The sequence below is a fragment of the Dermacentor albipictus genome, chromosome 1, assembly GCF_038994185.2.
Source record: "Dermacentor albipictus isolate Rhodes 1998 colony chromosome 1, USDA_Dalb.pri_finalv2, whole genome shotgun sequence".
NCBI classification, from domain to species: Eukaryota; Metazoa; Arthropoda; class Arachnida; order Ixodida; family Ixodidae; genus Dermacentor; species Dermacentor albipictus.
The window spans coordinates 377,918,930-378,957,197 of NC_091821.1; the positions used below are offsets into that span (position 1 = coordinate 377,918,930).

At 45.6% G+C, this 1,038,268-nt stretch overlaps 19 protein-coding genes, 2 long non-coding RNA genes and 1 other non-coding gene across 39 annotated transcripts in view; 11 read left to right on the top strand and 11 right to left on the bottom strand.

Moving 5' to 3' along the window:
- Positions 1 to 100,795, top strand: part of LOC135900247 (phospholipid scramblase 2-like) — a 365,712-nt gene extending 264,917 nt beyond the window's left edge. For 4 of the 7 annotated variants that reach the window (XM_070531927.1, XM_070531925.1, XM_070531924.1 and 1 more), the window contains 8 exons: positions 9,711 to 9,794; positions 72,931 to 73,469; positions 75,686 to 75,796; positions 76,031 to 76,108; positions 79,263 to 79,402; positions 81,384 to 81,554; positions 83,123 to 83,281; positions 100,656 to 100,795. In XM_070531927.1, the coding sequence (XP_070388028.1) occupies positions 9,778 to 9,794; positions 72,931 to 73,469; positions 75,686 to 75,796; positions 76,031 to 76,108; positions 79,263 to 79,402; positions 81,384 to 81,554; positions 83,123 to 83,281; positions 100,656 to 100,730 (1,290 nt within the window). In that variant the 5' untranslated portion in view covers positions 9,711 to 9,777 and the 3' untranslated portion in view covers positions 100,731 to 100,795. Of the gene's footprint in view, positions 1 to 9,710; positions 9,795 to 69,833; positions 69,901 to 72,743; positions 73,470 to 75,685; positions 75,797 to 76,030; positions 76,109 to 79,262; positions 79,403 to 81,383; positions 81,555 to 83,122; positions 83,282 to 100,655 lie in introns of those variants that run through there. The other 3 variants (XM_065429670.2, XM_070531922.1, XM_070531923.1) reach the window with 3 other exon arrangements.
- Positions 5,520 to 44,791, bottom strand: LOC135900249 (phospholipid scramblase 2-like). The gene is made up of 8 exons (XM_065429675.2): positions 44,652 to 44,791; positions 39,518 to 39,592; positions 38,652 to 38,756; positions 26,224 to 26,298; positions 21,837 to 21,976; positions 13,328 to 13,498; positions 12,484 to 12,636; positions 5,520 to 5,859 (listed from the first exon to the last, which is right to left on the bottom strand). Exons 1-8 carry the CDS (start codon positions 44,665 to 44,667, stop codon positions 5,815 to 5,817), a joined length of 780 nt encoding a protein of 259 aa, XP_065285747.2. The 5' UTR covers positions 44,668 to 44,791; the 3' UTR covers positions 5,520 to 5,814.
- Positions 48,772 to 68,709, bottom strand: LOC135900329 (phospholipid scramblase 1-like). 2 transcript variants are annotated; one of them, XM_065429815.2, is made up of 8 exons: positions 68,562 to 68,709; positions 66,189 to 66,236; positions 64,112 to 64,216; positions 58,969 to 59,046; positions 56,078 to 56,217; positions 53,970 to 54,140; positions 53,040 to 53,198; positions 48,772 to 49,101 (listed from the first exon to the last, which is right to left on the bottom strand). In XM_065429815.2, exons 1-8 carry the CDS (start codon positions 68,572 to 68,574, stop codon positions 49,066 to 49,068), a joined length of 750 nt encoding a protein of 249 aa, XP_065285887.1. In that variant the 5' UTR covers positions 68,575 to 68,709; the 3' UTR covers positions 48,772 to 49,065. The 2 variants fall into 2 exon arrangements, with proteins under 2 accessions (XP_065285887.1, XP_065285888.1); XM_065429816.2 differs by having other exon boundaries at positions 66,189 to 66,233; positions 68,562 to 68,703.
- LOC135900250 (phospholipid scramblase 1-like) lies at positions 97,105 to 104,396 on the bottom strand. The gene is made up of 7 exons (XM_065429676.2): positions 104,229 to 104,396; positions 102,516 to 102,623; positions 102,352 to 102,429; positions 100,945 to 101,084; positions 98,447 to 98,617; positions 97,681 to 97,836; positions 97,105 to 97,256 (listed from the first exon to the last, which is right to left on the bottom strand). Exons 1-7 carry the CDS (start codon positions 104,242 to 104,244, stop codon positions 97,227 to 97,229), a joined length of 699 nt encoding a protein of 232 aa, XP_065285748.1. The 5' UTR covers positions 104,245 to 104,396; the 3' UTR covers positions 97,105 to 97,226.
- Positions 104,397 to 110,567: 6,171 nt separating this feature from the next.
- LOC135900251 (phospholipid scramblase 2-like) lies at positions 110,568 to 153,570 on the bottom strand. 3 transcript variants are annotated; one of them, XM_065429680.2, is made up of 8 exons: positions 153,434 to 153,570; positions 150,476 to 150,829; positions 147,113 to 147,217; positions 143,282 to 143,359; positions 137,559 to 137,698; positions 134,735 to 134,899; positions 128,317 to 128,478; positions 110,568 to 120,468 (listed from the first exon to the last, which is right to left on the bottom strand). In XM_065429680.2, the coding sequence occupies exons 2-8, from the start codon at positions 150,789 to 150,791 to the stop codon at positions 120,409 to 120,411; spliced, it is 1,026 nt and encodes a 341-aa protein (XP_065285752.1). In that variant the 5' UTR covers positions 150,792 to 150,829; positions 153,434 to 153,570; the 3' UTR covers positions 110,568 to 120,408. The 3 variants fall into 3 exon arrangements, with proteins under 3 accessions (XP_065285752.1, XP_065285751.1, XP_065285750.1); XM_065429679.2 differs by lacking the exon at positions 153,434 to 153,570 and adding an exon at positions 152,752 to 152,886; XM_065429678.2 differs by lacking the exon at positions 153,434 to 153,570 and adding an exon at positions 151,755 to 152,098.
- Positions 152,881 to 175,563, top strand: LOC135900252 (phospholipid scramblase 1-like). 2 transcript variants are annotated; one of them, XM_065429681.2, is made up of 7 exons: positions 152,881 to 153,021; positions 158,819 to 158,934; positions 163,013 to 163,090; positions 167,635 to 167,774; positions 172,267 to 172,434; positions 173,835 to 173,996; positions 174,652 to 175,563. In XM_065429681.2, the coding sequence occupies exons 2-7, from the start codon at positions 158,844 to 158,846 to the stop codon at positions 174,709 to 174,711; spliced, it is 699 nt and encodes a 232-aa protein (XP_065285753.2). In that variant the 5' UTR covers positions 152,881 to 153,021; positions 158,819 to 158,843; the 3' UTR covers positions 174,712 to 175,563. The 2 variants fall into 2 exon arrangements, with proteins under 2 accessions (XP_065285753.2, XP_065285754.2); XM_065429682.2 differs by lacking the exon at positions 152,881 to 153,021 and adding an exon at positions 157,545 to 157,699.
- Positions 175,564 to 181,720: 6,157 nt separating this feature from the next.
- Positions 181,721 to 187,404, top strand: LOC135900253 (uncharacterized). Its single transcript, XM_065429684.2, has 3 exons — positions 181,721 to 182,136; positions 186,170 to 186,430; positions 186,496 to 187,404. Exons 1-3 carry the CDS (start codon positions 181,837 to 181,839, stop codon positions 187,249 to 187,251), a joined length of 1,317 nt encoding a protein of 438 aa, XP_065285756.2. The 5' UTR covers positions 181,721 to 181,836; the 3' UTR covers positions 187,252 to 187,404.
- A 13,852-nt stretch (positions 187,405 to 201,256) lies between these two features.
- On the bottom strand, positions 201,257 to 214,277 carry c12.1 (spliceosome-associated protein CWC15). The gene is made up of 6 exons (XM_065429685.2): positions 214,149 to 214,277; positions 213,804 to 213,934; positions 213,608 to 213,720; positions 212,274 to 212,344; positions 209,480 to 209,578; positions 201,257 to 201,505 (listed from the first exon to the last, which is right to left on the bottom strand). The coding sequence occupies exons 2-6, from the start codon at positions 213,932 to 213,934 to the stop codon at positions 201,272 to 201,274; spliced, it is 648 nt and encodes a 215-aa protein (XP_065285757.1). The 5' UTR covers positions 214,149 to 214,277; the 3' UTR covers positions 201,257 to 201,271.
- LOC135900256 (2-acylglycerol O-acyltransferase 2-A-like) lies at positions 213,639 to 240,795 on the top strand. 2 transcript variants are annotated; one of them, XM_065429686.2, is made up of 7 exons: positions 213,742 to 213,767; positions 214,956 to 215,002; positions 227,580 to 227,800; positions 230,371 to 230,678; positions 233,942 to 234,116; positions 238,998 to 239,197; positions 239,568 to 240,795. In XM_065429686.2, the coding sequence occupies exons 3-7, from the start codon at positions 227,619 to 227,621 to the stop codon at positions 239,717 to 239,719; spliced, it is 1,017 nt and encodes a 338-aa protein (XP_065285758.2). In that variant the 5' UTR covers positions 213,742 to 213,767; positions 214,956 to 215,002; positions 227,580 to 227,618; the 3' UTR covers positions 239,720 to 240,795. The 2 variants fall into 2 exon arrangements, with proteins under 2 accessions (XP_070388031.1, XP_065285758.2); XM_070531930.1 differs by lacking the exon at positions 214,956 to 215,002 and having other exon boundaries at positions 213,639 to 213,745.
- TRNAE-CUC (transfer RNA glutamic acid (anticodon CUC)) lies at positions 223,246 to 223,317 on the bottom strand. Its single transcript has one exon. It is a non-coding gene; the product is annotated as a tRNA-Glu (tRNA).
- Positions 240,796 to 295,009: 54,214 nt separating the features above from the next.
- Positions 295,010 to 297,675, top strand: LOC135900330 (uncharacterized). Its single transcript, XM_065429817.2, has 2 exons — positions 295,010 to 295,438; positions 297,103 to 297,675. The coding sequence occupies exons 1-2, from the start codon at positions 295,064 to 295,066 to the stop codon at positions 297,526 to 297,528; spliced, it is 801 nt and encodes a 266-aa protein (XP_065285889.2). The 5' UTR covers positions 295,010 to 295,063; the 3' UTR covers positions 297,529 to 297,675.
- Positions 297,676 to 299,776: 2,101 nt separating this feature from the next.
- Positions 299,777 to 301,018, top strand: LOC135900331 (uncharacterized). Its single transcript, XM_065429818.2, has one exon. The coding sequence runs from the start codon at positions 299,777 to 299,779 to the stop codon at positions 301,016 to 301,018; it is 1,242 nt and encodes a 413-aa protein (XP_065285890.2).
- A 166,530-nt stretch (positions 301,019 to 467,548) lies between these two features.
- LOC135900257 (retinal guanylyl cyclase 1-like) lies at positions 467,549 to 691,013 on the top strand. Of its 2 annotated transcripts, none has more exons than XM_070531931.1 (20): positions 467,549 to 468,636; positions 551,383 to 551,690; positions 561,946 to 562,128; positions 563,953 to 564,187; positions 626,460 to 626,550; positions 629,425 to 629,506; positions 649,249 to 649,392; positions 650,525 to 650,605; positions 658,549 to 658,725; positions 663,510 to 663,669; positions 665,904 to 666,056; positions 668,429 to 668,600; positions 669,865 to 670,005; positions 671,764 to 671,956; positions 673,372 to 673,543; positions 681,448 to 681,546; positions 682,710 to 682,801; positions 685,279 to 685,361; positions 686,641 to 686,655; positions 687,895 to 691,013. In XM_070531931.1, the coding sequence occupies exons 1-20, from the start codon at positions 467,949 to 467,951 to the stop codon at positions 688,523 to 688,525; spliced, it is 3,900 nt and encodes a 1,299-aa protein (XP_070388032.1). In that variant the 5' UTR covers positions 467,549 to 467,948; the 3' UTR covers positions 688,526 to 691,013. The 2 variants fall into 2 exon arrangements, with proteins under 2 accessions (XP_070388032.1, XP_065285759.2); XM_065429687.2 differs by having other exon boundaries at positions 467,551 to 468,636; positions 686,592 to 686,655; positions 687,895 to 688,139.
- LOC135900260 (uncharacterized) lies at positions 688,432 to 713,450 on the bottom strand. Its single transcript, XR_010563837.2, has 3 exons — positions 713,320 to 713,450; positions 696,700 to 696,779; positions 688,432 to 688,560 (listed from the first exon to the last, which is right to left on the bottom strand). It is a non-coding gene; the product is annotated as an uncharacterized lncRNA (long non-coding RNA).
- Positions 713,391 to 724,209, top strand: LOC135900259 (gustatory receptor for sugar taste 64e-like). The gene is made up of 3 exons (XM_065429694.2): positions 713,391 to 713,801; positions 714,583 to 714,831; positions 722,043 to 724,209. Exons 1-3 carry the CDS (start codon positions 713,391 to 713,393, stop codon positions 722,814 to 722,816), a joined length of 1,434 nt encoding a protein of 477 aa, XP_065285766.1. The 3' UTR covers positions 722,817 to 724,209.
- An 8,492-nt stretch (positions 724,210 to 732,701) lies between these two features.
- LOC135900261 (retinal homeobox protein Rx-like) lies at positions 732,702 to 796,014 on the bottom strand. 2 transcript variants are annotated; one of them, XM_070531933.1, is made up of 9 exons: positions 795,916 to 796,014; positions 753,601 to 753,680; positions 752,941 to 753,471; positions 748,809 to 749,083; positions 744,030 to 744,261; positions 743,153 to 743,228; positions 740,303 to 740,426; positions 736,953 to 737,025; positions 732,702 to 736,179 (listed from the first exon to the last, which is right to left on the bottom strand). In XM_070531933.1, exons 4-9 carry the CDS (start codon positions 748,983 to 748,985, stop codon positions 735,596 to 735,598), a joined length of 1,266 nt encoding a protein of 421 aa, XP_070388034.1. In that variant the 5' UTR covers positions 748,986 to 749,083; positions 752,941 to 753,471; positions 753,601 to 753,680; positions 795,916 to 796,014; the 3' UTR covers positions 732,702 to 735,595. The 2 variants fall into 2 exon arrangements, with proteins under 2 accessions (XP_070388034.1, XP_070388035.1); XM_070531934.1 differs by lacking the exons at positions 752,941 to 753,471; positions 753,601 to 753,680; positions 795,916 to 796,014 and adding an exon at positions 752,142 to 752,552.
- Positions 738,505 to 777,320, top strand: LOC139054627 (uncharacterized). Of its 3 annotated transcripts, XR_011511370.1 has the most exons (4): positions 738,505 to 738,863; positions 741,170 to 741,394; positions 768,384 to 768,590; positions 777,218 to 777,320. It is a non-coding gene; the product is annotated as an uncharacterized lncRNA (long non-coding RNA). The 3 variants fall into 3 exon arrangements; XR_011511372.1 differs by lacking the exon at positions 768,384 to 768,590 and having other exon boundaries at positions 777,218 to 777,316; XR_011511371.1 differs by lacking the exon at positions 768,384 to 768,590 and having other exon boundaries at positions 741,170 to 741,433; positions 777,218 to 777,315.
- A 6,620-nt stretch (positions 796,015 to 802,634) lies between the features above and the next one.
- On the top strand, positions 802,635 to 805,686 carry LOC135900333 (mitochondrial fission 1 protein-like). The gene is made up of 6 exons (XM_065429819.2): positions 802,635 to 802,815; positions 803,258 to 803,390; positions 804,011 to 804,087; positions 804,688 to 804,793; positions 805,415 to 805,499; positions 805,578 to 805,686. Exons 1-6 carry the CDS (start codon positions 802,771 to 802,773, stop codon positions 805,579 to 805,581), a joined length of 450 nt encoding a protein of 149 aa, XP_065285891.1. The 5' UTR covers positions 802,635 to 802,770; the 3' UTR covers positions 805,582 to 805,686.
- Positions 805,687 to 807,303: 1,617 nt separating this feature from the next.
- Positions 807,304 to 974,890, bottom strand: unc80 (unc80, NALCN channel complex subunit). 2 transcript variants are annotated; one of them, XM_065429703.2, is made up of 62 exons: positions 974,318 to 974,889; positions 973,697 to 973,745; positions 971,579 to 971,599; positions 970,519 to 970,598; positions 967,473 to 967,704; positions 964,439 to 964,697; positions 963,804 to 963,898; positions 960,187 to 960,288; positions 955,511 to 955,680; positions 949,005 to 949,349; positions 947,488 to 948,121; positions 945,422 to 945,613; positions 944,529 to 944,761; positions 939,692 to 939,930; positions 932,006 to 932,196; positions 930,281 to 930,429; positions 929,276 to 929,420; positions 926,600 to 926,771; positions 924,891 to 925,163; positions 912,759 to 912,949; positions 910,912 to 911,124; positions 909,709 to 909,844; positions 909,117 to 909,380; positions 907,006 to 907,131; positions 905,085 to 905,249; positions 900,147 to 900,346; positions 898,799 to 898,918; positions 898,560 to 898,649; positions 897,295 to 897,537; positions 895,381 to 895,519; positions 894,309 to 894,417; positions 892,538 to 892,610; positions 886,444 to 886,578; positions 883,010 to 883,196; positions 882,482 to 882,625; positions 880,663 to 880,847; positions 879,749 to 879,832; positions 878,990 to 879,058; positions 878,803 to 878,901; positions 877,736 to 877,832; positions 877,038 to 877,192; positions 875,142 to 875,288; positions 873,869 to 873,913; positions 873,368 to 873,552; positions 867,297 to 867,426; positions 867,102 to 867,167; positions 863,181 to 863,399; positions 859,850 to 860,007; positions 857,645 to 857,755; positions 853,746 to 853,977; positions 850,588 to 850,791; positions 848,277 to 848,372; positions 844,248 to 844,418; positions 842,847 to 842,970; positions 839,775 to 839,975; positions 837,836 to 837,931; positions 837,038 to 837,126; positions 836,535 to 836,703; positions 833,618 to 833,803; positions 829,168 to 829,392; positions 828,127 to 828,336; positions 807,304 to 822,730 (listed from the first exon to the last, which is right to left on the bottom strand). In XM_065429703.2, exons 1-62 carry the CDS (start codon positions 974,407 to 974,409, stop codon positions 822,396 to 822,398), a joined length of 10,296 nt encoding a protein of 3,431 aa, XP_065285775.2. In that variant the 5' UTR covers positions 974,410 to 974,889; the 3' UTR covers positions 807,304 to 822,395. The 2 variants fall into 2 exon arrangements, with proteins under 2 accessions (XP_065285775.2, XP_065285776.2); XM_065429704.2 differs by lacking the exons at positions 807,304 to 822,730; positions 828,127 to 828,336; positions 829,168 to 829,392; positions 833,618 to 833,803; positions 837,038 to 837,126 and having other exon boundaries at positions 836,545 to 836,703; positions 974,318 to 974,890.
- Positions 974,891 to 981,715: 6,825 nt separating this feature from the next.
- LOC135900263 (heparan-sulfate 6-O-sulfotransferase 1-like) lies at positions 981,716 to 984,296 on the bottom strand. The gene is made up of 2 exons (XM_065429699.2): positions 983,512 to 984,296; positions 981,716 to 983,144 (listed from the first exon to the last, which is right to left on the bottom strand). Exons 1-2 carry the CDS (start codon positions 984,063 to 984,065, stop codon positions 982,451 to 982,453), a joined length of 1,248 nt encoding a protein of 415 aa, XP_065285771.2. The 5' UTR covers positions 984,066 to 984,296; the 3' UTR covers positions 981,716 to 982,450.
- A 10,242-nt stretch (positions 984,297 to 994,538) lies between these two features.
- On the bottom strand, positions 994,539 to 1,017,056 carry LOC135900262 (TSC22 domain family protein 4-like). Of its 2 annotated transcripts, XM_065429697.2 has the most exons (4): positions 1,015,726 to 1,017,056; positions 1,011,095 to 1,011,178; positions 1,000,718 to 1,000,769; positions 994,539 to 996,438 (listed from the first exon to the last, which is right to left on the bottom strand). In XM_065429697.2, exons 1-4 carry the CDS (start codon positions 1,016,817 to 1,016,819, stop codon positions 995,944 to 995,946), a joined length of 1,725 nt encoding a protein of 574 aa, XP_065285769.1. In that variant the 5' UTR covers positions 1,016,820 to 1,017,056; the 3' UTR covers positions 994,539 to 995,943. The 2 variants fall into 2 exon arrangements, with proteins under 2 accessions (XP_065285769.1, XP_065285770.1); XM_065429698.2 differs by lacking the exon at positions 1,011,095 to 1,011,178 and having other exon boundaries at positions 1,015,726 to 1,017,055.
- A 7,467-nt stretch (positions 1,017,057 to 1,024,523) lies between these two features.
- LOC135900264 (uncharacterized) overlaps positions 1,024,524 to 1,038,268 on the top strand; it is a 35,777-nt gene continuing 22,032 nt past the window's right edge. The window contains exon 1 of the mRNA XM_065429700.2: positions 1,024,524 to 1,024,738. Within this exon, the coding sequence (XP_065285772.2) occupies positions 1,024,655 to 1,024,738 (84 nt within the window). The 5' untranslated portion in view covers positions 1,024,524 to 1,024,654. The remainder of the gene's footprint in view (positions 1,024,739 to 1,038,268) is intronic.

Consider the following 1,038,268-nt stretch of genomic DNA (forward strand, 5'->3'; position numbering starts at 1 on the left):
GAAAGCGGGTCAGGAACGGCTACCCGTACAGTCGAAATGGGCGAGGAGCTGTCTCGTCAGGCGATGTCGGAATTTCGATTGCGTGCAGAAGCTTGCGGTAAATCCCTAAGAAAACACTACTAATGCGATACAGTGAGCTCATATGTCCCGATTAGTTTTTTTTTTTTTCTGCTGGACATTGCAAGTCATGCAAAGGTTTTGCAAATGAGGGGAACATACTACGAGCACGAAAACTGAACGTAATATAGATCTGAGTAATTCGAGTTTATTTGTTGTCCACACATATTTATTTATTTATTTATTTATTTATTTATTTATTTACCATAGAGGCCACACAAGCACGAGCATGGCAGTTGTGCAATGCAGTGCACCAGTTTTTATTGTTTTTCGACAACAGAATTCTTAATAATTGCCTGTGATGAATAGCGCAATTCCTGTCCTTGAATTTTATTCTACGAAGAGGCTGATAGTAACCGTACATCTGAAATGCATAATTCATGATAATCAAAACTTCACTAATTATGTTTTAAAGTAATCATGTCATGGCACATATTCCAATTGAGGAATTGTAGCCGGTGAGTTGGCAAGGCATATCCTCTTGGAACAAATTTATATTGCGATAGCAATTATTAGCAACAAACGCGGGTAAATGACATCTTAGTTGAAATCAAGAAAAAGAAATGGGCATGGGCCGCACATGTAATGAGGAGGGAAGATAACCGATGGTCACTAAGGGTTACGGACTGGATTCCAAGGGAAGGGAAGCGTAGCAGGGGGCGGCAGAAAGTTAGGTGGGCGGATGACATTAAGACGTTTGCAGGGACAACATGGCCACAATTGGCGCATGACCGGGGTAGTTGGAGTAGTATGGGAGAGGCCTTTGACCTGCAGTGGGCGTAACTAGGATGATGATGATGATGATGATGATGATGATGATGATGATGATGATGATGATGATCAATTATATGCACACTCCAGGCGCATATAGCATTGCCGTCGACTTCGCCGTGAGGTTCCGCATGAGCGCAGGCGTGTGAGGGTGAGCTGGCGAACGCGGTTCAATCTCGGGTGCGCGAGCGAGGAACGCAGCCCGTAGCGCTCGAGGCAGGGGGTGGGGCGAGGGTAGAGGGGCGTTCTTTTCCATTGGCTGTTACGGGGCCTCGATGCCCTCCTCGTCCGCCGCTCCGTGCAGAGTGGAGACAACCGCAGCGTCTACTACGGAAATGCCGTAGATGCAGATCGTAGTCGATGTCGTAGTAGACGCCTTTGGCGGACGCCGTAGGGACGCGTTGCCGGCGCTCGTGTGTCTTGGAAGCGGTCTGCGACGAGGCTGAAGTGCGCGCCCGCACGGGCGTCATCTTCAAATCGATCTGCGATGTTTGCAGAGTGCGCGTAGCGCCAGTAACTTCGTGTGCGATTTGCTATCGACGTTTTATTCACGCTGAAGCGTGACATGCATTAAGGTCAATTAGCTTGCTGCTGCCGTGATTCCTCACTCCAGCATTTTCACAGCGAGTTTCCGCGCTCATCGAGCGGGATGAGTTCATGCCTACCTGTGCGCGCGGGACTCCGTGCTGGGTAATTTAGGTAAAAAACGTTGACAGACTAGTTTTTAGATGTCACCACTTTCGAAATATGTGCCATCAAACTTGCAGTGAAAGCGCACTGTTTCATTTGCTTTAAAAGAACACCGTTTTATGCATTGATGTTAAAGGGTAACATCAAACTTGCAGTGAAAGTGCACTATTTCATTTGCTTTAAAAGAACACCGTTTCATGCACTGAAGTTAAAGGGTAACTAGACCGTAACCTCAGTGCAACTTACATGGGGAAAACGCATACTTGAGGAAATATCTCTAAACTGTCTTCATGCCCTTACCATCCAATTATTGCGACCGACTGGAGATCCAGCGACTCAACCGCAGGATTTATCCCCCGCCTCACAAAAAGCTCAGCACTGAAGATGCCGTAGCTCTCCGACTTATACAGACCAACACATTTCCAAACCTACACAGATACAGTAAAATGTTCCCACATACATATCGCGGCATCTGCCCCTGGTGCGGCAACACACGCCCTACACTCTTTCATATCTCGTGGGGATGCGAGGGCAAACCTCAACACTTAAAGACGCCTAGCACGTCATTTGAGCGGTGGGAGGTACAGCTGACCGGCGATACCCTGGCGGGACAAGAAGCTCTCGTCCAGCAAGTACGTCGAGCAGCCACGGCCAGTGGAGTCCTGGAATGAGGACCCCACCCACTCGACCTCAAGAGCAACCACCTCGATGGTCCGAATAAATGTTTTCTCTCTCTCTCTCTCTCTTGGCATCGTGGAGAATTTGTTCTAAATGTATGCGCCTTGTGAACTCACCAGCTACAGTTCATAAATTGCAGTAAGACTCGTACAGTTCTTATAAAAGAGCCCATTAGAATTTTGTTATTTAGTCGAATATGCATTTCGCTTTCTATCGCAAATATAATGTCGCCTCTTCAATGCTATCAGCAAATTCCAAGTGGACAATTATTATAGCCCCTCGAATCCCCTTACTCTTTTCCTCTATGGTGTAACTGATGACTTACTGTATAGCCTTACTTTTTTTATATACAGTAAAAGCTCGTTAATTCGAACCGCAAGGGTAAGCCGCTTCAGTTCGAATTAACGAAAGTTCGAACTAACGAAAGCGAAGGAGAGCAGCAGTAAACTGCGATTTGGAAGCAGTAGGGCATGTCATAAATTTGGCGGGTCAGAAAGTGATGGCGTGTGCTGCGGGCACACACCATCTTAAGTCGAAGCTCTGGGTCCGACTGTGCCACCCCACCGATGTCCACCGAAAGGAACGTTAGCCAAGGCTTAACACTATCACAATGAATCGCGACGGCCGATACCTCGTAAGCTGAAAACAGAGGTGCACCACCGATGAAGACTGCCGAGAAAGAGACGCTGAACATGTGAAGGTGGCGAAGGCCCTGATTCTTTGGTTTTTGATTGCAAGCGCAGCAGCGACGTACTTGATTCGCTGTGTTTTGGCGCTTGCAATGCCATCTCCGCACAACATTAGCAGCTGTACAAGATTTCCTCTCGGAGGTTACGTAGAACGGAGAGGCGGCAGCCGCCGCTGCCTTCTGGCTGGCCCCGCGCCGGTTAGATTTTTTTCCGATTTTGCCTTCTCTCGCCGTTCTCGCCGTTTCGGAGGCAATACAGCCTTGTGTGTAGGCAGTAGGCGCATTTCTCTGGCCGTGAGCCAGGCGAGGGTAGTTCGAATTATCCGTGAGGCAACCTTCTCGCGTTCGAATTAACGGATGTTTTTATACATAGACTTTTATGGAGCTTGGCCGGACCAAATCGTACAGTTCGAATTATCCATAAATTCGAATTATTGAAGTTCGAATTAACGAGCTTTCACTGTATTCACTCCACCTACGACTGTTCGTTGATCTGACAAAACTTCCAGGCCAATGCAGGCGGTCCGGAGTCACCTCGCTCTCTTCAATACGTCGAACGTAGAAGCTCTTGACGGGTTTCACACGGTGTTGATACTCACGCGAAACACACGCCCAAACTAAAATAATACACAGGCTGCGACATATCGTTTTACTTTGGCACAGCGGTACAAATAAATTCATTTTAACTAGTTGCTATTGCTTTCTCCAAATGAGCGTTTTTCTGCCGTAACGCAGCGTTGATTCACGAAGCGTCTAGGACGTTCGCTTGTGTGCTGCTCTGTGTGCAAGCTATTTGACCTGTTGCATTACTGCAACATTACAGTAGTAAACCTCCGACCCCTTGCTCCAATATCGTCATGTGATCATCGACAGAAAAATGGCTGTGGCTTAGCTAAGGTTAAGCCCAGGATGCGAAGCATACTAGCCTTTGTTTTAGTTGTTGAACCAGGTGAACTGCTGTTGCTTGGCTATATTTGGTTCGGCTAGACGAAGAAACAACTCATGCGTTACTCTGCTTCGCCTTCAAGAGTGGAACGCGACAGCGTTCCCGTCGACCCGCCAAGGGGTGTTAGACAATGGGCTACGGCGCAGCGACTACGCGCCCCGCATTGGACGCGGTGAGCGTCGAGCAACGCAGCGTTCGGCGCGGCAACGAAATGTGCGCCTGAGCAAGCGACGCACGCCTGAACCTTAGAAACAGCTCGTTTCTAAGGCAACACCGCATTCACTGGAGGCGCTTTTGTACTGCTTTGAAGCATCGTACTCGTGGCTCAGTGGTAGCGTCTCCGTCTCACACTGCGGAGACCCTGGTTCAATTCCCACCCAGCCCTTCTTGCAAGAGTTGAGCCAAAGCCACCTAGAAACAAGCGCAGCTGCTTATATACCGCCGCGACGCCGCGAGCGACGGCGCGAGTTTGGAGCCCCGTTTCTCCTCTGTCGTGACGTCCGGTGCCACGTGGTATGGCATGGGGTCAAAGGTCATTGAAGGCGACACCGCCGCGCCTGAGGAGCTGGGTTGAGCTCTCGTAATATGCTTCGCATAAAAGATAACCGCAATGAGAAAGAAGAAAATAAAGGCTATGAGGGAGCGTGACCTCGGGCAGGTAGCCTCGGCAAGCCAGCGCAGTCTGACGCCGCCCGTCTTTCTAGACGAGGCCTGTCTGCGAATTGACTGTTGGGAAGTAGGCACTCCATGGTTGCTGGATATATTGGAGAGATTGTTCGGTTTCGTGGTAGCCCTTAGCGGCGCATTCGTCGCGATCGACACCCGCCAGCCATTCTACTCTCTCTCTCGCACTCTCTGCTCGCTCGGCAACTACTCATCACCGCTTGTCTAATGTGGTCAGTGCCTATTTCCCAGGAGCCTTTTCTTTATACTTTATATGGCTAGGATTCTAAATTATTACGTGTCGCTCCCTCGCCTTCTTTCTGTCTTTTTCATTCTACCATGGACAACAGTCGCGTATACTGCAGAGCGATGTCCGCTTCATGCAATGGCTGCACATGCCCAACTTGTTGTGCATATCACGCTTCTTTTTATGGCCGTGGCCGCGTTTCTTTATCCACGTCTAAAGTGTGATAAAAGGGGGGGAAGCTCAGAACCTATTCCTCATCTGTTAAATTACTTACCACATGACCATTTTAGACAATTTTCTCGATATCGAAGGAGAGGTCACAACCGCGGCTGCTAGCGCGTTGCTTTTCATTATGTGTACCTACGAGCGAGGGCTTGAGCGTCCGCCTTCAGCTACAGAGTACACGACTCAACCTGCCCCGTGCCAAAAAACGAAGAATGCCAAGGCTTGACGAGTCGAAATCACGATCTCATTGTGAGCTACGCCCGTAGTGGGGGGCTCTGAAATAATTTTCACCCCCTGGAATTACTTAGCGCGCACCTGACTTTTGCATTCCACCCCCATTGGAATGCGACCACCGCCGTTAGTGTAGAACCCACGACTTTGAGCACAAGGGCGGGACCTGATAGAACATTTTGCGTGTCCTATGCTGGCTCGTCGCCGCTACCTGACTCAACGCGAGACTCATTGCAGTGAGTCGGAACCAACACAGTGACCTCTTCGAGGGGATTTAGAACTTTATGAACGTGACATGACCGCGCTCCTAGAAGCGCTCATTGTACTTTAAAGTGCTGTTGCGATATTCGCAATTTAAAACAACCAACGTTTCTCACGTTCTGTTGCTTTCCGAAAATAGGCAGTAGCTTCACTCGTAAGCGAATGCAAAAGTAAAAAGGGATGGTCCGAATGCGTGTCACCACTTGCTGCTTTAAACCAGCTTAACCAGCAGGCTAGACCAGCCATTTTTGTTCAGGACACAGACTGCGGTGTCATCCCAGACTCGCAGGTACTGAGTCAACCACAGCATGCAGGCTTGCAGTCCTCGTAGTACATGTAATCCTGAAATAAAATCGAGCAACAATGAATCAACGCGCGCGAAATGACGCAACATAGTACAGTGCAAAATCTGCGGCTGCCACCACAACCGCACGTTCCACGTCTGCTGTTTTAAATCTAATCGCCCTGTTTTCTGTCAACAGCGTAGAGAGTTAGAAAATAATTTGAGCTAAATACTTGCAAGATGCGGCAGAATGCACCTTCCGTGAAGGTAGTGATAATGAGACAGACTTCGTGTTAACTTTTCAGATAACAGCATCAACTAATGCTACACCACACCAAGAATACACGATAGCTTAGTTGTGTCGTCCATTTATGGACCAAGATATCGCCATTGCAGTTTATCATCAACTCTACGATCAGTTTTTCAAGTGGGGCATTTACGCGTCACCTAAGAAAGAGGCGGCTGGCATTCACAAGAAGAAGCTCTGGGGCTGAATTCTATCAAAGCTTTTCTTGCGTAAGGGTGCTTTATATTCGGCTAACGCGCTTCGCTAATGATATATGCATAGCATAAGGATTTGCCGAAATTTTATTTTACGAACAACTCTAGAGTAAGATGTTTCTGTAAATACGCCGTTAAGTTAGAACAGTTCGTGAGGGGAGATGCCAGCATATCGTGATGAAGGCGTAGTGATAACGAAGGTTGTCTGCCACTGTCAAACCGAACCTAGGAACGAAAGGTCTTGTGGATTGGGCATGACTTTAGTGGCAGAAGTAGGTCAGGAACTGGAAGCCATGAAGTTATCTGCATTTGACACATCTTGATGTTCGATATTTCGCAAGCTTTTCTGTTATGCATAAATGCCGCTGAAGAAACATTTTGCCCAAATTGGTAAAACGCCACGTCATACGCTTCAGCGAAAACCTCAAATGTTTCCTAATAATGAGTGCTGTCGATGTAAAGGAGTTATTTTTTGCGTAACTCGGCATTCGGCCCACCCTATATCCGAAAATGAGCGGTAATCAGGGATTAAGTCATTATCTAAGTGAATGTAACTTTTAAGTTGTTATTTAACCTATCACGTTGAAATTGCGACATTGAATTCAGAGCTCTCACTTCCGATATCTGACTCCAGACTGGCTGTGAAATCTTGTTGGTTGTTGTATTTATAATTTCCAAGTTAATTCTTTTTTTTAAACATTGGGAGGCAAGATTACCAGTGATACCAGCGTATCTCGTGGCACATTTCGTAGAACGGCACACTCAACCCCAAGATGATAGCCTCAGGTTAGGTACTCTAAATACTCGTACATTTACTCGCACTGGACAGCTTCAATTCCACAGCTGCACTTCAAGCTCATACCTAACGATGTAATCAGTGAACATGACTAAAAAGTTTATCTGTGATTAGTGAAGGACACACGCCGGTAAACCATCATCGCCAGCTTAGTATCTGCGCGTTCTGCTGACTCTTGTGACTCAGTTCTGACGAACCAATATCTTTGTGAATTCGTCACCAGGGTACGTATTCATTAAAAAATTCCTACGCTAGAACGATTCGTAAGAGTATGTACTAGCCAGTTGTTAGGTCGCACGTATTATTACCTAAGGCAAACTGCAAATTTCAAGCAGCTCTTACTACCGAAAAGTTTCGTAAATTAGGCCCCGTGGGTGTGTATGCACAAAACGTATCGTTAGCCCTTACGGGCCCTTACGAAAGAAAGTTTTGTGAATTAGGCACCAGGGGCAGAATTCATTAAGCTACATTGCTCGAACGCAATTTCTTAGTTAAAAAAATTTCTTAGGCTAGATAAGGGTGCAGCTGAAGTGGAAGCGCATTTAACTTGCGGCGTCGTATGAGAGCCAGGAGGAAGCAAAGCTCGGATTAAACGAGAAGAAAAAATGAAAGGAGGGCGGTCAGCTGATAGCATGATTTCACATCACGCATATATCGTTGAGTCTATTTTCTTCGGCCAAATCACTGCACACACCCATTGGGCAGCTTCCTTTTCCGGGCGTCTGCTACAGCGCCGACAAGTTCAGCCGCCCTCGCGTGTTCCGCGCACTGCCGTGAAAAGAATTGCAGTAGACGTGTTACGCATTCTTATCACACATCTGCAAGAGACAGGGCTGATGACCACATGATGACATATCTGGTGCATAAAGAGACGCTCAGTCGGAGCGTCTCTTTATGCACCAGGGTGCCACGTAAGCTCGCGTGGCAGCCGGTACCGTCTAAGGTGCTGGTCCACGATGTAATTAACCACAAATCGACGACGAAACGCGCGCTCCCTTCGCATAGTATCACTGTCGAGTGCACGAAGAACTACTAAAGTAGCTACTAAAAAAGAAACGCAGAAAGAAGCCGTGGCTACCTACACCCCCAAATTATGACAGCAAACACCGTTACATATTATCCGCACCTGTAAGTTTTGCTACATAGCACACTTTCACATCGTATTAGCGTTCATCGCTCCTTCTTGGCTTCTCCTCAGCTGATGAATCACGATGATGCCTCGCACAAGGTCAAGAGTTTGTTTTGCAGTTTCAGGCGGCCGGCATTCCGACACAGGCGACATGCACAAAGGCACCACCACATCCATATTGGAGACCGGTAATAAATGATAGGTTGGGGACTTCAGGGCCTGGAGCCTAGTGGCAACCTAGTAGCACCTTGTAAAGTCAAGGCTAATCAGTGAACGTCATCCCGATGGTCAAGTGCTCGTCAAAATACTGAACATGGTACACGAAGCAAATAGGGGTTTCTAGCTAGTTTCGGATCAAATCGGTTCCAGTTGTCGATCTTTCGACACTGGCGCACTTTGCTCAAAGCAGTCACTGCACATATAGTACGGTGTCAAGGTGGGGGTGGCGGTATCTGAACGGCGCCCGACATCGTTCTGTAAACATACGAATGTGGCGTCGCAGTACGAAGTGAACTGCGGCTCCAGAACAAAAGTCCGTTAAAATTCCGGACGAGTTTTGGATGTTGTAAAACATCAATAACATACTTTTATTTTCTCTGCAGAACGAAGGCCTCGGCCAGTGATCCCTAATTACCCCTGACATGCGTGATTCTAAGTTGTGCTTGCAGATGTCCTTATTTCATTACCCCACTTAATTTTCGGCCGTCCTCCACAGCGCTTCTTTTCCCCTGGCGCCCACTCGGTATGTCTAACGGACCACTGATTATCCACCCTACGAATTACCTCGCCTGCCCAGCTCCAAGATTTCCTGTTAATTTCCACTACCACTACCCAGCTTGCTCTCTGATCCACACCGCTCAATTCCTGTTTCTTAACGTTAGCCATAGCATTCTTGGTTTCATGGCTTGTCTGAGCGGTCCTCTATTCGTTCTCAAGCTTCAGTGTTAACCTCCAAGTTCCTGCCCCATATGGTGGTGCTGTAAGAATGGAACGATTGTAGACTCTTCTTCAGAGGCCGCAGTGAGCTCCCAGTAATGTTTGGGTAATGCCAGCCGTATGCGCTCCAACCCATTCTAATTATTCTATAAGTTTTCCTCTGATGATCAAGGCTCTCTGCGAGTAATTAACCTAGAAAAACTTGACCCAGCTCACACTAGTTGACTGCCGATGAGAAATTCTTTTTCGCTGGACAGATTATTCAACATTAGCTTTGTGTTCTGCATATTCATCTTCAACCTATTCTTACACTTTCTCGGTTAAGGCCCTCAATAAATTATTGCAGTGTGTCCCGAGCGTTTCTGAACAGGACAATGCCATCGGCAAGCTGAAGGTTGTTGAGACATTCGCCGTGTATCGTCGCTCCTAATCCTTCCCAGAGTAACAGCTTGAATATTTCTTCTAAACATGCAATGAATATCATTGTACAGATTGTGTCTCCTTGCCTGACCACTTTCTCAATTAGTATTTTTCCGCTTTTCTTGCAGATGATTGAAACATGAGAAGCCGGAATTATCACTGAGGAAGATTCAAAGCCTGAGGAGTTGAGGATACATGCGCTGTGGCATAAGGTAATTACACGGCCTTGACGCTTACATGGCAATTACCACAGCCTTGATGTAAAGTTCGTTCAGTCCTTCAGTGCGATCCACGTGATATGCACCTGCACTGATAGTTACACGCAACTGTCGTAGCTTCGTCCAAGAGCACTGAATAAAGACTTCAAACTGTGGGCCGCTGGGAGAGCAGACAAGGCAGTACAATTCGAGTGAGTCAAAGACTGATCTTGCTGATACGAAGTGTTTTAGGTCCCGCGCTTACTGTCGTGCATGATTCACATTGTTCATTTCGCGATAACAGGCCACTGTGGCCGTCATTGTCATCCGTTATGTTGGCCTGAGTAATGCGCAGTAAGCGCGGAGCACCGTAAGACCACCACCGGATGGACGAAAATTCTTGCGCTGAATTCACAAATGCTTATGAAAGCATTCTTAGGTGAGAAAAGCAAAAGATAGAACATCGCACGAAGCTATTGAAAGCAGTGAGTGACGTCACTTCGCGCAAGACTGATGTTAGTCTGGGTTTTAGAATATAAGCATTTCCATTCAATCACAAGACGACGATGACTATCGTCGGCTGTCGCTTAAGCTTTGTCGTCTGCTTTTCCTGTGCTCTGTTGTCTGTTGGCTCCGCACAACCAAAACAAGAAGGTAGGGGCCTCTTTGTGAGCGTTATTTATGAGTGCCTCTAATGATACACGTCAGAGAGGTTATATATATAAATGTGTGGGCGCGTGTATTTATTTCACAGCATCACTCCTGTTCGAGCAGTCCACATGATTTTCGCATCAATGGTGGCACGTGATTTTATTCGCTATGTAATTTTTTATATGTCTGCGTATTTAACATTCCGCTTGACATCATGGAAAATTTCGCAGCTTCTTACATCACTAATTGCGATCAGCGCTGTGTTGAAGAAAACTTCTGTATTTTCAAAAATAAATTATTGTCACTCATTGAACGTTTCGTACCGCAAAGAACGGTCGTTTGCAAGCCACGATCCCCTTGGTTCAACCCCTTTTTGAAGCGACTTTTTGAAACCCCTTTTTGAAGCGAATTGTACAACAGCTACACGTTTCGATATTTGGAAACGTTTAAGCGTTTGTTTCGTTGTTTCATCTCTCATGCAGATGTGTAGGCCGCAAATGCGTCGGGAAATATAATCATCCGCAGCCCGATGAGTGGGCGAAAGCTCAAACTAGAACAAAAAGATAGAAGTACTCAAAAGTTATGAATGACAAACTTGATGGTTTTCAGAAACGGACACCAAGCTTCTGTTTCATACTATCCAATGGAGTGTCATGAAGATACGAAAAATCCGGCTTAAGCGCGCATAAAGATAAAGAAACGCAGCGTATCAGAGATTCAGCAGAAGCTCGCAGCACGGCAATAGTTTTACTGCCTACCACAGCAGCGCACGCCCAATACAATTATGCACTAAAGCTGGTGAATGCGTTTGAGATGGCATATCTTAGCGCGCCACAATATTCTAAGCACGCGCCACCCTTGGCTATCAGTTGTGGCCTCTGGCCAATCGGCCGCTACAGTTTGCTCCTACGCTTACCCACGTGAGCTCGAGCAGCACAGATAGACATAATTAAGTTCGTAAGGCTGCTATCCGCCTTTCGTAGAAGTTAGTTCTTAAGTCGCCAGCTGCGACTGCTTTTTATGTTTTGCGAATAGACTTGCTACGGAATTAGCTTGCTACGGGCGCAAGTACTGAAGCTCGCACCTGCGCTACGATTACATACGTAGTGCCTTTTTTCGACTACAGCATTCGTCGTTGCAGCGGCGGACATCGCAAGCTTGCTGATCTTACGAACAGTTTTAGCTTTTTGAATAGGTTTCTTTCGTAACATATTTCTCACGCCAAAATTTGTTCGTAAGTTTGTTTAGTGAATTCCACCCCAGGGTCCGTACTCCCCAAACGCTCTCAAGCTAGAATTGTTCCTAAGAGCCAATTCCGGCCCATCTGGGCACTGGACATGTATATTAACCTAGGCTGCCAGCCAATGCGAAAGAATACTTGCGAACAAAAAAGCTTTGTTAATTCACCCAGCCCCTTTTGTAGTTATTGTTATTTTTTGTTATTCACGCTCATTCCCAACATATGCAAAACAGTCTGGCTTGCGTTTTACAGGAGCCACACAACCCTTTCCTTCAAGCTTTTCTTTCAAGAAAAAAGAGAAACGGCGACGGAATCTCTAAAGTATGTCATCTTTTCTGTGCGCGGGGCCTAACCTACCACAGTGGCATTCGTCGTTAGTTAAGGCGCAATACGTTTCAGTGAATGCGAGAAACTTCATTATCGTCATCATCATTATCATCATACGTCTTAACGAACAGATCTGGCCCTCTGCAAGTAAAAAAAAATGAGTCCAGCCTTTCAGAGAAGTCCAACTCTTATAGAATGTGAGCTATGCTTATTGATTTTAAATGTCTGAACATAAAAATAACTTGTGAGGTTCAACGTGCTGAAACTGCGCAGTGGATTATCATGCGCGAATATTCGAGGGAACTGCTTTAACTATGGTCACTCGAGGTTCTTTAACATAAGCTCGAATTTCAGTACAAAGGCGTATATGCATTTCGCCCCCACCGAAATGGGGTGGTCGTTTACAGGGAATGGAACCCACAACCTTGCTTTCTCGCGAAACTGCGGGAACGATTAGTACGGTGAACAGTGTAAGCCGGTGCTTACGATGAGCAAAGTGACCGCCATGAGTGCACTCTTCGTGCGGACGTCCAAGTCCATGGGGAACTTGACGCCAAATGTGTCGGCGTCCGTGAAGGAAAAGAGGCCGCCCCACTTCCTGGTGACCTTTCCTACGACGGCGCCGTTCGTCGATCGAACCTTGTAGAGAAACATGTGGCAGAATTACAGCGGCGGTACGGGTGATCGTGAAAAGGCGTCATTAAGTTAAACACCACAAGTGTGATTAGCACCGCGAAAGCAAAGAAGCTGCAGAAAATTTGACCTTTTATTTATTTTTATTTTTATTTGCTCTTTCCAGGTGATTCGTTCTCGAACACTTCGTAGTCGCATAATCCTTACAGGCCGGTTGAGCCGTTGCATACGTAGTAGAATATTCCGCAAAAGTTTCCAAGCCATTGCCACGAGTGATGAGGATAGACAATATATGGCGCGATGCTTGTATAGAATAACCGGTACAGTATATAATAGCAGAACGAACGGTATTGTCTCCCTCAGTTTTCTAGGCTGCTTCGAAACAGTGAAGTTCTTACAGGGGCGCCAGAACGCTGAACAACGATGCGTATTGTAACGTCAACAATGGCCAGAAAACTATTGCCAAACCTTATCTCATCGTCTCGACTGATGTGTCCTAATGAACGCCGACGCTTCTATTATTATTATTATTATTATTATTATTATTATTATTATTATTATTATTATTATTATTATTATTATTATTATTATTATTATTATTGCAAGTTCGAGTTTCTTTATCGCAAGTCGTGTCACGCTTCGTGCGGTTGCGCTAAAGTCATGCTCGAAGGTAAAGGCAACGCCTATAGCTACTCACTTCGAAGTCGACGTCGCACTTGCAAGGCAAGCTAGAAGTGCAGAGACCGCCCACAACTTCCAGCTGCTTCATCCCATCCGGGTCATAAATCGCAAACGTAGGATACCATATGGACCACCGCTGACGTACATCACTGATGACATTTCCTGGTGGAGCTTGAACTTGCATTGCCTGACGAAATGGCAAGGGCAAAGAAAATTTGGAGAAGGCTTAAGCTTCGCCTTTAAGAGTGGAACGCGATAGCATTCGAAGATCCCTGACTGCTTTTCACCCTTTCCGGCATCTGCAGCTTAAGTAGACCGAATGTGTACCGGGAAACGCTGGCGGCGAACGCTATGCACGTAGGCGAGCTTTCTGGTACAGCGTGAGCCGATCCTGGAGGTATTGCACAGCTGCGCCTAAACTACATCATTTTCAGGTTTCGGTTTTTGTTTCGCACTTTAATATTTAATTTTCAGAAGATTTAACATAAAAGCCATGTGCTGTCGATGTTTTGTTTTATGACGCTTGTTTGTGGGCTGTTGTTCCCACAATTCTGATGAATAACTTTGACACAAATTTGAACAAGGTATGAGCAAGTTTAGTGGCAGGAAGGAGTAGCAATATAGCCCGTGTATAAATGTCATACAGCAAGGTGTGGCCGTGTTAAATGCTGTCGGGAAACGACCGACACCCACTTATTTCTCTTTTATTTAAAGACAAGTGATAAAAGAAATTATCTGGGTCCCACTCACTGTGGAAATCGGTGTAATGAAGTTATCTGTGTTGTTTTCTTTGATTTACAATAATTAGTGGTGATGCTGACGGCAGATGTTTAACTTGTTCAACGTTTAGTCCAGCACGACAGTGGTGAGTTGATGTTAAACGTTATCCTGCGTGCACCACTGTAGTCTGTCTGCCAAGTACACAGAACACACAGGGAGAGAGTGCTTGCTTGAGGCGTTGTTGTGCGCCACACTTCATATATCCGCGTAGAGGGTTAAGCATATTTATTGCCTCACAGGGCACATCGCATCGAGGCAGAAGTATTAAATTTTATTTAATTATGGGGCTGTATGTGCGATGACGACCACCAGATTATGAGGCACGCCGCAGTGGTGGACTCCGGGTTAATTTTACACCCTGGTGTAATACACTAATAATTCGCCTTTCCGCTGGGTTCCTGTAACGTTGACTTGAATTTATACTGGGCGCAGATATATCAGCAATGACAGGAGCGGTATATCCGTAATCTCTTGCATGGTGGCCAACGGCTTGAATGAGCAAGATAATTAAACCATCGTGCGCCTGTGGACGGTGAGTGCTTAGAGCCATGGCCTCTAGCTCGCAACGGATGGCTTGCGTCAAACTCGGTGATGCTGGCTGTTGATGTAGCGTTGGTAGGTCGTAGCAGGAGGAGGCGGCAGCTGCATTAAAAAGCTGATCGAAGCGCTGTGCAATACGTTTGCTCTTAGCTTCCTCGAAGCGCCTGCACTTCTTCGAGGTGGACTCAACCGTTGCACAGCTACTGCAAATAAGCAAGTTTAATGCATCAATGCATCGTCTGCGATGCCCTTTAAAATGTGTCCGGCTTTATCTGCCTCCGGCATGTCCTGATCTGCTGTTCGACGAAGAGCCAGAGCGTCCTGAATGGACGAGACGTATGATTCCGTGAACGGCTGGAAACGAGAGGCAAGCTCTTTCTTGGCTGCTAACTGAGGTCCAAAAGCTTTGCGAAAAGATCGCGCTCCTTCTCTTTGCATGTGTCCCAGGTCGTAAGGTGGAATTCGTGCTTCTCAAAACATACCTTCGCGGTTCCACGCAAGAAAAATATAACATTAGCCAGCATAAGTGGGGCATGTCCCACCTGCTGTAGTTGCTGACGCGCTCGTACCACGCCGACCATTCTTCCACGTCGACGTCGTCGATGCCGGTCAAGGTACCCGGGTCAAGTGGGTATGAGACGACAACTTGCGATCTTGTCTGAGTGGGCGGTGCAGCGACGTTAGCCATGGCAGCAGAACAGTCGTGTCGTCCGATGAGGAGATCCAATCCGGATTGTGGCGAGTTTACACCGCACCTCCACCAAATATTACGGGGAAGAATATTTACAAGGGTTATATATACAAGGGTAATGCGCAGCTCGAAACCACAGGACAGAGTGATACCACTAATCGATGTGAGCGTCACATCACGTTCTTCTTCTCCTCGCAACATGTTTCGATAGAGGCGCAAACTACGAGGTAACAATATCGTCGTGATCATTTAAGATTCATCATTTCTTGGAAGTCGTACGATCGCCATCATAACACCTTTGTCATTCCATCAACGTCATTCCGCCTTTACCATTTCACCGTCGTCACCGAGTCTGCGTCATACAGTCATCGTCAAGCCGCCATGCCAGGCACGTACCCAGGGGGGGGCCCGGGGGGGCCCGGGCCCCCCCCGAAATAAAGTGGCATACCCCCCCCCCCCCTCTCCCCACTCACGCCACCACTCCTCACACATTCCTAAAGCGCCACCAGATCAATGTTGAGACTTCGCAGCTGATCATCGGTCAGTATTATGCTGCCTTTTTCACTCCTTTTAGATGGCGGTAGTTATCGCCATCTCTTGTAATGTGAAGGACAGTTTTCTCGTAGATTCCGCACCCGCGTGATTAACGCGAGATGCGTTCAGTTGTCACCATCTATTTAACCGCCATGCGCATAGCTGTTGCTTTTGTTAGTTCAACCTTCTTTGTTTAGGCTGATCCTGGGACCAGGAGAGGGATGCGGCTGTTAGTCAGTTGGCCTGTACTCTCATGGAACAAGTTGCGGCTGGAGAAAACGCCAATTTCGTTTAACTTATCCCTTTGCTTCATTATTTCTTTGAGTTACGGCTCGCCGCGACGCTGGCAGATGTCCGGAACCATACAGACATGATATGGGTTAGATAAGGTGGGAAATAAAATAATATGAAAGAGCGTCCATTATGGAACCCTGCAATAACCCTTAAACCCATAAGCAAGATGAATGTCGCCCGTTACCTCGTCTGTTTTTCCCTAACTGATAGCACTTTTCCTGCAAAATTGGCAACTGGAAACAAAAATCGCAAGGAGTTGAGAAATTAAGCGATCTACTAAGGGAGAGAGCCAAGGCAACAACCAAACTGCAAGCAAAAGCGAATAATAAAAAAGTTAACCGATGTTTATGAGAATATTTATGGATCAACATCTTTTTATTTAAAAAGGAAGTAGAGAAAAAACGCCGCCGGAAGTGGAGAACAATTGTTTTGAATGAGGCTTCTACAGTTATCGGTCGAACTGCCTCACGTAGCCACTTCTCTGCTGTGCTTATGTGGGTGTTTTTCTAACCTTTCGCGGTGAGCGCAGTACGTCTAGAATCGCAGAGTCCTGCGCTCTACGCGGTTGTATGGTACTGGCGGCCGCACAGCGTTACGCAATTCGCGGAACTGTCAAAATTGATCAACAAGGCGAAAATAACTGATATTCGAAACTATAACATGACAAAGACTGAAGAAGCCGTAAAAAATGAAGACAGCCTGAAATCAGTAAAAAAGAAACCTGGCATAGGACAAACCATGATGTATGCACTAAAAGATAAGAAGGATAATATCATCAGCAATCTCGAAGATACAGTAAAAGCAGCGCAAAAATTCTAAGCTGACCTGTATACAGTACCCAGAGGAGTCACGATAGTTCACATATAAACAGTAATGAAGAGGATACAGAAACTCTCCTATAACTAGCGATGAGGTCAGAAGGGCCCTGCAAGATATGAAACGATGAATAGCGGGAGGATAAGGTGGGATAACAGTCGATTTAATCAAAGATGGAGGAGACATAATGCTTGGAAAACTGGCGGCTCTTTATACGAAGTGTCTATCGACTGCAAGGGTCCCAGAAAACTGGAAGAATGCAGACATTATACTAATTCACAAAAAAGGAGACGTTAAAGAATTGAACAATTATGGGGCCAATAACTTGCTCCCAGTATCATATAAAATATTTACCAAAATAATCTCCAATAGAATAAGGTTGACACTGGATTTTGTCAACCAAGGGAACAGGCTGGCTTCAGGAAGAGATACTTTACAATGGATCACATCCATGTCATCAATCAGGTTATCGCGATATCTGGAGAGTACAATAAGCCTCTCTATGTGGCTTATATAGATTACGAAAAGGCATTTGATTCAGCAGAGATACCAGCAATCGTAGAGGCACAACGTAATCAAGGAGTACAGAACGCTTACGTAAAAAGCTTGGAAAAAATTGCTACATGCGTGAGGTATTTGTTTGTTTGAACGAGGCGCGTGGGTGCCATCATTCCAGAAAAGAGGAGGAAGAACGAACTGGGCTCGGGCTGTGAATCTAACCGGTCAGCGCATCAACCGTTGTAAATATAATCTGTAAATAGACTCTCGTCTTACTGACTCGTCTTTCGCGTTAGAATATCGATCTACAGCTACCTTAATTCTACACAAGAAAAGCAGGGAGATACCTATAGAGAAAGGGGTCAGACAGGGAGACACAATTTCTCCAAAGCTATTTTCTACGTGCTTAGAAGAATTCAAGCTATTAAACTGGGAAGGCTTAGGAGTAAAGATCGACGGCAAATATCTCAGCAACCTTTGGTTTGCCGATGACATTGTTCTATTCAACGACAATGCAGACGAGTTACAACAAATGATTGGAGACCTTAACAAAGAGTGTGTAAGAGTGGGGTTGAATATTATTATGCAGAAGATGACGATAATGATAATTAGCCGGGCAAAGGAACAAGAGATCAGGATGGCCAGTCGGCCACTAGAGACTTTTAAGGAGTACGTTTACCTAGGTCAATTAATCAGAGGGAACCCTGATCATGAGAAGGAAATTCACAGAAGAATAAAAGTAGGTTGGATCGCATACGGCAGACATTGCCAGCTCCTGACTGGAAGCTTACCATTATTATTGAAAAGTAAGGTGTGCAATCAGTGCATTTTGCCAGTGCAATATGTCCAGTGCCAATGCATTTGCCAGTGCATTTCCCAGTGCATTTTGCCAGTGCATATGGGGCAGAGACTTGAGAACAAGTTAAGGACCACGCAAAGAGCGATCGAACGAAGATTGCTTGGCATAACATTAAGAGAGAAAGAGAGTGGTTTGGATCAGAGAGCGAACGGTTATAGACGATATTCTAATTGACATCAAGAGGAAAAAATGTAGCTGGGCAGGTCATGTATAGCGCCGGTTAGATAACCGTTGGACCATAAGGGTTACAGAATGGGTACCAAGAGAAGGGAAACGCAATCGAGGACGACAGAACACTAGGTGGAGCGATGAAATTCGGAAATTCGCGGGCGCTAGATGGAATCGGTTGGCGCAGGACAGGTGTAATTGGAGATCGCAGGGAGAGGCTTTCGTCCTGCAGTGGACATAAAACAGGCTGGTGATGATGATGATGATGATGATGGAGGTGGTGGGCCCCCCCCGAAAAAAAATCCTGGGTACGTGCCTGCGCCATGCTGATTGGTGGCCTTGGCAAGCGAGAGCCATAGCAAAGTGGGACAAAGCCGGAGTATGTCGCATATAGTGAGGCAACGGAAGTCTTGGAATGACCACTACAAATATTAAGTAAATGTGACTTCAGAAATACGGTCTGTCCCTACATTGCTCGAATGCTAATCGCATTACCATCGACAGTCATCGAGAGATGAGTTCTGCCATAATTTTTTAACATTTAGACTTCGCTCACGCTCCTCTGCATACCCACTTAGACTCCTGCACCATTGGATTAAGAAGGACATATGTTACACTTCTAAGAAAAGCAACTGTTATCCTGTAGAAAGCGAGTTCTCTTGCAGAAATATTGGCTCTAACCTGACACATCCATTGTCTGATCATTGATGATTGCATCAAGTCCCCATCTTCCTGGGAAACGCTTGTCGTGTTCAAACGAGTAATTGATGCGTCCCAACTTCCTCTCAGCCTAATTCACTCAGCATCACACGTTACAAACAATATTCGCTAGCTTTCCTAACGCCCATAGAATGTTCTCATTTTATTTTCTTATTTCAATACGCCATGCATTGAAGGGGTATTGCATAAGGGGTGGGTACATACATGAAAAATTGAAAGTCATATTGTTATTGCAGTGCAAGGTAATTTGTTACGGTGTTCAGAAATCTCCAAGGACACGTTATGACTGTGATTTCGTTAGAAAAGCCGTTTCAGTCTGCTGCTGCACGAAAAAAAGAATGAAAACGAAAAAGTGACGGGCGCGCGTACGCGGGCGCGCGACTTGTTGCGGGTCACCGGTGCAAGTGGAGATTCGTGCAGGGGGGAGAATGTGTGGTGGCTTGCTGAGTTAGCTGTAAAAGAATTTGTGAAAAAGACAAAGACTAGCAATGTGGCGACCAGATGCAGGCGCAATGATAAGCCGAATTCTATTTTCAGTGCGATATGCTGACGTCGTAAGAGTACTTAGAATGAATAAATCTTGTAGCTAGATTTTGAACCGCTTCGAGTTATTTGATGAGATATACTTGATGCGGGTTCCAAATGGGAGATGCGTATTCTAATTTCGTCCTGATGAGAGATCGATAGGTTAATAATTCTACATTTATGGGGCGCGGTGCAAATGGCGTTAAAAACCCGAGTGTTTTGTTCGCAGATGAAATTATGTTCTTAATGTGCGTTGCCCAGGTCAAGTCACTGCAAAGGGTTACTCCGAGATATGTGTAGAAACAGACTAGTTCAAGATTGGCGTCAGCGATCCGGTTCAAGAAAACGAGTGGATTTCCACGGTGGTGGAAGAAGGCAGTCTTACATTTGTTTGCATCGCGTTTGCACTGCATCCTGAGGCTTATAGCGCGTGAAAATACAAGGACGAAAGGAAGACGTGACACACACAGGCGCTAACGATGTCACATCAACAAGCTCAAGTCACTGCATTACTGTATCCTGGGATGCTATAACGTAAAACTAGTCCAAACTTTTCTATACCAATTCTGCTATCAGCCCTCCACGATTGGTCAAAAACTTTTTTAAACCATGCCCCCTTAACCTGTCTGTCACGCGACGTCACGAAAACCGCGATACCTCCCCATCTGATATGATGTGTACACACTGATTATGCATGATTTGACAGAAAAAAAGAAAAACAGTTATTTCTGATTCGACCCCTTTTGGCCATTAGCCCTCGGCTATTGGTAAAATGTTTTCGGGCTGCACCCACTTTACCTGCCTGCCACGCGACGTCAGAAAACCGCACAATCTCTAAGTATGGACAGCTGGGCTAGTTGGTTATGATTAGCATTGTGAAACATAGTTCCAGCGCACATTTGAACAAGGACGAGGCGAGAAAGACAACACGAACGCCGGATTTCGTGTTGTCCGGCGTTCGTGTTGTCTTTCTCGCCTCGTCCTTGTTCAAATGTGCGCTGGAACTATGTTTCACAACGCACAATCTCACCGCGTCAAAGCGACGTGTACGCGATAAAGATGCAATAATATGCCGAACAAAACTGAATTTTCTTCGGAATGGCTGCAGGCTGCCCCGTTCTGAAAGGCATAAAAGATGGCTGCAGCCGATGGCTGAGACGCTAGCTACTCGCAGCTGCCGGAGAGCATGGGTGTATTTGCGTATAATAAAACTTCTTGCGTGGCCGTGTAACGTTTTCGAGCCCTTTTGGCACGTTTACCACCTCATTCTGCCAACTCTTCTTTGCTGAGGGTCCGTTTTAGCACCATCCTTAAGCTTCCGTTTCATGCCGCCGTGATTTTCGACCAGCCACCAGAAGCTAAGTAAGGGAAAGTCGACCAATCGCAGACGCCGGCACCATTCGACCAGCCACCAGAAGCTAAGTAAGGGAAAGCCGTCCAATCGCAGACGCCGGCACCACCCTCTTCATCCGGTTATCGATTTTCAGTGTACTGGCCGTGCCCCAGTGAATCCCTCTCCACTTGAGCGTTCTCCTCGCCTCTTGTCAGCCAATTAGATACGACAAGCCGCTCAGTGTAGGCAATGTTATTCGCTTTTCAAGCAAACAAAACTGACCTCCTATGAACGAGGAGAGCGTTTGATTGGTCGATTCAGACAACCCTGCAGGTGACCGCCCAGGGCTTGCGTTGGTGGTTACGCAAATTTGGCGTCAGGATATCGGAATAGCAACATATTGGAATAGTTTTACGTTATAGGGCCCCTTCCCTTCCTGCTTTTCAAGCTCACTCCGATGCGCTATTCATTAATGCTATTGTAAGTTCATATCGTGAGGCAACTTCGTGTCCGCTCATGCGCGTGCAGCCTTCTAGATTCGCTTCTCGGCGAATAAAGTCTGCCTTCATGACAAACGTTACAGCCGCTATAAATAAACGCTATCAGCATACATCACCGTCAGTGCTGGCATCGTTTGTTCACACTTTACTTTCACTATATTGCCGTGTCAATGTGCTAGAAGCGAAGTGGAAAGTTTCTAACGCATTGGATAGGAGCCGTTTGTTTGTGCACGTGTGCTAATCCCAGTCAAGAAACATGAGCATCACCTGCCGGCAACAACAAATATAGCTGCACGGGAGTCTGAGGTACCGCACGAAGCGCATCACGACGTCGTTTTTCTGGTCCATAACATTCATCACGAAACATCGAAATGGCCCGCAGCAGTTCCTCGTGCAACAGGTCGAATCTGTTATAAGTAAAAAAAAAGTAGTTATTACGAAAACAGCCTCTGTCATCCGCATTTCTGCGGGCTTGCTCTCTGCGGAGACCATTTTTTGATTTCGCTTATGCCAGTTTGGAATTTCCACACCTTTTTCCTGCCAAATAACGTTTCATTCCTACGATGTTTCATGCTCCGATGTACAGTAAACGTTTATATCCTGTACTTACATCAAAACTGCCATTGCTCGAGAACGTCCGCTCTAAAGATTTTAAAATCTTCAAATACTATGAACGATCCGCCGAACATTATGAAATTTGTACAAACTGCTGTCCTTCTCGATGCTTGCCGGGGAACTTAAAAGCCATTGCCATTTTCAAATGACTTGGTGTATCAAAATGAAAGGTCGGAACAATGAAACGTTATTTGGCAGGAATAAGCTATAGAAATCCCAAACTCGTAAGGTGCTGTTAGAAATGGACTAAGCGCGGGACAACACTGGAAAGTGTAGAACGTCCAGTAAAAATTAGCATGATCAGCTGGCCGTTGCCGAGCACGAAGGTTGCCGAGCCACGAGCCCTCGTATAATATAGGTGCACTGAAGGCGCCACAGGAAAGGTTTAAGTGCCGTTGGAAGCCTTTATGATGGCGCTCTATAGTAATCAATAAAATTTTCAGAATTGTTGCTGCTAATTTCACTGCATGGTTAACAAGGTGGCATATATCTGCTTTCGTTAACATTTAGTGCTATAATGTTGTGCAGTTTGGACATGTCGGTGAAAATCAGGTATACACTAAATTAAATATGTTCGTTCTGTACGCAATACACTATCACGCGTGTGACCTTGCTTGCCACGAATATGGAGAAAGCATTAAGCGTATTGTCGGGTAGTAGTGACGGTAAAAAAACACAGCAGCGAAACTGTGAATACTAATTTTTTTATTGGGAGAACCCGTGCCCACAAAAGCAAGTTGCACTCAACGCACAACGATAGCGCGGAATGCAGTCGGCGGTCGTCGAAAACCTGGTCAGCGGATAAAGCGTGCTGGCTTATATACGTGAGCCATGGAAGGTTGCAGAGTAATCGATGGTGCCCGCGTGCCTTCCAGACAGTAGTACACAATCCGCGTCGCGCATACATGCAATCACCTTACCCAAGGTTCGGCGACAACATACAGCGGATACCCAGCTATCGATAACATTCAATAAACTTCCGATACATGCGGGCTATTCCTGCGCTGAGCGATAACATTTGTTAGACGGTGAAACTCGCTCGGCCGATTACGATAAGCAAGCAATAACGATATAATCTCGCTCTGTTTGCGCAGACGGCGTGCAATTTAGTGGCACGTTGCTGTGAACGCGCGAAATTAGTATGCATGGAATGAAAGCGCATAAGACAGGACGAACGGAATGAACGGAAGAAGCATTGGCTTTCCGCGGCATATAGTACTGAATCCTTCAGTGCGTACGAGTGTACAGGCGTATCTTTCATCACTCAGTCGCTAGAAGAGTGAAACAACCAAGCAAAGAAGGAAGCAGAGAGAGGTATAAAACGGTGGCCCATGTAACAGTAATGGACTGCAAAAGAGGGCTAATTTCAGCTGGCTGGTACGTTTGTCCTGTCTTATGCACCTTTGCTCCGTTTAGCTGTACCATGCACCAACCAATTGAAATTAGCAGTCCTGTACACAAATACAGACATGGTGAGTCAGTATAAGGACGTTTTCATAAAGAACAACATGAACAAAAGAGGTTCAAAGAAATTTTAGAAATAAGGTTCACGCGTGGCCAAAAGGACTAGGAGTAAGGCGACTCCATGAAACATCGTGCTTCTCATAAAACAAAAAGAAGCTCGAACGCTTCCAAGGATCTGTGCGAAAATCAAGGTAAAGGCCTCAAATGAAGGCCCACGGTTATTTTGCAGGGCCACTGTAGCACGTCTCGCGAACAAAATTTCATTGAGTAAACAATTAAATTATGGGGTTTTACGTGCCAAAACCATGACCTTATTATGGCGCGCGCCGTAGTGGAGGACTCCGAAAATTTTGACCACCTGGGATTGTTTAACGTGCACCTAAATTTAAGTACATGGGTGTTCATTTTTCTTTCTTGTTTTTAGCAAGAACATCCACGCAAAAAAGTTCGCCGACAATTACGATACTCCCTAATGCGAAATATTGGCGCAGCTTTATGCATGTTTCCATTTCACGAGTCAATATATTGCATTGTGATTATGTAGGTACACGATCTAAATTTGGAAAAGAAACGCTGTGAGTAGTGTAGTTGGCGCGGACAGTCTGCGTCGTGCGGCATAATGTAAACGGAGCAAAGCGTGGTGCGACTGCCGCCTCGCTAATCGGGAAAACGCGAGAGGCAGCGCGTGACGCGCGGGCGCGATTCAAAGCAGCCGCCGCAGACAGACCTCCGCTCACGCAGCGCTTTGTTTCCATACAGACGACGCGCGCTACTCTGGCGTCACATCGTAGCCATCGTCGCCGCGCACTCCGCGGCTCGCGCGGCACTGTGTTTTTTCCCCTCTCGCTTTCGTTCCACCGAGGAACGAGACCGGCCCTTCGTCGCGGGGAAATCGTGCCGCCAATGTCAGCAGCGCTAACACCCAAAGGAGCGTCACATCGAGCCTTACTCGTAGTCGCTGGCCACCGCCCCTTGCAGGGCCAGTGATCCCCGCCGCACACACTGCAAGATCGATCCAAATTGGTCGCGAAGCTTCGGGCGAAAAGCGGTTCAGTACACATTGTCACCGACATCAGCAAGGGTGGTTATGGGAGCAGCGATTGAAGCGTGACTATATTTGGTGGGAACAAACACTGGGAAAGAAAAAAGTTTTTTTTTTTTAAATTCAAGTGAGACACAGTTAGATCCATTCAACAAAAAAAAATTCTGGTCAATTTTATATATTTGTGACGAGTTAAGGAAACACAAGTTTAATTTTGTTATAATTAATGAATACACTTCATTTCGGCGCCCATCGTTACAGGGGACGTTGACGCCGCTATCACTCGCAATGCAATGCAGCTCTTGAAATGTGCAGAGAGGCGCGCTCGTAAAGTTCACCTGTTGAGATACTCCCCCCTCACGCGTTGTGCTATTTAGCTTGTCGAAGTTTGTCTGAATTTGGTGGCCCGGGTAACTTCATCGCTTCTTAACCTGCTCAGCCAAAAGTAGCGAGTTACGACCGCCAGATAATTGTTTAGTTGTTTTCGTGCGTCTGCGCTGGCCGACGGTCTTGGCATCCGACGATAGGATCAGCACTCTACACTTAAAGCTTTCATCGGCCTCCAAAGAAAGTATGTTCTGTGCAGGGGTGCGATATCGACAACCGTATGGCTGGCCTTTTCCTGCATCGCTTTCCGCGCTCAAAAGCTCGAAACGCCCAGCAAGTTGAATAGCGGGACATTTGCATATACAGCTCTGAAGGCAGGCCAACAAAATAAATTTCGCGCCTTCGAAAACAAAATGACGTTACTTCTGTTTTTAACGGATATGTCATCACATTATTTTTTCTTCCGCTGGAAGTGTTCCCTCCACATAGAGATGGCGCTAAGCCCCACGAACCATCGATGAACCGCCGTTTTGAACGTATGGGCTCCTATGGAAGCTTCGCTACCAGGTATGTTTACCTTGCACACTGCATGGTACCGCGGACTGACCTCAACAGATGGTACCGCGGACGTGCGTAGCCCTCCCCACCTCACGCCACATTGACCCCCCCCCCCCCCCTAGTAAGCGCAGATAACATCGTCCACGCGGCTCCGTATGTCGTAGCCGCCGGCAACTCAGCGCATGCGCAGGCCGTCTGCCTCCCGCTCCTCCTCCGCTTTCCGCTTCATTCTTTCACTGTAGCCTCCTACTCCACTTTTCTCCTCGCGCTCTCTTCTTTCATCTCCCGCTGCGCTGCGCGTTCGCTTTCATCTTTCGCTCTGTTCGTTCACTCGCTTTCGAGAACGCCGCCGACGCACGCCGACGCTCAACGCAGAAATGGGCACTTAAGAGCTGCGCTCTAAATGTGTGTCTACTGCGTTGAAGTTAGACAAAGCGTCACAAGAGGACGCTACCAGCGCTGTCGCTGTCCTCGGTAACCGGTAACGTCTCCAGTAACCTGCTGTTACGTGTAAGATAACAACTTTACAAGCAAGCTGAAACACTCCAATTACATGTTTTGGGGCACGCACGGTCGTAGCTCTCTTTGCCCCATAGCACGTTCATGCGCTAGTTATTACACAGATGAAGTGTGTGCAGGTCCACTTACCTTCATTTAAACAGTATATTAACTGGCCCGATGAGTTCCTAACAACATATGAGTTGGCGATCTCGACACCAACAGCTGAAAAAGTAAGAACAAATGATGCTCGGATGATGACACTTTGAACTATTTTTCTTTTCATCACCTTTTCATCACCTTTGGGGCTAATTAGGTTGAAGTAAATAATCCACAGTTAATTAAGAAGAAGTAAACATAATAAGAAATAAACAGGCCTGGAGTGCGGCCTGATCTCGGTGACCAGAACACGTAGTGCACTCCTTCACCAGCGCAGGATTGGCCACCCTGGCGCAGTACTTGGCCACAACGTCCTATACGAATACAACAATCAAACCCCGGCCCTCACTGCCCAGCAGCTGCGAAGCAAATGACCACGGCGGTGGTCAGACCTGTGAAGCAGCAGAGGGTGCTAAGAATCCCTGGGTCCGGACAGGCCGCCATTGTAATTTGAACCTGGCAACGTTTAACGCTAGGAAGTTATCTAGTGAGGCGAGCCTAGCAGTGCTATTGAAGGAATTAGCGGGCAGTAAATGAGATATAATAGGGCTCAGTGACGTCAGGAGGACAAAAAAAACATATACAGTGCTAAAACGCGGGCACGTCCTCTGCTACCGGGGCTTAGCGGAGAGACGAGAACTAGGAGTCGGATTCCTGATTAATAAGGATATAGCTGGTAATATACAGGAATTTTATAGCATTAACGAGAGGGTGGCAGGTCTTGTTGTGAAACTTCATAAAAGGTACAAATCGAAGGTCGCACAGCCCTACGCCCCTACATTCAGTCATGATGACCAGGAAGTCGAAAGCTTCTATGAAGACGTGGAATCAGCGATGGGCAAAGTCAAAACAAAATGCACTATACTGATGGACGACTTCAATTCCAGGGTAAGCAAGAAGCGGGCTGGACACAAGTCAGTGGGGAATATGGCATAGCTTATAGGAATAATTGGGGATAGTTATTATTAGAGTGTGCAGAACGGGATAATATGCCGATAATCAATACCTTCTTCCGCAAGCGGGATAGCCGAAAATGGACGTGGAGGAGCCCGAACGGCGAGACTAGAAATGAAATAGACTTCATACTCTGCGCTAACCCTGGCAACATACAACATGTGGACGTGCTCGGCAAGGTGCGCTGCAGTGACCACAGGATAGTACGAGCTCGAATTAGCCTAGACTTGAGGAGGGAACGGAAGAAACTTGTGCATAAGAAGCCAATTAATTAGTTAGCAGTAAGAGGGAAAATAGAGGAATTCCGGATCAAGCTACAGAACAGATATGCGGCTTTAATTCAGGAATAGGACCTTAGTGTTGAAGCAATGAACGACAATCTTATGGCCATCATTAAAGAGTGTGCAATAGAAGTCGCTGGTAAATTCGTTAGACAGGATACCAATGAGCTATCGTAGGAGACGAAAGATCTGATTAAGAAACACCAATGTTCGAAAGCCTCTAACCCTACAGCTATATAGAATAGAACTGGCAAAACTTTCCAAGTTAATCAACAAACGTAAGACAGCTGACACAAGGACATATCATATGGATAGAATTGAACGTGCAATCAGGAACGTAGGAAGCCTAAAAACAGTCAAGAAGAAAATAGTAATAGGCGAAAATCAGATGTATGCGTTAAAATACAAAGCCGGCAATATAATTACTAATATGCATGAGATAGTTCAAGTGGCTGAGGAGTTCTATAGAGATTTATACAGTACCAGTGGCACCCACGACTATAAGGGAAGAAACAATAGTCTAGAGGAATTTGACATCCCACAAGTAACGACGGAAGAAGTAAAGAAAGCCTTGGGAGCTAGGCAAAGGGCGAAAGCAGCTGGGGAGGATCAGGTAATAGCAGATTTGTTGAAGGATGGTGGGCAGATTGTTCTAGAAAAACTGGCCACCCTGTATGCGCAATGCCTCATGACCTCGAGCGCACCAGAATCTTGGAAGAACGTCAACATGACCCTAATCCAGAAGAAAGGGAACTCCAAAGACTTGAAAAATTATAGACTACTGTCCGTTGCCTACAAAGTATTTATTAAGGTAATCGCAAATAGAATCAGGAACACCTTAGACTTCTGTCAACCAAAGGATCAGGCAGGATTCCGTAAAGGCTACTCAACAATACACCAAATTCACACTATCAATCAGGTGACAGAGAAATGTGCGAAATATAACCAACCCTTATATATAGATTTCATTGATTACGAGAAAGCCTTCGATTCAGTCGAAACCTCAGCAGTCATGCAGGCATTGCGGAATCAGGGTGTAGACGAGCCGTATGTAAAAACACTGAAATATATCTGTAGCGGCTCCACAGCCACCGTAGTCCTCCATAAAGAAAGCAACAAAATCACAATAAAGAAAGGTGTCAGGAAGGGAGATACGATCTCTCCGATGCTATTCACAGCGTGTTTACAGGAGGCCTCCAGAGCCCTGAATTGAGAATAATTGGGGATAAGGGTTAATGGTGAATACCTTAGTAACTTGCGATTCGCTGATGATATTGCCCTGCTTAGTAACTCAGGGGACCAATTGCAATGCATGCTCACTGACCTGGAGAGGCAAAACAGAAGGGTGGGTCTTAAAATTATTATGCAGAAAACTGAAGTGATGTTTAACGGTCTCGGAAGAGAACAGCAGTTTAGGATAGGTAGCGAGGCACTGAAAGTGATAAGGAAATACATCTATTTAGAGCAGGCAGTGACCGTGGATCCTGATCATGAGACTGAAATAATTAGAAGAATAAGAATGGGCTGGGGTGCGTTGGGCAGGCATTCTGAGATCTTGAGCAGCAGGTTGCCATTCTCCCTCAAGAGAAAAATCTATAACAGCTGTGTCTTACCAGTACTCACGTACGGGGCAGAAACGGAGGCTTACGAAAAGGATCCTACTCAAATTAAGGACGACGCAACGAGCTATGGAAAGAAGAATAATTGGTGTAACGTTAAAGGGTAAGAAAAGAGCAGAGTGGGCGAGGGAACAAACGCGAGTTAATGACATCTTAGTTGAAATCAAGAAAAAGAAATGGGCATGGGCAGGACATGTAATGAGGAGGGAAGATAACCGATGGTCATTAAGGGTTACGGACTGGATTCCAAGGGAAGGGAAGCGTAGCAGGAGGCGGCAGAAAGTTAGATGGGCGGATGAGATTAGGAAGTTTGCAGGAACAAAATGGCCACCAATTAGCACATGAATTAGCACTACGTGAGGACACCACGAGCCACCCAGACAACGTCAGGAACGTGACTGAAATTTTTCCCTGCCGAGACGGGCTTTAGAAAAGGATATCTGGCAGCGCCAGCTTTACTCGCCTTGTCGCTGCACCCCCTCATCAAAAAGGACCGAACTAGGTGCGCGTGCAGCCAACGCTAGATGACAGTGAAAAGTGCGTAGCTTGGCCTCCTGCTTAAGAGGAAGCTTTAGCTCGGGTGCTCCTAGCTAAATACAATGTAGAAGGTGAATTCGTTTTTCTCGGCAACCACTATAACAAATTTGATGAAATTTATTTAATTTAAAAGAAAACCTTGAATTCTACTGACTTCTGGTTTCGAATTTTTCATTTAGGTTGTCAATTCTTTATTAAAAGTTGGCAAAAATCGCACATTCCTAGAAAACGAAACTATCATGTTTAAAACTTTAACTCAACAATAAAAAATAATATCACAATGTTGTGAATCACATATAATAGTACATCTACAGCGGACAAAATTGATATGTTACACATGAATCTGAAAAAAATTTGTATTATGGAAATACGGTTTTTTTTTCAGAACCCTTGTACACCATGAAACCAATTCACGTAAGATACAAATTGACATACCAAATTTGTCCGCTTCGACTCTTATAATAGATGCCGTTTACAGAACCGTTATATCTGTTCTTCATGCAGAGCTATTAGTTTTTTATTTTTTTCGCACTTCCGAATTTTTCAATTATTTTAAACAACATCCAGGCCATAAATTGAAATTCCGCTTCGAACAGATACTAGAATTTAACTTTTGCTCTCAAATGCAACAAAGTTCATTAAAAGTGATCCAGGGGTTATCTCAGAAAAGCGTCTCTGCGTTTTACATGTATTTGAATAGGTACGTCGGAGTTGTGCCCGAGCTAAAGCTTCCTCTTAAACAATTTGTCGAGGGATCAAATACATGAATAATAACAGCATTGCCATTGCCGAAGATGCTGCAAACGAATTCTTGAACGCTACGCACTGTAAAAACAAGTAAAATATGTATTTTTCATAAAGAAATATACTCCTATGTGCCAACGTTGTGCCAAAAATAACTGATATCAATGCTTCCATGTTTTTGTCTATTTGATAAGTAAATAAAACATCAAACGAACTTTAGAACTATATCAGTTCGAAAACAGTAAAGCAATGCATGCCACTGATATGAAAAATGTAATGGCCATGAAATGTACAAGTTGAGAATAAATATGTTAATGAGACTTTGTCATTCAGGAACCTTGTTTACATTTTTGTACATATGCAACGGCCAGTGAAAAATCTCAATGAAGCTGTCATTTATTCCAATCTATTACGCATGAGCAGCTGTCACTGGTCGTGTATGATGTATCACGCGCGGCGAAAAGTGGCGCGCTTTCTCCCGCTCTTCTCCTTTGCGCACACAAGACTGAGCCACCATTGTCGGCTCACCCATTCCACCCCACAACACCCTACGCTTTCACTCGCGCATACAGCATGCGGCGCGCGGTCACGATGTTATCGCCCTTGGACTTCATACGAAACATGAGGGCAACGGCGACAGCAGGAATGCGCCTGGAGTGTCCATATAATTGCTTTCACAATAATGTAATAAGAGTATCCGGCAAATGAAGCGTCCAGTGGCCGATTACTTTTCGCAAAACAAAATTCACAAAATAACGTTCACCATGTGACAAGTCGCTGGGCCGCAACAATGTTTCTTTTTTTTTCTTTTGTGGGGCGGGAGCACCGAAATGAAAAAAAAGAAACGCAAAGGAGAGTAAGTTGGCCACAAACTAATGCCTACTCTGGGCACCTAATGTGGCTACCGAATGAATATCGAAGAAAACGTGATACGCTTGGTCCACCGAGAACGCATACGCATAGTGCTCGGTATTCTACACCTGCGAGACAAGACTTTCCGGAGAGGTTGCGCTCAAGCGAACGCGCTGCAAATCCGTCGAGTCCTCACAGTGTTGGTGGTGAGCAACCATTCTTTCTTTTACTCGTCTGCTAGCCAGAAGGCGTCCAAAACCCTGCCAGGCGAAAATCCACTCGGCCAGAGAAAACCAAACCCGAAGTGTGCCGCGCGGTGGTCGGGGCAACACCAAAAAAACGCATGCGCTCTGGCTAGCTCTGGCAGCCCGCGGGTAGGGTAGCAAGAACAAAAAAATTGAAGAGGCTCAATGTGTCCTCGCGAATAAAAGTCAAAGTAGAAAAAACAAATAACAACGTAGTTACCCTGGCTGGCTTTAGTGTCTTGACACGGATGCTTTGGCACAGGTGAAAAGAATGTTGATATTTTTTTCTGTGACATGACGGCACAAATGAACCATCACAAAGCTTCGTCTCATCAGACCAAGCTGCGTGCTTTGTCAACTTGTATAATAGTGTGTTGATTTGGCTTGTCTCGTTGTGTTTTCCGATGTACGACTTTAGGAAAGTCAATGCACCTTTGGCGTCAAATGTTTATAACAACATGAAACCCACAAAGTTCCTCTATTTAAAATCTAAAGCACAACTTTGATAATGTCAATGCACCTTTCACATCACACTTTTATGAGAACTTTATAACCATAAAGTTTCGGAATTAACATCCATGCACTCCGTAGATTCCGCGGCCTCCGCGCGATTCCGTGGCGAGCCCGTTCGCCATCCAAAGGACCTTGAAATTTTTTGCTCGGATGGGGCTGCTTGCGTTATGTGACTCCAGGTACATGGGCGCTGCCACGAAATCCAGCCCGAGTTAGCAATGTTCGCGGTGAAATGTCTTTACGAGCGTGAAAAAGACATTCTAGACATAATCTAGAATGATTTCTGGCGCTGGGGGTTGCTTTGGTCGACGGTGCATCGACAACACAAAAAAATTTCGGGGGGGTCTGAAGGCCCATAAGCCCCACCCCCCCTGGCTACGCCCCTGCACGTAAGGATAACTAAATGCCCCTTTATATTTTTTTTTTGCCTGACATATTTCTTTATCAATATTGATATTCTTTGGGCTTAGTATAATTCCCGGATTATTTAGTTGCTACATTTTGCTAACACCTCGGGCTTGCCAAATACAGGACGGCAAACGCACTACTTACGATGCACACCCAGACGGCTGCTCACTACTTTTGTCACGCTGTAATTGTGTCTTCGTGTATGCCCACGAATTGCCTAGCGGCAATTTTATCAAGCTTCTTCTTATTTATTTATGTTGGGAACGGAACGCAGAGCCCGTGTGTTGGTACTTTGAATCTAGCGGTGGGACAACACTCGTATGTTTTCACACCGCCCATTCTAATCTAGTAAATATAGAGATTTCTATGTTACGCATGTTTTACGCTCTCAAGACGTCTTTCAATCATTGCAAGAGTGAGGGCTTTAAAGCTCAGGTCTCCACGTTGGTCAGCGCTGGATTTCCACGTCACACACTTGCCTCAGTTACACAGGAGTTGGTGAAGGGAAACAGAAGCAGAAAATCTACCGAGCCTGGATGCGGAAGAGTGCGTAGCAGGAAGCAAGGACATTAGGTAAAATTCAATACCTTACTTTCACACATTCTCACACAATCTGAAGTGAGTAAGCCAGAGTTTGTCTTTTCTAACCACGCTGCACACGTTGTCAAGATTAAGCAATAAAATTAACAATGTACCTAAATACATATTTACACGCACTAAGAAACACCAGTCTCAGTTTGTTCCTTGTGTCGCGAATGTGGTGCATTCGATTTCACTGATACGTGCAAAAGCTTCTGTCGGAAAACAGGCCGATCTATAAATGAGAAGCTTCGCGAACACCATTACAAAAGGAATTACGCCGTGAGTGATGATCTGGATGTGCATTGTAATCAGTGCGGTTGCCGGCCTCTTTTGGACAGGTGCGAAGAGTCACCAAAGACAAATGAACAGGGAAGTAATCATAGACCATAAAATATCAATACTGAAAGGGAAATGCCTCACTGTCCTACTTGTTCTCTTACCTGATAATGATATTGCATATTTGTCTGCCAACCTGTGACCAGTAGCATTTACCGGCTGTGTGCGCCATTTTGTATAAACGTATGACCAACCCATGTTTCTCCTTTTATGTTATTCATGTGGTTATGGCTTTGACGGTGCCTTCCAGCGCCTTTAAATGTTTGCCGCAATGCTAAAGTAGTCGGTCAGTGCAACGCGTCATCTTGTAAGTGCCTTCAACTCTGACCATGTTCTTAGCGCTCGCCTAAAAAGGAAATCGACAATGTCCACCGAACAGAGCACACAGTGCATTAACTAGTTCCTCTTGCGTTATAATTATATATAAGAACAGTGGTAACCAAAAGGCCACAAATACTTGGCAATAACTAGGAATTGAATGCGACCAGTACGTAAAAAGCCGGCCTGTAATAACAAATGCACGAATACGTGCTTCTATATTAACTTCTAGGAAAATAATTACGCTAGCAGGTTAAAAGAGGGAATGAAGCTCATAGGCATAACCCACTCCACGTACCGTCATTTAAAAATATGTATGCAACGGCACCTTGGTGTTTAATTAATAAGAGATGCCACATTTGTAGAGAACTTGCAGCGAAGATGAACTAACAATATAGACTTGCGCGAATGGAAGCACAAAGAAAGTTGTTTCCCAAGATTTAACACGTCTAGCGATCGCATTTAGAACGGAGACCCGACATAATAATGTAATGCATTAGTACCCCGATCGATCACTCGCCGTGGTATCTTAGCGGCTATGGTGTTGCGCTGCTAAGGACCGCTTCGCGGGATGAAATCCCGGCCGCGGCGGACGCATTTTGATTGGGTTGAAATACAAGAATGACCCATGTCCCGTGCATTGGGGGCACATTTATGATCCGCTGTTGGTCGAAATCATTCCAGAGTCCCCCACCACGGCGTGTATCATAAAAAAAAAAATCGTAGTTTTGGCGCGTAAAACCCCAGAATTCAATTTGTTTCTGATCAATGTCTTCCTGTTCTTGCCACTTCAGGGATATTACGGCAACGGTGCCTCAAACCCGCACGCAAAAACAAGTAGATGAGAAGTCGTCCACGTCCCTCGTTTACCTTACTATAGTCGTAGTTTCGGCCGGAAGGCGAAGTATCGATTGCGACAGCAAATTATTAGACAGCTGTACGAAGTAAGGATGGCGCAGCTTTATCGGTCGTATAAACTCGTAAACACTGGCTTACTAACTAAATTAACAATCACGGTGGCCCGCGCGAACTGGCAAACAAACACATGTCGCTCGATAAACGCGGACGCTCGCTGTTAAAACGCTGGCGTGAGGAAGCGCGGCACCGAGCGAATCGGCCTTCGTGCTAAATCTCGCTTCAGAGTGAACTGAGCGGCGAGGACACAGCTCACAGGAAGCTATCAGCCCTGGACATATCTAGACTCTGTACTAATTGCAGATCGCATTGAAGATAGGGCCGCGCTCAGCCGCGCCATGCACAGTCGCTGCCGGAGTAGAACCGGCGTCACCAGAGTCGACGCCAGAGTAGATTCCCGCCCCCACCGTGTTTTGCATGCGATGGAAGACGGCACGCTTCCTTCCACTTTTCCTCCCTTGCGCGCACGTGATCGAGCCACCATCCGATTTTGTACCACGGTGTGTTTTTACTTCAGTTACATTCGGTAATAATAAACTGAAATGACAATGTGTAAACCTTTGCCTTGTATGTCTGAGCATTCAAAGGTCACCGAGAGGAAATCTGATGTGCGTACTTGTTTATCTTTATCAGGTGACCACTTTTCACCGTCTAACAAATGTTGTCGCTCAGCGCGGGTCGCGCCCGCATTTATCGGAAGCTTCTCGCATGTTATCGATGGTTTTATGTGCTGTCTGTTGTCACCGAAGCTTGTGTAATCCGATTGTATGTGCGACGCGAATTGTCTGGAACTTTCTGGAAGACACGCGGGCACCAGCGATTACTCTGGAACCTCAGATGACTCATGTATAAAAGCCGACGCGCTTGCCCAACAGATGAGATTTTCACCGATCGCTGACTGTGTTCGCCGCTATACATAGATGACCGCTATCATAGAGAAAAAAATTTCAACAAGAGCGGACACTCCCATAGAGCCAAGCGGCCGAATTGACTGTAGCACACCAAGCGGATGTTGTTGACTCCTTCCGGTTTCGGTTTTGGGCGCGCGCGTTTTGAAAACCAGTTGGTACAGGCCGCGCCGGCTCCGCTGCTCGGCGCGGCATTCATTTTTTTCGCTTCTGCTGAACCTCGCGTGGCCTTGGCGTGGAATCGTTTCATTATTAAGAAATGATTGCGATTGACCTTTACAAGACTGCGCCGAATCTGTCGGCTGCAATTTCATAAAGAAAACAAAAGAAGTCTTCTGAAATTATGAAATGTTTATTTTGCTCTATATAAATGCTCGTTCCGGGCTTCTTCTGCATTCATCCAAAATTGTGGCACCAGGTAAGCAGCAGTCGTTGCCGTACGATGCTCCACCGGATTCCATCAGCTGAAAGAAAGTCAATTACAAGCATGTATCATTTCGGTATATTGACCTAACAGGAGTATTGCGTGTAGAGGCGAAACGTGCATAAGTGGTGAATGAGTGGCATTACAGATAAATTCAATTTTAGGTACATTTCGCAGCAAAGACTCGTCCCAAACAATGCTATAAATCTGAACATCCGATTTTCAAGCACCCCTCCTTTCCCGGGCATTATTTCCTGCACTTTAAGTGCACAAATACGCGGGTGACTGCGCGTTTCCCAAACAACTTGGCCTCAGTCGACACGATGGTACGCCAAGTACACAAAGGTGGCTACAACACAGGCTCAGCCAGACTATGTTACACCCTCGCAGAATGCCTTCTAATCGCACTAAAGCCAGACTCGTGGGTGCAAAGCCTGTTTTCAGTCGCTCAGGATACATAAATGTCATGTTCTTGAGCTCCTCCGTGTTATCTTTTACGCGTCCTGCCGGCGCATGCAACACTCCCGTGTTATCACTCTCGGCAATCGCTCGTCGCATTTTTGAGAAGCGTGAGTACCGAAATAAGGTATATGTTGTTGCAGGGCTATAAAATGCGTCACAAACTTGTCCCACTAAAATTCAGTACACGCAAAACTAACTCACTATGGCCGGCTTGCTTTTTTGCTAACAGCTTCACAACCCCACGCGCGGCGAGCAAGCCTCGAGATATCCCAAAAAGTTACCAAATAAATTACAATACTTTTTCGGGTCAGAGAATGCGTCACGAACTTCTACCAGTAAGATACAGTACACGCGAAACTAACGGCGGCACACAGCCGAGCTGCTTTTCGCTAACTGCGTTAATTAGCCGGGCGCGGCAACCGTGCTTCTAAACTACCCCAAATATAACGACGTTAGTTACAATAATGTAGGGGGCCACAGAATGCGCCAAAACTTGTCTGTCTTAGGCGCTACGACGTAGTACACGCATATACATGCGCAAATGCGTCACACAGCCGAGCCGGTTTTCGCTTACTGCGTCAATAAGCCGGGCGCAGCAAGCGTGCCTAAAAACTACCGAAATAAGTTACAGTAATGTTGGGGCTCATAGAAAGCGTCGCAAACATCTCCCAGAACGAGGCATTAACTCATTATAACTGCGCCAGGACGGCGGTGCTGTTTTTCGCTAACTGCGCCACTCGAACTAAGCCTAAATGGGATTAAAATGAGCCGCACACTGTCAAACACAATTTCTCACCTTGCCGTAGTCCAGTAGTGCAGCGGTGCCGTGTCGAAATGCAGACGACACGCAAGAGAAGCATAGAGAAGGCCGGGAGCCCAATAAGATGGGCTATATCCAAAACAGACGGGTCGCCGAGCACGCGAGCTTCGCACGTACGACCATCCTCGCGCACTCCTGCGGCTTGTCTGGCGCATGACGTATGCACACGCGTCTGGCGGGCCGCTAGCTTGTTGCTAGGCAACGCAACAAAAAGTTGCAAACTATAAGTTCATTTACACGCAAAACTTTTTCACTTTTAGTGGGAAGGAATAAAAAAAATGAAACGTTGTCAGGAAGTTTATTTCACATTCTTTTTTTCTGATGCTCGCGTCAACTAACGGATGTTGTTGAAACTAGGCGTGACGTGTTTCCTGTTGCCAGTTTTTGAAGAGTGTCCCCTCTTGTTGAATTTCTTTCTCTATGCCGCTATCACCGTACTTTGAGCATCCCGTTTGTGTTCATGAACTACAATTTAAGGTATTCTTCGGCCTTTGTCATGACATGCTTGATCCGGCGTGCTGTACATTATGTGTTTAAAACCAACAAATAAATAAATTATGGCGTTTTACGCGCCAAAACAGCGATCTGATTATGGGGCACGCCGTAGCGAGGGACTCTGGAATAATTTGGAACACCTGGGGTTACTTAAAGTGCACCTAAATTTAAGTACACGAATGTTTTCGCATTTCGTCCCCATCGAAATGCGGCCAGGATTTGACTTCACATCCTCGTGCTTAGCATCCCAACACCATAGCCACTAAGGAACCATGGCTTATTTCTTCTTATTGAGTAAGCAACCACGGCGGGTTAACATCTGCATTTGCAATAAAACCTTTCCGGTGTGTTCAACACGCGCGACACCGTGTGTGTGTGTGTTTTCACGCGCTTTAGAAAGGTCATCTTGTCACAGAGCAGCGAGCACCCCCTCAACTGCAATGATTTTCCAATTGACTTCCAGGTATCTTCTTTTTTCCGCCCAAAGCATTAATTCTTTGCTTCATACGAGGTACTTTGAGGTAGATAGGTATGTTCTCCTCTCGCCTCGTTCTGGGCCTCTTATCGTCATCATTATCACCAGTAATAATGATAATAACGATAACTTTATCATCAATAACGACGATGATAAAAAAGAAATATTAAGATATTTCTCGAAGGGCTCTTATGTGGAATAGGAAGGGCAGGGGTGGTGGCGTATTCACAACCGTCCTAGGAGCTGTGCGTCCTTGGCAAAACCAAATATTTATGCATATTCCACACTCTGATGCAATCAGTGTATGCGAAGCATTTTGCAGGTAGTCGGGTACCTCACGTCCTTCAGTGTTCTCCAAAGCGCTACTAGATAAGCCAACGGATTTGCGTAAGGCGACAATTGTGTGTGACGCGAGCGTGCACGTCACAATAACAGCACTGAAACAACGGGAAAAAGAAGCATCGTGTCTTAATATTGTAACAGTATGCAAAATACTAGAAAGTACACATATAACCGCAACCTCCCTCTCACCTTCGGCTATTTTGCCTTGCTGGTCTAATATAATTTGATCTAGGACTGTCAGGTACTCAAGGCCCGGAGGACAAACGACGGAGGTGGCTGGTTTCGGCATGTGTCCTATGGATGAAAACAGGGTCGAGCCAGAAGATTAACAAAGGTTGAGAGCACACTCGACTGCAACAGCTGCACATCTAGATGCATGTGTCCATTAAGCGTTTGTGCTGGTTCCAATTAAATCACATTAATTTGCGAATACATCCCACTTGACACAATTTGGGCAACTACGCCTCAGAACAAGGGGCCGTGCGAAGATGCTGACGGGCTCTCAGAAAGATGAAACAAGCTGAAGCACTTCAGTCATGCTTTGTGTGCGACAAATAGTATTTTGAGGGCGAATGCGTGAGGAATGTACGCTTTCTCCAATATCTCTGATCAAATGCTCTAAACAAGATGTGAATAGCATGCATGACGGAAGAATCAGAGGCACGCAAATTTCGAGATAACAGGGTATACCCTCTCGCGTCCACACTCACTACCATTCGCATTTACCCGCACCCGCTCACACTGATATACCCGTCCAATGACACTCACCGGCACGTGCTAAAGTTCATTTGCACTCGGCCACAGTCACACACGTTCCTACACGGGTCCACTGAAAATCACCGTCCCTGATTTTCGTTAATGGTCACGTTAACCGACCATCACTCATATTCATATTCACGTCCACTGAAGCTCGCAAGCACTCACTCTCGTTTATACTCACGTCCATTCACACCATTTTTGGGAAACCAAGTTCGCAGAAAGAACAAGCACTTCTCTATTGGCATGTGCCACGAAAAAGATGGTATAACGTTCTTCGTAGTACATAGGTCACTGACCTAAAAGGAGAGGATGCCCAGAACCACCTGGCGGCGCTGACTGTGGGCTTTGTAGCGACCGGCTTGCGGATGCGGCTGCGAAGTGTCATCCGCGCATAATAAACAAATTTAGTGGTGTGGTTGCCTTAGGAAAGAGGATATCTCAGTAAAAATACCTGACGAATAAACGTTTTCAATGCTCACACGAAATAGCGCAGTTAGCAAATGGTCAGGCATAGGGAGGTTCGCGAAGCAGAACAAGAGCAAATGGAGATATCTTGACGAGGACAAATAGCGCTACAGAGCCCATAAAATCGGTTGACAATCATTACGGTTTTCAGTACTTCCATTCAAGTACAGAATATACACATTTCGTGATTGAAGCAAAATAAAATTGAATTGTGAGGTTTGCACACTCCTTTCTATGGTGGGTCATGGGGGGCGCCGTATAGTCAAGATCTCGGGGTTAGTTTTGTGCGCCTTGGGCTTTTTAACGTAGACCTAAATGTCAGTACTGAATATTTTTTTTTATTTCTACACCATACAGCGTTTTACTGCAACTGCAGTGAAAGCTAGGGCGTGTTCACACTGTGGAAGAGCACGAAAACCACGCACTGGACGAATCCTGATAAGCATGGAAATTTGGCCTTCTTGCTGTGACTCACTGCGAGTGAAGCGCAAAAGAACAGGAACAAACTGACGGTATAGAACACAAGTGCTGCAAGATATCGCATGTGTTGTACACTGCGTCTGTTCCTGTGTTTGCGCTTCACTTTAAGTATGGGCGCCCCTGTCACACTTGGGAGCTGACGAATATTTCTGAGCCGAGTTCTCAACAAGCGCCCGCTAGGCGTACTTTATTTTTCATCAACAAGAGGGCAACACACTGACACACCACAAAACATGTTGGAAAATACTTTCGGGCGCTCCTCCATGTCCCATTTGGCACATTTCCTATCATAAATTGTCACTGTATAGTTCAAAATTAGGCAGTTATGGGGCAGTCACAAATATCTAGCGTCGGCACAGCAGGATTTCTGGACATATGCAAAGGGGTCGATTGCAGTGTGATTTGGCGGGTAACCATCTTATAAGTAGCGTATGTCACTTCACACAGTGCGTGGAAAGTAGCAAAGTGGAAAAACTTAAGGTTCTCGCCCCAAAAATCACGGCAAAGAAAACCAGCACTAAATAGTCTTAGTGATCGAGGCTTAATAGCGAGCACCGTTACGTTCGTGGCATAGATACCCCAAGAAAGTAACTCGGCTGCACGTGTTTCCAAATGCTTTCGCTCGTTTTTGTTGCCAGGGCTGTCACACTCGGCAGCATCGCTGCTGTTCACTAAACACGGAACAAACGGAGGGTACAGTGTTACAGGATAGCTATCAAAGTAGATGTTCACAACTTCTGGTGGCCAACCACCAGAAGCGTGCTGGCTAGCTGCTGCGAAAGGAGGAGAAAATGGATAAAATGAAAGGTAGGGAGGTTTTTCGATGAGTAGACTGGCTGACTATTCAGCTCCGACTTAATGGGTTAAAGAAAATTAAAGGTTATAGAAGCAGATGTTTCGCAGCATCAATCAATACCTAAATCATTATGAACAAACCCGGTTTCGGCTCCGTTGTGCGTCTTCCGGCTTCTCTCAGAGGATGCCGACTCTTAGCTGCTTTCTCTCTGAAAAATACCCTCCTAAAAAAACTTTAAGCTCTATACCCAACAATCTGACATGAACATATGGTAGTGGCATAAAAAAAAATGTACCTTAATAACGTGATCATAAATAAAACGCCTCTTGTTTTTATCTGGCATCAGCGCCTTCATATGGCGAGCTCATATTTTCTTATGAGTACAAGGTGTAATGTTCATATGATATATGGGACATCTGGGTCTTTATACGTTACCACCTATATTCTCACATCGGTATCACATTGGACATGTCCACGTGATATAGGGGGACATCTGTGTTTTATAGGGGACACTCATCTATTTATCTGGATATCGTATGAGATACGCCCGTATGATATATGGAAACAGGCGGGTTTTTGTATGGGGCCCTATTAGCCTCCTGGGTATCGTTTGGGGCATGCCCGTACGATGTATAGGAACATACGGGGATTTATGTGAGGCATTCAGATTCTCATATGGGTATCATAGAACATGTCCATAAGGTGTAACTGGGGACATATGGATTTTACAGCGAAGCTCTATATTAACCTCTAGTTGGTCGGGATTTTCTGCGTCTGCATGCATGATGATCACACAAAAATAACAGGCAGCTGGAAAGCTTTGTGTTTTTGGTCTCCGCTTAATATAATTATCTTTTCTCGTATATTCAAACTCCAATCCGATGCTATGATGTCTTCAGGTTGCGTGTGAGTTATAAATTACGAATTTTCTGACGCATTCTAGTTTGAGAAATTCAGTTAGTTCAATAACGCATTGGCGCTAGGTAGAGGGGCCTACAAGAATGAGTAAGGATATATGTTGTTAAGAGGAAGCTTTAGATCGGGTGCTCCTATCGAAATACGTGTGAAAGAGGAATTCGTTTTTCTCGGCAACCACTGCGCCAAATGTCGCAACGTTTGTTGCATATAAAAGAAGAACTTGAAATTTAGTGACTGTTGTTTTCGGACTCCTTATATGTCGTAAATTTTTTATCAAGAAGTGGCAAAAATCGAACATTTTCAGAAAACGAAACTATCAAGCTTACAACTCTGTAACTCAAGAATGAAAAGCAATATCACAATTATGTTAATGGCTTCTAATAGTACCTCTAAAGCGGAAAAAATTGATAAGGTATACATGAATCTCAAAAAAATTTAATTTCGCAGTTCAGGCTGTCCGCACGGCCGATGAGATGTACGTAGCGTAAAGTGAAGGTGACGCCCACGCGAATCCTGTGAAAGATGCTTGCTTGGTATCGTTTGATTTTAGCCGGGAGGCGAAATGTCCTGTCGGAGTCTAATACCAGCGGAGCTGCTCTAAGCGGAGCCCTTGCAGTCCATCGTCCGGTGTAACGCAGAGGGACAGGTTCCGGAGCTCACCGCCAAGGAGCGGCCCGAGGGTAGAAGCGGAAGTCAGAGAGGCCGAAATAATCTCATGGGTGGCGGCAATGGAAAAAAAACCTGCCATGAGTAACTATTTAATAGGAAAAAACGAAATCAGGAAAGAAACAATTTATGATAATTCAAAGGGAAGCTCATTACTTTTCGAAGCGAGATCGGGTTGCCTTAGAACACGCACCTGTAAAATGAGATATAAGAAGGAAGAAGAAGCATGTGCTTGCTGCGGTAAAGCTAGGGAAACTATGGAGCATGTTTTAGTAGAATGTGAAGACGTCTACCCAGCGGTCGATTTAGGCACCAATGGCCTCCTTGAAGCCCTTCCATTCAGCGAGAGCAGTGGAAAAGTAAACATGTCGCAATAGGGATTAGTAAGAGGCGATTGGAGGATTGGTGGAATAAAAGTAGGGAAACGACAAAAAATGGAGACATGAAAAAGCAAAGTTCGCAATAGGGGATCAGAAAATTTGGTTGTGAGAGCTCATAGGTGTTTTTTTGTCTTTTTTTATTGTTTAACCTAGGTAGGACATTAGGCAGTATAATAGCAAGAGCTTTGTGGCGCAACCCACCGCCCCGTTCCAAAGGGGACGCTCATAACATCCATCCATCCATCCGGGCATAATCCTAATTCGCAATAGAGAATAGTAAGCGGCGATTGGAAAATTGGGGGAAGTAGGGAAACGACAAACAATGGAGCCGTACAAAACCGATGTTCACAATAGGGGTCCAGAAAGTTTGGTTATGGGGATTCATCGTGGGTTTTATTTTCCTTTTTCTTTTTTTTCTTACATATGTAGGATATTAGGCAATACAATAACAAGGGCTTGGTTGCGCATCCCACCGCATATAGCACACATAGCACACATCGATCCATCCAGCGGGGCCCCGCCGAGATGGAAGCGGACCAATCAGAGGCACCCTCTGATTGGTCCGCTCCCGGTGGTCCGCTCCCGCCGGCGGGGGGAGGGGAAGAAGCGGACCAATCAGAGCGCGCGCCAGGAGACGGGTATGGAGGGTAAGAAGCAGGTGTTTAGCCGGCGCGCGCCTTTTAGCCCCATAGATTCCGCTCGGCACGAACGGCTGCGCCGACGTTGCGCAAATCCTGACCTTCGAGAGCGAGAAGCGCAAGCACAGCAACAGCGGAGGGAAGCCGTTACCGCCGAGGATCGAGAACTGGAAGCGCAAGCGAAGCGCCGGTGGAGGCAAGCCAACCCCCACTTTCAAGAGCAGGCAACCCAAGCCAAGCGCCGGCACAGGCCAGCTAAACCCCAACTTTGAGAGTAGGAGGCCGAGCAGAGACGTCGACGCAGACAGATTCCTCCCATGGAGGGTGACGATGGAAAGTTTCACTAGAGAAGTTCTGGACAGTGAGTGCAGCCACAGCTGCAAGGTGTGTGATAGACTGCGGTTCTATCATAACCTCACGCAACTGGGGAGTGTGCGTAATCCGGAATCGATACTCAAATCTAACATAACGACGACAACGAGACTAAGACTTTCGTAAAAATTGCACTAAACACGAGTTCAAAGTTGAGAAAACGACCCCGAGCTTCGCTGTTTTGACAGCTTTCACTGCGTGGAACTGGCGTTGCCTTCTTTTTTTACGCGGGCGCCTGTACCGATGGTCTAGTTGAGCCCAATAATGTGCTGTGCCTCGCATGAGCGCAGTCAACAAACAATTTACATCGCTTCCCGAGTATGGGATCTTTACGTCGACGGCTTTAGAGATAGCGGTTCTTGCTTCCGCATCAGCTAGCTCGCAGCCAGCCAAGCCACGATGACCAAGTACCCATTGGAAGGTAAATGAGTGTTCGTTTCTCTGAGCTAGCTGAAATATCTGCAGGACGACTAAGTATTCCCAGCAGCGTATGCTATCCATCGGCAGTTTTTTTCACGCAGCCCGAGGTGCGGTTGAGAGCCCTTTCAACACTTCGAGGGTACCCCCTTGGCAGTCAAGCACAACTGCGAGTCGAACGTATACATTCACTCGCCAAAGCGACCGAGGACTCTAGAATGCGGCCATTGGACTACATGCAAACAGAGCACGCCATGCTCTTTTGGTTCTCCAATTTGCGCACAGTAAGCCCGCATACCTTTTTGTTGAGCCATGGCGTTGACCTTGAGTCCCTGGTTCACGGCGCGACTGGTGAACTTGGATTGCTTTTCCTTTGCTGGTAAATCCGTGACATGGAGCCGATGTTTGCAGCCGACGCCAGAGACGCCTGGATTCTAATGATAGCTGCACGGGTAACCAAATAAAAAGTTAGCTTACTAATAAAAAAAAATCCGATTTTACTACTATTCATATTTAAACTTAAGAGGGATAGTCGACTTTTCAATCGTTTATGGTTGTTTAGAAAGGTTGAATTGAATGGAAAGAACAATGAAGCTTGCAAAGCGCCAGTATAGCGGCTGACGTTCCGCACGGGAGGGATTCTTTAAAGCACATTACAGAAAAGGAATCAACACCAACATCAGTGACAACATCAATGCCAGGGCGCGCCTTTTTGTCTTCCCTACAGATGCCTCTTCTTTCTTGCGCGTTTCATTCTCTGAGAAGGAGTTTACGTTTGCTGTGTGACTCGGTTCTATGAGATAATTTAGCATGTGAAAATAAAAATAATACTGGCAATAGCAGACTTCAAGAGCACGCCTGAGATCATACGGGTTGTTTTATGTTTGTAGTCTATACAACATTTCTTTAATTCGCTGCCCCAGATGGCATACATCTAGTACCAGAGCTAGATTAACCGAGAAGGCGGGCATTGCCTGCACGAAAAATCGATAGCATAAGTGAGTAATAGCAAAAAAACTACTGACTGAATTGTTAACTAATTGATTTATGGCACGTAATGTAATTTATGCATTGTTGCCCGAGATGTTGCAAGGCATTTCCTCTTGGAAGAAATTTTGTGCGTGGCGCCGGTTTCTAGATATGCGCCATCAAACTTGGGGCGGTAAAAGTGTCTTGGTCCATTGACTGTTTAATGCGATTTGCATTCATATTATCACGTACTTCACGTACTTTCCAGTGCCTATCTGCCTGGCGGTCTGCCTATCCAACCGTTTTCCCGCCAACTAGGGTTTCTGGGACGCTCTACTGGATAGACATTTGGCTGCTGTGCCGAGCGTTTCGAATTCGAAACCAACCGTGGGGCTAAATTGTGTCACTAGGTATGAGACGTTCGGTATGTGCCGCTCTTCTGTGAACCTCTTTGCCGCCAACTTGGGTCACTAGGTACGCGCGTCTGGGTATGTGGCGATCTTCAATGGAACTATTTTGCGCCAAGTTGGCCAACTGGTAACTGTGTACGTGCCACTCTTTATTAAAACTCCTTGACGCCGAATTGAATCGCCGCGTGCGTGGCACTGATTATGAGCAGTTCTTCCATGAAAAAAAAAAAGATGTCCCCGAGGAAGAGTGGATTCGAACCCAAGTCATATATACTACAGCGAAGCTGTTAGCCTCTATAGTTGGCCGGGAGTTTTCGGCCTTTACTCTCCGAAAAAACACGGCAACCGCAAAAACTTTTTTGAGTCCCCGCGTACTGGAGTTACGTTTTCTTGTACAGTGCTCCCGGAATGAAACGCGATAGCGAGCATTTCGTAGAACCCTGCATATGTGCAGAGAACTCGAGAGTAGCATGTCACGTCGCTAGGAATCTGGTCACCAAAGGTGACTCGGACTCCGCTCTAAGTGTACGCACCAAACTTACGTCGACGCGACACGAACTGCAGCCGGTGGAAACGAAAGTATGGGCATTAGCCCTAAATTGACGCTTTTCGTTCCGTGAGTACTGTACATTCAAATTGCAATCCGATGCTATCGTGCCCGCAGGTTGCGTGTACGCAGTACTTTGCACTTTGCAAATTTTGTCACGCATTTTACTTTCCGAAACAGAATTAGTTCAATAACGCAATTGCGCCAGGCGAGGGCCTGCTTGAATGAGGACGTATGGAGCACTTGTGCCGACCTGCGTGCGCGCTGGTTGAACGTGTCCGCACGAGACGTGTTGGCGCTCTGCCCACGCTGCACACGCTGTGCGTCGGTCGCACAGCGTGTGCTGCGACCGCAATTGACATTAGGGCGAACACTCTTCGGAAAATTGCAGCGACGTTTCACTCCGTGAGCGCGGGTTACGCGCCAGCACGCCGTGAACATGCGCAGTGACCACCGCCGCCCGCGGCGTCGCAGCGCAAACGGAAAGGGCGCGAACGCGGTCGCGGACGCTACACTGAACGCGACAGTGCGACGCCTTGTGGTAGTGGTGCTTGCGTAACGTCGGCAACAGCTTCAATGCTCACCCGCTTTCACAGTGTGGAAAGGAGGCGTATTTTTATGTGAAGCATATTACTAGAGCTCAACCCAGCTCCTCAGGTGCGGCGGTGTCGCCTTCAATACCACGTGACACCGTGACGTCGTGACAAAGGAGAAATGGGGCTCCAACTCGCGCCGTCGCTCGCGGCGTCGCGGTGGTATATAAGCAGCTGCGCTTGCCTCTGCTAGACACTCACGAGGTGAGATGCCTCCTGGAGACAGAGCTGCTCGTTGGAATGAGAAGCGAAGGTTGCGGCGTGCTACAGAGACTGTTTCTAAGTGGCTTTGCTACGGCGCAGCGACTACGCGCCTCGCATCAGACGCGGTGAGCGTCGAGCAACGCAGCGTTCGGCGCGACACCGAAATGTACGCCTGAGCAAGCGCCGCACGCCTGAGCCGACGACACCGGCTTTTCTGTGACACGAGCTCCTTAACGCTGTCACGTTAAAATAAAGGCTAGTATGCTTCGCATCCTGGGCTTAACCTTAGCTAAGCCACAGCCAGTTTTTTTTCTTTTTTTAGACAATCCTGTCCGGATATACATACACACACGCGCCGATCACACATGCGCCGATCGCGCACTTCGGGGCGGCGCCACCAGATGGCGCAGCGTGTCCAGAGAGAAACGCGAGAGAGGAGCCCGGCAGCATAGACGCCTCCTGCATGACACGCCTCTTCGACGGCATCACGCTGTGATGATACATAGCTTCAATGCTAGTTGCAATAACGTCGACGTTCATGGTCAGACGGGTTCTGCCTAAATGTTTTTTCATTGCCGAGACAGATGGCGCCACTGTTTCATTCCAGTTGAATCCCCTTAATCTTCGTAAAGTAGCCACACTCTCCTCCTCCGACTTCACTCCTCCTCGTTTCTCCTCTGTTTCACGCTCCCTCCTCGACGCGGCGCCACCTACACTGCTCGAGCATAGCAACGGCACCAGCATGCGCTCTCCGCCACTCCGTAGCCGCTTCTCGAGCAAAAATGGCGCTGAAGCAAGGAGCGAGGGTCCACGTGATGCTATTAGGCCAATAGCGACGCGGCGGCGTCCTAGGCGAGAGCGCGCGAGGAGGAGGCGGCATTCTTCAAAGTGTCGCTACTTTATGAAGTTTAAGGGGCTTTAATTCCAGTGACATCCCGAACAGCACCTGCGTGTTACCATAAGGCTAAGCCTTCGTTCGTAGATATCGAGTAATCTCCAGACGGTCACCGTGACAACGACCGAACTTTATTAACGCGGTGAGGTAAAGCGCACCGAAATTCTACAACACCGATTCACTTACCGTGAGAAAAAAAAAAAGGAAACGGTTTATAAACGGCTACTCGTGCCGCCGAAGCGGGCCAGGAGCTGTCTCATCAGGCGACGTCAGAATTTCGATTGCATCCGCAAGCTTGCGGCAAATTGCTAAAAAAACAATACTACTTCGATAAAGTGAGCTCATATCTCCCGAACAGGTTTTTTCTAGACATTACAAGCCGCGCAAAGTTTTCGTTAATGAGCGGAACGTACTGCGAGCACGAAAATTAAACGCAAGTGTTTTCGTGGTCCATCTATACTTATCTTTATTTTTTCTTTATTTATTCGTTTATTTATTTACGATACTGGCTACACAAGCACATAGCGTGGCAGTTGATCAATGCAGTATACCAGTTTTTTTTATTCTTCGTTAGACAACATAATTGGTAACAATTTCCTGTGATCGATAGCACAATTCTTTTTGCGTTCCACTCCTATTGTAATGCTGCCGCCACTGGTGTGGTCTAAACCATGACCATGAACTCAGCGGCGCAACCTCACAGAACATTCTGTGTGTCTTATGCAAGCTATTCCGCGCTGCCTAACTCTATTCGAAACACGTGTCTCATCGCTGGAAGTCGGAACCAACACAGTGACCTCTTCGGGGGGATTTAGAACTTTATGAGCGTTACATGACTGCGCTCCTAGAAGCGCTTATTGTGGTAAATTTAAAGCACCGTTGCGATTTTCTCAATTTAAGACAACCGACGTTTCTCTCATCGTGTTGCTTTCCGAAAAGAGGCAGTAGCTTCAGTCGTAATCGAATACAAAAGTAAAACGTGCTAGTCCGCATGCGTGTCCCCACTTGCTGTCTTAAAATTACAGCTGCCATTTTTGTTCAGAACATAGACTGAAGCGTCCTCCCAGCCTCACAGGTGCTGAGTCGCTGGTCTTTCAAGACCACCCGCTTGACTCGAAGAACATGTAGTCCTGGAACAAAGTCGAACAACAGTGAATCAACGAGCACGAACCGATTCAACGTAGTACAGTACAAGAAGCTATGCGTGGCTCTGCTATCGCAAACACCAGAGACCAGTGGAGCTAAGGGAAGGCCTGTAAAGTAGTGCCAAACCGCAACCAAGGCACACGAGCGCCGGCAACACGTCCCTACGGCGTCCAACAAAGGCGTGTACTGTGGCCTCCGCGATTCGCGAGGTCAACGCCGTAGAAGACGCCGCAATTGTCTTTACTAGTGTGTTTTAGCAGAACGTTTTTGACGGTCCGCTCCGCTCTCGCGTACGCGCTCAGTTAGCGGAGCGGTGGACGAAGAATCAGTTTTAGCGGAGCGCCCGGCTGCGTCCGAATGGCATGTGCTTGCCTGACGTGCCACCTAGCCGCAGAAGGTAAAACCGCTATGAACATAATATTCAAGTTGTAAGAATTGCCGCAATAAAATAATATATTTGGAATTGCTCAAATGTCTGAAGGCATTTCACGCAATACATTGCATTTTCATTTCTTATATATATATATATATATATATATATATATATATATATATATATATATATATATATATAATCCTTACATTAACAAAGCCGTTACGCTGTGTTGTAGCCAAGACAAGGTTTTTTGCTCTTTCAGTACACCTAAAACGTGGTCCGCACAAACAAACGTGCACACATGGCATGGTTCTGAAACGGGTTCATGGCCACAACCTCCCGAAGTAGAAGGAGATCTTTGTGTCTCCTAAAGTGTACTCTAGGTTTGCGCTTTGCAAATCCCTATTCAAACGGCCTCGTGGACGGGCCAGCAGCACTGGGGGCAGCCATTTTGCTTCGCTAGACCCGCCTGACGCGCTCGCCGCGCTCCGCTGAGAAAGCTTTCTAGCGGAGTGGGGGCTCCCGTCCGCTCGCCCGCTCACTGCCGAACGGGTCGCGCATGCGCACTTGCGCTTCCGCTAGCCCGCTGAGCGGAGCGGACCGTCAAAAACGCTCTGCTAAAACAGCCTACTTTCTGCGAAGCGGCGGGCGAGGAGGACAACGAGGCACCTTAGCCAACACCATCTAGGCAGGGCGGTCAGGCGAGGGAAGAGGGGCATTCTCCGGCGGCTGCTAGGGAAGCTTTTCTAGAGGGTGTTTTCCGGGCCGCGTATTTACAATTGCTAGTAGGTACAGCGGGGCGTTGCACTTGCGGAGGCGTCGGACGTGTGCCCGCATGCGCGAGTAAGAGCGGGTGCGAGAGACGAAATGTGGGGACTTTCGCTCCTTGAATATATCACTCTGCGCAAGCACTACGGAGGAGTTTCTTAACGCGTGTTGTATGTGTTTGTCTCTAGGCGTGCCGCCAGGAGTCGCGAGTTGCGGTAGTGCTGAACTTAGCATCCCAAGTTGGCTACTGGACGCAATTTATTCAATCGTGTTCTTTTGGTATTTGAAACAACGTGTCATTATTTCACATTATTGGCGGCGCCTCCAAGACACCAAAGGCGCACCACGACTGCCGACACAATGAGAAACGCAGCAAGGTGGTAACAGCTACACTGTAAAAGTGCAGCTGCCACCACAAGCGCACGTAGCACATCTGATTTTCTTGTAATTTTATCGCGCTCTTTTCTATCAGCAGCGCGATTTAGGAAATACTTTGAGCTAAATCCTACGAAGGTAGTGCAGAATGCATCTTCCGTGAAGATAGCGATACTAAGACAGGCTTGGTGTTAAGTTTTCAAATAACAGTAACAACCAATGCCGACATGGGTCGTAAACCACACGGTGGCTCATTTGTGTCGTTCATTTGTGGTGTAGGATGTCGCCATTGCAGTGTATCACGAACTCTGCCATCAGCTTTTCAAATAAGGCAACGGCGCCTCACTCAAGAAGGATAGGGCTCGCATTCGCAATAAAAATTTCTGGGGTCGAATTCTCATGAAGATTTTCGCACGTAAGGCTGCTTTGCCATTGGCTAGCCCGTTTCGCTAATGCTATGACGACCATCAGGATTTGCAGAAATTTTCTTTTACGGACACCTTTAGAGTAAAACATTTCTGTGAATACAGGCCCTCAAGTTATAACTACTCGTAAGAGGAGATGCCAGCATATCGTGATGAGGGCATAGTATTAACGAAAAAGCCTTGTGGGTTCGGCATGACTTGAGTAGCAGAAACAAGTCAGGAGCTGGAGGCATGAAATACTGTGCATTTCAAACATCTTGATATTCAATATTCCGCAAGCTTTTCAGTTATTCATAAATGCCGCTTAAGAAACGGTTTGCCGAAATTACTAAGACGCCGTGTCATGCCTTTCGGCAAAGACCTCAAATATTTCCTAATTATGAGTATCATAGATATATGGGAGCTATATATTGCGTAACACGTCATTTGGCCCGGCCGCTATCAGAATGTATAAATTAAACAATGATTAAATATTTGTCTAAGTGAAACTAACGCTTAAGTTATTACTTAACCTATCATGTTGCACTGGCGAAATCGAAGTCAGAGTTCTTATTTCAGATATATCACTGAAAACTGGCTGCAAAATCTCGTTGGTTGTCGTAGTGATTATTTTCAAGTTAAATTTTTCCAGACATTGGAAGGCAACGTTGCCCGTACAACGTATTTCGTGGTATATTTCGGGGACGGCATACTTGACTGCAAGATGATAGTCTCAGGTTAGGTACTCTAAAGTACTCGTACATTTATTAGTACTGGGTAGCTTCAATTCTACAGCTGTACTCCAAGCTCATAACTAAAAAGGTAATTAGTGAACATTACTAAAACGTTTATCTGTGATTAGTGAAGAACAAACGGCGGTAAACCATGATAGCGAGCTTAGTATTTGCTGCTCACTTTTGCGAATCACTTTTTCTGAACCAATATACCTTTGTAATTTCGTCACCAGGGTCAGTATTCACAAAAAAAGTTCTTACGCTAGAACAATTCGTAAGAGTATGCACCGGAGTATGTTGTATGTATTATTAGCCAAGGCAAATAGCCAATAACAAGCAGCTCTTACTAAAGAAAACTTTCGGGAATTAAGTTCTTGCTATAGAATTGTTCTTAAGATAAAATTTCAGCGAATTCTGATGCTGGACATGTCATTAGCGAAGGCGATCGGCCGATTGGAGTTTGGTAAATTAGATACCAGTGCCCGTACTCACTAAATGCTCTCAAGCTAAAATTGTTCCTAGAGCATGCAAAGTACTGCTTATTTAGGCACTGAACCTATTAGCCTAGGCTGCCAGCAAATGGTAAATAACACTTACGGACAAAGAGCTTTGTTAAGTCGTCTTCCCTCATTTCTCATCATTGTTATCTTTAGTTATTCTTAGTTATTCACGCTCTTTCCTTACGTATGCAAAACAGACTGGCTTGCATTTACAGGAGCCACAAGAACTTTTCCTTAAAGCTTTTCTTTCAAGGAAGAAAGGAAAGAAAAGGCGGTGGAATCCGTAAGATATGTCCTATTTTTTATGCGCGGGGCGTAAACTACCATCGTTGCATACGTCGTTAGTTAAAACGCTTCAGCGAATGCGAGAAACTTCATTATCGTCATCACCATGATCCTACGTCTTGACAAACAGATCTGGCCCTCTGCAGGAAAAAAAAGAATCTATCCTTTCAGAAATGCCAAACTCATATGGGATGTTAGCTTTACGTATTGCCTTTGCATTTCTAAAAATAGATATTAACATGGGGGGTTCAACGTCCCGAAACTACACAGTGGATGGTCATGCGGGAATATTAGAAGGCTCTGCATTAATTTGAGTAACTTGGGGTTCCTTAACGTGAGCTTGAATTTAAGTACGAGGGCGAATGTGCATTTCGCCTCCGTCGAAATGGGGCGGTCTTAGGGAAATGCAACCCGCAGCCTTGCTTTTTCGTGAAACCGTGCGAGCGAGTCGGATGGTCATCAATGCAATCCGGCGCTTACGATGAGCATAGTCACCGCCATGAGTGAGCCCTTGGAATGGACATCCAAGTCCATCGGAAACGTGACGCCAAATGTGTCGGCGTCCGTCAAGGCCTCCTTAAGCACGCCGCCCCATTTCTTCGTGATCTTCCCTACGACGGCGCCGTTTGTTGATCGTACCTTGCAGAGAAACAAGTTATATTATTACTTATAGCACGGAATAAAAACACGGACAAAGAAGGGAGACGAAACTCGGGCGCCGCGGCAGAATTACAGCACCGGCCCTGGTGATCGTTAAAACGCAGCATTAAATCAACTTCACAAATCTGATCGGCACCGAGAAAAACAAAAGCTGCGTTTTTTTTTTGTCACGTGATTTGTTCTCGGACACTTCCTAGTCACATAATGTTAACAGGCCGGTTAAGCAGTCGCATACATAGTAAAATCAGTCTATGGGCTTCTCTAAACACATCTTATGAACTATAGAAGAGTTAATTGCTGGGCTATATACAAGAAATATACTTCAGAAGAGTTAACTGCTGAGTTAACGGCAGCAAAACGTCAACAACGGCCGGTCGTCTCGTCGTCTCGACTCATGTGCCCTAATTAACGCCGAGGTGTTTACAATTATTATTATTATTATTATTATTATTATTATTATTATTATTATTTATTCAATGTATGCATATACGCCCGCACTCAAACATTACTGTTCTTCCTGGGCACGTTAAATAAACATGATTGATTGATTGATTGATTGATTGATTGATTGATTGATTGATTGATTGATTGATTGATTGATTGATTGATTGATTGATTGATTGATTGATTGATTGATTGATTGATTGATTGTAGAAGCATTCGCGTCTCTTTATCGCAAGTCACGTCACGTTTCGCACGCTGGCGCTTAAGCCATGCTCGAAGTTAAAGGGAACGGCTACAGCTACTCACTTCAAAGTCGACGCCGCACTTGCAAGGCAGGCTGATAGTGCACAAGGGACCCACGACATCCAGCACCTTCTGCTCTTGCCGGTCGTAAATTCCGTACGTAGGATAGCACAAGGACCACAGCTGACGTACATAACCGATGACAGTCCCTGGTGGAGCTTGGACTTCCACTACCTGGCGAAATCACAAAGGCAACGGAAACCTCTCGATAAATTACCTATACGCACCTTTCTTTATCTTTTTTAAAGACCAGTAAAAAAATAGCTCGTGTCCTTCAGTAGCTTAAGTGCACACGCATCGTTCAAACGCACTTTGCCCATTTTGTAAATTCATCGAACGAATTTTGCGAACAGGTAAATAATATACCAGACATCGAGTGTTCAATTTTCTAGCTTTCTCAAAGAAGCTTCCCTTTTAAAAATACGTAAACATTTGTACAAGCGTTGCATTCTGTGCGTTCAAAGTCTGCCTTACGTTACAATACTTCCTTCCGTGTGAATGCCATCATTCTGACAGACGAGGGAACTCCCTACAGTCGTAAACTTGAGAGTCCGCTAGAATAAGCAAATACGCTCCTTGTTTTCACTAAGCAGCTGCTACGAAGAGCCTCAACACTAGCCAGAGGAGAAAGTAGGTAAAGAAGTTTTGGCGGGAGCGAAACTATCTTGTGAACTACATACGTACTACATTGAGCCTTGGAACGTGCTTGTGTTCACCGTTCTGGATGACCGTTTTCCGTTTTTCTCACATCTACTTCTAGAGGTCGGGTGTTCTCGCGTAACCGAGTTGAGGGGCGTGTTCATCCCCGAACGCCGACATTATAGCTCTTCGATACGCACGAGGTATTGCGCGTGAGCTTTGATTTGTCTGAAGGCTTAGACGCAGTGCTTAAGCGCTCGGCAAGGAAAACGTCCGTTCGTTCGTTCACTCCCTCGGTCACTATTTTCCATGATGTATCTTTCGCCATTGTGTTCGTTTCTTTTACCTAGCTTGCTCATCTTTCATACGTCTCTCTATTGTTACTAGTATCCGAGGGTCCCGTTGCAGTTTATGATTTTGGGACCCTCGTCTGTGTACTGTCTCTGACCCATTCATTGTACTTAAATAATAGTAAACTCAAACTGAAACTGACTGGCTACTCGAGGCACTTTGCGTGTATTTGCGGTCTTCTTTCATGCTCGGAAAAACACTTTTATGTAGCACGTATTCAGGAACAGAAAGCTGTATCGAGAGTTTTTTTCATAATGCTCTACAATTTTCTCATTGACACCTTTAGTCTGATTTTATTAGTTGAGAAGTTGATTCATTAAGTAAGACTAGTTATGTAATTAGTCGCAATGCAAAAAAATTATCTGAGTAACTTCAAGCGACACTCGCTCGCTCGGTCGGTCGGTCGGTCGGTCGCAATGTCGGTCGGTCAGTCGGTCGCAATGTCGGTCGGTCGGTCGGTCCGTCGGTCGCAATGTCGGTCGGTCGGTCGGTTGGTCGGTCGGCCGGCCGGTCGGTCTTATGCCCGACCGCCTGCCTCGTTACCTAGCTAGAGCTAGCTATCTAGTATGCTGTCGAGCTATCTTTGTTAGCCAGCTAGCTAGCTAGCCTGACACATCCATTGTCCGATCATTCATGATTACATCAGGTCACCATCCTCCTAGGAAACACTTGTGTTCAGACGTAAACACCGCTCCTAGTAATTGGTGCATCCCGATTTTTCTCTCAGCCCAATTCGCTCAGCATTAAACGTTACAAACTTCGGTACCTTTCCTAACGTCAATACACAATTGTTGCAGCATCGCCTTTGCACTATCTGGTGCCCTTCCCGCTTTTGATGGTCAGTCCTATGTATGCTATTAATTAATGCTATTCTGCGTTAATATCGCAAGACAACTTCGTGTTCACTCATGCAGTTTTCTAGATTCTCTTCGCGGCGAATGTGACAAATGTTCGAGCCGCTATGAAAAAATGATATCATCATACATCACCGTCAGTGCTGGCATCGTGTGTGCACATTTTACATTCGCCATAACGCCCTGTCATAGCGCTGGAAGCAAAATGGTTCAGAGCCGCTTGTTGGTGCGCGCCTGTTGATCCCAGAGAAAAAAGTTAAGCCTCACCTGAAGACAACAACAAAAACAGCACTGCGTGCATCTCAGGTGCCGCACGAAGCGCATCACGGCGTCCTTTTTGTAGTCCGTGACGTCCATCACGAAACATCGATTTGGCCCGCAGAAACATCTCGCGCAACAGTTCGAATCTGTTACAAATAAAAGAAAAAGAGCTATTACGAAAACAGCCACCGACATCTTAGTGGTTTTCTGCGGACTTACTCTCTGCCAGCTGAGTCCATTTTTGACAGCACCCAAACGACTTTGGAATTTCTACAGCTTTTTCCTGCCAAATAACGTTTCATTCCTTAGATGTTCTATACTCCGATACTCCGTACAGTAAACGCTTAGATCCTGTATTTACGGCAACACTGTCATTGCTCCAATACGTCCGCTGCAAATATATTTAAATATTTAGGTATACCGTGGGCGTTCCGTCGAAGGCAATCAAACCGGTAGTAATGGCGTCCTTCTCTATGCTTGCCGGTGAACTCAAAGGCACTTGCTGTTTGCAAGCCGCTTAGTGTATCAAAATGAAACATCGAAGGAATGAAACGTTATTTGGCTGGGACAAACTGTAGAAATTCCAAGCTTGTATAGCTGCTTTTAAAAATAGACTCAGCAAGGGACACCGTATGTGCCTATATAGGAGTAGAAGTCCAGTAAAAAGTTGGATGACGAGCTGGCCGTCGCCGAGCAATGACGTTGCCAAGCTAATTATAGATGAACTGGGGCGCTGCAGGAAAGCTTTCAGTGCTGTTGGAAGGCCAACAACACTGAAATGGCACTCTAGCGCATTAATCAATAAAATATTTAGAATTGTTGCTGTTAATTTCATTGAATGGACAACGAAGCGGTATATATCTGCTGTCATTAACATTTAGTGCTATCATGATCTGTAGTTTAGACATGTCGGTGAAAATCAGGTACACTGAACTAAACATCTTCGTTCTGTGGCCAATGTGCTATCACGCGCGCGATCTTCTTTGCCACGGATGTGGAGAAAGAATGAAACATATGCTATCGCTCTACTTGTGCAGACAGCGTACAATGCAGTGGCATATCACCGTAAACACGCGTGTGTAGTACATGACATGAAAGCCCATAGACCCGACGAACGGAATGAACGAAATAAGCACTGACTTACCGCGGTAGTAAAGATTTGTTCAGCGCGTACGAATGTGCAGGCACATTTTTCGATACTCAATCTCTGGAAGAGTGACACTACCAACCAAAGAACGACGGAGGGGCGCGTTCAAAACGGTCCCCGATGTATTAGCGATGATGTGCAAAAAAGCGTTGATTTCTTTTAGCTGTACCATGCACCAACCAATCCAAGTTAGCAGTTATGTACAAAAGTACAGACATGGTGAGTCAGTGACTGGACGTTTCTGTTAAATACAATATGTGCAAAGAAAGTTCAAAGATATTTAGGAAATCAGGTTCACGCGCGACCAAAGGTACTAGGAGTAAGGCGGTTTCATAAACTGGTGCTCCTAATAAAACAAAAGAGGCTCGAACGCTTCCAAGCCACTCTGCGAAAAACAAGGCCTAGGTCTTGTCAAAACAAGGCCCGAGGTTATGCGGCAGGGTTATCGTAGCCCATCTCACGGAACTAAATTTTGTAGAGTTGCACTGGATTTCTTAACTTTTATTGAACAGAACGGGGTAACACATTTATCCGCCTTTCTTTCAGCTTCATTCATTTTCTCATTGTCTCTCAGGCTCTAAATAGTTGGTGCCAGATTCTACAGCGGCCCTGGTAGCTCTGCACTACTGGTCCAGTCACGTGCTCTCCGGCTTCGAAACTTTTGGCGAAGGCTGTGCATGGTGCGCATTTCAACTGCAGGATATGCATCTCAGATACAGAGATAATAGCGAACTTTAACTTGTCTGTATGCGCGATGCCCTTTGCGAAAGACGGAGTGCCGAAGACTCAAACGTGAACAACCGGGTTGGTGGCACCACCTGTTGGCACAGAGGCTCACCAGGGAGAACGCAGTCCTATTGTTGCACTAACCTGACGTATTCTGATTAGCAGCTATTGCAGGATACAACTTTAGAAAGCAGCAGTTGGCAGCCAAGGCCCTTGGACCGCGCGGGGTTGTGTTACTCCGCTAGCCAATCATAGAAGCAAACGAAGCCGTCGTCATGCGACGTTTTCGAAATGGCGTCGTACTTGATACGTCCGGAGCGTCTGCTGTTCTTCAAGTCTTTTTATTGGCGGAAGCGATGAGGTTCAACAGACATGGACAAAGTATATGGAGTCCGAGCATTTCATTCTTCAAAAGTCCACGGTACAGTTGCTTTCACTGATGAGTCCGTTTTACTCATAAAACTTCAATGCCAACTGAAGTGAAACTTGACAGTAAATAGTTGCAGGGAAGTGAACTTTTTATTTTAGTTCAATAAAGAATTAGGCTTCCACTGTTCCACTATAATAGACAAGTGAAAACGTATATAGTTATGCGGTTATAATTTTATTTTTGTGCTTACCGCCTTATTTAGATAACAAGGAAAGTTTTGAGTACGAACTATTTGCAGCCTCGCGGAGGAACAATGGTTGGCTGTTCTAAGAGCGTGGGTGGGGCTTCACTGCAGACTTCAGTTGTATCCCACTATAGTGTTAAGTTTCAAAAGCAACGCAACAGCTCTTCTTTTCTTTCTTTTTTGTTTTTAAACAAGAACATCTATGCAAAAAGTGCGTCTAACGCTTTGAAGTTAGACAAACCGGTAATCTCTCTGGTAACCTGCTGTTACATGTAGGCTAACATCTTTATGGGCAAGCTAAAACACTCCAATTACATGTTTTGTCGCACTCACAGTTATAACTCTCTTTGCTCCATAGAACATTCATGCGCAAGTTATAACACAGATGAAGCCCACAGAGGTATACTTACGTTCGCTTATATTGTAAATGAACTGGCCCGCTGAGTTCTTAGCAACATATGAGTTCGAGAACTCGATACCAGAAATAGCTGAAAAAATAAACAAAAATGATGGAGACTTTGGACCATTTTTTTTTCATCATCTTGGGGTTAATTGAGGTGAAGGTATTTATGTCACAGTTAATTAAGATAGAGTTAATTAAGGCACTCAAGCCCACGACTTTTAGTGTTAAGACGAGGATATTTTGGGTAAAGTCAGTTAAGGTAAACTTAATTAAGAGACTCGAGCCTACGACCTTTGGTAGCAGTCGTGCACTCGACCTTTGGTGGAAGTCGAACCCACGAAAGTGCGTTGTGGCATACTGTCTAAGCATCGCGCTGTGTTTGCAATGATTCATCCACGTAGGGATAACTAAAAGCCCCTTGAGTCTTTCTTTTTTCATTCTTTTTTATTTATTTTTTTTACCTGACACATCTCTCTTTCAATAGCGATATTATGGGAGCTTAGTATGTTTTGCGGATCATTCAGTTGCCGCTTTTTGCTAGCACCTCGCACTTGATAAATACAGGACGGCGAACGCAATGCTTACCAGACTTAGATGGGCTAGCTGGTTGCTGGCTTGATGGAACAAGGTTATAACGGTGCGTTTTGAGTACAAAACACAGAAAGAATGCACACAGGACGTTCGCACACAGTTGAGGGTCGGCGACTGTCCTGTGTGCATTCTTTCTGTGTCCTGTCCTCAAAACGCGCCGTTATAACCATGTTTCTTCAAGCACTGCTTACGATGCACACCCAGATAGCCAATCACTACTTTTGTCACGTTGTAATGGTGTCTTCGTGTTTACCCACGAATTGCCTAGCGGCGATTTCATCCAGTTTCTTTTTATTTATGCGTGTTGGCAACGGAACGCTTAGTCCCGGTGTTTCTACTTTGAACCCAGCAGTGAGACAACCATCATGTATTTTCATAGCGCCAATTCTAAGCTAGTCAAAATGAAGAATTCTTTGTTGCGCCATGTCCTACGCTCTCAAGAAGTCTTGCGATCATTGCAAGAGTGAGAGCTTTAAAGCTCGGGTGTCCGCGTTGGTCAGCGCTGTAGTGCCGCGTCACGCACTTGCCTAAGTTACACAGGAGTTGGTGAAGGAAAACAGAAGCCGAAAGTCTACCGAGCCAGGATGCGAAAGAGTGCGTAGCAAGAAGCGAGGACATTATGTTAAATTCAATTCAATACCTTACTTCCACACATTTTCACACAATCTGAAGTGAATAAGCCAGAGTTTCAACCTCTTAACCACGCTGAACAAGTTGTCAAGCTTATGCAATAAAATTAACAATGCAACGAAATACATATTTACACATACTAAGAAACATCAGCCTCAGTTTGTTCCTTGAGTCGCGAATGTGGTACGTTCGATTCCGTTGACACGTGGTAAAGCTTACGTCGAAAAACAGGCCGATGTTTACGTGAGAAGCTTCGCGAAGACCATTAGAAGGGGAATTAAGCCGTGCGGGATGATCTGGGTGCACATTGCAAGCAGTGTGGTTGCCGGCCTCTTTTGGACATGTGCGAAGTCGCCAAAAACAAATAACTAGGGAAGTAATCATAACCCACACAATATAAATACTGAAAGCGAAATGCGTCACTGCGCCGCTTGTTCCGTTATCTCATAATTAGACTGCATATTTGTCTGCCAACGTATGACCAGTAGCACTTACCGGCCGCGTGCACCATTTTGTATAAACGTATGACTGACTCCTGCTTCTTTTTTAATACGAAAGCATTATATGCCTCATTACGCGAAAATCCGGCTTCGTCGCCGTCGCCACTGAGCGATAGTACTAAAAATGGACGACGATGCAAAGAGCAAAAAAAAGCACGTCAAAAATGCTGGGACTGACGTCCAGTTTGTCAGGGACGTTGTTGTAAGCAAATTAAATCAGTATCGTTGAAAAGGAAATTCGGTAAACTTCCGTCTGGGTGGGAACCCGAGCCGGAACTCTGGGCAGCGAGACGAGCCCGCTTGCCCGACGCCACGAAGGCTAATCGGTTCTGGCAGACGAAAAGTGTGCCTAGTGCGTGCATCATTGCACGCGTCACGTCGAACGATGTGGCCTCATCATCATCATCATCATCATCAGCCTGGTTACGCCCACTGCAGGGCAAAGGTCTCTCCCATACTTCTCCAACAACCCCGGTCATGTACTAATTGTGGCCATGTCGTCCCTGCAAACTTCTTAATCTCATCCGCCCACCTAACTTTCTGCCATCCCCTGCTACGCTTCCCTTCCATTGGAATCCAGTCCGTAACCCTTAATGACCATCGGTTATCTTCGCTCCTCATTACATGTCCTGCCCATGCCCATTTATTTTTCTTTATTTCAACTAAGATGTCATTAACTCGCGTTTGTTCCCTCACCCAATCTGCTCTTTTCTTATCCCGTAACGTTACACCTATCATTCCTCTTTCCATAGCTCGTTGCGTCGTCCTCAATTTCAGTAGAACCCTTTTCGTAAGCCTCCAGGTTTCTGCCCCGTATGTGAGTACTGGTAAGAGACAGCTGTTATACACTTTTCTTTTGAGGGATAATGGCAACCTGCTGTTCATGATCTGAGGATGCCTGCCATACGCACCCCAGCCCATTCTTATTCTTCTGATTATTTCAGTCTCATGATCCGGATCCGCGGTCACTACCTGTCCTAAGTATATGTATTCCCTTATTAATTCCAGTGCCTCGCTACCTATCGTAAACTGCTGTTCTCTTCCAAGACTGTTAAACATTACTTTAGTTTTCTGCAGATTAATTTTTAGACCCACCCTTCTGCTTTGCCTCTCCATGTCATTGAGCATGCATCGCAATTGGTCCCCTGAGTTACTCAGCAAGGCAATATCATCAGCGAATCGCAAGTTACTAAGGTGTTCTCCATTAACTTTTATCCCCCATTCTTCCCACTCCAGGTCTGTGAACACCTCCTGTAAACTCGCTGTGAATAGCATTGTAGAGATGGTACCTCCCTGCCTGACGCCTTTCTTTATTGGGATTCTGTTGCTTTCTTTATGGAGCACTACGGTGGCTGTGGAGCCACTATAGATGTCTTTCACTATTTTTACTTATGGCTCGTCTACACCCTGATTCCGTAATGCCTCCATGACTGCTGAGGTTTTGACTGAATCAAACGCTTTCTCGTAATCAATGAAAGCTATATATAAGGGTTGGTTATATTATGGTTATATTATATTATGCCTTACAGACATGACTTAATCAGTATTTGTAGAGAACGAACTAAGAAATAGGCGTCCACATAGACGAATGGACGCACAAAGAAAGTTTCTCAAGATTAACATGTCTAGCGATCGCATTTAGATCGGAGACTTAGCAGTCGTCCGATCAATCCTTTCTTGTTCTCGCCACTTTAGGGATATTACGACACTGGCCCCTCAACTAGCCCGCAAAAACAAGCAGATTAGCGTTTATTAGTCGTTTGTACTACATCGGTCGCCCGTGTCGCTCGCTCACCATACTGAAGAAGTCGCAGGCTCGCCCGAAGGCAAAGCACCGATTGTGATAGCAAATAAGCAGACAGGCAAACGAAGTAAGGATAGTAGCTTTATCGGCCCTATAAACTTGTAAACATTCGCTTACTAGCCAAATTAACCAGCATCGCGTCATACACGCACAGGCAAACATAAACACATCTCACTCGATGAGCACGGGACCTCACTGTCAAAAGGATGGCGTGAAGAAGAGCAACAGCAACAGCGAACGCATTGACCATTGTGCTGCCTCTCGCTTCAATGCAAACAAAGCGGCGAGAACACAGCACACGCAAAGCTATCTGCCCTCGACGCGCGTAGACTCTGTACTCATCGCAGATGGCTTTCAAGATAAGAACCTCCGGTCACGCTCAGCCGCGCCATATGCAACCGCTGCCGGAGTAGAACCCCCCCCCCCCCCCCCTCCCTCCTGCGTGCCTTGCCCGCGATGAAAGACGGCAGGCTTCCTTCCCGCCTTACTCCCTGGCGCGCGCGAGATCGAGCCACTGTTCTCGGCTCACCCTCGCAAGCTTTCACTCGCACCTACAGCACACGGCGCGCGGCCGCGGTGTTATCGTACTAGGACGTCATACACAACGTCACGGCGATGCCCACGGTGGCTGCGACGGCGGAATTGCGCCTGGAGTGTCCATGCATTTGCTATCGCAATAAATCTGTTGCGCTATGTTAAGCTTAGGACAGTTATTTGCAAATTCATTTACAAAGATTATTTCCAGCAACACGCAGTATGTCAAATCCACACACGAAACTATAGGCGCACCTTCGCCGTCTTCTATTTGTCTAGTCATTGCGGGCATAGCTATTCATCTGGCCCTTGACAATCGTCCCAAGGGGTACGATAAATAGGTGTCCCGAATCGCCTGATAAGATTTGCACCTTTTGTCCCACCGAGCCAGCTACATTGAGGATTAAACTATATATGGTGCAGAAACTTGTTAATAACGCTGGTATTTGCGTCCCACTGCGTCGCCTGCAGTACTTCACGTGCGGTGACGCGTGTAAGGAGGGAGCATGCTATTTCTGTTTGTTTACTAATCGTGCGTTGTAGAATCATGCACGTATTCCCATTGACGGTGACCTCGCGTTGCGTCATGTGTCCATTTCTCGCCTAATGAAGTTTGTGGGACATTTCGGTGTTCTTAAACGAATGAAAATTTCCTACAGTAAGCGTCAGTGTCATGGTAGCGGCTGTTAAATAATGCGATTTTTTTCGACGGTGTATTTTTACTGAAATTACGTTAGGTGGTAATAAACTGAAATGAAAAGCTGTAAATAAATGTCTCACAATTCTAAGCATTCATAGGTAACGCGCGCGCGTGCGTGCGTGCGTGCGTGCGTGCGTGCGTGCGTGCGTGCGTGCGTTTGTGTGTGTGTGTGTGTGTGCGTGCCTGCGTGCGTGCGTGCGTGTGCGTGTGTGTGTGTGTGTGTGTGTGTGTGTGTGTGTGTGTGTGTGTGTGTGTGTGTGTGTGTGTGTGCGTGTGTGTGTGTGTGTGTGTGTGTGTGTGTGTGTGTGTGTGTGTGTGTGTGTGTGAGAGATATTGTAACAGTGCACACGTTAGTAGAAAATAAACAACCCAACCGCTGGCTCCTTCTCACCTTCGATGATTTCCTTTTGCTGCGCTATTATAACTTGATCTATGGTTGTCAGGTACTCAAGGCCCGGAGGACAAACGACGGAGGTGGCTGGTTTCGGCATGTAGGCTATGGATGAAAACAGGGTCGAGCCAGAAGATTAACAAAGGTTGAGAGCACACAGAAAGATGAACAAGCTCAAACATTACAGTCACGCTTTGTGTGCGACGAATAGCATTTTGAGGCCGAATGCGTGAGAAATTTCTGCTTCCCCCGAGATCTCTGATAAAATGCTCTAAACTGGATTTGAATAACATGCATGATGGAAGGGTAAGAGGCACAAAAATTTCGAGACAACAGAGTTTGCTAGGTAAATTTTGGATCTGTGCTTACTCCTTGTTAAGCAACACAACCATAGGTCGGTCGATTAAGCGGATATTCACTCATACAATCACCAATATTTTCTCAGGCTACGTACACACTCGAACTCATGCATACTCATACTGGTCAACACATTCTCGCGTACATAGACACTACCATTCGCATTTACCCGCGCCAACTCGCACTGATATACCCGTCCACTGACACTCACCGACACGCCCTGAAGTTCACTTGCAATCACCCACAGCCACACACGTTCTTACACAGGTCCACTGAATATCACCGTCCCCTAATTTCGTTCATAATAACGTTAACCGACCCTCATTTTTATTCGTAGTCGCGTCCACTCAAGCTCGCCAGCACTCACTCTCATTTAAACTCTCGTCCACACACATCCGTCGCAACTCCCTAAATCTGTATCCCTAATGAGCGCAAATCGAGTATGATTCAGTGTACTCAGGAAATTGTATGCCGACCTATGAGCATCGGCCACATAATTAATAAAGATACTGTCGAGGAAGTAATACTGGCAACAGTGCAATATAACAGCAGCTCCTCAATTGATGATGCAGCTTGCCAGAATGGAGCAGAGGCGTCCAGCCTAAAAGCAAGTAAACCTCGAACATTTCAACACACGCCCACGTTGTGAAGATTCTACGCCGTCTGAAACGACTCATATTACCGAGGAAACAGAACCTGGGCATGCGCAGCGTCACCAATATCCATCACATTCATCAGGTAGGAGCACTGTAAGCTGCTATAATATCACAATAAACCATTGTTGGTAATCTGCAGTATCTGGAACATACACTAATGGTAAGGGTTGACGTTCTCTACCTGCCTTGTTTTTAGTGTCGTTTTACACGTTCAGCAGACCGACAGCTCCGGTTTCGTCTCCAAAATAGGTAAACTTCAAGTCGGAGCTTCGCCAGCTTCAGATCCCTTTTTGAATAAAGACTACATCATTACACGAAAAAAAATCACTCCAAATAAACCGACGCAACAGGCACATTGTAATGTTGCAAGAAATATTCGTAAAACGAATACGCTGACAATATGCGTTGGCCATCGCATACGAATAACTGGTTGCGCTGTTGGAAAATCCCTAAGATCAGGCATCTTTTAAACTGAGTGACGTGCATTTGTCAGCATTGGTTATTTCCGTTATAATTCGATGGTGACGTCAACGAAGTTAGCAGACTCCGGTTGCGTTTCTACTACCCTCCTTACTTGGAGAGCTTGTGAAAGGGCACGTGCATCTAACACATCCCGCTACGCAACACCTGTACTTGCCCCTTATAATAGGCTGCCTGACTGAATGCACCAGCTTGCAGCGAGAAATTCAGAAAAAAAAAATGTGTCTACTAGCGAGGCCCACACGATCAAGATAATTTTGTGATAACCCGACCACGCGAAACGGACGCGTATGACGTCACACTGGCAATGGCCAGTGCGTTCTGCTGTCAACGGGGAATTTTTATAAATTGCCGAGCATGAAGACTAATTGAGGAATAATTGCGCACTTGCCTTATTGCTGATGCCTCTTAATGGGTAAATTTGGGCACCCGCATTCTTTCAATACCCATTTGTTTTCGTTTGTAATATGCCCGGACACGTCATTTAGGAAGGGAAAACAACGACGCAAACACAGGAGCGAAAACTTCTCCAGTGGCGTGTGCTGCGAAAAAAGAAAGCGTTTTGTGGTAGCTGGGTCACTGACCTGGTGGGAGACCAGGCGGGGAGGCATGGCGTGACCCGGTTGCGGCTGCTGAAAATCAACCACACACACAAACCGTTTTAGTAGTTGTATACTAGAGCGGACCTCAGTGATAACGCCTGACGAATAGGCGCTTTCAACCTTCACACGGAATGGCGTGTTTAGCGAATGGTCAGGCATAGCTTGGTTCGAATGACGCTGAACAGGAGCAAGTGGAGATAGCTTGATGAGGCGGAATCGCCCCGCAGGGCACTTATGACATGTTTACAATGACTACGGTTTCCGGTGACTTCATGTGCGCATAGAATGTATATTTTTCGCGTTTAAAAAATTAAGTTAAATTATAGGGTTTAAGGTCTCAAGATTACACAATGTGTTAAGAGGCTGTCTCTTGCGATAATATGAGGAGGAGAAGGACAGGAAAAGACGGAAAAGTTGTCCCGTGTACAGATAGACTAGCTGCTCTGTGTTGGAATGATAAGCTGAAGAGAATTGAAGCTGACAGAAGGAATTGTTCCGCAGTATCAATAGAGCCCCAAAGCCTCGTCCACAGAGCCGTTTTCTGCTTCGTCCTACACGTCACCGGCTTCTCTGAGAAGAATATTTCTGGCTAGTTCCCCTCTGAAAACGCCCTATCGAAAGAAACCTATAAGCTCCATATCCATAATTCCATATGAGCATATTAGATTCCCACATAGTGAACCGTAGGCTTTCGTATATCATATGAAACAAGTTCCATGTGATAATATGAACGTATGCGAATCCGATATGAAAAAATCCGGGCGTTCCCATCTATGATTTGGGGGCATTCCTTCAAATCATATGTGGGAAAAAGCTGGATTTTGCATGGAATTTCCATACGTTCATCTAATAATATCGGAGTTGTCCCATACGATAGGGTGGAATATCAGGGTTTTTATATGGTACCCCTATGTTTTCTTATGGACATCTTATAGGACATGCCCATACGATATATGGGAAAATATGGGGTTTTATATGGAACTCCCACATATTCATATGGAATTATTGGTCGTATTATATCCCTCCGCTTGAACGCCTCCATTGGGAAACCGGTGTAACACCGCTACAACCGGTGTAACCATTTAATTTAAATGTGGGGTCAAGGCATGAAGCGTTATTCACACCATCAAGGTAGATAATTAGGCGTGCGCGAATAATCATTTTCGAGGCCGAATCGAGTACGAATCAAATAGTGCCAAAAGCGGTACCGAATCGCATAGAATAGTTTACAAATAGTTTTCTAACACTGAACCGCCGTTCTTGCAATTATTATAAAAGGATGTTCACATCCTAGTATTCTTAAAGTTAGCAAGTTTCAAGTTTCTGCCATTACAAAGTACGTTATGAAGCGTTGTTTATTAAAAGTACAAAAGGAGCATTAGGAGCAAACAAGTGATTTCTCCGCATTCACCGGACTCTTGAGACTGCACGAAACATCACTTTATAGCCTGTAAAGTATGGCTACCTAAGTGACATAGCTTGTTATACTTCGCAAGTTCTCATGTTTTCATTCGAGAGCGTTAAATGGCTCATGAGGTGGAAAATCCGGCGCTGGCGACGTGACCACACGATGCCTCAAAAAGGTCACGAACCCTCGACTTTTGCTGGAAGTCGAACTCACGATTGGTGTTAATTAAGCAAAAGGTAACTGAGGTAAAGTTAATTAAGACCATTGAGCCAATAATCTTTGTTTGGAGTGAACCCACGAACTTTGGTGTTAGTGAAGGCGAAGTTCGTTAAGGCATAGTTAATTAAGGTAAAATTAATTAGGCACTCGAACACACGACATTCCGCTGTGACGTGTCTAAGCATCGTGCGGTAGCCGCAGTGCTTTAGCATTCATCCGTGTGGGAATGACTAAGCGCCCCTTGAATTTTTTTGTCTATACTATGCCCGCGAGGGTCAAAATTTACCTTAATTTTGCTACAGTCTTGCGTTTAATTGGGTTCAGTTGACGTTTCGAAATATTAAAAAAAAATATTCTGAAGATATTCGCATTTACGAATACAGACAATTCGATTCGTTATTCGAAAGTTAGAGATATTCGCACACACCTATAGGCAACCAAGGTGACTAAACCAAGCAGCCTCCCCTAAACCCAGTCCACCTCCAAGCTCACTGAGCCAATTACTGTATTGAGCGATTGATAATGTTAACCCAGAAGTGCTGCATGTCGTCACTCACTTAAAAGTTTGAAGGTGCCCGTTCCTATCGTCCCACTCAAGTACAACGGACAGTCGAACGCGCATTCTCCATTGCCACAACGACCTACTGCTATGGAACGAGGTGGTCGGGCTCTGCTCGAACAAAGCACGCCGTGCCGTTTTCCTTCAATTTGCATACATGGTACCGTACCTTCTTGTGACATGGCGTTGATCTTTACTCCCTTGTTCACGGCGCGACTGGCGAATTTGGTTTGGTTTTCCTTCACCGGTGAATCCGTGACATGGGGCAGATGTCCGCGCAGCCGACGCTAGCGACGCCTGGATTCTTGCTTGCTTGCTTGCTTCCACTGTTATGACGCGTACCCACTATGGGGATTGGCCAAGACGCTGGCGGTTGAACGGGTGGGACGCGGGAAGAAAACATGACGGAAAAAGTGCATGTGAGGGAACAATGGCAGTTCTGCGGATAACAAAAGAAGTTAGCTTACTAATAACAAATGAAGTTTTGACTACTGTTCACTCATATATTAAATTTAAGAAGAACATGCAACGTCTGAATAACTTATGGTTGCTCAGAAGGTTATATGCGAACCGAAAGCGCTATGATGGTTGAGAAGCGTCAGTTTGGTGGCTGACGCTCCACGCGCGCGTGGTTCTTTGAAACACTACACTGAAAAGGAACCAACGCCAACGACAAAAGGGCACAAACTACACAGAATTTAGAAGGGAAAGCCTTAGATCTCTCTGTATCGAGGTCGCGTTGTGAGGTACAGAAATTCGGAGCGCTCGTGCCACTGCTCGCGCGTTCGTCATTTTCTTTCGTATCACTTCTTCCACTTCAATGCCACATTCATGCCCCTAATTATGCCCAAAAAGGGCACAGTAAATTAATATAGAGTTAATTATGTCACTCGAACCCACGGCCTTTGGTGTTAATTAGGGCGAAGTGGATTAAGATACAGGTACTTAAGGTAGGTTTAATTAGAGCATTCTAAGCCACGACCATTAGTGGGAGAAAACAAGAGTGAGTGAGTAAAAACGTTATTGAATAGACATAAAATAAAGTAACAATGCTTTCGAATGAGAATGTCAAGTAAAATGACTCAATTTTGCTATTGCAATTTCGCTAATGCTAAAATGACTGTCAATTTTTTTAAACGCGCCTCTGGCAGATAATTCTAGTCCTTGAGCTGGATTAATTAACGAAGGCGGACGTTACTTTCCCGAGAAATCAAGATGCATAATCGACTAATCGGGAAAATTTACTGGTTCAATTTTATTTAACTGTCTTACGGCACATAATGTAATTTTTTAACTGGTGTGTTTGCAAGGCATGTCCCTTTGTAATGAATTCTGAGGGTTGCACTCGGGCCAACGTAAAACTGTCGTCGTCGTCGTCGTCCGTTGCATAACGGTTGCTGTTGTTGTTGAACTCACTTCTCGACCACTCAACCATTGTAAGGCGAAGACGACGACGAAGAAACGATAAGCCGTGGTCATGGATCCCACTGGAGCACCGTGGTCTTCTGGTAAGGAACGATTTCTACTGTCACAGTCACATCAAGATCTATGGATAAATCCGGAGTAGAAACCGAGTCGCAGTTCTGCATTCAACATGCCATGTTATTCCGCAGTGTTACTGCGCATCTCTCTCTAGCGTACGGCTAACTGAAAATGTGCCCGTGGCCTTCCAGTAGACAGTTATTGCTTAAGCCTCTAAGAGGTCGGATAACGCTGCATAGCTGAAACAGGGCACAGAAAACACAGAGAGACGTGCGCATACGTGATGAATGCCAGACAGCTCTTTCACACATATGTATCTTTATGGATATAAAAACACCATAGGAAGCATTCACGCGAAGCAGTACCAAGAAAAGCGAGAGACAAGCGAAGTGCGTTAAGCAAGTACGCCATGCACTCGTCATGTCATCCGGCTCCACATTGCAGCTGCAACTCACTTGCCCCCGCTCCCCGCTTAACGTGAGCGCACCAGTTCGATCCATGAAATAGGCCAAAAGCCTGCTCGATACGGAAAAGTCGCGGTAACTCACTAAGAAAAACATCTTCTCCATAATAGGAAGGCTCACAACCAAGTGTCGAAGCTGAAGACAAGGTAGACGTACATGGCGGTTCAAATGATTCGACGATTATATCTCCCTACTCTTTCTTTTTCTGTCACCTTTTGATGATCGTTATTCACTCATTTCGTATCGTACTCGTACCCGTATTTTTTCTGCGCTCAATTGCGACGACTTTGTCTTTCATTAGCGTCGACACTTGGTTAAGCCTTCCTTTTCCTTTCTGGAAGTGGTTACGAAACAGCCAGATTCCAGATGCACCAAATCCCTGTGAAATCCGCAAAGACTCTGTCTTCAAAAGCGCGCGAACTTGACGCTTGCGGCGAAAGCGTGGGGTGTGCGCGAACACCGGGTATATCCCACGCGCATACGTGAGTTGGCGCATACCCGGCAGATGACGCCAGCAAAACAAAAAAAAGCTCAGTGCCCTTCCACTCTGTGAATAAGGATGACCAGCGAAGCTGTGTATGTGGGCCCCTTAACGGCGAACTGCACCTCCACCGCGGGTCGGCCTGGCATTGCATTATCTTCGGGATCGGCGCACGTATGAGGAGTTTTGTGTCTACACACGTACACCATCCTGGGAAAACTAGCCCTCAACAGCTTCGCTGTAATATCGAACACTGTGCCTACAGCTAACTATGCTCATTTTCGATTGTATCTTCATTTGCTGACCTTTTCTACGTGTTCTAGAGATGGAGTGGTATGATACCATTTTCAAGTTCACGCGACATCTACAAGTCACCCAAGCAACGGTTATTTTTTCATGAAGTAGTGACAAGATATCCAGATCCCAGATACACCAAACACACTTAAAGTCAGCAAGGAAGAACTTCTCTTGAAAAAACTAGGATGGAGCATGGCGCTAGGCAGCTACCCTCAGCGAGCAAACCTCTACTGATGCCACCCCATTACCATCTCTTCGGGGGCTATGCGCACGATGGCTTGTGGAAAGTAGACCACCTAAGCTCTCCACATTGTTTGGTACGCATTAGCCGTTAGTGGCGCCCTCGCCACAATCGATCCTCACAACGAGCTCTCCGGTCTAGTATTCTCTCACGTACGCTCCGCGCGCTCAGCGGCTAGAAATAGCCGCTTGCGCATCGCATGGTGAGAACCTTTTCCCATGAGCATTTGCATTAAATTTTATTACTAAGCTTCATTATGGTCACCTGACACTCCCCCCTACATTTTTTTTCCTTCGTCTGTGTTTGGTGCTCGCTTTCTGCGTGATTGACAGCAGACATGGATGTCGTTAGTGTCACCATTGGAACCGCGCTCCTGCACTTATGATAAGTAGCGTCATAGAGAAAGCTACCATTGGTTCTGCGGACAAAACAAGGTCTTAGGAACTTCTCAGAGCCTTGCGCGGGGTCCGACAACTCAAGAGCCCTAAGTAAGAAATATAATCTGTGAACGAGTCTCAGTGAGTTCTGTTCATTTTGCCAACCTATGCCTGCTAGTAAGTCACGTTGCGTGCAAAATAGGCGCTACATTTTTCTTTCAATATCCAGAATGCTGTCAACCTTCATTAATTTAGCGTTCGCAATCTATGACGGGTTACTTACGAAAATCACAATATCCTAGAAGTTACGCTGCACAATAGTGAACATAAACATGCATACTATTCCACCGATTCACGTTGTGGCCGAAAGCTGACAGCATTCCGTGGCAAGAGCTTTAGATTCCATGACATAAAATACGTGTATATACAAAACACATACTCAACTAACATTCTGTGAAACCACTGCAAGGTTCGCGAGAGTGCCTTGACTGAAACGTCAGATGACATCGATGCTGCGAAAGTATACCAGGACTGTTCTATCACCTTATAAATCATGTTAACTTATAAACATAAATCATGATCCTATAAATCTCATAATTATGTTAGATATATCATGTTTCAGGATCATTTTTGCTTAAACCACCTTGTACCATGCTGAAACGCAATGTAAAGCGACACAACTAGAAAAAAGGTCCAAGCAACTAACTAAAACTGCACCGCCGATAGAAAGTGGTTTAGAAGCATCAAGTTTCGACTGGAAGTAAAACTCATAGGAAGTGGTTTAAGAGGGCTAAGTTTCGGTAGAAGCAACACCATGAAGCTCTATCGCGAGCACCATACTTCCTTATTATTGTCTACTTGCTCTGCTTAAGTTTCTATACCCGAAACAATGAGCTTGGATATCAGTTCACCGAACTTGGGAACGTGTCGAAGCTTTTAGAGAGCAAAAACATTTGTTGCCGGCGGCTGGTTGTTTAATTAATTGTCCTGTCTGGGTATCGCCAAACAGCACAACCACGTGCTTCGGCACCTGCACCCAGCACAGGTTCGCAACGTACGTCGGCGCCCGCACAAACAACTCCAAGTAGCGTCGCGGCTGACCCCTCTGTTGCCGGCAGCTCAGCGGTCGCTACCTCCGTACCTGACCGGAGGGCACCCGTTTCACCAGCACCAGCTGCGCCGCCCTCTATTTACAGCACGCCTCTTGCCTCCACGAAAGACTCAAGGAGGCCTGTTCCCACTACGTACGGTTATGCGACGTCTCCGGCATCAAGCTCTTTCGGGCCTGGTACTCACGCCGTGACTGCAGGGGCACCACTTCCTCACGCCCCTGCTGCTGATTCCCACGTGCCCGCTTCCTCGGCGCCTACTGTTTTCTCTGCAAGTGGTACCACTTCACTTGACTATGGAGCTACTGGAGCCCCAGGGTACCCTCCAAGCGTTCATGCTCCCAGGGCGGATGGTGGCTCCACGTCTTATCGGCCTGGTTACCAGGCGTATGGTTCCCAGACGCTTGGGTCCGCCGTGCCCAGTACATCGGCGCCTAATGTCGACTTACCTGAAGGCTTCATTCCCGACCCCTACGTACCTGCTCCCTCGGTGCCTAAAGACCCTCCACCTGATGCGGCTATGCCTAGGTCGACCGTTCCTGACTCTGCTGTGCCTGGCTCTGCAGCGCCCGCCATCGGCGCGCCACCTTCTGAACAAGGTCAGCATCTTCCTGGAAACACAGGAGGTATGAACGCTACTTCACTTACCTGGCAGTCACTGTATCCGTGCTCAATTTCAGCGTCGGTTCTCTCGTTAAAAATACCGAATATCCCGGAAAGAGGGGGCTTGAAGTTATAAAGAGCGGTAGAACAATTACTGTTCCAGGAGCTAATGTTTCGCCAAAGGACCCAATGAGGACAAGTCCTCTTGTCGAAACGCTGGCTCCTATACGACATTTTTTGTTCGAGAACTGTTCTTCATGCTCTGTTATGCTAGTTACTTCCAGTAAATAATTCCATCCAATAGTTCATCCATTCCATCCAATAATTCATCCAATAGGATGAATGGAATAGACATCCGGTGAAAAAGAGGAGCTTCAATCTGGAACCAATGTGTTCGACAAGGGCAGTGTAACATCCCTTGTCAAAGTCCTGGCTCATTTCTCTCGTCGGAACATTCACGCGAGGCTCAGGCTTCGTCCTGTTCACCCAATGTTCCTCAATTATCCCAGCACGTTTCAGCAGACCAACCGCGTATATTACGGCTGAAAAAAAATTCTGGCATTGCAATGTAAATGAAGTCTTGCATTTAATATATAAGTAGCTAAATTAGGAAGGAAGTCACCATTGAACAAGACTACCTCGATACTGTAGCACGTGCTGTGAAATACACGAAAAGGTTTCTTGCAGTAACCTGTAATTCGGCCGTGCAATATGGCGGTCCAGAGATCGCACGCTTGAGCTGGTCCTTACTGCTGCACTTGCCCTATGTGTAAACACTAACTAATCAGCATAGTGTAGCATTTCGCGTTCCGCTATTCTCCTTCTACAAGGACCAACTGAGCATGATCCTCAAATGATGGCCCAGGCATGGTAGTCTTCTGCCGTAAACAAATACTAGCCGCTTCCGGAGGAAGGTTCGGTGTTAAGCTATAGTTGTTGACTCTCCCATCGTCTTTAGTTCACTTTACTTTGATGTCATTGTACCGTTGATTAAACATGGAATCAAGGTGCCATGTTACAACAACAATAGAATAATTGAGTAAGTCAGTCCATTTTGTTTTTGTTAATTATGGTATCTTGTTCAATTTTCTCTAATAAATTGAGTTCTTTGATGTTTAGAGTAAATATTGATACATTGATGACAAAATAAAAACATGCGCTCCAAAAGCAATCGCCTAATCAGCGCCGAGGCCTAGCCTTTTTTGGTCTATCGCACATGACGTTGAGAGCAGCTGATCTTCAATTCTTTTTCACCTGGCTTCACCATCAATTCTTAGAATTTCGACTGCACCATACTGAAAAGGACATGAACGAATTGGCAGCAGTATTTGTCCTTCTTCCAGTTCACAAGATCGGGTAAACAAAGTGTAAAAGCTAACTATGGCGCCACGTGAACAGCGGCACACAGACGCATTTACCGCCCTTTTTTAATTCAGTCCTTCGCGCGGTGTCGCATAGTCTCCAAAAGGCCATGCTCCGCAAAAGACTCGGCTATCCGCCTAAGAACTTAGCAAACATAAGCAACATGATGGCACTCTGCAATTAATTCCAGGTTTGAGGTTCTAGTTCTAGAGAATTTTTGGCGAGTGCATCGCGATACGACGTTCCATATCGGGTCCTCCTTGTGGGTACCCGGACCTTACAACAGACCTAACACTAATATACTGCCTATTTTGAGTCACATACTTCTTGGGCTGCAGAGGACACCGCACAACCAACCACGCGAGACAAAAAGCTTTTCTGTAAAGCACGTGAGCTAATAAAGTGTTTTGTTTCTGAAAAGGACAAGTAGCAGTGGTAACTACAGCTATATACGTGAGCATTTGGACCTAAGACGTAAGTAGCCACAACCGAGTGCTAGCGGGAACCGATTGGTAGTACATACTTGCGCGAGTGAACAGCACTTTTGAACGGAAGAAGGAAGACAGTGCTCGGGTCAGTCGTCTCCTTGTCACGTTAAAAAGCGCTGTTCATCTGCATTCATATGCGGCGTGTAGCTTTCCTCTTCAACGCATAGTCTAGTGGAACATGAAATGTTGAGATTGCATTGTCTTTTGGGTGCAAAATTTGGTTACCGTTTTATATTGCTGACGGGGCCAAGTTGTGCGAGCTTATGACGAACCGAAGGGCGAACCAAAGGAATAGGAAAAGAATTGCATCGCAAATTGCAAACAAGCAAATTTCAGGGTGCGCAAAAAAAAGAGTCCACATTGTGACGCACTGACGTTCTCTTTCGCAGGAGCAGCACAGATACCACCGGCTCCAGGCAGGCCCAACTGTACTCCTGGTCTTGAATACTTGGCAGTCATCGAACAGATAGTGATACAACAAAAAGTTGAACTTATGGAAGGTATATAGAACTAGCGTTTACTGCATTGCGACCAGTATCCGTCTGCCTGTATTTAGGTAGTGGCGAAAAAACTAATAGCATCCTTCAATTCCATCACGTCGTTTATCACATTTGTGGAAAAGCGTTAGCTATGCACACTGATGATATTTAAATTCAAAAAAGAAGAAACATTTAGAACGCTCTGTATTATTTATTGACTGTATTTATGCACGTTTCCTTATTCTTTCTTTTCAGTTTTTTGTGGTATTGAAACTTGCAACTGCTACGAAGCGAAGAATTCAGTTGGTCAGCTCATATACAACATTAAGGAAAGTGAGTAGGTTTCGGCTATACTTACATATGTGTGGCCCCTGTGCTGTGACGTTAAGGAAGCTTTCATTCTACAAACTTTTCTGCTTTAGTATTCCCTTCTGCCTAGTAATAAAGGCTTTGTCAACGTTAATCCTACCGCACAACATTATCCAGAAGAGCTATACTAATCACCTGAAATGTTCCGAACCTCGTAAGACCTTGTGCAATAATCCGGTACACTCTCGTAAATTGCGAGACCATATAATGTGTGTTTTTGTTGTAAAGCACAGGCAAATGTATACGGGAAAATACAAGTACGTCAAGAAAGCGCTTATAGTGATCTTGGATCTCGCTGTCCCAGCTACCACTAAATTTAATACAGCCTTTAAACCTATATCTTTGCTCCTCTTTGCATAAGTCTTGCGTGAGACTTCTATACTCGCAAGACAAGGAAATAAAGAACAAAGAAGTGTGTATTCATTTCATCAGCAAAGGATCAACATGTTACGATATTTCGTACTAACTTATTTATGCCCCCAACGGCAAAATCCTTTCACCGCAACATTTAGCATTATAACAGAACGAGTATATGGTGCAGTTCCTGCCTCCTCCTCGCATGTGTAAGCAAAGTGATTAAATCCCGAATTCGATTTATCACTGACGCTGGGACTACCGGCAAAGCGAAATATAAGCCATCATTTTGATAGCTCGGACATTCGCTGGATGGTCCCACGTACCGTGTTACTGGGCCAGACAAATATCGGAAGATTTCGGCATATAGTATAGACAAATGCACACGTCCATCAACACAATGCATGCATTCACCTTTGCTGTGATTTCCTATGGGCCTCGGACAGAAATGGGGACGTAATACGAGACGCGAATGTCCCGATTTTATACTTGCGCCACTCAGGACTTATATACATTATTGACGTCATCTCGGCTTGATTTGTTTACTTTTCTTAGAGCGCAGCTCCTAGGCGTCCGTTCCTGCGGCAAGCGCCGGCGTCGGCCTCGGCGTAACCGAGCATATGAGCAAAATACCGAAGGATAAAAGAGCGAACGCGGAGCGTGAGATGAAAGACGCGAGCTGCGCACGGCGGAAACCAATGAGAGTGGCCATTTCAGTGACGTGCGCGCGGGAAACTGGAGTCATGCGGACCCACCCGACTGCTCGACGCGTACTCGTATCTGCTGTCACCTGGACCACTCGTTTCGTACTATCATCGGCTCCCGTCATCTCTCGCTCGCGCTTGTTCCGATTGTCATGGTTTGAGATTGTTTTTTACAATGAGTCTAAACCGAGACGTCCTGATGGTAAGGTTTTTGGAGACAGTGAGTCATGTCCCATTCTGTACGACAAGACGGACCATGAATACAATAATTTGGAGGCGACACCCAGTACTTCATTCTCCTCGGCTTTGGAACGCGGCGACGCCTCAACAGAAGGGTGCACACAAACACGATTATGACCAGTGCCAACGACGTCGTCATCTTTGTAAGACATGACTCGCGCAAAGAATGAAAGACGAAGAACGTAAACAAGCGCAGACCTGCCAACAGGCGAAGCAAGAAAGCCTACGACATCACGGTTCTAAGAGAGGAAGCGAAATTTTAATGCTGTCACGTGACAGCCGCCAGTTGGTGTGTCCGCTCTACCGCGGCTGCGTTTCAAAGGGAACTGAACCACTTTCTATCGGAGTGGAAAAAGGCATTTCAAGTGAAAATAGGCTATTTCAGAAATGCTTTGCCGCAGAAAGTACTTCAGTGCGTTCATCAGAAGCGGAGTTACTGGCGACCATACACGGCCTCCGCTGTGCTTCCGTTCCTTCTTCAATGCCTTGCACTGCGAAGGTTATGGCGCAGTGGGGCGTGGCCACAACGCTCCGCATCCTAAATGTCACCGTGGCGCGCAGTTCAAATTTCGTATTGGATGTTAACGTTGGCGCCACGACTTCTACCGTTGGTGCCTACGACGTGCCAACAGAAGCCAAACGTGGTTGTCCTCGGCGAGCCGCAGTGCGTTTAGCCCGTGGACTCGTGGCGGCACCCCGTGGTGGGCGCGGTATCTACGCCATGTAGCAGACCGGAGCTTTATGTCAGCTATCGGCCAATATGAGCCGTCTAAGGAAATCGCAAAATAAAGCGTCCGATGACGAAATAGAGCGTCCAGAAGAGAGTGAGAACGGGGTCTTTTGTTGTAAAGAGAGCGTTTTGGAGACAGGTGAGTTTGCGATCCGCTTGCGAGCTCAATGCACCGAGTACAACAGGAAAACTTGCCGAGATGTTCGCAGCAGCGTATGCTACCCTCGGACTATGTTATTTCACCAAGCCCGAGGGGTCGTTCAGGTCCGCTTTAACGCCGGCGGCGCGACGCGCGCCTTTTACTGCTAGGGTGCATGGGGCCTTCTGAGGCGACGGTCGCTCCGAGATAGCACCACGGTAGTGCAAGTTGACAGCACACCGATGGATAAGGCATGCGGCGAGTGCATCAAAACAAAGTGCTGCATAAGCAGAGGTCTGTGTCCGGCGGCTGTTCTGAATCGCGCCCACGCGTCAGCTACGCGCTGCCTCTCGCGTTCTCCAGATTAGCGAGGCAGTCGCGCCACACTACGCTCTTTTTGTAACGTGCCGCACGAGACAGATTGTCCGCGCCAGCCAATATATCCCGAAAAGAAAACGCGTTTACAGCTGTGCTGAAATTTCGCGTTAGGGAGTATTCAAATTTTATTTCAAATTTTATTTATTGTTGTTATTGTTGCTGACATCTTTTTCTGTAATATCGTAATTTACTTAACTTTCTGCGGTATTATATTTTCTTCGGTGTCTTTTAATTGTGGCAAGGAGGAGGAGGAATGAACGTTTATTGTGTGAAACAGCGAGAAAGTGTTCTTTCTTCGCCCTAGGTGGGCGGCTCTCTTAGTCCAGAAAGCCGTTGGCTAATGCCGCAGCCCGGGCCCGATTCACAAGACTTCGCTGATCCTCCAGGCTCTGTGCCTTTAACATTGCCTCCCACGTTTCTTCGATGTCTTTTAGCGGTTCAGGGCCATCATCTTGAGTGTTGTTCTCGCGGTTTGGGCACAACAGCACAGGACTGAAAAAAAAAAAACAAGCAGTCCCTTTTTCTTTTCTTCTGTCTCTTTTCACTGCTGCATGCTTTCACGTCGTATCACAGATTCGGGATTCTGCACCAGGTGCTGCTGCGGCCCACGGCGGTGCCTCGAGATTGACGTGCTGGACTTCACAAACACCGCTGTGATTCACATTGTGCGACCCCTTCGATGCGTACATTGCTGCTGGTTCTGCTGCCTGCAGGTAAAAACACAAAAAAAGAAATGCTACTTCGGCTATTTACTTACTTTATTTATTTATTTACAAATACTGCAGCCCAGAAGGGCTATTGCAGGAGTGGGTGAATGCAAAATGTGGAAAATACAAATCTATGCTTTTAACATATAGATACGCTATGTTTTTAGAGTAGAGATAAGAGGTCCCTATAATAAAAATCAGGCTAAGCTTTTGTTTTTTTGTTTTTGTACAAGTTACAACAAGACGGGATCTATTATATAAACAAGCATGCAAATAAAGGCAGAAATATTGTGCGATGTAATCACACTCGCTCTAAATTACTGTACATTCAATTCAGCCGTTGTAGATGAGCTTGATGCTTACGCTGTTCCAGATAATCCTTCTCCCTCGCTTCGCGGTGATATCGACGTGTTTACATAATAGTTTTGACAGCGACTGAGGTGGTATCATTCTCAATGCTCTAGTTTCCCATTAGCAAAGCGTTGTAAGTAACCTGTTGCAGCGGGTGCTGCCACTGTTCTTCAAGTTAATCCACATAACTTCTTAGTCAAGTTCAAGCCACTTTGAGCTTTCTTAAGAAGAATCTCACTAATACTTTTTTTTATTTCTATCGACTATTTCTTCTGCATCTGTAGGTGCTATGACTATCAGCGCCTTCTACTCCACACCAAGCGAAAATTCGTTTAAATTTATTTATAACGGGCACAAAGTACACTGCTGAATGCCATTTTGGCAAGAAAGCTGAAAGAGCAAGCTTGACGAGGCCAGGTGGCCAATTCCAGGAAAGAACAGCAGTGCAGTATAGCATATCCTATTGAACAGTAAGTGCAGTGAAGCACTAAATTCATTTAGTCTATTAAACAAATTATGGGTCGCATTCACAAACCTTTTCTTTGTTAAGTGTTCTTTGCCATAGGCCGGCTGCCTTCGCTAATATGTCCAGCATGAGAATTGGCTGATATTTTCTTTTACGAAAAGTTCTAGCTTAAGAGATCTTTGTGAATGCGAACTTAGGGCCTGTCTTCACAAAAATGTTGCTATGCTAAATTTATTCGTATAGAAGCAGCTGCCAGCCGTTGAAGATGTCGGACATATTATTACCAATGGCAGAAAACACTTACGAATGAAAAGTTTTGTCAATTCGGACATAAATATTCCTGGCATTACGTGCACTTTCCCTGCGCATGAATACATCCACACCTATGTACACACTACACGCACATTCGAACCTGTGAGTATGCACGAAGGTTTTACGCAATTCACAACATCGCAAGTGACCCCAGATACACGCACGTTGATAAAACGTAATAGCAGCTGAGATAACAATACAGCGTCTAGATGAACCGGACGAAACCGCCAAGACAGCTGCCCCCCGTGCGACAACCGAGATGCCGGCAATATACAACGCACCCTAAAGTACTTCGATGGAAGTATTCGCGCTGCCTGCCCACGCTCTCCCGCATGTGAAGGGCATGAACGCTACAGCTTTAACATATCACAATGTGGGTTCAGCGTCGTCACGTGCGCACGCAGGAGACTCGGGAACCTCTGCAAAAAAGGAAAGCGCATAGAAAAATAAAGGTTAATAATTGGTTTAGTCTACAGATATCAAACTTAATTAATAGTTCAATATTTTAACGGTTGAATAGTTGAAACCACTTTATAACACATGAACTCGAGGTCATTCACGGTGGAGAAAAGTACTCGGACCTTTGCCGCATATTTCACAAGCCTATGGAAGCTGTACGTCCATTACTGTATTTCTCGAAGTCGACAGACCTCGATAAAATACTTCGTAGTTGCGATGTGGGCCTCCGTGCTCGGCGACACCCTCAGTGCTTTCTCTCCTTTCTTTCTTTTACTTTGTTAACCCTCTCCCTCCCAGCGTAGTGTAGTGAAGCCGACGTGCGTGTGGTCGGCCTATAGGTCCCAACATTTCCTTCCCTCTGCTCTCTCTCTCTCTCTCTCTCTCTCTCTCTCTGTCTAGGAGATGGAAGTTCAAGCTCCACCAGGAACTCCCGTCGCGCAAATTCGTCAGCGGTGGTCTATATGCCACCCGTACTTTACGATTTACACCCAGGAGGATGAGCCGGCGTTAAATTTGGTGGGGCCCATCTGCACCGAGAGTGTGCCATGTAAATGCGACGTCAAGTTCGAAGTGAGCATAAGTTTGTCGTCGCTACACTAATTTGTCATAATCGTACCTCAAATATTCCTTATACGTTCGGTGATGAAATAAGGTCGCCGCAGCTGCTGTCTGCATTAGGCATGCTCAGCAGAGACATTGACCGGCTTTTAGAAGCGTTATCATGCTATAACTGTTCGTATATAAGAGCAGTCGACAGCCAGTCGTCATATTGGCCATGCTATTCGCAAAGGTGGTCGGCCGTCGACCAAGAGCACTTAAGAACAAAGAGCTTTGTGAATTCGGTCCGTGAGGCGAAATTCGCAATCAACCCTTGAACTCAAAATCGGCACCAATCAGCCGCAATTACAATTCGGTCACTGAGACTACTCACAAAAGAGCCCTTACGAACATTTTCTTTTTTTGTGTGTCAGTCCGGCCAAAGATAATGCGTCTCTGTTCTTGGCATGCCCAACTGGGCATCCCAAGAAACCGTCGCACTGGAGCCAAATTAAGAAATCTTTTTGTTCGCAAGTTCTCCTTGCAATCTGACGGCTGCGTTCTCTAGCAGTATACCATACATCGCAATCATCGGTCATGTGCTCTTATGAGCAGTTCCAATTATTTATTTATTTTTATTTGTACACTGTCGTCTTAATAAAATTTCGCATCTCAATATAGCGCAGCGAATAAAATTTATACAGTGTTTCGTGTCAGTACCGTTCCTGCAGGCCGCACTGCACATGTTCTAATGTATAGCGCGAAATGAAAGATACCAAAAATGAGGGAAGGACCTCTACAATAGGCGTTGTTGGCTTGCGATGGAAGGGAACCACTTACTTCTGGACTAAGACTATTTGCGTCTATGCCAAGCGATAAATATTTGCGATAAGAACGCAAGTGTACATGACGAGAAGTTGCGTGTAACTTAAGGAAAGCCTGTGTGCCTAAGAATTGGGCGCACAGATTTGAAGTGTCTGTTAAAAGGTAGCGCAGTGTCTTGTTAAGACTTCCAGTTACGCCTCGCTGTGATTCCCGCCAGATGAATCTACATACTTGCACAGGCGTTCACAGAAACTCTACCTGACACTCGTCGAAAAATTCACAATCATACTTTATTATTTCTTAGCTGAGCTATAGAAAAAATAACGCCTTGCAGAGCAAAAAAATAATAATAATAAAAATATGAACGCTGTCACTTTTTCAAAGTTTCTGGGAGGAATTTACTAAGACTTTAGTCGGTAAGAAGTGTTTGCTACTGGTCGCCTGCCACATTCATATCTTCCATATTAGCATTGAATGGCACTTGCTCTTAAAGGAGACCTAGCAAAAGAACTCATTTGCGAACACTACTCCTAAACTTACTCCTAAATACTCCTAAACTTCCTCAGCTTTCCCGTCTTTCTTCCTTGCATGGCACTACGAAATTCGTCGGTTAACGTAGTTGCTCTTCTCAGAAAATAATCTAATTTTGAGTGAGTAAGCTGGAAGCGAGCTTCTTCCCCGAGTTTCTGGTTTAACCATGACATACATAATCTTTATATTCACAAAACTATCAATGTCACAGCCATTTGTTGACGCCTTTCTTTTCGCCATTGAAGGTGCGCACTATGAACGGTGTCGCCATAGGCTCAGTCACTAAGGAGTGGGGTGGACTCGTCAAGGAGTACTTCACAGACACCGACACCTTCAATGTGAGCTTTCCCCTCGACCTGGATGTTAACATGAAGGCTGCACTCATCGCTGCAGCCCTGCTCATAGTAAGATATTATATCTTTTATTGGTTGCTTACGTGAGTGAGCCTGTACGTACCACTTTAGTGATGAACTCTCCTTTCTTTCTTTTTTTTTGTCCATTGCTCTTTTATTTTCGTGCTTTTTTTTTACGCAGTGGACAAATTAAGCACTACTGGGGATATAAAAATAACAGCAAAAAAAGAAGGCAATCGTACATCGGTTAGGAGACGTACTATGGTGTGCTTCATTTGTTTTTCTCCACATCGATGTTAATCTATATCTTCTACCTCCTGAAGGGCCCCTGTAGGGCTAAATACCCTCTAAATAAATAACTTCCAGATCGCGACATGTTGTTTCTTTTTCTGGGGGAAAACAACCCGACGCCTTGCACTAAATTCTATCGACAAATATTTTGCATTTCTCGAGTTTGTATTCGGATTTGCGCCGTCCTGCTATGTTGCTCCGAAACGATAGGTCGAGCATTTAAAGCTGAAAAGAAGCTCCCTAAAGGAGATTCCAAACCCAATTTTCAATCATTTGAAGAAATAGTCGACTTTCGTTTCAACCACACAAAATGTGCATCAGGTGACACGCGTAAGGTACCTGGAATCACAAATAATTAAACAGTGCCCATTCGTACAATCACTAGTGACCTCTCGTTGCTCCTGTTGCGCAGCTGATGGCAAAATTCACCTTGATCACATGTGCATTTTACATGTGTAGTAACGGAGCTTATAGTCTGCGCATACAGTCGCAATTGAGAAAGAAAATCCTGAGAATAATAAAAAAAGAGGCGCACTTTCGCCTGGAAGGCGAACCATCGATTGCGATAGCAAATTAGTGGACAGCTATACGAAGTAAGGATAGTAGTTTTATCGGCCGTGTCAACTTGTAAACATTCACTTGCTAACTAAATTAACAGTACGGTGTCAGCGCGCACAGAAAACATGAACATATCATACGCGATGACCGCGAAAAATCGCTGGCAGAATACTGGAGTGAGAGGAACCGTGGCAGCAGCAGCGAGCGAATGGACCTTCGTGCTGCGCCTCGCATCAACGCGAACTAAGCCGCAAAAACACAGCGCACAGCGGACTCTGTCCTCGTCGCAGATGGCTTTCAAGATACAGCGGCCCCGCAGGGCGCGTGCGCCCGCCCGGAGAAGAACGCGTCCCCCCCCCTTCCTACCCTCTCTGCGAAGCCTTGCGCGCGACGGAAGACGGCGCGCTTCGTCCCCGCTTTCCTCCCTTGCGTGCGCGAGATTGAGCCGCGATCGCTGGCTCACTCGCGCACGCTTTCACTAGCACATACAGCATACGGCCCGCAGCGACGGCAGACATACGTCTGGAGTGTCCGCAACTGTCGTAGCAATAAAATGATAACTCTATATTCGGCGAAAACTGTTTCCGGCAGGGATGCCCTTAATCAGCGTAGAAACACCTTTATACGAGGGCATGAAAGCTGCCTGTATGAGGACAATGTTTCTTTTATTTTTCGACAAGTTTAGAAGAACTCCCAAGATATTATTCTTTGCGTAATACTGCAGCAGATGATTGTGTGAGTGTATTACATCTTGTTTGTGCTTATCAGAAACCACTTTGCACTGCTGCACGTGAGAGAATCTCGTACCTAGAGATATTTCTATGGGACCGCCGAAACCGACGGCAAATATCTACAGGCGCAGCGTCGACCATCATAAACCAAACCACAAGCTACGCTTTATCATATAGTTTAGTAAATGTATTTCCTTAAGTCTACTTGGCAAGGTGTTTCCTTCCACGTATCAATATTATGTGGAATGGTCATTTTTAAGTTTCCGGGAATGTTTACAGATTGCGTGTTGCAGATAACATAATTCTAGTCCTTGAGCTGGATTATTCAGAGGGGCGTACATTACTGGCGCGAAAAATCGAAGCACATATTGAACTAAATGAAAATTGGCTAGTTACTTTCTTAATTGTATTACAGCACATATTGCAATTTACGATTTGTATATATAGCCGGTGAATTTGGAAGGTGCAGTTACTTGCAATGAATTTCCATAATGGCAACAGTTTGGAAAGCATCATTATCATCAGCCTATTTTTATGCCCACTGCAAGACAAAGGCCTCCTTCAGTGATCTCCAATTACCCCTGTCTTGCGCTAGATAATTCCAACTTGCGCCTGCAAATTTCCTAATTCTATCACCCAACATAATTGTCTGCCATCCTCGATTGCACTTGTCTTTCCTTGGCATCCATTCTGTAACTCTAATGGTCGACCGGTTAACTACCCTACGCCTTACATGGCCTTCCCAGTTCCATCTTTTTCTCTTAATCTCAACTGCACTATCGGCTATCCCCGTTTGCTTTCTGGTCCACACCGTTCTCTGTCTCCCTTTTAACGTTACGCCTTAACTTGCCCTCGAGCTTCTTTGTTTACCTCCAAGGTTCTGCCTCATATGTTAACAGCGGCGATGATTGTGCACCTTTCTTTTCAATGATAGTGGTAAGCTGCCAGCCAGGATTTCGCAATACCTGCCATATGCACTCCAACCCATTTTTATCCTTTTGTAAATTTCCTTCTCATGATTAGGGTCTACGAGTAATCGATCTAGACAAACGCACTCCTGCACAGAGCTGGAGGCTGGCTGGCCATCATGAATTCTTGTTCTTTTGCCAGACTATTGAACATTATCTTTCTCTTCTGCGTGTTAATCCTCAATCCTACTCTTACACTCTCTCGGTTAAGGTCTTCAATTATTTGTTGCAATTCATCCCCACTGTTCCACAACAGGACAATGTCATCTGCGCACCCACGTTTGTTGAGATATTCACCGTTGACCTCACTCCTAAGCCTTGCCAGTCTAACAGCTTGAATACTCCTTCTAAGTATGAAGTGAATTGCATTGGAGAGACTGTCTCTCCTTGCCTGACCCCTTTCTTGATAGGTAATGTTCTACTTTTGTTTCGCAAAAGGAAGGTAGCTGTGGAATTTTCGTAGATATTTCCGAAGATACTAAGGTATGCCTCCTGTACTCCTTGATTACGCAATTCCTCCATAACTTCTGGTATCTCTACAGAGTCAAATGCCTTTTCATAATCTATGAAAGCTATTAAAGAGGTTAATTTCGCTCCCCAGATTCCTCAATTAGCTGATTGATGACGTGGATGTAATGCACTGAAGCCAGCTGATCCCAGCGTAGTGCAAAATATAGAAGTGTTAGGTAAGGTAAAGGGCAGTGATAATAAGTTAGTGATGTCTATGATTGCTCTCAATTTGAACAGAAAAAGAGCAATAGTAATCAAGAAGAAACCGGCGAACCTAGACGCAGTAAAAGTAAAAGCAAAAGAATTCAGGCTGTTACTCTCAAACAAATATGCAGCTTTATAACAGGAAGATGAAGATAACATAGAGGTAAATTAATTAAACCGTAACTAGGTTGATTTCAGAAGCAGCAATCGAAGCGAGAGGTAAGGCACCAAGGCAACTTGCATAGGTAAGCTCTTCCAAGCAACAAAATACCTAATAGAGAAACGACAAAGCATAAAAGTGCCTAGCTCAAGATATCACATAGAATTCGCTGAGCTGTCAAAGTTGATAAACAAGACTAAAGTAGTCTATATTCGAAATGATGACGTGGGAAAGATTGAGGAAGCAATAAAATATGGCTACATAATGAATTCAGTGAGAAGAAAACGTGGCATAGGACAAGGCAATATGTATGCACTGGAAGATAAACAGGGTAACATCATGACCAATTGAGATGATATGGTAAAAGCAGCAGAAGGATTCTGTACTGACCTGTACGGTACCAAGTGCTAACACGCAACCTTCTTCGGAAGTAGTGATGAACAGGATACAAAGAATCCTTCTACAAGTAGCGATGAATTTGTAATGGCCTTTCAAAACATGTCCTGGTGAAAGCGGTAGGATAATATGGAACAATGGTCGATTTAATAAAAGATGGAGGAGGTATTATGCTTCAAAAGCTTGCAGCCCTTCATACGCAATGCCTCATGACTACGAAGTGTACGAGAGACCTGGAAAATGTCAGCATTATAGTAATTCATAAAAAGTGAGACGTTAAAAAACTAAACAACTATAGGAACATTAGCTTGTTGCAGTATTGTATAAATATTTACCATGAAAATTCTCTATAGAATCAGTGCAACACTTGACTTCAGTCAACCAAGAAAGCAGTTTGGAGATGCGCCATCAAATTTGTCCTAATAAGGCATTGCTGTTCCGCTTACTTTTTTAATAGAGTGCTCTTTTATGCGTTGAAGCTCATGTGGAATGCCCATGTGTTTCATCCCACACGTTGGAAAATAATATCTGGAAACTGGTTTCACCCTGGTGATCCATTTCAAATGAGTACGCTTTGCAAACTCACTGGCTATCACTCGTAAATTGCAATACGCGCCATTAATTAATCAGAAAGTTAATTCGTGTTTGTTAATTAGTTTAATATGTGCTTCCATATCTCGCGCTTGTAATGCCCGCTTAATCGAATAATCTAGCTCAAAGACAAGAATTATGCTGTCTGCCACAGGCGATCTTTGAAAATTCCGGAAAACTTAAAAATCCTCACCACGTCATTGTGTGTAGCTAAGAATTGTGTATTACAAAGGATCAGAAACTGCCACATGCCAGCCATATCGTCAGGCACTTTCCCTCTATTCCCGCTATTAACTTCAGGCATGCCACGGTGCACCTATCCGCATGTATTCTTCACAACAGAAGAACCGCCGCTTTTGCCACTTCTCTCTGATTCCCTCATTCATACTGCACTTCCCAGTTACGTTTAACTTCTTTGACCTCAGTGCCGGTACACGTCCACATCTTGAGGCATCGCTGTTGGTATCGATGGCATCTTGGAGCCAGTGCCCCTGCTGGTTCAATTGATGAAAAAGTCAGTCTCAGAGCAGAGCAACACTCACTTTTGCTTTGAACCCTCGTTTAAATATGAAGGGCGCAGACATCAATCCGGGTGTTCAAAAGCAGCTCAGAAGTATTTTTTTATCAAATTTGTAATTGTGTTTTATCGATATGATGTCGACATGATGACTGCATTATGGTGATCATTACCGGTACATTACTGTAGCTACGACGATGGTTGCAGGGACAGCGACGGCAGCATCACAAAAAGCAGCTGCCTGGAAAGTGCCTATTACAGGTAGCGCTGTAAAAAAAAGTAAAAAACGTGCACTATGGTTTCGCTTAATAGGCCATGTACAGCCTTCGTTTCAAGTGCACCGGACCGGTGCCGTAAAATATAACACGCTTACGACAAGAGAGCAGGGATACCTATAATGGAAAAAATTATTGCTTCAGCGATACCGTCTGCGCGTGCACACGTGTTTCAGTCATGGTGAACGAAAACAATGCTTTCTCCTCGATGCACGAGTTGTTTTTACTGAGGCAGCGGCTAACAGCTTGAAACTGGGTTTGGTGTGTGTGTGTCCGTTCTGTAAGGTCGTTGAGCCGCCGCCTCATCCTCAGTCACACACGACCAACAAAACCAAACTTTGCCCGCTGTCACCACTGGGAATTCAAACTCATGCCACCCTGCATGAGTTTCGCTTACCATTGCTACTGTCGCAGTAGAACGAATTCAGGTCTGCAGGAACCGCCGAATTACGTTGATTTTTCGTGTTGTTCCACTGTCTCTACAATCATGTGAAGCGACATTTATTGCTTCACGCGATGTGCGAAGGTTATGATACGCACTTCTAGTACTCGACTCGTCTAGCTGTTAATTAACGTATTATGGGGTCTTATGTGACGAAACCATGATTTAGGCACGCCGCAGTGGGGAACTCCGAAAATTTGGACCAGCTGAGCTTCTTTAACGTGAACCTAATTCTAAGTACAAGGGCGTTTTCGCATTTCGCCCCCATCGAAATGCGGCCGCCGTTGCCGGGATTCGATCCCGCGACGTCGTGCTTAGCAGCCCAACGCCATAGCCACTAAGCAACAACGGCTGGTTCTCGGTGTTAATCGTATCAACATTGTTTTGTTACAGGACTACATGTTTTTCGAACGAGCGTACGCGAGGAAAGAAGACCGGGTACCTGGCATGGCAGGGTAATCCATACGATCGCAATAAAAATGCTCAAGTCACTTCCCAGCTATGCTTATGACTGGCTGGGACGCGCACTTTACGGTTGCGTCGCGTGTGCGCATAAGTGTATTTCCTTTGCTTATATACCTGTATATTCGTACATTTGCAAACACATGGATATCCTGGATCACCCGCTCTGGCTTTTATAACTACTTAAGGACTAAAGTATAAAATATATTCCGTAACTAAACTAGAACTTCTTAAAAATCTCCTGTTGAGATTCCAGCAATGCCAGGCAAAAAAAAAACAATGCCAGTACGTTGTTTTTTTCTTTTTTTTACTTATCTAGCAGGCCTGCGAATATAAGAGTAGATCATGCCATTGTTATGTCGGCAAAGTACTAATATTTAATTTTATGCTGAGCTTATTCTGCGTGGCAATCCAAGCGAATAAAAGAAACTATCTTGCTGAAAATTTAGGTTCACCAAGACGAATAAAGTTTGTGTGCAGACAATGTATTCTTTTAACATACTTTTCGCGTTTGTTCATTTCATTCTAGTACAGGCACTGTCGATATATAAAGACAAAGTGTCGGCATGCTTCCTTTTTTTTAATGTGTGGTGTTCAGCAATATCTTCCCAGGTATTAATTGAGACAACCACAGTTTTGAAAGCAATATATACTGCAATTAATTTGCCATCAGGGTCAATTCGCTACACAAAAGGCAGTGCAATTGATTTAGGAAGGTTATGGTAGAGGAATTAGAAACAATGGTAGCGCAGTCTAGACTTGCATGCAGATGTGCGTTGTCCATAAAGTGCGAAATGGAAATAGTACGAATATGTCGCGGAGAACATGGCTGGAACGAACGATAATTACAAAAATGGAGCACGAAATGCGCCGCATTTAAAACGCTATTTCATCGCACATCTTAAGTTCTCGCACTTCTTTTGTGCTGTTCATGAACAAAACCATTCAAGCACAAATGCGTTCTTTGATGCTCAGTGGGTCTCTTCTGTAGTGAAATACGCTATTATAAGGTGGATTGGATCTAAATTTTTCTTTCGTGGACCTGCGTTGAGCTTTCCGATTTTCGGAGAACTAGTAATTTCGTTACCCTTTTTCAAGTCGAAGCGCAAGACTAGTTGCTGTACTGTACCTCTCACTACTGCTGCTGCAGCTTGTCTTGTGAGATTTGACCTCGTAAAAAACACGAAAGCAAGGTAAGAAATAAAGATATGTTAACATCTAGAAAGCGATTTACTATCCTTTGTGCGAGAGGAAAATGGGCGGCTTCCCTGAGTGCTGCGTCATTTACCACGTGAGTAGTGTAACGTCCAGTCAAGGAACTTATGAGGCCATTTCTGCCGTAGGAATTGTGAGCTAGTGCAATGTTCACGTATATGACTTAAGGCTTTTGAACAGCCTTTCCGATGAATCATTGCCGGGTTGGACCTAGTTCAAGCATATCGTTAGCGTTATTGCTGCTGCGATGTATGTAGCTGTCACATGGCGATGTCATATAACTTCGACTGCGCGTCACGCTTTAACCAACTGTCCATCGTATCCTTTATTTAGTTTGAATCTCTGAAAGCTTTTTAGATAGCATGCTCAAAGAAACGACCACAACAGACTCTGTCGGCAACTAGCGCGTACAGAGGAGCTCGATGATGCAACTGTGGAGCCTTGCAGTTAGTGGTGCATATGTCGCCGAAGCACTTCTGTCCGATTAAGCATTAATGTCCAATTGAACGCCGCTCGCGGAATAGCGAGTGCGTTGAGACGCTTGGCGCGTTTCGATTTGGTCTTGACGAGGCGCAGTTATAACGCAGGCGTGACCTTGTGCGGACAAGCAACACGCAGATAGTGCAGTCTTCCGAGAGCGAGGATGACGTGGCGTCGCGGCGATGCCCTCTCCACTCGCGCTACATCTGGCATGCTAACGTGGCAGCAGGTGTTCCTTCTCGCCCGATCTGGTCCGTCAAGGCGTGCTCGTGACGTGGCGTCGCAGCCAATGCAACTTTAGGTGTCGTTTCACTGCTACGGACTACAGACGCCAGCTTTTTATGCGAAGCATATTACGAGAGCTCAACCCAGCTCCTCAGGCGCGGCGGTGTCGCCTTGAATACCACGTGACACCGTGACGTCACGACAGAGGAGAAGTGGCTTTGGCTCAACTCTTGCAAGATGGGCTGGGTGGGAATCGAACCAGGGTCTCCGGAGTGTGAGACGGAGACGCTACCACTGAGCCACGAGTACGATGCTTCAAAGCGGTACAAAAGCGCCTCTAGTGAATGCGGTGTTGCCTTAGAAACGAGCTGTTTCTAAGGCTCAGGCGTGCGTCGCTTGCTCAGGCGCACATTTCGTTGCCGCGCCGAACGCTGCGTTGCTCGACGCTCACCGCGTCCAATGCGGGGCGTCCAAGGCGAAGCAGAGTAACGCATGAGTTGTTTCTTCGTCTAGCCGAACCAAATATAGCCAAGCAACAGCAGTTCACCAAGCTAAACAGTGGTTCAACAACTAAAATAAAGGCTAGTATGCTTCGCATCCTGGGCTTAACCTTACCTAAGCCACAGCCATTTTTTTCGCTTAGCGGATCATTTGACGCTTTCGCATCAGTAATGTGAGAATCAGTACATTATAATTAGGACAGATAGACTAGACATATTCATTTTATAAAATTGAAGCCTATGGTTTTTTTCACAGATGCTTCGAAGTGGAATCATGCTCCAAGAAGACGAAGTAAAAGAAAGGCTAAAGAATTGTGAATTTTTTTGGCTGCTAGTTAAAAAAATGGCTGTGGCTTAGGTAAGGTTAAGCCCAGGATGCGAAGTATACTAGCCTTAATTTTAGTTGTTGAACCACTGTTTAGCCTGGTGAACTGCTGTTGCTTGGCTATATTTGGTTCGGCTAGACGAAGAAACAACTCATGCATTACTGCTTCGCCTTCAAGAGTGGAACGCGACAGCGTTCCCGTCGACCCGCCAAGGGGTGTAAGACAATGGGCTACAGGGCAGCGACTACGCGCCCCGCATTGGACGCGGTGAGCGTCGAGCAAAGCAGCGTTCGGCGCGGCAACGAAATGTGCGCCTGAGCAAGAGACGCACGCCTTAGAAACAGCTCGTTTCTAAGGCAACACCGCATTCACTAGAGGCGCTTTTGTACCGCTTTGAAGCATCGTACTCGTGGCTCAGTGGTAGCGTCTCCGTCCCACACTCCGGAGACCCTGGTTCGATTCCCATCCAGCCCGTCTTGCAAGAGTTGAGCCAAAGCCACTTCTCCTCTGTCGTGACGTCATGGTGTCACGTGGTTTCAAGGCGACACCGCCGCGCCTGAGGAGCTGGGTTGAGCTCTCGTAATATGCTTCGCATAAAAAGAAGAGCAGAAATAGACAAGCTGCTTAGCGCATAAAACTCTATTCTGGAAGCATTGTAGCCGCCGATCAAAAATTCAGACTCGGCAGGTGTCGCCTACAAGTCAAAATAAACGGAAATCCAAGATAACAGACTTGTCAGAAATTAGGTGACCCAATTATTCTTCAAGTGGCAATAAGGACAATGAAAAAAGAAAAGAAGGTTGCAAACGAGTTGCTACACACACATATTCTTGCATGGGACCGGATCAGTTTATACTTCGACCACCGTCGCACTGCATACATATAGATGAACGTACGGTTAATGCATGCACCAAATTTTCATCCTCTGTCAACTTGAACAGGAGCCAGCCACCACCAGCCATATGATAGCGGGTTTCTTCGCAACAGTCATATTACTGCACTTAATTCCCTCGTTTCACTGCAGCCAGTGTTGGCGCAAACATCGAGGGTAGAATTGGCGCTGTTCGAAGCTGCTTGATTCTGAGCGACAAAATTCGTAACAGCCGCAAAAGAAGTCGTCCGTGACTGCTTCACTTTTGAACACGTAAAGGAATAAGATGGACGCTCGGCACATGTTCAGCAAGCTTTACTTTCTTTACAAGTATGTGTTGCAAAAAAAAAATCAGATTCTGCTTTACTTCGAAAAAAAAGGGATTTATAGGTTGAATCTGTACTTCCGTGTATATGGAGATGCGAAGATTTAGATTCCTACTAACGAAAGGTTTTTATCATGTTCAAATTCTAAACCAACCAACTAAGAGCCTGCTAGTCCGTTAAATCGGCACTTCCGTTTAATCAATTTCCGTTTATCGAGAGCCTACTGCATTATCTTACGCCTTTCGTAACTGCTATTAATGAGGGCAGTCGTGCCCATTTTCCGGCGTTTTGTACCCGTCGCAAGGTTACAAACACTACTGCCAGCGCTTCGAAGGAGTGGCTTCTCCTATAGCAGGCTAATATTGAGGACAGAGCACGCTTTACAAAAAAATATCGCGACTTCGCTTCTTTTTAATATCACATTAATATTTCTCATCCTTCATTCAACAGTTGTCCTGCAGAACCACTTGCATCTTTAAAACTACTTCGCCCATAACTATTCTTAGTGCAAATTATACATGATACCACGTCGTGTCATATTTGCAGTCGCTGTGGTACACCGGCACTGTGTCTGTGTCGCTAGAGGAGTAGCTACTCACAATCAAAAATTGCAGCGCGAAACAACTCATGGCGGATCGCAGCACTCGAGAACACCATAACAAGAGCCCCCATACGCCTTCCTACCTTCACACGCCCTCCTATTTTACACCCATCTCATAACCGTACGCCAACGCCGAGAGCATGGGATCAGTTCGCCTGACCACCAGCAAAAACGCCAGCTTAACTGTCACGTTGCCCTTCATTTCATATCTTCACTTACCTTCATCATTCCCCCCATTCGCTTACGCTGTGCACCAACATGCACACCGAAGGTCCATGGATATCTCTTTATTATGCACAGCTCGCTCCGGTAAAGTTAGAAGGCTGTCTGGCTCACGGTTCTTCACTGCAATAGCTGTAAATATCAGGCTGCACTGGTGCAGTGAGAAAGACCATACTCCGTTCTATAGCAAGGTCGAGATATAGGCAATTTGGTAAGGTTCCGTGATAAAGTGAAGCGTAGTGCGTAACAGCGAGAGCAGAGAAGTAGAATGGGCTGCACAAGCACTTTTCGTTTCATACATAGCGTGCAGCGCTGTGGAAGCTACGCAAGAAGCTTGGTGATCAAAATGTATCGCTCTGCACTTTTCGTGGTCAAGTCTCGTGGTCACACCTGCGCACCCGTAACCGCGCAGGCTCACGCGCGAGCTTGCGGGTGAACCTGCCGCGACCTGCGTGCTAATGAGAAACCTGAACACAAAAACAACGAAATGCAAAATGATCTAAAACAACGTATTAACAGCCGTATAACACAGTTTGCTCGTTTTTAAGGATTGAAACTTTTATTTTTCATATATTACTGGGACTAAATAAAGAGCAGTCTCACATGATTACTGGGAGGGGAGGGGTGAATGGCGGTGCATCCATCCTTTAGAGATGATTGGCGACTTTAATGTAATTTACAATCGATACTAGTTCGTAGATAAGTGTTAATGTTTTTACAATGCTCATTATGAAAAACGACAAATACCTAGTGATCTAAGCTGGCATCAAGGAGCTTCACTGATGATCACATACCTAGTGTTACATACCCAGTGGCCCAAGTCGGTCCAACGGCTGGTTTTGAACCCGGTTTTCTCAGCACTGCAGCCTTGTGTTCTACTCAAATAAAGATGGACTACCTAGTCACTCAAGTTGGTGGGAAAGAGGTTAGGCGCGGACATAGATACATATATACATATATACATACCGTAAAGCGGGTGAAATTCTCATGGAATCCCAACCGCATTAAAAATTCCAAGCTATTTCTTGTTGCAAACGCAGCTATACTGCAAAAAGTCTCGCTAACATACTAACTTAACGCTAAGTGTTAAGCGAAGTATAGGGCCCCTTCTTGAGAGTTCTCGTGGCTCTTTCGCAGTGATATCGCAGGTATTTTACCAACACATAGTAGATCTCTTGCATTATATCACCGAAACCTTACAGCCTGAAGACTAATGCAATGACCGCGAGAAACATCATCGCATTTAAAGCCCTGATGTCGCGTGGAGCGGCTGCAAGACAAACCTAAAGCTTCTAATGGTGTGCTCATAAACGGCTAGACAGTCTTGCGTGAGGCTAACCTTAACGGTACCGCCTAATTGATGGGTGGCACATTGAGTACTGCAGCATTTTGCTTTTCACGGAAAAAGTTCTTGTTTCTGCGAAAACGCTTCACGTCAATAGTGCATGGTCACGGGAGAGCAACTCATCAATGGTTGCAAAGACGACGTTGGACTCGTGCTTGAGACTGTAGAATAAAGCGTTCGCCAACTCGCACAATCGGCTAGACATTTTAACTGCCGTTGTCCGGCACTCCTCTGTCAGCAAGTCCAGAATCAATTACTTGTGCTGGGAACACTCCAAATAATCAAAGGTGGTTACATCATCTAGGTTCGCGGCGGTTCTTTTGCTTGGCGCTGTGGTCAAATTTCTCGTTTGTGGCATGGAATCGAGGTGTTTCGTCAAAGCCGACGTGGTCCTTGCTGTCCATTGCCTTATTTTGAGCGGTCTCAAGGATTTCAGCGACAAAACCACGGAAATCATTGCGCTGCGCGTGCGAACGTGTGGCATGCCTAGCAAGCCGCATCAGCCTTTTCTGGAGAAAAAGAGCCTTTCAAGCAAGCCAGAGGTTAAAAAGGGAAGTGTTTGTGCGTAGCGAGCATCTTGAAGGTGCAAGCACTCGTTCACAGCGTTGCTTCACTGCTACACGTACGGTACTTGACTGTTTTAGACCTTCATAGGCAACTCCGCAGTGTGGCTCGTATTACATAAGATAAAAAGAAAGTAAGGTTCTACTTGCTCAGAATAAAGAGCAAAGTGTTTCGAACAAACCACCATACCGTCAGCCACCTTTTTCCCAATGCGCAAGTTTCTTATCCCCATCGCTCTCCGTTGCGCGTCGTCTATTACTTTCGGGGAACGATGAAATGATGAATTTGTCTTTCCACCGCGATGACACACCATAGTGGTACACAGCAAAATTATTTCGGCATACTTTTTTTATTTTTTGGTCTTGTGCACGGCGGCATCACGATGGTTAAAGAACTACGAGGCAACGTTGTGGTGCATGCTGTAATGTTGAGAACCTGAGGCTGAACCTAGATCGGCTAGTTGTCGGCACGGCCGTTAGGGGGCGAGCATTTAGTTGGAGTCGCGAATAGATAGCCACGCACACACACGCGCATACTCATTTGCTTTATTCTCATTACGTGTCATCGCAGTTATCGCAGTTTTTGCGCGGTGTTTCGAGCACAAGAAATTTTAACGATAATTTTCAACTCTAAAGAATAGGTGAGGCTCGCTGAGCTCGCACGCGCATCTTCTGAAATACTACATATTTTCATTACGAATGTCGTGGTAATGCTTTGAACAGCCTGAATGCTTGCACAGAGCAGAAATGATCATACTCGCCGATCTGCCCTGTCTGGGACACTCCGCCCAAACTGGCATTGTGATTGTGGCAGAGTCTTCGATATCTTGCTGCCGGTAACAAATACACAAAACGTAATGTTAACAATGCCGAGGTTGGCGTAGAATGTGCACTGTGAGCACAAACAGAAATGTAAGACAGACGTTGCAGTGCGCCAGGTGTCCTTTGCAGAGAGTAATGATGATATTTGTGCGTATAATTCGCAGTGCTTTAATGACGCCACCTACTGCAACATTTACTATCTCGGGGGACTAGGCAGGATATTACGATAAATGAGTGAAGGCGACGTTTTTGAAAAGACAAATCACACAGATGTCGAAAAGCCTATTCATTTCTCTCGGCCTAAGTCGGAAATAAATAAAATAGCGTGCTGCGTCGTGAATTCGGCGTCCGACACGAAGGGCGAATGCTCCAACTCGAGAACCTTCCCTTTCCCGCTAACATGTCGTCTCGAAGAACATGAAGTCCTGAAACAAATTATACATCATACGTTATAATATTTATACTCTACGAGTGAACGAAACGTCAAGCAACAAAAATACGTATAATTAACATTATACGAGAAAATCAAGAATGGAAACTCTAAAATTATATTTCGCTGAAAGCATGCCAAGTCCAATGCAAATCACTAATAATGCATGACACAGGGCTCTTACTTTTTAGCTCAGGTCTGCGCGATGCAGGATTGTAAGAGATGACTGGAATATTGGTGGTGCAAAAAATAATGATAATAATAATAAAATATACGGAACAGGAAAACATGAAATGAAGCGAACTTTCTGTTACGAGATCCGACCCGGAAACACAAAAATCATCTCATTCACCACCCATCTCTGAATCTCATCCCACCCTGCCGCCCACCTCGCTTATTCTTATCACGCTCATACATACTATGAGCATGGTGCATGCCAGTAGCGCTGCCTTCACGTGCACGTCCAAGTCGAGAGGAAAGGTGAGGTTGAAGCGGTCCGCATCTAAGTAGAAATTTCTCGATAATCCCGTCTCTCTCGTGATCATGCCGATCAGGATGCCACCTAGCGTCCGCACCTGGTTAGAGACAGAAAAATCGCGTTTGCATCTTCAACAACGTTGCACTATCCTCAGTAGAAATATTGCCCATATCATGCCGAGCGGTGTGCAATACTTCTGCACGCGTGCGCCTTCTAAAAAATGCTGCGGCGCAGCCTGTTTCTTTCCAGGTACTCGCACGAACTCGAGGACATTTCGTCCGCCGTGCGGAGCCAGCACTTCGCTGTGAAAAGTGTTTATCACTGCGCGTGATAAACACTTCGCGCAGTGTTTATCACGCGTGACTAACGGTTAGAAGTACATCATGCCAGATAAGCGCGAACAATGTGGGGTGTCGTGTGAACACGCATGCGCAAGAACTGTCAAGAATTTTCGGGGCGACATTAGCGGCTGTAGTCTGCCTAAAAAAAGAAGAGAGATCTCGAGTACGGGTCAGAAGCCACATAGGAAGCCTTAGAGGTCAAGGCGCGCCAGTACGACCCCATAAGTAACTCTGCATCCAAATAGCGTTTTCTCTCCTCTGATGTTTTCGCGAAGTTTCGCAGCCACATTAACGCCTTACAGCTGATAAAACGACCCCGCTGTTGATTGCGCCACGCACTACGCTTGCCACGAGCAGAGCACTTGCCTCGAACTTGGCCTCCAAGCAGTAGAAGAAAGTCTGCGTGCAGAACGGGCCCGAGACGGAGATCATGGGATTGCACTGGCGGTCGTAGACCGTGTACGAGGGGAAAAAGGGCGACCAGTCCTGGTAGAGGTACGCTATGGTGACCGTGGGCGGTGCCTGCACCTCGATGTACTGCGAAGCACCACGAGAGCAGCGAGTCACTTTTTTTTTTCCGCAAAGTATTTTTATTGCACGACATTTTACTTACAAGTATGTCGTGGACATACTTGTAGTATACTTTACCATACTTTAATATACTTGCAATATAATTTTGTAACATACTTTAAGGTCACTTTAAAGGAACTGCTTCTTGGCCTTGCTGGCATTTGCTGAAAGACATATTTACCGCCTAAACGACACACGCACAAGACGGAAGACACAGTGGCAACACAAAGGAAGCACATATTGACTGTCTGCGGCGTAATCATTGTGCGTTTCCTTTTTCACGACGAACATGTCTTTAGCTTGCTTCAGTTGAGTATTTCTCCCGGATTATTTCGCTCACGTGCCACGTATAGCGCTTCTCACACTAAACGAAAATGCATTTGAGTGTGTGCGGAGAAATCTACAATGTTACAGAGGGCCCAGCAAAACTAGATCCACGGTTCCCTTATGAGCACGCCAGGCGTCAGACGACGACGCCAGAGGCGCTGAGATGCCTTAAGGGCGGCGTTTCCTGGCGTCTTCTAACGCGTATGTCGTTTTGCAGCTTAAGCAACAACAATGGTTTTGCAAAATGTGGCATACGAAGCTGGAAGGCTGAATTCCTAAGTTCATAAAAGCATTTGAGACGCTGCGGCAGCTCGAAAGGAAGAGGATCGGAAAAGAAAAATAGCTGCGAGAAAACACAAATCCGAAGATGGCGGGGCAGCTAGTAAATAAGCGGAATCGGAGGTTCACAAGTGTTGCTCCCAGTAAGTGGATTAAGGAAATCAAGAATTCACTGGAATGTGCCTTCCAGCATTTTTGTTCTCGTTATAGTTTCTTTTTTATAGAAGCTTTCTTTTTTCACCTATTCTTCCTGGTTTCCTCTCTGTCAGTCAGTCTTTCGTGGTGTAAACTAAGAAATTCTTGGGACCATGAATTGGTAATTATGCTCATGCCGGAGATAGCGTAGTGAAAATCGACCCCCTTGCATGATATGCGCTCTCACAAGGGTTTTAATGTGGCTTGAAAGCCGGGCCGATCCTTCAGGTAGTGTATTCCTGATAGTCCTGGTAATGCTACCATATTACAGACCCTCAAATATAGCTTGAGAGCCTATAGTTGCTTTGTTTCTCCTGCGGGTTTTGCGCCTCTCGCCGAATATACGTCGCGAGTGGGGAAAAAAATCGTAGGTGGGTGGCTGGCTCTCCCACACAGCTGTGGCCAGGGAATGGAGAACACCAAGAACATTTACAGCGCTAAGACGATCTCGCCCGATAGAGTCAGCGTGAGGTCTCTCCGTTCACGCGTGTTGCATAAGCTGTGTGGTGGAATTGATTGACTCATCACGCTTTCGCCGAAGTTATCGAACCGTCTAACATGCATCGCTGTGTCTCACTTTTATTTTTTTTTTGTACATACACTTCTGCTCACAATGTTTCCACTTAAGCCCTCGCAAAACGTCGGACTAGCCTCCAAGTTATCGCTGCACCCACGTCGCATGCCACGAGGGCAATTGAGCGTGTGTTGAAAGCGTGGAAATAAAGCACAATTGCACGCATCGCGTGTGTCTGTTGGCTAACCATTCAATCAAAACGTTTTGAGAAAGTTTCGCTCAGCGTAGATTCTAACAAGTGCACTGAATCTGCCGCAGTTATTTTACTTTATCTTTTTTATTCTTTATTTTTTTAATGTTGCACCTTAGCCATAAGCGATTTCTGAAAGCATAAAATCCGCGCAATCTTCTCGGGCTATGCGCGTCGACTCCCAGTGAAGCGTCCCGTAAGAACGTTACGGCCTAAAAACCTTATGGCTCGTCCAATATTTTCGTGCGCTAGCCATTACAAGAACATTTGTTCAATTTTATTGTCATCCAGCAAAAACTTTCTTACAGTTCGCCTCACGGCGTCTATAGCACGTCATAGGTTTCTCTGCCTCTTTAAGCTTAAGTTTACTACGCAACTACTTTCTATACACAGCTGAGGTTCATTTGCCGCATCCGATAATTTTTGCACGTTCATTCCAGGAACACAGCCTTGTAACCATGGTCAGCGCGTCATCGTGTGCTGTTGGTATGCTGGACTGTGCCCGAGCTTCTTGAAAGCGTTCGAGTAAACTTAACTGAATTTCTTCACTGGACGCAGCATGCAATAAATCAGTCTACCGCCACATTTATTGCCTGTCATTGCGTCTCTAAGCTTCTGCTTAAGCTGTAAGTCGAGTTTCGTTGGCCTTTTCTAACAGAATACACGAGGGAATCGGCGTCAGATGCCCCTGGTCCCCTGCGTATAGATCACTCTGCGCAGATTACTCGCCTGTAGGCAGCAGAAGCAGCAGCAGAAGTCGCTCCTCAGCGGTCGAACGAAACGCATGACCTCGACGTTTCGGTAGTCCATCACTCTCATCTCAAAGCAGCGCCGCGTGCAACACAACCATCGCTTGCAGCAACCACTGTCTGTAATTAAAACCAGTTAAAACCTGTTTACGACGTGATTTGGGACGCTCAGGCTTTGCGGAAGCAATACAAAGTAACAGGGTATAGTCCCCGTAGCGTTACGTGGAGTGTTGAATAACTGGTTTGATCTGTGCTAAATCAAGAGGAAACAAACCTGATCGTCCAACTGCATTGTAATGGTTCGTACTCTTCGAAAACAATCATGATTTTGAATGAACCCAAGGGCCGGCATTTATTTGCGAACCAGGCGGTTTCGTGGCGACTCTATACTGTTCGCGTTGAAATACGTAATGCTGAAGTCGACTTGATCGACTCAAGGAAAACCAACATGCACCGGTTCATTCTGGCATTCGCAGAAAAAAACGACCAGCAGTGCAATTAATCGTGAAGCTCTCAGTATTTTTCTTTGACGCTGCTTCTGTTTTCATAACAGGGCGCTCGGTGTGTCCCCCTTCACTGTGTTCTTGACAAATGTGCGCGCTAAATAATATACTATGAGAGTTTTCAACTTTTTTTTCTCATAACATTTTCCTTTCACTCGCCTTCGAACCATCTTAATCACCAACGCCAACAAAGCACTGAACGTTTCTACGCAGTTCAAATAAAATAATGATTATCACGGTTGTTATGTTGATTATTGTGGGATACAACCCACTTTCGAAAATATATAAATTGCACGTCGTTTTGTAACGCCATAGGGAACATGCGGATCAAGAAAACTTTTCGTGAATGTCATATATATACTTTTTCTCATTATTTCTAAACGAACATAATCCCTCAAATATTATCCTTTAAAATGTTCTTAACCGTATTTGCATTATTTCAATGCTTTTTCGTTAATTGGTAAATGTCAGAGCTGGAGGAAAACCACGCATTTCATCTTATTTATTTATTTATTTATTTATTTATTTATTTATTTATTTATTTTACATTCTTGAGCTTACTTTCTTTTTGCTTTACTTTTACTGGGTTCGGCTACATCAAACTACTCGATATATCGAATTTGGTTCCGAGGTCTGATCGGTCTTTGTCCGCAGGTGAAGGTGCCGAACACATGGATTTTAAACCTCTATCTTCCTTGAGCCAGAACATAAGCAAACGTTTTTTTTTTTTTTAAGATCTGTAGTTAGATCTGACTTTGCCTTGAAACACTTTTTAAACTCGGTTTCATGCTCATTTGACACAAATAAACAATAGTAATAATGCCACTCCTGCAAAAATTATTACCTTGCCTTATATAAGAACGTAGCGATGTTTTTTTGCTCACCTTCGGTAAAGAGGTACACGAATTGTCCCAGCACGTTCTTAGCAACGTACTTATTGCATTTCTCGTAGCCGGTGAAATCTAGATAGATAGGAGACATCGCAGCGAATAAAGGGGTTACGTGTTTCCGTACGACGAAGCGAAACAGTCATAAAAATTTTACTAACTTTGGAAGACGTCGCTTTGTTGTTGAATTACTAGCTGGTCGACGGTTGTTAAGTATTCAAGACCAGGTGGACATATTGAAGGAGCCGAGGGAGTTAGAGGTTGTTCAGCTGGAATAAACATATGTGAACGCGCATTTAGTTTTCGAGCTACAGCATTGCTCGGAGTCTCTCCGTGTCATAGGTCTGCTCGACGAATTAGCCGTGTCGTGTACGAGGTCTGTCCCAAAAGCTCAAGCCGCGAGTCATCAAAAAAAAAAAGAAGAGTGGGAGAAGGTAAAGCGGCGCCGCTGTCTCGCTCACTTCACTCGAGGTTGACCTCGAGGACGAGCCGGACTGCTGTATGACAAGGCATAAATTTATGCACTTTTCGTGCAACCCACTTTAAGTCTTTGTCGAAATGAAGATCGATGAACAGGGGCGGAACAACGGTTGACTATCATATTTCTTGTGAAAATGAGCGAGAATGGTGCGGAAATCAATCAAATATTGCAAATAGCATATCAGAAGAATTACTGAAGAAAAGAACAGTGTTCAAGTGAGTCCAGCGTTTTCGGGAAGGCCATGAAGACCACAAAAGCGATGCAAGGTCAGAACGCCCTTCCAACATGATGAAAACATTGATCGCGCTCCGTGATCGCCGAATGACTCTTAAAATGGTAGGAGAAGCACACGGTTAGAGAAAGTCTCCGTTCCCCGGATTTCGACGGAAAATCTTGGAAATGCAAGAAGTTCGCGCCAAGATGCTGCCGAAACTGCTCACTCCCGAGCAAATGTGGCGACGAAAAGAATGTTGCATTGATTGTAAAACTTCAAATGCAGTGATGAATTCTCGCATAGGGTCGTCAAACTTGAATTTACGAACAGTACATTGATCTGAAGTCGCACAGCAAGGAGTGGGAAAAGAAAAATAAGTCAAGGCGATGAAAGCGAAGAACAACGCAGCAAAAAAAAAAAGACAAACAGTGATGTCGATCGTGTTTTTTGACTGTCATGAAATTATGTACGACGAATTCGGAGCTGAAGGCAGAACTGTCAGGGCAGCCGTCTACATGGAGGTTCTGAAGCGTCTGAAAGATCACGTGTGCTGCGTGGGACCACATTTGTCGAAATAGCGGCGCTGGATTCGTCAAAACGATAATACCTGTGCACGCTGCATTGATAGTGCGTGAGTTTTGGCATGCAACTCCATCACCGTACTGGAACACTTTTCCTACTCTCCAGATTTAGCCCCCCGTGACCTTTTTGTATGAGCTCCAGGGGCGGCATTTCGGAGATGTCACGACAATTAAAAAGAAGAAAAAAACGACATCGCTGCTGAAGCGCTTAACAGGACTTCCGGGGCTGCTTACAGTAATAGACACAGAAATGGGTCCAGTTTATTGTGTCCAGTAGGGCGTACTTTGATATATCTGAAAGTTTGTGAAATGAATTCCTTTAACATCAAGCACGAATTTCTGGGACAGGCCTCGTATGTCGGATGCGAAGTCGTCCGCATTCAGTGCGTTTATCTGCAAGCCTGCCCAATTCCGCGAACTCTTGGTAGAAATTTTGGCCAGGATTAAAGCGCGGTTATTGCAGTCTACAGTGGATGCACTCACGCCGAGTGACGTTACGTGTCAAATGCGTCGGTAATGCGTTCCACGTTGTTAGAGCGCTATGCACGACAAACGCGACTATGTCTTTGATCCAACGAATGTTATCTCCCGTACTCACTGATGACTACCGACATGGTGGCGTCAAGACTGTCGGCTTGGCCTTGCCGCTCCCAGTTTCTCTGGCGTGGTTCGGTATCCTCTCAACCAACTCAGGTCCGGCGGCCAGTGCAAAATCATGCTGTTGCTTGCGACCTTGTCGTCTTCGTCGTCTCAAGGCACAGCCGTGTCCTAATTGGTCGGTCACGCGCTTTCCTAGCTGACGATGATGATAAGTACTTTAGCGAATCATTTTGAACCATGGTCGCTCGGCGAGTCCCTCAGAGGTCAGGCCCTCGATGGTGGCGTTCTTCAGTGCAGCGTTTACAGTCGGCTACAAAAGTTTACAGAACAGGGCATTTGCGAGAAAGCTGAATTCCCGCGAAGCGTGTGAATCGAGCTTCGAAGGTTATACAATAGGGTAGCATAAAATTCTAAGTTTCAATGCGTAACAGCCTTTGCGACCTATACAGCGACACACTAAATTAGAAGCGCCATGACTTGACACAAGAGAAATTCCCATTCGCCACGAAATCAGTGTCCCGTAAACTTTTGTGGCCGACTGCACATTTGTCGCCGTAGGCTGCTGCTCCAGTCAGCCGCTCGGCAGTCGGTGTGGTAAGCGTAGGTGTAGTCTGCAAGGAGCACAGGAGAGCGGGTATTTGTGGAGTGTTGGTGTAGACGCCAAGTCTGGTTGTTTCTGATAAAAAAATATCAGCCGAAGGTCAAGTTTCAACTAACTACGCCGAGAGGGTAGCCCCTTCTAACAACATATACACTTATGACACTTAGTCGGAACATTGGTGGTGCATTAAGGAAGTGTTCTGGTCGGGGAATGGCGATGAAGTGACACGACAGGTGCAAATCGTTTTGCACCCTCCCGGCAAAGGGAAAATTAGGACGAGGGTAGTGCCGGGCAGAGGCTATGACGTCGTGTGCTGCACTTGGCTCGCTGGGCTGTAGCCAATCAGAGCAGACTGCACGTCGTCTTTTACATCAGCAGGCAAAAAGCGCCCGACTTCGAACTTAAACGCCAATGTTCGAGTTTCGTTTCACGAACAAATTTATACAAACTGCTGCTAAATACATCGCGAATGCGCAGTGCACGAAGGCAACTTCTCAATGCGTATAATACGGCGCGGCGTCTGAAACAGCCCGCACCATCCGCGAGTAAAATAATTTTCTTGGAAGATTAGCTCACCGTCCTATGAGACAGATGGTCACGCAAGCACTTTGCTACCCTCTTTGCAGAGAATATTCGCTATCGCCGCTGTATATCAGGCAAAACGGCGACACGCGCTTGCAACGCCAGCTAGCCTGCTTCTTTGTCTATGCTGCCTACACTAGGTAGGCGGAGCTACACTTTTCTACACCAAGCAAAAAAGAATGGCGACTTCCTACACTAGCTACACTCGTGTAGCCAGTGCAGTTTAAAAAATAGCCCTATTGACTTGAAGAAGCGCCAAATTTAAACCATAAAGCGATTTGTTTTATTTTTCTGCTTGCTGCGCTGTGCTGCTTATACGAAGGACTAAAAGAGACAGACACGCATGTGCGCGTTTGCAGACACTCATTGCGCACGTGTGTGTCTGTCTCTTTTAGTCATTCGTATAAGAAGTATAGCGCAGCAAGCAGAACAATGCCGTACCAACTAACCCCTGTCGAAGCTTTATTGGACTTGTCATAGTTGGCGTTGGAACGGTTATTGCAGAGCGAGTGTCATTCAGTCTGCTTGCACACGCAGCGTTTTGAGAGGCAGCAGGGAGGGCGAGGGGTGTGTGTGTACGAGTGCGCACGTTTTGAGCGCGCGTGCGTGTTTACTTCAGTTTGTGTGTGCGTGCAATTTTCGTGTGCGTGTGCATGTATAGTAGCTATTCCACGCTGTGAAGGTGGATGACCAGCTAAGCTGTAACTCATCACACAGGGTAAGACAAGGCGACATGTATTTATATTCATTGTTTGCATGGCAATGGTAGTGACGACAGCTTTGTTATTATTGTGACATACACTGATTGATTCGGTCACAACTTTACACAGAATCTTGGCCAAAATCTGTACACAACCGTTGTTGAGTGACTTGGATTGGTGTGGCACTTCGAACCAAACTCTTATAGCACTATATTAGAAAACTGTTTCCTACCTGGTTTTGAAATGTCCACATTGAAGTCTCCGACGATGATTACAAGGGTAGTGTCATCACGGCTAACCCAAGTGCGTGGTCATGAACTTATCGATATCACACTCGTGCTTGCCTGGAGATATATACGCAGTGGATATCCATTTCTGCCTTTCTTTCCTTTGTACGGCACAAACATCCTCCTCCCACCCCCTCACTCCCCCCAGTCGGTGGCATTTATATCTTTTGAGCCAAGGGAGTATCGTAGTACATACATTTTGACCTTTGCGTATATGGCAATGCCTTCTTTTTTTTTTCTTATTCCTGATACCAGGAAACCGAGCCTGATGCCACCAACGCTCAGAAATCTAATCGGGAGCGCGCACAATTTTCTCGCACACCTTGTGTGGTGTACCGTAGCGCTGAGCTGCTTCTTGTATAATGCAAGAGAATCGATTGCGCACGGTTGGGCACATGTGTTCAAGCTCATGCACTTGATTTGCGCCAAGATAGCCTTTCCAAGCGTTCACACTTGTTCTAAAGAAGTCTTCAGCACCGTCGACATTTCGGCTGTTTGTAACCGCACCAAATAAATATATCAAACACGTATAAATCTTTGTGACATGATTTTATTATTTAAGTATTCACGTTGGTAACTTCTAGATACGGAGTAAGTTAAGCAGTTGTTTGCATATAATTTAAAAAATTAAATTATGGGCTTTTACGTGCCAAAACCACTTTCTGATTATGAGGCACGCCGTAGTGGAGGACTCCGGAAATTTCGACCACCTGGGGTTCTTTAAGATGCACCTAATTAAGTACACGGGTGTTCTCGCATTTCGCCCCCTTTTAAATGCGGCCGCCGTGGCAGTTGTGTGCGTAGTAAACAAAGCTAGGGTAATTAAGTTTTCAACAATTGATCTTAGGTGGCGAAAGTAAATGAGCAGTTCGGAGCCAGCCCTCGAGATTATCTAGCTGAGTGAAGAAATGTTTATTCTACATGCTTCTCTAAAAGCCACGCGAACAAATATATGGCAAATAATCGAATGCTTTAAAAGCATCACTGACCCAGAAAAAGAACGTCTGTGAGGTCGATCTAACCGCGCTCAGCCTTTTGTTGCCATCAATGGTAGGACTACGTGAGCATGTTTATGTTCCTTGCGGCCAGTCCACTTCCGATTTTTATTCACGTTTTTTTGGAAGGCAAGCAGTTTAAAGGTTTGGTGTAAGTATAGCGCCGAACGTGTGCCGCCGAAAGCTAGCTTGGTCGCAGAAGCGATGCACGACGCAGTGATGGCGCAGATTTAGCGCGCCGCTGGCATCAAGACAACGCGCTGCCACGGAGGGAAGGAAGATAACGAAGGTGAACAGCTAGGCAGTGCCGATGGTGTACGCGCCATTGGACGAAATCCGAGGCCGCTCAGGCGTTTTTTTTTTTTTTTCGCGTTTCGCTTTCAGAAAGAGATACCTTAAATGCAGTGTCATTTGTTGTCTACTGGATTTAAATATGGTTGGTCTCCGAGCGTACGTGTAAGGAAATGCACACATACACAAACACACCCTCACACACACAATACACACTCACAGATTACACACACAAACACTCTCCCTCCACACACACACACACACACACACACACAATTTTTATCCTTTGCACGCACACACAATACGCACGTACAGACGTCCATGCGCACACAAACATGCAGACATTTGTTCGTACGCAGGCATGTTGAAACATGAACACACACGTTCGCACACATTCACACGCGCCAGCGCATGCACCGCAAGCATGCAAGCGCACGCACCCCAAATGCACGCATGCACACACGCCGTGGATGCTCACGCACACATACACGCACTCACGTGCATGCAACTGCAAATACGGAGGCACGCGCACACATACAACCATACACACGCACGCTCAAGATGTGCACTCTCTCTCCGTCCTGGCTGCCTCTCAAAAACCTGCGGGTGCAAACAGACTGCCTAACACTTCCTATACCATTACCATTCCAATGCCAGCTATAATAAATTCATTTACGGTTCAACTGTGGCACTTCTTCAAGTCATTGTGCCCTCTCCTGGGAGGGCGCAGAGATTTGCTCCTGTATTGCGACTACACCACCCACAGCTGACCAAAACACTGCTTTAACGCGGCACCAATGTTACGATCAAATGCCATAAATGCATATGTTGTTAGAAGGGATCACCCTCACGTAGTCAGCTGAAACATTTTGATCCTCGGCCGATATGTTGTAATAAGATTTTTTTTATTTTGCCCGTTCAGTTACGCTGGTGCATTGCCATGAACTTCCGAAGGGGAATATCTCGAATTCTGGACGAGGAAAATCTAGGAACTGTATCCGAACCACCCCTAAAATCTTGCCACATATAGCTTAGCCTCAAGTTAGTTAACCCTCTAACTTTATTAGCAATCGAATCATTAGATAGGTGTAACATCGCCACACCATTGCTGTTCACTGCAGGAGCCTCACGCGGACGCCGCGCCGCACCTTCGGCCATTCTTCGAAGCGCACACACCAGCATAGGCTGGCATACTCACGAGTACGCTCGCTCCGCAGTCATTTTACATATTGAGTGACGAAGAGGACGAATGGACGTTACATGGACGTTACGGGGTATGAGCGTGAGTGGGTGCCGATAAGTACAAGCGTTGGTATGTGCGGGCACGAGTACGAACATGAGCAAGTGCACATCAGTGTGAATGCAAGAGCACCTAACCTAGAAAAACATTAATGAGTATCCACTAATTAGAGCACTGCGCGGGTCCGGGCTGTGGGCTAGACCGGGCCGTCTGAATCGTTTTTCGAAGGGCCCGCGTCGGGCCCGGGTTTGAAGCCACGGGCCCGTGCCGGACTCGGGCCTGCTCACTAAAGGGCCGAAGTCGTGCCTTCGAGCACATGCGAACATTACACATTGCATGGTCCAAGGTATTCTGTGCCAAGCTTCAGTGACGTGTGTAAATTAGCTGGCTCTTAGTAAAATTGTTTGACGGGGAGAGGCGGGCTAGTTGGTAGTTGATATTGGAATGCATCATGTAACTGCGCGAACGACAACGGACGAAGAAAGCCTGTCCTGTGTGTTTGCTTCATCATTTCCTTCATGATGCATATTGGAATGCATCATGTAACTGCGCGAACGACAACGGACGAAGAAAGCCTGTCCTGTGTGTTTCCTTCATCCGTTGTCATTCGCGCGGTCACGTGATGCATTCCAATTTCTTAGTATACCTTAGCAAAGAAACTATAGACACAGATGAAGTTCTACAATTTTTTTTTTTTTGCCACAACAACGAACATTGTTTCTGCACAAGAAAAAATAAGTTACACAGAAAATCATTCTAGGCATTTCCCTGTTACCGCTTTTGCGATTCCACTATTACAACTCTCGATACAAATATTTTAGCTCTAACACAAGAGGTGTCTTTTTCTACTTGTGCATTTATTTGATGCTTAATGCTCGTGAATTCACGTTTGTATACAGTATATATATATATATATATATATATATATATATATATATACATATATATATATATATATATATATATATTTATTTATTTATTTATTTATTTATTCAAATGCTAAATTACCTCATAGGACCAAATTGCACGATCAAGGTAAATGCATGCGCACCAGCGGAGAAATAACAGCACAGGCAATGGGCCAGACCAATGATGTTCCCATGGGAGAAACGAAGATTTTGGTCTTTTATTGATTCTACACTGCAGCTCATTAGACCCCGAGAAGGTGAGGCTGACACGCACAGTACAATCTGTAAGCAAAAATCAATGGTGTTTTTTTTTTTTTTTTTTAAACTTACAGGCTAGGCCTGGTCATGAACATGCGGGCCCTGGCTAAGCTTAATAATGAACACCTGGGCCCGGGCCATGCTCAGGCTTGGTATTACGGGTTCGGGCTGGGCTCATCTTTCATAAAGGGGTCCCGGGCTGGGCCCATGCAGTGCTCTAATCCACTTATTCCCCGACAACCAAAGCATTGCAGCCAATGTCCTCCTAAACTATGCTACTCGTCTCTCTACTCCTCACACACAACACCGGACATGGCAAGAAATTCACATGCACAAACAAGGCCACGTGATCGTCCAGCAGCTACTGAGACTATTTACGACGCCATCGCTTTTGCCGGCTATGCTTAGAATATGTGATGTGCCAAAGGTCATGCGGGTTGAGCGATATGTATTACAAGCTGAAAACGAGCTCACTTATCCATGAGACAAGCATTTGGCTTTATTGTGTGTGCCAAAAAGGGATTACAAGAGCATAGAGGTTACACGCAAAGCCTCGAGAAACAGGCAGTAAATACGTTAGAAGCTCTTGCATTTGCTAAGTCATAAAATTCTGGTATACAACAGCTCTGCCAATGCACATTACAAGAATATTGAAACAGGCGTACAGTGCAGACTACTTGTAAAATAACCGCTTAAGGTGCAATACAGGACGCAGTGCAGCTTTTTGTAGCCAAAATAGTGGCGGTAAAGCAAGATCGCTCGCCACACTGCTCACACGTTTGGTCTGTGTTGCATTAATGAATCATGATACCAAATAAGACCACTGCGCTGCCTCTACAGTAATTAGTTTTAGGGACGAGGGTCTACTGCAAAGCCACGTTAGATTCTACAATTAATGCACAATGTAACAAAAGAAGTTGTCCATATGGCTTGTACACTGATTATAAAAATAGATTATCTGTTTACACCGCGGCTCTCTTAATAGCATTGTTTTTCGTGACTTCTATGGCATATTCTAAAAGCAGTCTACACTGTATACGAAAACTCCGCCGCCTAAACAGTGCTTGCAATTTCAACGTACAGCTTCTTGAACAATGCAAGTACAGGTCACAATTCGCTGGTCAATAACTCCGACCCAGTCGAGGGTCAAGACATTGAAAATGGAGCGAAACCTTTTGCAAGCTGAGATTCAAAAAGTGGCGCGACTCAGAAAATACTGCCCGCAGCATACTACTAAAATGGGGCTAGTGCAAGACGAGACAGTTTGTTCATACATCAGGCTTACAACAGCCAAATAACACAGGCTGCAGAAGGCGGCTGAAAAGTATTTTCAGTGTGTTAAATGGTATCTTCAAGTTAACAGGTAGCCATGCACTTTCCAACAACATATGGCAGAGGCACAGGGACAGCAGTCTTTGCAAGCCACATTAGACTGCACAGTAGCGTTTTACTTAACAGACTGGCCCGGCTGCACGAGAGATTGGCTGTTAAATTGTCGAAGCAATGCATGCGACGCAAGTACTTCTGCCGCACACTGCAGTGTATCTTATATATCCAAACTTCCACTGGTGCAGAGAAGCATGGTTGCTACAAATTACACGAGTGATACACCAGGAAAAAATGTTGCAGATGAATTGAACCAGAAATAAGTTTAGCAGCAACAGTGAATGCATAAACAGGAGTCCATGCCCTCCACATTTGGTAAAGGGTTAGGCACAAAAGTGATGTTGCATGGCAAACTGTACAGGAAGTGCTGAACACTGCTGGGTATACATGATTGAAGACAAAAGTGGCAGTACTTAGGCACTGCCATTACTACAGTTTTCTGCATTACTGTTACAAAAAAAAAGGAAGTAAGATTAGTTCTTTGAAGGAGTTTCGCATTAACCGCAGCGCACGCAAACCTCTTATTCCTGAACGGGAGCACCAAACAATCACAAGAGCACCTACGACATATGGGAGTCATCGAGAAATACAGCTCAAGGTAAAGTGAAAAAGCACAAGTTCAGTTGTTCGGCACCAACAATAAAGTTGTCTTTCTAGTGAAAAGCTTTGTTAGACTGAATTCCGCTTTTACATAGACCTCCATGTCAGAACAGAAATAAAGCTTTTCAGGGACTAACATTCACAGTGACTTGAATATTGTGCGTGAAAATAACAAATGAGCATTTCAGCCACAATTTCTGGCAACAGCTATGCTACTTAGGTACATATGCCATCCCCTTGTGCAGTGGTGAGTAATGCATTACGCGACAATCCCACGGTTACATGCAAGTGCATCTGCAATTTAACTTTCGTGTTACACTCGGAAGTTGTCTTGAGCATTTTGCAATTCCCAGACAACTTCTTGCACCAAATGCTGTAAGTCGGCAACATCTGTTTAGCACCCGAGGCACAAAAGTTGACAAAATGCACTGCTTAATTACCTTCTCAACTATAGGAAATGCTACGTTGTCTCATATTCGTGCAAAATAGAACAAAGAAAGTTTGCTATAACGTGATTTTCATCAAATCAAGGTTTGTTACACCGTGGTGCTGGTGCACTATGGCACAGCAAATTTTGCCAGTGCTGCCAGCCAGCATTTCACTTTTTCATAATCCATATGGGATCCTTGACACGAGTGCCAAGATGAAAACAAAATAGGACAATAAAACTACGCACTCGGAAGAACATAAAAGGTAGGTAGAACTGAAAGGAAGAGAGATAGAAGGCTAAAAACAAAAAAAATGCTTCCACACTTAGGTAAAAAAAATGCCATTTAGGGGAAAGAAAGGCTACAGAAACATGACAAAAACTTGCCATGTTACACTATGCAGCAATTCTTATTGGCTAGTGGCATTTCAAGTTAGAGAAATGCATAACAAAGAAAAGCTATGCTTTCCTTCGAAGAAAGCTCATGAAATTTATCGCAAACAAAAAACAGGAGCATAGTGTCACTTCTGGAAAGTTGACAATGTTCACAGACAATACACTCAGTTGACTCAAGTGAAACGAGAAAAAAAAATTCAGGACAACAGGTACAAGGTATAAAAGTAAAGAAAGATATCACACAGGACCTACTTACCAGACCACAGTTTAGCATATAATTGTAAGGCAACTAAAATGAACACATCTACATAACACAGTGAATGATCTTGTGCTGCAGTGAGACTCATCAGCTCAAAAATCTGCATCAACCAGAGACTGCATGATGCAAGTAGCAGTATGCAACAGAGCCCATCTGAATGCTTTCTGACTAAAAGAATATTGGCACAGTTAATCTATAGTTGTTTCTGTACGACAGCACAACTAACAAGGTAGTATAACAGGTCATCCTTAACAATAACACATTTACCAGTTGTACCTATGATAGCTTTACGAAAGCTTCAGCTTTCTTCAGGACATTCTTCAGGTAGAAGATCCCAACTCGGCTGCAAAACTAACCACATGCTAATGATCTGCAGATTCTAAGTTCCCGAACAAATTGCTATCTTATTTGACGTATGCGGCATGATCATAAATACTAAAGAGAACACTCCTTAATGAAGGCGGGGGTCTCAAACTTGCGTTGGGCCACATACATTACATGCAGTTCCCTCCAGTGCATGCACAGTTGTCAAATGTTAGCCGCTGGTTAAAGGGTCAAATGGTCACTGGTCAAATGTTAGCCAATGGTAGCCACTTACTAAGGCCAATGCAAATTAATGGAGAAGGCAAACACTCAGGAGGGCCAGTCAGGCTGCAGGCAAGAGTTCAGCAAGCCGCCTATGAACTGTTGGCCATGTGCTTTAAAGTGCCAAGAAGCAAGGATGTATTGCTACTGTAGTGCAGCACAAATTATTGCCGCAAAATTTAACCATCAGTAAAATAGAAATATGCAACTAGTACTTTCTTTTCAAGTGGCACAGCAGGCAGAGCCTGTTGGCATCTTCAATTAGCCATTACAGAGCCACTACAGCGGTTGAGTACGAGAGTAACTGAGCTTTATTGTGAAAACAAGCCTGTACGAACAGCTATAATGAAACCTGGTGGTAATTGCCACACTCCATCTCCCAAGTAACTTGCAGCACTGCCAAAGGTACAAAGTGTACACAAGCAATATCCTTGCCCCACGCAGTAGCAAAGTTCTATTTCTGCTTGGTATGCGATACTTTAGAGGTATGTGAAGTGTTATGCCCTTTGTGCAAGCACGTCATGCACCAAAAGTTGCTTTGGTGATTATTGCTGGTAACCATATTAGCCATCCTAACCATGATTACATAGCAACATGGCATTGCCCATACAGCCAGCGACCACCTGCTTCGATTCGAATCCACGCTTTTTACTGGCTTTCCCCACTGACAGCAAGAAAGTAATTGTAAAATCAGTCACCACTTACTCTCATTTCATGCTGAAGGCAAAGTATTAGTGTTGTCATTGCTATTGAGACCAGCTGTTTGTTTTGATGCTGCCAGGACTACAAAGGCAGCGCTGAGTCATCAAAGTAGTCTAATTGTGGAATGCTATAAAGACCCAAATTGTTCACTGCATCATAATATTACTGCTCAGCTTTGCTATGGTATGTGATGGAAATAGCGAGCAAATGCCACACAGACGGAAAAAAGACAATGCGGTGCAGGTGAACATTTGCAAGGGCATTTGCCATTACTACTGGCTAAGGAGGCTGAAAGGAACTGCTGAGAAAGTGTATAAATGAAGCGAAGCCAAACTGTAACATTTATGTAAATGCAGCTTGTGGTTACAATGCCAAAATATTTGTTGCATCAGTCCACCAACTGTGAAGCATGTATCAACAGGATGGCAATACAACGGTACGCAGACGATGCAGTGCAGATGAACACATACTGAGGGGCATTCGGCTTTCCTATTGGCTAAGGAGTCTTCCAGATTCCACAGTGCTGCTAGGAACTGTTGAGATAGAGTATAGAGCACAATTCTTGCAATACAACTTGAGTGCTGCACTTCCCGATGTTCATAGCCTTGTCACAGCATTCAGAAATGAACACTCAAAGGCACCATGTGTACCATATCTGCTAAAGATATCATGTCAACTTAGGCTAATCATTGTGATTACACACCTTAGCATAATCCATACTAGGGCACAGTTGTCGTGCCATGCAATGTGCTAGCTACCCACAATGTGTGTACAGCAACTGCTTGCAATGTGCAACATGAAAGTCAAATGGTCAAATGTAAGCTGCCTATGAATTGAGCATGTAAATATAAATTTTACATGTTTAACACCTACTCGTCTAAACTTCCACTTTGTTACATGCTTGGCAACCAAGATTTTCTTTCTCACATACTAACTGCAAATATGCTACTGGAGTATGCAACTTCTAAAGTGTAAAATGGGTGCACCATCATGAATCCACGCTGAAATGAATCCACGCTTTACTGAAATGTTAACTGTTTGACACTACACTAACAAAATTGCTAAAGAAAGTAGTTCCTTTACATAAAAGTGTATAATCAAAACTGTAAAGAGACATTCTTAAAGTCACTCCATATATAATAAAGAACGATTACGAAAATCTTTTTCCTGTGTTGTGCATATTAGTATAGGTAGACTGAACTGTAGAGCACAGAAGAGATGTGCAAGCTTGATCTTCAAGCATAGTAGGCCCCTTGGGGCTAGCACCAATCAAAGAGCAGACCCTTACAGTAGCTTGAGCTCTTCACATTGTCACTTGCTATGAGTGCATGCTTTGCCAAAGTTACTCAATTCTAACAAAAATTTCTTTCCAGAAAAGAATTGACGACAACTGCGATACTTCCTACTGCAAGATTAGAGCACAGCTCTATCCGTGTTTTCATTTCGCAATACATTGAGGTAAGCAATTGGAGGGACACATGTAGCAGAGTCAGCGACTGTCAAAAATCTGATCTACGAGTTGAGCGCGTCGGCTTTTATACATGACTCATCAAAGGTTCCAGTGTAATCGCTGATGCCCGCGTGGCTTCCAGAAAGTACTACACAATTTGCGTCGCGCATAAAATCATATTACAAAAAGCTTTGGTGATAACAGCCAACTGTAGAACTATCTATAACATTAGAGAAACTTCCGATACATGCAGGCGTGTCGCGCATCGAGGGATAGTGTTTAACGCTTGTTAGCTGATTAAAAACAGTGACTGAAGGAAGATAAAGAAGTCATCAGTGAACAGATGACGGTGTGCTACTCTGGCGCCATCTCGTAGCGGTCGTCACGGCAGGCACTATGCTTGCGCAGCACTACGCTTTTCTTCTCACGCTTTTGCCATGCCCTCCTCTTCCACTTTCTGCCTCATCCATCCGCTGCACCCTCCTCATCCCACTTTCCTCCTTACACTCTTTGCTCTTGCTGCTTTTTTTCATGCCCCGCTGCACTTGTTCACTCGGCTACATCGGGAACACAGACACTCTACGTAGAAACGGCCGCCTAGGAGCTGCGCTCTAAAATTCATTAGGATGCGAGATGTGAGTTAGAATCGTGAATGAAACCAAATCTAAGATAGGTGTCACAATCCCACCTCCCAATCTTGAAAGGTATGCTTTGCCATAGTGCAAGTGCCAGAAGTTTGTCATTGTTGGACGCCATTTCCAACTGGGGTCCAAATCATTCCTCTGGCAACAAATCACTATTTCTCTGTTACCAACAAAATCTGGTAAGGGAATAATCAAGGGCATTGCATTTAATATCTTTTGAAGTATGAAAATCAGGCTGCACATTGCAATCAAAGGCACTGCATTTTACATTTCCACCTATGGGAAATTTACTGTGCGTTGCAATCAGAGACATTTTACTATCGAGTAAGTACAGTATTTTGGGCCGGTAGGTGCATGTTGGAGGAATGAGAGTTCGCATAGCTAAAAAAAAGGTGTAAAATAGACAGTAACAGAAATGGACATGACCTACAGCCTCACTTTTCAATTCTGCACCGAGTAGTTTCTACATTTCACCAACAATATATTCATGACATCAATAGTCGGTGTCTTCATATAGGTTAGGCAAAGGCTACTGCACCCTGAATAGGACTTGTGCTTCATTCAATTTCTTAATGTGATTAATTATTTGCTTCAGTGACGTCGCTGATTTGTGTTGCCAACACTTGCTGCAGGTCAACAGTTTTCTGTTGCTGATACCTGTAGACAGATTGGTATTCAGTTGCTGCTGAATATGCCTCAAAGCAAATTTCAAGCATTAGTATGAGCGCTGGTTTATGAATCAACTTTCAGGTAACAGTCATGGAAGTCAGACAGCCTTTTTTTTTAATTCTGGGGTTTTACGTACCAAAACCACAATATGATTACAAAGCACGGCTTAGTGAGGGACTCCGAATTAATTTGGACCACCTGAGATTCTTTAACGTGCAACCCAATGCACAGTACATGGGCATTCTTTTTTGCATTTCACCTCTGTTGAAATACAGCCACTGCAGCCAAACGGCTTTCTTTTTCTCTTATCGCACTGGGGAAAAAAACAAGACAGTCAAAAACATGCACAAGAATAGTCGCAGTTTCGCCCAAAAAACGAAGCATCGATCGTGATAGCAAATTAGTAGACAGCTATACTAAGTAAGGATAGTAGTTTTATCAGCTGTATAAACTTCGAAACATTCGCTTACTAACTGTATTAACTAGGATGATGTCAGTGTGCACAGGCAAACATGAACACATTAAACTCGATGAGTGCAGACACTCACTGTCAAAACGCTGGTGTGAGCAGGTGTGGCAGCAGCAAGCGAAGTGACCTTCATGCGGTCTATTGCTTCAACACAAGAGTGGTGAGAAAACAGCGCGCACAGAGGTATGAGGTGTCAACAGATCCCTTTCAAGATACGGCGTGCCCGACCGTGTGCACCCATGCAAAGTACACATTTATTGGCAGAGTCGAAGCCGGCCCCCTCCCCCCTGCGCTGCCTCTCCGCTTTCCTCTATATATGGCCTGCGAGATTGAGCCGCGATCATCAGTTTCCCTTGCACATGGTCGCCAAATACGCAGTTGCTGCCACAGCATAACGCCGCCACTGCCCCCTCCCTCCTTCCTATCCTCCCCATGGCCTTTCGCGCTACAGAAGGCAATGCATTTGCTTTCCGCTTTCCTCCTTCGCGTGCGCCAGATTGAACTGTGATCACTGGCTCACCCTCGCACACTTTAATTCGCATACACAGCACACGGCGTGTAGCGACGATTTTATCACCCTCGGACTTATAATTAGCCTCCATATAATTGCTTGGGCTGTCCAGCGGGCCGAGGATGCCGTTAGGACCCAGGAAATCCTGGCCGTCACCTAGGCAGGGCCTTTGGCCCTCCCCACCAACTCGCAGGACACGAAATACAGTTATTTTCACCTCCTCCATATAATTGATATCCCAATAAAATGTTAAATACCCTATTTTCCTTATTCCGTGCCTAAAATATTACAGGCAAACCATGACACCCTAGGTGTGCACCTGGTCAGTTCATGGAATTGGCATGACTTGCCTGTGCTCAACAACAACACCTGCAGACATACTCAAGTGAGAGGAAAGAGGTCGGCATCAAAGCAATGCTAAGGCCCTCCAAAAAATTTATTCATCCCTCTGGGAATGCCCTAGTAGGAACTTGTAGCATGTTATGAATTCGCTAGAAAATTTGCCAAATTAATGACTCGGCTGCACTATCAACACATCAAAAGCACATGTAGGCCATGATAAGGTCACCTCAACGTGAAAGAAAGCTTCCTCTACATCCATTAAAGGTGTTTTTACCAGTACGAATTCTGTGTTGTTACAGGCACAGTAAATGTGAAAGGGAGTGCCTTCCCCCACATGTGCTTCCATGTTTTGCAAGTTCATCAACTTACGTTTTCACATGCTAATTTTCATTTCTTTCTTCCACTAGCTTGAAGTGGTGTTCAGTTTCCAGCGAGGAATATGTTGGAGATCTCTCTTCGCACATAAAAATTAAATGCAATTTAATCCTCTATCAATTATTGAAGAGCTTAAACATTCAGCTGTAAAACTGAGGTATAGCTAATACCACAGTTTTGAATATAGCAAGGGCTGCATTTCAAGGCAAGAAATAGAATTTAAAAAAAAAACATTTTGTATTAGTCACGTAAGTTATTGACTGCCAGTCTGTTAATGTTATTTACAGTCAGGAATATGCTACATTATTGCAATAGAACACAGCTCTAAAATGAACACATCCCAACGGTGACCTGTGCACCAATTCTACTCCACAGCACAGATTAAAAAGTTTCAGCAACCTCCAGATTCATTATAAGCTTCTCAGCGATTCACTTCAGCAAGATCCACACTTGCTATGAAGTGCCAAAGTTTTGAGCTATAATTATTTTGCCTAACCCTTCTAATCATGTACAATCACGCTAAGAAGATAATTGGCAATGATACTTGCTGACTATCCCAAACTTCAAAGTTTGAAAAACCTCAGGCAGGCTCTAACTGCTCAGAGGAGTTCCCTACGTGTACTTGGCTTCTCTGCCTTCCCCAACAACTACTAATTGGTAATTGGTTGTGCACACAGCACATTACTATGCCCAAGCAATTCTAGGCTCAATTTTGCACTTCTACTACAATTTCAACGTAGGCTAAAGCAATTTCTCTATTACTTCGTTCCTCTTGCAACGAGCAATGTGCGATTCCAAATTCATGCTTGGTGTTGCAGAAGATGCAACAAGTAAGGAATCAGTCCAACTAAACTTTTAGTAAGTCAACTTCACAACCTCACTGATCACTGCAACAGAAGCATGTCTGTGCAACTTGAAAATGCAAAGAATATGAGCTCAACACCGAAATAAGTAAAAACTAATCAGCCAGAGGGCTGCTAGACTTTCGCGTTGGCTTGACATGCACGGAAGTGTCATGGAGCACACAAAACCACAGCAATCGGACTAGTTTGTGTGTCTGAACACACTCCATTACCGCATCGTATATAAAAGTACGAAGGTGTGTGGTTATAGATTAAAGGTAATTGAAACCTAGGAAGAAAATGAAAAATTCGCTACACCAAAATGCAACAACTGCAAGTAACAAAATTGCCAACAGTAGTGCAGTGCTATACGTAAATCTGTGCTGAACATCCTGCAGTCGATAGCCTGGAACCTCGCCAAAAAGAATGGATAAAAATGCAAAGTCAACTTGTGTTTAGACTAGACGACAACTGTACATGTACAACAGGAAAGTTCTAAGCGTAGTTCTGGAAATGGGTAAAAAAAGGAGGAAGATTTGAAAAACAGGAACGATAACAGTACATGGTCAATATGGTGGCACGAGGACATGCTCCACACGTGGCATACAGCAAAAGCAAGGACATGTGGATCCACAGTCAGCTGCTTCCCGGTGATGTACTACAGCATGCCGGGTCTGTCATTCTCCTTGTTCCCAGACTTTTCAAAGAACATGTAATCCTAGAGCAAACAAGAAAGAAAAAGATGCATTATCTTCAAAGCTCCAATGAAACAGTGTATGTGTAATGACAAATTAAGTACACTGTACACATTTAGTTGCATTTATTCCACATTTAAAAAAGTCTTGCAATGATATGAATGGCATTTAACAAATACAGCGTCAACCTATGATACTTATTCATCCTTGAGGCACACATTAATTCAGCCAGTTAAAAACATGGTTTAGTCACTTTCTTGTTTCCTAAAGCATGCAGCCGCACAATACACTTGAAACAGATGTTAATGTGCTCACACACATGGGCTCCATGCGACAATGCCGGAATAACTGAGATGCAAGAACCTTATAGATTTTATTGCGATTTGTGCATGGAAAACGGCAAGTCACTTAAAAAAAATGTTCACTACAGAACATTACTGTATAAAGCAGCAAAGTAAGAGAACCCACTACATGACAACATAGTATTGGAATTGCAAACACACAGACGTCTAGCCTTTAATTTTTTTCACCAACATACTTGGCACATGCCAATATATTTTGGAGCACAAGTCCCATTAGAAGTGTATTAGAATTCCTTTAAAACTAGTCTTTATTATAACGACGTATACATTATTACGCTTTAAACATTTAAAACATTATTATCGTTAGTGCTACTGATACTGAGATGCTTTTTCTTGGTGGGTAAAATTGTACACACAGAGCATGAAAGGGTTGTTATATGTGACCCTTAAATACAGTTGAGCCCACTTATAACAAACATCATTAGACTGCAAAATGCATTCACTACATCTGAGTTCACAATAAGTGAATTGCCCTAAAAAAAAAAAGGCAACAAAAATTAGACGACGCTCCATGTTGCATAGAACTCAGTATTACAAGTTTGCTTCTTCGATACGGGCCCAATAACAGCAGTTTCCAGGTTGTTCAGAGTAGACATGTACTCAGTCTCTGGTGAACACCAGTTACTTCAAGATTATGGGAGTACCATAGTTATTCTATTATAAGGTGGTCGTGATTATAACGTCACAGTGCCACCCAGTTGAGGGACTCAAGAAAAAAACATAAGTATGCGGACTAATATAAGCCAATATAGAGTAGGCGATGAATTATTCAAACTCAGCGGAGATTGCCAGAAACACTGAACTATTAATACAACCAAAACGCAAAATCATAACCATGAAAGAGGGTAAGGGTGCTTCAACACACGGTTTAAGGGTTATATGTGAATTTTGACTTCAGGTGCGACTTCACGGCAGTGCTTATTTTGCCTTAAAGTATGGCTTCATGGCATCGCGCAGGGTGCACTGCCGTAAAGCCACACTATCAGGCGAAATTTGCTCCTCCTTCCTCGTGGTTTCCGAAATCACCAAGCAACATTCGCTCGTTCATATCGAAAGTTACAACTTTGTCGCTTTCAGACAGGATTCAGCTATACCAGCGCACATTGCCACACGCCCAGTTGAGTAGCGCTTCCGTGCTTCGGAAAAGAGGTGTGCACACACTCTTTTTACCGCAAGCAGGTTCGAAGTGTCCGTTGTTGATGATGATGTGTGGTGTTTTATGGCGCAAGGGCCAGGTTTGGCCAAAGAGCGCCATGCCAAGTGGTAGTGTTAACGATGTATTATGGGAGATGTGACTTGGCTGTAAAGTGGCCTAAAAATAGTCGCTGTAAAGTGCGTAAAATCTGAGTGCTATAAAATTATGGCGATGACTAATGACGGATACTATGTACATTAAAATCCATCGTAAAAGAATGATGCAAAATAGAAAGTATATAAGATTCTAAAATTCACAAGAGCACCACTGCCTCGTTAGAGCCCTTGGGACACAAGGGCCTAGAGACATGTGCTACATAAAAGAAATTATCACAGCGGCATCCTCTGGAAAGAGGAGACGCTATGAGTATGTGGGGCTTATAACATGTAATACAACATCTTTCAGGAAGCCCAGGACTGCGCTGGAGTCAAACAGCGGTTCTGGGCCTAGTAACATTACTGGATGAAGGGGGATGCGCTGCCGATATGCTAAGGGAAAATGCTTCTTTCTTTCATGTTCGGCTTCCCGACACTCCAGGAGGACGTGGAGGACGGTCAGCCTCTCCCCGCATCTACCACAAGTTGGAGGGTCATTTCCGGTGAGTAAAAAGTTATGTGTGCCAAATGTGTGTCCTATTCTTAGACGACAGAATAGGACATCTGTCCGGCGTGATTTTGTTACTGAAGGCCAGAATCCTAACTGTGGCTTTATCACGTGGAGCTTATTATTTTTTTCCGCGTCCCATAGCCGTTGCCACTGGTTCCGTAGTTTCCTCCGTAAGAAGGGCTTCAGGTCTGTGACAGGAACTGCAGCGGTGGGATTAGCAGAATGCAATGTAACTGACGTGGCCATCTGGTCCGCAAGAACGTTACCTTCGATGCCCCTATGACCTGGCACCCAGCATATGATGACATGCTGATTACCTATATACGCTTTACACAGAGCAGAGTAAAGTTCGTTAATTACTGGATTTTTGTGGTTAGAGAAAGCCATCAAGGCCTTCACAACACTAAGGGAATCCGTATATATGACTGCTTTCTGGAGTTTTGATTTCCTTATGTGCTTCACAGCCGACAATAGTGCGTAAGCCTCAGCCGTAAAGATACTAGTTTCCGCATGCAGTACATCGGTTTCCGAGAAGGATGGCCCGACGGCTGCATAGGACACCCCGTCGTGTGACTTCGATGCGTCTGTGTAGAACTCCGTGCAGGAGTGTTTGTGCTGGAGTTCCCGGAAATGCATCTGGATTTCAATCTCTGGAGCGTTTTTTGTAACTTCCATGAAAGATGTATCGCATTGTATCAACTGCCACTCCCAAGGAGGTAGCGGCTTGGCTGGATGCATTAGGCGAAGTTCGAGGATTGGAACATGCATTTCATGACTAAGCTCCCTCACACGCAGCGAGAAAGGCTGTCTTACGGAAGGACGATTACGAAATAGTGTAGCATATGTCATATCATTAATGGTGTTAAAACAGAGATGTTCGGGATTAGAGTGGACTTTCAAAAAATATGTTTGGCTGATGTATGTTCTCTGGATATGAAGTGACCACTCATTCGATTCTGCATATAAACTTTGTACGGGACTCGTTCTGAAAGCTCCTGTGGCTAAACGGATACCCAGATGGTGAACAGGGTCTAGCATCTTTAGTGCGCTCGGGGCGGCAGAGTGATAAATGACGGCGCCGTAGTCAAGTCGTGATCGAATGAGGCTTTTATATAGATTCATTAAACACTTCCTGTCACTACCCCACGTAGTCTGGGAAAGAAGTTTCATTATGTTCATTGTTTTCAGACATTTTTCTTTAAGATGTTTAATGTGGGGGACGAAAGTGAGTCTGTAGTCCAATATGACACCTAGAAATGTATGTTCTTTGTTTACAGGTATCTGTTGTCCACACACTTCCAAGCAGGGATCCGGAACTAGGCCTCTCTTCCTTGTGAACAAAACACAAGAACTCTTATGAGGATTGATTTTGAATCCATTTTTCTCTGCCCACCCTGACACCTTGTTCAAACCATGCTGTACCTGTCTCTCGCACACTGCGAGATTACAGGATTTGAAACCGATTTGAATGTCGTCCACATAGACGGAATACAAAATGGCCGGTGGTAAGGAAGCATGAAGTGTTGTCATCTTAACAATAAAGAGTGTGCAACTGAGCACGCCACCCTGGGGTACACCGGTTTCTTGTGCAAAAGGACGCGACAGCACATTGCCTACTTTCACCCGGAAGGTACGATTGGACAAGTAGCTTTTTATTATGTTTAGCATATTACCATGAATGCCCATTTGTGACAAATCTTTCAAGATTCCGTAGCGCCAGGTCGTATCGTACGCCTTCTCCATATCGAGGAATATCGATAAGAAGAACTGTTTGTGTACAAACGCGTCACGAATATGTCCTTCAATACGTACAAGATGGTCGGTTGTGCAGCGCCCTTCTCTGAAGCCACACTGAAAGGGATCAAGCATTTTGTTTTGTTCAAGGAAATGGATGAGTCGCCGATTTATCATTTTTTCAAATACCTTACACATGCAGCTTGTGAGGGCTATCGGGCGGTAACTTGCCACTGAAGAAGGGTCTTTGCCTTGTTTCAAAACAGGGACTACAATGGCTTCCTTCCAGGCGGTTGGAAGATACCCTGCATCCCAGATGGTGTTGAAAAGTGTAAGTAGTGTAAGTTGCGTGTCATTGTGTAAGTTTTTGAGCATTTCATATAAAATTCTATCAGATCCCGGTGCGGAACTCTTGCATGCGCTCAAGGCCGCTTTCAACTCGGCAGCACTAAATGGGCAATTATAGGGTTCATTCTGTCGGCATTTATTGATGAGTGGCTTGCATTCTTCTATTTCTTTATATTTCAGGAATGATTGCGAATAATGCTTGGAGCTTGAAACACTCTCAAAGTGCTCCCCAAGTGAGTCTGCTTGTTCAAGCAGGGTATCGCCTTGTGGGTTTACCAGGGGGAGTGAATAAGTTTGTCGTCCTCTTATCCTGTTAACCCTATTCCAGACCTTCGATTCCTCTGTATAAGAGTTGATGCCCGATAAAAACTTTTGCCAGCTTTCTCTTCTAGCCTGCCGGCGGGTTCGCCTGCCTTGTGATTTTACTTTTTTAAAGTTAATAAGATTCTCCGCAGTGGGGGAGGCGCGTAGCAACCCCCACGCTTTGTTCTGATTTTTACGTGCGATCCTACAATCGTCGTTCCACCACGGAACACGCGGTTTGCACGACAGGCCATTTACTTGTGATATACATTTAGATGCGGCATCTATTATAAAGGCTGTAAAATATTCGACAGCAGCGTCAATTCCTAGCGAGGACATGTCATCCCATGAAATACAAGATAGAGTTCGGAATTTTTCCCAGTCGGCAGTGTCAATTTTCCACCTAGGAGCCTGTGGTGGATATTCCTTTATTTCAGATGTTCTAAGCAGGATTGGGAAGTGGTCGCTCCCGTAAGGATTTTTCATAACTTCCCATTCGAGTTCAGGCAATATACACGGGGAAACTAGGCTGAGGTCAATTGATGAAAATGTTCGGTTGGCGAGAGAATAATATGTGGGTGCCTTCTTATTCAGCAGGCATACACCAGAAGAGAAGAGGAACTGTTCAACAAGACGACCTCGCGCATCTATACGAGAGTCGCCCCACAGGCTGTTATGCGCATTGAAATCCCCAAGTACAACGTACGGTTCTGGCAATTCATCTATGAAGGACTGAAATTCATGTTTGCTTAGTTTGTAGTGTGGAGGTATATAAATCGAGCAAATAGTGATAAGTTTGTTTAGCAAAACAATTCGAACCGCCACTGCTTCAAGGGCCGTTCGTAGCTGTAAATGTTGACATGCTATGCTCTTTTGGATTACAATCGCAACACCTCCCGATGATGCGATTGCATCATCGCGATCTTTGCGGAAAGTAACATGCTGTCGGAGAAAGTTTGTGTGTTGTGATTTGAGGTGTGTTTCCTGTAGACACAGCACTTTTGGATTGTGTTTGTGTATAATCTCTTGCACATCATCAAGGTTCCTAAGAAGACCTCTGACGTTCCACTGTATGATTTGTGTATCCATATTTAAAGTAAGTTGGTGCTGTGTGTACGGAAACTGAAAGATGTCTTAGATTACAGAGCCCTTTCGAGGCCCTGTAACGGGAGTTTTACCCTTTCTGGAGCGTTCGAGTGAACCTCGCCGCTCCTTAGGCGCTTGGCGCCCCTGGAGGATAGGTGTAGTGTCCATTGCCTCTTGTGAGGCGCCGGACACCTGCTCTTGCGAGCGAGAAGTCACCAGGGAGAGTCTCGCCTTGGAGGGCAAGACCCCTGCGCCCACCAGCCCGGAGGTCGATGGGGTTCCCTGGGGGATTTGGCTGCGCCGGCCGTTGCCAGCGCTGGAAGGGACCTGGGAGGTTGAGGCAGCCTCAGCTGCGCCCACCTTCGGGGTCGATGGCCCCTTTTCCTCGGTTGGCGGAGCAGCGCTAGCTGCAACCACCGTGGGGGCAGATGGCGTAACTGCCGACTCACTGCGTGTGGGTCGGACAGTCGCCGGAGGCCGTTGTGACGCTGCCCCCTGACGCGCCACATCGGCAAAGGTTTTCTTGGGCAGGTATGATACCCGCCTCCGTGCCTCTCTGAAAGTTATGTTTTCCTTGACCTTGATTGTAACGATTTCCTTTTCTTTTTTCCAGGAAGGGCACGACCGCGAGTACGCGGCGTGCTCACCATCACAATTAACACAATGCGGAGTGTTCTGGCACGTTTCAGAGGAATGTTCTTTGTCACTGCACTTGGCACAAGTCAGCCGGCCTCGACAGTTCTGTGAACTGTGGCCGAAACGTTGGCAATTAAAACATCTGAGAGGATTGGGAACGTATGGCCGAACACGAAGTTTGATATAACCAGCCTCGATGGACTCGGGAAGGACACTTGAGCCGAAAGTGAGTATCAGGTGCTTCGTCTTGATCTCTTTTCCATCTCGCCTCATCTTAATTCGTTTAACGTTTACAACATTCTGGTCACTGAAGCCCTCCAAGAGTTCAGCCTCAGTGAGCTCCATCAGGTCATCATCAGAGACAACACCACGGGCGGTGTTCATCGTGCGGTGCGGGGTTATAATTATTTGGGTTTCCCCAAATGACACTAATGTTGACAATTTGTCATATTGTTTTTGATCGCGGAGCTCCAAGAGGAGATCACCGCTTGCCATCCTCGACGCCTTATATCCAGGACCAAAGGCTTCAGTCAATGACTTAGAAACAAGGAAGGGTGAGATAGTTCTTACTGGTTTATCTGGTTTTGCGGAATGGACAACATGGAAACGGGGGAACAATTCTTTTTGGCGGCCAAAAAATTGAAAGACTTCATCGGTGCGCCCTCTTTTCTGAGGGCGATCAAGTAGTGGAGGGAAGGAAGTAGCCATGTGTGGACGTGTAGTTTTCGGCAGCAACGCCAGCCACCCACCATGGAGTCCAACAAGGGGACGCTGCAGGGTCTGAAAAACAGGGCCTGCTAACGCCAGCTGTACGTTGCCGCTATAACCCAATATGATATAACCAAGGTTGGCTACTCACACAAGGTTAACCCTTGCTGCCAGGAAGGTCGGAAGTAATAAAGAAATGAGAAGGAGACAGGAAAGGTGGAAAGTAAGGAAAAGACGAAGGTTGTAGGGAGAGAGAGACAGGAAAAGGCAACTACCGATTTCCCCCGGGTGGGTCAGTCCGGGGGTGCCGTCTATGTGAAGCAGAGGCCAAAGGGGTGTGTTGCCTCCGCCGGGGGGCCTTAAAGGTCCAAACACCCAGCCTCAGCTCAACCCCCAGGATCCCCTTTTCCCCAGACACGGCTAAGCCGCGCACGGCTACACGCGGGAGGGTCCAACCCTCGTGTGCTCGGGTCCGTGGTGTCGCAACACACCAAACGCCTGCTTGCGCAGACGCCCCTGCGGGGGAAGTGTCCGTTGTCCGCTTTAGTAGTAGAAGCAGGGCTCCTTAAAGAGCGTCTATCATATATGAATACAGTTTCGATTAGTAGGGTAGGAAAATTGTAAGTGCTCTGAAATGTGGTCATTGTAACTAATATATATTGTTTTATTTGAGATTGTTATAAGCAGATGTGACTATTCTATTCAGCTCCCAAGATCCATTCAATTGCAGATGCCATTTTTATCTAATGGTGTTAGATACTGTATTTCTATGATACAGTGAACTAATGACAATAAATGCAAATGACATTCAATCACAAATTACATAAGATCCCCCCAATGTGAGAGGGGTATATTAGACACCCCACAGACAAGCACGATATGTGTCTGCTTACGATCAGGAAAAGTGCTCCAAGCAGGACAGCCTTCATTTTAACATCCAGGTCCATGGGAAAACTGATGCCAAAATTGTCCGCGTCGGTGAAAGATTCTTTCAGCAGCCCAGACCACTGCTTGCTAATGCGGCCGACTTCTACGGCGCCATCCTTTGACAGCACCTAAGTTGAAGAAAACAAAAAGTAGGGCATGCGTTACAGATACATTTATTAAGTGCATCTCCTGCCAACACATATCAGTACTTTCTTAAACCTAACTTGCCCGTTTATATAACTTGTGCCCCCAAAACGGCACCCAGGAAATAATAATAACAATAAATCCGAGCATATTTGTGCAAATCATATAGCATTAAGATGTTCATACAGTTAAACTTCAATATAACGAAATTCCCAATATAAGGAAGTATCTAACTTTTCATAACCTTTTGTCCATAGAACACCATGTAAAGAAGTGTGTTTGTATGCGATCTCAATATAACAAAATTTCACTGCCCCACAAAGGAATGCCAAGACAACAAACGTAAACTTCCACGGGTCCGTCGTGGGTCGTGGGTCGCAGACAGTCAAATGATTGAATTACAAGCGGCTGCTTGCAAACAAACCCACCTCTCACCTCTCAAGTAGCCCACTACACCATAAGAGCAACCGCCAAAGTGGAGCAGCATCATGTTCCAAGTACAATAGGATACTATCGCACCCCAAGCACTGTTTGCTTTAGGTGCGAGTGAAAATGTACGAGCGTGAGACAAGAAAGACAAAGGCTTCATGAGTGCCACCTTCTCTCGCACAAGCATAGAGAAACAGGGGAAGGGGAGTGAGCTCGTGCCTCTTCAATCAAGTGTGCAAGTGTGCGGGAGGGGGCAGGGGCTGGGGGGGAGTGGAGGGTAAGTTGGCATTCCTTTTGGCCATGGCTGAACATGGCTGCAAGTAAAACTAAGCACTTACGCAGCCGCACACCCTACTTTAGAGATAATCTGCCACCTGTGCAGAGTGAGCGTGCTGAGATGGCATGGCACCATGTAAGCTGTCTTACCAAGCGTTTAGTATTAGAGGTTGCATAATCTCGAATTTTGGTGACCCATTGGAGCGAGAGCTGGACAAAGCATTCGCTTACTGCTGCTGGCACTTTTCCTAATAGCGTCGTCCCAGTGCAGGAGACGCCATCAGCCGCGGGGCGGAGGGCACGTTAAAGCATGGCTGGCTTCACTTAATTTGTATTGCCGAGAAGATATCGTCGACGTATGTGGCATGAAACCGTATCATTCGTCTACGACTCCCAAATTTAACAAAGTGAATTATTTTCTCATCCAAATTTGCTTTTTGCGATTGCCCATTAATTGGGAAAATTTTGCAGCACCTTTGCATGCAATAAAAATCGATCGGCATCATCATCATCAGCCTATTTATGTCCACTGCAGGACAAAGGCCTCTCCCTGCGATCTCCAATTACCCCTGTCCTGCACCAACCCGTTCCAACTAGCGCCTGCGAATTTCCTAATTTCATCGCTCCACCTAGTCTTCTGTCGTCCTCGATTGCATTTCCCTTCTCTTGGTACCCATTCTGTAACCCTAATGGTCCAACGGTTATCTAACCGGCATATTACATGACCTGCCCAGCTCCATTTTTTTTCTGTTGATGTCAATTAGAATATCATCTATACCCGTTTACTCTCTGATCCAAACCGCTCTCTTTCTGTCTCTTAACATTACGCCTAGCAATCTTCATTCCATCGCTCTTTCAGGGCCCTTAACTTGTTCTCAAGCTTCTTTGTCAGTCTCCAAGTCTCTGCTCCATATGTCAGCACTGGTAAAATGCAGTGAGTGTACATCTTCCTTTTCAATGATAATGTTAAGCTTCCAGTCAGGAGCTGGCAATGTCTGCCGTAAGCGATCCAACCCATTTTTATTCTTCTGTGAATTTCCTTCTCATAATCAGGTTTTCCTGCGATTAATTGACCTAGGTAAACATACTCCTTCACAGACTCTAGAGGCCGACTGGCGATCCTGAACTCTTGTTTCTTTGCCCGGCTATCTATCATTATCATTGTCTTCTGCATATTAATTTTCAACCCCACTCTTACCCTCTCTCTATTAAAGTCCTTATTCATTTGTTGCAACTCATCTGCATTGTTGCTGAATAGAGCAATGTCTTTGGCAAACCAAAGGTTGCCAAGATATTTACCGTCAATCCTTACTCCTAACCCTTCCCAGTTTAATAGCCTGAATACTTCTTCCAAGCATGCAGTGAATAGCATTGGAGAGATTGTGCCTCCTTCTCTGACCCCTTTCTTTATAGGTATGTTCCTGCTTTTCTTGCGTAGAATTAAGGTACCTGTAGAACCTCTGTAGATATTTTCTAAGGTATTTACATAAGCGTTCTGTACTCCTTGATTATGTAATGCCGCTATGACTGCTGGTATCTCTACTGAATCAAATACCTTTTCGTAATCTATGAACGTCATATAGAGAGGCTTATTATACTGTGCGGATTTCTCGATAACCTGATTAATGACATGGATGTGATCCATTGTAGAGTATCCCTTTCTGAAGCCAGCCTGTTCCCTTGGTTGACTAAAGTCCAATGTTGCCCTTATTATATTGGTAAAAATTTTATATATTACTGGGAGTAAGCTAATGGGCCTATAATTTTTTAATTCTTTAACGTCTCCCTTTTTGTACATTCGTATAATGTTTGCATTCTTCCAGTTTTCTGGGAACCTTGAAGTCGATAGACACATCATATAAAGAGCTGCCAGCTTTTCAAGCATTATATCTCCTTCATCTTTGATAAATCGAATGTTATTCCATCTTCTCCTGCCGCTCTTCCTCGTTTCATGTCTTGCAAGGCCCTTCTGACCTCATCACTAGTTATAGGAGGAGTTTCTGTATCGTGTTCATTACTGTTTCTAATTGAGGTATCCCAACTCCTCTGGGTACTGTAAAGGTCAGTATAGAATTCTTCCGCTGCTTTTACTATATCTTCGAGATTGCTGATGATATTACCCTGCCTATTTTTCAGTGTATACATGTTGGTTTGTCCAATGCAAATTTTCCTTCTCACTGATTTCAGGCTGCATCCATTTTTTATGGCATCTTCCCTCTTTCTCACGTTATAGTTTTGAATATCGCTTTCGCCTTGTTGAACCAGCTTTGACAGTCCGGCAAATTCTATCTTATCTCTGGAGTTGGACACTTTCATTCTTTGTCAATTCTTTATTAGGTGCTTTGTTACTTGGGAGAGCTTGCCTACTGGTTGCCTTGGTGCCTTGCCTCCCGCTTCAAGTGCTGCCTCTGAAGCCAGCCTAGTTATGGTTTCATTCATTACCTCCGTGTCAACTTCATCTCTCTGTTCTAAGGCTGCATATTTGTTTGTAAGCACCAGCCTGAATTCGTCTGCTTTTACCCTTACTGCGTCTAGGTTGGCCTGTTCCTCCTGAACCAATTTTACTCTTTCGCTCTTCAAATTGAGGTGAATCCTGACCCTGACTAACCTACGATCACTGCACCTTTACCCTGCCTAACACTTCTACATCCTGCACTATGCTGGAATCAGCAGAAAGTATGAAATCAATTTCATTTCTTGTTTCACCATTAGGGCTTTTCCAGGTCCACATTCTGTTGCTACGCTTCCTGAAGAAGGTGTTCGTTATTCGCAGCTTATTCCTTTCTGCAAATTCTACCAGCATCTCTCCTCTAGCATTCTTACAATCGACGCCGTAGTTGCCAATTTTTTGTTCACCAGCCTGCTTTTTCCTCCACTTTTACACTGAAGTCACCCATTACTACAGTATATATTAAGTTTGTGTAAAAGGTTGAATTTCAGTATAACAAGGTTTAACTGTATATGGCAACCCATTACAATTGTCAGTTTAAAGCAAAGCTTCACGAACATTAATCTTGTTTCATGTTTGATCATCACTGTCTTCACTTCTGCTTACTGTTTAGAAGTTGGACAGTTTTGTGGCCATATAGGGTGCAAGTTTTACATGCAGAAGTATGGTAGCTTCAGGCTGCCTTCAGACTTACATTATCCATTAGTGTCGCAGTGACTAGCACAACACACAAAGAACAGACAAAAGAAGCAACAATTAACATGCTGCATCATCACCAATTTTTACTTTGTGTGTCACACTGCATGTGATTGGTATGAAATTTCAACTTGGCCAGCAGTCCAAGATATGCTCATTTCGCAGAGCTCACTATGACTGAATCACTAATCCAACTTCTGGTACTGCATTAATATACACAATCTATGGAGTGAACTACATGAAGCTACACATGGCCTATGGGAGATGCCATGACAGGGAGTTCCTATCAATTTAACCAATTGATGTTCTATACGCCTAAATATAACTACAAGCTCATTTTGGTATTCCACATCCATCACAATAAGACTGCAGTGGCCAAGGTTTCATTCCTCAGCAATGTGCTCAGCAGTAGCTAGAGTTCCAAGAGCAGTCAGCCACTGTTACCAAACAGCCCCAGCAGCTCGGCATTGTGTCCCTTGAAACGCAAATGGCTGCCCATGCTTCAACTAAATCTCCCGATGGACACTGCCCATTTTGTCTTGAAGCCCTAGAGATGTTTTGCAGTATATCGAAAAGAATTTTTATATTCCACTACAACTAGAGAGACATGCACTCATTTCAATGCCTACTGTCATACCTGCCAAACCTCTAGAACATTTCATAATGTTTACGAATTTCAACTAGTTTTACAATTTTACAAATTTGTGTCAAGTTTTATGAAAAACGCTCAGTTCACGAAAAAGATTTACAGGTGATGAAGAATGCAGCGGTACAAGTTTTAAAAAATATGCATACAAGAAAGAAATTGTGACAGTGTCACACTATTTTGGCACCACCAGTCACTCTATAACTAGAGGGGTGCTTGCTTTGGGCAAGCTTATTCAGATATTCTGAAGTAGGCAAATTCGGCAACAACAGTAACTAAAAGGTAACACTAATCTAAAAAATATGTGTTGCTTGCCAGCCCAAAGGTAAATCACCAATAATAAAGTATGCATGTTTTCCATAAAAGGAGTGCACTCAGAGCAAACTGTCCCCTGCTTGATGTTACCTCTCTTCTGCAAAAGATTTACAGATCTTGATCACAGGTTGCAAGGTATTTTATCATGTACGTGTGCTCCAAATTTATGGTACCGTAAAGGAGAAGACTACTATGTGTGACCAGATGCATGTAAAGTGCCTATTGTGTCTATTTCATGAAATGCGGACATAAGGCTGAAAATTAGCTGTCTAAATGACTTAGAAAGGAGCCAAATGTAATAAAACTAAATTTTGTTAATTCGGATTTCACAGGACTGGAAGAAATGTCTGAATTAATTGAATGTTGAATTACTGAATTGTTGAAGGAACCGAACAAGTTCCCGCGACATGAACATGCCTTAATTATTGAAGAAATGCGTTATCTTAGTTTTTTTGCGTTATGCATTATTTTTTTGTACAAATTCTCTACGAAAACCACAATTCTTCTCATCTCGCAACAATAATAATCACTTGCAGCGGCGAGGACGTCATGACTTCCTTCACAGTGCAGCAGCAGTGCAAGACCAGTGTCATTGTCCAAATAGGTAATGTCCAAAACATATTGGTCATGACATGTTTCCTGTTCCTGCAATAACTTCCGGCACTTGCAGTACAGAAAAGCATGGCCTTTAAGACTGGCTTTTGTTACTTCAAGACTGCATGTCCATAGGCCTGATGGACACACCTACACACTATACTGTGCAAACCTCAGCAACTAATTGTCCATCACAATGTAGTCGCCGGTAGGTTTGAGCCCAGTACTTCTTCCACCATAAAATTGTCTTTCTAAATGTAGCCACTCATTTAGTACATGTACACAAATATCCAAGAAAGTGTAAGGAAGGAAAAGCCGCTGTCGCAGCTCAATCGGTGGAGCATCATAGGCGTGATGTGGTGACTGTGGATTTGGCTCCCGCTGGTGGCATTGCCTTTTGCCCCACTTCCATTTTCCTTTATCTTTAAGATTATGAAGCTTACAGCAAATTTAACTCTCTGTCATATTTGTTTCTACGACTCAACTTTGTTTTTTTTTTTTAATTGGTTCGTTTCCTTGTGCCTACGCTGTGGCAGTGAATCGGTGGCTATAGCCTTTCAGTCTGAGGTTGTGGGTTTGATTCCTGGCCGTATTCTGATTTGGCAAAATGTAAACATGCTTGTGTACTTACATTTTGGTGCTCATTAAAATAGTTCACTGGGAATACTCCATGACGATGTCCTTCATTGTCCTTGCCCACTGTACAGTTTTATACCCCACAATATTTCAATTTCTTTTATTTCCCCCCTACTTTCCTTGGTTTCATTGTCTGTTGGCTTGCTATGGTTACTACTAATAGTCGAGCCCCTCAGTTCCCTTTACCCTACTCACTCACCTTGAACTCGACATCTCCACAGATACTCCAGGTGCAGATAGGGCCCTCAATCCTCAGCACGCACTCCCCCTCTGCATTTTCCACTCGGAACTTGGGTGTGAGGATGCTCCATTCTTGGATCACATATCCGATAGGGGTGTATGGAGGTGATGACACTTCAAGCTTCTGCAAGGTGAAAGGACAGGAGCAATTACTTTGTGACACCTAATGCAAAGGGGCTGTGTTAAGTTCAGACGGCAAGAAGACCGGCGTAGTACGCCCAACAGTAAGCACATATAGACATTGGTAGCACTGAACTTGGGTGTTGTGACTTGGACATACCTGAGTAAGTAAACAAAAAAAATCTAGTGAGAACCTACAATACACCCGCGGAAATATCTGCAGCACTTCATCAGACCCTTATGTATGCTTATATATTTTGCAATAAACCTGTGATGACTATGCAATGATCTGATTATGATGCATGAACCTTGTAGCAAATTTGGTAGCCGATTTCAAATAGATTCAACTACCGTATTTACTCGCATAATGATCGCACTCGCGTAATGATCGCACCCCTAAATTTTGTCGTCAAAATTCGATTTTTTTATTTTCCCGCGTAATGATCGCACCCCGAGCTTGCCGCAGCGATATGTCGTGTGCTAAGTCTAGCTAATAATGATCGCGCTTACCATCTGTCGATTGCTACGCGAACGACTCTTCAAGACAAGCCAAGCTATGACAAAATGAGGTACAACCAAACTTGCCTTTATTATTGGTTGGCTTTGTAATGGTTGATGTCAACAAAAACAATAAAGGCGCATTTCGATTCTTTTCATCTGCTTTTGCACTCGTGAGCACGCTACAAATCGCGCGCGGCAATGATAGTAGCCACGTTTACTCTGATACGTTAAAAGTGTATTCTATTCATACGCCGACGCTTGTAACACAGCTAAAATATTCGCCCACCCTTAGCGGAAACGTGCCGTTTAGGATAGTAGTGAAGACAGATGCCGCAGTTTCCGCAGCACGTCGGCCATGCATTTCTATGTCACTGGCAGCTAAGTGCGCCCACCTGTTTCTGTCCCCTCAAAGTGGACATGGCTACGTTACTGCTGCAAACTTGCCAATATTAACGATATTATTCATCACTGATACGGAAGAAACTGTTTCAATACACGTAATGTACTCACAAGAAGAAAACAAAAATCGCCTTCGGCGCGCTCGGCTTGTTCCGCCGGCCGCCATTTTTGTTTTGGTGTCCCGCACCCGCCATCTCGCATCCCGCAGCAAACGCGGGGCGAAAAAAATTTTTTTTTTTTTTTGCGGGAAATTTAACTCGCGTAATGATCGCACCCCTGAATATGCGTCAATTTTTCTGACAAAAAAAGTGCGATCATTATGCGAGTAAATACGGTATTATTATACTATTTCGAGCAAGGCTCGCTGATATGAGTGGCTTGTTTCCACTGCAACAATCGCCCTACATTATTTCATACAGTACCAGGGAAGAGCCCATAACAGCTGTCACAATAAAATGTAGAGAAATGTTTGTAACCATTGTCACAGTGTGATGATGGTGAAGAAGTAAGAACATTACCAGAAAGGATCAGTAAAGAATGATGACCTTCTGGGCAAGCTTTTGCAAAGAAAAACAATACCGTCGAACCCTGCAATAACAACAGCTCGAGACAACAAAATCCTTGTCGCAACAAAATATTTTCGTACCCCCAGCAAGCACCCATAGGATTCAATTCATTATGTATCTCACGACAATGCAATGTCCCTACACTGCAATACCACATTAACGAAATTTACCAGAATGTTAGTCCCCATATTATCTACCTGTGAAAGTACTCAAGTGCATTTGCTGACCAGTTAAACGGCATAAAACACCGCCACAACATACGCACACGACAGTCGTCCTTTTTGTTTACAGAAGTAGCAAAGCACCGGAAGCGATTGCAAGTGCCCGAAACACGGCCTGACCACCATCTTATTTGTCGATTACGTGTTTCGAATGGCACAACCGCATCACCTTCGACCTGGGGTGTTATTCTGGACATGGTAAAATCCCGTCATGTTATCGAACAGGCTATCTGGTCATCTCTGGTTAACCCATAGAGCTGCTACGCCCCCTCCGATTTGCTCAAAATGCCACCATTACTGAATATGACAACATGACGGAATTCAAAAACCTCCATAATAGCAACCCTGTACGAACATGTGTTGAGGATTGGCATCCAATGAGTTGTGTGTGTGCATACTTTGTGGCTTGGCATGCATTGAAGCTGACCTGTGATGTGCAGAGAAAACGAAGTGCAGCAAAAATGAAAAAGTCCACGTCCAACTGATGTGGGCTTGTTTATAGCGCTTCAGATGGTGGCCGCTTCACGAGACGCCATGCCTTTGGCCATTTTGAGCATTGGGGCCATATCCTGTCACCGAAAGTGATTGAGAACATGGCCCTTAATCAAGCATAGTGGTTTCAGTACCACACAGCAGGCATTGCAGGAGGATTTTTACGGAGACATAACAAAAAAACGGCTGTATTCTCAGTCGATCACTTTCGGGGATACGCTCACTCATGAGACTTTGCAAAACACTGGATGCGCCGGAGCCTACTGGCAACAGCATTCCTGGGCACCGTGCCAAGACAGCGTGCTTAGCACTACTGGAACGTTACAGCTCAAATGCTGACATGTCTGGTGCTGATTCAAGTGAAATCTCATAAACGTGATCGAGTATACTGCTCCACGCCAGTTCCTTTGCTCTGTGTAAGCTTGTGGAAGGCTGAACAGCAGTGTAGGTCATTGCCAAAAGGGAACTGCATGAGCAACCATACCTGCAGGCAGCATGGACAGCAGCAGGAACTACAGCGCAGATCCCTCTGCAGATGAATCACTTCGTTTCCAGCATTGTCGGTCAGCTTGATGTCAAAGGGGCGGTTAGGACCGCAGCAGTTTCGGGAGCAACAATCAGTGTCTACAGAGAAACAAAATGGGCCATTAAAGTGATGGCCTCATAACGACGGTTTATTGGACTACTGACAAAAAGATATAACCGACAAACACCTACGTCTTTCACCTGTATACACTCGTAGATTTGTCCAAGTACAGTGAAATCCCAGTTACTTGAAATCTCTACATTAATACTGACGAATAATTTTAACGGATTGTGATCGGTTGGTCCCAACAGAGTCGTGTGTATTTGAATAGGGTAAAACTCCCGCAAGTTCAAACCACTAGAACCACACAAGGTTATTTCTAATGAAAGCCTCCTAAAGGGTACCTGTAGTACTACGCTTTGAATAAACTTCACTCCATTTCAAAATTTATCAGTTTTATCAGCCACCTTTCAGACAAACCCGAGCCAAAAGTTAGCCTAATGGGTCGCTAGGCAGCATATTGACACATACCACGCAAATTGAGCTCTTTAGCACTGAGTGAAATGCTAGGCCAACAGAGCATACACCAGCTCTCCACAGAACCAGGGTAATGTGCCATGCGAGCAGCATTTCAGCATATTGTCATCGCATCACTGCTCCAGTGGATAAGCAAATTCATTATACAGTAAATAATTAGCCTGTTAAGGAATTCCTCATCGCCCTACAAATGGCTAGCTTTAAATGCAGTAGCACTGATCTGAGAGGATCTGATAGACACCTAGTCTATGGGGCACACCAGTGCAATTATCCTTGTCTTTGCATTCTCAGCTTGAATCAGCCGCACTTGCACAGTGATCCGTGATTTCCAAGAGAGCACTTGTAAAACTGCATGGTAAGGTACTAGGCCTCGGTGATATGGCACAGTCACCCACAGATAGTTCGGACAGCTCCAAGGACATTTCAGACACCTTACAGTGTGCCACTCAAGAATTTGGACTCGACCCCGCTTCACCTGCACGACCATCAACCAATTCGGCCACGAGTTGACCAACCCAAGCAGAAAATCAACATTTTAATATGTTGCCAGCGCCTCCTCAAAATTGGAAGTGACAGTCTGACTAATCGCCTTGTAGATCCAGTCGTGGCTGATTAGATCCACGGCACAAGCCAATCCATAGAGTGGCCTATGGAGGACTGCATTTGTGGTTTTTCACTAGAGTTCCGGACGTCCAGGTTTGTTCCTTCAAATGTTCAATTGTGACAGTCATGGGTGCCTTCTTTAATGCAATTACAGTTTTTTATCAGTTCCTATCATCAAACAGCACCAACACCCCTCACAATGTCTCCATCAAAGAGGGTGGTGGTTAAGTAAGAGAACTATCGGACGATGACTGTAGCGAAGAACCCTATGCTCATCAGCTATCGCAGCACAGCCGGCCTTCGTTAAGTTACAGGGAAGGGAGATTTGGTGCATTTCGTGATCGTATTTCATTTACCTGAAACAGCAGCCGGGACAATGATCAATATAGAAGCTGACCAAGTGACACGCGAGCATATATGTGCGTGTGCAGCAATGCAGTGACCAGGTTTTCTCACCGCTTGTGGAATAAAGACTTACTTTCTGGCCAATTCAGTACATATTTAAAACTGTTTATTCTGACTATTATGCGGTCCTCGCCAATTCCGAATTGCCATTCAGCGACTGCACCACACATTATCAAGTGCATAATCCAAAGAGGCTCTCTTTCGCTTTATTCAAATAATTTTGTGGTCCCCTTGGAGTTTGATTAGTGAGGTTCCACTGTATTCGTGATGTATAAAGGCTATATTTCTACAAACCATCCAGGTAATGAATTCAAACTGCAGAACTTCACAACATAGACGTCAAGGCAGCTCACAGCGTAATCAAGCTTTTGAGATATTCACTGAGTGCCAAACAGGCGCTAGGTGGAATGCAAGTGCAAGCAGCTACTGCTCTCGTTCCACACTCAGGCCAAAGAGCAAAGCCTTCATTGACTCTGTACTGTCACTTTCAATGTATATCACCCCTTATCCTGCACATTGGCTTGTGATGTACGAAATGCAAAAGATCTTAAAAGTGATGCAAAAGCAATGAACTGGTAAGACTTTACAGGAAATACCTCGACCCATTTAACTCTTTTGTTACCAGGTCTATTAAGTTTTAACACATTTAAAGTATAACTGTGGAGCTCAAGTGAAGTAGATGAAAGCTAAAGAAAGTGTATATATGTGAAATATATAATTGGGCTACATCTGATTGGATGAGAAGTAAATTCATATTAGAAACAGAGAAAACAGAACTCTGACCAATATGGCATTATCAAAGGTGTTGGCAGAGTGAACAATGCTTCCATGTAGAAGCCAGAACATCAACCCCTTTGCCAACACCATTTTGGTCAGAGTTCTGTTTTTTCCATTTCTAATATGGAGTGCATATGTGCTGCAACTGACAGCAGGAGAAATGAGAATAAAAATTATGAAAATCAAAGCGCACCCAACCCAGGACACTTGCTGCGTGGCTCAGTGAGTAACCATGATTACACTGTTGACCCCATTGAAGGTAATGGGGTCACTGGTCTGCACATATAAGCAGTATAATGAAAAAGTAACTACCACAACATATGTTACGTTACCACTCTAGTCAAAGTTTAATGCATTTATTAATACTAGAAAGAAATCTTATGCCTAATCATTCAACTAACACAGGTATCATAGGTAGCACAAAATTTTGGGGACTTTCCATGACTGTATCTTCTGCTAGTAAGTCTTTGTTCAAAACTCTGTCGTTCATTGTTGCACTGTTACTTCATCACTTGACAGCAATGTCTACTCAGGGCTATCACTTGTGCAATATGCCTACTCAAATTTCCAGCTGGGCACAAGAACCTCAGATTGCAATTTTTTAGAGCGCAGCTCTTAGGCACCCATTTCTGCGTTGAGCTTCGGTGTGCTCCGTCCTCCCTCGGTGTAACCGAGCAAGCGCAGAGAGCTGCGGTGAATGGAAGAAAGCGACAACTGAGAGAATGCAAGGAGAAAAACGAAGGAGGAGGCTACAGTGGAAGCATGAGGTGGACAGTGGAGGAGGAGAGTATGGCAAAAGGGTGAGGGAGGAGCAGAAGACTGCGATAACAAAGAGAGCGCGAGGAGGAAAGCAGAGGTCACCACCTCGAAGCACCACCAGATGGCACTCGTATCTGCGCATCCACGGCAGTGGCTGCATCAGCCATTCGGGGGGAAGAAAAAAACAGAGAAAGCTCACCTTCGCACACAGCATTGAAGCGGCTGAAGCGGCTTCCCCTTGCGGTTCGAATTAACGAGCTTTTACTGTACTTCGCTGTTCAGGGCATCTCTTCTCACATTCTTAAAGGGATAGTGAATAAAAAATTTGTCGCCGAGATTTCTGTCTCCAGTGATAGCTGTCGCACCGAGAGCGACCAAAACAACACTCTTTCTGAGGAGAAGTGAGCGAAAAGTAATTATTTTAATGAATATTTCTCAAATCACAGCACCTACCGGCCTCCTCCGAAAGCTTTGGCAAAACCGGATGTCACGTCACGCTTACCCACCTCGAGGCCCATTGCGAGCGATCGTCCACACTGAGCGCGCGAAGGGGCGAGTTGACGTTTGCAGCAACGCGCTTTCTTTGTTCGACCGCCCTATTCGTACCACTTCCTCGTGTGATCTGTTCGAAAACCTCGTCTTTCATCTCGTGGATTTGTGGTTTGATGTGTGGAGCAGCCGTGTCAACGCCGCAAAATGCCGAGGGTATGCTGTACGCATGTGAAAACGGCAGGCAGCGGTAGTCTTTTTCTCGCGTACTTGTTCACGCTGTAGTTTTGCGCACAGGTGCCGTGTGACCGTAATTTGTCGTTTGTACGACGTTCTGAGCCAGATGTTTGGCCAATTCTGCCAGAATGAATCGAAATCCGCATAGTCTGAAGCGACGGCTGACGAAAAAAAATTCGCCGACATCAGACTGGTGGCGCCATCTCGTTTGCACCAAGGGAAGGAGTGCTCGGCTGCGATGAAACAACGGGACGCTGAAACCGCAGCGCATGTACTCGTTCACTCCGTGAATAACAAGACGTTGCCTGCTTACAGAGGCGCATTTCAGTCACTGCACAAGCCTGGCTTCAATCCTCACCCGTTGCTTCATCGCATCTATTCTCAAAACAGCTACTTGCGCGCATCAAGCACCTGCCGCGCGAGAGTCGGCAGCCGACTGTTATGCTCACGCCGCCGGCCACACCTGCTCCGATGGCGTAGGTAAAGGGAGGTCTACACGCGTCAATATCTTCAACGATTTCTACGTTTTCTTTTTTTTTTTGTACAGTGTGTACTCACGGCACCTGTATTGTGCATTGGTGGCTTTCATGTTTTACGCGCTAGCATCTACCCATCCATGCGGGCGGAGCAAGCCGCTTTGCGCAGAACGCAGAGTAAATTCCTTACGTCGCCTGACATTGCATAGCCTGAGGCATAAGCGTCCTCGCTCTGTTGAAGCCAAACATGGCAAAGCGTTTGCGTGAGTGAATCACGCTGGGCGCACCGCCACGGATGCAACACTGTCAATGAGGCGTGCGCCTCTGGTCTCGCAAACTCATTCGTGACAGGTACGAGCTTGCAATCCGAGCCGCAGGAACCGCGTTTATATCTGGCTTCCACCTATGATGCCGCCCCTGATCTCTCAGGGCGAACGCGTGTACATGGAATGCACAGTGTAAACACCTCTTTTGCTGGTCCAGACCCTCTCGGCACCGCGGAAGGGGACTGCTGCGGCGGGTCGTCGTCAATTTCGCTTGACGACGCGGACGGATCGTAGGCATACGCCTTTATCGTTCGTGGTCGTTCAGTAGGCCGCTCATCCAAGTCGGAGTCATAAATTCCGCTCATGCTATCGCTCTCACTAGAACTTTGCATTTTGCACTGCGCAGCGCGAGGAAAACAAAACTGCGCAGCCGGCCAGCTCGCTCCGCGGCTGCTGAGGGTAGGTGTGACGTCAGATCCGCCGGCTTGTTGTCGGGAGCGCTTTGCGAGTGACGCGGTGGTCGCTCATAGAGAGTCAAAAATAAAGCCATCCGCTCAAAAGTAACCCGAATAATGACTATATACTATAGCAATCGTGTCTTAGGAATGCAATTGTGGGGCTTTCTCTATATTCTTCGATTTTTATTCTGTATCCCTTTAATCAAGAAATGGTATGAATCCAAGCATGGACATTGCCCATGTGAAAGCAACAGATCGTCCTGGCACATGCATGACTGCTGAAATTGACATAAAATGTGCAAGCCCTGGGAAGTTTTTTTCAGTAGGTAAAATACACTGCACTCAAGTCATCACGAAATTATGTCTAACCAGTATGGCAATGACAATGAGGCCTCAAGAGAGTAATCTCAGTGACTGTCTTCCTGCTAAATATATTCTGCAGACACAAAGAACTGCCCCTATCTGTACATCCACATGTGCTCGTACATCTGCATGAAGGCCACTAGCATGTGTGCTATGCAATAGTCTTAATACTGTAGTAACAAATTCTTAGAGAAAAAAATGAACTATGGTTTCTCTTTCTTAGGAAAGTTGCAGAGTTGTCCCTGTCTGCTCAAACAAAATAATTTCGTAAAAGTACAAAGTACAAGGTTACGCTATCTCTCCATACATACCTTCCACAGCTTTGTAGACCTTCTGGCCCATGCTGTTTTTAATGGTGTACTTGTTCTGAGTTTCAAATCCAAGAAATGCTGAAAAGCAAAAAATAATGAAATCCTCACCAATGTCTCAAGGCCTAGAGCTTCTCACTTAAAGACAAAAAATATATAGAAGGTACACTTAGCAGAGAAGCCGAGAAGCGATGTGTATAAAAGTTAAAGAACAATAGTTTTGACAAGAAGGAAGTTAACTGAAGATGTTCAAACAGCTAAATATTTTAACATTTTCAGATACTAATGTACAAAAAGCATAAGACATTTGCTCAAACCACCATCTACGCAACGATGCTTACAAGTACTGCCAGCACTGTTGTAAGTAGGGATTCAAATCAGCACCAAAATGACATAATAAATGGCACTTGACTGCCACTCACAGCAGTGTTTTCACATTTTTACAGTTTATTTCTTGCACCATGTGCAAATCAAGTCAGCTTAACAAGATGCGTTTTGAACAGGTTGGTTCATGATACGGAATAAATTAAAAGAGCACAAAATGACAGACACAACAGGGAACAGCACAAGCACTAACAACTAATGCACTTCAGGAAGAAGTAAAAAGACAGTTAATCTCGAAAAAGTTCTCAAAGAATTGACTGATCTTTGTTTTGATCCCCTCTGGCGAAATTTGTTCTTGCGCATGTGCAGATCATGAACTGCCTGTTTGCTTCTTCCTGAAATACTTCAGTTGCTAGCAAGCACCTGTGCTGTATTTTCTTCCTGCCCACGCCTTTTCTATGCTCGCTTAGTTTATTCCAATCCAAGTCAGCCTATGTGCAAGCTGCATTCAGCCTATAGACTTGACGCACTCAGAATGTCTTCCGTATTCTCGTTTTCTCTGACAATGTGGTTTCTCAGCTTACAGAGAGCTGTATGGCCACACTGCAAATAGATCTGCATCGACTGGACACCAAACTGCAGCTTTCATTGCCAAACCCCAGCGATGAGGTGCTGGTTAGGCCTAACGGAGAAGAGAATGTGGCCACGACTAAAATTTATTACTGGGCAGCATGGGGAGTGTATGGAAAACTGTCCGAAAAGGTTTGCCGCTATGTTTATTTTTTTCTTATGAGTGGCCGACATGTGATAGGGGGCCTGAGATCCCGCGAGTGGGCCAGACTAAAAAAACATTTCATTCTGGGGTTTTAGGTACAACAAAATGATCAGATTATGGGGCAGCACGTAGTGGGGGACTCCGGGTTAATTTTGACCACCTGGAATTCTGCAAGTGAACCCCATGTGCAGTACATGGGCATTTTTTACATTTCGCCCCCATTGAAATGTGCTCACTATGACTGGGATTTAATCCCTCGACCTCGTGCTTGGCAGTGCAATGCTATAGCCACTAAGCCACCACCGGTGGTCACGGGCTAGAATGAGGGCCATAGAAGTGGCATTCAGGTTCGCAAGCGACCAGCCGACAACTACAGCAAGTGTGTTAACCAAGTTCACCTCTTCATTTACTCGACAGAGTGGTTTAAGTTCACATATAGGCAGGCAGCACTGAGCTGAATTTGTGCTGAACAGCCTAAACTGCCGGTGTCATGCAGGCAAGGCTGCATGTGACATGCGTACGTCGCGACAACATGCGACACGCATCGAGCTGTGCAGAACATGGCCACAGCCTTATTCATCATGAAATTTTAGGTATGCTGAACTACACCATGGAGCAAAATTTTGTATGCAATTTTTCTGTGGCATTGGGATCCTAAAAAACAAAGAATGCTGCAGAACTTGAAGTTATGCATGAAAATATCTGAATAACAGTACCTTGAAAATAAACTGTTCTGTGAAATGAAACTGTTGCTATTTTTGCAAGTACACACTTTCTTCAAAAAAAAGTAAACTTTTAGCTATTGTGCCAAATTTTTATCCAAATCCCACAGCTATATTTGAACTATTTGCTTTGAACATAGTGACATTATGCTTTGATAAATGTTGCAACCACTGCATTGAATGCACAATTATGCAATGGCGTCAGCCTTCTGTGAAGTTGAAAAAAATACATTGTCATTTACAGTTTTTACAGAAGCTGGTTTTTGTTAGTTTGTGATTATTTTCTCCTTTTAACTCCTGTATTCATAAATAAACAAAATAACTGATTTTCATTCAGTGCACATCACTATAAAAACTAAATTTTTGCAATCACCACTACACATTTATTTATGCATAAAGCTCGTCGTGTAGAATGAATCTTTTCAACGCTCGTAGTATTTGGTTACATTGAACTGTTTTTTGCATGCTGCCATATTTACTTGCATAATGAATGGACCTTTCTCACGTAAAACTGAAGTAAAGTTTTGGGGTGCACTTAATAGGCCGGGTGAATTTTATGGGAACTTTTTTGAAGGAGCATGAATTGAAAAGGAAGTTGATAATGACCAAGGAAATGTGTAGTATGTAACTTAACTATCCAGTAAGTATACTGCAGATATATTGTAAATGTAGAAGTAAAAATACTGCAGGTCCACTATTTGCAAATGGCGGGAGCTTTATTTATTGCACCTTACTCTGCATCAGAAGCCGACATCTGTAAAAATTGAGGAACTCCTAATAGCAAGACTGCATAATAGCAAGCAATAGCATAACTGTGTTTGAGAAGGCAGTCATTAAGAAAGAGGCATGTACCTTCTCAAACACAGTCGGTCGCACCGCATGAGCTGTGTGGTCCACCCATTGCTCGCTTTAAAATGTGCGATGCCATGCTGTCTTGCCATAACTTGTGCGTGCATCCTGATAATTTCATGCAAAATGACACAGCCTTCCTTTTTCCTAACATATTGGAACCGTCTTCCACACAAGAAAGCTTTCCGGTCCAGACCGCAGGAGGCGCGACACGTCCGATTCGTAGCAAGCTGCTTGTCATGCTGCTTCTGCCAGTCGTGCACGCACACTTCAACCACATCGAAATGCCTCCCGACAGCACGATTCCCACGCTCCACCGCAGATTCCACGGCCCTTGACTTAAAGCCGGCCATATATTAACTGGAATTACGGCCCATCGCCCACAGCAAAAGAGGCAGAAAAGCAAGCAACAGATAATGCTGCCATAAAATGGATGCCTTCGAAGTGGAAAAAAAAAACTTGCGCATAGCTCATCACCAGCACACCGCTTCTAGCTGTGCAACTGTTTATGCATTGTTTTGACTGGCCGTCGCACTGGCACCATGGCAGAGAGCATTCATTTTTCCTCCGGGAGAGCACTTTCAATGGCATATACTATCAGCATCAGTTGTAGTGAGTGAACTGGGAAACTGCAGCATGGTTGTTTGTTATCAGGACTACACGGGACCAAAGATGGGGGTACAATTATTACGAGGGGAAAAAAAACTAAATCCCAGTTTTGAAGAGCAAAGTTGAGGGTGCAGGTAACATTCAAGTGAGTTCAGTGTGCAAGTAAATACAGTATGAGCCTTTAAGTAGAATGTGTATATGCGACATGATCTGTATCTTTTTGATGCACTATAATGCAAAATATGAAATGCAAACAGACAAGTCCAAAATACAACTCTTACAAGTAACAACTTAAAAGCACAATTCAACAGTGATATATGTACCTTCACAACATGTGCATAGGCCCCAAACTAAGCACACAAGTTGAAATGAAATGAAGGCAGAAACGAAAGAACAAGTCCTAGGTAGCCCTAACTTGTTAGCGTTTAATTAGTCCACAGTGGTACTGTACCGTACTGTTTCTCTTGGTACAACCAATCGCTGCTATTATTGCGATTCCCCTTACTGTAATATCTTCAGCCAATAGGAATACAGTAATAAATAATTTCGACTCACCTTCCAGCATCTCCACTTTTTGATGCATCAACAGTTGATCTACCGACGTGAGGTATTCTAAACCGGGCGGGCAGCTTGGAACACCTGGCAACATCCCCATTGGTGCTGAAAAGTATGTGGCAATAGCCCAAATTTATTTGCATATAAGTGAGATCCAGTAGGGGAAACACATAATACCAAAACCAACTACTAGCAGTGGGTTTCCAAGAGCTACAAGAAAGTTTCAAAATTAACAAAAGGCTTCAAGAGTTTTATATAGCAGAAAAGCCAGCACTACAGAGCAACCATAGAATGTTCAAAAAAGGTGAATCCAGATAGACTTATTACAACTTAAAATATATCTCAAATGACCAGTGATGGTCTTATGTCATGTAGTCACTATGGAAAACCTGTGAGTTGAAAGAAAGGACAGTATGAAAGGCACACAAGTGGCCTATAATGAACAGGAATCAGACCACAGTGTCTTTACACAGCAAAAAAGAATGGAAAATGATATGGACTACAACAGACCAACCATTTAAGAAATGGTAAATGCAATTTCTTTTTTCTATGCAACTGGATTACAGGCGGAGAAAATCATGTTGTGCTGTTAATATGAAAGCAGTGTGGTCATAATGCAAATATGCAAGTGTTTAAGAAGTGCTTTTACAAAGTAAAATAACCCAATGAGCACGAGGCACCAAGGATTTTCACAATTTTCAAACCACACTTCAAACAAAAATGGTCTACAGAAAGCACTTAATTTCTAGAAACTCCCCATTTTAACCTCAGGAATGACATTACATAAATAACAACAGTTCTTTAGAAATGTATAGACCTGTGTTTAAGCCCTGCCTTATGGCAGAAGAGACTTAAGCACCAAAGCTGCGAGTCAGCGGATGTTCATGGCATCTTCCACTGTCCTTCGTTGTTTGTGCTGTTCCCTTTTCCATTAAATGCTAAAGGCTATCACATTTAGAGTCTAAGGACAGTGTGCTACCTGTTTCTTCCACTTGACTGGGATGGCAGTCATCATAATGTACATTCAAATGAGTTGAATGGGGTGATAGTTCAGAAAATGACAAACAAGAATTATAAGCAAACCAGATGAACAGTGGGCTAATACTAGTGTGTAGGACAATCTGCCTAAACAAGTGAAAGGATTGGTCATGAGAGGCCATCAGTTTGCTGCCCATCAGATCTGAAGGGGCCCCAATGCCAGACTTGCATTTCAGGCACCACTTTTCCAGGTACTATAAAAAAAAATAAGAAAAAGATCCCTTCTTAACCATTTAACCTTGCACCTTGCAAACTTTGCCCTTTTTAAAGGCTGAAGGGCACCCTTCATGATTAAAAAGTTTAGCTTGTTCTCCGCTGATGCGTCAGCAGTACACCAAAATGCAAATTAGACTCATGAAGAGGCACAACAGCCATGCGCTCATAGCTGCAATCATCGGGAAAATGCGGATGTGTCAGGTTGCCTACATTGCTAGCTGCCAGGAAATTGAGCTTTGAAAAGTACTTCATTGAAAAACAATAAGGGAACCTCAGTATATTAATGTACTTCACATAGTACCACATAAAAAGAGGCCAAGTAATCAAACTTCAATTAAATGCAATTTTTTTTATTGTATTGCGCCCAGTTTGTAATCCCATGAGATACATAACATTCTTTTTGTGAGCGTGTGTGGATTCTAATACCACAGGACGCGATACTGCACATAAAAAAATCGGTACTTAAGAAGATGCCATACTGTTCCCACATCACCATTTAACTGGCTCAGGCACTATGCATCCCTGTAACTACACCATCTTTAAGAAAACCAGCAGCAACACATGTCATGGCATGTTAATGCTGTTGTTGCTTTGCAAATGACACAAAGTGGCACAATGTTAGGATTGAGGCTGAGTGACCTCTTTCTGAAAAACAGCATGTCATGAGTCTACAGGGCAAACAAAATTAAAATAATTCTGTATTTTTCATTTGCTGCCTGTTCAGAAAGCCCATCTAAAGAATAGCTGAAGTTACTAGACAGAGAAAGAGTTACAACATTTACTGCAGTGCACAGTATTAAAATAAATCCTTTCATATTTTAGACCTTTTCACCAGACACAGCTTGCCAGTGTGCTAGAAAGAAGGAAGGCATCAAATGCCCTAGTTTGCTGCTCACTGTTACGAAATGCCCAATTCTTGATTTCACTTTCACAATCTTTACTGCAACCAATTTCAATCTTGAAAATGTGTACCAACATAAACAATTCTGGCAAAACTTTCATATAGCCAAAGCTTACAAGGACAGTTGAGATGCAGATAGTCAGGATTTTCTCAAGCCATGTTATATAAAGTAGATTTATTTATCTATATTGTATTGTGTGACATGCAACATTGTTACAACGATGGAAATTTTAATTGAAAATCAATGCGAAGGCTAATACGATAGAGAGAAAGCTCATTTTCCGCAGTGCCAGGTGCGTTGACAGTTTGCATTTTTCTGTCACAACGTTTCAATGGCTCATAGTGGACAGGTGTATTGTCATCAAACAGCTGCAACCCAGACGTTGTAGACGCGTTTCAAAAGAGTGCAGCGGCACCGACTGGGAAGCCTTGACAATGTAATTCTTTAAGGCTATCACTTCTACGTTGCCCATATATTTCAATGAGGGGGCACAAAGTGGCTAGTTCTCGCATATGGAGGCGGGGGGCAGGGGGGGTGTAGTATAAGCTAGAGTATGTTATCATAGCTGCAGTGAATTGAGGGAAGCATCATTTTGACTGGCACACCATTTGTTGAACAACTGAATCAATTTCATCCCTCCCACCACCTTAATTTTTGTACTGAAAAGCATTAGTCAAACTTCTTCACATTGCAAAGTACCCATGCACACAACTTTCAAAGCAACAATTTTGTGCACATTTTGCACAGAAATTCCCAGACAGCCACTATCACAACAGCCTTCATATTTGTAAGCCTGCAAAGCTTACCCATATATTCACATTGCTTTGTAAGTTATTAAGGAAGCATTCCTAAATGATGCAAACCACCAGACTTTGCACTAATCAACCTCTTGGCAAACTGAAAGTTAACCTCAATGGCATAATCTTTCTTTCTATATCTCATTGTCATAGTGCAGCTTCTTGATAGAATTCCTTCTACAAAAGTCATTTGAGCAGCAAAGCATACTAACACTTGTTCTTGCATTTCAATCTTTAAATTTTAGAGATATTTCTTGAACAAAAAGAAGTACTGCAAGCAACTACCTTTTTAAGAATATTTCCTACAGATGACAACCATAACTGTACAGCCTTTAAAGGTTATAATCAACCTATGTTTCAAAGAACATAAATCCTGAGGAAGACAGCCGAAAGGATGAAGTTCTGCTTACCACCGTCTCCACCAGGAGGAGGGTAACCACCAGCACCCATTGGTGGTGGCTGTGTGACTGGCATTCCTGGACCCATTGGCATGAACTGCACGTCTCCCTGTGGAGGTGGGTAGCCCATAGCCGGTGGATAACCACCCTGCATTGGCGGCGGGTAGCCTTGGCCAGGTGGTTGGTACCCTTGTGCAGGTGGTGGGTAACCGTGGGTACCTTGAGGGTACCCCCCTGGACTAGGCGGTGCATAACCAACATTAGGTGGCGGGTGGGGCTGAGCTGGGGGGTAACCACCGTCAGCAGGAGCATAGGGAGGATAGCTCATGGTGTAATCTGGAACTTGATGTGATCAACTGTTATAACCTGCATAAACAATATTCATCCTCGTTAGACGCACAGATGCAATAATGACGTAACATAACCGCCACGAAAGTGGGGCAGTGTTTAATGACAAAGGAAATTGTTGAGCGTAAGTAAATTTCAACTATGTGGGCAACGATGCAAGGCCAGTTCATTGGTGCAATTCACCTTGCTTTCAAAAATAAAAGCGCCGTTTGACAAATACACGCTTTGAGGAAATTAACAGCAGTGTTTATTCCACAAGAACAACAGTTTATGTAAATCCTCCTTTATGTGCTGGACAAATATGTGGCTAAATAGTAAGTGTTATGTTTGTCAAGGTCTATCGAACTAAAAACAATGACTTTGCTTTCAATTCACTACAATGGTTCCTTTCCCTATGTATGGTATCACTGAAGCTCCTACAATTTTCTTTCAACAGTGTTTACCAGACAGTGACATTTATTTATAACTTATAAAAATATCTATATAACACCTGCTCAAAAGCAGTCGAATATATGTAAGACATGAACGTGAAGGTGCAAGCCAATTCAACAGCATCTCGATTGGAACTGCAAAGCACTGTACTCCTGCAAATACAGGGCCGTGCGCGTTAAGGACCGCAGTATCACCTTGCCACAAATGTCATCAACATAGCGGCGGCATCTACGTGCTCCGTGCCGCACCGACTTCCTCATTGAGTGGCCTTCAGCGTCAAATCGCAGACGTGTTAAGAGCGCAGAGTAGTAAGAGAATCCATCTGTCTTTAGACAAGGTGACAATTAAATGAAAAGGGTTAATAGGCGGAGGCCGGAGCCACAGGGATGAATAAAACTGATGCAGGAAAAACAGCAGGAAAAGTGCAATTGGTCACAGACGTCCATTTCGTTGCTGGTACCCGAACAAATCTTTTTTAAAAAAGCAAAATTTCGAACGAGCTTGTACTTACAGAAGCGAGGTGATTCACTTTCCTGGCACTCGACGGCTCGTGGGACGCCCACAATAGCGACCGGCTCCGTGTTGTAAACAAACCTTCAGACACAACACGTATGTCGCGCGACGGGCCTGACGGGTACAAAAACGAACGTACGACGGCAGTGGCGACGGTGTACCAAGGGAAAACAAGAGCCGAGCCAACGCGTAGTAGCGCAAAAGCGCAGCTGTTGAGAACAACTACGGGAGCAGCAGTCTGTCGACAAAATGTATCCAACAGTGCATCATAAGTGCACTTATGTCAGCAGGCTTTTTTGCTCGATGTTATTTTTTGTAACGTCTTGGCCTGTTCGACGACGCAGACCAACGCCTCCTTGTTGCAGCAGACTCAGTAGTTGCAAGCATCCATATAAGGACGGAGAAGAACTAGTTTCGGTTTCGCTTCCGCACTGTTATGCTGTTTGTGAAATGGAAACAAATGTACAAACGTTACCGAAATGTTTTATGTGCTGAAACATAAGATTAGTCTTCTTTCAGACTAAATTTCTGGATAAGCTATAGAGCAAATTACAAACTTATATTTCGTTTACAAGAAGAGAGGGCGAGCTGATAAGTTATGATGGTCATGATCATAATTCAGCTTTTTACAGTTGTGTCCGTAGTCGCGTAATGAAATTTTGAAATATTATGTATGCAAAGAGAAAAGAAATGCGAGAAAAAGAAAAGAAATGCGGAGTGTCAACGTCCCTTCTATTTCTGTTGACAAGTAGCTCACTCGTGATCAAGCACTTCTAAGCTTCGACTTTACTTATGCTGCTTTATTTTTAATTTAGAGATGAAATGCTTCATTTGAGTTGAAATGACATTGAACCATCTCCAGGGAAACACTTGTCGCTGCATCGCGTTTCGTTTTGAAGTTGTTGCAAATCACATGTCGACAACAAATGATGCGCTCTTTCGGTGTCTCCTCCAGTTCAAACATACCAAGAATTTCAGAAACCTAGCTCACTTACTGAGTCTCATTTCATAAACTGTATTTGTCCTTCGAGGCTTTGAGGTAATCTGTCTGAGGAACGATGCATCCGTTCAGTCGCACGTACGTCGCGTCCATGTCGCACTAGATGTCCCCCTCGACCCCATGCCGGCACTCGATATCTGTAGATATATCTGGTACAGCAACCGCCACCTATTGACACCGCGGTGCTTATCGCCTACCGCTGTATGCCCTCAAACCGGCACTTTCGCGTTTTCCTGCTATACGACCAAGACTGAGGAGAGCAGCGGTGAGTGGGGAGCGAGCGACTGAGCAGCTTTTGACGTGCCATTCTTTTGAATGTGGTACTCGCAACGAGAGCGGACGTGCGTTCAAAAAACTGGCTAGAAATGTTGCTTCGCGTTATTTTTGCTTGAACGAACAGCAATTAATATCGGTGTGTGCAGCATAAAATATATGAGGCAAGGAAGTTCTCAAACGTACCTCTACGCTTGCTTATCCGCGCGCACGGTTAGCGACGACCCTGCTTTCTTTTCTTTTCTTTTTTTCTTAAAACATGTATATAGTTGGGCAAGCGGCACCTGTAAGCCATTTCCTAGTGTTCAGAACACTGCTATATGCGACTAAAAACGATTGATGAGCGGCCATGCAAGCACTAGAGCAAACTTTTGTAATAAGGGGCTAACATACGGCGTACATACCTGGCTTCTCAGACGACGTCGATCGTTCGAGCCGACAAAGAAATAGCGCCGACAGTATACTACATCTGAATGTGTACAAATATACCCGGAAGTATACCTAATCTAAATCACCGTCGTACATGAGCGTGCCCGGCACGTGTAGGCAATCGTCTCGCCGTCCCCGCCTACCACACCTCGACCCCCCCCCCCCTCCAACCCCTTCCTTCCACCGCTTTTCTTCGTATACTTCTTTTTTGTTGCGATGTCAATCTATTTCAGAGTAGATTTCAGACGAAATCAACATTTTCAACGTGGAACAGGCGTTTAAGTAGGGCACAATTAAATGTTGTCTATATTTTTGCCATGTGCGCTGTAGCTGTAAAATCGCAGCCGGGCGCGCCCAAGGCCTGTTCGATCGACTATAATTTCGGAGGTTGGGATAATCGGTTGTCTTGAGATGCTTAATTGTAACAAAATTTGCGGTGATCAAACGCACTTTCTTTTTCCCTTTTATGCGGCTGCTACCTCCTTGATATCAACGAAAAAAATTATTTCAGCTGAACACCTGCACAGTATGTTCTAGTATTGTCTTGCAATACGTATACGTAGTTATATACAAGGTGCTCGTTTTTTCTAGCTGCGCCAAGTTGCTTTTGTGTTTCAATGCATAAAACAGCGTTTTTTCTTTTTAAAAAAGTAGGCGGAACGATGGCGCATTTTTAACGCAAGTTTGGCGGGACATATCTCGAAATCGCGGTGCCATCCTCAGAATTCGTCCTAAGTCGACGTACCTTGCATGAGCTACAATTCGTAGATTGAAATGCGTTCCGTAAAGCAATAAATTAAATGCTGATTAGCGTAATATTATGGTAATGATTCAATTAAACATATTGATTTCTCGTAGAAGTAATGGCGGCCTCATCAGTACTTTAGATCAAGGGTTAGGATTGTGCCATCTGTCACAGGCAATTCTTTTTTTTTTTTTCATTGGTGCAGATAAAGTGAAGCGATACATTAACGGTGGGCATGCGCAGTTGCCGCAACGTGGGCACACATCGCACTGGGCTGAAGTGAATTCCATGAGCGAGCTTTACTCACAGAAGCTCGGTCACCTGTGGTCCTTATTTACTGACCAGCTGTAAAATTAACTTCATTAAATTTTAGCGTTTAGCGCGTCAAAACCACGATAAAACTATAAGGCACGCCGTAGCAAGAGACCCCGGCTTAATTTTGGGTTCCGTAACGTGCAGCTAATGCGCTGTACGTGGGCGTTTTTTTCATATCGCCCCCGTCGGTACCACTGCATAGGAATAGCCACACATACTTGTGTGTCTATGTATACACGTGACAGCTTGGTAACGTTCCCTCGGTTGAAGCTATAAATACCCAGGTGTTGCACATTTACAGAAGTGTATTTAGTCAGTCTCTTAATGTATATTGAAAGTGGGGGAAAATATATCTAAAGATAATCAACAGTAATGTTTTGTGCACCTAATGTATACAGCCTGTATAGGGCTGTCCAGAGGGCCCATGTGATGGCAGAGGGGCTCGGCCTCTCTGTACCGACGTGGGAGCGGCCCGCATCAGCCCCATACTGATCCCTCAGGACCTAAATAAAGTTCTTCATACCATATAGGTCAGTCGCACTTTGTTTACCAACAGAATGAGTAGGTTGTGTGTTGTCTATAAGGCCGTAAAGTTCGTGCGCAGTTAACAACCTATAGGACTTGTGGCCATACAATGACATGGTGCGACCATACCACTTCGTATATACAGTATTGTCTACGAAATAAATGGCGGTTATTGAGGCGTATACATGATGGACCACTATATGAAAGGGAAGACCTAATTTGCGTTTCTGATCGTAAACGTGACTTTGCTTCACGGCGCTGAATTGAAACGGTACTATTTCATATTTGTTCGAACACAGGCCACTTAGCGCATATCATCAAGTCACGTTCCATCTCACCTCATACATCATCTACAGTAGTTGTTGCTTTAATATCGCTGAGGTGTTCCGCTTCATAATGACGCCCCTTGAGTACAGGCGCACTGAAAAACCCACATGGATAGAAAAAAAAAAGCCTTTAAGAGATGTATACGAGAAATCTATTCTAGATTTGTAAGGGATGATAGAACTCGTGTTTGAATCTTGACAGGTGGTTGCGAATGAAAGGACCCATTGACAGTTATAGTGCTCAGATTAGTTTATGCACATTTTCATAACAATGTGGGTTCGCCCGTGGAGTTATATAAATTGTTCTATGTACTGACTTTCATTCTTCAACATTATTTCGGCTTTTCTTTTTCATTTCTTTATATTACGCCGCTTTGTTTCTAACTATTGCCTTTGTGCCAAAACTACACAGTTAACTGTGGCACTAATGGCGGTCGTTGTTTATGAAAGAGAGCGGAGTTATGCTTTCCTATAGTCTCCAATTTGCAGCTATAGCTTCCAGCATATCACCTCCGGGCCATTAGGACGCACAGGAAACGAACCTGTCCGCCGCACGAAGCACTCGGTGACATACGTCACCCAACAACGACGCAGAACTCCCTGTGCAAAGAAAGAGCAGGGGCGGGTCCGTTGGATTTCCCAGCGAGCACAAACTGTCGAGTTGCACTTTGGTCGCCCACACGGAGTGAGATAAGCAGCTGCCGCTGGCGACCGATATGGGACGATTGCTCAGAGGCAAATCAATCCCTGTGTGCTTAAGCATTGAAGAGTTGACGATACGAGGGAAATGCTTGCTTCTTATGACGTTGATACGCCCCAACCGGTCTCTTGCGTCGCTTCTATTAGCGTGGGCCTTACTGCGATAAAGTTTACCTCAGCCGCGACCAAAGTAGGACATGCGAATATTCGGTAAAATATACGTGTAACGACTACTTCACGAATATATATATATATATATATATATATATATATATATATATATATATATATATATATATATATATATATATATATATATACACATGTGTGTGTGTGTGTGTGTCTGAAATTATTAAATGTGAAGACGCCAGTCTATCTATCTATCTATCTATCTATCTATCTATCTATCTATCTATCTATCTATCTATCTATCTATCTATCTATCTATCTATCTAATTATTTAATTAAATAATTAATTGGTGGATCAGTCAGGAAGTTGAAGCTTATCATGTTACGTGCAAAGCCATACGAACGCCCCCTTTACTCCGCGCTCCAGAAAAAAGCTCACAGATGAGTGAGAGAGAGAGAGAGAAAGAGAGAGAGAGAGAGAGAGAGGAACGATTAGCACGAAAGAAAAACGCAGCAAGTTTCACAGTAAAAACACTTAACGTTAACAATGTATAAAGAAAGTGCCGAATATACACCCGGAGATCACATGACGGATACACTTGAGGTCACACAGATCTAAACATAGCAACTAGCAACTATTTCGTAAAACACAAGAATAAGGGAAGTGCAAAATGTACGTCGGTGAGCACGTATACAGCGTAAAAAAATCACACGAGAGAGCGAATAGAGTTGCTGCACGGGAAAAAGAGAAGCGTGCCATGGAATGGCGGAATATGCAATAACAAGACCCGCAAAACCACTACAGCAATGTGGCCGGGAATATTTGAAGTGTGTGATGTGATTTCTTTCTTTCTTTCTTTCTTTCTTTCTTTCTTTCTTCCTTTCTTTCTTTCTTTCTTTCTTTCTTTCTTTCTTTCTTTCTTTCTTTCTTTCTTTCTTTCTTTCTTTCTTTTTAATGAGCAAAAAGTGTCTTGGAGGCAAGAAATGCGCCCAACTCAGTATACTCATTATCTACACGAAAAGAGTGCAATGTAAGCGGCGCGATAAACAAGCGCTGGTAATTAGTAGCCCACGCTCACAAGCAAATGACCCCTTCTGCCGTTAGCGTTCCGCAGAAAAAGAAAAAAAAAGAAAAAGAAAGCTAACGCTGGAAAGCCTGCCAGTTACAGAATCCGGGTGAACTATACCCTTATAGTTGACCACCGAACAGTGAAGCGGCAGCGACCGCGCTGCGGCTTGCTACACTTTTTTTTTTTTTTTTTGGTCTTCGGCGATGATCGACGCGCGAGAAAACAGGCTCTACGCTTGGCTCGCGTCGCACGCCTCCGACATCGGAGATGCAGAGGAACGGCCCGCCGACCCGCGTGTCTGCATGCGCGTCCAACCATCCCAGCGGCCTGTCACGCCTTCTCACCTACACACAAGTTGCGCCTGCCTCACCGAGATACACACTCGTCCGCTCGTTTTTCACGTCTACATAGCCGCGGATGACAGCTGCCCAGGTGAGCAACACGTTTGACGAGTTTCGCCCGGCACGTTTGATTTATTTCTCAAACAAAACGGAGAGAGAGAAAGATGGAGAGAGAGAGAGAGACGATAGCGAGGACGAAGTCCGTATGTATATGATTTCGTGGCCCACGACCAACTTCTCATCAGCGACGACAGAAAATAAGAGCCCCGCAACAACATCGGCGCTTCCACGTTTTAGTGATTCGATTAGAAGCACAATGCGCGCTTTGTCAATATCCTTCGGAACGGTATCTATGTACTCTTTAGGGCGACGTGTTTACAAGCGGAGGGAGCGTTGTTTCAGCGAAGCGAAATCGCGCTATGTCAAAGCCAGCGTCAACGACTGCTTGACGGACGCGCTTGCATAGAAGCACGCGCAAGGCTTGTCCGTAAACAGGGTGTTTAAGCTAACACTTTCAAAAAGTTTTAAAGGTTGCCTGTGGCAGATAGGTCAATTCAGTTTATGAGCCGGTCTACTCGAAGCGGCGGACACTACTTGCACAAAAAATTGAAATGCAAGATCGGCTAATTAACGAGAATTCACTAATTACCTATTTAGCTAATTATCTTAAGGCCCATATTGCAATTTACAAATTCTAGCAGTGGCCTTCGCAAGGCGGATCCAATTGGAACGAATTCTCACGACGACGCCACTTTCGAGATATAAATTCCCGAACTTTGCGGAGAAATGCATTGGCGTTCCAGTTGTGTGCTTCAGTGCATGAAACGACGTTCTGTTCACAAATTAACTGGAACGCCAATGCATTTCTCCGCAAAGTTCGGGAATCTATATCTCGAAACTGGTGTTCTCTTGAAAAATTCGTTCCAAGTGGATCCGCCTTGCTAACTACACGGCTAGAATTTGTAAGCTGGAGCATGAGCCATATTGTAATTAGTTACAAACTTAATTAGTGAATTTTTTATTAATTAGTTGATTTCGCATCTCATTTTTTTGTGCAAGAATTGTCCGCCGCTTCGAGTAGACCAGCTGATGAACTAGAATTGTGATATCTGCCACAGGCAACATTTAAAGATTTTTGAAAGTGTTCGCTGAAACACCCTGTATATGCGTATACCGCTCACGACCTTACTAAGTTTGTGCACACCCGCAGCGCCTGATCTACTGCGGCAGCAACCATGATGAACCCGGCGCACATACCGCCAGGCCTCGAGTACCTTGGCATGGTCGACCAGATCATCATCAAGCAGAAAGTGCAGCTGTTGGAAGGTATGGCATGCATATAGCATATAGTGTATACGGGGCTGAGACTTGGTTTTCGGTGCGTATAGTTCGAAAACCATGCACCTTTCTTCCCTCGCGGCGCTTCGACACTGACGGCGATTAAAATCAAGGCCTAACTGCAGATTCAAGTTTTCTTCCCTCGTAACCTATAGCGCAGTCTTTTTTGTACAAAGTACTCGTCGCGGTGGTCGTGGAGCTCCGCTGCATGATCCAGAAGTCGCGGTGGATGCATTTCGATGGCGCACGCGGTGGAATGCAAAAACGCTTCTGTACCGTGTTATATAGGGTTGCACGTTAGAGAAATTCGAATTACTCCGTAATCCTCCACTACAGCGCCCCTAACAAACTTTGCAGTTTCGGGATGTTATAAGACCCCATAATTTCATTCAATTCCACTCCCCCACCCCTTTTTTTTTTGCTTATAATACATTCTTACCCGTCAACACAACTTGCGTTCCTGAGGAAGAGAGCGCCTGGGAAAACTGAATTTTAATTATTAATATGTTTGTACCGCGGCATAGATTAAGTGCGCAAATTCAGGCAGCTTTCGGTAATATACGTCCATAAGGCTCGGTGGCAGGGCTTATGGAGCCAATAATTGCAGTTAGGTGCCTGGTTCAGCGGGATGAATGCCCACTGTTTGGCAGGTGTATATGTACACCGTCGCCGAATCTGGCCGGGGCCAAGGCTGGGTCCACAAAAGGTGTTTTATGGTAGCTGTCGATACGGAAGCCGAACAATATTGGCAGGTGTATCTCCAAATGGTCCATGGAGATTTCGGAAAAACACGCAATGCACCCCGCTTATGCTATTTGGCTAATCAATTTATGGTTTCAGCCACCGTAAACAGCCACCAGATAGCTCAAGTAGTTTTTTCTTTTGAGCGGCGTTCTCCTCCTCCTTCAGTCCCTATATATACCCAGGAATGGAATACAACTACAATATTAAAAGTAGCGTAAACTAACTAACTAACTAACTAACTAACTAACTAACTAACTAACTAACTAACTAACTAACTAACTAACTAACTAACTAACTAACTAACTAAACTGTATAGGTGCGCCAGTATAAAACGTAGAAGTTTCATTTGTATGCCTCTCTCAAACGTGCATTATTCGCTCAAGGCCGAAAGCGTACAAAACGCCACATGCGTATATTCGTAAATTTTCATGAGCAAACACAATGCCACACACAGACAATATCATGTTAGCATGTTACGATGCTTAGGAATAATATAATAAATGGCATTGTACGGTTACAAACGCGGGAATCCGTTCATGCTTGATAGGGGTATTAACTCAAAAAGACCACGCGTATATTTATGCGCTTGGTCCTTGGAATTCGGAACTTATAGGTCCCACGCCAACAAAGTACACGAGTACAGGTGAAGCACCAATTTGTCTGGAGCAGCCGTAGTCGGTACTGCCGGTTAATTTCGAATCGAAAATGCCTTCATGTCCGTTCTGCTTGAGTCCCAATGGTAATTTCCCCAGCGGCAGCGCAATATCTGCGGCGGAATATACAAGTTTGTCGGACTCCAAAAAAGCACGTTCTTTAAGATACGCACGAATGTTGTAGGAGTTGAAGGACGGACTTCGGGATGAAAACAAAACTTGGGAGTATTTATTTTACATTATATACAGAGAGGTGAGAGTCATTTAGCAGTCGTACAGTCATTACGGGCCGGCAGCAACTCGGACGCTGCGGCCCGCGGCAAGAAGTTCGAGAGAGGTGAATCAGGGAATCAGGGAATGCTCTGGTCTCTCTGGAATGCTTCTTATAAACCCTTCGAGCACTGGAAGTCGCGTCATGTTTGACCAATGGGAGAGTCCGCTCAGATGACGCCATTTTCAGCCAATGGTAGGCGCCCGTGTCGCGGTGTCGCACCTGGCGGCTCTCTGCGGTCTTGCCTCGCAGACTGGCAATCCACTTCTTCTAGGCTGGAGAAGGAGGGGGGGGGCGCTCATGCTCCATTGTACGAGGGCTCACCTGCTCCCGGTGGTACGGCTCCGCTGTGGTAACAAATGCCTTCTTCAAAGGCGAAGAAGGGTGACGATTGGGCTCCATTGTCCGAGGGCCCCTTCTAATCCCGGCGGCGTACGAACTTGTTTGCAAGTGTCCTGCCTCAGGAATGTGGCACCCCTGCTTCTGCATTCCTCAATTAGCTGTGCTGCGATTCGAAGTGGTTTGGGGAACTCGAAGTAGGCGCAGGAAACAGCTCCATATCTAACAATGTACATTGTGGCTCTGTAATAAGGAAATATGTATGAAGTTATGTCTGCGAGTAAACACGTGGATATACAGCGAAAAAAAAGATCCAATTAGCACCACAAAAAAAATTTTCATCGGTGCGCACGTCGTTGCGTCAGACAGAAAATAGCTCTTGTCCCTTCGTTGCACAGCTTTCACGTGGTTTACGATACCTGTGCCAGGTCGTTAAGGACTGCGTGCGTGTACTTCGAGCCAGCCAAATACGTCGGTGATAACGCTCCCATTTTCTGCAAGCGGAGAGAGTGCAATACCACCGACAAAGAGAGCGGTATTCGAACCCACTCCGTGCGATATTCGCCCGCTCGGAACATACGCAGGGCTGAGGTTGCATGTACACATGGCGTGTGCAATAAGAGGGGTGGAGCGGAAGGGGAGGGGGAGGCAACTAAAGAGGCGGCGTGCGCTCTTGGGCACGCATACGACAGTGAACTTTTCTGCGTTCCGAGAAAAATTTACGCAGGCCAGCAGGCTTGGGAAGTCCCTGAGGTCTCGCCAATAATTTGTGCGCAGCGGAGGTACAAACATGCACCTCTATAATGAAGACCACGTGTACCGTATACGATTATAGAAAGCAATAAACAGGGCGTCGTGTTGTATCCCTGCCATAACTATATATATACCGTGTGTCCCAGATAACATTAGAAAAGCTGTTCAATGAACGAAAAATATTTAGAAGTCGCGGCGCAAGATAAAGTTATCAAATCTACGGTGCGCAGTTGACAGCGTTCCGACAACCGAACACCGTATAGGTCTTAAAATCGTTTCCTGCACCATGTCTCTCTTTTTTTTTAGATCAGTTTTTTTTTTCGTTGATAAGCTTGGCTAATGATATAGCTGGGACGCCCTATGCACACCGCAATATGCGGCGGCTCAATGAACTGATCGGAACTGGTAGAAAAGAGCATGAGCCGGCCAGCGGAAGTTTCTGGCGGAACCGTGCGAACACGCCGCTTCCTCTGCAACGATACCCCCTATACGGGGACTTCCTGGCAGAGCTCGCGTCCTGAGCTGCACGTAGGCCCACCATGCAGCCGGCAACATCGGCACAAGTGGAAGACCAGCTATAAAAGTATTGTTGTAACTGCCCTGAAGTAGTCATATATATATATATATATATATATATATATATATATATATATATATATATATATATATATATATATATATATATATATATATATATATATATATATATATATATATATATATATATATATATATATATATATATATATATCAGTTACGATAGTTTGAAGCTGGTGTAGAACTAGGTATTCTTTCCTTTGAACTGAAACAGCTCTGTTTGCAATTTTGGGTTGGAGGCCACGCGAAGGTCGCGAAGCTTGTACTGAAAATTGCGCAACGGAAGACCGAAAATTTTGAGGAAGCGTATGGGGAAATGTGATATCAGTGGGCAGCCATTGGATCGTCGTCTTCGTTATTTTATTCGCTAAACATTTCGAAAATCCATTAATCAGTAACGGGATTGCTGTGAGTACGACAGAGAGAAATAAAGGCAAAGTAAAGGCAGAGAGGTTAACCAGATAATATTTCCTGTTGGCCACGCTGTACCAGGGAAGGGGGAAAGAAGTGAGGAATATCAGAGAAAGAGAAAAAGAAAAGAAAAGTAAGAGCAATACAAAACTGAGCTGTATTACAAAGTATGAAATCAAATAATAAGTGTCACTCTATGACGCGTTTAAAAACGACAACTAAAGTGTCAGTAGTTGCATTTTATGTCTCGTAATGTGTCACAGCATTCGTTGTTGATTTCTTTTAATTTGTTTTTCAGTGTTCACGGGCTTTGAGACAGCGAACAAGTACGCCATCAAAAACAGCATGGGCCAAGACATTTTCTACGCCGTTGAAGGTATGGGAGTCTTCGATTAACAGAAGTTATAACTTGCGGCTGCGTCCCCAATTATCTGACCCACGGGACTTGTCAGCGGTCGAGAACAGACACTGCACTGCCTGGATTAGAAAAAGGAGTTGCTAGGTGAGGTAGACATACGTTGACAATATATATAGTAACTTGAACTTCAGAATACTAATTTACAAAAATTCAAAAATTATCTTTCTTTATCGGCGCGTTCAGGTATAGTGTTCTAAATCACAAATTTGATGGCAGTCACATTTCAATGCATCCGCCATTTTTTTTTTAAGTCTTGAAACTCGAACATAATTCGAGATATTCATCATCGAATTTCCGAGCTCCATCCATTGAGGCAACCCAGCGCTTCCCACTGCTTCGTGTGACGGAAACGCTTCGCAAAAAACTTGTGTGGCGCGAAGTTGGAATGGTGGCACGTCGCGGCAAATCCCGGTATGACACGCAACCACACGTGCTTGACAGGCAAAAGCGTACCGTATATCAGTAGCTGCCACGACTGTGGTCGAGACGTTCAAACTTGCTCATGCTTGTCGTCACGGGACGTTTCCGTATACGGTGCAGCGGAGCCGCCTTCACTGCGGTGCTGGCGCGCTCGTTTACCAAAGTGTCTGGATTTACCTTTGAAGTTAGATGGTGAACATCTCGAACTAATTAGGCGCGACTTTCGATATTCTTTTGAAGCGAAGCTGTTAGCGCCTCTAGTTGTTCAGGTTATCTCGTGGGGCGTCCGCACTGGAAAAAAAAATAAACAAACCTGCAGCAATTGAAGCGAAAAGTGCATACCTTGGCCGCTATCTTGTACAAGTTCGAAAAGCCGACGTTCGATTTCGCCTCGCGCGATTGTCCAGGCTGCGCCGACATCGCGGCCCAGGCCAATCTAGGCCAATCGCGTGAGGCAAAATCGAACGTCGGCTTTTCGAACGTGTACAAGATAGCGGGCTCTTTTTTGGTATCATGCATAGAACATACAGCGGAGCATTCGTTTCGATAAACAACGAGCACAAAACGAGCATCCAAATCACATGATCAATGATAAGGCGCTACTGCGAACAATGCGAAGCACATAGCGCGTAGCGCATGCGTTTCCCGGTATAGATTGCTGTTGCGCAAGCTGCCTCGGCGACGCGGGGAGTGATATCACTAGCCTTTCGTATATGAAGGAACCAGCCTAGCGACTGATTTCATTGTTGTTGCAGCACCGCTATGGGTAGGCAACACATATGGTTAGGACTTCCCAGGAGTAGCGGGAATACGAGGAGCGGCAAAGGGAGGAAGAAATGTCATTAGGACCGGTGACGGCGTGCTGCCAAAATTACCATAACTCTCATTACTGTCATCACTCTAAATACCGTTACTACCATTGCTCTAAAGCAACAAAGCATTGCATACGCCCCTCAGCAGTTGTAGTGGTCGTTTTCAACAGCTTCGCTGGGCATCCACTTTTACAGGGTCGGTATACGGCGTATCATTTTCTTTTTCTTTAAATATGAGGGTGCACTAAAGTTGACTGCCTTCAAATTTACCATCTAAACAATGGTCCTTAAGGCACTAATAAAAAAAAAGATTAATTGATATATTTTGTTTAGCAGTGTTCTAAAGCTCCCATGATTAGCGGCAAAGTATGCGACCTCACCTAGAAAACACACACACACACACACACACACACACACACACACACACACACACACACACACACACACACACACACACACACACACACACACACACACACACACACACACACACACACACACACACACACACACACACACACACACACACACACACACACACACACATATATATATATATATATGCGATGTTTGTGGGTTCGGTTCGCACCTGCGGCAAGTTGTTTTTTCATCCACTTTAATTTCCATTCATTTCTCGTTTCCTTATTTCATTCATTAAGCGCAAGTAATTTCCCCTATGTTGTCCTTGGTGTCAGTGTTTGTTGGCTTCTAAATATATATATATATATATATATATATATATATATATATATATATATATATATATATATATATATATATATATATATATGTGTGTGTGTGTGTGTGTGCGTGTGTGTGTGTGTGTGTGCGTGTGTGTGTGTGTGTGTGTGTGTGTGTGTGTGTGTGTGTGTGTGTGTGTGTGTGTGTGTGTGTGTGTGTGTGTGATTTGATATACCTGATTGATTATACTCCCGACTCGCTTGGGTTACACGTTTGCAGAGTCACCCTCGTCGGCATTTTTTATGAGTCGTTTAGTACATATACGTTCGCGCCGGTAATACCGTAAAGTGCTTATAGTCACCGAAATGGCATAATTACATTAACTTTACCGTTACTAGCTCTACATTACTAAACGCCTAACATCATGATGTGACAGTGAATCACTTGCCTCACGTCAGGCTCCTTGCTCACGTTAGTCACTTACATTTGAGTTTCTATCAATGTGAGTAACCAAAACACCCGTTCAACTATCTGGGGTTTTCGAAAGCATTTCAACTTCACTTTCAGACCGCATTCGCGTATGGTCCGTACTGTGTGAAAACTAGTCTTTTAAAGACGCGTGTGTGCCCTGCTGACCGCGTGCCCCGAAAATGGGGTACTAGCCGAGGGCAGACGTAATTAGCGTGCGTCCTTGCTCCATTTCATTAGTGTTTGTTCCAATTATATGCTCGCGCGTGTCCAAAGGCGCCGCCACGCGCCATCCAGCCCAACCAGCTGTCCCGTTACGCACGATGAAGGCGCAGCAGCTCGACATCCGATTGCACGCGACGTGTCGACGCACTGGCCGGCACGCGAAGGCGAGACGCACCCACCGAGGGTCTTGCAACAGCACCGTCTACCGCTCGTCTGCGACCTTCGCTATTTTATGCGGCGACTTCCCTCCTCGTCGTCGCCGGGTCGGTGACGCTTCCTTCCGACACCGAAGGCCGCGTCAGCCGCCAGATCAAATCATGAATACACATATTCTTCAAAAATGGCCAGAAGCGCATTTGGGGAAGGGGAAAGGATGATGAAGGCCAAGTACATCTCACTGTGGAGGCCTCACATGCGAAGCTCCAGTAGTGAATTGGGTGTCCATAAGCGCTAGCCAGTTACGGACTGCAATCGTACAGGGAATCAACGACAGATAATGAGAGCAACGCTTACCTCAAGCACGACAGCCACGGTCCATCACGATGGCGTGTTCCAGTTTGGAGAGAAAGTGTTATTGCTTCGCTGGTATTTGAGACCAATGATTCTGCAGAGTAGCGCAGTCTTCTAAATGATTTTCTTTTTATGTCGCGTGTTCGCGGGGCATAGACAGATAGGAAAGGAGAACGAGGAAAGAAGATAATATTTTGGTGGGGAACCCGTCCGCTTAACCTGTCGCGTAGAGCAGCAGTACTGTCGCGACACCTACATACACAAGCTTGTACTCGTTACCGACATGGCAGCATCATCAGGACCGCCATGCACTGCTACACTAATGCGAGGGTTTCCGATCGCGTTATTGTTTCTTTTTTTTTTTGTTCCCCCTGATGGGCCGGCTCGCGCCGCTTCCATTATTGCTATAGAAGGGTCACATCCGGGATCAAAAAGCGTTCCGACTTGCATGCGACGAAACGGTGCACTCTGCAGCTTCAGCTCGACATGCTTGCCGTTTGAATTTGGTCTTTGTTATGTGAGGTGCCCTGCATTTATCGGAAGGCCGATCGTTATTGGAGGATTCCATTCCATCAGCCACCAGCAAACCAATGCAAAAATGAAAGAAGGAGCTCAAAGAAGAACGTGAAATGTTTATACGTGGGACAAGAGAGAGAGAGAGAGAATATGAAAATAAGGAGAGAGAAAGGTATCGAGGTTAACTAGTAAAATGTGTGGTTGACTCCTACATAGGAGAAGGGGGATGGGGAATAAAAATGTGGCAAAGAGAAAAAATAAGACTCCATGTGCCTGCACACAAACGCGGGAGCACGGAAAGCGTCACATGGTCAAAGGCGATCATGCAGGCCCTTCGGCCTTAAAGAATGCAATAACGCCTTCATAGCATCGCGCGCAAATGAAGGGCTAGGTGTGCGTTCCGGAATCTTCTCTGAAGACAAATCTCGGTCGTCCAATTCTACTAATGCAGCGGAGAATGATTTTATTTCTGCGCCAAACTGGGCAGAATCACAAAACAACAAATCCATGGTCTCGGCACAAACAAACTATACGTTGACACCGCGAGCTCCCACTCGGTGCATGCTTGCCTGTCTTCCGTGTCCCGTTTCTAGCACTACTTTTCTTCTTGTGTTGCAAGAGAGATGCGTGTATGACGTACTCGCAAATGGCCTCGAATCTCAAACTGTGAGCATGCACTATGGCCTTTATATATACCTTTTTTGAAGAACACATAATGACCTAGTGCACCGGTCTGTACACATTTACGTACATGTTCGTGGTACGTACGCTTTCTGTCAGTTACGCAATCCTACAGTAAGCACAGATTAAAAAGAAAACCAGAAGACGGACTGCAGTAGCCTCGCGTGCAAACTGTGTACACCCACGCAGACACCGACTGCTGCACCCGCAACTGCTGCGGCCCCATCCGGCCGTTCGGCATTAAGGTGATGGACAACTTCAAGCGCGAGGTCATGTACATCGAACGACCGCTGCGATGCGACAGCTGCTGGTTCCCCTGCTGCCTACAGGTATGCCGCAGCGCTCTTACACATATCTCTCCATCTGCGCTGCATTGCGTACGAGCTCATGCGAGATCATGTAGTTTGAAATTATTTAGCTTAAGAAAGCTGGTGCAATTACAATGCAAACGCTGTTGGCACCCAACAAACTTGTTAAAGGGTCCCTTATCGATTGTTATTAAGAAAAAAAAACTTGTATGGTGGCTGCTATTTCTGCAGCGTAATTACTTAAAACAAAAACAGCTAAAGTAAGCAGTAACACCTCGTTATAACGAAATTGAAGGGGGATCCAGAATAACTTTGTTATATTCGTCATTGCATGTTCTGCACTATGTATTTATGTGGTGTTTTCAGGAAGAATTTCACTTACCTCGTTATATCCAATATTTCGTCATATACCACTTCGTTGTAACGTGCTTTGACTGTAAAACGGGAAAGGTATAGTAGCGAATAAAATTTTACACACCCGATATTAATTTTTTAACAGTTTTCTTTTGCATTCTCAACACAACTCCTAGAGGGTAAAAAAATGAGGTTGCATACATAGGCGCGCAATGTTATGCATTGTCAATGAGTGATTGCTTTATTATTATTTCTTTTCCAGGAATGTATGCCATGTTAGTAAAACTTAGTTGTTATCAAGGCTGTTCTGAACTGAGGTGCCTATAAACTGTAATATAGTTCAGCCGTGGTTAGCAGTTACCTTAGGCAAAAAACGATAGGCGACGCACCTTTCACAGTACGACGTGAGGGGAGAAGCGAGACTGTTGAGGTGAGGTTACATTAACTATTTGATGCATAATGCCGGCGATATTGTGTGTTGTCAAATTGCAAACACTGAGGGTGTTCAGGGCTTTAAATAAATCTTCGCTCCTAATGTGCGCATTGTGAGGGTGTTATAATGCAGAGACATGTTTTTTAAAGTGTAAACATGGGGGACAAATGAGTTTTGTATGTGCAACCCCAGATGGATGTGCATTATGTGAGAGTGAAAAAACGCGTAATAAAGGTTCATAAGCATGTCGGGAGTTATAGCATGTGCGAACCATATAATGCCTTAAGAACTACAGAACGCACATGAAGGCGAAATTTTATATCACTATCACTAATAAAGTCGAAAAACTATTTTTTTCACTAGATTGGTTATAGTATGCTTATTGTAAATGACATATGAATGGATAGTATTTATTTTTCAGGTTGATATCAAGCAAAAACTGTTTTCCTTGGGTTAAGATGAAGGGCATGCACTGTGCACAAACGGTGCAACATTTATATTTCAGAGACAAGCTTATTAATTAGTTTGTATTCCTCGCGTACAGCGATTACAAGGTTAGTGTCGTCTCCACAGCGTACTGGGGTAGGAGTACTTCTTGTTGGGCTAGTTGGTGAGACATAAGTATTAGAAGATGGGCGCAAATTAACACATACACAGACGAAAGAGGCGGGGCGGGCGAACGCCTCGGCCTGCCTCCTTCGTTTTTGTGTGTTCTAATTTGTCCTGCTCTTGTAGCAGTATCTTGAGGAGCGTACACAAACTGGGAGGCCAAGTCATTTATATATATATATATATAAAAAATAAGTCCAAGTATAGACCCCTGGGGAACGCCGAGGTTAATAAGCGTGGTGTTGGACTGAAAAAAGTTGCAATGCTCATGTGCGACGCCATGCTCTCACGTGTGCAGCAGTTGCTCGAACGCCCACGCGGTTTTTGTCGAACGTGCATGCACGTTCTATCCGTGTAGCACGTCCTGTCTGTGTGCGCCCGCATTTTGTCAAATTCGTATCTGCGGGCGTTTCGCTTCTGTGTGAACGCCCTCTGCTCCGGCGTATTATCTATGCCAAGCTCGTACGCGATTCATAGGGTTCAGTCGTTCAGTATCAAGGTACTGGGACGTTGTAGCACTCGACATCAGTGTCGCCGTATTCTTTTGGCTTGCGTCGCTTAACTGAGACAACGAAGTGGCTAAATTACCGCTAAATCTTGCATAAATGTCGCTAAAATTGTCGCTAAAATTGTCGAGTGAAATTAAATAACACGGGCGTTTTGGGAGCACTCGACTTCAGCTAACGTGACTTGAATCATGTACCGAAGCGTTCTAAGTTTGTATACTGTCCGCTCAGGTGAAAAATAAGCAGTAAGTTTACCGGTATGGGATATAGGGCTTTTAATTTACTAATATATCTACCTAAAAACGGATGAAACAAGCTGAAATTATACGTGTACCTTCATATTGCAAGGTTACAAATATAGAACGAAAAGGAAATAACAATGGCTATTGTAATTTAATTTCTCTGCACAGGAATCAATACACATGGACCACCTTTCCCTGTAAATCTTGTCGTTGCCGATGCTCGTGAAATAAGCCCAAGGTTATTCCACGCGCATAGTCTTATGTTGTTAACATGGCGATAGCATTTGCGCGATCTTTATGTAGCTCAAATACTATGCATCTGCACCTTGATTCCTAAAGACTTCGTGCAGTATTTATTTGTAACAAAGCTGTGAGAAGCGGAAGTGGTGCGTTCAGATTCGCGAGGACGAGCCAAGCCGCTCCGACATGTGCGCCTTTCTACAGTCGATCTGTCTAATTACGCACCTGGCGCGTTCTAAAGTTTTTCTTTCTTATTTTTATGTTTCGGCATCGAAAACGGCGATTTATGCGAGCTCTTTTGCGACACATCCGCTCGTACTGCAAACGTAAAAATCAGTGGGGAGGCTCTTTTGTATAATTAAGGGGCACTCAGCGGTCCACACAGCATATTTGGTTTTACGCTGGGAGTTATGTGCCCTCCAAGGAGTGTTCTACTGCAAAAACTTTTCAAAGTAGTTCATAAATGACAGAGATAGAAATATTTGAAGTGTCGTAAATCTACGATTTCAGGAGGCGAACGTCACCGCCAACATACTCGTAGATAACAAAGACCCCCTGTAGCATCCGCAAGCGAAATCCCTTCCCTGCGTTCTACCATACCGGAGCCGGAGGATCGCGTGACGAATACGTGCGGGCCCCGCCTTCTTTATTTTATAGCGAAGCTGTATATGGCTAGCCGATTCATCCGTCCGTCCGTCTGCCACCTGTACGTCGAAAACTCCACTGATGTACCCCCATACAACACCCTACAGCGGAGCGATGGGAGGAACTGCTGGCTAGCGAGAGCCTGGAAGATCAGCTGAGTCTGATTGACCGGGCTCGCAGAGCGGCAACCGCATTCGGAGCCTTAGATTGAGTGCCACACCCATCGCAAGTCAAGAACCTCCGGCCACTCAGTCTCTCCGCAGCAATTTAACTGCAAATAAATAGGTTTTTGCCACCACCACCAATGGCGCAACTCCATGTGCATGCGCGAAAAAAAAAAGAACAGAAAGAGAGGCGCGCGATTGGGGGCTGCACCAGTAGCGACGTCGTTGCTCTCCATCGCAGCCGAGCGCGCGCGTAGCAGTTTCTCCCTGGCTCCGAAATGGATAGGCCACGCGTTATACGTACTCCTGAGGTGCAGGCAGCTTTCGATCAACAACGCCGCGAGTAGAACCGATAACGAGCTCGTCTACACCGTGCCGATGCTGCAGCCCGGGCCCAAGAACAGGCTCGTGCAGCCTAACGCAAGCAGCAACCACGTACCGAGGATCCGGCAGCCTACCAAGCCGTCGTTTAAAGAACCGTTGGGATTAACCCAGTGATAAACATTGGGGCCGCACGTTTGAGCTTCGCTGGTTAACCATTTGTACAGCGAGCTTAGGCGGTGAGTTTTTTTTCTCTCGCGCGCGCGGTTTTACTGAGTGACGCACTTCCAGTAACGGTTCCGAGCGCGAGCTGTTGTGTTTGTCCCGTTTCGCGTAGCGGACGATTTTGCGCGCTCTGCACAAGAACACCCGATTAGCAGCATAAGTCAGTGTCACAACGAACACTGAGGCAGACACGACAGGATGAAAGATGATGATCGCGGAGCTGGAACATGACAGAAGGTGACATACTTTCGTTCTCTGCGTAGGCGGCCGCACGACGTGGTAACAAGCAGACGAAACGGAAGTACGTCTCTCTTGCTACGGTACAAAGCAAAATAAAAACACGCAGAAATTCGGTTTGTTTGTCTGTTTATTGCTCTATACTTTAATTCGTCTGTTGAAACAACAGATTAAACAAATAACTGATGTTGCCTTGAAAAATTCTCGAAGTCATGCGCCACTGTCAGTGACGTCACAACACTGCCACGTACGTAGGCGTAGTTGTGCGACTGACATCGACTCTCCGGCTGGGAGCGCGGCGCCCGCGAGGAGAAGGGCAAACGTCATTTGATTTGAAATTTAAGCTCTTTCCGCGGCGTGTAGGGAAGTAATACTTAGCAGACACGATCGTTAGCGTGCATTGTATATGCGCTGCGCTTGTCAGCTCAACATAGCCAGTCCTGGTTTAAACTATCTAAATAGGCTTCTTACACAGTCGAAAATTTCGCTACAGATGACCTTCAACTGCTCCTTTTTTTTTCATTTTCCTTTACAAAGACCATGGAGGTGATGGCGCCGCCGGGAACGCCCATCGGTTACGTGGTGCAGGAGTGGAGCATCATCTACCCGCGGTTCCGCATCGAGAACTCTATGCACGAGACAGTGCTGCGCATCGAAGGACCTGCCTGTCGCTGGAACTGTTGCTGCGGAGACGTCGTGTTCCGCGTCAGTTTGCGCACGCCTGTGGCAGGCTGCCATTGCTTGGAATTCGAATCTTACGTGCATTGCAATATGTAGTCGTCGCTATTTCGTTGCTTACACCACCTGCGGCTCCCACTACAGCTTCACATTACAGTGAGACTACATGATCCCGATGTTCAGATGGTACAAAGGGGTGCGATCAAGCGGAGAAGACGAAGTGAATCGCAGAAGAACCCCTCGTAGTAAAAAATTGACCCGGAGTTCCCCACTACGGCGTGCCTTATATCATAATTTTGGCACGTAGAACCCCAATTTTTTTTTTTTTTAATTTTAAGACGTAACTTTTTTTATGTTGGCTTCTCCCCACAATGTCTCTAATTGCGGAGAAGCCAGCTTCGACGTAAATTCTTTATTGAACCGGCGCGTATGCGCGCACTCGCACGCAAGAAAGGGCAGTTATTTCAGGGGCTTCGCAAGTTATTGCCTGTAAGAGGAGCCCGCCTGCTGAGCTCAGACACGAAGCTTGGTAGAATAGATTGTTAGCGCTGGTTAGTTGCCTGGAGCCTTTAGTGAACGCAAAAAGTGCAATAATGGTAACTATCCGCGCGTGAGAGCATTTCGGCCAAGAAAACTAAAGCAGCAGCAGCCGCTAAGCATTGTGCGTGCTCCAGCGTTTCTTCTCGAGTGAGTATTAAACATTCGCTCTCTCAGCATTTTTTTTTTGGAGCGCAGCTGTTTAGGCGTCCGTTCCTGCGGCGATCCTCGGCGTCATCCCTCGTCGTTCTCGTAACCGAGCGAACGAGCAAAGCGAAGGATGAAAGAGGGAACGCTAAGCGTGGATGAAAGACGGCGATAGCCAAGAGAGCGCGAGCAGGAAAGCGGAGCAGGAGGGTACAGCGGAATCGTGAAGCGGAAAACGGAGGAGGAGGGTATGGCAAAAGGCGCGAGAGGAAAAACGTATGCCGCGCTAGACGGGATTTGCGGCGACGATGGCTACGTGATAGCGCCAGAATAGCGCGCGTCGTCTATTCACCGGTGACGCCACCGATACTACACGTGGAAACAAAGCGCTTCATGAGCGGATGTCTGTCTGCGGCGGCTGCTGTGAGTCGCGTCCACGCGTCACCCACGAGCTGCACCTCGCGATCTCTCGATTAGCGGGGCAGTCGTGCCACACTTCGCTCCGTTTGCAACGTTCCCCACGAGACAGATTGTCCGCGCCGGCCAATATATCGCGAGATGAAAACACTTATACACCTACGCTCAAATTTTGTATTACGGAGTATCTACTCGTCGGTATATGCCTTTTCTTCTTTACTAAAAAAAGTAGTTATGTAAATATATATTGATGAAAGATTAAACTTTGAGCATTGATGTCAAATCTGAACTATAAGCAATGCCTGTGATCGTGTTCTTACGCGCAGGTCCTTTCAAAGGATGGTCAGATACAAGTCGGAAAGATTTCTAAGCAGTGGTCCGGTCTATTAAAGGAGGCCTTCACGGACGCAGAAAACTTCGGCATCTCGTTCCCAATGGACATGGACACGAGCATCAAGGGAGTGCTCATTGGCGCAGCCTTCCTAATCGTAAGCGTTCCTTCCGATTATACGAAAAAGAAATACCAAACCAAATTTCGGAGACGCGGCGTTGACAATTAGAACTTTCTACGTAGCAAATGTAGTCGATGTTGCATCTACTCAATGCAGTGGTCTTAAATAAAAGCGTTGACTTGTCGCTAGATAGACATTTGCACTAAATTGCCAAATTCACACCGCGTTGTTGGAGCAAACTGAACTTACCTTTTGGCTAGAACTCGTATTACACGTGCAGCACACCGCGGTAAAGCACTCTCCCCTCCCCCCCCCCCCGCTCAACACTATTAAAAACAATAATAACAATGGAATACCAGCTGTAGTGCTAGCGCCAGCGCTCTATGATGATCTTAAATGGAATTTGGCGCTTTCGTATATATAAATTAAACTACACATTTTTATATTGCATGTGTGATCCTTGTTGTATGAGTAATATGTAGAATAAGTTGCAGCCGTGCTGCTTGTCCTAATCCTTCGTCCAAACTCTAAAATTTCATAGCTTAACAAGGAAAGGCAAGCCGCGAATCAAATTTGCAGGCCCTATACTTCAGTAAGTCGCAAGTGCAGCGTGAAGTCGCGTGACGTTGTTCCTGGTCCATCGTTGTTGAACTCTAGCTCGCAATTCACTCTGCACTTCTTTTCCTTGCAGGACTTCATGTTCTTCGAGAAGCAGGCCAATCAAGAACAAGATTGCTGTGGAATGTTTTAAAAGGAGCCGCACGAAACGTGTTGAAGTGAAAGGATAATCGCGCGGCGGGATTTTTTCTTTCGTTTTCATGCAGCAATCGCGCAAAATGTGATTGCCATGCGACAGCTCAGTGCCACATCGCCACGGAGTATTTCTCGCGCAGATGTAGTTTCAGCATTTCGCGCAGCCTCTATATAGTGGATAGCTGCGTTTGCGCGAGTGCGACAGTAGCGTAAAGCGTTTGTTACCGCATCACGGTAAGGCTACGCGACCGTGTTCACATCTGGAGCATCCACCTTCCTGCGAAACAAGCCGGAACCTGTTTCCAGCGATTGCATTTCGCTGGCGAGCGGGGGAGGTCAAACGGAAGCAGCCGTCTCACTTTTCCCCCTCTCCCTCGATGCGACGCGCTTGCGTTTACATGCACCGCGTGAGACGACCCGTCTCGACCTACCCTCTCCTGGCGCGTTAATGCGACTCGCCGTTCCAGAGCATTAACGATGTTTATAAATGGATGCGACGCACTAGAAACGAGATGCGATTCGCGCCGCTACTGTCTCATTCGTGTAAACGCGACTCGTTACAGGGTATACGCGATTAGCGGTTGTGTCAATTCCTGCGGCGAAGAGGAGTTTTCCATTGCTTTGGACGCCAGTGAGCTAGTGTTGCTCCTCCATCGTCTTCTTTTTGGCATTTTTTCACGCGAAGCTGTTAAGGGGAGCTCTGCAACGATTTTTGTGCTGCTGTGAATGCCGGCGCTTCGACGGCGTGGTCGATATCAAAAGCAAATGCAATGTAACCTGTGCCGGAGCCCCGAATTCGCTTTGAAATGTAATGATAAATTATTACAAAATAAAAACGTTACATGGCGCATATCTCCTTCGAAGAGATAACAACTTGTGTGCACGTTCTTGTTTGTTTGTTTGTTTTTTCAATAGTAACGCGTAAGTTTTGTCCCTCACCGTCCATTACACCCGCCCCACGTCGGAGGCTGCAGCCAGGGGCTAGTGCAGCCTCGGTGGTGAAAGCTGACCCCGTATGGTTCTGAAACACAGGCTGCGTGGGAGCCGTCACTTAGTCTCGAGGCCGTGAAGCAGTAAACAGACCCATGATACTCCCGGAGGGCGTGAGAACGCGCTTACGCAGCTCCACTGGCTTTGGTGTATCAGTTGTCAGGTTGGCATACATATGCACATGGAGCATTTTTTTTCTTCTTTGTTATTGTAAGTGCCTGAAACCATTAACTACATTCTACTCTAAATGAAAAACAGCTATGAAAGGAGACTTCACTGTGCTTCGAGAATCAAACAGAAGCACAACGAGACCACGCACTAGACAGTATACTAAATATGCGCAGTGATTCTTGAGCGTTGCATACATGTATACACATATTATTGCTTCTACATGGTCGTGAACGCAACCCAGCTGTAGCTACCTAGTGCATTTCATTATCATTGATCGCGAGCATTACCTACGAATGATTGCGAATACACGTCACGAGGCTATAGACGTCTTCGCTCTTTGGTTCTTTTTGTCGTCATCTCGGCGGTGACGTCAATTCCCCTTCATGGTGATTAAATTCTAGCTCGTGCGTTACGTGGCCTTCACGTTACTTGATATACGCGCTCATGAATGCGCAGATATGTTTCCTAACGATAACATTTTGCTCCACCTGTTTCTGAGTTGTTGGTATGTAAGTGTAGATGCGGATCCCTGTAGATACTAATGCCGTCCATTTGACCCTCCTCGCTTAGTTTTGTTTTCGTCTCCTTCTTTTACTATTGTCTTTCCTTTTTTTTTCTTTTTCTTTTTTGTTGTTCTGTAGAACATTCGGTAGAACTTGACAATAGAATGGTTCTAGAACAACAACAAAAATATTGCACTACAGGGACACAAATGGACCTAATTCTTTTGAGATTTTTTGCATCCGCGCATAAAATCCCCCCCCCCTTCTACATTGCGATAATCATGCAGCAGGTAATAAAAAGAAGACAAAAAATATTTTGCTTGTACTACTGCTGTTGACAGACTTTGTAAGTTTGGCAGATATTTTGACTTTTCTTCTGAAACTAGCACTTTAGGAAGCCTTCAGTTAGTATCCTGAAAGTGCTCCCAGCCCGACAAAAGGTTGAAACTATACAACCGTTCCTTGTATATAGCGTCTCGGGGCTGAAATGGAACAAGCACGAGTGCGTGAAACCCGGCGGCATACGTCGTGTCATAAACGCACAGCTGTACGCGGGTGCTCGACGCACAATGCACTCGAAGCGGCCTCCCTTTGAAGTCGTCATTCGAGCACCCTCGTAAATTCTCACTGTATTGCAGCACTATACGTATACTGCTCGCAGGTGTAAAAGAATGAAAAGAAGCCGGCAGTTGCCGAGAGCTTTCAGTATAACGCCATTCGTACTTTACGAAATGTGAATGCCCGAATGCCTGTATACACAAGTGCCGTCAACATAAATTGAAACGTCAACCGAAATCAACCACAGCACGACCCACGTTAAGCGCAACCACGTAGCAGCGAGATGTTCAGTCGCTCCGTAGAAGTGATGATGATGATGATGATGATGGAGTCCTAACCATAAACTTTATTGAGCCTGAATTAGGTCCCTTACAAGTGCCGTCGAATGCGGAAACGCGAAAAGCGCATTGTAGTCGATTTCCGCTTGTTCGCATTTGTAGTCATCCACCAGTGCGTTTCTATAGTGTTCATATTAAGCGAACCTCAACGCATCCGCGACGAATACGACTGCGTCAGCGATGAAGCCATGCCGCAATTTTTCTTCCTAGGAACTTGTCAAGACTGATTATGATGATGATGACGATGATGATGATGATGATGACGATTTTTATTTCGCAAAAACTTCTTGCTCTTACGCGGAAGCGTTATATGATCCATGCCGTCCTCTTCCTGTCAAGATCTGCAGCAGAATAAGCTGCGTCACATATCTAGCCCATAGTCGGATCGTGGAAAAGAAATGCTTGCGAAATATTCTTTCCTAGCCATGTATAAATTCTCCCTGCTGTAGCAGTGCTACTGCAAAACAAAATTTCGACAACAGTGTACGTATGGCGTTTTTAAGCATTTTTTTTCCCTTGCAATTTGCGTCCGCGGTGTTTATTTTTTTGCTTACGTTTAATTTCCAACGCATAAACGTCTCATGGCCAATTCTTCCGTCAACTTGCCATTCAAAATATCCAACAGGTCATCCTTCTCCTTTAGCCCGTTCGGAATGCGTTCTCTTACTTCGCTAAAGTCGAATTGTGGCGCAGCTATACATGCATGATTACGGAAGTGCGGCGTTTCGCTCCGCGTTCATCTGCTTGAATTCAGGGATGAAATAGCGTTACATTTTTCTTTTCTTAAGATGAACCCAGCGTTTGTTACTGTGACCCTCATTGTGACCCTCATTTGCATAAGATAAACGCCATAGTTATTCTTTTATTATGGAATAATAGAGCGCGCTCAACGGTTAGAAAGGGCGTATCGCAGCAAACGCGAACGTGGCTCTGCTACCCAGCAGTACACTTCTGCTTGCTGAGCAGCAACGTTCAATGCATACACTTTATTCGAAGTTGGCCTCCTTGAGCCGCCGGACTGCAGAAGAACTTCCGTACATCACATGCGCCGGATCCACTCATGGCTAACCTGCAAGTTATTACGAAAACGTACAGGCAAGCCAGTATAAATATAACACCAACTTACGGAGCTAGGGTTGAGTCAGCACGAAAGCGCGAACCACAGGAAGCGCATACGCACCGCTTGTGAGGTACATACACTTCGCACAATACGCTCTTTGACCAAACATGGGAAGAAAGCTACTGTTCAGGTAGACACCTGTCCATGGCTGTCCATAAGAATAAAATGGCAGTAATCAACGTGTCACTTAAACAGCGCGCACCAGCCTTTCCAACACAATGATGACGCGCTTCATCATTTCGGTACATTGTGCTGTGTCATCAGTAAAACGGTACTCGTAATCGACGTCCAGCCGGCGATCTTGCCACAGCCCACGGGCAGCTGTGCTGCACCTGGCGCAAAGGCAAAGCATACATGGTAACCTAACTGTCTTTTGGTCCATAGTATCAACATCATTACCTTTACCACGAGTCTGGAGGACGACGAAGTGGCTCATGCGTGGAACCCCATTTTTAGCCATGTTTTGACGCGACAACCACTACTGCTTTCATTTTACGAGCATTTTTGCGTGTTTTCGGAAGGCGCCACTCCCAATACTTTCGGCGATGGAAACGGAATCAGCTAGGCGTCCGGGCAAGACAGACATCATAGTATCAAGCGCTCCGAGGAAGCGCAACCACCTCATGAGCGACAAAGGCAGCGAGGACAACATGCTGCACTACTCTGCTTCAGAAGATGTGTCGGATGACAGTGACTACTTGACAGTTGTCAGGCAAGAAGGAAACCGGAGAATCGTCACTGCTTCGTCGTCTTCAACAAGGACTACCGCGATGACAAAGAAGATTGGCATGGCTCATAACATCCTCTTTTGACCGAGACACACATGAAAATAGTCATGTTGGCTTGGTTCTGCCTCCGCGAACAGGCGTTGCACTGCGACAGTGATGTCCCATGAATATACTTTGCTCCTGTGGGGTTCGATAGATTTCACCATGCGTCGTTTGCGTTCGTTGTCTCCGGAAATACGAATACATCTACTGCCTAGGTTAACACGACGTGAACAGACCATGCTGTACCGTCTGTGGCTAGGCGTTGCATTTACAAACTCATATGCTTTCCTTATTGGAATGGTCAACAGCCCCACGTGCGACACATGCAGCAGCGATTTGACGCTTGCACGCATTAGCCCCGTTTGCATGAATGCGACAGTGGCGCATCGCATTTCCAAGCGCATTTGGGAAAGGCGATGCGACGCCGTTTACATGCACTGACAGCGTCACTACCTGGTCATTACGGCGTCAAAGAAAAGTTATTGGAAATAATTAAATAAAATATACCATTTTATAATAGGAATAGTAATTTTGACTTGCGTGTATTCGCGTTTAATTACAATTTAGAGGTTATTCTGTAAGCAGCAAACAATTAGTTGCGCCTTAACTCTACAACGGGAGCCCAAAAAGCGGCGCAAAAAGTTTTGCGTCAGAAAACATGGCGGCACCCACCGAAGCGACTGCTCTAACCTAGCACTAAACTGGGTTCGATTCGTGGTAACGCGTCAAGTTCGCAAGCTAGAAGTGACTGCGGTTATCGCTTTCTCTCAACTAACGTGTGTTATGAAGATTGATTCATTAGACGCCGCTGATTGCGAATCCGATTGTGGATTTTATAGCTCGTAGGCCTAACACGGCTAAGCTTGGCTGGTGAAGGCACAAAGTTGGTTTGCTCAAAACTAAGCGCAACTAATTGTTTGCTGCTTACAGAATAACCTCTAAATTGTAATTAAACGCGAATACACGCAAGTCAAAATTACTATTCCTATTATAAAATGGTATATTTTATTTAATTATTTCCAATAACTTTTCTTTGACGCCCTAATGACCAGGTAGTGACGCTGTCAGTGCAAGACGCTATCCGCATACGTAAAACCTTATTCTAAACTCTTTACTCCTGCGTGCCCCAACGCTAACACCCGCAAAGCTCTTTGGGGCCCCAAACTATTGGGGCCCCTATTCTAAAACTCTCTAATGTGAAGATATCTGCTCAGTGGTCGATTTAGGAATCACTGACCTCCTTAAAGACCTTGGGTTCAGCGATAGCAGGGGGAAGGGGGCGAGAGCAGGGAGCAGTAGAGATTAGTACGAGGTGATTGGAAGATTGGTGGAATAAAAGTAGGGAAACGACAAACAACGGAGGCACACAAAAACAAAGTTCACAAAAGGGGTGCAGAAACGTTGCTTATAAGAATTCAACGTGTTTTTTTTTCTTTTTCTTTTCTTCTTTAACATAGGTAGGACATTAGGCAATAAAATAACAAGAGCTTGGTGGCGCAACCCACTGCCCAGGTCCAAAGGGGACGCTCATAACATCCGTCCATCCATCAATCCAGCTAAAGCTTCGCAAGATTGCCGCAAGCTTGAGCCCCTCTACCGCAAACTAGAACCACTAGAATCCCTTGATAGCGACAGCCTTTCTACCAAATCGGAGCCGAAGGCACATGCAGCGTTTACGTCACGATGCCGGAACTCGCTCCCCAATTTCGGGCCGTCCAGCAGGTCCACGACGCCGCCAGGAAACTCAACCTACCGGTTCCGTCGTGCGAGACGCCCACTCCATGAGAGCCCAAAGCTCTCGTGGCCTGCAGGACCAGTGGCGTAGCTAGGTCGTCTGGCACCCGGGGCCCATAGGTCTTCTGTCACCCCCCTCCCCGGGTGTAGCCGGCGGAAAGAGGGGTGTCTTCCCACGTATATGACACCCCCCCCCCCCCCCCTCACTGGCCCCTTGCACCCGGGGCCCACGGCCCCCCGGCCCCCCCTGTTGCTACGCCACTGTGCAGGACCTCGAATAAAGTTGATTTCCTTCCTTCCTTCCTTCCTTCCTTCCTTCCTTCCTTCCTTCCTTCCTTCCTTCCTTCCTTCCTTCCTTCCTTCCTTCTTTCCTTCCTTCCTTCCCTCTTTTCCCGTCTGGACGGCGCAATTCCAGAGACAGTCTTGTACGCTATGCGTTTTACGAGAATCTTCCGAGTATTCGTGTTCGCTGCTCGCTATATGTATTTGTGCGCAGTAAACGGCGGTACACGCGGAACCGACAGCCTTTTCACGTCGTCTCAGGTTTCGTATCATGGCGTTGCCCATCGCTATAGCGTGTATCATCGATCGGTCGATTGACTGATGGAACTTAACGTATACCAGAGCAACAAAAGAACTACGAGATACGCCGTAATGAAAACTAATTTTGACCACCGATAGGCTGGTTGACTCCGCTGTATACCTAAGCTCGGTAGACTAACGCTTATGCCACTCCACCCTCGCCGAAATTCGCGCGTATCACCAACAATCGAGGCCGAGCGAGTGCTCGAGCAGTGTTGCACTTAACACGCGCAGCGGGATGGTGCTGGGACGAAGAAGACGAAAATCAAGATGGTGGTGGCCGCCGGCTGTGCTGCGCCATGGTGACTCGCAGGGCGCGGCGGGGCGCGGAATGATGTCCTCCGCCGCTGCGGCACCATGTCGTGGCACACGAGCGCCTTCTTCTCGTCGCTGGCCCTGTGGACCGTGGCCGTGCTCTTCGTGTCGCCCGAGACGCAGGAGAGCCGCACCGCCTGGAGGCGGGGCGGCGTCAGCGCCCACGACCAGCTCCTGCTCGGCTGGCGCAACGTGACGGTGGCGCTGCTCTGCGCGGCCATCATGTCGCTCGGCTACTGCAAGCTGCGGCTCTACCTGGACGAGATGTCGGACGCGCTGGCCGCCGGTCGGACGGGCCTCAACCCGTACAACGTCAACGACGGCCGCTTCGTGTTCAGCAATGTACGTGTACGTGCAGGGTGCCCCGCGTAACTCGAGCGAAACATAAAAAAAAAAAACGCGAGTGCCACGTAGCTGGACAGAACCATGAAAGTAAGTTGTTTGCCGTCGCTTGGAGACGATCATATTATTCTTTTTTTTTTGCATTCTGCTTAATTACATAATTATTCTTAATTAATCAATCAATATCTCCAATATCATAATTAGATGAAAAGTGTCAATGAGAAAATTGTAGAGCGACATGAAAAAAAACTCCCGGTACAGCTTTCTGTTGCTCAATGCGTCCTATACGTACAAAGTGCTTTCCCAAGCATGAGATAAACCCGCGAATACACGCCAAGTGCCTCGAGCGGCCAGTCGCGCGGCAGCTTTCGTGTATTCGCGGGCTTCTTTTATGCTTGGAAAAACACTTTTATGTAGCATGTACTGAGCAGCAGAAAGCTGTATATTGGGAGTTTTCCATGTTGCTATACAATTTTCTCATTGAAACTTTTCACCTAACTATAATATCCGGGAAGTTGATTAAGACTAAGTATGTAATTAGGCAGAATGCAAAAATAATCTCAGTATCTCCAAGCGACAGCAAACGATATTACCTCGGTTTTGTCCAGTTAGGTGGCATTTGCACACTTTTAAAGTTTGGATCAAGTTACGTGGGACACCCTGTGTAATGTATATGTGGTATGTTATGCATACGCATCCGACGTTCTCCTTAAAGCAAGTTCGTCCCTATAGCTATTGTGACACGCAGGGCTTGAGACAGGGCTGAGTGGCAGGGCTGAGACGCTTGAGAATAGCTGCAAAAGGGTTTACTAGACTCGCACTTGATACATAGCGAGAACGGGCTTAACAAACAGGCAGCTTCCACGACGACGGAGGAGTCGACTGGTTTCTGGCACGCGGATCTGTCGGCTCGCTCGGAACGCACGAGACATGAGGGTTTGCCGGAGGAGCGCCTCCACATCACTCCCCTGTTTAAGAGGACGAAGTCTGTTGGTTGGGCAGGCTAAATTAAGCACACCATTGCAATTTTAGTTCAGTAAATATAACAGTTAAGCGCAGACAGTCGAGACACAAACACACAATTCGGTTAAGTGCATAGTCTCTGAGGTAACCAAGAAACTGACGTTGACGTTTAGACAGCGGCTCATAAGTTTCTTGGGCGAGAAGTGTCTTGGCGAGCACAGTGGGGAAGAGTCGTGCATCCCTACCAAGTGGTGATGTGTTTAGTGATTGTACAGGTGAGGCTGGGGCGGCGCAAAGCTTCATTTGAGAGAAACGCACTGTTCTGGTATAATGGAGGAGGCGAGGTCCGGAGCCCAAAAATTTGAAGAGCGTTAAGTATAGCTAGGGTCATCTGTCCAGCCAACCGGCAAACGCCACTGAAGCCAAGTGCGAGCTTCTCGCGGGTTCGATCGCTATCCCACGAGATTGTAGGGCCGATGAGTTCGGTTATGAAAGCGAGCATTAATTCCTTGAGACAGCATTCAGCTTTGTCAGAATTGGTGGCAGCTTGCGAAAGCTGACCCGTCGCGTCAACGTCACGGTCGCTAAGAGTAGGCTGTTGGGAGTGGGCGATATCGTCGCAGGGGAACCTTGGGTTTGTACCTTCGTTATTTCAAACGGTAAGAACGGAGTGCTTAAATTCCGACCTACGTTTATAGCGAAGGCTGCTCTCTTTCTTCGATCTTCTATGGCTTGGAGCTTGGATGGGGATGTTCACATTGTGGTGTCTACTGGAACACGTGGATGTCATGAGCATATTTGAAAAGAAGCTAGTAACTGTGAAAAGTTCTTTGCGAAACGCTGGTACAATTGAACTAGCGATTTGCACCCCCGAGATGACTTGCTTCTGGTGCTTGGGAATCGGGACGCGGCACACGGCTGCGCTTTTGTCCGGTTCTGTGCAGTCACCTTCACTTGGGATGACGAATCCAAGGGACTTGATGCGTGGAAGGGCGAAGCGATGTTGGCGTAACGATACTTTGATCCGGCTGGTTTGTAACGAATTCGGAACTGCACAAAACTTCATCAGTTTTCTCGTTTCTTTAGAGACAGCCTGTCGTTCGGAGCATATCCGCCAGGACTGACTCGCATAGGCGCCGACTACAGGGGCGGGGAGGGGTGCTCCGGGGCCCGAGCCTAGGGCGAGCCCCCTCCCCGGCGATGCCAAAGCCAACTCTCACCCCCAAACACACACCTCAAGTGTCATTACAAGATTTTTGTCATCCACACCACTTGATTTTTCGTTTGACTTGCCTCTACCTTCTCACTTAAAATTTTATTGTGGGCAACCGCTTATTGCATCACTGTTGGCGCGGACGTGCACGGCCTTTAATTCATGCATATATAGTTTCGCTTTATTTTTGCAAATCCTGACAATAGGAGGACAAGCGCATTAGAAGCACCAGCGGCGGCTGCCTCATCCATATTTCCTCACTTCAACATTCTTTTAAATTTCCACTGTAAATACCATGCACATGCACAATATATTTAAATATATACGCAGGACAAATTTGATTATATTTTTAAAACAGGAGGAGTTAGCCAATTAACAATTATTTCTAAAGGTATGGATGGTCTATGAAAATGTTGCTGTACCTTCACCTCGCTTCAAATTGCTTTGCGTGCTTTTTTGACCCCGAAAGAACCCATACACTTCAGTGGCCCCTTCGGCAAAGCCTTTTATCAATGGCGTGTGAAATGCACGAGAATCATGTGCATTTCAGAATGGCTTCTCTTTCCAGTAAGCGATGCTAACGACTCATAAAGAAAGGAGAAACTCTTCCAATAAGTTACAACATTTATTAGGGATGGAAACGTCGTAACTTGCCTGCAGAAGTCATAAATATATACAGGGCGTCCCAACTGACTATGATGCACCAAGATTTAAAAGAAGTGCAATTGCATTACTCGACAACCTAGTGGATATTGTTTCCAGTATATTGTAATATCCGCCAGTAATTCTTTCGTTACAGAGATTTATTGAGGTAATTGTAAATGTCTAGCACAAGAGGTACTACCCTGACTATACAAGTGCCAATGAGGCATTTGTAGGCACAGTCAAGGGACATCTAACTGCGGTATTTTCAGCGACGTACTAATGGCGTACTCATTTTTTCCTACTGATAAATAAACCCCGCGAAATATGAAACATACCACGTGATCGTCCATCAGTAATGTCACTTGTGCGTTCATAGCACACTTCTTTAGTCATTGCCATATTTTTATTGCATGTACACTTATGAACTTCGACTGTGTTTAAGGCCCCTATATAGCCACAACACCACAGCGAGAGAGAAGTGCAATAGCAGATAAGAGAGATGTGCTGCTTGTAAATAGGCGTACTTACCTCAGTAGATTATCAGAGTACGCCATGAAAAAAAATCACCAATTTGGTTGCATTACATTCGTCTCTAAGAGCCCCATCGACACCTTCTGAAAAGTACAGCTTTACACATCTCGGGAGATATCAAGTTTTATGCTAAACGTCAACAAATACAAGGTGAATGCACACAGACGGCCAGGCCATCGAAATCTTTTCTCCTGCTGCCTACCGAACGAAAGGTGATGCGCTGTCTAACGTTATAGTGCTGTCATGGGCGGGACGGACTAACGCAAAAAAAATAAGAAAGAATTATTATGCAGATCCCAGGCATTGTGGGAAAAGCCGACGCCTTCGACACCTTCATCCGCTTGTTAACAACGCCTCCGATATTAGGCCACTTTGATCCATCTCACCAGGTCTTTGTTCTTGCCAATATCGGCCACTCAAACAAATGGGCGATAAGAAATCAACAGAAGCGAATAATCCTTACATCATACGATTCCTGCTAGCCAGATGTCCAGGAACACGACGGAATGTACGCAGCTTCCTGGTGCGCACGAGAGTAACGGTTCCCCGAGACTTCTGCAACAATTTTTCAGGCGGTTTGGTGGTGGGGCGCTATGACGGCTTGACCACGTGACATACCCGCAGTGTACTTGATACAAAAGTTTTCAACAGCTGTCCGTGAGACCGTGTTCCTCAACGCAGGACAAGGTCACGATGACACGGAGCGTACTCAACTGTCACGACCGTGCTACAGAATTTCTGGCATCGTATAGCAACGAGATCGCGGAAATGGAAGAAAGCATGCGCGCCAACTTCCGGCTGCTCATCGAGGACATCACCAGCTGGCAAAGCGAGCTTTCAGTGGTCACCCGGGAGCTGCGATCGGTGGCGGCGTCAGGGCAGTCGGCGGTGACGCCGCCGCCGAATACGGCGCCGTCCGACGTGTCGGGGATCCCCGATCAGGTGAGTGCTACGCGGACCCTGAATGTGGGCAGTGCGCGCAGCGACCGCGTGTTCCGCCGTTGCAGGGGGCCGCGGGAGGCGGGAGTACTGCTAGCTCGGGCACCAACTCGCCACAGCAGGGTCTCGGTCCGCCCAAGGGGCCGGACGCCCGGAGCATGCTGGTGACGAAGAATCGGCGCCAGATCAGGCACACCGGCGGCAGCTCGTCGGGCGGCGCCACCGAGCGCCCGTCGCGGCCGCCGAAGCTTCTAGGCGCGCAGGCGGACCGCGGCACCGAAGAAGTGGACGTGTGGCCCCCAACGACGCGGGGCTCGGCGGCGCGCACCAATGTGATGGCGTCGTCGCGCAACGCTCGCCACGGGGACCCCACGCGCGAGAACACCATTCTGAACGTGCGCCGGCGCACGAACAACTCGCGCGCCTCCGACTACAGCCCTACCGAGCGACACGGGTTCGACGACCCCCGACCGCAGGCCGAGAACGTGCCCATCGAGCTTGAGGAGAGGGCCGGCGTTGGCGCCGTGCCATCCAAGATGCAGCAGCGGCAGCACGAGGACGCAGCGCCCACGGCAACACCACCGCCCAGGGCTTCGGATGAGGGTAGCCAGTTAGTGCCCTGGACAGGTGGCGATGACCTGGACGCGGACATTGCGCCTTCGCCCAAGGCAGACGACTCATCAGACTACCGCGCGGCGTCGCTGCAGCGCCTGCCACAACGCAACGAACGCCAGCAGCAGCAGCAGCAACAACAACAACAACAAAGGAAGGAGCACACGGAGCCGAAACCTGGCGACGAAGAGAACACGGGTGACAGACTATGAAATCATAAGTTGGCATCATGAAATGCTGTAAATGGAAAGCGATCAAAAAGCCATGTCTATCGTCTAACTCACGACAAGGTCTCCCAACAGTCTTTGAAGTGCTGTTCTTTCTTTTCCTGTAGCAAACGCTTCATAAAGTCTATACCAACGCCAGTTTTTCTTTCCTACCTAGATTTCCAAAAACACGCCTCAACATGTCGGCTTTGATGGCTTTATGGCCTTTTCCATTGTGCTAACAGGTACTTACAAATGGTTGAAAAGTTACGATCATGTGAAAACATTGTTGGCACATGGAAGAGTGCTCCTATACACTCAGCGGCACAGCCAAAAATTTTTTTACGGGGGATTGGCATTCAATTGATCGGGACGGGGACTTGGAACGATGCATACTAGCGCAGAAACTTCGGGGCAGGGTTGCCAGGTTCAAAAAGTGAAAAGTAGCCAGCAAATCGTGAGAAGTAGCCAAAAAGGGCTTAAAGAGTATTCAAAAAGTCGCCAGGCTGCTGCCATAGCCAGCCATAAAAAAACATTGCTGTAGCCATTTATGAACTACTCCTTTTGAAGCTGTTCACTGTCCTGCGACTTATTTAAAATGTGACTGTGGGGATCAAGTTAGAACTGGTGGCTCCATATTCATATTCAGGAATTGTTATCCCTATATAGACGATTAAGTAAACACAAGTACTGGTCACTGAACTCTAGTACCAGCTAATATGTTGTGTGAACAATTCTAGCTCTTTAGTCATTCGTCAATGTATCTCTGTGCCATATCTCAACTTTGCATGGGAATATCATATACTATTCAGGGCGTCTTATCACTTAAGAAATTTTCTGAGCAACCAACTACAAAAGGAGACATGCCATGGAATGAGCCAGGAGGTGTTTCTGTCGAATGAATTTCGTCGCATGCAAGGTGGAGGTTACATCCTCCCTTCCGAATACACGTGGTGAGGATGGTCGTTGCACATCGTGTGCGTCGTAAGAGACATAGTACAGCAAATTACACCGCATATTTGTAATATTTTGTCTGGTTTGTCTATAGTTGTTATAGAAAAATGTTGATTGTAAAAGTAGCCAGAAAGCAGCCAAGTAGCCAACCCAAAAGTTTTCCCGCCACAAGCCTTCAAAAGTAGCCAATTTGGCACAAGGTAGTCAAACCTGGCAACCCTGCTTTGGGGGTGGCGCGCCTGTATGGATGGTGTGCCACACCCTGGCTATGCCACTCTGTACCCCCACTGGAAAGCTTCACCTCGTGCAAAGGAGTAAACATGTGTATGTGCAGGTGTTGCCACTCGTGCATGCCAACTTTAACGAATGATGTGCAGTAAGCCACAAGCAAGCAGAGCATGACACCATGGGGAAGATGGCATCTTGCAGTAACGTCTCCAAGAATCAGAACATCATTTTGCACTTATGGCATACTACAACGCTGAGAAACGCGCTGGCGGTATTTAGAGCGTTACCAAGGAGATTACGCAAATGGTGCAAGCAACCTCAATAAAAACGTGTTAAACCTGTGTAGTAGCTTTAATCACCGAGGATTGTCAATATATATTATGTATTATTATATAAGGATGTGCATAATAAGCAAAACTTGGCTCCGATGTTCACAGCAGCGTATGCTAACCACAGACTGTTTTTTCACCAAGCCCGAGGGTTGGTTCAGGACCCTGTCCGAAGTGTAAAGTGCTTTAGTAAATTGAGTTGGAAGGTAGACAGCTGCAAATTTGCCCTTGGTGTCAGTTAGTCGTCATGTAGCAAGTTCACTTCTATCATTGTTCTCACAATGTTTTGCATGAGACATATATTTGAAACGTCTGGACAGGTGCTTTTCCAGGTGTGTTAGACATGAAATATTTATTGTTCTCATATCTGACATTCCTGTAAAAAATTCTGGCATGGAGTTCAGATTCTGTAAACTTGACAGAACATGCCTAGGAATTGAAAATTCCAAATTCGTTCTGAAGCTGTATGGTTTTCGTGATTCTGAAGGTACAAGAAAAATAATGCAACTAAACTTTCCATGAGTAGAATCAATTAGTGCCTGAAGAGAATGAGTGGACAAAATAAACATTCCCAAGCATACCCATGTCATGATAGTAGTGACAACGGTTTCACGCGGTTACATTTATTGTAAAAATAGACGTAAATGAGCGCTCAGAACACCAAAATGTGAAAGAAAAAGAAGTACAACGCATGAGATTACAAGTGTACTTGCATTGCAGAGAAAAAAAAAATTGGGAGTAGTTGACCACGTTTTAGATAGGCGTAATTTATCGGCTTCTTGACTCTTGTTACCACGCCTATAGAAATTGATCAATCTGATAGAGAGTTTTTCTATGCATTATTAAACATGTGTGTAGGAATTCTTCTAACGCCAACGGATAAGCTTATAAGTGCACCTGCATTGCAGAGAAAAGGAATTCGGGAGTAGTTGAGTTGACCACGTTTTGCGGATTGACATAATTGATTGGGTTCTTGACTCTTGTTACCACGCCCATAGAACTCAATCAATTTGACAGGCAGTATTTCTATACATTATTCAAAATGTCTGTTGGAAGTCTTCTAATAGCAACATCATGCACCATCAGAAATTATGGCTGAACTTCAACTCTTTGTCATATTTCATGAATTTTGGCACATTGGAGAGCCCGGAAAAATAAAACTTTGACTGGCGGTATCGTCGAAACTAGCCTCCTGTGCTCCTAGCAGTCCTTCTATAAAGGACGAAAAATTTTCGCCTTGGCCAACAAAATAATTTTTGAATGACACCAGCAGTGAAGACAGAAATTTCTCTGGGGTTGTCAATTTTCTGATGTTTTACCTATGCTGTTTTACCTATGTCTCAAAAAACCACAGATGCTCGTGCGTGCGTGTTATTTTGATCATTGTGTTTGACTAATATAAAGTGCAACATTTTCCCCATCGTGGGTTTCTTTTCATCAGCGCTTCAACAATGTCATCATCATCATCAGCCTGACTACACCTACTGCAGGGCAAAGGCCTCTCCCATACTTCTCCAAGTGCCCCGGTCATGTGCTAATCGTAGCCATGTTGTCCCTGCAAACTTCTTAATCTCATCCGTCCACCTAACTTTCTGCCGCCCCTTGCTACGCTTTCCTTCTCTTGGAATCCAGTCCGTAACCCTTAATGACCACCAGTTATCTTCCCTCCTCATTACATGCCCTGCCCATGCCCATTCCTTTTTCTTGATTTCAACTAAGATGTCATTACCTAGCGTTTGTTCCCTCACCCAATCTGCTCTCTTCTTATCCCCCCTTTACGTTACACCAATCATTCTTCTTTCCATAGCTCATTGCGTCGTCCTCAATTTAAGTAGAATCCTTTTCGTAACACTCCAGGTTTCTGCCCCATAGGTGAGTACTGGTAAGACACAGCTGTATTACACTTTTCTCTTGCGGGATAATAGAAACCTACTGTTCATGATCTGAGAATGCCTGCCAAACGCACCCCACCCCAGCCCATTCTTATTCTTCTGATTATTGCCGTCTCATGATCCGGATCCGCGCTCACTACCTGCCCTAAGTAGATGTATTCCCTTACCACTTCCAGTGCCTCGCTGCCTATTGTAAATTGCTGTTCTCTTCCGAGGCTGTTAAACATTACTTTAGTTTTCTGCAGATTAATTTTCAGACTCATTCTTCTGCTTTGCCTCTCCAGGTCAGTGAGCATGCATTGCAGTTGGTCCCCTGAGTTACTAAGCAAGGCAATATCATCAGCGAATCGCAAGTTACTGAGGTATTCTCCGTTAACTTTTATCCCCAATTCTTCCCAATCCAGGTCTCTGAATACCTCCTGTAAACACGCTGTGAATAGCATTGAAGAGATCGTACCTCCCTGCCTGACGGCCTTCTTTATTGGGATTTTGTTGCTTTCTTTATGGAGGACTACGGTGGCTGTGGAGCCGCTAAGGATATCTTTCAATATTTTTACATATGACTTGTCTACACGCTGATTCCGTAATGTCTGCATGTCTGCTGAGGTTTCGACTGAATCAAACGCTTTCTCGTAATCAATGAAAGCTATATATAAGGGTTGGTTATATTCCGCACATTTCTCTATCACTTGAGTGATAGTGTGAATGCGGTCTATTGTTGAGTAGCCTTTACGAAATCCCGCCTGGTCCTTTGGTTGACAGAAGTCTAAGGTGTTCCTGATTCTGTTTGCGATTACCTTAGCAAACACTTTGTAGGCAACGGACAGTAAGCTGATCGGTCTATAATTTTTCAAGTCTTTGGCGTCCCCTTTCTTATGGATTATGTTCACGTTCTTTGAAGATTCCGGTACGCTCGAGGTCATGATCGAGGCATTGCGTATACAGGGTGGCCAGTTTTTCTAGAACAATCTGCCCACCATCCTTCAACAAATCTGTAATCTAATCCTCCCCCGCTGCCTTCCCCCTTTGCATAGCTCCCAAGGCTTTCTTTACTTCTTTCGGCGTTACTTGTGGGATGTCAAATTTCTCTAGACTATTCCCTCTTTCATTGTCGTCGTGGGTGCCACTGGCACGGTATAAATATCTATGGAACTCCTCAGCCACTTGAACTATCTTATCCATATTAGTAATGATATTTCCGGGTTTGTCTCTTGACGCATACATCTGATTCTTGCCTATTCAGAGTTTCTTCTTCACTGCTTTTAGGCTTCCTTCGTTCCTGAGGGCATGCTCAATTCTATCCATGTTATACTTCCTTATGTGAGCTATCTTACGCTTGTTGATTAACTTGGAAAGTTCTACCAGTTTTGTTCTAGCTGTAGGGTCAGAGGCTTTCAAACATTCCCGTTTCTTAATCAAATCTTTCGTCTCCTGCGATAGCTTACTGGTATCCTGTCTAACGAGTTTACCACCGACTTCTATTGCACGCTCCTTAATGATCGATGCCCATAAGATTGTCGTTCATTGCTTCAACACTAAGGTCTTCTTCCTGAGTTAAGGCCGAATACCTGTTCTGTAGCTTATTGATCCGGAATTCTTCTATTTTCCCTCTTACCGCTAACTTACTGATCGGCTTCTTATGTGCCAGTTTCTTCCGTTCCCTCCTCAAGTCTAGGCTAATTCGAGATCTTACCATCCTATGGTAACTGCAGCGCACCTTGGCGAGCACGTCCACATCTTTTATGATGCCAGGGTTAGCGCAGAGTATGAGGTCTATTTCATTTCTAGTCACGCCATTCGGGCTCCTCCACGTCTACTTTCGATTATCGCGCTTGCGGAAGAAGGTATTCATTATCCGCAAATAATTCCGTTCTGCAAACTCTATTAATGACTCTCCCCCGCTATTCCTATAACCTATGCCATATTCCCCCACGGGCTTGTCTCCAGCCTACTTCTTGCCTACCCTGGCATGGAAGTCGCACATCAGTATAGTGTATTTGACAAAATTGGACTTTACCCATCGCCGATTCGACGTCTTCATAGAAGCTTTGGACTTCCTGGTCATCATTACTGGGTGTAGGCGCGTAGACCTGTACGGCCTTCAATTTGTACCTATTAAGTTTAACAAGACCTGCCACCCTCTCGTTAATGCTATAGAGTTTCTCTATGTTAGCAGCTATATCCTTATTAATCAGGATTCCAGCTCCTAGTTCTCGTCTCTCCGCTAAGCCCCGGTAGCACAAGACGTGCCCGCTTTTTAGCACTGTATATGCTTCATTTGTCCTCCTAACCTCACTGAGCCCTATTATCCCATTTAATGCCCGCTAATTCCTCTAATAGCACTGCTAGGCTCGCCTCACAGGATAACGTTGTAGCGTTAAACGTTCCCAGGTTCAGATTCCAATGACAGCCCGTCCGGATCCAGAGATTCTTAGCACCCTCTGCTGCGTCACAGGTTTCCCCGCCGCCGTTGTCACAGGTTTCACTTCGCAGCTGCTGGGGACTGAGGGCCGGGGTTTGATTGTTGTATTCATATAGGAGGTTGTGGCCAAGTACTGCACCAGGGTGGCCAATCCTGCTCTGGTGAGGGAGTGCGTTACCGGTGCAGGTCACCGGGGATCAGGCCGCACACCTGGCCTGGTTATGCAATTTTATCAACACGCGGATTTTTCATTTTTTTAATCCGTTGGAAAATTGCGCGGCACCGGGATTCGAACCACAGTCTTCCTGCACGCGAGGCGGATGCTCTACCTCCACGTCATCGCTGCATCTTCAACAGTGTATATACAAATTATTACAAGTAACCTTTGCCGTCGTGTGGGGCTTTCACTCACACAAGAGCGCATATTCGATTTCAGACCAATCTTCGCCTGAAGCTTGACTAGATTTCCACTCTTACATTTCGAACACCGCCTGTGCGAATTCTTTTAATCACTGCTGTACAATATTGTGAAACACTCCACATTACTGTACAGCACTGTACAGGAACTGAACAAAGCATGTGGAGGCTCCTGTGCCACTTGAACGCATGCTAGGACACCCTGCTTGCACAGAAAAGCTGCTGGAACGCAATAATCAAGTATGAGAAGGTTTCTGCATGCTCCCTGACTTGATAACCATTGGTTTGTGAGCCTAAAGAATGCAATAAGAAACGAACCAGGGGCCTCCTGCGATGAATAAAAACAAACGCTGCCTGTACAATAGGAGCTTACCCATTTTCAGATTTGCAAAGCTACTACTTTTCCGCATAACATGAGCATCACTATAGCTAGTATTGACTCCAAAAACAAACCTTCATAATTTTTTCGCATGATCTGACTTATAAAAGTTGGAACTAGGAGCCAGGTGCATATTGTGTAGTTTAGATGTTGTTACTAACAGCAAATTATTACTTCCATTCCTGTTCTTTGAAGTTTCACATAAGAATTCTCAAAAATTGTCAAAGCAATTATTACTGCTATACATTCTTACAAAAGACCAGTGATCAGGCTATAATTTTGTGTATTGCAGCATACGTTGCGACTACTACATAATGCACAAAATCAGTTTCGCCCGAAAGGTGAAGCATCGATTGTGATAGCAAATTTATGGGCAGCTATAAAAAGTCAGGATAGCTTTATCAGCTGTATAAATTTCTAAACATAGGCACACTAACTAATTTAACAAGCATGGTGTCGCGCGTGCACTCACAAATGTGAACCCATCTCATGTGATGACCGCGCAAACTCGCTGTCAAAACACTGGCGTGAAGAAATGTGGCAGCAGCAGTGAAGGTGAAGCATCGATTGTGATAGCAAATTTATGGGCAGCTATAAAAAGTCAGGATAGCTTTATCAGATGTATAAATTTCTAAACATAGCCACACTAACTAATTTAACAAGCATAGTGTCACGCGTGCACTCACAAATGTGAACTCATCTCATGTGATGACCGCGCAAACTCGCTGTCAAAACACTGGCGTGAAGAAATGTGGCAGCAGCAGTGAGCGAATGGACCTTCGTGCGGCCGCTCGCATCAACGCGAACTATGCCGCGAAAAAACAATGCAATGCGCGCCCCTTTCCTGCCCTCCTCACGGAGCCGTGCGCATGATGGAAGGCGCTGCGCTCCTCCCCGCTTTCCGTCGTTGCGTGTGCGAGATTGAGCTATGATTGCCGGCTCACCCTAGCATGCTTTCACCCACACATACAGCACATGGCGTGCGGTGATTTTATCGCTCTTGGACTTTATACGGAACCTCACGACGACGCCGATGGTAGAAATGCGCCGGAGTGTTAATAGAGTTGCTATCTCAATATTAAAATAATGCACAAAAGCACCGAAAATGAGCACATCCTTAGTGGTCAGGAATGAGCTAAAGGAGGGTTGTTCTTTCACAATGCCGGCATGAGGTTATCAATATTGTTAAAGGGCCCCTCACCAAGTCTGGGCGCAGAGCATACATTGAGCGATAATGATCATGTCTGCAAAGTATTACATCGCTACGTGCCGCGGAAAGATCTGAAATTTCAAACCGAACACCGTTTTTTCTTCTCTTCGCGGCCGCCACGCTCCAAGCCGGAGGATGACGTACTCGTGTGCCTGCGCCTACGTATTCGTGCCCGCAGTGTGACGTCGCTCGTGGCGACACGTGACTTCGAGAATTATTCAAGACATCATCTGTTATCTGTGCGATCTGTTGCTTGAATTGACGAATTTAAGTTTAGAGAAATAATAAAACACGCAAACGGAATGTCTGCGTGTCTTTTACTTCGCAACGAAGCAAGGGAGATGTACTTCCGCTTCGTCTGCTTGTTCCCACGGTCGTGCGGTCACGTGCGTAGGTACCGAAACTATGCTATTTTCGCGGCAACCCATGCCTCCAACGGGGTCTGGTACACCTTGCCCGACGAGCAGCCACGCTCAGTGGTGCCCTGGAACAGGGGCGCCAATCCTGCAAGACGGGAGTCACCATCGACAAGATGGAAGTACTCGGTCTGACCGCTGAATGATTGTAAATTAGAGCAATAAAGTGTATCCTATCCTATGCTATCTACCGTGCTCTAGCACGTGATCATGTTCTGCGATTGGCTTGTTTTGCCTCAATATTTGTGTAGCACTGAATTATACCGTTAGTCATGTTTCCTTGTGCACAGCGCGCAAAATCGTGCGCTGCGCGAACAAGGTAACAGCTCGTGCGCGACGCCGTTAGCAGAAATGCATAGCGCTGGAAAAAATAAAGAAAGCGAGAAAAAAAATATGAAGGCGGGGCCTGTGACGTATGCGTCCCGCGATCCTCGAGGTCTGGTATGGGAGAACGCAGGGAAGGAATTTCGCTTGCGAAGGCTAGACGGGCCAAGTGGAGAGTGTCTTGCTTGGCAATGGAGCCCACCTGCCAAAATCATGGGTTCGCGGCACTGAAATATTTCTATCTCCGCTGTTAATGAGCAGATTTGAAAAAAAATTTGCGGCAGAACACTCCCGTGAGGACAGGTGACAACTTCCAGCATATAACTAAAATTTGCTATGGGGTCTGGTGAGGGGCCCGTTAAGGGGTGTTGTTGCTTTTGCTTCAGCCTAGTGTTGTGGCTGTAGAATATAGAGGGATGGGCCCTGTGATACAGCATCCCTTTTGCCCTTATTTAGTAGTGTATATGCTTGCACTTTGAATAAAGTTTACCGACACAAACATTTTATGTGATTTTTCCTCTTCAATTCCTAAAATGTGCAAGAATTGTATCATTTTCAAATACTAACACGTTTGAAAATGTGAAGTGCACTTTTTGAGGCATATAGCATGTTGAGCAGGGCTCTCCCCGAATGCTGTAGCCACACAGTATTGCAAATCACTGACATGCCCGTCACGCAGATCAGTGCTGGGGTCGCAAGCCACATCGTGACCGTGTTACCGAAAGCTGGGTGCACATCACCCACATGGGCCATTCTTTTCTCCTTTGCTCTCTGTTTCTCTGCATTTTACCCGGGATAGGCCAACACCTCCTAGAAGAGAGCTAAGTGATGTTGCTTTTGAGCCAGTGTTGGTAACCGTTTTAAGACGGCTGGCAGCCTCGGAGTATTCATTTCTAACGAAGAGTCGCCAAGTGATTATGATAATGATACTTCCTCAGAATATTGCCTTTTATATGTTTTAGTTTTTATTGTTTCTAGATGCCTTAATGTGCTTATCCATGTGATGACAAGTGAACAGTCAATGTAAGAAGACAATGTAACTACTGGTATAGTATAATGGTAAAGGTGCTTTGTATGAAATTCTATGAGCGTGATCAGGTTTGCCAATGCCTTCACAATTGCCATGGAACTACCATCCTCCGTTTAGATGAAAGCCAGAACTGTAGTCACAATTATGTTTTCTAAACTACTGAAGTAGCACGCCACTTCATCCAATAACCTTGTTGAAGTACTGCTGTAGCAATGGCACAGTGGCTGAGAGTTTGATTCTTGGACTGCCAATTTGTTGGTTGTAAGTTCTGACCTTCGTAGCATAAAGAGAACTTTTCTTTTGTAATTATCTTGTAAAAGATATTGGTTGCTGTGGTAGTCTCTCAGCTCGAGAAATTGAGAACAAATGCTGGGACGAGATTGCCTCAAGCATCTTGCCACATACTTCCCACTAGCTAGCACGACAAAACCCCGTGTCTGTCAGCTGCGTTTGCTTTATGCGAAGCTTTCGACATTCTTCTCCAAGGCATCCAGGTGCTCCACGTAATGTAAAGAAAGGTCCCTCGTAAGAATGAAGCCCCAGAGAAACTGAATTATCTCCAGGGCCTCCTGCAAGGACAATGTTTAGAGAGAGAGAGACAGAATAAACATCTTTATTGGGTGAATGCAGCTTAGGAGAGGCATCCTCATTCCAGAATGCCTCGAGTTCGGGCCGCGTCCTGGGCCCTCGCAATCAAACGTTGCTGATCCTTGAGGTCAGAGCTGGCCAAGGCTCTCTCCCAAAGCTTGTTGGTGTGGTAAGGGTTCGGAGGATTTAATAGTGCTGCTCTGCAACCCCTTACTATGTGCCTAAGACCTGGGCTCTACACAGAAGCGGCATTGCGAAGAAAAAAAAGGCGAAATAATAATTCGAAGAGAATTGTGTAGGGGCTATGAGGTGATTTCTGGTTGGGTGGGGGGATGTATTAACCTGTAGAGCTTGGAGGAATCGCTCCTGCTCTCTAGGTAGTGACTTGTGTGGGGGTGCATATATTCTGCGGGTCAGCTTGAGCGTTGTGTGATGTCTTGGTACGAGACTAGAGGGTGCATGCACTCGGGTTCAGATTCTGTGGCGTCGGCTCGGTGGGTCAAATCTCGAGCCATGTGGTTGGTGACCTCATTGCCAGGAATGCCGTGATGAGCTGGCGCCCAGATGATCATGACTGATCTCATTGGCGGCTTTTGATTGATGATCTGGAGCATAGTCGTATGAATTCTGCCGCTAGCAAAGTTGCGGCACGCCTGCTGGGAGTCGGTCACTATGACTTCAACCTCTGTTTGGGAGAGCGCAAGGGCTATGGCCGCTTTCTTGGCTTGGAGGGGATTGTTTCGTGTAAGCGAAATGCTGCTCCGATGTTCTTTGTTGATGACTACGGTGGCTGTTGTGGCTGCATGTCTGGGGTAAGACCCCGCATCCATGTAGGCTGTAGAGGGTAAAGTCCCGTATTGCTTGTGTATGGCCAGGGCCCAGGCCTCCCTTCACTCTGCGTGATGCACTGGGTGCATGTTGCAAGGTAAAAGGCGTACAGCGATGTTGCTCCGGATGGCATGGGGTAAGCTCACAGTCTGAGGCGGCAGATGGCTGAGAGGGGAAGAAAGCCCCAGAGGATAAGCCTCCTCGCTTCCGTAACTGCCAGCCTTGTTCGCTAACTGGATAAATGTGCCTCGATCAGCTCCTCGGCCACGTTGTGCACACCTAGTCAAAGTAGGCATTCTGTGGATGTACTGATCGGCAGGCCCATCGCCTGCTTATATGCCTTTCTGATCATTGTGTTGATTTTCTTGAGTTCTGTCATGTTGAGTAGTGCATATGGAATAGCGTCAGTTATTCGAGACACAACGAAGGCTTGGACAAGCCGAAGCGTGTTCGCCTCCCCCGTGCCTCTTGTCTTGGTTGTTATTCGCCAGATCATGTGGGTAAGTTGGGCTGTTGTATTCTTAAGCTTGTGAATTACTATTGTGTTGGTGCGATCCGACTGGAAAACCATTCCAAATATCTTTACGCTCCGAGATGGAACGATGGTGTGATGTTGAGACAGCCTGCTTTACCATGTCATCGCTGTCGCCATCGCCGTTACTGTTGCCGGCGCTACCCGATGCAAGCACATTCGCAACGATCGCGATCGCAGTCATCAAATCACAGTTCTGATGTTTCTAATGCATTGTCTGCATGTAGAAACTCTTCAAATCCTGAAGCATCGTAGTTGATTGCGGACCAAAGTTCAGGCATCACTTCGTCAGGGGTAGCTTTGCACGCTTTGTATAAGTTACTGGTGCCTCGGACAAAACATGCTTTCCTAAAGTAGTCACCCACCATAGAAGCGCTTACTTCAAACCACGCACCAAAGATAAACTGCACGGCCATCAACAGATTGATCTACATGTCTGGTCACTCCCTGCTTTTCTGCGGGGTCATGTCCATTAACAAAACTAACTTGTTCAGAATATGGCTACGATACATGATTTTAAAATTGGCAATCACATCAGCCATCCATGGGCTGCAAGCTTGCTCTCGTGTTTGGCAGGAGTAAAAAAGCTTTCATGCTTGAGAGCTTAGGCGTGGAGTGGTGGGCACTACAATTACCCAGGATGAGCGCCACCTTCCTCTTAGGTCGGTCGCTCAATATGTTGATCAAACTCGAAGAGCCACTCATGAAAGAGTTATCGCGTCATCCATGCCTTGCGGTTGTGATGGCAGCGTACCAGTACCAGTATCCAGCCAGTACCGTGGAAGCAGTGGGGATTTTTTTATTTCCCAACGACAAATACAGGGCTTCCGTCCTTTCGCTCCCATCCATGTTGGCGCACAAAAACACAGTGACACGCAGCTTTGTTTTTTGCCACCCTTACAGCTGTCTGCTGTGAATGCATGCGTCTTGGACGGCAATATCTGGAAGAACAGTTCTGTGTCCTCGCATTATACATGGCACTGTCAATGTAGTTGTCGAGGATGCAGGGCAGCATTTCCTCAACCCACTTATGCTTTCGCTCCATGTCAAGCGAAGCTCCCCTTGCTGGTGATGGCTTCTTAAACAACGCCTTGCCTCTTTGAAGCGCCGTACCCAGCTGCCACCTGGCTGGAAGTCCACATTGTTCATGAGTAGGGCAAATTGCTTTGCCTTTGTGGCCAGAACTGGCCCGGTGATGGGCAAGTTCATGGCCCAGTCACTGAGAAACCCCTCGTAGAGCTCTTCTTCCAGCTCCTTATAGGCACCTTGCCGAACGTGTTTACGCCCATTGTATACTCAGCAGTTTTCTTTGTCAAACTCCCTGCTGTTTTCGCGATGAGTCAAACGTGGCGGAGAAACCACTTGGCCAGGAATGACTTCGATGCAACAAACAATGATGAGCATGAGCGACTTAATCTGTTGGTAGAACAGCGCAGAATGAGGCGTCGCGAGCAATCTGGGAGCAGCGCTGCCAGCGTAGCTGGCACAGCCCATTCACGTTTTGGAGGGTGGCACAGCATAGAGCTTTGGGTGCAGCTCATACGTGTTCAGAGGGGTGGAAGGGCGACGGGAGAAAGCCACGTGATGCAGAGAAGACTGGAAAAAAGGTTCCATTTTATGAACATGCGGCAGCCGTTGAGGTGGTAGGCGAGAGTGCAGCAGCTTGAATTTGTTTTTTTCAGGATTTCGCATTTCATTACCTTTCAGTACGGACACCCAGCAGCTAGACTTCATTGTTACAACTGATAAGGCGGCACAAGGGCATTCTAGTAAGTTGGTTATTTCAGCATCGAAAACATGTGAAAGCAGATGATGCAGCAGCTTCTCATTGTTATAACTGATAAACTGTTAAAACTGGTACCGTTATAAATGGGTTCGACTGTATGTAATTGGTAAAAAACCTAAGAATGCAGCAGAAGCCCCACCTACTAAATCGCATTACATTTATATTGAAGGAAGTTCATACCCACCGTGACGTCATGCAACCAGGCCAACATCACAAGAAATTGAGATATTTTCTATATTTTTCTAGAAACCACGTGGCAGCTCTGCACTGTCAAGTCTTGTAGCTGTAGGGGCAGGGTGTTGCAACTTCTTTTCCTGCCTTCCTCAACCTGTCCAAAATAAAATAAACTTCAAATGTTATTAGATGGCAGATTTATACAAATTTTGCAGCCTTCGATATCAATGAGCAAGGACATGCACCAAAAGGAGTTTCTTGTCAAATGTTGTGTGCAATACAGCCATCTCTTGTTAAAAATAAAGACTGCAGCAAGCATTTAGTCTTCACAATATGCTTTATAATTACCACATGCAAGAATGTGTGTCAATGTGTGCACGAGAGCAGCTATCCAGTGCTTGTATTCCGCCAATGAGAAAGGGCAAGTGAGGAGCAGCACTTTACACACCGCAAAGTGCAGCTGGGATGTTCATGTCAGGTGATGCTGGAACTGTTGGACAAGTGCAAATGTCATAAACTACTTTATGTATTTCTCCATAAACTTCTTGTGAAACTCCGAACGCAGAGTGTCGTTGATGAAATGGCGTTCCTTGCTGCTCTCGAGATCCCCCTTGGCACAATTTTTGAACACGACGTCGTCGTCCCATCGTCGCTTCACCTTAAACTCCGCCTTGCTCGAATTCAGCAGAGGGTTTCCACTTAGGATGTTCTCCATTCGAATCCTCTCCTCTTGAATCTTGCGTTCAGCTTCCTAAAACGATTAACAAAACACCACACTTTGAGCACAAGGCTAAAGGTGCCTTAACTTATCAAAATTACATGTGTACGTAGCTTCCTTAGCTATCCCAAATAGCTTAAGGATGACTAACTAGTTCACTTGGCCTCTTGAATGCTACATCATAGTGTACCTGAGAAAGCCCCATAGTGGATTCTCTGCTATACATGCTTTGTACTTTCTCCAAACGTCCTGCTGATTGCACTAGGCACTTATTCGATGTCTAATTTCCTGGTACAGTAGAACCCCGTTGACACATTCAAGGGACAGCAGAAAAAAAACCCATAATAGCTGGGAAAACACAACAGTCAGGAGGGGTGCAAATCGTCACAGCAACATCAGAGGCAGCTCTGAATGGCTGCCGGTACAGTTATTAGAAATCTCAGCACTCGTACTGTGACCAGGAACGCTGCGTAGAAGTGCATGCGTATGTTTAAAGGGGGTCCTAAACAACTTTTTATTGAATTAGAGAAATGCATTTGAAGTTAAAATAGACTACTTCACAAATGTTTTGCTGCAAAAAGTACTTCAATGTGTTGAAAAGAGGAATTATTGGCAATCAAAGCAAACGCATGATCCCGTTTGCTGTGTACCCGTTCCTTCTTTGTCTCTTGCACTTCGAATGTTACGGCAGAGTAGGGTGTGCTAACAATGCTCCACCTACTGAATGTCACCAAGGTGTGCAGTTCAAATTTGATTTTGGATGTTCACGTAGATGCCACTACTATTTCAAATTTTGGCATTTACAACATGCCAAATGTAGCCAAACTAGGGTGGCTAGAACTGGGAGGCGTGAAGAGTGCGGGACATCTCCCTTGCTTGCAAGTGCTGCCTCGCATGATCCCTCTGGTAGGTCGAGATAGAGTGCTGTGGTTGGGGGGGCGTGGGGACTGGTCAGCTGTTGAGATACGCAAAAGACATTTGAGTATTCAAGTAAAGAAAGCAAGGAAGAGATTGACAGAACTGGAGTTATTACATCATAGGTTCACATGTTTTTGCAAAGCTCCCTCATATTAGCATGCCTTAATTATTAAGAATGCCATCAAAATGAAAAAAAAAAACGAGCTAATTGATGCTGTTTTGTGCCTCAATGCAATTTGGGGTACAAATCGCTGCCGGAAGAAGTGTCCCTTTTCCACGCGCCGGATATACTTAGGTGACGGAACTTTATAGGAGATTCCACTGTGTGTGCACTGCAGAAGAGGTTCTACAGCACATTGAGGCTCAACAGGAAGGTCTAGCTAATGCTACAGTTTCCATGGAGACCGCAAAAGTGGTCGTGGAACATATGCTGACTACACAGAGGAATGCAGCGATGCTCACCTTATGTACTATATTACAGGCAATGTGACAAGTGGGTTCTCCCATACGCCTGCGATGTGCCAAGGAACAGACAGTGCTACAGTGGATTTTGTAGGGCTTCTGTCTTCTGTAGCCATCAGAGTCACTGTACAACTTGATTCACAGTGTCGAATGTTTAGTACGATGTGCATGCATTCAAAGATTGTAAGCAGCCTACGTACTGCAGGCAGTAGCGTCCCACAAACTGACTGCCAAGCATTGCACAGAATTAGCCTGATTAATTGTTAGATATTTTTTTTAAATCAAAATGATTAATTTCCTTTTAAAAGGGCTCAATTAAGCAGGAAGTGAAAAAAATATAATATAAGGAGGGATATAAGGAATATAATATAAGCAGGCAGCTGCCACTGTCAGTGCGGGACACCAAAACAAAAATGGCCACCGGTGGAGCAAGCCTAACGAGCCGAACGCGATTATTTTTCTTCTCATGAGTACATTACGCGCATTGAAACAGTTTCTTCCACATCAGTAATGAATAATATCGTTAGTATCAGCAAGTTTGTGACAATAACATAGCCATGTCCACTTTGAGGGGACAGAAACAGAAATGGGCGCACTTAGCTGCCAGTGACATAGAAACACATGGCGGGCATGTTGCGACAACTGCGGCATTTGTCTTCACTGCTATCCTAATACGGCATGTTTCTGCTAAGGGTGGGCGAATATCTTAGCTGCGTTACAAGCGTTGGCGTATGAATAGAGTACACTTCTAAAGTATCAGTGTAAACATGGCCACTAGCGTTGCCGCTCGCGATTTGTTGCATGCCCACGAGCGCAGATGAGAAGAACCGAAAGGCGCCCTTTATGTTGTTGTCAACCAAAACCATTATGAAGCCTACAAATAATGAAGCCAAGGCAAGTTTGGCTGTAGCTTTTCTTTTTTATGGACGTGCGGAAAGTGATGAAAGGAATGAAATGGGGCATCTGCTTAAGAATGTTGGGTGCGTGCAGACCGCTTGGTATGTCTTAAAGGATTGTCTGCGTAGCATTCGACAGATGGTAAACGCGATCATCATTAGCTAGACTTGGCACATGACACATCGCTGCGACAAGTTCAGGGTGTGATCATAACACGGGAAAAAAAAAAAATCAAATTTTGATGACAAAATTCAGGGGTGCGATCATTATACGAGTAGACATAGTAGAACAGGTGGCTATACTACGCAAATACGTAACACCCTTGCAGGCTCCAAAATAAATGTAGCCCTGCACTCGGTGGATTTGGCCCAGTGTGTGTGTTTCCCGGTAGGCTCTAACCATTGCACACTTTTTAGGGTGCTTCGCTATCTGCTCTGTGCATGTTTCCTCCAGACGCTTGTGCAGCACCTGGCTTGTGAAACTTCGGCTGGTTACTGCAAACTTCTGCGGCTTGTTGAAAGAGCCAGTTGCTTGTTCCAACGTACCGGTCACTTGTTGCAACGTGTGAGAGCAAATTTCTCTCAACACAAAATTTACGTGACCGCTGCGTTCAAGCATAACATATGATGCGAGAACATTACAGAATGGCGACATATCAGATGGAAACAAAACACATAGGAGTCAATAAGGTTTAGGCCGGGACCGTGAAAATGCATGAGCGAGGAGCGTATCAATGGGATTCCACTGTACTTTTATCTTGGTAGTAATGCTCTTTTTGTTTTGCCATGACAGGCTTCAGCTTTGTCACACAGGGACGTACCATGATGGTTCATTAGCTGTGGCCTTAGGAGATTAGTTTCCATTCTTGGCAACTATGAACGCATAAGCCACAGTGACACTGGTCATATGAGAGTCAGTTACAAGAAAACTGGTGTACTTTTGATGTTGATGCACATCAAAAAAAATTTTAAGTGGTCAACATTAATCTAGAGCCGTCCACATTGGCTACTTTCAGAGCCCAAAGCATAGCTTTCAGACGTAAGGCACTAGCAATTCAATCCCTGATATGGCAAACTGTCAGAAGAGGTAGGTGTGCCTCAAGAGATGCCCTATTTGAGAAAATATGAAACAATTTGATGACTTAAAGCTAGCACGACAACACACTGCAATGATTCTGTGATCCAAGGTAGGTTTTATGTAAGGAAACCTGCAACGAGCCTATTACATTGAATATTAAGCAAAAGAAATACATGGAAATGTTGTCAATTTAAATACCTTCCAGCTTGAGAAAAGTGTGTTACCTTATACAATACCTAGTACCCAGTTATTAAGGTAGAATGAGCATTCAGGACATATGGAAGAAAAACACAGTCATGCTGGTGCTGCATGCTCACTGGAAAACTTGCCTACTGATTTTTCAACCAACTTGATTATTTGGACTTACCTGCAGTGCCATCTCCTCGAACCCAATGTTACAAGGAGCCAGTGGGATAGCGAGTAGCAAGTGGTCATGGCAAGCTTGCCATTATTTGCTTATACAGTGGAACCTTGACATAATGAACTTGCAACCAACATGAAAATAGCTTCGTTATATTGAATGTTCACGATTGGCATACATGATGACATCGAAAAAAAGAAAGATATTCTGGTCAGATCTATGCCGAACAAAATGCTGGCTCTCCCGTAACCAAGAGCAGATGTAAGCATGAAATGGCTACCGGCAAACAGACTGGTTGGAGATGATCCTTGCCACAATCTTAAAAAGGGTGTAGTGCACGTTCGAAACGGCACATCCCACCCCACCACACCATACCACCATACTGTGCACTGGTCAATATGGACACAATAGTTTCCTGTCACAGACAGAACCTCACTGCAAGTCTTATCTCGGTCAAGCAGCAATCTGCAGTGTGCAGGGCGCTACCGGCTTGAATGCTGCTGGCGCTGCTGGCACAGTGGATATGCCGTGGACCTCACAGACCATTGGCATTTAAAAGAGCACAGACAACTATGTCTCAGTGCCAAAAGATGAGAATGAAGTGTACAGTGCCCTGTACCTGCCCTTTGAACGTTGCTATTGAAAATGACAAATAAAGCTTCAGCGTACTGAAAGTTACAGCTTGCGTGATATATTGTGAACAAACCTTTGGAAGAACTCGGAAGCAATATTTTTTGTAACTTGTTCGGGAAGTATCTAGCGTATGTAATGTAGTCTTGATTGGTTGCCCGGATGTCCTCGTTTGACTGCCCAGATGTTCTTTAAGTGCCTGGATAATGAATCTGGATTTTGGTTCAAGTTCACGTGAAACTGGCAGACAGCAGGTGCTAAAAGCATTTCATGCTTACAAACAAGTGCGAATGCCTCCAGCAGGTCAGCAATGGGTCTCCTGTGGATTTCGATAACTGGGCAGTGGCGTACCACGCCAATACATGACAGAAAATAATTACTACATAAATATGCTTTGCAACATTGCTAACATGCAACCACACATGATCATTAGTATGTTGACATGTCCGCTGCAATCCAACCAAGTGAAGCCGCTGGGCAAGACACACAAGTCCATCCAGACTATGCTGTTTCAAGTTGCTCTTACTGTGTACAGTCAGTGACCGATTTTCCGAAAATGATGCCTTATGCCAGACCAAAACTCCACTACAACAATCATCAGTTTAGCCTGTGTGTTGTGGTTTCACGCTCGAGTGCCAATGTTTGTGAGTATTAACATATTGATAGCAAGCTTGCTGTGAAGTCTTGTTGCCAGCTGCTTTGCCAGTTATTGGCTAATTTTTGTCACAGTCGTACTGCCAAGACAGCTATGTCTAAGTTTCTTTGTAGCTGCCATGTTTGGAGCATTGCGAGTGCGCATAATAACCAAAAATTTGACCATAAAAAGTTTTGGTTGTCGTTACACATTGGTTCCAGGAATAGGCGGTGGTGCCATGGGGAAGTTCGAATAATTGCGCAGGCCCAAAAAATCAGGCATCAGAAAAATCAGTTGGCAAATGTAGATAAGATTTTTGCTACCAAAACATATATTCTCAGCCACGTGAGAACAAATATTTGCTATACTATAACAGATACCGTGTCGGATCCCGCATATTCAGCTTCATTAGACAGAATATTCCACAGAAATAAAGCATGACCAATTTAATGTTAGATTAACTTTGTTGTGCCCTATAATTTGTTAAATCTGTGTGTTGTGTTGTATTAAGGTTTGACTGTAGGCCTCATTGGCCGACTTCTTAAATATTTAATTGAAAGAGTCAGATGGTAAATCATAACGAGAGACTTGAAGCCGGTTGGGTATAACACATGTGCCTGCCTGATCAACTTCTGCGGCAAATCCATGGTCATCATTGGATTTGCCACAGTGTACTTAGCCCAGTGCCAATGGCACTGAGCTACCTAAGTGCCAGAACGCTCTCGGCCGCATATTTTGACAAGTCCTATGCTGAGTCACATAAAATCTTGTGAAAGTGATAGTAGTATCTCTAAAAGTGATTGCTCTAGAATATAGCCTTGTGTGCTTGGCATATGTGGGCAATGAAGTGAAAATGGCGACGATGATGCACAGCTTTCATTATGATAGCTCCCTTAAAAAAAAAAGTTTCCCTTCTGTGAAAGTTATGCACGTCTAATTTGTTTTGAGTACATACTATATTTTTATTTTATAAATCGGGCGCATATTATGGTACATTCAGGTGCATATCATGTTTTGGTGCATGTCGCATTTAAGTGCATGTTATATTCAGGTGAATGTTTATTTTCTTGCTTTAGGCCCACGAAAATTGAGTACACGTATGATTCATGGATGCAGTAGAATCATGCAAATGTGGCAATTCGGCATTAGGTCCAAATTTGTGGCACCTTTTGCAAGCAATTTGCATGTGTCAGTGTAGGCACAATGAATTTTCTACAGAGGCTGGTGCATTTTCGTGCCCTCACAAGCTTCCACCTGAGCAAATGTGCAACAAAAGCCTTGGGGGAGTCATATCATAAGGCACATTGTGAGGCAGTTTAAGGGCATATGCATCATGTGGTAGTGTACCTTGACGCCAGCGCCACCATTATCTGAGATGCGCTAGTGAGGCAACCTTGCTTGTAGCTCGGCTGTCTGTGTGAGTTATGTATATGGATGTAGCAGGCAGCAATACTATATTTGAACTGTGGTGTGAATGATGACTGGTTGGCAGCCTATGCATGGGGTACCCGAGACTGACATCCACAGCTCTACGTTTCTCCCGAGTTGTGCAACAAGCACACCAACCAAGGCATTGCTGCGTGATTCGTGCGGCCCTCACAGTGCATTGCGGTGGCTTCAGAATGATGTGCTACGTCTTTTCGCATACAGAATGTCCTGTGTACAGTTCACTCCTCACCAGACTAAATTAATCACCGTCTTCTGTTTAAGGTTCACTGGCCTTCGAATTTTCTATGGCACACTGCAAAACTTGTAGGTCACCTGTCTGTGTCCATGGCTGTGTAATACTACAATTGGTTCTTCCTTCAAAATGCTCCTAGTCCGCTCTCACAACCACGCAAGGTGGCAGTATGGTCATGAGAGACCCAGCTATGGAATTTGTGCATTTACAGTTTCTTCTTTAAATGACGGTAAAGAACAACTATTGGCACAGCTTAGTAGGTGCACGTTATCTGAAAGTTTCCAAAGTGCTGCCGATACCCAAAGTAGAGTCTACTGGCACAGCAATCATGTCGCTTTGCTCTGTGACAAACCACTGTCATCAAATCTTGCATGCATGCCCTGTAAAATCCCTTTAATGTACAATCTGTCACCAAACATGCAACCTACTGTACATCAGAGGTACAGCTGCCTGCCTGCATTATCATCAAGGTTGAAGCCAACTCTTACTGCTTGCAATTGCTGATGACTGCGGCATCAACATGCAGAAGCGAACACTTTGAGAGCAACCGCTCCTAAAAGATTTCTAAGAAGAAGTCTGCATCATTTTGTAGTGCTGACTTAGGGTGAAGCTGCGGTGAATACCTGATCTCAAGCACAAAAGAAATTTAAAATAAGTTGCCTGTGCACATAGAGATGGTATAAGCTGACTGAAGGAATTTGATGTCCCGAAGTCATACAGGGCCTATGAGAAAAACTGCAGTGAAGCGCTCAGGATTAACTGTGACTGCCTGGGGTTCTTTATCGAGCACCCAAAGCTCAGCAAAAGGGTGTTTTTTTTGCATTGTGCCCCCACTGAAATGTGACCTCCATGGCTGGGAGTTTAATAATTTATTAATTATAGGGTTTTATGTACCAAAACCCCTTTCTGATTATGAGGCACGCCATAGTGGAGGACTCCGGAAATTTCGACTACCTGGGGTTCCTTAACGTGCACCTAAATCTAAGTACATGGGTGTTTTCGCATTTCGCCCCCATCGAAATGCGGCAACCGTGGCCGGGATTCGATTCCACAACCTCATGCTCAGCAGCCCAACACCACAGCCACTGAGCAACCACGGCAGGTGGCTGGGAGTTTAACTCACGATGCTGTACGCAGCAGCAGAGCCCCGTATCAACTGAGTTACTGTAGCGGGTTTGCTTTTATAAGGCCTAGTTTAACAAACACTATTAACCCCGCTACCAAATCTGGGGCTTTGGCAGCAAACAAATCAAGCTGATGACTGTGTAGTCACCTGTGCAGTACCCTGTAGCCACAGCAAGGGTGGCAGATTAAATTCGAGGTTAACTGTCTGAAAGGACAACGCACCCTCTTTGCTTCTTCTTGTGCACGTTCCTTCTTGATTCTGTTCAGTTCTGCCATCAGCTCAGCAGTGTCGTCTTCATCACTGTCATCAGAGTCTTCATCCTGCATACAGAATCTTCCATTAAAGCTTAAGACAGATTAAGAACATTGAAGTGTGAAATATTTCTGGAACATTTCTTTTGATTTAATATATTTGCAAGTAATGAAATGTAAAAAAAAATTGTGGATAGCACCGTACTTGCAAGCTTTCGAAGTTGTGAGCAGTTACAACAGACAGTCACTGCACAATGCAGTTAAGAAATTGGAGGCTTAAAGAAGGTTTTGAGCACATGTTACTTAGTTTCATTGTTTCATAGTCAAATAAAAATGCGGTGTCTTATATATTCAAACATACTAGTCTGTTGTCACACATAAGCTGCAAACAAATTCAGCATTAAGTAAAGCTGAGTTTAAACCTTGACATGTGGTCATCAAGCACTACTCTTCAACAAAGTACGAAATGCATATGCTTATGGCATTACTTATAATATGCCAGCCACTTGTCACACAACGGTAGCTTGCAACTAGCCTGTGTGCATTTCCAGACAGCAGAAAATCAAGGTAGCAGCACCATATGCAAAAAAATTAAATAATTGAGACTACACTATATTGGACATTCATAAACCAATTTCGTCCATGTAGTTTTCATCAAATATATACTTCTATAGAGACCTTTCAGCCGCCACACGGTGCACAAAGGCCTCCAATGGCAGAAATTTCACAAAAGGCATGTAAAGCAGACGACACTCTGGACTTAAAAGTGCTGTGCACGCAGCATGGTTAGCGTCTTCTGCCACACCTTTAAAACGATTGCATTTCGTAATTAAATTTGCTACTAATTAAGAATGCCACTTTCCACACGTTTGATTACCTACTTACGAGAAACACAAGAGTGAATAACACAGTGAATATAGTGTCAATGCTAGATTCAGAGTGAAATTAAGAGTCCGAGCAGAATGAAATTTACATCTATACCAGTGACTTGCAGCACCATCTCTGATACAGCTGATTGCAGGGGTTTTGCAGGGGTTTTGATTGCAGCTGATTGCAGTCTTGTTTTTACACGCCAAGAGTAGGGATGCAGCAGTTATCAGTCTACTCTTCTTCTACACTGGCGTGCAATACGAAATGAATGGCGTTATATGGGGGGCTTGTCTTCGTGATGGGAGTCCCGCCATTGAATGTGTAATTAGCATACTGAGTGTTAAAGGGACACTAAAGGGAAACAATAAATCAGTTTAGACTAATGCAGCATTGTTTGAGAACCCTGCAGGCAGTCATTTCAAAAAGATAGTTTGATTATTAGATGAGAAAATGAAGGTCCAAGTATCAGTATTTGAATTTCGCGCCGAAACCCCAGTGCTGGTACGTCAGCGTGACGTCAGGGATTCCAAAGTATGTTTTCGCATTTGGGCCATGTTGGCTGAATAAAGTTTCCCGAAACTTGCCAAGTTTAATATTTGGTTCCTTTAGAACACAATGTAGTCAATCTGTACCGCTATATATAATTAGTAAGCCCTAGAAGATGCCATAAAAATCCATGACGTCACAGCCCCCAGGTGCGGGAACTCAAGTAGGCGTTGCCACCCGTATTTTGTTCTTGCGCTTTTTCTGGCTTACCAAACGTCTTATCGTTGTAGGAGTGGTGTTCTTGGTGTTGTAGAACGGTAATTTACTGATGCAGAAGAAATCATTTTTCACTTTAGTGTCCCTTTAAGTTTGATGGTGAATATTTTGGAACCCAAGCACTCTAGAAGAATCAAACAAAATGATGTTGGCTTCGAATACAATTGTCTTCAAGTTTCTAATACTATAAGCATATGTACCGCAGCTGTGAAATTAAAACGATAACAAAGTTTCTAAAATTATGTATTTCTTCATTCTTCTTGTTCATGAAATTTGTGTCAGCAGAAGTGCACAAAGCACTTGCGCAGGCAACATTGGTGAAGCTAGCATAGTGTTTTTATTAAATAACTGATAATCTGACTTCAAAGGCACATTATTTAATGGCACTGAACACTCATCAACTTGGTGAAATTTGGGGATTAAACGGTTAATTCGAACAACCCTTATAGAGAAGCAAGCATGAAGAGCTGCCATGTGCAATGCAATAGCAGCCCCAGTATCTAACAAAATGTGCCTTGCAACAGTGATTGCTTGTAAGGATATTTTTTCACCTGCTCCTTTTTGCACTGTATGAGCTTGGAACACAGAGTGGACAGCAGGTGTGGCATGACTTCGTGCAAGGTGTGTTGCATGACAGGTGCCGCGAAAATTGTTGGAGGGGAGAAAGAAATAAAGTTGCTTCAATAGCAACATGTTGCACCAACAGAAAACTAGCTGAACACATTGCGATAGGTGAATAGTTTGCCTGCCAGCTGGCTGATAATAAGATGGCTGGGAGATGTGCTCGGTTGTGCGTAGTGCTACTGCTCAATTAAAGGTCATGGGCATGTGTCACGCTGACATAATTGCCGCACTGCGAAGAACACTGCGAGACACTTGCTCTTCTGGAGTGCTGCATGCAGGTTCTTACAACAGCACTGTGTCGTTAACACATGTTCAGGAAAATATCAGCTTCTTGGCAGACTTTATTAAAAGATACAAACAAACGTAGCAGATTTCCTCACTGCATAAACAAACACTGGAGCAACAAATTTTCGTTAGCTATTTTCTTAACAAGTTCCATAACATTATTATAAGTTTGACATTTTTTCCTGTCCTATGAAATACAAATTAGAGATACTAAAGTACTAACCTCGTCTAAGGAGTCATCAGCATCAAGATTTGATGCAGGCGCCTGTTCCAGTCTTGGCCTCTTTGATGGCTCTACAGATCAAAAGAGATGAACACATGCACATTCACTTAACACAAATGGTCTGGTAAATTATGAAATTACACACATTTGTAACAGTAAGAAAGGGAAATTCCTTCCACAATTACACACATTGCACTAGTGGTGCAAATGTCTATATGCTCTCCCAAATGCAGGCTTTGAAAATAAAAAACAAAGCCTTTTCATTTGAACAACACGGTTAACAACCACCGAAGTCGTATGTGTCCTGCAATACAATCATTAGATGCACTGGGCTTGGTGACCTACTTCACGAAAGGCCACTGTCTTGCCTGAAATCCTCATTACACCACAGGAGCCTGGCAGACATCCCAATTCACAATGCATAAACCAATGTAAACCAATATTCAAACCAATGTAAAAGAAGGAGTTGCAATGGTCTGAAAATATCAATACAGTGACTTTGTAAGTATGTCATACTGGAAAGCATGTTTACTTATAACTTGTCTGCCAGGCCATTATAGCTGCATGGTGGGAAAATGCTGCAATTTTGGATGAAAAAAGGATAGACACACATCAGCACTGGTGTCTGTCTATTCTTTTTTCGTTTGTGTAAAGTTGTGCTGTTTTTTCCACAATACATGATTACTAACTCACCCAAATGTCAGCTCTCATGAAAGCCATTATAGTTGTTGCTTCCAACAATACTTGGGGGATATTATGTAAGTATCTACCTAGTGCTAGTGGACATGTCAATTTCGCTTGCTGCTTAACTTCTGATTGGCTGGGCTGAGGTGCAGGTCAGGAGGAAACAGGCACCCCCAGCCAATTCAACACTTCAGCAGCAGACGAAATAGACATGTCCGCTAGGTGGACACTCACAGAGTACCTCTGCTGGCGAACACTGAGATCCATCTCACCATGCTTATCCTAGCAAAGCTGAGCTACACAATGTACCTGCTGTCACAGTTTACCTCAACACACACAGACACCAATTGCAGTTAAGTAAAGCATGGTGAAAACTGCTTTGCCTCGATATTTCACAAACGTAGAGGGGGTGAAACCACTTTGTGAAGAATACCAATCTATCCGGTTCTCCTGACATCTATTCAAGGTTTTCGTTTTCGTCAAGTATACGCTATACGCTGTAGTTACAAGCAAGCACACGCTGTGCACATAGGCTATGCACAACTGCACTACGAAGGGTAAGGTGCATTTGTTTAGGCAAAATACTGAAAGTGTACCGATGTCATTTCAGTAGAGAACGGTGAGCAAGGCAGTCTGCCCAACCTACTCACCCCTGATTATCTTCTTGCCGTCTCTTTCGTAGAGCGCAGCACGCTCACGTTCCTCCAGCTCGCGGCGGAAGTCCTTCGCCTTGAGCTCCTCGCTGGTGCCCTGACCAGGTTGCCTGTTCAAAAGAACGCACAGACCGGGTAAGCCTGACAGTTCAGAGAGGTATGTGCAGGCGCTCACACCACAAGTTTTACCCACCTGTACTTTAGCTTGTTGTGTCCCGGGAGATCCCTGCTCGAGTACTGTTTTGACAAGGCCCCTAAGTCTTTCTCATTCCGGCCGCCCCCACCCCGGGCCGGCTCAAAGGTGGGCCTTGCAGCTGTAGTCATCTAATAACAAAGAGAAATAGTCAAAAAAGCCTGCAACAGGTTTGGATCACTCCAAGCAGTCGCGGTTTATGCTGGCCACTAACGCCAAAGATCACACCCGCGCCGCTTTCAAACGCTTCACCTAATAAAAAACCATTTCAGGTGTTACGCTTACACATAAATGTGAAGAATTAGCAAAAACATACAGCAAACTTAAAGAAAAACCTGAGTTTACCTTGGATCAGAAGACCCTTCGACGCGACGACAACACGCTTGATGATTACCGCGATTGCGCTTCTGAAGAAAACATTACTCTGTCATTGACACCAGATTTCGTTGTTTCTCAGCCAAAATTAGCGGATAAATAAGTAAAGGTTTACTCCGTTGTCGCCCATGAGAAATTTAGGTTAATTGGTTAGTCAGAGAATAAAAAAATAATATAATTTGAATCAAGTTGCTTTGTATTTAAGAAAATGAGACCGCCGTAAGTGCAGTGAAGAGACGTTTCTTGTTCAATGAAAACGCTTTCCAATACTTCGCAAATTAGTGAGAAATTTAAATATAAAATCACCCTTTCCTATAGCACAATGACTTTCTTTATTGCTATTGTTCTTGGTTCTCCACTTGAGTCGATGGAAGTGATAAGAAGTCGCATTTTGTTTCGAGAATAAAGCGTTCTAGAATTTTGTAAACAACGAACGGAGGGCCGAATTCATGCATTTGCCAGTATATGTGTCCTTCGGAAACTAGCAAACAAAATAGGTTAAAACGAAGCCTATCTGATGTTTCTTGAAAACGTCGCTGAGTTTGGTTGAGCGTATCAAGTGGCGCGGCTGATAAGGACCTCCTGGTTGCAAAGCGACCTTTATCGCCAGAGTCGAAGTGACAGGGAAATATCGTCTGGTATGAGCAAGATGGAATACTGGAATGACAAGAGAGCTTTTTTTATCGCTCTGGAGGAGGTTACTATTCAGAAGTGTCGATTTCGTTGCTCTGCAGATTAGCGTATCGCGCATTATCACGGCGCCTCGCTTGTATGCAGGCAAGCTCGCGTCCTCTTGCTCCGTTCAGAGCTCAACACACTACCGGGTAAGTCTGCTGTGTCGGCATTTCCTCGCTTTATTTCTATTATTTTCTTGCTTGTCGTTTACCATTACGCTGGGCTTTGCAAGGAGAAACTCTTTACGACGGCAACGGGAATATGCGTTCCTTGGAGCAACTACCACATAACTTGCGATCATACAGCAGCGGGATTTAAAAAATTGCCTTCAATATACATGTGGCTTTGGATTTGCTTTAAATTTTTACCATCTCATACTGTCATATCAATTACTATACCATGTAAACTGCAGAGCAGGGTACCAGTGCTTTCAAAATTAGCACGTATTTAAATTGTTTTATCGCTCGCAGAAAGCACAGGCTTCTCACCGGCGTTATAGTTGTGACGACGATTAATTATTCAAGTACAGAACGCAGCATTCGATGGCAGCTTTATTAAAACATCGACGGTGTTTTAGCCGAGTTCCTGCGCAAGTGTTCCATGAAGATTAGAAATAGTGACGATGAAAACCTTCATTATTAAACCTCGTGCTTCTGTTAGTTACCGGGCTACTAAAGAAGGGGAAACAAAGGTAACACAACTGGATCGACTATTGGAGCTTCTGTCCCTGTAGCAGCAATTTAGCAGCTTTCTATGTCGCCTTAGCGCCTGTACACTTACTCATGTTTAAAAAAAAAAAAAGCTGTATGAACATTTTTTTTCCTTTTGAGTTTTTCCCCTATATGCTTCTGCGTGCTGCAATAGTAAGGTATTCTACGACCACATATGTAATTAACACGGGATGAAGCTCGATCACAGAGCCCTTTTTAAATTGTGTCATTTATGAAGATATTGTAACAAACTACTATGTGGACCATATTGTGCAAGCTTGTGGGCCATTTGCCGAATATGTCTAATGCCGCACCGTCGTGTGTAAGGTCATGTGCGTGTCGTTTTCGTGTCGTTCTTCAGAGTGGGCATGTTTCATTTTCGTGTACTGCTTTTTAAATTCTCTCTGCGCTTCTTCTCTTGCTACCGTTTTTCTACGTGCCTTCTCGGCCTGTACAGCTGGCAGGCGTTGTGGTGCACGTCCTCGTGGTAGCACTTGCGAGCCAGCTCGTTGCTCTGTTCTCTCCGTGATCGTTTTATTTTTTATTATTTTAGCGAGCCTAATACAACACCACCTGTGAAATTGAAAATCATCGCGATGGAAAAGAAAACGTGATTTTCACGAACCATTTCTCGGCCACTGACGAGTAAGGTCGTCATGACAATCACGTCTCTGGAAATCTCCATTTCCTTTGGCGCGGATAGGGTTAAGAAGTGTGATTCATCAAAACTGAGAGTTGGGCGAGCTGGTGTGCTTCCATGATAACGAAATAAGTGCGCGAAAAAAAACGTAGACGAGAAAAAGAGCGTCCGTGTTTGTTTGTCCTTTCTCTTTTGTCGTCTGCGTCTCTTTCGCTCACTTTTTCGTTAAGAAGGGTCAAGAAGCTCGGGTTGGCAACCATGTCGGCTGCGCCTTTTAACCAGCACATCGTTGATTACGTAACGCAAAGCTATTTCGACGACACATGGTAACGAAAGCACGAAGCTTAGCGTCAAGCAGTGACAGCAGGCCTCAGTTTACGCAACAGTACCCCAGATGATGGAACCGAGATGCAGTAGTCGGCGTTGTATACAGCAGCGAAGTGGTTACACGTGCCCCGAAGAGGTGGCGTTCTGTGGCTAGACAATAATGTATATGTTTTGTTTATTATGTATCTGTTTGTTTTATGAGAAGAAACGCCTGACCGGTACCAGCACTATAGGATCATCTCTGTATACCGTCCGGGAGGCTGCGCCTCAAGGCTCGTCCTAACAATCTCTCTCTCTCTCTCTCTCTCTCTCTCTCTCTCTCTCTCTCTATATATATATATATATATATATATATATATATATATATATATATATATATATATATATATATATATATATATATATATATATATATATGAGGAGTTACGGCTGTAGAGCTAGCCAAGATATGGAGTCAAAGCAACTGCAACGGGGCCTGTCAATGTATTTTTTACTTTTTTGTGATAGTTGGCGCGGTGGTGTTGCACTGTTGATGTAGCAGTCGTGGCGTCGCAGTAGGCAGTCGCCGCATACCGATGTCGCAGGCCGTTGTAGTCGTAGCTACTCTGTAATAATCGTCATCATCCACGCAGGCCACGTGCATTTAGTACCACATGCAGGCCATGTATCATATATTTATGTTTAATTTCCTCGAACCATGACACCATCTTTATCTTTTGACGTGACATGATGACAACGACCAAATATCGATGAGCTACGTTTACAACGATCTATAGGTACGACAACAGCATACGGCGCTTACCTACAGCAACGCATCGACTGCTGCTGCAACAATGCGACATCCAAACACCTCTAGAAACATCACTAGAAAAAGAAAAAAAAAGTATTCATTTGCACCACTGCAGTGCGCTTATTTATGATGGTGATGATGAGCACTACTACACATTACGCAAATGCGTAAATTCTGCGCTGTGTTATTATCGCGAAGTCGGGCGGCGTTTAGCGACATAAAAAGAAAGTGCGTGTCTGGTCTTTCGAAACTATGCTTACTGCATGCATCTTTTGATACAGGCTTTATACACCTTCATAAGTGTTTTTCCGAGTGTGAAAGAAGCCAGCGAATGCACGCAACATTCCCGCGTGACTGGCCGCGAAGGTCACTATACTGTGCTGTTGAGTGTACTCGTGCGCGTTGCACAGGAACAGGCCTGTGCAACGCGTACGTATGGTGAATATGATGATGATGTGCAACGCGTATGGTATGATGGATATTATAATAATGAGGGCTCCACAGGCCCGTGGAGCCCTCATTATCGTCATATTCACCATACCACCACACTATGTATCTATTCTATCTCTGTCGTTCCCCCCATAGAGTTTCCTATGATTCCCCCGAACCCCTTCCCCAGCGTGGAGCAGCATGCAGACTAGAGGCATTTCACTCAAGCCGACCTCTCCCAGCTTTCTGCCATTAAAAATTATATATCTATGCGTGTATTCGCGTCTTGCACGCTCGGAAAAACACGTTTATGTAGCAACATAAAGCTGTATCGGGAGTTTTTCATGTTGTTATGCAATATTCTCCTAGAAACTTTTCATCTAATTATAATATTCGTGAAGTTAATTAATTAATCAATTAATACTAAATATGTAATAGGGCGGAATGCAAAAAAAAATAGTCTGAGTATCTCCAAGCGACGGCAAACAACATTACCTTGGTTCTGTCCAGCTACGTGGCATTTGCGTATTTTTAAGTCTTGGTGCATGATAGTTGGATCGGCATATTGAAGAATATGCCGATCCAACGCACATGTTGGAATCTATGCGAAACGAAGCTATAGAGAAGCGGTGTCACGCAGCGATGTCATGGTCACTGAAGCGATATTTGATAAGAATGAAAAAAAACGAAGCCTCTGCATATACACGTCTGCAACTTTAGATATATGAACACACATGACATGTGTAGGTTTCCTGCCGTTATTTACTGTTCTAATACGCAGAACAGATGTGCACTCACTGGCACTAATTTGTGGTATATCAGAATACAACCTGGAGCTTCGGGTAGCTGCCAAGGAATGGGGTATACGCCAAATGTACGCAGTAAACCTAATATCAAAGCCGTTGAATATCATGCACATTTAAAATAAGATCTGTGTGTTTTAGAGGTTTCTGTGAGCCGACATTATATGTACACGTTTCATGTCATGATTTGATACCTTTATATGCGCAGTACGTAAGTGTTCTCGCTGTCACTATCATGAGGATCAGTTTCGCTTTACAAAGCTGGTTTGACGCGTCCTACACGTTGGACCAGCACAAGGAAACCGAAACCTGGGACAGTAGCCGAAAAAAGCGTCACTTCAAAGTCGGATATAGTCACTCGTGCGCTCTGGTTGCAACAATTGAAGCAAGGTGTGAAAGCGGGCCAGTTGCTATTCCATGGTGACCTTCCCGCCACCGTTGCAGCCATCCTGGATACCGACGCCTTCAAAACCAGCATTCATGAAACGCCACATTGAATCTGTCTTTGTATATTGCACAAATGTTTTGTTATGTTCACCCACTCCTTTCTGTAATGCCTTCGGGCCCTGAAAGTATCTTAAATAAATAAATAAATAGATGTAACCAGCGCAAGGGGGGTCACACAAAACAAGGCGACAAGGACAAGCGCTGACTTCCAACTGGTGTTTATTACAAAAAGGGTTGAATATATAATCACGCGCACTTAACCACAACGAGATATAAATGTGCAAGTTAACCTGAGCACCACAAATCAATAAGAGCGCGCCAAGTCCTACGGCAGCCCCCCACGTACAAACCCCAAGTAAGCAAGTTCTTTATCAGTCAATGCTATAGACGGTTTACTAACGCAGTTGCCTCCTGCAATAGCCGCTGCCTAAATGATAAGTCTTGTGTTTTCGCGTATTGACATACCTCTTTTAAAAACTGAAATAATTCTAGGCTATACATTTCTCACAAGCGATATCAAATTTTTATAAACAAATTTATGGGTGGTAGAGTTGAAAACATGGAGCATTTGATGTGCTGTGACCTATGTGTCGTAAACAAAATTATTGGCAGTTTTTTAAGATAATAAATGACAAACAAGAAACGTTATACAAAAGCAATATTGAGCTTATATGGCTACAGCTTAAACTAAGCATTCAGTCTCATAAACTGCATAAGCACATAAAGCTTAAGAAGGCGGACAAATAACGAACAGCTTAACATGGAATACATGCTTATTTCGCTAATATTGGATATGTTGGGGATGTGTAACAGGCCTGCTTCGCCTTCCGCGCAAGCATTGACCATGACAACGGGGTCGCATAGAAAGAAATACTGATGGTGCTAGAAGAACTAATTGGGCAGCTTTAAAGTGTTTAAAAAATATATGTCGTCCCGTTTTTTTTTTTTAGAAAATACGCAAAATGTGAAAAAGAAATGGTGTCTTAATGCTATAATTGTTATTAAGCAATAGGCGTGATGGCGACAAGTCGAGGTAAACAGGGTTGGTCGATGGGCGTGTATCCCTCTGGGGAAACATATTTTCTTTAGGCTTAACCGTCCACAGTTATGCACGTGACTGACGCTTGTCGTTCAGAGACCTTTGCAAGTCGAACACTTCATCTGTTTTTCCTAGAAATCGCGCTGCCGGCACGTAGTCTCGAAACTACGAAATGCCGCCACGTAGCGTGCCGGCGTTTCGTAGTCTATATCGAAATGCTGCTGCTGCGGCCCGGATCAAACTGGCGGCCTCGAGCTCAGCATCGCAACGCCATAACCACTAAGCCACCCCGGCAGGTTGGAGAAAACACGGCGCATTCACAGGATCACTAAAGAAAATGAAGATAAAAAAGACTCTTCAGCTCCGGCGCACTTCAAGCACTTCCACTGCTATAGCTTTCACCCTCCTCTTGCTCGTGGTTTTATGCAAGTTATCAGCTGGGAAAGAAAGAAATCTCAATTTCGAGTGTTTTTGGCCTCAGTATACCATATCAGAGCACCCCTTAGACCAACTGTGTTAAATTATTGATGTGCCAAACATGAAAACTTACGCAGTCAATCATTGTTTTCTTTTCACTTCGGTCCTTCTGAACTGTTCCATGCGTTATGTTTTTACAGCGAAGCTGTTAAGGGCTACTTTCCCCATTATCGTGTCCGCGTGTAGAAAAAAATCCCGAAGATAGTGCGATAACGGGCCGACCCATGGCGAAAGTGAAGCAGGCGTTAGCCGATCCCAAGATAGTGCAATGCCGGGCTGACCTGCAGCGGAGGTGCACTTCGCCATTAAGGCGCCCACATACAGAGCTTCGCTGGTCATCATTCTTCACATAGAGGAAGAGTACCAATTTTTTTTCGTCTTGGTCGCACAATGTAGCGCCTTTAAAAATGTTTTTTTTTTTTAAATGAAGTGTTTTTAAATGAAGTGTTGTCGACATTCAGCAGACGCTACAGACATCCTTGCCCGCTCCTATCATATTAATATTGTCTAACTGTCTATCTTGCCCCTATCTTGCAGGGTTGCCATGTTCGGCTACTATGTGCCAAATTGCCTACTTTTATTGCGATAGCAATTAAATGGATACCCCAGGCGCATTTCTATTGTCGCTGTCGTCATGATGTTCTGTATAAAGTCCAAGGGCCATAACATCATCCCCGCGTGCCGTATGCACGAGTGAAAACGTGGGAGGATGAGCCGACGATGGCGCGCAAGGGAGAAAAACGATGAGGAAGCGTGCCGTCTTCTGTTGCGCGCAAGGCACAGGGGGAAGGAGAGGGGGGTGTTCTACTCCGGCGGCTGCTGGGCGTGGTCTCCCGGATCCTGTAGTATATATATATATCTTGAAAGCGATCTGCGTTGGGGACTGGTGCTGATAGCTTCGTGTGCGCTGTGTTTTCGCCATTTAGTTGGCGTTCGAAGCTAGAAGCAGCGCAAAGGTCACTTCGTTCGCGGCTACTGCCGCGCTTACTCACTCCAGCGATTTGACAGTGAGTTTCCGGGGTCATCTAGTGAGACGTGTTCATGGTTACTTGAGCGCGCGCGTCATCATGTTTGTTGATATAATCAGTAAGCGAATATTTACAGTTTATACGACCGATAAGACTATTGCCTTACTTCGTACAGCTGTCTACTAATTTGCTATCCTAATCAATGGAGAAGTTCTTTGCACTTAATCTCACCCCCATTGCTCTCTGCGCATGCGCCGCGTTGCTATTGGCGGCGAGGAGTTACGGAGTCGCCATCTATCAGAAGCGCCTCGCTGGCGTAGTATGAGGGATCACGTTGCGCGCTCCTCATAGGTTTTGCTGTCAGCGCTCACTGAAAACACCACGCGCGAGCTCTCCCGGATATTTCTGTAAGTACTTTCGAAACGAGAGAAGTTTTTTACTGTCTAAACAATAATCTTGGGCAAACTGAAAGCACAGAATCGTTTACAGACGCTATCTCTTTACCGAATACGTACTAGTGAACGCCACTGCGCGCGGTCGCCGCGATGGAGATTTCCGAACCAGTTTTCTTGCGTGAAAGGTGGGTAAACGCTGAAAGCAAACTATGTGAAATATGTTCTTATGTTTGAATAACTAAATGTAGCGTAATAGAATGAAGCCTCAATGCAGCAGTCGCACAGATTTGCAGCGACCGACTGCGCGTCTGCATGCTTGTCCGCGCACTGTTTCGCTTTCGCCGCGTGCGCGCTTTCGTACCGTGCCATGAGCTTTAGGCCGCAGAATACGAGCATTTGACAGTATACAAGCAACCATTGTTGCGTGGGCGCTATCAGAGCTGCTCGAAAATAATTTCATTGTAGAGACTTCAACGTGATGTGCCGTCATGACGATTCAATCTTTTTGTTTCATCTAAATTCTCGGACGTTTCAATATTATTTCTCGAGTTGCGCCGCACTGTATGTTTATTGGTGTTTTCAGCGTGCGATTTCCCGCTGCTTCCTTTTTTGTAATCCAGTGCACAGAATTCATAACACAAACATGACCATATGTCATGCTTTTTTTAATGTGCTTCTTACCGCTCTCTTTCCACTCCAGTGAACTTGCCAGTATCTATAGCATCGACAAGTTCATAGACCAAACCATCATGACATTAGTCGGGCAGCAGATTCGGGCGAGCGTCTCAGTGCGCGTTTTCAGAACATCGCAGACCCGGCGCCGTAGCAGAAATCTTCCTCGCGTCTGTGCTTGCTGCATACCCGAGTTGTGCCCGATTACTATTTGCCGGTTCCATGTCTCGCTAGTCAAGCTTCACGCAGCTTCTTGTCCTGCGGCTACGTGTGAATAAGGCTGACACCGGGCTCCGTTGCGTACGCCCGGCACTGCGGCACCGAGCAGTATGCCTACCATGTTGCGCGCCTTCAAAGGCAGCCACTACCTATTGTAGTGCTTTCCAGCGTTGTAAAGGAGACACTCGAAGCGGGAAAATCTCGCCACTAAATGAGGACCGCAGCGTACGAGGAGACTTAAACTCTCATTTCCAACACGCTTCGGCACTCCCGAAGCAGCCGACGCGTCCGCTATGTCCACGTGATCCCTCCTAGCACATCACGCCGACGGTAGCGCCAGCTTTTCCAGTGGTGGAGCTCGAGGCCAATAGCGACGGAGGTGCGAAGTCTTCGGCGGAAGGGAGGAGAGCGGTGACACCGTCTGTTTCGCTGCCGTCTGTTTCGATGCGTACTAAAGAAAATAATAATAATAGCCTTTCCGACACCGGGAATCGAGCCCGGGCATCCTGGGTGAGAGCCAGGTATCCTAACCACCAGACCATGCCGGAGACAATTTCGAACGTTTCGTAGACGCCTCAGATAGACCACAGCGCCTACGCATACAACGCGGAGCATGAGAGCGAGGGTGAGATCAATTGCAAAAACAGAAAAAAAAGAACGCTCCCCGTAATCAGTGCTTCGCTTCTGGGAGAAACTGCCAATTTTTTTTAGACATACGTGCTACAGGAATTCCGACTTCTCTTTACTACTTGGATAATTATTGACTCCTTAATTGAGGTATATCACCAGCATGCATCGCAAACTACTGCCAGTAATAGTGCGTGTTGCACAAGCATCCATGTATTTGCACTGTAAGGATACCATGCGTTAAGCTTACACAAATTATTTATATGTTTAGTGCAACGTTAAATATATGGCACATCTACACTTGGGACGACAGAATTGATTTTTTTTTGTTACTGCTACTGACTGGCCGGAATTGTGAGTGTTGCGGTCGTCATTTGGTCTTAACGTGTCGTTGGCTGTTTATCTTGTTTGTAATTTTGGCTAGCTACTTTTAGGGATGCTTGTGGCTATGCTTGAAGCTTGGGGCCTAGCAGGCTGCTCAGTTATTTCGGTTGCCGCGATTACGTTTGTCTAGGTACTGTTTATACCCGTGTAATTCAGCCTACGTATACGGAACCTTTCCGAGGATAAATGTTGCCGAGAACTGCTGGAAGGGCCTTTCCTCTTGTTACTTTCTTCGTTGTCTGGAACCAAGAGCTTCCACGTACTTTCGCCCCGTATACCGACTCTTAAACGGGTGGCCCTGGGGACCGTTCTGGGATAGTTCAATGCGCTTGGAATTAGGATACTCTACTCCTAAATGGTTTTACGCTCTTAAGTGTGCTGGTTTGTTCTAAGGCTGTAGAATGTTTTTACAGATGGCAGTGAGCTCAGACTATATCTGCGATGGAGAAGCCGTAGTTGTGAATTGTGTCACGACTGTGTCACGGCCATTGATTCGCAACCTAACCGGTCTTTCGCTGCGTGGAATTCTGATCGCCTAGTTCGCGCTAAAGTATCTGACACTAAAGTTTTACAACAATACCTATAAAAGTTTATTTGGTGCACTTTTACTGTCTTAAGTGACAGCTGCATTCACGTTTACTTGTCGTAAAGAGTCCATAAAAAAGAAAACACTTCAGTGTTTCAGTCATCGATTTCATTTGTAGTGCATGAAAACGACGAGATGCACAACGCAGAGAAACCGGAGGACTGCCCTGTGTTTACTCTCGTCACCGCGCACCCTATAAACTTCGTCCTCGGCAGTGTTCAGGTGATCCTTGTTGTCGCCAGCACTGGGGCGTAAGTACAGGGACTCCATCTCAAAAGACGGAGTTGTACCATCAGACGTGTTTGCACGACGTTGGCAAGATAGTCGTTGGGATCGCAACACCTCTAGCTGCTCCTGGAACCGAGTTGCTAAGGCCGAAATGTGGTTTGCGGTAGTAGGTTCTAAGAAAGCGGGGTTTCAGACGGTCGATAGAGACGACTGTGTCACGGCCATTGATTCGCAACCTAAACGGTCTTTCGCTGCGGGGAAACAGGAGGTGCGGATCAGTGTACGGCGCCTCAAGCGCACTGCGAGCAGAGTCAACACTGAGAGTGACGTCGTTGATGGCGGAATGACGGTTTGTGCTTTTGTGCTCGCGTAGGGGTGGCACAGATCCGGATGAAGATTTGGGCTAAATCGTCTATACGCATGCGGAACGGGAATTGTTGTCAGACGTGCCGGTAAAACGCTTACAGACCATTTCGGCCTGCAGGCGGAGAGATGTGCCGTAAAGAAGATCTCGCTACGAGATGTGTCTGCGAGCTGAGAAAGCGCACATTCGATATCTTCATTGACAGTAGTTCGTAATACCAGGAGAACGACTGGTAGAAAGGTGGCCCATTGTTCCTGAGAGCCAGATGCCTTGGGTGCAACTTTGAGCTGGTGGCGAAACCTATCAACAAGAGCGTTGGATTGAGTATGGTATACGCCGTCGTCCTTAAGTGTGACCTGCCAAAAAGATCCGTTAGCTGTCGGAAGAGGGCTGCCTCGAGTTGTTCGCAGTCCGTCACAATTTCAGCCGGAACTCCGAAACACACGATCCATGGTAGAAACAAGTGTGGTGGCAATAGTCTCTGATGCCCTAATTTCCGTGACAGAGGTGGCTTCTGGGCGAGGCAAATGCGCTAATTAATGACTTGCGATCCGCAAAAATAACAAATTGACCTTCTCCCAAAAAGTGACGTAAGTGTTTCACGGTAAGTCGCGAGCAATAGTCTATCCAAATGCGCTGTATCGCTACTCATTTATTGAAAGTTTTCTAGAGGAGAAACCAAGCGGTCTCTCCTGGACATTAATCAGTTGTTGAAGCGTACCTCCGACTTCACAAGCCGAAGCATCAACAATAACGCTTGTTGGAGCATCGTCCTCCGGGTGAACTAAAAGGCGGGCTGCGGACAGTTGCTCTTTTGTGGTGACGAAGGTGGTGACGGCAGAATAATATCAATTCAGGCAAGTTGCTACAAATGCTGTAGAACAGAGTGGTGCTTCAAGGGGTTGCACGGTAGCGGCACATCGACAGATGAACATTCGATAATAGTCGACGAGCCCGAGGAAACAGCGCAACTGTCGCGATGATTCGGGGCGCGGAAAGTCTGTGATAGCTTTCACATTGTGGGGAAGGGGACGGAAGCCGTTGCTGTCGGCCAGGTGACCCGAGAATTCCAAACAACAGACGCCGAATTCGCACTTGTCGGATTTGATATAATCGGACCGCGTTCAGCGAAATGCTTTAAAACAAAACAGGTATGTTTGAGATGTTCGGACGAAGACGTGCTGGGGACAAGGACGTAATGAACATAGACAAAAACAAACGGTATGAAGACCGCAACGACGCAACGACTGGCGTCAGCAAAACGCTGTAAGGTTTGCGCGGCGTTTTGTAAGCCGAATGGCATGAATTAGAAAAGGCGAAATTTTGTGACAATGGCGGTCTGCTGAACATCCTTCGGTGCCACAGGGATCTGATGTTAGGTTTTCTGAAGGTCCTGTTTCGTGGACATGGTGCATACACGTAGATTGGTGGTGGCCCTAATTGTATGTATGTATGTATGTATGTATGTATGTATGTATGTATGTATGTATGTATGTATGTATGTATGTATGTATGTATGTATGTATGTATGTATGTATGTATGTATGTATGTATGTATGTATGTATGTATGTATGTATGTATGTATGTATGTATGTATGTATGTATGTATGTATGTATGTATTATGCATGTATGTATGTATGTATGTATGTATGTATGTATGTATGTATGTATGTATGTATTATGCATCTATGTATGTATGTATGTATGTATGTATGTATGTATGTATGTATGTATGTATGTATGTATGTATGTATGTATGTATGTATGTATGTATGTTGTTCCTCGAGTCTTACCCCTTAAGGGTGAGAGCGTTATTCACAGTACTAACCAAGGACCCTTTACTCATCAATAATAATATTAATTGTGTTTGCGTGAACGGGGCGGAAACTTAAGGTGCAAAAGAACGGCTGCTTTGATGACATTGCAGAACCCCTATAAATCTTACTTGTCAGCGCAGCCTCTCCCTGGCCTCTGCCACGTCCTCCGAACTACCAGCCCTCATTCCTTCACTTTATTCGCCCGAATCGTGCTGTATAAGCTCGACGCAGAGCAGTTGATGCCTGGAATGCTCTGCCATTCATGCGAGAACATTCCGCATGCTTCTGCGAATTTCCTTTCTCGCATTCCTCTTTCTATTCCCCTGTCCATCAACCCCAGTGCAGGTTAGCGAACAGTGTGCTCGCCTGGTATGCCTTCTTGACTTCCTGTTCTTGCTGTCTGTCTTTCTCGCATGTCGGCCTTCGAGCGTGCTCATTTCAACCGTTCGAGCGAACTCGCCAATACTGGCGTTCATATTTAAGCGTCGACCTGTAGCACACCCTCAGGTACCATATATAGACAATGAAATCTTACAAAAGGGTGTACGATAGGACAGGCTGAACAGGATTGTTTCAAGTGCATTGTAAGATATGCTTGAGTGTGTGTGCATACCTACGTATCTAGTACGTGTGTAGACACAGCAGACACAAGTGCCTAGCTTTTTGAGTGTTGGGCAACATTATTCGCCCATGTGGAATGCGCGGAGCGACTCTGCTATTGGAACAGGACAACGCGTAGATAACGACGTGCTCAAAAAAAAAAAAAAAACTCGCATCTTGTCTTTCTCTCTCCTTTTGACAGCACCTGCCGAGAGTCTTGGCGGAGGTACCTCAGTTTGCCATGAAGGTGCTGGGCGTGGAGTTCGCGCCGTTGAACGTGCCGCTCAAGCGACGGCTGCAGACGGCGAGCGTGCTCTACCTCGCGGTGTCCTTCGTGTTTGGAGGGCTCTTCTGGAGCGCCCTGTTTGCCTACGTCTTCTTCTACACGAACTACTACTACATACCGCTGCTCTACGCCATCTGGTATACTGTCTCAAACTTTCTTAAGTTAGGTTAGGGAAAGTTAGAAAAAAAAAATTACCGACGATTACGTTACTTCCTAATGCGAAATTTGAGCGCAGCAAATAAGCTGTTTCACCTTTTCGATAGATTGAGGCAAAGAAATCGAGCAACACATGTATGCGCTATCACAGAATTTTTTTTTTATTTTTCACACGTATTCCTTTAACAAAGACTCCATTAACAGTTCTTGACAGTCATGAAGGAAGCTTTGTGGTCGGAGAAATAGACTGATATATGTTCGACTTGGTACACCAATGCTTGATTCTCAAAGACGAGATCTATACAAGTGCATCGCGAGGTTGTCACAGCCGTGGGACGCGTTACGAGCGAGAGGAACGGGATGTTCTCCCGCATAAGTGTTAGGAAATTGCTGTTTGTCTTTATGTCAACATTAAAGTCCCCCACTACTAACATCGGTGTGGATCGATGGACGGTTAATGCGAGTTGCAGGAAGTGCACGACGTCTTTCGTGAGTGCGGTAGCGGACTCACGAAAGCGGTATCAGTCGGTCGCTGCTAGCGCTGGGGGGATGAAAGGGGGGCGGAGCTGGTTATGAGGCCGACGACAACGCGAAACCCAGGAACGGACGCCAAAGAGCCATTTGTGTAGCCAGCCCTCCTCCACAGTCTCTCCTCCTCCCTTCCATCATCCTCCCTCGCCCGGAGAGCCGACAGCGCGCATGCGCGGCGGCGGAGCAGCGGCGCATGCGCGGCGGCGGAGCGCGGCGGCGGAGGCGAGCTGGTTACGAGGCCGACGCCGTCGACGACGACGCCGACGACGACGCGAAACCCAGGAACGGACGCCAAAGAGCTGCGCTCTAAAAAAAGCTCCACGTGAAAGTTAGTTTGGGACGCTGCAAGTTGTATATCTAACATTCCCGCTGGAGTGCCTTGCAGAGCAATAGATTTGCCATTTAAACGAGTTATAATGCATGATTTCTGCATGCACGGTTAAGAAGCTAAGATTTACGTGAAAAGCCACCGTTTTCAGTTGAGGAGTGAAATTCAGAAAGCTTTTAGTTCGTAAGTACTAAATATTTGCTATTGGTCGGCTGCCTTCGCTAATAATATTATTGCGGCAATGATAGCTTGTGGAGTGTACAAATGAAAAAAATAATATACAAGGTGGTGGAAGGCGACATCTGTTGTGCCCTTAAGACATGCATGATCTTATCAGCTTCGGACATCAACTTCGAACATCCCTGTGTGACACAGAGCAAGCACGTCCTGAATGTACGTAAGAAATGATTAAGTCAGTCTACGTCTGGGCACGCAAAGCGAAGTCTTTTTGGGCGGCGCGCTGACGTCTCGCAGGCCTGCCAAATAACTCCCGAAGCTTTTCATTGCCTAGTCTAGCGTCCAACTACTCAGTCATTCCTCATGGGTTTCAAACCAGACGTTCGCTGTACCTTTTAGGTGGAATATCAAATTGGCCGGCACGAGAGTTGGACTCCATCGGTTATGCAAGATCTCGCGCTTTAAGTGTGTAACCTGTTCTTTACGCAATCGATGCCTGAAAAGGTACCTGGGTCTCGTATTTGCACCAAGAGAACGGTGGCCCCGGTAGTTGAAGATTCGGGCGCGCTCCAACTATCGGTTGACATTTGCAGAGGCAACCAGAGAGTGTCCGCTGTAAAGCTCCGTCGTGTGTGAAGTAGATATCCGGGAACTGCGAGACCTGCGAGAGATACTGAGACCGATATCCCGCATACCCCCTCACACACACACAAAAACTTCCGATGTCCATCGTCATAGCTGGCTGCTATCCGCTCTTACCAACAGTTCTAGCGCACGAACATGTTTTTTTTTTGTTAAAACAGGCCGAGGCGCGTAAGCATCTCAACAGAAGGTATTTGTGCATCTGGAAAAGAGAGCTAAAAATATCAGACTTATGGGAGGAGGACGCCGAAAGGGAGCTGGACGGCGGAGCTGCGGCTACTTCACTGCCACTGCAGTACCTATCCATAAGGGGTGCTAAATGTATACTCCGTAAACTACCGCACCAACTTATGCCCTCCTGCAAAGGTTCTAAAATCACTGAGTGACCCGTTGCGTTGTGTAATGTTTGTGTAGCACACTCGGCGCTGCAAAGCTTAGGAGAGTGAGGAGGCACTGTCCTTTATACTCTAGCTTGATTAATCAAATCATGATTCATCAAATCATGATTTATCAAACACTTCATTTATCAAATTGAGTGGTTTGTGTATGCGCCCCTCTGATTGCGTGTTATGTCAAGTGTAAATTCAAACTGCTATTTTCTGTATCTGAACTGAAGGGGGTCTCTATAACGCCTGCCAGGCGAAATTATTTCCCCTTTGGTTCCAGAATGGAGAAATAAATTGTTCTTGTTCTCCCGGGGCCTTCGGAACAGCGCTATAGCTCTATGGACAACTCTCAATACGTGGCCAGGCCGCAGGTCTGATTACGCGCGTGGTTGTTTGAAAACTTTAGGCGAATAGCGGCCTTCGTCAGTGACAGGTTGCCGTTGCCGCAATCCCCAATAACGGTATGACGGTTAACAAATTCACGCAGGTATCTGTACGACCGCGACACGCCCAAGCGTGGCGGCCGCCAGAGTCGATGGGTGCGCAACTGGCGCCTCCACAAGTACGCCGGAGACTACTACCCGGCAAAGCTGGTCAAGACGAGCGAGCTGACTCCGGCCAGGAACTACATCCTGGGATACCACCCGCACGGCATCATGTGCATGGGTGCCATGTGCAACTTCGGCACCGAGGCCTCCGGTATCGCCGACCTCTTCCCGGGCATACGTATTCACGTCCTCACCCTGAACGTCAACTTCATGTTCCCAATTCAGAGGGAATTGCTGATGTCTCACGGTGAGGGTGACCAAATACTGTCCTTGTGGCGGTGCGTTGATGGCCGCTCGGTAACAGGCTGACGGCACAGATTAAAGCAGTAACCAGAGAGAGAGAGAGAGAGAGTTTAACGATATCTGGAAAGGTTAGCATAGTGACATGCTTGCCACTCCTGGTGATATGGTAAGGGATGGAAGAAAGGGAGATAATAATTATGCAGATCCCACGCACTGTGAGGATCACGCGAAGTGTTTTGCAAGCTGTGCTAGCAATCCAGCACCATTTGGGGTTTCGCAAAGCATTGCTAAATGGACTATACCGCCTTTGTCTACACGTCAATCCACCTCGAGTGTGTGAGGTGAGCGTGTGCGTCACAACAACAGCAAGAAGACGACGATAGCGCTGACATTAGTATGCTGGAAATGGCATCACGATTGATTTTACTATTCCGGCGAGAAAAAAAAAAAACTCGTTTCATGAAGACTTGGGCCCGTCCCGAAGGCGGAGCAGTCTAGCACATCGTTTCAAAGCCTTATAGGAGCCACGAAGGAACTATGGGGGTAATTAGCCCGCTCGTGCTTTTATAAACATCTTGCTCATGTGCAACACGGCACACGTGAAAAAAGACAGTGGCAAAATCATAGAAGCTATAGATAGCTTGCACGCGACGTCACGGACGCAGCTTTGCATGGTGCTCGGTCGCAAACATGGCGCCCAGGATGACGTCAGTGCAAGCCATCTATATGGGTAATATTGAATATCACCAGAGCGCTTCATTACCGAGTCTGTGGCTGAATGAAGAAATGACGCGTACTCACCGACACATGCTCTTAGCTCGTGCTATGCGACATGCCACTACGTCAGACGTTTGGAAGAGCCATAGCTCGCAATGTCGCATTTAGATGGAAGGTGCCATTAAGCATGCGTGCGATAGTAGCCCAATTATTAAAGGAAAAAAAAATGATCGTAAGCTAATTACTTTGAGCATCGGGCTTTGTGCTGGGGGACCGAGGTTCGAACCCACAATCGGACACTCGAATATTTCTTTTTTTTTTTATCCAAGAGGCCCGAAACGAAGCTAGACAGTAACAAAGTGCCCGGGATGAGCCACATAATGCTTTGTTGCATTAAAACAGAGCGTACACATAAGGACCTGTATTCCGCGAGAACGCTATAGGCCTCTTGCACAATGCCGGCAACCCTGTGCTCACGTTGGGATCCTGCCCACCATCGCGGAAGGTGTACACACGTGCGAGCGAGCGCAGGACGCACGCAGGAAGGTTGTGGGCCGCGCGGGCTCTGCTACAGGCCATTCGCTCGTATTTAATCCTAATTGTAACGGTTAAGTGCGGCTAAAAAAAGAATGCATACAGATCACCACATGACAATCGAGTTATACGCTTTTCACACTCATGATCGAGCCACTACGCCTAAAGACGTGTAAGCGGCAGCTATCACGTTTCTTTAGCCAATTAAGGATGATGCGACGGGCAGCGGTGGCTGCGACAAGCTGACGCGATCGTGTGGCCGAATACTGCGGCGCTTGCGAGGCCACTTAGGCCGTGCTAGGTGGCGACGCTAGGTTGCTACACCAGTACACAAGATGTAGCAGCCGTAAAGTTTTTTTACGATATACTAGAGGTTAACTCTGGCGCTGCGATCGTTCAACCGTCATGGGGAATGATGGGTAGCACGCGGGTTTGCATGATCTTCACGCATGCTTGGAGCTTCAGACGTTCCTGTGGCTTCGTATGTTACGCTTTGTCCGGACCTAAATTGGCCTATATTTCAAAGCTCTTTACACCTTTTTAATATGCAGAATGTAATGAGACTCTGCAAACACGCATAATTACTGCTAATTGCAGTGATTTCTCGTGCCCAAATGTCCGTGGTATAATGGTTTCAATATCGGGCTTCAGAGGTTGTGTGTTCGCAGGCTGCCGCCGGGCAATTTAGACAGGCCTCTTGTCGCCGCTTTGGCATTACTGCAGTGAACGACGCCTTCGGGACGCAAGCGCGGGGCCATGCCAAAATATATTCTACCTATCCTGTTGCGTGGCACCGGGCTTGTGTTCACAAGCAATGTGCTTACCCGAACACCGCACTAAACTCCGCACCGCACCGTGTGATCGCATCCATACACGTGAAAGCAGTTGAGAGCGTGAGGCGGCAGAGCGATGCTTTTTCACCAAAGTGGTAATGTCTGAAGGACACCGGGACAGAGCGCTCTGTCCCGTTGTCCTCTCTTGTGCGCTGTGTGTTGCTCTTTGGCACCTTAAAATAGTTATAATGAATCCGCAGGAACAAAATGTGTATGACACAATTAGCACTCGATAACTAGTGCGACAAGTTCGTTAAGCAACTTGTCTAACCGACATAATTGTTACGAGGTTTGCATGTGTGCTAGGCAGGAGGCTTGACTCGATACAAAGCGTGTATACGTCGCAATGACTGAGGCCGGATCCTTACGAATCCTTGGTGAAACATTGAAGTAGACCTCATTAAAGAGCGGAAATTACTTTCCCTGCCGTCATTATAACAGAATGCTTACAAAACAAAAATATTGTTAATCGATTGTTGCCAGCTGTAAAAAAGCTTTGCTTTTTCAAAGCGCTGTAAAGAGCACCTTCAAAGAACCGCAGCTTTTACTTTCTGCCTCAAGGGTGCGGATCAACTATTGCTATAGCGCCGCACACAGGAAACGACAGCGGCTGAAAGGTGCCATGCCGCATTTATACTTTATGCCTAGAGGACGGGCCCCGCCACCTTTCTAAATTTTTCTTCTATAGAGCAGGGAAGCTGCCTTAGACGTGCCAAGGACGTATTCGTGCGACTCTATAGATAGCTTCGTATACACGAATTCAACCTGAGCGCGTTGCTTTATAAATCGAGTTAATCCAGCCTGACCCGACTGCATTTCTTGCCAACCGTGTTGCGCGAATCGACCTTCCCCTTGCAGGCGTGTTGGCCGAACTCGTCTCGACGCTCGCTGTGCCCGACCACCTAGCGTTTAGATGAACCCAACGAACAGTTTTCGACCCGACAGGCCAACTCGATCCGATTTTGTCACGTTCACGTGAACGTACCTTATGCGAATACCAGTAAGCGCCTCTGAAAGATCGTTCTCGCAAATGTATATCTGGCGCCTTTCCTCACGCGATGCCAATGGTTCCCTTATGCAAGAATTTTAACGCGTGCTGCTCTATAACGCGTGCTCATCTCTCTATATAGAGTTCTGCAAGGTGATTGGCATGACCCTGTTTGCCGGCTTCTGCGCGTCGCAGGCCTGTGTTCTGTCGACAGAGAGAGCCTCGACTGGATCTTGACTAAGCAAGGAACGGGCAACGCCGCCGTCATCGCGGTGGGAGGGGCCCAGGAATCGCTCGATGCGCACAAGGACAGCTACATCATCACTCTCAAGAACCGGAAGGGGTTCATCCGATGTGCTCTCAAGAGCGGGTAAGAAAAGTAACGTCACTTGGAGCGTATATTGTTTGATTACGGTGACAGTGCTGGAGTGAACCGTTGAGTATGCGATGCCGAAGGTTATGTACGTAAGTGTGCATGGTGCTGCTGAAAGAGGTCACGCAGATTACCTCGATGCGTCATACAGAAGTTTGTGACAAAAGTCGGCGTTACTGTTTCGAATAAAATTCCACGTGATGTAAACATAATTAATTCTGAAAAATAGACCTAATAGTGCGCCTATAATGTCATTAGTGATGTAATAAACACATGCTTTGTTTCACCACCGACGGCCCCCGTGGTTTTTGCGCGGTTTCAAGCTTTTTCGTGCTGTAATTTAGCAAAACATGCCATGAGGCACCAGTGAAGCATTGGCGCTAAGTTCTCAGTTGTGTTACAGAAATGGCTGTTAAATATAATTCAGGCAGTTTTCATAGCGTGTGTCTCCGTTATCATCGCCTGTTTATCGCCGTTATTATTTGGCAGAAGTCGCCGGAGAACTGTTGCAATGATTAAAACGCTATTCGACAAGTCCCATCGAAGATTTCGCGATACATATAGAGTTCAGCGTTCTCGGTTATTATTTTCCTAGAATTCGGGTGCCCTTGTTTTTCAGTATTATTTGCACCAAGAAAGCGTTTTTTTTTTCCGGTGACTGTATTTTTCTAAATTAACTTTCATTGGCATTTTTGGTAGACAATTTCTTGGCTTGAACTTACCGTCTCCCTTTTTTTTCGTCGTCACTATGGCTCCATTGGATATATCGAGTAACAAAGCTTTAAGGATGCAGTCTACCACACCTGTACAACGCCGTATGGCAATGTAACTATGCAGGAATGAAGACATTGCATTTGACATTCGAAAACAAATAGAATAAGGCTTTATTCTTTGCATTATGCGGGTGCGGAGCACTAACGAATAACGCAAAATTAAAAAAAAGTAATTCTGGAGGTTCACGTGCCAGAACTACGATATGATAAGGAGGCACGGCGTGTCTAGGACTCCGGATAATTTTGACTACGTGAGGTTATTTGAATGCGTCCACAGCGGCCGGGATTTAATTCCGGCTCCCCCAACGCTGCGGCGCACTCCCTCTCCTCGAACCTCGTTTTCGTTGCAGCAACAGGCACAATGGACGCAAATGATAAAGGAGTAAAGACTGCTTGAGCGGCAAGTGAGTTTGACCTCGCCCGGGCTCCTTGCAACGGAGCGCGTGCACGCTATGTTGAGGAGTACAAGTCCTTATAATTAACTCAATAGCAGGATATCCTGCTATTGCGTAGTCATGGCGTACGTCATGCCATGACATACATTATCGCTTTACGGCAGCGGCGGCGGTGACGCGATGACCCCGACTGCCCGCAATCACCTCCGCGCTATACATGCTCAAGGAAGGTAACTCCAAGTGTGCATCACCTCCTGTGGGAATGCGAAGGACTCAAGACATACCGGGATAGACTCCCCAACCTGGGCCAGGCGGCACTACGGGCGCTCCTGAGCAGCGCCGCGCGCGGGAGCAAATGAAAAAGTCGCCATGACTCGCCTGTGAAAGGGCTCGCCGTCGGCGCGCCGTACCAGCCGTTAGAGCCGCCCGCGCCCAGGCAATCCGACAGGAACGAAAAGATGATCCCGAGCTGAGGGAGCGGGAGCCGAAGCAAATCTGGCACCGTTACATGTTGGTTACTTAACCGTGACGAAGGTCAGGTGCACGCAGGACAAGCTTCGTTTAACTCCACTTTCCGGGTGAAAGTTTGAAAGTTTATTTAACATAAACGGCGTATACAATTGCAAAGTGCACACTTTTGGGACTCGACAAATTGGTTAAAGGGTTCCTACCGATTGTTATTAGCAAGAAAACGCTTCTATGGCAGCTGCTTTCTTATACTGTAAAATCACATAAAACAGAAATAGCTGAAGTAAGTGAAAGAAGAAAATACAGTAGTAGGGAAAATTTCACAAATGAGATACACTTTTCTAACAATTTTCTTTCTTTACAATATCGGAAACGTCGGCACAGGAAAAGAAAAGTGAGGATGTGTGCAAGCACGCGCCGTGTTACGCATTGTCAATAAGTGAGTGCTTTAATTGTTTAAGAAATGTACGCAATGTTCTTAGAGTGGTTGGGTTACTACCAATCCTGTTCCAAAATGAGGTGCCTGTAAATTGTAGTGTAGAGTGACGGTAATTAGTATTTACCTTAGGCAATAAAAAAATGTCAGCGAGATGCGTTTTTTTTTTCTTGCACGCGAGCTGATGCATGGCGACGCCGCTCTCCGATAGGGGAAGACGGGGTGCTGGCGTTTCAAGGTCCACTTGAGGTTGGGAGTGCTATATGTACCGGCCTAAGGAGGTGACATTGTTTGAGGACTGGGTCCGACCGAGGGATGCCGTCAAAGAGACACTTAACTTACTGTGGAGCTACGCGTACGAAGCTTTCAGGTTGAGTCACACTCCCCACTTCCCTAAATATATGCTTATAGCTATCATTTTAAGTACATATATGATCTTTCTCTCTCTCTCTCTCTCTAGACTGGCCGGTGCAATCTGATCGCCGTCTTAGCCCTCTGGCAAATTTTTTTGCACTGACCTCTTCCGGGTTGCAAACGAATTTCTGGATAAAAAAAAAAACGGCGTACCATGTTTGGTTTAAAACGGAAACACTGAACCCCAGTTAGAGAGAGCGAGAGAACGAGCATTTTTTTCTGTATGCTTACGGAAAATCGAGGCAAAGCTAAAGGACTTTGAGTCTAACGTGGCTCCATCCCGAGCAGAACAGACAGACAGACTGTCAACTACCTCCAGGCGCCTCCAGGGCTAGTTCGCCGTGCGGCTAATTACGCTAATTAAGCTGCTCGTCATGCCGAGGAATGCCGCCAGCTTGCCCGCTCTTTTTCCACCGAGGACCAATGGCAGCAGCAGTCCTGTCAACCTGCCGACCATTCTGCACCAACTTTTTCTCCTGGCTCTCTCGTATGGCTTCGGGTACCCGCTCCCACACCCGGCCTCTCCGCAAAACTAGTCACAAGATACCTGGGACCCTACCGCGTCATGGAGCAAACGTCCTCCGTCAATTACAGCGCACAGCCCCTCACGCCATCGACGGACCTACGCCATCGCGGCCGCGAACTTGTCCACGTCTCTCGCATTAAGCCGTACTACGACCCATTAGTAGTCTCTTCGCCTTAAGAGGAAGCTTTAGCTCGAGTGCTCCTATCTAAATACATGTAAAAGGAGAATTCGTTTTTCTCGGCAACCACTGCACCAAATTTGACGAGATTTGCTGCCTTTAAAAGAAAAACTTAAAATCTAGTGACTGTTGATTTCGAATTCTTTAAATAGGTCGTCAATTATTTATTAAAAATGGGCAGAAATCGCAAATTTTCAAAAAAAACGAAACTATCAAGTCTACAACTCTGTAACTCAACAACGAGAAAGGGTAATACAATTTTGTGAATTGAATCTAATAGTACATCTCAAGCGAACAAAGTTGATATGTTACACATGAATCTAAAAAAAAAATTTGTAATATGCAAATACAGCTTTTGCAGAACCTTTGCAAACAACGTAACAAATTCACGTAAGATGTAAAATGACATATCGAATTTGTCCGCTTTCAACGATATAATGATGCCGTTTACAGAATCGCGATTTCTGTTCTTGATGCAGAGCTATCAATTTGTAAACTTCGTGCTTCTATTCTTTTCAAAGATTTTTGAAAATTCTTGTAACAAAATTACTATAATATAAAAATTACTAATATGGAAATACAGCTTCTGCAGAACCCTTGTACCCAACGTAACAAATTCCCGTAAGATATAAAATGACATATCAAACTTGTCCGATTTGAATGATCTTATGGATGCCGTTTACAAAACCGCGATACCTGTTCTTGATGCAGAGCTATAAATTTGTAAACTTCGTGCTTTTATTTTTTTCAAACGGTTGAATATTTGAAAATTGTTATAACAATATTCAGGCCCTAAATCGAAATTCCGCTTCCAACAGTCACTAGAACTCAACTTTGTCTCTCAAATGCAACAAATTTCATTAATATCTGTCCGGGGGTTATCTCAGAAAAGCGTTTTTTTGCGTTTTACATGTATTTGAATAGGCTGCGTTGGAGTTGGGCCCGAGCTCAGGATGGCGCCTTTTCCGTGTATATATATATATATATATATATATATATATATATTTATAATGATTGCGAAGAGGAAGATCGCTATCGTCTGCAATGTATCATAAAGTATACAGCAACATATATTTGAATGTCATATAATTGCAAACTGTTTGTGACTGATTTCACTGTTTCAATGACACTTAGTCAATGCCGCTTCTGCGCTAACGTAGTTTGATTAAAAAATCAAACAGTTCTAAATTTCTTCCCTCTCTTCCTTTCTGTCTGCGCAGCACCGCCTATGCGGCATTCTTACGCTTTGCGCATTTCATGAGAAGTCCTATGTGTTCGCATCGCCAGTGACCATTTGTGCGTTGACTGCAGCAACGCCTCCTAAGTAAAGCCTTTAGGAAGTTTGGGTGCAGGCGAGGGCAATGCAGGCGGGACGTCGTAGGCGACATGCGAAGATGGGCACGTTGGTTTTCGTTTCAATTGTCAGCTGCTCGGTCTGCCATTGCGTGGTGTAATCTTGCGAGAAATGCCGGCGTTGGTCAGCCCCGGATACTGGACCAGTGTTGTTTAGTTAAGGCAGTGAAAGTCAATAGAAAAAAAAAATGCCCTAGCGAATAAGGTTAAACAAAATGGTTCTGTTTTTGTAATACGTATAAATAGTCAGCGTTTGAGAGTCACTTTTTAGCAGCCTTGTACGCGCAGCATGTATGACTTTGACGTTCATGCATGTTCTCTATTTCATGTTTTAGCGCCGACTTGGTTCCTGTTTTCTCGTTCGGCGAGAACAACATCTTCTACCAGCTGAAGAACCCGCGGGGCTCGAGGCTGCGATGGCTGCAGGAGAAGCTCAAGAGCATCACGGGAGTCGCCCCGCCCATCTTTTACGGGAGAGGAATCCTGCAGTACAAGTGGGGATACATGCCGTTCAGGGAGAAGATCGTTAGCGTCGGTGAGTAAGCAGCGTATCATCCATTCCTGTCCTAAATAAGTGTGGCTCCATGAAAGTTATAACGGTCCGGTTGTCAGCTACTAACACACACACACACACACACACACACACACACACACACACACACACACACACACACACACACACACACACACACACACACACACACACACACGCACGCACGCACACGCACACGCGCACGCACACACACACACACACACCACACACACACACACACACACACACACACACACACACATATATATATATATATATATATATATATATATATATATATATATATATATATATAAATATATATATATATATTCTATTTTCTATACTTTCTTTCTTTTTTTTCTTTTTTCAGTGGGCAGCCCTATTCGTGTGGAGAAGAATGAAAACCCAACCGACGAGGAAGTGGACCTGCTGCACGAAAAATACATGGCGTCTCTGAGGCAGTTATTCGAGGACCACAAAGAACAATATGCTTCCAAAGAATGCACTCTCACAATCGTGTGATTAAGCCGCAGTCCATAGGCCATTGTTACGATTCAGCCGCAACACATCGCCATTACGAATTCAGGGAAGACATGTCACCGCAACAAGCACGGCAAGCGGGTTCCAGTACGTAGGTTACAATACCGGCTATGTCTGTTCTAGTCACTAAAACGTTCACAAAGCTGCGAACGACGTTCATTCTCATTTTTCAGTTCATCATACAGATTCCTTTGCAAGACTGAAATGCCAAGCGTGTTCGCAAGATTTCTTTTATGGGGATGGCTGCTTGACAGTGTTCTCTGCATTTCGTACCTGGTACAAAGGCTGTCAATGAAACTATCGGTTATAGCGGCTCACAGGAAACAATTTATAAGATAGGCCTCCATTAAGCAGATCAGGACTCCACTATATATATGGTATTCAGTATTGTCGGACGGCGAAGGAAGAATTCATTGCGCTTTTTCTAGTAGCGCACCAATTCATGCAATAGAGGCAATTCAATATTACACAATAAGTGCACGCAAGGGAAAATTACTTGGAACACGAGAAAATTGTCTTCGTACGTGAGTAAGGTTAATTGCTCTAAAATGTCTTAGAACGGGTGTATGCGGCAAATAGAGCAACACAGTTGTATTGAGACATCCTGATAAGCTGAAACCTCGCTATCAGCGCTTTCATTTCTGTTTCAAGAAATTCTGCCTTATTGGGCTGCGACGCAAAGATACAGTTTGCTAGTGTCTGATCATCATCATCACGCAACAACACTTAAATCACTGCCATATTTAACAAGTACCCCCCGCCCCCCTCCCCCCCCCCAAAAAAAAATAAAAAAGAATGATAGAATAAGAACATTGACTGAATCATCACATCGGAAAGATGCCGTTTTAACAAGAAAACAGTGCATAAACACACGCAAGAGAGATGGTTGCGTTTCCTTGTTGAAGAGTAACGACAAGCACAAGAAAGAGACGTGTGTACAAAAGCTCTAAAGTCGTCCTTTATTTTATAAAAGAAAACGGGAGTGAGACTTGTCCGTACGTGCTCTGGCGAGCATGTATTGCGAGCATCAGCCCTACATCTGTGATTTCGCAAATAAAGGCCTTCTTTTTTTCGACACCACAGGCTCAGTAACCAACCTTAAAAAAGTTCCCCTCGAAGAACACATAACAAACTGACTCCCTCTTTAAGATCTGTGTGCTTTATATTCTCCGGTTTACACATCACTTATAGGCCACTGGTGCAATTAAACGCTCAGCGGTATCCTCAGTGGCAGTCTTAGCGGCACCTGTTTTGACGAAAGCAGTTGGGATCAACTTTTCTCCCGGCAATGATACTTAGGTTTTCCTTTGCTGGTCATATTATTATTATTGTTACTATTTTTTAAACATTAGCTCATCCTTTGGCATCACAAATTTTCTACGCCTAATAGTGAAGTCCTGTCTCCCGCGTAGACGGTTCCTGAAAGAGCGCGAGTGTGGCCCATGAGACCAGTTGGGCAACCTATAGGGACCACTTGGGATGCAGACTCACACGGCACAGGGGTCACATTGACGGACGGTTAAAAAATTATGTAGATTTTAGATGCCAAAACCACGATATGATAATGAGGCACGCAGAAGTGGGGAACTATACTGATTAATTTTTGGCCAGCTAGCAATGGTGCACTTAAATGTAAATGCACGGGTGTTTTTTGCATTTCGCCCCCATCGAAATACGGCTGCCCCGACCGGGAAGGAGCCCACGCCACTTCGCGCTCGAGAAGCCCTACGCCAAAGTCCCTTGGGATACCGCGGCGAGTGGGACGATTTGCAACCTGGCACATGTTCGCAGAAATCGGTATAGTATGCTCAGTTAACAGCATCGATATAGGAACGAAACGGAGGGCTGTTTATGTGTGTGTGACAACTTTATTGAATATCCAGCAAATTGATGGCCTGTGTCTGGGCCGCGACGGGAGCAGGAAAGAGACCTTGCCTCTCGGTAGCTTCCCGCGGATTTGCTGGATGGCCCAAAGTTGCTCCTGGAGAACTGAGCTAGTCAGTGCGGCTCTCCACGCCCCTTGTTCATCCAGGGGGACCGCGACTATCCGCTTAACTATTTCGCAATCCCAGAGTATATGCTCTAGGGTCGCTCCTCTATCATCACATAATTTACATTTGGCATCAGGGTATAATTCCGGAAACATGTGGCTGAGATGTACCGGGTTCGTGTAAGTTCTGGTGTGAAGGCGCTTCCAGTCAACCGCCTCAGACCTGTCCAATTTCGTGCCAGGAGGTAGATATATACATCTAGACTTTCTATAGCATTCGGTAATATCACTGAATAAGAGAAGTCGAACCCTTGGCTTCCGTTCCATCTCCTCCTCCGCCAGAGCCCCCCCCCCCTCCCTCCTCCCTCTTCTCTTTATCGCTCGTGGTTAATGAGTCCTTGCGCAAGACGATGGGTATACCCGTTAAAGTTGGGGGTAGCGATGGATTCGCAATCTGTATGGGCTGCGAACCAGGTAGTTTCCTTGTCGTAAAATTCCTCAAATGATATGAGTTTGGCTTTACTGTTTAGGATTCTTGCAGCTTCAACTGATACCCGTCCTCTGGCGTAATTTTGTATAGCCGATTGAGATTCGCTAATAATGTATCTATATTTGGGAGAAGCGATAGCCAGAGCAATTGCAACCTCCTCCGCAACCTCAGATACCCTGGTTTTGATTGAGCATGTGCGTACGCTTTCTTGCTTTGTATTGATTGCTCCTGCTGTAAACGCTTGGTGATTTGAATATTCCGTTGCCGTCCACGAATAGCGCGTCCTCGTCATTGTTTGCTGGATCATACTTTTCAGCCGGGAAACAACGAGGACAGTTGAGCCACTTTGCGTCTATATTTAAATCTCGCTGAACTATGGTGTTCGACATGTAAATAGCACAAACAGAGTACGAAGCCCGTTGAAGTTTGCGGCGTAGCGCGTACGATATTTCATTGAACCTCGCTTGTACCTGTCGCAATATTCCAAGCTATGTCTCCGCCCCATCCACTCTTTACTTTGTTTCGGAAGAAGTGGCACTGAGGAATGCCTTGATCGGACCCCTATCAAAACTCGCAATGGTGCGGATGATTATCTTGAATCTGCAAAAAATTTTAAGGAACGCTTGGCAGGCGTTGTTTAGCTTGCTCAGAGTTTTACGGCACAGGTTGCACGAAGAAACTGCCCTTGTTGTTAGCGAGTGAAACATAGAAAGCCTAGATTGACACAGAAATGCAGATCCTAGAAAGCAAGAGTGCGACCATAACTGCATTTGTGCCTGTACACCATTCAGTGTGCGCGGCTGATCATATTTATGTAGCAGAAATTTGATTCCGCGGATGTCATAAAACACGCTGCTTCATTCATGTAAAAGCCATAGCAGCATATATCTTGTGCAACACTCTACCGGTGGAGTCAGAGCCTACAACCTTTGCCCTACCAGCGGAGCTAGACTGGCGACCACTTTTCGGACTTTTGTTGGAGTAGCTAGCTGTAAGAGAACAACGAAGGAAAAAAAAAAGAAATATATACAGGGTGTCCCAACTATCTTGCACCAAGATTTAAAATATGCAATTGCCATGTAGCTGGGCAGAACCAAGGTAATGTTGTTTGCCGTCGTTTGGAGATACACAGATAATTTTTTGCATACCGTCTAATTACACAATTAGTCTTAATTAATTAATCTGTTTCTCAAATATTATAGTTAGATGAAAAGCGTCAATGAGAAAATTGTAGAGCAACATGAAAAACTCCCGATAAAGCTTTGTGTTGCTCAATACATGCTACATAAAAGTGCTTTTACCGAGCGTGAAAGAAGCCCGGGAATACACGCAAAGTACCTGGAGCGACCGGTCGCGCGGCAGTTTGTCGCACTGCCTATCGCGATCTCCCGATTAGAGAGGCAGACGCGCTGCACTTCGCCCCGTTTTGAATGTGCCACATGATAAAGATCATCCGTGCCATCCGATATCGCGAAATGAAAACAATGCTGCGCTCAAATTTCGCGTTAGGGAGCAGTGCAATCGTCGGGGAAAAGAAAAGAGCAGATTGGGTGAGGGAATAAACGCGAGTTAATGACATCTTAGTTGAAATCAAGAAAAAGAAATTGGCATGGGCAGGCCATGTAATGAGGAGGGAAGATAACCGATGGTCATTAAGGGTTACGGACTGGATTCAAAGGGAAGGGAAGCGTAGAGGGGGCGGCAGAAAGTTAGGTGGGCGGATGAGATTAAGAAGTTTGCAGGGACGGCATGGCCACAATTAGTACATGACCGGGGTTGTTGGAGAAATATGGGAGAGGCCTTTGCCCTGCAGTGGGCGTAACCAGGCTGATGATGATGATGATGATGATGATGATGATGATGATGATGATGATGATGATGATGTAATCGTCGGTGAACAGCAGGCTGCGCGTTCCGTTGTACACCTTCTCACGCTGCTCTCAAACTGAGACAGCCACCAAACTTTTATGCGTGACGATATTTAGGTAATTCCTATTGGTGGACCATTAACCAAATTTAGTGCAACGGCCGTGAAATAATACGTCATATTGGGCCTTTCACAACCGCCGTATTTGCTTAGTGGCTATGGCGTTGGGCTGCTAAGCACGAGGTCGCGGAATCGCATCTCGGCCACGGCGACCGCATTTCGATGGGGACGAAACGGGAAGACACCCGTGCAGTTAGATTTAGGTGCACGCTAAAAGAGCCCAGGTGGTCAAAATTAATCTCGAGTACCCCACTACAGCGTGCCTCATCATCAGCTCGTAGTTTTGCCACGTAAAACTCAATAATATTTTTATGCGTTGCATATTGCAATCACTCAGTTCAGCCCTTGGGCGCGGCCGGGCAGCCACCATTGAGGGTATGAGCCATTGTTCATTGCTGCGCGTCTCATAAGTGGGTCTATTCTCTTTTAAGTTTGCTATGCTTGTTATTAAGTTGCTTCTATTTTTATGCGTTGCATATTGCAATCACTCAGTTCAGCCCTTGGGCGCGGCCGGGCAGCCACTATTGACCTTTAGCGCAACCACGTGACATGACGTCACGATAGCCGGAGGAAAAGCTGGGCCCCAACTCGCGCAATATGCAACGCATTCTTGGCTTAACCAAGCTAAGCCTGGCAATTTGTTTATCACCTTATATGTCACGGAACTTCAAACAGCAGGCTCAGGTAGGATATAGATGCGTGTTAGCGGCACTCGGGTGCATTTGCACCATGGTAGTTGGCGTGTTGTTGGCCTGCTATTGACGACGCATGCGTCGCCTGCGCGTGGGGATTTCGCGCCTGCGCGTGGGGAGGCGTGCAGAGAAGCGCAGTGCATTTTGTTCCAAAAGTGCGCAGCGTTCTGGATTCCATTACGGGCGTCAGCGTTGTGCCAGGTTGTGCGCTCACAATAGCGTCCGTGCTGAGAAGCTGTGTGCATGTATCGCACCGGGGTTGAACGTCAGGCTAAATTTACGTAATAATTTCTTTGGATGCTGGCCAACGTCGACGTCTTTTTTTTTTCTTTAACCACAACTCGTGCCTCATCGACACGCCACCGTTCTGATACGATTTCAGTGCGACGCTAAACCTTCCTATCGTTGTCGAGGCTTCGTCTCCGGGTAAGACTGACAATTTATAGCGCCTCATTTTGCACCTTCTAATTATATTGCGGAACGTCTGTACGGGATCTGAGAGTGACTAGAGTATAGGTGTTCGTAAAGTGCAATCGAGGTACTTGAAATGCGCAACGATGCGCATCGATGTACGAGATGATATGTTCCTGCATTGTGTGAAATACTGTGCGTAAAACTGCAGCCGGAACAGCGATACATTTCGCGACGCGTGTTCAGTCTATATTTCTTGGAACTGGTTCTGCAGGCGCAAAGTTTCTAGCAAAATGATATGCTATAAGCAACCGGCATGACTTCCATTCTGCGGCCAGAACATTCTATCTAACGAGTATAATTATAAAAATGTGTTCTTTATTAATACTATAGTGCCACACATCGTTCGATTTTCTCAATAGTATTTGGTTATTAAAAAAGTTAGCATAAAAGTGTCGCTTAAGAATAAATTTTAACTGCTGTCAGTGACTCTGGGTGTATTACTGGGTTTTACCATAGGTATATCTTGTATACACGATACTTCATATGATGTATTGAAGATACAGATACTGATACATGCATTGCATCATGATACAGGTACAAGGTACCTAAAGAGCATCTTAAGATAGTATCTAAGATACATAAATCTTCGATACTCCCCAGCCTTGCACCTACAAAGGTGGCTATGTGCATAATGATATAACGTGCGGTGTCCTTGATGGACATGTAAAATATTACTAACTTGTTGCTCGGCTCTTCCGTTCATACTCGTCATGATATAAAAGATTCCAAAGAAATGAAGCTGTGATAAAGCCGCGCAAGCAATTTCTAAAAACTTCCTAGCCGTCAAGACATGCTCATTCACCGTCTGCGGTTCGGTACCGCGCGTTCTACAAAAAAACTTTCCACATAAACTTTAAAGAGCTGATAGTCCGGAATGCACTATTGGTCACGCGGATGAGGATGTACAGCATGTTCTCGTAGAATGTCCGCGATACGACACACACGCAGACAACGCTTAGCACGTGATTTAGTGGCATTAGATAGCAGGTCCTTCAGCCTCGGGAAGATCTTAGGTCCTTGGCCAGCGCACTCATTGGAAAGACGAGCCTTACTGGCCCTTCAAACGAGCAGTATTCTCGGCAACTATTGAGTAGAGTGTTTAAATGTGATAAGCGCGTTCTATAGCTTTTCTTTTCTTTTTTGGACTCGACTTTGCCCAATTCAATACCTGGGTTTATGTACCTTCATATGAATCTAATCCGTGATTTCTTATGTGCCCTGGTTTTAGTCTAGTTATGTGAGCGGATTTTGTGTTTACTTTAGCGAACATATGTGACTGGACATTGTGTTGCAGTGTTTATGAGTTGACTTTCAGTTTTAGTGTAGCATTAGTCTACTTATGTGACTGGATGATGATGATGATGATGAAATAAACTTTATTTAATTGGTGTTGTTAAGACTTTATTATCTTTTATTATGGTGTATTCTTTTGTTTTAAATCCCTAGGCGTACAGGAGTAGCCGGTGCCAATTGAAGGCTACAACTTCTAAATACCATATAATAATAATAAAGAAAGACCTGCGCCAACGAGGTAACGACTGAGGCCATCTCGCTGTGTAAAGAACTCACTGCATTAATCAAAAGTGTCGGTGACTCTAAGCATGCCTCTATCTCTGTATTACAGTGCAATGACCCATAAGCCAGATAAACAAATACCTTAAGTGTATTGCAAATGAGCGGCATTACTGGCAGCAAAACAACAGTCGCTGTCCTTCTATAAAAACATTTTATTCGATTTGTTCGCTCTTAAAATGATGTTTTCTTCTGGTCGTTTCATCTGGTAGATATTGTTTCGAATCGTTTACGCCACAAGTTAGGGTACATTGTTTTCGATGTGGGGACGAGGAAGATGTCAGCTTGATGGACGGATTCGAACGTTGCACCCTGATATCATTATTCGCTGGTCCCTGACTCATTCTAGGGCCTGTTTTTCTCTGAGCCGGAGCAAAGCATTGCCTGTGTCTGAAGAGCGCTACGCAAAAGAAGGGCGAACGAATCGCTGAGCTGAACGTATTTGACGGGCTGTCGGTGTTCAAGTCGCCTCGTAGTTGTGAGCCAGATTGACCTGAGTGAGGAATAACAGTTAATCCCCACCAACTAGATGGGGCACACTGGTGAGAAGATACACATGTCACCGATTTCCGACGACCTGTGTAAACGTCGCTGCATGTCGCCCACCTAAGCTCACAGCAATCAATCGTTGCTGCATAACGTTTCGCCGAACATTTCCTACAAAATTTCCTACACTTTCCGAACATTTCCGAACATTTCCTACAGCTCGGAATCCTCGGCGAGCCGCTCGAGGTCCCGGGCCCAGTCCAGGTCAATGTCCCGGTCCCGGTCCCGATCCCGGTCCCAGTCCAGGTCTAGGTCCCGTTTCCGCTCGGAGTGGCCCAGGCTAGGAGAGAAGCAAGGGCAGCGACAGCCTTCTACCTCGACATCCACGTCTAAACAGAAGAACCAATCGGGCAAGAAGAACCAAGCCAACAACAACAAGGTGAGCCGGAATCAGTCTGGTACCTCCTCCGCTCAAGATACCAGTGAAAATAGTAAATGCTCCCCAGAATGTACGCGCATCAGGGAAGAAAATAAGAAACTCAAGGCTCAGGTTAACGACCTAAACCAACGCATGCAACGCTTAGAAGCGTTGTTAAGCAAAACCAGCAACAACACACAGGCAGGGTCGCAAAGCGGAACGATAGGCCACGAGCCCGCCATCTCCATTCCTCCCCCGTCAAGAACCACCACGCCCTCATCGCTCCCCGGTGCGGCCTCGGCAGCGGCAGTCCAGTCAAGTGTAGTCACCCTCGAAGGTATTTATGCTACGATACAACAGATGCTTTACCAGATGGGCGAATTAAACAATAAAGTCAAGGAGAACACACTAAGCCATGAAGACCTTGAAAGAAGAATACGCAAGGTTGAGTTTGGCTCGCGCAAGCGGGTCGACGACGAGATCAGCAACCCACGCATCAAGGCGTACAGGCGCATAAACAACACGGGTGACGTCAGCGACGCCGACAACTGCGACGGTAGTGGCATGAACGTCAGCAATGGCTAACACCACACGCAGCGCGCCCGAACACCTCGAGATCTGGCAGTGGAATTGTCGCTCTTTCAACAAGAAGGCAAGTTCACTCCAACTCTTCATCCAAAATCACCTATACCCCCCCGACGTCATCTGCCTTCAGGAGGTCGGGAACCAGCCGATCAGGCTGCGGGGTTACTACGTAATTAAACACGCGGGATCACCGAAAGTCGCGGTTTTAGTTCACAAAACGGTGACGGCCGTGGGACAACATTATCAACATCATGACATTAATCACGTGCTAGTGGAAGTCCTTCCGCAGAAGAGGGGTAGACGTAGCACTTTCATCCTGAATTTGTACAGTCCGCCGAGGGCTCAGAAAGACGACTTCCGCAACATCATTTACGACAGCGTGAGAGCCGCTGGCTGCAACCAGCTGGTAGCTGTGGGAGACATGAACGCTAGACACACGACTTGGGGCTACCAACAAGACACGCAAAAGGGAAGGTCGCTCCTCGATGCGGTTGACCAAATGGGCCTCGAATTGATAACCAACCTCCTCCAACCAACCCGACTGGGCAACAGTGTAAGTCGAGACACGTTTCCGGACCTGTCATTTGTCAAAAACGTAAGGGAATACTCATGGGCGCACCTGGGCGAAACATTGGGCAGCGATCACTATATCCTCAGCATCTCGGTATCCACGCCGAAACTCAAGAGAACAATTGGCGAAATTAGGCTAACGGACTGGGAGGCATTCAGGCAGTACCCCCCGCCCGAAAACGGTATAACAGACATAGCGGAATGGATGCAGCACCTCCGGGACGCCCACATCCAAACCACTAAAACCATCAAGCGCACGGTCGAGACGCCCGAAGTCGACCGCCGGCTCTTACACCTGTGGGAAGCCCGTGAGGGCCTCCTCAAACGGTGGAAGCGACAGCGGTTCAACCGGAAGCTACGTCTTCGTATCGAGAGAATAACAGACGAGGCCAGAAATTACGCAAACGAGCTGACGCAGCAAAATTGGGTACAGTTTTGCACCTCGCTCAAGGGTACCCTGAGTACGGCGCAGACCTGGGCCATCCTACGCTGCCTGATCGAGCCCGACAAGGCGAAATCGACAACCAGTCGGACGCTTCTAGAAATCGCTCACAAGTTCCCCGGAAACGATCAGGATTTGATTGACACCCTAAAAACCAGATACCTGGGTAGCGACCCCATACAACCCTGCCTCCTAAAATATGAAGGAGAACCAAGACCAGAACTGGACGCTCCCATCACGGAGGAAGAGGTGTATGCCGCGGCACGAGCCTCACAGCGCAACACAGCTCCCGGAGTTGACAAAATCACCAATGCCATGATTAGAAACCTGAGCCCGATGCACATCCAGGACTTGACCGAATACCTCAACGAGGAACTCTGGAGCAAGGGCCACGTACCAAACGAGTGGAAACACGCGGAAATCGTGACCATTCCCAAACCCGGCAAGAAGCCCGCGATCGACGCCCTGCGTCCCATCTCGCTGACTTCGTGCCTCGGCAAGCTGTACGAGAGGGTCATAGAAAGCCGCCTCCAACATTACATAGAGGACGGTGACCTCTTCCCGCACACCATGCTTGGCTTCAGGCCGGGACTTTCTGCTCAAGATGCATTCCTAATCCTAAGGGAAGAAGTTCTCAAGGGCATACCGAAGGGAGGAGAACACCTCCTGCTCGCACTCGACCTAAAAGGGGCTTTCGATAACATCTCCCACGAGGCCATTCTCAAGGGACTGAACGACATCAGCTGCGGGGAGCGCATCTTTAATTACGTTAAATCGTTCCTGACGGGCCGGACGGCAACCATCGGAATAGGCAAGACTCGATCGGATACGATCGACGTGCCGAACAAAGGAACACCGCAGGGGGCGATAATCTCCCCGATTCTCTTCAATGTCGCGATGCTAGCGCTGACCAAAGAGCTGCAGAAGATCCCGACCTAGGTTACGCCCTGTACGCAGACGACATCACGCTCTGGGCCACCAAGGGCTCCCTAGCACAAAAAGAGGCGACCCTTCAAGAGGCCGCGACGGCTGTGGAGAGATTTGCGGCAGCGAGCGGGATGCGTTGTGCGCCCGAAAAGTCTGAGGTGATCCGGGTGCACGGAGGAGGAATCTACAAGTCCCCCGGCCCTATCGACCTCTATCTTGAGGGCCAGAAGATAACGGAAGGCAATAAGATTAGGATTCTAGGTTTTTGGATCCAGAGTAACCTGAAAGCCTCCCACACCATCCAAACCCTAAGGTCTGCCACCAACCAGATCTCGCGGATTATAAAACGAATTACAAGAAGCCGCAAGGGCATGCGAGAAGAGGACACGATTCGTCTCGTCCAGGCTTTGGTGATCAGCAGAATAACGTATAGCATGCCGTATCACCATCACTCGCTAAACAAACGCGACCAAGAACAAGTCGATGCCATCATCAGAGGCGCGTACAAAACGGCTCTGGGTCTTCCTGTCACCACCTCAAACGAGAAGTTAGCGGCCCTCGGGATCTACAACACCTTCGCTGAGCTGTCGGACGCGGTTATGGCTTCGCAAAAGGCCCGACTACAGAACACGGCGGCGGGCAGAGCCATCCTCCACCGGACCGGAACGGCAACGGAGCTCCGTGCCCTCGATAGGCAACGATCGCTCCCGCCTGAGGTCAGAGGCAAGATCAAGGCGAACCCGATACCGAAGCACATGAGTCATGAACTCCATAAAGGACGACGCAAGGCTCGCGTCGACAGACAGCGCCGACAATTCCAGGGTGACCCGTACGTAACGTACGTGGACGTGGCGGCGTACCCTGTGGGGGGCCTCTTCGCGGTAGCCGCCGTGAACGGGAGAGACAACTCCTTGACTCTCGCGGCCTCCGTGAGGGCAGAGACCCCAGCTGCGGCTGAGACCATAGCCGCGGCGCTGGTAATAAAGCAAGAAGACAGGGTAGGCAGGGAAGTCCATGTCGTTACGGACTCGCAACAGGCCTGCCGTAACTTTACGAACGGACGGACACCGCTGCTGGCGGCTCAGATTCTAGGCCCGAGGCTGCACGAATACCATCAAATCACGTGGACGCCGGGGCACGCGGGTCTGGAGGGGAACGAAAGGGCGAACGCCCTAGCTCGAGCGCTCATCAACCGAGCGGGGCAAGACCAATCGCCTCATCAATCCCCACCCTTTACCTTCATGCCCCTGCCATCCAATTATTGCGACCGACTGGAGATCCAGCGACTCAACCGCAGGATTTATCCCCCGCCTCACAAAAAGCTCAGCACTGAAGATGCCGTAGCTCTCCGACTTATACAGACCAACACATTTCCAAACCTACACAGATACAGTAAAATGTTCCCACATACATATCGCGGCATCTGCCCCTGGTGCGGCAACACACGCCCTACACTCTTTCATATCTCGTAGGGGTGCGAGGGCAAACCTCAACACTTAAAGACGCCTAGCACGTCATTTGAGCGGTGGGAGGTACAGCTGACCGGCGATACCCTGGCGGGACAAGAAGCTCTCGTCCAGCAAGTACGTCGAGCAGCCACGGCCAGTGGAGTCCTGGAATGAGGACCCCACCCACTCGACCTCAAGAGCAACCACCTCGATGGTCCGAATAAATGTTTTTCTTTCTCTCTCTCTCCTACAAAATGGCAAAAAAGTATTTTGAAAGAACGTCGGATAAAAAAGTCGTTGGTTCCTATTTCGTGATGTTGTTTTCGCGTTCTGCATCACACACCAGCGCGTAATTCCTGCGGAGCATCTTTTCATATTTCAAGAACAGTGCTTTCGTGGAACTATCGGGCACTCACTTCATACGTTTTGATATGTTATTTTGTGCTTTCTTCCGTTCGGTTTGCCGCGTCGCATGTTTTCTCGCTCCACGTGTGTGCACGTGCTAATCGAAATGATGACGATGTTTGCTATCCTTGCGAAAATTGAAGAATTTTCGGTTTGTCAATATTTGTCGATTCAGACGAGGCACCGTGCGTGACACACAGGCGTCGCGATGCTGTAGAGCAAACAGCTTTTCGTTATCTGAGCGAGATCACGTGGAAAATGTTTTCTGTTGTTATCGTTCGAAACTCCTTGTTACCCCGTTCTGCGGGATTATAAAAAAAAACCCTCAAAAAATCTTGCCCTGGTCGATGAATCAAGACGATGATTTCGGGAGCGCGCGAAGCGGGTGTTTTCCGCAACGTCACAGAGCAATGCTCGTCAGTGAAGCTTTTGACACGTGGTCTCCACATTTACTTTGTCTTCGCTGTATCTTGCGCCATCGAAGAGAAAGTCTCTAGCAAACTATGACTACCAAAAAGACACCTCTAGCGACAACAGTTGTTTGTAATAGTAGAAAATGACATAAAACTGAAAATGTTTGTTTATTACACTGTCATGTTCTAAAAGGTCCACTTTATGACGCCCAATTTTATGGCAATGATCTGGCTCAAAATGGTTAGTCAGTTGCTCAATACTAAAGATAAGTACGCTGCATTCAAAAATAAAGTAACCTTCAAGCTACGACCTTCAAACCGTATTCCAGTAGAAGCGCTAGTGGATATCTTCAACATAGCTCCTTCTAATGTATTTATATGGGGAGACTTCAATGCACACAACATTATCTAGGGCAGTGATCACTGTTATGCACGTGGTCATGCTATTGAGTGCGCCATAGATAAATGCAACTTGACTTTTAAACGATGTATAGCCAACATTATTTCGTGGATATAATTATTTAAGCTACATAAATGCTGCCCTGCGTTCGCATGATCTAGTGAATGGTGTGGAATGCATAACAGATATGGAAGCTCGGGCAAGTGATCATTTTTCCATCCTTGTAACTCACCATAGCATGTGATAAAAGGCGTTACAGAAGACTAACCAACTGGAAAGCTTTTCGGTACCGCCTCACGGATCAAATTAATCAACGTACAACGGTGAAAACATTTACTGAACTTTTGCAAGTTAATGTGAACACATGCACAAAAAAGGTCTCAATTCCAAAATATTATGTTGCACGTACCGACGGAACGGAAGTTTAGAAGCATGCAAAAACGCTCAGAAAATTCCCAACGTATCGCGCAGACGCATGGAAAATTTAGGCAAATGGCGCTGGTGCGATTTCAGCGGCGCGCTGACTCCTTACATGTCTGTCCCACGATTTTTTCTACTAATTTGTTCTTTAAGCGACAGAGCTTCCCATTTCGTGCTCTCGCTGTAGCTCGGCACACGTGTGAGATAACAGTTGCAGATGAATTTTGCGAACGTATTTCCAGACATGCTTTTTCATCACAATGTGCATAATTTGATGATTCAGTAGTGTTAGCTAAGCAGAAAGTTACTGCTTGCTATTGGGCACAACATCCTCAATTAGATCATGCTTTCACATTAAGCGAGCTTTAATGTGCAGTTGCATCATGTAGCTAAAAATCTGCTGCTGGGCTGGGCGGAATTGTGTACAATATGCGAAGTAACCTTGGGCTGACAGGTGAAAATGCTCTCTTAAACATCGATAACAATCTATGGATAGAAAAACCTGACTCTCGGAAAGTCAATCGAATAATCCCAATTTTAACACTGGGTAAGACGCCCTTGTGCCTTGAATCCTCCCGCCCAGTTAGTTTGACAAGTTGTTTATGCAAAGTAATGGAGAAAACGATTGACGCGCGATTTCAATGGTGGTGTAATGAAACGGATGTGTTGTCCAACTACTTGGCAAGTTTTAGAAAACGGAGATGTGCAATGGATGCAATATTGGATATAGTATCCTTTGTGGAGCATGAACGTGCATGGGGAAACTTGACGATAGCACTATATATTCTTATATAGACATCAAGAGGGCATTTGATATTGTTAGTCACGTTCATGTTGTGCTAAGTATGTTAGAACTCGGAATGTCTGGCAGGTCCTTGCGATGGATTTATGAATTTTCATCAGGTGACAAACTATTTGTTCAGATGGGTGAAGGAAAGAGTGCTGAACATGTTGTGAAACAGGGAGTACCACAGGGAATCGTACTCAGCCCTTTTCGTTTTAACTCCGTCATAGCTGATTCAGCAAGAAGACTGCTATCACAGTTAAGATGTTCACTGTGTGCAGATGATGTGGGCATTTGTACATCTGGGTCTAATGCTCAATTCTTCAGAAGGCATTGCAAGGTGGCATAACTCTCATTAATCAATCAATTTTTGAGAAAGAGAGGAGTGGTTTTATCCCACGCAAAGACAGCTGTATTGCCCTTAACTCGGGGGCAGTTAAAAATTTTTGCTCTGAATCTGGAATGACACCCTCTAATAATTGTCACACAGCATCAGCTTCTTGGCATAATACTTAATAGGCAGCTATCCTGGGCACATCACATAAAAAAACTCGGAAAAGAGGTCAGTGCGATAGTGACTGCACTTCGTAGACTTGCAGGTACATCATGGGGCGGACCACTATCGTCCATGCTGACTGTTTACAATGCATTAATACGACAAGAAATTGCGTATTCCGCGCCCATCTTACATGGACTTTTCCACACGTCAGAAGAGCCACTTCTAAGTCTTTTAGCTAGGGGACTACGCATAGGTCTAGGAGTTCCACGAGCGACTTCTAGCTGTCTTGTAACAGCTGAGGCTGGCCAATCACCATTTCGTTATGAGAACTACAGGAACATGCCGGCATTATTACCGTCTTCAAACCCAGCATAAACGCCACCCACTGGCTCTAGACATAGCGAAACGAGATAGAAGTTATGTTTAAAAAGAAATTCGCGAACATTTCATATATTGCCAAGAACTGAATTTTGAAACTAAGACGTCGAATATCCTCCATGGCTGTGGCTGCTTACACTTCCAAAATCGAATTGTCAGTAGACAGCATATTCATAAAAAGAGACATGTTCATTCAAGCTGCTTAACAATTAGCACTTTAGCAGATATATATGCGGTATTCAGGATATAGACACGTCTAAACAGATGTGTAGCAACCTCCTCAACTTCAGCATTGATTATGCCGCACCTCAAGAATCATTTAAGTTATCTCGTGTGACATCGTCCCCAACGGCTGAACTATTCGCAATGCTACGTGCGACAAGATTTGCAACGTCAGTTAGAGATGCACAAAAATGGGTAATCTTCGGCGATTCACAGCTGGCTCTAACATCACCCTGCAGCATAAAAGGAAAACAGTCAGGGATAGTAAATACACGAAACACTTAAAGACCTCACAAAGGCAAGCCAAGCGAAGCATGATATAGCATTCCAGAGGATACCAGGGAATCGTAACATTCCTGGAAACACAGCAGCCGATGTAGCAGCACGACAAGCGCACCTCAAAGACGATGTGGTTCCGCTCGCAATTTCAAAGAATGAATTACGCTGCATTCTAAGGACAACGTCTTTCAAAATGTGTAGAAATACGTGGTTTGACCAGTATTCGAAGATCTCGGATTTGTATCATATTGATCCGTTTATTGAATTCAAATTTCTATTGTCATTAGACAGAAATATGGAAACCCTTATTCATCGAAAGGCTAGGCACGGCCTACACAAAACATTTCCTACATAGAATTGGCCGTGCGGAAACCCCAGAATGTGGTTGTGGATTTATAGATGAAGATATATATCACCTCCTTCTGATTGCCCACATCACGACACACAAAGACACCAACCTAAATCAACCCTAAATGCATTAGACCGCAGACATTTCAGTTGAAAGAAACTTTTGGGTCCTTGGCCAACAATGGCCTTGCAGAAGAGCGCTTTAAAAGCACTAAAACTTTTCTCGAAGAAAGCGGCATTGTTGGCCGTTATGAACCCTTTTAATGTTCTTGTCATTTCAATGTCGCTGTATATAGGTATGTGTTTGCGGATTATGTTATGTGGACTGTTCTGTTGTGATTATATGTGATGGTGCATTTACGCGATGTGTGTACCAATCGCTGACTAGAAACTGTTATTAGGCAAGAGTGCCATTTGTATTTTTGAGACTGTCTTCTACAGAACTGTGAAGTCATTTAACTTGTATATTGTTTGTACCATGTATTTCTTACGTCAAAGTGTTACTGTGAAAATGTTGCTTTACAAGTTCTGGTACTTGTATGAAATGGTTATCTGATATGTATTCTTGAACCCTGTATGTTGTAGGCTACATCCATTCAATAGCTAAGGAGTAGCCGGCGCCTTAAATTGTGCGCCAACATCTCCTTATATCATATCAATAAAAAAGTACTTGACACGTTTTTCAAGCTTCTCAGTGCCGGTGAACGACTGTGATCATCAAGAACATCGCTAAACTTGGATACGTCAGACGATGTTATATCACAGCTTATGTATGTATGGTCAGTTTGATGTCCAATTCAGTATTTTTTTTGGCCACAATTCACTACATTCCTCTAAAAAACGCTGAAGTGCTTAGACGCAGTAAATATAGCAGTGTCAGATCCACTGATTTCATCAAGTGTTGTCCCTTTCAAATTTCGCGTGTATGTTTCCGATGCATCGTTGCTCTAGAGCTTACGCTTAGTAATTTTAAATTGTTCCCCATTGTTTATATCCTACACAAATCTGCTTCGACCAACGAAGATTTAATCCTAAAGAGATAGGTAATGAACATTATCACCTTACAAGGTTTATCAGCTCACAAAGTTTCACTGCTAGGTCTTCAAGAATTATCCGTGTCATCTACTCAATCGAGGACGAGAAATCAGTCACATTATACAACAAACCAGCCGTGGTTGCTCAGTGGCTATTGTGTTGGGCTGCTGAGCGCGAGGTCGCGGGATCGAATCCCGGCCACGGCGGTCGCATTTCGATGGGGGCGAAATGCGAGAACACCCGTGTACTTAGATTTAGGTGCACGTTGAAGATCCCCAGGTGGTAGAAATTTTCAGAGTTCCCCACTACGGCGTGCCTCATAATCATAAAAGTGGTTTTGGTGCGTGAAACACCATAATTAAAAATCATTATACAACAAGAGAATGCACTTGATATGGCACAAGGCAAAGGAAGCAATGATCCTGCAGTCTTGTGTTTGTTTAGAATAAGGTGCTCTTGAGAATAATTGTTGTTTGGTTAACAATTATCGATTTAAATGCGGTAAATTATCTTGCTTTAATTAATATTGTTGTCGAGTATGCAATCATTCCTGCCACAGGTATTCACTGCTTTAAACAGGAGGAAATGAGCGAACGTCGTACGTATTCACGAGTTCGTGGAAGAATGCCGTTTATACAGGGCGCTGGTTCCAAGCTTTTTAATTCCTCCCCCCCCCCCCCCCAATCCGGTGCTACCTTTCTCTTTTCACTTTCAAACTGAAATCGCGCGCCGGACTCTCAGGTTAGACTGCCGTGCGGCGTTGCCATGTGGACAGGAAACCTTACTCTCTCGCTAGCGGTTGCACACTTGGTGCATCTGCATTGAAAAGTTCGGTGCTCCACTCACCGCGACGTTCAGAACCGCTTCAGGGGAGGGAAAGAAGGTTGAAAATACATCAAAGACTGACCGGAAGGACCAACGTTGCTGCACCCGTGCTTCTATTCTTACTCGTTGTCATTTCCTTGCGATGCTTTTGTAGCTAAGGTAATGAGCCTACCAGACAAAGTTCGCATCCCGATTGTTAAAGGAGCGCCATCCCACCCGACATCAGCCCCCAGCTCCTCTCGTCGGCCCTTGAAAACAAAGACCGTTGGATTAGGGAACTTCGGAGGGAGGACATGTGAATAGTTGAAACGACGATGCTCTGCAAGTTCCGGGTTGGGATGATGACCTGCCTCAAAATTTTTGGCATTGTTCTTCCATAACTAAGGGTCGTTCAGCACCGAAAAGTGAAAACATATAGATTGCAGTTGCAAGGGCGAACTCTTCCTTTTCTTTCTTTTTTTTGCCTTGAAATTGTGTCTAAGAGAGAGGGAGAGTAAACTTCGTGGACCGAACTCCCCCTCCCCCGCCACTCCCTCTGCGGAGGATAGGGAATGGAGGTCAGGCACTCCTTACGAACTTGGCGTTGATGGAGGCGAAGGGTGAGCTTGTGTTTACCATTGGACGTTTAAATACATCACTAGCTATGAGGTGGGCTAGTGCAACTTTCTAAACGAAAATACACAGATAAAGCAAGAAAGAAGAGGAAAGGGCAAAAAGAAAAAAAGAAGAGACGAGGTGAACAAGGAGGCAAGCTGCAGGGGCTTAGCGTTTTCACGGTATTCGCTGCTGCTTCGTTGATTTGGAGACCCAGTAAATTGTTTCACAAAAAAGAAAAAAGAAAACGAAGCTTGCAGAGAGAGAGAAAACAAGCTTTAATGATTTGCTGGAGTTGTTAGCCTGTGCTGTTCGCCTAACATGCTACTCGCAGTGCTGGGTGATAGTGCTGGGTGACACACACACACACACACAAACACACACACACACACACACACACACACACACACACACACACACGCACACGCACACACGCACGCACGCACGCACGCACACACACACACACACACACACACACGCTAAATGTATATATATATATATATATTGTTACGGAAAGGAAGAAGCGTGCGTCTATTTACAGATGGCTTTTAATGGCTGGGCCAACAAGCGTAGAGCAGCGATAAAAAGCTACCCTCTTCGTGTGTGTGTGTGTGTGTGTGTGTGTGTGTGTGTGTGTGTGTGTGTGTGTGTGTGCGTGTGCGTGTGCGTGTGCGTGTGTGTGTGTGGGGGGGGGACATCATGGCGCGGTGTTGACGTCAAAAATTCGTCTGAAATTTCAACATAATTACTGTTAAATTAAAGAGATTAAAGAGATTGGCGAGGCTGTAAAGGTTTAGTGTTGTATTGATTAGACATAACGATATAGACAACTGCTTTTACTAAAAGTGAGCACGATGATTCATTAAGGCTTCGTGTTTCCTGTGCACCAGCTCCCAGGTACCTGACCATCAAAAGTAATGAGAAGCAGGCCCAGCAGATTCGATTCTCTCTAGGGAACGCGAAAAAGAAATTTCGTTCCATTTGACAAAATTTGTCAAATTTATTCTGTTGTGCATACTGCAGCTGTCTTTTGCGTCCGTGTTCAAGCGTTTGGACGGGGGTAAAGCTTGCCCACATAGATAAGTGACGTTGCAAACATATAGTTATAAATGTTATGAATGAATGAATGAATGAATGAATGAATGAATGAATGAATGAATGAATGAATGAATGAATGAATGAATGAATGAATGAATGAATGAACCTTTATTGAAACAGTGACTTGTAACTCGAGGTGGGAGGCTCTTTTGTTCTGGCAACCCTCTGGCCGGGGCGACCCGCCGTGCCCGGGCGACAAGTTGGCGCTGGTCGACCATGTCCGTTTCGGAGATCGCAGCCTCTCACGTTTCAGTGAGGAGGTTTGGATCTGCGTCTGCTGCTGGTGGCCGTGTCACTGTGATGCTAGCTCAGCTGTGCTGTTAAAAATATATACTTTAAAACAAGTATGGCTGAACCGCAACTATACGTTCGTTAAAATGAAACCGATGTGGGTGGGCTCACGGGATGCGATCGGGTGAGTCAGTAGTCCGGCTGAAAAAGCAACACTCGACAGTGTTTTCACGAACATGTTCTCGACGAGCTAGCATTGCAAAGGGAGCCTGCGTCGAGACGAGAACACGCAGCGCTCGAACAGCAGCACCAGTTTTGCATTGCTAGCTGCGAATAACCAAGCTTACCAGTCTGTGATGAGACATACCTTGCTAGTGAGCCGAGCTGAGCCAACCTGACCCCGTGTAGTTGATCTGGCTCAGCCCAGACTCTCGCTGGATTCGACAGGCCAGTAAGCCTTTATAGAAATGGAGTAGGCGGATTTTCAACCCATCATGTTTTTTCCTGTTCATGTAGCCATCTCGTATATAGATGCTACTTCAAGGAAGGGCACATGAAGTGCGGCGAAAACAAAACAAAAACAATTCACCGACTATTGCGACACTCCCTAATGCTAAATTTGAGAGCAGCTCTAGACATGTTTTCATTTCGCGGACAGCCTGTCTCGTGCGGCATGTTGCAAACGGAGCGAAGTGTGGCGTCACTGCTTCGCTAATCTGGTGACCGCGAGAGCCATTGCGTGTGGCCAGCGCGTGGCTGACGCGTGGGCGCGATTCGCAGAAGCCGTCGCCGGCAAACCTCACAGACGACACGCGCTACTCTGGCTCCGTCTCGTAGCCACCGTCGCCGCACTACACTTTTCTTCTCACGCTTTCGCCATACCCTCCTCCCCTTTTCGCCTCATGGTTCCGTTGCATCCTCCTCGTCGCTTTTCTCCTCACACATATTCTCTCTCGCCACTTTCTTTTCTCTTCCGCTGCGCGCCGCGTTCGCTCTCGCCTTTCGCTGTGCTCGTTCGCTCGGTTACGTCGGGAACGCCGAGGTTCACCGCAGAAACGGGCGCCTAAGAGCTTCGCTCTAAAAACCGTTGCCCGCAAGACAGAAAAGAAAAATTAGCACATATTGTAGAATAGGTTTCTATTGATAAATCAGCCGTATATATTTATTTATTTTTATGATACAAAGAATCATGCACCTGCACAACTTGAGCTCTGAACAGAAAAAGGTGCGCGCACCTTTTTCTGCGCTAACTTCTACGAAGAGAGAGAGTAGTCAATTGTGATAGCAAACGAAGTGAGAGTGAGCGTGCGCGTTGTTAGACTGCAGCTCCTACGAACAACACGTTTCGTGAATTCACTCTACCGGTCACATAATAAAGTCGACCACCTCAAGCACTTATAGAGGAGCGAAAAACGAGAAAGGAAGGAAGCACCATGCGAAAATCCTATAATTAATCTTTTGGAAGATAAGACAACGGCTACAGGGGGACGGATGAATGAATTCCAAGCTTCCTGCTGTAGTTCTTACACCAACAGGAATGAAATATGTCTTATTATTGAGTGAAAAACCGCGAGTTTCTTCCTTTCCCTCTCACTGCCTCTATTATTACACATGTGGATGGACTTTGTGAAAGACCGACACTAATAAATATGTATAAGCAATGCAATTTTCTGATGGGTACGTAGATTTGATAACAGAAATAAATTGTCAAATTTGGGTTCTTTTGCGATGACCGGGAAGTCCTGTATATATGGCCTTCATGTTCATTCACGAGCGTCACTGCGTCTTTGTCTTCTCCTTTTTCTTCCTATCTTCCACACGCACGCACGCACGCACGCACGCACACACGCACACACACACACACGCATGCGCGAAACATTGTCAGTTTCTTGGCGTTTGTGTTCGTTCACGAGTAAAGAAAGTGCACTTCCGTTGCCCTGATGAAGCTTTTCGGAGCGTTACTTATCATCCATTATTTCAGCGAATCATATTTGGACTCCTATGTTGACATAAGGCGAGAAAATAGGTTAAAATTATGCGGGCGACGGCCATCAAAGACGAAGATTCCTTTATTGAACATGCCTATAGATTATTTAATGGCGAGGGAGGGTTGATGGGCTGCGTACGGTTCCCTGCTGCGCAAGCGGCCACAGTGAAAATTGATTAGCTCGCGCCGTTCAGCATGTGTTATTGAGTGCAACCGCGCCCCCTACGCGTGATGTAAACGGGAAGGGCAGACAGGCAATCAGAGTATGTGGCAATGACGCTGATGGGAACCCATTAAGCGGGTCGAATAAGCTGCGTATACTTGCCTTTCTTTCATTCTTAAGTCTTTCTTTTCTTCAAGACAAGCATTGTGTGGCACTACCCGCTTTATCCTTATATGTTTGAACCAGAGTTTCTTTTTGTTGTCTGGAACGTTCACAAATGCCATACCGTGATTCAAGTCAGAAGTCTTGTCGGGGTCGGAAGTTAACCAAATATCGGAGGACTGATTGGCTCTGGCGGATAACAAATATTACAGTACAAGATGAAATGGGTTGGGCCTCTTTTTTGGAGTCAGAGAACCTCAGAGGCAAAATTACATTGGAAGAAAGACTCGGGAACATGGACGAAAATAAATGCACAAATATATCCGTGCCTCAAAAATGTGGACAAGGAATGAAAGAAGAGGTCAAAAAAGTTGCGAACCAAATACAGAGTAACTGAAAAGGGCAAATAGACAATGCGGAGTAATCCAAAAGAAAGTGTACCAGAGACGGCGAATTGGACTCAACGGATGGAAGTAAAAAGACGATGGAGATTTACAAAAACGGCAAGAAATACATGAGGACTAAAAATCTGTACAGTAATACTAAGAGCAGTGGCTTGCCATTTGATGCCCGAGCTGGCTGCTTGGAAACGAAAACATACCGGACCAAATATACAGGGCATTGTGAAGCGCGCTTCTGCTGCAGCAAAGGTTCGGAGACGACTCAGCAGAGACTAATGGAATGCGAAGGTATTCACGAGCGAGACCCGTTGGTAACGTCCACCTCCCAGAAGCACTGTGATTCAAAGCGAATGGAAGCACGAACTGCAGGGTCGCCAGACGGGATAAGCAAGATACTTTTTCAGTATTAGTGGTACAAAACGCAGAGATGAGATTGATAGAACCGGAGTCCTTACAGGCATGCGAACTGTGTAATGTGTAGAGATGCAGGTTTTAAACAAGAGGCAAAGTATCAGGAAAAGGTGGGTAAAATTATGCACTCTTTTGCATGCATAAAATACTTGATTAGCTGAAGCAGGCTAGGGGACCATTTGTGGTAGCCCCGTTTCGAAGGGGAGGCCAATGGAAATCGTCATCGCCACCAAGTCTACCCCATTCCCCCGAGTTTATCAACGGATAGAAGCAAAGTGCGCCTTTGACGTCTCTATCAATTTACAACTAAGATGGCTGCATCCCTCTAGGGCTGGTGTAGTCTTAACACATGCCTAAAATTTATCATATTCCAGTTCTCAAGTAAGTGATTCAGCAGTGTGTATTCAGATTGTTCCGACTGCTTGTGAAGGGATAAAGATGCCAGATGACACCGCTATGATTTCAGCTGTAGATACATAGGTTTGGGTTGATGCAAATACAATGGGGAAAGCGCACAAGCGCTTTCCACTAGCGCCTAATCTTGGATATTACTAGCAGCCGTAAAATCTTCAGCTAAGGAAGGAAGGAAGGAAAAAGTGGAGAAGGAAAGGTAGGGAGGTTAACCAGTATGGCTTAACTGGTTTGCTACCCTACACATGGGAGAGGGATGGGGGAGATTAAAGATGGGGAAGGGGGAGAGGGAGAGAGAGCACATATCACAGCACACACACATCGTCCGTTGGAGTCCATCATTCTGGCATGGTACGCGACGTCACTCTCACAGCCGCTTGTCCAATCCCGTCTCTTTCAAAAACCGAAGTAGTCCCTTTGTCGCCTTCACCTGCGATATCTTCTGTCGGCGGCGTGTGAAAATCGTGTCGAGCGACAATGGTCTACTGTCAAGGCGCGCTAGAACAGATGCCAGGGACTGTCGCTGAACGTTATAGTCAGGACAGTCGCACAGAACATGTTCCAGCGTCTCCTCGCAAAGACAGGCATTACAGAGATTGTTGTCGGCCATTCCAATGCGGAAGGAGTAAGATTTGGTGAAAGCCACCCCCAGCCATAAGCGATAAAGCTTATATCTTCAGCTAAATTTACCAGAGAGTATATATGGCAGGTACACCAAATATACCTATCATTCTCAACTACCGTGAGAACGATAGGTATACAATGCATGGATTTCTCTTAAATCCGTGCTTGTGGCTTCAGACGTTGTTGTCATCTTTATGCATTAGGATTTCTGTGCCCCTATTGAGCTAAATCATCCAGGCAGTCACATTTTTGTAAAAGCGTGAAAGCAGCAACACATCCCGCTCACGTATAATGTTTCCGAATTGTTGCAATTATGACGCACTAATTTGTTGAATATGACCAAGTTACAATTTAACAATGTTGGTCGAAGCCAGAAGGGCCAGAGTTAAAGCCACGCACTGTTCATCGCTCCTTTGCTGGCTGAAGCGCCATGCTTACGGCTAACGTATACACTATAGTATACATCCAGATATTCCTCCAGTAATTTTTCTGGCAACTCTGTGGAGGCAGCGACCGGTGCCACATCACTCTCAGTGGCGCTTTTTACGCATGCAACCAGACGGATTGACTCGAATGTATGCTAGCACTAACGTAAGTGCTGTTAAAAAGAAATGGCCAGAAAGAAAGCTGGTGGAAGGCGCAGCTATAGAATGTCTTAAAATAAATGTTGCCTTCAATAACCTCGAAATGCGGATGGCATACTGCTTGTTTTACTGTCTTATCATTACGCTCGGGAACACTGTTCCAGAAATAAAAGCTTATTTCATTTATTTGTCATTGTGGATAAGCCTCCGGTCGCACATTAAACATTCTTCCTCAAATTTGCAAAAAGGAGTTGGAATCATTCCGTATGAGTATCTAACAGATTCAATTTTTATCGTGCATTCCTTGCTTTTTATTATGAGCATTGTTTTTTCACTGTTTTTCTTCTAATGTTCTAACTCTGTGTATCTTCTAAAATACTGCAGCTGTGCTCCATATCTATTGTTGAATATAACTTCCTGACAGGAGGTTCCCATGCCGCCTTTTGCTTTGAGGCCGCCTTTTGCTTTGAGGCCGCCTTCAAATCTGTAGATTTATTTTTTTTACTATTAATGAAACAAGAAGGGCTGATTGATTGGTTGATTGATTGAATACTTAGCACAAGAGCCAGCTAAACATTCGACGATGAACTATGGAGGAAAGAAATAAAGACTTACAAGAGTTCGGCGACATGGAACTGTTTGCTCATAGACACATAATTGATTCGTTGTGCCTAGCAGAGAAGGAGGCATGGCGGCCGAGCATTGTTAAACAAAGAATACAAGTCCGGCTTCTCACATGAACGGCCGCTTTTTAAATCGAACCTTTCTTTGATAACCTCTATGCGGTTTTGTACAAGTACGTACGTAAATAAGTTTTCTCGTCGAATAGACGACATTCATTATGCAAAAAAGAAGTCAGGCGTGCAGACAGGACACAAGAGTAGAGAAGTGGACAACACGAACACGAACAGAGTGGACAACGCTTGTGTTCTGTCTGCACGCCTCACTACTTTTTTGCATAATGAATCTTTACCAACTAGCTCAGCTTTCTGTCGTTCCAGACGACATGTATAACGCTGAATTTTGACCGAAAGATTAGTGCCAGAGAGCAGACTCCTTTACTGCAAAACAATATGTCAATCAATCACGGCATAACACCGTACCATTCGTACTTTGTCCGCTCATATAGGTATCTCTAAAGCACCCGGAACTCTTATTGAAATAACGCATAATATAAAACAGCATATTTGATTTATTATAGCTGCTCCAGCCTTTCCTTCGTCAGCCGGGTATGTGCCACCCAGTTGACCCGTCATTACGTTATATAAGACGTAATTATGACCAACAATGTAGCGCCAGTGAGCGCACCTTGGTTGTGCATGACCAAACAATGATTTACATGTGCATATATAATGACGGCTCATAGGCGACTCTAAATCCCACAGACCTCTTGGTGGAGCAACGCACTGTATTCAATGACTTATTTGGTTTTCTTATCTTTACCATATTTGAGCTACGCCATTCTTAGGCCACTGGATATATGTGCTAATTCGTGGCCAGTCCTCTCGAATGGTTACGAGCCACTGTTACACAGGTGTTGTCGCATGCTAGATATGTGTCATATACTTTCCGCCTCTTCTCATAATTATTGTTCTCACCCGCCGTGGTTGCTCAGTGGCTATGGTGTTGGGCTGCTGAGCGCGAGGTCGCGGGATCGAATCCCGGCCACGGCGGCCGCATTTCGATGGGGGCGAAATGCGAAAACACCTGTATACTTAGATTTAGGGGCACGTTAAAGAACCCCAGGTGGTAGAAATTTCCGGAGTCTTCCACTATGGCATGCCTCATAGTCAGAAAGTGGTTTTGGCACGTAAAACTCCATAATTTTAAAATTATTGTTCCCTCTACAAGCATCCCGACATCGTCTTCGTCCTTGACGCAGAGCGGCAACCCAAGACGGCGCGCATGCCATCCGTTACCACCACAACGTATTAAAACGAGCTTCGCGTCATTTACCTTCCAAAATTTCCTTGAATTTGCTTGTTTTTGTTGCAGAAGAACAGAGGTTTTCGCGAACTGACGGGTGGTCCCGTGTTTGCGGGTCCAGTTTCCGCGATGGTGGGATGCTCGCTCCGCGCAAATGTTCCCGGCAGAGTGACCCAGCGCTCATAAGATGCCGGTGCCCGTTAGGCATCGAGAGCGATGAGCTGATGAGCAGCTCTAAAACACGCCTTGGTCGGTACCGGTCACAGTGGAGGTAAGGGGTTCGACCTGACCTGCCTATTACGTGGCGGACGTGCAAGAACACATTTACCGCTCACCAAGAAAACTTTGTCGATATATGTATAGTGTACGCGTCACTTTTTACTACGCATGTCTTGACGCCATCGTGCTCACAAACGACGTCTTCGGCCACGGAAAATTTAGCGCAGACGGCTTATGCAGGCGTGATGGAGGCTGTGTCTGCTAGCCTTCTTTTCGTTCTGTAAGACGCGAGGTAGAGCCACGGAGCCTCGGAATCTCGACGCATATGAACTGCAAATTGACTCAATTTTCAAACGTAGCACCGCCTGGTTTCCGAAACACGCTGGCGCAGTTTGATTTAACGGCCGTTCATACCTCAAACATTCTTGTTGGTTTCTTTTTGCCTTTTGCCCATTTGAGGGAACGCCATAAGGAACAGTACAACACTAATGGAAGTTAGATGGCATGGCCTATAATAGTACCTCGCATGCCGCGTTTGCAAAGAAAAGGATGAGCTAATGAGTTGTATTATCACCGACAGCTTTCTTGTTAATTGCGTGGGCATGATCCGACTTTTGTTTGCATTAGATTTGATTATTCATTGTTTGTTTGAGCTGGTTTAAGTTTGACAGGTATGCTGTTTGACTAAGCGAGGGGCAGCCGGCATCAAACATGATACGAACTTCTGCCACACGCATTATAATGATAAAAAAAATGTCTTAGCCCCTTATGGTGGTTCCAGAGGGAGAGAGAGAGAGAAATAAAAAGAGGGGAGAAAGAGAGAAAATTTAGTGGTATTTGGAGAGCTTAGCTTCTTCAGACATCTGCGCTTGTTTTGCCTAAACTTGCCCTGTTTTCTTATTGTTTTGTTATGTTTTGTTTTTCCTTGTGCTGTCTCCAAGTATTCTGGCTGAAGTTCGCCTATTTATAGCGACAGGCTTCACATTATACTGAGGGAGGAAAGAAAATTGATGGAAGGAAGAGAGGAAAAAAACGAAAAGCACATAGCCCCAGGAGGGAGTAGGACAGTGAGATAAGATATTGCCACGCGTACATTTCTTCACTTTTTTGCTGAAGATCTTTTTTTTTCTTTTTCGCTGGCTTATCATCCTCATCAAGTGTTTACTCAGTGCAAAGCGCGGCTGCTTTATACTAAATTTCTTGAATGTTGTCGCCAATCATTGGGACATTTCATCCAATTAAGCGTTTGCTTCTTCAAGCTATGCTTAGATTTGGGTCGTAAGGTTCACAAAACACGAATTTCTCATATTAACCACTCTGAATGTTTGCATAGTGCCACATTTGTAAACGTTGCTGGTCGTTCACATTGTTAATCGCGTATTTTACGTATATTATGCCCGCTCAATAAAAAAGAACTTATAGCCGTAACTGCCTTAAGCCGAATTATTGTGATGTGAAGCATTATATAGTGGCTCCTTATTTGCATGTTTGCGGGCTAAATTCTCTTGCTTCTCTTCTGTTACATTAGGGCAACGCTGCCTATCCCTGCAGCTGTTCTGGACCATGACTTCGAAGCAACGCTAACCTTCTTTGACCGAGGCAAGTGTGCAGTCCGGGAGCAGGATAAGCTCTGCAGACTGGCGAGTGGTGCCCGGTGTCCAATCATCGCACCAATGAGCACGCGTCTCCACGCCTGGTATACGCGCCAGTTGCGCGGTAGCTGCGCTTCTGGCGCGTGAAGGGGGCGGAGCTTCGGGCTTTGGTTCGGCTGATGTGGCCTTCGTGCCTAGAGGACCCAGGACCCCCAAATTACCATATGCTCACGTGACTCACCTTAAATGAGCCTATAATACATAGATGCTACAGATTGGCTATGTCAGAATCAGCCTATCATTTCACGTGCCTCCCCCCCTCCCCCCCTCTAAAAGATAAGCTTTATTGAAAATGTCAGTAATGAAATACTGTTTATATTCTCATAAGCTTTGGCTATTACAAGTATGGTTACGTTTAGTTTGAGATTTTATCAATATTTTGCCGTATATGTAAACGGATTTTTTAAGGTGAACTGAAAAATTGAAAACGAACTAACATAACTTTACTGTTCGCTTCCGATACAATGTCTTGTATTAATATAATAATTCTCGTCACTGTGTATGGGCCGCAGCCGGTGGCACTAGCTCCCCAGCTGTAATGTAACGCCCTCTCTCCCCGTTTCTCGCAGCATAATGTGATGGCTAAGTGGAAGATAATGATGACCACCACCGATGACGAAAAAAACAAAACAGCTTGACTCGAACTCCCTTCCATCTTAATCAACACTGCGTCTCATTATAAACACATTGTGTAAACACATGCATCGCCATAAAAATATGTTTCACCATAAGGGCGAAGCATTGAATGCGGTAGCAACGTGTTAGAATACAACACGAAGTGCAAGGTTCGTAGCTGTGGTGGCAGTACGAGTTGCAAACTACATAAGCTGACTGAGTAAACACGCGCCTGGTGTTGCGTGTGCATACACATGAACAGAGCTAGAAACTCGATGACTGCGAGCAGCATCGGTTAGAACAACAGGGTCTTGTCGGCGTTGTCGGTTTGTTTTGACCTCGCGTTCGCGTATACACTGCGGCTCGCTCACGGCCGGTACAGTGTGTGCGTCCGCTTCGCGCTCTTGAACTGCAGGGTTTTTTTGTCGACGTAGTCGCTTAGTCCCTCGGCCTCCTGTTCCCGCTGCGCCACGTCTGGGCGCCTTCGGCGTTAAGCTGCTGTGTGCGCCGCATACGCAGCAGCACATTGTATCTGCATCGGAACGAACGGAATGCTCACGGCGTGCATGCGGTCCCGCCTATCTTCATTGCGGTTAGCGCTTAGCTGTGGAGCTTCCCGGCCGGCGTTCCGATTGCGCGATGTGAAGGCCGCGGAGGAAACCACGCACGCAACGACGGGTGCTATTCTATCCACCGTATGTATACTTTGGCTACTACATGTGGAAAAACGATGGCACAAGCCAAAAGGATCAGCATGGTCTGCATAGTCTGCGTAGGCTGTGTTACAATTTGATCCAGCTGTCTCTTGGACAATTTGATCCAATTGCTCAAGTTGCCTAACCTGAGGTCTTAGAATACTGCTTCTTGAAAATGAAATTATGGGGCTTTGGGTGCCAACACCACGTACTGATTATGAGGCACGCCGTAGTGGGGGACTCCGGAAAGTCGCACCAGCCGGGGTTCTTTAACGTGCACCGACCACTAAGTACACGGGTGTTTTCGCATTTCGCCTCCATCTAAATGAGGCCGCAGTTACCGGAATTTGATCCGCGATCTCGTGCTTAACAGCCCAACACTATAGCCACTACGCAACCACGGCGGGTAATACCGCTACTTCTGTGCACCAGTCTCCGCGATTGCAGCACGAACCCGCCAAGACATACTTCGCCACCTGCCGTTCAAATTCTGAAGGAAAGAAAAATCGAACAGTTAATGCGAGTAATGTTCTTCAGAAAACATTAAAAGTAAGGAAATCAGCATGTTTATGAGTAATTATTGATGATGGCGAAAAATTGCGGGGTGTGTTCGTAAGACGCGCCAAGCGTCCCAACACGCTGACTTGCACGGGAAAAATTATTAAGGACGTACTATTACGTTTACTAAGGCATGCGCCCGTGACCTAACGGTTAGAGGATGAAGATGTTGTGCTAGGGGTCCTCTGTTCGAATCCTGCTGTCGGTCAATTTCATTCATGTTTCTAGAATAAGGACAAACTCTTTCTTAGCGACTTACAAACACTTTTCCGTATCGGGAATCTTTCAAACCTTTTTCGTGAGCCGATCGCGAAGACGGTGCAGCCTAAAAAGAGCCGTGCCAGCGAAATGACGTCACACACAGGTTCGAGCTCTGATATTGTTTCGCCCTTTCAATAGTTAATAGTTTGAGAAGATTTTAGAAAAAAGGCATGCGCTGTGAGTGTTATGTTGTATGACATTTCTTTGTGGGCTGTCATGTCAAGTGCGGGTGCCTGGTATACGAGCAACTTTTAGTGACAGAATATTGTTGTAATAGAACCCGCATATACAGCATGGCATATAACATGGGATGGCATTTATGCCATAAAGAAGAAAGATGCCATGGCACATAGCATACATATAACTAAACATGTGCCCAGCCTCAGTGCAACGGCGACGGCAACGACAATGGCAAACGTTTGCTTGGGGTGTCCATATAATTGCTATCGCAATAAACAGTTTTCCCTCGCATGCAAGCAGGGCTTTCCCGATACATTCTTTTTTTCTTGCTGACAATGCCTTTAATGAAACACACCATGCCCGCGATGTCGCAAATAGTTGTCATTTCCTAACCTACCCTTTCAGTCATGGTGTACGAATTTGTATGCGCTACTCATTTTGCGATTTCTGTTCTCTAGCGGCAAGAAAATAAACCAGGGACATTAAGCTCTGGGCATATTGAATCATCTTCTCACCCAATGCAGCTTTATTTCACTCCGATTTGTTGAGTATTGCTATACACGATAAATTTATTCAAGGCACTAACATCTTCGACGCAATATTAGACGTGCCACGTTTTGTCAGCAATGGTAAAAAAAAGTGATTTTCCTTCTATGCAATACTTGCAACAAATATTTACCTTCTGCATAAGCTTTGAGCCCGTTGTTTAATTCTTTTTATGAAAAACAACCTTGACAATGAATAACTTTACACTAAATCAAGATTCGCACAGACGGCGACAATGACGAGGCGGGTCGCGGAGATAAGTGGAAGAGATTACTAGGAATTAGAACTGTTTGTAAATAAATGATGTAATGACACGTTGTTTTACACACTTACTCCTTAATTACGAGAACTCGATGGAAAATGCGCATACTGATTCAGCTGCGACTTTCTTCAAATGTAGTTTCCACTGCTTTGGAATAAAAATTTCTGTAACCTTTTATCGTAACCATTCATTGAGAGGCAATCACTTCATGACTGAATGGGGTTATACAGCGCGTTTGACAATTATAGTTGGCTTACTCCCTCAGCGCGCAGTGCCTTATGTCTTTGTTCGTTCCAGTGTATATTCAGCCTCATTTTTCTGCCGAGCTACCAAAAAAAAAAAAAACCTGCAACAGCTTTCCACATGTAAGATCACCGCCATCACCTGCTCAGCTAAGTGTTTAAACAATATATCTGCTCACCTTTGTACTTGAAGTTGTGTGGTGAAATCTGTGCGCCATTTCAGACCCATATGCTTTATTACACAACGCCCGTTTCGCTGGAGTCTTTAAGGCAATAAAATGACTAATAGTACAAGTAGGCTATGGTGCTGTTAGCAGTGTAATATGCGAGGTAAGAGATCCCACTTGGGATGGGTCTTGCACATCGAATATTGATTTCCGAGGGGCCAAGTTTTTTACTATTTAGTTTCTTTTCTTTCTTGTGTTATTTCCCTTTTCCATTACCGTCTCGGTCGGTATAGCTCGCGTAAGCTAATGCCCCCGCAAGAAAGGTCGTTATAAACCTTCGGCGCAAGAGACCTTCAGCGCGAGACGACCAAGATGAATCCGGCACTGCTATATACATTTCTTTCCTCATCCAGCTCTTCTCGCTCTTCTGCTCAACTCGGCATAGATTTAGCGTACGGAACGAAGGAGTCTTCCCAGCGCCGCGCTAAATGATAGAGGACAGTAAGACGGGAACAAGAAAAAGCCTATTGTATAGAAGAAACATTAATACCTGCAACGCGCCGCTTCACCAAATGGAATATTCCTCTTATCTCATTATTAAAGCGCGTCTGGGAGTATGAGCGAAACCGGAATGTGCGCATATACTACATAAAAAAAAAACCAAGAACTAGTAAAATTATCGTTGAATAAAATTCGCCCCCGTCCTCCACTTCCCCTCCTCCACCTCCCGCCCCTTTCCCAAACATACACACATATACACATACATTACAAAAAAGTCTAAAGCAAGGCTCAATTCATCACCATAGCGCTTCCCTTGCATTCAGCCTGCTGTACATTAAAGTCGCTTTTAGATTCGAAAAATACTTCTCTCAGTCCGTACCAGTGAGCTAATATGCAGAAAAAAAGACTTTATAGATTTCGGCTCATTTTTCATCCTGTGGCTCTAACGCTGACGCATCGCCGCAGTAGAATAAACGGAACTGATTGCTTGTGCAAACGCACAGGGTTATTTTCGGTTTTATGAAAAGACATGATTTCGATTTAAATTGTTCCTTTGCTGTTTTCTCCTTAGCAGCTAATACCTGCGTTGCGAATATTGCATTGGTCTCAAGTAATTCGTTTGCTCTCTCCTAGAAGGTAGGGAATAACTTCTATAGCGTATATTATACGGGTCGTATAGCTTTGACTCAGCAGATCGGGAGAACGACGACATTCAAAGAGGAAGGAAAAAAAGGACTGCGATGTCGGTCATACTGATTTTCTTTGGGCACAATCAGGTTAAAAGATATATCCTGTTTGAGGCGGCGAAAACGTTATGAATTGAAACCAGGCGCAATATCTTGACGGCGAGTAAAGCGGCTTGATTTAATTTTTTAAACTTTTTTTAGCGAACTCAGAATCTGTAGAACCACGTCTTTAGTAAAAAAAAAGAAGAAAAAAATTCCTGATGTTATTGTTATACACTGAAGAGCGAAGAAACCGAACTCTATATGGGCCAGGGGGATTGTATGTACTCAGTCAGTGGTAGTTTTGCATAGATTCTTTTCTTTTCTTTTATTTTATATAAACCTTGGGGAATAGTGGCGCAGACAAACGTTGCTAGGCGTAGTGCCTTGCTGAACAGTGCTCTAACGTTAAAAAAAAAATACATTGGCTAGTGTAACTTTATTTTACCCAAATTACTTATCGGTACGGAGCGCAAATATTTCAATGATATTAAAGATAAAGAGAGTCTAATTCCTTCTGGCGTTAAGCCCCTATAGTGCTCGTATCAAATTGTTCTTATTTAAAAGAAGATTGGCTTGGGTGAGAGGGTAGGGGCGGGGGGGGGGGGGGCACAACGCACCTTCAGAAATTTTCTTTTGTGGTTTTCTTATATATATTAAGGGGCAGAGCATTTATAAGCGGAGAGCTAACCAGTCTTAAGCTTAAAACTTATTTACCCTCACTGGCTTCATGTATTTAAGCCAGTGAGGGTAAAAGTAAATTTATGTAAAAAAATGCCAGCTCGACGAAAGTCGCAGAAGTTAAGCTTACATTTCGCCTACAACAACCGAGTGTCCTTGCACTTCCGTCGCATTTATTAGGCACTGGAATCTCTAATTTAATCAGCTAACGACTTCTTCACTCGGGCAATGTTGTTCAGCTTGTCACGCAGGGAGCGTTAATGCCTTTTGTATAAAGATAGTCTTTACTTTTTGGCACCAGCGTTGCGACGCACATTTTTTATTCTCTTGTGTTTCTAACAGCTTGATGTTCTTCTAAGCTTAAATTCTGTTTCCATTCAGGATTTTGTAATAAGTAGGTCAGTGCTTCAGAATTGACATTGATTTATTCATTTCTAGACACGTAATTTTCCTTTCTTTCTTTCTTTCTTTCTTTCTTTCTTTCTTTCTTTCTTTCTTTCTTTCTTTCTTTCTTTCTTTCTTTCTTTCTTTCTTTCTTTCTTTCTTTCTTTCTTTCTTTCTTTCTTTCTTTCTTTCTTTCTTTCTTTCTTTCTGCTGATGCGTCCTAATCACTCTCTGCTGAGGTGTAATTAAGGGAAAGACTTCTATTTGCACTCACTCTGTGGAATGTTAGAGCGCTTCATGATAACCCATGTACTTTAAATGCACCGTTTCGACTCGAGTGACTTTGATTTCAGCTTTTGAGAAAGAACTTGCACGCAAAATCCTGCGGTATAAGCATACGCGAATACGTTCGATGGGATCGAAACAATTATATCACTTAAGTATTAACTAAGCATACTACTTTTGACGTGTCTATGTGGCTGCGTTAAATTATAGCGCATCACCTCCGCGGGAAAGGACGTTCGCAAGAGACCAAGGTGCGCGTCTTCGGAACGCAACCCCGAAACGTACATGCTCTCACTGTTACAAGGCGCAACTTGCAACAGTTGTCGTTCTGTGCTGTTGGGCAAGTGTCGTCAATACGATATTTCTCGAACTGCGCTCAATTATTCGTCATTTCTCAACCACGGGACTGTAGACTCTCGCCTGTAGTGCTCGCACTCTATATATGTCTGATGCTATACTCGTTCGTTCATTTGTGGGTCTTTCATTTTGCTGTACTAATGGTACAGCCCCATTACAGGAGATTGGCCAAGATGCGGACAAAACCAGGTGAAGGCATTAGGTATTAAGTAAAAAATAAAGAAAAAATAGCGGTAACGTTTGAGGAAGAATAAAAGGAATAAATAACAGTCTAGTTTACTAAATGTTTAACAATACACTTAAAATTTATTCAACTGCTGAACAATTGCAAACATCTCTATTCGAGTGTCAAATAGAGGAGGAGGCTTCCAGACAAAGAATGTCAACAATTGAGGAATGAACAACTTCATTTCAAGTTGCTTGAATGGTGCCTCAAAAATTTTTTTTCTTTTGCCTTAAACATGAGAAACAGCCAAAGAAAGAAACAAAGAATGATATTTGTTGTGCAAGAAACAAAATGACTACCGCACTCACTATTGTGGCTGTATTCTACCTATCCGATCAGCATCCATTTCACTCATATTGGTTTCTCAAAATTGTTCATAAACATTGCCTTTATTCTCTCCATAGTGATAACCTTTTCTAAAGTTTTCCCTTCAGCTATGTTGACTACTCACTCACATACTATAGTCTAGTTATTCGAGTATGTCCGTTTTGTATTGCCTTTTAATTTGCGTCTCTCCTTTCCAAACAAGAATTATTTGATGCTGCCTCCTACCGCCAGATTTTGGGCTTATCCCGCTTAGTGGGTAGGAGCCATTAAACACGATGATCATCATAATCATCATGTGCACATGGGGGCGGGCGCTAGGCCAACTCTGTGCGAATAAAAACTTAGGCCCTTATCAGACAACATTTTCATACTGCTTCCTCTGCTGTCTTTTTTTTTTCCCCTCTTTTTTCCCTTCTTTTATTCCCTTCTCATTTCTCTTCCTACCACATCGGAGACTAATAACGACGACTGCGCAAGTATTATAACGCTTCTTAATATGAGCCCGTCGTTAAATCAGTAACAGAGAGAAATAACATTATTAGTTGGCAATATAATATAACTGATATATTTTCTTTATATTCAAGTATATTGAAACACAGCTATGAAGCTTTAAGTGGCTGGTAAAACAAATCTAGAGATGTAGGTTCAAACTTCACCCAAGCCGGTTTTGCTACTTGCAGAAAATGATGATGATGATGACGATGATGATGATGATGATGATGATGAAGCCTCAGGTAATGGCACAAACCCTCTGAGGGGGATAGGCCACGAATCGGGTGGTAATATGACTCAATACATAAAATAAAATAAATTGGTTAATAAATAAATAACTCGGAAAAAAAGAAAGGAAAACAAATAATCCAAGATGTAAAATAAACTATGAATACATGAGATGAAGTATTGATCAATACTATAGTAAGCCTTGCGTTGATAGGATGTTAGCACATTGTTATTCTAAGACATGGCGCCATCTTCATCACTTCGAACACCCACCACGGAACTGGCACCAAAACGGCAGCATTCTTAACATCAGATACTGCATGTCATGAACGTATGCGGAAGAATAATAATTATTAACACGGCTATTCAAAATTTATCCGATTGGCGTCGGTGTGCCAGATGAAGAAGGCGAGCTTGATTCGCGACAAAGCGTACGGTACTATCCATTAGCGACAATGCAAGAGTCCCTCCTACTCGTGCTATACTTGCGATTCGCATATCGACGGTGCCGGTCCGCGCTAAAGGTCACTACTTGCAACTCGTCGCGCAAGCACACGCGAAAGAAACAACGTGGCACCCAGACTCGATAAGCTGTCGCAATCGGTCCCTGCCGATAGACGAGTGGCGAAAAGGAGCATTTTTGGGCGTGGGCAATGCTCCTGCACCGCGGTACGACACAATGAAAGCACGAAAGAAAGAAAGAAAGAAAGAAAGAAAGAAAGAAAGAAAGAAAGAAAGAAAGAAAGAAAGAAAGAAAGAGAGAGAGAGAGAGAGAGAGAGAGAAAGGCAACAAGGAAGGAAGAAACAAAGAGATAAAGAAAGAAAGAGACGACGATGAAGCAGCGAAAGGAACAATAGGAGGAAAGCAGGGCCGCCCTTGCAACATACGGGACGTCACGGCAGCCACACTTGATAGCCGAGTTTTCTCACGTAATGCCGCCACCACCCGCGTGCCTCGAGAGGCCGAAGAGCGAGTGACCAGCGGTCGAGAGGACACGGCCCGTGCATGCGGCCGGGATCCGGTGGCTAATGAAAGCAGAGAAGCGGGAGACGCTTGGCAAACAGGCGCCCTGCACCGCCAGCTTTGTGTCCCTTTTGTTGCCTCCTCTCTGATTCGTTTTCCTTCTCTCCGACGACAAACACCCAGCCACGCTTAACGCTCTTGTTTTTTTCTTTCTTTCTCTTTTTTTTTGTGGGAGATTCAAGCCGCGGTTCCGAGTTGCGTCGGTCGCGACGGTCGGGGCAAACAGAAGTCTGCGATGTCTCGAGCACGCTGGCTGTTCGCTTGCATGCCGCCAAATTGCTTTCTCAGTGCCTGCTTCTCCTGAAGGTCGCGCGCGCGTGCTCGTATAACGCGTTTATCGCAAGCGGAACAATGCGGCTGCCGAGCTGAATTTTCTTGTTTGTTTGTTTGTTTCGCTCCGGCGAAATGGGATCTCCACCACCTCTTCTCGTAATGGGAAGGAAGTGAGGCATCCCTGTGGGCTCTCCGCTATCCGCGCGTCTTTTACCCCGCGATTTCGCGTGGAGAAGAAGCGACACTCTTTGTTTGTCGTTCGGTCGCCGCACTGCGACGAATCAGGCAACGTACATTCCCGATTCGGCACACTCTACAGTTTTCTTTGTTGTACTGCCACTATTATAAAGGGGAACTAGAGATGACCACGGAGTTCTAAATGCATGAGTAAATAACGCTTCTGCAACAGCGAAGTGGTCACTCTTACACCGCGATAGGACGCTTGCTAAGCAAGAAAACACGCAGAAATGAAAGACGGATGGCAAATGTCTCTTTGGAGGTCAACACGAGAGCGTCTAGAGGTCATGAAGTTTTCATAGCTTCTGCTCGGGTATATATTTGATCGTTTATCTTTAAATATAGACTATGTTGCGTTATAAAGGAACCAATGACTGTATATGTTGCGAGTTTAGAAGAAAATATTTCTGAGCCTAAAGGGCCAAATAGGAGATAGTGCTTTGAATTACGTGACGTCCTACAGACGCACCATCACTGGCGTTTAGACATGAAATTTAATAAAGATTGCATTCAGCCTGTTTTTTTTTATTCCACTAATAATGAACCCTTTCCCATAAAATGAATGAAAATAGAGTTTTCAAAGAAAACATTACCTGTTTAAACGGATTTAGCTTTGCTGTTTATGACTTTGCCGTAGATAGGCTTCATACGGCGATGGCATCGTACGAGCCTATACGAGATGTATAGCAGTGCGACGCACTTAAATCGTGCCGCACCAGGTTTGAGCATTGAAAACGGAGATGCGCTGTGCGTAGACCGCTAGATGGCGATCGCGTCTTCAAGGTATTGCACCAAGGTACACCGCGAAAAGAGCACGAAAAGTCGAACAAAACCTCCCGCGCCTTCCTTTTCGGAGGCGTCACTATATGTATCCGCCAGTCGCAGAAGTAACCGCAGCTGCGCGAGTTGCTCTGTGGGCTATGTGTGAGTTACTATGGTGTTTGGCTGCTAAGCACGATGTTGCGGGATCAAATCCCGGCCACGGCGGGGGCATTTAGGTGGGGGCGAAACGCGAAAACACCAGTGGTCCAACTTTCCGGAGTCCTCCGCTGCGGCGTGCCTCATAATCAGATCGTGGTTTTGGCACGCAAAATCCCATAATTTAGTTTCAAAGTATAATACGCCGTACAGGGAGCGGTTTATCACAGGAATTAAAAAAGGTTGTTCAGTAATAGCGAAAAATAGAAGCGAATGAAATGTGACGAGGCGGTTGTGTGATTGAAGGAACGCTACCCTCTCGCAGCAGCTCTCCTCCCGCTGCTTCCACCGGTTCCCGTAAGCGACGATCCTCCCCTGCCTTCACCCATATTGTAGACGAGTACCCACGTGATGCTTACGTCAGGACCCCCGATTATATATTTCAACACCTGGGATGGGGTCGATGGGGTTCTTGTAACGCACACTACTCTATTGCCATCGGATTGCGGCCGTCAGGGACGGGATTCGAAAACGCGTTTTCGTGACTGGCAACGCAAGGATATAGCCAATTAAGCCACTACATCTCTGGACTAAAGAGTACTCTGAGCAATGCACTGTTTCAGTTGGAACGTAGCAACAGCAGCTTTGCCGGAAAACCCATGTCGTACTGTCGTTCGCTTGATAATATTTGCCGAAGAATAGCAGTTCTTTAATTGTTCGGACTTTGAGAGAGAGAGAGATAATTTAATTGAAAGAAGGCAGAGAGGTCGGCCTGAGCTAAGGTGCTCTAGCCTGCTACTCTGCACAGGGGGAGGGGGAACGGGGACATAAAGATGTGATGAGGGATGATGATGACATAGCAAGAGAGATGCGCAAAGGCGAAAGCAAGTTCAACACTCTGATGATAAACATTCACAAATGTCATCCATGAAGCCACAATCAGGCTTCGCATTAAGTTTGTAGTCACCAATTTGAGTGAACATAAAATAAAGGCTTTAGGACGAAGCCGGTGGGGGCCTCCCCTGCGTGAACAGCACAAGCGCCAAACAAAATATTTATAGAAAAAGACCTGCGATAAGCGGCTCTAGCACGGCGAGCACTTGTAGGGCACTTTTAGCGGCCGGAGTCTCGAGACCACCGAGAATCACGCGCATTGATTCTACTAGGTGCTTCAGCATTTTTTGTACACTCTCCTCATTGTGTTCATCTCTTTGCTTGCTTGTAGTGTCGCCGGTTTCATTGGCCCTATGATTCTTGGCTTCATGGCGCAGAGGACCGCTAGTGCCCGCTGGCAAGGCCGTGGGCCTAGAGGGCCCACGGCCTCTGAAACTACGCTTGCATTTTAATATAGTTCGGACTTTACTATATTAAAATGCAAAGCCTAGTTTCAGAACAAAGGAAACAAGGGGGCGTAGAAAACGACACACTCGTCAAGCAACGACAGTGATTTCTAAGTGAAAGCAGCGCGCAACAGAGTGACTAAACGGTAGTTTAGTTATTCTGTTGTTGTAATAACTATGGTTTCGTAGTTGTGGTAGCTGGTAATCAGCACACCGGAAACACAAGAGCAACCCATAACACCTTTCTTGACCGCAGTGGAACTCTGTACAATCATTCCGAGACTATAAAAAAAACTGAAGAAAGAAGAAGCAGAGTGAGAAATAGTGCACAAAAATGTGTAATTTATGCACTCACGTTAATTTCATCGCATGTCTGCATTCCCCGCCAGTCGAATCTCGCTACTATACCTACGTGTTGAGGCGGTAAGCAAAACTAATTCCATACAACAGGGCACTCCAGTTATTATTCCATCAACAACAAGAGGCACAAAAGGAAAACAGGAGTTCAAATTACGAGAGTGCGCGCCAGGTGGCACATCCTCGTTAGTAAGGGCTATGCTACGGTAGCCAGTAACGGCGCGCCGAAAACCAACAGACAGCCACGCACTGCTGAAAGGGAAAGCGGTCGATCGGGTTCGGTATCGCGGCGTGCCCTAGCCACTTCGCTCGACCAAGCTGCGTACATAAAAGTATGCGCCACGCAGAAAATCTCGCACAGCAAACTTTGGTATAGAGCGAGCGAGCGAGCGAGCGAGGGAGATGGAAAGACGTTATACCGGTCCATAGGACTTGCATGTGTAACGCGCTTATCCAAGCACACTTCAAACTCGGAACCAAAACAGCGTTGCACACGGCTCGTCTCGCTTGTCCACGCTTTGTGAGCGCGGCGGGTTCGGATTGGACGCGCAGGAAAGGTCGGCGGTTAATTAACCCGTGGGCACACACAGGTCAGACCTATAGGTCACGCATTTTGATGCCGCGATGAAACTGCGCCGACTCTTCTGTTTTGTTGTCGTCTCGCGTTTCCGCGCGGATGGTGCGAACCGCGAAATGATGGAAGGCGAGTTGCGTGGGTGCAACGCTTCGCGCGTTCGGAAGTTTCGGCAGCGCGGTGCTGATTAGAGAGCACGTCGACAGCCCCGCGCTTTTCACCGCGTGGCTGCGCAACCTGCGCAGTGACGGAAACGGTGGTCGGCAAACTATGTTCTGCCTTTTCGCCCTGTGAAGCGTGCGGTGGAAAAACCGTGCCGAAAGCACTGACAATGAAGCGGAAAGCAAGAAAAAAAGAAACCGAAGGTCTCATAAAAGAGAGGCCTGCGTTAACTTGAAACTGGATACGAGACTATATGCGTGAACACCTTCCGCTAACACGCGGCACCTGTTTAATTATGCCAATCTTTGTTGATGTTTGACTACTCCAAGCTGCGCTGTTTATAGCTATGAGTGATGTGGTAATGAGGGCCTTCGGACAAATTTCAGTCACCTGCGGTGCATTAACGTGCACCTCAGTGCTATGAACGAACGAATAGTAAACCACCTTCAAGGCTAAAGAAACTATGTGAAAGAGCTGGAAACAAGAACAGGCAGACAGGAAAGTTAAAAGCAGGGACAAAAGGGCAATGTATTTTTTTTTTCAAGAAAGGTTGTCTCCCTTGCCTGCAAGCCGAAAGGGAGGGATAGGTGTCTTTAAAGCCGGGTAGCCCAAATACACCATAGACCGTTTTATCGCGGGCACCGCAATCTTGCGATCACGACGCCGTTCATCGTCCGGCACCTTGCTGGTATGTATGTGCAATCGCCCTAGAAGGTGCCCAGCGAAAGTGCTGTTGACGACCAGTGGAAATATTTAGCGTTTTCTTGAGAGGTCACAACACATTTTTGCCATTGGCAAATTTCTTAGCAGCTAGTTACTAAGCTTTGAGCTTCGATATAGCCGCAATATCGAACGGCGACGGACCTGTAGAGGCACTGCCACAGCTCTGCCCGCGATCGAAATAGGAGGCGAGTCAAGTCTGAGAATTGTCGACACTTATTATACGTGCAACGTGTTGTGTGCATTGTGCATTGTGTGTCTAGGCTTGAAATTTATGAAGGTATCACACAGGTGGCAACAACCAGAGGTGTATCCTTGTGTCGTGCGGCGCGCAGTACAAGCGCACATCCCAATCCAGGTAACTAGCGAAGCCGCGAGGCAACGTGGTTTTCTAGCTTTCGTGCTCCTAAAATTTTCGCGGTACGGTTTTCAAAGCGTTGTTTACTTGGCACTCGTTCATCAAGCTTTACAAAATAAAGAACTGCAAAATAAGTAAACTAACCAAAAGGGTCAATAAAAGGGAATACTCGAAAAAACGACCTGGCGACCCGGTGGCCGCGAATACGCGCGCCACGATCAACCTGACGAACGCGACACATTGAACGAATAGCCGCACTCTTAGATCCCGAGGGCTGGATGTGCAAGGTCACCTCGCCGACTCGAGAGAGTTGAAAAACGAACAATTACTCTCTGCAGCAGCAACTTAATCTTCTGAAGTAATTATATATACAGCGCCCCAAAGCGCGTCGTCGGCCAGGCAGCTTGCCGGCGAGAATCGGAAGCGCGATAGAGCTCATGCGAACTAGAGGCAGCTGGCACACGGCAGGCCATCGCTTTCACTTTGGTTACAGAAACGAAAAAGAACAGACTTTTCATTTTCTTAATCGGCACGTATACTGTTTTCACAATACATCCCCGGTTAACGTCCACAAGAACGTTGGTTGCCAAGCCCGATAATCTTGGAACACATTTGGGCAGAATGACTTTTATGTGCGTACACGAAGGAACAGATGACTTCGTCCATTGGTACTAGCTAACCAACTCGAATACGCACCTTAATTTGGTTCACATCCCAATTTGAGCATGGGTACGGAGTTCGTCGCCGTGCGCTCACTGGGAACAAAATCTTCTGAACACAGAGGCGATTAAGCTAATGGCATCAAGTGCCTCCTGTTTATGCCGGCAATACAACGCCAACGCTTGTCTGCAACAGCAGCGGCAGAGTCTGCGGAGTCACTGCGGCGGCTGAAAATGCACTTCACATTTGCTTCCGAAAGTTATTTTTCTATCCGAGTACAGCGCAGAAATAGCGCGTTGACATTGGTTCATCTGACACCACAGCAATTATGTAAGAATGGCGTTAGCATCGCACTAATTGACAATGGCACCACTACTGTTCCGAGCTGCCGCTGGGAGAAATGGCGATCCGCAAATGCCAGTTCGAGGAGGAGAGCCTCACGGCGTAGCCTCGAGGCTACGTTCCTCCTCACAGACAAAACGGTCTATATACACTACTAAAAACAACGACAACAAAAAACTTAACAGGAAGCAAGACAAAAATAACAGCAAATGCCTTCTACCCTAGAACAGGTCACAAGCGTTCAAGCGATGTTACCACTGTGCACGAGGACTACAAACACTGTCTCATAGATATTTAGTTGTGCACAGATATTATGTTGTGTGAGTTAATAATGCCAACGATTATCAATTATATGCGTCATCCAAACATGCACATACAATTAGCAAGCAGATCGTCCGGGAATCTCTTGCACAACGAATACAGTTCTAAACAGTGCCAGCATCTCTGCCGTAATGATGCGTTTGGTGCCATTGTAACTGGCTGACAATTTATTCGAAGCTGGAACTCGATTTCTTCCACTTCTCTTTCATCGGAATGCGGCCGCCGTAGCCTTAGCCGAGCTCTAGGCCTCGTGAGGAGGAAAGTAAAAGCGAGGGCAGAGATTCTAACTGGACTAGATTTCGTGAACAGCGGCAGAACACCACTACTGGCACGGCGTCATTGAGTAGGGAGTACTTGCTATGTCTGTTCAATGTGCCGCACTGTAGTAGCTTACCTCTCTTTGTCAGCAGAACCGAAAGGGTGGTTGAAACTTGTGTCAAGGTGTTCTAGGGCCACAGATCTTGCTTCTACTGCAGGTTAACGCGCTTAGTGCAAATTTTAGGTTATCTAAATGACATGCCAGACTCTCGTACGACCATGGTCGTGTATACGACCAGAGAAAACACGGGGAAGAACGGAGATGAAAATTCAAGACGATGAGCAAAGCGACAACAGGGTAAAAGTGAGAGCCAACGTTTCGACAAGTGGACTTGTCTTTTTCGAGGCGACATATGCTTTCCTCGGCACAGTATATATAGGCAGGGTTCTTCTAACAATGAGAGGGGGTAAGGCAGGTGGGCAAGGTAACGACCAAGGGTGTGTTAGCGCGAGGGTGTAGGATTGAAAAGAAGGATATGTTATTCAACGTCGGTGGAGGAATGTGAGGACGCATCGTGTGTCAGCCGGTTGAGTGCCACCGGCTGACACACGGCTAGTGACACGGCCGTATGTTTTTTTGTGGAAGGGGCCTGGACGACGATGACGAGGGGGGGGGGGGGGGGGGGCGTTAGGCAGAGGTCGTCGTCGACCTACATGGCTAATCATTCACATCAGCTCTGTAGCACAAAAGAACTTTTCGATAAGCTAAAATACCTCGCTCATCACGAGTGGGAAATATCGCTTTCATTCGGTTCATCTATTAACAATTTACATACTGTACCGAATTGATTTCGCTAACAAATGACGGTCGATGTCTCCAAGAGCTTCACAGTGTGCACACGACGATGGCGCGCTAAAGGCGCGTTTATATTCTGGCGTTTTCGATGTCCGGGCGAGCATCGCTTGTGGCCAGTCACGCTACGCCGCTTGGGTTGCGCCAGCCGAAATGCCATCCCTGCGCGCGCGCCGTCAGCTGCTCTCTTCGGAGCATGCGCAGAACGGTCCCCAACCAGCGCACCGCTTTGAACAGCCACGAGGAAGGAATGTGAATGGCTGTCTGTCTGAGACCGTCGGCAAAGCGGCGTGGGTGCCGTTTTTTCTTCACGTGATCAATTGTGGGTCGGCGCAGTCGGCGCGACCAACCCAAGGATGGAGCAAGAGTCATATCGACGTCGAAAACGTCGGAGTGCATTCGACGCGTCCGGTCACGATGGCTGCGTCAGTGCGTCAAACTGTAGAAGTTGTTCTGACCAACGTGTGTGCGTTCGTGCGCGCGCGCTCACACTACCTCGGACTATATACGTGCCTGAAGTCCTGCCTTGCACCGCCAAGTCAGTCAGCCGTATCTCAGGCATACTACTCCGTGAGTGTTAACTACCTTTTTTGTTAAATTGAATGTTATTGTCTTTGAAGGGCCTAGTCTTGTGACTATACACACAAAAATCTCACAGACCAAAAGGCTATTGCTCCTTCGATACGGTTTTTTTTTAATGCTCATGAAGTAACCATTTCGCTGGGTGCACGATAGACGCATAATAACACACGTAAGCAACGAAACATTCTCCTGAATTCTGTTTTTGCTTTAGCTGTCGCTCAAGTCGGTGTCGTCGCAGTGTTACATTCCGCCTCAAGGCAATTTGGCAACCACCAGTGTAAGCCATGAAGAGCACCGTTGTGATTCCAAGACTACGATTGAGATTTAGTTCGAGATTGAGCAAACAACGTTGCGAGATCCAGAAGCTCGCGACGTACTCTTGTGTTCACACTTTTGGTCGGATTACACGAGCTGTAGTTTGCACGTTGCAGTGACATCGCAGCATCAGCGGGAATGACCACGCTGACGAAGCCACCTGAATCTGAACATGAAGGTGGTCAACGTGTCTTGATTCCGCTTTCGCGAACAGACCCTGCGACTGGGCAGCGATTGATGTCCCGTGAATGTACCTTGCCCCTGTGGGAATCGAACGTTTTCACCGTGTGTCGTTTGCATTCGTTGTCTCCGGTCATATGGATGCACCTACAGCGTGGGTTACCATGACGTGAACAGACCATGCTGTACCGTCTATGGCTGGGCATTGCAGTTACGAACTCATGTTTTCCTTATTGGAATGGCCAACAGGTCTGAGTGCGACACATGCAACAGCGATGAGACGCTCGCACCTATTATCTGTGTTTGCCCGCGATATAGTGCCCAGAGACAAGTGATATGCAGAGTACTGGACCAGTCGAACAATCGTCCACTATCACAACTCAAAGCTTTAGGTCAGTGCTTTGAAAGAACACCTGCGTTGAAGGCCTCACTCCTGTTATTAAGGTTTCTGCGCTCCATAGGGGGCTTCACGATAGACATTAGAGAGTGTTAGTTTAGGGAACGCAAGCGGCTTGCGTACGCAAGAACTAGGGGCGACGGTATAGTGCGCATGTGCAGACACCTACGTCTAGGTCTGCGCATGCGCACTACCATCGTCCCTAGTTCTTGCGTACGCAAGCCGCTTGCGTCGCCTAAACTAAATCTCTCTATTAAGAACGCCGCCCCCTATCGCTCTGTAGTGTACGCGGTTGGTTCGTGCTCGTCTCTCTGTTTCTATATCTCCTCCTTCCACTCTCTTTCTATTTTTATCCCCCTTAATCCTTCCCCCGTGCAGGGTAGCCAACCGGAACTACCTCTGGTTAACCTGCACGCCTTTCTATGCATCCTCTTTTCTCTATCTCTACAGTGCCAGTTTATTTCTAAACTATAGTATGGACTATAGTATAGTATATTATAGTATAGTATAGTATAGTATAGTATAGTATAGTATAGTATAGTATAGTATAGTATGGCATAGTATAGCGTAGTATAGTATAGTATAGTATAGTGTAGTATAGTATAGTACAGTATTGCTGTTGGTGCCCCGGGCACAAATAGCAATAACCGCTGGACAAATAAAGTTTGTTCCTATCCTATCCTACTATGGACCTATTCTTGGATTGTAGCGTGGAGTGACACACATACAGAATAGAAGAAGACAGGACGAGCGCTAACTCTCAAGTAAATCTTTATTGAAACTATCAAAATATGTATAAGTGATTGCAAATAATAAGAAACTTGAACAGCGGGGGAGAGGGGGGGTCAAAAGAAGAAAAAAAAAGAATGATTGCGGCGTCAGGCATGTGACTCCTTTAGTGCCTTGTAACACTGGTGTAGTTTATCAGATTCCACTCAAGTGCGGGAAAGCTTACATTGGACAGAGCGGCAGGTGTATCAATATCGGCCTAAAAGAACATGAACAATCACTTGACAACCCTAATGCTTCACATCTAGCGTCACATTGTTTCAATTACGGTTGTAAACCTTCGTTCGAAGAGACAAAAGTCCTTTGAAGACACAAATGCCAAACCACCTGGAAAGGTGGTTTGGCATTTAGGAAAGACTTGTGTTAGCCACGCATCAATACCTCTGAAAGCGAATTTCAATATCTTCTCAGCACGTGTGTCAATCTCAAGTAGTTCCTTTTGTTGTTGTTGTGTTTTTAGCTTCCCTCCCTTCTGATATGTTTAACTGATAGTTTTTAGACCTTGTCATGTTCGTGCTGCTGTATTTGCAATCACTTGTATATATGTTAATAGTTTCAATAACGATTTAGTTGAGGGTTAGCGTTCATCCTGTATTCTATTCTATGTGTGTGTCACTTCGCGCTTCAATCCAAGAATATGTTACTGTATCAATTCGCCCAAATTTCTATCCTTTTGGAAGTATGGACTGTGGAGCACCTTCAAACTTCAAGGAGGGACATCGCGCTTGAAGACCTGCGTTCCATAGCAACGAGTTACGGAGCTGTGGGCGAGATAAGTACCGCTGCTCTCTTTCCGACGCCTCGTTTTTATTGTGCGCTCTGTCCGCCGGAAGGCCTGTGCGCCACTACTCCGAGTTTTCAGGAAACGCCTCGTCTATTGTATGACGACGGCCGTTGTAGCACAGTCGTGCCTTTCTTCTAACGCTTACGCTGTTTTCTTTCTCGCTCGAGCATTCAATCTGGTTGCAGTTGATTCGGGTATTGTTGTTGTTGCTGCTATTTATGGTGCCTTTGTGTGTCCATCTACCTCCCATTCAGGAAGGCACCTATTTCCGGTCGTTCTCTCTTTAATATCAAATTTCCGCTGCTTCTAGTTTGTCGGCGGCTGTAGCGTTCTCTCTATTTTTTCATACTCCAGTGAGCGGCGTCGTAAAAAACAAACAAACAAAAAGAACAGAGATTGGAAGAAGGGGCGGGGGAGAGGTATAAGGGAATTGGAGAAGGTGGTCGCGTTCTCGTAATTCGATCGGCTAGATGCGGGACCACTGGAACCACTGCTGCGTAAGCGTGAAAGTGCTCTTACTGGCGTCGATGCCTGACTCGGGTGCGGGGTCTTTCTGATTTTCAGTTCATTGTCTCGAGGGCCTTACTCAACAGCGGCTACGCCGCGAACTGAGGAATGCGCGCTACCCTCTTCTAATCAATTTGTAACTCTGAAATCGATAAAAGAATGTATGCGTTCACTCTTTTACTTCGAACTAAAGGGGAGATATAACGAGTATTTTGCAGAAGTAGTCTCCTCCATTCGTGAGGCCAAATTTTTAGTGGCATCGCAACTGGTCGAGCGTAGCATACTACAGCCAACGCCGCTTATACGGGCCATCCGTAATTTTGTGGCGCTTTCTTCAAGAAGCTTCTTTCTTGTTTCGCGACAAGTTTGTGGACATGCCTTACACGCATGTCAGCGAACGAGTCATGTAGTGGTGCTTTGGTAAGGGGCATACGTAAAATTTTCGGTTTGGAAAACTGTTACTTGCGCTGCAGCGCTCCATTTTCAGCGATATTCTGCAGGGAGAAAAATTTCTATGCACATTTGCGATAGAACGGGTGCCTAAAGAAAAAACATCGCAAACTCTGCAATCTCCATTTCACGTTACGGCCATCAAGCAGGCCAGCTTCATTACTTTCCTGTGCGTTATCTCCCCTGCTAAAGCAACGTAAAACATACAACAGGTACGTTCACCCCCGCAAAGATTCCTCCAGTATTTGCCCAACATTGCCAATAACACTATAGAAGGGAAGACCGTGCGTGCCTGGCACCATTAGAGCAACCCTAGCGCAGATGACGAATGATCCATAGGGAAAAGCTTTCGAGGCTTCATTTCGAAACATAATCTGAGCGGATCTATGTTTGTTCGGGCCAGCACTAAAAGAAGATCATTTGGCGCTTGTGTACGGGGAGAGCTGGAACGTTTCCTTAGCAGAGTGCGATACGGTTTTTCTCTCCTGAATGTGTTTGCTCTCCCTGTGGTCTCTCAGCTGAAAGTATTGAAACGTGCAAGTGACCTTGTCTCGCTGATCGAAATGACGTGAGCGGCACAAATACAGTTCTAATTTTAATTGCAGAACTTTTTATTTAAGGATCAACTCATTGCACAGCATTATTTTTCAAGTTAACTTTCTCTTTTCGTGACATGTTCGTATCTTCGCCGTCGGTTATGAACCAGGGATTATCGGCGTTTTCGTTTTGCGAATACACGCACGCAGAAACACCGCTTAAAAGAAAAAAAAAATGTGCACAAACCATCGACGATGATCATCAATGTGAGCGAACTGCCAAACGTTTCTAGAAAGCTATTCTATTTATTAAAGGAATGAGGCGTCTGAATGCGCCTATTTGTAGCAGTTATAGGATATTTAGGTAGCTTTTAAACGAGAAGAAAGAGGGGCCCGATTTTTATTAGTCATATCATAAGAAGCCAACAAACACTGACACAAAGGACACAAAGGATGTTGTCCTTTGTGTCAGTGTTTGTTGGCTTCTTATGATCAGGTAGCTTTGGTAGTTTTATTGCGTAATTACATAGAGAACAGAGCCGTTAACCAGCCCTTCCGTAGCGACACTACGATAGTATAGATGGCTACTACATATAAGTATATTCTTCATATGCGCCTAAATCCGACACGTCGGCTTGTCGTATGCGACTCGTCATATGTTGTCTTTAGTGGCGTGAGCGCCGTTGTGGAAGGCGATTGCCATACTCCTCTCCCACCGCCCGGGGCCTCTCTGCAGCCGCCATAGGAGAAAGGGCGGCGGATGTGGAGGAGGGCTATCCTTCGCGAGCGCTCTTCCAACAGCATCTAAACCGTCAGACGCTCCAAAGCTCTCGCGTGACAGCACGCAACTGACGCGGTGAAAGCAACTGCCCATTAGAATATACCTTCTTCTTTGTAGCCTATGAAGCTTGTGAAGATATTCCTCTTTTTGGAAGCTTTCGAAGAAATGCATTCCGTTTTGACATGTTTAGCTCCCGAAAGTACCGTATATACTCGTGTAAGGGGCACATCCGTCTAAGGGCCGCACTTCGAATTTGGCAGCTCGAAACTTGGAAAAAAAAATGACGAGCCATTCCACTCTGTGAAGGTGGATGACAAGCAAATCTGATCAGCACACGACACAGAGGTGGTACAGAATACTGAACACAGGTACGAACACATTTATTGTCTTGATCGGTGGTCATCGTGACTATAGGTATGCGCACACATTTATTTTTATATATTCCCGTTCTTTCGTGTTATACATTCACGACATACATTGGGGTTTTCATTTCGCGATGTACTGAGGCAAAGAGTTCGCGAGGTTACGCCGAGGGGCGCCGACGAGCCAGCTGTCGTAGAAGACGACGACGAACGCGTGCGCAGTGGTACGAGCAATTGCTGATGATAATAGCTTTTGCTCGCACAGATTTGTGGACGGACACAAAAAATACGCGGAAACCTAGCCAAAAACGAATTTGCTGTAAAATTTCAATGGAGAAGCAATCGCGATCGGTACCCCGATGCCGCACCCGTGCATCGATGAATTTTTTCTCTCTGCGTACTTCCGCATGCCGCTACTATAGATGGCGAGAACTGCGCGTTGACCTCTGATGCAATGGTGCATCCAGGAATTGGGGGTGTGTACAAGTCAAGGTGCATGGAATGAGTGAATGAATGAACCTTTATTTGAAGCAGTGACTTGTCAGTCGAGGTGGGAGGGTCCCTTATTCCTGGAACACTCTGGCTTGTGTCGCCCTCCGGGTGCGGGCGATCCAAGCCTCCCACGTTTCAGCGAGGAGGTTTGGGTCTGCGTCTGCTGGGCTACTAGTTGTGTCGCTGTGATTCTTGCTCGGGTGTTCTTGCATTGCAGTAGGAGGTGCGCCAAGATACATGGAGGAAAGAAAATATATGAGGGAGCTTTACGTCACGCGGCCAGTCTTGGCAAGCGAATGCTCCATGAAGCCACAGTGGTGGCCTAACACGTGACCTTTTGCGTCGAGATCATGGAGCGAGAACTGAGATTTCCTGAGACATTTGGCTCCCAATAGCTATGCCAGTAGTTCTTATTCGATGCGCGCTTTTTCAGGTGCCCTGCCGTGGCTCTTCCTGCAAAACGGGAACACTAAAACCAACCGCGCCCTTTGACGTGCAATCACGTGTTTGGCCACCATTGGCCCAACGAAATTCGGCTTCGATCGCGTTAGGGTGTGCATCCTGCTGTTGTTTCCTTCCTCCTGCGGCAGAAAGGATGTTGCACATCCGCCGCCAAGGTTTGTGAGTGGTGGTGTTGGCTAGCACTCCCAGAGTTCTACTAGGAAAGATAAATACCCAATAAAGTGGATGGGGAAACGGCGCCGCGGTAGCTCAATTGGTAGAGCATCGCACGCATAATGCGAAGGTTGTGAGATCGTTCCCCCCCTGCGAGAAGTTGTTTTTTCATCCAGTTTGATTTCCATTAATATATCGTTGCTTTATTTGATTTATTAGGCCCAAGTAATTTCCCCTATGTTGTCCTTGGTGTCACTGTTTGTTGGCTTCTTATGATATGACTTCCTCCATGTCAAAGTGGCACCGCCACTATTTTGACAAAACGTTTTGGTCGCGTGTAAGGGCCGCACCTCACCAAAATCGTGAAAAAGGGTGAGACACTTAACTAGCCTATGCAATTAATAAATCCGATTAATTGAGAGAATATTGGGATAAGATATTCTGACTAATTGGGTAATGTGGTTAATCGATGCCCACCTATAAGTGGAAAGGGCTTCTCGTTTTTCAAAACGGCTGCTACACAGATTCAGTAATGTCTGCAGAAACTTATTAGCTCCATACCTATATTCCCCCCATTCCCTCATTTACCAAGGGCACTTACATTCAACTTTACTTGGTTTTTTTTTTTGGTCACCACAGAAACTTGTTCATTTCTCATGCTTTTTTTTTTCTAATTATCCGTGCTCTTTATTTTGTTTCCGTAGATGTCCTAGCGTTTCTTGTATGCTTTGTAGGGGTTGAAGGCCGGACTTCGGGATGAAAACAAACTTGGGAGTATTTATTTTACATTATATACAGAGAGGCGAGAGACAAGTAACAGTCGTACAGTCATTACGGGCCGGCAGCAACTCGGACGCTGCGGCCCGCGGCAAGAAGTTCGAGAGAGGTGAATCAGGGAATCAGGGAATGCTCTGGTCTCTCTGGAATGCTTCTTTTAAACCCTTCGAGGACTGGAAGTCGCGTCATGTTCGGCCAATGGGAGAGTCCGCTCAGATGACGTCATTTTCAGCCAATGGTTGGCGCCCGTATCGCGTTGTCACACCCGGCGGCTCTCTGCGGTCTTGCCTCGCAGACTTGGAATGCGCTTCTTCCAAGGCGGAGAATGGGGGGTGCTCATGCTCTATTGTCCGAGTGCCCCCCTGCTCCCGGTGCTACGGCCGCGCAGCGGTAGCAAATGTCTTCTTCAAAGGCGATGAAGAGGTACGCTTGGGTCTTCCCGGCACGTCCGGCTGTCACGGCGCATTACCGCCGTCTTGGTTTGGCACCCACTTTACTTCCAACAATGCCGTGCTATCCCCTCGCTTTCTGGAAAAGTCAAGCACTGAATAGTTCCTCGGCGGCACACGACCTGGGGGCCGCAAACTTGTTTGCACGTGTCTTGTGGCCTTCAACTTGTTTGCTCGGGCGCTCCTCTGGAATGTGCTTTCCTGCTTCTGCATTCCTCAATTAGCTGTGCTGCGATTCGATGTGGTCTGGGGAACTCGAAGTAGCCTCAGGAAACGGCGCCATATCTAACTGCTTGTAAATTTAGTTCCTATTCAACTTGTACATTTGATGCGGTTATTGTTTCTTTGCTTGCATGAGCTATGCAACACTCTCCAATTCTGCTTTTTTCTCGCATCGTATCGTTCGCATCAACGTGTTATTGTTGGAATTGTCTATTTTGCACACACACACACACACACACACACACACACACACACACACACACACACACACACACACACACACACACACACACACACACACACACACACACACACACACGCGCACACACACACACGCACGCACGCACGCACACGTCTGTAACGGATATCGCTATAGATGGATTTCGCCCACATATGTAGCATATCTTTATATATGCGCTACAAAGGAGACAACAGATATGCACACGTTTCGGGAAGCGACAATGGAGAAAGAAAAACTAGGGGACAGTTAATGGTAAGAAGGGGAGTTATAGAACTTCGGCATAGTTGAGTCTTTCGCTAAAACCATTCCACACATACGCGGTAGGGATGACCTGATCGCTTGGTGGAACAAGTGTATCTGCTTGTGTTCAGCAAAGGAAATAATTGTGCCTGTAGAAGCCAAGTGGGTGGGTTTTGTGCTCTTTTGCTGAACGATTTGAGTCTTCTTTAAGTATATGAAATAATCAATACAAAACACTTTGCAATGCAATCAAGTAACAGCAAAAATAGTTCCCTTTCAATGTATTTCCAAGATAACAAAATACTATGAAAATCATTTCAGATAGAGTAACTTGAGTAGAGTTCTTAAGATGCGTAGAAGTCTGGCACTGAGCAACACCGACGTTATCCCGTCGGTCGAATTTCATGCACCATCGAGATGCGACGCCTGCAACGTCACTGGTGGCGCTCCTAATCACGCCCGCGTTGTGAGACGCCTGCCAGCTGTCAGGGCACTGTTTCTCCTGCGAAGCAATTGTTGTCTTTTGTGCTGTGTCTTGTCAACATTTCGGAACCGCGTATAGTGACACTGACAAGTGCTTTCTCCCAAGAAGAGTCGTGCGAACGACCACCCAGGAAGCACATAATCACTATTTGAACCTCCTGCTGCCGGCACGTGTCCGTGTCTACGTATACTGGGAATGAAGAAAAAAGAAATGATTCACGAGAACTAGTTTCCAGCCTCGGTGGTACAATGACTTTGATAAATTATTTTTGTGTATTCCGTTATTGTCCTGTCTGTTGCACGAAAACATCAGCTTTTTAAGTAGGACGAAGCATCGGTATAGAAAGGATGACTTTTACTCCCATTTTGAGCGCCTCCTGGTTACAACAATACTGCGGCCCACGTGATTCCTTGTCCCCCGCTCTGCGACGCAGCTGCCAAAAGCTTGAATAGGATGTACTTGCTTTGAATTTGTGCTGGACTTCGTCAAGCACGTCTTCGCCGCCTCTGCGCGACAGGATGTCGCCCTGTATGCCTTCGCTACCTCGAACGCTGAATTGAGCGCCCTTCTACAGTTCTTTATTAGACTTTCGGCACTTAACAGTTATGTTTGCGTACTTGCGAACGTACCTTTATACTATGTCTGTAGACAAACTTCCGAAAAGTGTTGCCAGTAGTAGCAGGAGAAGTAGCAGGCTTCAGCCGCAAGTGTTCTAGCCGTGTCGTGCGTGATTTCATTTGCAACACAAAAAAGACTTTAAGACGATAATAGGACAGTAAGCGTTTCGTTTTCTGCGGAATTCCTACGCTAATTTTGAATTTCCTTTCATATTTTTCCAAGCAATGCTGGTTTGTCTGTGTCTGTTCTTTTCTTTTCTTCTTTTTCTTCTAGCTCCTATTTTTCTAGCTTTGGATTCTTTCTGTTTTACGTATAGTTGACTGACTGCTAAACAACAAGAGCTTCTTGGTCCTTTATTCTTAAGTAAATATTTATGTAAGAGAAATAATAATAATAATAATAATAATAATAATAATAATAATAATAATAATAATAATAATAATAATAATAATAATAATAATAATAATAATAATAATAATAATAATAATAATAATAATAATAACCAGAACGTCGAAGACTATACCACGAAGTGGTGTTGCGCCACTTCACGCCGGATCAGTCAACCAGTCAACCAACTAGCAACAATAAAAATAGGCGAAGAAGGTGACCCCGAGGTCCTAAATCATTGGCTTCACCCTAAATATCAATACTTTCCAAATTCTGTGGGTGCAAGGTTGACTACTATTTCGCATCTTCATTTATATTCTTTTTCATCGTAATACCACCGGGATCTTGGCCTATATACGCCGCAGTGGGTTTGTCCCTATGCGTTGAAGGAATCGCCATCCTCATCAAGAAGAAACGCAGAAGAGACGCTCGAGGTCATGGCTGAGCCCTGGGTCGCGCTGTCCGAGGACGATTACCCGTGTCCCGTACTCCCTCCGGCCAGGGCGGCGAGCTCCGTGCGCAACGCATACTTCGTCCACGAGCTGCAAGGTCCGGGCAGGGAGAAGCATGGAGAGGGTAGGCTGGTCGAGGAGGAGGAAGGGGCGGGCGGGGAAGCGGTGGCCGGCCTGCACCACTCCATGGTCACCGGTTCGTTGTCCTTGGTCGTGGTGCTTTTTCCGCTGGTGCTTCCCCTGGTCGTCTACCTGGCCGCCACCAACCCGTTCGTCGAAGCCCGCGAAGGACGGCTCGTCGAGGGAATCCTCGACTTGGACGACGACGTCGTGCCTCTAATCCGGGACCCTGCACACGAGGTTTGTGCACCTGTCGGAGTCAGGCGAGCACGCACAATCAGCTTTTACTCCGCCAGACGAGGCACTGCGCAGGACAGCACTGGATTGCGCGAAGTTGCGACAGTGGTTTCGGGCCACGCTTTGTGCCGAAGATGGCGTCTCAAAAACACCGGCTTATCGGGTTACACACTACGCAGCACTACAACAGCGAAACGTCAATCGAGTGAAATAGAAAAAAAATTATATGTATTCCAGATGAACCGTAGGTGCCTCCGGTATAAGGTGCATTTAACAGGAGTAATGGTCGTAAGGAGATTGCGAATATGGAGGATGAAAGTGAGCACGTGTGCAAACGTAGTTGCACACAGCCTGACAACGCTTGGCCTAATGAGACCTGTCAAACAGAATGCGTACACGGTTACTTAGTTTTGATATAAGAGTGTACCAGTCTCTTATAATTAAAGAAATATATGGTTCATTCGTTGAGAACGACTATTGGGTTCTAAAACGCTATAGAGTCCACAGTCGTCTCCATTGAGTTTCTTGAGAGGCTTAAACTGCCATTGATTAAGGCTTGCGTTGGGGCTAGTTGGAATATCAAACTCGTGTTTAAAAAGCAGCAGCGCTGCAAATTTGAACCACAGAGACGAGAACAGCGCATACGAAGTGTGGTCACTGACAGTCATATGCAATGTCCTATAGAAGACGTAGATTAAACAAGGCTTATATAGGAAAACGTCTTTTTCGTGCCCGAGCAGCCAAATCTCCAAGCGTACGGATGAGGAGACAACTCTCTACACAACGGGAATTAGGAAAATGGCGTTACTTACCACGTATACAGAGTACCTCGTTGCCAACCATATACCCCCCCCCCCCTTGTTTTTTATTTGCGGCTTCGCACCAATGTAGAGATGTACCAGGAAAGGCTGAATAGACCGATTCACCCATTTCCAAACCACTCACACCTGGCGCACGGAAAGCTCTTCCAACAGGCTGTGGGGCTTCGTGGGAAGGAACTGTTCGAGGAATGCGTAAGATAATGTTTAGCAAAGGAAAGTGAAGGCGAGGACATAGATAAGAAAGAATAGAGTGACTACAGACGAGGGGATTCGCTGTCACACGTGCACATGCTTCCTTTGAGGGCCACTTGCCGCTTAGTTCTTGACGTGTCACTTACTATAGTGAGGTAGGCTAAGCCAGTGGGCCATTCTGCCGGCGGGCCACTGTGGGCACAGTCAGATTGTGGCAGTTTGCAAGTTCACTGGCCCGTGAACAAATGTTCACGGGTCAGTGAAGAGGCGGTTTTGATGTGGACGCACAACTTTCCTCAGCCTCTCCGTTCTCAGAGGCGCGAACGCCGATACCTGGCTTGCGCAGATCTGGGCGTCACTCGCGCGTGTCCCCTCGTGAGACGCGCATGACAGGTGCGTGCCGATTGCGGTGGAGGAGTAAGATAAAAAGAAAAAGCTTAATTGCAGACGTGATTCGGTCCCAAAAGGTTACTGTTCAGTAATAATAGTCACTTTTTTTTCGCAATGAGATGGCAGCTTACGCCTTGCGTGTAGTAGAGCGTTTACCGCCGCTGATCGCCGGTTGAATGCGATGCGTTATAAACGCGATACACATGCCACTGTCCTACTTAAACGCGACTAAGGGAGTTCTGCGTTGGCTTACACTCGGCACAGGGCCGCCACCTCAGGACGCTGGAAGGCGACTTCGAAGAAGAGCTCAGCTGGATGTCGGGCAAGACGCCGGACTCACCGCCGTTCTGGGCGAAGCCAAGCGACATGCCACCGCCGCCGGTGCACAAGGAGATGCGCGAGCTGCCGGAGGTAGCCTGGCCCGTGGACTGGAAGGCCGGGAACACCACTCTGGGGCCGAGACCGCTTGAAGAGGACGAAGAATTGCCCATGAAGCACAACCTGCCCTTCAAAAAGATGAATCGGGACGGACGAACCCCGGTCGGTGACTACCTGGCTCCCCAGACAGTCGGGCCCGCCCCGTTCGAAGGGCTTCCAGAACTGCTCGAGTTCACCAGGAGAAGCAAGCGCCGCGGCGCCAAAACTCCGTCCACGCTCATCCCTATCATGCGGGAACCGCACGAAGAGTGAACCCTGTTAGGTGGCCGCCTCGCATTTCCTGACTGACCCGGAGTCTCACGTTTGAACGGGACGGAGGCGTTCTGACGCTTCCGGATGCAGCGACTTCGCCGTGCGAGAAATCGGATAAAGAAAGCAGCATCAGTTGTGACGAATGTTGTCTTTTCGTTGGTTTTTGAAAAACCACCCTGACCTGTTGTGGTGGCTTGGCGGCTATATGGTGCTCTGCTGCTGAGTTTAAGGTATTACAGGCCGTGTTGATTGCGTTTCGATGGGGGCGGTGCGTAAATTTACCCATGAATCTTGATTTCGTTAATTTCGTTAATGAGCACCAGGTGGTCGAATTTATTCCGGACCCCTCCCCTACTGTATTTTTCGTACACGAGTACAACTTTGTTACGTTAACCCTCATAATCCATTCTTCCCGAAATTACACCTCATATTGTATAAATATATATAATACCATATGAACCAAAAGTCAAATGAGCTGTTCTTCGTACGTCATGTATGTTTGCTGATTGTGGAATGTGCGTTAGAATGAGTAACATTCTGGCTGCGAGTGATGGGCGCTGGCATCTAAATTGCTGGTCTTTGGAAAAAAACGAACTATGGTAAAGACGGTTGGGTAGATCACAAGTTTCACTACACATGTATGCAGTCTGAAACTATGGAGGAAGTGACCGGCAACGCTAGAGGACACACGACTATTGACGATTTGAAGAATAATCTGAAAATTTCGAGCGAGAATAATGAAGGCTCATGCCTCATTGTTTCGTTCTCCGCTGTGAGTATGGGACAATATTAGAACTGGTCATAGCACATAGCATTTGCGAGCCAACTACTGGCTAATATGTCCAGTGATTCCACTGATGTTTACAGATTGGTCTGCCAAATGCCTTTTGACCTCATAAGTGTGAAGCCACAGCGCAAAACATAACGGCTTGAGTTATGTCTTGAGGAAAAAGGGAGTTGTAATCTTCAGTGAATTCAACGGCAGAGCTTTTCTTTCCTCAAAGAGGGCTATCGCCAGGTTTCTGCACACACAACTTCCTCTTAGAAGGCTGTGCTGACGGGCTCAGACCAACAGGAACAGCGACAGCTCATCCAGCCAGCAGGTGGAGCGGGGCGAACCAATGGTGCCGTGAACTAAGGGCACTGCACCACGGAGGAGGAGGAGGAGGAAACAACTTTATTCACGAGAAATTGCAGGGCTATGTAGATGGCTGCTTGTTTGCGGCGGCCTCTTCCGCCCAAGCAATGGTTGCTTTTTGTACTTTTTCTTCGGAGGACTAGGATGATACCGCACCATGCATACAAAAGAGATAAAAAAAGAAAAGAAAACGTTTCCCTCTCTTCTGCAAGCTCTGAATGCTTTCGGAAAACTTTAACGTGGTAGCTTTATCAATACAAGTTGACGATGAGGTTCAAAGCTCCACGCAAAGCATGCACTCGTGGAGCGCGCTGATCTCGTGACAATCTTCATCCTTTCCCGAAGCAGCTTGCGGCTCAAAACGCGCCTCGGCCAGCCTGCCGCTGCTCCGTCGCCATTAGAACCTATTTCACGATGAGCGGAGAGTCGTCGCTTGTTTTTATACGAAATATTTATGCCAGGAGCAACGCCTTGACCAAAGAATTCAACAAGGGAACAGCCAGCGCTGCTTTTGTGGTGCTCTCTCTTCTGGGAGTGTGCGTCGTTGTTGGAGTGCTGGCGTTCATTATGCGTGGCTCGACGGATGACGTGGCCAACGAGGTCGCTACCGCAGCGGTGAATACGGTGAGCGCGGTTCCCGGGGCACCACTTGGAAGCCGTCCCACGCTTCCGCAGGCAGAAGCGTTCCATCCGCACGTCCACCCCAAGCACTCGGCGCCCTTGTCGTCAGACAAGCTAAAGGACGTCGTGCGAAAGCGCGGGAAGAAAAGGAGCGCTGCAAGGAAGCCAAACAGCGCATTCGCGTTTCCTCGGAGGACTGTAGTAGGAGCTGGCGGTGTTACTGCAGTGGACGAAGTTGGCGTCGGAAAGAACAACGGCACCACCAAACTGGAAGAGGACGGGCTTGTTTTTGTCCAAGGCGAGGACTACGAAAAAGGGGCAACTGACTCAAGTACGTCTGTAGGTTATGACAAGTACACTGAACAAGGCTCGGAGAAAAAACCGTGGCAACGAATGTCGGTTCGCGATGCTCGCACTTCTTCGAGTTCGCCGCGATCAAAAGTACCGCTTTCGCGCCGATCTACCAGGACGACTGCAGGGCGCGCAACGATGGGGATTTCCACCGTAGTGCCCACCCCTCTTACAACGAATGTGCTCCCAACAAGGAATCACGTGCCAAGCGCCCCGACCAGCAGCGCATTGTACCTCGAGGGACGGACCGACGTGTTCGGCCCCATCACCGGTGATAACACAGGGTTCGGCGCCGGGGCGGAAATGAAATCCCGCTCCTCGTCGTCGCCGCTGTTCTGCTTCTACGATGATAGGAGCTCTATCCGCTCGCCCGGATTCTCGGTGTATGACATTCCCGTACAGCTGTGCACCGACGTCGCCTTCTGCTGCGTTGATGTGAGCGCCAAGGGCCATGTGGTGGTGAGCAAAAACCTGAAGCTGTTCCTGCAAGTCTTGGGACACGAATTCCTGCCGGCGAGCCATTTGTACGTGACACTGGGAGGACACCGCGTGCTCATCCACCACTTGGACGCGGCTCTGCAAAACACCGCGCGTTTCGCCACCGACCTCTCGGAAGAAGTGAAACGGCTGGGTGCCGGCGGGCTGGCCGTCTATATGGAGGACGTAGAACTGCTGAAGCACGCGTTCCGCGTTCACGACCTCATTATGGCCGTCCGGGGCGTGTCCGTGGCGGTGGTGCTGCCGCGAGATCTGCGGCAGCAGGTACGCTACTACCACACCGAGATCTACGCCAACACCAAGGACATGCTGGTCATCTCGCCACCATCGCAGGGCTACGGGGGCAGGCAGCCAAAGCCGGCTTTTGCCACCTGTCCGCACCCTCGCCGAAGCGTCCACGAGGGCTCGTCTCTCGAGTTCATCTACCAGCTCTCGAGAACCCTCCTGTCCTCAATGGCGGACGGCGCAGTCGGCTATGTAGCGACCAACGTGGGTGCAGTGGAAGAGCAACCGCCGCCGCCACGCTATGTAATCGGCGTCTCCTTCGGTGGCCTAAAGTTCCAGCTCAAGAACCGGAGCCTCCACGATGTCGGGTCGCCGGCTACGTTCGTTCGCGAAGTGCCGTACCGCGAGATCTGTAAGCGACCATGGCGTCACTGGCACGATAACGTAAGCGAGTGCTTGGTGGCCTGGGACGGCGATCATGGCTGGATGTCCTCGCTGGGTCCAGGAAGCGTCGGCTTTGCGACGGAGCTCGCGAGAGGCCTGGCCGTGTTTGACCTGGACTATGACGACCACAGCGGCGAGTGCGGCGACAAGTTCCCTGTACTGAGGGCACTACGCGCCGCACTTCTCTCTCGGCATTCGAGGAACCTGAAATGAAGTTGGCACATATCGCCGGTGCGTTAGGCGGCTGTTGCTAGCTTCCGCGTCTGTTCTTCTGACGTAATTGCCAAAGCAACGAACCGCCCAGCACACACAAAAATGGTTAAAATGTATAGGAATTCGAAACAACCTTTGTTTTCTGTCCTTGTGAAGCTCGCAGCTTTGTGATGGTGAGAGCCGTAAAATAATTAGCGTAAATTGTTTACCCGTGAAATGTGTAAAGGAGCATTCTTCTATGGCGTGTTTCTCATTATGGAATATAAATTTGGGGAGTGAGAGCCAGTCACTCAACAGTATCTTCTACAAAGGCAGACCAAATTCTTTTCGGTTTATGAAAACGTTAAGAAAAAAATAGTTTACCTAACTTGGGAAAGTTCGACATATTGAGGGACCTGTGAAGTCGAACAGGAGGACAGCTACTTCTGGAAGCAAGGCCTTTTCCTCCCTTTAGCTACGTATGTCACCTGTTTATTCAAACCGATGGCTTGACAGCCTGTAGGCAATGTTACGAGTTCTTGTGAAGGGACAGACAACACATCATCTGTAAACTGGCGACGTGCAGTCGTGGGCCCGTTTTGCCCCGAGAAACTCGTCGCGATGCGCCACACTGTCGTTTAAAACTTTCATTTCATTTTATTTCATGTCTTATTTGCTTAAAGGCTCCACAAGGGGATGTTATGTAAGGGGTGGAGACACAGAAATACAACGCAAACTTATTGCCACGTGGTGCCACTTCAAGAGATGCTTAGACATATTTTTTTTTTTCAGAAAGCGCTAATGGACAGGTAAAGGAGAACATATCGTGAGGAAGGTCGTTCCAGTCTTTGACATTGTCGAGCTCGCATAGCGGTGAGACGCAGACAGAGAAACAGCGAGGATTTCCCTGCGAGAGCGCCTTATTATGCGGGGACGATCTTAGCATTTCCCCTTGCGCTCCGACTCCTACAGGCAACGCGCCAAACAGCATTGACAGCCATCGCCCTCGTGCTGTCGCCGGAGGGCACCGCATTTGCTTCTGTCCCAACAGCGAGTCGAGGAAAGGCCGTCTCCGCGTGTCCTTGTAACGCAATTGGGGCTCAACGCAGCTTTAGGTTGGGGCACGCCGGAAATCACGTACGCCGAACCACTGGCGCTGATCCCTTTCGCACATATAGCATAGTCGTCACGTCGTTCTAGTTCTTGCGCCCGTGCATGTTTTTGCGTGCACGTTTTTTTTTTCTTCTTCCGTTTGATTTCCGGAAGCGCGGTTTCGGCCTTGTAGGGGTTTCAAAGCACGACTTCTCGAGCGTCGAGAAATATGGGAGCTGTCGTGGCCCGTTTCGTCGTTTGCAACGTAGGCAACATGCGCACCATTTCCCCGTCCCGCCCCGACGACTACTCACCATCTCGGCGAATTCACAGTCGCTAGCCAGAACACGAGCGCTGCGCCCGAAGATGATATTTTACTCGAGGCGAAATCGGGCGCAGATGTTAAGTCGCAAAGGCAAGCACCACTGAAAAGAGGCGAAAACTCTATCAAGCGCTCGCAACTTTCGTCGTTCTCGTAAGTTTTCATTGCTGTTATTTTTTATATTGGCCCTCGTCTTCTTCGCCACGGAAGCATTTCGCGCCGTATTCGTGCGCGCGTGCTTCTACATGCAAACGGGGAAGTGCGCGACCCTCAAATATTGCGGAAGTAAGGATGCATAAATGGCTTTTCGCGCCAAACCGCGTTGTCGCCCGCGTTCAATTTTTTTACAAAGCCGCGCGCTGCTTGTGTGTTCCTCTGCATGCGGCGAAGTTGGACAGAAAGGAGGAGTAGAGAGAGAGAGAGAGAGTGAGAAGCACCAGCAGTTCAGTCGGCTTTAGACAGAAAGGAGGAGGAAACAAACTTTATTAAAGACGAGGGGAGGGGTAGGCGGGAGCCGGGATCAGGCTTACAGGGGCTGGGGTGGCGTCCAGCTGGCCGCGACCTTCCACCAGCCCGGTTTGGGTTTGAGGGTAAGTAGATTTTACTACGGAGGCTCATGCCTCCTGTGAGGGAGCTTGCCGCAGGAGATTTCTTTGGGGATCATTATTCCTGCCACCCCGTAGAATATGATGGTAATCGGCTGGATGTGTGTCGCAATATTTACAGTTTGAATTATAGTCGCCTTTGGATATATAAGATATAATATTGAGGGACATGACAGTAGATCTCAGTGAAACGAATGGTGGCGCCGTCTGTCACCCCTTCAGTGAAACATGACGTGCACTGATTTTTGACTGAGCAGTGAGAGACTGTGACACTGTTCTGCAGCGGAGAAAAAAGCATATCTATACTTTACATCTAACACTGTGGCAGACGACGCGGACGCGTGCTTCTGGTTTCTTCTGGACAAGACAAAATGGCAGCAAATAAATGCGTCGCATTATGATATAGACAGCGCAAAATGTCGCATGTGCGAGAAATTTGACCAGTTTAACCGGAAGAGTGTTTCAAGTGGAAGAGTCATTTATGCTCGGCTCTCTTATTTATGCAACATTCTGTAGAGCTTCCATTAGTTAACACTTCCTTTCGGATTAAGCCGCGTGCCTTCGTTCGCTTCTGCAAATAGCCAGCGTTGGCACGGATCCGTGTTGGCAACCACAGCAGCCTAGGTTTAAGCATTGCACTCCAACTCCTCACACAGTGTTCCAAGCATACGCAGCACGGACGGCACGGCGTGACTCAGCAAGCGAGACAACTGCTGCTGCGCGGCGGGAAAAGGGCCCTGGCTGATACTAACGCTGATACCGTGCCTGTCACAGCGCGATGAGAAATGCCGGCAAACGGAATTACAGGCGTCGCACCTTAATGGCGCACGAGATGAGACCGACGGAAAACTGTAGGCTTTTGTCAGTGGCAAACGAAAGGATGAGGTAGGCTTTCTTGCCATCTGTTCCACACCGTGGTGCACGGCCACAGCTACTCAGCGGGGAAGTTTCTGTACGTAACGCTCGTAAAAGCAGCGTGCACGCTGAAGCGACTGAAGATTGAAGCTGAAGCTGAGGCAGAAGCGATTGAGTAGAGGGTGATGGTTCGTTGGGGTCGTCGTTTTCGCAGTCATACACAACGCGGGTGTCTGGAAGACTAGCCATGCGCAAGCCGCGCATGCGCCCTCGATACAAGGACAGCCCGACGGCGGCACCGACGGCGCGAGCAAGCCTCGAGTGTCTGCATTATTGCTATAGCAATGAAATTGCCATCCTTCTTATAGAGTAACATGAAGGACAGCTGTACGTAGAACTGATCTGCAGTATTCAGTTTCTCTGCGTTTCGAGTTGTCGATTGAGTAGGCCTTTACCGGGTATGCGCTGCTTTGCCGGTTAGCTCAGATGAGAGGGCGACCGCCCCATAATGCCGTTTATTCCGGGTTTGGCAGGAAGGGTTAGGGACAATCATTAATGCGCTTAAGTTAAGGACGAGGTTCGCCCTCTTTAATATTACCACCGGCTAGCCGAAAAAACTTGGGCCGGTCCAGAAGGCAGTGCATTGCCACACAGCGTCTCAAAGCGCTGGCTGCAACAAGGGAAGAATGCCCGGGGCCTCGTATCAGAGGTCGGCAATAATTCTGAAATAAATGGATAAATAAAGGCTAGAAACAGGCACTTGACGCAGGTGCGAGATGTTTCAACGAGTGACTTTGACAAGAGAGAAGCGTGCGTGCGATCGTGGAGTAATGGCTAGGGCGCATTCACTGCTGTGCTGGAAGGCCGAACCCGCCATCGGTGATCGCGCATTTCTTTGTGACATTATCGTTGGACTTCCCTCACTTTGGAGGTATCTGACAGAGGAAAACTCGAGGTGTGCCTAGCGTACGCTAGCGGGTCGCAGTATGCGCAAAATTGCAAATTTGTAAGAAATACGAGACCTCGATAAACGAGATTGGGCAAAGGCACGCACGCGTGCAGCTGTCGAGACATCACAATCTACTAAGCATGCTGCATAGTTCTGGCCGAGCATATATATTTTTTAAAAATTTCGAAGCTTTCTTATGGAATCTCTTTGCAGCTTCGTGCTACTGAAATGACCATTTTCCACTTTCATTGAGCCTATACCCGGTGGCCTACCGCACTTTACGAATTTTCGCGGAACTTATTTTCCATATTCTGGCACTGCTTTTTTGGCTCGACCTGTGGTATGCTGCCCTGTGTACGTTCCTGCCCCCTTACCCGCTTCTTCCATTTATTTTTTTTCCCTGCTGTCTACTTTCTGCGAAGGGCGGCGTGTTCCTTTTTGCTCGAGCTCTTCAGCGAAACTCTTTTGTGGTTCACAGAGCCTGTTTCGGTGGAGGAGAAATGAAATACTAGAGAAAACAAGACACACTTGTGTAAATAGCAAAGTTTCGATCGCACTTTCTCCTTTTCCTCTTTGCCAAAACGAACTCCTGTCGATTTCGACGTAGCCGCTGCGGCTTTATTTGTTTGAGCTCCCCCTCAGATTTCGCGGCTAAGCAAACGAGAAGTACCCCCAGGAACACGCAATGACATCCGACGAAGCTAAGATGCTTCGTCGGGTGTCGGTTAGACCCGAGAGCGAGTCTTGCACCGCGCCAACTTTCCTGGAGAAGTTATCGGACGCCTACACATCGCCAGCTGGCATTACGACGTCTGGGGCAAACACTGTTGTGACGTCTTCTTATGAGCTCTTTTTTTTTTGTTTGTCGTAGCGGTACAAGTATAGATAACACGCGGCTTAGCTGCTGCGTTGTCCAACCGCGTATATACGTACTTAGGCATTTTTTTTAGACATTTTGTTCTGCCTGTTCTACCTCTTGAGAACTGACTGTTCTGCCGCCCGAGGACCGGTAAATATTTTAAATAAACCTCGTCTGAGTTAGACAAGTTCGGGGCTTTTATTTCTTCTTCTTCAGAAGGAGCATTCACCCTCGGGTGGCCGCAAAAAATAACGGTGATAGTACAGAGCTCTCCTTGCAAATCAATCACGCGCGTGCGCGGGCCAGGCGCTGAAGTGGGCCCCGTGTGGGTGGTTGGCCCGTCTACGAGAACGCATACGTTCTAACCAAAACGCGAAACATTCAGACGGAGCTCGCGAAGATAGTCGCATAAAAACACGTTCCAGGAAGGTGGGAGAAGTGCTCATGCTGGATGGCGAAATCGATCTCGACGTAGCTGTCTTCACTTTTAATTTTATCTTGCTCGGGCGGGAGGAAGCATGATCATTTGCCGTTCACGCCAAGGTCGTCGTCTCTTTCCGCCCACGTCTTTAGCTCTGTCTCCCGCTGATGCGCTCGGCGAAGTGTGCATGTGTAAGTGCTCCGAGGCAAATCAGTTCGTTTCTCGGTTACCGTTCGCCCCTCTTTCCACCATGCACTCGACCAGCCGCCGATCCCGTCGCTCAAGCGGGCATGCTTTTTTTCTTCTTTTCGTTTCTCCCGTGATTCTTTGAATTATTCTCGAAATTCGATTTCCCGACCGCTCGCCCTGATGCAGAATCCGCTGCCGATGAAAATGTGACATCCTATCTATCTGTATAGCCATTATGGTATTTGAAGCATTTAGAATATGTCATTTCATCACGAACATTTCCTTCTTGTGATATATCGTATATCTGTACTGTACTTGTGGTGTTTGTGACACTTACAGTGAGTCTTAAAACGTGTCATTTTAAAATGTATTTATTATGTGATGCAGTTCCATGTCACCGATGTCACCAATAATACTGCGCCAGCTTATTGCGTCGCTGCTCCCCATTATGGGCGAAACTACATTTTTTAAAAAAGTTGGGCAGAATGTTATATATTAACGAATCTTCTGCTTCCTAAGAGCACTCCTCGTTCACCTACGTTGAAGCCACGACCTTTGGTGTTAATTATGGCGAAGTTAACTAAGGCATAGCTAATTAAGGCAGAGTTAATTAAGGAAACGCTAACGTTCTCAAAGCCACAACATTTGATGGGAGAAAACAAGTCTTAGGAAACAACGCACTCGAATAAGAATGTCAAGTGATTTAATGAGTGTCTTGTTAACGCACGCGCTTTTCATATTCATCCTCTTTAGAGTATTCTAACGTGACTGTAAACTTTTCCTTCTTCGTCGCCTCATCATTGTTATTGCATCGTCGTCATGCAGTTTTCGTCATGCTGTCATGATCATGGCCGATTCTGGTGAGTGAGTGTCATAAGCAGTGTGGGTTGATCCCGGAGAGTGTATGTCGAGTCCATACAGCCGAAGCAATGGAAATTTCAGAATGACCACTACAGATTCTAATTAGATGTGACTTCAGCAATGGGGCATGTTGCTACATTGCTTGAATGTTAATCACATTAACGTCAACAACCCTCGTGAGATGGGTTCTGTCAGAGCTTTTTTCCATGCCGTTGTTCGTATTTAAACTAAAGAAAACAACTTTTACACTTTCCGCTTCGTAACCTAGTGTTTCGCTTATGCAGTGCTTATGTTGTTTCAGTGGGAGCATCGATGCTACAGGCTACTGTCGAAGGGGCATGTGCCGAGACATGTAGTTACCTCTGCGCAACATGAACAACAACGACAAAGATGAAAATTACATGAAAAATAGCTGAGGTGAAAGTGCTAGCGCGAAAGAAATTTCGTTGGACGAGGCTGTGTTCGTCATTCTATTAGCCAAAAATAAAAGTGAACCTTGCATGCTGGAAGAGGCCCCATTTTCAAGAAATTGCATGAGCGCCCCATCGGCTAGCTTTTTGGTTTCCGCTGCTAAAGCCCACGTTGAGGCATTCGGCTCAAATGCTAGTCGCGGCTCATTACAAAAGAGGAGTCAAGGAGAGGTGAATTTGAAACAGCAAATAAAGGAAAACAAGGTTATCTGTTGCCATCCTAAGAGGAGAAAAAAAACTTCAATAGTCGCCAGTAAAGTGTATCTTAGGACTGCCGTTTCCCCTTTCATTTAGAAGATGCCTCTCGCAAGGTAATTTATTTCTTGATGGATAAACCTCGGTAATTTTTCTCGTGTGCCTCAAAGCAAAGACGACAGATACTTTAGATGTAAAATAGAAGTGAGGCGTGTAGGCAGGACACAAGAGTAGAGAAGTGGACAACACGAACGCCGACTATCAACTTCTATTTTGCATAATTATCAGTACCGTCTACCTGTGAAATTTAGATGTAAGGTGTGCTTTTTACCCTGTGACGAAGTGGTTCCATTACAGTTATTTGGCTGCCGTGGCCGATGAGCGCCAACGCGCGCATTCGAGAGGCGGTCGTTGTGGTAGCTACGTGAATTCACAGGGAGCAATGTTATTTCGGTCATTCCTTCGATAAAAACGTGTGTGACGTGGCTGGGCTCCTGAAGATTTTGTGAGCTAACTTACTGGAACCGTGGTTGCAGAACATCGCTGGCGCAAAAACATATTTGCTCAGTTGTGCAGTTTTTTAAGTACACTGGTCTTAGTGACCGTTTAAGTTTCTCCTGTGCATCCTCCTGCGTGGGCGCAGAGCTACCTGCCTCCCTCTTTTCCTTTTTATTGATTCCCCCTTTCTCTTGCACCGTGTGTAATGCAGCAAACTAGACGCTCGTCTGGTTGACCTCCCTGCCTTTCCACTTCTTGATTTTCTCTCTCTCCTTCAGTGGTAAGGAAGATCAAGTAGATACATTCATAGATCGCAGCTACTCATCAGAACCGCAATTTGTTTCTTTCTCACCATCCACAACCGGAAACTAAACTGCAAAAGAAAAACACGCGTTGTTGCCCTGTCCTTTACTTTGAAAGAAACAAACACCAAAGGAATAGGTATAGCCTCGATATGCTATCCACCACCTGTAAAGCTAAAGGTAAATAAAGAGTGATTCGAAGTAAAAGGACGCCTGGTGTTGCAGCTAAACGAGAGAGATGCGACTACGAAAGTGCTGTAAGTGAACTCAGTGAAAGTTATTATATCATATTAATATAGTTATTATTATTATAGTTATTTATTATAGTGCACTTTTCTCCTTCATAGCCCAACCTTGCGAACGAAAACAGCGTGGGCACATTTCAACCTATATATTTCACTGCCTTTCCCACCTAATGCCTCACTATAATCTGTACAAGTGAGTGTAATCAGTTCGTCACCACAGTGCTGCTCAACATCACGTATCCTGCCCCTAATTAAAGTTGCAAAATACAAAACCCGGTACGTTGCAATCACAAACTTCCCAAACACAGAAGGCTGGTCGCAATCAATGGCATGCAGACGTATTCGTATTGTGATCAGGAGAACTCTGTAAAGAAAAAGCTACCGCTTCGTGGCGTCTGTAACTTTATTGGAAAGGTGTATCTCGCTCTCTGGGGGCTGGAAAGAATAAATAAATACAGGTGTCCAAAGTTCGCACTAACTCGGGCCATTCAATTTGTTATAGGCCTTAACAGTGTTTCTATATTGCGTTCCGGCCGGCTGCATGGAGATGTGACCGACCGTCGTTGCCGTCATAAACGTTGGGCCGATCGTTTGCCTTTGATGATAAAGGTTTTACGCGCCAAAACCACGATTTGATTATGAGGCACGCCGTGTCGGGGTTATTCGGATTAATGCAGACCACCTGGGGTTCTCTAACGCGCAGCCAATGTACGGTACACGGGTATTTTGCATTTCACTCCCATCGAAATAGGGCCGCTGCGGCCGCAATGCAATCCTGCGCCCTCGAGCTTAGCAGCACAAAGCCATAACCACTACGCCCTCACGGCGGGTTGCATTAGATGCTTTGCATTTGTGTTTCCGTAGACACTTCTCTGTATCAAAAAGCTTTGTTTCAGGTGAGCAGTTCGGAGCGTTCCAGAACAAGAAGCATTGCAAATACTATATCATTTAATGCACCTAGCTTGAAAAAAGAAAAAAAGAAAGAAGCAATCAATGCCCAAACAAGACGGAAAACAAAAATGGTTGTCCTTTAAAAATACCATTGTAGGCAGCCAGTATGGTGTCGGTGTCACTTGCGCCGCCTATTTCCGTTGGCCTTATGTTACTGCTCACGACAGCGTTCCCTGCGGTTATTTCTGTGCCACACAGCCGTGCCCATCGAAGATAATTAAATATCTTCATCCATGGAGCTAGCTGCTTGTGGCTACAGAATTCTAGTGAGGCTTGCCACTGATTACTCGTGCCACTGCATATAATCCTGCACGCGTGTGATAGACGCAGGAGTGACAGACTGAGGTTCTAGTGAGCGAAGGGTGTAGCATTTAATGTGGTTGGCTATACTCGTTTCGCTACTTCACACTTTCACGAATACAACGGAACGGCTAGCGATGGCCATTTCGATGTGTGAATGAAAGCGTTAAGCAGATCAGACCATGCTGCGTGGTTGCACATGACGTTCCTCGAGTAAATAATTCGGACGCCAGAAATTTGTGCCGTGTGTGTTCCATAGCTCCCTCGACGGGGCTGACCAGCGAAGCGCTTCTCCGGATCGTTCGAGATGATGGATCGCACAAGAAACGTCTGCGTCACCAGGGTGACAGTACCCGCAGTTGGGTTCTGTCACTTAATTCAGGGTGTACTGGAACTGGATCTGAAGCCAAATTTACAGAGCTTCGATGCCCACGGTAAATGTTCTAGGTACGAGCTTCGCCCACAAGAGGCAGCGTTTCTGCACTGTCCACGACTTCTACTGCTGCAGCTTTGGCGCTACGCACCCGTCACGTGTGGTGGTCTTTTTTCGTGAAACTCACTGCTGCAGATGACTTTGCTATCAAACGTACGTTGACCTAGGTTCATTAAAACTACAAAAAGTTCCACATATCAATAATATGTAGACAATTTCCGATGTCTGTGAACGGGAAAAAAACTGCTACGATATTTCTGCGGCGAGATTAGAGTGACCTTCTACCTACGGAATGCCGAGTGTGCTTCATTAAACCGCGGTTGTGTAGCACCCATTTCTTCTTGCACAGGCCATACTCCATTTCGAGCGTTTTATTGACTGGGATTCAGAGGCATTCGATTTTTCGCTCGATACGGAAGCGCTGAGGAAGTTAGATCGACTTTCGCTCTGCCCTCGCCTTCGATTTTTGGTGGTACCATTGTAACTTCCACGAAAGGCTTCAGTTGAAGTCTGCGTTTTTTTCGACGAACGCCTGAACGGGTATGATAAAGGATAACTGGGCCAGAATCTGGCATCATCAATGCTTTCTTGGGGAGGTCCGGACACTCTAGCATGCACCTAAGTGCTTTATCAACAGGTTCCCTCCCACTCACTCACCAACACCCTTCCTTTATTTCGTGTATCACATCGTCTATTGAAATTTTACCACCTTGTTGACCTTGTGTTTCTTTGTTCTACGCTGTAGACGCCACACAACAGCGATCCTCTATTTTTCGAGGGGGCGAATGTACGTTGACCGAGCGGTAGTGCCACGGCGTTATAATAGCGTCCCAACGGGTTAGCGATTATTTGCGACGAAGAGTAATGAGGAAATGTTTTTTGGCATGCTGCACAAGGAAGTCTGAAGAAAAACGACTTGCCGTACTCCCTAGCCAATTTGAAATACTACTACCAATATTACTAATCCCAAAAATTAAAGAAAGAAAGGAACGGAGCTACTTTTTTGACACGAGACACTGATGAATTAGATAATTCTTTGTCGCAATTCCGATAATACAGTACACGTCGGTGGATGTTCAGGGTCGTCCACTCTTGGAGTGAACACGGCTCAGCGTGGCCACGGCTCCGCGGAGCGCCAGTGCATCCGGCGCGGCCGCACGTCGAAGCGAAGCGGCGCAGGCTCACAGGGATCTAAAACGTGGTGGTGCTTCGCGCCATCTGCTACAGCGCTGGAGCGAGCCGCTCTTGCTTTGCCGAGAAGTACGCGTCCCTAAACGCAGGCGACCGAGCGCCCGAGACGGCGTCGCGGGAAAGCGCACTTCACTCACTGAAACATTTCCCAGCTGCTTTTGTCTACAGCTTGTGAACAAAATCATATACAAAAAAAGTGCTAAGTCGTTTGTGCACTGAGAAGGCTGTCTCTATTTATGCATATTGACTAAGCATGTTGTTCACAAACATAAAATGCACGATTTCATGCATTTTATGCAGATGAATTATGAGCTTTCGTGCTACAGCAGAGAACATTCCCGTGCCGTCTGTATCGCTATAAGCAGCACAACTTGTAGAGAAATTTAGAAATGGGAAGACAAAATGAAACAATGTTTTTCCCAGTCCTCATTTAAATAATGGGTATCTTATTTTAAGCAGGCGCATGAGAATTTTTTATACGGCCTTTTTATTTAAACATCTCTGAAGTCCCGTGTGATTGATCTCCTTATTTGCTCTAGAGAGAAAAGATTGTAAACGAGTCTGTTTTAAATGTTTGTAATCGTCTAAAAAGTGGCCTGCAGAGTGGAAGTATGATAAAACATTACCATACTTGCATTACACTCATTCTAAAAAAAACAGAACGTGGCATAAGTTTCCTACGTTCAGAACTGCTGCGGTAAAAAAAATTATATACCAAGAATAATGATCTTGAAAAAGAGGGATAATAATAAGGCAGCAAGCTTCAAAATCACTTGTCCAAACAAAAAGTTCGGCAGCGTGTTACACTCATTGAACACCTGAAGGCAAAAGCCTGCTGTACACTTGGTGATGCGCCGTCTCGCACTCTCGCGTTGCTGCTTTTCTGCCCTCGCCCCATCAGATAACCCATGTGCAGACCAGCCAACTGGGCATGTAAGCTCGTTAACCTCTCTGCCTCTCACCTGTTGTTTTTCTTCCTTCCTTCTTTCTTCGCAGTTCGGCTTCTTCGGCTCCTTTTCGATGTTTAGCTGCGGCTTTTCGCGCTCGTATAGCGGGGTCAGACTCGCGCCAACGACGTTTCTCTTCGAGTGTACGTTGCATACTTTCAGCTGGGGATTGAAACGTATGCTGTTCTGTGTTTAGTATGAGTTATTTCGATGAATGTATGCACTGTTGGCTTCGTTTCGCTGAGCCCTTGTACCCTCAGCCTTACGGGGGTATGAGCCATTGCACTTTTTACTTGCTTACGGTGGCATAAGCGATTGAGAAGGTCACATGTTTTTTTCTTTTTTTCTTTTTTTTAACAACTCGACTGGAGGCCGTGTTTCTATACGTTGAATGGGTTATTCCAATGAATGTATGCACTGTACGCTTCACTTCGTTGAGTTATTGTAGTTTTAACATTACGAGAGGGATGAGGCATTGCATATTTTGCTTGCTTGGGGAGTAGGAGCCATTGCTGAAGATGATAGCTTTATGTACCATTACACCGGACGGCGCATTTTTTTTAAGGCCATCGGGGCTATAAGCCGCTTAATGTTTTCACTTTAATAATGTGCACACAAAAAGCATTGCTAATATTGAGTTTTTGGCTCACTGCTTACCGCGATTGTTTTTACCTTTTGGGTCCTTCACGCGAGGTAGCTAGTCGGAGCCCGTCGTAGTTGACTTCCATGTCTTTCACTAGTGCTGCCGTCTCTTTACCCTGCGGTGACAAGCCACATTCTTTGCTTCCGTGCAAGGATAACGCCATAACGCACGTAAGTTTCCTGTGGGCATTCCACCTCCAGTTTCCTGTCCAAAATTGTAGTTTTACTTCCGGCATCGCTAGCACGCAAATGTGTCATAGTGGACGGTTCACAGAAGCGAGGACTGCATTGGTCTCGTTCCTCGCCGAGCGCGAATTCCTTTGCTCTCGTCTTTTCTTCATGTCTCGTATTGGGACTGAATTATTTGCGTGCACGAGCGTTCTCGCCAGAGTCATACGCCAACTTCCGGTCCTAAGCCTAACGTCAGCACTGAAAAGTTGGGTATTCGTGCTTGTTTATTCTGTTATGCTTGTATGAGAAGGACGTGCCTTGAGGGTGCTCATCAGGCTCGCAGATTCAGAGTTTAACTTTGTTTTTATTGCAGAACCAAGAGCTCACAACGGTTTTTTTGTAAGAAAAGGCTGAAACGCTATTGAACGGCGAAGAATATCACGCAGGAAATAGCTCTTTCGAAGAAAGGGCACATGATGATTTGGAAAAACAAAAATGAACGAGTCTTGACGATTGCAAGGCCGTAGCAACTTCAGAATGAAAGAAAGGCTATCGCGTTTGTTATTATTTGTACATAAAATGAACGTGGCACGTAAAAGACAGAATTTATATATATATATATATATATATATATATATATATATATATATATATATATATATATATATATATATATATATATATAGGCAGTTCCCATCAAGTTCGGCGCGAGAACGGACAGCCCGAGTTCCGGTGATCAAAAACAAGTCGTTGCTGAAGCCAGCGCCGGAAGGAGAACCGCTCCGTTGACTTAAGCCTCGTTCCAATTCTGGCGAAGCTGGCATCAAAACAAAAAGACAGCTTCGCGAAAACAGCATCGAAATAAAAAAAAAAAGATTTGTGCAGGATACTTTCCTGTCTGAAGGAAATGGCAGCTGAGCCAAATTCTTGGGAATTCGACGGGGTGGGGGGGATTTTCTACTCTCAAGAAAACGTCATGTTTTCCTACGCGCTTAATACAAGCTACATTGTATTTTTGAAAGGTTCGCAAAGGGGGAGTGCTGAAGGACCGCGATAATCTGAGCTTAGCTTTCTCAACACGAGTCAACACGAGTTAACGTCAAGCCGCAAAGACGTTCTTCAAATGCGCTCCATACATATAGGACTCGAAACTGTCTTCTTAGCAGTCACACTATAGACAGTCATCAGTGCTGGCCAGAATTTAAATACTCCCCTACCTTTATTTCTTCTGTCTGGGCTCCCTGCGGCCGTTCTCTTTCATCGGCGCATTCGAGCAGCTGCGTGGGCAGAACCCTCACGAATGCTATCCATGTCTATTCTTTTTGTTCCTGTGTTTTTGAATTTGCATTATTAATGTGTCCAGCTGCATTTACGCCCGTGCGCGAGTATGTGCGCGGATGGCGCGTGGGTGGTGCGTGAATGCTTTCGTGCCTGTGAGAGCACGCGCATGCGCGGTACGGCAGCTTTAACGAAGACGTCCTCGAACAGAGAATGAAACTAATCTGACACAATTATGAGTATCTTTAATCATGTAAACATGCTTAAACATCACACATTGAGAAAGAGCAGCGGGCCAGCAATCGTCCACTAATAGGGACACTGTGCCCATCAGCTTGAAGAGGCGAGGAAAAAGAAAAGAGAGAAAAAAAAGGGGAAGAATATAAAGAAAGAAAAAAAGGGAGGGGGAGGCCCACCACAACATGTTTCTTTAATGTTAACGGAGGGGGGGGGGGGGAGGCAGGCCTCTAGGCGACCGAAGAATCTGTTTTCTTGGTGTATATGTAGAAAAGCGCACTGGAACACTCCACACATATGACACGAACCAGTTACTCCAAATGCAAGTTCCTCTCTGCTCACATAACACCGAAGTGAAGTCGAACACCTCGAAAAAAAATGCCCCCTACAACAAAATCACCTGTATAACGAACAAATATGCATGTTCTGGCTGAATTATTGTATTTCACACGCATTTTGAATGTCTCCACACCGAAGACCATAGCAATGAATTTACTTGTACTACTAGGAATATAGGCATCCCCGAGTGCTAACTTATTGGTTTACAATGAACGCACGCGTCAACGCCAACACATCATTCCGTAGCCGCCACGGAGAATCGATGCGCGTAGAAGGCGTCGGCTTACGTGGAAGCAAGAAAAAAAAACCCTGTCTTTCGGGAGGGTTTTGGCACTGCAGTACCTAATTATTATAGATCATCCGTCGCGCAGCGTGAGAGGTCTTCTGCTTGTGTGGCCTGTAATTTTGCTAACACCTCTCACTTCGCTTTTTGCATATGACCATGTGTGCCATTCTCACCCATCTTTACGTAAAATTTGAAGGTGGGCTGCACAAATTTTATGTTGCCTTTGGCATCGTTCCTTGCTAGGACGAATTGCAAGCTGTATAATGTTGTCCGGTTTCTAGTGGTTTGCAAAATGGCGCTCGAGGGAGGCTCTCAGATCGTCGATGTAGGAGATGAACGAGGCTCACCCGTAGTACCCCTTTACAGAACTAAGAGAACGATTGGCCTAATATTTCTGCGCACACATCGCTCACTCGCGGTCTCGCGGTACTTCGCAGTTCACTCCGGACTTGGCCACTCTGCTTGACCACAAACGAAAATTTCCCTACTTGGGAGCAAATACTTGAAGCAAATACTTTTGCGATAATGATTATGCCTGCCTATGACAATATATTGGGAAAATTTCTTTTAAGGCGAAGCATTCTTTGTCAACTTCAGGCAGTTTGAAGGTGTCTGTCAATGTAGCTTCTTACGCCGTGATGCCTTCGAGGTCGTTTCTTCAACTGTGTCGATGTCAAAATAGGAATGGGGGCGTGTAATGTATGCCTACATGAGATGAATGACATGCCAAAGGATCAGCGGCATCCCATGCTTGTCTTGACATGTGTGTCACTACATAAATGGTATGAAGGACATGATGCAGCCGGGGTACTTTCATTAACTCGATACTCTAGATATGAATAACATGAAATGCGTGCTTGACTTGTCATGAATGACATGCGTGTCATGCCATGCGTGCCATGAACTACATTGTATGTTATGCTCACCATGACATGACAATAATGACAAAACATGGATGAGCATACCATGCAATGTAATTATTGCCATGTGATGTACGTACGGCTCTTCACACATATCCCGATCCACATCCAGTTGACGAAACGACCAAGAAGCCATTGCTTCACATCATTTATGTCATTCATGACAATCACGTCATGACAAGCCTTTCATGTCATTCATGGGATGCATGCAATGTTATATATGATGTCATTTTATATACGTCATGAATATCCTCATGCATAACATGTTAAAGAATAGATCTGACATGAATCCCAGTCATGCCATGATATAGACAGCACTCAATGGATGCCGTAAATGAGATGGCATGACATTCATGAATTCAATGACATGACGCATTTCTTTAACTGGATATATTCGGGATTAACGTGTCGTGACACTCATGCGTGACATGAAGGACATGTCATAGCTCAACATGGTTGGCATGAATGCCATGAATGCATGTCATGGTGTGTCTGTATGTCAAGCCATCGCATGATTCCCTGGAGTGTCATCACATGCCTGAACAGAATGACATAAATTCATGACATATATGTATACAACGCATGACATTATTACCATGACAAGATGTTATGCCAACCAAGTGGACCAACTTGTTCATTACCTTGGTTCGATGGCTCTATGCTCGTGTTCCTCTTGCCGTGATGATCGTTGCATCGTCATTCCAGCTTCGTAATCCAACGCTCGTTTCTTATTCTTGCGTGCTACTTGCGCTCGAGCCAGGTGGCACACCTACGAAGATCCCGGCATCTCGGCAGCCGAACACCCAATGGGGGATGCCTCCGTACAAACATTGTTTGAAAAGCAAGTTTCCCATGAGCGTCGATTTACAAACGCCGGACAGCAAAGCACCACCTCCTCGTTGTTCCCGAGGCTCGAACTGGACTTCAATAACGGTCCTTCTCGTTATTAATCAAACATCAAGGCCTTGCTCCTTCCTGCTGCACATGGGGTCCGAGTACAACAACGCTGCACCGTACTTCCAGTTGTCACGGCTCGGCCAAGGCGAACAGTGCAGCAGGCCACTCGCCCAATAGGCTTAGAAGGACACGAGCTTCAGGTTGGGATGCAGTTTCTCCGTGAAGTCACCCGTTTGTGTATTCCAAGTCACACCACGTGCCGCCGTCAGTAACTATTTAGTTTCTGCGCTTCTTAACATCTCGCACGTCCGCTCGTTGACATGAATTAGATCGTTCGTAGAAATAATTCAATCGTCGTTACCGTCGTCTATGTCTTGCTCCTCTGAACACAGACACACTCTCGCGTTCATTCTGGTTCCCTGTACTCGCATCCCAGACACAAACACTGAATTTACGTAAACACATTCGTCCACTTGATAACGCCTGATGGAACCCCAAACCATGCGGCATAGCCAGTTACCTTTAAATGCTTCGCATAACCTTGATTCCCGCAGTGCGTGGGGTCGGCACATTTTTTTTTCTATGGCACGCGAGCAGTTGCGTGTCTCTCGCGAGAGAGGAAAGAGTGCAACACTGCTTGAACTTCCATTTTACTTGAACTTCTTGAACACGTGGCTGCTTTCCATCTCAGTAGTATATCCCTCGTTTTATTGTCTGTCGTCGTCTAAGCTCCGATGCTTGACAGAATAAAATCCATTCGTTCTGCAACTTTTATGTTTTGTACGATACTGAGCTTATTTTGTACGCACTGTCATAGGAAGGTAAAGTATGTACACGCTGCTGTTGCCCAAATTTTCCCATACATGGATGCGTGAATCGGTTGCGAAGCATTACAAAATTATTGCTGCGTCTTTCACCTAAATTCAGCGCGTCACCTTTCAGTAAATGATGTGGAAGAAGAGAATCAGAGATGTCAGACTATTCTGTGCAGAAAATATGCTCTAGAGGCAGCTGGGAAAAGGAGGTACGCAGGACCGGCTCGTAGCCGCGATGAAGTCTGAGGAGCACTTTAGTATGTGCTACTCTGCCACATGATGTATAGTTCTTGTGGCAGTGCACGCTTTACAGGAGAACTTTAGAAACACACAAACACAAACACACGCACACGCACACTCACACACACACACACACACACACACACTTTCGCATTGTACCAGCTCAAGGCCCTCGTGTGCCCTTCAATGCAAGCGAATGGGTGACGAAACGTTTTTATAAATAAATGCTAAATTAATAAAAATGAAATAAACAATGGGAAAATTATTTTCACATTGTGTCAGGGCCAAGGCGTTAGTCGAATTCATGAAGCTGATTGCTCCTTATAAAACTTGTGTAAACATCTACAGAGGAAGTTACTGCGTCTCTTTTCTTTACGCCGCATTCCACCGTAATCTAACAGCGAGAAAATCGTCGAAAATGTTTGAGACGTAGTCGAATGGCACATCTGTTCTGACGCCACCAGTCACAATCCATATTTGTCGCTATACCCGAAGGAAGTTGTAACTGGCCACCGCTCCTCCTCCTTTGCGTGCGCAGGATGGTAAGCAGTTTCTGCTGTATTTATTTACCGCCTCGGCTGCACCTTCCAGCCTTCCACTCGACAACCTTGAAAAGAATCGACAAATATATAATACATCACATCACCTGATTCTCTCTCTGTCAGTCGGTGATGCGTTACTCTGGCTTCCCGTGCTACCTACGCGTTGTCGTGTCTCGGCATTATTAGGTTTGGCACAACGTCAGCCGCAACAGACGCCTGCAGCGCGTCGCAATATCAACAGGCGGCGGTGCTTCGGCTGCGATCAAGAGGAAGCCTTCGAGAATCATTTACCGCCTCCGTGTTACACACAACGCAAGTGAAAGCTCGTCTTGTTGTATCACGCGTGCCATCTACCCGCCAGCATACAGATTTGAGCTGCTCTCACGTAGCCTCTCTTCATTCTCAACGTCACTTTCTCCAGATAGACGGAAAAAAGAATCAATACATCGGTGGTTCGTTCGCTCTTAGGCCAAACTGGCCCCTGCGTCGACGAGTGCACAGCTCTCACGCTCTCCGACGTGCCTAGAATCATAAGAATGTTCGCGGATTTAAAGCTATCGAAGTCGCGACAGGAAATGAAAAGAAAAAAAATTCTCGTAACATTTAGGTAGCTTCCCTTGAGACACGCAAAGAAAGCACACCTCCTCACTGTCAGCCTTTATGTAACGTTTGCGCTTTAGTGCGCCTTGAGGGACAAAATTTTTCGTATACCAGAAATGCACTGACAGATTGTTTGTGTTTTTATTCTAGGTGCTCACCTGTACGCCATCGCGCGCGCGCACGCACGCACGCACGCATGCACACACACACACACACACACACACACACACACACACACACACACACACACACACACACACACACACACACACACACACACACACACACACACACACACACACACACACACACACACACATATATATATATATATATATATATATATATATATATATATATAATTTTTTTTCTTGAAGTATGACATCTTTTCTCTTTCGTGAAACGATCCGAGCCGCTTTCAGGCTTCGGGCTTTTCCACAGCGTAGGCTCTCCAGGAAGGCAGCGGTACAGTCATATCCTGCTTTTGTCTTAAAAAGGTAAATATTTGTGCGCTTTTTTTAAGGACACCGTGCAAAACTTCCCTTCACGTTTTTCATTTAATACTAGCAGATTCACTCTCCTTATGAGTCTTTCTTTCTTTCTTTCTTTCTTTCTTTCTTTCTTTCTTTCTTTCTTTCTTTCTTTCTTTCTTTCTTTCTTTCTTTCTTTCTTTCTTTCTTTCTTTCTTTCTTTCTTTCTTTCTTTCTTTCTTTCTTTCTTTCTTTCTTTCTTTCTTTCTTTCTTTCTTTCTTTCTTTCTTTCTTTCTTATATAAGCAAACTTTCCTATGGCACATATACTTAACGATGCGGTGCGGAGCTCGACAGTTCACTCGTGTAAACGTACATGGCCACAAGTGATCTGCGTCAATTGGTTTAAGGCAGCAGCGCGGTAATTTATTAGCGGGACTGTATTTTTAAACATTACAGTGACGACCGCTTTGGCACCACCCTGATTCACCGGAATTATCTTTTATAACGCATGAATATTATCCCGTGTTAAATCAGAAGGTATGCATTTAAGTAAAAGATAAGACTTTCACTCAAGTGCCTGCCTACGAAAATCCGCGATGATTTTTTTTGTCATTTACGCGCTAACGCTCCGACCAAAGTGCATGATACAGTGGTCGCCTATAGAGGCTGTCGCTAGCACGTGATTCATTGAGAAAGAGCTGAAAATCGGAAGAGAGAGTGCTACGACGCGTCATTATCTGCTAACAACGTCTCACGAGCAGGACGAGCCGAAATGGAGCGCCTAATTATCGTCCGCGCACAACGCCAAACGCTTCCTAGGAACGGTCGCCTCGTTGAGGCTGATTGCCAAATGAGAGCACACCCTGTGAAGCGCTTTATGTGCTGTCGCAACTCTATGCGCGGCCCAAAGCGCATTAAGGGCTGGCACTTCATCCACTTGTGCATTTGGTCTCTACCCGAAAAAAATAAAGATGTGGCAGCATTGGCGAATGAAACGCACTTAACGAGATGTCTGGAGCACTCTCATCTACGATGAGCGAGAGAAATGTATCTGCAGTCCGCCGTGCGAAAGACGGTTCCAACCGATTCGCAACTTTTTTGAGGGCTGTAGATAACGCCGTAACCAAATGTAACGACAGTGCAAAAGTGCGAGCGAGCGATGTGGAGTGCCACAGCTCTAAACGCTCCACTTTGTGCCGTGTAAATGACCGCAAGCTCAAGATTTTATGCTACCGATGGTAGATCTTAGCTCTCTCTTAATTGCCCCAAGCTGACTTGTTTTTCAGCGAAACTGTTATTCCGACTGAGTGCGTTAGATAATGTCCCTCAGTAACAGTCGGCTCCAGATGGCAACGAAGATTGTTTGATATGAGCTTCGGATATAGTGCAATGAAATATCGGGTGTATGTTTTGGAATGTCGAGGGAAACTTGGGAGTGAAGTAGACGTGCGTAGAATAATTAAACTTTTTGTAGAAAATATCTAAACATCTGCTAATTACGCATTGGAGCTCAAAAATGCCTTGCGTGAGAAATGTCCAACGTATTAAGGTGAAAGTTGGCAGGAAAGAAACATGTCTTAGAAGCATCAGACTGAAGAAGTTTCGCAGTTGTAGACTCCAAGAGGGGCTATAAAGAGAAGCAGAGAATTTGTGCTGATCCAGCGTTCTTCTTCATGCTCTCTGGGAAACTAAGACATTTGTCGTTTGCAAACTACCAGGGTTATTGAGATATAATGTCGTAAAAATAAAGTCTGCATTGAAGTAAGTGCGCTCAGGAAATTTCAAAATCCTAGTACATCGCAGACAGCGAAAGAAGTATGCCAAATTTCTGTCGAAGCCATTGAAACTCTTCTTGGAATACTTTATTAAATATTACAGTTGTTGCTGCAAATAAAGCTGCTCACAATTTCTGCTTGAAACTTTGCACACAGGTACGATGTATGGGAGACCACACTGCACCCCCTCACCTCCTCGCGCCCCACCCTCAACTCATCAGTTCTTGAAAGCACCTTTCTAAGTCCGGAGGTGTTATGCTCCTGTCGCACACACGCTTTCGATCATGTGTGTATGTGTGTGTGAAAACATTTATTGTAATGAGATCCGGAGGCTCGGCCTCTTAAGCCAAGGCGGGCCGCTTCCACGTTGGCACTGTCAGGCCAAGCCTTTCAGCGACACCATGGACCCTCTGGACGGCCCTTAGTTGGTCCTGAAACAATGTGCTTTGAATCCTTTCCTCCCACTGTGTGCCTTCTTCAACGAGGTTGGGGAGAGCCGCGGGACACCCCGCCAGCATATGTCTGATTCCAATGATGCCATTACAATCGTTGCAGTCCAGCTTAATCTCCCTCTCTGGATATATATTATTAATGGTGTACGGTGTGGGATATGTACCTGTTTGCAATAAGCGCAGTGAGACTGCCTGAGCCCTGTTCAGTTTTGAATGTGGCAATGGGAATATTCTGCGTCCTAAATAGTAGTGTTTGGTAACGTCATTGTATGTTATTAAATGATCTCTAGATTCCCTGGCTTGATGGTGAACGGCTCGGTTGCGACTGTCACGCTTAGCAAGTCCTCGTGCCAAGTCATGAGCAGCCTCATTCAGGTTTATCCGAGTCTCGTGATCAGGCCATATTAGAATTGACCGCGACGGAAAGTGCCCGCGTGACGCTGACAGCAATTTAGGAACATCAATTGTTAGCAGCCGAGCGTTCAGGGCTGCTGCTGCCGGCGCAAAGGCCGCGACTAGGTACAGAACGCGCAGGCGGTGAAGACCACGCACGACGGCTGCAAAGAAGTTTCACGAAAACTGAAAACGCCTCTTTGCCCGTAATATTCTCAGATGGGCGCCGCCTCCTCTTGGTATCAAGCTCTTTATTGGTATTTAATGTTGGGGGTTCACAAGATCGCACAAGTCAGCCATCTTTCTTTTTCTTTTTCATTGCTCGATTACGTTGGCGCGTTTTCATTGTACTTTCTAGGCGCGATAAACACAAGTATTTTTTTTCTTACGGCAAATAGTATTCCTTGAAGTTTCTCATGCACTGGATTGCTCTGTTACTCGCAATTAGCTCTTTTGACAGCTGAGGACTTTGATAAGAAGGGTTAATTGCACAAGATGGTTCTCATGCAATACTCGTAATGCAATCTCTTGGTGAGTGAGGATTTTGATGACATGGCTTAACTGTACGAATTCGTGTCAAACTATCAGCGGGCAAACTGACAGTGGGCGTAAAAGAAGCGGACATCGATCGTATCGTGTCCTTTCCCTCAATTCTTCGTCTGTTTACACGCAATTTTTTTCTCGAAAGGGATTTTCGTTTCCCCGTTAGAGTGCAAACAACTAAATCCGGACATTGCTAACGTTTTTTTTATTACGTCGTACAGAAGCTAGTCGAACGTGAACCGCTAATGGCTCTTAAAGCTCTCGCAAGATGCTTAAGCATTACGTAAAGCAACACGACGAAAGCACGCAATCAAATAAATAATAATAGTAACAATAAAAGAAAACATGCCGATGTCTGGCTTTATTTGTTGCATGCATTGAATACCTATGAAAACGCTGAAAGGGACGTCACGTACAAAATACCCTTGGGTTACGGGCTAAGTACACGACAAAAACAACGCTCCTTTTATAGCCAGCATTACTTCAGCCTTTTGTCAGCAGTATTGTTCAAACAAAGGGGGCCATAAATATTTACAAAAGCGTAGCGATCAAGCGCTTCAATAAGAAAAGAAGTTTCGTGAACTCATTGTATAAGCGTCGCAGCTAGTGTTATATGAACTGTACCATTATTGTGCTTTGGTGCAAATGAATATTAAACCACGAGGATACTTTCTTGATTACCTCCCTCCCTTCCTTCTCTCTCTCTCTCTTCAGTTTAAGGCATTTGTATATGATATTTGCGGCACCGGCACTATGTTTTTAAATATTTCGGACAAAACTGTGTGGAATAGAAGTAGAAAACAGTGCAGTGACAGTTTGTAAAGGATTTGCATTTTTACGCGACCCATAGAACAGGCGAACGCTGATAACAGTGCCAAGCGTGCAGCTTTCATTGACGCGTGTGCGAAAATATCGATTGCGCATTTGTGGCTTCACTGCAGATGACCTGTAAGCTTCCTCGTAAGTGCGTCGTTCTGGTGTTGCTATGTCACCTCGGACATAATTTCTTCTATCTTTTGGCATTCTTTTAGTAGCGAGACCTGCAGTGACTGACCACGCTACATTTCTTGTGATTGCGTCGCTTTATTGTTTGAGCTTTGTCATATGGCTCTTTCTTTTCTCCTTCTCTTCATCGTTTCTATATTCCAGTGCCATGTTCCTGCCCCCTCCTCTCGGAAGAGCAGGCAAGCGCCATGCCTCGTCCAGTGGCAGTTGCCGGCCTGCGCCTTGCTTTTATTTATGTTTGTATGCTTACACAGCAAAAAAAAATAATTACTGTTCCTTATCGCATTTCTCCCCATAGTTAGACTGCGGCGAGCCCTTGCGAATATCCGTCGAACACTTAATTCTGGAGTAAAGCGTTGTTTCGGGCTAGTTGGTAATCGATGCTACGTACTGTTTAAGCACAGAATTTACAACTACCACGAAGGGACACGAATGGGACAGGCGAGAACAGGGACACCTGGCGTTACACTGCCGAGACTCTAAGTGCAAGCCATATCTTGACAACACTGCGGTTTTGTTTAGAAACAAAGATTGGTGCACGCGCGAAATCGTGGAAGATACAATAATGAGTGGTGATGATTATGAGTGCGTCAGCTCACCGTCTCTTTGGGCAGTTGGTGAAAATTGTTTAGTAACGCACCCATGTTAGACGATACGATCAAAATATTAGTTAGGTTCATTCTTGTCTTTTCTGTTTCTTCTTGTTTGTTTTTCTGCATATAGTTACGACATCTTGCATTAAACGCTAGTTGGTAGCGCCTGTCCCGTTCATGTCCCTTTGTCGTTCTTGTAAATTCCGCGCTTAAACAGTACGTAGTACTTAACTTTGCTCTGGCTACTAGTCAGTGTAAGTGTAAGCTTTCCTGCCTAAGCCCAGGTGGCTACAGACCTAGGCAAAAAAAAAAGAAGTTCATTGTCTTTCGTTTCATGAAACTTAGTTTCAGCTGAAGCGGGGATGACAGTAAAGTGCTGCACCACTGGGTGCCTGCATGCTTTTGTCTTCTCAGTTTCGAAAGCTGTGTCTCTAAATTCGAAACGCCTCTATCGATGGACACGTTCTCGAGTGCTATTACGTGTCAGAGCATAACACAACAAATTGCTGCAATGGCTCTACAACTCTCTAATCAATTCTAGTCAACTCTCTCCAACGTGTGCCGTCTGGTGGCCTCTGCATAGCAACAAACAGCGGCAGTTCATAACCTGCTCTTTGTGTTTGCCTTAATAGCGCCGTAATTTCCTCTCGTACACATAACAGTGGTTGCATCGCTAACCCTGACTTACATGCTGAATCTTACGCAACGCCCTTTATGATAAGATTGAAAAAGTATGTAGCGGTGCTCCCTTCCCATGGTGTACTTCATATTGCGTTTGAATTGGGATGCTTGTTTTCTCTTATACTATGCCTGCATACTGTAGAAACTACTTGTCACGAGCCCTCTGTCCATGTCTGCATTATGCTGTATTCCGAAGCTCTCGTTATTACGTAACCTCATCCGTCTCATCGCGCGGGCCGTCGACATCCACTGCGTCGCGTATCCGAACATAGCGAGTGACTGCCGCAATTTTTTTCGGCAGGAACCGACCGTAAGCAGTCTATAAGTTTCACGCCATCTCGCGGGAGAGAGGCCAAACAGTGCCAATAGCAATAAGGAAGGTACGTCTTAACCTTTGAACTTAGCCGGACGTCGACATCTTTCTCTCAGACTGGACAGTATTTTCTTGCCAGAAGACCAGAGTACTACCACTACACTTTCGATCTGCGTGCACGGAACACCTTTAACTCTTACACCGTTTAGTTGAAATATTTTCCGAAATTGTGCGCCTCTTCTATAAAGTTATCTGCTCCGTACAGCCAACGCGACACTCGCAACTTTCACTTTATTCTATTGTTAACGAAACTTTTTCTACTTCTTCAATAATGAAAGCAATCTCTGCCCGTAAGCCAACGACATTTTTATTTTCTATGAATCCTGGACCAGTGGGTACGGTTTACCCTTTAGCTATGTGTTTATGCCTGATAGCACGTAATGAATTGTGTTGGACAATCAAGGTAATCAAGCGCATTTTCGAACAAACGTTGCTTGGAGAGCTTTGCATTAAATGCCAGTATTTGGTCAGAAGTTGCAGCAACTCTCGTTTAGAAAAAATTTCGCCGCCACAGCTCTCGTTGGGCGCTATGTAAAGCTGATTAGGCATTATTGATTGGTAGTTCTAGAAGGGCCCTCACAAACCGTGGTAATTTTCTGAAACGATACGTGCATGGCAGGTTGTGAAGATGAAATGTTTATATGACATTGTATTGTAAGAGATGATGATTATATGTACAATTTAATAATTTTACATTATTATAGAATCTACAATCATACATACATGTACAACACTTGACATAGTTGTTCAATGTCCATCGGTTCACAGACTGTGGTTTTGGCTGTGTCTCGACCGGTAATAACGCAGGGGGTTTCAGTGGCGAACTCAAGGGTTAGGGCGAAGCAAAACCAATGTGCGTTACGTTATTGCTGACGTCGATGCGCGCTATTTCTGACGTCAACGCGCGTTATTGTTGACGTCAATGCGCACTTGTGGAGGAATCCAGCTGCGCCATACTGAGAATCCGAGAGCGGATGCGTCAAGCAACAAGTGTTTGCTCATTCTTTTTTTCACCGGCACTCAAATGGATCTGAAGGTAAAGTTGATCACTATGTGAGCGCTTGAAAACAACTGCAAGCTCCAAATGCAGTCCTAGGTCATTGTTTGAGACGCTGTGCCAGATTGAACTGCCTTCTGAATCAGCCAACGAAAACTGTCAGATATCCCGCAAGAAAAAAAAGACGGTCTAAATTCGACATGAGTGCTTCGCTATAAATGTGGCAGATCAGGAATACAAGAAATAACGTGCACATCTGTGCGTAATACGCATACAGGAAGCTTCGATTGTACGACCATGGCCATCGCTGCCAACTGGATAACGGCGGCTTCTGAAGCTGCTTTTGTTCATTCCTGTGGACGCATGCCGATTTTCGAGGTGCGCACAACGATTCCACTTTAGCCTCTCGCAAGCTGCAGTGTCACTAACCTCGCAGACATACAGTAACGCTGTGCTGTCAAAATAAGCAAGCCACCAAAGGATCTCTGCGTCAATATTGACCGAATACACAAGGACTCAACACTGCTGACCTTCGATGCAGGCTTATCTATAGATCGCCGCTGTGTACCAATAGTACTACAAATAACTAAGACGATTACCCCGTTGTTTGAAAAGGTCCACGAGAAAAAAAAAATGGCTGTGGCTTAGGTAAGGTTAAGCCCAGGATGCGAAGCATACTAGCCTTTATTTTAGTTGTTGAACCACTGTTTAGCCTGGCGAACTCCTGTTGCTTGGCTATATTTGGTTCGGCTAGACGAAGAAACAACTCATGCATTACTGCTTCGCCTTCAAGAGTGGAACGCGACAGCGTTCCCGTCGACCCGCCAAGGGGTGTAAGACAATGGGCTACAGGGCAGCGACTACGCGCCCCGCATTGGACGCGGTGAGCGTCGAGCAAAGCAGCGTTCGGCGCGGCAACGAAATGTGCGCCTGAGCAAGAGACGCACGCCTTAGAAACAGCTCGTTTCTAAGGCAACACCGCATTCACTAGAGGCGCTTTTGTACCGCTTTGAAGCATCGTACTCGTGGCTCAGTGGTAGCGTCTCCGTCCCACACTCCGGAGACCCTGGTTCGATTCCCACCCAGCCCGTCTTGCAAGAGTTGAGCCAAAGCCACTTCTCCTCTGTCGTGACGTCACGGTGTCACGTGGTTTCAAGGCGACACCACCGCGCCTGAGGAGCTGGGTTGAGCTCTCGTAATATGCTTCGCATAAAAACACTTTTTGTCCCGCACACATATCGTAACTTCAGTGTGCGTGTGGCTGCAGCGCAACTCTCTACGTTACTGCAGAATCATCAGTATGGCTGGCCTGGCTAGCAATAATACGAATCGCTCGACAAATCGACCTGTATAATGTAGCCCAACGCTTTGGCATTAGCTCCGGGAAAGAAATGGACGCTTGAAGAGGGTTTTGTTGAGGGTAACCAAATGGGTCTTGTTGGTACGGCGTCTTCTACTTTGTTGTAGCGCCGGCGCGACAGACAGCGCATTGTGTTGCTGTGTGTTGTCTAACGGGCCTTTGTGTGTCCCTGTCATTATGCCTGCACTACAACAAAGCAGGGGGAGGGTTGTGCTTGTGTGAGGCACACGGTCACATGACATAACCATATCGCGGAACCGGCTCACTCTGTTTGCACTCCAGGTTCAGCAAAGCTCCGGGTGAGGAAGTTGACAAGAAAAAAAAAACGGTACGGGGATGGGAAAATTGCAGCGCGCACTTCTACCACATCGCAAGCAATATGCCAAGGCTCCGTCTTTGCGAAGGCACCTGAAGTCCGTTCACACCCTACCTTTCTTCCATTTCACTTTTCCGTTTCTTACTTGCCCTTCGCCACATTTTGTTTTCCCGTTTTGTAGTTTTTTTCTCGCCTCTTCCGCACTCCGACGGGGAAGGCTGCTCTGATGTCCCATCTCTTCCTCTCACAATTTCTCGCATTCCACGGAAGTGCACGCAGTGCTTCCCTATCGCTCTTCCTTTTATACGCGCCTCCGCCCTTATTTACACACTCTCCTTGCATACTCCTGTTTACTTCCCCTCCACTTTCCGTCGTCGCGGGCGGCGGCCGCGTTGGCCTCCTATATATGCCTCCAGTCGGGGAAGAAACTCCATCTTCTTTCGCGGGAGCAGAGCAACGCGTCGGGAGGGGTCGAGGCGAGCCATAGAAAGCGTGGCACCGCGTCTTTATAACCTGTCAAGAGAAGCCCGGCCAGCCCTTCGAGGCCCTCTTCTTCATACGTCGCCTCGCTCACTCCTCCGTCCTCGACTGCCAGACGCAGCGGCGACGAACGACGGGTACCGCCCGACCACACATTAAGCGTTATTGTAGCACACGCCGGCGGAGCTATCGATCACCGTAAAGCGCTCTCCACTACTACACGAAATACACAGAGAAAGTAAAGAACAAAAAATCGCCCTCGCTGGCGCGGCAGCTTGTATTCGAAGCCGTCGTCGCGACTTCCAAACACAATTTCTTCTCTCGCCTCACCCGCAGTCACGGCACTCTTTGGCGCTACGCGCCTATTCACGTCTACATTGCTCCTGAAGACCTGGATTCGAGAATAGAAGGACGGGAACGGCGGCGTGAGGCATTGCTCAACAGTTTGGTCCTCTTGGCGAGAGAGATTTATATCGTCGCTGCGGTGGTTTCATCGTGCGTATGTGCGTGTCGCCCGCCCATCACTTTGGGAATGATGTGCCCCTTTTTGCATGAAACGCGGACGCTCTTCTGACGTTGGCCGGCTACTTGTTGCGGGTGGTCTCATCTGGCGGTGTCTTCTTGCGTGACCGACTTCTTGATTCGTTCTTTGCCCGCATTTTGCCACTTTCCTTGCGAGGAATTACGGCAGCCGTTCAGTTTCTGAAGTTATCCAAAAACTGAACGCATACTCGCTCTACTCCTTGACTACATACTGTTCACCACGCAAGTTAGGGCGCCAACAAATTTAGCCGCTGCTAATTCAGAAAGGAGCGCTAATAATATATATATATATATATATATATATATATATATATATATATATATATATATATATATATATATAGAGAGAGAGAGAGAGAGAGAGAGAGAGAGAGAGAGAGAGGCACGACCGGGAGGTTAACTAGAGATTGTCTCCGGTTGGCTACCCTGTACTGGAGGAGGGGCAAGGGGATGCGATAGGTGAGAGAAAGAAGGATTTAAAAAGGAAAAAAAATACACACGCACGTACACCCACGTACACATGAACTGTTTCTGTGGGCACTGTCACGCAGCCCGCAAAGACGTTCCTAGTCTTACACAGTGTCACCGTACAATCCTACGTCACATAGTGTACAGTCACAATCTGTCAAAAAGTCCTGTGCTTTCAAGTACCGCAGAGCGCCTTCATAGCGGATCGCGCTGATGTTCGCGTAGGCCAGTTTCCAAGGATCTTGTTTTCTGTCATTGGGCGCTTGTCCAGTTTGTCTAGGGTGGCTGAGGGGACTGCTCTTTGCGGGTTGAAACGAGAGCACTGACAAAGAAGCTGCTCGATTGTTTCATTGCAACCGCAGAAGTCACATAGTGGGCTGTTGGACCTTCCGATAAGAAAAGAGTACGCATTTGAAAATGCTACTCCAAGCCATAGTCTGACTAGAAGGGTGCAGTCCCGTCGTGGAAGCTCGGGCGGAATACGGAGCTGTAAATTAGGGTGTAGGGTATGAAAGCGTGCACTTGTGAACTCAGATGAAGTCCACTGAGCTAAAGTCAGGTCACGCGCAAGTGTGGAAAGTTTTTTCGCTGCGTCGGCTAGCGAAAGAGGAATGACAACGCAGTTGACGCCGTCATGGGCAGATCGGGCAGCTGCGTCTGCTCGATCATTGTCATGTATGCCACAGTGACTAGGCAACCACTGATATATGATATCGTGCCCTTCGCCAACCATGCGATGGTGTACTTCTCTGATCTCTGCGACGATCTGTTCATGTGATCCATGGCGCAGTGCTGAGAGTACACTCTGTAGCGCTGCCTTGGAATCACAGAAGACTGACTATACATGAGGTGGTTCCTCCTGAATGAAATGAAGAGCCGCAGGCAGGGCTACCAGTTCAGCAGCTGTCGTTGATGATACATGTGGCGTTTTTAGCTGTATTTTGACGGATCTTGTTGGTATCACCACAGCGGCAGCTGAACTTGCAGATGTGACTGAGCCATCGATGTAAACTTGTACGCGGCCACTGTGCACCTCATGTAAAAGTTCTAATGTGGCTTGCTTCAGGGCAAACGGCGGCATGTTGGCTTTCTTCAAAATTCCTGGGATGGTGAGACGTATTTCAGGTCTGTCAAAAAAAAAAAGACGTATTTCAGGTCTGTGTAGGCACCATAAAAGTGAGGATGGTCTTGTTGCAAGCACGTACTTCGATAGCAATGAGGTACGATTGGCGACAATTATACGACTGAAAGTTGCGTGTGGCCTTTCTGCGGGTAGAGCGGCAAGATGGTGAGAAGGTAGTCGGGCAACGTGCCGAATACGCACCCTGAGAGCGTCCGTTGCCAAGTACGTTGATATTGGGTGATCTCGAGCTATGACAATCGTTGTCGCTGTAGACGCACACCTCGGAGGACCGAGACACGTCCTTAGGGCTTGAGCTTGTAGTCCCTGCAGTACACACAGGTTTGTTTTGCAGGTGTTACTAAGCACAGGAAGGCTGTATCTTGCGAAACCGAGGAACAAGGCGTTATAAAGCTGCAGCATTGACCGCACTGATGTGCCCCATGACTTTCCGTCGAGAAATTTGAGGGAACACAATAGTACGTAGGCACACACCTCACGAGTAGAGAAAGTTTTAGTGGTGCGGACAAAGCAAGCAAATTAAGCAACGTAAGTCAGTAGACAAGCGCTGCAGAATACGGTTGGAACATTATTATATTCTTTTTCATTCACAACATGGCGCAAGCAGAAATAGCAAGGAATATGTGCACGTTCGTTTACTAAATATGGCGCTAGACACTTTAGAAAATAACATTTTAGTACGCAGATCACACAAGTTAACTTGGTTCTCTCTCTCGACGTACGTCTCGTTATTCGAGTCCTTTCGTTCGTTCTTGCAGCACGCACGTGGATTAGGCGTCTGTTTTGCGCGCTGTAGTGCTTCCAGTCAATGCACGTCGCACTATCAATTTTGTGAATATACTTGTACCAGTAAAGTTGCAAATCTGGCACAATAGCGGATGCTACCGGTGTGTCCTGCGAGAGATTAATGATTCCGTGACGGAGATGCATTCATTACGCGGTTATAAGCGAACGCCCTTGGAACGCCCATTGAGGCGCGCCACTATCACTCGTCGCGTACGGGAACAGATCGTTTCGCCCAGTCAAGTAAACACGAGCCAGGTGGCTGTGCGATAAGCAGCCAGCTGAACGAGCATAGTAACCGGGCTGTCTCGTGGAAAGCAGTGAGGTGCCTCCGCAACATAATGGTTGGCAGGCGCTGTAAGCCTCTTGGTATAGTGTACGCGACGCTTTTGGAAAGTAAATCGACCTATTTGTTTCCGCAAGAAAGCCGAGAGCACGTCGATCGGCTCAATACGAAGAGGAAGAGAAACGCTAAAACCGAACTAGGCCACTCGTTGCCTTACGGACCGATGGCACTACTGGCTTTACAAACAGCTCGCGGAAGGCAAGCCCCCTCTTTTATCGCAAATGTATGCAAATACTTCACTAACGAGTGCCGTGGTTCCTGATAGCAGTTTTATGCGAAGCATATTACGAGAGCTCAACCCAGCTCCTCAGGCGCGGCGGTGTCGCGATGAAACCACGTGACACCGTGACGTCACGACAGAGGAGAAGTGGCTTTGGCTCAACTCTTGCAAGACGGGCTGGGTGGGAATCGAACCAGGGTCTCCGGAGTGTGGGACGGAGACGCTACCACTGAGCCACGAGTACGACGCTTTGAAGCGGTACAAAAGCGCCTCTAGTGAATGCGGTGTTGCCTTAGAAACGAGCTGTTTCTAAGGCGTGCGTCTCTTGCTCAGGCGCACATTTCGTTGCCGCGCCGAACGCTGCTTTGCTCGACGCTCACCGCGTCCAATGCGGGGCGCGTAGTCGCTGCCCTGTAGCCCATTGTCTTACACCCCTTGGCGGGTCGACGGGAACGCTGTCGCGTTCCACTCTTGAAGGCGAAGCAGTAATGCATGAGTTGTTTCTTCGTCTAGCCGAACCAAATATAGCCAAGCAACAGCAGTTCACCAGGCTAAACAGTGGTTCAACAACTAAAATAAAGGCTAGTATGCTTCGCATCCTGGGCTTAACCTTACCTAAGCCACAGCCATTTTTTCTTGTTATATTCGCTGACTCGACCTGACTGATCGATAAAGCTAACCTATTCTTGAAGGTAAATATATCCTGCATACTTAGTGCAGTGGCTGGGAATGCGAACTTTGCTTTTCGCTTCTGGTGAACTGCTATTACTTATGTATGCATCACGGTATTCGTTATTGCATTCCTGTTTTCTTGGCGCTTGTGAATGTCCAGTCGTCGCGCTATCTTTAAGTCTTTAAGTTTTACTGTTGGCGAGCAGTTTAGCCGATGCTGCCTCTAGGAAAAGTCAGAAGCAATTGAGAGAAAAGGATGTGTTTGGAAGAAGAGACGAGAAAATATGGGTATTGTTAAACAGACTGGGGCTAATTCTGAATTTTTTCTATTAAAATGCATGTGAAAAAGCAAAACTGTCCTCATTAAAACAGTTGCAGAACCAATTTCCCTAAAGGCAGCTACATGATAGACTCTTTTCTCGTTTCTAAATTATTCATTAACAGAATATATAGCGACATCACTTAGTTGAAGGTTCAAAAGATGCGTAATTCGCCACTATACCTCTCGAATGATGAGCGCGACTGAACAGGAAAAGCAGTAATTTTGCTGGACAAAATAAAACCCGATGTTATGTCACGTTATACAAGCCTTCACGGATAAACGACTCGCATTTGTTAACGGGCAGATAATCTACGCTTCTCTTTACTTCTAACCAATTTGTGGACACACATCCTTCAACAGCAGTGCGTCGCTAAAGGAAGCCTGCTGTAGCTCTTTATACGTGCTTCATAAGCAATAACAAGGAGCAGAAGAAAAAAAACACAGACGCATAAATGCGAATCATGAAAGGCAACTAGGGGCGCTATAACGTAAAGCTATTCCAAACTTTTCTGTTCCAATTCTGCGATCAGCCCTCAGCGATTCGTGAAAAACTTTTTTGGACCACCTCCACTTCACCTGTCTGTCACGTGGCGTCACGAAAACCGCGATAGCTCCCCATATGATATGACATGTTCACTCTGATAATATGTAATTTGACCGAACAAAAGAAAAATAGTTATTTTTGATTCGACGCCTTTTCGCCATTAGCTCTCGGGTTTTGGTCAAAAGTTTTCGGGCTGCACCCACTTCACCTGCCTGTCACGCGACGTCACAAAACCGCAAAAACTCACCCGTCAAAGTGATGTGTACGCGTTAAAGATGCATTAATATGCCGAACAAAACTGAATTTTCTTCTGAATACCCGCAGGTTTCCCCATTCCGAAAGGAATAAAAGACGGCTACCGCTGATTACTCAGGCACTGGCTACTCCCACCTGCAGGAGAGCTTGGCCACATTAACTTTTTGCCTGGCCGTGTAACGTTTTCGAGCACTTTCGGCACGTTTACGACTTCGTTCTGCCAACTCTTACTTGCTGAGTATTTGCTTTAGAGTCATTCTTAAGCTTCTGTTGCATGCCACCGCGATTTTGGAGCAGCCACCGGAAGCTAAGTAAGGGAAAGCTGACCAATCGCAGACGCTGGCACCACCCTCTTCATCCGGTTATCGATTTTCAGTGCAGTGGCTCGGCCCCATCGAACCATTCCCCACTTGAGCGTGTTCCTCGCCTCTTGTCAGCCAATTAGATAAGACAAGCCGCTCAGTGTAGGTAATGTTGTCCGTTTTTGAAGCAAACAAAAGTGACCTCCTATGAACGAAGAGAGCGCTTGATTGGTCTGTTCAGACAACCCTGCGGGTCACCGCCCGATGCTTGCGTCGGCGGTTGCGCAAATTTGACGTCAGGAGATCGGAATAAAAACAGATTGGAATAGTTTTACGTTATAAGGCCCTAGGTCAGCTTTATATATGAAAGAGCCACTTTCAGAGCTAGTGCACGTCCAGACGTTTACGCCATTATTGTCACCTAAGAATATATTAATGAAGTACTTCCAGAAGAACAGATACGGATATAAGGACGGCATTTCAGGAAGAACACTCCAGGGAGCTGTAATATACGTGGTTCCACGTGCAATGTAATTTACCGGGGGTGATGAAACGCTAAATATATAGCCGTAGTGCTTCACGTTTGTTTCATTCTCCGCCAAGCCAAGGGCAACACGTTAGCCTTCGGACAGCCACGCGTTTCGTTGGGCTTTGCCATCTACACCGTGCCTTTCCTCCTCGTAATTCTTTAACCCGGGGCACCTGTGTGGCAGTGCGACCCGAGATAGCCCGTATATTCTCTCGAGCGTGACACTGCTTCACAACTCTGTAGAAGAAAATCCCCTTCGGTCACTTCCCCGTTCCTACGAAAAGTCTAAAAGACGCTTTCGTTGCCATCGCTATGTTTCACGAGCAGTTATTCATAATTCCTCGTTTCAGCAAATTGAAGCCTTATAAGAGGGCGAAGAAGCGAGCATGAGTATGTGTGAGCACATAGCCTTACGTATATCCACTGCCTGCTTTCAACATCCTGTTGACGCCGCCTTGGTGGCGTAATAGCTAAGATGTTGCGCTGCTAAGGCCGAGGACGTGGGATCGAATCCCGGCCGCGGCGGTTGCGTTTCTATATGGGGGCGGGATGCAAAAACGCCTCTGTACCGCGGATCGGCTGAACGTTAAAGAAACTCAGGCAGTCAAAATGAATCTAGAATCCCCTACTACGGTGTGTATCAAAGTCTGGGCACGTAAAACGGTGTGTATCGTAGTCTGGGCACGTAAAACGCCCTGAGTGAACTTTCTTTTTTAAAATAATTGACAGAGCAATAGGAGAAAGCAACTTTCGTTGAACTATGGCTGCGGTGCCGCTCACATAGGTTGTCGCGAGTGCACTTTTAATTTTTGGTGCTTACTGCAGAAAGAAACGAGAGAAAACAAATGCATCGATAAAAGAGTGGTAGTGATAGGTAAAATATGAATTTCTTGCTCACGGCTGCTTTTCAAAGCAAGATCATGGGCTACCGCCGCACATGAACATTATTATTATTTTCTTTTTTAGCATGAACAACTTTTTTTCCTCCACCGCCAGTGGTGTAGGACAGACCGCTGGTAAAGGTAGTCATGGCCCTTCCCAAGGTATCATGACTCTCATTATACGTAAGTGACGCCTCCACAGACGACGGTAGACATTGTGGTGATATGGCAGGCACAAATGGTATGAATTGAATGAAAGGTGAGAACCAAGCATATATTCCTTCACTGATCGAATTTAGGGCGATTGAATGCATGGGTAGGCGGAGGGGGAACAACGTTTTTCGCTAAGGTTCGGAGCAATAAAAGCAAATAATTATTAGCGCCCGCATTCATCAGTGTGTAATTGAATGTAACAGCCTAGTAGACGCAAGATCTATAGGCACAGAGAACCACAATGGCAGTGTCTATCGATGACGCTGAGAGGGAGACACACATACACACACAAAAAGAAGATCTGGGGCTTGAGGAGCCAGAACCAAGATTTGATCATGAGACACGCCGTAGTGAAGGACGTCGGAATAATTTTGACCATCTGGGGTAATCCGACGTCCTTAATTAATCAAATTAATCAAATTAATCAAATCCTGATTAATCAAAATCAAAAGCAGGAAATCAGTCGGCTAGCCGCCGAGATGGCGGAAATACGAAGATTGGCGCTCACACAGCCAGCTTCTCAGCCTGCCGCACGCTCTTCGGCCATGGACACAGTGGAGGCCCCTCCCAAGACGGTTGCAGTGAAGCGGCGTGCCCTGGATGACTCAAGGGGAGACGAGATGGTAGAACTCCTGTCTGACCTCAAGAACGCCATCTCCAACATACAGACAGGTCTCTCACACGTACAAGAAATGATCGCGCACCCTCAGCTGGGCCTGGTCGCCCTCAGCACTAGAATACTTAGGCTGGAGGGAACCAGCCAAGGATCTTTGCCAAGCACATCTACAGCACAAGTCCCAACGTTGCCCAGCGTCATTGCCTCACCGACGGAGGGTGCCATTATGAATGCGGCACTTCCGCAATTCATTCACAAGCCCAAACATGGATAACGTAACTAACGTCATAACAATGTGGCAGTGGAATTGCGCAGGGTTCGCCAGCAAACGGGCGACCCTGCGACAATACCTAAAAAGCGTAAAGGACAAACCCCAAGTAATCGCCTTGCAAGAAACGATCACATCATCACCTATCAAGCTCCCCGGTTTCCTTACGGTGGCTTCCACTGAAGGAGGACGGGGGGTCGCTATCCTGGTCAGTAAAAAGTTCACGTGCCTTCAGCGAGACCTTGGTCCCGCGGACAATGGGATCGAGTACGTCATGGCCGAACTCCTTGTCGACCCCCCTACGCAGCGCTTAAGAAGAAACAGTATCTTCATACTGAATGTTTACTGCAGACCCAGCGTTCACAGAGCCAGGCCTAGTGGTATTCTCAAGAAGGCCGTGCATTTGGCTGGCTGTCAGCCTCTAATCGTCATGGGGGATTTTAATGCCCAGCATCAGGCGTGGGGCTATTGTACCAATACGAAGAAGGGTAGAGACATATGGGATGCGGCAGCGGAGGAAGATCTTACGCTGATAACCGATAAAGACTTTCCAACCAGGAGAGGGAACTCGGTATGCCGAGATACGACTCCGGATCTTACCTTTGTCAAGAACCTGGAAAACGTCAAGTGGACCAACACAGCCATGGACCTCGGTAGCGATCATTGCATCATCGAAGCTGTGATCAAGACTGCCCGCAACAAAACGAGGACCTTTAGGTTCACTGACTGGGACTTGTTCCGAGCCAACCGCTCCGAGCGCGTCCTTAACGATGATATGGACCTAGACTCTTGGTGCGACGAGATAAAGAAGGATGCGGCTAGAGCCACCAAGGAGGTGACAACCGATCTGGAGGTGGACAGGATGGACAGTAGGCTGGCGCATCTTTTGGAAAACAAGCAGGCACTGCTCGCGAGATGGAAGACTCAGCGCCATAACAGAAGACTACGCAAGAAAATCTCCGATATAAACAAGATGATAGAGGCTCATTGCAAGGTGCTATGCAAGCAGCAATGGGACGAGCTGTGCGACTCGGTGGAGGGCCAGCTCAAGAACGGTAAAAGCTGGGGTCTCCTTAAGCACCTACTGCACGATGGCAACACCAAGTCCAACCAGAAGAGAGCTTTGGCGAAAGCTGTCCATTTGGCCACCGACTCGACTCCAGATGAGGCAGTCATGGAGCACCTCATAGACAAGTACCTGGCGGCCACGGACGATCCGGTGCCCCCCCAGTTTCCCGAGTACGAAGGGCGTGACGTACCATCTATGGACGAGGATTTCACCGTGGCTGAGGTCAAGCGAGTTCTCGCATCCCTCAACGGCAGATCTGCCCCTGGGCCCGACGGGATCACCAACAAAATGCTCAAGCATCTCGACGACGCCTCAATCGAGTTTCTTACACGCAAGATGAATGATATCTGGTGCAGCGGCCTCATTCCCAAGAGCTGGAAAACAGCCTACACAGTACTCATACCGAAGCCAGGTAAAGCGCCGAGCATCGACAATCTAAGGCCCATCTCCCTGACGTCGTGTGTTGGAAAGATGGCCGAGCACGCCATGCTTAACCGCCTCACTGACCATCTCGAGTCTAACGAATGCTATACACACAACATGATTGGCTTTCGGTCGGGGCTTTCGACTCAGGACGCCATGAGACTGATCAAGCACCAAATCATTGACTCTACCTCCGCCGACACTAAGGCAATTCTCGGCTTGGATCTGGAAAAGGCTTTTGACAACATATCGCACGCCTTTATTCTCAAGAGCCTGACAGAGTGTAACGTCGGCAAACGGGCGTACAATTTCGTGCGATCTTTCCTTTCCTCAAGGTCCACTAGACTGAAGATTGACGAGTTTTTGACCCACGAAATCCAGCTTGGTCCAAAGGGAACACCTCAGGGGGCGGTGATCTCCCCGACGCTGTTCAACATCTCCCTGATCAACCTGTCGAGGGCCTTGAACACAATCCCCAACATTAACCACACGATCTACGCGGATGACATCACCATCTGGTGCTCCAGTGGATGTGAAGGGCAAGTCGAGGGTGCTTTGCAAGAGGCCATCGATGTGACGGAGCGGTATCTAATCCCCACCGGGCTAAGGTGCTCGCCCGCTAAATCCGAGCTTTTGCTCTACAAGAAGAGGCCCAGAGGCGGTTCACACCGATCCTGGAAGCCAGCAGCAGAGAGCCACATTACATTATTCACCGGTAAGGGCTCCCCAGTACCGCGGGTAGACACTATCAGGGTCCTAGGAATGTTTATCGAGTCAAACGGGGCCAATGGAGCCGCCCTCAAACGCATTTGTTCCAAGACCGAAAGCGCCCTCGGCCTGATCCGAAGAATCGCCAATAGGTACTGCGGAATCAAGGAAGACAATCTGATCCGGATTATCCACGCCTTCGTGCTCTGCCACCTCGCTTATTCAGGGGCTATGCACAATTGGCTCGTATCGGAGCGCAACAAGATCAACGCCTTAATCAGAAGAGTCTTCAAGCTTGCCGTCGGCCTTCCCATGCGAACGCACACAAAAGACCTTCTCAATTTGGGAATTCACAACACGTTCGAAGAAATCGTTGAAGCCCAAGAATTTTCCCAGTTTGTCAGACTCTCCGGTACCCCAGCGGGCCGAGCCATACTTGGCAAGCTGGGACGTAACCCCATGGTCGTCAGTCTCGACGCTGTGAAGCTGCCCAGCGACGTAAGGTCCAAAATTTACATACACCGCGTGCCACGAAATATGCATCCCACCTACAACGAAGGACGAAGGCGAGCCAGGGGTAAAGCTCTGCTCGCCAGTGCCCGCTTGAAGAAGGACCGAACATGCTTCGTAGACGCTGCTTCCTACGTTCACGAAGAGGCCTTCTCCTCAGTGGTCATCGACTGTGATGCTAAAATCCTTAGCTGCGCTACCGTCCGCACTTCTAATTCCAGCGTTGCAGAGCAAGTTGCTATTGCTCTTGCATTGACGGACAGTGTACATGACACGATTTATTCGGATTCTAAGGCCGCTGTCAGGGCCTTTCAGATGGGAATGGTGGCTCCCCAGGCCCTACGTATCATCCAAAGTGCCAAAGACATGAAACACCACTCTTTGGCCTGGTTCCCTGCGCACCTTGGGACAATTGAGGGTGCCTTGATCAACCCCAACGAGGAGGCGCACTCGGCTGCACGAGGTTTGACTGACCGTGCGCTGGGCAACGCGTCCTCTCCTGGGCGACCCGAGCCTCTCTGCTCGTACAACGAAATCTGCAAACACAATTATCTGTCAAGAAGAGTCCTACCTTCGCCGCACTCCTCGCTGTGCAGGGCCCAGGCAGTCACTCTCAGACTACTGCAAACAAGCACTTACCCGAGCCCCGCAGCGCTACACACAATGTACCCCGACCGGTTCCCAAGCCCGGATTGCCCTCTGTGTGGTGACTATGCGGACTTCGAACATGTCCTGTGGGGCTGCGCCTCTGCCGGTCCTCCTTTCACTCAAGAGGAAATGAAGAAGCTGATTAGGGCCCAGGATCAGACCTCTCAAACCCTGGCAGTCCAGAGGGCTCGCGACAGGGCCGTCAGGTTCCACCTGATGGTCCCCGAGTGGGCCTAGCCAGGTGGCGTGGCGTTTGGTTACGTCTCTAGTGGACAAAATAAAGTTGTTTCACTCACTCACTCACTCACCATCTGGGGTACTTTAACGTGCACCTGTATATAAGCATCCACAAGCGGTTGCCAATATATATATATATATATATATAGAGAGAGAGAGAGAGAGAGAGAGAGAGAGAAAGAGAGAGAGAGCTACATTCTCTGTTATGTTAATTCTGATTCAGTTCTACCATGGTGCGTCTGTGTGCGAAGCAAAAACACAAGGAAGCAATGCAGGAATCTACTGCAGCGAATAATCAAATAAGCTCTACACTCACTGTGCTATTTATTGGTAAGAGCGCTTCGCAAATGCCGGAGCCCGGGCGCTAGCCAATGACAGGCGAATAACGTTACTTTCAAAGCCTCCAACTCCCAAGTCAGTTCATATGCAGCAAAAGTTGCGGGGGAATGACCAAAGGTGCGGGGGATTGACCTAAAGATTATCCGAACGAGAAGTTCACTTAATGCATTTTTACGTGAAAAGATATTCTCATATGCATGCATTAGACGGCTGGAACTTAGCAACCGGAAGCTCACCTCCACAGTATCTTCTAAAAGCTTGTCTGGGTTCATAAAAAAGATAAGCAAATATGTTCATCAGGCGGCTAGTGACTAGCAACAGTTCCATACGAGTTAGAGGCCATGTGGTCACACAGAAGCGACCACTTTCCCTCCGAGGTATTTTGTCTTTGTTTCATTTTTCTGATCATTTGTCTAGGATTGTGTGAGACGTAAGCAACGCAGTAACGCTAATGTGCGAAGTGTTATTTTTCTTCTCACAATCCGGGAGTGAAAATAACGCTGGGAAGGTTGGCAGACATAACCGATGTTTCTTTTCGCTATGTCCGGTACCTGCCAATCGTGCAAGAATGTAGCCAGCAGCCTACAGGGACGAAAATAGTACGGCGACGATGGTGGCGTGGCGACAACCTTATTTTCAGAATGAGCCACGCATTTGACAAGAACTATTTGGAAGACAGCAGCAGCAGCAGCGGCGGCGGCGGCGGCGAGAAAGTCGAAGGAATCGGCAAAGGAAGCTTCGCTTTAAAATGCGGGCCCCAGCGCAAGGTAGTGCAGTCTAAATATGTGGGCCGTTCGTGTGGGTATGCGCCACTGTGTATGTGCCGCTCTTTTATGAACTTTTTTGACGTCAATATGGGTCACTGCGTAAAATGTGCTCAACGGTATGGATGGACTTCACCACGGCGGTGCTAGATGGCGCAGCGTGTCCAGAGGGAAGCATGTGAGAGGAGGCCGGCTGTAGTACAAACCTCGCAAATGAGGCGTTTCAGTTGTTTGCATACATGGATAGTCATCGCAGAGTAGTTCTGCCCCCATTTTATTCCGATAGCAATTGTATGGACATTCCAGGCGTATTTCTGCCGTCGCCGTCGCCGTCGCCATGATATTCCGTATCAAGCTCAAGGGCGATAACATCGTCGCCGAGCACCGTACGCTGTATGTACGAGCGAAAGCGCACGAGGGTAAGCCGGCGATGACGGCTCAATCTCGCGCGCGCAAGGGAGGAAAACGGAGAGGAAGCTCGCCGTCTTCCGTCGCGCGCAAGGCACCGGGGGAAGGGGAGGGAAAGGCAGGGGTGAGGGGCGTTCTACTACAGCGGCTGCTGCATACGGCGTGGCCGCGCGCGGCCGTGCGGGCCTTATCTTGAAAAAGACCTGTGACGTGGACACAGTCCGCCCTGCACTGTGTTCTCGCCGCTTAGTTCGCGTTGAAGCGAGAGGAAGCACGAAGGTCAATTCGCTCACTGCTGCTGCTGCGCTTCCACATTTTTCCGTTTCGACAGTGAGTTTTCGCGGTCATCGAGTGAGATGTATTGATGTTTGCTTGCGAGCGCGTGACACCATGCTTGTTAATTTAGTCAGTAAGCGAATGTTTGAAAGTTTATAGTCCGACAAAACTACTATCATTACTTCGTATTGCTGGCTCCTACGTTGCTACCAAAATCTATGCCTCACCACGAAACTGCGACTTTTTGGGGAAATCTACAGGTCACATGACCAAAGACTAATGGTTTGCATTGTCATTTCTTTATTTAAATCTCACAAGCGGTGGCATAGGCCTCCGAGAAAAAGTGAACTTATTGGGAGGATTGTAAAAAGATTGCCTTGCATGTGCTGGTAGGCTCTATGATGACAGTTCACTCGTTCAGTCAGTGAGTGGTTAAGGCGGTGAATATATATGCGGCGACACTGAACGTTGATTTTGAAACGTTCTGGCATAGGATTCCCAACAGAGTTAGTAAGATAGAGTGTTTCTTAAAAAAGAAGAGTGCCGGCCAATCATCGAAGCAGATATATACGTTATAGGGTAGGCTGGCGTGGTAATTCTCGTTGGAACTTAGCAACGCTTCATTCCACATGAACGGAAAACACGTAATCTTCAAACTACTTTGAAGGAATGTATTTACAGAGATCAACCCACAACTCAACTTCATCGCTCCCAAATACTAAAGAAAAAAAAGAAAAACAACCAAAAACAAACACCGCAAATGTTTTGGCGATGAAAATACAAAACCCCTCTAGCTATTGTCTATTTGAGCGAACGAGACACTCTTCGCTATGTCGAAAAAGCTCCTTTTGTTCCCTTTATATTATAGCCTTGCTTTCACACAGGGCAATGAAATCACTGACACGAAAGTGCAATCACTGACAAAAATGGAGTGCACTGGCCAGAAAACAAGTATATGGGAATGAAAAAAGATTACCAAAGGAACGCCAAGTATTTGAATAGGCACGACAATGCATCTCACTTTATATGAAAAAGAAAAAAAGAAAGGAACTGTATGACAGCAAAGGCGATAACGTACGACGTGGGGTGCTATAGAAAGTGGTGACACCAAGTTAATACCCGGCAGATCATGAGCTTTAGAATAGAGTGACTTCAGAGCGCGGGGTCACAAAGGCGTGGACGGTTCATAAAAACGGATGCCGGTCAATGATGACAGGGAAACGACGTGATAGCGAAGGAGAGTGCTGACAAAGAGTTCTCATGAATAAAAAAAAAGGGAAAACGTTGTAAGCTACAGCGCTGATTTCAGTGGTGTGTTCCGTAAAGTATGCCGCTCGTTACAGCTTGCGCGAGGTCACTGTTGCTTTTGTTAAGATCAGTGTTATTGTGAAGGAACGTTTCCGGAAAATTTTAGTTTTGATTGCTAAGCCACAGATGGGTGAGGGAGACAGAGGAATAAGGAAAGGCAAGAATGACGCTAGGATAAAGCCTTATGGCAAGTGCTACGTTGTGCAGACCAAGCTGTACCTTAGTGATATGCTGAGGAATGAAACTGATTGTTTGACGTCATCTCGCAGCGTTGCGTAGTAAATTCATGCCACAAGAGAAGGAAAGAACGCCGTCCAAAAGGTGATACTTCTAAGTCACATTTGTTTCCGCCACAGGAAAGCTCAACTCGCACGACTTTCTTCTTCGTCGCTTACTACGACTTACAACAGTAATCATCAAAAAACGCAGCAGCTCACTCTTTCACCCCCTCTCCCTCCACCCCCTGGTTCAAGACACGGCTTCTCCTTACAGCCGCGGAGGTTGTCGCCTGTTAAAGACATCCAAGCACTCCCGACTTGGCTACTTACGGCCTACGCGTCGTCCAAGAGGATTTGCTCCGTAATCCGTTGCGCGGTAGATACCCTGTTTCTTTCTTCTGGTACTTCTCTCGTTTATCATTTCGTTTCTCTACCTATGCGGTTCATTTTGCTTCCCGAGTGAGCCGAATGCGTCGGAAAAGGTGCAGAGAAGCTGGTGTGATAAGTGACCGAGAATGAAACACAGAAGTCACGTACAACTGTGCGCAACTTGATAGGTCTCTATTTTTCTTTTCTTAGGAGATGATCAAGTCAGGAACTAGAGAGGTCGCTACAGGAGTTTGACATATACGCTAACACGTGGCGAAACGGAGTGATTTGTCCTGTACGTGAAACACTGGTCAGCTATGTTATCATATCAGTCATCAGTTATCAGTTATCATAAAAATAAGAGTGGTCAGCCTGTAGGGCAGAGGAAGGCCTTCACAAGAATCAGAAACTTGAGAAAGTGCTTGATGTTGAATGATACGCAGTGAGTAGCCTATTCTTACTGAACCTAACTGTATGCAATTCAATCTAATAATAAGGTGTCTTATGTGTGCCTTGGAACTTCGACCAGTCCTTCTAGGAACATGGTTATTGCGACCACCAAGAGTGAGACGTTGTGAACAGTTGCCTCCGTTCTGTTGTCAGCAAATTTCCTCCTGCCGCTGCGTTCATTGGCACAAAAACGTGCAGTTCTAACGATAGTAATTTAATGTGCGTCGCCTTTCAGCAACAAGAGTTTCTCGTCCGCGAGAGCCATACAACCCCTTTACGTCCTTGTGCAGTTAAGTTGCGCTTACAATATTAACTACATATTCTTGACACTCGCACGTGTAATCACCGACAATGCAGGTAACGCGCATGAGTTTAGCAATAACATTCCATTCTGCACCGCACCAAGGAAACCTTATATTATCCTCTTTTTTTGATAGTTATGCATAGTTATGATAGTTATGCATAGTTATGATAGTTATGCATAGGATAGCCAGGGATGGTCAAAGAGCGCCAAGAAATGGCATGTAGAAGTCGATGACGCGGTGACTGACAAGTGTCAAGTGTAACGAACCTGTGCAGAGGCCTAAAACATTCCCTCTATGGCACGTAAAATGTACAAGTATTAAAACAATGTCAACAACGAGTGATGTGAGCGGGTGGCCATAAAATATACTTTAGAAGAAAAAAACACGAAAAAATGTGTTGCTTCCACTAGCGCTACCACCTCACCCAAACCCTTGGGCGCAAGGGTCTCAGTGAGAGTCATTTTTTTTTTCTTAGGTTCATCCTTTGCAAAGAGGCAACAGCAGAGAGAGGAAAGAATGCATGGAAAGGCAGGTTAACCAGACGTAGTTCCGGTTGGCTACCCTGCACGGCGGGACAGGTAAGGGGATAATAAGAAAGCGGAAGTAGAGAGACGATAGTAGTTTACCAGCCATATGATGATGAATGACCACTTGCCCACCGAGTTACCCCAGTGGCAATGGCGCTGCGCTGCTGAGCTCGAAATCGTGGGTTGGATTCCGGCCGCGGCGACCGAATTCCTATGGGGGCGGGATGCAGAAACGCTCGTGTACCGTGCATTGGGTGCACTTTAAAGAAACCGAGGTGGCAAAAATTAAACTGGAGCGACCCACTACATCGTGCGCCAGAACCAGATTGTGATTTTGCCACTGAAACACCATCATTAATGCGGGGACGGAATGCACGATGCTCGGGCAACATGCACTGGGTGCATGTTAAAGAAACCCAAGTTGCCCAAATTAATCCGGAATGCTCCGCCACACGGCGTGCCTCGTAATCGTGTCTTAATTTTGACACGTCGTGCCCCAGAATTCAGGTTAGGGCTTAAGTGCGCGCGTCTTCGCGACACGATGGGCGAGCTCCGCACAGCGCAGTCACAAAGACGAGTTCGCTGCATGAATATTTGGAGGACGTTTAAGCTTCGCCCTTGAGAGTTGAACGCGGTATTATTAAAAGTTCCCCGAGTGCTTCTCACGCTTCCCGGCAACTGCAGATTATGTAACCGTAATGTTTACCGGGAAAGCGCTGCCGGCGAACGCATATGCACGAAGGTGAGCTTTCTCGTAGAAACGTGGCTTCTTGCGTGGGCCGATCCCGAAGGTAGTGCACAGCCATACAAAAAAAAACGAACAAACAATTCGCAGGCGTCTGCTATTGTTTCTCACTTTTAATATTTCAGTCTGAGAAGATTTAACAAAAAAAGCATGACACCGCTGTTTTCTTTCATGACAATTTCATGTGGGCTCTCATTCTCAATATGAATATTACGAGGAATAACATTGTGTGTATATATATATATGTGTATATATATATATATATGGTATGTCGTCGCATATACGTGTACATGAATATATATGGATATATATGGGAATTTTCGCTCACGGGGACGCTGGCACCGGATGTCGACACCGGATGTTCTGCGACGTGGTGCCCTCAACGCTATTGGGTTAAGTACGCTTTTGTTATACTGGCGGGAAAGTGCACCACTGCCCAGGGCAGCCACGTTGCCTTGAGAAGCTGCACGTGTCGCTCATTGTCTTTGATAGTATTGCCCTTATGATCATCCCACTTACTTTTCTGCAATGAACTTTGGGTTGACATTGCGCGAGACGAGCACTTGCTGAGCAGAGAAACGAAGGAACGATCACGACGATACACGGTTACCTTAGTAAAACGAGTGATTGTGATCGTTGACTACGTAAACAGTCATGTGATGCTTGCAGCCTGTAGGGAATTAATGCACTGTAGAAAATTAACGCGTTCAGAGACTCAAGAGTTGATAATGGACTGTATGTTGCACCATCAGAACCATGGTGCCGTTTGTTTGCCTACGTGACATGTTCAATGCAAGCATGAGCTCTCTTATAGCTGAAGATCCATGTTCGTCACCGGCAAATCTTACTTCAACCCTCAATTATGCTTTACTGAAGGAAGGCCGCATACTCTTCATAGAAAAAAAAGGAAAAATCATGAACCATTCCACTCTGTAAAGGTGCATGACCAGCGAAGCTGTTTAGAGGACGCTATAGAGATGACACAGAATTTTTAACAAAGGTACGAACACATTTATTTTGCTGATCTGTGGTCATCGTGACGACATTCGTGACGATACACACATTTGCGCGTCACCTCTGTTATTAAATGTGTCCGTCACGTGAAACAGTGAATGGTTTATACCCCCGTGAATGCGGCCTCCCCATTACGACGACAGAAGAGAAGTGAAATTCTAGGCTGGAATGATGAGCGGCAACAGAGCCAGCTGTGGAAGAAAACGACAATGATCGAGCCATTGCTGATGATGATAGCTTGGGTCGCAGTTGTGACAAGGGTTGTTCAAGGGCGCCTTACAGGTCGCCGAGCCCAAAAGGGTATGTATGGACCCTTTCTGCACTATCACCAGGATCGGCCCACATGACGATAGTTTCTGCACACAGACGTCACGAAACGCTGGATCTCATCCCTATACAACTTCACTGTAAAACAAGAAAAAAAAAGTGGCCGCGAGTACGTTTGCATCCGCGTTTAGCAGCTGCTCATCTCTAAACATTTCGGGCCATGGCGGATTTCAAGCTTCCCAACAAAGGTGCTGATGTAAAGTGGATGCCGTGGCCGATCACTTTTTGCCTTCTTTTCGATATGCTTGCGGATTTCGTGTTCTTTCGTAGCATGATTGAGAGCGCTGTTATATAGACGCGTAAGAGCGCAGTTACGTGATTATTTTTTGTCATGCTTCGCGGGCTTTCCTTAAAGCCCAGAAGAAAGAATTACGTTAAGGATAGCGTCAGGAAAGCAACTTCATTGGATGCTTCTGAGCACGCTCTACAACCTTTCAGGTCCAATTTTTTTCCCTGAAACAAATTTTAAAGATTTTGTATAATTCAACACATATAGTTGCTAATAACCACACTTGAAAAGAAATTATTAATAACTCACGACGACTGCGAGTGATATACCGTTGGTTTCATACATCTACGGTGTGCCATTCTATTTTTGAAGTTTGATTCTAGCTACAAGAAGCGCATGAGGCAGACCCGTAAATACATCCGCCGAAATACCGACCGATCCAGCAGCAGCCACTCCAAACCTGGGAGACACGCCGTGGTGGCTAATTGGCTTTGGCGTTGCGCTGATAAGCTCAAGGAGAGCGAGCGAATCCCGGCCACGGCGGCCGCGTTTCTACGAGGGGCGAAATGCCACAACGCCCGTGTAACGAGCATTGGGTGTAGGGTTTTGACCACGTAGGTGCCCCGGGTGTTTAAAATTAATTCGGAATTCTCCACTACGGCATGTCTCATAATCACGTCATGGTTACGGCTCGTTCGTAAAACGTTGCAATGAATTGAAACCCGACAGGGTAAGACAAAGAATGCGTCGCTTCAAATAGCACCAATCTATCTGCATGGCTACCGAAAAGCGCTAATGATATGCACGATCAGCACTGCACTGCACTGCGCTACACCCAAGCGCTTAGCCACCATGCGTAAGCGCTGTGCGGCGAGCACGCTGACACAACTGGATGACAAAGAGTGGCAAAAGATGCTGCAGTATCTTTTGTCGACAAGCCGATACTCATCGTACAAAATCCGTGTACTAAGCATGATTCTCAAATTGGCAGAACAGCTGCAACATCAAACTTCCGTCCAGTACTCCACGACTGCTTGCTTGGCCATCTAGAGTACAGGATTTAAAATTTAAAAAACTGGGGTCGCATTCACATATATATATATATATATATATATATATATATATATATAGAGAGAGAGAGAGAGAGAGAGAGAGAGAGAGAGAGAGACGGAAGAAACCGACATTGTCGCTAGCCTATCATTTCTTCGGCAGCATGTCACTAGGCAACAGTTAAAGTGCCGAAGAAATGATAGGCTAGCGACAACTTCGGGTTCTTCCGTCTATCTCTCTATCTCTCTTATATATATATATATATATATATATATATATATATATATATATATATATATATATATATATATATATATATATATATATATATATATATATATATATATATATATATATATATATATATATATATATATAGTCTTGATTAAGCAGTGTGTGCTTCTTCGGTGAGGTTCTGTATCCTCACCGTCACCTGCAATTCCTTGGCGAGGTTTTCTGAGAACGCAATCGCTGGTTCCTTAAACTGCGGCTGCGTAACGTCAGACTTACTACAGCATATATTAAAGGGCGCAAAACATCCGGGCACCACCTTATCGTTTCCTCCAAGTCACGTCCTCTTTATTTACGTTTTCCTCGCTCGGTGGCGTTGGAGCACAGCGGGTTGCGCGGCCACACCGTCGCCGACAATTCTGGCCCCTGCAGGAGTCCAACCGGCCAACCGCCTTCGATCGGCCGCCTGCCATTCAAGACGAATGGTCGCTGGACCTTGAATTCAATTTTTCTTTCACGGTTTGTCGCCGGACGCCTTTTCGGCGTCCTCCTCCCACTGACCTCGGAGATGGCCTCAGCAGATTTTACGGTCCGCCCGGCTCGGAAAGCCAAATGTTTGCCAGTTGACCAAGAATTGTTGTTACTCTTGTTGCCTCAAAACAACAACAAGAATTGTTATGCGCTTATTGACCGTAGTGGTGCTGATGGTGGTGGCGGTGTCCTCTTTGCTATTGTTTATGTTGTTGTTGCTGCTTGCCTTAATTATTTCGCGTTCTTGTCACATTTCTGGTAAGCTTATATTTTCTGTAGCTTCACTTACGTGATTAGGGAAAGTAACCTTAATAACTGGTCGTTTTCTGTGAACTCAATAGGTGACGGGCGTAGTGAACTATATTGACAACGCACACGTTGGATGAAGAAGAAGAAAACAGTCATTTGTCGTATGCTTTGTGAGCACCACCTCGTTGCCTCTTCACCTCATCGCCGTCATCATCGTGGTTGGAAGCTGGAGGCCTGGATGTGAGATTTCAGTGCATCTACTGGTTCGCGGTGGCATCCTAAAAACACTGAAAAATCTCATGGTTCTCAAAATTCTAGTTTGGCTGCATTTTATTTATTGTGGCACATTACAGTATGGAAACAAAAACGCAAACGAAAGACGACCAAAGCTGAACACGCAAAATAAGAAAAAAAATTCTTGTGCTGAGTGTTCTAAGCATTATGATTACATTGTTTCAGTGCAGATCTCAGCACTCTTGTAGAAGTTTACGAAGTTGTCATACTCACGGCAAGCGTGTCTGCATCATGTTACGTGAAACTCAACTTTATTTTCTATTTAAGGACAAAGGCGTTTCATAGGAATGCCCCTAACATCTCTTGGACCACACTGTGGCTCAAATCCAATTCAGTGGAGGGATATTAAAAGACGTCATCAAAAGGTTGTTTCGTAGGCACTTATCAATTTGTAGTTACATCAGATTATGGCTAGGCAAGACTTTGCCATCTGTTTGCATTTACCGCGGTTTTGTTTGGTGGCTATCTCGTGGGAAAAAGGGCTCGGGTTCAAACCCCTGCCCGTGAGGTAGCATTCCGATGGGCGGAGTACAAGAACGCTCGCGTGCCATGCTTCGGGTGGGCGTTGAGAATTACATGGTATAAAAAATAATTTAGTGCCTTCACTCCTTCCCCAGCCTCCTCCCTCCTTCTTTTAGCCCGTGTCTGGGCTCTTCTTACACTTCGTAACGCAGGTGCGTATTATGGCCTCAGAGAACCTGTCTGCGAAATATGGTACCACTCATAGAGTTTCTCACTATAGCACCTAGAGGGAAATCTGGCGCCACCGTCTATGGGAGTTTCTTAAGGGGGCACCGTGCCGCCATATAAAGTACTAATTTTAAGAGATCATTTTACGTCCTACAGCGTTAAGTCCATATATATTCCGAAATTTATTTTTCATTGGAAATTGGAATAATCCATCCATTTTATTACCAACACCCCATAATGGGTAGGAGACACATACTGGATAGGAAACAACAACAACAACTAGCAGCATTTGAGCGTGCGCATTGTAGGCACTCTAGACGCCGCGATTTTCACAACCAGCGTTCTCAGCTGGGGCAGATTGAACGGAGCAGGTGTCAATTGGCAGGCGAGCACAATACTCGAGTTCCAGAATGGCCATGAATGGAGGTGTGCAAATGTGAAAACACTCCGCCCACAGAGAGTACTTTCCCTAACACGTATAGGAAAAGTTTCTTGTCGCACCTTGTCGCGTCTGACTTGCAAATTGCACTTCTCCTCTAACGACAGAAGTTCTCAGTCTCGGCAACGTGCCCACACGCATGGTTGGTACAACACCGGTCAATATAGTAAACAACTTTTCCCGAGCACTCCTTTTATTTTTTAAGAACCGGGAAGAGAGTAGCGTCATAGGAGATTTCAGATATACTACTTCTCGCTCAATTACACAAAGAATGTATTCTTTCTGCTAAAGAAAAGTAAACGGTTAGAAGAGAAAATAAAATAAAAACACATTGGGCACACAGCCATGCGTATTTAATATACAGTTAAAACGTGCGCGTTCACTTGTACAACAAATATCGCAAAGATATTGCACCATGATATCGCGTACAATAACGCGTTCATTTATAAGCTGGGCACTAACAGAAAGCCCCCATTACACGTAACCACCGGATCCGAATACGCATTTCACATAGAGCCGAAACATGCGCGTCCACCTATGCAACAAATGTTACGAAGATATTGTACAACAATATTGCACAGTGTAACGCGTTCGTTTAGAAACGGGGCACTATTCGAAAGCCCACATTTCACAGAACCACGAAATCCCCGTAAGGAACAAACGTTTCGTACAAGACGGCGTCGCGGTGAGTCATCGTCCCGGCGGCCCGTACTCTCCGACGAGATTTGGAGACACCCGCGCGCAGCCATAGCAGCACACCTCAACCGATCCTACAGGTGGTTGCCCCGCCAAGCAGTGACCGCAGAGTCTGCTGCGGCATCAAAGACCACGAGTCACATTCTCTCCGACATGTGATGACGACGCCTGAACGCCGCATAAACCGAAGACGAGTGTGAATTCTAAAGATGCTCGCTGCTCTCTAAGGGCGGCGATCTTTGCGAAGCGGCGCACGTAGCATCGCCACTCGGTGTAAGCCCCGCGCAACGTCAGCAGCTGATCTGCTGCGGCGCCCTCCAGGCTGGGCGGTAGCTACTATAATCCCATCGCCACAAGAGTTGCCGCGGCTGCCGCAAAGCCAATGCGTCGCCAAGGCCAGTCGCGCCACGTGTAGGGCTGTCACCGCCAGCTACAACTGTTTCCGCGCGAGATGCCAGCACCACGGCGTGTGCTGCCGCACGAGGACCGATTCCGCTCGTTCAACGTGAGCGCGCTGTGCAACAACAACAACAACAACAACAACAACAACAACAACAACAACAACAACAACAACAACAACAACAACAACAACAACAACAACAACAACAACAACAACAACAACAACAACAACAACAACAACAACAACAACAACAACAACAACAACAACAACAACAACAACAACAACAACAACAACAACAACAACAACAGTAGGATTAGGAGGAGGAGGAGGAAATACAGAGATAAGACAGGGATGTTAACCAGAAATTCGCCTGGTTGGCTACAACAGAGACTAGGACGTAACACTCGTGGTAAGCCACACTATACCGACATACGCAGGCACCAAGTGGTCGCATTAACTGTTGGCCTAACTGGGCGGAGGCGCGTATAAAAGATGCTTATGCGAGCTGCTGGCGCAAGTGCAGTGGTTTCGTTTTGTCACGTGGTACCACTACACTGCCCGGCTAGCAGAACAATGCGAACCGACAAAATATCGCCACCACTCGCGCCCTTTACCACGTGTTGCACACAGTATTAAGACATGGTGACCTTATCGGTGGTCTATAGCGCTTGAGCGATCTTCGTGCCGTGTGCGGTGTTCGTGTGTGTGCTAAAAGTGGTCATAGTTTGCAATGACCAATGATAATGAATGTAAGCTGCGATCGTCTAAGTACGTTGGTCGCCGTCTTATTGGGCTTTCACGCCACAGCAAGCTAAATATTTAAATGTTGCGTTGCATTTGATGAATGTATTACTCAACTGAAGCCGTACATAATGTTTACTTTACGTAACATAACGCCTATTGCTGTCAATTAAAGGCCCCACAGAGCAGTGAGAGAAAATGTGTTGTGGTTGGTGGATGGACGGATGAAATAACTTTACTGAAAGGTCCTGCGAGCTACGGTGCACAAGACCCCATAGAGCGGGCTACTGCCACGTTGGGACCGGGAGTTTGAACTCCCCGGCTGCATCGCGGGCTCGCCGGACTTGTGGTTGATAAACTGCCAGAAATAAATAGCCTGCCTTGTCAGGGGAGCTAAGTTTTGACTCAGGAAGCTGGAAAGCATGGTGTCTATCTCTTTCAGGGTTTATGCGGGAAATATTTGTGGATCAGCGTAAGTTTTTGCATATGTAGACATTTTATATTAGTAGGTTCTATTGCGCGAAGTTGTTGGTCGTGCCGGTTGATCACTCAAACTTATCAATTTAGCAGAAAAAAATGGTTGGTTGGTATGTAGGGTTTAATGGCGCAAAAGTGACTACGGCTATGATGCGCCAACCACAAGGTTGTGCTCAATCAATAGTTTTGTGAAACGGACGAAATAAATGACCTTCTTTTACAGCTTATTTAAAAGACGTGTGGCCTCCAAAAAACCTAAAACGCCATTGATAAGTACTAGCGCAGGCTCTGATAGTAATAAATGCGGTTGCTGCTAATTTATCTGCTCTTTTATCGTGTCAGTGCCTTGATCAGGCTCCAGAGGACGTGAGCGAACGAGCTGTGCTCTAAATTCGGGGCGAAAATGTGTTTTGACCTGGTTAGTCCGTGGTATATGGCGGGGATCACTTCTCGGTTAACGATGATTGTATACCGTGCTATTCGTTCCAAGTGCCGCAAATTTCGCTCTTGACTCTTAGAGGCCTTGACTCCATAGATATTGCAATTTGATTGTCGCTGCACGTTGGAGCCGAGCGTGGACACAATTGTTAATGAAATGTCACGATGATGTTTCTATGATGGCTTCAAGTTTGTCAACGTCACCTGAATTGCATGAGGGTGTACTCAAATTTCGCCGCGTAAAATTATTACCTCAAGACAATCTTCATTGATAACATTGAGTCAGTATATAGACAAAAACTATAATTCACATCCCTACTTAATGTCAACTTCTGTGGCCTTTCTTTCGTCCTCTCTCTCTCTCTCTCTCTCTTTCTCTGTGGTCGTTGCTTTTCTGCGAATACACCATCGTTTAACAGAAAGGGGGCAGTGGTATTAGGTGTATTGCAAATATGTTATATTAAAGAAGCATAATTGGAGCTCAATAACGAAAAAAAGAGCCATATCCATAAGTGTTCTTGTTACAGGCTATCCTGCTTACGCGACATATTGACATTGCGTGCGCCACCGTCATGTCGGGACAATTTATCGCTTGCGCAACAAGTTGCTCGAACAGTTGCGACAGAACCAATGTTGCCCCCAGACGTGAGCACATTATATCCGCTCGTCTCCCACGTACAGCGACGCAAAAGATGGTTAAAAAGAAACTTACACAAAGACGCGGGTAAGAAGCAGAAACATAGCAGCACACGCTGCCTACATTCGGGACGCCATGAAAGCACATATGATAGCCGAGACTTCTCAAGTATTGCCGCCGGCATACACGTGCATCGGAAGGCCGACGAGTGAGCGGGGCCAGTGGTAGATAGAAGCAGTTATGGGTCTCATGTGCCCCAAGGGCTTTAGTGTTGAGAGTCCTCGACTAATGTTAGCAAAGCAGGGAAGGAAGCTAGGCAAACAGCTCCCCATTCCGCAGATATGATCGGTATTTTTTGTTTCCTTTTGGCTAGCTGTCAAACATATAAGGCCTTTCTCAAATGCCCCTCCCCCCCCCCATCTTTTTTTTTCCCCCGTATCATCTTTCCCTGCTGTGCTGAAGAATCAAGCCTCGACGCTGATTCGTAATGTGAGCGCTGTCGGAGGACAAAAGCATGGTATCTTGCAATAAGAACGATTTCTTTACTCACTCACCTGCAAATTGTTTTCGTGGTGCTCCCACTAAAGTGTTTTAGCCCGTATAATGATTGCCAGACGGAACAACGAGGTGATTTCCAAACCGTTGTACGTCGACGCATGGGCGGAAGAGGGCTCCGTACGTTTCTTCTTCTTTTTTAATAGCAAAACGAAGAAACAGTTATCACTTGGTTCTACAATATTACCTTGTGTTTCTTCTGCTGCTTGGCTAAGGGAACAGCAACACTTGTCCGTATTACAAGGGCTCGCCATCGCGGCGAATAAGGCGGTGTTTTATTTCAGCTTTTCCTTCAACGTATTAAGCTCTACGTATATGCGCTGCACATACCACAAGATCTGCTGCGCGTGCTAAGCATGTGCCTTCGCGGGGTTTTGCAGATGGAGATTCAAGGCGATGCTATTAAAAAACAAGAAAACTAACCATGTCGACTCTTACATCAAAAATCCGGCACTTTATATTCACCACGATTTATATACCTCCGCAGCGCAATACCGCTGGCGACGAGCACCGAAAGAGCTAGAAGTGTTCAAATATCGAGGGGTCCTTCGAATAAGCTGTAGTCTGTGCCGCATGGTATGTCCCTTCGTAAGTATAGTTAGCTGACCGTGAATGTAATGCACAAACAACACGGGTAGTTTGGTAGGCTTTGTTGGATTCGACTCGACGTGATTGGTATCAATACCAACCCCCTTGTACTTATGCGCCTAAATGTACCCTGCGCCACTGTAGTTTTTATTATCTTATAAGGTTCTGGTTATGGCTTCTAGTTGACGAGTACGACTGTTCTTTCGGTCACAGAGGGTCTCCTGTGCTCCCTCAGATATGCTATGCTGTTCTGTGTAGGCCCGTGGGGAACACCATAGGCCCGCAGGGAACGGCGTACGAGTTCGTAGGCCTTTAGAGAAATGGAAATTATGAAGGCTCGTTGTCCGGAGACTAAGGCAACGGAACACATACATCATGCCGGTTCTTTCGACACTGTGAGCTGGCAGTTTCGGAAAAACGTGGGCCAGGTACTCATACGCTAATCAGTAAGCCACGAACGAGAAAGTTATTGTGGTTTGGGCACAAGGTGAGGTTGGCGTCAGTGCGTTGAAAAGGTGACTTGATGACCACGTTTCGTTGCGCGTGAGTTGTTGCTTAGCTCGCGGGAAGCGTACTGAAAATAAATCTGTTGGTTATCCCAATGGTGTGTCTATGTATACGTTCAGCTTTCTTTCTCCTCACGCAGCTTTGCAGTTTGCGTTTGTTCAATAGATGAAGTTGGTATGTTTATTGTCTTTTTCCAACAAAACTCTTTTTTGTTTCGTAGTAAATGTAAAGCTTCGCCCGTTGTTGTGTCGAGCTGCATCGCAAGCATATTTAAGCGCGGAATCAGAAAACAAAATCGCAGCTGCTCCTCATTGCGAATGTTCTTTGAACACACGTTTCTTGTTAGCAAAATTCGGTAATTATCACATCGTCAAGTTTTAATTTGGGAAGTTCACTTCTTTGTTGCAGCCATTGATCTTTCTGGGAAACATTTCCATCACTTTCCTAACATATATATATATATATATATATATATATATACGACAGTGGTGGAACCATTCTTCATTCATAGATAGATAGATAGATAGATAGATAGATAGATAGATAGATAGATAGATAGATAGATAGATAGATAGATAGATAGATAGATAGATAGATAGATAGATAGATAGATAGATAGATAGATAGATAGATAGATAGATAGATAGATAGATAGATAGATAGATAGATCGATAGATAGATAGATAGATAGATAGATAGATAGATAGATAGATAGATAGATAGATAGATAGATAGATAGATAGATAGATAGATAGATAGATAGATAGATAGATAGATAGATAGATAGATAAACAGACAGACAGACAAGGGCAAATATATACTTTGTTATTCTTCGGTCGCAGCACTCGCACATAAAAGGAGCTTCAAAAGCGCGACACCGTGTCTACACAACCACGCGCAGGTCCTCCATTCTGGCTGTTCGCATACATCGAGTGCAAACATGAGTGCGAGATGGGAAAGTAAAAAGAAAAAGTAACGCCTTTCATCATCGCTCGGTGAGGGCGCCGTCTCAGCGAAAGCCGCGCTTCGTCCACCCACGAGTTAATTAACCACCGACGCTTGGCTTAACGTATGTGAACCATTGCTTGCATAATGTTTGAACAAGCGAAACACGCCGCGCCCCACCGCTTTGGTTTCGAGTTCGCAGAACGCTCGAATGAGCGCGTTACACTCACGCCCGCGTGTGGGCGATTCTCTTACTCTCTTGGAATCTATGCCGAATGAGGTTTCTGTGTGCGGCGTTTCTGTATGTGCAGCTCGTTCACGCGTATTTGTAGGGCTATTGGAGCGGCGCCGGCGCTGATCTAGTAATCTTGTGTCGAGTAGTTACTGGTGGTTAGCTTAGGGTCGTTCTCGTAACTCTTCAAACTAACGAGAGACTGTGCTTGCTACATGTTCTCGTTAGTTGATATTTCTTTTTGTTTTCAGTCAGTCTTGGTAATATAAAACTGTAGAATGCAACTTTTATGGTGGTGTATCTCTTTCTTTATATGTCGAAAAATGGTTGCGAAAGCTGACTGCCTAACACCGCTATAGATAACAAGAAAAGATTGTATCCAGTGTGCAGATATTACAGACCATATGACTCTGACAAGAGAGAGGTAGTTTAATGAATGGAAAATGTAGAGAGGTCGGCCGGATATTGGAGCATCTGGCCTGCTACTCTACGTAAGGGAAGGGGAAGAGGGGAAGAAAAAGGGTCACAATGGGGGATGATAATGGGAGGAACGAGGTGAATGACACATTACACAACTGATATCACAGGCGTGAGTCCAGGCCCGTGTCACCTAGGAAACGTGAAAGTGCACGCATTGTCTCTTTCGTCTGCCAACTCTGTGGCCACGCGCCTAGCAAGAGGTCCTCTGACAGTGGTCCATTGTGTAATTGTCTCAATGTACCTGCCAATGTCAGTCTTTCTCGCGCATACTCAGGGCACACCACGAGCACATGTTCTATAGTCTCTACCGCGCCACACACTGAACAGTCCGGGGAGTCTGTCCGTCCAATAATGTGCAAATATTTGCGCGTGAAGGCGACGCCTAATCGCAGTCTGTGTATCAGGCATGTATGAGGGCGTGGAATTCCACGCAGAATTGGAAATTTCATATCGGGATCCAGGCTTTTAAGGCGGACGTGACGAGCATCTGGCTGGGCCCAGTATCTCCTCGTCGCACTCCTCATTAATTCCGACAGGAGGCATGTGATGTCCGGTCTGGAGAATGGCACTACAGTTCGCAGGCCATTGCTGAGGGCGCGCCTTGCTGCAGCATCGGCCATCTCATTACCGTTGAGCCCACAGTGTCCCGGGATCCATTGGAACACTATGCGGTGGTGTTTTTCTTGAGCGTATGAAAGCAGCTCGGTGATCTGCAGGGCCAGAACCTGATATGCGGTGTGGCGCAGGAAGCATCCCAAAATTTGCAGCGCGGGTTTTGAGTCCGTGAAAATGCACCACTCTTGAGGTCTTTCCCCGCAGATGTGGCGAATCGCTTCCCGAATAGCCACAAGCTCTGCAGCGGTTGATGTTGAATTATGGTCTAGTATGAAACCTCGAGTCATCTGTTGGGCTGGTATCACCACAGCTGCTGTCGATGCCTTAGGTGACACGGAGCCGTCTGTGTACACATGAACATATGTCTGGTATTCTGACCAGATGTACGCGAGAGCAAGTTGTTGTAGTCCACTGACGGGAACCAATGATTTCTTTAGTATGCCGGGGACATGTACGCACACGGAAGGTTGAACCATCACCCATGGTGGTTTGACGGGGTGATATGGAAGGGCATAGCCTGTTGTTATGTGGGGTAGATGGCAGCGGAGTGCACTTGTGAAACTGCTTTCCGGACGCTCATGTAGAACCGACGTCAATGGATGGCAATGGTGTCGTGTCAGTAAGCGTAAATACACACGAAGTGGTTCGTGGGACAGGTATATCGGTAATGGGCATACGTGGGCTTCCTCAATTGTGCCTTTGTTGGAGGCACGCCGTGGCAACCCGAGGCATATTTTGAGTGCCTGCGCTTGGACGCTCTCTAATGTCCGTAAGCAGGAAATGCTCAAGTTTGAGAGTATCGGAAGGCTGTATCGAATGTAGCCCACGAAAAGAGACTGATAAAGTCTTAGTATTGAGCCTTCCGTGGGGCCCCATTTCATGCCTGTTGCGAAGCGAAGAACATGGCAAAACAGATTAAGTTTTTGCTTCAACATGTTAACATGCCTCGTCCATGACAAATCGCGGTCAATGATAATGCCCAAGAATCTGTGGTGGGAGATATACGGCAGTATGACACCGTTAATGGAGATCGGGTAGCGGCAGACGGATTTGCGCGTGAATGCAACCACAGCACATTTTTCGGCAGCTAAGCACAAACCCTGACGCCGTATGTATCGTGAAGTAGATGACACAGCCCGTTGTAATTTCGCACGTAGTTGTGGGCGTGTTGTACCAGAAGCCCAGATGCAGATGTCATCTGCATATGCACTGATGTGGATGTGAGGTGGAAGCTCACCCACCAGGCCAATCAGTGCCACATTAAATAATGTTGGGCTGAGAACTCCTCCCTGAGGAACTCCGCGGCATACCTGATGACGGTTAGTGTCTCCGTCAGGCGTGGACATGTAAACGAAACGGCCGCTGAGGTAGCTCACAATCCACAGGTAGAGCCGGCCGCCAATACCCAAGTCATCTAGGGCATCGAGAATGGCTTCATGAAGGATGTTGTCGTAGGCCCCTTTGATATCTAAGAAAACAGCGGCGACGAGTCGGCGTTGACGTTTTTCATGTTCCACTGTCGTAACGAGGTCAATGACGCTGTCAATTGAAGAACGACCCCGCCGAAAACCGGTCATCATGTTCGGATAGAGATCATTTCTTTCCAGAAACCATTCGAGCCTCGCCAGGACCATTCGTTCCATAACTTTGCCAACACAGCTGGCTAATGCAACTGGGCGGTATGAGGTAAGCTCATAAGGAGTCTTTCCAGGCTTCAAGAGAGCAACCAGGCGGCTGATCTTCCACTGCTGCGGAACAATACCGGATACCCATGTGTCGTTGTAATAATTGAGCAGTGCAGTGCGACCAGCCCTGCCAAGGTGAGACAGAGACGAGTACGAGATCCCGTCAGGGCCAGGAGCAGATGAATGCCGACACGACGCAAGAGCAGCCTCTAATTCGGGCATCGTAAAGAGCAAGTCGTAGTGGTTACTTGAGGAAGGTGGCGCGAAAACTTCGGATGGGATAGAGGCTGGTTGAGTTGTGCCCACAATCATTTTGCAGAAGTCGTCCGCTACCTCTACATCATTGCGGCGTTGGTAAAGGGCCAGAGCACTGAAAGGGTACCTGTCTTGTGGGGGGAAACGTAGGCTCCTGACTACATGCCAAATACGTGACAGCGGCTTGCGAGGATCCAGTGATGAGCAGAACTTTCTCCAGCGCTTCCTTCCTAATTTCTCGAGATGGCGCTTTATGTGTCGTTGAGCTCGGCGACAAAGGGCGAGATCGTACGTGGATTTAGTCCTTCTATATTTCCTTTCAGCGCGCCGTCGGACTGCGCGCAACCTCTCGAATTCCACGTCGATAGGAGACCCCGATGAAGGTGCACATATGGTCCGCGTGGCCTCACCGAGGGCGGAGGTGATCAAGTCTTCTATTTGCGTTGGTGACTCGAGATTCGCACAGGAATTCTCCACGAATGTCTTAAAAGTGGGCCAGTCAGTGCACCGCACATGAGACGAAGTGGTAGGTGCGAACCACTTGACGCAGATATACGTTGGTATGTGATCACTGCCATGTGTTTCCACATCACTGAACCACCTAATAGAAGACTGTAGTCGTGAGGAAACAAACGTCAGGTCCAAGCAGCTACTATAGGACGCGCCACGCAGAAACGTAGGAGAGCCATCATTAATATTGACGAAATCCTGTGAGTGCATAAAGTCGGACAAGGCTTTGCCTCGGTTATTCATTACTGTACTTCCCCATTGGGGGTGATGAGCATTGAAGTCGCCCACAATAATATGGGGAGCTGTGCAACTCTGGATTGCTGAGGACAGATACGAGAAATCAATGTGATCTCTGGGTGGAATGTAGCCGCCGAGGATCGAGAAGACCCGCCCTTTAAGCGTTAACGTCAAGCAAATGTAGTGGTTCGAGTTATGGTGCTGGAGGGCAAGGCGGTAGTGTGGAATATCTCGGCGTATGCACACTAATACCTTGCTGGTTTCATAAGCTTCTCGAGACCACAGCAGTACATATCCAGAAAGGCGGAAAGCATAAGGCATGTTGGGCTCACATATAACAATCACAGGGAAGCGGTATTTCTGGACGCGCTGTCGGAAGTCACTTAGGCGACCACGCAGGCCTCGGGCATTACACTGCATCACTACACTGCGACGTATGTGCATCGACACAGAGGAGGGGTTGTGTGGTAGCGCCATAATGAATCACTGCAATGCCGCCAAGAGCGGCTCAATTGCATCCAAAAACTGAACAACAACCCTTGCTGTTGGCGTACTGAGGCCTGAAAGCAGCGTGCGCATGGAATGTAAAAGTTCTTTTAGAAGAACGTTCACCTGCTGGTCTTCCGGCTTGTCCTTAATGTCCACTGGACCGGCACGGATTGATGGACGCGTTGGTTCGACGACTTTTGGTGACAGAGCAGGCCATTCCACATCAGAGGAGGTGGATAATGTACCCGCATCTTTCTGAACCACCATGGTAACATGGGGCGCTGCAGCAGGCGGCGTCTTATCATTCTGCAGCTCAATACGTTGAGGCAACGGAGCTGAGAGTTGCTGTGACGGCGCCTGAGACAGACTAGTGACGCGTGACTCTGTGCGTTGGTGTCGGGAACGACGTTTGCGGCGACGAATAGACGCGGCCGCTTCTTGGTGACTGGAGTGTTTTTACCATCTTCTTCAGGATAAGCCTCTCGTTCTTCATCCTAGGACAGTCTTTAGCCGTCGCCTCATGAGCGCCGAAGCAGTTGGTGCACTTGACTGTCTCCGTCTTGCAAGTGTCATGCTGGTGTGATCCGCCGCATCGACGGCAGGATATGTCGTTTCTGCAAACAGCACTCACATGGCCAATCCTGTTGCATTTGCGGCATTGAACAGGCTTTGGAACATACAGACGGACAGGATGCCGCACATAGCCCACCTTGACGTGGGATGGGATGGAGTCGGCCTCAAAAACAACTTTAACACACTGTGATCGGCCGAAACGATGAATGTCGACTATCTTGGCCGTAGATTTGATCAGTGTCCGCAGGTCGCTGTCCGTTATTTCAGGGTCTACGTCTGTGATAACTCCAGCGGAAGTCCGTTTGCCGTGAGAGAGATAGGGGCGGACCGGCATACCGCCTAACACGCCAATTTCTTTCAGTTTGTCCACGGACGCCCGAGATTTCACATCTACCGTAAGGACATTCTTCCAAGCGTTGATTCTGACCTCTTGGACTTGTCCCGGAATCAGCTGGTCGAAGAATTGGGACAGCCGCTGTCTGTTGATGGTATTCAAATTAGCCGTCTCCGTTGTGGCTACGAAGGCCACAGATAACCCGTCAGGTGCATCAACATTCTCTGCAGGCAACTCCCTCGCTGCTGATGTCCGGCGTAACGCGCCAAGTTTGTCAACAGCCTTTGTAGTCGACTCACCAGCTGTTGATGTCCGGCGCAACTTCCTTTTCAGGCGGCGCGATTCAACAGGCGTGAAGCTGCTACTGTCGGAATCCATCTCAGTCACCGTGGAGTCATCGGCCGAATCTGGAAGCTCCACGTCGGTGACGGTCGTAGCACAGAGGGCACCAACCGGCCGAGCAGCAGCTGGGTCAACTGCGTCGACGGGAAGCTGCACGGGACGTGTGGCCGCTATCCCGAAGGACGACGCGATCACTGTGTACACACAATATTAAAAAGCTGCAGAAAAGTTGAACAGCCGAAAACACAGATGCTCTCTACCGTCACTTCTTCTTCTTCTTCCTGTGACTCTGACAACTTCTTAATCTGGCTAACGTGTTTCCTTTCAAGTCCCTAAAAGAATCTATCCGCGGGAAACATCAGAATCTTACCTTGTTTAGTTATTTAGTGCGTTCAAGAAATACGCACAGATGTCTCGTTGCTTTAAGCTGTGCTGTTCTGAGTTCAACACTCCACGATCCCCCCTCTCCACCCCCCCTTTGTGGTCATTTATTCGTCTCTTCGTCTTTACTTAAATATAGTTACTTCGCAGATTGATAGCATCGATACGATGGCGATCATGAGATTAGATACCGCTATAGTCGATACAACTAAGAAAACGCGTGTGTACGTGAAGGGTGAATGGATTCACCTTTCTTCGTAACGTCACTCACATTCAGGCCCGTGCACATCGGGCTTCATAGAAACAGCCATTAAACTACAGACATCAGGTGATATTCTGGATTGATCAGTTTTGGGGATGCCACTTTCAATGAACGCTGATTGAATGAGCCAGTGCCCATATAAGACCTATCGATTCGGTGGTCGAGCCGTTGGCATCGTGGTAAAAGGCTGAAAAACACTCCCGAAAGTGATTAGTGCAGAATATGGCACCTTGGTACGTCACACCGCTTCATACAAATTTCCAGTGAACGGGACGCTGAGTTATCGGTGCTACTTCCTTTTTTTTCTACAAACGTACCTTCGCATTTATGTCTCCTACGTATTATCCTCTCTCTCCCTACCCTTTAATTTTACGCTCACAACCGCGTATTTCTCGGTTAATTTTTTTACTAACACCTAGACTGCCAAGTGCCGGGGCTATATGCATAAGCTGTCTTTAAGGAAAAACATTTAAAAAAGAATGAGTGGGATTCATTTGTGGTTCACGATGTGACGGGTGACCCGTTGCATTGGCACCGTCGGCGATGCGCTCTTCCAGTGTGTCTCGTGTCTGCTCGCTGCGCTCGCCGACATCCTTGCAACGACGACAGCATTTTACGCATGTGCACTGACTGCGTTATTCTATACCGCGGTGTGTTTGTGTGTGTGTGTGTGTGTGTGTGTGTGTGTGTGTGTGTGTGTGTGTGTGTGTGTGTGTGTGTGTGTGTGTGTGTGTGTGTGTGTGTGTGTGTGTGTGTGTGTGTGTGTGTGTGTGTGTGTGTGTGTTTGTGTGTGTGTTCGCAATGCCTGGGCAAGGATTTCCTTTCGATGCTGCCAACTCGTTCACTACCTTTCCTACCCGGCTCCACCTCTTCCTTGGTTTCTGCAGTGGACTTTCAGCTTGAGCTTCTGCCACCTTGCTACCTCCTCAGCCAGCTTCTAATACCATATCGCCGGCTCGATCTATCTCGGCATTTGTCTTGTCCCTTTTTCCTATTTTTCTCCCTGGTCATCTTCGTATAACCACTTCTTCCTCCCTTCTTTCTTCTGAAATCCCCTGGGACTCATCCTTTCCTTCTTTACTCGCTCTGAAAATTTTTTTTGTGGCTGACGTGTGGCGTAAACAGGTCCTTTGGGGAAAATGAAAGGAGAACGCAGAACTAGGAATTCAAGGGGAGACATGTTGATCGCTATCGTCCTCTTCTTCATTTTCTTTCTTTCCGAATAATTTCCTCTGTCGCTGCCTCCAGTACTGAGGCGCTGAGAAATTGCATAACCAGAAATTTCGTTCGTGGTGGTCGGGGGGGGGGGGGGGGGGGTCTAACGTTGTTGCTCGGCCTCCTCCTTCTAGAATGTGTCGAGGGATCAAATACATGAATATTAACTGCGTTGCCATTGCCAAAGATGCTGCAAACGAATTCTTGAAAGACAAGTAAAATATGTATTCATTCATTAAAAAAATATGTATTCGGATGTCCCAAAAATTTTGCCAGAAATAACTGATGTCAATACTTCCTCTTTTTATTTTGTCTAATTAATAAGTAAAGCAAATACCACACCAACTTTAGCACTATATCAGTTCAATACCAGCAAAGCAGTGCATGCCGCTGATATGAAAAATGTAAAGGCCATGTAGAGAACCAAAGTTGAGGACAATATTTAATCAAACTTCATCATTCCAGAACCTTGTTTACATTTTTGTACATATACAAAGGCCAGGGAAAAAATCTCAATGACGCTGTCCTTTGTACCATTGTATTGCGCAGCAGCAGCCATCGCCGGTTGTGTATTGTGAGTACTTGCACCGAAATTATAGTCGCAACGGAAAGTACATATAAAAAACAGTTCTGCAAAATATACCAGGGCGAGTCAAATAAAAGTGAGCCAATGTGAACATATGACTAACGGGGTACTTTATTAAAAAGTACTGTCCATGAGCATTTAGACTAACTAGTAGCGTGATTCCCGTCTCATAAAATTCCTTGGGTTGCTGCTTCGAAACGTCTAACTGGCTCTTTGACGTCACGAATCCGACACGAATCTGATTCACTTCAGCTGTTTCTTCAATTGCCTCAGAATGTGCCTCAGAAGTCGCAAGGCGACAGGACTGGGCTGTATGGCGGATGTTGCAGTGTTTACCACTTGAACTTTGCCCGTTTTGTGTCAGCCACATCAGAGACATGGGGACGGGCATTGTTATGGAGGAGGATGACCCCTATCGTCAATTTCCCACGTTTCTTGATTGCAACACGCAGCCGACCAGGCGTTTCACAATATTGGAAACAATTGTCTTTCCAGGTTTAGCAAATTCTATGAGTAATAACCCCTGATAATAAAAAAAGAAATCAACAACACCTTTCCGGTGGAAATTACGCCCGTTGCTTTCTTTGGCGGTGGTGAATTCGAATGTTTCTGCTGTGAGCTTTGGAGTTGTGTTTCAGGCTCGTATAGTAGTGGCACCATGATTCGTCCCCGGTCACAATTTCACAGAAGTCGTCACCCTCATTGTGATACCGGATCAGATGAGTCAAGGCAGTGCCAAACCTCTCCGTCTCCTGACGGCGGTTCAAAACCTTGGGCATCCAATGCGCACACAAGAGCCGATAACCGAGATGTTCATGAAATATGGTGTGAACCTAACTGTGACTGATGTTCACACGCTGTGCCAGTTCATCGATGCTTATCCTCCGTTCTTGTCTAATCAGCTCATCAACCTTTGCAATTGTGTTGGGGGTGATTAACCGCTGGGTTTGGCCTGGTCTTGTATCGTCTTTGCAACATTCACGTCCTGTTTCGAATTGTTTGCTCCAAAGCTTCACAGTCGCGAGTGAAATGCAATGCTCAACGTAAATGAGAGATGCCTGTGTGCTTCGCGCATGCCTCGCAGCTAATGAACCGAACCATTCTTGGGCGAGATGGTTGGCTCACTTTCATTTGACTCGCCTCCTACATTGGATATGTGAAGATACAAGGGAATATACAAATGCGAAGCTACAGCCTGATAAAGGGCAAAAAAAAGTGTGACTGCAAACAAAGTTCACTTCACGCATACACAAAACCCCGCAACAAGATATTTAAATATATGTATAAGTCTCCACTATCAGTGGAGACTCCACTATAAGTCACACTATCAATCAGGTGATAGGAAAATGTGCGTAATATAGCCAATCCTTAATTATAGCTTTCATTGATTACGAGAAAGCGTTTGATTCAGTCGAAACCTCAGCAGTCATGCAGACATTACAGAAGCAGGGTGTAGACGAGCCGTATGTAAAAATACTGAAAGATATCTATAGCGGCTCCACAGACACCGTAGTCCTCCATAAAGAAAGCAACAAAGTCCCAATAAAGAAGGGCGTCAGGCAGGGACATACGATCTCTCCAATGCTATTCACAGCGTGTTTGCAGGAGGTATTCAGAGGATTGGGAAGAATTGGGGATAAGAGTTAATGGAGAATAGCTTAGTAACTTGCGATTCGCTGATGATATTGCCTTGCTTAGTAATTCAGGGAACCAATTGCAATGCATGCTCATTGACCTGGATAGGGAAAGCAGATTGGTGGGCCTAAAAATTAATCTGCAGAAAATTAAGGTAATGTTTAACAGCCTCGGGAAGAGAACAGCATTTTACGATAGGTAGCGAGGCACTGGAAGTGGTAAGGGAATACATCTACTTAAGGCAGGTAGCGACAATGGATCTGGATCATGAGACTGAAATAATCAGAAGAATGGGCTGAAGTGCGTTTGGCAAGTATTCTCAGATCATGAACAGCAGGTTACCATTATCCCTCAAAAGAAAAGTGTATAACAGCTGGGTCTTACCAGTACTCACTTACGGGGCTGAAACCTGGAGGCTTACGAAAAGGGTTCTACTTAACTTGAGGATGACACAATGAGCTGTGGAAAGAAGAATTATGGGTGTAACGTTAAGGGATAAGAAAAGAGCAGATTTGGTGAGGTAACAAACGCGAGTTAATGATATCTTAGCTGAAATCAAGAAAAAGAAATGGGCATGGGCAGGACATATAATGAGGAGGGAAGATAACCGATGGTCATTAAGGGTTACGGACTGGATTCCAAGGGAACGGAAGCGTAACATGGAGCGGCAGAAAGTTAGGTGGGCGGATGAGATTAAGAAGTTTGCAGGGGCTACATGGCCACAATTAGTACATGACCGGGATTGTTGGAGAAGTATGGGAGAGGCCTTTGCCCTGCAGAGGGCGTAACCAGGCTGATGATGATGATGTGGTCCAAGAGCTGTTGGGGGCATTCCTATAAAACTCTTTGTCCTTAAATAGAAAATAACTTTAAGCTTCACGTAACATAATGGACCCACGCTTGCCGTGAGTATGACAACTGAAAATGGCATCGAAAATGGCATCCGAAAATGGCATCGATTGGAGCTGGTGCTTTTGTTCTTCTTAGACAGAAGACAAAGGTGATGTGGTAGCAAATATCTTTAGGCGATGCGAGAGTAAACGCACCGTGTGGAAGGGAAGAAAGAAGGTGTCGTCAGAGCAGCTGTCTTGATCACCGTGAAAGCCTTGCCTCGATCGAACGTGAGAAAGGCCGCTGGTGAATGGTGTTCGGTGCGGGCCAGCTCACAAAGGCTGCATGTCAAGTCGGACAGGCACCGGTAAACGAGAGCAGCCAAGATCGAGAAAAGCGGTTCAACAAGGATAGACATGCTGTATTGTGTAACACAAAGGTACAAAGCGACTGTTGAATCCGACCTCCGGCAAACTGTTAAGGGTGGGTTTCTTTGCTGTTTCCTTTGTTCCCAGAAATCATACAGCCTGGTCAGAGAGTGGGACGTACAGGATTTCTTGTTTTATTATTGTTGCGCTGGTAAGTGATCATGCTTCTATGGTTCTTCGCAATTCCTTATGGCCTACTGCCTATTGGGTTATATTGGATTATGCCATGTAAGTGACATGACAATTAGATGGAGTAGTTGTCGATGCTCGCATCCAACATGCACTAAAGAAATCCTGCAGCGTTTATGTGCAAACAACGCCGAAATTACCAGCCAAATTTAACACGTCACTCACTTGTTCCACGCACTCATAGCATCTTTACCACTTGAATCGTCTGTATATTGTCTGCTACGTTAAATAATCTGATAATGCGAGCAAAACTTACAAGAAAGTTAGCATTTTTTTATAACACCCACAAAGCAGACACGAAAAACGTAGCTGACTCTGTTTGTTAGTAGACACACTATTTTGACAGCCAACCACACTGACTTTGCCATGCGGGGTTGAATATGAAAACAAAGGAACAGGAGTGCAGCAGCATGCCTGGGGCCTAATGTCCGTGGACGCTGGATGAATCTTGATCCGCTCGAGTTCTCACCTTGCGCGTAAATCTTTTTACGCGACTGTTTGCATTCCGCTCCCATCACAGTGCAGCATTCGTGGCCGGGCATCAAAACCGTAGCTTCGTACTCATTGCAAAACTCCATAGCTACTCAATCATTGTGGCTTGTGGAACTATAGCTGCACTTGAATCACAAATCAGATGACAATGACTGAATTTTTTCTGCTTGCAGGCAACTCTTTTGATCGCAAGGGGGTTTCAACAATATCTCTTATAACTCTCGTAGCCTTTGTCCTACCTTGCATACGCGCACAAGGTAGGATCCAGGAAATATAATTTGGTGTGCCTGAAGTTTGGTCGATTCCGTTCTCATATGGTGCATTGGCGTGTGAGCATACGGGGCTTTCTCGCAGCACCTGTACTAAATCAAAATTGATAGGGGGCGGCCTTCTGCACGGGATGAATGGGCAGCTTGAGTGGCACTTTTCAAGCCTTCGATTTCCATCAAGACTTCACTGAAGAGGCGGGTCCCTTTTGTGTGGGCCAAAGCTGGACGTCGCGTTTCCTAATGCCAACCTACTCCGCATACCAATACCGCAGACTGCGGCCACTGCGGCGACGAGTGAACAATACGTCGCGTTTAGCGCCACTCCCCGCAGGACAGTGTACAGAAACAATTGCGCTCCGTCATGATCAACCAGTTCGACGGCCGGTTTCTGTCAGAAGAGAGAGTTCTGCAGCATAGACGGCACTTATCGCAGCAGTATAGCGTGCAAGCGCTTCTTGCGATCCACTGACCTATGTGAATGCCTCTTATGGGAACGCCCTTCATGTTATCGTTTTTTATCCCATTCTCTCTCTGCCTTTTTTTCAACCCCTATGCCTCTTCTCCCTCAGCGCATGGTAGCAAATCGGAAACTCGTATCTGGTTAACCTCTCCACCTTTCCGCCCTCTCTCTATCGAATATGCGCATTCTAGGTAGCGTTCTGGAAGTCAGCATAAAGAGTTCGTCAGGAAAAAAAAATGAACGTAGGCTTATTTTGAGTATCGCAGTCGGTATACCATAGTTACTAAAACAAGATACATAAATCAGGAATCGTGCCCACCTGCAAGATTGTTGTTCCTATAATTTTTGCAAGAGTGCGGCTACCTCGGTGCAAGACAGGTATATGAAACACCTGTGGCTTGAACTAACAGTATCAAAGGATTAAAAGAAATGTTGATGATAGCCCAAAGAAGAAAGAATTCTACGCGAAAGCCACCGGTGATAAATATATTTTAGGATAAAACGAGTCTCATCAGACAAGGCCACCTTTTATACTTTATATTAGCCCACAGAAAGAGCGAAAGACGCACTGGACGCCTCTTCGATTTGTTAATGGAGTTGCTATATGGCTTTCTTTCCTGCTAAAGCCTGCGGCGTGCGGCGAGGCGTCTCCGGCAACTAAATGCACATCAAATTTGCATTCCCCGCGTCAGCGCATCGACGTGAAGCCAAGATAAGAAAATTTCGAAAACGAAAATGCATTAAGTGAAAGGAAGACAGAATCCTGTGCCTGCGTCCCATGGGGAAAAGAAACTTTAGTGAGTTCCAACTAATTACCTTAATGGTGCCGTTCCCAGAAGTTCAGCTTCTGGCCCGAAACCTTTCCTTCTCTGTATTGTATATGTGTGTACGTGTCTTCAACGTTGTTGTAGAAAGTAGCCGGCAACAAGGCGAACGAGTTAGCAGCAAGGCCCACTTTTAGCCAGAAACTAACTAAGTGCCCTGGTTCAGCGCCTACGACGTTCCGCTGTTGACTAGAAAGTCGCGGGACAATGATCGCTCGGCCAAGCGGTTGCATTCAGATTGGAGCAATAGGGACAAGTAGTAGCGGTGTTTGGTTGGGCGGGGGAGGGGAGGGGGGGGGGGGGGCCTGTAGATGCTCCGTTCAGCCATGTCTGCAATGAGAGCGACCTGTACATTGGCTCTTGTCATGCGTCAGTAAGGTGAAACAACAGCGACGGTGACATACCTGTGAACGCCTGCGAAATCTCTGTGACGCGGAACTCTGGGAGCATTTGTCGCGCGTAGGCAGTTTTACTTAACGCCGGCGACCGTTTTTCACTGCCGTCAAGTTATTGCTCGGTGCAAGACGTGTCTACTATATCCGAACCTTTTTTTTTAAATATTGTCTCCTATAACGAAAGGATCTTGTCCAATCAAATTGCATGTGCGACACGAATAGTGTTGTGAATTCTCCAATAGAACACAACACCAGCGATCACTCTGGAATGTGAAATATATGTATAAGTATCGGCCAGACTTCACCACTCACTTAAGATTCGACGATGGGCGGCTATGCTCGCTGCAATCGTTGTGAATTTGGTGCTGCTCGTCTTTCTGGACAAAAGTACGCCCACTAAAGAGCTAGAGCCTTAACTAAAATAATACCAAAATATATTCGGCATACGCATAATTTGTTTTTTTTATCTCCTTGAACGTTAGTGAAGACAAAATTATTACCGTACTAGTTAGCTATAACCGTGCATAGGATGCTGCACTACAACAGAGGACACTGGAGTTGTATTTTAAAGCACCTGCATTTTTCGGCTATAGACCGCACCCGGCCTATATTTCGGTGGAGAAGGGGGGGAGGGGAGGGAATTTGAATTTAAAATAAATAGTGTTTGTCTTTTTTTAAACATAGGCCACGCCCACTGAATATTCCGCAGGAACGAACCAATCTACAGTAGAAAAGCAACTTATTTACTGTTCACATTACCTATTGGCCCTTTATTAGACCACGTACAGTAGTCAATCATAAAACATCTCAAAACGACTCTCATTGGTACTGTCAGAGCAAAAAAAAAAGTCACGCATGTCGGATCTGCACGAACACCTCGTCAATGTCGTCATCCCCTTCAACATCTGGCATCTCTGTTAGAACAGTCTTCAGCGCCGCGTTGGTGAAGCCGCTGACAAAAAACTTGAAATGAGACGGTGTGCCACGAATCAGCGACCGAATTCGTCCTCTATGATATTGCAGGTAAATTCGTGGCACATTTTGCAACGAGGTGTCGCGCATGTGCTCGGAAGTCGAAGACCTCAAAAGCAGCCACTTTAGGTATCGCGAGCCAAGTTCGCTTGCATATCGCGAGCTACAAGTATGGGCTAGAAAATAATGCTCCTGCACAGCGATGATCATCGCGCGGCTGAATTCACTTTGCTTTAGCTCGTCGAAAATATGGAGGCGCACTGTGAACTTGTTTTTTACAAGCACGCTTCTGACCTTAAAAAAAAGTTACGTATCATCCGCACCCATCGGTAGCCCGCACCCCGCAGTATTTCTACTCTTAAATTCACGAACCAAGTCCGGAAAATACTGTAGTTATTCCATTTCCTAATCTTTTCGGGTTCTTCTTCATTCTCTCGAACTCCACCACGCTGTTTCGTCGGAAATCGCGTACTCGGCGCAATGAACGATAAGAAACGAATAATTAAAAAGGAAATGGATCGTTACAAATTATGGGTATTCTAAGGATTATTTTGATGTTCCATTTGTTTCATCATTTGTGTCGATGGCTCCCAGGCTCCGCTAACTCCGGCATTGGCCACTCTTTGGGACTGACGACAAGAAATAAGTAAAACAAAATGAGAACAACTGTTGAAGAATACGGCCGCAGGATTGCATTTTTGTTCTTGAAGTCGAGAACAGCAAGTGGACGAAATTAGGGACGAAAACAGTGCTTTATGCGCATAGAAACGGAGCGAGTTAATGCGTTAGAAGATCACGCGCACCCAGTCTTAATATCGTCACGTCTTCTGTTTTCGAACCTTCTGCGCTCTGGTTCCTTTTGCTTGTCCTAAATGCTCTGCTTCGCAAAGTGCGGACGGAGTCCACTAATGGATTCCGCAGCCTCTGTCTGTCTCTGGTGTCATTAGGCCTACTTTCGTCGTCCCGAAACCACGCACGACGAGCGTATAATTGTGTCAAGGTTTGAGACGTGTCGAAGCGTATCTTTTCGTGCGATTCGTTCTGCAAATGTGCAACACTTTTCTTTGATACCAAATGGCATTTGAAGTTAGCTTGGCGTGCTCCTCCTTTATTCTGATCACGTGAAGGCGCGAGTCTTGGTTAATGGGAATAATCGAGAAGTTTCTGCGCACCGTGAGCTACTTTGATTGAGGAAACAACAATTATGGCACGCGACAAACTTTCTTGCGTGACTGCAACGGCACTGTTTTATCAAAAGGGGAAGCAGGAAGGCTAATCATTGACATGTGCAATTAGAGGCATGCACTCACTACTCTTTCTGTAGAAGATCTAGTAGAATCTTCTGTCGATATTTCGAATGAGGTCATCGGCATTTTCAAGATATTTCAAAGATATTCCGAGGGAATTCCGTCAACAACACCTGATCGACTAAGAAAGTGTTGTCTCCGTCACCGCATAATTCTTACGTTGATGTAGTTTGTTGCTGCCGTGTCACTACTTCGAAGCAGCGAACAACTGCTCCAGTCTTTTCGTTCGAAACAATGTTTGTCACCCGGTGTGTGTACTTCGTTAATTTTCAGTTCACTATCACGAGTGGCAGCTGCCTGTGTTTAGGAACTGCTCTTGCTGGGAGAGAGACAAGAGGGAAAGACGGGTAAGTCAACCAAGGTCCCACTCGGTTGACTACCCTACACATTGAGAAGGGGGAAAGAAAGATCAGAAGGAGAGAAGAAGGAGAGTTATTGTGCTTGCACTCATAGATGAAAGTTCACTCACGTATATGTTCAGTGATGATGAATGTCCACTCACAAGCGCTCATCAGCAGTCTCAAGAGCATCAAGAGTGGCCTCATGGGTCACATTGTCATACTCAGCTTTTACATCTAGCAACTAGCTTGTAACTACTGGCTCGGGTGTCTTAATTAGTTTCATTGCTAAGTTGTGAAGGAGAACCGCTAACCAGTAGATCCATAGCACATTAATTGAAATCAAAGCGCATCTTTATGTGTAACTTCAATAAAGCAGCACAGACATCGACGGACCCGTCAAAATAGTATCAAATGGTTCAAACTATTATTTTTAGTTCCTTAAAACAGAGGAAAAAGTGAAGAGAGGAGTTGTTTGAATTGCTTCTGTGTCAACAATGTGTCTTGAAGAAGCGAATTCTTGAAGTCCCTTTCCTTAATGAAGTGACTAGCGCAAGAGTGGACACGGTACATAAAAAGGCGACAAGGACAAGCTTCACACACCTTCACACCCTTTCCTTAAGACCGGCTGTAACAAAGTTATGCATTTGCGGTGTGTAGTACTAAAACACACAGATCATTCACAAGATAAGTTCTGGACAGGCCGGTCTGCCGGCAGCCATAACTTCTAGATGACTTCGATTATGCCAGTCCTCTCATACATAAGCACTTGTATCGCGAAAGTGGTATCACAGGTCAAATGGAAAAGTTCATTGGTCGCGCCGGCTTATTCCAACTCGTTTCTTCATTGCCATATCCTAATGAACGAAACATGTTGAAGCCGAAACGTACGTTTGTCGAAGATCTGTGTTTTTTTTTCTTTTTTGATTTTAAAGAAAGCAAGCATCCGATCAAGCGGTTGCCTCGAAATTGCGTTGACTCAGCACGCATGCAAGAGCCGAGATAGCCTCTGGAAACTCCACGTCCCGCAGTCTAGCGGTTAGACGATAGAAATACCTCGAGTACATTGCAATGCGAACTACCGTGCCAGCCTGCCCATCTGCTGCGCCCACGCGGTGCGCGCAATGGATCATCTTCGCCGAGTCAGCGCAGCAGTTCTCGACATCCTCAATGTGTAGCACTTAATTAAAGTTACGAAATACGAAGTCCCCTCGCTGCATTCGCAGCGTTAGATTATTCCTTCCAGACGGCTGACAACAAACGCGTATGGCAGCACCAGTCTCCTATTTGTCTGGGTTCGATTTTCCTCGAGAAAGCGACCAGTTAGGCAGTGTGTGCAATTAAACGGAACGCCGTCTCAAGATGCGCGTCTCGCGTTTCCTATAGGCTCTAGAAAGCATTCGGTCCTATTGATTGAACGCGCATGTTCGGGCTGTTCGTATCGTTGGCATAGGGTTTAGGCATCTCTAACCATTGCGCCATCCGGGTGAGCTCTCTGAAATCTTGGTGGATAGTATCACAGCAGCTGGCCCGCTATAGACGCTTGAACACGCGCTCGCCATAACAAGAGCGCCCATTACAGGGCCCATTGGTGGGCGCGGCTCTGTTAGCGCCTGTGGCCTCCAAAACAGCAGCCGAATTCAGGAAGCTTTTCTTTCGCAAGTCGTCTTTACTATTGGCTGTCGGTGTTCGTTAATAAGCTGTCCAGCATCAGGATCGACCTGAATTTGCTCCTACTAACAATTTTGACGTGAGAGCTGTGAATGCCGGCCCAAATGTTTTTCGCTGGTCTTCATGAGGAGATCTTTCCGGGGAATCGCGCTGCCATTGGTTTTCAGTGGCATACATGATCATTAATAGAGACGTACTATATTTAAAGCCACAAGCCATGTCTGTGACTTTGAACTTCAAACACTGAAAAAAAAAGAAGATCAAGTGCTGATCTTTAGCAGGTTAGTGCATGGCGTGAGACTGATTGATCATGTTTATTGCATACCCATAACGTATCTCCCATGGGACAAAGTACTGTCTTCCATAGTAGGATTCCCATCTGGCGTGATTTGTTACCGCGAATTGCGCGTCAAGGGTCTGGAATGGATTCTCGCTCTTTCTGGTATTCTGATGTCATGCGGGGAGAACGTCATGTCACTTCACATTATTTCATTACGCTCTTGATATTTTCGTTTCATTCTTATTCCATCTATTTTTCTTCACACATTTCATAGCGTTTCATACAGTGCGTGCAACGTTGTGGAAGCTAGAGATACTTTTTAACCCGGTAGCGATCAGAGCCCCCCTATTGCCGAAAATTCGTTGTCTAGCGTCGGACATCGCTTCGGCAGAAAGAGTTTCGAACCACGCATACCCAACCACGCAGGCCATCCACGTGGCGCAGAGGCGGTGTACTGAATTAATTGAATTTCTCAAGGTAAAATACGACGAAAAATCGTAAAGTACGACTTACATACACCTACAGGCATGATAACGTCGTATTGTTTTTTGAACATACGAGAAAACATAATTCTGTCACGCGGAAACTCAAACACAACCCACTTTTAACGCGATAGCGCTTTCCAGTTGCCGTTTGATGTCTGTCTTAGTAGGAACGGCGTGGCCCCTTCGGTTCCTTGCACACCATCAAAAAAAAAAAAAAGCTCGCCTTCGTGCATAGAGTTCACTGCTAGCCTTTCCTGGTAAACATTGCGGTTACATAAGCTGCAGTTGCCGGGAAGCTTGAGAAGTGCTCAGGGATCATTGAGTGGCTACGTTCGCACCAACAAATATTTCGGTGTTCTATCCATCAATTAGGTGAAACTTTGCTTTACTTAGATTCAGTGTTAAGCGAGAAAACTTCATCTTTAAAAAGAAACAAATCACGTATTTGTACGACTGCCAATGCGTTTTCTTTAGATCGTTTTGCTTTTCATTGGTTTTCTTTTCGTTTCTTTTCTTTTTAATTTGCAGCCCATCGCTGCAGCCTCGCGTGCATGCTCGCCCGAGCCAACGCCACATTGACGCGCAGCGAGGCATAGACACGAAACGCGCAGAGAAACATAGACGGCACGCGCAAGTGATAAACTTTGGTGACCGCCCTTCTTGCGTAGCTTCCACAGCGTTGCACGCTAAGTACCAAATGGTGTACAGCACGCTTGCCACCTCTCATGGTTGTACATATTATCAACGTCATCGAAAATGTACCATCGTCCGCAATATTCAAATATAGCACGGGTATATCACCATAGCCCAGCAATTATGTTGAATTTACGAACATCAGGAGTGTCGTGAAATACAAAGAAATTGTTTTGCGGCGCCGTCGCACACAAGTGACAGAATTACTATGGCTCCGTTTCGATCTAAGTGAGCTTATGCGTAAAAGGCATGGCGACATCCTTCATTCAAAATGAAACGCTTTGTACACTGCAGTTGCTGTAAGGCGATCAAAATCCATTACGTTCCGTACAAGAAAGCTTCGCATGAGAAACCGTAACAATACGCCGGGTTGTGCACACGTTTTCAGCACGCTTTTATCTCTCGTAGGCGGCACGTCATTAGCCGGCGCCTTCGATATTTCAAACGGCCGGAATTGGCTTTCACGAATCCTTCTTGCGTGAGAAATGCCTCGTTATCAGGGAGGTTTACACATAGCATTTCCCAGAGACTTTGGGCACCCGAGAACCTAAACTCGTTTGTACGCCTTCTGTTCTCTTTTGTATGCCTGGTCAATAGCGTCCACTATCTTTGGGCCCCCTATTTTTAGAACTGTCTATTAAGGAGTTTTCTTATATAGCACCTACAAGCGTAATTAGCGTACTTAACCAAAAATGCCTCTAAGCGGAAATAGCGTCTCTAACCAGAAACCAACACTCCTTTGTACGCCTTTTGCGCTATTTGTTCTGTTGTAAGCAAAGCTGAACGCGTCCCCTCTTTCCGAAACTCCCTAGAAACGCTGCCCGTATCACGCCTTGAGAAATGTTCTGCGAATCCCACGGACCGACGCATGCATTGTTTCCGCGATTACAAGTGCGTATATCGTGCGTAAATTGAAAGACGATGCTTGCAGACAACCTTGAAATGGCACAAAACCGCAAAAATACCTTTGTATATATACATATATTGGTGGAGCGTACTTCAAGCTTTAAGGATATACTGTCCTTGCCCACCTTGTAGCCGAAGCTGCGGCATCTACTGGCGTACTCAGGGCTGCACACTTTTGCAAACAGCCAATTGCTGCAATTTCTCGACGCCCTTGACTGAGCGTGCATGGTCCACTGATTTCTACATTTGGCGCCTATAATGCCATTGACGCTTTTTCATAGCATCGCTGACGCGATTCCGCGTCGCCTGCAGTGCTGCACTTGCCATCCTGTATCGTTATTATTGTTATGCTTTTTTTTTATCTCGCAGCGGGAAGATGCGTACCATTTCCGCCCTCCACAATCGCCTTTCCGCCGCTTCCTTTTGTATCAGAAGTAGCTCCGCGCCTTCCATGGTTCCATTGTTCTGCTGTTCAATTTAAGGCGGGCGAAATCACATGTAAAGAGAACGGCGGACACAATTCGGGCGCCGGCGCACTGCTGGAATATTCATTTCTAAGAACAGTGAAACACGAGTACGTGATGGAGTTCGTAAATTTGAGGCTGAGCGCGAAAGAGCCGTAGACAGTGCGGCAGAATGAATAACGCACCATCACCACAATGAATAACACAACGGCACCACCTCGTGTGGCGTTTCATTGTCTCGAATCTTCGCTGCATTGTGTGGCTGGTCGCGCTGCTGTGTGCATTACGAGAGCCGCTGTCTTTTATTTATGCGGTACATGTCATCAGCAGACATTCTAATTACAAGCCAGGGCATATATTATGTTCCTCTTCTCTGTTCTCCTTGCCCTTAGACTCTGTTTCGTCCTCGATATACTTTACAGAGACAATCACTTGCAACCGCGATAGCGCGCTTTGACCAAAGACCTCTCACAGAGGAACTCATCTTCAGATACCGCCATCATAAGCCATCGCAGCAGAGGGCGACGAGGGCACTGTTGCGGTTCTTGAGGGCGACAGAACTGGACAGGCGACTGTAGCCTGAACAGATGTTGATAGTGCACCAAGTGTCAGTGTGCTGTGCGATGACAGTGTTCGGTGACAGTGACCGATTGTGATTGTGTGTCTATGCTCCTTCCTTTCCTTATCTCTACTTTGTTTCCACTTTACCTCCCCTCCCCTCTCTCCCCAGCGTAGGGTAGCCAACCGGATCTTTTTTCTCTGGTTAACCTCCCTGCCTTTCCCCTTTCCTCTCTCTCTCTCTCTCTCTCTCTCTCTCGCCACCATAAGAAGAATCTTCATTAGCGGCTAGCCCGGCTATTTTCTGTTCATTCTCATAATTCCTTTTTGGAACTTGGGCCTCAGTAGAAGCGTTTGACACAAAAAAATATATTTATTTTCCTGTGTCTAATCTTTGGCGGACGCTCATTGCAATGTTTAATTTTTAAGCGCTCTGAGGCCCAAATTTACCGCCAGTTTAAGGCATTTACACGGCCAACGCGCTTTTGGCACAAGCTTAGGACCAAGGTTAGCGTCTTCTATACCACGTCTATGCCCGCCGCTATCTTGTTTTGTATTACTAACAGTTCAATCGTAGAACCACTCTCAGTTTCAGTAACAAACCTACTACTTCACAGGCGCCTCCAATCTGATAAATGCCTGTTTTGATTCACCAGCGCATGCGGAAAGTATCGAAAGCAAGAGTTTCATGCACAGGTTTCATTGGGTTCTCCGTCACATCGAGTTTCGCACACCCTATATTACCTTGGGAGTGTTGCCGCGGGCAATGTCGGCACTGTTTACTTGCAGGGCGCCGTGCTTTGTGTGGCAGTCCAAAAAACCTGTAAATTTGCTGCTACACTCGGCATGCGGTCTCGGGTGCTGCAGCACCGGGGGCTCTGGCTAAGCGCGGTTACATAATTCAGGAGATAAAACTGGAAGGACAGGTTTCGCAGTTGTATAGGTGAAAACGCAAATTCAGGCTTTCAGTGTTCCGCTGAGCAAAGCGCACGTGTCGATTCCTGACTGTAGTACCACCTGTGTGGAGCTCAAGCAGCGTGCTCGGCGGGCTGTTATGTGAATGAAACCCAAGATGTGAGTGCTACAATGTCTTCTCCTATCCCATTTCAGTATTGTTGTACGTACTACCTTTCGTTCCTGCAATTCGCTACTAACTGTGGTTCGTTGTAGAATCTCTCAGGATGTGCCATCACATCTACTTGTAAGCATTGCTTGTGTGTAAGAACAGCCTTAGGTGCACCGATGACGCGTGGCTGAGGCGCGGCTCTTGTTTCATAAAACAAATCAATGTGCGGCTTCTAGAAGTGCCCCTGTTACCGTGGGAAGTTGCAACGAAAGAGTCGAACCAAAATTTTTCTTGTGCCGGTTCAACTCCGGGGCAGAAAAAAAAGAAGAAATAACAGTTTAAGCCGATTCGAACGAGTTCGTGTTCCTCCGCATATCCGCAAAATATTTACAAGAAAACAGCGTAGGCTTATTTTGCACAGAAATTTCACGGAGCTCCTGAACAGCGCGAAGAGGCTAAAAAGTGGTATGCGTGCTCGTCTTCATATCCAATGCAAATGTTGTAAGCTATGTGAGGTATAGCGTTAGTGAAGCTGTTTATTTAGATGCTAAGCAACTAAGTAAAATACGTAAACTATTGTCCGACGTCGACTCCATAATGTCACGGTTAAGCAGATGAGAGGTGTTTGGTACACGGAAGTATAAGGCACGCGTTGACAAATATTTTCAAACATTCTATGTTTAACATGCTGAATGTTTATGTGCCTGAGTGACACATACTCATTCTGAAGGAATGGCCGAGAATGGGTTAATGAATAAAGGTATTATTATTAGGTATTATTATTACCCGGTGGCGCATCCCCATTAGGCCAATAATTGGTAGTCGAAATATAATAAGTTAAAGAATAAAATAAAATAAGCCATTGAAAATTACTAGAATTCAGTGCGCTTTGAAGATATCTAGTAGCCCACAGTACAGTTACAAGTTTCATCATGTCGGGGTGTGCGAGTATTCGAAATATCAAATATGAATTGAAAAGTCTTTCTCGTATTCCATTCGATAATTCACTATCCGATACTGTCCAATATTCGTTTATGTTCTAATAGAAAGGTAGGAACACCTATTCGAGTCTAGATGGAAGGAGATCTAATAAATTGATGACTATTCTGGATCATTTTGTGGCGGGAGAGCATTTGTCATCCTGTTCTTTCTTTCCTCTCCTTATTCCCACCTTCCTTTTTTATGTTTCTGTCTGCTCCTTTCTGAAGAGTAGGCAGGCGATGTGCCTCTTCCAGGGGCAGCTGCCAGCCTGCTCCTCACTTTCCCTTTCCTGTCTAGTCTATATATGTTTTCAAAACAAATGAATAATAATAATAATAATAATAATAATAATAATAATAATAATAATAATAATAATAATAATAATAATAATAATAATAATAATAATAATAATAATAATAATAATAATAATAATAATAATAATAATAATCCCGGGTTTAGCGCAGATGCTCCGCTTCCTGGAACATTGCTCGGGGCAGATCGGTTTTTCTCAATAAATTTCCAACATTTAATACGAAAACTACGCTTTTAAGCAGCCTATATGCGGTATTGTGGTCTCGAGTTAGGCGAAACAACTTACTATCTTGCCATTGTCATAGTGTTTGAATCCCGTTGTGGTACCGCACTTCTCTCCTTCACCAAAAACAGCATTCTCCATGCATCTGTTGAGGTGCTGTTTGCTTGTTTCGCAACTGTGTTTGATGCCTGTCATTGACATCTGACATTTATGAATCAAACAAATTCCTAATTTAAAAGCTCCTGAACTGACCCAACGTCCTGCTGCAAACAGTATTACATGCATGTATATATAAAATAATGTAAACAGCCTCTTTTCTTTTTTAGGGACAGAAACCTCACGACTTTATCTGACACTTTTTTTTTTTCAAATGTGGCAATATCCTATTCCATATTCGAAGGCCGTTTTTCTCGAATATTCGTGTTGTGTTAGTCGCAGGAATTTAGAAATTCAGACATCGTTAGTATTATGTCTGGATTAATATTTTTTGTTTAAAACGCAAAGTGGGCTCGCTGACGCTTGTCTATCGGACAAAATTTCTTAATATATAAGCCGAAGATATCGTGGGACATGTGCAGCTGCCCAGGAATGGCGTGCGCCAAAGTCAGGAAAAAAAAAAGATCAAGGAAGCCGTTGAACATATAATAAAACTAACATAGCGCAAAAAAAAAACCACACGGACAAGCCTGAACACGACAAGCGCCCACTGACAGTCGACGCGTCTCAGGAAATGATGAAATGAGAATTCCAGGTCTGCGCATGCGCGACACCACCGCCACAGGGGCGCTCAAAAGGAAATGAATTCTGCCAATACTTTCTCAGACACAAGAAGCTTGTCAACTCTACGTTCCCAGCAACCTTGCTTCTAACGAATCTATCGCTAACGTTTCGGCGCGTCTAACGCTTCGCCACATTATATGCTCTTTTGCAGTGGTGCACGCTTTCAAGGGGAACAAGTTCGGGGGTCAGGGGAGGGGGGGGGGGGGGGGTGGAGGTCGGGGAGGTCGGAGAGGTCGGGGGATCTGTCTGTCTGTCTGTCTGTCTGTACTTTAAATACTGCTGACACAAGAAAAATCAATCAGAAAGGAAACAATGCGGATCCCATGTGCTATGTGAATCAATTTAGGCGAATCTTTCATTGGTGTTTGCGAAGAACGTTGTTCTTGTTTAGCGACCAGTTTTTTTCAAAATCCCTTTTCCCACTGCACTTCACTCTTTTTTTCAGTGTAGTTTTTTTTCTAATATTCGTATTGTATAAGGTGCAGCAATATTGAAATTCAGACACCAGTAGCATTCTGTCTGGATTAGTAAATATATCTTTTTTAATGCAGCGCGGAGGCGCGCTCACGTGTAGAGCGCACGACCAACTTGGACACATTTTCATCGGGAAACATCCCACTAAATGTAAGCTTGTGGCGCTTCAACATGCTGATCCTACGCGTGGCTACGAAGGAATGACGACGACGGCACGCACATGTGCACTCATGCAGTAAATATATCCATGTAAGAAACGCATACGTGAAAGGACGGAGGCATGTCAGCATAAGGGTGCAACCGCAGGTTGTCACGGTTGTATGAGGAATGCTGTTTCAATACAGACATAATGAGCAAAAAAACTACTTCACGGAAGCTAACGCATGTACAGTCGTACTTACTTACACGCACGCAATGAAGAGCAAAAAAATATTTTAAGCTGCTTCGCACAGATTACCGTTTTGTTTTTGTACAAGTGGCATCACAAATGAAATATAAAATGACATTCCCGGCGTTTCTTTCTTTCTTTCTTTCTTTCTTTCTTTCTTTCTTTCTTTCTTTCTTTCTTTCTTTCTTTCTTTCTTTCTTTCTTTCTTTCTTTCTTTCTTTCTTTCTTATATATTTATTTATTTATTTATTTTTGACTAAATAACGCACATTCCTGCTTTTGAATCTCCCGCACTGCATACTGTTTACGTTGGTTGAAGACTTTCCCGCCCTCAATATCGAGAAGCAAATCTCGCGGTAATTTTCTCACGAGACCGTGGTGTCGTCGTCTTTCTTCTTGTGTGTGTTGTTTTTTGGCGCAAAATCTTTTCAGTATGCAAGAACCCCAAACCCGCTTCTTCCGCGGCCGTCACCGATCAGCATCTTTCGTGATTCGTAGCCGCAGGCATGAGTCGAACGCCGCTCCGTCTCCGTCAGGTGTGTAGCGTCGCCCCCAAGGTCGCATTATTTCTTTCTTTCGCCATGCTCCTTTCGCATCAATTTTTTCTATTTTTCAATCGATGCCCCCGCGCTTTCCAGTCCGCCCTATAACGACCTCCGCGAGAAGCGTAAAACTAGGCGCTGTCCATACATCGATCGCGCGCGAATTCTCGTTTCTCTCCCGTCAGCTCCCGAACCGACGAACTTGCGTGGCATGCGGCGCGCCACTTCTCTCTTTATTTCCTCCGTGGAATCGTTTTGCGCTTGCTCGGCGAAGTTCCCATGACGACGCCCACGCATCCTTCTGTCTGGAGCCTTATTAAGTTTGGCATAATGCGAGCCGAAACAGACGCCACCACCGTGGCGACATCGCCAAAAAAGAATTTGCTTGGATTGCGACCGTGAGATAACTTTCCCGTGGCTTTGTTGCTTGCTCTCGCTTCACGCGTAGAACAAAGTAGCGTCGCCCTGCATTCCATTTATTGATGCGCTAAAATAACAAGGTTCGATGTAGTGTTCGGTTCATTCTTTCGAAACTTGCACGGGCGAGCGAATTGGGCCTTTCCCTACTGATTGGCTTCTCTCCATTGCGATGTTGTCTAGGGAACGCAACTAGCTCTGAAAAAGGAGCGACAGACGGAAAATACAAATTACTAGCACAGACGCCGCAACTCCATCGAGGCAGCAAATTTGAGGGCTCTCAAGAAATACGACATCTTGCGCTGCGGAAAATTAACGAGAAATCGAAACACTGGTATAACAAGCTGGAACTGTTTGTTGTTTATATATCAAAAGGCGCCAGGGGCGTCCGTGTCCTCACTTTGGCCTCAGCTTTCTGCTTCAACAATAACGCCAGCAATAGGGAAAAATTCTAGAGCTCCTATAAGTGCCCGCACTGCGATCAATGAGCAGCGCTTTGCCGCGTGGTGTGGGCTTGCGCAAGCGCACCACCGCTCACACCCTTAATACACCCTATCACACGGGAATGGGAGGCGGCGCTTTCCAGCTCCGATTCGATGGACCAGCTCAACCTTGTCAACCGAGCGAGAAGGGCAGCTAAGGCCGCTGGACTCCTGGACTCAGGGGACCACCCTTTGCACAGAGGAAGATTTACCTACGCTTGAGTGCTCTTTTCTATAAAGTTTGCTCTCTCTCTCTCTCTTTCTCTACAGCTGTCGCTGCACACGGGCTTGCAACCTGCGCGCGCGTGCGTGCGTGCGCAGAACAACCAAATGCACGTGCATGTGCTTAATGCACTTACGTGCGATATGCGGCTCCGTGTACATGGAAAACAGACCAGGGGCCCTATAACGCAAAACTATTCCGATATGTCTTTATTCCAGTCTCCTAACGTCAAATTTACGTAACCGCCTGAACAGCCCAATCAAACACCTTTCCTCGTTTATAGGAGGTCACTTTCGTTTGCTATCAAAACGAATAACATTGCCTACGTTTGCCGGTTTTTCTTATCTGATTGGCTGACAAGAGGCGAGGAGCACGCTAAAGTGGAGAGGCTCGCGACGGGGCTGAACCACCGCACTGAAAATAGATAACCATATGAGGAGGGAGGCGCCGGCGTCTGTGATTAGTTCGCTTTCCCTTGCATAGCTTGCGGTGGCTTTTCTAAAATAGCGGTGGCGTGCAACGGATAGTTAAAGAGAGAGAGAGAGAGAGAAAGGCAAAGGAAAGACAGGGAGGTTAACCAGAGATTATCTCCGGTTGGCTACCCTGTTCTGGGGGAAGGGAAAGGGGATGCAATAGGTGACAAAGAAAGAAGGATAAAAAAAGGAAAAAAAAACCTAAGCACACACACGCACGTACACACGAATTATTTCTGTGGGCACTGTCACGCAACCCGCAAAGGCATTCCTAGTCTTACGCAGTGTCACCGTACAGTCCTGCGCCACACAGTGTACTGTCACAATTTGTCAGAAAGTCCCGTGTCTTTCAAGTATCGCAGCAGCGCCTTCATAGCGGATCGCGCTGATGTTCGCGTAGGCCAGGTTCCGAGGATCTTGTCTTCTGTCATAGGGCGCTTGTCCAGTTTGTCTAAGGTGGCTGAGAGGACAGTTCTTTGTGGGTTAAAACGAGAGCACTGACAAAGAAGATGCTCGATCGTTTCGTTGCACCCGCAGAAGTCACACAGTGGGCTGTTGGCCATTCCGATAAGGAAAGAGTAGGCATTTGAAAATGCTACTCCAAGCCATAGACGCATAAGAAGGGTGCAGTCACGTCGTGGAAGCTCGGACGGAATATGGAGTTGTAAATTAGGGTCCAGAGTATGGAGGCGTGCACTTGTGAAATCGGATGAATTCCACTGGGCTAATGTCAGGTCACGCGCAAGTGTGGCAAGTTTTTTCGCTGCGTCGGCTCTCGAAAGAGGAATGGCAACGCAGTTGACGCCGTCATGGGCAGATCGGGCAGCTGCGTCTGCTCGATCATTGCCATGTATGCCACAGTGACTAGGCAACCACTGATATATTATATCGTGTCCTTCGTCAACTAGTCGATGGTGGACTTCTCTGATCTCTGCGGCGAGCTGCTCATGTGATCCATGGCGCAGTGCTGAGAGTACACTCTGTAGGGCTGCCTTGGAATCACAGAAGATTGACCATGCCTGGGATGGTTCCTCCTTAATAAAATGAAGAGCCGCACGCAGGGCTACGAGTTCAGCAGCTGTCGTTGATGATACATGTGACGTCTTTAGCTGTATCTTGACGGATCTTCTTGGTATCAGCACAGCGGCAGCTGCGCTTGCAGATGTAACTGAACCGTCGATGTAAACGTGTACGCGGCCACTGTGCACCTCATGTAAATGTTCTAACGCGGCCTGCTTAAGGGCAAACGAGGACATGTTGGCTTTCTTCATGATTCCTGGGATGGTGAGGCGTATGTCAGGTCTGTGCAGGCACCATAAAGGTAAGGATGGTCTTGCTGCAGGCATGTAGTTCGATGGCAATGAGGGGCGATTGGCATCAATTAAACGACTGAAAGTTGTGTGTGGCCTTTCTGTGGGTAGAGCGGCAAGATGGTGAGAAGGTAATCGGGCAACGTGCCGAATATGCGCCCTGAGAGCGTCGGTTGCCAAGTACGTTGATATTGGGTGATCTCGAGCTATGACGATCGTTGCCGCTGTAGACGCACACCTCGGAAGACCGAGACACGTCCTTAGGGCCTGAGCTTGTAGTCCCTGGAGTACACGCAGGTTTGTTTTGCACGTGTTGCCAATCACAGGGAGGCTGTATCTTGCGAAGCAGAGGAACAAGGCGTTATACAGCCGCAGCATTGACCGCACCGAAGTGCCCCATGACTTTCCGCCGAGAAATTTGAGGAGATGTATTATTGTCAATAATCTCTTCTTCAGGTATGAAACATGCGGGCTCCATGATAGGTCTCGGTCAATAATTACCCCTAAAAAGCGGTGTTTTCGTGCATTTGCTACTGCTTGCCCATTGACCTTTACACTATAACGCTTCATTTCCTTCCGAGTGAATGTAACAAGGCAGCATTTCTCTGAAGACAGCTCTAAGTTCTGTTTTCGCAAGTACAGAGATGTTATCGTAGCTGCCTTTTGCAGCCGTGCTCGTACCTGCAGCCGTGTTACGGCAGACGCCCAAATGCAGATATCGTCGGCATATATTGATACCTGAACTGTGTTGGGCAAGGATCGGACTAGGCCAACGAGCACTAGGTTGAAAAGCGTCGGGCTCAACACTCCGCCTTGCGGTACTCCACGGCATGTTTGGTGTTGCGTCGTGGCGCCATCCTCGGTCATCACGAAGAAATGCCGGTCGGTCAAATAACTGCACAGCCACTGAAAAGTGCGGCCACCGATTCCGGCTTCAGTAAGAGCATTTATAATGGCATAATGTGCTATATTATCATAGGCGCCTTTTATGTCTAGGAATAATGCAGCAGTGAGTCGTTTCCGGCGTTTTTGATGCTGAACGAATGTAACCAAATCGATGACATTATCTATGGATGAGCGCCCACGCCGGAAGCCAGCCATAGCATCTGGGTACACGTTGTAACTTTCCAGGTACCATTCCAGGCGAGTCAAAATCATTCGTTCCATTATTTTCCCTATGCAGCTGGCCAGAGCGATGGGGCGGTACGATGACAAGTTTAACGGTGATTTGCCAGGTTTGAGAAGTGGAACCAAGCGGCTGCATTTCCAGTCACGTGGAACTAAACCGTTGCGCCAAGACTCGTTGTAATGGTTTAGTAGCATGAGTCGTGCTGTCTGCCCAAGATTGGCGAGCGCCGCATAGGTAACCCCGTCCGGGCCAGGTGACGAAGAGCGCCTGCAAGTCGCCAGTGCCGCTTCAAGCTCCTCCAGCGAAAAAATTACATCCATGTGGGAATCCCGTGGCACAGGAGTAGCACATGGTGTAATTGCGCGTTGTAATTGCAAGCTGGAAAGTCTTGAGCAAAATTCTTCAGCAATGTCAATTTCGCTGCGACCTTGGTGCAAAGCGAGGGCTTTGAAAGGGACACGCTGTTGTGGTGATACGCGAAGCCCACGCACGGTTCTCCATATTTGAGATAATCGCTGACGTGGATCCAAGGACTCACAGAAACGTTTCCATCTTTGAGATTGTAGTGCATCGATGCGACGTTGAATCTTCTTTTGCATCCGCCTTGCCTCTCGGAGATCATGGATGGATTTAGTTCTCCTGTATCTTCGTTCAGCCCGCCGGCGAATTGCTCGTAGTCGCTGCAGTTCTGCTTCAAATTCTGCATATTTCGGGAAAGGCTGGAAACTACGCGTAGCCTCTTGCATGGCTTTTTGAATTTCGTGTTCCGGACTTGAAGGGTTCCCTTGCTGACATACTCCCTCCATGTGCGACCGAAACGCCGACCAGTCAATTCGCCGGAGCGTCATGGAGGAGTATTTCGATAGTCCCTTGATCTTCAGGTACGTCGGAATATGGTCGCTTCCATGTGTTTCAATGTCTGTAAACCATTGCACTTTTCTTTCAAGAAGCCGAGAAACCAGGGTCAAGTCTAGGCAACTGCTGTAGGTAGGCCCGCGTAAATATGTCGGACTGCCATCGTTGAGGCAGTAAAGGTCGTGCTGTGTGGCAAAGGATGCTATTCGCCTTCCCCTGGAGTCCATCTTCAGGCTCCCCCAAAGCGGATGGTGAGCATTAAAATCTCCTGTGAGAATCGTAGGGCCGGGTGTCGCTGATAGCACGTCGTGTAGTCGTTTAGAGTCGAAGCCACTTGAAGGAGCAATGTACACAGCAACGAGTGTGAACGTAAGCTTATTCGATTTCACGATTAAACAAACGTACTGGTTGTCGTCGTGAGGCTGAACTGGGTGCAACACGTAAGTCAGATCACTTCTAATATATACAATTACCTTGCTTACATCACCACAGGTAGAGGACATGAATGCCTCATAGCCAGAAATACGTATAACATTCTGCACGTTCGGTTCGCAAATTACAAGGATGGGAAAACGGTTTTCGAAGACAAAATGTCTAAAATCTGAAATTCTTGATTTGAGACCACGGGCATTCCACTGCAGTAAAGATGCTTTCTTGACTTCCTTGTGGAAGGGCAGCGAGGGGCGGGCCATGGTGCTATGCGATGCTTTCAAGTACTGGAGTCAGCGCGTCCAATACTTGCAGTGCGCTACGAGCAGCTGGAGTGTCCATGTTCGTCAGTAGCAGACGCATGACATTCGTGAGCGATTTGAGCATGGCAATCACTTGTGAGTCCTTGTCTTGCATTTGGTCAACTGTGGTGACATTTGACTGTAAATGGCGAGTCATTTGCTGTGGCTCTGGCGCGTGGCATGTTCTCGGCAGTGCCGGCCACGCATCACTTGATGAAGCATGGCCACTTCTTTCGTTGACATTCGTGCTCTTACTCGAGACAGATGGAACAGGAGGTGGCGTTGCCGGACGAAACATTTCCCTTGAACCGGAAGATGGTTTCATGGACTTTCGTTTCCGGGAGCGATGTCGCCTTATCGCTTCAGAAGCATCCCTGTGTGACGATCCGTCTCTGGCCATTTTTCTCAAGATTTTCTGCTCTTTCTTTAGGCGTGGACAGTCTTTTGAGGACGCAGCGTGCGATCCTTGACAATTTGGGCACTTGAGCTCTGTTGCGCGGCAAGTGTCGGTGTCGTGGTGTTCGGAACATCGTGGGCATATCGTTGTATTTCGGCAGACAGCACTCACATGTCCAATTCTTTGACACCTTCTGCACTGAAGTGGTTTTGGTACGAAAGGTCGTACCACATGACGAAAGTGGCCGACCTTTACATGTGATGGTAGGCAGTCACCTTTAAACACGAGCCTTACACAGGTCGACTTGCCAAGGCGCCGAGCTTGTAGTAAGGCAACACCATCTGTCGCAGGTTTGATTAAAATTGGCAGGTCGCTGTCGTTAATGGATGTGTCAATGTCATAAACAACACCGGCCGTTGTTTCGTTGTCTTGCGGAATGAGGTAGTGGACATTAATGTTGCCCAGGAGCTTTACTACCATCAAAGCATTGATTGCGCTTCGGTTGTGGACGTCAATAGCCAGGATGTTCTTTCGAGTATTAATTCTGATATCTTTGATTTCTCCTGGGACAAGAGCCTCCAGAGAAACGGAAATCGCTTGTCGATTAAGGCGGTTGAGGTTGTCGGCAGGTGCGTCCGGCACAAAAAGAATTGTGTGCGCCGATGGCCTGCGCTGTGGAATGACGGTAGACTTACTTGACGAAGACCGTCCGCTGATGTTTCTTCTCTTGGCCTTCCGGTGTACCACTCTTTCGAAGCCTTCGTCATCTGAGGCGTCATCGCTTGAGTAGGAGTACAGCGCAGTGTCCTCGCTGTCAGCTTGACTCGGTGGGCAATTTCTCTTCCTCGGGCCGGTACCTGACGAAGCACTCACGTCGCGTCGGCATTCTGCCGACTCCACTTCCATTGCCGTGGCAATGAGAGCGGCGTCTCCCAGTAAAACACGGGAAAAAGCCGAAAATACTGCAGCGCGAAGGAATAGTGGTCTCTACGAGAATCACTTCGTCTTCCTCTCCCTAGTTAAAGATGCTGGTAAAACGGATCCTAAGCAAAGAAGAGTCGGCAGAGTGATGTCGTGTACGTCCCGAAAGGATTCAATAACGTTGCACTTCAGCGCTTAAAGGTTTATTTACCGAAAATAAATCCATGCTCCCCGGCCGCTCAGAGTTGCTAGTGCCAGAGCAATCGGCGGGCAGCCATATTCTATTCAATTCGGAACAGAGCGGTCTCTGGCTATTAGGCAAAAATCCAGTTTTGTTCGGCATATTAATGCATCTTTAACGCGTACACATCACCTTGACGCACTGAGTTTTCGCGGTATTGTGACGTCGAGTGATGTAGAAGCGAAGTGGGTGCAGCATGAAACCTTTTGACCAATAGCAGAGGGTTAATGGCGAAAAACTGTTGAACCATAAATAATTATTTTTTCCTTTGTTCGGCCAATTCATGCATAATCATTGTGTACAGTTCATGTCAGATTGGGAGCTATCGCGTTTTTCGTGACGTTGCATGATAAACAGGCGAAGTGGGAGCGGTCCAGAAAAGTTTTCTACCAGCCACGGAGTACCGATTGCAGAATTGGCATAGGAAAGTTTGGAATATCTTTACGTTATACCGCCCCAGCACTACAGAATTCATATTCTCTTACTCCATTATCTGACGAAGAGCATCATATATGCGTATACGCGTACACCTAGCTAAAAAGGAGCAAGCTTAAAAAAAGAAGCGCCACCTTCAGTGGAAATGGAAACAACCGCATCTTGTTAGCGAACTCCTGGAGAACCCTCCAGTATCTCTTGCGTTGTCATTGATAGAGATTTTGGTACTGAATAATGAACAAACTTTACAATTAACTACTTTATGGCCGCAATGTCAATAAACGATTTGTAGAGCACATTTGAAACCACCACTTTCAGTTCTTTGCGGCGTTTCACCTTTTGCGCATGTTTCCTTTTTTCTGTGCGTAAAGAAGATACCGCGATACCTTTGAAAAAACTGGCGCGGCCCGCCACTGGCACGCTACAGCGGCATTCTCCTAAATGCGTGAAAAAGAGCCACGTTGCGCGTTGCAAACAACTGAAAAACAGGTTGCGCGTCGCAAACAACTGAAAAGGACATTTACAAATGGACTCTACAAACCTTTTGTCGATATTGTGGCCGTAAGTTCAGAATTAAAAAGTAGGATAATTAATCACTGCAAATTACGTTATAAGGAGACATAAAATATAGCCTGTTGCTTCAAAAGGCTGCTAGCAACATACGACTGGTTTCGTTCGGCAGAAGGCTTTGCTTTGAAAAAAGACAAGGACTTGCTCCGTGTTAGCTGTGACCCTCCGTATGTGCTCACATGTCCATAACTCTGTTCAAGAGAGAGAGTGGGAGAGAGAGAGAGAGAGAGAGATAAATGATATAGAAAAGGCGGGGAGGTTAACTGGAAGATAAATATCCAGTTTGCTGCCCTGTACGCTGGAAGGTGTAAGGGGAGACAGAAATATAGAAAAAATGCACACACATAGAAAGACAGGGAGAACACACACAAAAAAAGATAAAAACACACACGCACACACAAAGGAACTCAGGAGGGTCACAGTCGTTACAACAGGTTGACTAGAGGAATTTCAATAGTGCCTTCATCGCGTTCTGGTGTGAAGATCGCATCAGCCGGCACTCTAAGATCGTCTGCTCAAAAAGCAGCCGGTCATTGAGGCGGGCCAACTCCACCACGCGCTACTGTCTATGGGAGCTATTGCGGGGACAACGACAAAGGATGCGTTTGGTTGTTTCCTCGCTGCCACAAGAATCACAGGCAAACCTTAAAATTGTAGTTCCTGTGTACCACAAGGCCCTTCGATCTGGAAGCAATACTGCGATTCATATTACGTGTTTTACCTCTCAGTCCCGCAATCTATCTACCAGAGACGCGGCTGGAGAGCATATGCGCCCTATGTTCATTACAATTTTTATTAGCATTTTTTCGATTGCGACGTAGACATGCCTTAAGGCGTAATGGTTGGTGTTATTATATTTGCGCTATAAGGCCTATGTTGTGTTCGAGAAATGTCCTGAGCAGTGTCTTGGGGCATTCGTTGTCATCTACCCAGCGATCACAGCTGGTCACAGCCCTGCAGCGGAGGCCAGCTTGCAGGAGGACATGGGAAAGCGCAGCTTGAAAGCCTGGACATGTCCATACCAAGTGGCAGACATCCGCTACCGTCATTCAAAGGGGACAGTATAGGCATGTTGCAACTAGTGTAAAAGGCGGTCAGTTGCAAAGAAAGGTCGGCAAAATAAATAGAACTCACTCAGACTCACTCGCAAAATACATTTTATTTCCTTCGGGATCACTCGGGCTCACACTCAGTGGCGTAGCTAGGTCGTCTGGTACCCGGGGCCCATAGGTCTTCTTTCACCCCTCACCCTCCCCTCCTCCTCGGGTGTAGTGAGGAAGGTGAGGATATCAAAAGTTTTCGGGGAGGGGAGTATTGTTTCAGCACCAGCACAGTCGCTTTGGATGCCGCGCATGTCCCTTCTCCCCTCTTTCCCTTCGCTTTCGTTTCCAGGGATCGCGAATGTAACAGGTATACACGCTGTTTTATTCTCTGCACCAAATAACACAGGGTGCTGCACTGATAACATGTGATAAGCGCACTGGCGCATCTGCTGTCAGACTATAAGGGTTGGCAGCCAATACAGATGCGGCAGTGTGGAAAATACGACTCACAAGTAACAAAAATATTTTAATAAAGTTTTTATTAGTGATTTTAGAGGCGATATTACATTTGCAACATTCAAGCCCGACAGTCATACAGAGCTTGCATGAATGATTCATTCGTTTTGAAAAGGCTATATTTTCAAAAGCTTTACACGTACACACATGAAAGATATATGAAAAGAACCACAAATTCACTAAGTTTATACACACTCTACAAATGTTCAATATGTGTCCCTTTGGTGTGGCAACACACGTCCAGACGATAATCGAGCTCATTCCATACATATTGTAGCATAGCCCTATCAATTGTCTGCACTGCAGCACTGATGCGTGTTTTGAGCTCGACTAAGGAATGCGGTAGTGGGGATACGTAAACAAAGTCCTTAATGTACCCCAACTACTACAACCCTTAGTTGAGTATGTGGTTCTTTCCCCATATCTTTCATGTGTGTACGTGTAATACTTATGAAAATACAGCCTTTTCAAAATGAATGAATAATTTATGCTAGCCCTGTATGTTGCCCAAAACAACGCCGGAGAATTCGTCGTAGGCACTATGGCGTGCAGTATTTTGACTGTGAGTAGCCCTGAACCCAAACGAAAATTAAATAGTTTTATAACTGCGTGAACAAACGACGACAGAGAGAGCACACAAGGACAGGCACAGTCTTTGTATGGTCTCTCTGTGGTCGGTTGTGCGCGCAGTTTAAACTGCTTGCTAATACGCACCAACTCACCCAACGAGTTCTTCTAAGAAAATTAAGCAGAGTGTCAGTGACGATGACCTCCCCATCCTATCAGGAAACGCGACTATGCCATGACATTACGAGTTCTCTTCATTCTGATCCATAGAACCTTTCTTTATTTGCTGCATTTGACAAACGTCATTATCCGTGCTGCGGTACCGCCACAAGGTTAAGGACCGAATAGAGCACGCTTCGCGTCGATTCCTGGCGTCACCATGCAAAAAGAAACAGAAGGCCGCCCGTGCCAGCGAAAATTTGTGCTACTGTTGATCTGCACTGGCAATGGAGAGGATAGAGAGATCGACGTCACTGGTGCACTATTTCATATTTCTTTCGGTACTGCCATAATGGGCCACCCGCAGTTTCAAAGTGCTGCTGGCTCCAGCACCCAAGACGATTTTGTTTAGAGAAAAAAATTTTGTTGAGTCAATAATATGACTTTGAGTCCTCAATCCCAGAAATGCAATGTTTCCTCTATGATTGCTATTTAGGCAGTTATTAAAATATCCCATTTTAAGATAGCGCGGACTAAACGGAAGAGGAACGCAAGAGGCACACCACCAGACTATGTTTAGCCACGTCCGCTCCGATCATGAACGGCGCTCATGCGGTCCGCACGAGCGCATGGTGACTGGTTTAGCAACCACTTAGCGAATTAGATTTTTTAACCCGCACATTCGTGCAATTATTAAGTAGGGGGCTGATGAAGCTGCAGCGCACAATTCTGCGGTACTACATATCTGGTACATCGGGTACATGAGCTCGGGCTGCTGGTTACAGGAGCATTTTTTACCACTTACGCATAGCCAAGCCGGCGGAAAAAGGTGGGTCTGCAGACATATATGACACCCCCCCCCCCCCCCTTGATGGCACCTGGCACTCTGGGCCTGCGCCTACCTCCCCCTCACCCCCGTTTATACGCCACTGCTCAGACTCACCAAAATTCTACTCAGCGGGCCCACACGGACTAAGACTCGTCAAAATTCTACTAGCCGGATTTACTTTGACTCAGACTCACGAGGCTAAGACTCACGGGTTAGTCTGAGTTAGAGTTTGAGTGAGTCTGCTCATGAGTAAGTTTGCTGACCTGTGGTTCCAAGTACAGGTGACAGCCGTCGAAACGGCCTCCTAAGCTTTCTGCACTCAGAATCTGTCTGGATGAACCCGCCGCAACGTTGAATCGAACCCGGCACCTCGCTCCCAGCAGCAGAATTTCATAGCCCCTCAACAGAATGTCGCAGTCTCTGTAACGCAGCGAAGGAAAACCTGCGTCGTGGAACGTGAAACTCCTTGCGCCTACACGGACGCGCACACGCCTTCTTCGCACCCAGCTTTCTTCTCAACGCTGTTTAGCGGAGTGGGAAACTGAAAAAAAAGCTCCGAACACTTGTTTGTCATCTGGCCTCGCACCAAATCGGACACTGCGTATAATTGAACATCATCAACGTGTGCACATTTCTCGAGTTCTACGACGTGCCTCGAATCACGATACAGAGACCGATAAGAATGTACAGCCATAACGCAACAACGCGAGAAAGCGGCGATGTGAAATTAAAAATCAACCTCCTGCCGCATTTTTTTTACATGCGATCAAATTCTGACACATGTGACAGCGAAGCTGCATATGGCTGGCCAATTCGTCTGTCCCTCCGTCTGTCGCCTGTACGCCGCAGCCGAGCGCGCGCGCAGGAGTTTCTCTCCGGCTCCGAAATGGCTAGGCCACGCGTCATACGTACGCCTGAGGACCAGGCAGCTTTTGATCAGCAACGTCGGGAGCAGAACCGGGAACTAGCTCGTCTACGCCGTGCCGATGCTGCAGCCCGGGCACAAGAACAGGCTCGTGCAGCCTAGCGCAAGCAGCAACTGCATACCGGGAATCCGGCAGCCTACCACGCCATTGTTTAATGAACCGCTGGGATTAACCCAGCGATAAACACTGGGGCCGCACGTTTCAGCTTCACTGGTTAACCATCTGTACGGAGTGCTTGGGCGGTGATTTTTTCTCGCATGTTAAGGTTGCACGCCAAGGGTGTTTGATCTTCGGCGCTCTTTCGCGCTCACCTGCACGCCAACATGCTCGTATCTTTATCCTACAAACGCATTTTCTGTTCTTAATTTTTTTTCGGGACTGCATGCATCACTCGTCGTAATTGGAGTTGATGGTACTTCAGAGTAAAACCTTGCGTGGATAGGCAGCGTTGAATTCACTTCAGTATTTTTGTTCTATATTTTTTGTCCTTTTCCTATATATTTTCCGTTAAGGTATCCGCGAGCATTTGTCTGCTTACATTTGATTTTCCAAAACCTTCTTTCTCTATCAGCCATTGCTCAGAGCATCCGTATTTTTCTGTTTCGCTGGTTATAGTAGCGATGGTCACTACACATTTTAGCAGCATTTAATAAATTGGAGACGCCGAGCTTCCAGTGTCATTGCCTTTCATACGCTTACCCTCAGTCGAACCAAACAGCCTCATCAACCACTTCAACATGATGTGTGAAGGTAGACAGTTAACTAACGTAAAAATACCGTCCTTGTTGTGAAATAAGTTCATTTAGTTGGTCGGTTTAGCAAACAGGGTCAAGTTATTTTTCGGTTGTAGCAGTACACAAGCAGTACACAAGCACTACGCTTGTGTATATTTCTCTATTGTTGCGTCATTCATTCATTCATTCATTCATTCATTCATTCATTCATTCATTCATTCATTCATTCATTCATTCATTTACTAAGGATTCAATCAGTTTTGTTATTCCGTTTCTTTCGGGATAGTCACTCAAACGCCCTGCCGGCTAGCTTTATTTTCTTAGAGAAGTTATTTGATTCGAGCCAAGCTATACATTTGAGTTGTGAAACATCAGAACACTCACCTGCCCTCTGAACCACTATTGCTGTCCACATAGTATAATAAGTTGATAAGGTTGTCCCTGGTGAAGCATAAGATAATGCGCGTGTCTGTTGCTGCTGCTCGCAGCTACTTCGCACAGGCTTATTATGCTTATTCGTCTTATTTGGCTCGTTCCTACCGCGCTGCGACTCCGATTGCAACGATGCGGAGCCCAATCTAGATCGATGCGAGAGAAAGTATTCCCGCGCTGAAAGTTCCGCCACACTCCGAATCGTGGTGGCCGGAAACGAAAAATAGGGCTTTGACTTGGACTAGTTGGTATGACATCGTTCTGTTTACTGCTATGCACTGTTACACAAAGGACAAATAAACAAATTAGCACATGTGCGTCAGTTTCTTTTGTTTTTCCTTTGCATAAACCTACAGCGCACCGAACAGAACGGAAGCGGAAACACGTCAGGGCTTCATCTGTCGTAAACAAACATGGCGGATAAACACGGGGCGCACGCATCGCTTCCACAACGCGTGGCAGTCGCGGCGCCCACAGCGGAAGTGGCTGGAGCCACGGGACCGGAACTTAGCCGGAACTCGGTCGCATTCCAAAGTTGAAGAGGGGGGTGCCCCCGGAGCACTTTCAGTCGGAAAGCGGCGGTCTCAGACAACATGGTTAATGGGTTTAGAGCGCCCGGCTTCGGTGAGCCGAATGTAAGACGCGCCCTTGATAGAGCGCTCAAAAGTAACCAGTTGTAGCGTGGTAAACACATGAGTCACTGCAGATAGCAAGAAGCCAGCACGGAGGGCGAAGGAAGCTGCCGCTCAATGCCGACAACGCGAACGTCATGGATACCGTAAACCTGAGCCATAAGCTGAGCGCAAGCTCCGGGAAGATGTCGTTAACTGGGAACTCCACGCAAAAGCGCTGAACAAAGCATGGAAGGCGAGCACCGTTCGAGAAGCGGAGGCACCGGCAAAACGATAACGTCGGTCACCTGCAGTGCGAGAAGGGTTGGGGGGTGTCCGTCTCACTTCGCAGCCTATAATACTGCAGCCAACTTTGAATTTGATTGACTCTACATTACCTTTTTTCTCTTTCTTTCCCATCTATTCTTTTCCCTTTCCCCTCCACTAGTGTAAGGCAACCAACCGGGCACGTCCTTGGTTAACCTTCTTTCCCTCTTCGTTATGCTATCTCTCGCTCTATATCTCGAGTTTGAAAGCTTTCTGAGCAACCCCCTTTGAACTTGTGTGCAACGTGCATGCTTGCCCCTGGTGTATGCAATTCATAACGCCACCCATAATTAAAAGGACACCGAAAATCGCAACAGCTGTCGCTATGCATAACTTTTAGTACCAGATCCAAAAATAATGTTTTCGTGATCCAGGGCATAATTGGATGCTTTAGTTCTTCATTTTTGTTTCCTAAGAAAACGAAACAGAAGAATAAAGTAAGATCACTGGAGGAGTCTTTGCTCGATGCGGTTTGCTGGCTCAGAAGATTTAAAGATAAATAAGAATGAGCCAACCGGTTTAACGATGAGAAGATCATTAAACGAACTCGAAACAAATCGAAGTTCAGTGACCGCCGTGCGCGTAAATAACGCATAGCTTTCAACACTTACATGCTTGCAGGCTGCTGATGGCTCCAACGTGGTGAACCGCATGAAAAGAAATGGGAGTTGAGACCGTGTTGCATAAGATAATTTAGCAGTAATAATTGTCTTCTTATCAATGAAATTAGCAGTGCAAGATGCGGATGGGTAGTGGAGGTAGGTAACACGCAAAGACTAGTAAAGGAGGCATCTGGAAGGATGACTGTTCTAAATTAATTTATGTTTGCAACATATTTTAGTCCTTCTTGAGCCCATAGCAGCTCCAATTCAGCGTAAAGCGAGGCAAACTCATGTTCGTTCAACACACAGAAACAAAAAAAATTTTGTTTCACGTAGAATCCTCACAACCACTCCGCATGAAGCGCGGGAGAGCGTGGGTTCTACTAATTTCCAGGGTGGTTCGTGCCAATACCTCTTCGCATGCATCGTCAGGAAAACACGGCTAGCCCGAAATCCAGCACTCAATTTACGGTCTGTATCGCGCTGGAGGCTTCCCTCGGAACGCTCGTCGAATGGATGCCGATAACCCAACGACGAACTCCACCGAACTCCTTTGAATGCTGGTTCTATCCACGCGGCGTACATGCGTCGTCCAGAGCGCATCTAGAACTGGCGCATCCCTCCCGCTCTGCGATTTCCCTTTCTTCGCGATAAAAATAAAGAAAAGTGTAAATTAGAAACTGCAGAGAACAGCGATGGATAATGAAGCGTCCTTAACGAGCCTTCCGAAGCGTGCCTCATGAACGCTGACCGAGCGAAATGAGCACGCCTCGTGGAAGTTGGTTCCGCAACACGGTGGCGTCAGAGAATGGTAAATTATGGCGCAGCGAAATGGCAACGAAGATGCCAGGGCGAGAGCAAACGAGGTGGCCCGTCCTGGGATCTGCGCTGCGCCATTGCGACTTATAAGTAATCATGACGAGAAAGATAAAGGCTGAAGCTATATAGTGATGGTATGTTGGAGTACTCCAGAGCCTTATACTTCCCCCCATTAAAACGTCACTTGATGGGCGCTTTTGTCTTTTCTGAAAAGCGTGAGCTATGCGTCCGGAGACTTACGTTCCTCTCCTCGTTTCATCATTCCCCTTTCCCTACACTTTTGTTGGGCAGATGTAATTACGCTGCAGTACTCTCCTAAGCTCGCGTTACTTCTCCATTCATTTACTTTTTTGAGAAGATGGGGCGGTATTCGTTTTCTTCTTCACTTTTTTTCCCCTTGAAGCCCTTCTCTTCAAGATAGGAAAATGTCACTGGTCTTTATCATGTCTGAGGTAGCTTAAGCGGTTCCGCCTGGAAATTTTAAGGCTGTTGAGAACTGAATCTTGGGAGAAAAGAAAAAACAACGCTGCACGGACGTTGCAATGTTTCCTTCTTTTTCCTCTGGTTCACAAACATTAGTGAAACGATAAACGTTAATTCCTTCCAGAGCACTCGCGGTATGCCCGCCATTTCATCGTTGCGTAAGGCGAAATCACTGCGGAAACACGTCTGAAGGCCAAAGCGAGCTGAAGTTTAACTTCCCTCGCATAGGAAAGGTATCGTTGCACGGACTGGACTTGCGAAACCACCGGCGAAAGTTTGACGTGCGCGGCGCTCGCGTGTATGGCGCGGTAAATGCAAAAGCCGGTGGAAAGACTCTCACTTCGAGAGCCAGGGATACTCCAGCTTTGTTTACTCTGTGACGTAGAGTTCTCGGAAGCCTTTTTACGTCGACGGCGCACCTAAATCGTGTTCTCGTGTAAGAAGTTACGTAAGCTCATTGCGCTGACCAGGGATTCAATAAATAACAAAAAATCCGCAGCTGTACTTTTTTAGAAAAAGAAGAAAATTTTCGCAAGAGCAAGAAAATAAAGCGGCAACAAGCATCAAAGGTTGAAATATTTTTTTTTTCACTCTCCGAGCATCGAAGTTCACGCTGATTTGGCTTCTGCCAGTTAACATTACCTTCAATTGGGAGTGCGCTGCTTGCGCCTTCTAAGGCGGTTAATCGAAATTTAAGTTTGCCTGTATGTACCGGTATAAAGTCAACCTGTCAAATATTTTTTTACTTCATTTACGCAGTGTGTTCGCACAGAGAGTAGAAGAACTTGCGGCGCATCCTGAAATTTTGTTCTGAAGGCAGCCCAATCAGCGAGCTCAGTTCTTGGCTTTAAACGTTATGTAATTTAATCAATGACCAGAAGGTAAAATTTAATTGCTGTTCTTTGATAATAGCCCACAAAAAACTTAAATGTCCTTCCTCGCACCGTGAGGAAGGCAACGCGAGAATATGAATACTCGCACAGCACGTGGGCACTGCCACCGTTTGCTGCGACCTTCCAAGTTACGACAACAAAATATAAGCGCTGCGGCTCACTTCGATTCTATGAGCGCGAAGTTTTAATGACGTCAGCCGTTGGGGTGCCAGTGCGCGAGAGTCAGTGTGCGTTGACTAGTTCTACTTACTTTAGGCTTAGAAAATTGAACTGGAGAACAAAAGTTGAAATTGATTTCAGGCCTGATGACAGAACACAGCAAACTGTTTCGCGAACAAATACTTTATAAACCAAGGGCTAGAAATCCACAGCGATATGGTTTTTTTACTGTGTAAGAAGTCAACCACCATTAATATTGACTGTCTTTCGTGCGTAAAATGTCGGCAAGGGCTCGGCGACGCGGTGCATACTTTGCATGCTGCACCGTTTACGGGAGCTGGCAACGGGCGTTTCCACAAAGGCGTATCAACGACTCCTTTATCAAAAACAAACAAAAACTGACGAAATGGTGCATAACTGTTTAGTCAGAATTTTGTTAGGTTCAGTAGAACCATTCAGGAGACACAAAGCAAACAGCCAAGGTCGATCGAAACAACTGCACGAAACTCCTCCGAATGCAGCTCTGTGTCGCGATCATTGCTTATAGCGTAGATTTCTTCCCTCTTTCCAGCACACTTGAGTACGTTCAAGGAAAGAGAACATGAGACGTGCGCATATGAGGGCGTCGTCCTGTGGTCAATCGCTGCATTGTAACAAAATCGACAATATATGACGTCACCGGTGGAAGTATCCCACTACAAGAAATTTCCATTAACTGCTACTGCCGGGCTGCAGAACGCACTCTCCGACTTCCATTCCAGTGTGCAGCGTCATGTTCATACGGACCGAGCTTTCGTTGCCTTTCAAAGATAAGTCCCGAGGCTGTGTCAACATAAGCAACAATACCCATTAATAAATGTCCGGCACCAGCATCATTAATGAAGCTGGTGTTCTTGTGACATAAAAAAACAAGTGTGCCGTATTTTGCTGCATCTTTTCCTTGTATTTACTTGCCCGGAATCTATAGAGCCACGGCAAGCATCACAAACCATAACTTACAGACTGTAGTAATATTGGCATGATATTGTCAAGTACGGCGGGGGAAAAGTAGGAGAACTTATCGTGTTACAAAAACACGCTACGAAACAACACTCAAAGTGCTTTATGGGTTCCTAAAATTAAGCTACTCAGGTTATGCCTCCGCATCAGCCGCTGACACTTTCCTTCACAGTAAACGTGGCACGGGGAGCATACAAGAGTGGCAACATGCCTTAATTGTACTGTTCGTAGGAACTTTCGTCAACAGCGAAGCATCGTTCGTCTTAGCGTGCAGGCCCTAGGCGTTTAATGTTTCCGGTATAACTACGTACTCTATACTTTTGACATTACTATTTTAGGCCGCCCACGACTCCCGCAGATTTCAGATCTTGTTCGCCAGCTTGGATGGTGGAGCACAGCTGAACAAAGCTCAGTACGAACGGTTCGCTCTGTTTTAATGAGGGCCTTTTCGTTTCATTTCTTTTTTGTCATTTGTATGTTAATTTCGTTGTTGTTTCGTGTTTTTTAAGCTTGCTTGTAAATTGTACATTGAATTTCATGGTATTGGCCCTTTCTCGCTCTGTTGTCGCTGTTGTAGTCCTTGTTGTTCCTTCGGCGCAGTTCAGTGGGGAGGGGGCAGCCAAGCGCTGAGAGTAAGGAATCGGCAGCTGTGTGCGCACTTTTGAACGCTTGCTCTAGGCATGTGTGCTTCCATTCGGTGCAGTATATAGTGCGTGTCGAGACTTTTTTTTTTCTTTTTCGTTGTTCTTGTCTGAGTAGTGTCTCTGGGACTTCGGGAAGGCCGGAAGTAAAAAGGCCCATCTTTCAATTTTTGTACATTTGAAATAAAAAAAGAAGTGCATCGTGGGCCACAAGCTGCAATTTTCACGTTTCGTCCTCAGTGGGCTGCAAAATTCATTGGCGAACTTTCCTTACGCATTGTGAGAACAAAACTAATAATCACGACGCATGTTAGGGTACTTTCCAGTGGTAAACAAAGTTTTATTTAGGCGTGCGTGAACCTCCATAAAACTTTCTATGCCGCTGGAAAGTGCCCTAACAGGCGTCGTGAGTATTGCAATTCTATATATATATATATATATATATATATATATATATATATATATATATATATATATATATATATCATAAGAAGCCAACATATATCATATCATATCATAGATATCATATCATGAGAAGCCAACAAACACTGACACCAAGGACAACATAGGGGAAATTACTTGTGCTTAATAAATGAAAATAAAGAAACGATAAGGTAATGGAAATTAAAGTGGATGAAAAAAACAACTTGCCGCAGGTGGGAACCGAACCCACAACCTTCGCATTTCGCGTGCGATGCTCTACCAATTGAGCTACTGCGGCGTCGTTTTCCCATCCACTTTCTTGGGTATTTATGTGTCCTAGTAGAATCCTGGGAGTGTTAGCCAGCGCCACCACTCACAGACCTTGGCGGCGGACGTGGAACGTCTTTTTTGCCGCAGGCGTCACGCGAACGTGATCTTTTAGGGTGAAGGCAACTGGTCAATAAACCCACATATGCTACCTGAAGGCATCAACGTTGCCGGATTCGAGACCCTCGTTATGTATTGAACGAGAAGAAAGGAGGTTAACCGAGGGGCCCGATTTTTATTAGTCATATCATAAGAAGCCAACAAACACTGACACCAAGGACAACAGAGGGGAAATTACTTGTGCTTAATAAATGAAAATAAAGAAACGATAAGGTAATGGAAATTAAGGTGGATGAAAAAACAACTATATATATATATATATATATGCATCTTTTCTTTTTGTAGGAAAACACAGCGCTACAAGGACGCGGACTAAAAGAAGAACATGCACGACAGACAGGCGCTCTCCGTCGTAAATGTTCTTCTTTTAGTCCGCGTGTTCGTAGCGCTGTTTCTTTTTCTTCGAGTATGTTACACCAACTCGCCCACAAAAAGCTTCTGCTGCTTCAGTTTTCTTTTTGCTTGTTCTTTCTTTCTTTCTTTTTTTCTGGGTAGGCCTTGCGATTTCGCACTTTACTGAAGATCGTCCAAGAGGGTAGTGCTCCGCGGTATTTTTCTAGGACGGCATCGATTTCATGTATCAACTGCTGATGCTGGGGTTTATTTGTATTCAAAGCGGCACCTAGCGTTCACCCTTGAAGCCTAGAAGCCTCCACTGTTACATTACCTTACTCCTAATTACTGTTTTCTGTCAGCTATCGGTAAAAGGTTGGCATCCGTGCACGCAAAGCTTTCTGTACTGCAGCGAGGTTAGAAGAAAAACGTTTCGGCCAGTCTTGATAGCAAATGCTTAAACAGCAAGGACTGCCAATCAATGGGGAATAGTTCGTACAAACCAAAGACTTTCTGATTTGAGCCCAAGATGCTGCAGCATTTCCCATGTGATGTTGGTGTTCGGAAAACAGGCATGCCTGCGGTAACCACCATCGACTAGGAACTATAAGTTTGAACATGAACTTGAACATATAACATGACAGCACACGCAATAATAATAATAATAATAATAATAATAATAATAATAATAATAATAATAATAATAATAAATGACCCCTACCATTGCAGTCTCCCTAATCATTTTACTTTATTACATTTACTTTTAGTATTACTTTTAGTACTTTTAGTATTACTTTTAAGTAATTTTCATCTCTCGTAGTGCCTTAGACCATATAGAATTTAGTAACTCTGCTGCCGGGCTAGTTGGTACATGGATTTTACAAATTGTTTTAGGCGCAAAAATTAGGAGGCAGGCAAAAAAATAGAAGACACGGACAGGCGCACTGCGCCTGTCCGTGTCTTCTAAAAGCCACTTCTAAAAACCCATACAGAAATATAATGGAATAGCAGAAAGAACATTGTTTCAATTTCTGCACCTGAAACACCAGCAAAATCTAAGCTATAGTATCTCGCCATTCATCGTCATAGTGTCTTATCATGAACTATCCTTACTCGTTCCTGCTTGTATTTACGCATTGCACTTGGCCGCCGTTAGCTGAGTTAAAGCGGCAGTATACTGACTACAAATGTCCACGAATAGTGGCACGTCCCACTGCGCGATTCTTTAACGTCAGAGCTTTCATACCGGGCGCATCCTATCGCTGTTCTTCGAAGTCTCGTAATGCCCACGGCGGCAACCTATCGGCACCGCCGCGGTAGCAACAATACGATTGTGTGGCAGAGCAGAAGTGTTTTTGTCCAGAAAGGTTACAAAGGCTGAGCACAAATAGGCGGGGGGGGGGGGGAGGGGGGGGGGCTGGTATGCACATACCCGGAACGTTTCTGCGTATCAGCTACAAAAAAGAGAACAGCCGGCGACATCTGTGCCTATTTCGTCACACAAAGACGCCTAATATAGCTCTCTCTGGGCCGCCTCGCTCCATCAAGCACTGCTGGCTTGCGATCGAGCGAAACGAAGACGACCACATCGCAGAGGGAAGAATGCAACGAGTGCTTATATTATCTATTATGCCGGTATGCAATCCTTCCGTGTTCTCTCTTTCCAATGGCATCTGATGCCCTTTACCTCCCACCCCCCGTTCATTCGAGACAGCTGGGCCGCTTCCCAACCAAGTTTTCGCTCTTTCTTCTGGCAGGGCCTCGCACGGGACCCACTTAATTCCAGAGCATCACCTAAGCATTTCTGCTGCTCATCGCAATGCCTTATAGGAAGATTACGTGCCTTTAGCCTTCGCAATCCGGACATGGATTGTGGTAGAGAAATGTTTCACTTGCTCACTCGCTCGCTCGCTCGCTCGCTCACTCACTCACTCACTCACTCACTCACTCACTCACTCACTCACTCACTCACTCACTCACTCACTCACTCACTCACTCACTCACTCACTCACTCACTCACTCACTCACTCACTCACTCACTCACTCACTCACTCACTCACTCACTCACTCACTCACTCATGCACGCACGCACGCACGCACGCACGCACGCTACTTCTACCTCACCGTTCCATCTTTCGGCCTTCGTTATATAAGCCATTGGCTATCTGCAGTTGTATACCCTTTTGCCTGCTGCCATTTTCTGAAGGTTATACGGGTGTACGACAGGGCTAGTCATGCCCATACTCTTTAGGGCCTCATGATGCTTGAGATTCAAGGCACCCATCCCCTGTTTTTAATCAGGTTTTCTTGCTAGCCAACGAGTGTTCTCTGAAACGGACATTTAGAGAGTAAACGTACAGCAGTGCAGTGTGAAAACCGGAGACAGAGCCCGGAGCTTCGCGTTACTTAAAGCAGTGATGACACAGATATAGCTTCGTCTGCTCTCGAGTAATGCCGGCGTGTTGAATTATGCGGTTCACATGTATATTAGACACCAGCTATATCATTGACGCTGTTCAGGAAATTTCGCAAGCGGGGTCGACAGAGTGGGGTGAGACTACGTAGGCTGCAAAATCACCCATTTAGATAATTGCAATAACTTTCTTTCTGGACGATTTCAAGCTACAGTTATCATAATTGTAGCTATTTCTATTTTTCAAAGACCCATACTTTCTTGGAATCGTCCATAATTGTTGCCTAGTGCGGAGTGTTTAGTACGGTACACAATGCCACGTCGTCGTGACGGCAAATAGTGAAACACTGCCAAAAGTGCCAAAAGAGAAGCTGCCAAAAGCGTCGGCTTCTCTTTCTTCACTGTTTCTTTCTCTTTTCTTTCTTTTGTACTTTCCCCATTCTATCCACTCATGCGTACAGCAAACGCGGTGGCGGCTCTATATTCTCTCAGCCGCGAAAATGCTCCATCTCTTGGCAACGCATTCGCATAGGGGGCGGGCCGAGCCCCAGAACAGCCCGGCGTCCGCGTCTTTATAGCCTGTCAAGGCGACGGCCGCCGACCGGACGGCCGACCGGACGGCCTGCCCCGGAGCCCGTCCTCCTAACCTCGTATCGGTCCTCCATTCTCGTCCCTCGGTCCGCCGCCGCAGCGGCGGCGACAGGTCCCGCGCGATTGCCCATTAAGCTATACAGTACACGTCGCCGCAGTTATCGATCACCGTAAAGCGCTGCTCGGCAAAGTACCAACGAATGAGCAAGAGAGAGGGGGGGACGAAAAAATAAAATATCCCAGAACCGTCCCGCTCGAGTGGTGGCTCGCATTCGAAGCTGTCGTCACGACTTCTAAACAGAATTTTGTTCTTCTCTCGAGCACAGTGGCGTTGCTCTCGGCGCCACGCGGCTATTCACGTCAACTTGGACGCCGCCGCGACTACCGTAAAGTTGGTCGCAGCGAAAGAAAAAAAAACGAAAAAAAAGAATAATCAACAACAACAACAGCAACGAAAAAGCGCGAGGGGGGAGAGGGCGTATGCGATTCGGCGTTGCTCAAGAGCTCCGTTTCTTCGCCAAGATAGATTTACATCGCCGCTTCAGTCGTTTCGTCGTGTGCGTTTCTTTGTGCCTCCTGCCCTCTAAGAATGGCGCGTTCTTTTTGCATGAGAGATTGCCCATCGACTGGCGGTGAAGTGCTACTTGTTGGCATTACAGCACTGGGAGGACAGTGGGGCTATTTTCGGTATTGGCAACAGAGCGTCGCCATGAGACTGGTCGCAAAAGGAAAATTCAGTAACTTTTGCATATGTGGCTTTATCTTTTCAACTTACGTAGCAGTAAAGTGATACAATCATGTGTAGAAATAAAATCTGGTTTCGGCTATTTTCGTTTTCGGCGTCCTATACATATATATACTTTGGCGTTTTCGGCGTCCTATACTTCGGCTGCCATTCTGTTCGTCTGCTCCTGCTGCTTTCTATGCACGTGCACGTTTTTACAGCGAAGCTGTTTATGGCTAGGGTTCCAGGCATTTTTCGTGTCCGTCGACAAATCTGTGTGAGCAAAGACTGTCTTCATCACCGATGGCTGGTACCACTGCTCGCGCGTTCGTCGTCGTTGTCGTTTTCTTCCACAGCTGGCTCCGATGCCGCTCATTATACTAGCGTTCCCATACTGCCCCTCCCTATGTGAAAGCGCCGATGGCACTGGCCAACTGGCTATTGGTGCGGTGATTTCGGTATCAAATTATTTGACTCCCTACATCGCGAAATCAAAACACGAATGGACATAACCAATTTATAACACGAATGAACGCGGATGTATAAAAATAAATGTGTGTACCCTTGTTCCAAATCCTGTGTCACCTCTTGGTCGTGTGCTACACAGCTTCGCTGGTAATCCACTTTTACAGAGTGGAATGGCTCATGTTTTTTTTTTCGTAAATTCTACAGTTAAACATTTTCTTTCTGTGTCCTCGTATGTTCCGGTAATGTCGGAAAAACTGAGGAAAGGACCCAAGGCGTGCTGCGCGGCTGTGTGGTGTAGCAACTCGGGAAGGAATAGCAGGGCGAAATTCTGCCGTTTCCCAGCCGACGAGAGGTAAACACACTTTTTCTGCCGTAGTCATTGAGAAAGAAGCGATATTCTTAACAAAACAGCTATAGGACGAAATGAAAGATTGTCCGAGGTTGTTTGCTAGTGAATATCTTTTTTTTTTGTTGTTTTGGGGACTGGTGCATCTTTTTGCGTTGTTGTAAGAAACACAAGCTCTTTGGTGATAGTTGCTCATGGGCCGACTGATGCTAGGCGATGCGAGGACGAAAATTTCGCTTCGGTTTATGTTAGCGGTTGATCTTCAGTTTTTCCACCAATAGAAAATCCACGACTTATATTTGCCGAAGGTATCTGGTTGCTTGCTGTGCAAACTGGTTACGCAGGAAAGCATTCTGGTGACCAGTCTTTTGCCGTGACGTTACCACCATTGAATGTTCATGAATATGGCAGAAAAAAGATCAGTTACGTAGCAGTCACTGTTTGCGTTTTGAATTAATATAAGAAGTTCGAGTTACCTGCGTGAAGACCGAGGTGAGCTTCACTTTCCAACCTGTGCCTAGAACAGAATATTTTTCGTCGCTTCTTCATACTCTCACCTATGGTTTCGCATTTAGATGTTCTTTAATTATGAACACGTGGTATTTCGCCCATATGGCATATGGTGACATCTAGCGAAATTACGCTAAATTGGCAGTTCTGGTGGGGCTGAAATGGGAGCAGATGTAGTACACCGGTTACCCGCTTCTGCTCGGACCACTTCATAAAAAGAGGATTACGCCAATCCGGACAAAACAAGACTGCGTGGTCGGCTGTTCCGACCGTTGGAGTGGGAGAGCGGTCCCTGATCGATGAAAGTAAGAAAAACACGTCATTAGTGGTTGCGAATGTTTGCTTCCGCAGTTCAATATTTTCGTACAGAAACCAATTCAGAGCCCACTGCGCAAGCACCATGAGAGATGTCTTTTCCACGTCGGCTGGTACGGCGCGCGCCGGGTGCCATGTTACGTTACGCAGCGAAATTTGTGCCGCGTGAGCCCACAAACCGCGTTCTTGTCAGTTTGTCAGTTGCTCATCAGCGGTGCGCGATGTTCCCGATTATAGGGTAAATTAAAAAGCCCAACAGCTTTCGTTGACAATGAGCGAATTCACGTTCGTAAAAAGCATCTCCGCGCTTGGCGCTATGCTTCATGCATACGATACGGTGAAGCTATACTCGCGGACTACTTTCTGCGGCTGTGAAGGGAAAGCTACGGAGCTGGAGCTTCTGCACATGTGTTATGGCACCAAGTAGTCCGTCAGCGTTTGACAGTACTTTTGTTTGCTGGAAACAGACGCTGAATAGGCGCAGCTTCAACGTGCGGTGGTTTCGCGTTTGCCAACACGCGGAAGGGAAAAGCCGCAAAATAAGTAAGCTTCTACATTCAGTGGTGCGTTTTGTGCTAGTTGCCCTACGCGTTCCCATCATTCTAAAAAAGTCGGCTCATTTTCGTGTAAAACAAATGTTTTTAAATACTCATTTTCCCCCGTACCATTGTTGAATGGAATGGTGTGCCTGGAAACGTGGTCAGTTCTGAAATGGTGAACTTGTTTCTAGAAGCGCCGAGGGAAGCATAGGGCCCATATGTAATCCCTGTTTTGAGCCAAGTGTTTTGATTTTGTCGTTCTTGTACTTGATTTTACACTTTGTTTTGGACTCTGGTCGACTCTCGTTGTTTGCTACATCTGTTGCAATGTACGTTTTCTCGGTTGTTATATGATTTCTGTACCCCACTCCTGCCTAAAGCCTCTAGTACAGACCGGCAGTATTTGATAAATAAATAAATAAATAAATAAATAAGTAAATAAATAAATAAATAAATAAATAAATAAATAAATAAATAAACTTTATCGGCAGTTCACGTAACAAGTGTGTGCATTCAACTCACGTAATATGCCCGCTTTCTGCACACTTGCTGCAAAATGCTGCGGGCGTTCTTTTAGGCACGAAAAATAACAGCGACTTTCTTCTAGGCACGAAAAAAACAAAGAAAAAGAAAGAGCTGAGCGAACGGTAATGCGTTTCAATCTGAAATTGGTGTTTTTAAGAGAGCTCTGCAAACCTTGCATTAAAGTCAGGGCCGTAAACTTAATAATCAAAAAGTTCAATATTTATTAGTACTAATTACTCTATCAATAAAAAGGCAAAATACTGGAGACTTCTCCAGGAGCTTGGCATACAGTTGGTTTAGTTCGCCCAGAAGGCTTCGCTTTCACTTAAAGGATGCATGGCCCCTGTTATCTGCGACACCGTTCAACGTACTGATCCTGGGATTTATGGTTCCACGACTTGTTTGCATTCATTAGGTGCTACTAAGAGAGTGCTCCCCAGTGGTCAGTTGGTGCGCACTGAGGTCTTTCATACTGGCCGCTGATAGACAGTTTTCACTAGCATAAATGAATCTGAGAGCGCTGGGTGTACACTAAGCGCCTACATAAATCAAAGCATTGTCCCGGGCTGCCATGTAGGATAGAGGGGTGGCGCCCTTCGATCCAATTTCGTTTTAAGGCACGTGGTGCCCAGAGGCCTGCCGGCTCGGGGAGCGGTATTATCCGAGAAAATGTATTCCCAGCAGGTATAACAGCGCTGTCGCCCTCAACTTATGTAAATGCAATGCTAACGAGTAGAATTACTTTTCTTGGCTACATATTCGCTGCTTGCACAATGGTCATTACAGATCGATGAACGTAGTCTCTTCCAGCATCTCCCCAGGAGTGCCTTGTACAGTGGCGGAAAATGATAACTCCTTCTGTCATTTTTCTTTCGACACCACGTCCTAATGTATATACCACTTCTCCGTTTTCGCGATCCTAGATTGATCCTCACTCGAATCTTTTCTTTAAACATTATTGGTGATTCCGAAAACGAACCAAAACGATGTCAAGGTTCTTCGTATAAACAGGTAGATCAGGCTGAGGCTGAATTGGCAAGCATTTGCTTTGCTTTGCTTTGCTTTGCTTTCTTGCATGATAACCCAATACGAGCGACACGTGGCCAGACGTTGCAACATTGAAGCCACTCTAGCGCATTGACGAGGCTGTAATTTACTGTCGAGGAGAGAGGGAAGAGTGTTGATTGCCGCATGTAGACCTAGCTTTGCAAAAGTTGGCGGCAATTGATGCACCGGAGCGACTCCTATCAAGTGCGATAGAGTGTGAAGCCCGTCACATTAAAACTGTGAAAAGAACTGAACAGGCTGTTCGCCATCGATACCCAGTCTACCCACGTGAATCACCATTCACAATGCAACTCTTAATCAAAACAAGGAATTTCAGGTGAAGCCGAAGCACCCTTCTCATAGATTACAATGTCCTCGGGGAAGCAAAGTGTAACTTGCGTTTGTTTGTGTTTAGGGCTATCTTGTGCTTCAGTGCAAATTCAGAACCCGGGAACGAAAACCAGGAAAAGAAAAAAAAAAGACGGGAGGGGGGAGCGGATGTGCTGAGATTGCAGATTGACATCTTCTTATGTGCATTATCGCGTTTTTCCATTAGTTAGGCCAGGCTGAGCGAAAAGGCAGCGCAGAGTCTTGCTTGCTGGTTTTTCTTTTTTTTTTCGTCTGTTTCTTTTCATTCACCGCCGCGTTGTTGCTGGAGGAGGGTGTGGAGGAGCCACCTTAACAGAGAGAGCCACCTTAACAGAAAGAGGGTTGAAGATTAATATGCAGAACAACCAAGATCATGATCAATGGCCGGGCAAGGGAACAAGGGTTCAGGATCTCCAGTCAGCCTCTAGAGTCTGGGAAGGAGTTTGCTTACCTAAGTCAATTGCTCATAGGGAACCCTGATCATGCGAAGGAAATTTACAGAATAAAATTGGGTTGGAACGCATTCGGCATACATTGTCAGCTTTTGACTGGAAGCTTACCATTATCATTTAAAAGAAAGGCGTAAAATCCATCCATTCTACCGGTGCTAACATATGGAGCATAAACTTGGAGACCTACAATGAAGTTCGAAAAAAAGTTAAGGACCGCGCAAGGAGCAACGGAACGAAGAATGTTCGGCGTAACGTTAACAGACAGAAAGAGAAAGGTGTGGATCACACAGCAAATGGGGATAGCCGATATTATAATTTACATTAAGAGGAAAAAATGGATCTGGGCAGGTCATATAATGAGTAGATTAGATAACCCGTGTGCCATTAGGGTTACAGAATGGATGCGAAGAGAATGGAAGCACAGTATAAGACGGCAGAAGACTAGGTGCGGCGATGAAATTAGGAAATTCGCAGGCTCTAGTTGGAATCGGTTGGCGCAGGACAGGGGTAATTGGATATCGCAGGGCGAGACGTTCATCCTGCACTGGACATAAAACAAGCTGACGACGACGACGACGACGACGACAACAATGATGATGATGATGATGATGCGACTGCCCACATTTTTAGACTAAACTGCACTACCTTCGGGATCACACGATATAGTTTATTGAATAAAGCCACACTTCTAGTTCTGGTTGTAAATGCGCTCATTTTGACGGGCCCATCTGGGTTTCATTTAATTTCATTCTCTTTGGCGGTAATTAAGTATTATTACTGCTCTGTACAAAGCTCTACGCTAACTTATGCGCCTTTTTCTTTGGAATCTTCATTTTTACGCCGTTTTTGTTTTCCCACGCGTCTTAGAAGGCCTCAAACCATTTAATTGGGCAAAACTAATGTTGCCAGGTACCCAGATCTCTCGTGACCCAAATTGATCTGAAGTATCCAAAGACCTTGTCGTCATAATGTTTGATGTCTCCGTGGGATTAGCAGCGCACTCATAAAGGTGGCACGCTTAGGTCCTACGAGCTCGACGGCAATCTGCGACAGCTTCCTTTCACATTTGCGTAACAAACCTACAAATATTTCATAAGGAAGCGAAAAAATTTTGCACATGGCAATAGATGTACAAGTCCCAAAAGCGTTTATTTTCTTCCACACACTGTGGTTTTTTTCTTTCTTTCTTTTAATAAACCCACGAGCGAGATACCAAAGTATAGATGTTTAAATATCGCTTGTGCCATATAGCACAGTTCTAGTCATTGATCTGGATTACTCGGAAATGCAGACATTACTTGCTCGAGAAACTAAAATGCATACCCGCCCGATTAACGAAAATTCACTAATTAAGTCTTTAACGAATTACTTTAATGTACACATTGCAATTTACTAATTACAGCAAAAGAGTTCGGAAGGCCCATACATTTGAAGTGAATCCTTAGGATGACACCAGTTTCGAGATATTCATTCCCAAGGTGTGCGACGGCATACAGTGGCGCCTTAATTGTACTTGAGCTTTAATGCATAAAACGGCGCTTTGTGTAAAATGTAAGTGGAACAACAGTGAATTTTTACCACAAGTATGAGGGCGCATTATCTCAAACCTGGTGTCACCCTTACAATTCGTTTTATGTTCATCCTTCTTGCAATCTCGCCGGCTACAATTTTTAAATTGCGATATATGTGCCGCAAGATAACTATAGTTGAAAACTGAATTATTAAAATTTTGTCATTCAGTCAATTATGTATTTATATTTTTTTCGTGCATGTGATGTCCATTTCTTCGAATAATCTACTCAAGGGCTACACTTGTGCTATCTGCCCAAATCGATCGTTAAAAAAAAATTCTGTAGGATATAAAGAAAATAAAAAAAGCACCCGCACGTTGCAATCATTTGTTAGCGTGCTACTGCACACACAAATTCGCGAAGGATGACGAACATAGTTCTAATGATATCAGGTCTGTGCTGCTGATGGAGAGAGCCAGATTAACTTCGATAACGTTGACATTCACTAACAAGAGCCATAATTTCATCCCACTGGTACTTTTCCACCAACCGCCGCCGCCGCCTTGTCACAGGGAGGTCTGGTACCGAATGGGCGAGCAAAAGCTCGGTGGTACACGTCATTCGGTACCGCGCTCATTGTGACCTACTCTCATCCCGAAGACTTGTGCGCGGCACAGCACAAGGTATTGAAGAAACTGAAATAACACACACACACACTCACACACACAAAAAGAAAACAATGCAAGACCGCGCACGACTCCAAAGCACGCCAAACGCGAGAGTTGTTATTGGACGTCACTGTGCTTGATTTACTTTCGAGCCTTTTTCTATCTCAAATGACGACCAGACCAGCCAGCGCCAACGCATCAACATCCCATAGCATTGTCTCTTCTCCACAACATCGCCCCGCGCCTTTTCTTTCCGTTTTTTTTTACCACCACCACAACAATAAGGACTGTGTGATAAACGACGCTAGCTGCAGAAGCAAGCCACGCGATAGCAATTACAGCGCTGTGCAGCCGCGGCGGTAGACGCTAGCCACACCTGAACTAGCGGCATTGTTGCTTTTGAGAAACAGCAAGGAAGCTTTCTTCTAGATCCCGAAAAGGCGATCTGAAGCAGCAAGAAAAGCCTCATTTTCCGGTCCACGCCAACTTACCTGACAATGAACAGCGGTGTAGCGTTCGCTACTGGCAAGCGTTTTTTTGCTTGGGGTTTCAGCACCAACACTGTGCGTAACTTTCAGAGGCGCGACCCTCTAGGGAAAAAAATAGGCCAAGAAAGGCAAGATCAACGAGGTTCAACATCACTTTCGGCAGGGTGCAGCATCGTTTGCTAAAATCAGTGTGTCTTGGTTCTTGGTTCTCTCACTTTGTCCTGTGTAAAAAAACCTGCACTTTATCGTTCAACTCATCGCCATATATATATATATATATATATATATATATATATATATATATATATATATATATATATATATATATATATATATATATATATATATATATATATATATATATATATATATATCGTTATTATAAAACAGCCGTTCACCGATGGGCGATGGTGTAGTATGCAGCAAGGTATGCAGCAATAGTATGCAGCCACCGAAAGACGGCGCTCGATACCGGCAATTTTCCAAATCAGCTGTCCGTGACGTCGTCGGCTTTGCCTGCCATTGGCTAGAGTTATACTCAATTTCGTGCTGGTAATTACGGCCATGCCTCTTCCGCGAAAGCTTGCCATGCCTTGTCACCGTCATACCGTGCTCGAAAAAAGAGTGTTATGTTCCCCTTGCTCGAAGGGTCCCAGGTTATAGAGACACTCTCTCTATAATTACACTAGAGAGAAAGGAAGAAATTTATTATTGACCAATTCTTAGTTTCAGTCGTTGCTCTATGAGTCTCATGGGGCTCCTGGTCTGGCGCTGAGTTCGTGTGCATCGACGCGTGTTTTACGTAGGTCACCAGCAGTGACAGCAGCGTAGAGAGCAGGGAGCAAGATAACTAGAATCAACAATTAAATGCGCTTTTGCATTTTCCTTCCTTGAGCCCTCCTTTAGCCCTCCTCCAAGTAAGCTTCAGAACATATCAACAAGCTCAATTGTCAGACCTTCTTAGGTTAATTTAACCTGTGGCAAAGCTATCCATCTCTCTCAGGTGTGGGCAAGGGAGGGTGGAATGTTCGAGTGAGTGAAATTATATATATATATATATATATATATATATATATATATATATATAGACATTCTTTTCGTAGCGAGATCTGCCTTGACGGCGTGTGTGCGACATGTATGGTCTATGCGCACGCGTGCGTGAGTGAGTGAGTGAGTGAGTGAGTGAGTGAGTGAGTGAGTGAGTGAGTGAGTGAGTGAGTGCGTGAGTGAGTGAGTGAGTGAGTGAGTGAGTGAGTGAGTGAGTGAGTGAGTGAGTGAGTGAGTGAGTGAGTGAGTGAGTGAGTGAGTGAGTGAGTGAGTGAGTGAGTGAGTGAGTGAGTGAGTGAGTGAGTGAGTGAGTGAGTGAGTGAGTGAGTGAGTGAGTGAGTGAGTGAGTGAGTGAGTGAGTGAGTGAGTGTGCTTGTCTCCTCTTTCCTTCATTTCTGCCTGTCTTGCATTTCTATGTTTCCGTCTCCTCCTTTCTGCAGTGAAGCAGGCATTGCACCCCTTCCAGTGGCAGTTCCCAGCCCGTTTCTCTCAAGCGAATATATGTTTTCAGAACAAACAGTAATAATATCTAACACCAGATCCGTAACAAAGGGGGGGGAGGGGTGTAAGGGGCCCTGACGCACCCCGGCGTTATCACCTCGGCGATATATTGCTCAGCACAACATACACATACGTGATTATAATTTACGTGCATGTCAATATGTGCACTAACGGTATACTTATGTGATCATATGTCCATTTACGTGCTTGGTTCACACACGAAAATAAGTGAATAGCAATCTGTCAAAATGGCGACCGTTGCCCGCGGAGAACCCTCGCGACAATAATTTCTGGGTACGGCCGTGGAGCTTGGTTTGCCCAGTATGACGGCAGAACTGCTTGCTTCTAGAGTAATGATTACTTGGGAGAGGAAACCATTACTTCAGGGAAAAAAAAAAGGCTTGCCGTAACAAAAATGCAAGTGAACTTAACTTTCAAAGAAAAAAAATAAGCAACGATACTCCCTAATGCGAATTTCGAGCGCAGCAGTTTAGGTGTTTGAAATTCGTGATTAAATTATGGCAAAAAATTTGACTCTGAAAGACAAGGTTCTCTCGGCGGCATCTCGTTTAGCAGCAGCGGCAGACGAGTCACTTCCACCAGTTGCGTCGCTCGTTGTTCAGAAAGAAAGCGTGAACGCGGTAGCACGTGGCTCGCGCGTAGCGCGTTCTGTCGTGGCGGTGACGCCGCAGGCGAAGTGGCGCATGCGCAGTGAGTCCGAAGCCCAAGCCAGCGCTTTGTTTCCGCACTGGCAGCATACCCGGTTGTGCAGGCACTCCGCTTTCCACCTCACCATTTTCTTCATACCCTCCTCCGCTTTGCGCCTCCTATATGCGCTGCAGCCTCCTCTCCGCCTTTCTCCTCGCGTCTTTCATTCCCCCGTTGCGCTCCGCGTTCGCTTTCATCTTTTAATGTGCTCCTTTGCTCGGTTACGCCGAGGCCGACGCCGACGCTCGCCGCAGGAACGGTCGCCTGAGAGCTGTACTCTAAAGAACAACACACATGTTGGATGCCACATGAAGCGAAGGTTTAGTGAATCGGTTAATTAAAGGCTGTACGACTAACGGGGATGTGCACAAGTGTGTTTACTTTCATCCTATGCAGCGTGTAGTCTCACACAACGTTCATGTTTATCAACCTCAAATGCCGCACGCTTATTCTCGTGTAATTCTTTTATGTTTATGTACTGCACCGCTAGCAAGATGGGCCAAAATGCAAACACCAAGTCAAACGGATGCGCAGCGTGAGACGTCTGCGCAGCTCTGTCGCAGGGATGATCGACGATGTACGACGCTTGTCGAGGGATGAATAACCATGGCAGGTGCACATACAGATAATTACGGCGCATGTCTAGCTGCATTCAGTTATTCTGTACCTCTTGTGTCACAGTGGTACAAGCCAATTATGGAGGAGTGGGCAAAGACGGGGACACACCCAGTGGTGCATACCGAATGACTAAACGAAAGAAAATGAACTAAATCAAAGGATTCGTTAAGCACATGTAGTGCTACAATAAGAGGAAATTTTAGGTCCGAAGCTCCTATCTAAATACACGGAAAAGGAGAAATCGTTCTTCTGGGCAGCCACTGCACCAAATTTGACGAGCTTTGATGCAAGAAAAAGTTAATATCTAGTGACTGTCAGGGAATGTTTTATTTATGCCGTCAAGTTTTTGATAAACATTGCTCAAAATCGCGAATTAATATTAAGCTAAACTATAAAGTTTACAGCTCTGCAACTCAGAAATGAAAAGTGATATCACAATTTTGCAAATTGCACCTAATAGTACAAAGCGGGCAAAATTGAGATAATATACGTGGCTCTCAAGCAACCCGCTAATATGTGAGTAGAACTTTTGCAAAGCCCTTGTAAACAATGGAACGAATTCACGTGAGATATTAAGTGACATATCAAACTTGCGCGCTTTGGATGCATTAACGGCTGCACTTTCAAACATGCGATATCTGTTCTTGGGGTACAGAGCTACGAATGTGTAAACTTCGTGCTTTTTTTCTCAAGCTTACCAATTTTTGAAAATTCATCTTAGATCATTCAGGCCCTAAACCGAAATTCCGCCTACAACAGACCCTAAAATTTAACTTTATCTCTTATATGCAACACAGTTCATTAAAGTCGGCCTAGTGGCTACCTCAGAAAATACGCTTTACAGGTATTTAAATAGACGGCGTCGGAGTTCGGCCGAGCTAAAGTTTCCTCTTAAGAGGTTGATGTGATTTAGAGGCCCCCATGAGCCGACATCATGTGTTCATCTTTTATATAATATTTATTTTTATTTCACGGCGGCGGGGGCAGTCACAAAGGAGGTGCGCTTACTGACAACACATTGTCTGTCAGCATACAGGGATTATGTAAGCCCGTTGGCTGGTATTTGCATTGGGCACACATATATACCATTCGTATATATATCCACAAATGTATCCACCGACCTACCGACCAACCCAGCAGCAGCGGCCACGCGAAACCCGAGAGAGAAGGCAAAGAAAGCTTCGCTGCACTATATTTGTGAATTATTTACTCCATGTGTCACAATGGCACAGAGGCATCCTGAAGTAGGAGGGCGAAAATTTTGGATTGGGCAAGAACAGGTAGCACAAATATGCAAAAATTTAGAAAAAGACATTGAATATCTCATGCTGTTCACATTATTAGGTCTGCGTGCTATAAAGATACATATACGAGTTGACATAATATATGTACGGGTTTTATGTCGTGACTTATTAGGTTTTTTTTTTTTATGCGCTCCATGGCTTAACTTTATCGGCCGAAATTCCGCGCTGTATAAGCTTGTTTGCATTGTCATGCTCGGCGAGGCAGCGCGGAAGGACACGAAACCCGGGATAATCAACAAAAAAAGCTTCGTTTTAAAGAACTTCCTGACGCAGTTGGCTAAGACAGCCTGACATTCACCCGATAACTTAACCTAACGCAATAATAGTAAAGTATACTACGGTGAATGCTCGCGTATCTATTAACCCAACATGCATGGTGAAGCGCTTTGGAGGGAAGTATAACATCTGCGGATAGACAATGCTATTTATCGCGGCCGCTGTAAACCTTAGTAACTGTGATATGTCTCAATAATTTGTGATTTTGTCGATGCGGGCTGAGAAAAAAAGCGCGTGCACTGCTGTCCCGTCTGTTGCTTCCTGGCATACTTACTTTCAATTGCGTTATTATTATTATTATTATTATTATTATTATTATTATTGTTGTTGTTGTTGTTGTTGTTGTTGTTGTTGTTGTTGTTGTTGTTGTTGTTGTTGTTGTTGTTGTTGTTGTTGTTGTTGTTGTTGTTGTTGTTGTTGTTGTTGTTGTTTACTTCAAGCCGTCTACCGGTCCTTAGAGCTCCAAGTACCCAATATAGTACATTCCAGTTCATCCAGCTTCCTGTGCTTCGCGCAGAAGGGAACTGCTCTTTTGTTTTTTCATCGTTTATTGTTTTTAGTTCATCGTCTCGCAAAGGCGAAGAAACCATTTCCGCCGCCAGTGCGAAAATTCGCTAGCACTTATTTATCGTTCCCCACCACGTCAACCAACCACAGTCAGCAAAACTGGTGCAGGAGGGCTTATAAATGGAACAACGCACATGTAGCATTTTTTGCACTCCCCCGGCAGGAGCGAAGTGGCAATCGATTAGAGCCTTGTCTTCTGGCATTTATTATTGAATACACGCACACTCTCGATTCCACACGTATCCGGTAGAGCAAGCACGTACCATAAGTATACATAGCAGTGACGCTTAAATGAAGACTACTATGAGTGATAGTCACGCGCCTTCTTTCTTTCGGTTTAATTGCTATAAGAGAACGCGCAATGTGAGATTAGGTATGATGCAGCCCTTCTTGTGTTAATTCGTCGTTTACAAACTCTTCTCAATTTTTCTCTTCTCTTCTCAACCTGCCATAGTGGGGGACTCCGGTATAATTTTAATCACATGGGGCTTCTTTAACGCGCATCCAATGCACTCTACACCAGCGTTTTTGAATTCCGTCACCATCAAAATGCGGCCGGCTTGGACGGGATCGTACCCTCGACGTCGTGCTCAACAGCTCAATGTCATAGCCTCTGAGCTACCTTGAAGAGTGAGCACTGGGATATATTTCATGCAGAAGAAAAAGAAAACCTTTGCTGGTGGTGTTTGTGTATAATGCCTGGCTCAAGAAAACCGACGCCATGCTTGTGCGTGGGCGCTGCAGCGCACGAGACATGAAACCCGTTCTCATGAGCTGACCAGCAGGAGGGTGCTTTGAGGTCATCAGGCAATCATCTCGATGAGTGTCCTTTCACTGCAAGGAGTTTGCTTGGACACGGAACAGAGCGTCAGCACAGAAAGACTCTCTGAAAGCCTTACTAGTGTTTTTATTTGAAAGCAGTACTGCACCTATATATTGCCACTTAGCACGTCACGGTGTGTGTTTTTTTAAGGTCATGGTTCTTTTATGGCTTCATTATTGGTAACGTATCTCATGTTAGGAAACGACTTAGTTAGATAAAGCTCTACGGGTAACCCGTCCGGCCCTGGGTGAGCCACACTTGATGGAAGATAATGCTGCTTTCACGTCGTCAGCTGACGGTCGTGCACAAAGACGTTCAGCGACCTCAGGTGGAACCTGATGCATTTCACAAAGCATTTCGACGTTACCGTGATCAATTTGCATATTCGTACACGCCATGTATTAAAATGCGATGCAAAGAGCTAATAATCACGATCGGGAGGCGACATAACAAAAAGTGCTCTTGGGGACGCAGAACCGAATGCATTCGGCTGTCGAAAAAAATTGGCAGTGGCTCCGCTATGCCAGGATGTACGTAGCGAAAGCTAAGGCATAGCACGGTTATTCATGATTACAAGTCCAGGTTAGTCTGGTTGTCTAGCTATGTTGCAGCGTTTAGCCAGCCGTTTGGTGCGCTGTTCATCTATCTCCTGGGCGATTCGTTTCCTCTTCATCTCGTTCCAATGTCGATTCCAGGCCTCCTCATGCTTATCAGAAATGTCACCGTCCATACTTCCGCCTCAACTGTGGTTTCGGCTCACGCGAGCTCTCCTTTTCAATCCTCCGACATGTAATCAGGCATGCGACGCAGCTGGCGAAGCGAGCGGAGGTGAACGCATCGACGAGGAACGCGGTGTGACGTCATGTGCCTCCTCGGAGCACGGCCACGGCGAAATCGCAAGTCCGCGGCCAGTAAAGCTTTCGCTTTAAAAGCGAGTTTCTCGCAAAGCGGGGAACTTCAGGGTGTGCACACGGATTACGTCTGCATCGCCAAGTAGCAGCTGACAAAGACAATGCTGCGATGAGGCCTTGGAAACGCCTCCGTAGCTCACGCTGCCATGACCAACATCGGCGGAGTCAATTGATTGAACCGAAGGGCAATGCGGAGCTTCGTCGCAGTATCCGCCAGTTCTTTTGACGTGCGTCGTCTGAGTGCACGACCTTGGACGGAAAAATGCACGCGCCACTGCACCTTGAGCGCGTCCCAGACTCTGGGTCAGAACTAGAAACAGAGGCTCGCAAGACTCTTGACAAACAAGAGCGCGAGTGCGCGTCGTGTAGAACGAGGATGTTGAGGCGCCGAGGTTTTGTTGATGAATAAGCAGGGAAGCAAACTTCAAGCATAACTGGCCTCTGATCGGAAATATAGGCAGGAGATGAAGGCAAAATTATCACGGGTGACATACTGAGCTAAATTGCTTGGTACATAGGCACGATCTAACCTGCTTGACCACGCGCCGCGTCACCGCGTCCATGAGGAACCACGAGAAAGTCGATACGTATCCAGCAACGAAAAGTGCTGGAAGAGGCGACGCAACTCCCGTGCGTTCCAATCAGGGCGACCCCAGCCCGGCCCTTGCACATATGTGCGTGTGTCTAAAACTGCAATTAAAATCCCCAACAAGCACCAGCTGATAACCGCCCAGGAAATACACGTTCAGGTCACGAAAAATATCATTGGAATTAGTGGCTTGCGCAGGTCCATAGATGCAGACATACGTAACCTAAAGGAAGCTGCACACAATCGAATGCTAATATCTGCCCTGCCTCATCATAAAAAAACATGATGATCTCGCAGTAAAACTCTTATTGAACATGATAATACCGACTCCACTAGAGCGTGATGTCGCGAAATAGAAAAAAAAAACTACGTTGAGAGTGTGCTTGAAAGCGGAAACACGAAAGAAGCTTGCGTTTTAAAACGTTAATTTCAGCAAGAGACGATACGAAAACAGAGTCATTCACTGCACAATTCCGCCCAAGAAATTTCTCAAGTACAGTCAACAAAAGCAGCTCGCTTTTAGGGGAACATTACCACCTTTGCTACCATGTAACATGTCCAGGCTATTTGCCGTGTTTTCTTCAAAATTACTCACTGATAAAACAAATGATACCTACGTATCCTCATTGCAACCAATATAAGTCATCAAGAGCACAACTGCTTTAATAAAGCAAACCTTCCTCTTTTTTCTACGCCTATTTTTCTAACCATTAGGCCACAATCGCATGTGTACTTATCACTACCTCGTTGAGATTACCGCCATATGTTTACGATGATGATGATTTCTGTACTATGGTACATACCCAGAATGGGAGGATTGACAAACAAGCGGGCAGTATACGTTTGAAATAAACAGGAAGAAATGAAGAAATACAAGCGTTGTCTGTTTGCGTAGCACGGGTGTGCGCTGGAGCACTTGCGCGGGCGCGCCCCAGATTTCTTTGTTTCAAAGACGCGGGAATAAAACGGGCAAATTTATAGCAAATTTCATTAACCGCTCAACGAAAGCTTCGCTTAACCTAGATTCCAAGGTGGGCCCTAGATCTGTACAATCTTTTTGCTCCATTTACGGCAATTGATTTTCATGGAACCTATTCAGTCTTTATATTCTGATATTAGGCTTTTGCTTTATTTTTCAAGCACGTTACTGAAAATTCCTTTATTGTTGGGAAGCAATCGTTTATTCATCACGTTTCCTTCCCTTATTAATCTATTCATACAGTTCGCGTAGAAGACGGCGGCAAGAACAGTCGCCCGAAATTTCATCTACGTCTCAATGGATAAAAATTGGATAGGTTTGCCTCTTCTTTCTTCACATTTAAGCAGACGCATTCATCTGCTGCACTTCGCGTCACTAAGCCATCGACTGGACTATAGAGAATGCACGAGGTCTCATTCGTTTCAGTGTTGAGATAGCTTCGCAGTGACGGCAGAAAACGTACATAGAGTACATTAACAATCGAAAGTGCGGGAGAGAAATATACATTAATCTATACCGGCCACAGAATAGCTTGCCTTCGCGTCCAAATTTAGCACAGATGTGGAGCTGGATGTTGCTGAAACGGCGATAAACGAGATCCGTGAACGCGTCGCACACCCACAACGGTCATCCTTCGTTGCACGCACCCATCTTTGCGTGAGCTACTGAAGGTAGTGTATAACTTTTTGAATGAGCAAGGTGCATTTCTGCATCCTGGGACAGATGACGTAAACGATGATATGTGAAGTGTGCTTAAAAGGTACTTTTTTAGGTATATGCCTATTTTTAACTAGAATATATTGAGGGAAACCTTTACTCTCAATATCTTCCTGCGGTTATGACGTCTTTGCATTTGGTACCCACTTGCATCCCGTTTGAAATTCCCAAAGACGAAGCGAGCGCCTAAGTTGTGTACTTCTTCAAGCTTTCATGGCTCCCGTTTTGTCAACGGGTCTCACAATCTGCTGGCATTGTCCAACATAGAACGAACATAGGTATTGAAAGGAAGTTCCTTCGTTAAGAACGAAAGAAAAAAAATATATGTTTGCATCACGGCGCAGCAACGCCCCAGGGTTGAAAGTTTTAGATGCAATTTTAGTTATTTGCTTATTTTCAGCATTGTTAGCCTTTCAAGGTTGTTTGAGGGCGAGAAAAAGAACAACTGAAACAAATTTTCACTCTTTCTTCAAATGTGTCGGTAGAATTACAGTTTTCAAGCACAACAACAGGATCAAGACTCAGAGTCGACAATCGTTCGCGACAAAATGAAACTTAAGTACGTCAACGCTTGGTGTGCAAGGAAAGACAGTATACATAACGGCTTTTCCTAGCTGAGGCCCGTCTACAAGAGGCTGCAGTACGGGATCCAAATTTGCCGCTTGTTGTACAGTTGGTAAGCAGTTTTTAGTCATGTTATATTTTTTTGAGTAGCCAGTGGTAGGAGTCCGAAAAATTAAATAAAAATGAATTAACCACTCATGTTTTTCACTCTCTCACGGGATTTAATGTGTTTGATTCAATTCAAATGGCAGTAATTGTTACTCCGAGGTACTTTACTTAACTAGTGGGCCTAATTTCAACATTGCTTAAATAATAGTCGTAAATCTAAGGCACCCTTTTATTACTAATGGTCATACACACTGTTTCTAATTAATACTAATCGTCTTAGCCGAAACATCACATCACTTGATCAAAGTTGTCAAGGAGTCGTCCAGGAGCACTTGGTCAGAAAAACTTCTAATGCGACAAAAAAGAAGAAATTCATCGGCGAATAGCCGCACTTCAAATGAGGAGGAAGCATCAAATGGCATGTCAGTGCCATAAATTTAAAAAAAATTGGCCTCAGCAGCAATCCTTCGGGCACTCCGGACGTGACAGTCAGGTAGGCGAGCGCATTCACCCGAAATTTCAGCAAACTGTTGCCTCCTTCGCAAATAGGCTGCGACCCACCTTATAATCTGAACGCTAATACCAACAGTATTCATTCAAAAAAGTGCTTTTTGTGGGATACCCTGTCAAATACCTTCATTAGGTCAATTGATATCATATCTATTTGATTCCTGCATTTGGTTGCTGAAGCACAATAATGCAATGTTTCTAGTAAGTACATTACAGCTGAGACATCCTTTCTAAACTCATGCTGATTGGCACAAAAAAGTATTATAGCTTTTCGTAGGTTCAACTAAGTGTTTCCGAATAATATGTGTACTAAGTGATTGAAATTGGGCAGTAGTTTGCGGCACATAGCATAGCACGCCTGCTTTGAAGATAAGTACTACTCTTGCCAGCAGGCGGTCTATCAGTATCGGTAATGAAACGGATATGTCAATTACAACAAAAGTGGACGTGAATACGGCACCCATTAGGGTATCTATAAGCACTGAAAAACTGAAAGCAGTTCTATATCATAGTAAATGAAGTTGTTCATTCGTTCTGACATGATCTTCAGGCACTGAGGTACGACGCAAAGTTATATAGAGACGATTCGCTGGATAGTGGAAAAAGTGAGAAAGGTCGAGATGAACAATGGTATTGCACAAATGTTTGCTAAAAATCTATGTAATCTGCTTCAGTTGCTCCTAGTGAGATCACTCCATGGGCTGACAAAAAGTTGAGAAGGATTTTGAATATTTAGAAGCTGTTTAGGAGGGGTTTGGAAGCATTTTTTATAAGTTGCGGAAGCGTAAGTGTGTACAAGGGGAGTGTTTCTTCTTTTTTTTTTTGATCTAGTGCGATTGCACCATATTTTTCTAGTTTCTTTCACATCCACTATTCATTTTTCTCTTACAACGACAGCAATTATATAAGAGTAATATACTTCTGGGTGGTTGGTGCAGGGTATAGATAAATGATTTAATGTTGATTCACTATTTGATTTGTCGTGTCCTTCCCTCAGTCCATCCTACTCACAGTGCCCTCAGTGTTACTGATTGGCAGTGGTACTGATCATCGTCAAGCCATCTCTTCAACCTCTTTCGGTTTGGCGTCGATGTCTCGCCCAGTGGACTGGGCTGGTCGGAGACACGGTGTACTCGAAAGTGATGACATGGTGGGCCCATTCCGACATCAGTTCAGGTGACGCGTGTCCTCGCAAGGGTCTTCAAGGGGTTCGTGAAAGAAGTCGGGTGGGGGGTAGGTGTTGAAGAAGGCAGCGCATTCAAAGGCTTCGGCGGGTCGACCCTTATAACTCTATCACATTACAGGCGCTCCGATGCACGAATGTCGTGAACCTAGCATTATTGACACCGTCTCCGGGTTTGTCGTCGGTGTCTCGCCGAGAAAACGTAGCGCCGAGGCTGTCACACAGATGCCGTGCTCGCGTAAGAGTGGTGTGGAGAGTGACTAGCTTGGAGAAATAAAAACTGCGTCGTATAATGGCGTTTTTTTTTTTTTGTACGACGAGCAGCTGCTGCGTTAGCGTGCAGGAGTTTGGTGAGGAAGCTTTATACGTCACCAATGGGGTTCTTGTAGTTCCACGGAACCACGAGGGCTTTTTATCAACCTCTCGATGGGGAAGTGCAAATGATCAAGTCTTTGCAAATGGTGTAGACATCTTATATATCAAATGTTGCGTTTCTCATGAAAAAAAAAAAAGGTTTTAGGTATAGGGGACTCCGGATTAATTTTGACCTCCTAAAATTATTTAACGTGCACCTAAAATCTAAACACACGGGTGTTCTTGCATTTCGCCCCCATCGATATGCGGCCGCCGTGGCAGGAATTTGAACCCCTGACCTAGTGCTTAGCAGCGCAACACCGAAGCAATTAAGCAACCATGGCGGGTGTTTTCTACCTCTCGATATATTTGCCCGTACTTGCAATTCTATCTGCACCGCGAGACCAACAGCGTCTCGGTATTGAGAGCATGATGGAAGCCGTCTTGTCTATACATACTATCGAATGTTCAGTTTCAGTTTCAGAATTCAGTTCCTTCAAGAAATAAAATAAAAGTTAACTGAAATCTTTCTCGCATGTTGGTTGAACACAAGCCACGTCATAACATACTATCTACGCAGCGTAGCATAGTATCTGTGTTAATGTAACATTGCATGACGTCAGCATATTTACCATTAACACAATCATCCACACGAACGAAGCTCCGCGCTTCTCAGTAGCCACAATGCGTGGAGCCCGCTTTCTTTCTTTCTTTCTTTCTTTCTTTCTTTCTTTCTTTCTTCCTTTCTTTCTTTCTTTCTTTCTTTCTTTCTTTCTTTCTTTCTATTTGAGTAGTGATGGGATCTACCTGATGTTGGCAATCGTCATAACACGGCGCCTCCAAACCTCGCTGCGTGGTGTCCATGACCTCGGAAATTGGGCCTGTGGGAAACGAAGCTAACGAAAGCGCATTGTTCATCATATTTCAGAATTAATCTTTAGCGAGTAGTCCTTGCGAGTCTCAGCTCGTCAACGCTTATGGAAGTGAAAATAAGTACAGTCGACCATGCATACTGAGAGAAGTTTTGGGCAGCCTTTGACTGTACGCAGTAAAATACCGTGCAACGCTATGTTGATCGCATATACGGGGTGTCCCAGCTATCATGTATCGAGTTTTTTTTTTTTTTAAGATGGAACATTCTACGATAACATAACAAAGTGCATATTGTTCCCAGTCCAGTATAGCAGCCACCGGTGAAATGTTTTGTTGATGCCATTCAACTGAATAATTAAATGCAATTAGCTAATTATTTATTACTGCTCTGATGGTGCGCTGCCGATGAATAATTTGCAAACAAAAGTGATAGAAACAATAGTGGCATGTTTTCAGTGAGGTGCTTCTGTGCCCGTTTATTTTTTTTCCGGCTGGTAAACTAAACCCCTCGAGAAATTATGATATCCCTGGACTAACCATCCGCCCGCATCAAAAAGCGGCGCCCTCAAACACGCTCTATCGGAATTAGTGAGCGCAACCCTTTCGACGACGCATCAGCCACCAGTTTTCGGCACTCTTTCCTAATCAACGCCAAAAGGCCGCGCTGTCACGGGTGGGGCGCGCCAGATAAAGCACCTGCTTTGCCGCTAACTGTTACTGAACTTGTTTGAGGATGCTGCTTTTTGATGCGGGCGGACGTTTAGTCACGTGATATTGTTTCCTTCCTTTTCGAGGGCTCTCTTCATCAGCCGGAAAAAAAAAATGAACGGCCAACGAGTACCTGGTTGAAAACGGGCCAGCTTTAAGTTTCTTTCAGTTTCCCGCAAATTATTCTTGAACATCACCGCATTGAAATCAGTAATTAGATAATTAGCTAATTGCAATTAATTTAAAATTGTACGGCATCAACAAAAAAAATTCTGGCGGCTAGTCTACTCGACTGTTAACAATATGCACTTGCTTATCTTCGCGTAGAATGGCAAGTCTATTTCAAAAAGACACCGCCCAAGCACTCCGTACAGATGGTTAACCAGCAAAGCTGAAACGTGTGGTTCCAGTGCTTATCACTGGGTTAATCTCAGATTCTCAGATAATGAACAGCGGGTGTCCATTATCCCTCAAAAGAAAAGTGTATAACCGCTGTGTCTTACCAGTACTCACTTACGGGGCAGAAACCTAGCTCGAGGCTTACGAAAAGGGTTCTACTTAAATTGAGGACGACGCAATGAGCTATGGAAGGAAGAATGGTGGGTGTAACGTTAAGAGATAAGAAGAGAGTAGATTGGGTGAGGAAACAAACGAGAGTTAATGACACCTTAGTTGAAATCAAGAAAAGAAATGGGCATGGGCAGGCCATGTAACGAGGAGGCAAGATGATCGATGGTCATTAAGGGTGACGGACTGGGTTTCAAGAGAAGGGAAGCGTAGCAGGGGGCGGCAGAAAGTTAAGGGGACTGATGTTATTAAGAAGTTTACAGGGAAAACATGGCCACAATTAACACATGACCGGTGTAGTTGGAGAAGTATGGGAGAGGCCTTTGCCCTGAAGTGGGTGTAGCAAGGCTGATTATTATTATTATTATTATTATTATTATTATTATTATTATTATTATTATTATTATTATTATTATTATTATTATTATTATTATTATTATTATTATTATTATTATTATTATTATTATTATTACAATGGTTCATCAAACGACGGCTTCTTAGGCTGCCGAATCCCCGGTACGCAGTTGATGCTTGCGCTCGGCTGCACGAGGTTGTTCTTGTGCTCCGGCTGCAGCATCGGCACGGCGTAGACGAGCTCGTTCCCGGTTCTGCTCGCGGCGCTGCTGATGGAAAGCTGCCTGCTCCTCCGGAGTACGTATAACGCGTGGCCTACCTAGTTCGGAGCCCGAGAGAAACTGCTCGCGCGCGTGCTCGGCTGCGACGGGGAGCAACGACGTCACTGCTGTCGCAGCCAGTCGCACGTCTCTTTCTTTCTATTTCTTTAGCGCATGCGCATGGGGTTGCGCAGGAGAAGGTGTCTGCGTACAGGCGACAGACGGACGGACGAATCGGCTTGTCATATACATGTTCGCTGTAAGAGAGAGAGACAGAAAATAATGCAGGGAAAGGCAGGGAGGTTAACCAGAGGTAGTTTCGGTTGGCTACCTTGCGCAGGGGGAAGAGTTAGGGGGATAAAAAAGAAACAGAGTGGAAGGGGGAGATAGAAAGAAAAAGAGACAAGCACGAACAAAGCCCGTACAATACAGAGTGGTAGGGGGCGGCATTCTTAGAGTCTGTCGTGAAGCCCCGTAGACCACAGGAACCTTAATAACGCGGCTAAGGCCTTCAACGCGGTTGTTCTTTCGGAGAATCGGCCTAAAGCTTTTAGTTCTGATAGTGGACGATTGTCCAACTGGTCCAGTACTCTGCACATCACTTGTCTCTGAGCGCTATATCACAGGCAGACACAGATAATATGTGCGAGCGTCTCGTCGATGTTGCATGTGTCGCACGTGGGGCTGTTGGCCATTCCAATGAGGAAAGCATATGAGTTCGTAAATGATAGCTGGGAAGCCCTGCATGTGTGTGCGGCCCGGAAATCCGAATACCGGGTTGCGTGCTCAGGCTGCGGAAACATTCGTCTGTTCCTCAGGCCACACGGTCCGCAAACCTCTGACGCCGGCGTTCGAAAAGAAGATGACGCTATCGACTGAGTGCACGCAATGTGGCGTGGTGGGTATGACAAAACCGCTTAAACTTGGTGCGTGCTTATCGCAAAGGGAAAGGCTTTGGAGGCAGCTTTGTCGCAAGAAAACGTACAGATATCTGCAGAACTCTTGCTTTTGACAGGCGGCAGCAAAACTCTAGATAAACGGAATTCAATGATGGTTTGTAAATATTATTTGTGTTCTTTCATTGTCTGTCATCTGCTTTCTTAGTTTCATGGTGCTGTCTATAGTCTCATACTTTCATTTTTGCTTATGTATATACTTCGCGTTAGATAGTGCAATTCTCGACAATCATTGAAGTTGTAAAGCGCGGTGTTTCTTTAGCGGCGATGTTTTCTGCGCTGTTTATGCACTGGTTTTGCGGAGCTATATCAGAAATATGAGGTAACATGAAAATGTCGCCTCAGAATAAGCTTCAATTGCTGTTATGGGGTAGCATCAGGGATTCTAGGAGCCTTCCTCGATCTTGAGACAGGTATTACTTGTACTTCAGTTGATGTATTGAACATACTTATACATGTCTTTCTGCATGTATCATTACACAGATACAAAATACCGAAAATGTACCTCGAGATAAGATAAAAGTACATTACGTTCAATGCAACCCAGCCCTGATCACAGGCACAATTCCACCACTCGCAAATACGCATATAGCAATGATAGCTAAACGCGCGATCCCCCTAATGCATTATGTCATTACAGAAAATAACAAACACAATCAAATAAAATATATGGATTTTCTCTGTGGAAAAATGTAGACAGACACACGGCGTCCCTGTCTCGGAGAATGAAAAGAACGACCCTAATGTGTTTGCACAGGCATTCAGTCGCGTTTGTTCTACTGCGGCAGTACGTCCACATTAGCGTGTTGGGGCGGGAAAATGAGGAAGAAAAAAAAACAGTCGGAGCCTACTCGCATTATTATTCTATAATATTTACATACTGCTGCGGATTCCTTCGAAAGAGATTTCTTTTCCAGGAGGATCCGGCGCAAGAAAAGCGGAGTGGTCGAAGCGTTAACCGTAGTGTCCTTTCAAATTGCAGTTCCTGTAAAAAAAAGGAAAGTGTGCGGAATGGTTTCGGGTTTTTATGCGTGCACGGTAACGTTTGATGTTTGCTGACCCCACTAGTGCATGAGTAGAATGGGGTGCGACGGCTGGCTTTTTTTTAAAGTTTAGTTAAGTAGCCTTTTATGTGCCTCAAATACAATCTTGCTTTCCCTTTTACTTTCGCGTACCTTACAGATTTGTTTAGTTTGATGATACTGGCATTTTCAGCAAGTTTTGTCGCCCGTATTTCATGAATACATTACGGTTATAGGCAGGTGCATAAAGGGAAATAGGTCAGGAAATTAATTGCTTTGCCAGTCGAAAAAAAAAAAGAAAGACGACCTAGGTGAGACAAGCATAATATATGAATTCCTATATGTTCTACGTAATAATTTGTAAAGGGACAGACGAGGGTACAGGCTATGTTTTCTTTCTTTCTTTGTTTATTTTCTTTTTTGTGTTCTTGAATTAGCACTTGCGATGGCTTTTCCTAATGCTGTGCTGGCTTTCCCATCTGCCATGCTCTGTTGATAGCGATTGTTTTACTTAAGCCTTCGTGATACGTCATTTTGTTCTTTCTTTTCGTTTTGCCTTCCCTTATCTTCCATTTTATATTCCATTTTCCCATATCTACTTCTTCCTGAAAGAAAGGAATAATAACGTACACCTTTTTTTTTCTTTGTACAATCGACTTTCCTAACCACTTCTGCACACCTTAGTGCTTTTAGGCCATCGGGACCGTATGAAAGACTGGCGTCATTTTCTGTTGGCTTCCTCCTGTTCATGCAAACAAATTTTCTACACATCATTCTTTCTCTTCGTCTTTTCTACCTGCTCCCCATCTGCCAGTGCGGAGTAGCGAACCGGTTATTCTGGTCAAGCTCGCTGCCTTTCATCTCTCTCTCTCTCTCTCTCTTTGCGCACACGATCGTACATAAGAAATGTCCGTTGAGTTGTAACAAACACACGACGAGCGGCGTGACACTCGCTCGTTGAAGAGCAAATTTGGTTCCAAGAAGGTACCTTTCGTTTTGTTAATTAAGAATATAACGTGGTACTAGCGTTAATCACGGGTGCTTTGTAGGATACAAAAGATGGAACTTGATTAGTGTGGAGTCCAGAAGTGACAAGGTAGCAGCAACTAATCGGAAATTAACGTGAGCGTGTTTCATTAGTTAACCCTCCCCCCTTCTCCCTGTTGCACCTGATGAAGGAGTGCGCCCTAGCTTTAATATAAGACGATTTGAAGATGGTTTGCCAGTATTTCATAGCCTTTGTCATGCGCTCAGTGGAACTGCAATAGTGTTCTTACTCGAACGGCAGTGCTTTGCTTAAACACTGCCTGGTCAAAACGATAGAAAAATGTGCTACTGTACATGACAGTAGCACATTTCAGCAGCACATATGACAGTAGCACGTTTATTCAGCCATGTATATGACAGAGTGGCATAACTACGACAAGCACACCATGATCACAACGATGTCGCCATCAAACGCTTCCCAGAAATGCGTGCCCTTTGAGCGCACCCCGCATGTTGCGTCTGAACGCGGACCAATTCAAGCGTCCTACCGCATTCTTGTCCCGACGCCACTTGTGGAGGTGGTGGTGGTACAAACTTTATTTAGTGAAGGCCAAAAAAGAAAGGAAATTAAGATGCCGCCGTTCCGTGGGTGGCCTTCAGGCTGCCGGTCGTGGCCACCAAATCATGCCTGGCGGCGACTTCCGCTGCCCAGATCGTAAGCCGTAGCTGGACATCCGGCTCCGAGCTGGCCAAAGCAGCCTCCCACAGCTGCGGACTAGATACATGCCAAGAGGCAGGGGGTGAGTGTTTAGGGCACGAATACAGAATATGAGCATAGTCTGCTCGTGGGTGACTGCAGAGCGTGCATTCAGGTGAGAAGGCACCGGGGTGAATAAGGGCAAGTCGGGCAGGAGAGAGGAAAGTGTGGGCCTGTAAATGGCGCCACGTGCTCTGTTGGAGCTTAGACAGGGATTTGTGAGGGGGAGGGAGAGATAGGCGAGAGTTGCGGTAATGAAGGGTGATGTCATGGAAGGTGAGGAGGGAGTCACGCGTGTCCATCCCGGAGTGGAGGGGGCCAGCTCGGTCTGTCATCTCGCGAGCGATGGAATTTGCCGCCTCGTTGCCAGGGTGCCCCGCGTGAGCCGGAACCCAGAGGAGTTGGATACGACGAGAAGGGGGAGTGGAGTGCACAAGGATGCTGAGCGCGGAGGAAGAGATGCGACCCATCGCAAAGTTGTGGACTGCAGCTTTGGAGTCGCTGAGTATGAAACGGGCTGGGGTAGTGGCAATGGCGAGCGCAATAGCTGCTTCCTCTGCGGCAGTGGAGGTGGGGGCAGGTATAGTGGCAACGGTCAGGGGAGAAAGTGTATGGGAAATGGTGGCAAGGGCGTAGGCGGGGTGGGAATTGTATGGCGCCGCATCGACATACACAGCGTTAGACTGTGTGCCGTATTGGCGCCAGAGGGTAGAGGCACGGGCAAAGCGGCGGGCGGCGTGATGCTCAGGGTGCATGTTCTTGGGAAGAGGGTTGACAGTGAGCATGGAAGATACAGAGGGGGGTAAGGGCTGGGTTACACAAACAGGGGACACAGGGGTCAAGCGGAGGGAAGAGAGAAGGGCTCTACCAGATGGGGTGCGAGAAAGGCGGTCGAGTTGTGCCGTGCGATGGGCCTCCACAAGCTCTGAAAGAGTATTGTGGACGCCCATTGCAAGCAGACGAGATGTGGGGGTGTAGGTGGGGAGCGCAAGGGCTGACTTGTAGGCTTGGCGGATGAGGCAGTTCACCTTGTCTTCCTCGGCGCGAGAGAGAAAGAGATAGGGGAGGGAGTAGACAAAGCGGCTGAGAACGAACGCCTGGACAAGACGACGGAGGTCGTGCTCACGCATGCCGTGGTGCCGGTTAGCGACACGTCGAATAAGTCTGACGGTCTGGTGGACGGTGGCAGTTAGGCGGGAAAGGACGGCAGTGTGTTTGCCGTTGGATTGGAGAAGGAGACCCAAAATGCGGACGCAGGAGACAGAAGGGACGGGGTGCGCGTCAATAATGATGCTAAGGGTGGGGGAAGAGGTGGCGGGCGTGCCTCGAGCCGGGAGGAGCAGAAGCTCCGACTTTGACGGGGAGCAGGCCAGCCCGACTGCGCGAGCATGACCGACAACCACGTCCGCACCCGCCTGGAGGACGGCCTCCATCTCTCCAATATTTCCGGTGGTTACCCAGAGGGTGATATCATCGGCGTAGAAAGCATGGGACAGGTTGGGAATGGCAGCGAGAGTGCGTGCCATGGGGAATAGAGTGATGTTAAAGAGAAGGGGGGAGAGGACGGAACCCTGGGGGGTGCCCTGATTTCCAAGAGTGAAATTTGGAGAAGTCAGATGGCCGAATGAAATCTCAGCGGTGCGACGGGCAAGGAAAGCCGTGATATAACCGTGAATACGAGGACCCACGTTAAGGGTGGAAAGAGCATCTAGGATGGCGGAATGAAGGACGTTATCAAATGCTTTCGTCATGTCCAGTGCCAAGACCGCACGAGTGCGCTTGGCGTGAAGAGGGTGAAGAACTTCTTCGGAGAGCTGGAGCATAACGTCATGGGTAGAAAGGGAAGGGCGAAAGCCAAACATCGAATCGGGGTAAAGGTGGTTGTCTTCTAGAAAGTTCTGCAAGCGGTCGAGAACAACGTGCTCCAAGAGCTTACCGAGACAAGAGGTGAGGGAAATAGGGCGGAGATTTTGGATGTCTATTGGTTTGCCAGGTTTGGGGATGAAAGTTACCTTAGCGTGGGTCCACTCGGAAGGCAGAGTGCTTTCATGCCAATGTTTGTTAAAGAGGTCAGTGATGGCCTCGAGAGATGGGGTGTCCAGATTACGGAGGGCCTTGTTAGAGATTTGGTCGGCCCCCGGTGTGAAGGTGGTGCGGAGCTTATGCAGTGCGGCACGAACCTCACCCAGGGTGATATCTGCGTCGAGCGCAGAATTAGGGTTGCCGGCGTAGGAAGGGAGAGAGGAAGGGGGGCTGGTGCAGAGATAGCGATCACGAAGAGCAAGAAGAAAGTCGGAATCAGAGAGTGGAGATGAGTGGAGGAGGCGCGTCACGTCCCTGCGGTGCGTGGCCTTGGAATGCGACGGGTCAAGGAGGACACGTAGGAGAACCCACGTATCCCTCAGCCTGAGGCTACCGGCCATGCGCTCGCAGGTCTGGCCCCACTGTTGTCTGGTGAGAGAGGAGCAGTGCTCTTTCATGTCCATTGCCAGGCGAGCAAGGCGGAGGCGCAGCGGGCGGTTGTGTTTCTGGGAAAGCCAGCGGCGGTACAGGGAGTGATACGCCTCCCAGAGGTGCAGAAGGCGACTATCAGCCGTGTAGGAGTGAGGAGGGGTGGGGACGGTGGAGGTGGCAGAAGAAACATCCTGAAGCAAGTTAGTGGTCCACTGAGAAAGGTCTGAGATGGAGGTGGAGGCATGTTGCCGCGACTGGCGGAAGCGATCCCAGTCCACCACCTGCACCAGACGCTTGCGGGATGAAGATAGGGTGGGAAAGGAGAAAGAGACGGACAGGATATAGTGGTCGCTGCCGAGAGAGACCCAGGTGTTCGTCCACACCGCGTCCGGGATATTTTTGCAGATGGAAAGGTCCGGATTAGTGTTCCGTTGTACGTTGGAGCCAATGCGGGTGGGTTCCGAGAAATCGTTAAGGACGGTCAACTGTTCGTTCTGCAAGAAGGTCCATAGTGCCAGGCCCTTCCTGCAGTTCTTGGGGTAGCCCCAACTTACGTGATGAGCGTTGAAATCCCCAAGAATTAGGAGCGCGTTCCGGCTCGCGCATGAGATGGCGTTGCGGAGGAGGAGGAGGTGTGCGGGGAGGGCTGTAGACATTAAGAACAAAGAGGCTGGCATCTTGCCGCCGCCGGGGAAGGAGTTCCAAGAAGAGGTGAGTGCACTCCGGAACGTCGAGCGGATGCTCGATTGCCGTGTAGGCGCGATGAACTAGCGTGGCAACGTTCGGAGGTGAAGGGGAAGCAGGGTGGAAAGCTGTGTAGTCCCGCAGTTTTACTGGGGAGAAGGTTTCTTGAAGGGCGATGATAGCGGGGAGGTCGGAGGGAGGGATGTTCTGGAGGTGGAGCTGCAGCGTATTCCGTTTTGCGCGGAAGCCGCGGCAGTTCCACTGCCAGAAATTAAAGCGCGGGGGGTGTCTGGCCATCTTGAGGCCTGGGTGCCCCTGCTGGTGCAGGGTGTTTGGGAGATGAAGATGAGGGGAGGAGGGATGAGACATTAATGGTTATCTGGGCAAGATCGGCCTCGAGGGAAGTCTGGCGGGCCTCAATTTTGGCCATGCGGCTGTTAATTTGAGCCATCCAGCTCTGCGTGTCCGTACGCAGAGCTGTAATGGCGGCCATGATGCGTCGTTCATGTGCCTCGAGGAACGAGGCCGTGTGGCGGATGACAGCCTCCATCTCCGGGGTGGCGGCAGGTTCGGTAGAGGAGCGCCTCTTATGTGGAGGGCTGCGGGAGGGGGAGGCAGCGCTAGAAGACGCGGCCGAAGAGGAGGCGGACATAGGGGCGGGAGGTGGTGGCGGTGGGGTCTGGAGAGCGATGGGTTGTGAGGTTTGGTGAGGGGTTGAGGTGGGGATGTGGGGGCGCGCGAGCAGCGCCTGCAGCTGTTCTTTCAGTAGGGCAATCTCGTTGCTCTGGGCTGCGATTTGAGCTTTGAGCTTTTCTTTTTCGGGGTCGTGTGTGGGAGGCTGCGATCGCCAGCTCACCTGGGAAGCAGTCGATGGGTTGTCTTGCCCCGGTAGCGGTGGAAATGAGACGGAGCGGTGGCGGGGGCTGCGGTCCCGGCTTGATCGGGAGCTGGATCGTTGACGGGGACGCGATGAGCGGTTGTCTTTTGCGGATGGTGTTGACTGCGCTGAGTTGGATGGCGTTGACTTAGGACTGGATGCGAGTGGGGAGGGACCCCCCCGTTCGAAGCGGAGCTTACACGGGCGGGACCCCGTGACATGTGTGCCGCTGCACAAGATGCATTTAGGAGTGCAGTCAGGGGGGTCCCGAGCCGCGTGCACAGCTCCGCAGCGTGGGCAGCGTCCGGACCTGGGTTTGGTACATACGTCGGAGCGGTGACCATGGCTCCAACAATTGAAACATCTGTCCCCCCTTCCGCCTTGGGGCGGAATGGGGGACAGATGAACAGGCCGCAGTTGAACACCACGGTGCGAGGGAGTTCTTTCGTGCCGACGAAGGTGATAAGGATGGACCGGGTGCGACCCATCTGCCTTGCGTCGGCGATGGCGTAAGTGCTGCTGGGATTCATAGCCTGCAGGTCCTCGATTATCTCCTCTTGGTTTTGATTGTCCACGGCGTTGTAGATTATGCCGCGGAGGGCGTTGTCAGGTGCGGCTACATAAGCGCGCAGTGGGTACAGCTGGGTGGCGAGATGCAACTCGGAGGTTCGTACATACTTTCGGGTGCGTTGCTCCGAGGGTGTACTGACGGTGAAAGAGTTGTTGTACGGGTTTATGCGTACGCGGTCCTCGACACGGGCGTCGCCGTACTCAACGCTGGCGCTAGAACAGAGTGAGGCAAGGAGGGCCCCATTGGTGGTTGTGCGGAGGTCGAGGCCACCTCCAGGGCGGAAGACGATCTTGTAGTCTTCCGCTGGGAGTCGAGGCAGCGGGACGTGGCGGCGTAGGCGGTGAGTTTTCAGCGATGGCGGGGGTGCCATGGCGGACTTGAGGTGGGCGTTCGTGGTTGAAACGGCTTCCTTTGGATGGGCCGCACGGTGGGCTTGGAGTATTCGGGACCAGCGAGGGTCGTCATCAAATTCTTGTTGGGAGATGAGTGTACCGTCGACTATAGTTTTCATATCGGCGGCTTCGAGACAAGGGGAGCGAGTGCCGGCGCAGCGGACGCCGGTGCGACGCTAGGTGCAGCTGCGCGCTGCGGGCGAGGTGGCGTTGCTCCGAGCGTTGGGCTTAGCTCGGCGGCCCCGTGGCTGGTCAAAATGAGGTCCTGGTGAAACGTTGGTTGGCGGGTCCGGGCAGATGAGGTGTCAGGAAGGTCCTTACATCTCCGGGTGCTCGGTAGCAGAAGCTGGAGAATATTCCGGGCGAGATGCTAAAACCAGGAGCAGAAATCGCGGAGCCCATGCGAGGCACGTCCGAAGAACGCCGGGCGTGGGTTGCGTCTCCACTTGTGGATGCGGCGCCCTGTCGGCAAATACGTAGCACTTGCGATCATAAAGTATGTGATAACCTCTTAGTGAAGGAGACTGGTTGCGATTTCAGGGTAAGTAGGTGAACAAGGGAATTAGTCATTTAATTATTATTAATATTATTAGACTACATAAACACAATCATAGAGAAATGAAAGAAAAAGACATTGCTGGCAACTGCCACAAGGTAGGGAACGCGCCTGCCGGTCCGGATCTCGAGAAGCACTCGCACATTTTATGAAAATGTAAAAATCGCAGCCAATCCACTTTGTGAATGCAGGCTACCAGCGGAACTGTAAAAAAGACAAAGCACACCAGTGAGTCTAAATGTTTGCTTCTATTGGGGATTTTCCTATCCGCGTCTGTAGAATACTTGGCGAACATGCACAACTGCTACTAATAGCGGCTCTACCTGTCGAGGTGTCCAAATTGAAACGCGCCAAGCACCTCAAGACACTGGATCGCCTGCAAGAAATTCATAAGGGCGTTCTGTACTGTTTGTCAATGCATGTCAATGCATGCGTCCTTGGCGTCGACTCTGCCTGTGGACGCGGACGCATTCGGACGCAAGATATCGAGCTCTGAGTAGTTTCAACGGCGGCGGCGTCTGGCCATGGTAACAGGTCTTCTGTCGCTCCACTGTGTTATCGGTATGTACTACCGACTTTGCCATCAGGCGAAACTATATGGAGTGTTTGTTCTTACACTTTGGCGTTGCCGGGACACAATACTGCACCGAATATTTTCGTCACGCGTTGCAAGAGCTTGGTGTACCGAAAGACGTGACCGGCATAGGGCGCTTCCACGTGACGCCTGTGTTGCTCATGAAGCTACGAACGCTAGAGAAGGAGGAAGTGATGGTTAACGCGGGTGTCCTGGAGATAAAATGGTGTTTTTGCGCCGTCATTCACCCGGTACAGCAAGACGTCACACTCAGAGTACACTGGGTTGCATTCCACGTTACCGCGGAAGCATTGAAGAAGACTTGCGACCACTATGGCGAAGTGAAAGGAGCACAACAAGAGGATCGGAAGGTGAGGGGTTTCGAGCAAGCCGAGTCCACCACGAGTATTGTGCGGATGACACTCCGAGAGAATTTAAGTCCAGACGCTGTGCTCGATTTATTAATATCTTTGGTGGCGGAGTGCTCGTTGTCGTTCCCGGGAGAGCTCCAATTTGCTTTCGGTGCCGGCGCAAATGACACATTACAAGAGACTGCAGAGTGCCAAGGTGTGCTCAGTGCCAGGAATTCGGCAACGAAGCACATGATTACATGCGCACGTATGCAAGAGTTGCTGGCAGCAGGCAACCTGACGACGACGATGTCGAATTGATGTTGATGCATAATGTTGGAAAAAGATTAATACCGGTGTCACACGGCGCACTATTGATCACGATGAAGCCCGATCCGGATAAAAGTTCTCTACTGCGATTGGCTCCCTCACGCAGCTTGCACAAAGGAACCAATCACAACCGAGAAATTCGATTCAAATCGGGCTTCATCGCGATCAAAAGTGCGCCGTGTGACACCTGTATGAAATATCTTGGCGATTCGGGAGACTAAAATAGAGATTGAGAGTCAGACTTGCGGTATGGGCGTACAGTTTAGTGACCGCTGTAGTACATTCGTTAGCCATGCTGTTGGCACAACGGCTGGTTGCTGTATATTTATTAAGAAAGGTTTGGGTATAGTTGAAGAAACAGTTATAAGTTGTCAGAGTGGACGGTTCGTGCTGTGCAATTTTGTATATTGCAACATGAAATTCCAGGTATTGCGTGTGTAGGCACCAACAAAAGTGAATGACCGGCAAAGTTTAATTCTTTCGAGGAATAGCGCAATACCTGAAAACAGATGTTTGATAATGTTGACCGATTTCAATTGCCTTTTGAACTTGGAAAATCTTTCGACTGATGGATACTGGGCTGATGAGAGCGTTATCTTCTTGAGAGGAACCATTGGAAGAGCCCTGTTGGAGGACGTTGCACACTACGCAAATGGAGGCAATAATCGACATTATACTCGTTTTCACGGCAATAACCATGCAATGTTAGACATAGCTTATCTTTTGCAAACAATTGCCGCACTGTGTGATGATTGCAAGGTACTGAACATAGCGTTTAGCAATAATTGTTTAGTAGCTTTAATGATAAGAAAAGAATATCACCGTAAAACATAGAATGAAGTGGGAAACATTTAAATTAAACGCGAAACTCTTAAAGGACGATCAATTTCTGAAAAGTGTACGAACAGAGAGAGAGAGAGAGAGAGAGGGGGAGAGGAGTCATAGGGGAAAGACAGGGATGTTAACCAGGCTGAGCCTCGTAGCATACCGTGCACTGGGGAAGGGTAGCCTTCCCCAGTGCAGGGAAATGGTGACTGTGAAAAAGGATGGGGTGAGCGATGGGCAAGGTTTAAAGAAGTCGTAAAAACGAACGCCATAGAGTGAGCAGTATAGGAATACGTCTTGAAGAGCGCCAAGAAGAAAATAACCTTTAAAGAATGCTTCAGGAATTGGTGGATGCTGAAACTGCAACGCCAGGCACCTTTATGGAAGAAATAAGGGGAAAAAAGGAAAAAATTGAGGCTATCGATGCGGAAAAATATCGTGGCGCACTTGTTCGCGCATGAACAGAAATGATCTTGGCTGATGAAATGTCAACAAAGCGCGCTTTATGAACTGAGAAAAAGTATGCGAGAAGAAACGAAATAGTTGAGACTGAATACGAAGAGAAAATATCTAGAGATTCAGATGAACTCACTCATGCCTTTAAGGAATATTACAGAGAGTTCTTCAGGTGGAGTATACCGAGCAAGCTTCGATATGAGAGCCATTTTCAAACCAGTCTACCTAGATTAGACGCTGAAGAAACAAAAAGGTTATCAGTTGATATCACAGCAAAAGAGATTGAAATGTCCACTGAAGACCGTAACTATGGAAAATCACCAAGACCTCACGGCTTAAAGTTTTTTGCAAAGCCATGTGCTCGCAGATAGCCATCGCATTATAACGCATTTTTTAAAGAAGCGAATCAAGAAGGTCGTCTGCCACCGTCTTTTAAAAGGGCTTATACCGTCTTGATCCCAAAAAGCAATGACGTGAATAAACTTAACAAAGTCACAGGCTACAGGCCAATTACGCTGGTAAACTCGGATTATGAAGTTTTAATGAAGGTATTTGCGCGGAGACTACAAGGTTTTTTTTTTTTAGTGCTTTAGTAGGACCGCATCAGACCTGCGGGATAAGAGGAAGGTCTAAGTTTACTAATATCCATGTGGCTCGCCGCATACTTGAAACTTGTGATGCAAATTTTAATAAAGTCACTATGTTACAAGTTGATCTAGAAAAGGCATTCGACAGAGCATGTCGCAATCTCCTGTTTTCAATTCCTGATTACGTCGGAGTTGAGTCACAGATAACGGGGGGAATTAAAATGGCATACAATAATTTACAACTAACCTCATTATCAACTGTGGGCTAACTGATAGGATTGAAGTGCGTTCCTCTGTTCGTCAGGGATGCCCCTGTCACCTCTTTTGTCCGGAATATATATAGAGGCTCTCCGTAAAAAAAAAAGTATTGATAGTCTCGATGTGCGTGGTTTCAGCCTAGAAGACGTGAAGTGCGTTTATTAGCTTCCGCTGATGGATGTCGTTTTCTGCGCTCTAGCATGGCACTCTTTGGCCATACCTGGCCCTTGCGCCATTGAACATCAAACATTCATTTATTCATTTTTCTGCACTGATAAGTAGAGTGTTCGAACTGCTATGACAATTATGCGTGAGCTCTGTGACATGACGGATAGTCATATAAACTTGAATAAGTGTGTCGGTTTGTGGCATGGCCGGTGGCAAACAACGCCGCGTGTTTTTGAATGTATGCAGTGGACGCTCACATTTTGGCTTTATCTTGGTGTACCGTTAGGCACACATCGCGACACCGAAGATTCATTGAATGGAAAGGTGTATTAATTAAAAGCTCAAACGGATAAGTGGACCGGGCGAGGTCTCTCAATATCCGCACGTGCGGCTATTTGCAGAATCTTCTTGGTGAGCAAGCTATGGTGTCTCATGCAAGTCCTGAGCTGTTCCCGATTCAATTTTAAGAAATTCCATAGAGCATTCGCTGTGCTTGTGTAGCGGTCAGAATATGAAAGAACAAGCAGGAACAACTTGTTTCACAAGTAGAGTCTGAGGAGGGGGGGGGGGGGTAACATTACCGAATTTATACTTAAAGCAACTGGTTTCTAGATGTTTGCTTTTGCGAGACACGACAAATCCTTCCTTGCGAACAGTTATTCAAGTCCTATTGAGCAATGTTTTACGTAAATTTGATGTCTTGATGAGGTAGGGTGATGCAACGAGAAAATTTCTACGTGAAGTGGTCTTGGCATTTGGATATTTAGTCCACCACTTTTCCATGGAATATTTGGCTGCAGTGACACGTAAGGGGATAAGCTCAGATTTAATAGGCATATTCCCAGAACCATTGTATCGATTAATACATAGCCTTCACCGCCAGCGTTTCGCGGTAAACGTTACGGTTACATAAGCTGCAGTTGCCGGGAAACATGAAAAGCAGTGAGGGTTCATTGAATGCTATCGCGTTCCACTCTTAAAGGCTCCACTCTTAAGCGTCCTTCAATTTTTTTTCTTTATGACATCCTTTACAGAAAGCAGTGGCATGCAAATTAAATGTCTGACACAAGCATGTAGCTGATGTTTTGATGCGAAAGCGCCAAATGGCTCATTGAGCGATAAAAGCGGTGTCTGCCATCTGCAGTAGCAAAACGGAAGGCAAATTCCCATTGGCTGCGACCCCACGGCACGAGCGCGCCTCAACGGAACAGAGCGGGCGAAAGGAAGCACCTGCGGCTGCTGCTGCTGCTGCTGCTGATGATGATGATGGTGTGATGATGATGATGATGATGATTATGATGATGATGATGATGATGATGATGATGATGATGATGATGATGACAGTGATCTAAAGAAAGAGAAGACGCTGCTTAAGCGCGGCAGGTGTTGCATGAGTGGAGAGGGGATCGCCGCGATGACACGTCATCCTCGCTATAGCGCTCAGAAGCCTGTATTATGAGCGCGTTCCTTGTTCGCCAACACACTCGCCTGCGTTCTAAGTGCGCCTCGGTAAGGCCAAATCAAAACGCGCCAAGTCTCTCAATGCGCCCGCTCGGCCGGTGCACTTCGATTCGTGACGTCATGGTTCCTTGCCCTACTGCCATGGAACCTAATAGGGACGGTCCCGAGTGAGCTGCAGTAATTTTGACGTCACTGCTTTCGTCACGCCGGGCATGGCAATGGAAATTTCGGTCCAAGTAGCATGATGCCATAAAGCGGAGTGCGCAGACTTTAACCGCGAGGAGTTCATAACTCGAAGGGGCGATCAGCGGCTTTCAATTTGGACATTAATGCGTTCGCGTTCACAATCCATAAGAAGTGCTTAGGTGTCCTCGGATCTCTAATTCTAGAAAGTTTGAAAAAACCTCAACAGCTTTCGCGCGTGGACGTGTGTGTTCCAACTTACAGCGAACTGTAGTTCGTAAAGCTGTATTTTTCAAGCTCGCGCGAGCTGTAAGTCGCTACCTGTAGAGTTTTTGTAGCTTTACTCTTACTATTTTACTGCTTTCTTTTAACCATTTTTCTCTTCGGTGCAGCGAAAACATGGTTCTTTATATGAACTTTCAGGAAAATAGCGATTGCCATGTATAACACAAGTAAAAGGGAGTAGCCGGCGATGGCAACATCTCCTGCACCCACATTTGTTCTCTGAAGAAGCACCCGAAAAAATAAGTTTGAAGTGCAGTCGGGTGTTGAACCAACCACTCGACAACGTTCTTGAGGCCGAGATGCGTCGGAAGGGCAAGACAATTTGCAATTCAGATGCGCCAAGCTTCCGAGACGCTTGCTTCACGTGCCAACGGGGCATGTAGAACCGGCCTCAGCACGCCTGCATATCTGTGTTCAATGTACCGGTGCCGAAAACGTTATCTGCGAGCATCGCACCCTGAGGGGGAGCCGCTTAAGCGCAGCTTATGCAACGTCCGTCCAACAAGTTTGTAGCCAAGCTGCACAAATACCTGGCGGCTACAGGCGGCTGCCAACAGACTGAAGAAAGGACGGTCGCAACAAGGTGATATCAACGCGTCTAACTTCAGGAATGGTCGCACTTGCTGGCGGATGAATGAAACGGAAAAGAATGATTCAAGTCACATAGCCGAAGCAGCTTTCTATTAGCCGAGATAACCGGCATGAGATAGCCTAGAGCAACTTGAGTTGGCGCGATGAATGGCTGCAGTGCTACAGACGAAGGCGAGGACATCGGCGGCATTGCCATATTTCTAGTGAGAACACGTTTTAGCCACGCTCCTTAAAAGTGGACATGTCAACCTATAAGAACTGAAATTCGGGCTGGTTTTTAAGGATTCATACTTGATTAAAGCGCAAGAAAACGAGGACATAAGAAGGAAAACCGGTCAATAATGTCGACTCGTACACCATGATGACCATGCCTGTTGCAACACAACCACAGCTGCTATCTACGGTCCATGAAAGTCTCGGGTATCGCAGCGACTCCGAGCACGACATTTCGGACAATTTGCAGGGAAACAAGAATAAATGTAAGGCCCTCCTCGTCGTCCCGAGAATATCTGAGAGAGAGAGGCAGAAAACTCTAAATAAATCCGAATAATTCCTCTAGCTTATATGTAGAAGCCTACATGCTGCTCGGCATTTGGGAAGGGGATCGGGGCCGTAAGGATATATGAAGCATACTATGCCTTTTCCGCTTTGAAATCAATGTCAAGCTTTAAATTTCGTTTTTACATTCCTTTCAAGACATTGGCCTTACTGAAACAAGCTCTAGCATGTTTGCGACCAATAATGTCACCATTGCTTCACCTGCACATACTACAATCTTATACATTGTTTCATTTTTTTACAGCACTCGTTCTTTCTGCTTTTATTTCTTGTATCCACTTTTTGCGCTTTAACAAGGAATGTCAACCTACCGCTGCTGGAGCCACTGACAGCATGGTTGGTTCTATCCCATTGCGGTCACGGCGAGCCCTTCCTGTTTCACATGCTACAATTTTCCTTACGATTTCGCAGGGGTGGCGAAAGTTCCTTCAGCCCTTTCGTGAATGTTATTTTCAATGTTCAGGGGCTCTCAACTTTTTTGCGATGCGGAATCACACATGCAGCTTGGACAGGCAAGCAATAACAACACGAATCGTTGTACACGCCACTGCGGCCTGCCTAGTTGATTTTTGCTTTGATAGAGTAGCATGCTCAAGCACGAAAAATAGCGTTTCACAATAACAGCTTCTATAGTGAGGTTTAGCTCGTTTTTGCCGAACGGAAGGCTGAATAAGCCTACAGGGAGCATTCAGTCTTCCTATACGTGCTCGCAAGTGTGAAGATCGCAGCCACCGCGATCGATGCATGTGAAAGGAAACTGCTACATTCGCATTTGCGAAGGTCTTTAACTGTGGAAAACGCTATGCACGATGGTGGCCTGTGAAACGGGCATTAGCCTGTCTCGACAAGATTCACGTGACTGTAATAACTTCTTGCATGTCGATATACAAAAGCGATGCTGCTGCATAAACAACTGTGGGAAACTGGTCACCCGAGCGCGAAGATTGCTCATTTTATCACGCCGTTCTTCTCGTCTTCTACCTATTGTGGCTGCTAGCCATGCTTCAGTTGAAGCGAGCAGCCACCCCTGTTTCTTCAGAAGCTACCTCTTAATTTTCCTCACTGAGCCATCCTAGACGTCCAGTTAGATTAGATGATACGAGCAGGATCTAAAGGCGCAACAACGTCTTGTATAGCTGACGCTCAACGAGTATGTAACGAACGGCCGGGGAAATGAGCTAAAGATTACTTAAGATGCAGAGAAAACGAAAAGAACAACAAAGGACTCATACTCAAGCCGCGCACAAGAAATAGAAAACGGATTAGCGAACAAAGATGCCTCGTTCTTGGCGCGACGTTTATTGCGTTTTATATGAGCAGCGTTCCACGCTTCAGGCGATGTGCCAGGCGAACCAGAAAAGCTGCTTAAGCTCAGTCCCACGATAGCGGGGCAGACGTCGAAAAGCGTCCGGCGATAAACCACGATCAAAAAATTGAATCTTACGTCCGGCGTTCATTCATCTTGCGAGACAGGCGGTCGATCGAAAACCCTTGGCCGCTTGGACGGTGGTGGCATGGTTCCATGCGTTCGAAATCTTTTCCGGATACAACAGCGAAAAACATATCGACGATGACGACAACAGTAACAAACGCAACAACAACAACAAGCTATACAGACTACAGGTAGAGAGGGACACTGCGGTACTGAAGCCAGGATGGGTATCCAGAGAAGAGGGTATTACTTCTCTTCTTTCTAAGAGAGCCACAAGGTTTTCAAGAAGCCTCTCAATGTTGTGTCTGTCTCAATAAGTTACTCGTAATAAATGCTCTAAGACTCTCTTCTGTCTTGATTGAACCGTGTACAGCTGGCTTCGTCGAATCTAGCAATTTTTAAATGTCGACACAGCCGCAAGTACATCGCCGTATCTGCAGTGCAGTAGCTGCACGGGTTCTAACCAGACGTTTGAAGACGTACCATAAAACAGCAAACACAGTTTGTAGTGAGTTAATTCACAGGAATCTTTACTTGCCCAGTCACGAACGCCTCAGGCGAAGCCACTGTCGCGTCATACCTGTTACATCAGGTCACGGATGGTGTCACCCCATTTCCCTCGATATGAAAAATCGACGTTCTTGAGAGGAGGAGGGTAAGAAAAGAAAAAAAAAAGGACAACATGTATATGTTCATGGTGCGTACAGGTGGAACAATTGTGACAGTATTGACGCAAACATGCTTGAGCTTGTCAGTAAAGCTAATGTCATGAAAAAAAAATTAAAAAAATTAAAGCTTGACGTTCCTTTGAAGGAAGAGAACGCATTGTATGCTTTGTAGATTCTTACAATTGTCCCCGGTCTTCTTACAAATTCCAAGCAGCATGTAGGCACTTACACATACGCCAGTGAAATTCTCTGCATTTCCTAAGAGATTTTTCTCGATCTCTCTTCTCTTTCTCTCTACTCTACCCTCCCTAGGTGTCACTGCGATGATCGAGACCTTCATGGACCATAGATAACAGTGCGGTTGTGTTGCGATAGGCACGGTTATCATCGTGTGCAGCGACACTAATAACGCGAAAGCATTAAGGGCCCCGTTTACTCCGCGAAATCCCGCGGGACACAATGGAGATATAAATGCAAGGTGCATAATTCTGCACTTCAACGCTTTACCAACTAAGCCAGTTCTGAAATAGATCCACAAAAACTTTTGCTCAAAATTGCAGGCTACCAGTCGGTTTTATTGGTTAGAGCGATTTGCATTACATGAAGGGCCGCTGAGGCAGATATATATGACTGAGCTGTTTCCGCAGAAATGTCTCATCCACGATTTACAACACGACCCCAAGCAGCGTTCTAACTATAGCAAGCAGTAAGGACGTTGTGTTTCTGTTTACTTTTGGATGACTAGTAGCAAGAAGAATACGGTGAGCTAAAATCACGTGTACTGTGACTAATGGTGGTGCGGTCCTCTCTCGACGTGGCGTTTTGTGACGTGTTTTGACGATACTGTCAGATGCTTTATTATGGCTATATATATTCCGTGCAATCTGCTAATAGACCATTTAGAAGTAAGCGCTCTGTTCCTATTTTTAGCCGCCTCGGCTGTTTCTTCCTTTCTTTGCTGAGCTGTGCAAGCTTGAAAAATTAAACACCAAGTTGCCCACTCCTCAACACTAGTGGACTAAATGGTTCAATGTTTTTGTTTCAATCATGTGAAGCCAACATACAATGAATCCGAAAAAACCATAGGGTAAATGAGCTGTTCTTTTCATCGAAATGTAGAACTCACAGGGAAAAGAAAAATGAAAGTATAGACGAATAGGCCACAAGCTGCCGATGGAAGCCAGACTAGAATATTATGCATTACGTGTGCGATGCTCTACCAGTTGAGCTACGGTGACGGCTGCCACCCCTTCCACTGTCGTGCGCACTTGTACATGTGTGATAGATTGAGCCCTGCAACATGGGAGTGTTCGCCAGCGCCACTGAAGGCCACGGCGGGGGTTGCTCTCAGAGAGCTTTCGTTTTCTTTTTCGAGCTCCGTCGCGGTAAAAATATACGAAATCAGTGCAGGGCAATCGAACAAATGGGTTTAAAGAGAACCAAAAGAGCGCACAGGGCATGACCTACTTTCCTGATAGGCTATCTGTATGCGACCCGGAGTCTTAACGAGTACTTTGTCAGACAGATGGCAGTAAGGGACATTCACTGGTCGTGCATGGTTAGGGTATTACGCCCGAGAACAGCGGTATACTACTAATGCCGCCATCGTATATAGGGGAATATATTATACCACCCGATCTTTTTCAACGCACTGGCGTAAATCTCAGCAGCCACTCCTCCTTCTCCTCCTGCCTTCATCTGAATGCTGTCGACGTGGACGAAACACGAGCGGATGCCTGCGGAATCAGACGCCGATGGCTTTCTATAGCCTCCAAAAAAAAAAAAAACGAGGAGCCTCCGGCGTGGCATGATCTCGGTGGCCCCTTGGACGTGTCCTGAGTACTGCACGCGCATTCCACCGGCAGCCGCTCCGTGTCCGCGGCATGCATGCCGGGAATGCGACGCGAGCGAGAAGAAGGCGCAGCAAAATGGCTCCGAAAGTCCTCGTTTTGGCCCATGTCTTACCGATGGTCATCTATCACTGACCGCACCGGGCGCTTGCTAACGCGACGTGAGTCGAACCACAGATAAGCGACTACAGGTGGTGCTAGGCCTATAAAGGATGTCGAAGTACTGGATCTCAGGAACTGGCAGTACCTTTGCAGAGGTAGTGCATGCAGTAATATATATATATATATATATATATATATATATATATATATATATATATATATATATATATATATATATATATATATATACGAGATAAGAGAGAGAGAGAGAGGGTAGCACAAATGGTAGTGCAACGCCCGCGTAATGCGGAGCTTGTTGGTTCGGCTTCCACTGGCGGCAAGTTATCTTTTCACCCACTTCCATTTTTCCTTTTGTTCATTATTTTCTACATTTCAATTTCAACCACAGCTAACTTTTTCGATTCTTTCCCCCTGGGTTCATTGTCTGTTGGCCTTACATGGTCATGACTAAATAAAAGCGAGCCCCTTTGTTTCCCTTCTTCTCTTGTTTATATATATATATATATATATATATATATATATATATATATATATATATATATATATATATATATATAGAGAGAGAGAGAGAGAGAGAGAGAGAGAGAGTAGGTTAACCTGACCAGGTCGTCCAGTTTGCTACCCTGCAGTGGGGTGGCGAAAATTGGGTAAATAAAGGCAGAAAGAGGGTTAAAATTCCAGGTTTTATGCCTACGCTACCAGCAAATTGTTAATAGTCTCGCGACTGCCACCCTCTCTAAAAATGTTTCACTGCTAAACTGGATAAACTAGAGAGGATACAGCGGCAGGATGACATTTTCTGGCCACTTTCTATCTTGTGGAGGGCACACAGCTTCAGTGGATTGATTGAACCACCAGTTGTTGCAGTGACCACGTAGCCTTCATAAAATTCGTAACACGGCCAGTATAAGCGCTATCTAACTTGTATATTCATTTATCGCTACAACCAGTCTTACGAACAGAAATATGTGCTTATGTTTATTACATACAGCAAGCTGAAGCGGGACATCGAATATCTTGCGACGTCGTGCATCTCCAGTGCTTTCTGGACACGCACAGAAATAAAATCTATGAAGAGCGCAGCTCTTTTCGCTGTTCTTATTTTTTAATAATTTAGTGACGCGATCTTGATGCATCAAAACTGAACATCAACAGAGCATCTTGGGTGTCAGGGAAAAATGCGAATGTACAGTCGCGTGCAATATGAGGCGCAACACGAAGCGCATGGTTCGAGTGGCCCCAGCACTCCACGCTGTAACCGATACACGAAAAATTGCAGAACAGAACACCATTTCGATTGCTGGTATTTATGAAACTGATTTTAATTTGTTGGCACCGCCGTGCAGTCTTGAGGCGGCTTCGACCTGAGGCATCAATTTGCAGCTCATATTGCACGCGAATGTACAGTCGCGGACAGAATAAAATGGACCACGGGATCTCCGAAAACCTTCAATTCCCGAGCAGCCTGTAGCAGTAACCAGTAAAACTGTCCACGACAACGTTGTTAGCATATTCTAGTCGAGGTCCAAAATGCAAATACCAGATTGCGTTGTGAGGTTGCGGAGATATTCAGCTTTTTCTTAGATGTCATGGTCCGTAATATTCTGTCCGCGACTGTACGTGGCACGAATTGTATTATTACTTACCGATACCACGTGAAGCCTCTCTCATGCAGTGAGTAGCTTGTTGCCCCTGGGGTCACATATTCCTTGAGTCACCAATGTACCTCTTTATGTGAAGACCATGTCGCAACCCCTGCAGTCCGTTACATATATATATATAAATATATATATATATATATATATATATATATATATATATATATATATATATATATATATATATATATATATATATATATATATATATATATATATATATATATATATATATTAGTCATATAATGAGAAGCCAACAAACACTGACACCAAGTACAACAAGGGGAAATTGCATGAGCTTAATAAATGAAATAAAGTAATGATAAATTAGTAGTAATAATGTAGTAATAATTAGTAGTAATAATGTGTACTAGTAATAAATTACTAGTACACATAAATACCCAAGAAAGTGGATGGGGAAACGCCGCCGCGGTAGCTCAATTGGTAGAGCATCGCACGCGACATGCGAAGGTTGTGGGTTCGGTTCCCACCTGCGGCAAGTTGTTTTTCATCCACTTTAATTTCCATTAATTTATCATTACTTTATTTCATTTATTAAGCTCATGCAATTTCCCCTTGTTGTACTTGGTGTCAGTGTTTGTTGGCTTCTCATTATATGACTAATAAATATCGGGTCCCTCGGTTAACCCCCTTTCTTCTCGTTTATATATATATATATATATATATATATACATCCTCTCTAGTCGCGGAATCGAGTCCCGGCCATGGGGCCCGCATTTCGATGGGGGCCAATTATGCGGAAACATGCCGTGTACTTAGATTTAGGAGCACGTTAAAGAACCCCAGGTGGGCCAATATATTGCGGAGCCGCCCACTATACGGCGTGCCTCATAATCACGTCGTGGTTTTGGCACGTAAAACAGCATGATTTAATTTTAAATGGCTTTTGGATTACGGCCAGCTGTCCTAATAGCCAGCCTCGCTGAACCCGGCAGCCTTTTGCAGAAAGGAGAACTCAAAAGCAGATGTAAAGCAGCAAAAATGATTGGGAAGACAAAGAGATAAAAATTGAGACGGGCCGGCTTTCGCAGGAACTGCCGCGGGTGTAAGCAGCCAATTTGCGTGTGCCTGAAGGCACTTGATGTTTAACGACCACATCGATCTAGGCGAAGCTGTTCTTAGAAATTGGCGACGAAAAGACTGGGCTGTTGTTCTTGGATGCTTGCAATTCTACGTCACTGGCAGGCGCAGAGATGCGTGCCACAAAAGTTAACGTTTCACATGGAGCAAAAACAAAGTACAGTCGATCCAACAAAGTACAATATCCGATCATAAATTAGTCGTATGCACACTGCCTCTACCTGGTCTTGTACGACACCACGGCCCTATAAAGCACGTTCTTGCATTCAACAGAGCAGACAACGATGCAATAATCACATATCTCACTCACGAATTTCTTGACTTTTCAGATCTTTGCTCGGATAAAAACTCGTCGATAGATCATATATGGTTACAGTTCAAAGCACACGTCATGCATTGTATTGAAAATTTCGTCCCACTAGAGCGCAAACTTACAAGGAAATATAATCCATGGATCACTCGCGAAATAATTCATATTAAACGTAAAATTAGTAGGCTGAGGAAAGGTAGGTGGTCTGGTTTAGCCGCTAATATCACCGCTCAGATTTCCGCCCTATCTAAAACATTGAAAAGCAAGATACGCGTTTCCAAAATGCACTACTATGGTGCCACTCTATCGAAATTTATGAAAACGTCACCAGCAAAATTTTGGCGTTACGTCAATAGTAAAAATAGCGATAGCAAGGCTTCTCCTTCAATAGAAACAAAAGATAAGGCGGATCAATTCAATCGCTATTTCCAGTCGATTTTTACAATCGATAATGGACTAGTGCAACATTCCCAGACTATCACATCTACCAAAAATAAATTACTAGAAACCCCAGAAATAACAGAAAGTGGTATACTGTGTCTGCTATTAAACCTTGATGACAAAAAGAGCTGTGGCCCAGACGGGATACCGAACGCTTTTCTCAAACAGTATGCAGAACCAGTTAGTAAGTATCTACGCTTAATATTCACAAAATCTATCCAGGATTCACAGATTCCTTCTGAATGGAAAGTCGCAAAAATAATCCCAGTGCATAAATCCGGTGACAAGACGATCCCATCAAACTACAGGCCCATTTCCTTGACGTGTACCAGCTGCAAAATACTCGAGCATATTATCCTCAAATTCATCACAAAGTTTGTCGAAGACAATGATCTGCTACACCCCAACCAGCACGGATTCCGGAGAGGCCTATCGACCGTTACTCAACTCGTCGAGATAATGCACGACTTGGCCCAAGGCATTAACGAACACTCCCAAATTGACATAATTTTTATGGATTTTTCAAAGGCGTTTGATCGGGTTTCCCATGAAAAGCTAGTTATCCAGCTGGTCCGCAAACTTGGGGATGGGCCAATGACTCGATGGTTGTCAAACTATCTGTCCGGTCGTCAACAATTTGTGCAATGCAATGAGCACGTTTCTGACACATTAAATGTCACATCCGGTGTGCCCCAAGGATCTGTCTTGGCACCAATATTATTTTTGCTGTTTATAAATGACCTGGCAATCAACATTAACGCAAATATTAGGCTATTCGCAGACGACTGCGTACTTTATAAAGAGGTCAAGAGCTACAGTGACCAAAATGAGCTGAACATTGCCCTGAATGAAGTAGTAAGTTGGTGCTCTAACTGGCAAATGGTGATTAATACAGACAAAACAGTTGCAATGACAATAACAAAAAAGAAAACAAGCCTAGCATTCTCTTATGGTTTTAATAATGTCGCACTCCGAAATGTAACCCAGTACAAATATCTTGGTGTAATAATAACTTCAGATCTCAGCTGGGCAGCTCACACGGAAGCTATAACCGCGAAAGCAATGAAAAAATTATTTTTCCTTAAGCGGACGCTGCGGCACGCTGACCGTGACACTAAGCTCTTAGCGTACACCACACTTGTCCGACCGATTCTAGAATACGCGAATATAATCTGGTTCCCTTTCACAAGTAGCGGCATCGGCATGCTTGAAAATGTGCAGCGCAAAGCGATTAGATTTATTTTTAACCGCTATCGACGCCTTGATTCCCCGACAGAATTGCTACGCAGCGCAGGTTTGCCCTCACTTTAAAGTCGGGCTAAAATCCACCGCCTGAAGTTTTTATATATGCTACTGCACAACTATTTCAAGATAGACCACACAACATACCTTGAAACTAAACAAACAAGGCAACTACGTCACACACATGATCTCACACTACAAGAATATGCATGCAACAACAATACATTCTATTATTCCTTTCTCCCTAGATCCATTCGGGAATGGAACACCATCGACCGACTTATAGTCGAACAGCAAAGAATGGATGATTTCCTTGAGATGTTACATGACTCGCTTAATACGTACTCATCAACCTGATGTCATTTATTTGTACTCTCTAGATGACCAGCTGTTTTATTTTTTCTATTAGCATGCTTGTCAATGCTCGTATTCATACTTACTTTTGTATGTATATTTTTCATTCTTATTTGTGCTTGTTTAGCATACCTACCCTGACAATTGCTATTATTACTGTTTCTTTCTGTACCCCACTCCTGTAATAACCCTGTCAAAGGGTTGACAGTATGTTGAAATAAATAAATAAATAAATAAATAAATAAATAAATAAATAAATAAATAAATAAATAAATAAAAGACGTTATAACCAGGAAGATTTATTTATTTATTTATTTTTTCTTGGTAGACGACAAGTGCGCGCTATTTCAACGGACCTGCTTAGGATAAGAGTATACAGGCTGAGCACAGTTCGTTTCTACAGGGGCTATCATTAATAAAGTAATCGAATAATAACTGATACCCAACACTTCAATATTTGTGTCTACATATTTCAAGATCTTGTTGTTTATTTTGAGGTAAGAAATCCGAACTTTAGCGCACGGTAAGAGCTAAGAGAATAGACCAATTCACTGCGAATGGGTAGTGTGTACACACTTTGGAAGTGCAAACGCAAGCCAAATGGCTATATTCATAACTTCATAACTTTGTATTAGTTATGAATGGTATTTAAATCCTGGCTACACGTCATTATGCCACGCGCCGTTCTTTGTAAAGTACCCTTAATCTGACTTTTCCTTAAAAATGAATATTAGAGGAGAATTAGTGGATGGTGCTAGATACGAGTGTTCATATAAGGCAGCTGCACTTTATTTCTTTATTTGTCATATTGCATTGTTTAGCTACTTTCTAGACCTTTTCATATTCCCTCTACCTTTTTTATTACTGAAGTAAAGACAGAGTCATTCATCATGACTTTTCTCTCCTTTAAGATAACCTTTCTTCCGCTAAAATTTTTCTGTACTTCTATGCACTTACGAGAACAGAATTGTAAATAAACTTAGAACTGTTATTGAGCGCATTATTCTACCGTCCGACGAGTTTTCTTTCTCTAAGCGGTTTAAGGAGTGGCACCAAGACGAAAAGTAGGTAAGCTCTCCTAAGCCATTAAGGATCTAATAAAGAAACGACAGAGCATGGAGGTGTCTACCTCAAGAGATCAGACAGAATTCGCGGAACTGTTGAAGCTGATAAACAAGAATAAAGCAAGAATGTATGCAAGAGTAGGCTTATCTAGGTCAATTACTCACAGGAGTCTTTGATAATGACAAGAAAATTTACAGAGGAATAAAGATGGGTTGAAGCGCACGCGACAGACATTGCTAAATCATGACAGGCAGCTTATTGCTATCAGTGTGACAAAAAGTTTATAATCATTGAATTCTACTGGTACTAACATATGGGCTAGAAACTGGAGGTTAACGAAGGAGCTGGAGAGCAAGTTAAGTACCACGCAAAGAGCGATGGCACGAAAAATGTTAGGCGTAACGTTAAGAGCAAGGAAGAGGGCGGTGTTCATCAGAGAGCAAACGGGGATAGCCGATACTCTAATTGACATTAGGAGATAAAAATGGAGCTGGGCGAGCCAGGTAATGCGTAGCGCGGATAACTGGTGGACCATTAGAGTTACAGAATGCATGAAAGGAAAGCGCAGTTGAACACGATAGAAAATTAAGCGACATGATGAGGAAATTTGCAGTCGGAAGTTGGAATCAGCTAGCACGCACCAGACAGGGTAATTAGGTATTGCTGGTAGATGCCTTCGTCCGGCAGTGGATGCAAAAATAAGTTGATGCTCATAAATAAGTGGCGAATGGCCACAAAGACCAAAATTATGACTTTCACAAAACGGTAAGTATTTTCATTTTCTTATTTTATGAATTGTGTTTCGTTGTGTAAGGTGGTCGAGATCAGTGCCGTAGCCTTTTGCACAAGCATAAGGTTTTCAGCTCGGACTAAACATCTTACAATGCGGGGCTGCGCTCTATTGGTTCTGTTTACAGACTAGCAAGACAATTTGATTCTCCATCGCCTTACCTCAATTTGTGCCGTGTGATCTCTGTTGCTGTACTTGAGAACGTGTCGGCTTTCTGGAACGTCATCTGTCTGTATTGACGATAATCACACATATGACGAGGTCCGTCTCTGCTATGAAACCTGGTCAGTACAAACTCTCTTATGTAAATTATGGGGTTTAACGTGCCAAAACCACTTTCTGAATATGAGGCACGCCGTAGTGGAGGACTCCGGAAATTTCGACCACCTGGGGTTCTTTAACGTGCGCATAAATCTAAGTACATGGGAGTTTTCGCATTTCGCCCCCATCGAAATGCGGCCGCCGCGGCCGGGATTCAATCCCGCGACCTTGCGCTCAGCAGCCCAACACCATAGCCACTGAGCAACCACGGCGGGTGATAACTTTCTTATTTACGGTCCTCTGTATTTAATCATCTTAGACCACCGTCGGCTGAAATACACGATATTTACCAGTTGAGGGTTATTTTTTTTAATATCTTGTGCCTTTATATCAGCAGTAATATCGCGAAGCAGTAGTAGTAAAAGAAGTTTGAAATATTTCTTAATCTTCTTCGTAAATGTATTTCTGTTATGAAAGACACCTTAGAAACACACCTCCTAGTGTTAAAATAAATGCATACAGAACCCTCATTAGAGCCGCTTTAGAGTATGCTGACACTATTTGGGCCCCACACCAGAAGTATTTAATCGACAAACTAGAACGCATACATAACTTAGCATTGAGATTCATATATTCGCAATATTCGCGTCAAACGAGCATTGCGAACCTGCGCGTCAAGGCTAACGTTCAACCACTAGCTCAACGTAGAATGATTTCCAGAATAACGTTTCCATATTTACTTTATCACGGCTCTTATCGGATACCACAAGCAACATACATTCAAGTGCCATTCAGACTTTCTGCCGAACGAATGATAATAAATCAATAAGGCACCATCCCAGCCATAATAACACTTACAAGTACTCCTTATTCCCACAGGCCATTACCCATTGGAACATGCTACCTACCCACTGGTGCTGTAAACTGCTCATCTGTCAATGCATTTATTGACAGTATTCGGAATCTGGAATTCGAGTGGTAATAAAGTGACTGATGTTATCTGTATTTCATATGCAGCCTCCTGTCGCTGCATACTTATCGTAAATGTCGCTTTTCCTGCTTGTACAAACCGGTCATTTAAGCAGAGTGTATGTATTTAGTGAATATGTCCATTTCTGTGTACTAATGTTCTTTGTTTGGATACAGTGGTTCAACTTTTTTTTTCTTTTCTTCTTTTTGTACTCTATTCTATGTTGTAATCCCTCCTGCATGGGCCCGATGAGGGCCTGCAGTATTGTAAAATAGATAACAAATATAAAGAAGCGTTGCGGTTTAATAGCGCTTACCCCTCGATGCAACTGCTGTCTTTTCTGTTACGAAAGCTTCATATTTACTATGCATCTTGCCTATGTCAACGAAATGCTGCATTTGACATCGGTAAATCTTGGGAATAGAAAATTATTCGTTCGACGACTACCTTTGAGAGAAATTGCCCGCTTATATACTGCGCCGCTTCCTCTTTCGATACTTCCGTCTGTAGCAAATAATAAACCACTGCACACAGCCCGTCTTCTGCAGCCTCCGATTTATTAAAGTAAAATAAATTTCAGCCTGCCGTCTGCAGCATCGAACTTATCCGACTGCAAAGTGCGATTGCGAGAGAATGAAATGGAACGAAACAATTTTCTTTATGAAGCGATTCTGACGGGCCGAAAATCTTCCAGCCTCCACGAGTGCCCGGAAGCATTGTTAAAGTTACCGAGTCTTATAATATATGGTTTGCGTAAATAATGTGGGGCTGCATTTGACGCGCTCGAGCGCAGGAGAGCTCCGTTTTAAACAAAAAATAGAAGGAAGTGCACGTCAGATCGACTCTTGAGAAAAAGAAAGACATCATTCTCTCTCTTTTTTTTTTTGCCTGTTCATCTTGCGCAATCTAAGCAGTTGCTGGAAGCTATATGCTTCTTTCCAGCAGAGTTTTAACAGGAGACTACCGATGTACTGCGGCTTGCGTCTGACGATATCAGATTCAGGGAATCGAGACACAGGGCACATTTTAAGCTTGCACTTGGAATGTTAACAATATGAACACACGCAATATGGCAAATATTTGAAATTGCAGCTCTATTTTAATGCGATTAGCATTCTTTTGGAACGGCACGCAGTCTTAGGGGACTATGTGTCTGCCTGTCTTTCGATCTGGCGGTGTCTCTAACCGTTTTTCCACCAACTTGGGTCGCTGGGTAGTTCTTTTTTTTTATTGATATGATATAAGGAGATGTTGACGCACAATTTAAGGCGCCGGCTACTCCTCACCTCTTGAATGGTTCCATCATACAACATACAGGATTCAAGATTACGTATGAAATAATCGTTTCACAGAAGCACCAGGACTTATCCCGCAACGTTTTCACAGAAAGACTATGACGTAATAAACACATGGTACATACAATATACAAGGTAAATGTCTCCACAGGTATGTAGATACAAAACTACAAACGATACTGTCGCCTAATGACACAGTCTCTAGTGAGCGGGTGGTACAGTCATCGTGTAAATGCATTATCACGTATAGTCACAACAAAACAGTCAACATAACATAATTCACAAATACATGCATATATACAGCGACAATGAAACGAAAGGACCAATAAAAGCGTTTATAACGGCCAACAATGCCGCTGTCTTCAAGAAAAGTCTTTAGTGCCCTTAAAGCGTTCTTCTGCAAAGACGTTGTTGGCCAAGGACCCAAAAGTTTCTTTAAACTGACTGGTCTGCGGTCTAAATTAATTAGGGTTGATTTAAGTCGGCATCTTCGTGTGTCGTGACGTGGGCAATCTAGAAGGAGGTGATATATATCTTCGTCTACAAATACACAATCACATTCGGGGGTTTCCGCACGGCCAATTCTGTGTAAGTCAATGGTAGAACGAGCACAGCATGCTGATGACGCGTAAAGACGCTTTAGGGCAAGTGGCCACATATCGCATCCTCAAGTATAACTGTCTTTTTTTTTCTGACTTTAGATGTGTACCTAACGAACGTAACTCGTTATCATCAGCTATTGACTTGTGTAGCGGAAACGTAATCGCGTTGACAAAAACTTCGCTACCCGCGCATGTCCGTGGCCGTAAAATTTCGGGTAGTGCGAATCGCCTTAGCATGTACCATTGTGGTCGGAAAATTCACAGAGGAGGCGGAGTTGTTCTTGCCATTTCCAGGAACATCCCTTCTCCGTGCGTTCATAATGACACCGAATTCGAATTAGTCGCAGCCACAGTAGCCGTCGGCTTACAAAAGATTATATTAGGTCTAGGTTGTCGCTACCCCTCTCCATCTTCAACATTTGTCAGTGAAGTGCACGACAAAATTACTATAAATGGTAGGTGATTTACTTTCCACATATTGTTTGCAGTCGGATATATTATTTTCCTACTATAATTTTGAATGCAAATCTACCTTGTCACCATTTTCGTCACAGTATGTAATGATTTTCTTAACTTACTTGTATTCAGTTTGCTCGCTGAGTCAATTATTAACGCAACCAATCAGGATATCCTTTGACTGTGCTAGCATTCTCTACCTAATTCTAACCACTCGACCGAACTTCGCTTCCGGTATCACCTATTCACCAGGAAGTTTTAGACTCCCTTTTCTTGAATGCACCGGATCCTAATCCAGCTATGAGAAAGAAAACAATACGAGGCTGCAGGAAAGCTAACTTTGGCACGTTTAATAGTCAAATAGCAGAATATTTTACACATTTTCTTGCGTAAGTTGGGTGACCGTTCCGTGCAGTCCAACTGGGACATGTTCGCAGGTGAAGTCGAACCACTCACGAACAAATATAAGCTTAGCCGCTCCACTACATCAAACTCGCGTGCGGCCTGGCACAATGGAAACAGAAAAAAATACGTTTCTTGCGTAGAACCTCCTCTGGGCTGCTTACAGGCTGGCATCGACCATCTGCATATCCACATTAAAAAAATACGCTAAAAATAAACTGCTCTCCATAGTGTTCTGACATCTATGTTAAAAACCAACGAAACAAAATTTTGGCGAGTCATTAACCCATTGCTTGGCAATCACGTTGCTTTGATTGATTCTTCCGGTGACCAGATTAGTGAAACCAACTGCGCTGCTACTTTGAATGACACTTTTGTAAAAACAAAAGAAAATAATTTCTTTAGATATTCATTGTCAATGACGTTTTGCACTTTCGTACAATTATTTACCCGTGTCACCAGTGATTGATGAAACGCTTGACGTTGTGCGACTAATCGAAACACTTAAGAATTATTCTTCTCCTGGTTACGATGGTCTTACTACTTTATTTTATTACCAGTGTCTACAATTTGAATAAATTAAATAAAATGTTTACGCAGTCACCGGGCACGTCTACGTTTTCTAGTCAACGGAAAATTGGGAAAATTGTTCCACCATGTAAATCAGGCAATAAGAACTACCCAACCAATTACCTCCCTAATTTTTAACGGATATTTGTTGCAGACTGCTTCAGCATATATTATTTGCTAACTTTAGTAGACAATATTTTTTGTAGAATTCATTTCACAAGTCTACACAGCATAGTTTCCGGAGAACGCCTGATGCGAAATTCAGTTAATACATTTTACTGACAATTGCCATCGTATTCTTGATCAATCATCTCTTGCTGGCTGCATTTTTTTCGACCTTTCGAAACCATTTGATAAGGTTTGCTACAGAATATTATTTTACAAACTACACCAACTAAATCTCCACCGTAACTTTTTAAAATGAAAGGAGACTTTTCTTGCTAATAGGTCGGTGCTGTAGACTGCCATATTTCTCCTCCTTGCGATGTTCACTTCTGCACTTCACAAGGCTCCGTCTTAGGCCATCTATTGTTCCTTATTACTATTAATGAGCTCACATCAGTAATCTCTTCTAACATTAATCTCTTTGACGATGACTGTTTTGTTTTTCGAGAACTAATTAATAATAACGACATCAACGTATTGTAAATCGGACCAAGCTATATTTAACTGGTGCAAGACGTGGTTAATTCACCTAGACATTAAAATGTGCGAAGTTACTCGTGTGACCAGGGGGAGGGGGGAGTGCGGTATTCTGTAAGTGTCCACCTAGTGGGCTGTCTATTTCGGCCGCATCTGATTGGATACAGCTGTACGAGCGAGAAGGAGACGAGCGGCCCCAGCCAATCAGCAGCGGCCGAAATGGACAGTCCACTAGGTGGATTACTACAGAGTATACCACCACAAAACCACTGACAGCCCAGCTCCGTACTATCTCAATAAGACTATATTGGAATGTGTAATTGGAATTCGACATCTCGCCAGCTCTGATTGGTCCAGAGAGCTACCACAGCCTCTCTGATTGGCTCAAACTGCTGGCGCCATTACAGAATTTGACAATATGGAGGAATTCGTCGATGCCTAAAATGGCAGCCAAGTTTTGCGAACGGGCGGCGTTGAAGTCAAGAACAATTCAGGCTATACACTTTGATATCCAAGAATGACGGCGACTGTGCTGCCGGCCTGGAAGCTCGGCGGCAGGTTTTCCTGCGCGCAACAAAGCATAGTCAAGCTTTCTTTTCCACTTAAAGTCAGCCACGTTGTGTATTTCCAGGATTCGTGTGCACAGTCCTTAACTATGGTTGTTTCTATTTGTTTTTATCAGCGCTCTTGCGAACCTTAGGCGCTGTCATGTCACATCGACGCGTTTAAAATGGCTTCGATATCGAAACTGCCTTAGCCGTCAAAGGACGTAGACAGGCTCCTCTATGCCGGCCAGAAAGGGAACACACTATATCCTTAGGCGATGTCTTCGTCATCCCCTTTCGCGGCCTTTGTTTTCGTTTGTTTCGGCCCGGTGGATTCATTTCTGCTTTTTCGCCGCTTCAGTGCGTCCTTTCCCAACTCAGTCTTCTGCTCATTTCTGCTTTTGCGTTCCATGTCCCACGTTCCAACGGTCCAGACAAATCACTGCCCTGTGTCCCGGCCGGTTTCGGTCATTTCTTCACTCTCCCTCCACCGTGACCCCACACCCTCTTCTCTAATCCTCTGCGCTCATTACCAAGAAGCACCAGCTGTTGAACGTGCACGAAAAGAACACGCAAGAGACAGGCGACACGACGGCGGACTCGGCCGAAGAACTCATAACTCGGAGTTAGAGCGCCTGCGACCCCTCGCTAGTTGTCCGTTTCGATTTTCGGGAGCTATTAATAATAGTTTCCCTGAGAAACGAAGCACGCAGCTCGAGCTCTGAAGCGCTTGTTTCGTACTGGCCTTGCCGTCCCCCTCATTTTAGCAGTGTCTCGTGTCTTCCTTCCACTGCTTTCGTCTTCATACGTTGCTAATTCTTTGTGTTGCTGAGGGGGGGGGGGGGGGGGGGGGCTTTTTTTCTTTTTCTTCGGTCTTTTTCTGTGCGACATTGTTACCGTTCTATCTAGACAAGCGCTGCGAGCGTTGGTGTTGGCTCGCTTGCAAGGAAGAATGGGAATGGACACGTGGCGCTAATGAAATTTCTCTCGGCATCGAATATGTGTAAAAAAACGTTTACATGACTCCGAGGAACAAAGAGAAAACAAAGAGAAAACAAAGAGGGGAGCACTTTCGCTTAAATTTAGGAGCATGGATGACAGTAGGCAAAGTGAATCAAGGGTGTACCAGTTCAATGCCTTCCGCTTTATTTTATGTGTGATGGGCAAGCCCACGCGTTTCGCAGTGCGATGTTTCTCTTCCTCTCTTTTATTTCATTTTCCATTCCTTAACTCCTTTATCCCTGCGTAGGGTAGTCAACCTGACGCGCGCCTGGTTGGTTTCCTGGCTTTACTTTCTCTGTTCCCTCCTCCTAATTCAGCGCTTTCTTTTTCTCTTCCCTTCTTTTCGTGCCATGAGACGCGTTTGTTCTTCTTCTTCATCGTAATCGTTCCGAATATTCGGGGAGCGTGTTGAAATGGCGCGCCCTGCCGGCGATTTGCACTCGTTCTTCCGTTAAATTTGTTGCACCGCTTCGATTTTCCGATCCTCCTCGGTTGATCAGAAATAATTCACCACGCGACGGGATGAATAATGCGATCGGCCGCGTTTATTTCTCGATGCGCGTCAGCTGTAACGAGTGTGCTGTCTCTCACTGTCGCTGCACTTCAGCCCAAAATCAAGTCGCAGTGGATCAAAAGCTAGGTACGGGGTGCGTGAGTCTGTGTGAGTCACTCGGAAGAGCCAATGTGCAGATTGTGCAAGTCAGCGACGTATCACTCCGAGCCTGTACCGCTTTCTCGGAGGAGAGCGAAGCAGACGACGCAGAGTAGATGACGCAGCGAGCGAGCGGTGCGACGGACCGTCCGCTATCGCGTATCATGATGGCCGCGCACGTATAATTATCTCATATGCGGCGTCGTTCGCCGACGCTTCGGGTATACAATGCTGGCGGAGTGGGTTTCTGGTAATAAATTATGCAGGTCACATTTACTGGGAGAGTTGGTGAAAGCGCAATAGCTTTCGCGTCCAGTCCCAGAGTGGGACCACACGGAATCAGTAAACCACCCTGCACAGTCTTATACCCTACATCGTAACCAATGCAGCATTAAGCCCGTCAGTCGCCGCAAGGAAAAATCAGCTTTAACAACGCGTTCATGGTACATTTGCAAAGCACATCACTGCAACAGAAGTGACAGTACCACGTAGTAAGACAGTAGTGCTGACTGGGCTCATCTGAAAGGAACACGTAAAGAAACGCCGGTCGGTGGTTCACAGTGCCGTAACACCCCCATACTCCCGTGCCAACGTTCGGACATAGAAGATGAGCATGCCTGTGCTCATCTGAGCACAGGCATGCTCAAGATGAGCATGCCTGAGCAACCAGAAAGCAAGAGAGGGTAACACTATGATGTGTGCCTCTGTGAAGTTGTACTTCCCAATGGAAAGTCAAACGTTATCCTACCTCCTTCATTAAAAGCATGCAGTTCTTTTACAAGGGTGTCAGAGTGGGCCAGTTGGTATTCTGTTGTGTTACGAGGGCTTATTGCGCGAAATAGATACAACCAGATGATATGGACGAGCGCTAATTTCCAACTAAGGCTTGTTGTGAAAAATACTGTGTCTTATACAGATTACCAGCAAGCATATGGCAAAAAGGTAAAAAAACTGAAACAGAACAGTGCATGAGATCGTAGACAAAGCAAGAAAAGAAAGAAAAAAAAGACAAATTGTACAGGCACCCAACAAGAACAATATATCCAAAATCATCTCGATCTATGTTGCTATCGCATTTGTACACTTGTAACATAATATAATTTACGATGTATTCGTTTCCCATTGCGAAGACGCTTACGTGCTTGCGTAGACAGAGCGGCCAAGGCACGGTGAGTTCAGTAATGTGTGCTCAAAGTGGCTTGAACAGCCGCCCGCGATATTTTCTGAGCCGTCCTCGGTCTGTTCATTTTCATCAAAGTGGACGTCCGAATTTTACCATCAAGATGGCACAGCAGGACAATTTTTCGTTTACTAGCTGTAGCTAATTACGGCGAGGTCATTTCTGGAAAACTTATTGACCGTCTCTCACATCAGTGGTCACGTGCTCATGTGGAGTCTAGGGAATTTCGTACGAAAACGAGAGTTGACTAATGACACGCCTAAACAGACGAAGAGAGAGAGAAAAGAGGAGGAATAAACTTTATTTTAGGACAGCAGATTTGAGACCTAGGCCTTTCTACGTAGATGACGGCCTCGAGCACTTGGGCCCTGGTGGCATCTTCGGCCTGCTGGATTGCCTTAAGTTGGTCTTCCAGTGCACAGCTGAGCAACGCGGTCTCCCACTGATCCCTGGTCTTGCGCATTTTATTGTGTGTGGGTGTCCGAGGAAAAGCCCAAACCATATGCTGTAGGTCCGCCCTTTCTTGACAGAATCTACATCTATCCGTGTAAAGGTCCGGTAAAGGTGGTGGTAGGCCACTGGGTTCGGATATCTAACTGTTTGTAAGACGCGCCATGCCGTGCTTTGCCGTGTACTTAGCGAGGAGTACGCTTCCCCCCATGCCCGGGGGAAATGGGCCCTTCCCAATGTATAGTGTTTGGGGATCTCGTTAAAGCTGGTCATCCAGTCTCTCTCTGTTCCTAGCATTTGCAGAACTGACGTGCTCGGCCCGTCAGTTCTCGAGCCAGGTTGTGCGCTATTTCGTTCTCAGGAAGGGAGGAGTGTGAGGGTGCCCATATAATGTGAACGACTCGATCTTCACGACAGTTGGTGAAAATTCTCAGCGCTTACGCCGAGATTTTTCCTTAGGCATAGTTCTTGGCAACTGTCTTGGAGTCGCTGACTACGATGTTAGCCTCCGTGGAGGCTATTGCCACGGCTAAGGCAGCCTCCCCCGCCACCTCCGCCTTTCCTGTTTTTACGGTGCCACTAACTCTGGAGTCACCCTCTAGAGTCGTACCAACTATGGACAAACGCTGTCGATTTGCGTACTCCACTGTATCCACACAGACCACGTCCCTGGCACTACAGAATCTTTTGTGGGGAGCTCTCGTTCTTGCGATTCTTCTATCTTGGTGAAACTCCGGGTGCATGTTTCTGGGGCTCGGGGGCATTGAGATATGTTCCCTTATTTTCCTTGGCATGTCTCTCCGCAGACCATGCTGTGCTTCGCAGATTATTTCGATGTCGATTAAAATGTGTCTCCCCATCAAACTCTGTGTAAGTATTTCATACTGCGCTACACTCTGGGCCTCAATAAGTTCGTCTAGTGTGTTGTTCACGCCGAGCGCCAAGAATTTCTCGTTTGACGTATTTTCAGGAAGCCCCAAGGCCTGCTTATACGCCCTTCTAATAATGCATTCTATCTTGGCTTTCTCCGCAGCATAGAGCCTGAGGTGAGGGACCAGATATACAGTACGACTGATTGCGAATGTTTCTACTAATCGGATGAGATTGTGCTCTTTTATGCCATAGTGCCTGTCGGATATCAGCTTTGTTAGTCTGATTGTTTGTTGAACATTATTGCCCAGTAGTCGAATGGCTTCTCCATTATGGCTGTTTTCGGATATGTGGAGTCCCAATATTCTCAGGCTCTCCACTATCGGTATCTTGGTGCCTTCTACTGTGACCACAATGCCCGGCCTTTCCTTAATGCTTTTTTCTACCCCTGCCTGTGGGTCTACAGAGCAGAAGTTCTGATTTTTGCAAGGAACATCTCGGTCTCTTGTCTTTGATGCAGTCTTCGACCGTGTTTACTGCTGTTTGGAGGATCTCTTCCACATGCCCATCGCTTCCAGCCGCCACCCAGAGGGTGGTGTCACCCACGTATAGGCGGTATCCGAGTCCACCTATCTTTTCGAGTCTCGCAGGAAGACCGATCATTGCCCCGTTGGATAGAAAAGGAGATAGGACTGAACCGTCCGGGATTCTAGTTTATCTAGTTTGAGCGCCTTCGATTTGGATTCTCCAATTGAAATCTTTGCCGTGCGATCCGTCAAAAAGTCTTTCAAGTACGCGTATGTTTCACGTCCTACCTCTAGCTCTTGGAGATTTTGTAGTATTGCCTTGTGCATGACAGTGTCAAAGACCTTAGTTAGATCGAGTTTGCTTACCCGAATCTATGAGAGAGAGACAGAGAGAGATATATATAATTTTTAATGTCAGAAACGTGGAGAGGTCGGCCTGAGTGAAGTGCCTCTAGTATGTAGGAAATACTGTGTGCCAGAGGCGAACTAAACGTTAAAACAAAGACGATACTTTTCTGTATTCTTTTGTAACAGCGTAATGGAAAAGGTCACCGCGAAAAGAACATTTAGGAGGGCAAAAATAGAAGCAGCAACGTGATCACCACGCCGCTTACCACCGCGCGCTTCTGTCTTCCTTTGCAGATCACTTTGTAGCTCTTCTCCCACTCCGCGAGTGGCGCAGTGCTCAAGGCAGAGCACCAAATCAAAGGCAAATCACGACCATCAAATGCGCGACAACGCGCACGCGAAAAAGCGCATCCCACGCGCACCCCGCGGTAAGGAGCGCTCAACGAATGACCATCTCACGCACTCACCGTGGCGCAGTTCGATCGGCGGCCGCGAACCACGCCGGCGGCGCAAGCGTCGCGGCGAGCAGCGCGCGGGCCCGCACTCTCCGCCGAGGTGTCCCGACACCGCGCACGACCCGAGGCGCACCTCCGGCTAGGCGGCACGTGATGCCCTCCGCCAGGCAGCGGCGGCGGAGTCGCCGGCGGCGCCGAAGACGGCAGCTCGTGCCCTCCGCCACGGCGATGACGCCCTCGGTACCGCTGCCGCCGTAGACGAGTGCCTCGTCACCGCCGACTCTCGCGAGGAGGGAAATTCAAAAGGCGTCCGGGTCCAGTGGCGACGAACGCGGAGGACCGGCGTGCCGCAACCGCCGATCATCGGGCCCACGATGCGCAACATCGGCAGCTGTTGCTGCGGCGGCGGCAACAACAGCTACTACTCGAATCACGACAAGTGCGGCAGCGGTGCCGCGACGCCGACGAGTCGTCGTCAGCAGCTGACGGCCGCGTGAGATGCCGTCATCGGTTCCCGTGTTGGTCGCCTGCATGGTGTGCGGCGCGCTACTGAGTCGCGCGGCAGCCACCGCTCTCGGGCAGCAGCAGATCGTCGTGCTTCCTCACGAGGACAGGTGCCGCGCGTTCAATGCCAGCACGCTGCGATACGCCACGGAGACCCTGATCTCCAACCACACGCAGCTGGCCGCGTACCTCGCCGAGTCCAACATGACGCTGGTGGTGCGCAACGCGACCGACGTCTGCAGCACCGGCGGCCTGCTGCCCCTCATCGAAGCGATGGAGGACCCACGAGTCGTAGGCGTCGTCGGTGGCCTGGACGAAGAAGTGTGCGCGGCCGGCGAACTGCTGGCGCAGGTGCACCGGAAGCCCCTGGTCGTGTGGAACTGTCACGGCTACGCCGCGGGCGCTCTGCCGGCCGACAAGGCGTCGTCCGTGTACTTCGGCCGCGTGTCGTCCAATGTGGCTCTGGCTGCCTTCGCCGTGGCCTCGTGTCTCAATGACCTGCGTGTCAAGTACGCGGTGTTGGTGGTGTGCGAAGAGCAGCCGTGGCTCGCTCTGGCCAACGAGCTGGAGGCCAAGCTGCGGCCCTCTGGTCTTGTCGTGCGCCGTGTCATCGCGCTTTCGCCCAATGCCAAACTGGAAGAAGTGGACGCCGCTCTACGGGTGATCAAGGCGCCCGTCAAAGGTGACCAAGTTCTTTCACGGAGCATGATTCAGAAGCGCTGGTATTTTATTGGAGTTTGAACGGACCAATGGTTCCAATGGCTCGCTCGTGACCAGATCAACAACAGACATTCTGACACTCGTATATCTGAGCCTGGCAGCTCAGTCTTGAGCTATAGTAAGCACGAATGCCCCATCGTTAGTGTAATAAGAATGCTCGACAAAAAGAATCGTGGTCACAGAAAGGGTACCTCAAGTTCAAATTTATCACGTTTTCTGACGGTAGATAGCGCAGAAACCGAAGACAAACTGAAGGAACACATATAACCAACTAGCCTGCGTCGCACACTTCTACAGCGTATCACATCTGCGCATTGCACTGGTAATTTGCACCTCAACAAAGGCTTTTGCATTGAATTGCTCATGACATTTTTTTATTTATTTCGCGGTGACGCTGCACATAGCATGACAGGAATGGGCGCTGGACAAGGGATGTTTACATCTATTAGCGTTGCCATTTGTCAGTGGCCTGACTTCCACTCCAACGTTAATACCTCTAGCGTTGTCCAAAGTGCGCACATTGGCATGAAATGACAATGTACATATTTTTTGCCCAATACTTCAGTGAAATAACAGTCATAAATCCTTTCTGGTGCTTTCACCATGACCTAAATTTATTATTTATTCTTGGCAAACTAGCAAATCATGTAGCTTAGAGGAGTGCTGCATACAATGCTATTGGTGACGGCGTTAAGATACGGAGGCTATAGGGGACGTTAATGAAGCTCAGTTTGTTTTGGTTTCCTAACGTGTGGAAAGGAAAGTGATGAGGCTGGAGCATGGCTATCGTGCCTATTGGAAGTCTGTTGGTGAAACTAGAAAACTGTATATGAGTTAACAGTTCAAATATAGCTACGTACACGTCGCTAAAACCCACATTTAATCTAACCAGACTAAATCACTGCTAAACGATGAGCAAAAAGAGAACAAGGTAAAAGCGGGAGCCAACGTTCCAACAAGCGAACTTGTCTTTTTCAAGGCATTCAAACTACTAAGTTATCACGACTAAGTAATCACAAGCTTACAAGCTGTCCAAAGTGTAAATATTGTGAAAGATAGTCGATATCTTGTAGCGAAATTAGAAATTTACCATTCTATGAAAAGCGCTCGACTTCTCAGCCCATGGAAGAGTGGTGCGATTGATGTCGTGTAAAGTCAAGTCAACTCGGGCTAGTCCGTATGTGGCTTACGTAGAACAGCCCGTCAGCTATACAAAGAAAAGCTAGGCTGACAGAAAGCGTGTTGGTCTTGAATAATTGGTCGACAAAGGCAAACATATATGGTTCCACGCAGACAGAGAGCTTTATTTAAATCTGCCAGATTGCATATTTATTAATTAGCACGAAAAAAACGAGACACGGAGCTAAAGAACACAGGACGAGCGCAGCCTAACAAGAAAAATTCATTGAACAAAATTTCAAGAATTCAAAGATTATCGAGAACTCTGCTGCTCAAGATTCTCCACAGTCCGCCTTTAAAAAGTCATGCCTACATAAATGGTACGATAATTTTCAGCAGCAGGTTGTTCGTTCAACAAAGGCAGGGTATCCTGCGCACGGGTTTGTATTGACGTCTGAGAAACTCATCAACAAGTGCAAATCTCTTCCTGTGAAAACTGACGACATGTGCGTTATAAAAGGAGCAGTAAATTTGCTATGATGCCATATGTTCATAGACTGTCCCATCGTTTTACGAAGATAGTGAAAGGTTTTGACGTGGATGTTTTACGTAAGGTTTGTGCTGCAATTGAGAGGAAGGCAAATGGATCAACTGCTGTTGGTTGCTCTGTGAGTCATCGCAGACCCTTCGTTTTCAGAGCCGTAGGCGTACTTTATCGAATTCATCTCCCTTGCGGGAAAGCCTACATTAGGCAGACGGGCAACTGCATCAGTGAGCGCCTGCGTCTGTATAAAATACATTGAAAGCAACGCCGACCTCTCATCTTTCAGCACATTGCAGATCTTGTGAGTACAAACCTATATTTAAAAAAAAAAGTGACGTCACCATCAGGCACCAAGGCAAAAGGGGTCGTGAACTTGCAGCAGCCTTCCATAACGAAAGGTTGCGAGATGATTGTGTACCAGTTTTTGTTAGATTGCGAAACGCATTTCCTCGGTAACTATTTCCAGGTGGCTTAGATTTCCTTCGCACGCAGGTGTTGGTTTATTCGTGTTTTCTCTTTCGTGCGTCTTGTTCAATAAATTTCAATTGTTAGACAGCGTTCGTCCTCTGTTCTGCTAACCCTGTGTCTTCCGTTATTTTGGCGCTGATTGATAAGTATGCATCCTTTCCAACTCGCCCACCTTTTTACCTTACTGCCAGTTTGTTTACGTAATTTCGCCTATTCACTATTTGGACATTACTCGCGCTGGTCAGCATTTTATTTCTACGAACACGGAAGCGCTTAAATGTCGCGTCAACTTGGAAACGCTGGCGCACAGCAGAAAGGGTCAACCTTTCCCATTCAGGGAAGAATGACATCGCTTCGGTCGTAATCGGAAAATGACGGAAAACGAGAAATTTGTTGATCGAAGCCCAAACAAGTGTGCATATTATTGTTTTTTATCTCTCTCGCTTTCATTTTTTTTTTCTTTGCGGCAAAGCGATGCGCTGTCTTGAGCCCTAAATATTTCCGGATTGTTCTTTCTTTTCTTTTTTTTTCAATGTGCACAATATAGTTCCAACAGAGAGGGTCACGGCGAGAGAAGGACAGAGAAAGAGTGATAAGAAATAAGGCAGGAATGTTGACCAGTCAAGAGTACAACGGGCAGGGTCAAAATGGAAAGGGGAATGCGCTCTGCTACACAATATTACCCTGCTGGCGCTGAGCCGTGCTCCCGCACGGGTTGCAGAAGAAAGTGCCAGCCTTTCCTCCTTTCCCACAAGAACAAGAACCAGTTCTCTCTTCGGACACAGGCATGACGGTCAATGGCGATTTTGTTAAACATTGCCCCCAACGTGCTAAACGTCGGTCTTTAGCTTTTCGTTTGTTTTGGCTGCGATGCCCGCAAACCTCCAACTCTTGCCGCTCGCCCCGTTTGCAGCGCTATACAGCGAAGCTGTCTAGGGTTAGGATCCGGGATTTTACGGCGTCCGCGCGGAAAAACTCTCCCCTAAAAAGTGAGAGCGAAAGAGCCAACAACACAAGCAAACGTACATCGCCGCTCGTGTCGGAGCCCGGTTTAACGGCCACCTGCGTTTAAAACGGCGCTTCTTCCCAGCTTTGTTTCTGTGAATGTGTGATCGACGTAGTGCGTGACGCAGTGTACGCTGTGACCAAGAGGATGATTTGGTTCTTATTAAACTTTTGCGCGCACAAAGACAGGTCGTCGAACGAAGAAGTAGTCCCTTCTTCGTTCGACGCACTGTCTTTGTGCGCGCAAAAGTCTAATAATAAGTGTGTACAACCAACTCGCCCAAAACGTAACGCTTTCGAGGATGATGCGGTACCGTTTCGCTCCCCCGCTGCTATTGGAGGACCACGCGTGACCCGTATACACGCCAGAAGAGCGGCGTATCTACGAGGAGCGACAGCTATAGCAGCGGCGGCAGAGAGACCGTCGACGTCGTGCCAACCCACGCGGCCCGAAAAGAAGAGCGTGCCCGCGATGTGCTACGTAAGCGACGAGCGAGCGCCGACGACGCATATCGGGACGCCAAGAACGCCACGAAGAGACGTCGACGCCGCGAGGGCACGGGGCCGGGATTCGACGGCGCCTACGCAAGGTTCCTAGGAGACTTTCTCGATCATTACGTATCTCAATCGCATATCGCGTAATTACTATGCAGTGGAACCAACCACCTTAGCGGCTTCGCCGGTTAACCACTTTCACAGAGCAGAATGGCCGAGGATATTTTTAGTGAAAAGCGCGCTACTCTGACGCCGCATCGTTTTGGTCCTTTGTAACGCAGTATTTGTGCTTGCTGATATGGAGTGACGCCGCGACTTTTGTATTCGGGGGGGATAATGTTTAAGTTTAATGGAATTTTTAAATATCGCCTGTTGCAGATAGCGTAGTTCTAGTCCTTGAACTGGATCATTCAGAGAAGGGGACATTATTTTCATGAGAAACCGAAACGCATATTCAGCTAAATAATAAAAATTCACTAATTAGCTTCATTGATTGCAGCACATATTGCAATTTACTAATTGTAGCCGGTGAGTTGGCAAGGCGTATCCATTTGCAATTAATTTCCACAGTGACACCAGTTTGAAGACATGCGGCATCAAACCCGCCGTAAATATGCACTCTTGCTCCACTTACTTTCTTAACAAAACGCTCGTTTATGTTTTGAAGCTCAAAAGTAACTGGAACGCCCTTGTATTTCGTGCGACACTTTGGGAAATAATACTGACACGTGTACTTGTTTATCTTTTCCTGGCGACCGCTTGTCACCCCCTAATAAATGTTATTGCACAGCGCGGGACGCGCCTGCGCTGTGAATGAAAGTTCAATTTGTGTCATAAAGTAATCAATTAGGAAGGCAAATACTGAATGATTGTTCATTTGTTGAATATGTGTTTCTATTTCTCGTGATAGTAATGTCCGCCTTTTCGAATAATCCAGCTCATGGACAGGAATTATATGGTATCTGCCACCGGCGACTTTTAAGAATTCAGTCAAATTGAAAAATAATCACTCCGTATATAATACACTTTTTTCAAATCAACGCGTTGAAATTCCTCGACAGAGAAGATCATTTTTGTAGGAGGTTGAGGTATGTGGCCTCATAGGCGGAGTGTGTGTGTGTGTGTGTGTGTGTGTGTGTGTGTGTGTGTGTGTGTGTGTGTGTGTGTGTGTGTGTGTGTGTGTGTGTGTGTGTGTGTGTGTGTGTGTGCGTGTGAGAGAGAGAGAGAGAGAGAGAGAAGAGCTTCAACGAGCTTTTCAGGCCCCCCAGTCCTTACATATATATATATATACACATATATAAACCTGTTGTGTGTTTGTCAGTCAAGATGTTCTTCCATTTCAAACGAGCTTGATTTCGGTGGCCTATAATTCGCCCGGGACGGCGGGCTGAATTACACGCTGTTATTGAACCACTCATCTTCAACTTCACCTGCACTTCACCCATAACATTACCCCTATATCTACGAAATATAAACAAGGTGATTCGTTTAGTTCATCGAGGACACCACAGGTGTTTCACATAAGGCATGCTAACAGGAACAAAACGACGGTACCGTAATTGTTTGCAACGTTCCTCATTAATCCATAAACGTTAGCGTTTCGCCGCGCTTTGCACATGCCCCCAATTTTCACCAAGTACGAACATGGTGTGTCGTAGAGTCTTGCCTGGACAAACGTAAACTTAGCGAATACCAGCCGGATAAGCCAATCGAGCACTTGATCAATCACTTCATCGGTTGTATATATAACCGCTGTAATTTATGACGCACATTTAACTAGGCATGCACGTTGGCTGTGCTGTCCCCTTCCCCCATTTTAACAAATTTCGTCTTGACGTAGCATTTATAGGACGGCGTTACTCTCGTAACATTTCTGAGCACTTGCACACGTAACTTACTCGAAAGGCCGTAATTTATCCACATACTCTGAAATTCACTTTATCCACATATTCTGAACCCACTCTTTTTTTATACCAACTACCGAAGAACTCCCTTGTTTATATTGCCGGGGTCATCAGGTAAACATATCCTGTATAAAATGATACGTTTACCTGATAAAAGCTGTTATATGTATATCTGTATAGCTGTTATTGTATATATGTATATGTATATATAGTGTCGCGTAAGTGTAGTACCAAGTCACAGGGGGCGCACTAATGCTTCGAATTTTTCGTTTGCTCTCAAATTTGACACAATTTACAGGTTTTTACACGGGTAGATAAAGTATAACTCCGAGTTCTTAGGTTCCTGATTAAACCAGGTCGCTTTGCTGAAACGACAGGTTATTTCTCTCACTAGCAGACGGAGTTCATTGCGCAAAACGGGAATAATAATTCTCTGTGCGTTATTGCGCGCTCGATTCGCAGCTGCGTCCGCTGCAGTGTTGCCAGGAATAACGCAGTGTTCGGGTATTCATTGAAATGCAATTACGTGATTCATTGGTTGCTTGCTTTTGTACGTTCCTTGATCGTCTCATATACAATAGCAAAGTGCTCGGATAATTTTTCTTACTGCTTTGTAGTAAAGCGAGAGCGGCTTGGAATAGCTGAAACTGACTCATTTTGCGCATATTTTACTGAAGTTATGAAACACAAAGCACACAGGATTGCAAGCAGTTCTGCCACGGTGGAAGACATCTCTCGGGATAAGTTAAATGTTTGCTCTAACGCCAAATGTGTAATGACGAATGCTGACGCCGAGGAATTTTTATGAGGAGATGAACCATCTGTATAGATGTGAATGTACTGCGGACATAATGAGTAAATTTTGAATAGCGCAAGTTGCTGTGCAGCTACCATGAACATCTCTCTTAGATATTATCTCCTCGACCAATAATTCTATTTTAGGACTTGTTAACATCCAAGGAAGATAACTAAAATCCAGTTTTGCATAATTTATATCTTGGTAATGATGCTTTATCTTCTTGGACAACACATCGTCAATTTTGCTTTCGTTTCTTTCGCTAAGCGCAGGGTTTAGTGGTTGCCTCTCGTGTTGCATTAAGATGCGATAAGTATATCGGCAGATTTCAACCCTTTCTATGACTGTAAATGGTGGGTGACAAGCTTCAGCAATTACTAGAGAACTCGAAGTAGCCTGCGGGACCCGAAGACACACCCACCTCCCCCTTGCCAGTAAACGTCTAAGGAAAGTCTTCAAGTTAAAAGTTTCTTCTATAAACTCGCAATGTTTAAAAGAAAGTGTAGTTTGCTTGTCTATCTTTTCCTTCTCACGTTTATTTTGTTACCTTGGAATCTTCCTTTGTCCTCTGACAATTTGAAATTGTCATTCCTCTAGCACATTTTTTTTCTGCTTGATGACACCATGTAATAGTGTACGTTGTCGCCTTTTGGTGGCACCCGCTAGTCCTTATCACACGGCCAACAAAATGAAATCACGAAATGTGCAGCAAGGCACTGAATGCAGACAGAGCGAACGAACGCGGGCGATGTTCTGCACATCAGCCCAATTAGCCACGTAAGAAGAAACTTGTACGGTTGCACAAATAAATACTATTCTCGAAATTGACTAAGAACACATACAGGAGTGTACGGACATGCAGGATGAAATGCAAGAACACATAGATAGTGTACTGTATAACTAACTACTTGGCAACATTATACCAAGCTTATACTTGCATGACACATATACGATCTGTAACCTTGAAATTTCGTGTTAGAAGACACTAAAATGTAGTATGAACATTCATCGCGGTGGCATGGCGGCTATGGTGTTGCGCTGCTAAGCACGAGTTCGCGAGATCAAATCCCGGACGCGGCGGCCCCATTTCATCATCAGCCTGGTTGCGCCCACTGCAGGGCAAAGGCCTCTCCCATACTTCTCCAACAACCCCTGTCATGTACTAATTGTGGCCATGCCGTCCCTTCAAACTTCTTAATCTCATCCGCCCACCTAACTTTCTGCCGCCCCCTGCTACGCTTCCCTTCCCTTGGGATATAGTCCGTAACCCTTAGTGACCATCGGTTATCTTCCCTCCTCATTACATGTCCTGCCCATGCCCATTTCTTTTTCTTGATTTCAACTAAGATGTCATTACCTCGCGTTTGTTCCCTTACCCAATCTGCTCTCCTCTTATCCCTCTTAACGTTAAACCAATCATTCTTCTTTCCATAGCTCGTTGCGTCGTCTTCAATTTGAGTAGAACCCTTTTCGTAAGCCTCCAGGTTTCTGCCCCGTAGGTGAGTACTGGTAAGACACAGCTATTAGATACTTTTCTCTTGGGGGATAATGGCAACCTGCTGTTCACGATCTGAGAATGCCTGCCAAACGCACCCCAGCCCATTCTTATTCTTCTGATTATTTCCGTCTCATGATCCGGATCCACCATCACTACCTGCCCTAAGTAGATGTACTCCCTTACGATTTCTATTTCGGCCCCATTTCGATGGGGCCGAAATAGAAAGGCATCCGTGTCTTTGCTGTGTCCTTTACTGTGTCCATATTATTGGGGACGCAGTAAAGGGCACGTGGTTGTGGAAAATAACCCTTCAAAATGTAGTATTAACGTAAGATATAGGCATTTACTGAAAAGAAAAACAATAAAGTGACAAGCTCTTTTCTCTGCAACCCCGCTGTTGGCCACGCTTGAACTATTCTTTTTTTTTTCAGGATAAATTGCTCATGTAGTAGAAGCAGCTCACAACACTGCTTTTAGTCCGTACAACAGTTTTTCGCATACATGTTCCTTACTTCTATGATGAGAATTCATCTGCAGACAGCGTTCTTCAGATTTATGTAGCTTTGCTTGATGACCGCGTGAGAGGCACGTTTTGAAAGGGTGCGCCAGGTGCTTATCGAGAGTACGCTGGTGAGTATTATCAATTAAGTTATATTTTCTACACTGACAGAAAAACACTGTTTCTTTGTTTTTTTTAATTTTATACCAACTAAAGAAAAAGAACAAAACTTGGACATGCCTTGAAATTAATCTTGCACATTCAGAACGTCTAGCCTATGGGGCGACTCACGATCCCGGAGAAGCGCGTGCGCATTCTTCGAGGCAACGGCCGCTCGGTACTTTCATATCGTCGAAATAAAGAAAATAATTAAATTGTGGGAGTATAAGTGCCAAAACCACGATATAGTTATGAGACACGCCGTAGTAAGGGGTGTGGGGGAACGGGGTACTTCGGTCCAACTCCGCTGTCAAAGTTTCACTGCCTGCATTAACCACAGTGCGCATTACATAACACTTATTAAAGTAAGGTATGTGTAATAAATACCCATGGTGTCCTCATATTAGAATCACTACAGGTTCTTCTGTTCTAACAAGGCATGGCATGTGCACAGAATCAAAGCGCAGACTTCCGCCAGCCTTTTCTGCCCAGTGCGCCAGGGTTATGGAAACCTTCCAGGCAAATGAATTCTTCACGCGAACGACGTCCCATGACGGGTAGCATAGTAGCCGTCTGCGTTTGGATGGCAAAGCTATCGGACTGGTTTTTTAATCGGCTTAGCTTCGGGAAGCTTGGCAAGTGAGAGAAGATTGCGAACCTAAGCCGTCGCACTCTATAAGAACAGCTTTGCCGCCCTAAGGCAGCAAGCCTTAAATATGAACACGTCCGTAATGGTTTCTAACGGTATTGCCAGGTGGTGTTTCTGAAATATTTTCGCGGAGTGATAGGGCTGCGCGAAGACGGGCACGCATGGCACTGCACCGAAGGAAGAGCGGGAGAGAGAGCCTCTGAGTATTTTATCTCCGAGAACCGTTGCAACGAACTACATGTACGTGTTTTGCTTAAATCGAGCACTTCTGCTGGTGTACTTGCGGTGTTCCTTTTGATGCGTGCACTTTTGCACCCCCTGTGCAACAGAACGTGTGCTGCGGCCCTTGCAAGTGTGACATCCCTTTTCTAGGCAATTGTGTGTTTCGCTCTGGTCCATCCCCAGTTTCATGTACCGGGCATCTTATTTTAACTTTAATAGACATTTTAGCAGACAGGCATTACTTCCTTGACAAATTAATTTACGCATAATTGACTGATTAAAATTCACTAGTGAACTTTTCAGCAAACTGATATAGCGCACATATTGCGATACACGAGTTGAAGACAGTGATTTCACGAGACGCATTCACTTGAAAGGAACTTTGAAACTATCAATAGTTTTCAGATAAGTGCAGTCAAAATTGCCGTAAACGTGCACTGTTGTTCCACTTATTTTTTAGTAAAACGCCTTTTGATATATCGAAGCTCGAAAGTTACTGAAACATCAATACATTTCGTCGCAAAAATTGAAAACGGATATCTCGAAACAGTAGTCATCCACAGAATTTGCCCCAAGTGGGCGTACCTCTAAGTGTCACAGGCTATAATTCATTGATTGCAATATGTGGTGGGAAAAGTTTGGGAAAGCATTCCTTTAATAGTTGATCAGAAAGATATGTAAATTACGTCAACATTCACTTTAATTTCTTGTTCCAATAACGTCAGCCTCTGAGAGTAATCCAGCTCAACAAGTAGAGTTTTCCTACATGTCGCGGGTGATTTTTAAAGATTATTTTAATGATAAAATAACACACCCCGGGATAAATTGCGCCATTGTTACTTCCCAGGTGTATTCGTTCTTCCTTAATATATTGTTACACGCACGGGGAAAAGGGGTTTATTGAGGCGTGCGAGAGCAGGAACGGCAGGCTACGAAGAACAGGAATGGCCGCTGCACAGTCTTCGTTCTCCTCTTCCCTTCTCTTCTTGATTCCCGCGTCCCTTTGACGCGCTTGGACGTAACATACCTCCCCTCGCAGACAAAGCCCCCTGGGCGAGTCAACTAGCTTGTCGTGGCGTACATGATTTCAACCTTGCGACATGCGCGACTTGTGTCCTAGCAGAACGTCTACCAGTGTTCGTGAGGCACGCGAGAGTATAGTTCACTTCGCTGACTTTGTCGATGACAACATACGGTCCATCGTAGTTTGCCAGCAGCTTTTGACACAAACCGCGCTTCCTTGTGGGAGTCCAAAGCCAAACGAGATCACCAGGGTTATATGTAACAGGCCGATGTCGTGCGTCGTAGCGGGCTTTGGAGTTTTCTTGTGATGCCAAAGTCCGAAGACGCGCAAGTCTCCGAGCCTCTTCAGCGAGGCACAGCGTATCGGCGACCGTAGGATTGTCGTGGTGGTAAAAAGGGAGGACGGTGTCCAGCGTATACTGTGGCGGCCGAGCATATAGAAGGAAGAAGGGGCTGTAGCCGGTTGTCTCGTGCTTGGCGGTGTTGTATGCGTAAGTAATAAACGGTAGAACTTCATCCCAATTCTTGTGATCGGACGCAACATACATGGAAAGCATATTTGTGATCGTTCGATTAGTGCGCTCAGTGAGGCCATTCGTTTGCGGATGATACGGCGTCGAGTGCCTGAGGTGCGAGTTACACAAACGCACCAGCTCTTCCACTATATCCGCCGTGAATTGACGTCCCCGGTCGCTTATGATAACGCCAGGTGGTCCATGTCGTAGAACAATAGCGTGAAGTAAGAAAAGCGACACTTCGGTGGCAGTTGCTGATGGTATAGCCGCCGTCTCGCAATAGCGTGTGAAATAGTCGGCGCAGACAATTATCCAGCGGTTCCCCTTAGATGACTTTGGAAAAGGGCCTAACAGATCAATTCCAACTTGCCGAAAGGGTGAGCTGGAAGGCGGCACAGGTTGAAGGAGACCAGATGGGGCAGTGGTTGGGCGTTTCCGACGTTGGCACTGTATGCAGCTGGCGACATAAAACTCAACCGAATGTCGCATCCGGGGCCAGTAAAAGCGTTCTTGAATGCGATAAAGTGTGCGCACAGTGCCTAAGTGCCCGGAGGTAGGGTCATCGTGCATAGCCTGAAGGATTGCTGGCCGGAGACGCTCCGGCACCACTAGAAGGAAGCGTGCACCCGTGCTTGAGTAGTTCCTTTTGTACAGGAGCCCGTCACGTACACAGTAGCTGCTTGTTGCACTTGAATGGGCAGAAGTAAAGAGTGGCTCCAATTTAGTGTCTGTCCGTTGTTCGGTTTTGAACGCATCAATATCTGGAAAAGCGGGTGTCACAGAAGCGACGAGATGATCAAAATCGTCTGCGTCGCAGTCCGTCGTGGCAAGCGGCATACGGGAAAGGCAGTCTGCGTCAGCGTGTTTTCGGCCACTCTTGTAGGAAACAGTGAAGTTATATTCCTGCAACCTCAAAGCCCAGCGCGCAAGGCGACCACAAGGGTCGCGAAGGTTGACAAGCCAGCACAGGGAATGGTGGTCTGTGACGACTTGGAATGGGCGTCCGTACAAGTACGAGCGAAATCGCTGAACCGCAAAGATTACAGCGAGGCATTCTTGCTCTGTGACCGTGTAATTCCGTTCAGGTTTGCTTAATGAGCGGCTTGCATAAGCAATCACGTGCTGACGGTCGTCATAGCGTTGGACCAAGACGGCACCCAGACCGACGCCACTAGCATCTGTGTGGATTTCTGTCGGCGCAGTAGGATTGAAGTGGCGAAGGATAGGTCGGGAGGTCAGCAGGAACTTCAATTGACGAAATGCAGAATCGCACTCGGGTGTCCACTCAAACCGGGCGTCTTTATGTAGCAGATTTGTCAGAGGATAAGCGACGTCAGCAAAACCAGGAATAAATCGGCGAAAGTAAGAGCAAAGACCCAGAAAACTACGAAGTTGCTTCACTGACTGCGGTGCACTGAATGCCTCGACAGCTGCCGTCTTGAGGGGATCAGGCCGGATACCGTCTTTGTCAACAAGATGACCCAGCACAAGGGTTTGACGGTCACCAAAGTTACATTTCTTGGAGTTCAGAACCAGGCCAGCGTTTTTGATGCAGTCGAGGACAATATCCAGGCGCGTATTGTGCTCATTGAATGTGCGCCCGAATATAACAACGTCGTCAAGATAGCACATACAGATGTTCCACTTTAACCCACGCAGAATTGTGTCCATGAACCTTTCAAAGGTTGCTGGAGCGTTGCACAACCCAAATGGCATCACATTGAATTCGAATAATCCATCCGGGGTTATGAAGGCTGTTTTCTCCTTGTCTGCCGGGTGTATCGGGATTTGCCAATATCCTGAGCGCAGGTCCACTGAAGAAAAATAAGAGGCCGAATGCAGGCAATCAACTGCATCATCAATCCGGGGCAGTGGGTAGACATCCTTCTTAGTCACGGCGTTTAATCTTCGATAATCGACGCAAAATCTCCAGCTACCGTCTTTCTTTCTGACAAGTATGACCGGAGCTGCCCAAGGACTCGAGGACTCTTGTATTATTCCATTTTTCATCATGTCACTCACTTGTTCCCCGATTATCTTCCGCTCGTTAGGCGACACGCGATAAGGCTTTTGCCTGATCGGGCGCGCAGATCCCGTATCAATAGTATGGCGTGTTCGTGACTCGGGAATCGAGAACGCTTTGTCCGGCTGCGCAAAGTCAAACACTGACAGATGCTTAGAAAGCGTATCCACCAAGGTATGGCGCTCCCTTGTGCTGAGTGACTTGTTTATCATAGACAGAAGCTTTTTGTCTGAAACGTGGCGAAGGTCAGTAGGTTCACACGGTGTATCTGTTAGTACGGCTACGGACGAAGACGTGTATTCTGTAAAGTAGGCGAGTTTCAAGCCGTCTGGAAGCAGGACAGGTTCTGCTGAGCAGTTGGCCGTCCAAAAGCCAGCACGCCCGTTGCCAATAGAAACCACACAATGAGGGACAAAAACGTTCTTCTTCATACAATTTAGAAGCATCGGCTCTACGGAGGCATCGAAACTGTCTGGAACTTCACCGCGACACACAACCGGCACGCACACAGAGGTGGACGCAGGCACAACAGTATCTGCAGATACACAAAGTTCACCTTGACTGCAAGTCTCCTCTAAGAGACCGGACGAAACATGGCCATCGACGCAAACTTCCCCCGTGCGACAATCGACGGTCGCACCACACTGTCGCAAAAAGTCGATGCCCAAAATCACTTCGTGCGTCGATCGGGGAATAACTACAAACTCTGTCGCGAAAACTCCACCAGCCAAGGATACGTCAGCAGTGCACACACAAACAGGGCGCAACGACTCGCCGCTCACTCCACAAAACGTTGCAGCCTGGTCCCACCGAAATACAACTTTACGCCCCAACCGACCTTTAAAACCGAGACTCATTACGGATACAGTTGCTCCGGTATCCACTGAAGCCATTGTAGAAACACCATCAACAAGTACATGCACTTTGTTCTTAATCATAGCAACTGCAGGGGGCATTTCTGTCGATAGCACGTGTCGAGCGACCTCACCCCCATCGGCCGCGCTAGCTAGTTTTCCGGTTGTGAAGGCGAGGCGGAGCGGCGCACTGGCGATGGAGATTGACGTAAACGTGGCGCACGAGAAGTTGGCGGTGGTGTCAAACTCCTGTCAGATGCCGGCGAGCGGCTCCGGAAGCTTCTCTGCCAGTAATCGTTGCCGGGAGGGACGCCAGCTGACCAAGAGGTGGTGTACGGCTGTTGAGTAGTCCTCGTAGGAGGTGTGGGCCTTGTTGAAGATCCGGATCGACCATTCCACGTTGTTGGGCGACGATTGCAAAACCTCGCTATGTGGCCCGCGACACCGCATTGGAAACACACCGGCAGATGCCTCAAATTGCGATGTTCTTCCAAGTAGTCGCGCATGCTGCTGTCGACTGCATAGACAGCAGGTGGGTGACATTCATCATGGCTAGGCATCGGCCGCTGGGAGGCGTGCGTGTGGCGTGGGCGTTGGTCGTAGTCATGACCTTGATAGCTCATGGTCCCTCTCGTTTGTGGGGTAGACCTATACTCGACGGTCGCTGAGTGAACCGTGGGTTGCCATGATGTCGAAACGGCCGTGTTTCTCGTCTCGTGTGGTGAGTACGCGCCAGTGATGCCGGGTGTGCAACGGTACATCTCTTCTTGATGGAGCAACTCTTCGCGAACAATCTGCCGTATAGTGGATGGAAGGTCAACACACGAGCTCGGGTCTACACTTGCTACCGTCGTGACATTAGCCAGGCGACCAAACTTCGGTATTATCCGTCGCATCTTCAGCGTCTCAAAGGTCCTGCAGTGGGAATGACGTCAGACACGGAATCCAAACTTTCCTTGCCGATCAAAAAATTGTAGACATCTTCGGCTATTCCTTTTAACAAATGTCCAACTTTGTCATCTTCAGACATTTGAAAGTTGACTATTTTACACAGTTTCAGCACTTCTTCAATATAAGTCGTACATGTCTCGCCGGGAATCTGAGCTCTTTGCGAAAGCGTCTGTTCAGCGCGTTTCTTTTTTGCGCTAGAGTCTCCAAAACACGCTCTGATCTCCTCGACGAAAAGCTCCCATGAAGTGAGCGTGTCTTCGTGATTCTCGTACCAGACGAGCGCTGTGTCGGTGAGGGAAAACACTACGTTGGACAATTGTGCGGTCGAGTTCCAACCGTTAGATCGGCTCACCCTTCGGTAGTTCGTGAGCCACTAGTCGACATCTTCTCCGGCTTTTCCTCCGAAAGTGAGTGGCACCCGGTAGTACTGCCACGGAACACCAGGTGTTGGCCTTGAAGCCGCGTCAGATCCTTCGGGAATCTGGCAGGCGTATTCAGGCATGGCAGGTGAGGGTGGCGGAAGTCCGGCAAGTCGACGGCTTCGGCGAAGTTGTAGCAGCGTAGGCTCCGTGGTTACGAGGTGTACCCCGCACCGTCCACCAATTTGTTACAAGCACGGGGAAAAGGGGTTTATTGAGGCGTGCGAGAGCAGGAACGGCAGGCTACGAAGAACAGGAATGGCCGCTGCACAGTCTTCGTTCTCCTCTTCCCTTCTCTTCTTGATTCCCGCGTCCCTTTGACGCGCTTGGACGTAACAATATTATCTGCACTATAATAAAAAAAGAAATGAACAAATAGCGAGTTGTTCCAGCTAATAAAGTTCGCGCTTAAATAGTATTCAAGTTTTCTTATCCATGGCAAGTATACTTTATTCAGTGTGCGACATAGCCATTGCATAGATTTCTGAATTCTTTATTATTCTCAAGAATAAATGACTTACTGCCTTCTTAAAATACCGTCGGCAGTAGTTCTTGATAGCAGCGTTCACAGTTCAACGACTAGCAGAACTGATGGAGCACGATCCCCAGTTAGCACATCTGGTAAGGCGAACATAAATTACAGGATCTATTTTCTATGACTACCGGTAGCTGAAGCGCGGGAAAAAGACGCGGAGGCTTACGCCGCCATTCTTGGCTTCTGGCCAGTGATGGCTTGTAAAAGTGAGCGAGCGAGTGAGCGAGTGAGTGAGTGAGTGAGTGAGTGAGTGAGTGAGTGAGTGAGTGAGTGAGTGAGTGAGTGAGTGAGTGAGTGAGTGAGTGAGTGAGTGAGTGAGTGAGTGAGTGAGTGAGTGAGTGAGTGAGTGAGTGAGTGAGTGAGTGAGTGAGTGAGTGAGTGAGTGAGTGAGTGAGTGAGTGAGTGAGTGAGTGAGTGAGTGAGTGAGTGAGTGAGTGAGTGAGTGAGTGAGTGAGTGAGTGAGTGAGTGAGTGAGTGAGTGAGTGAGTGAGTGAGTGAGTGAGTGAGTGAGTGAGTGAGTGAGTGAGTGAGTGAGTGAGTGAGTGAGTGAGTGAGTGAGTGAGTGAGTGAGTGAGTGAGTGAGTGAGTGAGTGAGTGAGTGAGTGAGTGAGTGAGTGAGTGAGTGAGTGAGTGAGTGAGTGAGTGAGTGAGTGAGTGAGTGAGTGAGTGAGTGAGTGAGTGAGTGAGTGAGTGAGTGAGTGAGTGAGTGAGTGAGTGAGTGAGTGAGTGAGTGAGTGAGTGAGTGAGTGAGTGAGTGAGTGAGTGAGTGAGTGACGCGAGCGAGCAGATGTCCCGATCTTATTGCATCGTCTATGATACTTTTCTACAGCGATTCCTGTAGCGAGTGCGAATGAATTTGCATTTTACTAACTCTAAAATATGCAACGCGGAGGAACATACACATGAACCCCCACGCACGGTGGTAATTGATGTTAGTCGAAGAATTTTGCCTGTAGCTGGGTCTCGAGCATAATTTGGTGTTCTACAAAGCGTTGTCAGGTGGACCAGGTTAAAAGGGGGCATTTGCGTGTGTTAAAAGTGTGTGGGTGTGACGACACCAGAAAGGCGGCCACGATATATTATGAAGGGACGGCTACGCCCTGACCCTTGATATTTATTTCACTTCGGTGAAGAAATGTTACAACCTGTTCCGTTACGACTTGAGCCGATTTCAAACCGGCACAATGCGGGGAGAACTCACGCGTTCTTGGTTTTGTAAGCAATTTGCTGCTGAGCTGCATGGCACACGCGCATGATAGTGGTAAAGTTGAGAAAAGATTATCTGTATTTCGATGCAACGTCAAAGGGCCCCAGGAGGTGGAAATTAATCCAGGAATGACATAGCCCCTGAGCCACCATGATGCTAAAGTCTCACCTGATAACGCAAAATAGTTTGCTGCCCATGAATGAAATTCTTCAATCATAATCGATGCTATTGTCTAACAGTATATTATTTTTCCCTTCTTTTCTTCAGGTCATTACGAAGAAAGGAATGAGGGGAAAGAAAGGGATGGGATAGAAATATCCTGACAATAGCAAACATAAAAAAAAGAAGGATAACACCTCATCTGAAAACAGGCAAAGGTATAAGCAAACGAGATACATCTCATCAGGAAGAAAACAACATAAAAAAGACCTGACAATAAGCATATTTGGCATAGTTTTCTTACTTGTCGTCCTTCTTATACAGCATGTGTTATTCAAAAACTCACTTTTTCTTTGACACGCCTACAAATTCATCTGTAACGTAATAAAGCGAATTGGGAACAGATGTGCGAGTGTGCATATTTCCGCTATTTCTGCTCTCGTTATAACTGCTTTCTCAAAAAAGATTAATCGCCGTGATATTTTGGTCGACAGCTGCTAGAACACCATGATGATCTTAACTTCGTTCTTTCCGTGGACAAACTCATCACTTTCTCTTCGTTATGAACCCCTCAATTTAGCAATCGCAAAATTTCCCATCGCAGGTACCATAATTTGCGGAAATGGAACGAAATCATCTAGCGAGCGGTTGGCAGGGAGGAAGAAAGTTTGTATGAAGGACGACATCAACGAAGAAAATGAAAGCCGCAGGCAGTAGAGGTACCAGAGTGTCGACGATTTCTTGTCATCGCTTTTTCGAGTCCAAGACGACAATATTTTTTTACTATTGATATTAACCGCCGCATGAATGCGTCGTAGTAGTTACAGGCTTTTAGCAGCAAAATATTACGAGCAGACATTCCAACCGTCCTACTTATACCGAGAAAACAGACGTGCAGTCATCCTCAAAGTTTTAATGACCCCGGGATCTCGGAAAATTTTCGATTTCGATCGATTTTTCATCGCAGCCAGTAGAATAGTGCAATACTATATTGTTCGCCATATGCTATAGAACAGGCTAGAAATTGAACAGTGATCAAGCTAGAGACTATGAAAGATGGATTATGGACAACACATTCTGTAAGTCACTCGTAGAGTGTCTCTATGAAACGGGCCTGCACGGTTGTATTTAGTTTTATACTGACGTTATGCCGCGTGGCAACACAAGCGGGGGAAAAAATCTAAGTACCGTTCTGCGTGGCTGCGTGTCAAAGCTGCGGAAACATTAAGCGTTTTCTCAAGTTCCGTGGTCCGTAATCTTGTGAAGCCGACTCTGCGGTATTGTTTCATAATCTTATTATGCTAATAAAACACGCGACTTGTTCGCCTGATGTACTTAAGAGTGTGATAGCTTAAATGAGATGTTTCTTGGCAATATGCTGTGTCGTTAGCGTTGTTTCAATGCTAATCGTGTTAAGAGGAAGCCTTAACTCGGGCCCAACTCCGGTGCCGCCTATTCAAATACATGTAAACAGCAGACATGCTTCTATGAGAAAACCGCCCCACCAGTTTCATTAAGCTAGACAGGCCAGGTCTTATCCTTTATAAAATTTCTTTCACAGCAACACTGTGCGCGCAGATTTGCCTAAAGGGTGTCGTTCCGTTCAATAAAAAAAAATGGCATAGAAACGAACATGAAACATGCAGTTTATTCTCAGTGTTCACAGCTAAGATCACTGCACTTGAACGCGATTTGTAAAAGCCTTTATAATCCCGTAAAATAAAAAGAAAGTCAATGAACACCTTGTATACGTGTGACGCATACAGAACGCTTTCAACATGTTGCGCGATTTCTTTTCTACATTATTTCAAACGGGTCTCTTGAAGTTTCCATGTGGCAGATAGCGTATCTTTGTGCGTGAAAATGGAATAGTTTAAGCGCCGCAAATTACTTGCCCAGAAAATGGCCGGCTATACTCCCTGAGAATTGAAAAAAAGGTATTGAGAAACTGACTTTTCTTACTTTTCGCACTTTCCAATTGCAGATTAGCAGCCGAGTAGTATCAAAGCGAAGTTCATTGAGAACGAATAGTTAGATCAGCAGCAGCATTGATATATCCGTGCCCTTTTATGTTTTCTCTGTGTGTGTTCGTGCGTGCGCGGGGGGGTGCGTGTGCGTGTGTGTGTTCTGCTAAATTACATATGAATCTATTCCACTACATAACATGAGACGACCCCGTGAATTCTTTCACGGCCGCGCAAACCTATGAGATATCCCCAAGCACGTAAATATGCTTGTCCTTGAACACAAAATAAACGTATTTCAAAATAACGCCATTGTTTATCTACAGGCGTATGCAGGGGCCATACTAATCACGGCAGGCGGAACCCACCGACTGCGGCCGCAGTGTCGTGAACATTTCGCCCCAGCGCGGTCACACCTCGCTTTTCCCTTCGTGATTCAGTGCCTTCGCGGGCGTTTGCTGTCGCGGCACGTTAACAAGATGTTGTTTGATATCACGGCGTGTTTCCCGTTCGACGCGAGCGCCAGCGGCTAGTGCCTCGCTAGGCGCACTCCTGCCAACCCAGATGCGATGGTGTACGCGTACGCTTAGAAACCCGGCAAGCGCTCGAGCATCGGAGAGGAGCGTAGTATTTTAAACCAGAATGCTACAGAACATGCTTTGCACTGAAATGTCATGGAGGAAGCGGGACCTTCAGACCCCCCAAAGCGATTCGGCGAGTTCGAGATATCGGGAGCGAAAATGTCTAGCATGCACCGCAGCTGAAGCCTTGACATCCGCGTTACACTCTCGCAAACGCGTGTGCTTTTCTTTTTTCTTTTTTAATTTCGTGTTTGTCTTCAGAGTTCAGTCAGATGTCTATTATAAGTCTTATAGCTGACAGTATGGTTTGTGATATAGTTGTCGAGGCAAATAAATGTGCGTGTGCAGTTACACGAAGTATACCTTTAGGGGATGAGAGCTTTGTCGAGCCGCTATTACAGCGTTTTCTTTTTCTTTTTTTTGTCTCCTCAGACATGTGATGTGCATGTTCGGAGTTCTTTTTTTCAAGTTCTTTATACGTCACATAAAGATAGGCACGTTGGGGTATGGTATAAAGGTGTTGCCCTATAACTCTCGTAGGAAGTGGGAAGGGGCCCCCTGTGTTATATGTTGTTATATAAACCCTAAAGTGCGTGAAAAAAAAGAACGACGTGTGAAAGAATACAGATATGCTACATCCTCAGTGACTAAGTGACGCGAGCATAAACGAGCGAAGGTTAGTTTTGTAGCTGATAAACGACTGTTGCGCTGTTACATCTGCTGGTAATTTATTCCAGAGCTGCGACGCGGCATGCGAGAATGCAAACGATCCATAATTAGTGCGACGTTTTGGAATGGCTCGCATTTTTGAGGTGACTGGTTGCAACGGGTATGTGGTATTTTCGTAATCAATTTTCACAGAAGGACAGCATAAGTTTGTGCATGATTTTGTAAAGGAAAACGAGAACGTGGTAACAATATATGTTTCGCGGGTAGTATATTAAGTAATCAGTACACTAATGTGCTTGAGTCCGATCTTTCTACGAAAAGAATCGCTCGAAGCGCTGTATTTTGTGCGGCAATAATTAGCAATAAAGTGTTGGGGTACATGATTCCGTGTATAGTAATAGCATACGTAATCTGTGAATGTATAAAACTGACATAAAGAGTTCGGAGGCTGTTCAAAGGAAAAATGTAACGTAGTTTATACAGCACGAGGATTTTCTTATAGGTGGTTAATGTGGTGTCATGGATATGTTTATGGCACTTAAGTTGATTGTCGAGGTAGATGCCTAACAATTTTGTCTCGTTAACCCTTTGCGAATGAAAGTTGTAGAAGTTTAATGAATTAGTGTTCATTAGTCGGGTGTTTGTTGCAGCGAAAACTATATAGTAACTATTTTTTGTTTGCGAGAAGACAGTTGGGTCGAAGCCAGTTATATACTTTTAGCAGGACATCATTGCTTTTTTGTAAGGGTCTGTTTCCGTACCATCTGTCAGGTAAAGATTGGTATCGTCCGCGTATAAAATGCAGTCTTCTGAGAGATGATCGGGTAAATCGTTGATGTATGCTATAAAAAGAAAACGGCCTGATATGGATCCCTGAGTAATTTCGTTGTTAGTTATCATTTTAGATGATGACATATTGTTGGCCACTACGCACTGCTGCCGGTTTCTCAAATATATATTAAGGGTGTTCCACGAATAACGTACTTTTCAAGTTTTGTTTTTATTATGTAGTGCTTCACGAGATCAAAAGCCTTGGCCGGGTCCGTGAAGATACCCATGGTTAATAATTTTCTTTCTAAGTTTATTTTAGATTTTTCGAGAATGTTAATTAACCATGTCTCAGTCGACTTTCTTTCTATATATCCGTATTGCTCTTTACCGTAAACGTTGTGCGCTGTGACAGATAAAAATAAACAAGTAAAAACTAATATACTCCGAACGTGCTACGAAATGCACTGGGGTACCACTTACTTTTGGTCCTGCAATGCGCCGGGGGTGACTTTTTCGGGATAATATTACTCGGACTGCCGACGTATTGAGTCTAGCACAATTTGGGCACGAACAACGTGGAATCGGTTTTGATCTCCCAAGCTCTGCTGCGTTGACACAATTTCATTACGGGCCTGCTTCAAAATCGTAGTTGCAACGTGAACCCCGACTGTCAGTGATTAAAGAGACAATTTGTGGGACTTACGTGATTAGCTAATTGCATGTTGCGACCTCAAGAGACCGAGTTAGTCAATGTGAAATAGCCAGGTTATGAGACATTTGTTTCTTGTGTGGATTAAGAACGATAAAAAAGAAGACGTGACGTCTATTTCCGTTAGAAACACATTTGAATTCAATATGTCAATACTTGGTTTTGTCCTTATTCCAGTTCTCTGTTCACCACAAGTTGGCGCAAGCACTGCACAAGCCGTTAACGATCGCGGGCTTACTGTGATTTCACAATAAAGTACAAAGGCTGGCTTGGCGATAGAATTGCTGCAGCCGATTCTCAAGAATATCGTTACAGGATGAAAACATCCTGTTTTGAAATACAGTGATTGCATGGACATTTTTTAGTTACTTCGGCAAAAAAAAATGCTAAAAAAGATGAAAAAGGAAGCACATAAGGAAAAATGAAGCACACAAGTCTTCGACATGGTTCCATAAATGACGGCAATAAATTTACCACTGCTTCGCGAAGATCTGACATTACTCGTCGAGAGCTGACGTTTTGATTAAAGTGGGACGTCGTTCAGCTCAGGTGATTTGGGAGAGAAGACAGGGAAGAGAGAATTTTGAAATGTTTGCAATTTTAACGGTCTTGTCAGTAGAGAAATACGCATAGACTGGAGACGGAACCCAATTTCTTACTTGTCAGGCGCAGTATCAAACCGGTCTTTTCTCCAACGTGTTGGGCCAGTTTTGTCGTAACAACAAAAAAAAAATATCATTTAGTAAGTGTGCAATCTGCAATAAAGCCCCATCACCCTCCTATGTATTTACTATCTTGTAATCTTAGTCTTTGTATTTTCTTACATTAGTCGCTACGTCTCGCCAGTTGCTCTTTTTATTCTTGACACTTAGCAACAAAAGCTGCGAGCAATTTAGGACCACATTCACCAAGTCTTCGAAGACGTGTTTTTGCTCTTCTACTGCACGAAAGCTTACGCTTTACAGGGTGCAGACATCGATCTGTTCGGGAGGGTTGTCGCGATATCGCTGCATACCGGTTCTAAGCTTCCAAATGAAGACGGGCAGCTATGTGAGAAAAAGCAGTATTCTGGTATTATATGTATTTCTCTCAGCCGAACGTGTACGGTTGCCAACAACCAACACTTGTAAAGCGAATCTCTTCCTTAACTAGCTTTCCCGTTAACTTCCCTAACTGTCATCCTGTGGCTCTTTCCTTCTCTCTATAGAGGCAGTATTTCTAACAAGTCTGAATATTAAAAGAAACTTACACAGCTACATTTCTACCCGCCGTGGTTGCTCAGTGGCTATGGTGTTAGGCTGCTGAGCACGAGGTCGCGGGATCGAATCCCGGCCACGGCGGCCGCATTTCGATGGGGGCGAAATGCGAAAACACCCGTGTACTTAGATTTAGGTGCACGTTAAAGAACCCCAGGTGGTCAAAATTTCCGGAGTCCCCCATTACGGCGTGCCTCATAATCAGAAAGTGGTTTTGGCACGTAAAACCCCATATATTATTATTATTACAGCTACATTTCTTTCAAGTGCGAAAAGTGCAAGCCCCGCTACTGATCTATCGACTGCGTTACCATATGCCGTAGCACGCGAGGCAGTTCACTCGACAATCAAAATACACAGCGCGGTAAAAAAAAGAGAAAGTGCCTAGCCAACCTGGTGGCCTAGTGGCGTTGGCGTTGCGCGGCTAAACCCGAGGTCGTGAGGTCGAATCCCGTGTACCGTGCATTAGGCGCACGTTAAACGACCCAAAGTAGTCAAAATGTATCCGGAGTCCCCCATTACGGCGTCCCTCATAGTGATATTGTGGTTTCGGCACGTAAATACCACAGACTTTTTTTTTATAATGAATCTAGCGAAGCGTTCGTTTCTCCCGCTTTAGCCCACGTGGGTCTTGCGCGCAATTCGCTTTCTCGTAATAAAGCCAGCAATATTTCCTAGCGCTACGAATGGCATGAAAGTAAGCGCGAACCGTTATAACAAACACATAAAAACAAAGCCCGGCTAAATTATTTTTCGGCGCGTAATTAAAGAAAAGACAGAGCGAACACGCAAGGGAAGCACGGCGCACAGCTACTGCGCTGAGAAACCACGAATCTCAAGTCAATCAGCTTTCTCTACGTTAGTCTTTAATAATATTCTTATTCATTTAATGTCATAAATCTCAACGGCACTTCGTTAGCCTAGTTGGCACGTCTGAAAATTTATCACATTCTGCATTGGGAAAGCTTGGTCTGTGTTTCCCTGCAATTTTTATCTTTGAAACTATCTCTCTACATTCCATGCAATGTGCTCGAAAAAAGAAAAAGAAAGTGCACAAGACGATGAAGCTGCAGAAAAGCCTAACGCAGGTGCAGTATTTGTTATCACTGAAATCAAATTTGAACTGCGGCGGATAACGAAGTAATCGTAATATAATACTCGCGTGTCAATGTAGTGTACGCTATAGGGCGAAGTACTTTCTCGAACGCCTTCATAATTAACACTGCAAATACCTACCCAAAGCTCAGCTCAACTTGGTAGAACTAGTTTGGCCGTTAGCGATTGCCGAGACCTCACTTCGCGGCTACTGTTAAATCATTCATAATCCCACAACATAGTTCATAACAGCTGTGCAATCGCGATGAGAATGTTGGGACATCCTGAAAAATGCACGAACCTGTTGGCCCACCCTGCAATGACGATGGCGGTTGTTCCGGGTGTGTGCTTTCCAACGCAAGCGACGTTTGAGACACACACACACACACACACAAGAAGAAAAGGTCTTGTGAGCTTGATCTCTGTAGAACTAGCCTGCTCTGTGCTTTTGTAATTATTAATCTTCTGATATCGGGTCACATAGAACTGCAGTGCTTAACCCAACGATGATATTTTCATCTTGCAAGGCATAGGGAGTAAACACGTTGTCCAGACCTCCCATATATGTCGACTGTAGGGCAGACAGCCCAAAGGGTTAAACATCCTGAAATACGGCCTGAAAAACACAAAGAGATAAACAAACACATGGGCTGCGTGCGTTCATGCGCTTATCCCTTCCTGATCATGTTTATAGCGTTACTTTAACGCTCCTAACGTCAAAGTAGTTCAAGCTTCTGTCCAAGCATGAAAACTTTGAAAGCATGTAAGCTTCTGAAAACATGAAATCGCCGCACTGCCCCAGTTGAAGAAAGTGGGACGTACCAAGCATTGCGGAACATTGATACTAGTGAAGGCCGCGCGGCCTACCCGCCTCAATTGCGCCACATGGGCTGATGCCTTGCCCCTTGTGCTCCTGGATTTACGGGCCGTACTCCAGGCAAACCTGCAGCGCTCAGCAGCAGAGCTGGTGTATGGCAGTTGTCTGCGCCTTCCTGAAGACTTCTTTACATTAACGTAGCTACCAGCCCAGTCATAAGTATTCTTACGGCGCCTCCTGGACTGTGTTAAAGACCTCCGGCCCTGTCATTTACGCCACAATGCAATCTTCGTGCACTCCGACCTGGCCACTTCAACACACGTTTTCGTGTGCCGCGACGCTGTCCGACAACCGCTAACCCCGGCCTACGACGGACTATATTCCGCATCCTCCACTTGTAGGCTCATGCCTCAGGAGCGAAGCAGAAAGAAAGCTGGCCCGAATCGGCGCCGAAGAAGAACCGTGGCTTCGCATGCCACCACCAGGCGCCGTCTCTATTTTCTTCCCACGCGGGCGCGCGCTATCCGGGTTCTAGGCGCTGCCCAAGGGAGGGTGCTACAAGAGTTTTCATGAGCGTACACCGGACGAATGTGATGAAGTATGGAGAACATGTGTAATCCCTGTTGAATGGAAATCGTCCGTGGTAATACAGATGTTAAAGCCCGTGCGCCCTGCAAGACACCTCCAGTCCTACGGCCAATAGCCCCAACTTGAAATGTCATCAAGTTAATGGAGCGAATGGTCCTGTTTCTCCTAGATGTCAGGGTAGAGAAGCTGAATTTTTTGCGTGATATCACGAGTGGCTTTCGTCGCCGCCGTTCAGCTCTGGACAGCATCTCAGACCTTGCCTCAGCGCTTGAATTTGCTAGAGGAAACAAACACTTTGCCTACATGCTCTTTCTAGAGTTTTCGACTAGGTTCCGCATAAGGCCATTATGTTCGCTTTTGCAACGCCGGGTATTTCGGGTAGTCTGCTCCGTTTTGCGCACAGTTTTCTATCGATACGCCGGATAAATGCGCTTGTCGGAAAAATAACAAGTGAATCCCCCCCTGGGCAGTGCAGTGTCCCACAAGCCAGCATTTTATCGCCACTTATGTTTACACCAGCTGTTCATCAACAAAATCAACGAAACGTGCCATTGCGCTTCTGAACGAGGACATGATATCATCTTTCAGTGGCTGCCGGGACATTGTGGCACCGTTGGTAATCACCTCGCCGATGGCGCTGCCCGACGTGCACAGGCTGGCGCACCGACACTCCTTATACCTTTATCGAGAGTAGACGCTGCAAGAGAGCTTCGCAGTCTCGCTCGTACCACCACGTTAAGTTACTGGCATGCACCACAGAACATTAAGTGTCGTTTATACAGCCTCGACCCATCACTGGAACTTAAATTACCAGCAAACCTTTCACGCCGTGACGCAACACTGCTGTGTCGGCTGTGGGTAGGAGTAGCATTCACCAACTCCTACAGCTATCGTATTGGAATGGCGGACTCACCATTGTGCGCTAAGCGCAAGTGTGAAGATACCATCAGTCATCTTCTGTGCCATTGTTCTCGCATTGATAAGCAACGTCAGACTCTCCAGTGTGCCTTGAATAGACTGGACGACAGCCCATTTACAGAAGCAGAGATCCTGGGAGCCTGGCCTCACAGTCCATTAGCCCAGAAAGCAGTTCGAGCGCTTCTTCACTACCTGAAGGCAACAGACTTGAGTGCCCAACTATAGACATTCTGCACCTAGCTTAGTGCATGTGAAAGTGCGCTATAAACTCATGTTTTTTTTTTCTCTTTCTCTCACTCCCCATTCCCCTCCCCACGTGTAGGGTAGCAAACTGGACTCAGTCTGGTTAACCTCCCTGCTTTTCCTTCTTCCCTTCCCTTCTCTCTCTCTCTCTTTCTCTCTCTCTCTCTCTCTCTCTCTCTCTCTCTCCATGTTTACACCGTACGCGCCACTCTTCCAAGTCTCTTGCTTTAGAACAGTAACTTCCCTGTAGGTATAGCTATCTATGCAGATGATATTGCTCTGTGGATAAGCGACCCTTCCCACGTTGGTCCGCGGCTTCGTGCGAGCTTTCAGATAGTTCTGAACATGACTTCAGATTAATTGGGAAAAGTTCGCCTGCAGATATCACTCGCTAAGTCGGCTGCAATAACATATCAGCCTTAACAACGCGCTCGTCAAACAATCAGTCAACTGTACCTCCATGAGACGCCGATAACCTGGGTGCGACAACACCGTTATTTGGGCTTAATATGTGGATCATCTCAATTTTTCGCACCCTGCCATTAAATTTGTACGATACAAATCGCAATCATTCCTTAAGTACGTGGCCGCCTTGGCTGCTAGAGGTGCCGTCTGCGACCAAACAACGGCTCTGCAGGTGTACCAGTCATTTGTACTCTTAGGCATGATGCATGCGTTAGCATTCCTGAACATGCCACCTGGTTTGATGGCCCAGCTGGAACGAGATCATCGCTTTGTCCTCAGGCTACTGCTTGAGTTACCTCCTCATTCGTAATCTGTTGCATTACTAACTGAAGCGCATCAGCTCACCCCTGAGGTTGCAAGAAGACCAGAGAGCTGTATCATATCATATAGAGCGTCTGCACCGCGCATCAAATGGTCAATCGCTCCTTGATCGTCTCATTTGCAGCCCGTTTTCTCGCATGGGAAAAATAGCGGCATTATTTATGAGCAATTTTGGTAGTTCTGAACATGCCGCCTCAGTTACGCCTCCGCCCACGAAAGATATTAACAAGTACAGTTTTCCTACTTATCTCACCATCCCTGACATACACAAAATGTCTGATATGCCTGTTTCGGCAATATTCCAATTAGTTCAGTCACACAAGTTCCAAATATTTACAGGTTATTTTCAAATATTCACAGATGCATCTGTACATAGCGACGGTCAACGCGCCTCTGCCGCTTTTTCCTGGGGCCCTATAACGTAAAACTATTCCAATATATTCCATCTGTTCCAACTATTCAAATATTCCAATATGTAGCGACCATTGGTGGTCGCCGGGGATGAAATTTTGATGCATTTTTGCAACACATGAAAGCGCTAGTCTTTGTGATGCGCTGCGACTGCATTCGGCCCCTCAGCGAACCCCCAGCACTCACCACCGGCGCAATAAGCCCCTGCAGCCATGTGGTCCGTGTATCACGTTTCATGCGCTGAGTACTGTACACGTGCACGTTACTAGTATTTTGAAAGCCTGTCCGCAATTTAATGATGACGTCTCTCACAGCGTTGAAGACTATGCTTGCAAGGCCCGTAACAGATAATGGTGAACGTACTGGCCCAAATGATGGGCAACTGTCCGTGCAGGACCGTAAGTTAGCAGCGTAGACACAGCCTTCGCTGGGCGTAAAGGGGGTACTGCCCAGCAACACGTGAACTTCGCGGGTCTTCGTCCACCTTAGTACACGCCTACGGATGCGAATCGCACTAGGAAAATAATAATTGAAGGCAATTTTGTTCTTTCATTTAACGCCCCGGCAAAAGCATTGAAAGGCTCCTACAGTTCCTCTGAACTTTAGATAAACAAATAATTGCTATCCAGAGTCTACGGTAAAGAGAGGGAATCTTCTGGCCATTGAATGGAACTATAGGAACACAACGTCTACGGTGAATAACATTTGTTAGGCTAGCGGATAGCTATGTGAACTCCCTTCTTCTTCATCGGTGGTCTGACTAGCACAATGCACGCTACAGTATCATACCATGTCGGCGTTCTGTATCTCAAATAATACCGTGCATGCTGTGTAAGAGGCCGAGTCTGATTGGATTCCCCAAACATGCACACGTTATACGGGAGTGCAACGACGTCGTTTGTGAGGAATACAAATTATAAATTGTTTGCGTTTGTTCTATTCGCAAATGTAGTTTCCGTAGATTGGGGCCGCCATATAGAAAGCGAAGCAATCGTAATGCAACCTTCCTTCCAATTTATTTTTCATTTTCATACTTCTGCTACAGGTTCGCGATAGCAAGGCCGCATAGCTCGAAGCACTTTGACGTCAGCATTATGTCACGTGTTGAATGTGGCTACAAAACAGCGGTAGAAAGAATGTTTTAAAAAAAAGAGGCAGGATGTCCTATCTCTTACGTTTCTTTTTTTTTTCTGTCAAGCACTATTCATCCTTCGCTACCTTTGCATCAGAGAGCAAATGGTGATGCCGATATTCTAGTTGACATTAGGAGAAAAATATGGCGCTCGGCAGGCCATGTATTGCGTAGAGCAGATATCCGATGGACCGTCAGAGTTACAGAATGGGTGCCAAGGGAAGGGAGGCGCTGTCGAGGACGGCAGAAAGGTGGAGTGATAAAATCTGGAAATTTGCAGGCGCAAGTTGTTATCAGCTAGCGCAAGACGGGGACGATTGGAGATCTCCTGGAGAGGCCTTCGTCCTGCAATGGGCATAAAAAATAGGATATTGTTGATGATGATGATTATCTTGACCATCTAACCAGCAACAGCCCTCATATCGTTCTGCACGACTCCAGCTTTTCGTAAACGTACCATAATAGAAAACGCAACGCAATGTAATATGCACCACAATAAATAGTTCTTTCGAACTGAAATCTAATTGTGGCAGCGTACTGACATCTCTTAATTAACGAATCGTCTATAGGACATCGCTGTTATCGCTGCCAACCTCAAATAATTGCTAACCGTGCTAATTGTCCGCGTAGTAATGCAACGTCCAGCAATATCCGCCCTCAAGGTAATTAGGTTTCGCTTCCATGCGCTTCGTTAGCGGTACCGGAGCTCGCGGGTTGTGCCTTTCCCTGCGGATTACGCGGCCATTGATTGCGTTTCGTCGGCCATCTCTCCCGTGATCTCCTCGTCGTCCCAGTGGAAGAATATCGAGAGGTCGCCGCCATCACAGCCGCCACTCGACTTCCACGCGACTTCAACTCATTCAGTGAACGGGTCGGCCTCAACAGGCCTCATCCGTGATCAGTCGCTGCGTCGGAGCAAGCAGGAGCGACTACGGGGACGACGGGAGAGAGGGTGTTGCCCGCTGCTCACATACCTGCCGGGGCAATCAGCAGAAAGAGAGAGAGAGAGTGAGTGACGTTAGCGAGAGAGAGAGAGAGAGAGAAAACGCTCGTCGTGCCGCTGACACAGCGCGGCCAATTACCGCGCCCCCAGATGTCACCAGGGCCCGCAGCCTGGCCTGGCTTCGGCCCTTTGCCTGCGGACGCCCTCTTGGTGTTGTGCCGGGTGCGCAGTGCTGTTTCTTTAGCGCGTATACAAAGAGGAATAAGTCAAACAACAATAAAGAAACATAAAGGATACAGGGAGGCTCTTGTAACGCAGCCTACCGGAGGCGGGCTCGCCGTAGCAGTAGCGTCACCTCTCTAGGTCGGTATCTTTCGGATGCTGTTCTTCTTTTGGTTACTCTCGTTCGGGGTGCGACAAAAGCGGCCCCTTGGAGTCAAGGCTATTGATCACGCTCGTCCCCAGCACAGGTTTCTTTCTTGATACTCTTGTTCTTCGTCGTTTGTGGTGCTTCTTCCTTTACTTTCTCCGAGGTTTTGGTTCTTGTTCTATTCTTTTCAGTTGTTTCTTATTTCTTCTCGTGTTCTCCTTGTTCATTGACCGTTCTTGTTCCTTTGTTTCATTACTTCTCTCTTCGGCGATCATTTCTGCTCTTGCGATCGTAAAACCACTTGGGGGCAAGAATACGTGTTCCTTCTTTTCGTACTCCGCACAAGGAAATCTCTCTCTCTATCTCTGTTTTTTTTTTTCGGGAATACTTATGCAGCAGCCGTAGCTTGGTTTTATTGCATCAACGTCAAGCGCTCGCCTTCCTGTGTTTTACTATGGTTTTGTTAAACAAGCACTAACAATAATGAAATACGCTAGGTAACAGATTGCAAGAGCCATAAGGAAAGCTGTATTACAAATTAAAATAAATCATTATACCTAAAAAACTATTAAGTCAATGACTGCATCGCGAACGGATGTTTTCGTTTTTTCCGTACAGTCGATCGCCACCTCCAACCTTGCTCAATTTTTCTCCGGTGAAGGTTTTTTTCTTCCTCTTTCTTTTTTTTTCTGTGGACAGCGGAAACGAAATCCGTGCCAAGCGGACGTCACTTGTTTGTCCCGACCCCACTGCGTCTGGTCTTCCCCGAGTGCACCGCCAGCACATTTCCGAATAAATATTTTGTATCAGTTTTCTAAACTTTTCTTCCCAGGCCTCCCGATATCTTTCGCGTTTCAGTTATTGTTGGCTTCTAGTGCGAATAAAACTCGCTGTTTGCCTTTTACTTAGCAAAGAAGGTCGCCGTCACCAGCTCACTACATTGAGGGAGCATATACTTTCCTTCGTCACCGCATGCCTTTCTTAAATACAGACACTGCCTCATCAACGTCTTCTGCGTTGTTCGGTGCACTTTAACCCCGCGAAGTCCAAAGTAGCATTTTCGATACGCTGAATCTGGCGCCGAGAGAGAGGGAGAGAGAGAGAGAGAAATAAACTTTATTGTGAGACCAGGCTTCTTGAGCCCAAAGGTGGGTGGCCTCCTCAGTCCAGGTAGCCATGGCTCGCTGTCGCCGCCCGAGCCCTGTTCACCAACCGCAGCTGGCTGTCAGGGTCTTGCGTCACCAGCAGAGCCTTCCACTGGTCTTCCAATTCTTCTTCTGAATCCGCCTCTTTCTGCATGTTATGGCCTGGTGGTGATGATGATGGTGGTGTTTCTCGATTATTGCTGCACCCAAGCACCATATGGCGCAAGGTGTTGGGCGTGTCCGGCGGGCAGAACTTGCAGTCTCGCCCGTAGATGCCCGGATACATGGCGTGCAGCAGTGTTCCGTGTGGGTAGGTTCCAGCCTGTAGTCTTCTCCAGGTTACCGCTTGGTCCCTACTCATCGTCTTATGCGCGGGCGGGTAGCGACGCCTCTGCTTCCTGTAGTGCGCCAAGATATCCGAGTACTTCTTGGATATGCGTTCATCATCCTCGTCACAGTCGTTGGTCCGTGTTCTCTGCGCGTCGGAGATGGCTCGGCGTGCAGGATCTCGAGCCGCGGCGTGCGTACTGTCGACGGTAACGACTGAGCATTGGAGAGATATATCGGCACAACGTGATGCCACCGTCGAAACGCCTTACGTGTCAGGCGTGTAGTGCCTCGGGATTCCCCTCTCACACTTCCCTATAACGTGGCCACCGATAACGCATGGCGCACCAGTGCGCGCGAACGCTGGGAAACGCATCATGCGGCGTCCGGGCTCCTCTCTCGCGCTTTTTGTTCTGGACAGGCTGCCCCATCTAGTGGCGCGGCCGAGAAGCCCGCGTGAGGTCTCCGAGACGAAATGCGTGACGCGCCGGGGCGTGCGAAAGCTCTACAACAGTTCCTCTGCTGGCCGCGCATTCAGTGTAACATACACGGTGACCCAAGTTGGCGAGATGTTCAGCAGGCGGGGACAGCGTGGCATACATAGCCGGCAATAGTTCCGCCCGAGCCTCCTATGAATGTCACTGTGTGCGTCACCAGGTGTCGAAGAGCACCGCGTCTCGCATGAAGGCAAGCAGCACTTGTTGTGCACTCTTCCTGATTGCCGCAAGCCCTCCGGGGAAAACTACGTCTTCGAAGGTCCTGTGTGAACGGCCATTCTTTTGCAGGCTGTCTACCGTTGCTTTCCTTTCTGTGTCGGACTGCGGGCATATCCAAATGAAGTTGTCGATGTTGGCGATCTCACCACAGAAGACACAGAACGGGGAAGCGCATCGTCCACTCTTGAACAACCAAGCCGGGGTGTACGCGGAGTAGGTTCGGATGCGGTACAACAGCGTTGCTTCTTCCTGGATAATTCTATGGGTCACATAGGCTGGGTGGAGAGTCTAGTGGATCGCCCTAAAGTGAATGCGGATTGCATTCTGGGATTTCTGAAAAAATCTTTGGCGCTCTTACTTTTGGGACAAATGTCAGTGCCCGGGTGATAGTCTCATAGCGCGATCGCATTGCAGTTCATTGAAGCATATGAGGGCCTGTGAGTTTTTGTTCCTCCACCCCCCTTCTTTTCTTTCTCACTCAGCCGCCGTACGAAATCAGCATCATATTTTGTCACTGTCTATAACATTGTCTATAAATGTTTTCCGGTAAGGGTATTTATTACTTATAGACAAGCTGTGGATTTATTACCTTGGACATTTGATTGTCCAACATTGCTGTCCAAGACCAAGGACCCAGTTCAGAGGTTTTACGGCCACCAGAGACCGAACTATATAAAATTTCTGACCTTTTTCTTATGTGTATAATATATGTTTTCAATATCGAAATAAACAATTCTGCAAAGAGGCCTAAATGCAAACAGGCCCAATGAACTTCGTCTATAAGGCATGTCAATCATTTTTATAAAATAAATGCTCGAATCCTCCCTAAAATCATGGTTTTTTCTTGCTTCGTAAAGAAAGGGTACACTTCCCGGCAATGAAATAGTGATATGACGGGTTTATTCGTTTTACGCTGCTTCCTACATCCTTGTAGAACTTTCAATTCGTATACAGACAAAAGAATAATACGATCGCCTATAGCGAAGTGCGCCTTTATTACAAGCTTTCCTTCACCAAATTCGTTTCGACCGTGTCTATACTTCGCTACAAATGCTTCCTTTCATTGGCCGTGCTGTCTTTATTTGCCCTCCTATTCGTCAATGAATAGGAGAGGCATCATGTAACTGTGTAAAATATATAATAACTAAGGTTGATTTTAAAGCAAACGAAAAGAAATTGCGGCTGAAACGACATTTAGGAAAAGCTGCGTGAATAAGTTCACTATAGTTGAATGAATGAATTCATTCAAATTGCACCGCGAACTCCGGCGTTGAATGACGAACACGACGCAAATACCTCGCATTCTATCCGGGTAAAACCAAGGGAAATGAAAGTCGAGCGCACGCCCAGCCCGATTCACTGCTAAACCCCATCAAGCGGGGAATCCTCGAATGAACTCCTCACCAGCACCCAGATCGCATAAGAGAACCGCAGCTGTGGCTCGGCAGCGCTTCAGCCGTGTAAAACCGAACGCTGGCGCGGATTGCTTGAGCGGCGTGCGGCGAAGCGAACCCCCCTTTCGGTGCGACGCTCAGATTGTGTCGCCCCCCGTTTTACCCGGCCGAGTAGCGGGCGACTCGTTTACGCGATTGCGACGCAAACCAGCTGGAAGATGCGCTTCGCGCGCTCTCGACTTCGCGCGTTCGTACGCCAAGTCGTGGCTCTGGCGCGCCCTCGGTGAAAGCTGTAGCGATCGGTTCGTTTCGCTCGGCGGATTCGCAAGAAGGCACTCGTGCGCTGTGCTCGCTCGGCTCAGTGCTGAAGGGTCGCTTCTGGGCCGTTCATCGGCACGCTAATCGTCACGTTCATCGGCATCGGCATAAGCTGCCTAACCTCGTCTGCTAATCATTATTTGAGATTTCTTGGGGACCTCTGTTCGTTCTGTTGTTTGCTTAGTATTATCGTTTTTAAAGCGTGCTTCGGGCACGTCTGACGTTCCCTTTTATTCCGTCGCGAAAGCAATAGCGTGACATCACACACTCGGAGCACGAAACTTGAAAGAAATGTATATTGTGAATATCCAACGCACGTGTAGGAATCAATTTGAAACGAAGTTTCTTTGCAGCAGGTAATGAGATGCTACACAAGTAAGTTCGATGCGTACCATTGTGTTTATGTTTGTACTACGCAACGGGTAATGTAATGCGATATTTCTGAGAGCATCATTCCAGGCAAGTTGGTAATCCATTACACAAGTAATATTGCGCGACAAAAAAATGGCATGGACGTAAGAGAAGAAGACACACCAAGCACAAAATTTGCGCTTGGTGTGTCTTCTTCTCTTACGTCCATGTCATTTTTTGTTACGCAATATTACTTGAGCGATATTTCTTTTTATAAGCCGCACAGGTCGCAACTTTAACATTATGCAAAATGTTACCATCACATCTTGGAAAGGTTTACCAGCGTCGGTGGCTCAGTGGCTGTCACGTTTAGCTGCTCAACGAGATCGTGGGCTCGGATCCTGGCCGCGGTGGCATTTCGATGAGTACGAAATGCAAAAAAAAAAGAAAAGAAGAAACGCTTTCCTCCACTTAGATTAATTAGGCCACGCTAATGAACCCCAGGTGGCCGAAATTACTCGCAAGCCCTCCACGGACGGACTGACGGAAGACAAATTAGATACATCTTTCCATGGGCGCTGGCAGTGTTTTTCTTGGCTGATTAGTTTTTGCGATGTCTGTGTGTACCACGTACCATGACAACGTCGTCACGTTCGTTTTGTTCTGCACCGCGTCAGGCAACGTAATTTCGAGCAACTACCGCACACGTTAGCGGTCTTCACCGGTAACAAAAATAAAAAATAAGGACGTAATCTTTTCGAAAACAATGTTGCGAGTTTCTCCGTATATCAGCAAACATCAGAGAATGCTTGAAAGAACAGCAAATTGCGAGACAATATCTGCAGAGGTATCGCCTGCATTTTCTCCGTGCCTGCAGGAGAAGCTCGAAACAATAATTCTCCTTGTTTCTCTTTATCGGTCGTTACAACTTGCACAGGAAGCTTGCCCAGCTGTCTCCGTACAAGGCACTTACACAGAATATTTCACAATTATTTTGTCTTGTTTTACACCCTCCTACCGGGAGCCCATGGTCAGTCAAGTGCTTGGTTAACTAGTCACTGCACATGAAATATTGAAATAAAGAAAATCACAAAATCCGCGTTAAATTAAACGCCACTGCTTCATAGCAGTGGTATAGCAGTGAACGGTCTCTCAATTTATTATTATTTTTTACGCCTGTCTGAGGAACACGGGTATTGTTCTCCTCTGATCTCGTCAAAGTAAGACCGTCAGACGCATCCCATCAGATTTCGTCTGGGTCTCGCGAGATCGTGTTACATTACTGCGTGCTAATTAAAGAGGCGCTCCGTATGGAGCCCCGCCATCAGGCTTTCCTGCAAGATTTGCGCGGGAGGTGCCCAAGGCACTTTCTTGCATTAATGCTTCCACGACACTGCTCTTAACACCTCCGCGAGCGCATGTGCTGCGTAATTAAGGCGCAAGCCTTTGCTTTCAGGCACGTTCCGTCTTCTCGGGCACAACGAGAAGCAATATTAATTAATTACGGCTTCATTCCTGCGCCTCCCCAGCAAGCGGCGTTTTAATTATTTGCGAACGCACTGACCTGCCCGGAAGCCAGTACTTAACCAAAGCTGCGTAACTCGCATGCAGCCAAAAAATTACCGTATTTACGCGATTCTTATGGCGAGAAATGAGATACGCAATGTGCTCGATCGTAACAGGTGCTCACGTTTTCACACTTCAAGAAGTCTTCAATGCGGTGCCCTCGGTGTTTCACTGCCAAGTTTTTCATAAAGAGAGAGAGAGAGAGAGTAATGGCAATTTATTCTATTGTATCCGAGCTACAGTAGACCGGGCATCGTTTGCAGTTGAAGGCCTCCTATCACTATCAACAACATGGAGCACCTCATCTATGGAACTTCCGGGCTTTCACATACCGCATTAATTAAACTCCTTGCCATAAAACTTTTAAGCTACTACAGCTGCAGTGGCCTGTGCATTGGATTGGATTACAGAGAGAGAGAGAGAGAGACAGAAAGCTCATTATTTTAAAGCCTAGAGGTTTCCCGGCGTATATAATATTCGCCCGCACGGTGCTCTACAAGGGAGGAGTAGACGTAGGCCCTAGAAGAAGGACGGCAGAAAAAAAAAAGGAATGCAACTTAATATACTTATTTCAATTATGAGTACAACTTCTTCGAACGTATTAGTCGTCTTTACTTCCCTGATTGCTTTCTTACGTGATATACATCAGAATACGAATGACAGCGAGAGTATTGAGATACAGCTAGTTGATTTAAACTAATGAAGCAAGAAATCCGGCGCTTCACACTGCATTACAGAAATTCTTAATGCCGATGGTGACAGCTTGCCACTATTGAAGTTATTGTTTCGTATTCGAATGTAACGTGCGCTTCTTTCTGTAGTAAATAGTTGTGGAAAAAAATTTTCCCCTTATAAGTGAGCAAATATAGTACCTCTAGAAAGGCTTCCGTGGGCCTCGTAGAAAATTCGATTCCTCGGATGCCGAACATCCGTGGTTCCGCTGCGGAATTGAGTTTCCTGAAATTAGAGTTGCGTGTTTGTGAAGTCTGGGCGCATGTATTGAAACGCTTAATGCAAGTACTTTCCTCGGCATGAGGAGTTCATTTTTTGCGCAGTGTAGTGGACATATTCAAACTTTGGGTTGAAGGACCCGCGTTAAAGTCTCGGACTGCGCACGGTTCTCAGTGATGGCACTTGCCAGTGTCGAACGTCTACAAGATTTCTTAACTCGTGTGATGAAGCCTGCGTGCCGATGTGATTTTCTTACTGTGCCTTTGATCTTAAAAGCGCAGGAATAAATGAACAACATTTCTGTCACTTATGCAGAACTAGAGCTGACTGATTTCGTTTAAGAGAAGTGTAATCTTAACAGCGCAGTTAACTTGAAAAGGTCAGCGATGGACACTTCGTGCGTGTGTGTGCACACATGTGTGTGTGCGCGCGCGTGTATGTATGTGCGTGCGTGTGCGTGTACGCGTGTGCGCGTGTCTGTATGTGCCTGTGTGGGAGCATGTCTGTGTGCTTGCGCGTGTGTGTGTATGTGTTTGTGCGTGTGTGTGAATGCACGTATGTGTGCGTGCATGCATGTATGTGTGCGTGTGTGTATGTGCCTGTGTACGTGCGTGTCTGTGAGCGTGCGTGTGCGTGTGACCGTGTATATGTGCATGCGTGCGTGTGTATGTATGCGTATGTCAACGAGTACGCGCCCTAAGCCTGCAAAAACAAGGTGACAGTTTGCGCCAAGGCGAAGCACTCACAGTCATACCGAAGCCATCTGTGTGTACTGCAGGGACTATAAATTAATTGTCAGTGTCGTGCAATAAATAAAAATGCGGTGGAGTGACGCAATTGCAACAAAATAATTGTATCGAGAGTGCTGAAAATCGGTAACAGATAGACAGTAACAAGAGTTGGCAGCGAGAACATAGTTTGTTTGTTTTCTTTTAGAAAAATATAATTATAACACTTTCCTATATTGTATGCTAAGTTAATTAAGAGCCAATTTTCCCGCCTTGTCAATTGAGGATTGTACAGATTGCCTTGGATCTATGCAGAGCACCAACGTGTGCTCGATGGTCCAACCTTGGCTCATCGGTGAACGGGCCCAGGCCTAACCTGGGCCCGGCAGCTTCAAGCGCGACCTCGGCATATGTCCTGTAGGTCATCAGATATCACTTTACCCGTTGCGGCCCACGAGTCAGGGCCCGTTCAGTGGTCTAGCGCACAGTATCGAGAACACTTTTAGTTTGCCTTATGAAATCACAACAAGGCTAAGCTATCTTCTCATAAGCGTACAAAGGAACTGTACGCGTGCCTTAGAGGGGCGCATGTCATGCTCGAAACGTAACAGTTCAATACCTCTGTGCCAGTTCTGCTTAAGCCTTCGTATTAACGAGGTAGCTTAAATGTTCCAAAGCATTTGGTAGATGTAAGCTAGCTTGATTTCGATAGTGAAGCAACGAAACAAGTATCCCAATGAAGCGCGTGCCTTAACAATACAAAAAGGCTGAATAGGAGATACGTTACTGCTTTAAGCCGACGGGCTCAGTACAGTTTTCAAAGCAAAGTAATGAGCCAGTGCTATCATAAAGTGAGCAGTTCGACTGCCTATATGCGTTATATCAACTCTCTTTCCACATGTTTGCTCGCAAGGACACCCTGTAATAAAGAGTGCGTCGTTCAGACCCGGGATCAGGATGTCGTCATAAAATTACGCAACCACTCTTGAGAAGCAAACTTTTATACGCGAAAGCTGCACACTCTGTGCAAGAAGCGTTCGCGCGCATCTACCCTATATTAAATTGAGCCAGTGCACTGCAGAACGCTCATTATTCCATGCACTGTAGCGTCTATTTCCTTTCCTGGGTGGCCTTCTGTGTTGCGCTGATATGCGCAATAACAAGTCCATTCTACGGCCAGCAACTAACGTTGTCTTTGAGTATCTCAGGAGTTGCAGTGCACAGTTGGCTCGATGCTAGGATTTATCTCCTTTACCGAGTCTTCTAGCTGCTTCTTGAATGACGCACGTGGTGAAAGTCAGTGTCTTAGTTACATGATTTTTTTTTTGCTAAAAGCACTCCCCTAATAAGTTGCTCGAAAACAAAGCCGCCGCAATTTTATTTCACCAAGGTAACTCAAACAAACCCCTTGCTGTGAACAAAAGCAAAAGTGACCATGTTCAAGGCCGCAACGGGATGGCGTAATATTGCATGGAAGCGCGATTTGCGCAAAAGCGCACATTGCACGGAAGCGCAATGTGTCAAAACATGATGAGCTGCTTTAAGCTACTGAATGCAGCAAAATGAAAGAAATAAATATTGAAATAATCAAGAACAAGCAAAAGAAGCTTTGTTCCGAATCCAACTATTTCATTAAAAAAAAGAAAACTTAAGAACCCGCTCTTCAGAAATCATTTTGGCACTGCCGAATACGCTGCGATTGTGTATCAGAAAAACAGCAAGGTGGGACTCCCTGTTGCCTTGTTTTCCCTTTTCTCGCCTCAGTACAAGCATGCGGGATTAACCAGCGTAGCTATCAAGGCCCCTCTTGCGCATGTAACCTGCCATGCTGATCATATAGGGGAAACGACGAATACTCATATTTGAGCTGTTCGTGAAGCTTGCGTTAGTCGCAACCTACTTTCACGAAGTCAGCGAAGATTTCTAACATGCTGCTATTGTGATCATGCTTAGTGCGTTTTGTGCATCCAGATTCGTTTTCTCATGTGCGTGACACAGTTGCATTGCATGGTCAAAAGAGAAGTATTTTCCGCGGCTGTATTACTGCCCGCATCGGCGCCACTCATCTGCAGACGGTGCTGCAGCTATGCAAGTACAGCTGCTTCTATCTATCGATGTCCCGTAACAAATGTTTTTTTTTTTTCACTGCACTGGTTTACGACGCTGCAGTTCTTCTTCCAACTTTTTAGGGGTGAAATTGCCCGGACACCGGCTATGCACGTTGCATACGTTAAACAATGAGGGAACGTACGCTTGCTTGAAATTATTTTCTGGCTCATGTCATCGTGAGAAAAACGGATGGAGAGAAGGAGGACGAAATAAAGAAAGAAGGCAAGGTTGGTAAACAGAGATACTTCTGGTTGGCTATCCTACTCTGGGCGAGGGGAAAGAGGGAATACAAAAATAAGACAGAGAGAGGGAGGGAGGGGAGGGGGAGGAAAGCCGCGATTAGCTCGCGCACGCACGCGGAGGGGCTGATTGAGTCAAAGGCGTTTACATAGGCCAGTCGCCCTCAATAAAGACAAGAAATGTCTTAGCGTAGATGACGAATGAGCTCAGATTCGACAAAATGCGAAACCTAGATTTGCTTTGTGCTCTTCTAATACTGCACACAGATCACTATAAATCCAGACCCAACTTGTGTTTCCAGCAAGCTAACGAGACGACGAAGCTGCGTGCAATGATGTGGAAACAGGCCTCTCACCGTGTTTATTGTACAACACGCACACACTTGCAGGTACACACGCCAATAGATATTTGGTTATGAAAGTATATATCGAAATGAGGCTGTTGCTCATCATGCTTCGATCAGGTCAATACCTAGCCGGGGGACACCTGCGACTGAGCAACAGCTATTCTCGTTGCCGGCACGTAGCTTCACACTGCGTCCGTGGAGTGAGTCGCCTCGTTCCCCTCCTCCTATCCCTTCCTCCACCTCTTCGTGTAGAACGATCTGGTGTGGATAAGCGCACAGAAGCCTCCGTGCTGTCGTCACGGCGCAACGCAAGCAGCCCCGCTCTTTATTGGCGGCGAGGAGTTACGGAGTCGCCATCTATCGGAAGCGCCTCGCTGGCGTAGTATGAGGGATCACGCGGCGTGCTCCTCATAGGTTTTGCTATCAGCGCTCACTGAAAACACCACGCACGAGCTCTCCCGGATATTTCTGTAAGTACTTTCGAAACGAGAGAATATTTTATTGTCTAAATAATAATCTTGGGCAAACTGAAAGCACAGAACCGTTTACAGACGCTATCTCTTTACCGAATATGTACTGTGAACGCCACTGCGCGCGGTCGCCGCGATGTAGTCTCCCGAACCGTCTTCTTGCGTGAAAGGTAGGTAAACGCTGAGAGCAAACTATGTGAAATATGCTCTTATAGAGTTTGTATAACTAAATGGAGCGTAATAGAATGAAGCCTCAATGCAGCGATCGCACAGATTCGCAGCGACCGACTGCGCGTCCGCATGCTTGTCCGCGCACTGTTTCGCTTTCGCCGCGTGCGCGTTTTCCCACCGTGCCATGAGCTTTAGGCCGCAGAATATGAGCATTCGACAGCATACAAGCAGCCATTGTTGCGTGGGCGCTATCAGAGCTGTTCAAAAATAATTTCATTGTATAGACTTCGACGCCTACGGGGACTGTGATGTGCCGTCGCGACGAATCAATCTTTTTTTTTTCTTGTAAATTCTCGGACGTTTCAATATTATTTCTCGAGTTGCGTCGCACTGTATGTTTATCGGTGTTCTCAGCGTGTGATTTCCCGCTCCTTCTTTTTTGTAATCCAGTGTATTAAATCATCACACAAACATGACCATATGCCATGTTTTTTTTTGTTTTTAATTTGCTTCTTACCGCTCCCTTTCCACTCCAGTGAACTTGCCAGTATCTATAGCATCGACAATTTCATAGACGAAACCGTCATGACATCAGTCGGGCAGCGGACTCGGGCGAGAGTCTCACATCGCAGGCCCGGCGCCGTAGCATAAATCTTCCTCGCGTCTGTTCTTGCTGCATACCCGAGTTGTAGCCGATGACTGTTTGCCGGTTTTATGTTTCGCGAGCCATGCTTCACGTAGCTTCTTGTCCTGCGGCTATGTGTGAATAAGGCTGACACCGGGCCCCGTTGCGTACGTCCGGCACTGCGGCACTGAGCAGTAACCTACCATGTTGCGCGCCTTCAAAGGCAGGCACTACCTATTGTAGTGCTTTCAAGCGTTGTAAAGGAGACACTCGACGCGGGCAAATCTCGCCACTAAATGAGATCCGCAGCCTACGAGGGAATTTAAACTCTCGTTTTCAGCTCGCTTCGGCGCTCACGTGGCTGCTATGCCCACGTGATCCCTAATAGCACGTCACGGCGACGGTGGCGCCAGTTTTTCCAGTGGTGGAGCTCGAGGCCATATGCACGCATAGCAAGGCGCGGTACCCGACGTGGTTGCTCAGTGGCTTTGGTGTTGGGCTGCTGAGCACGAGGTCGCCGGATCGAATCCTGATCACGTCGGCCGCATTACGATGGGGGCGAAATGCGAAAACACCCGTGTGCTTAGATTTAGGTGCACGTTAAAGAACCCCAGGTGGTCAAAATTTCCGGAGCCCTCCACTACGGCGTGCCTCATAATCAGAAAGTGGTTTTGGCACGTAAAACCCCATAATTACATTTATTAGCAAGGCGCGGTGTGCTTTAAGCGTTCGCATTGGCTTTATAGCTCCGAGTAACTTCGTGTACAGCATAGAATTTCTATATGGAGGGTTATAGAAATTTCAGTGACGGCAGCTTTTTTCCTTTCCTGTTTTGATAGCTATTTTTTAAGAAGTATCTCGACGAGCGCAAACGCTGTACCATGACGACTCCGAATGTATCGCGTGCGCTACAATTAGGTATGCAACATTTGTCAAGTGCGTGTCGCAAGACGTTGTTGAGAATGGTTGTAACTGACACATTACCTCCAGCAAGCTTTGCGTAGCCTAAATAATCCGCGCCGTCCTTACCATGTGAATTCGCGGCGCGTATCAGCAATGACGTACAAATGCCGACAGAGGGCACGAGCAATGGCTGCTCCGAAGGTTCGAAAGAGCATTGCAAGCTACAGTGCCGCCAACGTGCGTGCCAATCTTCTAAGAAAGCGCAAAGGCTCAGAGGTGGGCGCTGGTGCTATTATGTTCCTCGCGCCTCAAAGTCGACAGAAATACGCGCGGCCGATCATCGAGTCGGGATTCTGCGCATATAGAAAATGAAATCAGTTTTCTAGTATTAATTCGTGAAGCGGGAATGTTGTAACAGCGCTTCATTGGGGCTCAAACAAGTGCATTATTATATTCAGGTTAGTGTCTCATCATGAATAACATTTCATCGTGCGTTAGTTCGTCTATTACCTCGTCCGTTCACGAACTGACGCACTTGTCGCGATCCGAATTGCACTAAGGTGTATGCATTGAGGACGGTCGCGCTCGCTCCGAAATAACATTTGTGAGATATGACTTCAGTGAAGTGATGACCGCGCAAAGAATTGCCGCGCTTTGACACCGCCGAAAATTTGGTAAGTGAAATGATGCAGTCGTTCACATGGAGGCACCATTTGTTGTCTCATTACGTATGTCTCAGAGACATAGTGATAGAACGAGCTAATAGTTGAACAAACGAGTAAGCGGACGACTAAACGAACAAGCGAGCGACGACTAAACCAGCCAGTGAACGAGAGGGCGACCGCACGTTTTCTTTGCGAGTGCTCCACCGCCACATCTTAACACACCCACGCTTTAAAGCTGACACGAATGAACACGTATGTTTCAACGACTTATGATGCTGTCGTTCGGCGACGAATGCGATTTTTGAACGGAGACGCACACTTTTCCTTTGTAAAGCAAATCCACTGGGCGACCGCCAATGACGAACATGAACAAAAGAGGCAAACAAAGTTATTCGCTCTGAACAAAGCCATAGTTAGTAACCAGCAAATGCAGAGTTTTTCCTAAGATGAGTTTTCACGCTCGAGCCTCCAATTTTGTCGAAAGGAATGCGCTGAATCCTAAAGGTTTCGTAATCACGTTTTCGCACACAGCCTTGCATGCCCGCGAATTCAAGCCTCTTGGCGTACAGTACAATTAAGCGCCCCAAATACGACCGCGTACTGCTTATATAAACAAAGTACACGTCACGTAGGTCTCTACCATGAAAGACTCGCAACTACCTCGTACACTCGTGTGGACAATGTTGGTCTGAAGTTCTCCTTACTAATTCGATGAATTCATGTCTTTCTTAACCAGTAGCGCCTACCGGACCCGGACTGTATCGAGAAGAGCTTCTTGTCTTTTCTGAAACTATTTGGCATACGAAGGCGCAGCAGGTTATGGTGATCGAAAATGCCGTGAAGCGACGTCCCACTTGCCACAAAACTTATTTCAACGCGTTCGTAAACCAAACAACTCCAACATGCGCTCCTCTCCACCCCGTAGACGCATCTCAAGCGAAAATGGCGCTGTAGCGTGACTGGAAGCAAACGACGCCGGCGCAAGGGCCCACGTGATGCCATTAGGCCAATAGCGACGCGGCGTCGTCCTCGTCCAGAGCGCGCGAGGATGAGGCGGCAATCTTCAGAGCGTGGCGCTACTTTACGAAGTTTAACGGGTTTTATTCCATGCTGCCTTCCCACTCTCCTCCCTTTCGCGCGCGAAACTCAGCCGCCATCGTCCATTCGGACTTTCATTCCCTACCCCCTGTGCAGCGCGGTTGAGGTGTCCTCTGCTGAGAGGCAGTTACTGCGCTGCACTTTACCCCAACCTTTCCTTCCCATCAGTAAGAATCTCCTTCTCTCTGGTCCATTCCCATTGCGCCTGGTCGCGAAAATTTTGTGGCCGAGTGTACGTGCCATTATCACGATCGGATTGGGAGCCGCGCCATAGTAGCGCACTACGGATTAATTTTGACACTCCGGTGTTCTTTAACACGCCCCTCAATATAAGTGCATTGGTGCTTTTTTTCTTTTTTTATTTCGCTCCTATCAAAATGTTGATACCGCGGTAAGAATTGAACCCGTGATCTCGAGCAATGCCTTAGGCGCAAAGCTACCGCGGCGGGCGCAGAAGTTTTGTTTTTACGTGTGACCGCTTCCGTAGTGACATAGACCGTACGGTTCGCTTTAATGCCTGCGAGTCCTGCGTAAGTTTTCCGCTTAACAAATTTTCGTGGTGTTTATTTTTCAGAAATAGCAGAAACATACGCTACCACACATCGAATTTAAATTTATCCCCTTTGCCCACAACCGCTGTCATGTCTATAGAAGTAACGTTTCCTTGCCTTCTCACGTCACTATTTCCTAATACTCCCTCCTCCCCCTCCTTCTATGGCAACAGCGAGCGAAAACAGGCAAGGCCGCTGTTATTCACTTGTTTCGCAACTTCGCCGGTTCTACGCATTCTCTGCCTTTTCTCCCCCCCTTTCCCTCTACCATAATATCTAGCTTTCCTCTGGACTTGTACGTTAGTAGAAAGGTAAGCGCTGCAATTTCTACGGTGGTTCTGCGGGGGGTGATGGATAGTTACAGCTGCCAAGAGGCTAATACGTGGACGCAAGGGGAGCTCCAGATGGCACTGTGCATATTCGTCGCGGTGCAAAGGTCCAAACGAGTTTCTCACGTCGTCTTTCCTCTCTGCCTCGCTCCTGTCATGTATACAAACGCTCAGAACCACTCCCCGACATTGGGTGCCAGACAGCAGCAGCAGCAGCAGCAGCAGCAGCAGCAGTAAAGTCGAAGAAACTAGAGTGCTTCGAGCGGAGGTGAGTGAGCGCGTCTGTGCACCCTAGAAGGAAGATACAAATAAAGCTTCGCTTTAAAAATGAAGTAACAGCTTATGCCCAGATCAGCGAAGCTTGGGTAGACACCACGGCCATTCGCCTGACCTTCTCCAGTGGACACACGATCCTGTGTACCGGCCGCTCCTGTATATCATCCAGAAAACCGGCCATATTACAGTTTCATTTGAATCCTGGCTCAGAGCGTACCTGTGCGACGTATATGAAGGAGTAAAGCTGAGAGCCCCGTTATAGAGAGCTTCGAGTCTTTTTCCCAGCTCCATTCTCTTTTGAACACGTTTCCCAGGAAGAGCTAAGAAAAAAAAGAAAATATCGAGAATGAAAAAAAAGTAAACCAAACTGAAACATAAAGTATATCATTTTACGGATGATGGGGGAAATAAGCAATATCTGCGTGTTGTAGGCGCTAGGGGGATTACTCGTATACGCGAACGGAGAAGCTGATAAACGAGGCTGTTTGTGTGTTTCAGGCACGCGTTGTAGACGCAAAAATGAAAACTGAAGCCGAGTGAACGTTCGTGCCAAGAGTGCGGCAGCGAGGAATTGAAGATCGAGTGAACCAGAGGAACGAGACGAATGCGTTCGCATTTGGAGGTTCAGAAAAACAAAATAATAAGGTATTCGATTAGAGGAGAGCACTGACAATGGTAAGAGTTGAGCTTCAGCTCGAGTTCGCCGGGTCCCCGGGCTTTCCTACGTTCTCTGTCCTTCCATCCCGGCAACCACGCGCATGTCTTTTACTTGTAATAATACCGTAGCCACAAGCACGACCTGCGTAGCGTAATCCAGGCGTGTAATGGAAGGTGCATTCTCGTGAATCATTAATAGTTAATCTGTCAAACAAAAAGCCCAAGCTAAGAAAACTAAAAAAAAGTGCATTTGATTTTTATGTGAGGATACGTGATAGGTGCCGTTGTATTGTAAAAGTAGCTGAGGTTTGAAATTTTGATATTACGAGGTATAATTGAAACCGCATTTGGAAGACGCACCAATTGGTGATGGGTATACCTCCGCGGGGAATAGCCCGCTTGCCGGGTGGTTTTGTGCGGGAGGTACTCCGTAGTTCAAGAATTCCATTCTTCATATGACGTTACATTTAGTTATTCCATGACCTGCTCTCTGTTTTGCATAAAACATGCAATGTCAGCAATTCAGGTGTGGGTAATAGTGTCCATTAAATTTGGGTCCATTGTGAAACAACAGCAGACGAAGGCACGAAAAGCGCTGGAGAAAACGACGGTACAATTTACGTAACCTGGCCCGGAATTCAAAGATATATTCGCTGCCTCCAGAAATACACCACCTGAAATGAACGCAACTTAAGGACGAATGACAATCATTTTCCTTTGATAGGTTTCCCGCGACACGAGACTGTGATTACATGGAACAAGAAAACTTGTAATAGATTAACCCATTTGCTACGTTTGTTGTAATAAAGATTAACTCCGGCATGGCTGCTGCACACCCAGAACCTTGCTGCTTGCAGTATAATTGCAACCTTTGCATTCGTGCTTAGCCTTGTGAGCCAATCTTTATTCTTTGCGTAGCATATTACCAATTTTTTCTCGGCCAAGGGCTCGTTCTAGGCTCGCTGAGCTTGGGTCCGCAACTAGCAGCCAAAGCATGCTCAAGTACGAGCTCGATTCCATGCAACGTACATACAAATGAGCTAAATAACTGTTGCATCGTGTCATTGGCGTTCGCGTTTGACCCTTTCAGCCGACCGGTTTGCGTAGTGCCGCACACTGCCCCACTATGCAAGGCCACAACCTTAGTCTGAGCGCTGTAATTGTGATTCCTTAGCAAGCAAATAAAGCAAGCCGAAGCGCGATCTCCATCTTAAGATCAACAAATCCAAGTTCACGCAAATAAGCATAGGAAATTACCGCCACCAACCGTAGCGGCATGCCTCTTGCTGATTATAGCACATAGACTGCGTCGCTTGCCAAGCTTTGTTTCTCATAATTTTTTTTTCGGCAGACACACCTTCACCTTCTGAGACATGATGTGCAACTTCGCAGCACTCTGTAATCCTTGACGAAATTCTTCTCTTGTTGGCAGCGTATAGTCAGTTTGCTAGCCGGGGGTATACATATACTGTCACGATACTTCTAAGTTCATATTGCTGCTTGATCTGGGCGACACAATAGGATTATGTTTGCTACGGACTCATATTTGTCCTCCAGTAAAAAAGGCATTGGTAAACAGCCACTGGTTTCAATTAGTAAGCCGCTTTTGATCTTTCTTGCGCGCGAGTCTTTTACGCACCTTCACGATGGCCGATCCTGTTCGCGCTGGTTTTCTGGGCATCTTCCATAATCAAACGCCTTTAACTAGCAACATTCAATGCTTCGTCGAGCGTCGCCTTCCCTGTGCTTCCTCTGACACCACTTTGTTCTCCAAAGTAAGATAGGAAGCCAATATCGCTAGACGAAATCCTATAGGTACAACCTGGCCATCAGAATACTCGCAACACCATGCAGCACCAGTGTTAGTATAGTTTCTTGAAGAATAGGAAATATCTAAGGTTTATTAAATTTTGTTACTATAAATTAGATCATGACGCTGGATTTAGTCTAAGTGATTGATTTCTTTGCAACATTTTCACATACCTATACGCGTTTCCCGCATTCACTCATATTACCGTGTTACTGTTGTTTTTCGGTGTGTGTTTGTGTGCGATGTGTCCACCACCAACGGGGGCATCCGCGTGTACGTCAACTGGAACACTCTAACGCTTGTGAAATGCTCAGAAACAAATGTTTTTGTTGTGTGTATGTAAACTTTAGAGCTATTTTCTATCGTCCTTTCTCTACATTTTTGTTTGATGTTTTTCTATCTCATCTATCAATCAACAGAAAAGAAGTAGCCGGCACCGTCTAATAGGCGCCAACATGTCCTCGCATACAATTAATAATAACCGTCGAAGCTAACTAGAAGGCTAGCAGATCGCGGGGTCACATCGAATTAATCGACAACGTAAAGCACAGTGGCACTGAATGTGAAACATGGTCGATAACAACTTTTCCCTTTCGTGAACCTTCCTACACCTTGCGGGCTTCCGAAGAAGATATTTTTTTCGCTTATCTGCTGTCTTGGACATCGTGACCGCGAAACGCCGAGCCGGTGCCAAAAGACCGCCTGGACAGAAGCCGCTGATCGAGCGTATATCCCAAATGCACGCGGAAGAGGGTGCGGCGTCCAGCTGCCAAACGACCCAGCGAGTTTCTCATCGAGTCTTGTCATCGCTTTATTATTTAGCCGCATTGGGCCGGGCTGGCTCCGCGATTGGGCGCATATAATAGCACCGATAACAGCGACTGCGGCATTTCATTGTGCATTCTTCCTTGTACTATTATTATTAGCCGTGTTCGTGGAGGTGTGGGTGCTCGTAGGTACGCACCCGCTGCTCCTCTTCATCTTGAATTAGGAAGGAACTGCGCCAACTAAGACAATCACGACAGGGCGAATGACACAGGACAAGCGCCATTCTGTGTGTATCGTTCTCGCCCTCGTAATCGTCTTAGTCGGGGCCGTTCCTTCCTAATTCAAGTATGCACCATGTACCCCAAATGAATTTTGTCCTAATCCTCTTTATCTGACGCGATAAATGTGCTCGAAACGACCAAAATGAACATTAGAAAATACATCAGCTTCTAAGAAGTGTAACATCGGACAGTGACGTAAGTTGTGGGCAGTTCAAGCGGAAAATAAATATGCCAAAGACAGCTGCATGCAAATTAGGTTACTCGTGCGTGCCGAATATTACAAACACCAGATTTGCGAAGAGGGACACAAGTGCGACGCGTAAACATGAGAACACGGTGAAACGTGGACAGCATGCAGTTATCCAAACAAGCCGTATAGACGAAGAAGAACTAGCAGACTTGTTCAACAACGGCCGAACACGCAATGTGTCAGGAGCCTACGTGTCAACAAGTAAACTCGCCTCCGTCTAGACAGCAACGGAGGCAAGTCTCCTTGCCGGAACCTTGACTCCAGAGACGTCCATTGTTTGTGCACTGTGTAATCAAGATATGTGTGATTCCGGAAAGAAAAGATTACATCCACAAATACAAAGACGTGAAGGATACTGTAATCAAGTTTAGTAACTTTTTTGATATTCCCGTTTCTTCCAGCGGACTTTATCTCATCCGACGGTCCGCTTCGTGCGCAGCATTTCTACCAGAACAACATGTCAGACATAAAAATAGTTGGAGAAATTTCCAGTGCCCCGCTTCTTTACATGTTTTTCACTGCTTTTTTCTTGTCTTTTCCTTCCTCCGCCTTAGCTGCGTTTCACAGGAACGTCCTTAAAAAATTTGTTTCCGCCACTCATTTGTCCCGCCACATTTCTACCTCGTTAAGTGTCGCGAATCACCTCGGCTCATGTTCGCACCGGACGCTTTAAATCTCGAAACCAATCTCAAAGGCTTAAAACCGTGCACGTTCACTACCGGTGAAGAAACAGAGATCTCCCCCGAGTCATTTCCGGCTATACCGCTCGCCAAGAACTGTCTCTCCCGCAGCTTCCTTTCTTCGTTTATGCTTCGCCGAAATAAAAAAGCGCTGTGATTACGCGGCCCCGCGACAACTGCGACGACCGCTCATAAAGCGAATGGCTGCGCGATCTCATTCGCGCGCCGCTTGGGGATGACGACGACAGGCAACGGAGCAGCTTCGTCGCGTCAATGAAGAGACGGCGTTTGCCGCCTGAGTGGCCTGCAGCTGTCATCTGGCCGTTCTCTGTTGACTGCCTCGTAACCCCCCCCCCCTCCCCGTGCACACAGAAATCGTTTCGCAGCAGCACAGTGAGTGTGTCCGACGGCGGGCTGACGACAGTCGACGTATCCGTGGTCCAAGCTTCGCCCGTTTGCTCTGCACACAATCCGGCGGCGGTGGCGGCGCCCGTCATACGCGGCCCTGAATATGTAGCTCGGTGTTTGCTCGCCTCGGTGGGACGGTACACAGTGACTACAGTCTTTCTTGTTCGCCGGCGTGATTGAAATTTATTGACGGCCACTGCCGGGCGTTGTAATTACGTGGCGCCGCGCTCTTTCGGGGCCTTGTGTATGGCGGAAGGTCACGAACCGGAGAAGTGGCGTGCACTGCTCCGGACGGAAACGAAAACAGTCCATTACCTTTATTCATACCTAGAAATCAAGACACCAAATAAGGAATTGAAGAGAAAGCTCTCGTAGGGTGCCCTAATTTTGTTCTTCTTTTGCAAAAGAAGGCAAGATACTCGTTAAGCGAAATGCTCTTAAAGCTAGGCGCACTGTTTTCTGCGGAATGTACTCGTGGTCTTTGCGTACTGAATGCCCCTTTTCAAGCTTACGTTTGTGTGCACAATAAAGGTTTTTAACAGCCCCGGCGTGCTACAACAATAGCAGTTTACTATGGTCTGGGAGAACTAATGAAGGGACAGCGCGCTGTCTTGTTGATCAGTGGGATTGACCCGAAACTGGCCTCCAGTTTCGGCAGTTCGAATGATTTTTTTTTTTCTGTACAGCTTTAAAGGAAGGGGGATGATCGACATTTGGGCAAGTTGGTACTGGTTGAACATTTTGAAGGGGTAGCGCAATAAGACGAAGACAGAAGGCAGGAACCACATGAGGATTCGTGCGTAAATAGAACACCCAGATACTTATATTCAGACACTTTCTACAGGGGAGAACCATTATACAGTAAATGTAGCACTTTAAATGTAGCACGTATTGGGGAACAGAAAGCTGTATAGGAAGTTTTCGATGTCACTCTACAATTTTCTCATTGACGCTTTTGATCTAATTAAAATATTTAAGAAGTTAATTGACTGGTTAATTAATGAAGACTACTTATCTAATTATTCGGAATGAAAAAATATTTCCGTATCTCCAAGCGACGACAAATAACATTCTTCTGTCCAGCTACATGGTATTTGCATATTTTTGAAGTTTGGCTAAAATTAGTTCGGACACCTTGTATATTTGAAATATGGCTGTAAGTCACGTGCTCAAAAGGACTTACAGATTGTTTTCGTGAAATTAATGTTCATTTGCCAAGCATCGCACCAAATACAAATAATTTCACAGGCGCTGTTAAGAACAAGGTGACCGTCATTGCAGGTAACCGCAATAAAAATGACGCATCGGTCAGTGTAAAGTCGAACATTGGCTAAAACATGATCGGGTAAATTATTGATATGCGGCAGGAAAAAAGGTGGATCCAATGCCAAAATCTACGAAACCACCCCATTTATGGCCGGTGCCTTAGAGTAGGTTGCGTCGTTTCACTAAGGAATAACAACAAAAATAACAACCGCAAGGTAACAAAAGCGATAGGCGATTTGGCTGAGCTGAAAAAAATCACACTGTGATCTATGACATAGAAAGCGTGACATTCAATTCGCAATTGTCGGGTTATTTATTATACTATTCAGTTTAAGCAAAATTTAAGCAAGCCGTATTGAAACCTTACAAAAGTATGTAAATATGGCATAAACTTGAAAACATAAATCGAGATGCTGGCAAATGTCATGCGCCAATTCTGATAATTGAGTTATAGCACTACGTCCACTCCGAAAACCATGTTCACAGGCAGATAAAATGCTGTTAGCTTCAAGGAACTCAATAATATGTTTATAGATCGCATGTTCTAGAAATGTCAAGTCGAACGTGCCAAGTTGGGATGTCGGAGCAACTTCGTATCGAGGAATGTAAATGTGGTGTGGGATAAAAAGAGTTTAGTAACGGAAACGCAGGAGTGTCAGAGTGAGTCAGAGCAATAAATCTTGCTGCCATGCACCTAGCAGAGAACTAAAGGGAACGAAAAGGGGTGGTGATGGATGATGACAACCCGTGAGGAATGGATGCGTATACATACTGCAGCTAGTGCTGTAAGAGAGAGAGAGAGAGAGAAAGAAAACATTTATTCGGACCATCGAGGTGGTTGCTCTTGAGGTCGAGTGGGTGGTGTCCTCATTCCAGGACTCCACTGGCCATGGCTGCTCAACGTACTTGCTAGACGAGAGCTTCCTGTCCCGCCATGGTTATCGCCGGTCAGCTGTACCTCCCACCGCTCAAATGACGTGCTGTAAAGAAACCCCAACGTGATCATCGAAGCCGTTTTTGCTGCTTGCGAGTGAGATACACGTCTGTAGGAAACCGTCTTTGGTCTCGATAAGCGATAAACGCGTTACGCTTGATAAACAATGCGTGCGCAGACATTCCCACAGCACTCGCAAGTAGAGCGCCATGCTGTCGATGTAGGCTTTAGTGAGTTAGCCTGTAAGGCCAACAGATATGCACAGAAGATTTTTGTGCACTAAACACGAACATTAGTACCACTGAAACAGTGTTACGGCAGTCGTACGGAATACGATTGCCATAAGAATGCTTGTTAAGCGTTACCTGTTGTTACGACTTCCAACCGGTGCCACCAGTGTTACGACATCCAACCGGTGCCAGCAGTGTTACGAACTTGTACCGCTGCACCACGATTACGGCTTTGTGGTCCCGTAGCGCTCGTCACCCGTTTCGTGAGAGAGCGTTGGTAGCGAAGACTCCGAGCCTGGCGTCGATGAGAATAACAAAAGGGACTTTATACATTATATACAGGTTATCATACAGGACATGAACGGGTCGGCACTGGGGCCGAGTGCTCACAACAAACGCGACTGTTCTCGCACGACGACGTCCGGCGAAAACGCGTGACACATCTCACCCCAGTCGGGAGCGACACTCTCTCCCGGTGGGACGGCGGATCCTGTTTTCGAGCGGCGTGTCGCTGCTTTTATAATCCCCGAGGCCCATTGTCACTCAACCGGCCCAATACAAAGTCAGCACACGACGGTCGTCCGAGGGGTCCAACCAGCGACCGCGCTGGCCACCCGGTTCAAAGTTCGCGCGCGCGGTGACCTCCAGGCAAGGGAGGTGCGGCGCCGGGCCGTCTGGCACACGCGGACACGTCTAAACACGCTGCTCGCCGAGGCTTCTCCCGCACGACGGCGCAGCCTCTTGTCTTGTGAAGGGAGAATTATGGCGCTCGCAGGATAGATTCCGCATCTTGCAGATTCGGAATCCGGGCTTGTGGTAATGGCACAACAGCATCCCCGCCCTCAGATAAGGCGCCGGGAAGACGAGCTGCCTCCACGTGGCTCGGATGCCAGGCGCGCACGTTCGTCAGGCTCGTCCAAGTTCACGTCCAGTGTCGGGACGCCAGGTAACATCACGTGCCCAGGTCCGACTCGCCAGGACAGGAGCTCTGCTCACCACGTCGTCGCCAAGGCACCTTGACCAGCTCCGCTCGGGTCGTTCCTAAGACCTTGCTTCTCGCCACTGGTCCCGCTTGGTCGTTCTGCAGCTTGCAAAATCGACCGGCAAAAGGCAACACCCAACACGAACAAGTGCCCTCTGTCTCCCGTCAAACACCAGACAAAGCCATAATTCAAATCAACCTAATTAATCGCTATCCCCTTTTGCTCCCGCTGCAACAAGAGGCAGGTGTACGATCTAGCACACAAGGCTCAAACAATCAGTTTTCAAATCAACAACACACCAAAATAGAAACAATTATTAATCAGCAATAATAATTACAAATAGAAGGGTCCCCTTGAAATCGCTTTGGACCGAAAACATACTTCTGAGGAAGCAAATGAGGTCATTCATTTTTCCCGGCGATATTTTCGCGGAATCTGAAGCTGCTTATATTTGCGACCCTGCTTATCCGTGTAGCGGCGGTACAATAAGCCAGGTTCCTTGCCAAATGAAACCCCCTTTTTTTTTTCACTCCCCGTTTGACGCTCTTCCTCAGATCGGCTAATGAACAATCTTCCTGTTGCTCGCGAATCAGACTTTTTCTTTCAACTGCAGCCTGCTCCTGCCGGCTGGCGGAAACCGGAGCGAGTGCGGAGCCCGCGTCGCCTAATTGCGGCGTCGCGTCTATATCGCGGCTAGCACTGCACGCGTCACTCCCACTCCCTTCCAGGACCCGCTCGTCTAGGCCAGCGTCCGAGCTCTGCCTCTCCCGTGACTGCTCGCCACTCAAGTTACCTTGATCAGTCCGTGTGCCGCACCGCCTTTCGCTCACCGACGCTAAGTCAAGTTCCCTCGACAGCGGGCGCGCTTTGGATCGCGTGGGGGCCATGTACGCCACGTCGGCAAAGAATGATTTGCCGTGATCCCTCAGCAGCTGCTCCGAGTTATTTGAGAAGAGGTAGGAAAATTGCTCCGGGAGGGCGGCTGACACAGCGGCTTCGGTGTTAAGTTTCCCAAATTCTCCTTCAATGATAACCGTTGCGATCGGTAAACTGACACTCTCCTTCTCGGCCACTTGCCGTATCCTAACGCACTCTCCCGTAAAATCACTCGAGGAGACGAAAGACGGGTGAACAACGTCCATAGTTGCTGCAGAGTCCCGCAGTGCTCGGCACTTTTTGCCGTTTACCTTAATTTCCTGCACATAGGGCTCCAATAGACGTATGTTCTTGTGAGTTTCCTGTATCGTTGCAAAAGCAATTCTCTCTGGGCAGCTTGCAGCGATGTGCCCTTGCTTTTTGCAATTGTAGCAGGTTAACGGTTTCCGTTTTTCAAAAGAACGCGTCATTTCGTTTCGCTGTTTCGGACCATCGTCATCATTCTGAGATGTATTCTGCCCTTCCCTTACAGTTTCTTTGGTAAGGGATTCGTCGTCCCGAAACTCGCGACGCGTGATTTCCTTCCGTTCGTCGGGCTTCCCGTAAAACCCATCTCTTCTATCTGCTTTTTCTATGCGCACTGCCTTGCTGTGCAAGCTGCGGCGTGTGTAATACTCTTCCGCTAACTCTGCTGCCTTGTTTAGCTTAACCTCCTTTAGCCTATCTTGCAGCCAGAGCCGGACATCCTCATCAATGCAACGGTAGAACTGCTCCAACGCGATGCATTCGACAATTTTGTCGCGGTCGTCGTAAACCTCTTCGCCCTTCAGCCATTCCACCAAGTCGGCTTTTAGACGAAACGCGAAGTCAACATTCGACTCCTTACCCTTTTTTGCATACCGGAACCTCTGCCGGAAAGCTTCGGGCGACAATTTGTACTTCCGCAGTAGCGCTTCCTTCACATCACTGTAGCTCTCAAACGCCTCTTTCGATAAGCAAGTTATTACGTCTGATGCCTCCCCAGGAAGCAACGCTAACAGATTCTGTGCCCAGAGGGATCGCTCAATGCTATTCCGTTCGCACACGTGCTCAAATTTTACGAGGTATTTGGCCATATCCTCTCCGACGACAAAGGGTGGAAGTTGATCGCGTATTCTTGGAACGTTAGAAGTGAGACTAGGCGCTGGCGAGCTATTTCGGGTCTCCAACTCTTTCATTTTAAGCTCGTGCTCACGAATCTCTCTCCTTTCCTCCATGCAACGTTCCTTCTCCCTCTTTTCCTCCTCGCGACGTTCCTGTTCTCTCCTTTCCTCCCTTTCCCGTCGTTCATTGATATCCGCCCAGGCCTCTGCGGCTTCCTCCGCCGTTACGTCCCCAGTCCTCATGACCTCAAGGATCGCATTCTTTCTTTTAGTTGAGCCCAACTCAATGCCCAACTCCTCACAAATTTCGAGAAGTTCCTTCACCTTGTACTTCTCCATCGTTCACACTGTCCTCCTGCTGTTTACCCTTTTTGAATATACCTGCCGTACGCTACTATAACACTACTAGTAACACATATGCAAGTATATCACACACTGCCCTGTTTACCCCCTCAGCATCCCCTGGTTTTCAAAACACTCTTACTAGGCTTGAAACACACAAGGTTATCACAATGCAACACCAAATCCTTCCTTAAGCTACTATAACCTGTGTCAAAGAAAGTCTGGTGTTTGAGGTAAACTTCAGGCACTCACCGCGCCGAGGTAGCTGATGCCGGTCAATCCCGTAGCTGCCATCCAGTGTTACGACTTCCAACCGGTGCCACCAGTGTTACGACATCCAACCGGTGCCAGCAGTGTTACGAACTTGTACCGCTGCACCACGATTACGGCTTTGTGGTCCCGTAGCGCTCGTCACCCGTTTCGTGAGAGAGCGTTGGTAGCGAAGACTCCGAGCCTGGCGTCGATGAGAATAACAAAAGGGACTTTATACATTATATACAGGTTATCATACAGGACATGAACGGGTCGGCACTGGGGCCGAGTGCTCACAACAAACGCGACTGTTCTCGCACGACGACGTCCGGCGAAAACGCGTGACACATCTCACCCCAGTCGGGAGCGACACTCTCTCCCGGTGGGACGGCGGATCCTGTTTTCGAGCGGCGTGTCGCTGCTTTTATAATCCCCGAGGCCCATTGTCACTCAACCGGCCCAATACAAAGTCAGCACACGACGGTCGTCCGAGGGGTCCAACCAGCGACCGCGCTGGCCACCCGGTTCAAAGTTCGCGCGCGCGGTGACCTCCAGGCAAGGGAGGTGCGGCGCCGGGCCGTCTGGCACACGCGGACACGTCTAAACACGCTGCTCGCCGAGGCTTCTCCCGCACGACGGCGCAGCCTCTTGTCTTGTGAAGGGAGAATTATGGCGCTCGCAGGATAGATTCCGCATCTTGCAGATTCGGAATCCGGGCTTGTGGTAATGGCACAACACTGTCTTGGCATGTGTTCTTCGGTGCTTCTGTGTGCGCCATTCCTCTAGACGGCCCGGAGGCTGGCCAGATGCTCGTGCGCTATTGGCTGACAAGAGAAGCAAGAGAAAGAGAAGAAAACGAAAGCAAATAGAATGAAACGCTGAAGAGAACAGAAGAAGGGGGAAAAGAGAAAAGAAACGAACAAAGCGTCAGTGAACTTTGCAACCCCCCCCCCTTTTTTTTTCACTACGATGTTCGTGGTTCCATAACAGTGGCACAAAGACAGCCGATCTTTCTCACGTAAGGCCGTCGACCAAGGATCGAGCGAGGGCAGCTCTACAGAAGAACAAGCATAGCGCGTGAATGCCTCGCTGGGTTTACCGTTGTCACTGGTGCCCGCTAATGAAAGCAGAAAGGAAAAAAAAAAGAAAAAAAAGCTCCTACGCAAACGGTGCTGCGTTCTACCGATCCGTCCTCTGCCGTCCATGTTTGTTCTTCTTTTTTACTTCTACACCGAGAAACGCCGGCCCTGCTTTCCATTTACCTCCGCGCACACTTTGATGGTGAACCAACCTCGCCGCTTTGGTTTGGATTTGGCTGCGCGGTCGGAGAACAAAAGCCCGTGCCATGGATGTGAGCTGTCCTTCGTGTGTTGTTTTTTTATTGCCTCCAAATTGCTTTCGTACAGTGACTGCTCTCCTGTCGGGCTGCCCAATAGTGGAACGCGTTTATCGTAGCCGGAACAACGTGCTTGCAGAACCGTTATCCGTAGGCAGAGGGGGATTCCTCGCACTGTGCCGCCTGTGTGGCGGCAGTAAGTGATCGTACGGCTTTCCGGTTTGCGCGCGCATTTCTTCTCCCAATTTGCTGGAGGAAGGATAAAACTGGCTCTCCACTTGAGAAGTGTTCAAACGCCTGTTTGTAGATGGCGCTCCCCTACCCCCACCCCCACCCCCCCCCCATTTCTCTCACTCGTATTCTGTGCTTTTTCTTCGTTTATTCGGTTGTATGCATCAAGCGTTGCTTCCTCGTACTTAAACTCGCCATATATCTGCTTCAAAGAATGTTTAGCTAGAATTATTTAATGCTACCGAGCTTACCTCGCATGGGATTTGCCTACGCCGCACCCTGTGTTCAACCCTGAGGACCGTTATTTGCCCTGTGTACTCATTGAGGATTATTTTTATGAATTACGGTTTAAGCTATTATTATTTTACGCCTTACGAAAAAAAAAACTTAACAAATTTCATCTATCCAGCATCAATATTTCATTTCGTCTTGAGTAACAATTCAGTGCTGTTCATCCTTGCCTGCAGTAATGGATGCAGCAAAAGTAATTGTTTGTAATTTGAGCTTTTGGTCATGAAACGCCTTATGGCCTCATGGGGAGCAGCTCTGGAGGGGGAATGTCACATGGAATCAGATGTAAAATCACTCAAATTCAACAAACGTCGATGGGCATCCGATAAAACTTCAATTCGCCAAATGTATAAAGTAACGAACATCGCAAACTAACAACAATTTCGAGCTCAGGTCACGGTACCGCTGTTAAAGTTCTGCCTCAGGCCAAACGTAAGTCCAATGCGCTGATCACTCAAGAGAGAAAAATGTGTTGGGAAAAAGTGGGGGGGGGTAATCGAAAAGGAAGATTCTGGTTTGCTAGTGGGGGAAGCGTATCCTCCACACAAGTGCATATGGGGCGCATTATTGCGTGGTGTAAGTTGGAGTCCATGTTGTAACAGAGTCGTAACGCACGTGGCTTTTGGAGGTTAAATCGAACAGCTTTAGTAAGAACAAACGCCACGGGAATTCACTGTTTGCACGCCGTGAAATGAAGCATCGAAGAAGAAAATATCGTTTTAAAAGTTAGAAGGCATTTAAACGTATATATAGTTGACGTTGGTCAATGCGAATGCCTTTGTACGAACCGTGTAAGTTATTGTGAGAGCCACACTGGAGCAACAACGTTTGATCGACGAGAACTAGAAGTTGAATTGCCTTCCAACTTTTTCAGTGCCATGCATGTGTGTCTCCTTCAGTCAGCTATTTCTTCGTGCGCAGCATGGCAATGCCCGAAGGCCAGTAGCGATCGAACGATTGCCGGTCTCATTCCATGCCGCTCCCACGCTGTCATAAAATTTCCCCGGTGCTAGTGCGATGTAAGCATCCGCCACGTGCTGAAGGCGGAGTCACTACGCACAGCACTCCACGCGTCAACTCTCGCGTGAGCGGAGCAGGAGAAGCGTCACTCACTGGACTGACTACCTTCTGGATTAGCTCACATTTTTAGACTGCATTATCTGTGGATTCTGCCCACGAAACAGACTAGGAACACACATACCCGAAACGAAAAAAAAAAAATGGGGAGTAACCCGCTTACAAAGGCAGTGTCTTTAAACTAAGTGGCTTATCGATTCGCCTAATCAACTACGACTACTTTTAAGCCGTCATGAATACGTACTCTATGCCGGATGTTTCAGCGAACAATTTAAGAAAACTTTAAAGGTGGCCTGTGGCAGATAGCACAAATCTAGTTTGATGAGCTGGTCAAAGCGGGCGACACTACTTGCACAAAACAATGAAATGCATGGTCGACTAACTAACAAATACTCACTAATCATGTTTTGAACCAATTACCCAATTGCCCATATTGCAATTTACAAATTCTACCCTTTGAGATCCCAAGGCGAATTCACTTCGAACAAATTCCCAGGATGACGCCTTTTTCGAGATATTAATTTCTGAATTTTGCAGAGAAATGCATTTACGTTGCAGTTACTTTCTCAACAAAACATCGTTTTATGCATTGAAGCACAAAAGTAACTGGAACACCAATGTATTTTTCTGCGAAGTTCGGGGATTAATATCTCGAAACTGGTGTCATCCTGAGAATTCATTCCAAGTGGATCCGCCTTGCGAACTCCACGGCTAGAATTCGTAAATTGCAGTATGGGCCACAAGGCAATTAGATAAAAACTGGATTAGCGAATCTCTGTTAATTGGTTGATTGTGCATTTCAATTCTTTTTGCAAGTAATGTCCGCCTCTTCGAGCAGACCAGCTCATGAACTAGAGTTGTGCTATCTGCCACAAGCAACCGTCAAAAAAAAATTTGAAAGTGTTCGCTGGAACACCCTGTATAGAGTGCGTGGCCAGCCATGGGGGGTGACCGATGAAGCGCACTGCATTCCCATATCGAAACTATAACTGTGCACCGTGTTCGATAAAGCTGGCAAGCCGCTTCGTGTGACGGCTCTACTGCAGGGAACCTGTAGCCGTGGTCTCGGCCTTTTATATCGTTTACACTCCTTAGCTGACGTCTCGACATACACCGATATGTAAGCCACCGTACGAAAAAATGCGTGCGTTGCAAAAGACGCTCACGCTAAACTGTGCGCACCTGAAAGGAAAGTAATTTTTAACTTTTTTCCCCTAAGTTGGATTTTTCGCGAGTCCGTCAACACACCTAAACAACTCTCGGACAGGGCTGTGTGAAAGAGAGTAAAATAAAAGCCGCTCCAAACAAAAATATTCACGCAGCAACTCCACTGGAATCGTATAGTATGTGTAAGCATTGTGCCACTTGCTCATCTCCACGCAGCCTGGTGTCATTATCAATCTTATCAAACTTGATCCGACCAGTATAGACACTTATCAACCCTTATCGGTTGGTGTCAAACTTATCGCCCTTGTCGGTAGTTATCAAGCTGATCGGACTCGATCTGACCTTTATCAACATTTATCGGTCATTACCAACCTTAGTGCAATTGATCCATTCCTTATCAACCCTTATCTGTCCTTATCAACCTTATCGGACTTGATGCGACCCTTATCGGTCGTTATCCGTCTCACCAGAATTGATCTGACCATTAAAAGCCCTTATTGCTCGTTCGCACTTTATCCATCCGCGTCGAACCATTATCGACCGCGATCAGACCCATATAACCTGCCATCCCTCCTTATCATCCTTATGAAATCATTGTTTGTCTGTCTGTATTGCGCGAAGCGAATCGTGTGAGCCCTCAGAGATCGGTGGCATTTCGGTCGGTGAAAGAACGCCCCAATGAAAGGCGCATCAGGCGACCACCGAAACGCATCGGGAATGTGGCGTGTTTGGCATTAAATGTTCGTGAAATTGAAATTTTCTTCATATCTGCAATGCTCCAGGTCGGGTCTACATATGGTCCTAGGGATGACTTTTATTCCGGCGTCGCCAAATTCCTCAAGAAAGTCCTCAGAGAAACTGTTCTCATTTGGCATTGGTTTTGTACCACCAGGACATTCATGTGGTTCAGGTATATTCGCCTTCTGCAAGCGTGGGTATTTAGCCCAGTTACGTAGCATGTGTACACTCGTTTTTCATGTATGTGGTAAGGTAGCGTAACTAATTTTCAGATACACACAATTTCATGCAATAAAGAAAAAAAAGTTGCTGTCTAGCCCAGTAAGTATGACACTCTGCTTCTGAACGTAGGTGTGAAACTCACCACAGCCAACATTTTCCTATCGAATTTATTTTGTTAATATACATTAATTTCTTTATATTAATTCATGTTACGTGACGGACAGACGGGTTTCCTCGTTGAGGAGGCATCGAAAAGATTACGCATTTAAGAAGGCTGTAAACTAATTTGCTAAAAAGACTCTTGCTTGTGTACGTCGCAAGTCTAAGGCCGCGCTCATGCTCTCGCGCTCGAGTATTGCCATAGTTTTTTTTTTTACGATATCATTTAGAGGGGAATCTGGCGCCACAGTCTATGCGAGTTTCCTAAAGGACGCGTTTACACTGTGGGAATGCCGCGATGTGGGTGCGCGACGCTTTGTCTATATATTGTCTTTGTATATATATATATATATATATATATATATATATATATATATATATATATATATATATATATATATATATATATATATTAAAGAACTAACCATCGTGGCAGACGGGACGCTGCCAGCCAGACGCGTACACATTCATGGTTTCGTGGCTTTAGCTTCGCGGAAGATGCCGATCCCAAGTCGCCACATCCTGGCATTCTCAGGCGTACAACAGCAAGGTACCGCCATTTTTCTCTCCATAAACTCTATAAAGATGGCCGCTGCAAGACTTACAAAAAAAAAGGAAAAAAGAAACTCTTCGCTTTGGTCTCTTTGTGCAATTGGCTGCGACGTTGATTACTGACACAGAAGAAAATATTGCTCAAGCTGTCAGCTCTTATTCAGAGACCTCCACCAAAGAGGAGGAAATTGAGTTTAGCTGTAATAGTAAGTTACGCTTCTGAAATAGCAAAACATTCACTCATGTTCCAGGACAGGAGGCTTGGTACACCGAGATAAAGACGCAAAAGCGAAAGGCGGGTGCATGGCTACGCCGCCCTTGTAGGTTCGGCACCATCTCGCCCCGACGTCGTTAACCTTTGCAGCGTTTACCAGGGTTTAGTTAGTTTAGCTTTTCGCCGAAACAGGACTTCATTGCTTGTCAAACAAACTATAGAGACTCGAACTGATAAGTTTCGTGAACTTACGCTGCACTAAAATGGCCGAAATGCGAAAAAAGCAAACTTCGAAATTCTCAACGTCGCACTGACGTATACCAACGCTGGGTGTCCGGCGCGAAACATGAAGAAAAAAAAGAGGAAAAGAAACAGAAGATAAAAAAAATTCGCGCGGCAATTCCTCTGGGAGTTGTCTAAGTATGCGTGAGCGTTCTGCCACTTGCTCATCTCCGCGCAGCCAGGTGTCATTAACAATGTTATGAAACTTGATCCGATCAGTATAAATGACAGCGTTACGGCGACACGAATTGCTGCAGACGGCGGCGCAAGGGGAATTGATGACGCAAGTAAACTACTGCAGCTGTCGGCGCCAGGTTCGCTGATGACATTCTGATCATTATAAGCCGTTATCGCTATTCTGCGCCTTATGCGTCCGCGTCGAACCATTACCAAACGTACTCCGGCGGCGGCTGCCGATGATGCGGCCGCGTGGGCCCTATCTTGAAGGCGATCTGCGATGGGAGTAAAGACTGGCGAATTCTGATAGCTTCGTGTGTGCTGTGTTCCCGCCGCTTAGTTCGCCTTGAAGCGAGAGGCAGCGCGAAGGTCAATTCGATGGCTGCTGCGGGCCCTACCTTGAAAGCGATCGCCTTACGGGACGGGCGGGCGGATGGACGGACGGACCGGCTTCCTCGTTGAGTAGACATACAAATGCTTGTGCACTTAAAATGTAAGTCCAGCAATTATTTTTTTTTTTGTGCGGTAATAATGAATTTTTTCTCCGCCAAATGAAAATGGTGATTTTTAAGAAAACCTCTATAAATTGATTCAGTGTTGCTTTTCATTGTTTCTTTAACGAAAGCGCAATCTCCGAATGTAATTCCACGGCAAAGAATAAGCAAGCGCGGAAGTGTCCACGTAGTCAAACAGCGCATTCTCTTTGCGTGTCTTATCGTCATCGATGTCTCGCCGTAAATGGAGTGGCGTTTACGTATACGCAGCTAGAAAGGTTCGCAAGCTTCGTACGCGGTTGGGCGGAATTGGGCATTAGCCAGCTTCGCATTTCAAGTCCAATGGACGATTAAAAAAATGGCAAAAAGAAAGGGATAACCGTCCTCGTTCCGTCGGGGCCCATGCGGTGAGCGAGAGAGAGGGAGAGAGAGAGAGGTTGTCTCCAATCAGCGTGAATGCAGCACTAGGACAGCGCGTGTTCCGCAACCAGCCTAATCCTCTTCTCTCTCGGCGTCCTCGGCCAAAGCACCGAGCGCACGCTGACAAAGCACCGTACGCACGCCGCTCATCGCGTCATATGAAAAAGCCGTTGGCAATCAGAGCCGCGCGCTTGGTGAGACTGCCCCTTAATTAACCGCCGGGTTCGGGCGCACCGAACGCGAGCGCGGGCTTGCTTCAAACGAGCGGACAAGCGAGGCGCAGCGCCGCCCACACCGAGTCCCGAATTCCGCTGCGCCCTCGGATGAGCGTATACGCGGTTATTCACCCTAACCTCGGGACATCTGTAAGGTCTCCCTGTCTCACTCGCACAGACGGCGATCATTTCGCTGTGCTTGCAGAGCCAGGATGATACGTAAGTTGCAGTCCGGATCTTTTAATGTTAAAGCAAAGAGGGGACCGTGCATTTCTTCTCTGAACCCCCGTGCTCCCCCCCTATCTTCCACGCTCCGCTGTTCTCCCTTTTTCATACTATCGAGCGATGATCGTGTTTGTTGCCTTCGAGCGATGCCCTCTAGCATACAGCAGCAATAGCGGCTTCTGTGCCGACCGTTCCCGATTTCAGCCGTGGCTGGTCGTTTGTCGGCGGCGCATAGGATGCCGTCGCATTTGCATTCGAATGAATAAGGGCGCCTAAGCGCTGGTTCGACGTTTTTTGTTAGAATGAATGCGCAGTTGCCGTCGTTTGCTGCTGTTCCTTCTTCCAGCTTTGTGTGCGGCGTGAAGTCGACTGACAAAAAAAGAAGAACGAGCCAACAGTGTTGCAGCACGTATAAAGTGCAGTCCATCTTGTCCACGGTGATTTTCTCCATTTCTTTATTATTATTTGAGAAACTGACAAAGCTCAGCATCATGCGCCTCGTGCCTATAGCTACAAGAAATAAGCATTGTGTTCTTTCGTTTGTTTTCTGTTCATAACCGTAAATAAAACGAGCATCTCTTCTGACGGCGAAGACCATAACCATTTCGTTAACCTGAGCTGCGTTATTTTTGTGGTTTGAAGCTCTTTCGAGCTGGCTTCCTCTCGACATCTGCTTGGGCCAAGAGGAGCACAAGCGCTGTCATTTTTTTCCTTCACTGAGTTACTATTGGTTCAACAAGATTCTCCGGCTGCGCTTCCGGGCGCCGTGGCTCTGGCCACGGCGCCCAGACCTTTTTTCTTGCTCCATGTCTTTTTTTTTCTCTTTTTTTGCTTTGAGCTTTACGAATGCACGGATAATATTTCTTACCTGTAAGTAAGTAAATAGTATATGGGTTGCAAAATCTGCGTTCTTACAAGTTGCACCATGTAGGCCACCACTCATTCCTGCTATACGTGCCGCCTCGCACAAACCTCATATCTCAAAGTGCATTCTCGTACTCGACATTACTGTGTTTCTGCGATTCGCAGATTTTGGGTAAAATGGCATTTGTCATCCTTTCCTTTCAAAAAGGGAGTGGGGTTAGTGGAATTTATTATGTGCAGACATGGCTCAAACTAAAGGCCTTATATTCTTACGTCATTGTACGCAGCGCGTTTCGTGTCTATGATTGATGCATAACATTCGTCTGTTCGTCCTGGTGCATTGATCAGACTTCGAAGATTAAGTGAGTGCGTAAGTTGAAGGGAGGTCGTAAATACGCGCCAAGTTCATGTCGGCCGAGTGACGTGTAGAACTAACCATACTTCGTTGCATGGGAAAAAAAAAGTTCGAAAGTCGGCGAGAAATAACCTGATGGCGGCAGGTCAACGAAGCTTGCGAGCCTCCACGGCTGAGCGACCCTGCAACGCCGAGTCCGTACGTACGTACGTACGTACGTACGTACGTACGTACGTACGTTCGTTCGTTCGTTCGTTCGTTCGTTCGTTCGTTCGTTCGTTCGTTCGTTCGTTCGTTCGTTCGTTCGTTCGTTCGTTCGTTCGTTCGTTCGTTCGTTCGTTCGTTCGTTCGTTCGTTCGTTCGTTCGTTCGTTCGTTCGTTCGTTCGTTCGTTCGTTCGTTCGTTCGTTCGTTCGTTCGTTCGTTCGTTCGTTCGTTCGTTCGTTCGTTCGTTCGTTCGTTCGTTCGTTCGTTCGTTCGTTCGTTCGTTCGTTCGTTCGTTCGTTCGTTCGTTCGTTCGTTCGTTCGTTCGTTCGTTCGTTCGTTCGTTCGTTCGTTCGTTCGTTCGTTCGTTCGTTCGTTCGTTCGTTCGTTCGTTCGTTCGTTCGTTCGTTCGTTCGTTCGTTCGTTCGTTCGTTCGTTCGTTCGTTCGTTCGTTCGTTCGTTCGTTCGTTCGTTCGTTCGTTCGTTCGTTCGTTCGTTCGTTCGTTCGTTCGTTCGTTCGTTCGTTCGTTCGTTCGTTCGTTCGTTCGTTCGTTCGTTCGTTCGTTCGTTCGTTCGTTCGTTCGTTCGTTCGTTCGTTCGTTCGTTCGTTCGTTCGTTCGTTCGTTCGTTCGTTCGTTCGTTCGTTCGTTCGTTCGTTCGTTCGTTCGTTCGTTCGTTCGTTCGTTCGTTCGTTCGTTCGTTCGTTCGTTTGTTTGTTTGTTTGTTTGTTTGTTTGTTTGTTTGTTTGTTTGTTTGTTTGTTTGTTTGTTTGTTTGTTTGTTTGTTTGTTTGTTTGTTTGTTTGTTTGTTTGTTTGTTTGTTTGTTTGTTTGTTTGTTTGTTTGTTTGTTTGTTTGTTTGTTTGTTTGTTTGTTTGTTTGTTTGTTTGTTTGTTTGTTTGTTTGTTTGTTTGTTTGTTTGTTTGTTTGTTTGTTTGTTTGTTTGTTTGTTTGTTTGTTTGTTTGTTTGTTTGTTTGTCGACGGCACCGAATAATCGGGGAACTCCGCTCCACGAGTGAAGCCGTCGTTTCGCTTCAGAGGGGTTTTGAAGATTTATGCGGTGAGGGCTCGCTTGGAAAATGACCTGAAGGCAATGCGTAAAATCGCCTTCAAGAAGGCGTAGTCCGTGTGCTCACTACTAAATAATAGCTCGTTAGCTACCGAGGAAAAATGTTGAAGAGCAGTCAATGTACCTCAGCCAAGTGCTGGAGCTGTCCGCGGGGGCGTGAAGGAAGTAGCCTGGAGCGAAGGCGCGTTTGAGAATACCGGCCGGCTTGTTCGTCAGTGCAATGCAATATGTCGCAACAGCTCTCGAATCAGAATGCGCCAGCCAAATTTTTTACTCGACTCCGCTCGCGTCCGCTACTTCCGAAGGAAAATATTTGGCGGAAAGGCTCGAGCAGTAAATCGAGAAAGAAAAACGAGACAACATCGAAAAAGAAGAAAATGAAACCAGGATAAGAATGAAAAAATAGAATAACGGAGGAAAGAAAATAATAAGAAAAGAAAAAAACTCGTGGGTGGGGCCAACCGTTTCGGCGACGAGGCGAGACGAGTGAGATGCGGAGAGGAGGAGAGCCGCTTTTCCGGCTACTGGGCGGAATCGCGATGTTAAGTGGACATAGGGCCGCTGGACCCAGGTCGGGGCAGATAGCGACACGAAAGTGGAAGTGATGAGGGGATGCAAGTAGGACACGCGTCCTAAGCGGCTCGGTAGTGCCGACACCTTTCGCGGCCTCCCGGACTCCCGCACGGGTTCGTCGATCTCTGACGCGATTGAGCTGCACTGGTAGCGCACCCGTGCGCTCAGCCGAAGCAATAAGCGGCAGGGATAGTGGGGACCGATCTCCTCAAAAGTTATTTATGTTTCGCTTGCTCTTTACGTCACCTTCCTCCTGTGCAGGTTCCAGAACTACATCTGGTTAACCTCCCTGCCTTTCCATATACACCCTTTCCATCTCACTCAGAGGTCTTTCCCGCTAGTGACAATATCCGTCGCCATCCGTGAACGACCGACATCCTGAACATTGCAAAGCGAGAAAAAAAAAGAGAACCAAATGTTCAACGGCGCCGAACAAGGACAAAGGCGGTCTCTCGCGCAATGGTTTTGAAATTTCTGATGAAAGCCATACATGCACCTCGCCCAGCAAAAACTGTACAACTCGGTTAAAGGTCACCATTATGTAGCCACAGAATAAAAAGTGCTGTTGTTCAGCGATGGTTGTAACTCTTTTTTTTTTCATTTATGCACACTTTGGGCCCGGCCCCACGCTAACGCGAAATATACGCTTAACTCACTATGAAGTGTCGAATGTAAAGCTTCCATAGTTGGCCTCACTTAGCCCGATCAACCTTCGCCTTACCCATTTCGCCGAATAGGCCTCGTGCCATTATTTATGCACTATTCTGCGATCCGAAAAAAAAGGCGCTCGCTTTCGTTCTGCGGACGAGTTCGTTCTCGAACTCCTAAAAGCGCCGAATTTTTCATCTGCTTACAGAACATTGCGCAGGCTCCGACGCGGGCAGCACTTTTGCACGCTATATGGTACGCCATTTTTCGGCTGACGTCAGCTCGAAAGCCCGCAGCCAGTGCGTGGCTTCGGCGTGACAGAATCCTTGGCGCCTTTCTCACCCCTGGCTTTCTCTTCCCAACGGAACTTAACTCGGTCGGCGCCCGCACGCGTAGGCGTCTCTTTGTGCAGCCCACGACGGGCGCGCCATTTGCATCGCCTCTTCTCCTTCCGTTCTGTTTTACTCCTCGCTCGGACGGCCCCACATTTTTCTCCGGAAGACCGTTTCAATTGTCACAGACGTTGACGCTGTCGTCCTCTCTTTCTTCAAGCGCCTCGCTTTTGCCTCTTTGCCTTTTTCTACCCATCGCTGTTTGCACTGGTCAGCCTTGTTGTGCTGCTGAGGTTGTTGTTCGGGGCCTCCTTGCGAGTCCATCCACTGTCCCTTCCGGGTGAGATCCATTTCCTGTCGTTCTTTCTTTCTTTCACGGACGTCCACTTTGTCTCCTTTGCCTGTCGGTGGCCCTCTCATTTCCTCCGCTCCATTAGCTGGCTAGTCACTGAAATCAGAAGAGGAAGAAGACTCGCGCAAGAACTCGCGCTTTCTTAATTCGATTTGTTGAGGCGCGGCGACTGAAAGGCGCTGCTGCTTGTGGAGAGGACCTTCCCCTTGCCGCCTTCTAGCTTGTGTCACCCATACGGCGTCCTCTGGTGAAGTTCGTTAAATGCCTCGAGTGATTTGCTTTACGAAGTGCTCCCTTAGAGAACGAAGAAAGCCCTCGTTTCACACCTTGGTTTATTGAATTTGTAGTTTGCCAGCAATGAATGAGAGTATAGGTTCTGGTATGTCTGTCTGAATTAGACTGTGAGGTTAAGTTAAGGCCTCGCTGCATACGTTTGTCCAAATAAAGGCAAATTATGTTTAGGCGAATGTCGTACGTTCATATAAATGGGCGCGCCTAAAGTGATTGACTTCTCTGGCGCGTCGAGCTGTTTGAAAGCACATGAGACTCGACAGCTTATGCTTTTGAACACTGTCATAATCGGAGACTGGAATGGTAAAGCTTTACAGAACGTAGTTCATGTACGCGTTTCACGCACCTTAAAGCAGACAGCAAAGCAAGTAAGGTCTTTGAGACAGCAGTTTCGTCTTGTTTTGTCGTTTATGTTAGCACTATGTTTTTTTTTCTTCTTTTATATATGGCAGTCGGGCAAGGTAACGTCATGGATCGAAGGGCACGGGTCTTGGTATGTTACAAATGTAGCACATGTAATACATGCACGCAATAGAACCCCTGAAGGTCAGCACTGCGTAGCGCACAGTTTAACATTATTTTGCCACTACACGCAGTTTTAGGTTAAGGAGATCAGCACGCTTCTTACGATCGCATTTTTTTGTATCCCCTCTTTGCATCGTATATTTTAGCAGAGCCACAGTTTTGCACAAGCCGTTTCAGTCTGTCGAAGACAGCGCAATGTATGCGCTCATTGCGTTTCATCGCGGGACGTACCAGCAAACGCAGAGTAAATTACACTAATGCTGAAGCGCCATAGACATTCTTCAGCTATTTCTGGAGCGATCTCAATCATCCTACGAGAGACCAAACAAGGTCGCGCGTGCCCAAGACCATTAAAGAAGTCTACGCTCGAATGACAAACGACGCACATGGCTGAGTTTTCGAGGGTTCAATTCTAAATGCAATCGAACCAAAACTGTGTTCGTTCGAGCTACCCCTCGAACAAAAACGCTGTGGGTCAAGGCTTGGAAGTTATATGTCGAAGAAACCTTATTCACCCCGGAGTTGGAGCGGTAACAACCCTTTCATCTGATTGTGTTTACGCCGTCTGCGGTTGTCCGCCCGGATAACAAAGGGCGAATTCGAAGCACACAAACGACCTTGTCTCGCTGATCGAACGTTTAAAGGGCCGACGGGGACGCTCGAAACAGCGTCCTCAAACAACGACGAGAACGATCGAACGTGCTCTAGAGGTGCTCTCTTATTCTATACGGGGTCACTTTGTCCTTCCGGCATTCTAGCGTTATCTCTTAATTATTGTATGAATTGTCTACCTAGTCTTGACTGTATCATCTCCTTTAGCACTTTATTGATTGTACTATTTCGTCAAAGGCAGAGAAAGCAGTACGTGCAGAAAAAATAAATAAATAGAAAGCAGTGACAACTATTTTGCTTTTGATCGCTGCGTCTACACAGTGACTACAATGCATTCACTCGGTTCTTTGGAACCTTTAGTAAATGCTTAGTCATCAGTATAATCTAAACTGCAACAATGAAAGGAAGAACGCAAAACGTCCGCAATAAGGCTTAGCCTTTACCTCTTTATTGACGACACATATAAATACCCGGATAACTTTTTTTTCATTTTCTATCTAAATGTGCAAAACACATCGAGAATAAGCATAATCAATGAAATGATGATGATGAAATAAACTTTTTTTTTTAAATAGAGCCCGCGAACTTCGGCATGTCACCCTCAGATGGGTGGCTTCCTTAGTCCAGGATGCCACGGACCTCTGCTGTCCACCTTGCTCGGTCCACCAGTCGTCTCTGGTCCTCCGGGTCAGCGAAAGAAAAAATAGTTTGCCAAAACTTTTTCCACCAATGGGGAGAAACACCAGGCACAATGTAGGCTACACTTCACTCACCTGTGGCTTCGTTTGGAATTTGTACAGACAGCTCTCATCACATGGTAACCATAAGTACACATTTCATTTACTTTATATCACGTGTGGAAACACCACTGCACCCGGAGATCTTGCATCAGTCTGTCTCCTCTGACCGTGCTTTCAAAAGAAAGCGAATCGCGTGCCAAGCTTCTTGTTCCTCGTCCTGTGCTCCTGCTATAGACCAACAAATGACAGCTGTTGCCCGTTATACAGTGTTAGCCAAGGACATTTAGCAAGAAACTTCGTGCTCAATACTTAAACTCGGCAAGAACAAAAAACATTTTGGGGTATGTTGCCTGTAGGCAATACTTGTCAATAAAACGCAACAAAGTGGCAAAAAAGTGAATTTTCGTTACACGCTGGAATTCGTTACGTGCCCTCATGGGAGTGTTCTACCGCAAGAATTTTTGAAATTGTTTTATTAATAGCCGAGATAGAAATATTTCAGTGCCGCGAACCCATGATTTTAGGAGGCGAGCGTCACCGCCAACACCAAAATCTAGGTGGCTTTGGCCAACACAGACACCCTCTCCACTTTGTGCAATACACAGCATACAAGAATTTCGAACCAAATTCTGAACCACGCAAGACAAAGTTTGAGCAACTTTGTCTTTCATTCTTTACAAAGTTATTCCTCGTAATTTTGAGAACGGCAGCCCACAAATAGATGTAATGAAAGAAAAGCAGCGACGGCGCGTATCTTTTATGTTAGCTCTTCTCAGACTGAAATATTAAAAGTGCGAAACAGTAACAGGAGATCGACCCACGCAAGAAGCCACGTTTCTACCAGAAAGTTTGCCTTCGTGCATAGCGTTTCCCGCCAGCATTTCCCGGTAAACATTACATTTGCAAAAGCTGCAGTTGCCGGAAAGAGAATTTAATTGAAGAAGGCAGAGAGGTCGGCCTGAGCTAAGGCGCTCTAGCCTGCTACTCTACACAGGGGGATGGGGAACGGGGACGTAAAGGTGTGATGAGGGATGATGACATAGCAAGAGGAATGCGCAAAGGTGAAAACAAGTTCAACACTCTGATGATAAACATTCACAAATGTCGTCCATGAAGTCACTATCAGGTTTCGTGTCAAGTCTGTAGTCCCCAATTCAAGTGGATAAGAGAATAGAAAGCAAGGACAGGAAAGGCAGGGAGGTCAACCAGAAGAGCACTCGGTTTGCTACCCTACACTGGGGGTGGAAGAAAGAGGAATAGAAAGAGGAAAAAAGGGAGAGAGTAAGCACTGAATGCGTTTGGGAAGGACACTATACAGGGGGACACTGTCTTTTAAGCAGGTGCACTTCAAGTATTGCACTACTGCACGAATCGATTTTCGTGCCAGTGACGGGTGTGGCCACGGTCCGAGTATCTTTGACTCAGTGAACGGCCTTGAGTCCAGTCGGTGGAAAGTCGCCCGCAGAGGGAGGCGTTGTACATCTTAGCGAGGGCAGCTACACAATAGGTGCTCGATGGTTTTTTTGCACCCACAGAAGTCGTACATTGGGCTCTCGGCTATTCCCAAACGATAGGGAGTATGCGTTCGTGAAAGCCACTCCCAGCCACAAACGGCACAGCAAGGTTGTTTCGCCGCGGGAAAGGCTAGATGGCAGTTGTAGCCGCAGCTTGGGGTCCAGTTTACGTAATCGGCAATTGAAGGCACTTGAAATCCACAGATCTTGTGACTTTTTGCGTGCAAGTAGGCGAAGTTACCTGGCAGCGTCCGACCTCGCCAAAGGTGTTGGACGCGTCTGGGTATCTTCGTGGGTAGATCGGGCAGCCTTGTCAGCTAGGTTGTTGCCGACGATGCCACAGTGAACAGGAATCCACTGAAATATGATGATGTGCCCTCTTTCCAGAGCATGATGGTGCACTTCCCTGATGTCAAATATCATGTGCTCGTAAGTGCTGCGGTATAATGCAGACTTGATACTGTGAAGAGCTGCCTTAGAATGACAAAATACAGCCCATTTCTCTGTTGGCTTTTCGGTGACATACGTCATAATGGCATGGAGAGCTGCATGTTTTGCCGATGTAGATGTAGTCGTGTGTGACAGTTTGAATCTAACTGTAACCTGCTTAGCTGGAACGACGTATGCGGCAGTTGAGCTGATAGGTGAGGTCGAACAATCGGTATACATATGTGGTCGTGATACGTCTGGTCCAACCAATTCAAGTGAGCTTGATGATGACAAAATGTATTTATTAAGGAATGGCGCGAAGGCCTATAATGGGGAATAGGAAGAGGAATGGGGAGGCGTATTCAGAGCTTAAAGATAAAGACGCTAGAACGAAGCTGCTGTGTGGGCCTCCCCTGCGTAAACAGCACAAGCGCCAAACAAAAGCTTTATAACATATAAAGAGCTGCGATAAGCGACTCCAGCACGGCGAGCACTTGTAGGGCACCTTTAGCGGCGGGATTCTCGAGACCACCGAGAATCACGCGCACTGACTCTACCAGGTGCTTCAGCAATTTTCGTACACTCTCCTTCTCATTGTGTTCATCTCCTTGCTTGCCCGTAGTGTCACCGGTTTCATTGGCCCTACAGTTCTTGGCTTCATGGCGCAGAGGACCACTAGGGCCCGCTGGCATGGCCGTGGGCCTAGAGCGCAGCAAAGGCCATTCCGTGTCTGTATCAGCCGGTGGAGGGGAAAGTTTGCCGCGTGCTCTCGTCGACCTTGAATTATCAGTAGACGCCGTTACCGTCCTCGATGCACGCATGGGCAGAGGTGATCGTGGTACCTGTGCCACGCTAGGTAATTCTCCTGAAATGGTTTTGTGATGCTTCTGTCGCGAGCATTGGTCACTTTGGCAAAAAAATGGAGGCTTATCAAGGTTAAGCCCAGTGGATGCGAAGCATCCACTGGGCTTAACCTTAGCGTATCCTTAGCGTTTGGAGGCATCTTGACCGCATACACCCCCGGCGCAAAGACGCTGGCGCTGTTGCGGGCACAGAGACTGATGCGACGGCGGGCTCGCGCCGCTTCATCCCTGGCGTGACGTCACATATCACGTGATGCAGCGATGGTGGCGCCGCCGCGCGGCGGCGCGAACCGAAGCGTGGAGGCCTCCGCCGGGCGACGTCCGACGGCGCGATATGAGGCCCCATCTGCAGCCGGTGTGACGTCATCACGTGACGTCACATCATGTGATGTCACTTCAGGGTCAATGGTGGCCACCGCCGGGAGGCGACCGACGGCGCGATATGAGGCCCCATCTGCAGCCGGTGTGACGTCATCACGTGACGTCATGTCACGTGACCTACTTGAAGGTCACTTGAAGGTCAATGGTGACCACCGCCGGGAGGCGACCGACGGCGCGATATGAGGCCCCATCTGCAGCCTGTGTGACGTCATCACGTGACGTCATGTCACGTGACCCCACTTCAGGGTCAATGGTGGCCACCGCCGGGCGTCTCGCGAAGGCCCGAAACCTACGTTAATATGCTTCGCATAAAAGATTGAGCAGCCTCTTTACGTGAAGGTTGGTCTCTTGCCATTTTTCGAAGAATACGAACCTCTTGTTTCATCTTCGGGCAGTCCTTCGAAGTCGCTTCGTGAGAGCCAGTACAGTTGGGACATTTAAATGAGGACGCCTCACAGTCGGTGGTATGATGTTCTCCGCCGCAACGTGAGCAGGTGGCTTTGCTTCTACAAACAGCGCTCACGTGTCCTGTCTTGTGACATTTCCGGCACTGAATAGGCCTCGGAATGAATGGTCGTACTCGGTGTATACCGTAGCCCACATTGACAGACGCTTGTAATGTCGAAGAAGCAAATATTAACTTGATACATTGGGAGTGCCCTAAGCGGTAAATATCAAGAATGCGCACCGATGACCTCAAAAGACTCTTGAGGTCCGCATGCTTGATTTCAAGCTCCACGTCGGAAGTCACTCCAGTTGTTGTCTCCTTCCCGTAAGTAATAAAGGAGCGGACGGCGATTGCGCTTAACTGGGGAATGGTCTTTAACTTCTCAAGTATTGCGGAATTTTTCCCATCTATTGTCAGGATGTTCTTGCGAGCGTTGATCCTGATCTCGTTGATTTGCTCAGGGGCCACACTTTCAAAATATTTGGTTAGAAACTGCCTGCTGAGGGAGTTCATGCTGTGTGACGACGAGAGCGGCACGTCAGAAACCATGAAGGATTCCTGCTCACTCTGATTCGATGAAGTCGCCTCAGTCGACATAAGGCGCATCTTCTTCATACGGTGGCCCATGACTACGGGGTACTCGCTGTCAGAGTCCATGGCTTCTGGCGTTGAGCTCTCCGAGGAATCGAGCTGGTCCGAGCTTCCAAAGGCACGTCGTCCAGAAATGAGCGATGAAGTAGAAGACTTACCTTGTTCAGGTGGTCGTGGGAACACCTTCTTGCTCATCCTTGATGAAATGACTCTCACGAAGATGGCAAGAACGTAAAAAAATCTATAACAGCGAGAGGCCCAGAGCACCAGTCAGCTCTGGGCACTTCTTTCTCTTCCTCCCGTTGCCGGGAAGCATGAAAAGCAGCCAGGGGTCTCGGAATGCTATCGCGTTCCACTCTTAAAGGCGAAGCTTAACCCCCCTATCAAGAAATTTACCTTAACTTGAAGCTCACAGCTTGACTAGATTTAAATGACGCCTGTCGGGAACGCACTCACGGAAACGCAATGAGCTGGGCACGTTTACACGAAAGTCAAACATTGACTTCAAATTTAGAGGCATTTCTCAATACGGGGGTAAGTGTCCTCCAATTTTTTTCTTAGGCGCCGTGAAACCAGACGTAAACAACAGGTCTTAAACAGGCCCTGCATAGGCTGCTGTTACCCGGCAATCTAGTGTTATGGTTATACTGAAAGGCCCCCTCACTACAGTCAGTTCCTTGTTCGTCACTTCATTGCATATCAGCAGCTGCTACGAATGGTTTCTGATTTATAAATGACTCGTCTTTGTAAATTTTCTTTTAACTCACTTGCTGATGTCATCCTACTACTCATAATTGTTGAGTAAAAGAAGAACTGTCTATGTGTTAAGGAATGTTGCACTTCAGGCATTCTAAAACCTCGTCCCACACCGCTATAATGAAGCTGGCTCAAGCCTATAGAGCAAAAGAAGAAGTGCGGTGCTGCATGTGCAGCGTGCGCCCGTGACACGTGTCGATCTGACGACCACTTTGATTCCTTGCCGAAACCGTTGGCCGGCGCGGACGAGCCCGTGTCGCTATTCCGCTTCTTTCAGCCCCGCTCCTTCCCAGCAACTGTTCCAGAATGAGCGGAGAGTCGTCGCCAGCTTTCCTTCACAGTATTCATCACCGGCGGAGCTTCGTCGCCAAAGGCTTGATCAAGGGCACGGCCGCCACCAGTCTCGCGGTGCTGTCTCTCCTAGGAGTGTGCGGCATCGCCACGGTGCTGACGCTCATCATGCTTGACTCGCACGATGTCGTGGTCAACGAGACCGTGACTACAGAGGTAAGCCGGGTCACACTGCCCGTGGCCCCACTACGAAGAAGTTCCGCTCCATCGCAGCCAGCACCAGGCCACCGGCACATACAGTCCAAGCACATGGCTTCGTTGTCGTCTGGCAAGGTACACGTTGGCCTCCCGAAGCATGGGCGGAAAACTAACGCGGCAAGGGAAGCAAGTAGTGACCCGTCCGCGTACTCGGACAGGAAAGCAGATGCCTTGAAAGAAGCCCGCACTATGCACGACGCAAACAGTGCTGACAGTGGCGATACTCTGGAACACAAGAGCACCACTGTAGTGTTCAGAAAAGCGCCGGCTTTCGCCAGTGGCGAGGACTACTACAGAGAAGTATCGAACAGCTACAATATGTCGACAGAGAAAGGTGACAACAGAGCAGTGGAAGGTTCGGAGGAAAACTTGCGCCATAGTTCCTTGCTAGGAGAGGTTTCGAGTGCATCGAGTTGGTCGCGACCTCAAGAATCGCCGGTGCACCAGGCTACCTGGCCGAGCACAGTGCGCATAACCGCCACGACTTCCACAGAAGTGTCTTCCGCATCTTTTACGACAACTGCAACACCAAGGAAGACGACACTGGCAGCTACCATGACCAGCAGCAGAAAACGCCTCGTGGTCAAGGACGCCACGCTGAGCCCTGCTGCGAATGGAGTGTCAGGGGTCGATGACCCGGAGAAACGCACATATGGCTCATCATCGTGGTTGCTGTTCTGTTTCTACGATGACCGTAGTAGCATCCGCTCTCCGGGCTTCTCGGTGTACGACTTCCCCGTGCAGCTGTGCACGGAAGTCGCCTTCTGTTGTGTGGACGTGAACGCCAAGGGCCAGGTGGCGATCAGCAAGAACCTGAAGCTGTTCCTCGAGGTGGTGGCCCACGAATTTCTGCCACCCAATCACCTCTTCATAACACTGGGAGGCCACCGCCTGCTTTCCCACCACTTGGACGCGGCTCTTGAAAACACCGCGCGCTTCGCCACGGAGCTCTCGGAAGAGGCGCAGCGACTGGGCGCAGGCGGGCTGGCCATCTACCTAGAGGACGTGGAGGTACTGAAACACGCTTTTCGCGTTCACGACCTCATAATGGCCATGCGAGGCGTGTCCGTGGCTGTCGTGTTGCCGCGCGACCTGCGACAACAGGTGCGTTATTACCGCACCGAGATCTACGCTGGCACCAAGGACATGCTGGTCATCTCGCCGCCGTCGCAGGGCTACGGCGGCAGGCAGCAACGTCCGGCGTTCGCCACGTGCCCACACCCTCGCCGAAGCGTCCAGGAGGGCTCGTCTCTCGAGTTCATCTACCAGCTCTCGAGGACCCTGCTATCATCAATGGTCGACGACACCGGCAACTACGCCTCCAGCAACGTGGTCGCTGCAGTCGAGCAGCCGACGGCGCCGCGCTATCTCATCGGCGTCTCTTTCGGTGGCTTGAAGTTCCAGCTGAAGAACCGCAGCCTCCACGACGTCGGGTCGCCGGCCACCTTCGTTCGCGCCGTGCCATTCCGCGAGATCTGCAGCCAGCCCTGGCACCACTGGCACGACAACGTGAGCGAGTGCTTCGTGGCCTGGGACGGAGACCGGGGCTGGATGTCGTCGCTGGGGCCACGGAGCGTCGGCTTTGCCAAAGAGCTGGCCGACGGACTGGCCGTGTTCGACCTGGACTTCGACGACCACCGCGGCCAGTGCGGCAACAAGTTTCCCGTACTCAGGGCGCTTCGTGCCGCGTTGATTGCTCGGCACGCCAAGAAGCTGACATGAGTCAGCGTGGCAACGAAGCCTCCATTGGGGCCGCGTTTCTTCCGTCCGAAGCACTCGCCTACCAGCCCGTCGGCAGGTTACGGACGTGATTTTAACGTTAACGAATTCGTTCGTAAATAAATGGCACGTTTCTTGTCGATTGCGTGAGAGCGATTTTACACCATGTCAGTGTGACAGCAGGTGGCTCCTTAGCGCCAAATAATTTCTCAAACCAGCGGAAAAGCGCAATTTTTATTATTCGCAGATAACGTTTTAATGTCCTGCCGCATGTGAGGATTTAGACCCGGTCAGAAACTTGTGCGCCAACACCAGTTACACTGTATCACTGGTTTACATACCACGCATTTTCTAAAGATATCAGCAGGCTGTACAGCGTTACTTGTGCTAAGCTTCACAACTTAACGAAATATTTTGGCTATTCTCCATATTTTTTTTAAAATTAATTATTCCACCGCTGGCACCTATATGGACTAGCGAGAAAAACATGACACAAATTATTTCATGAATTTGCTAAAACATTTAGCTGATACACTGCACAACTTAGTTTCCTTGCAATGATTTACATGATTTACATAATTCCAAGGTGCATTCAAGCTACTAAGTTAGTTCCATGGTCATTCTGCCGACGGTGAAAATTGGGTCTCCGGCTTTTAACCGCAAGCTGGCGGAAGGCCCAAACATAGCCGCTTCCGTGTTAAAATTTGCCCACAGAAAGCTGTTTCCCAGCGGCTCATTTGAAGTAATGGCAGTAGGGGCAGTGGTTGTTGTTGTGGTTGTCGTGAGTGGCCGTAGCACATACCCACAGTGGAGTATTGGCCATGAATCGGGTGGTTATATTAGGTGCATAAACAACAACAACAACAACAACAACAACAACAACAACAACAACAACAACAACAACAACAACAACAACAACAACAACAACAACAACAACAACAACAACAATAATAATAATAATAATAATAATAATAATAATAATAATAATAATAATAATAATAATAATAAATAAGGTATAAAAGATGAAAAAATAATAATAAAAATTAATGATGGATAAGAAATAAAAGAAAGCTATGGTGGGGAGTCTGTGAGAGCGGCACAACCTCTTATCCTTCTATGTTCGTGAATAGCGGACCGCCCAAACATTTTTATCTTTATTTTTTTCCCGTCGCACATACACAGGTGCTATGACGGGTTGGCCAATTGCATGGTGTTGAAGACGATCTTGAGTGCCTTTTCATTTACTCCACCTCACGCGTCGAGGTCTTCATCGTAGACACCGTTCCTTTTTTTTTTTTTTTGCCTGCTGGAAAGAACGGAGAATAGCAATTGTAAATTGGTGCGTTATCACTTTGCTTTACCTACCCTATTCTTGTAATATCCCCTATAATGCGTATGAGTCATGTAATGAAAAGACGATGACGACCACCACGGCAATCCTTTGCGTCAGCGAATGACAGTCGCTCATTGAATAGGGTGCTACAATCATCTATCCTCGAAGACTGGCTTGAGTTTCTTTGTACGTTATTAAATGTTAGCAAGACTGTTTTGATTGTATTTCCCTTGAATATACCTGTTAATGTATCTATCCAATACCGTCAAGAAATAATCCCTCAGCGTGACTTTATTAAATAAGTGGGCGTTATATGCGACCGAAATCTTAGCTGGCGCCACCTTATCGAACACGTTACGTCTAAGGCAGCGCGCGCTGTTGGCACGATTCGCAAACTCGGGTCACCGCCGCTCTGGGATACGAAGGGACGCCCTCATTATGATTTATCGAACGCATGTTCGACCCATATTGGAATTTGGGCACGTTTAATTCTCTGGCGAGTAAGAGTAACCCCTTCGTTCTTCTAAAGCGAGAGGCTCTGCATATTGGTCTTGTTTTGGTAGAAGTTGTTGCTAATGATGTAATATATCAAGAAGCCCGATTGGCCCACAGTTGTTTGCGGATTCCGCATTCCCACAATAAAAGCCTACTTAAACATTTGCGAATCTTCATTGAGACAACCACAGTTTGTAATATTGGGGGGAAATGTTCGTTCTATGACCAAACATCGCCCACTTTATACGATAGACATGTTCCTGTTGTGCAACATTCCCAAATAAAGCCCGTCAATGCCATTAAGATAGAATTTGATTATATATTTCCTTCTAATGCTTAACTGTTGTCCACTAAATATTCAAACGACTGATTACAAGATCATCTGGCGCAAATGAAAATCAATAATGTAATAGCGACAGATGCATCAATGTGCGAAGAGAAAGCCGGTGCAGGCATTTTTTTCCGAGGAGTCTTATTCATTGTGACTTCCTTTTTTACAACCGTATTGGAGGCAGAATTATTAGCAATTACTTTAACTCTTCGGAAACTTTCTGTAAATTTTTCGACAGCTTAAATAGTGGTGGATTCATGCTCAGCGTTCACAGCACTCACCTCATGTTGACACAATACAGTTCTTGATGTACTACAAACATTCATCCTTTTGACCTTATGTCTGGGGCGCTTGGTATGGGTTCCATGTCACCGTTGTTTGTTTTTAAGTGAAATGGCCGACACACTTGTGTATACATCTCGAGACGGACCAGTCATGTCTGTTCTGCCGACTTCAGCTTATATCATGGCGGCCAGATTTAGAAAATGTTCTCTTTTAATATAATCTGCAAAACAGAAAATCCAAACAACAGACTTTGACCATTCGCTTTTCCCTTGGTACAACCTGATGGTGTCCGACACGTAGATTGGGAATCGTCCTCACAAAGTCACGATACCGTATTCCACACATAATTGTTTGTATACACAGGTCTGGTCTGGCGCAGTCCCCTCTATACCATGTCTGCAATGAACCTGAAACCATTGGTCGGTTTCTATTAACCTGCCGTTGATTGACAATCCCGAAAAAAAAAGTACTTCGAAATTCCATTCGGAAAATTGGACATTTCTGTAAACACTGAGAATATTCTCGCCTTTGGGGCATCTACGTCGGGGTTTAGCCACAGAAAGTTATTCATGGCCGTATGCGAGTTACTTTGTGGCACAGGGATAATAGCTGATTAACTTACTGATTTATTATTTGATATTTCGAAAATATTTTAATGTGAAATTGAATAAAATTTTTCGCATTCAGATTTGCTATCATTTCATAGAGCGCAGGGTTCAGAGCGTATAGGCGCCCGTTCCTGGGTTGACCGTCGGCGGCAGCGCAGGCGTAACATCACGAAGGCGCACGTGCCCCTGCCCATCCGCGGCTGGCTCCGATGCCGCTCTTCGTGCCAGCGTTCCCATAGTGCTCCTCCCTCTGCGAAGGCGCTGACGGCACCGGCCGACAGAGTCAGTCGGTGCGCCGATTTCGGTCTCATATTCTTTGCCTCAATATATCGCAAAACGAAAACGCGTATAAAGCTGCACTCCAAATTCGCAATAGAGAGTATCGTAATTGTCGGACATTTTTCGCTAAGAACAAAAAATTGCCTCTAAAATTAGCATGCCCCCTTTAATTCCTTGTACAATTTCAACTTCATCTTAGTATACGTCTCGCAAGATTTCTCTCCCCCCCCCCCCCCACACACACACTCATTTAACCGCCGGTTTCCTGGCCAATCCCACTGTTGTATGTACGCGCCATAATATAGGAAGCAAGCAAGCAAGCAAGCAACGTGACAAGTCTCCAGATTAACATCAGCTTTGCCAAATCAGGTTATCTGTTCAACTTCAGCACTGCCATTTGTTGGGCGTGTTGGTAAACCGACTTGGAAAGCATATTTAGCGCCAGCGAACAAGGACAGAAGGGAGACGACACCACAATGTGCTATGTGGTGTCGCAGCGCAATGTAGCGCATTGTGGTGTCCTCTCCCTTCTGTCCTTGTTCGCTGGCGATAATTAGGCTTTCGAAATATCTGTTAAAGCATTACTTCTCGAAGCCACTCAGGTAACGGTGAAGTCCATGCTCTGCGATTATGCAGACCGCAGGGGTTCAATTTGACGCTCTAATGATGGAGGCTTCCTATTTAATATACCGTTACCACAAGGGAGCGGGGCCCACTGGGGCTGTCGACAACAGTGTATACAGTATATACTCAAATTATCCGCTTTCCACAGCTTCGTCCTATCACGCCTCGTATGCCCATTTCGTGAGAACCTGAAAAAGCATTTGTACAATTGGTTTGGATCTCCAAACGTGTTCCAGAAATTTGAGTCTAAATGCGTTTAGAAACGCGGGTCTAACATAACTGTATGCTGCTATTTCCACCGGTGGCTGGGGACACCAATGCTAAGCATTTGCAAACTCAGCGTTGCGTCTTCTGCATTTGACAATACAGGAGTAATTTGCGCGTTATTTACACGTGATAAGGGCTCCTACGGAGTAATTCAAGAAATAATCGATGTCGATTCTCTCTTCGTCAAGGGTCGGCAGCATGTCACTTCACGATCAGCCCCGCATTCCCGTCTGTCGTTGCAGGCACCGTCGACCAAAAGGCAAGGCAGTTCAGGAAACTGTACGTTTACGTGACAGGTCACTCTGTCTTAGCGGTGTAAAAGCTCTGGCATTTCGAAGAGATGTGCTTTCCTGGCCCGACGCATTTGTCTGCACTCGCTGAGCTTACCCGTCCCGCTCCACCTCCCCGCTCTGCGCAGCCGTGTTGCTGTCCATGGACCCGTGGGGCGTCCTGCTGAGCCGCGCCCTGAAGGCGCTGCACGCGCAGGCGGGAGTGGGCCGCGGTGCGGGCTCCCCGCTGGCGCTGTTCCTGGTGAGCGCGCCGAGGGTGCTGCACCCGCGCGCGCTGCTCTCTCCCGCCCTGCTCGCGCTGGATGCTGCGGCGCCGGAGCTGCTGCGCGCCCTGTTCGTGGTGACGTTCGTGTCGACCGACACGTCTTACGCCAAGCTGTGGAAGGACCGCCGCACGCAGCAACTCTACCGACAACTGGCGGCGCGCACTTCGGCCGTAAGTGTATACAGTATGCGTGTTTCGATTTGATGACCTTTCATTGGTTTCCCTCGCGGCATTAGAGAGGTTTAGCTTGTCCGGTATACGGGTAAACGAAGGCGGACGGGGCATTGGGGCGGAGGCGTAAACGGGAGCGGCCTGCATGGTGCAGCCACCTGGTGACGCAGAGCTCAAACAGACGAAAACAGCTAACATTGTCTTAACCAACTGTATTCTACTTCACTGCTGGTGTAAATTTTCGGCACTGGCGTAATCGTGTTGCTGCCAAAAATTTACACCCACAGCGAAGTAAAATACACTTGGTTACTGCAATATTATCTACTTTTGGATGTTTCAGCTTTCCGCCACCAGGTGGCTGCACCATGGATGCCGCTCCCGTTTACGCCTCCGCCCCAATGCTCCGTCCGCCTTCGTTTACCCGTATACCGGACAAGCTAAACCACTCTATTGCAAAGCTGCGCGAGAACTCGGTGTTTTCTTTCTTTATCTTGTTTAAAGGCGCCAACTATGAAGGGTTTGCGTCCAACGCTTGTGAACGCTAGAAGACTGTTTTCTACAGTCTGTATAACTCAGACTGTGATTAATGTGATATGGCTTGCCGGTTCTTTGTGTGGCTGATACCAAATACCGTATTTGTCCGAATGTAGCGTTTTCTTCTTTTTTCTTTTACTTTCTCCAGTGCTTCAAACTGCAGTGAGCAAGGCCACTGTGCATTTCGTGTCCTCTTTCTTCTGATTATAACACCGTTAGCGCTGCATCAATGTGTTTACGGAGTAATAATCTCAACTTTGGGTAAGACGATCGGTGCTGTCGTGCAGGCGCTTGAAACAAGCGCTTTTCGGAGTCGCGCGGTTGATCACAGTGCGCAGTGCTCGAAAGGCTTTGTTGTTTCCATTGTGTCGCGGGCATTTCTGAAGTGCTTGCTGTCCAATTAACCCTGGTGGATTTCATGAAGTACAAGGTCGTTCTCAGCGACAGTCACAAAGACGCCAGCACTCGTCGTCTCAGACAATTTTGCGACCGCAGTTCGCAGGACGAATAAAGTCCTGCGGGCATCCGCTCTTATGCGCCGTTTCCTACTTCGTTTGCGACATCGCTTCGCGTTATAATCGTGCCACATAGTTTTTTTTTTCTTTTTTCCAGAATTCAAAAGTCACTGCTCGCGTTATATCCGTCTTTGCGCTATTTCCGTGCACATATGCGATATATTTTGCGTGTTTTCGTTTTTCTTCCTTTTTTCTCTTTTCTTTTTTGTTTTTTTTTTCTTTTCTTTTTTTTTTCTAGGGAGTGCCACGCACTTGGTTGCGAACTACTAAATAGCTGAACTGTATGACTTCACAAATCATCGTGCTTCGTTCGTTTACCAATTTAACGTTGTGTAGTAGCCGGTGACATCTGTAACTCGTTGCCAACAGTTCCAGTTCGTAATAAATAAATAAGTAAGTAAATAAGTAAATAAATAAATAAATAAATAAATATCAAAATGGAAATTTTATTTCTCTTCGTGCGTATACTTCTGTTTTTCTGGCAACGCTATGTGGCCGCGGCGAATGCTGGTGGCTGGACTTTCAGGAGCAAGTGCAAGTATATCTGAAACAGGTTGAGGCGCTAAGCGCCCACAGCTCCACACTGGAATTGTGCAACTCAATCAGCCAGAAATCGTGCGAAAAAGAATGTAGAATGTGTAGCGACTGTCTTTCGATAGGCCACTGTAATGCGGCGATACACCGTGCACCGCAAAACGAATGCAAACCTATTTAGGCACGAGAGGGAAAACAAGCAACTTCCATGACTTTGGTAAGCCAAAAGCAAGCGCCAGACAAGTAAAAGAACACGAAATAAAACCCACTAGATACGCAGCGACCACTATGGTGGGTGACAATCTAAGTATAAAAGGCCATATGTGTGCTAGCTAACCCAAACATAATTTGCATCGATGCGCCAGCTAATTAGGTTCACTTATCTCCGTGATATAAAGCGGCTTTGGGTGCTTAAAATGCAAAATCAAGGACAGCTCAGTGAGTTAGTGCGGTCACACAAGAAAGAAGCGCTGCCACAACAAGCGCAATGAAATAAAAACAAGACGGCGCGCTTCGCCTTGTTTTCCTTTCCTTGCGCTCGTCATGATTAAAACGGCTGTTTTCCTCCGTTCAGATCGGTCATTGTGTCACTGGTTTTAGGATTAAACCTGAACGTCCTGGCGAATTTTGTGGCTGATCCTCATACCAGTGCTCTGCCAAACTTTTAATATTTTAGCTTGAAACAGTCAGCTTTTTCTTTTTCTTTAATTAGCCTAACATTTACATTAGCAGAGCAATGTCATTAAGCTTTTAGTGGACTCAGCTTGCTCAGGTCTCTTTCAGAGGTGAAGGGCAAGTGCACTGCTTTTTGCGAGTGGAGCAAGGAGGTGTTAAAAAAAAAAATATTCGGAGTGGCAGCTCTCACAGCTTCTTACCAGCATCGGTGGGATGGAACTTGTTTTACAGCGAAGCTGTTAGCCTCCAGTTGGTCGGGATTTTTCGTGGGCTTGTTCAGTGCTCACCCAAGAACAGTACCGCCACCAATCGGCCGCGGCCACTCAGACAGACCTCAAACGGCGGTTGGAAAAGAGCTTTGTCTTTAAGTCTCCGCGCAAAATAATTGTGTTTTCTCGTATATTTGAATTACAATTCGAACCTATCAAGTCTGCAGCTTGTTCTTAAGTCGTGCTTTACGAACCTTCTGGCGCAATTTACACTGAGAAATCGTATTAGTTCAGTAACGCACTTGCGCTAGGCAGACGGCCCAGGAGAATGAAGATGTATGCTGCACTTTCGCACGCGTATATATATGCGCATGACGGACGGGTGCACACAATGTATCTGTCGCGCAGCGTGTGCTGCGACCATAACAGGCATTATGGCAAACACTGTCCAAAAGCAGTAGTACCGCCACTTACAGGCCGCGGTCATTCAGACATGCCTCAAACGCCAGCTGGAAAGGAGCCTTGTTTAAGAGTTCCCGCGTAACAGAAATACGTTTTCTCGTATATTCGAAAAACAATGCGAAGCTATCATGTCTGCAGCTTGCGTGTAAGCCGTACGTTACGAATTCTCTGACGCGATATACTTTGAGAAGTTCAATTAATTCACTAAGGCACTTGCGGTTTGCGGAGGGCCTAGAAGAATCAGAATATATTCTGCAGCACTTCGTCACACCTTCGCGCGCGCGCGCGATGTACATCACTTGTGGTGGTGGTGCTTGTGCTGTGGCGCTTGTCTAACTGCTGCTACAGCTTCACTGTACATGCATGCACTTTCGCAAAGTGGAATATACGCGCATTTTATTTTCTTGTGTTGCCACGGGCTGGTAATTTGCGATTATGTAGTTTATCCTACAGTCATATCTCGTGGAATTCGCAGCGTGTCATTTGTAGGGATGAGAAAAGGGCAATGAGCACCTATTCGTACTGCCCAAATGTCTGAATTTCGCATGCCATGCGCTCTTTACGCAGCCACGGCATTGTGCGTCTTCACTGCCTTCGTCTTCATGTTGCAAAAACAAACTGCATCTTACTCTCTTTCTGAAAATGGTCATCACAATCACAATGCTGCCCTGCGTGCAATACCGAGGTGGACCTACTCTCCGTTGCAGGCGTTTGTTGCCGTTTTGTATCCTCCAGAGAAATATATAATGTGCCACGGGTCACGCCTTTAAGCACCCTGACGAGTTCGCAGTATGGAGCTGCACTATCTATGGCGGCACGTGCTCTAAATTTTTTCTGTACTTTTCACTGTCATGTCCTGTTTTTTTAGCAATCTTTGCCTACTTCAGATGCTTTGAATCTATCTATCTATCTATCTATCTATCTATCTATCTATCTATCTATCTATCTATCTATCTATCTATCTATCTATCTATCTATCTATCTATCTATCTATCTATCTATCTATCTATCTATCTATCTATCTATCTATCTATCTATCTATCTATCTATCTATCTATCTATCTATCTATCTATCTATCTATCTATGTTTTTACGCCCACCAAGTTGTCTGCCATCTTGGGTCACTAGGTATTTGCTCATGGTCGTGATGCCATAGTCGTCATCCTTCCAGCTGCTTCATCTGACTCTCGTCATGCCGTTGTCGTCGCGACTTCAACGCCGAACCAGTGGCCCTAGTTCTGAAATAACATGGTGCCGCTAGGTATGTGCTCGATGTCGTGAGGCCGTCGTGACCATTGCATCGTCGTCATTCCAACTTTGCCATGCGAATGTCGTCATGCCATCTTCGTCAGCCCATTGTCGTTACACAGTTGTCAGGCATTCATTGCCATATTATCGTCGTGACGTTGTGGTGGTCGTTCTATTGCCATCAGTCCAGCTACGCCATCCGACTCTCTTTTTGCCGTCGTCGTCATATGGACGTCGTTATATAATAGGCCTCACGCCATCCTCGTCATATACTCGTTGCAGGCACGTACCCAGGATTTTTTTTCGGGGGGGGGGGGGGCCCACCACCTCCATCATCATCATCATCATCATCATCATCATCATCATCATCATCATCATCAGCCTGTTTTATGTCCACTGCAGGACGAAGGCCTCCCCCTACGATCTCCAATTACCCCTGTCCTGCGCCAACCGATTCCAACGAGCGCCCGCGAATTTCCTAATTTCATCGCTCCACCAAGCGTTTTGTCGTCCTCGATGCGTCTTCCTTATCTTGGTGCCCATTCTGTAACCCTAATGGTCCAACGGTTATCTAACCGGAGCATTACATGACCTGCCCAGCTACATTTTTTCCTCTTGATGTCAATTAGAATATCGTCTATACCTGTTCGCTCTCTGATCCAAACCGCTCTCTTTCTCTCTCTTAACGTTATGCCTAGCAATCTTCGTTCGATCGCTCTTTGCGCGGACCTTAACTTGCTCTCAAGTCTCTGCCCCATATGTCAGCACTGGCAAAATGCACTGATTGCATGCAGACCTTACTTTTCAATAATAATGGTAAGCTTCCAGTCAGGAGCTGGCAATGTCTGCCGTATGCGATCCAACTTATTTTTATTCTTTTGTGAATTTCCTCATCATGATCAGCGTTCCCTGTGATTAATTGACCTAGGTAAACGTGCTCCTTCACAGTCTCTAGTGGCCGACTGGCGATCCTGATCTCTTGTTCCTTTGCCCAGCTATTTATCATTATCTTCATCTTCTGCATATTAATATTCAACCCCACTCTTACACTTTCACTGTTAAGGTCTCCAATCATTTGTTGTAACTCGTCTGCATTGTTCTTGAATAGAACAATGTCATCGGCAAACCGAAGGTTGCTGAGATATTTGCCGTCGATCTTTACTCCTAAGCCTTCCCAGTTTAATAGTTTGAATTCTTCTAAGCACGCAGTGAATAGCTTTGGAGAAATTGTGTCTCCCGTTTGACCCCTTTCTCTATAGGTATCTCCCTGCTTTTCTTGTGTAGAATTAAGGTAGTTGTAGAACCTCTGTATATATTCTTACGCGAAGGACGAGTCAGTAAGACGAGAAACTATTTATATATTATATTTACAACAACGGTAGCAGTGAAGACCGGTCAGGTTCACAGAGCGAGCCCAGTTCGTTCTTCCTCCTCTTTTCTGGAGTGATGGCGCCCACGCACCTCGTTCAAACAAACAAATACCACACGCATGTAGCAATATTTTCCAAGCTTTTTACGTAAGCGCTCTGTACTCCTTGAATACGTAGTGCCTCTATGACTGCTGGTATCTCTACTGAATCAAATGCAGTTTCGTGATCTATATAAGCCACATAGAGAGGCTTATTGTACTCTGCAGATTTCACGACAACCTGATTGATGACATGGATGTGATCCATTGTAAAGGATCTCTTCCTGAAGCCAGCCTGTTCCCTTGGTTGGCAAAATCGAGTGTTGCCCTTATTCTATTGGAGATTATTTTGGTAAATATTTTATATAATACTGGGAGCAAGCTAATGGTCCTATAATTTTTCAATTCTTTAACGTTTCCTTTTTTGTTGATTAGTATAATGTCTGCATTCTTCCAATTTTCTGGGACCCTTGCAGTCGATAGACACTTCGTATAAAGAGCCGCCAGTTTTCCAAGCATTATGTCGCCTCCATCTTTGATTAAATAGACTGTTATTCCACCTTCTCCTCCCGCTCTTCCTCGTTTCATGTCTTTCAGGACCCTTCTGAACTCATCGCTAGTTATAGGAGAGTTTCTGTATCCTTTTCATTACTGTTTCTAAGGGAGGTATCGTGACTCCTCTGGGTACTGTATACATGTCAGCTTAGAATTTTTCCGCTGCTTTTACTGTATCTTCGAGATTGCTGATGATATTATCCTTCTTATCTTTTAGTGCATACATCATGGTTTGCCCTATGCCAGGTTTCTTTTTTACTGGTTTCAGGCTGTGTTCATTTTTCACGCCTTCTTCAGTCTTTCTCATGTTATAGTTTCGAATATCAGTTATTTTCGCCTTGTTGATCAGTTTTGACAGTTCCGCGAATTGCGTAATGCTGTGCGGCCGCCAGTCCCATACAACCGCGTAGAGCGCAGGACTCTGCGATTCTAGACGTTCTGCGCTCACCGCGAAAGGTTAGAAAAACACCCACATAAGCACAGCAGAGAAGTGGCTACGTGAGACGGTTCGACGGATAACTGTAGAAGCGTCATTCAAAACAAGTAATTGTTCTCCACTTCCGGTGGCGTTTTCTCTACTTCCTTTCTAAATAAAAACATTTTGATCCATAAATATTCTCATAAACAACGGTTAACTTTTTTATTATTCGCTTTTGCTTGCAGTTTGGTTGTTGCCTTGGCTCTCTCCCTTAGTAGATCGCTTAATTCCTCAACCCCTTGCGATTTTCGCTTCCAGTTCCCAATTTGGCACGAAAAGTGCTATAGAATTAGGGAAAAACAGACGAGGTAACGGGCGACAGCCATCTTGCTTATGGGTTTAAGGGTTATTGCAGGGCTTCATGATGGACGCTCTTTCACATTATTTTATTTCCCACCTTATCTAACCCATATCACGTGTATATGATTCCGGGCATCTGCCAGCGTCGCGGCGAGCCGTAACTCAAGGAAACAATGAAGCAAAGGGATAAGTTAAACGGAATTGGCGTTTTCTCCTGCCGCAACTCGTTCCATGAGAGTACAGACCAGCTGGGTAACAGCCGCATCCCTCTCCTGGTCCCAGGATCAGCCTAGACAAAGAAGGTTGAACTAACAAAAGCAACAGCTATGCGCGTGACGGTTGAATAGATGGTGACAACTGAACGCATCTCGAGTTAATCGCGCGGGTGCGGAATTTATGAGACAACTGTCCTTCACATTACAAGAGATGCCGATAACTACCGCCATCTGAAAGGAGTGAAAAAGGCAGCATAATGCTAATCGATGAACAGCTGCCAAGTCTCAACATTGATCTGGCGGCGCATTAGGAATGTGTGAGGAGTGGTGGCATGGGTGGGGAGGGGGGGGGGGGTATGCCACATGATTTCGGGGGGGGCCCGGGCCCCCCCGGCCCCCCCCCTGGGTACGTGCCTGACTCGTTGTCATCCCACTGTCCTCAGACCGTTGGCATGTCATCGTCGTCATTCCTTTGTGGTCATACAATCGTTATTATATATTAGGTCGAAAGCTCTACTACGGCATGTCTTGCAAGGTTTTCCACATCCATCGTCCCACATCCATCGCGTCGCAATGACCTTGAGCCGCCGGAGCGCAATTGTGGCAGATGTGACGTCATGCCACATGATCCGCTGCGGCAAGGCGTCGCAGCTGCACTGCACTCGCTGGGAGCCTCACCGCTGCGGTACCACGTGACTGGGTGAGTGTTTAACGGCTGCTTCGCAGGCACTGAGTCTCGCCATTGATGGTGCGCCGGCTTGGCCGTCTGTGCGTGGGCTTCAGCGGAAGCGACAGGCTGAATCCAATCATCCAGTAGGTATAGCTAGACGGCAGGCTGCGAAATATCAAGTAAAGGTAAAGTTGCCTGCTGAAGCACAGGAGCAAAGGGAGGCAAGATTAAAGTGTTATAAGGAAGCTTACCAAGCGCGGAAGCGTGCCAAGATCGAAGCTACTGCGACCGCTGCCGTCGTTCAGCAACACGAACAAGCAGACGAAGCCGTGGATGCAAACAACGGCACCCACAACGATCGTTTGAACAACCACAGCCTTCGGCTGGCGGCATGCTGGACGGCGACGGCCAGGTTTCACCACGACTTTACGGACAACCCGTTCGGCAGCGTGAGTAACGTGCGTGAAAGACTGTGGCCTAACTTTAATGAAACATTCTGCATATTTTTTGCAAAACCAAGACAGGCACTTCGCTCGTGATAACTAGGTTTACAACACTTAAACCTCAGCCAATTTTTCGTCATACATTCGTTGTCATACCATCGTTTCGATACCATCGTGGTCGTTTCATTGTCGTCATTCTAACTTGGTCATCTGACTCTAGTTGTCGCATTGTTGTTACACTATGATGTTCATGCCATCTTCGTCTCACTTATATTTACCACCGTCATCACTTAAGAAACATTAATCCATTGTCGTCGTGCGTTCATCGTCAAATGGTCTTCGTCCTTCCACTGATGTTATTTCTTTTTCCTCATTCCAGTGTAATCACGCTGTCATCATTAAATCGTGAATATGCCGCCATTGTCATGCCGTCGCCGACCCGCCGTGGTTGCTCAGTGGCTAAGGTGTTAGGCTGCTGAGCACGAGGTCTCGGGATCGAATCCCGGCCACGGCGGCCGCATTTCGATGGGGGCGAAATGCGAAAACACCCGTGTGCTTAGGTCTAGGGGCACGTTAAAGAACCCCAGGTGGTCGAAATTTCCGGAGTCCTCCACTACGGCGTGCCTCATAATCAGAAAGGGGTTTTGGCACGTAAAACCCCATAATTTCATGCCGTCGCCGACATAGCGTTGTCGTCAGATAGTCGCCGTCATAGGTTCGTTGTGATGTTGCCGTCGTGGTCGCGCCATTACCGTCATTCCAGCTTCGTCACCTGGTCCTCGTCCCACACTCGTCTCCACTCGTTTTCCCGGTGCCGTGGTTGTCCCACACTCGTCGTTATGCCAGCGTCATTATTTCAGAATTGTCAACTCAATGTCCTAATGACGCCTTCGACATACCACTTTTGTCGTTCCTTTATCGTCATTCAATCTTTGTCACTTCGTCGTCGTTGTCATACAGCCGCTTTGATTTCTTCATGCTCATGGGCGACCTCGGCAAGCGAATACCATAAAAAAGTGGGCCAGGAGCGGATACAGCTTGTGTCGCATATAGCCGTGGAAAGGGAAATCTCAGAATGGCTTCTACAATATTTCAAATACTAAACGTGGCTACAGCAATACGGTGTGTTGTTATTTTGCTGGAATTCTAATCGCATCGACGTCGACAGTCATAGTCAGATGGGTACTGGCCGTAACTGTTTTCTCGTTCTTTTGTGTCGGACAGTGGCCTAAACCACGCATACTTACTATTGGTGCAGATATTTCCCCATATTATGTGATATTTGTGCTCCTTGTGTTTGCGCGCTAGACGCCCACCTACTTTCTCAGCGAATGAGGATGGACGCCCAGATTAATTAAGATACTTTGCTTACAATGAGACAAGCCCACTACTCCAGTAAAAGATGCAGCTCTGCACAAATACCTAATACAAACAAGATAAAAAGCAAAACGAAAAATTAAAGTTTTATTTTAAGTTAACTGATCGATCGCGGTGTGTGTGTTTCTTCGGCTTTCATGCTACGTTACAAGGGTAATGTCCATCTTCTCACACTTGCGCCTAATTCTTACTTCTGGTAGCTATAGTACTGAAGAGGATAACATACGACTTGCTTCTATTGTGCGTTTAGGTGTAAAAAGGCACGCGTGTCCTGTTGTTATTGCTTTAGCTTACCGTTCACGTAATCACGCCAAACTTGACCAGCCAAGCTTGGTACCATTTGTTGATACCAATAATGGTTTATCATAAATGTGGCAAAGCAAAACTCTTTTGCGCTCTCTTCGCTTAATTCGGGATGTCAAATTGTGCACCGTTCTTCGCAGCTCTTCAGTGCAGCAACGACATCCCCAATTTAAACCCTTTGGAAAAGCTGAACACTAGTACCTATATTCTTTAGGTGAATCGAAACGACAGTAAACAGAGGTTGTAGTCATTTGCGCTGATTTTACTCCATTTTTTCATCAAAGCAACGCGTTCACACACTTGTCTCGCCTGGTTATCTTCGCTTACAGAGTGAAGTCTACGCGGCCTTTCGTTACTTCAACGCCGTGTCGCTCCTCATCACTGCCCTCTGGCGGTCGTCGAAGTCGAAACCGTCGAATGGAGCTGCTGCTCTGCCCACTGAGTCCTTCTTCATCAACGGCACTTACCCCAGTCTGCCGACATCGCCCAGTCGGGCTGACGCTCGGGGACAGGTGAGTCATGCTAGAAGTTTAGATCATGCGAATCAATGATAACGAAAAAAGAAAATGAGACAGGTTTACGTCTTACGTACACTCCAGTACAAAAACTTACGAAACAAAGTTGCCATCAGAACACAGCCTAAGTTTTATGCTGTATAGGCGCGCAGGCGGGAAGTGATTGGTTTTGCTGTAGTACCTGCGAACGTAAATTCTGAACCCATATAGTAATGTACGTGATTAGGCAGCGAGTTTTCCTTTTCTTTTTTCTGGCACTTACCTGACGGATTACGTTTTTGTAATATTTCTCAAGTAAACAACTGTTATCTTCTCAATTTCCTGCCTTAAGATTTACTTATAGTAAACGTTATAGAAGAAAGACCTGCTAACACAGCCGCTAAAGTGGTGCCATAATGCCTTTACTACCTCGTCATAACAAGAAGTATACAATTCGCAAAACATGGTGTTAGTTTACGAGACACTAAAGGAATTCACAAAAGCAAGTGAAGAGAACCACACAATAATGCTCCAATGATTACTTGGCCACTACAATATTCCTGGCAATTTTACAGCGGTCGAGGCAGCTGGATATGCGCATGTTAACAACGTCACATCTGGGACAGCTTGCACGAATATTTAATAATGAAGATAATACCAAATTTAAGAACGCGTTCTAGTGCGGACTACGTTGTCTAGGAAACTCTTAAGAACGCGTTATTATTTAGTTAATTCTTTATTATTTTAGTTACTAAATGTTCGTGCAAGCCACCCCTGGACTCCCTCCAACACAAGGTGAATTGCAGCACATGCTAAGACAGATCCCAGCCCGGGGTTGCAGAGCAACATGGTTTTATCGGAACTCGAAATATTCAGATTTATTTTACGTGGACCCCTCGCTTCAACCTAATATCCTGTCCATACTGAATACAACTAGTCTTTTAAACGCTGACTCATCGCCTGCGGCTCGGTATTACGTATACAAAAAACTTTAAAAACATTAAAGAGCTGAGAGTCATATGAGTTTATGGCCACAGCGAGGAGGATATAGGACATCTTCTGTTAAGATGTCCGCGACACGACATCCAGATACGTTTATGACGTAATTTTATGGCATTGGGCCGCAGGCCCTTCAGCCTCAGGAAGACGTTAAGTGCATGTCCAACATATCCATTGCAAAGACGAGCGTTAATGGCCCTCCAAAAGTTTCTAGAAGCGAGCAATATTGTCGGAAACTATTGAGTAGAGTTTTTATCTATGATCAGCTCTCTCTATGTATTTAATTTGACTCGACTTTGGCCCATTCAATACCTGGATTCATGTACCTTCGTGAGAATCTAATCAGTGTTTTCTTATGTGCCCTGATTTTAGTGTAGCTATGTGACCGGACATGGTATTTACTTTAGTGTACTTATGTGACTGGACTTTGTGTTACTGTGCTTTAGCATTGACTTTTAGTTTTAGTGCGCTTTAGTGATTTCTTTTTGATATCTCTATGTGAAACGCAGTAGCCGGCGCCAGTCAAAGGCGACAACGTCTCATAAACAACAACAACAAATAATAATAATAATAATAATAATAATAATAATAATTAATAAAGGGGTATACACAACAATGAGAAGAATAAATTTCGGCACGCTTGTGGCTGGTGCTGCTTCGACTTCTCGTTCAACAGGACCCAGTGACGGTACCAGCCACACTCTCAATGGCATATTTCCTTTCGAAAAAAAAAGAAACAAGGATGGGGTTGTGCGCAAAGATGTTAAAACCTGGCGACCTTTGCATAGAGTGTGTGCGTGCTTGCACATCGAATCCGTGTGTGTGTGTGCGTGGGTGCCGCAGGTCCAGAGCAAAGCCGTGCTGCTGGACTACAGCCCCGGGGCCCGGGGCTTCGTGTCCGTGCGCGAGACGGAGTTCCGCGACGCGGCCCAGCCGCTGCGCAGTGGAGCCTACCAGGTCTCGGACCGCGGCTCTTCGCGGTCCTGGATCGGGCGCGTCGACTGGCCGGGAGGCCGCAGGCTGGAGCCGGACCCCGAGTGCGTCCTCAAAGAAGTCAACTGCGGGGGAGCCTGGGCCAGTGAGTGAGCCGTCCGCTACTGTTACCTGTCCACAAACGGTGGGTGGGGAACCGTCGACGACGATGATTTGTCAGTGTAAGCGAATAGGAGAACGCTTTTAGAAAGCTGTAAACTTTGTGAAAGTAACGCTGCGCTTGAAGGCGTGTATTTGTGATGGTGAAGATATTTAGGTAGCGTTTGCTGCTTCATGACGTAATTCTGTCGAGAGCAGAGCCGTTAGCCAGCGTATCTGCAGCAGTTTACAGGTGGTTACGCATAAAAACCGACTCGCGATATGTTGCTATCTCCAGCGGTGAGAGCGCTAGCGTGAAAGGCGACTTCCATCCTACTCCCCCGCAGCCATCACAGGGGGAGGGAGTGGTTGGAGAAGAGGAGAGCAGTCCTTTGCGAGTGCTCCACCACACTAGCATGTAAACCTTCAGATTATTCAAAGCTCTTAAGCAACAACAAGTGCATGTAGCATTGTGTTTTGTTTGGCCGTCGACTCACGAGTTGTAGGTTGATTATTGGCAGCCAGGCATCAGTGCGCAACATCTTACACTATACGCGTATGGGGGCAATACATATATATCCTATGCGTTCTTACGGTATATGTGGAAACTATTTTGGAAGTGACGTAATTATGCACCTTATCGGAAGCTTTGCCATTATTCTAATGCTCATTTGAAAAACCTTGAACCCGAGAATGTTTCCCTAAGTAATCAAATATTGTGCAATCTAATTTGAACACTAGTCACATCAAGGCGCTCGTAGCAATACATTTGTTCGCAGTGGAAGAATGCAACAATATGTTATTTTCAACTATCATTATCCATACAGCAAAAGAAAAAAAAAAGAAAAAGGAATACGACAAGCACTTTCAAGTGTTCGACGGAATGCCGTCTCGTCAGGCAAAAACATCGTTAAAGATGAAACAGTTCATTGGCCAAGGTCAAAATAAAAATAAATTTTAGTTTAGGTTTTATCTATGTCAGTGACGTGCTTAATATTTAACAACGATAAACAGTTGGACGAGAATCAGCGACCAAAAAAATCCGGACGTATATAGGCGATTCTCAAATGGACTCTATGTGCTTATGAAGGCACCCCACCAGTAGCTGCCAAAGGGAATACTCTTAGTTCTTAAATCTTGCAGATTACAATCTATTTTCTCTTTTGTAACGCAAACAGTCGGGTAGGTAAAAACGAAGGGGAGTGGTCGTTCTCTCCTCCTCCTAAACCCACCCCTGCACTCGCGTGCGGCGAGGAATAACGTGCCAAGTGAGCGTATGCGTGTCCTTCTCCGCCGACTGCGTTATGACAAATAATAGTTCGCAGCGTGACAGGTTTGTCGTGACCACCACGCGTGTCCGAAACCAAACAGCATAGGATAGCTATCTCTGGGATGAAGCGGGCCTTGCTTTCTTTTTCTTTTTTCGCGCTTCTGAGCACGCAATAATCAGATCGATGGCTTCCCGAGGCGTCAGCCACGTCGCTCCGTGTTACTGTGGAAGGGCTCGGACAACGCCAGATCCGACCCCAGCGGACGTGCCGTGACGAACGAGCGAGCGCAACATTTCGCACCTACGTGTAATCGCGCTGTACGGCACTGTCTCTCCTCTTTCCACAGCAGCGATGAGAAAGATGGAAACGGAAAGACGGCGAGTATAGGGTCCGGGTTTTCTTCCCTATAATGGGAAATGGGGAAGATTGAGCAACTACACTCTCTCAAGTGTAGTTCACAGAGGCAATCATTCATTCTTCTGCTAGTAGGCACATTTAGAATACCGACCAATGAGTGAGATGATGACGCATGAGCAATGATGACCTCGCAGCTCGCAAGCTCCAAAAACATCGCGGCAGTGCTGTGCTATTTTCTTTCCTTCCTTTTTCTTCTTGGTCATCGGCTGGGGGCTATGTGGCCATTCCTAACAGTTCTGTATGGCGCCTTGGGAGCGCAAGTCTCAGTATACTGAGCCTTTTCTTGCGCCATCTCTTTCTTCTCTCACTGGAAAGAGGTTGCTTCTGGCGCATGTGAAAGCGCATGGTTATATAGGTCTCACGCCAGCAGCTCTTACATCGGCTACATTGACAGTGCCTTAAGCATCCCATTCGTACGGAAATAAGCACATCAATGAACAGGAAGAAAATAGCGTTCTTGAAGAGAGGAATATGTTCTCATCGAGAACGAGAGGTACTGGGTTTATTTACAATATCTACATGAGGAGTGGAGAATGTAACGTCTCCTCAATGTAGCATGACTGAATGAAGCACACTGAGGAGCCGAAAAAGTCTGCTTAAACGCCCTCTATCCTCCCTAGATCCCTAGGACAGGGAAATATGCCGTCCCACCTTCGTCCAACCATAGCGTCCTAAGCCGTCGAAGGACCCGCGTTTAGGGCGAGAGTTCGCACAATAGGGAGTTTTAGTGTTGGGGACGCAAGCGGCTTGCATACGCAAGAACTAGGGGCGACGTTACTGCGCATGCGCAGACCGCTACTTCTACTTGCGTCCTTGGGTTGTTGGAGCGGCCGAAAACATCGCTGCCCCTAAGAAGTCAGGTTACCCACGTGACTCTTGCGGTGTAGGAGAACTTACGAGTAGCTAGCGGGTAGATAATCTAATAAATCTTTCGCCAAGTGTCGACAGAGGTCGTTTTTATGTGCATTAGAGAGGTTTAGCGTGTCTGGTATTCGGATAAACGCAGTTGGGGTGTTGGGGCGGAGCCATAAATGGGAGCGTCCTGCTTGGTGCATCCACCTGGCGGCGCAAAGCTCAAATAGATAAAAGCAGCTAATATTGCTGTAACCAAGTCTATTCTACTTCGCTGCTGGTGTAAATTATCGGCACTGGCTTAATTGTGTTGCTGCCAAAAATTTATACCCGCAGCAAAGTAAAATACACTTGGTTACTGCAATATTAGCCGTTTTTGTCTGTTTGAGCTTTGCGCCACCAGGTGGCAGCACCATGCAGGCCGCTCTAGTTCATGGCTCCGCCCCAACGCCCCAGCCTGCGTTTACCCGATTACCGGACGCTGTAAACCTCTCTATTAACTGCTTCTAATCAAAATAGTTTATTATACTTTACTTCATATGCTTCATTTCATATTTTATAACATGATAACGCAGCAACGATCAGACGTTGGTGGTGCTGCGAGCGCATGCGACCTCATTGCGGTTTGCGTTTGGGGCCGTTAACCTATAACACGTTTCTGCTTGCGTACGCAAACGCAAACGCACCCAAGCGCTTGGGGCCCCAACGCCTTGCGTCCCCAATACTAAAACTCTCTAATCACTCCCGCACCCGCCGTGGTTACTCAGTGGCTATGGTGTTGGGCTGCTGAGTACGAGGTCACTGGATCGAATCCCGGCCACGGCGGCCGCATTTCGATGGGGGCGAAATGCCAAAACACCCGTGTGCTTAGATTTAGGTGCACGTTAAAGAGCCCCAGGTGGTCAAAATTTCCGGAGTCCTCCACTACGGCGTGCCTCATAATCAGAAAGTGGTTTTGGCACGTAAAACCCCAAATATTATTATTATTATCACTCCCGCACCTTTGTTCACTGAACACAGAGAAAGGAGCGGAGCTTCGTAGACAGGGATTGTCACGTTTGACTCATGGTGGCGCGTCTTGGTTCCTAGGATGATCGAGCAGTTAGATGGAATGTCTGTCAAACCACCATGACGTTTACCGGAGTCAGTGAGTAAACGCCGTAGAACACCCTTTTCCAGGAGTTTCTTGCTCCCATTGGTCCGTGACGGCGACAGTGAACCAATAAACAACACTCGACCCGCCAAACGTGTCTCGCCTTTCTGGCGCCGCATGTCTGTCCGAGGGAGACGCATCGTTAGCTTCACGAAGCGATTCGTCGCAGTGGTGCAGGAGAGGCTAGAAGGTCACCATCCCCGCAGGCGGATCGTAACAACGAACAGGCAGGTTTATTCAGGACAACGTCAACAACACTGAGAAGTATCCCGCATAGCTTAACATAAGCTGTTTAAACCTCTTGTCGGACATAACCCGCTGCAGTATATATCTAACTAGCACGTCATACGAAACACGTGCCTTGAAAATGACGCTTATGTGAAAATCTCAAGACTATTTTCGTTTCGCGCAGTGGCATTTTGAGCGTCACTCAACGTTCCGGAATCTTCCTCCCCAAAAAAGACCAATCACCCAAAACGACCGCCTAAAGAATGCCAAGCACTTTCATACGGCTGAGTACAAACTGGTGCTATTGAAGCAGCTTGCATTTTTGCACGCCAAGTGGGCATGTGCTGATCATTCTAAGGCCTTATTTTGCGTTTTGTTATAGAACCTCCACACGTGCATAACATTTCAGCAGGTGTAGGCACCGCGGGAACAGCTGTAAGTGGCGACAAACCTAACCCTTCGGGCGGTGCCTGCACTCTGCGGGCGAAGAACAGAGAACACAAATTGGAGCATTCGTTGCGAAGTGTAGTCGAATACCTAGGTTCGGTAATGGTCCAGAGAGCGAAGGGGTGACCGCAATTGCGAAGCAAGATTTCCCATTTATCTGGCTCACTTTCTGCACTAATCGGACTGTAGCACTCTCGTCCTGCATCTGACAGTGTAGCGCGCACCACTTTGTGTTTTGATTTGACGCCTTAGAGTGCACGGGCTCCAGGCACTCTTGCACTCTCATTAGTATGAAAGCGCGAGCGCTTTGTAGCAGGTGGCACGGTGATGCAGAGCTTGTTGATCTGTGCTGCAGGAATGCCGGTTCTTGGCGCTTCTTCATTAAAGCTGTTAATCTATATGATGGGACGATTTGAATTCATGTCTGGTGTCTGGATGGTTGTCGGTCACAGGTTTGCAAAAGATCTTTCATTCGCGCGGTTTCCTCGAAAGTTGAATGTCCCTTTTTTTTAAAACTAATGGTAGCGCTAAAAAGGAACGGACACACGAAGAAAAGACGACACGACGACGAAGAAACGCTACTGACAACTGGTTTATTTTTCGCAAGAATTCTATATTCTATATTCTATATTCTATATATATATATATATATATATATATATATATATATATTAATATATTCTATATTCTATATTCTAATTCTGTTTAAAAGAATCTCATGTGTTGCGATTCTTTGAAATATAGAATTCTTGCGAAAAATAAACCAGTTGTCAGTAGCGTTTCTTCGTCATCGTGTCGTCTTTTCTTCGTGTGTCCTTTCCTTTTTAGCGCTACTATTAGTTTTAAAGAATGCATCACCAACTAGCCCAGCACCAAGTTTTATTGAATGTCCCGATTAGAAGGTCGCTTACCCCAACACTTTGCTACCATCATCCGGCCACCACATATTTTAGTGTGATAAAAAAAATACAAATACGCTTTTCCTGACATTTGCTTTTCCTGAAATGTGCTCAGTCGAGATCGGGTTCCAGGCATACAACACTATAGCGAAGCGGGATCAAATCAAAACTTTGATCCTCATCCCTGTTAGGGCCACATCATCCTGTGAACAGAGAATCCATACGTCACCGCTAGATCTCCAACGCAGAAAATCTCGGCTGGGAGGGAACGGTGACTTTCGAGCAAAAGCGCGTCATTATTCGCAGTGGGTACGAGCACTCCTCGTGCGCCATAGAGGCTGACGCCGCCGCGCCAAACACAGCTCATAGGCGCCATAACATATTTTTTTTTCTTTTCTTCCTTTCTTCCCCCAGAAATCTTATTTTACTCTCTCTCTCTCTCTCTCTCTCTCTCTCTCTCTCTCTCTCTCTCCCCGCTTCAACAAGAGTCAAGAAAAGGCTGCCACCCTGCGTCCACGTAGCGCAACCAGATCGCCGCACCGCATTGTTCGGGAGCGCGTCGAGCTCCACTTGTAGCGGCGCAGTCCCGACTTCTTCCTTTCCCACCCGCTCCGCAGCGGAGCGGGTCCGTGGCTCTAGCTCTGCGCCCCATCCTCTCCACATCCCCGTACTCTTTTTACATTTACTCTGGCTCGTACGTCTTTCCTTGTTTAATTTCCTTAAGGCGCCGCACTGGCGCGCGCCCGCCGAGGCCATAAAGAACGGCCCCTCCGAAGCGTCGGAAAGTTGCGAGCGCTGCCCTTTTGTTGTGCGCACGCGGCAAACGCCGCGCTGCTCCGACGCCCTCGGCGACGCCACAATCCCACCGAACGTGTATATATATATATATATATATATATATATATCCGCGGCCTCGCGCTGCTTTGCTTGGACCGACGTCGTCGTGTACGACGACAATATTTCCAGCCCAAGCGGGCAAGCGAGCGAGCAAGCACGCACGCACGCAGCCAGTGCGCGTCGTGGCTCGGACGTATACAGCTCGGCGGCCGTTGCGTCGCGCTGCCGAGGCCTTGGATAAGCCTTGGACGCTGCTGGGCGCCCCCGTCTCGCTCTCTCTTCTCGCCCCTCGAAGGCGCAGCTTTCTTCGTTTATGCAGCGGCGAGTGTAGCCGCGGCTCCAGTCCGGCGACCACCACCAAAGCAGCTCGGAAGGCGTGAGCGCGCAGCCGAGAAGCCACCCCGAGATGTTCGAGCTCGCGCCGCGGCAGGGCCTTCCCCCTCCGTCACTTCGCCACATTCTGAAACCGCTTCGCGGACTCCCATCTATCTCCCCGTGGATACTCGGGCTCGTTTTCTTTCCTCCGCGTCTTTCTCCGCGTCTTTCCTGCTCCTTATGCTTTTGTGCAAACTTCCTCGTGGGGAGAGTGTCCCTTCCTATAACACTTCCTTCTGAGGGAAAGCTCCTTTGTGGTTGGCATGGGGAATAAAACTAGTCGTGCAGGAGGAGGGAAAACGGAAGGAAGGAAGAAACGAACAAGTGTGTGGGGGGGGGAAGGGAGGGGGGAGGGCGACGTGTCGATCGCCACATGCTTGTACTTTTTTTTTCCTTTTCATCCCACCGTCTTCATACTCGAATAACGCCCGCCACCGCTGTCTTCTCCTCCCATGTTGCCACCGCCGCTCGTGGAGACATTATTTGTTCGAGTCCCATCTTGTTCGAATTGAGCGGCTTATCGAACGGATAGCAGACACGCTGCTGGAAGCGGGAGGAAAACGTTCCCCGCAATCGCACGCCCGATGGCATCTGTCGCGGCGAAGATAAGCACTGGATATTCTGGCCGAGTTCAACGCGCCGCCTTTCTGTTCAAACAACGGTCCTGGGAAAAATAAAGTTGTTGCTGCCGCTGTTGGACCAGATGCAGCGGCGAAGTCAAGGAACGCCACGTTTTGCGTCGGGCTTTCTCTTTCCAATTTATGATTGCAGACTTTTGAGCAGCAGTACCCGAACGTTATACGCGATGCTGCTGGGCCGCTATAGTTGAAGAACTTTAAGCAACGGAAAGTAAACAGTTGTCCTTCTTCTGAGGATGAAAGCTCCGTTTATTTTTATTTACGCCCTGAGGATGCGACAGCTTTCGCTTGGCGTTCTCTGTTAATCGGAATACTCCATTCTTATCTATTTTTATTGCTTTATTTTTCTCGTTCATCGGCTTTCACGCGGAGCGTTTTCCTAAAGAATGTATTATGCTTATCAGCTTCCTATACTTAAATCTTTCAGCTTCCTTGATGTTCCTTAACCAATGCTTGCTGTGTCTGATCGTCGATAGATGCTCTTTTCATTGGGTTTGGTCTTCTTCTATACGACCGATTTCAAAACAGCGTTCTGTGTCGCGCTCATAGTGTACAGCTGGTCTCGCGATATTTTACTACTATGTGAAGCGAGACGAAGAGCAAGAAACTTTATGTATTTCTCAAACATTTGCCGCGGCGTTCGAACTTACATAGAACAAACCTGACTCTAGTAGCGTTTGTCGTGTGTATTTTGTTGACACGAAATCGGGAATGTATTCAGAAAGTTATTGCCTTCGTAAGTGTTTTGTTTGTCGTTGACCAGGACCCCCTCAACAATTTCGTTCGCTTTCAGCTTCTAAATTTAATTGCGTTAGCTCCTGTGAACCTCTTGGAAAAACTCCGCTCAGCTCGCGCGTATATCCTTCAGCAGCCATTTTCCAACTCACGTGATTGCGATTAGCTCTGATGTAAAAGCGACCTGGGGTGCTATGCAGGATGCCCCGAGTTTCTCGTTCACCCGAGTTTTGCCCGAGTTTGCTCGACGGCAGTCAGTGAACGGAGATAGCGCGCAACGGGCCGAAGGTGCAGGCAAAAAATATGTAGACAGAAAGTCGCGTATGACAACATGAGCGCACCCTGCGCGGCACGCTGCTTCCACGTTTCAAGCGCAGAAGGCTGCACAACGAAACGCGCCAGCGCCGCGTATTGTTATCAACGGATTATCGCAACTTAGCGATACCGTGACTGCCCCGCTGTCTGTCAGCACACTTGCCGTGAGCCGTTTGCCACGCCTTTCCCGGGCGCGTCAAGGGCGTGCCTCATCTTTCGGGCGCTATCTATCTATCCTCCATCGAATGCGAACGGGGTACATGCGGCGCATTCTTGCACCTACACTTTCACTCAAACGAATACGTTAAAATGCGACAAATAAAATAACGCACATTTTTTATTTCTTTAGGTATCTGTTTTTCGTTTTCAATGCTAGAAATTTGTGATGATAAACGGAGATCGAGCAAATTATTAAATTTTGCACATCTTGCCGTGAGTGGCGACAGGGAGGCGAAAGCTTAGAAGCGGTACATTGAAACGGGTCGCACGCACGAGGGCGTTCATACGGTGATAAGTCGCCTAGGGGCGCTGCAGTGCTATTCTCAATAAAGTCGGTCATGATCCTTGGAGGGTCATGGCCACTCTTTCTCTATTAGGGGAATAGAAACGCAGCGCCGCGGTACGGCTGTTCATCGCAGGCGCTTCACTAGGCTATTAAGGCCCCCGCTTTACCAACTAAAAACGACACAACAGCTGTCGCTGTAAAATGGCGGTATGTTATTTTAGAGTGCGTAGTGTCGCAGTTCAGTGAAAATGTACCAGTTTATCTTTGTGCGCGAAGCCTTTGCGATACATTGCGAAACGTGGGTGCTTCCCCAGCGACAGAATTCATCGCTTGTCATCGCTTGCCCAGTGAAGGCGCCTCTGAGCGCACGTACGCAGTATATGAGTGTGTTGTGCAGTCGAAGGTGCTTGCGGATTACCTCTGCTGGAGCCAGCAGCGATCGCAGATGGATATCGTAACGACACCGCAGCACTCGCATTTTGGCAGGTGAGGACTCTTGTGTGCAGTTATGAAATCAGATTTCGAACGGAGAGATGTGTTGGAACTGTTGAGTGCGCAGTGCTTGTGATGAAGAAATGTCATTGCACTGGGCCTAGAAGAGCGAGCGATTCTCGGACGCTGATCGTGTTTACGACGTTGTGGCTCCGTTTCATCACCGATGACAGAGCAGCTATCTGAAACGACTGCTGCAATAAGCCCTCCTCAGCATCGTCGTCCCCCTCGACGCCTTGCAAGCACCTACAGTGACGTGCCGATAATTATTTACTGTGCGCTACGCGCCGCAATGCAGGCAATGAAACCGTGTTGTGCGGCCATCTCAGCCCGAGAAGATGTGTGCCAGCGACAGTCAACGCTTTGTTTTCGATAGTGGTGCTCAGTACATCACCGATGACAGTGCGTTGTGCGTGTTTTATGTCGGCGGTCAAGATTGTTGATGCCTCTCAGCTCGACACCGCGTCGCTGTTGCCGGCAGATAAGTTGGGCGTGGCCCAACTGTAGTGGGTGCGCGCGCAATAGTTACATGCCTCGCGCGGGGCGTGACCTCTGGTTTTGATTGACAGGCGAACTCGTGCTAAACTCGTACATCGCGAAACCCCCTCCGAGTTCAACTCGGGAACATGGCGGCGGCAGCAGCAGCGGCAGCGGCATTGCATCCAGCGGCAGCAAGCGTCAGTATGACCGTCCGGACCCGTTCACCTGCATGACCGGCGGGGAGTTTCAGCGTCATTTTCGCCTGTCGAAGACATCAGTGTGCTGGCTGTGTGACGAGCGAGGCGAAGACTCTCGTCTGCGGTGACAGCGTGGCGGGCTTCATTCGCTCACCGTCTTAGAGCAAGTCATCTGTGCCCTCCGTTTCTACGGGACTGGGAGTTTTCAGGGAAGCGTCGGCGCCAAGCGTTACATCGGACGCCATCAAACTACTGTTAGCCACTGTGTCAGAGATGTGTCTGACGCGCTTATCGATGCGGCAGTGCGTAAGCGGTGGCTAGCTTTCCAGAATACTGCGGCGGAGCGGGCATATATAAAAGAATGCTTCCCACTTCGTGGGAACATTACGAACGTAGTCGGGTGTGTCGAAGGAACGTACGTAGGAATTAAGGCGCCTTCAATGTCAGCGTTACTGTGATTAACAGACTTTTTCGCTGGTTGATCACTTTTTGTCGATTGTTCTATTTATCTGTCAGGGTGCCTTCCAAATGGCTCACTTTCTTGGGAAAGGGGTTAAGTATAAATAGATAAATGGATATCACTAATTGTGTGAAGTAACCTATGAATCCTAATCTCATAAAGAACTTGGGGTTCTTCATTGGTGAAGTTACTAAGTATGCACAATGCTGAATTTTGGTCATGTGTAATCTATCGGCCGCACTATGAAACAGCGAGGCATTGCACAATTTGTTGCAGCGCGAGATGTGGATGTTGCGCCAAGCCGGTTGTGCCTATGCATTTGTGGCGAAATGAAAATGCATTGAGAATCTTAGTGTGTTGGCTTGCATGAAGAAAATACTTCAGATTGTTTGCTCTGTTCACTGTCGATGCATGTGCCAGAGGTTCAGTGCATCTTCTTTTTTTTTTTGGGGGGGGGGGGCGGCGTTATTTTGGATGGATAAATTGTATATTTTCGTCTCATAATGGGGCTCTAATTCTTAAGCATTAGAACAATGCACATCCGATACTCTGCAGAACTCTCTGTACGTGAAGATGTCATGAACCACCAAGGCATTATTACATATCGGGAGAAATGTGGTGCAGATGCCAATGAAAAGTGGGTCTTTAACCTACCATGATAAAAATAAAACTTGCAGAGCAAATATACCATTTGTACAGCTTTAGAGCAATAACTACACAAAACGTGATATGCCCAAACGAGTAAACACTTGCCGCATTGCCAAAGTAGGCTGAGCGACATGCAGCATATGTTGGCATTGAACATGTCTCGTAACTGTTATTTTTATTGTAAGCCCTCGCTGTCACACCTTTCCCTCCAGCACTCCCTTTACTGAAACGTGGCACTGTCTTTCCATTGGTGTCATGATGATAATGGTAACGGCGGCAGCAAGGCTCGTTAATGCTTGCCTCTTTGATTCCTGTGAGTTTAGTGGTAAAGAATATGGCACGTTCATACATACAGCTGTGTTGCAAAATTTAACATTTGTGATTTTTTGGAGAACTAATTTGTGTTGGGAAATTTCAAATATGTGCACCATTGTGGCCTAATAACTAGAGCATTGGTGAGGTTGAAGACGGTGTATTGGTATAGAAGCTTGAAGTTTAATTGCACAACAATTCGACGGGGCACAAAGAGAAATACACACAGCAGAATGCTTTGCTGTGTGTGTTACACTCCTTTGTGTGCCGTTGAATTGTTGTGCGATCCAACTTAAAATAGAGCATTGGGCTTCTTTGGTGCAGGACCGAGGAAGTGTGAGCTATTCGACAACATGCCAGTGCCTTGCCACACACTTATGGAAGTCGGAAGGTTTGCAAACAAAGCTTTGCTTTCAAATCCACCTGCTCATGTAATACAAGCGCTGATTGAAAGAACCATCACACAAAAATAATGGTGAAATCAATGGCCTGTGAAAAGTGTAATTTGTATATAGATACTGTTGACATAATAGGTGCCATACCGGTGCCATAATAGGTGCCATACCGGCCTCAAAATTGTACTGGACAGAGCAGTTTGTTTCCTATGTGAAGCTCGACCTCCCATTACATGCTGTGCAAATAACCAATCTCAGTTTGTTTTGACGTGCTACACAACATTCAGTGTAATCTGTTTTTGATTCTAAAGAAGTGCCAAACACCACCTCTTTTTCAAGGACGTCATGGGAATATTTGGCGAGACCTTTTTCAGCCCCTCATAATGGAAGTGTGGCCAGCCAGCTTTGCTTGGATGCCTTTATAGATTTCTGCTCCTGATCATTGTGTGCTATCAAATTGCAGAAGCCTATGCAACTGGTGCAAGGCATTACGTGTTTCTATAGTCGGATACAACTTTAGGAGGCTGCGGAATCTGCACTTTAAGGCAGGTGAACACAAGCCTGCACCAATGGGCACGCACTCGAGACTGATATCGTGCCGCCAGACAGACTAATATTGCTCGTTGGAGAGGGACTATTTCTTTAGACGTGTAGGCAATCGGCTGCTGCGCTTTGGTCATCTGGGTGGGGCCTCTCCTGTCTTCTGAAGTTTTATCCGACTGTAAAGGATGCTGCTTTTCATACAACACAAAAGGACAAAGTGTACAATTATTTGGCCTATGAAATGGATACATCAGAAGTGTGCTATGCAAGGGCTTAAGATGTGTGAAATATCGTACATGCAATTATAAGACAATGTTAAAGAATATGTGGTATCGAACATGCATGTAATTTGTAAATGCATGGCACATTTGAATTGGGGAGTGTTGCAGTCATATGCACAGTCTATAGGTGATAGCATTATTAAGCTCCTGCTGTTTCCTTTCTTCATTGTGAATTACACACACCGTTCATCTTGTGGCTAATGAACACGCACTGTATTCTTGCACATAGAAAGAACAAACAGCATGATGACGTGTATGCTGCATTAGTGTATTTTTTATTTACATGGTCCAAGAGCGGCACAGGTTGTCTTACGTTTTTGCCTATTTTGAAGGGACACAAAGTGCATGTTATAAGTCTCCTAATATGCACAGCACAATGTTTACTGCAATAATTTTATTCATGTTCCTGAATAATAAACAAAATATTAAACTGAAAGCTCCTTTATAAGGTGCCTTCTGTGGGCTCGACAGGAGAGCAGTGAGGGCACCGATACTACTGTTGCGGAGCAGCCCTCTGGACCTTTGTCACACTCTCAAGAGCACGTGCCTGGCGCTCGCCTACTGCCACCAGGCGGTTGAGTGGCTCCAGCAGCAGAATGTTTTGCTGCAAAAAAGTGTATTGGAATGAATCAGCCACGTACAAACCATTATTTACAAAGAAAAATGCTCGTTGCACTATTAGTACCAAGTGCCCTTAAATGTGGAAGCCTCTAGTGTAGTATGCATAGTAAAACAATGCGTTGGGACAACATTGCTTTATTTTTCAAAACTGGGGTTTTCTTTTTCAGAGCCAATTGTCATGTTGATTAGTGTGCCAGCAGCTGAGGTGGCCCTGCACCTTCACGAGTCTCTACTGTCAGCACCACAAACCTATTTTTGTTCGCTGCAAAACAAATGCCTCACCCTACAATCCCGTCTTATACGAGCTGATTGCATCCTATGCCTACAAACATCATATTCTTGTCCCATTACGCAATTTTCTACCATCCTTGGCTGTAGTTCTCTCTCCTTGACATTCATTCTGTAATGCTTATGTAATCACCTGATATGAATTGGCAACAAGTGATCGAATACGTGCATGGCCTGCCTGCCGATTCCTTTCTTTTTTAATCTCAACTAGCATATCAGTTGCCACGGTTTACTACGCCACTGTCTTCCTGCCTTAATGCTATCTGCAACAATTTTTGTTACTTCGCTTTCTACACAGTCCTTGACATCTCAAGTTTCTTTGTTAACCTCCAGGTTTATGTCCCATATTGCATAACCGGTGGAATGCAATGATTCTAGACTTTTTTCAAGGATATCGGTAACGTGGCGATCACGATTCGGTAATGCCTTCCATGTGCTGTTCAACCCATGAAATTTTTGTATAAGTTTCCTGCTTTATATCAGTACTTGCTATTGATATTTCACTTGGATAAAGATACTCTTCCATAAATTTTCTAGCTTAATGTCACTCATGAATTTCTGTTGCCTTACCAAGTTAGTGGAGGTTACCTTCATCTATTCCATATTTTCGCGGGCCCACTTGCACGTAAAAGCACGAACACTCATTGGTTCTCACTGCCTTCTTTAAACTGCTGGACATTCAGTTCGTTACTACGAAGGTGACTTAATCCGTGCACTCTTATTATGCTAAATATGAAACAGTAGAAATATACTTATCTGCAGTTTGTCGAAGTCTCCTTCACTGTGTTGGTAGCGAGATCCATCGTCGGTACCACCTCTTCGCTTCGTAGCTATATAGGATGTCTACCTTTTGCCCACACAATGTAATGTTCGTGACGCTCGCAGTCACGCAGAGTGGAGGAACTCGGCGCACTCGCAGAAGCAGCACCGGACAAGTTGTTTCTTCAGCACTTCGCCGTGAACAGTAGGTGCGCGTTGGGATCTGTAAAATCGCCGAAGCTATTGGCAGTCTTACCGGGTGCACGGGAAGATTGCCCACGGAGGAACAGAACTATCCAAGAAATAGTGGCCTTCGTCGAGCCTGATCACTACGTCGCGCACTGCAAGCTCGTTGTACGGGTTTGTTTACACTGGGCCTCCCTGATGCTTAGCCGCCATGCTTGCCCGGTGAATGGATGTGATGACTAAAGTCCCTTGATAATTTGAAAGTACCGCCACTCTTTGAACTCTGCCGCCGCCGCGCGACCTCCTCGCCTCCTCCTCGCCCCTTGCTCGTCCCCCCCACGGCAACCAGTTTTGCCCCCGTTTTCCTGCACGACGATTGGTCTCCCTGCCGTTGCCCTTGGAAACGCGCGGATCTTGAGTTTTGCTTGTGTTTTTCTTTTTCGTTCGCGCCATTTTCCTCCTCAGCACGGCTGGCTCGGCGCTTTAGCTCGGCGTAGCGAACGTTGAAAGCTGTGTTTCCTGCTGTATAAGCTAGCGCTATGCCTTGCTGTTGCGCATATAACTGCAACAAGAAGCCTGAGCATGGTTATGCCGTTTTTGTGATACCGCAAGGAAAGCGTGACGGCTTGCGCAAGAAGCAGTGGCTGCATAACATCGGCCGAATGAACTTTGTTCCGACAAAGAACAGCGTTGTTTGCGAGGTGAGGCGTCTCTCATTGCTCGTAACAAATCATATCGTAATGCATCTAGTAATTCTTCCGGCCTGCTCACCAGCGTTTTTGTTGCGGCAATTTGTACGTTGCATAAAAATGCGGTTGCCCTCAGTAACGTATTATTATAAATGTATGAAGACGTTTTACTCATCCTGCCTGAGTGACTAACTCTTCTCTAATTGTTCTAGCTACATTTCACTGAAGACCAATTTGAGCCGCGCATATTACAAAGACTCGGGAAAAAAAAAGCTGAAGCTGAAAAAAGTTTGCTTTCGCTGACTTTCATTGCCATTAATTTATCATTTGTTTAATTCAATCGGTAAGCACTAGTAATTTCCCCTATGTTGTCCTTCGCGTCTTTGTTGGCTTCTCATGATATCTTACCACTGCTGTGTTCTCTTGAGCGTCTCTTTTTCTCATAATTCTACACTAGCATTGATTCTGATGTTGAATATTATATTCAGTACTATTATTATTGTTGTCGAATATTCTATTTTATGTTCTCGGTTACGTGTATCTTGTCAACCAACGTTAGTGCGTGTACATAAAAATAAAACATTCTGCTGACAATGCTGTTTGATCTTCGTTGCTATAAATGTTTTGTGATGCTTAATTCAAATCAAATTTAAATATGCTACTACATAATGTAACAAAATTTCGTTGTGAACTATTACAATACGTTATCCAAAGGCGTTTCTCTTGCCTAAAGATATAGAATGTCTTCTCCTATAGATATACCGAGTATTTCTTAACGCTTCCTTGACGGCGACCCCAAAAAAATATTCATTAGATGCCCTTCCTCGGCTTCTACTACTGTAGTCAATGAGCGGTTGCCGGCACCGCTTTTTCACACTGAAATTCCGCAATCGTCCTATTCAGTTTACAGACCACAGCAAAAAAGCTATAACTTTCACATTGTGAAGACAAAGGCATGGACAGTCGATGCACTCGCGACTAATTAAGGCATGCTGAATATATTAACTGCGGTGCACATACGCGCACAGGCAAGAAAAAAGGGTGCCAGGTGTTCTTATTTATCGCCCAAGAGAAGCGAGCGTGAAAGCCTTCTAAAGCCTACTGCGGTAAGAAATCCTTCATCCAACTTAATCGGCCTTAATCCCCTCTAATGTACCTTAATCCCTCCTAATTCACCCTAATCCACCTTCATCCACCTTAATCCAGCCTAGTCCTTCTTTATACACCTTTATATTTACTAATGCACCTTAATTCACCATCATTCACCCTAATCCACTTTCATCGACTTTAGCCCTCCTTAATACACCCGAATTAATCTTAATCCAATCACTAATCAATCATAACTTTGCTAATCAATAATCATGTCTTATACACGGGTGCACATGCTTTGGTTCACTTCCCGCCTTCTTTCGGTCACGCGATATTTTCTGTAGGTGACAACACGACCTTGAAACAGAGGTCTAAGACTTTTGCTTAAAATGCCGCACACAAAGGGATGTGTCACAAGCAATACTAGATCAGACGCACAAAGTAAAGCATCTCATCATGCGGCAGAAAAACTGTCTGGAGTTTAAACTCGCCTCAAAAGCTCCCTTTACATCGGTATACACCGTTCATACGGCTTTAGGAAAAAACCAACCCCGTCATAAATGTTGCCTCTAGCATTATCGATGCTGTCATTAACATTTCTCAAAATTTTCAACCCCACTGGGGCGCGCAACTGGCCCAAAATAACACGCCTCCATAGAATCCTGCGGCCCGTCCGCGGGAGCCAGGGAGGAATAGCGTGCCGTGCGCAGCCGGCGGGCGAGGAGAATCGAGGAGGAAAGCGCCGTGAGGAGGAGAGTGTCGCTACTTTCAAACATCAAGGGGCTTTAGTGATGACGCCACTACAGCGCTCCCTCGTGGTATAATGCGAAGGGTACTAAATTACAAATTAGTCTAAGACGCATTCAGTGCACATCTCGTAAGCTTCAAAATGCTTCTAAACCACGTTAAAGTAACTAATAATATTGTACTAAATGCATTTGTTTTACAACTTGCTTCTGCATGTAATGCACTCGGTGGAACGACAAACAAGTGAAAGAAGGCACGACCATGCACCGACGGTATGATCACGTGAGCCCCAGTTTGTCGACCGCCCAGAAGGCAACGCCCAAGAAATGATAGCCAGCCAGAGCTAATCTAGATAAACCAATGAAACTGGAGGCTTGTCGAAAGATAAACTGTGTCTCGGTACCATTCGTGCTTTCATTTTGGGGTGTCGCCAGAGCTCGTGAAGATCCCGAGTTTCGCCAAACTCGGCGCATCCTGCATAGCGCCCCTGGCTAGCAAATGAGTGGCCCTCAACACATGGTTTGTTCGCCTTACGCAGACTCACTTTCTTCAATCAGCTCCACCTCAAGTAGCAAGCCTTGCGTGCAGCAAGGCTTGTTACTTTAGCTTTCGTGAAATTAACCCTCTCTCTCCACCGCGCCAGTGGCGTCAGCTAGGGAAGCTAGTGCCCTAGCTCAAATGAGCCCCTCATTACATTACCGACTCGAGACGCTCTTGCAGCAATTTGCGTGGCACTAAGACTTCGATGCACTTGCTTTCACCGTTGTGCCGCTTTGCTAACCTTCAAGGGCGCGAACTCTGCCGCCCTAACTGCACCGGCTTGGAGCCCGCTCCTGCTCGCATTAGCCGAACGCAGGTTGAAGTGGCACATTCTGATAAGCACCGAGGAGCTTAAAGCCGGCGGGTCCCTATAGCGCGCGACAGACAGATTTTCCACCCCGCTATTCATTATCATTCGTAAACAAAGGTCTCGGTGATGAGCCCGCCAGAAGAGAAACTCGCCGTGGTGAAGCAAAGAAGCAACTACAACGCAAACCTGGGCACCGCTCACGCGGATGTGTACCCAAGGCGACGACTTTTCCCGAAGCAATCACGTAGTGCTATAACCATGACTCGAAGTAGCGTACATACGCAGAAGGAAAACTGCCGTTCGAACACCGGCACCATAAGACGAGGTTGCAATACGGGGGAGGTGGAGGATTACGCCCACGATCGAGACGACGAGAAGCCAAGGCGCGATGCACGTTTCTTTTCGATGGCCGCTCTCTTTCTTTTACGTTCCTAATTTGTTTTATTTAAAGCACGACCTCCCCTATTTCACGGCCGAACTGTCGCCTCCCGTCGTCGTTTTTCTCGAGAGCCTCCTCCCCGCTGCTGCGCTCGACGAAACGACCCTCGCGCTGCTGAACGTGCTCCTAGGCAAATCAATTTAATTCTCGGTCGCCGTTCGTTCGCCTCGCACCGCTCCGACCATCTTCTTCCCGCCGTTCCTCTCCCTCCTCTTCCCTCCATGTTTCCCCGGCGCCTTTCCCCGTGTTTCTATTTCTTTCTTCTCTCTCTCTCTCTCTTCTCTTCCTCGCACTTCAGCCAGTAATCCTATAAAGAAAATTATTTTTCGGCCGTCGCTTTTCTGTCCGTCGTGCTCAAGGGCTTCTCCGGCGATGGGGCGAGCGGTATTGCTACGCTGCAGTGAGCGCGGGTGCGACTTGTGCTAAGAGTCTCCGCGGGCCAAATCCGGTTCGGCGATGCGAAAGGAAACACATGGCTCGGAAGAGAAGAAGGCGGCGGCGTCTTCGATCCTCGCTCTCACTGCCCTCCCCTCCGCCCTCGGCCAATGCCGCTTGCACGCGAAATGCGGGCGAATGGCCGCAGGCGAACGGGAGTGTTCGGTGTTCTCAGCCAGCTCTGCCCGGGGGAATGCGTGGCTCCCCGTGCCCCTTCCACCCGTCCCCCTTCCACCCGTCGACGAGATTCGTGCGCTACAGGAAGCCGAGGAGCGGGAGTGGCGGTACTTTGCGGAGGAAAATGGCTTTCCCTGACATCAGAGCACCACGCGTTTGGTACGTCCTCTCTCCGAGCGCAGCACGCCCCCGTAGAATGGGGGACACTCGGGAGACACATTGCGCGAGAGCCTTATTGTCGAGCAGCCTGTTTACCGGTCATGCCTCACAGCGTACAACACTCCCCGCGCATGGAAGATACTCTTTGAGTGAACCTTAGAACAGTGTCTTTTCTGGGTGGAAAGGGAGGGCACGTCGGAGACGTTGCAACTAGTGGCGTAGCTAGGTCGTCTGGCACCCGGGGCCCATAGGTATTCTGTCACCCCCCCCCCCCGGGTGTAGCCGGCGGAAAGAGGGGTGTCTTCAGACGTATATGACAACCCCCCCCCCTCACTGGCCCCTGCACCCGGGGCCCACGGCCCCCCGGCCCCCCCTGTTGCTAGGCCACTGGTTGCAACGTGCTCGTGGCTTCCGTGCGCTCGGTCGTATGCTAAATGTGGGATCGATGCTAAAGGAGCATGACCAAGCTCAGTTTAGTTCTCAGTTCTCAGTTCTCAGTTTAGCTTTGTAACCGAGAATAAAGCGGCCAATATCGTTACGCTTGCAAGAAAAAAAAATGAAAGAATGGGCTCTCATTCAGCGCAGATTGTAGCCCGACTTTTCAATTTCATATCGCTGCCTCTAAGACACCTCCCACCAACAGCAATTGCAATTTTTACAGAGCATGCATTACGTAAGAAAAAAGAAAGAAAAAGAAGGCTAGTGCCCATGTGGCTGATCCGAATGCTCGGAAATGTTCTGAAACCATATCTACCCGTGTGGAGGTTCTACATACCCACAGTTCTCCGGCAAAAGCCTTCCCCTGGAAATGAGCATTAGCAGCAACTGCACCAATAGCGGCTCGGTTCATCGGACGGCGCATAGAGCCAACGTCTCCTAGGCAGCACACTTGTGCTCTGCTCTACGGCACAATGCTACGTGGACCGAAATTTTAATTGCCAAGTCAGGTGTGACGAAAGCGGTGACGCCAAAATCACAGCGGCTTACTAGGGAGCATCCCCATTGGCTTCTATCGCAGTCGGGCAAGGTAGCATGAAGTCATGGATCGAAGTGCACCGGCCTTGTGCCGTTTAGGAGAGGTTTATTGTGCCAGCAATCATATCAGTTGCGCGATAAAAACGCCACAAACCAGACACCGCCTGCCGAAACTATTGCGGGTTGACCACCGAAACGTGCGTATAAAAGCAAAGCGACGCACGGCGATTGTGACATAGTTCTAGCTCCCACAGTTGTTTCTGGGGGTTTTTTTTCATCACACATAAACAATGCCTTCGAAATTGTCTTCCGTTACTCTGAAGAAGGGTGCGATTTTATTTCGTACTTGTTATTGTTTCCAAATTTATATGCTGTTTACCTGCGATAAAAGAAATTTATATGGCACCGCGAATGCGCTCAAATTTTACCGGCTTACTGTAGGCCATGTACTGTGTAACATGCAGTGCATAATTCAAGCTCGAATATTTAATATTGTGGCCCCTTTAAAGAAGGTATGAACTTGGGCGTGTTGGTGATCCATAGTAAACTTCGAACTGCGTGTTACGAAAAAAAAAGACACAGGCAGAGAAATAGGTGCAACAAACACTGCACCGCGTGTTTTTTTTTTGTTTGTTTCTTTGCTCGTGTCTCGTTTGTAACGCTTTTGAAACTTTATTACTCATTAAATAAATTCGTCCCTCGAGCATCGAGGGTCATGTGCTTTTCTTGCTCATGTGTTTTTTTTTTCATTCTTATTTTTTAATATACCCGTTGATGAACTCCAGGCGGTGAAAATTAATCATGAATCTCTCTCTACGGCGTGCCTCGTAATTAGGTCGTGGTCCTGGCGCGTAAAACTACAGAGTAATTTTTTATCAGAGCCCCATCTCGCCAAAAGTAATACGAAGTACTCCATTGTATACAACGTGGCATTCAGCATGCAGTCTGCACTTCTCTATGGCATGACTCCGTCTATCATTAATTATTATAGGGCGCGCTCGCCGGACACACGTTGTGGAATGAGAGTCGATAGCTATGCGCCGCATGGTCAGAAATCACATTTGCCCTTCGTTTACAAGTATACCGTCTGCGGATTACAAAAAAAAAATGTTTTTCTTTGTCACTGTTACTTACGTCTGTAAACCATTTGTTAATGCTAATAGGAAGTGAGCGAATGTCGAAGCATAATTCCTTTAGTCACGTTCTACGCCTTACAGGGGCACTAGAGAGAAAAAAACTGTTTGAGCTGTACTAAATAATTGCAGTCTTATCATACCAAAAGATAAACAAGTCACTCTCAATGTAAGACAAGGCTTGGTTACGAGCTAAAAAAGAGACACAAAGAAAAAACGGGTGGCGACGTCGCCTTGAAGTTTCCACATCAGTTCGCCGTGATCCCACGGACTTTGATGACGTCTGCTCTGTGACAAGTTAAATTTTTTATGTGTAGAGATAAACTTCTCTTGCGTTTAAGAAGAGCCAAAGACTCAACTTCGAAAGCTTTAGAAACTTTTAATGAGCCGAAATGGCCCAAATACGAAAAGACGCTTTGAAATCTTTGACGTCACATTGACGTACTGGCGGGGAGTGTTCCGGTGCGAAATTTTAAAAAAGAAAGACAATTAAACGTTGATCTTCATTTTCTATTCTAATAATCAGCCTATTATAGCGAAACTTGCTCAAATATAAAAATTCGAATGAAACCGGAATTGATGTGATGCTTCAATTTATTGTCCCTTTAAGACAACTGGCAATGACACAATTTTATTAGTGGATATATCATTAGTTAGTAGCGTAACCTTAATGTGATTAATCATCTGGAGTTCATACAATATGACGCCAAAAGCGTTCTATGTAAAGTCCATTGAACGTTGTCTGACGGTATGTTGTTCAATGAGCAAAGCAAGACGTCACTGCTGAATCGAGTAGACCTGACTGTGCGGTTTTCTGTAGATAAGGAAATGGACCGTGCATCGGATACATTTCTTCACCGATCGCGACTGGACGAGGACTACATACCTCGCCTTTTTTCACCAAAGAAAAAGAAGATGATTTTAATATCCATATACTGTGACACTCCACACGCTTCTTTGGTCTCTACACAATATGACCAACAGCGAGCCCATATGCGTAATATGTTAAGCCATTCGGAGAGCTGTGATTTTTCTGTAACAATAAATACTTGGTCCATTGTCATGCCCCATTATGCAGAGACGGGCTTCCACGGCCCTACCGGTTTGCCTTGCAGACATTGAACTAATCAATTTGATTTGATTTGCAGAACCTTGTGAACTCTACTTATATTTAGTGTTTACTCTCAGGACTATACTTTGAAAACTGGAGTTCGTGTCTGAACGCGTAATAGTTTTTTATTCCACAATGAAGAATGCACCTTCTACTGATTAACGCAGGCGCATATGTGGCGCTTCTTCCGGTTAGCTTTATTTCTTGTCCTGCTGACATTTCCGTTGTTTTGTAGGCAACATGTCTGTGCATGTGTTGCACGTGTGTGCACGTTATGTTGAGAAAAGGGCAGCCTCAGTTTCGTAAGCGTGTCTTGGGAGAGTCTGCTCCAATGTAACCTACGTTCCCGTTCGCCTGCACTTTTAAAACAACGAGCAACCTAACTATGCATAAAAAGGAAGGACGCAAAAAAATAACAAAAGGAAATATAAAACCGACAGCGGCTGCTATTGAAGAAGCACTTCACTGCGATTAAACAAGGAAGCTGGGTTAGTGCGTGATTCAATATATATAGCATGGCCGGAAGAAAGGTAGCACGTACACGAATAAAAAGTACAGGAAGAGTGCTGGCACTCGTCTTCTTTCTTTTGTTTTTCTTCTTGTATCCACTCCCTTACAGCGTTGCTTAGCCCTGCTGAATACTTCATGCTGAATTCTCATTTGTTTTTCGCGCTGAGCTCAATGCCTAAGCACTAAAACCCAATTTCAAGATCCTCTGCCCCACCTCCGCACGTTCTCTGCGCCCTCTCTACGAACTGAAGAGCCGCCTTTAGAACAACAGGAACGAGTCTGTTTGATGTTCACTACTTGAAAGACTTGAATCAATATATAATTTGTTTTGTAAAAACTAAGAACATTATCCTAGAATAACACCCAATACATCCCGTTTTTTCTTTTCTTTCTTACTCTGTTTTCAAGACTCATTCGTGTTCGAGCTTCTTGAGAAACTGCAGTCTCAGGGTAAGCTGACATACTCACGTAATGAAATGCACAGAGGAAACGCAAAACAAACAACCCAGCCTTTCATTACTTACGGGTTTAAAATAGACTCTGCCATCAAAGAAATCTCGGTGGACCGAGTCTCTGTTCGTCTTTGTGTTATCAAGAACCAAAGCGCAGCCTGCGCATCGATGCAGGCTTCCAAAAAACGGAATGAGCGCCTGTCCGCTTTCGTAATGGAAGTTACTAATTGGCTTTCCTCCTGATTAGTGCCTATCGGGCCCGCTGGTGCTAACAAAGGCGGCGCATAAAATATACGAGGGCTGTTTTTTTTTCAACCTCCGATCGCTCCGTGCAGGCGCTACGCGGGCAGCAGGAAGCGGACATGCGCTGTAGGCAACTGCGCAGCTCTCGCACTACACACTCCGCCATTGTTGACATTCAGGCGTCAGTCGGCATTGTGCTACAGTCACGTTAACATGGCTGCCATTATTGTTGCTCCCGCCAAGTGTGAATTGCGCAGTGTTATTCGTTTTCTACAGGCCGAAGGCCATGGTGCTGCATAAATCCATCGCAGAATGAGTCGAGTGTATGGGGAAAACTTCATGAATGATGGCGTTGTGCGTGAATGGTGTCGAAATTTTAAAGATGGACGTAATGATGTGCATGATGAAGGGGGCCAAGGACGCAAATCTGTCGTTTCAGATGACCTGGTTCAACGAGTTGACAGAATGGTTAAAGAAAACCGCAGATTCACCATTACTGCTTTATCTACGGAATTACCAGAAGTTTCAAGGCCTGTTTTGTACTCTATTGTTACTGAACGGTTACGCTACAAAAAACTTTGTGCACGTTAGCTCCCAAAAATGTTGACGGACGGCCACAAAACTCGACGAATGGCGTCAGCTTTGGAGTTCCTTGAGTGTTATCAGGATGAAGGAGACAACCTTTTGAAATCAATCGTGACTGGGGATGAAACCTGGATTCAATACGACACACCGGAAACAAAACGACAATCACAACAATGGATGCATTCAAATTCACCAAACAAACCACAGAAATTCAAAAAAACCTTCAACAACAGAAAGACCATGGCTACTGTGTTTTGGGATCAACAAGGTGTGTTGCTTGTGGAGTTTATGGAGCCCGGAACCTCAATCACTGCAGCTGTTTGTTGTGAAACATTACGACGTTTGCGTAGAGGCATTCAGAACAAACGAAGAGGAAACCTGACCGCTGGAGTTGTTCTGATCCATGAAAATGCCCATCCACACACTGCTGGAGCAACTCAACGGCTTCTCGAACAATTTGGTTGGGACATTTTCGATCATCCGCCATACAGTCCAGACGTAGCACCCTGCGACTTTCATCTTTTTCCTGGACAGAAGACGTGGCTTGGTGGGAAGCGCTTTCAAACCAATGGCGACCTTCAAACGAACGTCAAGGACTACTTGAATTCATTGGCGGCAACTTTTTTGAAGAGGGTATTGCAAAGCTTGTCCACAGATATGACAAATGCCTCAATCTCTTCGGTGATTATGTCGAAAAGTAACCGTAACTGTACTAATCTTTTGGTAATAAAATTATTGTTTTAGATGAACTTGTCTTTTATTTATAGCCAATCGGAGGTTGAAAAAAAAACGGCCCTCGTACATTCGACATGTCGGCGGTCTTGGTGACATAGGTCAACCAAGGCGAGGTGATCTTTAAGCATCCAGCGCAGAAGAAAGCCCTTTGCTCGCATCGCGGATGCAGAGCAAACACAGTTGGGCACCAACTAATTATCTTACTCAATGCGACCGCCTCCGCGAGTTCGTGCTTGAGAGACGGCTCTATTTTACGGATGCATGAGTCTAAATCATATGAATCTTGAACACACAACAAAATAAGAAGGAAAGCAAAAGCAAAAGCAATTGGTTCAACTCGTTTCATTTTATTTTGTCTGGCAGAAGATGTCTATATTACACAGTAATACTGTTCCTTAGAGGGCGAACCAACCAGCCGTATTAACTCATGCATATCTGAGAGACTGTGGCGCCTGTCATAATGTTTCTCGGTCGTGACAATGATGGCCTTGCCTATAAAAGAAACGTCGCATAGTTTCCTCTTTAAGAAGCGTGCATTTAGTGTTCTATGTACTCACTGTCGCTGTCGGTATATCCAGCAGAGCTTCCAGATCCGCTCCCAACATATATATTCTTTAGCTGAAGATCGTTTCACGACGAGAGAAGCTGCTTTTTGCCCACCTACCAACCTTTACGGAACTACTGTGATTTTACCGAAGTGCACACACTCCTTGCCTCACGCTTAAAGAGGAAAAGAACCGCGACTTCAGACGCGACGTAAGACGAAGTAGTGCACAGGACGAGCGGTACCAACTGGCCCAAAATTCCCCACACCCTCTTGAACCTGATTGCCTCACAAGAGATCGTGGTGCGCAAGAGCTTTTCTTGGGCTTTCACTCCGTCTCACCTACACAAACAGTTCATTTAGGTGTGCTCAGCAACCAACAATCGCGCTGTTGTTCATGGCTTTCGAAAGTAATGTGGCGAAAAAACCCAGCTGATCGGATGAGCATCCTAAGTCGGCTTTCATCTCGCCAAATTAACAAAAGGCATCGTTTAATGTACGCTTAACCTCCCTACGTCAGCCTCGAAAAGTCTACGATACAGAGAGAGCAGCCGGGTTAGCTAGGCTGATGTGGCCGTCCTTTTGAAATGCTTTGGGGGTTTTGTTTTCTCTCGTTCCTTTACGCCTACACTACGAGCAGATACGCGAGCGAGTGAAACAGCAAGCAAACATGAGGCGAGAGCGAAGGTGCAGCCCATCGCACTTCCCACGGCGCTTGCTCGGGGGTCGCTATGGTCTTGGTACATAAGGCAAGGACAGGCGCAGCCCTCACTGTGGACGTCCTGGCTCAGGTGGCGCGCATACGCCACTTTAAAAAAATATACGGGAATTCACAATCAAAAGAGAAACACCCGGACGACACGGCGTCATCAGCGAGTATAGGTACCTGTAACAGCGGTGCCCGTCCGACAGTCGAGCACCTGTTGTGGGACAGCCTAAGTCGTGCGACATGAAGAAACAAATACAATGGACATGCATCGTCTCACTGGAGGTATGGACTATACACTCACCAAGCCATTAAATCCCCACGCACTATCAACTTAATATGGGAGTTCGTGTGCAACGAACTCGTTCGCTCTTGCGCTTGCTGGCTTTACCAGCAGACCATGTTTTTGTTTGTTTGTTTGTTTGTTTGTTTGTTTGTTTGTTTGTTTGTTTGTTTGTTTGTTTGTTTGTTTGTTTGTTTGTTTGTTTGTTTGTTTGTTTGTTTGTTTGTTTGTTTGTTTGTTTGTTTGTTTGTTTGTTTGTTTGTTTGTTTGTTTTATGACCCAGGCCACTAATCCCCCGCTCTATATGTTTAAGCCACTGTGCTTAATCGGAGAAAAACATATATCTCTCTCTTTCTTTCTCTCTCTCCCACATTTTTGTATGTAACAACGCAGAAACGCCAGAGTTGTGTGTACTGAATGCTACAAGAGAGAGAAAGAAAATGGAAAATGGAAGAAAATAGAAAGGCAGGGAGATTAACCGGAGGTACTTCAGGTTGGCTCCCTGCGCGGAGGGAAAGGGTAAGGATAAAGAGAGAAACAGAGAGAGAGAGAGGGGGTGGGGGAGGCAAGCACAAACAAAGTAACCGCGTACACTACAGGGCAGTAGCATGCGGTGCTCTTCAGGTCTATCATGAAGACCCGTAGACCTCAGGCATCTGAGTAGCGCGAATAAAGCCTTCTGCGCGAAATTTATTTGGAAGCACTGGCCTAGAACTTAGTGTTGTGATTGTGGATGATTGTCCAGTTGGTCCTACACTGTGCACATCACTTACCTCTAATCCCTATAGTGCGAGCAGATACAGATAATGTGGGCGACTATCACGTGGTAGCTGTACGGGCCACACGTGACGCTGTTGTCCATTCTAATCAGCAAAGCACAGGAGTCAGTAAATGCGACGCCGAGACACAAACCGTACAATATGGTCTGTTCGCGCCGTGGCATTGAAGAGCCGTAGATGTAGCTGTATATCTTAGGACAAAGAACGTGAAGGACGCTTTGTGAAAACGTTCAAGTCCCACAGAGGCAATCTACATTCACGGGACATCGAGCGCAGCCTATAGCAGCAGTATCAGCCCGCGCAAGCAGAATCAAAACATGGCGAGCACTTACATGAGCAGATCAGGCAGCTTCGTCGGCGTAGTCATTCCCATGCATATTGCGGTGTCCCGGAAGTGAGCGGAAAGTTATGTCATGTTCCTTTTCATGGCTGCGATGATAGGTCTGTCGAATTTCTGAGACATATTGTTCATTGGATCCGTGACGCATTGCTTCTTTTTTTGTATGTTTTAGAGCGCTGCCTTGTAGTCGCAGAAATCTGTCCACTGTTGCGGTGGTTCCTGATTAATGAAATCAACTTCAACATGGATAGCAGGAAGATTTGCGCCCCCCCCCCCTCGCTGTGGTCATACCTGATGTCTTCAACTTGATTTCTTCAGATTTTGTTGGGACGATGACTGCAGCCGAAGGGCTGTGTGGCTTCCCTGAACCACCTGGATAGGCGTGTTGCCGGGTTCTGTGCACGTTGTAGAAGTATTCCGAGGGTATACTTGCTTTAACGCTTGCAACGGTGCTCCAGCTTTCTTTCTGACGCCCGGAATTGCCCATCGTACATAAAAGCCCGTGCAGGCACCATAATGGTGCTGAGAGCTGAATCAGACAAAGCAGACGTGATGACAAATAGGCCATGGTTCACAGCACGTTCCTTGTTGGAGCCTCCTAACCGCAGGAGTGTTCCGGTAACTGCGCAACTGTCCCGCAGCTTTTGTGGACTCTACCTGTCGAAAGCACATTGAGTGCCGAAACAAAGTTGTTGCGCCGGTGGTGGCGGTGGCACAACCACTAAAAATTAAGGCTCTCCATTTATAACTTCTAAGCTTGGAAATATACCTTCAGCAGCTGACTCCATACGTCATATACCTGTGCCAACTATTAAGAAGAAATGTTTAAGTGAAGCACTTCTTTTTTTTTAGAACGGTAATTCAATTCTTCGATTGACTGCTTGATCTTGTTCTTTAGGTGCTCGAAAGGCACAATGTAAATATGTTGCGGCGCACGAAATTTGCCTGCAACCTAGGAATCGCAGCGTAAGTTGCAGGCAGTGCGCCGTTTAATTCCCCACAGAGTTCCAAAGCATGATTATCGGAATGTTGTTAATTGCGCATAACGCTTACAATTACGCTATGCACAACAACTGCAGCTTCCATCACAGCTCGCTCTTGACGTGTTCCAGATCTCCTACGAAGCTTATTGAGCTCGTTCTTCTGGTTTCTTCAATAGATTTTCATCAACTTTTGGAGCTGGCCTTCTTGAGCGAACGTGTTGAAGTGGACATTTTGATGCGCATCCACCATCGCATCTAGTGCGCAGTAACAGCTTCACTCCAAGTCGAGTATTTGGTCGTGAGCGCAACGCGTGGCGTACGCATATAAGCCACTAAATGCAGGCTGTCTTTGAAATCACAGTATGCTCTAGACGTAGCACTATCCGTTTAGTGCTCAAAGACGCCGCAACTAGACTGCTTTTCTGTCGTCTCATTAGATACCTTAGTTAATAAATGTATGTGTTGAAACATACAAGGCTTTGTTCGGACGTCACCTTGATTTTTCTAGCCATTAAAGAAAACGCGAGGATAATCTGGCGCAAGAACAACCTGTTCTTGCGCCTTTAAGAGCGTCCGCACGACTGCATATCAGCGTCGTACTCGGTTTTCCCATCCTTTTGTTTTCCCATCCTACTTTTTCTCCGCGAATGTCCGCTCGAAGTGGACTAATGGATTCAGCGGCCACCAGATGGTGGTAAAGCCATTAGGGATGCTGTTCATTTTCTTCTTTTTTTGTACCGCGTTCTCGGCTGCATATCATCGTGCGCGACGGCCTAATTTAACCACGTTATGAGATGTCGCCGAGACGTAAACGCCTTTAGTATTCGCGTGGCGAACGCAAAAGTACTCTCCCTAGAATGCGAACAGTAATCTCTGCTTGGTTCAAAAGCTACTCATTCTAATGACCCTTGTTTTTTTTTTCTCCCTTTCTTTCTTTATGGGGGGAGGGGTAAGAGGCTTTTGGACAGAGCGAATAATGGAACCTTATTTTCTTCGCCAGCAAAGTTGAAGCTTTAGTGGTGAAATATTACGGGAAGTGGCAAGGCTAACGGTACCTGCAATGTACATCTTGAGGCTGCAACAAACGAGAGGAAAAGAAAAAATTTCGTTTTCTTTATTTCTTTCTTCCTTATTTCTTTTTCTTTTCTTTTTTTGTTTTGAACTGACACTGAGTGCTTACTTCTTGCTAAAGACAAAACAACGGAAAGGTTTTCGTGGTTGTTCTTGATATATCGTTCTCGACCGTGCAAGTGTAATGATCGTTGTCGGTTTTTGAAAATATAGTAATTAGAATCTCTGGATTAACCTGCGTGAATTTACTGCTGATGTATTTATTCAAGGGCAGTCACCGCTATGAGATACACACAAAAAAAAATTTAAGGGTGCTTGCGAAGAGTGTATTTCGAATAATTCTGGTGGGAGCATCCCCGCACAGGACAGATTAAAGTTGAAAAAGGACATCAGACTTTCATCAATTTATGTCTTCATGCCTGTTATTCCTCAAAGCGAAGCTTTGTTTGCCTACCATCGCACGGTTCCGTCTGTGTCTTTCGGTGACTGGTCTGGTTCTCGCCGAGTAGATTCAACTTCATTCTTAAAACAAAAAGATGTGCGTCCGGCACTGGGGTTCGAATTTTGGCCCGCTCTAACTATTAGGCCACAAAAGTTTTCTTTGTGCACATTATTTATTACAACGAATGAAATGGTGTATGTGCAGGAACTACTTACGATATTATGAGCACCAGATGTTCACAACCAATGACAGGTCAATGAGCAGTAAATACAAAGAAAACTTCATGGAAAGCTACACCTTCCTTCACAACAACAAAAAGAAAACTTACAGCGATCTTTCACTTCGTGAACGCGGTTACGCGCCAGCGTATGGGTGCTATTCCCGTTTTTCTGCATTGCGGGTAGATCCGGCTAGCCGATTCGTCAGTCCGCCTGTCGCCTGTACGCAGAAAACTCCTCCAGCGCAACCCCATGCGCATGCGCGAAATTAAAAAAAAGAACGAGAGCAAGATAGGCGCGGGATCGGCCACACCAGTAGTGACGTCGTTGCTCTCCGTCGCAGCCGAGCGCGAGCGCAGCAGTTTATCTCCGGCTTCGAAATGGGTGGGCCACGCATCATACACACTCGCAGGGAGCAGGCAGCTTTCGATCGGCAACGCCGCGAGCAGAACCGGTAACAAGCTCGTCTACGCCGTGCCGATGCTGCAACCCGGGCGCAAGTACAGGCTCGTGCAGCCGAGCGCAAGCAGCAAGTGCGTACCGAAGACCTGGCATCCTACCAAGCCGTCGTTTAATGAACCGTAGGGATTAACCCAGAAATAAACACGCGGGTGGCACGTCTCAGCTTCACTGGCCAACCATATGTAAGGAGTGCTTGGGTGGGGATTCTTTCTTTAAATGCTTTGATTGTGTATAAGTGCGGCGCTTCTTTTTTTTTTCAGGGCTTATTTTTGTGCATGTTTCATGTGTTTTTTTCAATTCTTTATGAATTTAATGTGCCGTTAGGAAAGATAGCAAACCACTGTAGGGAAATGCAATCTTTATTATTTCAAGCAATTTAATAATGTAATCTCCACACTATTCACTTTTCCGTTCTCTTTCTTCATCTTGTGGAGCCTCCTGGACATACCAAGCCCGCGCCTTTTGGCGGACTTGTTCAGCTGGTGTCTTGCGCTTGGCGACGACTTCGGGCTCGGTCGACTCGCGGTTGGTCTCTCGCCGCTTGCGTCGCTGCTCCGCACTTCGCGCTCGGCGCTCTGCCTCTCGATCGCGAGACGAACCTGGTACGCCCAAAGCGCACACAAACCCGAATCAACTGTCAGAGTAGGTCAGCCCAGCGCGCCTCAGCCTATCCTCCTACTCCTTTCCCACTTCGCTCAATGCTACCTAAACTTTCCTCTAGGTGGCGTTGTTTTCTCACGCGCTCTATGGAGCATGTTTTATTAGAATTTGAAGACGTCTACCTAGCGGTTGGTTTAGGCACCACTGGCCTCCTTGAAGCCCTTGGCTTCAGCGAGAGAAGTGGAAAAATAAACACGTCCGCAATAGGGATTAGTAAGAGGCGATTGGAGGATTGGTGGAATAAAAGTAGGGAAACGGCAAAAAACGGAGACGTACAAAAGCGCACTTCGCAATAGGGGATGAGAAAATTTGGTTGTGGGAGTTCATAGTGTTTTTTTTATTATTGTTTAACCTAGGTAGGACATTAGGCAGTATAATAGCAAGAGCTTGGTGGCGCAACCCACCGCCCCGTTCTAAAGGGGACGCTCATAACATCCATCCATCCATGCATCCTCAGCGCGCCCCTCCGTACTTTCCCCGGCGCGCGATTTTCTTCTCCACCTCCAGGCACCTTCCTCCTCCGGCGCTCGCTTTCCTCGCGGCGACACGCATAATCTCGCCGATTTCACAGACGGGCCATGTACGCTTGCGCGTGGCAAACGAGCGGATGCATCATTTCGCTGGCGATGAATAAGAAGTTACGATACTCATTCGTCGCGCGAATTTGCTGCGCGTCTTTCGTCTTACCGGGCTTGACCTACAAGATCAAGCACGTCGTGTGCTTCGATTCAACACGCTTGTAGGCTGGATGTAAGTTCCATTTTATCTGCAAGGGCCAAGGGCACCATGGAGGCTGAGGGACGCGTTCGTCACTGAAATTTTCTGCGTGGCTCTCGTGAAGCAACATCTTGCCTTGCTGGCTCATGGAAGCTTTGCGTGCACAGATTGCCACAGTGCTTGGGAGCTGCTTAATTTTTTCATTATCTTTACACAGGGCCTGTGTAGTAGATTTATGTGGAACGTGTAAATATATATTAATATAGATGGGGGGGGGGGGTGTTCCTGTCTATACGAGGGTCTGGTGATTGTCCCAAATATTAAACTGCGCCTCCTGTACTGGTGTCCTTGCTGATACTACTTACATGCTTGGGATTTTTGCCAGTGTTCTGTCTTTCGATCCTTTTTGTCTCTCGCTCTCTTTGTCAGTGTTGTGTGTGGTATCCGTTGTAAATTTCTATCTTCCTTTCTATTTCTCTTCGTCCTTTTTTTCCTTTCCTTGCATCAGAGCACATCTGAGATTTGGCATACTTGGCTTTAAACTTGTTCTTCTAACAATAACAAATGCATAACTTCTAACTCTATACCGTTAGGATATTCTGGAAGTTTGTAAGGAGCACGTTCGAAATAGTTAACATTTTTTCCAGATCTACGACATACCAAAAACAACATATAATTATGTGCAGTTCAGCGCTGCGTGAAACTGAATCAAACCGAAAGATAGGGTTAATTGACTTCTTACGGCTGCACGTGTTATCTTTTCTGGCGGATGACTCACTACTTTTGCGTTCATCGTGTGTGCCCTACGAGACAAGCAAATGTCAAACGATGAAGTTCATGCGCCGCCTATAGATACATGGTCCTCTCATTGATCCACCATTCCCTAATGAACGAAGCTTGTAGAGAGCGAGGCGCCCCTCACAATTCTTTCCTGGTTAGAAGAAAGCGAGCAGCCAATAACACGGGGAAACCCGAAAATATCGTTGGCTCCTGATTGGAGAAGAGTCCAGAAAGAATCGCGAACTCATATACAACCCTCGGCACTGCAACAATATGGCAGAAACGTCACGAGGAGGCTATCCTATACATTGACCCGGACGGGGTTTCTCGATCTTGAATGCTTCTTCTTTTTTTTTTTCGAGTTCCTTCTTTAGCTCATGGTAGTGGCGCTTTCCAATCTGTGTTGTGCTGGCTCAGCCAGCTGCTGCGTCTGCATTATCTCCGCGGGGGATTATCCTTACGCTTCTTGAACACCAGCGCCCGGCCTTCTAATCCGACACTTAATTAAAGTTGCGAAATACGAGACCCGTTCAACGTGCTCCCATGCAGTGCTGGCAAATCCTTCCAGGCGACTGACGATAAACAATGGCAGGCCGATGTGCCTGTTATCGGGCTGAGCCACGTCTTCAACGACAAAGTGATCGCTGGCGCGGGGCGTGCAATTAAAGTGGACGCCCATCCCGAAATGAGTATGTCGCCATTCGGGCAGCCGAAAAAAAAAAAAGATAAGGTACGCTATAGCGTCGCGTGTTCTATCGATTGCGGCGCAAGCACTCGGGCCTCCCGTGATGTCGTTATAGAGTTTCGGCGTGTTTATCGATTGCCTCCCGCTCACTCGTCGCAAATCTTGATAGATGGTATCGCGTTGGATGACCCCTGCAGACGTTTGGTCTGTTTGCGCGTGGACATTTGCATGACGGGTCGCGCCGCCGGCCACGACTTTGTTAGCGTCGAGAAGTTCATGGGAGCGCGCGCTTGTAGGCGCACGTTTTTGGACTGGAACACTTCGCCACCGCGCAGATATGTTTCGCCATCGCTGTTTTCTTTGCGCTTTTCTTTCGTTTGTAAACAAAGCTTTCAAGACTATCCTTTTCTCGTCCGCTGAATTCAGCGGGTCCGGAATGAGATAGCATTACGCAGCTGTTTCATTTTGGTCTCCCACCTGTCGCCGCTTTCGCGGCGATGTTAATCAGTTTTCTAGACAATTTACTTTAATTACACGTTCGATGGCGATCTGCGCGAACTTGTGCCGTGTCGTTCGTGACTTGGCATCCTGTTCTGCCACGTGGAGCATCCGTATGACTTCGGTTGCAATTACTACCCCCTATTTATTTTTTTCCAATAAACTTTAAAAGAAGTTTAGTTTCTACTCAGTAACATGCACCGCATCTCTATCAACACTGCGAATATAGTGCACGAGATGAGCCAGATGAAACACTGTAGATGTTTCTCGGTGTTTCTCCCTATCTTTCCGCCTATTCCTGCTTCCTCCTCCGCCTCAATTTGTTTGTTTGCACAATTTTGCAGCGGCGTCGTGGTTGAAATGCATGGCTCGAGAGGATAAGGTCTCTGCCCCAAGTACGTCGCGCCATGTCTGCACCGAAGTCTGACGAACTAGCATGATCGGCCCAGTTGTAAGCTAATAACTGCTCAGCAAAATAAAGTCACGTCTCTAAACGTTACACGCCCTGCGTGCTTACCAATGAATAGCTGCAGCCACGCGGCAAACGTGCAGCAAGCATGCAGCCATAAATCGCACCTGCTGTATGTTTCCTCAGATTAAGGGGTAGTCTGTGCTAGCAAGTGATGCCCGAATTTTGAGAAAAAGCTCCCCGATCGAGTCCGGGTAGTTGTCACTATCAACAGTGAGGGTGCATGTAAACGTATCAAGGAGTCGGGAGCACGTAACTTGTCATTAATGTAAATGTTCTTTTTTAAATCAACCCAATGCCCCCGGGGATCTTATTGTTTTAATGAACTTTCGTATTTTGAATATTTTCCGCGCACATGCGTTTTATCAGCTGGTCATTTCCATGTATACGCTTACCCCGAGATAGGCCAGAATGCGCCGTGTATAGCTGCGGTTATCACGTGAACCTTGTTGCGATATAACTGCATCATAAATAGCATTCGATGATGGTTTATAGATCAAGTTAGTTGGACAAGCTTTTCTTGCAATTCGCTTCGGTTTTGCCAGTCTTCCCTGGAGGAGACCCTCTTTTTCGGCGCATACCCTGTTTTGGGCGGTGCTTTATCGACGAATCTCCACGACGTTCGATTTTCCGTTCGATGCTCAAGTACGTACGACGCCAGTCCTCTTCTTTCTTGTTTTTTTCTTTCTTTTCGTTCACTCTGCCCCTGCTATTCAGACGGGGCTATTGTAACTTCCAGAAAGGGGTTTAGTTGAAGCGCCTGTCCTTCAACTTCGGCATGCCGGTTTTACCACGAGCAACTGAACAACACAGGAACACCACGCGGAACCCTGTCACGGTCGATGCGAGGGCTAATTTGTCAATGTTGGCCGCAATTTTTGTTTCGAAAAGCAGCCCTGGGTACTCTGTTGCCTATCCAAGAGGTTTATCGACAGCGTCAGCTATATCGTTTTATCCTTTTGACGCTAGTAGTAAGCGCGTTCCGTATTCTCGTTCGTGCGTGGTGAACAATGCAGAGACGCGATGTCCTTTATCGGTTTATACCCAACGTATAGTTTATGCTACGTTGAGAGCGGCACCTCGAACTAACAGCCTATAGTAACGTTTTCGGTACGTATGAGCGATGTTTCAGTTGACAATAGTTTAGAAAACAGACTAATTAACAAGAAATTACTACAAGTTCTTACTAAAATAATTTGTAATTTTTTGTTTTGAGCAAACGTACCCTCCGTGGCCAGATAAAAAAGTGAACAAGCTGTTTTACTTTTCCCTGGAAGAGAGAGAGAGGACAGGAAAGGCAGGGAGGTCAACCAGACGAGCACCCAGCTTGCTGCCCTATACTGGGGGTGAGGAAAAGGGGAATAGAAAGCGGAATTATAGACCTGTGGTTGGGACCTGTAATGCCCAAGCAAAGACCGTTAGCACTGTTGTGTTAAGCATGATGCAGGGTCGCACTCATCGATATGACTCACCCTTTAGCGCGACCGTAGTCTGTTTGAGCTCTCTGCTGTTTTGATTTAAACATACTGAAGTAAGAACTGCGGTGCGTTGTGCATGGATGATCAAAGATTAAGAAAAACCGCTTGCGAAATCTTCAGCACTGCGCGGCGCCAAGCAACTTCTGCCTGAAACACGGATCAGTCTCAGTGTCTTGCAGTGTAGATCGTTCTTTGCATCCCCTAATAGGCCTAGATCTCGCTAGAATACTAGCTGCATAAGAATGCGCTTTATAGCATTATCCTACCGTACGCAAACGGGCAAGACGCTATTGTCGTTTGTGGTTCATCAAGCGGTCAGTATGTGTGCTAAAGCATCGCTACGAAGTATAAGTCATGGTGATCCTTCAATATTTGTTGGAAGTGCTTTTTTGCAATACCCGTTAGCAATTAGACGCCCCGTATACAACGAACGGCTCGGCTTCAAGTTATACCTGTGCGACTGGAAGCATATATCGACGAAACAAACGGCATTCACTCAGACTCACGCACAAAGTTTCGGTAGGTGCTCACTAGACCCCAACAATCAGTAAAATTCCACTCAGCCGGGCTTACTCCAATTCACGGGTCAGGCTGAGTCTGAATGAGTCGAGTCATGAGTAAGTTTGCCGCCCTGTGATCGTGCAGGAGCACTATGCAGCAAGAGCACTATGCCTGGGAGGATTCTGGAAAAAAAAATGACTACGGCAAAGCTCACCTCACGATGACTGTCGGTGGTAATGCAAATAGCATTCGAGCAATGTAGTTAAAGACCGTATTCCTGAAATGGCGTTCACTTAACACATGTAGTGGTAATTATGAGACTTACGTTGCTTCGGCTATAATATGCCACATACTCCGATATCGTCCCGCTATGCTATGGTACTCACATCCCAAATTGACCCATTATAGCAGGGCGTCATGACGACGACTGTATGGCGCGGACGCAGTGACGTTAGAATAATGAAGAAGGAATGATATCGATGGAACGGCAAAGGCAGTATAACGAGGAAGCCATGAAGATAATGAGATATCGATTTCAAAACTATGACAACATTTAATTCAATTGTGAGGTTTTACGTGCCAAAACCACTTTCTGATTATGAGGCACGCCGTGGGGGGGCTCCGGACATTCGTACCACCTGAGGTTCTTTAACGTGCACCAAAATCTAAGTACACAGGTGGTTTCGCATTTCGCACCCATCGAAATGCGGCCGCCGTGGCCGGGATTCGATCCCGTGCCCTCGTGGGTCAGCAGCCCAACACCATAGCCACTAAGCAACCACAGCGGGTTATGACAATTTCGCAACGACAACATTGTGATGATGACGCCAAGAGCGCATGAGATGACGACGTCTGTATGACGATGATGGCGTAACGCACAGACAGTATGTCGACAACCGGATGAAGAAGCTGGAATGACTACGATGGCACGACCACGACAACATGACGGATGCATGATAGACGGATGCAACAGACGGATGCATGATAGCATCCGTCTGACGAAGACGCAGTGACGGCGGCATAATCACGACAACGGTGGCATAATCACGATTGAATGACGACGATATGATTACGGTAGGCTGAGGAACAAGGAACGAGGCCGATGTGTCGACGAAGGTGATATGACGACTACAGGATGACGACAAAGAGATGACTTTACTGAAGTGATGATGATGTTGAAACGACAGCGCAACGCGTCGATGACAGGATTACGACCGTATAACGAACACTGGGACGACGATGGATCACGACGACGGCACGGTAAGAGCCGGATGACAAGGTTACAATGAAGAGAATTTAATCACCGTGATGGCATCACAACGATGGTATGACAGCGAATGCGTGACAACGATTGTTTGACGACGACGCAATAACCACGACGGCGTGAAAATTGCATGAGGACAATAGGGCGACGACGAGAGTATAGTGGCAATGGCGCAGTCATGATGCTGCAGAGATCGCAAATGTCTAATTTTCTTACTATCAGCCTTTTAATAGCGCGTAAGCAGACGACGCGTGCACCTGGTGGTCAGCGGTTACGACGTAAGTAAGAGCACGTCGCGCCGCGGTCAGCCGCAGGCCGCGCTTAATCTCGGAGGTCATGCCAAGGAGTCGCGCGATCTGAAGCGTGCATCACTTCCGGCGCGAACGGTAATGGCAGCGTTTTTTTTTTATTCAGTTTTGGTTAAAAACGTCTATTTCTGCGTGCCTTTCTTTACGCGTCCACTCGTTCTTCGAGAGCAATATCTTGAGCGGAGGCTGTTCTGTATCTTCACTATCTCAGTCGAGGTTCTATATGTATATATATATATATATATATATATATATATATATATATATATATATATATATATATATATATATATATATATATATATATATATATATATATGGCCCAAGGTATTTGTTACAGTTGTCTTTCCACGGCGGCCACATTTGTATGGGGGCGAAATACGAAGAGGACCGTGTACTTAGATTTAGGTGCACGTTAAAGAACCCCAGATGGTCAAAATTTCCGGAGTCCTCCACTACAGCGTGCCTCATAATCAGAAAGTGGTTTTGGCACGTAAAAAACCCCATAATTGAACAGTTGTCTTTCGAGCAAAAAAAAGATCTGTAGTTTCGCCCGTAGGGAGAAGCGCTAAAAGCAATAGCAAGGTTTAGCGTTGCGCCGAGAGCTCCTCAGACGGAGTTCTAAGTATACGAGGGGTCCACATGTCGGAGCCATGGGTGGGTAAATCTAAACGGAACTCACTCAGACTATCCCACAATTTGTATATTTTGCTTATGGCTGTTACTCGGACACATATCCACCAAAATTTTACTCACCGAATTTCGATGGGGGCGAAATACAAAAACGTTTGCGTACTTCGTTTCAGGTGCATGGTAAGGAACCCGAGGTGGTCATACTTAATCTGACGTCCCCCACGACGTCGTGCCTTGTAATCAGATCGTGGTCTTGGCACGTAGAATTCCAAACTTTAACTGTTATTTCCCTAGCGGCGATTGAGTTTGCGGCGACTAGTGCCAATTGTTTCACGTGTAGCACAGAATAACCCTAAATAACCAGTTGTATGACTGCCTTTCACGTACGATGATCACAGGCTTATCGCTCGCAAAGCTTTTAGGCAATCGAACGACAGGTATTTCAAGGCTCTGGCTTCGAGCTTCGGCGATGCACTAAGCCACGAAAGCGCCTGCTGCGTTTCTTAAGATTCATCCACTTATAGGACTGCTACTGACTGACTGAACACTATGTTCCCTTCAGCGTGTGCGTGCGTGCTTTATGTGAACTTTTCTTGTCTCCGTCTTCGTTTCTTTTGCCCCCCCACCGCTTGCTATCCTGGTGCAGGGTAGCGAATTGGGTTCAGCCTGGTTAACCTACACGCATTTTTCTCGTTCTCTCTCCCTCTCTCCCTGACTCGCTGAGGGCAGTAGCGCCCACACGAGCATGATATCCGAGAACTCAGTTGCGGGGCAGCATATCAGCGCCAACATGCGACCGACGCCCTCCAAGAACATAACTAAAGCGAGCAGTTAAATCCGCATTTAGGAGACCAAAACCAAGTCGACACTTTCACCGAATGTATAAGTGTTGTACGAGGCGAAAGGTGAGACGTTGAAAGGTGGCGAGTACTTATATGCATGCAAGGTTCGAAACCAGATGTCATGAGTCGGCTTCCATAGCAAACCGCACGACATGAACCTGCAGCGATGAGTAATTACTAAGAACAATTCGGCTGATTCCTCCGTCTGTGTAGGCCTCCTTCTCGAACGATTTCAATTGAACACCAGATGTGCAGCATTCACGCGCAGCTTTCTCAATCACCCCACGTTTTACATAGAACAAACGCAGATTCTCATCGGCGCAATTTACTGTTTTCAGTTTTATGCGAAGCATATTACTAGAGCTCAACCCAGCTCCTCAGGCGCGGCGGTATCGCCTTCAATACAACGTGACACCGTGACGTCACGACAGAGGAGAAACGGGGCTCCAACTCGCGCCGTCGCTCGCGGCGTCGCGGCGGTATATAAGCAGCTGCGCTTGCCTCTGCTAGACACTCACGAGGTGAGATGCCTCCTGGAGACAGAGCTGCTCGTTGGAATGAGAAGCGAAGGTTGCGGCGTGCTACAGAGATTGATTCTAGGTGGCTTTGCTACGGCGCAGCGACTACGCGCCCCGCATCGGACGCGGTGAGCGTCGAGCAACGCAGCGTTCGGCGCGACAACGAAATGTGCGCCTGAGCAAGCGCCGCACGCCTGAGCCGACGCCGACGACGCCGGCTTTTCTGCGACACGAGCTCCTTAACGCTGTCGCGTTAAAATAAAGGCTAGTATGCTTCGTATCCTGGGCTTAACCTTAGCTAAGCCACAGCAAGTTTTCTTGTTCTCCGTTAAGGCAACCGGAAGTAGACTAGTGAGAGCACACCGTACCAACCGCGATTTCCACCGGATCTCGTTTCCTTGAACCACGCTAGGGCCGTCTTTCAAATCCACACGCACACGTCTGCGCATACGTACACATATTTTACACGGCACGCTCTTCTTTCGCTCTGCCGCAGCAGAATCCAAGAATAAGGGCTCCGAACCACAGGGCGCACCTGCGCCTTGCTGCTTTCCCTTCACAGAGGCGTCGGCGAGAGAGTCCTTTCGGTGCATGTCATGCGAACTCTTGGCATCCGGCGGCCCTATAAATGCTAATTCAGTTTTGAACTTAAACGTTATCAAACTCCCGCATTTTCCCCGCACCGTGATAAGTGATCCCGGAAATTCGAGTAAAGGACAACTAAGTTCTTCTATCTCGGCCCTCCCGCTTTTTTCACTCGACTAGCGTCGGTTGATTTCTTCTTTTTTTCGCATTTTATCAGATAAGCAGCTAGAACTGCTAACTCAGTTATTCTACATCAATGAATCGATCGTTCAAGCGAATAAACATAGAAGCGATAAGTCCCATCTCGCCTTTGTAAAACAAATGTTCGTCGTTTGAAGATATTGTTCGTTTAAAGTTATTCGCCGATCAAAAAAAGTGAATAGCTCTGAATGTGTCCACGTTCACTCACTGTACTCGGTGTTTTTCAGTGTTCATGATGCTTTCATTTTTTGTTCGCCTTGCGACGACGAGTAGCCCGTGCAACCTAAATGCGCCAACCTCTCTTCTAAACTTATATATCATTATGAGAAACTTAGGAGGATAGTGGCCTAATTGATAGAGTGCATACAACGCTGTGTAGTGAGCAAGAGAAGCAGTCCAGTAGGAACACGGGGCGCTCGGAGTAATGTTACGTGTTCTGTCAAGGTTTGCGGGACGTTGAAGAACAAATGCGTTTTGTTATGTCTGACTTGGTTACTTGGTTGACTTCGTGCACTAGGTTCGGCGATCCCTGCGATAGGCAGCGGAGTGCGTACATTGTTACTTGGTCGAGCACTAGTTACATAAAGCACTTCTTCTCCGAGAACACTTAGCTGCTATTGAAGCCTTTATTCTCGTTATATTTATTCGATTTTCTGGTTAAAAAGTGCCGAATATGATGCATTATCCGCAAAAATTGGAGGACATATTAGTATTCTTTAGGCCTTCACATTCTACTTTAGTTGTTATCCGTGTTAGAGTTGTCTTTAAGGGTGAAAGGCGATGTCAGACAACAGCTTGGGAGGCACACTCGGAGACATTTTGATATGAACTTAGTAAGGCTTTACTTTGTTCGTACTGCGTTCAATTGGGCACGCCGCATAACTGCTTTCATTTCATTTTTGAATTGTTCATTTCGCGTTTCGAGCGTCTGCAAATATAGTTTAAGGGGCACGTTTGCACCACATAGGCGAAATTCGATCATGAGGAGACCCGCACTTCTTAATGGTTCGTAGAAAACTAACGTTTCATTTTCTTTCTGGAAAAGTGCGAACTACTGTTGAGTATAGCAGCATTCGGCCGTCATTTTTTCTCCTAGATCGAGTCGGGCGCGGCAAAAAATCAAAAGGCCGAATCAATTCCGATAATCGCACGACGACGATCAAACTCCTGATCCCACCCATTTCAGTTCTACCCATTCTCTGCCGTCTCCTCTCTGCCCCCTCTCTACCATTCTATCTACTTTACACAAGACTTGCACGTTAGCAAAAGGGTAAGTGCTCCAGCTTCTGCAAAGCGTTTGCCGGGCGACACGAATAATTACAGCTGTCAAGGCGCTAATGTGACGACGCCCAGTGAGCTCTAGAAGGCATTGTGCACATGCGAAGCCATGAAAAAGTACAAACGAGTTTCTCGTGTCACCTTTTCTCTATGCCATGCTCCTTTCATGTATATACAGCTCCGAACAATCCCCCCCCCCTCCCCTCCCGATGCGGCGTGCAAAACAGCAGCAGCAGAAGTTAAAAAGTCGTAGGAAGTGGCAAAGAAAGTTTCGCTTTAAAAAGAGTAATGTGGCGTCGTGCTAATTGTTTTGCGTGCCGCTGTCGTGGGGGCTAGCACCAGCAGCTAGCCTATGCTTGGGTTCTTACATATCCAATTTCTTTACTGGCCATGGAATTTACAGATTTTTTTCTTCTTCTTGCGAAAACACCGCGGCTGAGCGAAATCGGCAAGGCAGCGCGGGGTTTGCGATTGCCTCAGCGATCTTGGATGAAACCTCGTTGACGACACTAATAACACCGTGGAAGTCGAACCAATAGAGCGCTGGACAGAAACGTCGTGCAGTGTAGCAACGAAGAACAACCATGTAAGGCACTATTTCCCCTCCTGTTCACAGGTGTACAGCACTCCTCAGAACTGATATAAGCTAGGGTCTTATATGAAAATACTATTTTAAGGTTTGTAATGCGTTTGCCTTTTGACTTGGCCCTCGTACGCCGCCCCTCTCTCGCTCCTTCGCGAGCATAGTTTATTGTGACAGCCTTAGTCACATTTTTTGCTTATGGTCATCCTTTCGAATTCCGTTCCATCCAACATAACAGTTTGAGGAAGATGGGTACTTCTTGCTAAAGAAAGAGAAATGAGTATACAAAGTCGCAGATAGTGAGAGAAAGGAAGCTTCCCTGTAAGTATTTAAACCCTCCCAATGGTTGCTCCAGAATCCCCCCACAAAACTGTTAACGCAGTGTCATCAACGACAGTTCTGACCACGATAGAAAGCTCCAGCAGTCGTGCACTGTACAGAGGGTATACGCGGCAGCGCGACCAGTCCAAGCAACGCAGCGGGCACTCATTGATTTGCGAGCAAGCGTGGCGGATCGATGCACGCACACAGCCGAGCGGCCGCTGGCCTGGCGGCATGCCGTGGTGGTGGCGGCGACTCTTGGTCCAGCGCTGCGCGCGCGCGTCGTTGGAGGCACCGAAGGTCAGCATCGCCGCTTCTTGGTGGGGGGCGCCCAGCGTGGACGCGCGATATGCGCCGGGCATCGCTGACGGCCATTCATTTCTGGCCACCGTCTGCCGGCCTTGGCCACGCTCTGCCTCCTCCTCCTCCTCCTTCTCCTCCTTGCTTCTGTGTTTCACGCTGCCCCACTTTTCGTCGCTTCGCGGGGGCGAGTGCGCTTTGTTCGCATTGTCTCGCAGTTTGTTCTTCAACCCGTGTCTCTCCTCGCTCCCTGGTTTTCGTCGTTATCTCACTCCTCACAACCGTGTATCATTGCGGCCTTCCGCATTCACCTTTCCTCTGCTGGCTTTTGTGAGCTGAGCTTCAGTCACTTTGTTTGTCTTAAGACTATTGAGACACTTTTCTTTTTCGTTGAAGAATGGGGAGGGACGTTCGGACGAAAACTGCCGCATAAAAGTGCGGCGCCGCACAAGCCCATTCTTTGAAATAAAAAGTTCAATTGCAACGGCACAGTAATACATGTATAAACAAGCAAGAGCAGAGCGCAACATTCAACCGTCATGCAATGCGGCAACGAGCGATATGCATGGGCCAGAAGCTCCACTTCTTCATGTCTCTCGACCGTATATCATCGGGTTCTACTGACACGATGTTCTGTAGGTATTTATGCGCTACGCAATATCACTAGATAGTTACAAAGCTTTTGTTGCGTGTCGCCAGTCTTTCTAGTCTTTCCTGTCCTTTAGTGCGTGTTCTTTTTTCTTATATTTGTGGGGGAGGCTGCCTGGCTCTTTTACTGGCCGCTTTTATATCCGGAACTATAAGTCATTGCCAGTGGCAAATTGAGCTTTCTTTGATTCTTGCTTTTTTGTTCTATATCAGTTTCTCCATGCAAAACGGTGATAGAAAGAAATGAGATAATGCGAAAAAAAATGCCGGGGAAAGTACCGCAAATATTCTTGTGCTATCTGCAAAGAAGAACAAGCGACAGTCTGTCTTCTAACACTGTGTACTGGAACCCGAAGAGGCCTCAGAACAGCATGGTATCCTAGCTTCGTGCGTCAACAATATACAAAGCTGTCAGAGTGCTGCTTCGGTTTCTAGAGACAACGGGGCCTTGTGCTGTCAGCAAATGCTCGGTGAACACCAACACTCCCTTGTGCGGGCGTGCTTGCGGCGGTTGTTCTGTCGTCTTTTTTGTTTTGGCTTCTTTTTTTTGTATTTATTGGTGCACTTCACCCACTCCTACCTCGGTTCTAAATAAGTCTGGTTGTTGTTGTTGTTGTTGTCCTGAGTGGCCGTGGCACATACCCACAGTGGGGGATTGGCCAAGAATCGGGCGGTTTAATTAGGTGCCTAAAATAATGATAACAAGGGAGTTAACAATTTGGGCGTGTGAGTTTAAAAGTAAACGTTTTGTGTTTGGAGAAAAAAGGAAATAATCAGATGAAAACCGGGTATAAGATAATAATAATAATAACAATAATAATTAATAAAAGATAAGAAATAAAAGAAAGCTATGGTTGGGAGGGAGAACGATCAATCTAACATGGAAATCGATTAGTTTCGATGAGGTAATTTTGGATCGCCAAGCAAACATTTCTGTGGCTGAACCCAACAATGGAGGCTCCAAAAGATAGGATCACAGGCACTGATAGAGTCAGACCAATAGAGCGAAGCGGGATTTCGAGTAGTCGTTTTCTTATAATAGAAAAACGTCTGCAAGACAACAAGAAATGATCGATTGTCTCCGCTTCGCCACAGAATGAGCATAATGGTGAGGGGACCAGACCAGACCTGTGGAGGTAGAAGTTCAATGCAGGTATACGGCAGCGCAGCTTCGTGATGGACACTTCAATTTTCCGTGTTCGGCAAAAATTTCTGTTCCAAGGGTGCAGGAGATGTCCGTAATCCACAGAGTTAGTAATTGCGGAGCCTGATATTGACTGTATAATGATACTCCTGCGAAATCTAGCTGCAGTTACATAAGCAGTCAAAGGGCAGCAAGGAAGAATCGGGCCACTTATCGATGCCTTGGCTAGAGAGTCTGCAATTTCATTAATGATTAGTCCTTTATGGCCGGGCACCCAAATCAAACGCACGCTTCTCAAGTAACCAGGTACCAATGACTGAAATGTCCTCATTACGCGAGAATCACTAGAAGCAGTAAGCGATGAGCACAATGATAAAGAATCAGTAACTATCACGGCTGACGTAATTGGTGGTCCTAATTTGCGTAATGCCAGCACCACGGCCATGAATTCGGCTAAAAAAATCGGTATGAAATCTGGCAGCCGAAGAGAAAATGTCCAATCGAGAATCGGGGAAAATATTCCTACACCTGACTTTTCTTCACATTTTGAAGCATCTGTAGCAATTACAACGTTTGATTGAAGGTTTTTCAGGTGATCTTGTAATATACCGTCTAGAATACGGTGTGGCAGTAATTTTGCATTATTAGGAAAGATGTCATCAAATTGAATATCCGTGGCAACAGCTCTGTCGGTAATAGGAAGAACATCGCATATGCGCACGCCCAAAGAGTCAAGTAATTTTTGCACGAATATAATTTGCGGGTTATGTAGTCGCGGCCAGATGACACCGAAAAACAATGCAGGTTGTGAAATAAAGATTATTTGGGAATGACGCAGTGGTGATTCGTAAATCCTTAAGAACGTCTGCACCGTCAAAAGCCGGAACCTGCACGAAAGTGGCGGAACACGGGATTCTAGATAAAGAATAGAATTTGCAACAAATTTAGGAAGACCTAAACACAGACGTAATGCTTCTCTTTCTAAGAGGATTAGAGGACGGGACATGTAGGCTGGAGCTCCAGAGAAGAGCACGCAACCAAATTCTAATACAGGGCGAACGTACACACGATATATCATTAGGAGTGTATCTCTTCTCAATCCTATTCGACGACTGCTCAGCCTACGCAATATGCCAATTGCACGGGTACCTTTCCCAGTCAAATGATCTATGTGTGAGCGCCAGTTGAGAGAGGCGTTATAAATAATTCCGAGGTATTTAACAGATTCCACCTGTGGTATGTCTTGAAGGTGGTAAGACAATGAAATGTGCGCTATGTCACGTATCGGAAATACGAGAACAGCACATTTGCTGGCATTGAGGGTGAAGTGACTAGCATCTAACCACCTCTCCAGATCATAAAGGTAAGTTTGCAGTCGTTGGTATAGCGTGTGGATGTCGTTTGCAGCTGCAAAAAACGCAATATCGTCTGCATAAACATAAGTAGTTATTTCTTGATGACAAGGTAGTGTGCTCATGAGAATATTAAAAAGTACCGGGGAAAGAACTGAGCCTTGCGGTACGCCTCTCGTTTGTTTGTGTCTAGAAGAAGAAACGCCGCTTTCGTAGCAATAGAATTCTCTTTCACCTAAGAATGACCGAATCCACGCTACTATATACCCAGGAACACCACAGGAAGTTAACCGATTGATCAATATAGTGTGCTCCACAGTGTCGTATGCTTTAGCGATATCGAGCGTCACTAAGGCAGCGTATTGCTTATGACGTCGAGCGAGTTGTATTCGGCTTTCTAAGTCGACGTGGGCATGCCAGATGGAGCAGCCGGCCCTGAAACCAATCTGACAGGGACTAAGAATGGAATTATCATTAATAAATTTCATGATGCGACGGTGAAGAAGCCTCTCAATGAATTTTACTACGTTTGATGTAAGCGCAATGGGCCTAATGTTCTCCAATACATACCTTCCTTCTTGATTCTTAAGCATCACTATTACCTTGGCAAGCTTCCAGTGCAACGGAATCCATGCATATTTAATTGAATAATTCACCACGTCTAAAAGAACGTTAGGCGATTCATGTAACAATATTTTAACATTGCATTTGTGACGCCATCAGGGCCAGGGGCTGAATTCGGTAAACATATTGCAGTCTCATTTAGTTCAGCTAAGGAAATTGGAGTAAAGTCATCCCAAGGACCTAATGTAGAATGAATAGCCGGAAGCCTGGCCGTAAAGCGATTTTCTAAGCCTTCGGCAATCCCTTCTAGGGAGGCGCTCAGTTCCTGCGGGGTCAAAACAATTGAATTTAATGTTAAGGGTGTTGGTAGCACCTTCCTAGCACGAAGGAATGAAAATAAAGCACGCTTATTTTTTGAATTAGATAGATAATCGTAATGTCTAATATCGTATTCCTCTTTGGCTCGAATAACAGTACGCTTAAATACACCAGCATGAAACTGATAATTTTTCCAATTGGTCGGGCACTGATTATGTAGAAGCATTTTCCAAGCTGCCTTTCTTTTTCTGTAGTCCCGCGTACACTCATTATTCCACCAACGACAAGCGGTGCCTTTAGCCGAAAGGATGACAAATTCAGCTTGCTTCCGGGAATCCTCTAGAATTGAGCAAATGGTAGAAGCGATTTCCTTATCATTGGCATTGGCAAGTTTCGAAACGGCAGAACGCAAGAAAGTCTTAAATTTCGTATGGTCCATAAATGTGCATGCCTGGTAATCTAAAGATGTTATTTGACAATTGATTTCAAAGGACACAGGAAGATGATCACTGTTGGTTGCTGATTCAACCGCTACCCACGACAAAACCTTTATGCCAGCGCTACAAAATGTCAAATCTAACACTGAACGGAAGGGTCCTCTAACAAACGTTACTTGTCCTGTGTTCTGGCGTGAAAGGTGACTATCAATAGTCCACTCCCAAAGTCGCTTACCACATAAATCTGTTTTGTGTCCCCACGACACGTGATACGAATTGAAATCCCCTACAAACAAAATTTCTTTTCTACATGCAGCCACAGCCCTATCAAGTTGACGCGTACTTTGCACACCGCTGGGGAAATAAGCATTTATAATTGAAAATGGATGGTATCCTGGGAGACATAAATCTATGGCCAAGATTTCACAGTCGCAGTCCATGATTTGAAAAGAAATTTTTGCCTTGTGACAAATTTTACTGGAAACAAGTATCATTAATCCTCCACCTCGCGAGTCTCTATCTAATCGGAAGGACCGAAAACCTTTTAAATGAAAATTTTTCTCTGGCGAAAGTCACGTTTCTTGAAGAAGTAAGATATCTGGATTGAATTGAATACATAGGCAAGATAAATCTGTTGAAGCTGAAAATATAGAACGACAGTTCCACTGCAGCACTTTCAACTGTCCAATGGTGTTGAACGCACAGCAGCGGCAACTGCCGCCTTTAGAATACTTTCTGTAAGCACAGGAGTTGGTTGACTCTTTTTTTATTTTGATTTCATAGATTTTGAAATTGGGGACCCCATACGTTTGGGAGCTCGAGTGTCAAGTTCCATGTCTGTGACAATAGCAGTGTCTGAATAAGAGGGCTCATCCTCGCGTGTTTGGCCTAGCAGAGTAGCGTCTGTGGAATATTCTGCAACTGTGGAAGGCGTCTCTACCTCGTTGCTAGGTGTTCGGGGTGTGGCGTTAGATTCTGGGCACTGCATTGGTGTCCTAGTGGGCTGCATTATTTGCATCATGTGACTGGAAATTATTTGCGCTAAGTAATCAGAGAGACTGGATATCAATTTATCCATCGCTTTAGCCATTGCTTTTTCCACAGCAGAGTCAATTGCTTCTGAGAGGTTAAGATCCATGCTTGGAGTGTTGCGCGCTGTAACACCAGAGTATCCGAAGGCCCTGTCTTTGATGACTGAAATTGCATCTCTTTGGGAGCAACGACGGCGGTCGATTATTTCAAGAATTTGTATTTCGTGAGCGCGTGCTGAGCAGTGCGAATAGTCCGCTGGGTGTTCTCCCCCACAGAGGCAGCACTTTGGAGATTGAGTAGAGCATTCACTTGAAGAATGACCATCCCCACAGGTGCGGCAACGCAAGCTAGACTTACATCCTCCTGCGCTGTGCCCGAATCTCCAACAATTCTTACACTGGATTGGACGTGACGCAAGCGGCTCTACACGGAACACAAGAGGCCACACCTTTATTTCAGATGGACAGGATGTGCCCACAAACGTTGCAATAACAGATTCTGTCGGAACCCTCTCGTTATTGGCCAGTCGATTGCAACGGTAGATGGCAATGACGCCTGCTGCGGATAGCTTGTCCAGGGTTTCAGTAGGACTTAATCGGGAGTCTACGCCCCGTACAAGACCCTTGGTGCACGCAAGGTGAGGCGGAATAAAAGCACTCACCGGGGTGGAAGCGAATGAAGTGCATTTCAAGAGGTCTTCTACACAGGTCCGGTCGGGTGAACGACACACTATACCTCCCCGTCCGAACGCTCGCACATCAGTGATGGTCTGGAAGTGGTTAGACGTGGCCTCGAGTGCCTTCTGGACAGCCTGTGGATTTGTGATCCTGATGGAGCCTCCATTGGTAGGCACAAGCGCCACAGGAATGGTGCTGACGCCACTGCGAAAAAATAAATCTATGGGCAATTCATTAGGTGGGAGGGATGCTGACCAGGCGGATCGCGCCTGGCCAGGAGAACTGGTCGACATCAGCTCAAGACGGCTGACGCAAGGAATGCCAATCAACCAGGGACTAAAATACGGTTATTGAGACACCTTAAACCACCCGATACTCAGCCAAAACGCCACTGCAGGTCCACGAAACGGTCGCTCTGTCGAGGCAAGCAGGAACCAGGGACAACAGCGATGGCGGCCCGATGGCGGCCAGATCCCGAGGCAGCCCTGCCTCCTGAGAAAGCCTTTCTGAGAAAGGCTTTCTGAGCCGTTCCTGAGAAAGCCTGTTCTTCTTCTCTTCCACGGTAGCCTCGGTTAACATCCCTTGCTTCGTTGTCTATAGCCTCTGCCTTTCTCAATGCGCAAAATGATTGAACGAGCGATGAGGACGAAACTTCTTTTTTTATATTTTTTTTTTCATGTTCACGTATGTGCACAGACTTGTAAAAAATACTTCAAATTGTATTTAAAATGAGCTACGGAGTATAGCGCCGAAAACGTAGTCCGATAGAGCAGGCACGTACCCATGATTTTTTTTCGGGGGGGGCCCACCACCTCCATCATCATCATCAGCATCATCATCATCATCGTCATCATCATCATCATGTTTTATGTACATTGCAAGACGAAGTCCTCTCCCTGCGATCTCCAATTACCCCTGTCTTGCGCCAACCGATTTCAACTAGCGCCCGCGAATTTCCTAATTTCATCGCTCCACCTAGTGTTTTGTCGTCCTCGATTGCGTTTTCCTTCTCTTGAGGGGCCATCCTAGGACTCGGGCCTGCCAGATAACTGCACAGAATCTCAATAAACTTGTTAACATCACCGTCTCTTGGTACCCATTCTGTAACCCTAATGGTCCAACGGTTATGTAGCCGGCGCATTACATGACCTGCCCAGCTGCATTTTTTCCTCTTGATGTCAATTAGAATATCGTCTATACCCGTTCGCTCTCTGATCCAAACCGCTCTCTTTCTCTCGCTTAACAATCTTCGTTCGATAGCTCTTTGCAGGGTCCTTACCTTACTCTCAAGTCTCTGCCCCATATGTCAGCACTGGCAAAATGCACTGATTGCACACCTTACTTTTCAATAACAATGGTAAGCTTCTAGTCAGGAGCTGGCAATGTCTGCCGTATGCGATCCAACCTATTTTTATTCTTCTGTGAATTTCCTTCTCATGATCAGGGTTCCCTGTGATTAATTTACCTAGGTAAACGTACTCCTTCACAGTCTCTAGTGGCCGACTGGCTATCCTGATCTCTTGTTCCTTTGCCCGGCTATTTGTCATTATCTTCATCTTCTGCATATTGATATTCAACCCCACTCTTACCTTATCTCTGTTAAGGTCTCCAATCATTTGTTGTAACTCGTCTGCATTGTTGTTGAATGGAACAATGTCATCGGCAAACCGAAGGTTGCTGAGATATTTGCCGTCGATCATTACTCCTAAGCCTTCCCAGTTTAATAGCTTGAATTCTTCTAAGCACGCAGTGAATAGCTTTGGAGAAATTGTGTCTCCCTGTCTGACCCCTTTCTCTATAGGTATCTCCCTGCTTTTCTTGTGTAGAATTAAGGTAGCTGCAGAACCTCGGTACATATTCTTACGCGAAGGACGAGTCAGTAAGACGAGAAACTATTTACAGATTATATTTACAACAACGGTTGCAGCGCTGACCGGTTAGATTCATAGTGCGAGCCCAGTTCGTTCTTCCTCCTCTTTTCTGAAGCGATGGCGCCTACGCGCCTCGTTCGAACAAACAAATACAACGCACGTGCAGCAATATTTTCCAAGCTATTTACGTAAGCGTTCTGTACTTCTTGATTACCTAGTGCCTCCACGACTGCTGGCATCTCTACTGAATCAAAAGCCTTTTCGTAATCTATGCGAGCCATATAGAGAGGCTTATTGTACTCTGCGGATTTCTCGATAACCTGATTGATGACATGGATGTGATCCATTGTAAAGTATCTCTATAGCCGAATAGCTGCCGAGTGTCAACATTGATCTGGCGGCGCTTTAGGAATGTGTGAGGAGTGGTGGCGTGGGTGGGGAGGTGGGGGGGGGGGGTATGCCACATGATTTCGGGGGGGGCCCTTGCCCCCCCGGGCCCCCCTCTGGGTACGTGCCTGCGATAGAGTATAAATACCTAATTCAGCAAGATATTTGAGTATAGAGCACTAAATATTCATACAAGGTATTTTGACACTGTCAAGATACTTCCAAGATGCAATTTCTTGTGAAGGCGAAAGGAAGTTCAACAGGAAGGTGTACTGCCGGAGAGTGTCACTGGCGCGCGATATACTTTTTGAAGTTTTCGCCTGAGAGCTTGCAACTGTTCTTCTTAAAAACATGACTCCCTACGCTAGAAAAGCGCTTTACAAATGCACTTGAGTTCATTAAGTGCAGGGTACCTCAATACAATTGTGACTTCTTTCGAGTGATTTTCACAACGGTACGCAGATAAAAGACGAGCAGCTGAAACTCTATTATTGTCCTTAGCGGCTATGGCGTCGCGCTGCTACGCACGAGGTCGCGGGGTCAAATCCCGTCCACGGCGGCCGCATTTCGATGAGGGCAAAGTGCAAAAATGCCATTGTGCCGTGCAGTGGATGGACGTTAAAGAACCCTAGGTGGACAAAATTATTGCGGAGTCCCTCACCACAGCATGCCTCATAACTAGGTCGAGGTTTTGGCACGTACAACTCCAGAATTCATTTACATATAATTGAAATTAATCTACCATTGTCTCCTTCAGGTGGCTCGTGCCTCGTGTTAAAGCTCTTTGTTTGTCGATTTTGGACTGTCCCTGATGTTTGCACTGGACCCAGCAAGAGGTGGTAGTCAGAGATTCAAACATTAACCACTCGGCGTTGGCTGGACACGTATTTCGGCGACGCCCGTATTTGCTGGTGACACCCAGACTACTGGGTGTCACAATTTTACCATCAGAGATAACTACGGCCCTTTAGAGCCGGGTTTGGTGATTAAAAAGAAAGCTGGGACCCTGTAACGTAAAACTATTCCAATCTGTTTAAATTACAATCTCCTGACGTCTATTATATGTAACAGCTGACGTAAGCATCAGGCGGTGACCCACAGCGTTCTTTCTCTAATTTTATTCTCTAATTGGCTAACCAGATTCCAGAGTCTATGAGCGTGTAGAAGAGTATAGGGTTTCGTTGAGGCCGAGCAAGCGCAGTGAAAGCACTTAACGGGATGCGGAGGTGCATGGCGACGGCGCCCGCTTCCCTTTGCTTAGCTTGCGATGGCTTGTCGAAAATCGTGGCAGCGTGCAACGGAAGGTTAGAAATGTCGCTAAAACGAACCCTCAGCGAAGAGGAGTTGGCAGAGTGACGTCGTATGCTCGCCAAAAGAGCTTGACACTGTTATACTGCGACGCAAAAATGTTTGTTACACGCAAATAAATCCGTTCTTCCCACATGCTCCGAGTAGTCAGTGCCAGAGCGATCGATAGGCCGACGTCTTCTATTTCTTTATGAACGGGAGCAGTCTCCGGCTATTCTGAAAAAAGCTCAGTTTTGTTCGGCACATTAAGGCATCCTTAATGGGTACACGTCATGCGACGTGATGAGTTTTCGCAATGTTGTGATGTCGCATGATAGAAAATCGAAGTGGGTGCAGGCCGGACACTTTTGACCAATAGCGAAGGGCTAATGGCAAACTAGGCGTAGGAACGGAAATAACAGTTTTTCATTTTATTCTGTCTAGTCTTGCATAATCACTGCGCACACGTCATATCGGACGGGAATTTTCTCGGGATAGCCCTTTGTACAAAGGCGACTCGATGGTTACAGCTTGATGACCTTCTCGCGATAGTTTCATCCCAAGGCGACAACCCAGCAAATTGTGCTTATTGCCAACTACAGAATCTGTTAGTTGTGCTGGCAACACTGTTTAAATAAACAAAAATGGCTATGACATCCAAGTTCACGGCGGCTCTTTTGCTTGGTGCTGCACTCGCGCGTTTCTCGTTGATGCAGTCGAATTGAGATGTTTCGTCGAAGCCGAAAGGGTCATTGCTGCCGAATACCTTATTGTGATTGGTCTCAAAGATTTCAGCGACGAAACCGCGGAAGTCGTTGCGCTGTGCATGCCAACGACCGGCCTGCGCAGGGATACGCATAAGTTTTTTTTTTGCTTTTTTTTAACACGAAAGTATTTTATGCCGCGGTCCACCATCAATTTCCTGTAACGGATGTGACGCCAGCGCGAACGCGTAAAATAGGCTCTTTCTTGACGTGGATGGTGCCGCCATCTAGGAGCGGGAAGCGAAGTACTGCATCATGACACTAACGAGCCCCGACAGTGAGCGAGCGCAGCGGAGGCTCCAGCGCGGTGTAGCCTGTTGTAGGTGGTGTAGGCATTCTGCTGAGGTTACGACGCAGTTTCCGCACACGGTTTGTCTTTCGCGTAGGATTAGCCTGTGACGCCTCGTCACCTGCGGAGTGCAGCTTCAACGTGTATCAGCAGTGCTTACACGCAGTCTACTGCTTCGGTTGCGATGGCACAAAATAAGAAAAAATTCACAGTTCCGCCCGAAAGGCGAAGCATCGATAGCGATAGCAAATTAGTAGATAGCTGTTCGAAGTAAGGATAGTAGTTTTATCGGCCCTATAAGCTTGTAAACATTCTCTTACTAACTAAATTAACGATTATATATTATGTAAGCGTGACTCAACGATTACGTAGATTACGTAGATTACGTAGATTACGTAGATTACAGCGCTGTCTTTGTGTATCTGCTTCTTTGTACGTCCTTGTTCAGTCGCGCTTACACATTCTATCATGGATTCAAGCCAACTAGTCCGTCAACATATATTAACTAAATTAACCAGCATGGTGTCACGCACGCAGAGATAAACATGAACACACATCACTCGATGACAGCGGCAACTGTCTGTGAAAACGCTGGAGTTAGGAACCGCGGCAGCAGCCGCGAGCCAATTGACCTCCGTGCATCTGTCGCTTCAACGCGTACGAATCGTCGAAAGCACCGCGCATACGAAGCTACCGGTACAACGCGCTCTCTGCAAACATCGCAGATCGCTTTCAATATGAAGTCCGCGCGGGTGTGCGCGTTACCCACATCGCAAACCGCTTTCAAGAGACACAAGCTCCGGCAACGCATGCCCACGGCATCCGCCAAAGGCGTCTACTATGGCGTGGCCAATGCCGTAGTAGACGCCGCAGTTGTCTACTCTCTGTACGGAGCGGCGGGCAAGGAGGACATCGAGGCACCGTAGCAGCCGCCGTAGAAGAACAGAAGGTGTTGGAAGAACCCCCTCCTCCCTCTCTTCACCCCCCTGCCTCACGCGCCACAGGAGAGGGCACGCATCCGGGCTGTGTTCCTCGCTCGTGCACGCGAGATTGAACGGCGTTCGCCGGCTCACTTTCACACGCTTTCACTCATACGGAACCTCACGGCGACGGCGACGGCAGAAATGCGCCTGTTGTGTCCATATAATTGATATCGCAATGATGATGACAAGATGTATTTATTAAGGGATGGCTCGAAGGCGCAATAAAAATTGGAAGTGGCTTAGCTCGGCTATGCCAGGATATACGTAGCGAAAGCTAAGGCATAACATGGTTAGCCTTGGTTAATCTTGATTGCGAGTCCAGGTTAGTCTGGTTGTCTGGCTATGTTTCGGCGTTCAGCCAGTTGTTCGGCGCGCTGTTCGTCTGTTTCCTGGGAGATTCGTTTCCTCTTCGTCTCGTTCCTATGTATATTCCAGGCCTCCTCCTGCTTATCATAATTGTCGCCGTCCATACTGCCGCCTCGACTGTGGTTGCGGTGCACGTGAGCTCTCCTTTTCAATCCTCCGACATGTTATCAGGCATGCGATGCAGCTGGCGAAGCGAGTGGAGGCGAGCGCAACGACTAGAAACGCGGTATGACGAGGAACGCGGTGTAGGAACGCGGTGGGACAAGGAACGCGATGTGACGTCATATGCCTCCTCGGCGTACGGCCACGGCGAAATCGCAAGTTCGCGGCCAGTAAAGCTATCGCTTTAGAACTGCTGCGCTAAGCGGCGCAGAAAGACAACGACATTGACCGGTGAATCTCGGTTTGCTCCGGCGAGAGGCACGCCAGCATGAAGCAGTACGCCTTCGCGCGTTCACCGCGCACGCTGCGAACTCCGCCACTCATTTTTCTGAAGCTGAGCATGCCGCAATTCTGTGAGCCGTACCAAAATGCTCGTACGTTATAGCCGAAGTGACTCGGCAGCAGGACGCCGCAGCAGGACGCCAAGCAAAGCTGCAACACGGTCGCCGACCCGCAAATCGTGTTCCTTTCCCTGCAACGAACCGTGAGTTCACGAATCGATTTACTAACAACCCGTTCAGTTTCCCTTGTTCGGTATGTCGGCACGTGTAGTAGTTTATGGCGGATTTGCGCAGTGCTCCGGCACGTACAACGAACCGCTTCTGTGCAGACACGTTTCTCTTTCGTGTTCTACCGATTCCTATGAAAGAGGGACCAACCGTAACTTTTTTTTTAAAGAGCCTTTCAAGCGAGCTGGAAGTTAAAAAGAGGAAGCTGTTTGTGCGCAGCGGGCCTCCGAAAGCTGCAAGCACTTGTTCGCGGCCTTGCTCCACTGGTACGGCGGCACGATACTCGCCTGTTTTCGACTTTCGTAAGCAACTCTGCACGGTGTCTCGTCTTGTAGTATGTCACATATAGCATCTCACAGTACATAGGCAGCAGTAACGTCAGTCTTGCTTTCAGAAGCTAAATACGGATATTGTGCGCTGAGGCTAAAAACTGTAACGTTACCTGGTCAGTGTACGTGTCTTGGTATAAAGACAAATGAGAGTTCCGTTATTGAGTCGAAGCTGCACTTTTATTTTCAGCTGATACGTGAGATAAGGTCGTCTGCGTCCCACGACTGGTGCTTATTCATGCTTACAGTACGCAGTGTTCGAGATAGGAGCCGGACTTGCGAACACAGCAGACGCCCGCCACCCGTAGAAATTCGCTGTCCCTAGTGAAATGGGAGAAGTGAATAACAACCAATCGAACCAAGTTGAGTTTCTTCCAACAGGTTTCCAAAATTTAACAAAGATTTTCGTTTGAGCAAAGTCACTTGTATCGGTGTAAATACATGACTTGGAGACAAGCTGAACCAGTTGTCACGTAATGTAGGTGTGTGCACAGTGTCGGAAAGTAAATTAGTGGCCCTGTGAGCAGGTAGAACATTCCATAGCTGGAATGAGCGCTGTTTGCTATTGCTCCTAAATTTTTTGCGAGCAAGTAAACTGGGAAGTCAACGCGTTGTATGAGAAAACAACATCTTCTGCTTGCGCAGCTTAACTGAAGCATACTGTGAAAACGATGTGTCGACTCACGGTATAACATGTGTCATGATAAACTTCATACCTCCAGTGGCAGTTTTCGTTCCTACTATACCATGCCTGCAAACAAAAGTACATAAGCGAGTGTATTCCTGCTGCTCAAAATATTAGTAACGTTAACGCTGGGGTAGAAAGCTATAAACGAACAAAACCAAATGAAGGCTGAATGTACATCACCATACTTTGCTAAAACACATGACTAAACAAAGCACACTGCGTGATTTGAAATGTCCGCAAGATATCAAAAGAAATCTGTTCACCGAGAAGAAAGAAGTCCCGAGTCAAGTGTTTCAAACAAACCAGTATCAGTCATCACCTCTTCCCAATGCGAAGTTTTTCATCTAAGTCGCTTTCCGATGCGCGTCGTCTGCTTCTCTCGCGAAAAGATGAAATCACACATTGTTCTATTTCTACCGTGATGACACGCATAATGGCACACAAAAGGTCTTCCGCCATCAGTACTGTGTGTTTTTTTTTTTCATTTTCTGGATTGTGCGCGGCGGCATCCCGACGATTTGAGAACTACGAGACATTCAGCGCATGCCGGGATAGGAGGCGCTCTTTCGCTTCAAGCTTGAACCTAGATCGGCTGTTTTTCGGCGCGGCCGCTAAGGGGGCATTTAGTTGGGGCCGCCAATACCTTCACCGCCATATTAGCACAAGTTCAAAATAAAACTATTCTTCTTCTCCCCTCCTTAATGCGACATTCTCTCGGTTTCTCACATTCCGCAGCCGCAGCTAGACACTGCACAATATTTCCAACCTTATTCATGTGGCGGGTGCAAGTTTAATTCAGAAACGGGCATGCCCTGTGCAATACACAGTCGGTAAACATTCTTTCCGCGTGGTTCATTCTTCGGCGGCAAAACTGGAGCAACCTGCTAGGGCATGCCTGTGAGCTGCACTCGCATAACGCTACCGCGTCTCTGTTTAGCTTTGTAAGCGAAATTTCAGCCATAATTTGCTCCCCTCGAGCGCTCCTTGTAGCTGAGAACTGCCCGGAAACCATGCAGGGTACAAGACATCATGCCCACCATGAGGCAAGGAGCTCTGCAGCAGCAGATTGTTACACCTGTGCTACGAAGGGGACAACATAAATTACACACGTATCGGGAAGCGACGAGGAGGAAAGGTACACTAGATGGCCGAAAAAAAAAGGGTAAGAGGGGTTTCACGAAAAACACATTACAATCTGTTAGTATTCGCACCGCTGACTCCGCTGTGGCGGTGGGTCGAAAGTCCCGAAGGGTCCACGGCAGAAGTGAGACGATGAAACGAGTAACGGAACGTTTGTATAAATCGTTTGTACGTTGCACGTTTGTAAGGAGCGGTAATTAAGCACGACAAGCTGCTCGGCTAAGAGCGACACGAACGCTCGAGGCTTGTGCTGAAGACGGGCGGCTTGTTGGGAGAGGACGCCTGTCTAACGGTTGCCTGCCGCCGCGGACGTCAAGCGGGAAAAGACACAGACTTGCACCTACGCTCTCACCGACGCCAACGGTTTCCAACCGTCGCGCGGGCTGAGGAGGGAGGAGGCACAAACGCGCGCACTTATGTCCACGGTTTCTAACCGCCACGCTTTATCCTCGTCTTACAAATGTCCGGGCTTTCACCGTGGTTATGGCGACATGTCACGAATTGTTTGTCACAGAGGCAAGTCGTGACAAGCCGTTATGCCCTAACGAGTTATAGGGATTCGCTCAGGTTTTCTTGACTACTGGCTCATCGTGTGGCTTTGCGATGCGTAGTGTGTTTCTGTGCATTTGGAGGCCATTTTTTTAACCATTCATGCCCTGCACAGTTAGACGCAATTTCGCACTCCAAGCAGACAAGTACTACTAAGGATAGCTAAACAAAACGGTGGTGTGCAGCGACACCGCTTTTGTAACCAACGTTAACAACGTCGTTGGTGACGAGAGCGAAGAAGAGAGGAATGCAGCTGCGAAATGAACGATGTTTAAAACAAAGGGAAAATGTACTAAATACATTTTTTTCTGCGTACGACACATAAACATATGCAAATTTATGCGGAGTTCCTGTATTTTCTTATATGTATGATGGTTATTGTTGTACTGTCGCTTTTATTTTTCTTAACAAGAAGTTCTGTGCATGAACATTTAATAATGGGTTATACTTAACCTTGGGTGCCCTCTGTTTTGTAATAAGCCTGCATGGGCCTGCGGTATTCCCAAAAAGTTCTTTTCGACAAATAGGCAATGCCCACACAAGAGCAATGAGCATATATTAACCGCTTGGATTTTTCCCGGTGAATGGCAATGGAACACTATATAATCCTTACAGCAGTGGAGAACATGCGACTGCGTTGCCCTAGGTTAGGGATCTGGCGTTTTGCTAAACGCGCATAGTTATATGTGCTGTGTGCGTAGCACAGTAACAAATAAAATCGCCGACAAGTATTGCAGGCGCTGCTTCCTCAGTGATTGCATTCAGGCGTCGCATTTAGTGAGAGGACTCTCTTGAATCACTTATACCCTTACTTACGTTGAGCTCGATTAACAAAAATATGAACAACTCGGATAATCATTAGCAGATATGCACATGGGCAAAAGGCCGATCTACTTAAATTCGACCGTAATAAGTGTCTTTGTGGGCTCAAGGCGCTCGGTGATTTTTGCTCACAAAGCGTTTTTTGATAACGTTCTTTAAATGGGGATTGTGTCTCAATTTATTCATGCCAAAGCATTATATGCCCCGTTACGCTAAAATCCGTTGACGTCGGCGTGACCGAAAAATGGCAGCAAAAATGGCCAATGGCGCAAGGTGTAGAAACACGTTAAAAATGCTCGGATTGACGTCGAATATCTCAGGAAGGTTCTTGTAAACAAAGTAACTAAATGGCTTTGAAAAAAAGATATTTTGCTAAATTTCGGTCTTGATGAGAATAGAATCCGGACCTCTGAGGTGCGAGACGAACACGCTGCTCCGACGTCATGGCGCCTTCACGGTTCTGATTGACTAAAGGTGCGCATAGTGTGTGCGTAATTGGGCGCGTGACAGCGCAGCCAATGGGGTGGAGGGGGCGCCGCGTCATGAGTGCATAACATGAGCACGTTCATGGCGTTCAGAGGTCTAGAAACGGTATCTTTTAGCATTCCTACATGTAAGCTGTCTGAAGCATCTCCGAGGATTTTCCTTCTTTTTTTTTTTTTGCTCTGTATAAGTTACCAAAATGCTGAAGTCTCTAGCATTTGCGATGAAGCAAACCTATTTCATATGAAATGGTCATAAAACCATGCTTCACAAAACCAGCGCTCAGCTGTACCTTTTTAATGCTGTTTCTGCTGGGGTGTAGAGCGTTCCCTCCTTCATTTAGGTAAGAAAAAAATAAAGGACCTTCCAAAAATACCTTTAGCACCACAGGCCAGGCCTAGCATCGCGCCAAGTACACACATTTAGTGTTTCGGCTATAAAAAAATTGGGGTAGAGACTAGACAATTTTGCTGTATTAAACAGGCGTGGCACTATTTTTTACGCGTCGCGTTATAGACCGTATAGCTATAATCCACTTGAGCACACCAAAAAAAAAAAAACTTTTTTCTTATCTTTGGTTTCAATAATTCCGCAAGATGCAGGTACTCTACGCGACTCATAAAACCTGGCGCTCGAACCATCGTGTCGCGAAGCGTATGCCGTTAGGCGGCCGTTATTCAAGCCGTCGACACGGGACCGCGCGTGGTCTCGTACGGCGCGTTTGATAATAAATGCACACCTCCCTAATATTTGGGCGCTCGTTAAACCGCCTCTTTCCGCTGCGCGCTCAAAGAGCCTCAGAGAAAAATGCCGCGTGTCTTTTTGGTTCCACACTATGTCACCTTTCCGGCAGAGCGCCGCCAAAAGAAGGCAGTGCTTGCCGGCGGGTCACTGGCACTTTACGAGACAGGCTCACACGTCGGCAATTTACGGCGACGCTCGGGTCGCGGTCTGCCACGCGATAATACCGGGGGCACGGGCGGGGCACGCCGTTACACTGCAGGGGAGGGAACCGAGAGAAAGAAAGCAAACCAAGAAACGTGGCGATGGAGGCCCCGCACGCTAAGGCGAAATTAACTGTCGGGATGCTCCACGGAAGAAAGCGCCCGCCCGTTTAGCCCCGGCACCACCGCGCTTGCACCGTTGAGCACGAACAATCTGTAAGACATGACAAAACGCGCACCTGTGTGAGCGGAAATTAAGATACGTGGGCGCGGAGCTTGTGCTACGACGGGAAAAGTAGCTTTAAGAGCGCACACACCGTGTGTCTTCCTCGCCACCAATAGGTTATGTTTACCGCGTAATCTGGGCAGCCACTGTCATCCTCCTTCTTTCCCAGTCCCTCCGTCCCTCTTCCCAGACACTGACGTTGAATGTCTCTTCAGAGCGTGTACGGCGATTCACGTTGACCTTTGGGTTCTTCACGCGTAATCTATTTCTCCCAGCCTCTGTAATAAATTTCTTTAATATCACGTCGTCTGCATAAACCGGTCGTTCGATTTGTAAGCTTAACCAGGCTGAATACTGTGCTATACTGTTTGTGTTCTATAAAGTCCCGTAGCAATGTTTCTTCGCATCTAGTATCTACTTTGTTCGTAATATCCAATAGTTCACTTATTTACCATTAACTCGAGATGCGTTCATGCTGATACCGTGCCTTTTTATTTGTTTGTTTGGTCACACAGCGCTCGATTGTAATTGATTCTTTTTTTTTTTCAGTGATGTCCATAAGGTTCCAGCGTAACACTAGGGCATCTCTTGCTATTTTATTTTCAAATGAGCGACGTTGACAATGAGTGTCATTATGTGTATCCAGTTCGGCATTCCTATATCAATAAAACTGAACATATGCTAACAAGTAACATTTGTTGGTGTATACAGACCTCATAGCGCGAGGAATTGAATTCAGTCCATTCTGACTAAGATGATAGAATTTTTTACTGCTACTGATACTGATACATGGCACTGATACCATGTTTTTTTAGTTTTGTCATTCAGCACTCAGTTGGAGCTGTTTGCTTGTTTTTCTTCAGTGGTGAACAAAAGGTTCCTGCATAACATTAAGGCTTCTTCTCCTATTTTACTTTCAAATGAAATAGGACGTGATGGAGATGGTGTTGGCAATGAGAGACATTAAACGTTGTCTCCTTCTGTGCGATTACTTGTAGTCGTGCATACTTCAGTGAGACGAGGAATTAGATTTAGTCTTTTCTCGCGGACATACGACAGGCGAAAGTTCGAAATGTAGTTGCACTCGACTGCTTCACTTCTCTGCACTTTTCCTGTTGAAAGCTACGTAATATAAGCTCTTCTTAACGATATTGTTTCATTTTAGGTTATTTGCTTGTTTCTTGTCTCCTCGGCAGGTTTTCCCCTGACTAGTGGAGAAACTGTGGGCGTAACAGCGTCTCTGATCGTGTGCCTATCGGCTGCCTTGGGAGTCGCCGCTTTGGTCAGGTGAGCAGCATCACTCACACATTCAAATTGACATTACAAAGTGCATCGTTTCTAGCGTGTCATCCCCTTGAAGTGCTCTCTAGTTCTCCGTTCTTCTTTTACTAGTACATCTTCATTGGGCTTATCGGTTAATTTAGCTTTACGTTATCTTTAACCCCTTGCCTGTCGCCCTATTACCTCAACTGTCACCAAAAATGGCCAACTTATTTTTAAAGACCCCAATTGCCAACATGTTTTACCTCCTCAGATAGAGTAAATTCGCTTCTGCTTGCGCTGTCTCATGAACTGTATGCTGCCATCGACCAAAAAAGCGCCACTAAACACTGAGGCAAAACTGGGCTGGTCCCGCGCAGTGCTAGAAAACGCAAACTACAAATGACGAGGCGAGCTGGTCCTTGGCCGTTTTTACCAGAAACGCGTGAATGTTCCCAGCTCGTTCCAAGCCACGAAAGGGGCTGAGTTAGAGTCAACTGCTTAGCATTGCTTTTCTTCCTTTCTTTCTTTTTTTTATAGAGAGAGACGAATCATTTGCGAGTCGCAAATTAGACCGCAACCAGTTATTAATGGAATTTTCGTTGAAATAACTTTAATATATACAATCCGACATTTATGAACGACTACCATCATGCACAAATAACGCAGATTTTTCAGTGAGATTTTGCAACGGGAAGGACTTATTGCTCCCAGTACGAAACAATGTATATTGCTTAGAACTATTTCCATGCCGCACGCTTTTCTACTGAATTTAAAAGCAAAGGTTCGCGGTATCGAGTGCATTTTATAAATCTCGGCAATTATTAAATCGATTCGGCACAGGCACTTCGGTTGAGTAACAGGGGCCCGACCTCAGGCTGTGCTAGATTAACACATTCACCAGCCACGCTATACTCAAGTATGTCTGCCACGACATCGACAGAAAAGCCAACTGGTGAACCAGAATACGCGAATATCAAAGAAAACCTTGCAACTCACTAAGTTCGGTAGTGATCGGTGGGGGCTTTCATATTATCGATTTATACATTTTAATATATATTGCAAGACGCACTACAGATTTACCGGACGCCTGACGCTGTTTAGATCTCTTCCGGCTGCCGTGAGTCGTGCCATAAGCCTAGGCTTAAGGCGTGTCTCGCGGCACGATTGAAGTGCCGTCCCTTAATCTTCGCCACGATTACTTTCGTTGTGTGGCGGTGCGGGCTTTAAGGAGAAATATACGTTAAAACGACTAAGCACCGCTACTCCAGCTTTGCCACATTGACTTTCATTATGTGGCGGTGCACTCTTTAAAGGATAACGCTTAGGGAGTGTCGGGGGGTGGTTTCATCGGCGATCGATCAGCATTACGCTTGCAAATTTAGCAATTTAGACTTTATGTGCCAGAAGTGGCAGCAAGATGGAAAAGGATCGTTGAAAACGCACTAACCTTTTATATTCGTCATGAAGTAATCAACCAAAGCTTAAGCGATAATTAGAACAGAGTTTCGCGCAGAGGTATAGTGCTCTGTGATATGTTGTAGTTTTCTTAATGAACTTATCGTCTTAATGAGTGAGCCAAAATTCATTGGTACCGTTTACAACGAAACTGATAGACAAGATTTCTGTGACGTACTTTCGTGTACTTTTGCGTTCTAGGGCGACGGAATTCTATCCTCTACATTCCGTGTAAGGTACTGGATAAGTACCTGGATGGAAATTCGATTGCGAACGCGTGACCTGAACGTGTGACTTTTACATTTCACATTTGATTTTACATTTCATTCCTTTACACCAGCGCTTATTCAACTGTTACATTAAAACGATACAAAGAAGTATGCTAATGATGCTTGCTAACTCTTCAAACAGTAACAATGACTTCCTGGGAGAGCTTTCAGAATAAACGATGTTCTGCCGCTCTTCTTGTCCTTGTACTCCATTGAAAAAGCCTCTCCAGCCTTTTTTTGTAAAGAAAACATGTCGATACAAAAACGTCAGACACACAAAAAACTGCTAAATGCGCTACGCCAGGGCTCCAATAGCGGCAGTTATTGCTCAAACTTCCTTCTTTGAATATTTAACTTGTCCGTGGATGGCAACCACTCTCCGGTTGCACCAAGACGCGGTAGCTCTCAAAAGTAAAAGGGGCGAAACAGGAAGGAACTACAAAGCAAAAAGGCAAAATAATAGAGAAACAAGCAGAAGCACTGCATTGATAAACGTCGTTGCATATTCACTGACAAAACATAATAGTAGTTGACTAGAACAGAAAAAGAAAACAGGAAAATGACAGAGAATGAAGACGCGCATTACTTGGCAATCAAGGAATACGACAAAGACAGAGCTGACACACTTTTAAATTCTGTCGCGCAGCGTTAGATCGCTGAGAAGAAAAATAGCTATGATTTCACTAAAAGAATGAAAACCGATCACTCAAGTAACACGTCGGTCGAATTTCCTCGGTATCCGTACTTTACGGTTAGACAAGGAGGCATAGTTTCGCAAGAGTACTTAAACCACTGGTTTTTTTTCGTGCACTACACAAATGTCCTGGGATTTGCTTTTCTCGTCTTCTCTTCCCCTAGAATTCATAAAACAAAGCTCCACACTACTCATAGAAGAGCGAGATAATCTCACGAATGACAACTTCATAGCTGATCACGCTCGTCCTACAATGCGAGCAACTAAGCATGCAGCGGAAGTGTTGTCTCTTGTCAGCCACGGGCATATATTTGATTGAAAAACGATCTCACTTCGAATTCAGGTAAATCGATTCTACTTATTACTTTTTAGGAGAACGGAGAGTCACGGTTTGTAAACGTTCAGACTATTTATATGTGTACATACCTGTGCGTGGTTTCATGTAAACCCGCTGATCATATAACATTCTTTGCACCGCAGACGCAAGCTGGCTGTTAAACAAATGCGCCGACGAATCCTGCTCTCGCAACAAGATATCAGCCTCTCGCCCCCGGTAAAGAAGGTAAGTCATTCTAATTCGCCAGTATTTTGTTTGCGTACCTCAGCAGCAGACTTCTTTACGTGGCGACACACTTAATGCTATTTTTTTTTTGCACAATCTTGAATTTTCCTCAACAAGCAATATATAATTTATGAACTGCGGCGTTTTTTTGTATTACGTGCAAGTTTTGTGCGTGGGAGACGAAACCATCAGAAAAATTTGGCTTTCTCGAAAAGCGTTAAACAAGGTTCACTTCATTATATATAAAGGCCTAAATTTTTTTTGATCTAACCAGTAAGTATCATTATCAGATTTACTCGCTCACTTCATATCTATCTTTATTATCATTTCTTCCACTCTTCTCAGGAATATTTTGATCCCCTTCAACCTCCCTATGTAGAGTAGCATGTCAGTGATCGTATGTACACCGACGAAAATATCTGCCTTCTGATAAAGCGCTTCTCTCTATCTTTCTCTCTCTCTTGTTCTGTTCGCCTCAGGTATTTGCACAGCTGAAATATATGTTCGAAGATTTTTTTTCTTTTTAATTTTGTTGAGAAATGCATCACCAATTCATAAGATGCCTACAAACCGATGTTGCACGCATGTATTTGCAACATCAATCTGGCAGGTATGTTTTCAGTGCTTTGGTAAATGAAGCTTTCGCTCATGTCTCCATTTCGAAAAATCCAGGCACGTGTTATTATTACGAACTAGAGAGCTCTACTTACTTGCACGAATAGAATATTGAAGCTTTACAGCTGTGCAACTTCTAAAGGTTTTACATATTTATTTACAGAAAATAAAACCAGCGAAATACTTGAGACATATCGTTGTCGACGTTCACCGAGCGCACAGATTTCAGTTCTAGAAGCGCTAAATATACTAAGAAGAATAGATAATCCGGTACCATGAGCAGTGAAATGCTGAGTGATAGTTACATGGCGAAAAACACAACGCTCTCAATTTCTTACACAGCATGCTGAACTTGGCATAACCTACTGAAGAAAATTCGCGCGTTTTTTTCAGTGAAATGTGGTGGACTGTTGTAGTACAAATCAGCATCCACTCAGAATTCGTGGCTGTTTGCAAAACACGCGTAGTTCGTTTTTGGGATAGCGATTCCTTTAGGGATAAAAAACTTTTCTTGGCGTGTTTCCTGCTTCACCTCGACATCACCCTTATGTAATTTCCTTACGAAGTGGCCACATCACTCCTCTGCCGTTCCAAATGTGGTGCTCCCACATCTGTCTCGAAGAGGCCTACGTGGAGCGGGTATCAGTCGCCTTTCCTATTTACGCTCGTCGCAAAACGCCTTCCCTTTTCCCCCAAGGTCAGTCAGCATTCTCTTCAATCACCACCCCAGTGGCGCCTTCCAGTCTGCCACATAACGACCTTCAAGAAGATGGCCGCGTAAAAATAGACGCTCCCAAACATCGATCCCGTGCAAATGCGCGCTGCGCCCACACGCTCCCACATGAACGACCAGTAGAGTCCACATGGTGCGTCGCACGCCACTTCGATACTGTCTCTCTCTTTATCGCTGTCTGCACCTCCTTCCGATATATATATATATATATATATATATATATATATATATATATATATATATATATATATATATATATATATATATATATATATATATATATGGCCTGCGAGCTTTCCGATGAGCCCACGCATCGTTGGCCCTCGTCGTTATTAAGTTTGGCATAATGCGAGTCGGATCAGGCGCCACCGCCGAGACATCATCAAACGAGTGTGCTTCGATGGCTGTGCGACCCTAAGAAAGCCTCTTCGTCGCTCTGTCTTGTTTGATCTCGTAACCGGCTCAAAACGTAATGGTGTCATGGTCGCCCTCCTCATTCCTGCTCCTTCCTCAACCCCTCCCCTTTTCTCTGCGATCCCTGTTCGGTCCCGAACCCCTCCTCTCCCGTCACCCCGTCCCCAGCAAATGTGCGGAGCCAGCCGGGATGAGATGCTATTCGGCTAATTCCATCGGGCCGAGCACGCAGCAGCGCGAATGGCCCGAATAAGGGATCTCTTCGCGCTCCTCCGTCGATGGGCTCGCGGGGAATTTCAGCCGGCGTGGACACTTGGCGAGTCTGTAGTGCAGGCTCTAACATTATCGGGGGGAGGGGGGCGGGGGGGGCGTCTGAAACGCGTTAGTTCCGCGGAAGGGTTTGTCTTTATTATCACTTTCTCGCCCTTAACGAGCCGAGCACTAAAGGCTATCTTAATGCGAAGTCATTTCTGGGAGCTTGTTTATCCGTGCTATGAGGCACGGCGCGGCATCTTAGCCTCGCTGCGATGCCGGAAGCTGCAGGAGGAAGAAGGCGTATCTTGTTCGGACACGTTCGTCGGTGCAAGCAAAGTGCATCAATAATGACACCGTGCCGGCTCATTTGCATGTTGTGTGTGTCTTGCGTTGTGAGAACCACTAGTGCTGTTGTCATTTCTGGTAATGCGATGAAGCACAGCCGACAGCACTTACGGCAGGCGTCACGAACGTTATCCATGGAGCAGGATATGCACTAGTAAATGACGTTAAATATTTATTATGTTCATTTAAAATTCAAGGTCGCGATGAGTACAGTGCGTGCCGATGATCTTCTGTTCCTTTTTTGTCAAATCTCAAGCTGTTTTCAATTTCCCCCCATAATTTATCTAATTGGCTACGCCGGTGATCGAAATTGCCGCTTGCACCGGTCGCTCGAACGAGTGTGTTTGCTTTCTGTTTGATTGTCAAATATCTGCCAAGAATTAGCGAACCAAGCAGGTTGGATAAAAACCATGTCGTTAAATCTAAGCACCTGTCTTTCGGTCTGCTCTTTCCTTTCAATGGATTTTGCTTTTCTTAATTTTGGCGCCACAAAAATTATTTCTTGCGGTAAGCAGCAACTCGCCCAAGAAAAAGTTATCCCTTCGTCATTTTATGCAACTTCCTTTTTCCTCGTCCTTCTAAGATTTATCTTTTAGGGCTCCCTATATTTATTGAAAGTATTCGTGGGAGAACTTGTCATCATGTATTCTAACTGCTATAGCTGTTTTTTTTTTAAATATGCAAGAAGTAGTCTTGTGTTGTCAATGCTATGAAAAAAAAACCTTTAAGAAGAATGCCTTAGAATGAATTCTCCCCACGGTCCTCAAAAATTTCAAACAAGCACAGCGCAGAGCACATCTGGTACTATAGCTACAACAGTAGTTACAGCGCGATCTCATATACGTCACACGTGGTAAGCAAACAGCCCCACAGAGAAGTGCTTGTTCCGTTTCTCTCCTGCAGCGTGTTCCCGCGTGCTCCCTGCCTTTATGACTGACTCGCTTTTACGCGCACGAGTTGTGCGCGTAGATGCGCAGTTCAAGTAATCCCACCGTAGAGTAAGGTCTACTACCGGGCCTATATAACACGAGCAATTCTTGAGCGCCAAACGAGTGGCGCTCCCATTTGAAATAAATCGCCATGCTTTCATTCGTCAGAGCAATTCCGGAAAATATTTTACCTTGTGATAGACCGAGACCCCATCAACATGTGCAACAGTGTAATTCTGTGTCGTTTTCGACACAGAATTAATGCGGGATGCGGAAGCGAAAGCAAGGTGAACGAACAACTAGCGATCTTATCTCTACTATACTTCATTTCGCTTTCTAGACCAGGTCTCTTTGTTTCTCTAAAGAAAGAAAGAAAAAACGCTCGTTCCCGTGTCACTTACGGCGACGTTCTCGAAAAGTGATCGTTGCGGTGCGAATAGCAATGATAACAATGGCTCACACCAAAAGCACACAGCATCACCTTTGTCCTGCCTACTGGAGCTGTCATACCCAGTTTTCACGGGCATTGCTGCCTTGGCAGATAAATAGCAAAATTTCTAAATTTACGCTATGTCCTGCCAACTTCGTATGAGCGAGACACTTTCACACAACACGTTGGCGTGCTAGTTGGTTTGAATCCACGAAGGATGTGTAAACCCGACTGAACGAGGATGTAGAAAGAGGACGGCTCTGTGTGTCTGTTTATTTCGACGCCCTTGTTCTGTGGCGATTACACGTCCTTCATGGACTTTCACATACTTGCCCACATATCCCAGTCTTAGCACTCACCAGGCGCCGGCTTGGCAGTCTTTCAAGCAAGCGTGGAAAAGAGCAACTGCTTGTTGTTTTTTTTTCAGTCTGTGCACGGTCTTCATTTTCCTGGTCACAGATTTCAAAAGTTCCGGTGAAACTTCTAGTGTTTCCATTGTTCTTCTCTGCCGACCCTATACGGAGGAATAACGTTTGATTTGCACGTTTTCCTCGAACGTTACGGGAAAACTTCGTTCCCAACAGCAGCGCCGGGATTATTATTTACCGCTTTCTATACTGTGAGGCAAAACTGTGCACTGCGTATACGCGAAGTGCGCGAACGTGCGCGGAGCCCTCGGCTTCTCCGACGTGCCTCGAATCACAATGTCGAAGCGCAAGTATGGGAACCACCACGTGGGGCGGCCGGAAAGCATAGCGGTCAAGAACTCAGAAAATTTCCTTACCAAATTGTTGTTGTTTCTTTTTTTTTCTGTTCTCTCTTGCGGCACAAGCTCTCCGCACGCGCATCACTGTCAGTTATGTGGCATGCACTCTATGCACTTTACGACCGGGTGGTGGACACGTTCCTCGCCGACGTGCGAGTCTTGTGTGCACCGTGTTGGTTCTGCTTCACTTCGCGCCAATAAGCGTGTGTCCAGCGTGGGATGCGCTTTTTTTTTTCATTGTGCAAGCTTACCGGGGTTTTTTTTGTTTTTTTTTTCTTACTTTCGTTCTTTTCTCTTTCTTTTTGTTGCTTTCTTTTTGCAACTGTTTCTGCAGTTTTCAGGTTTGCCGGCCTTTTTGAGAGAGTAATCTCGAGCGAATACACGAACATGTCGCTGCAAACTTTTTGTTCGAGGATAAGCGGCTTGGGAAGTCTTGGCCACATCTTACTCTGGTTACTAAGAGTATTCTGCCTTTTCGTACAGTCACTAATCTGTCCTTGCTTTATTCATAAACTTTTTTTTAACATTTACTGACGTCATTAGGTCTGTCCGTGTATATTTGTGTTAACACCATACTTCACAATATCAGGTTGAAAGTAAGAAACAAAGTCGCGTACTTCTCAAAGCAGATAAGCTTGCAATTTGCCTATATAAAGAACGCACTTCCTTCTCTAATATCAAGGAATTCATTAGATTATTTAATTTTTTTTAGTATTTTATTTTTCCGAATCCCTAATTTCAAATAAGTACATTATTCTTAAAACATAGCAGCCCCCCCCCCTCGCCACCATTTTTCCCACCCAACAACCCTATATCCCCTGGCTTCTTGTCCATTCCCTCGCAGTGGCTGAACACCATTATTTGAGAAAACACAGACAGATAAGAGCAAGATATTGGTGGTCACTGTGGTAAACAGCCGAAAGAATTGCTGAAGTCCGCTTTATTTTTTTTTATTCTTGTTGTTGTTTTTTACTGATTTATTTGTTTTTATTTCCAATACTGCTGCTCTCAGCCGAGAGCATAGCAGGAGGGCAATACAAAAAGTCAATACAGAAGTATAGGAAAGTGCTACAAATAGGCAAATATGCAATTAGCACAAGTATGATGAATGTACAAAAAAAAGGGGTTACAGTAATAAAAACGCAAACGAGTGGTTACGCAACTATATGCAATGCATTTTGCAATATTGTAAAATGCAAGAAATACGAAAAAGAACTGTAAAAATAAATTAAATAAAAGAAAAACGAAATAGTAAAAGTATAAATAAGCAATAACAACAGTTTCTCGAAGAGGCAGCCAACAGTGGTTCTAGGGGAGGGATTGCATAGCATGTGGTTAGGACAACTCTAGTCCTTTAGTACCTTCAATTGTACTAGTGAATTCAGAAAGTGTTTTTGTATTTATGATGGATGGGTGCAGTTGATTCCATTCACGCATAGCTAGTATAGCTATATAGCTAGATAGTAATAGTAACATTTCTGAATACATGGCACAGCCTTTACTATCATGCTTGTGGAACGTAACTTTAATGACAATTACCTTATTTTGCCTTTTCTTGGCGCGACCACGACACTGTGTTGTGAAGTGCTAGATAGTTACTAAACAACCTTAAACAGCCATCAAATGAATGTTTTTCAATGCAAAAAATTAATTAGCGATGGTTGTGCTTTCATAAGCGGTGCTACTTATTTGATCGATCAGTAATTTAATTACAAATCTTTTTCTTGCCAGAGGTTCCTCTCGGTCGACCACTCAATGAGTCGGTTTTTAGACTTTCTTTACTGAAGCGTAAGAAACTTCAAGCGAGTGTCTACGTCAGTGTAAACGATAGTGACCACATGAATGCATAATTCAGCTAACTTGTCAGCCTGCTTTTTATATGGGCTCATTGTAGGTGCAGACGCCGCAGTTACACCTCGGCAAGTCGCATGACTGATCTTTCTCGCAAAAACATTATGTTACTCTTCTTGCGAGGCCTCATTAAAACAGGGCGTATAAGCATCATCCGTCTATATGGAAGTTTTGTAGCTCGCGCAGATTCAAGTCTCTTTATGTCAAGATTGTCGAGCTGCTTCCTACAGCAATATATTTAAATTAGCACTTCAAACGCTGCAACGAGATCGTTGCCAACATCTCAACTAATTAGGGGCCATAGAATAGGACTGCTACGAGCAATTGGTTCGCTTATTTTTATTGTATTTTATTTTTATTTTATTATTATTGGAAAGAAAGCACTTTATGGAGAATGAATAAAGTTGACTTAGAATCTCGGCTCTTGCTAGCGACGAGTCAAAAGAGGAGCGACGCAATTTCCGTTTCGACGTGAAACTTCAAGAGCGAAAATAAAAAATAAAAGGCTTTCAAAAACGAGAACCTCTACCAAATGCGAGCCTATTACGCTGGTATAAGAGATATTGACTCTGCCTCGCTTTAGCGATCAATTGTGGCTCTAAAGTTTCTCGCCGTCCTACCTAGTTCATTAGATTCACCATTGCTGCCAGCCTCTCCTCGCTGGTATAGGAGCATCTATGTCTAATGTGAGAGCATACGGAAACAAAAGTAAAGTTGAGTTAACGTGCAAGCTGGACGACTTTTGAGCGTCCTCTAACGGCTATGAAGTCTGTTAGATGTATCAAGTTTTATATTTGTTAAAGGCACGTCAGTCAGCCTTTGTCGTCACGTTCATCGCTTCTTCGTCGATCTTGAGAGTCGCACGCACATGCGCGTGCGTGCGTGCATGCGTGCGTGTGCTTGCGTGTGTGTGCGTGTGTGTGTGTGTGTGTGTGTGCGTGTGTGTGGGCGTGCATGTGTGCGTGCATGCGTGTGTGCGTGCATGTGTGCATGTGTGCGTGCGTGCGTGTGTGCGTGCATGTGTGTGTGCGTGCGTGCGTGCGTGCGTGCGTGCGTGCGTGCGTGCGTGCGTGCGTGTTCTTCAGCCGGAATGTCTTCGGTGTATCATAACATTAACAACACAACAATCGGTAAAGCCCGCGCCAGCAGACAAAACAAAAAGTGCTGCGCATACTTGTTTAGTGTACGCCCTTCAAAGATCCTTACTTCACCTTAATTTGCTTCAATATAATGCACTTGCGCGCGAACGTGCCTCTGCTTCAGAGAGCGTATTTCGATGAAAGAATAATACCTTAATGTAAATCCAAAAGGACATACGAATTTGTAGTTGCCTTAGAAATAGTCTTTTTCAATTAGGTGTGATATTTTCTTTTACATTTTTCTTACACATCTAGTCAAAGCAAGATCCGGAGGAAACAGCACTGTAATATTGAACGCCCGCCTGCAAACAAGTGTTTAATAAGGCTTGCAGAAGTAAATGACAACACGAAAAATAAGAAATAGGAGGGCCGGAATTGGAGGAACTATGTGATCTACGATAAGACGTCAATTTTTGTTCAGGTCATAAAGGCTGGCGCCTACAGGGTGTGACAAAGGTTACCCGACGATACACAATAGCGCAGTCAATACCCAGTGGATGCTGTTCAACGTAACAAAAAAAAAGAGCTCTAAGAAGAAACGACGTTCCCATATTAATGCCAAATGGCGACAAAGAAAGGTCGCTTTAGTATGTTTCTAAGACTTGAATTCCTAATATCTTGTGGCTGGCGCAGCATGGCCTCAGTCGCTTTTGCGCCATTAAACCCAAATTAACTAACTAACTTTAGTATGTTTCCGGCTATTTCCTTTCCTGTATACGCTTCTTGCTAGGCTTCCCACCGTCAGGTTGGCGATTACCCGATTGTGTCCGGCGCTATGTCATTGTGATGACTACAGGAAGACATAACAGTTGCCGTGTAATTCTGTTCGTTTTTTTTTTCTTGCTCAAACAACTTCGCTCATCTTTGTAGTGTCCTCACCTTCCTTGCCGTGCTTGCTTTCTGCTCCTGTTGCAACCGTGCTATACAGTAGACTACGCTTAAACGGAACTCGAAGAAACAGAAAAATGTGTTCCTTTCATCCGAAGTTTAGGTTAAGCCGAGGACACTGAAATCATCTAGAATTGTTTTATTCAGGAAGCCTACGTCCAGCTGTTTTTGATATGACACTGGCGCAAAGAGAGACCACGTACGCTCGGCTTCTTATATTGTATCTTCTTCAGCGCAAGGTGGTGTTCATGCGTGAAAAAAAATCCCAATGATTCTGCGCAGTCCTCGTCTTCACAATAGAGTTATAGACTTTCAAATTCATTAGTTTGCCGTCTGATCCGAAATGGCATCGCGCACTGGAGCAGTAATATCTATGTGTTCGTCGATACACATAATTACAATCTTTACCCGCAACGGTTGCTTAGTGGCTTTGGCGTTGCGCGACTAAGCACGAGGTCGCGGGATCAAATCCAGTCGACAGCGGCCGCATTTCGACGGGGGTAAAATGCAAAGACGCCCCTGTGCAGTGCATTCGGCCCACGGGAAAGAACCCCCAGGTGGTAAAATTAATCCAGAGTCGCCCACTACGGCGGGCCTCATACGGATATCCTAGTTTTCGCACGTAAGACCCCAGAAAAAAAGTATGGTCTTTGCCACGAGCCTCACCGATAATACTTTGAACTGTCTCATCAGAACAGGTAACAAGTTCTCACCTAAAGCCTACTATTCCTGGCGGTGTGAGCAAATCGGTAGTGATAACCTCCGAGTCTTCATGATGTACACAGCATTTCAACTTCGGCGTCTTTAATTTGCGTTAACTTTGCCACAACTGCCTGTATCGATTGAATTTTTTTTTCAATATTAACGCGACAGAGTTAAGGAGCTCGTGTTGCAGAAAGGCCGGTGTCGTCGGCGTCGGCGGCTTTGGCAGTGAGCGAAAAATACCGGAAAGCAATTCATAAATAAAAACAACTTGCAAGATGGGCTGGGTGGGAATCGAACCAAGGTCTCCGGAGCGTGAGACGGAGACGCTACCACTCAGCCATGAGTTTTTTTTCTTTATTGCCGGCTTTGACACACACAAACAATACACAAAAAAGAAAACATGTCAACAAGGATTTCGCTGGCACGACATATTAAAATTCAACAATGCTGATGTCAATTCGCGAACTACACGTGATCACTTCATTGAATCTGTAGTACGGTTCAGGGATGTCCATCGGGCACTTCCTGAACAACCAACATGGATTGACATGCTAGATAAACTTGCAGCATTGAAACAATTTCAATATGTCGCAGCCATGAGTTCGACGGTTCAAAGCAAGACAAAAGCGCCTCTAGTGAATGCGGTGTTGCCTTAGAAACGTGCCGTAGAAAGTTATTCTGTGGTGTATATCGGTAATTATGAGCATGTAAATTACAGAAGTCGCAGTTGAACGAGTAACGAAATATGTTTCCGCTACATTTCTCCTGCGCTTGGCACACACTCAGAACCATCTTGCAGCAAACACAGAAGACCCTCTTCCTCGCAATGTACGGCGCTGCCCCGACAGGTGGCGCGCCACTCACCCGCTTCTCCCCTTCGTCTCGTCAAGAGCATGCCGAGCGAATGCGTGGGCGGTGCTAACGGGGTGCGATAACGCTATCGCGTTCTACTCTTGAAGGCGAAGCTTAAGCGTCCTCCAATTTTTTGTAGCATTACCATTTGTTATCTTTGTGGCACTTGTCATGTTCCGTACACCAATGAGGTAAGTGTAGTTTCACTAAAGCTCCATTTAACCATAGTTCACAAAAAACATGGGTCACGTTAAAGCAAATTTTGCTAACAGTATACCTATGGGTGGAGAGCCGAAGTTGATACCATTGTTTCGTTTATCCGGCATTTGCGTTTAAGCGAGTTTCGTTAATCGAGAGTCTGCTGTCTTTATGTATTTCGACAGTCTTCACGAAATAAAGGGGCGGCCTTTTCTTTCCACAGCATGTCCAAATCTTTTATTCGCCAACCACATCACGGCCTGCGTGGTTTCATTATCTCGGCGGAGGAACAGTTCGTATCAGAAAGCGCGTTGTGGGCCCGCTAACGGCCTTGGCGCTTGGTTCAATTCCAGTTTTAACTCCTTTCCCGCTTCATTTCATGGCAGGGTCACGAAACTGAAGAAAACTAGAAGAAACCGCATTTGTATTTTGTAAAACTGTTTCGTCAAAATGCTTCATAAAGAAATTTTTTAAATGCTGCGAGGTAATAATTAACGGTTTATATTGTTTTGGCCAAGTTTTCTTATTCGGTATTGCGGGACATACACTAAGGAGGTATTTTTCTTATTAACTCTTGCAACAGGCATCTGCAGATTTCTATTTTTTATCTCATACCCGAACCGCACTAATGTCGATGGTAGCCATTTTCTTCCCTTTCTTTTTTCTAAATCTTTCATTTTTCTTTTAAGATTGCCCGCTTTCACCAACTGGGAGGGTTTTCATAGTTGCTCCATCTTCATGACGTGAAGCTGCACAAGTATGGTAGTAGAAAGATGAAGAGCTTTACTTTGTCACAGGCGAGTGAGACATAAAAGGCGTGTGACCCAACGGCTCATTCAAGATTTCTGCTAGTCCAAAACTCGCCCACTCCTTATAATGATAAACATCCACGGTTGAACTTTTTTCACAGTAAACGTTAGCTCGCAAGCGATATGGCATTATTGGCCTGGTCTAGAGCTTGCGATATAACAGTACGTTTCATCATAGGCGTATTTACCGGGAAGGGAGGGCACTTGCTCCGCAACGTTTTGTGGGATATTCTGGAAGGGGCAGGCTTAGGTGACGATTGTCTATAGCTTTTGAGGGAGATTTACCTAGAAAATACCGTTTGCGTTGAATGGGAAGGTATGAGGAGCCAAAAGAAAGTTGATGTCAACAAGGCAGGGGTGCCCTTTATTCCCACTGCTGTTTATGATGTACATGGTGAGGATGGAGAGGGCGATCGAAGGAAGTAATATCATGTTTAATCTCTCGTAAATTAATATATAATAATTAATTAATTAATATATATATATATAAATTAGTTTGTAATTCTGAAAAGTCGCAACCATCTGTTCATGTTGCTCTTCTTTTTTCTAGTGAATATTTAAGTGTTTTATGTTGACATTTTGTAAGTCTTTTATAGTTGGTAAGCCTCTGCGTTTCATGGAATCTCGCTGTACTCAGTAAATGTGCGGGCGGGTGAAGGCCAGCGACTTGACCACTTTCAACGTAATTTTAGGGTCCCTGTGTGGCACCGATGTTTGGGCTTTCGTCCGCTGGAGGAAAGCAGCGCTCATCGACACAAAGGCGAAACCGTCACCGCTTTCCATTGCGTCATAAAATTCAGCCGCGTTCAACGCCATCCAAGCTGCAAATAAATTGCGCGAGAGCGCGGGTGGTCGTCGGCAATCGCTATCACCAGCGCCCGTTTCGACGAGATCAAGAATCGAGTGACACAGCTGTATGGGGCAATCGGCCGGGCGCTGACAGCAATCAGCGTATCGCAAACAAGACAAACTCAGAAGCGCTTAATTATCCTCACCGTCGCGCGGCAAGCCTTCCGCCGAACGCTGGTCACATTTACGTCGGTTGTCAAGCGAGCGCGGATCCTCTAGGGCCTAGATATGTCGAGGCTGCTTGCGCGTGCGCGAGTGCTAGTCGCCCAAAGCACATTAAAGTCTGGCTCCCTCCTCCACTTCCTTCTGCTCCTCCTTTTCCTCGTACATCTCTCTGTATCTCTCTGCAAAAACACTCCGGCGGGGACGGATAATGAAGCTCCCTTAATGAGCCGTCTGAAGCTCTGTCGGTGAGAGAGCGAAACGAGGCCTCCGAGTGGAACCTGGTTCCGCTTCACGGTCGCGTGAGGGGTGCCGTAAATTACGGCGTAACCGAACGTAACGACAACGCAAGGCACGAGCGAGCTTCACGGCCATGCATCTGGGCCCCCAACTGCACCCTTGTGCCGTATAAATATTCCAACGCGCGAGATGGAAGTGGCGGAGTGGCCCGATGATATATTGGAGCCATTCGTCTTGTTACGCTCTCTTCAGGGCGTCCTTTCTCCGCGCACCTTTTCTTCGTCTCGTTCTTTCCCTCCTTCTTTGTTTTCTTCTCGCATTGAGTGGATGGAACTGTGCTCTCTAAGATGCCTAGATTAATTCTCACTCCATCTATCTTTTTTTTCTACACTGCGAGGCTTTCCTTAACTACATTGAAAAATAGCTGGTCATGTTGGTTGGAATGTTGATGGTCGTTAATTAGAGGTGATAAAACGGCAATTTGGCGTACCAAAGGACCTGCTAACATAAATAACTGCCCATACCTATAAACAAGAAAAAAAAACAGGAAATAGAAAGGGGGGAAGTAGTCGATACATCTCACAGTGCCTCTAACACTGGAACGCGCTAACAAAAGAGGTATAACTAAGAGTAGAACTGAAATTGCATCTCTGTACCAGTGGGGACTACGAGTAAATGTCTGCTTACAGTTGTAGGTAACAATCTTGTTCCATGTGCTAAAAACTACTACTTCAAAAACTGAGGCTTACGATTTCGCTTCATGAAGTTACTGACGTATTTCGCATTATATTACTGCATGTTTTGTTATTCTTCCCTCAAGTTAGACGCTAAAGGTTAATCCTTTTTGAAATGGTTCTAAAATATACCACACTTTAGTTTTTACGTAGGTCGTAAAGAGAAATCACGCGATAAAATAAGTATGTTTAGTGAACAGTGAGCTTCGCTGTGTGGGAATTCCTTGCCTTGTTTAGCTACGTAGCTACTCCCAAAACTGACAGAGCTTTCTCTTTTTTTTTTCACTGCCCCAGCAGTAAAGTGCTCAAAACTGGATGCTTATCGTGTCCGTCCCATCCATCCTTCCGTTCCGTTACGCTGACGACGACCACTCTCGCCAGGCTACCTCGTCAGCGCGAGTTTCATCATCGCTGTAGGGCCAACAAAAAAGACGAAAACTTATCTATTACCGCCAACACTGAGATTCGAAGCCATGCTACTGAAGCAGTGTGCTTTTGGAAGTCGAGCGCGCTAACCACACAAACCCGGTGAGTGGCAGCACTTTTGCATGTGTTTCGGAGGCAGGAGAAGCAGTGCTGTAGCGGACGAGGATGACGTAATGTGTAGCTCCTAGAAGTTGTTCTCGGCAAGATGGCCGTAGATTGATGTGAAATTCTTCATTGTCATCCTCGTGAAAACAACGTCGGCGGCGCAAAGAGGGCACACGTGCTGCTGATGATGATGATCATCCTCGCGCATGGCACATATCCGCCAAAGGCTCAGGCGGTTGGTGGGAAACAACGAACGAACAAACCTTCCACAATGTCAATGCCAACAGTGATGTCGCATTGAAAGCCCTGCGGTGTTTACACAGTAGCTCACGAGATCCGCATCCGCCAAGCGGCGAGCGCGACAAATGTAAAGGGGGGAAAAAAAGTTGCTCAAATCTCGTAGATGGCACTGCGTCCCATTGCGCGGAACATCAGCTGCAGCAGAAGCTTTGGTCTCAATATTAGCCCCACGAAAGGGGAAGGGGGAAGAGGGAATAGCGTAACATTTTTTGAGACGCTGAATTTGGTGCCTAAAAACTAGGATTTAGGCGCTGGAAACCGGTGTAGAGTCAACATGTTTTTAGTGTGCTGGAGGAAGTTTCAGGTTGTGGATTGCTCAGCAAATCAATTACTAAACGTATTTATCGTATTAATAATTGTTTGTTCAGTAGTCATTTCACCGTTTTCTTCGTACCAATATACTCTCCATGGCCAGAACTAAATGTGAACAAGTTGTTTTAATTTTCTTTGATGTGGAATGGTATTCAAGCTTTCTTCATTTAATCTCTAGGCGGAGACCTTGAAACCCCTCTTGGAGCCGGAAAATCAAGAAGCATTTAACGCACTAACTTTCTCATCCCCTGCGGCTAAAACATTGATTGACATACACAATTTAAGAAATCGTGTAAGAAAACATTAAATATAAGGTCATCTCAAATGCTGCGCTGCCGAAATGTCGGCCAGGCAGGTGTTTGGGCGCTGTCCTACTATGTTATGGAAACAGAAATAATGACTTTTACGCCAGTTTTCGAAATTTATTACACTGGCCAAAACGAAACTTCATTATTAAGTAGCTCGCAAAAGAAACGAAAATAAGCATCATGCAGCAAGATTATCGGAATCAAACATATTGAAATAGTATAATGCTGAACCGCCTTTCAAGAAAGTTATAAGCATTTGTCCAAGCAGCTGCGAATGAGAGGTTCTGTTATGGTATAAATTTCAACTAATTATATTTAGCCTATTTACACACGGGGAGTCTGAGAGTGCTAAAGTATGTCCATGTACACGTATCTCGAGTTCCACAGCATGCACTCCTATGGCATAAACAGGAAGGTGCGTATCCTTCAAAGAAGGTACAGTCACAACTTACTTATCTAATCCGCACTTTTTTTTCTGTAATATCATGTATTTGAAGGCAAGGTTTAAATATTAAATATCATAACGTTTTTCTAATGCTTACTTTTATTTAATACATCTTTATGCGACCGCACCCCCGCCAACAACCAACCTTCTATACCACCACTGTCTTGTACGGTTCGAAATTCTGGGTTAACGCCATTATTTAAAAAAAAACGCATGCAAACAAATATCAGATAGTGGTCTTAACCGCGGGAGAATTCTTCTGTCGCAATAAATGTACCCTGAGCCGAAGTAATCGGTGAAGTCTACTATCCTTTTTTTTTTTTACGTTTCTGGAGGAATAAGCGGCTCTCCCTACCTATTCAGCCATCTTGCAACCCTGTATACGTGGAAATTGGCAAGGAGTGACACTCATATTCACTCCCTGCAACACACCTTCGTTGTACTAAAAATCTTGTGAACGTTCATAAGCTCATTATGCTTAGTCACGTTGCGTAGGCTTTAGGACAAGAAATTTTTGTTGTAACAAAACTCTAAACTTCAGATCAACAAACCGATTGTACCTTTAACACTTAGCAGATGAAGGGGTGCTTAGTTATGGTATATCAGAGTTTTACAACGCCTGAAGCATCTGTCGAAGAGTCTACTACAAATTGTAGTGCTTCATATTATAGTAAAAAAGCACTTAAACACAACGAACGTAACATCAATGCTTTAGGAACCGAAAACACTAGATGAAAGCCAAAGAATACTCTTTCAAAAGAATCTATTCCGGATATGTTGCATCTGGAAAGAAGGTAATTTTTGTATCCGCACTGCCTCTACCGAGCACGTAAAAAAATAAGAGAGCCAAATGACTCTTCATTTGCATGCACGATGGCTGTCAACATGTAATAATGTTTTCGTATGCTCCCCCACACTGCAACTTCGAGTAATATACCATTGTCCAACTACAGGCCGTCCAGAAGGCCCGCGACGTCGCGGAGAGTCACCGCCTCCCTGTCCCGTCGTGGGCGGAGCCACCAACTTGATCGGGGAGCCTTCGGTCCCCCCAATCGAGTTCCTCAGGACACTCTTAATAAAGTTCTTGTCACTGTCACTGCAGTAAGGACCAGTTGAAGTTTGGCGTTGGTCTTGTCTACTGCCTTATGTCCCGTCTAAATTTGTTCCAAAATATTATGTTCCGGAACTCTTGCTTGCGTACCCTCTATATTTAATTGCAAAGCGCAACGACGTCCTTCTACGCGAGTTCAATTGCACTTCCTCATAAAAATCCAAGTCATCCCTTTGTAGCCATTCATACAACATAAGCGCTTCAAAACTATCGAAGAAAAAATTCGCTGACGAATACAGTACTATCTATAAAGCGAAATTTGAGCGCAGCTCTTTAGGTGTGTTAAGTGCCGCTGGTTGCGTCGCTCATTGTTCAGAAAGTAAGCGGGAACACGGGAACGCGTGGCTCGCATGGAACACATTCTCTAGCGGCGGCGGCGCATGCGAAGTAGCGCATGCGCAGTCGATCCGAAGCTTGCGCCAGCGCTTTGTTTCCATATATGGTATCGGTAAGCGCGCTCGCCGCATGCCCCAGTAATGACGTCATCGGCGACCGCATGACAGCACACGCTAATATGGAGCCATCTCGTAGCGGGTCACCGCCGTGGAGCACGTCTCGTGCGGCACTCCGTTTTCCTCCTCACTCTTTCATCGTTCATGGTTATATTGCGCTCAGTTTTACACAGACGATATTAAGTGAAGGACGGGACGTGGACGGACGTAGCGCAATCCGTCCGGACGTGCGCTACGTCCGTCCACGTCCCGACCTTCACTTAATGTCGTCTGTGTAAAACTGGACGCAACATAACCATGAACGTTCACCAACTAGCCCCCTTCATTGCTTTACTCTTTCACCGCACTGTCCTCCTCCCCCGCTTTTTCCTCATGCCTCCGCTGTACCCTCCTCCTTCGCTTTTCTCCTCGCGCCCTTCTGGTTAGCGCCGTCTTGCATCCCCCGCTGCGCTCCGATCGTTCGCTCTACCGGTTACGCCGACGCCGAGGCCGACGTTCAACGCAAGAACGGGCGCCTAATAGCTACGCTTTAAAGAAGAAAAACTTTATCATCGCGCCGTTCTTAACCAAACTGCCATGGAGCAGAAGCATTTTTTCTGGTATTGTAGATATATAGGGTGTCCTACGTAACCTGAGCAAAAGTTGGAAAACATGCAAATGCCACGTAGCTGTTGGTAATATAGTTTGCCTTCGCTTGGAGATACGCAGATGAATTTTTCATTAGGCCTAATTACTAATTAGCCTTAATTAATTCCCTAACTTCCCAAATAATAAATTTAGATGGAAAGTGTCAACGAGAAAATTGTAGGGCAACATGAAAAACTCCCCATACACTTTCTGTTGCTCAATACATGCTACAAAACAATGTTTTTCCAAGCATGAAGGAATCCTGCGAATGCACGCGAACTGCCTCGAGTAGCCCGTCACGCAGCCTTGACCTAGTAGCAGAGCGCACACCTCGGCTGCGGGATGTTGTGGGCTCGATCACCACCGCCGCAGGGCACCCACTGGAATAAATGGGCGCAACTGTACTCCGTCCTGCAGCGTTCGGCTTCCATCATGCGTGCTTCAGGGCCCCAAGTTCCCGTCGAAACCCTCGTGAGCACAACATGAAGAAGGTTTGGGCCGCTTCCATGGCGAGCACTTCCCACGTGGCGCCCCAAATGCACCTGTTGAAGTAGGGACGCTTTCGGGTTTGGCTCACACACGCACACAAAGGAAATCAGACAAGACGAGCGTCACTGCTATATTGTGCTTAGTTGTGTATGTGTGTCAATATGCGCCCCTCTTCTAGATGCTATGGTTCCAGCCAACTATAGTCCAACTAGAAATGCCCCTACTACTCAAATCATTGATTACGCCCGCTGGCCCTATGCCAAAAATCGAAGCCGGTTCGATTCAACGCTTCCTTTCGCTGGATTTTATTTCTTTCTCGTCATCCACTGCTCGAGACAGGACAATCCTGTTGACAACGTTAAGGGAGTGCCTCTCGGGCCATTGACCCAGCAAGAAAAGTAAAATACTTGGAACATAACAGGCTATCACTGCCCGGTCTGTCTCATGCGACCTTGAGCGACTACCAATTTCTCTTTTCTGTGGAGCCAGTACAATAAATTCCATAGTTCTTATCGTTTCATTTAGATCTCTTGGCTATTATCTGCCGAACCAACTGGTCGATCCTCGTGATAATATAGGCTGAGCTTGTCTCGAGTCGATGACGAAAGGGTGAGGCGGGGAAGTAGTTCGCATTGAACAACATTGGGCTATAACTGATATATTGGTTCATTCAGTGCAGAGAATGAATACAGGTCAAGAGTATTATTTGAGGATAGTTATTACAGCAACTATCCTGCAGCGTTTCAGACGTCCCCAACACGGCAGCCGTAGTAGTGCCTTTGTATTGATAATCACTCCAGTCATCATGCCAAAGACAAATAACTAAATAAAATATCGACGAGAGGATGAGAAAGCAGCGCCACACTACCGTTTTGTTAGCTCGGAATTGAAGACGCCGTCAAGTGTACCACCAGGACATGGCCTCAGAGTCAAAGTTGAGAGGGACGCCATGGCCACTGTCCATGACCGCGTAAGGAGCGTACCAGCAACTTTATTTATTGGCTCGCACTAATAGAATGACTTTGAGGTCACCTTGGTTCGATATGTACGCTGCAATCTCTCATGGAGACACCTTCCAAATTGTGTGGTCTAGCACCACATCAAGAGTTATAAGAGCAACAAATAAAGAGTGATGTGTGCGAAAATACTTCAACTATTTATTTACGTTAAGAAACAAAAAGAAAGTAAGCCGCCCGTTCCCACAAGAGCACTAATAAAACACACGAACGGATCAGCTCCATTTTCCTACAATGAATGCAGTTTCGTGTAGGAATTGATGTCTAAACGTAGAGATCATTCCTTCTTTTGTGTTATACTTTTCTAGGGCTTAGTGATACGTTGAGCAATAGAAAGGAAGTAAGACAAAATCCTATGTGAACTTCGCAACACGGAGCATTCCAACAATAGCATTGGGGGATCGTTTCATGGCACCAGTGTTACAGGAGATTTCCATTAGCTCCGGTGGCGGAGGTCACTATACTTCCTGATGCAGTCTGCGCTGCTTCCTGAAGAGGTCTCTTCGGCGGTTCACTAGTTTCCCTTGTTATCTTTGTTTGCTTTCTTTTCGAAAAGATTCAGTAAATCATAAGGAAGGATTTCAATAAGCGACCATTAGTGGCCTGAAATATTAATTAATCTCACTCATGGACTCAGTGACAGTTAGTTGCACTGTTGCCTTGTTTACGTTGTTTTGAAAACAACGTAAGCATAAACAACGTATGCATATTACTTGTGGGCTCTTACCTCGACGTAGACTTCACGTATGCAAAGTTATGCATATCCGACAGGCTGTGGGATTCAGTGTTATGCGAAGCATTAGCAATAAGGACACGAGGCCGGTCTACCTACCTGCGGCCACACCGCAAGCCAGTCCCGACACCTACTGAACCACATTGCCGAGTCTCTGGGACACTGCGATATAACACATGTGTGGCAGCTATTGCTACTTAACATCGCATCTAGCTATCGCTATATAACGCGATTACTGTCGCGATGTTATAAACAACTCCATGCAGCGCAGTGTGTCGGAGAGCATTGCGACGTCACGCGCCGGGCCGCGATTGGGGAGGATCGCGCAACCACGCGCAGCTGCGTCCGCCGACTATAGCAGCCGCTTGATGTTCCTGAAACGTATCCTCAACATTTTGATTCCCTAGTAATTCATTCCGATACATGCGTCTATGCTACTCTTTCTGTAGCTGTCGTCTGAAGGAGTTCGGAAATACGAGAGCTTCTTCCGCCCTTTCTGCGCAGGCTTTCGACGGCTACTACTTCGAGCGTCCCGACATACTCAGAGGCTCTCATGATTCCCTCCGGCAGGTGCATACCAACAGCAGCGTTCAGAGTCTGCATGCCAGCCTCGATGACAGACCTAACTGTGCGAGGCTAAAGGCGAAGGTTTGTACTGTCTCTTCTTTTGCCGGATCTGCCCTGCTTTGCTCGGCGTTACCTTGCCCAGCCTGCCTGCCTGCTTGTCTGCCTGTCTGTCTATCTGTACCTACGTACCTACATACGTACATATGTATGTGTGTATGTATGTATGTATGTATGTATGTATGTATGTATGTATGTATGTATGTATGTATGTATGTATGTATGTATGTTCGTGTTTTTGTTTGTTTGTTTGTTTGTTTGTCTGTCTGTCTGTCTGTCTGTCTGTCTGTCTGTCTGTCTGTCTGTCTGTCTGTTTGTTTGTTTGTTTGTTTGTTTGTTTGTTTGTTTGTTTGTTTGTTTGTTTGTTTGTTTGTTTGTTTGTTTGTTTGTTTGTTTGTTTGTTTGTTTGTTTGTTTGTTTGTTTGTTTGTTTGTTTGTTTGTTTGTTTGTTTGTTTGTTTGTTTGTTTGTTTGTTTGTTTGTTTGTCATTGTGCATAAAGTCGTCACTATAATCTTTCGAGCACACGTCCGTACTAATGAAGTATTTCACTGCAATGACAAGCTGTTCTTCCAATATCCCCGAATGGTCATGTGTGTTTGTCTTTTCTTTTTCCTCTTCTGATCGCGGTAGCTAGTCATCCTGATTCAAGCCGTAAAGGGCAAATCAACTAAAACAGCCAATTGCATACAATGAGCCCTACAACAGACAATGCTTATCAGAGCCCAGTGAGCAAACAAAACACAAAAATGCATGGGGTAACGCTTGGCAGATTGAGCACTACACCGAGGAGGGTTCCACATACTATTTTATTGTCCACGTCATTCTATAATAGTTTCAGCCACCGTGAAACACAGTTCAGCACATCGAGACGGTGATAGACTATGATGTTTGCTATAGTAAACCCGCACCGCGAATGTATATTGAAAAAGTTTATTATACTTTCGGTTGTCTACTATTTTGTCTACCTATATAAATGGCCGTTGCTGTGATTTTCGCTGTCACGACTTATTGCATTCAATGGAGCTTATTGCGTCCTTTCAGAAATCTTGCCTTTGTCCTTTTTCAGTATGCTTGTAACAATTTTGTTTAATTTGTTTCTTGTATTCGTACTTAAGGCAACTTCCTCGATATTCTAATTCATGCTCTTTATTGCAGGGGGACACAGTTTATCTTAAGTATCTCATAGTCCACAGCCCCTTCGAGATAAAGACGAAAGCAATGAAACAACTTCAGACCGTAAGTATTTGACTGCTACTCTTCATCATTTTTCTGTGGTGCGTCTGCTTCTCAGCGAAGGACGGATATCCTATTTCCTTCATTTGAGCCCTTCTAAGGCACAACCTCACTATCACTCACTTATTTTTTTCGTACACGTCCCAACAATTACTGCAACCCATTTTATCTTGCCTTGTTGGTGTTTTTCTAGTCACGTCCACGGCCACAGCAACTTACTATTTTACTGGTAGAAGAATGTGAGCTGGTGTTTGGCGATATTATCATACACTATTAGCAGATCTCAAGTCCTTCCGTGCAGTGCCGAAGATGCAATGCCCCGCACCGCGCAATTACAATGTCAACACAATGACCAAAAGACAATGTTATAAACACGGCGCGTTCAATGTTTTCTAAAGATAATATTGTTTTCAAAATTAAAATTAAATTATGGGATTTTACGTGCCAAAACCACAATTTGATTAAGAGGCACGCCGTAGTGAGAGGCCACAATATAATTTGGACCACCTGGGGTGAACCTAAATCTAAATAGAAGAGTGCATTCGCATTTCGCCCCCACCGAAATTCGGCCACCGTTATCGCGATTTGATCGCGCGACCTCGTGCTCAGCAGCCCAACACAACGTTGTTGTTTTTTAAAAACCTTGTGCTATTTAGTCGTAACGTATGTCCACGTGGGCAATAAGTGCATGTACGAACTTCACAATGGACACATACACTGCATGAAAAAGAAAAACGTTCTCACATGTTGGCTATTTTATCTAGCTTTATTATGCATATTTAGAGAAAATCAATTTCCAGCACTAAAAAGTTTTAGAAATTTCTTTTTTTTAATGAATGAAACTATGTCGACTTCTACATTTTTTCTTAATTTGCGCATTGCAGCACCTGAACTAGAAGGAAAGCATGTGCCACCACTTGTTGATGATGAAATCAAGTAATAGAGCAGAGCAGAAGGGGTTGTTTGTTTGCCATAATGACGACTACCTTTCGGTGTACTAGTTTTCGTATCGTATGCGTCTCGTATTTTCATTATCAAACTTTGTCCTTAATTTGTTTTATCGAGGACCTAGGCGCTCCGCATAACCCCGTCAGGCGAATGTTGGTGTGTGACAGCCTGGAGTCTCTCAAGGTAACTTGTTCCTGGGCTAGTTGGTTGACACTTGGTGAAACCCGCCGTGGTTGCTCAGTGGTTATGGTGTTGGGCTGCTAAGCACGAGGTCGCGGGATCGAATCCCGCCCACGGCGGCCGCATTTCGATGGGGCCGAAATGCGAAAACACTCGTGCACTTGGATTTAGTTAGACGTTAAAAAACCCCAGGTAGTCAAAATTTCCAGAGTCCTCCACTACGGCGTGCCCCATAATCAGAAAGTGGTTTTGACACGTAAAACCCCATAGTTTAATTTAAACACTTGGTGAAGCCGTAGTAGCGCACTGGGTGGTGTCCGGTCTTGTGTTTCTTGTGTACGCTGTAATTGTGCCTGTGACAGCGCAGTAATCTTGAATGAAGTCGAACTTTCACGCGAAGTAGTCAGCAACGCGTAGTAGTGAACATCTTACAGTAATACCTGCTTTTGCAAGAAGAAAAGTTGTGAATGTGCTCACGTGTGCGCATGTGAGTGTCTAATGGGCGACAAGCTGCTGTGAGAACTTTTACCCGAAGGACGTGAAACGATGATGAATATAAATAGCGGAACCCTAGAAAGCCACCGGTTGCGATTTTTCTACATTCTCACCCCTGCTTCTTATCACGCCTCGAGAGGAGTGAATTACTGTGTTCAAAACCTGTTCTTGGGCAAGTGTGTTGGTACATGGGGAGCCTGCGTGCACGCACATTTTTTTCTATTTCTGCTTGTTTTTTGCGCTAGAATGACTTCACCAAAGTTTAATGTGGACGGCGCCAGCACTTCGTCTGTTTCTGTCAATTTTGGTTTACCTTGCTGTAGTTACCTTCTTCTCCGCATTATCGTAAACGCCACACCCTCATACAGCTACCACTAGAGAGAAGGGGTAGCAGGAGTGTTGCTTGCTTCACGCGGACCTGCCCTTGCAATAGTTTCCGCCAATTGATGCGCCCGATAGCCACTTAAGAAGTGCGGCAGGGTGTAATGCCCGTCACATTCCATCTGGTAACACAACAGCCCCAGGCAACACAATGAACTTGACTCGGACAGCAACAGACCGCGCGTCATCAATTACGCGTCATCCCACACGGCTCCCTACTCACACTCTTACTCCGTATGTCGGATCAACTTTAGGATGAGCGGAATCGCCTCTACCCTACTAAATATCCGGTCTCCTCGCGTGAGCAAAATGTCACATGCGTTTGAGTGTGGGACTATCTTGCACTTCACCCCATTTGTTAATGCTCTACCTTCTGCGTCAAACTCGGGACACTAACAAATAATGGTCGATGTCACCAAGACCTTAACAGTACATGTGCGACGACGATGTTCTATGTTCTGTCTTGTACCGCCACGCTGATGTTTGCGCTGGCCCTGTGCGGGTGCGAATAAGAAGAGCCTGTTCAGTTCTGTCAAGTCCCTTAGTCACACAAGGTTGGCGTGGTGGAGACCAATATAAACGAGAATGGTTTAATATGACCTGCTTTTTTTTATGTATATGTGGCTATAACGCACGAAGCAGCATGATCTATCACTACGGACATGCGCCGTGACCACATCGGCGCAGCCGGGCGAGAAACGAGACGAGGCATTGTAGACGGGTGGAAAATGGTTCTTTTTTTTTTGTGGCAAACATTTATATAAGTCACAGTAGTCGTCGGTCGGGACTGGATTAGTGGCGTCATCAATGCATGGTGCATTGGAGCCAAAAAATATATCATCTACATGTATGGGCACGTGTAATGCCTCGCATGTATCAAGGTATCTGGTAATCTAACCATGGCAACATTAAAACGCCTGGGCGGCGATACATTTCCCTGTCAGCCACCTCGTGAAATTACTCTCGCGGTACTCAGCGACCTCCCTAATTTCTCCTGCATCTGCCGATCATTTATTAACGTGTTTCTGAAACGTAAAAGAGGGTCTGTGTCTCCCATGTCCACTAGGCGACTAATTATTGAGCCCTGTTGAACGCTGTCACAGGCCTTTGATACGTCACAGAAGATTTCAACTCTAGAAACGCTATAATCAATTATGTTATCCATCGCATTCGAACGTTGCCGGAAACTAGTCATATACACTTGAAATAAGCTTACAGAGTTCAAGCCACCACGTCAGTCTGCCACACGCAAGCTTTTCTGTCAATTTCCCCAAGCAGGAAGTGAGGGTTGATGTGAGGTTAAGGCTGATCTTTACTTTCTGGACTTAAGTATCGGCACGGCCCAGGTCAACTCTCAAGATGACGGCACATCTCCATTTATCCAGATATGGTTGAAAAACGACAAAAAAATTTTCTTCCATTCGTCAGGTTGCTTGGGAATTATTTGATTGGCGATTCCATTTGTTCTCGGAGCACAGTGGCGACGCAAGGAGTCTAGGGCAGTGTGCAGTTCTCTAGATGTGAACAGGGTATCCATCACAGATCAAAGCCATCACATCGCAGGCTGGAGGCAAAAAAGGTGTCACTGTGTATTTTCGAAACTCTTACGTGTCTGCAACTTATCATCCAGTGGAAGAAAATGTTTCTCTTTCAGCAGAGAAAGGCTTCGGGGACCTTGATGGACTGGCCAAAGTATTTACCACACACCATATTCCAGACGTCGACGTGAACACACTTTACTTCGCACAGAAAGCAGACCATTGACTGTTTCAGTGCATCTTGGTGTGTCAACGAATAGCATCTTTGAGTCCTCTTAACACCGTCTTCAGAGGACCTCCCCTTTTTCGCACAAGTTGCCTATCGGCTCTTCTAAGTGCAGCGGATATGTTACAGAGCTTTAAGTGCAGAGCTGGAAAGTGCTCTGGCTGCTTTATAGTGGTAGTTGCTGCCTGCTGCCTTGCTTATTAGTTGAATCAGATCACAATGCTGATTCTTAGCCTCAATAAGATCACAATGCGCGCTTTGGTAACTTTGCTAAGACTACGTTCAGCACATTTCACAGCACCCGATATGGTGCTGTGACTGACTTGATTTGAACGTCGTTCGAATGGAAAGTAAAGTCAATTGTACTCGTGGATGCAGGTAGTAAGTAAAACGTCACATTGTCAGCATTTTGCGAGACATAAGTCTAGCTTACAATTCATTTTCGCAGCCTGCGTCCCACGAGTACCTGTGTTTTTGTCGCCCCACATAGCATGCTGCCCATTGAAATCTCTGCATATGTTGCGTGGCGCTGGGAAGTGTAAGAAATGTTTCAACTAGAATTTTCTTCTCCGGGAACATGTACAACGATGCAAAACTGACTTGCATCCTGATGGACGCAACTTCCAGCACATTAGAACGCAATTCTCTGACATCCAGTGTGACATCGGGAGTTTCCAGGAGAACATACAAGTTATCACTTTTATCTGAAAAATATCTGATTTCATTGCGCGTATGGGCGACGAATCCAAATTATTACCATTATAAGAATATGACTTGTAAATACTTAATTAAAGGTTTATGTTTCACCACCTGTAAAGCCTGCTTTGTTACACAACGCCTGTTTGTGTAGCGAAGCCCTCTTTATGAACCCGTAGAAATGGATTAAGGTTTGTAAGTGGCCTTCGCAACTATGTGTAGCATGTGATCGTAGAGAAAAGAAGAAACAAGACGAAATATGTTTGAACATATGCATAAGATCGCGAGAACCAAACCATAAATGCAGCAATATGAAGCTTTCAGGATACAACTTTGTGACCGAAGTCGATTGTTTTCAACCTCTCTGTGCAAACAAACAGAAGCTATAAAACTCTACTCCTGTGACTGGCTCAGCGATGAACTCTTGTATGTGTAACACTGCAAACTGTGAACTTCTTCCTTCCTTCTCCTCTTTCAATCCCTTTTCCCCTTCCCCAGTGCAGGGTAGGTTACCAGGCTCAGCTAACCTCCCTTCCTTTTCCTTATTACTTCTCTCTCTCTATATCTCTCTCTCTGCGTATACATGTACGTAAAACTATGTATTAATAGGAAGTTACTGCGAATATTACTAGCGCAATAAATCTGCTATGGCTATATGCGTCGCCTAATTGCGTGGAAACACTACTAATATTAACCCTGCGATGAGCACCCGCTGTGAAGTAGTCAGCCAAGTTTTATGTTCTTTCATACCTTATTACTGAAAAATAAAGCACCTATTCAAACCACGTCTCTTAAGATTGATAAAAAAATTGAGCCCTAGTATTGTTCGTCTGTGTTAATTTTTACCTTCTTTCGTTGTTCATTAACACGTATCACATAGTACTATGATTGTGGTAACGCAAGCCAGATGCCTATCAACACATTTTATCCTTCTTAAAGTTAAAGCATTCGCACGCTGGATTTGTTTTTGAATGTAACAAATATAACCTAATGTATAGCGCAAACTATTTTTGTCCTGTTATGCTTTGTTTCGTTGCGAACGAAGAAGCAATGTCATAAGTGGAATGAGAACAATAAGTGTTTCGGTTTGCCCGAATTGGTACATCTTGACTCCGTACACGAGGGAAAAAAATTGGAGGACGCATAAGCATCGCCTTTAAGAGTGGGACGCGATGGCATTCAAAGACCCCTGACTGCTTTTCATGCTTCCCGGCAACTGCAGTTTATGTAAGCGTAACATTTACCGGGAAACGCTGGTGGTGATCGCTATGCACGAAGGCAAGCTTTCTGGAAGAAACGCGGCCTCTTGCCTGGGTCGATCTCTTGTTATTGTTTCGCACTTTTAATATTTCAGTCTGAGAAGATCTGACATAAAAGATTCGTGCCGTTTGTTATTTTTGGTGTTTTTTTTTCGTACATTTGTTTGTGGGCTGCGCGTTCTTAAGATTTCGTGGAATAACTCTGTAGAGAATGAAGGACAAGCAACTTTGGTGATAGAAGAGTGGTTGGGTACGCGTGGTTCGAAATTTGGTACGTAGTGACCTTTACCGGAAAGACAGTCGACGCCGGACGCGGGATGCCGACACCGGATTTTTTGCGACACGGGGCCCTTAACGCTATCGAGTTGAAAATGAGAGACGGGGATAAAATAGCAATGACTTTCAATTGATCGTTTTATTGACGCGATCGACACACACAACTTTGTAGCAACGTTGCGAAAAATATTAATCGAAAGGTTCTTGGCCATCACATATTTTGTGGCTGCACAAGGATTGTTGGGAAGAATCACAGCCAAATAATCAGAGATTATTGAAGCAGAACTGATAGCTAGGCTTCATGAACATTGTGTATCGAAAATCTCAATCGTGCATTGAGCAAACGAACTTGATCTTAATGCGAGCGTATTATATGTCCAATGAGGTAGAAAATCCGGCGTGATCAAGCGATGACACCAAAACCATCATCATAATCATCATCATCATCATCATCATCATCATTATTATTATTATTATTATTATTATTATTATTATTATTATTATTATTATTATTATTATTATTATTATTATTATTATTATTATTATTATTATTATTATTATTATTATTATTATTATTATTATCAGTAGCATCATCAGCGTCATGTATAACGTCAGCAGTAATACAGAAGATAGTAAATGGTATAAAAACGATAGATAGCTGTAATTATGGGCAATTAATGTGAATTAAAGTGAATTATAATGAATTAAAGGGAATTAAAGTTATCAGAAGTTAGAGTAAGGTGACCTAAGGTGTAGTAAACTGAATTAATGGGAAGTAAAGTGAATGTCTGTGAATTAAAGGGGGAAAAAGTACTAACGTGAAGTATGCTCAATTAAAGTGGATTGTGGTAGATTGACGTTGGTACAAATTGGAGCAAGGTTAATTAAGGTGTATTCATGTGGGTTAAGGGTGGTACAAGTTAGAACAAGGTGGATTAAGGTGGATTAAATGGGAAAAATGAGAAGTTTGAATTAAGGTGGATTAACATTTATATAAATTAGAGCAAGGTGGATTAAGGTGGATTAATGTTGAGTTGCGAAGGAGACGTGACAATGTATCATGGGCGTAACAAATTAATTAGAGTAGTCATAATGCTTTCGCATTCAAACCACGTAAGGATACTTATGTGACTGTTACTTTCTTTAATGAAGTGCGAAAGCGGCATGCATGCGCGGCTGAATATATATATATGTATAGGGGCAAGGTTTACGTCAATAAAACGAAAAGTTGAAATTCAGCGTTACGTGTGTTTTCGCATCTCATTTTGTCCTCCTTTCTTTTACCTCTTCTGCGTATACTCAGTTAAGAGCAGCAGCACAAGCATTGGTTACTCAAGAAAGATCTAATGATACAGTCTAAAGTCATAAAGTCTAATGATACAAAATGCAGAGAGATCCACCTTTCGCAGGGGGAAGGAGAAGAGAGAAAGGAAGAGGCGCATGATGGGTTACAATGAGGAGAGTTGGAGGATGTAAAACATGTAACAAGCTGTTAGGTCTACTCAAAGCCTACAGTTCAGTCCCGAACATTTTAAAGAATCAAGTAAGGCCTGCGTGACCTGAAAACTCGATTTAACATCTGGCCATATGGGCCCAAAATCACGTTCCGCCGACGATGGTGGGCAGTCGAGGGACTTAAGGTCATTGCTCAGCTTTTGTCACTCTTCACGTACTGAGGGAAGTCACACAGCACGTGACCTATAGTGTCATTCACATTGCACAGATCACAGTCTGGATACTCGGTGCGTCGCATGAGGCTTACGTACCCGCGCGTAAGCGCCACTCCCAGCCTAAGTGTGTGCGGGAGAAAAAAAAAACAAAGTTCCCGTGTCATTAGGTTTGTCGGGCTTACAGTGATCAAGATCCCTAAAGGTTTGCGAATGAAGTGGCCTGTCAGTGAGGTGATCGCTAAACTGAGGAACCTTTCCACGCCATCTGTCCGTCCAGATGTACGAGATACGCCACGAGAACGTCAACCCTTTCCTGGGTTGCCTGGCGGACCCGTCGCAGCCGGCGCTCGTGTGGGAGATGTGCACCCGAGGTTCGCTCACCGACGTGCTGGCCAGCGAAGACATCCGCCTCGACTGGACCTTCCGCCTGTCGCTCCTCAACGACCTTGTCAAGGTGCGCAAGCACCCCGTCAGTGAAACTAGCCATCGTAACCATGCCGCCTAACAGACAATGAATGTCGCTGTAGGTGGACGCTCTGTCATGGCGCCTCATCACATAACGATGCCTTGGCGTGCAGGACCGCAAGACCTGCGTAAACGTTGAATTTCGATAAGCGTGTGAACGTAGCCGGAAAAACCGCACAGCGTTATGTTGCTCACATATGCTATTACCGGTTGGAAAGCCTACTACCGTACCGGACGTGCGCAGTCTGCGGAAATATTCAGCTTCCTGGATTCCGCAGTCGTCCGTCTCTGAGACTGACAGTGCGTCTGCGAGTAACGTAAAACATTTCTTTCAGCCGGTAAGACCCTCCTTCCGTTGTCGCCTGCGCATGAATCACATTGTCGCTTTGAAACGCTGCTGATGTCGGTGTCTTTTGACGAAAGCAGACACCTAATCTCGAGCCATTCTATATACCCACCGAATGTGCTTCATTGTTATTACTGCTGTTGAGTAACATCTTCGTAGTCTATAGAGATTCATACAAGAGAAAGAGAGAGAAAAAGCTTTAAAAGATACACTTCACTTCGGAGATCCTTCGTGTTCCTTGTCTCCTTACTAGCCTATCGTCACATCCACGTGACAATGCTGTCGGTTCGAAAGCTTTCTTTTTTACCCCACAGGTTCAAGCCATCGATTTGGTTTCGTTCTGCCTGAACTTTCTTAATGCTACACTAATTCTTAGTGGCCGTTATGGCTCGGGACACAGGCTGTGTCGCGATTGGCTGGTATCGCGTTGCACTGAACCTGGGAAGTGCATCATGTGGTTTCCTTTACAGTGATACTGGCGGATCAGTTCTGTTTTGACAATGCCATTGAGCCAGTCCACTTACACTTATTAGTTCGTCCAGCTGCTCGATTCTATAGTCTTCACATACGTGCCTCACCGCTTCAAGAACAGTGTCTGTACTCTGTTTTGCTTCGCCCATTTCTCGAACGCCTTTCTTTTTGACATTTTCCATGTTGCTGCGGAGTTAACATAAGGAATGCACGACAAATGCAATGGCCATTTTCCTATATTATATACTAGTACGGGCACATGTACGAACATCCTCAGTGATACATCATTACGGGTCCATCAATGGGTAATGAACAAAAACCGTACTACTTGTAGCGAAGAACCTCGCTACGTCAATTTGGCTTTGATTTGTTTAGCTTTCCCTTTCGTTTGGCAGCAGTGAGCGTAAAAACTTTGTTCAGTATTATATTTATTTGTCGTGTCGGCATATCGTCCGCTTATCGAAAAAAAAGAAATATCGCTCTTTCATTTTCAGCGTTTTTCTGCCGCACGTCTTCGCAATATCAAACTCTCATTTCCCTAATGTCAAAAACGCGTGTCCTTGCGTTTCCGGTATCATCTCTCCCACTCGTGCCAGTGTAAATACCGCGGCATCAATCTTTTACCAATCCTCCCGTCCCGCATTTCGAGCTTTTCAACTCCTCGGCACTACTCGGAGCCCGGAGCCAAATGAAAAAAAGCTTCTCGCTGAACTCGCCAATATCCGCTAGCTCTCTCCCCTCCTTTCTACGTATTCGCCTTGCATCTCAAATCTGTCCGCGAGCAACCTGAATAAATGAAGACATCCGTCAGTCGGCGCGCTCCAAACCCTGCCTTTCGGTTGTTTGTTCCCGCGACATCAGCTTGTGTGTGCGACGCCCGCTCAAAACAAGAATCACTCACGGTAAATCCCGATGCGATCACTCTCCACTCACCAGTGACAACGATCAAAAACGCACGGCCGTTAAGTGTGCCGATCGCATCGTTGCTGCAACGCTGTCGTATATGGATTCACTAGAGGCAGCGAGCAGTACAGCCCTCGCCAGCCCAGTGAGCCTTCTTTTTTTTCAATTTTCTTTGTTTCCCTTATACGGCCGGAACTCTTAGCTAACGCGCGGCCTTCTTTCGCCTCGCCTCTTCCTAGCGGTGTGTACCGATGATCCTCGAGCAGACGTTACTACTCCGGAGAGATCATAAAAAGCCAAGTGCCGGTATTTCTCGCCGCGCGTTTTTATTGTGGCAGTGCCGGACAACATTCTGTTTCTCTTTTATTAGAACCTCTTTACTTCCTTTCATTTTTTATTATATATTTTCTTTAATTTTATTTTTCGTTTCTTCCTCCGTTCCATTGGGCCTTGGCTTTTGGAACCAATAAGCCAAACTGCTGTCGCGACGTTACTCTCTCTGTTTCGGGAGGCCGGCTTCGAGCTTTTAAGCGTCTGTCGTCGGCCGGAGAGCGAGCGACCGTCTTTAACCTTGCAGTGTCGACATCGATTCAGTCGCCAATGCCACTGAACGGGCACCACGGCTGTTGTCATTTCTCAGCTCTCTCTCTCTCGTTCTCTCCCTTTCTCTCTCTATCGCTCAACGACTACGAGAACCAGCAGCGCTCACGCGGCATTATGCACGGCGACAGCAACGGCGCCCTTTCGACAGGCGGCGTCGCGATGCCTTCGGCGTCGAGACGTACCAGCACTCCATTTCTTACTCGCCCCAATGCTCGCTATACAGGCATTCCTCTCTCTTCTGGTCTTTCGCCTTTATTCTTGCCTTCCCTTTGCGTCATTGCATTCCTTTCCACGCGTTTTGTTTTCGTTTATCTCCCTTCCCGTCGCTTACCGACGGTTTCTCGACTTGCATTCGCTCTTTATACCCTGCGGCGGCGCCGGCGGCGGAGCGTTCCCTTCTTTCTCGTCCCCCTCCCTCCCTCCCTCAGTGTATCCGGCCATCATTTCTCTCGATTTCAGCGCGCGCTCCCCGAAGACCCTTATCATACTTTTAGAAGCTCGGGAAAGGCTTTCGCGTATCGTTCACATGCGCCGTCGTACCGCTGACTTTAACGTGCGCGCGAATCCACCGCTCCTCGCGTCACTGTCGTTCTTTTATCTACTCTCTCTCTCTCTATTCCTATGCTTTGTTTCCTGGCTGTCCTCATTCACTTTTTTTTCTTTTCCTTTTTTTTGTCAAAATCCACTCGTAGACTCTTTCTCTTGAGCTTCTTTCAGTGCGAGAGAGAAATAAAAATTATACAACATACGACAACACATTACGCGCTTTCGCCTGTCTGACCGTTGTTATATATATATATATATATATATATATATATATATATATATATATATATATATATATATATATATATATATATATATATATATATATATATATATATATATATCCCCTCTGTTTCTCGACACCGATCTTTCTCCCGGCTTTCCCTGCTAGTCAAATAGTCCCCCGAGGCTCTGGAATGCCCGTCATTCAAGTTCCGCGAGATCGTGTACACTCGTCTATTTACCGTGCCGATGGAATGTGCCCTAAGGCAGGTTGGTTTGAAAAAAAATCGAGAACAAAAGAGGCGAATAGAACACCGCTTTCGGCACTCGACCCGCTCGGTGCCCCCTGCGATACATTCCAACGGCGAAGCCAGGAGTGATGCTATTCGATGCAATTTTCTTCCTTTCTTTCCCCGCTCTTTGTCGGGACTCAATACGTGAGAAAATGAAGCGCGCGAATGCGTCGTTGAAAGGATTGGGTGGGTCAGGTTTTCCGAGCGATATGGGTTCCTCTGTGCGGCATCGCTGTTTTGCTGCCTGAAGCTCTTCGGCTTTCTCGGCAAATATTGTCGTAGTGAACGTGACGCACGTGATCAAAGACTCGGCTCATTGAAATCTTAAAGTGACTGATTGCTGTCAGAACGACCATCTCCTTCTTTTTAATATTTAATTTTGGTTGTGCGTATTGATCTCTAAGTGCGGCGTTTAATGTCAGGATATTGCCTGGGATGTCTAAAGTGATGACCGGGGACACTGAGAAAGATGGACAGGAGCACCGAATCGACAATTTGGTTTGCATTCGGTGCGTTCAACCAATCTCTCTGCGACGCGCCGAGCCTACCACAGTGCCTTCATCCTCTACCGACATTCCGGTCTTTTCCGCGCATCTTTGTCACGTGGTCTTGTCCATTTCGTTTTTCGCTAGCGGTTGATGACAATGATTATGATGATGATTTTTAATGCGATACCTTTAGAACCAGGGTGGCATCAAATAGGCAGCTAGCCTTCTTGAGCTCATCGAGATTTACATTATCTAGTGCAGTCTAGCATGTCACATATCTCTTCAAGCTGTATTTTAAGGTTACCTTTCCTGTAATTACTGCGGCACCAGAACTCCTCGACTTCTTTTCTTTCATTCTTTCTTTATTTTTTATTTATTTATTTCCTTCTTTCTTTCTTTTTTCACCAGCGTTTATTGCTTGGCTCGATCCCTGACCAGTTAACACTCCCATCAACTTTAATTGAACCCTGCTGTTTCTAGGAGGTAGACGTTCTCTGTCGGTCTGGCTCGGTTAATACCTTCGCTCTCCATCAGGATGTGCCGAGCCGTTTTCGAACCTTTTCTGTAGGAGACGCGAGTCTCACCCTGTTGCGAATGTTGTTGTTGTTTTTTCTCAAGCAGCCAGCTTTGCCCTCAAATATCAAGGCACTGCCATTTGCTGCACTGCATTCAGTAGAATCACACTGAGTGCAAAATATGGTAAGAAGTAAGCAGAACCGAAGGAAAGCAATCTTCACGATATAAGGTCCATTAATTATCGTTTACTCGTCGGCCTGCACACTTCGAGTCAGTGCTCATTGGTAATGGATTCGCACGAGCCACGCATAGCGAGAATTCTCTGTCCGCCAAGTCCCCCCCCCCCACTTCCCACCATCTAAACGCGTCCGTACGTATGTCGCAGGGTATGAGGTACCTGCACAACTCGCCAATAAGACAACATGGTCACCTGACGTCACGTAACTGTGTCATCGACTCTCGCTGGGTGCTCAAGGTCACCGACTACGGGATGCCCTCCTTCCAGGATCTCCAGGCCATCGCAACGCTAGTGCGATCTGCCAAAGGTAAGCACATTAGTCGGTTTTACGATGCTCTCCACCCGTAAAACCAGTTTACACTTATTTGTGCCTACGCCTCAATTGTATCTCCATCCTTCGCTGCTTATGTTCAGCAAGTATCAGTGGATGTTCCTTGTTCATTCGTTTTCCAAAAACTGGCATAGTTTGCGACCTCGTGAAAATATCGAAATGTGTGTTTATGGGTAAAATGTAACGCGAAGATGGGCCAGACCGTTGCTTTTTCTTCGAATTTGCAGTCTGCGATAAGTTGATAACATAAAGAAGCATGCTTGCAGGAATTCATCGTTTGTAGCGTATTTCAGCCAGCTTCGACGTATGCCGAGCGCTCTACTTGAACTCGAAGCCTTCGTTATTGATGTTATAAATCTCCCTCTCGCGATCGCTCTACCACGCCAATAGCACAAAAATAATTTTAAAAAGGAAGGGGGTGGGGAGGGTTGAAGGGGCGTCGATTTTCGATTTTGGCCGCCGCCACCTCCGCAGCCGCTGTGATTGACGAACTTGGCGATCGTCGTCCATATTTGAGCGCGACTGCCGCTTCGTCTTGTGTAGTGGCGAGAAGTCATCTTATAGATGGCGGGATGGATGTCGCCACCGAGGTACCTACAATATGACCTAGCGGAAAATTTGGCGCCACCGTCTATTGGAGTTTCCTGGCTGACTCTGTGCCACCGTGTGGAATGTGGATGTGCGAGGCGTGCTTCAAACTCGGCCTTGGTTTGAAACAATCATTTCCGCTATCGTTAACTTTCCTGAATTTAGCTGGTATAAGTCACCCGCAATATGCAGTTTACTATGCAGCTGCACTCACTTCGTGCTTTTTCCTGATTAAATCGGCGCACGAAGTTGGGGGCTTTCATACTTTGATTGCAGAAAGTGGGTGCCAAAGGACACTGGCACAAGGAAGGTTACAGCACCTGACCTAGTTTTTACATACGTATCTTATTAAGGACGCTAGAATAACATAATATGTCGCATCCTATGTTAAACTATCTTCAGGCAAGTCCTGTGCATCAGTTACGTACGTCGTGACGGCGGTTGCGTTTTCAGAGAGCAATCTTCTCTACACCTATTTCCTTTTCCCAACTCATAGGTCTGTGTTCTTAATTATTTAGGTTACTTTCTGTTTCCCTCCACACAGGGCAGCAAACCGACTTTATTTTGGTAAACACGTAGAGTGGGAGTCACTCTCTCTTCTGATCTACTTTCTTTTGTCCAACGCCTCCTGTTCTGTCGATTTTTATTTTATTTTGTGTCATGTGAGATGCGTGCACATTGAATGCACGGTTCTGTGCGCGCGCTGTGCTGTCATGGTTAAAAAAGTAACGCCAAGTCCGAGCGTTAAGAAATTAAATATAAAGGGATTGGCTTCTTACCTCTTCCAGCAGTTAATTTTGTTCTTCTTTGGTTGAGTGTCGAGAAGCAGGTGTCAATAACAGTCCCTCGTTCGCAAGTCACGGCCCTTAAATTTCATCGGTGTAAAGAATGGAGTGTAGTGTAAAGAATAGAACGAACTTGGCCACGCTGAAGGTGGCAGTGCTTGAGCTGCAAGAAGCAAGACTTCGTAATCTTGAAAGAGTAGAGTAGACCACAGGGACCCAAAGTGCTTTCATTTCCTGCCGTCGCATCAACGTTGCAACAGCAAACTCCTCCCCCTTCTTTCTTTTTCTTTTTCTTTCTTTTTTGTGAAGCCGCTTCCAGCCGCAGCCTGCCGTTATCGAGCCCGAAGAGGCTCACGTACAAGAGGCTTTCTCTTAAACGGCAAATAGGGAGCCCCATCACATACACAAACAAACGACGCAGCGAAGGGATGAAAGAAAATCCGAAAAAAAAACAAGTCACTAGGGAATGTCTTTATAGTACAGCTACAAAGAAATAAAGAGAAACATGAAGGCGATGAACTAGAAGTGGGTTTCGAATCGCACGTTTCACGTGTCATTTACTGCTCTTCTTCAATATTTACGTCTGCTTTTTGCTTTCTTTCTTCATTTTCATGCGCATTGTAACACAAAGAGCAAGAAGAAGCGAGGAAATGCGAAAGTGTCACCTCGCGAAGTAATAGAGGGATAAGCAAAACACCGAGTACGAAACAAGAAACACCGTAGTAGCACAAAAAGAACAAGATATTTTCGCTGAGGTAGAAGGTCGCGAGGTGGTGGGAGTCCGACCGAGACGAGTCTCAACGAGTCCCACGGGTCTTTTATCTCCGGCGGTTGCAGACCTCCTGTGGACGGCGCCCGAGCTGCTGCGCGGAGACTGCTCGCTTCTGCGTCGCGGCACCCAGGTCGGCGACGTGTACAGCTTCGCCATCGTGATGCAGGAGGTGCTGCTCAGGGGAGACCCCTACTGCATGCTACCCCTAACGGCCGAAGGTGAGTGCGCGCTGCATGCGCGAGCGTGCGTGCGTGCGTGAGCGAGCGAGCGAGCGAGTGAGTGAGTGAGTGAGTGAGTGAGTGAGTGAGTGAGTGAGTGAGTGAGTGAGTGAGTGAGTGAGTGAGTGAGTGAGTGAGTGAGTGAGTGAGTGAGTGAGTGAGTGAGTGAGTGAGTGAGTGAGTGAGTGAGTGGGTGGGTGGGTGGGTGGGTGCGTGCGTGCGAACCCACCCTAGAATCGCCGCGAATCTTACAATCGCTCAGTAAAAGTTTTTATCCGTTCATCCCGGCCCAGCATCCGAACTCGGTTAGCAAATTAAGCGGAGCCTTCGCGAGCGAGTCCCATGGGAGCGCTTAGGTGCGCAAATGACAAGTTGGAGCGTGTACGCCATAAATCCCGTCGAATAGTACCAGCTTCGTGGGTGGATCTGCAATCAGTCCTTGTACGAGTCCCACTACGTTTCTCTTTTTTTTTTCTGCCCCATTCTTCCATGAACTATTCCACGTAGAAAGGCAGACTATAAAGGCCACCCAGTATTAGTTTTATGCAAATCTAACGAATGATTACTACAATGCGTCCGCGTCTAATTTGTTTTTATTTTTTCGGAGATGTTATTTACGTACCAAAAGACGCTGTACGCTCAAAATAGAAAACTGGGCAGGTTGTCTCAGTAGTGCTGGCGCTATACGCTCGTTGCTCACAAACAAGTGGCAAGCTTAGCTGGGAGATAAAGTAATTTCAAACAAAGTTGTAAGTTACAGCTACCTACCCGAAAATGAAAGCATAACGCACACTTATATTTTTTTTTTACTCCAGCAGTACCAGCTTCGTTACAAAGTTGTAAAAGCGAATAGCCTTCTCCGCCTCTTTCTCGCCATTTTCTGGGTCGCTCGTTGGTGTTCCGATTTTCAGCTCTGATATGATGGCGATCAAGATTTATTTACTAGAGATGCCTCATTGGCCTAAAGAGTAGAGGGATATGGCGATGCAAAGGGCGCGCTCTCCTCTGGGGAGGTGTGGTTCAAGCATTACGAGGATTCTTCACTACACTCTTACATTCACCGCAACAAACATTAGGGCGAGTAGCCGATAGGCGGGGAGCCATGACAACCTGCTCCTTAGTTAACAAAAATCAGTCAATAATCTTTGCTTTCCTGCTTCTTGTTTTTAAGGTCGTTGTCGTAATGATAGTCTTGCAGGAGGACGGCGCTGAATGCTGAAGGAGATTCCTCACTTTTATGAGAGCCAGTTGCGTTGCTGAGATATATGCTGAAAAATAAAATCGACGGAACAGGATGCGTTGGGCAAAAGAGAGTAGATCAGAGGAGAGAGTGGAAGTGTCTACGTGTTTAACCAAAGTAAAGTCGGTTTGCTACCCTGTATGGGGGGAAAGAGAAAGTGGCCTGTCCACAATTTTTCACCTTTCTGCGGTAAGAATCCCATACTGGGTGCGCAGGGAGTTCTGCAAGCGCTGCCCACGTAATGTTCCACGAAGCATTCGTTTTATTTAGGCCAGCGGGCTTCCCGCCTGTGCGAGGCGTTATGTGGCAAAGCGCTTCTGTCGGCGACGGGTCTCTGACGGGCCATCACTTGCTGTACAAGTGCGCGACGACAGATTGGACGCCTCAGTACTTTCGGCCATCAAAGCCAGGTGCTTTACGTCACGACAGCGTCAAGCATGACGCGGGCAGCGCGCTCAGCGGCTCGGCGTTCTTTGGTCCGCCTAGTTCCGGAATCAAAGTGCGGAAAGCGCTAAGAAAAAAAGAATGCGGCAAATATCTCAACGGCGTCTTGCTCCTCTTACAATCGCGTAAATTTTTCTGGCCTTGAGCGTTAACAATGCGCAGTTTTAGTATTCCCACGTGTGCCTTAAAGCCAGTAAGCAAACATTATTTGACCAATCTTAGTTATTTGCTTCAAAAATTTAATTTTGGGGTTGTACGTGCCAAAACCACGATCTCATTATGACGCACGCCGTGGTCGGGAGCTCTGGATTAATTTTGACCGTCGGAGTTCCTTAACGCGCACCCAATGCACGGTACACGAGCGTATTTCTTTCACTCTTATTTCCGCCCTTATCGATCGTAACTGCCGGCATCGAACCTGCGACCTCGAGCTGAGCAGCGCAACGCCATACCCACTGGGCCACTGAGACGGGTTTATTTAATCGTATTAAGCTCAATGCGGCGGCTGTGCACTCATCTAATGTCCCCCTGACGCAGGGGACTACTGAAGAAGGAATCTTCATAGCATTTTTTTCCAATTTGTTTTCAATAAAGAAAGAAACCAGTAGATTATCTGTTCATGTTCACTGCTGACCCAGATTACTGACTTCAAATCACTGCTTTGGTCGCCACGCTGCCTTCCTTGCAGAAATCATCGAGAAGTTGAAGCACCCGCCGCCTCTCATCAGGCCATCTGTGTCCAAGCAAACAGCCCCACCCGAAGCTCTGCACATCATGCGTCAATGCTGGGCCGAGTCTCCTGACATGCGGCCTGACTTTGACGTCATCGCGGACCGCTTCAAGTCTCTGTATCACGGAAGGTGCGTCAACTCAGCGTGCAGCTTTCAACGGCGCACGAGTGCTGCCTCAAACAAGATGTAGCTGTCAAAAACACAAGTGTCAGTTAAAGATGTGTGACGCGCCATAAACCAGCGCTCAAACAAACCATTGAAATGACGTGTCAACTGTTATATCTAACAAGCAGCGAAGTACTATAGAAGCGTCGTTTCATTATTACTTTTAAGAACACGTGCTTTATAAGCTGAGCAAGATTGCCAAGGGAGAAACTACTTACCCTTTAAAGAGCTTCTGCGAGACAGGAGCTGGAAAGTTGCTGGTATTTTTATTTGTAGATGCAAAACGTTAATGTTGAGGTAATACTATGCACGCGCCTTTGAAACCAAGCTCAATTTACCACGCATTATGGATACTCTTATCATAACTAGAAGTATCAACGTTCTCATTTTATTTGGCACTCATATCATACATGGCTATTAAAATACATAAAGGTAAGGTAAATACAATTGAATATATCTGAACTGTTGCATTGAACGAGAAGTATCATATAGATCTGCACTGACGGATACCAAGCTTTAGTTAACTAGGGACGACAGAAGCCTCAACAGATTCAAAATCTTCAACCACTGTGACTTCAACCTGCACACCGCTGCAATATGGTGACATACTGTTCATGTCATGTTCCTCAAAGCCTGACTGAAAGTGTGAAAACTGACTGGTCAATGTTCTACGCTGCGTTAAATTAGGAGTCGGGTTTACAAAGATTCATTACGCTAAAACACTTCTTGAGAGAAAATGCCAGCCAACCGCAATGTTATACATATTGTTACAAGCGTTACAAGTCGCAATAGACCCTCTCCTCAGAGAGTATAGCCCTTAATAATATTGTTACGGGGATGTTGGGGGTACAGCTAGACCTCAACCAATCAGTTACGGGTATTTGGGGGGGTAAAGACAGACTGTATTTACAATGTATATACAAGCAGAGTCAATGGGGTTAAGATGGCTGACTAGTAACAACACGCAGCAGCCAGCGTCTCGCGATCTTCTTCTTCCTCTCTCTCCTTTTATCATTCCGTAACAATGTTATTAGCGAAATTGACCACCTAATGGCAAGTCGCGCTTATGAACAAAACTCTTTGTGAATTCAGCCCCTGATTCTTTCTTCCTCTTTCGCTGAATTATTCTCGAGTGCATATGCGTCTAGATGTAGGTGACATTCCATTCTTACGCACTCACAGCACTCAAGCCACTCCGCCCTAATGACACTTACAATCGCGTTTGCAGGAAAGCAAACATCGTCGAAACCATGTTTCAAATGCTGGAAAAGTACTCCAACAACCTCGAGGACCTCATCAGAGAGCGGACAGTACAGCTGGATGAAGAGAAGAAAAAGACCGAGCAACTTCTCAACAGAATGCTGCCGAGGTATTCCACGGTTCCTCAGCTGAGCTCATTACATCCTTTCGCGACATTTTGCAAAGAAACATTGGTTTCCAGGATCAATTTGCTTTTACCGTAAGTGAGGCCACCAATGTAATATGCACGACACATACGCATCTTCTGAAAATGGTGGACGAAGTGTAAGAATGTGGGCGGTTTTGATGTGTCATGCATGCTTTCAAGTCTTATACCCTCTAACAAGAGTTGCATTATGAAAGGAGATGGAAAAATAAAGACGCTCACAGTTGTCTACAACGTAGCAAATCCCTTATTGGGATACTTTCATCTAAGCACCGACGTGCCTTCACACCGAAAGCCTCTCGCTAAAGCGCTTTTGAAAACAATTCGACTATTAGATCATTCAATTGTTTTTCATGTAGGGCGAGTGTTCTGTCTGGACTTGTGATTAAGCGCCTATCTCAATTGCGAACAGTGTGATATTAACTACCTCTTGACTGCTGCTAACAATGTCCATTCCTTCAAACTTCATGTAGGGAGGCTGTTTAGGCAAAAAAAAAAATGCGGAAATCGCCTTGCAGTGAGACAGTAAATCTAAACGGCTGGTTGGTCTCATCTGCACCGGGAAACATTGTAGTGTGAAATGCTACGTGCACACTTACTCGTAAACGCAAATCTGGTCCGCATCAATAGGCAGTAATGAGATAGCGGTGGAACAGTATCGTGTCGTTTTTGGTGCAAAAAAATAACTTTGAGATACACTTTGCGCAGGACGAGCTCGGTTCGCGGTGTGCAATGTGTGCTTTAGGAGTTGCTTCCTGTCGCATGTGTCTGCGGCGTTGGAACACCGCAAGTTTTCGTTGAGCGAGACGCTTCCGGGTGAAAAAAGGTGTCTAACTTGGTCGCAAAACGATGCTAAACAAGAACAGCATTCCACTCAAACACTAATAAAAGCTTTGCTCGCGTCGATTCTGACAGCGCGTCGTATTCCCATCACTCTATTTTTTGTTTCCTTGAGTTAGCACAAACTCGTGGGCCGCATTGAACCACTGCACGGTGACAACTGCTCTCCAGTGGCCTATTTTAAAGCATAAATACTATGAGCGTAATTTCTCAAGACTAACATGTTTTCCCTTGTTTGCGAAATGCGCGTAGTGTCACGCCTCCTGCTGGAACTGCACCTCTGTCATTAGTTCGAATGCGGCGCGAGGTGCACGCCGTGAATGCAGGGTTAAGCAGGAGACATATGGTATACGATGGAGATATGATTGCTTGCATTGATGTAACATCAATGGAAGCAAGTCCACGTTGAAATTGTTAGAAATTTGATAAGTGTGGTTGTTGCTATGATTATCCCTGCATCCGATCACGCTCGGAATTCGTGGTGACTCAGTGCAAACACGACCGCGCAGTGACGATGAGCCCGTCTAGAAGGACTCTAACTGGTCTAAGTTAGTGAAGACTTGTAATCACATTATACATCAGTGTGAAGCATGTTCAACGTTAAAGCTGTTCATTGCTGCCACAGAAGGGGGCATGCAAGCGGCTCAGTACGGTAACTCTCATGCGGCTGCTCCCAGGAAAAGGATCAAGGAAAAGAACTTGAACTGAATAGAATTGAAAGACTGGGGTGTCGACTTAAGCGCGTCTCATACGTGTGCGGTTGGTGTAGCCTTGGTGCATTCGGAGGAATCAAGTATTTGGCTTAGTAGCGATACTCTTAACTATCCAATTGTCATATTAAAAGTAAATGAGAAATTATTTCATTACACTCCGGCTTTTCAGCTCCGTAGCAGAGACCCTCAAGGCCGGCCTGCCCGTGGTGCCAGAGAAGTTCGAAGAAGTGACAGTTTACTTCAGCGATATCGTCGGCTTCACGACAATATCAGCGTACAGTGAACCAATGGAGATCGTAGACTTTCTGAATGACCTCTACACGGCTTTCGATTCGACTATCAATCACTACAACGTCTACAAGGTATGACTACGTTTGTTTATAGTGTTCACAGAGCCTCAAATAGTGTGCACGTAGCCGAAAATTGCAATATGTCGACCAGGGTTTTTTTTTCTTGTAGTTTTAGCTTAGACGACATTTTCCTGTTGACTGCAAATGCATACTCGCTTACATGTACAATGAAAAAAAAAGTCGCAATGCTGATTAAGCTTTGTCGCTACGGCATGTAGCTTCAAAGTGAGCATTCGTGTTCTGTCGCTCAAAAAAACAAAGAAAAAAAGACGCAGTGCAGCTGTCAGTTTCTGTCTACGTACCCCAACTCCTCGTAAATTGCAGTCGCCCATGCCTTCTGGGTTTTGCAAATTTTTGCTGTCTACGGAGTTCTTGTGAACGCATGCGCTTCCGACGTCGCTGGTCTTCAGAGATTCCGAGGACCATACTTTCGAGCCTAAAGGAAGGAAGAATTTCACCGTGGAAGCACGTTGGAGTTGCATTGCTTGCGCTTTTGACGCGTTCCAGCTTCTATCGCCGACAGAATTATTGCCGATAAACGTTTAGAATGGCAGAGAAATGGTGGAACGTCACCTCGCCATTATTCTTCTGAATCCCTGGATGCTTACAATTTAGCCACAATAGTAAATTTGTTCGTGCCACGCAGTTATATGCTATCTTTAAGAGTGATATAAAACACATAATCATGCGTAATTAATACTGACTGCTCCTATCCCGCACCCTATCCGAAGCAACCTTGAGTAAATTACAAATTTCACACCGTGAAGCAGGTGCAAGCGCAGATGCAGTTGGTACTATTTGTGGACGTGTAGCGGAAATAGTAGATAACCACGCGAGCACGAACTCTAGCACAGTTCAGTCACGCTCCAAGAAGTATCTTGCTCTGAGTTGAACAGTAACGACAAACTGTCTCTGTCTCTCTTTTAGTGCATTAGCATTAGAAGTGTCAAAGTGAAATAAGTTTTTGTGTGAAGTAGGTCCCGTGGTGTAGGCGTAGAGAGGGGCTTAAATCACAGATGCGGCGCTTCAGAGAGTTGGGACGTAATGTTAATGCATTTCTCGCGCATTTACCACTAAATCGTCATTGAATGCCCCGAACCTCGCTCCACCTGTTTCCGTTATGAATACTATAGCACTCTAAAAAGTTTAGCCCTGAAAAATAATATTGTGGGTTTCCCGACAACATGGTTTATGCTACTTCCGGGGAGTCATTATAGCAATGAACACCGGAAACCTTTACAATAAAACCACCGTTCCTCTCTTACTGACTAGTGTCCCTGTATATGCTCCCTGCGGGAGCATATACAGGGCTCCCTGCGGGGGCGTATACAGGAACACTATTACTGACACACGGTGTCCGCCGACTGCGAACACGAGTTCCACACGCACACACTCTTCTGTTCCTGTGGTTTATTATGTCGTTGCAGGTGGAGACCATCGGTGACGCGTACATGGTGGTGGGCGGCCTCCCCGAGCGCACCCGGGACCATGCCGAGCAGGTGGCCACCATGGCGCTGGACCTGCTGCACCACTGTGGCCGCTTTCGCATCCGACACATGCCCAACGTGCCTCTCATGCTGCGCATCGGATTGCACACAGGTACGTGGCAGGTCACTCGTCTGCTTTTCATTTCATTGGCTACACGTCGACCAAAACGACAGCTCGCTACAGCTCCTGTACAGCATCTTCTCCGGAGAGCAATAAACCGGCTCGGCTCGAGACCATTTTCGGAAACAAAGATCCTTGGTCAGTGGCCAATGCACGCACAAAGCAACGAGAGTATTAGTAAAGTACCTCCAGTCGACAGTTCTCTGCGCGACCACTTGTAGACATGTTGCGCATCTGCACGTGTTCGTGTAAATATACTGCTTCCTCTGCCCTTCTTTCTGTCGTTTTCATCCCCCATACTTACTCCAGCGAAGGGTAGCTAACTGGAGGTGCGTCAGGTTGACTTCGTCGCCTTTCTTCTTCTTGTGCGAATAAGACAGGGCATCCTTCTTCGATGGCACGTACCCACTGCGGAAGATTGGCCAAGATTTGGATGGTATTAGGAAGATGTTGGTATTACAAAAACTGGTAAAAGTGTCAGGTGGAAACGGATTAAAATCATGTATGAAGAGCTTAAGAGAATCGTCTTGAAACAACTATGAATTCCTCCACGCCTGAGCAGACATCCCCTTGGTAGTTTCCAAGGGAGGGGGCTCCTAGAGAAAAGATATTTAAAATGGAAAAATTTAAACCAAGTTGTGTGAACGTTGGTTCTAAAATGTTTTTTTTCTCTTAAAGAAGGAACAACGGAGGCAGAACAAAAGAAAATGATCTATGGTCTTATTTATTGCACAGAATGGGCACAGAGCAGAGGATGCCAGACCAGCCTTGCGACAACAAATATTTAATACTGGAGTTCGACAGCGTAACCGCGTAACAATTCAGTTTTTCTGGTTTGAAAGGAATTTTTGTGCCAAGGGAATAGGAGGTGTCGTTATTTTGAAAAATTTGATATCGCCGGGTTCAATGCGTCTTGCGCAATTGCATATCACCTGAATCTAGTAGTAGGTTATTATTATTATTATTATTATTATTATTATTATTATTATTATTATTATTATTATTATTATTATTATTATTATTATTATTATTATTATTATTATTATTATTATTATTATTATTATTATTATTCTCTCTGCCGCTCGCCCTCGCGCCATGGTATCATACATTGATGTCACCGTATCAAAACTGGCTCATGTACACAGCGACAGTTGCATTATTCATCAGTATTCATCACATCAGGCACATGTTGAAGCATTTTTTAACGAAAATATATTTGACAACATTGTTCCACGATGCAGCAAAAATATAGATTCTGCATACAGTGGACCTTGAACGAAACTTCAGACTTACTGTTAGATTACAAGGAGGCTTGGAAATCATTTCAACGGCTTTCTGTCTCTTTTTTTCTCTCTCTCTCGTCTAGTTTTTTTTTTAATGTACGTTTAGTTACCGTTTCCATATAGTTACAGTTTCCAACAGTGTTAAGAAACAACAACAACCGGCTAGCTGTGGATTTCACCAACCACTTCCCATGTAAAATTGGGCCCGTTAAATCTTTATCATGCGTTTGCCGTGGACCAGATAAAGGCACCTGGCATGGCCCTTTTATCTTGTTCACTTTATCAACAAAGGCGACAACATGCGTCCAGCTTAGAGGATTGGGGCAGCGTAAATTATGTTTTGGGGCTCTTTTGAGATGATTACCTTCTCCAGACATTACTAGGAGGATATTATTTTCCGTGCGGGTTCTCTTTTTTTTCTTTGTGCGTGTGCGTGTGTGTGTGTGTGTGCGTGCGTGCGTGTGCGTGTGCGTGCGTGTGTGTGTGTGTGTGCGTGTGTGTGCGTGCGTGTGTGTGTGTGTGTGTGCCTGTGCGTGTGTGTGTGTGTGTGCGTGTGTGTGCGTGCGTGTGCGTGCGTGTGTGTGTGTGTGCGTGCGTGTGTGTGCGTGCGCGCGTGCGTGCGTGCGTGCGTGCGTTTGGAGGGGGGTCATTTTTTTTACGTTCCAGGCAACTTAGACCGTTTCCATCCTCGCCATGGAAGGCAATCTAGACGGCTAAACGGACAGCGGCCATCTTAAATCCCGTTCCCATTCTGACGAAGACGCCAAAGAAGACAGCTTCGCGAACACAACATCGGAGCCAAAATCACAAACGATGCTGTCCACGTTGCGGTCCAGGTGACTGAGCAGGAATACTGGAAAAAACTCGATGGGAACGTGGAACGTAGTCTGCGAACAAGAAAACGTAGTCACGCTTTCCTGTGCGCTTAACGTAAGTTGTGTTTTTCATAGCTTCGTACGCAGAAAGAGTTAAAATACAGCAATAATAATCGTTTTTCTTACCTTTTTCTTCTCGCTGCGAGGTGGCTTCACGTCGCAGAGGCGCGTTCCCATCGTCTTTTAGACAGTTCCAAACGGGTCCTATTACTTGGGCTCGACGCTGTCTTGTCTGTCTCCTTAGCTGTCTACAGTCTACGTAGACTGTATCCGATGCTGGCCCTAATTGAAACACGCCCTTAGTCTGAAAGTACTGACCGTGAATTCGTAATCTCGTTCCACATAAGATCCACAGAGTATACGAAACATTTTGGCAAATATATCTCACTTAGTTGGTGTAACTTATGTCGAACGAGATAAAAGGGATCCACTTACTCGGGCGAAAATATTCTGGTGTTGTGATCCGGTTTTGGGGTCCGCAGTTCGGATTAAGGCGTTACTATGAGAGTCGCTTGCCTGCACGGCGTGGGCACCTAAAACATGGTCTCTGGCTTTCGCTGTATCTGGGCGTCGTACTGAGCCGGCTAAGCGGACCCTTGCCGTCGTCCGTATCTATCGCCGAGAGTTGCTTGTTGGTGAGGAGATGAGATCGGGAGGTTGAAGGAAACGAGAAGCTGGTCTATTTTACATAATTACACAACTGGTTCGAGATATCGGACCACACTCGATGTAGGAATTATTTATTATTATTTATTATCATTATTTATTATTATTTATATTATTTATATTATTTATATTATTTATTTACGTTTATTTATTTATTTAGATATTACTTCCTCCTACCCTTTCCAACATCGAACGCTCGCTCCTTGCGATAATGGTAACGCTTGACTACTTCAAAGTTATCTCTTTCTTTTTCTTTTTTTTCTAAGTGCCCTTCCATACGTAATTATTCCGGCCTGACGAGAAGAGCGCAGAGAACAAGGATAACCAAGGGCAAAGTTCATTTATGCGCACGCTTTATCCTAATAAGGTGAAACCTTCATTAAGGAACGCAGTTTGAGCGCTTAGACAACGCAGATATATCCTGTCAGGGCCTGTAATATCACGCCCCTCTCTCTCTCTCTCTCTCTCTCTCTCTCTCTCTCTCTCTCTCTCTATCTATCTATCTATCTATCTATCTCTCTCTCTCTCTCTCTCAAGGTAACACAAACTTTTTCTCTATAAGAATATGCACGCGAAAATTGTTCTTATTTTTGCTACCGTGTTTGCGGTTGCGGCAAGGCAAAGAGAAACAAACCGCCGCGTCGACCGGCTTTTCGCGGTGCGCTTAAATGAGGCCCCGAAGCGGGCCGACGCCACAGTGACAGAAATATCTCTCGGCGCACACACACACTAGTTTCGCCACTTCTGTAGCCGCGATCCCGCGTCGTAGATCGCGAGCACGCTTGCGTAACGCGACGTCAGCGCAGGGACGGCGGGCAGCGTACGTATACGCCGCTCAGCGCGCCAGAGGCTCGCCGCGGCGGCTACGCCGGACGTCGCGCGTCCTCCCACGCGGGCCACGAGCTCCGTCGTTCCTCGCCCTCGAGAGTGATTTGCCCGGCGTTAAGCCTTCGACGCGTCGCTGCAGTCCTAAGCGATTGGGACAACGCAGAGACGCGTGCACGTGTTTACGCGCAAATGGTGGGACGGAGTTGCGTCAGAGGCTGCTTAGTCAAGATTTGCCCTTCACGGTGAAACAGTGTGCGGTGCGCGCGCGCGCGCGTAGGAGTATCAGGCGCTCGGGATAAACCACACTTCAGAATTTTATTTTTTTAATGCGAGAAAAGCAAGAGAAGTCCGACGAAGGAGCATTGTCTCTGGCCTGGTAGTCTGGGTAGGGGGAAGGGAGAAGGAAAATGAGAGAGAGAGAGCGTGCGCGGATGACGCAGAGACTGCACAGTGAGCTTTGTACATGTGATGTATGCATACATGTACTTCGCACCCACGCCACCCACGCCACCCACGCCACGATGTACAGTCGTGTGTCGTGCAGTCCTACTATCGGACACTCAGAAATGAGATCGTCAAGCGGCAGCTCCTGGAGACAAGTATAAAGGCGTGCGCAAGATAAACGGTTCGCGGGCGTGTTTGTGCAATTACGACGAATGTAAATGAGTACTGTAATCCTGATGTTAATTATTGTGTCTTTCTTTCTTTTTTGGGGGGTGGGGGGGGAGGTCGTCATGTCTTATGTTTAAAACTAACAGCCACGCATACGTAAACTGCGACGTATTATCTCTAAGAATAAAATTAATTAATTACTTAATTTAAGAAATGCTTTAAAAGGTGCCACTGTGTTAAGAAGTTCCCTAGTCTAGTCAAAGGTTCCGCTCGGGAACATTTGTAGGCACTTATGCAGTTCACCAGTTAGCGCTGGTTGGGCTGAGTCTTGGAGAGAATGACCGGATCGAGTTTGGTGAGGTGTGGTCAATGTAATGCTTATGATAGGAGGGAAAAGGGTTCCTGCCGTTGTATGCCGCATCGCTTCATCGTTCACGCCGAACTTATAGAAACTTAGAAGCGGCATAAAAGCGATTTCTTGCGGGGAAGGAGCAGTGCAGCTATGCGAAGTTATTGGGGGGTCATGTTACGTACACTCGGTAACTTTTCATAGGAGACACACATTTTCAGTATATGGGTAACGAGGGCTAGCCACCTTAATTTGAACATTCGCACGAGCTTGAACCTTTCAGATATCTTTTTCCTGGCCTCATAGTCGGGGGCGGGACATCAATTTGGGTAAACTTATCGATAACGAAAAGTAGCCACTTCTCATGCCAGCTGACATATCTAACGGTGTATTTATACAGGGTGTCTTGTTTTATCGCTAACAGAATTTTTAAAAATCACCCGTGACATGTCGCAAAATTCTACTAAATGAGCAAGATTACTCTCCAAGGCAGACATTATTTTCACAAGAAAAGGAAAGCGAATATCTGACTAATTAAAAGAAATTGCTAATCAAGTTATAGACTAATTAAATTGAATCACATAATGCAATTTACGAATTGTAACCGGTGATCTTTCAAGACATATCCACTTGGAACGAATTCTTACAATGACACCAGTTTTGACATATGCGTTCTCAAAGTTGGCGACAAAATGCACTGATGGTCCAGTAACTTTCGAGCTTCAATGCATAAAAAGGCATTTAGTCAGAAAAGTAAGTAGAACAAGAGCGCATTTTTATGGTAAGTTTCCAAGTGGAAGTGACTTGCGAAATCACTGGTATTGCAATATATGGGCTAAAGTAGTTAGTAGAAAGTTTAACTAGTGAAATTGTAATATTTAATAAATTACGCGCATTGATTGTAGTTTATACGCGCAGTTACGCGCAGTTACGTAGTTTATACTTTTTTGATTGTTCTTGCTCAATAAGTAGATTTGTGCTAAATGCCAGAGGCGACTTTTAAAAACGTTAAAATAAGATACCCGTTACGGATAACCGGGCGCTAGGCCAAGAAGCTGTGAATACGTTTATGTAGCCCCTATAATTTTTACCAGCGCTTTTCTTACTAACAGACACGCTTAATATAACCAGAACAACTAATCCAACGTGGCTACGTGGCTACTGATGGTAAACTGCGCTGGTCGCGTCTACATTGTGAGACTGCGCCTTAATAACTACTACCGCATTAAAGCTTGGACAGTGCCACATCGTTGCCATTAGTTACATTAGCTTTTGTACAATATCTGTCCAAAGAAGAGGGAGAAAAAGATCAACTTTAAAACTAGAGAGGTTAACCGAGCGACGGGTTTGGCCAATACCAGGTGAAATAGATGATGAGCTAGGGATGAAATAAATACATTAGGAGAAGATAAACACACACGCCCAAACGCACACGCACGCAAACTACGCTAGCGGCACAAGAAAGACTGACTGACTGAATAAACTTTATTGAAACCAGCAAGAGATGGTGGCTGAGCCTAGGCCTCCCACGTGGGGACGTCGAGATGTTGCCTCTTCGCCGCCTCGCAGGCCTGCTGGGTCGCCCAGAGTTGGTCGTCAAGGTTGGGGCTATGCAGGGCAGCGTGCCATCTCGACGAGAGGGTCGTGGGGTTAGTGTCGGGGTATTGGTCTGTACAGTCCCAAAGCATGTGTGGAAGTGTGGCTGGCTGTGTCTTGCAGATATGGCACGTGGGATTGGGGTAAATGTCTGGGTAGATCTTGTTGTAAAGTTGTAACGAGGGGTAAGTATTGGTTTGTAGCAGGCGGAAAGTTGTAGCCTGCGCTCGGGATAGTTTGTTGTGTGGGCCGGGGAAGGTTCTACGCTCTAAGTAGAAGGACTTCACAAGATCATTGTAGCGTGTCAGGCGATCCCTACCGGTGGGGGCAGCCTCCCCTTCTCCCGCGCGGTTAACTAGGCCTCGCGCTAGGGAGTGGGTAACCTCGTTGAGGTTGGGGAGGTGCGGGTGGACGGTGCCTACATGAGCCGGGAACCAGACGAGTGTAACCTGATGGTCGGTTGAGCGGGGCGCTTGTTGCAAGATGCGCAAGGCTTGGTGTGAAATACGGCCGTTGATATAGTTGATAACGGCGGAGCGGGAGTCAGAGACGATGGTATGGCATGTTGGGTCTAGTGTGGCTAGCGCGATGGCCACTTCTTCAGCTTCCTCAGCGTGTGGGGTTACTAGGCTGATAGCATGGTGGAGAGAGCCTTCACGCATGGTGACTGCTGCAAAGCGGGTACCGTGGGGATACTCGGCGGCGTCGACGAAACTCACACCGTCGTGGCGAGTAAGGGATTTGGTGAGAACCGTGGCACGTGCTGTGCGACGTGCGTGGTTGTATTCGGGGTGCATATTTCTGGGGATAGGATCGGCGTGAATCCAAGCTCGTATGGTGGAGGGGATCTAGTGCTTATGGCCGTGTTGATGGTGGTAGGTGATACCGTGCGAGGTGAGGATATGGCGACCCGTCGCTGTGAGAGTGAGTCTCTCCAGCTGAGAGCGACGTTGGGCCTCGATGAGCTCGTCCAGTGTGTTGTGGACGCCTAGTTGAAGGAGGAGGTCAGTGCTGGTGCAACCGGGAGGCCGAGGACTTGTTTATAGACACCGCGTATAAGTATGTTGATCTTGGTGTGTTCAGCCTTGTACCAGTTTAGATACGCAGCAACGTAGGTGATGTGGCAAATTACGAATGACTGGATTAATCGGAGCAGATTCTCCTCTTTCATACCCCCACGGCGGTTGGAGACCCGCTTCAAAAGTCTCATGGTGTTGGCTGTATTCATCTTGATTTTGGCGAGGGCCATGTCATTCGCTCCGTTCGCCTCTATGAGCAAGCCGAGCACACGGATATTGGTGACTAGGGGTATGGAGCTCCCATCCATGAGATGAAGCGCAATGTCTTCGTAATGGCGTTTAGCGGTGGAGCATTTTGGACGGCGGCCACGGAGAGTTGACAAATAATTTATTAGAAAGTCAGAGAGGTCGACCCGAGCTAGTATGCTCTCTCCCGCTACTCTGCACAGGTGAAAAAATAAGGGGGACAAAAAAAGGGGAGTTATGTTAAAGAGTCTTATTGTATTGCACCTAACGGTGTTGTATGCTAAAACTCACTTTCCTTTCATCAAAAGCAGTGAAGCCACTTGTAGGTGTATTATGACTATTAAGTACGTGATTTGCATCTAAGCAATGAAAATCCAGCCTCGCCGCCGACGCCGGCATTTCGTTCTTCTCCCTTGTGCAGGAGCTGTTGTCGCAGGTGTGGTGGGTCTTACCATGCCGCGGTACTGCCTGTTCGGAGACACCGTCAACACAGCGTCCAGGATGGAGTCGACGGGGCGAGGTACGCTGTCGTACGACGTCGGTGCAAGTCAGCCATTAATCATTTAGGCTGCGTGGCACTGACATGCTGCATATATGAAAATACAGCTGGTATGTCATGACGCAAATTACAACCTGCAAGAGCGGACGGACGCATTAAATGAACGCTGAAGAGAAACGCTAAAGTGATCTAGCATGGTAGATTACTCGTGCAATACCTCCTCCAGATTTATTCGGTGTTGCGTATTAGCAAGCACGACGAAGCCGATCGTTCTTTTCTTTTCTTTTTTTAATTTCGCTCCAGAACAGCGCCAACATAGCGCCATTTATGCCGTCACAATGTTATCTGAAAGTTCGAGGTATTTTCACTTATTTCCGTCCGTTTCTTTTTCGCCAGAGAACGTCTGCGGAAGTTGCGGGATGAGGATTTTGTTCACTGTCGAGTGAAATGCAATGCGTTCTCATTAAACGCATTGCCTAGCTGCTACCAAATGCTGTCAAAACGCATGGGGTCATATTGGACTATTGCCGCAACTTTGGGCGTCGCCACCCGCCTTTAATTTATGCGCAGTTCACGGTAAAACTGATCTCTTTCCAATCGCAAACGCGTTATTTGACAATCTGTAACTCAACATAGTGCTTCCGTGTAATATCCATTGAACACTGTCCGTTTCTTTTTAGGCTATTCGCTACATTGAACAGCTCGTGTTGTGAAAAGCAGTGATTGTATGCATGTGCTCTCTCTCTCTCTCTCTCTCTCTCTCTCTCTCTCTCTATATATATATATATATATATATATATATATATATATATATATATATATATATATATATATATATATATATATATATATATATATATATATATATATATATATATATATATATATACACACATATATATGCTCTCCCTTTCTCTCTTTATATAATCTCCCTTTCTTAATATTGTTTTAATATCTCTCTCTCTTGAACAATAGTTTTCACCAAGTAACTTTAGACAACTTGCCCTAAAGAATTAACCTAATCGTTCGAAAGGAGATAAAAAAAAAGAACTCATAACACTAGAGTTGAAAATATTGCGACACTGGTGGCAGCAGCTACAGCACACTTTTGCGACGTCAAGCACTGCCTGCGGCTTCTCTATACGTCCATTGATTTAACCACATCTCACTCTCTCGCTCCGCAGCATACCGGATTCACATCAGCAAGACAACGGAGAGGAAGCTGCGACAAGCCGGCGGTTACTCTGTCAGGTACAGAGGGGAGATTGTGCTCAAGGTGAGTATCACCTCGGGGCGTCATCCACGTCACATGAAAGTTGTTACATCATACCAGAGTTCAAACTCCGCTTCAAATTCCGGGAATGTTGGAGAATCTTTGTTTAGAAAGCGGGAGGGAGGGGGTAATTGATTGACGCGTCGCCAGTGAATGACAACATAAATCGCGTTTTCACTCATCGCCTGCCAAGTGCGCTTGAAGTAGCAAAGGTTGTTGAAAAAAAGGGTGCTCACTGAAAATACTAATTATTTGTATATACTTACAATCTGGGTCCAGATCTTAATTTATTTTTGCGCTCATTGATTGATTGACTGAAGCCTTTATTTGAAATGATGGCCTGTGGCGGTAGATGGCGGTAGGGGTTAAGGTGACGGGAAGGATGCCTGCCTCCTTAGAGAAGGCAAGCAAGGCGTTAATTTTTTCTGGTGGCGTCTCCTTGCGGTGCGATCCAGTCGTCGTAAGACACTTGGACCGTGACGGCTCGGTGTGCTTATTTCTGAGGCTGGCTGTGGCAGGACAGGCACAGATCAGATGCTTGAGGTCGACGCTGGTGATCGCTAGGCAGTAGGGGCATCTCACGTGTGCTCCTTTCCAGCTGCTCAAAACATCTGGTGTGATGACTGCCTTGGCTCTTGCTTTTTGGACAAGAACCTGAGCTGCTCTCTGCTGGCGGCGTTCTGTAGGTAAATTTGTGTTTCGAAAATGACGCGGGGGTCAGCAGAACGTCGCGCCGGTCACTCTTCACTGTGTACGGGTTCTCAGAACGTGGAGCTTATTGATACTTCTTTAAGTGGTAGGATGAAAGAGCTCCAGTCACATGGAGCGTTTCCAGCATTTCTGTCTTCCGTATTGCTTCTTCGGGCAAATTAAGACGTTGTAAATATGAATTTTATGTTCATTTGGCACGTAAAGCACTCGTTCAAAGTGATAACCCCGTTTCTGTAGGCCAATTTCATTTTGTAGTGGAGAAAAAAAAATGCCATGCATCGCGTCTTGACCATCACGCTTTTCACGTCAGTGCGACTCCACGGATTCTAACGTAATTTCACGCATTTGTGCTTCTTCTTGCGCCAGAAAGTTGCAAATTTCCGTGCTTTGAGTCTTGCTTGTTTTTGAACGCAATCAAAGTGTTGTTTCCTGACGCGCACCTATGCAGCGCCGTGCAGATGCTGTTACAATCAATGACGTAACAGTGAGATTGTGCGGAGGCCTAAAGAGAGCGTCGAACACCGCATCCCGTTCTCGCATCCTCTATGGCTTGTAAATTCTCCACTCCCAATACGATTAACATAACTGGCCTCGTTGATGTATCTTTAAAAAAACATTTGCCTCTCTAAAGTTACACCGAAAACATCTGGGGCTTATTTCACAAAGATTTTCGTTCGTAAGTGCTGTTTCGCATTGGCGGATCGACTTCGCTAAATATGTGCCCAAAATCACAATTTACTTGTCTGCGTCTGCTCTTATGAACAGTTCTAACGTAAGCATCCACTGAACAGATTCTGATGAAGCTTCTTTCATTTAAAATGAGAGTTGAAATACTCTCACTGTCCTCAACAATAATTTTTGCGCACCGAAGCGAAAATATTTTATTTGAATATTTAAATAAATTTATATAATTCGCAGCAATTGCCAAAAATAATTTTTTTTCGTTGCAGAATCACGTGTACAATTATGCAAGTAAGCGAATAAAAGCATGCCACTCATGTCAGTGGCTTATGCCACTGACTTGTGCCATTGAATTGTGCTTAGAACATTCACAAAACTCACATAAAGAATGTAACCATTTCACCTAAGCTATAACCTAACACATCATATTTGTCCACATTGGACGATATAACCAGATACAGTTTGCAGAATTATATATCTTTTTGGTGCACAGTTACAAGCGAAATTGTGGGATTTTACATTCAATGACTTTATTTGCCCATTTCTGTCTATTTCTGTACATATCCGATGTTCTGAATCGAAATTCTAATTCCAACAGCCGGTAGGACTTAGCTAAATGTACCATATTTCATACAAATCGGTGTAGCGGTTGTATAGTGATATCATTTCTACATTTTGTGTGCATTTGAATAGGGAAACTTGAGTTTGGCCATAGCTGGAACCTTCTAGTAATTACACAACAAGACACACTTCTGTTCATTTGTGTGCTGAATTTTTCGCACAGCACATTTCCCAAAATAGGGGGCATCGCTCTTCACTAAAATGCTGAATAATGCGTGGCTGTAGTGCGTTATTGCTCGTGCTTTCGTGCATCCTTTTCCATCATATTTGCCGCACGAAACCAATAACTTCTGAACATTGCGGGAAAATCAGCTTGGTATTTTCCTAAAATGTCTACTGGCACTACAACACGTCCATTTCGTCGATCTTGCCTTCATCGGCTACGGAATAAAAGAAGTGTGTCGGTCGCTGTTCAGTAATGCTAACACTGTTATTTCTCTCTCTTGCGAACATTTCCCAAAATGCAGGGCCGCGGACGACAGCCGACGTATTGGCTGATAGGAAAGCAAGGCTTCAACAAGGCTCTGCCCGAGCCGCCTCAGGATGACGAGTAAGCGCAATTCTCTGTCCTTTTCATTTCTATCGTCCCGGCGCCATGTGTACATGCACGTACTGCGACGAAGGCGGCTGCACCCTGTTTTCTAATAACGTGTCGCCGGAGCAGAATGTGCAGCTGGCGTCAGCCAATCAGGAGCGCGGTCAAGCGAAATCACGTGTCACTCTGCCGCACGTCCCTCCACTTCGCAAAACTGTCGTTCCGTCTGGACTCTCCCCAGCGCCGTCTGGAGAGCCAGAGCGCGCCTCGTGTCTCTCACACTCCAGCGCCAGACGGCTCATTTGGATTGCTGTTTTAAGATGCACGCATAGAGACGTCAGACGCCAGAAGGCTAGTCATGCCAGAAGCAACTTACCCGATCATGATGGCGTTTTCGCGTCGCGCATAACGGCGAATGAACGCAAGAGAAGGCCGCCTTCTAATTCGGTTCTTTCTTTCTTGTACCTTCTCTTTTACTTTCTTTTATTCTTCTGCATACGCTTTTACGTGCTGATAAGGGTGGCACCGTGGAGGACGTTGTGCGGATATCGGCGCGTCTGCTGCGATGTCGTCGTTATAAGCGAATGGGTTCGAGCAAATATATAGCAGACGAGTGTGCTTGTCGTGAAGAGCTGTTTCCCCCTGTCAGCCCTCTCGAAGTCTTGCGCTTGCGATGAAAACGAATCATGTGTAAACACATCTTGTTCCTTTTTTGCGGCGTCTTGTCAGTGCGTCCGAGAATCGCTAAAGCTAAATCTGAGACGTTGCTTTTCTTGCTCTCTCGCTATCTCTTCTGTGTTTTATTACCTTTACTGGCGTGCCGACACCCTCCATTTCAGCTCAGCACAAGGGCAGCTCTGTGCGTCTATTATGAGCAGAGAAACTGAAACCCGAACAATGATAAATAAAGCTCGTGTTTTACGCAATTTTACTGGAGAATTCGAGGAATCGTGACAAGGCGTCACCATCAAATCGGTCGCGAAGCATGGATATATCGCCACAAACGTTCCTGTCGAGAATGAGTCGCGCTGATATGATTTGCAAGCATCCTGGTAATAGTGAAAAAGTTCAGTAACATCCTGGAGAATTGTTGACCTGCTTTTATATAGATCGTCTGCTTGCACATCGATTACGTTAGTGTAATCCGACTTGTAAGTTACCAACGGTGGCTTGCTGCTAAGCCAATCAAGCGCAGGAATTCAGTAGATTGTGCAACAATGTTTCCTCGTCCTTTGTCTCCTGCAGAAACAGAATGAAGATACTAACGTATCTTTTCTTGCTCATATGCTGCCAGTTGGAACAACCACGGGTGAGTTTATAGTTTCTCATCTCTTGCAATGGCGAGAGAAGAAAATGATGGCACCACATTTAAGTCACTTGAGTGACTCCATTGGGCTCGAGGGTTAGTCAAGGAAAAGTCGTCAATTTCAAAACAAGGAACGTGGAGAATCAATATGATAAAGAGAGTAACGGGACAAGAAAAGATGATGCCACATCCAGGCCTCTTGCATAACGTTATTCTAAAGCGTTTGCCCATAAAAGGAAAGCGTAGCACGGCGGGATAAAAGCAGTTGTCCCCGTGATACTTTAACAGTTTGACGACTGTACTTGTGCGCATGAGAATAAAACTGCTCTTTCTTTTTCTGGTTCTGTCCTTTAAGAGTTTTTTTTTTGTTCTTGCATAAATTGTTTATACCGAAAGTAAAGAAGGAACAGTTATGAGACTTCAGAGCTTGTTGGTACTGCAGTGCTATGTGTGTGTCTTTCTTTTTCATCTGTGCCTGTGTACTAGCTGAGCTACACCGGAAAACCTCCATTTTAAATAACGAAGCGTTTCTTTACTGCTTGTTTATGGTAAAGAGCCATTGACTAAAAGGTACATTTATGCAATCAAATAATTATTCTCGCGCTTCGCATCCACGTGCTCAATTTCAACGACATCTTTCTTTATTTCGTTCTTTCTTTCATACGGTCTTCATTTATTTAATTATCTTATTGATTTGTTTGTTTGTTTGTTTGTTTTTGTTTGTTTGTTTGTTTGTTTGTTTGTTTGTTTGTTTGTTTGTTTGTTTGTTTGTTTGTTTGTTTGTTTGTTTGTTTGTTTGTTTGTTTGTTTGTTTGTTTGTTTGTTTGTTTGTTTGTTTGTTTGTTTGTTTGTTTGTTTGTTTGTTTGTTTGTTTGTTTGTTTGTTTGTTTGTTTGTTTGTTTGTTTGTTTGTTTGTTTGTTTGTTTGTTATTTTTCTTGCAGGAATATTTTGTTGCGGACTAGTTGGTTCACGCTGAACAAGCAATCTCCTGCGCGAAATTCAACAAGGACAAAAAACAGTTAGGTATAGGACAACTCCGTGGGTGCAACAGAGCACAGCACAATGCGCAGAGAAAATACCGCCCTCGGTCCTATCTATCTTTCCGTCCTCCACGTTGGATTTCTCGCAGCACATTACTTCTTTTTCTTCTTCCCGCGCAACTCCACGCGAAAAAAAAAAAGAAAAAGCGTTTCCTTCTGTTGCTGGTTTTCTCACACTTCACGCCCTCGTGCCGCGAACAGATTCAAGGACGAGGAGATATTCAAGGCACTGGGTCGCAAGAAAGCCGACGACATCCTGGACGCGCCGCCGTCGCCGATGTCCCCCTGCGGCCACAACACGGTTGACGGCAACGGCGGCAACGGCTCCGGCGTGCCCGGCGTCTCGGCGCCGTCAGCCGACAGCGACGACGCCGCCCGCACGGGGCGACCGTCGCTCGCGTCGGCGCAGGACTTCGGTCTGCCGGACAGCCTGAGCCCGTGCCTAAGTCCCGTCAGTCCTAGTTTATCGTGGCAGGCGGCGCCGGACTCCTGGAACTGCAAGACGAGAAAGCCCGCTTCGGACTCTTCCGGAGCAGCTGCCACGCTCGCCGCAGCAGCCGGCAGCGTGGGAGCGGGGCTCAAGAAAAGCCACAAGGTGGCCGCTATGGAACCCGAGCCGGCGGTCCAGCCGTCCTGGCCCGAGAACGACGTCGCCGCCATCGACGACCCTGGCGGCGGTGTCTGTGGTGGTGTCGGTGGGAAAGACTCGTCCGACGAGCGGTCCTCGTGGCCTGCCACCAGAAACTCGTCGCCCTCGCAGTCGTCGTGGCTGAGGCACAGCTGCAGCTCGTTGAGGCAGCTGTCGTCTCCGAGTGACACGGAACATGTCTAACGGTCTCCGGCGTGTTTCTCCGCGGCCAGTGGGTTCTGCGTGTGCGCGTTAACATCGTATGACTCGAAGTGGGGGCGCCGTTGATATATATGACGTTTGAGCACTGCCGCTAGCATTATGCAGTGTTCTGGACCATCGCCGCTCTCTCGGTTCTCTTAGGTGTGTGCGAAACGCCGGGAAAATCTCCAGTCAGCGAACGGACGTTATAAGAGGCCTACTCTTTTTTTGTTTTTCCTGTTTTCCACAATACATTGTGTAGGACATCTCTGGTCTCCTACAAAGTGGTTGTCTTGCTACCCGCTTCTCTGGTTCAGTGCGTTCTGAGAGCTTAAAGGTAGCTCGGAAGTATAAGAACCGCTTTAACGAACAAAATTTTTTTAAAGCGCAGCGACTGCTGTAAAATACAGCTGTGTATGACTCTCCTGCCCTTCCCGTGGAAGCACAGTGCGGGTACATGGACATTTTGCTCGCGCAAGCATTTATCGTGAAAAAAAACGTCTATTTCTCCACTCAACCTCTGTAACGAACAACTCGTTGTGTTAATGCAAACCATTTCGTTGAAGTGAATCTCGAGAGGGAGGAATCGCTTCGCATTCCAGGGGTAATGTTATCGTTTCTGCCAGCTGTGGGAGAGCGTATTTCAGTTCTAGCCGTTTTGGCGCCAAGTTTTCGTGTTTGCATCTATCCTCTTGGTCACCTGTCTCATTCCATTTTTAGTACATAGAATGAGTGTAGTGGGCGAAGTCATTACGGGGATACGGAGGTTAAGGGATCTCCATATAGTGAGTGATGTGCTCGCGTGAAATACATGAAAAACAAGAGTGAGGAATTGAAAAAGAAGCCTGAAATGGATAGAACACAAGGAGCTGTCAGACATCTCGAAAAAAAGCATGACTTTTGTAGATAATTTATACATAAATCGACAATTATGTTTCTTTAGCTCCTTTCTTTAGGGGATTGTATCATCGAGGAGTATATCGATAAATGGGTTAATAAGGTTGTGCATTAACCAGTACAATGAACAAGTAAGAAAAGGTAATGTTTCAGAATATAAATTAAAAATGACAGCAGAACTCAGTCAATGAGCAAACATTCTTAATGTCTACAAAAAAAAACCACGCACCATGTCGATGGATTGAAATGTAGCTGTTTTATGTTAGGTTTTAGGAGCAACTACAACTTTTATTAATGGTGGAACAAAATCAACAAATGGCTCTAATCTGGGCCTTGTATGCGCAAAGATTAACCATATATTCTCGAACATCAAGCAAAATTTGTGGCGTCACACAGTGTTGTCATTAGAACTACGTTTTATTAGCGAAATTTAAAAATGCCATTTTCACCTTTCTTTTTTTCCCGGAGAAAGATCGTTGAGATATTTCCAATTGCGTAAACCGCCTGCCCATTCTTGTTTGGGGTTGGCCCATTCAACCTCACTATAATGAGATTTGATACTTCAACGTGGTGGGCAAGAAGCTCCCACCCGACCATATCCCGCATGAAGCGGCCACAGTGCATAATTGTGCCCTCAGACAGCAAGTGTAATTAGAAAAGAGAAAACTACTTTTACTAGTCCAACTCAGTCGCTTAGACGTCCTCTTGTGGTCTAGCTTCTTCTTATTGTAAGAAAACTGCATTGAGGAAGCCAATTAAGGTACCAAAATGGTGAATCCGTGTCCAGGAATTTTGAACATCGCTCCTTCAGCCATCTGTTAAACTTCACCACACTGCACCAGCACAACTCGAAGGAAAACTTTTTTTTACATCAGCCGAATTTAAACGATTATCAGTTTGCAACGTCGCGAGGGTACTTCCTTCTAATAAAAGACGCGTTTCGTAACTTCCCTGCTGTGTTACAGCAGCGTTTCGTTCTGGATTAGAACACTGCTATAACGCAGCAGGGAAATTAATGCTGTACAATTGGTTTCGATCGTACATTACGGTGACGTTCGGCAGACGAATGAAGGGGCAATTTCCGAAATTCCTGGGTATGCTTAGCGTGGCAGATCATCCAGATGCGGATCGTTCGGTGCACGAGTAGCCGTGAATCGTAAATTTTTTGCATTCTCTCCTCCAGATTGCGCCTATTAACACAACTTCCCGTGACTAAAACAAAGGAACGCAGACATCTAACGATACAATTATCTTTAGTGGTAGCTTTGGTGATACAGGCTTATTCAAACAAGGCGAAGAAAAAGGTGAAAATGAGGACGCCGAAGATGGAGGCTTGGACGTATTGACAGTGGTTAAACGAAGGCTCTCTCTGAAGCCAAACTTTTCTACGTGGAAACTTGCCTTCCTCAAAGCAACGACTGCTTTCGTCACTCTGACAACTACACGAACAGTGCCAGCGTAGACAGGTCACGTGAACGTAAAGTTTTAAATGCACAGCAACTAGTGGAGTACAGACTTTTGGGCTAGTTGGTCTGACACAGTTACAGCCGCTTTAGCGATCGTAACAACGCGTTGTTACATTGTTACTGTGCGCCACAATCCGGAGCGACGTGCAGAAAGAGCTAAACAACTACAAAAGATCGTAACAACGCGTTGTTACATTGTTACTGTGCGCCACAATCCGGAGCGACGTGCAGAAAGAGCTAAACAACTACAAAAGCGCTACGACCAAGCCGCTGACGTAACCTACGTGGACGCAGCAGACTACCCCAACCAAAACGCCATGGCGGTAGTCGCAGTCGCGGGTTCGCAGTACCACCTCTCCGCGGCCGCATCAATCTTCGCCACGCAACCCGAAGTAGGCGAAGAAACGGCCATCGCTTTAGCCTACGCGGCTACCAATGCACACTGCATCATCAGCGACTCAAAAACGGCCATTCGTAACTACGCAAGAGGACTTATAGCACCCCAAGCGCAAAAGATTCTCTCTGGCACTCCTCTCTCAAGGCAACGCCGCGTGCAGATCATCTGGGCCCCTGGTCACTCGGGTCTGGCTGGAAACGAAGCCGCCCACGATGCCGCCCGAGCTCTCGCACACCGGGCGCATCATCCTTCTCCTGCGTCTTCCGATCCCGACCAGCCCTCTGTTCTGCATCGCGGTCACGCGCGGGACCGAATGGTCACGTTCAGAGAAATTCTACTGCATTACCGCAGAGAGCGGTTACGCTACCCCCCAGCACACAAAACACTGACTAAGTCTCAATCCACCACTTGGCGACTCCTTCAGACACGAACTTTTCCGAACCCCGTGCTTTACAGCCGCATGTACCCCGATGCATACTCACCACTCTGCAAAGCGTGCAAAGCCCGCGCCGACCTCAATCATATTATTTGGCAATGCCCCAAAGCCTCACCCACCAACACCTCCCGCACTAACACACGCATCATTAGTACGGCCGAGCAGTGGGAGACATTGCTGCTCAGCTTGGACCCAGAGGAGCAGCTCTGGGCCGTCCGGATGGCCGAAGACGCCGCCAGGAAGCAAGAACTGGCCGCCGTCTGAGGAAGGGGGGGATTGGGGGTTAGCCTCCCGACCCCCGCCACCCCTTAACCCCATCAAGAACACAATAAAGTTTTATCTCTCTGTGCGCCACAATGAGACGAGCCGCCATCACTGACTAGGAAAACTATCTGCGCACAACATGCGATGACATGAAAAAGAGCAGAGAGAGAGAGAGAGAGAAGGGAAGACGGAAAGGCAGGGAGGTTAACCAGACTGAGTCCAGTTTGCTACCCTACGCGTGGGGAGGGGAATGGGGAGTGAAAGAGGAAGAGAGAGAACTTAAGTGTAGGATGTCTATAGTCGGGCACTCAAGTCCAGCTCAATATAGCAGTGTATGGGCCCGTCAAAACAGTGTATATACTATTACGACGGGCCTCCTGACGGTAGTGAGCGCCATTTATTCAAGAATGCGAAGACGAAGAGAACTCCACTTTTCAAAACGTTGACTCCAGAGACAGCCTTCGTTTAGCTATACGTCGTTGATAAAACGTCTTTATAATAATTCGGGTTGTTTCCTGATAAGAGTGCTTGGTATGTGCAACAGAGGTCACGCTCATAATTTTCGCACCATAGTCCCTGCCGTATCACATAGCGAGAGCGACAGGAGCGTCGCCGTTTTATTGCAAGCCGGTTCCTTTAGCCATTCGTCAAAAGCACGAATGCCGTCCCGACGTCATTAAGAATTGACCAGCCGGTGTGATCAACGAAGTAAAATGACGCAACCAAATAAAAAAATATTATACTGTTATACTGCAGTCCTCACGACCATGCTCATCTCTTTATTTGCTTAAGTTTGATCACGTCATTAGTGTTGACATGTATCTGACAGCACTAATGTATGAATTGTCTAGCCGTGGCAATACTGAATTCACATGAACATACATTCCATTTGCTGTCACCGTGTCGAGGTCCGTGGTTGTGGTTATTACTGTTGTTTATTCTTTATAAGTTTTATTTCTGCGCATTTCAAGACAAAGATTAGCTTTAAAATTTAAAAAAGGACAGGCTCATGTCTTTGGTCTGCATGGCAGGAGCTATCGTGACTGCTAACCAGTTGGCATGACAACTTCACATATTTTTTTATTAACCATTTTACGTTAGTTTAAAGCAATTCCTTCGGTTAAAGTCTGTTTACGTGAGCTCAAACCTCTGTCGTTAGTGCAGTGCGAAATAACCCGCTCCATTTCGTGATCCTGCCGTACAGAATGGTTACGAGGGGTCTTGGCTTTCGAAGTGGAACTTTCTCGTATTTTATATTTCTTTTTTCTTTTTAGTCACGATACACTGAAGTCAAAGTTTGTACCACCGACACCTTTCTGAATCTCGGGACCTAAAACATGCACCTTCCCTAAATAGCCGATAACAAACCTTCGACACTGAGAAAACGCTCAGAGCTCTTGAGCTTTTAATACTCGCCTCCTGCAAGTTGTGTATGCGTCAGAATGACAAATTCTAATATAGAATCGCACTGCGCACAGGCAAGCCTTATGCGCACCATTTTTCGCAGTTGCTCCTTGTCATAGCCTGTAGAAGCTGTTAGTGTGGTGATGCGATTACTGCTGTGCATAAACATCGATCAAAGAAGTCAGCTGCGCCGCGTTGGAACCACAGCCAACAACCGCTGCCGCTCATGATGGAACACCCTCGCTGATATGAGTCAGTGCCTAAAGACGTCTTAACTTGGATATACCCCTACGTTTCTACAATCTGTTGTTTGTTTATTTATTTCTGGACAGTAGTGCGTTCCAGCTACTCGTGAGGTTGTAGCAATTATTGCTATGTCGGAAGCATACTTTGACGTAGCGGAGAGCTTGTGGTGCCAATTATTTCGTTACACAACCTGCCTGCCATCACTGTGTCTGTTTCGCACGAGGCTGCAGCAGTCTACTCACGAACTTTGTTTGCTTAGAGTCTTCTAGCCATCTTCATAGGTGTCATGAGCTTTTGCAATGCGTCAGCAACGCAGCCAGGTCAATCCACATAGCCGTTTCACTGTCGGCCCATGTCGAGGCTGGCCGTCTAGAGCGTTTCAAAGTTCAAAGCGCGAAAGTGTGCCCCCATTCTTGTGACCTCGTAGTTGTTTTCTTGAATCTACGCATTCTCCATCGTGGGCGTGTCCCGGCTTGCGTAATCGTCCAATGAATACACCCAGCGTTGACGTGCGCCCGCATTCGCCAATCCCTGGTTTCCCTTCAACTGTGACGAACGTTCTGATGCAATCGACGCTAGACTTGATGTTGTCCTGAGTAATCGGTGTGACATTTATGGTTTTTCACTCTTTAACTATGCTTGAGGTGTCTTGTCATTATGTGCTCCTAATCACTTCCCCTTTTATCTCGTCGAAAGTGCCGGTGGTATTGCAGCTTCTGTTTTTCTCAAATGCGGAGAGACGCTGTACATTTGTGCTGAACACACCTGTTCAACGAAGTTTGGCAAATTGTGCGTAAGTAAAGTTTATTTCAAATGTAGCGACTGCATCGTTTCAGTGTGAAGCCGTGTGCCTATTTATATCTCTGCCCTGTTCTGGACTTTTGTAGCGCTGTTGTTCCTAAGACGTGAAAGAGCTTTGTTTTGTGGCATCATCCTCATCCCTGTAAATGTCTTATGCAATGCAAACAGCTCTGGTTCCCCTGTCGATGAACCATCACTTGTTTAACACGCTAGTTGAAGCTTGTCTTTGAAATAAAGATAAGGTCGCACTAAAGTCGTGTGACAGGTTCTCCACTACAGCTCGTTTTCTGTCAATCCAGGATGTCAAGCATTTGTTGCTTGTGGACCAGAAAGAACGGGCTTGATAAATTTGCAAGTAGCTCGGCAGGTAATTTTTTAGAGCTTCGTTGCGGCATTTTATATGACGCGCTTTGAGAAGTAACTTGCCGTCTGTCTTACGTTTTACTATCTCTCACAGTACGATACTAAAACATTTTAAGTGCGAGTTCGCCTAATGTGACAATGTTGAACATTACTTCAACGGCTTCAGGCGCTTCAGGTGAAGCTTGCACCTCTGACCTGTTTTATTTTTAATAAAGCAAATCAAAATTCACACCCCTTGTTGCCTGTGTCTATTTCGAACTGTGCTCACCGCCTCACTTTTACTTGCCATTTTCTGGCCGCAAAAGTTTCTTTGGGTACTTCGTAAGAAGTTTTAAGATAACTGGCGCAGCTTGCGCAAGTGAAGCAGAATAATTTTCAAAGTCTGACTTGACCAGCACTGGTAAGCTCAGTATATTTCTGGCCCTATACTGTACAGCCGACAAGCCCAACGTTTATGCTTGGGCAGCACACAGTTCCAGCCGTACCTCAGGCATTGACACACTGTCGTTGAACGTGACATTGAAATGTGTCAAGTTTAACGACACATTTGTCGCAACGTAGTACAGTGAACTCTCAATTGTACGAACGTCGATTTCACGAATATTTCAGAATAACAGAGTTTTAGAGAATCTTCGGCGGTTTTCCTGTGCCTTCCATGCAAAAAAACCTGAATTTCTAAATAGCGAATATTTCAGTTGAACGAACTTGATCAGTGGACCCTGGCAACACTTCGAAGCAACACTTTGTTAGAAGACTATGTTCAATGTAATAGTGAGCTCGTTACTGGTGCTGAACTATCAGATCCGGAAATTGTTTGCAGTGTTCGTCCCGAAGAAGAAGAGTGCGACGAGGAAGATGCAATGACAGAATCATATTCAAATCATTTAACTTTGGCCGAGGCTGTAAGATGCCTTGGGATGTTGCTAGACTTCGTGTCAGACACAAGTTGTGCCAAAGGAAGTGAACAAAAATTTGGATAAATTTGTTACTTCTTGCGCTTTAAGAGCAGCAGTGAAAATGAAAATTACATTACTTTAAAAAAAAATAAGGTAGACAGCAACGTAACTGTTATGCACTTCGTATTTATTGATGTACGTAGCTCTATGAATTGCATTTCACACTTTTGACTCGATATCCTCTGTGCCCTATGATGTTCCATATTCTAGTGACTATCCAGTTTAGCGGACTTTCAGTTAAGTGAACTATTTTCCAGGGTCTTTTGAATTTCACTCAAGTGAGAGTTCACTGTATGAACTTGAATGTAAGTACAATCATCTCGTCGTCATCATCACTCCTCTATCCTTTTCCTCCCCGTCGCTCTGTGCCTTTCTGTAAATCTCTCTCTCTCTCTCTCTCTCTCTCTCTCTTTCACTGACTCCTTGAAGGTTTATTTATTGACTCATTCCGTCGCAACGTAACTTCGTCCCTGACCTTTCAGCATCAATTTATTAGCATACTATTAGCATACTATATTAAATTAACATGATAGCAAGAAAAAAAAAGAAAGCATCTTTAAAACGAACGAGTAACATACAGCAACATCAAGACACTACCTTTGCTTACGCGTATCTCTCGCTCAAGTGTAGCATGAGATTCCCCAAATTCGTTCTTCGTATAATTTGTTAAGAACAAGCCATAAGCTGAACATGAGGACACGACCTGGTAGCAGTGACAGCATGAAGGCGAGTGCAAAACTAACGGGGGCGGCGAACCCAGTTTCGAGCTTTCAACTGCACGCTGTCGCTGTGAAATCGCCGGTCGGTCTTGCAAGCCTTTGAAGCCGTTCCCGACGGGTTAGCGCCACAGCCGGGAGAATGCGCTTAGCGCGCTAACGAATCGGCTGACTACAATAGTGGTCCCACCCATTGCAGGCATCGTTAAACTGAGCTTCAGAGAAGCGTACCTTTTCAAACCACGCCGGGCTGCCACAAGTCTGGCGCATGCGACGGCTCAGTTTGTGACGCTCGTTCGATCCTACGCCATCTGCAAAGGAGCACCGAAAATGTTAGCAGCCGCTCATTTATTCTTTGTTTAAGCCGGACAATCTAGTCTGGCCGCACGTTACTCTCAACACTATAGCCGCATCGCTTGAACGCGCATCCGTTGGGTGTGGGTCCGTCGGAGAGTGGACGGTGCATTATCTTTTGTCTTTATTGAAGTGAAAATAAAAGAAAGAGACGTAGTCGCCTTATAATGGTGACGGCTGCTACTTTCCTCATAGCTGAAACAACAATATAACAAAAATATGTAAGAAAATGAAGCGAGACCACGTCATAGGTTAGAAATCCACAGCGCACAGTCCTATACACCCATTAACATGACAATATGAAAGTCAAATGCAAGTTGCACCACAATGAGTCTGTAAACAAAGTCACAAACACACACGAACAACCTTGATGTACACTGCTATGAGCATAGAAACCGATGAGTAATTACACATAGTTAAAATAATGCACGCACATAATATATACACGTAATATACGAGCACTAATAATTACAAATAATAAAAGCACATCATAGTAACATGGCGTAGTTATTCAATGCAATATCTGGTACTCTTTAAAGATGCCTGTCTCTTCGCAAAAATGTTCAGGTGCGTTGAATGCTTTTCGCTGTGCTATTTTTGATGGCCATGGGCCCAACAATTTTGCGAATGGGAAAGGCCGCGAGGATAAATCGAGTGTAGCTCTTGTTCTAGCTGCCGTCTTTGCATCGCGTACATCGGGCATTCGAGGAGTAGATGGCGAACATCCTCATCGTCGTGGCCACAGGAGCAAACCGGGGAAGGAGCCCGTCCTATGCAATATAGGAAATGTTTGGTGTATGCTGTCCCAAGGCGCAGTCGATGAATTAGTGTCTCGGTGCTTTTCGAAAGTTCTACATCTAGCTGGTACTTGAGTTGAAGGTCCACTTCATAAAGAATTGATTCCTTAGTCTTTTCATTAAACCAGATTGACATACACAAGTCCTTCTTTAGTACTCTCAATATGCGTTTCATGTCCATTGGTGATAAAGGAATGAGTTGAATTCCTGCACTAATCATTGTGCGATTATCATTGTACAAGATGAAGAACAGGAACTGCTTCTCCTATTTAAATTCTGCATCTGCATCAGCCCCTGGACTTCCACTCAACTGTGGGTTAAGTGTGTCTAGCTAGCTCTACTGAAAGAACAGCACTGGATAATGAGCCGTAAAATTACACGGCGAGATTCTCACCACATTTAGACAGGCGCAATGATAGGCGAGTTGGTGTTCAATTAAGGTGACGAAGCCCAGCACGAAACACAAGGGGCAAAGAACAGAAAATATTACACAGGCGCTGATGCAGCACCGTGCCAGTGCCGTCGCCTTTTGCCTATGGACATGCGAAATTTCCGGTAATTTCGACTAGCGAAATATTAACCGTAATTTGTTTTCCTTTTTAAAGTTTTTATGAAAAATTGAAAATAAACTCATCTTCATCTTCACACTGCCCATTGCAATTATTTGTAGAGGGACGTTTCTGCAGACTATTACAGGCAAAATATATTAACAGGCTCTCAATATATTTTATCCGCTTGACTAGAAAGACAAGATTCAGTGAATATACCGCCGTGATCGTGACACCAAATGTCTAAATTGTTATGAGCTTCCTGTAAATACTAAATATTAAACGGCAGCACCGGGAGGGCGATACCGAAGTGCGCTCCCTTGGGAGGCGGAGGAGGCACACCGAGCACGGAAAAGCGCGCGCGCGCACACACACACACACACACACACACACACACACACACACACACACACACACACACACACACACACACAAATACACACACACACACACACACACACACACACACACACACACGCACGCACACACACGCACACACGCGCGCGCACGCGCACGCACGCACACACACACCTGTACCCTGTACCTTGTTGTGCCTTGTTCTTTTATTTAGACGATAAGGCGACCAACGTCCCGGCTTTATAGACTAAGCGATTGTTTGCGGTGACCAGCAACAAAGAAACGCGGTTCATTCGAAGTCGCGAGACGTTATTACTGGTCAAATGCTAAAGGTTTTGACGCACGTCAAGTACCCTCTACCCTATGTGTACATCCTGACACGAGTATATTCGAACAGCACTGCTTGCAATGCGAAGATAAACAATGGCGCAACGTAATCTTGTCGTAAGAGATACATGGCTGTCCACAGCACGTCAGCAGCGTCCAAAACAAAACTTTGCCCCAGCGCTGACCTAGATGCGCGCTGGATCTCGCGTGCTGACGCCTTGGCACAAATGTTGCACGCGTTTCCACGGTAACGATGACACAACTAGCGACGCTGGCTCTTATGGGGTCACAACGGCATAGCGCATCCCACAAGGACACGAGTAGTTTACGCCGCTATGGCAGATCTTTTCTTCCGCCTCTTATTCCGACTCAGTAATTTCTCAATGACACGCCTGCTCAGCCTAAAAGCACTTTCCCTTTAATCAAAAAAGGAAATGCGTAGATTTCAGAACTACTTTCTCGTGTCTGTAGCAGATGATCTATGGTATTCAGTGTTTAGGTAAAGGTTTTGAAATCCCGTGATAATGACACAAGAAATTAGCGATTTTATGCAGTACGGTAGTTGTGTGCGACTTCGACTAAGGTGATTTAGCACGACTGCACGGCCGCCGCGTCATGACTCCAGACGCTGTACCAACCAAACTCGTACGGGTTTACTGTACTGCATACTGTGCTGCGGAAAAGTTCCGATACTTTTGCACTTCAGTCGTTATTACTAATTGCTTTATTACTAAAACGATTGCTAAATCACTCAGTACCACTGATCCGACTTCTTCAGTTCAGGTCTCTCCTTCTGCTTGTCTCTTTCGGGCACATATCCAGTGGCAACTTCCCGTTCTGTGGAACGGGCCAGAATTGTCACATGCATAACAAAAGCACACCAAAGCGTCCAGTAACGCAAGAAAGACGAGCACTGGCATTACTCTGCAATCGCGCTTACACTACCGAATCTGCGCAGTGGGGATATGTGACACTACTGTTTCCATAACATCGGCATATAGCACTGATGTACGTATTATGAACCGCACCTTTCTCTCAATGTAGAAAATACATATGTGTACCGGAAGAGTCTTCCCAATTTTTCGCATAGTAGTGTATAAGACACTTAGTGCACAGCCTACATAACGTGAGCGCTTCATTTTTATCCTCCTGTCAAGAACATGTGTTGAGGCTACTTCTTAATATGGCTGCGATGACTATGACCTAAGAAACTTACCCCACACACGCAGTGCGTAGCAGATACCAAAAGGCGATGCTGGTAAGTATATAAAATAGGTCCGAGGAGGCGTAACACCACATACTTTTCATCCTCTCTGAGCAAAGACGTCGTGTATTTCTTTTTTTTTCTTTTTTTCTTTTTTTGTAGTTAGCAATTTATATTTCGAATAACAGTCCGCTTCCGCTCGGAGACTGTCTCAAAAGTGTGATATACGCGCTCCACGAATAGCGGATTGGTAAAGTACTCGCATTCCGAAAAAAAGAAACCGAGTTAAAAGAGATGTCTTTTTCCCGCAAGTTAATAATAATATATGGGGTTTTACGTGCCAAAACCACTTTCTGATTATGAGGCACGCCGTAGTGGGGGACTCCGGAAATTTTGACCACCTGGGGTTCTTTAACGTGCACCTAAATCTAAGTACACAGGTGTTTTCGCATTTGGCACCCATCGAAATGCGGCCGCCGTGGCCGGGATTCGATCCCGCGACCTCGTGCTCAGCAGCCTAACACCATAGCCACTGAGCAACCACGGCGGGTTCCCCGCAAGTTAGAACACACACAAAAGAAAGACACATATAAGACAACACGAGTGGCACTTCCAACCAATTTGGTTTGGGCGGTGACCCTGAAATATATATACACATACACGCATGCGCAGGCTGTTCTCGAACCTATGTTATAAACGGTCAAACAATCTCGTTTCCGATTTGTAGAACAAGATAGAAGTGTCGCCTATGCAACTTGAACCTTTCTTTTTTTATATAATAAGCTTCAGCTTATATAATCAGCACGTGAATGCTCACGTGATGTTTGATTTGTGCTTCTATCAAGAATCTTAACCTCAGAAAAACGTGGTTTCCACATTCAGGCCTTGCAATGCGCAGGCACATGTGCCCCGCCATCTTTCGTTAGATTTAGTTCGTGTTCCCTGACTCGTTCATTTATGCAGCGTCCAGTCTATACTATGTAGAACTTTCCGCTCTCAAGGGGAATTTCGTATACCACCCCGTAGGAACGCGTTTTCCATAGGAACGCGTATTTTCCGTAGGAAATACGCGTTTCTCGTGTTGTCTTCTATGTGTCTTCCTTTTGTGTGTGTTCTAACTTGCGGCAAATAAAAAAACATCTCTTTTTAGCAAGCACCAACTGGGCCAACAAGCAGTTCTGTCGTTAAAAACGGAGTGGCCTTGAAATTAACCCCTCCTGGACATGGATGATAAACAAACTTCGACACATTATCACTTTAATTTACACCTGTATATAAACGCACGATGGTGTACCCCGGTCGAAATATGATGCCGCTACAGTCCTCGTGCTTCCTCCGCTAGAGCACGCTTCTGAGGAGATCGACGGTCCTTTCGGCGCTATATATATTCCTTGCTCGGTAAACACCGCGTGACCTCTCTCGTTTTGCAAACCATCCCCCGGGTTCACCCTGCGCTGTCCTCCGTGTTCTTTTCTTTGTCTGCCGCTCGCCTTACAGCCTGAGCTGCGCGGCCCAGCGACTTGCGCAGGCCGGGGAAGCCTAGATTGATGCGTTCATATCGCCGAGTGACCGCGCCGCTCAGGGAAGCCAATAGGAAGCGACGCGGGAAGACGGGCACGCCAGAAGCTTTCAGCGGCGTCTTCGGCCCGAGGTAGACGCGGTGCCGCGTCGAATGCACGGACGCCGCCACTGCTCGATAACCACGATCCGGTGAAACCCAAGAAACCGTTGACGTTCCTGCCGCAGAGCTACGCAGCGTGTCTGCTTATTCCGCGGCTCGAGGTAAGTTATCCGCCTTTGGCGTTCTATAGATTCTGATTCTGATTCTGGGATTGTTCGTAAGAGCGAATTCTAGCCAATCGTGATATGCTTATTAGTGAAGGTGACCAGCCAATAACGAAGAACGCTTGCCAACGAATAGCTTTGCGAATTTGGCTCCATAGATGTTGCACACGCATGTTTCTACAATTTCTTCTGTTTAGAAACTTCTTGTGGAGGAGGAGGAGGGGGGGGGGGTCACTTCATCGCGCGAGATTTAAGTGAACTTGCATTACCTGCCTTCCAATCCGTCGGGCTCTTTACGGACATCAGTAAGTCAGAACGTGCGTGAATGACTTTATATCCCATAAAACAAGTTGTATGGTCGCGTTCTGGGTAAAAAGTTGCGCACAGGCAACTTGATCAGCCCAAAAACTCACGAAAGGCAACAGAAAGCAGCGGCGCTCTCACGTGAGTGCATAGGTGGGTAGACGTCAATCTACAAGAATGAATGTATATAAACGGGAAGTAATAAATTTCAGTAATTATTATTATTGTTGTTGTTGTTGTTGTTGTTGTTGTTGTTGTTGTTGTTGTTGTTGTTGTTGTTGTTGTTGTTGTTGTTGTTGTTGTTGTTGTTGTTGTTGTTGTTGTTGTTGTTGTTGTTGTTGTTGTTGTTGTTGTTGTTGTTGTTGTTGTTGTTGTTGTTGTTGTTGTTGTTGTTGTTGTTGTTGTTGTTGTTGTTGTTGTTGTTGTTGTTGTTGTTGTTGTAAGGAGGTTTATTGGACGAGTCCAACAAGCAGGCGGTAGCTCAGATGATCGGGATGTCATTATCATCCTTTCTTCATTACAATTGCCCCCGTCGAGAAAGGTGGAGCCATCCTGGCGATCTAACAGGTGGGGACAAGAGGGTCGAAGTACGGCTTGAGGCGGTCTACGTGAACAACATCACGTCCACGTCGACGACGGTCGCCTTGCAGCGTAAGAGGTTCAATGACGTAGTTTACGGGCGAAGTACGCTCGACGACGCGGTAGGGACCATGATAATTTGGGAGCAGTTTGGACGACGAGCCAGGGGTGCAGGGTGGTACAAGCAGCCACACAAGTGCTCCAGGAGTGAATGTTGCGGCAGGAGAGTGGTCATCATCGAGGGCGTTTTTCTGGCGTTGTTGGTCGGCTGCTGGCGACCGTACAGAAGGAAGAAGGGGGAATACCCGGTTGTGACTTGCGTAGCGGTGTTGTACGCGTATGTCGCAAATGGAAGAACCAGGTCCCAGTTTGACTGATCAGATGCAACATGTGTCGCAAGCATGTCGCCCAGCGTCCGATTAAACCACTCAGTGAGACCGTTCGTCTGAAGGTGGTAGGCAGTACACGTCCGATGTACAATGTTGCACTGGTGGAGAAGTCGCTTGGATTACATCAGAGAGAAATACGCGGCCATGGTCACTGAGGGGTTCGCGAGGAGGACCATGTCGAAGCACAAAACGCTTGAGAATTAAAGAGGCGACGTCCTGTGCTGTCGCGGTGTGGAGAGCAGCGGTTTCGGCGTATCGTGTAACGTGGTCGACAGCAATGATAGCCCATCGGTTTCCCGCCGTGGTCAAAGGTAAAGGTCCATAAAGGTCAATTCCAACGCGGTAGAATGGGCGGTCTGGGCATGGAAGGGGTTGTAATGAACCTGCGGCAGGATGCGGTGGTTTTTTTCGTCGCTGACACTCGTAGCAGCCTCGAATGAACTTGCGGACAAAGCGAAACATTCCGCGCCAGTAGTTCCTTTTGCGTAAGCGTTCATAGGTCTTGAAGACACCGCCGTGAGCACACTGCGGGTCGGAGTGAAAGAACGCGCAGATTGTAGAGCGCAGCGTTCTGGGGATAACTAGGAGCCACTTCCTACCATCTGGCGAGTAGTTGCGCCGGTACAAGAGGCCATCACGGATGCTGAAGTGCGAAGCTTGGCGTCGCAGTGTTCGAGTGGTCGAAAGGGTGGGTGCCTCGGATAAAACGTCAAGAAGCGAAGCGATCCAGGGATCGTGGCGCTGTGCAGAGGAGACGGTGGCGACGTCAAGAGCTGACAATGGGTGGTCTATAGGGGATATGGACGCAGTTTCGGTGGATAGTGGTGACCGCTACAGTGCATCAGCATCGGCATGCTTGCGTCCGGAACGATATATAACGCGGATGTCAAACTCTTGAAGTCGAAGAGCCCAGCGGGCAAGGCGACCTGACGGATCCTTCAATGAAGACAACCAACATAATGCATGATGGTCCGTCACTACATCAAACGTCCGGCCATATAAGTAAGGGCGGAACTTGGCAAGCGCCCACACTATTGCCAAGCATTCTTTCTCGGTGACGCTATAGTTTGACTCAGCCTTGGTGAGCGTTCTGCTGGCGTATGCGACGACATACTCTGCGAACCCAGGCTTTCGTTGTGCGAGAATAGCACCGAGACCGACACCACTGGCGTCTGTGTGCACCTCAGTTGCGGCCGTAGGATCGTAGTGGCGCAGTATAGGTGGTGACGTCAGGAGACGGCGAAGGGTGGGGAAGGCTTGGTCACACTCAGAAGACCATGACGAAACATTGGAGGCGTGGCTTAAAAGTTGGGTCAAAGGTGCAATCATAGACGCGAAGTTGCGCACAAACCGACGGAAGTAGGAGCATAACCCTATGAAGCTTCGTAACTGCTTTAGAGTCATCGGTTTGGGGAAGTCGGTCACGGCACGTAGTTTAGCCGGGTCCGGAAGCACACCGTCTTTTGATACGACGTGACCGAGAATTGTACGTTTTCGCGCAGCAAAGCGGCACTTCTTGAGATTTAGTTGCAGCTGAGCGGTCTTCAGACACGTCAGGACACGGTTGAGGCGTTCCAGATGGGTTGCGAAATCTGGCGCAAAGACAACAATGTCGTCGAGGTAGCAGAGACACATGTGCCACTTCAAACCCCGCAGAACCGAGTCCATCATGCGCTCGAAGGTGGCAGGCGCATTGCAGAGGCCGAAGGGCATGACATTGAATTCATATAGACCGTCAGGCGTGACGAAGGCTGTCTTTGAACGGTCGGCCTCTGCTAAAGGCACCTGCCAATATCCGGAACGCAAACCTAACGATGAAAAAAACTCGGCACCTTGTTGGCAATCAAGGGCATCGTCAATTCTGGGTAACGGGTACACGTCTTTTCGAGTGACCTTTTTTAGGCGCCGGTAATCCTCGCAGAAGCGAATTGATCCATCCTTTTTTTAACGAGAACCACAGGTGATGCCCACGGACTTTGTGAGGGGCGAATAACGTCGCGTTTAAGCATGTCGTCAACCTGGTCGGTAATAACTTGACGATCCGCGATGGAGACACGGTAAGGGCGTTGTCACACTGGCGAGTTGGAGCCGTTGTCGATGTAGTGAACAATGGTAGAAGTTCGGCCAAGGGCACGTTGGGCAACATCGAAAGAGTCGCGGAACTGGTACAGCAGCTGGAGAAGAGCAGAGCGTTCAAATGGCGACAGTCCGTCTGCGATCGACGAATAGAATAGGTCGGCAGCTGGTACATAAGAAGGATTAAAAGCACTGACGACGTCGAGGTCGCGTCGAGCTGAATCTTGCTGCACGGAAAAAATTTGGCCGATATCAATGGGTTGCACGCATCCAAGGGATTCACCTTTAAGCAGTTTGATGGAATACGGAAGAGGATTTGTGAGGCAGAGAGCGCTTGTTCCATTCGAAATAGAGAGGGTTGAATAAGGCAGAAGAAGTGGCTTCCGACTTAGAAGGAGGCGTGATGGTTCAAAGAATGCAGCTTCATCACATATGCTGTTGCAGAAAACGGGGAGCAAAACAGCTGCTGTCGGCGGAATTTCTGTGTCTTCTGTTACGACTAGCTTGTGTGCGGCTTGATGAATGGGTTTGTAGGACTGGTCACACAACGGGAAGAGCTCAAGTTCACATCTGGCACAATCAATAACGGCGTGATTATGCGATAGAAAGTCCCAGCCAAGTATGATGTCCTGCGAGCAGGATGAAATGACGATAAACTCAACAATGTAGTGCTCTTTAGCGATAATAAGTCGAGCAGTGCAGGCAGCTATAGGCCGAAGAGGGTCTCCATTCGCTGTACGTAAAGGCATCATCTCATGAGGCGTGGTCACCTTCCGAAGCTTGCGGCAAAATGTGGCGTCTATAACAGAAACGGCAGCACTGGTATCGACAAGAGCATATGCACGGCTGCCTTCTACAAAAACTTCGACAATATTCGACGGCAAAGTTCGAGGACTTGAGCATTTCGACAGCGCAGTTCTTGCCTCACGAACTGCGGGGGCTAGTTTCCCTCATTTTCAGGGGCTCGTCGACGACGCATGGGCGGCAAGGATCGGCGACGGGGTGAAGGTGAGCGACGAGACGTGGATTGCGGATAGTCACGTGAAGATGTGCTTGTTTGCGGACCCGAACTTTCATAACGAGAGTGGGGACGATCCATGTAGTTCTACGAACGGGCGTCTGAGTATCCTGGCGCGCGACGGCGGCAGAATCGGGCGATATGACCAGGGCCACCGCATGCAAAACAGATCGGCCGGTTGTCGCGCGTTCGCCAGGGATTAGCAGTGATGGGAGCAGCCCATGTCACGGACGCCTGAATCGGGGCTGCTGCATACGACACACCATGGGACGGTGAAGGCTGTTGAAGCTGCTGCCGCTTTACTACGTCAGCGTAACTAAGAGGCACGGCGACAGGTTGCTACTGAATGGGCACCGGCATGGCCTCGGAAATCTGTTCTTGGATGACGTGTCGAAGCACGGGAGCCAACGGGATTGGTCGCTGCAGTTGCTGCTGCTGTGGGAGCTCCTGACGCTGAGCAAACGGCAGGAGAGACAAGTGGCGGGCCACCTCCTCACGCACAAATTCTTTCATTTGTGCGAGAAGGTGTGACTGGTCAGGCACGATGTCAAGTGCAGCGAGTGGTTGACTGTACGTGTGAGATGAACGTCGGGTGAGAGCCCGCTGCCTTCTCAATTCGTCATAGCTGTGGCACAGAGCTACCACTTCAGACACTGTGCCAGGAGACTTCGCAAGAAGCATTTGAAAGATATCGTCGTCGACACCCTTCATAATATGCGGTATTTTGGCACTTTCGTTCATTGAAGCATCGGCGCGCCTGCAGAGATCGATTATGTCCTCAATATAGGCAGTAAAAGTTTCGTTTGGTTCCTGTGCCCGTGTGCACAGCCGTTGCTCGGCGCGTCACTTCCGCACGGCAGGGCGACCGAAAACGCCAGATATTGCCTCTTTAAAAGCGGACCTGTTCTCAAATTCCGATTCGTGGTTCGTATACCAAAGCTTCGCCACACCAGCCAGGTAAACGTTCGCGGTACTCAGCTCAGCAGCGTCATCCCACTTGTTTGGTCCACTAACTTTTTCGTAGGCCGACAGCCAGTCCTCGACGTCCTGGTCTTCCGTACCCGAAAATACCGGGGGGTCTCGCTGGCGAACCGGGCGGGGGCAAACGGCGGTCGGGAAAGATGGCGGTGGTTGGGCAGCGTCAGCTTGCATGGTCGAGTGCAACGTACGAGATCGGAGTTCCAGGGTGCCGGTGATGTGCGTACCCAGCACGATCCACCAAATGTAAGGAGCTTTATTGGACGAGTCCAACAAACAGGCGGTAGCTCAGAACAGTAGGTCGGGAGAACAAGATGGTGGTGTTCTAGCGCCGATCCCGTGCCCTCCGCTCTTGATGATGATCGGGATGTCATTATCTTCCTTTTTTCATTATTATTATTATTATTATTATTATTATTATTATTATTATTATTATTATTATTATTATTATTATTATTATTATTATTATTATTATTATTATTATTATTATTATTATTATTATAAAAGTATAGTCTGTGTGCACAAGGAAAATATTAAATTTATACATGAGCATTATAGATTAGTTTAAAGCATTGTTATGATAGAAGGACTGAAAACAAAGGGAACCGTAACATAGCACTATGTTCAGTACAGCAAAACTCGGAAAAAGAAAAGAAATAGGTCATACACAGCACAGCATGTGCACAAGCGCAATAAACAATAACAAGAATTAGTTTGACTGGAAGTAGTTTTACAAGCTCCATAAGGACAGAAGGGGGATCTATTTTCCGTAAGGCGAGGTTGTTTGGTAAAGTCGGAAGCGCATGTCGAAGCATTTGCTGCCCATAATTCTTTCTTGAGTGCGGAATGTTCCCTTCTTCAGGTGTCCTTGTGACATAGGCTGCAACATGTTTATGTCGACGAGCTGTATTTCGAATACCGTTTACCGCGAGCTTGAGTTCCTTGCGATACGTAAGAGCCAAACGATGTTGCAAGAGCTTTTAAATTCTAAGTAGATTATACTGGCGGACAACTTTCTGTGGCAACGAAGGGAAAGCTACGGAGACAAAGCGCGCACAAGTGAGAGCGCTTCTGAAAAGAGTCCCATGTTTTCATCCGCATTAGTTTAAGCTGGGGAAGAGAAAACAAGAACACCTTATCAGCAACAGTTAAATAAGGTAAAACAGACCACTGAATGTAAAAGCTTACTTATTTTGTGGCTTTTCCTTTCCGCGTCTGAGCAAACGCGAAACCATGTTCTCTCTGCGAGAACGTATATACAGGAACCCTAGCAGACGCTGCCGCTGGTCTGTGAATTGCAGAAACGCTGGAAAAGGGATTTCTTTGAGTTTTCGTGTAACAGAATTATGTTTTCTTGTGCAGTCAAATTACAGTCCGGTAATTAACATGCGGTGGCGTAGAGGTAGAGCATCCGCCTCGCATGCAAGAGGACCGTGGTTCGAATCCCGTTACCTCGCAATTTTCCACCGGAAAAAACTCCGCGTGTTGATAAAATTGCATAAACAGGCCTGGAGTACGGCCTGATCCCGGTGACCAGAACCGATAACGCGCTCCCTCACCAGAGCAGGATTGGCCACCCTGGTGCAGTACTTGGCCACAACCTCCTATATGAATACAAAAAACGAATCCCGGCCCTCAGTCCCCAGCAGCTGCGAAGCAAGTGACCACGGCGGCGGTCAGACCTGTGACGCAGCAGATGGTGCTAAAAATATCTAGGTCCAGACAGGCCGCCATTGGAATCTGAACCTGGCAACGTTTAACTCTAGAACGTTATCTAGTGAGGGGAGTCTAGCAGTGATATTGGAGCTACCGGTGCTATTGGAGCTACCGGTACTACCGGTGCTATTGGTGCTACCGAGGCTTAGCGGAGAGACGAGAACTAGGAGTCGGATTCCTGATTAATAAAGATACAGCTGGTAACATACATGAACTCCATAGCATTAAAGAGAGGATGACAGGTCTTGTTGTGAAACTTAATAAGAGGTACAAATGGAAGGTCGTACAGCTCTACGCCCCTACATCCAGTCATGATGACGAGGAAGTCGAAAGCTTCTATGAAGACGTGGAATCGGCGATGGGTAAAGTCAAAACAAAATACACTATACCAATGGTCGACTTCAACGCAAGGGTAGGCAAGAAGCAGGTTGGAGACAAGTCAGTGGGAGAATATGGCATAGGTTCTAGGAATAGCAAGGGAGAGTTATTAGTAAAGTTTGCAGAAGGGAATAATATGCGGACAATGAATACCTTCTTCCGCAAGTGGGATAGTCGAAAGTGGAGGTGGAGGAGCCCGAATGGCGAGACTAGAAATGAAATAGATCTCATACTCTGCGCAAACCCTGGCATCATACAAGATTTCGACGTACTCGGCAAGGTGCGCTGCAGTGACCGTAGGATGGTAACAACTCGAATTATCCTAGACTTGATGAGGGAACGGAAGAAACTGGTACATAAGAAGCTGATCGATGAGTTAGCGGTAAGAGGGAAAATAGAGGAATTCCGGATCAAGCTACAGAAAAGGCATTCGGCTTTAACATCTTAGTGTTGAAGCAATGAACGACAATCGTATGGGCATCATTAAGGAGTGTGCAATAGAAGTCGGTGGTAACTTCGTTAGGCAGGATACCGATAAGCTATCGCAGGAGACGAGAGATCTGATTAAGAAACGCTAATGTATGAAAGCCTCTAACCCTACAGCTAGAACAGAACTGGCAGAACTTTCCAAGTTCATCAACAAGCGCAATATAGCTGACATAAGGCAGTATAAAATGGATAGAATTCAGCACGCTCTCAGGAACGGAGGCAGCCTAAAAACAGTGAAGAAGGAACTAGGGATAGGCAAGAATTATATGTATGGACTAAGAGACAAAGCCGGCAATATTCTTACTAATATGGATAGGATAGTTCAAGTGTCTGAGGAGTTCTATGGAATTTATACAGAACCTGTGGTTCCCACAAAGATAATGTAAGAGGGAATGAAAGCCTTGGGAGCTATGCAAAGGTGGCAGGCAGCTGGGGAGGATTAGGTTACAGCAGATTTGTTGAAGGATGGTAGGCAGATTGTTCTCGAAAAATTGGCCACCCTGTATACGCAATGCCTCATGACCTCGAGCGTACTGGAATCTTGGAAAAACGCCAACATAATCTTAATCCATAAAAAAGCGTACGCCAAGGACTTGAAAAATTATGGACCGATCAGCTTACTGTCCGTTGCCTACAAAGTATTTACTAACAGACAGACAGACAGACAAAGAACTTTAATTACAAGGTCCTGAGAAGCTTTGCCCTAGGGCAGAGCTGCGGGCCGTAATCTCAAATATAATCAGGAACACCTTAGACTTCTGTAAACCAAAGGTCAAAGCAGAATTTCATAAAGGCTACTCAGCAATGGACCTTATTCACACTTTGAATCAGGTGATAGAGAAATGTGCGGAATATAGCCAACCATTATATATAGCTTTCATTGATTACGACAAATCATTTGATTCAGTCGTAACCTCAGCAGTCATGCAAGCATTACGGAATCAGGGTGTAGAAGAGGCGTATGTAAAAATACTGAAATATTTCTATAGCGGCTCCACATCCACCGTAGTCCTAAGAAAGCAACAAAATCCCAATAAATTAAAGCGTCAGGCAGGGAGATACGATCTCTCCAATGCTATTCACAGCATGTTTACAGGAGGTATTCAGAGACCTGGATTGGGAAGAATTGGGGATAAGAGCGAATGGAGAATACCCTACTAACTTGCGATTAACTGATATTGCCTTGCTTAGTAACTCAGGGGACCAATTGTAATGCATGCTCACTGACCTGGAGAAGCAAAGCAGAAGGGTGGGTCTAAAAATTAATCTGTAGAGAACTAAAGTAATGTTTAACAGTCTCGGAACAGAACAGCAGTTTACGATAGGTAACGAGGCACTAGAAGTGGTAAGGGAATACATCTACTTAGGGCAGATAGTGACCACGGATCCGGATCATGACACTGAAATAATCAGAAGAATAAGAATGGGCTGGGGTGTGTTTGACAGGCATTCTCAGATCATGAACAGCAGGTTGCCATTATCCCTCAAAAGAAAAGTGTATAACAGCTGTGTCTTACCAGTACTCACCTACGGGGCAGAAACCTGGATGCTTACGAAAAGGGTTCTACTTGAAATGAGGACGACACAACGAGCTATGGAAAGAAGAATGATTGGTGTAACGTTAAGGGATAATAAAAGAGCAGATTGGGTAAGGAAACAAACGCGAGTTAATGACATTTTAGTTGAAATCAAGAAAAAGAAATGGGCATGGGCAGGACATGTTATGAGGAGGGAAGATAACCGATGGTCATTAAGGGTTACGCACTGGATTCCAAGAGAAGGGAAGTGTAGCATGGGGCGGCAGAAAGTTAGGTGGGCGGATGAGATAAAGAAGTTTGCAGGGACAACATGGCCACAATTAGCGCATGACCGGGGTAGTCGGAGAAGTATGGGAGAGGCCTTTGTCCTGCGGTGGGCGTAGCCAGTATGATGATGATGATGATGATGCTGATGACGATGATGATGACAACGACAGTCCGAGAGCTATCCCGTCTCCAGGTTGTGTGTATGTCATAGTTTACGATTTCTCCACGTATTTTAGGTTGAGAAATTCAACCAGTTCAGTAAATTCTTTCTATTCTAAGGATCCTCAGCAAAGAAAAGTTGGCTGAGCGAAGTCGTAAACATGCGTAAAGTGCTCGAAAGCGTTACACGGCCACGCAAAAAGCTTTATTGTACCCAAAACCCATGCTCTCCGGCAGGTGCGAATAGCCACCGCCTGAGCGATCGTCGGCGGTGGTCATCTTTTATTCCTTTCGGAACGGAGCAGCCTGCGGCTGTTCAAAAAAGAAATTCATTTTTGTCCGGCGTAATAATGCATCTTTAACGCGTACACGTCACATTGACGCGCTGACTTTTCGCTGTTTTGTGACGTCGCGTGACCGGCGGGTGAAGTGGGTGCAGCCCGAAAACTTTTTACCAATAGCCGAGGGATAATGGCGAAAAGGCGTCGAATCAGAAATAACTATGTTTCTTTTGTTCAGTCCAATCATGCATAATCAGAGTGTACACGTCATATCAGATGGGGAGCTATCACGGTTTGCGTGACGTCGCGTGACTGACAGGCGAAGTGGGGGTGGCCCAAAAAAGTTTTGGCCAACCGCGGTGGGCTGATTGAAGAACTGAAATAGAAAAGTTTGGAATATATTTACGTTATAACACCCAAGGTCACACCCTTACGTAAAAAAAAACTAATGGTAAGTTCGAAATCCACACAAAGCTTTTAGTGTGCTAAGGTAGCCTGTAAAAACAAACACTAACTAACCGTGAAAAATAACGTAGAATTAGCGAAGGTTTCTTGCCAACGACAAAGAATTGTCACAAACGAAATCTTTTGTTAATCTGATTCCTCCGTCCGAATTCATAATTTCATTCGAACTCAACAATTGTTCTCAAGAACATGAGGCGGCTAGTTTTGATGGCGAATGAGAGGATAGTGAAAGCACGATACAGAGATACAGGATCCAATGCACACTTTTTGTAAGAGCAATTTGTCATTGGCCGGCCGCTCTTGCTAATAATGGGTTCGAGTAAAGTATTGGCCAACGTCTGCTTTCGCAACTCGCCATAGCATGCAGTCCCAAAGCTCTATCTAGCACGCCTACACAAATATCTATGCAAGTGGATGAGAGGATGGCATCTTCGGTAGCTTAATTGTAAAAACATTAAAAGCGTAATGCAGAATATGTAGTTTCGGCTCTCGCCTGTGGCAAGTCTCGTCATTCACTTCTATTTTCTTTTTCCTTATTTTTTCTATATTTCAAATTAAAAGCAAATTACTTTGCGAATATGCGCCGAACTTCTTAATGATTGAATTTTGCCCCTGACCTCCAAAGCCGTTGCTGAATTCGCAGAGCCGTCAGTAGAGAAGAACGGTCAGTAACAAGGGCTGCCGGTAATTCTTTCGTACCAGTGAGATGATAGCCAAGCAATGTATTTAAGCAGGTGGTTGCAAATCAGTTGATAAGCTCTTACGAACAAAACAGTATAAAAATACTGCACCACTATACCCTGCTCGTTTGAACAACTTTAATAACCGCACATGTTCTTTCACCTGCGAAGGTTGGTCCTCAGGCAAGAAAGCACTCACTACGCCCGCGGGAGAGCCATCGTGAAGGGGCCGAAATGGTGTTCCGCACTTCGAAAACCCGGCCGAGTCCTCTGGTGGCACCCGAGTCCATGCTCAACGGACGGCCCAAGATAATACGCCTGTCCAAGTCCGCCTTTCGCAAGCACCGCTTTGGTGGTCGAGACGCTGCGGCCGCTTTCGTTGCCGCCAGCACCGGTCACGGCCTCCCGTGGCTGGCCAGGTTCCGAAATCGCTGGCTGCCGAACATCAACAAGAACGTGCTCCTTCCGGCGCTCATCTCGCTGCGTAGCGTCGGCCTGCGCATCATAGACAGCAATGATCACGTGATCCTGTCGACCTGCACCACGGTGTGGGCCATCGTGTCTGTCGCCTTCCAGAGCGTCAACGTCTGCATGACCATCATGGGGGTCGTATCCAACAACTTTCACGGTTACCTGCTTGATCAGGTCTCACTTGCTTACATTTTCTTAGCTACTTGATTGCTCTTTGTTGCTGTTTGTTTTTCATGCACGATGATCTGCTTCTGTGTAAGGGTCTATGGTAGTATATGCATAAGGTGGTACATAAGGACAGGCGCCAGTCAAGCCTTCCTCAGTTAAAACTGCATTTTTTTTCTAGATAAAGAGAGAAATGGGGTTACGCGTTACTCAAAGGCTCAAGCGAGTGAAGGAGTGCAATATCATGATGTTGCCAGTACAAAAGCAGGCAAGCGGGTAAGCTTACTACGCATGATCCACACAAGGTTACTGTGCCTAGTACTTTTGTCTATTACGGGAACGGTGTCTTTAGAAATGCGTTCCAGCTGTATGTCTTATTGGCCTCGTGGTTCGAAACAACCTGCTATGACCATGCGTTGAAAGTCGCGACTTTTGCTTCTCGCTCGGCAATTTGCTTTCATAGCTTGTTTTAATCAACGGATGTGCACTACGACAGGCGAGCTTTGGAATTTACCAAGGTAAGCCGCGAAGCGCATCTTATCGCTTCGTGTAGCCTATCAAAAGCGTTAGCAGGTTTCTTCCTCTCGCGTACAGAAAAGTTTAACTGTTCGACTGTCAGCAGCGCCTGTCATTCAGGCGCCACCCAATCAAAAGGAAATTGTCTCGACACAGCGACATCCGGCAGACGCAACAAGTGCGGTGTGCGACTTGCAAACGCGATTATGCTGCACCAAGGAAGTGAAATATTATGCTGGACAGGTAAGGGTCACATTTCTTTTTCTCCCGACAGGTCTCGCTGGTATTGGCTACGCTGTGCTCGATCATCTGCTCGGTCTTGCTGGCGTTCAGCCCGGGGCGGTTGAATGCGCTCATCGAAAAGGTGGAGGACACGTTGTTTGAGCTGCACTGCCCGCGCGACCTGCGCCAGTACTGGATGCCCATCAGTCTGCTCACCGTGGTCGGCTGGCTATACTTGGCGCTCAGGTTCGTCGCGGTCACCTGGGTGCTCGACAACCAGCCGCCAAGGGACGTCTTCAAGGTGACCTGTATGCTCGCACTTTGCGCCAGGCGCAGTTTGTGGGCGAAATCGCAACGGCTGTTTTTTTCTCGAACGCGAGCACCAAGCTTGGGAAATGTCTCAGGGACCAAATGAGAGTACTGGACCATCTGTGGGCTCATAACCCGGATTACTCATTCTAGGCCGGGATATTGCAATTATTATTCTCCAATGCTATTCATTTCCGCGCTTCTTATATGGTTCGACCGGCAACCGCATGCGTTATCACAAGGATCAGCCGGTCGTGGACGGTAAATGATAAGGAAGGAATGGAATCGAGTGAAAGGAATCGCTATAACTTTCTCTTACCTTGGCCCAAGATACATCGGTTCATCTAAGGCATCCCACTTATCTCGTGAAGAAATTGTGGTAGAGGAAGCTTGAGGCTCTCTTCTCTCCACCTAGAGTGTAGAAAATTTTGGCGATAGTTGGATCAATGTTTCGGCTGGATCAAAGCGATTAGAATCAGTAAAGATTGTTAAGCGCTTAAGTTTATCAGAGAAGCTCCGTGAAGCATGTTTAACAACGCTTATGCGAGCATGGCTACACAAGATCGGACTCGCCGCAGTGCCGTTATGTGTGGCTTGTACACAATTTGTTGCAGTGTACTGCACTCGTTACACAGCGCAGATGTTTGTTTGAAGCACTTCAGCGCATTATATAGGCTCTCCACACGTTATTGTAAACACATGATGTCTCCGCATGGACACTAGATGATGATGATGAAGCAACATTCACTGGGCCCGAAATAAATCGGTGGTGCACGCAGGCACCAGACGGGGTGGTTCCCTAGTTACGGGACCCATATGTTTCCAGCAGCTCCTGGCCCCTGTCCGTCATTGCGAGCTGAATCGGTAGGGCGGGGCTGGATAACAAGGTCTCCCATCGCTCAAGGGGTTGGGGATTGGGGGTGTTGGTGGGAAGGGGAGGAGGGGGGGTCTTGAGTTCTGTGCACTCTGCCAAGACGTGCGGCAGGGTGCCCTTTTCTCTTCTGCAGAAAGGACAGAGCATATCGTATTCCGCCGGGTACATGCGGTTCATCAGTACGGGATGCGCAAGCGATCCCGCCTGCGCTCGACGCAGGATCGTCTGTTGTTGCCTAGTGAGTTTGGGGTGCGGTTCTGGCAGCCTGCACCTTTCTTCTCGGTACATCCGGGTAATGTCGCGAAAGCTGGTAACCGGGTGCGGTAGCTCTTCCGGCTCGTGCTCGGCCCGGATTGACATTTCTCGGGCATGGTAGTCGGCGATGATGTTGCCTGCTACCTGCGAGTGAGCCGGGACCCACATGAGCTCTATGGCTCTTCCCGGAGGCTTGTGCTTGGCTAGAATGGCTCGGGTCGCGGAGGAGATTACCCCCCTGCGGAAGCTTCTGTAGGCTGTCTTTGAGTCGGTGACTACGGTGCCCACGCTCGGCTGTGCGAGTGCGAGGGCTACGGCCGCTTCTTCGGCAACTGCGGGGTCTGTTGTCTTCAGGGACGCGCTGACGATCAGCCTCTCCTTTGAAGTAACCACCACGGCTGCACGGTCACTGTGTTTTCGGAGCGAGGCGTCCGCGTAGAGGACCCTGGGGTTCTCTTCCAGCTTACGGGCTAGGGCTTTGGCTCGCGCGGTGCGCCTCTCATCGTCCTTGCCCGGCGTCATGTTCCGGGGAAGGGGTTTTGTCTGAATTATCATTTTCCAGTCTTCTGGAAGGGCCGTCTTGATGGGTACTGGCTCGATCTGCCATCCTATCTTGCGTAGGACGGCTCGTCCGTGTTCCGTGTGACTGAGCCGGATTCTCTGATTAGAGAGGTGGGCTTCGATGAGCTCCTCCACCGTGTTGTGGGCCCCCATGTCTAGCAGTTTTTGCGTGGATGAGTATTTGGGTATGCCCAGTGCTTGTTTCGTTGCCTTACGAAGCATCGTGTTTAGGGTGTCCCTATTCGCCTTCGTCAGCTGGAGATACGGGGTGGAGTAGGTAACCCGCGACACGACGAACGCGCGTACAAGGCGCATGGCATCGTCCTCTTTAAGGCCTCGGTTTCTGTTTGATACCCTCCGAATCATACCAAGTATCTGTTCGGATGTAGTCTTGATCTTTGTGATGGCGGCCTGTGCCTTTCCGTCGCTCTGAAGCAGTAGGCCGAGAATCCTAATCTGCTGTGTTGGCTTGATGGTCGTTCCGGCGATCGTGATAATCACGTTCGGCGGCAGCTCCTTCTTGGTTTTTCCCGGTTGGATCATGAGCAGCTCTGATTTCTGGGGAGCGCAGCTCAGTCCGCACGACTTTGCGTACTCGTGCACGGTCGTTGCCGCCCGCTGCAAGACTTCCTCCATCCAGGCATCGGATCCGGCTCGGGCCGTCCATAGCGTAATATCGTCGGCGTAGAACGCGTGGTCCACGCCTTCGATTTGCTTGAGTAGACCGGGCAGGGGCAGCAGGGCCAGATTGAAGAGCAGGGGCGACAAGACCGATCCCTGAGGGGTGCCCCTATCGCCGAGCTCGACAGGGTCCGACTTCTCCTCCCCTATCCTGATGGTCGCCGTTCGGTTTGACAGAAAATCTTTTATGTAGCCGAATGTCTTTCTGCCACACCGGATTTTGTTTAGATTCTGCAACACGCTCGCGTGGGACACGTTGTCAAACGCTCCCTTCAGGTCGAGGGCGAGTATCCCGCGCGGCGCATGCCTCGTTGCCGGCTTGACGACCAGTTCGTGAAGTTGGATCATTACGTCTTGGGTGCTGAGATGTTGCCTGAAGCCATACATCGTTTCTGGCATCTGATCCGTTTCTTCGAGGTGCTTTTGCAACCGGCGAAGGACCATGCGCTCCATCACCTTCCCCACGCAGGATGTGAGGGAGATGGGCCGCATGTTGTCTATCGTGAGGGCTTTGCCGGGCTTTGGAATGAAGCGGACCTCGGCGTCCTTCCATTCCTTCGGCAACTGCGAGCTCTCCCAGGCTTCGTTAATGTGCTCTAGGAGGCCGCGGGCCGCTGTACCGCTCATGTTACCGAGTAATTTGTAAGTTATGGCGTCCCTGCCAGGTGCACTTCTCTTGTTACTGTCATCTATAGCTGTCCACAGCTCCATCATGGTAAACGGCCGGTCCAGTTCTTCGTTGTCGGGTCCTTCGTACCTCTCGGGCACCGGGTACTGGCCCTTCTCTGTCTTTAGGTACTTGGCCTTCAGGTCTTCCAGGAGCCTGCAACCGTCTGCCTTGTACGTGTTCAATACTTTGGTGAGGTTGCGATTGGTCGCAGTTTTGCTACTCAGCGGGTCGATCAGATGCCTCAAGAGACACCACGTCTTCCACGTCGAGAGCTTGCCCTGTAGGCCGTTGCAGGTCTTCAGCCAATTTTCCTTACATAGTTTGGCCGCGTACTCGGCGATCTGTTTGTTCAAGACTGCTATGCGCTTGGCCAGCTTTCTGTTGTGTCTCTGACGTTTCCACCGCCGCGTCAACGAGTGTCGGGCCGCCCACATGTGGGTCAGTCTGGCGTCCACGTACGGTGTCTGCGACGTCGTTGCGATTTCTTGGGTAAATTTATCTAGAGCCTTCTTCTGGTCCCTCGCCCAATCGGTGTAGGTCCTTTGTCTGTCAGCCTGTCCCGTTCCTTCCTCGGATGCCTCTTCTTGTTCTTGGGTAAACTTTCTCATCTTGTCCCAATCCGTGATCCGCGCCATCCCCAGTACAGCCCGATATCGGGAGCCTCGGATCGTGATACCGATCACACTGTGGTCAGACCCCAGGTCCACTTCTTCGCTTCTCCACGAGACGTCTAGCGTGCCCGATAGCCACGACAGGTCTGGTGCGGTGTCCCTAGCGGCACTGTTGCCTCTTCTGGTGGATACGTCCGGCTCGTTCAGGAGGGCCATCTCGTGATCCTCCATTGCTTTCGCCAATGCTTTTCCTCTCTTGGACTGAAACTTATAGCCCCACGTTGTGTGAGGGGCGTTAAAGTCGCCGAGGATCAGGAGGGGCCTGGTCCCCGCCAACCCTTTCGCCTGGCTCACGATGCGGTCAAATTCGTACTGCCGTTGTGACGGACGGCAGTACGCGCTCATTACAAATAAATTGCCCGAGCTGCCAATTTCTCTAGCATGAATTTCGACCAGCGTGTGCTCGCACCCACCCTGCGCCGTGACATGTTGAGTTGCCGCCACGTTGCTGCGGACGAGCACCGCCGTCCCGTTCTCCGTGGGGTCCGTGTAAGTGACGTACCCCGGGAGTCTTGGTTTCCCGTTTGTTTCTTGTAGAGCAATTACATCGGGCTTGTTTTCTTGCCCGTCAATGTGTAATAATAGTTCCGCTTCTTTGTTGCGAATCCCTCGGCAGTTCCATTGGTAAATTACTGTGGTATCCCCCCCGGTTTTCTTCTTGTGCTTCTTACTTGGCTTCTGCATCATCCTTTCCGGACGTCTCGAGTCGATTGTGCCTTTTCGCGATCGCGCCTTTGATTTTTTCGGACCGCTCCTTTTTCAGGGACGCGAAGCGGTTCCTCACCGAAGTTGAGGCTACGTTTGGCACTATGCGCTTGTGCTTCACCGATCGCGCGTGAGACTGACTCTCGACAGCCTCGAGTCGGGCGTCCATTTTGCCTAGCCTTTCATTAATTTGGGAAATTGCAGCCAAAATGGCCGTCAGCTCTCCTTCTCGCGGGATCTGTGTCGTTGCCGTGGTCGCGGTCTCTGCGGTCACCGCTTCCTCACCGCTCGCGAGGCTCATTTCGGCGTCCATCGCCTCTTGATTACTTGATGCACTGTGCGTAACCCCAGCCTCTCCCGCCGCCCGCCCTAGGCGGGGCGAGGGGGGGTCCCTCCGCGACAATATGCGCAAGCCTGCGGCGTTGTTTGCCGCCGTGTTGTTGTTTTGAGGGCTTGCATTTGCCGAGCGTCCGTTATTCGCCAGCGTTTCGATCTTATTCATAAGCGCCCGTATTTGGGCGTTCTGTTCCTGGATCTGAGCGTTTTGGCGCTCTATGATCCTCTTAAGTTCTATGACTTCGCTACTGTCCTTTTGCGGATTCGCTTGTGAGTTAAGGGGTTGGGAGGGGATGAGCGGTGGGAACTCGGTGTTGTTGGTTCGAGCGACGGGAGACCTGTTGGTCCAGCCCACCTTTTTCTCGGCAATCCCTCGGCGTCCGGTTGACTCGCTCCGGGACCTTGAACCGGCCCCGCATCTCGAACTGGTCCGGGAGCGCGAGCGGTGGTTGCCGCCGCCATTGCCACCCCCGGATGGTGTCTTCGATCGGGAGCGACTCCGGCGGCCGTTTCCGCCGCCACTGTTGTTGCTGCTCCGGCCTGGCGTGTGTGACCGGCCCCGTTGTTTGGAGGCGCTACGGCGGGGTCCGCCTGCAGGACCTCTCTTGTCTTGGTTTCTTCTCCCGGCGTCTTCTTCCTCTGCTCGGCGTCGTTCCCAGCGTCGCCGGCGGACGACGTAGGGCGTCTTGAAGCGGGCTTTGCAGGCCTTGTCCGCGGTCAGGTGTTTGCCTCCGCACAGGCCACACTTCGGGTCACATCTGTGGTCTTCGGCAGGGTTGGAGATACCGCACCCTCGACAGATCGTGTTCGAAGGATCCGGGCACACGTCCATTCTGTGGCCCACTCTTCCGCACGCATAGCATACGTCGATTTGTTTTCTGTGCAACGTGCACTAGAGATTCAGGATGGAAGTGTACCGACTCCTCCTGAAGCTTTTGAAGTGTATGAACTTAAGCTGTGATTAGTAACACATGGCATATTAACTTCAACGCGTTGCGTAGGAGTGTAGACGGCCTGGCGTGGCACCATGCATGGAATCACAGCCTTCGGGCTTGTATCCTGTTCCGCCTGTCTGTGCGCATCGTCTCGTTCCCCCGTCTAGCACTTCACTTGTGAACAGTGACAAATTTTACTGAAATTTTCTTAAAGGTGGCGCCCGGAAGGAGCAATCGCCGGTATTTGTTGTTGTGTTGTTGTTGCCTCGTAACATGGCTAGTACGCATTAGGGGGATCGGCCGCACTGGAATGATTGTAAAATGCGCCCAACAAAAGACAAAAAGGTACAAAGGGCAAACAGTCAGAACGAAGCATTAGGCAACTATAGGAGAACAAAATTTTGGATAAAGCTCATTCATAACCATAGAAAAAAAGGAATAATCTCCACAGCGGTCGGCACCCTAGAAGCGTACTCTTCCGGATGTCTCAATCAACTTATGCAGAGCAGTAATGATAGGCCCGGAGTCTTTGCCTAATTGACAGGCACCAAAAGAGAATACGTTTGGTGTTGTGAGCTGAAACCAGGTTACCAGTCGGAAATATGAGAAACCTTCTGCGGAGGGAAGAGAAGCTGCGGCAAGAAAGAAAGAAATGAAAAGAAGGAAATAGCAGAAATTAGTTATAGCTAAACCAGATCTAGGAAGGTAAAAAAAAATTAGGAGGGAATCTCTACAATGAAATCTTGTTAACTTCACGTCGCATTGTCGTGACAGGCGTTTGCTCGTGTTCCACGGAAATTTTCGGTATCAAAAATCATCAGTAAAAGTAGGGATAATTCGTTACAATTTATAAATAAAGGACATTTAAATCTAGCTCCTGTTATAGAAGAGAAATGAGGAAGAACATTTAGAGCCGGACCAATTAGCGACGATGATGCGAGCGAGCCAGCGGATTCATTTAAAAAGATTCCACTATATGTTCGGAGACCCAGACAAAGCGGGCTTCAGACGGCATGTCTGGGACAAGTGTCGAAAATATACTCAGCAGGTGCAACCGTTCATTAGAAGTTAAGTGTACACAGGCCGAAAGCGCATCTGCAACAATTATTACTTTAGATTTCTGGGGACACAATTTTCTGATGCCTTGCAAGGCTACATCCACTAACAGCGAACATAACCTTCCTCCTCTTGCCATTCTTCACCATAAGTCAACTTAATGGTGTTAAATCTAACCCTCGCTGTTAAATATTCGTGTTACCTGAACATTTCCCACTTCAACAGGTCGACATACCGACGTAATGTATTCGGCATTCAGCCCGCCGAAATAACTGAATACAATATGATACATCTTTCTGAACAGAAACAGCATCCGATGCACCAGCAAACAAAAAAGTGTTTCGTAACCGCAAGCTTTTGCCACAGGAAATACTCCTTTTAGGTCTTTTGTATGTACCGTCCTTCTTTTTCTAAAGAAAGGAAAGTCACCATGTATTCGATTCAACGTCTCTACCGCAGGGTGTGTTCTTCACGGAGGCTAGCCGCAAGTACTCGGAGAACACCCTGCTGTTCCTGGTGGCGCTCATCTGGTACCTGAACACCCTGTTCGTCTACGGAACCCTCGTGTTCGTGCCCATCCTGTTCATCTCCTTCTGCATGATACTGGCGCGCGCCTTCCGCGTGCACAACGCCGTCATTCGCGACGTGCACCGATCGGGCCGCTCGGTCGAGGCCGACACCCTCGCCCAGATCCGCATCTTCTACGAGCGCATCTGCACCCTGGTCACCGACCTGAACGAGATCTTCGGGCCGGTCATCTTCTCCTGGTACATCATGATCGTCCTCAGCGTTTGCATCGACATGACCCAGCTCTTCAGCGACACAAACCTGCTGAAGAACACCAAGGAAGACGAAGGCTTCCTCTTCAGCCTGCGCGGCATCTACTCCCTCCTCTCCTTCCTGGGCACCTGCCTCGCCGCGTCGAGGGTGTCCGAGGAGGCGCTCGCGCCGCTGCCGCACCTGCACGAGCTGACGCTGCGCAGCTGGCGTCTCGACATGAACACCAAGATGGAGGCGCACTTCTTCCTCAGTCGCCTCTCGTCGTCGCCGGTCTCGATGACCGGCTGGAACTTCTTCACTATCAATCGCGGCTTCATACTGAGTGTATGCGCCGCGCTCACCACGTACGTGGTGATTATCATTCAGATGAATCCCAAGGCCATGAAGACCATCAACAAGCTGGTCAACACGGCGCTCAACAACACTGGCAACGGGACCGCATCTAGTGAATAGAATATCTCGGGTGCATTTAATCTTACCGTTTCGTAATCCATGTCAACGCAAGCGTTTTTTCGCCGGAGACGATATTGGTGGCTGTTTTCAGAACTGTTATTTTTTAAATCATACGGTACAAAAAGTATATTACAATGTTCTTGCATTACAACCACTCCCCAGCTTATCATCTGGTTCGAAGACAAAACAACCTCGGATTTGTTTCCCTGCCGTCAATAACAGTCCACATAAATAAGAATACTACTATGGTTTCGGCTAAAAGCAACTTCACTACGTAGATATCGCTAAAGGCGGGGAGTGATACGGTAAAGTTTCGGCATGAGGTTAATGTGGCAAAAGTCATATGTTATCGTCCACCCAAAGGCCCATGATAGATAACGTACCTAGTACAGGGTCAAACACTATCGTTTCTGAAAAACTCGGAATTAAAGAAGTACTTGTATGGGCTCTGCATTTTAACAGCCTGTTTAGTTAGCCCTTCCTGAAAAAAAAAACGATGCTATTACAATACGACACTGAAAAGACTTAGCATGCGTTTCTTGCGTGTTAGGTGAACCACACTTGGTTATGCACACATGAACATTACCTTATGTGCTGCACTCTGTATAACGCGGAAAGAAGTGTGTTATTCGGGTCCCTCAAGAAGATAGGAATTCCTCACAGTTCTCTTCAGGACATTGTTTTCCCGCGCAGTAAACAGAGGTAGGAAGGAGGTTTTTCGCCTTCTTTTAAATTACCGGCAGGACAGGGATTTGGCCTCCACATGGTGACCTTAGGAGTGACTATGTGTAGTTGTGAGGTCTGTGTCTGATTTATACGATTTATGTATTTTAAGTGTCGCTACGGTGGAGCAGTTGCCGGCAGCAACTGCAAGGCTAATCCCACTAGCAGCCTACAACCACTCAGCTCAACTCAACTCAACTCACGTCATCTCTAAATTTGCTGTTTGTGACGCGAAATATTGCGCCAACCTATCATATGCCTCAGGCGCTGTCGAATTCATGCTACCTATTTTTTTTATAAAAATGTGCATATACCGAGGGTGTCACCGGTTTTAATTAATAGACCTAGAACTGTTCCGTGAAATCCTACTTGTTTGGACTACATGTCATCATTTTGGCTGTCGAAACCAATATGGATGCGGATATTTTTTTTTTTTTTTACAAGTGAACTCTTTGTATTCACTTGAAACGGGCCATAGCCTTATTTGAATATACATACCCGTACTTTCATGTAATCACCGTACTTAAATAAAGAAACGGTTGAGAATGAACGTTTGCATATTTATTTGTCATTGAAAATCACATTATTATCGCGTACTAGCATGGAGTGACGAAAATGCCCATAAATACAGCAAGCGAAATATGCATTCCTTCGGGATTAGTTCAGCCGCGTTACCGGACAAAAAGCCGCAGAATTCGTAACCGAAAAATATTTGATAGGGTATTTAACTCGTTAACTACGGAGAATTGACATAGCATCTTAATCAAAATCTTGAAGCGCTTTCTCGGTGCCCTTTATGACCGTCTCTAGACTTGCAACGGGACAGATAGTTCTAGAACAAGGGCCCTTAAAGTTAAGCCCCAAAGAGCTTTACGTATACGCCGACTTTGGGGCACATAGGAAGTATGTTTTGGAATAGGGTTCCACGCACTCACGGTTCAATTGCGTCCTGCAGTTGAGGCATAGAGAAAGAAGTTCAAATTTCTTTCTCTATGGTTCTCTACTGTTTATTTCGGAATTCACTACGGCTTGAAAGCAAAGCTGCCGCAAGTAAGGAAATAAAAGCTGATACAAGTGCCTTCGGCTAGTGTACTTAAGGTTTTAATTAGAATTTTGAATGTTTATGCATTAGCAGCAAACAATTTGTTGTCCTCAGTTCTGAATGACTAACTCAATTGCCCTCATCAGCAATGAGTTCACGAGTGGAGACTAAGACGAAGTCAACTGAGCAAGCGTAGCTTCTTACCTTGCTGCGGTAGTTTTGTCACAGTGGAGTCTTAATTGTGCTTCTTGGACGAGAAGCCGTCCGAAGCGAAGACAGACAGCACGCCAGCACTTGCGTCGAGCACGCCGGTTCGTACTTGCCACGTATACATGTGGCAAGTACGTGGCATGTCACGTAGCAGGCTTGCCACGTGACATGGATATGTCAGGTTCCTGTTTCTCCAACAAGGGGCTAATGGTCTCCGACAACGACTACAGTATCGTGGGGGGGAAAGGGGGGGGGGGGGGGGGGCAAGTGACTGAAGAGGAAATACCGTAGGACAACCATAGACGTGAGTGAGCAAGGCCCCAACGGACCACCTACTCCGATTGTTTTTGTGCCTCTGGACGACTTTAAGAATTTAAATTCCGTACACAGACAGATTCTCAACACTTGCCTTGGTAATGTGGCTCCGAAAGGAATTAACGAAGTGCCATTCAACACCGAGAAAAACGTAGTCACAGTGGAAGTAGCAATGCAGGCCGGACTAGAAAATTTGAAAACCATGCGCATACACATAGAAGTCTGGTCGTTAATTGTGCATGGGGATGGCACTACGGCAGGCGTTATTTCCGATGTCGTGATTGACATCAGCGATGAAGAGTTCCAAAGGCATCTGCCTTCAACAGTGAAGGTCATCGACTTTCGTCGCTTCGGCCGCTCGACGAGCATCAAGCTACTTTTTGAGGGAGACATGCTGCCTGATTTTGTCAAGGTGGACTACATGAGACACCCGCTGCGTCCTTGTGTATCCCGATCCCTGCAATGTCTCAAGTGCCTAAAGCTAAACCACGTCAGCGCTGTCTGCACAGGCCGGATGACATGCCTCCGCTGTGCCGGCAGCCATGACACATTGTCATGCACAGTAAAATAAATGAAGTGCTCGAATTGCGATGGGCGTTATGTGGCCTATTCCAAGGATTGCACTAAACAGAAAAATGAGATAAAAATACTGGGGGAAAATGAGCAAGGCAAGTATGTCCCACAAAGAGGTGTGTGATGTTCTTAGGATCGTCACGTTGCAAAGCGTGTGACGCGAGGAAGATGGAGGAGACGGTGCATGATGAGCAAACACACAATTATATTAGACGGCACGTGAACACGAAAAAAATATCTTAAACTAGCCCCACACATACACGGTTGTTCGTAAACAAGACAAATATAGTCTCACGAGGTTGCGGTAGAAGTACGGACTGTGGTGAGGCGTAGAGTTCTTGAAGTGGAACACTCGCTCGTCGACTGATGACCGGCGTGGTGGTAGAGCAGACGCAGCAGCACGGGGCAGGAAAAAGGTGGACGGCCCACAGCTCCGTGGACGCGAACAGGCCACTCTGGAGTCTCGAGCAGGCCCCAGGCGCTCGTTTCGATGACGGACGCCCGGTCACCCGAACCTCGCGCGTAGAAGCGGGTTCGAGGCCGCAGCAGGCCGTTCCGGGGTCTCGTGCAAGGCAGCGACCTGAGGCGTTCTTAGTCCCGAAGACGGACGCCCGGTCAGGTGAACCTCGCCAGGAGATGTCGGTTCCGAAGCCCCGGTGGCCCTAGTCGCCCGGCGTTCCAACGATCTCCGCGGCGCGAGCCCCTTCCCATGCGCTGCACGAGCCTCCTTCGTCTTCCTTTTCCTCTTGTTGAGGACGGCCGGAATGTCGTCTGCTCTTGCGCTCGGTACTTTTTGTGTACTTCTTCACAATCACCCCCTACTTAAGAAAGTTCTTTCGTTCAAAGAACTTGAGGGTACTCGCTATCTGCTGGTCCACCGTAGCACACACGCACCACAAAAGCATTACTACTGCACCACAGATCCGAGCACCGCACACTCGGTACGTTTGAGTACACATAAAAAAATACTACAGTGCTACAGTTCCGAGCACCGCACACTCGGCATGTAAGAACACACACAAAGATTACAACACTAGAGTTTCGAGCACCGCACACTCGGCATAATGACAACATGAAGAAGTCACAACACCACGATATAAGGTGAAAACAAAAATCCACTAAACTAACATGCCAGCAAATGTTGTTTGACATTAAAGTTACACTAGTTTGAAGTGCATGCTTTTAGACCATCATGTTGAAAACCCCATGGGAGGGCGACGCCGATAGCTTCCCGTCGGCCGCCGATTCTTTCCCTTCAAACGGTTGGCATGATCATTTTCGGTGTCATCAGTCTGACAAGCAGCTGACGCTTTCGTTAATGGCGGTGATATAGGCGGTCGTTCCTCATACTTTTTCAGTAAATTTATGTAGAACAGTGTCGTCCTTGTCCCGAGGTCAATGACGTAATCGACGTCATTTCTCCTCTCAAGTACAGTGAATGGCCCTCTCCACGTAAGAATCAATTTGTTGTTGTCCGAAGGCAGCAGTAGCAAAACCTTGTCTCCAACAGCTAAGTGACGTGGTCTGGTCTTACGGTCGTAGTGCTTCTTCTGTACAAGTTTTGCTTTTTGAAGCTCCTCCTTGGCCAAACGACAAGTGTCTTCAAGAAGCTTCGGTAGCTCAACTACATACCCGTATGAGGTTTTTGCGTCATCATCAATATGATGACCTGTCCATAATTCTTTCAATATCGCCATGGGTCCTCTGACATAACGGCCATACAACAAGTCGAAGGGTGAAAAACCCAGGCTTGACTGAGGGACTTCGCGATAAGCAAAAAGTAATGGTGCCAAGTACCGGTCCCATTGTTTCGGGCTCTCTTGACACATTCGTCTTATCATTTGCTTAAGGGTGCCGTTGAACCTCTCCACAAGGCCATTTGCCATTGGATGATATGGAGTTGTTGGCAACTGCGTAAAAGAGAGAAGACGGCTCAGTTCCTTCATCAGGCGCGACGAGAATGATGTGCCTCTGTCACTGATGATCTCCTGTGGGACTCCCACACGAGAGAACATCTCTAGAAGTGCCTCAGCTATTTTTTCTGTTTCAATACTTGGCAGTGCCACAGCGTCAGGATACCGCGTTGCCATATCGACCATTGTCAGAACGTACTTATTCCCTTTCTCTGACATGGGAGTTAATGGTCCCACAATGTCAATGGCAACTCTCTTAAACGGGGTATCAATGACGGGAGTATTTCCCAGTGGTACTCGACCTATTAGATGTTTGGGAAAAGTCCTCTGGCACGTATCGCACGATTTAACAAATCGCGTGATGTCTGATTGGAATCCAGGCCAGTAGAACTCTTCACTCACACGGTCTGTGGTTCGCTTTATTCCTTGATGTCCGGCAAGGATCCCTTCGTGAGCCATTTTCATCACAAAATGACGAAGGCTTCTGGGTACGACAAGCTGTTCCATTTGTTTCTTTGACCGCAGTGTGTATTTTCGGTAAAGAATTCCCTCCTTTATAAAGAATTGGACGTCGGCGAACCTAGTTTTCATCTCTTTGTCCACTGCTTCAAAGCATTTACGTAGACTGCTGTCCTCCTTTTGCCTGCTTTTCAAGTCGATTGGGCTGATGTCTAGGGGGTTTATACCTGGTACTGGTAATGAAGGCGGACTTGATCTTGGCTGTCTGGTTGTCGCCGCCACTTCCGAATTGTCCCTGGTTTCTCTAGCAGACGATGATAAAGTGTCAGCAGAGATGGATTCATTGCTAGAACAGCTTCCACCTTCTGCTCTAAATTATTCATCTGCAGCGCTCGGTGTATAAAGATGTCTTTTCCATCCATTGTCAGGATTGGAAGCGTTCCGTACACCTCTCACATTTCCCAGGACAATATCATATAAAGGGTTGTCCATGCATAAAACCCGAGTCTTGCCTGTGAAGAAAGGTGACGCGATTTCCACGGTTGCTTCAGGTAGCTTCAACACTCTTCTGTCCAGAAGACAGACCGAGGAAACTTTTCCTGTCAGCTTACTATCTGGTACAAGGGACCTCTTGACAATAATAGAGTCACATCCTGTATCTCGCAAGACAGTAGCGGGATGTCCTTCAAGCACACCTTCGGCAGTAGGCATAGACTTTTCGTCTTGTTTACGCGTCTGCGTTCTCCCGCATTCTAAACTTCCGGGAACGCGACGCAAGGTCTGTGTCTCTCCAGTTACTGCCTTGGACATGTGTACTTGTTGCATCGAGCACGAAGCCTTCTCAGTACTGTTGGATTTTTTGGGGCAGTCACCTGCCTTATGCCCAGTGCGGCGGCACTTTCCACAGAAAGATGTATTTGTATCTGGACCCTTCGTATTGGTCCAGCAATCAGCAGCTATGTGACCGCGCTTACCACAAAGAAAGCAGCGTGGTCTTTCCTTCTCTTCTTGTCGCTCAGGAGTTCGAGCGTGACCTGGTGGCTTGCTAGGTTCTCTCTCGTTTTTACCTTTGCCAAGGTTGACTAATCCTTGCGCCTCCAGGTAGTGATCAGTAGCTTCCGCTAGCTTGTCAAGTCCCTGACAATTCCTTTCTCTTAAAAAGACTGCCAGTTTCTCATGACAAGTCATCAGGAACTGTTCTGAGACAATCTTGTCCCGCAGAGCATCGTATGTCCGGTCCGTATTGGCCATTTCTTGCCAGTGATCAAAATATCCCAATAGGCGACCGGCAAACTGTCTACCAGTTTCGGAATTATCGGGTTTCGCTGACCGAAACTTCCTTCGGTAGCCTTCCTCCGTGAACCTGAAGCGTTGCAGAAGCGTCTGTTTTAGTGTCGCATAGTCCATGGCATGATCCGGTGCCATTCTGCCAACAACACTTAGGGCTACGCCTGTCAAACAGAGGCTCAGCGATAGGGCCCATTTGTCTTGTGGCCAGCCCTGGCTCGTTGCGACGCGCTCAAATCATTGAATGTATGCATCCAACTCATCGCGTTCTTCATTAAATGGTGGGATTAGCTTGTGCGGACTTTGGTAGCTCTCGGTAGCACCTGCGTGCACTCTCTCTGTAAGCTTCCCAGTACTCATGCTACCCGCTGTCGCGTCTAACTCCCTCAACTTTAGCTTGAGCTCGAGCACTTCTCTTTCAGCCTTTAATCTAGCTAGCGCTTCGGCATCAGCTTCTTTTGCTGCATTGCGTTCAGCCAGACGTGCTTCACGCGCTTCTCTTTCGCGTGCGCGCTCTTCGTCTACCCATTGTTTCAGTGCCGGGCCAGTCAACCCCAGTTCTTTTCCAATTGCCGTAAGCTTGTCTGTCTCCATCCTCACCCATCAGACACGCATATGCAATGTGCTGCTCTTCTCGATAGCGTAAGAGCAGTCCTGTTCGCGGACGCCAGATATGTGATGATGTTAGGATCGTCACGTTGCAAAGCGTGTGACGCGAGGAAGATGGAGGAGACGGTGCATGATGAGCAAACACACAATTATATTAGACGGCACGTGAACACGAAAAAAATATCTTAAACTAGCCCCACACATACACGGTTGTTCGTAAACAAGACAAATATAGTCTCACGAGGTTGCGGTAGAAGTACGGACTGTGGTGAGGCGTAGAGTTCTTGAAGTGGAACACTCGCTCGTCGACTGATGACCGGCGTGGTGGTAGAGCAGACGCAGCAGCACGGGGCAGGAAAAAGGTGGACGGCCCACAGCTCCGTGGACGCGAACAGGCCACTCTGGAGTCTCGAGCAGGCCCCAGGCGCTCGTTTCGATGACGGACGCCCGGTCACCCGAACCTCGCGCGTAGAAGCGGGTTCGAGGCCGCAGCAGGCCGTTCCGGGGTCTCGTGCAAGGCAGCGACCTGAGGCGTTCCCAGTCCTGAAGACGGACGCCCGGTCAGGTGAACCTCGCCAGGAGATGTCGGTTCCGAAGCCCCGGTGGCCCTAGTCGCCCGGCGTTCCAACGAACTCCGCGGCGCGAGCCCCTTCCCATGCGCTGCACGAGCCTCCTTCGTCTTCCTTTTCCTCTTGTTGAGGACGGCCGGAATGCCGTCTGCTCTTGCGCTCGGTACTTTTTGTGTACTTCTTCACAAGGTGGCAGCGTCAGTGCAACACCGAAGGAGGCGATCCCGCCGTCGTTGTGGGCAAGCTGTAGGTCCAAACGAGAGCTACCTGGTTCCTGAAATCCTCAGGCTCAGCAGAAGAGAGTTGAATTGGCATCAATGGAGCTCTCCGAGTCATTTCTCCAAACAAGCCGCCCAATCCCGAAATCGAATGTATGGCCACGCTTGCCGCCACGCACACGGGCCTTAGACTATCAGCGTGAGCACTGAAATCACTATCACACTGAAAAATCACTACCGGACTCTGTCATCAAAGCCATGCTGCCAAAGCCATACTGTCTGATTTAAATACGCAAGTGGCGCTAACAGCTGCAGCAATTATGAAAGCTGTAGACAGTCTGCTAGTTAAACTGTAGTAACCTCTACCTCTGCCGGCGAAGATGACTGTACTGCGCTGTGAAGTGTGTGCTGTGAAAGAGTATGCTGTGCAGCCATCATCATTATCTTCTTCATGCCAGGTCCCAACACTCCTTACTCTTCGCAACCTACTTCCGTTATTCCCCCAAATCCCATCCCCAGCGTGGAGTAGCAGGCTAGAGGCATTTCATTCAAGTAGACTTCTCCACCTCTCTGCCATTAAAATTATTTCTGTCTCATCAGCCAGAACAATTACATTAGGGTTTGCTGCCCTAAAGCTTTTAGAGCGATTCGAAGCAGTTTCAATGTCGCACTTAATTTGAAAAAGGCACCCGGTAGCAGAATACAGTGATTTTCATGTGCGATGTGACCTCGATACGTGTAGAATTTCTTCCTTTCGGACATTTTAAAGCGCAGATCTTTGGCGCCCGTTCCTGCGTTACGCGGCGCCGTCGTCCCTCGCCGTAACCAACTACGTAGCCGGGGCCAGCGCGCTGCTCTAGCTGCACGCGCTACTGGCGCCATCTCTCGCGCACGGCACGAGCCTTGCTCTCTTCGCTCCTCTTCCACTGCCACCCCTGTGCGGCGGCAATCAGAGCGCCAGCTCGGTGGCGGCTGATCTCGATGATGTGCGGCTTCCCGAGCCGAAACGCACAGCCGCCGCCGTTCCTTCCTCCCCACCTTCTCCATGGCGGTGACCGCGTGAGGGCGCGCGGTGTTCTACGGTTGCCGAAGCGCCGGCTCGGTATCAGCAGATCACGGTGCGCGCTTTTCCAAGCCTAAGCACAGAGCCACCTTCAGTTGATTCGCTAGCAGCGTCAACGGCGTCAATCGGTCACTGACATCTTTTCGCCGCGCAACGTTCATATGCGCCTACGCGCTGCCTCCCGCGACCTCCCGATAAGCGAGGCATTTGCACCAAGCTAAGCTCCGTTTGCTGCGGCTGATGCGAAATGTTTCGCACGAGACGGATTGTCAGAGGCTCACAGACGATTTATATTATAATCCGTCTGCCTATATAAAGAGTTTATTAAATTTGTGCAGCAAGTCGAGCATATATCCATCCATTTCTGACCACAACGTTTCCTTCATTACAATCAAGAACTGGGAGCGGAATGTTTCTTCAAGAAGGAATCTGTGTGAAGAATAAAAAGTTGTCTCTAACTATATACATGTTTTGCTTGAATTCTTTGCCTGCGCTGCGCTGAAATTCTGCATTAAGAAGTAACGTAATCGTCGGCGATTTTTTTGTCCTTTTCATGTATCTTTCACTAGTCGATCCCGGGACGAAGCTCTCCTTGTATCCGCGCTTATTGTTTCTAGTTTGCGACCAATGAGGACGCTATTGATTTCCTTAATTCTTGAACCTTCATATCGCGACAAGCCGTTAAGAAAGTCGTTGACTCGTTAGACAGCGCATTTCAACACGCTCTATCTGTCGGGTAGAGAACCGTCGAAATATGTCCAGGACCTGGATGACCTACTTGTGGACCCTTTTCTCTTGTCTCGTCTATCAATACGTGCACTTGAGATATATGATCAATGTTACAGAAAGCGTAATGTCCCATGTACCTCCCCCCAACACGCATACACACACCCACACACAGCGATAGCAAGAAACATATATATGTTTATTTCGGAATTCACTGTTTTATACAAAATTAAGGCACGTCGGTGTTGCTCTGGCGTCAAAGGCAAAATCATAAATGATTTGCTCGATGGACTTACATGACATATTCAAATATAAGTATTTAAAAAAATACAAGCAATACAATGGTACGCGACAGTCGGACATAAGGACGATGACGACTAGACATTACAAAAATACTGCATGCATCTCGGAAAGACCCAATCGTGGACAAATAAAAAGCGAACAGGATCATTCAAACACAAAGAATGCTAAGGTTTCGTTGATGGATCTCGCATAATTGTGCAAGTCGTCTTCGACTATGCAGACTTTCGTATTGGACGACAAGGTTCAATTGAACCATACTGATAGACGTCAAATCATTCCCATTTATGTTCTTGGTTCGAACTATCTCGTTCGTATTCCACGTATCTGCGATAGTTAGCATAAAAGGCCTGCCTCACATACGATAGGTTACTGCGACCTTGATGTGTATCTTATTGAGCAATAGCGTTTACTGTGACTTGAGACCGTACACACAAGCAACACAATTACACAACAGGCGATACGAAAATATTTACAAGTGTTTCTTCATCTGCCATCGTAAGCGCACGAACATTTCGCTCACGCTAGACAACAAGAGGAAGGCACGTTTTGGCACTGTCACGGACTTCGCTACTTTCATCAGAGAAAGTAAAAAGGCTTCAGCCTTAGAAAATAAAAACGAAAAGGGATACTGACTTCTCCTGTCAGCAATATACTACACTTATCACACATGTTACATGTCATACAAGAACTACGAATAGAATTTTCACACAAAGCCATGACTGCAGTCATTTGCCCCCATGTTCATACTTTACAAACACATTTCAGCATTCATGACATACTTTTACAACAAACCAGTACATTATTCTTTTTTTTTTTTCGAGAAATGTTGAGATCCATTCTTTAGGTAATTTCTTGCCCATTGAATGAGCTGGCGAAACTTCATCTAACCGATAATGAGATTATCGTAAATAACGGCTCTTAGTCCAATCGGAAAGAAATAATTGTTCGGTCTCATTGGCACATTCACATTACATAATGCCTTCACAGTTGTGAAGCTGGGCCTCCGAGAAGTGGGAAACATGAGCACATCAGTTTTAAGCATGTTTTAACTGAGAGAGCGAGCTGTGCAGTGTTGTTTGGTTAACTTGATTCCCGATGCAATCAGCATGCTCAACCTTAACGCGTCCATTCGAAGTAATTAGCCTACTGCAAAGATAGCCTCGACCAATATAGCGGGAGACCTTCCAGAAAGGCTAACGTAGTGCTCTTACTAGCCTCCCTACGTGAATGGTTTACTTAGTAACTTTGAAGGCGGTCCATTTGGAGGACCATGAGGAATGTCGTGCTACTTTCACAATTCCGCTCCAAATACCCACGTCGGCCTTCGGTATAATGGCCTTGCAAAACAACACGAACGGCACATACACGTATTGACCAGAAAATGCACGTGGGCCCGCCTTATTGTTCAATATATGTTGAACCACACATCCCACAGCACAATTCGCAACTGTACAAATCTGCAGGAAGTACACTCAGGTGCAATAAAAACACTGATGTTAAATGTGCAAAAAGTAGTGTTGTAAAGTGGCGAACATATATTTTTTTTACCCCAATGTATCGAACGAGCACATGACGAACGCGCGCATTATGGCTAGCTGGGTCATCTGCTATAGAGGAATGCATATGGAAGGCGGACATAACGGGTTATTTTTATTGTCAACTATCCATACATGTAGCGAAATACTCAATTACATTACTCTTCTAGGTGTTTGCAAGATTCATTGGTGTAAAGTTTCCAAAACAAGCAACGTCTATCGTTTGGGCATGTTGAAACATTGCCTTGAAGTTAAGCTCAACATATAGTTTACTGCGCGCTAACCACTCGTTCTCATTTCTAGAAACGGGCTAGCAAACTTGTATGACGAGTTTATCGTTGTTCCGGAGTACATCGGCCTTATTTACAGAGAAGGCAAACTGCAAACACCTCAGTCGCTAGCGTGTAGGTAAAATCAGCCACCACGATCATACGTAATATATTGAAGAGAGGCACTAGCTATGTCTGCTCCAGGTTGTTTAAATGTGAAGCGCATTTTTTCGCACATGGAAGCAGTCGCTAAGTATCAGTCGTTTAAAATAGGTTATTGTGGAGCAACTCCTACCTGCTCAGAACATTTGTGACTGCTTCCAAGACAGCCACTAGCATCGCTCGCCGAAAAAGAAATAACATGTGAGTGTTTTAGATCTACTGTCTCTCGTATATGATACAGGCAAAAGCAAATAAGCCAAATACTATCATTATTATTCGGTATGGAAACATATATATACACACAATAGACAGATAGTGACATACCAGAGGGTGTAGGCTGGCAACTACAAACACAGAAAGTGCACTTCATACAGCTGGCTTTATAAAAGGAATCAATTTCAGAGTTTCATAACTACAAACTCCAGTTCTATCGTCCAAGGGAAGCCGACGGATTCCATCACATCCCCGATCTCCAGTCTTTTTCTCCTTTTTGTTAACTAAAGTTGACCCATACATTTCACTTGCTTCTAGCGCACCCCGTTCGGAAGAGCGTTTGGGCACTTCGAAGGGTCCAAAATCGTGTCCCCACTTCTGTCACAAAGCCGCTAAAGCGTAGCAGTGCAGTCATGTGGAACGGACCTACGGCACCACATGCGCCAGACGTCTTCCCAACTTACTGCGAAGCGTCAAATCTATTCCCGCAGCAGCTGGCTGGAGCACGCTGCTGCGTCTCACCACCGTCTCGAGACTCTCCGGACGACTACCGGTTTCTCTTCTGCTCGGCGCAATGAAGCGCGCACGCATTAAGTGAAGAAGTCCAGCGGTGGCAGCGGCGACAGCGAGTTGTCCTTTCCTTTCATCATGAGGTGCGGCATCGAGCTCATCTGGTGCAGCTCGGCGGAGTCCAGCAGCCCGTTGGTGCCCATCAGGCCCCCGTTGCCGCCGCCATTGCCGCCCTGCTTCTTGATGTTGTCGGGGCTCGCGGAGCAGGCGTAAGGCATGGGCGACGAGCACTTCTGGTGGCCGTCGGGAGAAGGCGCTCCGCAGGGTCTCTGCCCGATGCCGGTAGACGCCGAGCTGACCGGCGGCGGAAGCGGCGGCAGGAGCTGGTCCTGCGTCGGGGGCAGCATGGTGCTGTAGAACGAGCTCGGGTTGGCCGCCATCCCACCCATCGAACCAGGTCCCGCTGTCGAGTAAACGGCACCGCCGTAGCCCGAGCCCGAGGCCTGCCCGGGCGAGTGCTGCAGAGGCGAGGACGTCTGGAAGCCGAAGTCGTAAGGGTTTCCAGTGCTGAAACCCCACGAGTCCATGGGAGCGTTGAGCGGAGGAAGCGTCGGCGACGAGTTGGCGTACGGGTGGCCTCCCTTTTGCATGCTCTGGGCAGCCGCTGGTTTCGTTGTTTTCAGGAAGGTGAAAAGGTACGGGGAGAATAAATGTGGGAAAATGGAGGTTAATTTACGCATTTTCTCTATTTTACGGTGTTCTAAATATTCGTCGCAGCCTTACTGGCAACATCAATTCCACAGCTCCGGGAAAACTTCCCGAGAGTTAAGACAGAAAACAAAGTGGCATTTAAAACGTGGCCGCCATGACGTTTTTCCGGCGATCACAATAGCTTCCAGCGGCTGCAGTACACGAAAGCGTGATCTTGGCTATCGGTTTGGTGTTACTCCGAAAGGCCGTAGCTGGATCGAGGGTGCGATGTAAACACCATTTAATCCTCGGTAAGCTTATTTTCTCGTTGATTTTCTTGTTATCGCGCCAAGGAGGAGCCATTTATAGGGCCTGCCAACCTTACAGGCAAAATAACACGGTGAAGCAAATAGCAGTGAAAATTAGCGAAATTCATTCACTCTGTAACCCTTGGTGTGTGTGTGTACTGCGCTAGACGTCTTGAGTTAATGCATACGCAAGCGAAGCTCCAAGCAGAAATGTCCAAAGTAACAAATGCCTTAGTAAAATAAAGCTGGTTGTTCTTTATATATATATATATATATATATATATATATATATATATATATATATATATATATATATATATATATATATATATATATATATATATATATATATATATATATATATATATATATATATATATATATATATTAAGGGCTTCTATAGCTCGAGTTGTGTGAAGAATCGCAGTATAATCCTTACCTGCTTGAAGAAAATTTGTCTTGCGAGGTGGTTCTCTTTTCCTCCACTTGGCACGACGGTTTTGAAACCACACCTGAAAATAAGAAGACTATAATGTACAGGAGCACAACGTTGCAGTGAGAAGGCTATACTAGAGGAAACCATAAAGCAGCAGATTTAGCGTTAATTGTCCGAATAGATAAATTTTCGAACGGTATTGATTGCGAACACTCGAGAACTACGGGCTTGGAATAATAAATTATACCGCATGCCCCAGCTAGCGTTAGCTGGGACACCCCAAATACGGAATATTGTTTTATCTTATTAATCTTATTTATTTACTTCAATACACGCAATATTTTTTTATACAAGTTCACACAAGTGGGCAGCTTGAAATCGAGCAATGAATAAAAGACCACCACACTTCCTGGTGAGCTTACACTGTGCGCTTGCAAAGGCCGGTGGACCCTTCTTTCATGACGGGCACCCTCCAATAATTGTGCTGACTTTACCTATAGCCGGCTAAGGTCTAATGTTTAAGCAATCGAATATTGATTAACCGAATCGAATGATTTGGTTAAAAACAGAACTATTGAATTCGCGTTCAAGGTTTCGAGTACTCGCACTCCCCCTCAGTAAACTTACATGAGAATCAGGAATGTCACTCGGCTTTCTTCTATGATACTTGAAAGGACAAATATTTCTGTTGCAAGAACATCGCTTCATTTCATTTCTCTCTTTTTTCCTGTCTCTTTCTTTGAGGTGTCTTAATGCCACGGAGACAATGTAATACGTTCCCTGACATACGCATATCCCGAAGCTAGGAATACGCAAAATTTTAAAAAATAATAAAATGAAAAAAAGGAGGAGTGAAAAGTATACGGCATGGCATTAACACTCAACGGAAACAACGAGTCCTGATCGAGCGGAGCAATATTGGATAATACCTATGCCGGTCTATATATACACGTGTAAGGGCTCATTCACGCATTGTGCTTGGACACGACGTCACTCGCACGAGCTTAACGCTAAACGAAATTAAGCACTTCTTTTTTTTTCTTTTTTTTCTTTTTTTTAACAGTGGAGCTGTACATATATATATATAATGACTGGAGCATTTCTGTCGTTCGCGAACAACCCGGGAACTAGCTGCTCGTTGGCGCACCTCGGTGCAACCACGCGACCGCGCTCGTGCCACTGCTCACGCGTTCGTCATCGTCGTCTCCTTCTACAGATGGCTATGTTGCCGCTCATTGCTTAAGAAGGCATGAGCTATTCAGAGGCAAGAGGAAACTATCGTCATCATCATCATCAACTATCCTCATCAGCAATGGCTCGAGCATCGTCGTCTTCTCCCAAGGTTACTAGAGAAACGTTGGTCTTCTGCCACAGCTGGCTCCGTTGCCGCTCATCATTCCAGCGCCGAATTTCATTTCTCTGTTGTCGTTATAATGGGGAGGCCGCTTTGATTTTTTTATTTATTTACGGTGAAATTGACCATTGCTTAATAGGGTATGAGCCATTCATTGTCTTACGTGACGGACGCATTTATTAACAGAGGTGACACGAGAACGTGTGTGCGTATACCTATCGTCACGATGACCACCGATGAGGACAATAAGTATGTTCAACATTCTATGTCAACCTTGTGTCGTGGGCTAAACAGCTTCGCTGGTGATCCACCTTCTCAGAGTGGAATGGCTCGTGACTTCTTTGTAGCCCTTCCTCAACGCACCCGCCTTATTGCAGGCATTCTGCGGGTGACGTACGACAGCTTATTTAGACTTGTTCGAGATCATTTCGAGACGCTGGTGCGAGGCATTTGCGCAAGGAAATGATTGCACCTCAGAAATGTCAACGTACGGGCCCGCCAGAAGATACAAGAGGCTTCTTCCACCACCAAGTACTTCGAGAACGGCTCACCCGGCGCAGGTAACTTTAGAGGAGGGCTGCAGTAAGCGTGCTTACAAAATCTTCCGCGCGATTTCTATTGGCTGTCAATAAAAGTTCCTGGTGTGCCTCCTGGCTTTTGACCGAAATTTCTAGCGATCAACTCAAAATGTTCCGAAAGCCTTTAATTGAAAAGATATATTGCAAGAACTAGCGAAAAAACAAGTGTTCTTGCAGCCTCACAATCGGACCGCGCACCATGAGGATTGCCTGGTATACGTCAGTTTCTGTGAGCCGGTGAGTGCTTGCGAAAAGCTTTGGATAGCGCTTCGAGTGCGATGAAACATCTGTGCTTGTCGTAGACTAGCAGGTCGTGTTTGACATTCACGTGCAAAGCTGTGAAATGCCGTGGATAAGAAACAGAAAACAAGTTCGATAAGCTGACAGGACAGGTGGTGTGCTTTGCTGCTCCTCTCTCTTTCCTTGAGATTCATTATTTTTGGTGGTTAAAGCTTTGTTTGCTAATTCTTCATGATTTTTTGTGCACATAAGTATACGTAAATAACCGTTTTCGTCGAATAGACAACTTGTATAGCCCTGCACATTGACCGACAAAGTGGTGTCAGTGAAGGCACCAGTGCTCTGCGTAATTTAACAATGAATCACAACGTAAGAGCTGTACACATGCCGAATTATGGTTGTCTCTAAAGCACTCAGACGTCTTAATGGAACAGCGTATAAGACGATTTGCGTAATTTAGATTTCAACATTGCTATGAATCTGCGTTTTTCTCTTCGTTTTTTCTTACCAATCTGGAGATGAATTCTGACCGCTTCAGCCCGACCCGTGATTCTGCTGCAAGGTATTTTCAGTATGCAGGGCATTTTCTGAATCGAGAACTTGCTACGGGAGCAGGTTCTGTGGCCTAGAGCGTTGAAGTGTCATACATTAGCATCCGCGTGTGTAGCGTAACACTTAATGCCTAGCGACGCGTATAACAGCATGTCTTCTGATAGCGATTCTAGCAAATAAGCCAGTGAACAAACAAATACATCACAGACGGAATTTAATGGAAGTAATCTGTATTTTAATACAGTTACTGAACTGATCGCAGCACCAACACATCTTGGAAACGCTCCCGCGTTTCAGTGGCGTGTCGTCCAGCGAGACGCCTGCGCACTGACATTGGCACCCTGAAAATTCAATGGACGACTACACAACCTAAAAAGGACGCTCTTAAAAGCGCGCCATTTCTTTGATCATATCCGCTGCCACCGACTCAACAAACCAATGTTCCCCTAAAATGACGTCAATGAAAGTGATCGATCGATAGTACAGGTCCTGGCAAAAGTGGGGTGGCGGTCTGACCGCATGTACCAGGCAGCAGTGATGACAAGAGAGCGCACGCAAGAAAAACTTACGCGAGAACATCCCAGTTGAAGATCGCGGCAATGAGCTCTCCGAGCTTCCTTAGTTCTTACCTGTACTCTGGACTCGCTGAGATTGAGCCTGAGAGCCAGGTCTTCCCTGGCAAAGACGTCCGGGTAGGGCGCGCGCTGGAAGGCCCTCTCCAGTTCATCCAGCTGGAAGGCCGTGAACGTCGTCCTATTGAAGTAAACGCACAAAACATTGTAAATGTAGCCGCTGTCGACAATTTCTCGGATATTCACTGCCATCCCTATCGCTATCCCCGCATTTTGTCTGGGTTTCAATGTGTGGGCACATTCGCGGCAGGACTCAAAAATTGCGACCGCCTCTAACCATTTTTATTGCGCGAGACAACAGAACGCATTCGCCGGTGCATGAGTGAGAAAAGAGAAATAAAGGGCATTGCGCAATTGTGCGAGACTCGCCAAGAATCGCGAATGTCGCAAGAGCCGCACAGTGCCTGATATAATGCGCTTACAATGACAAAAGGAGAGGGAAAGCAAAAAAACACCTACATCAGCGACACGCGTTGCAGAACCTTTTAACGCCTACTTGCATCAGATTTTTGCAAGACGCCGGAACGTATATACGGCTCTCCAAATTGCCCAGCCTATACATGAACGCCGTGCATTAATTAACACAAGACAATTACTTCCACGGATAACAAAGAATACGCACGCTTTGAGCCACAACATCATGCAAAAAGGCCGACAGCTCACAAATTTTAAAGAGAATCGCGGACAACGGTTAATTTTCTTCTTTCTCTTTTTTTATTATTATTTTGAAGCCATGATTTTCAAAAGAGCGCCGGCCTTCTTGGACGATGTCACATTCGGAGCACTCAGGCCTGCTCGAGGCCTGAGTGCTACACGGCTGTGCCCTAAAATGACGTCAATGAGAGTGATCGATCGACAATACAGGTCCTGGCAAAAGTGGGGTGGCGGTCTGACCGCATGTACCAGGCAGCAGTGATGACAAGAGAGCGCACGCAAGAAAACTTACGCGAGAACATCCCAGTTCAACACGGCTGTCAACCGAACTACCAGGCACCTGCAGCTATGGAAGTGTACCAAGTATGCAGCCCTCCGACGACAGCACAGGGGCCAAGTGGACAGCATCGAGATCTACAATGTCCCATGAGCGTGGTACGCAGTTGCTGCGGAATCGGCTATTCTTCGCATGCTGTAAGCGAGCATTTTCCAATTGCTGGCTTTACCGTCACTTCTCGTTTCCCTCACCCCGTTATACCCCTGGTAGACCGACTAGACATCTGCTCTAATTAAATTTTACACCATCATCCTTAAATCCTGCAGGTACGTCGCCTCTTGAGAGATTTGGTGCCCACGTGGTACCTGCATTAATTGAGTTTCGCGCGAAAATATTGGTGCGACTGTTCTTTGACCCTGGCAAGGGGCGAAAAAAAAACTCATTCTGATCATTTCGGTTAACTTACACCGAAAGGTATTAAACAATCGCTTTCCCATTTCGCACCTATCGAAATGCGGCCTCCTCGCAACGTCGGGGTCAGCGACAGAGCGCCACGACGGCCTCGGCACACGCGCCGGGTGCTTGTCCCCTCCTGCTTTCGAGCCCGTTTCCCTTATCGAAAGAACCCACACAACGCGGACGCTGCAAGGAGCCAACGATATTGCTCCCGTGCGGATTGCAGCGTGGATAGCGTAGGTGACGATCGAACTACTTGTGTCTGCCGAAAGCTTCAATGGTTACCCAACCGAACCTCGAACGCGATTTCGTGTTGTTCGTTTCTTCTACTCAGCGAGCACTTTCGCACCTCACAAAGGAGAAATTGACTGCTTCATACACGGAGCCGCGTTGCGCCATCTTGTTGAGTAGAGGCACCGGACCGTTCGCTTGCTTCCTTTCTTTAGCGAGCCTCAATTTTGAAGTGCCGAAAAAAGATTGCTCCAAGCGTCTGCAGTTCACTTTGGATATATATACTTTTTGCCGCACACTTCGGCAAAGCGTTTTAGCGGTACTCACCAAAATTGGTTTCCGAGCCAAGTAACTTCTCACAGACTTTTTCTTTTTCCTTGCACTTGGTTACCTCTTGTTCTGATCGCGCAGAAACCTCGTGAAAGCTTGAGTGCTTCCACAAATCGCATTGCACCAGTGTGAAAAGGACGCCGGCATTGAACATTCTTTCAATAGCAGGACAGAGATACACGTTGGAAACGAGGCTGGTCGACACAAGAACCTTGAACTGTCCACTTGAAAGAAACCGAACCACTATTGACGAGTACGTGCATCTGGCATGGCCGAGTTGCGTGATGCGCGGATATTGTGCCGAGCTCTTACTTTTTTATGCGAAGCATATTACGAGGGCTCAACCCAGCTCCTCAGGCGCGGCGGTGACCATGAAATCACGTGACACCGTGACGTCACGACAGAGGAGAACCGGCGCTCCAACTCCCGCCGTCGCTCGCGGCGTCGCGCCCCGCATCGGACGCGGTGCGCGTCGAGCAACGCAGCGTTCGGCGCGACAACGAAATGTGCGCCTGAGCAAGCGCCGCACGCCTGAGCCGACGTTATGCGAAGCATATTACGAGGGCTCAACCCAGCTCCTCAGGCGCGGCGGTGACCATGAAATCACGTGACACCGTGACGTCACGACAGAGGAGAACCGGCGCTCCAACTCCCGCCGTCGCTCGCGGCGTCGCGCCCCGCATCGGACGCGGTGCGCGTCGAGCAACGCAGCGTTCGGCGCGACAACGAAATGTGCGCCTGAGCAAGCGCCGCACGCCTGAGCCGACGCCGACGACACCGGCTTTTCTGCGACACGAGCTCCTTAACGCTGTCGCGTTAAAATAAAGGCTAGTATGCTTCGCATCCTGGGCTTAACCTTAGCTAAGCCACAGCCATTTTTTTTCTTATTTGTCTCTTACCTCGTCTTTTTCTTCTTCACTGTCTTGTCTGCGTCCGAAGACGACGATTTTTCAGACGATTTGCTCTTCTGAGATTCTGCAACAGAACGATTAAAGGCTGTCTTAGACTAGAACTAAAGCACTTGACTTACCAACGCAAGAACACGTTAGAGATTACACCGTGCAGAACTTGCATCTCGAATTACGTATCGATTCCACAGAGCTTTACAAAGTAGTTATAAATGTGGCTTCTGGTTCCATACCTTCAAAAATCGGTTTCCTATTCCACGCCTAAAGTGAAGCTGCGAGCACGAAGTGCTCCCAGCTACGTTTTCAACGAACATTATTTATTTACCAGTTACTGCTGCCGTTTTGCTTTTGAAATAATACCTAAAGGACTACACAAATATATAATTAACTAAGGCAGAATTCACAAAGCTCGTAGTCCATAAAAAGTGTCCGTCATTGGACGGCCGCCCTAGCTAGCAATATGTTTTCGCAGTCATTGTTAGCGGGCGTTTGCACTTAGAATCTTTACAGATGCGCGCGGTTCCACGATTATACGCCCCGGTGTCGAATGCACACTGCCGTTTCAGAACGATTTCAGGCAGTTGCCACGCAACTGGAACTCACTGACTGACTTGCTGACGCACATTAGCGAGAAATGGCGAATGCACATCATACAGATGAATCCCAAATGGCCTGTTGGTATTTCACTAAGGTTCTGCATGCTACCAAAGTGGTGCAGTCATCTGTTCCTGTGTACAACGTATTGCGCAAAACTATTACCTATCGGTAAGCTTTACAGGAAAATGCAAGGAAGCGAAAAAATAAATTACGAGATATCTTGGGCGTGTGTTTCTTTATCAAGAAAGCACACATTATCAAGAAAGCACACCTTCTTTCCGGGGCGCTGGAGCAGGCAAACTCCCGTCGGCGCCACCAAGGCACCCCATTGGCTGCGCAGAAGCCATGCTTGGCAGTGGACCAGACAGGTCGCGAGTTCGCATCCCTACGCATGGTGCCATAGACATGAGGCCTGGCAGGAGGCCGCTCATGCTGGTTGCCATGGGGTCCAGTGTGGAGATACTCGTGGCGGGAACGTAGTCGACTACGCCCTGGTTGCACAGCTGGAGATGAAGGTCATAACAAGTTAGTGCTGTTAAATGTTTCTGCAAATTTATTTGAATTTTATTCTCTAACTGCGCGTAACACTTTCCATCCCCTTCTACTAACCCATTACATTTCTGCAGTATCAGAAATGTCGAGGCTCTCAAATGTACGACTAAATAGTACCGAATATGAAATTTGTGGGTGCAAAAAGAGAGCTGCGCACCTCCTGTGCGAATGTTCCCCTTCGAGCGCACAATGAAGAGTGCTATGCTCCACGGCTCGGCTAGCGAGGCAAGCGTACTCTTGTTGAAAGCAAAAGTTACGGACCGTAGTCCCAGATGATGTTAGCCAGAGAAGCTTTAAAAGCAATGGTGTGCTTTTGAGACCACAATAGTGCGCTTTTTTTTTTCTTTTCCAAATGCAGTTTTCAAAAAGAATTTTTTTTTTTCAAATTACAGTACCACAGACACTATACTATTTTAACATTCTTAAGTAGCGGGACCTGCAGTGATCGGCCCTACTGTGTGCGACCAGTGCTGTGTGTGGCCTGTGCTGTGTGTGTTCTGTTCCATTTCTGAGATTTCTCATCTTTTTCTTTCTTTCATCTTTCCTCCCCTTGTTCCTATCCTCCATTTATGTTTCTGTCTCCTCCTTTCTGAAGAGTAGGCAGGTGTTGTGCCCCTTCCGGTAGCAGTTTCCAGTCTGCTCCTCGGTTTCCCTTTCATGCCATATGTATATATGTTTTCAAAGCAAATATTATTAATAATAATAATAATAATAATAATAATAATAATAATAATAATAATAATAATAATAATAATAATAATAATAATAACCAGTGCCCTTCCACTTTGTGAAGAAGCATGGCCAGCGAAGCTGTGTATGTGGGCCCCTTAATGGCGAACTGCACCTCCACCGCGGGTCGGCCCGGCATTGCACTATCTTCGAGATCCGACCACGGATGGGGAGTGCCCTTCACCCGCGGCGTAGGTGAAGTAGGCGTCAAGCACTCCCCATACGTGCACCGATACTGAAGACCCGGTCAGACCCGGAGATGGAAGTGCAGTTCGCCATTAAGGGGTCCACATACACAAAGCTTCGCTGGTCATGCTTCTTCACAGAGTGGAAGGGCACTGAGTCTTTTCCATATCTTTTCAACCATAGCCCGTCCTCCTCCCCCCAACTTGCCGTACAGAGTATGCCAGTTAATGTTTTTCCCTTTAATATGTTTTCTTCTCTTTGTGTATTAGCCCCTCTTGCCTAACCGAAAAGCTCTAGTGAAGTGATCAGGAAACGGAGTTCCTATAACGTGGCTGTCCGCGTATTGAGCCCAAACTCTAAGAAACGATTTTTCGACGCATTTCCTGCGTGGACGCGCGAATTTCATTGGCTTCTCTCAAACACAAGGTACGCTCGGCTTAATTAAGCACATCTTGAGCGCGAAGCAGCGTATTCAGATAGTTTTATCTCGGCTGTTGTCTCTTCGTTCGCGAGCCACTTGCGGCGTCGGCGCTGCTATTTGGGCAGATCTGCCCACGCCAAATAGCACCGGCGCCAAGCGAGCGTGATCCGGCGTCGCATTGTTTTTCACAAAGCTGCAATGTCGAAAGCCGATGCCGGTCGGCGGCCACGTCGAAATTGCGCCGGATACTTCTTTAAAGCGAAGCTTTCTTTGCCTCTCCTCCCGAATTTCCAGGCGCTGCTGCGATGGTCTTGCCGTGCGTGTCGCTGGTTTTCTTGCCACTGCGCAACGCCGCGGCAGCGTTGCACAGTTTTGTGCGTGTGGCACGTGCTGTGCTTGCTTCGCCATGCGACGAAAATGCAGGTTCTCGGCTGTAGAGCTCGCGTGCTGGGCTCTGATAGTGCAAACATTACAAACGTCCCTATCCTGAAGAGAACGCTTGCAGCTGGCGTCTCAATAGCGTGCTGGCCACGTCTGCAGATGGACCACGTAAGCACGTGCCCGCAAATGGCTGTAAAACGTGCGCTCAGCGCCGATGACACCCAGACCCGAGAGAAGCGTCGCGCGGAACAGGAGCCTCTTCGTCACGCAGGGAAACGTACGTAGTGCAGACCGCGAATGTATCTATACAATGTGAACGTACAAGTATATTAATTGAACTCCGTACAGCCCCATAATGAAATTTAGATTTAACACTTCTACCACAATACGACGTGCCATGTGAGGCAATGATAATGCTCAACCCTCTCAGAAATTATGAACCATGACGCACAACGCCTCAAGCATACACGTCTCCCTGCGTGTTCTGCGGGCTACACGGACAAACAGCAGTGGTGCACGCAGTGGTGAAGGTCTTCTGAGCGAAAATAATGGACAGGTTATGAGGAATAGGCGAATTTCGAAGGGAGTCTCCTAGAGTAACATGATCAAGTATATGACCAGCGCCTCAAGAACGCCTTACTTGCAAAAATAAACCTAATTAAACCGTCATTTCCTTCCATCAATTATTCTGGATTGATAACCGAGAGCAAGCAAGTTAAATACGATATTCTTGGCAAAGTTTACTAGCACGAAGGCGTTATCTTAAGGCGTTTTCGCAGTTTCTTTCAGGTAGCGGAAAAACTGAAAAGTGTTTTGAGATGCATAGCGTCTCCTTGGTTCTTTTCTTTTTTTTTTCTGCTTCCGAATTAGCATAACCTTACCGAGCGTATCGCTGGCATCGGTCACTGATAAGCCGTCAACAATCAAGCAACCGCGCCTTTCTTACAGAGGACGCAACGGATATCGCTTAGGTTTCATTACGAGTCTCCGTTCTTGTCCGATAGCTATTCGCCTCCATCCACTTCAGTCCCACATCAAGCCAGCATTGTATCGAGCTCATTCACCCACTATTTTAAGTAACAATACAAAGGTACTTTAGTGACGAACCATTCATAACATTGTTTTGGGGCTCTACAGTAGACAAACGCTTTGTGTGTTTGTGTCCTTTCCTTTCCTTTCGGCACTATAGCAGACACACGAAGGGAAGGGCACACACACACAAAGCGGATGTCTAGCCTAGCGCCCAAAAACAATGTTAATATATCCCAACAACTTGCCCAAGAAGTTTTATTAATCCATAGAGCCAAGCTGACGTCCTCCATTTAATGTTATATCCATCAACTTCACACTTAACGTTTCGCTTCTCCTTTCCCAGTACGCCGATGTCTTCGGACAAAAGCGGCACTTGCAACCCTTTGTAAAAGCTATATCATTCACCGTATTCATTCTCTTGAAAACAGCACTCTTAAGCAGTACGTTAAAAGCATAGAACAGTCTTAACTCCAGTCCTTTTAACCAGCTCGACTCTACGAGAAGCAATGAACGGAAATTATACGTTAAAAAACAGTTTATTTTGGTGATTGCTATAGGAGAAAGAAGGATGCTCGAATCGTCACGGTGTCCACAAAAGCGGCCCAAGCCGTTGTTGCAGCTGTACGAGCGTGCAGTGCACACTGACGGCTTGCCATTGTGCTGCGTATACCCTCTCGTAGGTGTACAGTGGGCTTTTCTTTCTCACTTGTCTTTCCCTCTCTTTATCTGCCATCCCTGTGTGTTGAGCAGTCGAACGCTTGTCTGGTTGAACTCGCAGCCCTCCTTCGCTTTTTCCCCCTTTCTCAAAGTGTTAAATGCGTACACGACGTTCTCGTCGATTGGCAATAAGCCCTTTGAAGTCGCAGCAGAGGGCGACGAAGTCACTGCTGTACAGACTTTAAAAGATAACAGACCTGCGCAAACGACTGTAAACTGAATTGGTGTTCATTGTGCTACACGCGGAATAGGTGTTTTGATAGTGCGTGGGGATCGCGACCAGAAGTGTTCGTGCGTCTGTGTTCGCTGTCTCGCTCTCTACTTTCTTATCTTTCAACTGCCCCTCCCTTCCGAAGTATAGGGTAGCAAGACGACTTTTCCATTCTGGTTAACCCCCTCCGGTCCTTCCCCTTCCTTCCTTCCTTCCTTCCTTCCTTCCTTCCTTCCTTCCTTCCTTCCGTATGTATGTATGTATGTATGTATGTATGTATGTATGTATGTATGTATGTATGTATGTATGTATGTATGTATGTGTATGTTTGTATGTATGTATGTATGTATGTATGTATGTATGTATGTATGTATGTATGTGTGTGTATGTGTGTATGTATGTATGCATGTATGTATGCATGTATGTATGTATGTATGTATGTATGTATGTATGTATGTATGTATGTATGTGTATGTATGTGTGTATGTATGTATGTATGTATGTATGTATGTATGTATGTATGTATGTATGTATGTATGTATGTATGTATGCATGTATGTATGTATGTGTGTATGTATGTGTGTATGTATGTGTGTATGTGTATGTATGTATGTATGTATGTATGTATGTATGTATGTATGTATGTATGTATGTATGTATGTATGTATGTATGTATGCATGTATGTATGTATGTATGTATGTATTTATGTATGTATGTATGTATGTATGTATGTATGTATGTGACGCGCGGGCGTTCTGGAAATTAAGTAAAAGACAAGCTAAGGTTTGGACAGAACGTGCGTCCAGAGCCGAGCGCCCACCTGATGCTGCTGCTGTTGCGGATGCGGCGGAGAGGAGCCTGCGTGCTGCTGGTGCTGCTGGTGCTGCTGGTGCAGCCCCAGCATCACCTGGATGCTGTGGAAGTGCCCCCGCGCGTCCTCGTCGGCCTGCGGGTCATCATCGACGGGCTGCTGCAACTCCGACTCGTCCTGCAGCATTGGGCCGACCGTGACGCAGCCGCTGCTGCTCAGGTGCACGGCCCGATTCAGCTGCCGCTGGATGAATGCCTCTCGAAGCTTGGCTCACGGGCTTGTTACTGCGTGCGAGCGTAACTACAAATTACTCTCGATACTCCGAGCGGGAAATAACAAGGGTATCCGAGGGCTCGACTGTTTGTTAGTTACAACTATACGAAGAAAACAGACTTGAACAGAGCTGCGTTTAATTGAATCACATCGGCCTTTTTCACTTGCCAATTTCTTTAAGCCCATGGTCTTAAAAAGTGCATCACAAAGCTATGAAAGCACTTCGACGCTTCTTTAAAGACGCCGGCATTTGTCACGACTGTTGATTCTACTGCGTCACGAGTAATTGTCCCATTCGTTCATTTAAAGTATGTGTCCACCAGACATCCACGGGCTTCGTTGCGAATGAGAACTTCTCGAAAGAGACTTTCACTGTTAGTGCGATAAACGCAGGTTGGCAAACGTGTGATAACGCACGTGGCGCTTTGCGTAACGCAGTAGATTTGCGTTTGGCTCCCATTGGCAGCAAGTTGTCTTTTCGTCCACTTTCACTTCTTTTGTCCTTACTATTTTTACGTTTAAATTAAACAAAACGGTTAATTTCCGCTATTTCTTCTCTAGCTCCATTGCGTTTTTATTTTACGCTTGTAATCCCATAATCCAGAAACAGAAGGTGAGTAACACCATGCGCCACCCGTGCTATACTCGGGTTCACGCGACGGGTCGAATGGCTTATTCAGTCTGCAAGCAAGCTTGACGTGGATGAATTGCAACAAATGGCGCCTCTATAGCCAATCGTATGCAGAGAGTTGTGCGCGACATCATTCGGTGGCAGTGAGCCACGTCATGCTCGTCCGCGGAATTGTGTTAGTCGTAGGACTCCGCCTTTAAGGGGACACGCAAGGTTAATGCTGAATGAGTTTAGGCTGTAGTAAGTGGTTCTTCCAAAACCGTAAAATTCGTTTCTTGGACGGAAGAAAAGTTGGTTCTTAATAGGGAAAATTAAAAACGAAATTCTCTTTTGAAATTGCGTGCTCTAACCGAGGTTGCAGCCCTGTCTGTCAGCCGCCAGTCTAACAGTATTATCGCATTTCTGGCCAATTTTGGGCCGGAGTACTACGAGTAATTCCAAGCTGAGTCTTCGCCTACTTACGAAGGCAATCAGCAGGCGCTGTCAAAATCTATGGCGTAGAGGAGAGCTTAGTTGCCAGAACTAAGCTGAGCTGTCAGCTTTTAGTTCCGGCTTCTCCTTTCTGGAGAAGTAAATAAAACTGAACTGAATTTAACTGCAGAGTAACGTCACCGCCCATCCTTATATTTTGCTTTTTAATTCGTCCCTAACGGGCCATGTCTATGTTAACGATAACACTGACTCATTCGCATAGGTCGGCATACTCACTCATAAGTACACTTACTCGCGCTCATGTCAAGGTCGCGAGTGTGAGCATGAGTGAGTGAGGAAGGGCGTGACTAGAAGTGAGTGTGAACGCGAGTGACTGGCGGTGACTGCAAATGAACACGAGTATGAGCGTGAGTGGGCGCAAGTGAGAGCGAGTTGAAGTGAGCATGACTTTAGTGTCGTTAAATGTTGTTTCAGTTAAGTATTGCCTAACACAAGAATTTATACTATCTTACTTATTCTTTTATAATGTACGATTAACCAAGTGAACAGGAGTCGCCATCGCCAGCAAACGACAACTCTATTTTAATCTTAATAGAAAAGAATGCGAGCGAATGTCAGCGAGGGTGAATAAGTGTTAGTATAAACGTGAATGAGTATTGGTGAGCGTCAGAGCATACGCGAGTATAAAAGTGAGCGAGTGCTGGCGTGTGTGTGTGTATGTGAGTGAATATCCACTTCTTTCTACCGACCTATGCTTATTCGCGATTCGAGAAGTTCAGTAATATACCATTCGAGGGTAACTTTATGATACTTCTTAGTATACTTTTAAACACGGAAAGCGCTGGTGAATTTCTGCCAAACGGCAATTTTCTGCGGCCAACCTACAAGCAGAATGGGAATCAAAATTCCACTGGAGCGTAACGACAAAGCTTACTTAGCGAAACCACGCGACAAAGCATCAGCTCATTGTTTTAAGCGCCCCTAGCGACTGAGGCTGAAACGAAGTATAGGCTCGGCCATCACGCTTGTCTACGATGTAGCTGTTTCAATTTCTGACCTTAGCTTTTGCCGCAGACAGATGTCAATGGTTACAGGAAGAAAATATCTTTGTCAATATATATATATACCCCCTTTCTTTGCCATTTTCTTCACTACGAGAAGAAATGTGAGAGTCCAATAGTCTGAGGTATGGTTTTAGTTCTAGCTCCAATAACAGGCTTCATGTCTGGATATTTTCTTTCTTTCTTCTATAGGGAATTGTTTGTAAAGCCATACAATTTCTGTAAACACCGTAAATATTACGGCTAATAGTAGTCCTCCAACGCAGTATGCCACTCGTCAGTTTCAACCTTCTCACGTAGGCTTCGCTGTTGGGGATGCACCGATTTCTAAAGAGGCAGGATGCCCTGTATGAGTAACGATCTCTTTTGAGTTTCAAACCCACTATTCACAAAAACTTCTTACGCTAGAATCGCTCGCATGAAAAAGAAAAGTTCATCCAACTTTGCTGCTGAACATATTATTAGCGATGGAGGCCGGCCAATGGTAAAGAGCACTTGATACGTACGAAAACCATTCTGAATTCGCCCTCAGAACTGTTTTGCTCACTTGCAAAATTCCGGCAACAATCTTTCATGACCATTCTGTCCGAGTGCGCACAACCTTCTTACTCTGGTCCCCGCTTGCGTCCTTTTTTCCTTTTTCTTAGCACATTTTGGCAGTGCCCTCTGACATCAGCGACATCTGTATACGTTGTATGTACAACTTGTGCCCCTTCCATCTACTTTATGTCTAATTGTTTCATATATATTCGAAAATTTGAGCTACAGCTATTAAATCGCCCACCTATACTTGCAGTCGTTCCTCCGAACAATTCAATATCTTCAGAAAGGGTTCCATTAAGTTAGGAAAACCACCATATACTCTCGAGCTGTACTGCATACTACAGGAAAGTCGGCCAAAAAAATGAGAAAATAGCGTATATGCCAGACTTCGAAAGAACGTACCTCATGGTGACTTGAGGTCGTGGAAGCGCCAATATTCCGTTATGTCACGTTTATGTCGTCTTAGCAGCGCCGTATCACCCGGTGCGAGTGTTTCTAAGTGCCCACGGAAAATCGGCGCGCAGTAAGTACCAAAAACTCCAATCGACACAGCACACAATGCAACAGAGTAGAGCGAGACCCAGTGTTCCGCCATTGTAATCCTTGCAGGTGACGCTCCGCGATGCTAACGCTGTCCTGCGTCAACGGTGGAGACTTTTGCAGCCTCTCGACGGAGGTTAAGTTCAAGTTTTACTTTATATACCTCGCGCAAAAAAAAAGAAATACGTGAAGACGGATAAGCGTTTCGGACACCAAAATCGTGGACGCGCCGAAGAAGCACGGAAAAACCACGCACACACACGGCCAGGGCGTCAGCGCGACTATGTCTGGACCGTCAGCCGAGTTGGCTAGCGTGCGCGCTGGGCGCCAAGGGCCCAAATCAGGACACGGCCCTTCAAAAGGAACGAGAAGAAATTGCCGTCATTGACGGTGAATCGCCGGCAACGATGCCTGATTGCGCCTAACTTCTCTAGATGAGCTCCGCCGGTCGGACTCATTGGAACCAATTAGCAATCATCAGCGATATTAGGGAAACCCGGAAGATGGCATTACAATGTGGCGCGCCAATTGAGACCTCCCACGTGCCAGCGCCCCTTTCACGCCGCGTTCCGTCGGGAAAGCGGGTTACCAGGAATCTGCCTGGAAAGGAGATTTTTTAAAAATAGGACCGGTGACAACTTTTTTTTTTCCGCCGTCTCACCTGAACGCCGCACCTTGGTCCCGGAGGGTCTGGTCCTGGTCACCGTCTACGGGCCGTGGCGTAGACAAACTGGCTGGGCTCTTTTAGGCCGCGCAGCAGCGCTCCCTGGTGCCTCCCGCTTGTAGAGTCGGGACTTGCCCCTCCGCCGCCGCTTCCTCTCGCTATTCGGCTTCAATTGGAGGTGAAGGCCTTTCGCCCATATTTGGACGTCTGGATCGGGCAACGAGCGTGTCGCTGATAGTTTAACGAGCCAGGCTCCGCCCACTCTGACCCGGCGCTCGCTATGCGTCCCGGGACCCGCTCGGGCCAATGGGAGAGGCGCCGGCACGTCGGGTGCCCAACCATCATCCCCCGCCAACTCGGCCCCCATCTCACTTTTGGTCGCGCTTTGTTGCTTCCGCTGCAACCCCCTGCCGTGGTGCGGGCTTCTGGCGCTGGGAGGGTCGCGCCGTGCCGGGGTTGGGACTCCCAGCCCGTGAGAGAGCGGAGTCCCGATCTCGGCCCGTGGATGCGAAGCTCCGCCGACGGGGACTGTAACATCGACAGAGTTGGCTAGGTGAGGAGGTTAGCGGTATACCCATTCCCCTCAAAGAGACGGGACTGTAAAGCAAAACAGCGCCACGAGTGGAAAGGGTGAAAGCACGTGTACTTGGAAATTACCTCAATTTGACGTCGACCGTGAAAGAACAAACGGCGGGTGCAATGTAAGCCGCTTCGAATCCACGTTTCTGTTCCGTAGCCTGCAAGAATTATTTTCAAAACATGTTTGTACTAGAGCAGCTGTTTCGTTTAATTAGAACGAAACCCGCTTTTAGCAGACCTGGCTGCTGCCGATCATCTCCTATATAGTTAAACGTCAAATCTTTTTGAGAATTATCCACATAGAATATAGTGTGTTTGTGTCTTTAACTTTATATACAACGAACTATGATAACATATGGCCACCGCTATGAGCACCACATTTGTTTTGATTTATTATCTCAGTCCTGGTTAACCACCCTACCTTTCCTTTATCATTTGCTCTCTCTCTCTTGATTTATTATTTCCTCGTACACACGCAAGAGGAAGCAGGGACTAAAGGCGCGCAGACGTATAGCCTGACAGAGTACCCTGCACCCTAAAGAGTTTGGAATAAGTATACATCAATCATACATATCTAAATCGGCATACATAAGTTGATATACAACAGTAATCAATACATACCTAAAATAACGCTATGTTTAAAAAAAAAGTCCCTTTAGAGCATAGGTACCACACATCTAGCACTTGCACATAAAAAAAGTTTAATACCCATGTCAATAATATCTTCAAAACAATAAGTTACGAGTACTATGAAAAAGGGTTTTACGACGCAATTCCAAAAGTGACCCAGCGAGACACACGGGACAAACGGCGTTGTTGGTCGCTTGCCCTGTGTACCTCGCTGGTGACCCGTTTAAAATTGCGCTGTAAAACTATGTTTCAAAATATTCAGTAATACAGTTTTCATTCGTATAAACGAGAAATAGACAAGAAAACATAATTTATTTCTTCTCATATATACCAACCCACTAAAAGAAAACTCAACAAATGATAACTTGTCGTTTATTAAGATAAAAAGAACATAACATCAATATCACTTTCATCAGTCGAGGCTTACACATTCTTTAACTAAAATTTCGTTCACTTGTTTCTTAAAGATACCTCTGCTGCAGTCACATTCTAGCAGATTATCCCCTCTATTGAAAAGTTTCTTTCTGCAATGAAATTTGAGGTCCTGTCTTCCGCAATTTGTTCGCGTTTTCGATGTGTATTGCGTTTTGTCTAAAGTTTTGTTGGGTGGGGTGTTCCCGGACATCGGGATAGATTTTTGATCAACGCAGACCTATAGGTACGAGTCTGCTAACGGGCCCTGTGAACACAGACGTGTATACTCGCATAATCGCAATCTATTAAGACTCTCCTCATCACCGCTTCTCATACCCATCTCAATATACCCCTCTCCTCTTCCCCTCTTAACTCTGAGCGTAGTAGCAAGCTATATGACATCACCTCAGGCCCACCTCACTGCGTTTCCTCGATAAACTCTCTCTGGTGTGTGTAGCAGAGTGCCTTCGTGTAATATATTTGGTCTGCCCTAAGTACAGAGTAATTGCTGAATAACAGGGTTTTTCGCAAATTCAGAAGAAACCTGGGATAATTAGCATAAATACTTAACATCCTCTTCTGTTAGGCAAATATTTTTTTTATTATGTGCTTTCGTTGTCGTACCCCAAACCAGAGCTCCAGAGCAGAGCTTCGAATTTTAAAAAAAAAGGGGGGGGGGGCGCAGTAGACTTGTTCCTTGAGCCAGATCTGTAGCAAATGCACTGTTCTGTACATCATGCCAAGGGATTTAGAAAGTTCTGTACAATGATTATTTACATGTGCGCGTTCCATCATAACTCTTCATGAAACTATACTCGTAAAAACTTTTCGTTAATAACACGCTTCAATAAGGCACCGTCGTAGATAATGTTGGGCTCGAAGTTAAGTGTTTTGTTCCTTGACCGGAAGATAATGTAAGTTGTCCTTTCTGTATTTAACTGCAGTTTATTTGCATTTAGCCAATAATTTAGCAACAGCAAATGCTTAGTCACGCCTCACTCTAGTTCTTTAGGGCTGCATGAAAAAAAAAAAAGAGATTTGCGCCATTGTCATATAATACTATTTCTGGTGAATCTTGTATCTGTACAATGTCCCTAACACTTATTCAAAACAAAAGTGGGCCTACTTTCGAGCCTTGTGAAACTTCTTTCTTATTTAACATCTTATTGTAAGCAGTAACTTCCACATGTACAAATTATTTACGATTGCAGCGATAGCTTCATATTAGGTCAGCTACGTTGCCATGTATGCCATAATTTTCCTGCTTAATTGAAGGTTGATGGAGTGAAATGTTCTTTTACGCGTAAAAATGATCCCAATGTAAAGCTTTTCTTCGATGTTAGCAATTATTTTATCTTTTACACGCAGTATACCTTCCTCAGAAGGCTTCCTTTATTTTATTTTTTGTTTTTGTTTTGTTTTTTTAGAAGCCGTATTGTGATATCACGGTTATATTGTGACGATGAAAAAAAAATTTAACAGCCTGTCATGAAGTACCTCTTCAAATATTTTGAAAAATACATTTAAAGCTGCAGGTTGGCGGTGATTTGAGAACTAGCTGTTTCTCTTCGCCACACTCATAGAATGGCACTACGCGCGCGAGCTTTAAACCAACCGGAAAAAATTTCGCTTGATTGCGTTAAATTAACGATGTAACACAATACGACGCTAATTTATTTTGCAATGTGTTTATATCAGTACGCTGTCGTCGCTTCCCTTTGCTACATTATTTTCTTCAGTTCGCGTGATTCACGTGAAAAAACGCTCAAAGTGAGCATGCTTACCTTTTTTCAGATCGCCTATCAAGTCATTTCTTATTTTTCTGTAATTCCACAAGAACATTGGGATCCCAAGTGCATATAAATGTGTTATTCAACGCATGCATCTTCCTTAACCATTCATAGTGTTGTTATTTTTCTCGTCGAAGCAGTATTTTGAGCGCCCGCAACTGCTGGTGAAGGGCCGGAAGAATATTTGAATAAGTGTGGTATAAGTGCTGCTTTCGCCGAATTGATACCCTGGTTGTTTTATGAGGGTAAAAATGAAACAGTTCACACATTCACAAATACAAAAACAAAATTATGCGCCGCAGCTCCCGAGGTCATCACAATTTCAAAGAAAGCCGCAGTTTTGAACGCCCGAAAGGCGAAGCATCGATTGCAATAGTAAATTAGTGGACAGCTATACGAATTAAGTAAGGATGGTAGTTCTATCGACCGTATAAACTTGTAAAGATAGGTATACTAATCAAATTAATAAGCATCGTGTCACGCGCGCACAAGCAAACATGAACATATCTTACTCGACGACCGCGGGAACTCGCTGTCAAAAAGCTGGAGTCAGGAAGCGCGGTAGCAGCAGTGAGCAAATTGGTCTTCGTTGCGGAAACACAGCCGCGGAAACACAGCGCACCCGCCGTGGTTGCTCAGTGGCTATATAGTGTTTGGCTGCTGAGCACGAGGTCGCGGGATCGAATCCCAGCCACGGCGGCCGCATTTCGATGGGGGCGAAAACACCCGTGCATTTAGATTTGGGTGCACGTTAAAGAACCCCAGGTGGTCGAAATTTCCGGAGTCCTCCACTACGGCGTGCCTCATAATCAGAAAGTGGTTTTGACACGTAAAACCACGTAATTTATTTTTTTTTTTTTAACACAGCGCGCTGCGGCCTCTGTACCCGTCACAGATGGCTTTCAAGATACAGCGGCCAGGGCGCGGCCACCCGGGTTGCCCGCAGTAGAACGCCCCTCTCCCTGGAACATTGCGCGCGACGGAAGACGGCGCGCTTCTTCCTCGCTTTCCTCCGTTACGTGCTCGAGATTGAGCCGCGATCGCCGGCTCACCCTCACACGCTTTCGCTCGCACATATAGCATACGGCGCGCGGCGACGATTTTATCTCCCTTTGACTTTATACGAGACCTCACGGCGACGGCAGAAATGCGCCTGGAGTGTCCATATAATTGATATCGCAATAAAACCAATTGTTGCGGTTCACCTCGCATCAGAGGCAATATACTGTTGCTCCGTAAACAAGGCGATAGGTACACTCATCCGGACTAAGCAATGACAAGGCGACGTGAACGTGACCGGACGCTGTACATTGTAAACGAGACATTCCAGTAGAGTTAGGAAATCTACTAGTATAATAGTAGCTTTCCTCGATTATGTGCGGTGATAGTACATATGCGGTGATATTTATTATTCGGTGACAGTAACCGAGTGTTACAGTGTCAGTGCTGCTTTTATTTCTCTCTTTATTTTCCTGTAACTTTACCTACCTCTCTTCTCTCTCCCCTGCGTAGGGTAGCAAAACAGATCTTCCCCTCTAGTTAACCTCCCTATACCTTTCCCCTTTCTTCTGTCTCTCTCTCTCTTCCTCGATTACTTGGGTGAAATCATCTTCACATTTCTACTTTGGGTCACTGTTTTGGCAAGCTTTTTCCACGTCGGTCTGCCAGTCGCCCACTCTTCCCTCGGCTTCTTGCTGTAATGGCCATACTTAAAATTGTCTTGCCCGCGCCTTTTATCTCATCTCCTCTTTGCAAAGTAATCAGTGATCCCTAGCTTTTTTACCACTATAGCTACGTCTCTAGACTCCGCGTGCACAAATCACCTCAGCCTTCCCTCTTGGACACTGAATACGATATCCGCAGCTTTTGACTGTTTCTCTTATGTATCAGTAACCATATTCTTCCGGGTCGCATCATACACTCATTTTGTCATCCTAATTTTTTCTGCATGAACCTTCTGAATGCTAGAACTTTTCACAAAAATCGTTTATGTTCCACACATTGTTGCTGGCCGTACCAGTGTATCGTAATCTCATCCCTTCACTTGTCCTGGTATCTTTCTGCAGTAATGAACACGTGAAACACCCTTCCAAACACTCGGTCATGCCTAGATTATGCTGGTCACTCTGGCCGTAGCGTTCTTCAGTCCCCGACGCTCAAGGCTGCTTCTAGTAAACAGTGAGTGAATTTGCACCAGTTCGTAATTGATACTTAACGTGCAACAGCGCGCTCAGGAGGTAATTAGCGCAAAGTGGACACGCACAAGAAACAAGGCGCCGACTTTCAACGTGTTTATTCAAAGTTAAAAAAATATGCAGAAATATACAGAAGTATATACAAACTGCAAGATACAGAATATATGCATACTCTGGGAGAAAAATGCAGCAAGACAATACCAAATGGAGAACTAGATTATATAATATTGTCATTACGTCGTCAGGGCACGTTCATTAGGTAACAAAATTTATTCGTGTGATAAAGAATGGATGACGCGCTGACGTAATTGCCTTTTATGGAAGTAATTTCTGCCATTTCGATATTTGTCACGAGCTCCTGTCGTTGTGGCGGCTCATAATGATGCCCATATCAAACTAAGGTGATCATCCACAACTTCTATAGACTAACATCAGCTTACTATTTCCTGCACTGCGAACTATGCTGTCACGCTGTCTTAGCCGGTCGTCGAGGTATATTTAAAGTGTACGTTGTCTCAACTTTGAGCTATACAGCCCGCGAAGACGCCTGGCACCAATACTCACATCCTCTCTGCAGGGGACATCTTGCCCCCCTCCCCCCACCCCCCCACCCCCCCGCACACACACCCCAGAATGTCGGCTGCCGTGCTCTAAGCTTCAGTCACAGATGTGCAGTGCGGCCTAACATTAGTGCGCCGAAACTTTCTGCATTTATGAGGCGGCCGGCGGTGTTAACTGCCGACAAGGACAGTGACATGCGTGTTCAGGATGGTGATGATGTTTTGATGCGTAGCAAGACTACCAGCAATGACAGTGAGATGAGATGTGTGAGTATACTTACCTGGGTCAACATCATCTCTACCTTGAGCAATCAGACTAAAAATGAGATCACGCGCCGCTACCTGCAGACGTAATCTATAAAAAAAGCGATGGTCGCCATTGATGTTTTGTTCATTCGCATCTTCGGTGCGTCATTGACTAAATGTAGGACGGAGGCGAGGAAGCTCTTCAATAGGCTCCAGTTTTGCAGGTTTGAAAAAGTTATTGAAAAGTGTTATAAGAAGAAGCCAGATACATTCCTTGCGGCAAAAAGCACTGAATGTAGGCATGCCTTTTAGGGTCATTGTACTAGAGCGTAGTAAATATAGCAAGCAGTTCTTACCGCTTAAATGAAACCTTCCAGAAATGAATGACTCGTTCGTAAAGAACCTTGCGCAGATCTCTAATTCCAAACTTCGAAGAGTAGTTCAGTCCTATCAATGCGAAAACTTATGGCCCGCATGACAGAGTAGATTGATTTATTCAGCGCGCTAAAGTTGGAGACCTTAGTTCCAAGACACGGATAATGCGCTGACGCAATTGTCTTTTTGTAGAAGTAATTGCTGCCATTTCGATATTTATCACGAGCATTTGTCGCTATGGCGGCGTATTATGATGCAGTTATCAAACCAAGGCGAGCCCCCACAACTTGTATAGACTAGCATCGGCTTACTATTGCCTGCCCTGCGAACTAGGCTGTCACGCTGTGTTAGCCGGTCGTTGAGGGATATTTAGAATTGTACTTCTGAATATTTAGAACTTGGAGCTTGATTTACTGCAGATGGCGTCCTTCTCTCGATATCGGTTTATCTGAACTCTATTTTTCTTATCCGCGATGGCAACGTAATAATCTAGATACAGGGTGTAAGCACAGGACCATATAGCCAGAACCCTATATATAGCGCTTGTGGGTGTGAAAATTTTACTGACGCACCTCGAGAGGGAGGGGTCCGAGTGATTGCAAAGGTAGCATATTTTCATAGTATTTCGTTTTGATGACAATTTTCTTGTTACCTTTGATACCGACAACCACTCTTTCAACGCGGGAGCGTCATCCGTCCAATGCATCTTATAGAGGTTGCCTAAAACCATTGGTATACTGATGCATGAGGTGCAACAAAGCAGTTCACTTGGAGTTTTCGATACTAGGATAAATTTCTCTGCGAGGATCTTTGCAACCAGAAGTGACAATTTGTTTTTGTCGCATCGTATCGCTTATTCGAAATTAGTCAAAAGGAGCATATCATCGATATGTGTTCATGTATGCGGTTGCTTAGATACGTATACTGTCGGCACGTCGTACACTTTAGCTTTGCATGCATTGCAGATAGAACACCTGCAGAAGTCCGAACATACTCGTATTCCCAAAGCCCTACAGAGAAAAGCTAAGTACTGAGAAAATCAATAATCCTGAATGCCAGGCAACAACAACGATTGGCAGTCTTTCTTTATATTCATTATATACTTCTGATAAACAGAAGCAGATCGGCCAACGAGAGTGTGCTGCGGTTTTTTGTGAACGCTCTCGAGAATTCTCTTGTGACACTTTCACATCTTTGTAGAAAAAGCTACTCGCCCAAGAAAAGCATTACGCAGCTTCAACTGACATTCGCCGCAAGTGGTACACGTTCAGCGCGCGCACTGCTTAGTTTATATAGATCCTGCAATAGTGCGTGAGAAGTTGCATTGCTCAGACGGGCAGACGTTTCAACAACCGGCTGAAAGAACATGACAAGTTGGTTTGCAACAAAGGTGAACGCAATCTCTCAGGTGATCGCCGTACTTTGACATCTTGCATCATTGTAAGCCACAACAGTCCCAATTGCCCGTGAAGAATTATCGAAGTGGAAGAAATTCATCCCGAGAAAAAAAAAATGCGTCGGCACTCCTTCCTTTGTCTCTATTTGTCTCGAAAAGAATTCTTCTAGCTTCACGTACGTACATTCACCCACCAGAGATGACAAGATTAACTTGATCTCTTTTTGGCATTGTCTATCTTTATTTATTCTTTCCTCAGTGTGCGCATATAGTGTGTTTTATTTTAGAGTTACTTTACCCAAAGCTTTACGTTAAATTCTAGGGTTTTACGCTCTTCAACTACGACCTTATTATGAGGCGGTAGGATATACTACAGATTAATTTAGCCAACCAGGGTTTTTCAACGTGCACACAATGCACGGTGAACGGGCATTTTCGCACTCGACTCCCGCCGGAATGCGGCCGCCGTGGTCGAACCCGCGATCTACAGCGGCACGCCATAACCACTCAACTGCAGCGGGGGTTTGCATTATTTAAAAATTACTTTAAGGCACGTGTTCTGATATGCCGAATGACGTCAGTGAGTTCTCATGGCACATCCACATGAAAGTAATTTTCATACTGTTGTACCAGTTTTGACATAAATGCCGCCAAGCTTGGGGTGAAAATCCACGGTTGTTCAATGTCGTCGTCGTCGTCGTTGTCGTTGTCGTTGTTGTTGTTGTTGTTGTTGTTGTTGTTGTTGTTGTTGTTGTTGTTGTTGTTGTTGTTGTTGTTGTTGTTGTTGTTGTTGTTGTTGTTGTTGTTGTTGTTGTTGTTGTTGTTGTTGTTGTTGTTGTTGTTGTTGTTGTTGTTGTTGTTGTTGTTGTTGTTGTTGTTGTTGTTGTTGTTGTTGTTGTTGTTGTTGTTGTTGTTGTTGTTGTTGTTGTTGTTGTTGTTGTTGTTGTTGTTGTTGTTGTTGTTGTTGTTGTTGTTGTTGTTGTTGTTGTTGTTGTTGTTGTTGTTGTTGTTGTTGTTGTTGTTTAAGAAAACGCAGTTTTATGCATTAATGCTCAAAGTCATTATCATTATCAGCATGGTTACGCCCACTGCAGGGCAAAGGCCTCTCCCATACTTCTCCAACTACCCCGGTCATGTACTAATTGTGGCCATGTCGTCCCTGCAAACTTCTTAATCTCATCCGCCCACCTAACTTTCTGCCGCCCCCTGCTACGCTTCCCTTCCCTTGGAATCCAGTGCGTAACCCTTATTGACCATCGGTTATCTTCCCTCCTCATTACATGTCCTGCCCATGCCCATTTCTTTTTCTTGATTTCAGCAAATATGTCATTAACTCGCGTTTGTTCCCTCACCCAATCTGCTCTTTTCTTATACCTTAACGTTACACCCATCATTCTTCTTTCCATAGCTCGTTGCGTCGTCTTCAATTTAGGTAGAACCCTTTTCGTAAGCCTCCAGGTTTCTGCCCCGTACGTGAGTACGGGTAAGACACAGCTGTTATACCCTTTTCTCTTGAGGGATAATGGCAACCTGCTGTTCACGATCTGAGAATGCCTGCCAAACGCACCCGAGCCCATTCTTATTCCTAGGTACAGCTCAAAGTCAACGGGTGCACGTTAATGTATTTCGTCGCACAGATCTTGGGAACGAACATCTACAAAATGGTGTCATCCTCGAAATTCATTCTAAGTGGATCTGCCGTGCGAGCTCATCCATTATAATTTGTAAATCATGACAAGTGTCACAAAGAAGTTAGCTTAAAAATTAATTAACAAGACATTGGCATTTATTCAGTTACGTATTTTCATTTCTCGTGCAAATAACGTCCGCCTTTTATAGTAATCCAACTCAAGGAATAGAACTATACTTCATGCCACAAGCGATATATTAAAATTTTGTTACCCCTAAAATAAAACACCTGGGCCCGTCTTCACAAAATATAATCGCGATAGAATTGTTCCTAAGAGCAAATTCCCGGGCAATCCTGATGCTCCAAGTATCATTAGCAAGTGCGGCCAGCAAATGACAAAGAACGCTTAAGAACGAACAGCTTTGTGCATTCTGGCCCTGGCACATTCTGTTAAGCTTTGAATAAACATCAGTTGAAAGTCAGTGCCTTGTTTGTTTGACATGCCCCTTGCGCTTATGGCCCATCCTGACCCCGCAGTTTCAAGTTTAGGTACTTTAACTCAATTGGCTGCGCGATTGTCATGTCGCCGAAACTTAGGTCCCCGCATAAGTGTCTGCCCGCCTCGCAGTCTCGGGTACTAGCTTTTGTTTCGACTGTTGTGCTAACCTCTTCCCTCTGACTAGTTCGTCTAACGTTCCAACTTCGCTTATGTGCTTTCGACGGCGCAAAGGGGACAATTCCATGAGCGTAGTCTGTGTTTGTTTGTCCAGACTGCTTCGTCAGAGCACCTTTCGCCATGGTAGGCACAAGGGATTGGCGACAAACAGTTCTGTAGCCCCAAACTTACATCAAAGCTTGCAATGTGGCCCACGGCGACTTGATCCCGTATTCGTAGAGCGTTTTCATCTTAACTTTAGTCAGGCCTACACAAGCCTTCATTTTTATCCTCTTTAGTGTTTCCACGAGCCTCTTCCCCGGCAGCTTCCTTTGTAAGTCCTACATCGGGCAATCTATGCCCATGGCACCTACATTCGGTCTCCTGAGGAAAGAAGCAACGAAGGACAGTATCCTCTTCGAGACGGTCAAGGAAACTGTTGCAAGAGGACCTGTTGTAAGAGGACCTGAGAGGCCGGAGGAAACGCAAAATAAATGCAAGAGAATCAACACAGCTGATGCATCGAACTATTGAACGGAGTACTCAATTAGAAACGTTGTAACAACGTCCTGCCTTTGCTGTTTTGCTTATTCGCAAACATAAAGAAACACGATAAAGTAGCCATAGTCTGCGAGCGGGCGCCGAGAAAGAAAGGCTGCTCCCCGAAAATCTCGCACGCATTTTCTGCCGCCTGTAGGCACTCCACTGGGGGCGGTTGCGAAAGTGACGCGACTGCATGGCGGCCACATGACCACCACTACTACTACAGAGCAGGCCCGCGACACCGCCACCAGCTCCGCTGGCGCCTGATTGAGGAAACGGCAACAATTACGTCCAATAAAGAGAGACTCGTCGGCTGCGAGTTCCTCCTGGGACAAGAGGGCGCACGATTGAGGAGGGAGCGGCTCCGGTCTCAGAAGCCCTCTTCGCCTCCTGACTTCCCCCCCCTCTCCCTCCTTGCCCTCTCCTGAAGGTTAGGCGCGAAAGCCACTACGTCACGGTGCCCGTCGCAAGACGTGTATATGTATTGTAACAATAACTTCTCGCTTCATTTCTTCGAATGCGCACGTGCTTTCCTTTCGCATAGCTATGCCATGAGAGCATTTCAACCTCCAGTGTAGTGTAGCAAACCAGATGCTGTTCTGGTTGACCTCCCTGCTTCTCCTATCCTTGTTTTCTCTTCTCTTCAACCAAACAGTGCATTCGCTCTTCAAAGCAGTAGGAACCGCTGGATGAACGATGCGTCTGATTCGCTTACATCAGCTCTCTTAATGCAGAAACACGCATCATATGCACGCAATTATTGTCAGTGTAAAGAAAACGTTGTGTTTTCAATACCCCTAAGGCTGAGTTGTTGTCCGTGCTTCTCTTTTCACGGATTGTACGCAGTTGGGCCCTACGTGCTTTCTTTTTATATAATTCACAGCAAAACCTTAGACCGCGTTAATTCCTTCCGGAGTACGACAGCAGTTGCCACATCAACGCATTACTACGCGCGAACGCAAAGCAGGCAACGTTCAAGTCGAAGAAATCGTCGCTATGTGTCCCAGACGCATTGCACAATACGCTATTCTGGTTTGCGATGACGTCAGCGCCGTTCTCATGAAGGCTTGATTGGTCGCAATGAAGATGGACGGTTGAGCGCGACGCGCCGAACTACATACACATAGCGCGGTGCCCTCTCCCTTTGCGAATGCTGTCGCTGAAGTGGCCCTCGCCGTCAGGCACGCCGGCAGGATGCATCATGAAGGGCCGGGAACACGCCTTCTTTTGTTCCTTTCTTAACAGCAAAGTCAATGTTAGGTTAAGGAAGGTTTTCGTAGGAGGGCACATTGTATCAACGACAAACAACGACAAAAGTAGTAGTAGTAGTTGTAGTAGTAGTAGTAGTAGTAGTAGTAGTAGTAGTAGTAGTAGTAGTAGTAGTAGTAGTAGTAGTAGTAGTAGTAGTAGTAGTAGCAGCAGCAGCAACAGCAGCAGCCATTTGTAGCAGTAGTTAGTCAGTTGTAATATTAGTAGCAGTAACAGCCAGCAGTAGCAGTTAGCAGTAGTAGTAGTAGTAGTAGTAGTAGTAGTAGTAGTAGTAGTAGTAGTAGTAGTAGTAGTAGTAGTAGAAGAAGAAAAAACGAAACTCACTAGAGTCAGATATCGATTCCTCAACTGCGCGGCCGCTCAAAGGAAGCAAAGCACCAAGCATCACGAGTGACCGTGGGAAAAATGATGAAGCACGACTCTAAATACCGGCAGCATCCTCTAAAGCCGGCCTGAAGAACGTATACTGAGAGCAGAGAAGAGAGCGCAGCAGAAAGAGCACGCCCTCATTTGCTTCGCCGGCAACCAAGTCCCTGCAGCGCGCTCACCGTCAGTGTCGACCGTCACGCGTCCGAAGTGACGCACGAGTGAGAAATTTCGAACTACTGGAGCTGACTTTCGCGCCTTCCTGAATGTCGAGCGCACCGCAGGAGGCGCACTCCTGCCCGTACCGCGCGCGGCCCCATACTACATTTGTCCTACTCGGGAACATCGACGCGACGCGCCACACGACAACGACCCAGCGGGACGTCGTTTTCTCACCGCAGCGGTTTCTATACTCAACCCTCACCCCGGTCGTCAAGCGCAGCGACGACCAAGTGTCGGGTTTAAATAAACGCGAACAACGCCCGCTGCCGCTTCCCGTCGCGACAGAGAGCAGCACACGGCCAGGCCTCACGCCCTATCGACGATCATTCCCTCTCCCGTGTTCGCTAGAGGAGTTGTCGTTGTCTTCCCCTCGCAAGCCCAATCCTTCTAACGTGCGGGCATGGGGATGTGTACCGCACTTACGCGTTTCTTAAGGGTCAGTCCGGAGAGGTCCTCCCCAGAGCCCGGGCGTGAGAAATTAGTAATTGTTGAAGAATATTATAATACGCGCGAGCAGGCCTGTTCGGCGGCGTCATGTTCAACCGGACTAAACGAGCTAAGTGTTTCGCACAATAGAGGCCGGCGATGGGTCCGTATTTGTAAAATGCTTTAACAAAAGCATTTCCGTGCACTCTGCCGATCATTTGTTTACTGTAGGTAAACCGTGTTACGTATTTAAAGGATCGCAACAGTGCTTTCGTAGACGTATCGATCACGCGGCGCGCAACGGCCACGTTGGAAATTCCTTCACAAAAATTTTAGTTCAAGAACTTCACTGTCCCTCATTGTCCAGCGGCGCTATCGGTTATTCATTTATGCATAAAACTGAATCTTAGCCTTCACTGAAATTCATTTAATAATCTTCTTCTATTGTAAACCTAATTCCAATGGAGAAGTGGAATGCGTATATGTGAGAATTCACACAGAGACGGCCGGGGCACTGAACTCGACTGTAGAAAGAACAACTTTCTTTCTTTCTTTCTTTCTTTCTTTCTTTCTTTCTTTCTTTCTTTCTTTCTTTCTTTCTTTCTTTCTTTCTTTCTTTCTTTCTTTCTCTCTCTCTATCTCTCTCTCGAAACTCGTCATAATTTTCTGGCCTAGACGGCCTAGTGCATTCTTACACCACATCAACTCAAGAAAAAAAAAGTTACGACAGCTGCAATCAATAGCTACACAGTTCGGTTGCGAGCAAAGTGTTACTCCTGTAGTGATGAATCATGTATTTTAATATCCGCTTTTTGTCCAAACCATCTCAATTTTATCGTTTCAACGAGCGCTGCGCATAGGACCTTCTTTACGAAAAATGAAGGTTGGCCCCAGCGCCTGCCAACAAAGAAATACAACAAATTCATTTGCCCAGTCCATCCCGTAATCCTCATTAAGAATTCATTATGCTTATGGTGCTCTGCAACTAATGAGAGTTTATAAATAATTTGTGCTGTAAATCAGTCCTTCTCGCGAGCGCGAAAGAGCACCCGCAGAAACCTCTGAGCGCGATGCGCTTCCAGGCCTGTGCAAAGCAAACCCTCTGGAAGGCAACGTAAGCACTCGAACCAGCAGAAAGCAAACAGGAGCGTCGGCCCATTTACCGCGAGCTGAAACTACATTGTTTGGCCTAGCTGATCACGCTTCCCCGAAAGTACTAGGCAGAAAGAAAGGGGGGACGTTTTAACAGAGCCCGTTGAAAAGGAATCTGCGTGTCCATTATTTTATTCCAGAATCAATTTCTTCAATAGGTAGCACCGCCGCTGTTGAAGTAGAGATATATATATTGTTGGTATATTGGCAACCGTGACGACGGGAGCAGTCGGACCAGCCGAAGCCGTTGCAGAGGCGGGCTCGTCACCGGGAGGCATGGCGACAAGCTCAACGTACCGACCACTCCGGAGTTCCGTGGCGAGGACGGGGATCGCTGACCTCCACCAGAATGTTACGTGTAGAAAGACACAGACAAAAGAGGCTATTTACAGACTATTTACACTAGACTGGAGCTAGAGCGCCAGGCCGACATTCACTCGCGCCAAGGGCACAGACCCACTTCGTCGTCGTTCTCATGGCGGCTCGTCTCTCGGGTATCTACCGATAATATCGTAATTATATATAAACATTTGTTTGGGTTCAGGTTCGACTTTCAAACAATATACCATGCGAATTCATCCGAATGGTACCGCACAGATCTCTCTCTCTCTCTCTTACTCCCACGGCGTGCTATGGTATGCGATCTCTTTTTTTTTTTTTCTGTGAGATAGTAAAATGCGGGTGGTGCCGCAGGCGAATGCCAGCAAATCAGAAAACGTTACGCTACGCCAATTCAAACTTGACCTGCGATTTGTTTTCCGTCGCTTCGAAAACGTGCACCAGCTTCTGCCGTGTTCTTCTCCGCATGAGGCCAGCACGTGCCTCGCGCAAGAGACTTCGCGCAAGCGCTCTTCGCATTCTGTAGAAATGCTGACTACGCGTATACGCCACCTCCAATCAAATACGATCTTTAGAGAATAAATTATAGGCGCACGAGATTGAGAAGGGTGCGTAAACTTCCATGGATTTGAATTGGACAAACTTTAATAAAGGTCCTGCAGGACGCACGTCAGCGCGCAGTGGGCGTCTCCCAAGCAGGGACCGACAGGCAGTACCTGGCGGCCGCTGCGCGAGCCTGCTGGACGGCCCATCGCTTGTCTTCTAGGAGCGGGCTTCGTAGGGTCTTCCTTCACTTGTCGGAGGTAGAGTCGGGCGGAGCGTTTCTGCACTCCCAGAGCATGGAAACCCATCTTTTAAAGGTATCTTCCCACTCGACACTTTGATTTGTTTTAAATATTTTTTGTCAGCAATTGGCAAAGCCTGTCCGCGTTTCGTGCGTACACCGAGGCCCATAAACTCGTATTATTTGACACAGTAGTTGTTCTCAAGTCCTTTATTGCTATCGCATTTAAGAAAATGTATGCTTCAAGCCGCGACGTAGCTCTAGCAGTCAAGCATTTGCAATGCACTGCGTTAATAAATGAAGGCCTGAAATCAACAAGCGTCGCTGCTTAGTTACCAGTGAGCACTTTTGTACGTATCTATATATAGCGTGACCCGCGACGGCATTAGGCCAGTGGTTATGACTTTGCGCTGCTGAGCTCGAGATGGTGGGTTCGGTCCCGGCCGATGCGGCACATAGCGATGGGGGCGAAATGTAAAAGCGCTCGCGTACTTCGCTTTACGTGCACAATAAAGAACTTCAGGTGACCAAAATTAATCCGGAGTCCTCTCCTACTGAGTTTGCTCCATGATAAGACTCGCTGCATGTCCATCTTGCACTGACTGCAACGAAGTGGGCATATTAAGCACTTCACCTTCAAGCATTTTCGTTCTGAAAGGAAAAACCTTCTGGACAGCTTGAGAAGAAAAGAACTTCCTCACGAGCATGCTCAACAGCTATAGCTCTCCCGGAACGGCCACGAATAGCGTACAAGGAAGTGTTACGCATTTTACCGACACTTCTGAGAGAGTCTCAACTGACTGAATAATTTGGTGGCGGATGCCTATGACACGGACTTGAAGACATGCTCAGGTCTCCCTATAGCCTGCCACGCTTACCCCGCCTGTAGCACAATCATCACCATGTGCACCATCACTATTATGCTAAAACGTATTTAGCAGGGCTCGGTGGCCGATCTGCATAACGCTGAACATTCATGCAGGCACGCGATTCACAAACGAGAGCAGAAATTCAGCTCCGCAGGGGTTCCGCGCTAAAAGCCGAGAGCCAGGACGCTGCAGTGAGCATCGACCGAAACTTGCGATACTCTCTATGCACTCGAGAAAACGCGCTACCGCCGCAAGGGCTCGTGCATGTACCCTCCAGAGACGCGGTACAGGCGCGGTTGGCAAGAGTGCAGTGCTACAACACCTCCCGCACTCTCGCACCCCGCGCTCCCGCCCCCTTTCCGAGTGTGCCGTAACACTTGGCGGCGAATCTCAAGAGCTCGGGAAGAGCCGGAACTCTCCGCTATTCGGAATAATAAATAACGACCACCGGGTGCTCTTGGGCATGGGCTTCTGCTCCGTGGGGTGCTGGGAAAAAACGAGGAAATGTCTTACTCCGCAGCGCTCGCTCGCAAATGATTGAGCACTTTCCGCTGTGCGCGCGCGCTAGGCGCTACCAGCCTGCGGGCAGGCGCCAAGGCAGAGGGAACTGCGCAGGCAGTGGCCACACAGCAGTAGAAAAAAGGGGGGGACGTGCAGGGGGAGGGGGCCCCACTGGTGGCCCATTGTGTGTCGCGTGCCCGCTGCTTGTTTACTCTGGATTATCGGCTTTGACCACTGGCTCTCGCGTATACGAGGAGCGTAGCGCAGGCGCCTCTTCTCTGCGGGGGAAGCCGATACTTTAGTGGTCCTTGTCGTGGTCTTTACGAGATTAGCACGGCACGAGTCTGTGTTGTCGCTGTGTCCACACCGGGAGCTTCGGGCGGGAGGTGCCGCGCGTATGCAGTGCGCCGAGACAATAGCTGACGCAACGCAACTATGAAAACTGTTGGACGTGTAGAGAGCAGAGACAGGAACGGGTTTGAGAGCAGACACGAAGTTATGAGCTGTAGGTTTAGTCTCCGGCACAAACATGATATTTGGAGAGTATGTAAAGACAAGGAACTTTGTAATATATTGCAGTCGCTTGTCAAGTTTTAAATGGCTTTTTCAGGGTCTATAATAGTTGAATAGGCGCACGAGCCACGACGGGGGCTTTGTATCGTATGCTTGAGCTTACACCCACACTGATGACATAGCACTTACTTTTAACGGATGTCCACGTTTCCTCTGGACGCTTACGGAGGCCTTGAGTAGCAACCAGAACGCTTGTCAATCAAAGAATGTGGATTGTGTTCACAAACACCCCTCGTAATGTATCATCTAGCTCCCGACCATTTATCTGTTTCTGTCATTTACTGTAACAAATTTTGAGTGACCTACTATATATTTACTTCAGCAAAAAAAAGCACTTAGAAGTATTATGCGTAAGGCGCCCATTGTGAGATTGATATACATACTGTTTGTTGACATGCCCGCTGATGATGACAATGCACTTCTCGATTATTGTTCTTTTATTACTACTAGTAGCCTCCTTCTTTATTATCTTCTATGTCTCCTCCTTCTCTATTATTTTTCCTATTTCTGTTGCTTCCTGAACACAATGCGTGGTCACAAGCTCCTTTTTTGAAATGATGTCATTATGTAATAAATCAGCCTTTCGTAGACTCCAGTACACTCAAGAAGTTTTCAGAGTTCAATTGCTCTAAACATAAAAACATGAACCTTGTATTAAGCACGCTGTCTGTTCACAAGGAACACAGTTCGTTTGTTGACACCGGTTGTTAATTTTAACAGCGGGTGAGTGCGTGGACATAGTATTGATCTAGGTAGTTGATTGCTCTTAAATTCAAACCTGCTAAAGTATACGCCTCATGTTGTCTAAATTTTAGCTATTATGATCGCACATTTGCCTTTAGTGATCAAATGCCCCCAGCAGGTGAACTCGAAACAGAACCTTTTCAAAGGCATAAAACATTTAACTAATGAATACACATGTAAAGGATTATGAGAGAATATTCAGCTTTTTTTTTACACATATCATGTCAACATTACCTACAAATAAGCAAGGCAAGACATCATGCAGAGGAGATTTCACGTCCATCGCATCAAAAACACGCAACAAGGCAGAAAAAACAGTGAATAGCAGAAACTGGTTACAAGAACGAATAAAAAATAAATAAATGAAACATTAAAAGAATCCTGACGTCAAGTATGCGGGAGTTCACAGGATCAACTTGATGCGTCTAGTCAACGGCACGGATGCTTCCCAGCACGACAACGCACCTTCTCGCTCCGTCTGCACGCCCTCGGTGACTTGGTCCCCGTTCTCTCTTCCCTGGCTTTTTTCGGCAACAATCATTTTCTAATCTCACAAATTTGTGACACAAAGCAGCCAAGATTAGCATCGCCGAACAAAAGCCACGCCGTGCGCCCGACCCGCGAGTCAGCCATCGAACGTTCATCGTGTCCCCTCCCCTCCCGCCACCACCACAAAACGTAGATCTCTCGACGAGACCCCTCCACATCCCTTCGCCCCAAGCCCCTGTAGCGCACACCGCTATGCGTTACGCTGAATCCCGCCCCCAGAATGGCCATTTACATCGACTCTCGAGGCAAAACATGAGATGTGGAGAGAGGGCGATGGTCACGGGGGGAGCGTTCGGCACGTGGCCTGTCACGTGGCGCGACGGGTGCCGTCAGCCTCCATATTGCGGCTTTTCATTCAATGCTAACTCCCTCTCGTACTGCGCGCTTCGGTGCGTCGGCGCTGCGGTGCCTCGATAGTCTCCCGGACAATTCGGAGGAACCTCCCTCCACAAAGCTCGGGAGTGCTGCTACCAGCGGTGGATCTGATCGTCACATTGTTCTTCTCTCACATGGCTAGGTTCCAGATTACGCCTCTTCCTCGTAGCAGAAGCTTCGTTGTACGCGCCTGTTCGCGGCTTGAAACTATGACTCCTGGTCATAGATGCTGCAACAGGTGTCGCTATAGGAATCGAATGGGCAAGGAAAGTAATGTGCACAGCACACGGTTGCGGAGAAAGCAGATGTTCGCGGCATCGCACGCGTATAGATAGTTTTCATGTGACGACAAGGACGCACCTCTCACCCTGGTAGTGCCCAAACGTGGCGGCCACGACGACATCATGGCACCGTATCACCACACGCACATTGTTTTGTTTTTTGAAGGATATACTGTTTTTCACCGGTTTATCACTGTTATGGCTTTGTCGTTCGATGCAAGACGCGCCTGTCGTGCTCTCATACTGTCACGTTTCTCGCTTACGCGGCTTCTCGACGTGCTAGTACTCATAAATGGCGGCCGAGATGGCGTCTGTGCTATCTATAACGTAATCGTATCACACGCAGTTTCACATCTGATGAAGAACGAATTCGAACGAACGAATCCGGAATGACTTAAGAATCGACAAAGAAGTTCTGGTCCCTGTCACGTACCCCGTCGCCACTTTCGTTTTGTAGATATAGCCAACGACACATTCTTGTTGAAGGCGCGGGAAAATGCCAAGGTCTCGTTGCGGGCAACGACGCTTGCGCTCCCAGGGCCGTGTTATGCGGCTAACACGCCTTTTTTTTATGTCAGAACACCTCGGTAAATTTAATGAGACGTGTTGCAAAGCGCGCGTTTCACACGAACGCGTGTTCCAGCGGTTACCGTGTGTACGCACAGGGTTGTTTGCATTAAGCAAAAGGTCTAACCCGCACGAAGATGACGCGGGAAGTCTTCGGAGTGTGTCAGATTAATTATAGCGCTTGGCCGAGGACTAGAGGAGTATGGCGCTGCAAGCATTAATATACGCTGTGCGCGACAATCTAAAGGGTGGTTTATCTGTGTGTGCAGCAAGATTCATTGCGTTGCAAATAATGAATGCGAATAACTTGGCATATGTAAGCTCAGTAAATGACCATTCTTTGCATATCGCGTTATGGTGTCAGCCCATTGTAAATGTCGTTGTGCAGTGCTTGTGTAAACGCCTTTTGCCGTCGTCATTACATCTCGTTCACGTATTGGCGTGAAGAGTCTGTCACCTTTTTCTTTTCAGGGGTTTCTTTTTTTTTAACACCTTCTATTCGTTCATGGCATCCTGTGCCACAAGTATTATCAAGTGCTCCCATTTCTGTCGTACTCTGTGTGGAAAGGAAGCGCATACTGCCGCTCCATTACGGCGCTGCTCTCTCTATACCCTTCGTACAGCGGAACACAAAGGTCGACGTTGCGGTGGCAGCGAGATGAGGTGACGCCTCCGCAGTCAGTCCGCGGTGGTCGAAGCCGCAAGCGTTCGAAATAGCGGAGCAACTGAGCGACGGAAGGGGGGGGGGGGAAGGGGGGGAAGAGAATATCGCACCCGCACTGTTCCGGACAGATGAGGGGCAACAAAGAAATTAAATATATAAGACCCGTACTACTGGCGTCGAGGGTTGGAAGCGCGGCGAGCTGCCGCGACTGCTGAAGGAGCCCACCGCTGAGCTCTCGTGCGCCGTCACGTCCATCGACATGACAGCGTGCGCACGGCGCCCAGACCACGCTCACGCGACGCAACCTCTTTACGCGACGCGCGCGCTCGCGTCCCGCCGAACTCCCGATGACCGTGGGAGCGAGCCGCCGAGAAACGCCGCGCCTGCGCGCCCAGGGGGGAGGGAAGGCACTGAGTATCTCTTATCTCATCTCTCGGGTTGGTAGCGGGGTGTGCGCGCGGGAAATATTACGGTCAGATTCCCTACGGCAGATTCCTTTCTCTCTTCCTTCGGTCATTTTTTTTTTTTTTTAATCTTCCCTTTCGGGTGGCGCCCGGCTCTGCGGGTCTGACAGCGGAACAGCGCCGGGCAGTATAGTATCTATCCCTCGGAAATGCTACGGGTCTTCGCAGCGACGAAGGCAAGCGGCGGACAACGCTGTAGCTAATGGAGCGTGTGACCTGCGCCATGCGGCGGTGGTTTTATGGGGCCCTTATCTCCGCCGTGATCTTCTAACGTCCAACAAGCCCGCGGAAGGAGCGGGCGATCGCCGACGAAATGGGTTCCGAGGCTGAAAGGAAAATGGCTGCCGCGCGTCAGATCGCAGAACTTTCGGAAAACATTTCGTGGATTTCGTGAAAGGGACGAGCGTGTGTCTTTTCGGACCGTGATCGGCAGGTATCAGGTTACTGTTACGGTGGTACTGATGCATCCGCACAATAGAAAGATTAAAAAGGAAGAAAAAAAAGAACGTCATAAAGGGGCCTTTACTGTACTACTGCTCGCAGAGTCCCCCATTAGTTGTTTCCCAGGAAGCTTAAGTTGTGACTTCGTCCTTTCCTTGTTTCGTTTCTCTCGGTAGAGAAGCTTAATTTTTACAGTGGTTCCCGTTGTCCTTTTTGGCGAGGGCAATTTCAGGAGAGCGTTGCTGAAGTCTCTCCTCGGCTCGTAAAACAAACCTATGTTGTAGGTTGCCTGTAAAGCTTTGTGGAACACTCACCATCATTATATACGGCTGTCTGCACTCTCTGAAAGAGTCATGTACAAAATGCATGCGCAACATTGTTACCAGCATTTCAAGGCACATTGTAAGGGCTGCATTACATCACATACACGTGAGAAATATCGGTAAGAAAATATAGGGAAACAACACTCATATGTCTCATCCAGTCAACTGCATTAATAAAGTGTTGAGCGACTCCACTGTTAGCCACATCCACGTGCTTACTGAAAAAGTAATTCTTGGACAAGTTGTATGCGTATTGATCAATACTTATTTTATTAGTTAAAACATTCAATGTTCTGTCTTTGTTACATAGCAAGACGCTATCCATTCACCTGTGTGAACAGTAAAGGTGCAACTTATCTGATTTGTCGCAGAACACGTTTTTCAACAAATTACTCTTTAGCTCACTTCCAATCATACAAAATTTCAAACTGAGCTGTCACAATTGTTGCTGCCCCAGAATGATAAAATTTGTCGCGGGATTTCTAACGTCATGTGAATTGTTGCTACCAAACGGGCCGTACGTTTCACAAACCGCCTCTACCGCTCCAGTTGAAATTCTTTTTCTCCTAACCAACAGTAGAGCCATTGAAAGCCCATTTCGATCACGTGAAACAATGTGAAATCAACCCTTAACCTTTTCTCAGTGCCACGCTAAATGTTGGCCATAGGCACTGGCGTGCGACACGAAGAAATAAGTAAAGTTCCTGCTTTTGTTGCAAACGCCTTAGACTGGTTGTTTTGTTGGAGCCTTTGGACACGCCTCATTGCCTCGGTATCTACTAAATGTGATGACTCTGGACATTTGCGGCGCTGCGTAAATAATGAACAACGTCACATCATTCAACGTGGCACGCGGAAGCAGGCAAGTTAGTGAAGCAGATATCGTGTAGACCACACTGAGGGCGCGCATGGTTCCATAAAGAAAAATCGTTAGAAATGGTGTGGTTTGTCGCCGAGAAAAGCTTGCTTTTATGGTGAAGTGCTTTTCAATAATGAGTTTCTATCTGAGGTTGAGGCACAGGTACTTCGTGTCGACATTACACTCTTCCAATTGCCTGACAATGTCATTATATACCTACATGTAACAAATGAGTTTACTGTCATTGTGCGTGCCATAGTGACAACGCGGTGTCTGGAGCTGAGTACTGCACTGGTAGCAGGTTGCATCGGACAGAGAAAGTCTTAAAACAGGCATGTGCCTTAACAGTTTTGAGTAGTCTAACCTACCACAATAACTGATCGTCATAGCAAAATTATAGACTACATGTATCTTGTAAACGACACTCCGCAAGTCCGCAAAAATGTAGTGTAAATGAGAACCTCTAAAAAGACTTCGAGTCGGCCTGCATCAGCCTAGTACGCTTTACAGAAAAACCAACTGATTAACACAGTTGCTTAGAAATATATATATATATATATATATATATATATATATATATATATATATATATATATATATATATATATATATATATATATATATATATATATATATATATATATATATATATATATATATATATATATATATATATATATATATATATATATATATATATATATATATATATATATATATATATATATACATATATATATATAGTAGGCAAAGAGGGTTTCTTCAGTCTACCTTTCAAACGTAAAGAACTTGAGTGGTGCTACAAGGTAAACAGAACAAGTATTTAATTTCGACAGTTTCGATCGGTGGACCGATCTTCGTCAGGGTTTACAAAAAAATGGCAGTTCGGCCGTGGTAGGGAAGACACCAGACCGGGTACCCGGTCGTTCTTACATACATCAAACCATGCATGCAGTGTGTCTGTGCGCGTTTATCACTGTCACAACTGTTCCTCTCGGTTTGATGTATGTAAGAACGACCGGGTACCCGGTCTGGTGTCTTCCCTACCACGGCCGAACTGCCATTTTTTTGTAAACCCTGACGAAGATCGGTCCACCGATCGAAACTGTCGAAATTAAATACTTGTTCTGTTTACCTTGTAGCACCACTCAAGTTCTATATATACATATATATATATATATATATATATATATATATATATATATATATATATATATATATATATATATATATATATATATATATCACTTCAGTCATCAATTACTACGCGAAAAGATTATTTTGCGCAATTTCGACAAAGATGTCGTTGATAGTTTCTTACATAATTTTAATGTTTCGTTATATCTTTGTATATTGCTTCGCAATATAATTGTTCGGTTCTAACAAACACACATGTGACACTTTGATGTGTTTTTTTTTTTTAATCGTCGCTGACAGAATAACTGTTATGGGAAGTTATATTGAGGAAGTACATCCACCGGTGAATTTTCCAGGTTTCCTCGTGAAAGCATCAGCTGCAACAGTGGAGACACGAGGAACACCCTGAGGCGAACGACGACGGCGTAACGACTAAGAAAGTAAATAAAAGCTTCCTTCCTACCAAAGCTGCCACATTGGATTTTATATAAGAAAGAAGAACCTTGGAGATAGTTTTAGCGTCTTGATGCGTTACATATTTTATGCGTGCACGTTTATTAAAGATTGGACGGTTTCGCTCAAACTGCAATGCAGTAAGAGCGATAACGAGGTTTAGCGTTGTGCTTGAACTTCAGGAACGGTGTTCTAACAGTATCGCGGGTGCGCCATGTTGTAACAGACGCAGTAAGCATGGCAGCTGCTGTTGGGCAGAGGCAGCAGTGCATCCGGCTGTTACCAGGTGTTTCATAGCTCTGGGCGCGATGAGGAACGGAGGCGTTCTAGGAGTTGTACTTCGATGGTGCACGAGATGAGATTGAACGGAAAATATGGGGCGCTAAGTAGCGCCCCGTGAAATAATATAGACGTTTAGCTTGTACGCTAATCCGGTAAACGGGAGCGGTTTGGGCGGGTTATCGGATGGTCGGGGCGTAAACGTGAGCGGTGAAGCCGCCTGGTGTTGTAGAGCTCAACCAGACAAACGCAGAGCTAAAACTGCAGTAACTCACCATATCCTGCTTCGCCACTCGTGCAAATTTTTGGCAGCGGCGTAATTGTGAACACGATTACGCCACTGTCGAATATTTACCCCAGCAGCTAAGCAGAATACAGTAATTAGCTCTGTGGTTGTGTGGTTGAGCTTTGCGCCACCAGCTGGCGCCACCGATCGGGCCGCTCACCTTTACGCCCCCGCTAAACCGGAAAACCGCCCGCCCTTTCCCGGATACCGGACACGCTAAACGTCCCTAATAGATAACATTTTCTTGACGTAGACTGTCCGTTCCGCCCGAGACCAGTGCATGCTCACGGCAGCTTAGCCCAGCATGCGTGCGGAAGGCGTCACTGCCCCAACTGCGCCACCGAGCTGATGGGGCGGAGCGTGTACGATGCATTTACTTCACTTCGTTGTTGTTGTTGTTGTTGTTGTTGTTGTTGTTGTTGTTGTTGTTGTTGTTGTTGTTGTTGTTGTTGTTGTTGTTGTTGTTGTTGTTGTTGTTGTTGTTGTTGTTGTTGTTGTTGTTGTTGTTGTTGTTGTTGTTGTTTTCAGGCAACTGCACTCCGCCTGTCTGGAGACCCTGTAAACTTCTGTGCGCCGGCCGCGCATGCGCCGTCATGAGCGGGACAGCACAACGGCACTAAAGTACCTAGATATTTTCTGCTTTGTTTTAAGTAGCAACACGCTTTGAAGCACCGCCGACGAATCCCACTGGGCGGCGCTCATTCCGGCCGCCATGTTCTTCCTAACGCTGTTCCGCGCGCACGCACTTGCACGCTGCTGCAAGCAGACTTGAGGGCAGGCTGAAAACGCACTATATAGTGAGCATGCAGTGTGTCTGTGCGCGTTTATCTGTTTGTTTTTTTCCTTGTGCGAAGGATTTTCTGCGGTGGGCGCGACCGCAGAAACGCGACAAACGTCGTACTTCGCGACCGCAACACAACACGGTAGATGAGTTGAGAACGGCCACCATCGGTAAGTACGGTTCACAATTACGGTAACAAATTTCGCGTTCAGCCTCAACAGTGCAACAATAAGCCGCTTTTGGTTTCGTATTTGTTTGTCTGGCATCATGCCTGAAACTTATATTTTAGCCAGGCGGTGCAGCAGCGGCCATTGACGGTCGGATGCTAAGCGGATGCGCCGCTTCGGGAGGTTAGGAAGAACGTGGCAGCCGACGGAGGTAGTTGTCGCTACTTACAGAAGAGCAGAAATCTATGCACACTAAACGGCACGAGTGCGTGTTGAGCATCCTTTTATATGTTGTTGCAATAAAAAGTGTGGTAAGGAGTCTCAGAAGTTGGAAAGGTGGCACATTTTTGTTTGATCTTGCCTTATCGAGGCTTCGCTACATAGGTTGTATTTACACGTAGATAACGAGAGAAAAAAAAATCACTGTATAACCTGTGCTTCTGGCGCTTTAAGCGCAGAACTGCAATGGTTGCATTTTTAGACCGCAGTGTTTCTCGGTCAGTTTAAAGGTTTGGTCACCAAACTGTAGAGGCGACCCAAAGAATAAGCCGCAGCCGCTTGTCATTTTGAACCGAACGGAGCATGCTGTTGGTATATAGACCGAGTACAGCGGAAGGCTGGAGTGGTCCCCGATGCCGTATGACGTTTGCTCTCTTGATGGTGACGACGACAAGAACAACGACGACATCAGAAACTGCAGCGATGACTTCAGATGACCGACCGATCTGGCGTCGCGTTCACAGAGCGGTTCAAGCTGAGGGCCGTGTGCAAATACAGATGTGGTGAGTGTCCCCAGCTCGTGATTCCCACTTCTATAGCGCCTCTGCCATTGTGTGTGGTTAAAACAAGACATGTGGAGAAGAGCACGCGCGGAATTTAGCAGTTCCAGTATTGCATTTCTAGCAAGCTACAGCTCAAAATGCCATCGACTACTTGCAAAATTGCAGCAACGTGATTAATACAGGTATCTACAAGTAACAGTGTGACTTGAAATTCGCTGGTCACGAGCCTGGTATGCACTTAAACAACATACGCCTTTAAATCTAGCTTCACCGCAATTGGGGTACTAGGGGGAGGAAGCGTGCTTCTGTAATAGCGTCATTGTGATAGCAATTATATGGACACTCCAGGTGAATTTTCTCGATCACCGTGATGGTCCACGCAAAGTCATAGTGCGATAGAAACGAGCTACCTGCGCACCAGTTCCTGCTGGCGCAAGGGTAAGCGTATACAAGCCGAGAAGGACGGTGGCTTGATTCGTGCCGTCTCGCCGTGCGCCCAATGTTAGATGGCCCGTGGTCGAGCACACACCGTATATTGGAAGTCATCTGCGGCGGGTACAAGGCGCAGAGCCGAGATGGTCAGTGGCTTCATGCGCGCTGTCTCCACGTGTGCCTATAGCGATGGAGGTCACGTAATCTAAATACGGATGTCACACGGTGCATATTCGCGATCGAGTTTCTCGATCATAATAAGCTCATTTGCGCAACCTGCGCAAGGTAGCCAATCGTAATCAATAAATTCGATTCTGATCGGGTGCGATCGCGATTGGAAATGCACCGTGTAACACACATATAAGTTTCGGAGACGCGGTGGAGCGAGCGGTAGCACGAAGCGTTCGGTACGCGCGGCCGGCGCTCTTGATCTTGCCGGAGTTGTGCCAGCGAGTGCTCGCGGTCATTGAGTGCGATTTATGTTGGGTTTTGCGCGCCTGACACCACGCTCGTTAATTTAATTAGTAAGCGAATGTTTACTGCGATTTGTACGCCCGATCAAACTACCAATTTTACAACATGCTTTGTCTAGTACTTTACTTGCAATCGTTATCAGTGCTTCGTGTTTCGAGGGAAACTTTTTTTTACAGGTGCCAGTTTACACTTAGCATTTATTTACGTGTGCGAGTAAAAAAGGACATCAAGTGTCGTCATTAAAAACACTCAAGGCGCATATAGGCCGAAATATTTCTGCAACATCCTTGCTCGGAGACAGGTGTTCAAGGAATTGTGCCATTAAAAGAAAAATCTTACAGAATGCTAACGGGTGTGTAACGCGAATGTTTACGCGTTATTTGCGGTGCGGGTAGGCGTTTTCTCCGGAGCACCATACGCATTCCACGCCTCTGGACACTGCGGGCTCTGTTAGATCCCTAGGTGGAAAATAATTGTCAGTTTTACCCGAGGGCAAAGCATTGAAAGCAATGAAAGCAATGTACCAGTAGCATTGAAAGCAACGGACCAGTAGCGTTGCAGCTGTCGCCCCTCGATGGCGCACGCGGGATTAATGGAAAACAAGCGGACGCTGCTCGGCGCCGTCGGCACTTTGCCGCTCTGCACGTTCCAGTTGACCTTGGCTGAGCTTGAAGGTCAAATTTATGGAACCAGGCGTATTCTGGGTTTGCACCTGGACTAGTAGAGCTATCGCTCAAAAACTGTCTTGTTTTATTTTGGACCCTTAGGCGCAGTCGGTGTATACGCCGCGAGGCGATTGAGCGTAGAGTTGACGCTTCGCCAACTCAGCGACTTTGCTTCGTCGTTAGCTTTTAGGTGCCAGTTCCTGCGGCGAGCGTCGGCGCCGTCCCTCGGCTTCCCCGTAACCGACCGAACGAGCACAGCAAAAGGATGAAAGAGCGAACGCAGAGCGCGGATGAAAGACGACGATAGCCAAGAGAGCGCGAGGAAGAACGCGCAGGAGGGGGATGCGGCGGTACCATGAGGCGGAATGCGGAGGAGAAGGGTATGGAGAAAGCGTGAGAAGAAAAGCGTAATGTCACGCCCGACTGGTTTTGCGGCGACGATGGCTACGAGATGGCGCCGGAATAGCGCGCGTCGTAAAGCCCCTCAATTTTCCAAAAGTAGCGCCATTCTTAGATCTTTCCGCCACCCCGCTCACCCAGGCGCTTCCTCCTGCACCTCTCTTGTCGCCCCAGCCTCCTCCGCTCCCCCATTGGCTAATCTGTGTCACGTGAAAGCATGCCGCACGCTTTTGTATATTTTTTTCTTTCCGGCGCAGAGCAGGCGCTGCGCTTTTGTATATCTTTTCTTTCCAGCGCGCTGCGACTCCCATTCTTGGGCCTACGCGACGAAAGTACGGCAGGCGGTTTGAAGGAGCGCGGTAGTTTAATACAATGTGTTAGGGCCGAGTGCTTAATTGCGATGCCGTGCTGCTGCGCCTACGGTTGCCACAACAGACCCAATGACGGCAAAAAGCTTTTTGCTTTACCATCCGCCGGGCGCAACGCAAAACGAAGAAAAGTGTGGATTCACATGATCGGGCGGGCTGACTTCGAGCAAGTGGCAAAGAACGCGCGGCTTTGTGAAGTGCCACGGCTCCTCCAACCTCTTCTTTTGACGCCCGTGTCAAAACGGGCCCGTGTCCAGTGCATTGGGGGCGCGTCAAAGAACCCCAGCTGGAAAAAAATTAATCCGGAGCCCCCATTATGGCGTGCCTTATGAGATCGTGGTGTTGGGATGTAAAACCCAAGAATCAACTTTTTTTCTGTCTTGTGTGCCTTGACTGTTCTAGTTAACGCAACACTGCTTCCTTGTGAAAACTTTCAACGCAAAAGAATACAGACGCACGTAGTGTACAGAGATAAAATTAGCACTTCAACAAGAGTGTTGCTGGTGCCAATGAGGGGAGGGGGATAATTATTTTCTGAACCTCTTTCCAGTTGTCCCATCAAGTTCCTTCTTTTTTTTCTATCAAATTCTAACCATTTGCACTGTAATAAATAAATAACGATTTCATATGCTGGTACGTTGTTCAAATTATCTATACCGCCTATGTGTGAAAACGTTGCTCATGGCCACCACAACCTGTGCATGAGCTACGTACATCTGTAAAAGGCGCGGAACAGAAACGGCCCTGCTGCCAGGCATTGCTGACCGCAGACAGTCGGAATCTCTCACGCGCCGGCCGAACAAAAGCATCCTGCAGGTACGTAAATTAACCTACGAAACCACGTGCACATACTTTCACGCTGTCAAAACCTGAAACTCTGGTAATTACTCGCGTGTCTGAGCACACCGCGTGCTTGTGTCGTGTTTCAGCAACACGACCTTTCAACGTGCGCGCGCTTTACGCCTTAAATGCGCCTTGAATAATGGTGCTTTTCTCTATTTCTTCCGCACATCCGACACGACATTCTGAAGGCCAGTTACCGACTGACAAAGCAAGATCTAGATTGAAAAAACTGCTCCGCAGGACTCGAACGAACTTTTCCGCGGATTTCCTCCCGTAGCGTGTTAGCCGTCGTCTGCTACGGCAGGCCCACCACCGGCGGCGCCACCGTCGAGGCCGCGCCGAGCGGAGGAGGAGGGAAGTGAATGGCGCTACTTTGGGAGATTGAGGGGTTTTAGCGCGTCGTCTGTATGGGAACAAAGCGCTGCATGAGCGGTGGTCTGTCAGCGGCGGTTGCTGTGAATCGCCCCCCAACGTCACGATTACAGAGGCAGTCGCGCCACACTTCGCTCCCTTTGCAATGTGCGGCACAAGACAGATTGCCACGCCAGCCAGTATATCGCGAAATGAAAAAAAAACGTGTACAGCGGCGCTAAATTTAGTATTATGGAATATCATAATCGTCGGTGATGTTTTGAAACAAACGCACTGCCCGTCTCTAAAGACCCTCTAACCTCCTCGCGTGCTGCGAATGCGCCGTAGATGGTGAACGCACAACTTCGTCAACACTGCGGGCGCTGTCGGTGTGTTCCGTCGCCAGTGATATGTAGTGATTGATGCCATAGGTGATGCGTAGAGCTACTGTATAAGCGAGACCATCACAAAGAGCCGTATGCATCCTTCCTATGCTACAAGGCCCAAGCTAACGTAAAGGTACTCTCTGGTACGCAGGCAAAAGCCTTGAGGGTGTGCCTCGGCCTACCAAAAAAGTCGCAGTTTCGCCCGAAAGGTGAAGCACTGATTGCGATAGCAAATTAGTAAATAGCTATGCGAAGTAAGGATAGTAGTTTTATCGGCCGTATAAACTTGTCAACATTCGTTTAAACTAAATTAACAAACACCGTGGTGTCACGCGCGCACATGTAAACATAAAGACATCTCTCTCCATGACCGCGGAAACTCGCTGTCAAAACGCTGGAGTAAGGAATCGCAGCAGCAGCGAGCGAATTGACCTTCGTGCATCTCTCTCTTCAATGCGAACGAAACGTTGAAAGCACAGCGCGTATGCAAACATCGCATATTGTCACGCTTACATAGTCACGCTTACATATTCTATCATTGTTAATTTAGTTAGTAAGCGAATGTTTACAAGTTTATACGGCCGCTAAAGCTACTATACTTACTTCGTACAGCTATCCACTAATTTGCTGTCGCAATGGTTAGTTCGCATTTCGGACGAAACTGGGATTTTTTTAGGCGAACGCCCGCCATTCACCTTTGCGACTTCTTTCAATCTGATCTTCATCAAGTTGGCCTGTTGAAATCTCTTCACATAGTCGAGTCGCTAGAGTGTGCCTTAGGTCAAGCGCTGGTAAGGAAATTACAAGGTACAGTTTAGCCGCAATGACGCACGCGTGAAGTCGTGGAGGCTGCTCGGCTGACGTAGTTGCTTGATTGTCAACTGAGAAAAGCCTACCGGAAGTCCCGAGAAAATACATGAGTAGGCTTCTGCCCTGATAGTCCCGGTCGGTAATTAAACCTAGCATACCACGCACAGCAGTTGCACGACACATTTTTGAAAGGTCAGGAAGGCTGTAACCGACCTTGCTTCGAGGTAGCCACAAAAAGTACAGGACACGAGCGCCGTTTTGCCGGACCGAAATAATACACCACATGGAGTTGTAAACAAGCTCAAAAGAATAAACGTCTGCTCACTGTCTCGCCTGATACATTTGTGGATATAAATACAAAGATTAAACGAAGTTACACGCGAAGTAGCTCAGATAGACCTTATAGTCTTAGAACGACAGACAGCTGAGCTAGTTGGTAAGGATTCATTATGAAAAAAAAAGAGGTGAGGCGTGCAGACAGGACACAAGAGTAAAGAAGTGGACAACACGAACGCCAACTGAGGGGACAACACGACTATCAACTGAAAGAAGCACTGAGGCGAAAAAAGAAAGAAGACACAAAACTCATCTGCGCAAGCTCAGGAATGGTAACACCACGTGTCAGTCGGGTACACGTGCCGGTCTACGTGAGAGATAACTGTTAAGGCACTTAATCTCTTCCTTATGTAAAGTAATCGAAGGCTGACTCACGCACGCACTTCCACCATTATAGATATGTAATGCCTCTATCATAAGACGCGTATCTTCATCCTTATGCCTGTACAATATCACGAATTCATCTAACTCTGGCGTGCAGTTAGAATATTGGCAATGTAGGGAAAGATTAGAAGGCGATCCACAGGTTAACGACCTTTTATGTTCCATTAGCCTCTGATCGATACACCGTCCCGTTTGCCCTACGTAGAACTGGCCACAGCTAAGATGAATTTTATAAACCACACCCATACGACAGACAGTAAAACTGTTGTTCTTGTTGTGCTTCACTGGACAAATATCTGTTCGTTTTTTGCCTTTTGCCTGCTCCTTTTTCCTCTGTACGGCAGCGCATATCTTACCTAGCTTATCGGGAGCAGTGAAAGCAACATTAACATCATATCTACTTGCAAGTTTTTTAGGTCTGTGCGGCACTGAATGAATATACGGAATAGCCACTGCTCTTTTTTTGCTATTACTGCTTTCTGTAATCCCGTCCGTCCCTCTCGAAACCGACTTCTTTAGGCGCTCAGCCACGGTGGCCACTGCTACACTAGGATAACCTGCTTCTAATAGGCGACGGACCTGCGCAGTAAAACTGGCGCTCATTTTGTGCATGCAGCGTCTGGTGAGGGAAGACTTCAATTCCGTTTTTTACAACTTTGGAATGCTTGGATTGAAAGTTTAGCAGCGGCTTCGAAGATCTTTGGGAGTACTGCCAACAAACGTGATTTTGTTCGAAGACCAAGGAAATGTCAAGAAACTGAATTGCGCGTCGCTGAGGAAATTCCTTGGTAAACATTAATCCTCCTCGAAAAAGTTTAAATTGCTCACCTACTGAGGTAGCAGCGGAATCGAATTCTTCCATATTGCAGAAAATCAGGTAATCATCAACGTAACGAAATATCTTGATAACGCTATCACCTAAGGCTTTCTCTAAGCAGTTGTCAACCTTACTCGGGTAAATATCGCTAATAGGGGCAACCTTTGAGCCAATACAGATACCTGATTTCTGCAGAAAATGCCTGATTGCAGAAAAAAAAAATGCAGAAAATGACTGATTTCTGCAGTCTGTTTAGCGTAAAAAATATATAACTTCCTAGGTAAAACTTGAACATATATTGTACGCTTGCAAGCATCCTTAGACAACACTGGCCTGTTAATGGAATGGGGACATGTATTTAACGGATTCTTTGATTTACTTTATTTTCTTTGTAGCCACTCAGTATGGAGTGCTGAGTGTGTGTCCACTCTTGGCCAATCGTCCAGAACGGACATGTTCCATTACGATGCCTACATAAAACTCATCAAATCAAACAAAACCAGTTCTCGTATAGCGTCAAATAGGCATCACCAATCACCAAAGCTTCTCAATTCACATAGATTCCAACATGTACGTTGGATCTGCATAAATTCTTGTTGCGCTTCATATTTCTAAATTTCCGTGCAATCGTATTTTTCTCACCACAGCCAGGCAACAATAAATAAATTTATGCGCGCATGCATAATTATTGCGAATCTTTGTATTTAAAATGCACTAAACTTTGATGAAAATTATGAGCTTGCAAAGTCACAAAGCGTTTGATTGAGCCAGAAGGACGTAGTTTGGGTAAATCCATGCATGCGGTATACCCATAATTCCCATGCCGGCTGATATATACTTTCAGCTGCTGCAGTAGACGCTAACGCCAGAGTCCAGTGGCTGCTGCAGGAAACTCTGCGCCCAGCATAGTTCTTTCTGTGCTGTGCACGAAGTTTCCGACAAAAAACTATTAATCTGTGTGCTTTTACTTTGCCTCAGTACAACGAATCTACGCCTGCTGCGAATTCGCACAGGGCTGCTGTAGTGCTCTCTCTCTCTCTCTCTCTCTCTCTCTTGGCCTCTAGTATAGCACACCCTATAACCCCTAAGACGTACCGTAAACTTTTCCGGGGCAATATATATAGCGCTCGCATTCTGATCCCGCAGCTTCGACTTCTGTATCGATTTGTGCCACGTACAACGCGCGCGCGTATTTCGGCGGTCTGAACCGGCAATTTTCTTTTGCCGCTCGTTCCTCTCTTTTTCGGCTCTCCCCGCGCGTGGCCGCGCGCCACCCACCTGGAAAACCGCGCGCCAGGCGTGACGAGCAACGAGGGCGGTCTGCCGCGGACCTGAACAGCGAGGTGATGAACCGAAGCGCCCCGCGGTCGTTCGATTGATACTCGGTGCGTCCGCGTGTTCGGCTTCGTTCCGCCATCGTTCCCTTCTGTACTTCCTAGGTTGGATTATTTTTTCCCCTTACTTTCTTTCCTTGCGACCTTTACCTCCTTTCTTCTTGCCTTTTTGTTTCTTGCATAATTCCCTCCCACTTTTTTTCTTTTTTTTTCTATCTTTTTTTATTATTATGTTAATGCCTTAAAAGCTAAGCCTCGGGCAGCAGATGCAGACGTCGCGGCGCTCTCGCGCCACTGCACAAGGGGCAGCCGCGGGCGCTTACAGCTTTTCGGAGACGAGGAGGCGCATCGCAGGAAGAACAAGCCGACAGAGAGAAGGAGGAGGAAGGGGAAAGGACGAAATGAACGGCGCCACACGGCGGCACAACGCGCATGTTCTGGGTCTTTTGTGGCCGAATCGTCGCCGACCGTGTAATTGCGGTGGCTCGGCACGCGGCCAAAGCTTTGCTGGCTGCTTTGGCTGTGATGGCTGCTTTGCTGGCTTTGCAGGCGGCTTCGCGGCCGCCTTCAGATTCGCTTATTTCCCCGTGGGCATGCAGCCATCACAGCCCTGGTGCGCAGACCGGGACACCTTAGAGCCCGAAACTATGCACGTGGGACCTTTGGTCTATAGTAGGCCATTTGCGGCGTCTTGGTTCTAAGGAGAGGCTGCTGTCGCGAAAGGCGAGCTCGTGTGTTGCATCCGTGCATGTATACCAGAGGGACGCGTGTGCGCTCTCGGCTGAGGAGGAGAAGACTTTTGCACTTGCGTGCGTGGGTGTGTGTTTGAAAGGGGAATGGAGTTACGTGTCTGAATGTACAGGCGCCGACAAAAGTGGTATACTCCACGCAGCGGGAGCCGGAGCAGCGGCGTTGCTCGGCATTTTGGCGAGCTGAAGCACGAAACATTGACACGAGTCAAGCGACATGCCTGCAGATAATAAAGGGCACCCATTGGCTGTCTCGATCCCAGATGCTGCCTGTAGATGACGTTGCGATGCAGTTTGCCGTTGCTCCGGCTCCCGCTACGTGGAGTATACCGCTTTGTCGGCGCCTGTACGTGCTTATGCACGTATGCGCGTACCCGCGTTTCTATCCTAACAGCTTTAAAGGAACATTTTGCGCCTTAATGCTTCTTTACTCATCGCTCGAATTTCGACACAATGCCGCCTTGCTTGGTCCGCACCTTTGCGTGCCTGATTCATCCGAAAAACACGAAAAATCACCATCCTGTTCCCAGCTCGCCATCGGAGAAGCGAGCTCTTGTATGCACGTAACCTGCTTTCGCCGCATGTTAGCAAATAAAGGGTTTGAGAAACGAGGCAAACAACGCCACCAAGTGTTTATTGAACGATAGGGATTTTTTTTTTTTCTGCCCGCATCGTGTCTGCGCGCGATATGAGTTCGAGAAAGTAAGATTCATAAATAAACAAATCTGTACAAAAACAAGGCTATGTTATGCGAATACACATCAAAAGCGAGCCCACACATGCCCGTCCCAAATTGCCCACTCGATGACGCACTATCAATCTTACCTGTCCGCGCGGCAGAACGCTGCGAAGCGCACACGCGTTCACCCTCTCAGCGACATGTGCGATGCACGCGGTGAAAGTATGCGGCCCGCGGCGCCGAACCCGGCTTTCAGCACGCTCACTGCACCTCAGGCGAAAGACACCCGCATGTCCTCTACACACCACGCCGTATAGGCAAATGCTCGCCACCCGGTCCTGGTACGAGCGGTTTAAATGGGCCGGCGTACGAGCCACATGTATAGTCGTCATGGCCCGCTGGACACGGCTCCCCATTCTGTTGCTCTCCGCGCTGTTCCACTGAGCTTAGCAACACCTCTACGCACCGTGACTTCCTGCCTCACTCTTTCCTTGCACGTTTTGTTGCTTCGTCTGCAGGACCATACCGGCGAGAGCCCCGGGTGGCATATGCGCAACGCGATTCGACTAAACGACGTTAAATGGGCCCCACACGATCGCGCGATCCCCGAAGCTTACTGCTGGTTATGTACGCGCGCGGACACAAACCGCATCGTAATTGGTTCCGCAGCTCCGAATCGAGCGGACCCATCATCAAGTGGGTGCGCGTACAACCCGTCGCCGCATCATTTCCATGCGCCAGTTGGGACTCCAACTTTCTTTCTTTCTTTCTTTCTTTCTTTCAGGAGGTTTTTGGAACGCTGCGAACCGTACTCCCCATCAGTGCGCCATTAGTCACCGTCAAAATGCCTTTCTTTATTTGTACTGTTTCAAATGCATATACTCGGGCTTCGAACGTATAGCTTTCGATGGCTAAAGGTGCGCTTAAGTGAAGGGTTGCGTGGACAGCCTCACCGCCTTCGTGCACCACTATGGGCATCTACAATGGCGACCCGGGACCACAGACAAAGGAGGGCGAGTTCTGCTTTGTGCATGTAGTGCCAAACAAACAGGTGTGCTTGCACAAAGATATATATAAGTGGTTTGACCATAGCATAAGCATACACTGAGAGCGGTCGGAATATTAGCCTCAATTACTTAAGCCGTTAACTAGTAGTACAACGCATCAGTTCTTGTGCGACATTTTTTCTTCTCCCCTGCAGATGAGCCATCGAATAATTAAAGTGCTAGTTGTGTGTGAGACCACGATATTGACGCGTGTATTCTATGCAGACGACGACGACGATGTAAGCACTAACGGACTCCGTCTAGTGGGTCAGTGAGATAGGGCGATGACGAGGAAGACGTGTCTCTGCTCTGTTGGTTTTTGAGCAGATTGTCATGTTGTTCTTGAAGAACGTCTCCCTGTGTTCTGTCCGCGTTGTAACCCGCACCTATACCAGTGTCGCTTTATAAGCCCAGCAACAAAAAAGTTTTGTTTAGATTCATTCGCTATATTCATACCGACACCAGCGAATATTACGTCTATACTATTACGTCTAGACCACGCAGGATATTTAGCTGCTTCTATAGAAGCAGCTAGAATTCTATATATAGAATTCATCGGAAAGGGCGTAGAACAACGGTTAACACCATTTTTGCCGAATGTGGCCTAAAGGCATCTCATCGCGGACGACTTTGTGGAAGTCACAGTGTCTGAGCTTTCCAATATCATCAGATCTTTTCTTCTCAGCTACGGGTCCTCGTGGCATTTCCAATGCCATGCTAAAAACGTTGTTTGCAGAGCCTCCTCAAGACCTTCTGAACACAGTGAATTATTCTCTAAAAGATGCTTGGCTTCCTCCAGAATGAACCCTTACAAAAAGTTTTATAAAGAGTCTATAGACAGTCTATAGACATTTGTCTATGAAGTCTATACTGTCTATAGGCTTTTCTTTAGACTGATTTTTAGACAGTCTATATACTTGTGGCCATACACTTTTAATAGATTAGTCTATAAAAAGTCTGGTCTATAGACTGTCTATTAATTATTGAAAACACGTTTGCAGACAAATGTCAGCAGAATGTCTGTAGACAAATGTGTATAGGGTTATATAGTTCTACTTTCGTAGAATGAAGTCTATAGAATGTCTATAAGCAGATGTATCTAGACATCCTATAGACTACAGTCTACAACAGTAGAACTGTATATTCCTATACACTTTTCTCTAGAAACATTCTGCAGACATTTGTCTACAAATGTGAATTTTCATTAATCTATAGACAGTTTATAGAGCCTCTATAGACTCACACATTTTATAGACTAGTCTACAAAAAGTATAAGGCCAATGCGAAAACACCCGTGTACATAGATTTAAGTGCACGTTAAAGAACCCCAAGTGGTCAAAATTTCCGGAGTCGCCCACTACGGCGTGCCTCATAATCAGAAAGTGGTTTTGGAACGTAAAATCCCATAATTTTTTTTTTAAGTATAAGGCCATAAGTCCATAGACTGTCTGTAGACAATTCCTGCAGATCAGTCTATAGCTAATCCATAGACTTTAGCCTTACACTGTCGATTATTGTCGATAAAGGGTGTCCGAGGTAACATAAATTCAGTGAAGCTGTTCAACGAAAAATAATGTAAAAAAAGACGGTGCCGTAAGATCCGAATTTAAGACTTATGGTGTCCAGCCGTCAGAGATCTGACCTGTAGGTCTTTTTATAATAGTAAATCTCGCATCGTGTTCTTCTAAATATTTTGTTTTCATTGCCCAGATTGGCTAAAATAGCCGGGATCGACGCCCTATACACTAGCTACATAAACAACATTTTGGCAACTATGTTTCGATTATATATAAACACTTGCTGTTGGGGTTGTTAATAAGCAGTCTATTGGAAATGCCCAAATGTGTACTGCATCCAGAATGCATATGGGAACATACCCAGGGAACTGTACATAGAAAATCACGCATGCGGATGGAAGCAGTCGAAAAATCTCGAATGCATATAGCCGTGAGTATTTATGCAAGACTGCATGAGCGTTTGTGCACGAGTACATTTAAGAAATATTACTGTTGCATGCAATGCATCCGCTTGAACGAAATCTACTAGCTATCTGCTATCTACAAGTTAGTTTACATGTTTGTTTACATATGGCGGCAAAAAAAAATTGAATTTATATTATGTATGTTCATGTATTGCTCGTCATCTGTACTTATGCAGTAATGTCGATTGCTTAATAATGCTACTGAACAAGCTGCACTCTCATATGTTCCATAAACAGAAAAAAAATTGAAGCAATTCTACTAGTGCTGAATCATGCAGTGCAAAAAAGAAAACAAGGGCACCGATATTGAATTAACTCTTTTTATTGCGCGATATATTATTTACTTAAAATGCAGGTCTCACGTTATGACCGAAAGAGACATTTTACAGATATACAGACTACTTCTCCTTGGCAAGCAATGCCGCCAGGCCGGCCTTGACATTCGTGTCATATGTTCCAAAGATGCTGCAAATAAGTAGATGCAACAATGTGAGGCAAAAATAACAATTGTGTATTCTTTATATGTTCATTAAGCAGCTTCATACCTTTACTCAAATCATTTAGGTCAATACTCAATGCGGTTTAAGTATGAGAATGTCTGCTTGTGAATACAAATCAGTACTATTATGCAATGTTTCATTTTATGGCATCACGAACAAATAAACAGTCCCAACTGCCGCGGGTGCTACAGCAACAGTATGTTGCTTTCAAGACAAGTCCATATATGACATTATTGTAATTATCCCAAACGACATCTGCGTCAATTGCTGAAACAAGGTTACCGAGTTGGACTGTCTGTGCACATATTGGCTGGTAATTAAATATGCCAGCGCAGAGTGATACGCCCAGAAGAGAGACTAAAGTATTGACAGTATCAAGCCAAAGCTTGTAATTTATTTTCCTTAATACACATTTAAATGTCCTTCTCATACCCTTAAATGAATGGGTCATTGGCTATAACTTCAATAGAAAGTAGATAGGTTGATTGTATTGATATTAAAAAATTATGGGGTTTTACGCGCCAAAACCACTTTCTGATTATGAAGCACGCCGTGGTGGAGGACTCCGGAAATTTCTACCTCCTGGGGTTCTTTAACGTGCACCTAAATCTAAGTACACGGGTGTTTTTTGCATTTCGCCGCCGTGGCCGGGATTCGATCCCGCGACCTCGTGATCAGCAGCCCAACACCATAGCCACTGAGCAACCACGGCGGGTACGTATTGATATGGTCACTTAGTTTCTTACAGATAAGGAGGCCTCTTGGGCATACTAACACGGTTGCAAGTTAGGTACACAACATGAGCACCCGAAATACCACGCGAGCACTTTCTGTGTCATGGTACGACAAATATGCACTTCCTGGGAAACAAAATTGAAACCACAGTTCGAATGGATGCTATCGCAGTAAATTATTTAAGGTACTCTCAAACATGAGTAATTTTTCTAGGGTTTCGAGGTTCAGGACTTTCACTTAACGCAAAAAAAGAAATGAGTAAGAAATGCCATGTCAGTATGCATCACTTTCGTTTTTTTTTTTCCATAAATCGGACTAATTTGTCTCAATTTTTTGTGAGGTGAAACGTTTTAAAAATATGTTTAATAGAAAGATTATCGGGAAACTGTATGACATATAACAAGACAGCATCCCTATGTTGACATTTTAAAATTCCCTGATATTTTCCAAGCCTTTCATGGCTGTTTTCGTGAAAATTCCGTGGCAATCTATCACACCCGCAGCTTAAGTGCAATAAAAAAGATATTGTGGTTTAATGCTTGCCAAGTACTGCCAGTCCATAATATTTAGATAAAACGAATAACACGTCAGTCACTTGACAAGCAGTATTAGATTCAACTGAACTGAATCCCTTATTTAATAAAGCTCACAAGGGCTTGGGCAACTTCGCAATTCATGGCAACACGAGCACAGCACCGGAGACAAGGGCACAGAAAAACACACACGCAAAGCAAATGCAACAATGTGAGGGAAAACTATTCAATTAGTTATTTTTACGGTTCATTAGTAGCTTTATTCATTAGTAGCTTAATTTGCTTCTATCACTTATGCCTCTAGTTATCTTGGTTTACCTCTGACTAAAGACTATATGCCAATATGAATCAGTACCATTATGATTTTTCATTATATTACAGTATAATGAGCAGTTAGACCACCGTAATGGTCGCCGGTGCCAGCAATGGTACGCTTCGTTTCAAGACAGGTTCATGTGACACATAGTGTACTTATCAAAATACGAAACAAATGCGAGAATCCCAAACGATTCCTATAATAATAATTGCTGAAACAAAGATACCCGGCTGGACTGTGCACATTTTTCGGGTGTTAATGCAATATGCCCGTGCCGAACGAACATACTCAGAATAGTGACTGCAGCTTTGAAGAATCAAGTTAAGGATTGCAATTAATTTCCACTTAGAACAGTCTGCAATATCTATTTTATCATACTCCGAAATGAACACATTTGCCACGCTTTCAGTAGAACGCACATGAATGGGGTGTATTGATAACGTTACTTATCAGCTGAAGCATGTTACGATCGCTTATAGGTGTGTTGATAAGGGTAGAACACGTGCAATACCCACTAAATTATTTGAATAATCTGTGCGATTATCTACTAAGAAAAGGCCATCAAATGGATAAACTGGCTCTTTTTTTCTTTTGTACAGGGTCGTCCTTTTTGAAAGGGAACACGCGAGCGCGTGGCCTGTGCTCTGCAGCGGCTGCCTAGAGCGCCGGTCAGTGGCAGCGAGAGGAAGCACGTCCACTTTTGGCGTCATCTATTGACGGTCAGAATGACTAGGCATGGCCGATTGGAAGCGCCTACTGGACTCCCTTCCCCGTATTACTGATGCGCAAGGAGTGGGGCCTGCAGCGCGAGCGCCATTTGCTAGCTGCAGGCCCCGCTCCTTGCGCATCAGTAATACGGGGAAGGGAGTCCAGTAGGCGCTTCCAATCGGCCATGCCTAGTCATTCTGACCGTCAATAGATGACGCCAAAAGCGGACGTGCTTCCTCTTGCTGCCACTGACCGGCGCTCTACCCAGCCGCCGCAGAGCACAGGCCACGCGCTCGCGTGTTCCCTTTCAAAAAGGACGACCCTGTACAGCGCATGTAGTATACAGTCTGTCCAAGACAATGGCCTTAATGGCAACTGTAATGAAAGCCGGAACACTTATTCCGCGCGACAAGGGCTTCATACCATGCACGATTGGCAAAATGTGAATCTGCTCCAGCAGCTAACAGCACGTAAACTGCGTAACGCCGAAGCATGGAAAGGCGCTTAACGCTTTTCAAATAGCCCGAAAAATAACTTCTGCTGCTAAACTGATTATAAAAGAGACAAAAAAAAAGAAATCTTCCAACTATCGTCAAACCCAATACCTTCAGTTTGAAACGTGTGAGGGTGCTTCCCTTAGCGACTAATTTATTGTTGTCTAATTTTTTCGGCTAAGTTGCGAAGATGCGAGTGATTGAGCTTATCGCAGGTTTCATGCTCCAAAAGATATTGCGGTTGCATATATTTAGATTGGGGGAGTCTAATTATACACATGAACATATCCATGAACATATTTAGATTGGGGGAATATAAATATATGCATGAACATATCCATGAACCTAACCGCTTCGTGTTGTCCCTTTCTTCAAGTCTCGTGTTTTGCTTGCGGTAACTTCCGAAATTATTTAGACTGGCTGCCAGGACCCTTAAAATTACTGCTACTTTTGCCCTATACGAAAACGGCAGCGGCCGCACTGTTGATGCATGCCCCGCAAACACGGCCTTTCATCCTATAACGCTAGCATTTATTCAACTCTTGCAAAATTCCTCACGCTAACACAATTTCGAGATGTATACATAAAGCGTGTCACGATAATTTCACTACACATGCGGCGCAGCATTCAATACGGCCGGATCGAGCGCCACGAAACGAGATCTACCACACTGGCTGTTCAACACACACAATCCGCTTAGTGGCAGCTCAGTACCAAAGAAAAACATGATGTATTTTCTTTTTTACACACGTCAACTACGACGCTAAAATCAACAAGCGTGAGCGATCACTTGCCGTAAAACATTCCGTATAGTAGAAGTGAGAACAAGAGCGCGTTATCAAATCATGTAAACGACAAACCGACGCTATGCCCGAGTCGCCTGCGCTACATGCAGCCGGTTCGCGCTACGAAATGCGCTCACCTAAGCATGAGCTATTGACGGAAAACATCTTTGCTAAAGCTTACCGTTCAGTGTAGTTGACATGCGATGCCACAAAGAAGACACTCATACACAGACACCAAGGTTCAGGCAGAAACCGCGCACCGCTACAAGCGTTTACGTGCCTGGCGCACTAGTTGACAATTCAAATTGACGCGGACAGATGACGCATCGCCATAGCAGCCATTGCGCATGCGCAGGAGCTCAAAGCGTCGAAGCCGTGCGCGTTCCAAGAAGTCCGAGCGCCTTTTCCTTTTTCATTTTTTTTTTGTCTCTTTCTCTCTCTGCGCGCCATGCGCGCGGAACGAGTTGCTTTTCCTTTCCATTTTTCATTGTTCTTTTTTCATGGATGAAGGACATGCGCTGGCACGTTGTATGACAAACGCTGTGGCCTATCGTATGGAACTAAAACGCACACTTGGATGAATACGCTGTTTGTAAAAGCCGTTACAGGGCCCGTCAGGCGTTGGCATTATCGCCAGCGATGATGAGTAATAAGTGCATTTCTAGCATATATTCCCGCGCGAATGTGATACCCGCTCATAAGTTAGTGCAAATTTTCTGTTCCGATGATAGGTCAAAGCAATCAGTACAGCAATGGCGCACTCATATGCGTGGCCGCAGGCATAGCACCTGCGAAATACTGAGTGGGCTCAGAGGAGCTCAGAGGAACGAGAAACTTTGGTGAGTTTATAGTGCAGCGTATCAGTCAACGAAAAAACATACGATGTTAGTGATGCAGCCAAGATATGAGGACAACGTGAAAAGTAACTGAGAATCGGACGACACACAATGAACACACCACATGCGCGACATCGGTTCATCGCACACTGATACTAAGTCTGCGTTGTCAGCTACAAACATTACGAGTGTCTGTACTGTTAGCTTTATGTCTGTATGGAATCCACTTGAAGCTAAAGTTACCGTTCATAACATCTATTATCACGATTGAATCGTCATTTTGTTTTCTTTATTCTGCTGCCGCAAAAGTCATGCTATGACAACTGTGAAGACTGTCTTGGGATTACCGAGAGCGACAATGTAGATCACATCATGTGGTCAAGAAATGCGGAGGTATACACTATGTCTATACCAAAGTCTACAAATAGGCTCTATAGCAATCTCAGCAGTATACAACTTCAGTGACTTATATCAAACGTAGCTGCGTATTCTTTCAATATAACGGCATGGATTTTCGAATTTCTAAAAAAGCAGAGAATTGTTTTCAAAACGGCTTTTCTTCAACAAAGTTCAAGCAGACACGTGGGGTGTCCCAGGGGGCTGTTCTGTTTCCGGTACTATTTATCCTGTTGATGAGTTCAGTTCCGCTGCGCCATGATGTGCATCCGTATGTCTATGCAGACGAGATCGCCTTTTTCACGGCAGCAAGAGGCATCAATTTCCTCTCCCAGTCTTTGCAAGCATACCTTTGTACTCTATAGAGAAATGGCCTGGCAATCTTCATCCGTCACTAAACGTAAACAAAAGTGCAGTCTTCGTCTTTCCGGTTCCCGTACCGATACACATATATTTAGTATATGATCAGAGAACCATTCCCCAGGTAGAGTCTTTTAACCTCACATAACGTAACATATAATAAGTGCCCCAGAAAGTGGATGGGAAGACGGCGCCGCGGTAGCTCAATTGGTAGAGCATCGCAAGCGTAATGCGAAAACGTGGGATCATTCCCCGCCTGCGGCAAGTTGTTTTTCATGCACTTTCAATTCTATCAATTTATAATTTGTTTATGTCAGTTAGTAAGTACAAGTAATTTCTCCTGTGTTGTCCTCGGTGTCTTTGTTTGTTGGCGTCTTATATGATATGATTAATAAAAATCGGGCCCCTCGGTTAACCCCATTTCTTCTCGCTAAGTACCTGAATATCACATATGATCTAAAACTTAACTGGTGTTCTCACATAAAAAATATTGCGGCTAAAGAGACACGAGCTGTAGGTACACTATATATGTAGAATCAGTAACCGGCGTTCTGGTATGCGAAGTGACATATTAATCATGATTTACCGTACGTATGTACGACCGAGTCCGGAATTTCGCTGTGTTTTATTTTCTGGAAGTGCAAAATATAAAATAAGATTACTTGTTCTTTTGGAGAAAGAAGCTCTTCGACAATGCTTAGGTATTCCTAAATTTCTTGCTAACAATGTGTTACACCAGGAAGCACGCCTACCTTATCTTCACACGAGATATCGCAGGCTTACGGTTCGAACCTAATTAAGAACTTATGAATCTCCTCTACGACGTACACAATATACATCTAGTATTTGTGAACCAAATTGATTTTTTGAGAACACGTCGCCACGGTTGCATACCCCACAGGTTGTATTTTTGCAGGCACAATTAGCAATTTAAATCATTCCGTTTGACAGGTCCACGATGTCACTCAAAATTGAATTTGCAGACATTTTTCCCAATAATGTTAAATTGCTGCCCCCAACATATTTGAATGTCGTTATGCAAGACTATTTCGCCCATATCCCAATAAATGTGATCGCGACTTGCTTCCTCGTGTGAAGAGAAGGCAGGCGTGGTAATCTACTCGCCATCCCTCGATTCGTTTTTTTTTTTTCGCCGGCCAAATTATGTATAATCTTTTCAGGCCGAACTCCTGGCAATAGTTCTTGCTTTGCGAAAGTTACCCCTTTATGCTACAGGAGTAGTTATCAACGATGTGAAAGGAAACCGAAGGCCTGATTGTTATTAGTCTTATCGTAAGCCAATAAACAACAACACCAAGGGCAGCATATGGGAGAACACGTGTATTTAGTAATTGAATTAAGAAATGATAAATTAATGGGAATGAAAGTGGATGAAAGAACAACTGGCTGCAGGTAAGACACGAATACACGTCTTCGCATTACGCGTGCGACGCTCTTACCGATCGAGCTACCGCGGCGCCATCTCCCCATCCAGTTTCTGGGGTGCTTATGTTTATCTACTAGAACTAAACCTGGGAGTGTCAGCCAGCGTCACACCTCACGACCGAATAAAAACTACGGGCATAGCTGCAGGGAGCCAAACGTCTCAGCAAACCTCGATTCTTGCTCCGCGATCTCGACGCAAGAAGCCACCAGTTGGGCCACCACTGTGGCTTCACGGGGCGTTCGCTTGCACTCTACACTCTTAGAAAAATTTACACCCTTTGGGGCGTATCTTGTCCCACAACAATAATCGTCATCTGTGCCGCCCGCGTTTCCTTTCTTTAACGCTGCGAGCCCGGTACTTTCCAGACACGAACGGCATGCGCCTTATCAGTGTGACGCAGCATTCTCGACAGGAAAGTAGCGAGCGCCGAGTTTTCAGGAAAGGAAACGCAAGCAAGGCAGATGACGATTATTGCTGTGGGACAAATATACACCCCAAAGGGTGCAACCGTTTTAAGAGTGTAAAAACAGTTTGCACCCTTTAGGGTGTATATTTGTCCCACAAGAATAATCGTCATCTGCCTTGTTTGCGTTTCCTTTCTTGAAAGCTCGGCGCTCGCTACTTTCCTGTCGAGAATGCTGCGTCACACTGATAACGCGCATGCCGTTCGTGACTGGTAAGTACCGGGCTCGCAGCGCTAAAGAAAGGAAACGCGAGCAAGACAGATGACGATTATTGTTGTGGGACAAATATACACCCCAAAGGGTGCAACTGTTTTTAGAGTGTGCCAAGGCTGGCTGCGTGACGTGAATGCTCGGTCCTATCTACGATGGTAAATCTCGTGACGTCTTACGAAGAGGTTCGTTCGGTTGCTTCGTCAGGTTCCGGTTTCATTTTCGCGCTTTTTTTTTTTTGCTCATTCAAAACTATTTCAGAATTTGCCGAACAATTCTACTGTCAGACGCGTGACAGGGGGGCCTCGTGAACCTAAATATTCCATTACCTTCACAAAGTAAAAAAAAAAAAAACTGCCGGAGTGACCCTTTAAAGGGGTAATGACATTTCCGGCTGTTCGGTTTTTGTTTCGTTAAATGAAGATCCTAGCGTCTCGAGATATAGTGACAAGACTCAGAGCCCCGATAATAATTTATTATAACAGCGTTTCTCCAAAAGCGTTTCTCCTGTAAAACTTTGCGTCGTGACGAGATGGCGCACTTGCGGTCACGTGGAAGCAGGGCATTGCGACATTTCTGGACACTGGCTCCGACTCACTCGGCCGTCCGCTATGTTGTTACATCGACCCTCAAAATTAGTGGCAGCATATGAGGCAACCGAGCGAACCGGAGCGAGTGTCAAAACGTCGCCATGCCTAGCCCCCACATACTGTCATGACGTCACGACACAGTATCCTCCTGGAAACAAAACCGAAAATGGCGGTTATATCAATTTATGAACGGGTTCTGTCACTGCTTTTTCTAGGGTCTAGACGTCTAGGACTTTAATTTAACGCACGAAACAATTGGTCGAAAATACCAACAATATATGCAGTGGATACCTTTATGCAGCATTTGCGCTATTTCTTCAGCACAGAACGGTAGCGGTCATTTGCTGTTGCGGGAACGTTGGTTCTTTCATCGCCAAGAGTTCTTTGCATGCGGTACGTGTGCTTGCCGCTCACTGCATCGGGCACGTGCGTTGCAGTGACATGCATGTTTACCATATACAGGGTGTTTCACGTAACTTGAACCAAGGATTTAAAAAAAAACGGTTAACCACAACTGAACGAAACCAACGACATATGGTTTGCCGTCATGTGGCACTCCTTAGAGTATTTATTTATCATCATCATAATCGCCACTACCACCACCACCACCCTGTTTTATGTCCACTGCAGGACGAAGGCCTCTCCCTGCGATCTCGAATTACCCCTGTCCGGCGCCAACCGATTGCAACTAGCGCCCGCGAATTTCCTAATTTCATTGCTCCACCTAGCCTTTTGTCGTCCTCGACTGCGTTTCCCTTCTCTTGGTACCCATTCTGTAACCCTAATGGTCCAACGGTTATCTAACCGGTGCATTTCATGACCTGCCCAGCTCAATTTTTTTTCTTGATGCCAATTAGAATATCGTCTATACCCGTTTGCTCTCTGATCCAAACTGCTTTCTTTAATTCTGTCTTTTAACGTTATGCCTAGCAATCTTCGTTCCATCGCTCTTTGCGCGGTCCTTAACTTGTTCTCAACCTTCTTTGCCAGTCTCCAAGTCTCTGCCCCATATGTCAGCACTGGTAAAATGCACTGATTGTACGCTTTCCTTTTCAATGATGATGGTAAGCTTCCAGTCAGGAGCTGACAATGTCTGCCGTATGCGATCCAACCCATTTCTATTCTTCTATGAATTTCCTTCTCATGATCAGGGTTCCCTGTGATTAACTGACCTAGGTAAACGTACTCCTTCAGAGACGCTAGAGGCTGACTGGCGATCTTGAACTCTTGTTTCTTTGGCCGGCTATTCATCATTTTCTTTGTCTTCTGCATGTTAATCTTCAACTCCACTCTTACACTCTCTCTGTTAAGGTCCTCAATCATTTGTTGTAACTCGTCTGCATTGTTGTTGAATAGAACAATGTCATCGGCAAACCTAAGGTTGCTGAGATATTCGCCGTCGATCTTTATTCCTAAGCCTTCCCACTTTAATTAGCTTTATTACTTCTTCCAAGCACGCAGTGAATAACATTGGAGAGATTGTCTCTCCCTGTCTGACCCCTTTCTTTATAGGTATCTTCCTGCTTTTCTTGTGTGGAATTAAGATAGCTGTACAACCTCTGCAGATAATTAGTTAATTAGTAGAACCACTGCGCCGAATTAGTTAATTAACTAATATTAGGTATGCATTTTTTTATGTTCACTTTAGAGCTCGACGCACGGTTGAACGCTCTGCAATAGGCTACACAGTCGTGGTTTCATTTCATATTTCGCGGGCTTTCTTTAAACTAATTTAAACGCCGAAAGATATACAAAACAGCATGTACGTTGCCACAGAAAATTGGATCGGTCGTTTTGAAATGCCCTCTAGAACGTAACCAAACTTACTTGGCCCTAAAGGGAACAGTAAAAATATTACATAATTGACCTTAGTTAATTAACTAATTAAGCGCAATATAAAAAATATCCTAAGGAGCGCCACATGACGGCAAACCATATGTCGTTGGTTTCATGTAGTTACGGTTAACCGCTTTTTTAAAATCCTTGGTTCAAGTTACTTGAAACACCCTGCATGTTTAAACGGTAGCTGGTAAACACATGTGCCCACGATAAATTTAGATGTGCCGTAGAGTATTCTGGCTGTGTTGAAACCAAGGAGGTTTTATATACTTAAATTATATACTTTATATAAGCTCCTTGTTTGAAACATGGTCAGATAGGCAGCGCTTCCAGGTCCACTGAGAGTGTTCGCCGCGTCAGCAAAGCGTTGCCTGCGTGACGCTCTGCTGCACCATTCCGCCAGCAAGTGCAGAGGTTCCTTGTACTGCGGCAGCATCTTGCTTGCAGAGTGCCGCAGTCGAAGGCTGTGGTGCAGTGGTACGTTTTTGCAGCGGAGAATCAAAGGCTAGAGGTATAATGCAGCGCACCGTAAATTTGTGCGCCGAAGCCGAAACCGAAAGTTAATATTGCCTCATTTAAAGAGAAAGGAAGAAAGACCACAATGAAAAATTTTGGGCATTCCAAAATTTTGTCTCAGCACTCGTAACGCTATGTTTTGGGAGCTTCGCTTTATAAAATTGTGAACAAGATTTTCGTATTATTCAACACGTTTTTGTTGTTGTTGTTGTTGTTCATCATCATCGTCATCGCACCTATGCAGCTAACTCTATGATGCAGCTGACCAGCTCCTAAAGTTGAGTTAGTTGAGTCGTAGACTGGTACGTCGACAAGTGTCACATACAATTTTTGCGGTCGTTAGTGTCGTGTGACTCATGTGTGACGCTGCAGTGTAAAATGGAGTCAATTCTTGAAGACTACGTGAGCGCGACAGATCTGAAAGTGAGCTTGTTTTCCTGACTTTCCTCGATGGACTGCGACTGTGATGAAGACCGCGTCTTCCCTCGCATCATTGTTTCGTTTATTCTTTGGCATATACCTCTTTGAAACTTTGGAATCAGCCTTTCGTAAAGGCTATCAACCTTTCTTAACGCTAATTATTTCTTAGTATTTTTATGTCCCTAATGTGTAACGTTTTTGTCACTTATACATGTCCGTTCAAGTGTTGTGTTGGTAGCTTCTTTTGTTACATGACTACTTCCTAGTCGATCCTTGAGGCTTTCCTATTCAAACGTTTCATTTAAAGTTAAAGTTTCGCTTGTATGCAAGCGATTTCGCCGTACCTGTGTTGCGTCAGCATTGTGAAATCTGTGTCGATGTCAACTATGGTATGTCGGCCACCTATGACGCCATCGAACGCAATTTGCTGTTCTATCTTGTGCAGCATTACGAAGAGCAGTATCATGAAGAAATGAAAAATGGCGAAGTGGACACGAAGACGCAGTTCGAGTACGCTTGGTGCCTTGTCAGAAGCAGATACCCTGCGGACATACGACGCGGTGTGCTGTTGATGGAACGTGAGTCACTTGCAAGACCGCGTTTCGAGCATCGCTTGTAGGCCGCATATACACGTATACTTGATGAGCGTTGTATTGTTGTTTGCAAAAACAAGCAAACACGCATGAATGTTTCGACGTAAGTTCGTGCAAATGTTTGCATTGCTTAGAAGGAAATATAATATGATGTAAAATGGAGCAACGTAATCTTTTTTTTTTTACATATAACGTTTTTGTTGATGTAATTACTCCTGTCAATGTATGCAGCACAAATAGCCAAGGTGCCTTGAAGAGTGGAACCATACGAGAGTGCAAAATGTTAATGCATAGTTTATGCCTAATGATTTTTTCCGGAATGTACATAGGAACCTTTATGTAGTGGCCATTAGCTAGGGCATAAAACTGCGTAACTAAAGTTTTTCATTACATCCTGCTTTACAGACAACTTCTGATTAAGGGTGGGCGAATATTAAAGTTTACACATGAATAATTCGTATGCAAAAAATAACTGGTATTTTACTTTTTTACTCTTACTTTTTTGACTCGGCCAATAATTAGATCAGCTGTATTCGAAAGAGTTGATATTCGCCCACCTCTACAGCTGATGCCTTTTTCTTACATCTGTATATTTGGTTCAACAGATTTATTTCACCATGGCAACGCTGAAGCCAAGCGAGATTACCTTTTCTACCTGGCTGTCGGGAGCACCAAGCTCAAGGTCGGTAGTTGGCAATCAACAACACAAATGCCCCTAAAACTTTTGTTACCTGGAGCATCCCCTCCTTGTAGTAGGCAAAGGTGGCTACTGCTGTGTGCTAAGCATAGAGTAACTTAAATGAGTGAAAGCAAACTTTGTGAAACCAAATGAAAAAAAGAGAGCACTCACGAGGTATATTGCCCAGCAATTCAAATGCGATACTCGGAAGGCATGGCTGCCGGCACTTCTTGTGTCACCGGTGGACACAGAGTTCCCAGTGCTATTATGGTATATGATGAAAGCGAGAGCCTCTGCGACACATTGTGGCAGGATTTGGTACACCAGTGCTCACCGGCGGTGCAAGAAGTGCGAGGCACTACGCGGTCCGATTATCGCGTTTGAATCACTGCATACAGTACCTTCTTCATGAGAAGCGAAATTATTGCCTCTGGAATGCAAGTAGTAACAAGTACAAAACAGAGTATAGCTCCCGGCATGCTTGCTGGCAAGCATTTAGTGGAAGCTGGTAGAAAATCCTGTGTATATTACATAGGTTACACAGGACAGGTACACATTACTATCCAGAATTGAAGCTATTGTAAAAAACGTTTTTATCCTTAGGAGTACTCCAAGGCATTGAAATTCATCAAGGCATTCCTTCATGTTGAGCCAGCCAACAGACAAGCACAGGAACTTGAAGCAACTATTAAAAGCCGGATGAAGAAAGGTAGGTCCTGTAGACAGTTTTCAGCCCATTTCATTTTAAGGGGAATGACTCAAGATTTGATGCATGTCTAGTGTCTGCAGTCATAGTGGGACATGAAAAAGACAGTTACATGTAGGGCATGGGACCTAGTGGACAAGCCACGTTAGATGTTGATGTTGTTGAAGTAGTCAATCTTACTGGTCGTGTAGTCCATCACTGCTATTAATTAAAAGCTGTGTGTACAGCAATGCATTCAAATTTAATGGTACTTGGCAACATCCTCAGTCTTTGTCGTCTGCAATTTGACAAAATGTTTAGGCTGTGGCAGCTTCATTTTGCAAGCTTCTGCTATAGTAGTACGTTGTTCTGTTTCCTCTCTATGCAACGATAATATTCAGTGAAAAATTATTTATATCTAGCCTTCAATATTGCTTAACAGAGAGCTGTGTTCCTGTCCCTCCGTGCAAACAATGTTAACTATTATTTTTGTCTGATAGTGCTTATAACCACACAGTGATTGTTAGTGGCCTAAGCACCAGAGGAGTGCACCCACTTCCAGTGTAACCGTTGGTTTTATTAACTGAAACCTTTTTGTTGCTTGTGAGTGTATTGAAGCACTTTACCATTCATTACCTATTTCAGAAGGCATAAAGGGCATGGCTATTGTTGGTGGTGCTGCTCTTGCTGTTAGCGGGCTTGTCGGACTTGGGATTGCCTTGGCCAAGAGGTATGTCTGAAAGAGCTTTCTCTGCTTACATTTGCTAGTCAACATCACTCTATATCACCTCCCTCTTTTCCTGTGCAGGTAGATGACTGCATTCCTTCCCAGTTTTCCCTGCAAATTGTCGACCTGAGAACGAGGTTATTTTTTATGCTGTATGAAGTGTGCAAATAAAGTCACCAGTATAAGCTGATCCACTATACTGTACCCCAAATATTTACTTGCTACTTTGTATGTGGACAACTCAGTGGCAGCAAATACCACAATAGGATGAGTAAATGCCCATCTCCAGGACATTGTAACATTACCCTATCCCCCTTTTATGGGAAAATATTGCCACTCGTATAGGCGGAAAGCTTCATATTACGGGGGGGACCAGCTTTTCGGACGTTATATATGTATGTGTGTGTGTGTGTGTCACAATTTACAAGACCTCGTAGTTGGAGACAATTCAGTTTCACAGCCTGAGTCCTCTCGCACCACCAAGAAACTGGCTTGTCTCGGTGGTGTAATCTTCCTTCATTCAATTGTCCTATACTTAGCTATCACTGACACTGCTTCGCCTTTCTGGTGAAACTGCAGCCTCTCTCTTTTTTTCCTTTTCTGTGAATCCGAGTACAAGCGCTGCTGCACATGACTTCTGTTAATTCTGATTTCGAGTGAATCTGGCTTGGCCTCATTTTGGTTACCGTGTGAATTATACAAGGTGCTCCAGCTATCATGCACCAAGATTAAAAAAAAAGAGCAGTAGCGTTACTCCAGCCGCCAGTAATTTTTTTGTTACTGAGATTTATTTCGGTAATTGCAATTATTTATCTAACTCAAGAAGTACTGTTTTAATTATCAAAGTGCCAACGGGACATTTGTAGGTACCCCCAAATGACATCTAATTAGGGTGATTTCAGCTATGTACTAATTGCGTACCATTTTTTCCTACTGGCAAAGAAACGTCATGAAATATGAAAAATACCACGTGACTGCACTCCCACCTGCATCATAAAACAGCACCCTCAAATAAGCTGAATGAAAGCAACTTCATGCCTGTTGCAAACCCGAAGAGAGAGCACATCACCTTGATAATGGTACGGAAGGAGCACCAACAGCAGCTTTTGCGTTTTGCAGCTATTCCTTCCTTTCATTTTTAGGACACATTTATTATCCGTCTCTCAAGGTTGACTGATCACATTGATTACAACCCCTTGATAATGCTTCCAAAGCGCCGCACTGACTATGCATGCAACTCGAAAGGCAATGGCATAGGCATGGAATGTTTCAAAAACGCGGCTGTGCTAGCCCCGCATCGAAAAAGTGCACGCGCAGCTATATTTCACGCCAAAAACGTGCTGTCGCGCCAGAAACGAAATTAAAGTGACAGTTTTATTTTTCACTAAAGTGTATGCGTGCTGCAAAAACAGGTTCGTGCCAAAAAGTTTTCTGCATATGAGTCTTCCAAGAATGCTGCCAGCCTAGGTCCTTGCATTTCAAGCAATGATTGAGAAAGTGAGGTACAGGTGGTTACATAGTAAAAGTCATTTGAGAGTAGGGGGTTTCTGGCATGCTTGGTCTTGTTAGGTAGGTTAAGCAATATTCTATCTTCAGTATTTTACGATTTCATAAACATCTGTAAACAAGAATGCTTACTTCAATGGCAACTGCAGTGTCATCATGATAAAGGATTATTCCTTCCATTCTGATTTGGTCGTTATACTGTGAAGATGCTCTGCTTTTGTGCAGCTACTTTGTACAAATCTCACTTCTGTGTGCTCCACAGTAGCGGGTTTCTAAAAGACAGTCTGAGCACACACACTGTTCTGCGCAAGCTTTATTGTACAAAAGCATTCAAAATAGGAATGCTTATACAATGCTTAAGACCAACTGTAATAGAAAAACAAATGCCTAGAAAACACATGACTAGCTTATTGTACACAACATTGATAAACTTAAATATGCTATGTTACATTCTGGCATGCTTGTAAAATTGGCTCCTGCATAAATAATGGACAGTTTAAGACTAACATTGGCGTTTCAACAATACATTCTCGAGGCAGCAGCACAGCGCCTGCCTGGAAAAACTCGCATCAGTGTGTCTCGCTTCGAAAAAAAGGAAGCCCAATTTTCCCAACAAACGGTTCCAGGCAGGCAACTTGCTGACTGGCCCACAAGTGTACAACATGCAGTCTGAACTAGCAGCAGTCGAGTAACACGCTACCGGGTACATGAAACTCTTGCACATTGATTAACAAGTCCTAGCTTAGAGCCTCACTAGAACATCATTGGCACAGCAGCAACAACAAACAGGTACTGATTGCAACTACCACAACTAGAAAGCCTAGGCGAAACACTATGATTCTTATCTTGCCTAGCACTATGCTGCCTTTTTGTTTCTCTATCACGATACAAGGAAGACACTGCGTAGGCACACAACATTGACACAGTAAAGATAAAATGACTGACAAATAACAGCAACAAGAGCTCCCTGCACATGCGCATGTTGACACCTGGGCCTATGCCGGCAGGCAGGGTGCAACGTCACGACTGTGGAGCCCTCTTATACAAAACCATCGATCATTCCACACAGCAACATCACTCCAAACCACTGCTTTTCCGCGACTGCTCTGCTTGCTGTTGGGATAAGGTTTTGGCAGCTGCAACAGACGCCATGGCTAAAAGGCCTATTTGCAATATTGCAAACAACATACGCACCTGTAGCAACAATGAGCCCATGTTGCAGCTCCTCTTGAAGCAATAGTTTCAGGACACACTTAAAAATGCCTGCCTGGCACATTCATAAATGCTGCTGAATTTTTCTTGCCTTTAAGGTTAAATGCATTGTGCACAGCCCTTTTGCAAATTAAAAAAGCACCTGATTTGCACGAGTCTCAAATTCAGAAGCAAGCCTGCTTCTTTTTATCCTGCTCACTATTGATTACTATTCATTAATTTTGTTGACAGAATTTAACAGAGTAGCCATTACACTAGACTGATAAAATTCTCCTAAAAGATAGTTTGTAAGACAAAGATCTGATGATATGTGCATTGGGAACCAATGAAGCTCTATATAGGCTTCAAAAGTATTGCACTTAATCTAAAGTCTAATGTAACTTGCTTTTCCTGAATAACAGTGGCTATATTTGCTTTGGCACAAAAAGTATTTTAAAAGCAGGAAAAGGCAGAGTCACACACACAAAAAAAAACCATACCTCATGGCTTTAAGCTACTTGCCTAAATAGCTTTGTATCCCCACCCATAATTGTTAGAACATCACACATTTATTGCAGCATTTCTTTAAGGATATGAATCTTGTGCAGACATCTAAACTAACCCCAAATGTTGCTTGGACAGAATATATGTATCTTTATAAATCATTTGTTGGCACAAGTGTTTAAAATGCATGAAATGTGGTGTCACCCTTCAAGAAAACATTAACCAAGATATATGCAATTAAGTAAAAACTGATAATAATGAGCTTTGACATATACTGGATGGAACTTTAGAGGTGGATGTAATAAGCAACTTGTTGGCAACAAGGTGCATCTGCAGTGAGAACATGAAACCACAAAGCAGATGACAGTAAAAGCACACAATAACAAAACAGTCTTTGGATGGGTTCCAAGTAACATCAGCTGGTAAAGCAATTTACTTGCAACATAGAAATCAAGTTTGACTAGCCTGCTTGTATGGTATGTATCACAAAGAAGGTTTTCTTACCATTAAAAACCTTGTAAAGTGTACTTTGAGAAATCAAGCCCCAACAGCCAGCTGTTTAATGTCTTGAATAGTCAACAAAGTACCCTGAATAGGGCTGGACAACACAACACTGCTGGTGCTCGCAAGTAAAACACTGCATAACAGATGTGATAATTCCTAGTTTGACGAGCAGAAAAAATACAACTCAAGTGCAACTACAGTGCAGTAACATCGTTTTCCTCGCTGCTCAGAGTTATGCTGTTACAGCCTTGTCACAAAGCATGTTGACTGCTAACAACACTCAACCAATAGGTAGAACATCTGGTACTTGGCTCAACTTGCACATCTGTTGGCACCACTGCAAATCAGTCGCTGAAATAGCTCGTTAACACATTACCATTTGTTGGCTGCACAAGTTTTGTGCCATCAGTCAAATATGGCACGAGAATAAGTCCTCATTAGGAATGGCACGTAGCATGCCCATATATATGCAACCTCTTAACCTAAGGTAAGGAATCTGTTAAGTTGATTGCAACAACTACACACTACAAGGAATGACTTGTGCAAACCTTTATGGATGAAAACCGAGTCTTGTAACACGCATACTACAGCAGCTACAAATGCAACCTCCTGTAACAGTAGGGAGGTCAAAAACACTTTGCGGTGAACATATGTAACCACTGCTGCCTGACTAGGTCCAGACATTAACATTAAATGAGTGAAACAGATACTCAATGTCTAAATGGCACAGTTGTAATGCTAAAGATTGACAACCCCTTATTGTGTGCAGATTCCTTTTCAGGCCATTGAGTTTTTCTTCTGTCATGGTAAATTAACATCATGGTCCTCTGCAACAATAGCTCACAGCATGTTAATAAACATGGAAGCAAGGCATAATGTTAACATTAATATTGTGCAGAAATTTTGGCTATGTGCTAGAAGCTGTAAAACACCATCCAGGGAACATTAGACTGCAAGAATGTTTATAAAGAGTTTAGTAGTAGCCAAGATAGAAGTGGAACAAATGTTGGGAAGCCATGGTACAAGGAGGCAAGCTACCCTTTCCATGGGAAAGGATCTCTCTTGTTGTCTCTACCAGTAGCCGCAAATGATGTGCCTGCTTCTCTCATGTCCGCGTGGGGGGCCCAAGCAATGTTTACATCACGATCCTTGCCTCCTTTGCCCTTTACCTCCCTTTCTTTCTTGCTGGGCAGCACATTTCCCATAGAAGGTTTTGGACATATTGTATTTCACAAGAAACCCTAGTTCAGGCTGTTTGTGAGCAGCTGGCCACTGCATATGTGATGTGGTAGTGAAATGTGTGTGACGTCATCTCACTGGTAGGAGTCGGGGCTCCTCTAAGAATGAAGGCATGCAGGCTTCTGAATTTTTATCTGTTTTCACAGCACACATCGGTGTAAAATTTCACAAGCATGAGAGCCGCCATAGTTTGCAATGCGCAAACCTGTTGTGGGACCATTTAACAGGTGAAACCACAATTCACCAAAATCTTGAAGCCTGAAACTTGGTCAGGTAAAATGTTCATTGTGTCAAGTTTTACATATTTAGCAGAATAATTTCATATGTTTGAATAGCAGTCGTGTGGGCAAACATGTTGCAGATAAATGTCTTTTAGTACGATCTTAATAAAAATACAGATTATCTTGTGTACAGAAGGGTCAGAACTAGTTATATGCACCGTCCTTGATGGTTGCCATCAGCAACCTTATAAACTAAGCACAAGATACTCCCACACAAACTGCCTTGCATATTATGTGCATCAGGGTACATATTGGTCGGGTAATTCTGAAGTGTGCTCATTGTGCATTGTATTTTGCCTCAGTCGAAGTGCAGCTGCCGCGATCAGGATCTAGCCCGTAATCTCGAGCAAGCTACTGCAGCGGGCACAGAAGTGCTAATTTGATGTGTCCCTGCTATCGTAGTGTTGCCTAGACGCTAGTGCTTTAATGTGGCTTTGCATTTGCATGCCCTGTGTCAGTTGTCCGCTTGAGAAATTTACATGGTGTTTATTTCTCAGAAATCGCAGAAACGTACCATACCATAGCTTAAACTTCAATTGATCCGCAACCGCTATCAGGTCAGGAGTAATGTTTCCTTACCTTCTTACGCTGCCTTTTCCCTTTCCCGCACTCCTCCATGTATGGGAGCTGTGAGCGAAGAGCGGCAAGGCTATTCTTCATACCTTTGTGACTGCATCAGTTCTATCCATTCTCTTTCTCCTCTTTCTACTTCCGTTCTCCCATTCTGTCTACTTCCCTTCTGGCCTGTTGCATGGTAAGTGTTCAAGTTACTGCAATGTCTTTTTGGGGGGTAGTCACAGTCATCAAGAGGTTACCGTGGCGATGCTTAGGAAGCTCTAGCGGGCATTGCGGGGACGTGGTGGAAAGGTCCAAATGAGTTTCTTGGGTCACCTTTTCTCTCTCCCACACTCCTGTCATGTATATACATGCTCTGAACTGCATCCTGACGCAGCCTGCGAAACATTGACAGCAGCAGCAGTGGAAAATTCAAAGGAAGAGACAAAGAAAGCTTCACTTTAAAACATGACTTGGGCTCTTGGCTTCAACATGGGAGAACACAAAAAAAAATTTTTTTAATTCCAGGATTTTACGTGCCAAAACGATGATATGAATATGAAGCATGCCATAGTGGGGGCCTCCGGATTAATTTTGACCATCTGGGGTTCTTTAACATGCACCTAAAACTAAGTACACAAGCATTTTTGCACTCTAAATGCGGCTGCCATGGCTCGGATCAATCCCGCGACCTCAAACTAAGCAGCGCAGCTTAGCGAGAGGGGGAATGATGATAGAGAGGGGGAATGATGCTTGAGGCAACAAGAGAAAGTCTCTGTTGCAGGGAGCGTAGCTTGCCCTCTCGTACCATCGCCTCATAACCTTTCATTTGCTTCCATTTCCACCAGTACTAAACCCTTCTGAAGATTTTTAGAAGTAGAACACTCCCTGGACAGTGCTTTACGTCTTCTAGTGTAGAACCAAAATTTCTGATGGGGCCTGGTAAGGGGCAGTTTAAGCCTTTACAATGTTTAAGCCATTGTGATGGCCACCAAAGTCAATAAAAGAAACAAACTTGATTGTGGCTATCACTTCTTACATACTTCTGAGCACCTCATTAGCAAGAAAAAGGACGTCAACAAGGTGCCCAGCCAACAAAAGGTGCAGCAAAGAATTCCATTCACCACTTGTGTTTGGGCCGTTCTTGCAGAAGCTGATGAAATTGTAACGCAAAATTTGTTCTTTTAATCAAGAACGATGATGCACTGTCTCTCTGTGTATGCATTCTAACAGAATAATAAGTGTTGCTAGATATAGGTATGACTGCCCTACTAACACCTTAGTTATGTAACTGAAAAATAAATGTGAAATTTGGACAGAAGCAATCATGGGAAAATTATTAAGAGTGTAATATTTGAATAGAGAAATGCTTGCCCATGTGTAATCAAAAGTCTGAGATGGTCTATTTATTGTACTATTGAGCTCAATATACCACAAAAATTTATGGCATATTCCCACTTTTGGCCAGCTTTAATTTTGCTTAAAGCAAACAGACAGGAATGCCTCTTTGCTCTAGCGTGGCACTAGATTTCATTTAGTAAGACCACAAAAGGGACTTAAAGATCTTATTCATATAATGAGAAGAAAGCAGTTTGGCTTCGCAGAATCACCTAACACCGCTCTGCTGATATCTGCTGATAAAAAAATATACCACTACAGCTTTAATTACAAAGGAATCCATGTAAGCATTTGGCTTGCCAATACTACACCTTTCAGTGCTGTTTTGCCTGTTCAACCTGTGGTTGTCACTTTCCCTTACTATGTGGTGGACAAGAGTAATGCCACAAGTGATGTCATTACATTCCCTTGCAATGTACTGAAGATGTTCTGCATCTCGTTAGAGATGAAGACTCTTCGGCAATAATGAATCCAGAGTGGTATCGTTAACAACAATACCGCTGGTGACATGCCAGCAATAGCATCCTCATACTAGCGTGGGCATTAACACAAACATATTCAACTAATGCACCGTGTAACCCCTAATTTTTCCAACTTTTTGTTACCTTGCTCTCTTCCAAATGCTAGCTTTCTCTCTTATTTTTTTTTTTTTCTTGAAATTCTGAGGTTTACTTAGGCTGTTCTCATTGCTACGGTGGGTCGCCTCATGTCCTCAGTACATAGACTTCTTGCATTTGCTACATGCTGCAAGAGATGCTAATGTCACTGCAATATCTCAAGCACAACGTCGTATGTAGGATGAACTTTCCTATAAAATTACACGAGTGCAAAATGAAACAGGTGTTTCCACAGTTCGTCGTAATCTCAGTCTACTGTACTGCTGAAGCACTGTTAAAACACAGCAATGGCTAGAATATAATATTAACTTGGAGAACTGTCTTGCAGAGAAACACAATAGAATACATGTATTCCGAGAAACATAAATGCACGTTGAATCATTGCACTACTTATGTATATATGTGTTTCCAATCTTAAGGGTCAAATAAATGTATCAAAATAAGTGCTTACTTCCTGAAGCCTAATTAAAAGCATATTATTGAACTTTAACTATATGATATTACTTTTCTTTTAGAACAAGTGCACAAGAAAAATATTGCCGAGCTTTTAAAAAGCTGCATGAATTGCAAATCTCTAAAATATGGCTTGTTTGTATAATCCAGACTACAACTCTCTAATAAAGCATCGGCTATCAAATACCCGTCACTGTATTTTCTATAGCCATGTGGAATTGTAGAGCTGCATCATAACTATATAGCCCATTGGAGTGCACAGATTGCTTAACTTAATTTGTAAATTAGTATAAAAGGCTCCAAATCTAAGGCAAGAGAGGCATGAGGAACAAAGAAAACAACATAAACTTCATAGCATTAAACTAATATTACTCTTTCATGCACCTCTGAGAACTTAAATTGGCACAGAACACAACTGTACTTCTTCTACCCTCCTTTGGTGCAGTGTCAAAGTGGCAACTGATAATCTGAGAGAACCTTAATCTGACTATGTAATATAGTGCCAGCACTTTAAATTGATTATACAGTAAAAGCTCGCTAATTCAAACCGCAAGGGGAAGCCGCTTCAGTTCGAATTAACAAAAGTTCGAACTAACGAAAGTGAAAGAGAACAACAGTACATTGCGATTTGGAAGCAGTAGGGCCTGTCGGAAATGTAATACTTGAAAACATCCGAGATCATAGTCCGCCTTTTTTCCTTGAAGGCGAAACCTACCACTTTTTGCTCTATTTTGCTCTAACGAGCGAATGTGGCGGAAGGCCTCCTCTTCGCCTTCTTTAACACTGAAGAAGAGACGGGCAGCATTCAATCCAGCCATGACCTCCACAGCGGAGGGCCACACTGGCGCTTCATCTTCCCCTTCCTCGTCGCCACTGGCAACGACAGGTTCAGCGCTTCTGACCTGAGAAATTATCTGCTCATCTTTCAGCGCACCACACACCACTGCACCCTCATCCACGTCGACATAGTCAGCAAAGGAGATTTGCAAAGCCCCCGAGATTCGCGACTGGCAAGAAGTCTCGGAGGTCAACGTAGAACGGAGAGAAGGCAGCCGCCGCTGCCTTCTGGCCGACACCGCGCCGGTTATATTTTTCCCGATTTTGCCTTCTCTCGCCGTTCTCTCCGTTCCGGAGGCGACACAGCCTAGTGTGTAGGCAGTATGTGCGTTTCTCTGGCTGTGTGCCAGGCGCCAAGCCGCTGGCACTATGGCGCATAGTTCGAATTATCCGTGGCGGAAACTTCTCGCGTTCGAATTAACGGGCTTTTTTATGCATAGACTTCTGTGGAGGTTGGCCGGAGCAAATCGTACAGTTCGAATAACCTATAAATTCGAATTATTGAAGTTCAAATTAACGAGCTTTCACTGTAGTTATGTTATTGTATGCACTTAGCTAGCATAAGTTCAATAAGGACAGTGTGCATGAAGACTTGGCCAGAAAGGAGGTGGACAGAGAAAAAGAGTAATAAATTTGATGTTTGGCACCTTTTTACTCTAGATGGCTAATGTTAGTTTTGCCACCAGCTATAAAGAGCACACTGTTCATGATATGCTCTAAGTAGGAGCTAGGACAAAGGTCTCAAAACACACATCCTATGGGAAGCATGTGCCCCATAAGACCCTCGCTTTTCTAAGGTTATGTAAGCCTTGTAAGCCCCATTGCAGATGTCACAGAGCAGCCAACTCAACGCGTACAATAAACAGTCCTACCATGACAGAGACATACCAGCATAGAAATACACAGAAAGATGTCTACACAAGGAGCAGTTCTGGTAACGACATCTTGTGATGCCATGTTTAACTGAAGAGCACAAAACATTTATCACAGTGGCCGGCTGTATTCTATTTGTCTGTTGTCGTAAACATGCCAGAAGGCATTGCCACTAGTGCTGCTGTTGTCAGATAATGGTATCTGGTATTCTGTTACATGTCTTTGCTAGCACATCTTACCATGCTAGAACTGCAACATTTGCAGCCCAATCAATGCCTGGTGGGAGTTTGAGACCACTGGTGTAGACTCTGTAGGGTATTCACCTGGCGAAGGTGCACAGCATTTGGACGACAAGGGGGAACATTGAGAAGAGAAAGTCAAGAATTATGTGTCAAAAAGGGTGGATCAAAGTAAATTATGGCTTCCTATGACTGCAAAAAATTGCCTATATACACATTTAACAAGTTCTCACTGGAGGATGCTTCTCAGTTGGCACCTTACGAAGGCCACTGCATGAAACATACTTCATAAAATAGCCTTCTTCATGTTAAGTAATGCAGTGTCATTGTGTCAAGAGTGAGGAAAACTGTGCGAGTGTGGCATAACCTGAACAATCTGAACACAATCACCATTCAAAGATAAAAAATAATGTACTTAGTGCAAATAATAATAATGATAATGATAATAATCAATTGTAAACAATAAATATAAAATACATAATACATGACAAACTAAGATAAAAAATAATGTACTTAGTGCAAATAATAATAATCAATTGTAATCAATAAATATAAAATACACAATACATGACAAACTTTACATGACACCCCTGTCACACAGGCACTCTCAAACATGCCTGAGTCAATGCTGATAGAGCACTACGTTGACAGTCACAATTTAAAGACACATAAAGCAACTATTAAGCCAAGCTAAAGTTATCAATTAGTGCAATAAGATGGTCCAAGCACCACTTTTATCGACAACAGAGCTTTTGCAAACATAGAGCGGGATTTGCACTTCTGCTGTAAAAATGCAGTACCAGCTCCCATTTATAATGGTGAAATTGTAGGCAGTTACTTTTAACAAAAAAGTTAATTACATTGCAATCCAACGAAGAAAAAAATCCAGTCCTGCCAATCTTCATTGGATTTCCCCACAGAAATCAACCCTCATCACTCACCCTCACACCTGTATACAAAATCCAATTCCAGTAAACAAGCTCACTGAGTCATGTTCTGCATACATACAGTTTTAGCACAGAGTCTCAAGCTGATATCATTCTACATTTTTCTAATAAACACTAGCTGTTCTTTTGTACTTCAAGAATCCTCACTCAAATTAAAGCTCCAGTGCGAAAATGTGCTACCAGAGTAAAGGAATTTTTTTGTCAACTTCAACCACAAGTTTCATAAAAATTTGCATGGAGGACGCTTAAGCTTCGCCTTTAAGAGTGGAACGCAATAGCATTCAAAGATCCCTGACTGCTTCTCACACTTTCCAGCAATTGCAACTTCTCTAACCGCAATACTTAATGGGAAATGCTGGTGGCAAACGCTATACACTAAGGCGAGCTTTCTGGCAGGAACACAGCCTCTTGCCTGGGCCACAATGCGGCGGAGGCGAGCCCCATCTGGAGGTGTTGCAAGGAGCCAAGTGCATTGCTTCGTGACCTTCGAGATTTGCGCACACTGGCACGCACAAATCTCAGACGCCATGGCCAGTCTACGAATGGTAAAAACACTGGAAAAGGGGTTTGCATTTCTGCGTAACAAAATTATGTTGTCTCGTATATTCAAATTACAATCCGACGTTACCATGTCTGTAGGCTGTGTGCAAGTTGTACTTTACAATTTTTCTGATGTATTTTACTTTGAGATATTCAATTAGTTCAGTAAGTTACATTATGCTGAGTGCCTGCGTCGTAGGGTATGCGTGGTTTGAAATGATTTTTGCCGAAACTGTCGATGCTGGATTACGGGATGCTGACACTGGACTTTCTGTGACACGGGGCCCTTAACGCTATCGCATTAAAATGTGTCGGTGTTTACATCTGAAGACCTCATTGCAATGTTTGAAATGGCTTTCTGAAGACAGGGTTCCCAAAAAAGCAGGTATTTCTAGCTGTACTCAATTTTCATCACGCTCAACTCATTCACACTTTATGAAATACAATTTGGGATTCTTGAGCACAATCAAGGTTTGCAGGTGGCACTCTTGAAGCCATCTTGGTGATTAAGGCTGGCATTTTTAGATCACTACTCCGCTTAGAGTATGGCTAAAATGGCTATAAAACAGACATGCAAGGGAACTACTTTATTATCATGCAGCAGCCCAAAAATAGGCATGTGCTACTCACTCCAAGTTCTTACATCTGTCACACCTCAGCGGCCTGTCAAGCCGATTCCTGTCAAGTGTTTTCACCATGCGACCTATGCTGCGAAAAGCACATTTTCTTAGCACAGCTCGTTTCGCCGCATCACGGAGTGGTGCATCAAGCATAGATGCCAATTACTCAACAAGCTTTGACTCCGATCATGTATGAAAGGCACACATCAATTACGCTTAAAAGCCAAATGAGAATTGACATCAGTGAGCATTGAAACTGTCTGTGTGATGAGGCACAAGAAGTAACAACAAATTAAGTGGAGTGCTCATGTCTTAGTCCAAAATAACCGTGCAGCACTCATATGCAAACCTAACAGCTCCATGAAACAACTTAGTGAAAAAAAAAGAAAGGCAAGGAAGAAAGAGGTTAATGCTTATGTAATTGTTTAAATGCAATGGTTGTGGGGCACAACAGTCCTGGCCACTGAAAGCCATGGGATGTATGCTGCATGACAAGACCAGTGTCAGCAGGCAGTGGCCACCAAGACATAGAATTTGAGGAAGTTATCCACTCAGATGGATAATGGACTGACTGCGGTCACTCTTATTCAACTTAGCCCCATCTAACTAGGTTATCTTAAGCCACAATGGTGAGGCTGCAAAAAAATATAACGAAATGCCAGACCGAACAGTTCAAATCAACAAAAAAATAACTTCTAAAGAAAAATTGTGCCCTTCTACATGCGTCACAAAGATAATATTCAACAATACGTGACAATATTATGCCCTCTCATATAAACAGCTGAAAACTCTCATAAACCCCTCACATGTTTGTGCTGCGACATCAAGCCCAAGCTTTCTTCCAAATGGCAACATCCATCGGCAATGGCAATAAGCTGCTCACATTACACTCATCGACTAGCGGCAATGATTCGGATAAGGACCACTGGCTGGCTATTAGGTTAAAGTGCACCGTGAAAACACCTCATCACACCGAAAGAAATTGGCGTGTTTTTGTTTGTATCTCAAGAGAATGCCTGTACTTAGTGGTATTTTGGCACGTTGAGCCAGTGGTTGGTAAACTATGGATAGCCTCAAAGCAATCATTTACTTTATAGGGCCTCTCACCAGGTCTGGCCATATTGAGCTGACAAGTGCAGGGCATACAATGCGCGCTAATGATCGTGTCCGCCAAGCTCTTTCCATTGCTATGCGCAATGGAAAGAGCTGAAATTTCAAACCAAACGCCGTTTGCCCTTCTTGCGGTCACCGCACTCCCAGCCAGAGAGGTGACTTATACGCACAAGTGCGCCTACGTACATGTCCATGCTGCAACATCGCTCACACAACACGCGACTTCGAGAATTATTACAGGCAACATCTGTTATTTGTGTAATCTGTTGCTTTAGCAGACAAACTAACATTTCGAGAAATAATAAAACACACAAACCCAATGTCTGTGTGTTTTTGTTTTACCTCGTACGGTAACAGAAGAGATGTACTTCCATTTCGTCTGCTTGTTCCCACATTGTTCAGTCGTGCGCACAGGCAGTGAAACTGTCATTTTCTAACAAGCTCCAGTGTGCAGTCATGCTCTGTGATCCACTTGCATGGAGGAAGGAAGAAGTTAGGAGAGAGCATTACATCACGCAGCCAGCTTGGCAAGCGAATGCTCTGTGAAGCCAGCCCCTTTGCTCAGAGGTGGCCCAACACGCGATGAGATCGTGGAGCAAGAATAAAAATTTCCTGAGACGTTTGGTTCCCAGTAGCTATGCCAGTAGACTTTATTCGGTGCGCGCTTGTACGACTGCCCTGCTGTGGCTCCGCCTGCAGAGCGGAAACACTAAAACCAGCTGCGCATTTCCGGGCAATCACATGTTCGACCAACAGGCTAAACTTCAATCGCATTGCGCGATGCTCCCTCCCAACTTTTCCCTTCCTCCATGTCTGCTTGTGCTTGTCTCAGTGTTCATGTAGCACTGACTTATACCGCTAGTCAGGTGTTCTTGTGCACAGCACGAAAATCGTGTGCTGCGCAAAATGAGACAAACACCGTGCAGCAAAAAAGGGAGGAAAAATTAAAGACAGGGGGCTGTGACATATGCATCATGCGATCCTCAAGCTTGGTATGGGAGAATGCAGGGAAGGAATTTCGCTTGCGGATGCTAGGTGGGGCAAGTGGAGAGAGTTTTGTTGGCGGTGACATTCACTTCCTGAAATCATGGGTTCGTGGCACCAAAATATTTTTATCTCGGCTATTAATGAACCAATTTGAAATCCTTGTGGTAGAACGCTCCCTACAGGGCACTTAACAACATCAAACATATAACTGAAATTTTATATGTGGCCTGGTGAGGGGCCCTTTATGACCAAATCTATGTTTTTATGAATTGGCATGCGTCATAACCTAAATTGATCTTGTTCCTTTGTTTCCAATAAAAGAGTAAAACATGGAACTTGAAAATTTGAAGCAGCACTGTCCCTGCAACATGTTTGCACCATTTGAAAAAGTAAATTTCATTTAGTGAGGAGAACTTCTAAGGTTTGATAAATTTCATACCATGAAGCAAGATGGCCAACTGAACAAGTTAACGTCAACTTTAAGGGTACAAAACCGTACAAACAAAAACAAGGACAAAGGGGATGGCTGTACACAGTACACATTGAGAAACATAACACCCGTCTTGGGGAACATGAGCTTTCCCTGAAGGAAACTAGAGCATACTCTATACTGAAAGTCATGTGGTTGCATTCCTCTATTCAGGGAGAATGCAGTTGACCTAGAACATAGCCAAGGCGTACAACATAAGAATTAGTGAAAAGCACGTTAGTCAATCGCCAGAACTTCTCCGTTAAAAAATTCCGTTATTTGCATGAGTAGTGATGATCATTCCTAAAACCACGCCCAGTAGCCTGTGCATGTGGGAGCCTGGTCTGGCTTTCATTTTTATCCTCTTGGCTTTCCCTTTATATATGCTTGTTATTTTCTATGAAATATTTAGTTGGGAGTCAGTGCTAGTGTGTCCTTTGTACCTGGCTTGTTTGCACTGTTTGGAATATTTTAGTGATGGCATCGTATCATATCTTTTAAAGATGGGGTATCCTTTGTAGGCTCATGCTACAGATGGACAGATGACAACTGTCGCTTTTATGAACTTTTCTCCACCATGCACGCTTCTGCAGAACTGATTCGCCATATGAAGATGGCACAATAGAGGTGAGGATCGCAAATCGGGTAAGTTAGCACATATTAAATTATGGTATTTGACTCACCCTGTTTACTATTCAAATCCTCCAGATTTATTATATGTCACTTATGCTTTGTCTTTGTACGTGTGATGCTGCTAATTTATGGCATCATATATTCTTAGGCTGCTGTGCCGTGTCAGCCTAATTTTTCTGGTGTTCACGGTGCTCTCTTCTGATGGGAACTCCACAGGTCAAAAGCACAAATAAAATGGTGCTTTCATTGACCACTTTTGTGTTTTCCCTTGTCGACACTGGACAAAGGAAATCATGAAGCTTCCAGCAAGTGAAGCAAGAGCTTCACCTGTAGCGTTTTACAAAACTTTCAACACTACACAGTGCCAGCAAATGCTTCAGACTAAATTCTAGGCATTATATGGATACACAGTATCACTGCAAGGCCTTTCAGATTAGAAGAGAGCTTTCTGGCCTCAAAGCCTTTCAAAAGTATCTGTTTCCTGCACTGTCCTCACACACAAACCCTTTACAGAACACAGAAGCAACTTCAAGGTTACTGCGTGGCTCATCAGGCGAGGTGAAGCTTTCATAAGCACTGGTACTTTCTAATTCTTTTCAATGCATTCTTCAACTCTTGTCTGCATACCCTTTAGCACAGCAAGATTTCAAGTCTTAACCTATCGTACGGTGACAAACTGCACAGTGTCATCCCAGAATAACGCGGACAACCTACACTACCATGACAAATGCTAATATGCTATTGCAACGGGGACCATTTCCCTGAGTTCCTGTCAAAACAAGGCTATATAGCAAGCAAGATTGTAGCAATGTTTTCAGCTTGGCAGAGGAGCACTTTACGCACCGTGTTGCCACAATGCTCATACTATGGTACTTCTGTCATTTCCAAAGCTTCACTCCATTCTCAAGCAAATAAAGCAATGAACTCAAATACTGTAAAATCGCACTTAGCGTATGGCCAGAGTACTCCCACTGAAAGCATCTAAAAACACACAAAAGGAATGAACTGCCAGCATCAATTTTCATCAATAGAAGCCACAACACAGGAGCTATACATAACAGTGTTAGGCCCATTCCATTTGCTTTACATCTCCTATTGCTATTCCAACATGGACAATCAAAAAACAATCGGTTTCCTACACAAGCTAGCGTGACAGCAGCCTGTATTAGGTTTATAATGTGCTCCCTTAAAAAGACTTTACATACTTCTTCCTCTAGGTTCCAAGCCTCAGCCATTCAGCTTTTCTTTGTGTATTTGACACACAGTGCAGGAAGCAATATGGCAACAGCTGCGCTGCATTATTAGTAGTAGCTCGAAAGCTTTCAGATGAACTTAAGCTGACCATACTCTCAAATCATGGCAAGCCACAGAATTCGTTCCAATACAAACACTCTCAATCCTTAACTGACCGATCCTCTGCCCTGTGCTCACTGGCAAAGGATGCAAGAGCACCCACTGCACTGGCGGGCAGACCATGAATGGAGGACGCCCGAGTGGGTCGAGGCCTGCCTTCGGGCTCCTCCTCGGCCACTGTTGGGGGTGGCGCATCGTCAGCCGTGGCAATTCCTACCTCAGCCGCTGCCCAGCCAGCTCCCCGGCGGGATTTTCCAAACCTGAATGTCTTGCGGCTCTGAGCCTTCTGACGTTGAAGCCGGTGCCTTGGCCGCTGTGGCTCTCCAGTCTCGGGAGACTGAGGTCTAGAGGCAGTCGGGGTCGGCGGACCCTCTCCTAGAAAAAGGAATCGTGACCATACAAGAAGACACATCAGAGTTGGCAGGTCATAAATTCTAAAAGTATGTAGCCATGTAAGGCTCTAAAATTTGGCAAGATGCAGACAACACTAGGTACAGATGAGAAGATCACTTGGCAAATCTACTATGACTAAATAACCATTATAGCAATAGCTATAATATCTAGTGAGGTAGTTCATCCCAAAGTAATGAACACATGATGAAAAAAATGCAATCAAACCTCGTTATTACGAAATTGCCCATCGGACCACCAACATCCTACAGATGCCGAACAGGTGTCTGGAACGGGACATTCAAACGTCTCTAGGACATACGCAAAAACCTGTGGATAAATTTTGGATGTCCATGGGACCATCCCATGCACACAAATTAATGTTTGTGGAAACGCCTCACGAACATCGCAAAGGGATATTCGGACATTCAAGAGATGTTCAAATATGGATTATTTTTAATGCGTAATCCTGAGTACGTCCTATCGACATTTTTGTCAGGATGTAGGACGCATCTGGGACATTTTGTGTTACCAGTCGTCCAAAGTATGTTTGTGGGACATTTGGCTATGGATTTAGGATATCTACAGGGTGTCCATTTTGATTATAAATAACCATAATTGGGATGTTCCTCAGTATGTACCTTAGCATTGCAGCAAGCTTGCTGCATTTTACATACAATTAACAAAGTAAGTTTGGCCTAGTTTTGTATTGGCTTGTGGGGCAATAATGAAAAGGAACTGCATAGCTCTTGAAGATCCATCCCAGCAGTCCAATAAGGTGATCAAAACGTATAGCATAAACTACAATGAGTCGGGAGGTGCAAGCTATACTTTTTGTGCTAACAGGAACGAAGGTACAAAACTATGTTCTGCAGGCTGCTGAATCATTTGACAATCTCATTAAAAATACAACATTTATTTCAATAAAACAGTTGCAGGAAGGTCACAAGTTCAACTCTAAAATGCATTCAGCAGTTTTCAGTAAAGCACATCAATGCAAACAAATAAGACTCAATAATTTTGCCATACCTCAGCCATTAGAGGTTAGGACGCACCATGGCCAGTAAAAGTGTGCCGGAATTAAACTGTTCACAAATACACTTTGGGTAGCAAGAAAATTTAAGAACCCACAATGGGGCCACTACAGAAGTTATCGTGAGGCTTGCTGAGGGCTCACTTGCGTGGTTGCAGGCACATCAACGCAAAATTTGCTGGAAAATTCAGATATGTCAGCCACTATAAGGAAGTTACAAGAGCCTTTCTGCAGGCTCTCTTAAGCAGTTACACACACTAACACAAGTTATGCTCAAGATGTCACAACCACATTGGGTGTTAACAAAGTTACTTGATACTAGTGCAGCGGTTGTAGGCACAACAGCTGTTGTATGGTCACTCATTTACAGCATAAATGCACTCTGCATCCATGACACGTTCTAGTGAAGGTCAACAGAGCAAACATTTTCGAGTAGTGGTGAGACCATTTCAGTTGAGCTAATATATTGCAGGTACACTTCCACCAGTAAAAGAATTTTAAAATCCCTTTGTAAGGGTGGGGCACAAAGGAAGTTAGTAGGAGGCCTACTGCAGGCTGGCTCACTTCAGCGGTTGCAGGCAAATAAACGCAAAATTTCCTGAAAAGTTCGCAAGTGTCTCAGCCATCAAGGAAGCTGCTTCATTCAGGCTTTCTGGAGGCCTGCTTCAGCGGTCGCACACAGTAAAAATACTAAAGATTTTAGAGATACATTGCTCATTCATAAAATTACTAAAGGCTCACTTTAGTAGTTACAGACACAAACACGATTGGAGAGTTCACAGGTACAAAAGCAGTTACCAATTTACTTGCTTCAGCACAAATCCAAACAGAGTTCACAGGGACTAGAAGTTACAAAATCCTTGCTGTGCTTGAGTGGTCACAAATACAAATCCACCCCAAGATTTCACAGCCTCGAATGGCACTAACCAAGTTAACAGAGGCTGAATGCGGCCTTTCTTCCATGGTCACAGCCAAATACTGCTGAATACGTCACAGGTAAGTTGCAACTTAGCTTGCAGCATGTTCTCAGTGGTCACAGACACAAAAATCCTTTGTATGAGTTCATCCATGCCAAACATTAACATGATTTGTGTCGGCTTGTTTCAGCGGTCACACAAACACAAATGCGTGCATCCAACACGAATATACATACCTTTCTTATTTCGTAAATTTGTTATAGGCATATATTAGTTGCATGCTGATAATGGCAAGAAACATTTTATAGTGATTTTGCAATGTCCACTAGTTTGTCATATCTGTATTCGTTAGCAAGGTTTGACTGTAATTTTGGTCACTAGCGATTCCATATAAAGTGCCTCTAAATTTAAGTACACCAGAATTCTTTCCACCTCAAAAGATCAGAATATGGTTGCCATAGCCAGAAATTAAAGCTGTGACCTTGAGTTCAGCATCATAAAGTTACAGCCACTGAGCCATCATGGCCACCACTAAATCAGTACTGCAACTACCAACACTCCTGCTTGTCAGTGCTAGTGCGAGAGAAGCCATTAAGTTATAACTCAGCAGTGGACACTATTGCATTTTAACACGGCACTAGACATGAATATATGTAGCATTTAATACCCCTGTCAAGCGGGCAAGTTAAGTGCACTTACGGCGAGTGCACTCTGTTTTTAAGTGCACTTTCCCAAATCTTAACGTCGCGGCGGAGTGTACTCTCAGATGAGTGCACTCAAGACGGAGTACGTTCACGAAACACACTTTGCTGGCCGAGTACGTAGCCTCGCCGCCAACGGTTTGAAGGAGTGCCTAGCCTTGCCGCCAACGCTTTCAACGACGCAAAATGTAATGCATAGAAAAAGGACACAGAAGTTCATTTCAGTTAGTGAACAGCTTTTAACAATATAATTTGTGTTTAGCGAGAAGCGAAATAGCACAATAAAGAAACGAATTTATCATGTACGCAACTAACGGCGCCAGAACGATGCGGCACTGCGGCGCCGCCATGTTCATTCAGTTCGTGTTTATTTTGGTATGAAAGCGTGCTGACCATGCCGGTCGTGCTTTGAGCCGTGTGCGTGGCATTTTGCAGTGTAGCTATATCGAACTCGCCGTCTTTGCTCATATATACTCGCTCATATTCTGTTCTAGCAGGATCAACTGTCGCCTCGCCGCACGCCGCCATGTTGTTTTGGATTTTCTAGGCATTCGTCTTGGCCAGCATTGACTTGCAACAGATTTATAATAAAAACGTCTTCGTTTTTTGTTGAGACAAATAGATGAAGTTTGTTTTTATATATAATTCTACTTAAAACAATCGCTTTTTAGCAGCTTTCTCTAGTTAATTTACATCTTTAAAAACGCGCTCTTAGTCTGTCGCCCCCCCCCCTCTTTTACTGGGCGTGCACTCTGTTTTCCCGTTAAGAAGCGCGTTGCCTAAAGTGTGACTCAAGGTCCCGAAGTGCACTCCCAGTAAGTGCACTTAACTTGCCCGCTTGACAGGGGTATAAGAGGTCATGCTTCAGTAAAGTAGCACTTTAGCACTTCTGCAAAGGCACAAACCGTGACTTCATGTGCAAAATTCAATATTAGTAGTTATTTTTCTGCAGTACTGTAATAGCTGATATAGGTGTTAAATGTAGCCACCAGAATAACCAAGGAATATAGATGAGAAATTTTTGTAGCTGTGAAGCCCTGAAACTGCTGGGTACAGAATATTTAAAGCTTTCAGCTCTAAAATACAAGTTATGGCATGCAGTTAATTTATAGAGAGACCAATGTCAAGGATTGAGTACATATGCTGGACAAGACCACGATACTTATACATGACGGCAACTGGCACGCTTCTATACCATCACTGTCTCTCATATGAGCTTGTGCTCAGCTTTTACACTTTCTAGAATCCATTCAGAGTGCTAGAACCGCCTAGAATTAGATTTTCTTTGAATTAACCAAGACTGAATGTAATAAGATAAAGCTATGACTTAATATACAGTTAGGCACACAAAATATGCTTTTATGCTTCCTTCTGTATGATTCCAGAGAGATTTTTAAAAATTTACATAAACCAGGCAAATTTTTCTTCTAAACATTGATTGATTGATTGATTGATTGATTGATTGATTGATTGATTGATTGATTGATTGATTGATTGATTGATTGATTGATCATCCCAAAGCAACACTCTGGCTATGAGAGTTGCTGTAGTGGTGAGTTCCAGATTAATTTTGACCATCTGGGGTTTTTTAAGGTACGCCTAAATTTTAAGGGATGGTGTAAAGAAACTTCTGAGTGCAGTTTTCCCTTTTTTATTATTATTTCTGTTTTATGTACTTGCTCGTATACCACGCAGCTAAGATCTTGTATAAGATCGCAGTACTGATGAATAAATAAATAAGAAAATTTAAGAAAGTGCACAAGCATTTTTCCATTTTGCCTTCATTGAAATGCAGCAGCTGCTGCTGAAAAATGAGCCCATGACCTCTTGCTCAACAGCAGACTTTTCTTAACAGCTTTAGCCATCCTATTTAACCATCCCAATTTAACTATACCAATTTAACCACTTTTGTCAGCACAAGGTTTAACAATAAAATTTTCTAGGCAAATAATATATAAATTATGGAGCTGCTTTTGGTCAGGCAAGCCAATTACATCAGGACTCTATTTCCCAAGAAACCAGGTACAGGAACCAAACAAAGGTGCCACTTGAGTAAAGTAGTTTAAGATGCTCTGAAGTCTAGCAAAAATATTGAGATTTGTAAAAAATAATTAGAACTGCAAATTTTCTCAATTTAAATTATTGCAGGTTAGTGTTACATACACTAAGCATGTACATGCGTTACTTGGTTGTCTCATTAGCACATTCTGTTAAACAAGTTCAAAATATATTCACTTTGAAAAGTATTATCCTCACTGACAAGTAAAAATTAAGCTGTCAAATCAAATCCAAACCAGAACTTTAGCAGGAATTGAACCTGAAGCCATACCGATGGCACTGGCATGTGCCTAAGCTTGAGTAAAGTTCGAACTAAAAGAAGAAAAAAGTAACAACAAGTGGTTTGGGACAGAATATTTGAAGCACATCTGGCAACAGTGGAGTAAAAAAAAAGAAAGCTGTTTTCTCATTTATGTTGCGACTGCAGCAGTACCACTTTTCTGGCTGCAGCAACAATTATAGGCAAACATGACAATACTACCACAAGCTACACAAAATGGTCTATCTTTTCAGAACAGAATTGGAATATAATCCGAGCATGACAAGTTTTATTTTACATGACAACCAATAAAAACACTGACGGACAAAGACAAGGTTTCAAGACTTACAACTCTAATGCCAGAAAACAATATTGAAAGGACACACAAAGCAGCCCCACTGGCTCATCCTTACCAGTCGAGTCTACGCCTTCTGGGAGACTGTCCTGTAAAGTTTCGTCGTCAGTAGCCGCGCCACTCTCAGCAACCCCTACAGAGGTTAGGCTGCTGCTACCAGTGCTCTTCTTGCTGCCTTTCTTTTTGATGAGGAGTGTGGACTTTCTGAACAAGCGAGGCTCAGATGATGCAGAATGCTCCATGTCCAGGGCTTCCATTGGTCGATATACTGCAATAGCAATTGGAAATCGTATCATATAGGATTATGTATGTCTATTGCTGGCAAGAGTTTTGGGTTCATTGCCTTTCACCCTTGCTTCACTCTGTGCTGTATCTAACAGAGGGAAACTAGTTTTGTAAAAGAAAAAGTATTACCAATGTACTTACCAACCTGTTATGCTAGCAGCTAATTAACTAACAGTGAAATTATGATACAGTCAGCAAGCATCTACATATATTTACAGTAAACATCTGCAAACAGATCTATGTAAACACATATCCCGGATGTTCCCATATGCCCTACGCTTTTTCTGTATGCATGGAGTTTGAGTGCTCTTGAAGACAAGGTCCTGTCTGCTGACTTTACACGGATACTGCGCATCTGAGATCTGGCCATATTTTAACTATTTCCAGAAACAGAAACATAGGGTCAACCAACTGTCAATCCTAAAGAAGGTCAGCATAGTTGCGCATGAAATATGATACGAATAAGATACGAAATGAGTAAATAATGAATATGAAGAAGAGACAGAGTAGGGAGATATAATCAACATTTAATCATTGAATCATTTCAGTCACCATGTACGTCAACTTTGTCTTCTTTAGCATTGGCACTTGGTTGACTCTCATTTTTTTCTGAGTAAGCAAACATGTGAATATTCTATGTTATTTCCATGTAGCTGCTGCACATCAGCAAATTTAGCACTGTTATTCACGAGTGATTGCATTGTCAGTATCGCAAAGAAGAACATTCAACCGTAATTTTGGTGTCTAAGTCCTTTTAAACCAGAAAACATGGCACCTATGCACAAGGCCACAACATGATGGACAAGATCACCACCTTGGGTCGGTCCCTCCTCCTCTGGATAGCTGGTTCTCCTTAGGAAGCGTTGCATTACTCTCCGGCTGTTGCCCTCGCGTGATTGAAGTCGTATGCTGAGACCCCGGTGTGAGTCACGCTGTTGCTGGCTCTCCCGATGAGGTTCTCGCTGCGACTCGGAGCGCATGATAGGCAGAGGTCTTGGAGCTGTGCTTCCTGCTGACACCGGCCCAACAGCACCTTCTTCTGCATCAAACACAGCAATAAATCATATCAATCAGAACTCTTGATTTAACATTCACTCAAGAGAAAAAATGTGCCAGGACAAATACAAAAGTTACAGTGCAGCAGATTGATGAAGTTGTTGCCCCTTCTATTTGGCAATTACTAGACAGAGCTGCAGGTACATGGGCACATTTCAGTCATCTATTGTGTGAAATTTTCTTCCATCTTAAATGTAAAAATCTTAAAACAAAAAGCAAACTGCATTAAATATAATACAAGTATGCATACACATTCACCTATATTTATTGAAATTTTGCTGTGAGCTTATTTATATTACGAGTACTATCAAAAATGTGTGCGAATATATAAGGAGAGAGATGTACACATACAATGTGGGGCTGTTCACATGATGAATGTGCAATGGAGCCTAAATGAATATATGCATGTGAATTCTATACCTTGTTACATTAGTGTACTTCCTAACAGCAATAATATGCATCAATTATTCTTTTTTTTTATGTAGACACACATACTAAGAGGAACTCTGAAGATTACCAATAAACACTGCCAACAAATTAGCGCTGTAATGTAAAGAAAAAAAATGTTTATATCCTATAATTGCCTTAAGCAATTTGAAAAGAAGAGATGACACAGCAAGAGGCACTAGGATACAAGTATTCACCTAAATCTAGAGTTCTGCCACACCAATTGTGGGAAAATATGTCTGAAACAAAATGAAAGCAAAAAATCCTTCATTATCAGATAACCGAAAACAAGGCATCAACATACCTTGTACTCTCACAAGCTAATGTTTTCTGGAAACTATCATAGCTGTTATAGGGACTTTTCAGCGGCAAAGTGACCCCATCAACTCAAATTCTTGCCGTAGTAGCTTTTGGTAAATATATCATCATCAAATTTTGAAAGAAACAAGGCAGCTACACCTATATTTAGCCAATATTTGTTGTTTCGTAACTGCAGACAAATGGGAAGGTAGGCTATCCCTTTCTTTAGAATGTGACGCTCCAACCAGCTTCCTCACCAAAACATCAATGAAATGTGCACAGTAATAGCAGTAACGACTGATGAGACAGCCACCTAATTCCGCACTACGATGCACAAAACTGTGACAAATGAGCACTGAGGTGAACGAAGTTAAAAAAAGCAGTCGGCAGAAAGAAGGGGAAACAAGATGTGAAAAGAGAATACAGCAAAAGCCATGGCTGTTCTCCAAAGTGGGCAGGAAACAGGGTAGTTGCATCGGCACAGAGCTGTGGCAATGTGGGACCAGGAGATTTGGGACAAAGGGATATGGGATGAGATATAGAGCTAAGGGAAGTGCTAGAAAATATGACATAACATCTTGCAGTGTTCTGCTTGCTGCATTGAACAGCTCTGCCTCTGCGTGTCCTACGTTGTTTGACATTAACTAAATCAAATAACTGGCCAAGGCCATAGGCTGTGCATTAACAACTAGGCTAATTATTGTGTTGGGTTTGAAGTTGGCACCTACCAAGTTGGCACCTACCAACTGTTGTTGCAGCTCACAGATGAAACATACAAAGCCCACTTTCAGGCTGTGCAGTTGTTCAATTCACTGAATGTAACAATAAAAATGTAGCATTCATGTGAATTTGATAATGCACCTTAAATAGCAAGTGAAGAAAATATGGTTTAACAAAACTTATTGCTGAGCTAGTTGGTTCATGAGTTAAGGACAAAAGGCATGGTGCTAAGCAGACGAGGATGAAGTGAGACACAAACGACATATATGGATGGCACCCGTATACAGTCGCCGACGAATTTTTCTGACTCCAAAAATTTGGACATGCTCGATTATTCGGTCTGCTTCGCGGCACTGCCATTCCCCCTATAGACCATAATGTATAACAACTGCCGAAAGCTCGGACACCTTGCAACCTCTCATCTGATTTTTCGGACACTCCTTGAGCCAACTCGATCGAGAGCACCATGCACCGACTCTGACCAATGTATGGTTCAACTTGCTGAATGCCATTTTTGTTTTGAATGAAGCCTCCTTGCTGCCCCACGAAGTGGCGGTACTGCAAATCTCCGCTCATCATCATCGTTTCTGCCTGGTTTGATAGAGTGGCTACAGCAGTTCCGGTCTCAGCTTAGTAAGCCATGTCAAGAGAATCCAACAGCTGATTTGTTTTTTTCTTCGTGCACAATGCTGCGAGTAGGGCAACATTTTTCGTTTGTGTGACTGGTGCCGGCGTGACGACGTGGTGGTATGTGCTTTGTGTGCTGTGTCGAGGTTGTGCTGATCCAACGCGGCATACGAAAACAATGCGTCAAGTGTCTAATGGCGCCGACAGTGCCCATGCAGACTGCGCTGGGGAATGCCGGCAAGCGGGTGCCGGGAGCCCTAGGATTTGTCGCCTTCCGATGTGCTCCCTACTGACGCCGAAAATTTTTCTGCCGGGACCTGCGATTGCGATTCTGGACACCATCTCATTTGACAGCTTCACAGGTGCTGACACTGCTGTACTGACATACGCAGAACTCGACGACGGTGAGATCATTCGTCAGGTTTCTGCTGCACCGCTGGACGATGACTACGAGTCGGAAGATGACGCATCATGTGCTACGCTGCCATCGCATGCGGAGCGTGTACAAGCAGTGACTGTGCTTTCAGCCGCCTATAGTGATCGTACGGCCCTCTCCGAGATTCAGGCTTATCTGATTGCACATAAACGGAACAGCGCGCAATGGCACATTCATGATTTCTTCAAGCCTACTGCCGAGCCCGAATAAGTGCATGGAAATAAAAGATTTCTTTTTTTTTGTTTTCTTAATATGCTTTTTCGAACACCTGTTTATTCGTACATTTCCGCAGTCCCCGTGAGGTCCGAATAAACGGTCGGCGACTGTATGTCATTTGTGTCTCACTTCATCCTCGTCTGCTTAGCGTCCTGCCTTTTGTCCTGAAGAAAATATATTCAGCAATACCAGAAACAAGAAGATGAATAGTTCATGTTATATTGCCTTTCTTTGTTACCATTAATCTGGCAATAGCTTCGGCCCCATTAGAAGCCAACTAAATGAAATGCAGGCTTCCTTTCTAAAAGGTAGCGAACAAAAAGTAAGAAAAAGACATGTTTACATCACCAAGAGTATTTAACAAGATACAAAAGTAGCTGCAATTACAAAGTATGTATATGCGAACAGTCGTACTTAAAAGCTCCAAAGTTTCTGTGCACATTACCAGACTTACTGTCTGGCCATGTACTGATGCTCCTTCAGGACATTTATCATTCAGAATCCTCAGATATTGGGAGAGACTATGCTGTATATTATCCTGAGCTGTGAAGCACCAAATACACTACAAGAACACTTTCATGTGGCATGACAACTGATCTAGTCATTCGTAAAGTGGCTTCAAAACTTTTAATATGTAGTGTAGCTAATTTCAGCCTGAAGAAACAACAATACAGACACTATGCCAACAACTAATGACTTATGGACATGTATGTGCGGCATACACAACCACCTTGCTAGAAAATGATCACGAGCTGCGGGAACAGCAACATGATGTGTCGTGCCTGAGGAGCATGTGCACCCATTTTCTTCAGCCTAACACGCTGGCGTGTGACTACATGTTGCGACCCATGACATGAGCCAGCAAGAGGTACGGGAAGGCGCACCATGTCCCGTTGCACCATTTCAATATTGCCACCACGACACTGCAACACAAGCTTCCACCAGACTCATGGGAAAAGAGGGAGGTATCCATCTCTCCACAAGCAGGACAGCCCTCCTGTGGAAGTAAAAAGTTATAAAAGAGCATTCCCGAGATAGATACGCTCTCTCTAGCCTTGATGGTCTCAAGTGTCTCAACTACCTACCATCTCGCAAGCGAGCTCGTCAGTGGATGGACAATGTGTGATGAGAGGTGAAGCCTATTTATTAGCTTTATTACTAATTACAGTGGGCTTCCCTATATAAGTGCTTATTGCTTATTCTACCACCCCTAGCAATAAATACTGTACGAGCCCACATGGCTGTTTTTCCTTATTCATCCGAACTCACCATAGGAGCGATCTACTTGCACTATGAGTTGGGGAAGCAATACGGAGCGACTGAGTGGTTAGAACCAGAGCTTGCCTTCAGCCATAGCCGCAAGCACAGCATACTACGTAGGTGTGACGAAAGAATGGCGCACCAACACCAGACAAGAAGAAGCAATAACAATGGTCCTGTCATGGCCACGCCCCGAGCTCACCTGATTCAGCCGAGCCCATGCCCGGTGGTCGACCAAGTCGAGTGATGCTCTGATGGTCAGGAGTAAGTTCGGTGAAGCTGGGCCGGTGGGCACCGCCTGGGACCATGGTACGTGTGAAGCTGACTGACTGGGACATCTCACCACCATGGCCTTCTGCAGATGGCTTTCCACGCTCCAGTTCTCCTCCTGCCAGGACCAGAAACAAGGACAGCATCATTGACGTCAATAGTTAGCAGCGCATGCCTAAACGATCAATGCCATTCTATAACTAATATCAAGTACTGTGTAAGGAGAAACTGCAATGCATCTGAATGTAGTAGAATGTTATAAAAAGACTTATTATGGTGTTGTCTAAAAGCAAAACAAACAGCTGAAGAGCAATTTGTTTCAGTTCAAAAATTGAACTCTGGACCATTTCTTTTCTAAAGCAGCCTACCAAGAAAGGCAGTGGTCCCAAGTTTGACCCCTGGACCACAAATAGTTGTTCTTTATACGTGAAACTTGCTTCTCAAGAACACAGAAATGGGTCCCTTTGTCGCATTCTGCAGCAGTTAGGTAGACAGAATATTCTGTACAAGAATATTTTTCCACTTTACAGATTTTACACAACTTCTTTGAACAATCAAATAATGCTGACGCTAGGAGTTAAACCGATTCTAACACATGAAAGCTACGCCAGGGCTTTGAGGGATCTTGTGTGTTTTAAGTTAATTATAATCTTTCAGGGTTCCTTAACGTGCATCATAATAGCAGTACACAGGTGTTTTAGAAATCCACCGCCATTTCGATTCAGTCACCAGGTCCAGGAATCAAAGCCACCACTTCATACCCAAAAAGGCAGAATGCCGTAGCCACCAAGCCACCACAGGCTGTGCAGGACATTATTGGGGCTAAGTGGCAAGACGCAGAAGATGATCAACATAACAATGGAGACAGTTTTCTGCCTGCGTGAGCTGTCCACCACTCATTTTGCCTGTGCACTTCATATTTGATCAAGATAGCGTGTAAGTAGGCTGCAAATACACTTCTTTTTACCTGTTTCTGTTACAAATAGGTGGAAGTGAAAGGGTAAACAAACAAACCCACAAACACACACATGCACACACATTTTATTTCTATAAATACAAAAGTTATGGTGGAAACCGTCAGCTCAAATCTGTTGCAAACAGCTTGACTAGGCTGAGGGTCCATTTCGCATTTCAAGGCATACATGATGTGATGGTAACAAGAAGGCAGCACTATATGTATGCATATAAAGTAAAATAAAGATTGAAACAAGTGAATGCACAAACATAAATAAATAAAGCATGTGAACCTGTGAATATACATATATAATCACAGGCTATTTGCATACTCTTTACAAGATGGATAGTAGACAGCTTCCATAAGCAGAATGTTGTCTTCATTATCCTAATGCCCACCTTCTTTGCACTGTTGCTCCATAACAACATGCATAAAAGTAAAAAAGAAGAGAGAAGCTAGTCTTTTTTTTTTTCATTAGGTTGAACTGCTGATTTAGGCAGCCGTCAATAAATATGTCGGCAACCTTACTGCCAGATTGGGTATTAACTTACAATATATATCAATGTTACAAAAGCTATATCATGTGATGTGCATAAAGGTAGGAGGGGACTGAGAAGTGGTACTAACACATGAAGTGCCAATGGGCTTTGAGGTTAAAATTCTGCCATTTCCAAATGTCTGCTTTGTGTTTCTTTATGGATCAACCAGTGTTCTTTCAAACATCACACATATAGCTGAAAAAATTTCCACATATTTTTTCAAGTTAGAAACTCATTCTCCACATCTATTTTTCTTGAAAAAAATTTTCTAGCATTTTGACGACAACTTATTTTTCCTGCCCAGCTGAGTTAGAAGGCATCAATAAAGTTCTGCAATTTTTTTTTTCAAAGAAACATCTTATGATCCAGTCATTCAATATGCATGCATGGCAAGACAATGAAGTGGCGTAGCTGCCAATACAGCCAAATTTTCATATATTTCAATACATTGAGTGCTTTTGGCACGGACTAAAGTGAGTAAAATTGCAGTTAGAATTTTTTTTCTTTTTTTCAGAACGCAGAAACATTCAGAAGCACAAATTAAACATAGCATGGTAGCCCGGTTGACATAGCATAGCCTAAAGATATTTGAAGCTTTGAAGGTATAGCAGGTTGCCTGAAAAAAATCTGTAAAGTTTTGCAAAAAGCTTCGTATTCAAGGTAAAAAAAAGTAGCCTATTACATATATTTTTAGGCCAATCATCAAATCAACTTTTTTTACCTTGAAAAAGAAGCTTTTTGTAAGACAAATGAACTTTACAGTTACTTTTCAGGTGGCATACGAAACCTTCAAACTTTCAAATGTTTTTCAGCTTTACTATGTCAACTGGGCTACCATGCTATACTTAATTTGTGTCTTCTGGATTTCCTGTGTTCCAAGCAAAAAATTCAAACTGCAGCATTTCGCTTGCTTTTGACAGTGCCAAAGGCACAAGAAGCATTCAAATATATAAAAATTTGGCGATTTTGGTAGTGACACAACTTAATTGTCAGAAAATGCCGCTTGGTATTTTCTAGCTCAGCTCAGCGAGAACAACAAATATTCGCCCAAATGCCAGAAAATCTTTGACAAGAAATATAAATGTGGAGAATGAGTTTCTAAGTAACATGTGAAATTTTTTTTTTTTCAACTTTATCTGTGACGGTTGAAAAAACCAGTTGTTTTGGCGTGGAATGACCCTTATCTTCCATATTCACTCAAACTTACAAGGAATACCTAAATACCACTTTCATTGTGACAGCTAGAGGTGAAACGACTTTCACTATAATGATCTCACTTAACATGAGGTGGACAACTTAAAACTGTAATAAGTAACAGTAAGAATAGGTAATACGGAGAAAGTGTCGATAATCACCGAGTTTCCAGGCAACAAGGTCCTCCTTCAATGTCTTCAGTTCATTCACAAGGTCGACAAACATGCAGCCAAAGCTTTTAGGAGTTGGCAGATTTATTCCTTTGATCTTATCTCTGATGAGCTGCTGGTAGTAGTACTCCTGCTCATTGTCGCAAATGGTCTGCAAGATCTAAAAATAAAAATGAACCTTGGTGAACCTACATACTGCACACATATAGACTCAGCCTGTTTGAACAATTCATTTTAATTTCGTTCATTTGCAGCACTGTGTGGCTCTACAGTAAGTAATACGAGAAGCTAGGCCTGTGTGCACCCTATGTGGGGCCAATACGGCCCAACATAGAACCTACATGGGCCCGCTTCTTGTGCTGCTAAGGGATGGCTCTAGGACTGCATGATCAGTGTCTCTTTTTTGCTGCTCATAGCATGGTTACATGCTTTATGAATCTGCATGCATATGATAAATTGCACAGTTGAATCATGCAATAGTATGCAGGACTTGCCTTGTATTTAATCAGTGGAAACAGTAGCACGTAAAGAGGTGTGCGGTGAGTAACAACAAAGTCAAGAAAGCTCCAAAGAGCAAGACCACCTAGAATGAAACAGTGTGAGGAAGGAGTAGATTAAAAACTTGTTGATTACTTTTAGATAAATTTCCTTGGAGTAATAACAGGGTGCAGCTGAACCTAAATAGCACAAGACATGGATATACACATGAACAAAATCATTTACACAAGCCACAAAAGCCAAACAAGATTGACAATACTCCTTCAACATTCTAATGGCAGCCTATGCATACATCAATGTTTAAGCTCAAAATTACGAGAACCAAAACAGTTTAACAGGTAGTCCTCTTGCTGCATCAATAGGTGTGGTTTTCACCTCCGTAGGGAGCATATTTTAGTGAGCTATACAGCCCTAGTAATGAAAGTAGGTTGCATTCAATGCTCATAAGCCCTATTAAATACAATGACTGGTTTATAGACATGACAGTTAGTATGCAAAAAGTAGCTTTCATGACCTCTCAAGAACATGACGGTGATGCTAATTTGAGGAATCCAGAAAATGGCCGGACCAGGCTACCCTCCCATTTTACACCTAGAATTTTCATGTCAAATAAAAACTACTTCACCATGTCTTTAAGTGTATTCAAATCAATCAATTGCCACCCATACAGAAAGTTTCAATGAAGTATAGTGACATACAGGAACTGTGATAATCTTAGCAACATGCAACAAGATAGAAGGATACAGACAAGGCTAAAGTCTGTTTACACTTGATCCAAAAGCATGACAGCTCACCTTGCAGCCTGTTTCCCAGCTCGCGAATGCATCGAGCAATCCGGTGCCAGTCACTTAAAAGTTGTCTCTCATAACACACAATCAATATTTTCAGTCCTGCAATTTTAAAGGGAAACTTACATCAGGAACATAAGGCATAAAAACACACATACACAAAGAACAGGCAAAGAAAATGTGTTCCAACCTTCTCACAATGGTCTAGCACTACGAAAATAGTGCACATTGCACGTACAACTTGTGTAAAAAAACAAACCTACTGCACACACTGTCACCAGCTGACTCCTGGACATCTGTGCAACCTCCTACTGAATCCACATTGCCTGGAAACTCTGAAGTTGGAAGCCAAGTCTCAGAGCCATCTAGCACTAGGAGCTAGATGAGCATGGCAATACAGCTAGTAATGAGCAAGGCTTGTCCTCATAGTGGCTTCACTTCTTTCAAAGAGGGCTACACATAGCTGGCAACAGGAGTAACACTTCATTACTGCAACATCACAAGATGAACATGTCTGTCCATATGCCTTGGTCCAGAATAACGCAGCTACCAACCCTTGGAAATCCCCAATTAAATGCTAAGGTTTCAAAGACTCAAACAGTGAAAGTACAGCTGAAACAAGATTTCAGTATGAGAGGGGTTAATTGCTGCAGGATAACACTGACAATGACATAGAACGCTGACTACAAGAATGTATGCTCATTTAACATTCCATAAGCAATCAAGATACCAACCTATGCTTCAGCAATTCTTGCCAGTTCCCTTTTCAGCACTGTGCAATACAAATGTTAATACTGTGATAACTCGATATGGCTGATAGACCTATGTTAACAGGGACAGAATGCTCAATAAATATAAATGCTCTATAAAAAGAATGCTCAATAAACTGAAACTGAAAGCATAAAGCTTAGATTGACAATGCATAAAGCAGCTTCCATGCATGTCCTCATTGCATACCTGTGGTGCCAGCTATGGTAAGGTCATCTAAACAAACAATAACCTTACAAGTTAAATTTCTGACTGAAGATGGAGCAAAAGTTGCAGTTGCTCTGTAATTGCAGGACAGCCATGGTGAACCAGTGTGGCAGGCCCGCCTACTTTTTCACGGCAAGGAGATTATGAATACCTTATGAATCGGAACAAACCGACAATGGAGAAGCAGTTTCTATATAACATGCAACGCCCGTTTAGCCAACAAGAAAAAAAAATAAAGACGGCCAGCACTGAGTATCGGAAAGGCAGTCACAGCCATGACCAGTATGGCATGTCAGTCTGTCCAATATATGATGGACGAATTAATTTATGACCTGTTCAGAAATACTCAAGTGGAAGAAAATGGCAATGAAAACCCAGCTTCTATGTAGCATGAAATGTCCACCAAACCCACATAAAAAAAAAAAAAATGCTGGGGCCGTGTAGCAATAAAAAAAAATAAAAGACTTGGAATTCAAAGGGTTAAAGGGAGAAAGGTAGACCCTATCATCTCGTCTTTGTCATTGAGCACTGTTGCCAGAAGAAATGAAAGCCTGTTACTGGTTTCCTTTTCATTTTTTCAGTTAAAAAAGAAATAACAAATAGCACTGGTGCATACCAGCAGTTATGTTTACTGCACAAAAGTAGTATGGCAGCATTCTACATCACGAGACTGTCACAGTCTTCCAAAAATCACAAGAGGCCATACTAGCTTAAGTAACCACAGGTCATGCTAACTTTATAAACACAAATCACAGGAATGAAACTTACATTTGCGTTATTTAGCTAGTTATGCTTAAAGTTCACTTAAAACATGAATAGCCATGGTGACGAAGGCCAGATACAAAAACTGTATGCACAGGGGGTTTATATTCAAAAGCAAACGCAAAAGATAACTGTGCAATGCAGAAGATACGCCAGAGTATTATGTGAATCTGATGCCTGCTGTAAATGGCTGCGCGTGCATGCTCACCAAGAAATCCGATTTGGTACAATGAGCTTCTAACAGCACTAGAAGACTTCTCGCGTGTCGAAGCAGTGTTCTGCTGAGCCTCTGATGGTGGCTTTCCCACAGCACTGGATGGATGGTGCTTGTGGGCTCCAGGAGGAGACAAGGCATTCAACACCACGGTCAAAGCAAAGGAGATGTCCATCTGACGCATCTTGGGTACATCTGCACAAGGTATATATATCATCTGCTGTGATCAATATCTCTCTAAACCGTAACTGAAGCAGAAAAAATGAAGGCGTCAGATCTGCGCACATTTTCTATTTTTTTGTTTCATTTATTTTTCATTTTCAGATACTGCTACCCATAATGGGGCAACAGCCGGAGTGACAAAACAAAAAGCCTGCACAAGACTGCAAGTCATAAATGCAGTACAAAACATTAAAATGCAAGGCATATATATGAAAGCACGTTATGAGGAACATTCAATGGTATTTAAGAATTTCGTCAGGGGCAAACATCAGGTAGTATCAGGCAGACAGTTCCACTGTTCTATAGTTAGTCCTAGGAAAAAAACTATTCAAATGGTTTATTGCAAGAACTAAAGACAGACAAGCTGAGCCTGTGAGTTTTTCTTGTATTAGTGACTTTGCACGTGACAGGTAGATTTTCAGGGAAGAGTAGTGGGATGAGTAAAACCGGGAGTGCAGGAGCTTGAGAGACTCAATGTGATGCTGGCGAGAGAGAGGAGTTAACCCAAGGATGTCCAGATGAGATGACAGTGAAAGGTTCCTGTCATGACGGCGATAAGCAAAACTAAAGGCTTTTTTCTGAACAGATTCCACTTTGATAATATCAGAAACTGTGTCTGGTATAGTGGTGGCATATTCAGGAATAGGTGTTACGAACATCTTATATTGACACGTGGACTTGTTTATCTTTTACGAGTGAGCACCTTTCACCATCTAACAAATGTTATCACTCAGCGCGGGACGTGCCCGCATGTATCGGAAGTTTCTCAAATGTTAACAATAGTTCTATTGTCACCCAAGCTTGTGTAATCTGATTGCATGTGTGATGCAAATTGTGTAGAACTTCCTGGAAGACATGCGGGCACCTCTGATTACTCTGGAACCTTCAATGACTTGTGTATAAAAGCCAATGCACTTGACTGGCAGATCAGATTTTCCACGATCGCCAACTGCGTTTGCCGCTGTTGCCGTTCTTTGAGTGTAGCCTGTTTTCGAGGGCACAGGTTCGCCCAATAAAACGCTAGTTTTGTCATTCCCAGTTTTGCTGCTTTCTTCACCGTCACTATTGCATGGCAATATGTCATGAGTTTAGTTTCATTTGGAGCTATGGGTAGTGTGTGACCTAGGTATCCAAGTTTTTCAGTGCTTTGTTGCAAGTGATTCGTATGTGTCTTGACCAGGACAGTCTTAAAGTGAAAAGAAGGCCCAAGTACTTATACTCTAAAATGCACGGTAGGAACGCAGAATTATAGGAGCAATAGAACAAGGAAGGATAAATACACTTGTGAAAGGACATGACAACTATTTCATGAAACTTAAAGTTCATTTGCCAGAACTCACACCATCTCCAAAAACTTGAAAATAAGCTATTAAAGTATTGCAATCATTGGGTGTGGAATTACATTGTAGAAAATACAGATGTCAGCTTAACGGCGAATTTAAACAGATACAGAGCATGGTAAGTCAATGTAAAGCACGAAAAGCAAAGACCCAAGTACAGCACCCTAGGGTACAGCAGTAGATAGTGATGCATCTGAAGAATTGCACGAATTGAAAGACGCATAATGTGAGTGATTACAAAATAAACTAGTGATCCAGCTACAAGAAAGTGTTATTAAGGATAAGACTTATACAATAGCTTAAAATGTGTCACAGTATAAATGCCTTTGAAAAACAAATGAACAAAGCACACTTGATGGCCTAAACCTATAGTAAAACTGATATCGTGTGAATTTGGTAAGCTGATTGATGGTGCTAAAGTTATGATGAAAACCATTCTGAGCACAAGAAGTTAGTCAATTCAAGCTAGAAAGCTTATGATGTGTTTATAGATTATGTGTTTGAAGAGTTTGCATGCATGTGTAGTTAGTGATACAGGTCTGTAATTCAGCAAAGGTTGTTTCTGCCACGATCTGTCCTTCTGTTGCTCTTCTGCATTCCAGCATGACTTTATCCAAATATTTTTTTCGTAACTTATAACAACTTTAAAGCAGTAAAAAATTTGGTACAGAATTTCACTGGAAGCATGCACACGTAATCTGATGGCATACCTGGCCTTCTGAATAGGTATGTCAGCCATTCCTATTCTTCAGAAGCTAACACTGAGCACAGTGAGTATATTAACATTTGAAACACGCCATTGGGAGTGCGAGTGAATGTATACCTGAATCACGTCTCTCCTTGTGCCACATTATTGTATCCTCAGTCTTTATCATTCTTAAACAAGGTGTTGGGTACCAGAACATGCACCATAGCTTCCGCTCTAATAGAACTCAATTTACAGAATGCTCTACTGTATTTTCTCTCATACTGCTATAATGAAACAGAGGGCAGCGTGAAAACCTGCCCACGGTGAAATAAAGACATGGAACGATGGGAAAAAGCCCCCACTTTCAGGATCATGCGAAAAATTGTGGAAGCATTCTTTATAAGAGAGAACCAGACTGACCATGTAAGCTAGCCATCGGCAGCCCTCTTAAAACATTGAAGTCATGTTTCTGTATCAAGCGAAGTGCACATTTTCGCTGTGTGGCTATCACAGTGCACATTACTTTTATTCCATTTGTAATCTTTCTCTTCCCACCCCCCTTCCGTTTCTTTCTTTCCTTTTCAATTTTTTCCGTTAATTTATTTTTGTGAGATAGTGCTATCAGCGCAAGATATATATAACAGCTAGGCTGCTTCAATAAAATTGCAGCAGTTGAAAGTCAGTGCTTTATCCAGTTCATTTTGTGTATTTCTTGCATCCTGTGCAGGTTCTTGCCCTACCCTTCAAATATGAAACAAAGTAAAGATGTCTAAGTTGGCTCCACAAGTAAAAAATAAGAGGAAAAAACGAATTTACCTTTCACTCCACTGCTGACCCTGATGCAGAGAGGAAGGATGAAGTTCATCAAAAAGATTTCTGTCTTGTCGGCGCTTGTCAGAACTGATGAGCCTCCACAGATGCTCTCCAGGGAGAATGAGTCCTGCATAAAAAATGATGCAATTAGATGCGGCACTACATTGTCGCGGTGAACTTTGGAAACATTAATTTCCCCACGACCCTTCTCATCTATAAACTCAGCTTGATGTGAGACGAAACATTGTCAAGCTACACCTGCACCATGCCACGCTCACTGCAGTGGCCTGTGTACACAGGCTTTGCACTTGGTAGAGGCTGTGACCCAAGTTAGTCTATACTGTAGTAGCATGATGGAACACCAATGTGACGTGAAATGTGAAAGTACAGGATCTGAAGAACTGAGACGCAGGATGCACAAGAAGCTGCAGAGAGACTATGATGTGAATAGCAGGGATGCAGGACACACAAAAAGACACACTAAGCACAGCTTCTTGCAAACCCAGCATTGCAATTCTTAATGTCCTGTCTTTAGTCTTGTGTCACATTGCAGTGTTCCACCATGTCTCGCTTTTTAATAACCTATTACCAGTATCTCCAGCATGCAACTATATAGGAGTCAGCAACCTGATACAGAGAAAAAGTGCACAAAATAATTTTTTTCCCACTACTTCAGTGAAATCACCTGCACATTAAGACAGTCTTAGCAGGGAGCTTTTCTTTTCTCTACAAAAATACAACTTTGTAGGCATCTAATGTCCAAAGAATTCATGAATAAACTGCAACAGCAGTATGGGAGACTAAAGCACCCAAGTGTCCCTACAAAACCCAGAGTCTGTGAGTTTTATTCTCCTCTGCCAAAAGCAGCTGTTCCTCTGGCATCCTCTGCAAACCCTGACGCTTGATCTGAGCTTACGCACAGGCCCTTTTTTTAACTGCTAACATTCAACTTTCCCGTGAGGAACCATACATAGAAATCACCTGCACGTTCACCCAGGTATAGCTTTAAACTTTTCAAGATAAAGCATCATGCTGCATGTCAAGCATTATCACGAGCCTCTGCCAAGTTCTGCCCTGCCCCTTGTGCCTTTATCTGTGCACACACTGCCTTGCAGCAGTTTAGAGGTGCCAACACTCCTATTAATTACCTTCTGTCAATGCCATCAAGTGCTCAACTCCATATCCCCGTACATAATACTGTTCTAATACAAAACAACTTTCATTGTAAGTTCCTTTAAAATTTTCCCTCTGCAGCGCCAAAACACCAAAGCAATCACAGGCACAAATGCTTCCAGCCACCCATATTCGGAAAACATTATACAAAGATTGCTATTTTTTGTCCAATCACATAAGAGGTGCTATTAACCCTCTGATAACAAAAGTGTAGCAGGCGAAAGGACGCACCCCAAGTGCAACCATTTGCATGGTCACAAGTCGCACAGCCACCGAGCAGAAGCCTGGTGGTGGAGACTGGGCCAGAGCTGCAGCTGAGACTGAAACATTTCCGCTGCTCTCAGCTACTAGAGAAGCATTCTGATCGCCCACTATGATGCTCTGGCAGATGGCAACCAGTGACTGAAAAAAAAGCACAAACTGCATTAGGCACACAGGGTTCATCAAAAATTCATCCCTTCTATTCAGTCATTGCGATTTTACAACCTCCGAAACTGAAAGACGAGCTGCTTCAGAGAAAGCTGAATTCTGATATTATTATGCTTGTCCGGCAGCAACATATCAGCACATCACAATCTCTCCTTTGGAAATCGCAGCTCTGTAGTTTCCAGTGAGGGTGAACACTAGCAACTCAGAAAAATCGTACAACTACATCCATTTAAATGCATAAAGTGCAAGCTTCGACTATGCTTTACAAGCTATGAGACAAGGTAAGCATATGAAGGCAATTTGTTGCACTTGAGGTCAACTTTTTCCTAACAAGCCCACAATTTTACTACAGAGCATCATACAGTCCGAAAAAGTTTTGGGATGTTCCCTCTACGTAAGCCAACACTCGTACATACAATGCTGGGCAAGTAACTTCTCTCAAATTTAAATAGATCCAGTCGTAACAAGTTATCAAATGTGTCCTGTAGATAACTGCATGGTGGTGGACATTTATGAAAGAAAAAACCGTCATCCACATGACAGCAGCATACTTTTCAGAAAGAAACTTTGCTGTTAACAAAAAAATCTTCCTGGCCCAGGAGTCCTACGCAAAAACATTGCCTGATTAAGTCGGCCATTCTACTAAATGAGCTACCTCTTAGGCTAGCAGTTGGCTCCCAGTGCAAGAGTGCCATAATACTTTAAAACCCTACAATTTCGCAGTCACAATCGTTTAAAAATCTGATACTTTGGGCATATTTGTGGCTAAAATTCTCAATAGTGGGCTTGTGCCATACAGCTCACCTCAGCCACAAAAGCTCCTTTGTGTTTCTTTTTTAACCATTCTTTTTATACCAAATTTACAATTTTTTACCAAATTTGAGAGGGGTGCTGACACAATTGCAATGCAGCTGAAGCAGGGCAAAGATAACAAAGTGCCCCTAATGGCCTCACTGATGAAGATAGTGCATGCCACCTGGCTCCTTGAAGTATGGGACTCTTTCTGTGAGCTGCAGGTACAACATTTAAAGGTGTAGTGGCATGATATTTTCAACTATTCCTTTTCTTGCATTAAATGAAGGTCCTATACAAACCTCAGAATGCCATGAATAATTTAACATAATAGCTTTTCCACAGCGAATTTTGATTTTGCTTCCCAGGAGCATACTGTGTCGTGACTTCATGACACAGTATGCGGTCACGTGCGAGCAAGACATTGCGATCTTTTGACACTCACTCCAACTAGCTCAGCCGTCTGTTAGCTGCTATATCGACCCTCACAATGAGTAGCAGTATAAGAGACAACTGAGCGAGCAATGTCACACTGTCCTGCTCCCACATGCTGTCACGACGTCATAACACAGTATCCTCCAGGAAACGAAATCGAAAATGGCTGTAGAAAAGCTGTTAGATTATTAATGAGGTTCTGTCATTTTTTTTGTAAAGTTTAGAGATCGAGGTCTTTCATTCAATGCAAGAAACAATTAGTCGAAAATATAATGTCAGTACCCCTTTAAGAGGACTGGCATAGCACAAGCTCAAGCACGCAAGTAAATCGATTGCATCACATTTTAAGGGGTACAGCCAGCAGAACTGGCAGGCGAATTATTAATTTTCAGCTGGTAGTATCCATATTCCCTCTCAGAAAACTTTGCGTCCCCTTAAATTTCACAATCTTTTCCAATCACTAAATTTACATAAACTAAGAGTGCACGGAAATAAAAGGTATTACAGTAATTAAAAGTATGGAAGCTGGAACAGCACCTAAACGCATGAACTCTGTAGAAATCTTCACGTTACAACGTGCTCATTTCCCTGGCAGGAGCACAATGCTTTTTTTTAAAGTACAATATGTACAATATTTCTTTCTGAGTAAACTACAAATGTTCTTTGTGTAGCAACAGTTCTGCTACAGGTAGGTGGGTGGAAACTTTCCACCAGGTCTCGCCAAAATAATTCAACACTTGCCCACAGCCTAGAGGACATAGAGAAACTCTGTCAAAAGAACTGGACAGGTTGGCCTAGATATATTCGCTGTACATGCTGTGCATCTGATAAGAACCAACAAAGTCTAATATAGGTGTTAAAACTTGAATTAAAGTTAATGACTGAAATGCTACACAAGTACTAACTCGCACAGTATATATTGCACAATAAATTATGTGCGCTCTTTTATAATACAAACAGATTGCATTGCATAGTCTAGCTAATGACAAGAGAAGGAGCTAAATATGATGTCCATTAAGAATCTTAATGCATGTCTCTTGGCAGCCAATGGCCTAATGCACAAATGACAATGCATAACAGTTGAACTTTAAAGATCAGTATTTCTGTGCCAACAATTTGCCATAACAAAGCTCAAAGCAGAAAAATGCCATAATGAAAAGCCCTTAGCCTTTCGCTAAAGAAATCTCAATGCATATAATAAGCCTTCTGAATTAAAGTGTTTGTCCTCTTCAAAATTATGAACATACACAGTATGCTCTTGCCTTAAACCTTTAAGTGTCAATGACATAAATATACGGTGCCGTGAACAAGTGCAAAATGGTCGATGACATATATTTATGGTGCCGTCTGTACGTTTAAAATGCCCCAATTTTCTAACTTTTTCTTTCTTGGCATGTGCTGCCACTATGTGGAAATACAGGGAATTTTTTTCCTGCACTTCCCTTTCTCGGTTTTCGTTGCATGGTTTGTTCTAGAGCTAGTTTGCTCCGGCGCCTCTATATACTACTGCTTGCGCATTGGCACGCACAGGCGGGCGGCTGTTTGAGTTTTGTTCCGCTGGTGGTTTCGGCTTCTTGCGCTCACAAAACTGATGGCTATCTCGTTACTAATCGTTCAAAGGGCACCGCCTGTTTCTCGCTCGTTTAGTGCTCACAGGGGTGCGAACAGAAAGGATGCCGCCGTGCATGTGTTTTCTTTCCTTTTCTTTTCTTTTTCTTCTTCGTTTGTTTCTTTTCTTTTTTTGAAACGCGCGAAAACTAATTGTTTCTGGTTGGCGATAAGATGAAGATTAGAGGAAGTTTGTCACACATTTTGCTTTTTTGACGGGCACGCAAACACAGTTTTCTTGAGTGCACTCACCTACGCAGTTCGATTACGCTATGGACGTAAATATTAGCATAAGAGCAGGAACATTTGAGACTTGCGAAATATTCTCATGTGTGCATTTTCTAAGCCTTGAACTATGTGCATAGCAATGCATCAAATTTTTAATTCTTAGAAGTTTATTTCCTTTTTTTTATTGTTGTTAACCATGAATAAACAGCACATATATACCAATACGAAATATTTTTTTTTTCTGGCATTATGGTCACCCTAGAAAAATTACGGTAAATTGTTTTCGAAATAGGTTCCTCAGAAGAATTGGAATCTGCAATAAAAAAAATCGACCCTGAAAGGGTTAATATAAGCTGCTCATAAACAGAAGTGGTTCCAACTTATGCACGAGCACTAGCAGCCCAGTCAATGACAAGGATTTCTATAATAAATTATGTGATAAAATAAATTAAATTAGCATACTAATCACCAAAACGTTTACCATATTTTAAGTGACTGAAATCACAATAACAGCTAGTTTGAAAATTTGGACAGCCAGTACTCAACTCTCTCTGTTACATATGCTTCCTATACACACTAACGTGCCAAAGTTAATTAATATGCTTGAACCACATGATTAAGCACTCAGACAACAGGTACCAAGACGACAGAAATTAACAAGTTTGTGCTTAAACTATTCAATGCAATGCTGGTTCTTGTTCACCATGTTCAATATGTGATGAGTCACAACACTTTGCATATGACTAAAGCTTCCCACAAAAAAATTACCTTTAGATGAGGCAGGTGAGCTATGTATGGATGCTTGTAAAGTGTCATGTAGACACCTTTTAACAGATTTCGAGCTGCATCCCAATCAACAAGTCTCTGTAATGAAATGTGCAAGTTCAGCCAACGGCAGCTTGTGCTTGTAAAGGGGCCCTGAAACACTTCTCTAACTAATCATAGAGTGGCCCGACTATTACAGTATGTCGTCCCATGAATCTCGTGCCGTAAAAATGTTTCGTGTCCTTCAACTATAAGTGGAGCTATCTCACTTTTCGTGTCCACCAGCGCGCTGGAAGCTACGCAGTGGAGAAGCGAAGATGGCAAAGCCTCGGCTAAAAGTTGAATGTTGCAGCAGTGAAAGGACTGGTTGCGGCACCCTGTGGCAGTCACTGTAGCCTACACTATGCAGCACACTGCCGCAATCTCAGAGACCACACACAGCAAATGCAGCTGTGCTCAGTGCAAAGATGAAGTTATTTTTCTGTCTTTTCGAGATTTCAGATATATATATTCTTCATTTACTTTACTCAATATAAGCAATGAATTACCGAGAATGATCTCGTGATCACGAAATCAGCCAACAGCATTGGTCGGCCAAATGCTTTTGGCCAGCTTTCGATAACAACACAGTGGATGCGAGCGCAAGCGTCTGTTTACAGCTTTAGAGACGAGATTGTAAATTCCCTGCCGCATGCAGTGAAATAATATTAGGCTCACACATTCACAAGAGCCTCGTTAACAGATCGGCTACATATTTTGCTATGTTAAAAAAGTGTTTCAGGGCCCCTTTTAGAAACAAGGATGAAGGAATGTAATAGTGCAGTAATTAGTATGACGTAATGATGAAATAAATAAATGAGACACAATCTATATTTTGAACATTTCTCTGATTATGTGTATGCCAGATGCTAAAATTAAAATGAAATATATGATTTCAGCATTCACGTTTCTTGCAGCACTGGACTGTTACAGGAAAGAAAAATTTAACTGCCATTCTTTTCACTGCGGTCTGGTCACATCAACTGGTGTCCACAGTAATAGTGAGCATAGGCAGCATCTCTTACTGAAATAAGAAGCTTGTGGCAGCCAGGAAAATGCTGCAAACACACACTAGAACTGGCCGGCAGCACATCAGGAGTGGTAGGCAATGGTAGATATGCCTCTCTATGATGTTGCAGTATAAGGTCCACAGCCAGTAAGAGGATGTTGTGATATGAGAGCCACTTGTAAATGCCACTGCCACAGTTTAAAACAAGCTGCACACACATTCTAGACAAGTGCCATAGACTACCATGATACCATATGATACCAAAAGTGCGTAATGATCGCACTTTTTTGTCAAAAAAGTTGCCGCAAATTCAGGGATGCGATCATTACGCGGGTTAAATTTTCCGTGAAAAGATGTATATTTTTTTTCCACCCCACAGAACGCGATTTTTTTTTCTTCGCGAGTACATTATGCGCATTGAAACAGTTTCTTCTGTATCAGTAATGAATAATATCGTTAATATCGGCAAGTCTGTGGCAATAACGTAACCATGTCCACTTTGAGGGGACAGAAACAGAGATGAGCATGCTTAGTTGCCAGTGACATAGAAACACATGGGGGGTATGCTGCGGAAAATGTGGCATTTGTCTTCACTACTATCCTAATTCGGCACATTTACACTAAGGGTGGGCGGGTGGGCTGTGTTACAAGCGTCGGCATATGAATAGGGTACATTTCTAACGTATCAATTTAAACGTGGCTACTATCATTGCCGCTCAGGATTTGCTGCGTGCCCACAAGTGCAGACGAGAAGAATCGAAAGGCGCCTTCTTTGTTGTTGTTGTTGACCACAACTATTATAAAGCCTACAAATAATAAAGCCAAAGCAAGTTTGGTTGTAGCTTTTTTTTTCATGGATGTGTGGAAAGTGATGAAAGGAATAAAATGCGTCAACTGCTTAAGAATGTTTGATGCGTGCAGACCGCTTGGTATGTCTTGAAGAGTCATTCGCATAGCATTCGACAGCATTCGACGGATTGTAAGCGCGACCATCATTGCTAGACTTGGCATACGACATATCGCTGCCGCAAGTTCAGGGTGCGATCATTACACGGGAAAAAAAAATCGAATTTTGACGACAAAATTCAGGGGCGCAATCATTACGCGAGTGCAATCATTATGCAAGTAAATACGGTATATGACATCAGTCATATACACAGTAGACAAGTAATGTCATGAGCCACCAACACATTATTGCAACACTTGGCTTCCACGAGGATGGCAACGAACAACTATTAGAGGCGACTTAGGAGGTCTGGCACTTGCCCGTATGGCAGGCTTCTTGGCAATCTTGGTAAAGGTCTTGTCAAGGCGACGGATGACCATGATAAGAGCAGGCCTCATAGCCTCTTGTGCCCACTCTGACTGTGGCAGCACCTCATTGAGGTAGCGGCGCAAGCCTCGGCATGCCATGGTCTGGGGGTCATATGGTGCCATCTTGAGCAGGCTGTGAGCCACTTCCGCCAGACGCTGGGAAAGACATCATTCAAATTCCCAATAACTTCCCCTCAAATTCTCAAGCCAGCATGAGAAGTACTTCAGCAAAAGCGCAGGTATACTGTATTTTCACAGATATGATCCACACTGAATATACAAGGAGTGGAAATACAGTTTAATGCAGGCTTTACCTTCAGATGCAGTTTTGTGGCTGTATGCTCCCATTACCACGAAACCCCATGACTGTAAAAATTTGCATATAGAAGTGCCTGCCACACTTCAATGAAGCCACACCCCACTTCAACAGAAAAGAGAAGTAAAAGCAATATTGACCAAACACACAAAACAAGAATGCTTTTAGAGCTTTGCTTTATTGCACAGGGTTGCTGTTATAAATATGTTTCTGAAAACTAGCGCCACTTAAACCTACCTGTGCTCACGCTCTGAATAAAGGTGTGTGCACACCAGGTCACTGGCAGTCACAACACGATCTCTGAACAAAGACGGTGTGTGCCTCTTCAGGGACAATCATAACAGTTGCTTTCAAGAAGATTTGAACACCACTACATTGTTTTTTTTTTTCTAAGTAGCAGACAAGAAATTCTTAAATTTTTTAAAAATTTCTAATACAGTGGTGTGAATTTATGATTTGGAAGGAAGCGGGAGGGGGGGGTTTGCAATACATAGTACGCACCAAAAGTATGTAACATGTTTTTTCACCCTATATTTGCAGCCTATGTGCTCCACCTATAGACACCACAACCTTTCTTTCACGCTATATTGCCTAACCTTTATTTTGCTTCTTCAGGTTGTCTTCATGTACACATAACCTGCACTCAGATAATTAAAGCCCGAAAACCATGATAGCCAGGAATTATCAAGAATAAACTAAATCGAGTTTCTGCAGGGCTGACAAGCAGGTTATGCGCAGGAGTGTTAATGCGTTAGGTGCTGTGTATGTTTGCATCTAACTGTTTTCACATAAGTCTGGGTCACTGGGTAGTATATGGTAGAGTGGGTAGTGCATCATGCCGCTTTGCTGAGGGCATAAAGTTCAAAACCAATCACTGGTCCAACTTTGGGTGGCCGAGTATTTGGCAATGTGTACACATGTGCCTCTCTTGACGAACCTCTTTCAAGCCAACACGGGTCACCGTAGGAGTAGGACTGTGTATGCACCACTCGGTCTGTGCTGGTGTTCAACGAACCTCTTTTGCACCAACTTGGTTCACTGGGCATGTACCGGCAGGTGCGTGCCACTCTTCAATGAACATTTTCGATGCCACTTTCGATAACTAGGTATGTGGCACTGGGAATGTGCTGCTCTACAATGTCGAAAAAGATCCCTTGAATTTCTTTGATGCTGTGGAATCGAACCCACATCACAAGGGTTTCTCAAGGACCCAATGCTTTAGCAGGCTGCACCACAAATGCACTGGGTATGTGCCACTTTTCAATGAATGTCTTTCGCGCCAACACTTTAACAAGCTGTGCCACAAATGTACTCGGCGTGTGCAGCTCTTCAATGAGTCTCTCACCAACTTGGGCCATACGCTGTGCAGTCGTTGGTCTCAGGAGCCATTCAGCACCATGCTTTTGGAACGTTGCAAACACAAGTGCATCCTAGAAACAACTCTTTATGTGCTAGTTGCCTTGGCTCTTGGTATAATGGGGCAGCTTTGTCGTCCACTCAATGCTCAAGTGTATCACTTTCAGGAACCATTCTTATCCTGCTCCACACTACATGCTTCTCATTACACTCATGCCTTTTATGTTATGTCTTATTAGAAAGGTTGTGGAACTATTTTCTTAATGAACAGTGCTCAGAGATTCAAATGTGATACTTGAAGCACATGGACGCTGGCACATTCTGTGCCACCAGTGGACGCTGGGGACACTGAGCTGATGCAACAGCAACAAAGCAACACAGCAACAAAGAACGTCAAGCGGAAAGTCAGAGAGGCTGAAAAATGGAAAAGAAACCTGCCATGTAACTACTTAAGAATAAAAAACAAAATCAGGAAAAAAACAATTTATGATAACTAAAAGGGAAGCTCATTACTTTTCGAAGCGAGATCGGGATGCCTTAGAACACGCACCTATAAAGTGAGATATAAGAAGGAAGAAGAAGCATGTGCTTGCTGCGGTAAAGCTAGGGAAACAATGGAGCATGTTTTATTATAATGTGAAGACGTCTGCCCAGCAGTCGATTTAGGCACCACTGGCCTCCTTGAAGCCCTTGGCTTCAGCGAGAGCAGTGGAAAAGTAAACATGTCAACAATAGAGATTAGTAAGAGGCGATTGGAAGATTGGTGGAAGAAAAGTAGGGAAACGACAAAAAACGGAGACGTACAAAAGCAAAGTTTGCAATAGGGGATCAGAAAATTTGGTTGTGAGAGTTCAGACGGTTTTTTTTTTTTTTTTCAAACCTAGGTAGGACATTAGGTAGTATAATTGCAAGAGCTTGGTGGCGCAACCCACCGCCTCGTTCCAAAGGGGACGCTTATAACATCCATCCACCCATCCATCCATCCATCCCATGATGCTTTATGTTATAGTGCAGTGAAAGTGAGAGCCTATGTTACACATTGTTATTGCATCTGTACCCCCACCAATCACCAAGTGCTCACCGGTGGCACAAGAAGTGCCAGCCACCATGCAGTTCGAGTATTGTGTTTGAACTGCTGAGCACTGCACATAGACACGTCTTACTGTTCGCTTCACAAGCACAGTTTTAAAACTGCTGTCATTCCCACTAAGGCCATGCACATGTGACGTTGGTTTATCAATGAATGCAAATTGCTGATTTTCGAGAGCACCAGTATAGGCAAAATTTTGCTCACACAAGCTTGAATAGTGAGGGCATCTGGAACTGTATAGTTTTTTCAAATCCTTGCATGCACTTAAAATGCTTGAGGGCCACCTGTACACTCAGCTTTGTCTAGTTGCATTCACACAGATTTTGGGCTCAAGCAGGGCTGACATACCAAGTGGCACTTGACATCCAGGAGCTCGGTAGCCTTGCTGGGCAAGTCAGGGATCTTCTTGCTCAGATCAGCCAGGCGAGCTGAGCACTTAGTAAGGAATTCTGCCACCACTGATAACAGTGTGTCCCGTGGCTGCCGGAACTCAAGTCGCAGAAGATCACTGTCCTCGTCATCCCGTTCATAGTGAGTTACACCTGGCTTCCTCGACCCATACAGCGTCTCATTCACAAACCTGCCACATAACAAATATTTGTGTAAAGATAATGGGAAAGTAAGGTTATGAGACTTTATTTATCTTTCTATGTTAGAACGAGTGCCTTGGAGTGTCCTGACATATAACACTTTCATATTGCACTTTTTTTTTTAACAGCCCAAACTAAGCACAGGGTTTGGTGCCAAACAGTGGAATCAACGGAGTAACATTTACACACTTAGCAATCTTGACTAGCTGTGCACCCACATTGTGTCCTGGGCAGTTGACGTGCCTAACTTACATTAAATCATAACATTTGAACCATCAGACACTGATGAACTGGATGGTTTTCTTTTCTCAACTGAAAACAATGCTGGTGGTACTTATGCATGCATGCAAATTGTTTATAATGTCCCAAGCAGTTTAAGAAATGTACGTTGGTGCAAGCACTCCTTTACTGGTGAATCTTATGAATCTTACGAAGATTGAAACAATCTTATGAAGATTGTTTCTTGATATGCCGTGTGTTCTGTGAAGACAGTCTTAGATTTTTAAAAGTAGGGTTTTTGAGATAAAATGACAATTTTTGCAGCCCTATCTTCATAGCAGTGGCAGATATCAATCAGAATTAGTGTGATAATTGTCAATACTATAACTAATTTAAAATATTTCACTAATTGATCTTTAATTACAGACTTCTGGATGCATGTTGTATTGAAGGATTGGAGTCAGCCAGTACTGAAAGCAATCTGCCAAAAGCCTTGGACTAGTTTTGAGAAATAAGTGCTCAAAACCTGCAGAAAAATGCATTGCTGTTTCGATTAATGTTTTGGCACTGTGGAAAAATGCAGTATGGAAAATGGTTAACTGGAGCAGCAAATGAACTTCACAGTACACTTTGAGATTTTGAAGATACATCAAGTATACCTTTATATCAAGTCAAAATACTTAAACCTGAGAATTTATTATTTGGTAGTGCCAGAATATACAATGGCTCCAACAGTATGCCTGCATGGAATAAGAATAAGCCTTTCTTCAGCTAATACTTAAAGCTGACAGTCATGACAAACTTGACTGTCAGTCTTGATGAGCCACTCACTCAAAAAGTCTGCTTGAAAGTTATAGTACAAGCCTAAAAATTTTTGGTACTTATGGGTAAGTCGACTTCCGTTGATTTGACCCTGATGGGACCGATGAAATTTATTGAATTATCTGGTGGAATTAAACAAGATGCATAAAAAACATTCAGACACACTGCTGATTCATTTGGCAAGTATTTGTGCTATTCTAACATGCCCTCGAATCAAATGCCTGCCCACTTTCTACGTGTCCAAAGTAGAGAAGTAACTATGAAACGACATTAACACTCTGAAACAATGTAGAAATCTAATGTGCAACCAATATTTTAGTTAGAACAATGGGCAAGAGACTAATATGTGTTGTACGATGGTGGCTGGATCCCTGAAGTCAGCTTTGCTGCACGGTTTTTATAGGGGCCCTCAAATACTTTTTAAGCCACCGTTTTTCGATTGCAGATTGCTTAGACTGACGGTAGGAGAAATAAATGCAACAAGAATGGCAGCGATAGGGGCACACAATCTAAAGTTATTCAGCCGAGAAATTTCAAGATACAAAAAAAAATGCATGCATTCAACCCAAATTTTATGCTGTCTTCTTTGCCCGTTTCTCTCACCCACTCATGTAACCCCTCACTGCCAATCTACCAATGGTAAGAGCCCCAAACGCCTACGTAAGAAGTCACACTCCATGGGTGCCTACATGTTCTATGATCATAGATTCCAATTACACCAGTGCGCTCAAGACACTGGACGAGCAACCTGGGACTGTGAAACATCTCTTTTCTTCATTTCAGCTTTAGTTCAGCGTAGTACCGCGAACAACAAAAAGAGTGCAGCAACAACGCACTGAGGTGAGAAACCTGCACCCTGAGAGCAACGAGCAAAATGAGGCAGCGAGGCAACAAGGCTGTTCACAAGCATGCAAAAGCAAGAAGAGAAGCTTTTGTGCTCAGAGGCCAGAGGTATGTCACCATACCAGAAGTGAAAAAACAGCCAGCACCCCTACCTAGTTTTGTGGTTGCAGAAATTTTTTTCATGGCTGTGTTGGTGTGCGACAACATAAAGAGTATAGCAAACAAAAATAAAATCAATTATTGAGTACATTTTGCCGCAATGCAGTGGTCATATGAACATTAGTTTTTAACCAATTATGGAACAGTGAGTTGTGACGTCGACGATGGTTCTGGTCAGCACCACTGGGTGATGATGCAGTCAGCAGCGATGCAGTCATTTGTTTGCATTATTAAAATACTAAATATTTCAAAATCGCTGCTTTGACCTACTCCGGAATCATCTAAAACCATCAGTCTACGCAACTTGCAGCAGAAAGATGGTGGCTTAAGTGGCCCCTCACCAGGTTTGGCCATTTTGAGCTGACAAGCGCAGAACATACAATGCACGATAACGCTCATGTCTGCAAAGTATTACATCACTAAGCACCGCGGAAAGATCTGAAATTACAAACCGAATGCCGTTTTCCCTTCTCGTGGCCGCCGCCCTCCAAGCCAGAGGATGACGTGCACGTGATAGTGCGCCTACGTACACATGTTCGTGCTGTGACGTCACTCATGGTGACACGTGACTTCGAAAATTATTCAAGGCAGCATCCATTATTTGTGTAATATGTTGCTAGAACACACGAATTAAAGACACAAACCGAATGTCTGCGTGCGTGTGTGTGTGTGTGTGTGTTTTTTTTAACTTCACACCGCAGCAAGAGAGATGTACTTCTGTTTCGTCTGCTTGTTCCCACACCGAGCAGTCGCGCACACAGACACCGAAACTACGTCATTTTCTACTGTGTAGCAGTGCGTGATCATGATCTGTGATCCACTTGTGTCTGCTTCAGTATTCATGTAGCACAGACTTATAGTCAGGTGTGCTCATGCACAGTGTGCAAAATTGTGCACTGCACGAAACAAGACAATCAAAACAGCTCGCGCGGAACATTGCCAGCGGAAGTGCGCCCCACCGCAAAAAAATCGAGGAGAAAAAAGGAAAAAAGGCGGGGCCCATGACGTATGCGTCATGCAATCCTCAAGGTCCAGTGTAGGAGAATGCAGGGAAGAAATTTCACTTGTGGAGGCTAGACAAGGCAACTGGAGAGAGCGTCTCACTTGGCAGAAGAGCTTGCCTCCTAAAATCATGGATTTGCTGCACTGAAATATTGCAATCTCAGCTATTTTTAACCGATCTGAAAAAAATTTGTGGCAGAACGCTCCCTAGAAGACATGTAATAATTTCCAACGTATAATCGAAGTTTTCTGTGTGGCCTGGTGAGGAGCCCTTTAAAATGTGTTCAAGGACCTCGCCACCATACAGCCATGATATGCAGTAAAACATACAAACACTGCAAGGGCAGTTTTGGTTTCGTGCCCGATTGGCTGACTGGTCAAGTTTGAATTATCTGGCGAAGACTAACTTTAGATTGAAATGACGAAAGTTTGGGCAAATATAAATGACGGGGCACTGGCTGGGACCTTCGGTTGGGATCAAATTAAACAAAAGATCAATGACTGAATTAAACAAAAGATTTAATTAACAAGAGCTGAATTAACATAAACCTGCTGACAAGGTTTGTTTCCTGCAGGTAACATGGGCCAGTTTTCGGCATTACTTTTACTCACCTTGAAGGCAGGTCTTCCTCAACTTCGAAAGGAGGCGAACAAGCACCTCGTGAGGCATTCTTGATGCTAGAACCCCTCAAGTCAATCGCTTTTTGAGGTCCTGTGTAATTTCTGCACAGCAAGCAAATAGAAAGAGCAACATCACATCAAAGTAGCTTGCTACACATCATGAAGCAAATAGTATTGGCATAAATAGAAACGTTTTTTCAGACCACTGTCAGTGCTATGTAATCATCACCAATAGTGCCTTCTATGTGTGGACCTCTGACCCAAAGGAGGTGATAAGAGTCTGGCAAAGTATGACCTCCAAGAGTGGCAGTGCACACGTAAGAAGTACGACGACAGTGCAGCTTAGGATGCCTGCACAAGTAACTCCATCTGTAGTGGGGGATTTGGATTGTGGTAAATAGTGTCCTCTTCTGAGTGACAAAGTCAGCTCACGGAATAATGTTTCTAGAAGGGCAATCTAGATTTCTTCAGGGATTTACTACTCTTTGTTGCATGACAAGCTGTTAAATCGTATTAAAAACTGTATTAATGGACAACTGGAGGAATCAGCTTCCTTAGACAAAAATGTGTCTCAACGGAAATTATTTCCTAGTATATAAAAGTCAATGCCGGTTGGGTGGAGAGAATGCGTTTTTGTGCAGAAATTAGGAATTCGCATTGATTCCAAGGTTGCCCCCTAACATCAGCGACCTATACCTTAGCAAGATTGACAAATACTTACAGGATGCCTTAGATGATCATTAAGTGGACAATTACCTGATATTATGTAGTAGGGATAAATTTGAATCCGTTGTTACCTCAGGGAGCGAACAATTTCAAGCGAATGCAGGAGGGTTAAAGATTACTAAGAATTGCCTTGTAATAGCACAATATAATTCCTAGACATTTCCTTGATGTTTCAGGAGAACCACGTGTGCTGGCTGTACTCTCCTAGATCTTCAAAACCGTTGCTAGACTTTTCATCCAAGCATTCTAAGGTTGCAAAAACAGAATTGCCATGTCATGCCTTAAGCTCTCTCACCAAATCGTGTGTGCACAAAATGAGTGCCAGCTTTAATGCACAGGCTACGTGTCTATTAGAAGTAGGTTATCCTCACATTGCAGTAGCCACTGTCGCAGATTGCTTAAAAATGTCCATCATTTCGTCAAGTTGGAACATAGTTGCAGAAAGCAATAATAACAAGAAATGAGTCATATGTATTTATACATCCATTCCTTTTCCCACAGGCTAAAGAAAGTAGGAAGCAGGCATGGTGCTGTTTTTACGGTTGCCAGTAAGCTAGGTAAGATTTGTCCCGCCATGCAGAGAAAAAATGAGCAGGTAAAAGACAAAAGGCAGACAGACATTTTCTTCTTAAAGTACGAAGAAATTCATGGATGGCCATTCTGGTCTGGCATATAGTGTTCCTTTAGTTACGACTGAGTTTATGTAGGGCAGACAGGCTGTTGTGTTAATCAGAGATTACAGGAACATAAAAGGTCATTAACCAGAGGATCGCTATCTAATCTTTCTTTGCACTGTCGAGACTGTAAATGCATGCCAAATTTTGATGAATGCACTGCTTTATACAGTCACAAGAATGAAGAAACACCTCTAATGGTCAAAGCCTGGCATATCAATAGTAGTGGAAGTGCATGCGTGAGCCAGCCTTCAAGTAACTTGCACAAAGAAGAAATGAAATGCCTAAATAGTTATGTCTTGTGTAGGCTCGCATGTGTGCCTGCTTGACAAGTGGCGCTACCATACCTGAGCATGCGCAGTTAAGTATTGCGTTAACTTTCTTTTTCCACCACAGTGTGCCCTTCAATTTATAAGACGGCGTTTGTGTTGTCTGGTTCTCTTGTGTCCATGTCTTCACGTCTTACCTTCTTCCACGATGAATCCCTACCAACTAGCTCAACTTTTTATGGTTCAGGAAGTATTAGTGATATCAGGCATCCCATACTACTCATCATTAACTGAGCTGCTTTCTATGACACATCCTGTTCATTATTTAGTTCAGCAAATATACAATTGAATGCACTTTTCCCAATACAATTTGCATTTGTTCAATTGATGTTTTATCGCACTTTCTTTACCCAAACACTTACATTGCAGCCTGCTATGGACTGAATTTGTCCTCCTGTTTTCTCTGCTTTCCAACGTTACAGCCCACTTTAATTAATCATTTCTCATCACTGCAACATGTCACAAACCTTGTCAAAGCCTCACAATTGCTGATCAGGGTCTTCATGCAAACAGACACATTGTGAATCATCTGCAGCTCAGCTCGTGGCCCCCCAGGAGTTTCTCTCTTGGTGGTCAAGGACTGCAGGTGCTGTAGGTAGAAAGGCAGCACCGCCTCCAAGATAGTCTGCATTGATTAAAAGCTCAGATGTGAAAAAATGTGTAGAAAGGAGAAAACAAGATTTGAAGGAAGACAAAAAGAATGGTAATGACACAAGCAAAATAGAGTCAAACCTCATTATAAAGAAGACAGGTATGTCCAACACAAAAAATACTTTAGTTGTAGCTGATATTCGTTATAAGCATATATTCTTTACATGCTGATGTTGGCAAGAACTGTTCTACACTTACGATGTTATATACAATTATTCATTATATCTGTGTCCATTATGTAGAGTTTCAACTGCAATCATCCATCCTGTATCCACAAACAGGCAAAGGTTCTGGAATCAGGGGGAGACCGTGGAGGCGAGTGCTCGCACCCACAGGTTCCATTCAAAGGGGGCAGTGTCCCCCTTGCAGTTAGGAATAACAGAAAAATGTTTAAGCAAAATGAGATCCCCCCTTCACCTTCACCACCCAGCTTTTGGCTCTACGCTCAAAATACACTTCAGGAGCTCCTGGAAACAGGCATAACCACAAATCACAAATCTTACAACTCACTCCCAGAAGAGAACCTCAAACCTGTCACCCTTCAAAGAAATGTTGCTTATCACACAGAGCGCATAAACCACATGTGTGCTGACATGTGGGAATAGTCAGCATGTTGCTTAGATGCTGCGTCAACACCCTTTGCAGCATATACAGTCAAACCCAGATACATCGAATCTGAAGGGGATCACAAAAAAGGTCTGTATATAGGTATATCGATATATAAAATAAATATTTCATACAAACATTTTCAAGGGAATTTGGGAGCTGTTCATTCTATACAATAATTTGTTATATGTGGGTTCAATACATCTGAGTTCAACTGCATGCTGTTTCTTGGCACTTCCTCAATCATTGCTGCTATTTTTCTTGCAAAGATTTTGTACAGCAACAAACATATCTCCCATAATTCGCTAAATATGTAAATACAGTTGGAATTTGTTAAGAAAGCTTTATATGAGAACTAAGATCAGATATAGTAAAGCAGCATTGATAAGTAGTGTAAGTATCCATTATTATTCTGATGATACTGTAAGTACTAGAAGAACACATCTAAAATTTACAAATTTTTATGAAAAGTAACTTGTTTTTGCCTCTGGCAAATGGTTTATTGAATACCTCACAAGAAATCCACCATGTCTTCCAACATACAGTGCACCAAAAGAGTTGTACGCATAGACATTTCATCGTACTGATATTAAAACGGATATTAGATATGTGTGTACTATGCCAAGTAGGTACGTTTCTTGCAAGAAATCTCTTTGAGTAGCATTTAAATTTACTACACTTACTATACTATATTTACTATAATCTGCTGAATAGTTTTGTAGGTTCATCAGAAATCTAATTACAAGTTCATTCGAAGATTTTGAAATTTATCTATAAAAAGTTATATTTATACAGATAAATTTACACAAATTTAGAAGTTTAGTTCATTCAATCTTACTGTAAAATTTCATTGACACTTCATCTGAAATTCACTAAAAAGTTGTTACCTGTTTAAAAAAAATGTTTGCAGCTAGAAAAGATTTAAATCCACTAGGATTAGTGATAAATTTACTATAATGGCTAGGCCATTTATCTCACTGCATACATTGGACACAAAGGATATGTCTTTAGTTGTTTTTCTTCTTGCTTGGAACCCTTAGTATGCAGCTGCTTGGATAGTGGCTTTGGCAGCATTTTGGTTGGTACTGCTAAGCTGCCTTTAAAATGCAGTCACCAACCTCCGTTTTGTCAGTATGATGCTGCTGTGCATTCAGCATTTTTTTTTTTTTTACAATTTCAGGCACTGGTGGTGCTATGTTCACATTTGTTATCCTCCAACAGATGACACATGGCGGTGGTCATGAGATACAAATAGCAGCTCAAACGCAGCATGCTAACTTTTGGGCAACAGATGCGGTCCACGTCAGAGCTGTGGATGATCAACCTTCCCAGGTAACTGCCTTCATAACCACATTCACTGATAAATGGTTGGAAGATAAAAATGCCAGAAAACACAAACTATTCTGCAAACAGATAAATGTGTGACAGCACAAGCCAACTAACCTCTTCCAGCCCTCCTTACAGTTTTGGATGTGTTCTTTCCAATCGGCCCTTTGTCAGCAAGCTAACAAAACTTTACTAGTTTACCCTGCAAACTGTGAAGGCAGTCAACATGCTGTACTGCAAAACTAAAGCTAGCCGTTACTCAAGCCATGCTCATTTACTAGAAACCGTTGCACTCAGGGTGTCAGAACAAGATGTTTTTCGTACTTGTTTCAGTTTCATTCCACTGAAAAAAGTTCCATTTCAGTTCTGCTCTGGAATGAAAAAAACAAAACAATCCGTAATGGTTCATAACAGTTTCGGTTCGCAAGCAAAAATCTTCGAAGCAAAGTAATGATAAAAACATCGTATTTACTTTTCTCAATAACTGAATTATGAATTCTGAGATCATGCTCAGTGCCTTGAGTCAAGGCACTGAACATGATGTCAGAAGCAGCACATCATCCAATTTACTCGCTAAAATACGAAACCTCTGTTCGGCTAAAACAAATTTAAATAACCTAGGTGAACATAATCGAATAATAAAAATTTGGTAACAAAGCATTGTACCTGTGGAAAACGAAACAATAAGCTTTTCAGCATGCAAGTCCCAAGTTTTGCTACGATGCCAATCTGCTAGTGCACCGAGCGGCAGGCTTAGATTAGTGGAGCGCTTGACCAGCTATCGCTCACACTATCCATCTCCAAGATAGGCACTAATGCAGAGCCCCGAGATAAGTGCTAATTCTGACGTTGCTTGACATCGGTTGTTTCGGATTGCCGACTTTCCCCTTGAAACGAAAACTGATAAAAAATATTTTGGTTTCACTCCAGAACAGAAAAAAATTAATGCTTCGGTTACATCTTCATACTGGTCAAAAATAGTGTTTTGTTTCCTTTTTCGTTTCTGTCCTTGTTCCATTCTGACACACTGGTTGCGCTAGCATACTTTAATATGTCCTTCACCAAAAGGCGCAGCTAAATGCACTAGTTGTGTATTTCTCAACTTTATTTTTTTTATTGATTACTGAGAATTTCATTAATTAAACTGATACACACACATTTCTTTGATGATGCTCTATTAATCACAATAAACTTAAAACGGGAGAGGGAACTGACCAGCATCTGGTGGCCCCTGTGCGAGTCAGAAGCATATGAAACAACTGTGACACTAAGTGAAATGGCATCCAGTATGGTCAAGGTGTCGGGGTCCATCTGGTAGCAAAAGTCAAGCGCCCTCAGTGGCTTCTCTGCATCAACCAGTTCCAAAATGTCCAGTGGGTCGACAATGTACTGTGCAAGAGACTGCAGCAGTTGGAAGAATGCCTTGGGCTGCATCTGCAGAATGTAGCACAGGGCAGGGGCATCAATGTAACTTGCAAAAAAAAAAAGAGGGAGCAAGAATTTGCTTGAAATTTTTCACAAGGAAACTATGAACTAAGCTATATTAGATAAAACTCTGATAACAAGCTTCACTGCACTGCTGTAACGCTGCCACTAAGGTGGCCGTGCTAACACTCCAAGCATGCTTAAGGCAGGCATAAATGGCCTCTTCATGTTAAAAACAAACAACTATGAAAGCTTTGCTTAAACCGATTCACACAGTGTGTGGGATCTGCAGATTTTTTTTTTTTTTTTCTGATGCAATAGGCAAGTACACTGTCGAAACATGGTAGCAAACAAAATTCACAGCTAAATGTCACCTCCCCACAAAAACTCAGCGTAAACAAGGGAGTAGTTTAGCCATTAGAGCCACTTATACCATACTCTCCAAAACCCTACTCTAAACTTCCTTCTGAAACATGATCAACTGTAGGCAAACAAAAGTGCCTCAGCATCAAGTCAATGTTTCGACCGTCTTTCTCATGGCAAGTCCCCTAGTTGAAACGCGGGCCACAGGCCGAGACTTCCCTTGGCTGCCAACTGTTGGTTAATTCAAGATTTAATTTCAATGCGATTAGCATTCTGAGCCTGATGACCTCACTTTGGTGTGCTGCTATCTAGCCGCTTCACATAACTCCTAGAAAAAAGGGGAAAAAATGTTCGATTGCTGGTTTAGAACCCGTTTCCTACAGCACAGCAGCCCAATGCTCTACCCATTAGACCATGGGTACAATCCTAGAAATTCCACATAGCGCCCTTACCAGCTTCCATCATGCAAGCCAGCTCTCTTAAATAAAATATATCCCCAACAGTTGGTTCCGAACCTGGTTCCCTCACTAGGTTCCCGCTGGAGCTCGACGCTCTACCCATTTAACTAGAGGTTCCCAAAATTAGTTTTGTGGAACCCAGGGGTTCCACGAAGGGCATTTTAGGGTTTCACAAGCGACCAAAAAATTAACCCAACACCATCCCAACTAGGTGTATTTTACATTAAAGTTCTGATTTAACAAAACCATCACATGCCACATCCACACTTCAGCAGTCCTTGCAAAAAAAGGCCATCACAGTAGCAGCGTTCTAGGCTCATTGCTGTGCGATTCACCAAGCCGCAGTGCTGCATGCATTTCATTCATGCTCACAAGGGGGGTTGGGGGGGTGTCCGAGTTCTGAATGATAATGAATCTGCACGCCATGAAAGCTGAAAGCTACTGTCTAATTCAGCGACATGTCAACTTGTTGTCAACACACGTCGAATGGCCGCAAAGCATACTGTAAGGAAATGCGGTGCACGTTCATGTGCTATATGGCACACTGATGTCGTAAAGGCATATGATGATGTGAAAAAAAGGCAAGGCATGCAGACATGGACACAAGAGAAGCGAACCAGACAATGCAAACGCCGTTTGTGTTGTCTGGTTCTCTTCTCTTGTGTCCGTGTCTCCACCTCTTACATTGTTCACAAGGAATCCCTACCAACTAGCTCAACTTTGTGTAGTTCTAAGCATATGATGTTGTAACTGCAACGTAAAAGTGAAGGAACGATGATGTCATCATGCAGCAGTTTCCATATACAGGGTGCCCCAGCTAACTTTAGCCAGAGTTTAGAAATATGCAAATGCCACGTAGCTGTACAGAACCAAGGTAATGTTGTTTGCCGTCACTTGGAGATACTCAAATTATGTTTTTAATTCTGCCTAATTAATTAATTAACTACTCAAGTATTATAACTAGATTAAGAGTGTCAATGAGAAAATTGTAGAGCGACATGAAAAACTCCCGATACAGCTTTCTGTTGCTCAATACGTGCTACATAAAAGTGTTTTTCCGAAAGTGAAATAAGCCCGTGAATACAGGCAAAGTGCCTCGAGCAGCCAGTCGCCAACCAACATTACCTTGGTTCTGTCCAACTACATGGCATTCACATAGTTTTAAACTCTGGCTAAAGTTATCTGGGACACCCTGCATACAGGCTGGTGTGATTTCACACAGTGTCCCTTTTTACCTTGTGTAGAATAAAAACGTGGAACAATCTCCTCAACCTGCATGATACAAACTGCAGTTCCATGCAACCTGGAGGCATGGGCTTTTAGTGTTAGCATTGTGATCAGTATACGTACAGATGACCATTCTGCAGCGCAAATGACTTTGGGCATGCAACATGCATGCCCAAAAACTAAATAAACAAGCAACCTTTGATGTGTCCCACAGTTCATTTTAGTCAGGAGCCTTTTTATAGTGCATGGTAACTACAAAGCAGTAGCCGTGTTGCTACCATGTGCCGCATTGCTTACTTTAAAGGGACACTAAAGCGAAACAACAAATCAGTTTAGACTAAAGAAGCATTGTTTGACTACCCTGCAGGCAGTCATATAAAAAAAATAGTTTGGTTATTAGATGAGAAAATGAAGGTTCAAGTATCAGTATTTGAATTTCGCGCTGAAACCCCAGCGCCGGTACGTCAGCGTGACGTCAGGGATTCCAAAGTATGTTTTCGCATTTGGGCCACATTGGCTGAATAAAGGTTCCCGAAACTTGCCATATTTAATATTTGGTTCCTTTAGAACACAATGTAGTCTATCTGTATCACTATATATAATTAGTAGGCCCTAGAAGATGCCATCAAAATCCAAGAAGTCGCAGCCCCCAGGTGCGGGAACTTAAGTAGGCGTCGCCACCCGTATTTCATTCTTGCACTTTTTCTGGCTTACCAAATGTCATATTGTTGTAAGAGTGGTGTTTTTGGTGCAGTAGAACGGTAATTTACTGATGCAGAAGAAATCATTTTTCACTTTAGTGTCCCTTTATATTCAGGTCTTATTGTACTACGTTGAGTTTCCCAGTCAAAGGCAACGGCCTTCGATATTAAAGATAACACACTGAATCGTTGACCATTGAGACCTCAAGGTCATGGGGTGGCGGCATTGCTTTGTTCAGTCTTATATCGCTCATGTGGCATTCAGTCTAGACATTTTGTTCGCGTAGCTGATGCCTCAATTTTTGGTGAAATCGTTTAACCTTTTAGCTGCCACGACAAATTGCTATAATGTCAATCACAACTATATATAAAACTGGTTACAGAGCCTCCACTGCAGTTAGGAAATGTAACTTAAGAGGGCCTTATCAGCTGCCAAACAAGAGGAATGGACCCCTAATACATGAAATTTCTAATGAAAGCAAAGCAATGAAAACCTCAAAACGACTACTACAGATTATAAATAAATGTGAAAAAAAATGGTGTGTTGCTACATTGCTTGAATGCTAATCATATTAACGCCAAAAGTCATGGTGAGATGGGTTCTGCTAGAATTTTTTTGCAACCACTTTTTTTTGTTTAGATTTCCTTCTATTTTGTCATACATATTATGAAGCTTTCCTAAGCCACCAGAAATAGGCAAACTTTTGTACAAATACACAGCTTTATTGAGAAAGAAAAGAAAATCCAAATGCATATGGCAAAAGCCATTCTCTCTGCAACAGCTCTCTTGAAACTTAACCATCCTTCTGGCAGTAAATCGTAAGTCACTGCACCATTTATAAATCTGAATCTAAACCAAAAAATTAATGGACATAACATGCAAAAAAATATGCGCCAATGCTAATGTACAACTCTCTATGCAATTTCTTATCTCAGATAACACTTTCTTTAGTTTTACTTGCCTTGTTCGCATCTCCGTAGTTGCTGTTGACATCAAGGTCAAGGAGAGGAGCCACGCTGCCGAACATCTGCAGATTTGGGGACAAATCAAGGAGAAAACCCAGAACTTAAGATCCTTGCACACACAAAAACATTCATTTATGACATCTGTCGCTGGCACAGAACATCAAATATCATTACCAAAATAAACAACATACCTGAAGTATAAATGGCTTTCTGTGCATGATATAAAATTGCTTGCAGATGAACTCGACAGTTCTACAGAGCAAGCCATTAGTCTGATGGTTGGAATAGATTTGCAAGATTGTTGGCATGATCAGGAGGTACCTGAAAGGCATTGAACACAGTGATAATTTAGTGGTGTGAAGCTGTCCTGACAACAATGATGACACATACAGCATCAGTCAAAAGAAATTGAGGCATTGCACACATAGTCAAAAGGTACTCTGGCACATTTTTTTCAACCTACCATTGAATACACACTACTTGAAAACTGTTGAAAGGGACGTAAAGTACTGGGCTCATCCTCCATAAATTGTTTATAACAGAGCCACAAGTAATGTAACAATTCCATTCAAATTCCCTTCCTCATCGTGCTTTGTCATTGGTTCAAGCAGACCTCTATTTATATTACTCCCAGTCAAGAGTGGTGGATGACAGGGAAACAGTAGAATGACAACAAAAATGCTCCTAGAAAGATGGCAATTATGTTTGGCAGCAAAATACACTTATCAAATTTGCAATAATTATCACACTTTCCTAAAATTTCATAACAAGCCCTTGTTTAGTGGTTACTCAACATTTACAAAGGCTTCAAAGGAAAGTTTCCTTATTTTATCAAAACGATAATGCATTGCAGCAAAACTTCAGGGATACACTAGCTGTATAACTAATGATACCACCACTGAAATGTTAAAACCTATATTTGTACAGCCTTGCTAAATTTTATATGCGATTCCATTCTGCCAATAGCTCTAACAAAATAATACCTGGCCAACAGATTTACTCTAGGGCAGTACTCTATTTCTTAAGGGTGCAGTCATTGGGAATAAGTGGAGCGAGACAAATACATACCATTTTTATGGTAAACCTGTCTAATACATGATATGCATCTGGCACCAGCAATGCTGCCTTTATTTATTGACTTGTTGTTGAACTAGACTCCAAGCCTAGCAATATTATATTACTGCTTTTTACAGTGGTCACTGCACCACTGCCTATATGACAACTAACGAGAAGAAGGGGAACTGAGGGTCCTGACTCTTGTGAGTCACAACCATATGGAACCAAGAGATAATGAAGCCAAGGAAATAACAGGGGAAGTTATTTGTATTCTTTAATTGAAACACAGAAACACTAAGCTAAATTGAAATGAAGATGGACAAACAAAAACAACTTGCCACCAGTGGGAGCCGAACCCACAACCTCCACATTACATGTGCATTGCACTGCCAATTGTGCTAGGGCAGCAGCTGTTCCGAAGTCCACATTTTTGGGTATTTATGAATGTGTACAAGATCTAACTAAGGCAGTGTTAGCAAGCCCCATTCATGGACATGATGGCAGATGTGAAGCATCCTTTGGAACAATGGCATTGCATAGTACATGATGTTTAGGAGCAGGCAGCTGGCCAATAAACCGTTCATATGCTACCTGAACTATTTACTTCTTGCAGATCCTGCACTCAAAAGATGCTTTGTATTAGCCTTTATTGCACAACTTCATGTTTTATGCACTCGTTGCAAGAAACAGTGCTTTCTGTTTGCCTATCATCACTGCAAACAAGTTTTGTGTCCCAGCAAGAGAAAACCTTTCCTCTGCCTCCGGCTTACATAGTACATTGTCACACATTCTTTATACTTCTTTTTGTATGTTATTACGCTTACTCTCTTGCATAATGCCACAATCTCAGCAGCACCTAAGCTTATAGTAGTGATTACCGGGCTCCACATCAAAGTTCCATAGCCACTGAACAGCACGCCAGAGTGCGCAGTGTACAACACACAGAAAGCTTCTCATCATATATACTGTCTAACATCAATGCAACAAACAATGAAAATAATGAATTATCAGATATAACAATGTAAATATGAAAATTTGCTTGGTAATATTAGTGTGTAATGAATACATGCTTGTAACAAATACAGTGGAACCCCAGTTAGACGTCCCCCGGTTTTACAACGGATTAGCGCAGTCCCGGCGAAGTCCCCATAGAAGCAATGCATTAAAAACCCCCAGTTATCCGACGCAATTTTACGCCTGACCCGCGTTATACGACGACCATCGTGAAGCGCAGACAGAACGGCAGAGGAAAGAAAAGTGCCGCGGGTCTCTTTCCTCGCTCCGTCTCTCCACATGCGGAGCGCTTGACACCACTCAACCGGTTCGCTCCAGCACAGCTTTCTTCCCTGCCTCGTCTCATCATTAGTTTCTCTCTCCCCCACCAGCAGCGCCCGCGATGCTCGCTGTGCTGAAATATCGCTTTTTCTTCTCCACAATCACTTTCTCCCTCTCTTCTCGGTGGTGTCGCCTCTTGTCGCATTGGGGAAGCGTTTCTCTCCTTCCAGTTTCCCAGCAGCAGATCGCCGACAAGGTAGTAGCGCAGAGAGGCCTAGGTTTATCGCATGTGTTCTTCGTTGTAATCCTAGCGACCACCAGCGTTGAGCAGACGTTTTGAGTTGCGTGGACCAACACGACACACTATGTCCCGAAAGTGGACAGTTCTGTCGCTCGGCGATAAGCTGAATATTATTGAGGAAGTGGAAAAGCAGCATGGAGCCACGAAAGCCAGCATTGCCAGGGACCTTAAGATACCCGAATCTTCGCTTAAGACGATCCTGGCAAACAAAGTGGTGATAATGCAGAATGAGAAGGACAGCATGAGGAGTTAGAAAAAGTTCTCAAGTGGCTGCATCAAGCACGGAGCTCTGCGATCAACGTTGACGGCTCCATTCTAAAAAAAGGCAGACCTTGTGGCACTGTGTCTGGGCATCGCCGACTTTTAGGCATCGAACGGGTGGCTAGATCGCTTTAAAAAACAAAACAGGATTGTGTACAGCCACTCCTGCAGAGAAAGCACTTCCGTGGACGTTTAGACGGTGAACGAGTGGATGGAGTCGCTGCCGGAGATGATTGCTGCACGCAAGCCCTGTGACGTCTTCAATGCCGATGAGAGCGGCATTTTTTACCATATGCAGCCCGAGCAAACCCTAGCGTATAAGGGTGACAGCTATCATGGTGGCAAGTGTAGTAAAGAGCGTGTGACGGCACTATTCTGTGCTAACGACGGTTCCGAGAGGCTGCCCATGCTCGTTGTTGGAAAGTTTGCAAAGCCACAGTGCTTTAAGAACTTGAAGACGCTGCCGTGCAGCTACAACTTCAACAAAAAGGCGTGGATGACGTCTTTGCTCTTCAGCAATTTTTTGCAGCAGCTAAAGAAAAATGATGGGGTTTAACATGCCAAAACCACTTTCTGATTATGAGGCACGTCGTAGTGGAGGACTCCGGAAATTTAGACCACCTGGGGTTCTTTACCGTGCACTTAAATCTATGTACACGGGTATTTTCGCATTTCGCCCTCATCGAAATGCGGCCACCGTGGCCGGGATTCGATCCCGCGAGCTCGTGCTCAGCAGCCCAACACCATAGCCACTGAGCAACCACGGCGGGTCTTTTGCAGCAGCTGGACAACAAAATGGGCGCTAAGGCGAGGAAAATATTGGACAAGTGGACAACGCACTGTGACACCCACCTGATACGTCCAGCCTGAGGCACACAAAGGTTGTTTTTTTTTCCGCCCAACTGCACAAGCTGGCTGCAGCCGCTGGATGCTGGCATCATTAAGTATGTCAAGCAAAGGTACCAGAAGTGGTTAGTGCAGCATCGGCTGGCGGCTATGGAGCGCAGCGAGTCAGAAAAAAAGATCACTGTGTTTGGTGCAATACATTTTATTGCCAGTTCGTAGAACGCAGAGTCGCGAAGCACAATCGCTAACTCGTTCAAGCACTGTGGCTTTAAGCGAAAGACTGCCTCCTCTGTTGGGGATGCAACAACCTCAACACCACTCGAGGCTGATACGGGCTTCACTGACAACGATTTCAAGGGTTTAAACGTCACCACGACCTTCGCCGAGTAAGTGGAGGCGGTCGACAATGTTGAGATCTGTGGCGAGGCGTCGCTGGATGACGCCATTGAGGAGGCTTTGCCTAGTGCCGACACCACTGCGACATCAGACGAGGACAACGACGATGCTACAGATGCCATGCCTGTGCCTACCATGCTCGCCGAGGTGCTATGGCACATAGACGGCATTCGGAACTTCATCTGTTCACGCAACACCGCAGAGGACCTCCTTTTGGATGTTGCCCAACTCAAGCGAAAGCTCTTGGTTCACAGATCAAACAAGGTCAAAAGAAACTTACCGACTTTTTTTAAAGTTCGCGCAGGCTGGCGGGAATCGTGGCAGTGGGCAGTGAAGTGCTGTAAAGGTTCGTTTGAATAAAGCGTGATTGGTACCTGCACTGCAGCATTATTTCTTATCGCATTTACTTTTTTGGTAATTTGGGTTCCCAAGCCCTGCAGAGTATGTTAGTAGATTACATTAATGTTTCTCGTAAATTCGTCACGCGAAATAAGTAGTATTTTTATAGGCATAATTTATGTTCGGATTTTACGACGCCCGCATTTTACGATGCTTTTTCGAGGTCCCGAGAAAGTCGTATAATCGGGGTTCCACTGTATAGGATATAATGAAGGTATAATGTCAGAGGTCACTTTGTTACAGCGATGTTTGGCTGCATTATGTCACAAGTGGCCAGATAGACATAATTAAAGAGCCACAAAAGAAGTCACTTTATCGCGTCGCTCAAGAGCAAAAAATTGAAGTTTCAGACCTTAACTCGGTGGCTGCCTTTTAAGGTCTGGTTCTCCCTGCTAAGAAACATTTGTCTACTTTCTGAAGGTAGTACAATGAAACCTCGTTAAACCGTACCCACTTAAACAGTACTTTTGTTTTAAAAGTAATGAAGTCAAATCCCGACTCAGTGGCCATTGAACATGATGCGTTTTGTATCTGCATAAAGCGTACTAGCTTATTGCATACGTATTGGTTAACGTGTAGCATTTCCACTTTTCGTCGCGCAATCACGGCGGTGCGTCATCCCCATCGGGTGGCCCGTCAGAACAACAAGCCTCCGAGATTGGAACGGCCTCCAAGTTCCCTGTGCGTTTGTGCGCGAAGCCACATCAACATCAACATCATTTCGGCATCGTGCAAGCAAGAACCACGAGGTCATAGCAAGGACTCGCATCATGCCGAAGCTCGAATAAAAAAACGCTGGGTGCTCAGCATAGAATAAAAATTGGAAATCGTTCGTGCTATCGAACGTGACACGAAGAACTCGGCGCTGGCACGTGACAGGGATCTACGGTTGACTACACTGTAAGGCATTTGGAATGCGAAGAAGCTGCTCGAAAGCGCTGCTGCGACTGCGAAAAGATGTGGGCTACGAGGTTTGACTTTCTCTATTGTTGCCTCTGCTGCCGAAGTATCGCCTAATGACAGTGATGAGGACGACACAGAAAGCGACAGCATGTGTGATTCAGTTCCAACAGTGGCACAAGCTGCATGTTACATCAGCCTCATGAATGCAATCGTCGCGACGAGAACAGCACCCCACAATAAAAAAGGTGCCCCGTGACTTCTGTAGTGCTGCTGTGCCCGTGCACGAAGAATATGCAATGCCAACGAGGAATCTGTCATGCGAGTGTTTGCCAAGAAGAGAGGGCTGGCTGAAAAGCTGGCTGGCAGCTTCAGTAAGTTTGAGGCCGCTATCGTTGCTGCTAGGCCACCACGGCATCAAATGAAAACAACGCACTTTTGTCGCGCGAAGTGAATAAATACTGCATATTTTTGGCCTTTCATCGCACTCTCTCTAAGTTCCGTTTTTGACAGGTAAATGGACGATCTCATGCTATTTCGGTTAAGCAGTACTACCACTTAGTACATACTTTTTCTGAGCTCCAGCCAACTACGGTTTAATGAGGTTACACTGTAGATGCACAAGCTTGTGCAAACTTCCTACTTCGACCAACAAAAGCTACCATAATACTGCTCATTTTGATGAGGGAAGACAGTGACTGCCTGACCAAGTAGCTGACCAAAAGCTGCAAGTAGACCTGAGAAGAACCACATGTGGCTCACAGGCTGCAGTTTGGCTACCCATGGAAGCCAAACTGTAGCCTTGCATAACAAGGTAGAATGGCTCACCCATTAGAAGCAAAGATGTTCCTGAATTGGTGCGCAGCATTGATGTAGGTAGCCATGCAGAGACGCAGAATGCTGGCATCTTCAGGGTGTAGAACGAGAGCTCCATTCAGAACATTCAGAAACAAATGGATGTCTGATGAATGGGCAAAAAATCCAGCCATCGCTTCAAACATTCGGGCCATTAACTGAAAGAATAAAACCACACTGATTTTTGTATACATGTCAGGTTACTGTTAAATGCTTATTTAGCACTGTCGTGACTTGGTACTGTTTTTGTTGGAGTGGAAGTAGTCTTCACAGAGCATCATGTATTGTTAAGCCTACATGTTTTGCAGCCCAGCTGCAATGCAAGGGTTCAAAAATACAGTTGTATTCCTGTCCGTAATAGTTATAATGTTATGATAATAACCATTCTGTCTGCCAAAAACTGACAGAGCCAGATATAAGCCATAATTTTACCTACCAGATGCTCTAATAGGTAAATACTTTTGAGAAACTTACTTTGACCCACACCATTTTGTGCAGTGTGTCCATCCCTAAAAGTTCCTGGAAAGAAAAGCACGCAATATTTTTTTAACAATGCGATAGTAGAAAAAAAATTGTGTGCAGCAAAATCTAGTGGCATATATAAGCAAGCACATTAAGAGAACAGAGAAACAACAACATGAAGTAATTACAAAACATTAAGCATGATATGCACTAAAGGTACACAGCTGATTTCACTGTTTGTATACCATGCTGTCTGCTACAGTTGTATGCTACAGTTAGGGGACACAAACCGCCGGACATACAAAAGAATGCAAAAACGTATTAAAAGAATACAAAAAAAGCACGAAAGAATGCAAGCAGGATGTTGGACTTAAGGCACGCAAACACACTTGTGTGTGTGCCATTTCTAAAACTCCCTATTAACACTGCCATGCCATAACTTTACAGGGCATAGGGGATGAGAAAAGTAAATGTATATGATCACATATTGTTATGATTCACAAGCAGCAAGAACTGGGAAAACAGGGCAGGACAGTTTAATTACACAAACTTAAAAATGATTAGGCAGGGACTTCATCTTCTCTCCTGCAATGCGCGAGATCTTCATTTTTCTCTACGTGCCATGTATTGGATGTGGCAATATCATAGCAGTGGTGGTCTCCTTTGGGCAATGAGCAACTTCTGTGGAGACATATATATTACTAATCATTCCAAAATCTTTGCATCCTATGAAACTTTGCACTGATGCACAGAATAAAAATGTAATTCTGCACGCTATCCTCACATACACCCATGAGCAAAAGTATATGGACCAAAGAATGCGCAATAAAACTCATTTTCTGCTCTGTCAGTTAATGGAATTTGAAATTAAAGACTGCAATCCAAACTTGTCATTATGAATTTTCTAGTGCACACATCAGTTTTCATTTATGCATGTTAATTACAAAGAAATTCTGTTTTTTTGGTGACCCTGTGGTCCATTTCCCTTTGCTCATGGGTATACAGTTCTGAATCACAACTGTCACGCTAAGCCTGCAGGTCTAAAGAGATAATGAAAGTTACAACTCGTGACACATAAGCATGCACATTTTTTTGGACACCTTTATGGGGTCGACAATGCTGATCATCCAGTCGAAGAGTTAACACCGAGACCACATAAACTGTACAATGCATAGCCAGCGTAGTCAGAGCTGTCGGTCTATCATGCATATGCACCCTGCACCATGTGTTGCCTTAACCACTGTGGCTCAGATTATACGCTTTGGCTCAGCATTTACTGACTTACTTTTCCAGACTTGCCGGTGTACAGCTCAAAGTCAGCCTCAAGAGCTTTGCGGGGAAATGATGGTAACTTGGTCAGCTCATCATGTAGAAATAGAACTCTGGGAGCGAGCTGATGGCTGGTTCGTAGAATGGCCAGACTCATCAGGACCTGGCACAGTGAAATGATGTACAGTATTATTGATGTGTGAAGAACTCCCGCCAAAATTCAGGAGGAACAAAATAAAGCGTTGTAAACAACAAGCGTTTAGAAATATTATAGTTGTATGCACTCAGGAGCCCAGGACATAAGCTTATTGGTGCTTGCTTTGCAAGATGTGCAATACGATATTTGCGGACTATTTTGATACATAAATATGAATGCAAAGAATCATCCTGCTGCCTAAATCACTGCTTTATTTATGCTACTACCAAATAAATGATTTTGTCAACAAAGTTCATGGATGCCAAACAATGTTGTGCAAGAGAAAGAAAAAAAAAGTGTGTAAATGAGATAACACAGCAGAAAAAAAAAATGGCCAGTACTCATAAATATCACAATTTCAATCATAAACATACACCTAGCACATTTTCTAATGAAACATCATATGACAACATTTTTTGGGGTCTTAAACATGCTTGGACAACATGCAGTTAATAGAAGAAAAACAGCTATCTGAAGCGAAATTCCACTTCATACCTTCTGAAATGTTATTTCCTAAGCGACGTACCATTTTCATAATTGCAAAGCTAGCTTTCCCATAAGGCTGTTCGCTAAGCTAATGGCGCCTTATCCATTTCTTCTATCAGGAAGTACATGCACGGTTTGCTTACGTCAAAAATTTAAACGTGGTTTTTGTGATGAATGGCGCACAAGACAAGTCTCAGCATGCGAAGCATAGCTGGTACCGCAATTATTTGGGAAAGTATACAATGCAGAGATGCGCACTTCTCAATTAGGAAAAGGGTGTATTATCCTCACCGAAATGCACGTCTATAGCCTTTGCTGGCCTTTGTGAAGATACAGGAGTGCATGAAAGCCTTATGTCACAGAGCTATTCATTCCATTCATTGCCACTGCTTTCCCACACAAAATACAACACTAAGTATGACAAGAACAAGAATGTCTGAAAAGGATGTGCATTATAATCCAGTTTACAGAGAAAGAAGCCAAAGCAATCTTATATGACACATGTGGGCTCGCTCAGCTCTCTCACATCCTATGATGTTGTTTTCTTTGCATGACTCCCACGCCTCTTGGAATTCTGTTTCCTCACATAGCACGTGGCGTGAAGAAAGTTGGCGTAGTTGTGCAGTAATGCGAGAAATGGCACGAGTGTGCAGTGCTAGCACCATCTGATGGCGTGGATACTTGGGCGCAAGAGGAACTAGTTTCCTTCTCTTTAGCTGCGGGACCTTGTTGCGTGCGTTTAACTTCAAGGGACCATCCCATGGATGCCTTCCCATTTACTCGCATCTGCCTCTGTTCGTGAGACTTCACTCATGATCTACTTAGGCTGTGTGTCTGGCACGGGGCGAACATATTCTCTAGGTATCTCTACGTCATGAGTATAAATTCGTCAATTTCTCAGTGCATTCCATAAGCGGGTTACATTGTTGTGTTTCGGCTAGCTTCCTTATCGTATATAAGGTACAATAAATGCCCTTTTGTTTGTTTTCATAAGTGTACTGTGTCCCAGAGTGCTTGAGACCCCCCCCACAGCCACACTAACACAGAATATTGAAAGACCTGTATTCAAATGAGGCTTCTCACATTTTCACAACTGGCCAATTCCCAAAAATAGATTATGATCCATTTGCTGGCCTCATGGCTGATGATGTGCATCTTTCAAGGGTCATAGCATTAAGTGCATGACACACAAAATGTGCCTGGAAAATAATGAAATGGAAGATGTGCTACCTTTCCAACTTCGATGAAATGCAGATAGAATGCCTCCTGCTGCCCTGCTTCAAAGGCTTCATCAGGGTCCATTTTCACCAATGATAACTGAGGATACTGGGACCGCTTGAAGAAATAGAAGTCTCGGACAAATGCACTTGGATTGTGCATCTGGTCTGCAGGACAAAAAGAAAGCAAATCGTGTAAATGACAACTGTTCTGCTCACAAAATCAAAGCAGCGAAACTGTTTTACATATTCTGTGGTTGCTTGGCAATATGATTACACTTTTTACAAAGCACACATATGACATTAATCTTATTCACTATATTCGCTATAAGTCAAAAACTTGCAGACCTTGAAATTACATATTGTGAGCAGCTTTATTCATGAGAAACTAAAATACTACAATGAAAGAGTAAAGACGAGAAACAAAACTGAGCACTCCCAACAATAACTGATGGGATTTTATGTCTCAAAGTTACAATATAAGCTATGAGGAATGCCACAGCTAAGGGTTCTGCATTAATCTTGACCCCTTAATTTCATGCTCCAAAGTATAACAGTCTTAGAGAAGACTCACAGCCATTATTTATCTGAATGCAATTTTCTGCTACTGGATTACACTGTTATAACCAACACAAGTTCAAATGCAATAAATTCAGAAGATCCAGACAGAGTGACCATAAATAAATCTGAATTGAAGTGATGCACACATACTTGTCTTTGTATCAACAAGGAAGTAGCAGTTATGCTGATTCTCTTCAATACCAAAAAAATCAAGGCTGTCTTGAAGAATATGAAGAAACTGGGTGTCCTAGAATAAAAAAAAGGAAAAGAAACGAAAGACAAGCGTAAGTAAAGTCCGGAGGAAGAAAAGTGTGAGTACAATTCGGAAGTGCTCACCATATAAGAACCAACAAATGGCAGTCACACATACACATAAATATTGTTGTGCAGTGCTTGAAAGTACACTAACTTAATGGACCTCTCTGTGACAGCTACAGCAGAAAGGAAGCTGTCATTTTATTTCTCAGTAGAATGTTCTTCTACTTGGTCCTTCTTGGTCCATCGTAGAAGACATGGAAATAGCAACGAAAATGAGGACACAGACAAGGGAGACACCATGCCAGCACCCGTGTGGTAGCTTTTCTGTCTCCGTTTGTGTGCTGTTCATACACCTTGAAAAGTATGCTATGACACAATGCAACCATAACATAACAATTCACAATTGTTTAAAATATTTTTGTAATAAGATTGATTGATTGATTGATTGATTGATTGATTGATTGATTGATTGATTGATTGATTGATTGATTGATTGATTGATTGATTGATTGATTGATTGATTGATTGATTGATTGATTGATTGATTGTCCCAAAGCAACACTGGGGCTGTGAGAAACGCCATAGTCGGGGGCCCCAGATTAATTTTGACCACCGAGGTTTTTTTTAAATGTTAAATATAAGTAGACGAGAATTTTTATATTCTGCCCCCATTAGAATGCAACCATGGAACAGAGAATCAAACTCAAAACAATGTGCACAGCAGTAGGGTGTTATGGCCACTGCGTCACCGCAGCATGTAAAGTGAAGGAAACCAAGGCCAACTTTCTCATTTCAATTATTTTGAATGTAAGCACAGCACTGAAGAACTCTCACCTTTAAGTCAAAACCATAGCAATTACAAGTTTTACAAGTACAGTTGTGCCACATTTCAGACATATTTCCTGCCAATGAGCAGCATCCATGTAAGTGTACAAAACAACAAGTCATATGTTGGATACCTCATGAATTGGAAATTGTGACGGGATGCCACCTGCATCAGGTCCATGCACAATAATCTTCTTGGCACTTGGAACATTTGCCGTGATCAATAAGGTAGCCTGAAAGAAGAAGAAACATGAGACTTCTGGGCTAAGTTACTACATAGAGTGGTGTGGAGCAGCAGATACATATTAAATTCCAACTCACATCGCACTGCTCTTTTCTCAGCACTTGCTTGAGGTCTTTCAAGTAGAGTCCATGAACACTGGGTACAACCTTGAGAACAATAGTGATAGGTATCGGGTAAGTGAACTAGAAACACATATCCCAGGGTTCTTTGCAAGCACACAGAACAGTGCCAGGGGGTCTTTTAGTGACGGAATAATCTGGGTAACTGATACACACCCTTTACCAGCCTTCTACAGCATGCCACACAATTGAAATCAACATGCCAGTTCAGCTCTCCTACAACTGCTCAATTCAGTCTGGTAGATACACTAAACACTGACTTAATATGCTTGAAGTTCTAGCAGAGATGTCTATTTTCTGCCCCTAAAGCATAAAGAAATAACAATAAAAACATAGATAATCTTTATAATGGAACAAGTTGCTATGACCTTCATTCATGTCAGGTGACTTTTTAGAAGTTAACAGTGACAGCAACAAGCTGATACCCAACAAGCAAAACTAAATGTTCACATATAACCCTTACAGCTTATCACAGTGTTAAATGTCTATACTTGTCCTATAATACTAAGGGCAATGAATTAATTACAGGGTGATGACTCAGTAAAGCTACAAGTGTATAACATGTATGATAAGATTAAAGTATTACAGGTACAGCAAGCTCATGAATCTGCATGATACATACTTTCTCTTTGAACATCACTTTGTCTAATATTTTATATATATTTATTGCAGCCCTTATTGATCATAGATATTAGCATGTTAAAGCTCTGCACTTACCAGCCAAAGTATTGAAATAGCATTGGCAATCAGCTCTGTTCCACCTTCCACAGGAGCTCGAATGTAAAACATAATGTAGCCAACCTGCAAATGAATTGTGGAACCTCAATGCATGCACAAGTGCTCAAGTTGCAACTGCTGCAATGAAAGTGGTTCTGTTGTTTAGCCTGGCAGTTGCCTGGCAGTATCCAGTATTCATGAACAACCCTGGACTTCAAGACTTTCTCCAACACTTCCTAGAGGGAGAAAGCACCATGTTTCAGCTAAAGTGAGCATTGTGCTTCATACTCCTAGTCATCCTGCAACGAATAGTTCGTCGAGAAGCTCCCTCCAATCCAGTTGACACTGAAAGCTTGTAGTAAAGAAATTTTACTCTCGGATCACTGGGAGGCATTACAGAAGAGCAGTGACATCTTCAGCAAGTCAAGTTGAGTTTCAGGCTGAAGAAGGGCGTTGAGTTGACGTGCATTTAAGAATATTTAGTTTCACCCCGATAGGTCTTTCTCTAAGCTCTCTGTACCCTCCTCCTCTTTCCATAGTGTGGGGCAGTTAATCAGGCTTCTTCTTTTTTCTGGTTAACCTCCAGCTTTTCCAATTTTTTATATTATCTACATTTCTTTGCCTCGATAGGCAATGCGACACTGCAGAAGCATGACCTAGAAACCAACATAGCAGCTTTTCCAAACATAAAAACCAGTGTGGAGTAAGAGAGTTGCAGGTAGCAATAAGTTAAACACAAAGAGATATTGCAGATTTATGCACTTTGTGCACATTATCAGAATGCAATAATTCTCACTCGTGGCAAATTCGTGACCTGACTGCCCTTCACTACATTGCTAATTATTCTATTAGCAACCTGTCACATTCATCTACTTTTGAGACATGACCAATGTGTAATAGTATTGCACAGTTACCAGGTAGTTGTAGAGTGTGTGTGCTGCTTGTGTTGGTAGCCGAGGCACAAAGCGCAGCAGACGTCGCAGAATTTGGATCACAGAATCTGGTTTCTCGCGGGTCAGCCTCTCCAAAAAGTGACGCAGGAACAGTGCCGTATCTTCCACCAGGCAGTTCCAAATCACTTTGTAGGCCACTTCGTACACTGCATGAAATGCAAGTGTATAAACTCGATGGCTCTATCCAGCAAGTACATTAGAAGGAGTCACTGCACGATTCCAGAAACTCCAGATTCCAGATTCCAGGCACACAACAACCATATGTAGCGCTGTGTTGTTGTGTGCCTCCGTGGTTGTTGTGTGGCACTTTTACGTTCTAGTCTTTCATGCTGTTCTCTAGTTCAAAATGTTCAACCAACTAGTCAGCACGTGTTCACTTGATTACAGAAAGCTCAATTTCCACACTGTAAATATGGACCTACCAGCGAGAATGTGCAAATTATTCAACATCTAAAGCTCGGTTTCATTGACGGAGCGTCTCCAAGCACTCCCTTGGCTATGAGAGATTGCACAGGGAAGGGCTTCTGATAAATTTTGACCCTCTGGGCATTGCATTGATCAAACATCTAAATTTAAGCATGTGAGCTTCTTTGCATTGTGCCCCTATTGGAATGTACTACCACAGCCACGAAGTGAAACTGCAACTTTGTGGACAGCAGCAAAATGCATGCACTGCAGTCAAGACCACACACACACAAACACACACACACAAAAAGAGAAATTGAGTAAAGTGGTATTTCAAATATACTGATTACACTCTGCACTTTGTGCTTTTGCATTATTCACGCTTATGTTCATGAAATATTATTGACATCACAGCTTTTGAAAATCAGCAATCCACTTTCGTTCGCTTAACGATGATCCCCGCAAGAGGAATTGCTATTTTCAAGCTGTACTTGCACAGTCCAAATTCAGAAGTACTATAGTTTCTGTACTACTCAAAATTTATCTAAATTATTGCTGTTTTGTGGACTATTATTTATTCATAAATGCAAGTATGGACTCAGATTTTCTTATTGTAGCTTGTTTTATAGTAAAATAAAGACATACTTAAGGCATAGTGTAAAGCAAGAAAGGGTTGTGCAATTTGAACAATTGCTTAATTTTCTTGCAAGAAAAAAGCGACATGAAAAATTTTTTACAGTTAGTCACGTACAATGGGCCCTATTCAAACAATCTGGGGCATAAATATTGCACGTCATTCCTTAATTTCATAATGACAGTCTATTAGCAGGGCCATAACTTGGTAAAAGTGTATTATTTTCGTCTTTTTTATTCTTTGTCCTAATGTGCACTGTGATTTGTACTAACATGAAATGCCAACTAGCCCAGTCTAAAGCCTTGCTGTTGTCCGAGCAAATGTAGGGACTGAATGACTACAGAATAATAAAATTCAGCCGTGAGCCCCATAATGACAGCGTAAATTTACCCATCAAATTTTATTAAATTATGGCTAGTGCTTTAGAAGTTCATTTTCTTGCACTTAAAATACCAGTCAGTACAAATATGACAGTCACATCTGCAGTTAGGAGCCTCCTGTAAAATATACCATCAGAAAATAAAGGAAGCAGGGGGAGAGGGGGGAGAGGGGATATTTCCTCACAACTGAGGCATATAATCATAACTTTAACATGCACATTCAAGCGCCATGCAAAGTCTGCACATGAAGAGGGCAAAAAAAAATTGAGGTTTTTCACTAATGACAACATGAAGTTTTGACTGCAAGTTTTTATGTATCACGTGGCACATAACATGCACATGCGGTAGCTGGGTGACCTACCTGCAACTCCATCAGAGCTGACCTCGGCATCATTCAACAGGTTGATAATATACACTGCTGCTGAACAGAGACACGATGGAAACAAGGCGTGTGCCACTTGTATAGGATGAGCAGATAACCGTTCAGCTGTCTGGTCTTCATCTCCTGTAGTAAGCAATAAACCAAAGAAAAAAAAAGAGAAAGGAAGGAGAAAAGAATGAAGGAAAGAAAGAAGAGCAGTCAACTACAAGCTATTTGCAAGCAAGGTGTAGAATTCCAACAACATAATTCCACATCACATAAAAGCAGTTCGTCTGCAGCTAAATTTTTCCGCCGTAAGTGGCTCAGTACTTCACAAGCTATGTACCAAAAAAGCTTTAAGGCCAAATGTTTGCAAATGGGCTGGACACAAAACTGGACACAGAAACAAATACAAAATGCAGTGGTCATTGACATAGAAACACACTAATACTGCCAGTGATAACAGCAGAAAAGATATTCTTAGGGCTGTAAAAACTGGCAGAGGATCAATGTAATAGTGCAGCTTACCCTCTTCATGCTCGTCGACAGCATGGAACAGAGCTGGTTCATAGGCTGAAAGTACATTGACAGCAACAGAGGAGATGTGAAAATTTTCCCTCTCATTGCATTTCTTCTCTTCTTCGGCCTGAAGTGCTCGGTGGATGAGCTCCATCTGCTGCTTGCGGCGAGTCTGAGTCGCTGTTACAAATGATCGCTGCAAAGAATCACAGAACATGAGAAAACATAGAAGGCGGTGACAAACAAAGCAACACAGAGTAACAAAAAGTCTTGTTAGCAACCGCTAATACAGCGCAACAAGGACAAAAGAAATGATGGAATGACACATGCACGACAATGCGGAGAAAGTTTATGTAACTACAGCTAAGTGTTAAGAAGACAGAACTAGTAATTAATTAAAATGTGTAACTTTTTTGCCAGTGTTGGCACCAAAACCTCTAATCACTGCCCGGCAATGCCTCAGGCCACACTTGTGCTTAAATATACGCAAATTTCCTGTCTGGATCCTCCCTTCACCTTGCCTCAAAGCTCTGCTGAAACCATGCTGACAAACTGCAGCCTGTTTTTCTGAGCCTTCTGCCACTTACACTTCTCTGAAAACCATGCAGTAGGCCTCGGGCAAGCTGCACCTGCTGCCAACACATCTTCATGTCCTGCTGATGCAACTTCTTCCTGCATGTTTCCTTGGGAAGTACTGCCCGTTTTCGGAGTAAAGAGACATAATGCCCGCCACCCCTTTTTTCTTCCCATTTTCTTCCCATTTCCCATTCCTTTTCATCCTCGTTCCCTCCTCTTATTCTTTCCAGTCTGAAGGCACTATAGGCCCCTGCATCCCATTCCCTTCCCATCCCATTACTATAGGGCCCCCCCAACCCTTCCCATTTCCTTTTCATCACCATTCCCTCCTCCTATTCTCTCCAGTCTGAAGGCACTATAGGCCCCTGTATCCCACTCCCTTCCCATCCCATTCCTATAGGCCCCCCCAACCCTTCCCATTTCCTTTTCATCACCATTCCCTCCTCCTATTCTTTCCAGTCTGAAGGCACTATAGGCCTCCACATCCCATTCTCTTCCCATCCCATTCTTTGCTTCCCTTCTCTTGGAATCCAGTCCGTAACCCTTAATGACCATCGGTTATCTTCCCTCCTCATTATATGCCCTGCCCATGCCTATTTCTTTTTTTTTATTTCAACTAAGATGTCATTAACTCGCATTTGTTCTCTCACCCAATCTGCTCTTTTCTTATTTCTTTAATGTTACACCTGTCATTCTTCTGTCCATAGCTCATTGTGTTGTCCTCAATTTAAGTAGAACCCTTTTCGTAAGCCTCCAGGTTTCTGGCCCATAGGTGAGTACTGGTAAGACACAGCTGTTATACACTTTTCTCTTGAGGGGTAATGGCAACCTTCTGTTCATGACCTGAGAATGCCTGTCAAACGCACCCCAGCCCATTCTTAGCAGAGTTATTGGCAATCAAACAAGGCCTTCGCGGTGCTTCCACTCCTTCTTCAATTCCTTGCACTGCGAAGGCTATGGCAGAGTGGGGCATGCCCACAACACTCCGTTTACTCAATGTCACCTTGGCATGCATTTAAAATTTATTTTGGATGTCAACATAGATGCCACTACTTCAAGTTTTGGCACCTATGACGCACCGAACGTGACCCAAACACGGTTGTCCTCTGCGAGCCGCAGTGTGCTCAACCGATGAACTCATCGCGACACCCCGCGGCGGCCACGGTATCTAGGCTACATAGCAGACTGCAGCTACATGCAACTGTACTGCACATGCGCACCATTTGCTTCACGCATGACAGAGTTTGAGTCTGACAGATAGTAGCCACACTCAACTTGCACATCTTGAAGCGCTATCAACAGTCTGCCAGGGTATCTAACTAGGAGCGGCCAGGAGTGAGCGCCCACTGGAAAGCGTGCGTGTGGTTTGGCCATAATTTCTGCGTGGTTCAAGGCTAGCTGAGAGTTCAAAACTAGTCAAAATTGACGAGACCCAACGGCTACGACATCTATAAGCAGGGTGGCCAAAGTTTAATTTCTATGCAGGCTTCCGCGGCTGAGCATGAGCAGACGAGAGTCTCTTCTGGAAGAATGCAATCATTATCGAAATTTGGAAGCAAATTTTCACTTACTTGAGCCTGTTTATTAAACTTCATCAATAAGTATACACAGTAACAATAGGAAGAAGCACACAGATCCAAACATCTCTCTTGATTGATGGCTTCGAGTGCTAGCTATTGGCCAATAGTGATCATGCATGGGAATCCACTGTATTATGAATTAAAGCATCCAGGAAAGAGGGAGGAGCAGGCTCCTGTTGAAAAGGAAGCATTTGTGAGAAAGGTAACTTCACGCTCCACTTGCGAGCTCCATGTATGGTGCACAACTGGAGAACTTGGCTGAGATGTTCATAGCAAGGCAAGTTATCTGTAGACTATGCTTCTTCACCAAGCCCAAGAAGTGGTTCAGGACTGGTTTCAGGAGTGGTTAAATGTCAATATGTACAGCCAACTTACCACTGGCGCAGACTTTGCTACTAGTGAAATTTTGAGGTACCAATATTTGTGTTAGCTCATGATGAGCTGCAAAAGCTGATTTCAAAAATCCATCAAGTTTTTTATAGATTTGACCTTTCTCCAAGATAGATGCTCACGGTGATACCAGCTGTGTAAATCCTTCCAATTAAATGGCTACTGACATGATATTTCCTACTATTCATTTTTTTGCATTACATAAGGGTCCTAGTGCCCTAAACCTTAAATAAAGTAGTAACGAGCCTCAGAGCATCATAAATAATTTATTTTAGCAGCTTTTATACACCCAGTTACACAACTGAAACTGACTGCAGAAAACATGTTAAAAAAATTATTTATGGTGCTCTGAGGCTTGTCGCTGTTCTTTATGTACTTAGTTTAGAGGTCTAGGACTTTTATTTAATGCAAGAAATGAACAGTGAAAAATATCATGTCAAAAATATCGAAAGAGTAAAAACAGTCAAAACAGCCAAAACAGTCCAAATATCAAATATCAAAACAGTCAAAAATATCAAAAATGCCCCTTGAAATCCTGCGGTATAGCAAGTGCTTCCTGGAGTCCCTGATGAGGTCGGCTCAACTAACAGTGACAAGATTATGCACTGCAAAAGATACTGAAGCTAGGCTGCTTGAAGTGCACTGCAACGAGACTCAAATAGCCACTGGCGTCCCTTCCAAGTGCCCCATTAATTTCAATTGGCGAAGTCTTACATCGCTAGGCTTAGTTGCAGGCAGTTTTAGGAAAATTGCACTTTTTTCAGTGCTTTTACTAAGGATGAGTGCAGTTAAACTTCAAGCAAAAGACTTCAAACTACCAAACTTAGCCATTAAAGAAAAAAAAAATTGCGGTATCAATTCAAGACCACCATATTTAATTTATGTGCATCCCCTTACAGATTGGTCCTGATTGATGGTAACTTCTTCCACTTTAGTCTTAACTTGAGGCATCCAGGGAGGATCAGCCACGGGTGCACAGTCAAGGGCAATGCGTGGGCTGGGAAGGGTGAACTCAATGGTCGGAGGTGGCACCTGCAATTACCCAAGGAAAATGTAATAGAAACGATTTAGTATGTATGCAACTTAAATAACTTGAAGGTCTGCAAAAGCACACAAGGCAAATTTAAAACATTCGGTGGAACCTACATTGGGTTGATATCTTTGTAGGCAGCAGCTTTGTAAGCATCTCTCAGCATATCATGCTATGTAGCAACGCACACACGTACGCACATATATAAAGCAAATCAGCTCTTCGGACTTACGCAAGGTGGAGGAAGGTTCATGAAAGGAAAAATTGACATCCACCTGCATATAGCACGAAGCTACAAAAGAAACCCACACGGGTTTCTCAGAAACAAAGCTTTGCAGTTGAAGAAAAATTGGTCCTGGACCAGTACGAATTTTTCTTCCAACTACGAAGCTTTGTTTCTGAGAAGCCTGTGTGGGTTTCCCTTGTAGCTTCGAGCTACATACAGGTGGATGTCAATTTTTCCTTTCATAAACCGTCCTCTGTTTTGCAGAAGCTTGCAGAACTGAAACCCACACGGGTTTCTCAGAAACAAAGCTTTGCAGTTGAAGAAAAATTGGTCCTGGACCAGTACGAATTTTTCTTCCAACTACGAAGCTTTGTTTCTGAGAAGCCTGTGTGGGTTTCCCTTGTAGCTTCGAGCTACATACAGGTGGATGTCAATTTTTCCTTTCATGAACCGTCCTCTGTTTTGCAGAAGCTTGCAGAACTGATTTGCAATGCAGTGTCCTTCTGCTTCGAGTTGTCAATTAATTCACCCTCGCACTGTAATCTGCTAGCTTCCTTGTTTGCTCAGATATGAGAGATACCACCTCGAAAAGGCATTAGCCCCGGGTTTGAATCCTGGACCAGGACTAATTTTCCTTCAACTATGAAGCTTTGTTTCTGAGAAACCCACATGGGTTTCCTTTGTAGCTTTATGCTACATAAGGATGAATCTGAAATATTTCCTTTCATGAAACATATATACGTATTACATATTTTCATATGTACATGTTTGTTGTTTTCACAATAGCTTTTGTTAAATGTTCATGCCTTCTTTTCATTCTTCCAAAACCTGTTCAATCCAGCCCTGTTGATACTGCATGCAGTTCCAATGCACATGTTGGAATCAGTATGAAGCAATGCTTTGGTTATTGGCGATGCCTAAGTGATGCTATATAAAGACTGGCTTAGTTTGGGTTGATGAGTTTTATGTACAAATTGTAGAGGACATGCCCATTCTGGAGGAGTAGCCAAGAACGGGCACACACACAATGACATATACCGAGTGGCTAAATCAAAGAATATAAAGTAAATTAAAGAATCCATTAAATGTAATTCACCATTCCAGATTGGTATGCTTTAGAGATAGCTGTAAGCCAAAATTATATGTTCAGGTTTTATGTAGGAAACTAATTTTTTGGTTACAGAGAACAGAGACAGGCATAATTGGTGACCACCATACAAGAGTTATATAGGCCCCATGTCTAGTACTTTCATTCAGTGCTTAGAAACACCTAGTGACATCAACTGTTCCAAGCTAGCAGTAAACGGCCAGAAACTAACAAATCGCAAAGTGGGCAGATGAGCCAAAGAAAGCTATTGCTTAAAAAAAAAACAAGAAACAATATCTCTCAGCTGGCATAGAGCTCAGGCAGGCAGCATAAATTAAAGATGTTTGTAAAAGGCAGCCCACCATTTTTAATCAAAGCAAACCTAATACAAAATCGGTTTGTTAGATCTTTTTAGACGTGTAGAAACACATTTTATGCCTTTTATACTGCGTCTTATAATGATTATGTTGATTGCGTCTTGATGTTCATGATAACTGGGTGGCAAAGAATAAATTTTAGAAGAACTTCAGTTTGGCCTAGTTGGTACTTACTGCAAATCATATTGACCGCAAAAAAGACGGGGACAGAGGAAGAAAACACATAAACAGCACGGGCGGTTTATGTGTTTTCTTCCTCTGTCCCCGTCTTTTTTGCGGTCAATATTATTTGCAATAAATTTTAGGAGTGTGTGAAATTCAAACTTTTCAAATATGAATTGAATATAAATACTTAGAATTGAATATTGAATCGAACATTTAATGATATGTACATGCATTTATTAGCAAGTTGGTTCATATGAACATGTTGGAACATAAAACTACATTGTCACTGTTAAAATAAATTAACTTAGTAAGCCTTTATACTAAAATATTGTGTATTTGGCTCATGCTAGCTTTGGAAAATCCACCAGTTGTATGTTCTCGCCAACCTGTGCCTTATTATACCGCATAAATTTCCCATAAACTCAGAGGCATTTGACCCTGTACCAGCCATCACTCATTGCATTTGATGCCAAGCAATAGGCTCAGGATTCGGGGTGGAACCTGCAAAAGAGTGCACCTTCACTGTTCGCAACCACGCACCTTTTGCTACTAAGAGGCTGGCTTTACTGCAATGCTTAGCCGTCCAGTGGCTAAGCATGTTTTACAAACGAAATTTCACCAGCAGCATTAAATTATTGCAAAATTCAACACAAAATCAGACACACTTTCTTAGATTAGATAGCAATAAACACTAAGAACCATGTTTGCTGCTGCACAGCCAGCAATATATTCAATCTGTTTCGAATATCCGTATCCAATCGGGTATTGAAAATTTTTCGAATGCCTAGTTTTCTAATCGAATACAAATATTAAATATATAACATTCGATAATATTCAAAGTTTACCTAAAAAGTATACCTAACATCAATTAAAACAGGGATTATACCTGATTAAATTTAAGAAAACAACAATTTCATTGGTGACTAACTCATCACTTGGAACAAAAAGAAATCTAACAAATTTTCCATAGCGTGACCTGTCACTCCAACTAACCAGCCTTTAGCATTTATTTGAGGTGCTTTTCACTTGAGACTGCCATTTTCCTGCTGCAACAGGTACACTTTCCTCACTTCACAAAACTTAACAAGAATGAGGTCTTCTCATGTACTGAAATAAAGAAACAAAGAAAAATAACGTAATCTCTAAGTAGCTGCAATAAAACTTGGTGCTGAGCTAGTTGGTGATGCATTCTATAAAACTGATGGTAGCGCTAAAAGGGACGTCGTGTCATCTTTTCACCGTGTGTCCGTCCTTTTTAGCGCTACCATCAGATTTAAAGTTGTAAGTAGCTGCTTTACTCACTAATGCTGCACAATTATGTGAGGATAGATAAATCTGCAGCAGTTCAGTGTGCTATGATATGAAACAGCCATTTCCCCTGTGGCTTCCTGCGCACCTTTGACAGAATATATTTTTCATTCTTATAGGAACTTAAAAGTGTAATGTACACAAGGAACAATTTTGCATCGAAAATGCACCTACAATCTAATATTTTCTCATCCTGCACACCTTCACAAAAGTGCCGGGCCAATTCCAAGTGCATTGGTATTGACTACATGTGCACACGAAACCTGAAAACCATGTAACAGAACTATAACTGCTGTTATGTAAAGGCTCATGGTAAAGCTGCACAATTGACAGCTGAATTTGAGCCCCTAAATGGTCTGTCTTGCATAAGGCCATGCAACCTAAGCATTGTTCCCACATGCACTTTGCAACTTGTGATAGACTGAAGGCATTTCAGGCTTCAAAAGATGAAGCTCGCACAGGTGCCTTACTTAAATGAGAGTACAGCTGCAGCTTTCAGACAAGAAAAAATGTACCCAATCAAAGTGTACATGCATGGTGTAGCGGCACGACTATTGCCTCCAAAGCAGGCGAAGAAGATGGGCTCACGTGCATGTAGCGCAAGAATAGAACATGCTAGCGCACTCGACCTGAGCGGCCGCCGTGTTGTTCGCTCCCAAGATCACGTTGCACCATGGCTGGCCGGCCTAAATAAGCTGAGGCTACGGCAGCTACCTCTTCACGCAGCCTTCCCTAAAATTGGAGACCCAGACGACCAAGCCCAGCCATGCCATCATCAGCACACCCGACTCTACCAAGGCGAGTGACGTGGTCTCATGCAGTCCAGCAGACGTCCCACTGTTGTAGAGCATCCGGGAATTCTACATCGACATGCAGGACATCTGATTCATCCAGCTGGACAGCCACTTCCTTCTCAACAAGGTACCAGGCTTCAGCTGTGTTCCAGGCTCTGGCTGCCGCCCCGACCCCAACTTCTACGACAACTTGCAGGCAGTCGTCCTTGCTCACTATGTCACCTTGAGCGCTGAGTCACAACCACTGTCGCCATTTGAATCTCCACGTGATTTCGAGTCTTGTCGTTCCACATCGCCTGCATCCACCCATGCCGAGTGTCAGCATGCGCTGGCCCCAGCATCAGACCTTTACTCAGTTTGTGAGCCTCCTCCCCAGCTCAAAGGCAGCTGCACAATGACTCTTTCCAAGGAACTCACTGGGTCAAATGTAAGCGCTTTTGGCCGTTCCACTGGCCGCCGCTCTCCTTTCTTGGACATTCCGGCAAGCTGTTCACTTTCTGTTCGGGGGCACCTCACTCTACACTGATACAGAAGCTCTTCAACTGGCTCTACTAAGCACAAATTTTACTCTCGCAGGTATGGCGATGCCACAAGCAAAACCTTCATGATCCATTCAGCAACCACCGCAACCCTGATGCTATCAGCATTCGAGAATTCACCGCATGCAACAGCAGGCAAGCCTTCTGATGTTTGTGCTCACACCTTCCACAGATGCATGGCCTACTGAAGTTTTGCAGGAGCCCAGCTCTGCCATCTGGTTTCTTCAGCTCGAAAATCACTTCTAAGTCAACAACATGGATGACCAACACTTGCGCTATGTCCATGCAAGTCCCAAGCTGCCAGAAGGTCTACTTTTGGAGCTCCGACCTCTAGAAGACTGGACATCTATGAGAACCTGTGACAGGTTGCAATTTTGCACTATGGTATCACTGTGGCTGCGCCTCACTCACAACCTATGCTGCCAGTTCTGCCTGGTACATCTCTCTCGTAATGTGTGAACTCAATACCACCAACGTCGACACCATCTGCACACTTTACCTGTGCTTTACCACTGAACTTCATTTCAATCGCGCTTCGCACCAAGGGAGGGGCCCTGTAGCAGCGTGACTATCACCTCCAAAGCAGGCGATGAAGATGGGCTCACGTGCAGGTAGCATGAGAATAAAACATGCTAGCGTACTTGACCCGAGGGGCCGCGGTGTCAGCCACTCCCAAGGTCCCACTACGCGCTGGCTGGCCGGCCTAAATAACCCATAGCTATGGCAGCTACCTCTTCGTGCCACCTCCCACAATGGTTCATCATCTTGGACATTATTCTTGGCTGTTTCTATTGCAATAAAGCAAAGTGTGTCTAAAATGAAAATTCAACTAAGCAAAGTGAGACAAACAGATTATTGCCCAGCTTATTAAAGGCTTTGCACATAAGTGTAAGCATGTAATAAGGGGTCCAGCCACACTTGCTTCTAAAGCAACTTTCGAAGTAGCAATTACGGCAACACCACATTCAGTGCAAGTTGTGTAGATGCCAGGCAACACTACTGAGTGCTGAAACACTGTGTGGAAACAATTATTTTCATTATATCAAACTTAATGCCCTGTAATTTATTTGTACATACTGACAAACCCTACTCCCATGAAACTACCTATACTAAGCAATGCAATGTAGTCCAGTGTGAGAATACAGATAACGATTACAATGGGACAACTTCACGACAACGCAGAACACAACTGGCAACACACAGCATTTTTTGTAGCCAATTTATTTGTTCATACCTAGTCGTGTTCTGCACTATATTGTGAAGTTATGCTATACTAACTCACCAAAACCTACGCCAAGCTTAATGGCAATGGGCACATGCAGAAAGTGTAAAAGAAGAGCTGCACCAGAGCTAGTATGTCCCGATGAATGGTTACACTTGCACCATAACGAAAGAAAGCACACAATACCTACCTAAATGCAAATGCATAGATGATAATGCTGATTCCCAAATACTTATCAAATACCTTGAAAACTAGGTGTGCAGCCTCTTCCATCCTCAGCCAGCATTGATAACGAAATTTCCAAAGTGCCTGGAACCTGAAGGAACAATGCAGCAGTTCTCATCAAGTGCAGTTCGCTCACTCTGCTCCATTCAAAGTTCTGGCGAAATAGATGTTTTACAACACATAATATTGCCTGTTAACAAAAAACATTTTTTTTAAAGTTAGGGTGTGAATGTGAGGGGTTAAGAAAATTGTGTATTTGAGACTGACTCATTCACCTGCCTCACCTACACCACCACTCAGCAACAAACCTGTCAGCTGATCACACACAAGCATACATGTCTGTAAACTTTTCTCACAGTTCACATTAGACTAGGGCTTTTTACAATATATACGTGTGTATATCCCTAGCACAATAGGATGCTGGAATGCTAAAATGCACATGACACACTAATGGTCATTTCCAACAACATGAAGAACACCTAAATGCTTTTATAGAGCATAGTGATATCTGCAAAAATTGTGTACTGCTACCACTACTGTATTCGGCAATAAAAATACTACAAGTAGCTTCCACTTTAACAATAAAGTAAACCTGTCCAAGACCTTCATTCATTATGAAGCCTTCTCATAAGAGGCACTTTCTTTACATAATGTGTACCATTTTATATAGCACTTTTGCCCTCAGATTTATGGCCACTTATTTTAATATAATTAAGAACCTTCATAATCAGTCAATTTATTACACTGCTAAACTAAAATTTTCATAAATTACAATTTCTTAGTGACCAAGCATATGCACATTTTTAAATTCCTTCTGGCCTTTCCTCATGTATAGCAGCACCAGAATTATTTTTTATGTTTTAAAATTGTACATTCACTGACAAATGTTATGGGCATAATTCCACTAAACAACACTTCTATGAACCAAGTAGGTTCATTTCAGGTTGATGTCGATCAATCAGAGCACTGTGAAAAATGAACTCCACAGCTGAACTAGGCAAAGTTGTTCCATACTTCTGTAGCAGTACAAATATCTTCACACCTGATGCACTATATAAGCATTATTATTTACCAATCTTTCATAGGAGCACTGCAGCAGTTAAACCACCCAGGATTTTCTAATCTGTGCCAGAATGTTTATGCATGCTTTTTATTTTTACTACCATGGCAATGCACTATGGCACTGATATAGTTTGTCCAACCTGCAATCTGTACCAATCTAGCCAGATTAACACCTTCAAAACCATGCAAAATCATGTTGTCAGACTTATCTACTCACAATACTCTTGACTAACAAGTGTCATGGATTTAAAGGCCACAGCTGGTCTATCATGATTTAAAACATATCGTAAAATATCTAGGCTGCATCTTTTTTAGAAATATTATCAGGCTTTGCCAGCTAATAGCCCTGTCACCATGCAACCTGTCAGATGTCCATTTCTCACCACAAAGCAGTAAACCTCCACGTACTTTCTTTTTCGCATACACAGCCAAAGACTGGAATGATCTTCTTATGCAGGTCATCCAGCACAGCAATCAAGTACGCTTCAAGACTACCATTGAATCATTATTTTACTAGCCTTATATTATCCACCCCTCATGTAAAACCTCATTTTGTGGGACTTTTGAGGTATTGTCAATAAAATAAGGACATCTAAAGTCAGCCACAACAGCAGGTCCAAACTTTCAATCCTTATGCATTTCCTAGCAGCCTATCACATAGCACCATACAACTCACATCCCCCTTGACACCAAAGTTTGCACTATTTCCTCTGTGAGTTCTTCATACCTCAGAAGGGCATTGGTCTTCTGGGTGGTGTCTTCACTCTTAAGTTCTCGACCTAAGAGCTCTGACGCATGCTCAGGAGCCTTCACAGCAGCAAGGATAAATACAACAGCTGCAAAGAAAAGATACAACAGCTTAAAGTGAGAGGCAGACTCTCTTTTTCTAATATTAGTACATAGTCACAATCAGCAACCAATGTGCCTGTATTCTCAATTAGCTACCACCAGGACTATCCCTTTTGATGTAATGCTGTAAGGCTATGCAGGCAAAAGCAAAATATTAGTAAGCATTTACTGTTACAATGATGTATATTTGTCAAGCAAGGACATCATCAATGAAAGCAATTAATAGGAAATATAGCCCCTGAAGTCATAACGAATCAGAATAACTGATGACAGCAACTGATAAAACTAAGAAAACAAATCTATTCCCATTCATTAGGACTGAATTTGGAATTTCGGCAAAGAAAATAGCCACTTTTAGCAAAGTACTGCCAGTGTCAAATTAAAAGTGAACGGTGGAGTGTATGGCTTAACATAGACTCTGCTGCATCTTCTAGTCGTATATTCACAGGCAGGTAAGCACTTTAAGTTCACAGGCAGAATTTGAGGATGCATGCCTTATTGCAATATTTTTGCTGGTATCTTTTAAGTGCTTCTCATGACCCCACACTGCTGGAATGCATCATGCACTATTCCATTCACCCTCAACACACAAGCAGTGTGCTACCATTGCTGGCTGTGATGGTATCACCCACCACAATATTCTGCTGCATGGGTGGCAATGGTGGACACAACACATGTAGTGCTAGAGTGCAGGAGAAGCAAAACAACCATTGAACAATATAGTATCGGCAAAAGCTCTGCATAGCGAGTGCATCCTCACACAGTTAAAGTGGATCTGTGCATCTTTCTGCAAAAATGACTGGCAGGAAGAGTGTACCTTCGAACACACACTCAACCACTTAGACTTTATGTGATACTCGTGGCAACATCCAGATCTGAGTAGTACTGTGATAAAATGAGTAAAGTGCAAATTAAACAAAAGAGAGAAAAATAACATGCAGAACAAGTACCTGCCACAGCACTCAATTGTTGGTCATTCTCTAGAAGCAGCTCCCAGGCAATGGGCATTGCTTCAATGAAAGTTTCTTCAGTCGCCACAACAGTGCCCTTTATAAGCATCGACAAAGGACTGTGAAACAAACTCATCACCTGAAATTCAAGCAGATACAGGAGTGGTTTCATGTCATTAAGTCCCCTTTTGTGGTGCAGTTAAATACAAAAGAGAGAGATATATATAGAGGCGCTCATACTCCCCACAAACATTTACAGCCTCAAAACCTCTTTTATTTTGTGTAAGCATGTGTCAACTATGCCTATTACCTGTCCACATCACTAAGAGACCGACTTCTGTAAGTGATGCAAAAAAAAGAAAAGAACAGGAAGAGGTTGCTGAGCACAGAGAAAGAAATTAGGCAAGTTCAGAAGTGCCTCAAGTTTACTATTTATTTACAAAATAGTGCAGACCAAAGAAGGCCTATGTAAGATTGGCAGTAAGAAGACAAAACTATCAGCAACCACTGAAACACCAAACAATATAAGCAAAAACAAGCTGATAAAGGAAATAGTCCACAACCAAGTACAAATTTGTTAGGTGTAATCATTGCCGGTTTAAAATATCAGATGCAGTTGTTTCATTCGATAATTCACGAGAAGAAAACTAAATTTTGGTAAAGTTTGGAAGATGAAATCTCCGATTTAGTTTGATAGTTGACAATAGTAGGGTTTAGTGCCCCAAAGCAACACCTCGGCTATGATACGTGCAGAAGTAGAGAACTCCAGATTAATTTTGACCACTTGAGGTTCTTTAACACGTACCTAAATTTAAGTACAAAAGTGTTTCGCAACAAGATTCGTCATAATGTGGCCATGACAACTACTATATTTTTGCACCTATAACTTTCACCAAAAATGCAAAAAATTTAACAGTAAAGTTGGGGTGCAAGTTTTATGTGAATTTCACCTGAAAGTGTGGCTTCACTGCAGTGCGACGCGCGCTGCCGTGAAGCCACACTTCAAAGCAAGGATTTTCGCTATTCAGTTATCTCCTAGGGAACACCACCCTTTCCCCACTCCTGCATGTTGATGCTCCCCTCTCCCCTTCATTGTCGCCCATTCTCTTTGTCTTTACGGATCGGAATTTTATGAATAGTAGTTAGCAAATAGTGCACGCGGCGCCAGCAAACTAAAATTCGGACGGACGATGAGCAGCACCCAGCGGCCGTCCTAAAGCAGCAGAAGCTGATGATAAAGCTTTCACACTGCAGAGTGAATCACGATTTGAGCTTGCGGATTGTGTACCACGTGATCATACACTTGTCACCCATGCCCATGGTGCTCCCTCGGTCTGCACGAAACTCTTTGCGAGACATATGGCTCAGTCACATTTGCTGTGTCACCATTGTCCATGCGAACACTGCTCCGTCCATGCTGTCAGCCTTTGTCATGCGACTGCTAGCTGTGAATTAATCCAATTCAGGTCACATGTCACGTGACTGATTCATTCGTGATCACGTTCGTTGTGTGAATCCAGCTTTATAAGCATCGCCGAAGAGGGTTGGAAAGAGCCACTGGCCGAAGCTACGACATGGACGAGTCGCGCATCCGTGAACAAAGACTGTTTGCAACTATTTTAGTGTTGTTGTATGCAGTTGGTTTCCACGAGCTATATGCGCAGATTTTTTTTCTTTTTTTTTTCATGGGCTGTTGTAATTGGGGGTGCGGGTTATATGCGGTGGTGGGTTACACGCAGAAAAATACGCTAGGTATTGAACCTGTGACCTCGTACGCAGCAGAACGCCATGGCCACTGAGTAATTCCAGTGGCTCTTGGGTTGACAGTGACAGTGACTTCCAGACATTTAAATTAGCTCAACTGCAATAAAAGGTTGCAAAGAAAAGCTGTTCCCACAGCTACGTGGTCAGCACCTGTGTCTTGAGGTATTTGAGCATGGGATGTTCCTCCTTGGCTGGAGTGGCGCCCTTGCCTTTGCCGGACTGGGGTAGAGACTGGGGCTTCGTCTCGGGTGGCAGGCCACCTTCGACGTCGTGAACCAGACAGGTGGCACTGCTGTGCAGCGAGCGCGCCCCATCCAGTGCCTTCTCCAGCTTCTCCAGATTGTGCGCCAGGCTCGCCTTGCGTTTCAACGGAGAGCTCGGCCCTGTGATAATCTGCATGCACAAGCCATGGAATAAAGCTTCCTCACCAAGGGCCCCCCCCAATTACACCATTGATTAATAATTTGTAGATTTTTGATTAAACAGAAAGTCAGAACCTTGCACATAATAAAACAAAAAGCCATTATGTTGCGCTTTTTAGCTGCAGAGACACTGCCATCTACAAGTGACTGGCTGACCATTCCCCGAAGTTGTGTAGAGCCCGCAATATCGCAAAACTACAGTGGTTAACTTGAATCAAATACCAATAAACAAAGCACCAATATCACTAAAATATAGTAAAAACAAGCACCAAGGGATGTTATCACATGAAAGCCTCGTCAAGCTGATATTATGAGGGATGGCCAGTGTACACAACCAGATAAAGATTGATAAAACTGAGAGGTGAATGGAAACTTGTCTGGTAGAAGTAATTTATAACACTAAAGTGTGACTTAGTGAATTCAATAATTTCTTCAAAGTGTCAAGCACTGAACAAATAGAAGTCAGAATAAAAGCAATATGGTGCTTTCATATTCTTCACTTGACTTAAATTTGTAATTTTTATAATGTGCACGATGACACACGAATTTCATAAAACTGAATTTCAGGGAAGCAAAAATTTGAAACGCCAGTTCACACACATAATGCTTGGAATCATAATCCAACAAATAAGTCGATTTCTTTTGCTAAGAAGAATAGTATGCCTAGCACATACTATTTCTGGATGTCCCATTTTGCCTGATTTGGCTAGCTACATGGGGGACCATGTGACCTGCTGCACTGAATACATTACATGTGTAAGTTTGCATTGCTGCCTCTATCTTCCATAGAGATCACCTTGAAGTGGATCGACAACTTTCCCTGCACACAGATGATCCTGACTTTGATGAACTGACAGATTAAACTGCTCAATAGGAAAAGAATAAAAATAAACTGACTCCTTGAATACATATTGGACAAACAGTGCTAAATCAGATGAGGACTAAGTGCACACAAAAACACTGCATACAAATGCACACAAATGCAGTCTTCACCTTCTTGAACTTCTTGTCCTTTTTTCCACCCTCCTTGTCTTCCTGTTGCTTGCCCATATCTTGGATAAGTCCAAAGTCATCTCCATAGACCTGCAAATAACAAATTATCAAAGGAGAGCACTGGCAATGTGCAAACTTGTTGTAAGCACTGAAAATTATTACTGAACAAACATTTTTTGCAGAACCTTGCTGATGTAATTGCTGTTATTAACTGCAACTACAGTTCTGACGCAAGCTACCTTTCGGACACTCTTTGCAAGCCGATTGCAGGCCCTCATCTGCCTCCTGTAGCAGGTGTGATGGCAAAACTGCTGGTGCGTGCAGGTAAAGTGCAAGGTGCCGCAGAGTTGGACGATGACCTGAAAACAGCAATTTGCCACAAAGAATGAATGAATAAATAAATAAATAAATAAATAAATAAATAAATAAATAAATAAATAAATAAATAAATAAATAAATGAGTTAGCGCTGCAGTTGTTTGTACACAAGAACAATTGATAATGTTTTTTTTTTCCTTGTTATATAGCAGTCATGTACAATAGCTAACTACACAGCTGCTCAACGAAAGCTTGATGGGTGTTGCCCTGTTTGAAGCTGGAATATGGCAAGCACTTACTGGTTGTTACTGATTACTGGTTTTGCTAGGTAAAATGTGGCAAGCAATTGATCATTGTACTTATTGATCACTGCTTGTACTTACTGCAATGTGAAAAGTACAAACTGGTTGCACAGTGTAACCTGCAACCTATGCACTTACACAAACACTTGCATCTGTCATCCTTTAAAATTAGGCCAGTGTTTCTTGGCACACAAACTTTCGTTGAAAAAAATATATATATGTATGTCTGCAGCCCTTGCCCCCCTCCCCCCCCCCCCCCCCTTGGTAATGTGCAACATATTAAGCACAGGAAATAATTTAATAGTGGTAAATTATATGCCAATGTGGTGTAGAATAACAAAATGAAAAAAGAAATGTAGTTCTGATGCAAATTTCCACTGGATTTTATCTAAAACTTGTAATAAGGTCTCTTCCAGAGCCAAATAAATAAGAAAAAATGGTTTTCAAATTCATGGTTTTCAATTGCATGGCCACTAGGCCATGAACTTTTGGGCTTTTCCCTAGCTAGTAGCAGCTTAATGAATAAAAAAAAGATTTATGAATCTATGCCACTAGGAAACAAGTACCAAAGGGGGGTAAATAGAGGATGAATGGCCTCATTTGTGAATTCAATGAGGGAAAGCTGGAGCCCAAACTTTCCTTATAAGTTTATGATTTTGCATGGAGCCCACAGATGACTGAAACTGATTGATGATTTAGAACAATGCTGCAGCTGACGGAACCCTTCACCTCAAATGATAGTGAACTTAAAGGTGCTGAGTGGCAAGTGCGTTGCAAAGGTGAGCCAGAGAAGCTGCCATGGAAGCTGGTATGAGACAAGTGCTGCCCCTGGCAAATAGCCACACACATGCTGCTGCCCAAAAGTGGAAACAAGGTGATGTCTGTTTTATTTGCGCTACAATGGCTTCCCCATGTATTAACCAACTAGCCCAAGAAAAAGTTATGTTGAAATGGACGCATGTAGGCACCTTGAGCCAGGGCATGCGGGTGGCGATGATGGTGGCGTCGTCTGCGTCCAGCAGGTCCACGGGGCTCTCTGGTGCCGGCTCGTCGCTGAGCACGCCAGGCGACTCCTCCCCACTCACGTCTGCCCGCTCGCTCGTGTCACTGCGGTCCGAGACCGCGCTCACCTTGCGCCGGGACTTTATGCTCTCCGTTCTGCGTAAACCTGCATTCACCATAGTCATCTCCCTTTAACAGAAAATCTCAGCTAAAGAATCAAGAGCTGGGGGAGACAGTACATTTGTGGCACTCATTATCAGCACACATGAGACAAAAGACAGTGGAAGACCCAACACATGTGCTGACTCGCGATTGAATTTTATTTAGAAAGCAACTGGTCTACAGTAAAACCTTGTTCATACGTTCTGGAAGAAAACATGACAAAAAATGTATTAACTGGGAAAACGTATGATCCGAAGTCACTAAAAAATTTGGTACACACAAATGTAGTCGTCACATACCGTATTTACTGGCATAATGATCGCACCCATGTAATGATTTCACCCCTGAATTTTGTCGTCAAAACTCAATTTTTTTTCTTTCCCATGTAACGATCGCACCCCAAGCTTGCCGCAGCGATATGTCGTGTGCCAAGTATAGCTAATGATGATCGCACTTACCACCTGTCAAGTGCTGTCAAATGCTATGCTAATGACTCTTCAAGACATACCAAGCAGTCTGCATGCACCAAAGATTCTTAAACAGTTGCCCCATTTTATTCCTTTTATCACTTTCCACACTTCCATGAAAAAATAAAGCTACAATCAAACTTGCCTTGGCTTTATTATTTGTAGGCTTTATAATGGTTGTGGTCAGCAACAACAACAAAAAAGGCACCTTTTGATTCTTCTCGTCTGCACTTGTGGGCACGCAACAAATTGCGAGCGGCAATGATATTAGCCACGTTCACACTGATACGTTAGAATGTACCCGATTCATATGCCGATGCTTGTAACACAGCTAAAATATTCACCCACCCTTAGTGGAAACCTGCCGTATTAGGATAGTAGTGAAGACAAATGCTGCAGTTTCCACAGCATATCCGCCATGTGTTTCTATGTCACTGGCAGCTAAGCACGCCCATCTTTGTTTCTGTGCCCTCAAAGTGGACGTGGCTACATTACTGCCACAGACTTTGCCGATATTAACAATATTATTCATTACCGATACGGAAGAAACTGTTTCAATGCCCATAATGTACTCATGAAAAGAAAAAAAATCGCGTTCGCCTTGCTCCGCCAGCTGCCGTTTTTGTCTTGGTGTCCTGCACTGTTACAGCGGCAGCCGCCTGTTTGTTGACCTGTTGTCATCCCACAGCAAATGCAGAATAAAAAAAAAATCTTTTCGTTAGAAATTTACCTCGCGTAATGACCGCACCCCTGAATTTGCAGCAATTTTTTTTTACAGAAAAGCGCGATCATTATGCAAGTAGATATGGTACATAATATAAGGCATTGCTACAGCCAGAAACGTTGGTGTATGCCGAGTAGTTGGGGCCTGAGCAGCCAAAGATGCATGTCGTCACTTTTGCTACACCACAAGCTTATGTTGTCACCCAACAAAGTTGGCCTCGGTCAGCAGCTTCTTCATGCGGGGCATTTTGGCGAGAAGTTTTGACATGCTCACTTAGCGAGAATCATTGCAGTACAAGAAGCCGATGTGTGTAAAACTGATGGGGCCCCAACCATCCGAGACCCGCTTTGTTGTTTTTCTATTGCTAGTATTTTAAGACGACAATGGGAAACAGAGACAAAATCACGCTGGTGGGCAACGTCACAATACGATGGCACCACAGCAAAACATGATGCTTACTTCTCACTGCCGGCAGCAAGGAACGGTGGTGCATTTAGATTATCACCTATTAAATGCGTGCAGCACGCTTCCAACGGCACTAGGCCACATGTGCTGTGAAACAGATAGGTCAAGATACTTACTGTCATAGGATTTATCAGAATAGCTGTGAATGTGATGTGCAACAACCCGCGAGGAAATTTTCTGGTACCAGTACCAGTATAGGCACTTCACTTGACAGGGCATTTTCATATGACATGCGCAGGCAAATATTGTGGCGTAGGCGTCAGTGGTGGGTGCCTTTTTTCTCTCGATCGAGCGTGCCACGCACCTTCTCTTGTTCACATGGAATTTAGCAGTCAGAAAACTCATCATATGATCACAATTTGGCCATCTACTGCTCATTGGTGCCAAAAGATCACGTTTTCTTAAATGTATCAACCGCTAAAAAAGAAGTGTAATTGTAATGGATAATATTTTGTGTTCTCAATTGCGAGTGTTGGTGCTGGGAAATCGTACAAAACAGGATCGTATCAACAAGGCTGCCCTGTATCTACAGGAATAAAATGCACACATCAGAAGATACGAAAGCAAACTCAAGTACAGCCTGTTAATCAACAATCAAGGTACAAAACCTCCACGTCATGCAGAGTGATACATTGTCTCTTGTGCACTGCTATTAGGTTCCCAGAATATCTCAGGCTGCAAATGAACATGGCCTAACAGTGTCCCCAGTTTCTGCCCTCATAGGTGCCGAAGCACTTGCTTAAGCTCCTCTACTCAACACTCCATCTCGACACTCCACCTCGACTCAAGAAAGTGCGTAGCAGCATTGCCCCTTGACAAAAGTAGTCACTGCACTTGACTGAAACTTCACGGTAATACTTGAGAAGCTTAGTGTCATCTTGAGCCGAGGGATGACACTGCGGTCAACACAGTGAACTGGAGGATGAGCTTCGAGTTGAGGATCGTTTGAGAACATGGGGGAGAGTTGTGCATCAAAAAAAATTAAGCCTTGTTCACTTTTCTTTCTCGCCCTGGAGAGTACACTTGCAGAGAAAAAAAATAATAATTAAATGTTACCTAAGTCATAGCTTACTTAGCATAGTGACTAATTATTTAGAAATTGGTTTGATAGGCCATTCACAACTGACAACTTGCTCTAACATATCAAAAACATGACTATAGGCTATGCGTTGAGTTTCCCATGCAAAATCAGAATGTTGAGGTATCAAAATATTGTGCATAGGTGATACGTTCAGTAGCCTTCAGTAGCCACACTACTGAAGGGATTCAGGGTGAGAACATTGCAAATTATGATGGTACCTGCAGCATAGCAGCATTGGTTCTAATCACAAGGAAAATGAAGCTCAATGCAATGTCGCAAAAGCCCTCAAATTCAGCCCTGTAGGTGCGTGGGGTGCCTTTGCATACAACATTGCAGCTGCACATGTGGCTTTGAACCCCTGCTTGTGAATGAGCACGATTTCACACAGAATGACACAATGTCACATTGTGCATGAAGTAGCCATGTGTTCAGGCATCACACTTTAACACTCGGTGGCCATATATTCTCAAAAAAAGAAAATTGTATAACTTTAAGGCAAATGATGGCTTTCAAATGTGGTTGTTTCTATCAGTACATAGAAGAAAATTGAATCATGAGGCCAAATTGGCTCTAAAGTTTCATGTCAGGAGTCCTTAAGATTTGCAAGGCCTCAATGATGTACAATAACACAAAACACTGGAAGAGGTGGATGAAATACTACACAAAATTATTTTGAGAAGGAAAGTAACATAATGTTGACAATAATGACCTACTCCTAAAATTAAAAACAAGAAATGAAATCCTGGAGATTAATGTGCCAAAACTATGATCTGATTATGAGGCATGCCGTAGGGGGGCACTACAAATTAATTTTGGTCACTTAGGTTTCCTTAACGAGCTTTCTATCAAATTTTTTTAAGTTCCCCAGGCTCTCCAGAAAGTTCAAGGGAGAAAAATTCTGCTCAATAAAATTCATAAGATGTTCTGAAGATATCGCTCTGAAACTTTTATGGAAGCATCAGGGACACATTCTAAACATTTGTTCCAAGTTTCATCAAAATCCATGAAGAAATAAGGAAGTTGATTTTCAAAGCCACGTCCACCCTTAAAGGGCTCTGAAATACTTTTTGAGCATACTAGTAAGATGCTGCCGATCGACCGGTTGCTATGAACATGCGAGTCCAATATTACTGCACTGCATGCAGCAGGGAATTTACAATCTTGTGTCAAAAATAGTAAAAAGTTGCTTGCTCTCGCTTTCGCAATGTAGTCATGCAGTGTCATCGCAAGCAGCTGGACCTACCAACACTATTGGCTGATTTCGTGATTGCGGGAGCATACTCAGCAATACATAATTGCTAATTTTGAGTTAAATAAATGAAACATATATATGTCTGTGATCTGAAAATGACAGAAAAATCCTTTCATCTTTGCACTGCTGGTCTACACACGTCCTCCATGATAGCAGTGGTGTGCTGCATAACGTAGTCTATCGTGGCAGCCACAAGGTGCTGCAACAATCCCTTTTGCCACAGGGCACCTCAACGCTCTCCTCCTCGTGCCAGTGGAGAAAAGGGAGAGCATGCAGGCACCCTATTTCACTGCCGCGACACTCTACTTTTGAGCGGTACTTTGTCCTCTCAGCTTCTCTACTATGTAGCTTTCAGTGCGCTAGCAGAGACAAAAAGAGAGTGAAAGCCGGGTATGAGCGTGATAACTGCACTTTTAGTTGAAGGCCTCGAAAAAGTTCTGAGGAATGCGATCCGTAAGAAAATGTGTCCCTTAAAAGTGAGGCCACTCTATAATTAGCAGGAAAAGTGTCTCAGGGCCCCTATAACATGCACCTAATTCTAAGTACACCAGCATTTTTGCATTTCACCCCCATCGAAATGCACCCAGCATGGCCCGGATCAAACCTGTGGCCTCGAGTTCAGCAGTGCAACCCCACAGCCACTTAGCTGCTGTGGCGGGTCTAGTGTGAATGACCTACTTCAACTATTCTTTGGGCATTCGGCACGTGCACAGCTTTCTGTGCCCATGCCTAATAGTACTGCAGGGTTCTCACCTCCCTCCTCTTCATCTTCGGCAAATGTGGAGGACCGTGCCCGGGACTTGCGGTCGCCAGGCTTTTTCAGTTTGAGGCTGCAGCGCTTAAAGCTGGAGTTATGGCCAGCCGTGGAGCCTCCCGTCCTGCGCAGCAGGTGAGGCCTCCCTTGGGCAATACGGCGGCCTGCAATAATGAGGAAGAAGTGAGCATGACAGATGAAGGTTATAAAAGCCCTGTGATCAAGAAAATGCTTTACTACCAGGTAAAATGTAAATGTGCCTCAAGTTAAGGTTTCACTAAAAGATATCAAGACAGTTTTCTTGTAATGTTTCAAGAACAAGTCAGCTTTTTCAGTAGAGTAATGCACCTTCGATTCTGGTAGCTGTGCGTAACCTTGGTTTCAGTTTCAGTTTTGTTTTATTTGCTATAAAGGGCACACCATATGCCCCGAAAAATTAAAGGCCAGCTACCTATTGCCAAAAAAGGCTGACTGGCCTTTACATTTTAGCAATAGGCTGTGCAGCTACAGTGAAGACACATCTATATGGTGGCCTAACTTCAACAAACACAAGCTGCAAGATGCCAACATTGATTTCATGGTACAAGAATTCTAGGCAGACTACAAGTAACATGGCTCCTTTGGCTTTGGAAGTCATCTTCATTACCAAGCATTCAACTACCTGCATAAGTGAGGCATCTACTGTTTTGCACAAGGTCGTTCTAGGTTTTCTAAGGGATTGCTTCTGAAATGCGCTATGGTTATAGCTAACACGGTTTCAGACTTTCGCTTGAAGTGGCATGAAAGAGTGTATAAATCGATAGGGTGATGACAGAGATAAACAGTTGGTAGCAGCACTTGTCCTCATCTGTTCCATGCATCTGTGTATTTTTTCGCACTTCGTTTTTCAGTCAACAGCCAACATTAAATGCTTTCGAAAGAACATGCATTAAGCTAGCACCATACAAGTCACCACAAACAGAAATCTCCAGCACCCTCTGCAAGAAATGCAATAAAGCGCAGATTCAAGTTAAAGCGCACATTCAAGTATGACAATGACTGCACATAAGCCACCACACTAATACAGAGGAAAAGTTGCCAGCAAAGGATAAACATAATTGGAGAACAATGTACGACATATCGTTTCGATGCAGCTTCAATTCTGAGGAATTGGGCAGCTTGGTTTCCTTACTTGGCCAATACAGCAAGCGTACTTTGGCAAAATAGGGCCCCTCACCAGTTTCAGACATTGTAAACCACCAAACAGCTGCACAGTATGAAGACTGTCAAAATTTCAGACAGAAGCCTTCGCGCTTTTCCTTTCGAGAGAGCTCAGCTTTCTCCCAATGAACAATGCTCACCCACGCAAGTACCTCTACGTATGATGCACTGCCTGTAATGTCATCGATTATGGCATATGACTTCAGTAAATCATAACATACAATCCCGCAACTGAAAGCGTGGCCCACAGCGAGAAAGAGGGAGAAGGAAGAGAAGAAGGCAGGGCTCGCGACGTAAGCATGCTACGGTCCCTCGGCTGTGATGTAAGATCGGCTGTGATGTATGATCGGCTGTGATGTAAGTAAGGGAAGGAATGTCACTTGCGGATACCAGTCAAGACAAAAGAGGAGTGACTACATTGCCAGTGAAGCTCGCCTCCTGGCAGCATGGCAACTCAGCATTTCAATTTCTCGTAACTTCTCATACACTGAGCTAATTAGAAAAATCCTTACGATAAAACACACCCTAAACCGCACCCTGCGCACCTTCCAGTGTAATATAACCAAAATTTGCCACAGGGCCTGGTGAGGGGACCTTTAAGAGCACGTAAGTACAACAAGCACTTTAACAATCAAGAGACCACAACACAAGAAAGCAGGCCAGTGGATGATAGACTTTGCGAAAAAATTTCCAAGACAGGATTTTCTTCAGAGCACATACCTCGCTTCTCATCCGGAAGAATGAGCTCCTCCTGAACATTCACAGTGTTGTTGCTGCTGTTCTCTGACTCTCCTTCAGCATCTGCCTCATGCAGCACAAAACTAATTCTTCTTTCTCCTACCACAACTGAAAACAGAAAGGATACATCGATGAATGATCACAGGGCCTTGTAGAAAGTGGGCAAGCTTGCAAACTCCGGTCTAAAAAATTTATGTTCTGGGGTTTACATGTGCCAAAACCATATTCTGATTATGAGGCATGCCATCAGTGGGGTGCAACTAATTAATTTTTGCCACCTGGGGTTCCTTAATGTGCACCTAAATCAAAGTACACGAGCATTTTAACATTTCGCCCCCGTCGAAATATGGCTGCAGGGGCCAGAATCAACATCGCGACCTCAATCTCAGCAGCGTGACGCCATAGCCACTGGTCTACCATGGCAGTTTAAAACCCTGGTCACTGGGTAGCATACAGGCCAATCTGTGGACCTTGAAATTGGAGAGATTAAGTCAAAGGGGAGGGGCAAGAAAATGTGCTCTTTCTTCTGGGCCACAAAAACATCAGAAACAACTCTGAATGGCTGTCAGTATAGTTATTATTACATGTATCAGTGCTTGAACTGTGAACGGAGACAGCGCATGTGAATGTGTATAACTAAGGAACATGTACTATGTCCTGCGACAGTTACCCTTTCCCACTTTTGATGTGGTTAACCACATGAGAAGACTGTACAGCGGCAAAGTTCACTTATCAAAACCTGCCATTATACAACGCATATTAGACCTTTGATTCTAGAACACTGCTCAATGCACGTCTCAAGCTGAAGCAAACTGAGTTAGGCCTACACTACCTAGAGACAAATGGCTCGAGTTTAGATCTGAATTTGTCTATCTACCTAATGCATAATGGCAATTACGTCGCAGCTGTGCTGCATGACGCTTTTTTTCCCCAGTGAGGTTGCGGCAGTTTTTCGGGAGATTTAAGGCCATTTCCATACAATCAGGAGGATTCATCGGAGTTCAGGAGTCTCCTAAACAAATCGGGAGATTTCACCCCCAAGCATGGATTAGCAATAAGCAGTCTACAGAAGAAAAAGACATCCTGAAACCAAACTTGTTCTTTTCTCAACCAAGCCTGGCACTCAGATCGAGGCACACAGATTCTGCACCCTGAAGACAATGACAAGAGATCTGACAACAATGATGCCAATAAGTTAACTGATGCTGACGTTTACATACTGAAGAAAGTGTGATCTGATAACAAAACAAAAATCCATGCCCAAGTGTCCCTTTATTCAGCCTACCACATGAGTACACTAGGCATGGGTGTGGCAGTCTACACAACCAAGACATCAGCAGGCAACAAGCTGTTTCCTGTCAAGTGTTCACACTTTATGTTCAGCAATTTATAATCCAAGCATATTTATGAAGTGCATAATACTTCTGCCTCCAGTATGCATGCTTCCTACTTAAGCTGTATTGTGCACATTCCACGCAACCCATCGATTAAAATCATGAGCATTTACTTGGTGGTTCGGCACTTAGCATGTCAGGCACTTGCACTTGTGCAGGCCACCAAGTCTGTGGTGTGAGCATGGTTGCCGAGGGCTGAGCAAATTTTGTTTCGACTGGCACAAGCACAATGGTGACAGGCATCAGTGGCTGTATTTTGTAGCAACTGATTTTATTTTCCATTCTTCCTTTCTTCTCATTCATTCACCAAGTGGCTGATTTTTGCAACAGCAGCGCATGCAGTGGTGTCTGGGTTAATAACGCACGGCAAAATAAGTGGGCTGTGAAATGGATTAATTGTCATAATAAGGCCTCGGGCTTCTAGTAAACCCCAAGGGCATGAAATCGACACAGTGAAGCCAATATCACATTTAAAGCGTGCAGGCCAGCATGTGAAAATATATAGAAAACATTATACTAAATTTTACTGCAGATACGAATAAGCAATTTTTCTGTTCCAGTTACGTGTGCCACAATACTGGTTATGCATACATGCATGGTGAACCCAAAAGGCCATGTAATGACTCAGTGAGTCCTTGCTATTTACTGTGAAAAAAAAAAGACTGGCATCTCCAGACTGAACTTGAACAGAAAGCCCACCTGGGTGGGTTTGCTCAGCCAGCGAAACCAGGCTGTGGGCCGAAGTCTGGCTGACCCCTAGTGTGCTCAGGGCCATGCTCCAGCGACGGTTAGCGTTGACACTACGAGGCTCAAAGGTGGGCCGGTCACGAGCCGACGTACGGGCTGATTTCTGTGGCAGCAGCTGGTATGTCTCTCGCAGGAAGGCTGTTATCTCCAGAAGCAGCTGGCAAGCTGCCATCTTGAGCGCAAAAGGGCAGACATTTCCTGAAGGGTTGATGCTTGCTGTTGATTAAAAAAAACATTTTCAGTTCATACCCACAATGGCACACGAAGGCTCAGCTAATGTGCTGCATATAGTGTTACTCAAAGTCCTACAAAGTACAGTCTGCGAAACCATATCCTGGGCTCCATGATCACCTGCTTATGACCCCAATTCCATCCTGAAAAGTCAAAATGTCTATGAAAGCACCCTCTTTGAATTACCCAGCTTTGAAAAGCAATTGAAAATGCAGCAGGCAAACAAAAGATTTGAAGGTTGTTTGAACGAATCCAAATTTTAAGTTATCCGAGTCTGAATCCCCATGAGCCGAGTGTGCTGCCCCCACATCACCTTCATCCAAAAAGTCTTCTTCTTCATCTTCCATTCTGCACTGCCGGCGCTTTTGTTCGTCGGCTGCGATGGCAGCAACTTCCAGGGGGTCATGAGTCTCACCCTGAAGCATCTCTTCAAGCCTGGCCCCAATTGCCTGCATAATGCACATAGCGATGTACAAAAGATTCAAACAACTAGAACGGTGCCGCACACAGTTTTCCTAAAAAGCGTGATAGATGTTGAATTTCATCCATGTTGCCAATAAAAACTCAACAGGATTTTGTCCATACAAATGCTTATGCATACATTTATACTGTAAAATTAACATTTTTATGAGACGAGGACAGCTGCTAAGGTTGAGCTGTTAGTATATGAAGAATAGTGATGCCATCTTTGCCACAATGTCTTCACCCCTAATAGTAATAATAAGCTCACCTGTGACTTCAGGATGGACATATATGCCATCATATTGCACTGCAAGAATTGATTACAAAATAGTAAAGTGTCATCATATTAGGATAATTCGCCCATCAAATCTAGCAAGGATTGAAAAAAGAAAGAAGTAACACTATGAAGGTGTCAAATGAGTGATCAGGAATACGTTATTTACAGTTAACAGTTAACATTTAACAGTAAAACAGGCAATGATGTTAGTCTCAGAAATTTCCAATGCTCACAAGTTGTGCACAAGTTGTGGTGGAAATAACCTCCCTATTCATAGACATAGTATCACAACAATCACAAAGTTAGATGTTGATAGTGATCCTCTCACCCCCATCTTTTTTCACCGTGCATCTTATTTGGCCTAAAGGCTTTTTAGAAGGAGGAAAATGCTTAGAGAAGCAAAAGCAAATGGGAAACTTTCTTTAAATTTTAAATATTGCATTTAGAAACTCTTCTAATACTGTGCATCAAAAGTCAAATCAAATTATGGGGTTTCATGTTCCAAACAGATGAAGGGCACGGCAGCGGGAGGCTGTAGTTTAATTTTCAACCATCTGGATTTCTTTTGTGTACCTAAATTCAACTACACGAGCGTTTTTCACATACTTCACCCATCGGAATGCAGCCAGCACAGCAGGGAATCGAATCTATGGCCCCTTGCTCAGCAGCAGACAACCATAGCCACTAAGCCATTGTAGCGGGCAAAGACTGTACATGAACGCATGTGTCTTGTTCCGTTACTTCAGGAAGTGCGAAAGATAAAACATGTGAACCCACCTCAGCCCACTGAAAGAAGAGTTTTCCAGCAGCTCGCTGCAGGATGTGAATGCGATGCATGCCTGATGGTGTGCCACGATTTGCTAACGGGCCAGAAGGTCGAAACACTGGCAGATTTAGCTTCATCCATGTGGGCCACTGGCCCTTGTTGCAGCGGTGCACAAAGTGAGCACACTCCAAGAACAGGGCTGCACGGGACACAACCGGTGCTTTCTGCATGTTTTGGCATAGCAAAAAAAAAACATTGCACATCATTTATTAAAAGACCATGCCTAAGATATGACAAAATATAATGAGTCAAAGAGTTACATATAGGTATACAAAATATGACACACAAAGTGAAGCGTGTTACCAATTTAAAATGGTACAAAAAGACTGCATTACTCTGACTCCTCTGTCCCTTGAATTTACTTTTTAAATCTGATCTTTCAGACAAATTGAAATCTATTAGCTGTTCAGTGAGCACTGAATAATTAAAGAGTGATCAAATTAGTGCAATTATTATGATTTCATTCCCCACGAAGCAGCCTAAAATGCACTGACAGCCTTATCATTACTGCACTTATGCTGGTCACTACAATGTCGATAAGAGCTAAACAATGTCTGCACCAATCAATTAAGCTATGGCCAATGAGCAATGCCAACATGTGAGAGAGCCTATCATACTTAAATAGTTCAGATTGACACACAACTGCTACAACAAATAAAGAGATATCCACAGCTATAAAAAGAGACCAAGAAAGAAAACTAAAAAATGTCAGGATCTCAAGATCTCTCTTAAGAGGTGAATGGCGAAAGCCTACTTTTCGTCCTCTTATCATTTGTCTCATCAGTAAGAATTTTAATCATTTGTAATCAATTATAGTCATTACAATTCGTCATTAGACATACTGGTTATTAATAGTCATTACAAGTCATTATAAGTCATTTCAGTCATTAGTCTAATCAATTGTGGTCATTACAGGCCTTCATTAGACATATTGATCATTTCGGAGTCATTAGTAGTCATCATCAGTCATTACTAGCCATTATTAACCTCTACCAATCTCTATTATAACATTATCATTCACCAACTGTCACTATCAAAAGTTTTTCATTCTTTAATCTGTTTTCATATGGCGTGATGACGCTTCAGCGGACACTCCGGCGATCAGGTCTGCTGACACAAACTTCACCATGAGCCTAGAAAGACTTTCGCCTTAAAATCCCATAACACATGTATAATGTTTTCTCAATTTGAAGAAAAAGAAAGCAAAGTGCCATGCAGTATGTTGCAATGTTGTGTTGCCAAGTGAACCTGATAGAAGTGGCTCTTCTATTTAACTACTTACTTGCTTACACTCAAGAACATTACATGCATTACATGGCGTTCTTGGTTTATTAACCTGTTTGTATGCAGTACCTGCCTGTATTGTTCAGATTAGTATTGAAGTAAGCATTGCGTGCAGTGATGCCTGACTGAAACAGTAATTTTCTTAGTGCAGAGGACAGTGCTGCCATCTGCTGGAGGCAAAACATTTGCCATGGAAAAGACATACTACATAGCTGTTTCCCCCTCCCGACACCACATCGTGCTGCCATTTCTGTCACAGAGAGTATATACACTTTTTGTCTAGCATTGCTGCAGACAATGTCTACATGCTTATTCTGCACAAGACCAGCAAGTATTACATCTGAACTTATTGAACTGAACCCGCTGTCTGAATCTTTGACAAGTGCTTTTCATGCCACCCATAACTAATAAAACCACCGCAGGAACCAATCCCATAGGCAGATTTCTTTACGTAGCAAATGAACCAAAGATGTTCCCACAAATACAAAGAGAAAGCTGTTAATTTCAAACTTGCCAGATCTAATGCTGCAGCCAGCAAAGGGGAGTCAGGAACTGTTCCAGGCTGGCAAACCTCTTGTAGAAAGGCAAATCGAAGCATGCCATCGTAGACTAGCCTGGAGTTAACAAGTTTGCTCTCTTTCATGATAAGCATCTCACCATCTCGCTGACTGTGGTCCAGGTCAAAAGAATTTCGTCTGCTGAGATCTACAACAAAGAAAGCACATTTCTCACCTTGGCACTTAAGCAGTCATTGATGACACACGAAAGAGTTAGTTCATTACTCAAAAATTACAAGAAATAGCACAAATGAAGCATGATTTAGGGACAAAGGTGATCACAATCAAAGCAACTAGCAAACAGGCCTTTCTCACTCTTTTACATCAAATTCCTTTTTGCTAACCACTCACACAGGCAACCAACTAAAAATCGTTGTAGTGTGTAAAAATATAAATATATATTGTTACCAAGCACTGCCAGAGATGAAGCTGAGGACGGTACAGAAGACGACTATGCTCGCTGATGTCGGGCAGACTGTCTTTCATCTTGTATGCCTTGTATGCATGTGAATGCATTGTAAATACCCTGCAAATATATTTAAAACTTCTCTTCTCAGCATGACATTTTGGTGGAGGTTGTGGGCTCTCCCAGACACACAACAGATTTGCACAGGAGGCGCTCCTTGGCTGCATTGGTAATGCCAGCTCAAGGTCAGAATGCTTCGGGCACGTCGGCACCTGCGCCCATCGTCATCTTGGAACAACTGCATGACCCTTACATGTTTTCCGGAACGGATAACACCGATGTTGAAGATTGGCTTCAGCTATATGAAAGGGTGAGAGTGAGCAATCACTGGGACCGGAGCGTCATGCTCGCTAACCTGATATTTTACCTCATGGGAATGGCAAGCGTCTGATTTGAGACATACGAAGAGAAACTCACCAGCTGAGACTTGTGCAAACAAAACCTTACTGGTTTGTTTGGCAAGCCTCTTGGTCGCCGACGTGCTGCGCTGAAAGACCTTGCGTGCTGAGTTCAGACTTGCACCGAGTCCTATGTGACATATGTTCAGGGCGCGCTTACGCTTTGTCACACGGTTGATAAGAAGATACCGGAAGTAGAAAAAGTCGCATTATCCGCAAAGGAATCACGAACGACGGGTTTACGCTCCTCATCTTCAAGAACTCTTTGACAGTGCAAGACATTATTGCTGAATGCCAATCATGGCTGTGTCCCGCAAGTCCGACAATAGACACATAGTCTGGCAGTGGAATTGCAGGGGCTTCAAAAACAAGAAAGCAACGATGGTGCAATACATGAAAACGCTTGCCAATAACAAACTTCCTGTCGTGATTGCCTTGCAAGAACCTTTCGATCGGGCCCAGCTCCCGGGTTATGTGACGTGCGGTCCCCTCTACGAATCCATGGGGAGGGACGTCAGGGTGTGCACCCTGGTTAAGCGCGGGACGGCCTTCATCGAACACGAACTCGTGCTCCACGAAGAGTCGGACATAGACCATGTACTGATCGAAGTCGTGCCGAGTATTGGAAGTAGGAAAACCGGGCTTTTCGTGCTCAACCTATATAGCTCCCCCTCGCAAAGATACCGCACTCACACTTTCGACGCCCTCTTTCGCGAAGCGATGGCCAAGGCCGCCTCTAGTCCCTTGCTGATATGCGGAGACTTCAATGCGCCGCACACGCAATGGGGATACGGAGCCGACTCGCCGAAAGGGAAGACGCTAGCCGGACTGATGGACGATCTCGGCCTGGCTGTACTCAACGAACCTGCTTCGCACACCAGGATCAGACAGGGAGTGTGCCGTGACACGTCCCCCGACCTCTCCGTCTGGTCAGGCGCGGGCGTGGTCACTTGGTCGAACTCCTTCGAGGACCTGGGGAGTGACCACAGGATCCTGTGCGTGACCGTGGGAGAGGATGAAAGCGAAGAGGGCGTCTGCCGAAAGGCGAGAATCGTAGACTGGGACAGATTCCGGAAAAATAGAGAGCAAGACAAGAAGGAGGGCCCGATCGAAGACATCAGCGAATGGTGCAGAGTACTACTCGCGGACGTAGAGAAAGCCACCGATGAGGTCGAATGGACGGACTGGCGACAAGAACCACCCAAAGAAGAGACAGACAGGTCCCGCGGAGCCGTGGGCGACGGCGCTCCCCAACCGTCCAGAGTGGACAGCCAGCTGGCACATCTTGTTGCGGCCAAGAAATCCATGCAGCGAAGAGCGAGTAGGCAAAAACTCAACAGGAAGATACGCAAGAAGATCGCCGAAATCAACCGGGAGATCGAGACGCATTGCACCCGCCTGTGCGAGCAAGAATGGCAGGAGCTGTGCGACACGATGAACGGGAACATGAGCGCTGGACGCACCTGGAAGATTCTCAGGCACCTGCTCGACCCGGCAAGCACCAGAACGGCGACCCGTACAGAGATGGCCAAGCTGAGACACAAGTACAAGGACGACCCAGAGGCCTTCGCGGAAGAGATCGTGCAGACGCACCTCGCACGCCCGGAAGGGCAGAGTCACCCAGAGTACTGCGGGGCTCCCAACGAGGAGCTCGACGCGGACTTTTCCGTGCAGGAAATTAGAACGGTCCTCCAGCTACTGAAGACCAACTCGGCGCCCGGTCCTGACAGGATCACCAACAAAATCCTGAGAAACCTGAACGACGACGGCATCGAGAAGCTCTGCGAGTACATCAACGCGTGCTGGAAGGAGGGCCAAATTCCGCAAGAGTGGAAGACCGCGGACGTTATACTGATACCAAAGCCGGGCAAACCACTGGAGGTCCGAAACATGCGGCCGATCTCTCTCACGTCCTGCGTCGGGAAAGTGATGGAGCATGCCTGCCTTAACAGGGTGACGACGCTGCTCGAGAAGCAGGACGCCTTCGGCACCCACATCATCGGTTTCCGGAAGGGACTTTCAATGCAGGACGCCATGCTGCAGATCAAGGAACAGGTCGTGAATGCTCCGAGCACACACGTGCGTGCCCTACTCGGGCTAGACCTCAAGAGCGCCTTCGACACTGTGAAGCACATGGCCATACTGGACAAGATCAGCCGACTTGATCTCGGGGCGAGGTTCCACTGATATGTCAGCAGCTTCCTGAATGACCGCGAGGCGACAGTCAAGATTGACGAGGCCTCACCACGAACGGTCCGAATGGGTGGTGCGGGAACGCCGCAGGGCTCCGTACTCTCCCCCATGCTTTTCAATCTCGTCATGATCGGCCTGCCGGAGCGCCTTGACGCGATAGAGGGCATCAATCATACGATATACGCAGATGACGTGACGGTGTGGACCACGGAGAACACGAGCGTCAGCGAAATGGAAGACCGACTGCAGCGGGCCGTCCGGGAGGTGGAACGGCACCTCGAGGACAAGGGACTCGTCTGCTCACCCGACAAGTCGGAGATCCTGCTCCACAGGCCGCGCAAGAAAGGGCCCCTTCCGCAGGCCGTGCTAGACGCTCGTCGTTTGGGCGTCTGCGTCACGACGAGGGAGGGGACCCGAATACCGACGGTGTCCAAGTTGCGAGTGCTCGGCCTGTGGCTGGAAGAGAACGGTGCCAACCGCGAGCTGGTTGCCCGACTGCAGAAGAAAGTGGCCGCCGCCACACACCTCGTGCGGCGGGTCGCGAACAAGAGGAAAGGAATGAAAGAACACAACGTTACGAGGCTGATACAGGCGTACGCGCTGAGCCACATAGCGTACATCGCCGCATATGCCGACTGGAACAGGAGCGAAACCGACAAGCTGAACGTGGCGATCCGCAGGGCGTTCAAGACCGCCCTGGGAGTGCCCCAGTACACGCCAACCCACAGGCTCCTCGAGTTGGGCGTACACAACACGCTCGAGGAGATCGCCGAGGCGCAGAGAATCGCGCAGCTGGAGAGGCTGTCGAGCACCGCAACGGGAAGATGAATCCTAGACTTGCTCGGGATTCGATATCACGAGGCGCGTGGACTGAAAGAATCACTGCTACCGAAAGTCAGGGACGCCATACAGACGGAAAACATGCCGAAGAATATGCACCCGCTGCATGACGTGCAAAGACGTATACGCAGGGCGGTAGCAATCCTCGAGAAGCATGGAAGACAAGAAGGCGTCCTCTTCGTCGATGCAGCCAGGTACCCGCGGCCAGTCGGTGACTCTGATGGCGACGAGGAACGTCGACCACCACCGCCGCTACAAGGGAATGTGCGAGACGAACCGCAGTTACCAGCACCACCACCACTACTGCTACTACGACAAAAACGGCAGCAGCAACAACGGCAACATCGACACGGCCGGCCGACGGCAGCGGCGCCCGCCTTCTCCATGGCAGTCGTAGATACAAAGGGAACGATCCGAGTCACGGCATCAGCGAGGCTGCCGTCGGCCGAAGCAGCGGAAGAGATGGCCATAGCCCTTGCGGTACTCCACGGAGGTGCGGAGGATAACCTTATCATCAGCGACTCCAAATCAGCGATTCGGAATTACACCAAAGGTTGGGTGTCCGCGGATGTGGCACGCATGCTCAACGCCCGGGCCGGGGACTTCGGATCCGGCACGATTACAAACAAGTCCCTCAAGTGGTTCCCCGCGCACGTCGGGGAGCTTGGCAGTAACAACAACAGCCACGACAATAATGACACTAACAATGCTAACGGCCGAAGACGCAACGACACTCCACCCAACCACAACGAACGCGCCCACCTTGTCGCGAGGCAGCTTACCCGCCGCGACGCGGTCACCCAGAGGGCAGCTGCTGCCGTTGTTGTGCGGGACCCCAGCGGAGGAGTGACGGCGACGGCGGCTGCCACCCCGTCTGGCGCGGCCGCTGTTGTTACCAATACAACACAAATCGTGGCGGACGGAGCTGGGTATCACGAGGACGCCGACTGCGATTTCAAGGAGTTTCCGGCAACGTACCGGGAGGTGCTTGGTCACTATAGGAAAGAACGAAGAAAATATCCGCAACCCCACGGGCGCCTAGACAGGTCCCAGGCAGTCGACCTGAGACGGTTGCAGACGGGCACTTTCACCAACCCCTACCACCTGCACCGCCTGTGGCGCACGCTGCACCCGTCGCCCGGCTGCCCGTGGTGCGAGCACGAACGGGCCGATATGGCCCATGTGCTTTGGGAATGCCGACGCCACGTGGAACAAGGACAAAGAGGAAGGGGGAATACAAGAGCAGAACCCTCTGAAGCGGGGCGCCTCGCTGAGAGATGGCAAGCCGCCCTCCTCAGCGAGGCACCCGAAGACCAGGAGTGGGCCGTCCAGCGGGCCAGGGCCGTTGCCGGGGATCTCGAAAGATTTTCCTCGGTTGATGGACCCCTGGCAGCCTAGCCCCGGGCACCAACATCAACAACCGTTCGACAAATAAAGTTTATTCCTATCCTATCCTTGAAGAAGCCAAAAGCATTGCATTGCCCACCGCTTTTCTCTCCTTCCTAACACGGCTGCCACATCTACCTACAAGAACCTCAGTCTCCCACCCGTGCTGGCTGCATCCAACAGTACTGTGCGCATCGTCCACTCGGAGACTGAAGCTGCCTCTCCAGTTCCTACAATAATACACAATGATATCCCTCAGCAAGATCGATGTATGGCAAGAATTGGCTAACATCAAACTCCAGTCACTTTGCCCTGCCAACAAACCAATGTACCCCTCACCCAGCATACCCAGTCTACCATGAAGTTCGTACGCTCGTCTTCGTTATTGAAACCCGGAGGAATGGCACACTTCTGATGACAGGCCTATCTGCTTCTGCTGTGGATGTGTTGGACATATTTCTCGCCATTGTCACAGTTCTTGGAAATCGCAGGCTTGGCTGAGCTATCGAAATACCCGGCGCTAGCCTGGTAGTCCTCGCCCACCGGCACATATCCAAAAAGACACTGCTCCAACATCTCTGCCCGCACGACCTAACTGTTCCCCTTCACCACGCCCACGTCTTTCCCACTCGCCTCTGCCTCGTCGCTCTCTGTCTCCTTCTTACTCCCGTTGCTCCCCAGAAAAACTAACGGGCGCAGCTCTATGGCTATGGTTGACATAGAAACACAAGTTATCCTGAGCAACTCGTGCACAGCAGTCTGAAATTACGCCAATGGAAGAATTCCACTAGAAGCTTTCAGGATTCTCCAAAACACAATTCAAGCTCGGGAAACTTCTATCCCTGTCATCTGGTCCCCACCCACATGGACGCAGTCTGTCCTAAACTTACTAACCTTAATGAGATAGCGCACGCTGCTGCACACGACATAATGGACCATCACGGAACAGCCTTAGAGGTTGACATAGACAAGGACAGGCTAACGAGCTACAATGAAATAACTAAGGCTTTCTATCTGGCACGATGATGTTTCTCTCCAACTAACAACAAGCTATGCAGAGCCAATGCGACCACCTGGTGACAACTACAAACTGATACTATCCTAACCCGCTAGCATATCGTAGATTCTTCCCTGAGATCTATCACAACAGCACCTGCAAGGTCTGCAGTTTAGAACCTGCTACACCAAGACACATGCTCTGGGAATGTGAGGCAAAGACTAAAGGCATTAATCCTTATGTTCTCTTGGCGAGGTGGGCCGATTCCCCGCACAGCTCCAGGTTCGCTGACCAAATCTGGGCCATCTAGCAGGCCTGCAAGGCAGTGACTAGGCAAAGCCTGGACATCCCAATGTGGGAGACCTAAGCCCAGGTCATCAAACTGCAGAACACTCAATAAAAGTTTTTACCAACCAAAGCTCCAAGAGGTGAGCCTGCCATGACGACATGAACCGACCCAAAATTCCCCCGCTTACACTGCCTGGTCATCACAACCTCCTCAACATGGACGTGGGCAGGATACCTGTAACAGCACTGATTGACACAGGACCACACATATAAGTTATGAACTCGAACCTCCATATACACCTAAAGAAAGTCCCAACTCCTGCTCCACTCGGTGTCATCTACGTTTCTGACGCTGGAACTCCAGCGTTCACTGGGATGTGTGCCACCCATGTCACTGTAGCCGGACACCATACTTCTGTTTTATGTCTTGGGGCAGTGCCCCCACGAAATCATTTTATGCCTTGATTTTCAGTCAGCACATTCGGCCGTTACTGACTGCTCTGTGGGTGTTGTCCAACTCGCCCTGCCGTATGGCATTGACCCTCCTGATCCTACGCCGAGTCGACTATGTTCCACCATTTACATTCGCCAACCTCACCGAGCCGTGACCTATATTGCAGTTTCACCCGGCCTACCTGTCGCCGACGGCAGCTGTGTCGTGTTACCCGTAGCCACCATCCTCCTGTCGCAGAATGTCGCATTTCCCCACACAGTCGTCTGCATAAAAAACAATGCCACTTGTCTTCCTGTGGTGAATTTCAGCCTCTGCCATCAAGTGCTACCTCAGGGCATATCTCTTGCAAGCATGGCCCCAGCTTCAGACTACCATATTTCTGCCTTAAATGGTGATACTGCACTGCCTACCTCTGCTGGTTCAGGCCCTACAACTTGAGCATTAGAACCTTTCATGACAATGATCACTCCTGACCTCCCAGCCCACCATGCGGACACACTTTCTTGCCTTCTCGCCTCGTGCCGGGACATTTTCTGTCTCGATGACCGGCCACTGGGTAAAACGTCCATTGTGAAACATCAGATACAAAACAGTGACGCCAGCCCAATTCACCAATGGCCCTACCGCGTCTCCCCTAGTGAGCACTAAGTCATATAGAAGGAAGTCGACAAGATGCTTGCTCGAGATAACTTTCAGCCTTCTTGTAGCCCTTGGGCTTCCCCAGTCGCCCTCGTAAGAAAGAAGGATGACAGCTGGCGCTTTTGTGTCGACTGTCATCATCTCAACAAAGCAACAAAAAAAGACATGTATCTGCTGCCGCACATAGATAATGCCCTCGATTGTTTACATGATGCAAAATATTTTTCTTCGATAGACCTTCACTCTGTGTAGAGGCAGATTGCAGTTGACGACATGGACAGTGAAGGCCGCTTTTATTACACCTGATGGCCTCTATCAATTTAAAGTGATGCCATTCGGGTTATGTAATGCCCCGGCTACACTTGAATGTATGATGGATGCTCTCCTTCATGGCTTTAAGAGGTCAATCTGCCTGTGCTACCTCGATAACGTTATTGGCCTTTTCACCAGCTTTTTCCATGCCCCTCAAGAGTCTTTCGACAATTCTTTCTGTTCTCTGCAAGGCTGGGCTTCACCTCAAATCACCAAAATGTCACATCAGTCGCTGGCAGTTTACTGTGCTCGAACACTTCATCGATTTTTCCGGTGTCTGCCCCAAGCCAGAGAAAGTGCGTCCCATCGAGAATTTTCCGTGCTGACTTGCACAAATGACGTTTGAAGCTTTGTGGGCTCTGCTCACACTTCTGCCGGTTTGTATACAATTTCGCTAACATGCACATCCTCTCACAGAACTTCTAAAAAAAGACGCGATATTTGTCTGGGGTCCTGAACAAGCTACTGCGTTCACTGAGCTTACTGAGCAGCTCACTTGACCACCAGTTCTCACCCATTTTGACGCGACCGCTCCAACGGACGATTGACACCGATGCCAGTGGTCATGGAATCAACGCTGTTGTGGCTCAGAGCCAGCGATGTTGCAATGTTGCCAGCGATGTTGTGTTATTGCTTATGGTAGCCATCTTCTGTCCTAAGCGAACTGCAATTACTCCATAACTGAACGCGAGTGCCTTGTCCTCGTTTGAGCAGTGGGTAAATTTTGCCCCTACTTGTACGGCCGGCAATTCAGTTATCACCAACCATCATGCCTTATGCTGGCTTTCATCCCTACTGGACATCTCAGTCGGTAGGCTCCGACTCCAAGAGTACTCATATCAGCTGTGCATAAGAGCAGCTGATTGCATGAAGATGCTGATTGCTTGTCGCGCCATCCAGTAGACCCACCGAAGCTTCCCGACAGCTGCGAGTCTACCTGCATGCTGTCCCTTACTGCATTTCAGAACGCTGAAAATTATCAACACCGTGACCCCTACTTGAGAGACCGAATTCTCCGGCTGACTTCTGAGACACCTTCCCTTTCTCTGTGTATGTTTGTGCAGCAGGATGGCATCTTGCACCAAACAACAGTGCACCCCGATGGTCCTGGACTGCTCTTAGTTACACCTACAGATATGCATCAAACTGTCCTCCCAAAGCTACATGATGAGCCTACCGTGGGTCACCTCGGAGTCTCAAGGATATATGACCATGTCTTGCATTGCTTCTTTTGGCCTGGTATTTACCATTTCGTCAGCCATTGCATCACTTCCTGTGAGCAATCCCAGCACCACAAGAAACCAGCAGTACTTCTAGCTGGCCATCTTCAAACCCTTGACATACCATCGCAGCCATTCTTTAGGGTTGGTCTTGATCTTCTTGGCCCTGTCCCACTGTCTGCCTGCAGAAATACGTGATGCGGTATGCGATCACTCTGGCTCTCCCAACTAGCTGTGAAACCGACGTTGCCGACTACCTCCTCCAAGACATTATACTTCACCACGGCGCTCCTCGACAGCTCCTCATACACCAGGACCATTATTTCATGTCAAAGGTTGTCCAAGACCTTTTGCACTCCTGCACTACAAGACACAAATTTACAACAGCATACCACTTTCAGACCAACGGCCTCACAGAGCGTCTTAATATAACTATCAAAGACATGCTTGCTATGTATGTTTCGCCCTATCAACATGACTGGGACATCGCTCTGCTCTTCGTAACATTTGCCTATAATTCCGCCTGACGTGATTCTGCAGGTTTTTTCTCCATTTTTATCTCTTGTACAGAAGAAATCCCACACTGCCATTTGACACACACCTTCCTGCTGTTCTTGACACATTGTCACAATACACCCGTGATGCCATCTTCAGAGCTATGGAGGTGCGCCACATTGCACGCCTGCACCTTACCGCTTCGCAGGAAAAGCAACGATGCTTCTATGATGTCCACTACCGCGATGCCCACTTCAGCGCTGGTGATATGGTCCTTCTTTGGACACCGTCGCAGTGAGTTGGCCTTTGCAAAAAGTTGATTTCGTCTTACTCTGGCCCATACTGTGTCTTGCGCCAAATGACCGATGTCACATATGGAATCACGCCTCTCAATTTCACCATGTCTCAACCTTTCACCAATGTCGTCCATGCCACCCACCACAAGCGATCCCACTCGGATGATCTAGCAAGCACTGGGATGGCGCCTTCACCCCCCCCGGGGGCAATGTTACCAAGCACTTCCAGAGACGAAGAGAGGACAGTGCAGAAAACAACAATGCTCACTAATATTGTGCAGACTGTCTTCCATCTTGTATGGCTTGTATGCCAGTGGAAGCGTTGTAAATACCCTGTAAATATATTTTAAACCTCTCTTTTGCCCGTAACAACATGATGACCCTGGCTTCAATATGCACCAGAAACTCATCAAGATACAGGCAACAGGTGAACAAAACTAAATGACTGAAATATTCAATGACAATTCTTGCACTATGAAGTACCTGAAGGTTGTCACCTTTCTCTTAACCTGTCACCACTGCAATACTTCACAAAATATTATGAAGTGCATCACTTGGCAGCTAAGTTCAAAGCCCAATAGCGATGTGACCAAAGCTGACTCCCAGCCATGTGGAGCAGGTATTTCACAGAACCTTTTCAAAAATGTCAAGTTGGCTTTACAGCACAGCTGCACTGACCAAAACATAGTGCTATACTCATCCCAAAACAGAAAGTCAAGCAGAGCAGTAACCATACATTGCAGGTCCGTAACCAGAATATGGCAAATCAGCCCTGCGGAAGCCCACAAGGTGGACGAAAGTACGTGAAAGTTGTCATCCACCTGAAATGTAGCACGAAGCTAAAAGGAAACCCGCACGGATTTGTCAGAAAGTAAGTGTTGCAGTTGAATAAAAATTCGTCCTGGTCTGGGATCCACCCTTTGTAGCATTGTGCTACAATTTACGTGGATGAAATTTTTTTCATTTCAGGCTTGTAACTAGTAACTGCTATAGTAATCTATACATGCACTACAAATTAAAGAAAAGAAAATGAAAGAACTGCACATTTCATTACTGTTTCAACAATCTGCTGGTCACCATGTCATGAACAGTAATACACTGCAGCAAATGCACTTGCCATTATACAAGAGGTCTGAATATATCCAGCTCTTCACGAACCTGGAAGCATATGATATGAGTTTCTCTCACACTGAATAAATTTGTATTCAACAGAACAATAACTATGTGTCTAATATCTAGCTTTAGTGAGATGCCCATTGGGCTGCAAGTGTATCAAAAAAAAATTGACCTGTGCTTATAGATCTGAAAAATCTGCTACCCATTCGTGTTTTAATGTTTGACATATTTCATTGATGCACATATCTGACAGATGACCACATCTCAATTAAGCAAGACAGCAACATCAGCCTCCAGATGCACAACCAACTACAAGAGTTTTTGGAGCCCAGAAGTTGTGAATAAGTTTCTTTGATGCTGCGATGACTAAGCCAAACATTTCAGAGTGCAATGTGGCCATATAGCACCAAGAAGTGTATACACTGCATCTTTCATTTCTACAGCAGGCACATCAGCTGCGTAAAAAAATGGTCGTTGTTGTTGTGGTTGTCATCATCGCACCAATCCAGTGGGCCCTGAAAACTTTTGCAATCATGAGTACACTGAAGCTAGGTGCAATGTAACATTTCTGCAACCCATCTTAAAAAATAAGCAAACGATAGACGTTACTGAAATTTTCTGGTTCTTGCTAGCACACAGATCAGAGCAAGTAGGTTCCTGCCCTGTGGAAGCAATGAGGTGACAACTGAAACTGTAAATCCTTGCACTAGAGGAACAGCAAAAAAGAGCTCCTATTAACCCACTTTCTTGTGCGAACATGAAAGATGAGTACTTCTGGTCGAGCAAGTTGGCGAGACACATTGCAAGTTTAAACAGCACGAAAAGACGAGGACAAAGATACGTACGCACAGGACCAGTGCTGGTCCTTTGTGTACGTGTATTGTTGCCTTCATTCTTTCACGCTGCTTAAGCTTGCCGAAAACAAGCTTTTTGCCAAAATATCAAAATCCAAAAAAAAAGAATCTACAGGCATGTGCCATTGCCCTCACCAGGGGGCTCTTCGAAGCTGCCATGCTTGCTCTTACTCCGACCAAAGCCCAGCTTGGTCAACTGGTCTTCCATACGGCGGCGAGCACGTAAAAATGTCAGGCTCATGTGACTGGCAGACTTGGGTGGCATCTTGGGTGTGCGGTTCATGCCACTCGAACGTCGAATGAGACGTTCGGCTGTGTTTGGTGATGTGTCCAGACCGACACCTCCAGGAGAGCTCCCACACTCTTCTTCTCCTGTATCGCTTTTTCGATCTCCTTTCAGCCATCCCACTGCATGGAGAGGGTCACTCAAACCAGTGTAGAAATGATACACTAAGAACTGTAATATCATATAAGAATGAAACATGAGCGAAACATATAAGTTATAATACTTCCTATGATTACCATTAACCATTTCTGGTTCGAAAAGTTCGGCATAAGGAAAATGGACATAATAGAAAAGAAGCGGACAATGCAAATGTCATGTGTCCATGTTTTCTACACCTGACTTTTCAAAACCTCCATCCTCTCCAACTCGCACAGCTTTTTTAGTTCTAAGATTCAACCACTTGCTGCTATCAAGTGCAAGTAAGTCAATTAAACCACAATCTTCATTATCATGTTTCTGAACTGGTCTGTAGAGGAGCTTTCACCAATAAACAGTTAATGAGAAAGATCAAACTGCTGTTACACATTAAACAAAATGAATCTGTATTACCAATGCTCTTTTTTAAGATGGCATAGCATTTATTTTTTCTGTTTTGGAAACTGCACTCAATTTAAAGCTGTAATATACAAGTTCCACATGACATGAACAAGTAAAGAAAATTGTGCATGCACACATGAAGAGTGTTAAGCGCAGGTGTATGTGTAAAGCAACTGTTTGGAGTGCTAGATAGTCTGCTTGTGAAAATAAGGCACAAGTACAAAAATAAAGTGACCATTTCGCCAGAAAGGTGAAGCATCAATTGCGATAACAAATTAGCAGACAGCCATACAAAGAAAGGCTAGTACTTTTATCAGGCATATCTTAAACTTTCTGTAAACTTTCGCTTGCTAACTAAATTACCAAGCATGGTGTCAGTGTGCATAACACACACAACACATCCCACTCAATGACCACTTGCACTCGCTGTCGAAATTCTGGCGTGAGCAAGCTCTGCAGCAGCAGCAGAGAGCGAAGTGACCTTGGCGCTGTCTATCGTTTCAACGCAAACTGAACACCGAGAACACACAGCACGCACCACGCCACGAGCGGTCACCGCACCTAGACTCCACCCGCAACACATATCGCTCTCAAGATACAGCCGCACGACCACACGCAACCGCCACATACGCAGTTGCAGCTGGACTATAATGCCACCCCTCCCACCCCTCCCACCCGTTCCCCTGGTGCCTCGCAACGTTGGGTGCCTCGCGCGCGATGAAAGACGGCACGCTTCCTACCCGCTCTCCTCCCTTTTGCACGGGTGAGATTGAGCTGCGGTCGTCTGCTCCCCTCACACACTTTCACTTGCACATGCAGCGTAGGGCGCCGATGCCGATGGTGGAAATGCGCGTGGAATTGTCTATATAATTGCTATCGCAACAATACAATGCCTTGTGTTGTATTATTGTAGTGGCCATAGAAACAGCCTTACAGCTGTTTATAGGGCCACTACATTTTCCAATAAGCATGTATTTAGAAGAAGCTCATACCACGTGTTTTACAGAAAGCAAGGACGCACCCAGTGGAAACTTAGAGCCCTTGCTGTGCTTAGGAGTGAGGGAGATATTATCTCCCTCCGACAAGCTAAGCCTAGGAGTCAGGGCCCTGTGCTGACGAGGAAACGAGGGTGTCGTCTGGCCTGGCGCTGGGCTTGGGCATGCCGAGACATCCTCCTTCTCATCCATGATGCTCTGCAAAGGCAGTTTCAACACAACCATTCACTTTCTTGCCAACACAGATCTCAATATACAGCAGCACTGGGAAAAATGCTGGTCAAACACCATCTGAACTGGATCGGCAAGTGCATGAACGCATATTCTGGGGAGCATGTTGACTAATGATGCAACAGACTTACAATGCAACTGACAAAAGCAATGTGTAGAGACCCAACTGTTAATAATAACAAACAGTAAAAGGTCGTTAATTTACAACTCGTTAATTTGAAATTTCGGATAATTCAAAGTAGCTGCCGCAGGTCATCCAGCATACTATTGAAAGCAATATGTAACACATCCCGCTAATTCACACTGAAATCCGCACTGCCACCGATAATTCGAACTCCACACCATCGTAGATGGGGAGAGTGCTTGTGCGTGGGAGCACATGGGCAATGCTGGCGTCGCCGCGCGGGCTGCGCAGCATCCCTTTTTCCATCTGTGGTTCTTTGTTTAGGCTTGACTGGAGATGGACACGTTTGCGCCTGGCCATACATGGCCATGCCTCTGTTGCAGGTCGCTTCTTTCCCGGGAGGTTCCGTATAAAAGCTCAAAGGCGATAAAATCGTCGCCATGCGCGTTATGCTGTATGTGTGATAGAAAGCATGCGAGAGTGAGCCAGTGAGCGCAGCTAAATCTCGCATGCTCGAGCGAGGAAGGCTGTGCGGATGCGTGTCCTTTCCTGTCGCGTATGTGAGGCATGGAGGTGAGGGGGAGGGAGGGGGGATGATTAGTTACTGAGCGAATGTTTACAAGTTTATAAAGCTGATAAAACTACTATCCTTACTTCATATAGCTGTCTACTAATTTGATATTGCAATCGATGCCTTCCTTTTCGAACAAAACTGCACAATTTTTTTTTCTCCGTGCTAATTGGCTCAACGAACACGTGGATGGAGCAAGAGCCATCTTGACGTTGGGCACGTCGGACCATGTTGACCGCTTCCGGTTACATTAGCTGCGCCAGTGCTTCGAACTATAAACGTTGTTCGCACCAATGTGACGTAGCATCTGTGCGCGCGCGCTCACACCTTGTCGGACTATACACGCGCCTTAGCCGAGTGATTTCTTTCTGACTTTCGTTGTCGGACCATACACGCGCCTTAACCGAGTGATTTCTTTCTGACTTTCGTTAGTTCAAATTTTGTATAATTCGAATTTTTGTAGCATCCCCACGAAATTCGAATTAACAAGCTTCTACTGTACTCGTGTGTATTTGCTGGTGGAGTTTTTATGATACTTTAGAAACTTATGTGCGCACAAAGACAGGACGTAAAACGAAGAAGGGACACAGAACATGCGCACGTTGTGTGTCCCTTCTTCGTTCGATGTCCTGTCTTTGTGCGCGCACAAGTTTCTAAAGAATCATGTACAATGAACTCACCCAACACGTTAACGCTTCTGAGTTTTTATGAGCAGTTCCTAGGTCTGTACATTATTAAAGCTGTTAGATACCATCAGACCTCTTCGGCCTCTCTTCTCCTAGGCTTAACATGCACTCTCTTTCATATTCTTCCTTAAAGGGGGACTGGGGTCTTGGAGACTAAAATATCCCTACAAAGTTCATTTTTCATTTCTGTTATTTTTCTAATATACATGTCATGACACACCTGCTGAAAAAAAGAACTAGCTTAAAATGATGTGCCATTCAGGAAAAAAACTTTTTATCCTAAGAAATGCTCAGTTTTGCCCATGAATGCACTGAACATGACCCATTTTGCCATTGACCAATCCAAAATCATTTATCAGAGCCACGCCATATTGGTCGCGTTTGAAAGAGCATCTTTTCTGACTCGTTTTCCTGCCAAACTTTCCGCACCCATGAGAATAAACTGCTTTTCTCACATGGTGATTTCTTTTTTGCACTTATCTAAAATCTATTTTTGGCCATCAGCAACATTCCGAGAGGCATAATTACTCTCCTAATGATTAGATTTTAAGAACTTTTTAACCTAATAACTGGGCTTCCAAGGAGTGCAGTACGTTATAATACCATGTTTCTGCACCCTGAAACATTTTGAAATTTGCCAGACTTAAGGGGGGAAAAAAGAATTCATATATCAAATTATGACTTCCAACTTTCATAAGGTTGGGTAGGATAGAGGTGGAAGTATGAAACAATGATTACTGCACTTCTCGAGTATTTAGGAATATATTTAGATAACTTTTAGCTAACTTACTGTAAAACATTTTTTTCAGTCATCCCAAAACTATGGAACAGAAAGAATTATATTAAATATTTTCTTCATTATGTAGAGAAAAACTAGCTGTATATTTATAACTAGCACACTAAATTGACTAGTAACACCTGTAAATTTATTTCCTCTAGTAGCAATAGCAATAAAAATTTTGCTCAAGCTCCACGTCCGCCTTGAACAAATGCTAAACACAGTCCAAGTAAGGCTTGCTAACAGAAAAGGTTTGCTGTTGTGTAAATGGGACGTTCTGAATAGCAACACTGGGAGGCACCTAAGGCATACCTGAGCACTGGGGACTTTTCTCACACCTCTTTTCCTAAAGAAAGACTTTCGGCTGCTCTTCTCAACAGCTGTCTCATCGATAATAAAAACATTTGATGAAAACAGTGGGTCCTTCAACTCTTCATGTTCCATTGACTTTGCATGCCTGGAAAAGGTAAAGTGCCTAAAACATTGCATGACACAAACTCACACATGCCTGTTATTACGTCCCTTCGGTGTTGCCGTCTTAGGCTGATAAATTCAAAACTGCTTAACTTTAGGAGCATGATAAACTGGGCAAATTACTGCTGGTTAATTATTAACAAATGCACAAAAATCCAGAACTGCGATAGACACAAGAACACCAACAGGAACGAGGTACTGTGTCATGCTTGTGTCTATCTCAGTCCCAATTTTTTGCACTGTCATTATTAATGAACTTTCCAACAGCACTGCTTGGCGCACTGTTATAGCTAACCTCAAAACAGCAGAGTAGTCATACATATTCTTGCAGCATTGCATGAATGTATTGAACAAACACCACCATCTGCTGCTACAAGGAAGTATTCACGTTCATGATATAACATCTTCAGGATGGCAACAACTACTAGCCAAAGCTAAAATGGTTCAGATACAGAAGTGCTGCAAATAACATACGCTGCCACGAGATAGTACGGCAGTTAAACATAAAAAGTCGTCAATGTGATACCGTTCAGCCCTCAGTGCTGCTGTTTAAAATGAAGGCAACACTATACAGCTGAAGAAAAATACTCAAACTGCATGACAGTTGACTGCAGCAAGAACCTATCGGTTGTACAGAAAGAAGCTGCAGGTTTCTGCACACTGCTGCTACGGTCCAAAAAGCAAGTGTCCCAGTAGTTCCATAAAAATATCTCTATGCAGAGCTGGTTATTAAGACATGAACAGCAACAAAGTAAGCTTAAAAATGAAACAGCTCACCACAGCTTGTTAAGCTTCAGCATTTCTTTCAAAGGAAAGCAAGAACTAGGAAGGTTACATTAATACCTGACAATTCTTGTTCCCGGTACATAATTCTTCTTTTTATTTGGACGGTCTGCAGAATCAAGCATCCCACTTAAGGCCACTCTTCGAAATATGCCTCCGTGGTTGTCATGAACGTAGCTTATCAGCTGACGCAGATCACAGTATAAGGACTGTTGAGAAAGAAGAAATAGAAATAAAACATGTTGTTACTATGTTAAAGAAGTGTTTCATGGTCCCTTTAATAGAAAATATTTTACAAAAAAAAATTTTATGGCTGCCACATGCATTGTACTTGTAAGAAAACATTATCTGGGGTGCCGGCATGTACACTGTGCATGCCAAGTGCAAGAAATCCACTCAAGAAAAGAAAATGGCCATGAAAAATATTTTTAATGGGCCCTAAACCACCCTGGAAATTAAAAAATAGCTGCATGGTGGCTGATGTGTACTACTCTAATATGAATATATACTAGCTGCAATAATTTTTTGTCATGGTGCCATAATAGCAAAGTTACAAGCCTTTAGTGAACAAGTACACAGTTGCTGTTGTTTCTCGCTCTTCTTCGCTACCCTCTCCACTCATGCTCTCTACCGTTTACCACATACACTCACCAACTCCATGCACTGCAGCGAAAGCTATGGGTTGCATCAGCACACCAGAAAATAAGCTCCTCCATTCTGTCCCCTTAACCGCCCTCCACGTGAAGTTGACTAGATCGAAGCTTCTTAAAAGGTTAAGTGACACACAATGGGCAAGCCCTCCTCCATTTTCGAAACACACAGTTGGCTCTCGTCATACTGGCGCTGTCTTCCCTCATCAACCGACCAATGAACACCGTTTACGTCTGGTGATGTCACCTGGAGTATATTGTTGACATCACCGCACAGCGAGAGGCACCAGAAAAGTAGGAAAAGGAGCATGGCATTGTTTTTTTAAATTGTGGCACTCCGATGGCTCGTAGCACTGCCGAATTCCACAAGGATGATGGTCACGGCATGCTCTACATAATGCGCACATTTGTTTTAAATGTGTATACGAAAGTTAGAGGCTGTTTAGGGGCCTTTTAAATCTTTATTTCTTGGGTCAATTGAGTTTTGGTAAGCACACTAGGTAGAGGTTAGCGTTACAGCAACAAACATAAATGTCACACCATCTATGTGCCTACATGCTGTGGGGATGCGCGACTCTCACGCATCCCCTGAGATCTTGTTTTCCCGCATAGCTCCTGCAGTGTGGCTTCACCGCGTGGCCTGACGCCTGCGGCGGTCGGAGTGGTACAAGCGCAGTGCGAGAGATGGCGCGAGTGTCGCGCTGCTGCGGGGTTACTTGGGTGCGGGTAAAACAAGGCGCTCTCTTGGGTTCGAGACAGCAAGCGGTGCGGACATGCCGTGCCGCGCGCGTGCCGACCCATGCTTCTGCGATACCGTCTCGCGTGGCCGTCTTGGAATGCGCCACCATTCGCATGACAGTACGCGCGAACGACCAGGCGTTGGGATCCAGCATGGGGCGAACATATTCGCTCGCTATCCGGTCGCGGTGAGTCGGACTTCTAGATTTGTCGCGCGCCCATCGGCATGTTTTGTGGATAGCAACTCGGCTAGCAGGCATTGATTTATGAAAGGTGCAATAAATGCCCTTGTGACTGTTTGCACTACAGTGTTGACGTTCCTTTGTCCCAAGAGTACGGGAGGAGAACCCCACAATGCGCACTTTCGAAACATGCAACGGCCAATTTGGTACCTCACCATGTTTTCTTGGCTCTTGAGCTCACGACTGCACTTGGCCAGACGTGTGACCAGAGCTTTGAATGTGCAGGTCACAATCACACCTTCAATGCCTTTACCAGAGATCCCACCTGGACCAGCTCCAAAGTTGTTAGCATACCCACTGTGCACACTGCCGTCCTGGCTGCTTGTTGTACTGGTTCTCTTCTGAGCTGCAATTTCAGTAAATATAACTAATGTACTACTAGTTCACTAACAGCTTTCAAATGTTTAGAAAGCATCATGCTAGTTACTGGACCACTCTAGTCATAATTTATACTTCTTGAATTTCTGGTTTTACGTCAAGACATCGCTACAGACATTTTTTTTTTTGTTGTGAACGTTCATGATAATGGGAAAGGAGTGATGACTCAGCTTACTCAATGCTCACTCAATGCTTGAATAATGTGCTAAAGAATTCAGATATTCTATGACTTTTGTGCTCTTTATATGGTCTTTATATCTTTATATGGGTCTGTGAACATTAAGTTTCAAAGAAACAAAGTTAAAGTTTCAATCACTATTATGGGAGACCAACAATTAAAAAGTGATTCACTGTGTTCTTGAATATTGTTCAGTCCCTGTTCTGTGTCAGCAAAAAAAAAATGAAGACAGCATGTCTCTTTACCAAGATGGGTGAATGAACATGCGCATTCTAGATTGTTGATGCAGAGCGAGAACCTTGCTTTATGCCTACGACTACAAAGCACATACTTTGCTTCTCTTAAGACACACAGAAGGCGACACAAATAGGGAACGATTTACATGCATATTTTATTGACAAGCAAGCAGCATTGCTCTGGATTTTCTTACAGAAGATAGTGGCCAAGCAGCATTTCTTTTCATTTTTTAATTACATGAAATATGCTTCTTATTGAAAGTCCTTAAGTACTGCTGGCTCTTTCCAAAATGTGTCGGCAGAAGCTGACTTTGTACTTCCAAGGTAGTGGTGCTGCCGTTCTTCTACTATGTTTATGCCACCATCTTGCTTACAAAAGCTCTATTTCTAGAAATAGCTGCACATATATTTTTGAATATTTATCTATCAATTTGGCTGAACCAAGTTTTTGTCGTTAACACCCCTTCAAGGCTTCAACAAGAGAAACAAGCAATTTATGTTCCACATAGAACAGAGCATTGAATTGTCTCATACCAGCACACTTAAAGGACTCTAAAATAGTTCCAGACTTACAAAACACCTGGAAATGATGCTACTACACATCACTTCTAATAAGGGTACCTTTAAATTTCTAGAATCGAACATATTATGAATAGACATTATATAGCTCACATTAATTTGAAATATTATTGCATCATCCAAGGGTCCCCTGCTTTCTCATGGGTTCAGGGCAGGCATGGGGAAAGCATGACACCTAATACACCCAAATCAGCTTACTGCATATATTTGAATGTTACCATCATGCAAAATGTGTTCTTTCTAACTTTTATGGAGTCATCAATTAACATATTTTCTCCCCTCTTTTTAGCCGCAAGCTTTCTGGTGTCAGGAATAGACTCAAAAGAGACATAACTGTCTGTTTATACTCAAATAGATACAACTGCCAGCAGAAAAGAGAAGAAGGTAATTCTCTAGCCAATTCTGCAAGCAAACATAATATTTGGCCAATGGTTTCCCACCTGCACACAATACAACAAGATTGTTGTCTACATCTAAGTAATGCTTCAGTGGCTCTTTAAGACACATTTTTATACCATTCCAGTTACGCTAAAATGGTCCAGAATCTAGTTCTGCTGTGCTAGAATGGCCAAGCAGAACTTAGTGTTCAGTACCAAGGTGCTAGATGTGCGTATGCCAGGACAGCCAAGTTCTCAAATATGTAGCCACCAGGGCATGCAACGCAGTAGTGGACTGGGTATTCATACACTCTGCACTGCCTTCTTTACTTTGTTGAGCTCCTGAATTTCCGCAGACATGTGCTCCCTTCTACACATGTGCCTCCGTATTATGCCTATGACAGAAGAAGGCTGGCTTTTCTGCACATCATAGTTTCATTATGGCTGAGCTCGCTGCATGGTGAAAAGTTATCAAAAAATTATCTTGCGTTGTATATGGTGCATAGCTCAGAAAACAGTGCAGTCCCCTTATAATGATAGTACATATAACAATAAATCGGTTATAATGATAAGCCAACTCAAGATTATCAACCTATGCATTAGTGTTATGAGAAAAAGAAGGCTACAGAAATTCTGAGAATTGTCTATTAAAGTGTAAGCATTGTTTGGCTTGGCTGTGACTTCATTTTTGCTTAGTTTTGCTTACTTGCCTTCCCTAACTAATGCACATCTACTCATGGCCTTTCCAGTGGCAAAGAGTGCTTAGGGTTTAGTAAACAATTGTCAGATCCTCTCGCCACATCTGACCCCTTCAATGCAATTGTACCTATTGAGTCGGAATGCTGGGCACGAACGCACCTCGACAAAGCAGAGCAGTCGAAAGGGAACACTAGCTACATCAGTAGCACGCGAGGTGTTGCATGAGGGGAGAGTGCATCGCCCTGATGCCATGTAAACCTCGCTGTCGCTCTCACAAGCCTGTGTTACGCACACATTCTTTGTTCACACAAGCTCTCGCCTGTATTTTGAATGCGTCTCAGTAAGGCTCAATGAAAACGTGCCAAGCTTCTCAATGTGCTCACATGCCTGCGTGGTGTTCATAACTTGAAGGACACTCAACAGCGTCCAAATGGACATTGGGCCAACCCAAAATCTCAAGTAAGCTCGCACCTAAATTTAATTTGGCCCACCCCCAAATTTAAATTGGCCTAACCCCAAATATAACTTGGCCTAAACCCAAATTTCAAGTTGGCCCACCCCCAAATTTCAGTTGGCCCATGTCCAAATGTCACGTTGGCCTACTCCCAAATTTCAGTTGGCCCACGTTCAAATTTCACTATGACTCACCCCCAAGTTTCAAGTTGGTCCACCCCCAAATTTCAGTTGGCCCACCCCTACTATAAGCTTCCCCACGCATCTTCTAAGGAGCCCTATGTATCTCTATGGGTATTCTCTTTTTATTTTATTTTTTTGCTTTAAATTGTTTCTTATTGCTTAAAAGCTACCAATCGTCTACATTTACACTATCATAACAATTAAATGCCTTAACTTTGCAAATTACGCATTTTTATGCAGATGCAAGGTATTACACCTTTCGCGTGACAGTGCTGGGGAGCTTGCTAAAGAAAGCTTACGCTTTAATAACATATAATGATTGGTTATGACCGCATGTTGGATAAAGCAACCAAAATCTTGCCTTCTGGACAGCGTTATGCATGCAGACTGAGCTTGACATAGGCGCTGCTAAGTTCCCTTTAAACAACCAATACTGAGATGGGGCAGAAAGCTTGCCTACACAAGTTCATATATGCCATCATTACTGTGCAGCCCATCCCGCCTACCCAGCAATCGCAAAAGCCACACAAAGCTTCACCAGTGGGCATGGTGTGCCATAGCTGTTTCGCGCCGACATAAATCTTTTCATCAAGCAAGGAGGAAATGATGCGTGCCAAGCCTTTAGTCATTTCTACCTTGTGTAAGCCAGTGTGGTGCTGCTTGAATGTGTTGCCGCCACATGCTGTGGAACAACTTGAAGATGATTAAGCTCATTTTTTTGTGAAATTAACATGTTGTCCATTCATATGAGGTTGCCAAGAACCGCTTTGTAGCCTTTGGGTGCAGTGATAACTACAGTATGCAGAAATTTCTCTTGACTGAGTCAACACAATCGACACGAACCATCAGCTGTAGTGTATGCATCTGCTGTGAACAATCCTGGCTGTATCGGTTTTTACTCTATTAAGAACAGCGGTGTCTGTCATTTGCCAGCGCGAATTGGAAAATCATCTCCCTATCCAATCATTTAGCATAAGAACTAAGGCATAGTTCTGTGATTGTTTCCTTGCTGATGTATTGTAGTGGAATTGTCTTCAAGTGTAACTGAACTGTACTGCATGCTCCCCTCATTTAATGCCTGTCTGAAGGCCTGTAAGGTATTTCTAAATAAAATAAGAAAATAAGAGTACTCATGTACACCCAACCCAATGCAACCTCTAAACATCTAAGTGTCAATCGTTGTAAAATACTTGCGTCAGCCACCGGCATCGCTCTCACGCATTTCAAGTCTAGTAAACACGAAATCACTATGCTATACCTATATTAGCTTCCTGTATGAGGCCGATGGCATTGCTAAACAGCGATCACTGTGGTTGGTAAACCAGCATGATGCATGTAAGCTTTGTGCTTCAGTATTGCCTTTTTTCCCTGTAAAACACTAATATCTAAAGAGGATGGCAAAAGAATAATCCAATAGCTTGCAAGAGCACAATTTCTGTAAAATGGCTGAATGCATCGTAGAGAATGGGACAAACACAACCGAAAAAAATTTGGTTTTCATCCTCTTCCTTCACAATAAAAACAAAAAAAAAACAGAAGCACACAGGCTAGCATTGCAACAAGACCAAGCACGGTCATGCCCCATGATCGAACCACACACTATGTAGGACAAACAGATCTATAACCCAGTACCTACAGCTACTTCAGACACGCGCAGTCCACAGCCAGTCACTCTACCACTTAATAAGTGTGACCGTATGGTAAGCTGTTATTACTAATCATAGCTACCGTATTTATTCGAATCTAGGCCAATAGATTTTTCAAATAATCTTAACCCAACTCTAGAGTCGGCTTAGATTCGAGGATATTAAAGAATGCGCCAGTTTGTAATTAAAAATGATAAATATGGTGCATAGCTAATGCCATCTAGAAAAGTCAGTATCGCAGCCGTTATTAGCTACGCCAGTAGCCAACTGAAGTACACAAGCCACACAAGTGATGTCGCTATTCTGACCTGTGTTGTATCGTCGTGCGGCATGGCTCATAGCATGGCGTTCCTGTAATGACGCCAAAGAGGCGATGCCATTACAGTGCTGATTTCAAACGAAAAGTTGTGCTAGCCGCAGAGGCATCGTCAAACGTTCTAGCCGGGCAGGACTTCAGCATCGATGACAAAAACGTCCGTCATTGGAGGGGTAACGGGGGATGCTTTTTGTGTGTACCACATCAAGGAGGTGACAGCGATAAGAAAAATGAGCGTGCAATAACAGAAAGGAGCTGTTCACCGAGATCGTGCCACGTTTCTATGCATGCGTGCCGTGCTGCACTGTCTGCACATGCACAGGCGCGCCGACGGGAGCTTGCGCATGTCTGCAAGCATGCATGTGGTCTGGCTAGCGGCGATGATAATGTAGAGTGAGCTCGGCCTGTTCATATTAACTAAATGCTGTTTCCACTTTGTGAACACTGTCCTCACTTTTTTGTCCCGCCTACATTCGAGGTAAGCTTCTCATTTTTTCTGGCTTCTGACATTCGGGGGTTGGTTTAGAATAGGGGCCGGCTTAGATTAGAGTAAATGCAGTATGTTATTTGTGAGGGGAAACCTCGTCCAACAAATGAGGTAGTCGCGCAATGTATCTACAGATAACAATTTGAATGCTTGTAAATGTAAACAGCACAACTTAACTTCCAGAAGAACGGCACCCATGCCTGTTGGGCTTGTCCTGTGTTTCTTAACTGCTCATTGTTGTTACACCACAGTTTAGAATTACAGTGAGAATGTTCCAGTAATGTCACATTCATGAAATGGATTTTCAGAAATGCACAACTGATCTCTGAGGCTGATTGTAAGCTCAAACACGAACATGCACATCATGTTGGGTGTTCTGTCCACCTGAACGCCGGCAGAAATTCCAGCCATGCCAACTTGAATCACTTCAGTATGTCTCACAGAACTATTTCCCACATAGAAGATGGCACATCATATTAAATAGACTGCATGAGCGCAAAATAACCACCAGAAACTACCGCCAAGCGTATACCTGGCATACAACACAGAGAATTCGTCCAAGCCAGCATGATGACTGCCCATAGATGGCGCCACTGCCTACACAAAATGGTGGCGCCTATGAAAAAGGTCTATACAGGCTGTCATCACCCACGATCATGCTTCAAACACATTCAGGGGAAAAAGCTAAGTGCCACAATGGTGCCTATCCTTTCTACAATCTCTCTCTCTCCCTCTAGTGAGCACGGAAATGTGCCGATGTAGCCTTCGAAGCCTCAGTGCTCGAAACAGCAGACAGCCCAGTTTGTAGAAGATGGGGCCAACAAAGTGCAAAGCTTTGTCGTTTGAGACGAAGCTACAAATATTTCAAGACTCAAAGAAGTATTATCTCACGCAATCAACAATATTGATGATTCTGAAAACTGGGAGCACCATAATCATGAAGGCTGGAACAAGTAGCTATGCCACTCAACGGAAAAATGGTTAGGGATCCTTTTCCACCAACTGCTTCAGAAATGTGGACCTTGTGCGCCAGGGCAAAATGTCCCATGATAGTGACACCAACCCGGTGGAAGCTGCTGACATTACCGAACCCTGAGAGGATGTCACCACTGATGATGAAACAGGTAGTGTTTCGATGGAGAAGTTTTCAAGTGCAGAGAGTGCTCCTCATTATGTGAAGAGACCTTCGATGAGGCAATCACTGTCCCGATTAGTGGCAGCACTGTGCGTTGAAGGCAACAGTGATGACAAGATTGGCAATGGCCAACCTCTGACGCCGACCCCGATGTTTACGCAAAGTGCACTGTTGTTGATCAACTCGCTCACTGTTTTCGTGCACGCAAAAGGATTGCTGCCAGTGTTCATGCAGCAGCTGGACAAGATGCATAACGTGGTTGTAAACATGAAACTGCCACGAAGAAAGTGGAGATTTCTGACTATTTCAACGTGCCTAACGCCTGACACACTATATAGAGGTATAAATAAACATTTTATTTTCCACGGCCTACTTTTCACAACATCTATTCTTTAGCACAAGTGGCGAATTTGGGTTCAGAGCTACAAAGGTATGTACGGCAGCTTTTTTTTAAGGCAATCCAGATATATTGATGATAATATAGCGCCCACCGACACCGTAATACGAGGACACTAAGGTCAGCGCTCTCAGCCGGTGCCTTGGTGCTGGCTGTGAAAGGTGAGAAAAATAAAGGTGGGTAGTGACTGCTCAGTGCACAAGCACGGCATGTACAGTTCTGTTCTAGGAGCCTGCTACACTGGTGCTCTTGTTCCGACGCTCCACTGCGACTCCTCGGTTTATGACAATAGGTTATAATGATAGGACTTTTTGTTCTTTTTAATATTGTTATAAGTGGACTGCATTAACAAGAGCTTCTCTCTCCAGCTGGAATTTCACAGCATTTATATTGTGCTATATTCATGCAAATACAGTATACATGTACACAGTGTGACACTGACATAAACAGACGTCGCTTGAAAGCTCTTGGTTTGCTCCATGGAATGTAGGAGAGTGCTGCCCAGTCACTAAAGTGGAAATAGCGCTTCAATAATGCACCTTGTCAATTTCTGTGATGAGGAGTTGGCTGAGGAACATGCCTCCAAACAGTGCCTTTTAGCACAGCAATCACCTTTGAATGTTACTGAAGTACAGTGAACGCTTCATCCTAGTAGTAGCAGTGCCTTCCACTTTTTGGAGTTGAGATGGAAAATCCAGTGGCAGAATGTTTAAGAAATATGAATGTGTATGCACGTGTGCAGTATTTGATGCATGCAGTACCTGGCTGCGCACTCACTTATAGGTGATAGCAGCGATCCAGTCTCAGCACAGAAGCCCATGAACGCATGATAGACATCCAACACTTCTGCCAATGAGCGCTCCCGCACGAGTTCCCGAAGGAACCTTCGAAACTGGGCCTCGTCTGCACGGTGCAATCGAAGCAGGCAGGCATAGGCCTGGCGGCGTACAGTTTCTGCAGCTGATGACCGGTGACCTTCTCCGCAGCCATGAGGACAGCCAAGGTGCTTGATCACTCTGTAACAGGCACAAAAGAGGCAACATCACACATAATTTCTCATGCAGCCTTGCTGACATGAATTTCTGTATCAAACAGGCATGAGAGGTCCTACTTTTCAACTGCCTAAGGCTCGATGTTTCAACAATGCTATACAGGGTTCATTCATTTGGAACTTTATTTCATATTCTGTCTATAGCAAGCACTTTGTCACCTGCAAAGCACTGCACTGTAAAAAATATCTATTATTGGCAGAGTGTACCTGGTCTTTCCTTTAACTGCCAGGAATGATAGCCGTGACTGCGAACATAGCTAGGCAAGGATGTTACAAGCAAAATGTTAATGCCTTTCTTATGCAGCCCTCGACAACATATAAAACAAGAAAGCAGGCATGCTAGATACACATTAAAAACCCACAATTAAGATGGCAGTCTGTAAAAAAATGTAAGAAAGAAAAAAACATTTAAATTGGAAAGTAAGAACTTTGGGGGGGGGGGGGGGTCTAAATTTAATACCCCATGAAGCATTGCCTAAAGAATGATGTGGCATGGCATGAATGAAGCAAAACTGCTTGAAATCAAAGCACAATGGTTATATGCGGACATGTTTTAACAGTGTACAGTCCCAAACACTGCCAAATTTCAGATTGATTGTCTTTCATGCATACATGAAAATCAATTACAGTCAACAACCAGTTTTCAGATATGAATGATAATTCGGACACTAAGGCACTGCCAAGCATCCTGTAGAGCCAATGTATAAGGACATCCGACATTTCGGACACTGGAACCCTTTGCAGGTCGATTTTTCTTACTTTTTGCCATGACTGCAGGTCCAAAAAGCATTAGTTTAAGCCACCACCACCACCATTTTGATTATCTTGCAGCCTTAAACCAGCACTCTCATGCGCTGATCTGCTGCTTCAACATTCGCTATTAAGCTTCCTGCTGTTAGGTGCTATGTTTTTCATTTGAAGGATTCACCGCTGTCGGCAATGGCAACAACTCCGTCTTCGTCATCCTCGCCAGTGGCATTGAAGTGCAGAAAGCACGGGAAAGGGTCTAAAGCATCGTATAATACCGGCTTCCGAAAGTCAGCTTCGCTGCAATACAGGTGTTACATGGCCAAGCACATGAAACGTATTGCAGTGAAGCATACCAAGGGTGCAAAGGGGCCACTGTCACGGCACATAAAATGCGTTCCATAATTATACACATGCTCACCCACCATCTACTGTCATAGCACAAGCACCTACATGCCTAATAATTGTATTGAGAGACCTTTATATCTATTTAAGAAGTGGCTGTGGTGATTTGAACCTTTCAAGGGATGTATTCTCGAACGACCACTTTCGATTATGCTATATCCTTCGTGTGATATATTGCTCAACCAGCCAATTAGCGCACGTCTGATGTCTGAGGAAATAGTACCGCCAAAAGTGACTGTTACAGAGTATGTTTTCAGGGCAGTTAAGGGCATGCATTAGTTTTTTAAGACTGCCCAAATTTTCTTACGTTTTCGCAGTCCCTAGGGAATCCGAAAAATCGAATGTTAACTGCATTTATATCCTCTTTCCAAAGATCTAGTTGTGAAAAATACAGTGAAAGATTTGGGCCACTTGGGGTGCACCATTAGGTATGTGCCCCAATAGACAACTTGGTCCACTGGGTATGTGGAAATAGGTATGTTGAACTGGGTATGTGCTCATATAGACAAGCAGCACAAGATGCAAGAAGTGAAGTCCCAGCAACAGAAATTAAAGAAGTCAGCTATAGAGAAGGGAAGAAGTCAGAAACAGGAACAGGAAAGTTTGAAGAAAGAAGTGAAGAAAATGAGACCAAGGCATGCAATAAAGAGGCCCTGAACCACTTTTTATTGAAGTGGAGAAATGCGTTTGAAGTTAAAATAGACTGTTTCAGAAATACTTTGCCGCAAATGTGCTTCGAGGCGTTCAGCAAAAGTGAGTTATTGGCAATAAAACATCCCCGTTGCGGTGCTCCCGCTTCTTCTTCAATGCCTTGCACTGCAAAGGTTATGGCAGAGCAGGGCACGTCCACAATGCTTTGCCTACTGAACATCACCATGGCATGCAGTTCAAATTTGATTTTGGTTGTTCACATAGACGCCACTACTTCTGATTTTGTCACAGTTGTCCTCATCAAGCCGCAATGCGCTCAGCTATCAGACTCATCGCAACACTATGCATCAGCCATGGTATAAACACTACTTAGCACACCACAGTTACAGGCAACTGTAGTGTGTATGCACAGCTTTTGCTTTGTGCACAACAGGGCTTGAGAGCACGCTCGCGTTCGTATGCTCCAATCTGGCCGTACTATGTGGTGTGGACCGGCTTTGACCTGCACCAGCTTGACCGACGGATAGTAGTCACATCCACCTTGCGCATTTTGAAGCGCTATCAATAGCTCAATACAAAGTGAAGTCTGCCAAGGCGTCTAACCAGGAGAGGCCAGGAGCAAGTGCGTGCTGGCAAGCGTGCGTGTAGTCTGACCTTATGTTTCGTGTCGTTCGAGACTAGTTGAGTGCTCAAATCTAATTGAAATTAGCGAGACCCAATGGGTATGACATCGATAAGCAGGGTGGCCAAAGTTTAATTCCTATGCGGGAGGCAGCAGCCAAGCGTGAGCAGATGACAGTCAGCTTTTTCCAGGAGTACGTAATTGCTACCAAAATTCGGCCACGTATGGGAATCTGCTATATTACGAAATAAAGCGGCCAGTAAAGAGTGAGAAGCAGGCTTCTGTTGAAAAGAGAGCAATTGAGAGAAAAGTTACTTCATGCTCCAGTTGCGAGCTCCATGCTCCGCACATGACTGCAAAATTTGGATGAGATGTTCACAGCAGCGTATGCTACCTGTGGACTGTGGTTTTTCACCAAGCCCAAGAGGTGGTTCAGGACCCCTTTAAGTGTGGAGAAGACGGAGGTCTGAAAGAAGTGTCGAGTGGGACAACAACATCTTTGGTCTGCTGTGAAGCAGAACGTGAACATTTGCTGGCTCGGCTTTAACATTTCCACAAACATCAAAGAAAGCTTCAGTTATCACTGATTCCCACATGTGCATGGGATCGAATTTTAGATTTTTTCTAATTCTGTCACAGCTTAACACTATTTGTGGCATCACCTGTGGGAAAGCGGGTACAACACAAAGCATTTTTGACACTCATGCTGACCTTGACACACTAACTACTTCCCTAACTGCAACATGGGAGTGCTTTTGGAAGTAACCAAAGTGACAGTCAGTACTCAAGGAGACAGAGTACTGACTGTCAAAGGCTGTAATGTCAGGTTTTTATGAGAATATTGTGCACGCAAGGGCAACCTTGGTGCGAATAATTTGCAAACGAAATGCTATCTTTTCACACTACACTCTCATAAGATCGTATAAGCTATATTTACAGCACATGCAAAAGCACACAGAAGTAAACATTGTTATAGCTGGCAGGAGCCAATAAGCAGAGCGGGATCAAAACTATAGACTTGCTCTAAATGTTTCACTACTCTGCCTGTTAGCGACGCGGTAAATCATAGAGTAACAGTGATGGTATAAACACGGGTTCACCGAGAAAAATTGTGTCAGCCTAGACGACGGGGCAGTTGCCGAGGATGCAGCAGTGGATGAAACGCAGGGTCCCTTGCTGATTGCTAGCCTCAGCACGAAGCTCGGTAGTTGCGACCAGCACGGTCAATGAAAAGGTCTCAGCTGCGTTCTCTGGGAGACGTCAGTAAGGCCAGGTGCTGGATCAGTACTTTGCAGTGGTTGGCGTACGAGTCGTAGCTGCGCTCTTCGGGAAGCGTCGGTCGGGCCAGGGCACAGGAGCAGTGCTCAGTAACGGTCAGAGGGTCTCAGGTTGTGGGGCAGGCTCGGGTCCTCTCGCCTGATTGGCCTGTCAGCTCCATCCACCAGGCTCAGCTCAACTGAGGACTGTTGTCCGTAGACATCCCCAGAACAGTCCGGTTCCTTGGAATAGCAGGGCTGCCTTGTAGCTCTGCCTAGGCATGCTTTTCTTTTTCCGCTCCACGAGCCAGCACTGCCTTCTTGTCGCCAAACTTCCGAGCCCCCGCAGCGCACACACTCTTCTTCCTTCTCTTCTCCATTTTCAATTTGCCGCCACCTGTTTTTCTGGCCTGTGGCTTGTTCCTTCTTGGGCTTGTGTTGCATTCGCCGAGCATGTCTCACAACACAAGACTAACGTCAAGCGCATATCACAAAAACAAAAATCAAGTGCTTGATTAACTACCTTGAGTAATGGCTCACACATTGTCAGTACCAGAGTTCTATAACAACAAGAATGTAAGTTTATGGGCATATCTTGCACCACCATTTGGTCATGGCAGCACTTCGCACATGACCCACTATGAATTTAGCATCAGGGCATGAGGGGTACAAATCAGATGCCTCGGACACCTGAGAAAGCCCCTAGCTGTCTTTGTTGCTACCTTTCAAACAAGCAGAGTAGATAGTGCCACTAGATAGCTAGAATTTGCATTACAGGTGGTGACCTTGACAACCATAAATATACAAATATCACCTATTGCTTGATGTGACAATCTAACAACATGCAACATGAACATAAATGCACAATGGTAGCCAATGTACCTGATGATGCTGTCCACAAAGAGGTTGTGTGTGGAGAGCTCATCACTACGCTTCTCCGCTTCAGCTCTGCTTGGCTTGAAGTCATCCAGTCCCCAGAGGTCAGTTGCTTCATCGGGTCGACCCACTTTCTTGGGCAGCACACCCAGGTTAAGAAGCAGCTCCACGATGCTCACCACAACTCCACACACTCGAAGGGAGCAGCTGGTGTCTCGCAAGGTGACAGCATGGACAGCCTTGGCCATGGGAGACATCACTTAGCATGCTCTTTTCCACAGGGCAAAGAAAAGTGCTTCACTCTGGCATTCAAAGACAGATGGCTAATGCTAATGCCACTTGTCTATGCCTGACTATGGACTGCCCTTCAACCAGAAAGATTGCAACACATACAAAAGACAGACTCATCAACATTCCCTGTGCTTTATGCATACACATGTGCTCCCCTAAGCAAAAGCATATGGACCAGAAATTCCATGATAAAGCCAATTTTCTTCTCTGCCTAAGAATGTAACTTGAAATAGAGGACTGTAGTCCAAACTTGGCATTGCAAACTTTCTGGCACACTTGTCAATTACAGCATGTGCATCCGAATTATGAATAAATTAAGTTTTTTCAGCGAGCCTGCGGTTCGTATAGTACTTTAGCGCATGGGTGTACCTACGCCTGTTTAATAACCATAGCATTGTCATACTGTACTGAGTGAATAGCTGATTTGTAATATTATTAAAAATCTGAATGGCTGTCCTGAGAACACTGTCTGCTACAAAGCCAACTATGCACTCGGATATTGCACACACATTAAAGAAAAAGATATTTCAGCTATGCTATCCTAGCAACAAAATAAGCACACCACACCTAGCAATGGCAAAATGAGGTAAAAAAAAATACTGGCTTACCTTTAGCACTACAGAAAGATTAATTCTGCCATCAGGAGTAATATAGTGAGTTGAGCCAGATGCCTCATTGAAATCATCACTGCTGTAAATTATGTTGGAGTCAGTTTGGCTTCGTGTTATAGAAAGCTGATGGCAGAGTGGCATGAAAATTGGGCTCGGAGGAGTCTCCTCTTTTGGGCTCTCAGCTGAGTCCTGGAAAGAAATGAGAAGCGCAAAAGCTTAACACACACCTTTTTGGCAGCACGTGTCTTCTTTTCTTTCTTTCATCTTTTTTTTTTCAATTTACATATTCGACTACAAAGCTGCAGTCAATAGTTGTTCTATAGGCTAAGACAAAACTGCAACTAGTCTTAGCAGAGCACAAGCACTTGCATTCATCTGTGTGTTGTGCGAGTTCTTGTGCTCAGCTAAATTCTGTGTTCTTAGAAAGTGCTCGCACAGTTTTATGCCCATAATAAAATGTAATGTTAAAACAATACTGCTAAGTATTTTAAGGTCACTGAGCAGTAGATTATTGCAGTAAACACTCACAAGAGGTGCACACAGGCTAGAATTAATTGCTTTAACTTGCCCATTTCATACTAGAATTTTTGAAATAAATCTTAAAAAATAAAAGCTAAACAAATCCTTAAAGGTTTATGGCACAGTAATGAACTGGGAAGAACTGTTAAAAATATGCTTGTCAACCAAATAATTATACAACCGTAATCAAGCTTAAAGTGTATAATGACAAAGCATGTGTACAAATGGCTACACTGGCAGGTAGGAATGGTAACGTTTTTTAAATTTGTGAGCAACAACAGTAATACTGTCTTTACCTTAGATATCACTGATGTTGCAACAGTTTCTTAACTTCGGGACCTCCGAATGTAATTAACCTAATTAAAATGTACACTAAAGAAATAAAAACACTTCAACTTGATAAAATCAGAGGTGCAAGACCGCTTCTGATGGTTCGACTGGCTCCCTGCAACCTTTACCTTGCCCTGCCCAACCACTCAATTGCATTTGAATTATCTTTGAAACCCCTTCAAGAGCACTCCTGATGGAAACCAATGGGTGACTGTTGTTGTCGACCACCTTGCACGGTATGCCAAAACATCTGCACTGCCAGCTGCCACTGCAAAAGACATTGCTTTCTTCCTTCTTCAGAACCTGAACCTGTGACATGGTGCAACACAAAGATTACTAAGCGACCACAGCCACACTCTTTAATGCCATCAAAGCAGCGCTAAAGGAGTGTTGTACTATTTATCACACTGCCACAACACACCAATAAAACGTGTGAAAATTGGGATACCACCAGTTGAGTTGAAGCTAAAACACAAATGCTTTCTTTGTATGAGGTTTATATTACTTCAGCCACTCGGCACAAGAAGTTACTTTTTTTCATAATGTGATAACCTTGACCCACAAAAAACATTTGGCATGACTAATTCATGACCATTTTTCTGAACATGCATTCAGTCAGAGGAAAGCATGCTGACAAAGGCAGTAACAGCAGTGCAAACAAGGGTTTCATTTATAAATGCCAGCCTAGCTATAGAGATGGCCAAATAATAATAACGCTTCCAGTTATCAGATATTGCATCAAATCCAGTGCTATACGTCAGTTTTGCGGACAGCGGGGAATCACTAGCACAGTTTTTGTTTTTGTAATAATCTTGTGCACATCACCTCTGTTATGCTATGCGATCGTTAATGAAAAAATTTTTTCAGTGATTGTACATTTAAAAATTAGAAGAGTGCTGATAATCCTTTTGAAGCTTTCATGTAGATCAAAGCTCACAATACAGCAAGACATAGTAATACTGGCCATTATAATCGGCATACAAGGGCTCTCCAGCCCAAACCAAGCACACAATAAAGCCCATGTAACAGGTATCACAGCAATTAACACAACTTTTCCAACAAACATAGTTTCCTAAACTGCACTAAAATTTCAACCCAAGGTTTCATATTTTGCCCACGGTGAAATTTGAAAGTTGAGCTGTTGCGACCATAAATCCAATTTACTCATCCACTGGCCAGCAGAGAGCAGAGTTCAAAGGATCAGCAAGTCTCACCTGGTTGATGAAGAATTGGATGGATGCAACAGGGGAGTGCTCAGTAACCGTGATGATCGGGTTGGGCACACTGTGCGTGTGCACCGCAGGAAGTTTACGCGGTGCCCCAGGGGGTTCCCTGGTCGGTACTGCAATGGTTGCCATGGCAACCGGCTCCCTGGAGCCAGGTGGCTCCTCAATGTGGATGCTGGGCAGGCTTTTGCCACGTACCATCTCCGACTTTGAGAAGAATGCTGCCGCCGAGAATCTGGGAGAGCATACATGTTCTTCATCATCGGGGTCCCTCAGGAGGCCCAGCGCCGAGCTGGGGCGCGGGGGAAGCAGCCGTGGAACTGCAACTGAACGTGCTGAGGAATGGCTGTCAGTTGGCTGAGGGTGCTCAGACCAGCTTGGAGGCTCCTCCACGGTGCAAGTGACAGGGGTGTTGTTGTTGTTGGTTGTTGTGGTGGTGGTGGTGCTGCTGCTTCCACCAGCACCCACTACTGCCACCTCGATGGTTGGGTGCTGGTGGTGGTTCCCAACATTGCTGCTACCGTTGTCGTCATCCCGGCCCAGGCGGTCCAGGATGCGCTCCGAGAGACGCAGCCCCTCTTCCACAAAAGCTCGCAGGTCACCTCGATTGAGGCGTTTGTTCCTGCAAATGCAGGTAGATCTTGTAAACAAAACGAAGTGCATGGTTGTGTAAACAAAGCAAAGCTTCGAAGTCTTAAGCAGCTGTAACAGTATGAATTTTCAGGTTCCACTGCCTACGATACTGTCATTCACCTCCTGTTTCCGATAACTGATAACTTGATTTCAATTTGTTACTTCAATATTTGTGACCCTTTAAACTTTTTTGTGCACAGCTAGGGCTAGGCAACAAACACAGTCTTTGGCAAAAGGTGGCCATTTTGGTAAGCAATATTGCATTACAAACACTGCTATCCGATGGCTTCTACTTTTTTCTCTACCGTCTCATTTATGAGCAGTGACACTCGTGTGAGACCTCATTACCATTTTTCACAACACTGTTTCATTAGGGGAAGAACCTGATTTTCAACAGCATGGACGGAGAACAGTGTGCAAATGGCGAAACTCTCTCTGAGCCTGCATACCTAGGCATAGCCCTTGCATATGAAATCTTGTCACTTGCGGGATCCTTTAGAGCAACCTTTAGCTTTACAATTACGTAGTCACGTCTCCTAATGCAGACACTATAGTTACTGGCCAAAACCTATAATGGCCTATAATGGTCACGTTCATATAATGAGCATGGATACAACAAATTATCAGATGTATAAAGGTAAACATAAAATGTTTCTCATTCATATCAGCATGTAATGATTATATGCTTATAAAGAATGTTGAATATAATGAAGGTATTTTCGTGTCAGACTCAAGTTCTTTATAATGACGTTTGACTGTAGTTAGTGTTCAGTGCAACATCCTGTATTTATATTTATTGGCCCCAACCTATTTTCTGTGCTTTCCTTTAGAGAATCGAGAATGAAGGCTATTTCTATGGCAACAGGGCACACCGGCGCAAGTCCGGGGATGCCATGCAGCGAAGAGGAAACGGCTGTGGCGGTGGCTGCTGTTGCTGCCGCAGCTCTTGCATGCTCGTGTGGTGGCTTGGTGGACCGCCACCACCAGCCACCCCCTGGCCATGCATCAGGGGCAGGCCACGCAGAAACGGGCTTGGGCACGAGTCTCTGCCCAAAGCCACATAGCTGCCCAGGGGACGAGGTGTGGATGGTGGCGCTGGCTGCTCCCGCTGCTTTGGAGAAGGCGGTGGTGGGGGCTCTGGTCGTGGCACAGGCAATGAACTGCTCCGCTTGCGCGGGCGCACCTCACGTGCCTGTTCCTCTGCTATGCCCTGCAACCTGCATGGGGACAGACATGGATCTGTTGCATTTTGCAGAAATTGCCTTTGGTGGCGTCTTCACTTATGCCAAATGCAACCTGTGTAATGCAATGCCTCTCACACTACAGATGTGTATTCCCTGCCCTATTTTTTGTGATGTTCTGCATCCACAGCTGCTGAGCAATAATATTTGCACAGCTCTATAGTTTTCGCCATTTGTATGTTCCATTCATTGTAAGAAGCAATTAATAAAGCAATCAATAATGCATTCTTGATTGATGAATCAATAATGTAGCGTTCACGCAAGAACGAGCCGTACACCAAGCCCCCTAGTGAGCAAATGCCCCCAGGCTTTATTCACCATCGAATATATATGCTCCCATCTATACATAGGCGTCAGGCAGGGAGATACAATCTCTCCAATGCTATTCACAGCATGTTTACAGGAGGTATTCAGAGACCTGGATTGGGAAGAATTGGGGATAAAAGTTAATGGAGAATACCTTAGTAACTTGTGATTCGCTGATGACATTGCCTTGCTTAGTAACTCAGGGGACCAATAGCAATGCATGCTCACTGACCTGGAGAGGCAAAGCAGAAGAGTGGGTCTAAAAATTAATCTGCAGAAAACTAAAGTAATGTTTAACAGTCTCAGAAGAGAACAGCGATTTACAATAGGTAGCGAGGCACTGGAAGTGGTAAGGAAATACATCTACTTAGGGCAGGTAGTGACGGCGGATCCGGATCATGAGACGGAAATAATCAGAAGAATAAGTATGGGCTGGGGCGCATTAGGCAGGCATTCTCAGATCATGAACAGCAGGCTGCCATTATCCCTCAAGAGAAAAGTGTATAATAGCTGTGTCTTACCAGTACTCACCTACGGGGCAGAAACCTGGAGGCTTACAAAAAGGGTTCTACTTAAATTGAGGATGACGCAACAAGCTATGGAAAGAAGGATGATGGGTGTAACGTTAAAGGATAAGAAAGGAGCAGATTGGGTGAGGGAACAAACGTGAGTTAACGACATCTTAGTTGAAATCAAGAAAAAGAAATGGGCATGGGCAGGACATGTAATGAGGAGGGAAGATAACCGATGGTCATTAAGGGTTAGAGACTGGATTCCAAGGGAAGGGAAGCGTAGCAGGGAGGGGCAAAAAGTTAGGTGGGCGGACGCGATTAAGAAGTTTGCAGGGACAACATGGCCACAATTATTACATGACCGGGTTTGTTGGAGAAGTATGGGAGAGGCCTTTGCCCTGCAGTGGGTGTAACCAGGCTGATGATGATATATGCTCCCAAAGCACTGGCACCAACTGGTGGCACATGCACACACTACATCCCCTTTTCTTCAGGAAATGCAGTATTCGCTGCTCCACCCAACCAGTAGCTCAAGTCCTTTTGGCCTCTGGATCTGTCTTCCAAATCTCGACACGTCAATAGGTGAATTGAGCTGGGATGAAGCCGGGGAAGTCTGGACGGAAGTAACTACCTCTGATCCCACTGCGCGAGTTTCCCTGCATGATGGCTTTGTCTCGGGTTCTTCATCGATGACAGGTTCGGCAAGACTCCCAGACTCCGGGTCGTTGCACACTGGGACAAGGCGCAGCCGATTACATTGGAGATTTCCCCTCGGGGTATCCACAACGTGAGACCGGGGACATTGAGCTGGTCCTAGCATCATTGCACGACTGTTTATATCGTGCACCCAAACCTGCTCACCAATCTGAAGTGGGCATTATGTCTGAGCTGCATGCCTCCGTTTAAAGTCCCGTGCCTGCTTCTTCCAATTAACTTGATCACACCAGATAAAAGACCGAGATGAGGGCCAGCCTGGCTTGAGCTGCTGCAACGTCTTGGAAACTCTGGTTTGCAGGCGTCTGCCCTTTAGAAGATGTGCAGGGCTGACTCCATCGGAACTAGGAGTGTCCCTGTAGGCCAGCAGTGCCAAAAAAAGGATTGTCCGCCTTGTGCAGTAAGTCCTTGACGGTCTGCACCATCCTTTTCACCTCACCATTCGACTGCGGGAAATGTGGGCTGCTGGTGACATGCCTGGACCCGTAGGCCTGCACAAAGGTAGAGAAGTCCTTGGATGAGAAATGTGGACCATTGTCACTGCAGACAACACTTGGGATGCCGTGGCACGCAAGGACGCTCATGATGGCCATGATGACGGCAGGTGCTGTGATAGAGCACAGACTGATGACTTCAGGGAAGCATGACCTGTAGTCAACCAGCAACACATAATCTTGATCTTTCAGTTGGAAAAGGTCTACCCCCACGTCCTCCCAAGGAAGACTTGGAGTCTGGGAAGGCATCATTGGTTCTGCACGTTGGACACGGGTTTCTGCGCACTTGGCGCAGTTAGAGATGAGGGTCTCGATATGGCTGTTTACTCCAGGCCACCACACCGACTCTCGAGCGATGGCTTTGCATCGGTTAACACCTTGATGCCCGTCATGAATGAGATCGAGTATGAAACACTGAAGAGTCAATGACACCACAATTCGAACCCCTTTTAGAAGCACCCCTTGCAGATACTGAAGTCTCCACAATGCTGCCAGTATCTCTTAATGTGAAGTGGCACCCTTGACTGACTGGGCCAGCCTTTCATGCAGTATTCCAGCAGAAGGTTACATTCACCATCATTGGCTTGGGCATGGCAGAGCTCATCTTGACGTGTGGCGACAAAGTTCGGGAGAGAGCAAAGAATCTCTTCCACAGAACTCGACTTGATCAGCTTGCTTTGGCGGTTGACCATCCATTGGTGCACGTGAGAGCATGTCAGCCATGGCTATCAACTTGCCTGATACATACAGCACCTGGTACTGGAAGCGCATCAGCTTCAGTCGGGACCGTTGAATCTGCGGAGGCAGCAAGTCAACATCCCTGATCCCCATGAGCGTCAGGAGTGCCTGGTGGTCGGTCTCAAGGAAGAACTTTAGGTTACGAATATACACTTCAAAACGGAGCACAGCCCAGCATGCAGCCAAAGCCTCATTCTCCGTCTGGCTGTATCGACATTCCGTTGGTGTGAGTGACCGCAATGCGAAGGTAATTGGTTGGAGCTCAACAGAAGGCTGCTTTGTAACAGGACAGCGCCAAGACTGAAGGAGCTGGCATCAGCTGATACTGTTGTATGCCATGTTGTACCACGCAACACAAAGGTCAGAGCAGAGCAGTTCCTTGAGATTCGAAAAAGCAGTCTGCTGAGCATGGCCCCAAGTCCACTCAGAATCCTTGAACAGCAAATGTCAGATCGGTGCTGTCAGTTCCAATATGCCAGGCAGGAAACGCCTGGCAAACGTGATTTACAAGGCCGAGGAGGCGAAGGACACCTGTGTCATCTTTCGACACCGGCATGGCTTTTATTGCAGCAACCTTGTCTGGATCAGGAGATGCCCTCTTGTAAGATTTAGAGTCAGGCTTGTAGGACAATCGGAGGAACTTGGGGCAACAGGACTAGGTGAGCAGGATTTATTTACATTATTTACATTTGAAACATGGGATACATTTACACAGTCTAGCGTGACTCCCAAATGGAGCACACAAGACAAAGCATACAGCAAACAAGCACACAGCTCACAAGTACATTGACGAGCACAGAGCACAATGACGAGCACACCTAGCAGCCGACAAACAGCTGTTTTTAAACACTTCGTGTTCCCTAGGTCCCTAGGTGAGGCAAAACGTTCAACATCATCGTAAACAAGCCGCCTCTCTGCGGGTTGGTTTACAAGCACATACATGCACAGACAGATTTCAGTGCCCCCTCCGGGGCAGCCGACCTTTGCAGCACAGTCGTCATGGTGTCCATTGTCCTGCGTCCCCGTAGTCAGGTGGTCACGCCCGACCCCAGCCGGCACCTTTAAATTCCAGAGCTGCCTTTCTCCTGTCCTCTGAACGAGGCACATGGTGGATTAACACCGCCGTAGACAAGTTCTCCAAAGGAAGTTCACGGTTGGTTAGCGCTGTCCTTGCTGGTTCTCTGAAGGGCGCACCCACCACGGGTGGATCGAAACATGTGCAGCGGGCTAAAATAACTTGCACGTTGCCACCTCGGCAGGCCATTCCCAACACTCTGTGCTGACAATGACACCAAGGAATTTCACACTGCTGGCTGCAATGATGCAATTCTTGCAGTTTAGAGTGACCCCTGCATTCGTCAGTCAATTTAGGACTTCTTGCAAGTGAAGGTCATGTTTTGCGCATGTCTTGTCAAAGACTAGAATATCGTCTATCATGTTCACAACCTCCGCATGGCCTTCCAGGATGCGGGACATCTGCCGCTGGAAGTACTCTGGGGCAGTTGGAAGCCCAAATGGAAGCTGGAGAAAACAGTAACGACCGAATGGGGTTATGAACGTGGTGTATTCTTGCGACTCGGGAGACAGCTTGACCTGGTGGAAGCTCGACATGGCATTCAACTTTGAGAAAACAGTGGCCTCACCCAGCAGACCAAGGCATTGTTCGACCGTGGGCAACATATGGCGTTCCCGTAGAATGACTTTGTTAAAACAGGTCAGATCCACGCAAATCCTGTAGCCTCCGATAGCCTTGGGGACCACAACCAGTCTTGCACACCAGACGGTAGGTGTGTCGATGGGACGAATCACACCATTCGTTTTCAACTTATGCATCTTAGCATTAAAGCATTACTTAACTTAGCATTAAATCCAACTTAGCATTAAAGTGCTCCGTCGCATCTAGGCGACACTATCGAAGCGGTCACACGTCAAATCAACACTTCTGTGTTCGCCATGGTAGCTTTGCGGCTATGGCATTGCTCAAGGTTCCAAGTTTGATCTCGACCGCGGCAGCCGCATTTCGACGGGGGCAAAATTTACGGATACGTTAAAGAACACCATGGAGTTCAAATTAATCCGGAGTCCGCCACTACGGCGTGCGTCTATAATTTGATTGTGGTTTTGGCAAGTACAGTGCCATAATTCAATTAAAGCTTAATGCTTCTGTCATAATGTGATGTGCCATGTGAGGCAATGAATATTCTCAACCCTCTCAGAGGTTATAAAATATGGCACAGAACACCACTTCACGCAAGCACCTCTCCTGTGTGTTCTGTGTACTACGCAGACAAACAGCAGTGGTACACGCAAGGTAACGTTTAACATCAACTCACCACTCTTGTGTCGGACTAAACGTTGAATAAATTAAATATTTGTCATCAACATCACCACTAATTATCGTCAATCAAAGCAAACAGCACAGAAAGGCCATAGAATTGCCCACAGTGCATGGGATCCGCATATTTGTTAGTTTACATTTATAAACAAACAGCAAGCATGCCTTAATTTCTTTAAAGGAAACTGAATTTAGTTAATGCAATGAGGCCCAGAATCAGCTTTGAAGCAATGCATGTTTCAGAAATACTGCATGTTTCATGTTCTCATGTTCTAAGAGGAGGTCCCAGTGACTGCATGTTACTCTAGGTGCTTCTCACCGCAGATTAAATTTTAAAATTAACCAAATTTCTATGGAAATATAATGCGGCATCTCACTTCAACAAAAGCATATGACAGCTTGAACAAATTTAAGAAATTGGTCTCTTCCTGCCAAAATTGGACATCCAGCCACATTTGTCCAAACACAGCAAGTTTGGGACTCAGAGCCCAGCCTCGTAAGTGTAACAGCATCAACCGTCAAATCACCAATCCATCACAGCAGGCTAGAAAAATAGTGCTGATCATAACGAAAAGAATGCAATGGGCACTATGCATACGTGAGAATCAGGGATATGTGAATCTTTCTTTGATGTTTACTGAAATGTCTTCCCTTCCCTTCTCCTTCACTTCTTCACAACTAAGTAGCTCAACACTCTGCTCTCAATGCAGGCTGTCCCATTTCAGTCCCTTTACTTATTCCTCCACTACCTTTGTCGCCAACTTTTTCATCTCTTGCCTCTTGTTCTATTTGTCTATTTGGGCACCTACTCAGTGGCACCTAACCATTCTAGTGGACTTGTCAAGAAGGCTCACATACCCAGTGGCCTAAGTTGCCTAACTGGGTAGATAACCAGTGGGAAACGCCCAGTGGCCCAAGTTGTAGTACAATCAGCAAGACAGCAGTAGCAAGCACTAACAAAATGGGGAGAAGCTTTGCTTTAAAATCCAAATGCCACACTACAGCATGCTAAAATTCAAAGGCTACACTGCAGCATACCTGTTTAGAAGAAACTGCAAGGCCCAATGCACACCTTCTTCCAGCCAGTGGGAGATGAAAAGGCACCTCATAACAGACACATCAAGGTAGGTGGCCATACAAATATCAGTCAGTGCCTCTTTCTTAACTCCATCATCTGCCTTTGGAGCTGGTCTCGCGGCCAATTCCCCCTGAAACAAAGGAAGCATGAAGAAATTTGCCTTAGTGTCTACATCAACACAACCAAGATTATAATTACCAATGGAAACACACTCTCAACAACTGCATATCTCCACATTCAGGCAGTACGCTTCTTGTACACAAATGTGCAAGACTAAGTATGTGTCTCGCACTTAAAAGCTAAATGTCACCTTCATAACAAGCTCACTGTTTTACACATCTCTGACGAACACTTCCAGTCATGCAAGTTTGGCAAATTAGACTTGCTAACAAATTAGAAAAAAGAACAATTACAGTAAACCCTTGTTATCTCGAACTTATATATCTCGAAATATAGGTTAAATCAATATTTTTTTCTGACCTTTAACCCATACATTTCACCCCTCTTATCTCGAAAAATTTTTTCATGGGACTGCAGATATCTCAAAAGCTTGTCTACGACTATACCAGGAAAATGACAACAGGACACTGTGAGCACCCTTGCTTGCACTCACTTCTTACCCAGCAGAAACTCGCTAGGCCAGCCAGACGCCACACCAGGTGGTGCCTCCCGCATATTTTTCCCCTTTCTTTCTGTCTACCACCAGTCCCACGCAAGAGACTCTCAGCAGTAAGCTGAGAGTCTCTTCTTTCTCTTCTAAATTGGAACACTGTCAGTGATGCAGTAATGTGGTCGCAGCGTATTTATCATGACCTTGGGCAAGATGATTGGCACTTTTGAACAGGTGCGATCAGCTCATGTGCTACACCCAAAGAAGCCAACATGTGAGCCCACAGCAGCTTAGCGAGGTCACAGCTTCATGCACTCTCTTCATGCTTGCATGATGGTGCGGCATAAAAACCGTGCCACTTGTGGGCTGCTAAAGGCAATACAATTATGCTCATTCATAGCTTCAGTTCTTGAAGTTGAATTGTCTGAAATTCATAACAAAGCAGAAAGTAGCAGCGTCAGCCTTTTGGACGTCTGAAAATAGTTAGGCTTGAATTATTGGCTTAGAATATATCATTAGGATCAATCATCTTCACTATTTGCCAAGCATGCTGCCATGGCACAGTTCAAGTAACACCACTGCCTGTAGACGCAGACATCGCTAGTGCAGATGCATGCAAAAGTGACCAAAAATATTACTAACGGTATTTTGGAATATTGGAAAGGCTCCATGTGGTCTACATATGGCCAGAGGGCTTCTATCTTCGTGATTTAATTTACCTTGAAACTCCACATATCAAATTTTTCGTGGTTTTTACAGCTTCGAGTTAAAGGGTGTTTACTGTAATTTTAGTTAACTCAATATTACAAGAATAAGTGAAAGCTAAGTTACAATTATCGAAGAAACAAGAGGATGCATTCAAAATGTGCACATAATTAGACATTAGACATAATTAGAGATAATTAAACTCTGTCCTACCAGGGTGTGTATCAAATTGACATTTCCGAATTCCCCGAGTTTTCCAGGTTTTCCCCGAGTGCCCTTGCAAGATTCCCTGAGTGATGCAGAACTATGTTTTATGTCAAAACGGGCTGAAACCATATCGCTCTATGCTGTCACTCTCTAGTAAGCACATCGAGTCGGATATTCTCAAGTATGAATAAAAAGGAGATGCATACAGAAGCAAATATTTTCGAATACGAGCTATTTCTATCACCTGATAGCAAGCTCAGGGGTATGATGCCCGAACTTTGTCACAACTGAGATTCTCTCTCAACAGTTCGTAAGTCAACCTCAACTGTCCTGACATACTCTCAGCCCACGCATGACGCCTCAGTGTTGTGTTTCACTGTTTTAAAAGAGTTTATTTTGGTTTGGATAAGGGACACCTGCATCTCGGCATCAGCCAACATTTTGTTTTTTGAGCTCAAGCTCCTTCAAAACGGCAGCAGCACGCTCGCTTTCCCGTTCATTCCTCAGTGCGTAGGTCCTTTCTGTTCTTGACCTCCTTCCACCACTCGTTCGCCCCATGGATCATTTGAAGCTTCTTTTTGGTCAGTTGCACAGTCCACATCCGATCTTTCGAACACTCTAGGGGCCGTGAAAACGTCCAAAAAATCGGCCAGTTGGAAAACAAAAATGCATGGCATTTAGTGCCCTTAAGGGCTCAAACCGGCACAGGCACATTCGAAAATGCCCTGAAGGGCTGTCGGTACACATATTAGGCATATCGGTGCTCATACTGTGACAGGAAATACCAGGTGCACGTGTGTATAATTAAGGAATGCATACTTCGTCCCGCGGCATAGCTCCTTCCCACACTTATGCTTCACTGCAATACTTTTGAATACGCTTCACTAAGTTACATTTCTGTACAGAGGCGAAGCTGACTTTTGTGATCGGGAACCAGCATCATGCAACGCTACGTGCTTTCCAAGCTCCTAAGCCAGTCGCGAGGACCACAAAGGCGAAGTCTGTGCCATTGCTGACAGCAGCGAATTCTTTCAATAAAAAACACGGCACCCAACAGCAAGAAGCTTCATAGCAAACATTGAAGTTGCTAGGCCTAGCACTGCCGCAGTGGTCACTACGGCTGCCAGTGGATCTGCATGCGACAGCGCCGGTTCGAGGCAGCGAGGTAATCAAAATGGCAGCGGTGGTGGCTTTTATTAATGCTGTTTCGGACCTGCGGTCATGGCAAAACGTCCAGAAAATCAGACGGCAAAAAGTTCTTGCGTCCGAAATTTCAGATGTTCTGATACATTGACTCTACGGGGTATGTGGTGGTGCCGCGAAGCCGTCCAAATTATCGGGAATCCAAAAAGTCAGTCGGTGACTGTACACTGGCAACTTCTCCAGCCGACGAAAGGGCGTCAAAGACAATTCATTACGATTCCTGTCTTTTACTCGAGCCGGCATTACTGCGACTTTCGACCCTTTCAATAAGATTACAGCTAATTTTCCCTGATAGAGGCACAAATTCCCTGAGTTTTCCCAGAATTTTTTCAGACTACTCAAAATCCCTGAGAATCCCCGGTTTTCTCGATTAGCCCGGCTGGTAGACACCCTGCCTACAATCTTGCAAGACTAATATTTGCTCTAAAGTAGCCTTGTCACTGCTGCATGTACATTTTAAGAACTGTATTGCAGAGCAAAGTGCTGCTTCGAATTCAGCAGCAATCAGTCACAGCTCCTCAATATCCTCATTATCAGCTCCCCACTATTTCCTGAAGTCTGCCATGTGGCAGAGATTATGAAATTTATGCTAATAAAATTTGCACTGAACACCAACACTGGTGCTCACATGTTTCTACACGTTAATACAGCATAGAACTAACTCCAATAAAGCAAGCAGCAAGTTTGCCAGGCCACCCACATCAACACCATTACATAGCGCTGTGAAAGTGCACATTTCGCACGGGTTGATTTCTGGCAGCTCAAGAGGCATCTCCATGCTCATTTAACAACGGTTAGAATTTTTGGTACGACCAGTAGTACTCAAAATGTAGGCCTCTAGCAATCCCCTCATTTCAATCGGCTGACAGTCAGCTTTCTGAGACTTACAGATATGTACAGGAAAAATTAATGCAACCAATGTCAAACTATCAGAAGTAATTGCACAGCACTTTTATTGACATCAGAAATTTTGGTTTAGAAAATACAGAACTATAAGCATTTAGAAACTGACTAAACTCACACTATGCACAGTTCTGGCCCTTACTGGATGTCCAATCTAGCAGAAAAAAAGAAGCATCATAGATTCTCAGATAGGCAAAATGACCTGCAGGGTGTCTTGAACTACAAATCTGATGTTGTACGGGATGAATTTTTATTTGTTATATGAAACTAAGCATACTAAGACACATAAAGTTGCCATTTTTATTGTTACAATTCAAATTAAAGCCTGAATACTGACACTGTGGGGTTTCAAACACGCTCTTGTGACAAAGTAACAGTAATACAGTAGTGCAGACAATCACAAAGGCATTTACTGCACCTTTTATACGCCAATGCCAGCTAGTCGAATTACTGATCCAAACATTCCGATGGGCGTGGACGAATCGAGGAAGCCTGACTCACTGCAACAGGATATTGAGAAAATATGTTTGCCCCCATGCTGGACACTAACGCCTAATTGTTGGCATGTACGGTCGCGTAAATGATAATGCATTCGAACGGTTGAGTACGCTCACCCTGGTGCCCCGCTCTGAAGCCTCGTGAAACGGTCCCGCAGAGCGTGCCGACAGGTGCACAAGTCCTTGCACACTGCTGACCCCAAGCCAAAGAGGCAGCGGCTACTCCATTCTGCCTCTGAGTAGCCCTGTCGTAGGGTGGCATTAGCAGCATAACACTATTCTGTAACTACACCCAACCTCCGGTGGCGCTTGGCTTTGCAGCAAGCCCGAATTACAGGAAAAGTGAGAGCCATGCAGGGAAAATAACATCAGGGGGCATGTGAGAGTCAAGCATCCCCACAACACGAACCTAACCTTTACATTTCTAGAAACTGATATTCCGTAACTTCTGTGTGGATGATGCTTAAAAGTAGTATGATGCTCTATAAAAGTAGCCACTAGCATCTCTTACCTGAGACTTTGATGGGCTTGGACGACACCCTTCCAAGATTGTTACTTTTGGCTCACTTTCTTTCACCACAGGCACATTCACTTCAGGGTCAGTAGCTTCTTTCTGAGAAGAGGAATTTTAATAAACATTTAAACACAATGTTAACAAAGTAGACCTCTAGGCTAGTCACTGATATTTAACACAGTATAAACCACACTGCAATTAAGCATGCAACTACAGCATGGTTTACATAATATCTTGCTCAGGAAAGTACTATTATTATTTGCATTCTTAATGTTTCCCAATGGTAAAAAACATTTAATGGTAGATGAAATCATGGCGCTGACGTAATAAACAGCTCAGTAGCAGAAGAAACACAAAACCAGGGTATCGAACTGGAACTGAACAAAAAATTGGAAACAAATGTTATTTTTTGCTAAAACTGGAACTGAACCAAAATGTTAGTCTTTTTCACTCCGGGGTGAAACCGAAAGAAAAGAACAACGGCTTTCAGCTCAAGTTGGTAATCTATTCGGGAGCTTTTAATCAATGCATTGCCTGCACTTGTTGCTTAACTATGCTGCCTCATTTGCAAATACACACTATCGTGCCATGGCTTTAAAAGTAGCAGTACTGTTTACAGTTTACAGCGCATCGTATCAGGGGGCAGACAATGGGCTGCATTAACTTGACAATATTTACATCACATCCAACTTGAGGACTCGCCAGACTGTGATGTGTGCAAAGAACTTGAGACAGTGGAGCACATATACTTGTTGCTTGTCACCACTATGACTGTTAACAGCATGCATTTGTTTCTTCATTTGCACCAATTACCAAAAGAGCAGTGAGTGAAATAGTGTTACTGGCCCCTTGGCTGGTCATATCAACAAAACAGGCCATCAAGGCTCTCTTAAAATATTTAGTTAACACAGGTCTAAATTCAAAGCTGTGAACAGGCCCTTCAACCTGTATATAATCACATCCTCCTGCCTGTCCTCATCATTACTCCTCAGTCCCCTATTTTTCTCCCCTTTCCTTTCCCCCTGAGTGGAATAGCAGGCTTGACGACTCTCAGCAGTTCCTCAATATTTTCTACTCTCTCCCTCAATGGAGTTTCGCTTCACATATATTCCAGCATTGGTCCTGCATCTTCATAATTCATTTGTTACTACATGTGCCCTAAAGAACAATATGCATAATCTTTCAGAATCTGGCAGCCTTGATGCCATTAGGCAGCATCCGAAGGTTTATTAGCCATGTGTTTGCTCTCTAAAGTCCACATGTTACGTGACGCCATCGGGCAAAAAAAAAAAAATGAAGGGATGTTCCACGCCTGCCCTCTACAGCCCAGAGTGACACTGGTTAACACTTCCAGGGCAAGATCTAGTGCACATAAATACCCAAGTCAGTGGACGGATTGATTGCCATTGCTGTAGCACAATTGGCAGTGCAACACACACATAATGCAAAGGTTGTGAATTCGTCTCCCACAGGCAACAAATTATTTTTGCATCCACTTTCATTTTCCCTTTTCCTCATTATCTTTGGCATTTAAATTTCAACAACTAATTATCGCTATGCTTTTGTTGGCATTATTGCCTGTTGGCTTTATATGGTTGTGACTAACAAAACTCGAGCCCCTCTGTTTCTCTTCTTGGTCATTCATAGCAGCGTCTCGAATCTGGCAGCCTTGATGACATTCGGTAGAATACAAGGGTTTATTAGCCATGTGCTTGCTCTCTAAGTTCACGTGTTATGCTATTGAGCCACAAAAAAAAAAAAAAGGATGCTCCACATCCACCCGCTATGGACCTGAGTGGCACTGGCTAACACTCATTAGATCTAGCATACACAAATACACAAGTCAGAGGATGGATTGATGGCCTTTGCTGTAGCACAACTGGTAGTGCAAAATATGTGCAATGCAGAGGTTGCAGGTTCATCTCCCACCGATGACAAGTTATCTTTTCATCCATTTTCATTTTCCCTTTTCCTCATAATTTTCTAGATTTCAATTTAAACCACAACAAATTACCCGTATGCTTTCCTTGTCTTCACCGCTTGTTGGCTCCATTGCCTGTTGCACGTAACAATATGGTTGTAACTGACGAAAATTGAGCCATTTTGTTTCTCTTCTTCTTGAACTTTCAGTGCAGCTTAGCAGTAGTGTTGAGTTTTTGCACAATATAAATTTGTGCTGTTTTTCTGTAGTTATTCTTCGGTTATGCTAATGCACTTGAACTGGCTTGAACCATTTTTTTTTTTCACAATGGAGTTGAACCAAAACTGAACCATTTCCAGTAAACTGCGATGAAAACTGGAACAAAAGAAGTTTCGGTTCGCCACTCTGTAAAAGACTAGAAAAACTACCCTTCATTTGTGGAAAACAATCAACAAAGCTTGCATACAGGTCGTCATAATCAAAACGTGCGTGACTGTGAAAATAACATAAGGCATTCGACAAAAGGAACATCCTGTGTATTACTACCAGTTGTCCCGTTGTCACCAGTACTTTTAATGTGATAGCGTTAAGGGCCCCGTGTCGCAGAAAATCCGGCGTCGGCGTCCCGCGTCCGGTGTCCAGCATCCCGCATCTGGCGTCCAGTGTGAGACGTCATTTTGGCAAAAATATTTCGAACCATGCGTACCACACAGACCCTCCATGTTGAGCAAGGTAGTTACTGAAATAACTGAATTTCTCAACGTAAGATATGTAGAAAGATCATAAAGTACGACTTACAACTTACAGGCATGATAGCGCCGGACTGTAATTTGAATATACGAGAAAACTTAATTATGTTAAGCAAAAACTAAAAAAAAACTAAAACACTTTTCCCAGCATTTCTACCATTCATAGACTGGCCACAGCCTACCAGATTTGCGCGCTCAAATCTCAAAGGTCATCGGCGTGCCCGGTTCCTTGCAACACCTCCAGATGGCGCTCGTCTAAGCCGGATCACGGCCCACACGAGGCTGCGTTTCTAGCAGGAAGCTCGCCTTTGCGCACAGCATTCACCACCAGCGTTTTCCGGTAAACATTATGGTTACATAAGCTGCAGTTGCCAGGAAGCGTGAGAAGCAGTCAGGGATCTTTGAATGCTATTGCTTTCCACTTTTAAAAGCAAAGCTTACATGTCCTCCAAATTTTTTTCACAATGCCTAAAACACCTTTGGAAATAAACAAGCTTTCAATCATTCAGATGACAAAACATTAAGAGAGCCATTAAGAAAGCTGTTGAATGCACTGATAAACAGCCACATTAAGCATCACTTGATGTACCCAGTATTTACTGGCAGATACCCAGTGTCTGTCCTTACCCTTGCATATCCTTATCTCAGATTTTGCTTGTATAATACATTGTACCCCAGTAATTTGGCTATACAAATTAATCAACTAAAATGCAGTGCCATGAATAGTGAAGAGTCCACAGCTGAATGTTGTATTTTTTCGAACTTAAGCACCCTTCCCAATTATGAGGAGAGAAATGCTGGAAAGAAAGACGCATGCTAATGCTTTGCCTTGATTCTAAGAATTCTTTCCAACTTTGGACATCATGGGCATTAAAAATTGTGCCGTTTACAGAGAGTAAATATTGTATTCTTGCAGCTGTACATTCACCTTCAACTTTACTTACAATTGCGGATGCTGACGACGCTCTGCTTGTCAGCATGATGTCAGGAGAGCCATGGTCACTACCCTCGTTTTCATTCGTGCCTGTTTTCGCCGATTCTAAGGAACAAAAGCAAATGGTAGGTTACGTCACTTTAAGATGATATTGAACTGAACCTAAGAGCTTCTGCTGCTAGGTGTTTTTGATTCAGTTTAACCCCATCTACACTACCAATACAGTGTTTGGGCTGCGCCATTAACGGCAAAATGCTTGCATGGGCACTTTAGTACCCATGCATTTTTGCCAGGGGTGTAACCAGGGGAGGGCACACCGAGCTCGTTGTAACACCCCCCGCCCCTTGAAGTTTTTGGGCACCAGGAATACCTGGCATAAAATGGCGGGTGATGACACCAGTCTGCCCCTCCCCATCCTTCGGTCAAGTGAGCCCTCCACAACCCCCCCCCCCTACCCCAACCCCAATTGCTAAAAAAAGATTCCTGGCTACACTGAGCTTTGCATTCTGCCCTTATCAGAATGATGATGGTGTGATGGTCATGAATCAAACATGTGACCGTGCATGCAGCAGCAGAACTCCATGGCTAGTGAGCTGCCATGACATGTGGCAATGAAGAAATTGAAGGGCAGAAAAATGCAGAGACCTTGCTTGCGAAGTTTCGCGGGGGCTCCCCCAATGAAGACATCGCCATATTCGTGTCGTCGAAGGTCGAAGTCAGCCCTGCGCACAGCACGCATGGCATGACCGTGCGGCTGCACAGGGGCAGTGAAGCAGGAAACAGCAGGGTGTCGGTGCTCCCACAAAGGCTCCCAGATGCGAACTCCATTTTCCAACCGGAAACTCCCCACAAAATCTGACTGCTTCAGGAATGGAATTAGTGGGGCAAACAGGTATACAAAGACCTGGAACACATGAAAGAAGGAAGGGAACATGTGAAGAATGAAGATAAGAAGAGATCATCAATCAATGGCATTCCAAAATTTCTAAACACGTATAGCAATTTAAATATTAATCAATCAAGCATTACTATTGTGAAGAGGCTTTCTTGTAACACAGTCTGGCAACAAGGCTACAGGCAGGAACAGCGAGGCAGCATGATGGAACTTCTCAAATGACACCAGAAAAAAGCTTTTAGCGCTTAATGTGCCAAAGCCAGAATCTGATTATGAAGCATGCCCCAATGGGGGAGCTCCAGATTCACTTTTACCACATAGGATTCTTTAACGTGTACCCAATGCATGGTACGCAAGCGTTTATGCATTCCACCCCCATCGAAATGTGGCTGCCCTGCTTGGGATTGAACCCACGACCTCAAGCTGAGCAGCGCAAAAAACGCCAGAGACCAGCGCACACTGAGCAGTGGTGATGTTGCCAGGAAGGTGTGCGTGATCTTTGTTACAGTAGTCGTTTATTTAAAAATATACAGAAAGCTACCTGAACTTGAAGGGATTTCGAAAATCTTCTTTATAAAAAATTTGGCACAACTTAAGTATGCTAAGCTTATTCTAAGCCAAACAAAGGCCCCCTAACCAAGAATTTAGCTTGACAGGTCTCGTCTTAAAGAGAGCATAGAGCATGTACTTGTGTACTGATGCATGTGGTTGCTTGTCTACAAAAGACTTCAGCCTGTAAGGCATTCCTTTAGGGCTAGTATAACGTAAAAGAAGAAGGATATCAGAAGCAATAATAGCATAAGTTTAAGGTATGAGAAGCATTTACTTATTCTACCTGAGTATGAAGAAAACCAATCCAGCAAGTTGAGACAAGTCTAGGCATTCCACTCACAGTGATCTTGATAGTTGTTGAAACCCTCCTGCAGAAGTTTAAGTAAGGGCGCAGCAAGGACCCTGGCCAATCCATAAGGAAAAAGCGTCGGCCAGAAATTACGACTTAAGTACATAAAGTCTCATAACCTCAAAAAGGTGGTGAGTATGCACGACATTAACGTGGTATTTTCTGCCCCCCAACAAGCTCACTTGTCTTTGCCTAGACAGCCACAGCGGGTGATAAAAAAAATGAGGTTGCCAAAAAAAAATCCCATTTTGCCCTTTGTGAAATGCACTAGTGGAGTGATACATGACATTTAGTTGTCCTGTGTGAAGAGATATATCGATCAAGCTGGAAGGTGTGTAAATGACTGATTCTGGGAGCACGCCTTGAACATAAGAAAGGATAAACGCACGCATCTGGTGGAGCACATGAATTCTTACAGTTGTGAGGCACTGTTTTGGGAATCAAAGATTTTTTGGAAAAAGCTGCAATGAGTACACCTATTTGTTAAAAGAAGGATTTAACATAAAAAAAGAGGGGGGAGGGCTGCATCAGTGAGTTTTCTGTTTCCTTTGTACACGAAAGAAACCAGATTCCTCGAGGCATTTCATTAACACATCTGCGCATGTGCATAACATGTATATATATTTCGTGACGACGTTGTGGAATAAACAGCTGAGAGTAGCGTTTGTCCCTTGTCCATCCCCTTTTATTTCATACTGTTTTCTTTTTCTTTTTTTTGTACAGGTGTGCGCTCATTATTTATGTCAAGTATTTGCCAACTAGGCCCTCAGCAAGTCCATTTAATTCAAGAGTGGCAGGGGAGTGGCAGGGACTCTATTCAACGTTACCCTCACACAAAACAGCCTGTGCAAGCAACTTTTGCAGAAATGCGCACAAAAATGGAAGATTTAGTTTTGCAAGATAGACAGATTAAGGTCTCCAGAATAGCTGAGAAATTGGGGGTCACTATAGGGTCAGTTTCAAAAATTGTTTATGGAAAGGTGGGCATGTTAAAGAGAAGGGCAAGATTGGTTCTGAAAATGCTGACAAAATTTGAAAAGACTATGAGGCTTCACTGCTGTCAGCAGAACTTGGAAGTGCTCCATGATGACTCATTTGATAACTTTCAGAGAGACAGGAGTCTATCACAAAGATGCCAAGTAAAAAATGGAGTCTATGCAATGGCCCACGTCATCGCCCACACCCGAGAAATCCAAGACAAAAATATATGTTAATTGTCTTCTGGGATGCAGAAGGAGCTTTGCTTCTGCAGTTTATGCCACATAAGGCAACATTGAAAAAGGCATGTTATGTCAATACACTGACCATTTCGAGGGAAGCAGTCAAGGAGAAAGGACAAGAACTTTTCAAGCATAGCTACTTAGGTTAGACTGCAAATATCTCAAAACAGAAGCAAACTTCCTGACAAATAAACTGTGGTGATCAATAAGTACCACTGCTGCATTAACCTAGCATTCGAGCGTAGCTCAAGATTACAACATGCTAGCATGCCTGGCATGAGCGGCTGCATTAACTTGCTGCTTTTGGGACTACCAACACTATGAGTTGCCGGCTCCAACAAACAGCTTGTGATCGCAGAAGCTACCCGCATGGGCCACCTTCACAATTCAGTGACTACACATGACTGAGTTTAGCCACACAAGCATCAGAACAGTGATGCAATCATCATGTTGGTGACTGCTGTCAAATAAAACAGTGAAGTAATAAAACAACTATTCTAATAGAAAGTGTGTGCAAAGCCACTTCGCGCATGTTTGCAACTTCCAGTTTCAAGAAACACTCAAAGCTTTTGCATTCTTTCCTCTCAAAAATATAGGGCTATTAAAGTAGTGCAATTTTTCTTAATGTATGAACGAAATGACTTATGTAGAAGGGAATGCCACCTGGATGACGGTGATTGGGAAGATGTACTGGCTCTTATCAGGCAGCTGGCCAGTCTGACTGTGCTCAGCATCGGTACACTCTTCAGCAGCATCCAGCAGGATCCAGTGAAGAGTGTATAGTAGCTTGGTCTCTGCTGCTCCTAGCTTCTCCAAGCAGCTTTCCTTTCTTGCGTACAGCAGGGCAGCACAGCAATGCATCACATGAGGCAGAGCTGCCCGTACCAAGCGCCACCTGGTGACAGAAATAATGTAACAGATTAAGCAAAGAAGACACAAACATTTACACAAAGAAGTATCCCACTTGCTTAATATGCTCAGTTTACTGATGCTTTAGAGGAGTTTATGCTTTTATTTGTAACTGCATTTTAAAATTATGTGGCAATTTGTCAGCTAACATGTATGTGGGAATGAACAACTTGAAGAACTGATGGGTCAAAATGATACCCAATGACAGCAACCTTTAATCAGCAAACATCACAACAATAATAGCAATATATTTACCAAGCTTGAGGCATGTTAAGAATTCTCTTTGTCGAGATCACAAGCTATGTAACCATCTATAGGAAAGTATGAATCTTGTAGCACTACTTTAAGAATATAGCAACTTCCCATTGTTTTCTAAATGGTCTGTGTCTTTTAGCAAATATAATTTTTACATGCAAAAACAATAAGTAATGGCACTGGAATGCACCCTCTTTTGATAGTCTCCCCTGATGGCCTTCTTTAAATAATACTCTACAAACACTCCACACCAACATGAAAGGAAACTTTTTCTGCGTTCAAAGAATCATTCTTGCAAATGGCAAGCCAGAACCTCACTCACTGTTGTTTGCTATATAGTTCTTGAGTTGGGAAATCCCAAGGATGAAACTTTATTTCACTGAAGGAACAAGAACAGTTATTGGCTTTAAACAGAAATCCTGCTGCAGGAGCACAATGAAAGCAATGGAAGCTGACCTTAAAAATCATTTTGAACACTAATGAATGCTAAATAACATGCTGTAGAAGATGGTACAGATGCTTCCTCATTATATCAGAGATCAATCTTCAGTGTTGCATGTTTGTTTTGCAACATAATGTGACCCCATGTTCTGTAGGACAGCACATAAAACTCCTTTAACGTTTAAGAACCCTTGCAACCTAAACCTTTTCTAAAACTAAATTTTTCAAGCAGTAAATGATTCAAACTTTTCAAAAATAAATTATAAAGAATTATCATTATTAACATTGACAATAATTACCATTTATCATTAACAAAATGAATTTTTGAAAAATTTCTCTAGGATGGAGTTAGTTTTACAAAATGAAACTTTTCGTACTCCTAACCACATCAATATGCTATGAAGGAAACCTACATATAAATATTAAAAGAAAAATTTGGCACTGGTCAAGGATGCAAAGCTAGGATTACTGCATCTCTAGAGTAGGCAGCCTGCCTAATCCAAAAGCTAGCAAGTGGCCATACAAGGATCACCTAATTGAAAACTAAAAGCAGTGAAAGCAGAAATAATGTGGCAAATGCATTTTACAGATATGTAGAAGTCTGCAATGCGGAGATTGCTTCACGAAGTGAAAAGTTACCATGCATGTGATTGCAGAAGATTGTTACAAATGGAGCCCGCGTTAGTTTCTCAACAGACAAGCTTTGTAGCTGGAGAAAAATTTGTCCTAAACCAGAAATAAGAAAACCCAGGACCTCTCCCCGACAATGGCAGAAAGCGTGGATAGTTGGTACAGTGAATTACCTGGCCAGGCAGTTGGACTGATGGCCTGGCCAAGCCAGATTGCTGAACTAAATTTTCTTTTTCTCTCTACCAGTTAGAAGTTCGATTCTCAGCCACTACTATGACTGTCACTTACAGGGCTCTTCAACAATCTGGTGTATGACAAATTTTTCTTTCCTAAAAGCACCTCTACTGTTTCCAGGTTTTGGTAGAATTCATTTGATTAATGTTGTTTTGGCTTCCAGCCAGTCTGAGTTGATTAATTCAGCCTCACACAAACACATCCCAGTCTTTCAGATAGCTCAATCCATAGAACAGCATGGCTAGTCAGCTGGTGATCCCAGGTTTGATTCCGCGACCAGGATATACATCTTTTCTGGCTACAAAGGTTGTATTACAAGAAACCCGTACAGGTTCTCCTAGGAGCATTGTTGCTATAATTGTGTGAATGACAAATATTCCATTCGTATACAGTCTCTTGGTGGAAGTGCTAGAAAAAATTTATTTTGCCCAATAACATGTCGGCTTTTATATGTAAAGGATTATGTACTAGGAGTAACTTCTGCACAGTAGAAATTGGGTTACTCTGAGTTATACAACCCTAAAACAAGCTCACATATACCCGTATTTACTCGACTTTATAGTGCACTTCATTTTTGAAAAAACATACTAAAAGAATGACATGCACATCAGATTCAAGTACAAAAGAAAATCTACGATAGCGACAAGGCCTCATAACTGACATTAAACATTTCTGTAATCCAGTCCAATTCACATGATGTCGCAATATGTGTGAGCTGGGCTAGGTTTATGTCCACTCACCAAGTTCTTTGTTGACTTTCGCATATTCTGAATGGTAATGTTAGGTTGCCATAGTCTGCAAAATGTTTGAGAAATAAGTCTCTCAAATGTTATAGACAATACCAAGGATGAGATGCTCTGGGTTGTTGATATTGGTGAGGAGGCCTCGAAGATCGAGCAATGATGAGCAATGATCAGTGATGCCGATCTACAGCAGCTTGGATACATTAGGTTCCTCATTCCAAATAAAAACAAATCGCAATTACTCCCTCTCTTATCATAAAAATCTGGTATGTCAGAAATCAATGGCATTGCATTTATAATTTCTTGAAATATGAACATGAAAGTGAATGTTACAACTGACAGCAATGCATTGTTGATTTCTCATTGTGAAAATTTCGTGACCTTTAGAATTGGGTAAGTACCGTACTATCACTGCAGCACACATTTTGCTGAATTTAGCTCCACATTCAAGATTAATTATTCTAGCCATGTAAGCAGGAAGACAAAGAAACACAAACCTCTTGATGCTCTTGATAGCAACAGTCAAACTGGGTGATAAGCCGAACTGAATATTTTGCACCAATACTTTCTCAAAGGACTGGAAGTAAAAAAAAGAAGGCAGACATCAGTATACACGCAGAAAAATGCATGGCACTCTGTTGACAAAAAAATGAAGTGGTGGCACAACATGAATCTAACTAGAGGAACAGTGCAGTGAAACACCGGTGTTATCACATTTCCCTACCTCTTGGCCAATCGTAGTTATGCAGCATTATTATAAAAGCACTGTTACTAGTTGTATATGTGCATGTCTTCAACTTTTGCATAATCAGTTGGCACCTCTATTCAGGCACTGAGTGTTGGCTGACATTTCATTTCTTTGCTAAAATTGTGAGGTGCATTGAAAAGTTACCTTCATTTATTACATACCTCTAGAAGCACTGAGCACCACTGCCTCAGCATTGTTCATATCATAGCGGAATAGCAAGACTCTACCTTTCGCCACCTTTGGTACTACCATCAAGCTCATGATATCTTCTAACGTGAACTTTCTTGTCTGTTTATCACTAGCCAGCAAGAGCCCTACCATTACACAGGCAGTGGTTATAGCACTAGTAGTATTTATTGTACTAATAACAAAGGACAAAAAGGAGGGGAGGAAAGGAAAGGCCACGTGCACTGCAACAGTCTCACTTGTCAGTGGACACCTGAACTGTCCCACAGCCATGAACAAAATATAGGGGGAGGGAATAGAGAACCGGGAGAGGAAAGTTAATAAAGACAGACAGTAATTACACCAACACTGCACATAACTTTATCACAGCCAAAGTAGTACCTGCAAAGTTTAGAATCTCCTCTCAAACATCATGCCTTCTGTTTTATTTTCCAGCTGGCTGCTCTAGCGTTATAAGATGAACTTTCAATGTGCACTGAAGCAGAATTTTTCCTAGGACAGTGGGCTTCTTCCTTATTTACTTACTTCTATGACACACCACAAGAACTAAACTGCAAAACATGGTGCTGGTACACAATACCTGAGCCCCAATCAGGCAGGAAGATAAATTTTGAAATACTCACCTTGCATGCTTCTCTTTGCTCCTGAAAAACGAAAGTAAAAAGTGTAGGCTTTAAAAAATGTTTTGCAGTTCACTTACAATCACAAAAATATACAGTCCAAGACTAAGAAATTCCAATAAGTAAACGCAGATAGAGAGCTCCAGCAGAAGCCTTTCTCGATGAGCACAACTTTTGCATTAATAAAGGAACTGTACATGATGCTATTTTTTCTGCAGAAGAACTATGATGGCATGGCAATTAAAATTATTGATATATTATTTACCAAGAGTGCAGTAAATGTTGGTCTTTTTCATTAGAGATATAAGGAATATATATATATATATATATATATATATATATATATATATATATATATATATATATATATATATATATATATATATATATATATATATATATATGGCAAAGCTTCACCATTTTTCAGTGATATTTTTTTTTAATCTCATCTCCACAGGCACTAGAGTGCTACAGCGCTATACAGAAGACAGCACTGCAATGCTGGCTTTATATCCCATGAACCAATTGGTTCACAAGAAAGTTGCCCTCAGTGAGAAATGTAATACAGCATGTCATGGGTGTTAATGTTGTAAGAAGGTACGACCTATAATACCTGAAACAATTAGGCACATCTTTTGTCAAGTGCGCAAACATATAGCGATAGATGCTTGAACTGAGCAGATGCCAAGCTACATAGTAGGGCTTCAGGGGTGCTCCTAGTACTGGAAAGCTTTGAGAATGAAATCAACATTTCTCATCCTGCAGGGCTTTGCAGTGCAGACAATTCGGTGGGAGCCTTGATTGACACAAGGAAAAAATTCAGCCAATGTTAAATGCACGCAGCATGGTCTGTACCTACTTCAGAAGAGCTTGACATAACATCTAATGAATCCTATTCCTGTATTCACCAATTACACCACATGTAAATTTAATACACCGCACAGAATGGTGTTAAAGTCCAGCTGTTGCACAATAGAGGCACAACATTGTTCAGCTCAATGTTTCCCATTTTTATCAGGTAACTGTCTTCAACATCTAAAGGTAAACATATTCAACGAACGTTTCGTTGACTCTGTGACACTTAAAGCAGTGAAAACTTGTCCAGCCAAGTTCTCAGGGGAGAGGCCCGACGTTTTCAAGGCTGATTCTGCCTCCTCATCAAGGATGGCTGCTCAAGCAGTTATTGAGACAAAAGCTTTAACGAAGTTGCACAAATTTTTTGTTTAGCTTTTCTGGCTCATTTACATAACCATAACTCCAGAATCAATTTTTCGAACATGCAACAAATCATGAACTAAAATATTCTTTATTGTGACAACTTCAAAAAGTATGCCAAATTTCTTGCCATAGGGTTTGTTTAAAAATCGTCTCTGTACATCACAAAAATTGGGGGGTGAGGTCGTATGGCATCACTGATGCATGGGTTGGTGCAGTAGTCAAAGCTGCATTGCGATCGCCTTGCCAAAAGCTTCAGACGGGTAATAGGGATGAGAACGAAGGGCGCTGCACATTCAGAGAGAAGGGGACCAAGCTCATTAGTCCTTGTGCAATGCAGAGAAGCGCAGACTTAAAGAGGAAGGAGTATAGTTAATATGGCTTGCATCTAGATCAGGCTTACCAGTGCATGTGTCAGCCATTTGTGACCACTACCTCTGATTTTCTTAATGTGCAGAGATGTTTCGTAAGCAAACCCTATGCCAAGACACCATGTTCTATGTGGTGCCCATATTGAAACGGTGACCTTAAAAGAGGATATCACAAAAACTCTCCCACTGAGCCTTTTTATACATCTAAAGAGCTGTAAATCTGAACTATTTTATGCTAACATGAAACATGTACAATGTGCAACATAATGCCGGTGGAAATGCCCCAATTTCCTTGGCCCAGCAGAATGCCTGTGTAATATTGAAAAACTGGCACCAACTGTACGTTGCACCGTCTACACATAAGTGGGCTTAATTTATAAGCTTTGACAAAGCGGACTACATTGAACATCGTCTCATTGAAAGCGTTAAGAACCTGCCGTGCAGGACAGAAGGCCCTGCATGCACACGTTCAGCTAGTTCAATGAAAAATTGCATTTTTTGCTGTGAATTAGAACGGTCAATTAAGGCACCGTACCATCGCTGATGCGTCATGGGCTTTGCCAATTTTTGGACGTATGAATGGGCTGAAAAGATAAAAATAATACGTATAAGTGGTACGCTATACAAGACTAGCACGTCAATCCGGCTGTCATGCAGTTAGAATTGGGAATTTATATATAATCAATGGATAAACAATGTTTAAAAGAGGAAAAAAAAAAGAGTCAGTGTGCAAGAGGAGTACAGTTCAACAGTGTACAATGCGTGCAGATACCGGTGGCCCGAATACACGACATAAAGAGAACGCAACCCCCTCCGCCGATCAACAATTAAACTGTGACTGAATTCGCAAGCATGGCATATATATCGGCATAGCTGTGTAGCACGTATCAATTAGGTACCGAACGCTTCAGTGACGAAGGTGCGAGCACACCAGGCAACGTACAAAGCTTGACTTTTTGAACTACTTAGAGTTATATGCAAGAAACGAAGAGCTGATTAGAGAATTCATGGGTTTCACTACATACGCACGACGCTACAACGCAGTAGCAGAGCGCACACGGGACGTTTGCCGGCAATAAGACACAGCAGAATCAACAGACAATATTTGCCGGAGTGTTACGCACGCGAAAGCGAATTTGGTCTTTAAAAACTATACCTTGTCTGTCGCCAGAGAAACGTTTGTATCGGCAGAGGCACTGACAGCTCGTCGGGTTCATGTTGATCCTCTTCTAGTTTCCGTTTCGGCATACCGACTGAATCTTGCAATAAAAACCTAGGACGTTTTCGTTGCAGGGTGATTTAACGTACGTTCTACCAAGCAGTAACCAGGATGTGGAAGAGAAAACAATGGGAATGTTGGGGAAAAAACATTCGTGTTAAAGGAGCTCGCCGGCGCCTCTTCACGTATTGTCGTCCATCTTTGCCTGGATGATCCCCCGCATCCGGAGAGCACGTGACCGCGCAGATTCCATCCGGCCGCTCGAGCAAGAGAGCGCCGCCGCGACAACGGGCCGCGGCACCTTTGGTACAGGCGGTTGGTATCGCGGGCGACACAGCCAGTACTGCACGGAATCGGCTTACAATTTCACGTATATATTTCGGCGAGCGATATTCTTTTCGATGCGGACATGGTCACGTCTGGTTAAATGCACGAGATGCTTCACTGTGCAGCACACTTGTGGAGTAGCATATCTGAAGCAGGTTCCGTGCAGTCAGCCGTATTAGTTTGACGTCCTAGTAGCAGTACGTGCCCTACGATCGCTCTTTCCTCGCACTAGACTACGTGAGCATTGCGTAGAATGTATAGAGTTCAAAATACGTAACTACTATACAAAGCGAGACGATGTAGACAAGTCTATATACTTCCCAGTTACACAAGCGCTTTTATGGAACTAATCGGGAAAGCTTATGGACTGTCATTGGCGATGATCAAAAGATAGTGTCGCTACATTTGACAGCATTTGTTAGACCCTATAATGCGCCTATATTTAATATTATGTGCTAACAGTCATGCCTACAGTTCAGAATTATAAGTTGGCTGTGCTTGCTTGAAACAAAGAAGTTTACATTTCAGTGTTAATTGCATCGGTAGTGTAGTGATCGGCATCAGTGTTAATTGCATTGCCTGCGCATAGTGCATCACTGAAGATGATTCAAGCGGGTTTTTTTTTTTTTCTGAACAGACCCTGAAATTCTAGCAACACACAATGCAGCCCTCAATTTAGCATGTAGCATCGTATTTCATCTATATCAAGAGGCAGTTTCACAATTTTATTAAAAGGTTGTTACACCTGCAAAAGAAATTTGAGATTCCTTCTTACACATACATGCACAGGATTTATATGCATTATGAAAACGTGTAAGAGGATGGAAAACAATGTTTTTGCATGAAAAGGCATGCTGAGCGTACCACAAACAAGAAATGCAACACACATAACACCGAGAGCATTTATTGCTTCTTGTGGTATGTACATACAACACATACGTATAACACGTGATAAAGGTACACAGGAAAATAAGCAGCACTTCGCCGGATGAGCAAAAAAAAATGTGCAAACATGTAAAGACCATATGATTTCGACTGCTCCTGCAATGAGAAAAACTTGGAAAACAGTGTTTAAAAGAGTAATATCACTGGTGCTGCACACCATAAAAAAACTGGCCATGCAGACAAACTTTTCAGAGGACTTCTTGTCCAGAGTGTGAAAAGTGGCAGCACCTATGCGAGCACAAAATGGCATGAACTATATGTTGTTTATGTTCTTTTCTGAATTACATTGATATGTTAATGCATATGATGCATAAACAGTGTCAGGAATGTGCAAAAATCTACACCTATAGTCGGATACAACTCAAGTCTGCAGTGAAGCACCGCCCACACCCTCATAACCGCCAGCCACTGTTCCTCTGTGAGGCTGCAAATAGTTCGTACTTCAGTTTTTTCCTGTTACCTAAATAAGGCAGTAACCACAAAAATAAAATTATAACCACATAATTTTGCATGTTTCCACTCGTCTATTATAGCGGAACAGTGAAGGCCTAATTCTTTATTGAACTGAAATAAAATGCATCCTTTGCTGCAACTATTTATTGTCAAGTTTCACTTTAGTTGGCAGTGAAGTTTCATGAGTAAAATGGGCTCAGCAGTGAAATGAACCGTACCGCGGACTTTTGAAAAGTGAAATGCTCACTGTTGCCCACCTCATCACTTTCATCGATGAAAAGACTTAACCAGGGCAGCAGGCGCTCCGGAGGTATCAAGTACGACGCCATTTTGAAATGGTCGCATGACAACGATTTTGTTTGCTTCTGTGATTGGCTGGCAGAGTAACAATGCTGCGCAGTTCGTGTGCCTTGGTTGCCAACGGCTGTTTATTTAAGTTGTATCCTACTATACCAATATCCAGGGCACCAGATATATATGGCCTTCCAAGATTTGTGACGTCTACAACACATCACACAGCAAATTCCAAAGGTAACTCTTACCTTACACTGTATCGAGATAACACTACTGCAAAGTGCCAGGACGCAAGCTTAGTGCTGCTTCCCTCATCATGGCATTACAGAGCATGTTTGAGCCCTTAAACTCAAGGTGTGTGATTCAGACATGCAACTATCTTGGCAAACACAGCCCTCCTTATTGCCAACTTGAACTTAAACTCATATTCACTCCTTGCCTTCAATGTACAAGCTACCATGTAACGTGGTAAGAAAAATGAGGCATCATTGTTTATATTACACCGACATCACTCACAATAGTCACGATGGATTTCACATACATGTAGCTGAAGTCTTGCAACAAATATTCACATGTTTTCACACAGGCACGTACGCAGGATTTTTTTTCGGGGGGGGCCCGCCACCTCCATCATCATCATCATCATCATCATCGTCGTCGTCATCATCATCATCATCATCATCATTATCAGCCTGTTTTATGTCCACTGCAGGACGAAGGCCTCTCCCTGCGATTACCCTTGTCCTGCGCCAACCGATTCCAACTAGCGCCCGCGAATTTCCTAATTTCATCGCTCCACCTAGTGTTTTGTCATACTCGATTGCGTTTCCCTTCTCTTGGTACCCATTCTGTAACCCTAATGGTCCAACGGTTATCTAACCGGCGCATTACATGACCTGCCCAGCTACATTTTTTCCTCTTGATGTCAATTAGAATATCGTCTATAGCCGTTCGATCTCTGATACAAACCACTCTCTTTCACTCTTAACGTTATGCCTAGCAATCTTCGTTTGATCGCTCTTTGCGTGGTCCTTAACTTGCTCTCAAGTCTCTGCCCCATATGCACTGGCAAAATGCACTGGGAAATGCACTGGCAAATGCATTGGCACTGGACATATTGCACTGGCAAAATGCACTGATTGCACACCTTACTTTTCAATAATAATGGTAAGCTTCCATTCAGGAGCTGGAAATGTCTGCCGTATGCGATCCAATCTATTTTTATTCTTCTGTGAATTTCCTTCTCATGATCAGGGTTCCTCTGATTAATTCACCTAGGTAAACGTACTCCTTCACAGTCTCTAGAGGCCGACTGGCCATCCTGATCTCTTGTTCCTTTGCCCGGCTACTTATCATTATCTTCATCTTCTGCATAATAATATTCAACCCCACTCTTACACTCTCTCTGTTAAGGTCTCCAATCATTTGTTGTAACTCGTCTGCATTGTTGATGAATAGAACAATGTCATCGGCAAACCGAAGGTTGCTCAGATATTTGCCGTCGATCTTTACTCCAAAGCCTTCCCAGTTTAATAGCTTGAATTCTTCTAAGCACGCAGAAAATAGCTTTGGATAAATTGTGTCTCCCTGTCTGACCCCGTTCTCTATAGGTATCTCCTTGATTTTCTTGTGTAGAATTAAAGTAGCTCTAGAACCTCGTAAATATTCTAACGCTAAAGACGAGTCAGTAAGACGAGAAACTATTTACAGATTATATTTACTACAACTGTTGCAGCACTGACCGGTTAGATTCACAGCGCGAGCCCAGTTCGTTCTTCCTCCTCTTTTCTGGAGTGATGGCGCCTACGTGCCTCATTCAAACAAACAGATACCTCACGCATGTAGCAATACTTTCCAAGCTTTTTACGTAAGCGTTCTGTACTCCTTGATTACGTAGTGCCTCTACGATTGCTGGTATCTCTACTGAATCAAATGCCTTTTCGTAATCTATATAAGCCACATAGAGAGGCTTATTGTACTCTGCACATTTCGCGATAACCTGGTTGATGACATGGATGTGATCCATTGTAAAGTATCTCTTCTTGAAGCCAGCCTGTTCCCTTGGTTGACAAAATCCAGTGTTAACTTTACTTTATTGGATATTATTTTGGTAAATATTTTATATAGTACTGGGAGCAAGGTAATGGTCCCATAATTGTTCAATTCTTTAACGTCTCCTTTTTTTGTGGATTAGTATAATGTCTGCATTCTTCCAGTTTTCTGGGACCCTTGCAGTCGATAGACACTTCGTATAAAGAGCCGCCAGTTTTCCAAACATTATGTCTCCTCCATCTTTGATTAAATCGACTGTTATTCCACCTTATCCTGCCGTTCTTCATTGTTTCATGTCTTTCAGGGCCCTTCTGACCTCATCGCTAGTTATAGGAGAGTTTCTGTATCCCGTTCATTACTGTTTCTAAGTGAACTATCGTGACTCCTCTGGGTACTGTATACAGGTCAGCTTAGAATTTTTCCGCTGCTTTTACGATATCTTCGAGATTGCTGATGATATTATCCTTCTTATCTTTTAGTGCATACATCATGGTTTGTCCTATTCCAGGTTTCTTTTTTTTACTGATTTCTGGCTGCGTTCATTTTTTACGGCTTCTTCAGTTTTTCTCATGTTATAGTTTCGAATATCAGTTATTTTCGCCTTGTTGATCAGTTTTGACAGTTCCGCGAATTGCGTAACGCTCTGCGGCCGCCAGTCCCATACAACCACGTAGAGCGCAGGACTCTGCGATTCTAGACGTACTGCGTTCACTGCGAAATGTTAGAAAAACACCCACATAAGCACAGCAGATAAGTGGCTACGTGAGGCCGTTGGACCGATAACTGTAGAAGCGTCATTCAAAACAAGTAATTGTTCTTCACTTCCGGCGGCCTTTTCTCTACTTCCTTTTTAAATAAAAAGATGATGATCCATAAATATTCTCATAAACAAAGGTTAACTTTTTTATTATTCCCTTTTGCTTGAAGTTTGGTTGTTGCCATGGCTCTCTCCCTTAGTAGATCGCTTAATTTCTCAACTCCTTGCGATTTTTGTTTCCAGTTGCCAATTTTGCACGAAAAGTGCTATATAGTTAGGCAAAAACAGACAAGGTAACGGGCGACATTCATCTTGCTAGTGGGTTTAAGGGTTATTGCAGGGTTTCATGATGGACGCTGTTTCACATTATTCTATTTCCCACCTTATCTAACCCATATAACGTGTATATGGTTCCACGCATCTGCCAGCGTCGGGGCGAGCCGTAACTCAAGGAAACAATGAAGCTAAGGGATAAGTTAAACGCAATTGGCCTTTTCTCCGGCCGCAACTAGTTCCATAAGAGTACAGACCAGCTGAGTAACAGCCGCATCCCTCTCCTGGTCCCAGGATCAGCCTAAACGAAGAAGGTTGAACTAACAAAAGCAACAGCTATGCGCGTGATGGTTGAATAGATGGTGACAACCGAACGCATTTCGAGTTAATCGCGCGGGTGCGGAATCTACGAGAAAACTTTCCTTCACTTTACAAGAGATGCCGATAACTATCGCCATCTAAAAGGAGAGAAAAAGGCAGCATAATGCTGACCGATGATCAACTGCGAAGTCTCAACATTAATCTGGCGGCGCTTTAGGAATGTGTGAGGAGTGGTGGCGTGGGTGGGGAGGGTGGGGGGGGGGGTATGCCACTTGATTTCGGGGGGGGCCCGGGCCCCCCCGGGCCCCCCCCCTGGGTACGTGCCTGTTTTCACATTAAGTTCTCTTTCTTTCAGATTAATAATAACAAAAGCAAATTTAAAATTTTAAAATTTCAATCATTAAATGATAGCAAAGATATCACACAAAAGAAAAATACTGGAGGACATTGCCATATTGCAAAACAAATCATATGAAAATCAGACAACAGGCGTAAGGAGATATATAGAATGATGCAAAACGTGCAGATTTCAAGGGCCAGCATTTAAAAAAACAGATCACTAAGCACCTTCTTTTTGTCACAGAAAGTGTTTTAAAAGTATTAATCTTTCCATATGTTTCACGGAATCATGTTACTTGTCAGAGAAGCTGCACTTATAAAGAGAAATATGATAACAACAGCTGCATTCTATAAGAGGGAAACACTTCCAATATTTAAAGTGATGCCAAAGAAGAAAATCACTTGAGCTATTAATAAATAACCGATAGAGAACACAACAAAAAACACCCTTATTGTAAAAACAGGCTTGGTAACATAGAAAAGAAGCAAAAACAAAAGACAGGTTGTGACGCACCCTAGAGCCAATTGGAACGAAACTTCAGGCCACATAAAAAGCCTAGTTTCAGACAGCGTAAGTATACAGCAGTCTCCATGCTAAATTTTATGTTTCAACTACGAGTTGATGTGTCACGAAAAGCTTGGAAATGTGGTTGTTTTAGATACTGAAACTGAAAGAAACACTTCCACACCACTCGCTGGAATTGATGCATGACTAAGAATGCAAGGCTTCCAGGCATGACCTACGAGATTAGCCATTTCCCATGTCTTCCCACAGTGTGGTGAAAAATTTTGGAGGTGACGTGCCGGAACTTATGTCATACCAGCTCAACCACCAGGTGTACATGTCATCTGCTTAGGTGCTACTTAAAGGCTGTTAATAATACAATTAGACAATTACCAGCCCTGCAACTTCACCAAGGTTGCTTCAGCAGCAACTATATACTACTCATTTACAACTAATTTAGCCTAAGTGAAATTTCACTGCAGTTGCCTTTGAAGTATCCCTACCACTTTGCCATAATGTCATGGATTTTGACAGTATTTTCTCGGGCCTAGTCAATTTTTGTTAAAGACTGACTACATTGAATTCTAAAAGACCCAAAGACTGGACTAAACTGATGAAGTATTAATGAACCACAACAGCCCAAATAAAATAAAAAGCTTCGACATTCGAAGTCACACTGACATTCCAGTGCAACATTTCTAAAAAATGAAACTAGGACTTTCATTTTCTCTTCCAGTAATCAACCTCTTCCTGCAATATTAACTAAAGCAGTGTTTTAAAAGAATACTTTATATGTCTGAACTTATTTACTGCTTATCTTTAGTGTCCTTTTCATCGTTAGCTGCTCTCTGTTAGTCATAAAAACACAATATTCAATCAATAGCTGCAGTTCGTTGGTGGGAAACATTCACAATGTGATGACAGGACACGGTCCACAAGCAGCAATTGCACTGGGCAACAGAGGCCAATTGAAACCATAGGTTCAATCTGTAAATCTAAGCTCATACCTTGTTGAATTCATACACTACAAACACTTAAACTCTCCACTTTCCCCTATTCTATCAGGCTGTACACAGTAACAAACTTGCATTGTTTTCCACAATCACACACACTAGCAATGTGAGGAACATCACAGATACACTAAAAGTAACAACATTACGGTGATAAAGGCCAGTTAAACCAGTCACCAGCAAAAGTATGTACATGAAGTTTCATAAATAACTGTTTCTGACTGCTCAATGTGCTTTGCTTCAGGCCCATGATAACTGCAGTCACTTGTACCACACTGTACACTCCAAAATTTCCTATTGATTATGCAACACAGCACACACACTTACAGTTTCAAGAACTGTTTTAAATGGAACCTGTGGTGTTAGCTAATGGTGCAGTACAGATAAATCTAAAACTGCAACATTACCTGCATAAGTTGCCCATCACACTTCTGTAAAAGCTGCACTCAACACAGTAACAACAGTGAGCAGAAAAGTGAATGCAAATAGTGAATACCAATAGTTATTTAAAGAGCCTATGACCCACATTTTTGCTAAAGAACCATGGGTTATGATAGCAGCACCGAGAGATGCACAACTGAATCTAGTTGGCGCAGATGTGCAACTGCCTGAATATTAAATGCAAATCATAAAACCTGCAAAGAAAATGCTTCCAAACCTTGATTCAAGCAGGTTACTGAATTTTTTTGTCATCATTGTTTGAGGATCAATTTCTTTTATGTTATGCTAACACATGAAAGTAATCCAAATAGTCTATCTAGCTGGATTAAATTTAGTATTAAAATAAAACATTTCTATATGTTATCAAAGAAGTCTTCCTCCTCTGCCCAGTTTTCACCATCCTCTGAATCTATGTTGTTGCTATTCCTTTCTACAGCTGGATCACTGTCACGAAGTTTGTGAAATCTATCAAAAAGAAGCTCCTTGGCATAGTTGTACAATTCTGTGTCCAAACTATTGGCGGCTGTCACCTTTTCCACTTCACCGGGCGAAGGTACTGCATGACCACGTCCCATCAGCCGACCACGTAAAAATTTACGTGGTCTTGCCCTTCTTCGAAATTTTAACTTGAATGTAGCCTCAAATAGAGATTCTGAAAGACGAGGGAATTCTGCAAGGCCAAAGAAAGCCATGTGCTCCAGGTTTTTCTTTGCACTGGTCAAAAGAACCATGTCACGGTCCTCCTTGGTAAGCAACAATCCAACTGAATCATTCTGAGGACAGCCGTCAATGAGACCATGATCAGCAAGCATGTGTGTCTGGCGATTAAGTGCAGGGTTTGCTGAACAGGACACAAACTCAGTAAAGGTGATATTTTCAGGTCTCCTGCCTTCAAAGCAGACACTGAGCGCAGGCACTGACACTGGTTGGTCCAAGCAAAAGTGAGGATGGGGCCGGGAGCCATGCCAGCCTCGATTCTGGTGGAACCGCCGCCATTCATTGCGGAACCGGGCGACGGGATCTCTCAGCACGGTTATGTAAAAATACCTGTGGAATTAAAGAAACGTTAGCAGAGAATTGGCGGCAGTTTCTATCTTGTTCAGAAAGACTCACAAGGGTAACTTGATTTCTTTGCTATATCAGAGAGCATAAAAACCAGACCCGTATAAACTGTATTAAAGATTTTTATTTTTGAGCAAACACCTTCTGAAATCACCTGTTTTGCATCCACTTCACACTGTAATACGAATGGGTCGAGTTTGTCTATAAAAAATTTTACGCAGTACACATGCTTACAACTTTGGCAAGAGCAAATAGTGATTACTGCGGCACACACGCCGGTCACTTTATGGCTACGAACGCATTAAACGCATTACGCCTACAGATAATCTGTTGATATTGATTCAGCACTCGCCTGCGTTTCGTGGGGACTCCTTCGTCTTCGTCGAGCACGCGATCTACACAGGTATTCAATTCAGTCCAGTCCGGATGGACACCACATTTCCATCCCAGCGTGTACCTACTGAAGAGCCACGAACTGCGCTTGTGAGGTCTGTAGCAGTGACAAATTTTTCGGCCTCGACGGCATGCACAAGGTCTCTGTAACACTAGGTCTTCGATTAATCGCCGTTCTAAGAAATTAGCACCGGCGTTTTGTATCTGTAGTAAAACGACAACATCCGAGCCGCTTATGTCGAAGTCCTCGTCTTGGACGGTCGAAGGCTTGAACTCGCTTTGATGATGTCCGTCTTCTGTGTTGTTAGAAGCATAATAGCTCGCTGCCTGCGATACGTGAACTAGCTGATGCTCTTTGAACTTCTGCCAATAATTCGAGGGCTTTAGTCGCACCCAGTGGTAAGCAAGTCGAGACGACGAGCTGCCAGAGCTGATCAAAATAAACACGAATGCGGTCACAAACGCTACACAAACCAGCGCTGACCGACAAACTGTCGGCGTGAAACAGTGCATGCCACAATACTTTCTATGCTTTCTTCATCTACGAGCACGTTGCTTGTCGCTGGAAGCAGAACACAACAATCATCGTTTCGGAAGCATAAGTACGCAAGTTGCCATGTTTGTTGACAAAAAGGGGGAGAACCGCAGGTGGGAGTGAAGTCGTAAGTGGAAGCGTGCGAAAGGTCGACGAGCTGGCCAGGAGGCGCTGCGCTCGCTCGGTGGAAAACGCCACGGAGAAAGCTTTACGCACGCATGGTTCGCAAGTTCGAAACCGAAAATGCATAGAATACCTTCCCTCTCTCTCTCACCTCATTATCTACGGGTTTCTTTGGTTGCCGAGGAATTCGATGCCCGCACAGATGGCAGCGTAGTCGCAGAGCTCAACCTTTCTAAACCCTTTCACTAAAGTATCCAATTTCAAGTTTTTTTCGATGCGACAGCAGCGTAGAGGGGGCAGTGTGCTCATCGCAATAAAGGAAGAATTCATTGCCGCACCCATCATTATCTATTATTTTCTTTAATGTACTTCGATTTCCTTGAAGGGTGCTGCATTTCGTGTGATCATTAGCGTTTTTTTACCGTTCACCCGACCTGTCTGGTGCGTTTTTCCGATCAGTATCATCGGGTGCTGAGCGAGGTGTGTGCGCTTTTTCCGAGGTTGGTAATTACCATATTTGGCGATTTCAATTTTCCAAATATCGATTGGTCGACACTCTCCATATCAGCCACGGATGCAGCCGCACATACCTTTCTCAGCATTTGTCTTGACTTTTCATTAACCCAACTTATTAGTCAACGAACACGATCCACTGAAACTTCTGCCAATATACTAGACTTCGTTCTAACTAACAATCCTGATATATTTTCTGATATAACTCATGAAGAAGGTATCGCTGACCATGATGTTATAACTGGATGCATTAACTTTTGCGTGAGCAAAAGAGCAATTACCAAAGAGAAAATAAGATGTAACGGTAAAGCCAATTTCAATGTAATTAACAATGAATTAACATCTTCAGATAAATTTCTGCACAATTTTTATTCACGCTTCATTGAACAGAACTGGGTCCTCTTTAAAGCCATCCTCAGTTCACTCATCGACACGTTCATTCCTATGTTATCCATTTCTTACAATAGCAGTTCTCCTTGTTTTACCAACAGGCTTCGGCAACTTAATAACAAAATGAAGCGCCTGTACAGGCAGGCAAAACTGACTGGTCTCACAAGTGCCCATGATAAACACAAACCATGTGAAAAGGCTTATAAGGCAATGCTAAAATCTACTCACCATAACCTTTTTTCTCATGATTTACCATCCATGCTAAAAAATAATACTCGTCGCTTTTGGCGTGCTGTGAACCTTGGAATTTGCGCCGACATCAGTCATCGATTCTTATGGTGTTCCTATCCCCGATTTAGATTGAACTCAACTTAATGGTACGTTTGTAACAATTTTCACCCATGAAAATGTTAACTCATCGCCATATTTAAAGACATTAGTGGGAACCACAATGCACGAGGTAGTTATCAGCGAGTCTTGTGTTTTATCTCTACTAACCAATCTTAAAATGTCATCTAGTGCCGACCACCTAGGTTTCAATAATAAAATTTTAAAGAATACATGTTAACCGCTCTATTTTTCCAGTCACTATCAACTGGCGGTATTCCTAATGACTGGCACATTGCTTAAATAATACCCATTTTCAAATCAGGTGATCGTGCTTCTCCACTTAATTATTGTCCCATCTCCTTAACCAGCACTATTTGCATATTACTCGAACGTATCATACGCAGTCAAGTCATCAACTTCCTTGAAGACCATAACATTATTTCCAAGCATCAGCACGGTTTTCACAGGGACTACTCATGCGACACCCAACTTGCCAGATTTATTAACGACATACACACACTGATAGACGCTGGGTTTCAAGTTGACGCAATAGTTTTAGATTTTTCTAAGGCATTTGATCGTGTTTCATATCATAGCTTGTTACTTAAACTTTCACAGCTTAACATTCACCCCTATTATAATTGCATGAATCACCAATTTTCTCTCATCTAGAATTCAGTTTACGTAAATTAACAATTCCAACTCATGTTATGCTGATGTTACGTCTGGAGTTCCACAAGGCAGCGTAGTTGGACCTTTACTCTTTCTAATCTATATTAATGATTTACTAAGTTGCGTGTCATCCAAAATCAGAATATTTGCAGATGATTGTGTACTTTATCGATGTGTAACAAGTAACACTGATAGCCACTTACTACAAACTGATCTGGAGGCAATAAGTGCATGGTGTTCTAATTGGTTAATGCCATTAAATATTTCCAAAACTAAACTCATGTCTTTCACCAATAGGCCACGAATTCCAACCACCAGCTCTTGATAACAACACTGTGGAACTCGCCACAACTTACCAGTACCTTGGCATGAATCTTCAATCAAACGTATCATGGAATAATCATATTAATCTTATCCTTGCCTCTTCAAACCACACTCTCGGACTTATTAAACATAACTTGAAAGAAGCCCCAATGCTTGTTAAAAAACTAGCATACACAACATTAATCCGCCGTAAACTAGAATCCGCGTCTGCCATTTGGGATACTGAACAAACTTATATCATCAGTAACTTCGAAGCCTTGCAAAACCATGCTGTGCGATTTATTTTTTCAGTTTACGTTACACCAGCGTCAACTCGTTAAAGAATAGAGCTGAGTTGGACAACTTAGCACTTTGCCGTAAAACTTCTCGCTTATCACTTTTCCATAAGCTTTATCACCATCCATCACTTCATGACAATTTCTTTCAGTCCACCACCAGTTATCTTTCCATGTCGTGACCATCCATACAAAGTCAAACGCATCAACTGCCAGTCATCCCATTATGCATATTCGTTCTTACCGCGCATAATAACTGAATGGAACGCCTTACCATTAGACATTGCCACAGAGCCAGACTTGACGAAGTTTCAAGATTTAATTCGCTCAAGACTTGTCAACTAACCTTATTATTATTAGTTTGGGACTTTTACAGTGTTTTCAATGTTTGTTGCTGTTTGTGTTTCATTGCAGTTGCCTTATGTTCCCCTATCTATGTATCAATGTTTGCTCTGTAATAATTGTGACTTATCTTGTATATTACCTATGTTTCACTCTATTATTACTTTCGTTATATTCCCTTGTTTTTAGTATGATGTATAATCTATGACCAGTGCCTGTGATCGCCCCCCCATGTAATACCCTCGTAATGAGGGCCTTTGGGGGTATTTTTGAATGAATAACGAATGAATATATCCCACATCATTGATACCATTGTGTTTTGCACCTCCCCGAGTTCCAGACACACCTCCTTGGTTGTTGTCAAAGCCTGTTGCAATGCTTTCCATCCTAGGAGGAGGAGGAGATATTAATGAAGAGAAAGGAGGAAAGGTTGCCCTGGAGAATGTGTCTCTAGCCAGCTACTCCTCACAGAGGCAAGAGGAAGTGAGAAATACAGGGAAAGGTTCCTGTTCTGGGAATTCACAAAAGATCAACGGTCCTACTACCAGGACTTCCGCTCAAGCATATATCTAGAGAATATGGCAACACCTGCACATCTATACAGACAGCTCTGCGACTTTGTGAACCTCAACTACAATTGTAGTTGCCACAAGCATAGGCATCAATCAGAGGTATTGCCTGGATCGCAAAGCATCAACAGTTACCGAACTCATTGCATATTTATTTGAATATTCCCCACATCCATGGATTTCACTTTGTGACCCAAAGCGAGCACTGCAAATACCTGTGATAAGGTGCAACTTTTATTATTTTCTGGAACTTGATGTGACTGAGCTACACAATCTTGCTGAAGTAAAAGGACATAACAATTGGTACCAGTGGATAGCTGGGCACTGTGGACTGCATAGCACAACCTTTCAGATAAAGCTGTAAGAAACATCTTAAATGATGGCACGATTGCTATGCTATTATTCTCCAGACCTGACACCGAGTTGCTCATCACTGAGACTATCAGAACTGCAGCAAGAAACAGTGGTCACAGCTGGGCATTCACCATAGCTGCCCTCACAGACTTAACCCATCTATGTCTTTTAGAGTACCGCATAACCTCCAGTGAAGTTATGGGTGCATTATTCACAGACTATGACCACATGTGGCACTTACCAAACATTAGATGCATCTACTTCAATGTGTTGACACTCCCAACTGTGATTGTTGCAACTTACCAGAAATGGCTCACCATGTCCTTTGTGTTTGCCCCCAGTACACTTTGGAATGGTATACGGTGGCCGATTCTCTATCCATAATCAGCCATCAACCTCAAGACATACTGGGATCTTGGTCAGATTGCAAATACAGTTGCAGACAAACTCGTGCATCACTTGCATTCTTGCACAAACGGGGCTTGACTCACGGCTGTGAAAAGTCCAGCAGTGGCTAACCCAAAAGGAGGACAAATAGCTTTCTTAAACCTGACACATCTCAAGATCCAAGCTATCTGCAGCTATGCAACAAAGTTTTCAAGTCAGTTATTATTTGAGCTGCAGGCTGTACACACTGATCAAAGCCCTTGTCAACTTACCTAATGTCAGTGATGACCACACCTATATTGATAGCCTCAATGTAGTCAGGCAATCCAAACAAGTGATGAAAACACTGTGCATTTGTGAGCAGAATCATTGACTTCACAAGTCTTTACGTGTAAACATCACTGTCCACCAGATGAAGGCACATGGTCGTGACTGCAACTATGACCTTGTGGACCAGAATGTTCAATCTTTCTTACTACCTGCAACTTCTCCCCTTTCTCTTTCCTCTGACCCCTGCTCTGTCCTTACAGCCTGAAAATCTTTTCTCTGGCGGGACATGCATGCCCTAGTACCCCGCGACTCTGCTTCCTTATCCGCAATCTTTCTTGGGTGGAGGTAGCCTCTCCAGATGCTTTGGCATTTACACTAAATATAAACAATGTGCTTCATTTTAGTTCACCTATAACACTGCAGAAACCTACTAAGCACCTTGTAGAACATATCAAAATAGGGAGCAAATGAGTATTCAGTAGTTTTTTTGCAAAGCTCCTAATTAAGCCAGAAGCTTTTAAAGTTCTCCACACATTACCCTTAACATGGCGCATGTTTCTACTGAATGTGAACTATTCGTGACGTACTGTTTGCTTAAGTCAATGGCCAAATAGTGCTTAACTAATACTCTCGAGACTGCTTGCACATCTGTCATAAGATGCCCTCTATTCATTCATGATGTTAACTTTGTTGCATGTCCAGTGCTTACACGACGTTATGCAAGCTTCCTATGCGAATAGCTTCCAACACTCTGGAATGTTTCCTTAGTTTCCTACAAAGGCTGCAATCAACATACACTGTTTAAACTTTGTACATTACCCACAATGTGCAACCTATTCCAACCAAATATAAACAAAGTAACTTTATTGAGGAGACCTGGGAAACACTATGTGCAATGTATAACTCATGAAAGTAGGTATGAAGTGAGCACTCGGTAATTATTTTAAAAGCTCGTAATTAACCTACACAATTCAACCTTGCAGTGCACATTACCCATAACATAGCATCCATGTTCTCCAAATGCAAGATAGCTGCCACCTTTGGTTCAACCAGGACAGCGAGGCGGTAGGGAAACAGCGAGGAAATGCCTTGCTGAGGGTTCAGCAATTTTCATTTAGCCCTTAATTAACCCACACTTCAAAGCTTGTCTTAACGTTAATTCCAACATGGCCCCAATGCACTGTAAATCTAATCTTGGTGAATAGCCTACTTCTGTCACGACAGCATGAATAAATGCATATGTTTTCAATGCTTCTAGTTACACCATTAGATTTGGCGTAAAAGAATGTGACGCATGTGCACGCTGCCTCTTTATTACATATTATATGTGCAAACGTCCTTACGACCGAGTCAATGAATTTTGCCACAGGGGCATGATCGGAGATCGTCGTTCAACGCGCACATTCAGTTTACGTTCAGTTTCGCCTCATGTTACTGACCAAGGCTGCTTCGAGCCGTCCGCCGCCCGGCATGGCTGACAACTCAGTGCAGCCTAGGCCAATTGTGTGAGGTGAGACTGAACGCAAACTGAATGCACGTTTTCAACAACTATCTCCTATCGTGCCCCGATCTTTACTATAGGGGGCTGCATAGCACATTGAGTGCCTTCACCTGAAGCCAGCCTTGACTCAGAAGTTGGCCTTTCAAGACTTTTCAACAGCACTTCATGTGCACGGGAGTTCAGCATTTCTTCCCCTAAAATACCTGCCCATTGTGCTGTAAACTACTGAAGAAGGCCAGAGAAGTCCTTTGGGAAGACGTCCAGAATTTTCCACTGCAAAGCCAACAGTCTCACTAACATGAGTGGCACGTGCAAGAAACACTCATGACTGAGATAACACTTCATGTAAGAAAAATAAAGATCGCACACGAGCTCAGGTTATCGTAAATGTTTTTGCCAGACATGCAGAGACAACACCACTCCCTAAAATGCAGGAAACTACACAACAAGATTGTTACGGCCGCAGTATTATTTGACTGCACACACTAGTAAGTGCAACATACGCCCTGCTTCCGGGAGAAGCCACCGCACGACACCGCGTTTCTGCTGTCTTCACCTGTGTGCAGATGGGCAAGCAGCATCCAGCAAAACAGTAGAGATCAGTGTACTTTGCTCTCGCCTAATATTACACACACTGATTTACGTAGCAGGTAAAGAAAATAACTTGGTCCAAGTAATGGCTTTAACATGAAGTGTGCGACTGAAACCCACTATAATGCTTGCTATCTGCAGCTGTGCGTGAATCACCATGAGTGAAACATACGTCACACAGATAACAAGTTCAAACTGTTTGACAGCTCTCGCAATCTGCAAACATTCTGGTTTCCCATGTATGCTCTGCGAAAAAGTTAGCATAATGTGCAACAAACAACTGGCACAAATCTATTATTATTTACAATGCCACAACTGCGTAACACTGCATAAATTTTGCCACGAGTCAGGACAGTGTGCTGGGATTAAAAGCATATAGAGTCCTTTTTCTCCAATACTCCATTCACTTGAAGCATTGCACCGCACCTGCACCATTATTTCTTCTTCATGCTAAAGCCACACCTCAACCAGTTCCAGTTTTGGTCCGAGAGCTGGGCCAACACCTAACAAATGATCTGCACACTTTTAGTTGTAATGCTAAGTGGGAAGGCTGAGAATTTTAAAACTTTGCATGTTATGGGAGAATGGCGGCTGCACATCGCCTGCACTTTTCGTGTGACAGCAATGCTAAATGCAAGCAGACAGAGGGAGAAATGCTGCATTCTTTATTCCAGAGTTTCTTCTTTACCTGTTGTGCAGAATACTTGGAACAAGCCAGATTCTGTCAAAAAAAAGCATGGTGCCTGCAAGATGCCATTAGTATTTGCAAGGGTACCTGAGCAGGGTCTCTAACTGAACAAACCTCATTAATAATAGTCACTGCACTCATTATGAAAGAAAATGGCTACTGATATCGTAAGTGTCTCACATGTACGTTGACACCCCAAGGCTATGGTCAAGAACGGAGAATGCACAGAGCCGAGGAGGGTCAGGAAAGTTGCAATAAGAGGTAGACGAGAGAAGAGGCTAAGCAAGCTACTACGACTCCATTACTATAAACACTAATTTTTTTTTACATACTTTAAATTATTTTGTTGAACCCATCACAATGTGTCCACTGCAACTATACAAGGATGGTCGGCCACATTTTTGGTGCAGAACACGTTTTCAACAGCCCGACAATAGCAAAAATCGCCTCTGCAAACGATAAAATGAAGTTTTATAGAATTCTTTAGCAAACAAGAAATAACTATATACGTAACACAGTTTAGTGGCCCTGCTCCACATGCCTTTCAGAAGTGGTAGAAAAAAAAAGGATTAAACCTTCTAGGGCCTCATTGCATCTTGCTGCAAGAGTGAATTGCAGGCACCTGAATGGAGTAACTCTGAAATCATACATTTTCTCATTTGCACTATTCACCATGTGCATGCTAGGAACAAATCAGGACTACCACCAGCCACAATTGAACCTCCTTTCCCTAATTCAAGGCACTCTCCTTGGCTTTCTCCTTCTCATTCCACTGCTGATCTTTCCATCCCAAACACTACAGTGCCATAGATCTCGCAAAATTTCGCACATGTATTTCATTGCGACTGTCTTGTTGTAGTAATGCCACCTATTAACAGCTTCATTGCAAACACGTTCACATCCTCCGGCGCTTCAGTGTCTTGCGGCGAGCGTCACACGTTCACATTTTCTGTAAACTATATACACCAACATCTGTTATGGGCTCAATCGCTCCCCTAGTCATTTTTATGTCCGCCAGGGTTTGCAACAGGTATTCCAAAGTGCTTTGCAAGAACTACATAAAGAAATAAAGTCACAGTGCCTGCTGAGGATTCCAACTTCAGGCCCTCAAATTGCCAGTTGATTCTACCTTCAAGTCACTTTTCCAACGATACAGAAAAAAAAAAAAAATACTGCGCCTGGGCCTGTTCGAGTACTCACGAAAGTGATTGGCTGATGTCACACCCTGAAGAATAGAAGACTGGAAAATCACAGCCTTGGTGCACTTACTTTAGAGAAACACTACAGAGATAAATTATTAGAACTGTGTCAGTAAATTACCCATCTACAAGGGTCATCGAACTCAATCTGGGACTTTTCTTTCCAGGTTTAAATGGACGCCTAAACTGGAGGTTTTGTATGCAGTAGAAACTGGCACCTGTGTCCTGTTACTGGTAGACTGCGCTCATGTCCTGCGTTTGTGGATAGACTTATTCAATATGGTGAACACCGTGAACGCCTACATGGAACAGCGTGTTGTGCTGAAGTTTTTAGTGAACGAGGGCATAAAACCTGCCGAAATTTACAGAAGACTTCAGGCTCGGTACGATGATGAGACACTCGGTCACAGTAAAACATTTTAATGGTGTAAGCGCGTCAAAGATGGCCATATCTCTATTACCGACGATCCCAGTCATGGTGGTTCACAGCCCATGGTAGTCATTTCTGAAAACATTCAGCGCGTGGAGCAGCTGATCGTAGATAATCGTCATAACCTGTCGTGAAATTGCAAGGATGTGTAATCTGTCAATAAAAACAGTGAACGCAATAATTCACGATCATTTCTTGTTCCGAAATGTGTGTGCACGCTGGGTCCCAAAGTAGCTGTCTGCTTTTGACAGACACAGAAGGGTTGAAGTCTGTAGAGAACTGAAGGAATGCTACGAAAGGGAAGGCCAGAATTTTCTGGATCGCATCATGACATGTGGCGAAACATGGGTTTACCATTTCACCCCAGAATCCAAAAAAGCATTGATGCAGTGGAAGCATACAGAATCACCACCTCCCAAGAAATTTCGAACAGTTGCGTCTGCTGGTAAAGTGATGGCAAGTGTAATCTGGGAAAAACAGAATTGTTCACATTTATTTTTTACCCCATAGTGTCACTATCAACAGCGAGTATTACTGCCGTGTTCTGCGTGATGTGCACAAAAGTTTACGGAAGAAACGTATGGGTTTGATCACAAAGGCTGTGGTCTTTTTGCAAGACAATGCATGACCGCCATACCATTCAACGCACGTTCCAAACAATCCAGGAACTTGGCTGGAAGTTATTACCACAACGCGCCTACAGTCCTGACTTGGCACCAAGTGATTTCCACCTGTTTGGGCCCCTGAAGGAATTCCTTGGAGGAAAGCATTTCAACACTGATGGTGAAGAGAACAATGGTGTTCTACAATGGTTCCATTGTAATAAATCTTTCTACGCAGAAGCACAGGCGTTAGTTAAACGCTGGGATAAGTGTATAACTGTAGCTGGAGGTTATGTGGAAAAACAAATCCACTTTCCACACTTAGAAACTTGTTCTATTTGTTTTTTAAAAAAAGTCCTAGATTGACTCGAGCGACCCTCGTACAATACCAAAAAAAAACACTCTTATTTAAAGAGACTCTTGGCAAGCCAGAAAAGATGCAATGAAAGACTGGCAGCGATTATGCGTAGAAGTTTCCGCACCAGCTCGCACCGACATGATGGATTTTTAGAGATTGTCTGCTTGAGTCTAGTAAAACATTTATCGGTCAAAATGTATTATACTGTATTCTAAAAAACTAAAAGACTAAACTTGGAAAGTCAAGAGCTTTTACTGAGCCACAACGACCAACTTGTGAATAAATACTTGGAAATGTGCGACGTCAAACCGAGATATTGGCCATCAGGTTCTGGCACAAAATTCGAAACAAGGAACTTGTTAACACAATGAACTTATTACAAACAAGGAACTTGTTTCCGCAGTATTACCGAAAATAGAATTCTTGAATACTTTGCCAATCTAAGCTGATTTGGTGTTTCTTTTAAGCGTCCCTTAAGTGCAGGTAAAAAAAGCTCAGTGTAGCAGCAGCACAAATGAGACTTGGACAGAGGGCATTATTCAAAGCACTTTAATTTTTTTTGTTGTTGAACTGCAGCAGCTGATTAAAACTAATAAATATGTAAAAAAGCATCACAAACAGACAACCCTATATGTTGATAGAAATCGGAGAGCCGAGTATACCAGCATAGCCAATTGTTTTTTGTCTCATCCCTAACAAAAATATGCATTTTATTGACCCAGGCATAGAAAGTTGCCCAAATACAGCAGTAGAAATGCCATATAAATTATTCGCTTTTGCATCCTATATACAGGCATTACAAGAGCGACCATGTCAAAGATACCAGTTGGAGAAAAAATAATCTAGGCTTCCCAAATGTAAAATAAAGGACGGGAAGGGGGTTTCAATGCTTCAACGAGTCTGCACATTAAACAAAAAACAGAGTAAAACTCGCTAAAAGTGCATTCCCATTAGTCTTTTTCACTGAAGCGAAATTGCCAACTTTACTAAAGCTCGCTGAGAGCTCAGCAAGGAATTCCATCTGTCAAAACTTGGTGGGAAAGGAATGGACACAACCCATGCTGAGTACACTATATGCAGTTGGGTCAGAAGATTCTAAAACGACAGGAGGATAGGAACTGCTCGTTAACAGGATGCTTTTTTTTTTCTTCGGTCCTTATATTACTGAGAAGCTACAACAAGCCTAACCTGCACACACCTTTCCAGAAAGGGTGCCGGTGTCAGTTTTTCTGTCACTTATCTAGAAACATTAGTCCAATCAGTCGCACCACATGTAACTGACTGCTGTGAGCATTCCAAAACATGCTGACATCTCAATCGTCTCAAGCCGATTCGGCACGCACACAAACATATATGCATGTATATATATATGTATATATATATATATATACCACACACTTGGGACACAAGCTGCATGTGACCAGACTTTGCTTTTTTTTACATAACAACAAAGGACAAAGCAAAAAAAAAAGTAATAAAGCAATGACTCAGGGGTGCTAGCACCACCAAGATGAGCAAAAAGTACTTTGTGTAAAAAAAGAAACGTGGCAAAGACAGTGACGACTATAGTTTTCCTTAACACATGAGAGACAGAGGCACGACAAGGCTGAGGAAGGTGAAAAAATTAAAAAATGCAGCGAGACAGGGGAAGGGAGCATAGAGAGAAACGCCACAGAACTTTTTCATCACAGCGCCTCGTACTTCTTCCCAGAGAGAAGGCAACAGGGACTGGCTAACTAGGTTGGTCGTCACTATTCCACCCCACCAGTTCACTTGTGGAAAAAAAAAAAAAGAATGAAAGAAAGCCACACTGTCTATGTACACCTAAGACACTTCATATACGAAGCACACTGGTCCTTCCTTGTCTTGCATCCCTTTTTCGTCCCACGGAGTGGTGCTTTCCCGATTAAACTGTTCTATGTACAACTAACACGGAAGCTACGTGGGTGGCGGCTGTTGCAAGGGCTGTTTTTGTTGCTGCTGCTGCTGCTGCGGTAATTGGGGCTGGTGCTGCAGCTGCACAGGTTGCGAAGGCTGTGGTTGCGGCTGCTGATGCGTCAGCTGCTGTGGCTGCTGGACAACCGTAACCAGCTGTGGAACTTGTTGCTGCACTGGCACTGGCTGCATGGCTACAGGTTGCACTGACGCAACAGGGGCCTGCTGCTGCTGCGGTGGCACCACAACCGGCTGGGGCACTGCTGCGGCCACTGCCGCTATCGTCTGCTGCGGCTGAGGCAACTGTGGCTGGGACACGGGCACTGCTTGCTGTGCAGACTGAGCCAGTAGGCTCAGGGTCTCCGGCGAAGCACCAGCACGCAGGATACCATTTTCATACTCCAGCTGAGCTATCCGGTCCAGCAGCTCCGTTATCTTTTCTTTAAGCACATCCACTTCCTCACGCACAGCAAACATGAGGTGGCTCTTGACTAAGTCCTTCACGAAAGCAAGAATGCAAACAGTAAGAGCCAGTAGTCACTCGCGCGTAATATGGAAACAAAGCAAAAGCGCACAGTTTAAAGTGTGATGCAGTATGCTGCCTCCAGTGTCCGGCTAATAAACTCGGCAGTACTGATAAGCAAGAAAAACCACATGCTCATTCCAGTGAATCGACACCAGTATAATACACAGGTGCCCTCTATCTATGAGACAAGAACTTATCACTGACTTCAAGGTATGCAGAGTTGTGGACATCTGTGAGCCCAATAAACTTGTGAAGAACAGCTCTATGGTCGCGTCGGTTAATGTCATGCTGTCAGAAGCAGCTATCAGTAGCTGCCCTGAAGCCACATAAAACTATAGTGCACATTTTGCTTCTTTTAAATATATTAGTTACTCCTAGTGGTAAACAATTTTTATTTAGAGTCCATGTGCGGAAATAGCAAGCTTTTTCTACCTGCCCATTAAGCATCTTCACAACCTGCTGATATATGCAAATCTTGCCAAAATGAATTCTTTAGTGCATAGCAGAAATAATAAAAAAGAATAATTATAAGATTTATGAAGAAATTCTGACATTGAGAATTCGATACACCAAAATTTATATCCCAAAGCATCACAATAGAAATACAAAATGAAAATGAAATATGGGATTTTATGTCCCAAAGCTGCAATCAGGCAGCAATGCTGTGTAGCATAGAGATGTAGTAGAGGCACCAAATTAATTTTGACCAGATGGAGTTTTTTAAAATGCATCAAAAACTTGGTACACAAAGATTTAAAACATCTTTCCATTGCTTCTCATCGGAGTGTGGCCACTTCACCTGGGAGAATCAAACCTGCAACCTTGTGCTCAGCAGCACTGTACCAGTCAGAAAGTCACTGCAGCAGATACACCAGAGATAATAAAGCTATGGTAACATCGTAAGCTAAGTTGAGGAAGATGAAAACACGAAATTTAATTAAACAGCAATGGTGCAGACATTCGGATTTAGAAAACACTCCCGAGTTCCAGAAAGAAGGCTGGGCTCATGATACAAATATCATGAGTTGATAACTTTCTGGTGCTCATACTTGAACGATATCTATGCATACATTCACTCTTTCGTTACAATGCCTATACAAGATGATCAACTTGATCGAAAGTTTTTCTAGGAGCTGTTAAACATTTATGTTGGAATTCTACTAGCAATGTCAACCACCGTCTGAAAAGACAACTGAGCTTGAGATATTTGTCATATTTGACCATTTTTGGCAGACTAGCGAGTGTGGAAAAACAAAACAACACTGGACGTATTGTAGAAACTAGCGTCTAGTGCTCTTTTAAACGACAGCAGCAGTAAAGGCAATGAGCTTCTCTTAAGTTGTCTAATTTTCCAATCCAAACTCAAGGCTATTTTAACAATGCCTCAAACAAAGGTAGATGCTCATGAGTGCTTATTTTCTTAATAATTGTGTTCGACTAATATCAAGTGGAACTTGACTTTTCGCACCGTGGGCTGCTTTTACCCATCAATGTTTAGACAGCATATGTACAAATTATTACAAACAATCCATCCTGTTGTGTGGCGTTTTCGTTCGCACAAGAGCAGTCGATTTCAGAGTAGCCTTCAACCAAAGCCTAACTAGCAGTCTAATATCTTACATTATGAACACTGCCAGAGCATGTGCCCTTATTCACAATTGAACAGTATCGAACAACATTCCACATTACTGCACAGCACTGTACAGGAACTGAACAAATCAAGTGGAGGCCCGAGCGCTAGTTGAATGCATACTAGGCCACCTTGCTTGCGTGGAAAAGCTGAGTGAACACAATAATCAAGCATGTGGAAGCTCCTGCATGCTCCCTGACCTTTGCAAGCCTAAAGAATGCAGTAAAAAATGAACCAGCTGCCTGCTGCAATGAGTAAAAGCAAACACTCTCTGCACAATAGGAATGTACCTGTTTTCACATTTGTGAAGCTTGGATCAATTTTTTTTTGCATGATCTGACAAAATTTGGGAACTAGGAGTCAGGTGCATATTTTGCATATTTTTTATTTCTTTACTCTCAGTGCTAACCACGACAAAGCCGGTCTTGGTACTAACACTGTAGAACCTCGTTGACAGGTTCCCTTTACGTTTATCTGGCGCCAACGTTCCCAATCGAGAATAGAAAAATGCCGCAATAGAGTTACGCTCATTTTTTACTGCTTCATACGTTCTCTGAAAACACGATTTTTCGGCACCAACGTTCAATACGTTGCCATACTGCGACCGTACAATAAGTTTTCCAGTCGCTAAATCCCATGTAAACATGAAAATGCGCGACGCGCGCGCGATCGAGAACAGTATACACCTGCCCGCCGCGGCAGCTTTACCGCAATACTCGCCCGCCCGATTCACGCGAAAACGCTGGCGCGGTATTTCGGTACCAGCAAATCTTCTCCGGGGTCGTCGCACGCAGCATTCACAGCTATAACCGCCAATCCTATTGCGATAAGCAGCTTCGCCTAACTCTTTCACAGCGCGTGATGCCATCGGAAGCGTAGCGCACGCTTTTAACAGGCGATAACCGAAACGCGCCACCGTTCCTTGCTGCAGACTGCGATCGTATACGTTTTCCGACCGCTAGATCGCATGTAAACAAGAAAAGGCGCGAGGCGCGCGCGATCGAGAACAGTATATAGCCGCCCGTCTCACGTGAAAACGACGGCGCGCGCAGTTCCTTACTCCGGTACCAGCAAATATCTGCCCGGGTCGTCGCACGCCGCATTCACAGCTATCGCCGCCAAATCTATTGCGATAAGCATCTTCATGCGTGGTGTGCAGTGCCACTGATAGCCTACTGCACGCTTTTAGTAGGTGATAATCCAAACGCGCTGCCGTTCCCTTCTGCAGCCGGCGCAATGTGTGGGCATCACGTTTCGCTTCGACGGCGTCTGACGTCACCCGCCAGCTCGATTTCGTTTCGGTTTCCCGTAGACCTTTTAAAACACCACACAATAGGAAAACAACAAAACACGCCTCGGGCCGCCGGAGCACCACCAGGTCAACGAGCGTCGGCGTCTCGTGCCACAACGATCCGCGTGACTCTTCGCATTACGTAGATGTGAACAATAATTGAGTGTTAATTACTTCGGATCGTGCGTTTTCCTGGTTAATACGTTTTTTCGCGGCTTTCTTTTCGTAACCTATGAACGAGGTTTTATTTTGCTAAAATCAACAAATTATAAAAGAACAAACGTGTTCCTTGAGGTGGTGCTTTGATCTGGCACATAAGAATTCTGAAAGTCTGAGCAATTATTACTACTATACATCTATCCGAAGCACCAGTGGTCAGGCTATAATTTTATGCATCGTGGATACATACTGAGATTGCCACGTCTTGAAATAGAATGCTTAAATATAAAAGCACCGAAAATGAGCACATTTCTAGCTATAAGAAAATATTTAAAAGTGTGTGCTGCACTTCTTGTGATGCCAATTATATGATAACAGTTCTACATCCTTAAACCAAACCAGCGCTATGTGTGAAGAGACCAAAGAGGAGGATTTTGGGCCAATTTTGACAACCTGAGGCAACCCCCCCCGCCCTTCCTTTAAGTTTGCGATGAAATCAATGAATGGGTATTGCTACATTTTGCACTCAGTGCAACACAACTGCCATGGCAAGGGAACAAATCCACGACTTCATGCTCAGCAGCGGAATGACACAGTAATCAGAGTCTACCTTTAAGGATGATGCCATAGATTATGTCTAAGATAGTCTAGCATCCTCAGCAACTTCTGCCATTTGTGGACACCACTTAACTCATAACGAGCACAATTCTCAGCATATGTGTATTGAAGCTATAAAAATGGAACAGCTGTTTGGTGTAAAGACATTTCAAATGGTGGTGTACTGCCATAAGGACAGCAAAATGCTGTGGAGCCGTAAAACGAAGCATTTTGTTTCACTTCATGCGAAAAGCATCGCATGCCACAAAGATGCTAAAAAATTGAAATGCAAACCAACAGCTTTATAAAGTTCTCAAGGCATTTACAAGCGCGAGGATAATTACAAGCATTGCATCTGAACTTGCCTGTCTCCCTCAAACACAAGTGCTATGCAGTGAAGACAACTCTAAATAGTAAAGCTTTGAAAGAAACAAAAGGGTATAAAGTAAGTGTCACTCTCCAATACACAGTGACTGGCAATAGTTCTCCAAGGGTATAAAGTAAGTGTCACTCTCCAATACACAGTGACTGGCAATAGTTCTCCTGACACTTTGCTCCAGAGAGTTCAGCTTACCATGGCCTGCTCAATTTTGTTGTCGATTGCCACCGTGCTCCCAGCCGACGTGCTGCGGGAAAAGACAAATGCATCAGCCCAATACTGCTTGCTTTCAAAGAGAAAAAAATTTGTTAAAATGAGTAAAAGCTAAGATGCAAGCAAGTGCCAGCTTTTCATATGATTACGATCCCATAAACAGTATGAGTCATGCCCCCTGCTGAAATCCTTACTAATTAAGTGTCTCTTACAGCTAACAAACGTCATATTTAAAATAGAACAAGCATGTTTCTGGTAAAGGTCCCACAAAAGGATACTGCCTGACTGCTGCTAAGGAATGCGGCGCAAAAGCAGTTCGGTATCACAGAATTTATCTGCATAAACATTGAAAAGCTTTACCTAAAGATACGACGGCGACTCACGCGGGGCATACTAACTCGATTATCTGCAAGCGTTGCAAAGCTCGAAACAAGGGTCGAGGTCTTGCTAAGTACTGAATTAAATGCACATATCACTGCTACAGATGAGGGCGTGAACGAACAGTGCGCGCTCCGTGGGTTGCACGCAGCTTAAATAACAGCACAAGCAATTGTAAAACGCCGCACGACACGGCCACAGGTAATCGCAGTAGCCTAATTCGCCTTTTGACAAATTCCCAGCGCGCGTCGGGAGTACCGTAAAAGTGCGTTCCTAGCCATTGCAGACGAACGAGGCGCAATTTCGAAACGAAACCGCTGCGCTGGTGTGTTGATACGAAAGAGCCGCTATCCACAGCTGCTCAGCCGCGGGCTGAGAGCAAAAACCGCACGCCCCGCAGCGAGAGCGGAAGGCGAGGAGGAGGAACCCGCGCGCGATAAGCAAGGTAAGAAACCTCGCCGGGAAGCAGCGCTTACCGAATGAATTGGCGAACGATGCTGTACACCGGATCAGCGGCCAGATACCCCGCTGCGAACGGGGCCGCCACCGCCGCCGAGACCACTTCGCCGCGGCTCATTCGAGGTTTGAGCGCCGTGTTCCTCCTCCGAATGAAAGACCTGACCCACGTTAAACACGTTGCTGGCACGCGCAACTCCCAAACGGCGACAGGCTATCAAAAGTTCGGGGTCGCCGCTGTGTCAACCAGCAGACCGCCGTCGCAGCGGGTACGGGGAATAAACGAAGAGAGACGTGAGCAGTGCCACACGAGCACCAGCAGGGACCATTGCCGCAGCGAACGGACTTGATGAAATGCTGCTGCTGCTGCTGCCACCGGCGCTCCGGTTCGATCCGGTTCCCAGCCGGGGCGGAGGAGACGTAGTCGAGAAGGAGAGACGAGCAGCTGCCGCCTGCCTCCTCCACCGCTACAGCAGCAGGGCGAGGGGCGAGAAAGAAGCCAAGGGGCGAGGCGCGCAACCCTCCCTACTCCTCCCTCGGCAACCGTAAACAAGCTGCTCCCTGCACGTGGAACGACGAAACAGCGGCGCACGAAGACCGAGTGTGGCAACACGGGACTTCACTCGACAAACATATGCGGCTGGCTGTCACATTCCACTGCGTACTTTTTTTTTCTTTTTGCCGACGAGCACTACCAAACGTCACAGGAAAGCCTGACGCAAGGGTGTTACGACGATCTACCGAAAAGTCCATCCCCTCCACCCTGCTGGCGCTGAGCCGTGCTCCCGCATGGGTTGCAGAAAATAGCGCTATCCTATTCTCCTTCCCCTCAAGAACCACTTCTCTCGATGTGAAGGCGACCCAGCTACTGAGCTATGACCGACTATGAATGTGAGCATAGAGTGGTCTTAAATTGGTTGACAACAGACTTTTGCGTGAGTAGTTAGGTGAAGGTCAGCGCAGACTATGGCTTGAAAATCGTACACTGACGGGCCAGCTTTGCTCGCTCCATGTGTATGCCCCGAGGCACACCGACTGGTTCCGCCTTGTAATTTTATACATCTGGTTGGTTAGCAAGCGACTACACAGTGCACATCTAACCAAGCTGAATAACTAAAGCCTACACACAAGGTCGTGAATACGACTACACAGTGAAATAACATGACTACATAGTGCAAATAACAATGGTCATAAGAAAGTGAAAAACTTTTGTTTCATACCAAAGACACAAAAGAATGATAAAAGGTCGTAATATAAGCATTGCAGCCCTCAGTAACTAATGGATGGCACTGAAATTGAACAAGTTCTTTGGTCCATCATGCTTGCTCTTGTGCTTATTGGCTAAACTAGGGCAACAGCTAATTTAGAATAACCTAGCAATTAATATCACATTAAGCAAGTGCAGTTAGGAATTGAGTACACAGCCATACATTTCGAGCATGGCTGGGCTTTTGTTAGCACCTTTCAAGTAGTCACAGACATTTCTTGAAAGAAAGCGAAACATTATAAAAAAAAACATTCCGTTTCAGACTTTAGGTTTAAGTACTAAGTACAGGAAAGCAAACATTAAAGCTTGCAACCATTTGACACAAAGAGTCACAGCGTCAGTCCAGAAAGCACAGACATGAATTTGCAAACATCTATGCCCAATAGAGCACCAAAATTATGTCAGCAAATAAATTTAAATGTCGCCTTGCCAATAATTTATTTGCCTAGGCCTGGATTCTGTCTGACAAGTACTAGAATGTGTGGAATGCATCAGCTATTGCTTTATGCACAGCAAAAATACCAGTTCCCTGCAATGACCCAGAAAAGCTTTCATGCCTTGGAATTACACTGCAAAGTAAACATACAGAGGACAGTTAAATGATGCTAAGGACACGTGCTCATGTCCTTTTCAACGATTGTTCACATTATTTTACACTGTAACTAAAAGCCATGAATCGGCTTCAATGAACTTTTCTCTTTCTATGCTCTGGGAACAAAGAAACTTGCTGCATTTCTTTATAAAGAGGTGATGCTTATGGAACACCATATCATGATGGCCCCCCCCCAAAAAAATTAAATTATGGGGTTTTACGTGCCAAAACCACTTTCTGATTATGAGGCACGGCGTAGTGGAGGACTCCGGATATTTCGACCACCTGGGGTTCTTTAACGTGCACCTAAATCTAAGTACACGGGTGTTTTCGCATTTCGCCCCCATCGAAATGCGGCCGCCGTTGCCGGGATTCGATCCCGCGACCTCGTGCTCAGCAGCCCAATCATGATGGCCCAGAGCAGAGCTGATGGTGCTAGGTAATGCGTACCAATGCATTTAAAATTGCCCTTGCATGAATGCCAAGCACCAATCAAATTACAGAATGAGTTACTGCAAAACCTTGGGTACATCTTGCATATGTTCTCACTTCAAATTAGTCTGCCCATGGTGATTAGTGAGGTAAGCATGGGAAATCTGTATTACAGAGCCAGAATCTAACCCGCAGCTCCCGAATCCCGGACTGGAAATTAACTGAGTAAACTGCAAGCATGTGGCACCCACAAGTGCTTGAACAAGTACAGACACCATTATGTAATGGTAGCATCTGCTGGATCATAGTCGCCTCTCCACTAGTGTGAAGTGGCCATATGAGGAAATGTGGAGCTGCTTGATGTGGAACATAAAGTAAAAGACACCATATATGTGACGCAACGTCACTGATGTAAAGACTAAGGACAAACACGGGTGAAAATGCTATCTAAAGGTGAAGATGACGTACATGAATGCACGAGCTATCAAAGAATGTGTCACGTGAAAAGGTGGCCACAAGAAAGGAAAAGATATTGGTGAAGAGGTTATTGGGTGAACAGCATAAAAATGTGCACTGCAATGTACTTAACAATTACTGCAAGTTTGCACACTGTTTTTAAGCTCTGGTAGTTACACAATGTACGATTTGTCATACACACTTGTACATTTCACAATTTTTTCACCTAAGCTGTCAATTAACATCATAGGTGGAAAGTTCTCATTTTTCCTGGGGGGGGGGGGGGGGGGTGAGTAGCTTTCCGACCCCGCCCATATTATATATATATATATCGAAGAATTGTTCACTTAAGTAGCGGCCTTATATGAGTATCTACAAGACCTCACAGCAGGAGACAGTTCAATACCACAGCCCGTGTGCCCTCGCACCACCAAGAAACTGGTTTCTCTCGGATGAGCCATGCGACAAGTGGATTCAGTTAAACATGTTAGGGAGATATATGTGTTTTTTGCGTACTAAGTTGCACAAATACACATCCATGAAAAAAATCTATGTAAGGCCTTATTGCGCTGTCTCCCCGTATGCCTACCGTAATGTTTCCACTGGTGCTTGGTAGTGGAAAGCACGCTTCTCTCTCAGCTTTAGATGGGTCCGGGCAAAGTACCGATAAACGATGTGCCTACTGTTGTCTTTGTTGTTGGTGCTCATGCTGTGTTTCTAGCCAGTGCACATTGTGGCATGTGTAGTCGCGGTAGAAGCAGGCTCGACACATGTTGTCTATTTCTCATTTCATTGCGATAGCAATTATATCGACACTCAAGGTAAATTTTTAGTGTCGTCAACGCCAGGATGTTCCGTATAAAGTCAAAAAGCCACACGAATGAGTGACCCATATACTGTGGGTGCAAGAGAAGGCATGTAACAGTGAGCCGAAAAGCATGGCGGCTTGATGTGAATTATCTTTCCATGCGCTCAATATTCGAGTTGGTTAGGGCTCACGTGATCAAACGCACACTTGGGAAAGAGAGCGCATGTCTTCTACTCTAGCCCTGCCATAGCTGCAAATGACTGTGTGCAGCAAACACTTAGGCGGCCCATGTTCCGTACCTAATTGTAAGTAATCATTGGTGGATGCAATGCTAAAGGGCAAGCAGGCGTGGCGGCTAACTTCATGCATGCTGTTTTCCTTCCCAGGCTGTCTTTCCGCACCTCTAGTGTTGAAGATCACGCAGTCTACGTTAAACAAAGATAACTGGATATCACTGACAGAGGGCGCCCTGTAGTGGACATAAAAATAGGCAGATGATGCGGATGAATCTAATTTTCTGAGTCACGGTGAATTGCGCTGTTGGTCGAACCGTTCGCCCCCATTGCCGGTGTTCTTCATAATGCCAGTGTTGTGACAGCGAGTGTTCGTGGTCATCCGGTGAGATATTTACAGCTTTGCAGGGTTCCTGCATTACACTATGCTTGTTATTCCAATTAGCAAATGAAGATTTACTACAATTCATATGGCTGATATAAGTCACATATAGACGCATGTAAAAGCTGTACTTTTTTGTAGCGATTTTAACAAGCCTTACATGGGACCAGGCCATTTGATCTAATTTCTCCAACTACGTGCACGAAATCTGCTGTAAACCATCACGATTGCCTCCTCTCGCTGTCTAGAAGCGACGCAAAAAAAGTACGCTCCGCATGAAAATTAGCTTGAGCGCGATCGGAACCAGCACACCGAACGTGATTGCTTTTTGGTAGGCTGTTTTTTTAAATATTGGCAATCATGTTGGGGGTGCGACTCTTACACAGGTGCAGCCATTACATGGATTTAATCAGTAAGAATCTTCCATTGTGTAATGGTCTTATACTACGGTATCAATACTGCTTCGCCTTTCCAATGAAACTGCAGCCTCTTGTGTGAGTCCAAGTATAAGCGCTGCTTTGCATGACTGCTATTGACTCTGATTTTGAGTGAATTTGGCTTGGCCTCATTTCGGTTACTAAGTGAATTATATATATTTATGACCTCTACATGCAAGTGTCGATGTTTCCATTCCTATTAAATGTGCATTATTAGAAGTTTTTTTTTTTTCCTTCATAAGTCGTTAGCATTGCTTACTGGAAAGAGAAGCAATATTGATACACATATCATTCAGGTGCATTTCGCGTGCCGTTAATAAAGGACTCTGCCTAAGCAGTCTCTGAAGCCTGCAAGTTTTTTTTTTTTTTCAGGGTCAAAAAAAGCATGCAAAGCAATTTGAAGTGAGGTGAACAAACAGCAACATAGTCATTCTCCAGGCATTGTCTATCCGTACCATTCGAAATAACTGTTAGTTGGCTACCTCCTTATAAAGAACTTTGTCCTGTGTATATATTTAAATATATTGTGCCTGCGCATGGTGTTCACCGTGGAAATTTAAAAAAAACAACGCTGAAGTGAAAAATTACGAATGAGGTAACCACCGCTGGTGTTTCTAATGCGCTTGTCCTCATACTGCCAGGATTCGCAGGAATAAAGTGAAAGTATGAATTAAACGACGTGCACGTCCGCACGAACAGTGACGCAGTAAGCTTTTGGCCACAATCAAAGTTTAGGTGAAAAGCTGGAGGCAACTCAAAAGAAACCTCAAATGATGTAGGCAACAGAACTCTAGTAACGACACTTTATGGAGGGGAGGGGGGCTCTGCCCCCACAGGAAAACTTTGGAGGGGGCTCAGGCCCCGATGATACTCCCCCGCCCCATAGTCTGCGCCTATGATAAACATTCTTTTTTTTTTCATGTGCAGCTGAGCCTTCATTAAAGGAATACTAAAGCGAAACAATAAATTAGTTTAGACTAATGCAGCATTGTTTGAGAACCCTGCAGGCAGTCATTAAAAAAAAAGAAAGTTTAATTATTAGATGAGAAAATGAAGGTCCAAGTATCAGTATCGGCATCCGGAAAACATTTTCTAAACATATGTTTTAAGTTGCATTTATCAAGACACTTAGGATACAGTGAAAGACTGGAATCATCTACCTGCTGAAGCGGTGCACCACCCCAGTCATTCATCGTTCAAGGCATTCACTGAAAACATGACCTAAATACGCCCACCTGTCATGTAAAACCCCAAATGGGGTATTTGAGGTATGAATATATAAATAAATAAGTGCCACCGCAAACTCTTGCTTCAAAAATATTTATCTGTCCAGAGGTGTCTGTTCTTTCACTCTCTGCTGTCAGTGAAACGCTTTTGCTATAATTGTTCCTGTAATGGGCCCGAGAGCTTTGTTTTGGTTCACCACGTTTCTCTATTTTACTTATTATATGTTGGCCTATTGCATATATTGTTGTCCTCAAAATTTTACGAATCGTTATTTCAGGTTGCACTTTATCCGCTTTGACTATGACTGCCTTTAGTAGTTTACAAGAATACAACTCGCCCTATTAGTTTCATGCTGTGATCTAGGATGGCAGCCCCATACAGCACTAGAACAATAACAGAAAACTTTTATGGCAGGATGCGACTGATTACCTTTTGACAAGCCAGTATGCACGTGAAAATTAATCCTACATACAGATCCCAAGGAGGTGAAACAAAAACTGTGGCCATGTTTCATTGCAATTCTAAAGATAACAATGTGCTCTTTTGTCTTAAAAGTACTGTTTACTGACAAAGCACAGGTTCTGTATATAAATAAGTATGTGCATAATGTTATAGGAGTACTATTTCTTGAGTAAATTTAATTTGTGTTGTAGTATTGTGATGTTTTCAGTTCAGAGAAGCTTAAAAATACAAATGAAGATTAGAAATAAAAAAGTAGACAGAAAAATAACACACATAAGTGGTTGAGAAAGCTATTCTGTGCTAAAGGAGGTGATAAAAGCAAACAAGTTTCAGATTTGAACAGGTGCAGTCTCTGCAAAATAAAGAAATCAATTTGCCATGCATTCTATATTTTATTTTTGTTCTGTTGTCTACACTGTTCATTATGTTGATTAAAAGTAGTTGATTAAAAGTAATCAGCCAAGCTTTGAACCCCCTAGCATGTGCTTGAGGAACATGACCCCCACTTACGAATGATGCACAAGAGTCAAATGCGTTTAAAAAAAATTTGGAGAATGTTTACGCTTCACCTTTAAGAGTAGAATGCAATAGCACTTGAAGATCCTCGAGTGCTTCTCACGCTTCCCGGCAACTGCAGCTTATGTAACCGTAACGCTTACCGGGAAACACTGGCGGCGAGTGCTATGCACGAAGGCGAGCTTTGTAGTCCTTTTTTTTTACCTCAAACGGCAGCTAAAAACGCTATTGTGTTAAAAGGGGTTTGTGTTTGAGTTTCAGCGTAACAAAATTATGTTTTCTTGTATATTCAAATTACAATCCGACGCTATCATAGTTCAATAACTTCTTTGCGCTACACGGAAGGCCTGCATGGTTGGGTATGCGTGATTTGGAATTATTCCAGAGACGACGGTCGAAATGGTATGCTGGACACCAAAGTCAGATATTCTGCTACATGGGGCCTTTAACGCTATCACGTTAATATGCATGTCTAGGATAACTTGATAAGGACTGACGTGCAGTCTTGTTCATATGGCATTGTAAAAGGCAACAAGGCTGAATGAATGTCATCCCTCGTGAAGTTCATGTCTAGGATAAGACCAGACAACTCTCTCTCCACAGCACCTCCCCACCCAAACTGCCATGCTTCATTACAAAACATTTATGCATTAGAATTCCCTGTCACTTTACTCTTGTGAGCCACACCAAATTCAGTCACAACATTATGTAAAGCATTCGCAGGATACGCTTTTCTACAAAGACTGATGTTTTCACATTAATCAATTTTTCCATGTTCTCTCTGACCACTTTGGCAAAAAATCGCCTGGCTATCTGACATACTGCATCCCTTGTGGAAGTCAAAACAATGGTTCCGTAATTATAATAAGAAGCAAATTATAGTTAAGACCAAGAGAATGCACAAACCTAAGCAAGTGTGAAATGTCCCACATACTGCCCCAACCATTTGAACAAATTCAGTGTTTTCAAAATTGGGAGATTGGAAACCGATTTCTTTGGCTCAACAAGGAAATATTTCAATTTTGTTTCTATTCCATTAGCTTGGAAGGGGCAATTTTTCTGAGCGACTAATCTGAAAATTCACTGACAGTTTCAGTTTTCTCTCAACAGTAGACACTCTTAAGAATTCCTGGAATTGTGCAATGATTCGGAACATTGGTGCTAATAGAAATTACATAATAATATGTGGGGTTTTACGCGCCAAAACCACTTCCTGATTATGAGGCACGCCGTAGTGGGGGACTCCGGAAATTTTGACCACCTGGGGTTCTTTAACGTGCACCTAAATCTAAGTACACGGGTGTTTTCGCATTTCGCCCCCATCGAAATGCGGCCGCCGTGGCCGGGATTCGATCCCGTGACCTCGTGCTCAGCAGCCTAACACCATAGCCACTGAGCAACCACGGCGGGTAGAAGAAATTACATAAGGCATCTAAATTTGCAAAGCAGAATAAACCCGCTTTCAGGCCAAATAAAGGGTCAAATGAAATACAGAATATGTTCTGTTTGGATAAAAACAAAAGGTTCCTCAAGTACGCAACAATGCCCAAATGCACAAGGGGGACAATTAGTGCCCTGGGTGTCCCCCCAGGACACGTCCTCAGTTCTCACCTTTCTTTAATATATATTAATAGTGCACCTAATTACATTTATTTTAGCATTGTCTCTTTGCAGATGGTTGCGTCATATACCATTCAATAACTGACCCTACTGACATGCTAGCCCTCCAGCATGATATGAAAGCAGTTGATGAGTGGTGCAGAAGTTGGTTAATGGTATTGAGCATTAACAAAACAACAGTCGTTTTCTTCCACAGCCACAAAATTTATGTACCACATAAATACTTCCTCAATGGGACTATTTCGAATACTGACTACTATATGCCTGGGCATCATTACTTGTCACAATTTAGATTTATCTGCACAAATATTAAATGTTACTAATAGTGCTACCCATACCCTTAGGTTTCCTAGGCATAAATTAATCTCATGCCCTCCCTCAGTCAAGCTACTAGCCTAATCAACCTTTGTAAGACTGAAATAAGAATATGCATGCACAGTATGGGGCCCACACAAATGTAGCCTGATTAACACCATTGAATCCGTGCAAAATTGTTCCGTCAATTTCGCCTCCTCACAATACTCTCAACAAGTGTCAAGCTCATCTACCTTATCTTAAATGTGTTCTAAAATATCTAGACTGTCTCTCTTCCAGAAATTTGACAATGGTCAGCCAGCTAACAGCCGTGACATCACGCCAACTAATTGGATGTCCGACTACTCTCACTGGAAAGTATACCCGTGACAATGGCTCATCTTCCTTTTTCATATGAATGGCCAAGGACTGGAACATCTCCCTACACACATCATCCCAGCACAACAATCCCACACACTTCAAGACCGACACAGAATCATTATTGCAGAAGCCTTATATTTCCCACGCCTCATGTAAAGCCCCATTCTATAGGGTCTTTGAAGTATTGTGAATAAAATATTAACTAATTAACACAGTTAGCTCCGTGCTGCTTGCTTCTTTGCAAAGCTGCATGAGCTTATTGGTATTCAGCAAATTTCTCTCCATGACAGCAACATTCATTTCTGGTGAAATCACCCATGCCTACTTTCACCTATGCCTTAAGCTTCATAAGCGAAACTGCTACAAATATGCATGCGCGCTACACACCTTGGTAAGTCTAGTACCCGTGGATACTTACAGGAGCAAATCATGCACCTTTGCCTTGTGACCACCTTTGCCAAAGGGCAACCGGGAGGGAACCCTCGCCACTTGGCCAGGAAACCTTGAGGAGCACACACAGACGCTCAGGTCGAAACGAAGGATTGTCACAGCAGCTCTTAAAAACTGCCCACACAAGAGCCGACAAATGGTGAAGCACGATGACAAGATACAAAAAAAAGAAAGGTTAGCTCGGCACGACAAGGCCTGCCCCTCATTGACATACCACCTCACCAAGCTTGAGAGCCAGATGCAACCAATCGATCCACAGGCAATGGAGTGGGGGACAGTTTGTAGAGAATGAGGGAGTGAGGGGGGCCCTTGCTTGCACTGCACAACCCACAACAGAGGAAGCCAGAAAGCCAAGCAAAAGCAGCAGCATTGTGGAGGTTGGACAAGAGCTGCTGAAAAGTGCAACCTCCAGGCAAGACAGCAAGTCACTGTGCCCACTCCGCCGAAAACTACAGCCCAAGCAAGACAACGCCAAGCAGGCAGTAAATGAGTCCAGCCACAATTCCTCCATTCAAACAGTCATACCTGGACGACAAATGCAAGAAACAAGAAAACAGGCCTTGAGCAGTTCGGCCAACTAACAATGCTCATTAAATATCTTGCAGCCATCATACGCTTATTCAGTTTCGTATGCCAACTCGGTAATGTTACATAAAATATGATGTTGTGCTAAAGCAAACAGGTTCCCGCACATTATCTGAACAGCTAAAGAGAGCTTCAGTGCCAGAATTCAAATAATTCCAATGCTCCTTAAAGTCAAATGTGTGCCATAGTAGCGATAAATGCCAAGGTTCTCAAACTCTGTTTTTCTATACACAATACAAATGCCTATTTCACAGAAGAGCCCCTTTCATATTAAAAGCTGTGTTTGGGAAAAATGAAACTAAAGTTGAAGTGAAGGTTTATAAGATGAAAAATATGCATTTCCAATAGGCATGCACTTTCAAAAGAAATGAAAGGCAATTATTCAGGATTTGCAATGTCCCTCAAATATGTATTGCTACACAGCATTACACATGTAAATGCATACGACTAATGCAGGCTTTTGAAATGGAAGATTAAGATGGAGTGCATAGCTCAAGTGAAGTGGCATCAGCCTGTTGTTACTAGTGATAGATGACCTAGGATGTTGGTTCTGATGCCCATACATGGCAATAAGCGCACATCTTGTCGGCAAAGATGTAGTCAGAATCGGTCACCAAAGGCTACACACTAGTGATAGATCATAAGCTGTTCATCACTGGAAATTGTCCAAGTGTGGAGCTTACACAGTGCTATCACCTAACATGGCCACACAATGTGCTATTTTCTAGTAGAGCTACTGCTTGCATTAAAGGTTGCCCACAAAGGCCAATATCTACTTCCCAACATGAAGGCTGAGCTGTAGGTACATTTTAAGCTGCTTGTAATGAAATCGTGCCAAATTAATTTAGAGATAAGATGCAGCAGACTTAAAAACATCAACAAAAACTGAAGTATTGCTAAAAGAACGGTTAAACTACCAGAGGAAAAAAAATGGGGGAGGGGGCTGCAGGTGCAGGCACATTTGTTAGGGTAATGAACTTATCCGATCACCAGCTTTGCACCAAAAGATCTATATTTTTTCATTCTGTTAAACATTACAGCAGAGGCCTAGCTTGAATGCATGAAGTCGACCTGAAATGATGAACTTAAACCGAGTCTTCATCATTTCAGAATGAAGGTTTGTTCCGATGAAGTCACTAACACGAGCCCCACAACATGCAAAATGTTTAATTGCAGCCAACAATACTGAAGCTCACACGCCTGATGTGCTCCCACACTGATCAAGTATGCTCTAGTGGAAACAAAATAGTACAAGAAAGCTGGCATGAGGAGTCTAAAGTCAATATGCAGGTTCCCATCATAAACCAGACTGTTGCTAAACATGAAAAAGGAAGGAAGTGTAATCAGCCACTTAAGCCAAACATTATTGATGTCCCTCTGCATTCCTCTAAGCAGAAAAGAAAAAAAAGAAGATGACAAAAAGTAAAAAGGGTAGGTAATTTACAGCCTCTCATAATGAACAGATCTGATCATTTCTTTATGTAGTGAGACAGTCCAAACATCTTGCAGTGTACAAAGTTTGGACATTCAATTAGGATTCAACATTACACAAACAGCACAGATGATTGGAGGAAACAGAATGCAACACAGCCTGCTGTGTCATCCATCTCACTTTCTTCTGTTGCCTGTAGTGTTCGTATAACACCACGTCCTGTATTTTGCGGTTCGGCTTTAAGGTTTTCATCCCTTTACGCAGAACTTCAGATGTTAGGACAAAGATACGGATCACAGAAAACATTAAGTACCATGCAGCATTCTTCCAAGCCTCCAAGGCTAGGTTTAATGAGTTCTCTCAAGGCAACAAGATGTACTAAAGAGCTATCAGATGGCATTATTTAGTGCAACAGAGCATCAGAAGAGCATGCAGCACAGCATGCAAACCACAAAACCCATTGGCACCCTGTGTAAGGAACCCACAACACCACCAGAGCTTGAATCACTGGTTGCAGAGCCGTCACCAAAGTTATCTGTTTCCGGCTAGTGGTCCAACTCCCAACCAAATAAGGCAACGCATAGCAGTACTATCAGTCACTAAACTATACTTAATTAGTGTAGTGGCACTGCTAGAGGCCTTACTTTGAAATAGTGTCAGACTAGGCAAAGCACCGATATGCATGCCCCCATGTCAATCATCACACTGTTTCAGCTAATTGCTCAGAGAAGCAAAACAAAAGAAGAAAAATGCTATGCTGTTACCCAAACCATTCTGTCGTGACACAGCAAGTGCCCTTTTGCTGAATACTTCAGGAAGAGAGTAGTCGTTATGATGAAAGCAGAAGCCAATGCGGTGGTATGATCAACACAAACCCTTTATGAGCCATTATAATACTGACAATAACAAAGTAGATTTTTTCCAATATCCTTCCCTTTGTTCATGCTGGCTAGAAGATCCATTATTAAATGGATCCTTCTTTTTTTTAAATAGCACTGAGAATCTATAGACAAAAATGTTTTCTTCCTATCAGAGTCCTAAGTACAAACTTATGAGATAACTATTAAAACCTTTAGAATTTTTTATATTTCTTATGTGTATGCAGTAAAAGTTATCTGTTATGCTTCACACTACAATTTAAGAGAAGCAGTGTGGTATACAGCCCACTTAATTGTGTAAAATGAACACTGATCCCAGTAGGCCAACTGAGAGCACAGATGGCCACTATAAGCAGGATATCTTAATGTCATGAGTAAGCACAGAAACCTGTTACAAAGCAGAACTCAATGCAGTCACATGCAAACATTTTACATTACAGCAAATGGTGCCTTAAAATGATAGTGGTGACATCTCGTAAATGAGGAGTACCAGCCAAGTGCAAAGCTTATGCAAGCCTTTGTAAAGCTGCCTCTATGATTTTTATTAGCATCATTGTATCCATGTGAGAAACAAGCACAAATAAATCATGCACAGTATATCAAGAAGTTTAGCAGCTATTCAACATACTAACTTCCTGCAATAAGGCATGCAATACTTAAAACTTTATTATTTGCACTAGAAAAGAAATACTGTATGGGAGTCAACATACCTAGGTGTTATATAACAATCATCAGCATTACGATTTGTTATCCTTCTTTATTATATTATTTACTGCCAGCTACTGTTCTTAATATGCTGATGCCACCACTTTGCTAAAATCAACCCACTCTGAAAAGCTGTTAGCTTATTGTGTTTCCTCATTTCCGCTACTGATCGGAAAATTCTAAAGAACCAATGTTAAGCCGAGATTAGCTTGCCATATCTCAATGCTTTCTACAGTGGATGCTTCTTGTAATCTAACTAGCAACACACGCCACCTCACATTTTTATTCTGAATGCAGACACCTAAGTGGCTTAACAAAATGTATGAATAGCAATATCCAGCTCCCTTAACTTTAGCCTTATTTTGATACTTCACTTTTGTCACATAATTGCGAACTAAATAATGGTGCATATCTTTTGTTGTGGCAATTACCTCCCTCCCAACCCCAATGAGCATACTTTGGCCCCACGGTGGAGCTACTTCTGAATTTGGAACAATGAAAACCTCACAGTATTGCCATGGCAAAAATTTTCCAAGCAGCCATACTTCAGGTCACCTGCTTCAATACATACTCTCTATTAAAAAAAGAATAAAACAAAAAAAGGATGCAATCACGCTAACACTGAGGACAGTTTTTTTCGATATATTCTAACGAATATGGAAATCGCCACCGTGATGCACAAGAGCACAAAATAATGCAAGAACATCTGATTATCACTGCAGTGTCTAGGTCTAAGCTTGACGAACGGCAAGGAATGATAGTATGGCTGGTATGTCTTGGTTGGGTGAGCACGGCTAGGCACACGTCCCTTCAGTAACTAGAGCCGCAGCAAGCCATTCAGTTACCGAAACCGCGAGCACCCATGCGTTATCAGCAGATGACCTCGCACACGTTAGCGCTACGCATCGCAGATGCGACGGCTGAAGATGGGATGAGTCACGCCGACGTGACCGGCGGCGCCTCGCGAGATTGTCGGGGGCAACAAACGTGTACACGAACCTCTCGGAGTCTTCCTCCGTGGCTGACTTGTTGGTGGCATTCTCGGGAATGGGCTCGACGGCCTGGGCTGCTGCAGCGTCGGCTGCGACAGGCGGCGGCTGCTGCTGTTGATGCTGCGGTTGTTGTTCAGGTACCGGTGCTACCACCGCCGCCGGCTGCGGCGGGGCAGCCGTTGCGGGAGGCTTGTCGTGCACTGCTGTCGCCTGCGGCTGCTGTTGCTCGGCGATCGGCTGGAGCACACTTAAGGGCGAGGCCCCTTGACCACCCGCAGACACTGGCAGAATGATGCCGTACAGAGGCCCGCTCTGTTGGCTGTTGGCTGGGTACGTCTGGCCGACGGGAATTTCGTACACGTGGGCCACTGCCTCGTTGGACACAGCCGGCGGCAGGTCCGCGGCGGCGGTGGTGCTGTCGCGCTCTTCGCCAGCCTTGGCATCGGTTTGCATGGCAGGCGGGTCGACAAAGTCCATGCATAGCCAGCGTCCTCGGCCGAACGGCTCCGAGCTGACGATCTTAACCACCTTGAAGCGCCGCTGCCAGTGGTCAGGGTTGATGGGGCCATCCGTCGTGCTAGGCGCCGCGGGCGTGCCGGCCACTATGGTTAGCGTGCCCGCAGCACCGGTAACCACCGCCGGAGACACAGACACCGCGGCCAGGCCGCCCGACGGCACGGGATCGCTTGGCGCAGCACTGACCGCCGCCGTCACCGGCTCGGTGGCGGCCTCCGTGGGGGCGGGCGGCGCCGGCGCTGTCGACGGCGTGTTGTCTTCCGTTGGTGACAACTGCTCCGTGTCCGTCGTCTTAGAGCAATCCAGGATGTCGGAGCTCAGGTCCTCTGTGTGGCTTTCGTCCAAGTCGTCGGCACTCTCGTCACCGCCGTCGTTGCTTAACCGGGACCCTTGCACGGTGACGCTGGTGATTTGAAACGACGTCGGCTTCTTTTTCGGACCCGCGGTATCCACAGATTGCACCAACGTCCTCGGTTCGCCGGGGCTGCTGCCATACATTGTAGTTGGTGTTATTAAATCTACTTCAGCGTTATACAGTCTTCCAGTACTGTTGCCAATGCCATCGCCACAGATTTTGTCGGCCATGATTACCTCCCGACAGAGGGAGTGTTTCTGTCTTTTTTTTTTCACCACCGAGTGGATAGTTTACCAATCCTACCTCGGACCAAATACTCTAAACTTTACAGCCATTATAATTAATGACATTCACAAGAAACAAATTGAAGTCGCCGTACAAGGCGCTGAAAATTCGTGACAGCAACTAACACTCTGACTGTCCCGTCGTGTTACTTCGCCTAGCCCACTTCTCAACAAAAATGGCGACCATGTGTTGCAATGCATCCTGGGAATTTATATTTTATGTTGCCAGCATTAACAAAAAATTGGCGAAATTATGCGTGAAACGTCAAACATACCAAAAGCACAATATTTAGTCGCTTTGTTAGTGCTAAAAATTGTTTTTATACTTATTTTTGAAGTTATTACGAGCTATTTGTTGTGCTAGTAGACGTTTTAAGCTAATTAACGTTTGAAGCTTGCTTATAATGCTTTAAGAAAAGTTTATTTAAAAAACTACTCAATAAGCAATAATTATGTAAAAATATACGAAAATAAGTAGGTATACATCATTTTTGTAAGTCACACAATTATTTTTGATACGCCACTTTTTTGTGGCGCCAGCAGTACTTGTCCAGAGCCGCCATCGTTAAGAGGACTAGTCGGCAAACAAAACGCCAGAGGTCATGGCTAGGCTGCCGCGCGTGCGGAATTTCTGCCGTGCGCACGCTCGCTGCTGAGGGCTGATACCAATTCACGTTTTCTAAGTAGACACTGCAGAAACGAAAACATTACGAACGTTTAGATTAGGTATTTTTCTGTGCAATTAAATCATTGTTAGGGAGCCTTAATTCATACACACGCCCCTACATTTGTGAAAAGTATAGTGTAAATTAGACATTATGCTTGTCCTATACAACGCCCTGCTTCATTCAACTGCGTTTAAGCAACACATTGTTTTTTCAGCTTTGATAGTGGGCTAAGTTGACGTTTACTGGACCGTCATGCATGCATCCTTTAGGAGATTTTGGAGACGAATCTTAACCAGATACGACGTAAGTGCTATACTCGCCCAAAATTTCGCCTTGAAGAGAATATTCAAAATGATAATTGGTGATTCTTTTTTAATTAGCTAACTGGACATTATGATTTCTCACGCAGGCTATTTCCACCCGCCTTCTCCATAAATATACATCTGACAAAGCGAGAAAACGCTGTAGCAACGGCAGGTTTTTTTCTCCTTTTTTTTTGCGCTCGTTTGATATTTTGCACACTTAATGCACCTGTGCACAACCCTCGAAATATCCTAACACGATTAATCGGGTAGGCAGTGGCAATGTTGCTAAATATGCTGCAGTCGTGTGGATATGATGTCTTTGCGTCGACATCAATCGTCACATGCTTCTTACGTGAGCAACAACTCTCATTTCTCACGGGAATGCAGATCTTCCTGGGTTTCGTCAGGTTTCATCAGGTTTCATCCTGTTCAGCCGTAAAGGCCCCAATAGCTTGGTGCTCCTGGCACCTGCCGCGGTAGCGCAGTGTCATGCTGAGCTCGAGGTTGCGGGTGCGATCCCCACTTCGGTGGCCGCATTTCGGTCGGGGCGAAATGCGAAAACACTCGTATATTTACATTTGGGTGCGCATTTATCAGAAGAAACGCAGAGAAGTCGGCCTGAGGTAATAGCCCCCTGGCCTACTACTATGCTCAGAGGGAATGGGAAAGAGAGAGAAAGGGGGCATAGGAGGAGCAATATGATGATGACAGACCAGGGCGCGACTTTATTCACGCTCGTTTCCGAAGGGCCCGTTCACAAGCCTTGAAGCCAAGCCCGCGTTAATGAAAAATTCTGAGAGTGCCTTGATGGCTCAATCTGTTGAAATGGAGTCCGGCCAAGGAGCTATATATAGTAATACTTTTGCCTGTTGCCAATTGGGGCTAACAAAAGGGCAGCAAGCACTGAAATGATACATAGTCGACTTTGAAGGGGCCAAAAACAGCTTGTTTAAATACCTACACTTACAGTAAACCCTTTAAAAAAAAGCAAAGAAAGAAATGTTGGCATTCAAGCAAAGCTGGCATCTTCAATTCGGTTTCGGTTTATCTTTTTAACTGTTGAGGCTTCAGCCGTAATGCACAAGCCAGAGGTCAGTGATATCAATGACCTTTTTTTTAATATTGAGTTTGCACGAAGCAACAAAAGTACCCTACGCCACACACATGTGTCTAATGTATTTGTTTACTTTGATGTTAGCGTGCTACACATTGCAAACTTAAATAACTTTATGAGAGCTGTAGTCTAGCTCCTCCACGGTTGATGAGGTGGAGTATGGAAGAATAAGGAACAGTAAAGAAAATGCAAGAACACAATCATCATCATCATCATCATCATCATCATCATCATCATCATCATCATCATCATCAGCCTAGTTACACCCACTGCAGGGCAAAGGCCTCTCCCATACTTCTCCAACTACCCCGGTCACGTACTAATTGTGGCCATGTTGTCCCTGCAAACGTCTTAATGTCATCCGCCCACCTAACTTTCTGCCGCCCCCTGCTACGCTTCCCTTCCCTTGGAATCCAGTCCGTAACCCTTAATGACTATCGGTTATCTTCCCTCCTCATTACATGTCCGGCCCATGCCCATTTCTTTTTCTTGATTTCAACTAAGATGTCGTTTACCCGCGTTTGTTGCCTCACCCAATCTGCTCTTTTCTTATCCCTTAACGTTACACCCATCATTCTTCTTTCCATAGCTCGTTGCGTCGTCCTCAATTTCAGCAGAACCCTTTTCGTAAGCCTCCAGGTTTCTGCCCCATATGTGAGTACTGGTAACACACAGCTGTTATACACTTTCCTTTTGAGGGATAGTGGCAACCTGCATGATTTGAGAATGCCTGCCAAACGCACCCCAGCCCATTCTTATTCTTCTGGTTATTTCAGTCTCATGATCCGGATCCGTGGTCACTACCTGCCCTAAGTAGATGTATTCCCTTACCACTTCCAGTGCCTCGCTACCTATCGTAAACTGTTCTCTTCCGAGATTGTTAAACACTACCTTAGTTTTCTGCAGATTAATTTTCAGACCCACCCTTCTGCTTTGCCTCTCCAGGTCAGTGAGCATGCATTGCAATTGGTCTCCTGAGTTACTAAGCAAGGCAATATCATCAGCGAATCGCAAGTTGCTGAGGTATTCTCCATCAACTTTTATCCCCCTTTCTTCCCACTCCAGGTCTTTGAATACCTCCTGTAAACATGCTGTGAATAGCATTGGAGAGATCGTATCTCCCTGTCTGACGCCTTTCTTTATAGGGATTTTGTTGCTTTCTTTGTGGAGGACTACGGTGGCTGTGGAGCTGCTATAGATATCTTCCAGTATTTTTACATATGGCTCATCTACACTCTGATTCCGTAACGCCTACATGACTGCTGAGGTTTCGACTGAATCAAACGCTTACTCGTAATCAATGAAAGCTATATATAAGGGTTGGTTATATTCTGCACATTTTTCTATCACCTGGTTGATAGTGTGAATATGGTCTATTGTTGAGTAGCCTTTACGGAATCCTGCCTGGTCCTTTGGTTGACAGAAGTCTAAGGTGTTCCTGATTCTATTTGCGATTACCTTAGTAAATACTTTGTAGGAAACGGACAGTAAGCTGATCGGTCTATAATTTTTCAAGTCTTTGGCGTCCCCTTTCTTATGGGTTAGGATTATGTTAGCGTTCTTCCAAGATTCCGGTACGCTCGAGGTTATGAGGCATTGCGTATACAGGGTGGCCAGTTTCTCTAGAACAATCTGACCACCATCCTTCAACAAATCTGCTGTTACCTGATCCTCCCCAGCTGCCTTCCCCCTTTGCATAGCTCCTAAGGCTTTCTTTACTTCTTCTGGCGTTACCTGTGGGATTTCGAATTCCTCTGGGCTATTCTCTCTTCCACGATCGTCGTGGGTGCCACTGGTACTATATAAATCTCTGTAGAACTCCTCAGGCACTTGAACTATCTCATCCATATTAGTAACGATATTGCCGGTTTTGTCTCTCAACGCACACATCTGATTCTTGCCTATTCCTAGTTTCTTCTTCACTGTTTTTGGGCTTCCTCCGTTCCTGAGAGCCTGTTAAATTCTATCCATATTATAGTTCCTGATGTCCGCTGTATTACGCTTGTTGATTAACTTAGAAAGTTCTGCAAGTTCTATTCTAGCTGTAGGGTTAGAGGCTTTCATACATTGGCGTTTCTTGATCAGATCTTTTGTCTCCTGCGATAGCTTACTGGTTTCCTGTCTAACGGCGTTACCACCAACTTCTATTGCGCACTCCTTAATGATGCCCATGAGATTGTCGTTCATTGCTTCAACACTAAGGTCCTCTTCCTGAGTTAAAGCCGAATACCTGTTCTGTAGCTTGATCCGGAATTCCTCTAGTTTCCCTCTTACCGCTAACTCATTGATTGGCTTCTTGTGTACCAGTTTCTTCCGTTCCCTCCTCAAGTCTAGGCTAATTCGAGTTCTTACCATCCTATGGTCACTGCAGCGTACCTTGCCGAGCACGTCTACATCTTGTATGATGCCAGGGTTCGCGCAGAGTATGAAGTCGATTTCATTTCTAGTCTCACCATTCGGGCTCCTCCACGTCCACTTTCGACTAACCCGCTTGCGGAAAAAGGTATTCATTATCCGCATATTATTCTGTTCTGCAAACTCCACTAATAATTCTCCTCTGCTATTCCTAGAGCATATGCCATATTCCCCCACTGACTTGTCTCCAGCCTGCTTCTTGCCTACCCTGGCATTGAAGTCGCCCATCAGTATAGTGTATTTTGTTTTGACTTTACCCATCGCCGATTCCACGTCTTCATAAAAGCTTTCGACTTCCTGGTCATCATGACTGCATGTAGGGGCATAGGCTTGTACCACCTTCAATTTGTACCTCTTATTAAGTTTTACAACAAGACCTGCCACCCTCTCGTTAATGCTATAGAATTCCTGTATGTTACCAGCTATTTCCTTATTAATCAGGAATCCGACTCCTAGTTCTCGTCTCTCCGCTAAGCCCCGGTAGCACAGTACGTGCCCGCTTTTTAGCACTGTGTATGCTTCTTTTGTCCTCCTAACCTCACTGAGCCCTATTATATCCCATTTACTACCCTCTAATTCCTCCAATAACACTGCTAGACTCGCCTCACTAGATAACGTTCTAACGTTAAACGTTGCCAGGTTCAGATTCCAATGGCGGCCTGTCCGGAGCCAGGTATTCTTAGCACCCTCTGCAGCGTCACAGATCTGACCACCGCCGTGGTCAGTTGCTTCGCGGCTGCTGGGGACTGAGGGCCGGGGTTTGATTGTTGTATTCATATAGGAGGTTGTGGCCAAGTACTGCACCAGGGTGGCCAATCCTGCTCTGGTGAGAGAATGCGTTACCGGTTCTGGTCACCGGGATCAGGCCGCGCTCCAGGCCTGTTTGTGCAATTTTCTCAACACACGGTTTTTTTTTTGTATTTTACGGTGGAGAATTGCGCGGCACCGGGGTTTGAACCACGGTCCTCTTGCACGGGAGATGGATACTCTACCGTCCCCGCAGGAGTTAAATAAAAAAATTATATAATGGGGTTTTACGTGACAAAACCACTTTTTGATTATGAGGCACGCCGTAGTGGAGGACTCCGGAAATTTCGACCACCTGGGGTACAGTGTTTTAAATGTTGTTCATCTTGTCCCATCATCTTTGTCTTTAATGGTGTTAATCGTGTAAGGGTTTTCTATTCCTCTTTTCCCGTCCCCCAGAGTAGGGTAGCCAACCACACGCATTTACGGTTAACATCCCTGCCTTCTTTCTTTCCTCCCCCTAACCATGTATGGGAAGATTTTCCGAGTGCATCGTTTCCACAATATCCAGAAACAGATCAGTAAGGGAGGGGGGGGGGGGCAGTAATAAGCGCGCCTGATCCATATGTGTTCATCCACTTCCTACCTCAGCTGCATCACACTAGACCTTCAAGTTGCTCCCATTTTAGCTAGGGCCTTCACTTTTGGTCCAGTGCAATCCGGCTAACCTCAGTGTCTACATGGTGGTTGTATGACCGTTCAGGTGGCTCCTGGGCGCCCTCGTACAATCCTCGCTAGTACCAGTGGCGTAGCAACAGGGGGGGCCGGGGGGCCGTGGGCCCCGGGTGCAAGGGGCCAGTGGGGGGGGGGGGGGGGGGAGGTGTCATATACGTCTGAAGACACCCGGAACTTGATATCCTCGCCTTCCTCGACCACAGCCTACAGCCGGGGGGGGGGGGTGACAGAAGACCTATGGGCCCCGGGTGCCAGACGACCTTGCTACGCCACTGGCTAGTACGCCGCCTTTTCTTTCCTTTTGACTTTGTTCTTTCGCCAGCAACACTGTTCAACGAACTTCTTTCTTTCTTTCTTTCTTTCTTTCTTTCTTTCTTTCTTTCTTTCTTTCTTTCTTTCTTTCTTTCTTTCTTTCTTTCTTTCTTTCTTTCTCCGAAGCTATAAGCAGGATTCGGCTCAGTCATTCCAAGCTTGTGAGGGACGACACCACCTGCCCAGGATCAGACAGCGACGGTGTCCGGGGCACAGGCGAATGTCGCCTCCCCACCCTCCAGTCAACACCACACATCGATGCTCCCAGGCATAGGGTGCGGCTTTCTGGCATAAACCTCGCGACGCTGTGCAGCCAGCTTCACAAACGTTCTTCCATACATGTATTATTTAGTAAAGTGTCAAAATCACACGAACAGTGTGTTTTCTCAATTACGAATAAAGAGGTAAATGAAGGACTCCAAGAAAAGTGCGCGAGATAAAACGCTACAAAGCCAGACGACGCGTTTAACAGATTTGTAGTAGCGCTGTGGCGGTGCGCGGGAGACGTTATGATATATATGCGCCACCTTTAGCGTGCATTTTGCCTGATATAGATGAGTAATTTCAGAGGAGCATGGTCTTTCCATTTGTCACTACCATGAGCAACGCGCATAACGTCACATTCCAAGCCACCTCGTAGTGTTCGCGTTCCCAAGGACTAGGCTACCTCGATAAGGATATAGGTCCAGCTCTCCTTCAAATGTAGAGGATGAAGAATAAGATAAACGCATGCTTCAGTTACCGAACGACGCACCATGAGGCCAGAACAGCGGATAGTTAGAAAGAAGTTATAACAGCGGATAAAATACAATTAAGAATAAGCCAGATGACGAGCTAAAGGGACCCAGAGCGGCAGAACCTTAACTTTGGCGACATCAGTATTGATCACCACGCAAGCCGGCAACCACTACTGAGGTCATGCTCTCCCAGACGAAGCAACAATTAACCGGCGTGCAAGCGCAGCTAGACACACCCCTTTTTTTTGCAAGCCTGCTGATTATTTCCAAAATTAGCAACATTCTCCTCCTCGCCACGCGAGAAAACCGCGATGCTGCAACGCGCACACGTCGCGCAGGTATATCCTGTGCAGGACGTGTATGGGGTGCCAGAAAGTCATCACTGAGAGCCATTTCTACTGCCTCTCGGTTCCAGCCTGCTATTATTTTGCTCAATCCCGGTGTACCGTTCAGCTTGGCTTTCAGGTCACGACCGGCGGCAACGGACGCGAGACGTGCCGATCCACCAGGCGTTGCCATGGTGATGCACCAAACAGGAAGTGGAGCGAGTAATCGCGGTACAGGGGAAGGTAGCCTGTCCCGCTTCTTCTCAGAGCGTGCGGCGCCCCTCTACTTCCCGGCACTGCCGGAGAACGGTCGAAACCATCACCGCACGTCGTCCCAAAACACTGTACGCACGGCTCGAGTCGAGATCGCTTGATACGCCTGCTAGTAACTCTGCGTCGTGCCGTCTGGTTGGGTCGTCGTCATGACCAGTCAGTTGCGCAGGATGAGCTATTGCAGGTCCTCCGAGGAGGTGATGAACTCGGCAAAGAGTTGGATGCAGAAAGAAGTAAGTGCAACGGTGCGCTACACACCGTCTTATGGCGAATTCGGCAAATCGCACCGGTACGCACCTGGGCACCCCGACGCGCCGTTTCATCCAATCATGGTCGCACCGCAGGGCGCTCCGGTGAGCAGCGGCGCGATTTGCCGAATTCGCCAATGTTTTCAGTGCTCGCGTCGTTATCTGACATGCAACTCTTCGATGGACGTATTCTTTTTTCGTTTGGAGCTACTTGAAAAAAAAATCATCTTTTACATGCGGGTAAATTTTCCTACGTTGAAAAAAAAAAAAAAAGAAGTTTCGAGTAAGTGACACGTCACCGCTCAGTAAGTTGTCGAAGAAAAATGTGACATTTGTGAGACACTTTTTTGCCATTGACGCTCGACAAAAGTGTTTGGCAATTTACTGCCGCTGGTGCTTATACTCACGGCTAAAATGTTCCGAACGATCGAGCGGCCACTGGAGTCGAGTGAGGCGCAGAACGCCGAGCTGTATGTACGGCTATGTATAACGAAGATTCATAAATTTGGCAGTTCGTCTCCTGTCTGCTTGTAGCAAGCAGGTCGCAACAAAAAGCTATCTTCTTAAAAATACAGACTTCACAAACTTTCCTATCAGCGAATTATAAGTTTCGAGGGCGCCGTATACGGGTTTTCATCAGAGCGTGAATTACAAATTTTTCTTTCTCGAAAGTTCCTTCGCGTCTCGTTGCGGAAATCGTTTAAATTAAGTTGCTTACATAGTACGCACACATACACTGGCGTTATATTCACTTTTCAGTGGGCACCGAAGGAGTTTGAGGATTTACATTTATGCCACATCGCTATATGACAAGCATAGTTCCTGATATATGAGTTGCCGCGGTATTGGGACTTGGAACGAACTTTGATCATTTGCTTCTCTGTTGAGACGACGCTAATCTCAACAAGCGGCCGTGATTCCACCCCGAGCTTTACGCGCTGAGCCACGTGCTCCCTATAGGTTGCAGAAAATAGCGCATCTTCCTCTCCACGATCACTGTCATTCTTTCACGACCGGGCACTTTCATTTCTCGTGTTATTTTTAGTCGATAGATGGTGCCAGGGATATTCTCGTCAGTAATCCGTGGTACCATCAACATAGTGCGCATAGTTTGAAAAATACCTAGGCAACAACAAAGACATGAGCGTCTTTTCTCGCTTCTCGCTGGTCCTCTACATGACGTCATGGGTCAGAGCACGCATACCCAGCTAAAGGCTGGCTAGAATGGGTCAGCGTTGTCTATCGATGGCCGGGCTGAAGCAGTGCGTAAGAGATGCCTTAGGTGAAGGCCCTGGGCGAATTGTGGGCATTGTAAGCGTTTAGGAAAAGGCGACTGCGATGTCCTCTGAGAAATGCCAGCAGCTGTCGTCATTTCTGCCACCAGCCCCCAAAATACACTAAACAGAGCAACGCCTCAAAATTACAGCGCTAGCATCGGTATTCCTTTTTCGACGTGTAACTTAAATCGCACGCGAAATCGACCGTAATAAGAACGGCGTATCGAATACCGTGATGCACCGGCAAAAACGAATTAAACCAGATTAGGGATAATCTGATAACAGCAAACGTAAATGCAAGGTTGGGCTTGACATAGTGGTCGTGTATTACATCGAGCGATTAAAGCCGATTAGAAATTCGACTATAAAACTATAATTACAGCTTTATGTTAAGCCTCAAGAAGCAGCTTCATTTTTCGTATTCGGGCTTGAATTTGAACACGACAGCATACCTCGCGGTGCGAAACGCTTCCGACAGGGCATGGAGCTTGCGCCGGTTTCAAGAGCGGCAAGCTAAATACTAAAGGTACAGTCGACCAAAAAAGTTTACGGACCACGAGGTCTCAGAAAAGGCTAAATATACGAGCTGCCTTTAAAAGTAGCCAGTAAAACCGTACATCACAATGTTGTTCGCATATACCAGTAAAGGCTGGAAATGGGAATACCAGGCTGCATTTGGAGGCTGCGGAGATATTCCGCTTCTTGTCAAGTCTCTTGGTCCGTAAACGTTTTTGGTCAACTGTACATTCGTAAATGTAGATGTAACTCAGAGCGACCTCTCTGCCTTGATGTAATAAATCCATCCCTCTCACAAATAAATTTTAAAAAAAACGCACTGCGAGCCTGCCGCTGCAAATGCGTCGGAAATTACCATCCATGCAATTAAGCAAATCGTCGCTTACCTTCGAGCAGGGCAGCGGGTATAACGTTGCTCGCCGAGTGTCGAATTCTCGAACGGAGCAGAGCAGCTTGAGTTAACGTGCTAAATTTATTACACAACGCAGCGTGATGCAAGTTGGGCGGTCACAAGGGAAAGGCGCAACCCACTATACGGATGACATACGTATGGGCCATGAATTCAGCAGCACATGAGGGGACACGAATGGAAAGTGAATTTAGAAAAGAAAAAAACGTGACGTATAATTAGAGCTATTAGTTTAAATCTTGTAATTTGATGTTTCAATAAATGGAAGATAAATAGGCTACAGTACCAAAGGTATAACTTGCTATCTTTATAGAGATAGCAAAAAAATAAAGAAATCTTCCTCTTCTTCCCAAGAAAGGCAGATACCCGGAATTAAGGGGGTGGGGCGGGAGCAGGAATTATCAAGCGACATTTTCTTTAACCACGACAAAATAAAAAAGAAAGAAAGAAAAGAAAAAGAGAAAGGTGAACGAACCACTGCGGCCGCTTAACCGCGGTTAAGTGCAAATCATTTACAAAGTTCACGTAATGGCACCCTGGCTCAGTCAGTCTCAGACTGTGCAGTGACAGTTCACACTGTTCGGTTAAGTCTCAGAGTGTTACATTTGCTCAGTTGTAGTTGGCAAGACAGCGACGGAAAGGGTGCGGATAATGTCGATTATATCTTCAAATTCTGGCGGCTAGCCGCATTCTTTCAGGGGTGAGATGCTGCGTAGCCTGCGCGACACCGAGTAAGATTTGCCTGCAACGACTCCCCCAAACCAGGAATTCCTCGCTTAGAAGGCCGCGAAGACGGGGTTAGCGCTTGAACTCCTCAGTGAAGCTGAGAATAAAGCACTGCGAGTAACAACGAATGCTCCGTGCCGTTCCCGCATTGCCGTGACGGCTCCTATATAGGCCCGTTCCATTCCTTGTGAGCCTCGGTGACACAGCTTTCAGTCCTCAGCTGTGGTCAACGCCTTGTGATGGAGCCAGAATACAAAATACTCTTGCTCTTAAATCACGGTACATGATCATCATCATCATCATCATCATCATCATCATCATCATCAACAACAACAACAACAACAACAACAACAACAACAACAACAACAGTAGTAGCAGCAGAAGCAGCAGCAGCAGCCTGTTTTGTGTGCACTGCAGAACGAAGGCATCTTCCCTGCGACCTCCAATTACCCCTGTCCTGCGCCAACCGATACCAACTAGCGCCCGCGAATTTCCTATAATTTCATCGCTCCACCTAGCCTTTTGTCGTCCTCGATTGCGTTTTCCTTCTCATGGTACCCATTCTTTAACCCTAATGGTCCAGCTGTTATCTAACCGGCGAATTACATGATCTGCTCAGCTCCATTTTTTTTTCTCCTGATGTCAATTGGAATATCGTCTATACCCGTTTGCCCTCTGATTCAAACCGTTCTCTATCTGTCTCTTAACGTTATGCCTAGCAATATTTGTTCCATCGCTCTTTGTCAGTCTCCAAGTCATTGCTCCATATGTCAGCACTGGTAAAATGCACTGATTGTACACCTTCCTCTTCATAGATAATGGTAAGCTTCCAGTCAGGAGTTGACAATGGCTGCCGTATGCGATCCAACCCATTTTTATTCTTCTATGAATTTCCTTCTCATGATCAGGGTTTCCTGTGATTAATGGACCTAGGTAAACGTACTCCTTCACAGACTCTAGAGGCTGACTGGCGATCCTGAACTCTTGTTCCTTTGCCCGGCTCTTCATCATTTTCTTTGTCTTCTGCATATTAATCTTCAACCCCACTCTTACACTCCTCTGTTAAGGTCCTCAATCATTTGTTGTAACTCGTCTACATTGTTGCTGAATAGAGCAATGTCATCGACAAATCGAAGGTTGCTGAGATATTCGCCGTCGATCCTTACTCCTAAGCCTTGCCAGTTTAATAGCTTGAATAGTTCTTCCAAGCACGCAGTGAATACCATGGGAGAAATTGTCTCCCTGTCTGACCCCTTTCTTTATAGGTATCTTCCTGCTTTTCTTGTGTAGAATGAAGGTAGCTGTAGAACGTCTGTAGATATTTTCCAATGTATTTACGTAAGCGTTCTCCTTGATTACGTAATGCCTCTATGACTGCTGGTATCTCTATTGAATCAAATGCCTTTTCGTAATCTATGAAAGCCATATAGAGAGGCTTATTGTACTCTACGGATTTCTCGATAGCCTGATTAACGACGTGAATGTGATCCATTGTATAGTATCTCTTCCTGAAGCCATCCTGTTCCCTTGGTTGACTAAAGTCCAGTGATGCCCTTATTCTATTGGAGATTATTTTGGTAAATATTTTATATAATACTGGGAATAAGCAAATGGGCCTACAATTTTTCAATTCTTTAACGTCTCCCTTTTTATGGATTAGTATAATCTTTGAATTCTTCCAGTTTTCTGGGACCCTTGCAGTCGGTAGACACTTCGTATAAAGAGCCGCCAGTTTTCCAAGCATTATGTCTCCTCCATCTTTGATTAAATTGAGTGTTATTCCATCTTCTCCTGCCGTTCTTCCTCATTTCATGTCTTGCAAGGCCCTTCTGACCTGATCGCTAGGTATAGGAGGAGTTTCTGTATCCTGTTCATTACTGTTGCTAATGGAGGTATCCTGACTCCTCTGGGTATTGTACAGGTCAGTATAGAATTCTTCCACTGCTTTTACTATACCTTCGAGAGTGCTGACCATATCACCCTGCGTATCTTTCAGTGCATACATCTTGGTTTGTCCTATGCCAAGTTTTCTTCTCACTTATTTCAGGCTGCGTCCATATTTTACGGCTTCTTCAGTCTTTCTCACGTTACAATTTCGAATATCACTTATTTTCCCTTTGTTGATCAGTTTTGACAGTTCCGCGTATTCTATCTTATCTCTTGAGTTGGACACTTTCATTCTTTGTCGTTTCTTTATTAGGTCCTTTGTTACTTGGGAGAGCTTGCCTACTGGTTGCCTTGGTGTCTTGCCTCCCACTTCAATTGCTGCCTCTGAAGCCAGCCTCGTTACGGTTTCATTCATTACCTCTATGTCATCTTTATCATCTTTCTGTTCTAAGGCTGCATATTTGTTTGCAAGTACCAGCCTAAATTTGTCTGCTTTTGCCCGTACTGCCTCTAACTTGACCTGCTTTTTTTTTACCAATTTTACTCTTTCTCTGTTCAAATTGAGGTGAATCCTAGCCCTCACTAACCTATGATCACTGCACTTTACCCTACCTATCACTTCTACATCCTGCGCTGTGCTGGGATCGGCAGAAAGTATGAAATCAATTTCATTTCTTGTTTCACCATTAGGGCTTTTCCAGGTCCATTTTCTGTTGCTACGCTTCCTAAAGAAGTGTTTATTGTTGGAAGTTTATTCCTTCCTGCAAATTCTACCAGCGTCTCTCCTCTAGCGTTCCTAGATTCGACGCCACAGTTGCCAATTGCTTGTTCACCAGCCTGGTTTTTCCCCACTTTTGCATTGAAGTCGCCCATTACTACATTATACTGAGTTTGCACTTTTCTCATCGGTAATTCAACATCTTCGCAAAACTGATCTACTTCCTCCTCATCGTGACTGGATGTTGGAGCGTAGGCTTGTACTACCTTTAATCTATACCTCTTATTAAATTTGATTACGACTACAGATACCCTCTCATCGATGCTGTAGAATTCGTCAATGTTGCCCACTATGTTCTTATGGATTAGAAATCCTACCCCACATTGCTTCTTATCTGGGAGACCTTTATAGCAGAGGATATGTCCGGTATTCAGCAATGTATAAGCCTCACCAGCTCCTCTAATCTCACTAAGGCCGATGATATCCCAAACAATGTCTGATACTTCCTCGAAGAGTCCTGCTAAGCTAGCCTCACTCGAGAGGGTTCGGGTGTTAAACGTTGCAAGGGTCAATTTCCATTGGCGGCCTGTCCGGGCCCAGAGATTCTTAGCACCCTCTGCTGCGTTACAGGTCTGACCGCCGCCTTGGTCGGGTGCTCCACAGCTGCTGGGGACTGACGGTTATTGGGTAATTGAGCGAGTCATTTGGGGAAGGAGCGGCCCGATACTGCACCAGGGAGGCCAATTCCTGTTCTGGTGAGGGAGTGTCTTGTTGAAGCTTAGTGCGCCTTCCTAATTTGGTTGTACCTGGATTAGCATAGCCCCACTCACTCTCGGCATATTTTGCCGGTGACAGGCGTCACTCCAAGCCTGCAGATGTTGTGCATGTTAAGGAGCGCCAGTTGGCTGAAATTAACCAGGAGCCCGTCGGTATAAGGCGCCCCCATTTGGACAGCAAAATCTCGATTACAAATTAATACATTTAAACAAGTTAGAGAAGGCATACTAATGAATCGCAGCGCCGATCATACACAAGAATTAACAGCAGAAACGAGACGACAGACGAGCTCGTCTGCCGTCTCGTTTCTTCTGTTAATTATTGTGTGTGATCGATCGGCGCTGCGATTCATCAATATGTTGTACCATAACAAGTCGAAACAGCCACATTACTGCTGAAGACAGTTATCCATATTTTGCTCACATTTATTATACTGTCGCCTGCTTTCATTTCTTTTTTTCTATCTTCAAGTATAACATCAAAACGAGCACAATGCCAAAGACGGGCACACACAAAGGAATACACACGCGACTCTGACTTCCAACAAGGTCAGCATCGCGTGTCTTTCTTTCTGTGTCTTTGCGTCTTCCGCCTCGTGCTCGTTTTGCCACGAGTTACCAAATTACACAAGCCCTGTCAGATTTAGAGCCGCATTCGTTAACCGCGATTCTGCTAGCCTTACTGCTCAACTAAGCGTTCGATATTCTGGTTTTTATTAGTATTCGTTCATCACATTCACGTTTAGTGCTACTTGCACTGCTGGTTCTTATATAGTGCCACTCGATTCTTGGAATTTATCCCTCTGTCGCCAGAGCCATGAGGCCCGCTTGACATATCGCTGAACTGATATGTATATCTTCGCAGGACCAAGTACGGTCATGCAAAAAGTCGCACTAATCATTTGGGACGGGAATCAATAGTATCATATCACTCAACTGGCTTTACGGTATATTTCCGTCGTAGACTTCAACCCCGAAGATGCCTTTACTGAGAACATGGCGAACAGCTCAGATAACTGGGCAAGTGATATGAACAGGACAGATGCGTTGTGTCGGCGAATATCTGTGCTTTGCAAGGGTGTACAGCTTGGGTCTTGTTCAGTGGCGTAGCTAGGTCGTCTGGCATCCGGGGCCCATAGGTCTTCTGTCACCTCCCCCCCCCTCCCGGTGTAGCCGGCGGAAACAGGGGTGTCTTCAGACGTATATGACACGCCCCCCCCCCCCCCCCCCTGGCCCCCTACACCCGGGGCCCACGCCTCCGCTCCTCCCCCGGTGCTACGCCACTGGTCTTGTAGATGAGACATGTTAGCTAGTATTAAGCGCGAAGTTCTTGAGACGGGTACCATCCCTAAGAATTTAGCGCTATACAATTTGTACTGTTCGTATCACGTGACACGTCGACTGCGCTGCTCGCTATACATTGAGTGTAAACCAGCTAGCCCAGAAGCGCTATTCTGGACACAGTCACAAATCTACGCTCCAGCAACGATTTTCTCTGGACAACAGAAGCCGACCTTGAAGGTCATGCTTTTGCTAATCGCATGCGCCGCAAGCGATACGTCGTACACACCATGTTTTGGAGTCCAGCAATTGTCGAATTTGCCATCTCTTGTCAGCTACAGTTGGCCCACAGCGCCGCTATGACCTTTCTGATTGGCACAAAACGTCGACATTGCGCAATTAATTTGAAGCTATGGCGGAATTTGACTGTGTCCAGAAAACAATCTCTGTTTGAAACACTCGTGCATTTACTGAGGCCATTGCACGATTACACGTCAAGATATCTGACAATCAGGCCTGCTTCATTTCGTAAAAAAAAAAAAGTGCGATATAAGCCCTTGAGTGCCTGAGTGGAGGCGTGACGTCGCAGACGAACGATGAGACAGTGCCGCCCTATTGTGCCGACTCCAGTGGTACCGGAACTGACATCTCCTTTATCACCTTCGCAGCTGAAGGATAGACGGAATAGACTAAGAAATCGCAAGGTTGCAGTGATTTGAAGAGATTGGATGCAGCAACGCGCTCGCATTCTCTCCGCGACGCATGTCATACCCAGTACGGTCTCTCTATGCACCTCCTTTCCCTTACAGCGAAACTGATAATCGCGTTTCGCGTCCGGAAAAAGGACAAGTACGAGAAATTGTGCACGAAAAACTGTCCACGCCGATTGTAAGGCAACAATTTTCAATTCAATTTCAATTTATTTGCTTTAAGACAGATAAATACAAAAACGCGTGGCAAAAGCATCTGGGCCATTAGCACTTTTCAAGTTCAATGTTGGTGGTTGGTAGTGCAATTAGTCGGATTTGCTCTTCTTTATTATGTGTCAAACTCTTTAGCATTATATGCTGAAGCTTAATTTCGACTTTAATATCTCAGTGCGTGCATCATTTCGTCAGTGTGTATCCCTTACCTGTTCATCTGTTTACCTGCTGCTCATCACAGACTGCATCGCGGCCTCGTGTGTGTACGAGCTCTGTGTGGTGCGACTTGCCTTCGCTGTTTCTATATGTTGGTGTGTGTATAGGACTGTGTGCTGTATATTTTTGGACCTAGGACGTTGCTTCGTGTGTGTGTGTGTGTGTTTGTGTGTTTGTGTGTTTGTGTGTGTTATTGTTTGTGCGTGCGTGCGTGCGGGTGTGTGCGTGTGTGTGTGTATGCAGCACGCTGCAGCCCATTCTTAAATATGGCGCCCGCTCACTCCGTAAGCCGGAACTGTCGTCACGCGGAACCCATGTATTCTTTCCTTTATTTTCATTGAAAAAAGAAATAATGGAAGTTACAAAGATTTTGGATGATCAGGAGGGTTGCAAGAAGTTATCAATGTAGCGCTCAAATTGTAACGCGCTGCACGGAACACAGGCAGCCTAAATCTATGAACGTGTATATGAGAGCTAAACGGGTCAGATTGTAACGTAACCTAGCTGGTGCACAGGGAACATTGCACAACCTCCACGTGGGCTTATTAGGATAGAGTCACAAGGAAATGACAAGGCATTAAAACGCCATGCAATAAGATGGCATTAATCATTTTAAATACTATCGCTATCGGCAGACTAACAAGCATTTGTTGGGAACCCACCTCGGTTCCAAAAAAAAAAAAAAAAAAGAGCAGGGGGCAATGCCCACTACGTCGAGGCAAGGCGAAGTGATGGACGGTGGCTACACATTATTGAGCTGAAACTCAAGACAGCCATAATGAAATTCCGGCGCGCGCCGATTTGAGCACTGAAAATCGCTTCATCAATTCGAAAATCTATGACTAAGTACGTTAACCAGTGAGGGGCGCACTAATTAAGTGGCAGCGGAGGAGGAGAGGTCACGTACGTGAGCAGCACGTGTCGAGCAATGTCCAGAGTGCTCGGTGCTTATAACGATAGCGTCATCTTTGGCGGGGAAGTGCGCCAGCTTCGCTGGTCTGTGATCAGTGATACCGCCAAGTCGGAGATGCTTGCTAAGATCTTTGTGGTCGGGGTGAAATATTACTTCCGACGTGTACACACTCTCGTTATATTCGATGGCGGCAAAAGCCCTCATTATTCTTTTTTGTTTTTTAATGCGTAAGCATTTCTATGGTCACCCAACGAGAAAACTGACCGTCCGTCCCTCCTTCGCGTAAGACGGTCGCTTTCAAAATAGAGCCAGCCAGCTGTGGAAGAAGACGACGACGATTGCGCGAGCAGTGGCACGAGCACGTCTCTGTGACCACGTGACGTGTGCAGTCGGGCACGCACAACGCAGAACTGTGAAGCAGCAGCAGTGGCTTCACAACGGAGCGTCATGTATGGATGGATGTTATGAGCGTCTCCTTTGGAACGGGGCGGTCGGTTGCGCCACCATCAGCGCACGTGGCGCCGCCACCTGCGGTAGTAAGCTTGCCTCTTCAGTTCACGTTGCGCCGCCTTTCGCAGCAGTTCGTGTCGCCTCAACCATCGTGGCCTCAACGCTGTCACATTTACCGCAGTGGCGCCAAGACGGCCGTTGCCATTCAGTGAAGATGAACGGAAACGCAGGAATGCAGAGTATCAGCGTGAATACAGATTACGCCAGAAACAAATGAACCAACGTCTCGTGCAGGTCTCACTTAAGAATTCGGTGTTGAAACCGCGCTTCTCCGCTTCACGATTATTTCACGGCCGTTCTCGCAATACCAAACACACCAGCGCACGACCACTCAACACCAAGTCATTACTACGAAATGCCTGCGCGCATCGTTCAGATAACTCCCTGAGGAGATTCTACGCGTGTATTCCTTTTTTTTACCACATCTCGTAGCATAAACGTATAACCGGTGCGATTAACAGGCACCGACGTCTCCTTGTGTGCGTAAAAAATAACATAAAAATAATAAAAAAATAATAAAAAATAATTTCAACTTCAACTTCTTTATTTCACATTCGTTCCCCTTGCAATGCAAAGGTAAAAAAAAACTTTGGACAGGAACAAAAAGCTACGGCGATGTAGCGTTACGGTGCGAGGCGAAGTAAGCGGTGCATTGTAATGATTACGCGCGCTCCTTTTATTTTTATTTTTTACAGCTTAAAATTTTAGGGTATTCAATAGCAACAAGTTACCACAATGGGCATGCTGAAGAATAAAAAATAAAAAGAAGGAACACTTCACCTGAAGGGTAAGAAGAATGCGGCTGTCAAGATATAAGGCCGCTTTAGTTTATTTACGTAACCACAACATTCGAATAGTATAGAGTAGTTTGTATACGTGGGTCGTCTGTTATGGGACACAACGCCTCATTCATATTCCATCCGAAGCTACTTGAACGTTTCTTTCACTTTGTGAACAAGAAGAAAAACAAGTGGGCGATGCTGCGTTACGCAGATATATATTAATGAAAGTTTAGTTTGCAGCTCATCATGCCAACTTAAACCGCTCTGCGTGCTTGAAAATACTAACGTTGTGTTCTCCTCTTGGACCATTCCTTACTCTTAGAAAGAAAACCAAAAATAAAGAAACTGACGTCACAGCTCACCTGAAAGCTCTGCGTCGCCTTGAAGGAACCATTGTCGCTGCCCGCAGCTTATTCCACCCGAAACTGGAGCTATCGCAAGCACACGGAAGCAAGACGACCGTCAAGCTACACAGGTCTAGCCTACCACAGCGGTCTGTCAAGCAATTTTCACCATCAATGGATGGTCGTCTGCTTCTGGCCGTCTGCTTCAGCTGCCAGAAAAACCAGTCCGCGTGTAGCTCACCCGAGAGCTGCTGCTAATATAGGGAGCCCGTGCTTCGAAGCTGCGATCTCGGAAAAGCGCTGCTGGTATCTCGACGGGACTCCAGCCACCATGCGTCGCCTTGCAAACATAGGCTCTCGTGTGGCACTCTAGAGAAAAGAGACAACCTCGTTCCCGAGGAATGCCGCAGGAAATGAACTTCCTCGCCCAAACTTATAAGCCGTTCCGCCACGTTATCCCGACAAGCCCCATGGTCATCGCCGTCCGATACGGCGAAGTCGAAGGCCTCGCTCACGATGTATTTAATCACTCGTAGATTCAGCAGCGGCATATCCGCGCAAGGACATTGTAGCCATGACACGATATCCCCGGAAGACCGTGCCTAATGTCCCGGTCCATGCAGTCAAAGCAACTGCATCGAAATTTATCAATCAGCACTAACCATGAAGCTGTGCGACTCGTTCTTTGATCTCGCGCCTTAGTGATTGGTCATCCCGCGCCTTGGTGACTGCCCCCTCTCCCACCCCCTTTGGTGGCAAGCCATCAGTACTCATTCCGATCGATTCTATACTTCGGCCATGTTTTTTTTCGCGCTGCCCGCTATGAGTCAAAGTCAGTGCCACTAAGTCAATTAACTGTGCAGATTATCAAGTGCATGCATCGCTAGATGCACGTTTCCCGAATGATCTCCTCGCTGCAGGATAAATAGGCAATGGTCCCCTCCGATGTGCAGGAAATACCGCGGACGAAGAAAGAGAGCTAAATGGAAGCTTAAGATGTCAACCCGGGGGCTTTGGTACTTCACATGAGATTTTTGAATTGGCATGCAAGCGGGCAAGAATATAAACAAAAGCGACTATGAAATTAAATAATCTAGGATATGAACAAGGGACTTACAAAGGGTCAAGGAATGTCTTTAAATTCTGATTGGCGTAAGTACAACAGCATAAGCCTTGCAGCTCGGATTGCTAAGGTATGCACGAAGGTAACGAAGGCAACAACGTAGGGCAATTGTGGCACGATGCGTCTGCGGCACAACAATGTTTCGGCTGCAGTAGCCGGCATCAAAAGCCTTTCAACGGTGTGAGCAACAGACAAGATTTACAAAGAGCTTGCTCAAAGAAACGGCGCTCGGGCAGTTTGAATGAACAAGCCACGCACGTGACAACCGACTCGGGGTGCGCGAACGGTCTGAGCTCTCTGCTTAGCATCCCGACGATTTACGTATTTGCTGTCCGTGAGTTAGAGAGTCCCCGAAGAAAATCCAATACGTTTGCACAATGCAGACGCGTCATTCGATTCCGCACCCAGCGCGGAGACGCGAGAACATTTCAGGCTCCGTTCTCATTAGCCATTTCTCTGCGTCGTTAAATACGTTTAGTTCTTTGTTCTTCATTACTGGCGCGTGCTATGTTACCGTTATTGTGCTACGAGAACTGTAGCTTACGGTAGCGATCGCTGTTCCTTCCTTTTATGTGTTTGTCTATTGATGATCAAGTTGATTTTCCACGTGCCAATAAGAAATCGGATAATAATTGCATCGGAGGCCTAGCAGGTGATTTACGACCCGCTTACACTGAAGCTTTCTTTTCTTTTTTTTTTGTATCCAAGGATCATCGCCGTTTTTTGAAATCTTCGCAAACGACGCACCGATATATAGCAGATTTTTGAGAAAGTAATACATATATGGGGGGGAGGGGGACCGACAAGGAAACGCCCAAATTTTATAAAACTATAAACCATGAAATCGGAAGTTTTTCTATTCAATGACAGACATGGCTACACATAATGACATCAGTGTTCTTCCTCCATATCTAGAATTTCTATCGTATAATAGATGATCGTGACCAAGGCGGGAAAAAGTGGCCTGCTTGTGGTGTTGTAAAAATAAAACGGGTACCGTACAGGATTGTCAGTTATTTGCGAGGGACAAGACCTCGTACATTATTTCTTTTGTCTTTTAACATTATTTTAATGGCACAACCTGCAGTGATTTTTTTCCTGTACCCACTGTCGT

Bases quoted from the DNA above. Each gene is read 5' to 3' on its own strand.
- LOC135900249 (XM_065429675.2), bottom strand. The intron at 21,977-26,223 runs GTAAGTGGACCT...TACTTATAACAG, and splicing joins AATATACTGTTTAAATGAAG to ATTCGACCTGTTGCACGAGG. The intron at 13,499-21,836 runs GTGATGCTCATG...CCATTTCGTCAG, and splicing joins ATATTTGTTGTTGCCGGCAG to GCAATGCAAGTTCAAGCTCC.
- LOC135900329 (XM_065429815.2), bottom strand. The intron at 59,047-64,111 runs GTGAGAAGGAGC...TTATTTTTTCAG, and splicing joins GCAAAAGGAAATCATCGAAG to CTATTTCTGGTATCGAGTTC. The intron at 56,218-58,968 runs GTAAGTATACCT...TATTTGTAACAG, and splicing joins CATTTACAATATAAGCGAAC to ATTCGAACTGTTGCGCGAGA.
- LOC135900250 (XM_065429676.2), bottom strand. The intron at 101,085-102,351 runs GTGAGCAAAAAA...TTTTAATTACAG, and splicing joins CGTGTACCTCTTTACCGAAG to ACAGTGGTTGCTGCAAGCGA. The intron at 97,257-97,680 runs GTATGTATGAGC...AATTTGTTTCAG, and splicing joins TGGCATGCACCATGCTCATA to GACTTCATGTTCTTCGAGAC.
- LOC135900251 (XM_065429680.2), bottom strand. From the start codon at position 150,791: ATGAGCTATCCTCCCTATGCTCCTGCTGACGGTGGTTACCCCCCAGCT. The intron at 147,218-150,475 runs GTAAGCAGAACT...CATACTTTTCAG, and splicing joins TCCTCCTGGTGGAGACGGTG to CACCAATGGGGATGTTGCCA. The intron at 143,360-147,112 runs GTGAGTCGAAAT...TTTGCTTTTCAG, and splicing joins AAAAGTGGAGATGCTGGAAG to CATTTCTTGGATTTGAAACT.
- LOC135900252 (XM_065429681.2), top strand. From the start codon at position 158,844: ATGATGAACCCGGCGCACATACCGCCAGGCCTCGAGTACCTTGGCATG. The intron at 158,935-163,012 runs GTATGGCATGCA...TTTGTTTTTCAG, and splicing joins GAAAGTGCAGCTGTTGGAAG to TGTTCACGGGCTTTGAGACA. The intron at 172,435-173,834 runs GTCAGTTTGCGC...TCTTACGCGCAG, and splicing joins GCGGAGACGTCGTGTTCCGC to GTCCTTTCAAAGGATGGTCA.
- LOC135900253 (XM_065429684.2), top strand. From the start codon at position 181,837: ATGTCGTGGCACACGAGCGCCTTCTTCTCGTCGCTGGCCCTGTGGACC. The intron at 182,137-186,169 runs GTACGTGTACGT...TCCTCAACGCAG, and splicing joins GCCGCTTCGTGTTCAGCAAT to GACAAGGTCACGATGACACG. The intron at 186,431-186,495 runs GTGAGTGCTACG...CCGCCGTTGCAG, and splicing joins TGTCGGGGATCCCCGATCAG to GGGGCCGCGGGAGGCGGGAG.
- c12.1 (XM_065429685.2), bottom strand. From the start codon at position 213,934: ATGACTACAGCTGCAAGGCCCACCTTTGAGCCGGCCCGGGGTGGGGGC. The intron at 213,721-213,803 runs GTGGGTAAAACT...TCTTTTGAACAG, and splicing joins CACAACAAGCTAAAGTACAG to GCAACCTGGTCAGGGCACCA. The intron at 209,579-212,273 runs GTTAGTACTTTA...TTCTGTATGCAG, and splicing joins CTGATGACTCCTTAGACGAG to GATGAAGACTCTGATGACAG.
- LOC135900256 (XM_070531930.1), top strand. From the start codon at position 227,619: ATGAAGGTGCTGGGCGTGGAGTTCGCGCCGTTGAACGTGCCGCTCAAG. The intron at 227,801-230,370 runs GTATACTGTCTC...AAATTCACGCAG, and splicing joins CCGCTGCTCTACGCCATCTG to GTATCTGTACGACCGCGACA. The intron at 230,679-233,941 runs GTGAGGGTGACC...TGCGCGTCGCAG, and splicing joins GGAATTGCTGATGTCTCACG to GCCTGTGTTCTGTCGACAGA.
- LOC135900330 (XM_065429817.2), top strand. From the start codon at position 295,064: ATGGCTGAGCCCTGGGTCGCGCTGTCCGAGGACGATTACCCGTGTCCC. The intron at 295,439-297,102 runs GTTTGTGCACCT...CACTCGGCACAG, and splicing joins TCCGGGACCCTGCACACGAG to GGCCGCCACCTCAGGACGCT.
- LOC135900331 (XM_065429818.2), top strand. From the start codon at position 299,777: ATGGGGATTTCCACCGTAGTGCCCACCCCTCTTACAACGAATGTGCTC.
- LOC135900257 (XM_070531931.1), top strand. From the start codon at position 467,949: ATGCCGTCATCGGTTCCCGTGTTGGTCGCCTGCATGGTGTGCGGCGCG. The intron at 629,507-649,248 runs GTAAGTCATTCT...CTTTCTGCGCAG, and splicing joins TCTCGCCCCCGGTAAAGAAG to GCTTTCGACGGCTACTACTT. The intron at 666,057-668,428 runs GTGAGTGCGCGC...CCTTCCTTGCAG, and splicing joins GCTACCCCTAACGGCCGAAG to AAATCATCGAGAAGTTGAAG.
- LOC135900259 (XM_065429694.2), top strand. From the start codon at position 713,391: ATGGTGTTCCGCACTTCGAAAACCCGGCCGAGTCCTCTGGTGGCACCC. The intron at 713,802-714,582 runs GTCTCACTTGCT...TTCTCCCGACAG, and splicing joins ACGGTTACCTGCTTGATCAG to GTCTCGCTGGTATTGGCTAC. The intron at 714,832-722,042 runs GTGACCTGTATG...TCTCTACCGCAG, and splicing joins CGCCAAGGGACGTCTTCAAG to GGTGTGTTCTTCACGGAGGC.
- LOC135900261 (XM_070531933.1), bottom strand. From the start codon at position 748,985: ATGCTGCAGGACGAGTCGGAGTTGCAGCAGCCCGTCGATGATGACCCG. The intron at 743,229-744,029 runs GTGTGCTTTCTT...GTTCTGTTGCAG, and splicing joins TCCAGCGCCCCGGAAAGAAG to AATCTCAGAAGAGCAAATCG. The intron at 740,427-743,152 runs GTAAGAGACAAA...TTACTTCAATAG, and splicing joins GTGAAGAAGAAAAAGACGAG to GACGACGTTCACGGCCTTCC.
- LOC135900333 (XM_065429819.2), top strand. From the start codon at position 802,771: ATGGAGTCAATTCTTGAAGACTACGTGAGCGCGACAGATCTGAAA. The intron at 803,391-804,010 runs GTGAGTCACTTG...TTGGTTCAACAG, and splicing joins CGGTGTGCTGTTGATGGAAC to ATTTATTTCACCATGGCAAC. The intron at 804,794-805,414 runs GTAGGTCCTGTA...TACCTATTTCAG, and splicing joins TAAAAGCCGGATGAAGAAAG to AAGGCATAAAGGGCATGGCT.
- unc80 (XM_065429703.2), bottom strand. From the start codon at position 974,409: ATGCCGAAACGGAAACTAGAAGAGGATCAACATGAACCCGACGAGCTG. The intron at 900,347-905,084 runs GTGAGAACCCTG...TGGTGAATGCAG, and splicing joins CGAAGATGAAGAGGAGGGAG to GTTTACGCAGAACGGAGAGC. The intron at 878,902-878,989 runs GTGAGTTGGAAT...TTCTTCTTTCAG, and splicing joins TGAGAAAAGAGCAGTGCGAT to GCTACCTTATTGATCACGGC.
- LOC135900263 (XM_065429699.2), bottom strand. From the start codon at position 984,065: ATGCACTGTTTCACGCCGACAGTTTGTCGGTCAGCGCTGGTTTGTGTA. The intron at 983,145-983,511 runs GCGAGTGCTGAA...TTAATTCCACAG, and splicing joins GGAGTCCCCACGAAACGCAG to GTATTTTTACATAACCGTGC.
- LOC135900262 (XM_065429697.2), bottom strand. From the start codon at position 1,016,819: ATGGCCGACAAAATCTGTGGCGATGGCATTGGCAACAGTACTGGAAGA. The intron at 1,011,179-1,015,725 runs GTTCGTGTACAC...GTGCTCCTCAAG, and splicing joins ACGGAGGAAGACTCCGAGAG to GTTTCCTGGCCAAGTGGCGA. The intron at 1,000,770-1,011,094 runs GTAAGTATCCAC...CTTTTCCCGCAG, and splicing joins AAGGTGCATGATTTGCTCCT to CACGTCGGCTGGGAGCACGG.